This window comes from Pygocentrus nattereri, chromosome 8 (assembly GCF_015220715.1).
Source record: "Pygocentrus nattereri isolate fPygNat1 chromosome 8, fPygNat1.pri, whole genome shotgun sequence".
NCBI classification, from domain to species: Eukaryota; Metazoa; Chordata; class Actinopteri; order Characiformes; family Serrasalmidae; genus Pygocentrus; species Pygocentrus nattereri.
The window spans coordinates 23,543,767-24,697,199 of record NC_051218.1 but is presented as its reverse complement, the minus strand read 5'-3'; the positions used below and the strand labels follow the sequence as shown (position 1 = coordinate 24,697,199).

Here is a 1,153,433-nt window from a genome sequence, read left to right as displayed (position 1 = left end):
CAGTCTAGGGTTGCCCATGGCCAGAGACAAGGCATTCCTTTAGGGTGATCCCTCTCTCCATCCATTGGACTGTCTGACTGCGTAGGCTGTTTCAATGTTTAAGCCATTCATTGACCCTGACATTGGCTGTGGTGTCCAAGAAGCTGCTCCTGGAGCTAAGTCATTTATGGGCGACAGAGTGCACATGGACACACGCATAGATGAACCTGCTGCATCTTTCCAGTCGTTGGTGTACACATTGAACAGGAGAGGTGCCAAGACACTGCCTTGTGGCAGCCCATTAGCATGGTGAAATGATCTGCTTTTCTTGTTGGTGAGTGTGACGTAGACCATCCGGTTGCTCAGGAAGCATCTGATTACACTGCATAGTTTAGCAATGCCTGTCATGTTGTATAGTTTTTTGATCAGCAGCCTGTGTTAGGCTGCTGTCAAGCAGACAAAGCAACAGCGGATAGCAGCTTCTTTTGATATCTGTCTTTGATGTATTGTGTTAGGTTCCGCAATTGTCCTGTACATGATGTTACGGGTCTAAAGCCATCCTGGTCGTCGATTAGCTGGGCATCTATCTGTGAGTATAGATGTGTAAGGAGCAATCTCTCGAACAGCTTGTAGGTGATGTATAGTAGGGAGATGGGCTGGTATCTTTGGGAGGTTGCAGTCTTTCCCTGCTTTTAGCAGGGCGATACTGATGGCTTTCCTCCAGTTGAGCTGGTATATACTGGGTCTGAAGGCATATGTTAAACATATTCAAGAGCTATAGTTTGGTGACTGGGCCTAGGTGAGTTATCATCTCAGTCATTATGTTGTCAGGACCTGCTTCTTTGCCCAGCTTCATGGTGCCAATTTCTGCTTTAAACTCTTCCAGAGTGAAAGGCTTGGTTAGTATAGACATTCTTTTCTGTTCGTTTCCTTGGATGATTGGATAGTGACAGTATCCTTTAGCCCTTTGCCTGCCTTTTTTCCCCATTGGCTATGAGTTGGCTCCCGACCTGGTTTGGTGTGAGGTCCGGTATGGTTGGTGGTGTGATCTTCACTTAGTTTGTGGATGGTGGCCCAGGCCTTTGTTCTGTTCTGAGACATATTGGTGTTTTCTATGAGGTCTTGACAGGTTCTTTGCCTCTCCTTTCCCAGTGGTTCTATGAGTGCATCTCCTACTTCGTGAGTGGTATCTGAAAACAGGTCCTTTTCAAATTTCGTATTAAATTGTTCCAGCAGCTGTGATGATTCCTCTTTGATGCCAGCTATGTGTTTTTTCCGGCATCCGTGAAGGATGTGAGCACATGCTGTCTTCTTCACAGCCTGGACAAACTTGATCATAATTGTCAGTTGAGGGTTCAACATCCAGAAGATGATTTTCCTTTTCCTCCCTATAGTAGTCCCATTTGGCCATCTTGAGGTTGAAACAGCGACTAAAGGGGACTTTGTTATATTTATAGTGACTGAGATCAGGCGTGTTGTGACTTTGGAAGGGGTTGTAGCACTGCTTTCTCGCTTAGATGTGGTAGTCTCTGGCTGGTGAAACACAGTTCTGGCTTGTAACCTCTTTTCCAGCGGCTGCTATTAAAGGACTTTGGGAGTTTAGCGTAGCAAAATGAGTGAATATTTGCAAAAAACAATAAAGTTTATCTGTTTGAACATTAAGTATCTTGTCTTTTTTGTGCATTCAATTGAATATAGGTTGAAAAGGATTTGCAAATCATCGTATTCTGTTTTTATTTATGTTTTACACAATGTCCCAACTTCATTGGAATTGGGGTTGTATTTGGAAACTGTGACTGAAATCAGTATACTGTAAGTAACAGTACATTTTGTCCTCAGCGGTGAATAGGGCACGGGCTCAGAAGCGTAAACGAGAGAAATTTCCAGCAAACCCCCCTGAAGAAAGGTCTGACCACTGCACCATGGAAACTCCAGCCACGGACAATAACCCAGTCAAGATTCCAGACATGACTGCAGAAACCCCTCCTTGTTCAACTAAGAACCCACCAGCTAAAGCACAAGCTCCAGACTGTAGCTCTGTCTTGCTTGATGGCAGTAAATGTGTTCGCATCTGTGAGGACACCCAAATATCTTTGCCTGAGCCTCCAAAGTGAGTATCTTCCTGTGTGTATAAAAAAATCTTGCTTTTGCTGTGCTTTTTTTTTTAAACTCTCTTCTTTCTTTTTCTCGTTTTTTATAAACATCTCTCCTTGGCTGTTTATCTTTTTTAACTCCTTAGCAGTGATTCATGATGGGATGAGCATAGTAATCAGCTAATGGAGACCCTGTTTACACCTGCTCACTTCATGTGACTAGTACCTGGATTGTATCCTGATTAGGTTTTAGCCACGTGCATTTACACTTGGGGATTACAGATTGCTGTGTGGGCTGGAAACGTAAATTTGCTCATTATGCAGTTAGCAGTTGTTTATCTGTTCAGCCTTTTCGTCTGCAGTTTGGTTTGCCCAGTAGCTTCTGTCTGTATTGCTATTAAGCATTTCGTTTTTTGGTCCTGTCCCAATCCCAGTGTGTCCTCCGTGATTATCTTTCCCATAGACACAGACCACATGGCCGGTAACCTGCTGCGTGGAAAGGAGTTTCAGATGTACTGTGAGGAGTTTTGATTGTTGTGTTTCGGAGAGATAGATGCTTATGCTGCTATATAGGGGTGCAATGAATATTTTACCCGGTGGATTAAAATCAATGACCAAATTAGTTGGCAACTAATTTAATAGGAGATTAGTTGATGATGTCATCATGCGTATTTCACACACCAACTAGGAATTTTTTTAACATTATCGCTAACCGGAGAGTTAACAGAAGCACGATGGCAGCCTCAAGAACAAAGTCCTCAAAAGTGTGGGAGCATTTCACACTAAACTCACACATATATGGAGTACATGCTCCATGTTGGAATATCTGAATAGTCATTTTTAGTAGACAGACAGTATTGACTTGATTAAGGGAAAAGTGATTGTTTTGTTATATTGTATTGCTGATACTTCTTAAAGCTTTGGTTTTAAATTTTAACAAGAAAAAGTAACAGGCATTTAATTTATCTTTTGTATTAACAGGAAAGTTCATTAAAACAGTGAATTGTTTTAAGGTTATTCATCTTTGTCTTTATTGTTAGTTAGCAAATGCAGAAAACAACCTTAAACTAAATTTAAAAGCTAAGAGTTATTTGGCAAGTGGGCTGTTTATAATCTCAATAATCAATAATTCATTTTAATAATCGATAGATTATTTGAATATCAAACTATTAGTTTGTTGCAGTCATACAGATTTGTATCTTTTTTAAATGTGTCTTGGATGTGTTTGCACTTGCATTTTTATGTAGCTTAGTCTTATACAGATATGATCCTGACACTCATGAAGTGCCGCATGAAGTGACCAGATGTAAACAAGGTCAGAGTATTTGTTATGTAAGCACCTATTTGCTTAAAATACTGGTCAAGAAAATTCTCAGTATGTATCTCATCTAAAGTTGTAAATGAATCCTTGGGGAAGCGGTGTCACTATGCTAACGTTTCTATTAAAATAATTTATTGTCGTGTTTTCACACTAAGAGTCAGGTACAGGTATATAACCATAACATATTCCATTTTTACAGCCGTGTCTAATATAGAAATTTATTTTTAAATTTTAATTATAATAACCGGGATTTCAATAATGTTCCTTGTATTTTCACGATGGTAGCTAGCATCAAGGTAGCAGGGTTAGCTCAGCACTATTTTGGATTTTTCTGTCAGCTCTAGTTTAAATACTCGCATTTTAGCTTATAACAGGCATGTAAGTAAAATGCTTTACTTTGTATGTCTCTGTTTCTAATTAATAAACTATTTTATTATTGTAGTGTTAGCCTGTTAGCTTCTGTTACCTGTCCAGCCTAGTAGTGAAGGTGGAATATAGCCAGTTATGAACACAATATAGTGTTTTTTTTTTTTTTGTTTTGTTTTTTTTTTTTTTAAAAAGGTAATCTGAGTCTGTTAGGTGCAAACAGTGATTTTCAATTGGCAGTTAATGATCTGATTGAATTTAATAGACACAGATTTCAACACCAACAGCTAGGCTTCATTATGAAGCCACTGCCTCGTGTGCTGAATCTTTATGCTTGAAGCATTGCTGTTTTTGCCATAATTTCATCTTCACTTGGTTGTACTGACAGCCACAAGCAGTATTTTATCTCAGAATGACTGCTAGACATTTTACTAGACAGTAACAAAAAATAAACAGTTTCTTTCTCTCAGCTAAAAATGGTAACGAATGACACCTCTGTTCCCTGGTTATTTCAGCCATAATGATGAAACACAGTGATCATGTGAGAAATAAAGTAGTTATGGAAATACCAGATGAGTAGGGGAGAATGGGCTGTGAATGTTTTAGCCTGAGTTATTTACAACCCCATTTCTGAAAAAGGCATGCTGTGCAAATTGTGAATAAAAACAAAATTCAATGATGTGCAAATCATTAAACCCTATATTTCATTTAAAATAGTACTAAGACAACAAATCAGATTTTGAAACTGAGAAATGTTATTGTATTTTGAAAAATATTTGCCCATTTTGAATTCGATGCCAACAACACGTTCCAAAAGAGTTGTTATGGGCTCATGTTTACCACTGCATTTCATCACCTCTTCTTTTAACAACACACTACTCTTTTAACAACAATTGGGAATGGAGGGGACCAATTGCTGTAGCTTTGAAAGTGAAATGGTTTCCCATTTTTGCTTAACATAGGATTTTAGCTGCTTAGCAGTTCAGGGTCTCCTTTGTAATATTTTTTATTTTATAATGTGACAAATATTTTAAGTGGTGACAGGTCTGGACTGCAGGCAGGCCAGTTTAGGCCAGTTTTACTCTTTTAATACAGAGCCATGTTGTTGTAATACTTGCAAAATGTGGTTTGACATGGTCTTCTTTTGACATCTCCTTCCATCCTTACCTGATAAAGATATTGTCTGTCTGGATGGCAGCATATGTTGCCAAAACATGTATATATCATTCAGCATTAATGGTGCCTTCACAGATCTTCATGTCACCCATACCATGTGCACTAAGGCACCCCTACATCATGAATATATCATGAATACTAGCTTTTGAAGTGTTCACCGATAACCAGGTCAGTGGTGTTTAGGCTGGAGAACACAGTGTCCATGATTTCCAAACAGAAATTCAAATGTTGATTCATCGGACCACAGAACATTTTTCCGCTTCCCCTCTGTCTATTTTAAATGGTCCAGAGAATGTGGCAGGATTCCTGGATTTTGTCTATATATGCTTTCTTCTTTGAAATTTAGAGTTTTAATTAGTATTTGTGGATGCAGCGCTAAACTGTTTTCATAGACTTTGTTTTGCAGATTTTTTTCTGAACACATGCAGTGATTTCCACTACAGACTCATATCTGTTTTTAATGCAGTGCCACCTCAGGGGTCATGTGACCAGCAAATACTGTTTTTCAGCCTTGTCCATTGCATATAGAGATTTCTCCAGGTTCTCTGAATCTTGTAATGTTATTATGTACCGTAGATGATGAAAAGCAAAAGTTCTTTGCTATTTTACATTGAGAAACGTTATTCTTGAATTGTTGCACTATTTGATGTGCAGTCTTTCAGTGGTGAACCCCTCCCCATCTTTACTTTTGCAAGACTCAGCCTCTCTAGGATGCTCATTTTATACCCAGTAATGTTAAAGACCTGTTGCTAATTACCCACCAGGTGTTTTTTTTTAAGCATTACACAACTTTACCAGCCTTTTGTTGCCCCCGTCCCAACTTTTTTTGGAACGTGTTGCTGCAAAAAACAATACAATTTCTCAGCTAGTCAGGAGGACATTGTTATGAATTTAGTATCCATGCCGTTTAACTTCTAATAAGAATCAAGGGGCAGAGTCACGGTTCGCTACTGGATAACACACTCCAATAGCACTGCTGTGTTTAATCCACTGTCGCTGTATCTGAATGCCACATTTTGGAATTTGATCAGGGAAAGGACATCAGCGTTCAGAGTTTTGGTTTGGTTGTGTTATGATAGGTTCCCAAGTGATTACTACATTATCTACACAGTTGCTTATGCAACCACTTGCAAATAATGGATATTCCTTAAGTCTGGTGTAGCAGCATCCTTAAACATGCTCCAATCAGTGCTACTGGAAGTCCTGCAGAGCTGAAACTGCTCCCAGTCATATGTTGAGTGTTTTTTGTTTCTTGAGGAATAGCAGCAACGAGGCATGATCAGATAAGTCTTTGTACAAAAGGAGGTTAGCCAGTCTAATTCAACTGCTGAATTGTGAATGTTGCTGTGAAACCATATTTTTGTCAAAATTAAATTGCAGCATTCCTTAATCTCTCACTGTTCAGACAGTCAGTCTATGCTAGAACGAGACTGATCTAAGAAGTTTAGCTTTTAGCCAAGGATGGAATGCAAGCCAAATTTTTGCATTTTTGTTTTCCTGCTTGCATTACCTATGGCACATCCTCCCCTGGGTGTGTCACTGTGAGGCTCCAGTCTCACAGCCTGGTGTCAAGAGAAGACCATTGCTCTTTCTCTCCAACAGCTGCTTGCAGCAGTTGTTGCTATTAAACACCTGATTTTCACATGTTTTCTAGCAGTACTGCATCTCTCTGTGTTTATCTTGGTGTTAGCAAAGTACATATAATGTGTGTTAGCCCAGTGCCTGCTTAAACACAGAAAAATAAAAAAACAAATAAAAGCACCTTTGTTGTGACCCCAGGGAAAAGCTGCCACAGTATCACTGTGCTACCATCTTGGATCATGTTTGCCTAGCAAGTGCTGTAAAATTATGCATAAAAATATAGTGCTAGCCTTGCAAACAGTGTAAACATAGTAACAATAATCCTGTATTTGCAGTGTTACCATGGCAAGTTTTTCATAGAGTGTACAAATGTATTCAATATTTTTGGTTGATTTTGAATTGTGCTCTTCACTTACAGACATAAAAGTGCAAAATGAGGATATATAAGGCTAGGCCATGTATCTTCTATCCACATGTCCTCTTGTAATTTTACCTGTGTGCACCTCTAGTATTTCTTTATATTTTTGTTTTTGTTTTGATTTTCTTGTTAAATGATCCTTAACCCAAGAAAATAAAAAAAAGATTTAATATTGATGGCCATGTTCTGACAGTAACAAAAGCTGAGTATGTCACATGTAGGTGATGTAGTTTGTGAATCTGGATTCTGCATTAGTTATATTTATTAGGAAAACACATACATGAAAAGAAACACTAAAATAATAAAAGTAAACACTGAATATGGAAATGTTGAAAGAAACAATTAAAGCTAGTCCTGTGACAGTAGCTAGTTCTCACTTCTCAACTGGTCTTCAGCTTGTTGTTAAACAGTTTACTATTTGAATCCAGTTGTCTTTACAAAATGAGACTTGTCTCTGCAGCACAAATTACTTTTGATTATGTGAAATTCTGAAAGAGCAGAAAACACATACAAACAACGAAACATGACTTTTTCATATGCATAATGTTTCAAAATGAAGAATGTATAATAAATAATAAACCTGGCACAACAGAGTTAAACTTGGCACTAAACATTTGTAAATGTTCTATGCATGATGAACAAATGATTTGTTCATAGATGTTAATGTTATATTAATAAACATGTAACCTATAAAATATTACCAGTTCACTTGGTAAGGCATCAGCTTATCATGTTTTTCAAAGATGCTTAGCATTGTCTACTACGATATTAAATTACATAAGAATCAGCCACTATTAAGGATAAATAAGGAAATCTCTCTTAACATTTAAATGTCTTTTTTTTTTTTTTTTTTTTTTTGGAAAATTGTAAATTGTGCTGTTTTACACCTAGTCCTAAGTATTTAATGGTATTTAAATTGTTGGAAGAATTATATAGAACTGTTTGGAAAAAAGAGGTAGGCGTACCCAAATAAGTAGATGGTGATTCTTATGAGTCCTGTAGCCTCCAGCTCTGCTGTCACATAACATCTTCAGTCTGGAAAAATCTTTTCTTCATTTCTTTTGTAATTAAAACATTTTATACTGGCATTATAACTTGAACCAAACAGTAAATCTGTTTATTGCATTAAATCACAGTTACAAGTTTTTACCACTGTAAAAGAGAAGAGTATCACCTTTTACTACTCTTAATGTAAATTACATTATATACTGTTGATAATACTATGAAATAGACATATAAAAACCAATACGACACAAAAGCTAGCATTTTGACACATTTACATCTTTAGTGTTGGCGATGTGAACTGAAACATCTATTAAAATGGAAGTGAAGCTGTTCCATCAGAACACAGTGGTTATATTTTAACCTTCAGCAATGAGCATTCCTTTTAAACTTATAGCTCATTTGCAATAAATATTCTTGTTTTTGATGGTGGTTTTGAGAACGAATATGTGGAGTAATATGCAAGAGTAGGCTGAAAAACCAATAAGTGTTCAAAACGTATAAAATGCTCTTTGGACCATTTTTGCACCTAATTTTGAACTTTATCATTACTTGGCTCAATAAAAAATAACCTAGAATGTATAAGCTTGCCCACTTACATTTATAGGTAAAACTATAAAACTTTTTAACACAACCACCCCAAAACTCTTGTCAGATTATTTACAGTAGTAATTTTTGGGTTGCAATCTAGTTAAACAAATTAGTTAATCATAAATTTTCTCCTTGCTTAGTTGCTAAAGCCCTGGCTAAAATGAATCCACGAAAAGCCACTGGAGAAGATGGGCTGGACCCCTTTTTATTGCGTCTCTCAGCCCCGATTATTTTAGAATACATTTTATACATTTTTAATCTTTCAGTTTTATCTTGCAGATATCTTATCTGATCATTCTGGTTTCAGAGAAGGTCACAGCACTATCTCTGCTACGACACTGGTTTTAAACAATCTTTATTCAGACATAGACAAGAAGAAACATTGTGCAGCTGTTTTTATTGACTTAACAAAAAATTTTGATCACACTCTTCTTTTACGGAATTTAGAAAAGATTGGCTTTGATGCAACTGCTCTGGAATGCAAAACTACCTCACTGACAGAAATCAATGCATGGCATTGAATAATTATAAATCAGATTTGGTATCTGTATCTAAAGGTGTACCACAAGGTTCAATTTTGGGTCCAGTTTTATTTAATATCTACATAAATGATATTGCTACCTCTGCTTCAACCTCAGACTGCAAAATTCACCTTTATGCAGATGACACGATTTTATATTGCTCAGCTGACTCTATTCATGCTGCAACAAGAAAATTACAGAGCTCTACAGGTGGCATTATATAAGCACAAACTAGTTTTAAATGCCATGAAAATTAAGATTATGCTGTTTTCCAGATCTTTTAATACTGATTTTAGTACTGTAAATATTACTACCCTGGCAGGATCCACTATTGAGAGAGTCACGGAATATAAATACCTTGGCATATGGCTGGACAATAAACTCAGTTTTAAACCACACATAAATAAGCTAGTCAGTAAATGCAGACAGAAGCTGGGTTATTTTTATAGATACAAGTCCTGTTTCTCCGTACACGCCAGAAAAAGATTAGTTGAAGCAGCTTTACTATCAGTGCTGGACTATGGCGACGTTATCTATAAATATGCTCCCTCCAGCTCTCTCAAGTTACTGGACCCAGTGTAACACTCTGCCCTGAGGTTCATTACTGGAGATCCATACAGAACTCACCACTGTGAGCTGTATGTGAAAGTTGGGTGGCCCTCTTTAACAGTATGAAGGGAAACACATTGGTTAATTTTTATTTATAAGACACTGTCCGGTCATTTACCAGAATGCATCACTTCATTGATGAATACAAATAACAGTAATTATCAGACTCGCTCTAGTAATTGGATCAGCTGCCAGGTACCAAGAGTTTTTACTGAACTGGGAAAATCTGCTTTTAGTTACAGTGCACCAGTGAGCTGGAATTCACTACAGGACACACTAAAACTCAGCTCACTGGTGTCACTTAGTCATTTTAAACTTTTAATATCGAACCACCTTCAGACAGCCTGTACCTGTTTTACTTAATCTTATTTATTCTTAACTTTTATTTTTTGTTTTAGTTCTCCTTAGTTCTTTATTTCTTTTTTACTTACTTATTTATTTATTTTCTCTCATTCTATTTTTAATAGTTTTGTATCATTACTTTTTAATTTGTATTATTGTATTATTACCTTACTAATCTCTTATCTTCTTTTGATCTTAATTTCTTATCATTTAAACCTCAAGTTTTATTTTTATCTATTTTCATCTTTTATTCACTGTTATTTTAAATTTTCTTTTAATTTAAAATGATTAAATGTAGTTATTTCCTTTGTCATGTCAATCCCTGTTTTTGTAAATGCTCGGCTACATTGAAAATGAGGGTTGCCCTCAATGTACTTCAGAGTCAAAATAAAGGTTGGTTGATTGATTGATTGATTGATTGATTGATTGATTGATTGATTGATAAATGTTTTGACTGATTCTTAGAAAATATGATTATGCCTATAATATGATATATATGTGCTAGGTCATGTTTCCTAATGGGAAAGGCTTCCTAATTTTTAAGCTAATGTATTACTAGGGAGAGCTATAACATACTTGTTTGATGTTTATAACAACGTTCCAAAGGATAACAGGATTAATAATGGTTCCTAAAGACTGAGGCTGACAAATTGGAAATCTTCAGAGACACAGACTACTTTTTAAATAGAAATCTTTTAGTGGACTTTTTTTTTCTGCTGTTGCTTTTTGATTGTAAAAAATGCACTTTCTAAAGCTAGTTCAAGGTTTTTGGTCAACCTAACTACTAATTTCTGTCTGTGTAATGTAGCAAATGCCCTTATTTGGCTAGCACATTACTCAGTGAACAACAATGCTATACTTCATACTCTGCTAATCAGTTGTCCTTTTGTGGACCCCTGAAGTGTCCACACGTCCTTGTAATATACAGTGCACCTTCCCAGAGCATTATATATTTTTTACATGCTGAATTGAATTTATCTACGTTTGGTGTTGAAATAAAAATTCCACATTGTGAAATATACCACTAATCTGAACATTTGGCTTGCCTGTAGGTCTTCCGTGGCAGACTGCAGTAGCATGGCTGAGCAGCAGATTCTTAAGTGTGATGAAGAACAGGAAAACTGGAGAGCAGTGGAAAGAAAGTACCACATGCCTGTACACGTTGATCCAGAGAATACCATGGAAAGACAGTGTGCTCAACAGTAATGGAAAATTGACTCTTTTTGCATAAAAACATGATTTACAAGTGTATGTAAATGTTTGTGGTGCATCATTGAATTTTTATCTCTGAGTAATAAACATATATAGTATTTTACCTTGTTATAAGTCATTAATTACCACAGTAAAATTGAGATAAGATAGATTAACGGATTACCTTCTGTGGTGAATGGCCAGTTTATTAAGTTCACACCCATGTATGTACATTCTTTGTCCATTGCATCAACTCCATTAACCATATAGGTGCACCCTGTGCGTTAGTTATGCGTGTACGAGTGGATTTGAGCAGTGCTAATGGAGTTCTTGTTGTTGCAATTGTACTGGAGTTGTTGTTTTGTTAATGACCCATGCCCTCAGAGGTTTTCAGTCATGTTTTTAGTACGGTAATGGAATGAATACAAAAAAAAATCTCTTTGAATGTCAGAATGTTGTGTGGAGTGGAGAGTTCTTTGTTAGTACTGACATCATAATACAGAGATATTCATTTATTCTGTGTTTTCTGCTATACACACACACACACACACACACATTGCCAAAAGTATTCGCTCGTATGCCTTAACACATATGAACTTGAGTGACATCCATAGGGTTTATGTATGTATATGATGTCAGCCCACCCATTGCAGCTATAACAGTTTTAACTTTTGGGAAGGCTTTCCACAAGGTTGTGTGTTTATGGGAATTTCTGACCATTCTTCCAGAAGCGCATTTGTGAGGTCAGACACTGATGTTGGACGAGAAGGCCTGACTCAGTCTCTGCTCTAATTAATCCCAAAGGTGTTCTATCGGGTTGAAGTCTGGACTCTGTGCAGGCCAGTCAAGTTCTTCCACACCAAACTCGCTCATCCATGTCTTTACGGACCTTGCTTTGAGCACTGGTGTGCAGTCATGTTGGAACAGGAAGGGGCCGTCCCCAAGCTGTTTCCACAAAGTTGGGCGCACGAAATTGTCCAAAATCTGTTTGCTGAAGCATTAAGAGTTCCTTTCACTGGAACTAAGGGGCCGAGCCCAACTCCTAAAAAAAACAACCCCACACCATAAACCCCCCTCCACCAAACCTTACACTTGGCACAATGTATTAAGATTATGTGACCCTTATTAGTCCCACAATGGGGAAATTTAATCTCTGCATTTAACCCATCCGTGAAGTGAAACACCACATATACTCTAGTGAGCACACACACACACTAGGGGGCAGTGAGCACACTTGCCCGGAGCGGTGGGCAGCCCAATCCGCAGCACCTGGGGTGCAGGTGTTTTGCTCAAGGACACCTCAGTCATGTGCTGTCGGCTCTGGGGATCGAACCGGAGACCTTCCGGTCATGAGGCTGGTTTCCTAACCTCCATGACTGCCCCAGACAGTACTGTAGTCAGACAAGTACTGTTCTCCTGGCAACCGCCAAACCCAGACAGAGAACACATCTCCGCTGCTCTAGAGTCAAGTGACGGCACTTTTTCGACGCTTTTGTTTTATACCCCTGTGGCCATGGAAGTGATAGGAATACCTGAATTCAATTATTTGGATGGGTGAGGTTATATTATAACCTCTGAACATGTTGAGCTATTTTTTCAGGTCTCTGTGGACCTAAACATCAGTGTGACACTTAAGACCTAATGAATGAATCTGTAATATATATATATATATATATATATATATATATATATATATATATATATATATATATATATATATATATATATATATATATATAATTTTTTTATCATCATATATATACTGCTCAAAAAATAAAGGGAACACTCAAATAACATCCTAGATCTGAATGAATGAAATATTGTCATTGAATACTGTTCTGTACAAAGTTGAATGTGCTGACAACAAAATCACACAAAAATCATCAATGGAAATCAAATTTATTAACCAATGGAGGCCTAGATTTGGAGTCACACACAAAATTAAAGTGGAAAAACACACTACAGGCTGATCCAACTTTGATGTAATGTCCTTAAAACAAGTCAAAATGAGGCTCAGTATTGTGTGTGGCCTCCACGTGCCTGTATGACCTCCCTACAACGCCTGGGCATGCTCCTGATGAGGTGGCGGATGGTCTCCTGAGGGATCTCCTCCCAGACCTGGACTAAAGCATCCGCCATCTCCTGGACAGTCTGTGGTGCAATGTGACGTTGGTGGATGGAGCGAGACATGATGTCCCAGATGTGCTTAATCGGATTCAGGTCTGGGGAACGGGCGGGCCAGTCCATAGCTTCAATGCCTTCATCTTGCAGGAACTACTGACACAATCCAGCCACATGAGGTCTAGCATTGTCCTGCATTAGGAGGAACCCAGGGCCAACCGCACCAGCATATGGTCTCACAAGGGGTCTGAGGATCCTTGGTACCTAATTGCAGTCAGGCTACCTCTGGCGAGCACTGACCGCTGTGCGGCCCTCCAAAGAAATGCCACCCCACACTATTACTGACCCACTGCCAAACCGGTCATGCTGAAGGATGTTGCAGGCAGCAGATCGCTCTCCATGGCGTCTCCAGACTCTGTCACGTCTGTCACATGTGCTCAGTGTGAACCTGCTTTCATCTGTGAAGAGCACAGGGCGCCTTCTTGCCACAGCTCGCATTGATGTGCCATCCTGGATGTTCTGCACTACCTGAGCCACTTGTGTTGGTTGTAGAGTCCGTCTCATGCTACCACGAGTGTGAAAGCACCACCAACATTCAAAAGTGACCAAAACATCAGCCAGAAAGCATAGGTACTGAGAAGTGGTCTGTGTTCCCCACCTGCAGAACCACTCCTTTATTGAGTGTGTCTTGCTAATTGCCAATAATTTCTACCTGTTGTCTATTCCATTTGCACAAAAGCATATGAAATTAATTGTCAATCAGTGTTGCTTCCTAAGTGGACAGTTTGATTTCACAGAATTTACTGATTTACTTGGAGTTATATTGTGTTGTTTTAAGTGTTCCCTTTATATATATATATATATATATATATATATGGAAAATCTTGCATCGTTGTATATTTAGAGACATTTAATTCAACATTTTTAACGCCCACCCCAACCCAGAGATACACACAGGCCCTTATGCAAGGAATCCTTATGAAATTGATTGATTAAAACCTTTGTCAATTTATTCAAATACATCATATACATGACTTCATATATGGTACTTTGTAAAGACATTTATAGCAAGTTACACAAATTACACAAGTTAAATTCATAAGTAATGATCTTGTGTGACATTTCACTTTGGAAGTTTTAATTATAGCTTTACACTTCAAGAGGAAAAAAAGTAGCAAGTAATGGTAAAAGTAGAAAAGGCATTCAAATAATTTAAATGGCCTTAAAGTGGTACAGCCAGCTCTGGGCAACTGATGGGCAGTGTTTTAACTTGTCTCATAGAGATTGTCCAGCACATCTTGAATAATAATCACAAGATCCTGGAAAGTTGGTCGTTCATCTGCTTTCTGTGATTAGAGGGAAAATAGAGCCTTTTGTTACTACCTACATGCTTCATTGTTAGAGGTCAAGAAAATTTAACAAAAGAATATATCCATCATGTCAGGACAGCAGCATAATTTGTACCTCATGCCAACAGGTGGTCATTACAGAGTAGATTCTGTCATTGGCCATCTGAGGACGATACAGTCTATACCCAGCAGCAACCTTATCCACTATCTCTGTGTTATTCATACGTTCATATGGCATTCTGCCGAGTGTGTAGATTTCCCACATCAAAACACCTGTGAAAAGTCTCATTATAAACTTGTTACACACAATTGTTGATATAATTCTGAAATTTTGAAACTTGGAAAAAGTATGCTTTAGGTTTCACAGATACTAACCAAATGCCCAGATATCTGACTTGCTGCTGAACTTGCAGTAAAGCAGTACTTCAGGAGGTGACCAGCGTACAGGAAACTTTGAGCCAGCAGAGCTCATATACTCGTCATCAAGGACATACCTGTAATACGAGAAAATGCACTCTATTTTCTGGGCCATAGATAAAAGTTAATAACCAAGTGCAAGCAATGGTTAAGGTTTAAGGTGGCATTTTTAATGAAAAGCTTAGAAGTAACCCTTCTCACCTCGACAAGCCAAAATCTGTCACTTTAACAGTCCCGTTTGAATCTACTAAGCAATTCCTGGCAGCCTATAAAACAACAAAGTTCCCATCATACAAATTCACAGCTATCTGCCATATCTTAAACTGCTGTCTTATGTGTAGTTGAACGCACAAGGTCTCTGTGGATGTATTGCTGGGATTCCAGGTAGGCCATTCCTTCACTGACATCTTTACACATCTCAAGAAGCTGAACAGCAGAGGGGTGTTGCAGGTCCTCCCGTAGATAGGTCAGTAGACATCCATTGGGTAGAAACTCTGTGACTATGTAAATAGGTCTTTGTTTTGTGCAAACACCATAAAGTTGAACTAGGTTTTCATGTCGAAGTTTCCTAATTAGAGCAAAGGAATTCTTCAGAAACATATCATGGCATTGTGCTATACAATATACTAATACAGTTCTAATTCTGAGTGACAATTCACTACATTAAGACTCACATCATAACTTTAGCCTCTTCAATGAAATCATCTTCTGACATAGAACCCTCTTTGATCATTTTGATGGCTACATCATGCCGACCTTGCCACTTTCCATACTTGACGACCCCAAACTGTCCATTACCCAGCTCTCTGATAAAGGTGAGCTGGCGAGGATCAATCTCCCAGACACCTAAAGTAGGTAAAAGTATAAATTAAATAAAATTTAAATTTGAAATATGTTTAGTTATAATCAATTTGTTGTCTGTTGATGTACTATTTATAGCACTTGATCTGTGAACATTAAATAAAGCCCTTGATGCTTATGTGAGGTGTAAAAATACAAACTCACCATAACCCAAACCAGCAGTGGATGGAGCATTCTGAGTTCGATTAGACACAACATATTTTAGTCTGCTCACCAGTCCTGAGGCCATAAAAAGTAATTGTAATTTTAAAATAATAATTAAAACATTTGCCTTTGTAAATAGCAGAAATGAATGTTTTACCTGCAGCATTGTGCTGATGGTAATTGATGAGTTCTGGAATATTGCTAAAATAGTGCTTCTCTGCCAAATAGAACAGGCCTTGTTGGGTGGTTAATATGTTGTAGTGTCGACAGCTGCCAACATTTTCCCTGAAGAGAGACCAGAAATTTCTTCTCAGGTCATGTTCTTGTATTTAAGCTTGTTTACTTTCCAACATCGTGCAGACTGCAAAAAGATGCAGTAATCTTCTTGTAATACCACTAGCACAGGTCACTGGTGACCCTGCTGTGTTCTTTTCTTTTCTTTTTGTTTCTTCCTCTCTTGTATTAATGTAATGTATTGTGTATATCAAACTCACCCACCACCCTTTGTGAAAACAGATACAGTGTATTTTCCAGTGTATCTTCCAGAGTCTCGCACCAGAAAGCCTCCATCTTTATTCTAAATTTAAAAGAATTTTAAATGGTTTGTATACAACAATTAGATAAGTATGAGTTTTGAAATGTGGAAAGTTTTACAAAGTGTCACTTTTTATGACAGACCTTATACGCACCTCTGTTTTAAGTAGATTTTCTGCTTGACTACGATTCATGTTCTTGCAATACCATCTACATTGAGAGAAAATAAGTATGTATCTGTTCAGTTCAGGTACTGGACAACATTCATCAAATATCTAGAGCACCATTCAGAATCATTAGAATCCTTGGTCAAAGTGAGCAAAAAAAGCCAATGGAAAACTATGGTAAAAAAAACCTGTTGGACACAATATTTAAATTATTCACCCAAGATACATATAAAAATTAGGTAAATAAACCAAATGTCCATTATTTTCAGAAAAGCATATCTAGAGAATGTTAGAGAATACTAACTGACTAACTATATAAAACAAATTAAAAAAAGGCTTTTTGCTCTTATTTTTTGGGGTGCTGGGACTATAGTAGTACTGCCTGTATGCATATCAGCTAATTAATGTTATAGAATGATAGAAAATATCATTAATTGAAGAGACTGGTCTCATTGGGTGCTCAGCACCCCTAAAATCTTCCAAAGGTCCTGTAAACTTCATTAACTGCATAATAGATTCCATTAATTTTCAGATGGCTAATACAGTGTCATAGTTAGATCTTACAGCAGGACAAAATAGCTCACTTATCACAGAATCAAGCTTTTGCAGTGTTCATCCCAATCACTTGGACTAAACCCATTTGAAAATATAGGCGAGCTAAAGAGAAGAGTCCACTAATGAGTGCCAATGCCTCTTAAGGATCTGGAGAGATTTTGTATAGAAGAATAGTAATTATATCAGAGACCGTTATATGTGCACTTGTGTCTTCTAACATTATTAGACAAGAGTTTGTGTTCTAATCTGGGGAAGGTGCAGTACTTGGGATATTTTCATCACACTGAGTGGTTGGACTTCTTAGTGTTAGATTAAGCAGGTAACCAACAAAAAACATTTTTTTATAGAATGTTTGCTCTTTACCAAGCGTGCCACTAATTCTGGAGGGCACTCCACCATCACTAACTTGGTCAATGTGAGTTCACAACACATCGTTTCTGTATATATTAGGGTGGTAATGTTTGCATTTATAGCTTTACTTAAAGTAGTTGTCAGTTGTACTCACTCAAATTTCTCCAATCCATTCAAGGCCTCAACAACATAGTTACTTGGAATGTATCCTTCATTGCTGCAAAACCCAGTATAAAATATCAGCATAAATTATTGTCATACATTTGCATTATCTGAGAGGACACAGTATTTGTGTAAAACCACAGTGCAGCCATTTTTTGCTAACAATCTCACCAAGTCAGTGTTTTTTTTGCAAATATCAGGAATATAAGTTTAACTGATGTATTTTTGTTGTTTTTATATAAATTGATGATCTTCAAATGTTCTGTCTATAGATTTGTAGAAATTGACATCAATCACATGTGGCTACTTTGGATATGGTTATGGTTTTGGGTTGTTAACACATGCTCAGTATATCAGTATAAAAAGTCTGATAGTGTTAATGTTCTGATTTTTAATAATAAAAAATCTTTCTCTATCTTCAACTTACCCATATTGATCTTTAGCTCTAAACCAATTGGCATCACATATTTGCAAGATTGTATACTCTTCATCCTTCCTCAACTCCAGGTCTTGGGGGGCCATTGGACTGTAGTCATACTCAGCAATGACTGTCATGCCCACTGAGAAGCCAGGCTGCTTTGGTGGCTGTGGGGGCAGAGGTCTAATGGGCTTTTCCTAAGGAAACAATTAAAAATTATATCAAGTCAGGAGGTCTGATTGGCTACTAAGTGAAACGGCCCTAAATGGTAACAGGCTGACCTCTTCTGGTGTAGGTGGGAGAGGTTTTCTAGATTTACGTCGAGATCCTTTGGAGAACCCTTTAAGGGAAAGGGAGATTATGTTTATATTGGTAGAAATAAGAAGTAAAAACTGAATTTACATATGTAGCAGTAAAATATATGTTTTTTTTACTTTTTGTACAGTTTTATATAATTTATTTATATTGAGAAATCTCTAGAAACATTTAACTTTTGAACTGTGTTCAGACAGGCCACTTTTTCTATGGCTTTTACAGACCTCCATTTCTTGTCTCCAGCACTCTGCAGCCCACAGCCTGCTTAACTTCCTGCTGACAACATTTCCACATGCCATCCTCCCAAAAGCAAGGATGGTATTTCTGCATTAGGTCCTTGTTGAACCGCACCACTTTAACAGATGCGTGGGAAGACAATGAATCAAATCAGATGTAGATTTTAAGACCTTGTGCCCCACATTTTTGAGTGAAGAAAATACTGACCATGCTTTAGTTTGTGTATCCACTGCTTTCGCACATCGTCTGTTTTGGCAAACATGTAGAGTGGTCCCTCATCATAGACTATCTGTGGTAAAGAAAGAAAAGTCTTCTGTGATTTGATAATTGTGCATGTTTGTTTCATACACATTGCTGCTGATTGTAACACCATTGTAGATAACAGATAAAGGAACAAGATTACACATTATTGGTTTCTATGCACATACTATTCTATTTTCTTCTCATAATTCTTCAGACAAAAAAAAAAGTTTGCCAAAAAAACAACAACTGTATATACTATAAATTAAAACAACAAGAAATATGTGCAAAGAGAATGCACATGTCCTCTGTTTTTAAATAACTGTACTGGCTACCTGTATTTATTTAGAATAGATTTTATAGTTACTTGCTTTTAAAGCTCTAAATGACCTAGCACTTGTGGACCCTGAATGTCTACCTGTTTGATACAACATGTAATCTTATATCTGCCAATATTGGTCTTCTGGATTTACCTTGCATAAATTACAGAATAAAAGTGAAGAGGCATCCTTCAGTTACTAACTGGAATTTCTTAACCCATCAAAATTCCAGGCTTATTATTCAGCAGCTATATGAACTACATAGCAAATGACTGAGTTATTCTTAGGTTATAAAAGTGTGTAGTAAAACTTTGATAGTGAAAAATGAAAACTAGAGATAATTTAAGCAGTTGAGGTCAGTGTATATTTTAAGAAAAACTTTAAGAAACATAAGTAACACTTTAATTTACTGATCTACAAAGGTTTGAAGGAATACATGAGTGATGGTAAACTTTTTGTCTTTGTTGCATTTCCAAAGTATTTTGTTTCTTTATGTTAAAGTCTTGTGATAATCAGGACATAATGAGACCCAATGCACTCATAGGGGCACTTTTTGCAAAAAAGTGAAATTGTGTCAGAATTGGTGCAAAGGTCTCCACATGTTATGAAATTTGATCAGGGACCTCAATCAAAGATGTTAATCGAGTTTTATTCGGATTGACCTTTTAACCTTGGTATAATAAGCTGTAGTCTTTAAATGAAAAATCCAAAATACCAGAGAGGGAGCCCAATTTATGACATAACATGTAATTACAATGTTATTCAGATCAGTAAACTGAATCAAAGTACACCTCTTATGTTTATGTAGCCTTTCCAGTCTTGTAATAACATTTTTAAAGATTTTAAGTGTTTTTGAATGCTAAAGTGCCCCTATGAGCCAATCAGGATTAAATTTTGCAAGCTGCATCAGAGTCTCAATTGATAGACATATTTACAATTTTGAGATGATCGGACCAAAGACTGATGAGCTATAGCAATTTAAGATAGCAATGCCATTTCCGCAATGATTAAGTGGTGGAGGAAGACCACAGTGAGCAAAAAATCTAAAATGTACTGGATAATTATTTATCTAGAGAGGCTACAGAGTATTTCTAAACCAGTTTTGAGAAGTTAGCTTAAAATTCCACTGACTAGTTCGAAAAGTGCTAATTTCAAACAATTAGTGACTGGAAAAAAACTATGCACTTTTTAAATACACTTGGTTGATTGGTTAAATGACAGCATGGTTTGGAACACTACACTGCATGAGGGCATCTAAGTTATTTGACCAAAAATGAAAATCTGTACAAGATATACTTGATTTTCTGTAATAACCAAATGTTTTGAAACTTCACAGGTTGTTAGAAGATGGTGAGATAGAGACAGCTTTCAAGTATCATGAGGATTGGCCAATGGTAAGCCTGTCAAATGGCTGCTGAATGCTTATTGGCTGATGGCCATAAATTTCAATATATCGAATTGTCCTTAAACATCCACTTAACGTCTTACTAGTAGATGGTACTTCTTAAAATTGGCAAAATTTCAACTTGATTTTGGGCAAAAGATTCTTGAGTTGTAGTTTTTTCAATTAAATGAGAATTATTTTGATTTTTCCAGAAGGATTAATTTGCATATGGCAGCCATATTGTTTATAAAATTAAAAATGTGCTGGATAATTATTGAGGATATGCTGAAGTTTTTGATACCAAAAACATGAGGATAAGGTGAAAATTGTAGGACTAGTTCACAAAAGTAGATTTTGCATATTATGCTAAATAGCTAAAATCAGGAAAAAAAATTGTCTTGCCTTGTCAAAAATCTGGGGGAGATGTTAAAGGGTCAAACGCATTGTATTGCGCAATAGCGCCACCTGTAGGCCGACTGGGCTCATGTCGCGTGCCTGAGTAGCGGGAAAGACTACTACCTACTGACCAAGTGTGTCTATAGGACTTACGGTTTGGTCTGGGCGATTCGTTTAATCAGAGAAAAAGAATAAGAATAAGAAACACTCTAACAAAAACAACAGTGTCCTACGCACTTGCGTACTTGGACCCTAATAAGAAGAAAGAATAACAGCTCAAGCAGTTCACAGTGACTGTATAGTGTTTCCTGTTTTTCAGTTTGGGTGTTATGAGGATTTTTTTGACAGCTTAGCTGCCTATACCCCTGAATTGTCTTTAAGGCCTGTGGGACTCTGCAGAGGAGTTTCTCAACACTATTTTCAGTTGATGAAATTGTACTATATGCAGTTATTCTGGCAGTAAAACTACTGCAACCTTGAGCATTATGAATGTGAAGACAAAAGAATATAAACAGAACGTGTTTTGTAAATGGCCTTGGATTTGCAAACAAACACAGCACAATTATGAAATATAGTAGCATAGTGTTTTGCAAAGAAAAAATGCAGTTAATATGTTGTGCATGATTCACACTATGGATATGGCACTATGTGTCTACTTACAAAATCCTTGATTCCTTTGACGCCTCATTAAAGGATGTTACATTGACAAATGAGCACTGTAAAGCTTTGAGGAATGACCTGTTTTTAAACATGGCTGACAAAAAATGACTAATTGTTTACATGTATACCTGTGTAAAGTGCTTTTGGGATTTGGTACCTAAAGTGAAAGTGCTATATCATTAAAGATGTTGTATTAGAATTGCTTCAGAAAGCTTCATTATGTAGTCTGCAGTCTGCCCAGGACATACAATTTTAGTCTTTAGTCTCAACTCTAGTTCCTTCTTAATGCTCTATCCCATTTTATCTTATGCTTTTGAACTGATTAAACAGCCTTAGTTTAAATATTTTACCCCTTAGGAAATGAATGACAGAATGTTCAGAAAATTCATATCTAACTGCCACAACTAATGTGAAATTGAACACCTCTCACAATTACACTAATAGACATTACATAAATATTCACATACTTACTAGTAACCACTTGGGATACCCTTGCAAATAACCATAGCAGCCACCCCAGACACTCACCGCTTAGCATCACCATAGCAGCTATGAGAAAAAATATAGTAATCACCTAACAACAAGAGAAATGACCTCCAGTACCTTAGCTACAAATAGCAACATCCTAGCAACCACCAGATATGCCGTAGCAATTTCCTAGCAACCACATGGAATGCCATAGTACTCATCTAACAATACCCCAGTAGCTGCCTGAAACTACCTTAGCAACTCTCTAGCAAACCCCAAGCAACCACCAGAAATACCTTAGCAACCACCTAACAAAACCCTAACAACCTGGAATAACACATTATCATGTGTTCGTGGAGTGTGTTTAGGGTTTGTTCTCCTGGGGACTCTTCTTGTATTGGGTAGCGCTAGCAATACTGGGAGCCACCATTTTTGGGGGTCTTTGCTTCAACAAGAGAAAGTACTGGGGAGGGAGAGCAATGAGTATATCAGACATGCTGCGGCCTTTTTCCTCCTTCCGGGGACGGCCTAGGCCCTAGCAGTGGTGGAGTTAGCTGTTAGCTTGAAGTCAGGCGTGTTTGTATAGCTGTGATCATTACAATTCCAATAAGGCATAAAACTTGTAAATAGATGTGTTCCCTTTTTCTTAGTAGCAGAAAATGCTGCAATATGAATCACTTAGAAAAATCCTTTGCTATAATAGGAACAACTTAGCAACACTGTAGCTATCACCTGGAAACATCCCAGAAACAACCTTGAATACCTTAGTAATTATCTAGTAACCCCCCAGCAACAAGCTTAGATACTTTGTCAACCGTTAGTAATCACCTAGGAATAGACTGGCAATTATCTAGCAACTGTCAAACAACAATCAAGGAGCACCCTAACAACCAGCTGGAATATCATTTCAACCCTTATCAACAACCATAGTAATTAACCTAAAATAGCAAGTTAGTCTCCTAGCAGCACCCGAGCAACCACCTGGAATTACTATATAAACCCAAGTTACTACTAGGAACTACTTTTCTCTCTCCTTCAACCACTTGCAGAGCAGAAGTGATTAGAGGTGAAAGAGCAAATATACAATAAACAGACTTTTAAAGAGTATTGCTATCAGGATATTAAAAAGAAAATCAGTGGTATCGGCCATCCTTTCTGAACACAAAGAAATGTTGCTGCAGATTAATAAATGTAAGCATCACACGTCATAGTGTTAGCTACTATTTCTTCCTGTTCAGACATTAGAGGGATTGAGTTTGCTGTTTTTGCTATATAATATACTTAGTGGAGATTGACAATGAAACAGCTGACAGATTTCGAACACTTCAACAACATGGATGACACAATATATAGTGATTTAAATCGCAGCTGATTTGAAGAGTTTCTTCAAACAAACTCTTACTCTTGCAGTTAAGTCAATATGGCCTGGAAAAATGAAAACCTCATTCCTAGAATTAAATCTCAAAGGACAAATTCAAAGTCTCTTATCAAGGTAGATGTTAAATGTTGTTCTTCCAAGAACCAGCGTATGAATGCAAGTACCCTGCAATACTTCACAGTTCCTCAATTCAGTAAGGATATTGAACCTTGAACAATGGTTAAAAAATGGGACAATGAACTGTAATATCTAGGTAGAACTTCTTCTTAATGATTAAAATTTGTTTGATTTAGATATAAATCCATAATCTTTGCATGTGATCCCTTTCATAAATGTATCTCTGCATTATTTCACATTCATATTTCACATGTGAAGAAGAACAGTCAACAGAAAATAACATGCATATAATTAGTGCCAGCCATATATTTAAATGCTGACTTCACTATAGTACATAAACTACATACAGTATGCCTTATGTATTAGTTACAGCACCTGTTATCTGCTGTACTTCCTCTAAGTTTGGTCTTTAAAAAGAGACCAAAAAAAGAGTTTCACTTCTGCTTTTTCACTCTCTGTCTGTCTAGTTAACTTCATAGTACTTGCTTGCCTCAGGTCATATATAATGAATTGTTTGACACGTGAGCCCATTAGGTTGATCAAAACGTAAGGAGTTGTACTAAACCTGTCAGCATTAAAAATAGTAAGAACCATTTTGTTAGGGATAGTTTCAGTGCAGTTGTCCATCATGTATGTTTTAAAGGAATAAAGGAGAAACTTTCACCTGATCTAGAGTATTAGATAAGGTATATATATTACAATGTCATTTTCTTGACACCTACTTTGGCAAACCTCACCTGAAGTGGAAACAGTCGTTCTGGAGGGGCATTGTCCTCTGGAATCACAATCTCAACGCATTTAATCTTGTCAATGTCCACAGACCCCTTTAACCCTTTCTTTTTCTGCAATCAGGAAGGTTTATTGAAGTTATCAGTTTTAAAAGTCTGAATAAATAAATGAAATGATCAATTTACATCAAATGCAATGCGATAAAGATTTCATCCATCCATCCATCCATCCATCCATCCATCCATTTTCTAAGCCGCTTCTCCGTCAGGGATATAAAGGGAAATAAAGATTTTATTACAGAGAAATCCACACCTCATTTTAAATTATTAAAGTGGGTGGTGAAATGAATCAGCTTTACTTACTCCTTTTTCAAAGTCATAGTCGTAGTATGCAATTTTATCCTGTGTTAATACAAACAACCTCTCTTTGAAGTTTAAGGGTGAAGTTTTCTTCTTTTGCTGGGAGCGCTTTATAAAAATGTCCTCCAGAATATTCTCTGACATTTTTCATTCAGATATGGTGTTACCTTGAAAACAAAAAAATGTCATTAACATTTATGAGTCAAGCAAAGCAGCTGTAAACATTATGTTTGGTTGTTAAATACAAAGCTGTCTATTCTTTATAAATCTAATTATTTCAAACCCATTTGCCATATTTTAAAATATGACTCCTTATTAACTTAATAACTATGTGACGGCAAATTATGAATGAATATAGTAAAATATGCTATGCTAAGTTATCGCTGAATAATCATCACTGAAAAGCCGTCTTCCCACTAACTTGATGAGTCAGCACACGACAAAATGTTGATGACGTAGGCTACTTCACTGTTTTAAGTTAAACTTCTTTAGCCTGGGCCTCCTGGAATGCTGCTTGTAAACTCAAGGTGCAAAACCAGCAAGAAAAATGCATTTCCATTTGGGAAACAGTGAGTCTTGTGCAATGAGATATCCTTCATAATATGGTGTTATGTTTTGAATATAAATATAATCATAATGTATTATTTGTTCAAAGATTTACTATATTTATTCATTATTTGTCCTTGGTAGATTAATAAGAAAATTATTTTAGATTATATATATTTGTGCGCATAAGTAGTTCTCATAGTTTTATTGAGATCAGTCTACAAATCATTACTGTGCTTTTCCATCCACACTGCTCCTCCATAACCTTTTATTTGCAGCTTTTTTTCAGTTATTGCAAAGGTGATGTATGACTTGACTGATACATAAAAAGGTAGGTATCAATATCTAATTTGGCATTTGCATGTGCTCCAATTGCAATGTCAATGGCAATCTTTGTTGCTAAGGTTTCCTCAATCAGCACATCTGTTTCCTTTCCAAACATTTTCCTGTTCCATTTAAACTTGCTCTATGAGCAAAATGGATGTGTTCTTGAGCACCCAATTATAGACCACTGTGTCAAATGATTTTCTCAAAAGTAGTTTGCCATGTGCTCCTAATCATGCTAATATTATTGGTTAATGACAGGCCTCTTTTTCTGATTGTGAAAGTTATGTAAACTTTTTACCTTTTCTGATTTCAAGTTATTTGTTACCGATGGTCTAATCCCATGCAAAAATAAATTGTGAATGCATCACTCTCTGTGAATGCATCACTCTCATTTCAACATTACAAAAATATAATTGATTCTAAATCTGAAATTAATTAGATTGATTTTTTAATTGAACTATCAAAAAAATCCATTATCATTTATAATAGCTTCCTTAGTTTTTGACAGTAAGCTCCGATATAGCCTCAATGTAAGTTCATTTGAAACTTGCAGTACTTGTCAAATGCATCACTCTCGTCATCTAAATAGGCAATAGGCATCTCTTTCTGCTCTGTGGCACAGAAACTGAACTATCTATTTTAAACCTCATCTCATCTGAGCATTTCCTGGTTTCTTCAGCTGCTGTTACCACCCCTTTTAACACCTATCAACCATTCATTTCCCAGTGTAGTCTTTTCTTTCTTTCTTTCTTTCTTTCTTTCTTTCTTTCTTTCTTTCTTTCTTTCTTTTTGTCTGCACCAAGTGTTTGTCAGGCACAGTATACAGTTTGTTTATTAATTAGATCACATTTAACAAATTCATTGTTATTCTTGGTGCACCTAAATTGCAAGAAAACAAACAGGCAAAATAGACAAAAATGCTTTGTGTGTTCTACTGAAGATTCTAGGCTTGATGCAAGTCTCAAACACTGTGAATAACTGTCTGCAGTTTATACCTGTAACTTTTAGCAGCTTTGTTTAGCATGTTAAGTTGGCCGTGACTCACTAGTCTAAGATGGTGGAACACATGGGGCATGAGGAAGTTGCATCAACACAGCTCAGTAATACAAAGGAAGGGAAAACTCTACTTGTATCAGTATCAGTTACCGGAGTCAGATAATTACTGTTAGCCTTGTCTCTGTTTCACATCTGTTTTCCTTTTTTCTGGCCTTTACATGCATATCTTATTTTGTGTGATTAATTACCTGACAATACTACATTTTCTGAGATATAAAAAGAGAGTGAATCTTCATGCTTTCAAATGTTACGCTGTAAGATGCTTTTTATGGTAGTGAACTTGAATATTATACATTAACTACTTTTTTGTAATAGTAACACAAACATAGGTCATAGGACATCGTTTTTTCATATTATATACATATATATATATAAATTCTTAAAAATGTAATTTCAGTTACTCAGCAATAATAAATCTAACATAACAAATTAATTTAGTGTCTTCGCACATATTTGTGGGTTTTTCTGCCAGTGGGTGTGGGTTATGTGTGAGGACTTGACAGCACATATTTGTTGACTGTCTGATTCATATGTTGTAGCTACAGCAGAGTTGCTCTTATTTCATATATACATGTATATATATATATATATATATATATATATATATATATATATATATATATATGTGTGTGTGTGTGTGTGTGTGTGTGTGTGTGTGTGTGTGTGTGTGTGTAAATATATATATAGTGTGTCTGACATTTTGTTGTGCTATTTCAATTTCCAGCAATAAATCTTTCAGTTGTTTCACAGTCATTCGACAGTCATTTTCTTGTTATGTTATGTCATGTTAGAGCAGGCAGTATGTAGTAGCTATTAAAGTAGTTCAACTTCAGTGAAAGTCAAAAATGTAGGGGAAAACGTTTGAACACTGTGCTATTCCTGCATTTCAGTGTGAATTTTATATTTAATCCCAGACAGCTTTTTTTGTGGTGGGTCTTAGTTTATTTGAAGAAATCAGCCAGTCAGAACAGAGGTCATTTACAAATGACTGTCTTCAAGGCACAATAACAGTCCATTTAATTCTAATGGACAAAGACAGGCTGAAACAAGGTAATGTAAAATGTCTAAACTTGAATTGATCTGCTTCAAGCTCTGAGAAAATATTGTTAAATATAGTATAGCTTAGCTCCTCTTCAGTACTGTCTGTGAGTTTTCAGTGATCCTGTAGTGATTATAATGCTTTACTAAGACTAAGTTAAGTGTAGAAATGGCTGAAATGGTGTTTAACTTGAACATAATGTTAAGCAACAGGAACCCACAAGTATTCTCTGCCAGTACGGTTCCTGACTGATAAGTATATTTGTGTGCTACTGATGTGGAATTAGGCTTAGGTCAGACAGCTACACTGTACCATACATTACATCACTGTGCCCATCACTTTAAGTATTCATTTTGCATTAATACACAACTGAAAGCAAGTATGAAGCTGAATCACTGTTTTGCATGCAAAAGTATTACAGTATTGCATGTTGTGTTGTTGGGTTTCATTTGAGCAACACAAAGGAGGTTTAGTAGAGGAAGTCAGTCTGTAAATGGTTCTTATCATTTTAGCAGGAACCTGGGTGAGTGCATGGTCTAGAGATTCATGGCAGTAGAATATGGTAAAGGGAGTTGTAGTAGACCAGAACATTTGCTTTACATTCATTTAACATATTTTGTTTTGTTAATTGATAGCTATTCCATAAATCCTGCATAAACATAACAAAAACAACGACAACAACATCATCATCAACAACAATAATAATAATAACAATAACTATAATAATGATAACAACTACCATTATTACAATAAAACATCTCATGTGAATGGCTATGTCAAAAGCTAAAAAAGACATATTTAAACACATTACTGTCATATGACACTACTGGTCTATCATAGATACATTTATTTCCATGTCAGTGACAAATTAGTTTGCTCATATTTGATGTACTTTTCTCAAGTTCGTTAATTAAAGAGAATGTGAAATCAGTCTCACCTAAAAATGGCATTTTCTATTGCATTTACATTTATGGCATTTGGCTGATGCTTTTATCCAGAGCGACTTACAATTTGATCATTTTTACACAGGTAGGCGAAGGGTAGTGTTAGCAGTCTTGCCCAAGGACTCTTATTGGTATAGTGTAGGGTGCTTACCCAGGTGGGGATTGAACCCCAATCTACAGTGTAGAAGGGAGAGGTGTTAGATTAATCTAAATTGAATGCAAAATGAGAGTTTGATAATGTACTGCAGAATGCAGTGTTCCACCATAATGTAATTTTGTCTTCGTACTCATTAAATTATTGCCTTTACCTTTATCTACCAAAATGAAATTTCATAATAATGCAGGAACACCTTTGCTGCTTTCACATGAGGGAGGGCAAATGCTGATATAAGTTTCTTCTAGTTAAGTGTTGTTGTGGCTTGTGTGAGGAGTTTCAACATTTGTATCAAGAAAGTCTGTCCAACCACACATTAGAAAAAAAAAATTGACAGTCCTCTTGAATTACAAACTAGGGCAATATAACTGAAATAAAAAAAAACAGTAAGACAAAAAAGAACTGCAATAGCTATTAGCGCAACCTTAAGTATGAGGCATTCATCATTTTCATTTAGTCATGTTTAAAGCATAGAAGGCCATCAGTGTTTTCATTGCATGAGGTCATCATTTGTCAGAAATGAAAGAAAATATAAAATATATATTTTTACAGCTTTAATCTATGTGCAATTAACAGTCACATGCAACTTTTTCAAAAGCATTATTCATTTTTTATTTTAAGTGAATATAAAAAGATTTTCCAAATAATTTTAGAGCATTTTTATTGGTTTATTCATTAACAAAATTTCACACAATATAAATGACATCAGATGTGTTCAAATGATGGTTGAAAAATAAAAAACAGTTTAAAAGTTGAGACATGATTGTTTCTCTTCAGACAGTGATGATATACATAAAGTGCCTTAATTACAGTTAGCTTTTAGTAGACAAAGATGAAAAAACTAAAACTTCATTCTTCTTGACTGCTAAAGTGCTATATTGTTCCAAATATGTGTAATATATAATATAATATGTGAACAGACTTATGTAAATACGTAGAGAGAAACCTGATGATTCACTGGTGCAAACAAGACGCATTTGCTTAATGTGTGATAGCTTCCTTGTTGCAAGCTGGTCTGTTTCCGCTTTTCCAAAACCAGTAAAGCGTAATGATCTTCCCTTTGATAGAGAAAATATTGTTTTTTACTTTTTAATGGTCTTTTGAGGAATATTTTACTTATACACTTAGCATATGCTTCTAATCAGAATGAATTGCAATTGAATCATGCTACAGAGCTAGGAGTCTAGCCCAATGATCTTATTATTGTAGCATAAGACATGTGCTATACCCCATGTACTTTACTAAGTATTAACACAAGCAGAGATCAAACCCCCATCTGTCACATGTTACCCATTTCACTATATCAACAATCACTTTTTTATCAGTAGTTATACTATAGTATAATCAGTAGTTATACTATAGTAGTTATATTATGGTATAGTTATACTATACTAATTAAGCTTTAGCCTAAATAACATCTGTTTTTCATTTTTCTGATTTTTACTATGTTCTTCTACTAGGGTAATTAAGTATTGCATAAAACACAGTAATAAAAACTCACATTTCCTGCATTATTGCAAAGGGAAACTACAGGTCAAGATTTGATGGCATAATTTCTAAGTGCAGAACTGAACTTCTAAACTTCTGAAGTTCACTGAACAGTCTTTCTCTAAAATGAAAAATGTGAATCAGTCCAATTATAGTTATTTCTCTCATCATAAGTACTTGTCTACCGAAACGTTAAAATATTGTCATATGATATGCAACTGCAGCTATCTATAAAAGGAAAAACAAATATTCCAGCTGGCCAGAGGTGACATGTATGTTTACTATCCTCAAAGCTAATTAACTTGTCATTACTGCTAAAACTATTGGTAAAATTACATTACATGTTTACATGCTTACATTTTTAAATGTTTTTATTATTCTCTTTGCATAGCATGATATATCAGACAACAAGCAACCCTGAATAATCCAATAACTTTAGAACAGGTACCTATTGATTGCGCAAATGTATTTTCTTAATTTGAGACACAAATTATTCATAATTATTTGACTAAACTTCGGAGTTCTATGGACATATCTTCCTGTTTCTTTCAACAATTTCCGTATTAAAGCCAGCTTTCTATACTGCAGTGGTGATTTGCATTGTAAAGCCACAATGCCATGAATTTTTATTAAATAGCTAAGAGGCTTATATAATGCATGTGACTGTATACAGAAGAAGACCCTTATGGGAACTAAAAGCTCAATGGGTAAAAAACCAAAAGGCTATCATCATCAAAGAATGTCATGCTCTGTCACAGTATTATGCTTTTTTAACCTTGACTATTATCAGCTGCACAAGTTGTTCAACATTCGTATTCTGCACACACAGTTTTGAATGAATAATAGAATAAGCATATGTAGCAGTGTATATAGTACTATGAATATTTTTTGTTGGGCCATTTTTTCATCTGCCTCGTCCAACAGCTAAGTGCTGCTTATAAGGAAGCCGTAGTCTGAATTTTTCATTTGAAGCTTGTTGTTTTGCCCAAAAAAAGGACCATCATATACATTTATCAGAGTGCTTACCTGATCCCTTTGATCTGCTATGGTCCGTGAACACAATCTTAGGCACGGTCTTTGTGCTGGCACATAAGTTTGACTGCTCTGTTCTTCCTATTCAGCAAGTGTGAATGTGTGCAACAGTTGACTAAACCCCACCCTTTCACAGGATTTCTTTACTAGTTCCCCTTTTGCTTCCTGCTCATTTTCATATCACCCCTCATGTTGTTTTAGCTGTTAGATGTTGCAGAACCTCCCAGCAATATGCAAGTGTACTAGACCTTTAAAAACAGATTTAGTGTTAGGCTGCTTTCTTATTATTATGGTATGATGCTGTTAAATGCTAATATAATATTCATATAAAAGTTAAAAGTTCCTAATACAAGTTCCTACAGAAGATTTACATTAAACCTTATTAAGCCAGTGTTCAGAGCAGATTGTTTACACAAAATTAATTAATAAATAATTATTCAACACCCCTATAGCTTATTTAAAGTTTCATGCCCATGCAGGAAATTATTCTTGATTTTCTTGAACATAACTTGTAATACTATAGTACTCCCCTTGTTAACTTTCTCTGTGTCTCCCCCTATCCATGAAAGCTGTGTAAGACAATCCAGCTACTGGTTCCTGGGTCACGCATACAATGCATACAGAAAGTGAACAGCCCTTTTTCAGATATTCACTGTTTTTGGTTGCCCTTAACTTCCAAAACAATGGCAGCAGGGGCCATATAAACCACATATATTCACATTCAGAGAGCTCTATACATTGTGTTAAGGATCAATCACACTGCTGAAATAGCTCATTCCAGTTAATTCAGTGTGTTTTTCATTTAATTACAGACATGGTGAAATATCAAATTCTGAGGCTTATAATTTTACAACAACCATTTTAATCAATTATGTGAGTGGCAGAGGAGAGGGACACGTAAAAAGGCCTATAATGTGGGGACCCCTGGATACGCCACTGCTCCAAAAGAACACAACTAACACTTGACCTTTTCTAGTGTTTTCCAGCTTTCCCATGAATTCCAGCATCCAATGAATGACAAAGTATTTTGCCAAAATTCTTCTCTATTGACTTAAATAGTTGATATTTTTTATAATGCAGTATATATTTGGAAAATCATAAATGACAATGGCTGTTTATTAAACTAGTCCATTCAAATATGAATAAAAATATACTGCAAATATAGTTTTGTTGTACTCTGTGAATAGTTGACATATTCTGAAACATTGACAAGGATAATTACGGAGACGGAGGTAAAAAAAATAATTAATGTGAGTGAACGTTTTGCAGTTCATACACGTTTTCTTTAATTCATGGTCATGATTTCTTAAATCATTCCTTTGGTTTCTTCTAATCATGCACACCTTTTTTTTACTTTGTGGGTAAATTTTTTTAAATTCATGATCACGATGAACTAATTCGTTCTCTCATTTTCTAATAACCGTAGTCATGTTTTATTTCTAACTGAACACATGTTGTTTGTTTTTTGATAACATCTCACTGAGACTGTCTGACAGGTTTGGATGTGTTAGATTGATGAGATGATGAACAGAGATGCTCATCAGGTTTCATTTTGATTTGGGGGGTTATGAGGACACTGCAGCTCCTCTTCACAGCAAACAGCCCACAGTGTTTCTGCTTCTGCGTCAAGCTGCAGTGTTAGAGACAATGATGCAGGATGCAAGTAACTCATAACTAATGAACTAGGAGTTCATTATGATTGGGAACAGTATTATAAAGTGAAACACATGGTAATTCGCTATTAATGAACTAGGAGTTAATAATGATCAGGAAGAGTACTAATAAAGAGATTTTGGAAAAAGTAAGAGTAAATTAGTTGTTTATTGATTCATTTTTTATTTTAGAGTTCAAATGTGAAAACATCCCTGGGTTAGTTATCTATATCACTAAAAATAACACACCAAAACAAAATGAAATCAAAATCTGTCATTACTACTGAAGGAGAAAGTCTGAAAGCTGAGACTGATAATAGTATATTCTGCTAGTACATTAGTTACACATATTTGTTTCATAGCTGAGGCACAAAGGTTTACCTTCTATGAGTTTAGCTCTACCTAGCATGCACTCATAACAAAACATCAGCAGCAGCTTTAGGTTAAATAAAGCACTTCCATGTGCTTATAATTCTGAAACAACACAGTAAAACATACATTGTACAAGAAGACAGAACCTACTTAGCTCAGATTAGTTAGCAAGTCAGCTAACCGTGTCTTTACATTAGTGCTGCAGTCTGAATAAGGCCTTGAATCTGAATCAAAAGACACATTAGTGGCCCGAGTGTCTACGAAGAGTCTGATGCTCTCATTGCACATCAGGAGATACACAGTGTTGCAAGGATGAACAGCGGTGGAGTGGACAGAGAGATGTAGTGAAGCTTCTTTCCCGTTTTATTTATTTATTTTTTCTCTTTTCTAAAACTTATCAAACAAAGCAAATACAGTGCAACAGGCTTCAAGTTTGCCAGGCTAAGTCAAATGAATGACCCTGAACACGACTACTTAAAACAGCCAAGACACAGTACCTTCTCCCAAAGCATCTACACCAAAAAGAACCCCCTGCTCTGGAGCCTCTACTGGGCTTATATACCCGTAGCCCCTCCCCACAGATGAGCCCAATTGCACAAGCAAATCAATCAACTAAATAACAACATTCTAAATGAAACATAACAACAGAAAAGAATAAACACAAAATACATAAACACCCAAAATAATTTTCACTAAACAAAAATCCCCACTACACATTATCCAATACATTTTCCCCAAACTCAGTAAAACACCCCCACTAAAATAGTCTGCGCCACCCGGAGCGCACTGACTCCCCCACAATAATTGTAGAATGGACCAGTCCCTCGGTTTAGTCCGGGGAAAAGAAAGCGTTGGGCGCGTGTTGAAAATGCGAATGGTGAAATGAAAACAAACAAATGCTACGAAGTGGCGGTAGGCCTCCCTGCCCACTGTAACAAATGCGAATGAGATGCTATGGCGAAGGGTGAAATATGAAATGCTTAAACCGGGTAAACCAAGACAGCAAATGGGACTAAAAATGCAGTGCTATTCTCGCGGTAAGTCAGCTGGAGTTTTAAAAATGCCGGCAGATAACTGCCTCTGCGCCTATGCGCTTGCGTGAACGACTGGGTGTATGAGTGTGGGTGTGTGATTGGCGTAAGCGTCACGGCTGCTCCGTGACACACAGAGTCAAAATTAAATTATGAGCAGAATTATCAAACTAATCCACTGAGAACACATGATTAACTGCTCTCTTTTACCAGCAATCAACAGAAACACCAAAGCTATCAAAATAAAGAGTCCTGTGCAACTCTACAGATAAATGTAAGTTTACTTAATTCAATAGAACTCTAAAATGTTTACTATTTTATATGTCAAAACCTCTAGTTTGTTAGTAAAAAGTATTTATTATACTACTATAATAATAATAATAATAATTGGATTTAATTACCCTTTATTTTATATTTTATTTCAAATAAAGTTTAACTGGTCTTTTCATGATGGCTGTAAAACTTGTAAAACTTTGTGCCTCAGATGAAACGGAGAGTTGTGTAATTATGTACTAGCAGGACATCCTGTCATCAGTCTCAGCTCTCAGACTTTCTCCTTCAGTTGTGATGACAGATTTTGATTTCATTTTGTTTGGATGTGTTATTTTCAGTGATATAGATAACTAACCCAGGGATGTTTTCACATTTGGACTGTTCAAAATTAAAAAAGGACTCAATAAACAACATTTACTCTTACTTATTTACTCTTATCTCTTTATTTATATTTTTTGTACTACAGTACATAATTTCTTTAGGAGTTTTTATTTCTAATGTACTTCAATTTGTAATACTGTTCCAATTCATCATTAACTCCTAGTTAATAAATAATGAGTTACCATGTGTTTCACGTTATGATACTGTTCCTGATCATGATTGACTCCTAGTTCATTAATAGTGAATTACCATGTGCTTCACTTTATAATACTGTTCCTGATCATGATTGACTCCTAGTTAATAAATAGTGAGTTACCATGTGTTTCACTTTATAATACTGTTCCCCATTATCATAACTCCTAGTTCATTAGTAATGAATTGTTTCATTTTATATTGTTCCTGATCATCATTAGCTCCTAATGAAGAACAGCAACACTTTAATCATTATATAACAATATGTAGAACCAAGTGAATGTGAAGACAGACACATACACATTCAGATATTTCCGTGAGCACTCTTTTCAACTGACCCTGGCCTCAAGAGGACGATAAAGGAGAAATACTGTTCAGAAGAAACATTGGTACATGTGCTCCTGCAGAAAAGAATGGTGTTTTCTTTTCTAAACATGAGAGGTAAACAGACTGGTCTACTGAATATTGTGATATTTTAGTAGCTGTCCCATTTGTAGGCTGTTGTGCAAGTCACACTGCCAAATATGAAGATTAGCATTTTAGGGTTTCTGATCAAAACAAACAAATGAGGGGCACCAGTGTGATGTGATGCCCCAGCCTTCTCTGAGCATACCTGTTTCTCTGAATAGAAAAGGAAGGTATAATTAATTATATTGTAGAGACTGCATACTGTATAGTGTATTTTACTACTGTTGGAAGTGTTGGAATGCACTACATCAGTTAATAGTTTAGCAGAAACTGCTCCTGCTTTGGCCAGTCCAGACTGCTTTTAACTTTTTCTGCTTATCGTAGCTGAAAATAACTGTCTTGTCTTAGTCTAAACAAATGCTGGTCAAACCCAGGCTATTGCCTATTTTAGTGCACAGCTTGAACACGCCATGCCACCCTGTTACAGGGGTTTGGCAGTTACTACCTATGCCTATGAAAAGGCAACAGCAATTAATATGGGTCACAAAATGGAATTGTACACAAATGCTGCATTACAAGCATTGTTAACAAGCTAATCTTTTGTTTTAACCAGTGGAAGTCGTACTGGATGTGACATTATTCTTTCAGCACCAGAACTCACAATTCACAAATGTTCTAAGGTCGATCCTGCAGAAAGAATAGTTACACCTGCCTGACTCAATTTGGACAAGTGAGCGAGGGTTTGTCAGGGCTAATGGTATAAACATAGCACAAGGTAACGCTATTGCATACTTGTTAAAAGCTATGTAAGCCAGTAAATTATCTATAGTCAATTGTGCAGAACATAAAAGACGATTCAACTATTATTATTAGGGTGAACAAAGCCACAGATGAGGCTAAAAACACTGCATCCTTTGTTTATCAATGTCCACTTGGTAGATGTAACAAGGACTCTAACCCTCAGATAGCTGACCTACCAGATTTAAAGGAATCACACACATTGACAACTACATACGAAAAAAATGTGAGAAGACAAAGGTGGGCAAAGCATGAGGAAAATGTGCTTGAGTGTGCTTGGTGATCTCCTTATCTTTCTTAAAACTTCTTAAAAATATTGTTGGATATCCCAACACCTAATGGAACATTTAGACACCTAATGATGGATTCTTTAGACATGGTACAAGAAGTTGGAAAATAGCCATGTCCTGGTCATATGCAGATTCAGTCACTGGGTGGAGAACCAACCAACAGCAAAAGAGGATGTATCAGCAGCAGGCCCATCAAAACAGCCTGGAGGAGAGATAAGAGGGGAAAGCGTAAGAATCCAGATGGACATGGAGACAATGAAAGAGGCTGCACAACGATGAAGATGGGGCTGACTTTATTCCTCCTGATGATGCTGATGGTGCTTCTAGTGTGGGTAATGATGGTGATATTGAAGATAAAGAGTGAGTGCTGAAATTCTGTTGTGGACCCAAATACCCCTAGACTGATATAAGTGAAGCTCAAGTCCCAACAGGGTAGAAATGAGAGAAAGCAGAATAACCATGGCAAGAGAAGCATTAATGGCAGGCAGGAATATTCCAGTGTGTTGATCAATGAAACATGGACAACTGCTGAAGGACCTGTCTTTGTTGATGAAAAAGGTGGACAAGGGATGACAGAGGTAGTGTGTAAGTGCTATTGTTCCTCAACAAGTAATAACAGCTGTAAAGGATCACTTTATTGTCTTGACTAAGTCAAGCCTGAATCTTGAACACGTATTTTCAGAAGGGGGAAGAACACAGGGTGACATACAAGAGTGGAGGGAGGTGCACACAGGTGGATTATATCCTTAGCAGGAGATGCCACCTAAAGGAGATTGGAGATTGTAAAGTGGTGCCAGGGGAAAGTGTAGCAACACAGCATAGGCTGGTTGTCTGTAGAATGAGGTTAGAAACAAAGAAGAGGAAGAGAGTGAAGACAGAGCCAAAGATTAGATGGTGGAAGCTGAAGGAGGAGGATGGTCTCAGGCAGTTCAGGGAAAAATTGCAACAGGCCCTTGGGGGCAGTGAGGAGCTACCTGAGGACTGGGAAACTACAGCTAAGGTGGTGAGAGAAACTGGCAAAAATGTGTTGGGTGTTTCGTCTGGTCAGAGGAAAGAAGACAAGGAAAGTTGGTGGTGGAATGAGGAAGTCCAGGAGAGTATTTAGAAGAAGAAGGCAACTAAGAAAAAGTGGGATAACCAGAGAGATGAAGGAAGTAGGCAGGAGTACTGTGAGGCTAGTCGCATAGCGAAAAGAATGGTGGCAAAGGCTCAGGCCTATGATGAGCTGTATGAGAGGCTGGACAGTAAAGAAGGAGTAAAGGACTTGTATCGCTTGGCTAAACAGAGAGATAAAGCTGAAAAGTACTGTAAATGTACAGCAGGTTAGGCTGATAAAGGATAGAGAGGGAAATGTACTAGTGAGTGAACAGAGAGTGTTGAATAGATGGAAGGAGTACTTTGAAGAACTAATGAATGAGGAAAACGGGAGAGAGAGGAGGACAATGGGGGGAGAGATAGTGGATCAGGAAGTGCAGAGAATTAGTAAGGTGGAAGTGAGGGCAGCTTTAAAAAGGATGAAGAATGGAAAGGCAGTTGGTCCAGATGACATACCTGTGGAGGTATGGGGATGTTTAGGAGAGAAGGCAGTGGACTTTTAACCAGGTTGTTTAACAAAATCCTGGCGAGTGAGAGGATGCCTGATGAGTGGAGAACCAGTGTATGGGTCCCCATTTTTAAGAACAAGGGTGATGTGCAGAGCTGCAGTAACTACAGAGGTATAAAGTTGATGAGCCACACCATGAAGGTATGGGAAAGAGTTGTTGAAGCAAGGCTAAGGCGAGAGGTCCAGATCAGTGAGCAGCAGTTTGGTTTCATGCCCAGAAAGAGTACCACAGATGCAATTTTTGCATTGAGAGTGTTGGTAGAGAAGTACAGAGAAGGTCAGAAGGAGCTACATTGTGTCTTTGTGGATCTAGAGAAGGCATATGATAGGGTGCCAAGAGAGGAACTGTGGTACTGTATGAGGAAGTCAGGTGTAGCTGAAAAGTATGTTAGGGTGGTGCAGGACATGTATGAGGATAGTGAGACAGTGGTGAGGTGTGCAGTTGGAGTGACAAATGGTTTCAAGGTGAAGGTAGGGTTACATCAGGGGTCAACTTTGAGCCCCTTCTTGTTTGCAATGGTGATGGACAGGTTGACAGATGAGGTCAGGCAGGAGGCTCCATGGACCATGATGTTTGCAGATGACATTGTAATCTGTGGTGAGAGTAGAGAGCAGGTGGAAGAGAATCTGGAGAGGTGGAGGTTTGCACTGGAGAGAAGAGGAATGAAGGTCAGTAGAGATAAGACGGAATACATGTGTGAATGAGAGGGAGGCAGGTGGAAAGAGTGAAAGGGTAGGTTTACAAGACAGTAGTGCGTCCTGCTATGATGTATGGTTTGGAGACTGTGGCTCTGTCTAAAAGATAGGAGGATGAGCTGGAGGTTTCGGAGATGAAGATGCTGAGCTTTTCGTTGGGAGTGACAAGACTGGACAAGATTAGAAATGAGCAGATCAGAGGGACAGTGAAGGTGGAGCAGTTTGGAGATAAAGCCAGAGAGGCCAGGTTGAGATGGTTTGGACATGTGTTGAGGAGGAATAGTGGATATATTGGGCAAAGAATGTTGGAGATGGAGCTGCCGGGTAGAAGGAGAAGAGGTAGACCTCAGAGAAGGTTTATGGATGTAGTGAAGGTGGACATGGAGATGGTTGGTGTGAAAGTAGAGGAGGCAATGGATAGGGCAAGAGGGAGGCAGATGATCCGCTGTGGCGACCCCTAAAGGGAGCAGCCGATAGAAGAAGAAGAAGTCAAGCCTGAATCTAATGATCATGTACAGTCTGAACCCAATGGCCTAGGAGGACATGGATTAGGGCTTCAGGATTTGAAAAAGGCAAGATGTTATATCAATACTTACAATTTACAGTCCAGGCAAACCAGCAAAAGCTCAAACTCAAAACTCAAATTAAGTGATAGAGCACCATACATCTCTTGCCAGTTTAAGAGTGAGAGTATTTCTTCCCTCATTAGTGGTATTACTGCAATCAAGCAAATGTTTACTGTGGATATTTTAATGGGTAACAGTGACCATCATTTATTGCATGAGGGTTCAGTGGCTATATAGATGCCCTGTGAGAAAAGAGTTGCCATTCAAGATAGAACCAAGCCAACTGAAAAATATGCCATTAAATTTAGATGGCTGCATCAATGACCACATGAGTGCTATTCAAAGAAAGTGGCTGGAAGAAACAGGTACATCCAAGAACCAGAATGAAATCAATTGCAGACTATTCCAAGTGATACCAAAGAAAGGTCTCCCTAAGGAAGTACAGGAGGCACTTGATGAAGTGGTGGGTTTAAATAACAAAGACATATGCACAGGATGAAAAAAGGGCAGATCTGCAAAGCTCAATTGAATTAACTCACAAAAATAATAAAGAAGACAAGAAGAAGGATAAAAAGAAAGAAAAAACAATAACTCAAGCTGCTGTGGTAACTTGACCCAACACCTGCGCCAACATCAACCTTAAGTCCTCAGGTAGCACCACCAACACCAATCACTAATGTATGCCAAGGCCTGTGAGTGCACCACCACAACTTGGAATGCAACAGATGACACAAAACAACCAAAGCCAGCATGCCTAACCACTCCAGATATTGCAATACTGCATGCAGCATGTCTAACAACAGAATCAACAGGATCAAGCATCACAATGGCAATGCTGGGTTTGTAGGCAAACATCTGGACAGGACACTGGTGAAAAGGTGACTTGATCAATGACTGGACAGGGCACTGGACATATGACAAGACAGTTGAATGGGCAGGGGGCTGGTAAGACTGGGAGACTAGACTGGACAGAAGGCTGGACAAACAATTGGACAGGAGACAGAACAGATTACTGGACAGGGAAAAAAGAAGAATCATGGGACTGTTGATGGGTACAGAAACAGATACTGGAACAAGAACTGTGATGGGATAGCAATAGGGACTATGATGGGGAGCTGGCTGGGCAGGGAACTGTGGGTGGCCAGCAGGGCAGGGAACTGATCAGTTGAGTCAGAGACTAGACCATTGGTCGGTTACCGTTGGTTGGCAGGCCAATTGCCACGTCTTTGGCAGCTAGTCTGTGCCAGGGCACTGGAGTCACTGTGTAGCTCAGCAGTGGGTTGTTGGTGCACTTTGATGCACTAGGTGGTGCTGTAGGTCCCAGTGCTGACTTGCTTGTGCTCTCTAGAGCACTGGGTAGAGCTGTGTGGCCAAGCTACAGACTGGGTGAAGACCACAGCTAGATCTCATACACTGCAGGCAGGAACATGAGCGGCTGGCTCATTAGCCATTGGCAAAACCACAGCAAACTGGATGACCAGCTGATCAGGAAACTGGAAACATCCTCTTGTATAGTCAGAACCTCACCAATGTCCTTGTGCTGGTGGGGCCATAACAACATCCATATGTACAGGGAGACCTGCTTGTGATAGACTCCTACAGAAGATCTTCTTTTGAACATCCTGTATGTAAATTATCTGGCCCGATTCCTTTACTTGCCGTGCTAATCTATTGTCCTCCTCCAATACAGACTCGTTTTCTCCCGGATTTATCTGAACTGCTGCTGACTGAAGTATGTCGTCTACTGTTATATGACTTGGTGACTTTAACGTACGTATTAACAAGGCCTTGACTATGATAACTGATTTTATGTCAGAGCTCGACTGCTTTGGATTCCCACAGCATGTAAACTTTCCAACAAATGAGCATGGTCATACACTGGACTTAATCTGTACAACCGGACTTGATAATATTGTTGTTCAGGGCACCCACATTGGTATATCTGTCCATCATTTTATTGAATTAAGCTTTAATCTTCATTTCCATAGGTGCTCTAAGAAAACCATGGTGACTTACAGAAACCTGAAACCTCTTGATCCTTTAACCTTTTCTGCTTCACTTCATACTTCACCGATCTCTCGCAGCCCAGGACCCTTTTCAACATTATTGACTATATAAACTACTGCAGCCCCCTGTAGTAGCTTCTTGTGGTTCAGTTAAATTATGCAATCAATTCGCTCACTTAAAAAAAAGAAAAATTGACTCAATCTGCCATCCCCTTACTTCTTTCCATTAGCCTACCTTGAATTTCTTCTCCCTCCGATATTACTCAGCCATTCTCATGTTTCACTCCTGTTACATCTGTCTCTGTAGTAGAGCTGATTGAAAAAATCCAAACCAACTCATTGTCAATTAGATCCTGCTCCAACCTCCTTTATTAAAGAATGTGTGACAGAGATAGCCATCCCTATCTCACAACTTATTAATAGATGTTTTGCAACCTATTGTGTTCCTACAGATCTAAAAAACACTGTTGTTATCCCTGTCCTGAAAAAAACATGTCTAGACTCTCATGGCTTAAATAATTACCGACCAATTTCTAATCTCCCACTGCTAAGCAGTTGGAAAGAGTAGTTGTTTCACCTGGAAGCAAATAATTTATATGAGCCTTTTCAATCCAGTTTCTGTCCCTTGCGTAGTACAGAGACCGCACTTCTTAGAGTTACTAAGAATCTTCTGTGTATAGATTCCAGAACTCTTAGTATATTGATACTTAGTGCCACCATCGATACCATATCTCATGATCTATTATTTTCTCATATGCGCAGCATTGGTATTACTGAATCTGCCTTTTCCTGGTTTATATCTCAGTGACAGACATCAATATATAGCCATTCAAAATGTGTTACACAGGGCTCAGTTTTAGGTCCATTGCTTTTCACTATTTACATGCTGCTACTTGGGCAAATAATACACCTTCATGGTTTAAGTTTTCATTGTTAAGCAGACGACACTCAGATCTATGTTAGCATTAGCCCTGTTCAGACTACACCACCACCTGCTCTATCTTACTGTATCCATGACATAAAGTCATGGATAAGTTTGAACTTTTTAAAACTCAATGGCAAAACTGGAGTTGCTTTTAATTGGCTCAAAGTCACTGACATCTAGCTCATCTGTCCTTGGCATCAATATCGATGGGATTCTAGTAACACCTTCTATCCCTTGTCTGCAACCTCTGAGTTATTTTTGACCCTACACTCTCTTTTGACATCCACATCAATTCCATTGTTAAGATGGCATTTTTCCATCTTCACAATATTTCTCGCCTCCAACCATTTCTCAGTCAAGCCGATTTAGAAACACCTGTGCATGCATTAGTGACAGCACAACTAGACTACTGGAATGTTCTTTTTTCTGGCCTCTCTGTCAAAACGCTCACTAAGTTATAGTATGTTGAAAATACCGCTGCTAGGATCGTCACCTTTTCAAAAAAGATAGACTACATCACCCTGTCCTTCATAGTCTTCACTGGTTGCCCATTATTCAATACAAAGTTCTCCTTATAACATATAAAACTCTGCACAGTCTGGCTCCTCAATACTTGGCAGAGCTTTTCATCTATATGTCCCATCCCATACTTTGAGATCACAAAATCTAGGCCTTCTTCATATTCCTAGATTTAAATTGGCTTCTGTGGGTGGTTGATCATTTAATGTAGTAGCTCCCAAGTTATGGAATACTCTCTCACAGTCTTTTCTGAATGCAACCTCTCTTTCTTCATTTAAATCTCTGTTAGATACATACTTGTTTTCACTGTGTTATCGTTGTTCCGTTTATACTTGAATTCCTTTTGTTTAATATGTTATTGTTCTTTGATTGTAAAGTGTCCTTGAGCATGGGAAAGGTGCTATATAAATAAAAGTGATGATGATAAACCAGGGGTGTCAAATCTTATCCTCAAACACTTGGTTTGGCTGCAGGTTTTTCCTTCCACATAATCTGTAGTAGTTGAGTAGTTGAGTACACCCAATTCTACTGGTTTATTAGTCAACAGTCCATCCCTTTGTGAATTGGATGCTCCTATATTAAATTGATCACACCTCATTGTTTTCTTGACATTTTTTATATCTGCAGGGGTGATCTTTTTACTGGGCCATTAAAAAAAAAAAAAAAAAAAAAAAAAAAAAAAAAAAAAAAAAAAATATATATATATATATATATATATATATATATATATATATATATATATATATATATATATATATATTACTATTATTATTATTTTTATTATTATTGTTATTATTATCATTATTATTGCAATTATCATTATTTTGCATCATATCAATGCAGTCTCACTCCCCATGGTCAGGGTTATAATTCACTAATGGACTATTTTATGTAGTTGCAAGATGACACTGCTTAAAGACAGACTAGTATGAACAAAACAATTAAGCAATAATCTACATTATAGAGAAGTTCTTCAGTATGATTTCCTCGATGTTGAAATGAAAACTCAAAAGTCATTCAAATGCAGCAGAGAAATGCCAAAAGAGGAAAGCAAAATGTTTGTTGCTACACTACTGTAACGTGGAGCGAGGAGGCAGACGCATACGCTGAGATAAGCGACTTTTATTATGGGCAAATCCAGGGTCATGGTCAAAATGGTCCAAGTTCAAACAGCTGATACGGAGAGCAGGAGGGACAGACGTGACAAAATTAACACAAAACCTCAAACAAGAACCAAACACCACAAGAATACAATACAATACAGCCAACACATCAAACCCAATCAAACATATCAAAAAAAGTCCAGCTCTAGACTAAGGAAAACACAGGGCTTAAATACAGGAGGGCTAACAATGATCAGGTGGGAAACAGGTGGTAACAATCAGGGGTGGAGTCAGACAACAAGGGGGCTGGACTGAACCAAAACAAATGTACATGGATGAAAAAGTAAACAAAATCACATGGACAGGACTGGGAGGGGCCAATCGTGACAACTATAAGAGCTAATCAGAAATTTTCAGTTTAAACAGAGTGCAACACAGTCTTGGGAAATGATGCTAATGTTAATGTCAGTGTAGATAGTTTTAGTGTTGCAGTAATTACTCAAAAATATATTTCTTTACAAGTTACTAATTATTTCTTCCATACATGGGGAGGCCAGCCCTTAGATCCACCCTTACTCAGAATGTAAAGCAGCTGAATTTTCTTGACAAAAAAAAACATTATTAATTCCTATCAGTTCTTTGGCATCCTTGCATGTAATGCATGTTTGACTTCTCCCCAAAGCGGCTTAATGATTGGATTAGAAGGACTTTAATTTTATTCTGATGCAGACACTGAACTAAAGGACAACTTGGTTTTGTGCTTTGTATCATTGCACCTTGTATGCTGTTCCTGGGCTGATGCATGCAAATGTTCCTCCAAGATTTTTGGACAATCTGCTGCATTCATATTGCCATTAAGTCAAATTTCCTGTGAAGATAAATAAATAAATAGATAAATAAATAAATAAATAAATAAAACAGCAACCTTAGAGATCCCTCTCTGAACAAACTTTGAATTGTGCTGATTGGATATTTGTTTTCTAATTTGTTTTCCCCATATTTTAATATCCAGAAGTTTCACTAAAGGCAATACGTTCCATCAAATGCAAAAGGTGTCCTTAAGAGAACAGTTATGTCTGTCAGCTGCTTTATAAGCCTAAAATATTAACATGGAGTTCATGATCAACTGTAAATAGATTTAACAAATTAATTAAATTGTGGTCTATAAAGCTATATAATGGTCTATAAAGCTAATCCTGCATTTGCAGCATTGTATCTCTGATCAGTGAAGATTTGTACTGGTTTTTGTCAGAGTATGCACATAGTGGGAGTGGAGCAGATGTGATTTTGCCTGATGATAGCTCTAATACAGCTCTTACAATGCCCGCTTTACACATACGTACTCGGTATGACGTGACACAGCTGATGAACTACTACAGCTTACATGTGCTGGCCATTCATACGGCTCTGTAGAATTCTCACCACTTTTTCTACAGACATTAGACACAAAATCTTACGCTATTTATACTCTATTTTGCTTCAAGAATGGTAAAGTTTGTGCTTTTTAATACCCAGCTGTTGTGTAATTAATGATTTGCCTGTATAGAGGCAAATTACAGCACAGTTTAATCATTTCCCTGCTCAAACACCCTTGAATCAACAGTTAATTACTAGGTTTATTTGCTCTGTCGCAGCACTCACAAAAATGTGTTGGATTCTGGCCCTCAGCTCCCCACATCTACTAGTTTATATATACCTACTGAATAATCTATGTGCATTACATGTTTAAGTAATTTTTAATTTATTAACGGACAGAGATTCTATCATTCATGAAGTGAGGTGCAATGTGTCTTATCAAGACATAAAAAACATGAAATATATATAACAGTAAGAATAAAGCAAATATAGTAGAAGTGAAGCTGGAAGATAAAGAGCCCAAAGCCGTTTTCTCTGAGAGTGGGGAACAGAAAAAGAAAGACTACAGTTTGCTTTGACTGGGGAGCGTAAATTGCTGTCACTCCATGCTACTTTCATACTCTGCTAGATGACACTTGTTCAACCTAGTGATATACATGGGGTAGTTTTCTCACTAAAAAGTAGTGTAAATGTGAGTGATGCAAAAGAACAATTACAAGAAAAATTCAAATTCAAATTATGCCAAAACTGAAAAATGGAGATACAACAGCAGCAATATGTTACTCCATCACCAAAAATTCTTGCGATTGCTTGCTAAAGAACATTGTTTAAAAACTGAAGGACTTTGAACCTTTTAAAATGTTTCTAGTCTAACATTTTTTGCAACGTGTTGCATGCGGCAATTTCAGAATAAGCATATACTTACAAAAAACAGTGAAGTTGATGAGATAAAACATTACATTAACTATATGGACAAAAGTATTGGGACACCCCTCATATCATTGAGTTCAGGTGTTTCAGCCATACATGTTGCTGGTGGATGAAATGAAGCACATAGCCATGCTGTCTCGATAGACAAACACTGACTGAAGAAGGGCCATACTGATGAGCTCGGTGACTTTAAACATAACACTGGCATAGGATGCCACAAGTCAGTTTGTGAAATTTCTGTCCTGCCAGATCCACCCCTGTCAATTGTAAATGCTATTAATGTGAAATGGATCACCTAGGAGTACGAAGTGGTAGACCATGCAAATTCACAGAATGAGGACACAAAGCGTTGAAGCGTGTAGTGCTTCTCCTCTGTTAAACCACTCAGTAAAGAGTTCTGCATTACCTCTGGAAGCAACATTAGCAAAATAACTGTGCATCAGGAGCTTCACAAAAGGAGGTTCCATGGCTGAGTGCTACAAACAAGCCTAAGATCAAAATGTACAATGCTAACTGTCAGATGGAATGGTGTAAAACATGCTGCCACTGGAGTCTGGAGCAGTGGAGACCTATTCTGTAGAGTGATGAATCAGTTTTCTCTATCTGGCAGTCTGATGGACGATTGTGGGTTTGGAAAATGTCAGGAGAACATTGCCTGCCTGACTGCATTGTTCTAAGTGTAAAGTTTGGTGGAGGAGGGATAATCCAATGGGGTTATTTTTCAGGGGTTCTTAGTTCCAGTGAAGGGAAATCTTAATGCTTCGGCATACTAACATTAAGATTTTGGACAACTGTATCACAACTTTGTGGGAACAATTTGGGGAAGGTGTTCTGTTTTAATTAGCATTTTACCAGATCTTTTTTGAAACTGTGTTTGTATATACACAAAGTATGTTTTACATACTCTTTTTTCAGGTCTCTATTGCTGTGTGTATTCTGCAGTGTTTTCATTTTCATTTGTTGCATCTGGAAAGCTATGTTTAGTGTGGATGTGTAACCTCTGCAGAAGCACAATGACAACATATTGAATTATTTGCAGAGTTCACACAGTTTGAATTCCTAGATATAAGTTTCATTTATTTAAGTTGAGACATAAAGAAATACACACTTGTGCTGTCTGTTGTCACTGAATGACTATATGTAGAAATACTTCTACTGACATTATTAGCAATATACAGTATCGTTCCTCAATACAATACTAAATCCCATTTATTACTCTTCATTGAACAAAAATTTATCCATGTTCTTTTGCAAAAAAAAGCTTTGTAAAGACCATGACGATCTCTTAATAAAATTTTACTTAAGAAATTAAATCCAAGTTAAAAAAGAATAAAAAATCTGCTTGGTACTTTAAATTGAGCTAAGGCAATGAAGCAGATTAACAGCTCTGGCTATTTGCTTGGTGAAATGTACTGAATGATGAAATAGATAACATTCAATTCAAGTTCAATTGATAACTGCAAGGGATTCAAAAGAGCAAATAATTAGAGCACGTGACAGAAGTGTGGATTTAACTATGCCTGGAGTGGCCAATATGGCAAAACTCACATGAAGACTCTTTTCCTACAAGGTTAAAACATTGATTAATTCTATCTAGCTAGCATTGCTAATGATCATTATGTTAGCAGATAATATTAATGCCAGATAGCCAGTCCAACTACTACTTTGTGTGTTTATAACATGATTACGGGGGTACTTTGCTCCATTTCTGAGAAGGCTTCTTGCCCTAAAGTTTTAACTTTATATTTTCAGTTCAAAAGAAAAAAAAATTCTTCATGACACCAAATTAAACAATTTCTCCTCCCCCATTAAAAGAAAATTGTTGTAAAGCTTAACATAAATGCATAGAACACTATTATCCTATGACAACAACTTCTCCAACAGACTTCATTCAAAATGGTACAAATATAGCCAGAGCATGGCCATTTGATAAATGTGTTGAGATGTGATTCAGTCCCATTATTTGGTCATTACCAGTTATACCAGAAGCGAGTCTTCTCCCATTGTTACCCTCACGACAAAGATGGATAAGTTATATGTTACAAGCTGGTGAGATATGGGAGGCAAATCTGGCTAAAAAAAGAAGTTAAAACATCCATCCATCCATCCATCCATCCATCCATCCATCCATCCATCCATTTTCTAAGCCGCTTCCCTGTCAGGGTCGTGGGGGGTGCTGGAGCAAAGGTTAAAACAATAAAATGTAAATGCAATGCCATTTCTTTTCCCAAACATATGCATAAATATCCTGCCAAAAGCATGATCCATTTGAGACAAAAATAATAATACATTTGAAACAGCTATTTGTCATTTCATTTCAGTCATTTATTTCATGGTCACATATAAAAGCTAACAGGGATAAGAAAATCCAAGCTTCACTTTGCCTTTGCCTTTTCTTCATGAAATGCATAATACATGTCAAAACTAAAAAAATACAAAGTAAAAATACAATGTTTATGCTCTTATTTCTATTTAATAGGAATAGGCTGCACTGTTGACAAAATAAAAATGAAAATGCAAAATGGATAAATCAACAGCAAAGTGACAGTTTAGGCAGAGTGAAGCTTGGATTTTCTTTTTTCTATTAACTTTTCCATTTTAGATATAAGCATGAGATACCAGATTAATGACTAAAATCAAATGAAAATAGCTGTCGTAAATGTATTTTTATTTTTGCCACAAATGGCTCATGCCATTTGCAAGATGAAATTGCAAAGTATTTCATTCATAATTCATTTTTAATTTTGGCAGGATATTTGCGCAGATGTTTGGAAAAAGAAATGGCAAAAAGAGGTTTGCATTTACATTTTATTGTTTTAATTTTAATTTCTTTTCTGACTGGATTTCCCTCCCATAGGTGAAAAGATAATGTTACAAATCAGCATGAATGTCTTCATGTCATAGTACTTTGTAAGTAATCCAGTAAAATATATTGAATATAAGGAAACTGAGGGGGAACACTGCTCTGGATATGGTGTCGATATGCTTGGCTCGGTCCACAAAGTGCTTCTGGAGTGCCTCACCGTCATTCAGAACCTCTGCTGGAAGAGGAGAGGCAAACATGGTGTGTCCTTCTACAGTTTTCCTGTCATTTGTCTGTAGACAATGGCCAAACCCATAACCATGAAAATAAAGACCACGGCTCTCCTGGACCATCTCCTTTTCCTAAATGGAAAAGCAAAAGAGAAATATATATTACAGTCTTGCAATAGGTACATCAGCGGAGTGAAGAAATAAAACATTTTTCCAAGTACAAGAACATTTAGCACCAGAACTGTGATTTTTCTATTGGCCATCAGTCCAGTACTGAAGGTTGTTGGATGGTTTTTGGTACCTGCTCAAATGGGTTCCAACAGCACATAATGCTGGTACTCAAAGGTGGGAACAGCAGTATGTTCACTACTTTCTGGTTAAGCATAACACAAGTTTGACACCACGAGAAAATTAATCTGTGGAACAATAAAGAGACATAGGTATAGCAGTTGAGCCCTTGCAGTGAAAACATTTCTTTGTGAAAAAACATATAAGCTTGGTATCTCATTGTTTGATGCCCTGTATTTAAAATACAAGGGCACTAAAATGTAAATAAAGCATAGTTTTTAATAACTAACAATCTAAACAAAAGGTGGAATGGTTAATATGTGTTTTTTCGTTGGAGAGGCTCAATTATTTCTCTATGGTCATTACCTTTCACCATGCGTTTGCATGGCAATAAACTGAATGTGATCTATTTTGTAAGAGGTGTATTAACATGTTTATGGAAAAGCTTGTACTATTTCTGTAGGCAGTTGGACGTTTTCATCTGTCCTCTGTCTTCAGCTGTAGTGCAGAACTCTTTACACTTCTATGTGAGGATAAAGTCAACAAGCACTAATATATGACCAACACAACAATGTAAATTAGAACAGTATGTTAATGTGTTGATTGCTTGTGTTTGCCAAGTGATGTTAGCTATTAAAATAGCTAATATTTAAATTATTAGCATTCATACTAGCACCCGGGACGACTTGAGAAAATACATTTAAGCTTTGATTGACTCTGTGTACACTGCTCAAAAAATAAAGGGAACACAATGGCACATCAATGCGAGCTGTGGAAAGAAGGTGTCTGTGTCTGTCAGCATAGTGTCCAGAGGCTGGAGGCGCTACCAGGAGACAGGCCAGTACACCAGGAGACGTGGGGGAGGCCATAGGAGGGCAACAACCCAGCAGCAGGACTGCTACCTCCACCTTTGTGCTAGGAGGAAAAGGAGGAGCACTGCCAGAGCCCTGAGCACATGTGACAGACGTGACAGAGTCTGGAGACGCCATGGAGAGCATCTGCTGCCTGCAACATCCTTCAGCATGACCGGTTTTGGTAGAGGGTCCGTAATGGTGTGGGGTGGCATTTCTTTGGAGGGCCGCACAGCCCTCCATGTGCTCGCCAGAGGTATAGCCTGACTGCCATTAGGTACCGAGATGAGATCCTCAGACCCCTTGTGAGACCATATGCTGGTGCGGTTGGCCCTGGGTTTCTCCTAATGCAGGACAATGCTAGACCTCATGTGGCTGGAGTGTGTCAGCTGTTCCTGCAAGATGAAGGCATTGAAGCTATGGACTGGCCCGCCCGTTCCCCAGACCTGAATCCGATTGAGCACATCTGGGACATCATGTCTTGCTCCATCCACCAACGTCACAGTGCACCACAGACTGTCCAGGAGTTGGCGGATGCTTTAGTCCAGGTCTGGGAGGAAATCCCTCAGGAGACCATCCGCCACCTCATCAGGAGCATGCCCAGGCATTGTAGGGAGGTCATACAGGCACGTGGAGGCCACACACAATACTGAGCCTCATTTTGACTTGTTTTAAGGACATTACATCAAAGTTGGATCAGCCTGTAGTGTGTTTTTCCACTTTAATTTTGTGTGTGACTCCAAATCCAGGCCTCCATTGGTTAATAAATTTGATTTCCATTGATAATTTTTGTGTGATTTTGTTGTCAGCACATTCAACTTTGTACAGAACAAAGTATTCAATGAGAATATTTCATTCATTCAGATCTACGATGTGTTATTTGAGTGTTCCCTTTATTTTTTTTGAGCAGTGTATTATTCTGTCTAATCACATTTGTAGGTGTTTTTGTGCAAAACATGCAGTCTATTGTTTCATTTCAGTATTATGTAACTAGCAAGAAAACTGATCTACAAAGCCAGCTCACACTCTCAAGATGAAAAATGTGAGCTTTGCTGGCTCTACACAAGTCTGTGTAATTGTGGATAGTTTTGTGAGTGTATGTGTTTTATGTTGCCAGCTAATGAGATTTAGGCTTATACTACAGTGGCATAAAGTTGGCAAAAAATTGTCTCTTGGGATTAATTATATGACTAGTCAGTGTTAACTAAAATTTTCTGATCATGATAAGCCTGTGCATGAGGCAGTCATTTTTAGTGTTTGCAATACAATTGCTTGGTTCTCTCTCTGTTGCTGTTTCACTTGCTTGCCTGTAGTCTTGCCCTGGTAAAGCTGTGGTCCTGCTTCCTCTGTCCTTTCTTTTTCTTCTGCCATCTCAGCTCATGAATCATGGGTAAATGGATCATCATGGATCATAATAGTTTGCTGCACACTATTTTATATTAACACTGAAGAACAAATAACAAAAATTAAAAGATAAGGTAAGAACTAGTCATTCCTTTGTAAAAATAATAAAAAAAAAGATCTGTAGTAATCCTACAGGGATTTCTACATGATTCTGATGAGAACATTGGGACATATTAGGAAATTGTACTACAGTAGTACACAAATAATTGAATCATAAACACATGACAGAGGTAATTGTATTTTAGACTGATACAGAACAGATACAGAACAGCAATTCAGAAATACTGCACTTTCTTATTGTATTGCTACACTTTTTTGTATGTGCTTTTATGGACCTGTAAGATTTCTGTAATGATGTGGTGTATTATTCTTCTGTAATATGCAATAAACTCTATATACTATTCTGGGAGTACTGTGTTTTGTAGTTCAGCAAAATGATCCAGTTAAACTAGGTTGTGATTAAATATTGACATATTAGCTGTGTAAAAAATAAGAACTACTAACAGACACAAATGGTACATCAGACTTCTTGTTCTTCTTGGGGGATGGGCTGGAGGTTAGGGAACCAGCCTTGTAACCAGAAGGTCGCTGGTTCGATCTCCAGAGCCGACAGCACATGACTGAGGTGTCCTTGAGCAAGACACCTAACCCTCACCTGCCCCCCGGGCGCTGTGGATTGGGCTGCCCACCACTCCGGGCAAGTGTGCTCACTGCCCCTAGTGTGTGTGTGCTCACTAGTGAGTAGTGTGATGTTTCACTTCATGGATGGGTTTAATGCGGAGGTGAAATTTCCCCGTTATGGGACTAATAAGGGTCACTTAATCTAATCTTCTTTTTATTATTATTATTATTATCCTTTTGCTAAATTTTTATCTCGTTTTTGAGATGTTAACACCGAATAAATTCTGGCACGCCCGGACGATCAAAGTTATAGACCCCTGGCTGCTTGGCTATTTTTTTGGTGATCAGGGAATTTTTCTATGACATAGCAAGTTACATGAGGGTTGTGCAGCACCACGATGGCAACATACTAAATGTGGTGTTGGGTGTGTCAGTACTAAAAAAGCGTTTTTAAAATTTGTTTTACTTTTTTGGGAAGAATTTTAAATGTTCTTACCAAGCTGTATATTCTTGGGCTTGTGCTAAACAAAAAATAAATTTGGGTTATCTAAGTGGTTCTAGAATTTTGTGTAAAGTTACATTACTTGTCATTTATTTGTAGTTGCAAAAAGAACTGAAACTGTCGAGCAGCCTTAAGCCAAAGCATGCTGCCATGGCAGCCTCTGAAAATGTTTGTAAACATTTAAATATTACCTTTGATGACTGTGAAAGATGACAATGGAAATAGCTACAAATTCAAAACATATTCATAAAAATACTAGTTTGGTGAAAAAAAAAACCTGAAAGCCCTGAAAGTTTGACCAAGTGAAGTGAGGGAAAATGATGTATGCCTTTTGAGAAAGATGTGGAGAGTGTCAGGACTACAAGTTTTGAAGTCATTTTCATCAGAAATCAGTTGAAATCAGTTTGCTGAGTTCCCACTGTGAGTCAAGGCAGCTGTTTAGACTGTCATAATTGCTTGCAGGGGCCCCCTTGTGGCTTGGGCAAATGGGCACATGCCGATAACTAATCCCATAAGCCCATTGGGATAATTCAGGCCAGAACTCCAGAATGTATGATTCAATTGTGAATGGTGGGCTTGTATACAGCTTTTTTATTGCCAATATGTTTTCCGTGAAGCATAGGATAGGAATGATTGGTGGAATTTTGTGGCCAAAGATTTGTACACCCCTCTTATGTCACAGTGATAAAAGTACATTAGCAACTCTTACAATCACCTGGGATACCATAGCAACACCCTGACAACCACCTGGGACACCACAGCAATCACTTATCAACACCCTAACAACTACATGGTTACATACCATAGTAACCACCTAGCAACTTTGTAGGAACCACCTGGAATATTACAGCAACCATTTAATAACGTCCTAACAATCACATCATTGCAATGGCCTAGAAACACCCTAGCAACCACCAGAGATGCCACAGTATCTCTTATGTACATAGAAATGTGCATGTTAACATTACCAACATAGTTGAAGTTGGTTTCTCGCCAGCTTCTTATTCAGTTTTGCGTTTCACTTTAAATGTTAGCTGCTAAGGTGCCAGCAAATAACTAATCAACAAACGTTGATTAGTTAACCTTTAAAGCATAACAGAAGTTAACCTCTTATGCATAATTTATTTTGGAACAGAAACATCTAAATGAGGCTTAGGAATAAGTAGCCAATTTCAGTTTTGTATGTTACCAGAACTAGTAACATGTACACTGTAGGGGGTGGGGTCAAGACATGTGCAGTGAGTGAGAAGAAGTCTTGAATGATTTCACTGAGGAAAAAGGATGTGCACCATAACTTATGAACCAATGCTGAAAAACATTAGGTGCCCTAAGTCCACTTCTTCCACTGGCCATGTCCACTGATATTCCTTAGTATGCAATTGCGCACGAGCTTTAGAGTGGTGCAATTTATTGTGTTCTCATATTTTGGGCTTTAGTCATATATTACTTTTATATGGATTAATTTGACAGGGACATTTTGACAACCACAAGAAAAATAATTGGGGTAACATTCATATTATATTATAATATTCATTATAATATTATAATATTCATATGAACAACATTCATTCATGTTGTTCACAAGTTAAGTATAAATGTCTGCTTCTCACAATTAAAGCACTACACAGCCCTGCACAACATTATCTCTCTGAACCTTCATATCTTACAAACCATCTACTAGTTGTTACCAGTCTGTCAGTGAGGTCTTTCAGTGCTATGGCCCTCAAATTCAGATATACCATCCCTTGACACCTCTGTGACTGCTTTTCCTTTGCTTTTTGTAAGACTCATCTTAAAACATTTCTTTTTCTTAAAAAGTTTCACATTTATTCCTCCTAATTTCTCTTTCCTTACTCACAAGTGCAACTGTAAAGTAACCTTGAGCATATAAATGAAAAAATGTTTAAATAGGCCTTGTTCAGATATGCATATGTGGATACTTGTGTGAATGTGCTAGGCTTACAATTCTCTGTCTCCGCTGCCTCTTACGCAGTCTGATGAACTCCGTGTGCTGCCGTGAAACAAAATTGACTGCTGCATACTCCAGCAGCGCAGCAAACACAAACAGCAAGCAGACGGCCATCCAGATGTCAATGGCTTTTACATAGGAAACCTGAGATAGAAGGTCATTGTAATTCTGTATCTAATCCGACAAAATTCTGCTGTTCTGACTTCCAAAAAATGATTTTAAGATTTGTCTAAGAGTGGAATAAATACTTTATCAAGCTAAATAAATGAGTAATAAGGTTGTATTACCTTGGGTAGAGAGGCCCTTGAGCCTGAGCTTTGGGTGGTCATAGTGAGCACAGTGGTAATTCCAAGCCCCACTCTTGCTGGAGCAGCATCCATGTTAATCCAGAATGAAACCCAGGACAATATGACGATCAGCAGACTAGGAATGTACATTTGGATGAGGTAGTATCCCATCTGTCTCTCTAAGTGAAATCTTACTTCAATGCAGGTGAATTTACCTGTGGGACAGAGATTCATATCCACACATTTGTCTTCTGTTGCACAGCCCTAACCTAGACGTAATGACATGTATAATAAAACCATGTGGGTATCAGTACCTGTATTGTAGTATTTAGTACAGTATCTAAGATCCTTCTCCTCCTTCAGCACAAACTGTGGGAGCATCAAATCATCTGCCACCTGAACAGGACTCTCAGAAAGCCACTTGAAAATCACGTCATTCATGGTGTAGCCAACTGCACAGAAATATTTACAGTCATATGTAACAGTAAGTACACCCCATGAAATGTTTCTTTTTTATGACATATGTGGGCATATCAGCATTTGATCACCAGATAAACAGTATGTATTCTGCATCTACAACGACTCCATGCAGAATTATTTAAGCTGTGCAAAGTTTGAAGGGCTTTCTGCATGTATAGCAAAAAAGAAATCAAACCAATGGAATGATTTGGGCTTTGACTATGCCATTGCACAACACTATATTTTTTCCTTTTGAGATATTCCCTGGAACATTTACTTGTGTGTTTTGGATCTTTGTCCTGTTGGAAGGTTCACCTTATCAGCTTCAATATTTTTTTGAAGATGGCCTTACATTCTCCTAAAGCACTCGTAGTTGATTCTATGATTCTTCTTATCAAATGCAGTCATTGGCTTCACCCAAACATGTCTTCTGGTACTTTGACCAGTACGCCAAATGATGATATCCCAAACTCCAATATCATAGATCAAACCAGATCATATATATGAGGTTAAATAAGACAGGTTCCTATAACATATTCTTTGATGGTGTTCATTAGCACCTGATCGGGTGCATCAGATTTCAATTTTGAAACATTCGAATCGGTGATATATATAGTAGTGTATTAGTTTTTTTATGACAAAATTTTTTGTTGTCACTTGTTAGACGTCACCTTTATCTGTCAATGCTGTTTTTATGATCTGTATGTTTGAATAAGCAGAAAAAGTATAAACTATTCATGGGGTGTTACTTTATTACATCTTCACATGACTATTCATATCCATATATTTCTTATTTAATTTTCAGCCACTTCAAAGATAAGCTGCTAGAGGGTCTTAAATGTTAAAATGTGTGACTGAAGGTTTGCAAGTTTGTTAAAATAATTTTATGTGTTTATGCTAGCAGGTCCCAATACATGTCCGCTTCAGAAAAGATTTCTTTTGACCACTTTATTATTCATTCACATTTCTGTAAGAATAATTTCAGAGCATCTAAATACTAAACATGGCCAAAAAGATGAGTACACGCCTTCTAATTTGTGGGCAGATTCATCAAGCATACAGTCATACAATCTTCATAGACAAACACTGGCAGTAAATGGGTTGTTATTGAAGAGTTCACTGTCTCAATGTGGGACTATGTCACGATTGGCCCCTCCCAGTCTTCCGTGTGCTTTTTGTTTTGGTCTAGTCCATGTGCTTTCTTTGTTTTGATTTCTTCCCTGTTGATCACCAACATGCTAGTGTTTTGTTATTCTGGCCTCCATTGTGTGTTTCAGCCCATGTTAATTTTGTTATGTCTGTCCCTCCATTTCTCCATGTTGGCTCGTTGAACCTGGACTGTTATGACCATGACCCTGGATTTGCCCCAAATAAATCTTTCTTTTCTCTGTTTGGCCACTTGTATAAACAGATGCCATTGAGCAGCCAATATAGCACCCACTCTTTTTAGCGGATACCATTAAGCAGCCACATCGAGGCCCCTTTATAAGTGGACGCCACTGAGCAGCCATATCGCGCCCACTTTTATAAACGGATGCCACTGAGCAGCCGTATCACACCCACTCTTCTTAGCGGATACCACTGACCAGCCACATTACAGCCACTTTTATAAACGGATGCCACTGAGCAGCCATATTGCACTCACTTTTATAAGCCAACGCTATTAATTAAAATTTTGAAAATCGATTTGTTGAGAAATGTAAATCAATTCAATTTCAAAAAATTCAGAATCAATTTTCCCCTACCCCTAATTTCAATACTGTTAGAAGTGTTGGAATACACTATATCAGTTAGCAGTTCACCAGGAACCTTGTGATGGAAATTAATGTTGAATTGATCAGTTGTTCTAAGAAACCATAGTTACTATAGTAAATATATAATTCTCTATAAGACCCAATGGTCATTGTTTAGCTCATGGTGTATTACTCTAATCATTAGTTCAGTATTACCTTCTAAGTAGTTAACTATTAGTCCTTGGTAGTTTCTAGTAGTTACTTAAGAAGTAATACAGCAGGTACTCATTTGTTTCTGCTTAGTTCCTGATTAGTTACTTATTAACTTTGAAACAGTATCGTAAAATGTTACCATTTCTTCCCTGAGGTCTTCAGGGATTGCTGCCCCCCAACATCCATCTGAACCAGGCTATTCCAACCCTTTCCAACATCCACCATAGACTGATTATGAATTCTTTAACTCTTTGAAAACTGCTATAAGACCTTTCTGTACAGTTTACAGTTGACGATGTTTGTCCAGAGGCCCGGAGACATATGCTATAGACACAATGACAATCACAAGCTAATTTAATTATGGCTAAAAACATTTTTGAATATTCAGCCACTGTTTACCTTGCATTAAGCTAATATTAGTTACTATAACAACAGTGGTTCCTGGCTTATAGGCCAGAGCAATATTTAAAAATAACTAGCACAATCATTTTTAGTAAGAAATTGTGATTATTTATAGTTCGGTCACAGTAAATAAAAATAAAAAATAAAAAGAGACGCAGTCTCTGACCTACTTTCTATTCTGTTTTAATCTATATACTTTTTAAATCAGAACTATTTCAATGAAAATCTTAAATAAAATTTCAATTAAAATGATAAAATACTGAGTAGTCCAACATCTTTTGAGAACTTTATCTGGCATAATAGTAAATGTTACTGCAAACACGTGTTCATTAGCTTCTTTTGCCACATATTCACTGGCAAGCCATGCCCACATGCTTTAGACATTAAAAACAAGGCATTTTCTATCATTACAGCAGCGTTTTCATAATTCAGCTAACCAATGGGACACATACTCTGTACAGAAAATATTGCACATGGGCCATAGATGGGGATCAGAAGAACTTTCTCTTCAGGTTAGCATTGCATAAAGCTTGCATTACAGTGCAGAAAAAACAGTTTCTATACAAACTTTCCCCTCTCTCTCTGCAACTGACGGCTGGTGCATAAACCTGCACACTTCTTACGTGAACCCTAATTTTCCAATGTAATTTTAAGCTGTTTAATAGTAAATTAGTCCTCTCTAATTTTCCCCCAGTTCCAAAACAGTGATAATCGCCTTTTGCACAGTGTCACGGTTGGCTCCTCCCAGTCCTGTCCATGTGCTCATGTTTTGGTTTTGTAACTCCGCCCCTGATTGTTATCACCTGTCCCTCATTGTTCCGTGTATTTAAGCCCTGTGTTTGCCCCTTCCGTTTGCCAGTCTTTGTACCTTTGTATCGTGTCTTTGTACCTGGTCTTCGTTTGTGTTGATTCTGGTGATGTCTTACCCTAAGTCTGTACGTGTCGGCTCACTGACCCTGGAATGTTCTGACTACGACCCTGGATTTGCCCCTAATAAATCTCGCTTATCTCAGCGTGTGCGTCCGCCTCCTCGCTCCTCGTTACACACAGCATCATTGGATTACTTATTCATTATCAACAGTATCTGATTACAGCGCTCTATTGTCCAGGCCTATTGGCTAATTAACATACCACCTACCATTCTACACTCCTAGATGTAGAGGTCTAGTGTGAATAGTTGATTACTGTGATATTCTTGTCGCTTTATCACAGTATTGATTTTTTCTTTACCACAGTCAACCACTATTACTTAGCTATAGAAAGTAGCCTATAGAAACTTGCACAGCTCAGTTAAGAAACAGTGGAGCAAGCTAATGCTATGTTTACATGTTGGTGTTAAAAGAAAACATCTTTCCATGCCTTTTTGCACAACTGACAGTGGTATGCACCTGTGTAAACTTTGTCACTGTAATAGCATCTGCCAAAAATCTGTGACGATCAAAGAAAAGTTTTTTTTATGTTTCTTTTGTCTATTTATGGTGTATTAAAGTGAATGCAACAGCGTTTTGGTCTATGATGACCTTACATTTTGTAATATTTTCACTGGCATCAGAAAACCTTTTGGTTTTGTTGATCAGAAATCTTGGGGGAAGGGGTAATGCTTTCAAGTTGGTGGGGCACAAAAATGAGTTGCTAAGGGTTTTCAGCAACAAAAGAGAGATGCAGAATTTGGACAGGAATAACTTGACTGGCCTGCATAGAACCCTGACCTCAACACCATCAAACAACTTTGGGATGAACTCTAATTACCTTACTAAGGCCCTTATGACTGAATGTCAAATCAAGTCAAGACCACAGGTGTTTGCAGCTTTACAGAGATTAAGCAGCTTTCCAAGTAAGAGAATCCAAGTACAAGCCAAAGTAAACAAACCAAGGGCTACATAGGTAAGGAAAAATTCCATAAGAGCAAGAGGAAGAAATCTTGGGAGGAACCAAGATTGAAAAGGGGAACCCATCCCCTATTTTGTTGCCTCCAGATAGCAAAGAACAATGGAAAAGAATGGAGTGAAAGGGGATTGATTAACAAAACTGAAACAAATAAACAACAAATAGTACAATAACATGTTGTGTAAAACGAACAATGTATGGCAACTGTAGTCCTAACACAACCTTCAAAACCATAAAGAATATCCAATATGCCTATCCTTCAACCTTGTCATCGCTCGTTCCTCTATTGGTCGCTTGTTCCTCTATATGAAGCATACTTACCAAACTAGTCCAAAGGATTTATTACAGTGCTTTTTCAGTTAGGTCTACTTTATTAATACAGAATCCAGGGTTCCTCATGACTGTATAAGTACATATACAGCAAACTTCTTGCTATGTAACAGTTTTTTAAAATACACATTCAGTACAAAAAATATAATACCGTCCAAAGACAAATAAGTAGGCAATAATTCACGAGAGACTGTGTGTTAATACAATTTTATCAAGAGGAAGGGTGTTCTTAGGCACAATGTGAAGCAGACAAGGAAAACGTCTGGTCGCCCTACACTGTATATTGCAACTTTTTTCACTTTTGTCATACAATAATGATAACATAGCATGGTTAAATGGAAAAAAACCTTGGCTTTTTGGTCACCAAATTACCACCATAAGTCTTATTTAGCACCAAGCTAATGATACCCTTCTTCCTGTGGGGCTGAATCTCATATGGCTCCCTGCTCCCTACATAGTGCACTATGTAGTAATTTACATACTCCTGCACCCCAACACTGCATAATATAACTAAAAAGATTTTGTATTCAGCTACATCCATACTCCACACTTCCATAATGCACTGGCTGTAGAAGCTACAACTTCAAAACTAACAAAGCAAATGTAGTTACAAAGCATTACACATTTATGGAGTACAGAGCCGTTTGAGATTCAGCTATTAAAGTGACATTCTTTAGTTTTACAAGTGAATCATATACAAGTTTTAATAAAGTCTGTGACATTAATAATGATGTTTACCATGTTTTCTACTTTTATTGTGTTGACCAGCCTAGTTCTATTCAAGAAAATAAGTTGCCAGCTCCCCAGTTTAAAGAAAAAATGGGTTGTTACGTCATCAGTATACCCGTGGTACATGAGACTATTCCATTAACAGCACAAGGATTTTTTTTGTGACATTGGCTGATGTAAGTACATTCCTTTCGTCTGTTTTTTAAGAGAACTGTTACATGTAGACTAGACCTGTCAAGAATATTAACCAGAGAACAATTAACAATTTAGTTTTATACATTTAAAAAGTTTTTAGATCGCAGAGCTTGGCACATGCCACATAATAAAAGGCACACATAATTTCTGAAATAACAGAACTTTGACCCAAGACATGAGTCACTGGTGGTGAATTTGTGTGGGGGTGGATGGTTGTGACAAACCACCTTTTAATACCCTTGATTTCAGAAGAAACATTGAATGAGCAAGCATCTGCAAACATTTAAACACATATGTTCTACATATTCACACAGCAGAGAATGATCCAAATGATCACCCAAATAATATCTGCCCTGTGGTGATCCTGTAGGGGTTCTGACATTTGAAGAACAGGGTAAAAGGAGGCTAACAAAGTATGCAGAGAAACAGATTAAATAGAGTATGTAACTGTAGAACTACAAAGTGCACCTATATGGTAAATGGAGCTGATAAAATGGACAATGAGTGTACAAACAAGGAGGTGTTCCTAATAAAGTGCTCAGTGAGTATACATCAGTACTTTTATCATACTGAAATTTCATGCTTAAACACATCGACTCCTGCCACATGCCATTATAGTGTAAGAACAGAGAAAATACAGATTGGGAGAACAGGAGAAGAAAAGGCGACTCACAGCTCTCCAACTGCATCGTACAGGTCTGAATGTCCATTGGAAAATTCTTCAAGTCCATTGGGCAGGACAATATAAGTGTTAGCCTGAGACAATCCAAAAATAGAAGAGAAGAAATACATGAATTACAAGTTACTGTGCTTTCTGATCACATGGCTTCTCAGTAATAGCAAACTAAATGCCTTACACAATCCTCTGTTAGTTTGTAATAATGACACATTAGACTCAAGCAAACATGGAAAATACCACACCAATCATCCAGTCTAGATGGAGTTTGGAAAAAAGATGCTTTGTAGTAAAAATAAAATAATAACACAGTTATCCCACTGATTAGTTAAGATTTTTTAAATATTCCTTTAGTGAGTGAGTTTCACACCCCTTTTCTATGATGTAAGTTGAGACAATAAATACTTAAGATGTCTGGTTCCCATTACCTCAACAGTGAAGAGTTCTGACTTGGTAAGTTTCTCTGGAACAGAATATTTTACATCAAATCCCTGAATGACTATGTTTTTATTTTAATAATTTAATTATGCAAAAATATATAAAATCACAGATATTCCTTTAAGTCTAATGGCCCATATATAAACACGCATAATGTGTGCATTGTAGTCAACATGTGAGTAAGTACACCTCATCTGTCTCTTTCAACATCACTATCTGCAGCCCGGTGACAGTAGAAATCACATCCAAGGCTAAAGCATCCGAGAAGGTCACTTGTGGAGCTTTATGTCTTGTTATTTGGCTGGCTGAGCTTTAGCTGAAGCTTTAAAGCCATGCACTTTGCGATTTTAGAAATCTTGTTCTTTGGTGAGTCACACTGTAAATCTGAATAGACCATCATGTACGGACAAAGCGTATCCGTTCATGCTACATGAAACACAACCTCTACAGACAGCTCTGTTCATGAACAATTTCAAATAAAGCTGGTTCATTCCAAATAACATTCTACATGCCAAGTACTGAGCAAATAGGCAGAGAAACTGAGCAGTGCTGTGCACTAAACTAAAACCCAGGATGTACATGCTAGAACTGTCTACAGCCTGTTTTACAACAAAAGTAAAAGATAACAAAGAATGTTTGTATTTATACCTCACAACTCTTCTCAGTCAAACAGATTAAAGTTGGCATAGACAAACTTTGGTAGGAATTAGGCATTATCACTGGTTTGCTTCTATACATAAGAATTCCATTTGAAATGTGGATCGATTGCACAATTCCATACATCACATTTCTGTGTGTGTGCAAAGTAGCAGGTACTAGCTTAATCTGTTTTCTGCTGTTTATTGTTCTCCCTGGATACACTCAAGCAGTAAAAAAACTTTTTGTCCATAAAAATTCTTTATCCATCATCATCAAACTTGAAAAGAGAAGTAATACAATATGTCTAAGCAGTTACATTACAAAATGAACCAATCACATAATCCACACATGCAGCAGACTGCACCAGAGTTCACTGGATATATACACTATACAGACAAAAGTATTGGGACACCCCACCTAATTACTATGTTCAGGTGTTTGTCACACCCATTGCTAACAGGTGGGAAAAAAACAAACATTCACAGCCTTGTACTCTTGAGAAACAAACACTGGCAGCAGATTGGGCAATCATAGGATGCCACCTCTGCCACAAGTCAGTTTGTGAAATTTCTGTCCTGCTAGATCTGCCCCCTTTAACTGTAAGTGCTCTTATCGTTAAGTGGGCCTAGGAGCAACAACAGCTTAGCCATGACACGGTAGACCATGCAAACTCAGAGTAGGGCTGGCAAGAGCTGAATTGCACAGTGTCTATCCTCTGTTGAATCACTTCCCAAAATGTTCTAAATTGCCCCTGGAATCAACATCACAAAAATAACCATCAGGAGCTTTACGAGAATGGTTTCCACGGCTAAGCAGTTACATAAAAGAATAAGATCAAAATGCACAATGCCAAGTGTCAGAGGGGAGTGGTGTAAAGCATGCTGCCACTGGGCTCCACAGCAATGGAAACGCATTCTCTGGAGTCACGCTTCCCTAAGTGCCAGTCAGATGGACGAGTCTGGGATTGGTCAATGTCAGGAGAACATTACCTGCCTGACTGCATTGTGCTGAAGGTAAAGTTTGGTGGAGGAGGAATAATGCTATGGGGTTTTTTTTCAAGTGTTGGCCTAGAAATTCATGCTTCAGCATACCAAGATATTTTACAATTCCAACTTCTTTCCAACAATGTTGCATCACCTCTGTAAGTGCTTGGGAACTGAGGAATCCTTTATACTTTAAAGTATTTTTCATGATGAGTTTCAATGTATATGTATGTATATACACTCACTGGCCACTTTATTAGGTACACAAATAGCTAATCAGCCAATCACATGGCAACTCAATGCATTTAGGTATATAGAGGTGGTCAAGACAACTTGCTGAAGTGCAAAGCGAGCATCAGAATGGGGAAGAAAGGTGATTTAAGTGACTTTGAACATGGCATGGTTGTTGAGGCCAGACAGGCTAGTCTGACTATTTCAGAAATTGCTGATCTACTGGGATTTTCACATACAACCATGTCTAGTGTTTACAGAGAATGGTCCGAAAAAGAGAAAACATCCAGTGAGTGGCAGTTGTGTGGACGAAAATGACTTGTAGGGCCTTCAGCAGGGAAGCGAAACCCAAAGGTCACTCTGACAGAGCTTCAGTATTGCTCTGTGGAGAGAAGAGAACCTTGCAGAAGGGCAACCATTTCTGCACCACTCCAGCAATCTGGCCTGTGTGGTAGAGTGTCCAGACGGAAGCCATTCTGCAGTAAAAGGCATAAGACAGCCCTCTTAGAGTTTGACAAAAAGGCACCTGAAGGACTCTCAGACCATGAGAAACAAAATTCTCTGGAAAAGATTGAACTCTCTGGCCTTAATGCCAAGCGTCATGTCTGGAGGAAACCAGGCTCCGCTCATCACCTGGTCAAAACCATCTCTACAGTGAAGCATGGCCGTGGCAGCATCATGCTATGGGGTTGTTTTTCAGCAGCAGGAACTGGGAGACTAGTCAAGGTCGATGGAAAGATGAATGCAGCAATGTACAGAGACATCCTTGAAGAAAACCTGCTCCAGAGTGCTCTAGACCTCAGACTGGGGCAAAGGTTCACTTCCAAAAGGACAACGACCCTAAACACACAGCCAAGATTGGCTTCGGGGTGAATGTTCTTGAGTGGCCCAGCCAGAGCCCAGACTTAAACCCGATTGAACATCTCTGGAGAGATCTGAAAATGACTGTGTACCCACGCTCCCCATCCAACCTGATGAAGCTTGAGAGGTTCTGCAAAGAAGAATGGGAGAAACTGCCCAAAATTAGGTGTGCCAAGCTTGTAGCATCATACTCAAAAAGACTTGAGGCTGTAATTGCTGCCAAAGGTGCTTCAACAAAGTATTGGAGCAAAGGCTATGAATACTTATGTACATGTGATTTTGTTTATTTTTATTTTTAATAAATTTGCAAAACATTCAAACAAACCTTTGCCACTTTTTGTCACTAGAATTTCGAGGGAAAATATTTATTTAATCCATTTTGGAATAAGGCTGAAACAGTATACATATACACATACATCAGATGAATCCAAAAATACTTTATACTTTTAGATTTGCTTTAAGGTTTTTTAAGGTGTGCCAAAAAAAGTACACATACGGTCTGATGTAAACTGTTCTAAAATCACCACAGATCTAAGAAATGCATCTTTTACTGAGAATTTAATTTACAGGGAAGGCAATCTAGTAAATATCTATTGCTGGATAACCAGCGCATGTCTTTGTTCATACCACTTGTTTTCAGTGCAGTATTTAGCACACTAGACCATAACAATGCACTACATTAGAAAAAAGAACTGGGACTTGCACTCTCTTGGTTCAGATTTTGACTGCTACCAGTAAATACATGTGAAAGATTTTCTGAATTCACAAAATGATGGTGTTCCATACAGATCTGCTGTAGGACCACTCCTATTTTTTTGTACACAGTGTCATTATGTCAATCTAAATTATTATTAAGTCAATCTAAATGATGGATATAAATTTTGTAAGATTAAGAACTGTGTACACAAGTTTAGAGACTGTATTTTGAACAGTTTAATGCTCTTACTAGTAATGTCCTGATCCAGTCCAGATCCATCATAGGCACAGAGTACTAGAATCAGCCACTTATCTGCTGGCTGATATGTTTGACCTTTTTGACCTCTATAGAAATCAAAAGCTTGCATGCCACATTTTTTCTAACACCTGTTTATTGGTGTTTTAGTTAACAGTCAAACAATGAGCACATCATGCAGATTTTATAATATATTAAAAATGTGTATAGAAGTACTGCACTCAGACAGACATAACATTGAAACACATACAGTACAAACACAATATACAGCATCAACCAAGAAAAAAGCAGCTTTGGATGTATTGATATCATACATTAGGTACAGCCCACTTTTGTAATGCCTGAATCCTCCTCCTATGGTCTTTCAATTGATTAGACAAAAGGTTATTGATATATAATTGTATCCTCCTAGACAAGGGATCAACAGAAAACAAAGAGTCCCACTGGGTGCTATTCAGTGCTCTAGGAAAGGCTGTTGTATTAGATCTAATCTACACTACTCAAAAAAATAATAAAGGGAACACTTAACACAATATAACTCCAAGTAAATCAAACTTCTGTGAAAACAAACTGTCCACTTAGGAAGCAACACTGATTGACAATTAATTTCACATGCTGTTGTGCAAATGGAATAGACAACAGGAGGAAATTATTGGCAATTAGCAAGACACACTCAATAAATGAGTGGTTCTGCAGGTGGGGACCACAGACCACTTCTCAGTACCTATGCTTTCTGCTGATGTTTTGGTCACTTTTGAATGTTGGTGGTGCTTTCACACTCATGGTAGCATGAGACGGACTCTACAACCCACACAAGTGGCTCAGGTAGTGCAGCTCATCCAGGATGGCACATCAATGCGAGCTGTGGCAAGAAGGTTTGCTGTGTCTGTCAACGTAGTGTCCAGAGGCTGGAGGCGCTACTAGGAGACAGACCAGTACACCAGGAGACGTGGAGGAGGCCGTAGGAGGGTAACAACCCAGCAGCAGGACCGCTACCTCCGCCTTTATGCAAGGAGGAACAGGAGGAGCACTGCCAGATCCCTGCAAAATGACCTTCAGCAGGTCACAAATGTGCATGTGTCTGCACAAAGGGTTAGAAACCGACTCCATGAGGATGGTATGAGGGCCCGACGTCCACAGATGGGGGTTGTGCTCACAGCCCAACACTATGCAGGACACTTGGCATTTGCCAGAGAACACCAGGATTGGCAAATTCGCCACTGGCGCCCTGTGCTCTTCACAAAGCAGGTTCACACTGAGCACATGTGACAGACGTGACAGAGTCTGGAGACGCCGTGGAGAGCGATCTGCTGCCTGCAACATCCTTCAGCATGACCGTTTTGGCAGTGGGTCAGTAATGGTGTGGGGTGGCATTTCCCTCCATGAGCTCGCCAGAGGTAGCCTGACTGACATTAGGTACCGAAATGAGATCCTCAAACCCCTTGTGAGACCATGTGCTGGTGCGGTTGGCCCTGGGTTCCTCCTAAAGCAGGACAATGCTAGACCTCATGTGGCTGGAGTGTGTCAGCTGTTCCTGCAAGATGAAGGCATTGAAGCTATGGACTGGCCCACCCGTTCCCCAGACCTGAATCCGATTGAGCACATCTGGGACATCATGTCTCGCTCCATCCACCAACGTCACGTTGCACCACAGACTGTCCAGGAGATGGCGGATGCTTTAGTCCAGGTCTGGGAGGAGATCCCTCAGGAGACCATCCGCCACCTCATCAGGAGCATGCCCAGGCATTGTAGGGAGGTCATACAGGCACGTGGAGGCCACACACAATACTGAGCCTCATTTTGACTTGTTTTAAGGACATTACATCAAAGTTGGACCAGCCTTTAGTGTGTTTTTCCACTTTAATTTTGTGTGTGACTCCAAATCCAGGCCTCAATTGGTCAATAAATTTGATTTCCATTGATGATTTTTGTGTGATTTTGTTGTCAGCACATTCAACTTTGTACAGAACAAAGTATTCAATGACAATATTTCATTCATTCAGATCTAGGATGTGTTATTTGAGTGTTCCCTTTATTTTTTTGAGCAGTGCAGCTGTGGAAGATAAGAAGACAATAATAGTATGGCAAGAGAAGTAGCATGATATGAGACCAGCTCAGTTTCCAACCAGGGAGGTTGATTGTTTTATTCATAGGCTTGAATAACACAGAAAGTTAGACAATCCCATACCTGTTTTGGTCTTTGTAAAAATTATTTTATAATTCTAGGGGCTCTGCTCCAAATAAAACAGATGATTTCTGAAAAGATATAAGAATTTGGGGAGAATATACATATTTAAAGCCTCTTAACGTGCGGAAATGTGTCATAATTAATGTTTGCCAGTGTTTATGAATAATTATAGGGTCAATATAGACACCCATTATGTCATATGAAAGCTTAGAACCTCTGCTTGCCAGCTATCTAGCCAGTTTAGCTGTATTTCCTTTCAGAAAATAAATATTTTGGGCGAAATATACCTTGTTAGCAAAAGTTTTATTAAAAAATAAGCTTAATATTTTTTTATATTTGCGGTTTTTATAAATCCATATTTGATCCAATGTGGGCATGTTATACATCATTCAAACCGTCTGGCTCTCCGGATTACGATGCGATGATGCGTTTTACTGTAGGGTTTCCGAATTAGAGCCAAAAGAGTGTGGCGTTTCAAACAGGAGATTTTTTTTTGCGAAAACTGAACCTTGATGCGTAACGACCCCTGCCGGTCGGCGGAACGCGTCACACGCCATCAGCTTAGACTTTCTCTTACCTCTCCTTGTTGGCTTCAAAATGACACCACACCCGTGTATTTCCGGTAATGCGTTCGGTAGTAATCCTCTTTTTTGTGCAAAGAGTGCTTGTAAAAAACAGAAGGCAAAAATCTTTTATGTCTAATTTAAACCAAAATTAAAATATGATCTCCTTGCGCTATGGCTTTCAAACACACGTGGTCGTAAAGCTGAGATTCTCCCCTTTCCAACGACACGTCACTCAAACCTGTCGACCAACCAGGTGCCACGTTAGGCGGACGCGCAACAGGGGAGGCGAGATATAACCCGGAAGATTAGCGTCAAGTGCGCTTTATTTGGCTTTTATAATACAGTTGAAATTGTTGTTATAACAAAATTTTGTCAAATAATGTAAAGAAATACACCATAGGATGTTGCCATCAAGAGTAGGTAATACATAAACACTTTTTTTCCTGCAAAAATTGTTAGAAAATTAGTTTTTTTCAATTTGGAGAGGTTGTGGTCCTTTGGAGACTTCCAAAGGGACACTTGGAGAAATGTACACAGAAATGTATGTACACTATCTGCTCTAGAGTGAATAACTTCTGATCAGTGAGGGTAATCAGTTTAAAATTTTACATGGTAAAAATTTGACCCCAAGGGGCAAAATATGGAACTGCAAAAACATTTCATGGACATGACCTCTTCAGTTTATGGTCCCTAAAATCTAAAACAAAAAAAGAAATTTTGAAAAGCGCCTTGTATTTTTTCCTATTTTTACCATATTTATGCCATTATAGTTTAATTTCAATAATTTCAAGTGTTTTCAATTAATTTTGTAAAGGCTTTTGAGTAATAATACTTATATTTATATTATATAATATTTGAGTAAAAAGCATTAATATTTGGGTATGTCATTTCAGGCGAAAATTGGCAAAAATAGGCTTGGAGTTTAAGAGGTTAACTCTCCCTACCAGGCATTAACAGAAATGAGGCCACCGACCAAAATCACTGATCATATGTTCAAATACAGACCAATTTAAACAAGTCAAAGACAGATCAGGTACTGACCAGGTATCTGAAGAACCTGTCAGCCAACTTGAAAGGAAATTTGAGAGTTTCTGACATAGAAAAGTAAGTTGTCTGCATATAAAGACATTTTGCGCTCCCTCTCTCCTCTAAATATCCCCTGAGTGAGTGTAGGGCAATAGCCAAAGGCTCGACAAAGATTACAAACAACTGAAGAGAGAAAGCCCACCCTTGTCTCGTGCTCTGCTGTAGAGGAAAAAAATTTGGCCTGGACAGAAGCCAAGGGTGAGGCATAGAGAAGACTGATGCACCAAAACTCTCCAAAACAGAAAAAAAGGAAATTTCAATCAACCCAGTCAAATGCTTTTTCAGCATCTAGTGACAGGAGTACCTCTGGGCTTTGGAGGTTTGGACTAGAACAGTAAATAATATTGAAATTGTCTATGAAGATTTGAAAACAGGAGTCTGTTCTTAATGAAAACAGCAACTGTGGGAAGGCTTCTGGATACTTGAACTCCCAAGGGTCAGTGATTTAGTACTATGGAAAGATCTAATTTATTGAGCAGATTTTGTAAGTGATAGGCTTCATTAGATAACCTATGTAGGGTCAAGCACACAGGTGCTTGTCAGCACCTGTCATGAGGTGCTTCACACAAGGGGCTGGAGTCAAGTGCAAGTTTAATTCCAGATGCAAAGTAGGCAATAACAAGCAGAGGGTCAGAAATCCAGAAAAGCAGGCCACAGAAAGCTGACAAATCCAAAGAGGGCAAATCCAACAGAGTTGTCAAAGACAAACCAAAAGACAAAGTCAAAATACCAGAAAACCAAATCAGAAACATAAACGCTCAAAACTGTGGAAACACCAAACAAGACTTTGCAATGAACACCTGCAAACGCAGGGTATATATACACAAGATGGCAGACTTAAGAGTTCAAAGGTGGGGAGCAGAATGGCAGGCGGCAGATGTGACCCCACCCATAAATAGCTAATGTGTATTAAAGTCAGCAAAGGATGCAAAAAAGTGAAAAAGGACACATGCAGAGACATGAAGCTAAGATTAGATGGTTGAAAATTGAAATGGAACACTTGACTTACCCAGTCCTTTCACAACCAAGAATGATCTTGGTTTCTCAAGTGTGTTCGTTAGAAATGCAATTTCAGCATTGAGCTTTTTCAAATGAGTCAAAGCCCTTCCCCACTTCACAGTAGGCCCTTTATGTTCCAGCTGACATGCACTAGGCTTTCCCCTTTAACACATCAAGATGTCGTAGCTACCTAGTCCTGTTACTTAGACATTAACTCTATTTTCAAGTGTTATTTTACCAAGCTGCCTTGAAAAAAAAGAACAGAGCAAACACTGCCCCCCCATGCTTCACTGCCTTTCCCAAATTGAAAGGCAAGAAAAACCCAAAATAGCATTAATCCGAACATTAAGTAGTCTCTACAAAAGCTAAACTACTTCTGAACTGCTATTTAGCAGCAGCCATTTAGATCTATAAAAATTAAACATATTTTAAATACATATATCTGCCTAAGCATAACCTAACAGTCATAATATATTGTAACCAGGATAAAAATAGAACTAAAATACAAGAGCTTGGATTCACTTTGTTGTCCTTAGTTATCAATTGTGGGCAATTTTCATTTTTATTGAAGTTGTAAAAAAAAAAGAAGAAAAAGTAAATGTCAACTATTATAGATCATGCAGAAGATCTTGAAGCTAACCAATATTACACAATGGCAGAACTCCACAGCTGATTCCGAAATGTCAAACTTAATGCCATTCAATTTCACAGAGAGGACAGCACGGAAGAATAGACCATATTTTATCTTTGCCTTTCACAGCATAGCTTTCACTGGGTTGAACTAACCTTTTCGGCACAGTAGGGCCGCCATACTAAATAGAATGAGGGCTCTCACCCTTCCTTGGTCTGGGGGCCAGAGTTCTGTGGGGAGGAGAATCAATGATCACAGGAGATGTAAAGTTCTCAGGCCCCAGTACCCCTGCAAAGAACTCTGACATAAAATGAGTAAAGTGGGCTCTCTCCACTCCCTACAGGACTCTGATGATTCTTATTTAATATAAATATAAATTTTGTCACCGACTTTTGGACTTGAGGTCGTAACATTTCTTTGTCATGGTTGCCTGCTCCACAGTTACCTCTTTGTGGCACTGGCGAAGCTTTCTGAGTTAATTCCACAAATCATGGCATAATTTTGAGTGTTGGATAGTGCCTTCATCCAAAGAGCTTCTGAGTGCATATTCAAGTTCTGAGGGTAGCAATTTTGGTTTTAAAATCCTCCAGGTAGACTTGGCGAGATAGCTGTAGCTCATATCTTTTCTCTATTTTGTGCTTGAAAGTTCACTCTCAAGTAGAATATGACTCTAAATTGTGGTGCCTCATACAGTGCTGAACATGGCTTTGGAGTAGGTTGTCAAATCACAAATGTTGAAATGTTATTATGTGTTGACATTAAGAGAAAAAAGTGGGAGCTGTAGGACTTCAGTCTACTCAATTGCAGGCTGCACAGAAGTGCGTGCACCATGTTTTAATAAGTGTCACGCATCCTCCAAGTACCTCAGTGGATTCGGACTCGATCTTCCAGAATTCCCTGGGAGATCACCTGACTGCTACACAAACTACAGATAAAGATACTTACCTGGACTCATGCTTTATGCTCACATGACTGATTTAGCTTAGTATATATGCCCAGGCTTTAGTTGGGATCATTGTAAAGTATTGCCGCCATTCTGTGAGCCTCCTGAGCTTTTATTTTGTTTTGTGTTTCTTGTGTATGACCTTTGCCTTGTTGTTTTGACTTTGTGCCTTTTACCTTGCCCTTTTGGATTGTCTGCTTGGTTGTTGTTTTTTGGATCTTGACCCTCTGCATGTATTTTTTGACTATGTTTTTGCTTGTCCCATTTTGGACTGTAAGCCATTTTGGTATGATTGTGTTTTTTGTACTCTTAAGCTTTCTGGAACTGACCCATGCCTGTTTTTCAATGACGAAAAGCGGTGAGCATCTGACTCTGTTTGACCTGTTACAGATAACATAATACTTAATACATAATAAACTAGCTATATTGTGTAACATACGTTTATACATATTTCTAGCCAACCTTGTAATGCCCTATTAAATTCTAATGTACTATGAATGGTATTCATAGAAACCCAAAGGAAGCATATCTCTTAAAAACAATATGTCTTTGTCTCAGGAGAAGTAAAACAAGTCTCCGTATTTTAATAATAAAGGATGAATGATTTCTGAATTCTGATAGTTGTTTCTCAGAAGCCAGATTTTAGGAACATGAGAAAACTGATTCATTTTAACAATGCAAGTAGGACTTAACAATATCTAGGAGACATAAATAAGATAAAGAGGAGATCTAATTTATTTCTTTCCTCTGGGAATGGTCACCAAAACTTTCTAACGACATCTGACATATTTGATTCAGAGCAAAACTAAATTAGACATTTGTGTTGCCTTGGCAGCATTTTAACACAAATATCCAAAATTGGGTTTCTACAATAACAACATATTTCTTCCTATTTAAATCTTATCACATGTTACCTGATGCTATACAGTACATTTCCATTCTGGAAGATCCGTAGTAGCTTGTTGTCTGTAGTGACTTCGTGGAAGTTTGCACCCTTCTCGTTGGCAAAGAAGAGATCAGGTTTCCATATAGAGTCCAGCATAGAGGGGTCCAGATCCAGAGATGTGTCGGGATACTCGCTGTAAGCCAGTCGAGGGTCATTCCACTGTTGACGCAGAAACACATTAAGCCTGTAGTCCTGAAGAGAAACATATTATAAAATGCAAATCATTATAGAGAAAACTTATTCCAATCTAAAACTTGCCTAAAATAAAACAAATACAAAACTTGATTCATCATATTTTTAGACTATCACTTTTAACATTATTAGTTTTAATATTCTTGAACAGTAGCTCACTGACCACAAAACACACAGGAACTGTAGAACAAACATTTACTGAATGTTAATTACAAAAAAGCTGGAAATATTATTATTATTAACTTATTACTTAAGTTAGTTACATTTCCCAATATAGATACATTAATTAACTCTACAGAATGAATGGTAATGTGTAAGCAATGTGTTTTAATAGTAACATAAATAATATAGTAATATTAATAATCAACATTATTTTAGATATTGTATATATATATTTTAGACATAATGTAGCATAATAATTGCAATAAACCTAAAACCTTTTTAATTGATCAATGTTTGTTACTTATTTTTTACTATCAAATCATCATAACTTTGACTAAAATCTATTTATTAGCAAATAATTGATAAAATTAGCAAATTATTAAGGTTCATTATTATGAATCATTATCATTTAGCTTCAGCTACCATGTAAAAATCAGAGACCATCCTTTATTTATTTATTTTGAGTCAAAACAGCCATTAAGTATGCTATTCAAAAAGAAGAAATATGGTTAACAGAAAATTAAACAGAAGCAGAACTACAAAATATATTATCCAATGTTACAGTATTTATTGTGCCCACTCTTTGCCTTTATTACAGCTTCCAACCTTTTTATGAGACTTGCTTTCAGTTTTTCAAAGAAACCTACAGGGATATTTTTCTACAAATAGAAGTTCAGTCTAGCATTTTGTATTTTTCACAATTGATTGAAAATAAATCATTCAAAGATTCTGAGGTCTGGACTCTGTGGTGGCTGGCCCAATGTTCTGAGAGCAACATCAGCTTTATAGTTTGGTAGGTCACCTTCTTAGCAGTGTGCAAATGGTATTGCCTGTTACTTTCAAAAACCTCAATGTCCAGTTCTATTGCGATGCTTCTTCTTTTTTGTCGATTCCCCTTTCTCAGTAATAGCTTCTAGACAGCTACACATCCTTTCAGTATATGGCAGGTTTTGGGAGTCAATACACGTTGGAATACCCATATTAACACACATATATAATTTTGGGTTAATAAGTTAAGTGATACTTAGTAGTCCCACAACAGAGAAATTTCACCTCCGCATTTAACCCATCGGTGAAGTGAAACATTACATACACACTAGTGAGCACACACACTAGGGGGCAGTGAGCCCTATCCATGGTGCCCAGGGAGCAGTTGGGAGTTAGGTGTCTTGCTCAAGGACACCTCAGTCAAATACTGTCGGCGCTGGGGATCGAACCGGCAACTTTCCGGTCACAGGGCCAGTTCCCTAACCTCCAGCCCATGACTGCCCCATAATAATGGGCAATACCCACATTTACCACACCTAATTTTGTGTTAATGTGGAAATAACCACATTAAAATGTACACATAATTTTGTGTTAACTTTGTTGTACATTTTTTGTAATACCATGTTAATACTCAACCTGTTAACATGATACGCTCACATTTTCTTTTGTGTTGAATTAGAACTTTATTTACACTTCACAACACTAAATAACATTATTCCTTTAGTGAATTCAGCATATACTTTTCAAAAATACTGGTTACTTTTGTAGAATTTTCCATTTTTATTAAGACATCATCAGGTGAGCAAAGACAGTAAAATACTCCATTCTGCCATTGAGGTAGAATTGTTGCATAGTGACTGCTGTGTTTCCTGTTGCAGAGGCTTTCCCTTCAGCCATCCCTGCTTAAAGTACCTATTATCAGAAGGGAGGTTCACTGGTTAAAATATGAATGGGGCAGCTCTTCTCCTCTGTACCTGTGGGTTGCAGCACCCCTTATCAGCTCAGCAAAACAATTTTTTTGTTTCTTATGGTAACCTTGTTTATACTGTGATTTTGTCTGTGATTTATATTAACTATGCTTACTGTACAGTTAACCATCAGAATCAGAATTTTTTTATAAATTGCAGATCCCAGAGGGAAAATAAAGTGGTCTACTATAGTATCCTATGGTAACTATGTTCATATTGTTATACTGCCACAATGTTTACCCCTTTTATAAACCAACCTGAATGTAAGGTAAAGCATGGTAAACTGAAAAAACATGAACAATAAAGCAGAATAGAATGGCATGGTGGAGATACTATGATAATATGATAATATAGTAATATTGGTTAAAATATGGTAGTATAACCATGGTTAATAATAGCATAACAATAGTAGTAGAGATACCATAGTAACCATGCCATTACACCAAAAACAGTGGATGCTGGAGATACTCCAGTAACCAAGGCCCAATCCCATTTCTTATTTTTACCCCTACCCCTTGTTTTTGAGTGTAACCCTCCCCCTTGAAACTAAGTTACAAAAGGTAGTGGTTGAAATCCTCCCCCTATGAAATGGGACAGCCCTTCAAGAACCAGATACATCATCAGTTGCCATCAGCGACTTTTATGTAAACAGATGAGATGAGGTTTTCCGGCTATTTCCAACATGCCACCTCCAGCTTTGGTGATCTCACTTGTGTTACATGACAGGCCAGGTGAATCATATTTAAAATAGCCTGGAAAAATAATCAGGACATGTTTTCCTGCTTTGTCTCCATACTATAGCAATAATGGCATATCACACTGACATTTGCCGTTTAGCTGAAGGAGACTGGAACGCATGGGTGCTCGGGATTCATTCACAACTTCAGTTTTACACATGAATCAAATGAGTCACAGAATAAAAAAAGAACATAAACAAAAAATTTCATCACTTCACTAACAGCTACTAGCACTGCTCTGTAGGTGACCCTGCCAGTCTGCAGTGACAGGAGAGGAGGGGAAAGTTCAGCTCCTCACTGCTTAAATACATTTAGGGCATCATATGCCTTAAAAGAGGGAGATGACAATTATTTATTATCGACACCAAGAATTCTTCGGTGAAATTAAGCTGAACTTTTTACGTTTTAATTGCTAGCTTCATGACTGAATTTTCCCGTTCCACTTTAAATAGTGAGGCAACCTCACGTACCAGAACGTAACTGCTGCACCATTTAAGGTGGAATGGGAAATTTCGCCAGGTAGCAAGCGAGACATCAACATATTACTAGCGATTTTTATGCGTGTTATGAACGAAATGACCATAAAAATGCTATTACAATGGTTCTCTTACAATACAACGGCTTTTTAACAGAGAAATACTACATTTATGTGGTCGCTTGTGCAGCCATATTGCCGAAGATTCGCAGGACATTCTGGGACTTTTCTCATAACACTCTGTTTGTAGTGCGCCTCTGAAAAATCTCAGTTTGAAGGGCCATGTAGGCCTAACACTTCACCCTACCCCTCCATCTCAACGACAATCGGGACAACCCTACCACTAGACATGAGCGCACAAAATGGAGGGGAAGGGCTAAGTGTTAGCGGCAAGGGGTGAAATGGGATTGGACCTAAATGTAGCATGCCATGTGCTACCCTGGGCACATAAAGAATGCTGGAGGCAGGAGAAAGGTCTGCAGCAGCCATTTTAACTTTCATTTTATATGCAAACAAAATCTCACCAAACCAAAGCTGCCCACCTATCAGTTATCAAACTTCAAAGGACTTGAAGTTCTCTTTCTCTCCCCACCAACCTCATGAGGTTTCATCTGCACAGAGGTTTGGACCACACCTTCCTGCCAGCTCCCGCACCAGTAATCGGGGCCTGGGGGACAGGCTCACAGCACACCACACATAGTTTTCTTTTCACCAAATAACTATTAAGATTAAGATTAAGTCATCCTTAGTCCCACAATAGAAAAATCTCACCTCCGCATTTAACCTATCCATGCAGTGAAACACCACATACACACTAGTGAATGCACACACACTGAGCAAGATACCTAACCCCCAACTGCTCCCCGGGCGCTGTGGATAGGGCTGCCCACCGCTCCGGGCAAGTGTGCTCACTGCCCCCTAGTGTGTGTGTTCACTAGTGTGTATGTGGTGTTTCACTTCACGGATGGGTTAAATGCGGAGGTGGAATTTCCCCGGTTGTGGGATCAAAAAGGTATCACTTAACTTACTACCAGGTCAGGGGATTGAACTTTATGGTCAGAGGTCTAGTTCCCTAACCTCCAAACTGTGACTGTAAAATCATAGTAGAGATCCCATAGTACCACACTATAATTTCTTATAAGGGAACAGGAAGTCATTTTCCTTCTCTCCTGCCATGTGTTTGAAAGCTGAAATCTTTTTCTGCAGCATGACGTGTTTAAAATCCTAATAATGGATGCATTATGTGCTTCCTCAAAATTTTCTGGATACCATTTGTCCTGTGATCTGTGAAAGGAGCTCTTCCTCACTTGCAGATGAACTTGATGCTCATTATGCCTGTTTTAAAGCAACTAACACCTCACCTGCTGAGAAACTCCCAGAAGATGAGGAGAGCTGTGCTCTAGCCATTCCACTGTCAGGGCAGTTAACCCACGCAAGGCACCCGGTCCCAAAGGCGTCCACGGCCGGGTACTTAAAGCATGTGCCAACCAGCTGGCTGAGGTTTTACTGACGTCTTTAACCTCTCCTTAAGACGGTCAGTGATTCCCAAGTGCTTTAAGGAAACCACAATTGTTCCAGTCCCCAAGAAATTGTCTGTGACCTACCTGTCACTGCCCTGTTGCACTGACATCTACAGTTCTTTGAGTGTGTGTGTGTGTGTATATATATATTCATTCATTCACTCATTCATTTTCTAAGCCGCTTCCCTCAGGGTTGCAGGGGGGTGCTGGAGCCTATCCCAGCAGTCATTGGGCTGAAGGCAGGATACACCCTGGTCACCAGTCCATCGTATATATATATATACACACACACACACACACATACACCGACCTGAATGAAAAAATATGCAATGTCCTCCTCAGTATATGGAGCTTCGAAAAAGCTGGGATGCCCCTGATGATGAGGTGGACACGCAATGTTTAAATACCTCCGTTTGCAACTTCCGGGTGCACACCCCTGTACCCCTTCATGTGTCTGGCAGAAAATGGAGATCACTTCCAGCATCGCATGTAATGCAATTGATTACACATGTAGTGAATTTTTTGGTTCAGATTGCTTTATTCTAACAGGAGGAGTTACAACAGAATATTTGGGGCATCTTGAGATTCACTCACAGTATAGATGCAAATCTTTATATTATACATGCAAAACATATCAATGCTATATTATGTTATACAATGTTATTTTATTATTTTAAATTATGTATATTACAGGCAGAAAGTGACTAATGTAGACATTTGTTTCTTTGAAGCAACCTAACTTTGTATAAATAGGCCATAATATAGAAATATGTACACATATGCAGTTGTGATTTATACAAACACTTTCATTTCATTTGCATCAGAGTCCTACAGATGCAAATATAGTAAAGGAAAACCCATTTGTGAACCTGTGCCTAAAGCAGGTGTAACAGAGCTAAAACAAAAAGACAATAATTAATAATAATAATTGTAGCCCTTAGTTGTGTGAATTTTTCCAAAATTATTGTCCATAAGAAATCATCTTTTGTTATATATTTCTTGTTACTTTGAGCTAAATTGTTGTTTTATATTTAATATTTCTAAAAATACTTGATATATTAATACTCTTGATTCTTTATATATTAATACTACATATAAGGTTAATGTGTGAGTTTGAACTACAATTCCCTGCCGACACGTGTGCAACTACCAAAGCTTGCGTTTTCTGTTAATTTTGTCCCTTCGCGCTTCCCTTACCCCCAGCAGCGCTTTATTCTATGCTGGAGGTAAGTTGTGTAGAAAAAGCTCTGTGAATAATCTCATATTTTAGTAGATATATGTACTTCTGAGATGAATTTTTCCGAGCATCATCTGTAATAACAGTCATAGTGCTTATGTGCTGCGTTTTGGACAAGTATTAGTGTATATTTAACCAAGTTTAATCCTTTAGTTCCAGACGGAGCTGTCGGCAATGTTCTATGCAGACGGCAATGTCTGGGCGCCAACTGGGGAATGAGCTAAAAAATGTTCTTAAAAAAACCCTAAAAAAACTTCTGTTTTCCTTTCCTTTTCTCATCTTTATAGAGCTATGGGCAGTTGCAGCCAGCATAATCTTAAAACAGATTGTGTGTGTGTGTGTGTGTGTGTGTGTGTGTGTGTGTGTGTGTGCAGGTATGTTGTAGTCATTTTGTCTTGGAATTAATGGAAAAAAAAAGTATTATGTGTTCTGTGAAGCTTCGAGAAAAAAAAAAAACTCCCTCCCTGTGCAAGCTACAGTTTGTCCACTATACGATCACATATAACAAAATGTACTAGCTAAGCTGTATATTGTTTTAACTTTATTTTCATGAGCAAATGTGTACTTGTAGTCACCCCAGCAGCGCTTTATCCTATACTGGAGAGCTAAGAGCAGTTGCAGCAAGCATAATCTTAAAACAGTTTGTGTGTGTGTGTGTGTGTGTGTGTGTGTATGCAGGAACAATAAAGACACAGCCAGAGAGGGAAGCCACTGAGTCAGTAATTTTCTGTGTGCCTGTCACTTTTTAACACGAGATCTCTGGTCTCACCTACTGTTACACAAGTTTATATTAAATTTAAACTTGTAGCCAACTGAAACTTTGCTTGTTCACAAAAGTTATTTAAGAGCCACTCGGTTCTACCTAATGGAAATGGTTTGCCTTCAGTGTTTTGTGCTTATGATCATTTTAATAGACACCAGTGACAGACTAATTAATGACATTCTATTAAAAGATTGGTTTACCAAGAGTGAAACTAAAGTATTTTCACCTAAAATTAGTTAATGAAGTAAGAGTCTTGTTACAAAAATGGTAACAGGACATTAGTGTCATAATCTTTTAGTGCTTTTACTTTCAATACTTAAGTACATTTTGTAGGTAAATACTTTTGTACTTTTACTCAAGTTGAAGTCTAAAGGGAGGACTTCTATTTTAACTGGAGTAATATTTACCTTGTATGTTTAGAGGAAAAATGAGCAACATTTGATGAAAAGAACACCTTTTTAATTGTTAACCATGAGAGTGGGTCTTTTATGCTTTAGGGCTGTATGGCAACCAGTAGCACAGGAAACACAGGTAGATGGAAGAATATATTCTGCTAAATATCAGCAAATTCTGTAAGCAAATCCATCCATCCATCCATCCATTATCTACCGCTTCTCCGGGGTTCGGGTCGCGGGGGCAGCATCCTGAGCAATGAAGCCCAGACCTCCCTTTCCCCAGCCACTTCCACTAGCTCCCTGGGAGGGATTCCGAGGCGCTCCCAGGCCAGCTGGGCGATAAAGTCACGCCAGCGTGTCCTGGGTCTTCCCCGGGGTCTCCTCCCCGGTGGACTTGCCTGTGACACCTCCCAAGGGAGGCGTCCAGGAGGCATCCTAACAACATGCCCGAACCACCACAACTGGCTCCTCTCGACGTGAAGAAGCAGCGGCTCTACTCCGAGTCCCTCCCGGATGACCGAACTTCTCACCCTATCTCTAAGGGAGAGTCCAGCCACCCTGCGGAGGAAACTCATTTCGGCCGCTTGTATTCGCGATCTCGTTCTTTCGGTCATTACCCAAAGCTCATGACCATAGGTGAGGGTGGGAACGTAGATCGACCAGTAAATCGAGAGCCTTGCCTTATGGCTCGGCTCTTTCTTTACCACAACAGACCGGTAAAGAGCCCGCATCACTGCTGACCCAGCACCAATCCGCCTGTCAATCTCCCGCTCCCTTGTACCATCACTCGTGAACAAGACCCCGAGATACTTAAACTCCTCCACTTGAGGCAAGAGCTCATCCCCGACCCAGAGAGGGCTCTCCACCCTTTCCCTCGTGAGAACCATGGCCTCGGATTTGGAGGTACTGATCCTCATCCCGGCCGCTTCACACTCGGCTGCAAACCAATCCAGTGAAAGCTGAAGTTCACGGCCTGATGTCCCCAATAGGACCACATCATCTGCAATCAGCAGCGATGTGACCCTGAGGTCACCAAACCGGACACCCTCCATCCCCTGACTGCGCCTAGAAATTCTATCCATAAAAATTATGAATAGAATCGGTGACATGAACTCCCATGAACCCTCCAGAATCCTGGAGAGGGTAAAGAGTTGGTCCAGTGCTCCACGACCAGGGCGGAACCCGCACTGCTCCTCCTGAATCCGAGGTTCGACTATAAGCCGGACTCTCTTCTCCAGTACCCTTGCATAGACCTTACCAGGGAGGCTGAGGAGTGTGATTCCCCTGTAGTTGGAACACACCCTCCGGTCCCCCTTTTTAAAAAGAGGCACCACCACCCCAGTCTGCCAATCCAGTGGCACCACCCCCGATGTCCACGCAATGTTGAAAAGGCGTGTCAGCCAAGACAGCCCCACAACATCCAGAGCCTTGAGGAACTCGGGACGGATCTCATCCACCCCTGCAGCCCTGCCGCCAAGGAGCTTTTTAACTACCTTAGCGACTTCGGCCTCAGTAATGGACAAGCCTATTCCCGTGTCCCCAGACTCTGCCTCCTCACTGGAGAACGTGTTGGTGGGATTGAGAAGGTCCTCAAAGTATTCCTTCCACTGCCCAATGACGTCTTGACGTTGAAGTCAGCAGCACACCATCTCCACTATATACAGTGCTAGTGGCACACTGCTTTCCCCTTCTGAGTCGCCTGACGGTTTGCCAGAATCTTTTCGGAGCCGACTTAAAGTCACTTTCCAAGGCCTCACCGAACTCTTCCCACACCCGGGTTTTTGCCTTGGCAACGACTGAAGCCGCAGATCGCTTGGCCTGTCGATACCTGCCAGCTGCCTCTGGTGTCCTACAGGCCAACCATGTCCGGTAGGACTCCTTCTTCAGCTTGACGGCATCTCTCACCTGGGGTGTCCACCACCGGGTTCGAGGATTACCGCCCCGACAGGCACCAACTACCTTGCGACCACAGCTACAGTCAGCCGCTTCAACAATGGAGGAGCGGAACATGGCCCATTCTGAGTCAATGTCCCCCACCTCCCCCCGAAATCTGGTCAAAGTTCTGACGGAGGTGTGAGTTGAAGATCAATCTGACAGGTTCTTCTGCCAGACGTTCCCAGCAAACCCTCACTATACGTTTGGGTTTGCCTGGTCTGACTGGCATCTTCCCCCACCACCTGATCCAACTCACCACCAGGTGGTGATCAGTTGACAGCTCAGCTCCTCTCTTTACCCAAGTGTCCAGTACACATGGCCGCAAGTCTGCTGACACGACTACAAAGTCAATCATTGAACTGCGGCCTAGGGTGTCCTGGTGCCATGTGCACTTATGGACATCCTTGTGTTCAAACATGGTGTTCGTTATGGACAAACTGTGGTTTGCACAGAAGTCCAAAAACTGAACACCACTCGGGTTCAGATCAGAGAGGCCATTCCTCCCAATCACACCCCTCCAGGCCTTACTGTCGTTGCCCACGTGAGCATTGAAGTCCCCCAGTAGGACAATCGAGTCTCCAGGAGGAGCACTCTCAAGCACCCCTCCCAAGGACTCTATGAAGGCTGGGTATTCTGAACTGCTGTTCGGTGCATAAGCACAGACAACAGTCAGGACCCGTTCCCCAACCCGAAGGCGTAGGGAAGCTACCCTCTCGTCCACCGGGGAAAACCCCAACATACAGGCGCCGAGTCGAGGGGCTATGAAAAAAACGTACACCTGCCCGCCGCCTCTCACCATGGGCAACTCCAGAGAAGAAAAAAGTCCAGCCCCTCTCAAGGAGATTGGACCCAGAGCCCAAGCTGTGTGTTGAGGTGAGCCCGACTATATCTAGCCGGTATCTCTCAACCTCGCGCACCAACTCAGGCTCCTTCCCCGCCAGTGAGGTAACGTTCCAAGTTCCAAAAGCCAGTTTCAGCAACCGAGGATCAGAACGCCAAGGCCCACGCCTTCGGACACTGCCCGATCCACAATGCACCGCACCCCTACTACTGCCCCTCCCATCGGTGGTGGGTCGAAGGGAGGGGGGACTCATGTAGCTCCTTCGGGCTGGGCCCGGCCAGGCACCATGATTGAATGCCCGGCCACCAGACGCTCGCTGGCGAGCCCCTCCCCCAGGCCTGGCTCCAGGGTGGGGCCCCGGTAACCCTAATCCAGGGTACACAAGTCCTGCTTTGTTGTCCTCATAGGGGTGGTTATAGATCACACTTTGTCTGGCCTGTCACCTAGGACCAGTTTGCCATGGGAGACCCTACCAGGAGCTTTTGCTCCAGACAACATAGCTCCTAGGGTCCTTCAAGCACACAAACCTCTCCACCACGATAAGGTGGTGATCCATGGAGAGGTCTGTAAGCAAATGTAACACAAATAGTCAAGAAACTGAGGCTGAAAAGAGGTTGGCTTCTGCAATGAGACAGATACAAAATATACCTCAAAATTCACCCTGCAGGACTATAAGCATCCTGCAGGAAACAGTGAGTGAACAATAACACTTTAACAAGACTTCCATCTGGCTAGCAATAGCATATGCAAGCTGCAATATATGTTTAAATGGGTTTTAGTAGGAAAGCAAAGGCCTACACAATTACTACTGTATTTAATTATTATTAGCTATTTTTAGGTTCATCAAATAAAAAGTAATTGCATTAATGTAATCTAGTTTGCTGCAGAGGTTTACTTCTAATTACTTTAAAAAAATTAACAAAATATGTAACAATCAAATTTTTTACATTTTCAAGCTAATCAGAACTCGTGTTACACATACCATTGTTGTTTCTGTAATGGATCCAAAACTGTTGATGAAAATGTTACAGGTGACATTTACCGGTGGACCTGTAGAAAGAGTAGAAAACAGGTATTTCGATTAATCATTTAAAATCCCAGATTTATTAGACACTAATGAGTATTATTAACTACAGGGACTTCAATGCACAACATTAGGCCCACTGTCCTGCAGTTTGGTGGTTCCCCCACTCAAACACAACTAATAAACGAGTTGAATCAGGTATGTTTGAGAAGGAAAATCCCTCCAGGACTTCAAGAATGTGCATAAGCAATTCTGTTGAAGCAGGTTCCACAGAGACATGGGAAGTTTCAGCTTCAGAAAACCTAACTTGTTTTACAAATACTGTTAACAACTTTCTCTGTTAGTGCAGATTTAGAAATTCAAGCTGCGATTACACACGAAAATCAAGTTCAAGGTCAAAGTGTTTATTGTCATATGTACAGAGGAAACAGGTTTCCTTATATACAATGAAAAGCTTACTTTGCTCCTCGCTAAGAATGCCAGATATAACATTAAAAATACAAAAGAGTATATATACAACCATATATATTAATCAAGAAACAGTGCAATGTATAAATTACAGTGGTATGGATGGATAGTGCTGTGCCTTGCCGGGAACATGATTATCTGCAGCAGAAATGAGTAGTAAAGTGCAATAGTGCAATTGTAAACATGTGCTACAGTTAAAGTGACAGTAGTTGCAGGTTATTCCTGAGGAAAGTGTTCTTTACCAGTGGGGTACACATCACACGTCTGTACCTAAGTCTGGCAGACCGAAGTGGGAATAGTTATTTCTGGTTCAGAACTCTGATTGCGGTGGGGAAGAAGGAGTTCTTTAGTCTGGAGGTCTTGCACATCATGCTCCTATAACTCCGGCCTGAGGGCAGAGGTTTGAACAGACCGTGCTGGGGGTGGGTGGGGTCTTTGATGATGGAGGCAGCTTTCCTTTGGACTCTATGGTTGTAAATGTTCTGCAGAGAGTGCAGTGGAGAATTGGTGATCTTCTCTGCAGTCTTCACCACTCTCTGTAGGCATTTACGATCCATCACGGTCAAGCTGCCGTACCACACGGTGATGCAGCTGGTCAGGAGGCTCTCAATGACGCAGTTGTAGAAGTTGCTGAGGATCACCGGAGACATCCCAAACCTCCTCAGGAAGTACAGCCGCTGTTGAGCCTTTCTGACTAGCTGCTTGGTGTTCAGTGACCATGTGAGGTCTTCACTGATGTGGACACCCAGGTATTTAAAGCTGCTCACCCTTTCCACCTCGAGCTCCCGGATGAAAAGTGGCCGATGAGGTCTCCTCTCCTTCCTCATGTCCACTATCAGCTCCTTTGTCTTGTCCGTGTTGAGGATGAGGTTGTTGTCATCACACCATGACACCAGTCTGGTCACCTCCCTTCTGTAGGCTGCTTCATCTCCACCAGTGATACGTCCTATCACTGCTGTGTCGTCAGCAAACTTCAGGATGATGTTGTCCTTGTGGGAGGCGACACAGTCATGGGTGAATAGGGTGTAGAGAATAGGGCTGAGGATGCAGCCCTGTGGAGTGCCGATGTAGGTGGTGATGCTGGCTGAAGTCCTGTTGCTGATCCTGACAGACTGGGGCCTGCCAGTCAGAAAGTCCAAAAGCCAGTCACAGAGGGTGGGGTGCAGGCCGAGTGTGGAGAGTTTGTGGGTGAGTTTGTGTGGGATGACTGTATTGAAGGCTGAGCTGTAGTCAACAAAGAGCATCCTGATGTAGGAGTCTTTGTTTTCCAGGTGGGAGAGGGAGTAGTGAAGGGCAGCAGCGACTGCGTCCGAGGTGGATCTGTTGTGGCGGTAGGCGTACTGCAGGGGGTCCAGTGTGTCTGGTATGCTGTCTTGTATGTGGGCCAGCACCTCTCTCTCAAAGCACTTCATAATGATTGGAGTGAGTGCTACTGGTCTGTAGTCATTCAGGCTGGTGGGGGGGCTCTTCTTAGGGATGGGGACAATGACTGTCCTTTTGTAGCAGGTGGGAACAATGCTCTGGCTGAGAGAGAGATTGAAAATGGAGGTCAGTACATTAGCCAGCTCGTTCGCACATGCTCTGAGGGCCCGCCCAGGAATCTTGTCTGGTCCTGGTGCCTTGCGGGGGTTGATCTTTCTCAGAGCTCTGCAAACCTGGCCTGTTGATACTGACAGAGGGGGGGACAGGGGTTGTGTGGGCTGTGTGTGTGTGAGCCTCTCGGTGCTAGTGCTGGAGGTTTCGAAGCGGGTGTAGAAGGTGATGAGGTCGTCCGGTAGGCTGTCTGTGGAGCTGATGTTGCTGGTGATGGTCCTGTATTCTGTGATGTGTTGTAGGCCTTGCCACATCTGCCTGGAGTCAGCAGTGGAGAAGAAGCCATCCAGTTTCTCCCTGTACTGCCTCTTGGCTGCTGTGATGACTTTCCTCAGTCTGTACTTCGCAGCTTTGTACTCTGTCTCATTGCCTGATCTGTATGCAAGAGAGCGAGCACAGAGCATGTGTCGTACCTGACTGTTAATCCAGGGCTTCTGGTTGGGGAACCTCTTCACTTGTGTGGTGGGCATGATGTTATCCACACACATGCTGATGTAACCAGACACGTGTTCAGCATATTCCTGAATGCTGACAGAAGAGTCCTCCACAGTGGCTGCAGCTTTAAACACATCCCAGTCTGTCGTAGCAAAACAGTCCTGCAGTATGCTCTCAGTCTCCGGAGACCATACTTGAACTGTTTTGGTAACCGGATGTGATTGTTTCAGCCTTTGTCTGTAAGCCGGGTACATGAACAAGGAGATGTGGTCAGAGAGTCCAAAGTGGGGGCGGGGTGCAGCCCTGTATGCACCGCGTACATTACTGGACACGTGATCCAGGATGTTTTTGTCACGAGTTGGAACGTCCACGTGTTGAAGTATTTCGGAAATACAGTCCGTAAGTTGCACTGGTTGAAGTCACCGGCAATGATAAACACGGCATCAGGGTGAGCCGTCTCTAACGCGCTGATGACGTCATGGAGTTTGCTGAGCGCTGCCGCAGAATTAGCCCATGGATTTATATATACAGATGTTAAAAATACAGCACAGAATTCCCTTGGTAAATAATAGGGACGACATTTTAACAGCAGGAACTCCAGGTCTGGTGAGCAGTGCTTATAAACGGTCCGTATGTCTCTACACCACGTGTTGTTTACAAACCCACACACACCTCCACCCTTAGCCTTACCGGAGGCTGCCGTGCGATCTCCACGATGCACAGAGTGAGTCTCTAGCTGGATAGCGCTGTCCGGTACTCTGTCTGAGAGCCAGGTTTCAGTAAAAATTAGAGCGCAGCACTCTCTTGTTTCCCGCTGAGATGTTATCCTAGCTCTCAGCTCGTCCAGCTTGTTCTCCAGTGACCGCACGTTAGCTAGCAAGAGGCTAGGCACTGGTGGTCGGCTAGCGCGAGCCTTTAGCCTAGCATGCAGCCCTCCCCTCTTGCCTCGCTTGCGTCGCCGCCTCTGGAGCGCTCTCCTCGGATCAGCGTGCTCACTCGCGGTCGGTAGGTCTGGGTCTTCCTGGTGGTGGTGGTGGTGGCTGCGGGAGCGGACAATGGGTTGTAGCTCCGGTGGAATAAAGCCGCTAAATCCGTGCATGTCTTTTGTGATGTCCATGCAATGCAATGTTTATGACAAACAGCCAAACATTGTGGCTTTTGTTCAAAGAAGAAAATTAATCCATGTAGAAAATCTTTATAACTGTAAAAAGCACCTCAGTTAGTGCTTGTGCGTATTAGAGTAACAATTGCTTTATATTCTCTATGTTGTATTACTTGCTTCCTCTGCTAAATTCTATATGTGATGAACAAATGTCATAAAGAAAAAAAAAGTCAACGGCGGCGTCCACTGATTGATCAGAAGCTTGCCCTGTTTGGTCCAAGAGCTGTTTATGATCTGAAATGCTGAACAAAATCTGCTCTGGGGAATTTTAGGTGTGCAGCATAAGTTGGCATAGTGTATCCCAGTAAAAATGAGAGAAAATTCAGTATTAGACTGCAGTAAGCTTAAAGTTGGCTAAACAGACAAACATATTGTTGTGAAAAGATAAGAAAAGGAAGTTTCATTTAACCATAATGCCACACCACTATTTTAGGACCTAAAAATGAGTCTGGCCAGGATTTCTAAATGGCCTAAAATGACAAGACTTGTGCTTTCAAGTGGACACTTGCTATCTCAAGTCTGCTTTTCTGCAACTGCCACCTTCTTGTCCCTAGTGCACTCTTTTTTGAAAATCAAAATACGGTCATCCTAGTTAAGTAGCATATAGAAAGCATCACAGTGAGAGTGCTGATAAACATCAAACTAAAGCACATTTATATGGTCTTTTAGCATAATTTATGCTGCATTCATCATGTTTGAAATTAGCTAACTAAAACTATAACACTGCTTTCCAGCTAAAGGTTACAAGGTTATGATGTGGGGTAAAAGAAGGTTAGCAATTGTATATTGTTTAAAAAAAACAATTCCTCAGTTTCAACATTTGACATTGTACTATATTAATTTAAAAATAGAGATTAATATGATATGCACATCATGGCATTCTGTTTTTATTCATATTTTGGATAGCATCATAATTATTTAGCATTTAGTTTATTGTATTAAGATGGTATTTTTACTTCACTGATATGTTGTTGACATGTTACTACGTGGTTTTTAGTAGTTAGCAAGCAATATGTGTAATCTGTCAAGCTAACTATTGGTGTGCTAGTTTATTTTAGACTGAATTTGCCTACCTTTTACTTGCAACTCTGTTAACCATTGTTTACCTTCAATTATTTTATGTATACTACACTGCTCAGAAAAATAAAGGGAACACTCAAATAACACATCCTAGATCTGAATGAATGAAATATTCTCATTGAATACTTTGTTCTGTACAACGTTGAATGTGCTGACAACAAAGTCACACAAAAATCATCAATGGAAATCAAATTTATTAACCAATGGAGGCCTAGATTTGGAGTCACACACAAAATTAAAGTGGAAAAACACACTACAGGCTGATCCAACTTTGATGTAATGTCCTTAAAACAAGTCAAAATGAGGCTCAGTATTGTGTGTGGCCTCCACGTGCCTGTATGACCTCCCTACAATGCCTGGGCATGCTCTTGATGAGGTGGCGGATGGTCTCCTGAGGGATCTCCTCCCAGACCTGGACTAAAGCATCCGCCAACTCCTGGACAGTCTGTGGTGCAACGTGGCATTGGTAGATGGAGCGAGACATGATGTCCCAGATGTGCTCAATCGGATTCAGGTCTGGGGAACGGGCGGGCCATTCCATAGCTTCAATGCCTTCATCTTGCAGGAACTGCTGACACAATCCAGCCACATGAGGGTCTAGCATTGTCCTGCATTAGGAGGAACCCAGGGCCAACCGCACCAGCATATGGTCTCACAAGGGGTCTGAGGATCTCATCTCAGTACCTAATGGCAGTCAGGCTACCTCTGGCGAGCACATGGAGGGCTGTGCAGTCCTCCAAAGAAATGCCACCCCACACCATTACTGACCCACTGCCAAACTGGTCGTGCTGAAGGATGTTGCAGGCAGCAGATCACTCTCGACGGCGTCTCCAGACTCTGTCACGTCTGTCACATGTGCTCAGTGTGAACCTGCTTTCATCTGTGAAGAGCACAGGGTGCCAGTGGTGAATTTGCCAATCCTAGTGTTCTCTGGCAAATGCCAAGCGTCCTGCTGTGAGCACAACCCCCATCTGTGGACGTCAGGCCCTCATACCATCCTCATGGAGTCGGTTTCTAACCGTTTGTGCAGACACATGCACATTTGTGGCCTGCTGGAGGTCATTTTGCAGGGCTCTGGCAGTGCTCCTCCTGTTCCTCCTTACATAAAGGCGGAGGTAGCGGTCCTGCTGCTGGGTTGTTGTCCCCCTACGGCCTGCTCCACGTCTCCTGGTGTACTGGCCTGTCTCCTGGTAGCGCCTCCAGGCTCTGGACACTACGCTGACAGACACAGCAAACCTTCTTGACACAGCTCGCATTGATGTGCCATCCTGGATGAGCTGCACTACCTGAGCCACTTGTGTGGGCTGTGGAGTCCGTCTCATGTTACCACGAGTTTGAAAGCACCACCAACATTCAAAAGTGACCAAAACATCAGCCAGAAAGCATAGGTACTGAGAAGTGGTCTGTGGTCCCCCCTGCAGAACCACTCATTTATTGAGTGTGTCTTGCTAATTGCCAATAATTTCCACCTGTTGTCTATTCCATTTACACAACAGCATGTGAAATTGATTGTCAATCAGTGTTGCTTCCTAAGTGGACAGTTTGATTTCACAGACGTTTGAATTACTTCGACTTATATGTGTTGTTTAAGTGTTCCCTTTATTTTTTTGAGCAGTGTATATATTGTCTACTGTATTAATATCGACTATGATTCGTGTTTAACCCTGTTATCTAGTCATTTATCATTAACAGCTCATATAGTTTCTGATTTGACAGCCTGAGATGGGAAAATAGCATTAATATTAAGTACTTATTTTGATTTCTACTTTGTCCAAAAAAAAGAAAGAAAGAAAGAAAAAGGTACAAAGGTGGGTTTTTAAGCTTTTAAGAGTTCCAAGGCGTAAAATTAACTCTATCCATGGTAATTTTCAGGTAATGTTTATTTCAGTGTAAAAGATACATGGATCTATGTACACAGTCCATGTCTGTGTTTTACTGCCCACATTCAGTCTCGTGGCATAATTTCCTGCAAAGATGCTGATCATTTTCCTGCCGTTGTAATTAGGCTGCTTTGTGTGCCATAATGGCACATTCTTAGAACAGAGATCTTGGACCTTTCCTGGCAGCTCAACCTACTGCACTGACAGGGGAATGATTAAATTTGCTTTTATCTTCTACAGCAGGGGTGTCAAACTCATTTTCACAGAGGGCCACATCATACAGTATATATACAGACAGTATAAATGTAACTAAATGTAACCAAATGTAATGTAGAATAAATGTAAGTACTCCTTAATGTTAAATAACTCTGAATTTATTACTTATTCAACTTATAAATACTTGCATAGATGTAAAAATGTTTGCTTGTTGCTCTGTTAACATAACATAAATCCTGTTAATTTGTCAGATTAAGAAACTCATATTACTCCATCAATCAACGATCAAACTATCTAAGTGAATAAAGAAAAATATCATCAAACACAAGTTATGACATTAACTAACTCAAAACTTTGTCACAGTTGAAAGGGGCAGAATAACAATACAACCAACAACTTTGAGCTGCTAAGAACATGTGTAACAGATGTGGCATTTTACAAAAAACAAATGGCTGCACACATCCTTGCAGAGGTCATACATACACTTAATGACAGATGGTTTGATTACAGTAAACATTTGTCTGCAAAAACACAAACCTGTGTAAACACTAAATACACTGCTGCACATATAAAGTAGTATATGTAATAAACAGGGTCTATTTATATACCTGCTCACAGACCTTCAGTATACACTGCTTCAAAAATGCACCCTCTGAAAAAGACTTAGACGCACAAGCAATTTCATCAGCTACAATAAAGCTAGCTTTCACAGCTGCGTTGTTTTGGGCCGTAGCTCTTGTGAACATATTCTGCTGCGATCGTAGTTTGCCTTTTAATTCTTGTACAATTTGTTGTTTTTCTTGAAGGCTAACTTCGGCATACTTAGCTCCGTGTTTGGTATCAAAGTGCCGACGTAAATTGTACTCCTTGACAACTGCCACCGCCTCATAACACAAAAGACATACCGTTTTTTCTCCTTTTTTCTTCATGGGTAACTTAATCAGCATGAATTGTGGGAAATGTAGTTTAAGGTCAATGCACTCTTTAGAATTAGTGGCGGAATAATCAAGTCTAAAAGCATGCATTGACCATAAACTCCATTTCCCACAATTCATGCCGATTATGTTACCTGTGAAGTGACGGCATTAAGCCACTAGATTGCAGTCAATCAGATCTTTTAAGCTCTTGCGGGCCACATCAAATGACACGGCGGGCCACATTTGGCCTGCGGGCCTTGAGTTTGACACGTGTTCTACAGGTATAGGTATGTAGCCACTTTTATTACCCTTGCTCTTGCCCCCTAGTCTAACTGATTCTCTGTGCGTTCTACCTTGAGGAGATACTCTTGTGTATACCAGTGTGACCAGATGTTGGATTTCTTCTACAAACTAACTCTGCTGAACCCTGTGGGTCTTTCTTTAAGTGAAGCTTGCATAGGCACCAGCATGCAGTGTCCGGCCATATTACTGTTTTAGCTGTTACATAAGCAGGGCTGCTTTAGCTGGCTGGTAGATATTGCCCTTTGTGAGTTTGATTCTTATAGGCTAAAACAATATCAACTCTTATTATAGTACATTTTAGATGTCAATGTCTGTAGTATAAAAGTCGATTTTTATATTAGAGTATTATTCATGATGCCTTCAATGCTAGGTAGCCAGTATTGCAGTAGTTGTCACGATTGGCCCCTCCCAGTCCTGTCCATGTGTTCCTGTTGTGTTTTGGTTTGGCCCATGTGTTTTTGTTTTGGTTTTAGTCCAGCCCTCTCGTTTCATGACTCCACCCCTGATTGTCTCCACCTGTTTCCCGCCTGTCCCTCATTTACCCTGTGTTATTTAAGTTATTTATTTTTGCTGGTCATTGTGTTGTTTGTTTGAAGTACTTTGGATTTCTGTGCACTTCGTCATGTCTGACTTTAGATCTGTCCGTGTTGACCATCTGACTTTGGCCCATTATGACCCTGATTTTGGATTTGCCCACAATAAAAGTCACTTATCTCAGCGTATGCGTCTGCCTCCTCACTCCCAACCGTTACAGTAACTATCAAGAACATGAAAATCTGGCTGCAGAACATCTGTGCTTGCACATATGACTTCGAAGTGCTCTTCTCTGTCATATAAAGAAGTATGTTGCATTATTTTTAGCTTGTAAAGAACACTATTTTGTTTCTGATTTCCAAATTTTTTTATTGTTAAAAGTGTCCTTGAGGTCAAAGGCTATATATAACCTGACCAGCGTGTGCTGGGCTTTTAACATTTGGTTGGAATGTAAATTGACACTAAGGCCAACTAAGGTCTCTTTCGTAGCTCTCCGGATTGTATTTTCATAAAGTTTTATTCTTCCATAACCATTGTATGTATGCTGTGTTTAGAACATCATACATATTAAACAGTAAGGCTCCTTGTGTGGGATGAATAAGAAATTGTATATTGTCCATACATTATATTTTTTATGGATTGCAAACATCTGTCTCACCTTTAAAGTTGGGTCTAATGCGTGCGTCATAACCAGAGGTTCTTCCCATCAGCTTGTCAAGAAAGTCAGATGGGGACATAGGCTTTGTGGCTGGTCTATTCTGGAATTTTATCTCCTCTTTACAGGAGCCAGGTCTGCGAGACAGAGAGAGATAGAGAGATAAAGCTGATGGTGAATTTGAGAAGAAAAACATTTGACAATGATAATGAGGACAACATAACATGATAACAGGATTCAAATAGCATCACCAGTATTATGCCTTATTCTTGTTACTTTCTTTTAACTACATGCAACATAACTTTTCATCTTAATGGAAAAGAGAGGTTTTCATAAACAAGGGTGGTGGGGACAGATTTATGACTCAACTGCTGTAAATAACCATGATCATGCAACTCACTGGCTTTCTATCCTTAAATAGTTTTTGACTATATATAATTCAACCAAAATTCTGGCCTTTTCATTATACTAAGACTGCTGTAATTCATTAATGATATTCATTTAAATTCTCTGAAAACATGTCAGTTCTACTACTGCTTAATAGCAGTGCTGCTTTTGTTACCACTGACTATAAAATGTGTACAGATAGACTTGAGAACTGGGTTGGACTCAGAACTTAAACGTCAAAATAGTGCCAATGACATGTGGCATGCTCAATTCATGGGCCGCTCTTGTTTAAATTTTTACAACCTACAAGATTATGGGATATCTTACCACAGCTATGATATTTATACTCTCTCAGATAAAACTGATTTACTTGAACCTCTCCCCAAACAACTATGGTCCTCTTGACTCACTGGATGGGATGCAGCTGAATAAAGATAAATCAGATTTTTTTTCTCCCGAAATACCAATAAGAAGCACAGACTACCTGCCTATGTGGAGCCCTAAAAGTTTTTTAAAAAATGCAACCTTGGAGTGGAGTGTAAACTCAGTTTTAGCAATCATGTGAAGGCATTTACTAAATCAGCATTTATCCTCAGCAGCATTTTAAACATGTCAACAAAATTAGAGATTTTATGACTAATCCAGACCTGGAAAAATCCATCCATGTCATTAGTTCTAGCAGGACTGATTACTGTAACGGCCTCCTTACTGGACTCCCAAAAAAGGCAAACGGCTTCAGTTCTCACTATATGAGTAAAAGAAAGTAACACATCACATCCATTCTTAAATCCTTACAGTGGCTACCAGCATGTTACTGAACAGACATTAAGATACCATTACTAGTCTATAAATTGCTTCATGGTGTAGAACCATTTATCCGATATGCTGCAACAATATGAGCCAAGCAGAACTCTCAGGTCGTTAAGAACTAGTCAGTTAGTCCTGCCTAGGTAAACACTGAATGTGGACAAATAACATTTAGCTATGCTGCTACTAAACAAAACCAGTTGACAGAGCATTTAAAGAGCCTTGACACCTAGATTCTAGGCTGAAAATGTTCCTATTTAAGGCTTTTAACTTACTTTAAAACACTGTTAGCCCTGCGTTCTATATTGTAATAGCACTCTTATGGACTCTTAACATTTATTTCTTCTTGATTCTTATTACATACTGTGGCCCGGCCGGGGGAGGGGCCGACGCACACTATCATGTTTTTCATTTTTATTCTCTTATATCTTTTGCAAAGCACTTTGAATGACGACGGTGTGAAAAAGGTGTTATATATGTAACGGGTAGGCGCTAAAAGGACTAGGAGAGAACAAATTATGGGGCACTAGGACCCAGCAGTCGTAGTTAAAACAACGGCAGTGAAACTCGGCAGCACTACAGCTACTGCGGGACATTAGGACCCAGCGGCATGGTAGCTCTTACAAACTAATACCGTTTCATCCATCCATCCATCCATCCATGTTCTAAGCCGCTTCTCCCTCAGGGTCGCCGGGGTAGCCTATCCCAGCGGTCATCGGGCAGAAGGCAGGATACACCCTGGACAGGTCGCCAGTCCATCGCAGGGCAGACAGACATACACAATCACGCCTAGGGACAATGTAGCATGTCCAGTTGGCCTGACAGCATGTCTTTGGACTGTGGCAGGAAACCGGAGAACCCGGAGGAAACCCACGTCGGTCGCCCGGCCGGGGAATCGAACCCAGGCCCTCCTCGCTGTGAGGCGACAGCGCTAATACCGTTTCACTGCTTCTTTATTAAGCTCACCTGTTGCTCACTTGAGGGCGTGAGTGCTTAGGAGAACATGGTGAGATTGCCATCCTTGTTTTACACTAGCTTGGTTTACTGGAAAGGACAGGTTTATGAATCCTTCTCAAGCTAAAACTGGGTGCTACATTTGTGTTAGTTCCCCTGTCCTGTGAGACTGGTGTGCCTACAGAGAAAAGGAAAATATTCTGTCTCAAAGGTTGCTGGTGCCTTCTGCCGTCAAGGTGGTTGAAGCTTGAGTTCGGTAAGCAAACACTGTGCACTTTTATGATTGTAGCACTGTTACTTGGAGAGCCGGTTGTAGCGGAAATGTTGCTGTGCCGTCCCACTTTGTTCCGTCACAGCAATGCCGGAAGTACGGAACAGCGGCCACTGTGCCAGTACACACAGCGGAACAGCGGTCTCTGTGCCGGTACACACATCGGAACAGCGGCCTCTGTGCCGGTACACACAGTGGAACAGCGGTCTCTGTGCCGGTACACAGTGTTAACCCTGATAATTTGAGAAGAGCTGAGAACTATTCCTTTTGTACAGTTGAACTTTGAGCATAAATTATCTGGCTGAATGAGAATTCCTATTATTCCCCATGATTGGAGCTGGGTAAACAGTGACATTTATTTTGCCTTCTAAAAGGTAAAATGGACTTTTTAGTATTATTGTTGTGTGCTAAGCATTAAAGTATCAAACAACCTTTTGACTATGAGCTATTTATTTAACATTAAATTGTTCACTTGCATGTATTGCACATTTTACAAGCCAACTTTAGAAAAGTCAATAAATAAAAATATTAAAATATAACAAACAAAAGGTGAATACTATTTCACAATACAGCTTAATAAAATAAAATGCCTCAAAGAATAATTACAGTCATATGTGCACACTGTAAAGGGTGAGTCAAAAGTCACAGGACAAGTTTTATTTTATGTTATTTTTTACTTTATTATCAGCTTTTATCTCTGGGGTAATCTCAAACAAATTGTGTATGCTGAGAAAATCTGCAACAAACACCACCTTCAGCACTGCATCGTGGAGGCTTGTTACAGCATAAAAAAAAAATAAAATGGTGTCCTGTGTCTTTTGATTCAACCTGTATATATAAAGCTACCCTTTGGCTTTCTTCTTCAAATAATGACACCTGAAGTAGCAAGAGACATCTCTCCTTGGTATCGGTGAAAGCCTTCATGTTTGCACAGTATTTCTAGAGTCACCTGCAGTGGTAGTAGAAATAAAATTATTAGCAGTTTAACATTATATTTAGCAGTGTAAAATTAGATTGTGTAAATGAGACATACTGTAATTATTGAACTTCCTACCCCTGGCAGCATAACATCTAGAATAAAGACAACACTTCTGAGGTCTTTTTTGTCCAAGCACAAAGCTGTCTGAATTTTTTCATACAGCTCATGAATCTAAAAAGTAACCAAAAATATATGAAAACGTTCAACTAAATATACGAGTGAAAAAGGAAAATGTACTTATGGTGAACTGCAGCAGTCAAGTTATCAAAGACGCACCCGTTCAGTGCTAAATTTGGGCAGTCTAGGCCTAAGTGTGGTCCGGAGCTTCATACACTTGTTGGGATGGCTCCAAAGGAACATTCCTGCTGACTTCTTTGCACCACTGGACAATTGCCTATGTAACTCCTATTGAAAAAAAGTTGCATTATTAGCCAAAGAAATGAAATTAACCTGATATTTATTTACAGGACTACAATATTTGCAAGTCAAGAAAACAGTCAGTGTCAAAAAAAACTTAAAGCCCTTTATTGACAATATAGTTTATGGTATGAAACCTTTATTTACATTCACAGTTGAAAAATGGAAAGACCCTAACAGCACTACTAAGTGTATCAACAGTTACAGCAGTGCAGTGCCAAATGTTAAACTACACTATTTGGTCAAAAGTTTGTAGACACCTGCATATCCAATGTTTTGTCCAAAAGTATGAACAAGTTTGTCCCCCCTCTATTGCAGTGAGTGTTTCTACTGTTCTGGTAAGGTTTTACACTTGACATTAGTGAGAGAATCTGATTGCATTCAGCCATAAGAGCATTAGTGAGGTCAGGTACTGACGTCAGATAATTAATTCCTGGTCACAAATGGCACTCCAACTCATCACAATGGTACTAGATGAATCTCCTTCACATTCCCACTGCTCCACAGCCCACAGGCAGTCATGGGGCTGGAGGTTAGGGAACTGGCCCTGTGACCGGAAGGTTGCCAGTTCGATCCCCAGTGCTGACAGTCCATTACTGAGGTGTCCTTGAGCAAGATACCTAACCCCCAACTGTTTCCCTGGTGCCGTGGATAGGGCTGCCCACCGCTCTGGGCAAGTGTGCTCACTGCCCCCTAGTGTGTGTGTATTCACTAGTGTGTATGTGGTGTTTCACTTCATGGATGGGTTAAATGTGGAGGTGGAATTTCCCCATTTGTGGGGTTAAAAAAGTATCACTTAATGCTGGTGGACTTTATACCCCTCTAGCCAAGGCCTGGCAGTGGCATAATGCTCCCGAGCATCCTATTGAACTGGAAATATTTGTCATGGAAACTTTACAAGCTGTGTGTGTGCAGTCTAACACCTGGGTGCACCTTAATAAAAAGATGCAGCTAAGTTGAGATATAGTGCACCTTCTCTCAAATATGTTTCTCAAAAGTTAATAACATAATTAAAAGAATAGATGAAAAAATAGCACATGGTTTAAAAAGGTTCACAAGTTACAAACATAATATTGAAGTCATCTACTTTAAATGTAAAAACTGAATAATTAAATAAATTATTAACAAATTATGGAGTAAAAAATATAAATATCTACATCGTAAGTCAACTGACTAAATAGAGATTTGAAAAAAGAAAAGATATTCTTCAAGCATAACTGACAGGTTTGAAAACCTTTAAAAGTCTTAAAGGCATGACATCAGAAAATATAAGAATAAGAAGAATAATTGGAAGCATTGTAATTACCTGGATGTCTTCATCACTGATCAAGCCTCCCACACCTTTCTGACAAAGAATTGAGTGATTCATTAAGTGGATGTTCCTACAGTGAGCATGTTTAATACAGTTTGCCATATGTCCATCATAACTTGGAGCAGTTACTTACTTTGTATGTGGGTAAGGGTAAGGTTTGTCGCATCCACATTTAAAGCTTTTGTTCAGGAGGTCTTCTTGCTGTACACCAGCACAATCAATGTACAATGTAACCACTTTTCAGACTTCACACTGTACCCAGGTGAATTTAGAAACATCTGGATATAGGGATCTATACCAGTTCACAACAATTAAATTAGTCAGAACAATGGTTTTACGAACGTTTGAATGAAAATATTGTTGAGGAGTATGTACAATGTACCTCTCTGCTCTATGTCCAGTCAAGCTCTGCTACGTGCATGCATAAATTTTGCTAGCCAAGCAATCTGTATCATGTGTTGCGAGTCTCTATAATAAACAATAATTAAAATATAGTGTTGTCACTCACACAAGTTGACATTTTAATAGAAGATGCTGATTTTATAAATTAATAAATAAATAAATCATCAACTTACTGGCAGAACAGCTTCTGCTGCTAATGCAGCTGCATGATATCTACGCAGGTGAAGTCACTGTTTTTGAAACAGAGTCTCATTTGCAGCTTTGATTCTTCTAACTTCCAGTTCGGCCATCTGTGTTTACATAGAATATAACTTATTCTTATTCATATATATATATATATGTGTATGTGTGTGTGTGTGTGTGTGTGTGTGTATTGATAGATACTTACTGTGCAAACAAATACCCCACAGTTATCTGAATCAGACTGCTTCCATTGGGCTGGACTCTTTATTGTCCAAGTGCCCAAGTCCCAAATGTTCTGAAATGCATTACTGGGAAAAAAAAAATAAAAATAAATAAATATATATATATATATATATATATATATATATATATATATATATATATATATATATATATATATATATATATATTAAAAACAACATTCTAGATTGTGGATGCAGCAGATGAATCTGTCGGAAAAAGTTGTTGCAACCATTTTTAAAGACATTGGCTAAATATGATTAAACTTAAAGCTTAAATTATTCAAGCTTAAACTATTAGTAACATACTCTGTTGACGACTGGGATCTATGCATCTTTAGTTAATATTAACAAAGCTTATGAACAATCAGTCTACACCTGCATTATAATGCATTAGAATTCAGTCTAGTCATATTTCATTTTATAATACAGTATATAAACAGAAGTAGTTAAACGGCTGTACCAAATAATATACAATAAACAAGATCTAGAAAAAATAGAAATATGTAGCTATGTTCTCTTATTAAGGTAGACATAAAAATATGTACCATAACAATTCCATGTCCTGGGCTTCAGTTGTTTTGTTTTTCCCCAAAGAATCATACAGTCTGATTTCAGATGTCAGACCATCAAAGACCTAAAAACATCCATCCATCCATCCATCCATTTTCCAAGCCGCTTCTCCGTCAGGGTCGTGCTGGAGCCTATCCCAGCAGTCTTCGGGCGGAAGGCAGGATACACCCTGGACAGGTCGCCAGTCCATCGACGGGCAGACAGACAGACACAGACAGTCACTCACACACACACCTAGGGGCAATTCAGCACGTCCAATTGGCCTCACTGCATGTCTTTGGACTGTGGGAGGAAACCGGGGAACCCGGAGGAAACCCATGCAGACACGGGGAGAACCTGGTCGTCCGGTTGGGGAATTGAACCCAGGCCCTCCTTGCTGTGAGGCGACAGCGCTACCCACCACGCCACCGTGCCACCCAACCTAACAACAATAAAAGTAAAAATTATTTTTGTTATCAGGGCCAAGACTTCTGTTAAAAACACATAATACCACTTCTCTTTTTCCAAACAACTATACTCACCCACAAAATAAAGTGGTTTCCAGATTCTGGGGTTTTGTGTCCAACAACACGGGGAATGAGCACTTTTGAGTTTTCCTTTACTTCCTACAATTAAAATGAAGTACGGATTTATTGGAAAATGCAGTACAGAACTTCACAGGGTATGCAGTCAATATTGACACTTTTCAGAGAATACCTTTATGCATTTTAAATGCACATCTTGAATGGCTTTGTTCTTTTGCCAGTCTCTCCACCAGAGTATAAAATTAAACGTTGGAATAAGGATGACCTGGAATAAAATCACATTTAGCATAATTTAAATTTTTTTTAAACTTATTATTATTATTATTATTATTATTAATATTAACTAGCAGTAATATTTAAATAAGAACAATTTACAATTTCTGTTCCTTCCACCAACTGAGAAAGTCTTGTGTCTACTACCTGTAAAAAAGAAAGCTTAGAGTTCATTCTTTGATCTTAAAGTTGTTTTCTATTGTCATAAAATGTGCTTGTGAGATTAATGCTCACGCTGTCAGCCAAGACATTCTGACTTTTCCAGTTGACCGTTACTCAGTGCACATTATTTCAGGGGGGCACAAACTTTTCAGATCATGAAGCTTGGCTGTTGAGTTTGCAATCCTTATTGTGGTCAGTTGCTCCTCTTTTTCTTCAGCAAAAAGGACTGCTAATTTTTCCTGAACATTATAAATATTACAACATTTTAACAGACAGTTACATAGTTATACATTCTGTTTTGCTTACTTTTTAAATTTATTTAACAAAAAGTTAATGTACCTCATTTGATTGGTTAATTGGAAAAAGACCAACTGAAAAATGCTGCCAGGTCTTGCTGTTTTCTTCTTCTAGGGGCAATCCTTTAATTTCCATACCTTCCTTTACCCCTTCTTTCTTGATTGCTGCCTATTATAATTTAAACAATACTTCAGTATTTCCTCAATTTTTATTGATTCAAATTATGAAATGCAAATAACAGTTACACAAACCTGTTCCAGAAATACCAAGTCTTCCACTGCTGTCTACTTCTAATGGGTCCAATGCAATTCTCATCATGTCTTCTTTGAATTTCTGATTTACCTTCTGATTATGTAGGTGGAACATAAGTCTCAAGGAAAACATGAAATGCCTGTCCTTCATAATGCAAAGTGTGGTAGGGCTGCCGGTAAGGAGCTTAGGCTACCCTCTGCTGGAATTGAGATAGCTCTTGTTACTCTGAGGCATCACAGGACGCCAGGTGAGCTCAATAAAAGTCCCGGTAATTAATTGTTGCTCCACTTCTGTTTGGGTATACGGGAGCATGTATGTTGGGAGTGCACGCTGCTGCTGGAGGAATTGAGGTTGGTAGGTCTCCGTTTGGTCTCATTTCTGTGTTTAAATGGCATGTTTTGGACCTAAAGGCAATGTATTTTAATAGGGTACAGCCCTAGCACGACAGCATTGGTTTAACGTGTGGTTCCAGCCAGACGAGAGAGAGGGTTTCCAGCCAACTCTAAACCGTGTGGAGCAACAGTGACTGCATTGTTTGAGCTTGGGAAGCAGAAGCAAGTGGATATTACTCAGAGGACCAAGGCCTGGTGAACTGCAGGCCACTGTTTTTCCCACTGTTTTGTTTTAAATGTCTTCTGAAATAATTGATTATCACTGATCCGCTGGATTAAACATTTGGATACTTTTTATATAATTTAATATTGTACTTCACTGCCAAATAGTAGCAAGAGTGTGTGTTTTATATATGTACAAGTGAATGTGGTGGAATTAGTGTCTTTTGTGAATGTGCTGTGGTTCTCTCTATGCCCTGGTGGCATTGTCGATCTATTTATAGTTACACTTAGCCGGAATTGGAGTTTTGTATATTGATTATTATAATAATAATAAGTTGAAATTATATAGCGCCTTTACACAAAACCCAAGGTCGCTTTACAAAATGCATATCACATTACACAAGGCCCAAGGAAGATGCAGGAGAAAAATGAAGGAGAAAAAGATGAGATTTCAATAAAATTTGCAGTGAGAAAGAGAAGAGGTAGAGCGAAGAGAGAGAGGCAGAGAGTTCCAGAGCAAGGGGGCCGCAACACTGAAGGAACGACCACCCATAGAGCTGAGCCTGAACCTAGGGACCACTAGAAGGCCTGCTTCCGAAGACCTGAGGTTACGAGTGGGCTTGTAGGGTATTAGAAGGTCGAGTAAGTATGCAGGAGCCAGGCCATGAAGTGCCTTGAATGTGAGAAGTAGAATTTTATAGTGAATACGTAAAGTAATGGGCAGCCAATGAAGTCTCTGAAGAACAGGAGTAATGTGCTCAGATTTTTTAGTGTATGTGAGAATCCGTGCTGCAGAATTTTGCACTATTATGTTTTGTATTATTATTTTCAATTAGAGATTGTGAATTTGTAGCACTGGAAGTGAGATTATTCCTTGGTAATTACTTTGTGTGGGGTGTTTGGTTTTCTTTGAACACATTTATTTGTTTATTTATTTATTTTTTTATCCAGTGTTTTTGTTTCTTTTTATTTGATGACGGCTATTAAGCGTTAAACTATTGTATAGATTCCACCATTGAAGTTATGGCATTATTCATCTATGTTGACTGAGGCTAACCACCGGCAAAGATATTTTACGGTACCCACACATTTGCTACTCTGAACCAGCGCTAGCAGTTGTGTTTTTAATTTATTTTTTTTTTATTCTTGTTGCTTAATTGTCACACTAAATAAACATTGTTCAATTGTGACACAGTTTGTTTTACTCATTTAGTTGAGTGCCTAAGTGTGGGATCCCCTACCCAGTAAATTTGGGTGGCGTAGTCTAGTCTATTGCATGTAAGGGGGTGTCGGAGACCGGTCACAAAAGAAAGTACTGACTTGAGGCCAGTTCTCGATTAAGTTGCTCTGCCACTGCTGTGTTTACAGTGGAGCGAAGCTCTGGAACAAGATCTAGACTTCTCAGTCTCTCTTCTGGGCGTTTTTGATTTTTCTGGTTAAATCGATCATAGAGGCTGTAGTATTCATTAGTTCCTGTCACTGGATGGGGTCTTGAATGCACAGCAGTACAGTCCATCTCTTTGATGCCTTTAAACTGACTAACAGTAAGCCATGGAAGCGAAATCTGTAATGTTTTCTTTAATGCCTTTTCAATATTCTCTTCTGTAGTTTCACAAAGTTTTCCATTGTATGGCTGAAAAAAACCTTGTTTTCTGTCCTGTTATTGAGGTGTCTTGCTACACGGCCTGCTAGGTCACAAATGTAAACATTTGGGGGGTGCTGAAAGCTCAGGAGGGCATCAGCATGGTCCCCTGCAGACTCTTGCCACCACAAAGGGGAGCAGTAATAAACAATTGAATGTTGACAAGAGACATGTAATACGTCACCTAAAAAAAAAGACACGGATCCATACAATACTTACTAAAACATTTTGTGTATAATGCCATATTTATTGATTTTATATTACACTTACCCCCAGCTTTCTGCAATTTCACAAACATTTCTGGATAAATGTCTTTGTAGAGTAGGAGTTCTTTAGCCGGTTCAGGATGTCCTCTCTTGTTCCCTCTGTTGAAACACCCAGTGCTTCGCAAGCTGAGACAAGTTCTGATTTCTGTACCTATGGAAAGATGAAGCACACATTTCTTAATCATATCATTTTCATTATCATAATCTAGATATTTAAATGAATATTGTTTAAATATGTATACTCAAACCTTTTTTTTTTTCTTTCAATCAAATCTAGAATGTAATCTTCATTAATATCTGTGTTGGCCACCTTGCCTTTTTTTACCCATGTTTTTTTAGGTATAAAAGTAAAAGCTAATCCAGTTAAGATTCAGTTACAGAATGGTGTCAGCGGTGTGTCTGTAACTGCTTGTTTAGTATGTTGAGATGGTGTGTATTAGATCTGTTACATGTTCAGTGAGTTTTCAGGTTAACATCTACAAATATAAACTTTGTCACTTAAAGTGAGAAACAACTGAATTTGACAGATAAAAAAAAACATGTAGTTAATTAAAATGTCAATAATCTACTCAAAGTATTGAGATGATTCACTTGTGCTACATCATTACATTTACATTTATGGCATTTGGCTGACGCTCTTATCCAGAGCGACTTACAATTTGATCATTTTACACAGGCAGGCCAAGGTGGTGTTAGGAGTCTTGCCCAAGGACTCTTATTGGTATAGTGTAGGGTGCTTGCCCTGGTTGGGGATTGAACCCCAGTCTACAGCGTAGAAGGCAAAGGTGTTAACCACTACACTAACCAACCACCATATCATTGATATCGTGTTGATGTTACGGAGAGTCTGTTTAATATTTAATCTGTAAAGCACTGCTCAAAATAAAGTTACCTTACTTGTATTAACACATAAACCAATCAAATTTACAGAAACGTAAACATGAAACATAAAACGGTTTACATGTTTGGAGATCCTCTCTAATGTAACTCTCATAGCAAACAGTATAAAGGTAAATATTACAAAAAACGTGATTCAATGCTTACCTTCATTTTTATCTGCATAATATATGGCAAATCTCAAATGTTTAGACCAAAGATGTCTTTCCGAGCAGATTGTCGTCTTCTTGCAGTAGGGGCATTGTGTTTGACAAGTGTTTGCTTTTTTTTTCAGTTCTGTCACTGATGCAAATTCGGTACTTTTTCCTGTTTCCCCGATAATCAATGTCAGTATAGTCTAATTATACAAACATTACATATACATAAAAATATAGTCTAACAGGCTAAACAGATTAGTTACGTTGGACTACGCCTTACCTGACATGATCACAAAGCTGACATAGCCTGTACAATCATGTGACTCAACTCAGTTTAAACTTTGGTGTAAACCTTTTTGTTTCATTAAACACTTATTATATATATACATTTACATCCAACATACAGTATGCTAGCGCCTGGTTCATGCTTTACAATGAGAAAAATCATGTGGTGTTTGTTGGGGTTGCAGAGCATCATGACTGTGACGTCAAGGATAGTTTATTAACGACAAGTTATAGCTGTAAAGCAAACATTATCTTTACCAGCAAACAGCGTTGAGCAGAATCATACACGGTTTCCCAGAGAGGGATTAAGAGTAGGTTTGGACTGCAATTCCTTTAAATGGAAAACAGGAGTCTAGGGCTAGACTCAATCCCTGTACAGGGAAACTGACCACAACCGTAAGAAAAGCATGCTGTGAGATGAAAAAAGACACATGTAAGGCTTTTTAATAGATTGTGTGGGCAGAACTGTTATATAAATGCATTTAATATACTTTTCATATGTTAAAACTTTTTAAACTAGCTTAAATCTCCATTTATATTTGGGGGAAAACCGAGACAAATACCCACTTCACTTTCTGGAACTGCATTTAAACCCATATTTCACATAGTAAAATGTAAAAATACAACATATACAGTCTAAAATATAATTGGTACAACGTGACATGGCTTGTGAATTGATGTGTTTCAACATAAATCTACTGGGGCAGCCGCTGTTCCGCTGTGTGTACCAGCACAGGGGCCTCTGTTCCGCTGTGTGTACCGGCACAGGGGCCTCTGTTCCGTTGTGTGTACTGGCACAGGGGCCGCTGTCCCGTACTTCCGGCAAGTGGGACGGCACAGCAACCTCTCGGCTACAACTCCTACTGGTTACTTGTCTACCACGAGATGTTTTATGTTATTTTGTTAACTAGAGCAAGTGGGAAGTCAGTGAAGGCCTTGGGTGACCAGTGCTGTTTCCAGTGTAAATACTTGAAAGCTGTTTTCAGATGACTCTAATCAGGGTTTAATAAGTAAGCTTTTTAAAATATATGTATATATTTAGGTGTTTATTTTTAGTTTACTTTATTGAAATGTTTTTTATAAGCTATAACTTGTAGCTTCTGGGTGCCCATAATAGGTTTCATGTGACTAGTGCTGCTGCTGATGTTATTGGAGTATGTTAGGGGTTGCTTTTAGTTTATTTCTATTTGGCTAGTTATTTTATTTACTTCTGTAATGTTTTTTTTTGTTTTTTTTTTTTTTTTAATCTCCTTGGTGGTTCTTTGTGCTCCTGGGATGCTGGGAGGGTATCCAGGTGGTAAATAGCTGCTGCTGATTATAGGGGCTGTTAAACTGCACAGGTATAAGATGTGCTGTAGCGTCAGAGGCGTAGCCTGAATGGAGGTTCTAATAGTTGTCTTTTTCCTTTTCAACAGGAGCATGTAAATGGCTAAGCACTAGCCACTGTTTGTCTTTGACCAGTTGCTTTATGGTTTGGTTTCTTTATTTTTCTGGAAGTCATTGTAATTTCTTTTATTTTGGCCTGCTATTACTGTTGGTATTTAAATAAGAGCTTTGTATGTTTTAACTTTGTCTTTTAAATTAGAATTATAAAACTATAAATTCTTCCATATTGCAACCTACCATTTCCATTGTTGATAAAGTTAAAACCCATTGGTATAACGAGTGAGTCTTGCATTGGGATTGAGGATTTGTGTTTTTGTTGTGGTTTATTGGTTGCTTGTGTTTTCTGTTTGTTTGTCACTTGTGGTGGAGTGATTTTGCTTTAAATGCAGTGGGTAGTCCTTAAATGTTTGGGAATCATTTGAAGGTTGTACTAGCCACGTATGTTTAAGATTTACGGATGGAACATGATTGACGTTAAGCTTTTGAAATTGTTTGATTAAAAAAATAAATAAATAAAGTTTTATTGTACATCTGCCATCTGATGTTCATTTATTTGAACAGACCTCATGGGGGAAAACAGTAAATGGTGTTCGTATATAACAGTCCATTCTTTATGTAATTTTAACTCGTAGGTTGCTCTCATCCCTTAATTGAGAGTGGCGTATTCGGATAGTTTGGGCTCATAAGGGGACTAGCGCTGCCGCTTGCACCCACATATAAATAAACTTGCTTTGCCTCTCCTCGATTGCCACTGCAAGGGAGAAAAAGCTCCTGCTCCAGCAGGGGTCACTCTGTTTCTGACAGCATGATGCAGAAAGAGGATTTAAGATAAATTCAGTTTTCAGCTACCTCTGATGGAGCTTTCGTATTGTATTCTTGATGAATTGGCTTATTTAATAGGTTAAAATGTGAATTATAAACATGGTATCTATGGGTCATTTTAAAGAACACTGAGCAGAGGCATAGCCAAGGAATGGTTATTTTCATTATTATTTACACTATACATGTTACCGTTAGGCACAGTTATAAGTAACCATGGCGTAAACTTTCATTGTTATGCAGACGATACTCAACTGTACATATCAGCCAAGCCTGATGACAAATACAGGTTAAAGAAAATAGAGGACTGTGTAAAAGACGTGAAAGGCTGGATGTCACGTAACTTCCTCCTATTAAACAGAAACAAAATAGAGGTTCTCCTTCTGGGTCCAAAATTAGCAAGAAGTAAATTACCAGATTTAATATTAAATCTCGCCGACTTTCCAGCCACACCTGTATCAGCAGCAAAAAATCTTGGCATTATGATAGATTCAGATTTATCATTCGATCAATAGATAGGCAGCATCACTAGGACAGCTTTTCTACATCTTCATAACATTGCCAAGATAAGAAATGCCCTATCCCTGTGTGATGCAGAAACACTAGTACACGCTTTTATTACTTCTAGGCTAGACTACTGTAACGCGCTACTGTCAGGATGCACGAGCAGGAATTTAAACAAACTCCAACTAGTCCAAAACGCCACAGCCAGGGTCCTCACTAAAACTAGAAAATTTGAGCATATTAGTCCAGTGCTATCATCACTTCATTGGCTGCTTATTAAATTCCGTATTGATTCTAAAATCCTTTTATTGACTTACATGGTCTTGCTCCCGAGTACTTACAAGACCTTGTTTCTCATTATGAGGCATCACGACCACTCAGATCATAGAGTGCTGGCTTATTAATAGTCCCCAGAATTCAGAAGGTTTCAGCTGGGGGAAGAGCTTTTTCTTATAAAGCCCCCAAACTCTGGAATGATCTTCCAGAAACTGTTCGGGACTCAGACACAGTCTCAATCTTTAAGACTAGGCTGAAAACTCACTTGTTCAGTTTAGCTTTTGGTAGCTAATGTTCCCCCTTAGATAAAGGCAGCAGGTCCAGGGGCCAATGGACACAGGGAATTATAGTAAACTGAGACGCTGGTGCTGTCGTCCCGCTGCTCGCACGCGGTCACTCAAGTTTGTGGACGGTGGAGCGGAGGGATGCCAAACTGTTTCAGAGTGCTGCCGTGTCAGTGTGTCCTTCTGGTTCTCTCCTTTTAGTTAAGCTGATCATAGTCAGATCTGCTGGAGTCATTAGCCACACTCTGGAAATGTTTACATTCCCTGTTTATGTACAAACAGATAGAATAAAACTAATTCCATCTTCCTGCTTTCTTTCCGAGTATACAATCACCCATATGTCCGGCTGGACACTGAAGGACGACCGATTGCCGAGCCCTCAATCAATCATCAATTATGCCTCAGGGAATCAGGGAAGTTATTAATCTGTCTGCATTTCAAAGGTACTGCAACTGACATTTTAAAAATCAACATGGCATCAATTATTTTTTTATGTAAAGATATAGTATAATAATGGGGTCCTGAACAGAGAATGAAGTTGCACCCTCTGTGTGTGTTAGTTTTTCTGTATTTTCATAGCCAGTTGACCCTCCCCTCATTTTGCTCTGTCTTCCCCAAGAGACAAAGCACAATGCACATTCAGGTGAAATATTCTCCAAATATTCCACCAAATCTTCCTCGAAGTTGACGAGGCTGCCAAATATTCCTTTACTGGATCTTTCTTAAAGTCGATCAAGCAGAAGCTGGCTCCCTATTCACATTTTCGCATTCCACCTTAAATGATGTGACTTCCATTCTGCCCTTGAATGTAACTGCTGTCTCATTTAAGATGGATGTGAAAATTTGAAGCTGGTGAAAAAGCTGACTTCAGCTTTAAGGAAGAGTTGAACATCATGGAAAGGAATAAGGAGCTTGCTTGTTGCTTGTTTGAAGCAACAGGTGGGCAATATTGACTTATTTTTGTTTCATAGAACCAGTGGGTCAGTATTGTTTTGTCCTGTTTGCTTTAGTTATGTCCTGTATGCATTAGTTATGTTACTTGTGCGTTTGTCCACTCTAACAGTGTCATGGTATTTGTCTGTACAATAAAAAAAATATACAGGACTCATATCAGATGTTTAAATGTCTGTGGTAATGGCTAATGTCATATCCCATTATCATCAGTTAACTTGTGAATGAGTTGCTACCATGCTGTGTAGTGCTACATAGGAAAAATGCCAATGACTGGATTTGGTGTAATGTGGTTCGATGTTCGAGCAGCCATAATCCTGCACAACAGCCATTACCTTTGCTGTAGTATTTGTAGCTTTTGTGCTGATCAACCAGCCAAGTAGCTATAGGTTTTGCTTTTGTGTACATTTCAACTGCGCTGATGTAGTGCTACTGCAGTGGAGCCAGCATTGCCTTAAGGGCGTTTTCTTTTGGAATACAATAAATGAATCAAACATAGATTTGAATTGTCAGTCTAATACTTTATGGTTTTGATATCTTGCATATTAAAGAACAGACCTTACTTTACGCATAGCAACGGTCCGCATGTGAATTTTTATTTTATTTAACTTGCATATGTTCAGAATTTGCAGTAGCAATACAGTGTTTAAAAAAAGTCACTAAAACACAAGTTGTACGCTATTTCTGTGACTGGGCTGGAATGGGGCCAGTGCCCAGGGGCCTATGACTGCCAAGGACATCAGGGGCCTCAGAGGGGCTTGGACCACCCCTTAGACCAAGGACTTAGGTGGGTATTGGATGAACAAAAAGCCCTTACTATTTGCTGGTTGCTATGAAATAACTTGCAGGCCCTTCAGGCCACCCACACCCTCATGCAATATTTGAAATAATTAAAAAGCCCCCTGACTCAAATGTGCAGAAGTATAACTGTGCAGGAAATAGTAGGGTATTGTTTATATTTAAGCTTTTTCCAGCCTTGTTCAAAGTGCACATCAACCCATTTATTAAATAACATCCATCACTTGTCTTTTTTTAATAAACCATTCTAATTGGCTCTTGCTTGTAGGTTGACTATGGGTGTGACACAAGATGTGGAACTTATTTGTATCAGCGGTCTGGTTGACGCTCTGATCATTTGCATAAAATTTGTCTAGCAAAAGAGAGAGGAGACGGTGCTTGTCTGTTGTCTCTTGCGTTCAGGTCATATCCAAATAATTCAACTAAAAAAACAAATACAAAAGAATTTATCATGATGTCACCTTTATGCTACCAAAACCTAAAACACCTTCTCACATCCCTGATATGAAGTGAAATGCTTTGTTTAACTAGGTGTAGGCTGAATAGCTCAGCGGCTTTCAATAAGATTCACTTATGTTTTACCAAACTTCAACACTGTAAAGAATAAACCGCTTGTGCATCTGTGACAAGCTTCAAATGCTTTTATTTATTTATTTATTTATTTTTTATAAAAAGCAGAGTGCATAGTATTAAACCCTTTTCTATTCCCACAAATCTAGCTTTTCTTACCATTTCATGCACAGAATAAAACTCCAATAAATAAGCTATGTAGTTTGATGGGCTACTTTTTGGCAGCTAATGCACCAAACTGTGGTGCACACAGCAGGTACCGCAAAACATCCTATACATTTACTCTTGGACATGTCAGTGTTAGCCTGGCACATGGCTGGGTTATGGAGGTTTCAGAAACATTCTGATTGAGCTTAGCTGCTGTTGCTGAAGTGAAAACCTCAGGTACTACTCTACGGAAAAACCTGTAACATTTACTATATGTGCTGAAATCCTGCTTCAATCACATTCAATCATAGCACATTTGTTTAGTTTTGTAAAAATTTGCTCACCTATTTTTTTTTATCTTGACAGATATAGATGTATGCACAGTGATGATAATTTCTGAAAACCATTGTCTATGGTGCAGTTCATTACATCCACAAATACAAGTTAAAACTCTACCGTGCAAGGAAGAAACCATATATAAACACTCATATATAAAGATCCAGAAATGCTGTTGCCTTCTCTGAGCCCGAGGTCGTTGGAATTACAGGAATAGCGTTGTCCTGGTTCACATCCTACCTCACTGACCGGTTTCAGTTCATACAATTAATGTACCATCTATTTATGCAAAAGTGAAATATGGAGTACCACAAGGTTCTGTTTTAGGTCCTCTGTTATTCACGTTATATATGTAACCATTAGGTTTAGTTATATATATATATATATATATATAGACATGGAATTAGTTTCCAAGTGCACGGTGTTCCAAAATCCCAAAAATAATTAATTCAAAAAGAAAAATGAAAATAAAGGGAAAACAAAACAAAATAAACTGATCAACTTGATACAAACTCCTATCAAAAAATATGCCTTCAACTATGGCCTTACGAACAGAACTGCACACCAAGCTAGCTTCACCCTCACTCTAACCAAACATGCTTGTTAACCAAACATGAGTTCTCCATTTTATAAACCCCTTAACCTATTGGGTGGGTAACAATAAAAGAGTCTTTAAAACTTGGAGGTTGTCTTGTGTTTTTGTTCCTTACAATAGCTTACAGCATGGAACGGACGAGAGCTCCGTTACAATGGGCATATAATGAAATTTGTTTTAACATTTAGATTTTGTCTTTGTACTATTTTCAATTAAATATAGGATTTGAATGATTTGCACATTATTGCATTCTGTTTTTATTTACATTGTTTACAGCATTCCAAACTATTGGAAACATTGTGTGTGTGTGTGTTGAAGTGTAAAGCAAAAACAAAAAGGCAGGATTTCAAGAAAAATCTCATTTGTTCTAATATAGTATGGTTTCCCTTAGAGATGTATTGAGTTCTCCTATACAGCACATAGTCTATTTGTGTTCGATCAAGAGACAGGCTCGATCAACACACAGGCAGTATCACTAGGAAAAGCTTTTTTACATCTTCACAACATTGCCAATATAAGAAATGCCTTATACCTGTGTGACTCAGACACAGTCTCAGTCTTTAAAACTAGGCTGAAAACTCACTTGTTCAGTTTAGCTATTGGTAGGTAAAGGCAGCAAAATCCAGGGGTCCATGGACACAGGGAATTATAGTAAACTGAGACACTGGTGCTGTTGTCCTGCTGCTCGCACGTGGTCACTCAGGTTTGTGGACAGTGGAGCAGACAGATGCTAAACTGTTTGAGTGCTCCTGTATCTGTGTGTCCTTCTGGTTCTCTCCTTTTAGTTAAGCTGTCATAGTCATATCAGCTGGAGTCCTTAGCCACACTCTGGAAATGTTCACATTCTCTGTTTTACATACACCCAAACATAACAAAACTAATTCCATCTCCCTACCTTTTTCCGAGTAAATGTCTGCCCACCTGTCCGGCCGGACACTGAAGGACAACTGACTGTCGAGCTCTCCTGCTACCCACTTCAGACCAGCTGCCCACACCCCAGCTACTGTCACCTGTCTTGGACTAGCTGCCCACCCTACATTGACGTTTTTATGGACTCCTAGGTACTATTACTATTAATATTAGTAGTATAATAACTTTGTAGGTAGTTTGACCAGAGGAGGATGGGTCCCCCCTTGAGAGCCTTGGTTCCTCCCAAGGTTTCTTCCTCAGCTCTGAGGGAGTTTTTCCTTGCCCCTGTCTTGCTCACCTGGGGTTTTTTACATTCATGTTAAAACTTTGTCTTTACTGGAATTCCGTGAAGCTGTTTTGTGACATCAGTTATAAAAAGCGCTATACAAATAAATTTGACGTGTTTTTTGTGTGCGAGGTGGTAATTGTACCTTTATGGCCAGGGCCCCTCAGCAGGCCTAACGTTTTAATACATACTTCTATAACCTAGGGATACTTCAGCTTTTTGAATAGCCCTCATATTCTCCTGATCATCACTGATCATTGAAAATCTATGGGCTGATCTTAAATATTGTAGCAGTCCAATGAAAAATGTATCTCCATTTTTTTTCACAATTTTTATTTTTCTGCATCATTCAGCTCAGCAACTGTCCTTTACAGTGTGTGAAAATTTCAAGTTGATGATTGGACCAATAGATAGATAGAACTTTATTGATCCCAGGGGGAAATTGCAGTGTTTTAGTAGCAAGACATATTTTAACTTGCATTGACTAACTTGCATTGAAAGTAAAGAATGTTTTTGCCCTCTCCTGTGAAGTTACTATTTTGGAGATGCTTAATTTTCTTCGGACAGCGACAATATGCTGTGCATGTGAGACAGCCCCAGAATATCACAGGATGTATTTGTGATCCTAATTACATAATTATTCATTTAATTTGTCCAAAAAATACCAGATTGAACTCAGGTAATGTGGGAGAGGTGTACTGATAGTGAGTTGTATTGACAGTGAGTCTAATTGCTAACTTTTTCAATCGAGATTATTAAGATATGCAGTTAATCGTTTATTTTTTTTGTTTGTTTTCCCCTGTAGCTGTAATTTACATTTACTTTGATTTGGTGTTTCTTTGTCAGCTGTGCATATCATCGGTTACTTGGTGAGAAATATAACATATCAATCTCAAACAATTCTATCTAAAAGACTTCTTTCTAACTTTGTACCATTAAGAATATAACTTTTATGTTGTAGGGTTTTTTTTTTGCAATAGAGTAGACCCTCTAACATGACAATATCAACAAATGTGCCGGTCATTTTCATTTCAGCTTATAGCTAATAAAATTTTGAACAATGAATTCCTTCAATAAAATTTGTTTTGCTTCATGAAAGAACTTACGAACTTAAATCTTGTGTACATATTGCAAATTTCTCTATATCTTTGTTTTAAATTATTAAAGTGTTTATTCTTTTACATAAATAGTTGCAACTGTAACAACTGCTGATTACAGATTCTGATTCTGATTCTGAAAAACAGAGCTAATATCATCCTTTTTGTTCTTTTTTTCCTACCCTTTCTTCTTCCCTGACTGATCTTGATTACTACGTCTCTTCTTTCCCTCATCTGTCTCGCTCTGTTTTACTTGTTTTACTATCTTGCTTGTCTCTGTCTTTTTCCTATCTCTTTTGGTGCCATTATTCATCAGTATGTGTCAGCTTCACACAGGTTAAAAATGTTTATTTATGTTGCAGATTTTATATCTGTCTCTCAGACTAGCTAGTTACAGCCTGGAATATTGGCTGCAAAATAATTTTATCAATTATGCTTAAAAACACCAATTATCTTTTCAGTTAAGAAGCATAACATTTTGTTAAAGCAAATTTAGCATGAATAAACCCTAAAAAGCCTCTCCCACTTCACCTGAACAATACTGCCCCACTTTATTTAACATGTTCAGGTAATGTGGGAGTGTCATAAAATACGATTTCATGGAAACAGAAGACTTAATTGTGATCTTGGGGCCACATTACAGAAACATCATTTGATATATGTTTAGTCACCATTGCAAGTTCAGTTAGGACTAAATTTAGGAGGTCATAGAGAATAATCCTAGACAAAATTTTCTAAATGTTTTCCTAACTTTAGGACAACCCTAGTGGTGTTCTCACCTCTGTTGGGTTGTGCTGTTAGCCATTCTAACTTGGGACAAGCATAACAAGCTCACTAGCGTTAACAAGCAGTGACATTTAAGATGGAATTAAACTAAATTAGTTCACCCAGAATGCTACACCCCCAAACATTACAGAATAAGTTTGATTTCGCCTTTCTGTCATTGCAACACCAGTCATTTGACTTCTGCTCACTCATGTATTCGTTTTTATCATTAAACACAACAGAGCACCAGTTAGTCAGAACAGAATCCAACATGTACTGTGGTTTGTGGCGCTGTTTAGGTCTATAGCCTGCTTGCAAAGCTAAAGTTAAATTAGCTGATGGTTTGTCAGCCCTTTTTAATTAGCCAGAATCTAACGTGTTCTGTTTAGAGCAGAGATGTTATCAAGCTAGCTAAACTAATACTAACCAGCTATTCTCTCCTAGTTTGCAGCAATTTTTAACATTTGTCAATCACAGATTCAAGATATTCAAATTTATTTTCATATTCAAATTTATCTTGACCTTGTCAGACGAATGATGAAGTTTATGTAATATGGCTCCCTGCAGTCCACAACTGCATGTGTATGCAAGGCTGTAGAATGTTCCCTTCCTCATTTTGCTGTTCAAAGATGTGATCGTTAGTGTCCAAAGAGGTGATGATTAGTGCCTTCTAATCACTGTCATTGTGGCCTTCAGCGAGGACAGTAACAATGTGAACTAAGCACCAGCCTATTAATTAAACTTCCATGTGATACAGGACCAGTCAGAGTGAAGGGGTCCTTTTACAGCTGTTTGACCAACATTGTGGAAAAGATATTCAGTTGTGAATAAAAAAAAAGCCAGATGTAAATAAAATGTTTGTTTGTGTCATTGAGCTGCATTATGTTGTTTAATTAGTATCACTACATCCTAAACCCAAATTCATGATGCTTGGAAAAAAAATACTTAAATCTTTCTTTCCCTTTGCCATTTCATTAGTTACAAGAAAGGTGAGATTGTTGACTGCTTCGCTGTGCCCCAATCTTTGGGGTTAAAAGGTGAATTAGCAGTTATACATTAACTCCAGCATTTAGGATGTTTTATTGTTAAAACTGTGTTAGAACTGTGTGGTAAAAATGATCAGCAAATATATATTTTTACTGCTTTTGCTTAAGGAGGCTTAATATATTTTTACTTGTACTTGTACTGTGCTGTGGAGCTGCAAGGGGGCAATAAAAGAGTTGCACTTTGCCAACCTCTGTCAGGCTATGAAGGACCAACACATTGAACTAATTTGCTACAGCGCCAGTCTGAGGTAGACCAGTGCTGCATCTTTAGTTAGGTGAGAATATCAAAGACAGAATTGTGGATGGAGCAGCAAAATGATGACCTTTCCCTGAATTTATATTCAAGCGTCTATTTTCCCTAATAAACAGCTTAACTTTATATATATATACTTATACTTTGCATCCCCCAAAATTTTCATTTTGAGGTAAGAGTCCAAGAGGTTACCTGGGACCCAGGAGCCCCTGTATTTCATAATCTGAATCAGTATCATATATAAAATCAAATCATAAATATTACAGTTTCTAATTTCATACTACAGAAAGTAATATCAAAGTGTTTATTTAATAAATGTGATTTCTTTTATATAGACATTTGCAGCAGCACAATTTGCTCTAAGGTACAAATTAATCAACAACAGTCAGTATATTTACATTTAATATGAGCTAAATACCCATTATGTGTCACATAATGTGAGTGTATATGAAAGGGAGAGCAAGAGAGACAGGTTATGTTTGAAACGGCATACTGTGTACTGTGTACTACATACTGCATCTGTATTTACTATATGTTTCATGCTACTTTTCATTAGTAGTATATTTAAGCAATAGAACACAAGAGGGAGTGTATTACCGCAAAATAACACACAACATCGAGTGTTCTATTGCTTTTATACAACAGTTAAATAAATAAAGTAAGAAATTAATAAATTAGACCCTGAACGCGGCATTTAATGTTTTAATGTTCGCAGTTCCTTCCCCAAATTATAGTTCCAAGCAGCTTTTTGATACATCAGAGTAACAAGCTCTGTCCACTTGCTGCACAGCTGGAGTTTGTTCTCCAGCTTTTTACACAGACCAACTGACAGTTTGGTAATTCAGTGTAGTCTCATTTTCAGAGTCTGACCAAATCAGCTGTTGGTCAAATGTGATCTTAAAAGTGTCCATTTTCTGTGTGTGTGCAAAGTAAGAAGTAAAAACATTCAAATGGCTTGAACATCTTCTATAGCTATCAGCTATAGCTATCGTCTCAGCGGAATAATACAGTTTTGTGAAAAACCCGTAGCTAATGATATGGCGAAATAACAGCACGGTTAGAACGCCTCTAAACCAATCAGCTTGCGTATCCAGAACTAACTGTTGTATAATGTGCTTTACCTGTACTGTTATTTCAAACAATCAAGCTTTTATTTAACCTTGGAGAATACTTCGTCATTTCACAAACACTGTATCAAGCCATTTGAATGTTTTTACTTCTTACTTTGCACACAAACAAAAAACAAAAAGAATACTTTTTTTATAATTTTTTTTGACTTGTAGCCGATTTGGTCAGACTCAAAAAATTCCCAAACTGTCATTAACACTGAGCAGCTTTTCAGTCTGCAGCAGTGACAGAAGAACACCAACAACCTGGAGTCAGCCAGACAGCCAACAGTAATTCTTACTTTTTAGAGTTCCTGCAAATTATTTATGAAATAAGACAGCAGCATTGATTAGCTACACCACATAACATACAGTATTATTCTGTTAAGAAAAGCTGGCATAATAAAGCATGCAAAGTGACTGACCTGCCCAATTTGACAGCTCAGGCCAGCCTATACACAGTCTAGGCATATCTTACCTGATAAAGCCCCCATGGAAGAAGACAAGAAACCACACATATAAAATCCTTATGATCTGTGAGAGCATTCTTTTGCTGAGTTTCTCTCTTCGCCTCGTTGAAGAACTTACAGTAATAGTCTTAGGAATCACCACTTCCGCAGACAAGAAAGTAAGTAGATAAGATTGCATTGCATTGAAGGTCCAGCTTCTCTCTTTCCGTTGGAATGAAAATCCACTGCCGTAGTGAGAATCAGAGAGCAGGTGTGTACTTCTGTGGATATTTTGTGGAGAGAGTGCGCTTTCCCCCTTGTGTCTTGCTCCTTTTTACAGCTCCTCGCTCCAGCGATAGAGACGATTTAAAGGGCTAGCACCATATAGTGTGGTTACCAGACATGCAGTGCCCTGTTAGGTAATCACTGAAAAAGGAAGCTTGTTTAGTTAGTTGATGTTTTTTTGTTTATTTTTGCGTAAGTGAGAGAGATAGAACTTGAAGCATGCACAGCACATGGATAAATAAAATGTTCTATTCCAGCAGGCCTAGTGGAACTAAACTGAAAAAGAACTCCATGTACGTGGGTACGTGAGTTAAATTTCCATTTCGATCTTGAAATCTTATTATACAACCTGTAAAACTGTTCAGCTCGGTTTTTGCCCTTGTAAATTTGTCATTTTAAAGCTACTGGGGTATGTCATTAATGAGTTTGTACAACTGAGATCAAAGACAGCAAATAGACATTACAAGTTCCTTGCTGCTGACCTGACCTCCTAAGCCATTTATCTTTTTACTGGTGTCCTCATCTTTATGAGGGCATTCTGTTCTAGATGCATTAGTTTCCACTGCAACCATGACTCACAGCTCACTGACACGTTTGTCTTTCTATGAAAGAAAACCTTGCCTGTGTCTCCTTTGTAATGTCCATTCATGCATAAGTTATCATACATCTTGTTTGCTTTGTTATTGTGCATACAGTTAAACTAATTAAAGCACCTTTGTCAGACTTCCTGCATTGTTCAGGGCCATGTTTTACAACAGATTTTTTTCCCAGCCTAAGATGCTGTCTGTCTGACAGTGTTAAATAGGAATGCTGAAATCTATTGTAAACATTATAAGCAGGCACAAACAAAATACAGTTAAATATTCATAGAGTGTAACATCTCTGCTCCAGTGATTACAAATCCAGTCAAGAATTCATTTCATTCAGTTTATACCATTGCTGCCTTTTTCATTTTCTCTGATATTCCTGATATGGTTGCCCCAGTGCCTTCAAAATGTAACACCACTGAACATTCAACTCATGTACTGCAGTGAGATGAAACACATACATCAGATATCCTGTTAAGAAAATGGGTGAAATTATTTCTCCCTAGACACAAAAGAAGCAGGAATAAACGATTAGGGAATAGAAGGGTGTTTTGTGTTAAGACTAGCATAATAATGGCTACTGTCTCCAAAACAGTTAAAATGAACTGCAGTCTTAAATGACAACAAATACTTCTCAGACAGAAAAGATGATAATTAAATCCCCACATAGCTGGACACTATTATGCAAGTTCAATCCTTTGCTCACTGCTCTACACTAGGCTGTGTAAAATTACCAAATAGAATACTCATACTCATTGGCAATTTTATCAGATACACCTGACGGTGCCCTTTGAAGGTATACTGTTATTGTTTGTTGTCTATTTATCAGAGAGAGAGCACCAGATATACATACAAACCAAATTCCAAAAAAGTTGGATCAGTAGGTAAATTGCAGATAAAAAAAAAAGGAAAGCAGTGATTTTTAAATCCACCTTGGCCTGTATCCCCAAATACAGTCCAGTCATTCGGAGGATCAAGCCTACAACCAGAACAGTAAAGATCTGGATGGATGGGGCTGACTCCTTCCTTCAGCACCAGTTCCAGCACACTGACTGGAGCGAGTATGCAGCCCGGGCCACCACGGCCTCACAAATCCACCTGGACACCTACACTAACTCTGTCCTGGAACACATCAACAACTGTGTGGACAGAGTGACAACACAAAAGACAATAATAATATTCCCAAATCAGAAGCCCTGGATGAACAGAGAGGTTCGCTCTCTGATCAAAGCCAGAGATGCTGCCTTCAGGTCAGGAGACCGGGAGGCTTACAGCTTGGCCAGAGCCAATCTGAGGAGAGGAATATCCATAGCCAAGCACTGCTACAAACAGCGGATCGAGGAGCACTTTACCTCCTCTGACCCTCGGCGTATGTGGCAGGGCATACGCACCCTGACAGACTACAAGCCACTGAGCACTGCGCCATCCACCAACAGTGCTTCACTCCCTGATGAGCTGAACCACTTTTACGCTCGCTTTGACCGGGGTAATAAGGTGACATGTTTAAAAAACGATCCTCCACCAGACGATAATCCACTTGAACTTTCCAATTCGGATGTCAGTCGCATGCTGAGCAGGGTGAATGCACGGAAAGCAGCGGGCCCTGATGGTGTACCTGGCCGTGTGCTAAGAGCCTGTGCTGAGGAACTCTCGGGTGTCTTCACACACATCTTCAATGTCTCGCTGGCCCAGGCAGCTGTCCCATCCATCTTCAAGTCTGCCACCATTGTGCCAGTGCCAAAGCACTCAACTGCTTCAGCCCTGAATGACTTCCGACCTGTTGCACTCACCCCAATCATCTCCAAGTGCTTTGAAAGACTAGTTCTTTCCCACCTGAAGTTCTGCCTACCTGCTACGCTGGACCCACACCAGTTCGCATATCGGAGCAATAGATCCACTGAGGACGCCATCTCCACAGCACTACACACTGCACTGACCCACCTGGACTGTCAGAACTCATATGTGAGAATGCTCTTCATTGATTTCAGTTCAGCATTTAACACAGTGATCCCATCCATGCTGATATCCAAGCTCAACCATCTGGGCATCAGCACATCACTTTGCAACGGGATTTTGGACTTCCTGACTAACAGACCCCAGTCTGTTAAATTAGGCAATCTCCATTCATCACACATCACCCTGAACACTGGCGTTCCACAAGGCTGTGTTTTGAGTCCGATACTGTACTCCCTCTTCACCCATGACTGTGTACCTGTTTATGGCTCAAACACCATAGTCAAGTTCGCAGATGACACCACGGTGATAGGCTTGATCACAGATAATGATGAGACGGCCTACAGGGACGAAGTACAGCATCTCTCCTCATGGTGCCATGACAACAACCTGGCACTCAACACGCACAAAACAAAGGAGATCATCATGGACTTCAGACGGACTAGGAACCAGGCTCACACCCCCATCTCCATCAGTGGAGTTGCAGTGGACCAGGTGTCCAGCTTCAAGTTCCTTGGTCTCCACATCTCCAAGGATCTCACCTGGTCCTTGAACTCCTCCGTCCTCATCAAAAAGGCGCAGCAGCGCCTTTATTTTCTACGGAGCCTCAAGAAAGCTCACCTGTCTCCCAGGATCCTGGTGAACTTTTACCGCTGTACCATTGAGAGCATACTCACCAACTGCATCTCTGTATGGTACGGCAGTTGCTGCGCTGCTGACCGCAAAGCACTCCAGCGGGTAGTAAAAACGGCGCAGTGCATCACAGGCACCGATTTACCCACCATCGAGGACATATACCACAAACGCTGCATGGGCAGGGCAAGAAACATCATCAAAGATGTTACCCACCCAAATCATAGACTTTTCAGCCTCTTACCATCTGGCAGGCGTTACAGGAGCCTCCGCTCCCGCACCAGCAGGCTTAGGAAAAGCTTTTTTCCTGAGGCGGTTATCCTGACGAACGCTACACAGTCACTTTAAAAAACTGCACTTCCTACACCTTCTGCACTGATGATATACTTCATTCATACAACATTCATTTGTATTGCTGCTCCCTGATCTGTACAGTATCTATTACATCTACATGTCTATATTTGTATACGCATGTGTATATAATAACCTACATTCATATTACTGCATATCTCACTTTATGTATGTGTTATGTATATATGTATATTATATACTATATATTCAATATGTACATTCCTGTATATAAACTTAATACACAGATAGATAGATACATATAACACTGCATATATATCACTGTATATTTTATATTGTATGTCTCATATTTTATATTACATATTTCACATTTCACTTATACACACATGTATATAACAGTTATATTTATGCACTGGTCACTGTTACCACCGCACTTTATGTAAATAATGTTATATATTGCACTTCTGGTTAGATGCTAACTACATTTCATTGGCCCTGTACTTGTACTCTGCACAATGACAATAAAGTTGAATCTAATCTAATCTAATCTAATCTAATTTAAACAAAAACTGTAGAACAGTAAAGACAATTTATGTAATGTTTAGCAATCTTAACAACATTTTTTGTTATTATTTTGTTTTTGTTTTTAAGAAGGTAATACACACGGTGGAACCCAAATGTGAAATGCTTCTGACTTCTCCCTAAGCTCATCTGAAATTGACTGATGCACAGTGGAAATGTGAATTGTGTTCTAGTGAGTCAACGTTTCTGATTATTTGTGAAAAAAATGGATGCTGTGTTCTACGGGTCAAAGAACCATCCTGGTACTTGCAACTAATGTCAAGTTCAAAAGCCAGGATCTGTAATGGTATTGGGTGGTATTGGTGGGTACCATGCACATCTGTGAATGCACCATTTACACTGAACACATATGCTGCCTTCTTGGCTCAGTCCATGCTTAATTTAGCATAATAACATCAAGCCACATTCTGCACGTTACAAGAGCATTGCTGCATATTTAGAGAGTATAGGTGCTGGAGTGGCCTGTCTGCAGTCTAGAAATGTCTCCCTCCAAAAGTGTGTATCTTGGTATGAAAATATGACAACAAAGGCTTTACGCAGTTGCACAACAGTTACACAACAGTTACACTTGTATACAGTACACTGGCATAACAGAAAAATGGCAAAACACTTTTTAAGCTTTGTGTACACTTACTGGCCATTGTTGGTACACTTTGTAGTTGTAATTTTAGAGACTGTAGCTCATATTTTTATATACCCAGTATGTGTGAGTCATCCTTTAGCCCTTCAACAATGGGCAATTTCTGACACAGACCACTATCAACCCAGCAGTGACAAACAATACAGTAAAAACAATACACACCTTGTTGGTGTCACTGCTGTGCTGAGAATGATCCACCACCCAAAAATATCTGGTGAGTGGTGGTCCCTAGAGGTGGCTGATAAATTGTGCTACAGCCTGTACGTGTAATACTATGAAGGGAATCTATAGGGCAGGTGTTTCTAATAAAATGACCAATTGGTGTGAGTATTTCATATGCTTTTTTTCTTATTTTGTACACTTTAAAAATGCACGCAAAAACCAAAACAAACAATACATACAATAATAAGAAGGAGAATAATGTGCTCTCTACTGTTTCATACAATTTCACTGCATAGTCTCATGGGGCCTGACATGATATTGCAACAAGAACATGTGGGGACAATGCTGAGGCACATAGTGTGCGGTCGTCACCAACTTTCTGCAGAGTCAATCACTACAGACCTCCAAGCCTCATGTGGCCTTCAGATTAGCTAAAGAGCAGTGCAACAGAGATTCATGGTTTCCATGGTCGAGCAGCTGCATCCAAGACTTACATCACCAAGTGCAATGCAAAGCGTGGAATGCAGTGATGTAAAGAGCCATCTGTGTTTGCCGGTTGCCAGGAGAACGGTATTTGTCTGACTGAAAAGTGTAAAGTTTAGTTGAGAGGGGGATTATTGTGTGGGGTTGTTTTTCAGGAGTTGGGCTCGGCCTCTTAGTTCCACTGAAAGGAGCTTTTAATGTTTCAGCAGACCAAGAGATTTAGGACATTTTCATGCTTCTAACTTTGGGTTTTGGGGATGGCCCCTTCCTGTTCGAGGGGAGACTGCGAGCCAGGCCTTCTCGTCCAACATCAGTGTCTGACCTCACAAATGCGCTTCTGGAAGAATGGTCAACAATTCCCATAAACACACTCCTAACCCTTGTGGAAAGCCTTCCCATAAGAGTTGAAGCTGTTATAGTTGCAAAGAGTGGGCCGACATCATATTAAACCTTATGGATTACGAATGAGATGTCACTCAAGTTCCTATGCTTGTGAAGGCAGATGAGCGAATACTTTTGGAAATATAATGTATATACAATCAATAGTTCTCCTCATAACTGTTGCACTGTCACTTGAATTCTCATTTAAACATGTGTATTCTTATTATAATGACTCATGAAGGTAATTTTAGCTTTCCACTTGTCTTTTGCTAGTTTGCTTTTTTCAGTTGGCTTTTTGTTGATTTATCTACTGGTCTCCAGTGTAGTTTGTTGAAAGTATTGCTTTAAATGCCATTTAAAAGTTGTTTTTATATAAGAAGGATACAATTGCAGTTTGCATTACAGAAACATATAGCACACTTGTTTCCTGAAAGATCACTGTACAATCGCAATATACAGAGTAAAAATTGTTACCTGAATGTCTCTTAACAGCTTCAAATATCTGTGGTTCAGCTCGAGTTGCCTATGGCTAGCTTGGAGTTAGTATATCATGGAAATTGATAATATTGTAAACGTAGCAATCAGACGCTACTTATTAAAAAAATAGAAAAGTTTCTGTATTCAACATTGCTGTGTAATATCATACATGAGTAGCACATACTCACAGTAATAATAAAAATAATAATATAGTAAATTTTAACAATAAACAGCAATAGGCTGCAATAATTGGAAACACCCCCTTTTCCTAGACTGTATCTAGCTCTCAGTGTAAACAAAGCTAAAAAGTTCATGAAACATCTGGAATAGCCCATGCATTAGACTATGTTTTATAGCCTACATTTTATTTATGCAGCTGTTTTAGTCTACTGACTAAACTGTTTTACAGACTCCAATTTAGGGACACACATTCAGAAATGGTTTCTCTGTTATGGGAGGTATGAGAAATGTAATCTGCTTTCAATCTAACTGAAGTTAACCGAACTAAATCAAGTAGTATTGGTTCTATACGTAAATGGATTGATTCAGTACCAGTAAGTCATGTAGCAGTTTTATGCAGTCTGCCATACTTGTGCTCATTATGGCCCTTGGTGGAGAAATATATTCTCTCCATATCAGTATCACAGTGAAGAACTGTTAATTGTTAATATCCTTCATTATTAATAACCTTTTGACTGCATGTATGTAGCATCTCTATATTCAACCAATGTCTATGTGGAACTTGCCCTGAGATGGCATACAAACTGGTCAGGTAGATGTCAGGTCAAATTTATTCTACCTATTTGTCATGTATGCCAGGCCCATAAGACACATTTAGATGGAAATGCAAGTCAATTTTCTCTGCATAAGTTCCTGTTCAAGCATACTTCTTTGTCCAAGCAGAACTTCATTAGTGGTAAATTTGCATTTTCTCTATGACTCTAATTTATGCAATAAAATAATATATGAAATAAAATAATTTTCTGTATGGGCAAGTGCAAGTATCTAGCCCCCTTAATTTAAGATAATATTCACATGGCTCTCCCTGGGACTGACTCCCCCCAATCAGACTGAACAGCAGATAAAAGATTGCCTGGTGCAAAGTCCTTCAAGCAATGGCAGGAAGGTAGCATTTTATACTTGAATAGGTTCATTTTTCAAGCATTACAGGAGAATAATTGAGACATTATGGCCTGAAATCATCACTAAAGTGAGTATGTGTAAGAGAGGCATAGTCAGTTGTAAAAGAGAGAGATAAATTATGCACTAAGAAAATAAAAAAATGATCTTCTTGGTAATTAATCACACCATAAATGTTTTCTTTCGTTGAAGATGGTGTATACTGTACTTCACCAAATGTGTTTGTGCAAGTTTAGAATTTTTTTTTAATGCATAAGGTTAAATTATTCAACACATAATAAAAAACTTTGGAAAATGCAATAATGGCTGCAGGCCTATTTAATCAAATAACCTTGGGAACAACTATTGTAACAAGCACTTGGACAATTTAACCCTTTAATGAATGTAAAAATATTGAGTTAGCATATAGGATTTCCACTGGGAATGCTCTTACAAACACCTATTGAGATTGAGGTGGCGTAATATACCTCTCTCTATCAAGCTTACCATGCATACAACCTTTCACATATCAACATATCAATAGCAACATTTAGTAAACTATTTACAAGTGTGTTTCCCCCCAAAAACTCTCTCCCCCAACAAGCTGAGATCAGAAATTACAAATTCAGTCCGTAGGTTGGCAAAGAGAGTCAATATTGGGACTCAGTGATCCCGTTTGCCAACTTTCAAGGTCCACAAGTTTACAGTAAGTAGACAGTATGGTGAGGAATAAACACAGCCTAGACTCAGCAATCTTAATTTCAAGAACTTGGTTGCTTATCACCCTGTCAGCTTGTATGGCAGTGCAAGTCTGTTGTTTACTCCTGTTGCAGAGATGTTTGATGATGAGTAGGCAATATGTCAGCTTAGTATAGTGTATTTAAATATGATTAATGTAGACCAGCAAGTATTCCACCAAAAGCTAATACAGTCTCATTTGCCACTAACAGAAATGGATGCTATGGGCACATGAGTGTAATCAGCACTCAGTCAGCACTCAAAAGTCACATGCATTCCTCATTCACAATTGTGTTTGTCAGTCTTTGCCCCCCCTTATCACTATGGCAACAGTCAATTTAGTAACCTCTGTAGTCAGTTTTATTGCTGGATATGAGTATATTTGCTATACAGTAGTTAAGACTCACAGGAAGGAGGGCCTGGGTTCGATTCCCCTGCAGGGTGACCGGGGTCCTCTCTGTGTGGAGTTTGCATGTTCTCCCCGTGTCTGCGTGGGTTTCCTCCGGGTTCTCCGGTTTCCTCCCACAGTCCAAAGACATGCAGTCAGGCCAATTGGATATGCTAAATTGCCCCTAGGTGTGAGTGTGTGAGTGACTGTCTGTGTCTGTCTGTCTGCCCTGCGATGGACTGGCGACCTGTCCAGGGTGTATCCTGCCTTCCGCCCGAAGACCAATTTTGCAAACAAACAAACAAATAGAACTGGCATGGAGAGAGCACAAAAAAGTAACATATGCCCTGTCAATGCCAATAGAAATGCAGTGCTGGCACAGAGCCTGTGTAGGAAGGGTCCCAGCTGTATGAATTTTTTCTGTTTATTGTTAACATATGAATTACATATAAATGAACAAATACAATTCTTTAAAAGTAAGTTTTGTTTCTTTTGGACTTTATTTGTGCTGTGCTATTATTTATTCATTTCTATATTTATATTTCTGAGATTAATGATTACTGTATTTATTTGCTAGTTTTTGTTAGTTTATTTATTTTGGATTTTCTTTTGTATTCATTTATTTTTGTGTATTTTGGACTGCAAAGAAAAGCAACACAAATCAACCCTTCAACCCTTACCTCTTACTGGAAGCCCACCTAACCAAAGCTGTCTTATTTTAGACATTTTATGAGAAGAACATAATTGTCATTAGAAAAGACATGCTTGGAACAGTTGAAGGTTAACAAGAATGAGGATAACCAGAAACAAGATGGATGGACTCAATCAAAGATATCATCAACAACCCATTAAGAAGCCTAAAAATTAAAACAGAGGATAGGACAAACTATCCATTTTGTTAACAGAAATTGGAACCAAATTTACTACACTAAATAAATAATACTATTGTATTTATTAATTATTAGTATAAATTATTATTTAATTATTAATTCCTCTTGATTTAATTTCTGAATTCATTAATAGATTTTGTATTTATTTATTCATTTATTTAACTGCGACTCAGCTAATTGCTGTTAACAGGCTGACTGTGACCAAAATGGACTCCCTAAACAGTATTGTGCTATAAATTATATTTAATCAAGTGAATAATATTAAAATCATATTGATCAATAACTGAATTTGGACACTTCACCACCTGTGTCAGAATTCAAAAGTCACCTAAACAGATCAACATCTTTTGCATATAAGAGCCTGAAGTTGAATTCCTACCCATACTCATAGAGTGAACTTTGTATTGATGTACAAGGTAGTGTAGATGTACAAAGATGAGAACCAGGAAAAAAAGTATAATTACATGAATGGGGGGTGGGTGCTGGAGCCTATACCAACTAAACAATCTTGCTTAATTTATTAAACTGTGATTAAAAGTGTAATGCCACACAGACCTTTAATGCTGTCCCACTTCAGCACCTCAGGGCTAACAGTTTTCTGTCCTTTATAGCATTAAATACAGTTCAACATGAGATACCATAGTCAGGTCTCATTGCGTTGACTGAAAAATCTAAAATCTACAGCACGACATTCTCTCAGTTAGAATGATGTAATTAGCTAGCTAGCTAACTGAACAAAGTTCATCTAAACTTGAAATGAGACTGTTGATGGATACTGAAACTTGATGCATAAAAAGAAACAAAAAAGATCAAGACACATTTTACTTAATTGCAGGGAAAAAAATATTCTTTTTACAATTTAAATCTCAGAGATCAGTGGCAGATGAGATTGGACCCAGCAGGCCTACGCTACTCACTTTTCCATTGGTCAACTCAAAATATCAACTGAAATTTACTTTTACCATTGAGACATTATTATTGTTAAAGAAACATGAAAATTTATATATATATATATATATATATATATATATATATATATATATATATATATATATATATATATATATTCATCCTTCCCCGGACACTCTCAGTACTCTCACTCACCATGGCTAATTTTAAACTGGCTAGTCAGCAAAGACCTGGCCTTTCTTTTCAGTAACCTCTTAGTGACTCCCTGGCTTGCCCTAAGGAACAGTCAAATTCAATTGCATGGCAGACAGAGCTGGAACAGCTTAATGTTCTGTAAAAGTAAGGCCATCTCACTCTGTCCTCACCTTCAGTTCTATCGTGAATTCACACAAATTCACACAAATTTAAATACCATTTCTATTGTGATATTGTCATAACCATTACACAGTATTATCCTGCACTCAGTCTCCATGCTGCAGCAACATGCTGCCTCTCTGCTGATCCTCAGCATGAGTGTGGCAGGCAGTACTGTTTCTTGTACAAAGATGAATCAATATTTTCTTATGAGCAGTTTCAATGTGGGAACTTGACTGCTGAATAGGCAAAATTGAAAAGAAATTAAAGAAATGTGTCATGCTAAATTTGTGTCTAGTACTCACATACACACACACACACACACACACACACACACACACACACACAAACACACACACACAGACACACATTTTCTAAGCCACTTCTCCCTTATTAAAAAGAAAGTCTACAGGATCATATGAAAAAGCAATGTTGTAGACTGACAAGAGGAGAGGATGACTCAAGGTCCTCAAGCGTTGTAAAAAAAACCAAAAAAACATATATGGCCAAACGCCAACACAAAGGGCACGCATTTGAAGTGAATCTTTTGTCCTTCAGCAAGGTGACAGGTGTGACATCCAACCAACCATTTTCCAGTCTTCAGTCATTCCAGCAGGACTGCAGGGGCAAGAGTTAATCAGCTTCTGCTGCAGTACTTAGCTGTACATAAATCTCTTAACTGGGATATTTTTGCTCCACTTAATTTCATTTGAAATATCATCAGATCCTCTCAATTCCCCTAGTGTCCTTTGATGAAGAAATGATATTTCAGCAGAGAGCTTCCAATTATAAATGAATAAAAATGCATGGGCCTTCACTGAGATTGGGAATTTATTTCCCCCATAATGTGCCCACAAATGGAAAAGAGTCTTATTATGTTTTGAGCTATAACTATATATTATATATAGCTATAATTGAATAGCTCTAATTTACTTCCTTAAAGGGAGTAGATCAAATAACTTGTCTGTGACAAGCCCTTTGTTCATGACATACCTTGGGTGATTTCAGACATCTCAGTTGCATATAAATGAATTGTAAGAGCTGTTGAAGAGGGTGATTTGATGCCAGTGATGAAGAGGTACGGAAGGCCTAGACAGTGACGGATGGGGCATGTCTTCAGCTATCAGCTGAGCAGTTACCACTGTAGAATTCCAAACCAGGGGACTCCTGGACAAATTAAATGTATTTGTTGAGTGCTCAGGTCACAGACATAAAGCTAGCCATAAAGAAAGTGGGCTAACACAGTTATATAATCTGATACCAAGATTAGACCCAGCTCATACAGGACAAGTGACAGGTGTGACAAACATGACCATACAGGGGTAACCACAATAAAAGGCAGCCTAAAATACAACTTCAGCACATGTGCACAGATACAGAATGTATATCACAGATATAGCACAATTCAAAACAATAAATGACTTCATCATCCACAGCCACCATTCTGCATACTGTTGCCCTTTCAAGAGTAGCAGAGAGAAGCACCCCATAACTCAGCAGCAGACTGGAACAAGGGCAGACAGTAGAGTGTATCTGGCTGTAAAAGATACTGCCCTTGTCCTTGAGAGATAAAAACAGAAGAGGGAAGGCACAGAAGAAGTGAACAGTTTTTACCATTTGCCATTAGTATTCAGAATTAATTTATACTATTTTATATTCATTTTATTCCAATAATCCTTCAAGATCAAAAGGCTCTTCTTTCACACGTGTAGGACACATTATTACATTAATATGGTTTTGTAAGTTCTTAATTGAAAGGACGCTCATTTATACACACTAGAAAAGATACAATCTGAAATGAGATGTTGTTTGTAATTTCAACACTGCTTTAAGTATTCCTCTAGCAGGGGTTCTGAACTCCATTCCAGTGACAAATTTGTCACTAGGGTAAGGCACAGGCACAATTGGATAACAAACATCTATCAAGGCAGTCAGCCAATGGTCATAAAATAGTAAAAAAAGACACAATTGTAATTACAACACAAAATCAACAGCTATTTTTTACCTATTTTTCTCAAAGTTGGATACTGTGAAAAATGTAAATAAAAACAAAATCCCATGATTTGCAAATCATTTAAAACCTAAATTTCATTGAAAATGCTTCAAAGACAACTTATCAAATGTTGAAACTAAGAAATGTTATGTTTTTTTTTTTAATATTTGCCCATTTTGAATTTCATGCCAGCAACATGATCCAAAAAAGTTGGGACAGGGGCAACAAAAAGCTGGTAAAATTGTGTAATGCTTAAAAAACCACCTGGTGTTTAATTGGCAACAGGTCAGTAACATGATTGAGCATAAAAACCATCCCTCCTCTTTCAAAGGTAAAGATGGGGAGGGGTTCACCACTCTGTGAAGACTGCACGATCAAATTGTGCAACAATTCAAGAACAACGTTTCTTGGCATAAAATAGCAAAGAACTTTTGCTTTTCATCATCTATGGTACATAATAACATTAAAAGATTCAGAGGAATCTCTTTAGGCAAGGGACAAGGCCAAAAAGTAGTATAAACAGGCCCCTTTAGGCCCTCAGGTTTCCCTGCATTAAAAACAGACAATGATTCTGTGGTGGAAATTACTGCATGGACAAACAGTTCGTTACTGCATCGAAAAATGCTAATTAAAACTCTAAAACACAAAAAAAAGAAACCATACATAAACAGGATCCATGAATGTGCCACTTTCTTTGGATACGAGCTCATTTAAAATGGACTGAGGGAAAGCGGACCATACTGAGCACTGGTGCCCCTCAGGGCTGTGTGCTTAGTCCGCTGCTGTTTACTCTGCTGACTCATGACTGTACTGCAAAGTACAGCTCAAATCACATCATCAAGTTTGCTGATGAGACGACTGTGGTGGGTCTGATCAGCGAGAATGATGATTCAGCATACAGAGAGGAGGTGCAGCAGCCAATGGACTGGTGTGCAACCAACAACCTGTCTCTGAATGTAGACAAAATTAAGGAAGAGTGCGAGGTGACCACCTCAAACTGAACATCAGTTCAGTTCAGCTCTGCTGTGGAAATCGTCAGGAGCACCAAGTTTCTTGGTGTCCACAACACAGATAACCCCCCTTGGTCCCTCAACACCAACTCCATAGCCAAGAGAGCCCAGCAGCGCCTCTTGTACCCGCGGAGACTGAAGAAGGCTCATCTCCCCCCTCCCATCCTCGCCATGTTCTACAGGGGGACTGTGGAGAGCATCCTGAGCAGATGCATCATCACTTGGTTTGGGAGTTGCACCGCCTCGGACCGCAAGACCCTACAGCGTATAGTGGGGACAGCTAAGAAGATCACTGGGGTCTCTCTCCCCTCCATCATGGACATCTACACCACACATTGAATCCAGGAAGCCACTAGCATTGTGGACGACCACATCCACCACTCACACTGACTTTTTATACTGCTGTCATCTGGCAGTAGGTACCAGAGCATCCATGCTACCACTGCCAGACTCTGCAACAGCTTTGCTCCTCAAGCAATCAGGTTTTTAAGCTCACAAGGACTGAACTAATCCCCCCTTCCACACACATACTCTGCACACACACCTTTTTTCATGCTCTGGAACATTGCTGCTACACTGTGTTTACACTGCTTACTCAAGTTTTACTGCCTCAGTAACTGCTGTGTTTATGTATATTATCAGACTGCGTGACTCACAGATCATAGCTTATTAAATATTTATGCACCTTATTCTCACATGTCCTTATTCTTCATGTCCAGAAATGTGTGCTGTGTCGGTTCTGCACTGTCTTGTCTGTTTACTGTGTCTAATGTCTGTTTAATTTATTGTATATATTATATTGTTTCTAGCTTAATTTTTTTGTTTGCACACTATGTCTGCACGTTCACACTTTGCACTTTTTATTCCTTGTTGCACCGTGTTATTCCTGGAGGAACATAATTTCACTCCACTGTGTACTTGTACATAGATGGAATGACAATAAAGGCCTCTTGACTTGAAAAGTGTCCTGTTGTCCAACGAATCAATATTTGAAAATCTTTTTGGAAATGATGGACGCTAGGTCCTCTGTGCTAAAGACCACTCAGCTTGTTATCAGCGAATACTTCAAAAGCTAGTATTCATGATGGTACAGGGGTGCATTAGTGCACATGGTATGAGTGACTGGCACATCTGTGAAGGCACCATTAATGCTGAATGATGTACACATGTTTTGGCAACATATGCTACCATCCAGACAATGTCTTTTTCAGTGAAAGCCTTGCTTATTTCAGCAAGACAATGCCAAACTACATTCTGCATGTATTACAACAGCATTGCTCTATATTAAAATAGTCTGGGAGCTAAACTGCCCTGCCTGCAGTCCAGACCTGTCACCACTGAAAACATTTGTCACATTATAAAATGAAGAATACGACAAAGGAGACCCCAAACTGTTGAGCAGCTAAAATGCTATGCTAAGCAAAATTGGGAAAAAACATTTCACTTTCAAAACAGCAGCATTCAGTCTCCTCAGTTCCCAAACACTTACAGAGTGTTGTTAAAAGAAGAGGTGATGAAATAAAGTGGTAAAAAAAAGGTGATGAAATAAAGTGGTTGGAACAAAAAAGTTCCAACTTTTTTGGAACATGTTGCTGGCATCAAATTCAAAATGGGTAAATATTAACCAAAAAAAAAATATAAAACTTAGTTTCAACATTTGATTTGTTTTTCTTTGTACTATTTTCAATATAGAGTTTAAATGATTTGCACATCATTGAATTTTGTTTTTATTTACAACCCCAATTCCAAAATGTTGGGATGCTGTGTAAAAGTGTAATTCAATGTAAATAAAAACAGAATGCAATGATTTGCAAATCTCATAAACCCATATGTTATTCACAATAGAACAGTGAGCACATATCAGATGTTGAAAGTCAGACATTTTACCATTTCATGAAACTCATTTAGAACAGAAGTGCATCTTAAAAAATTTGGGACAGGCACAACAAAAGGCTGAAAAGTAAGTGGTCCTAATAAATAAACAGCTGGAAGAGCAATTTGCAACTAACTTACATGACTGGGAATAAATAAGCATTTTAGAGAGGCAAAGGTCTGTCAGAAGCAAAGATGGGCAGAAGTTCACCAACCTGTGAAAAACTGTGTCTACAAACTGTGGAACAATTCCAGAAAAATGTTCCTCAACATAAAATTGCATAAACTTTGATTATCCCACTAACTATATTACATTATATATCTTCAAAAGACTCCAAGAATCTGGAGAAGTCCTTGTACACCAACGATGAGGCCCATGGTCAATATTGGATGCTCATGATCTTTGGGCCCTCAAGTGGCACTGCATTGAAAACAGGCATGATTCTCTACTGGAAATCACTGCATGAGCTCAGGAACACTTCCAGAAATCACTGTCTGTGAACACAGTTTGCCATGCAATCCACAAATGCAAGTTAAAGCTGTATCATGCAAAGAAGAATTCATATATAACCAGCATCCAGAAACGCTGCCAACTTCTATGGGCCCAAGCTCATGTAAGATAAACCAAGGTGAAATGGAAACGTGTCCTGTGGTCCATCCATCCATCCATCCATCCATCCATCCATTTTCTAAGCCGCTTCTCCGTCAGGGTCGCAGGGGGGGTGCTGGAGCCTATCCCAGCAGTCTTCGGGCGGAAGGCAGGATACACCCTGGACAGGTCGCCAGTCCATCGCAGGGCAGACAGACAGACACAGACAGTCACTCACACCTAGGGGCAATTTTAGCATGTCCAATTGGCCTGACTGCATGTCTTTGGACTGTGGGAGGAAACCCACGCAGACACGGGGAGAACATGCAAACTCCACACAGAGAGGACCCTGGCCGCCCGGTCGGGGAATCGAACCCAGGCCCTCCTCGCTGTGAGGCGATAGCGCTACCCACTAATAATGGACACTGCATCCTCCAGACTAAAGACCTCCCAGCTTGTTATAAGCACACAGTTCTACACACACACACAATGCTAAACCACATACTGCATCCTTCACAACAGCATGGCTTTACAGAAGAAGAGTCTGGGTGCTGAACTGGCCTGCCTGCAGTCCTTTCACCAATAGAAAACATTTGAACATTTGATCATGAAACAAAAAATACATCAAATAAGACCAAGGACTGTTGAGCAGCTAGAATCCTACATCAGACAAGAATGGGACAACCTTCCTCTCATAAAACTCCAGCAAAATGGTCTCCTCAATTCACAGAGGTTTACAGGCTGTTGTTAAAAGAAGAGGTGATGCTACACAATGGTAGACATGGCCCTGTCCCGACTTTTTGAGTTGCTGCCATCAAGTTCCAAATGAGCTAATATTTTTGATGAAAAGGTAAAATGTTTCATTTTCAATATCTGACATGTGTTCTATGTTCCATTGTGAATAACATATGGGTCTATGAGATTTGAAAATCGTTGCATTCTTTTTTAATTTACATTTATTTACATTTTACACAGTGTCCCAATTTGTTTTGGAATTGGCATTGTACATCTAAAACCAGACTGAATTAGCATATTAAAAATGCTACAGTAATAAGAAAAAGTGACCAGAAGTCAAACTACATAAAAAAAACAGTTTTACCCCCAATTAATTTGTGCCTCATACTCAAGTGTTTATCACATTTTTCAGTTTATTTACATGTTTTACATCAAATGCAATAGACCTCATGTTGGTCAGCTTACACTGGCAGTTATAATTCAGCTGTAAATAATTTTAAAGTAGTCTCACTGTTACTTTCAGGCCTGGTCTGCTCCAGACAGATAGCTCTTTGTCTGTATAAAGTCTTCCATATTTCTCATGAGACTTAACTAGCTCCCCTAATTAGCCCTAATTAGATTAATGTTTTAATTTACTTAATTGTTATGTTTTTTATTCAAATATTTTATTTGATATTTCATTTTAGCTGAAAAAAATGAAAATAATATGAAGTGTTTTTGAGTCATTGGCTGTGTCCAGAAACGCATACTACTTGACTATACGTAGTCTACTAGTGAATGCACTGCTACTGGTGGTGTATTTCTTTGATTTAGTATGGTAGTATGTGGTTGTGAATGCAAACCATTGCTTGTGACAAGTACAAGAAACATGTAGTTTCAGTACAGAACAGTATAGTGTGTCCTGTTCTTATAATATTAAGTTGTTTTTACTTGCAGTAAGGGCACCTTCACACTTGCAACATTTGTATGTCACTTTGAGGGATAGGTTCATTATAAATTGGGTGTAAATGAAAGCAACAATCACTGTCTCAATTTAGGACAGACTGCAAGGTCACTTTATGAACAGCTGCTACACTTATTTGCACATACGCACGTGTAACTTTAATTTTATTTCAACTTTGCACATACTGTACACTTTTTGCTTTTAGCTTTTACTATGTTTTTTTAGAGTTATTCTTATATTTTCTTTTTTTTATTCTCTTAAGAGAATAAATATATGGTGAATGGAGGAACAGCAAAGTAAGAATTTCATTGTACAGTGCAACTGCCTGTTCTGCTGTACACATGACAATAAAACTCTTGAATCTTGAAAGGACAGAAGCAGCTCTCCATGAGAGCCTGAACACCTCATCACTGACTTTAGTTGGCTCTGGAGAGTACTTTAGAACATTCCTAGTTAACTATAACATGAAATGGTATTTGATACTGTTAAAATAATAAATAAGAAACTATAACAGAATATAATAGAATGGAATAGAAGCTTCATTATGTTCACATTTACTTACTACCTTACTTGGGTGGTCTTTTCAGAGAATTTTAAAATAAAAGCCAGGGAAAATGAAAAATTGTTAGCTCTGTTGCATACATTTTGCAACCCTGGAACACCTCATTCCACTTTTGCTGCTTTTACAGAATATCTTCTGAATTTTGAAGTTGGGATGTTTTACAACTATGAAAAGGGTCTTACTATTAATTTTTCTAAATTGTGTAGTCTTGTTTAATGTCAAGTACATTTCTAAGAGACTAATTGCTCTACTTTTTGTCATACTTTAAAATATTTCCCCAATCATTTCTCTTATTAAATGCTCCTGCATCTCCAGCTGCTGATAAATTACAAAGTCTCAAAATATCATCTGCAATGTTTGTTGCATTTTTATCACTAGAGTCACCAGTTACTATGATCATCCTCTTCATTTTATTTCAGAAAATAGATCAGATGATTTTATTTCATGTAGGCCAAATTTAATTATGATCATAATTAGAATTAAAATAAGAGCTTGCAAATGTTAATGAATAATGTTTTAGGAAATGCTGTATTAATTGTATTGATTTAAATGCTTTCTTTAAATTATCCTGAGAAGCTGGTTCAAGACTGGACTGTTACAATGCCCTTCTGACTGGAAGTAAATTCTGCATCGATTATACTTTTCTTCTACTGACTTTTAGATGGTGAAAACATAAGCTTTTGGTTAAGTTCCCTAACATAAGCCGGCATGTTTTTTGTTTGTGTTTTGGAATTCTTAAGATACTACAGGTCTATCTGTTGGATTCTAAGTTCCAAACATTCCTTTACTGTTTAGATTGAATCATATAGTTGACTGTTTATTTTTAAGTCAGTGGCAGTTACTGATAATCTTGTCTTTTCCATCTGTTGTCCTGTTTTTGCTCCTTAAATGTGTCATTATCAGTTTTATATATAAATGTTGATGATGAGGACATCTGATTCATTATGTTATGGTTTGCTGCAACACAAAAGACACACAACAGTAAAGACTGATCTTTTGATAACAATTAGTCATTCACCTGGCACTATGAAAGACAGTAAGCTTTCAAGACAAGGAGATGCAGAGATTTTTAATACAGGCTCATATATTACAAAGTCTAATAGAACTACACATTCTTCTGCAAAATATAGCTCCTGTAAAAAAATCCACACACTCTTCAGTTGCATCCAGTGCAAGCTTGGCAGCTGCTAAGGCAAGAGCTGAAGGTGAAGCTGCACAAACAAGAGCAGCTTACCCTAAGAAAGAAATGGAAGTCAAAATTGAACAAGCTCATCTAGAAGCCACATTAGATGTTTTAAAACATGAGAGAAAAGCAAATGCTGCACTCGCCAAAGCTAAAGTCATGGAGGCAGTTGCTGCCGAGGAGATTTAAGAAACATTGAAACTTTACCACAACCAAGTTCACCGCAGAAAGTTAGTGAATATGTATCCCAGCTCTCTACAACACTAGAACGTCCAGTATCACAACACAGCAGTCAGTTAGTATCTGGAGGTCTAAGTAAATTTGATGATCTACCAGAAAATTATCTGATCTTCGTCAGGACTACTGAAGGTCTAAGCCTATCATGCAATGAAGAAATGATCTGCTTATTAAATGGTTGGGTCCACAATCCAGCCAACATGCACGCTGGATAATGTCAGTTGACATTAGACACCCCTCTGAAGGCCTTCAGATGATATGGAAGAGGTTACAAGAATGTTATGGTGCCCCTGAGGCCATAGAGAAAGCACTTTTCTTGAAACTAGACAATTTCACTAACATTGGAAGCAGAGACAATCAAAGGGTATGTTTGGAGTGCATCACCCTCAAAAACCTGATCAGATTCATGCTGTATTTGATTCAAGTTCACAATTTGATGGTACTCTATATCCCTTAACAATGTCCTTCTTTCCAGGCCTGACCTCAACAACAGTCTTCTAGGTGTACTCATCAGGTTTAGGAAAGAGCCACTTGCTATCACTGCTGACATTCAGCAGATGTTTCACTGCTTCATTGTATGCAAGAATGACAGGTATAACCTGAGCTTTCTTTGATACAAGGACAACAACCATGACAACAAAGTGGTTGACTGCCACATGAGAGTGCATGTCTTTGGAAATAGTCCTTCTCCAGCTGGGCCCATGTATGGATTAAGAAAAGCTGTATGCAAAAGAGGAAAAGAATTTGGAAGCAATGTCAGACACTTAATTAGAGAGATTTCTGTTGATGACACTCTAAAATCCTTTCCCACAGAAACTGAAGCCATAAACATCCTCCGAAGACCACAAAATATGTTAGCACAGTCCAACATTGAACTCCTGATTCCTGCTATCAAGTATGAGGAATGGAGAAGACGGCAGGACTCATTGCAAGAAGTCAAGAATCTGAGTGTTCCACGCACCTATACATCATTTTCCCTTTCAAAGGCTCTCAGCACCAAATTTGTGTCTTTTCATATGCCTCAGTCAAAGAAATAAATGCAGTGGTTTATTTGACAGTAAAACAATGACGAATACAGTTTGTATCTGTTGATGCCATCATTTTCTGCTCAGAAGATATTTATTGATATTTCTTTGATTGATCAGTTTTGGTCGGAGCAATAAGTGTATTTTTCTCCAGCCACCAGAGCGAGCCAAATCAGATACTGCAGATGTCATTGTTGAAATATCTAACAAATGGAAAGCTTTACTGTATGTCTATAGGTAAAGAATATTTCTGAATATTATGCTTTCCACTGAGCCTAACTATTTTGTACATACAACTATACAAGAAGCATACAAGAAAAAAGAAGGAAAATACACATTTTACTAATTCTTGTGCTTAAATCACATTTCTTTTTTCTTAAAACAATCTAAATGATTAAAAACGTCATGACTTTGCAGTGTGGCTGCAAGATTTGAATAAATTGGTGGGACTTATTCTGCTTAAAAAGGCTAAAAATACATCAATCATTTGGTTATAATCAAATTTGACAAAAAATATATAAAATGACAAACTGAGGGTATATCATGATTTACTATTCAATTACATTACTCAATAGTCACAATAATTGCAAGGTGGTAACTAGTTCCCAAAACGGTGCTTATTGCCAATATATACCAATAAATTGTGTAAAAAAACAGGTCTGCTGTGGGCCTGTTGTAGCGCTCCATGAAAACATATGTCTTTGAAGGTTATAGCTGTGGGTTTGATTCCCTGTCACAGATGTTGGATGGTACTTTATCAACTGTTGTGGACACATAATTAATTATCTTAAGAAAGGGTCTTTCTTTAAAAAATCCAATGATTTGCTACCTTCTATGACCAGAGACACAAAATTTGTTTATGCTGCTACTTTGTCTGAAAATGGTGCATGGGTCTTGTTGCTTCCTTTCAATGAATTGTTTCAACATTTGCAGCTGTGCAACAGCTGTCTTGTAGCTCACCATAAGAGCATCTGCCTCTGTACTGTAAGGTTGTAGTGTAATATCTACTTCAAGCAACTTTGAGCTACTTTAATTTCACTCACTACTCACCTAAAATCCAATCTAATAGACAAACATCTGACATTACCGTTTCCTTTCATTTTTTCCTTACAATTTCAAATAAATGATTTGCATTTGGGGTAGCAGAATGGGGTCAGTGTGTAGTCTTAAAATAGTCCAGTGATTTATGCATGAGTCCCAGTAAATTGTCAAATTGTGGATTTCTGCAAGAGTGAGAATGAAGTGGCTTGCACTCTCTGGACGGGCTCTCAGTCCAATGGTGAGGAAAGCAAAGCAGCTCTTTAAGACACAGAAAACCGACTCAGCGTAGCAGAGCTTTCTCATGGCTTCTTTTGAATCGTAGTGCCACTGGTGAAGTGGGCCTTTTGGAGAAGCATCAGCAGGTACTTTTGCACAGGGTTGCCTCACTCACCGAGCAGCACTCCACTGTACACCACCTCCTCAAGTCATTCAATTCCATGAGGTAGACTCGTGCTTGTTTTCGCAGCGCAATCAGATTTAATTTAACACAGTGCATGTTAAACCACCAAACTTAGCAGTTTAGGAAAACCCATATTAAACTGAGACTAAACTGCTGCTAAGCTAATGACAGAGTAACAGCACCATCTGACATTTGCTGTTGAGTAATATGCCATTTTATAAGTAGTGGGATTGTAAACATATTCCATGATGGGATGGTAGGTCCATGTGCTCTCAAGTAACGTAAAATTTTGATGGTCTCATTAATTCTGATGTAATTCAGTAAACAGCATCTTTATACAGTCCTCACAGAAAAATGTTTTCTATTCTTAAACTGGTCCCCAGGGACCACCAAATGGTCCAGATTATTGCTCTATGTACTGCAAGTTAGTTTGGAGCAAAAATCTGGATGGTTTAGGGGAAGACTGGAGTTCCTGGAAGACTGAAGAACCACTGCTATAAAGCACATAGTAACTCAAGCAAAAAGGCTCTGTCTCACATGTTAATTGTTGTTTTCTCAACAACTACGCTAAATACAAATTTCCATTTCCTGGCCTGTAATGAGGTAGCTTGAACTGATGAAAAATCTATTGAACGTGTATGTAGCGGTTACATCTTAACTCACTGTCTTTGGGCATTTTCATATTGTGCAATCCTATGAGGATCCTGTGGTAAAGAGCTGTGACAGCTAGTGAGTGGAATTTGTATTTCATATTGACTTTTGACTACCAAAAAAACAACTCCAAAGCAGTCCCTCCTAGAAGTGCCACTGTCTAGTAGAGCTGTAATCTTCAATTACTTTCAGCAGTAGCTAAGAGGAAGAGCGAAGAGAGTATGCAAATAATCTTTGTCTTGATCTGGAAATATCTCCTTTGTCTTTTTGTTTGTGCCTTAAATATTCTGACAGATCCTTGTTTTTATATATTTTATATATTTTGTAATACATGTGTATGTTGTGGATACTGTTGCATGTATGCTTGCAAATGTCAGAGTTATGTCATCACAAGCATTCTGAAAAATGTCAGTAGATCACAAGAATAATCCAGCTTGTAACACTGATGCATTACAGAGCAAACGGGCTGTAGTTTCAAAGAAAGAATGCAAGATGGAACTTGACCATGCACTTACATTAATGAAATGGAAATTTAATGGAAATAAAATGGATGAGGGCTATAGTTACCATTGGCCTCTGCCTGCCTAATCATTAGTAGACTGAAGTTGCAGAGGCAAAGTTGAACTTGCTGCTTAAAATTTGCAAGGTTACTCTCATTAAATCAGCACATTGTGCAAGTGTGAAAAATAAGAACTCAGCAATAACACTAATAAAGGAATGGTTCAGCAAAAATAAAATTTACATATTTTTCATTTATTCCAGATATAGTCAATGGGCTAAGATGTGTGGTGTCCAAGGTTTGGGAAGAAAATAATAATCTGGAGGGATAGAAGAGAGAGACAGCTTAAAGAGAGAAAAAAAAACGCTTCATGTCCTGCTATCTACCTTTTATCTTATTTGATATACCACTCATATAATCAGTGATTAATTAAATACATTCTTTAAGAAAATAAATCAAATGTACACAATTTTCCAATTACTTTAGGTATAGTTGATCAGCCAAAATATGTTTCGTCCAATTTTTGAGATTAATACTGGAGCTTCAAGGCTAAGGTTGCTAACAAACATTAAAAGTGAAAAATCACCTAAATCTTTTCCATAAACATCCATAAACTCCCAATCATCTCACCTCGATGCAGTTGTCAGCTATTTTACACAACAGGTGTTGGGCCAATTCTTTGCAGACATCTTGATGCCACAGGTTATTTTCACAATTTCTGTAGTTTCTTTTTATCAATAATTGTTAATCTCGCAATTTCAAACTGAAGATATATGCAATATATTGCAAATGCAATTCAGTATGACATCTGTTGTCTGAAATGGATGCTGCTGTGTTAATGGCCACACTCTGACGGCATGCATTTATGGAAAAGATTTAGGTAATTATTGATGTCTAATGTTTGTTAGCAACATTAGCCTTGAAGCATTTCATTCAAAATTCACAATTGGGACACCAAAAATGCTCCGGCTGCTCAACTAGAACTGCAGCAGATGGAAAATTGTGTACATCTGACTTTTTTGTTAAACAATTACTTTAAACCATGGTCTCGGATTTAGAGGTATTGATTCTCATCCCGGCCGCTTCACACTCGGCTGCAAACCGATCCAGTGAAAGCTGAAGTTCGCGGCCTGATGTCCCCAATAGGACCACATCATCTGCAAACAGCAGCGATGTGAACCTGAGGTCAGAAAACTGGACACCCTCCATCCCCTGACTGCGCCTAGAAATTCTATCCATAAAAATTATGAATAGAATTGGTGACAAAGTGCAGCCCTGACGGAGTCCAACTCTCACTGGGAATGAGTCTGACTTACTGCTGGCTATGTGAACCGAACTCCAGCTTTGTTTGTACAGGGCCTGAATGGCTCGTAGCAAAGAGCCATGTACCCCATACTCCCGAAGCACCTCCCACAGAATACCCCGGGGAACACAGTCGAATGCCTTCTCCAAATCCACAAAGCACATGTGGACTGGTTGGGCAAACTCCCATGAACCCTCCAGAATCCTGGAGAGGGTAAAGATGGGTCCAGTGTTCCACGACCAGGGCGGAACCCGCACTGCTCCTCCTGAATCCGAGGTTCGACTATAAGCCGGACTCTCTTCTCCAGTACCCCTGCATAGACCTTACCAGGGAGGCTGAGGAGTGTGATTCCCCTGTAGTTGGAACACACCCTCCGGTCCCCCTTTTTAAAAAGAGGCACCACCACCCCAGTCTGCCAATCCAGTGGCACTGCCCCGATGTCCACGCAATGTTGAAAAGGCGTGTCAGCCAAGACAACCCCACAACATCCAGAGCCTTGAAGAACTCAGGGCAGATCTCATCCACCCCTGGAGCCTTGCCACCAAGGAGCTTCTTAACTACCTTAGCGACTTCAGCCTCAGTAATGGACAAGCCTATTCCCATGTCCCCAGACTCTGCCTCCTCACTGGAGAACGTGTTGGTGGGATTGAGAAGGTCCTCAAAGTATTCCTTCCACCGCCCAATGACGTCTTCTGTCGAAGTCAGCAGCACACCATCTCCACTATATACATTGCTAGTGGCACACTGCTTTCCCCTTCTGAGTTGCCTGACGGTTTGCCAGAATCTTTTCGGAGCCGACTTAAAGTCACTTTCCAAGGCCTCACCAAACTCCTCCCATACATGTTTTTTTGCCTTGGCGATGACTGAAGCCGCAGATCGCTTGGCCTGTAGATACCTGCCAGCTGCCTCTGGTGTCCCACAGGCCAACCATGTCAACCAGGGCTCCTTCTTCAGCTTGACGGCATCTCTCACCTGGGGTGTCCACCACCGGGTTCGAGGATTACCGCCCCGACAGGCACCAACTACGACCACAGCTACAGTCAGCCGCTTCAACAATGGAGGAACGGAACATGGCCCATTCAATGTCAATGTCCCCCACCTCCCCTGATATCTGGCCAACTTCTGACAGAGGTGTGAGTTGAAGATCAATCTGACAGTTTCTTCTGCCAGATGTTCCCAGCAAACCCTCACTATACGTTTGGGCTTGCCTGGTCTGATCGGCATCTTCCCCCACCACCTGATCCAACTCACCACCAGGTGGTGATCAGTTGACAGCTCAGCTCCTCTCTTTACCAGAGTGTCCAAAACACATGGCCGCAAGTCCAATGACACGACTACAAAGTCAATCATTGAACTGCGGCCTAGGGTGTCCTGGTCCTGGAGGAGCACTTTCAAGCACCCTTCCCAAGTACTCTAAGAAGGCTGGGTACTCTGAACTGCTGTTGACTTTGACTGCATAAGCACAGACAGCAGTCAGGACCCGTTCCCCAAACCGAAGGCATAATTCTCGTCCACCGGAGAAAACCCCAACATACAGGCACCGAGTCGAGGGGGCTATGAGAAAGCCCACACCTGCCCACCGCCTCTCATCATGGGCAACTCCAGAAAAGAATAAAGTCCAGCCCCTCTCAAGGAGATTGGACCCAGAGCCCAAGCTATGTGTTGATGTGAGCCCGACTATATCTAGCCGGTATCTCTCAACCTCGCGCACCAACTCAGGCTCCTTCCCCGCCAGTGAGGTAACGTTCCAAGTTCCAGACTCTCGCTGGTGAGCCCCACCCCCAGGCCTGGCTCCAGGGTGTGGCCCCTGTAACCCTGTTCCGGGCAGGGTACACAAGTCCTGTTTTTGTCTTTTCATAAGGGTTATTATGGATCACGCTTTGTCTGACCTGTCACCTAGGACCAGTTTGCCATGGGAAACCCTACCAGGAGCTTTTGCTCCAGACAACATAGCTCCTAGGATCATTCAAGCACGTAAACCCCTCCACCATGATAAGGTGGTGATCCATGGAGAGGCTTTCTTAAGATTGTCTCAGAGAAATAAATCAGATCTCAATATGATATTAATGAAGGATAATTGATTTCTGAATTGTTTCTCCTAAATCCGCCTTAGGAGTAAAGATGAGATTAACATCAGCATCTCACTGTGAGAAATTCTGGTGATGAAGAAGAGAAGCAAGATTTCTCCTTCAGAACTGGCAGATGACAATGACATTTTACACTTTTCTTATGGTAATATTATTCAGCTGAGACTGGGGTGAGATGAGTCAGACAAAAAAAGAGTTAAGTGAGTGCATACTTGTAATTTAACACTTGTGTAAGCAATGGGTGCACCTTAAATTATTTGAATTCACTAAAGGACAAGAATCTCCAATCTTATTCAGAGGGCCAGGGTGGCCAAGTTTTTATTCCAACCAAGCCTGGTTTCACCTCAACAGTTGTTTGAAGACTGACATCAATTGATTAAACAACTGGAATCAGGTGTGCTTCTGCCTCCACACTGGCCCTTTGGGAATGAGTCTGGTGGGGAGCCTTTAAACTTTTAGACAAAGTCTAGTCAAAGTCAAGTCAAGGTTTATTTATATGGCACTTTTACAACAGGTGTTGTCACAAAGCAGCTTTACAGAAAAATCTGTGCCCAAACCCCCCATGAGCAAGCCAACGGAGACAGTAGCAATGAAAAACTCCCTAAGAGCAAGAGGAAGAAACCTTGAGAGGAACCTTGAAAAGGGGAGCACACCGGATAGCAAACAATAACAGCAGAGAATGAGATTTGCTTGTGAGTATAACATACGGACAAAGGGGAAAAGTATCTGTCTGTCTGTCTGTCTGTCTGTCTATTTATCCGGCATTGTCTAATGTTATCCCATCAAAAACAACTAAAAAAGAAACAATCACAGAAAACATGAGAAAACTATTAGATTATTTACTAAATTAGAGTATAAGAAGCATTAAGGAAGCGATTGTACTTTCTTGTTGATTTTATGGGGGGATGGGGGAATCTATTATCATTTCAAAAATGTGGAGGTTAAGACACGCATGATATTACCACTGAAGAGTAGGCCACCACTGAGAATTCAGTAGCAGTTTTCCAGGGCTGACTGTCTGGTGCCACAAGATGGAAATAGTGCAAAAGTAAATTAGTTCTTAGTTAAGACCGTTTTTTCAAAGAGGCATTTTTGCACTATGCACTACATGTGAAGTTAGAACTGGCCAACATAGCCTTCTATATTGTACGAAGGCTTCTTGCATAAGTTGAGGTAATACCAACCACAAAAAGAAGAAAAACCATATTCATATACACCTAGAATTCCCAGCAAATCACAGATGCATTTACACTCACTGGACACTTTATTAGGTATTACCTAGGTATTTATTAGGTATGTTCAGTTGCTTGTTAACACAAATAGCCAATCACATGGCCGCAACTCATTGCATTTCGGCATGTAGAGGTTGTCAAGGCAACTTGCTGAAGTGCAAACCGAGCATCAGAATGGGGAAGAAAGGTGATTTAAGTGACTTTGAACATGGCATGGTTGTTGGTGCCAGATGGGCTGGTGTGAGTATTTTGGAAACTGCTGATCTACTAAGATTTTCATGCAAACCATCTCTAGGGCTTACAGAGAATGGTCAGAAAAAGAGAAAATATCCAGTAAGCGGCAGTTGTGTGGACGAAAATGCCTTGTTGATGTGAGAGGTCAGAGAAGAATGGGCAGACTGGTTTGAGATGATAGAAAGGCAACAGTAACTCAAATAACCAATCAAATCATCTGAGGAATGTTTCAACATACCTTGTTGAAAGTATGCCACGAAGAATTAAGGCAATTCTGAATGCAAAAGGGGATCCAACCTTTTACTAGCAAGGTAAAGTGGCCGGTAAGTGTATTTAATCCTACTGAAAAGTAAATATTTATTTTTTGCTCTTCTAACAGTGTGGCATCTGTAAAACAACAAAAAAGCGATGTACTACTGTCATAGTAACACTGATCAAGGCCATTTTGTAAAATTTACTAGCATGAATTTATGGTCTCAGACTATAATAACAGTTCCTTTAAAACAAATATTACACAAAAATTAAAAAGGGAAATAAGCAGCATTCATATGAATGTCCAGTGTGCAAAAGAATTGTATATTTGTGGCAACTCACAGCACTGGGCCACAAGTGTGTGCCAATGCACTTCTCTCTAGATCCTCCCTACAATGCCAATAATAGAGCCTAAATGCCTAAAACAGAGCCTTGTGGAACACCATACTTGACTTTTGTATGAACACATGATTTACGTTTTAAATATACAACTGTATATTTAAGCAAGCAAGCAAGCAAGCAAAGTTTATGTATATAGCACTTTTTTACAACAAGTGTTGTCACAAAGCAGCTTTACAGAACAATCGGTATTACAGAAAGAAAAAGAGCAAGCCAGTGGCAACTGGAAAGGAAAAACTCCCTAAGGGCAAGAGGAAGAAACCTTGAGAGGAACAAAGACTCAGAAGCGGAACCCATCCTCCTCTGGTCAAAGCAAACATTGTTAGTATAAAGTATTATAGTACAAAGCGTGAAAAACAAGTGGGTAGTGGTTAATTTGATTAGTTTATGATTAAGCGATCAGTCAAGTAAAATTTGAACCACAAAAAGCTATTGCTGTTATTCCTACAAGGTCTATCTAGTAGGATAGAGTGGTCTGTCATATCAAATTCTGCAATAAGATCAAGCAGAACCAGCAAAGATACATGTCCTTGGTCAGAAAATAAATAAGAGATTGTTTACAATTTTCACTAGTGCAGTCTTTGTACTATGATGAGGCCTAAATCCAAACTGAAAACTTTTCTGTATGTGATACCTATGCAAGTGGGAATTTAATTGTTGCGGCACAGTTTTTTAAGTAAAGTAAATGATCGCAGCCTCTCTGTAGTAGTTACGCTGTAGTAATGTTCTGGATTGGCATTGTAGCACAGCAGGTCTGTATTGGTTAACCTCTGCAAAACATGCCCACATGGGCATGGATCCAGATCCTTAGTACAGTATAACTACGACAAAGCTGCTCCACACTAGTGAAAATTGATATTGAAATAAGTAAATTCATGAAATATAATAAGAAAATGTAGACTTGCCTTCTCATGCCTTGAGATGCTTTCTCTCTGATGAGCCTTGACCCAAGGAAGCAGTTTAATAGAGTTAAAAAGCTATTTTAAAATGTAATATAAAAGTCCTGATAACACAAGTGACCAAAATCTCTGGGACAAATAAATTTTTAAGTACAACAAAGATTTAAAGGTTGAGACTGTGTCAGAGTCCTGAACATTAACTGGGAGATTATTCCACAATTTTGGGGCTTTGTAAGAAAAAGCTCTTCCCCCATTGAAGTCTTCTGTAACATGAGGGAGCAATGATGAGGCAGACACATATGCTGAGAGAAGCGAGATTTATTAGGGGCAAATCCATATTCAGGGTCTAAACAGTCTAGGGTCAAAGAGCCAACATGGAGAGAATGAGGGACAGACATGACAAAAAGGAACACAGGATAAATATAACAACAGAGAACAGGAAATACCATGGAGGCCAGAAGATACTAGACTATACAATACAAAGACCAGCAAAGAACAAGGGATAACACATTTCTTAACTTTGAAATGTTTTGGAGGTTTAGAAACATTGTCCTTGTAATATTACCTATGTGTTGATTAAATATCAGATCTGAATCAATTGTCACACCAAGATTTTTAGCTACTGACCCAGGTACTACAGAGAAGTCAGCAAGATTTAACATTCCAAGCAGCCTCTGGACTAAGAAGGAGAACTTCTGTTTTATCTGGGTTTAAAAGAAGGAGGTTCTGCCACATCCAGTGTCTTTTATCTTTTACACAATCTTCTATTTTATTTCATTTGGATTTATCATCTGGTTTGGCTGATATGCACAGCTGTGTATCATCAGCATAGCAGTGGAAACTAATTCCATGTCTATTTATAACTAAGCCTAATGGTAACATGTATAACGTGAATAACAGAGGACCTAAAACAGAACCTTGTGGAACTCCATATTTCACTTTTGTAAAATTAGATGATACATTATTTATTTGTATGAACTGAAACTGGTCAGTGAGGTAGGATTTGAACCAGGATAATGCTATTCCTGTGATTCCAACCATGTTTTCTAATCTGTCCAAGAGAATAGAGTGATCTATAGTGTCAAAAGCTGCAGTTCGAGTAGTACCAGCAGAGATACGAAGCCTTGATAAGAGGCAGGAAGATGATCATTTGTTATCTTAACTAGAGCCGTCTCTGTGCTGTGGTGGGGCCTAAATTTTTCAAATATGTTGTTCTTATGTAGATAGGAACAGAGTTGCTGGGCTACAGCTTTTTCTAAAATCTTAGAAACAAATGGTAAGTTGGAAATAGGTCTATAGCTTGACAATTTGCTGTGGTCAAGATTTGATTTCTTTATCAAAGTTTAATCACTTAATCATTTTAATTTTTATAGGTGCAATGTTATCTAAATTTGATCAGAATGTATTTTCTAGGCAATCTGCTAATCTGTCTAGCTCTGTTGGGTCTGACGAAGGAAAAGCTATGGTTGATAAGCCTGGAACAATTTCAATAAAGTGTTGAGCTGTATCTGGCGTTATTGAACGTTTCATGCAGTAACGGTGTATATAATGATGTATATACATTTTCACTAAGACCTAGTTCATATGAAATTAGATAATGATCTGAAACTACTGAAGTTTGTGGAAGAACAGTTAGATTATATATGTCAACACCTAGAGTCAAAACAAAATCTAGAGTGTGATTACAGTAATGTGTTGGCCCTATTACATTTTGAGTAAGGCCTACAGAGTCTAAGATAGATGTGAATGCCTTTTTTAATGGATCTGCTGTGTTCTCAAAGTGAATATTAAAATCTCCTGAAATTATTACTTTCTCAGTGCTCACTGCTAGGTCTGCAACAAAGTCACTGAATTCTTTTAAGAATTCAGAATAAGGTCCTGGTGGCCTATAAATACTAATTAGGGGAATGTTTCTGATTTATGTCTAATGATTTTTTATAAATGACACATATACCACCTCCTTTGCCAGACAGTCTAGGCCTGTGTACATAATTATAACCCACAGGGGTGGGTTCATTTAATGCAAAATATTCATCAGGTTTAATCCATGTTTCTGTGAAATATAAAACATCAATTTAATGATAAGTTATTGTATCGTTTACAATGAGAGCCTTAGAGTTGAGTGATCTTATATTAAACAAACCAAACATTAGTTTAGGGACGCTGCAGTTAGACACTGGATCTGATATTTTTATATTTATTGTTATTTAAACAAACTAATTGAGATTTTCTAAGTTTGCGTTTAATTCGGGCAGTGAGACAGTCTCAATATAGTTGTACCTAGGTGACATCTCAAGGCAGCAAGCAGACAGTTGGTTTAACTGTTTGTCTGCTGCCTAGTCCTGGCTCTGGACAGTCAGCAAGTATATATCATGCTCTGCCAACTAAGTAACAGACTATGGGCTACAAGACCAGACTTCCCCTCAAATTGCACCATTTATCTATAAAGCCCACATGATTTTCTGCACACCACTTGGACATCCAGCAGTGTAGCGCCCAAAGCCTGCTGTAAGCTTCAGCACCCTGTCATCTTGGAATAGGGCCAGAGCATATTACGGCACTTTCTATATTAGCAAGTGGCTAAGTTATTCCACATTAAAAGTTTTACTCTGGCGCATGTGCAGGTGTCAGAATGTAACTGCTGAATTACGTAAAAGGAATGGAAAAAACTCACTACCAGTTGAACAAATTACACCCGAAATCCATTCTCATACATCGATTAAAAAAAAAAAAAGGAAAAAAAATAAATTGTCAAGAGGCCCCTTTGATGGGCTGGCCATAAAAAAACAGATGACATAGTTGAAGGTAGGCTGCACAGTTTTCTGAATTTAATAATAACAACAACAATGTTAATAGTAATACATTTTATGGTACGCTAGAAGTCATTGGCGTCAGTTTAATAAAGAGTTTATAATATTACATAATTAGTGTAATTATTAGTAGAACTTTTATCAGGATTAAGTCAGTATGTTTGTGTATAATTGTATTTTCATATACTTCCCCACACTCAAGTCTGCACACCACCACATCACTCTTTCATATTCTAGTGTGAAAAAAAGTCCTAATTGTTGTAAGTCACATTAATATGAAATAAATTTAAATTGTCAGTTGTGACTATGAAATAAGACAATAATTTGACTTTGTATGTTTGTGTGTGTGTGTGTGTGTCTGCCAATATGTAAAGAAAAAAAATAATAATTTATTGATACATGCAAAGGCATTAATTTAATATTAATTGTTTAATTATGTGTACATTTGCGTTTTACAGTTTTTAAAGTTTTATTTATTTTGTTGTTTATTATTTTATCTATTTTTCATATTAGCAGAAATTGTCTTCCATAGTGTTTTTGCGCTTGTATGTATGGTTGAGATTTGTGCAGTTAGAAGGTCTATCAGGTTGGAAGTTTCTGGACATTGAACATTCTTCTACTGCAGCATGGAGTTATAAACCTCACATGCTGTTGAAACCTTTGTGAGCCATATCTGTGGACACTTCTAGCATTGTATTATGTTTATAGTTTGCAAGTAACTGTAATAAAATTTTTGTTGCCATGTGTAAACTTGAGCAAAATTTAATATTCAATATTTAGAACAGATATTACATCTTAATAAATATATACATATATATATATATATATATATATATATATATATATAGATGGAGTGTTAAAGCAGCCAAACCCATACCTAGCCCATAGGAACATGTGGGCCTCAATGTTGGCAGGCCATCTGTCACGGTTGGCCCCTCCCAGTCCTGTCCATGTGCTCCTTTGTTTTGGTTTCAGTCCTGCCCCCTGTTTGGTTACTCCGTCCCTGATTGTATTCACCTGTCCCTCATTGTTCCGTGTATTTAAGCCCTGTGTTTGCCCCTTGTGTTCGCCAGTCTTTGTATCTTTGTATCTGGTCCTTGTTTGATGTGTTGGTTCTGTTTTTTGTCACGTCTTACCCTCGATCTGTCCGTGTCGGCTCATTGACCCTGGACTGTTTTGACCACGACCCTGGATTTGCCCATAATAAATCTCGCTTATCTCAGCGTGTGCGTCCGCCTCCTCGCTCCCCCTTACACCATCAAACAATAGCCTAAAAATATGGGCTAAAAATTGGGCTTCCAGTTTAGGGCCCCTATGTCGGTGGCTCACCTTAAACCCTGATATGCGGGCTACGTGTGGGCCGCCAGCACATGGAATATGGAAGCTTTTGGTATATGGTATTTGGAATATGGTATGATTTTCCCCTAATATGGTGGTTTAGTATGGTGTCCTGAGGTGGGACCCCAGCCAGTTGTGAAACCAAGGGGATGCTGCTGGCCCCTCTCTAAGCCCTCATCAAAAACTGATTTTATTACATAAACATGTCATCGTTTCACAAAGTCTTAACTTCTATGTCTTTGTAGCTTCATTCTGATTGGTGGAACTGAGGGTGTTAAAACTTACTCCATGTTACAACCCTACCCAGTCTCCCCTGAATTCAAATGTGAATTCTACAAAAGTGTGAATACCACACTAAATTAAGCATCATCAAAGTATTGAGGCTAGTACTATATATGACAGGTCAAATATCAGTTTTAAGCTTGTTTTAATGTCGCCTCACAGCGAGAAGTGCCTGGGTTTGATTCCCCAGCCGGGCGACTAGGGTCCCCATGTCTGCGTGGGTTTCCTCACAAAGACAGGTAGTTAGGGTGATTAGACATGCTACGTTGCCCCTAGGTGTGAGTGAATGTGTCTGTCTGCCCTGCGATGGACTGGCAATCTGTCTGGGGTGTATCCTACCTGCCCGATGACTGCTGGGATAGGTTCCAGCACCCCCCGTGACCCTGAGGGAGTAGTGGCTTAGAAAGTGTGTGTGTGTGTGTGTGTGTGTGTGTGTGTGTGTGTGTGTGTGTGTGTGTGTGTGTGTGTGTGTGTGTGAATTTTCCCTATACTCTTTGTAAGAGATCAAGGATTCTCTCTCTTTCTCAAATGTGCATGAATTCCCTGCAGGTGACCATTGTGTAATTCCTCCTGTATTATGGAAGTAGTTTAATGAGAGCATGTTTTCCACCAGGGGATGGTCAGCAGAAAGAGCTGAGCTGATACTTTCTTTTTTCCCCAGTGTGACTTTGATAAGCTTCTGATTTTGGCTAGGCTGTTTTTGCTAAGGCATGCACATTTTTCATTGACAGGGTAGAGTAGCTACTTTTCTCAATATGACTACTTGGCCTTGGAAAGAAAGTACATCACTGTAAACCTTCGAAGCTTCAAACCTTTTTCGCTGTATACCCATCAAAATATGAACATAAATTAAAAAGGGCAACTGTTCACAAGACCAGTCCACAAATAAACATGCATTAATATTTAAATATGTGTAAATCTTCACATTAAAATAAAAGTACAAGCCGAATTACATTCACTGCACCTAACTCAGATACATAAAAAACTGCTAGATCATGTGACCAACTCCCTGTTCTATATCCGTCTCCTCCATATCCCTCTGACATACATTTATACCAAGTTCTGTACCTAAGCAGCTACAGTTTGTCACCATGTCAGAATTAAATTTTATAGTACTGAGATTTCTGGTCCACTTTCTCATCACATGAAGCATACTCTCCATACACCTTGCTTAGTTCTTGATTCAAACAGTTTCTGAGTTTATCCTGGAGTTCTTTTGGGGGCCTAGCCCTCAAGTGACAGGCAGAAGCAACTAGAACTCCAGCACATTCTCAGAGTTATCTCCCTTCTTTCAGTCTTCCCTCACTACCGCCACATGTCCATGGTCTGAACTCACAAAATGGAGTTAATATGGAATAAAAGAAGTTTAGGAGGAACATGCCCCTCCTCATTCCAATCTAACACTATAAACTTCTGTCTTCTTTGATGAAGTTTTCATAATCCCTGACCTTCTAGTGACAGCCAGAAATCTAGCCTATTTGCTAATTTAAGCACTGAATTTTTTTGGGGTACACATATGAATGCACCTTCTCAGATATCAAGATGAGAACAAAATAATATAAATTATATTAGATAAAATTATAAGCCACTTTTGTCTAAACATCTTATTGTCCTGCGTTCAAGTTGTGCCAGCGATACACCTGCACTAACATGGCTTACACATGTCCAGTCATACCTTTGTGGGCAAAACATGAGAACCAGAGACAGAAAGTCAAATTCTTGACCTTTTCTATGGTGTTGGCATTGACATGAAGAACCCCTGCTATATGCAGATCACATAGCTTTATTTACTTGTTACCACAACCACTAATTAGAATGGTGTCCAGATACATTTGGATATGCCCCAGGGTTTTTTTCAAATGGACTATGTGAAAGCTTGTTCTGAGTAACCCCATTATTCCATTATTTCAGGTGGTAGATGACTTCTTTGTGCTGTTTTTTGTGTAATGTGTTATTACTTTTTTATTATAATTTTTAAAAATTTGTTTGACTTGAATTTTTAAAAACACAATTGGCTTTCACATTTAGGCACACTTACGGACAGTTTGCATTAGCTGGAGGCATGTGGAGTTAACATTATGTCTCTAAGCTACTCTATTGTTTTGACACACATTGCGTTGCCTTTCTGTATCTAACAAAGGCAGAAAGATAGGGTGTGCTGGCCCATTCTAAGGCAAAGGGAAATTATGCAATATTGACCATCCCCCTTTACCCAATTATTTCACTTTCCTCGAAAGATCATGCTGAAAGAGGTGAATACCGCACACTTTCTGCTCTACATGTAAAACAACTCCCTGAGAAATGTACATGAAGCACTCAAAAAGCACTGTGTTAATTTCAGTGTTTTCTTTCAGCAGACAGTTATGCCTAATGTGCACACACTGTAAATAGCTTTCACCATCAAGACATCCTTGAAGTGACGTTTTGGCCAATAATCAGATTTACATGATTTTTTCACTTGCCCCTATATAGTCAAAGACTTCAGTTTGCTTCTTTAGGTCTGTACAGAAGTGAGAAGGCTAATGAAGTAATGGAAGCTTACAGTCATTAGTTTGGAAGTGTGTGAACTGAATGGCTAAGCCATCACATCTCAAATAGCATTATTACATTTTCAAAGAAAAAGAAAATATCAACCATGATCATTTGTATTAAGGTATGCAAATACATAAAATTAGAAACTTAGAAAGAGAAAAATGTAAAGACATTATGGGCTACAAAATCACTATAGCATGACTATTCACAGTATTGCAGGAGGGAGTAAAAATAAGGGAAACATAAATAAAGGAACAAATAATTTTGTTTTTTGAAAACAAAATTTTATGAAAAATAAAGGAACAAATAATTTTGAAATATGCTCCATCACAAATCATACCTATTAATCACACATGTATTTATTACTCATAGTCATCATTCTTGAACAATCTGTTGAAAATATATTTTTTACATTTTCACATGAGGATCAGTGCAAAAAGCAGACAAAGGATTAGACAATTAGATTTAATCCCCTGCCATCTTTAAATTGCTCTTTTTACTTGCTTAAGCATGGTAGTGTTGCAGAAAGGTGAATCAAGGTATGTAAGCCTTGATTCCAAAAGTGAAAGTACATAAACCTTGTCCAGTTCATGAAAGCTAGATATCACATAGAAAATGCCAAGTATGACACATGAAATATTCTGTTTTTATTCATTACAACCAAAAGAGCTGCTAATTAGCCAAAATTTGTTTAGAACAAGTTATGATCTAAGACAAGCTGCTTTAAATATGAATGTTATATGCAGTATAAGCAGTGCGATATCAAGTGTCTCTCAATATCAAGAAATTGACCCTGTTTACACCAAGTCACCTCTGCTCAATCTACTTTCTTATTTTTACCCCTACCCCTTGTTTTCAAGTGTCATCTTACCCCCACAAAAGAAAAGAGAAAGGGGAGGGATGTAACACATTTGTTATCGCCCACCCCTTATTCTTTCATGATATGAAGCTTAAGCCAGCTTCTTGTTCTAATTTCCCTTTCCACCTTGAAATGGGTTCCAACCAGAATGTAACTGCTGGACCATTTAAAGTGGGCCAGGAAATTTAATAAGCTAGCTATAGAGACATCAACATACTACTAGGGATTTTTGATGCTTGTTATGAAGAAAAGGACTATAACACACACACACACACACACACACACACACACACACACACACACACCTTCTAAGCCGTTTCTCCTTCTGGGTCGCGGAGGGTGCTGGAGTCTACCCTAGCAGGCATTGGGTAGAAGGCAAAAAGGACTATAACATTTCAGATAATATAATGGTTATTATTCTGACTCATGCGTAGCTCTGGCTTTAGTGCCCTCTAGTGGTGCACTTCTGTTTTGGCCTCTGAGTCACTGTTTAGAGCAGCACATGCAGAATCATGCAAGCATCAGTTAACATCCAGTCTTTCTTGTCTTTGTTCAGGCATTACCTGTAAGTAACTTGTTTATTGAACCTATTTGCACACCGTTTATGCTTTATCTTTAGTGGATGTTTCATTTTAGAACAGTACTTAGTTGGTGAAGTCATGGTAGTTGGTCAATGCTTGCTTCCCTGTTCCGGTGTTTATATGGGTCTCAACTGGAATGTATAAGTTGTAGCAACCTCATAGCCAATTCAGTTGTAATAATCTTTGTTGTATATCTATATTATGCATTTATTTGTGCATTGATACTGATTACTGGAATCAAAAGCCACATTCCCTTTTTTCTGTTTTCCCAGTTTTACACCGCTTCCAGTAAAATCGCTTAACGGCACCACGTATCTTGGCCTCTTTTTGGAAGAGTCTTTACCTGTCTGCATAGCTGTGTATGCAAACGCATAGTGAAGGCAGAACAGTTATTGTATTTTTTGAACATGAAAAATGAAGGGCTAAGGGCAAAGTAGTAGGGGCAATGGTGAAATAGGATTGGACCTTCATGTGGCTAGTATCTGGACTATATCTTGTTAAGATTTTAGCCACATGCATTTACACTTGGTAGTCAGATGCATCTCCAGTTACTTGGACTGAGATATGCTACGTGGGATGGAAAATGCTAATTTGCTCATTGCACTGCAACCAAAACTGTTTAGATATTTGTTTCACTATTGCACAGTTCCTGTGTGTTGTCTTCACATTGGTTTGCACAGGAATGTCTGCCCATATTGCTATTAAGCATTTTATTTCGTCCGGGCCCCAACTATATGCATCCTCTTTGATTACTTTCTTCACAGAAATTGATCACATGCCCAGTGATGTGCTGCATACGGAGGAGTTTCGGTTGTACTGGGAGTGGTTTTTGGTGTTCATTGTGTCTTGGAGAGACATGCATTTACACAGCTATAACATATGGCTCAAGTGCATCTCAGACCACCTTTTGTAGTGGTTTGAATGATGTGTGTTTACACTTGCATTTTTATGTAGCATGACCTCACAGAACCCTGACCTCAACCCCTTTGAACTTCCCAGAAGAGTGGAAGCTGTTTGATAGTGAATTGATAATATGAATATGATAAGCAATGTATGTTAATTTTACTTGCCACAGTACTCTCTATATATATGCCCAGAAATGTGGACAGCTAAACATCCCACCTATAGTACCTTTTTGGATATCCCATTCTAAAACCATAATAAAAGTAATATGGTGTTAGCCCCCTTTTGTGGCTATAACAGCTTCCACTGTTCTGGGAAGGCTGTTCAGAAGATTTTGGAGTGTGTCAGTTTGAATTTGTGTCTATTCAGTCAAAGCTTGAGGTCAGACTTGATGTTTAAGAAGAAGCCATGGCTCACAATTATCATTCTAATTCATGCCAAAGGTGTTCAGTGTGGTTGAGCTCAGGACTCTGTCAGCACTTGGCAAAATACTTGGCTGAATAAACTGTCCAAAATGTATTCAGTACATGCTACAACATATAAAAAGTAACAGAATACATTCAAAATACATTTAGATTACATCTAGTTTCACTGAGAAGACCAGTGAAAAACTGCTGCAATTTTTACTTAACTCATTATTTCTCGCTGTAACTGGTTGGTAGTTTTTTTCATGCAATTCTTCTATAGTGTTTTATGGAAATTTTGATTAAGTACTTAATCATGAATTGATTCATTTTATTTTAAGGTTTTCTCTCAAAAACATAATATTTAACTGTATTCTAATTACTGCCTTTACAAAATGTAACTTGGAATAAATACAGATAATATCTGTATTCTGAATACATATTCTGAATACTTGTATTTCATTACATCCCAATCCTGGACTCTGTGCAGGTAACCGGAGTTCCTTCACATCAAACTCTTAATGGGCCTCACTTTGTGCAGTGGGGCACTGTGATGATGGAACAACGTTGGAAGTATATAATTGTCTGAAATATCTTTACCTTAACATTGCCCTTCACTAGAACAAAAGGACCTGGCTCAAAACCTGAAAAAAACATCCACAGACCATTATCCCTCCTCAACCAAACTTTACTGTTGGCACTACGCATCCAGTGAGGTAATGTTCTCCTGGTATCCGTCAAATCCAGATGTGTCCATCAGACAGAGGTGTGCAGCTGCAGGGCCATAGAAACCCATTTCATAAAGCTACTGACACACAGTTATTTTGCTGATGTTGCTTCTAGAGGCATTTTGGAACTCCGTAGTGAGTGATCCAATGGAGGAAAGACAATTTTTACAAGCAGCAGGCTTCAGCTCTCAACAGCCTGCAGCCTGCAGCCTACAGTCTCAAGCACTCAGCAGCCTGCTCTATTAGTTTGTGTGATTTACTGCTTTGCAAATGGGCTGCTGTTTGTCCTAGATGCTTTCATTTGATGATAATGGCGCTTACAGTTGACTAGATCAGACTTACCATGGTAGAATTTTACAGACTAACTTGTAGCAAAAGTAGCATCACTGAGCTCTTCAGTATGACTCATTCTCCTGCAAATGTTTGTCATAGAAATTACATGGCTATGTGCTTTATTTATACAGCTTTTATCAGTGAGTTTGGCTGAAATACCTGAACTTAATACACTGCTCAAAAAAATAAAGGGAACGCTCAAATAACACCTCCTAGGTCTGATGAATGAAATATTCTCATTGAATACTTTGTTCTGTACAAAGTTGAATGTGCTGACAACAAAATCACACAAAAATCATCAATGGAAATCAAATTTTTAACCAAAAAACCACTTAACACAAAATTAAAGTGGAAAAACACTACAGGCTGATCCAACTTTGATGTGATGTCCTTAAAACAAGTCAAAATGAGGCTCAGTATTGTGTGTGGCCTCCATGTGCCTGTATGACCTCTCTACAATGCCTGGGCATGCTCCTGATGAGGTGGCGGATGGTCTCCTGAGGGATCTCCTCCCAGACCTGGACTAAAGCATCCGTCAACTCCTGGACAGTCTGTGGTGCAACGTGGCGTTGGTGGATGGAGCAAGACATGATGTCCCAGATGTGCTCAATCGGATTCAGGTCTGGGGAATGGGTGGGCCAGTCCATAGCTTCAATGCCTTCATCTTGCCGGAACTGCTGACACACTCCAGCCACATGAGGTCTAGCAGTGTCCTGCATTAGGAGGAACCCAGGGCCAACTGCACCAGCATATGGTCTCACAAGGGGTCTGAGGATCTTATCTCAGTACCTAATGGCAGTCAGGCTACCTCTGGCGAGCACATGGAGGGCTGTGCGGCCCTCCAAAGAAATGCCACCCCACACCATTACTGACCCACTGACAAACCGATCATGCTGAAGGATGTTGCAGGCAGCAGATCGCTCTCCACGGCGTCTCCAGACTCTGTCACGTCTGTCACATGTGCTCAGTATGAACCTGCTTTCATCTGTGAAGAGCACAGGGCGCCAGTGGAGAATTTGCCAATCCTGGTGTTCTCTGGCAAATGCCAAGCGTCCTGCACGGTGTTGGGCTGTGAGCACAACCCCCATCTGTGGACACTCGTGCCCTCACACCATCCTCATGGAGTCGGTTTCTAACCGTTTGTGCAGACACATGCACATTTGTGGCCTGCTGGAGGTCATTTTGCAGGGCTCTGGCAGTGCTCCTCCTGTTCCTCCTTGCACAAAGGCGGAGGTAACGGTCCTGCTGCTGGGTTGTTGCCCTCCTACGGCCTCCTGCACGTCTTCTGGTGTACTGGCCTGTCTCCTGGTAGTGCCTCCAGCCTCTGGACACTACGCTGACAGACACAGCAAACCTTCTTGCCACAGCTCGCATTGATGTGCCATCCTGGATGAGCTGCACTACCTGAGCCACTTGTGTGGGTTGTAGAGTCCGTCTCATGCTACCACGAGTGTGAAAGCACCACCAACATTCAAAAGTGACCAAAACATCAGCCAGAAAACATAAGTCCTGAGAAGTGGCCTGTGGTCCCCACCTGCAGAACCACTCCTTTATTGAGTGTGTCTTGGTAAATTGGCAATAATTTCCACCTGTTGTCTATTCCATTTGCACAACAGCATGTGAAATTGATTGTCAATCAGTGTTGCTTCCTAAGTGGACAGTTTGATTTCCCAGAAGTTTGATTTACTTGGAGTTATATTGTGTTGTTTAAGTGTTCCCTTTATTTTTTTGAGTAGTGTATTTAGGAGGGATTTTCACATACTAGCCCCATGAAGGGAAACACATTATTTATTACCCTGAAACATGCAAGCTCCACATAAGGCCAAGTGCCCTCTTCAGTGACTGCACTTTCAATAAAGTAAACCAGAGTCCTTTCTGGATGTGGGCCCTCCAAAAGCCATGGAAATAAACTGATTTTTCAAATCTTGTTACTCTCTACTATTATAGCAATAGACAATACAAGACTGCATTTTCCATGATAAGTTCTGCTTATCTACTGTTGTTTTCTTGACTTCTCCTCCCTCCCCCCACCTCAAAAGCAAAAGTGGTTTGATCTTCACACATATGTTAGTGGTTGTCTACCAATTTTGACCTGACTAAAATGAAACCTTTTGCCCTGTGATGGACTGGCGACCTGTCCAGGGTGTATCCTGCCTTCCGCCCAATGATCGGTGGGATAGGCTCCAGCACCCCCCCCACTATTAGTGTAAAATGTCTTTGCAGCATAGTCCTGTATTTTTGATGCATGGATTTCATTTGACAGGTTTTTAGTATTTTTCCACAGTTTAAATCCATTAATACACTTTACAATAACATTATGTGACAGATATTGTGACCTATTTGTTGCCCTTACACAACACTTTGTAAAGTCTTACAAAAATATGATAAACTTATATTATTGCCTGTAAATCCAGTTTCATTTGCTTTTTGTCTACCAGATTTAAACTAAATATTCCTTTACAAATGAAACCCATAGATGACTCCACCAAATATCCTCAATATTTATCATAATTTTAACACCAAAGGAAAAGTTAAACCTTTGGGTTTATCAGACACTTGTATCCAAAGGAGCTTACAGTATACATTTCATCACTTTAAGAACACTGCCTGGAGATGGAACCCATGACATAATTGCTGGTAACACTATCCTCAGGCAGCTGCTCCAAATGTCTTCAGGTATTATTGCAAAAATGTTTAACAGCAATAACATTGGCCTGGTCTTTTGACAATTAGAATAATTATCATCTTAAATTCTTTATTGTAATCCAATTAAACCAAACTCTTTACACCTTTAATCACCACCTGAGACATGATTTCTTTTTTCATCAGCGATGAGTGACATTTAACCAACAGATCAGAGTGGTTTGACTAGAGATTTTAATTTGACTTCTGGCAAATTGTGAACAGCTGAAGCAGACATTCAAGGAACATAACCTTTACGTTGGATGTTGACTTCAAATAGCAATTGAAGTGTCTTCAATTACATTTTCTGTAAAAGAAAATTAATAATTTCAGAAAAGATGATTAAATTGTGGTATTAGAAGATACATTATATGTCAAAGTTTTAGAAAACAGCTCATTCATCTCTTTAACCACAGGAGTCTTTACTCTTCTAGGAAGGCTTTATGCTATATTTTCGAACAATGCGTGTATCTGGCCAGAAATGCATCAGAAAGGTCAAGTATTGATGTTCTATGATTAGTTCTATATAACATTTTTTACAAACACCACTCCAACTCATCTCAAAGGTATTTGATTGTTGCTTTTAGGTAGGGCTCAGGTGTGGCTGCTTCAGAGCATACCGTTCTCTTTGCAAGCTGCACTATGCAAGCTGCATGTACGCAATTGAACGCCATTTTGTTGTTTGTGCACTTCAAAGCATCTGAATTCACTAATTAGAAGTAGTGTCCAGATACTTTTGGATATATACCATAAAATAAAGAAAAGAAGGGACAAGCCGTTTTTAATCTAGTGTCTCTTCCAGATCATTCTTTCGGATTCTCTGTGGTCCTAATGGCCTGTTTGTACATTGTAAATTCTTCAGGGTGGCTGGGCTCTCCTTGAGACCAATGCATCCACAACACTTGCAGTAGTCATAATATCAATGTCGTGTGTGTATATCTGTGCGAGCATGTGTGTTTGTGTGTGCAGCGTTTGTGGGATATATTCTACCATTTTCAATTTTCTAAACATTTTATGAGGAATGCACAAGAAATCTCTGATATTTATATACTCTATTATAGGTTGAGCAACACTAATTACATGCATATTCTGTTACCAAAGCACAATCCTTTGGCTATGAGGTTATTAAAAACAGATGCAACATTTCTTTCCCAGTTCAAGACAGCCGATTTTATCTATTTAAAATACACTGCTCAAAAAAACAAAGGGAACACTTAACACAATATAACTCCAAGTAAATCAAACTTCTATCAAATCAAACTGTCCACGTAGGAAGCAACACTGATTGACAATCAATTTCACATGCTGTTGTGCAAATGGAATAGACAACAAGTGGAAGTCATTGGTAATTAGCAAGATACACTCAATAAAGGAATGGTTCTGCAGGTGGGGACCACAGGCCACTTCTCAGGACTTATGTTTTCTGGCTGATGTTTTGGTCACTTTTGAATGTTGGTGGTGCTTTCACACTCGTGGTAGCATGAGATGGACTCTGCAACCCACACAAGTGGCTCAGGTAGTACAGCTCATCCAGGATGGCACATCAATGCGAGCTGTGGCAAGAAGGTTTGCTGTGTCTGTCAGCATAGTGTCCAGAGGCTGGAGGCGCTACCAGGAGACAGGCCAGTACACCAGGGGACGTGGAGGAGGCCGTAGGAGGGCAACAACCCAGCAGCAGGACTGCTACCTCCGCCTTTGTGCAAGGAGGAACAGGAGGAGCACTGCCAGAGCCCTGCAAAATGACCTCCAGCAGGCCACAAATGTGCATGTGTCTGCACAAACGGTTAGAAACCGACTCCATGAGGATGGTATGAGGGCCCGATGTCCACAGATGGGGGTTGTGCTCACAGCCCAACACCGTGCAGGACGCTTGGCATTTGCCAGAGAACACCAGGATTGGCAAATTCTCCACTGGCGCCCTGTGCTCTTCACAGATGAAAGCAGGTTCATACTGAGCACATGTGACAGACGTGACAGAGTCTGGAGACGCCGTGGAGAGCGATCTGCTGCCTGCAACATCCTTCAGCATGATCGGTTTGTCAGTGGGTCAGTAATGGTGTGGGGTGGCATTTCTTTGGAGGGCTGCACAGCCATCCATGTGCTCGCCAGAGGTAGCCTGACTGCCATTAGGTACTGAGATGAGATCCTCAGACCCCTTGTGAGACCATATGCTGGTGCGGTTGGCCCTGGGTTCCTCCTAATGCAGGACAGTGCTAGACCTCATGTGGCTGGAGTGTGTCAGCAATTCCTGCAAGATGAAGGTATTGAAGCTATGGACTGTGTGTGACTCCTAATCCAGGCCTCCATTGGTTAATAAATTTGATTTCCATTGATGATTTTTGTGTGATTTTGTTGTCAGCACATTCAACTTTGTACAGAACAAAGTATTCAATAAGAATATTTCATTCATTCAGATCTAGGATGTGTTATTTGAGAGTTCCCTGTATTTTTTTGAGCAGTGTATATTCCTCTCCCAGCTAAAATAGCTTGCCTGACCTATAGTATCTGACTACAGTTTAAAATATCAGCCAATAAATTTGTGGGTGTATAATACAGATACTTGAAATATTTAAAAATTTTCAATTTTTGAATGATACCAAGTTAGCCAAACATTTTAAACAGTTTAGCAAAGAATGTACACTTGTTTTTCTCCACTGAATGTACAATCGTTTTTCCTCACAAAGCCTGTGTTACTGCCATATATTCACAATCAGTTAAGAGTTGTGTGGCAATTTCTTGGAATTAGCATTAAAAAGACACATAAAAGATGTGTCCCTTTAATAGAAATAAAATGTTTGCTGTGACTTAGACCTTCTTGTCATGGAGATGAAAAAATAATCTTTCTAAAATCTTTTTCTTTTCTCCTACAAACCTTGTGCATTAACAATTTACATTCAGACATTTACATTTGTGCACTTATAAGTATGCTACAGTACAATGCAGAACATATAACATTGATACATTTATCTTCTGGTGTTCTGCTCATTTTGTATTCTTCTCAGACACTAATAGTGCACTTATAATGCACCATACATCATAATCAATCAGATGTAGTGGTTCTGTACTTTTCTTGTTTACTTTAATACTGTTTTTGTCTGTCACCCAGGGGCAAGTCCAATGTCTATTATTTTCAACTGATGATATGAAATAATTAATGCAGAAATGTATGCTCTAAATATAATTTCAAACAGATTCATTCTGTGGGCCATCAATGCTGAAGTCTTTTTAATGGACTTGAGATGCACTGCATGAATAAACCATTTATATGAAACAACTCCAAAGGTATTTTGTATGTACATCTGATACGAAATGATGAGTTGTGCTTAGTATGATCAGAGACAACTAACAGAGGTGGAAACAAGTCAATAAGTTGCATGTAACAATTAAGTCTCAAGTCTTGACACTCAAGTCCTGAGTCAAGATAGTTTAGACAACATACCATAATGACCAAGCTGAACAAAGTTTACAGAAAAGACTTTATTTTTTTTTTTGCCAGCAGCTTTTCCACCCTACCTTAAATGATGCAGCAGTTAAGTTCTGGTACCAGCTGCACCATTTAAGGTGGAACAATAAATTCCAATACGATGCTGTCAAAGAAGAAGTCAACTTTTATGTAAATGTTCTTTACAGCAGGACATAGCATAGCAATTATTTTAGTGTCATTTTTCTTTTTTCCTTTACTGCATCAACACTGAAGACTTATGACAAGGATTTCAAAGTTGGTGCTACAAAATCCTTATTTTCAGTGTAATGTTCAAAATTATTCCAGGGCACCCAGTCAGTAGAGCTTTGGGTATTGTCATTTGTCATTGTCACTGTTCCATGTAGAGATGAGGGATCTTGGCTATAAATGAAGAGAAAAGAGAATTAATTTATTTTTAAAATGTTTAAATTTTATTTAGTTTCCTAAACAAGGAAACAAAATACAGCTCAGATCCCTAGCTTAAATGCCTGTCAATGCTTATTCCACTTGTACAATTAGCAGTGAGTAAAGTGAGCTTAAATACAAAAAATGAGGACCAAAAAGAAAAAAAATAGATAAAAATACACAGTAATGTACTTAACTGCTAAACTTATATGCTGCTGCTTCTAACCCTAACTGGATCATGAGAGGTGTGATATCCTTTAAATTTCTCTGCCTCAGTCAATTTTCTATCATCTGCGATGCCGTGAAATTCTTGTATAACAAATTTATTAAAGACCTTTCATGTCCACCACATAGGACATCAAAAATGTACACTGTTAGGAGGTTAAACTTTTATGCATATAAATTAAAAAATGCTTTGACTATCAGCTAAAATGTTTTTCTACCTAAAAATATCAACTATAAGCTCATATCATAAATGCATATTTTTCAACTGCATACTTTTCTTGCAATCTTAAAACTGAGATGACTGCCATTGTGGAAAGGCAGAACTCCTGTTGCGCATGACACACCCAAATGACATATCATAGTAAAGACCAGGATGTCTACATGGTGTACCTGGTTTCAGCACCATAGCTTATGTGGTTATTCAAATATACCACAGAGGACAAAAAATCAATTACCAGCTCTCAGCATGGCAGCAAATGAATGCATTCATATGAAAAGTAAGTGGCTATGTAGACTCCAATTTGAACCTTGAGCCTTTCTGCATCATAAGGCTGAAGTCAGAGTCACTGTTGTTAAAGTCCTACTGGGGGCATATCTGTGTCTAAGCAGAAACAACTGAGAGTCAGACATGAGCAAAACAAGCTGTTAGTTAAGAGAAAACTTATGTATGGTATGGCTGTGGCCAAAAACAGCTAGAGAAAAAAAGCAACTCATGTGCAAAAGCAGTCTCTTTCAATAGAGGTGAATGCTACAATTGGTGTTGAGAATTAAGTTAAGTTTTACTGACAGCAGGCATTCTAACAATTCTGCCTTAGGCTTAAACTAGCACCTGAGCACTCTTATTTGTCTAACTTTGTCTTTAGTGGAATTCTGCGAAGCCAACATAAGATGTAAAAAAGGCACTATACAAATGAATTTTATTTGATTTGATATTTGTATAAAAATAGAGGAGGACAACAACAAGTTTGCACCTTTACGCATCCCACAACCACTGGGGGTGAGTCATACCATAGCAGAGCTATATGAGAGCAGTGCGCTCTTGTAACTGGTAAATGTAGGTATAGAAACACAGTTTTAGATCCTTGTCAAATCAAATGTCAGTTTAGGTATATGCTGTATCTTAAACAGTAGTCATAAATCATGCTAATTTGTCACATGCACATGACATTTCAATCCATCAACCTTTATTTAAACTCTGAATACACTGAGGGAGACCTTCATTTACAATGTAGCCAAGCAATACAGAAATCAGCGACTGAGAAGTTGGATATTAAAAATAAATCAAATGTTATAATAAAGCAATAAAAATCATAACGGTGCAATTTAATAATAAGAAGGTACCAATAAACCATCAAATCAATAAACTATTATCAATAAACTTAACCAGTAAGAGATCAGATAAGGATAAAAATAAATAAAAACATAAATTAAAGAAATGAAACAGAAGATGTAAGACAGTAAATTAACAATAATAAAATAAAAGAATACTAATGAAACAAAAGGAATAAAAAGAATGATTAAAAAGTAAAGTAAAAAATAAAAAAGGTTTTAAAAAGGACAATTAAAAAGTAAAACAACAGCTTAAACATACCAAAAATCATATTAAAAGTTAAGTAAAATCAAATAAGGCAGTTGCAGGTTGTGTGGAGGTGGTTAAAGACTTTAAAATGTTCATGTGAAATCTGAGAGCAAATTTTAGAGTTTCCTGTAATTAATTCCAGCTCACTGTAGCTAAAAGCAGATTTTACCAGCTCAGTAAAACGTCTCAGCACCTGAAGGGTAATCCAACCACTTGAACACTGGGGATGTGAGTAAGGTTGAGAACTGTTTAAAAAAAACCTCTCTAGAAGCCACATGGTGGTGCTATAACTCAAGGCTGCAGATTAATCCAACAAAGTATTTTCTCACTATTTTTTTTCCATTATTGTCGTAGTATAATAGTCACAAAATATAAGTATGAGTATGTGCTTGTGTGTATTTCTGGCTGTGTTTACACTCATATGTGTGTTTATGAGTTTAATGCTTTTGTCAACTTAACCTTGGCACCATGTAGTATGAGGGTCTTTCTTATTTATGTGTGCTTGTCTTGACTGAAAGTAAAAACAAGAAGGTCAAAGCCATGAAAAATGTCTTTGAAAGTTCTGCATAAGCAGAAATAAAATGCCTTTGAAAATCTATGTAAGCAGAAAAACCTTAATGCGGCTGAGAGGCATATAAAAAGATCAGGATATGCAGTGGATATGAATTATAGGGTTCTATAAGATCTCTCTGTTAAATCAAATTCATTACTATAAAGTATACACACACATACATACATATATACATACATACACACACACACACACACACACACACACACACACACACACATATATATATATATATATATATATATATATTATGCACACATATATAAAACCAGCCATTAGGGGTGTACTTTGTGTACTTCTGGTGCCGGTCCCAAGCCCGGATAAATGGTGAGGGTTGCATCAGGAAGGGCATCCGGCGTAAAACTTGTGCCAAAACTATCATGCGGATCACAGATATGATTGCCATACCGGATCGGTCGAGGCCCGGGTTAACAACGACCGCCTCCGGTGCTGTTGACCAGCAGGGTACCGGTGGAAATTGGACTACTGTAGGTCGAAGACCATCAAAGAGGAGAGGAGGAAGGCGGGTTAGAAGGCAGCGAGAGAGAAGGAAAAGCAGGAGTGTGGAGGTTAAAGTAGGGACACTGAACTTAGGGACAATGACTGGTAAAGACAGAGAGCTTGCAGACATGATGGCGAGAAGGAGGGTAGATATTCTGTGTGTCCAGGAGACCAGATGGAAAGGAAGCAAGGCCAGGAACATACGAGGTGGATTCAAACTGTTCTATCATGGTGTAGAGAGGAAGAGAAATGGAGTAGGGATAATCCTAAAGGTGCAGCTTGGGAAAAGTGTTCTGGATGTAAAGAGAGTGTCAGACAGGATCATGAGCCTGAAGTTGGAGGTTGATGGTGTAATTTTCAATCTGGTCAGTTCATATGCACCACAGATTGGTTGTCAGAGGAGAAAGAGGAATTTTGGAGTAATAAGATGGATGAAGTTGTAGATGGTGTCCATAGAGAGGAGAGATAAGTGATTGGTGCAGACTTCAATGGACATGTTGGCGAAGGGAACAGAGGGGATGAAGAGGTGCTGGGTATGTATGGTGTGAAAGACAGAAATGCGGAAGGTCAGATGGTTGTAGATTTTGCAAAAAGAATGGAAATGGCTGTGGTGAACACGTATTTTCAGAAGAGGGAAGAACACAGGGTGACATACAAGAGTGGAGAGAGGTGCACACAGGTGGATTATATCCTTAGCAGGAGATGCCACCTAAAGGAGACTGGAGATTGTAAAGTGGTGCCAGGAGAAAGTGTAGCAAGGCAGCATAGGGTGGTTGTCTGTAGAATGAGATTAGAAACAAAGAAGAAGAAGTGAAGACAGAGCCAAAGATTAGATGGTGGAAGCTGAAGGAGGAGGATGGTTGCAGGCAGTTCAGGGAAAACTTGCAACAGGCCCTTGGGGGCAGTGAGGAGCTACCTGAGGACTGGGAAACTACAGCTAAGGTGGTGAGAGAAACTGGCAAAAATATTTTGCGTGTTTCGTCTGGTTAAAGGAAAGAAGACAAGGAAAGTTGGTGGTGGAATGAGGAAGTCCAGGAGAGTATTCAGAAGAAGGCAGCTAAGAAAAAGTGGGATAACCAGAGAGATGAAGGAAGTAGGCAGGAGTACTGTGAGGCTAGTCGCATAGCGAAAAAAATGGTGGCAAAGGCAAAGGCTCAGGCCTATGATGAGCTGTATGAGAGGCTGGACAGTAAAGAAGGAGTAAAGGACTTGTATCGTTTGGCTAAATAGAGAGATAGAGCTGGAAAGGATGTACAGCAGGTTAGGCTGAAAAAGGATAGAGAGGGAAATATACTAGTGAGTGAACAGAGAGTGCTGAGAAGATGGAAGGAGTACTTAAGAACTAATGAATGAGGAAAATGAGAGAGAGAGAGGAGGACAACAGGGGGAGAGATAGTGGACCAGGAAGTTCAGAGAATTGGTAAGATGGAAGTGAGGGCAGCTTTAAAAAGGATGAAGGATGGAAAGGCAGTTGGTCAAGATGACATACCTGTGGAGGTATGGAGATGTTTAGGAGAGAAGGCAGTGGACTTTTTAACCAGGATGTTTAACAAAATCCTGGAGAGTGAGAGGATGCCTGATGAGTGGAGAAGCAGTGTACTGGTCCCCATTTTTAAAAACAAGGGTGATGTGCAGAGCTGCAGTAACTACAGAGGTAAAGTTGATGAGCCACACCATGAAGGTATGGGAAGGAGTTGTTGAAGCAAGGCTAAGGCGAGAGGTCCAGATCAGTGAGCAGCAGTTTGGTTTCATGCCCAGAAAGAGTACCACAGATGCAATTTTTGCGTTGAGAGTGTTGGTAGAGAAGTACAGAGAAGGTCAGAAGGAGCTACATTGTGTCTTTGTGGATCTAGAGAAGGCAAGAGAAGAACTGTGCCAAGAGAGGAACTGTGGTACTGTATGAGGAAGTCTGTAGCTGAAAAGTATGTTAGAGTGGTGCAGGACATGTATGAGGATAGTGAGACAGTGGTGAGGTGTGCAAATGGTTTCAAGGTGAAGGTAGGGTTACATCAGGGATCAGCTTTGAGCCCTTTCTTGTTTGCAATGGTGATGGAAAGGTTGACAGATGAGGTCAGGCAGGAGGCTCTATGGACCATGATGTTTGCAGATGACATTGTAATCTGTGGTGAGAGTAGAGAGCAGGTGGAGGTTTGGAGAGGTGGAGGTTTGCACTGGAGAGGAGAGGAATGAAGGTCAATAGAGATAAGACGGAATACATGTGTGTGAATGAGAGGGAGGCAGGTGGAAAGGTGAAGATGCAAGGAGTAGAGGTCGTAAAGGTGGATGACTTCAAATATCTTGGGTCAACCATCCAGAGCAATGGACAGTGTAGAAAAGAGGTGAAGAAGAGGGTGCAGGCAGGATGGAGTGGGTGGAGACGGGTGTCAGGGCTGATGTGTGACAGAAGGATAGCAGCAAGAGTGAAAGGGAAGGTTTACAAGACAGTAGTGCATCCTGCTATGATGTGTGGTTTGGAGACTGTGGTCTGTCTAAAAAAAGACAGGAGGCTGAGCTAGAGGTGGCGGAGATGAAGATACTGAGATTTTCGTTGCGAGTGACAAGGATGGACAAGATGAGAAATGAGCAGATCAGAGGGACAGTGAAGGTAGAGCAGTTTGGAAATAAAGCCAGCGAGGCCAGGTTGAGATGGTTTGGACATGTGTTGAGGAGGAATAGTGGATATATTGGTCAAAGAATGTTGGAAATGGAGCTGCCGGGTAGAAGGAGAAGAGGTAGACCTCAGAGAAGGTTTATGGATGTAGTGAAGGTGGACATGGATATGGTTGGTGTAAAAGTAGAGGAGGCAGTGCATAGGGCAAGATGGAGGCAGATGATCCGCTGTGGCGACCCCTAAAGGGAGCAGATGAAAGAAGAAGAAGAAGATTATATATCATCAAAGTAAGGAGAAGAAGATGAGAATAGTTTATTTTAGTTTATTTTATAAAAAATAAAATAAAAAGAATAAGGCAGAGAAAGCTCGCCCCGTGGTACAACGATAAAACCCGGACCTTAAAACAAACAGCTCAGAAATTAGAGTGGAAATGGCGTCATACCAAGCTAGAAGTGTTCCACACTGCCTGGAAGGACAGCCTTATGGAGTATAGAAATGCTCTCACAGAAGCTCGCTCAGCATATCTGGCCTCGCTGATCGAGAATAATAAGTATAATCCTAGAATACTGTTTAATGGGATTTCCCAAATCACACAAAATCAGGCAGGTACTGAACCAGAAATTCCAGCAACTCTCACTAGTGAAGTTTTTATGGACTTCTTTAATAATAAAATTGATAATATTAGACAACAAATTCAACCCACAATATCAAATTCAAATCCAGCTTGGCTGTCATCTGACTTGGCTGATACAGAACAAAACTCAGCTGTAGAAAAGAGCCTGGAAACCTTTTACCCCCTCCCACAGCTAGAGCTAGAGAAGATTATCTCTTCTGCAAATTGCACAACCTGCACACTTGATGCAATTCCATCAAAATTACTCAAAGAATTACTGCCAGTCATTATAAACCCTATCTCAACTATTGTAAACTCGTCCCTTAGTCTGGGCCATGTACCCAAAGCTTTTAAACTAGCAGCTATCAAACCTCTGATCAAGAAACCAAATCTTGATGTCACCGTTTTGTCTAATTACAGGCCTGTTTCTAACTTACCGTTTATATCAAAGATCTTAGAAAAAGCTGTGGCCCAACAACTTAGTTCATATCTACATAAGAACCATATATATGAAAAATTCCAATCTGGATTCAGGCCACACCACAGCACTGAGACGGCTCTAGTTAAGATGACTAATGATCTTCTTCTTGCCTCTGATCAAGGCTACATATCTCAGTGCTACTTGACTTTAGCGCGGCTTTTGATACAATAGACCACAATATTCTCTTAGAAAGGTTAGAAAACATGGTTGGAGTCACAGGGACGGCCCTATCATGGTTCAGATCTTACCTATCAGAATGTTATCAGTTTGTTAGGGTAAATAATTTATCTTCCAATTATTCAAAAGTGAGATTTGAATTCCGCAGGGGTCTATATTAGGACCATTACTATTTACACTATACATGTTACCGTTAGGCACAGTTATAAGTAACCATGGCGTAAACTTTCATTCTCATGCAGACCATACTCAACTGTACATATCAGCCAAACCTGATGACCAATACAGGTTAAAGATAATGGAGGACTGTGTAAAAGACGTGAAAGGCTGGATGTCATGCAACTTCCTCCTATTAAACAGTAACAAAACAGAGGTTCTCCTTCTGGGTCCAAAATTAGCAAGAAGTAAATTACCAGATTTAATCTTAAATCTCGCCCACTTTCCAGCCACACCTGGATCAGCAGCAAAAAATCTTGGCGTTATAATAGATTCAGATTTATCATTCGATCAACACATAGGCAGCATCACTAGGACAGCTTTTCTACATCTTCGCAACATTGCCAAGATTAGAAATGCCCTATCCCTGCGTGATGCGGAAACACTAGTACACGCTTTTATTACTTGACTAGTAGGCTAGACTACTATAACGCACTACTGTCAGGATGCACGAGCAGGAGTTTAAACAAACTCCAACTAGTCCAAAAACGCCGCAGACAGGGTCCTCACTAAAACTAGAAAATTTGAGCATATTAGTCCAGTGCTATCATCACTTCAATGGCTGCCTATTAAATTCTGTATTGATTATAAAATCCTTTTATTGACTTATAAAGCCCTACATGGTCTTGCTCCTGAGTACCTGCAAGACCTTATTTCTCATTATGAGCCATCACCAGGCCCGTAGCCAGCATTGTGATGGAGGGGGGGGGTTTTTCCCCCAAAAGTGGACTTCATTTGGCTCTCTACTCCAATGCCCCCTAAATACACGAGCACACTTCAAACCTTTTAATTTAGACATATTTTATTCATTATAAGTTTGTTGTGAGTCTGTTGTTGCTGTCCATTTATTCGTCTGTTGCTCCCCACTGGGGGCGGGAGGGGGGATCGAACGAACTCTTCGCTACGGGCCTGATCACGACCACTCAGATCACAGAGTGCTGGCTTATTAATAGTCCCCAGTATTCAGAAGGTTTCAGCTGGGGGAAGAGCTTTTTCTTATAAAGCCCCCAAACTCTGGAATGATCTTCCAGAAACTGTTCGGGACTCAGACACAGTCTCAATCTTTAAGACTAGGCTGAAAACTCACTTGTTCAGTTTAGCTTTTGGTAGCTAATGTTCCCCCTTAGATAAAGGCAGCAGATCCAGGGGTTCATGGACACAGGGAATTATAGTAAACTGAGACGCTGGTGCTGTCGTACCGCTGCTTGCATGCGGTCACTCAAGTTTGTGGACGGTGGAGCGGAGGGATGCCAAACAGTTTCAGAGTGCTGCCGTGTCTGTGTGTCCTTCTAGTTCTCTCCTTATAGTTAAGCTGTCATAGTCAGATCTGCCGGAGTCATTAGCCACACTCTGTAAATGTTTACATTCCCTGTTTATGTACAAATGGATAGAATAAAACTAATTCCATCTCCCTGCTTTCTTTCTGAGTATACAATCACCCATATGTCTGGTCGGACACTGAAGGATGACTGACAGCTGAGCCCTCCTGTTACCCACTTCAGACCAGCTGCCCATGCCCCAGCTGCCACCAGCTGCCTTGGACGAGCTTCCCACCCTATGCTGATGTTCTCATAGACTGCTAGTTATTCCTAATACCAATATTACTGCTATTCATATTAGTAATATAATCACTTGTAGGTAGTTTGACCAGAGGAGGATGGGTCCCCCCTGGTGAGCCTGGTTCCTCCCAAGGTTTCTTCCTCGGTTCTGAGGGAGTTTTTCCTTGCCACTGTTGCCCCTGGCTTGCCCACCAGGGGGTTTCTGTACATTCTTACAGTCCTGTTGAAACTTTTGTCTTTTCCAAAATTCTGTAAAGCTGCTTTGTGACAACATCTGTTGTTAAAAAGCACTATACAAATAAATTTGATTTGAATAGTAAACACAGTAGCTCCCCTCCCATCGACCCACCACCAATGGGAGGGGCAGTAGTAGGGGTTCGGTGCGTTGTGGATCGGGCAGTGTCCGAAGGCATGGGCCTTGGCGTTCTGATCCTCGGTTGCTGAAACTGGCTTTTGGAACTTGGAACGTTACCTCACTGGCGGGGAAGGAGCCTGAGTTGGTGCGCGAGGTTGAGAGATACCGGCTAGATATAGTCGGGTTCACCTCAACACACAGCTTGGGCTCTGGGTCCAATCTCCTTGAGAGGGGCTGGACTTTATTCTTTTCTGGAGTTGCCCATGGTGAGAGGCGGCGGGCAGGTGTGGGCTTTCTCATAGCCCCTCGACTCGGTGCCTGTATGTTGGGGTTTTCTCCGGTGGACGAGAGGGTAGCTTCCCTACGCCTTCGGGTTGGGGAACGGGTCCTGACTGTTGTCTGTGCTTATGCACCGAACAGCAGTTCAGAGTACCCAGCCTTCTTAGAGTCCTTGGGAAGGGTGCTTGAAAGTGCTCCTCCTGGAGACTCTATTGTCCTACTGGGAGACTTCAACGCTCACATGGGCAATGACAGTGAGACCTGGAGGGGTGTGATTGGGAGGAATGGCCTCTCTGATCTGAACCCGAGTGATGTTCAGTTTTTGGACTTCTGCGCAAACCACAGTTTGTCCATCACGAACACCATGTTTGAACACAAGGATGTCCATAAGTGCACATGGCACCAGGACACCCTAGGCCGCAGTTCAATGATTGACTTTGTAGTCGTGTCATCGGACTTGCGGCCATGTGTTTTGGACACTCGGGTAAAGAGAGGAGCTGAGCTGTCAACTGATCACCACCTGGTGGTGAGTTGGATCACGTGGTGGGGGAAGATGCCGGTCAGACCAGGCAAGCCCAAATGTATAGTGAGGGTTTGCTGGGAACGTCTAGCAGAAGAACCTGTCAGATTGATCTTCAACTTACACCTCCGTCAGAACTTTGACCAGATATCGGGGGAGGTGGGGGACATTGACTCAGAATGGGCCATGTTCCGTTCCTCCATTGCTGAAGCGGCTGACTGTAGCTGTGGCCGTAAGGTAGTTGGTGCCTGTCGGGGCGGTAATCCTCGAACCCGGTGGTGGACACCCCAGGTGAGAGATGCCGTCAAGCTGAAGAAGGAGTCTTACCGGGCATGGTTGGCCTATGGGACACCAGAGGCAGCTGGCAGGTATCAACAGGCCAAGCGATCTGCGGCTTCAGTTGTCGCCAAGGCAAAAACCCATGTATGGGAGGAGTTTGGTGAGGCCTTGGAAAGTGACTTTAAGTCGGCTCTGAAAAGATTCTGGCAAACCGTCAGGCGACTCAGAAGGGGAAAGCAGTGTGCCACTAGCACTGTATATAGTGGAGATGGTGTGCTGCTGACTTCGACTGAAGACGTCATTGGGTGGTGGAAGGAGTACTTTGAGGACCTTCTCAATCCCACCGACACGTTCTCCAGTGAGGAGGCTGAGTCTGGGGACATGGGAATAGGCTTGTCCATTACTGAGGCCAAAGTCGCTAAGGTAGTTAAGAAGCTCCTTGGTGGCAAGGCTCCAGGGGTGGATGAGATCCGCCCTGAGTTCCTCAAGGCTCTGGATGTTGTGGGGCTGTCTTGGCTGACATGCCTTTTCAACATTGCGTGGACATCGGGGGCGGTGCCACTGGATTGGCAGACTGGGGTGGTGGTGCCTCTTTTTAAAAAAGGGGACCGGAGGGTGTGTTCCAACTACAGGGGAATCACACTCCTCAGCCTCCCTGGCAAGGTCTATGCAGGGGTACTGGAGAAGAGAGTCCGGCTTATAGTCGAACCTCGGATCCAGGAGGAACAGTGCGGGTTCCGCCCTGGTCGTGGAACGCTGGACCAACTCTTCACCCTCTCCAGGATTCTGGAGGGTTCATGGGAGTTTGCCCAACCAGTCCACATGTGCTTTGTGGATTTGGAGAAGGCATTCGACTGTGTTCCCCGGGGTATTCTTTGGGAGGTGCTTCGGGAGTACGGGGTACATGGCTCTTTGCTACGAGCCATTCAGGCCCTGTACAAACAAAGCAGGAGTTTGGTTCGCATGGCCGGCAGTAAGTCAGACTCGTTCCCAGTGAGAGTTGGACTCCGTCAGGGCTGCCCTTTGTCAACGATTCTATTCATAATTTTTATGGATAGAATTTCTAGGCGCAGTCAAGGGATGGAGGGTGTCCGGTTTGGTGACCTCAGGGTCACATCGCTGCTGTTTGCAGATGATGTGGTCCTATTGGGGACATCAGGCAGCGAACTTCAGCTTTCACTGGATCGGTTTGCAGCCGAGTGTGAAGCGGCTGGGATGAGAATCAGTACCTCTAAATCCGAGACCATGGTTCTCAGACGGAAAAGGGTGGAGAGCCCTCTCTGGGTCGGGGATAGGCTCTTGCCTCAAGTGGAGGAGTTCAAGTATCTCGGGGTCTTGTTCACGAGTGATGGTACAAGGGAGCGGGAGATTGACAGGCGGATTGGTGCTGGGTCAGCAGTGATGCGGGCTCTTTACCGGTCTGTTGTCGTAAAGAAAGAGCTGAGCCATAAGGCAAGGCTCTCGATTTACCGGTCGATCTACGTTCCCACCCTCACCTATGGTCGAAAAGAATAAGAAGAATAGACCGAAAGAATAAGATCGCGAATACAAGCGGCCGAAATGAGTTTCCTCCGCAGGGTGTCTGGACTCTCCCTTAGAGATAGGGTGAGAAGTTCAGTCATCCGGGAGGGACTCGGAGTAGAGCCGCTGCTTCTTCACGTCGAGAGGAGCCAGCTGAGGTGGTTCGGGCATCTGGTTAGGATGCCTCCTGGACACCTCCCTCGTGAGGTGTCACAGGCGAGTCCACCTGGGAGGAGACCCCGGGGAAGACCCAGGACACGCTGGCGCGACTATATCGCCCAGCTGGCCTGGGAGCGCCTCGGAATCCCCCTTGGAGAGCTGGTGGAACTGGCTGGGGAAAGGGAGGTCTGGGCTTCATTGCTTAGGATGCTGAAGCGGGTCGTGAAGTAAGGAGGCTCAAGTTAGTGGAAAATCCCGTGGAGGGAAAACTTTTATTTCACGAGACAAAAACGAAACTTAACTCGCTTCCAAAACAACAACTGAACTACTACCAACTAGTACCCCCCCCTCGAGTCTCTTAAAGGGCTAGACCCCGTTGAGTGACTTAACGCCTGTCCGTTGCAGATTTGCTCCAGTCGCGAGTAATAGCCCCTACACACGTCCCCCCAGAATCCGTGAAAACGGACATGTCCAACCGGCGAGGGGGCCGAACCAGACGTCCGGAACGGCTCGTCACACCCGGAGCCGGGGAAGGAGAAAAGGCCGGCCGCTCCCTGGGGCGTGCCGGGACAGTGCCTGAGGAACCTCCACGCTTCGCGGGCCGCCCAGTCTCCCCAGTGCTGCAAGGAGCCAGGTGGGCCGGCTTCAGGCGGTCTACCGAAACGCTCACAGGAACGCCGCCAACCTCAACCTTGAAGTACTTATCCCCAGGAGTCAACACTCGGAAAGGACCATCGTAGACTGGACGGAGGGGGCTCCGGTGCGCGTCGTGCCGGATGAACACAAACTCTGCCGCTCGCAAAGAAGGCGGAAAGCGTGACTCCGGCAGGCCATGTTGGGAGGTGGGCACCGGTGCAAAAGCGCTGGAGAACTCACGAAGGGCCTGTCGCTGGTGGCTGGCGGACCACGGGGCAGTAGAACTTGGGAGGAAATCCCCAGGAACCCGTAGCACCTGGCCATAAACAAGTTCAGCCGAAGAGGCTTGGAGGTCGTCCTTGGGGGCTGAACGGAGGCCCAGCATTACCCAGGGAAGCCTACCGGCCCAACCGTCGTCCTGGAGACTGGCCCGGAGTGCGGCCTTCATAGAGCGGTGGAAACGCTCACACAGCCCGTTGGCCTGGGGATGGTAGGCAGTAGTACGGTGAAGATGCACCCCGAGACCCGCAGCCATGCTGGTCCAGAGGGCTGAAGTGAACTGAGGGCCGCGATCCGAGGAAATGTCTGATGGAACGCCAAACCGCGAGACCCACGTGTCAATGAATGCTCTGGCCACCTCCGAGGACGTTGTGGAAGAAAGCGGCACGGCTTCTGGCCACCTCGTGGTCCTGTCGACGATCGTGAGGAGGTGGGTGAAACCCCGGGATGGTGGCAGCGGACCCACCAGATCCACATGTACGTGGTCGAAACGCCGCTCAGGCACAGGGAACAACACCAGCGGGGCCTTAACATGCTGATGCACTTTGGCGCGTTGACAGTCCACACAAGCAGTACTCCAGTTGCGAATGTCCTTTTTAAGGCCGTGCCAGACGAATTTGTCTGCCACCAGCCTTTGCGATGCCCTCCTGCCGGGGTGAGAGAGGCCGTGTATGGTGTCAAAAACCGGTCTGCGTCAGCAGGTGGGAACAATAGACCTGGGGTGGCCCATGGACACGTCACAGAGGAGCCGCCAACCGCAAGCCAGTGACCGCAGACCTGTAGGCTTGGACCTCTGGGTCCGACACCTGGTCCGCCGCCATTCGGGAGTAGTCGATGCCGAGGTGTACAGCGTCAACTGCCGCGCGGGAGAGACAGTCGGCCACAGGGTTGTCTTTTCCTGCAACATGCTGAACGTCCGTGGTGAACTCCGAGATGAAGGCCAGCTGACGTTGCTGACGGGAAGACCACGGTTCGGAGGACTTCGCCATGGCAAATGCCAAGGGTTTGTGATCCACAAATGCAACAAATGGACGGCCCTCCAAGAGAAAGCGAAAGTGGCGCACGGCCAAGTACAGGGCGAGCAGCTCACGGTCAAATGTGCTGTATTTACACTCAGCGGGGCGGAGCAGGCGACTAAAGAACGCCAGGGGTTGCCAAGCACCATCGACCCACTGTTCATGCACCGCGCCAACTGCATAGTCAGATGCGTCCGTGGTGATAGCAATGGGTGCATCAGGCGAGGGGTGCGCCAACATAGTCGCATCCGCCAGCGCACGTTTGGCCGCATTGAAAGCCAGGAGCCGCTCGTTAGTCCAGTCTACTGCATGTTTGGCCGCTCTGCCTTTGAGGGCTTCATACAGAGGGTGCATGAGACTGGCCGCGCGTGGGATGAAACGGTGATAGAAGTTCACCATTCCTAGAAACTCCTGCAGAGCTGTCAGAGGGCGGGCGAAACACTGAATGGCTTCCACTTTAGTAGGGAGTGGAACGGCGCCGGCACTGGTGACGCGGTGACCGAGGAAATCGATGACCTGAAGCCCGAACTGGCACTTCGACGGGTTGATGATCAAACCGTGCTGATTGAGGCGCTCAAATAGGAGCCTGAGGTGGTGCAGGTGTTCCGACCTGGAGGTGCTGGCAACTAGAATGTCATCCAGATAAACAAAGAGGAATGGCAGGTCACGCAGGACACTGTCCATGAGGCGCTGGAATGTCTGGGCGGCATTCTTGAGGCCAAATGGCATGCGGAGGAACTCAAACAGGCCAAAAGGAGTGATCACCGCCGTCTTCGGGATGTCAGCGGGATGCACGGGGACTTGATGGTAGCCACGAACTAGGTCCACCTTGGAAAAGATGACTTTCCCAGCCAGACAGGCAGAAAAATCCTGCACATGAGGAATGGGATAGCGATCCGGAGTGGTGGCATCATTGAGTCGGCAGTAATCACCACATGGGCGCCAGCCTCCGCCCGGCTACCGGACAATGTGCAGTGGAGAAGCCCAGGGGCTGTCGGACCTTCGCACGATGCCTAGGCGTTCCAATGTGTCAAACTCAGCCTTTGCGACCGTGAGCTTGGCGGGATCCAGGCGCCTCGCGCGAGCGTGGACAGGCGGACCCGAAGTGGCGATGTGATGTTCGACTCCATGCTTGCTGCCATCTGAGGAGAACGTGGGGTCCGTCAGGCCCGGAAACTCCGCGAGGAGGCGCGAGAAGTCGTCTGAGACAAAAAACGCACCCGTCAGCTTGAAGGAGCCGAAACGGCTGAGTGAGCATGGTAAGGAGCTGAACGTCTCCGGGTTGACAAGGCGTCTGTTTTTAACATCAACCAGCAGGCTGTTGGCACACAGGAAATCGGCACCCAGAAGGGGGGTGGAAACCTTTGCCAGCACAAAAGGCCATGTAAATCGCTGCCCGCCAAAGCACAGTGGAATTGACCTCAGCCCATACGTGGGGATGGAGGTACCATTGGCGGCCTCGAGGGCGGGGCCAGCACGGCCTGACTTCATGTCCAACCCAGAGGCAGGCAGAACGCTCAACTGAGCGCCTGTGTCGCAAAGGAAACGGCGCCCTGACACTGTGTCTGTGAGGAAGAGCAGGCTGCTGGAATGGCCGACGCCCGTAGCCGCTAACAGGCGTCGGCCCTTGCGTTTCCCGGCTTCCCAAAACTGCAGGGAGGACGACATTTTTTAGCCTTGGCCCCAAAACGTGCATGATAGAAGCAGAAGGCTGGAGGGGGTTGGGGCATGGCTGCACATACCGGGGCGTCAGAGGGGGATGAAGACGCGTATGCCCGCGTGGCCGCAAGACCCTGCTTGGCGGAGAGGATCTTGTCGGCCTCTCTAGCCAAAGCACGAAAGTTTTTAAGAGTTGAGCCTGCTAAAGCCGCATGAACGTCGCCAGGCAGCTGCTGCAAGAAAAGTTCTCTGAATAGAAAACATGGCGGGTGGTCGCCCAGCAGAGACAACATGTGGTCCATGAGTTCGGACGGTTTTGAGTCGCCTAAACCGGGTAACGAGAGAAGCCTGCGTGCGCGCTCTGACTCGGACAACTCAAACGTCTGAAGGAGAAGTGACTTTAACGCTGCATACTTATCGCCTTCGGGGGGAGCCTGGAGGAAACTCAGTACTCTGGAGGCAGTGCTGCTGGTCAGGGAAGCGACGACGTAATAGAACTTCATCTCGTCCTCCGTGATTCTCCGGATGGCGAACTGAGCCTCAGCTTGCGCGAACCAAATGGCGGCGTGCTGCTCCCAAAACTCCGGCAGCTTAAGAGCCACTGCGTGTGTTGTCATGTCGGAAGAGCTTCGGAGACGTCCGAAGAGGCGTCGGGGTCACCACTGAAGCGGGTCGTGAAGTAAGGAGGCTCAAGTTAGTGGAGAATCCCGCGGAGGGAAAACTTTTATTTCACGAGACAAAAACGAAACTTAACTCGCTTCCAAAACAACAACTGAACTACTACCAACTAGTACCCCCCCCTCGAGTCTCTTAAAGGGCTAGACCCCGTTGAGTGACTTAACGCCTGTCCGTTGCGGATTTGCTCCAGTCGCGAGTAGTAGCCCCTACAATGCTGCCCCCGCGACCCGAACCCCGGAGAAGCGGAAGATAATGGATGGATGGATGGATGGACACAGTACCTGTGTAGCTACAATTAGCTAGCTGCTCCATCAAGCTGAAGTTCTGAAAAGCAGAAAAAAAAACAATGGGGTTTTCATTATATATCTAAAAATATATATAAAATAAATTTCCCCCCAACTTCCAACTTCCATAGCCACAGAACTTCAGAAAGGAATAAAGAATATTTAAGTATAGGTTAGACAAAGGGATCATCGGTTCTGGTTCTGAAAGCTATTAGTCCAAGTGATTTCCCAGTACAATTGTTAGGTATTTAGTTATTGATTGATTGTATACTGTTTGTAATCTGTTGCTGCACTGTTTATATCAGCCGCACAATTCCATTCAACTAATGGAATGGGACATCTACAAGCACACTACAGATTATGTACTATTTGGGAGATAAAGCATGCTCAGCACAGCAGTGACAATGATATGGTTGTGGACAGCCTGGAATTCTGAATGAAGAAAGATTTATTGATTCTCTCTCGATGCCCAAGTATATTACCAACAAATTAGGTGCATCTTATACTGTGGCCAGCATGTAAAAACCTCTGCTACCAGAAAACAACCCCAATTCCACTACGATAACAGTGTCATTGCTGTGCTGAGAATGATCTAAAAACCAAATGCATAGTGAGCAATGGCCCAATGGTAATCCCTTTCTGCTCCTTTAAACAAGATAATCTCCCTTTAATAACTGCTGCACCACAGCTTTAGGATGCGAGTAGGCTTGTTTACAACAGATACAGTGATTGATTTTATTTTTCATCTTGGCCAGAGTTTTCATAGAATATCACAGATTTCAGCATTTTGTAAAAGTTACATTCCTATAAAGTTGGTTCCTTCTGGTCCCTTCTGTGCAGTAACACCTCCCCATTTTACCCATCTGTTGTGAAACACCACATACACACTAATGAACACATATGCTAGGGGGCAGTGAGCAGCCCTATCTACAGTGCCCGGGGAGCATTTGGGGGTTAGGTGCCTTGCACAGGGGCACTTCAGTCATGTACTGTCGTCTCAGTGGATTGAACTGGCAACCTTCCAGTCAGATGGCTGGTTCCCTAACCTCCAGCCCATGACTGTACCCATGTTATCTATGCAAGTATGTATATACTTACATATATTATGTTGTGATTTATTTAAAGCTAAGGCACTGACAGAGATAGTGATAAGCTAAATATCTCGCTACTGACAGAAGAAAGCCTTGCATCTCCAAGATTTTATAGCATGCAAGCAACATAACTTATCCAAATAGTCATCTTCATTTATTTTCAAATGAGCTAAAGAAAACAATGTTAATATGAGCTGCCAAACATGGCTCCTGAAACCTCCATCATTTTTTTTCTGCTTTTCAGAACTTCAGCTTGATGGAGCAGCTGCCTAGCTAGCTAATCCTAGCTACACAGGTACTGTGTTTACTATTCTCATCTTCTTCTCCTTACTTTGATGCTTTTGTCTGTTACCCATATGATTAACCCATATAAAACATGGTTTTGTTGCTGTTTGAGGTATACAGTCAGAAAATGTTGTCTAATACAGATACACCATGAACCCTGCACAATAATTCTGTTGTGCTTAGATTTGTTTCCAATGTACTTTTTTTAACATACTTGCCTAAACAGTAATTTGATCAGAGTATGAGTGGTGGATTATGTTCACTTGTTGCATGACCTAGATAAAGCAAAAATGACCTCACATGTAGGCAGCAGGTCCAGTGGTCCATGGACACAGGGAATTATAGTAAACTGAGACACTACTGCTGTCGTCCCGCTACTCGCACGCGGTCACTCAAGTTTGTGGACGGTGGAGCAGAGGGATGCCAAAATGTTTCAGAGTGCTGCTGTGTCGGTGTGTCCTTTCTGGTTCTCTCCTTTTAGCTAAGTCAGAGTCAGATCTGCCAGAGTCATTAGCCACACACTTTAAATGTTTACATCCCCTGTTTATGTACAAATGGATAGAATACAACTAATTCCATCTCCCTGCTTTCTTTCTGAGTATACAATCACCCATATGTCCGGCCGGACACTGAAGGACGACAGACTGCCGAGCCCTCCTGCTACCCACTTCAGACCAGCTGCCCACGCCCCTAGCTGCCACCACCTGCTAGCTGCCCACCCTACACTGATATTCTCATGGACTCCTAGCTATTCCTAATACCAATATTATACTACTAATATTAATAGCAGTAATCACTTGTAGGTAGTTTGACCAGAGGAGGATGGGTCCCCCCTGGTTCCTCCCAAGGTTTCTTCCTCAGTTCTGAGGGAGTTTTTCCTTGCCGCTGTTGCCCCTGGCCTGCCCACCGGGGGGTTTTGTACATTCCTACACTCCTGTTAAAACTTTGTCTTTTCTGAAAAAGGGGGGGGGGGACCAATTAAGAGGGACACACACTCACAGACGGGACGGGAACACCCCCGGGGTGACGGTGAGAGAGAGAGAGAGAGAGAGAGAGAGAGAGAGAGAGAGAGAGGGTGTTAGCAGTTCTGTTGCTAATTGTACTGTCCATATCCGTTCGGTGGGAAATAAAAGAGAAGTTCTACCTCAACCTTGTAACCCGACTATATTTTTCCACCCCTCTGAACAAGAGACTTGGAGTTACTTGGAACTACACGCAACTTTGAGGGTTACAGACTGGTGGCAGCGGTGTTTTTTTTAACCGCTTGGTTTTCTCGAACTTTCAGGCTTTACTACGACGGCAGATTGCCCTCAGCGTCACATCACAGAGTTAAGCTAATTGGTGAGTGAACCGGTGGATTGCAGCTGCATGCATTCACTGAAACGATGTTTACTGGCAAATTTCTGCTCTTTTGTCTAAGTTGGACAGTGCCAAGCTACAGTAGCTAGAGGAGGAATATGTCGGACGCTGATGGAAGGGAGGATTCTCCCGCGGATGTTCAAGCTAATGAGGCTGATGAACATGGTGCGTACTCAGCTGACCAGGCTACTACTACGAGGGTCATTCACTATAAAGTGGAACTTCCTCCCTGTATTCATGGTGATGGTAAAGACAAAGAAAGTTTTTCTCTGTGGAAAGCCAGGCTGGAACTTGCTGTTAAAGCATGCACAAGTGTACAGACTCAGACTTTAGCCACGATTCTCCCCACTAGGCTTAGTGGTGACGCTTTAGCTTACTGGCTATCCTTACCACCATCAGTACAACATAATTATGAGCAAAGCACTGCAAGGCTCAGTGATGTTTTTGGGAAAAAACAGTTTTTGCTCCATTTTCAAACATTTATATATGCAAGACCTCGTATGCCCAAAGAGCCATTGGAAGTCTATGCAGCTGAAATCACATGACTTGTACTAGAAGCTTTTCCTAACTATGGTGAGCCTGCCATTGCCATGGAACGTTTTAGACGCTTTGTAGCTGGTCTGGACCCAGTTCTCCAGTCTAAGTGTCATGAACATGGAGCTACTACTTTAGATGAAGCCCTTTCCATTGCATGCAAGTGGGAACGTGCGGAGGAGGCCCTGAGATTAGCGGCCCCTTCCAGTGTTCAGACAGTGGTTAATTCCAGAACCCCAGTTGAGACCACCACCAAAGCCATAGTGTCTACAAAGCAGAGCACATCTCCAGAATTAGTGCAAGTGGTAAAAGAACTGTCTACCGAGCTGAAGGCCCTCAGGCTTGAAGTTAATCAGCTAAAGCAACAGCATGTTCGTTCTGCCTGTCTCAGCCCTCCACCCACGCATGTGCATAGAAACAGACACTATTCCCCTGATTGGTTTGAGATGGACAGAGGTACAGACAAACTTCGCTATTCTCCACATTCATCTCCAGATCGCTATGGTCACCTTGACCATCGGAAATGCCTTGACCTTGACTCTGCACCACATGGTCCACAACAGATACCCAACTCGTCATGAATTGTCCATCCCAGCTGACTTTGGTGGATTGCAGAAACCTGCTTACAGTCCACGGCACAGTGCATCCCCATGGGACAGACGTCGACCTTCCCGAGAGCATGATCAGCGTGTTAGCTTTGGGGTTGAGGACACTTTCCATCAGGGAAACGGCTGGTAGTGGATACTGAGGGCCAAGTATCTACTTCACTAGGACACAGTGGCCCACAACCTGTTTCATCTAGTACTATGCATGGTAAGCCTATTGCATATGTGTTTGCCATTCTTGAAGACACAGCTGTTAAGGTGTTTGTGGACACGGGCTCTGAGATTTCCATAATAAGTGAAGCCTTAAAATTGGCAGTGCCTTCTCTTAGACAAAAACCTATTCAAAAGTCCTTCATCCTGGCAAAGTCAGTAACAGGTGATTGTTTGGACACTCTAGGCACATTATCAGTCACCATTAGGCTAGGTGAGGAGTGTTTCACTCATGATGTCCAGGTTGTAAGAAATGCTGTACAGCCAGTAATCGTGGGTTGGGATTTTCTACAAAAGCATCATGCAGTCATTGATTTGAGAGAACAGCACCTACAGTTATGGAACGGGACAGTGCCCTTGTTGTGTTGTTCACAAACGGCTCCTCTCAAATGTAGTGCGGTCTCATTAGCGCCGGTGACGGTTCCTGCCATGTCCCAAATGAATGTTTTAGCTAGGATTCAGTTAGCTACTGGTGATCCAGAGCACATGTTCACTTACACTGGTGTCTTAGAACCTGAACCTCATAGCATGCCAGGTCTCTTAGTGGCGCGTACACTGACCCCTGTTAAAAGTGGTGTAATTTGGGTATGTGTGATGAACCCCACGCATGAAGACTGTCATGTCCCCAAAGTCAACAGAATAGGAGAATTTCACTCTTTAGTGCACCAAACTGGGGAGGAGTTCTGCATAGCTGAGGCCACAGTAGCAGAAATCCAAACTGGGACCTTGTCACGACCACTTCCCAAAGTCAACCTTGGCAGTTCAGCACTAGATCCTGAACAGCAGCAACAATTGGAGACCTTGCTTCTCAAGTACTCTGATGTTTTCAGTGCTCATGAGCATGATTATGGCCGTACTGATAGAGTCAGGCATACCATTAGGACAGGCAGTGCTCCGGCCATAAGACAGAGAGCTTACCGCACTTCTCCCCACATGCAAGCTGAACTAGACAGACAAGTCCAACAGCTCCTGGATGGAGACATCATTGAGGAAAGCTGTAGCCCGTGGTCTTCTCCTGTTGTTTTAGTCAAGAAGAAAGATGGGAGCTACAGATTTTGCATTGATTTTCATGAACTCAATGCTGTCACTATTAAAGATTCATATCCCTTGCCACGTCCTGCAGATACTTTGGATAGCTTGTCTGGTTCATGTTGGTTTAGCACCATGGACCTTGCCAGTGCCTATTGGCAGGTTGAGCTAGAGCCACAGGACCGAGAGAAAACAGCTTTTACGACAGGGCATGCTTTATACCATTTTAAAGTGATGCCTATGGGTCTGACAAACGCACCCCCGACTTTCCAACGTCTGATGGAGCTGGTGCTTCGTGGCCTACATTGGAAAGAATATCTCATTTATCTTGATGATGTCTTAGTCTTTAGCCGGACCTTCTCCCAACACCTGGGCAGCCTTGAAGAGGTCCTGGGCCGTTTCCATTCTGCTGGGCTTAAGCTGAAACCTGCCAAATGTTCCTTTGCATGCAGCCAGGTCACTTTTCTTGGTCACGTGGTTTCCAGGCAAGGGCTCCAGCCAGATGCGAAGAACCTGGACAAAGTTCTTAACTGGCCCACCCCTACAACCACGACTGAGGTGAGAGCATTTGTGGGGTTGTGTTCATATTATAGACGTTTTATCAGGAACTTTTCAGTCATTGCTGCGCCCCTTCATGCTCTCACACAGAAGGGTGCTTTGTTCAGCTGGATGCCTGCTTGTGAAGATGCTTTCCAACTCTAAAGCATGCTCTAACTAACCCTCCCATTGTGGCCCATCCTGTCTTTTCTCAACCGTTTTTGCTGTACACTGATGCTTCACAGGACTGCATAGGGTCAGTGCTTGCTCAAGTTCAAGAGCAGACGGAGCGAGTTATATCTTACGCCAGTCATACACTGATCGCCTCACAGCGAAAGTGGTCTACATATGATTGTGAGCTCTGGGCAATTGTTTGGTCTGTAAGACACTTTAAACACTTCCTGGCTGGTACCACCTTCACAATTGTTACAGATCATAAGCCTTTGTTGAGCCTCCAGAAAGCAGCAGTTGAGAGTGATCCGACTGGTAGACGGGGACATTGGATACTGGAACTGGGTGTATATGACTACACAGTCATTCACAAAGAAGGCAAGAAACATGCCAACGCTGATGCCATGTCCAGGCGGCCCTATTTTCTTATGGAAACGAAAGCTGTCCAGTGTGTCTTAACCACCCCAGTTGCCAGGGAAATGGCGACATCGACTTGTGACAAGGAGGATGTCAAGCACATTCCTGACATCTGCCCAACTTTGTCCATCCAGATGATATGCGCAAACACCAGGAGGCTGATGATACACTTTGCATAGTGAGAGCTTGGATGGAGGTAGGCAGACACCGGCCACATTTAGGCTCTTTAAAGGGTCAGTCTCCTACTGTGAGGAAACTCTGGCATGAATTTCCCAAACTGTCTCTTCGTAATGGGATGAATCTGTTATTGGCAGTTCTCCGACTCCACATGAGCGTGCCCCATTGCAGTCTGTCCATGCCAATCGTCCTTTCCAAAGCATTGCTGCTGACATCACCGAGCTGCCCATTACATCAAAGGGTCATCGGTATGTGTTGGTCATCATGGACTATTTCACACGCTACATCAATCTCTTTCCTCTGAAGGACCAGCGTGCCATTACAGTAGCTCAGTGTATCTTTGAGGAATACATCCGCCATCATGGCATTCCTGAAACAATTCACACTGATCAGGGTAGACAATTTGACTCAGATTTAATGAAACAGCTGTGCAGGATGCTAGGGATTGAGAAAACCCGCACATCTCCATATCACGCACAATCTGATGGAATGGTTGAGAGACTGAATAGGACACTGAAGGATCAGTTAGCTAAATATATGTCTCAGAATGGGACAGTTATTTGCCACAGATTGAACTCGCTTATAACTCCAGTGTACATTCAAGCACAGGGTTTTCTCCTCTTTCTGGCTCATGGGAGAGAGCCTCACCTTCCAGTCGACATTTTGCTAAAGTGTGACCCAGCTCTGACATCTCCTACACCTGGTACCCCTGCAGCATATGCAAATGACCTCACTACTCGCTTGTCACGGGCTCTGGGTGCGGCTGCTCAGAACTCAGCTGCAGCCAAACAGCATCAGAAACTCCAGTACGACAAAAAGGCTGTATTTCACCCTCACAAGGCCGGAGATCTGGTATGGCTTGATGATCCAGCTCAACGACAGAACAAGCTGGCTCCTAGATGGAAGGGACCTTTTGTTATTCTCAAACGGATGGACAGAGGTGGCAGCTTGGGTGTCACATATGAGATTACAGATTCCAAGGACAAGCATTCAAGATGGTGGGTAGTACACCACAATCGCCTCAAAGCCTATAAAGGAACTCTGCCGCAAGAGCCAGTACATAGTCAAGAACCTGCAGTTTCAGCTGATGCTGGCATGCAGCCTGAGCCCTGCCATTCTAACATCACTGCATTATCAGGAGCTCTTCCCTTTTGTCCACCTGCCCCCACATATGTACCTCCTCGGCCCAGTGTGCAGACTGAACATGCTCATGTGGGTAGCCCCACTCTGGATTCTCCTCCTGCTCCTGTTCCTCCAACAGACTCTCAGCCTAGTACTTCCCAAATGTCTGTGCCATCTTCCGGCCCTGGGTCTCCCTTCCCAACTGTCCTTGCCCCCCTATCCACGACACGCAGTGGCCGCATAGTTAGGCCCCCGGCAAAGTTCAAGAACTTTGTGTTGTGACTTACATGCTTATACTACTGTAACTTTACGTTGTGTTTAGTTCTTACTACACTGATACTTTGTTTTTGTGTTGACAAATGTTACACTGACCGTTGTTACTGTTGGAATGTTCTTATGCTGTCACAACAATTTGAAATGAGGACATGCTTTTGGGGCATCCTTTCACAATAGTGTGTATTTGATGCCCATGTATAAACCTTCCTTCAGACGCCTTGAGTGTAAGGAGAGAATAGTAAAGATTTGGTCAGAAGACAGTATTTCCTCTCTCCAAGCATGTTTTGACTGTACGGATTGGCAGTGTTTTTATGATGCTTGTGATGATATTAATGAACTAGCTGACACGGTTTCATCTTACATTACATTTTGTGTTGACACTACTATTCCAACTAAAAAGGTTGTTATTTATCCAAATAATAAACCTTGGGTAACGAAAGAGCTCAAAACAATACTCAATAAAAAGAAAAAGATTTTTTTTATTGGAAATGCTCTGGAGAAAAAGCTTATCTCCAGAGAGGTACGAAACGAAATTAGGAGGGCAAAAATGAAATATAGGGAAAAGATTGAAAGGCAGTATAACAGGGGTAATTTAAGAGAAGCCTGGCAAGGTATCAAAAAAATGGCCTCTGTTAATCAAGGAGTAAACGAGATACGACAGTCTATTAGGATTAACGGAGTGGTTGAGTCTGAATTACCAAATGTTTTTAATATATTTTTTTTCGCGTTTTGAAAGGTCTGAGTTTTCAGAGAACGTGTCTAAGCTTAGAGGGTCCTTGGGGTCCCTTGTACCTCTGGATGAGATGGTGATAACTCAGGAATGTGTAGCAGATTTGTTTAGGAGGGTGAATATGAGCAAAGCTGCCGGTCCCGATGCCATTTGTGGGCACACATTGCGTCATTGTGCTGACCAGCTCAGTGAGATTTTCACAAGACTCTTCCAGTTGTGTATTAATTGTGGTCAGATACCTTCAATTTGGAAAACAGCCACGATAATTCCTATTCCAAAACCAAGAAATGCTAGGGAATTAAGTGAGTTTAGACCAGTTGCACTCACATCCCTGGTCATGAAAAATTTTGAAAAGATTTTAAAAAATATAATTGTCTCTTTCATTGGTAACAAATTAGATCCCTTGCAGTTTGCTTATCAAGCTGGTAAAGGTGTAGAAGATGCAAAACTTTTTATTCTTGATAGGGTGTATAAGCACCTTGAGAGACCCCACTCTCATGTGAGACTTTTATTTGCTGATTTTTCCTCGGCTTTTAATAAGATGCAGCCTCACTTTTTGATTGAGCGGTTGGCTCCTTATTTTGTTTTGCCTGATCAGTTGCTGGCGTTGCTTTTAGATTTTTTGACTGATAGAATTCAGCAAGTTTGGGTGAATGGCTGTATGTCTAGTACTATGGTCTCGAACACAGGCGCACCTCAGGGTGTCCTTTCTCCCTTGCTTTTTATCATGTATACAGACAGCTGCAGGAGTTTTAGAGAGGGCAGCTGTCTTGTAAAATTTTCTGATGACACTATTATTGTCTCTTCTTCAGGGCTCAGAGTCAGATCATGGTTGTGCTCTTCCAGCTTTTGTTACGTGGTGTGATGAGCACTTTCTTGACCTTAATGTGTCAAAAACTAAGGAATTAATAATTGATTTTAGGCAAAACAAAAAGGAACCAAAAGCTAGTGTCATACATGGAAAAGAGGTACAAATTGTGGACACATATAAATACCTGGGGACAGTATTCGATTCTCAACTTAAATTTGATGCGAATACAGAGCTGGCTGTTAAGAAGGGTCAACAAAGAGCTCACTTATTGCATAAACTGAATTCCTTTCATGTTTGTCATTCAGTGTTGTGTAGTTTTTACCAGGCTTTTATTGAAAGTGTCTTAACCTTTTCGTTTATTTGTTGGTTTAATGGGCTGTCGGTGAGGGACAAGAATAGCCTGAAAGGCATTGTAAAAATTTGTTCAAAGATAATTGGAGTTCAACAGAGAGACCTGGTCTCCCTGTGGGAGAAACGAGTAGCTCAGAAAGCAAAAGGAATCATCACTCAGGGTGATCATGTTTTGTCCAGTGAATTTACGGTAATGCCGTCAGGTCGGCGTTATATCATGCCCTTCAGTAGAACAAATCGCTATTCCAAATCTTTTATTCCTTCTGCTATCAAGCTGTTAAATGTGGATAATAGTGTTTTTAAATGATAGTTATATAGTGTTTGTGTGTATATGTGTATATGTGTATATATGTATTTGTGTGTGTGTGGACGAGAAGGCTGCAAATGAATTGCCCTCTGGGGACTAATAAAGTACTGTGAACTGTGAACTGTGAACTGTGAACTGATTTCCATTTGAAGGAGAGGACGTATGTAAGAGGGCAAGAAGTTGTTTATCGTTTTCATTCATTATTATTCATTGTTCATTGTATAGTTTAAAAATGCAGATGAGATGATGCATATTCTTGTGAATCTGTTAAAACAGTTCCTTAGTAGTTAATATTACAACTCTGATATTTAGTCCCTATGTACTGACTTACGGGGGGGGGCCAATTAAGAGGGACACACACTCACAGATGGGACGGGAACACCCCCGGGGTGACAGAAAGAGAGACAGAGACAGAGAGAGAGAGAGAGAGAGAGAGAGAGAGAGAGAAAAGGTGTTAGCAGTTCTGTTGCTAATTGTACTGTCCATAGCCGTTCGGTGGGAAATAAAAGAGAAGTTCTACCTCAACCTTGTAACCCGACTATATTTTTCCACCCCTCTGAACAAGAGACTTGGAGTTACTTGGAACTACACGCAACTTTGAGGGTTACACTGCGACTGTCTCTCCTGTCTCCAGCGTTCTTCCTCTTCCTAAGGAGACACATTTTGTGCTACAATGTACTATACAGGCCTCAGTGAATTTATACAGTTTGAAATCTGTGAGTATGATGTTTACTGTCTCTGGAGGGTGATATCTGAGTTAGTGTAAGCTAATGTTCAAGGAGTTAATGGGCAGTAGGGCTGTCACTGCAAATAACACTATTAATTACAGTGCTTGCAAAGCACCCCAGACACTGTATTGTTATCCCTTTGCAAAGTACTGTATTGTTAGCTCTTTGCATCTTCTTCATTATTATAAATAAATATATATATATATATATATATATATATATATATATATATATATATATATATATATATAATTTACTTAGTTTTTTTATAGTGCTTGCAAAGCAACCTTGCAAACATGCCTGTGTAGGCCTGCTGAGAGCTGTTCTGGGCTGAATGGGTTAGGGCTAGCCCAGAGATAACCCTGTACTGGCCCAGTGTGAGTAAGTCCACATTGGGCCCTAAAGGGTTTGAGCAGTACACCACTGGTGTACTGTATACATATTGGTATGATATTGTAATGGCAATATTGGTATGACAACATTAGCTCAGTTTAACTACCACATTGTGTCAACTTGTTCCAAGTGTAATAATCCTTTGGGGTTGGGTGTGCCAAATTAGATGTTAGAATCAGTGTTTCTATTAAGATCTTTGTGATAATACTGTGCAGAACAAAAGGTTCAAATAGTTCTCGAATCTGTGGAGTCTGCCCTTTCAATTTCATCGTATTGTGAGATTGTACATGACTCACATCTGGAGTTATATGTATTAATGTAGATAAGTTGAGACACATGCCAGCCTCTCACTGTGTGTAACACATGGACTTTTATGTTTGTCAAAGTTCACTGTCGCTAAAATTGCTGCAGTGGTTTTAGAAAACAGTGAAAGGACTAGATGAGGGCAAAAAGAGTAACAAAGAGAAAAAAAGAGAAAGAGGGAAAAACACCAGAGAGAGAGAGAGAACAAACTGAAGGCACAGAGAAAGAAGAAAAGAGTATGTGAGCTTATAGAAAGAAAAGGTTTCTTCATCTTTCAGGCATGTTTTTAGGCAACATTATGAAACAAATGAAACCAGTGCAAAATCCACCATCATTAATACATTTCAATTTTGTGATGACTGCACTCACAGTATTCCCAAACTAGAAAGAATCAGTTTTGCCTTGTCTTAGTTTTGTAATGTTTGCGCACACACACACACATTATATAAATAAAAATACATATTTTTGGATATTTGTAGTGAATTACAATTTCTGAATGGGCACATTTTATATTGTTACTTGATATTTCAAATCTTCTCACATTCTTGTTAAAACATGACTGGCCTGTCAAAACACAGTATGTATCTATGTATGTACAAAAGTAGAAGAAATCATGTAATTGGGTAAAAATATTTCTCAGCACTGTAGCTGAGTAAATCATCCTAGACACTTCCCCTTTTAGTTAACAAAAAAAAAATATCCAACCAAAAATAGAAATCATCTTTGTAGCCAACTCCTGGTCTGTGGATTTTTTTGTAACAATTATTTATAATAATAATTTTGTAATTACAGTATCTAAATATTTTACTGCATACTGAACTGGTATGTTGAATTAAGAATGCGCATAATCTCATATTTACTCACACTATGTTTTAAACAATTTCCAAGATACTAACTAGGTTAGTAATTGCCTTTATTACCTGCCCTTCCTACTTAAGTAAAACAGTGGTGTTTTCTGCCAGCTGTCCAGTACTAATAGATTGACAAAAGACACCGAATTTAGCTACACATTCATTTGAAATGGCTAACATCACTGTAGCTAAAGCAAACAGAAAGGATGCCACAAGGCAACCCTCATCTAATACCATACTTCACAGTAAATCTTGGAGATTAATTTGAAAGTGAGACTGAGCCGTTACTATAATCTTGACAACATTTATAAATCAGACACCAAAGCCAAAATAAATATGTAAAGATTAAAATAATGAAACCATGTTTCACTGAGCTTCTGTTCAATCACTATACTCCATTAAGTCACCCAAAATGGAAAACTTCAGTAAAGAACAGACACACAAAAAAACTACTTAATAACACATACATTTACTTAGACACCAGCACTGGATTTTATACACCAGCTAGCCATGAGTGTGGCTGAAACACCCAAATGTAGAGGGGTGTCTACATACATTTGGCCATATTGTTTAGTAATAGAATTCACTAATTTGAAGCGTTGTCCTGATTATTTTGGCTATGTAATGTGGAACATTAAAACACTGTAAACACTGCTGTGCTAACTTGATTTACACTGTATGTCCAAAAGTATCCAGACACCTCTTCTAATTTGTAAATTTGCTTACTTCAGCTTCAGCACTGCTAGCACTGTGCACATACCTGCACAAATTCACATGTACATTCTCCATTGCAAAGCATTCCCAATAGTGGGGTTTGATGGCTATAAAGCTCCCCAGTGTTGGGCTGTGGAGCAGCGGAACTGTATTCTCTGGAGATATGGAGCGCTATAGCTTTAGGATGTGTTGGAGCGTCATGTGTGCCGCAGAACTACGATCCAGCCTAAGCAACTGACCTCACTGATGCTCTTGTGACAGAATGGAATCAAATTCTTACAATATTAGCATTACATCTTTTGTAAATACTTCCTTTGAGTTTACACTGTCACAGCAGCAAAGTGGGGGCAGACTCCCTATAAATATCCTTGATATTGGAAGAAATGCTGGATGAATAAGTTGTACATAAATATCTGTACATATAGTGTACGTAAGCTTAACAAATGATGATTCTTCATAGCTGTGTCAATGTGGAGAAAAAACATGCATAACAGCAAACTTATCTATGTGGGTTTCTTTTTATGAGTAGGTGAATAGTTCAGGACTAGGCTGACAATACCAAGCTGTATTTCCCATATCACTCAATTACCATGAATCTTCAACACCATGTTTTCATTATGTTTTAAAGTTTTCCCCGTGAGGCACTGTGCAGGAAGTTGCTGACCTTGCTGAAGGTTAAGTATGGTAATTTGGTGCAAAATAGTTGTCATGTCATCAGCTATGGCTCATGAAACTGTCTAAAGCATTACTCCTGGCTTGAGAGAGAGTGCTGATTACTGCATTAGTGTAGTGCATGACTAAGTGAATGGGTTCCGGCTGCACCGCAATGGCGGCCCATTAGGCACAGTGGACTATAAAAAACAACTATTTCTGTAATAGTGATATGAATAGGAAATGCCTTTTCACAAAAGAACCTTTCAAATGTCATCCCACAAAGACTGCCCTGCGATGGACTGGCGACCTGTCCAGCCCGATGACCACTGGGATAGGCTCCTGCGACCCTGAAGGAGAAGCGGCTTAGAAAATGGATGGATGGATCCCACAAAGAGCAGATTTTTCAAAGTGGGTGAACTGAGCTACTCTTTGCAGTGATTTGATGGATTGGTCCTGCACATATGCAGGTCTTTTGTATGTCCTCATGGTGGCACTGTAGGATTATTCTTTAGCTCACTGTTAGCATGTTGAGAAAGAAACTGAACTCTAACAGATGGTGCCAATTACTGGTATACACACTGTACTCCTATCACATATCACCAGTATTCATTTACTGAAATAAAACAGCGCAATTCCAATTCAGTAATTGCTCAGTGACATTAGTCCTTACACTAGCTTGTGATGCTTTACAGCTCTCCAGTTTTGCAGTCACGCCATTGTTTCTGTTAGGAATTCGGGACACTACTGCATACTCATGTCCTATAATATGAAATGCATTAGTTATTTTAGCATTCTGCAGTTAACATATTCTTTTAGTGATAATGATTCAAAAATGTTTTTTTGTGTGTGGAAAAAGTAGTTTCCCCTTCCTTTTAGAGCAGAAACTAAATAATGTCCTTTTCCTCTATTGCCAGTATCTTGTACAGTTACACAGACAGTGACAAATGGTCTGCACTTTTGCTTGGACTCAGTGTGGCACATAGTCTCTGTATTGTAAGAAAGAGCACAATATAAAGCTCCTAAATCACATAACTTCACTCCTTCCCAGAGCCTTTGTTCTCTGTGCAACAAAATCCTTGCTATTGCCATCTTCATTAAGACTCTATACAAATCTGTTTAGCCATGCAAAGTGACCTCCAGCTCTTGTAAGGTCTTATATACAATATACTCTGTTTAAAACTGACCAAAGATTTCTGATGACCTTGGAAGAACAGTTGTTGATGCTCATCAAGCTGGAAAATATTATAAAACCATCTCTAAAGAATCCATTCCACAGATAGACAGATTGTGTACAAATAGAAGAAATTCAAGACTATTTTTAGGCTCCCCAGGAGTCAACCAACACGCAAAAGTCGTTCTACCAAACATTTAAAAACATTTTAAAATGTTTAAAAAAAATTAAAAACTAATGTGCAAATAGGTTTTGAAATGGCAAGTCAAAATCCTGACCTTAATCCAAAAGAAATGTTGTGGAAGGACCTAAAGCACACAGCTCATGAAAGTAAAACCACCAACATCAAAGAGTTGAAGTTGTTATGTTTGAAGGATGGACTGAAATTTTATCAAGCTGATGTGCAGGACTTATCAACGTAAACAGTTGCAGTTGCAGTTATTGCTGCACAGGCGTTCACACAGATACTGAAAGCAAAGGTTCACATACTTTTGCCTCTCACAGATATGTAATATTGGATCATTTTCTCTTTATCTACATTTAGGACTTCAAAATTTCAAAAGTTTAGATCAAATTTATACAGAAATGTAGAAAACTCTAAAGGGTTCACAAACTTTTAAGCACCACTGTAAATGTGGCCTATGCAAATAAATAGAAACAATGCACTAGAATTTGCAGTAAAATGTGATTTTAAGTTCCCTGTAGAGGATGTGTTCATGGATTTTCATGTAGAAAGCAACAAAACAAGTAATTTAACCAGGAGTGCTCAAACCTTTGCATGTTTCCTCAGGAAACTTCTCAGTTTCACGGTCTGTGCGTCAGTCTTCAGGGTTAAAGGGTGAATTAGCAATTATACATTAACTCCAGCATTTAAGACTATTTATAGTGAAAACTATGTTAGAACTCTGTTATAATGATTTTACAGCAAATGGGGATTATATAATTTTGCCTAAAAATCTAGTTCTGCTGTGGAACCTCAATAGCAGTGGAGAGATTATTCAGGCTTGATTTTCATCCCAAACTCTACAGACTCTACAGATTTTGCTGACATGTTTAAATTGGACTGTTGACAGTTCTTTGCACAAAATGCTTAGGTTTGTATAGGTTTATTTTTGTTGATTTTTGTTTGATTGACTTTGCCTTTAGTCTGGTTGTGTAAGTCTGACTGTTAGTTACACTTTTTTGGTGATATTTTTGTCTATTTGCAGCTTTTCAATGTTTCTTTCTGGCACAAGATTAAATTTGACTAAAATTATAAATTTCACTAAAATTATTTTTTTAGTAGTGTTAGTCTATAACTACAGGCCTGATAGTTTTCAGGCGCCACGCAGGAATTCCAGCGTACCGACGTGTCTGCGAGAAAAAAAAGGTTCAACTAGTGCAGGGGTCGGCAACCTTTTTGACTCAGAGAGCCATAAAATCGAAATAATTGGAAATGTATTTCAGTGAGAGGGGGGGGAGGGGGGGGCACTGTAACTGTTTCAAAATATTTAAAATAAATGGTGCATAGTTTGCTATTATATTTTTAAAAGAAATGAATGTGTCCTTGTTCATGTAATTTAGTCAATGGTTAGGCTACTAATCAATTCCTAATTTACTTTGGAGTATTGTTATTGCCACCTGCTGACCGTTCTTGGTATGGCTGTAGTATCTGTAGTCTCCTATGCTATAGAAGCAATAAGGTATGTGACTAGTTAAAAACAGGTATGGATTCCTGAACAGGCCTGCTAGTCCCAAGAGTTCTGGTAATCTGCACAAGTTTCTGAAATGTAGGCTTATATTGGGTTTGTTTATCTCATGTCTGAATGTTGTTCATGTATTTCAACAAAATTGAACACAATCTATCATTGAAGGGACTAATTCAAAAGCAAAAATTCTTTGACAGTAATGAAGATCAGGGTTATACATAGACGTATATCTGCGCCCAGGGCCCAAAACCTGCCCACCCTGCTCACCTCCCGAGCAGAGAAAAAAAGTTCAGGCTCAGGAATTTTTCCCACTATCACCCCTGTAACTAATGTTAAGTTAGTCTGAAGAGTGAAAATTAAGGCATCTGTTCAGTGGTGGTACTGCATAATGTTGTGCAACGCTGTTTCTGGCGTCATTTTCAATTTTGCGGAAACAAGCTGTAGTACACGACTTTGCTTGTTGACTTTGCAGCTTAACCTGGTATTACTGGCATGTTACCTTGTCAGATCTGTAGACATCATTTTAGTGTCATAGTGAGTTATGTAAAACACATGACAGTGCACAGCAGTGTTCCTAATGTAGTATTTCAGTGTTGTATGCCTTCAGAAAAGGAATTACAACTGAAGAAAATATTGATAAGAAATTGTTTTTGAAGAATTTGGCACTGTTATCTTAAATTACAAGGAAAATGATTGTTTGTCATTTAGACAATCATTGAAGATATGCAGTCAATATACAATGTCAGTCAATCACATTTACTTTTTAAGCTGAACAAAAAGTTAGTTCCAGAAGCTTCCATAAATCCTGTAATTAATGACCTGAAAGCAGCAGATCTCTTCGGGCATGCAATAGTTTGGCATTGAAAACAGATCAGCAAAGAAAGACACTGTCCAAGAACAGTTTTAACTATGTCAAGCGAATTCCTGTTTGTCTAAGGAACAAAGAGGCTGGGAAATTGTTTTTCTCAGTATGTCTCAATAAAACAAACAATTGGGGCTCTTTTTCAGTGCACATTTGTAAAGGAACAGCATCATAAAATACATGGATGTAACAAATTAAAGGAGATTAACAAAGATGTGTGGGATGATAACATTGCTGAAAAATTCCTTGAAGTAGGTAAGTCATCATTAAGCTTAATCCTTTATCAGGATGCTTTTCAAGTTGTAAACCCCTCTGGAGTCTGGAAAAAAGCACAAAATATTGCCATATATCTGACATTTGCAGAATTATTGCAACAACAGCGCAAGCACTGATCAGACGCAACTTGTATTTCTCTGTTGAGAGCAGGTTTTAAAGTATTTTGGTCAAATATTGGTCTTAATGTGTTTGGTGAATGACCATAAAGACCTTGAGAACAATGGCACAGTTTTTCCAGATTGACAGGTCTGCAAAAGAATCATGCATGCCATTGCTGGTGACAACCTGGGGTCACACAATAATGAAGGTTTTCTTGAAAATTTCAGTCTAAGTATATACTTGTGCAGACACTGTGAAAAAGTGACAAAGTTACACTTTATGTGGATTCGCACTTCAGAGCCACATCTCACACAAAAGCATGTTCAGGACCTTGACGATTGTTCAGTCCATAGTGGAGGCATCAATTTAGACTCTCTGTTCATTGAGCTGCCTTTCTTTAATATGTGTCAGCCAGAGTTGCCTCCATGTCTTGGAGATGATTTGTTTGAAGGTGTTGTTTCCTCTGAACATGCATTGTATATTCAGCATCATCACTATGGACGAACAGTTTACCTACTTTGAATTAAACCAACAGATGCCCCAGTTTAAATATCTAGGTAAAGATGCAAGTGACAGACTTTGTGAGATGAACCAAGGAAGTGTAGAGTAGGTGGACATGCTGTGTTTTCTGAGATTGTTACCAGAGCCAATTGGAGATAAAGTTTTAATCTTCTGATGAGAATCAAGTGAACTAGTCAACTAGTTTTACAACTAAAAGAAATGGTTGCACTTGTTTGTACACCAGAAATTTCCACAGGCCAGATAGAATATTTGATATTTTTATTGATGAATATTTGGGATTTCAATAAAAATGTTTTTCCTGATCATGAACTGAAACTCAAGCACCACTATCTGATCTATTATCCAGAGCTCATTATCCACTTCTGATCAGTTATTGGTTTGTGGACTCTCAGATTCAGATTTGAGAGTAACCAATTTACAAGGAAAGTGCATAATTTTAAAATGCTGTGCTCAACTTCTGCAGAAAGACATCAATATTACAGGCATTTCTTGCTGCTGGCATCTTTTCCCACCTCTTATCGCAATTGACAGGGCTACAGAGTTTTTTTTAATTCTCACAATGATGCCAGTTGGGAATCTGTGTTAGGATGTTCGGCCTACACATACTTTGATTTCTCATAAAGCAATTGTGAGAAAGAACATGCTTGTTGTTATCAGTGAGGGCCACGAAGGGCTTGTGATTGGAAAGACTGTCAAGACAGTACTCCACAGTAATTCAGCACTATATTTATTCACTGAAAAGCATAAAGCATTGTATATTCATAACATTGATATTTACTGTCTGACGCCAATTCAGGGAGGCTATTGTGTTAAACAGGACAACCTACTTAAAATGACAACTGTAATGCTTCATCATTCCTTCCTCTACCCATAGGAACAATGACCACTTTGTTAGAAGAGTTGATGGGAATCATCCTGTGGACTCTGCCAACTATTGATGACAACACTGTTCAGACATTGACAAGCCATCTAAAAAGCTCTGGGTTGAAATCAATAGTTCACCTTCAATAAGTATGGCAAAAAAACATTGCTGACCTGCTTTCTATTATTCAACGGCAGAAGACACTGGATGCATTTAAAATGGGTAATTGCTAAATAATAGGAAAAATATATTTTATGACCATAATATATGATTAGAATATTTGGTAGAAAATTTGGGATTAATGCAGAAAGATTAGTACTGAGAGGAGACAACAAGACTAGTGTAACACCTGAGAAGACCAGGTTGTCATGTCCCCTGATCTGATTACCTGATCCTTTCAGGTAATCAGTAATCTTGTAGCCTTCTCTCAGTACTAATCTTTTTGAATAAATCCCAAGCTTTAATGTTCTACCAAATATTCTAGCAATCATATATTATGGTCATTGTAACACATCATGTGTTACCCCGGGATCCTGGAGGCAGGATTCACAGCCTTTATTCACACACTAAATAAACGAAACCAACTCAACCAAAAACTATGCTAATACCACTTCTGACCAGCTTCACACAAGACTTTTCGCACTCGAGCTTTTCAGCTCTTTATTCCTGAGTCTGGCGGACAATCTGCTCCTGCTCGTCTCTCTCTGTTCCCTCTTTGCTCTTTTAGCAAGGCGCTCACACTGCCAGCTAAGATGAGTATCAGCTGGCTCTCATTAAGAGCACCAGAGCTGAGAGGGAATGAGAGCCTCCCTGTCACCGCCCGCGTTTAGCAGCTTGGCCTGGGTCGAACGTGAGGTATAACTCGCGTCTCACCTTTGTGCCTTTAATGGCCGTCGTCGCCATTCCCTTTCTGGTGGCTGACGTCCTCCTCCCGCCGTCACTCGCGTCCCTTGCGTTGTTCAGGATTAGCGCTACATCTCCCTGCCGTCCTCGCGGGGCTTTGTCCTCGCTTCAGAGTTTGGCCCCGTCTTCCTGCTGGCTCACGCAGTCCTCACCGGGCCCAGGGGCTGCTTCCTTGGGAGGCTGCATTTGAAGGCTGATTGCGTCACAGCGGCGCAGCTGGGCTGTCCCATTTCAAAGGCTCCTTCATAGAAATGTGTCCTTCTTTTCTATAACAGTGAAGGATCCAATGAGTGGCCAACATTTTGCCAGCCAACATATCCTGAAGTTCACTGCGTTCAGCACGCATGGATTTGTGTAACATTAATATTTGAAAGGAATCCTTAAGTTCCTTAAAATACTTTTTTTTTCTTGGTGATCTATTTCTCCTTGCAAAATTTTTTTCAGCACACCTGGCTTGCCTATTCAGTGTTTGAAAAGTCTTAATTAACCAGATCATGTGTGAGTGAACAGTTTTTTTAAGATCATAGATCTCCTGGGCTGACTATAGGCACACTGTTCTAGGTATTAAATGTGTAAGTCTGTTAAAGTTACCAATAACATTTTATTTCCTTTATGAAATTTACAACGCTACACTCTTAAAAAGGATGGTTCTTCAAAGATTCTTTAGTAAAGACAACGGTTATATAGAGAACCTTGAAAACTCAAAGAACCATTTGCATGCTTAAATGATTCTTTGCATGGTGAAATTGTTCTCCAGATTGATGGAGAATGTGTTGTATTTGGCTCTATAAAGAAAGAACCTTTTGAAAAGGGTTCTCTATAGCACCAAAAAGGGTTTATCTCATTGAGCTGAAACATACATGCAACTTAAAAATGAGCACAAGAAATCATTAAGAACTATGATGTAACAACTGAAACAAAGTTTATCCACCCAGTTGAAGCCCACGGCATTTTGTAAAGATCCTGCTGCCATTTTTTGTTTCCCAACAAGTGGACAAGATTGTACTGAACTACACTGTGAGAGATCTGCAGCCTTTGAGCAAGGTCAAAAAGCTATTGTTCATCAAACAGGTCACTGGTTTGCAATAAATAGCAATGATTTTGGGCTGGTGATAGATGTGTAGAAAGATGTTCTTTTGAAAAAGAATATTGACCTATTTATTGAGAAAAAAGAAACAAATTAACATGAATTAGTTCATTTTTGGAACTGTAAACATTTGTGGCATCCAAGGGCACCCTCCATGTGGGCCTGACCAAGATCAAAGCCATGTTGGATTGGTGCCACCATACTTTCCTCTGTCTGGTCCAATGTTTCCAGGGGTTCACCAACTTCTTCTACCACTTTGTGCAGAATTTTGGTTCAGTGGCCCCTCACTGCCCTCACCCAGAACATTCAAGGACCATTTCTTTGGACCATTGAAGCCCAAAAGGCTTTTGAGTAGACCAAAGAGTGATTAACATTGTTCCTGGTCCACCAGTCGCCCAACCTGGAGGAACCGTTTATCATTGAGGTAGATGCCTCAGATGTTGGTGTTGGTACTCTCCCAACAATTCAACCTGTCCAATAAGTTCTACTCTTACTCTTGCACCCTGGCCAAACGCATTTATGATATTGAGGACAGGAGGATTCTGGCCGTTAAGCTTGTTCTAGAGAAATGGAGGCACTGGCTTGAAAGTGCTACACAACCTTTTGTGGTCTGGATCGACCACAAGACCCTGGCCTAAATCCAACAGCCTATGGGGCTGATCCCCTGCCAAGCTCTTTTTCAGCTGCTCCGACTTCCTGCTGTCCTATAATCTGAGGTCTAAGAACACCAAACCAGATGCTTTGTCCCGGCAATGAGTGCCTCCAGGGGCTGACCCCTGCCCTGAACCCATCATTTTCAATCTCTAGATCTTGGCTTTTTTTATTATTATTAGTAATTATTAAGTGACCCTTATTAGTCCCACAATGGGGAGATTTTCTCCACTGGGATCTGAGACCACCATCAGGGAGGCTGGGCAACAAGGGCTGGATTCTGTAGGCGGACCCCCAGTAAGACATACATGGCAGTGAGGCACAGAGTCCTGTTATGGGGCACACCTCCCCAGTTTTGCCAGCATTCAGGAGAGAGTAGGACCCTGGACTTTCTGTACAGGTGATTTTGGTGGCCTAGTATGGAAAGAGAACTCCATGCCATTATCGCATGTTGTGAGACCAGGTCACAGGTCCCAGGTCATAGCCCCAAGGCCTCCTCCACCTGCTGCCTTTCCCTGCACGTCCATGGTCTTGCATCTCCCTGGACTTCGACACTGGCCTCCGTTTTTCCAAGGGTAACACTGTTGTACTAGTCCTTGTTAACCAGTTCTCTAAGGCACGCAGGTTTGTGACACTGCCCAAGCTTCTATCTGCCAAGGAATCCTGTTATGGTGCTGTTACTTTAGCATGTGGTTTGGATCCATGGGATGCCTAGTGATTTGATGTCAGACTGGGGACCCAACTTCACCAGTCATTTCTGGAAAGTCTTCTGCTAGCTAAGGAAGCCTCAGTCAGCTTTTCCTCCAGCTGCTGCCCAGAGTCTAATGGCCAAATAGTGAAGGTCAATCAGGGCCTTGGCTGGACTCAGTGCTTGACCTCTACCAGCCCCTTCTCTTGGGCAAAATACATCCATAACACTCACTGACATCTGTCATTGTGCACGTCACCCTTCGAATGTCAATTTAGGTTCTGTTTGCCAAACAGGAGTATGAGGTTGGGGTCCCAGCTGTAGAACAATTTGTGCAGCATTGCCGGAGGGCATGGCAAAAGGCCTGCGCTTACCTTCTGATCATCAAGACCGAGACCACGAAACTGGTGGCAGACTGCAAGAGGTGTCCCTTACCAACCTTCTGCACAGAACAGCAGGTTTGGCTCTCTGCCAAGGACCTTCCGCTCATGGAGTCCAAGAAGCTGGCGGGCATGTAGGGCCATTTAAGTTCCAACAGTGTATTAAACAGGTCACCTACCGGCCTTCCACCCTTTTGCAGATCCACCTCACAGTCCAGGTAAACCTGCATTCCATGACTCACACCTCAGACTATTCCTTTGAGGGATCCAGCCCCCCATGCCACGTCTCATCACCAGCGTACACAGTCCATCGCCTCTTAGACTCCTGCCGGGTAAGGGTAGAATGGGATTAGCTGGCTAGCCTCATAGTGCACAACAAATACTGTACTGAACATAGTGTGATATTAGTAAGATGTATACACATATAACTTTTATATAAACAATAGTGACCATAATCACTAATTAAATATTTTAACAGTTTATTGCTGCTGAAACTGACCATGTATTTTCAATCAATAATTTTGTAGAGCAATTGTAATACTTTATGTTTAGAAAAATACTGAATCTTAATCTGTATCATATACTTGAGCAGGTTTGGAATAGCTACTGAAAAATTAGTAGTTGGCTACTTTGTAGCTACTTTCTCAATATTTGTAGCTAGCTACAATTGAGCTACTTTTCCAGATAAAGTACTTCTTGAAAAGTAGTGCGCTACTTTTTAGCTACTTTGAAAGTGCAATTTTCAGAGTGTTAATGTGAACCTGAAACACCAAACAAGCCCAACTGATAGTGTGAACAAGATACTGCTGTCCATAGGGGTCCTGACCACTGAAGAACAGGGTAAATAGGGCTAACAAAGTATGCAGAGAAACAGATGGACTACAGTCTGTAATTGTAGAACTACAAAGTGCACCTATATAGTAAGTGGAGCTTATAAAATGCACAATGAGTGTAGAAACAATGATCATAATGTTATGCCTGATCGGTGTATGTACAGACAAGACATTCAGAGTCTTTATTAAACTTCAACACTTTAACCTCAAAATTCTTATTAATGACCCTGGCTCTGTTTGGGGTGAGAATCAACTCTCCACTGCTGCAGAGCTGTTGTGGCTCCACAGTAGAAGTAGATTTTAAGGTAAAATAACATCTTCCTTTACTGTTAAATTATTATAACACACAGTTTTTACAATAAACGCTGGAATAACTACTAATTCACCCATTAACCCTTAAGACTGACTCTCAGACTACTGGACACACAGCAATGCTGTAAACGAAAAGGCCAAGAGAAAAATTTAAGATGAACATCAATAATATGAAGATGAACGGACTTATTTGCATTTATAAGTGCTCAGCTGGTTTTCTGATTTAATCTGCAACAACTCGTGAAGCTGAAGTCAACTTCTCCTTCACCAGCTTCTCATTCAAAGCTGTACAATCTGGCTCCTCAGGCATCATTTAAGGCAGAACAATAAAATTCGAACAAGAAGCTGGAGAATGAGAAGCTACTTCAGCCTTGTGTTGAACATCGAGAGACATTTTACAAGACACTCGCTGAAAAGCTTCCTGAGATGCGTGAAAGGTAGCTACAGCTGAGCTGAAGCTTAAAACAGAGCAAAGTAAGTCTCCATTTTGTTTAATTTTTAGCATTTAAGCTGGTTTTTCCAGCAGGGAACCAAAATAAGCTAACGTTAGCCTGCACATTTTCCTTAGTTACAATCTCATTGCTAGTTACATTATTGAATAAACTGTCAAGTGAAAACAAGGACTATTTAAAATAAAGATTTGCCATTTTTTTATCCACTTTGCCTATAGTTAGTGTCAGGAAAGCTGTTCCTTTCAGCTTGAGTTGTCTGGAGCTGTACTGAGCTCCATTTTCAATTGAGTCTGCAATAAAATGCTTGGTATAAACTCTTGTAGTGTCACATTAATCCCAGAAAAAAACTATCATTTTAATTTGGTCTTGTTATTTGGAATAAAATATAGACAGTGACCTTTCACTCGTTTGCATCCAAAAATGGTACATTTGGAAACGAGTGCCATGTGTTCTAGTAGCTATAATTTGAGAGTGTTGTGGGTCATGTAAAGTATGGCAGGATCAGCTGATTTCACAGTCCATGAATATGTAATATAAGTTAGTTTATGGATTGCTGTAGTCAAAATGCATTATGTAATTAAAATGTAATTCCTAAACAATTGTTAGGGGGCAGTATACTAAAAAATTAAAATGTAGTGGTCATTTTATGCACTCAGCAGTTTCTAATGAATATTGGACTGAAAAGAAGTAAGAAGATAATCACATACTTCCTGCTTTATTTTGAGTAAGTAGAATAAAATATTATGCTCTGTCATGATTGGCCCCTCCCAGTCCTGTCCATGTGTTCGTGTTTTGGTTTAGCCCATGGGTTTTTGTTTTGGTTTTTCTAGTCCGGCCCCTTCGTTTCGTGACTCCGTCCCTGATTGTTTTCACCTGTCCCTCAGTTTCCCTTTGTTACTTAAGCCCTGTGTTTGCACTTTGTCTTTGCTGGTCTTTGTATTGGTCTGTGTTGGATGTATTGGTCTTTGTTTGAATCTGTTTGCTGTGTTAGTTCTTTCCTATGTTGGTATGTCATTTCTGCCCCACAATCTCTCCATATTGGCTCTATGACCCTGGACTGTCTTGACCCTGATTTTGGATTTGCCCTCAATAAAAGTCGCTTACCTTCGCACATGCATCCGCTAACTCGCTCCCCGTTACGTACTGGGCCTTTAATTCTAAATTTTCAAGTGTAATGTGGAAATACCCTATTGGACATTTTAAAATTTTACTCATCAAAAGAAGCTAAATTTTAAAAATAATAACCTAAAGCAGTTTCCTTTTTAGATGTGCTTTGATCATTGGCATTAAATAGATTAAAAGCATATTAAAGAGTCTGGTGAGACATTCTGTTGTAAACAGCTCTTCTTGTGTAGTTTCAGGATGAAATGAAGTTTGCTGAAGTAAAGTGAAATATCAGCACTCTCGGGTTCAATGATCCAACAAAATAATGTACATTTTTTTGAAGGCAAAGATCAAGCAGTTCCCCTGTCCAACTTGTCTGAAGCCAGCTGTAAACTATTTTTTGTCACATTGAGTAGCTATGCACAGAACACATGTTGGTCACTTAATATAAAAGAAAGGATTATAGCTGGATTCTGGATCAGATTTTACTTTTTGATTTTGACTGATAAAATATCAAAACAGTTAAAAAGCAGCTATGTTGATTGTTTCCAGAAGTAAATGAGTGAAGAACTAAACAGGTGTACCCCCTAATCTTTTAGATTTATTCATGTGCAAAATTCTGGTTCCAACTGTTTCCCCTTATTTAAACATGATGACCTTCAAGAAGTGACGTATGCTGGGGAGAATCTGTAAGTTTTAGCAACGGTGTTGAGATCCTGCACACTCTCAGAAAAAAGGTGTTAAACTTTCACTGAGGTTGTGCACCTCTTGTCACTGGGGTTTCATGACAAGATGATACTGTATTATTTTTCATTTGGCAGGCTTGTTTCAGGCTTCCTGATATCTATTTGTTGTAATGTTTTTCTGTAATTCTGATCATTCTGAAGGTATTCTGACTGAAATTAGAGATGTACTGATATTTGTTTTGTGATGGCACAAGCAGAAAAGTCAAAAAGCTAGTTAATGTGAGCTAACCCCAGTGAAATTCAGCTTGTTTCAGTGGAGAGGCATTACTCATCTTCCCAGGTGACCTGCAGTTCATTTCAGAATTGAGATAATGCTTTCAACATCAGGTAGATTCTATGAGTATGGGGTGCCGGGGCTGCTACTCCAGGCTATCCAATCTGTACTCCCGGAGTGAGAGCTGTATCCGTATACTCGTCATTAAGTCAGACTCTTTCAGTGTTAGCGTTGGACTTCGCCAGGGTTGTGCTCTGTCTCCACTCTTGTTTGTGATATTCATGGACAGAGTGTCAGGGCGTAACCGGGGTCAGGAGGGCATTATGTGTGGAGGCCGGAGGGTGGCGTCTCTGCTATTTGCAGATGATGTTGTTCTTTTGGCGGAATCACATGGATGCCTCCAACGCTCGCTAGAGCGGTTTGCAGCTGAGTGTGAAGCGGTTGGTATGCGGATCAGCACCTCCAAGTCTGAGTCCATGGTCTTGGCCCGGAAAAGGATGGCATGCCCACTCCAGGTAAGGGGAAAGGACCTGCCCCAGCTGGAGGAGTTTAAGTACCTTGGGGTCTTGTTCACGAGTGACAGGAAGAGGGATCGTGAGATCGGCCGTAGGCTGGGACAGGCGGCAGCAGTAATGCGGTCACTGTACCGGACTGTAGTGGTGAAGAGGGAGTTGAGCCAAAAGGCGAAGCTCTCTGTTTACCGGTCAATCTACATCCCAACCCTCACCTATGGTCATGAGCTGTGGGTAATGACCGAAAGAACGAGATTGTGAATGCAAACGGCTTGGGGTCCCCAGGAATGAGCTGGAGGAAGTTGCGGGGGACAGGGTCATCTGGGATTCTCTGCTCTCCCAACTGCTACCGAGACCCTGTTTGGACTAGCGGTCAATGATGATGGATGGATGGATGCTTTCTTCTTCAAATATATATCTTTACACCCACCTCCTCAGTGTATGTGGTAAAATATGATAAGATTTTATGTTTCTCCATGTTACAGCTTCTTCATTCTTATAATTGCTGATATGCTGAAATTAAACACTTTGTGATTATGATCATTCAATTATTCTGTTACTGTGTTATTGGAACACAGGAATGTAATTACAAAGACTCATTTACTCAAATTTGAGTTTTAGCTTGAAAGTTAATAAAAAAAACTCTTGCTAATAACAAAGTGAATTTCTTTATCTTCTGTGAAGAAACAAGTATTTGTTAATATTTTTATTTGCACACATGGGTTACCTCTTGAGTTTAAGTGAAAGTGTAAGAGTGCATATCCTTGAAGAATGGCCATTAATTAAAGCTTTCTACCTGTGGGACAAAAGCTTTCTTTGCAACAATTATATTCTCCTTGAATTTCCATTTTAATAATAACTTTGTTGATTGCATTCATGTCACGCACTAAAAGATTTGTAATTATGACATTCACTGGTGCGTTTTTACCCAGGTCTTCAAGTCTTTCCTTGACACTCGAAATTTCATTTTTGCTTTAGGGTGGCATTTTACCTTAACTCCATCTCTTACAGCTGGAATAGGTTTTCTGTTATTTCTGTCATGATTTTACAATTTGGAATCAAGGCCCATAGCTCATTTGCATTTCATAAGATGTTCAAAGGCAGACTGTATTTAAATCTTAGCATCTCAGTATCCTATACATAAAATAGCCCTACAACCTAATATAACAGAATGCAATAGTGTTATGACTTTTCACCTCTGTGTTATTTCCTGTTCTAGGGGCAACAATGTCAGACCCTTTCGGTCTGAACATCCTGTTGAACCACTGGGCCAAAAGAAAAAATAGTGCTCCTCTTATAGCATTACGGTGTTTACCCAAGAAACTTGGTACAATAATACTTTTGTGCTGCACCTTTCCATTTCAACAGAGGAAAAACAGCATCAGCAATAGACTGTACCCTTCTGAATAACTGGGGCAAATAGGGGAAAACATTACGGGTAAAAGACACTCATCCCACATTCTAGCAAGAAAATCCCTTACATAATCGGCTTTGAACAGTTTTTTTTTCTTCAATTTTTGTTTTGTTGAAGGGATAAACAGTGTAGAGAAGAGAGGGGAATCAGTTCAGTGTTATTGTATATCTCAATACAGTTCAAAATCAAGATCAGAAAGATAGCAGTTTTTCTTGGTGTAACCATATCTTCTTCCAGCAAACAGATGTTTTAAAACAGTTAAGTGGAATTCACAATCACTGAGCTCAGTGATTATGCCTGTGATACTTGTGTGGAAATTTGGTTCTTTTGACTCTTATTTTACGTGGCTTTTGTGAATATTAAGCAAGAACAATTTATATTTGAAATATGTTTTATGGATCTCATCATTCTGAGAATTAAAGCATAGATTTGTAAACTTATTCATTTATTTATTTAAAACGGGTACCTTTTCTATCCCTTCCTAATAATTTCAATTGCTCAGACCAACATGACAGAATAAATAGCTAACATTAGCATAGGCAGAATCTCTTAGGCGAGTCACATGTGCTTGGTGCTCCAGCAGAAGTGTCCTTGCATAGAATTCTCAAGTATCTGGATACCATGGCAACCTAGTGGGCCTGGTTCCTACTCTAGATAAAGCACACACATGCATGTAGGCAAGTGATTAAAACCTTATAAGAATTTTCTGAAGCAGAAAAGGCTGATATTGGTCAGACCACTCCCTGACATACAAGTGAAAAAGGCTGCACTCCAGCTTTCCATTTCAAGTGTAAAACCTGCTGAAGGAATAACCGAGTGAATGAAAGCTAATACCTGGAGATGTTTCTGCAATAGAGAGCCACAAAACTGCAAACCTATTTAACTTCAAAAGCTTTAGTCTGAAGGTAGCTTTCTATAATAGATTTTCTCAATCTTTTCTCTTTATCTTTTTGTGCTGCAATCTTGCTTGGCAATAGAATTTATTCTTCATTGTCAAGCCAGACTGCAGCAAAATATATTCTGTAAAACTCATAAATATCTGCAATGACTTTAATGACTTTGAAGAAATGTACTCATTTTTTAAAGTAAATTTGCAAAGTAGTTCTGCCTCTACTTTTCCTGTTCTTAAAACAGACTCACACTGTGTCCCAAATTGAGTACTACTAAATAGCATACAAACCATTTTTACTGCACAAAGTGTGGGGCAATACAGCTAGATGTAATGTAGACATTAAATGTGGTACATTGCACATTGTTTGCACTCTGTTTGCAGTCTACGGCTATAAGCTGGTGTGCATGACAGAAGGTGGGGAGCCAGAAGAGTCTGCAGAAGTTTGAAATTTCAAATGGAAATTAACTTTGACTTTCAATATCTGCATTTTTGTGTGATGTTATTTTCACTAATTTCATTATGGTGACCAGGCATGTTATGTTGTCTAACTTTGTGTCCTGACAGGTACACTTGCATTAGTCACCAGACACTGTAAGATAAAGCAAATCAGCAGTGCTGGGTCTAGCCTTTTGGACACCCTAGGCAGGATTTCATGGAGCCACCACATTTCTTGTTAATGTACTGTAAAAATAGAGGCTAACTAATAATAATTGCTTTTATGAGTTATCTAAATTATGTAGATTTCTAACTGGTTAGCTATTGTCTATTGTGGCTAATTATTGATGAATGGGTGCTCATTTGGGGTTTAATAAGTTAGCATTTAAATTACAGATAACCTTCTCAGCATTCTGGAACCAGGGGTCTGTCTGTCAAGCAGTATTTGCCTACCCAGCTAGCTTTAAGCTTCATTTCAATTTCAGTCTAACCCTGGAGGCAGTGGTGACAGCATTGCTTTTTTACAATTATCAGTGCTTTACTTTCTATGTATTTAAAGTGATCTCTTTTCTCTTGTTTGGCAACTGTTTTGACTCCTCAGGTTTCACATAACTGACTGTTCATCTCAAACATTTTCATGTGCACAAGGATTAGTCATAGCCCAGGATTAAAAGAGAAAGTTAACCGTATCTGTAAGGTTATGTCACACTGAAACTGCCTGCCAAAGCTGAACCTGCTTCATTAGACAGCCCAGATCCACTACACCTTGCTGTCCATGTTCAAGGCAAAATAAATAGTTAAAACCTCAAATAAACAAATAAATGGACAAAAACATACCCTTATCTAAGCTTTTTTCTTCAGTTTTTCTTTTCCATGTTTTGGCTCCAGATGCATACATTATTTTTTGTTTGAGACATGATTAACTATTTGTTAAGAAATAAGGAATGAAAATTCTACCTGGTTAGGCTTATTGCTTGTTTCTTTATGTTTTATTAAATTTTGTAGTAATTCTTTCTATGACAGTCAGACTTCTGTATGCAGCCAGAAAGCTGTTATTGTCCAAATATTATTCCTCAGGAATTCTCTATAGGGCAAGTTACCTAGATTGTTAGCAATCTATGAGTATATATGTGTGTGTCTGTCTGTGAGCCTCCCTGCAAGATTATTTGGCATATGAGACACAAGATACCATGTTTTAAAAATCCTGCTGCTGACTAAAGACTGGGTGGGACACAGTAACATTTCGCTGGTGTCAGAACAAAACGTATCTTAATTTTTGTTGTTTTTCATTTTTTTGGAGAAAGCAGAGTTGCTAATAAACATTGAGATGTGCTTAAATAAGTGAATGTGATATATAATTTAAAATTTATATTTAGGGGAAAAAAGATACCTTTTCCCATTTTAGATCACTGAATAAATACATCTGCTGATGCATGTGGACACATCATCAGTGATGTTCCTAGAATCATTGGGTGTTTTGGGTCTTTCAACATCATACATCCTCATCCAGGTGACCCAGCCGGGGTTGATCAGACCCCAGCTTGCGTCCAGATGGCTAGCTAGCTACCACGATCCGATGGTTGTCCTTTCTTGAGCCACAGCCAACTTGAGGCCCTCTCTGCCGCTTCGGTGGTATTCCGGATGGCTCTCCTCTTTCATTGTCCCTTGATGTCTAAACTGCTTAAGTCTCTGGCCAAAGAATGGGCCACGAAACCTCTGCATCCAACACCCACTGGGAGGCACCTTGGTCTCCATCCAACCTGCTGACAGTCGCTGACCAATCCCTCGTTCTTGGAGAGATTCCTCTCAAATGCTTCTTCCAAGCGGTCTTCCCATGGGACTGTCAGCTCCAGCAGCACGGCTTGCCTTCACTGGTATCATCAGGCTCTTTAGTAACCCAAGCCATCTCTTGAGGTGGTTGCTGACTTTCCTCTCTAAGATCTCAGCTGTAGAGATTGAGACAGCATAGACAAGGAGGGGTCACAGGATCCTGGGAAGGACGCCATGCTGGTAGACCCTGGCTTTGAACTTTCCAGGTAGACCAGACTTGTCCACGGATTTCAGCCAGCCATCCAACTCAGCGCAGGTTGACTGAATAGATGTTGAGTCTCTCAGAGAGCTGTCAAAAACCTTGCCCAAACTCTTGACTGGCTTCTCTGTGATCATTGGAATGGCTGTGCCTGCGATGTTAAACTGGAACCTGTCCTCCACCTTTCCTTTCCTCAGCACCATGGATCTTGATTGGGCAGGTTTGAAATGCATCCAGGCTCACTTCATCAGCTTCTCGAGTCCCTTCAGAATCCACTCGCAGCCTGGAACTGATTCTGTCATGACTGTGACATTGTTCTGGGATCTTCCCCTTTCTCCAGAAGACTAGCAGGATTTTACACAGACGCAGTAGAAGTTTGGGACCGTTCTTGTACACTTTGTATGAAGTGCCACTTGGTTCTGGAGCAGATCTCACCCTTGCTTTGTGGACAACCTCTCTGACATCCTTCAGCTGCAAGTCAAACTGCACTTCCAGTTCAGGGGGATCTATGAGGATGTTGCACTCTCCCAGCTCCTCTCTTCTCAGGCCACTGTACGTCTACATGAGGTGTTGGTCAATATCTTCCTGTGAGGAGGCAAGTTTTCCGCTGCGCTTCTGCCCCAGCAGGTCTTTAGTGAATGCGTTGCCACCTCCGATGTCACTCTGGCGGAGAAACCTGATCTTCTTTCATAGGATGCACATTAATTAGGCTAGGTCAATGTGTTCCTCTGCTCCTGCCAGCTTGTGCTGGGACTTCAGTGCTTTCATCTCCTTCCTGATGTTGTGTATCTTCACAGCTCTCTGGTTCTTTGAGTAAGATGTTCTGGAGCTTTTCTTCTCCTCCTTGCCAAACCATTCAGCTGATGCTTGGGGTATTAGTCATCAGCACATGGAGGTTCCGGGCACTATTGGGTGACTCCAGGCCAGGCTCCTCCTGCATCTCAACAGGTTGAACACCTGTGTGTTGTGTTGCTCTTGCTCCCAATGAATACTTCATCTTCGCTTGGTGGATTCTCAAGCCATGGGTGTTCTTGCAGACTTTACCACATGTACACTGCTTGCTCATAGTCATTTGTCCATTGCCTGGGACTGTTGCCATTGTGTCCATCAGACTGGGATGTTCAGCCCCCCCCCCCCACACCCAGGGGACGTCCTCCTCTCAGTGGACACAGATTGGGTTGCCAGCCTGTTCTTCCCTGGTTGCGCCTCTCCTAGCCATCACTGTCTCTCCAGTAGTCACCATGGTTTTGTCATCATGTCTGAGGTAAACCTCAGAGAAGGTTTATGGATGTAGTGAAGGTGGACATGGAGATGGTTGGTGTGAAATTAGAGGAGGCAATGGATAGGGCAAGATGGAGGCAGATGATCCGCTGTGGCAACCCCTAAAGGGAGCAGCCGAAAGAAGAAGAAGAAGAAGAGAGATGATATGATTGTGAGATTTATAAATTAAGAATCAAATTCCATTGACTGGTGAACATAATAAAATATTCCATTTGATTCAAAGGAAATTTATAATGAAACGTGATTATGTGAAAAAATATATCCAAAGTGCAGTCCATAGTTATAATATATATATATATATATATATATATAAACCTGGCACAAATACACTATATTGCCAAAAGTATTCACTCACCCATTCAAACCATTGAATTCAGGAGTTCAATCACTTCATGGCCACATGTGTATAAAACCAAGCAACTAGGCATATGGACTGCTTCCACAAACATTTCTGAAAGGATGGGTTGCTTTCAGGAGCTCAGTGAATTCCAGCGTAATAGGATGCCGCCTGTGCAGTCGTGAAATTTCCTCACTATTAAATATTCCACAGTTAACTGTCAGTGGTATTATAACAAAGTGGAAGTGACCTGAGAACGACAGCAACTCAGCCATGACGTGGTAGGCCACATAAATGACAGAATGGGGTGGGCGGATGCTGAGGAGCGTAGGGCACAGTGGTCACCAACATTCTGCAGAGCCAATCGCTACAGACCTCCAAACTTCATGAGCCAGGAGTTCTTGTCTGTATGCATTGTGCCAGTGTGAAGTTTAGTGGAGGGGGGATTATGGTATGGGGTTGATTTCAGGAGTTGGGCTCAGCCCCTTAATTCCAGTGAAATTAACTCTTAGTGCTTCAGCAGACCAAGAGATTTTGGACAATTTCATGCTCCTAATTTTGTGGGAATTGTTTGGGGATGGCCTCTTCATTTTTCCAACATGACTGCGCACCAGTGCACAAAGCAAGGTCCATTACGACATGGATGAGTCCTGTTTGAGTTTGAGTTTGGTGTGGAAGAGTCCTGACCTCAACCCGACAGAACACCTTTGGGATAAATTAGAGCAGAGGCTGCAAGCCAGGCCTTCTCGTCCAACATCAGTGTTGGACCTCACAAATGTGCTTCTGGAAGAATTGTCAAAAATTCCCATAAACACACTCCTAAATCTTGTGGAAAGCCTTCCCAGAAGAGTTGCAGCTGTTATAGCTGTAAAGGGTGGGCGTATTAAATATCATATCATATTAAACCCTATGGATTAAGAAAGGGATGTCACTCAAGTTTATATGTGTGTGAAGGCAGACGACCGAATACTTTTGGCAGTATGTGGCTCATTGTTGGGAACAAATTGAGGAGAGCATTGCATTAGAAAATGAATGACTGTGCAGGTAATGAGGAGCTGAACCCGTTGAAGCCTGGAATATGAGAACCAGAGCTTTGTATCTGATTCTTGTTTCTGTAGGAAGCCAGTGGCATGATCTTACCAAAAGAGTTACATAGGGGAACCTTGGAAAGTTATGGACCAAATAAGCTACAGCACAATAAATGCTGTACATGAGAAAAACACATTATAGAAAGCCTGCAAGGAAGGAATGAATACATGTTTAGAAGTAAAAATACAGTATCTGGTTCACGACGCTCTGTAGAAAAGCTCTGTAAAAAAATCAAAGGGTCCTCCCAACATTCAACCTAGCAGGATAAGGAGCCATATCTATTTGCCTGTCAACTGAATAGGAGGAAGTTTATGTACTTTAATCATGTAGCCAGAGTTACAAACCTGAGTGAGTTAAGATAAGAACAATTGTGATTATTGGTTAATTCTTCCAAAAAATCCAAATTCTGCCACTACCTATGTCACCCTACACTGCCGAACACAAGTGGTAGACAGGTAATCATTTTGCAGATTTGCTGCTAGACTCTGGGCTCCAAGAAACTCTGCAGCTACTAAGATGTGTTGTTGCTGGCTTTTGCGACTATTGATTACAACTTAGTGAGCTCAAGCATTTCGGAGACACATCCTATGCAATACACGTCCATGTGTTTTGGCAGCAACGCTTTGGAGGGAACACTAAAGGGAGGGGCTGTATTTGTTTGGCTACTAACATCTGCCAAAATTGTTGCCCCCTCATTTAAGCCGCAGTATTTATGTAACTACATAATTATCCCTAATTTGTCCGTTTTGTACATTTCCAAGCAATGTTTAGTGTGGTTTGCAGACAGTGGAAGATTTAATCTGGCAAGTCTTTAAAAAAGCTGGTACGGCAGTGCTTTTGGACATTTTGAGACCCTGTTATGAACATCTCCTGCAGATGTTCAATCGTGTTTTTGTAGAAAGTTTTGCCTCAGAAACTTTCCTTCTTTCTGTCTGAGGGTAAAAAAAATCATACACAGCTATAACAGAATGCACTGTGTTCAGGGTGGGTGTAATGACTGAGCTGGGACAACAGGGGAGCTGTGGCGCTGAGTGACAAATGTGTGTATATGTTGAGGCTGTGTAACTTATCTGTGACTTGCCTGATCTCCTGTAGTTGGGTTTCGCTGATATTTGTTAGAGTGTATGGGTTAGTGCAGTTTCAACGTGTGATTTGGTCCATGTTTGTGTGAGTGTGTGTGTGTTCACTTAATTTGGTTTTGTTTGTCTCAGACAGGGTGGCCAACCTGTACTGGGACACTGTGCGCTACCAATTACTCTAGCCAGCGGCCTAGTGTAGGCAGTAGTCTGGATTTGGTAATGTGTGTTGGGTTCATGCTTTTAGATACTGTTTGTTAAGGTTAATAAAGGTAATTTTATTTTAATTAGTTGGGTTTTAAGCTTGTACTTTGTGGGCCACTGGCTGGGGTGAGGAGTCTCGCTGTTCACTACAGGCTTATTTCAGGTTTTGTAGTGGTTTTATCTTGATGAGCTTGTAATGCTTTTAATCCTTTTCACACCAAACTATTGTGTGGTTTTGTAGTGGGCTTTGTAGTTGGTTGGTATGATTGCTGTGTTCCCTGTTTGCAGTATTACCCCTGTAGGTGAGCAGCTACCCCGTTTGTCGTGTTATTTGCTTTAATAAACCCTCAATTATGTTGATCTGTCTTATTGCTCTTCTGTGGTGTTGAAAACCTACTGGTGTCTGAACCTTGTTACACAGCTTCATTTCTTAGCTAGATAAGTACAACAGTACTTTGAGTCATATAGACTAGCATTACACGTAACATAACTTTGCAGCCTAGAACGCCACTGAAGCAAACAATTGCAAAGAAAGCTAGTCTTAGCATACAAGGGCACTTCATTTCAACTTAAATCACAGTATGGCTATGCTGTAAGGTTGGACTAATCAGTCCCATTCATTTGACAAAGCTCATCGAATATTATGAATTGTGTAACTGAGGCTAGCCAAGCAAGTAACATTTTCTGCTCATAATTAAGCACCTAGTACCAATTAATGGTCATTGTATTTCTATCCTAAGCACACACACACACACACTTTCTAAGCCGCTTCTTCCTCAGGGTCGCGAGGGGTGGGGGGGGTTTGGGGTTGCTGAAGCCTATCCCAGCGGTCATCGGGCAAATGGCAGGATACACCCTGGACAGGTTGCCAGTCCATCGCAGGGCTCTATCCTAACCGGTGTCATTCTATGTTAGTAATTTTCCTCTGCCAGCTTCTGGTCCACAGGGTGACTAGAGCACACATACAGATTAAAGGATGTTCCAGCACAAAACTAACTTTGAATATGAGAGTTATCATTTAACATTGTTCTGCATCAAAGCATCTGTGAACAAGGATCATACTTATTTCATTTTAATCAGAAAAACAGTAATAAATACTAAGACAAAGAAAATAAAACCATTATCTACTAATGGTAATTATTATTAGTAATGGTAATGTGATTATTTGTAGCAATATTAAGTCACTGTATTGCAGTAATATATAATAGCAATATTATTCTGCAGACTAGCTGTTAGTTTCCTGGGGCCAGGCATGATCATGCAACAAGAATACATGTCTTGTGAGGAAACTGTGAGGGTGTTTGGCTTACTGTGAGAGGGAATGTAGACTTATTAAAGTAGGAAGAAATTAAGTTTGAAAATTGTAAATGAACGTCTTGCTAAGGCACAACATAAAGTAGGGGTGATGGTGTGCTTGTCAAGATTGACAGACAACAAGCCTATCAACAGCATGGCTGAAAAGTCTTCTCAGACAACTCAAATTTAGCATGTGTACACATATGCAGAAAACTTGCAACAGAAAAGCAGTTCTATTAAACTAGACTACGCCTTAGATGATATGACTGAACTAGTGATACAAGTTGACAATAAAAGCACAAGCACACAAAGGAGTTTACTATATTTATACATAAAAAGAGGGAAAATAAGCATTCATAATTTTGTTTTTGAATTTAATACATTTCCAATACATAGATCTACTTCAGATTTACACACGTGATGTATTTTGCCTTTGTACTTATTCATTCATAAATACAATCATTTAATATTATATTGTTTATAAACAAGAATGAAGTTGTAATTACCAACAGCAGCTTTAATAATGTAAGGGATTAGTTTATTATGCAAGTTATTACATCATTAGGTTTAATTACGTTTTTGACCAAGTTGAATTACAGTTTCTTTTCCCCATTGAAGTGCAGTTAAATCAGGACTAGCAAATGGCAAATAAAAACTATTATAGCACCTCTTTGGCAATGGCTAACTGGCTAGCAGCTCCACATGCTACGGAACATGTTTGCTTTCGACCACCAGTCACTTCACTTTGCTCTCTCAAATTTGAGACATTGTCTGCTGAACTGGTTGGAATCAGACTTGTTGTGGGGTCGGGTGGGCTGTTAGCCTGCTTGCTAAGCTAGCACTAGTATTATTCTGCTAGCAGAGCTAACTTAGCTAGCAGGTTACAACATCCACACACCACTGCAGAGGTTTCATTTGGAGAATCAGTTGAATTAAACATGTTTGTCATGTGTAGTATCTGTGGCTTTTTCCAGACCTGATATAGCAGTACAGAAAATAAAAAGAAATAGCCAATCAGTGAAAACCTAAGTTATTTAGTTACCTGAGTAGTTCACAGGGGTGTACCCAGCCTACAAGAAGGGATTTGAGTTTTTTAGAAATATTGCAAAATTAACACTTTGCATTTCACTGACTTCCGAAATAAAATGTCAAGAAAACAGGACTGTCTCAAGTGCAAATCAAGAAACACATTGCATGAATAAAAAGGTGTTATTATAAAAAAATATATTATAAAAAGATGTTAGTTTTAATACTTATTTCCAAAAGTTAAGCTTAGATCTACATGCAGATTGTACTTGGTGGGTGTTAAATTTTGAATCTAGTAGGAATGTTAGAACTGGTTTAATTAAGGGGTTAATTTCAAGAACAACTGCTATGTATTGTGGGAAAATAAAGCGGACTGCTTCACCTTCCTTTTTTTGCTGTTCTCTAAGACCTTTGCCTGCTGACAATGAGTGTTCTGTCTGCTGACATGGTATCTCCCTAGAGAAACTGAATTCAATGATTCATAACTGCATATAAGCTGCTTTAACCAAATTAATTAGTCTATTTTAATAGGTTTTTTTAATGCAGCATCAAAGTGATATGGCACTGACTGTGCGTCTTTGTTAAATGTACAGAGTGATTTATTCTGGTTGGCTTTTTTGCATCTTTTCTTTTTTCCTTTTTTTTTTTGAGGAGAAGTGGTGGTGGGGGGGGGGGGGGGGGGGGGGTTGGTTTGTATGTTTAACAATCACACTGACCTTCCTTGGCTACAACCCTGGTTCTACAGCACTGAGATTAATTAGGTAACCATCCAGAAGAAACAATGCTAAGGACTACCCAGGTGAAATTGCAATAGGATCAGTCATTTTATCCTCTTGATACTCAAATGATCATTCAGTCCTATAGAAAGGATATGCTAGGTTTTCTCTATTTCTCAGTAGAGACAACACCTTGCTTCTGTACTCCAGCTATTATAATTTCCTCAGTATAATAATGAAAGTCTTGAATTGTTTCTATTCAAACAGCTATTAAGTGGGATTTCAAAAGTATTCCTTAATTATAATCTGCTAAATAAGACCTTGTTTGTCACTGTATAAGATCATCAGGACATCCCAATTCAATTTTACATCAGCTTTCCATAACACTGTAGGAGACAGGAGAGTGCCTGAAGCTAAAAAACAATGTGATTCTCACTGAAGGAGAGTCAAATTTTGAGCCAGAAATATGGCGCACATTTCAGGATCATATGCAAATGTACACTTTTTGTCCCCATTCCCACATGTGAAACTGCACACCAAAGCAAACAGTTTACTTCAGGCCTCCTTAAGGATGGGTCCTGGGTGGTCAGTTCCAGTGGTCAGTTCCACTACTGGAACTAGCTGGAACACTCTTGCCATAGGTAATCAAGAAAATGATAGTGAAAAGAGAGTGATTGAGTAAGAGGAGGTAGCACACTAATACATATCAGCTAATGATGAGCAAGAAGCTGACAAAGATGACACTCTGCACCATCCACTTTGGGTTAAAAATAAGGTATACAAATCTGAATTACTTCTGGCAGAGGTATTTTCTGGGCACTCTTCCCAAACATAAAACTGATTACCATGCCCCCCTACTAATACCTTGTAATACCTTTGAATGCATCTGAATGAAAAAGCGAATGTCTTTTGGACGTGACCTTAATACTTTCACTATGTAGGATGTTGTTTGGCATCAAACAATCACACACAGAAAGAACAAAAGAAGCATACACCTTGCAAGAAGATGTGTGTAAAGAAAATTACTGAAGACAGAGACTCAGATGAAAGCAACAGGATTACTGTACTCACTGAAGCCACAGATGACTGGATGTTCCAGTGCTGAAGAGGACTACTTGCATGTTGGTGATTTTGTGATAGTCATCTTTTTCTCTTTGCAGGGAAAAAAGAGAAATGTCCATTACATTGGTCAGTTGGTGAAAATGAATAGAAATGACATTGATGTAAAAGTCCTAAGTAAAGTTTAACAACTTATTAGTGTGTCCAGCAACAAGCTTTGATTAAACTTCTTATAATAACAAGAATGTATCAGCAGTAGTGAGTTCATATTTGAGAACCTAAAGTAGATCAATTTACTGTTATCAAGTTACAGCTGGATATTTAAGAAATTTTATTGCTTTTGAATACCCATTACATTCTTAAGTTCAGGAGAAAGCATCACAGATTTCGTGATTTTAAAGTTAAGTTCACTGTCTGTTGAAACCATGCTAAATTAATGACTCTTTAATCAGTCTTTACAAAAGCCAGTGGCTTTGCTGTATTTCTTTTATTTGCAACCATTCCATTATGAGGTGCACTCTTAAAGGGGAATAACTAAATATTTAGTTAAATATTAATAATTAAATAAATAATTACAAATTTAAAATGTAGCATTTTTTTCTATTTCTGCTTAAGATATAAGATGGTTTGATGTGGAACGCTCCATTCTAGAGAAACTTAATGAGTCTGAATTGTTCAAAGTGGTGGTGATAGAAACCAGACTTCTGGAGAGTTTAATGCCTCTAAAGCTTCCTTATACAAAGTTATTCCATGAAATAGTTATGATTTTGTAAAGTAAATACAATGGCTATACTGGTGTTATAGACATCACAAGCCCTGGTTCCTATCACCACCACTGCAAACAATTCAGAGACATTCACATCAAACCACTCTGAAAGACATTTGTTTATATCTTAACCATTGAATAATAAAGAATTCCCCTTCAAAGTGCTTAGTGAGTGTAGATCACCTGACAGGCAGGAGTACACAACTGTAGGAGACCTGGAGGGCAGGTGTCCGGCACAGTTTGGTAATTTACCTGCTCAAGCACACCTGATCACGATCATCTGTTAATCACCAGGTTTAGTGGGAGTGCTTAAGCAGAGGAATCACCAAACTATGCTGTATATAAACCCTCCATGACTGGAGTTGAGCACTGTAAAACATGATTTTGTGTATAAAAGGATTGAAAGAGAATTTCTAAAGTTTTTGCATGCAAGAGTTCTGAGAAACAAATGGCACTGTGGTGCTGCATTTGTCAACAGAAGGAAGCTAAAAGTGAAAGTACGGTTATACTCCTAATAAAGAGTCCATTTTAAACAAGGATTTAATGCTCACTACAATGCTGTGCAAACTTCTCGACTGTTTAAATCCAGATAACCACATAAGTCATCATATGTGAGCAAAAGAGGGAAAACAATGTAAGTATCCTATAATCCACTGCTTTGGAAACTGGTCAGTCAAGTATTGTCATCTTGCTGTGCACACCCAGCTGTGCAAATTAAGTTTTTTCGGTTTTGAATGAGGTAAGGTGTGACCATTTGATAACACTTCAAAATATTGCTTCCAATCCTTTCATCTCTAATACACTACAATACGAGTGATGTCATTAATGACTGAAAAAGTTCAAGAACCCTAAGCTTAAGGATTAAACAAGGTACTGTTATTGAACTTACACTGTTATTAGTCTCTCAATATCAAAGTCTGAATTCTAAACCAAAATTACAAGCAGGGAAAAGTGAAAATAGTCTCAATGTGTGCAGGAACAACTGGTTAAACATACAGCAATACTAACCTCCATTTCCAAGTTGAGACGCTGTGTAAAATGTAAATAAAAACAAAGTTCAATGAGTGCAATTCATTTAAACCCTATATTTCATTGAAAATTGTTCAAAGACAATGAATCAAATGTTGAAACTGAGAAATTTTATTGTTTTTTGTAAAGCATATGCCCATTTTAAATCTGATACCGACAACACATTGCAAAAAAAGTTGGCGCATGTTTACCACTGTGTTTCATCACCCCTTTTTTTAACAACACTCTGTAAGCGTTTGGGAACTGAGGAGACTGACTGCTGTAGTTTTAGAAGTGAAATGTTTTCCCATTTTTGATTAAAATAGGATTTCAGCTGCTCAACAGTTCTAGTATTCCTTGTATAAATGAAACAAAATTACAAATTACAAATACTATCTCAAAATACAAATTTTGTGTTTTCAGTGGGTGACAGGTCTAGACTGCAGGCAGGTCAGTTTAGCACCAAGACTCTTTTATTACAGAGCTGTTCTTTTGTAATACATGCAGAATGTGGTTTGATATTTTCTTGCTGAAATAATCAAGGCTTTCCCTGAAAATTATGTCGTCTGGATGGTAGCATATTTATCCAAAACACATATACATCATTCAGCATTAATTATGCCTTCACAGATGTGCCAGTCACCATGTGTATTAAGGCACCCCTATACCATACATATGCTTTCTTCTTTGCTTTCATTTTCCACTACAGAATCATGTCTGTTTTTAATGCAGTGCTTCCTGAGGGCCCAAAGATTATGGCAAGCAAATACTGGTTTTTGGCCTTGTCCCTTGTCATACAGAGAGTTGAGGAATGTTGTTTTTGAATTGTTGCACTATTTGATCATGCAGTCTTTCACAGAGTGTTGAACCCCTCCTCATCTTTACTTCTGCAAGCCTCTCTGGGATGTTCATTTACACCCAATCATGTTACTGATTTGGGTGTCTGATGGCTCTTGGACTGGAGATGGGGGGCTGCCGCTCTGCGGTTTCTGTGTGCGGGCCCTGTTGTTGATGGTGGAGGGCCTGGATGTGTGCGCTCACGGTCTTGGGGTGGGGACCTGGGGACCCGTGGGGGTGGGTGCTGGCCCCGTCCAGGGGGCTGGCCTCCTCTGTGTGGGCCGGGGTGCGGGGTCTGGGGTCTTGGCGCCTGGGGTCGCCCGTCCCCCGTTTGGGCTCCTCCCTGCGCTGGAGGGGTCTGTGATCCCCTGGGCGCACCGCCGGGTGGTGGGGGGTCTGGGGCGCGCCGGGGTGTCTGTCTGGCATTCCAGGATTCTGGATGCCTCCCGGGACGAGGGGTGGGGCACTCAAGTAGGGGGACAACCACATAGGGCCGGTTCGTTCTGGACCCAGGACCACTGTGTTTGCGTGTATATGGGTGTGTGTAAAGTTTGTGCAGGTGAGTGTGTTTGTGTTGGTATGTATGTGTGTGTGTTTGTATGTGTTTGTATTGTAATTGTGAGTATGTGTATGTGTGATAATTGTTGTCTCTTGTGTGCGTGTGGGTGTGTGTTGTTTGTGTTTGTATTGTCATTGTGAGTATGTGTATTGTAATTGTGAGTATGTGTATTGTAACCGTGAGTATGTGTATGTGTGATAATTGTTGTCTCTTGTGTGCGTGTGGGTGTGTATGTTTTGTGCTGTGTCAGCTGTGTGGGCGGGCGCCGGCCTGGAGCACGGTGGTGTCCTGGGGTCGTGGCCGCTTCGGGCCCAGGGCCGGCCTTCCCTGCGCCGCGGCTGGGTGTAGGAAACCGGGGTGCCTAGTGAGCTAGCGCCAGCTGGCTCTCTTCCTCCGAGGGGTAGTTCTCTGCCTCTCGGTCTTTCTTATCCTGACCCTTCCCCTCCTCCCACTCAGTCAAACATCACACTACACATGGGGGTTCTGGGGGAGGGGGGCCCATGCTACAGTGAGTAGGGCCACCTACCTGGCTCTGCTCGCTGTGATGCGTGATGTCCCACTCCTCCCCTTTTTTCCCCCCTTACAATGACACATTTCATGACACAGTACAGTACACACAGGGCTTTGGGGGGCAGGTGTTGGTGGGTGGCGCTGCTGATGTGACCTCACTTATCTGCTCACTGCTACCTGCCCCTCAATTTTATTTACACATTACACAATTTACTACATTGCCTCTGTCCCTCCAATTTTAATTGCACTGTAGCTCACACACATTCTTCTCATTTCACACACATATTGAGTGGGGGGGGGGGGGGGGGGGGGGGGGGGTGGGCGGGTCCTCTCACACCCCGGTTTGGTGCACCCTGCCTGGTGGGGGGACCGGCCGGTCATTCGGGGCCGGGGTGGCTGCCTCCCTGGGTTACTGCTGACCCGTGCTGGTGTCCGCCCGCCGATACTGTGAGTCCATGTATGTTCCGTGTGTATGCATGAGTGGGTGACTGGTGTGTGCGAGTGTGGGTGTGGGTGTGTGTGGGTACATGTGAACATGTGTGTGTGGACAGCTGGGCCTGGGTCTATGACTTGCTGAGCCTGGACATCTGTGGTACATGGTGGTGGGCAGGAGTTACCCCTCCCCACCGCTCCCCGCTGCTTGCCGACTCCGCCCCCGCCCCCTGGGGTATGGGTGTCCTGTGGGTCCCTGGGTGCATGGCTGGACATCTTGGCGTGGTCCCTGCCCTGCTCCCTTGGCGGTTGTGTCCTGAGGGTGGTTTGGGCCTCTCTGGCATGGGGGGGGGTCCTGCCGGGGGTCGGCCGGTCTCGGGCGCCTGGGCCCTCGGGGGCCGCATGCTCGGCTCATGCTGGGGATGTTGGCCTGCCGGGGGGGTGGGCTGCTCATTGCCTCTGGCTCTCCGGTCACTTGCCCTTTGTCTGTGGGCGCTCTGTCTGGGGCCTCCATTCTTCGTCCTCTGGGGCGTGCACGCGGTGGCCGTCGGAGCATGTGGCCTCAGGTCTCCTGAGTTCCTAATGGGCTGTGGATGGTCCGGGTCCCCCGGGTCCTTCCCTATCTGTCTCTGGACCACGGGGGCATGGTTGCGGCTTCTTGCCCTCATTGCTGAGCACATTCCATGACACATGACACGTGAACGCATATACACACATATACACATTGCTGCAAACAGTAGTGTGTGGTGGGTGGGTGTATATGTATAGAGACATATGTATAGATATGTAAACATGTGTATGTATGTAGCAGCAAATAGTAGAATTATGTCTGGGTATATATATGTATATGTATATGTATATGTGAATATGTATATGTATGTATATCTGTATAATTGTTTTTTTTCCCCTCCCTTTTTATTTTTTATTTTTTTTTATTTACTTACTTATTTATCTATTTATTTTTATTTAGTTGTCTGTTTATTTACTTATTTTATTTGTTTTTTCTCTTTTTATTTATTTATTTTTTTATTATTATTTTTTTCTATTTATTTATTTACTTACTTAATTATCATTATTATGATTTATTATTATTATTATTTTTTTTCTCTCTCCTCCCTTCTTCTCTTTCTTTCCTGTCCTCTTTTTTATTGCCTGTCAGGCCTGGCCAAACAAATAAAATAAAAACTTTAACAAGAATAGGCTTTAGTAACCTATAGAGCTTTTTCTTGTGAAAACAAATATGTTTGGTACATCAGTACATTCGGATTACCATTCCGATTGCAAAAATGGCCAGACATGACAGGTTAAAAAAAAAAAAAGACAATTCATGAAATCTTCAAAAACAGACTCCCACAGCAATGTGTAAATGCTATGAGCTAGATGCTAACTGGCTGTAATGAAAAATCTGGTTTAGATATAGTAATTAACTATTCAATGGCCAAGACCCAAAAGTTTTAATACACACTTCCAGAACCTACAAATAGCTCAGCAAATTTGTACTGAAGTCTCTGTAGTTATTCAATAATGATAAGTCGTAGTATGTAATGAAGCCTGGGATTAAATAGCTCAACTTTTTAAGGGATTTTAAGGGATTAAATAGCTCTACTGCAGTTTGGTAGTGGTTGGGTAGCTAACAAGGACATTTAAAATTATGTAATAAAATTTTAAAACAACAAAAACACATGTTTTGTTTGACAATAACTATGATTTGCAGTTTATTGCATGATTTAGAGTATGTTAGTATTTTACTGTATAAAAATACTTTACACTATTTAATTATCAGTTATTTTCTGTTCACCAGCTCTTAAATTAGCTTAGCTACACTTGAATCTTGTATCAGGCCTATGAGTAATGTCTGGATAGACTGTAGCCTATTATTCTTTTGTAGGTTCGCTTCAGAACATTTGTCTGACTCTATTCTTGTGACATGTACAGAATGTTAAGTAGCACTGAAACAATGCTTTTTGCGAGTGAATAACATTTGCACAGTGTCTGGAAGAGGAAAATGGACGTTTGTGCCTCACTTGCTCTAATTCTCTACAGTGCTCCATATTGTATACTCCATTAAGCCTGCTGTCTTAATCTTCCATCCATCCATCCATCCATCCATCCATCCATCCATCCATCCATTTTCCAAACCGCTTCTCCGTCAGGGTCGCGGGCTGTCTTAATCTTAATGGACATAAATATAATGTATATTACTATGAGATATCTATCATTAAAAAGGTTAATATTACAGAATATTTCAGCTTGGGCAGTTCCTGCGCTATGTAGCTTCAATATTATAATTTCTAAAGCTATGTTTATTGTTCTTTTCACGTCATGTGATACTATATTATATATATTTATAACGTATATTCATTCACGCTCGCTTCTTTATTCCTGACGATGCACCGTCGTAACGACCTTATCATGGAGATATAAATGGACCATGCCGTGAAAAAATAGTCTCCTCCTCCTACTCGTCCACTCTGAAGAACTGGACGTACAGAGCGACATTTCTACTGACCAATCGCTACTTGGCTCTTCCAGCCTTGCAGCAAACCGCAGGGCAAATCGGGAACGTCGATAGGCGGACTAATAGTGGGCCTGGCATTAAAGCTTGGTTGTGCTGGTAAGCCTTGGATGAGATTTTGTGAGTTTTCTTTAGCCTATTGTGAATATTTTGTTTTTTAAATTGTATTTTAATTGTGCCTGTTTTAGCGGCTAAAACGAGCTATACGTTTAGGAACTGTCTTTCAGTTCGTGGTCCTGTTTTGAGGGACGTGTTGGTGGGTAACAGTTTCCTGTGTTCAAAGTAACCGCTTGCATATCAACGGTGATTTCTCTCCCAAATAAATGCCTTTAAAATATTAATGAATAACGACGTTTGTCGTGCTCAGTTCGTTAAGCTTGGTTATTTTATCAACAGAGTTTTGAAAGCAAATCACGTGCTGTTTTTAGGCTAGGACAGCTAACTACATGACTCACATTTACATTTACCAATTGCATTGTCTACTAACAAGTTTGTTTATGTGTTCACATCAACTGTCAGAGAATGACAGCCGTTTAACATATGCTAACATATCTGACCCATTTATGTTTGCATCATTATGCTGCATATTTTACATTTGCTAGATAAGTTAAGCAGAGTTAGCTAACGTAAGCGCGAAACGTTACCGATTTTTAGATAAAGACCATGTGCTTTAAAAAAAAAAAAAAAACTACCTCTTCTGAGTACTTTGAAGTGAAACCTAAACCAATTGATTCTCCGGCAGACTTCACAACGACCGAAGACTGGGAACTGATTTGGACAAGGCTGCATCTGGACATCTGGAGACACACCACACCTTTCTGAGAACTTTACAGAGGCTGCGGTGTCAAAGTTTGGCTACTTTAATCAAGAGTCTGCACTACGTGGAATAATTCTGCAAACAGTCCTCTCTCCCCGGATGGTATGGCTTTTGAAGAAACTTGATTTTTTTTTCTGAAAACCGCAAAACTGGATATTTTTAAACTGGTACAGGGCATCTGAACTTTCCAAAGGGAGCTTTTATCGGACATGGATCAACAAGCAAGTGGTGGAGAGGACCCCAGTAAGTCCTCCAGAAAGAAATCAAATGAGGATGAGAGTAAAAACAAAAAGCTGGTACGTAAATTTCAGTGGTACACCGTGTGAAACCTAACGGCTAGTTGCACTTTAACTTTTTTGGAGGTTAGGCTAATATTTGAAGGTTTTCCACACACTTCCTATGCTTGAATCAACGTTATCGTTCTGTGCCCCTTTGACAGCTGAATCATGTTAAGACTTGAGGATTGAGTACCATTGTGTAAACTGTGTAGTATATTAAGTTTCCCTTGATTCCTATTGATGTACAGTCTGATAGCAAAGACCATGTTTAGGCTCAGTACGTGCACAGTAAGTTTAACATGATGCTACGCAGGACATGAGTGTTTTGGATTACTTTCACGAACTGTATGCCCGGTTTGTATCCTGTTAAGCGTATGTTAGAGGTTCCCAACCCTGGTCCTGGAGTACCCCTTGCTGTGCAGATTTTAGTGTTTCCCTTGCTTCCTACATACTTGATCCAACTTCTCAGCTCATAAACAAGTCCTTCATGACATTAATTGGCTGTGCTGGGAACAGGGAAGATACTAAAATGTGCAGGACAGAGGATACTCCAGGACCAGGTTTAGGACCTTGTGGAGTATAAGAACTGACAAAAAAAACTCTTGGAAATGCACTTTTATATTGGCCGAAAAGTTGTCAACACATGGCACGTGGTACATGTAGGGATTTGCTTACTGCATGGCTTCGCATACAGGGGTGTCTCGTATTTCAAATGCGACTGTGAATGACCTGTGATCATTCTGTTGAAATGTAGCCCCTAAATATGTAGCCTAATTATAATTATTGGATGTTATGTGGGACGGAGTCTATTTAAAGTTGCCTTTTCACACATGTACTAATTACGAGTCTCAGCTCCTCAGGACAGCTTCAACTCCCAAAGGTTTGTTACTTGGAAATATGAATGATTTTCTCATTATGGGAAGTAGCTAGGATCAGCTGACTGTAGGACTGTGCAATGATAATTTAGCAAAATCTGTGTTTTTTTTCCCCTTCAATTTCAGGTACACTTATCTCCTTTTATTGTTAAGTCTGTTTCTTTTTCATTAAGGAGTTCTGTATTGATGTTTCTTCCTGTGGGGGCATTGACATTAAGACTCTTTCACTTGGGGCTTTCCCTTAGAATGCCTGGTAGCTGTGGAGTCCTTATGAAGAAGCTGTAAGAATCTGCTCTATCCATTAGTTTTGTGGAATGTAATCACATTGTGGTCTGAGGCAGAGATTTACATGGGCTGCTGTAGCTCAGAGTTTAACAGATGTGCAGTTGAAGAGTGCTACAGCAAGAACAGCAATGCAGTCATCCTTCTTTATTAGCCTTGACATGGCCTGTGTGACTGGGCTTTTAGGCTGAGCCATAAGGGTAAATGGCTGAAAGTTGTACCACTCCTTTAGAACCCCACCCCGCACTTAAACTAGCACTAACTAAAGGCTTCTTGGCTACATCCTCTCTTATGCTGCCTGATTGAATGCTGATGTCATTCAGACATTCTTTCTCACTCCCTCAGCGCTGAGCTCACACTACTATGTGTCCTGTCTGAGGGCCAGGCATATTCCCTATTGCCCAACCCTGCTGCACAGATCTCAGACCTTGTGCTCTGACTGTTGCAAAACAACTTTTTGCACAAGCGAAGGAAGTCAGCATTCATCTGAGGAGCCACTTCAGATTGTGAGCTTTCGTTTTGCCCTTTCAGGAAAGCTTGAGACAGAAATCTTGGTGACGGGTTTAGTTAAAACGGACTGGATTATTGAATCAAATAGATTCTCAGTCTCATTACACAAAATAAAAAAACATTAATTAGACACAGCCAACTCTAGCACTAAAACACTTCTAAACAGAGAGAAACTGTCAGCTTGTCATATTTTGTCAGTACTGTGTGCACCAACAAACCATTCTTTCATACTTTTCTTGAACCATCTTTAAAAAATAGTAGTAATCTGCACAGTTACAAGAATTTTCGGTTAACCATTCAAAATGCCAGTATTCAAATACCAAAATTACTATTTGGGTATTTGTTTCATCACAGAAAAATGGACATACAGACCAACAATTAAGTGCAAAGCCAATTTTACATAATTGTGTAACAGAATATCATATTTGCAAGTATGTATGATATACTTTTTTCTGTTTTATATTTTGCTAATCCTTTGCTAAACTACTCTGTTGTAAGGTCCAGAAACATTTATATTTTCGTGACAAACTAATATGTTGGCACATTAAGTGAAGAGGAAAAACATCTGTGGAAGATGACAACATCCATTAGCTATAGTTAGTTTTGGCTCTTTAGTCTGTATTGTTACTCACCCTCCACGAAAACCTACCTTTTATCCCCTTAGCCATTTTAATTTCAATGAAAAAAAAAAAAACCCAATGTGTTCATCTACGTGGTTCCCCCATGCTGCGTTTTTTTTGCAGCCTCACTGCTGTCACCTAAAAAGGTAAGACAGCTCTACATTAATTTCAGCCAAAGGCCATTTTTTCTGTTTTGCTTTTTTTCCCTTCTCTGCCATTAACCGGATATCCGTTCATAAAATTTTATAAATACTCAAATATCGTAATTGGTTGGCTGTCACATTGCTAGTCTTATTATCGAGATAGCATGTTAATATGTAGTAGACATTTCAAAATGTTTAATATTCATCAATTTTTTATGACCGGGTAAGGCAATTTGTTATATTAGTAATAGAGTAACCAAACAGTGAAAATAGGCTTATGGAAACAGTAAGGTACTATACAGCAAAAGATTATTATTATTATTTTTGCTACGACTGAGAATTGTTGTATGTGATTAGAAGAATGCTTTACAGAAAAAAAGCCTAACAATTCACAAAGCCAGTTATGGCCTTTTATTAAAATCTATTTTAAAAGTCCTGTTGAACAGTGCACTTGAAACTAAACCAGTGCGTCATGATGTCTGACAAATTTATCACACCTCTATACTTTGTTTTTCTGCATAGCAGTACTGAATGTCACGTTTTACTTCTCATAGTATAACAGTTTATGGTACTTTGCAAGTGCCCTGCACACAATTAACCATTGAATCTACAAACCACTGACATCATGTTCCCACAGCCTTCATTACGTTGTTTGCACAGGCTATTTTCAGTTCTTGTTTGTGCTGAAGATTTTCTGACTTCAGTAAGTGAAATGCGTGTTTGACTGAATGAATACACATATGGCAATTTTGACTTCTGTTAGTGTTGTCATTTTGTAAATAAAATATATTACTTCTGATGAAAAATAGAAACTTGTAAAAGTTATCATTTCAGACAGACTGCATCTTGTGCAAACTGCACAGTTGAGATTCCAAGAGCAGTCCTAATATTTCATGTGCAAAAAGCTGCTTAAGTAACTTCATTTCTCCTTTTTCCAGATCCTCTTTACTGTTTGCTAAATTCTGTTAGTTTACATAAAAAGGGCTGAGTTCCCTAGGGTATTGCAGTGTGATCATCGAAGGGAAATTCCACCAGTTTTTGCAAGTTCATTTGTACAGCTACAAAGCCATTCAGAGTGGTTTGATTTGAAACAATAGATTATGGAGAATATTGTAGAGAGTAATATGATAACTCTGTCTTTGTAATGACGATGAATGTAGCCAGAAGTTGCAGTGTGTACAACACGAGTACAGTCATGTTACTTACTACCCAAAATGACATGCATCCTACACTTATCATCTCAGTTTTTGTATGCAGTGTTTTTAATTAAAAAAATAATGGTACATCTAGAAATCTATTTTACCTTTCAATGCCTGTTTGTACCTGTTTGATTCTACTTGTTTTAATCTTTTAGGCTGTATCCAAAGTCACATATTAGTTTACAAAACCGTATGTTAAAATACCACCAATAGTACTGCATTTGCCTTAGTCTTCCGCAGCAGATCATGTGTGCTCCTGCATTAGAATAGAAAACTCACTGCCCAACTGGCCCTTTGCAGCTTAGATTGGACACCTCTGCTCTAAAGCAAGCACCATATACAGTGTTGGTATTCTACCACCTTGGAGATGGTAGTTTCAAGACACCTTACTTCTGATACTGAGGTGTGCCCGAAGGCCTTGTTGAATTGTATATGGTTGTGTTAGATCTACTGTGGTTTTGTGTGATCTCGATATGGCTTGATTTTACATTTTAATGGTAAAAAGTTGAGTGATGTGCTGAGAAATTTAACATGGGTAGGAGTAGAAGAGTGCTGCTGTGCGTTGTTGCAGAATGTGGCAGCCGGTGTACAGACCTTCATTAAAAATGCACACCACAGAACAAGTTTGATTTTGGCTTTCACTCAGGCTGTATTCACATTACAGCCTTCTTTACTCAAAATTAATGGAAGAAAAAAGACGTGAAGTTAATCTGATTCATTTGATTTAGGACCACGTATGAAGGTGGCTCTGGTTGGATTTGAAAAGATCAGATTTGTGTGTCCACACAGCTCTGAAAACATCAGATGTGTCACATTAAGGCAAAAAATTGGATTTATTCCAATTCAGCTTTGTAATATGAATGTAGCCTCAGTCACTTGACTGAGTCATTTTAGCCTCGGTTAGTTGCAAACAAGCCTGTGCTCAAAATGCTACAGTCCCAAAAACCACAAACCAGGTTTAAACTGGGCTTTTTTGTCACTTACTTGACTTTTTCTCTCTCAGACATTAGTTTTTTTTCTTTTTATTATCTAAACCTATTTCAACAGAGCACCAGATGGACAGAATCAAACCTGTACTGTAGTGTGTGGCACTGCTCTGTAGCCAGTTTACTTATCTAATGTTAAGGTAGCAATCAGGCTATAGATCCAAACACCAAATTAAACAGCTATGATTTGGTCTATCTGTTCCTTCAATGCCAACATCAGAGTTTTTTCTATCCAGCAGTTTATAGCAAATTTTTATGCTAGGACGAGGTGGAAAAGTTAGAATATTGCTGAAGGCGCTTTTCGATCGTTGCCTTTGGCACTCAGAAATGCCTGATCCAAAGCTCATTTGAAATCACAGATAAAAGGTGCATGTTGTCGCACAGTTTTCCACCCTCATTACCATTGCTCGTCCTGCCTGGCATCTCTGAGCTGCAAAAAAAAAAAAAAACGGTCGTAAAAGGATGGCAAATGGTTGTAAAGCTTAGCCCTACAGCAGGTATAAGTGGCCCAAATACAATCTTTTTATTCATATGTGATACTGTCTCAGTGTGAACAGCAAGAATCACATTGAATCTGACATTTTCAATTCAGTTTTGAGACACTTTCACATGTGGAACTGAAATCTGATCAATATCTGATATGTAGCAGTGTGACTGTGAAGAGCCAGATCAAAATTCTTGTGACTTTTACATCAGTCCAACTCCACATTCATCATAAGGTCACATTGCTGAGACCTCGTAAACATTTGTGGTGATGTTTCTGAGGCTTATCCAAAAACACATTCTGGGTAATGAGCCCAGCTGTTAATCAATGAAGCTTTATGTTCACTCTTGTGATGCTGGTAAAGATGAAACTGAATGCTCTGGAAGTGGTCTGGCATTCGTTGGCAGTCATGATTGTTCACCTCTGGTTGAGTGCGTCAAGTAAAGAAACATGCAACATTTGTTCTTTTCCAGACTAATGCCACATATAGGTCACATTTAAAAGATATTTTGAACACCAAAAAAAAACCAAACAAAAAAACCACGCATTCGGTGAGATGATTGGATTTGGGCCATTTTCATCTCCTGTGTGAACATAGCCTTAAGGCCAAAACTGAGTTAAAGCTCTCCATTTTGCTTGTTTTTATGCAGTCCCCAGTCATTATAGCCTAAGTCATCTAACACATTCTTTGTGTAACTGTAGTGGATAGAAACATAACTTAATTAACTTTTTTTCTACTCTATTTGGTAAATGCAAATATCATTTGTACAGCGTGTGAATGGAAAGCTGGCTGTTTATTAAATGAAACCCTGACCGTCGTGCACTGTGTTTGCCCATTTAGTGGCCATGTAAGCAACCTATTCTTTTAGTTTTTTTTTTCCATTCTGAAATAACACAAGATGGCAAGAAAGCATAAAAATGCTTTAAGATGACTTGGAACCCCACGTCCCTGGCCAGACCCATTGGCAACCCGGCCCCCAGCCCAGCTCATTTAATGCATCTTATCCTTTTATCCTCAGTGTCAGACATTGAAGAAGTTTAAAGGGATTAACACATCTGTTTCAACTCTTCAGCTAATAAACTAAGCCTTTATGTGTTTGAGGTGTGTTGGAACAGGAAAAACCAGTTTTGCAATGTTATGCAAATTACTAATATTTACAAACCCGTGATTTCTTGAAATGGTGGGGGCTTTGTGTACAGTATTTACTATAGTGACAGGAGCATTGTAGAATATGCTTCAGGATTGAATTTGTATATGAATTGGAGCAACACAATTTTTTTGCATTTTTACAGTGTTATCGGCTATTGCTCCAATTCTGTAACTGTTATTACAAATGTTTTACAAAAATGGAACTTCAGAGTCCCTCCCATCGACCCACCACCAATGGGAGGGGCAGTAGTAGGGGTGCGGTGCGTTGTGGATCGGGCAGTGTCCGAAGGCGTGGGCCTTGGCGTTCTGATCCTCGGTTGCTGAAACTGGCTTTTGTAACTTGGAACGTTACCTCACTGGCGGGGAAGGAGCCTGAGTTGGTGCACGAGGTTGAGAGATACCGGCTAGATATAGTCGGGCTCACCTCAACACACAGCTTGGGCTCTGGGTCCAATCTCCTTGAGAGGGGCTGGGGGAGGTGGGGGATATTGACTCAGAATGGGCCATGTTCCGCTCCTCCATTGTTGAAGCGGCTGACTGTAGCTGTGGTCGCAAGGTAGTTGGTGCCTGTCGGGGTGGTAATCCTCAAACCCGGTGGTGGACACCCCAGGTGAGAGATGCCGTCAAGCTGAAGAAGGAGTCCTACCGGACATGGTTGGCCTGTAGGACACCAGAGGCAGCTGGCCGACAGGCCAAGCGATCTGCGGCTTCAGTCGTTGCCAAGGCAAAAACCCGGGTGTGGGAAGAGTTCGGTGAGGCCTTGGAAAGTGACTTTAAGTCGGCTCCGAAAAGATTCTGGCAAACCGTCAGGCGGCTCAGAAGGGGAAAGCAGTGTGCCACTAGCACTGCATATAGTGGAGATGGTGTGCTGCTGACTTCGACTGAAGACGTCATTGGGTGGTGGAAGGAATACTTTGAGGACCTTCTCAATCCCACCAACACGTTCTCCAGTGAGGAGGCAGAGTCTGGGGACACGGGAATAGGCTTGTCCATTACTGAGGCCGAAGTCGCTAAGGTAGTTAAAAAGCTCTTTGGCGGCAGGGCTCCAGGGGTGGATGAGATCCGTCCCGAGTTCCTCAAGGCTCTGGATGTTGTGGGGCTGTCTTGGCTGACACGCCTTTTCAACATTGCGTGGACATCGGGGGTGGTGCCACTGGATTGGCAGACTGGGGTGGTGGTGCCTCTTTTTAAAAAGGGGGACCAGAGGGTGTGTTCCAACTACAGGGGAATCACACTCCTCAGCCTCCCTGGTAAGGTCTATGCAGGGGTACTGGAGAAGAGAGTACGGCTTATAGTCGAACCTCGGATTCAGGAGGAGCAGTGCGGGTTCCGCCCTGGTCGTGGAACACTGGAACAACTCTTTACCCTCTCCAGGATTCTGGAGGGTTCATGGGAGTTTGCCCAACCAGTCCACATGTGCTTTGTGGATTTGGAGAAGGCATTCGACTGTGTTCCCCGGGGTATTCTGTGGGAGGTGCTTCGGGAGTACGGGGTACATGGCTCTTTGCTACGAGCCATTCAGGCCCTGTACAAACAAAGCAGGAGTTTTGTCCGCATGGCCGGCAGTAAGTCAGACTTGTTCCCAGTGAGAGTTGGACTCCGTCAGGGCTGCCCTTTGTCACCGATTCTATTCATAATTTTTATGGATAGAATTTCTAGGCGCAGTCAAGGGATGGAGGGTGTCCGGTTTGGTGACCTCAGGGTCACATCGCTGCTGTTTGCAGATGATGTGGTCCTATTGGGGACATCAGGCCGTGAACTTCAGCTTTCACTGGATCGGTTTGCAGCCGAGTGTGAAGCGGCCGGGATAAGGATCAGTACCTCCAAATCCGAGGCCATGGTTCTCAGGCGGGAAAGGGTGGAGAGCCCTCTCTGGGTCGGGAATGAGCTCTTGCCTCAAGTGGAGGAGTTCAAGTATCTCGGGGTCTTGTTCACGAGTGATGGTACAAGGGAGCGGGAGATTGACAGGCGGATTGGTGCTGGGTGCAGCGGTCTGTTGTGGTAAAGAAAGAGCTGAGCCATAAGGCAAGTCTCTCGATTTACCGGTCGATCTACGTTCCCACCCTCACCTATGGTCATGAGCTTTGGGTAATGACCGAAAGAACGAGATCACAAATACAAGCGGCCGAAATGAGTTTCTCGGAATCCCTCCCAGGGAGCTAGTGGAAGTGGCTGGGGAAAGGGAGGTCTGGGCCTCATTGCTCAGGGTGCTGCCCCCGCAACCCGAACCCTGGAGAAGCGGAAGATGATGGATGGATGGAATTTCAGAGTTAGCTTTGTAAATCTAACCTCTCTTTCCAAGGGTAAACTAAATGATTGCCAATGTATTCTGACAGCTAATCAGATGTGTTTACTGATCATGCTGAGTCAGGCCAGTGTAATTTATGTAGGTAAATATTAGGTATGAATCAGTAAGAATTTTACGAATCTACTACATACAATTAAAACATTAAAATATAACGACTTTCAAATGTCATGCATTAGCTAGCTATGTTAGCTAAATTATTTACCTTGGCTGGAGTATTGCTGTAGTGGAGAAGTGTAGGTTTTGTTCTGTGCCAGGAAAGCACCTATGTACAGTTGTATGTACAGTATGCTTCATAATATTTTCATTGCTCAAACCACTTCACGAGTGAAGGTGGTCTGAGATGCCTTTGAGCCACATGTTATAGCAGTGTAAATATATCAATCTTTCCAAAGCATTCGACAAGCAAAACCCTTCTAGTACAAATGAAACTCCTTCCCATGCAGTATGTCTCTGGGCATGTGATCTGTGTCTGCAGGGAACATAATCATGGAGCATGCACATGGTTGGGGCCTGAATGACACAGAATGCTTAATAACATTATGGACAGACACCACTGTGTGAAACAAACTGTAGACAAGCAAGCTAAACAGAAAAACAAAGGGTTACTGGTTGCCGTGTAACAAACAGATTTTCATATTCTGTCCCACACAGCAATTGGAGATTCAATTGACAACCAAATGCATGAGGCTAAAATCTTTTCAGGATATAGTCCAGATACATATGAAGTGGGCAGGTATAAACAGGCTCAGTGACAGCAGGAATCACACCCAAAGAGTTCATGTGTTGAGTTCTTCTTGGAGTCTTTTTGACTGGTTAAGCTGTAATTGAATGTCATCTAAAGGCAGGCATACACTGTCTGATTTTTAGAAATACACAACAGTTCTTTGGTGATACCTCACACTGTATGTTTGAACAGACCATTGTGTATGGGCAGAGCCTACTATTTATATGCTCACATTGTACAGAAATGCTTAGTCCAGTTGACATGCCATGTGAAATGCAGCCCCTACAGGCAGCTCTGCTCTCTCTGTATGTGTGTGTGTGTGTGTGTGTGTGTGTGTGTTTATACGTCATTCTATTTGTTCAAACAGAGTATAAACCTTGGTAGGCGATTTGTTAGCCTGCGTGATTGTGTGCGTTTAAAAATGGGCTGCAGTCGCACAGTGTATTCCTGGCACAAATCTACATCTTTATGTCTGACTGACACTTGACACTGACACTTTATGTCTGACTGACCGTTGTTTGCTGCCAGCTTGTGACAGTTGTTCATTAGTGCAGATGTTGGCATTGGTGCATTTTTAGGAGTATGAGTGCAAGTAAATGCACAGTATCAGGCCAATACCCTGTATCAGTATTGCTAGTAAAGCCTCCCTAGTAAACATTATCAATTAACTTTACCCTACCAAATAGAGACAATACCAATTCCTGGTCTGTTACAAAACTGTAATGTTAGAGATTGAAATTTTATCATAATGAAGCTACAAACACTTTTGGCACAAACTTCTTTCTGAAATATTTTTTTGGTGGTTAAGTGAGATTTTGTTTGCCCGTAATGAATAAAAGGAAGTTGATTCAGCTTGCATGACCCTTTTGTCTACAAAGACTGTGGGATGAAATCATGTGAGAGAAATTCAGGAAATCAAACTGTTCAGGTTGCCTCTGTATGTAATTCATGGCAAAGAATTTTCATGTTGGACAATTCTGAGTAGACTAAAGATAGATAAAAGGCCCACAGCTAAATGATTGTAACACAAAATGAATGTTGTTCTCAAAATAGAAAATAGGCCTAAGCCTGTCAGTTGTTATGTAATAAGCTGTGCCGACAGCAGATTAGCACAGCACAACTGTATCTCATAATGCCTTCCTATCAATGTCTCTCTAATATAGAATAAACATTTGACCCACTTTCCAGATGTCTTGTATTTCAGCCATACGTGTACTGCAGAAAGAGCTGGTCTGGTTTGACTAGGTGAGAATAGACAGAGGGGTGTATAAAGCATGCTGGGAGCTTGTCTCAGTATTTTTCCCTGCTGGGTGCCCTGCTTAGATGATGCTGGCATGGTCATTTGTGGATTAGTCCTGGGCATAACATCTGTGAAGGAAAATGCTCAATACCTCTGCACTATACAGGGCTTCTTTTCCTGATTTTACAATTCAGCTATTCTTTGGTATTTTTCGAAATAAATGATTAAATAAACCCTTCCGAGCCTCTCTTAGAGAGTTTCAGTACTGCAACAACTTTTAAACAGTAACGCCTTCACCGAAACATGAAAGATGTAAATTTACCATGCTTGGAGCTAGTTCTGGGGCATTGTTTTAGCTATTCCTGACTAACCTCACTTCTCCTGAGGAAAAATCAGTCTGAGGCAGCTGTTCTAATGCTCTCATAGCATCCCATGCTCTCATCAAGTATCCCATATCTCTGCTGGGCAACATTTTATGGTTTAGTGTTATCATTATATATTTATTGATATTATTTTAAATAGTGTACTCATGTTTTGCATTTCTTACTATTTTCTGTGAGTATTTGTTTTTAGTTTTAGCAGTGTTATAGTGAAAACTAATAACAAGCCTCAGTGTTAGGAGGTTTTTGTCAATGGAATGACAAAATTTCACAAAAGCTTGTTTTCCAGTATAAAGTATCTTCTTAAAAATGGTTCTTTGAGGGGTTTTTTTATAAGTAAACAAGATTCTTTAGCTGTGACTATACATATAACTGTGAACATTCAATACTCAAAGAAACATTTGAATACTAATTGATTTTTCACATGGTTAAATTGTTCTTTCCTATGATAGAAAACCTGTTGTAAACCATTCAAATCATTCAAAGGACCTTTTAAAATTGTTCTGTGTAACATAAAAAATGTTCTGTTATTGTTACAGCCTAAGAGCTGTTTGTTGGTACTATATACAACCTCTTTGCTAAGAGTGATACAACCCTATACAATGTTATGGAAGTTTATTAGAACTCCAAAACAATTTTTACCCACAGAATAAGTTACAGATTAAGGTATGTTCATCTGTATTTACAGTATTGAATGTTGAAAGGAAGCTTCATTGCGTTTGTTCATTTTTTTTCATAATTGCAAAATTCAGTTAGTATTTAGGTGTGAATCAAGTTGTTCAGTGTGGTTAGATGTGAAAGATGTGATTCTACAGATTTTTTTATAATTATGGTTATAAGAACCAGGGGTTGCAGTGTCTGCAATGTCATTTTATTTGCTATCCAAAATTAACCTACATGTCTTCGGAGTTCTATATCTGTCTGTTGTTTATGGTAAAATAATGGTAAATAATTGGTAAATAATTACTATTCACTATTACCATTTACAGTGCCCTGAATATACCTCTCTGGATTAAAAAAAATCAAGCCTAAAACCTTATCAGACCAATATTTGTCATCATTTCATCTAACTGATGTCTGTAAAAAGGAGGTTTTAAACACATGACGTGTCTGGTTCCTATTACCTGTAATGTAGACAATTCTGATTGAACAAGTATTTTTGAAGATAAAGTATTTCGCATCAATTTGCACAATTTTGCTTAAGTCTGAATGATTGAAATATGCAGAAAATTTTAAACATTAGTTGTGTTCCCATTTATGGTGGTGTCTGTATCATGTATGTATATATTGTGTATGTACTTGAAAAGTTGAGTCTTATATAAGCACTTTTGATGCTTATTTGAGTTTGTAGAATTCTGGCTTTATAGCATTGCACTGTAACTTTACCCCTTCACTGCTTATGATAACATGCTTTTGTCAGAAATCAACCAGTCAAAGTAATCCTGAATTGGACGTTTTATACTAGCAATGGGTTCATAACAGACTCAGACCATTTCAGTTGCTCATACATTTAATTTTTTATACTTAATTCAAATATTATTCATTTTAGATTATTTTACTTTCATTCTTTTGCAATCTCATTGCTTTTGTTTTTTTTATTTTGGTTATTTTTTTATTCTACATTTTGTTTTTGTTAGTAATAATAATCTTGCTACTTGGACACTGTCTAGATTTACATTCAAAAAGCTGTTTTTCACATTATTTACTTTGTAGATTGCTCTAACATGAAGTTTGCTTAAATCAGATCGACTCATGGATTTCAAATGAGTTTTCATAGGAGAAATCCAGGCGAAATGTCTGAATAGCATAGTCTCAATAGAAATGTATACACCTTTTTCTTTTTTTTTCCTTTTCAAAACAGTTCTCCAGTATTGTTGTTCCTATTATATCATTGCTTGTGTGCTTTTGTGTATTGGCCAGCTGTAGCACCACATGTGCTACTCCAGGCTCAAGGAGGATCGTGGAGGCATGGTTCAGGTTTGCAGCAGCCATGTTTCTTTACTCCATGCAAAATAAACACACAAACAACGCTGTGGCGCTCACGCTGCCAGCCAGATCAGCATCAGTTGGCTCTCATTAAGGGCACCTGAGCCGAGAGGGGACGAGAGCTCGCCGCTCCACCTCCTCGTTACCGCCCCCAGCTGGCAGCTTACCCGCCTGGGTCAAGCGTGAGGTGTAGTGAAGCAGCCTCGCTGCGTAACCGGGGGTGGGGCCCAGGTGGGAGAGCTCGGGACTCGCTCTTGCCGGCAACGTCGTCGTCCTCCTCCTCCCGCCGTCATTCCAGTGTCTCGTGTCCTTTGGGGGAGCTGGGTCTTTGCGCTCCGCCTCCTCTACGCTTGCTGCAGTCCTCACTGAGGTTCGTCGCCGCTGGGTATTGGGGCCCTGCCTTCCTGCCGGCTCTCGCGGCTGTCATTGTTGGGGCCTGGGGGGCAGGTGCATGCCACACCGGCTTAATTTATTTGTCTGGAAAGAATCGTGGAGTATTAAATATATTGAGAACAACTCAGATGAAGTGTTAGAATGCCTTTTTCGAGGCAAGATGTGTTTTTAAGAAGCTTATACTATCCTGTGTAAACAAGACATATTCAAATACTCATGATTTAGTTGTTTTGAAAGGCTGAGAAGTTGGGGAAATTAATAATATGACTGGTTACTCGTGGTCAGAGTTCGAGTGTGGTCAAAGCTGTAGTACTTATATAAATAAATGAACTAGGTGTATTCTGGTTCATTTATTGAATTCTGGCAACTGATAAAGCCGCTGAAGGTCCCTATGCTATACTACTTCTCTCAAATGAAAGAAAACTCTGGTCTCTAGAGACTTGTTAGAAATGCCAGGAAATGAAGCATATATAAGTGCTTAAGGGTACACAGGAAGTGGAGAAGGGAAGTGGTGCTGGGTGCTTTGGCTGCTGAGGGAAGACACAGGCTGTTCATTCTGACATCACCCTTTCAAATGGATATTTTTCGTTTTCAGCCAGAAGCTCAGCATAATGCCCACTTTGTAATGGTGGTTGGGAGGGTGTGGGGTGGGGGTTGGGAGGGTGTGGGGTGGGGTATCAGCAGAGTTTTGAAGTCAGAACCTGGCACATTTTATCTGGCTTTTTTCTGTTAGTGTTTATTAAGAATGTTTGCAGTTTTTCTTCAGGAATTCTTTTTTTATTTTTACTCTTATTCCTGACCTGTTTCCTATAAACCCTGCAAAGCAAAGCCTTCTGAGAGTCATACCCATGGTTTTCATAACCAGTTTCCTGGTTGATGCCTAGAAAAATAACTTGTGTAGGGGGTATTCCTCTGAAAGCTTGTGACATAGTGTGAACAACTTTCTTTCACCATCATTGTGACATACCACTATAAATTTAGTTTTGGGGAAACACACATGTTTTTTCTGAAAAAAAGTTACTGTCTCAGGTTTCCTGAAATAAGTTCTTTCCCTTTTAAAGTCAACAAGTCTTGTTTTGGGCTGTTCCAACAGAGCCCCTCTTTAGGATTGCATTTTAGTCATATGCTATTTTTGTCTGACTTATAATTAGATGAGGGTAAATTGGATAGAAAACCTGCCTTTTTTATTAGAGCAAAGCACTAAAATTCTGTTTGGATTGAAGACAGCAAGCATTGTTATGATTGATACCCAGGCCAGATGGCTGTTCAGTCCAAACACAGGAAACTGTAACATACTTCTAGCCTTCAAACTAGTTGTAATCTCCACCAGACAGATGTTTTCAGTGACAACAACTTAAACTCTGGTTACAAAGATAAAGACTAGACTATGTTTATCCAATTTTTGTGAAGCTGTGGAATTCCAAAAAATGCATTCCCAGGAGGGAACATTACTTCCTGGTGAAATGAAGGAAAGAGAAGTGCTTTATGTGAGTCTGTTTGGAGATGTATTGAGCCATGTATCATGTGACGTTTTAAAACAGCAGTGGTCCTGATTTGGATATTTTCTGTCAAAATATGTGAAAGATGTGACTTAATTCTGTGTGGTGGTGATAGAAGCCAGGGATTATGATGTCTACAACACAAACAAAGCCATTTTAATTACTGTCCAAAATAACCAGCTGACCAACTTACACAAGTCTGTTTATGTGCAATGTTGATTATGGTTGAATAGTGGCAAAACAGTAATAATAATAAAATCTGTGTGTACTATTTCGCCTTTCAACACACTCTGCTGTTACTGTTCGTTTTTTTTTTTTTGTTGTTGTTGTTTTTTTGTTTTTTTTTAAATTGGACCCAAACCTTATTTCAGAACCATCAGAAAGCCATGGATCAGACAAGAGACAAATTGATGACAGATTGGTAGCTGTTTAATAGCTTACACAGGTATGGCTATTAGAAGTACTAACCTCTTTAGAGGTCTGGTTCCAATCACCATCACTGTGTACAATTCTGAAAAAAAACTGTAGAATTCCCATTTAAATCTGTTCATCTTTTACAAACCCACATTGTAATCTGATGTATTTTATTCACATTCTAAAATTACAATTAGAACATTTTTACTTGGTCATTTTACTGCAAAGAAATATGAAGGAAAGCAATCAGTCAGGTTAGGACTATGTGTTGTTCAAGAACGGTGAAAGTAAGGGTGGTGTCAGGGTGTTGGCCTTTTCTGCAGAGCAAACCTATTTAGATAAGCAACCGCAGCTCTGAAATGCAAAATCTTAAAATAATTGTTCAGCTAAATGAGCTAACATGCTAGCAGTGAATAGGAAGGGATGGAAGCAGGTAGACAGATATGAGGCATGCAGCTAAAGAAGCTTTTGACTATGGGGCACTCCAGTTTTGCATGGCACCACTTCCAGTTTTGTATGAAATTTTTAATCCGTCTTAGCATGACCTTACTTGTGTTGTAGTAATGGCATGTGGTAAAGAGGTTTTGACTTTTAAGTGTGTTTGATTCTTGTGAAAAATGGTGAAGTTATATTTGGACAGTTCTTAAATGTTTACTGTCTTACAGTGAGCATTATGCTAATAAAATGATAGAAACCTGCCAGGAATTGTTAACGGCATATAGTAGCACAGCCTGTTCGGCAAATTTAGCAACACTTGATTCTTCATTTGATCGTAATTTAGCACTAATTGAAACAATCTGATTTCCCTTCAAACTTTTTTGTAGCACTGGCCTTTTCTCCTGCTGACGCTTTTCCATAGAAGGAATGATTTTCTGAGCAAATGTTCTTTTCTTGGTAAACTGCAGTATTCCTATTTTCAGTATAGGAATTTTTCTCTGGAAAGTATTCTGTGGAAATTGTGTGCCACCTAGTGGCACAGTGTAAATTTCAGGAAGTAGAACAGAAGTAATTGCATCTATTCCATTCATGCATAGAAAATAGTAGTGGTATTTTTTTTTTCTTTTTTAGTGAGCTGAAACTCAGTAACATCACTAACTGAAGTGTTTCTCGTCTCACTACTGTTAAGTGTTACATTATACACATTAATTTTATTTTGCCTTCTAAAACTTTCTCTAAAAGTATGTTGCCATTTCCATAAAAATCAGAGTAAAATTATAGTCAGCTATTTCATATAAATTTAATAAGGCCTTTGAAAAATGTAAAAATAAATTTTGTATGATACCTTGATATATCTCACATCATCTCTGCCTCTGTAATTCCAAACCAAGCTGCAAAAAAAAATCAACTTGACCTATATGACAGTAATTTCATGGTGTTGTCCTTACTAATATTCTGAGGGCTAGTTTAATAAATCATTTGTGGAATTTAGAGCATTCCTCATAATGAAAAAGTTGATTTTTATAAAGATTTTAATGATGCATCCCTGAAGGCATTCTGTTGTAAGTTATTATGTGACAAATTGCTCTGTTGTCTGTTTGGTATTGCACTACTCTATGAGCAGTATAAATGACTAGCCTTTAAAACAACATGTAATTATGCAAACATTAATTCCTTTATCAAATGCACGGGCGATTTTGTTTGTACTGCATTCAGTTGTATGGTCTATGAAGATTAGGACCAGGGCATGTATCTTTTGCTATTTTACATTACATTCCCAATTCTAAAATGCTGCAATAAGTCCTGTTAGACAATTTATCATCCTAATGTACCCACTCCCCCAATGTCAAATATTCTTGTAGATGCAACAGCATCTTAAAGACTGTAGAGCTTGCTGAGGCAGGGTGCACACATCATAAGGAGGTGTGTTGTCTACTGCCTGGGGCAGTGCAGAAATGGTTGAATAGAAGAAGAGGTGGGAAGGTGAGCAATAGCTAGATTGGCTGTGTGTGAGAGTGAGAGAACCTGCAGGAGGGCCTGCTTTACGGCAGTTCCTCAGCACAGTTGTGCTCGTTAGCACTGTCTTAGCACCATGTGGCATATGGAGCCCCATCTTCTCCTCCTGTGTGCTCTGGCTTACAAATGGGCATCCTTTCTGTAGCCATGGGCCTCTGCTACCTTGGCACTACAGAGATAGAATGCACATCTGGTAGTGTGAGGGGGTGATTAATGATTTTTTTACATTATATGTGAGGCCAGTAAGCTGGGTCTACTGTTTGTGGAAGCATTTTCTGATTCTCTTCGTGAGCAGTCAGCCTGTCCCTCAGAATCACTCAGAATTACTTGTATGACACTGGATATTCAGGAAAAAAAATCTGTGGAGTTGCTTTGAGGTTTGTCAAGTGTTGAATGAAAGATACAGTGCCTTGCAAAAGTATTCGGCCCCCTTGAACTTTTCAACATTTTGCCACATTTCAGGCTTCAAACATAAAGATATGAAATTGTATTGTAAAGTAAATTTTTGTGAAGAATCAACAAGTGGGACACAATCGTGAAGTGGAACGAAATTTATTGGATAGTTCTGTTTAAAGCGCAGAGAGCATCATGAAGACCAAGGAAGCACAACAGGCAGGTCCGAGATACTGTTGTGGAGAAGTTTAAAGCCGGATTTGGATAGCAAAAGATTTCCCAAGCTTTAAACATCTCAAGGAGCACTGTGCAAGCGATCATATTGAAATGGAAGGAGTATCAGATCACTGCAAATCTACCAAGACCCGGCCATCCCTCTAAACTTTCAGCTCAAACAAGGAGAAGACTGATCAGAGATGCAGCCAAGAGGCCCATGGTCACTCTGGATGAACTGCAGAGATCTACAGCTGAGGTGGGAGACTTTGTCCATAGGACAACAATCAGTCGTACACTGCACAAATCTGGCTTTTATGGAAGAGTGGCAAGAAGAGAGCCATTTCTCAAAGATATCCATAAAAAGTCTTGTTTAAAGTTTGCCACAAGCCACCTGGGAGACACACCAAACATGTGGAAGAAGGTGCTCTGGTCAGATGAAACCAAAATCAAACCTTTGGCCACAGTGCAAAACGTTATGTTTGGTGTAAAAGCAATACAGCTCATCACCCTGAACACACCATCCCCACTGTCAAACATGGTGGTGGCAACATCATGGTTTGGGCCTGCTTTTCTTCAGCAGTGACAGGGAAGATGGTTAAAATTGATGGGAAGATGGATGGAGCCAAATACAGGACCATTCTGGAAGAAAACCTGTTGGAGTCTGCAAAAGACCTGAGACTGGGACGGAGATTTATCTTCCAACAAGACAATCATCCAAACCATAAAGCGAAATCTACAATGGAGTGGTTCACAAATAAACGTATCCAGGTGTTAGAATGGCAAAGTCAAAGTCAAGACCTGAATCCATTTGAGAATCTGTGGAAAGAGCTGAAAACTGCTGTTCACAAACGGTCTCCATCCAACTTCACTGTGCTCGAGCTGTTTTGCAAGGAAGAATGGGCAAAAATTTCAGTCTCTCGACGTGCAAAACTGATAGAGACATCACAGCAAAAGGTGGCAATACAAAGTATTAACGCAAGGGGGCCGAATAATATTGCACGCCCCACTTTTCAGTTTTTCATTTCTAAAAAAAGTTTAAAACATCCAATAAATTTCGTTCCACTTCACGTTTATGTCCCACTTGTTGTTGATTCTTCACAAAAAATTACAATTTCATATTTTTATTTTTGAAGCCTGAAATGTGGCAAAAGGTTGAAAAGTTCAAGGGGGCCGAATACTTTTGCAAGGCACTGTAGAAGTTTGATAAGATAAGATAAGATGATCCTTTATTAGTCCCACAGTGGGGAAATTCACAATGGGAGTTAATGAGAGTTAACACAGTGGAAGAGTCTGTTAGCTTGCTTTGAAACCTTCTCTTTCAGATGGGTTGAGAATTACATTGTAATGGGTTTTGGTGAACATATAGCAAAGACACCCTGCTGGAATTAGTTCCTCCACGTCATCTGCTCTGACACCCCCTGTTGTGTACTATTCACCAACAGATACAGTATATGCTGACCTGACACCCATTGCCTGGTTTGGCCTGGGAGTGATGGGGCACTCAGGCACTCCTTAGGGGATACCTTTTTTAATAGACTGTTCACTCATGTAGTATTTCATCTTATGCATGCTTTTCTGTGAATGTGTATTTGTGTGTATGTCTCAGTAAAAAAGTGGCTACACCCTTATGCGCACATACACACAGTAGTGATGACATTGGCCCTCATTTTTGTGTTATCCCTTCCTTTCCCTTCCCTTCAACAGAACATACACATTAAAACATTGGCTGATGACATGGTAAGGCATTTGTTCTATTATTATGTGAGCATTTTATTTCTTGCACTTTTTTCATCTCTTTATAACTGTGCAGACTTTGTGAAACTGAAGCAATCAGTGGAGAGATCAAAGCCAAACATGTTTAAAATCATTTTTATGACCTTTTTGTCAACCCTGTTACTGTCAATCAGTCCAAAGTTCTTCTGGGGTCAACATGCTGTTGTTTATTCAGAATAATGCAGTCAGCACTTTCGGATTTACTTGACTGCTCTTGTCATTTTCATTTGTTTGGCTTTGCTCTCTTTACAAGCAGTTTAATTTTCACAACAACATATGCTGTGATTCATTTATTTCTTCTGTTTTCATTTTATCCATACATGCATGCCCACCTTCCCCATGTTACCACTGACAAACTAACAGTGACTGGTGCATGGTCTGTTGTTCCTCTGACCTAGTAACTGAGACAAATGCTGACAGACACATCATAACTCCTACAGTTGTGCCTACAGTAGTCATGCCTTGCTGTCTTATTTAGGGATGATACTGTCGTTGATATTGTCTGTGTTTGTTTTTGTTGTCATGCCAAGTAAGTTGTAATAACATCACATCTGTGCATATGATTAAACTTATTATATTTGAAATGTTTTGACCTGCAAGATTTAACAAAAGTAGGTAAGTAAAGGAGTTAGAGTGCAGGTGAGTGCTGTCATTTGAACAACAGATATTTTTTTTCCTGTACTAACATATATATATATATATATATATATATATATATATTTTTTTTTTTTTACTGTATTCATATCATGTTTCATCTGTGTTATGAAGGCCTCCAAAACATAGGTTTTAGAATTTCTCACATTAGATTATGTTAAATTTTAATACAGCTCTCTGCCCCTGCAGCGTGACCGGATAACAAGTTTCCGAAAACCAGGCATGAAGAAGGAGAAGCCTGTTATCCAGCACCCCACAGATCCTGTCTCCACCCAGACGGAACTGCCCATACCACAGCCGCTTTTTGATGAACGTTCCATGAATCTCTCTGAAAAGGAGATTGTGGACCTGTTTGAGAAGATGATGGTAAGCTAATTTTTTAGTGTCTTTAATGCCAAGACAGGGTAGTCTGTCACATGGTCTGGGCCTAACAACTAGGCTTTCATTTTCACAAAGAATTTTAGTTTAGAGCATGCAAAAAATCCTAATGGAATAGCTATGCTGTTCTTTTGTAAAACTGTAGTCTAATCACTTGTATCACAGAACCACAACATATAGTATAGAGTGCAGCCATATTTACAATGCATAAACAATGTGAACAACACTCTGACAGCAAAGGTAAAAGAAAGCTGAAGTCATAAGTGTGAAATGGGAGCTGAAAGGTCTGAGCTGTCTCTTGACAGACTACAGTACGTAAGCAGTGCCTTGGCTAGACATGTGTTCCTTTGTGCCCCAACATATGTCTCCTTGCTAATTCTGCTATTAAATATGATGTGCTGACATTAGAACAGTTAGTGTAAACCAAGGTACTGTGGGAGAGGAAAGCCTGGATTTTGTAGCTGGAAGTTGATATTGTAAGTGAAAGTAAGTAGATGTCCTTTACAGAGAATGCACATTTATCCATTTAAATGTTCAGATGTTTATTTACTTAATTTATCACACTTCCAAAAATGGAAGACGTTCTTATTTTTAAGACGTTTTTATTTTTATTTCTATATGTTTGTACATTAATATGTTTAGTATTTACATTTATTATATTTGTTTCTATTTACTTTGTTTATAATGATTCTTTTTCTTTTACATAAAATAAACAGAAATAGAAATATGAATAATAAGTAAAACAAAAATTTGCAGAGAAGTACCATATTTATGTTTGCTACCTGAGATGGCTTTTGCAACAAGACTGAAGAAGATACAAATATGCATTTACAAACAATTTTTTTTCCATACACATACTTCAGGAAAAAAATAAACAGGTTTTCCAATTGCTTTGCTCCATATGATGGATTTTGGCTTAGATTTAGGCTTCCATATGCTAGTAGTGTTGTTATTTTGTGTTATGTGTTGTTTTAATAATAATAATAAATTTTTATTTAAAAGCGCCTTTCAAGAAACCCAAGGACACTGTACAATAAATAATAAAAGAAAAAAAGAAGGTAGATAAAAAAAGTAAGAACATGAACATACATAGACACATACAAAACCATAAACACAAACACATAGAATCAACCACATGCTAGTTTAAAAAGATGAGTTTTGAGTCGGGATTTAAAAACATCAACAGATGAACAAGCTTGCAGTTCATCAGGAAGACCATTCCACAGCTTTGGACCCATGACACAAAATGCTCTATTACCAATGGTGCTTAGCTTAAAATGTGGGACCTCAAGCAAGTGGAGGCTAGAGGACCAAAGAGTACGCACTGGAGTATAGGGTTGAAGCAGACTTCTTAGGTAAGATGGGGCAAGGTCATGCAGGGATTTAAACACCAACACAAGTAATTTGTACTGTATACGGTACTTCACTGGGAGCCAGTGGAGACGACTAAGGACTGGAGTAATATGCTCCCAAGATTGTGTATGGGTCAGCAGCCTAGCAGCAGAGTTCTGCACATATTGTAGCCTGCTCAAAGCCCGAGCAGGGAGGCCAGACAGCAGAGCATTGCAGTAGTCAAGCCTAAAAGTTATAAATGCATGGACTATGGTCTCAGCAGCAGTGAAAGTCTTTTGAGGTATTTCTTACAGGTTACAGTGAGCAGGGTCCCAGAGGCAGATGCCTTGGTCTGAAACCTTACCCCAGGGCAACAGCCTGGACACAAAAGCAGAACATTTAGATTCATAGTGCCTCCATATATTATCTTCTGAATAATGGCTTCATATACAGTAATGTGTCTTAGGCACCCAAGACACATTTTCCAAATCAATTTACTTATGTAGTATGTGTTTATTTGCTGAGAAAAGTGTTAATATTTGAATAAATAAAATTCATAGAACATTTAGTAATTATATATATATATCTCGTACATAAAAAATCGTGTACCCTGCCCAGGAAAGGGTCACTGGGACCTACCCCTGGAGCCAGGCCTGGGGGTAGTGTTCCAACGGCGAGCGTCTGGTGGCCGGGCAGCCCACGTGATCTGGCCGGGCTCAGCCCGAAGAGACAACATGGGGAGGCCATGTGGGCCCACCAACCGCAAGGTCCAGCATGGGGAAGCGGTGCAGTGCCATATTGGCAGTGGGAGATTGCGGGGAGGCCCTAGGTGACTTAGGCCCCTGCAGCAGAAACTAGCTCTTGGTACATGGAATGTAACCTCACTGGGGGGGAAAGGAGCCGGAACTTGTGCAGGAGGTTGAGAGGTACCAACTAGATAAAGTTGGGCTCACCTCCACCCAGAGTGTCGGCTCTGGAACCAAACTCCTGGATAGGGGTTGGTCTCTCTCCTACTCAGGGGTTGCACAGGGTGAGAGGCGCCGGGTGGGTGTGGAGATACTCACAAGTCCCCGGCTGGTGACTGATGGTCAGATCCGGTAGGCCCAAGCGAATAGTGAGGGTGTGCTGGGAACGACTTTCAGAGGCCCCTGTTCGGAATGATTTCAACTCCCACCTCCGGGAGAGCTTTTCTCACGTCCCGGAGGAGGTAGGGGACATGGAGTCTGAATGGACCCTGTTCAAAACCTCCATTGTGGAAGCTTCCAGGCGTAGCTGTGGCCAAAAGCTTGTGGGTGCCTGTCGGGGCGGTAACTCAAGAACCTCCTGGTGGACACCAGTGGTGAGGGAGGCCGTCAAGCTGAAGAAAGAGGCCTTTAGGGACTGGTTGGCCCGAAGGACTCCCAATTCAGCAGATAGGTACCGACAGGCAAAAAAGGTGGCAGAAGCAAAATCCAGGGCATGGGAGGAGTTTGGTGAGGCCTTGGAAAAAGACTTTCGTTCTGCCTCAAAGAGGTTCTGGACAACTGTCCAGCGATTCAGGAGGGGTCAGGGTGGCTGCGCCCAAGCTGTATTCGGCAAGGGTGGAGAAACTCTGACTTCGAATGAGGATATTGTCGGTCGGTGGAAGGAGCACTTTGAGGAACTCCTTAATCCGGGAGACGTGCCTCCCTCACGGGAGTCAGGGCCAGAGGCTGCTGGGGTGTCAAGTTCCATTTCCCTGGTGGAGGTCACTGAGGTAGTTGGTAAGCTCCTCAGTGGTAAGGCACCGGGGGTGGATGAGATTCGTCCAGAAATGCTTAAGGCTCTGGATATTGTGGGGTTGTCATGGCTAACACGCCTCTGCAATATTGCATGGACCTCGGGAACAGTACCCTTGGACTGGCAGACTGGGGTGGTGGTCCCTATTTTTAAAAAGGGGGACCGGAGCGTGTGTGCCAATTATCGGGGTATCACACTGCTCAGCCTCCCTGGGAAAGTCTATGCAAAGGTGCTGGAAAGGAGACTCCGACCGATAGTTGAACCTCAGATTGAGGAGGAACAATGTGGATTCCGTCCCGGCCGTGGAACAATGGATCAGCTTTTCACAGATTCACAATTTCACAGATTGTTGAGGGGGCATGGGGAAGTTGGCATTGGGAGCCAACCCAGTCTACATGTGTTTTGTGGACTTGGAGAAGGCTTATGACCGTGTTCCTCGAGATATCTTGTGGGAGGTCCTCCGGGAGTATGGGGTGCCGGGGCTACTACTCCAGGCTATCCAATCTCTGTACTCCCGGAGTGAGAGCTGTATCCGTATACTCGGCATTAAGTCAGACTCTTTCAGTGTTAGCGTTGGACTTCGCCAGGGTTGTGCTCTGTCTCCACTCTTGTTCGTGATATTCATGGACAGAGTGTCAGGGCGTAGCCGGGGTCAGGAGGGCATTATGTGTGGAGGCCGGAGGGTGGCGTCTCTGCTATTTGCAGATGATGTTGTTCTTTTGGCGGAATCACATGGATGCCTCCAACGCTCGCTAGAGCGGTTTGCAGCTGAGTGTGAAGCGGTTGGTATGCGGATCAGCACTTCCAAGTCGGAGTCCATGGTCTTGGCCCGGAAAAGGATGGCATGCCCACTCCAGGTAAGGGGAAAGGACCTGCCCCAGCTGGAGGAGTTTAAGTACCTTGGGGTCTTGTTCATGAGTGATGGGAAGAGGGATCGTGAGATCGGCCGTAGGCTGGGACAGGCAGCAGCAGTAATGCGGTCACTGTACCGGACTGTAGTGGTGAAGAGGGAGTTGAGCCAAAAGGCGAAGCTCTCTGTTTACCGGTCAATCTACATCCCAACCCTCACCTATGGTCATGAGCTGTGGGTAATGACCGAAAGAACGAGATTGTGAATACAATCGGTGGAAATGAGCTTTCTTCGTCGGGTGGCGGGCTACACGCTCTGCGATAGAGTGAGGAGCTTGGTCATCCGGAAGGAGCTCAGAGTAGAGCCAGTACTCCTCCGCATTGAGAGGTGGTTCGGGCATCTGATCCGGATGCCCCCTGGACGCCTCCCGGTGGGGGTGTTCCAGGCACAGCCTACCGGGACAAGACCCCAGGGTCGCCCTAGGACCCGCTGGAGGGATTATGTCTCCAAGTTGGCCTGGGAGCGGCTTGGGGTCCCCGGGAATGAGCTGGAGGAAGTTGCGGGGGACAGGGTCATCTGGGATTCTCTACTCTCCCAACTGCTACCGCGACCCTGTTTGGACTAGCGGTCAGCGATGATGGATGGGTGTGTGTGTGTGTGTGTGTGTGTGTGTGTGTGTATATATATATATATATATATATATATATATATATATATATATATATGTATATATATGTATATATATATATATATGTATATGGATATATATATATATATATATATATATATATATATATATATATATATATATATATATATATGTATGTATATATAGTGTGTATGTATAATAATAATAAATAGTGATTTTATGGATGGGTGCATTTGTTTAACCATTTTCAAAGGAAGCTCAGTATTATATGTAGTTAAAAAGCAACTCCTGGTTTGACCAATCAGTGCTTCATTAAATTGTGCTCATGATGCAGTTGATAATATTAACAAGTTTCTATGGTGGCTGTGAAGGTGTCAAGGAACAATATGGACCCAAGAAATTCTTGTTACCTTTTATTGTTTTTATGTTTAGGCCATGCAAGTGTAGGAGACTAAAAGAGAGCACTTGGTCCTTCGTATTGTATATTAATTTCACTGGCAATGCAAGCTGTCATAAAATTTGATTTGTTCATTTTCCCTCAGATGTTCTGCTATAAGTGAACGACTAGTGGCTCTCTTTTCCTCCCTATTTTAGTCACTGCTTGTCACCCACATCACCTCTGAATTGCTATGTTTGTGCTCAAGACAGCGTGACATTAAACCTGCACTTCAATTTGCTGCTCGACAAATGACAAGGGATTCAAGTTTGCAGTCCTGAAATGTGTTGCACTGAAAGAGCTTTTCTTATTGAAAATGTAATAACAGTAATGAAATAAAAGCTTAAGAGGCAGCACACTTCACTTGTCTGTGTCATTGAGATTACAGGGCTTCATCATGTATGCAGAAGCAATAAGCAAATAAAAGTAATTGATTTACAGATGGGATTCCCCTAATTAAAGGAGTCAGATATGTTTCATAGTTGAGTTTCTTCCCCTGCCTGTTTCTCTCTGTCAGCTTCGATATTTAATAACAATTTTTAAATAGTCCTATAGCATTTAGTATAATATCAAATATGATGCAACTTCTTTTCTGACGGACACCAATACTGATTTTGTTTAAAATTTGCTTTTAATTGAAGAACTTTGCTTTAGATGAGAATCTACAGTCATATGCTAACATTTGACCATACCTGATGAAACTACATGTTTTTATGTATTGTTGAGTTTCTAAGTGAAAATAAGTTAACACATCCTCTGCAGGGAACAAACTTAACACACTGCTCATAATTTTTAATCGTGTAGTGTAGCATAATATAACACAACTATTTCAGGCTAGATTTTTTGGAGGATTGGATCTAGTTAATAATTTTTTTTCCCCTGTTGTCACGGTTGGCTCCTCCCAGTTCTGTCCATGTGCTCATGTTTTGGTCTTGTAACTCCGCCCCTGATTGTTATCACCTGTCCCTCATTGTTCCGTGTATTTAAGCCCTGTGTTTGCCCCTTCCGTTTGCCAGTCTTTGTACCTTTGTATCGTGTCTTTGTACCTGGTCTTCGTTTGTGTTGATTCTTGAGATGTCTTACCCTAAGTCTGTACGTGTCGGCTCACTGACCCTGGAATGTTCTGACTACGACCCTGGATTTGCCCCTAATAAATCTCGCTTATCTCAGCGTGTGCGTCCGCCTCCTCGCTCCTCGTTACACCTGTGATACCTGATCCAGCAATTTTATTTGAAATCGTCCCCATACCGATATCTAGAATTGGATCAGGGCCATCTCTAATATTGCTCAACTAAAGGCAGGCAAAATAAAGAATGAATTTATCTGATAAAGGATAGAACCACAATTATGCCACTGGTCACTGAAAGGCAGGATAGTGGCACTGAACATTTATTATAAAGAAGACATAAACAGGTACATGGCATATCAGATATCCTTTCTACTATAGGAGTGTTTGTGCACAGCAAGCTTCCATGGCCTGATAAATATGCATATTGGCAAGTCTTCCGACAAGCAGAGGTGACAATATTTCGAGTGGCAGAGAAGGTCATGGGTGTGGACTCATAGTGCTTAACATATACAGGAGACATGAGTGCATGCTGCATGTGACATATTGTGACCATTTGAAATATAATTTAGCCAGCCATTCATTCAGCTCCATTAATATTCAGACAGACAGAGGGACCTGGACAGGCAGGAGGTCAGACGGTGACCCAGGTACGTCGTGCCCAAATATGCTCTTGTGCCCCTGACCTCTACATTCTTTTTTTAAAGACTCTAAACAATGCTTTAAGCCGTTGTCTCATCCACAGTGGGGAAAGTCTGCCTGCGTTGTGTAGCAGCTTAACCAAAAACTGACTGCTTCTTTTCCTTCAATATGACACATGCAGTCTTGTTGTTATTGTTGGACTCATTTGGATGAACGTTCTCACACAGAAGTGCTGTGCAGTTGTGCTAATTCAGCCACCTGTGTGCAGGATGGCAAGAGAAATAACCTTGTGTCCAACTTTTTATTTTGGGTTTCACTTAAGACTGTTTTACCTTATTTTAGTGTGCAGCACTCTGCGTAATAGGTGTTCTTTTAGAGTTCTTTGGTGAGTACTTAAACATCTAAACCTCAACAGAGTGCTTCCATTTTATTCCATCTCTTGAGTCTAGCTGTGAAAAAGGCAAAATAACCCAATTGACCAAGATCAAAGATGAAGTATTATGCTTTTTACCTCTAGGAACCTGGCACCTCTCCAGCACAATTTTGTGTGTGAGAGAGATAGAGCAATTGAGAGAGAGAGAAAGAGCTTGCTTATGATCGCTTTTATCTGTCTGCAGCATCTCTGAATTTTAGTGGGCTTAGATTCACACCCAGTGTTATGAGACACACTCCATCTTTTTTATTATTATTATTATTTCTTTTTTTTCCCTGTTAATAGAGTGTGTTTTATAAAGTTCCTGTGTCTGGTGAGATTGGAGTGTAAACCAACTGGACTCAATGTTTTATTGAAAGAGAGAAGGATTTAAAAAATGGAAAACGTGGAAAAACAATAATAATAATAAAGAAACTGACAAATATAGTCAGTCTCCATAAATGTTTCAGTTGTCACAACAACTCAGTCCTATGAGGACGTAATCAGTGAATCAAAGAAAATCAGCCTTGGCGAGACCTGCTGTTCATTTCTGACAATGCACATCATTTTTCTTTGCTATGTTTTGCTTTGCACATTCATTACAAATTAAGGAGGCAAAGTAGTAGAGTTCAGAGATTAAACAAATTATTGGTCCAAAAGAAAAGGAAGAGGGGAAAAGGCTTTTGAAGAGGCCTCATGTGCTGTAATGAGATGTTCATGTCCTTCATTTTTATTTATTTATTTATTTATTTTTTTTTATAAATGCTTGCCTGCTAAGCAACAGTCTTCTTCTGACAAAAGAACATGCAATTTGCTTAATGGGCACTAGAGGGCAGCAAAGCTCTATAGCACTATTGAATGTTCTCAGAGTTGGGGTAATAGCATTCTTTGTTGTCTCACACAAATGTGTTTGTCTTGGCAGAGCACTTGTAATACCCCGTATTACTATTTATTACCCTCGTAATAAATCTTAAGATTTATCATAGATTATGGCAGTTCTATAGGACCTGCACACAGCAGAGAACTTAAAATGAAATGTACATAAATGAAACACTATGGTTGTGTTCAGTAATGGGCATTATCTGTGTGATGCTGATGGTGCCATCACTGAGCGTACTGTTTGTTGATAGCCCTCCTGCTATAGTGCTGTGCAAGAATTTTATGCAGTCTTTCCACATTCTCAAGTTCTTTTTTGATCTCTGATGATTATTAGCATCATTAGTTGCAGTTCTGTTGCTTGTGTTATTGCTTGTTCACTACTCATTAAGCAAATTCCCTCCGAACTCACTGTGTGTGTGTGTGTGTGTGTGTGTGTGTGTGTGTGTGTCTGCCCATCTGTCTGTAGGAGGATATGAACCTGAATGAGGACCGCAAGGCCCCCCTGCGAGGAAAGGACCTGAGCACTAAACGAGAGATGGTGGTCCAGTACATCTCTGCCACAGCCAAATCTGTAAGTGTGCCACATCTCTTGGGTGGCTTGTCTTAGAGTAAGTCTGTGTGGAGAGAATGGGGATGAAACATATGAGATTCTTTGAGACACTACGGAATAATGAGCTTAACCTGATCTGCTTTCTGCCTCTTCTGCTAAAGCCCCACAACTTTGATTGCTGCCTCCTTTATCTCTCTTATTCATTTTTTTTCTCCCCTTTACCTTTTCTTGGGTGCTTATCAAACCACCTTTGTTGTATTGCACTATCCAAAACCTTTATATTGCAGGGGATCAAGTTTTCATTAGAATTTGGTGCGCATCACAGTGCCTGCTTGGTAATCTGGAACATGACTCTTTCATCACCATAAACCTATAAAAGCTGAAAAGCCACAGCCTCACAGGGTAATCCTTGGCTTTTGAGTGGGATTCTCTCTATTCTCTTTATGAAGTAGGTCCCCGTGAGGTTAGTCTCTGCCAAAATGGCGGAGAAATAGACATTCCTCTATATATCACTCTTCAAGAGAGGTTCAGCTGTGCCAGGCCTTTGGCCCCCATTTTTTATGTCTGCCATTGTTGTGATAATTACCCAGAATTATTAATAGTGATATTAATTACGCATGCTTGAACTTTTCAGTTGCCCCATTACGCATGCAATGCAAAGCATTGAAGGCTATTATTATTGAAAGCCGTGTGATGTTTTTTGACGAGCATAAGAGAAGAGAAGAGCATAGGTGTCTCTATTTCTCTACTTCTGCACCCCATCTCCTTCCCAGCAGCACCAGAGTTGCTCAGTAGCTACATGTCACTGTGGAAGCTGCGCTGTGACAAGGCAAGAGTGGGCTGTAAACTAGTTTTAACGTGTGCTCTGCATTCCAGGGAAAAGATGTGCTTTTATGTGATAAGAGCTGTTTACCATGGATGCAACACACTTGTGCTTGTAATGTAAGCAATGGAAGCTCTCTCCCTCCACCCCCACCCCCCCTCCCGTCCCCCCACCCCCGCTCCCTCTCTCTCCCTCTCTCCGCTCTTAAGATTTCAACTTAAGCAACTACCCAAGTGCAGAGTACAGAAATTCATACACAATTCTTGCAGGATACAGCAAAAGCAGTAGTCTTTTGTGCAATACTCCTTGTTTGTCTTCTTTTCAGAGTAAACATTTCTATATAGGTTTGGGCAATATATTGTTTATACCAAAATACTGTGATTAGATATTTTAACTGCTGATGATTCATCATATATGAAAGGATAATATATAACTTAATTGGCTTTTTTTGTTTGTTGAATAAAACTGTTAAAGTACAAGACTAAAGTGGTCAAATTAGCTTAAAAACTTGTCTCACTTCCTAGCGTTAAATGCTAGTAGCTCTCAGCAGAAACAGACAACAGAAACAGCTCAAGATCAAATAAACCAATTTTTCTCACCTCTACACTCTAAAGGTATTATAGCGTGAAGTCATGGTGAGCTTTGAAAGGCTCATTAAAAGTAAGAGAAATCATAGGTATCATATCAAAATATACAGTGTAGACAATGTCCAGCTGAATGCTTTTAATTTCAGTGAATGTTGTGCATGTAAGTCATCTCTTAAATATATTGACAAAAAAGTAATGGATGTATGTGTAATTTCATGTTTGCGTATCTAGAAGCTAGTACTAAATGCCAAGAGAGCAAAGACTCATTTTACCATTCCATTGTTTATGTACCCTATACACTGTGTAGCTCTAACCCTAAAAGATGTGGTCAAAAAATAATTCAAATATTTATTCATCAACCCAATTCACATTCTGTTTGTTATAGTGTAAAGAGAAGATTGTGAAGGTGACCTACTGTGGAAAATGATTGCAATCAAATTAATTGTGGATAAGCAATTATAATTATAATTGTGACATATCTATGTGAAAATGACCAAATGAATAAATAGTATGTTTTGTTATTGTAAATAAGGTTTCTTGCCATTTTTAATATCTACAATACCATGTAAAATTATTTTTGTGTAATTTTAGGACAAGAAAGTGACAAAAGTGTCAAAAGAAAGTATGTTGAGCATTATTGTTACTCAGGAAGCAAGGGTCGATTGACTTTATTAATGCAAACATTATTAAAGCTGACTCAAATATCATCTGTTAAGGTATGGGCCATATGAAAATATTTATTGTCATGACATTTATATCACATTATGTCTCCACATGCTTTCCTGAGCATATTATGGGTATCATCTGTACTGAAAGAACAGTTCATTAGTTTCAAGTTTCATTACAAGAAAAAAAAATTGAAATGTCATGATATTATATTTTTGTTAATCACCCACCCCTGAATTTGGTAAACAATCATGATATTGTATTTATGAATATAAGCCAGCCTTTTTTCCTTATGGTCATACAGTTGACAAGAATCTGGTAATTGTTGTCTCTATCGCATGACCAACAGATCACCAGAGGTAATGAAAAATTGCTAAATTAGCCAAATTGCGCATCGCATGTTAGACAAAGCGATGATTGAGGTTAATATATACATTTAAGACTTTGCTGTGCTTAGATGGTGTGAAATGTCATTCCTCAAAGCCTTTTTTCCCCATAATTTTAGATGGTTACCCATCTTTTCTTCATATTCTTCTTCTGTAATTTCTTTTTAGTTGGAAATTGGAATAATGCATACAACCACACACCCCTTCAGTCTCTCTTTCACTGTCTATCTCGGGCTGCACTGGGTCAGCTTCCTCTCCATGCTTGGAATGCGAGAGTAATTAAGAGGCGCTCTAGCTGAGAAAGGGGCTGCCAGATCAGCGGTGCTGCTGCAGGTGTAATTTGGTGAGGGTTAGAGAGGACATGATGTGACAGCGCAAAGTTGTTACCATGCCCTGGCACACCTCCGTATTAATAACTCAAAACTGGCTGAATAAAGAAGAGCGGAGTCCATCCACGCCTTTTAATCTGTGGCTAGCTCAGAGAGCATGCGGGTCTACATACAGTAGGTGATGTTTCAGAGATCAGCTTTGTAAGCCAAATATTAGCCTGCATTTCTTCCTGGCTTTTCTGTTTATAACAGACCCCTGCTGCATGTGTCTGACGAGAGAGCAAATATAAAGGGGAATGAGGATCACAGAGTGTTTACAGTAGTGTGGGCAACCAACTTTAATTAGACTTATTTTCTCTGTTAAAGAAACTTTTTTATTTCTTTAATTTTTTATTTAAAAAAAAAATATTTTAAATATTCACAACCCATTCCGTTTCTCTCAAACGCAAATTTATGTTTAGTCAGCAGCATTGGATTAGTTTTTTTCTTCTCATTATGTCATTAAGTGAATTATGTTTATTAGCTATTTGTAAAATAAAATAATTTATTGGAGAATTATTTTTCAAATAAATTTTTTTACATTTTTTTAACGTGCATTGCTTCTCTGCAGAAATCTTTTCCTTCTTGTTTTCTGCCTCTTAACACGCAACCTTGCTCTACTAAGGGGCCTTAGCAGATGATGTGATCCTCACTTAAAATTAATTTTTAAAGGGAAAGTGCTGTTGCATTAGCCCTGTTCATTTGAATATATGCTATGTACAATGAAAAGCAATGCCAATTCACTGCTGTGGATGTCCTTGACCATTAGCATTGCATGCGGTTCTCTTGTTTTTCCTCTCTCACTGTTCTGAACACTTGTCTATTACAAATATACATAAATGTTATTGAATGTGCCAAAGCATGCTTCTCGCTAATGCAGTCATCTTTCTTGCATGGCACGATGATAGACATTAACTTTGCTTACTTTCCAAGCACAGATTGATTTCCTGTTATATCCAAATTGTGAAATTGTTTCATTTGATGGAAAGCACTGTGTTTAAGTAGGAGTCCTTGATGGGGAAGTAAAAGTGTATATCTACTTGATGTTGTTAATAATAATTTTATATTATTGAACAGCATATGAAGCACTATTATAATTATTATTATTATAATCAAGCCTGATACATTATGAGACAAAGATGAATCCCAACTATCATAATTATACAGGAAATGACATAAATAAACTGTTTTACACCGGGCGCATTTTGATGGTCTGGTTATGAGCATGACTTCTCTGAAGTTTGTTTACAGGGCCTTCTGTATAATGGATTGCTTCAAATGCCATTTATCGTATCACATGATTGCATAATTCTAGGTTTCTTCCCTCACACACACATGCTAGACTTGACAGAATTTCTATTACAGTAGAGTACAAACAAGGCTTTTAATTGGTTACTGTGCTTCCCCTCAGGCTCCTCCATGACAGTTCTTTATGTGATTTTGAGATAATGTCTGCTCTTTTGATCAGGCTGTAAAATAATCATATTCGGTTTCACAGAAAAGAAACAGCAGTTAGCATGACTGTATCACTGTTAGTAACATAAATAAATGCTGAAAGAGTAGTTTTTACACACACACACACACACACACACACATATAGCATATTGCCAGCAATGCAAAAATATGTTAAGATCTGGGGGTGGACTATTTTTAACTGCCTCTGCATTTGTTATATTTTTACCCAATGATATGGTTTACTGTAGCCTTCTGACTTAGAGACTTCACTGATCTGTTAAATTATACATTTACATACAGTACTGTGTGAACGTTTTAGGCATATAAGCAAATTTTTAAACAATTTACCTCAGCAAGAATTTCTTGGGTCTGTATTGTTCCTTGACACCTTCAGAGCTACCACAGAGACTTGTTAATATAATCAATTACGTCATGAGCACAATTTACTGAATCACTGATTGGTCAAACCAGGAGTTTGACCTGAGTTTTTAGAGTTACAAGGTTCCAGTTGTGAATGGGGAGCAGGGCTGTTAAATTTGGTGTTTTGGGTACATTTCTCTCATACTGGCCACTGGATTTCCAACATGGCACCTCATAGAAAAGAACTCTCTGAGGATGTGAGAAATAGAACTGTTGCTCTCCACAAAGATGCCCTAGGCTATAAGAAGATTGCTAACACCCTGAAACTGAGCTATAGCACGGTGGCCAAGTTCATAGAGCAGTTTTCCAGGACAGGTTCCACTTGGAACAGGCCTCGCCAGGGTCGACCAAAGAAATCCACGTGTTCAGCGTCATATCCAGAGGTTGGCTTAAAAAAATAGATGCATGAGTGCTGCCAGCATTACTACAGAGGTTGAAGAAGAGGGAGGTTACCCTGTCGGTGCTCAGACCATACACCACACAATGCATCAACTCGGTCTGTATGGTCGTCGTCTCAGGAAGCTTCTTCTGAAGCTGACGCACAAAAAAGGAAACCGTTTGCTGAAGACATCTTGTTTGGCTCAGAAGGAGTCCAGCATGTGTGGTGGGGCCCTGGTGCAGCCTCAGACCATGATGCTACCACCACCATGCTTGACCATAGGCAAGAGACAGTTGTCTTGGTACTCCTCACCAGGGCACCACCACACATGCTAGAGACCATCTGAGGAGCGCAAGGTGTCAACAAGGCAAATGCAGTTATTCATGATTAATCATCATCATCATCATCCCTGGCTAGGGGCACAGTAGCAGTAGAGAAAGCAATGAATCACAGATGGCCCTGCACCCCGCAACTTCATCCAGTTCATTCTGTGGACTTCAAGCTACTCCCAGGCAAACTTGGAGATATAATCCCTCCATCAGGTCCTAGGATGACTTCAGGGTCTTGTCCGAGTAGGCCATCTCAACTGACTTCTCTTAACATGGGAGGAGTAGTGGCTCTACTTTTGAGCTCCTCGCAGACGCTAAAGCTCCTCACCCTACAGTGTAACCCTCCACCCTGCGAAGAAAACTCATTTCTACCTCTTGAATCTGCACTCTCATTCTTTCAGTTATTACTCAACCATAGGTCAATGAGAGGATGTAGAGCAGAGAGTTTTGTCTTATGGCTTAGCTCTCTCTTCACCGCTATAGTCTGGTACAGTGACTGCATTACTACTGCTGCCTGTCTCATCCACCTGAGACGCAGGTCCTTTCCTATTACCTGGAGTGGACATGTTAATTTGATTAATCATGTTATTTGAAATAATTGATCATGATTAATTACATTTGTCTATTTGCACTTTCCAGTTTTGACCATTAAAATACATTTTTGCAAATTATTATTATTATTATTATTATTATTATTATTATTATTATTATTATAACAACAATTATTTGACAGCCTTAAACACAAATTTGCCAACATTAGCTATGGAATACAGCTATAGTACAATTACTTTTTGTTTCTTGCCATCTCACAGCAGACTATTTTAAAAGTTCATGAAGAGAGCTCAGTTTTGCAGCATTACCAGCTTCAAAGTGAGCCATCAAATTTGCAGACATTGTCTTGTATTTCTGTATATGTGAACCCTCCCTCTCTCCATCTTGTGTTTTGTGTGATGTGTTATAGACTGTTAGAGAGGGTCACTGTGTAACTTTTTAGGATTTAGGATGGTGCACTAATACTTCAGCTTGCTAGTACAGAAGATACTCTGGCCTACTAATGATTGTGCTGTTTGTGTCTTTTTGCACATTAACTTCCTTCGCTGGCCACTGCATGCAGATAACAGGGAGCAAAGTTGCGGTAAGTAGCAAATTTGCTTTTTATTGAATTGCTTTATTATTCGTGATCATGCATCTCTTTCTCTTGCATCCCCCACCCCCTATTTAGTTTTCAATACTATGGTCATTTTATGCTGATTTCATTTTTAGTATTGAAATGTCTAATAGGATGTAATTTGTGAATTGAGTTTTCTCTCACAATTCCTGCATGTAAATTACTTTACTTTCAAATGAGGGATTTTCAGATGATGCAGCTTCAGAATGAATTTGTGCATTTAGACAGATTTTCTTTGTAATGAATCATAGACACACATTAACATTTAAATATTGTAACACCAGAGATGAGCAATAGTTTTTAGGCAAATAATCATAATCTGTGATCTAATCTGTTTATTCTAATGTTCTCCATTTGAATGACTTTCATTGTGTTAATTCTTTCCCTCAGACAGAACATTGAGAATGTATCACTTAATTAGTTTCCCCCTGCCCCGCACATGCTCTGTGCTGATTAAACACCAAGAAAGATACTGAGTGCATTTCCCCCCTGTGCTATAAATATGTTCAGTTTGGCAATGGGACATTCGCACGTATTTGAAAACCCATGTCTTTGTTCCAGCCACATTACAAATTGTCACAATTGTTTCTGAGATGTTCACTGGTGCTCACATTGTTATTGTCACATACCCCACCCAGACTGGCACACAAATGACTGTAATAATCTTTATAAATATATACAGTTTCCAAGACAGCAATGTTTCCTCATTTCACAGCTCTGTAATATGGTAATTGCAGATTTGCTTCCCCTATTTCTCACATAGTGAAACCCCATAGCCCTTATGAGGCTGCTTGCTATTTGTTTTATTTTATTTATTTGGCAAGACAGTGTTATTGCTTCTGCAAGTGCTGCTTGTCATTAGAAATAGTGTTTTATTGTCTAGTGGAAAGCTATGAGAGAGAAGTACATGTGGTAGCTTGGAGATAAAGAGGCACAAGTAAGTGTGTTATTTACAATGCAGCAATAAGTAACAGCATCCACACCTGCAGTGAGGCTGGCAGGTTATGTATTCTCTTTTTCTTTCCCTTTTTATTCTGAGCTTTCTTTTCTGTCCTCTGTCAACTGTGAAGAATTTGTGAATTGCACAAGTTTTAGACTTTTGCCCCACTTCTCACCTTCATCAAAAACTATACTTGAAATCATTTCTGTTGAAGTGTCTGGCGCTGTGTCTGTCAAGCCATGCCTCTCATTTAGAAGTCTCCAGCAGTTCAGAGGTTGCTGTACTTCCTGCCCTTTGTCTGGTCTCACCATATGCTTCCTGTGGCTGGGGTTTGTGCAAAGTGTCATGATGAAGAATCATGTCTGTGTGTAGCTGTCAAGCCTCTTCCTGTTACCCTCTCCCTCCCACCATCTCTCTTCCTTTCTAAATGTGCAGTCCTGAGTGCAGTTAGCTGCATGTTTAAGGCCTGTTTGCTGGGCAGATTGGTGTGTCCAGGAAGAGTGGACCAGAGAGGGAGAAAGTGAGACTGAGTGAAGCCTTTCAGAGGCTTGTCTCCCTCAAGAGTGGGCAGAAGGTGTCTGTCATTCTGTTATCCCATCCATGAGATCTCTCTGGCATGCTCTCCTTTAAGAAACGTGTAAGCTTGCGTAGAGGTGAATTGGCTTTAATGGACAGCCAATGCTTATGTTGTTGAGTTCCATCTGTGTCTGCACTTTGGTTCAGAGCCTCATGACTATGATGAAGGTGATAGAGGTGACGATAAAAAAAACAGGTTGAAAGGAAAGTTACTGGCTAGATACCGTGTTGAAGTTTGATTGATCACGGACAGGGTAGTTTGAGTTTGAAGCTGAAGATAATGTCTCTTCTCCTCTTCAGTGGCTCTGTATTGATGGAATCCCACTATGTATGAGTGGAAGCTTGCAAGTTCCTGCACTTTAGAAAATCAGCTTACACACAGGGCCCAGTCAGTGTTCAGTCCTGGAGTCTGTACTGCTGCAACCTGACAAGGTTACATGACTTAACCTGCAACGGCTCTAAGGACCACGGGCAGGAAATCGATAATCACGTGGATGGCATGGCCGCTAGGAGACCGCCTGTTTCCACGGAAACATGCCAGCAAGTTTGGATTTGTCAATAAAAGAGGAGGGAGATGGAGAAACACGTCATACCTGAGGGACTGGGGTCCACAGTGTCTGCAATAGCCTAGACATTCTCAGAGAATCATTGCTGTAGTCTGGGAGAATAATGGACAAGGCATGTACTTAAAAATGATTTAGCTCCTTTTCACCAAGGGACAAAAGGCTGACCTTCCTTCTGGTAAATGGAGGTTTATTTTTAAGGATGACCTTTTATTTTAATTCGTGTGAAATTCAAAGATCACTTTTTTCAGGGTTTTAAAAATGTTGTTGTTGACCTAAAGTTGACCCGAAAAAAAAACTTTATTTTTTACACAGTAAAATATATATTTGGTAGTTTATGTGTAAGATGTAAAATGCTTTGTAGGCCATATTGTTGGTGTCATTTAATGGCTGTGCATAAATTGTAGGAATATAAACAGCATCAGGAAGTATTGGTGTCTGCTGCTACTGGCGACTACATTAAAAATAGTACTTACCTATTTATTTTTAAGTACAGCCTAGAGCCCCGTTTTCATTGTAGTGTAGCTTGTGGATTTTGAATCTGTCTCTGATGCAGGCTAGCCTCCTGGTATCAGCTAATGCACCATTGCTACACGGTCAGGAGGTGTCACGTCAGCCTTGCTATATTTATTTCAAATTATTGCAAAGACGGCTGTTGAAGGAGATAATGAATAAATAAATAAAAAAAATATATATATTTTAATCTTGCGCTAAGAAGAGGGTCCTTCCTTTCTAAGTCTGTGCATATTAAATGTTGCAGTTTCTTATGCTTGTTGCCACATCTAACATCCATTGGGTAGTCTGTATTTGGCCTATATCAGCAACAATTGCTGCATCAGCTGTGTGGTGAAGGGATTAGAGAATGCAGTCAAATCTGGAAACACATCATGCCTGAAATATCACTTACACTGTGTGGAAACATATTATTAAGTGACTGTTTGAAGTGAAGTGCTTCAATTTAAAAGTATTTTTAAAGCTTAGTAATTTTTGAGGAAAAAATATTGAATATATATTCAATATCTGCTGATAATGTTTTAGTAAGATAATCTGTATTGGAAAAGAAAAAGGTCATATGTCACTTGTGTGTGTGATTGGTAAAATGTATCTTTCAAGTAATTATGGCATACCTTAAGCAAGCGAAATTCCATAGACTTGGAATGTCAAGATTTCACACCAAAGTGCTTGCCTAGTACCCTGGTTCTAGAGCAAGGCCCTAGGAAGCAGATAAAACAGGTTACATGGAAAAGCACTGGTGCATTCAAGTGAGTGCTTAGCTACTAGAATACTCATTTATGTGCATCACTAACATACATTACTGAGAAAAAGTCCAGAGACCACCCTTTTTTTTATTTCCAATCAAAACCACCATTAGGTACAATTAATTTATTTTTCAGCACCAGGAAAAAAGCAAAAAAAAAAAAAAAAAAGGATTTAACTAAAAAAAATTACACAGAAGCCTAAACTATTGAATATGATATTATTAGTTTGTATTTAGTATGTTTGCCCTTCTTGATTAAACCTTCCAATCTTTTCTGGAGACTTGCTTTCAGTTTTTCAGATAGATCTGCAGAGATTTTTCTATGTGTCTTGCAAACACATTTCAGTTATTTTAAACTCATTGTGATGAACTAATCACAAATGTTGAGGTCTGTGCTCTGGGGTGGCCGGTCCTTTGTTCAGAGAACCTTTTTTATTTGATGGACTATTTAGACAAAAGTATTAAGATAAACCTCTTAATCATTGAATGAATGTGTTTAATTTAGTCCCATTGCCACAGGTGTATAAAATGAATGACCTTGCAGTCTGTCTTTACAAACATTTGTGAAAGAATGGGTTCTAAAGAGCTCACAGAATTTGAGTGTGGTACTATAATAGGATGTCTCCATTGCAACAAGTCAGTTTGTGAAATTTGTCAAGTCAGTTCACAAAGTGGCAGACCACATTAAATTACAAAGCAGGGTCACCAAGTACATAAATGTTGCCAAAGTTCTGCTGACTCAGTAACTGCTGTTCCAAACCTACTCTGGCATTAACATCAGCACAAAACTGTGCACCAGGAGTTTCCATGACCGAACAGCTGCATGCAAGCCTTACATCACCAAACACAATGCCAAGTGTCAGAAACGTATTCTGTGGAGTGATGAATCCCGCTTCTCTATCTGGCAGTCTGATGGATGAGTCTGGGTTTGGCGAATGCCAGGGGAATGTTACCTGCCTGACTACATTGTGTCAGTGGTAAAGTTTGGTGGAGGAGGGATAATGCTGTAGGGTTGTTTTTCAGGGGTAGGCGTGAGCCTTTTAGTTCCAGTGAAGGGAAATCTTAATGCTTCAGCATGCAAAGACATTTTGGACAATTGTATGCTTTCAACTTTGCAGGAACAGTATGGGGACGATCCTTTTCTGTTCCATCATGACTGTGCCCTGGTGCACAAAGCAAGGTCTATAAAGGCATGGCTGGGTGAGTTTGGTGTGGAAGAACTGAACTGGCCCACACAGAACTCTGACCTCAATCAAACACCTTTAGGGATAAACTAGAACGGAGCTTGCGAGCAGGGCCCTTTCCAACATCAGTGTCTAAACTCAAAGTGCATCTCTGGATGAATGGGAAAAAATTCCCACAGGCAATCTTGTAAAAAAATCTTGTAGAAAGCCTTCCCAGAAGAGTGGAAGCTGTTATAGCTGCAAAGGGGGGGACCATCTCCATATTAATGTCTATGGATTTAGAATGGGATGTCATAAAAGCACATGTTGGTGTAATGTGTAGATGTCCTTTTTGTCTGTATAATCATCTTAGCAATGCGCTTGGGGCTATTATCTTGCTGTCAAATGAATTTCTTTACTGTACAATATATTATATTTTGTTATCAGTATTTGTAATGCCTTCAGTTATAAACAAATCACAAAGTCCAGGCATGGTTTGAATGTTTTTTTTATTGCTTTGGCGTTGAGCGTACTGTTGACTGTTATTTTCAGAGATTTTGCATTGAAACTCATTAGTCCTTAAAACCTTACTCTACATGTCAGATGTTCTTTTTTGTTGAAATGACACAGTGGTATCTGATTAGTCTGAGATTGGAAGGATGGAAGAGTTAAAAGTAAACAGTGAAAATTAAATACTGCATGTTTTGATAATATGTGTAGTGTTAGAGGGTTTTGTGTAATTTTTTATACACAATACACAAACACTGTACTTCAATGGCTGAGTCGATTGGAAAGGAAAGTCGATAAACGAAAGGTTAGTCTCTGACTTTTGCACAGTACTGTAATGAAGGTTTGTCCTTACTTATGCACGTTGTCCTATTTTTCTGTTTTTTCTTTCTTTTTTCTTTTCTATACTTGCAAAATTGTTGATTGTTGTGAAGGATTGTGAATTTATGAAAATCTTAAACGGATGCACTTTTATTTGTTGTGAAAATAAAATTTGACTTGCAGTTATTTGTCAGTTTGATTTGTTTCAATGTAATGTAGAACATCTTTTACTGGCTTTTTTTTTTTTTTTATGGGCAGGAACATGGAACACTTCTCATTGAGGCAGAGATTGATTCTCTTCTTCCCACCCTCTTTTTCTTTGCTCCCTCCCTCACTTTTCTGTTTCTGTATACTCTTTGTTTCTGTGCACTCCATGGAAGCTGAATGAAATGAATAACCTTGGCATTGTGCATGTGCTCTGCTTGTTTCATTGGTAGATTTTGTGCTTGGCATGCTCATGTTCCAAGGCCTATCATTGCTAGACTCTCGGGCTCATTGTGGCTACTTGTTTAAAGACTCATTCCGGTGAGGGTGTACTGCCTCCTTTTTTCACTGCTCAGCCCTTTATTGGCAGAGCCCGCAGTCTGTGGAGAACCTTTTTAAAACAAGCTAAATCTAATTAAAATCAAGGCCAACCTGTCCCTTCTTGGCGAGCTTAGGTTTGAAAAGGCCTGTTTAGTTTCAGCTCAGCCATTAAAGATGACTGTGTATTGAGCAGATTTGATATGGCACATGCCCTTGGTGTTTTAAAAGACTACCTATGAAAAATGATTCAATAGCAAGTGCTTGCTGCACCTCTTCACAGTTCACTATGGATTCTGGTTTTAATTAGTGCGGAACTTCACTTTGAAAAGGGGGTTTTCAGAGTAATGGTTCTTTGACATATGAGAGCTACATTTTGATTTTCATTTTGATGGTGTTACATGTCTGCAGATTTTGTTCCTTGGCTCAATTTCAAATAAAATTTCCTGACAAATTCAGCTGCCTGTGCTCACAGGACTACCTTTTTTGTAAGGGCAAGGACAAGCCGCCCTATTTTGGACATTGCTTTGCCATAATTGTACTGGTGGTCACTTCTTCTAAAATGAAGGAGGCTGTGTTTAATGCATTTTATGTTAAGTTTTCCATATGGTTCAGTGAGTTAGGCCTGTTGCACCTATGCTACTGAATTTGGTTCAAGCTTTTGTCTCTTAAGAAAAATGTTCATTTCCTCATAGTTTTGCACTTGGAATGCCCATCCATCCATCCATCCATTATCTTCCGCTTCTCCGGGGTTCGGGTCACGGGGGCAGCATCCTGAGCAATGAAGCCCAGACCTCCCTTTCCCCAGCCACTTCCACCAGCTCTCCAAGGGGGATTCCGAGGCGCTCCCAGGCCAGCTGGGCGATATAGTCGTGCCAGCGTGTCCTGGGTCTTCCCCGGGGTCTCCTCCCAGGTGGACTCGCCTGTGACACCTCCCGAGGGAGGCGTCCAGGAGGCATCCTAACCAGATGCCCGAACCACCTCAGCTGGCTCCTCTCGACGTGAAGAAGCAGCGGCTCTACTCCGAGTCCCTCCCAGATGACTGAACTTCTCACCCTATCTCTAAGGGAGAGTCCAGACACCCTGCGGAGGAAACTCATTTCGGCCGCTTGTATTCGCGATCTTATTCTTTCGGTCATTACCCAAAGCTCATGACCATAGGTGAGGGTGGGAACGTAGATCGACCGGTAAATCGAGAGCCTTGCCTTGTGGCTCAGCTCTTTCTTTACCACAACAGACCGGTAAAGAGCCGCATCACTGCTGACCCAGCACCAATCCGGCTGTCAATCTCCCGCTCCCTTGTACCATCACTCGTGAACAAGACCCCGAGATACTTGAACTCCTCCACTTGAGGCAAGAGCCTATCCCCGACCCAGAGAGGGCTCTCCACCCTTTTCCGCCTGAGAACCATGGTCTCGGATTTAGAGGTACTGATCCTCATCCCAGCCGCTTCACACTCGGCTGCAAACCGATCCAGCGAAATCTGAAGTTCGCGGCCTGATGTCCCCAATAGGACCACATCATCTGCAAACAGCAGCGATGTGACCCTGAGGTCACCAAACCGGACACCCTCCATCCCTTGACTGCGCCTAGAAATTCTATCCATAAAAATTATGAATAGAATCGGTGACAAAGGGCAGCCCTGACGGAGTCCAACTCTCACTGGGAACGAGTCTGACTTACTGCCGGCTATGCGAACCAAACTCCAGCTTTGTTTGTACAGGGCCTGAATGGCTCGTAGCAAAGAGCCATGTACCCCGTACTCCCGAAGCACCTCCCACAGAATACCCCGGGGAACACAGTCGAAGGCCTTCTCCAGATCCACAAAGCACATGTGGACTGGTTGGGCAAACTCCCATGAACCCTCCAGAATCCTGGAGAGGGTGAAGAGTTGGTTGCACTTGGAATGTTTCATTACAAATGTCGATTATTCCATTCTGGCAGTCCTTCCCTCTACATTCCCTGTCTGCAGCTGACTTAGCCCTCTTTGGTCTGTGATCTGATTTCCCCAAGACTGTTGATCTTGTGTTTTTGTTTGTGTTTGTTGTTCGGAGCTGGGAGATTAGGTGTAATGAAATTTCTCACAGTTGAGTTTTGACAGTGAAATAACATTCTTTGTGATGGATTGTCATTTGTCCTATGGGTTCTTTATGAATGCTTCAGTAGTTACTTGTTTTATATATGTCCTTTTGCACACAGTTTTAATGTGTTTCAGTCAATCACTAATGTAGATATGTCAAGTGAGGTGCAATTGATTCAGTTTGAATGCAATTCCTATATTTATTATGAAGGCTTATTTATAAAGCTCTGTGTCATTTGGTTGAATAAAGTGAAAGAAAACACACTGCAAATAGCTCCTGTTCAAAGCCCTGCTCTATTGCCATTTACAGAATCCATAATTATTGGCACCCTTAGAAAAAGACAAGGAAAATGTATTTTTTGGGTACCATCTTTCTCTTTTTGAAAATGCTTTTGTTAAAAATCTAAAGTTTTGTGTAAAGGTTGGATTTCTCTCATATTTTCAGTGTGAGTTGCTAATTGCCCATATATATATATATATATATATATATATATATATAAACACAAAGGTGACAATTATGGAAGAGGCTGTTCTATCATTATTGTCATAAATTATGTTATAATGTGCTTTTATATTATGGGTCTGTGAATGATAAATTGGGAACAACTGCATGTATCATATGATTAGACAGTATTTATAGAAAGTAAACATCCATCCATCCAATTCATCATAACTGCTTAAACTGCATAGTGACAAGTAGATGATTGTATGTTAGCCTGTTATGCCATTAGCTTGTTATTTATTTATCAGTACAAATGTTTGATTTTTTTTTTTTTTTGTGCCTCTTCCAGTATTATCCTCGAAGTGACACTATACTGTTTCACTTTTTAACCTTGTCTGTTCCAACCTGTTTGCAAAAAATTATTATTTTTTATATAATAATTAATATTGTGATGCACATCATGTAACATGAAAACACCTTGTGTACTAATGATGTTTTTACCATGTTGCCATATTGATTATTATAATAATTCTTGTGAGTATTCTCATGCAAAAAGGCAAAAGGGGGGAGAGTAAACAAGTAACTAAACTTGTGCTCTCAGCCTTTACTACCCATTTCTATGGACTGCGGTATTACAATGCTGATATTCAGAATGAGGAGTAGATTTTATACTTCCAAGCTTGGTCACAGTTCATTGTACATTTGAAGGAGATTCCTGAGTAATGTCCTCCTCAAAAGATGAGAAAAATATTACTGTACATAAAATACTTAAATTGTACTTAAAGTGAAAATATATATTTGATAACTAATCTGAAGGAGAGATGTGTGTATGAAGATGAGTTGAAGGAGGCTGATGCGACTCAATTGGACACACACGGAGTTGATATTAGTTGTGGTGTATAAATCAACAAGTGAGGCCATGACTACCGTACAAAGTGCCTAGTAGGATAATATTTATGGTAAGAGTGTTACTGGAGATATTGTTTTTTTTTTCCCCTCCTAAATCATATGTTTTGAGGACAAAGGAGCCAACAATACATGGGACATAAGGCAAGGCATGTTTAATTATATAACGTGTTTCATATACAAAGGCAAGTCAACATACTTTACAAGAAAGCAAAAAGAGCATAACAAGGGAGACACACTGCTTGAGTGTATTAAATAAGAAAGATAGTAATAAGAAAAAATATGCAACTAGAAAATACACAGTAGCAGAACAAACTTTGTGCAGTAAGAGATTACATTATCCTTCTTTAATTATTCCGGGCTTATGAGAGCCAGTTTTGTTGCATGGCTGCTGCTTTTTCAGTCATCTGACCCTAAACATAGCAAGTGTTATATTTTACATATACTGTTGTTCTTTTCACCTCTGACTTTATGAATATTATCACCCAAATTAGTCTGTTATATTTGCACATAATCTTTTGCTAATTTTCTTTTCAGAAAACATCTGTGATTTAAATTTAGTAGGTGTAATTTTCTTCTGTATTAATAAAAAAAAAACCTACAATAAAATATACAAATGCACTCAATAAAAACCTCTTATTATGTAGGACTGTAGAGTTCTTAAAATAATTATTATTTTAAGAACTATGAAGATGTTGACTCTGATGCATATCAGTGACATAAAACACAGCATTTAATTCATAAATAAAAGTAGAATGCTTTCTTTGCCAAAATATTGTGTATACGGCATTGTGAGCTAGTACACAAGTATCATGTGTCACTACCTCTGTCCACCGATGACCGAAAAAGGTTCATGTGTTTTACAAGTGACTGCTGCATTATGCCGTGTGGTCTTCCTTTCAACGAGAAACAAACAATCAGCTCTCCTGCCATCAAAAGAGAAGAGTAGGATCTCATTATAATGAAGAGAAGATGAAAGGGAGCCCAGAGTGAATATGGCGTCCTCATACTGAAGGAAAAATAGATGTTCTTTTCTTTCTTTTTTTTTTTTTTTTCTTTTTGTGTGTTTGTTCATGATTGTAAGCAGCATATGTATGTATGGGGGGAAAAAAAATCCTGCTTTTGGCTTTTCAATATTGCTCTGCCCATCTCTGTTTGCAGTCAATCAAATCACCTTCTATCTCCTAAATTATATTAGTTCCCTTCATCGTTCTAATTTGTCTGTTATAGAGAATCTCTATCTGAGCCTGGATCATGCAGCCATTATATAGATAGAAGAATAGTAATGTTTTCCCTGTTTCCATTCTGTGAACTTGAGTCTAAGCTCCAAGTGTGTATGCTATGTAAGAAGAGATTATTTATTTGTGGTCTAGGTTTTCTTCAGTAACTTGTGGTTTACCTTTAAGTTAATTTTGTCCCAAGTTCCGATCCTGCAGTGTTTCATAAATGGGTCCAAGCTACACATGTGACTGATTTATGGTAGAAAATATATTTGTCCAGGACAAGATTGAAATGATAAATGTGTAGGAACAGTACCACTGCTAGCATAATTGGTGCTTACTTATACCCTATCTTTCAGGATCTGCTGGTAGTGCCGTTCTCGAATCGCAGCTTTAATAAGACATGGCTCTTGTCTTGGGCAGCACATTTTACTGTCGTCATCCTCTTGACGCTGTGCAGTGAGCTGTCATTATCTGCTCATCAGATGCACTTAGAGCTTTTCCCTCAAATGGCCAAACCTAATGATTTGTGGTTTGATCAAAGCTGGGTCACGGACCGTGCACTGTCTGCCTTGTGCTTTTCTCCTGGGGCCCAGGAGAAATAGACCCTGGAAAATGTCCGCTTTTAAGTTTTATTAGCTTTCGATTGCATTGTCTGAATCTATGATTCTTCACAGTTGTTTCTCCACGTTTAGGAAAAAGAGAGAGAGCTCATGGCCTCAGTATATGGGATCTGCATTATGGCACTGTTTTGGTCCGTTTTGAATGTTTTGCCTGTTGCGTTATAAATTCACAGGGTTTGCTGTTTCCATTTATGAAGAGCCTTTGGTTTATCGGATGGCCACTAGATGGCAGTAAATGTCTTTAAATTAAGTTAGGCAAATCAAATCATTTCAAGACTGTGAGAGGGAGAAAGCCATGTTGTTGCCATGGAAGTGACCTAATGGGTTTCTCTCAGCCCTGCACACTACTGTTATAATGCCATTTGTAACAACTCTGATCTTTAAAGAGGAGAATACATGTGAAACATCTCAGCAGCATTCAGATGGACTTTGACAAGATGAATATTTATTTATTTATTTTACCCTGGTTTACATTAAGGGGAAATTAAAATTATTTCTCAGTCCTTTTTATGTCATGTCTTTAGAGCTGATAAGCAGTGACGTGCAGGGAGAGTGGCAGCTCCCAGCTCACTCTTGCTTTTTTGCTTTCCCTCCCCTCAGTGCCTAAGACAGATGATGGCAAGCCTGTATTGACAGGTTGCTTATCAACTGCAATCTCATCTGAATAATTTATACTGGCACCACTGCACTGATCTGGTCTTAAAACAGGCTGCTGAAAATGCATTGTTATGCTTAGGCAGCACTGACATTCTGCATTTCTATTGCTGATCTTGTGGTGTGTTTGAACTATCATTGTGAAATGGCCAGATTTATTGGCCTCTCATCTCCTCTCCTCTCGTCTCCTGTCCTCTCGTCTCATTCTGGCATTGGACTACTTTGCTGAATTATTCCTCATCTGTTGGTGACAGAGTGGCACAGGCATCCCTCTACCCACATATGCTGTTCTCCCACCTTGCCCTGGTTCAGGTGCTCGCTCTAACACTACACATCAATTTTTAAAATGCAGCCATATGCTATTCCTGTTTTCTTCAGATGGTTCTGCCAAATGGTTACTAAAACCAGGAAGGAAAACAAAATATTCATTTTTCTCTACACGCTGAGTAGTTGCCACACAAGATATGAATTGAAGGAGAGATTTGTTTTAAATGATCAGTCTGTTGGATTTGCAAAAGGTCACTTATAGAATTGCAGCAAATTTTGTTCACCTTTTGTACTTTTCCTTGTGTGATTTAAGCAGTGATAGTCATTTTACACCTGCAAGGTGTCACATTTTCCATGTTTGTGGCAACATTCTCTCTCTAAACTTAGCCCTGCTGGTAGAACAAAAGGAGAGGTAAGAGTGGAAAAGAGAGCAGAAATGATTATTTTATTATGCGTGCAACATCTTTGACTTTCTAATATAAATGAGCTAAGAATTCTAAAATTGTCATTTGAATTATGCCTTTCATCTCCCTATGGCTTTTTTTAAGCAGATCAGTCCAAGCCTCTGGTGAATGTTTTCTCCTCTGTTTGCATTTCAGTACATGCAGCACAACTGTAATGAATTCCATCATTTTAAAACCAATTACTGTCGATTTTTTTTTTATATCTTTTTGCACTCTTTGTCATGCTCTCTGTGGAATAGAGTTGTTGTGGTGTCGACTACATACGAGCTTGATTCTATTTCTTGCTACTCCCTAAACTCAGCATGCTACTGCAATTCTGTGGTATTACCATACCTTCAAATCACAGGGACAACTCTTAAGAAAATCAGATGTCTAGCAATCTGCAGTTTTTATTTATTTTGTTGAAAGGCTATTGTACATGACAAGATTACATAGAGAAAGTTATAAAAGCAGAGATATGTATAACAGTGAGAATTAAGTTATAAAAAAAAAAATCAAGAGGGGCGAGTAATACTACATTTATAAAAGAAACTTAAGACGAGCCTTGAAAGCGCAGTATCACAACTGGGATATGAAGAGACTTGATGAATTAGGGGAGAACAAAATTATTATTTTTTTCTTGTCCTTGTACCTTCTTTCATTAAATGTAATTAATGGTTCATAGAAATAACAATTGGGTCTCTGCCAGTCACCAACGTTACACCTTACTGTTCTTTGTTGTCAGTAATTATGTTTATTAATGATCACCAAAGGCTTACAGAGACACTGAATAACCAAGTTTTTCTGTTCATGTTGTTTCCTATTCATTTTTTCCTCTTTCACGTTTAATTGTACCTATATTGTGCAGTGAAGGTTCAGCAGATGGATTTCACAAAGAACAGCTCCTGACATCTTCAGCTCAATAGAAAGGCACTTTAGTTTCTTAATCAAAGCTCTGCCATGAGAGCTAAGGTGTGCAGAGTAGCAAAATCGTTTGCCTATTGTTTGAATGTTTGAAGGAAAAATTTATATTTTCAGAGAAATTATTTTAAAGGTTTCATGCTGTATGCACAGGATCACACAATGTTCATTTTTTCCCCTTCTACCTATATTTACCCATACTCTTTGTTGTTTTGAGGGCTTGAGTTTGTTTCCAGTGTGCTTTGATACAGATGCATGTATTAAAGTTCCTTTACAGATGAAATTGCTGGAAAGCTTGATAATGTGTTTTAAGGTAAAAATTTATATTGAGCGGAATCTTCTTGCTGTAACATCTGCCTCAGCAACTTTACACTCACTCAGGTGCTTTCAGCCTCCCCCCAGCTCTGTTTAAAGGGAATTAATTTGCATATTACCTAATATGGAGGAAGTTACCACTTCAAAGAAATATGTTCTATCCAACAGACATAATATTGAATATAATTTAAATTGTCTCATTTGGAACTTCATTTTTCACGCTTATTGCTACTAATGATTACACCATGTAACAATTTAAAAAAAAAATCTTGTTCCCAGTTAAGTGTGTTTTCCTGATTGTTTGTACCCTAAATGAATAGAAAAAAGTTATTATTCGCTGTAAACTTTGCTTTTGTGGTCAGCACAATGATATTTTGAAATTGATCTATTTTTAAGGATATTCACCATATTTCAAGATACTTAAGAAGCTTCTGGAATTGTGAGAACTATCAAGAAGTTTCTAGAACTGTCCAGAATTATCTAGAACTTTCTGGGACTGTACAGAATTGTAGGTAGCTGTATAAGTACAGTTATATAGGGCCACTATAGCCCTTCCTGAGAGACGGAGAGACATGATCTAATTGATTGGGATTGCATAGTAAGTGGGCAACAGCCATCACAGACAAAGGGGAATTGACCTAGACAGACAGGTGTGAATTAATTCTCTATTCAGATTCTGATAACGACAGTATTCACACTTCACCCCACACCCATTACAGGAGGAGCTTAGGAAGGACCACTACTGTCACATGTATATATTGTGTGTTACTCTGCTACCGGGTGATCAGTCTTGCTCTGCTGAATCCTCAGTACACTCTTGTACTTTGATACTGCATGAAATAAAGATTAACCATTTTTATCGAGTTTGGAGAGACATCCTTTTTCCTTACAGTACACGGCAACTTAGTCAATTTAGATGGCATCAAGAGGTTGCATACATCCAGCAGACGCATTTTGCTATGTATGTGGCCATTTTATAAAGACGAGCGAAAAAGTACTCTGTGGAAGCATTTGCTAAGATGTGTGAGGCCTACAAAGCATACTTCGGCATGCCTGCTGGTGACCAAGACAAACCATGGGCTCATGGTTTCACCTGTATCACCTGTAACCCAAATGAGTGGCGTCTCTTCATAGACAGATCATGCAAGAGCCTCAAAGCCGTGCTGCTTCACAATGGGAACAAGTACCCATCTCTTCCTGTAGCTCACTCGGTGCACCTGAAAGAGGAATACACCAGTGTCAAGATGTTGCTAGGTGCCTTGAAGTATGATGAGTACGGCTGGGAAGTTATTGGAGATTTCAAAATGGTGTCATTCCTGATGGGCCTCCAAGGTGGTTTTACTAAGTATCCTTGCTTTATTTGCCTTTGGGACAGCCGGGATACTAAAGCGCACTACCACAGGGGACGGGACTGGCCTCAGCGGACAGAGTTCACTGTGGGGAAGAACAATGTAAAGTGGGAGCCACTGGTGGACCCACGCAAGGTGCTGATGCCACCACTACACATCAAGTTGGGGCTCATAAAACAATTTGTCAGGGCTCTAGATAAGGAGTCGAGAGCTTTCAATTACCTCCAACATCTTTTCCCTAAGCTGTCTGAAGCAAAGATCAAAGCTGGTGTCTTCGTCGGACCACAAATCAAGAAGATCATAGAGTGCAGTGAATTTCCCAAGAAGCTGAATAGGAAGGAGAGAGCTTGGAACAGTTGTCGCAGTGATTCGCGGCTTCCTAGGCAATCACAAAGATGGAAACTATGTACAACTGGTCCAGTCTCTGAAAAGAACTATGCTGCAATGGGCTGCAGGATGTCACTCAAAATCCATATCCTTGATGCTCTTCTTGATAAGTTCAAAGAGAACATGGGAGCTTATTCAGAGGAGCAAGGCGAGCGCTTCCACCAGGACATTATGAACTTTGAATGCCGTTACCAAGGACAATATAACGAGAACATGATGGGCGACTATATTTGGGGATTGATTCGTGAATCTGATTTGCAGTATAGTCGTAAATCTCGGAAAACCACACACTTCTGAACAGTTTTTGGTAATCTGTGTAAATTTGCAATGCCTATAGTGTTCTTAGTCTGACTGTATAAATGAGAAGATGCAAAATCGTCTGTTTCTATAATAAAAATTCATAATTTTCGTTGCCGTGGTCACAAAAGGGAAGTTTATGATGAATGTAAGCAATTTTTAATTTGTTTCAGACATAAGCAATTGGAATATAACATTAAAAAGCTGGGAACAAAACTTGTGTTACATAGTGTTATTCACCAATTTATTTTTCTGATTAATGGAAATAAGTTATGAAATATTCTGTGTGGTGTTTTGTAAAAGTGATGGTAGCTGTTAAGTAATGCACATTCCATTATAGTAGCTGTTCTCTGGCTGGGTAATCAAGTGATTGCATGAATTGATGAAACCAAGAGTTATTTTAATCATATCTGTATCTGAATCAAGGAATATGTATATTGCATGATGCTTGTGAATATTACCATTGTTTGGAGATGGATCTGTTGTGTTTTCTCTCTTATGTTGTGGATACTACATCGAATTGCGATTTGTTCACCAGGTCAATCATTGCAGCAGGATGCATTCATTGTCATATTTCCAGAAACATTTAACAGTTTTTGTGTACATTAAAACTTATGATTATTATATTTTTTGAGCGAAAAGTTGTAATGAATAAAATAATTATTATATTTTTTGTGCAAAAAATAATAATGAATAAAATAATTATGATTACAGTAATATTGTCTGCTTAACATTGAACAGCCTTACAACATGAAGCAGCTCTCCAAAGATGCTAATCGAAATGCTAAGCACAATGAAAGCAGGCTACAAACTAATAACTCACTGCTACTACGTATGAAACAATGAATGTCAAACTAACCTAAGTTCAACTAACAAGGAGTATACCTGCTGTAACAACAGAGCAATTTAAAAAGAAAAAGAAATTGTAGGCTTCTCCAGTGCAGCGGTTTATACAAATAATAATAAATAAAGAGCAAAATTTGAACTATCATAGGGCTGGTTTGCACATTCTGAATGGTAGTCATACCGCACTCACATAATGTAGTATCAGATTTACTTGTGCATAACAGTGGTAAAAGTACATTGATAAATGTTAATACAGAACGTCACTATAGTGACACCTGAAGTGCCACATGTTGATCCATGATATATTGACGTATTGATATTGTGTTTTCCCCTTATTATGACACAGGCATGTGTTTTCAAATGGGATTTTCTGCTTTGATCTTTGCTGTGTTTAAAAACAGCACTTTACATAATGACAAGATTTCATGTTGATCAATACATGGTAGGCTCACCAACTTGGCTAATGATTTATGATTAATTAGTTCTCTTTGTTTTGAAGTGTGGCCTGCAAGGTACTACTTGTGGAAGTTGCAATTTCATGCTGATGCAGCATGAAAACAGCCACTAAGCCTTTTTAACATGTGGCCACACAGCAATGTTGATGCCTGTGGTAGGAATCGGGTTTTGCGCTAGTGGAGCAGTGATTTACAATAGATGGAGTTAATTAATTGCACTTTAAGGCAAGATATTTATTGTACAAACTCACTTCATTTCTCTGTATTTGTGGTTAAGTGTATATGTAGATTTGCATGCTCTCAAGCAGTTGAGAATTGTAATATAAGGCTGTTTTTCTGTGTTGTCAGATGAGGTAACGGTTGATTAGAAGTAGTAGTAGATGCGTGGCTCCATATAGGGCTAGGTATAATGAGTTGTGTCCCATGCCCCTGGCTCTTGCTTTTAACCATGGAGGTGGAGAGGGGGCAACCCTGCCTTATTATCTGTTCCTCTCCTCTTGTCTTTCCTCCCCTCTTTCCTCTCTTTCCAGTAGTGCAAAGAGAATTATTTGTGTTATTTTTCACGCCAAGCTACTGTAGAACTTCACTGTGTAGGCACAGTGAAATTGACAAGGCGTCCTCTGTCGGCTTGCACTGATATGGAATAGTAAGACAGAAAGAGAAAATGTGCTGGACTGCCTGATTTCCCTCTGCTACCTACCCTCTCAACTCACTGAATCTAATCCCCTTAGCAGTGATTCCCAGCTCATGGAGTATGCAGCCTTTTTCTGTAATGGTCATTCACCACTATGCTTTCAAATCAGTGACTAAAGCAACTCTTCATTTGAACAGGGGGGAATTGTTTATTGGTGGACATTTGAGTGTGATCTTCATTTAAGACACATTAACTCCACTTGAGATGAGGAGGCTCAGGTACGGCTAATCTCTCATGCATGGAGCATTAGACAAGTGATTCCAGGTTAGCTGATTGTTGTCATTCGCTGGATATGTGGTACAAATTTTATTTTTTACTTTTTTCACTTAATGATTGGTGTTTCAGAAGATTCTAATTGCTATGAATAGATTGATTTTTGTTCCTTGCTTGGGTGTCATTCTGGCACCTTGATGTTTGCCATGCTTAACCACAACTTGAACCCACTGGGTTTGGCATCAGTGTGCTTTCACTATTTAAAGCAATTATAATGAGATATCAAGGGAACATAATGATTTGTGGGCATTGTTATTTGCCTTTGTTCACAAAACAATTCTCTGGGTTATTGCATTTTACGGATGGAGGAGTTGATTACTCAAATTATGGCTGTGTAGATAGGAGTAAATAAATTACACACTGATTAAAGATGATGCCCTCACTATGGCAAGAGAGCCATTTTTTCTGCATGGTCAACATTTGTCTTTTCAGTCAAATTACTGTATTCCTTCAGATAACTTTGTTCTACTCAGAGCTTCTCTGCATGTTGTTATTGATCATATACAGGAAAGACTGATGTGGTGTTTTCTACTTCTTTACCAAATTATAAACTAGTCTGTGCATTTATCATACATGCTTTCCGATGAACTTTCAAGGACTTCATTTGAAAATATATCTTTGCTCTAGGCTGGTGTCTTCTCTCAAGATGTAATTTGATGTAAATGCAATATTCTCAATGCAGTTTCCTGAAAAAGAAAATCATGTCACTATATGTATATCAAGATGACATATTTAGTTATAAGAGAAGATAGATTTATGATTTTCTCTGATTATGTTACTGATTTAGAAGAATGACTAAGTTGGTTTTGACACGACTAAACATTTAGTACGTTGTACATATTTACAACTCTACTGCTTGATGTTGTTTTTTTTTTTTTTTTTTTTTTTTAAATTAACTGTTACTAACTGACATCCGTACATTTCGCCTTGGTTTACAAATCCAATTTCTAAAACATTGGGTCAGTAGGAAAAATCCAAATAAAAACAGAAATCAGTGATTTATAAATCTGCTTTTTACCTGTATTTAAACAAAAACAGTGTAAGGACAAGATATGTAATGATTGGATATAACGGGAGCATCCAGGAAGGGCCGTGTTCTTTATAAACAAAGATGAGTCGAGGCTTGCCAGTTTGTCAAAAATGCATTAGCAAATAGTTCATTCAGTTTAATAATTATGTTTCTCAGCCAGGGATTGGAGTTTAGGCATGTCACCCTCTAAAGTGCATAGAAATCTTGAGCGTTATGGAAAAGGCTGAATACTAATTTAATGCCAGTGACCTTCAACCCCTCATAGGGCACTGCATTTTTATGGAATGAAAAGGTATGTTTCTGTGATGGTTATCACATTGGCATGGGTAAACTTTGAAACCCCTAACCATTGTTAATAAACACTGTCACTACAGCCACCAATGCGTAGCAAGACTATGCCCAGTGGAAGTCATATATGAACAATCTCCAGCAATGTTGCTGGGTTCTCTGAACCCAAGCTCATCTGAAATGCGCTGGTGCAGAGTAGAAACATGTTGTAGTCTGCCCAGTCATCCTTTTTGATTATTTATGGAAATAATGGACGTTGTGTTCTCTGGGCCCAACAAGAATACCAGAATGTCACCAGTGTAAAGTTCAAAAGCTAGGGTCTATTTTGGTATGGGAGTGTGGGTAACTTGCACATCTGTGAAAGCGCCATTAATGCTCATCACATTTTGGAGCCACATATGCGGTCTTTTAGATAGAAAGAAAAAAAAAAGTAAATGTCAGTTCTTTGCACCCTGTGAATTGTGTATATATCACAGTAGATTTATATATAACATAAATAAAATTGTTTTATAGCATAAATATATAGATATGATGTACATGCATATTATGAGTAGTTCACGTCATCATAAAATGTGTGCAGTATATCTTTTTCTGATTTTTATGAGTGACTTTTTAATCTCTGCTATGTTATGTTGATATGGCTACAAAGTAAATTTAGCACATTCTTTGTATTCCGTCAAGTAACAATGTAAGTTTGCAAAAGTTCTGAGGGGGAAAATAAAAACCTTCCCAAGTTTCTCCAAGCATAATGAGAAAAAAGCTGGATAATTACAGCAGGCTGCTTTATCTTATTCATGCATGCAGGACCTCAGAGGACACAAGAATATATGTTTTTGGGGGGAGGGTGGATGAAGCAATCTAAATAACAAACAGATGGTTCAGGTCTGTCTGAGGCTTTGGCGTGGCTGAGGGGCGTGGAGAGAAGCTGAGGGTTTTTCTGCTGACCCTCTCGATTTAAAAACTGCTGATGGTCTCGGCTTGTTTCATGCATCTTCAAAACTCTGCCACACTGATTGATACACTGTGGAATAGCCTGCTTCATTTTCACTTGAAAGCATGCACAAGTTTCCCTGGTGCAGGAGACCATTACAGAGCCGAAAAAGCACAGCCTGGAAAAAGATAATAATTTGTTTTTCTGCCTGTTCTCTGCTATGCATTAATGAAAATGAACTTCCCCCTGCATGGAAAGAAAATGAATGAAATAAGTACTATAATTTTTTTAACTCTGTGCGGGTTTTTTGCGAGTATTTTTTAACTGATAAACAGTTAAATTTTGATGTCAGCCTTTGTGCCAGAACTCCACTGAACTTGTTTAATGCTGTGCCAAATCCTTTTTCTATTATAAGAAATTTAAGGGAATCGCAAGCGGCGATGAGCGGGTTCAAGCACGCGCAAGCAGTACCAGCCCTATCAGGCCTAAAAAGGCCTCAAGCAGTTTGGATCCTATTCAAAGGCAGAGTGAATAGAACTGAAATGTCAATTCATCAAAAGGCCTTCAGTTACCATAAACAACGAGCAATGGTCTTTAACCACATTATAAGTTTCCATTCATATGTCCTGAGCTTCACTTGTTTGTAGAACATCCAAGAGGTTTTCAAGATAGATGTCAGAACTACATGACCATTGGCAGCATTTCTCACACAGTACCACTTGCACAGTGGACTGGTTCAGTATTTAACCCATTGACTTGATGTAGGCCATAGTGAGGTCTAATGCAGTCACAAGGAGCCCTTTGTAGAGCAGTGTAGAGCAGCTCAGTGAAACTGGGTCAGAATTAGTCAAAAGGCCTCAATATGATATCATTATTGATCAAGAACTAAATCCATAGACGTTCACCAGGTTTTGGTCAGAATGACCTTTTAATAAGGAAAATTTAATTTGTATAATAAGCCTTTGTATAGTGAAATCATTGGACAAATAAGGCAAAATACCAGACAAGCAGTACAATTTTTGACATGACATGCAATTAGAAAGTTAGTCAAATGGCACCAATTGTTTATTGATCTACCTTGTAATAACATTGTAATAACATTGTAATAACAATTTAATTGATTTTGAGGTGTTTTTGAGAGCTAAAGTGCCCCTAAAGGCCAATCTGGACCAAAAGTGGCATACCCCCTAAGAGGCTCAGTATGTAAACATCTTTCACGTTTTGAGATGATCTGGCCAATGACTGTTGAGTTATAGCAAATCAAGCTAGAAATACCATGACCGCAGTAATTAATTGATTTATCCACACAACACTGAGTAAAAAACTCAAAATGTTTTTGATAATTATTTACGTACAGAGGCTCCAGAATCATTCCCAGAATCATTGAAGTATTTTAATAAACATATATTGGAAAAATTGTTTGGTATGATGTACTACAGTGGATTCATATGGAATTTCCACCAAGATTATAATAGTATAGTAATAACAGGTTTTTTTATGAATAGCGCCCCCCAGTGGTCAAATCTTTTGAAACTTGACTACTTGTTAGGATTTGGATACATGTAGACACTATTGAAGTTTCATGATGATTGACCAATGTTAAGCCTGTCAAATCCCTGCTTAATTCTGATTGGCGAGCACAAATTTCAATGTATCAAATTTTTTGAGCCAAAATACATGAGGATTGGGCGAAAATTGGAGGACTATTTCGCGAAAGTAGGTTTCGCTTATTTTGCAGTATTGCAAAAAATCTAAGTGGGCAGAGCTAAACGGTCCAAATACGAAAGTGGTTTGTTTGGACCCAAGGAACCTAGAAAAAAATGTGTCATATATCTGGCAAAAATCTTTTTTTTTAAAGTCTGGAATTATAGGCCCAAACGCGTTGACCTTCGCTGTAGCGTCCTTGTGGCTGACTGGGCTGATTTCTTGCACCTGAGTAGCGGGAGGGACTATTAACTGTTGACCAAGTTTCAAGTCTGTAGGACTTACGGTTTGGGCTGTGCGTTCCGTTTTCAGGGCAGAAAAAGAATAGTAAGAAAAATCTTGACAATTCCAATAGGGTTCAATGCACTACGTGTAGTTTCCACTCAGATGGGGCTAACCCGTGTGCCTCAAAAATTTGAGCATTTTCAATAAAGCTTATTGTCCTGATGGCTTGGTTGAGTTGCAGTGCTTCATGATTTCCCCAAAGGCACCTGCAACTAAATTCCAGAGTGCCTCCACTATAATTCTTTGGAGCTCACTTATTTACTCAGCATGTGCAGCAGTGTGAAGTTTCTTCACCTGGGAAGAGCTATGAGCACACAAGTTCGCAAGAACCCACACCAGCAGGAGCTCATGAATGCATGTGCTTATAGTAAATTAAGATGTAGTTTTCCAAAAATTAGTTACTTCTAATGTTCTATTATTTAATTTGTAATCTTAATTAACAATTTTAATTGCATCAGTCAGTGCTAAAAAAAATATAAGCTCAAGATGGATCTAAGCTGTGGCAGTCCTGTAGTATATATAATTTCCTGTTCAACCGATAAGTAATCTGGTCTTGCTTATCTATAATTACTAGGACTGGGGACATCACCACTATATGCCCAGAATCAGAAGATGCTGTGGGTGCTTCCCTGTGTTAAAAGTATTTGTCTTTCATAGCTTATCATAAGGCATGGATGTCCCACTATGTTCTTACTTTAGCTATCTGATCTCTTTCCCACATGCAATGACATTCAAACATCTGCTTTTGACCAAAGCATTGTTAATTGCAGACAGATTAAAGATGATTGAGTACAGACAGTATTGACCTCACATACTGCCTGTTCTATGCTGAAGATGGTGCATGTTTGTTTAAACCAGCATCAGAGATACAGAAACACCTGTAAATCCAGATGTGTGTTAATTTGTGCTGCTGTATCTGCAAATCTTGAGCCTCCTATGGGAGACTGCAACATAATGTTCTAATGATTCTTCTCTGAAAGATTCTTTGCAAAGGATTTAGTTGCACCTACTAAATGTTTTTTGATGTGTTGGAGAATATACAAAATGGCAATTAAATTTCAATTATTCTTTCTGTCATTTTAATCTCACACACTTCAGCACCAGTGTTGTTGGACAGCTCCCTGCAGTGGCAGTGATATTGCTATAGGAGAAATAGACTGCTATAGGAGAAATGACCCTTTCAGTTGTCAGTCTGTAAAAATGCTGTGTTTCGTTTGTTCCTAGACACAGTTAGTATATGCAGCATACCTCTTAATAGAACCATTGTCTTTTTTGTCCTTGTTTCTGTTGAGATTCTGTCCCTGTCGTCTTAGTGATTAGTGATTATATTTATAGTGATTATATTTCTGTTGGTGTGTACTTGAAAGTAAAGCAGCCCTTTTGGGACCAGTGGCATTGCCATGAGACTATCCAATGAAAGGACCACCCCTGGAGCTCTGAATATTTTATTTTCTATAGTTACCTCATAATTGAGAAGGAGCTAATTGTGAATTGGACGCAAGCAACAAAAAAAAAAAAAAATGCTCTTGGGCTTAAAAACAAGATTAGAGAATGTTGCAAATAAAAAAAACAACTACACATAATGTTATACATAACCCTAAATGTGTGTGTGTGTGTGTGTGTGTGTGTGTGTATATATATATATATATATATATATATATATATATATATATATATATACACACACACACACACACACACACACATATATATATATATATATATATATATATATATATATATATATATATATACACACACAGACAGGGTGGGCCATTTATATGGATACACCCAAATAAAATGGGAGTGGTTGGTGATATTAACTTCCTGTTTGTGGCACATTAGTATACGGGAGGGGGAAAACTTTTTAAGATGGGTGGTGACCATGGCGGCCATTTTGAAGTCGGCCATTTTGGATCCAACTTTAGTTTTTTCAATAGGAAGAGGGTGATGTGACACATCAAACTTATTGAGAATTTCACAAGAAAAACAATGGTATGTCTTGTGTTCCTCTGACAAATATAGATAGTAAAGTTAATGGTTATTTAAAAATTTCTTTATTTTCACTCAGAAAATCAAAAAAACATGTGTTAAAGGTTTACATACGTCTTTTCTTAATTTTAGAAAAACATTGATTAAGAGCTGGTTAACTGTTACAAGCCTTTGTGCATGTGCAAATGAAAGTCATAGGCATTTTTTTACAATTTTACTGCAGCTCATAAGGGTACATATTCTGTTCTTTTCAGTTCTTCTGTATTTGTATAATGTTTTTAATTTAGTCACTGTCACAAAGTAGCTTTACAAAGACCTGTGCCCAAACCTCTAATGAGCAAACTAAGTGACAAGGAAACATTCTGAGATGGCATGAGAAAAGTGTTAAGACTGAAAAGGAGAAACTGTCCTTTCATGGGCAGCACGAAGTAGTAAAATTACAGGCAAAGCATATATGGGTGAAATTTACATGAGCGGGATCATAAGCAGTTATTTACACCCATATCTGACTATGTATACAGTAACTTTGCATGTTGGTATGATAATCTGACCTGTACACAGATTAGGTGCCTTTGTGAATGTGGGAGCGAATTAAAGCTCAAATCTGCAGTTAGCCAGTGTATGCCTATAGAATACGATAAAAGTCATTAAACAACACTCAATTTAGTCATGATTTTACTTCTCATAATTAGGGCTGAAGGCTGCTGTCAGTGCCAGCACCATTTACACTGCTTTTGGCACAAGTTGACTGGTGTTAAATTAGACAAGAAGAATTCAATATTAATGCATCTGAAGTGGACCACTGAATGACAAGCTTGACATGTTCTGTCATTTTGAAAGATTTTATGGCTTAATATAAAATTTCAGGCATTTTTTTTCTTGATGTTTTATTTAAAGTATCTCAAATGTACTATAGTGTGGGGGTGGGTTGGGATCAGTTTTACATTTCTACATTTTTTTTTATTTGTTGTTCCATCTCTAGTAAAAGCTGTGGAAATGGGTGATATGAATATAGCAGCTACTTAAAATGTTCATATTACTCATTTGGCAGGACTAGTCTTCTCTGCTGCAGTCAAAGTCTGGCCTCATGTGGTAAAGTCTAGATTTTTTTTCCAAGGAACAGCTTTCTTTTTTTTCTTGATATATGTTGTTGGAAGTGAGCTTTAAACATACAATAAATAGCAATGCTATATTATGATTAGTATTACCTTTATTAAAGAAATAAAAGTGTTTTCCCTTAGATATTAGCTGTTACTCTGTTCAAAAGCTAATTCTATTAAAATAAATGATACAAATGGATATACATTCATTTGTAATGAAACTCAATTTGTTTCACACCTAATCATAAATTTAATCACACATGGAAAATTATGTTGATCATTTCATGACAATACCAATTTCATACTTTGTGTCCCTAATAGATACATTTTTGTTTTTCCACTCAATCATATCAGACCACTCAACTTCCTAGCTATATATAAACATAAATTTTTCCTTCTTCTACTGCTGGAGGACTTTGTAGATCTGCATGCTAATATGTCCCTTCTGTGGGCTAGACTGATTGTGATTCACTGGAATGGTGTTTGGCCATAATGTGAAGACCTGTGCTGAGGATCTGTGTTAGATGTTAGATATTGCTAGGGCTTGTGTCATGTGGTTGGGTGCTAAGAGTTAGAGATGCACATCTGCCTGGGGGCAGTCGTGGGCTGGAGGTTAGGGAATCAGCCTTGTGACCAGAAGGTTGCCAGTTCGATCCCCTTGGCTGACAGTCCATGACTGAAGTGCCCTTGAGCAAGGCACCTAACCCCCAGTTGCTCCCCGGGCACCATGCATAGGGCTGCCCACTGCTCTGGGCAAGTGTGCTCACTGCCCCCTAGTGTGTGTGTTCACTAGTGTGCATGTATGTGGGTGTTTTACTACACAGATGGGTGAAATGTGGAGGGCTAATTTCACAGTGTGCAAACACAGTGACAAATGGTTCTAAATTCAAATTTAAAGGCTATGTCCAATCTTTATGAATAGAGAGCACTTTCACTTTGTGCAATCACTCCTGAGGGTCTTCTTCTTTACTGCATCATCCTCCAACCCAACATGGCTCTCTTCCGTTAGCAAATCTATCTGCATCCTTCCGCATCCTTCCGTTCATGTGTAAGATTAGCTTTTAGACCTAATACACACTGACAGGGATTACCCCCAACCCAACTTCTTTAGTATGCCTTACACACACCTTCTAATTTTACACACAGTTCACATACATACTGTATATGGTGCGTCTATAAATAATTTAATATGACTGTATTGTCTGTTTTGACTGTGGACTTCAGCACTTTAACTTAAAATAATAATCTTAAGGTGCACAGTGTCAGCTTTAGTTTCAGGGTAAATATATTTATACATCTTAAGGCCTAGAAATAAAAGTAATAAAAATCCAGAAATAATTTGACAAATGACCATAATCCTATTTTACATTTTCATGTTTTAGTATTGGTTGCAAATCCTTTGTAGTCCATCTCTGCCTGAAGTTATTGACCCACAGACATAATCACACATTGGGTCTTTCCTAGTAATGCTCTGCCAAGCCAGTAAGCCATACAGCCTATTTTAGTTTCTGCCTGTTTCAGGAGCTTTTTGCCTCTTGTCTGGTGTAACTGAACAGCATGCTCAGTGTGGTTCAGGTTGGGTGATTGAACAATCCACTTTTTAATACAGACAAACTCTATCTGTTTTAGATTTAGAATCAGATTTTTTCAAGATTGAAAGTATTCTTCAGTCGTCTGCTATTATGGCTTTCTGTAGTCTTTCAGGGTTTTTGCTATCAGTAAGCATACTGCCCAGTCTATTTTTTCTTATCAATTGATAATTGATTGACATACCTAAATTTGAATATATTGATATTAATTATTCTATTTTCGATTTATAATATATTATTATATATTATGATAGTAATCAATCAATTATGATAGTAATTATTATTAATTATTATATATTATGATAATAATAAATAGTATAATTGGTATTGAAGCTTTTTTGTTCCTCATGAACAAAAGCAAAGAGCAGCTGCACACTCCAAATGCCAGTGTCACAGCTTGAATCAAATGCTTCTGTTATCCTACATGGTTCATGGTGGACTTTTATACATTTAAATAAAATAATAGTCTGAAATGTATAATCATTGTATCCCAAAGTGGAATACTACTGGAGTAGCTATACTTAGTCCTCTACAGTATTAATTCTTAGTCCTTCTCCTGGTGATACATAGTACTGCACAGTTTCAAGTAATTAACTGACTGATCCAGTTTATGAACTGATTATGGAGCCCATCATTAGCTGTATCAGGTATGTGGGGAAAATAAATATGTAGTGCTGTGGGTTGCCAGGGGTAGGATTAAGAAATACAGTTTTTTCTTGTTTGCCTATTTGTTTTTTTTTTGTTTGTTTGTTTTTTTTATTGTGATGGTCAGATTCATTCAATAGGTTGTGTTAAAATTTTTATTCTGTTTTACTGTTCAGACTTAAATCTGTTAAACAGTCCAAAGCCACTATATGCTTTTAAGGATGTGAATTGGACTCCCACTAATCCCTTCTCAGGTGTGTAGCATGAGGAAAATCAGATGCTTATTCACAGACTCCACCAAAGTCTGGCAAGGAAACTTCAATATTCACCTTGCAGCTGTCATCTAGAGTCAGAGAGTATCAGCTAGTCAAGACTTTCAAGCGGATGTTTTCCTGCTGAGTGACAGGTGCAAGCTAAATGATGGCTTGACATATTTCCTTTGAATCCAACCCCAAAAAGCAATCAAATGAGATGCAGAAGAACAGCCTCAGTAGCTCTGATTTGATCAGCTCCTCTGTCTGCTCACCTTAGATGATGGAAATGCCACCAAAACACATGCTGATGCTTCTAGAAGCAGACAGACATACTTTAGAATGTGACAAAAATATGCAGCTTTAGGGGACTCTAAAATAGAAGTTGTATGTGTCCTACTGTCAAAATATACAAGGGATGATTTCTCAAAGTGATTTAATAGGATATAATCAGTTTTTAGGGAAAAACGGGTCACCCTTTGCTTTCTAGTTTGACTCCTTGGTAACCTTTTTGAAAATGGGAGTTCTCTGTCATGTTCATTGGCCTCTCAATCTTTTAACTGCTGTCTGCATTAATGTGTCTTCATATCAGTGGTGCCACTGACTGTAATGTATTTAAATGCTGTGAAGTGGCTCATTTGTCCAAGAATGTGCTCTGCATACCTATTCCCATAAACAACAAGCCTGAATGCAGATAAAGCACATCTGGGTGAATGCACATGAAAACATGATTTGATTTCTTCATGTAAAGGGATTCATTTTCCTGGAGAGTCATTGAGGGTTGTGAGCTAACTCGATTGCTAGTGAAAATCTAAATAATGTGATTTGCTAAGGATGGCCACAAAAATAATTGCCATCAAGCTGGATGTTTGAGTGAGAGGTAGTGAAAAGTGATGAGTTGTGCTTGTCAGAAAGGAGAGCTATTTACCAGAAATGACAGGATGACAAGATGTTTTCCTACAGGTGAGTTTGGAGACCCTGCTTGTTGGGTGTCCAGTGATTAAGACGATTAAAATGTATTTTCTACACATCCTACATTCCTACATGAAAAAAGATTCAGGTTCTGCTGCCATGAATTTCGTGATTTTTTTTACAGTCTTTTTTTCCCTTTTCCAAAGTTTTTAACTTGAATTTTCCTGCAGACAGTTTGTTTCATTATCTCGAAGCAATAAAAATGTGTGGAAATGCATAGAATTTATTCACATCCTTTTTTTCTGCTTAAACTGCCATACATTTTTATAAAATGTATATTTTCTGTCTCTATTCTTGTAAACAGATGCCTGGTTATTCTTTAAAGATTGGGTCAAACTGTAAAGTTGTTGGCTTTTCTTTCTAGCACCTTCCTTTTCTTCACTTTTCCTTACTGAGCTAATTGCTTGAACAATGATTTGTGATGAACAGCGACTTAAGTGGGGAGGGCAAGGAGAAAGTAATTACTGGAGATTTTTCAAAGCTCAGAAAGACAATGGAGACGACATCAATAAAGGATAAACATTCCCCTACCTTTTCACACAATCTTTAATGGAGACCTTTAGTATTGGTGGAGATGGATGAAGGCTTGTTCGAGCAGCGAGCTAGCCAGAGAGTGGGTAAATGTTTGCCTTCTACAGCTGGATGGATATTGGTGTGGGATACGAAGGTGTCCGATACCATACTGCATTAAAGGCTGCCTGATTAAGGAATAAAGTTGATGGAAAACTGGCTTCTATTGATGTGCCTTTGTGTCCTCATTCTCTCTGGAGCTCAGCACAGACTCCCCCTGAGCTGCACCTTGTGAAAAAAGCCTTTCAGGTGCATTCAGAAAACTGAAGACGATTGATTATTTGCAGCAGTTTTTGTGCTGGCCATGTTCTAACATTGATTTGCTGGACAACTGGCGAATCTTAGACTTACATCATACATTTTACAGCCTCACATGTCTTACATATTACAGTCTTACATCATTATTCAAATCATTATTCTTGGCACTTAACCAAAAATGCAAGGTGATTAAGATGGTGCTACGTGATTAATTTCTCTTGCAGATGGTTTAGAGATTTTTTTTTCCTTCTCTGTTCCACTTCCCTGCCATGTTGTAACTGCCCACTCCCATACACATGGTAATGTTCAGAGTCAGTCCACTATATGTTCTTTAAACAACACTCTTAGGCACAATAACATATATCACCTGACTGCTGTACATGCACAGATGTTATATAGTGTGTGTGTGTGTTACACTCTTCTACAGGACAAGCATGATATTCTAAGTTAAAAGTCCATGTCACAGCTTCAGATATGCTGTCAGGGCTGCTGGTCTGCTCATCAGTGCACAGATCCGCTGACACTTCAGAGGCACACTTTACATGCCTGTCATCTCTTAATGCTTTCTGCTGCCAGAGCAGTGCCTCAGACTTATGTACTTTGTAGAGTTAACGCTTCCCTTGTCTGTCACCTTGAAGCCAGTAAGTGCTACTGAGCGAAGAGTCTTGGGCTGTGCCGTTTGAAAAGACGAAAAGTGGCTGGAGCTCCTCTGGCTGTTAGTGTGCAGAGAGAGAGACTGCAGTGCAGGAGGTTAGAGTTAAAGGGGCAAGACATTTCCATCTGCAAAATCCTCCTCCGCTTCCCTGCCCCTGCTGACCATCCACAGCTGAGTGGAATCCTGAATGAAGCCTCAGCTACAGTTCGACCTACAAGGCTAAATAGAGCCTGAATAACATCTGTAGAGGTAGGGCTGTCATGCGTTTACTTGATTAAACTCGATCACTAAGATTTTTTCTTCTCAAAATAATTACAGTGATTTGTTGGTACTTTATATAATTATAACTCGCATATTAAATTCTCCTATGGCCTCCCTTAAAATACAAAGACTGTGATTTAGGTGTTTTTTTTAAAGGTTTTTTTCCTTTCTCAGTGTTCTCAGTGTTGCGAGATATGATCAGCATGTGTTTTTTTTTTTTAAGTATGTATGAATGTAAAGTAAATAAGTAAATGTGAGTGTGTGTGTGTGTGTGTGTGTGTATATATATATATATATATATATATATATATATATATAGTGTGTATATATACACACACATGCATTTACTATATATATAAAATGTATTTATTTATATATATTTTTATATATATATATATATATATATATATATATATATATATATATATATATAATATTTGACTTCTCAAACCACTTCGCAGAACCATTTTCAACCTTCTTTCTGATGGATAATGCTACAGGGTTGTTTTTCAGGGGTTGGTTTAGGCCTCCTAGTTCCAGTGAAGGGAAATCTTAATGCTGCAGCATAACAAAACATTTTGTACATTTGTATGCTTAAAACCACATGGGAACAGTTTGGGGAAGACCCTTTTTTGTTCCAGCAGGACTGTGCCCCAGTGCACAGAGCAAGGTCAATATAAAGCATGGCTGTGTGAGTTGGGTGTGGAAGAACTGGACTGGCCCACAAAGAGCCCTGACCTTAACCCCATTGAACTTCTTTGTAATGAACTAGAACAGAACTTGTGAGCCAGGCCCTCTAATCCAACATAAGTGTCAGACGTCTTCGGGATGAATGGGCAACAATTCCCACAGATACACTCCAAAATCTTGTAGAAAACTTCCCAGATAAGTGGAAGCTGTTGTAGCTGCAAAGGGAGGACCAACTCCACATTAATGGCTATGGATTTAGAATGAGATTTTATAAAAGCTCCAGTAGGTGTCCCAATACTTCTGTTCATGTAATGTATGTGTAGATAGACAGATAGATGGATAGGGCTTTACTTACTTTTTGCACATAAGGAAATTGCATTTCTATTGATTTAAATTATAGAAAGCATGAGAAAAAAATCATTTTAGGTGTCACTTGTTAAATTATATTACTTGTTAAATTATATTACCTTTGTCTATCAACATTTTTTAAATTAACCTACATTTCCGAAAATGCTTAAAAAAAGGAAAAAAAGTCAAGACTTTTTCATAGCATGAATGTGTATAAAAATTTGTGGAGTATACGCCATTGATTAGCAAAGGTCAGCAGAAATGGACAGATTTACTCCTTCAGCAAACAGTTTTCAGTTTTCTCCCCCCCATCTATGTTGTATACCCTGTCATATCACATAATTTTAGAAAAGAAAATGTCCAAAATGGGGCACAGTGCTTCATAACTTGATTCGTTAAAATATCCTTCGTAGTGTTGCAGCATTGTGCTGTTGATCAAATATTTATGTGAGTGAAAGGCACTGAATTAGTATGTGAACACATTCTGTCATGCAAGACGGTTGCTTTCATTGCATCATGTGCAAAGCGTCCGTGCTGTGACTGAGTGCTGTATGTGGGCTCAGCTGCCTGGGGCTTGTGTGTTAGCCTACTCCCACACACAAATGCATGGTGTGAGGTAGCTTAGTGCTGGTTCAGAGGGATAGCACACATAACGCACAGCCTGTTTGTGCATGAGAGAAGGAAGCAGACAAGAGCTGTATCTTTGTGCCTTATATGCTCTGATGGCAAAGGTTTTCTGTGTGGTCGTCATGGTGCCTTGTTATTCATCACGATTGCCTGTGTAAACAGGTTTGCGTGTATATGTACTAATAAGCGATATATGAATTGGCTGTAGCTTCAGTGAAGGCCCTATCAGAGCATGTTCTGCACTGTTGCTGTTATCTGGGCCTCTCCTCCACATCTGGCTGCCTGTCAGCTTGGCTGATTCAGCTGGGGGATCCTCTGTCTCCTGTGTCTAAACCGTAATAAGGCAGTACGTTATTTACACAGCCCTGTTTGTTTACTCTGGCAGCCAGAGACACAGCTCACTGTGGGGGAGAGAGAGAAGATCTGGCTACAGCTCGGGATTCCTACGACACTGGAGTACAACACTCTCCTTTGCCAGGACACACACACACACACATGACTGTAATCAGTGTGTCTTGCCATGGTGTGTTATAGCAGTTTGCTGTGCCAGCACTGGCACTGATGGCTAGATCACAGGAGGAATTGTGTGTTTTTATACATGACAGTATGCTTCTGTCAGGGACATTTCAGTGTTCATAGCTGAGGTGTGCTTGTGCTTATGCTGTGTTGAACAAATGAGTGTCTATAGCAACAACAGCTTTTTTTTGTCATTTTCAAATATGAAAGAGGAGAGATTTTTCTAACATTGTCTTCCACCATGAATTATAATTATTAGTAAGGATGTCAGTTAAGTGAAAAGTGACATTTAGCTATTTTAGATTTTTGCTTTAAATATTATAATATTTGAATACAAGGCAAGCACAACAGGGTCAGAACATTACTCATTACTGTTTTCTGTTGGAGCACGTTACTTTAGCACAGGAAAAGGAATATTTAGGTGGGGGATTAATGCAGTAGTTCAGTATTCTGTCTAGGGCTGCACAATGTGGATAAAATGCTAGGGCTTTCGTGTATAATTTAAATACTTGATTATTTGTTTTCTACATTAGTATTTAATATGCAAAAGCTTTGGCCCCTTTTAAGCCACAAAATTGGATAGCTTTGTAAATTTTAAACACTGTCTAAATGTCAGATAGAACAGTTGGTGTTAATATGCAGAAAAATGGAAAATAAATCAGTTATAGCTTACTTAGTTATAGTTTACTTCTCAGCAACTCAGTTATGCTGAAATTTAGAAAAATGGGTACAGTTCCTCTTTGGTGCCAGGAGTCCTTGCTTCACTGTGCAATAACTGCCCTGCTTTCCAGGAGGCTGTTGAAGTGGAACGAGCAAAGATGCCCCAGAAATCATGTGTGCGGACACATTTAAATTTATCAGACAGTAGGAAAATGCTCAGCACAAAATTTGTCTTAGCAGTTTAGAATAGAGTGGAGGCTTAATAAGTTTGATGAATATTTAATTATAGTAATAGTATGTATAGTTGCGTAGCTCGTAGCTATGCAGCCTTCATGCCTCATACCATGACTGACTTTGATTTACTGATAAGCTATTTTTACGTTAATGCTGCTTGCTGGATATTTTTTGAACTGTGGCAAGATAGATTATGAAAGTGTAAATATGTCAGTGCTACTGTTTTTAGGGTAGTTTTGAAAATGAATGTTTGGGTTTTAATTTTTTTATTTTTATTTTAAAAACACCAGCGAATAGCTGAAAACAGATTAGTCAACACTTCACATGAAGGATTGACCTACATCATTTTTGTCCAAAATTATTTATGTTGTATCATGTGACACCCAAAGAACATTTCTGACTAGTCAGGAAGCTCACAGCACATTATTAAACATTCAGTGAATGGTTTGAGGCTGATTTGTGTGTCACTTTTGCGATATAGGTGCAGCAAATGCCAATAATAAGTAACCAAATGATACATTGTATAGCCCTATTCACTAACATTCAGGCCAGTTCCAGAGTAGAATTCCACTCGCATTCAGGCCAGTTCCAGAGTAGAATTCCACTCGCATGCTGTTGTGCTTTACACCCAAGAGATGATCTTCTGTGTTTAATCCCATACAGAAAGGGAAAGGCTGGCTGTTAGATTTATTAGTTATTACAGAAAGCCATGAGGGTTACTCTCAGAAAGCAGAGTACACCACGCTGAGATCAGTATGTTCACTGTGTCAAAGTGGGATTCCTGCTGCTTGGAGAAGAAAGGGGGGTTCTAATGTGGGGCTTAACACATTCCATTGGAGGGAGCTTTACTTCATTATCAGAAACTGAATTTAATATGCCCTGCAGTAAGACCAACATTAAATGGGAATCTTTTTTTATACGCAGGTCAAGAACTTAAGTGCAAAGAAGAAAACTGCATAACGTGGTGATGATTCTCTCTCAAACATTTTTCATGTTGTTTGCTTGTTTGTCTGTTTGTTTTGTAAAAAACATTTTAGTAAATTGTTTTAGTAGTTGGGATTAAGCTGAAGTGGGAGAGGTAGGTTTTATTAGAAAACACAAATCTTGCCATTTGGACTGCTGAATACAGATGGTGTATGTTTCACAACCACAGCAACCTTCAGCAACCTTCAGCCAGCTTCATCACTATTGATTCTATAGAGGTTATGGATAGATGTAAAGGATACAGTGATCAACACCAGAAGCTTCTCAGCCAAGACTGTTCTCATAGCCCATAGGCTATGCTGATGAGTGGCAGAAGAATGAATTATGGCATCAATTATGGGCATTTTATTTAAACGTCACCCAATGTCAGGTATAGTGTCACTTCTACAGTCATAAATTTGATTCTGCAGTCATAAATTTGTGTATGTGATTAATCAGTAGACATTGTTTTTTCTTTTTCCTTTGGTATTATATGTAATTCTACTGGATATTATTAAGTAATAATACTTTTGTCCTTTTGGAACTAATTAGTGCAGGTTGCTGATTTTCATTGCATTTTAAAATATCATGATCATTAACCACTTTCTCTCTTTTCTCCATTCCATCTCAGTTTGATGGATTATCATTCATCTTTCTTTCGGTTGTGTAACAGACAAACACCAAGAGCTTGGGTGAAAAACAATTTCCTCACTCCATGTTTCAGTCACTTAAATACCCATCATTTCAGCTTGACAATTTAATGTTTTGTTTCCCTGTTTATGGGACGTCATGTGGGCACAATGTGTAAATGATTGTCACTGCTGTCGGAGCCATTTAAGCTGCCCAAAGATCTGTGTTATTAGTGCTCGCCTAATTCTGTCAGCTCCGAAACTGTCTCCAGCCTTCGATATTGCCAGGCGTTGTTTATTGCAATGGTTTCCCGAATTGGAGCAAATTAAGATCTGCATTATTTTATTTGCCGGATGGGGACTTGTTAATGATCTTTCAACAAATTAAATAACCGTGGGCCATGCTAGGATTAATTAGATAATAAGAATCACATCTCTTTTTATTTTTTTCTCCCTCTAAATGTGTTGTCTTGATAGCACTTCTAAATTGGTTTTCATTTTAACAACCGATACATGGACTAGCTACTTGGAAGCCAGGCCACTAAACTTACTAACGACTTTGAAAAAGCAATAAATAGAGTAGATACAAAATGATGTTGTGTTCTTTCATCACTCTCCTTGAAGAATGTAACTGATTTACAGCTCTTTTTATTAAGGGAAGCATTTGATATCACATTTCGCAACAGTTTGTGATGCATTTAATGTATCAATAGTCATTTTTCATTGTTTACTTAATGCTGCAGTGAAATTTTAACCCCTTCTAGATATTCAGAGTTCTGGACAAGAGATGCTGGAGCAAAGTGCTGTACCAGCCATGAATCACCGGTCAAATGAGAACTGTAACTGTTGCTGTCTAATACATCAAATGAACTGGAGCTTAGAAAAAAAAAATCACACTAGAGAAATGACAGAATGACAGTTAAGTTTGAGTTATTCCTTTTTCAGGTATTATTTCTGAGGAGACCAGATATAAGATAATCCACTTCTGTAAATTAGTGAAATAATGTAATATCTTGTACTTGTTTTGAAAGATGTAGAGAAAATTTGCCCCCCAACAACCGTGCAAGACCTGGTAGCCCACCAAAACATTCACAATCAGATAAACAGCACATTTAATCTTTGACAGAAAGATGAAAATCAAGCTCTGCCCTTCACATCTAAAAAATCCACATGTATTTCTGTCTATCCTTCAACTTTTTAAAGGTCAGGAAGCATGTGTAGCTATCAAGCTGTTACTGAGAAAACAAACTAGGTAAAAACAGAAGAGAATTTTATAATCAAATAAAGAAGCTGCTGGTGTTCTCAAAACAATGGACTGTCTACTCCAGGCTTTGGAATCACTGAATGTGTTTGGGATTGCTTGGATCATGAGAAGCAGAAATACAACAACATCTCCAACAGCACTACCTAATACTTTGGAGGTGTGGAAAAAAAGCCCCACAGATTTCTTTGAAAAACTGAATGTCAGCCTCCCAAAAAGAATAGAATCTGCAAAAAGTCAAAAAGTGTACATGCTAAATACCGAAATACTTCTGTGTACTTTTCTCTGTCATTTGCACAGTACCGTGCATTACATTTTATACAATACTGTAAATGTTGTAGAACTGGGCATGGAGCTACTCAAAATTTTTGTTGTTTTGGTTGCTGCTAATTACCTTTCGTTTTTCTGATTTAAAAAAACACTTGATAGTGTTTTACATTTACATATCTTTTTATTTAAGGTTTTACTCTATTGTTGGGAGATCACAATCAGGATCAGTATCCAAATACAGTACTGTCCAAATATTTATATTTACAAAATACAAGTACAGGTGCACTCAAACAAGTTATTTGATTTATGCCATGCAGTCCATACTAATCACATATTGGTTTCTGGGCACATCTTTGTAGTCATGGCATCTGTATTCCAGGACAAAGTAATTCGTCAAAGCAGTCGTCAAGGCCTTAGTACAAGTATTATTAAAATTTTTTGTATTCTGTTTTTTAAAATTGTGTTGAAAAAATTGCTTAAATTAAATTAGGAGGTTTAGTTTTGTTTTTTAAGTACGACTGTTTTGTCAAATAATTAAGCTATTCAGGATTTTACTTTTTGAGCATTGTGAAATTAGCACAGCAATATGCTTAGATAAACTCTAGATCTAACTTAGGTAACTTAGATCTAACTCTGACAACCTCTTGTTTGATTTAACGTTTGCAATTGCAGTGCTTATAAATGCGAATAAGTCCATTCATCTCCAAATGTTTGTCTTCTAAATCAGTCTTTGCCTTTTCTTTCACTACTAGCTAGGAGAGATTGTTTTGCTAAGTGGCCTGCAGTCTGCGCCAGTTCATTGAGAAACGGGGCTTTCACACTATGTTGTGCACGTCCTGTCTTGCAGATATTTTACTGACACAGTGACCCCTGACTCTACAACATGACCAAATCTGAAGAATCACTAAAGAAAACAGGCAGGATGGCTGTAATGTGCTGCATGTACGTCCATTATCACTGGATCTTATTTCACCGTAACTAAACATTTTATCGCAGATGAGTGGCAGCGGCGTCTAATGTGCTTCAAACATGTGCAGTAAATGAGTCTTCCAGTTCACTTGCCACATCACTTCCATTTTTTTTTATCAAATAAAAGATATTGGAAGTAAATTAATTATAGAGCTTTACAAATGCTTTGCTTTATAAGTACCAAGTCCTCACAGTGAGAAAAAAGAAATCCTGTATAGAAATAAATCGATAATCGCTTTATAATTGCATTGCAGCCCTCTGAATCGTAACCGAATCAAATTATGTGCCAAGAGATTCCCACTCCTACAGTGAACAGTATATATATATATATATATATATATATATATATATATATATATATATATATATATATATATATAAATATATATATATAATTTTTTTTGTTTTGTTTTTTTTGTTTTTGTGTTAAGATTTTTACATTTTTTTTTTTAAGTTAACTTTTAAAATTTTTTTCACTTTTCAAAATTCATTTCATCGTGCAGTCAGATTGGATGGATTATCTGTTTCGAGGTTTCCAAGCTTCTCCCCTGCTAGTGACAGTACTATAGAGCTGTTCATTCAGGTGGGGTGGGGTGGGGGTGAAGGACATTTACATGAGTGGGGCGAAGTGGGGGGGGGGCTTGCCAAAGATAAACAAGAGAATTAGGAGCCTGCTATGTGTGCCAATACAATTAACACAAGCTGCATTCAAATCGTATTAGAGAAATGTCAGAGAATAAATGGCAAAAAGGAATTTGAAAAACTGCCTGACCTGTCTTTATTATGTTTTGTGAGAGGGAACTAAGCAGATTTGGGGAGCGTGTATCAATCACGGAGAGTCTGCAGAGATAAACCTATTACTTGTAAGTTATCAAAGTGCTTCAGAAAATTACAACTGCTCCCCTTTAGTGCAGAGATGTTCTACACATTGTTCGCAGATCCCCTGAACACCGTCTCCGAAAGCTGATTAACAGAGAGTCTAATACCAGAACGTCTGCTTGTATTAGAGAGCCGACTTAGCTATTCTTCTTGTACTGTACCTACAATGTAGTAGTACTTTATTTCTTCGGGTCTCTCCATCTGTCTTCCTGACATTTTAGCCTTTCATCTATCTGATTTTTTTTCCAACTCACTGTTCCACACACACCTTTTCTCACTCTTTCTTTACCTCCACTTTCTCTAAGCTGGGATTGAAGACCCATTGCATCAATAGTGTTTTTTGGAGTTAGATAGCAGAATGAGGCCCGAGGGAGATGCAGAAAGAGTGGTACACAGCAGACCATCTCTAAATCACGCCATGGTGCTTCACTCAGAGTTGCTTGTCACCTCCCTTGTGCAGTTGCTCATTACATGCTGCCACTTACATGTTGATTACTGCATCCCTCTGGGTCTTTACCCTTTACCCTCCATCGCTGGACGTTCACTCAGCCAAGCACTAAAGCCATCTTGTTGTTCCAAGCTTCAGAAGATATTTTTCAAAATGAGTGAATAAAAAGATCACTTTGAAATGGAAGGGAATGTAGTTTTTTTGGTGATTTATTCTTTGTAATCTGTGATTTTTAAAGATCCATAAAATAAAAATAATAATGATATTTTCATGAAAAGAGTTATTCTTAGAGAGTAATTACACAAGAGACATATAGAAGGTTCAACCAAATCCAAGACATCTGGCTAAAAGTCCTTTTGAAGATTCGCTGTATGATTTGTACAGTTTAAAGCTCACTCTGGCTTTCTCTAGTGTATGTATCTTTTGATATCTTAATTGAGGAATAGCTCAGCGAAAGTGTCTTTAAAGAAATAGACTGCTCCCAGCATGTACAGCGCTAAAGCATTTTGCCTATTGAGTTGAACCCTTGAGGCGCACATAGTAATGATACTCTGTGATGCTTGCTGAATCACACATTAGTGCCTCAGTTAGAAAATACTTCACATTTAATTGCAAAAGAGAGAAGAAGAGATGGGGTGGTTCATGTGGAAAAAGGCTGGGTCTGGGGAAGGGAGCACTAAGGAAGTCAACTGGGAGAAAGCAGTTGAGGAAAAAGTTGTTACTGTAGTTACAATGAAGCCTCAAGTTGATAATTAAGAGTTCAGTGAAACAGCGTGTTCCTGCCTGATGCTTTGACAGGTGGAACCAGTCCAGCAACTTGTGTTAATGACCTCTTTGCTGAAAGTGTTATTTATTAATTGCATTAGGTCGGGAACTCTTGCTCATCTTCAAGCTGCTTTATTCGTCTCTCTGGGTGCTCGACTGGTGTTAGTGCAGAGATGAGATTTCTTGCAGCCACATACTGTACTGACAGCATATTTGGTTTCTGCATAGATTACTAGAGTGACAAAGGCATCCATCTTGACCCTTATTCATCCCTGTGCTAAAGTGTTTCTGCTAGTTTTATGTATATGCATTTTTATTCATTTAAATTAAAATAACCTGAGGCTCATAATCAAATTATATTTCAAAACAAGCAGTTTATATCTGTAATTGCTCTGTCCTCTTCTGTGTGTTTATTAAGTGTGTGACTCCACACATCTGCCTTCTTGTGTTAAATGTTTCACCAGGGGAAACTGAAATCATTACAAAAATTGCATCGTTACACATGCTTGCCAGCTCCAATTAGAAGCATTTACATACACAATGAGCTGTTGGGTAGTGCTGCCACAGAGTTAGGTAGGACTGCTGGCTATCGCTTGACATGTAATTCATTTTAGCTGTGAGGAGTCCTGTAGGCGAAAGTTAATTTCCTAAAATTAAACTTACCGTATTAGCTGAAAGATTTATGCTAATCTGACCAGAGAGTCTCTACGGCATCAATTTTTTATAATGCTCATGGCTGTGGAAAGAGTGCAGAAAGAGACAGACAGGCAGAGAGAGAATTTGTTTTTGTTGCATTTGCTCTGTTAGACTGTGTGGACTTTGCATTAGCAGATTTATAGGCTGCTTTTCTTACTGGATGTTAGCCTAATCGACAGTCTTTCAGATCATTGTTGTTTAATGACAACAGCTCTGTTGCAGTCAAGTCCCAGATTTGAAGCAGTTATTTATTACAATTTACAAAATAAATGCATAGCTTAAAAAATCAACTTCATTAGAATAATTTATTAGCATGAAATGAGTAAAAAGTGTGTTATGAACTCTTCATGGCCTGTGAACCATAAAAAATATCTTACCTGTTTTTCTGACAATGCATGGAGAATTTTTCAACAATCCAGTAGTATATCGCTGTTATCAGATCAAAACCTCATATCTCCAAAATGGTAACTTTACAGGAGAAGGAAAAACATACTTTACTTTTCAGTGGAACCAAACTTTTTTCCAAGTCATACTGGGTCATTTCTGTTGGTCCATTCATCATGAAATTTACACACAATGTAAAGGACCATGGATATAAATTGAAAAACGACATAAATTGAGATACAAGGTTTTGTTAGGACTTCAGTGAAATGTACATCAGTAAGTTGTGGATATATAATACGATAACCGTATTACGTAAAAGGTTCTTGCTGGTCTTAAGGAATGTGTATGTGGGCACATGTTTGTGTAGATAAGCTTGAATCTCAGATTTCTAATGAGGCTTCTTATTGTTACACCAGTCTGACTCAACTTCATGACTTTGTATGTCATCCCAAGGTCGTTTTTCCCCTGGTCCTCTACATTCTGAGCTTGTGCGTGCATGCATGTGTGTGTGTGTGTGCGCATACGGTATGTGTGTGCGTGTGAGGAGACACAGCCCATCAGTCGGGTTTCATCAGACTGTGTGGGGAGTGATGATTGACTTCTCCGCTGCATGAGACTTGTAGGACAAGGGGCCTGAGAGGAGCTCACCAAGGGGTTGGGTAGCAGATATAGGCATTTGCTGAGTGAAGCTCCAGGAGCATTAACAAGCCATAGGCACTGGAGCTGAAACCTCAAAACACGGTCTTTCCCTGGTCAACACTGGTCCCACGCAGCAGGGTGGTCAAACAGCAGTGCCTCCTCCATCTCACTCACCATGACATCCTTACTCGAAACAACTGGGTCCTCCCGTTGTGTGTAATTTCTTCTTCTTCTTTTCTTTTTCACTGACAGTGGTGTTATGTTGGCCTTTTGGGATTTTCAAAGGCCCTGAAATAGCATGTTCCCTCCCCTGCCAATTCAGCCCATTGCCTGTCTCCCTTCCTTCAAAATGAAAATGTCTTGTGGACATGACAGAGGAAATGAAGAAGAAAAACAAACCAGTAAAGTGAGTGGTAGCCTAACCACAATGCTGTTAGCTAGAGAGCAAGTTTGTGCATGTTAAGCACATGCTTGTGATTGAGGATCTGGGTCTTCATTGCGCTTGTCCATGCCAGCAGTGTTTGTTTTGTAATAGTCGTCTCTGAGGGTGAGAGGTATCCATTATCGTGTGTGAGCCTCCACTTCCTCCTCTGTATAATCTGCTGTTTGTGTCAGTTTTGTGAGTATGCCGGGGGGAGGTGTGTTGGCAGGAGTGATGGAGCGAATAAACAAATATCAGAAACCACAAGGAAATTATTTCCCTTCTGTACATGTTGCACAACCCCAAAACAAGAAAGTTTGGTCCTGAATGCCTCATGGGGGAAGGTTTATATGCATAACATTTGATAGGAATGAAAACTAGCATATTTTGTCTTGTGTTGTTCTTTATGGATCCTTTCTGCCTTGTAAGTCTGGGTGTAGAGGGTTTGGCTGATGTTTTGATCAGCAGACTGAGAGCACTCAGCTGTCAAAGTGGATTCTGACAGAGCGTGTCATGTCTTTTGTCTCTGTTCTGGTTTCCTGCTTGTGTAAGCTGAGGTAAGAGAAGAGTTTCATTGGCTTAAATACAGTTTGCTCCCACACGCTGTTTTCACAGTCCTCTGAAAATGACTCAAGAAACGATCCCCCACCCTTTCTCTCTCTTTTTTTCTAACGCTCACTTTCTGTCTCTCTTTTCTCACTGAACAGGGTGGCATACAGACACATCATCATATTCTGGGAAGTGAAAGCAAAAACAACACTGCATGTCAGAAAAAATTCAATTTAATGTGCTGGACTGTTGTTGCAGTGTGGCAGAGAGAGGTTGGGAAAGGGTGGGTGGTGGACACTGGTGTAGCTACACTGCAGATTTATTCACATTCAGAGGGCCATTTCAGTTGACCTTGCATTGCTGGGGAAAGCTTGTGTAAACCAACACCTAATAAATCAACTTTAACAAGCCCACTACTAGCCAAGCAACGATGCAACACCAACCTAGCAATGTAGATTAATCCAACTCCTTTCAGCAAGCATACCTGTAGATTCGATTTGCCTGATTGCATTCCATGAGATGTCAGTGTTATTTAATTGCTCTAGAGAATGCATCTTATCTCTGCCAAATTTCTCTGTCAGACTTTCCCCACACCACCACCAACCACCTCCACTATGATTCTCCCTGCTGTCACTACTGCTGCAGGTGAGATGAAAGCTGTTGTGATTGTAGCAATGCATAATTAAAAGACTTAGTAATTTTTAAATGATACCAGAAATTTGATTAGATGCTTGCTGGGTATTTCAAAAGCTCTCATGTTTATGACGGGTTTGGGTTGGCTAGGAGTTTTTATGGCTCAACATATTTTAATTCAACATGTGTGCATATACCATCAATAATTCAAATTTTATGTCAATAACAATAGAAGCATTATAGTAAAAGTGTTTTATGTTGAAGTGATACTAGTATTTACTCAGCTTATTACTACTTGTTTGGCTTCAGTTTTTTTATGTTAAGCTATTTTGAATGATTGATACAAATAGCTACAAATCATAGCATGATTTTTTTTCTCTCATGTGAATGAGAGAGCAAAATTGATAGACAGAAAGAAAAAGAGAGAGGGAGAAAAATACATATGCTTTTTTTTTCTTCCTCTGCAGGACCACAATATGAGTGACTGGCTGGATAATGTGGAATAGTAATTGTGAGTGAGGCAGTTGTGTTTAGAGTGATGTATTCGGACCTGACATTGACAGGCAGTCACTCAAACACTACCTTGCAGTTGACAGGTGGTCTGTAGAGGATTAGATTAGCTCACACTGCACAAACACTCCTTCACCCTTGCTGTCTAGCACCAGAATCCTCTTCAGCTCACTCAATCAGTGACCAGCCTGGTGGAGAGAGCTTTGCGGTGTGTGTTTATATATGTATGTGAGGCCACATATAGGCATTAGATGAAGAAGGAATGCAGAAGGTGAAGTTATCCGGATGTCATATTTCCAGGTTTTGAAGTGTAGCACAGTGGAGCAGGGTGAATATCAATGTGTGGAGAGCTGATGATGGCGAGCGGAGCTGACACACTGTCACAAAGTGATGAAAAGCAATGTAAGATGATTTGGCGGCATCACTCCTGCTAGCCACGCGTTGGGGAGGGGGAGATGGAGGGGCAGCAGTAATTGTGCGTGGTGCGGCGGTGGGACGAGGGGAGGTGCACAGGTGCTGCTGGTGGCCTTCTTTCCCAACATGTCCACTCACTGTTACACCAGCTCACCGTCAGCCAGTGCTGGCACGCCATCTGAATCTCCAGAGAGAGACAGAGTAAGCGCAGGGGAGGGAGTGATGGAGACAGAAAAGAAGTTGAGGAAGTTTGATAAGGCATGATTGTTAATGACAGAGACATTTTTTTTCTTCCTGACATGGTGGGATGGCACACTCTGAACACTCAGTTCAAATTATAGTACCTCTGAGTTTTTGCACATAATTATTATTATAACACATACAGTGGGGAAAAAAGTATTTAGTCAGTCACCAATTGTGCAAGTTCTCCCACTTAAAAAGATGAGACAGGCATGTAATTGACATCATAGGTAGACCTCAACTATGACAGACAAAATGAGGAAAAAAAATGCAGAAAATCACATTGTCTGATTTTTAAAGAATTTATTTGCAAATAATGGTGGAAAATAAGTAATTGGTCACCTACAAACAAGCAAGATTTCTGGCTGTCACAGACCTGTAACAACTTCTTTAAGAGGCTTCTTTGTCCCCCACTCATTACCTGTATTAATGGCACCTGTTTGACCTTGTTATCTGTATAAAAGACACCTGCCCACAACCTCAAACAGTCACACTCCAAACTCCACTATGGTGAAGACCAAAGAGCTGTCGAAGGACACCAGAAACAAGATTGTAGACCTGCACCAGCCTGGGAAGACTCTGTCTGAATCTGCAATAGGCAAACAGCTTGGTGTGAAGAAATCTACTGTGGGAGCAATAATCAGAAAATGGAAGACCTACAAGACCACTGCTAATCTCCCTCATTCAGGTGCTTCATGCAAGATCTCAGCCCGTGGGGTCAAAATGATCACAAGAACGTCTAGCAGAAATCCCAGAACCACACGGGGGGACCTAGTGAATGACCTGCAGAAAGCTGGGACCAACGTTACAAAGGCTACTGTCAGTAACACACTACGCCGCCAGGAACTCAGATCTTGCAGCGCCAGACATGTCCCCCTGCTTAAGCCAGTACATATCCGGGCACATCTGAAGTTTGCTAGAGAGCATTTGGATGATCCGGAAGAGTATTGGGAGAATGTTTTGTGGTCAGATGAAACCAAAGTAGAACTGTTTGGTACAAACACAGCTTGTCGTGTTTGGAGGAGAGTGAATGCTGAGTTGCATCCAAAGAACATCATACCAACTGTGAAGCATGGGGGTGGCAACATCATGCTTTGGGGCTGTTTCTCTGCAAAGGGACCAGGACGACTGGTCCGTGTACATGAAAGAATGAATGGGGCCATGAATTGTGAGATTTTGAGTGCAAACCTCCTTCCATCGGCAAGGGCATTGAAGATGAAACGTGGCTGGGTCTTTCAGCATGACAATGATACCAAGCACACTGCCAGGGCAACAAAGGAGTGGCTTCGTAAGAAGCATTTCAAGGTCCTGGAGTGGCCTAGCCAGTCTCCAGATCTCAACCCCATAGAAAACCTTTGGAGGGAGTTGAAAGTCCGTGTTGCCCGCCGACAGCCCCAAAACATCACTGCTCTGCATGGAGGAATGGGCCAACATACCAGCAGCGGTGTGTGCCAACCTTGTAAAGACTTACAGAAAACGTTTGACCTCTGTCATTGCCAACAAAGAATATATAACAAAGTATTGAGATGAACTTTTGTTATTGACCACTTATTTTCCACCATTATTTGCAAATAAATTCTTTAAAAATCAGACAATGTGATTTTCTGAAATTTTTTTCCTCATTTTGTCTCTCATAGTTGAGGTCTACCTATGATGTCAATTACAGGCCTCTCTCATCTTTTTAAGTGGGAGAACTTGCACAATTGGTGACTGACTAAATACTTTTTTTCCCCCCACTGTATGAACAGTTTGGTATTGAGTTTTGCACAGATGAACTATGCTTTGTGAATCACACACTGAGGGAGGAGTTATAGAGTTTCATGGCCACAGGTAAGAATGACTTCCTGTGGCGCTCTGTGGTGCATTTCGGTACAGTGAGTCTTGCACTGAATGTGCTCCTGTGTCTCATCACCGTGTCATAGAGTGGGTGGGAGCCATTGTCCATAATGGCCTGCAGCTTAGAATTGAGGACGTAAAGTTACATGCTTACACATAGAGTGCAGCAGTTTTCTTATGGTCCAGTGATAGCACCTTTCTAGCAACATGCTCTTATCAGTGACCTTATGAAGTACTCTGCTTTCTTTTTTTCTTCCCATATTGGTGCCCTAAATGTAACACTAACTTGAATTGTATATTTTCATTACACAACAACTAGATAACTCAAAATGAAATAATAATTAATTAAATGCAGTAATTTCATTTACATGAATGCCTGTTGATTCAAATAGGATCAAATTTAGGTGAACCTCTTTTAAATTTTAAATGCTTTGAATCAGTTATTATAAGTATAATAAACTTGAATAATACTTTACAGAAACTTCTCTGCCTTTAATGTTTCTTGACCCGGCAATTGCTTAACCCATGTGTAAGGTTGGTTTGTTCTAGCGCAAAGCTATATTCTAAATCATAGACCTTTTTGCAGTACCTCAACTACTGTTCATAAATAGTTCTTGATTCTGTGAATCCCATGATTGAATATGCATCTCAGTTTTCTATGCATGTCGACATGTTGACTGCAGAAACATGGTTACAGTTATTTTTAGCCAAGTGCTGAGAAAGTTTACAGCACTTACAGAAACATCAATGTTTATAATCCATTGGCAGTGAGGTATTAATGAAGTTTACTAAATTCTTTTTTTCTTTTTCTTTTTTTTTTCAATGTGTTGCAAAATGTAGTGTAATGGTGTGTTTTTTTTTTTGTTTTTTTTTTTAAACTTGATTGGAAACCTATACACTTTCTTTATATATCGCTTCTTTCTTTTTGGCCCTTAGTCCACCACAAAAAATGCACTTTAGCTCCCAAAGACAAAACTATGGGCCACACTGTACTAGACAATTGATTTTTTTCTCACATGATTTAATAAGAACAAATGTAGTTTCAGTGTGCTTGGATATTTGTTGGTCTGAAAGAGCAACATTAATATTAATATAATATCTCAATATTAGCTGTCCTAATTGCTCTGTCTGTGTTGTACATGACCTGTATACTTCAGAATAATTGGAAATAATGGAAAAATACATCTCTGAACTAGTTGCAAAGTGCCCTTAATCTAATACCCATCATAGCATTCTTTCCCTAAGAAATAGTCCCTGAGCTCACAGCTCAATTTGACGATACCAGTTTGTTGCATAAGCACTGTGTTACACAGTGCACCTAATCAAAGACTGCTACCTGTCCTAATTGTACCCCTGACATGCTGTCTGGTTTTCTTTGGTTGTAACATAAAGATTTGCATTTCATCCTGGAAGATGAGTCCTCTCTGATACAATAGTCTTATTGAAGTCCTTTTCTCCAGATGTTTTTCCATAGAAAAAAAATTGTGTTATTCAGATCTCTATAATTCATTTCAGTATGCAGAATTAATGCTTCTGGTCATGGAGAGACTTCTCAAAATGTTGCAGTCCTTTTGAAATTCAAAATGAGCAGACACTACATTGTACTTACTCTCCCAAGTTTAGCGTGCATCTGATAAATTCATATTTTGCATTTCTTATAACTGATCATGGACATGCCGACTTGGGCATTGTTATGGACGTAATTAGGAAGACGATCAAACAACGTCTTTTTAATATAAATCTTCCCCCACTGTATTTTAGTTTTAAAATGCCACCCCTGTATTTCCATTTTGATTTCCATTCCTAGCCCTACTTTGCATCAGTGTGTCTTTCAGACCTTAATGAGGTCCTGCGTCGGGAGAGCGTCTGGTTTTAGATCTCAAATCACCAGCTGCACCATTACTCTCATGTTGTCATGTCCATTGGTAATGAATACATTTTGCTCTTCTAGAAATTATATTAAAAAGCCCAGATTATTATTGAAAAATGAAGTGGAGGAGCCATGGCAGTATGAAATTCCAGACTGCTGGTTATAATAATAGAGCCTTGGTAGCTCGCTTTGAATTATAGATTTTGCTCGAGTGATTGGATAAGGTGAGACCACTGAAAGTGAGACTTAATAATTTACCGATTACATTACTGTGTAGATAATTGCTTAGGCAAGATAGAGTTTATTGTTTGGAAAGAAAGAATTTAGATGAACACTGAAATAGCTTATGCTAAATACCTTTGTGTCATAGTACAACAGTAATAGACATAGTGAACTGTTCTCTTGTGTAGTGGTAAACCTTGACCGCTATATGTTACACATGTAAAGTTACAGTGAACAGGATAGTAGACCTTGGTCTTTCATGTATTTAAGTGCTAGGTAAATATGCAGAGAAATAAGTCGCAAACCACTGCATTTTTAACATATACAAAAAAGGCTATGTTTACTTTACAAATATGTTTTCATGGCTCTTTTTGGGAAGGAAAAGTGTGAAGGGCCAGGAAGCTCTCGTTCATTCTTTGATTGCATTCCATTATCTTGGAGTAAAAATATCAATAATACCTTTTGCACTTTGAGACCTTTCCTCCGCCTTAGCCCGTCAAATGTGAGGTCTCTGAATGATGAGTGACACAGAGGGTCCCCATGGCAACAGTGCTGAAAGTGTTTTGCCATACAGCGATGCCCCCTGTCCTAATTTAGACCTTTAGATCATAGATGTGGGAGAAGGAAAGCTTGAAGGTGAACACTGTTTTGGCCTGCTTAGTTGTGTCTGCTGTTAATTCCAGGCTTTATTACTGAATGTATTATGTGTGTGTATGTATGTTGTAATGCCGGAGACACTTTTGTGAGTGCAATAGGTGGGCGTGGGTGGTCGTCTCATTTCTATGGGGAAAAAAAAAAGTGCCTTGCCCCATGCACAGAGCATTCATGCATGCACACAAGGGACATGATGCACAGGTTGGAGGTAAAAAATTTTATATTGTGGATGTTAATGTTGCAAATTATTCTACAGACCTTACATACTCAGTTTGAGTATGAATCAGTCTGGATTGAATAAATTAAGGTTCTTTTAATAGAACATTTTTAACATGTGCTGTGCTGACTTCCAACAAAATAAACCCCAAAAATCATAACCCATAGAGATTAAAATTGCTTTATAAAAAGCCCAGTCATTTGAGTGTGGGTGTCTGTAGTTTGCTGTAGTTTCATGAAACAATGGGAAATGAGACTGGGAAGAGACCCGAGGGCATTTGGTGATAGTTATAAATTGGATCGTTTCTTATGTATTAAAGTCATTTTCCCCGTAGTTTGTGTTAGATTTGACCAACTTCTTTGGCTGCCCGTCCATGGCTTGTAGAAAAAGCAGACACACAAAGCGAAATATGAAATTATTTCATTATTACATAGCTGATAGTTGGGTCAAGCCCACGTACACACCAAAGCCCACGTATACACAACAAAACCCACATGCATAAGAAGTTTAAAAAAAAAAAAAAGAAGAAGAGAGACGGAGCCAACATGTCCTAGTTGGTGAAGCACCTCACCCATAGACATGCCAGCTTTTACAAAGAGCATCAGGTTAGCAAAGTGAAAGATAACAATCGCATCATGCTCTTGCTTACAAATATAAGTCAAACAAGTGTGATTTATTTTGTGACAAGCAAACTTTCTTCACCATCAGAGTTTGACGAGACAGTTAAGGGCAATGATAACTTTGATTTAAATTGGCAAACATAAGCTTCACCATAACTTGCAAGCTACTAAAAATATGGTAAGTATGCAGATCAACAACACCAGTTCTAAACTATTGGTTATCATTATTGGAAGCGGCAATCATTGCGTGTGCTTAGTAGAGCACAGATGTCTACTATGGATGTGTATTGAGTCTTAAACACTTCATGTGTTAAATGCTTTAAAATCTGGTTGCAAATATAAAGAAAACTTTTAAGTAAATCAGCTTAAGGTTATAAAGGACACCAGATTTTGCTCACCATAAGCATATGTTTTTTTTATTAAAAATTTTTTTCAGTCATTAATGTGCCCACATTGGCTTTGATATATTTGTTAGCAAAGCATACGCTAAATGTTAAAACAGAATATGGATGATAAAACAACATAGGAAAAAATGACAAATAGACTTATGAATATATAAAAAATTCAGGACATTGTGTAGATAACCAGGTACCAAGTCCCCCCCTCCCTTTTTCTGTTAGGTACTAGGTTGACAAGTACAGTGTGCCTTTGATGTTAAGATCATCCAAACACCCAAAGGATTGGCCAGGATGCTCATAGCACAAAATATTTGCATATTCCAGATTTCTGTGATATGAGCATTGTAAAAGCCAGTGATGCAATATATTAAAATCATATATTCTTTAACTCTAGTCTGTGGTGCCTGTGAAGCCTGCATTTGAGGGTTTGCATGTTTACAGGTGAGTGAGCTATGCACTCATTAATCATTACCCTCGCACTTCCAAGTGTGTGAGTGTGAGTGTGTGTGTGTGTGTGTGTGTGAGTGTGAGTGTGTGTGTGAGTGTGTGCATGTGCGCGCATGTATGTAGTGTCTCATGCTGACAGATTTTTTTTTTCTCCCTGACACTAATAAGACATGGCATGCAGGTACATTTCCTGTGCATGCCTAAGGTTAAAAGAAGTGTTTCTCTCCACTTCGTGACTTCTAAATGTAAACTGCTGCGTCACTGAACTTTTTTTTTTTTTTAATCCACTTCCATAGTACGAGAATTAAGCATGAAATTGTAGGAGCCACAGCACTGCCAGCGGAGCAGCCCTGTTTCTGCTGTTGTCAGATTCTGGTCTGAGAAAGTGACACCAAAGCTGGTTTTAGATGAGTGGCCATTACCTTCTCACTGAGCCCAGACTCTGTCATCTTCTGAGGTGAACATTCGGTTTTCAGGGGTGAAGGAACAGTTGGTAATATTGGAGGTGAGCTCTCTCATCACAGAGCAGGATGACCATTGATTTTTTTTTTTTTTTTGAGGAAATAGGAAAGACTAATATTATTCATGATTTTTTTCTCCTATATGCCTTCATTGATTTGCTCGTTCCTGTAAGTGGTCAATGTCTGTTTGGGTGCAAGTGATTTCTCAAAATTTAACCACAGGTTCTTTGGAAAAGTGCTGGCGAGGTGAGTAAGTAAGAAAGTACACATGGTGTCTTGTCTAAAATTTATTTTCCCCACTAAAGCCTTATTATTTTCTGTACCCTGTTCATAATGATTAGAAGCCTTAAAATCTGCTGCCTGGACAACTAGTAGGTGTGGAGCTTATTTGTGTCTGTCCATTTCATTAGTTTTTACAGATGAGGCAGAAAACAAAATAACGAGGTTACGCTTCGCAGATGATAATAAGAGTGGCCAAAAGAGAGAGAGAGAAAGAACAGAAGAGGGAAGAAAAAGATATTATTACTTGAAAAAAAGGAGAATAAGCTTCTAGCCAGGTTCAAAGAAGCTAATGGGAACATCTCATCGAAAACTGAAGAGACTTTGCGTTTCAATGAAGTCTTTTCACAGCCATATTTCAGGGTGCTGCATGTGTTCTTCTAATAACTTGTACATTGAAGCAAAGCCTTTTTACAAGGCTGTAACCCAGAAACACAAAAAAGAGAATTAGTATAGAAGTAGGTCCATTAACATGTCTGGGGTCACAGTTAATGGCTTTTATTATTTAGTTACTCAACATTTTCCAGTGAGCTTAAACTCCATGTTGTGAATCACTGCAATAAACACTCATTTCACCTCCTGTGTGCAAGTCCAAACACTGGGCACTGTAGGGCCACCCAATATATTGTCAGTACCAGTATATCATGATAAGGATGTTTAATTATTGTCATTCAGAAAATCAACAAAGCATGTGATTTGATCAGGGTCACGCAAAGTTGCATACAACTGAGTGTGTGATTATATGTGTGTTTTATGTGTGTGATGATCTGGTCAGTAAGTGTTTATTTGTACTTAAAAACGCTAATATTAGGAAAATGATTGTAGAAGAAGTATTATAAGTTTTACATATATTGATGTATTCATCCATGCAATGGCTAGAGGTGTTCAGGAGACATGTAAAAAAAACTTTTTTTTTCCAGTCTAGCTCACAAGATTTCAACTGTTTTTTTTTGTAAAATATAATAATATAATAATTCTTGTTACTTTCCATTGTGTTTGTTTATTTGCATTTTTGTAATGATTTTACAAGCAAAAACACACTCCCTGCCAATATAAATAGCTTTAAATAATGTACTTAGATGCCTAAAATGTGTCCCTGCTGTCACATTGTTTGTAAAAGTATTTTTATTCTATTTCTGCTCTTTACTCATGATATCCGGCAGTTAAATGCAATGTGTGTCATTTATTTGCGGTTTTAGATTGTTTTGAAGGAACAGATTGAGATTCATATGAATGGAACTCCTGAAGTCCAACATGCTATCGACATTGAAACCTAAACTAAAACAAGATATTTTTGAAGATTGCCTGAAGAAAATAAGGTCAGAGTTTGAGGTTAGCCAATGATAAAGTAGACCTCTGTGTTCTGAGTTTGATGCGTGTTCTTTCTTTTGAAGTTGATTGAAAGTTTGTGTGTTGCAGAACACGTGTGAGTGCTGTTGTGAGGTTTATATCACACATGTGGTTGAGTCAGTGCTATTAATGAGAGCCTGTAACTTCTTTCCCCAGCATGACGGACAGCTCTGTCCAGCTCTGGTCCACTTTTAATTAGGGCACCCCGTCTGAGATTAGAGGCAGGGACACCCAAGGGGTTCCTATTTCCATCCTGTTTGAACTGCTCTCCCAGTAGTGAGTGAACGGCATTGCCAGACCCACATCTTTAGTCTCAGCACGCTCCAAGCGACACGGTGCTCTCCCTTAACACCTTACTTCCTTAAAATAACCCTTACGACTCTCCCAAGCAACACTTATTAATGGAAATCGGGGCTAGACTGGGTGGTAATGGAGTCCAACTCTGGTTCCGAGGCTTTGCCACACTCCCAGTGTAGTGAAATTAAGAGAAGTGTCACTTGTAATTGGGCTGCTCTATGTGCCTCTGTGTGCCACGCTCTTGAGAGGAGAGCAATCTTGAGCTTCTAACTGGGCCAGACTTTTCAAAATAGCCCTCATGAAGCTCTTTGGAGGATCTAGTGCGAGATCAAAACAGATTTGACATGTGGCAATATGTGGAGTTATTTTTTTCATTGCTAGGGCACTTCATGTTTTTTTAAAGTCAGTTTTATTATGATACAAAGAAGTTGTTCAGTTGTGACTGACATGCGAAGCATTATTTTTGACTGACAGCTGTTGTTTGGAGCATGCTCGGAACAGTGCAGACTGATCAGCACTTCACTCACTGGGGAACAAGAGATTGGAGCCTCTAAGCAGTGAAGTGAGGCCAGGCTCATTGAGCTCTCCAAAGTGGTGTGCTCTTTTTTGTTTAGGAAAATGTCCTCTTCCGCCTTCTTTTTCTGAGCTCTTGATCTTTCTTCTCTCCTTTAATCTAAAAAACATAACATACTTATTACTTTATTTATACTCCCCTGGTGTAAAGAGAGAGAGATTTTTTTTTCTTCATCCCTTTCTGAGAGATAAGCTCCTCCTTCCCTAAGACGAGGTGAGGCTTGGCTTTTTGTGTTGTGGGCTGCTTATCCTCTCTGGTGGAAGTTGTGTGGCAGAGAGACAATTTCTGGCCAAGACACACATGGATGCAGGCTTGAGAACTATCATTCACGTTCAGTTTACCAAATGGACATGCTTTGGATAGAAGCTTTTTGTGGGATGAAACAAGCCACTCTCTGTCTTATGTTTCTCTAATGAAATTACAAAGTATTAGGAGAAGCATTGTGGGGACTCTGATGAAATCAGGCATCCTGGTTGAAAATTACTTTCTAGATGGTGCCACATTGCATTCGTGGTGGTGGTGTTGGGTTGATTTTTTTTTTTTTTTTTTTTTTTCCCCCCCACAGCTCATCCCCTTCCTCCTGTCACTGAGGAGCTGATTAAGGAAAGATGGGCTTTTGCATTTAAAAATAAGGGCACACTCAGCTCAATTCTCCACTTCACTAGCATCGTAACATCTGCTCTATAAAAGTAGATTTCTTTCAACCCAGAGAACTCTGCTGGTAGATTGAGTTGTATTATCTAGAGCCACAATAGTTGACCTTGCTCTGTGCTCTGTTGTACAGGTATCTTGTTCTTGTTCTTTCAGGCTTGTTACATAGAATATTCTGTTCTTCCCACATATATTTTAAATATCTCAGTTTGTGTGTGCAGATAATTAAAAGTCCAGTTCAAGCATTCACTTAAACCCTTTTAGTTCCATTAGTAGTTGGTTTGTTATATAAGTTGCCTTGCATGTGGTGTGCTGGAAAACACACCTACAGAAAGCACTAGATACCTGTGGTCATATTACTGCTCTGAGCAGATTCTAGCCTCCTCTAACTTTGTAATTAGTGTGTAGAGTAATTTTTGCAGTGGTTTGCTGTCAAGGCCAGGGAGTTGTGCAGAGCTCGGCTCAATAATAAAGTCCTTGTAAAAGAATACAGTCCTAGTAGTGTTTTTGGAAGGCACTGTTGTCTGTTTGAGAAACACTCTGAAGTTTATTGATATCTCTTGCTCATTGATTTGTCTGGCCTCAGGACAATTACAGGTTTCATTTTCCTCCCCAGTTAAAAAGAACAGTGCTGAAACCTGAGGACTGATCATTGCTGATGCCTTCTTTATTCTGTTTTATTCTGTATCCAATTATACTTGTTGGGAACCATTTGTGTAAGAAATAGAAGCTGCAGCAGTTGCTCTCTACACAAAGCTACATGCCTGTGTGTGTTATTTTTAGTGGTGGATGAAGTACACAAACCATGTACTTGAGTTAAAGTTAAAGGTTATTCGTGTAAAAGTAGAAGTCCTCCCTTTACAGCTCCACTTGAGTAAAAGTACTTAAGTAATACGTATTTGCCTTCAAATGTGCTTAAGTATCAAGAGTAAAAGTACTAAAAGATTAATTATGACATTAATGTCCTATTATTTTTTAACAAAACTCTTGCTTTATCAGCTGGTTTTAGGTGAAAATACTTTAGTGTCACTCTTGGAAAACCAGTCTTTTAATAGAATGTCTTTAATTAGTCTGACACTGATGTCTATTTAAATGATCATAAGCACAAAACACTGAAGCCAAACAATTTCCATTATGTAGAACCAGGTGGCTCTGAAATAACTTTCTGTAAACAAGCAAAGTTTCAGTTTAAGATTTATTTGCATTTAAGCTTAGTTTAAAAAAAAAAATAGTTTAAATCTAAACAGTTAAGTAAAATTTTACAATAATAAAACTGTGCTTCAAACGCAGGTTTACAAATGAATTTTCCTTAACTATTAGATTAGATTCATTAAGAGACCCTTATTAGTCCCACAATGGGGAAATTTCACCTCCGCATTTAACCCACCTTTGAAGTGAAACACCACATACATTCTAGTGAGTACACACACACACTAGGGGCAGTGAGCACGCTTGCCCGGAGCGGTGGGTAGCCCAATCCGCAGCGCTTGGGGAGCAGTTGGGGGTTAGGTGTCTTGCTCAAGGACACCTCAGTCATGTGCTGTCGGCTCTGGGGATTGAACCGGCAACCTTCCAGTCACGAGGCTGGTTCCCTAATCTCCAGCCCACCACTGCCCCTATATTATATTGCCTTTGTAGGTTTCTTTTGATTAACCTAAACTAGCAAAAACAAATTTAATATGAAATAAAATGAAAGTGTTTGTATAAATTGAGAAAAAAAAGACAAATGACAGTCACAACTGAAAATCTGTACATATTTCTATACTGTGATCTATTTACACAAAGTTAGGGTTAGAGTCAGGGGTTTCTTCCATCATTTATGTAGGAATAGGCACACTGTTACACAGTCATTGAAACGTGTGCTTGCACTGGATCAAAACAAGCTTAGCACAAAGTGTGCACCGTGTCCTGATTAGTGGTCTAGTCTTTCATTTTGACATGTTATGTTTTTATATACACATAAGCCAGTACATAAGTACAATAACAGAGCACATTTCATAGTTATTCTCCTCCACTGGTTGTTTTATTTACGTGTGCAAGTGAGGAATTTGCGAGTGCAGATGGAAATCACATAGATTGTATTCATGCTTATTACATGCCTTGATAAGTTGCCATTGTAATATTACAACATATTGTAGTTTAATGATCTTTTTGTTGTATGGCTCACCATGTTGTCTGATTCACAACAGTATATTGTTACAAATATCACAGGTACAGTGACCCAACAGTGAAGCATGAACAAGCTTATTTAAATGAACAGAAGCAAAAATGTTTCCTTTTATCTGAAAACAATAGTGAGCTGTTGCAGCAGAAATCAACTACTTTTTCCCTCCTACATGTGTAATCTTTTTATTCCATAACAAGACAAATTGTGGAGTTTTTAAAGGTATGTTGCTTGTAAACTTTGGAGAGATCTTTTTGCAATTTTCTGAGTGCTTTGATTTTTACTGCCACTTTTCAATTAAGTACAAAAAATACTTATTACAGCATTTCTGAAACCTTTTAACTACACTGTAAAAATGGAACATTGCAGAAGTTGATTTTGAAGTGTTTTTTAGCTTTGAATTAATATACCTACTGCTTTTGTTCATGTGAAATCAAGTTTTGCTTTGCTTTATTTTATTTAAAATACTTAAAATGCTTCAATAAAACCAGTTTATTTGCTTGTTATGTGGCACCTAGCAATTCAGAGAAAATATCTAATTGTGATTTTTGTGACTGATACGGCAAACGTGATTGCTTTCTGTGAACTCCAGGCCCTTTTTTCTCCCAAATGACCTGCACATCCATTTTTTTTATGTTTGACTGCTGAATATAGTGTACGTTACAAATTCTGCGGTATTAGGTTTCCCCAATTAAAGCTTGTTAAGACAATAGTGAATAATGTAGGGTACAATTAAAATTGCAGCTGTTTTTATTTAATGATTGTCCTCTTTCTATTTGTGATTTTGATATAAAAGCAATTCATCTTTCAGCCCTGTTGTTACCACATGAAATAATTTTTTTGGTTGTGTGGACAAACCTTTTTCTTTACTGTGTAATACTGTGGGGATATATTGCAGTACTCATCTTCATGTTTTTGTTGATATGAAGAGCATTTTTTTCCCAAGGACTAATTTGATCATTTTCTTATGTCACGTATGTCATTATTCCCAAAATAGAACTGTCATATTGCCCATCACAAATATTTTTGATACTGTTTCCCTCAAAATAAACCTGCTTATTCTTGAATATGGTATGTTATTGCAAACTGACAAATAAAACATGATAAATAAAGCATGCTTGTTTAAATTCAAACATTCTGAAGTGCCTCCCAAAATGCTGACATGGCATGTGTTCAGTATGTTCATAGTTCTGCTCATATTTTTCCAGGACATAATAAACCAAATATCATAAAAGCAAACAAGTATTTAGTGCTTGTAAATGTTGCACACATATACATTTATTTGTTAATATCTTGATGTAAGCTAAAGTCTCAGTTATTACTTATAAATCTGAACCATTGTGTAAAAATTGTCATCTACTCATAGCATTTCTAACTGTGTGTGCTAATGTTGGTAAAATCATAAATTTATTTTAGCAACATATTGATAATGATTTCATATACTACCTTTTTGTAACATATGTCTTAGAGACATTCAGCACTTCAGATGCCTGGTTCCTATCACCGCTACTGCAAACATTTCTGACACAGAACCTGCATAACGGAGCATTTAACATTAAACCACTCTGAATGATTTTAATGACATCTTATTATTTGAATTAAACTTCAATTATAAAAAAAAAATATAAATAAATAAATAAAAGCCATGGAATTACCCTTTAACATTCTATGGATTTTTCAAAAGTGGTGAAAGGACCCTGGAAAAGCTGATAAAACCACAAAGACGTAAATGAAATTCAGTTTCAAGTTTGAAACAGATTTGTTGTTTGCTGTATGACAAAAGTGCATGAAGCAAAAGTAGATATTCTTTTAATTAAATAAAAAGGAAAGTATGTTGTTGTCTTTATCTTTCTTATTCCCTTATGGAGTTGATTATCTTTTCCACTTTCCCAACATATGACTTAAGGTACCATTTAATCTTGAGCTCGATAGATGAAGCCGTCTTTGTTCTTTATTTTCTCTGAATGGTGCTGAAAGTTTGCGAGAGAGCAAGAGTGAGATATGTGAGGGTCGATGCTTGCTCTTAAGAAGGTGGATGTTCTGGGCTGACATTGCAACAATGCATTAGAAGATTAAAAGTAATGTCTCAGTGCATCCGCTGTTGCTTAATTGATTTCTGGGCTCCCACTAGATGAGGTGCCTCTGTCTATTCACTCTGCCAATTTCTTGATTGCAAATTCTGATGTCAAAGAATCCGGACATAATCATACTCTTGTGATGGTGGGAAAGTTGCTTCTAATCAGACATTGCTCTGTGTGCCAGTAGTCATTGTAGAGAAGCAATCAGGAAGAATGTATTAAAAAGCGTTTTTCAAATGTAATAATACACTTACTGCCTTGTGTTGTGTCCACCTTTACTTTGGTCTACTTTGACTTATATGTAGACCTTTTCTGCTTCTTTTTGTGACTGATTCACTGTTTTTACATGGAATTTTTACAATTTGTTAGAGTCTCAGTGTGCACATATTTTTGCTTGAACTTTGAATCCACTACTGTACATTCTGAGTACATTCTAATGCTACCGCTTTGTATTTTTTATTAACTGTAAAATACCCCATCCATGTGAATCAGGATCCTAGAAGCAAAACCTGTATTGCATGAGATGTGTTATTTAAAATTTTGGTCCTAGATGTAGAGAAGTCTGTGGTATAGTGTAATACTGTATGTTCAGTATGTGAGAAAGTGCTATAATGAGGAGATGGCAGCGGGTGGTTCTCTTTCGCAACAAAGCTTTAATAAGGCAAATGTTCTCTTTAATTGTGGAGTGAGATCATAACAGATGCTTCATTCCCATATTTATGGTGAACTTGGGAGAGTGTGTTAAGATGATGGTGGCTGTAAAGATGCAAAAAAAACATAAAAGCTGGTTATGAGAAAGAGAGTGTGTTGTGGTACTAAGTCCATGGAACTGACCAAAATGGGGCAGAAACTGGTCTTTCATTAGTTCATTTTCCTCACGCCTTTCAGAAAATGAACCTCTTAGTGAGTTTTTACTGACTTGGTGAATCAGGATGCTGCACTAGGCTTTCCCAGACCATATAAGCCTGTCAATCACATCTGTAATGCAATCTAGAAAGTGTTGATGTTCATTGCCTCCTCTTTTTCTCCAGCCTGTCAAGAACAGTAAATAAGGCTGATAGTCTGGGGAAATGTTACATGACATGAGTTATCCCAGCATGCCACTGCACCCCACCACTGTAGGGCTCAGGAAGCTGTTTTGATTATATTTTGCATATTAACTAGCAGTATGGAAAACATCCAAATTGTTTGTCATTTAAGCTTATGAATTTAATTCACTTCCAAAATGAAGTAAACCACATTGGTATGGGAGCAACAAATTTCTTAGATAGACATACTCAATTTTGGTGTCAATGTTTAATGTTCATCATGTTTAGTTATGAGGTCCATATCACAAATGCCTGAAGGCAATGAATACATTTTATTGTTTTTTTTTTTAACTATCCTTTTCTGCTCATTGAAATAGAATATTTTTAAAAAGACTGAGTGTATGAATGTTTATCATGATATACTGGTTCTGCATGCTGTTCAATAATGTTATTCAAATGTCACAATGTTTCGCTCTGTCTTTGATGGGTATGTTATTTTATTAATGCTGTTCTGAACAACTGCTACGGTATTCAAATATCTTTTATGTGACTGCAAAGAACGTGGTTGGGGTGACCTATCCTGGTAATTGTTGGCCTTTGTTGAGTTAGGGGTTGGAGGAGGCCCTGGCTGATTAGCCTTAAGTTGCGTTGATCTTGCGGTAATGTCACATGGCTGGACATACCATGGACTAGCGGTGACTGTGACAGGAAATGCCTTGTGACAATACTGACATTTGCAGCCTCCCTCTCTGACCTTTCTGCAGTGCTGGGAATAATCCAATCCTCATCCCCATTGGGAGTCTATGTGGAAGTGTGTTTAGTGCCAGTCCTCTGAGGCCTTGGGCTTCAGTTTCACATTGGTGCTACAGGTTTGACCGCTGTGCTTACTCTATTCCACTCTTTCCCTCCCTGTACTTCACACATATGTCCTGCAGAGGGCAGTGTGTGACTGTGGTAGGATGCACACACCTCACCACTCTGGCTCTAGCCTAAGATCTGTGTGCTTTAGAGTGCTATATAAACTATGCTATATCTGATGTAGAAATAACAAGCTGTGGCAGCAAATGGACCAATGTCCTTGTTGTGAGTCTGGAGCTGTGTAAGTCTGTGCATTGGTTGGGTGTTGCGTGATAAGGAAATGGTGGATTGTAGCAAAACTTACATTAAATGATTTCTGTCTCATACTAATGGGATTTAATATAAACTGCTTGTCAGCACAGATGCACATTGATCCTGTTTTTCACGCCTCTGGGGAGGTTGCGGGTTGGCAGGGATGTTTTTGCTCAGAAAACACATGCTACTGCTCTGAAGGCCTGGTATCTAATGTGATCTGGAAACGGGCCCTAAATAATGGATGTGAGGAGCAGGTGGAGGGGCATTGATTTATACCCGCAGGTTTTCCTGGGTTTTATAGGATTGGCTAAATGTCATTACTCTGCTGGTGGCAAGGTGATGAACTGTAATAAACTTTGATAGGCATGGGCGTGTGTGTCGGGGTACCATTCACTCGTTAAAGCCCAGTCGTGTGATAGATTTTGGAAGAACAATCCCCCCAAGGCTACACCCCCAAAAACCACTGCATAGCAGTACAGAATTACTCTTTCCAACTGAAACCGGGGCCATCCATAGGTGCACATCTCCTAGGAGCCGGTTGTTTGTGGTCATTGAGTGAAGGACACTGGAGTTACATGATAGAGACAAGTTCTTGGTGTTCTGCTGTAGGTATGTGGATACATTAATGTTTGACAAAACTTGGAATTTAAAAGTGGTATAATGTTCTGTCCTTAATGAGTGTAGATTGCCACTGATGTTAGTTTACTTGATTTCAGCCGTAATTTTCCAACTAGCATTGTCCAGGTTAGTCTACTGAAGAGGTTGAAGGTACTGCTTTAAAAGCCAGTTAAAAAACTATATTTGAAAGGGACTACTAATGCAGATTCTATTATAGCAACATGGAAGCAGCTGGGCTTCAGCCTGGACTGCTTATGGTTGAAAAGGGTGAAACTAGGACAATGCATTAATGGCATTAATAAATGTTAAAAATATATTTTAGTGTGAGAAGGGGAATATTATGTGTTTATCTGTGTACGCGTGTGTTTTAAGTGTGCCTGAGTCTCTTTTTATATTTTGCATCTTATTGTTTCCTATGTTCCTAGTTGCAGATTAATCAGTCAAGCTGTACATTCATTTTTATGGAAAAAAACAAGCAGTTTTCTTATCATAACTGTGTTGCTAAATTATCTTGTGTTTCGTTAATACTTCATAAACATAATGAATAGGAAGTGCCACCCAGTTGTTAGAGAGCCTGTTTCTCTGCTTTTGTGAAGAGCAGTCTGGCTGTTCCTGTAGACTTTCATTTATTATGCTAAACTGAGTGGTTCTGACACTTTAAACTGCTTGACTCTGGGTAAGTAGAAAGAAAGGATTAATTGCCAAAATGTTGAACACTCATTTAAGACACAGTGCCAAGACTCACAGTTTTCCTTCTATAATTTTGAGATTTACTCCTAAAACATACTAAGATTTTCGCTAATCTGCCACTCAACCTTTTATTATGCTGATGATCAGTCCTTTTGTTCAAGTCCCATGTCAACTAATGTGCTTCTGTTCTCATCAAACAGGGCCATGTTTGTGTGGACCTTGAAGGTCAAGTGCCTGCTTCTAATTAATCATCAGGCTTTTTGATAATGTTTTCGGGATATAGCTAAGCCGTCATTTGCTATTCAAGGAGCTTGTTTATTTTCTTCTATTAGTTTTGCTTTTTTATTTTGCGCTCTCTTTTTTTTGATAGCATGTTATTTGCATCTCATATATAAATTGATCTTTTCTAGAAATCTCTGTACTGTAGTTGTCAATTACTCCATTGTTTTGGTGCCACAGTCTTCGTTAGGGAATCAAGGCACATTTGCGGTCTTGGGCAGGAGTTCCATCAATGAGGAACTCGAGCAAAGATAGATTTGTTACAGAAGTGTGTCAGTAGAAAGTTCAAGAGGACTTCTTAATTCTATCCTCTTCATTCTTAACAGATTCTTCTCCCCCCTTAAGATTGATTGGTGAAACCTGTCGTTATTGTAAAGCTTAAGTGCTCTGATACTTTTTGCTCATGTCTTAACTCATATTTCATTGCACTCAATATGCAATTGTGTGCATTTACAATATGATAAACCTCATAATGTCTGCCCACTAGCCAGCTCCACATTATCTGGAACAGTTCATGGGGTTAATATGGCCCAATTGACTGCTCATTGTTGGGTGAGGATGTGATGCTTGTAGTTCAACTGAGCTAAATGTTGCTCCTCCTCTGAATAGGATGGATTCCTCTGCTATTCTTTGTATTCAGGTGATTAAACTCAAGGGAATTTGTGTCCATGGGGGGACATCATTTCCATCACTGGTGCATAGCAAGTAGACTTGCCTTATCGCATATTAATTGTGATGCCTTACTCCAAGTAGAAGAAGACAAAACCACCACAAATACAGAGAGACTGGCACCATTTGAATATCTGCATGGGGAAAGGAGCAGTGAGACAAAATCTGGTGGCAACACTAAGCCTTCAGCTTTATCAGCGTGATCTGATGTCATACTCAGGGTGTCTAACAATTCCAGGTGGAATGTAAATGTGATTTCGCTGCAGACTGAGTGGTCTTTGGATTTGTTGAAACATTTGTTCTTAAAATATATCCAGTGCAAAGCACAGTGTTTTGTAAAGCTTTAGATTTTTACAAGGGCTAATCACAGCCTTGACCTTGATGATGTGATGGTGATATGAAATTGAAAAACTTTTATTTGACGGTAGCTGGAAGACCTCCTGCTGTTATTAACTAATATGTATTGCTAATTTTGGAATGTGTTTTGCGGTTGACCACAGAATGCCCGCTGAGAAGCTCTTTGTTCTAAAAATTTTAATTCCCATGTTAAGGAACCACAATCAAAAGAGGATGCAGAAGGCTTTTAGTCAGAAATATGAGGGCTAGTGGAGAGACATTTCACCTGTGTGACAGTAATGTCTATATTGAGGTATAAAAGCGTGTCACAACCCTTCTGCTAGGTGAAGTCTACCCCTTTTTCCATGGCACACCAAGACTCTCACTCTGTATACACACTGCATCATTGTGGCTCTCTGCTTTGTAAGTGTCAAAGAAAGTCACAGTGGTGAATAAGTGCTGGGTGTTCAGCTCTCTACTGTAGTGTCTTCAGTATGGCTTTGCTCACCTAGTTCAGATGCAGTGAAGGTTACAGGAGTCAGCCATGCCATTCATTAGAGACTATGGCTATAAATGCTGTGCCTCCTTTCTTGTATTCTGCTACTGTTGGCTCAGGGTAGTTTCTCTGTAGGTGGGTGTGTGTTTTGCGAGTGGCTATTTGTGGTGATTAGAGAGTAAGGGACAGGGTTGTGGAGCTGAACAGACTGTCAGCATGGCGGTCGTCCAGACAGAGCGAAAGAGAAGGAGGGGTAGTGCGGCCAGCTTTAATAAATGTTGCCTATTGATTGACACTAATGTAATTTCCTCATCTGTTTTCCTTTTTGCAAATATTGAGGGTAAAAGGCGGGACCTGTCCACTAATTGTTGGCCCAGAACTGTGGAGGATTTTGTGTAGCTGCAGTCAGGTATCTCCTCCATTTCACTTTACCCTTGTCAGTCTTTGGTGGATTTGAAAACAGCCTGTACAGAAGACAGACTAGAACCCAGGCTGGAGACAAAGGTCTAATTTCAAATTAGAAACCTTGACTGGTGATTAAGGTTTGCCTGCTCTCTGCACTTTGCCTGCACTCTGCTGCAGTTTTTTGCTGATTGATGAAACACAAAAACAAATGGAATTGGGTTAAATTGTGTTTAATAACCAGATAAGGTGAATTTTTGATTATTGTGGTTTATTGTGATCCATTGCATGTGGAAAAAAAAAACATTTAATTGCACACACAGCTTGTATTGTATCTCCATAGAAAAGTGCTATGATAGAATGAGCCTAAGGTCACCATCCCCAGTGCCAAGCATAAGCTGTAGCAGTATAAAGCTCAATGGAAGCATGTTCTCTGGAGTGATGGAGCACCCCTAAATACTTTTGTGATAACTTGTGAAGGCATTTGTGATCTAGACCTCTAGAATCAGTACCTGATCTCACTAATGGTTTTGTTTCACAGATTTTCACAGCACAATTCCAACATCCACTGTCACATTTATTACATATTTGTATTAATCACAATTGGAAATGATGCTATTTCTGTAGTCATGTGGGAGCTCATAAGTATCTAAAGCTAGGAAGCAAAATAGCAAGTCTTCTGCACTGTAGGCTTGTACCTTAAGTTTCACACAAAGACAAATGGTTAATTTCAGTGTCATTGTTAATGACAATTAATCATTAGCTAAAATTTAATGACTGTTACAGGTCTATTCCCAGAAATTTGGAAGCTGTTACTGCAAGAGAGACAGGCTTAACCTTTTACTCTTAATTTCAGAGGAATACTGAAAGGGCAGGTGTTTATTTTACTTGTGGACATATAGTTTAAATGTCTAAAATCTTCGAAATATCTCCCATTCATCATTATATATTGATCTCATATCTCAGCTGGAATTAGAAATATTAGCTTAATATAATTTAATAAATACTAAAAATTCCTCTACATACATACATACACATACATACATATATATATATATATATATATATATATATATATATATATATAAATATGTTATGCTCGTGCCTAAGTCACATAGTCACATACAGTCATAAGAGTTCACCTGCTGCTGAAATCCTGAAACATCTGCCCTCACTTTATTATAGCCAAGCTTCAGTCATACATATTTAGTATCTCTTCTTTTTTCAGTCTCTCTCTTTCTCACTCTGTCTCACTCACACTTACTTTGAAAAGAAAAAGTAAAGAATGAAAAAAAATCACATGATTATTAGAAGATCAAAACAACACAACAAAATGTCAACTCTAATTTGCTCATACAGAGGAGCACTTGTGTATTCCTGTAGTCCCTGTGCACTCTCTTCCTCACTGTATCCGAATGCGATATGTGTCTCTAGGGTCTAGAAGCCCAATAGCCCAAGCTGCTGCAGGAGAACACGTCGTAAATGAACTTCCATAAAGCGCAACATCTCTCATTCTGCTGCACAGACCGTTGCTGTTGCACAAAATAAATCTGTGTCCGCCTTTGCTTTGAAGCCCTATTGTCAGAGCTGCCTGTGCGTAACTAAATCCCATTCTCAAAGAGCATTTTACCCCCCACGTCTGACGGGCTTCCAGCCTCAGCTCAGCCTACTCAAACACGCTGACAGGAGGAGAAGACAGAGGCTGGCAATGTGCAGCGCCTCAGAAAATCGCATCTAACCGAGCATCACACTCTGCCTCGTTAACGGCACAATCCATTATCCCACAGATTTTTTTCTTGTTTCTTTGGGGGGTTCGCTTGTCCTTTCCTTTTGACGTTAATGCAGTTTCTTATTGCTGTGCCTTAGTATGATGTCGTTGCAGAGCAGTCTTTTAAAGCCCAAAGACCTTGAAGGTTGTGCAAAGAGATAATAAAAAAAAGAAAAGAGTTGTACTGGAGATTTACTCAGGTACATCTAAGAAGTGAATGAGAAAAAGTCCCAGAGGACACCAGCAGTGATGTTGGTGCTGAGGAATACACTGTGCCCATCTGAGATGCTTCCTCCTTTCCTTCAGCAGATCCCTTATTGTTAGTTACATATAGCTCAAGCCTTACTGATAAAACAGTGTCTGAGAACAGAAAACAAAGCACAGTGGAATCAGATAGAAATAAACTGTTGTCAAAGGTCTGTGAGTTTGTTGCAAGTAATATTCTGGTTGAGTCATTTTGTGTAGGGGGCAATTATAGCAGTCTAGGGTAAACATGTGAAGTTGTATCTGAGTTGTGTTTATATTGTATTTTCCACCCACTTTGTCTCAGTGAGCCGACAATCCCTGTTCCTGGACTCGCCTCATTACCATGTATCCAAGCACTGAACAAATCCCAGCCTAGCAGACCTTTAGGCTTCAGTATTTCTACCAGTCTCCTTTTGAGTCATCCTTGCCATCATCATCTGAATTTGAATGAGAGAGATGGCAGGAGGGAAAGACGTACACTTAGAACCATACTGTTGCAAAACAAAGTTGTGTTGGCATCTCTGGCCACATCACCGTGGCTGATTCTTCTGTGTCCCCACACTAAACCAGTGTAACACCCCACACTATACCAGTAAGAGTCCTTGGGCAAGACTCCTAACACCGCCTTGGCCTACCTATGTAAAATGATCACATTGTAAGTCGATCTGGATAAGAGCGTCAGCCAAAATGCCATAAATGTAAATGTAAAATGGTAGACACATCATTACCCAGACTACCCCTGAGCCTTCGGTACCCAAGGATGAGGTTAACTGGTTTGGTTGCTTGGTGCCAGTTGGCATGGGTACTATCTCATGGGATAGCAGCCTGCCTCCCACTTTCAGTCCCTGTGGGCCTAGACTGCTGTCTGTCAAAAGACCACCAGTGGTGATGCCAACTGTATCATATAAAGAGAAACCCACAGGAACTGCAAAATGACTGCTCAAGACTCACTACAGGCCTTTGTCAAAAAAAAAAGAGTATAACAGAAAAGAAAAAGTACTTTACACTCCAGATACATATATTTGTGATTTACTAAGAGAGTGCTGCGAGCATATCATGTGCATAGGGGATTAATAGTATTAATAGTAGTATTAAGTATAGTAATAGTATTAATAGTAGTCTTTGGAATGGGCAGGGGTGTCTCTCATTTTGATGTATTTCTCTATCTGCAGGCATTAGGTGTTCTATTTTTCATATAGCTCCACTGGACATGCTGTGTAGCTAGGGGCCTTGTCAAGGCTCACTTACTGGTATGCATCCTTGTCTGAGTAGGCACTTGTGGGTAAGGAAGGATGACTAACTTGGGGAGTGCTGGGAGTGTGTCTGGGGGCGAGCGCAAGACAGTGGCTGGCTGCTGAAAGGTCACACCTGTCACTTATGGAGAAGTCGGCTGGAGGAGCGGCCACTGCGATCTGTCAGAAGACCCACAACATCCCTGTCTTCCCAGTGTGTAGACATGCTGGCATGCAAACACATGCAGCCTTTCTTGGGGCATCTTTTAAAAAAAGGACAAAGCAATTTATTATCACCCTCAGCAACAAGACTCTTTCTCTCCCCTATACTTACACACACTCAATTATGCATGCGTATTTTAGAAATATTTTTTCCACTGATGTTTAACAAGCAGTCATTAGCAATAATAAAACATATGACCAAATGACTTTTTTTTTTTTTTGCTCATATTTGTTCATATCGCTTGCGCCACTTCATTAACAAATCGCCTCATGCATCGAGCCTTAACAAAGACTGATTCCCTCAGCTGCTACCAGTTAGCTGGATGGCTCTGTTTGCTGTTAAGGCTCTACAAATGAACACCTTCATCTTATTTTACTATGTTCTACTTGAAGAGCTGAGCTGAGCTGGGCTGAGTGTCGGACCCCCCGCCAGAGCTCCCCCAGCCTTGCGGCGAATCCACGGGAGGTCCCAGAGCCCCGTTGCACCGGCTGCAACTCAGGCAAATTGCCACAGTCGAGACAAGTCTCCATTCAACAGGCTAATTAATCTTGCTTTGTAGGAGTAGTCATGCCAGACCTGCCCAGGGCTAGGCTGCTGATGCAGGCCTTCTGAAGTTCGGAGCTTTCATTTATGGGCAGTTAAAGATCTCCACGTCGGTTATTAGGTAAGAGCGCGAGCAGCAGCAGTGATGAATAGGTATTTCTCGTGCTATTGAGTGGATAGAACAGTAAGATGGAAGTGATTTAATGGTGCGGATATGAAGAGAAACGGCTTTGTTTGCCCAGATCTCTGACTGAATAACTCCAATAAGAGCTGATTAGAAGAATAGGCCTTTCAAGTCAGGGATTTGTTGCTTTTGCCTGCATGTTCCTCATGCAAGCCAAGACTACATGTCTTGTCAAACCTATAAGCTGTGGAGAAGATGAATATCTGCAGTCTAATAGCTCTAGTATTTTGTCTGCCTTGACGCCTCTGAACAGTTTAAAGTGATTCCTCTCTGTGGAAAACAACACAGAGATAAACGTGACCCTGTCCAGTTATGTGAACTAAATAATGTACTTAGAGAAAACAGTTGTTGCCTACTTGACTGCTATGTTAAGCATTCTTTCCCTTCTTTGGTTTCCTAGCAAGGGAAAAATTTCCTGAGTGTATGAATACTTGTGTGTGTACATATTTTTGATGTGCATGCACACGCTGCAAAAATCTTCTTGTCTGTGTGTCCACATTCAGGGCTTTATGAATGTTAGACAGGGCTGTGGCCAGGTAGCCATAGCTGAGTGATGTGGCCCTTTAGCAGAGAAGGAGAAGCCTCATCTGCTCAGCTGTAGCTTCATTAATCATGGCAGCACTCCACACCAGAGCCCAGTGGCACAGCAACCCCACATCCAAACGGCTTCCAGCACTGCATCATAGCCACACCGTTTTCCCAGCAGGGTGTGACATTAGATTCTAGTGGTTAATTCACAGCACTAGCTATGTTAGTTATTGCTGGGCTCTTTCTTTTCCTGCTTTCTTTTCTGCCTGTTTTTTCTGTCTTAGTTGCTGTCTGTCTCTGACATTCTCTCCCTCTCTTTACATCACTCCATCTCTGTCGGTAACACTCCCAGGCACTCTTGACTGTTCAGCTGTCGGTTTTCTGTGCTGGACTGTAGGGTCAGTAGGGCTGTAGAGTCTTCTGCAGCACTGTTGATTTATTTCTCTCAACCTTGCTGTTGTGTCTGAAATCTGAAGCTACGGATCATTTTCTGTAAACAACAGATGATGGAGAAGACATTGTTTACCATACCTGTGGGAGCGCAGTTCAGTTGAATTAGTGGAGCGAAGGCAATGTGCATCGTGTAGTATTTCAGACCAGCAAGTGCAAGTGTTGTGTACATAGGCTACCTGTTTTATTTGGGTTATCCCTCCACAGGAGGGGAAAGAAAGTGTGGGAATGAAAGAGGGAGAGGGAGCAGGAGAGGGGCAGAGCATCAGAGCTTACATCAAAAGTGCTGTTTTTTTTTTGTTTTTTTTTTATTCTCTGCTCTCCTCTAGCCTCTTCCTCTGCTGTCCATGAACAGAAAGAGAGGAGGGTTCATTAGGCTCACATACTACAATCAATGTAACTGACAATCCAGCTAAGGCCAAATGAGGTCCACTAGTTTTTATTATTGGGCGTCTAGTTTACTCAAATATGACATTTTGTTAATATGGTAAAAAGCAAAGTCCATTTAGATTGAGCTCTTAACCTGTTACTGTCTGGTAGTGGTTGGTTGTTGCATTGAGGCACAAGGATTATTTCCCTTGAAATAGAAAGCTTGAAGATTGTCCTTTCTGGACAAAGAGAAGCATCATTGTGATAACTTTAAGTTGTCAGTCTGAGTAATTGTCTCTGAATACAGTGTATCAGTTAGAGGCTGCGTGCAGGGTTGTGTGGGCAGTCAGAGTACATAGTTTCTTTCAAGAACGAAAATGTCAAAATAGAAGGCATTTCTTGGGTGTTGTCAGATTTGCAGCTTTTATTTATGGAACTTGCTTTAAACTCTTGCAAGAATATAGTGTTTTTGCCAGTAATAACTTTATAACAGTAAATAACGTAAGACTAAACACAAATAAACACAAATACAGTAAAATGTAACAAGATTTTTTTTAAAACATTTTTTTAAATTATTAACATCTTGGTTGAATACAGTTATAGATTAAATTTAATCAGCAGTACACTGATTTCTTGAGCTTCCTTGAGGAGAGGTTTGGAAATTATACATTTTCTAGCAGATATGAAATCACAATATATATATTTTTCCCCATATTAAATTTTAAACTATTAAATGATTACTGCCCAGATAGTGCTTACAGGTTAGCCACCTAAGACTTCACAAAAACTACATAAAACTGTAAAACTGTTTTTAAACTAATATCAAAGTTGGGGGGGGGGGGTTAGTGAGTAATAGAACAAACGTAAATAGAACAACTATTTTATAAATTTTTAATTCTGTCCATTGCTGTAAGAAAATGAATGATACTTGAACTAAGTATGTTACTTCTACCTCTCCTTGATTTGCTCAGTGTTTGTGATTCTATGCTGCAAGCAAAGTTTGTTTTTAAACGCTTTCTTCGTCAAGAACCAGTGGAATGCTGGCAGCTAGTGTTTTCTTTATAGAGGTTTCGGCATTCAGATTCCTTTGCACTTGTAAAAAGCTTTAATGGTGGCTCTCCTTTTCTCCCCTCTCTCTCCCCTCACCAGACACAAAATATATCCCTATAGCATATGAACCATCCTCTTACTAGTTGTTAATTGGCACTAAAGAGAAAATGATTTTGAATGAAACGGTCAAGAAATAAAAAAGAGTCTTCTTTAGAATATGCCTTTAATTGAAATGTGTTGTCTTGGTGCTGTGATATTGTGAGTCTGTGTTTGTTGGTTGTTTTTAAGGCCTTCAAATGTATGCTCTCACCCAAGACTGAACTAAAGAAGATATGGAAATCAATAGTGTATGCCTATGGTAGGGTCTAGGGCTTGCCAGAGAGAGTCTTTCAGGGAAGAAAAAAAATGTACTGGATGCCAGAAGCTGAATCATACTCATAAATTGAAACTTTCATTATACTGCCCAGCTTGAGATCTGTCTCTACCATGAGGAGAAACACGCTAGACGTTTTTCTTTCAACATTTTTTACAATATCATCACGCATCATTGTATAATCACAAGGAGCATATAATAGTAAGGAAAGATTCATTCTCAAATTTGAGCACTTTTGCTCCATATAATTCTAGGCTGGGCTGAAAGGTTGATATTTCCTTTGCTTGAAAGCATGCACCATTGTCTGAAATGTGTAGTAAAGGGGCCGATGCAGTGTTAAATTAAATTGCAGACGTCTTCTCCTTTGTCTCGCAATGTGTTACACAAATACATTTTTTGAGAAGAGCAGTCTTTGATGTGCAAATATTTTATTAATGTGTTCATTTGCCATGCTTATTGACGCACTTCTCATCTCCTGAATTTTATTTTATTTATCAGTAAACACCCTCAAGTTGTTTGGAACAGGTTGGTTTTGTCCTCTCATCTTTCAATGAATTTCAGAGTTGCACTGAGAAATGTTTAGATATCTTTGGCGCAAGTAATGTTTTATTGATATTTTCATATAATTTGATCAAAAGCATTGAGTTTTCTTGAAAATCCCATTTTGGAAGGGATATTTTTTCCAAACTCATTCCCTCTTCCGTGCTCTTTATAAAAAAAAAAAAAATTCATCTCCAAATAACCACGTGATGTTGTACAAACAACCAGAATTCACAGTGAATACTGGAGGTGACATCTCCTCCAATAATCTGTAGCTTAAACTGATAACAGTGCTCTCTAGTCCCACTTAACTTTTTTTTTTTTTGTAATGATCAGCAGCATCCTCTGCAGGTCCCTTATTCAATCGAATCTCTCTGGATAAAAGAGGAATTTAAACTCGGAGTCAGCTCCTGTGGTCTTGTGGTCTACTAGACAAACGAGCGTATGCGCTTATACATCTGTCACTGAAATTGTCTCGATAGTTACTTTTTGTGGACATGTAGGGAATGGAGGAGCACAGAGCACATACCACCTAGCCTTGAACTAAACACACGCCTGTTCTTCTGTCCCTCATGATGCATGGTGATGAGAGGGTGTCAGTGTGAGACTGTGCGCTAAACAGTAGTATGACAAGTCTCTGGGGTGCATGATGTTTGTTAGCTGTCCTGTTCCTGGACTGGCCTGACATCACTGGTCTGGTGTGCTGTTAAAGACAGCAGGTTTAATCAGCGATCTGCTGTCAAACTTAGCCCAGAATCTGAGTGTGCACTATCCTCTCTCTCTCTCTCTCTCTGTCACACCACACACACACACACACACACACACCAAGAGATAGAAGACAGGTGGAGACATTTGTCCTTGCTCTTACTTAGAGGCGTCTGTGGCATACCTGCTTAGTTGTCTAGATGTGTGTGTAAGGATGGTTTGTGGACAGTTCCATCCATCTTCTAAGCCACTTCTCCCTCAGGGTCAGGGGGCAGGGTGCTGGAGCCTATCCCAGCGGTCATCGGGCAGAAGGCAGGATACACCCTGGACAGGTCGCCAGTCCATCTCAGGGCATTTGTGGACAGTTATGTAGATGAAATTTGCTCAAATCCTAGAATAATAATTTATTTATAATGCAGTATGATTAGAAATGTACAACACTAAGTACATAATTTAGTAAGTCAGTTTGGGGGAACTGAGCCATTGCTAACTTTTTTGTTTTTCCATTCAACACTAGATTATTTCTACCTAATCATTACTTGGAACAGTTAATAAATTCATTTTATTACAACTCATCAATCAAATTGTTTATAAGGCCAGGTTCACTGATTTGTTTCTTCAGTTCTGTTGAAGTAGAACACAGAGTACTACATGAGGACAGCCTCTAAAAAAATTGTAATCTTTATCTAGTAAGTCTATTTCTGTAAATCTATTTCTTTCTTTTATGGCAAATGTCAAAAAGATTCTTTCAAATAGCACAAAAAAATCCTTTAAATAGCACAAAAGCTTTCCTTTGTTGTTGCTCCTAAATGGATAGATTTGAAATTTCTTGACACTGGGTTAGTGAGATAATAGCTCCTCATTCACCCGTTCAAGTCCTATTATTTACTCATATCTGCTTCAGTGGCACTGGCCTGACTGTAGGAGCATTCTGTTTGTCACCGGTGTCCAAGAGTTAGTGTTATTAGAACTGCCTTTGCAAGGTATTAAGGTCTATGTTTGCATTGGAATAAAGGAGGGAAATCTTTTAAATGCAGTAATCTTCTCAGACTGGGGCTCCTGCTGTTGTAGGGTACCTTTTAGGGAGACCTTTTTAATCAGCATGGAGCCATCACTTATGTTTGGCCTCCTGATGACTTGGCTTTTGGCCAGAGCCCTGTGTTTTCTTCATATTGAAACCTATGATTTTATTTTCATCTGTCTCTTTAGAAGTATCCTCTGTTTTTTTTTTTTTTTTTTAATCTGACCAGCATGTGTGCTGTGTTGCTGTGAGAAGCTGTTTTCTTTTCTTTTTTTTCCTCCCCCCTGTTCAGTAATTGCCAGCGCTCTAATATGAGGGAGGAGTGCTAACACTTTGATGTTGGATAGGTGCCATTTTTGAGTGATGCAATGCATTCACAGTGTGAGATCGCTGGAGTGGTTCTGAGGCGGAGATCAGCCCAGGCGACTGCAGCTGTAATGAAACGGAGCACATTTAACCTCCTCAGCATCTGATCATTACAGACAGAGCTACAAGCCATCCTATCACGCTGGCTGTTGGCACAGTGGGTCTCCTCCTTTAGCGGCAGTGAGACTGCGCTCCCTGTGGGACGGAGCTGCTGTGTGTTGGGAGAGAAAGAGCAGAGATGTGTGTCCTGGTGTGAAATAACGCAGCCTGCAGGAAGCTCCACTCCCTGGACTCATCAAATGGCTTATCAGCCACCAGCAGGGGATGTCCTCGGGGTCTCCCCATGGATGCTATTGTCCAGCCATCTCAACTGATCCGTTTTTTAGCTGACCTTTTTAGTCCCAAGGAGCTACAGCAAAACTTTAGAGAAAGGTATTTGTGTACTGTGTGTATACATGTACACCCCCACCCCTTTTTGGCATTGTTTGTGCTTGCACTGAGAAGGTAAGCTTCCCACTGTAAAGCTGTCAATCACACACTAATGAGAAGTAAATTAAGGAGTAAAATAATTGCCACCACTTGGCTTTGATATGGCTTGATGTGCACTAATTGCCAAGATTGTATCTGTATTATTTCTCAAAAGATCAGTGGGACACTTTTGTAATTTTCATTAATCACATACATACAAAGGAGTGGTAATTAATACCCTGCTTATTCTCCCTTTTTTCTGGGCATTGGTAGCAGGAGGAGAACATTAATATGGTTGAATTCATTAATGCATGCAAATGGAATACTAAACTTTTTTCAAAGGTTTCCTGCATTGTATTTTGTAGTCTTCTGTTTTTTTTCTTCATATTCTTGTGTTTGGTGCAAGCACATTTACCTTTATATTTATTGACGCATGTTGTTGACAATTAGTCATATTAATAATGATTCCTTACTATAGTCATATGAGATGTTCTTTCAGGTCACAATCAATTAGGGTGCTCTGGAACAGCGGCAGCAAGGTTATCTGATTAGTACCATTAAAATGATACACACATTGCAGGACATAATTTAGCAGGACGATTCCAGTATGGCAGTCTTATACTGAGATAAATTACATCCACAATGTGGGCAGCACTGTCATCAGCCTCTATCACCTTGCAATTGCACCTTCTCAGTCCTGGCACCAGCACCTATCTGAGCTGCAGACAGGTAGAGAGAGTCCTGTCCAGTGTTTTAGATCCACAGCCAAATCTACTATGAAGCCTCAGGAGTGCAGCTCTAAATAATGTATTTGTACTTTTCGGTAGAGCAAGCTTGATTTCACTTGAGCCTGTCAGATTAGTGTTGTCTGATTGCAGGTGGAGGTGCTTCCTGGCTGGTCAGACATGTCTGCCTTTACCCTCTCAGGGCTTTGCCAAGGCAACAGTTCGAAAAGGGAGGGGAAGAAAAGAGTCTTGGTTGTGTCCTTGTCCCAAAGTAAAATTGACAGGCTCGCTGAAGTAATTCCGTGCCACACTATTGTCTTTGGCAGGAAATGCTGTTATTGACAAATAAGGATTCAATAATAGTAGGAGATGAAGCCTTTGGATGTGATCAGAGGGCTATACCTATCCTTTTGCTGTTAAACCCAACCTTTTACTGTTCCTCTGTTTTCTCTCTCCCTCTCTATCTCTTCATCGCTCTTTCCCTTTTAGTCTTTATCTTTATCACTTCCTCTTTTTCTTTTGAGTCTCTCTCTCTATCTCTCCCCTCTCTCTCTGTCTGTCTGTCTCTCTGTCTCTCTTTCTCTCTCTCTCTCTCTCTCTTTCTCTCTCTCTCTCTCTCACTCTCTCTTTCCTTCCTCTCTCTCCTTTGCTCCCACTGCCTCTCAAGTGAATTTGGACTTGCACAGCTAAGGGCAGAAACCCAATTACAAGAATCTAGTGGGCCTGGCTGTCCACATGATTAGTGTGGCCTGGCGTAATGTTGATATCATCCTATAGAATGGAATTGACTAGGGTCATTAAGCAGCATATTATGGCCTGTCTTTGGTTTCTAGAATAAAGGTCAGTAAAACCAGAACCACTGCATCTCTGGAGTGGATTGAAGGGCTCAGATGAAAAATTGATGAGGGGTGGGGGGGTGAAAAAGGAGTGAGAAACATCACCTCCACTATTCATGTCATTTAATGTATTCAGTATTCAGCTTGGCTTTTTGGCAGTACTGTTTGCAATACCATATGCATGAAAAAAATGGGATAACAGATTAATGACTACAACAAAACCATTAATAAAACAATAGCAAAAACGGCATTGACATGCCAATTACAACTTAGAAATATCATTTTGTAGCTCAGAATTTTGCATGTTGCACATGTATTGGGCAATTCCAGGTAACTAAAGCAAGCCAGTCCAGAATGAGCCACAAGCTGCAAGAAGAAGGCAGAGTAACAAGCAGAGAGATAACCCCTCCCTCTCATGCACCTGATAACTTCTGGCAGCCAGGGTAGAGCAGACCAATCATGTCAGCATCCCTCAGATTGCCCCAAAAGCTACCCCTGAGTATGAGGGATGGAGAAATGTATGAGGTAAAGATGAATTGTGCAATCTTCAGTTGAAACTAGATCAAGAGGACTTAAAGCAGAGTAGAAGATGCAGAAGAGGAAGGTGACAAATCAACTTCAGACCACATGTCATTTCTCTCAAGTGTGGAAGGAAAAATAGATTTTATAATATCCAATAGAGTGGGGTTAGAGAGGTTGACAGAGAATAATATATGGACTAAGTAAGTCCTCATGAAGGTCCTCTCTTATAAAAGGTTTCTTGTTCTTTAAGGAGGTTGGAATACCAATAAAGGATGCAGAGCAAAGATCAAACGAGGTGCTTTGTGCCAAAAGGTTTCTAAAGAGAGGTGGTGAATTCTTGAATACATTGTTGTTTTTTTTATTCTTTATTCATATGCAAGTGACTGCTTAAACCTCAGTTCAAATGAATAATCAAAAGAATATTTTACTACCCATGCACTCATTTATATCACTGTTGTTGGGTCAAAATATTATATCTCCATTTTTGACATTCTTCAGTTTTTTTTTTGTTTTTTTTACTACATAATTTAAAAATACCTGTTGTCCTTTACATTGTGTGTAAATATCATGATGAATGGGCTAAAAGAACTGACCCCAAATGAGTCAGAAAAACGTCTAGTTCCATTGACTTGAAAGTAAAGTATGTTTTACCATTTTGGAGATACAAGGTTTTCTTCCGATGACAGCGATATGTCACTCTCCATCATCAAGTAAACATCACATTTAAGTTAATGCATAGACAGTTACACTGTTAACCTTTCTGAAAACTCTACCTTATTAAATATTCTTGATTCATTACAACTCATAGCTTATGGTGTACCTCAACCATCACAGACCCCCTGCATGTCTGTGGTGTATTTCCACATGTTGGTATTTAAACTAGCACTGCTTTCTCTGCATTGGACTTTGGTGAACCCATTAATGCAGCAGGCTTGCTATAATAACCAGGTTTTGGGGTGACCGCAAAATAAATTTGTAATACTTTTCTTGATCTTCTTTCTGTTATCTGTAATTCAGCTTCCGTTTTTGTTAGTTTGATGTGATTTTTTTTGAAGACAGAGTCTGGTGTTTAAGTTAAAAAGGTGATTGGACATTACAGTGCTGTTGTTTAAAAAAGAAAACAAAGAAAATAAGCTTTAAAGTTAAAAGTTTAAAGTTGTTGAGCAAATTTGATGGCAGAGTGAAATAGTAGTCTTCATTCAGTCTTCCCTCATCTCTTGACTGCTTGTATGAGATGAGATATTGTTATGCTTTAATTCTGGCATCTTGGCAGATAATCAAAATGAAATTTGTGCAGGCTGAGAAAGACATGACTAAACCCTTGTATGCCTGCTTATCGAATGAGAAGAGATGAGTTGACAGTGTTATTTTCACATTGATGTTTGTAGTCTGTTTCTGAATTACAAAGGCACAACTGAACTATTTATTTATTTATTTTTCCAAGTATATCGGAGGCTCTTTGTCTTGTGGCCTTGTTGCCTGGAGTTGCATACAAGGTGCATACAGAAATCTCCTACCTGTGTAAGCTTGTAGCTGAGAGCATGTATGAGGGTTGGCAGACTGAGAGTCTGTATCTCCTTTGGCAGTTTGGACCTTTGTGTAGATTTGACTGTGCAACATATTGCAAATCCCCTCTCTGGAGCTTCCCCCACACAGATCCATTTAGCATTAACCTGTCTGCTGGAGTTGGGAGGAAGTATTTGCAGGACTTTGGAGACAGATTTGGCAGTACGCCTCATTGAACGGCTCCCTGTGTGAGAAATCAAGCACAGACTTAGTGTGTGCTGTTAAATCATGGCTCCTGATTGCAAATTTGGATGACACCCATAACCAGGGTGTGAAACCAAACACCCACCACCTTGCATGGCATTGTTATTGTTTGTGTTTGTTGATGTGTTTTTATTATTTTTTTATATTTTTTTCACTATGAGAAATTTCTAGAATCAGCATCATACAGCTCTTGCTGTTTGTCTAGCTGGTAGCTATGTAGCTGTCAGGGCTGCAGGTGGGATGTGGGCTGATTGGAAAAGGAATAGAGCCTGTAGAGGGAGAGTGTGGGTAATCATTCTCACCTGCTAGAGACTAGCGTACTGCTGAGAGCTCAGGGGTGCTGCTCTGTCGACAAATCAGCTGTCTTGACTGTATCCCCCATTTATGCTCTTACTTGCTATGAATGAAGATGAGCTTCTTTGAAACATTCAGTTCATTCATTGTCACTTGTATTATAGATGACTACTCTTTATATGTTGTCAAAGTTTATAAAAAGGGTGGGTTTAAATTTATTTAAATATTTTTATAACAAAAAATGGCAGTTTTTAACAGTGTTAAGATTACCTGGTGTGATAAGAACCAAATTGTACACAAATGAATGGAAGAGAGACGCTCTGATGAGTTGTCTTTTAGTCCTTTTACATCTGGTCAGGTTTCTCTTTAGAGAAAGCTAGATGAAGCATTCAGCCCCCATTCTGTTTCCCAACTGTTCATTATGACAATGAGTCCATTCTTGAAGAACAATTGATTTTCTGTTCAGACATGTAATTATTTTTCTAAAAAATTGTTCAAAAGGAGCTTTTTAGTTCTTTAAACTCTTTCGTTCATAAATGACTGAAGCCAAAAGGCAGCCCAACCCAGCTCCTTATCACTGATTATATGTCTACATTATTTAGTCTCTGTATATATGATATCACTGCCAGAGATTTGCAGTTATCTAGTCTGACACAGATGTTGTAATTAATGTATGACAGATTTAACAGGCTGTTAAGTGCAGCACTGCAATGACTGACTCTCTAATGTGTTTTGTTACCGCAGGGTGGGTTGAGGAACAGCAAGCATGAGTGTACGCTGTCATCGCAGGAATATGTCCATGAGCTGCGCTCCGGCATTAGCGAAGAGAAGCTGCTTAACTGCCTGGAGTCTCTGCGTGTTTCTCTGACCAGCAATCCTGTCAGGTGAGTAACTTTTGTCATTCACAAGAAGGATAACTAACTTAGTCTAGCTCAGTCTCTGTGTCTCTAACTACCTTCATTTTTACTCTTCTTTTGTCCCTTTTAACCAAAAAAAAACAAAAAAAGAAACACCCACCACCCCCACACCAGCAACTGGCTCTGAAAAACTTCCAGACTGTGCCTCATTCGCTTCATTCTGTTCCGCCTGAGCATGGCATTGTTGGAGGATCTGTTAGGATGCTAATTGGAAATGTGTCAATGGGTCTTTTAACATGTGGTCCATGTGGATCCCCAAACCTAGTTAAACAAGCATAGCCCATAACATAGCTGCCTAAATTAGCATAGCCTCTAGTCACTTTAAGTCCAGCTCTGTCATCGCTCACAGCTCTATCTATTAGATTCTATCCATTAGGGAAAGTCCAGTTTTTATACTTCAGACAGCTTGCTATTCTGTAAGACTTTAATAAGTACACCTCCCTCCTCACCACCATACCAGCCACCATTTCTTTTATGTCCTTCAACTAAAGTGTTCTCTACAATCACTGGCTCACTTTTTTTATCAGGTTTCATTATAGTTAATTTACTACTTAAAATAATTTCACGTTTCTTTTGGTTCTGTGCCCATTTTGTGTGAGTTGTTATGGGCCCTTCTCATTCAAACATAATTAGGCTCCAGTTTCCTAGTGCTTCTCCCCACAAACTTGTCACATTCCCCTTGTGGATGGGATCTTCAAATTTAATTTGGTCCCAGCAGCACAGAGGAACACTCTGTGACAGCAGACCCTCTCAATTATTTACCAGCACACTGTCTGAGAGATGGCTCTTAACATGAATCAGTGAGCAGTGCATATAAAGTGGTCATCACATGGGTGGCAAGTGGACGTTCCCTTTCAGATGACCCTGTGCTGAGGGAAGCCCCAGCAGGAAAGCTCTTTGATCAGTTGGTACATTATAGACATTATGCGTATGTACCACAGAATCTCAAACTAATCTGTAAACTAACTAAACTTTGGTGTGGTCTCACTGGAGAGATCATCTGCTTCTACCTGCGACTGAGGTGTTCTTCACTGGAAAGCAGCTAATAGATTTTGACGAACACTCCACTCATGTTTACATACGGCAAGGCAGAGTCAATATAGCAAGTCTTAGAAGCATCAACAAACACATTTTGCTTTTGTTTTCTTGCTAGGAAGTGCAAAAGGTATGTTGTAGAACAGAGTGCGTCAAGGTAATCTTTTTGTTATTGGTCTATTTAAGTAAAAGGATGCCATTTCGTTGTGTTGTCTTTATCAGGCCATCAGTTGCAGGGCTCTGTGCACCCATTTATTTGCTCCTCTGTTTGTCCATTAATCATGGGAAATTAATCCACCTTGTGGTTTTTCAAAGTGCACCCTCTGCATCCCTTATGAGAAGAGTATGTTGTAGAGTTTGGCCCTGCTGGCTAAAAAAGAATGGCGTCAGCCATCTTCTCAATGAAAGGGCAGTGTGCGCCGAGGGGCAGTGGAGGCCAGGACCACCCTCTGGGTGTTTGGAAATGGCTAAACTTGGTACCATCCAGGAGGGGCGAGGTGTAGGGGAAGTAAACAGAGTCTCGTCAGCCCACAGAAGGCCAAGACTGGCGGGAGAAAGGCACCCTGGGGTGTGATACGATGCTTGGTCCCTCTCACAATTGAGTGGTAACCCCCCCACCCCCCACCCCCCACTATTAGAGCATTTTCCTAGCTTGCCAGGGTTATTCACAATTATTATAAATAGAACTAATTATCACGGATCACAACACACAGGAAAATGGGAGCCTGTGCCCTCTGCTCTGAATACGCTATGTTAATGTAACCTTTACAGTGCTCTGGCTTTACATATTTGAAATAATAATGCTAAAAGAAAAAAAACGTAGTATAATGCTCTTGCACCTCATGTTAAAGCAGTCTGCTCTCAGCAAAGTTTGATACATCTTGAGAAGAGTTTGGGTGATCCAGCATCAGATGAAATTAGTCTTTTTAGGTCAGGGAAGCAGCAAATAGTGCACACATCAGTACTCCATCCCACACAGATGGCACAGCTGCCAAAAAGTTATGCGTCTGCTTTGAGTTGAGTCCTCAGGGACCAAAGTTTCGTTTCACTATAAACCCTGGTTGTTTTTGAACTGCACTGCCTACAAGTTTGAAATGTTTGGACGTAAAACCACAGTGCATGGTGAATGGAAATTAATTTGTGATGAAAATGACCCCAAGTTCCATCGCCGTTCCTAGGTGCAATTACTCATGAGTCTCGTCAAACCTTATCTCCTCTCTCCCTTCCAACAAATATTTTAGAGTGTGAATTCCTTCTAAATCATAGCTTCTGCAGTGTGCTCTATTCCATATTAATCAAATGCGGTGTTTGTTAGTAGGAAAAAGCTGAGTATGATGGGAAAAGCTGTGCATTTGAGACAGTGGTGTTATCACTAGCTTGGTATGTCATAGAAAGATAAATGAGTGGGATTTACTGTTTGCTCTGGATGACAAATTTGTGTTGGACTTCCTTGGTTTAATCTGTGAAGTGTTTTGCACTTTTGGGTTTATCACTGAAACATTTGCATATAATCTGGGGCAATTTGGTGATTATACTGTGCAGAATGCACTGTTTTGTATAAATGAATACTGTAAAACATGATAATCATCTTTGAAAACTAAGGTCATTGTTTTGAATGAAAAAAGATCACCTTCTATGCATTTTATTCTTCTATATATTCTAAATATATTTATGATGTTTGCTCTATAGGATCATGTTATTTAGTAGAAGTCTTTTCCTTGTTGTTATATATTTGTCTTTATATTAGACAAGTGAAATGGGACTCTGAAATGGCTGGAGCTACTGTTTCTTGGTGCTAATCTCCTCCTGTTGTTTGGCCTGCTTTTGTATAATAGTTTAATTGGCTGGGATGAGCACCTGATGGGCTTCTCAAGTGGCTCATGGGCCTTTGAAGACCTTCATTTCCCAGCAGTCCCTCACAGGTGTGGAGCTCATTGCCTCATGCAACCACACACAGATGGCTCTGCCTGAGGCACACACAGCCTCGTTGTCCGAATACTTTAGTTTTTCCTCCTGTCTCTGTCTCCACTACTTTCACTGTGGAAAAAAAATGCTCAACTCGTAGTTAACTTTATATTTCTCTTAACTTCTGTTGTCTGGCCACACGCTTGGTAATTTAAGTGTAAATGCATTTGCAGCTTTCAGAGTCTTGTTTCTGTAACTTTTAATCCTTTGGCTTGAAGCAGAATTGCTGGTTTGCATGTAATCTTTGGCTTTTATTTACACAGTTATGAAGAGTTAATTTGTGCTGCATCAAATGGCAGGCGTTTTCTATGGCTCATTTCCTGTGCTTTCTCTCTCTCTCCCTGTACTGTGAGAACAATGCCACAGGCTGTACAGTTGAAGTGTAGGGATTCAGAATTACAGTATAGGAAGTAATCCAGAACTTTCTTTACACCCACTCAAGCCTGGTTTTCAATAGCTTTGTCATTTAAATTAAAACACCATTGCTCCTTTTCACCCAGTGCCATGGCAAGAACTCTCAAAAGCTGTATTGGATGCAACCGTCCTTCATCAGTCCCAGGCCAGTATATGTACAAAAGGTTTAAACTGTGTCATATCAGCTCTTCACCTCCAAGGTCTTGACTTTCTACTTTCTGGTTTAAAGTCTTTAGTGTGAAGTTCCCTATTTTAAATCCCTGCTGTGCCTTCTATACCAAATGTGGGAGCTCTCAGAAACCGGGGACAAGAAATGTGCCAAATTATTCAGCTCAATTTTTTTTATTATGTGCAAATCTTAGTGACATGGTTGTCCTGGGTCCCCTGAGAGTTTTTCTGGAGACTTCTGCATGTGCAGTGCCTAGAGGTTTGGGGTCAAAACCATAGCAATAGAGTGAAGAGATTGATGCTTTATTGCAAGCACCACTGCTCTTGCCAAGCTTCTATATGGAGTTCCTGGAGCCACACTAGAGCTAACAGGCTGATTATTGTCTTTGAAGACTTGATTTTCCTTAACAGGAAGCAGTTCAGCAGCACATTCAGTGCCTCTGTAACTGCTCTCAAGACAAATGAAAGGGAAAGAATGAGGTGCTGAGAGATAGTTGCTCACCAGGCATCTGTTTGTTCTTTTAAACAAGAAACCACAAAGAAACATGGAGTATCTGCTTCTGTTGATGAGAGATTTCTCTCAGTTTTGAGAGCTGTCTTTCATTCATGATGTATGACATTTTTGCTGAAGGCCAATTTTGGAAATCTGCTGTCTAAATTTTGAAGCTGAAATGTAAAATCTGTAATATGGTCAAAGGACACGTCTTCTTACTTGTCAAAATCAAGGTTGGAGCAAATTTGACCTTTAATATGAATTTGATAGTTTTGACATAAATTTATGTCCCTTTTATTTATTTTTCATGAATTGGACTGTAAGGAGGGTTGGGATAGCTACTGAAAAATTGGTAGTTAGCTATTTTGTAGCTACTTTCCCAAAATTTGTAGCGAGCTGCAATTGAGCTACTTTACTTGAAAAGTAGTGCACCACTGTTTAGCTATTTCGAAAGTGCAATTGTCAGAATGTTTGTGTATCTCCACCTGACACAACAACTTCAAAGATACGATATCCAACTAACATTTAGACTAAGTAAAGGCAAAGTCAATCATTCCATGTTTTTCCTAACAAAAATAAACAAAAATAACCATATACAAAGAGTATTGTGCAAAGAATTGTCAACTGTTGAAATAAAACTAGTCCAGTTTAAATGTCAGCAAGATATACAGACAAGATATTCAGTCTTTTAAACTTAAAGAGTTTAAAGAGTCTTTTAAACTTCAGCCACACTTTAGTCTCAAAATTCACATCTCACATGGCTCTGTTTGAGAATCAGGCCTGTGCAGCTGAATAATCTCTGCTGCTGCAGAGCTGTTGTGGATGCACAGCACAACTATATTTTTAGGTAAGTAACATAATCCTCCTTTGCTGTAAAATTGTTATAACACACAGTTCTAACAAAGTTTTCACAATAAATGGTCCTTGATGTTGGAGTTACTGTAAAACATATGTCACGAAGCTGAAGTCTTCTCACCAGCTTCTTATTTGAATTTTCCAGTTCCACCTTAAATGTTGCAGCAGTACATTCTGAAGCATTTAAGGTGGAACAGGACAATTCGAAAGAAGAAGCAGACAAATGAGAGGCTGACTTCAGCCTCATAAAAAGTTGAACATTGTGAGACATTTTTACAAGAAACACTTTTGTGAAAAAGTTTCCTGACTGAGATGCAAGTGAGAAAAGTGGCTACAACTGACCTGAAGGTTAAGCAGAGCAAAGTAAGTCTGCGTTTGCGTTTATATCATACTTTTAACCTATTCTAGTCAATTATTACCTACTGAGACATATTTACATGGTAAAACGGAAATAAAATGTTGTGGCTCCCAAAGTGGTTTGATTTTTGTGGAAAGGTCAAACTACCCGCCCAGTTAATGACCGCGTTCTATGGTTCAGATTGCCTGAAGCCTGTAGCAAAGGTGCTACAGCTATTAGCTACATTTCCTAAAACTGTAGTGGCTATAGCTATTAGCTACAAAAAGTGTAGACACTTGTGCCTTGTCTTGTGAGTATAAGCATGTTACATCTCAATAATGCAACAAATAATGTTTGAGTTGGTTAACATAGTAGATAAATCCGTTACCCTGCACATGGCAGATCGAGGTTTGATTCCTCATCCAGGCAGTTTTAGTTCTGTATGCAGTAAATGTTCTGAAAATATCATTGCATTTAATAAGGCTATTTAGTACAAATAATGTTTTATATTCTTATGAAGGGATCCCTTTTTAAGCCATTTTAAACCAGGCATTAGTACAGCTGCAGTGCAGCCTGTGCCTTGAATGTAATGTTCAGTGTACTAAGATTATCATGTAAATTGCTTGTAGCCCCAGTCGCTCCTTAGACGCAGGTTTAAAAAAGACGCTGTGAAAGAAAGAAGCCGCTACAATCTCAAGACAAAATAAAAAGAAAGTTTAGTCAAGAAGTAATAGCGGTCTTGATAAAGTTCTTTCCCACTGAAACATTCTACAGGGCATTTTACTCCAGCTATGAAAACAATTTTTAATTTGAATTGAACAATTTGAATAGTGTAGATTGAAAATAATAATTGTTATTATTATTGTTATTATTATTATTATTATTAATGCTAATGATATTAAGAATAATATTGCTAAGAAAAAGATAAAAAACTGACTGAGCTATTTAGTTGTCACATATGAAAGGTTTCATATTCTTATCTGAAAAGTAAATGTATATTAATAAATGAACCCAGTGTTCATTTACAATACATTACTTGGAGTGAAATATGATTCCTGGTGTTTATACCAACTAAAACTGTTAGCTCAGTGCAGTTAGGTAATAGCAGTTAAACAAGGTATTTAAGAAGCATTTTGTAGGATCTTAAATGGTGAAAAATAAATCAATATTCATATTTACAAAATCATCTTGATTACAGTTATGAAATTTAGCAAAAAAGTCAATGCTTCATATTTTGCATGTAAATCCATGTCACGAGTTGCCATGTCCTCATTGGCATGGGCTAAAGGCATCTCATATTCCCATTCCAGTCCATGGCAGGCATCGCTAATAAACCTCACATAAAATTCACAGGTTCATCAGAAATGTACTATAGATGTCGCATAAATAGAATATATTTCAATTTTATCTTTTTAAGTTGTCAGAATCTGATGCTGTTTACTTACACTTCTCAACTTTATTCTGATTAAATATTTTTATGTACTTTATTACATTGCCAGCAAAATTGTTCAGAAAAAGTAGAATCCAGAAGTAGAGTTTACATTTTCTTTTAGTAAAAGAGATATGTAAGTTGCTTGAAACAATAATAATGTTTCTGGGATTTTTTTTATTATTATTAGTTGTCAAAAAACAAAAAAAAGCTTTTTTCTTTCTGATCCCAATCAAAACAAACAACATATTTTTGACTTGCAGAAGAAAATCTTAACATGTAACTATAACTTAAATGTTAGCATATAACTGAAACAAGCACCTGATCTTAGGAGTTATAATAAATAATGTTTTGGAGGTTGCCTGCTTACCATGAGCCTTTGTGTGTAGCTGTCTTCATAGCCATGCCTCCAGAGTCTCTTGGAGCCAGTGTCAGCCAGTAGCAAGTCGGTACAATGTTCCCAAGAATGACTTTTTTTTTTAAGCTTGTGCGCCCGTTTGGTAAATAAGCCTTGGGCAGAATGCTTCTGAACTGTGTCTGAAACCAGTGCGAAAACCAAGTATGTTTACCATCTAAAAGCAATACGGTTTTTCAACTACCACTTAGCCCTTGCCCAAATTTCAGGAGCTAATAACATCTTACTCGTTAGTCTCATATTAGAGAATCTGTCTGAACCTCGTTTGCCTGACAAGATGTATGTTTTTCTATGGTTTACAAGGCCACCATACTGCCATCTCTTTACAGATAGTGAGGGGAACTTTTACCTGCACTTGATATGATGTTATGTCTGACCTGAGAGAGGTTGCTTATAGGAACTGTATTAATGTAATGAGAAGTCAACACAGTGCTGATGAATGTTTCTCTGCCGCATTCCTCTCACAGTAGAAGACATAGGGGTGCCAGTGTGGGCTGGCAGACATGCTTTATAGTTTAAGTACAGCACTTAAACATCTATCATTTTAATGCAAAGCTAGCTAGACTCCTCTGTCCATCATCCATAATTAATTCACTGTGTGCATTTTGAAAACTGGCAGTGTTTTCTCCACCTAAATCATATTTGACACTAGTTGGGGGGGGGGGGGGGTTTGAATTATGATGTTTTATAATATGTCCTGATATGTGTCCAAAACTTGCAAATAATTCTGTCTTGAAGGACTTAAATGCTATGATGAATAGTGTATAACTGTTGAGAAGTGCATTCTTTGTCTGGGTTTTCTTTTTACTATATGACTCAACATTTACTCTTAGCACCACAGAGGAGTCCATGTCAAGGTCAACACAGAGGACATTAAGACACAGCAATCTTTATAGTTCAAGCACATTTGTCTCAAGTTGTAATGGAACCACAGATAGATGTTTCTCTTTTAGCATGACAATAAAACTTTGAACATCCTCCAGGATGGGCTGAGGCGCTAAGAGGAAGTTATCAGAACTTCACCTGTCCATTTGTGAAATAAATTGTCCATGTTTCCGTGGTGACCGAAGAGTCTGAAAACGCTCTGTCAGGGTCATTTCTTCCTGCGCTGTGCTTCTAGCCAGTGCTCTCTCCAGACACCAAATGTTATTACAAACCCCTTGCTGCCCCAGGCTCCTGCTCCTCTTTGCTCCAACCCGCGTTAAGAAGAAATAAAGGAGGAAAGTCAGAGAAATTATGAATTCATTTATGCAAGGCAATTTTTGGAGGTATTTCTTTTCTAATTTTATTTTTAATTAAGAAAATTAGTAGCTGTAATAACTTTTCCCCCACCCTCTTTCCCTAATCAAGTTCATTATACTGGTATCATTTGGTGTAAATACATCTTGTGCATTAATTGTGTCTCTTCATTATTGCCAGCAGAAAAAAAAAATATTTTGTATATATATCTGTCATTGCTACAGCAATGTTTCAGAATCATTTGGCACATCATTTTTCATATGTGTATACATACCTTATGTTTGCAGGTACCTCTATAATTCAGTATGTGATTCTTTCTTGTAATAGGATTAGGGGCTGCTGCACTCTTGCACTCTCCTCTAAAAACTCTCCTTTGTTGTTAAACAACAAGCACCGCACCATATCCAGACCCTTGTTACTGGATATTATAAGCATACTCTCTGTTTAATTCTATGGAGCTCTCAGCCAAACATGCATAATACAGATTATTATCTGATTTGAATTCCATGTTGATGAAGTGAGAAACTGTATTTTGCAGGTAAATGGTAATTGTGATAAATGAGTATTTCACACAAAATCACAAAATCCACTATTACCCATCTTCTAGCAATTTCTGTGACCCTTTCTAATGGAAACGTAATGCATGTTATTACGTGTCCATGTACATGCATACATAAGTGTGGGGGGGGGGGTTCCCCAAATATGTTACAAACTTCATGAGTCATATTAATGGACACAGACAGTCTTATTTAACAACTGCATACATTCTACAGTGCCATATCTTTGTTGAACAAATATTTTAAACAAGTGGTTCTCGGTACTAGCCCTAAACATTAATGCAACTAATAAACTAATTAACAAGCTCTTACTGAGTTGCAGTGGATGTATTAGTACAGAGAGACAGAAAAAAATTATAACATGCAATTCAGTAGTACTCCAGGCCAGGATTGAGAACCACTGGTTTAATTAATTAATTTAATTGATTGATTAAGGTGATTTTAAGTCTTGTCTGTGCACTAGCCTAACCATTCTTTTACAGGCCAATAGATGGTCACTCAGCAGAGTTATTCAGGTTGACCAGCACACCAACGTCTAAAACACATGTGCTGGTTTTGGTGACCATGAGCAGGGTAGCTGTTTCAGTGCATGTATATTTTTGAAAAATTTTCTTAAATAGTAAGTGGTTAACTAGGTTACCTTCTCTTGAAACAGCAGTTATCCTGGCAGTTAACATGCTTTTTGACCAATTATCTTTAAGCCTTTTGTTTAATAAAAATACTGCACAAAAGTTGGTGGTGCATTTTAAGCAGAAAGAATTCAAAAGGGTTCACACATTTTCTTCTGCCACTCTGCTCAGTCATCAACTTCATTCATTCTTATGGATGGTTATGTAGGTGTTTTAAAGATGATACAGTGACATGACCGTAAATGCTAAAGTATCACCCAACCTATAAAAAGCTAAGCTACCAGTCAAGGACAGGAGCAGATGAAGTCTTTGCTTCTGGCTTCATTCATATATCCCAGAAACTCAGTTACACCATTCACTGTTAAAATTTATTTGACCACTGATATCCTTGTTAAATTATGCCCACATATATGAATGACAGAAGATTGTACTCTTCACATGCTCATTGACAGATGGAATGAAGGCAAGTTTATTAATATTAGTGTATTTTTCAGAAGTATAATAGTGTTTTCATGCTGTCATGCTTTGTTCTTTCCTACAAATTCTGTTCAAAGTCTAAGTAATCACCTGATCCCACTGTTTGTGTTATATTTAAAATTCCTGCATACATACGTAAATAAATACATGTTTGGAAAAATTACTTCTAGATTTTGATAATAGGTTTCTCTTTTTCTTAGTTTGAGACCTTTTCTTTGTTTGGTGCATTGCATTGCAATTTGGTTGTTTAGGTGTTCCTCAGTGCTTGTGTGTGGGGCAGTATTGAGCCATCAGAATGTGAAGTGATTGTCACGTCTTCTTCCCATATCTCCATCTACCTGCTCTTTGACATAAGGTATGAGTGAAGAAACAGCTGATATGGGCACTTCAGGATGAAATATTCATAGTCCCTGGTGTATTAGGTTAAACACCTTCTTGCTACATGGCTCAGGTCAGCTCCCTTGTGGAGGCTACATCATTAAACTGAGATTGATGCTGTGATTCATGGTTATCAGCATGAAAAGGAACAGGAGTGCTGAGAGGGGATCTGTAGATCCCATACCTGCCATAATAGCCTTGCCTTTCTGCATTTACATCTGCGGTATACAGTAGATCTGAAATAGCTTTTTTAAAACAGTGGCACACAGTTTTTTGTTTTTGTTTTTTTTTGTACCATTTATCAGACCAATCAATCATTGTTCTGGCAGGATCCACGCTGCTCCACAACTTCCATTAAATCTTCACTGTGCCAGGCATTGTTGGTGCTGCTTCGGTGAAATTGGCAGAATGTTTGGTGCTCTGTGGGGAGTCTTTTAAGTGTGCCCTAGTGAGCATCATGATTTGACGCACTCAGATGACAAGAGCTGGAGTCCTTTTCCTTCAGTCCTATTGGTTTAATCCTGATATTTTCCTTTTTTTCACACATGCATGCACACACAAACCTGTTTGCTGCATTCAGCTACTTTTTTGTCATCATAACCCCCACCCTCTCAAGCTCCAATTCCAGAAGAAAGCCAAGCTGGCATTGATTTGGTTTGATGTGCAATCATTGTGGTCACCTTCAGAATCCTGCTGGAATCCAAATGCTATTAGATGGAAATGGTGACTCTTTGAATGGAACACACTATAGTCCCATGCTTGTCTTCAGAGGGGCCCAGCAATCACATCGTGGGCTGCTGACACAAGGAATATTGTCCTCGGCGCATGTCACAGGCTTTAGCCCCTGTCCAATGCTCAAATATGCAATATCAGCAATGCTGCCTTGGTTGCTTTTGTAAAAGCAGGGTGAGTGTGGCTCAGTAGTCAATTATACACCCAGGCCATTGTTGTTTACTCTACCATTGAGTTACAATTAGCCACTTTTTACTTTTAAGCTACTGGAACTTCTTTACTGTCCTACATTCAGCACACACATATTACTTTTTTCCCAGTTCTTTATTTGGTGGGACGGATTGCAGAAAAAAAGATCCACAATAAACTTACTTCTCATCATCAAAATAAGAGAAGTGTGAGTGGAAGGGAAGCAGCTGAGAATAACTAAAAGAACAACAACGATGGCACTGGTCACTGAAAAGACTCTTCCTGTCCTTTTGTATCAGTGTGCTATAAATTGAATTTAATGAAATATATGTCACATTGTGACTTATTTTGGTCCCTTCTCTACATAATTTCTAAATAATTATGCCATGATCTTTCATCTGCTTGTCCTTATAGCACCGTGTCTTTAGAGCAGACGAGTATGGGCTGCTCACAGCTGAAAGCCTAGCTCAATAATAGGATAATGTAAATTAGCTCCTTTTCCATCCATCCATCCATCCATCCAAAAATCCTAGAAATACTAGTGGACCAAACTGCTTTCTTTTTCTTCCTCTCAATAACAGTCCGATTGCTTAAAAATCTGTGGCATTGCTACATGCCTTCAGCATCATTCAGAATCATGGACACTGTCATGAGCAGTGAAAGAGCTTCTGCTGCAATGTGTAGTCAGTGAATAAGTGTTCTGGTGCTCAGTTGTGGGTTGTAATGTTGAGAGCAATTTGTCGCTAAGAGCAGAGGGCCTCGAGTGAAATAGAACTACAATGAATAGGCCACAGGCAGCCGAATGGGACAGTCTGTGGCTTAGCCCTAATACAATTTGAAAGGCATTGCTCTCATAGAGTGCGCTCAATGACACAACACTTCAGAGCTTGTCCAAATACAATAACATAGCAGCTAGGCAGCAGTTGGCAACAGAAGAGGTCAAAGTAAAGACCAGCAGATAGTGACCTTCAGTCTATGCATTATGATATAGTACATTACAGCATGGTTTGTTCTCCCTTCTCCTCTCTGATTTTTATGTTCTTTCTAAGTCTGTAGTTTAGTGTTTCGTGGCTGTGAATGATCCCATATGATTCTTTTTGTTTATTACACTGACCACATTTGCCTGCGAAAGCTGATTTGCTTGATAATGAGTTGGCATCGGTTCATTAGTTAAATGATTTGATTTATCTTAATTGAGGCAACATTTTCCTTTCTCATATGGTACAGTACTTTGTTGGAGCAAATGCTGGTGCACTATTGTTTATTCAGTAAAGACCAGGTCTTTGCTGTACAACCATTACACATTAATCTATTTTTATAGTGCTCTACATAAATACACTGTAATTGCATCAAACCAGCAGAATTAGAGTACATAAAAATTCTTCCTAAGACAGACCATGAATATTTCATCTACCCTCTGGAATGTACATGATTCTGAAAAGTAACACAATTTGGTGGCGCTTAACTGCAGGATTATCCCCATCAATATTTCATGAATAAGTCTAAATGAAATCCATGGATGCTTGCCAGGGAGCGTGGCGAGGTAGCTGATGAGCTGATTTGACAGAGCTGTGATGCACGATTTTACTCCACTTCAAAAGGCAGGGAGAGGGGGAAAAAGGACTGAGGTAGCTGGTCTGTAATACTGCACACAGGCAGGCAGATGAGCTGAATGGACACTTGTTAACCTGATGAGTCTGCAGCATGTGCCAGCTTTTGGCTTTTTAATCAAAACAAACTGATCGGTCCCGTTTCTCAGCTGTGGAGCAATAGTCAGACCTTGAGTCTGATAAAAACGTGTGAAAAAACACCAAGGAGGTGTCTGTAGCTTGGTCTGATTCCTGCTGTCAGTTTTACTTTTAAAACCAGGTTTCCCCCCTCTTATCGTTTTCCTGCTTGCCTAAGAATTCAGACACCTGCTTACAGAATGGCAATTATGTCACTTCCAGATGTAACTTTACAGCAATTTAAAGCTAGATTTAGGTCTCCGTCTCTTTTCCTCATGTGAAATGTCTTGTGGATGTACTTAAGTTGAGGTGTATATTGACCGCCAGGCTACAGTGGCACTAAGAGTTCAGGTGAGATCAGCTTATCTAAAACACCACCAGAGTACTTCAGCTGAAATATTAGCCTCATCTCTCAACCAATAACTTTAGATCTGCAGCAGTCACTGAACAGAGCCAGCTTTGGTGGACTTAGTGAATTATGTCTGCTCAGTCAACACTTCTCTCTCTATACCCTCTCTCCCCCTCTTTCCCTCTCTTATTCTATCTTCCTCTCACTCTGCTGTCTAATACTACTCATTTGCTCCTGCCACCTCCACACTCACTCTGCAGTTGTATACACAACAGACTGATTGCACTGCGCAGAAGAGATTGCTTTCCAAGATCCCATTTAGGTTATGAGGGACTAACTGTGTTTGCATGCAGCGCGCCTTCGAAAAGTGATGAGTGCAAAATGCAAAACATTAAACTATAAGCTCTTTGTAAACAGACAGTTATAAATTTTGAACATTATGCTGTTTTGTTTTATTAACAAAGCAGGCCATTATAATGGACTGTACAGCAAATGCTAATAAGTTGCAAATTGGGTTTTGTGAGCTGGTAATGAATTTTGAGTAATGGCGTGGTGAGCCTTCGAGTGTTCATAATTCTGAGCTAATTTCATTGCAAATCAGTGAAAAAGCACACTTTACCCCTCTGCACTGCCCCGGGTTTTCGTACTGGCCCTAATCGAGGGTCTTCTGTGACCAAACTCGTCAATACAAATGACTTTAATATGCATGTGATTATTGTACACAGTCATTGTCGGAAGGAAAGAATCAATCAGTCTTATGGGCCTTTAATGCGACAAATTGTCCGATGCATTTTGCTTTATTGACAGCATGGAACTGAGGAAAGTGATGCTAATGATATCATTTAAGTGCAGTCACAGAGTGCCAGACTTCTCTTCTTTTCCCACTCTCTCTCCCATGCTCATTCCCCTCTCTACAACGGATCGTTTATCATCTCCAGATACATTGCAATTTATAGCTAATTATCTCTTAGGATCCATTATTGATTCCAGTGTTATCTTTCGTGCTTTGCTTTATCTTCTTGCTAGAGTGCATGCCCTACAAGTATTGTCCTAAAGGAGGTTATGTGCCACACACAGATTAAGATTGCCTTTACATTTGCATGCTGCTTGTACTTAATGTGTGATACAGTATCCTTTAGAGGAATATCAAATTCCATGACTATTAACTATAATGAAGTTGATCATATGATGGCCATCAAACATTTGACATCTAACATTTTTCATTTGGGCTTCCATTATTGATAACTGCATGTATTGGAAACTTTTTTCAGGTATTTTTCATTATTTGGTTCACTCCTAGAACCTGGTAAAAAATCTTTCATGAGCCTCCATGAACACTGTAGTAGCAGCCTATATATTCATTAATGCATACAGAATCTACTTTGTTGCTATTAGTCAGAAAAAAATCTATTGTATGGAACAGAGAGTCATTTCATAACCCTTTTTTTCATGAGATTCTTTCAGAGAACTTCATTTGGAACCCTTCAGGGGATTCAAGGATTTGTTTGGCCTTCTGAAAAGACTAATTTCCTGGAGGGTGAAAACATATAATACTGAAACTAACTACACCATGCACTGCTGCCTAGATGATGATAGGTGTGCCTTCTGATTTGTGATTCTTTGCAAAGTTTCTTTCTCTCTTTCTCTCTTCTTTCAGGGATATTTTGTTTTCACTGTTCACATTCCACAAACAAACATGAGTTTTGAGCCTCTTTAATGTTGCTTTTTTGACAATGTCCACTTTAAGTAACGGTTTACAAATTAAATTGAATTGAATTGAATTTCCACAAGCTACATTGTATGCAAAGAATTGTAGGTGTCTGTTCCACCCAACAGAAACAGCAGGCTCATCAGGTTTCTGATAAGTGAAATACTAAATCTTTGATCTGATAGACAGTTTCTGAAACTTCCAATGAGTGATTAAGAGTCTGTCTAGGTAAAGAAGAAACATCATAGGGTTCTTATGCAAATAAAGGTATTGGGATCAGATCGTGAAAAAGGTCACTTTGGAAGGCTACATCAAAACCTGTATTGCTATTTGTCCTTCAGTACAATGTAAAGACTTGTTTGTAAGACTTATTGTAAAATTTCTCAAGTTTACTGAGTGGCTAAACAATAGAAAATGTTTGTCTGATTCATTCTTTGCAAAAATGTACAGTAAGTTTTGCATTGTCATGGTTCTTTGCTTGTTACTTTGTGTTTCAGCTGGGTGAATAACTTTGGTCATGAGGGTCTCGGACTGCTTTTGGATGCATTGGAGAGGCTTCTTGACAAGAAACAGTAAGTTTGTTGAGTCTCACTGTGAGCCTCTTAAGCAATTCCCTTTGTGCAGAAAAATTGGTCATGCATCTATTCTCGTCTCACTCTCTTTCCAGACAAGAAAGCATTGACAAGAAGAATCAGCACAAACTCATCCAGTGCCTCAAAGCCTTCATGAACAATAAGGTGTGTTTAATGATTTGAGGGGTCCAACAAAAGCAATATTTATCAGCCCTTGGCTCACACTTGTCATAAGTGTCAAACTATCTCTGTATAGAACTGTTGCGGGGGAAGAGATTCAGTGGGCTCCAAAACATGCTCAACCACTTGAAAATCATTTCAGCTGCCCTTTACACATCTCTGAGAATAAATGAAATATCTCAGTGAGATGGAAACGCTGTTTCTCCCGATTACTCAAGCAAACACAAAGTCTTAAACGCAGCAGTGAACACAAAACCCTCGAATTTGTTTAGTTCGCAGATATCAGATATATGCAAGCCCTTTGGGTCTTAGTGCCTAATTCATTATTTTACCTAGCACTTTCCTCTGTGCTTGTGCAGATTATAATTTTACAGCCTAGCCACATTCCCCCTGATTAAATATTTGTATCTTTGCTAAATGTATTTTGGTGAATTGCAATACTTTAAAGCTTAAAAGGATAAGGATAAAGATGCAAAGATATGATTATTTGTCCCCACAGCGCTGTCCTCAATTGAATTCATTTATCTTAAACCTTTTCTCCACTGACCTAATTGGCTCTTTCTTAAAAGAACAAAGGCTAAAGTTGTCCTTACATTAGGGGATCCCAATTTTTACTTAAAGCTAAAGTAATTAAGCCTTGAAAAATGTTTCTGTTTTATTGGAGTGATAAAATGAGATCTGTTGACAATTTTCAGTATGGCCTGCAAAGAATTCTTGGGGATGAGCGAAGCCTGCTTCTTCTGGCGAGGGCTATTGATCCCAAGCAACCAAGTATGATGACTGAGATTGTGAAGATTCTGTCAGCCGTCTGCATTATTGGAGAGGAGAACATGTAAGCTCATATTGCTCCATTGAAAGCTAGAATTTAAATGTTCTTATTACTGCAGAAAGTCCAGGACAGTTTGTGATCTTGGTACATTTTCAAGTTTAAAAGCAGATTATGTAGTCATGAGATATTTCTTAATAATATGGAAACTCACATGTACAATGAAGGCAGCTTTACATACTGGTCTTTGAACGGTTAATAGCCTAGACATAATGTCTCATTTCACTGCAGCAAGTTTCTCTCAGCAAAGAAAGCCTTCTGGTTTATAATCAGATTAAAGAAATATATTTGTAGACAACCTGTCCGAGACCTTACACAATGCATTTTGTGCTCTCATATTGCATTTGTGAGAGAGCTTTGAGATGTGTCTGAGTCTGTCGGTTAACATGTTCTTATTTAGCTGTTCAGGTAGTGTAATGTATTTAAGTGCTCAGTGTTGTTGGCCATGAACACACAGCTAGGCTGACAGATTATAAATTGAATCCAAGGGAGCTCTTTTTTTTATGGCATCTGCCACAGTGCTGGTCTAGAATAACAATGGCTGCCAGAGCAACACTTCAAACAAAGCCTGCATTCGGTGATAGAAAATAAACAAACCCACAAAATATAAGAAGGAGAAAAAAGCGCAGAAGGACCATCTAGCGTGTAAACCTGCTAAATACTGTTGATCAAATGTAGTATTATCCCATAAGATTCATGACTTTTAAGAAACAATAATGTCCCAGTATGCACAGGCATGCATGCACAGGGTAAAAGTATAGATTAAGCTGGTACTATGTGTAATATAGATTTGCTTTATTTATATGTGTGATCTCTGATGTGCAGATGTTAGTGGCAGAACAAGAAAGCGCTGATGCCTCAGTTTGTGGTGAACACCCCTCTCAAATGCCATGTAGCGGTACTGGCTCATGTTCAGCTCTGTGACATCAAAGCCGAGTGTTGAAGAGTCAAACAGGTGTAGCTTATTCTGAACTGCTGTTTGAACTAGCATGAAAGAAGTAGCGCAGCCTACTCCTCACTACAACTTAATCACCCGGATCACAAAACGGAGGATCTTACACTTAGCTGTTCGACAAAACTTCTTCTGCACAGTTTTATCAGTGACAGGTCAAAGTGAAGTGAAGCGAGCTAAGGGAGGATGTGTGACATGGAGTCTCCCTTTCCTCTGCATGTACACACACAGAAAATGTTCACATCTGACCATTGCAGCTCTAGCAAAGCTATCAGATACACTGTCAATTATCTGTGTTGGTTGTCACACAATGTAGGTCACGCTCATTTGATCAGGACTTCACAGGCTTCCTGACTGTTATGGTTACAAGTCAAATACATATACCACAGTCAGTAGTGTCAGGTGGCCCAAAAAGTTTTTGATTGAACTCTGTAGACTGTGTCAAACTGACTACCCTTTGTTGTGTCTCTGTTTAATGCTGATAATATCAGGATGAAAAATGAGCCTCTCCTAGTGTGATGTGAGGGAACAGCTTTGATGGCATGATAAACTATGCAGATAAATGTTGTTTGCTGTTCCCTGAATGGGCTGCTTTATTAGGATAGGTACAGGGCTCAGGTAATTGTTTGACTATGATGCAGTCATTTTTTTCTACAGTGTAGTCCACAGCAGAAACTCTGTAATCCTTGTATTTAATGTGACTTTTTATAAAACTATAAGGAATATTAAAAGTCACATAAAGCTAAAGCACATAATTTTATGAAGACCATACAACCTGTCTAAATGGAAACACTGTGGACACAAACAGTCTGCAGTCTGAAGAGCTTAGGCATTGTGAAAATACTGTGTAAGTATTCTGAACACCTAGTACTTAGATGACTCTAGAAACTTGGCTAAAACAGTTAGCTAGTGTCCTGCCCATGTGCTGATAAAAGGCGTGTGTTTTAAGATGTTGTGGTGTCTTCTCCTTTTCTCTTAGTCTGGATAAAATCCTGGCAGCCATGACCATTGCAGCTGAGAGGAATAATAAAGAGAGATTTGCTCCGATAGTCGAGGGCCTGGAGAACCATGACGCCCAGCAACTTCAGGTCAGCTAAGTGTACTGTGCAAAAGAATCACATCACTGCTTGTCATACTCCTCCCACATCACTCACACTCTCTGCCTTTATACCAACACAATGGTGAAAACAGTGTACTTTTAATGTGCTGGCTAGTTTTGTAGCTTAAAATGTCAGAATGCAAATGTTATTTTAGATATTTTGCTTATGTATTAGGTATGCTAAAAGCCCCAGTGAGCTCACCTAAATCAAAATAAACCCAAAATTGTAGTCCTTGATGAAAGTTTGTTGTGGAAATGATTGTGCCATGACAATTAAGGATATTTAATTGTTTTAAAAGGACAGTAACTTGGAGTTTTTTCAGGTTTTTTTTTTTTTAATCTTGATATCCTATCCAAAGAGCATCTTAAACAAATTAAGTTAAAATCCAGGAAGTGTTCCTATAAAAACTATTAAAAAAAACACTTTTCTCACATTTATTCATGTACCAATGAAATGAAAGTTTGCAGATTCAAAATCAAGCAGACAAAGATCAAAATGACTGAAAAATTACCCTTTTGTATTCCAAAAAAGCCCTCTTATTGTTTTTATTTCAGAAAAGTTATTTCTTTTAAAGGGCCCATATCCAACCTTCTGCTTACATGTATGTATTTATTTATTTTGCCATAATGTCCACTTATGATGTTTGCATGGTTTTATTTACCAAAAAGTCATAATTTATTCCAGCCTATCTTTCAACACACTTAAACTTAAATGTGTTTTTTTTTGCACTGTATTGTGTCAAATTTAAAAAGCAGTCTGATTTGAAACATTCTTCATAAATTGAGCATCAGACTTTAGGCTGAGAAGGTGGATATATATTTTTAAATACAACCCCAATTTCAAAAAAGTTGGTATTTAAAATGTAAATAAATGTAAATAAAAACAGAATGCAATGATTCGCAAATCTCATAGACAATTCACAATAGAACATAGAACACATCTCATTTTGAAACTGAGACATTTTACAATTTCATGAAAAACATTAACTCATTTAGAACTTGATGGCAGCAACACATCTCAAAACAGTTATGACAGGGCCATGTCTACCATTGAGTAGCATCACATCTTCTTTTAACAACAGTCTGTAAATATCTGGAAAGTGAAGAGACCAGTTGCTGCAGTTTTGGGGAAGAATGTTCATGTCTGCTGTAGGATTCTAGCTGCTCAACAGTCCTGGGTCTTGCCTGATTTTTCATTTCATGATGCGTCAGTGTTTTCTATTGGTTAAAGGTCTGTCAGACAAGCCAGTTTAGTCCCCGGATTCTTCTGCAAAGCCATGCTGTTGTGATGGATGCAGTGTGTGGTTCAGCATTGTCTTGCTGAAATATGCAAGGCCTTCCCTGAAAGAGATGTTGTCTGGATGGGAGCATATGTTCTAAAACCTCTTTATACTGTTCAGCATTTATAATGCCTTTCCAACTGCCCACACGTTTGAACTGTGTGCTGATAACAATTTTGAATCATCTGACCACAGAGCAGTTTAACAATTTGCCTCAGGCCATTTTAAATGAGCTTTGGCCCAGAGAAAACTGCAGCGTTTCTGGATCATGTTGACATATGGCTTTTTCTTTGCATGATGCAGCTTTAACTTGCATTTGTGGATTGCACGGCAAATTGAGTTCATGGAGATTGATTTCTGGAAGTTTTCCTGAGCCCATTCAGTGATTTCCAATACAGAATCATGCATCTTAGTTTCCATATATGAACGACATGGACTAAGAAGTGAACAAAAAGTTTTGAAATGTTTAACAATGTTTACATCTTGCATGAAATACTTTTATTTAATTTAATGAAATAAATAAAATTAAAAATGTTTTTCCATTAAATGTGCTCTTTAATAATGTACATTCTTATGAACTACAGGGACACCTCTTTAGGTATGACTACTAACAAATATTTAAATTGGAAGCCATTGTTAATACAAATTGTGGATATTTTGTGCATTTATGTTTGGACTGGAGCTTCAACAGTGTTTTAGTCAGTTTGCTATTTGTGTTTTGCCTTATTTGTTTGTTAATGGTGTGAATGGAATTTTGGACCATATGTCTAGTGAGTGTGCAGTTCCTTATATGTCATTTGACTTATCTGCACTCATGCATCACAAATTCACATGCATCAGGCATGCACTAGGGAGCAACATGACATAAATTGTAAACAATTGTGCATCTGGGATTGCACAGTGAAATGAGTTAAGATGGTTCTAAGAAGGTGGAATATAAAACTGTGCAAACATTTTAGGTATATCTATAGTTCAGTTCCTTTGATCCAGACTGAAACAGAAAATTATACATTACAGCATTTTAGTTCTGGTTTTAGTTATGATTTGCTCACACTGACATATTTGACATAAAACCAAAAAAAGTATGGCCACTACTGTATATTGCTACAGTATATTGCATAATTTGACATGCTGTTATATGTGAGAGTGAAATATTTACAGCAGCTTTGGATGTGCTTTAGTGACACTTCAAAACTGAAATTGTTTTATAATTTCCAAGTCAGTTTATAGTAATTTTTCATATTTCTACAGATTTTTTTCCTCCAGTTTCCAAAGTGCTGGTTTGCTACTGCTTAATAGTTATGTCATTCACGGGCCTCCTGTACCTCAGCAGGCAGGTGTATACACACTCTTAGTGTTCTTCCTGTCGTCCCCTGTCCTTCTGTCAACCCCATCACCTAAGCCCTGTGATGGCAGCAGGCTGCCAGCAATCACAGCCCGGTGAGAAGCTTATGCTTACACTTAATCAGTAGCAGCCGGATCTGTGAGGGAACTAAACTTCAGAACTCGGGGTAAGAAAAAGTGGGAGAGGAAAAGAAAACTCCACAAGAGAGATGTTGACTTGATCTTTTTTAACCAGCTATATCATTTTTTTTCCTGTGTGTGCTCTGCCTCTGCACTCTGGTCTCAGAGGAGAAGAAGCTAAAGGGCAACGATGCAGCTCTGCACCTGAATTTATCATTCTCTCCCTCTTCACTCATCTCCCCTCCCCATTTCTTCACTGCTCACGCTGATCTGTGACCAAGCACCAAAATGCACGCCATGTGCACTTGTCGAACGAGCTCCTAATCTGCAAATTTCTGGTGCAGGAGGGAGAGATAAAACGGCGGAAAGCAGAGCATGCCAGCTAGAGTTTGGGGAGGAGAGGAAAGGAGTAAAGGGAACCCTTTGATTGCTTGCCTTGTTTTTCCTCCTCTGAAAAAGAGGTCTGTTAATGAAAAGAACCGCTGCTAATTGTGAAGTAAATTAAAATACCTTGCTGATGCAGGAGGTTCAGAAAAATTAAACACTTTAAAAACCTGCAATGGGCTGCAAAGCCTGGTTTTTCTAATGTGATTAAAATGTGTTTTGCTGCGGTTTAGCTGTGTTCCATCTCAGCAATGAGAGCATGCAAACTTTCAACCGTCCTGGCAGTGCCATTTTTAATTACTCTGCTGGAAGCCTCCTCCGGCGCTGCGTTTTCAGATGATGCACGAGCACCTCATCAGTGCACTCTCAGCCCAAAAAAGAACAAAAATAACCTCTTCCAACCCCACTTCCATCAACCCTTGCACGGAAAACAAACAGTGAGAGGTGTGTGTGTGTGTGTGTGTGCATGCGCGAGTTTGTGTCTGCATGCCACACACGATATGATACGCACACTAGCCTGCAGGAAGGCTTTGAGAAGAATCCACACTCACTCAATGGGCCTCAAATCCTTCAAATGAAATAATGGCTGCAGGTTGACAGGGAAGAGAAGGCAAAAAGTTTAGATAAGTGCAGGGGAAGAAGGCCCCCCCCCCTTCTTTTTTTTGGGGGTGGGGTTAGCCTCAAGAGTGCCCTTCTCTGGTGGGCTCTGTTAAGGCTTCAGTGCTCTTCTCTTGCCCCTGGGCTTGTGGGACTCTGAGAGTTGGGGGAGCAGGCATCTGCTGCTTCTGGCTTGTGGAGGTAACAGGCCGCTCTTGTGCCTGCAAGACCAGTTTCAACACAGTGGTGTCCAACAGCCTAGCTGCATATGTCTGAAAAATAGGGCCCATTAGCACTGACATGTCCCTTAAAAAACAGTCTGGTTTCTCTCTATTCACTTGTGGAAGCCTCTTTAGCCACATTTTCTATGGTTTGAGTGGCTGAGTGATTGAGTGACAGTCAGTCAGTAAACGAGTTAGTAACTGAGTGAGTCAACAAGCAAATGAGTGAATTAGTTAATGAGTCGATGAGTGTGTCAGTCTGTCAGACAGTGAGCCAGCCAATGAGTCAACAAGTGAGCCAGTCAATGACTCAACGAGTGAGCCAGTCAGTGACTCAACGAGTGAGCCAGTCAATGACTCAACAAGTGAGTAGTTGAGTGACTCAACAAGTGATTGACTAATTCAACATGTGAGTGAGTCCATAAGCAGATGAGTGAATTAGTTAGTCAGTGAGTGTGTGATTGAGTGAGTCAATGACTGAATGTGTGAGTTGGTGTGTGGGTAAGTTAATGAGCCAGTGAGTGAGTCAGTCAGTCAGTGATTAACTTAGTGAACGAGTGGTTAAATGAGTCAATGATTAAGGAAGTCGATTACTGTTTTACAGAGTGAGCAAGTGAGTTAATGAGTCAGTGATAGTGAAACAGTGAGTTGATGAATGAGAAAGACGGTCAGAGTGTGACACTCTGTGACAGAGGGTGAATCAGTGGTTGAGTCCTATTGCTTATTTCAGTATGCATTTCAACATGTTCTGGTTAACTTGACCTCAATAATCTTGCAGACTGTTATATTACTTCATTAGCTCAAATGAAATGGGTTTTAATAGCCTGTGGAGTGGTGGGGTATCAAGTGTCAACTTCAGTAGCAGAACCTAATTTCCCCAAAAATGGTGGACAAAGCAGTTGATAACTTTTGATTTGCTATGTCCAAACTGGGATTTATAGAGCAAACTACTCCAGGTGTTACACGTTTGTTGATGTAACTTAATTACTTTACTCTCTTATTTAAACTAAGGCTTTTAGTCATACAAATCAATTATTCACTAAATGTATATGCTTAATGTTCAGACTTCAAAACAAAAATTGCACAACAAAGTTTGCATGACTTGCCATTTAACTCACTGAGGCCAACTTAAGCAAGAGCAAGTGTCTTGTGGCTAAGAAATTTACTACTTGTTGTAATGAGTCAATTCGGAAGAAGAGAAACAGAGACTGAGATAACAAAACTGAAATAGAGTTCAGAGAGAATTCTTTTTCTCCAGATGGCTGTTATTCCCAATTGCAGCGTGAATCCCCGCTAGCAGTGCTTTTCCCAGGGTGTAGATTGGAGCGGCTTCCATTTGTGCCTGCTTTTCACCTCTGCAGGAATAACACAGAACAAGCTGAACGCCAGTGATACAGTATTCCCTGCAGCACGTTAATAAAATATGCGATCCATCACAAATGACCCAGCGAAGACTTATAATGACTGCTTCTCACACACCGATAAGGGCGATCTTTCGGCTTGCCATCGATTTACCCGTGTGAAATGCATTCCTCCTTGCACTGGCTGGCTCCCTGAAGTCGCCTTAAAACCTGTTAAGACCCATCAGCACTTCTCCCTGCCCACTGCCCTGATCCGATAAATCAATTAAAAATGCACATCTGTTCAGCCAGCCCTTACCCCCATCCCATGCTCTACAAGATCTGCAAGAACCACTTCCACTCATCTCTAATTTCTCCTTCATCCTTGCATGTTATAATGTCATCCTGTTTTATGTGAAGCACTGAATGTGTTAAATGCTGAAATGCAAACATTGTGAGTTCTTTTTATTATTGTGTATGTGTATGTTTTCACATGTTTATATGTTTATATTTGTGTTTTTATTTATTTATTTTTTATGTGGAATATGTTATCAACACAGACGGCCTGCATGCAGCTGATCAACGCCCTGGTCACCTCCCCAGATGATCTGGACTTCAGGATACATTTACGGAACGAGTTTCTGCGCTGCGGCCTGAAGAAGATCCTGCCGGTGAGTTATCTTGAAATGTGATATCTTGTTGCAAATTTCCTCCTATCATATTGCAACACATCTCAAAGGATTCTTTCACAAACTGAAGTGCAAATAGCTCCTACCGTCTCTGCCTCAGATGTTTTTACACTGACAAAAAGCAGTGTGTGGCCTGCATTCCTGTCCTTACTCCTCAGCACCCTATTTATGCATTGTGACAAATGACACACCATCGCTCACACCTCTTTGTCATAAAAAGCGGCCCACTCGCATCATTATCAATCAGTGCAGGGATCTGCATACTATTCTTCAACACTGCAGCCAAACCCCCACATCACTCACTATCTCATTTGTGTGGGCATTTCCTCATTGTTAATAAGTCATTTTGACTGCTCCTCTTATTATTGCTGCTATTATTATAATTATCTCAATCTCGACCCCCACATATGATTGAGTTTATTGTAATTTATGAATAATGTATTTGAAAGTTTAATAGGACAATTAAATATGACATTGTTCTCTAATTGTGAATAATGAGTTTCCAGGTTCTAGTGTCCTCAAAATAGCAACAGGGAAGAGAAAAGAAAAACGAGACACATTAAATTCTCACACAGTGTTGGAGAGAGGAGTCTGATGAAATGAAAACACACATTTTTTTCAAGGTGTGTGTGTGCATGGGTGTCTGTGTGTGTGTTAGCCATGTCCCCCCTGCTGTGGCATTGCACACTTTCCTCCTCTCTGATTCGCTGTTTCCTTAAGACAGATGGCATGCCTATAAGTGCAGCCATATGATTGATAGCTGCAAAAATTGGGTTACATTTGGCTTTTTACTGTATGTAAACTCCACTGGCAATGATTCACTCTGCAGGTATAAAGCATAGCATCTCACTCTCTCTCACCCCCCCTGTCTCACTAGGTTTAGAAAAGTCTCTAGTCTATATGTAGAAATATAATTGGAGAATAAGAGGGGGTGTGTTATTGTTAGATTGATAGGTCATCAGGTGTTGCCTGTTTGAAAGAGAAACCTGGCTCTATTGCATTTGTAATGCATTCAGAGTGCAACACTCAGTTCAGGTTCAGATCTAGGTGACAACAACAACAAAAAAAGGAGGCGTGCAAATAAATTTATTAACTCATGTAAATGACTTGTAGTTTTCTACTGTTTCTTTAATTTACTTATTTCTTTTCTTTTCATATCTTTTAAGATGCTCATTTGTCTCCTTCTCTGTAATGACAGGAGCTGAAAGAGACAGAGGAGTTAGACATTCAGCTGAAGGTGTTCAATGAGAATAAGGAAGAGGATTCTATTGAGCTGTCCCACAGGCTGGATGACATCCGTGCTGAGATGGAATATCCTTTTCACAGGCACCTCTCCTACACGCGCAGACGCAGAGAGTGGCCAGAGAGTGCATTGTGCTACTCTCAGCCAGCTTATGGGTCTAAAGCCAGAACCCCCAGTTCATTTGGAGGGGATTTGAAAAGCCATTTTTGCAATTCCAGGCCAGGCTCTTGCAATGCCTCATGGTAAACAAGCCCCCCTCACCTCCACACACTCCTGTGTTTCACATCTTTAATGGCACACTGCAGACCATCTCTTTATTGCCATATTTCTTCTTTTAGAACATTTTCTCTGTATCAGTGAAACATGATATGTGGACACATGTGGACAGTCTTTTTTCAGTATCAGTACATGTGGATAGTTCTCTATTTACTTATACATATATTAAAATTTAGTAATTTCATTTTCGCTTGCATGCTACACTGGCTCTGAATTTAACCAATTAATACCAAGGGTTTTAACAAGCACTTGTCTGCTCCTTAATAACAAATGGAGCACACTGCATTAGGTTTAATGCCACTCTCATATGTTTAGCTGAATAAATGCTGTGTTCTTGCATTATTTTGCCTAAAATAGCTACAGTTTACTTTTGATGGATCACAAAAATATCTTGATATATCAAGACACCCATTTATGAAAACAACTTGATAAAGATGCTTACATCACACAGTAAAAAATAAAAACACTGGTTGTTTAGAGGCCTATTGTTGCTGGCTGTCTGCTGTAATATACAGTGTTGCCAGAGGTGGATAATAAAAGTTACTTAGTCACATTTAAGTAACTTTTTGAATACATTTTACCTCACTCATTTTAATGGTGGATACTTTATACTGTCACTCCATTATATTTACTTGTAAAGAAAAAGTATAGAAAAAGCTATTTGGATACTCATTATAAAATGTGCAGGCTAACAGTTTAGTGAAATGCAACATGTTTGCTCATACATTGCTACTCCAAAACACCATTCCCTAAACACCTACATATCACCAGGCCACATTGTTATAGGCATAGCTGAGAAAGCAGAGATAGCACAGCTATATCACTTACTAGGCTAGCTACTCTAGCTGATGTTAGCTAGATGCCAAAACAGTGAAAATATTTTTCTCCACTGAGGAGAAAATACCTTGTGTAGAAGGGATAGGTGATATGGCAAAAATATCATATCACAATACTTAAGGACATTTTCACCATACATGATAAATTGGAACAGACAAAATAGAACTTGTAGTGCCTCATGAAAAATTCTATAATTTAAAATACTAATGCTAGTAATAATAATAATAATCCTACAGCAGACCTAAACAGACCTAACAATGCTCAGTTCGTAATACAAATTGTGATTAGTCAGTGTTCTTTAAGTACTAACGATATCCTAGATATGCTCAGAAAGGTATATTGTGAAATAAATGATCACAATAATGTTATATTGCTCACCCCTATGAAGAGTCCTTATTATCATACAGCATAGACATGGAAATAACATAGAACTCTTGTCAGCTCTGTGAGGTAATTAGCTCCATCACTCATCCAACATGAAAACCCATGTCCTTTGGCTGTTTTTAAGTAGTAAAACATGTTCCTTTGCATGATACTATGTTTTGTGTAACACCAGTACTGTCATCAGAAAAGGTGAGCCTACAGCTCTACATTTTTTTTGGCCAAAGTTCCCCAGTATAGCTTTCCTTGTGGTTAAATGGATAACTGTTCTTCCCAAGGATGCTGGAATACTCAGGGCATCACAGATACTGTGAAGTATCACAATGAGTCCTGTTATGTGGCTCGCTACTTGAGTAGTCACTCGACGCTTTCTTACTTCTCAAATAATAATGATCTGGATGACTAATTTTACTTCTACATGAGTAATTCTAATTGAGTAAAGAGTCATTTAAATAGTGCTTACTCAAGTAAAATATTTTTGTTGCTCTGTACATCTCTGTGCATGGCAAAGGCTGAAATTGCATAATATTTGGTTACATGTTATCCATCCCTTATCCCAATGAAAAGAAACATTTTTTCCCCCAAAGACAGTTTGATCTTTATGTGCATATGCTCTCTTACAGAATGAAATACTCTCTTCGGAAGCAAGTGGGAATGATTCACCCCAGTCACATACAGTCTGTTATCACGAAGGGAAGTAGTGCTCTAAGGATGCTTGTACTCCCATATTGGGCTGACAGAACAGGCAGAGCACACACACACACACACACACCCACTCTGAATAGCTAATATGTTGTCAGTTCATTGAAAAATGTTCAGGTGCTCTGTGTAGAATTGGTTTTTGTAGGTGTGGATGATGAGCTCTTGCTAGTCTAGAAATGGTGAAGCTCGAAGCTGTCAATCATATCATATCATATATGTCCAGTGGGCAAGCTTTACTCAAATTCAATAAAATAAAAATGAAAACAACCAGTATTGTAATGTTTTTTAAAAGAATTAATAAGCTCTCAAAAATTGTCAGGATACACCATGTGTCACACTGTTACTGTGTAAACCTTCAAGTAAATGAAGTTGCTGCAACATCTATAAAAACAATAAAATACAATCTGCTGATTTGGAATACTGAAACTAAATAAATCCTGAAGTTCCATGGTAGACTCTGAACATGTAACATGAGGCTCATTTTAAATGCTTTAAAATGTTTACAATGCTAACCTCTGGTGTTAGTCTTTTGATTTAAGTACAGCACTTGCTTTATTTTTTCCTGCTTGGCTTGTCAACATCATTCAGACTTTGATGGATATGTGAGATTGAGTGAGTCGTAATCGATGAAATACTTCAGATATGTAGTTTCCTTACTGAATAGTATACAGTGTGCATAGGTGTCTTGCTTCATGAAGTGAGTCACATCCACAAACCCTTAAGCTTTTTTCTGAATGAGGAAACAAATAAGCTCCTTTGACTTTTTTTCATGACCAGACCTGGTAGGGAATGAATTTCGGAACCGCTGGCTTTGAGAGTACTCTAGCTGCCCGCAGCGGCTTGGGCTACACTCTTTCAGAAAACATTGTTTAAATGTGCACAACATATTATGGTAGAAATGAATTTTTTAGCTGCCTCAAAATACCCCTCCCTTATCTGTAAAATGTATGCATAGATTTACTATTTGTGCTTATTCACATCATGGTGTTTTGCAATGTTTTTTTTCTTTCAAATAGGATGACTATCCACAGGAGAGTCTTTAAACAGAAAAGAAAGAAAATCATGCCCAAAGCTATTTATTTAACATTTTTCTCTTCTTTCTTTTTTCAAGTTATTTCCTTAAATGTTTTTCAGAAATCCCATTTGAGTCATCTGTATTAAGTGAGGGAAAAATGGCTCCGTGAGGGCTTTGGGATTAAGCTTGTGGCAGGATCATCATAGTGAACCACTGCTGTTTGTTTTTGTTTTGCCATGTTACCTGGCTTGACAGTGTGTTTTCAGAATAAATTGCAAGAAATCTGTCTCAGTGAAATGGATATAATTGAAAGAGAGGAAAAAAACTCAGCTTTTTTGAGAAAAAGGAAAAAAAAGAAGAACGAAGAGACAATGATTTCTGTCTAATGCTACATCTATTTTAGACATCAAAAATCTTTGGCCCCTGTCCTTGGGGAGAGGAGAAGTTGGACACATAATCAATACTCTTTGCAAGTTTAAGAACACTTTTTTTTCTAGAGAGAGGTAAGATGCAATCTGAGGACTTGAGAAAAAGCTGAGAATAATGTTCCATTTTTATAGCACAAAATAATCAAGCTTGGAGGATTTTTATTTGATTCGTATCCAGACCCTTGGCAGGAGCTGGAAGGTAGACTACAGGGATTTTTCCCTGTCATTCCTCATTTTTTAAAGTGTCTTTTTGACTTATGTTAGAAAATTTAATCCCAAAAGACATGGAAATAACATGACATGGATACATCTTTCTTTACTGTTTGAAGTGCTGTTGATATTCTCTATAGCACTGGGCAACAGACAATTAATTTACTTATCATGGATTTATTTTAATATAAAGGCTTTGATAAATCAATAGCAATGCATACACATTTTTCATATTTAGCAGTTTTCTGTTGGCTGTCTGGTCTTAATATTGTACTTGTGAATATTCCCTTTCACCTTCAGTCCTCTAATTCCTGTCTTTGTTCTCTGAGCTGCTTTGTTAGGAGGCTTTTACTCATCCATGCTGACAGCTATGAGTCTTTGACAAAATGATTAAGCATGTGTGTATCTTCTTATGTCCCAATACCTGCATGGAGCCTGGCTTTTGGGTGCACCCTCCTTCCTGCTCGTAGAGCAAACGTGCTTATTTTCATGCCATACAGATGTATAAGGTTCAGAACTGGCCGTTTGGCTGGTTGAACGTTTTACCTGCCTTTACATTTTCAAGGGGCTTTTGTATGTTATCATGGTGTTGAATGTCAAGTTAAAGCCCAGCAAATCATTCCTTAACCCTGTGTGTACCGATATGGGTGAGGTGTACCATCTTCTGTCCAACATGGTTAAAGATACAACCTCTGAGCCCTACTTCTTGTCCATGCTCCAGCACCTGCTGCTTATCAGGAATGACTACTACATCAGGTAAGCATAATTTCTTTTGCTAGTCTGCTAATTACAGCACAGTTACAAAGGATGAGAATTACAAAAGATGAAAAGGAGCAGTGAAAAAAGTGTACTGAATTTGTAATAAAAATAAAAACATCAATTTTTAAAAGTAGGAAAAGTAAAGTAGTTATGTCCACTACATTCTTAAGAAATTATCGCTAGCAGTCAACTGCTTTTGTCTTTTGTTTTGTGAATATAGTTATATAGCACAATTTCAACATTATTGTAATACTGCAACAAAGTTTATCTCCATGACAACCTTACATGGCCACCTTGACTACAGGCATTTTAACTTTAAAGGCACTCTGTACTGTAGGGATAAGTGTTTGCAGTGGAGACTCAGCAAAATAGCCTGCAAGATCTTGAACCATAATTTTAAGATCCTCTGAATCTCTCTTAAGATCCTCTGAAATATTGTGATTGGGTTGTTGTCCAGTCCCTACTATATACATGACTGAACAAAACACAGTTTTGATATTTTAGTGGAAGCCAGAAATCTGAATGTTTGTTTTTTTTCCATAAAAAAAAATACTCAGTGAAAAATTGTGTACGCAGGAAACATAAATCCATTTAATATTTGAGCGATTAAGACAATTTTTAGACTGCTGTTTCTCTGTGAGATAACTTGGCTGTGTAAACGTGTCAGTCAGGGGCCAGGAGCAGCCCAGCTCCTCTGAAGCCAGTGACAGTGATCAATTCACTGCTGTGTCAGACCTTTTGCTGAGATAAAATATGTTGAAAAAGAGGCAGAGTGGGAGGATTGGAAGGAATGAAAAAGAGGCATTTACCATAGACAAGTTACTGCTCACTTTGAGTTATGAATAATGTATATGCTGGCTTGTTAGAGACATTGAGAAATATAAAAACATATTTAAGCAGGGAGTATAGCGGCACGGAGTCTGTAGCTCTGACGCCAGACCCCTCTATCTGACAGCAAGCCAGGATCACTACAAACGCCCATTAAAAATGAATGTGCTTATTAAAGATATGCTTTTATAAATATATCTCTTCTGCTCCCACTCAGAGATGGATGTATAATCCCAAGCATCGCTCATTGAGGCACGTGCAGCCATGTCACAAGGTTGCTATATACAGCTCTCTTCAATTCATCATCAACATGCCTCCTGCCTTTGAACCTCAGGAATCTTTCAATGTAGTAGATTAAATTGGTTGGTTGAGAAATAGTTTGGCTCTAATTTTAGATTAAAGGAAACCCTTAAGATCATTGCGAGCTTTGATGACTAAGTCTCCATGGGCATGGGGGAGAAGGTACAGGACAGTGCCATCTCTTTCTCCGTTCACATCAGACGATGGCAGCTGTCTTGTCCATAGGTGTTGGGGACTTGCTGATGATCAAAGCTAGCCAGAGGAGATCTGCCGTTCCAAGAAGCTGCACAGAGCCACAAGATCAGATGTTTCAAAGATTTTTCTCTGTCTTTAAATTAGAAAAAAAAGAATCAAGAACTCTTCTACATCTACAAATTCCTTTTAACCATTCGAGGTATCACAAGTTAAATGGTAGTTTGTCCTTCAGACTTTTTTTTGTGTTGCATCCTTTTCTAGAAGGACATTTTAAACAGGAAGATCAGAGCGAGAGAATATGGAACACATCTCCTGCTTTTGGCTGTGACTGATGTGAGGATTAGATGGGTGATGTGGAGCAGGGGTTGGATGGAAGATGAGAGAGAGAGAGTGTGTGTGAGAGAGAGAGAGAGAGAGAGAGCGCGAGAGAGAGGAGGGGTGGGTGCGGGCAGGCGGTCTTTGGTGAGGGGGACATATGCTGTCTCCACTGGTGGGGTCTGACAGTTCTGGGTCAGCCTTCTTCTTCTTCCTAGTTATCTCCAGCATGCGACAGTCATGCTAGCCAGGACGCTGGGGAAATAGAGCTGCTTATTGAGATAATAATATGGTGAACATCAATGACATGCATAAGCTGCAGTCCATACCATTAAGCCAAGCTTGGCAACACTTGCAGGACATTCAGCTACAGTTGCCTTACTCCATGTTTGTCGTATTTAATCCTGTACAATGGTTGATAATTCGAATATAATTACACGTTTTAATAATATGTTAATTTAGAAGGATCAGTCTGCAAGTGATAACAAGCAACACTGCCAAACAATAATTCTGTGAATCAGTTTTTAAACAAGCATGTTCTTACCTGAAATATGTAAGTAAATGACAAAAGAAAGAGAAAAAGAAGGAAAGAAAATAAGTGAATACAGTGCTCAGTTATATTTACAGTTATATTTTTAACACCAGCATTCTCTCACCATCATCAAAAACAACATTAAAAGGGAGAAAACAACACACAATACCTACAGTCTGGCTCATAATAACATAAGCACACAGCAGTTAATTGATTTGGAGCTCACCAGTGGTTGTTCTTATCCCCGTGTCCAATGTCAGAGGAGAAATCCGTGCAGCCTTTGATTGGCTTATCAGTGTGCTAGCCATGCTCTGATCTGAGACCCTGGGTATCACTGAAAAGCACCAGGCTAACAGTCTGTGCTCATGACAAAATTGGAGCACAGCAAATCCAGTGTCAGCACACTTCCCTGCTTCTTAATTTAGCTCCCTGTCTTGATTTCCCTCTGGGTTCATGAAAACATTAGTATACATGGAGATCAATGGGGAGCATTGCAAAGTAAAACACAGGCCATGACCAAAGAAATGTTTGCCTGTGATATGTTGGCTGAAGCCTAAGGATCCTCTTAGGAATAGTATAGTCAGATGTTAGCAAGTATGCCTTTTACAGAACTGATTTGGTTTTGAAATCCAAAACTAGCAAGAGCTTTAGGAGCATTCGTCCCGTTGAAAATGTGCTATAGCCTGCTTAGAAAAATCACTTTATTTAGCATATATTTGAGCCAAAATGAGAAAAGCTATACATTCATACTGTGAGATTTTACCATTAGGAGGTAGTTACCAGGCTTCTTTCTTTCTGAACAATAAAATCCTTCCGAGTTTCCATGTGAACTCCAAGTGCTGTCCAGCAAACAATGATACAGCTTTGGCACTAAGTGTAACAGCAAAACTGTAGTCATGTCAAATCACTTCAATTCCACCCTACTGGCATCCACATTTTTAATACCTGGAGTTAAATAGCATTCACCAGGAGTCACTTTTCTGCAACTCCTCTTAAGAGCAAGGCGGCCCTCACCAGAGTCATCATTAAAATTCAGGGAATGTTTTGCTGCAAGGAGAAAAGAAGAGAGATGACACATCTCTGGTAGGAAAATTGCATATCTGCAGGAGACATTCAAGGTCATGCTTGGAACATAATTATTTTCCACTCTACCTCAGCTTAAGTTGACGTTGTATTTGCTAAATGTCACTTGCAATTAAAATTGATAATATAACTCAGAAAAGGTCACATGCCAAGCGCCAGGGCAGCATCTAGTCCCAGGCCTATTCACTCCTCGACACGCAGACCCACACTGTCACCCTCAACACCACCATCTCCCCCTAAAAATACAAGACCATGTTTTCTCTGCCATTGTGCACCTAATTACACAGATTACACTGATTAGATTTGCGTCTCAGGTTTCATTGGTGCCCTTAATTGCCAAAGATGATTGCAAATTAGAGAGGAAGGCTTGGAAGTCCCAGCTCTGTTGTTGTCACCTTGAATGGACAGAGTCACAGAGCTAGTCTTTGGCTTCATGCTTCGTTTTTAGTGATTTCATTATGTGCTGAAGCAAGTCTTATTTCAGTGGCATGAAATATTATTAAAAGATAAGTCTTACAAAGTGATTTAAGTTTTATGCTGTAGAGGGTCTTATGAGAATTGTATTTCATTGTAATTTGACAGCTTTGTCGCTTTTGTCCTCGCACATCTGTGTGTGTGTGTGTTGGGGTGTGTGTGTCTCACAGGCCTCAATACTACAAGGTGATTGAAGAGTGTGTGTCTCAGATTGTCCTTCACCGGAATGGAATGGACCCTGACTTTGGCTACAGGGAGAGGCTGGATGTAGACTTCACTCACCTCATTGGTACGTTATCAGTAATTCTAGTGGTCCTTTTTATTGCAATCTTGGATTCATTCCTTATCTTAAGATGCATTTTGACTTTTTAAACTGTCCCTTTGTTTTCACATATTTGCTGTTTAGCTAACTGCACATTTAACTACCTCTGAATTCTCTCATTTATTCACGTCCTTTTAAGTCAAAAGTTAAAAAGAGGTAATGGTCTTTAAGAATATGTTCAAAAATACTCTTCAGAGGTGTAAGGCTCACATGGTAAACAGAAAGTGTCAAATATTATACATTGAGAAAAAGAATCCACGACATGATTCTCACTTGGTATGGTCTTGGTAAGACTGTAATTATACCCAGAAGTGTTTGAGTGTTAAATCATGTAGTGCATAGAGAAGCACAGTTATAGCTGTCTTGCTGAAAACAGTGTGATCCCAGCAGTGGATCTCATTAGCATCTCCTTGTCCCACTAGAGAACCCTTTCACAAACACCTGCACTCGCCTGACACCTAAGATAAGGTACACTCATTATGCATAAATAAAACATTATCAATAAAACTATGTCTTGTAAACACAGTTCAGCCATACTGGGTTCAGTGCCATTGCTAGCTTTATTTACATTCACAGATATTTATCATTAGTCTTCATGATAGAATGTTGGAAAAGTCTTTGGGCCAGATTTATGCTTGAGTCATTTTCTTCCACTCTTGGGGAATTGATGAAATTAGAATGATGTATCTTTTTTTATTATAATTTTTTTCGGGATTATTTTACAAACAGCACTATAACTTGCCAAGAAAAGCTCATTAAAAGTTTTCACTCCCATCTGCAAAAGCTCAATTTTTGTGCTAGGTTTTCTGAATTCCTGCTTTGCTTTCAGGAGGTGAGCGCAAATGTGGTGGGGCAGCGTTTTTAAATTCACTTCTTAAACCTGCAGAACAAAATGCAAATCCCCAGTGGGGGGTAGAGGGGGGCACAGAAAGTAAATTTTTCCCTTTTTGCTTGTTTTCTTTCTCCCTCTTTTGCTCTTTCTGTAGTCTTCATCCTGAGCTTGTGTTCTAATCTTAAACAGAATGTTAGCAACACGTTGTGTAATTTGTGGGAATTACAGTGTCTCAATGAGAGAGTGTGTGTGTGTGTGTGTGTGTGTGTGTGTGTGTGTGTGTGTGTGTGTGTGTGTGTGTGTGTGCGCGTGTGTGCGCGTGTGTGTGTGTGCGTGTGACTGGCAGATCAGTGTGTGGATAAAGCCAAGGTGGAAGAGAGTGAACAGAGAGCAGCAGAATTCTCCAAAAAGGTAAGGCCATTTGTCAGCCTGTGCTATGCGCAGAGGCCATTGGTATGCTACTGTGTTCGCAACACCAACATTTTCCCCCAGAGCAGGAAGATAGCTCATTGATTGCTTTGGCCTGATCAATAGCTAGGAGCTCTGCTACATGATCTGTAGCAGTGTGTGCAGAATCAGTGTTGTTGCCACTGTCTGCATGCTTGTTTTTGTCATACTGACAGGATGTTACAAATATGTACAGCAACTTTTTCAAAGCTTTAAGCACACAAGGAGACATTCAGGATTCATGCAGATAAATGGTCCATTCTTTTTAATTCCCTGCTTTTTCCTTTTAGTTTATCCACCTAGTTGATTTCCCAGTGTAATTTTATTCAGAACAAACAGAGGGGACAAAGGAGGTGAAAAAACACAAAACCGGGAGGATTTTTTTCTTTTAAGCCCAGTGAACTCTGGTTTCTTTGATTCCTTATTTGAAGTTGATGTGGTATTGCTTTTTATTCATTCATTATTTTGAAGTTTTTACTTGCACTGTCTCGCTTTAAAAAAAAAAAAAGATGTAATCAAAAATTCCGTCCAGTCCCCAATACCAAATATACAGCCCTATTGTATATATTTTGAAAATGTCTCATGTTATTTTCTATGTTGGATATTGTGGAAACATGATACAAATTACATATTTTGTGGATTTTTAAAGTAAAAAGATGTAAACAAAAACCTCTGAAGCAAACGGTGTAATATAAATAAATAAATATTCACAGTTACTTTATATTCGAGGAAAAACATAAAATAGCAATTATGACATGCAAATGTTTGGGTATCCTTCCAGGTCAGTTTTAGTAACACCACTTTTGGCGAGTATCACAGCTTGCAAATGTTTTTTGTAGCCCTTTAGGAGCCTTTCTGTTATTGTTCTAGGAATTTTCACCCCCTCTTCCTTTCAGAACACTTGTAGTTCTTTGATATTCTTGGGCCACCTTGCATATATGCGTGACAAACAGGTTTTGACTTACCAAACCAGTCCTAACAAGTTAAGTTTTGAGACTTTACAGAATATATGGTGTTCAAACATTTGCACGTCACATGTATTACTTTGTTGTATTCTTTTTAAGATAAATTATTTTTAAATAATTGGCTGCAGAGGCTGTGCTTACTCTTTTCACTTCAATAAAATATGTATTTTTAGTCTATATTTGCCCATGTAATCACATTATTTTACATACCCTGGCCCTATATATGGAGAGGCAGGAAAGGTTAGTGAGGAAGATGAAGAGTTACGAGGGGGTAAACAGATGAGATGTGTTCATCCCAGCAAAGGTGTGGATTGATGTTACCTGTGGTTGCTGGTCCCTGTGGAGGCATTGTGTATATGTTTCTGTGACTTTTTGCAGTTCGACGAAGAGTTCAGCGCACGACAGGAGGCACAGGCCGAGCTGCAGAAACAGGAGGAGAAAATCAAAGAGCTGGAGGTGCAGATCAGCTCCCTGCAGAGCCAGGTAAAACCGCACCTACCACAGCTGGCCACACACCATGTTCCTCTATCATTGTTTGAGGTCTTTTCAAAGATGCTTCTGGCTCTAACTCATCAGCCCTAGGCAACCTCTATCCAAAACCCTTCGAGTCTGATACAGGTATGGTAGCCATGTTATGAGTATACTGCATATGCTGAACCTCTTTCAGCATGTGCACTGCGAAAAACACTTTTCAATATGAATTTTTACCAGTGGTCTTGGGCTCCTTCATCTCTCCCCAGTAGAACTCTGTCTCTGCAGTCTTCTGCTTACACACCCAATGTACAGTATACCCAGCCCCTCTTAACACTGCTGCCTTCCTTGCTGTACAATTACCCACCAAAACCGGCCCATTGGAAAAAATAAATAAATAATGAAAATGAAATTATTTCAAGCCCATGGAGTTTTAAAAAGTAATGACTGCTGGTTTCCTCAGTCTGAACACTATTATAAAGTACCCTGAAAATGAGCCATATAAGCACTTTAAGGCTATGAATAGTTATTTCTCTATGTTGTGAGGTCATATTAGGCAATTTCTCTCTGCTTCAAACGGTAATTGTAACTGCTAATGCAGTTGCTAGGGCAAAGACTTGGCTAATTTGGTCAAATTGAAACCTTTTTATCTTTTATCATGAATGCAAGCCTTCTCCAAATGGATATGTTCAGACTTGAGGGATTGTTTGATTTAATAAAGGGTCAATCTCCTCTTTAAAATGTAGGATTTGATTCTTCTGAGTTGCTCTGTTGCAGCCTGTTCATGCCCATTGTATCATTGCCATGAGGGATTGCATTTCCTCTCTGGCTCTCACATCATCATTGCTTTCCAGACAAAACCCTCAAACCTTCTCAAAGAAAATTACTTCTATTTCCTTCTTAACCCAATTTGAAATACTTTAGGGCTGCTATGGGACAAAAGAGTAGTTTGCCTGACTGCTTATGGAATTTAATAAAAAAAATAAAATAAAAAAAAAAACACCACTGAAAGATGGTATGGCATACATAGCTGAAATTGTTTCCCAGATACCACATCTATTTCTGATGCAAATGCCCACACTTTGTCTTCCTATCTCTGCACCTGCTTGGTTACTCCTTGGTCTTGCCAGGTCCTTTTGATTTCCCCTGCATGAGATGAGTTGCTATCATTAAGAGCCCTGGCAGCCAGGGCCCGCCATTCATTCTCCCTGATTCACCGAATGGGCGCATTAATGGAGGTGTTGCTGGAATAGGTCATTTCTCCTGGTGCAGCCGTGCACTTCTTTGAGCGCAGCACTTCATTTGTGTGCAGTCCTCACCCCTGCACTTCATCTGGGCCGAATGCAGTGTTGCCGGGCGTTACTTACCCACCCTTTCTGCTGCTACTTGCCTCATTCATCTATCGCTCAGCTTCTGCACATATTCATGAGCCTAGGTCTCTCTGCTTCCTCTTACATTACTTGCCAATCAGCCCATCTTTTTTTTTCTCCTCCATGCCATGCTTTGTTATATGATTCTCTCTTCAGTGTTTTAAAAGGGCAGCTTACCTGCTTTCAACCTGTTTCCCTCTTTCTTTTCTTCGTTCTCTAAGTCTTCCCGTCTTTTGGCTGTAATTTTACCCACCGTTTCCCTCTCGCATTCCCCTTAGCGTTCCCTTTTGCTTTGAAGCCCAGTCGTTTTCAGCACATTAATAGGTAGAGTAGCAGTGTGGAACCCTGGAGACTTGTGCTCCCCACACATGCTCTGAAGACATGTTCAAAGCTTTGGCTCTGGAATGTCCTCACATCAACAAATATCTGCCTCTTCTGGGGAACCTATAAGAGACCTGAATATTAGCATCAGTGCTTCCTGCACATCCTGTGAGCAGGCTGACACATCTAAAAGATGTGTTTGTGTATGTTACCATGTGACATGATGTAGATGTGCTCATGATCAACTTGCAGTCATTGCAAGACATGCACTGTCAGACCACTCTTTCTGTGCTGTTTAAAAATATTGTCAATTTATGGGTGCAAATAGAACAAGAATTAGAAAGATTCATGTCCTATTAATGAAGACATGAGAACTGCCTCACATAACAAGCATACACCCACTGTCTCAAAGTCCCATACAGAAAAGCTGTTACTCCATTTTACTTTAATATCAGCCTAGCAATGAGCAGCAACATGTTTTTCAGTGCTTGGCATTTTATGGCACAGGACACATAATTTAACCATAACCCCTTTATCTAGATTGTCTGTCTCAGTACTTGAAGCACTAAGTGATAGGAAGCTATTTGAGTTTACTTCTGACTCTAATTTTTTTCTGGCTTGCCCTTCAGTTGAAATTAAACTGGGCTTGTGAAAATAAAACCAGTCAGGTTGGTGTATTACAGACACTGCACCACATCATGGTGCACGATGTGTCTGCTCATAAAAAACAAAAAAGAACAGTTTGGGAAACCACATCATCTACTGATCAGAGCCATAAATGAGCATGTCATGGTATAATAAATAGACTTCCCATTTTTATGTATCAATTAAATTACTGTCTCAGTCTGATTGGATGTCTTTTCATGTTAAGGTGAACCAAATGCAATTTAGTTACTGCATGGGGAACTTATCTTCTTCTCACCCTTTAACTTAATTTAAAAGAGATAGAGAAAAAGGGATATTTTCAGTGGTGAAAAAATCAACTGCTGATGCACTTAATAATTCAGAACACAAGTTTACTGAGCAGCTGTCTCTTTGCCATCAGCCTAAAAGGTTTTAACAAACTTTGCATTCGCCAGACTGAAATTATTTTCAGAGTAGTCACTGAGTACAGGGGCTTTGGCCTTTGCTGTTGGGCTGTATTAAGCTGACGGAGCTTGTGACAACCGTGCTGAGTGAGAGATGGTTGCCATGCACCCTGTGTTGTTGCCATGGCTTGTGTCATGGGATTTGACCAGAAGAGTCACCTTTTGATGCTACCCTGCTTAAAATGTACACTGTGTGCTTTCCTCCTTGAAAAAGCGCTCATGAGGGACAGAATAATGCTGTAAACTTTCACAGACAACATAGTAGAATGTGTTGCAAACATTGGAATAAGTCTAATTTAAGACCAGTAAATTTAATTTTGTGTGGTTTTGAATGACACAATGGCCTTTACCCCTTCACTTGTTGGAAATTTAGTAAGAACAGCTGCATACTTTCTTGCCTGTATAAGACAAATGACATGGCCTCTAACACTCTTTGCAAAATATGCAGCATAAAAGAAAATATTACACCACCCCTTCCCCAGAACTGCAGTTAGTTGGTGGGTTTTGAACAGTCTTCATTATGGTAGTGCAGAACTAGTCTTCTTTTCCCATTACACGTTTTTAATATTTGATACCATGCCTACTATGTGGAAGTGTAATGCAGGAAAAAAGCCTGAATAAATGTATTTCAAAGGTAGCTGAGTATGTTGCTGTAGAGCAAAAGAATAAGATGTTATTTTCTCTCTTTACTTGCAAAGAGGCTGTTCAGGGGGAAATCAAAGCTAGAACAGAGCATTGCTGAAACGTTCTTAGGCTAAAACCAATGGCTGTGTTACAACTAAACGAACAAAAAGATAAGAATATGAAATGACATGAAAGAACACACAGTTCCAAAAGCTGCGCAGGAAGCATCTTTAAAGCATACAAAGCGGCATCAGCTGCTCTGTGATCACACAGACAAGCAATTCACTTGGTCTTCTCTCAGCTTGTGCTATAACGCTTGGTGTGTCTGTGAGGATCCTTTTTGTTTAAGCATTTTAGGAACAAAATCCAAGGGCACTTTCACAAAATGTGACACTGCCATACTTTTATGTCTTCTGTTCATAAAACAGCCAACACAGTCTGCATAAGCGTAGAGCAAAGATGCGTTTTAATGATCACCAAATCCACTGTAAATTTTTAACCATCCCATTATGAATTTTAAAATGTTGCACATCTCTTGCACATTTCTTTTGTATATTGAGGTTCAGAAGGTTCCATGCTCATTTTGTACTTCAGCTCAATGTCAATTTTCACTTCATTAGCAGGAAAGCATGTGTTTTAACAATTTGTAGCTTGGCTGCCTATTCTATTACATTCTATTACAGTTTTACCAAAGTGTTATTTTCACATTTTTTTTCACCAACATATTTCTTAATTATGAATTTTTCCATTATCTCTTTCTGTTTTGTCCTACCCTGCTTAGAAATAGATTTTACTGCTTTTGTTACTTAAATAACACGATGTCTTCTCTTCTTCTGCCTGCTTCATCTTCTCTTTTCTCTGTTTTAGTTCTGTGACTAAAACCGTTCTGTTCCTTTTCTCTGTCTAGCTAATGTAACTTTATATTTGCCTTTCTGCTGCCATGTCTGTCTGGGTATTTGTGTCTGTCCTCCACCTGTCCAGTTAACTAAAGAGCGAGACAAGCTCACAGAGGCAGAGAAACGCATCAACGAGAATGTCAGCAAGGTGGGTTCTCTCTGTGTACCATAGGTCCCATCTCTTCTGTTGCATGCTGAATCTGGTTACTTGGCCTGCATTTGTAGAAATCTAAATGTCTATCTAAAAATCTAAATTTAGCATCAAATTATCAAGTTTTAGCATCAAAAGTCAACTTGGTGCTTGATTTGTAGGGTCGGTTTGACATGATTTGCAGTCATTAATGCTTACTAAACATATATGCTAAAATCAGTTAATATGCAGTACATGTAAACAGTGCTTTGATTAATACAGCCAAGTGCATTTGCATGCTGTAAGTCTGACAGTGACCATAGGAGGTTTCAAAGCACTTCACAAGGTGAGCACCAAGGAATGCGTATGCATCTCATTCCTAGGGCTGAATGTAAACCCAGAACAGACAGAAGACACAATCAAAATCTGCCTCATGTTTGAACATAGGATCGTAGCCCTCTGAAGTAAACAACTCTAATTGAATTTGGCTGCAGCTCATCAGAGATGAGATTGGAAAGGTTTAATTGTGCATCTGCCCTAGTTAATTACCCAAACTGTAACTGCCTATGCCCACCTAAATGCCCTCTCCCCATTGACCCTTAAAGCCCAACAGCACTACACAGCACACATACATACACAGTCCTCACAGGACATATTGAGTTTTACATATCCCAGTCCCCCCATGATAATGAGAGGTGCAGATGAGGAAGAGGAAAGGAAAGTAGAAGGCTTCCTGCCAAAAAGCCATTAGACATTCGGGTGGGTTTGTAATGTCCCCTGCCTGAACTTTGGGCATTGGTAAGCCTTCTCACAGAGCCCCTGCCAACAGGCTCTTAACAGTGGATAAATATATAGTTTAACAGAGGCAGAAAAGAAATACCAGTTTTCCTGGATGTAAGGAGCAAAGTACACCTCGGTAGAAATGCAAGAAGATGTGTTTGGGAGAAGATGAAGAGTGATTGAGGCAGAGACGAAGCTGTGCAGTAGAGGATGATTAAGATTCCATCCCTGTGGCTGCAGGGCCTGGTGCTCGGCACGCACCGCCACAGAGGGCCAAGTCGACGCGGAAATGGCGGTGCTCTAATTTAGCAGCTAATTTGCTGCTATTTTCCCGTATTAATCTTAAAAGAGAAAATGGGACACAGCGGGCTAGAGATTGACAGACACATAATGATGGGAAGGGGTACGCGTCAAGGGGCTCCAGTTTCCTGCACAATGCTTCTACACCTTTTTAATTTCCCATCTAATAAACAATCCACCTGCTGCATTGTGTAATCAAACACTAGGTAATGCCGATGAAAATGTGACTCGGCACATATTACTCCCCTCATCAGCGGAACAGGGGGTGGGGCACAGGAAGGAAGATTGCTTTGGAAAATTGGGAACTTTTTTTATTTAGCTCTTTTGACAGACACAAAGGAAGTTAGAATGATGAAAAAAAGAGGAGAGAAAGAGATTGGTTTCTAATCATCCAAAGGTCAAATCATATCTGAGCTATGGGAAAGCTAATTGAAGCATTTGCATGCGTTTTGTCTCTAAAGAGTCTGACTGGCACATTATCGATGATTCTAAATACCTGTTTATGCTACTGAGTTCCAAAGTGGGGCAGACGTGTCAAGACATCGCAGTTTCTTATCAGCAAAGCGATTCATTTTACTCCGTTTCCTCCGTAATGGCTTTCCTTTTGTGAAGATCCTTTCCTGAACTTCAGCAATAGGGGAGACAGTTATCTTATCAAGGTGGGAAGCCAGGGACCTTCCAAAGGCTTTGTTGCAAAGGCACACCATCATATTTGGACATAAACAATATAAACCGACACCAAAGTGTGCTGCTCAAAGGTAAAAAGAATAGATAGTTCTCCTGCACAGAGCCACTGGTTGCATCAGTGTTAAAGCCCGATTAGTCTTCTCATTACTGCAGCAGGTTCAGGTGGCTGCATCCTATTCATATGCTTAATCTATTAGCAAATTACAGAGGCAATTTACATGTTAATCAAGTCTAATGGTTTACTCTCATCTGTTACGCTTTATGATTAAATGAGATGAATCAGACTGCACACAGCACTCTCCATATTTCATATCCAAATAAATAACGATGCTATCATTTTGTCAGTCAGCACATCACTCTTAATATCTTTCTGATCCTCCTAATGCATGTGTGTTCTGTGATTTATTTGAAAGCAAAAACATGATAATTTCAAACTCATTCCCATGTTACTCTTGCTCTAGCAGATGCCAGGCTGTCCTCCTCCTGCTGTTGCCTGGCATGAGAGTGGCTAGAGTGACCTGAAATGTGTGTGTATGTATGTGCATTTTGTGTGTCCGTTTATGTGTGAGCTGTCTCTGAGGCCTGAGAAGTTTGATTATAGGCTGTTTTCTCATTAGAGGTGAAGTGTCACTCAGAGTTCAGGCTTTTCTCACCTCCTCCCTCTGCTCATCTCACTCATGCCAGTCTTGCATGGTTCCAACATTTGCTGTCAGACAGATGTGTGGACACAAATGCACTACTGCACGTGTGCTCACAAGCACACAATTTTAATTAATTTTTTTTTGTTCAATTGTCCCCAAAATATGCAGGGGTGCACCAGCTACTTGAAATGACATCATAGGCATAAAAATCTTTACGTACCTCTAAGCACAGTTTCCTTCCATTCATGTGATGTATCTGACCTTTTGTTTAAAAATAGGGCAAGGATGTGTGTATTCAAGAAGCCACAGCACAAAATGTGCTTTGATGCGGCTAAAATACATATATTAAAATTGACACTCAGTTTACAAAGTCTGTAGTTAGGCATTGTAACTGCACATCGGACCACATACTTTAAGAGTAGGCTTTAATTGGCATAATAAAATAGTGGGGCCAATAACAAGTTTGGAACATAAGAGAAAATGCATACTTTTTTTTAGGACTGAGCAATATGGCAGACATCACAATACTTCAAGACATTTTTATAATTAGTAAAGCAATATTTTGTGTTTTGATAAGCTGGAACAGACAAAGTTACATTTTAAAAATAGCATCAAAACAATGGGTACAGTGATTTTTAATTAAATTTTGCATACTGTTTTGCACTAAATCAGATCAAACAGGACTAATTTTGCTCTCTTTGTGATATATCATATAAGTGTTCTTCAAGTACTGATGCTATCCACAAAATGCTTTGAAAGCATATTGTCGCTTAATACGACATAACGATACATATTGTTATGTTGCCCAACCCAATTTCTTTGCCGTCAAAACATTCTCCAGGGATATAGAAAATTCTGCTGGTGGAGAAAATTCTATGAAAGACTATTTTCCTGTAGTTTCCCAGACTTTAGTAAAGTTAATGTGCTTTAGAAAATGTAATGCATTACATGACAACACAGTTTTGCACAGTTCTTACATGTAAAGTGCAGTCTTCTTTCAAATGCGCATATGGGAGAGTGAAATGGATGTGGTGTTTTTCTACACAAAATCTGTTTTTACACTAGTGTTTAGTATATAACACATGCATTTTGGGCAGAATGTGTCTTGTTTGCATCCAAAACCTTAGATTGACATCTGGCTTTGTACATTTGTACTGCTTTCAGAAAGTGTTATGTTCCAGTTTTTCCAGTGAGGGCAGCAGACAGCCTGCTCCGGCTCCTTGGAGTACTGGCCTTTGCCTAGCATGCCTAGCATGGACTCTGTTGTACACACCACCTTGGCAGATACTCACCACTGCTGTGGAATAAGAGCCCAAGGGAAGGCCACGGTGGCCTTAATGCCTCTGTCTGCTTTTATCAGCTCACACAGGGAAAAAGATTCACACGCACACATTTTTAGACTTTGACAGTAGTCTCTTTTTTGCTGTGACACACCGTGCTTTCCCTCTTCCCCCATCCTGTCCAACAACAAAAATCACTGGTGCTCTTCCCCAGCCTTGTCTCACCCATTAGCCCTGATGGAGTAACATACCTAATGGTGATAAAAGCCACAGCTTTTGAGTGTAGAGGCTAAAGGGGGAGACTACAGTGGTTCAGAGCAGCCCACGGTGGATATTTCTGACTCTTTTCTTTCTCTTTCCAGATTGCAGTAGGTCCTGGAGCTCCTGGTGCTGCTTCAAGTACTCTCTTGCCACCTGGGGGAGTCGCCCCTCCACCACCACCCCCTCCCCCTCCCCCACCTCCTCCTGGAGGAGGTCCACTTCCTCCACCCCCTCCGCCTCCTCCCCTTGTGGCAGGCATGGGACCTCCGCCGCCACCACCGCCTCCTGGCTGTGGTCCTCCACCTCCACCACCTCCCCCTGGCAGTGGTCTTCCACCACCTCCTCCTTTCTTTGGGGCTCCAGGTATCCCCCTAGCCCCACCTGTTGACAAGCTGCCTTATGGGCTGGAGCCCAAGAAAATCTACAAGCCTGATACAGTCATGAAGAGGATCAACTGGTCCAAGGTAAGATATGAATGCTCTAACAACCGATGTCGCACCAAAGCTCATAAAACACAACTAAATCAGCACAAAAATACACTGGCCTTGGAGAATTTCTAAATTCTCAAAACGGTTAGAGAAATCCACTCTAAGGTTAGTGTTAAATTGCAGCAGTAATTTAGTCTAAAATAGTCTGTGAGGAGTGAGAGGGAGCAGGGATGAAAAAGAAAAGGATAAAAAAGACAGCATGTTTTGGAGCGAGTTGGCAGTCCAGAGCCCACGAATACATGCAGCCTATTAAAGAGACTGTTGAGCTATGAGGTTTGCGACTCACCATTCAGCTTCACTTTCAAGAGTATCATGCAGTAGAGATCAAGAGATCTTAGCATAATTGAATGAAAAACAGTGCATTGCATAAGTCTCGTTACATTTAAACACCATTTCTATGGGCTAATCTTTGCATTACTCTTTTGTTTTTTTTAAAGTCTAATATTCATCGCTTCAGGGGCCCATTGAGTTTAAATCCGTAATTAAGGGTACTGGAAGGAGGATGTGTTAAACTAGCAGTAAAGCAGTTTTGATTGTACACATTTTTCTTCCTCCTCTACTGCGTAGTTTTTAAATTTTATTTATTTATTTTTTCTTCTTCCCCCATGCTATGTGAAGTGATGTTGGGTTTGTGAAAGGTGCTATATAAATGTAACATTATTATTATTATTATTATTATTATTATTATTATTATTATTATGACAGTCAGTTGTAAATAGATATTATTACATGCATAATGTATGTAAGAAGAAAAGAAATAAATTGAAAAAAAAAATTGTGTTTTTGTCCATCAATGTACTCTCTGCAGTAGCCAGCGTACATTATCCGATACAGTACCTAATTCATTCAAATTAGTTCATGCAATCTTTGGGAATACCCACAGCAGTAAAGAAATCTGGACTGCTAGCAAAGCCTGATCCATAGAATGCTAACATTTGTGGTGTAATTAGCATTAGTGATGCTCCTACTCTTACTTTGGTTATGAAACAGTTTAACTTTTTTTTTCATCAAAGACACAGTTCATTTGAAAAAAAGCCTGTGGAGTCCAGCATGTGGGAAATTTAGCAAATATAAACAAGCAAATGCTAAAGCGCTTGAAAATAGAATTATTGGGATCAAAAAGAAAATGTACTGTTTAATTTTAGAACCTGAATAATGCAAGCCAGGTAAGTGCACACATGTTGTATTTAAACGCTGCTGCTGGTGCTACAACCAAAATGTTGGATGACTTGTGCTAAAGAGCCCGTTACCTCTTCCTTACGATGTAGCTCCTTATTTGATCCCAGGCTGTTTCAATAAGCAACAAATTTTTCATTTAAGAATTAAAATTATGAGTTTGATATTGATATTGTGAGTATTTATATTGCAACTAGTTATATGGCTAGCAAAAAGTAACGTTACTAGTGGGTTCCATGTGTTCGTTTAGCCCAGACAATGTTAGCTATGGGAATTTAAATCAAAAGAGAAATTGACCATTGCCTGTTTAGCTGTAAAGGAATTGGAATTGCTTGTAGTCTTTACAAATTTCTCCCACCTTCAAGATATGTCATGTAAAGGGGGATTCCTAGTTTTTGGATTAAGCCACAATGCTGTTCAGAGACTGTTGCAGTACAGCTGTAGGAGGTGAATAGGCATTTCCTACAGCTGTGGTGGTTAATTTTTGTGTTTTTAGCTTATTAGTATTTAAGGTTTAATCTTTTTAAATTTTTTATTGCTCAGTGTAAGAACTTAATATAGTTTAAGGTGTTTGTTCTAGATTTATGTTTAATACAGTTGTCAGTTCTCTTTGATATTTAATTGCTTGGCCTGGTTAAAAACATAATGGGCAGGTTTCTTCATAATATCAGTTGGAAGGCGGCAGACCTTGAACCTAGTGTTTTGCTTACGATAAATTCTTTGGAAAATCTTACTTAGATACCAGGCAGCAGTGTTAAACCTGAGCTATAACAGCTGTCCTGTGCAAGCAGTACCACATTAATGTGAATGGAGGAGTAAGATTGATTATAGCAGCATCTGCAGAAAGGCAGGCTATGACACAACGCCCAGCTTGCTCCCTATCTACACCTCATATGCATATTTATAAGGTACACTGTAAGCAGTATGCAGGCAATGGCTGTTGCATCCATGAGTTGGGAATTCATTTGTGTTTACAATTAGGTGCACATCAAAGCACATGTTGTGTGCGTCAAATGGTGTGTATGTATGGATGTATATTAAAGCATACATGTGCGTCAATGCATATGTCAGCATGCCTAGCCTAGCCTCCACACGCAAATAAGTGCATTTGTGGGGAATTAGCCATACCTCTCCAGGCAGAAGAGTGAAGAAATGCAAATGGAGTGGTTAGATGGTCCTCCAAGGCATGCAGAAGCACTGGAGGAGGGACAGCGGTGTGTGCCTCAAGCAGAGTGACAATTACGCAGAGTTACAGTTATCCATCATCTCAGTTAGGGCCTGCTGGCCCTCAAGACCTTTTTTTAAAGAAAAAACATGAATTGAAACAGAAATATAAATGGAACAAATAGTCTGAGAGATTTACCCCCTATGTCCTCACACATAGATCTGCTAAGACATGCACTCTCTCGCACTCACAGGCATTTTAGGATGTGATATGCATAGTAAAGCTGTGATCTCACAAATGCTAGAGAGCGAGAGGGAGAGAGAGAGAGAGAGAGAGAGAGAGAGAGAGAGAGCACAGCACAATGAATGTGTTTTCTTTCTTTTTTTTTTCTTCTCTTCTCTATAAGCACCCACTGGAGACTCCTCCATCTCTAACAACAGAGGGGAGAAAACGGTCAGATAGCAAAAGCAGCCAGGAGCAATAAAGTGAGGAAGCAGGATTTTTTTCCCCTTTTTTTAAAGCATGTAACAGATTTTCAAACAGCCACGTTGGAGATTGTAGCCTGGAGGTGCTGTAATGTAATTTCTCCTCTGGTTAGAACACCTACACAGGGGAGCGGCACACGTTTATGGAAAAGTAAATGATTGCTCGGTCTGTGTCTAAGGCCGTGCAGAGTAGCTCCATTTCTGCCCAGGAGTTAGTGTAGCCACCAAAGGCAAGAGGAAGCGAGAGTGTTTTACACCGCCGCTTCAGCTTGAACAAGGTCATGTTGCCTGGTTGCCTGACTGTGTTAATTACTGCATTCTGAGGGGCCATGCTCTTTGAAGAGAACACTTAAGAGGTTGCACTCTAACAAGCCCTTACACATTAGCGATAGCATTAATGTTGCTAATATATCTCTCACTCTCTCTCACTGTGTGACTGAGTTAAATTACAGTGATAACAGAGAGCAAATAGGGTCTAATCTTGTCCAGTGTTTTGACTCAAGAAGGGTTTGTGGGTGAACGAGAGTGGAGTTATCATGTATGCATGCATACACATACAAGTATGGGGCAAAATTATCGGACAAAAGAACATTTTCTGTATTTTTGAGTAAGTAGCATGACACTCTCATTGATTCACTCAGCTGTGGCTCTGATGGTGGTGACGAATTCCTCCTGTCCATGAAGACCCCAATTATGTTCAACAGAGATCTAGAATTGAATAGTTTATTTTTTGGAAACCAGTTTATAGACTGCAAGTGTGCCTCCACTCTCCCCAACCTTGACAGAACTGCAATTATCTTAATTAGCACAACAATGCATCCCTGGTTTAAGAAAAGAAAATGAAAAATTCTTTCCAAAGGCATCTTTTCACATCTTGACTTAACCTCTTATTTTCGTCTCACTTTTTGATGGCTGTTGAAATGAGACATAATGATTGTGAATTTCAATATGAATGTCCCTGGCCAATTCTGCTTTACCATATACTGCAGAAAGCCACCTGTTTGGGCATTGCTTCTTCTTGGATTTATTGGGAAAATCAGTGCCAAGAGAGATGGGCTGCCATACATTCAGCTAATGGTATTACCAGGCCTGTCATGATCATGCAATTTTAGCTAAAGTTGTGTCATATGTCCAGTTTTTATTATTAATACTAAAATAGTTATTATTATTTTACTTATTTATATGCATTTGGGGGTCTCAGCTAGCTTACTACCTTTTACTTCTATCAACCTTACACAATTGCTGTCTGTCTGTGCTACAAAATGTCTACATTTGGAACACTAGTTTGTCAGAAAAGGTCTGCCCCTTGAAGTGGACCATTCAGTTACCTCGTACAAGAAGTTACTGTTGCCTGTTATTACCTTTGTAATGCTTCTTTATAAAGTAGATGCACCACTTTGTTCAAAATGCTGATGTGAAAAAAAATTGATTACAAAAAATTTCCAATAAGATGCAGATAATTGTTTTGCCAGAGTCAATGATGTTGTGTTCGCCCATAATATTTTTTTTAGGTTTGGATATTTAGACTGCCTGTTTAGTCTGAGATACGCAAATTGAGGAATTAAAATCCTATTGTAAGTGTGATTGGCTGCTGATTTACATGTGTTGTGACCAACCGTCCTGAAGTTTATTAAATTTGCTTTAAATGTGTTTATGTAAATTAAACAGAATATAGAAATTAAGTATTAACCTGCCCTGCCTTTATAGATCTATAGTTGTCTCCCTTTCCTCAGATAAATTAATGCCTTTCTTTGGATTTCAGTGACAAAAAAGAAAGACAAAGGCAAAAACTGATATTGCAAATCTATGTGAAAATACATGGAAGTATTCCTGTTAATAAAATGTCTCTTTTTGTTTTAATATGAATTTACAAGCCGTTACATGTATGGCAAAGCAGTAACTCAAAAACTGAAGATATTGCCAACTGCCCCTACTTGTCTTATAAAATTTGCACCCCTTGTTAAATTCAGCTGTACAAGTTTAATGTGCCCAAAAGACTCATGACCCCTTTATGTACATGTATTTGAATCAAACCAGCTCATGAACATGTACAAAATTCGCATTCTGTTTGTCGCAACATAAAAATATGACTGAAAGCTAACACTTGTTGAAAATGACTCTGATCACCTCAAAGAATTGCAATCAGGCAATTATGTAATAATTACAGCAGGCCTGTTGATTAAACCACATCTTCATTAGCATTAATGATTTTTGACTAAAGCAGACTTGACTGAATGAGCATTGAGTTTTGCTGCTACAATGACCTATCATTTTCAATTCATCTTCTTTCATATTGGTTCTGCTCTTCAGAAACATCCCAGTTTCTGCTATTCTGACCTTTGTGTGACTGCTCTTCACCTCAGCACTCTGAAGTTAGCAGTGCATTTGCAATGATATGCAGCTGAAGTGGAAGCCTCTTGGGTCCTCCACTGCCAGTCTGTCTGCCCACTCGCACCTCGGGCTAATGATGTGGGTATGAAAGTGCTCCACAATGGTTCTGATTGTCAGAGCCTTACTGAGTATTGTTGCCATTGCCATCCTCTTCATCTTCATTGTCTTCATTTTCACTCTCAGCTTGAGGCCTCATGGGACACGTCGGGGCCGTGACCCCACATCACCCAATTTGCTGTCCTAACAGTGCATCGAGTGTGTTTTATTATGTTTTAGGCATGCTCGAGAAATTGCTGTTAATCCTTTGTCACTGGTCAGAAGGCAATTTGTTGTGCTGAGAGATTTTTATCCTGTAGCGTCAAGAGCGGTTTCAATTTTTCCAATGAGACCTTCCAAGTCACGGTTTTGACTGGGCCTACCAAAGCCTAATTATTGTGCAAAGTCATATTGGCTGAGATGGCACTGGGCTATGTACTGAAGATTCCCTCTGTCTGGTGCTGTAATGAACTGGAGGGAATGAGGCAGAGGTGATGAGGGGGAGGAGGTCACTGTCTATGAAGCGTGAGTGAAAAAGAGAAGAATTACACACTTTAAACTCGCACTATTCCCTATGGCTTCTGCCTTTGGCTTTGATCCTGTTTCTAATACCACACATGAATGCTGGAGGTGGGGGGGTGTTTCGCACTCTTGCATGAGCACAGGCTGTATGCGTGCACACTTCAGCAGGAAATATACTCAGCATTATTTTATCAACCATCTTTTTGATCTTGTGTGTGTGTGTGTGTGTGTGTGTGTGAGAGAGAGAGAGAGAGAGAGGATGCACACACTTTCATGCGTGTTTTGTAGCATGAGTGTAATATGGCTGCTCTGTGCTTGCAGATAGTGCCTCAGGAGATGGCAGAGAATTGCTTTTGGATCAAAGTCAAAGAGGAGAAGTTTGAAAACCCAGACCTATTTGCCCAGCTCTCACTTGCATTCTCGTCCAAGTCCAGAGGTAAGTAGGGCCGTCTCGTTCTCCCACCCGCTAATTACACGCACATGCCTCATTTAAGCTACCCGCTGCTGGGTGGCAACAGCTTTCATCTCACCAAACTGTAGGAAACCATTTGTCTCTGTGAAATCTTAATTATCTTTATAAAACTGTCTTGTTCTCTTTCCTCCTTCTTTCTTCTGGCTTTCGACAATCAGGCTGAAGAAGCACTTTGGTGAAATCTTTGTGCCAATTAGCAGAGCTTTAGAGCAGGATTGTGTTTGTGTGCCAGTGTGAATTCAATTTACAGAACTTGTTCATTTCTCTCTCTCTCTCTCTCTCTCTCTCTCTCTCTCTCTCTCTCTCTGTCTCTCCCCACCTCTCCCCACCACCACCATTTGTCTGTGCTGTATACTGTATGCTGAAAGGCTGTGGGTTTGGGTAGGGGCAGAGGACTGGAACGCACGGTTAGTCTAGCTGTCTTTCCGCTCCAGTGGCTGCCCCTCTAGAGGAAGAGCGAGAGAGGGGAGAAGGCCAGGGAGTTCCACTCTTGTTCTGGCCAGTTTGTTTTCTCAGATACACATAGGGTTTACCTAAACTTGATTATTCGCAGCACTGAAGTAGGTGGTAGTGGATTTTTCCCTTGGCACTGCAGCTAGTCTGAATGTGTCTAACCATGATGATGGACGTAGTGGCCTAATGCCTACAGTAGGAAAGTGAAAATATATTAAATCTGTTTGCGAGTGTCTGCACTTTAATGCTTCTGGTGAGGGTTATGGAGGTTTTCCCATTTTTTGAAACTTTTAAGCCGTTAAACTGAGGCCATATCTTATCGCCATAAGATCAGTGTGCCTGTACACTGCTTAAGAGCTTTAGCTGATTGGAGAACAGATCATATAGAAGAGTCATTGGATAAATCCACTGTGTTGTTATTGCACATTCTGTACAGAGAATATAATGCAGTACTGTTTACAATAATATATGTAACAAGATCTAATATACTAAGAAACACTGTAGACATGTGGAGCACAAAAACATATTGCAGTGCCTTGCAGAAATTGCACTCTTGCAGCAGCAATAATAAATTGCAGTATTAAACACAATGAAGGGACAGATGGAAACAGTTAAAGAGTAAAAATAACCTTGATAAAGTCAAAAGAAAATAAAATAAATGCGCATGAATAAAAGTTGAAGAAAGTTGTTAAAGATTTATTTAATTTCTTTACTATTTGTCTGTAATCTCTGATGCCCTCACATCCTTAGGGAGGCCTTTCCAGAGACTGGGCCTATAATGGCTACAAGATGCTTCACCATATGCTTCGGTCCTGGTTTTAGGAACAGCTAATATATCTAACAAATCTTTAAAAAAAAAAATTCAGTATTCATCTGAGAGGGAACAAATATACTATATATTCCCTGAAGATACAGTCTTGGCACATGTCTCAGTGATGTATCAGATATGCACAAATCAGCCTTTATCTTATATTCCAACCCAGATGTTTTATATTTGAATGTATTTTTAGGGAGTTGTGTGTGTGTGTGTGTTTGTGTGTTGGGGGAAGCGGGGGGGGGTCTGAGTGGTGGTCTTGATGTTCACTGTTGTACTTGTGTTCTGTCTGTTTCTACCCCCTGGCTTTGCTCACTCAGAATAGTAGAAAAGAGTAGAAGGAGTCACCGCTGCTTGAAAGGCATTCTGACTGATGAACGTGGGCCAGGCTGATTGTTAATGTGTGTTCAGAGTCATTACTGGAGGTGTATGTTTTCTTGTTCCTTTTAAATGCAGCCTGTTCCTGTAAAATAGAGAACATTTATCCAGCTTAATTGCATTGGGTTCTCAGCTTAGGCTGCGTCTCTAGTGTTATTTCTTATGTTTTGCTGTTTGAAGGCTATACCTTCTGTAGGCAGGCTCTGCAGGTAAAGTGTGTGTATGTATGAGAGGTGTTCCTCAGAGACCAACATTTGGCTCAGTTCCTATCAATTACGCCTTGAGCAAACTCACTGATTTTCAGCTGTGCTGGTGAACCCAAACTGCATGTCCTCATGAATGAAGAATGCTTTCAGGCTTTGATAGCAGAAAAACTGTTTTTAAGCTGAAGTTAGAAGTTTGGGAACTGAAAGTTTGAAATGAGCAGGGCATGATTTCAGTAGTGAAGATGTACTCAAGACAAAAGACACAGAGCATCACTTGATATTTCTTTTCATCATAGGAATTAAATGTTTTATAGGGGTATCCAGTTTCAATTTGATCGATTCTCTGCCCACTGCAGTGCTCTCATTGCAGTATCAAGAGTGTGATTTTTTCATACCCATAGACACAGTGCTTTTTTTTTTCTCCCCCCTTTAATAGTGGGGCTTAGGAATTTCCTCAGTGCCTTCAGTGACTTGCAGGCTTTGGAACCTGGGTGCAGCTGGACATGGTCTCTGAGGCTGAATTGGTTTATAAGACCTCACAGACGCTCAGTATTACCACACACTATAAATCCTCACTATGCAGCTGCCAAAACAGTCACTGCTCCAGCCTAGCTTCATTTGTCTACAGAATTGCCCCTTTATTTATAAGTAGTGGTGAAGTTGGCCTACTGACTATGAGTTGGTAAGAGCTTTTTCCTTTCTTTTCTTTCTGTTCTCTACTCCTGGCTGGTATTTGTAAGTAAAGCTTGTGTCTGGAGATGGCTGGACTGTGAAAGATGAGCCAAGCAGGTGTAACTGTGTTCCCCGTAGAGCTCCCCTCTGAATATGGTGCAAAAAGGGCTTTGTTAACGCTGCGCACCTCCCAAGTCCCAGTTGTTACTAGTGTTGTTGAGAAATATCATTGAAGCCCCCTCTCTCTCTCTCTCTCTCTCTCTATGTCTTTGCCAAGACTGCGGCATTCTTCTGTGGATCTCCTTAATACAGCTTCCTTGCTCATTGCAAACTGCTGGGCGTTTTACGCCTCTTAAAAAGAAAGGCAAATACTTGTCAACAGCAACTTCAAGCAGTGGACCTGTGCTCTGAATTAGATTCCTGCTGTATTCCCACTTAGATCACCTTGCTGAAGTAGCAACAGTAATTTTCAGCTGAAGACCAGTAGTATTGACAGCAGGCTTGTGAAAACAAGATATAAAACAGTAGATGTTTTGTTCATTTATGTATCAGACAAGTTGTGTGTGCCAGGGCAGAGCAGCGGGGAGAGTGATCACTGTACTATGAATCGTAATTTTTATAGCAAATATATTTAGCACTTTATATATTGTAAGTGTAGGGAAAAGACACCATGATCTTTGGTATACCTTAAAAGCCAAAGGAGAGACATGTACTGCATTTTAATGACATGGGTCATGTTGGAATGTTGGTGTAACAAATATGTGCATATGTGTAAGTAAAGTAGTACTTTTTATACCTGTAGCTTTCTTTATAATCTCTCCTTTAATCAGCCTCCAGGATCTCCCTTTTCTGTTTGAATGTATTTTCCTGGTTCTCCTGAAGCTCTTTGAAGTTTTCCCACCCAGACCAAGTAAATGGTTGTGTGAGTCGGATACTTGCACTAGGAGACTAAATCTAGGGAGTAGTACCAGCCAGAGACCTTTTTGTTTTTTCTATTGAGAGACGACATCTTTCTAGAAAAATATATCCACATGAGCTAAAATCTTCAGAGCACCATTGAGTTTGGTGAAAAACACTAGGTAATATGGCCAGTCATTTTCTCAGTACCCCATGTAAATTTGTTCTTGTACAAAAAAAGTTATACCTCTTGAGAGTATTTAGAATATTCAAAAATGTGAGAGAGTATTTGAATATTCTAAAATAACCATGTGTGGCAGTTGCAGCCCCACATTTAACAGCCCTGCCCCAGTATGTGAAAGGTAGGCCATCATATACGCCCCAAAAAGAGTCCCCTTTTATAGATGGAGCAGGCCAAAATACTCAGGGAACTTTAAGAGGCCCCCTTGTTTGTTGAGCCCTATTTGAATTTGCTTGACAATCCAGCTTCGGACTTCATTTCTATTGTGATGTTGTTTTTCTTGTAGCCTGTGTTTGGACTTTCCTCGCCTTCTCGCTCTCTATCTCTCTCTCTTTCCCCCTCTCTCTTTCTCATTTCTTTTCCCCCAGACTCCCTAAACTTGGTGGTATCAATCAGTGATTCTGCCTGTATGTCGGCTCAGGGGATCAAATCAGATGCACTCGTGAATTGAGCGTGCGGCATGGCCTGCTTCATTCGAAAAACAACTCAGTGCCTCGGATTTTCAGCACTGTTGAAATAAGATTGATGTTGGCAGAGTTTCCTCTCCTCTTGCCTAACAGGTTTTCTTTACTGTTGACATCTATTCTCAGACAGATAGGACACATATGCTTCACTGAAATGATGACATGTGGTGTTTGTTGTTTTCAAAATATAAAGTAGATTAACAAGGCTGCACTCCTTAATAGTGGCATGCTACAACATTTAACCATGAACACAAGTACAGGATATTACTGTTTGAATGCTTTCGTCCATGTGGGCATGGTGTTTTTGCAGCTTTTTCAAGTGCAAATTGATGTATGATAAATGTATAAAGCCACAATAAGGTTTTGTGGTGCTTTCTTTGCTCGTTGTTGATTTTCAGTAGTTGCATGGAACAGATAGTGTAACTCAGCCACTCTGTGTATAGTGTGGCTCAGCCTAGTACTCTGAGTGGCACTGTAGATGGATGGCTCCAGCCTGTGCATGTGTTGAGTGCAGTGTGGAGAGGGCGGCTCCTGGTTTCTCAACAGATGGAGCTCTGAAGCGAGGTCTAATGAAGATGTATTCTAATAATTGGTCTGTCAGTGCAGGAGTAATTCACGGTGAGGGCGGAGCCCAGGGCAACACTCGACCCTTCAGTGCAGGGTCGCCATCACTTCCTGTTTTCTAATGCTCATCATGCCTCTAATGAGAGAGAAAGAGAATTGAGAAACTGAGAGTGAGTGAGTGAGTAGGGGGTGTTTAGGTTGTGCAGGGCCATGCATCTTTCTGAGGTACAGTAGCTAAGATAAGATTAACTCCTGGCTCTGTGTTGTAATGCACTCAATTTAAAACCCTTGAGGAACACATTTATGGTATCGCTCTGCTCAGTACTGTTGACTGTGTTTTGGTTAGAACTGGATGCTTCTCCAAGCACTTTGCATTTTCTTTTTGTATGGCTTTCTGAAAAAGTATACCACAAAATAACATAGTCACACTGTATGCGTCATGAATGACACATTCTCTTTTGTTTTCACAAGGTTGAGGTTTATGTTAATTAATGTGAAAATAAATGTGATAGCACTCCAGCAGTCTCATTTTTTTGAGCTGTGACTTTCTGCAGTGTTTGGGTGTTTGTGGTGTGAAAGCATGCATGCAAATTTTTTTGTCTTGTGTTTTAGGTGAAAGTGTCATATGCTATCAATGCCCAGTGCTCTCTGGGTCACGTGCCATTTGACCCTAAATATGCAGTTATGCATTATGTAGCTTGAAAAATGTGACATGTGATTCTCATCCGTGTACCTTTGCGCTTGCAGGAGCGCTGCTCAAAATTTGGGTTAATGTTAAGATGTGTGAAGATATTGGCTGATCACATATTCTGGTAACACCGCATTATAATGCCCTTGTAATGCACTTATTAATCCTTAAGTCAGCAGCTGCTTACTTAACTGGCTTTTCATTATTACCTTATTAAGCAACAACCAAATAAGGTGAATTAAGAAATTCCAGAGCACTTTATTTGTCTATTATTCATCATAACCTTTTGCCCAACATTTATTTGTCTGTTATTACGCTTGCATTGAGCATTGTCAAGTCAATAACTCTAAGTAACTGGCTGAGCAGTATTACTTATTATGCAAAATGGGCACAGTTAAGTGTTTTTCAAAGCATTTGATATGATATGATGATATGATATTGATGATATGAACTGTGTTGAGATCCAATCTAACAGATTAGATACTAACTTGAGGCTATATTAATAAGCGCCTTTTATGAAAACCCAATTTTCAGAGAAGGATTGTTGAAACTACTAAATATTACTTGCTTTACTATAAATATAAGCATATGTTTTATGTTTTTAGAAAAGATGGTAAATTTGTCTTTTTTTGGCATAATAATTTACTGGTAAGACATTTAAAAGATTTACACAATTAAAGTGCTCTGATTAATAAATAAGTTAATTAGCATTTATTGGCTTGATAAGTTAGTTACCAGCTAAATTGCTTAATAAAGCTTAAAATAGAAGTAATAATGGACACCAAAAACGTTGTGCAAAAAATTATGATATATAATACACAAATTAAAGTGTATTATATCTCTTGCTCAATGGAGTGTTGAAATATAAAGTGTGACCCATATTGCTTTTGATTTTACCAATTTGCACTTTTGTATGAATTTTCTGTCTAAGCTTATTGACCCTGCATCTCACAAGCACAATGCAGTAGTTAGTTTGCATGGCTAAATACAGTCTTAGTAAACTGAACGTTACTTTCAGATCTATAGGGTCATCCTGGCCACATGTCAGGGTGCATTTTTACAGCATCTGGACTTCTGCTGTATGTGTTTCTGTGCTGGTCCACCTCTCTGCCCATACTGAGAGAGAGCCAACTTTTTCCAGACAAATAGAGCACCTCTGAACCGTCACAAACTCGGCTACATGACCTCTGCGCTGACAGAGGGCTCCACACAGACCTTCCTCCCGTTTATCAACCAGGATCTAATCAAATCCCCTTCAACCTCTGTTTGCCCACTCACTGCTTTCCGCTGCTGCATGCACATCTGCAGCACCCAGACAGCCCCGGTGCTCCCCCACCGCGCCTCAGTACCTGAACTGCTTCAGAGCTCAGAGGCAGTGCGCTAATGACCCCAGTACTGCCGCCTGTAATGATGGAATCAGCGGGGGTTTAGCTGCCTCCCTGGCTCTCTAATAAGTCTATAATAACTCTGTTAACACCAAAGCCTGACTCATTTGTGATCAAAAGCACTCATGCGTTCAAGGCCTCAACTGATCCACAGCCCTTCCTGTGCTTCTTCCCTGGGGAAGGTCTACCAGTGCTTAGTTGGGGTCTCTGCCCAGACCTCTTCTCTCTGATTATCGTACACATTTAAAGGGCTTGTTTGCTGGGATGCTTTCCTCAAATCGCCTTTCACAGTGTTGCCAGTACAGGGGTCATCTGCCTGTGTTTATTTGTTTTCTGTTTGGGTGTTTCACTTTCCTGCAGGGAGACAGGGAGAAAAAAGGACTATGTGGTACTAGTGATATATCATCAAAACTGGTTTTCCAGTGATAGTTTTAGTGGAACTACAGTATATTTAGTTTGCCAGGTGCTTCACATCATTTTGAAAGAATAGTTAAAAATAAATGCTAAATAAATAAATGCCACATTTCCTTTGTGGAAATCTTTCATCTTTGAGATGTCAATTTTGTAAGACATTCATTTCAAAAAGTAACAGAGTAGAATATTGAACTTTAATGATAGCTCACAGCACTTGGGCTATGTTTGGATGTTTTGGTCTGGATGTTTTTAGGGTTTTTTTTTAGACGCAAGCAGTTAGCTTTTGCAAGATCATGTCACCAAAGGCTGTAATATGCAAAAAAACCTTTTAATAAATCACAAAAATGTTACTGCATGCTAGGCATCCTGAACAATATCTGATTATGCAGAAGAAACTTCTCATGGAATTCACATGAAATAACAAATGTAAATAATCTTGTAATATATTGAAAATGTTTTCTTTTTTGAAATATGGAAAAAAACAACTGCATTGCACTATCCTAATAAAATTCTATTAAAAAGGGCTAATTATGTATATAATTGTAGTGATGCATGCAGTTGATTGGTGTCCTGCCAGTGCTTATGACATCTGCAGTATGCTCAGAAAATAACACTGTGAAGTAGTGCATCACAATAATGATAAAATATCATGATATTGTCCATTATGTATTTTGTCTATATTATGTAGCCCTAGAATTTCTGTGGGGTATGGTGGATTGTGGCCTTTGTAATTTATGAGTAACAGCAGAACCTGATTAGTTATTTCAGTACAATACAATCCTTCAAAGCCCTGTGGCATATGAATGGGAGGCTACAGTGGAATTGTTCTCCAGCCTGGCTCATATTAACAGTTTGGTCTTAATGGCAGACTAAAATAATAAAGCAGGCTTTTGATAAGCGGCGTGTTAAAGCGCTGTGAACAGGGGGTTTGATCATTCACCATGTCTCCCCTAAGGACAGAGCTGTTTATTGCTGATGCCGTTTATTGCGATTGGAAGCACCTGCCAGAGCAACACTGTCTGCATACCTCTGTTCTCTCTCTCTCTCTCTCTCTCTCTCTCTCTCTCTCTCTCTCTCTCTCTCTCTCTCTCTCTCTCTCTCTCTCTCTCTCCGTCTCTCAATATCTCTCTCTTTTTTTGCACTCCAGAAAAGCGCTTTTCTTTGGACCTCAGCATGTCCATCTGGATTCAAGTCTGCTAGGCTCAAACACACACAAACACACAAATACATACAAATACATGCACATACACAGAGAGTCTCCTCACCACCGATTACAATTTGGCATACACAGTTTGGTAAAGCCATCCCATTTTCTGCTTGCCTCCAAGTGAAGGAGTAGTGTCCTTGCCAATACTTGTTTTTAACCTCAGACACATACCCATGGCTCTGTACTTTTTGGCCTTTGAGAATCAGATTTTGCATACTGCAGAGGAGTTAACCAAATTCTGTTGTATTTATACAAAAACAGTGACTCTGAGGGCTTTGGGCACCGTCTAATGGCATGTTTGTGAAAAGAAAACGATTTCTCTAATTGCCCTCATATGTAGGGACAATTTGTCTCGACAAAGCGGATATGGCCCATGCTAATTTTTCTCTGTTTGCAGCTGCCTGCCCACTGTGCTCCTTCCAGGCCCAGGCCCAGTGCATCACTCATCTTTGCCGTGGTTTAATAAATCACATATGAGGGAAAATGAGATAGTTAAATATTAATGGCCTGTAATGAGTTTATTGTGCATTAGCAAGACCATGGGGGGTGACCTGGGCATAGTGCATCAGTGCTGGAGGTTGAAATGCTCACACATTGTACCCCACCTCCCTCTGCTCCCATTTGCAGCCTATATTGCTTTGCTGTGATGTCCCACTGACTTTAATCATCTTAACTCTGAGGGGACCTATTTAGGAAACCACTGCACTTAACACCCCATCCAAAAATATAACCCTCTTTTAAGACCTGTCTCATAGAAACCCTAAAAACTTCCAGTTAGCTCTTGCAATCATATATCCTCCTCTATGGGATATACTGAGGTAAAACGAGTAAAGGTGCAAGTTTTCTGTTGTGCAGTGTTTGGACCCAGATGCCTTAGTTCTTGTTTGTTTATGATCATAATGACTGTCTTCAATTGCACACTGAACTTGATTAAATGTTTCATATGTATGTTACCAAGTATTGGCATCACTGTTCAAAAGCTTAAAATCAGTGCTTTCAGTCATATTAAACCATTTGGTTGCAGGTTAATGTAAAAATATTTATAATCTGCTAGTCCTGTGCAACTTCTGAGTTTTCAAATAAGAGCTAGGAAAGAAAGTTTATAAAGATTACTAGATTTGTAGTTAATCCAAAAATGGCAGAGAAACTGTATAACAGAGATTGAACTTATTATAAAATTAATATCCAAAATGATTCTGAACTGAAGTTTTCAGGCAAATCTCAAAATGATTGTAAACAGATTGTGTTGCAGTATATTATTTATCATTTACTAAACATAAATCCTTGAAATATCAAATAAAACATTTAAAGATGCATTTTGCTGTCTAGTTTATAATATTTATATCAGAATTACAGAAGCTATTATTGTATATAAAATAAGAAAAAATGTTTTAATGTGACAAGCAGTTCCAAACCTTTGAACAACACTCTAAATCTTATTTAAATCCTAAATAATAAATAATTTATTTTAAGCGCTATTATTTACAGTACCAGTATGTTTTTCACACTCTTCAAGACATTTTGTCTGTATTACTTGTGTTACAGCCTGTACTACTTAAGTTCTTTTACAAAAAAGAACTTTTGGAAAAACAGTCCAGGTAGTTTCCTCATGCAGCTGCTTGAGAGACTGCAAAGAGTGAGTGTTGATGATGATAAATGAATGAATGAATTATTCCCTTTATGTTATTTCATTCGTCACTATTATATGGCTTTTCCGCAGGAGAAATTGTTTGGTCTGGAGATGTCTCTTTAGTTTTGAGGGTTTTAGTGCATCATTTGAAATAAACCACACTCAGTGGGCTTAGTGTTGCCACTGTGAGCAGTAAAAATAAACCATACTTGATATCTGCTACTTTGTCATTTGTTTATTAGTTGAGTTTAGCTACTCAGGTCACAAAAATCAAACACATCTCTCTGCTGTAATTTTAAGGGCTCTCTGTCGTTTTTATCAGCTGCATCTCGAGCTGCAGGGACGATATGAGAGCAGTGAGTCTGTAAAGATTCAGACATTAAAACAGGCAGATTATGCTGACAGTACAGCACTGACATGCTGCTAGAAAAAGAATAAAGTAGGCTCTGCTGATGAATTCCCTGGATTCTCATAAATTTCCTAGTTTCTCATAAAATCCGTTCCCACTAGCAGTGAACTGAACAGGGTTCAGTTGGAAGTGGGCCGTTGTTTTTGCCGGAGAGGTTGAAGTATTTGATGTAGATCCGAATACGAGTGGAATGTTCACACGCATCAAAACGGAGCAAACTAAAGAAAAAAGTTTGATAACTCCCCACCGAATGGAGAAAGCGTGCCGAGAAACATCTCCGTCTCTGCTAATAACCAGAGAACTTGTAGAAAGGAGAATTACCACTCTGTAGTCTTCTGGGTTTCTCAAACACTAGAGGGAGCTCCCAAGTGAGTCTAAAATAAATGGGTTAAGATGGAGCATTTGAGCAAAATCATAGTTTATAAATGCTTAAATATTTTTTTATGTAAAAGAATGCAATCATTTCCTGAACACAGACCAGCATAAAGCATTTAAACTCAGCTGCTCTATATTTTAAGAGCTTTTAAACTTGAGCTGTAGGAGTTTAAAACAGCACTTCATGTACGTCCATGACATCTGTGAGCACAAACAGCTAATGAGCTGCTCCGCTGTCCAACCAATCAGCACTCACTAGCAGTAATGCTAGCATCCTGCTTCCCAAAACCTATTTGCTATAAATATGTAGCTAAGTTGCCTTTGCTTTTTTTAGTGAAATACATTCTTACTTTCTGAAATTGTAGAAACATTCTGTGGTGATTAGAAAGAATTTTACTTTTTGTTTGTAGCTGTTGTGCTCCATTTACTCTCATTCATTGAAAACTCACTCATGGGCACCCTCTGGCGTTTTGGAGTCATATTTTTGATATAATGGGGGAAATAGGAAGTGGCAGGCTCCTCATAAACTGGCTCTTTTTTCCATTTATTTTTTATGACTTGAAGTGCTGTGTCCGGCCCACTACAAACTACTCTCTCCCTCTGAGTGCAGGCTCGTGGACAACTAGAGGGTGGTTTGCGGCCCAAAGTTTGAGAAATCCTGCTTTAGAGCAAAACTTCTAATTTTATGCCAGCCAGCAAAGCATAAAGGAAAGTGTTTCTACTTTCTTCTCAGAAGAAAACGTTGTTGTCTGGGTAAATTTCGTGGTTGTATTGATGCTCCAAGTTTAGAAGTATGGCTGTATCTCAGTCTGTTAGCAGCTTCAAACCCTTTTCAGTATGTTCTGCTGTATTTAGATGAGACTGAAGTTTCAATATACGGATCATGAATAAACATGTGACCCCTTTCCCACCTTCTCCCCAAACGCAGAGATAGTGCAACACGCTATCCTCATGATTGTGCAGTCCACAGGGAGAGCAAGCAAGAGACAGGATGAAGGGGAGGAAATCAGAGAAAGTATAAACATTGATGTGGCATGTTGTTCCCTTGGTGCACGAAAAGAGACAGAGGAGGGGCCTCGCTGTCTGCACTGGGGTTTGACAGTGAGCGACGAACAGTGGCTGAGGACTGGAGACACGGCCTCTCAGGTGCTATGGAAGCTCTTTATCGGGCCTCTGCTTCCACAGCTCTTGAACTCTCTCACACTCACACACACACACACACACACACACACACACACACACACACACTGCAGAAAACGTCCACCCTGGAGAGAAGGGATGTGTCTCTCAGAGAGGACTTCATTCTTCAGATGACTGCCAGGGGTGCTCGGTGTATCATTTGTTAATCATTATTGTGGTGTGATCAACAAACATATATATATATATGTGTTTGTTGATCACATCACAATAATGATGGCAGTCATCTGAAGAATATGTATGTATATATATATATATATATATATATATATATATATATATATATATATGTATGTATGTATGTATGTATAGTATGTTAATGTGCAGCAATATAATTGCTATATGGAGTTTCTTTGGCAGCTCCATCAGCAGTCAATCACAGTTCCACTTTAAAAGTTAAATAAACTGCTATTAAAAAGTTGGGAATCCCTGTTGAAAAGTTTTCAAACAATAGCAGTACAATTTCAAACAATTTCAGTGAAAGTTTCGGTACATATTAGTTGCAGATCAATGTATAAAGTGCTTTTAATGCACTAGTCTTATTTAGCATCACAGGTTACAAATAATTAATACATAAATTGCCATTAATAAAAATAAATAAGTAATTTACAGCAGTGTCTAGATATGAATATTATTTTCTGTACCATTTAAAGCTACATTAAATAAGCTGATATTGTATCTACAATTATTGTTATTCATATTAAAGTGATTCCCAAATTCAACAGTAGTCTGTATGCTCAGATAAAATCATGAAAAGCAAGCACCGTCTTTTGATGCCTCTGTTTAAAAAAGCAGTCTTTTGTTGCAGTTGATAGACTTGTGCTATACTTCTTGTATGACTTGAAACTTTAGTATCAGCTATGACAGGCAGGATCATTGAAATTAATTTAGGTCTCATCTGTTTTTTTCAAGCAGTTGTGGAAGTTATCAGTGGTAATTGTCAACCCAGCCCCTTATCTAAATGTTACATTTCCCAGACGGAAACATTATTGGTTATTTGAGTGGTTTGACTCCTAATTTCCATACAAATCAAAAAGTGTGCAGAGGCCACGTCTCAGTGCTATTTCTCTCTACTCGCGCTCCGGCCTGTTGCAGTGACATGTTGTCGTGTTTAATTTGTCTGCCAGGCTTTGGGGTGGAATTGGTTCAAGGAACTGGGTGTAGGGGAGGTCTATGAAGAGGGCAATCTGTGTGTGGAGTGGAGGATGGACTGTAGACTTGCAGCTTCTGCTGCTTCTTCCACCAGGCGAGTAAACAATCATTGTGTGCTCAAGACGGGGCCTGACAGAATAACAAAGGCGGCCATTCTGTTCAGCATAGACCCACAGTGCGAAATATCTCCCTCTTTTCTTTCTTTCTCTCCCCTCTCACTCTCTTTCACTTTTTGTCTCTCTTTTCTTTCTCTCTCTCTGTATCTCTGTCTCTGCGGCCTCTGGACTGAATGGAGGGTAGTGTTACAAGACAGTTTAGGAAGAGGGAGATAAAGTGAGTTTGTGAAGGGATTGAAAGTAGTCATGCAGAGCAAAGGGGATAGAAGATGTAGGAACAGAGGCACTGGAAAAGAAAGAAAAGCAACCAATAGAGGAGAAAAAAGATGGTGGAAGTGGGGTAAGATAGACTTGAGGGTTGTGTATGTGTCTGTGTCAGAGAGAGAGAGAGAGAGAGAGAGAGAGAGAGATTTGAACCTGTTCCCTGTCTGTCCGGAAGACTGGGCAGCTTGCCATGGGATGCGCATGTTCTTTTAACAGGTTCCCTTTAGGGCAGCTTCACTGATTGCTGTGATACACTCACTCACTCACTCACTCACTCACTCACTCACTCACTCACTCACTCACTCACTCACTCACTCACTCTCCCTCTCTCCCCCTCTCCCTCCCCCTCTCTCTCTCTCTCTTTCTCACACACACTCTCTCTCACTCACTCACTCACTCACTCTCCCTCTCTCCCTCCCTCTCTCCCTCCCTCTCTCTCCCCCTCTCCCTCTCCCTCTGTCTCTAACACACACAACTCACCCTCTCTATTTTTCTCTGTCTCTCTCTTACTCTCTCATTTCCTCTTTATATCTCTCTATCACTCCTCACACACAGTCACACTGCCCCCTCCTCCCTCGCTTCCCCTCTCTCCCTCTTTCTCTTCCCCTCCCTTTCAATCAGCTAGTCTGAATGCTTGGGAGAGTTTGCTTCACTTCCACCTAATTCATCTCCTCTGAAATCCCTCGCTCTGCAGGGATAGACTCTCTCTCACTCTTTCTCTCCTCCGGCAAAGAGCAGCTTTTAAAGTCTTGCCTTTTCAACTTTTCCTTAAATAGGCCAGATATCCCTACAGGAGTGCCACACTGTCTGACACCCGCCTGCCCTCTCTCCCCTGCTCTTTGTCTCTCTTATTTATTTCTACTCTTCGCCTTGAACTCTGGTCACTTGTCTATGACTGACTTCAAACAATGGGGTGGTTGGGGGTTTGAAAAAAATAGTTTAAAAAAAAAAAAAAGGTCAAACATTTTCAATACAGCTATGCGCCATAGCTGGGAGGGATCATTCTGTATAGAATGCAACATTTGCTGATTGTTTTTTTCTCTCTTTTCTTCCCCCTTTTTCTTCTTCTCATGTTTTATTAAAGAATCCCAGTGTATTACAGTGAATGGGTATATGAGGCTCCTAAACTGAATGCTGCATAGCCTGAATGTTTACTTTCAAAAGCACACCATTATTTTAATATTTGCACCATCTCCCCTTTTCTTTTTAGGTTCTCAAACTAACAGGTTTTGATCAGCCTTAGGCAGTAGACCTGCTTTTTGTGTGATTGTGTATGTGTGCCACTCAGATGCTGATGCAAGTCTCTAGCATGGTGCAAGTCTCTATAGCCTCCCCCCCTTTTGTCACAAAATCCCAGACTGCTATCGGGGCAATTTAGCAAGCATTTCAGCATTTGTGACTGGGGATGGGATTGAGTCCTAACTCTGACCCAAGAGCTAATCATCAGCTTCACAGCAGAGAGAGAGAGAGAGAGGAGATGGGTAGAGAAGTAGGAGGGTGAAGAGAGGTCTGAGAAGAAAATAAAAGTGGAAATAAGTAGAAGAAGAGAAAACGAGTGTGGTCCTCTAATATTCTGCCAGTTGTGAGTCGGATGTGTGTGTGCCGAAGATGAAGAGTGTCCACAGAGGCACCCCTGGGTAGACGAAGTGCAGCGCCCTGCGTCCTGCTCTTTTCAATTTGCATTAAAGCAGTCCGCCTCTCTGTCTCCCTCCTCCTCCACTGACTGCATGTAGGTGAGGCAGCTTATTAACCTTTCTGCAGCCATGGGCTTCTCACGAATGGAAAACACACCTGTGACACGCCATGTTAATACAAATTAACCTTGCACAATTGATACGCTTTTATTTTATTTTAATCACACTTCACGGTATCAATGTCAGGAAATTCATGTACTTCAGCCAGCGCCAGCTAGTTTCCTTCATCAATGCTCTCAGATATTTGATTAGAAATTTTGGTATCCGTATAATAACTCCTGCAAAGTCACCGTGTGCTGCTGTAATTAACTCGTATGCTTTAAGGTATGTAGCACAGCTAAAGCTGGGCAGTATGTTATGTTGATAAATTATGACAAGTATGTAACCAAAGTTACATAGTAGTGAAACTTTTTTAGTAGTAGTAAAAAGATTTGTAATTTTTAAGCTATTTTTAAGTTTCTCAAGTTTTTAAGATACTGTTTTGCAGTTGCAGTTTTTAGCTAAAAATCTAAATCTACTGTGGAGCAACATGAGGGCAGTTAAAGGAGCCTCATGTTGCTGACCCCTACCCTAGAACAATAACCTACTGCATGTATCCAAAAAGACTAGCAACAATACAATCAGACTAGTTAAGAACTTGTAAACATAAATAATGTACGATGCATAGTAACAAGTAGCTGAATGTTGGCCTATTAAGACGCTGTCTTATTTAAAGTTTGTTGTTTACCAGTTTTAATTTTTTTTCCCTCAAAACTATTGTATACTTATATCAATAAGATGTAAACAAAGTCATACAGAGCAGTTTGTTTTGAAATGGTCTGTTTTACAGAAATATACTGAGTCATTATTGTTTATAGAGACAACAGAATGAAAACCAGATGTTTGGAGAGTTTAAAACCATAATTTAAAGAGAGGTTGTGCCACATGCCTTGACAGAATTGTCAAACACTTTGAAAATGAACACTTCTCAATGTAAAGATGAAAACAATTGTAGCTAGCATACATAATCCATCCATCCATCCATCCATTTTCTAAGCCGCTTCTCCGTCAGGGTCGCGGGGGGATGCTGGAGCCTATCCCAGCAGTCTTCGGGCGGAAGGCAGGATACACCCTGGACAGGTCGCCAGTCCATCGCAGGGCAGACAGACAGACACAGACAGTCACTCACACCTAGGGGCAATGTAGCATGTCCAATTGGCCTGACTGCGTGTCTTTGGACTGTGGGAGGAAACCGGAGAACCCGGAGGAAACCCACGCAGACACGGGGAGAACACACAAACTCCATACAGAGAGGACCCTGGCCGCCCGGCCGGGGAATCGAACCCAGGCCCTCCTCGCTGTGAGGCGACAGCACTACCCACCACGCCACCGTGCCGCCTACCATACATAATATTGTAACATTTTTCATTTACATTTACGGCATTTGGCTGACGCTCTTATCCAGAGTGACTTACAATTTGATAATTTTACACAGGTAGGCCAAGGTGGTGTTAGGAGTCTTGCCCAAGGACCCTTATTGGTATAGTGTAGGGTGCTTGCCCTGGTCGGGGATTGAACCCCAATCTACAGCGTAGAAGGCAAAGGTGTTAACCACTACACAAGCCAACCACATTTTCAGGGAATCTGAGGGAAATTTCAGGCCATGTAGGGCAAGGCCTGAAACCACTGTTGAATGTGCATGACATTCAAGGCATTGCATGAGAAATCGACAGGAGTTCAATATAACCACATGTGCTCAGAGTACTTTGGGAAACTTAACTTGTCACTTAACACAGTCTACTGCTGCATCAAGAAATGCAACTTGAAACTCTACTGTTCCAAGAGAAAACCATACATCAGTTCTATGCAGAAATGTCAACAAGTTCTCTGGGCCCAAGCTCATCTTAAATGGTACAAAAGGCTGTGCAAGTCTTGTTTTTGGGAAAAGGGATATCAAGTTCTCCATGCCAAAGACAGAAGGGACCATCCAAACATTTATCAGCAAAAGGTGCAAAAGCTGATATCTGTCATGGTGGTCAACATCGGTCTAGCATGGGCAACTTGCACATGTGTGAAGGTACCTTTGACATAGAGACATGGATTTTAATGACATAAATGCAGCCACCATGATAACGCCTTCCCGGGAAGTCCATAATTATTTTAGCAACACAAGGCCAGACCGTGTTCTGTTGATCAGCTAAAAAGCAAAATATTCCACCTGCAAAACTACAAGAATTAGTGTCCTCACCCTGAAAGCTGGGAAACTCAGGAATATTGCATTTTGACTGTGCTGCTGCATTTGCTGTGTTGATGATGGTGTTAATGGTCTGTGTCCTGTCAGAGTGAATGTTTAGTTCAGTCTCTTCTCGAGTTGAGGCTACTGAGGCATGCTTAACATAATGCCGCAGTCTATTAGTGGGCCGATACATAACCATCAGACACAGCACTCTGCAATGATGGAAGGTCTGTCACCCTACTCGGCCATTCAACTCCGTGCACTGTGTTTCTGCCTGTCTGCTCCACACTCCCACTCCCCTGGCTGGCTGGGTCGGTAATTGACCAGCAGAGAGGGGGCTCCCCAGTGGCACAATTAAAGCTCCCGCGACAGAGGCTGGCCGCAGCTGCTGGGGCTGAGGGTCACCCGCCGTCCCATCACTCTAGCATGAATTACAGCCCAGCCACTATGTCAGAGGGGCAAACTAGCTGGACAGGCTTGAGAATAATGCGATATGTTAATTTGTTGGGTCTCCCAATGTGACATGACCCAAACCTAGGCAATTGAGAGAGAGAGTGTGTGAAAAGTGCAGTAGTAGAAATGAACGCTAAGACAAGGTTCTCTTGCACAGTTTTCATTTCTGTGGACAAAGGTTTGGAAATGACAAGCAGTAATGAACATGATCAAAAAGTTTCCATCAAAATGTAATTTGATGCAGGTGTATTTACCTCAGTTTTTTTTTAAACCACATCCTACAGTTGTTTAGAAGAAGCAGAATGTTTAGGCAACAGTGGCCTCTTTTCTAAAATTTCTGCATTTTATACATTGTGCTGCATTTGTAAACCTCCCATACATTTCTCTGATCAATTTAATCCAAGTAGATCCCAGTTTCTGTATACATAAATGTTGATGTATTAATAACAGCTACATGTAAACATTCAAAATATTCGATATCGACATCAGCTCAAAATTCTCAGATCAGTTATGTGATTTGGAGATGAGCTAATGAATATTTCTAATTGGCCACAACAACAATAGAGTCACATGATTGCTCTGCAGTAGGAGATGATGGGTAATTAGAAGTCCTTTATAGCTTCTGTCTAGTTAGCTATGCTAGCTAATAAATGCTAATCAACAAACAATAGCCAGAGATGTTAAAAAGGAGGAGACAGGTCACTGATTATAATATACAAGGGAAAGCTCGTAACACTTATTGCATTTGTTTTTAATTAAAATCATGCCATTCAATAAATTGACAGTTTACACTTTCAGCTATTGAGTTAAATGATGTAAACTATTTTTGTTTTTGTCAGATTTTATCTGTTATTTCAGATGTTTTTGAAGCATTAATGTAGCATTTAGGTTCATGTTTTGGTTTTATATCTTGTGCTCAAAGAGATAGCAAAGAGATGGTCTTGTATGACAGCAAGTAACTGCCTAGGGAATTGCCAACATGGTTACTGACTGCACAGACTTTCCTGTAAGCACTTGGCTATAGCACAACTTGCTCCATATATACTGTAGCTTACTAGCTTTCTGATTTGACGAACTCAACCATTATCTTTACAGAAAAGGTGATGTATGGAAGCTTTTAATTTTCTGTTCATATGAACAGCAATATGTAGGGGTTTTTAGCATACACAGCACCCTTATACACAATCTTTTTCACAGTGTTTTTGCTTAGGAGCACTGCATTTCTTCGCTTGAATGAGTGTCGTCATGCCACCTTGACCTTTTTGCTTATACTGACTGCAGATTGCATTGGAAGTGGCTTCAGGTACAATAATTAGCTGGTTAGATGTTACTACATGTCAAAAATTACATAGTCAATTACATGTTGTGTTGTATGGCTACAGCTTTGATTATGTATTCAGTTGTGTTAAATTGCACATAGATTTTATCAGTTTGCTTCTTGACTCCTAGTGTTCACATTCACAGATTTACTGAATAACTTGAATGTGATTCCACAGTCACAATGCTTTGAAAATAAATACATAATAGATTGCATTTTCTCTCTCTAGAAGAGATTTCACATCCTTTTTAATAGACCTAATAGCTATGCTTCTGAAGTATGTCTTTATGAATGCAGTTTTTCACTGTTCTGTCACAAACTCAGATACACTTTTGACCTCATTGTGAACATGTCACATGTTTCACTTCTATTATGAACAAACTAAAAATGTGTTTTCTTGCATTGCTAACTAGAGCTCTATCAAGGAATTTTGAGGTAACACTGGATTTGCATATATAACCTATTTTCAGAGTAAATGAAGTGGCAGGTTACTAGTTTGTTGTTCTTTGTCTTGTTGCTTTAAATACCTAATCTGGTCACATTTTCCCAGCTATGGTAATGAGGGCTTATCTCGGGCTGGGAGAGAGAGAGAAAGAGAGGAGAGCACTGCTGGATCTCAGGGGTTAATTGTGTGCAGCCCACTCTGGTCACATTGGCAGAGGATGGTCGTGAGACGCTGGGGTTGATGGAGTGTGTATGTGCCAAACTGAGCTGCTGTGGACTGTAGTGCATGACTGAACACAGGCTGATCCACAGGCAGGGCCAGGAGAGAGGTGCCACGTGTGTGTGTGTGTGTGTGTGTGTGTGTGTGTGTGTGTGTGTGTGTGTGTGTGTGTGTGTGTGTGTGAGTGTGCATGCAAATGCACACAGATGTGTTTGTGTGAATGTGTTTGTTCATTAAGGAGATGAGAAGGTTAGATGAGTTAACCTTGTGTGTATTTAGGTGTGGGGGTGTGTCTGTCTGTGTGGGTGTGTGTGTGTGTGTGTGCATGTTCATTAAAGAAGTTGAGAAGGTTAGATGAGTTAACCTTGTGTGTGTGTCTGTGTGTGTGGCAAAGCACTAATGACTTTTTCTGTGGCTACGCTTCATTAAATAGTTCTATCTTGTAGTCTCTTACTAATCTTTTCTACAATAAAAGCTACCATCAAATGGCACAGGATATTTATTAGTCATTTACCATTGCGGTGGCAATGGTAGGAATACAGATAGTGCCAAAGTGGTTAATCAGGGTAGTCAGGAGGATTCCCAGTGGGCTGGTAATATTTTGGGCTGGTAATTTAGGGTTAAACCTGAGGGCTCCCACCTCAAGTGATACAGCACTTTTTTACTCGTTGTAACTGAGTCTCATGCAGTGGACAGAGAATAGATGAAGCTGAATTTAACATCACATTCTTACAACCCCAATTCCAGTGAAGTTGGGATGTTGTGTAAAACAAATAAAAACAGAATACAATGATTTGCAAATCCTTTTCAACCTACATTCAATTGAATACACTACAAAGACAAGATAGTTCATGTTCAAATGGATACATTTTATTGTTTTTTGCAAATATTCACTAATTTTTAATTTGATGCCTGCAACACGTTCCAAAGAAGTTGGGGAATGCTCAAAAAAAAACACCTGTTTGGAATATTCCACAGGTGAACAGGTTAATTGGAAACAGCTGAGTGTCATGATTGGGTAGAAAGGGAGCATCCCTGAAAGGCTCAGTCGTTCACAAGCAAGGATGGGGCGAGGTTCACCATTTTGTGAACAACTGTGTGAGCAAATAGTCCAACAGTTTAAGAGCATTTCTCAATGTGCAATTGCGAGGAATTTAGGGATTTCATGATCTACAGTCCATAATATCATCAAAAGATTCAGAGAATCTGGAGAAATCTCTGCAAGTAAGCAGCAAGGCAGAAAACCAACATTGAATGGCCGTGACCTTCGATCCCTCAGGCGGCACTGCATTAAAAACCGACATCATTCTGTAACAGATATTACCACATGGGCTCAGGAACATTTCAGAAAATTGTCAGTGAACACAGTTCGTCGCTCCATTTACAAGTGCAAGTTAAAACTCTGGCATGCAAAGCGAAAGCCATATATCAACAACACCCAGAAACGCTGCCGGCTTCTCTGGGCCGAGCTCATCTGAGATGGACTGACGCAAAGTGGAAAAGCGTCCTGTGGTCTGACGAGATGATATTTCAAACTGTTTTTGGAAATCATGGATGTCGTGTTCTCTGGGCCAAAGAGGAAAAGGACTGTCCGGATTGTTTTCAGCGCAAAGTTCAAAAGCCAGCATCTCTGATGGTGTGAGGGTGTGTTAGTGTCCATGGCATGAGTAACTTGCACATCTGTGAAGGAACCATTAATTCTGAGAGGTACATATGGGTTTTGGAGCAACATATGCTGCCATCCAAGCAACGTCTTTTTCAGGGACGTCCTGCTTATTTGAGCAAAACAATGCCAAGCCACATTCTGCACCTGTTACAACAGCGTGGCTTCGTAGTAAAAGAGTGTGGGTACTAGACTGGCCTGCCTGCAGTCCAGACCTGTCTCCCATTGAAAATGTGTGGCGCATTATGAAGCACAAAATACGACAACAGAGAACCCGGACTGTTGAGCAACTGAAGTTGTACATCAAGCAAGAATGGGAAAGAATTCCACCTACAAAGCTTCAACAATTAGTGTCCTCAGCTCCCAAATGCTTATTGAGTGTTGTTAAAAGGAAAGGTGATGTAACACAGTGCCCCTATCCCAACATGCCCCAATCCCAACTTCTTTGGAACGTGTTGCAGGCATCAAATTCAAAATGAGTGCATATTTGCAAAAAACAAAGTTTATCCGTTTGATCATTAAATATGTTGTCTTTGTAGTGTATTCAGTTGAATATAGGTTGAAAAGGATTTGCAAATAATCGTATTCTTTTTTTATTTATGTTTTACACAACGTCCGAACTTCATTGGAATTGGGGTTGTATTTCCCATTCCAACTTAAATGATATAGCAGTAACGTTCAGATGCCTGTTTGAGTGCTAGCCTTTAACTGCTGCACTATTTAAGGTATAACTAATTCAATTAGTCTAATTCCATTCAATGACATGGGACTGGCTGTCACAGCAGGCTGCACTCTATGGAGTTTATTTCTTTTTGGCACCAAGAATATAACAATGAAAAACTATTTAAGGAGGATGCGGGCATATCCGAACAAGTGGGCAGTGAGAGATGTTGACAAGGACTGTATTTTACCCTCCCATCGACCCACCACCAATGGGAGGGGCAGTAGTAGGGGTTCGGTGCGTTGTGGATCGGGCAGTGTCCGAAGGCATGGGCCTTGGCGTTCTGATCCTCGGTTGCTGAAACTGGCTTTTGGAACTTGGAACGTTACCTCACTGGTGGGGAAGGAGCCTGAGTTGGTGTGCGAGGTTGAGAGATACCGGCTAGATATAGTCGGGCTCACCTCAACACACAGCTTGGGCTCTGGGTCCAATCTCCTTGAGAGGGGCTGGACTTTATTCTTTTCTGGAGTTGCCCATGGTGAGAGGCGGCGGGCAGGTGTGGGCTTTCTCATAGCCCCTCGACTCGGTGCCTGTATGTTGGGGTTTTCTCCGGTGGACGAGAGGGTAGCTTCCCTACGCCTTCGGGTTGGGGAACGGGTCCTGACTGTTGTCTGTGCTTATGCACCGAACAGCAGTTCAGAGTACCCAGCCTTCTTAGAGTCCTTGGGAAGGGTGCTTGAAAGTGCTCCTCCTGGAGACTCTATTGTCCTACTGGGGGACTTCAACGCTCACATGGGCAATGACAGTGAGACCTGGAGGGGTGTGATTGGGAGGAATGGCCTCTCTGATCTGAACCTGAGTGGTGTTCAGTTTTTGGACTTCTGCGCAAACCAGTTTGTCCGTCACGAACACCATGTTTGAACACAAGGATGTCCATAAGTGCACATGGCACCAGGACATCCTAGGCCGCAGTTCAATGATTGACTTTGTAGTCGTGTCATCGGACTTGCGGCCATGTGTTTTGGACACTCGGGTAAAGAGAGGAGCTGAGCTGTCAACTGATCACCACCTGGTGGTGAGTTGGATCAGGTGGTGGGGGAAGATGCCGGTCAGACCAGGCAAGCCCAAACGTATAGTGAGGGTTTGCTGGGAACGTCTAGCAGAAGAACCTGTCAGATTGATCTTCAACTCACACCTCCGTCAGAACTTTGACCAGATATCGGGGGAGGTGGGGGACATTGACTCAGAATGGGCCATGTTCCGTTCCTCCATTGCTGAAGCGGCTGACTGTAGCTGTGGCCGTAAGGTAGTTGGTGCCTGTCGGGGCGGTAATCCTCGAACCCGGTGGTGGACACCCCAGGTGAGAGATGCCGTCAAGCTGAAGAAGGAGTCCTATCGGGCATGGTTGGCCTGTGGGACACCAGAGGCAGCTGGCAGGTATCGACAGGCCAAGCGATCTGCGGCTTCAGTTGTCGCCAAGGCAAAAACCCGTGTATGGGAGGAGTTTGGTGAGGCCTTGGAAAGTGACTTTAAGTCGGCTCCGAAAAGATTCTGGCAAACCGTCAGGTGACTCAAAAGGGGAAAGCAGTGTGCCACTAGCACTGTATATAGTGGAGATGGTGTGCTGCTGACTTCGACTGAAGATGTCATTGGGTGGTGGAAGGAACACTTTGAGGACCTTCTCAATCCCACCGACACGTTCTCCAGTGAGGAGACTGAGTCTGGGGACATGGGAAAAGGCTTGTCCATTACTGAGGCCGAAGTCGCTAAGGTAGTTAAGAAGCTCCTTGGTGGCAAGGCTCCAGGGGTGGATGAGATCCCCCCCTGAGTTCCTCAAGGCTCTGGATGTTGTGGGGCTGTCTTGGCTGACACGCCTTTTCAACATTGCATGGACATCGGGGGCGGTGCCACTGGATTGGCAGACTGGGGTGGTGGTGCCTCTTTTTAAAAAAGGGGACCGGAGGGTGTGTTCCAACTACAGGGGAATCACACTCCTCAGCCTCCCTGGCAAGGTTCTATGCAGGGGTACTGGAGAAGAGAGTCCGGCTTATAGTCGAACCTCGGATCCAGGAGGAACAGTGTGGGTTCCGCCCTGGTCGTGGAACACTGGACCAACTCTTCACCCTCTCCAGGATTCTGGAGGGTTCATGGGAGTTTGCCCAACCAGTCCACATGTGCTTTGTGGATCTGGAGAAGGCATTCGACTGTGTTCCCCGGGGTATTCTGTGGGAGGTGCTTCGGGAGTATGGGGTACATGGCTCTTTGCTACGAGCCATTCAGGCCCTGTACAAACAAAGCTGGAGTTTGGTTCGCATAGCCGGCAGTAAGTCAGACTCATTCCCAGTGAGAGTTGGACTCCGTCAGGGCTGCCCTTTGTCACCGATTCTATTCATAATTTTTATGGATAGAATTTCTAGGCGCAGTCAAGGGATGGAGGGTGTCCGGTTTGGTGACCTCAGGGTCACATCGCTGCTGTTTGCAGATGATGTGGTCCTATTGGGGACATCAGGCCGTGAACTTCAGCTTTTGCTGGATCGGTTTGCAGCCGAGTGTGAAGCGGCTGGGATGAGAATCAGTACCTCTAAATTCGAGACCATGGTTCTCAGGCGGAAAAGGGTGGAAAGCCCTCTCTGGGTCGGGGATAGGCTCTTGCCTCAAGTGGAGGAGTTCAAGTATCTCGGGGTCTTGTTCACGAGTGATGGTACAAGGGAGCGGGAGATTGACAGGCGGATTGGTGCTGGGTCAGCAGTGATGCGGGCTCTTTACCGGTCTGTTGTGGTAAAGAAAGAGCTGAGCCACAAGGCAAGGCTCTCGATTTACCGGTCGATCTACGTTCCCACCCTCACCTATGGTCATGAGCTTTGGGTAATGACCGAAAGAATAAGATCGCGAATACAAGCGACCGAAATGAGTTTCCTCCGCAGGGTGTCTGGACTCTCCCTTAGAGATAGGGTGAGAAGTTCAGTCATCCGGGAGGGACTCGGAGTAGAGCCGCTGCTTCTTCACGTCGAGAGGAGCCAGCTGAGGTGGTTCGGGCATCTGGTTAGGATGCCTCCTGGACGCCTCCCTCGGGAGGTGTCACAGGCGAGTCCACCTGGGAGGAGACCCCGGGGAAGACCCAGGACACGCTGGCGCGACTATATCGCCCAGCTGGCCTGGGAGCGCCTCGGAATCCCCCTTGGAGAGCTGGTGGAAGTGGCTGGGGAAAGGGAGGTCTGGGCTTCATTGCTTAGGATGCTGCCCCCGCGACCCGAACCCCGGAGAAGCGGAAGATAATGGATGGATGGATGGATGGACTGTATTTTACTTAGCTAGCTTTCGTTCTTGGCATATATACTTCTGTGATTGTCATATTTAAGACAAAGGCATTCAATAGCTTTGGAAAACAGTGTATCATATAAATAAATAAAATAAGAGATAAGAATAAGTAAGAATATTAAGAAGGTATTTTTCTAAAACCTTTTTTCTGAAAAATAAGCATCAAAATTGTTGTTTTACCTAAATGTAATATTTTAGCATCTGTGATATAACTGATGTGACATGTTGTTTTTAATGCAGTTGTAAAAAGTTATCATAGTTTTTTGTTTAATTGAAAAATAGAACAAAGAATACAAAATGTCTACTTTGTGTGGCTTTTATTTTTAACTAATTTTTATGGCTTAAGAATTGTCAGACTGCAATAGTAGACCAACAGATTTGGCCCATTATGTACCAGTGAAAATGTATCCATGTGACAGCAAGGGCTCATCTTTGTGTGTACTGATTTATATTTGTGTGTGTGCAAGCTTGTGCCTGTGTGTTAATGAGGGCTCCTGGTGGTGTGTAATTAACACAACAGCAAATGTCCCCAAAGGGTGAGATTAACACTAAATTCATTGGACACAATGGCACTCAGGAGAGCACTGTGTAATGGTGCCCAAGCTCCTGCTCCTGCCCCAGCCTTGCTGCTGTCCCCCCAGATCACTCCACACCTCCAACAAGCTGGCAGCCTAGCTGCTCTGGCTGTCTCCCCTCCACTACCCCCAGCCCCCCCCCCCCCCGACACACACACCCTCTCCTCCATCATATCATACTCCAACACATGCTGCTTAAATTATTAGAGCAGCACTATGGGCCCGCAGTTACAGTTGCCTCTGCGATGTGTGGTCTGCTGTTGCTCAGGGTTAGCAAGAGCCCCTGCTGGATCCATGCAGAAAGAGGTGAAACATAACAACATATGGATAACCTAGGGAGGATCCTCCACACTCTTACAGAAAACTTTGGGTAAAACAATGTGATTGGTCAATTCCCTGAATAATAAAACAGGCAAAAAAATTAAATAAATACAGACTGTGAAAACTCATTGAATGTGGATTCTGATAAATACTAGTGTTACGTGCAAGTCTAGCATACTAGTAACATGACATGTGATTAGCTAACCTTGAGTAAGGTTTGCTAATTGCAGTCCTGTAAAATTAGCAGCAGTTCACCAGCAAAGTAGGCTATTAGCAAATTCGAAAAAAAAAAACATCAGACTATGGCTTTTGGTACACTTTTGGTAAAAAAGGTATTCAAGTACTATGACGTTTTGATGCCACATTTTAACAAAAAAAAAAAAGTATTAAGAGTAAATGCACAACGAATTGTTTGAGGTAAACTGCCCACCAACTCTCTCTCTCACCAAGACCATCAAAGCATTTTCAGCTACTACCTGTAGGTTAAGAACTTAGGAGTGTGCTGAATTGCATTTTCTCTGTGAATTGCTGCATTTACTAATTTGATGATTGTGTTAATGGTCTATGTCATGTCAGAATGGACGTTTAGCTATGTCTCTCCTCTTCCTTAGCCAAAGCCATTGAGGCGTGCTTAACTCGTCCATAATGCTGCAGTCTGTTAGTGGGCCGATATATAACAATCACTCATCACTCATCATCAATTCTCTGAGAACTCTGCAGTGATGAAGGCTCTATTACCTCACACAGCTATTCCAAATTGTTTACAAACTTCAGAAAAACATATATTAGAGTACATATTATATTTTTGCTGTATTGCCCACCCTTAACCATGGCTATTGTACACACATTACTAAGCGCAGTTGTTTTAGCCTCACATTAAGCTCACAGTTACAGCAGCCTGTGCAATGTGTGCTTTGCTGCAGGGTGGCAGTGGTCCAACCTGTGAAGAAATATATGAATAAAACTTAGGGAGGATCTTCTCTGCAACTTTATTAAAGAGTTTGGAATATAACAGTGCCATGAGGACATGTCAGCATCAAAGGAGCAACACTGAGTGAGAGACTGCTTCTTGGCTATTAGAGGCCCAGTGCGTCAGCTGCTTTTGACTGAATGAGTCACTATAATTCATCACCTACGTAACATACAGTCATGAGAGGGGAGGGAATGGTCAGACCTATTGTGTGTATGTGTGAGAGAGAGAGACCAAGACCCTTGGACACACTCTTTCCCTTTACCTCTAGGACTGACCTTGAAATGACCCTCTTGACTGAACGGTGCATTCTGATTGGTTCCGCGAACATGGGTGTTCATTCTCCACTCTGCCCGGAGATGCACATGTGCTTCGAGTGAGGACGGGCTGACGAGTCTCACTCCAGCACACTTGTCGTGCATGCGCCTGTCCCCATGGCAACCGGCCTCTGCTAGAGCCTGTGAGCACGATACCTAGCGCCACAAGTGTGTGTGTGTGTGCGCGTGTGTGTGTGTGTGTCACTACTGAGGTGTGTAGGAGGCAATGGAGGGAAATAGAAGCTTGCCTACTAGATGCAGTGCATTTTTTGATGTTTTACTTGGAAAGTGAGCTGTGGGTAGGAGAATATTACTTGAGATGAGAGGAAATGAACATAGGATGCTGCAGTAATGCAAAGCTAACATAATGAAGGCAGGAGGGTCTTTATTGCAATGGCAAATGTAAAGGACCTACTTTTCTCTCAGCTTTTTCAGGATTGATTCAGCAAGTTGGTATCAAGATTTACCACATAAGCCTATAAAGGGTTGTGTGCCTGTCTATTGCATACACCTGATCTTGCCTGTTTCTTAGCAGTGTCCTTTCCTCATGGAATCCAGTCGGCTGCGTTTACAACTTGTCCAGAAGGGGGAGCTCTAGGACAGGGGCAGAGAATTTTGGAATGCAATACTTTCTATTGTATTGCCTGGACCCAGTGTGCTGACAAAATGAGAAGCTTTCTGTTTCAGGATTTTAAAATACAAGCACATAATTTTATTCTGTTGAAATCACGCAGCTTTTGGGGTGTGGCTCAAAATCGACAGATGGACATTATTGCACAGTGCTGTCACTCAGGCATTTTCTACTGGGAGAGATGCCCAATCAAATTCCACCCCACTGGATTCCAGTGATATTGCATTGGTACCAGATGTCATTCTTGAACTCGATTGGAGACAAGATGGTGCTAATCGAGTTTGAGCTCTCATCACACTCTGTGTGCGTGCATTCCTGTGTGCCATGTGCATGTGTGCATGTTTTCTCTGGCCGTTGGCCAGTGTCTGGTGTCATTGTTCTGTCCATTATAATTATGAAAGGCCTGTGGCATAGCTAGCAGGCGGGCGGTAGAGATAGGGTAGTATTGCTATGGCAAGGCTGGAAGAAGCTGGGCTAATAATAAGGAATAGTGCTGGATTTCAAGCTTGTGCAGCATGGGTAGCTCCGCTCCCTTGCAAATTGAGCCAAATTAATTTAACACATTATCAAAAATGTGAGTAGTGTCTTGCCAGTAATTGCACAATTCAGCTGCGGTTGGCGATGGTGCCAGATTAAGAGTGACAGGTTAAGTGAACGAGGATGAGCTCGCAGTGGGGACTTTTCAAACGTGCTACTCTGTCTGCTCAAGTCTTTACCCTACAGGAAGGCTGAAATGGTTGTTGATATTGGCATCCTATAAAACTGCATTGCACGTGAAGATGTTAGAATCCCCTCCCCCACATGCAAGGAATGTGTAGTGGAGGAGGGATGGTTACCTCCTACATTAGCTCATTTTCTTGGCAGTCCCATTTTATCTGCGCAGTACGCTCTGCAGTCCTTAACCCACCATGACACATCCCTGATGTTGTGTAGGTGACAGTGCAAATGGCTCCATTTTAAAGCTCCAGTGACACAATGTGATAGAGTGATTCCTTTTAGCACACATTGCTGCATGGCTTTTAGTTGTGCTTGGTGTTTGTATGTGGTGTGGTGCGTGCGCATGTGTGTGTCTGCGTGTGCACGTGTGTACTGCTAGTCATGTGACATCGTGATACCGCACATATGGCTTTTTAATTGGTTTTTGCTCCCTTGTCTGCACCTATTTCTTGTTATACATGTGTGGATGTGTAGGTTAGGTGTGTGGGGTTTATATCTGTGTATGCTGTACGTGTATGTGTGTGTACACCTTTGTGTACTCTAGTGACAGAGTGTGATGGAATGAGTCAACCCTGCTCTGTGCAGCTGAGCGCTGTCATTCTGTGAATCAGTACTGCACCAGAGAGAGAGGGACTGGGTTAAGGGCACTTATGTGGATCACTGCAATAATCCCGTAATTCAGACATAATATCGGGGGTGGGGGGTAGCTTACTTGGCGAAATGTTTAATAAAAGTACTCATCAGTTTTGATAGTATTTATTTAAATGTGACACTACTGGCTCTTTCTTTGTTTTTGATCAAACATCATAAAGCTTAAATATCATTATGTAGAATATATAGAATCATGAAAATGTCTTAATGTAATGGTATTATATTTTTGCCATTGAGTGTAATATAACTCCTTATGAAAAACGATATATCATGATTTGTGTCGTGTATTATAAACTTTATTTCAAATATTGTGATATATTTTTTGCCATAATGCACACTCTTATGCACTATATTCTTACATTAAACAATCACTATCTAATGCTTCTTCCACCTGATGACCGCTGGGATAGACTCCAACTCCATCACCAAGAACTTTTAAAGAAACATCCTTTTTAAGACTGTGGTTAACTGTTTGACATGGATATTGTATTTTAGTTGGAAGGGTAAAAAAAAAGAATGCAGACTGAGAATGCTGAGGAATGCAGACTGACTTTTTTAGGACTTGAAGATTAGGACTCTTGTTTTGGGACTTGACTTAGGACTCACCTGTACTGACTCGGGACTTGACTCAGGACTTGAGTGTACAGACTGGAGACTTAGTACTTGCAACTGAGTGACTTGTTTCCACCTCTGTACAGAAGTACTCAGCACTTTTCTCTTCCGAACTGCCTTTTCACTTCCCATGGGGAGAATGAAAGCATAACGTGGACCTTCATACAGTAAGTGGACAGTGCCACTCTGCACTGTCAGCCTCACTTTCCCATCTGTTTGTTTTTTTTTCTCCTTATTTGATATTTCACTTTACAAAGAATCACCTGTCGTCGGTGCTTGAAATATTAATGTCAGGGCCAAAGAGTGCAGTTTGTTGTCTCTCATTAGGCTGGCTGTTCTGATCCCTCTCGCTTTTCTCTCTGCACATAGATTCCTATCCAGCAGGGAAGCTGGTGATTTATGATTGATTAATGGGCATCATTCTCATCATAATGAACTGAACATTGCATTACTGCAGTGCTGTCAGCAGTCTATAGAGGAGTAGTACTTTGTGTTCATAGCTCCTCTACGTCTCGTCTGCCGGACTGCTGGAGTTATTTGAGAGAGATAGAGAGAGAGAGCTATTCTCAGACTGTGCATCCTCTGTCTGATCACCTAATGTGATAAGTGTCAGTCAGAGACTGTGATGAGTGTGTGCTGATGGAAACAGCAGCCATCGCGCACAGCCGAGCCAGCCGATTTGGCTCCTCTTTATTGATCCACTTCTGATAGCCATCTTTTGCCGCCGCTTCCACTGTCTTGTGGGTGTGTGTGGGTGTGTGTGTGTGTATATGTGTGTGTGTGTGTGTGTGTGTGGTCTACTATGCAGAAATCATTCTGGAATGTAATAATGTAAACTATGCATACAATAAAGCTATGTACACTATGACAGAAAAACCTTAGAAAAGATATAATTTAGACATCAAGAGTAAAAATAAATAACCCGCAAAGCTTGTACATCTCTGGAACAGAAAAAATTATATATATTTTTAATATCCAGGTGTTGCATGTCTGTACCTTTGGCCAGTAGGGGGCACTCAGGCATCAGCAACAACTCCAGCTTTAAGACTGCTTTGTAACGGTCTGTGCATGAGGAGGAAAATTCTCTTGCATTGTGCCTCGTTTTAGTGTCCCTTAGTCTCTGAGGTTCAATATAATATAATTTCCCCTCCATGTGAATGTAAACGTCATGTCGTAAGTGGTTAATGTCTAATGACAGCCACACATTTTTTAAAATGACACCTGACCTGTTTAGGTTGAGAATCAATAAGGCTTCTTTGAAAAGTATTAATTTTCTCACATCTGACGTCCTCAAGGAGTGTGTTTCAGTGCCAGGGGCAATCTGGTGTATGTCTGGTAATGGTTTCTGTCAGTACTGGTTTAACCTTTTCGTTGGAGACGTGGGTCACCTCTGCTACATGTAACATTAGATGTCACTGCAAAGATTAAATGGGTTTTCCGATAGATTTCTGATAGATTTTTCATACAGGGTCCACTCACAAACAAGCAATAAGCAGAAAGGTCAGCTCGATATTGTTTAATTCCTGTATCTGAATTTTGACTCTGGGTTTGGCAGAAAAGCATAACAGTGATCAAATTTAGAGCAACAAATTCAACTGATGTAGTGAACTGATAGAGTTCCTCTAAAGCCTATTTGGACTATTGGAACTATAGTTAGAGTAGATCCTCTAGATGAGTGTTTTCCTATTCCGGTCCACAGTTTTATTCCAACATAACTCACAAGATGTAGGGATGAAGGGAAAGTGTGGACCGTCTGGAGGGTCTTGAGGACCAGATTGGGAAATACAGTCAATAACATTTATCCAGAGGGATCACATGGGACCACCTGGTCAGACACATCCCATTGAACCTTAGATTTAACTGTGCTCTTTTTGCACACATCAGAGAGGAAAATCAGCCTAATGCCGAGGTGCGTCATGCCTTATTCAGTGACTTTTTTTTTTCTTTTACTTATTTAAATGTTTATTGGAAAAGACATGTGTCCGAAACCCGTAACATCTTCTACCAAATCTATGCTTCTTTACAGAACATTTGAGCCATGTGAAGTTTACTTTTCTTTACATCACCAAAACTGATCTGTTTCCATTCTTAAACATGTGAAAGGATAAACAAAAGAGGTAGCGAAAGAAGAAAGCAAAATGCATAAAAAAAGAAGAAGAAAAAATATTTCTGTGTAAGCACTGGAAAATATGTATTGGGCTATGTCTGTGAGCTTAGATGTGGATTTCAAGTTTATTGTACTCATAGAGGACAACTCTTACTGTAGCCTGTTCAAGACATCTTCATATATATTTGCTTATTAAAAGGCATGTAGATCTCTGCCCATATGGGGATTCGGTTTCATAATCGTTTTTGAGAAAAAAATCAGTTTACCATTTACAGTACATAAATGTGGAAAAAAAAAACATGGTAGTTAGCACTCAAAAAAAGAAGAAAATTTAAGATTATATAATTGATTGTAACAGTTTCTAGCATTTCAAAATCAGTGCTGTTAAATTAAACAAAGACAAGCAGTAAAATCACAGAATAAGGTATGCATGTCTTTATGATGTATTTTGTTCCTCACTCATTGTATTGTGCCAGTGTGTTTGTGCCTATTCACAGGTGTGTGTGTGTGTGTGTGTGTGTGTGTGTGTGTATATATATATATATATATATATATATATATATATATATATATATATATATAATACTGTGCAAAAGTCAGAGACTAACTTTCTGTTATTTCATTTCCAGTCAAATCATCCATTAAATTATTCATTTTTCAATAGATATTTCAAGAAAATTAGATATAATCTATTAGATAAGTTAATCTACTTGCATATAGAAGGTAATGTAAAATGAAAATAACTGAAACAGTGCAGTTTTCAAAACTTTGGAAAAATAAATTTGGGGAAAAAAAGTTATTGAGGAAACCGAGAAGACCACTAAAACTACTTCTATTGGATAATCAGAATTATCGGGCTGGGAGGGGGGGTTATATACCACAAACAATGATGCAGCTGTGCACCCTTCTCAACCCCTCACAATCCAAAAGAAGATGAAGTCTACAGTAAACACAAACCTCTCCCTCCCACCTTAGACCAAAACGTGACAGACACACAAGAGTAACAGGCTGAACAAACAGATAAGTCGTGGACAGAGATTTTTTAAAATAATTTATCTACACTAACAGCATGTTATGGGCATTGTGTGCATTTAAAGGGTAATAGTATAATGAAGAGGTGTAATTTTAAGCTAATTCCATCTTTGCAAGAAGGAAAACATCATTAAAACTTCTAAAACAACACACTTAAGCAAAAGTATTATAACATCAGTGACATAATGATTCAAGAAAAGGTAAAATACCTTTTCAAATAGAGCCTGAGTAGAAGTATGAAAGTGCTAGGTTAAAAGATTTCTGCAGTGAGCAACTTCTGCTTCTGTTATCTGTTATGCATCTGTCAGCACTGTAACTGAGAGTAAAATGCTAAAGTAAAATGCTAAACCTCAGAAGTTAGAAGAATGATGAAGTGCAAGCAGCATAGATTCTGTCACCAACGTAACGGAATAAAATTAAACGCACACAAAAAAAGGCTCATTATCTGAATGTCAATATGTAGAGACCTATATGTAGGTAGGTTCCTTTCCTTAAAAATCTATTTGGGTAGTAAAAGCATTTTTTAAAAAAGAATTATCACAAAAACAATCCTTAAGAATTTCCCTTGCATGCAAGTGAGTAAATGTGACTAGTTACTAGATTAGCATTGGGGTTTTTGACACAGAGCAGTAATGATGATAGCTGCCATCTCTTCATTGGTATAGCCTTTGTGTATGTTATGGAGTTACTGATGGCAGTAGACAAACACCTGCTTGCTACTGAGTAGTGAAGCATCATGCTTTAACAGATGTACACAGGCCTGATGTTGCAGCCTAGTGGCTGTCTAACAAGCTGCCGAAGCACTGTGGGTGGCTAAAGACCTAGTCTACAGTACACTGTCATAACATCGTCCTCCCAGCCTTTGACCTCTTCACCCTTCCTCTACACCTCTTCTCCTTCACACACACATTAATGGGACTCTCTTCTGCTCACTCTGTGTGTGAACTGGACTTCTGATGTGTGCAGAAAGGCAGGAGGCGTACATATTAGGTCCTACCTGCCCTCGCCCACTAACACTGAGAGCGAGAGCAGCTCTGCTCCTGCGAGATGTTTCCATAGAAATGGTAAGCACAGCCTGGATATCTGATGAATTTTCCATGAGGCATTTTCTTTTGCCTTTTTCTTGCCGGGGATAGGGGCTGGAGATGTACTTCTCACATAGAGCCTTTTAATGATTGCCAGGTGGAGGATGTGTGTGTGTGTGTGTTTGTGTGTGTGTGTGTTTGTGTGTGTGTGTGTGTGTGTGTGTGTGTGTGTGTGTGTGTGGACTGGGCTGTGTGGAAGGGAGGAGAAATAAGTCAGTCTTTTTCTCCACAGGTCACCAGTGTTTCCACTCTGGCCTCTGTAGTACCGGTCCTCACAGTGCACATTGACACTCTTTTTGCACGCATTTTTGCACACACTCACAGCAATATCAGTGACCTACTGAAGAAGATTAAGATGTGGACATTTGTAAGTAGAAGCTATGATATTAGTGAGGAATATCTATTTCAGTAGTTCATAATACTCTGTTACAATGTGACTGATAGAAAGGGAGTGTCCAGGGTTATTTAGTGGTACATGGTAAATGTAGGCAATATGGAATTTTAGGAACCTTCATACACCTTACTACATGTCTAGGTCACATACCTTTTATTTTTTAATTAACTATGTGAGGGGGGAGTTTGTCCCCTCTTTGCTGTACTAACATAAATATATATATGCATATGATTCTTGTGATTTTTGGGTCCAGAACTAATAATTGAATTCATTTTTTCCTCAGGAGGATCTTTTTTTGCCAGCTGTTCAATCTGGCACAATTTGTTCTGGTGCTAGATTAGTTCTAGTTGATTAGTTCTGATAATCTAACTGATTTATCAATCTTTCAATTTAGATTTAGCCAATTTAGGAAAAACAAAATATTTTAATGTTATGCATCATTAGACATCATAGTAAGATGCAGTACAGTAATAGTAATAAAGTTAGCTTACCTTGGAGCCAGCATGTTTACCTTTTAGTTTTGACACTGAACTAAAAACATGGTCCTCCTGATAGATTAATCAAATTTCGCTCTTTCAACTTCAAGAATAAAATACAAGCAAAACCACCTTCCAGATGATTAGGCGATTGTGTCAGGTATTAGACATTCCTCAGCAACATCTTTAAACCATTTGCAGTTTTGTTCTTAGGCGTTCTGTTGAGCTGTTCCTTTGCTTGATGGAGTTCCTTTGCTTGATGGATTTTGCAAACATTCATGTGAACACCCAGCAAATATCTGCGTTCACTAATTAGAAGGAGTGTCTAGATTTTTTGAGACATGACATATCTGTGCAGTATCAGAGATTGTAACAAATCCCTTTTGACTTGTAAGTCTCAATGATGTGTTTCTTGATTTTGTGTTATGTTAAGCATATCTAATGGCAAAAGTCTTACTTGTTTACTAGTGTTGTCCTAAAAGCGTCTGGAGGGGTTTCCAATTAAAACCCAATCTGCTTTCTCTTTAGATGATTAGTAAGCACAACAAAGCAATGGAGAGAACTCATGGAATTAACATCAGACCACTTGAAGTAATGATCAGCCCCTAGGAGATGTGCTGCCAATGTGAGCAAGCAGGTCTCTGTATCTCAGGGCTCATGAAAGACAGTGATGCAGGGCTCTCAGCATGACCTGCTTGTCATGCCATGCAGTTGAAGGAGACCTTTTATTGTACTGTACATCTCTTACCTTTAGGATGAAGGTTCAGATCGAGGTCACATGGATTGCACAAGATTAGTGTTCCTCTGATAATGAGGAATATGGTGGGCCCTTTTCTCTAACAGAAGCATCTTTGTTCATACATAGCTCAGCCTCCAAGAACTTCATTACCACACAAGAACAATTACAGTATGTAGAGGGCAGAGAGATGGGTCAGAAACGGGCATCATGAGGGAAAACACAAGGGCTCTTTTACTTCTCTTTATAATAGCTGTCACTGACAACAAGGTTGAAAGACAACTCATGTAACGCCAGGCTGAAGTCACAAGTCATGCTAGGGCAACTGAAATGGTAGAGGATAGCGCTGTATTCTTTGGCCGTTTCTTCTGTAGAAGGTGAAGCTCTCCGTCACTGGAGGTCATGATAAAGCTAATGTGGATATTGTTGTATGTGTCTCTTTGAGCAGGTGTGATTGCACTAGCTGTGAAAGGAGATATGGTTGAGCTCCAAAGCTGCTGGTGGGCGATAGGCATTCATACTGCCAAAAGAAGATAGGGAGGCGGGGCCTGCCTTAGGAGACATGACATCATACAGAATACTGCCTCTCCGAAAAAAGAATAAAGATTGCAGTTTTCTTTTTGTGTATATGTGTGTGTGTTTGTCTGTGGGGGAATGTGTTCCCTGTCTGTTTGCCAAGTATTTAATGTTTTGTGGGGAACAACAAGTCCACAGGATGATGGCAGAAATGAACACTTTGATGTTTAAGTGGTTCCTAATGTAGAGTTTTCCCAGCTTTTATTTAAATAAAGAGAGGAAAACCTATTCCTATTAGTGGCAGCAGTTAGGTGTGGCTTAGGTACAGCATGGTAATTTAACTCCAGTAATACAAAAAACAGTACCCATAAAGATAGGAATGCAAACTCAGGTGAGTTTGTGTGTGTGTGTGACTGAGTTGTGAGGGAAAGAGAGCGAGATAGAGTGTGAGTGACAGAGTCACTTGTGGCAGGTGTGTTGAAGTCTTTTGTTTTCAGCCTGAAAAAGGGTTAGTGTATTTCAGAACAATGTGCTTTCTTTTAATTAGGCCCCCCTCTGTCCCCCTGTGAAAATCATTCCTATAATTTGACACAATTTCCAAATGTCAGTAGCAAATGTTGCGAATTCAAAGGAATGTGATTTATTATTTATTTTGTGTCATTCTAATTCTCTTTGTCTATTCTTTTTTCCTTTTTTTAATCATGACAGTGTAATAGTAATACTATGGTAATTTTTGTGGTAGCTTCCCCAGGCATTTTGTTACTCTGGGGTTCAGACAAAAACTAAGCCCCCCCCTATATTACAAGCCATTTACCAGAACTATTCACCAAATCTGCCAAACCACTTGCATGTTTTTAACTCCAACTACAGCACTGTTTTTGCAGAACACATTAGAGATCCTCACATTTAGTGGGATCCTCATTACTGAATTCTTGTATGTAATAATGAAAAGCTGCATTCTTCAACAAGTCCAAATTCACTGTTCCCATAAGCAGTCACTCGGGGTGTAACTGTTCAGATTGCAATCAGCAATAGTGCAAAAGCTGCTCCAAAAATGTAGTTAATTAAGCTACCTGCTACTCTCTGCTGGAGGTATTCCATGCTGTAGAGGCAAAAGTAGTTAGCTACACTTGTAAAAAGTAGCAAACTACTTTGACTGAGCTCATGTGAAACTAATTATCAGTAATAAGATCCGGCTTAATGGTGATGACAATAGCCTGTCATGGGACTGCTTATCTAATGGATGCTGCATGCATGGAGCACTCACCTAAACTAGAGAGAATGTATTTAATAGCTTTGATCAAGCCAATACACTTCTCCTTTGGAAAATATAACTGAACTAGTTTAAAACCTGATGAAATTGGGTATGCCTCAGGGCAGTGTAACAGATCTAGTAGCTTCACATCCGGAAACTCATGACATAGGTCCGTATGTGAATGCTTCTGTGTTCAGAACGTTGGATCGTTTTGCCCATACCGTGTTTTTTAGCTGTACATTGCAGGTTGTCTAATTTAAAACTGTGTAGTGGTAGGGTCTCTAAGCATTTAAGTGAACAAGAACAGCCTACATTGTCTGAGACTAGTAATGCTCTTCTGGGAATTGACTGACTAAATTTGGAAGGAAAATGACAAATAGTTAAAGAAAATAAGAGATTACATGAGTTTTGTTTGACCTTTTAGAAAAGATAGGTCCATAATAGAAGTGTTTTGTTCAGTTTATTCTTCCTTTGCAGAACTTGGCATGTGCATGTGTTATTTGGATGCAAACTATTTTTAGAGAAATGTGTTTTTGTGATTTTTGATTGGTGTATTTTAGTTTGCGATGAATGCATGGCTATCAGCATTATGGTTTCTGCAGACATTTGGGGACGTGAGATTTAGTTTTAGAAAACCTGAATTGTGAAAAAAGCTGTCTGAAAACAAGTCCTTGAACATTCATATTTTTCCATTTGATGTTCACAAAAGCATATGAAAAAGTCAAGACTAAAAGTGCAGACACAATATCAACCTTGTGTCAGTAGAATGTGGTGTTGGTCACAGAGATCATTCCAGCTGAGGAGCTTTTTATTTGGCCTACTTAGACAAAACAGCCTTGCTTTTGTAGTATGCTGGAGTAGTGCATTTTTATCTTCAGTATCACAAATTTCTGGACTCACAAAGTACTGGAAAAGATCTCATTGACCTTAATATATAATGCATCATTGGACAAGTGCATAAAATGTTCATAATGGGGTGGCATGTCCAAGGCCGTTTGGTGCCTTCAGCTTTCTTTCTTCGTATACTTTGTCTTGGACCTTATATTTGGGCTGCAGAGATTTTTTGAGCATTTGCTCAAAAGAAATATTCACAAGACCCAGTGGAAGTCAAGTAGCCTCCTGTCCTGCTACCTGACTGAATCAGGCTTTTGCGGAGTATGTGTGCTGTACGTGCTATAGCACATCCATCTATGCCCCCCCCCTGATGGTCTACCTAGCCCTTTCCGACACAAAACTACATTTTCATCGAATTGCTATGATAGATTAATACAAGAAGTATCTGTTGGCTGATGATAAATGTTGCCATTGGTACTGGTTGCTGTATGCTGGTTATTTATTTTGTGTGCTCTATTATTGCTTTATTTTAGATGGAAGTGCAGATGATTGTAGTGGAATCTGTAGTGAATCTGCATCAGTCTTGACACTTCTGTCTGGGTGATGAAAATGCATCTATACCCTTTCTTATCCACCCAGCAACCCAACATAGAGAAAAGTAGTTCCTGCTAGACTAAAGTGATCTATTGAACTTTACAACACCCAGTATTTTATCAGTGCCTGTCTCTGCTTGCTGGATGCTGAAGTTATTGTCTGGGGAATAATAAAAATGACCAGGAGTTATGGACAGAAGGACAGAATGGTAATGTTTTGTACCTCAAAAAATGGACTTCAGAAGACTTCATGACTGGAATAATGAATTTGGAGATGGTCAAGTGCTAGATGGCTGAGTCGCTTGTTATTTTGCTCAAAGGAAAGGGCTACATTGTGAGTTGTGTGGTAGTTATGCATGGTTCTCATCCTTGGCCTAAGGCGCTACTGCAACACGACTGTTGTTGACTACTGGGAACAGTGTCGATACAACCCATGGTCTGGTCCAGGTTGGCCGCTGGTGTTGAATCACAGAGGGGAACATACTCTGACCCTCTCCTGCTGTCTTTGATGTCCCACTGTCTGCCAGACTGAGCCAGGTACGGTACGGCCCTGCGGCAAGCCATCCATCTGAATTGTTTCCGCAACACCTCCATCGCAAGTCAGAGGACTTTGTTGAAATTTTAATGCGACTTTGACCTAGATTCAGCATCAGGATGCCACTCGTGCGTGTGTGTATGATGTGTGTCAGTCTTCCCACTGTCAACTGAGGAAACTGGGATGCAATTGATGAGTAGGTGGAGAAGAGATGCAGTCTATGTGAACAAGAGCTCATGTCTTGTCTTTGCACTTTTTTCTTTTTCTTTCTTTTTTGTTTTTTGATTCCTTATTCTTTTACGGGAGAGGAAACATAGTGAAAAAAAAGTCTACATTGATATATGTCAGTGTTTCTCTAGTTTTCTTTTTTCTGCACAGAGGAGTGAATTTTTTGCATAATAATAAGCACCGTATTTTAGAAGACCATCCTTAAAGGAGCTGTTTTGTGCAGAAAGTGGCGGGTGGAAATTTTAAAATAAGGTATGGCTTCTCCTTGATAGTCGTGTCATGGCTCAGCATGCATGCTGACAGGATAAAGACTGAATTATAGCTTTCTTGGTGTCATTCGGCAGTTTTGTGCTCTCCCCATCCCATTCCTTTGTTGCTATTAAAGTGAGGTCCACTTAAGCAGGAAAGGCGAAGTGAATGCTTCTGGAGGACTGAAAGCTGAAAAGCATGTGTAATCATAACAGAGAGGAAAAGCAGGGCGAAAACTTGTAGAGGTCTTATTCCTCAACCGTCTGCAAGCCCCTCCCTCTCCAGACAGGCGTTTTGTTTTCGTGTCTAGCTGTTTCCTGATACATTGTCTTGTTCATCTCAGCTAAAGGCTGTGTGCATGGAATGTTAAGTATTTTGACTGCTTAAAGGAGCAGATTGTTTTACCAAAATAGTGTTATGACACCTGAATATATTATGAGGTGACCGTGATCTTCCCAGAGAGAGTACACCTTGGGGAAAAAATAGGTCACAGCCAAAATTAACATCACTCTCCATAGCGAGCTTTACATTTATGAAGCCCACTTTGTTCAGTGTCTGACCACAGCCCTAGCTCTAGTAACTAGTGCTACAGGAGATTCATCGGCAACACGGCAGCTATGGCTCTAATTACTGTACACCCTTCCCACACTGCACCAACAGGGATCAAAGGCCAGGCCTGCACGTCTGCTACAAACAAACCATTGTGTAATTAATGAAGTTCCATACAGTTGCCTCTCTCTCTCTCCCTCTCTTTCTATCCTCAGAGTGCAGGCATAAAGGTTGTTGGAAGGAGGGCATGGATCGGACCTGGGAAGAATAGGAGAGGGCTAAAAAGAACGAGCAGGGCAGGGATTCTTCATTGGTGATTAAAAATAACCTTTACTGCAACAGGGAAGCTGTTAACGCTGCCCTTTCATTCCTGCAAATGCCATCTCTGACTCTCCTCTAATGATGCTACAGTGCTTTCAAGGCAATTACACCAAACTCTAAATTGATCCCAAAGCATTGGTTGCAGGGAGATGCTGGTGTGATGCAATGAGCAGACTGGTCCCGGCCCCCTCGCTTTTTGGGCTCATTAGTTCCCTGTGCTGTTAGCCGAAGGAACTGTGAGGCGTGATGCTGGGGGAAGGGACAGGGGCCATTGTGAGGTGCAGACTTGTCCCTCTGAAGGGGGCCGTGTCCAACGTGGTAGCTCTGGCTGAAGTAAAGTCACTCCTTACCTTTGCGAAACAAACAAGCTGCTTGTGGCTTTGGCAATGGCTGGCACTGGTCCGCTGCTTTGGCTGCAGTGCTGTGTGTGTGTGACAGTGCTGTGGATAAATCAGGTGCTGCAGCAGCAGGAGGGCCAGCTGCCAGCAGGAGGCCTGTTTTCCCCTGGCTACAGCCCCCTGCTACAGGAAACGCTCCATCAGGGAGTGTCAATCACTCTATTAAGAACACATTCTCCAGCAGTAACAGACGGACAGGGTGATGCTTTTCCTTTCCCTCCGGAGGAGTGGGGGGGAAAAAAGTCCCACCACCCCTCCCCCATACACTGGCAGTCATCTTTCACCAATTAGCTACAAGGAACTGCTAGCCTCATCTAATGTTTTCGCATCCTTGCACCTGCAAGTCACTACACTAGCGGCTGTTTCCATGAAAGCCTTAAGTACTGTTGTGTTTTCATCACACGGAGGTGCGTGGATCATGAGTGCAGGGTAATTTAGCCCTAAAAGAACCTGGAATGGCAGCGGCGGCGGCTGATCTGCAGTGACAGAGCAAGAGCCACTGTTTTTGTCTAGGTATCTGAGGCGCTATATTAAAGAGCATGTTTTTGAAATACCTCCCTCAGATGTTGCTGCCGCTATCTCGGAGGCGATGCTGCTCTGAATATCCTCTTTGGAGAAAAGTGCCATAATTGAATTTAACATGAAGTGAGGTCAAAGTAAAGGGTCTTTTGAAATATAGCGCTCCGCTCAGTTCTAATTTGTTGCCTGCAAAGCGCTTGATTCTTTTTCTTCTTCCTTTTTTTCCCTTCATCTTCTTCTGCAACATTTCCTGAAAAGGTGTCTGAGGGAGGCGCTTCACTCCTCCCTCGCCATTGCTGAAGTCTTGCCGCCCCCAAAACTCCTGAGCTGCTCAGAGTTGTGGGAGTGTGTGTGGAAGCAAAGTCTGTGCATGCACACGCTGCGGTCGTCTGCTTGTGTGAAGTCAGACACTCTGAAGTTTGCTCCAGCAGTCAGGATGGAACGCTTGGAGAGCACAGCCTTCATCTCCCCGTCACTACGCTTCCTAAGCTCTCAAACAGCAACAGCGTGGGCTGCCTCAATCCTGTGCAAACTCAAATCGTTTTAACATATATGTTCAGCTGCAGCAGGACGCTACATAAATGAGATTGTATCCTATCAGCAGAAAAGGACATGTATGGCATGATTCTTGCATGAATGAAAAAATCCATTAGAAATAAATGATTAAGTCAGTAAGTAAATAGTAAATAAGCAAGACATATATTTGTTTTCCATCTGTAAAGGAAGGAGCTGTAGGATTTTAGCAGATGAGCAGTGGGGGCGTTGTCTGCTGGGTAGTGTGATGGAGCATGGTAAAGAGGAACAGAATATATTGCAGCAAGTGTCAGATGAGCTCTGTGTGTGTGAGGCAGAGAGAGATTGAGAGAAGAGAACAAACTAAATTTTTCACTCTCTAGTTTTTGCTTTCCATTCGTTTTCTCTCCTCTCTCACCCTCCCATCGGTGCTGTCATGACAGTCCAGCCTGTTGGGCAGATGGCCTCTGAGATTCTCCTCCCTCCACTCTTTAATCTGTCAAGAATTCATCGCTCATTTATTCATCACCTGATGCATTGCTTCATTTGGAGGGAGGAAGTGGCTGGCTTTCAGCATTCAGAGACGGCTAAGCTGAACCTAGGTGGCATGTAGCTGTGCTCTTACCCCGGGGCAGTTCCAAGGCCCTGTCTGCCCATCTGCCGTGGGGCTGAGGCCAGAGAGAAGCACAGGGATAGCAGGGGATGGCCTGTGCACCCTGGATGTGACAGGACTTGGACATGCTCGCTGGGAGTCGAGAGTGAAGGGAGTCCCTGAAGGGCTGGTGTGCATGATGGAAAGGCCTGGATTCTGAAATGCCATGCTCCGTTTGATCCTTTACTTGTGATGTATGGTCATGTTTATAATCAAGTGGGATAATTATCAATCACAAATTTGAGGCCAACATGGGATCTCTCTTATTCATAGCTTGTAGTAGAGGCATTCATTTTCATTTTTAAGGGTATATCGTACCTGTATGACAGGTGGAAAAGCAAAGGTGCAGTTCTAGAGTCGCCCAGAGTAGATAGAGTAGCTACCTGAGGTAAAAATAATATATCTTCCATGAAATAATAACACAAATAAAATTACCTTTCCTTAGAATAACTTAATTAGTAGTACAAAAATACGAGGTAAAACTTAGAACTGCAGTGGAATTTCTTACATCAGACATATTCTGTTGTTCTTTTGATGCACACTTGACCTTAAATAAAATAATATACTTTATAAATCAGAGATGTGCCCAATCATTAAGCAATAAATATGCTTTCATCTGTGTAGAACAATGAAATTTTACAAATGAAAAGTACTTAGGGATGAAATAATGCCATAAAAAATATAATCCTCACAAATATGAGTATAAATATAATTTCATTGCAGCAGAATATTTTTTTTACTTGAGTAAATGTTACTACTAGGTTGCTGATATGACTAAGATTGTAGTCCATGATGACTTTCACAATACACAATACATTTGGCAATATTTTGTTTTTCTAAGGTTTGACAAACAACAGAAAAAAGCCCCAGTAATGCTGGGCTTAAATGCTATCAAAAATTGGGTTTAATGATTTTTGTGATTTTGTTTTGCTTCAGGTCCTACAATAGTAATAACAGTTATATAGGACTGTTTATATTGTCTTTGTATTGACATATGCAGTCATTCAGTGTCCTTTAAGTACTGACGAGTTCATGATTATGATAAAGTATCATTATTTTGCCTGCCCCTATTCATTATCCACATCAATTTGTCAAAATTCTTATTTAAAAAAATTTTAGACTTTACACATTCTTTCCATGCTCCATTCCTAAGATACATTGCTCAAAAAAATAAAGGGAACACTCAAATAACACATCTTAGATCTGAATGAATGAAATATTCTCATTGAATACTTTGTTCTGTACAAAGTTGAATGTGCTGACAACAAAATCACACAAAAATCATCAATGGAAACCAAATTTATTAACCAATGGAGGCCTGGATTTGGAGTCACACACAAAATTAAAGTGGAAAAACACACTACAGGCTGATCCAACTTTGATATAATGTCCTTAAAACAAGTCAAAATTAGGCTCAGTATTGTGTATTAAGATTAGATTAAGTGATACTTTTTTGATCCCACAACCGGGAAAATTCCACCTCCGCATTTAACCCATCCGTGAAGTGAAACACCATATACACACCAGTGAACACACACATTAGGGGGCAGTGAGCACACTTGCCCGGAGCAGTGGGCAGCCCTATCCACGGCGCCCAGGGAGCAGTTGGGGGTTTGGTGTCTTGCTCAAGGACACCTCAGTCAGTATGGCCTCCATGTACCTGTATGACCTCCCTACAACACATGGGCATGCTCCTGATGAGGTGGCGGATGGTCTCCTGAGGGATCTCCTCCCAGACCTGCACTAAAGCATCTGCCAACTCCTGGACAGTCTGTGGTGCAACGTGGCATTGGTGGATGGAGCGAGACATGATGTCCCAGATGTGCTCAATCGGATTCAGGTCTGGGGTAACGGGCGGGCTGGTCCATAGCTTCAATGCCTTCATCTTGCAGGAACTGCTGACACACTCCAGCCACATGAGGTCTAGCATTGTCCTGCATTAGGAGGAATCCAGGGCCAACCGCACCAGCATATGGTCTCACAAGGGGTCTGAGGATCTCATCTCGGTACCTAATGGCAGTCAGGCTACCTCTGGTGAGCACATGGAGGGCTGTGCGGCCCTCCAAAGAAATGCCACCCCACACCATTACTGACCCACTGCTAAACCAGTCATGCTGAAGGATGTTGCAGGCAGCAAATCGCTCTCCACGGCGTCTCGAGACTCTGTCACGTCTGTCACATGTGCTCAGTGTGAACCTGCGTAAGTGGCGAATTTGCCAATCCTGGTGTTCTCTGGCAAATGCCAAGCGTCCTGCTGTGAGCACAACCCCCATCTGTGGACATCGGGCCCTCATACCATCCTCATGGAGTCAGTTTCTAACCATTTGTGCAGACACATGCACATCTGTGGCCTGCTGGAGGTCATTTTGCAGTCCTCCTGTTCCTCCTTGCACAAAGGCGGTGGTAGCGGTCCTGCTGCTGGGTTGTTGCCCTCCTACGGCCTCCTCCACATCTCCTGGTGTACTGGCCTGTCTCCTGGTAGTGCCTCCAGCCTCTGGACACTACGCTGACAGACACAGCAAACCTTCTTGCCACAGCTTGCATTGATGTGACCTGAGCCACATCAAGTACCTGAGCCACTTGTGTGGGTTGTAGAGTCCGTCTCATGCTACCACGAGTGTGAAAGCACCATCAACATTCAAAAGTGACCAAAACATCAGCCAGAAAGCATCGGTACTGAGAAGTGGTCTGTGGTCCCCACCTGCAGAACCACTCCTTTATTGAGTGTGTCTTGCTAATTGCCAATGATTTCCACCTGTTGTCTATTCCATTTGCACAACAGCATATGAAACTGATTGTCAATCAGTGTTGCTTTCTAAGTGGACAGTTTGATTTCACAGAAGTTTGATTTACTTGGAGTTATATTGTGTTGTTTAAGTGTTCCCTTTATTTTTTTGAGCAGTGTATATTGCTAAAAGAAATGTAAAGAAAACAAAGAGGCAGGCTTTTGACTCGATGACCTTTTGAGCCCCATAAGGAAACACACTAGAGTCAAATTCGATCATTTGCTACATTTTGCTATTTCAATCGTGCAGAAAGAGGTACTATAGAAAACCTACAGAATCTGTTAATGCTTCACTTGCATGCTAGTGGACCTGTACTCAGTCTGTATACATCAAATATTGTCATTTCACAGGCTGAATGCATAAAGCCTTTTTCCGGCACTCCCTCGTACTTTCAGCACTCCCCACATTTATTATTGTAATCGGTGCTCTGATGCTGAGGACTTTAGAGAGGAGAAAAACCGTGTAAGGCTGACTTGAGCCATCTGTGGAGGATTCACCCCCAGGGCCTGGGACTGAACTGCTGCAGAAACAGGTCGCATGCAACTCCATTGATCTCTCACTTCATTGAAGTTGGAGGGCGAATAATATCCTCCAGGTGGGGGCGTTTTACAACCTGCTAAAAGTCCAAGCGCAAATGATCGAAAATAGCGGCACAGTCATCACTTCCAGGTGTGTCTTATTTATTCAACTAAATATCCCTTAAGCTACAAGAGAAAAAAATCTTGTCATCTCTTGGTTGTGAAAAAAAGAAACTTCCTAAAACTGATTTGTAGGCAATTCACACATGGAAAAAAAAACCCAATTTGTAAGACTTCAAGGCTGACTGGAAACTCAATTACTGTTTTCTCCCAGTCTCTGCTTGCTTGATCAATCAAAGATCCTACTCAGTTGCAGATTGTTAGCAAACATATGGATTAAGAAGGTGTGTTAGAGAAAAGAAAAAAATCCATCAGAATAACAAGCAACTTCTTTTGCTATACCGAAAAAAGAAGTAGACATCAAGCTTTTTTCACAAAACTATATATTTACTGTACAGCTAAAATAAGCACGCCCGACAAAAACATCTCAGTAGATAGTGTTTCTTAGCTAGTACTGGATTTCCTTGGGCCTTGGACTAAGTAAGACTGTGACTGTGCTATGCTTCAGGTTGACCCATGTTTAATTGCCACTGCTAATACAGTAGATTTGTCCTGTCAGTTTGGTTTGTGGTGTACAGGAGCTGTGGCAGATAAAGAGGATGGTAGAAGTACTTCTATAATGCTGTAGGGCTTTAGTATGAGGGCTGGGAAGATGGTGTAGTGCCTTTATCCCTTGACTCTAGCTCCGAGGCCTCCCTGGCAGTTCTATTAAGAGAGCAGCAGCACATTACACGCCTGAGACAGCTGCAGTCTTATCCCCGCTGCCCCCACAACCAAGGGCCATGTTACAGCCTCACTCTCTCATCAGCAGTCTCTTAGATTTTTATTCAGAGTCCATCATCAGGATTTTCTCCTCTCCTTCTCCCTCTCTTATCTCCTTTTTCTCTTTTAGCCAACCTCAACCTTTCTCACAGATGCGTTTGCTGCGATGCCTTTTATTTGTGCTATCGCTTTTACACCAATGTTTTTTCCCTGGAAGAAGAAACAAAGGTCCATGACTTGGCCATTGGTTTATGACCACACTAAGGACTGTGCAAAGATAATCATTTTGTTTCCGTGAAAAGAACATTTAAAGTCTTGCTGACTCGGACTGTCTCTATAAACAGCACTCTATGAAGCAATTTCTTGAGTTCTCTCTATGCATGTTGCAGTTTTCCAACTATCATTATATGCTGCTCCGAACCAAATGACCCGTAATACAACCAAGCAAGAGCTAATGCTTTTAGCCTCTCAAGATGCCTTATATAAAGACACTGTGCAAAGGGGAAGCAGCCCTTGTTTCTGCAGGCTATCCTGGTCCATTTGTATGCACACAGTTCCTGTACAGTGAACACAAAAGTGGAGACAAAAAAAGCCTGCCTCTTTTTAGCATGCTATTTTATAGGTGCATCCTGTTGAGTAGTTCTATCTATGTGTGTAAGAAGTACTAAAACCCTTTTGCGAGGCCATTTGTGGAGTGGGAGAGTTGAATTGGGACAGCCATGGAGATTGTAGAAAAATAGGGACATATCATGGCACAAGTGTACATTATCCTATTTAATTGCATGCAATTTATAATATATATATATATATATATATATATATATATATATATATATATATATATATAAAATAGCATGTCATCTATTATTGGAACATTTTTCTAAATCCCCAATAAACTCAGTGCAAATAATACACCCCAATTCCACCACACACCACAAGTGACTTGAAATAAGTGTCAGCAGTCACTGCATATAATAGTATAATACTAATAAGCATATTTTTATGTCGGTAGGCTCTTTTAGTGCATAGAGGTGTCTGTTTTAAATGCAGTTGTGTGGTGTATTTTGTGTTGCCCTCTTACACAACCCCATTTCCAAAAAAGGAACGCTGTGCAGAATGTAAATAAGAACAGAATGCAATTATATGCAAATCATTTAAACCATATTTTTAAAGGAAAATATTACAAAGACAACATATTAATAGTTGAAAGTGAGTTAAGATAGATTATATATATATATATACATATATCAGACCGTTTTGAATTTGATGCCAACAATATGTTGCAAAAAAGTTGGGACTGGGCATGTTTACCACTTTGTTTAATCATCTCTACTTCTAACAACACTCTAAGTGTTTGGGAACTGAGGACAACTAATTGTTGTAGTTTTAAAAGTAAAATGTTTTTACATTCTTCTTTGATATAGGATTTCCGCTGATCAACAGTTTGGGGTGTCCTTTGTCATAGTTTTCATTTCATAATTCGCCAAATGTTATCAGTAGCTGACGGTTTTGGACTGCAAGCGGGTTAGTTTAGCACCCAGACTCTTTTAATACAGAGCCATGCTGTTGTAATACATGCAGAATGTGATTTCACATTGACTTGCTGAAATAAGCAAGGCATTCACTGAAAAAGATGTCATCTGGATGGAAGCATATGTTGTCAAAAAATGTATATATCATTCGGCATCAATGGTGCCTTCACAGATGTGCACATCACCCAAGCCATGTGTACTAATGTACCCTTATACAATCACGAATACTATCTTTAGAACTGTACATTGATAACAAGCTGAGTGGTCTTTAGCCTGGAGGACACAGTGTCCATGATTTCCAAACAGACCACAGGACACTTTTCCGCTTACCCTCAGTCTATTTTAAATGAGCTCGGGCCCAGAGAAGGTGGTAGTGTTTCTGGATCTTGTTTGTATATCCTTTCTTCTTTGCATTTTAGAGTTTTAACTTGCATTTGTGGATGCAGTGAAGGACTGTTTTCACAATGGTTTTCAGAAGTGTTCCTGAGCCCATGAAGTGATTTCCACACAGAATCACGTCTGTTTTTAATGCAGTGCCGGCTGAGGCCCAAAGATCATGGCCAGAAAATACAGTTTTTGGCCTTATCCCTTGCATAAAGAGATTTCTCTAGATTCTGTGAATCTTTAAATTTTATTATTTAACATAGATGAGGAAAAGTAAAATTTCTTCTCTGTTTTACATTGAGAAACATTATTCATGAATAGTTGTGGTATTTGCTCATGTAATCTTTCACAGAGTGGTGAACCCCTCCTCATCTTTACTTCTGAAAAGCAATTAATCACCAGGTGTTTTTTTTTTTTTTTTTTTAAAGCATTACACAACTTTACCAGCCTTTTGTTGTACCTGTCCCAACTTTTTTGGAGCATGTTGTTGACATAAATAAATTTAGAAATGGGCTAATATTTTTCAAAAAAACAATATAATTTCTCTCTTTCAACATTTGATTTGTTGTCTGTTTTTACGGCATTTGGCTGGCACTCTTATCCAGAGATAATATCCTTGTCCAAGCAGGGGCTTGAACTCTAGTCTACAGCATAGAAGGCAGCGGTGTTACCCACTACACTATATGAACCACTATGAAACGTATGTACATCTAATTATACATCATTGCATTTTATTTTTTTATTACATTTTGCAAAGCATCCCAAAATGGGGTTGAAATAGAGAGAGCCATAGCAAAGGGAATTTCTTGATATTTTCAATTGACAAGACATGACAATAACTTGAAATTGAATAACACCACACACAAAAAAGAGGTGTGTAAGGCAATATCAGCATTATAGTGAGAAAGATATGACAACAGTATGTAACTTGCATCCTCTGAAGATAAAATTCATCCACCAAGTTTTGACAGAGTTCTCTTTGAACACGCTTTTAATGTGTTCGTAACCATCAGATTCATCTGGCCAGAGATGGGGTGAAGCATAACTGACATTACAAAATATTCTACCATATGTTGTGTGCAAATACACATTTTCACTGGATCCCCAAAATTCACGCAGTGAAGTTTCAAGAATATTTCTTCTTACTTGATAAATACATTTTAAGTGATGTGATTGATATCACAAAAATGGTAATTCTTTTATCAACCCCCTTTTGCTCTAGCCATGGATACATGAGAAAGTGCCAATATTTTATGAACTTTAAAACCACTGTATTGTGGTGGTTGATTTTACTGTCAGTTGTCTGACCCTCTGATACTCTTAAGCCAGTGGAGTAGAGAATCTTGTGGGGAATAATCTGAGAGTAACAGCACAGGCGAATGATTTTAGGGTTTCAGCAGCACCTTTGACTGCTCTTAATCCTATGAATAGGAATGCCAAGGGTGTGCTTCTTTTAAGAGAGGAAGAGAGAGACAGACAGAGACTCACTGTATGATCTGAGTCTCATTGTACATCTCAAACATGGCCTAAATCGTTTTTGAAAGTGTGATCTGACTTACTTCCCCAAGTGACTTTTCATCGAAATCGCCTTACTTATGCTAACATGCTTAGCATTGCTTGCTCACCAAAATAGCTGCAGAAACAAGGTCTGTGCCAGCTGCTTAACATGTATGAGAGGCATGAAGCAGCATGCTCACTTTCAAAGTCAGGCCCACAGTCAGTCAACAATTTTGTCAAAAGAAAGAACACTAGAGCTATAGGCACATTAATAGATTGAAACCTATACAGATTTTGGTGTATATGACTAAATCGGTGATGTGGTCCCTTATTAGATGAGTCTCTTTGTCTTAGAATATTCATAGTCAGTCAGTTTTGCATAAGCATTGAAAAGCATGAACCAGTTTGAGCTGTTGTAAGAAGGCAGAAAAGCTGCCAATGCTGTTACACAAACACAAAAGAAGCTCTTCAGTACAGAAGGTGATGAACTTTAAGTTGTTTTACATCTACAGATGCAAAAACACAATGAAATATAAAGTATACAAGTAGGTTATACAATTTTCCAGTGTGTGGAGCAGTGGAATTACTGTATGTTTTCTGAAATGATGGAGCACTATCAAAATCCTTTAGAATGAGTTGGAGTGACATTTATCATTCAAAACCACCTTTGTGGCTGAATGCATTCAAAGCCTCAAAGCAATGTTCCAATATCTTGTGTAAAGCATTCTCAGAAGAGCAGTGTAGCAAAGCAGGGGACAAACCTCTCATCAGTACCCTTTATTTCAGAAGAAACGTCAGATGAGCAAGTGTCCACAAACTTTTGAACATATATTTTGTCTCTTTGCATGCTGTACCTAATGGTTGCTGTTTGAGTTTGAAACTAGGCAATGGTATTAACATTCAGCCTCTGGCAAGAGCCCAGTTCAGCAATATTAATTTTTATTATTTAGGCTGTATTTTATTATTGTGTCAGTTGGAAGAAAATCCATCAAATTAGTAATGGCACCTACAGGAGCACAGTGTATAACCCACTGTAGCATTTGCTTTTTCACAGCATCCATCAGCGAAATGTATGAAACCAAATATTCAGTGATTTCCTAAGGGGCTCTCCTTCATTCATTAGAGACTGGTTAATTCTCTGCAGGAGAAGATATGTCTGTTGTCTCTTGACCATCTGAAATGATCGTCATTTTCTTGAAGCCAAAAGTTAGAATATGTGCACCCCTTAAATTCCTACTGTGATGTATAAGGCTTGAGTTGTTTATTAGCTGCATAGCTGTGATGATGTATTTTTTTTTTTCTCAATGATGGGTGTAGGGTTTTTAACTGCCAAGCAGAATCTCTCCCAACTTAAGTTTCTTTAAGATCAGATTAATTTTATTTATTTATTTTTTTCCACTCCTCACACTGCTTTCTCACTCAGATAACTGTTCGGCGCCTGAATCTTTCTAAGCCACAGAGCCGGGGGAGAGATGGCCACTGAATCCCAGCATGCTGTCCTCCTTCGTAGCCCGAGGCAAGAGCAAGCAGTGGCTATACCTGGTAACAGACAGTGCTGCAGAGAGAGATGAGACAAGGGTTAGACTGATTCTGCGTTTGACAGGCAGTGTGGAAAGGAGGTGTGTGTGTCACACATCCCTCTACCTCTGTAAGAGATACTATATAGCCTCAGGACAAGTCTAAAGCTCATTGACCATGCTAGTTATACTGTCTTACCACAGACCACTGAGGTGCTCTCTGGCCCATTGGAGCCAGGCATGGCCACAGATGTCCAGTGTGTTTGTGAACGGTCTGTTGCACGCTGATGCTCTAAGCTGGACAACAAGGAGCAGGAATACTGGCTCCATGTCCATCAGCTTTGCTGTGGAGGTGTTCTGGCCTTTGACTACTAGTATTCCCTTGAGTGGCTTAGAAAGGGTGGAATCCAGGCCTGACCATGTCATCTCTCTTGAGTTTCAGAAGAAGGCTTAGGGTCAGTCAGGCTCAGAACGCCAGGCCATGGTTAGTCTTTTCTGAGAGCACCATCAATCGCTTAGCCAGTCAGGAATAAAGGTTATCCTCAATTGACCTGCTGATGACGGCTCTGTCACAGGCTTTCGGATTCCATCTGGAGTTCCAGACAGTGCCCGTCAGAACTCTCTCATTCTGTATGTGACTTTATTACTTTCTGTACGCTCCAGTTCATCCATCATTGGTTTTGTTAGGCTGTGCTCAGTGGTCATGGTAAGAATGAAAAAAGGCAATATGGTTGCTTGTATATGAGTGAATAATTAAGGGAATGAGAGCAACTGGAGCATTCATATGTGTAGTTTACATTTACTTATTTATTTATAAAGGGCCACCATCATAGGAAATTTTATTTCCCTCACTTTTTTTTAATAAAAGTGCTTGAAGTAACATGTAAACATTGTTAAAGTTTAAAAAATGGCCATTTTAATATACAGAGTACATTATTAGTACTTCTTTAGCAATAAATAATAGTACATATACAGCTTGTTGCTTCCAGGGCTGGAGCACCAAAACACCTGCTTTAGTATATATGGGGGTGTAATTCTATTACTGTTTACAAAATCCAATGAAAAAGAATCTCTTCTGTAGGACAAGAGATTTAAAAGAGCATATGTTGTTTATTGAGGAGATCAGTTTAATCCATTTAGAGTGAGTAGTGTTTATGTGGCCAGGCTGTGGCTTTTTCAGACAGGACTCTGACCCTGTTTGCCCCCCTCCCACCCCAACCTCACTGATGTAATAAGATGCTCTGTGATATATTATTTATGTTCACAGTGGATCGTCATGGAAGTCCAAACCAATTGCAAACTGCATGCCATAGTGGAGCGATATTCATTACTGTCAGGGGAGGCAGTGATGGAACAACAGACTGCTGCCCTGCTGAAGGATCTGCATTGTCAGCGTATTAATTCTCACACACACCCCGGCGCCTTGATAGATTTTCCATCTAAACGGATTAAGATTTCATTTCTTATGTCCAACTGTAGACATGGGTGGGGAGATACAGACGCACACTGAAAGACAGAGAGAGAGAGGGAGAGAGGGAGACACCTATGCATACTCTAGCAATTAGTTCCCCTTTCCCCTCAGCCTCCACTTTTTCTGTCACAAACATGTCAGGCTTTTTCGATTTTTTTAACTTGGAGCTGCAGCTGACACTTTTGCCCAGGCAAACTCTCACCACCCCCATGCCTCTTTTCAACCCGAGCATTCATTTGATCCCTATTCACTCCCTAGATTATGCCGAGATAAAAATAGAGAGAAGACAATATGGCTCTGAACAGATTTTATTCATGGATAGCAACAACAAAAAAGCAAAAAAAGAGACCTCACAGTTTAGAGGAGCACTTGCCAGATCTGTAGTGAGAAGCGTGACAGTGATGAGAATGGCAGGTTGTCAGGATCTGGCATCGATTGTGTTTGCTTGAATTTTCAAGGCATTGGGTGCTGTAAGAATCCATATTAAAAGCTGATGCCTTAGCCTAAGTGAAACTCCATACCCAAGATTTCTGGCTTCAGTCCTTTGGAGGCAGGGTTACTTTAGTGGAAATTGTGAGAGGGATTTGTAGAGCAAGACAGTAGACATGGAACAGAGAGTGGATTATGTTAAAGAAGTGGACGCTCTAGCCTGGGAACTAGCCTGACAAAAGTACACTGGCACTGATGCTTATGTCTTGACAAGCAGCCTCAGTTGCACTGAAAGTTTTAGGCCTCCCACTAGAGTGTGAGAGAGAGGGAGAGAGAAAGAGAGACCTAGGCCACTGGGATGTGCACTTTTGACCCCTGTAATGACACATGTTGCCAAGATGCATCTGGGCAATTGTGCTATCTAAAAGGATTTGGTGAAAAGGGGAAGGATGAGTGTCATTGCTCCAGGATTTATGTGTGTGTCATGGTGCGGCAATGAAAAACAGTTGCCCTCTTTTTACTTTGTGGTTAGCGCGTGTGTCGCTGGAGCCGCTGAGCAAATATTGGTCATCCTCTAGCACCTGCTGCCATAGCGGCCCCCTCCTCCCATCTCCCCACGCATCAATAGCCACTCCATTTTTCACCTCACAAAAGAGGAACGGCTGCACAAAGGAGCCGCATTCCAGTAGTGCTTAGCCCCACATTGCCGGCCCTGCTGTGGGTAAACACAGGAGAGCCTCGACGGCCAGGGTGGGAGCCACTGTGGCTTACACCTCGACCTGGACTGCCTGAGCAGGATGGGATTACTAGACTATACAAGCATTGTCCAGGCCACGACAAGCAGCTAAACCCTCGCCCTCTGGTCACCTCGCCTGCTCATTTCCATATTTATAGTTTGTTAAAGATGACACTGTGCTGGAGAAGGCTGTGAATAGGATTTAGTCAAGCATCCCTTTCATTCTCCGGTGTATGCACGCACGCACGCACGCACACACACACACACACACACACACACACACACACACACTTCCTCTCAGACTCGCCTGTCCCCCTATATTAACTATATATATATAACTATAAATCCAGTTAATTCTCAGTTTTTTCATAAATATCCGTTTTCCCTGCAGCCTTAGCTGTGTTCTGAGGAGAATGTCCAGGTTTGGCCCTCTGCTGTACAAACATGTCATGCATTACCAATCCAATTGGAAAAGTCACATTCTGTAGAAAAAAGCATGTCTGGGTTATTTATTTATAAAGATTTAAATTGTTGTGATGGCACATTAATTCTGCTAGAGATTAGGCTCTACTCATTTTTGTCTTGACTGGAGTAAACTTTCTGTCCTTCAAACAGAAATACAGCAAAGTTCAATAAACAGAGATCCTGAATATGCCCTTGGTGATACTATTATTCATGTACTGTATAGACAGACATATATGAAACAGTCTTCATTTTAAGTACCACAGCTTGTAAAGATGAGAGGCAGTGGAGTTCAAGTATAGTTATACAAATATTTTTGAGTTGCTTGAATATAGAAAATAGCCCTTCATTGCTTTTATTTTTTCTTCCCTTCTTTTCTCTCCATGTACCTAATGTGCTACGAAAGAATGAAGCTTACAAAGCTGCAGACTTTTCTAGAGAAAACTTCTTTTGTCAGACAATATATTCTCCTCCACTTCTTCTTGACTTTTTAAGACCATTTCTCCTCTAACCTGTGCTGATTGAAATTGCTGAGAGCTTGATGAAGAGGAAGAGGACCTCGTTATCAAAGCCTGAAGCTAGGCTTTGTAGTAATTGTCACCAAAAAAAAATGTTGTCTTTGGACATGCAGTGTGAAGAACACTGAATTAATATGGCGAGAGCTACCTGAAATATGCTGATCTTTTTCTGCTGAGTCCGACATGCCTTCCAGACATAAAAATGGTGGCAGAAGGCAAATAGGAGAGGACAAGATCTAAGTAATGAAACAGAGGTTTTTGTGTTTCTCTGCATGGATAACTTTTCCCTCAAATCTGCTAACAGGTCATTGAGATTTAGTATGAAAGCTGTAACCACTGATGGAACAATCCCTGTCCTTAGAGCAATTGGTTTTCTGCCGATGACATTGCTTTGTCTTTTTCCCACTGTCAGAACCCTTTGGCTTTTCCTTGGAGAAGAACCTGTAGTGTTGTGCTCTTCTCATTTTCCGAATTAGCTTCTTTTGGACGGCAGCAGTGTTATTGATTTTTGTGTAATCACTTCAAAAACCTTTGAATTACGTCCTACTCATCCACTGGGTTGCAGTAAGCAAGCAATAAAATCAATTCATGAACAGATTAAGTTGTGATCTAATTTATGATCATGCAATTTATTATTATACATTTGTTTCCTCCAGTGTCTTAAAGTACATTTCTCTTTTCTATGTCTGCATTCTCTGTCCTTTTTTTCAGACTCAGCAGTGTGCAGCAAGCATAAAGCATTGGCACTTTTATGCATTCCAACGTCATCTCTCTGGCTTTCCAGACAAAGCAAAATCGTTCATAATTTTAATGTTGCCAGTGAACGTAATTTACCTTTTGTACATGTGCCTCTGAGTGAAATGAAGGATGAAAGGTGACTGTGAGCTTTGAAATACAGCACCAGAAACCCTTTTCCCCCTCCCTGAATGCTTAAACTTGTATGTATGCATGCATTTATCATCTTGGCACTCTCAGGGAAAACTCATTTCAAAACTGATTTGAGGGTCGCTTTAAGTAGAAATCTATTGATGCCCAGTGACTTAATCCAGGAAGAGGCATCTTCATTCTCTGTGGTTATTACTATGAGTGAAGAATGTTGCATCCAGATCTTTCCATCAACTCAGTATATTTACCTGCATGCTTGCAGTTCACACTATACTCTAAAGGCTCTCATGTTTGTGCTCTCTCTCTTTTTCTTTCTCCCACTCCCTCTTTCTTTCTGGCTCTTTTTGTCTGCCTGTCTGTGTGTGTATGGTGGTGGAGAAGAAGGCACAGGGGGGAGTGACCCTCTGAGCATTGCGAGGCAGTGTTTAGGTGAAGTCTGTCAGGCATAATGAGTAATCAAGGACACAGAGACATGAAGTTAGCACTCGGGGGAGCCTTCTGTGAAGTCCGGGATTCATTAGCCTAAAACAGAGGTGCTTCGTGTCAGGCTTACTTTGGCTCCGCTACCTCTACCTCCCAGACTCAAATGCAGACCTAAATCAGAGATAAGCTGAAATAAGATCAGCCCGTCAGCTAGAACTCTGGCACATACACTCATGGGTGTTGCATGTTTTTGCCGTGTAATGTCTGAATCGTACATTGTAGGGCTATTACAATTAACAAAATAAAACCAATTATTCAGTTAAAATAAAATTGATAATCAGCAGTCTAGAACAAGCAAGCTTGTTGGTTCACAGTTGCTAAGATTGACTGCTTAGCTATTGAAATTAGATATTAAATGACACTGTATTGAAGAACCACAAAAGATATTCAGTTTCGATACCTTTGATTGAATTTCTCTTACTTGTCTCTCTTTCTATAAGAAGTAGAGCCTGAAGGCCACTCTCATTTACAAGGTTCCCACCGTAAATAAAATTGTATTTTTACTATCTGTAAGAGGTCTTAAATTTAGGAATGTCCAGGCATATGGTGACTTGGGGGATTCCTCCAGGAAAAGTCCCCCTTCCAACCCATTTTCCACAATCAGCGACCCTGCAGCTTACCAGTTTCACGAGACCAAAACTTTGAAATGTCTAAGGGGTTCATCGCCTCCACTTTGAGTGCTCCTGGCGTCCCCCGACCTCATCCACTGGGCTGTCTGCTCTTGCTGGTGGGGTGTTGTGGTCCTCCTGGGTGGCATTGAGGGGATTCTGAAGCTGCTGAGGAGCATCATCGACACACTGGCAATGTCGGGGAACCTGGACAGGTTCTCTGTGCAGTTGGGGAGTGTGGTTGGATCCTGGAGGACCTCTTTCTGGTTGGGCTAGAGAACTAGAGTGCCCCTTCTGATCTTCCAGAAATGGAGCCAGGTGGTCCTGATACAACATTATGTTGCGTCAAGTTCTAGTGTGCACCCAATACAATACATCTGGCAGTCTTTCCACCACAAGACAGAGATCTATTCTTTTTCAATTGTGTTGTAAAAGCTGGCGAGGGTACTGCTTGTGGGTGCTGCCCAAAGCCATCCTCAGGGTCTAACACTGTGTTTTCAGCTGTTTCAGAGCTGGTAGCTTCCCCCATGGGTAATTTTAGGCCACAATGCCAGGTAGCACACCTGGATGTAGTAGTGACACTGATGTGCCAGTGTCAGTGAACGTGTCTATACTGCACTCAACCTTAAAATGCATGGATCCCAGCTGACTTCTGTTTCTTCACTGGCTTAGGTATGCAGCATTGACTGGTACAGTGTCCTGTCCTCTGGCACTGCCAGCACACTACTCACTCTGCCATCTGCTTTTTGAGCTCCTTTTCCACATATCATTTTGTTGCCTGCTGCAACATCTCCACACTGAGGAAAAGCTTGCCCCACTCTTCCTCTTTTTCTTTGCACTTATTGTCCACCATTGCTGGACAAACCTGGCTGCAGCCTACATCCAAAAAGCCTCCATCTCTCCTGCTCACTGTAAAGTCTTCCCCAGGTAAGTTGGCTTTGCAAACTGCAACTGTTACTTTACAGCCTTACCAGCCATAGGAACACATCCGATGCTAAGGTACTACAGGCTGCTGCCACAAACTCTCCATAGGTGTGCCTCACCATATTCCTTGTGTCAGAAGCTAGCAGACCCAACTTCTCTCTTTACATGGGAAACATTTGCTCATAAAACTGCTATCCCCAGGCTGTCTGTAAGGTTGTGCCAAGTTACTTTAAAGTGGGCAGGTGGCTCTAACAATACCTGCAGGGCTGGCCTTTCTAGTGAGGCTAACTGCACTACCTTTGTGTGGTCCCTCCTCCCTGCTACTGCTGCAATCTTTTCAAACTGCCACAAGTAAGCTGACTGACTCCCCTTACCAGCATAACTTCTTACTTGCATTGCTGATTACAATTGCAGAAGGAATTGTCACTGTAGGTATCAGCATTGGGTGAGGATGCTGTGGAGAATATAATTTCAATGCCTAATTGTTCCATCAGCTGCTGGTCACCTGTTTTTTCAGCTAGTGTGTGCATGGGGTATAGGTGCTGCACACTCTGTCCAGTGTGCCACGAATCTTTGAGAGATTGAGAGAATCTTTGAGAGCTAGCAAGCTCCTACCCGAATGAAAGATCCCTTCCTTCTGGTTGCCTGTGCTTCGTGATGACATACTGCTTTCTTTCACTGTCTTTGGCAGACTCTTCCCAAAAGCTGCTAGGCCCAGCTCTACGAAACGTCTTCCTATACTCGACTGGCCTCACCTCCCTGTGCCAAAATGCTTCCCTCTCTGCATTTCCTACCTGGGGCTCCACTGGAGCCTTGCACACAACTGGGACAAACCAGCTCTCTTCTTGAGCCGGTTCTGACACCACTGTGATGTGGGGTTTCTCTCAAGAAACTTAGACAAGTGAAGGTTCTGGTCCATAACTCGGCTTTGCTTGGATTAACTCAATTTTGTTTGGAGTGTTTAGTTCACTGTCGTTGAGGAACTGTACACAGACATTATTCTACAACCTGCAGCAGTGAGTTATTCTAAATACACTTACACACACCTCTCTCTCTCTCTCTCTCTATATATATATATATATATATATATATATATATATATAGATAGATATATATATAGATAGATAGATATATATATAGATAGATAGATAGATAGATAGACCGCGAGTGAGCATGCTGATCCGAGGAGAGCGCTCCAGAGGCGGAAGCAAGGCAAGAGGGGAGGGCTGCAAGCTAGGCTAAAGGCTCGCGCTAGCCGACCACCAGTGCCTAGCCTCTTGCTAGCTAACGTGCGGTCACTGGAGAACAAGCTGGACGAGCTGAGAGCTAGGATAACATCTCAGCGGGAAACAAGAGAGTGCTGCGCTCTAATTTTTACTGAAACCTGGCTCTCAGACAGAGTACCGGACAGCGATATCCAGCTAGAGACTCACTCTGTGCATCGTGGAGATCGCACGGCAGCCTCCGGTAAGGCTAAGGGTGGAGGTGTGTGTGGGTTTGTAAACAACACGTGGTGTAGAGACATACGGACCGTTTATAAGCACTGCTCACCAGACCTGGAGTTCCTGCTGTTAAAATGTCGTCCCTATTATTTACCAAGGGAATTCTGTGCTGTATTTTTAACATCTGTATATATAAATCCATGGGCTAACTCTGCGGCAGCGCTCGGCAAACTCCATGACGTCATCAGCGCGTTAGAGATGGCTCACCTTGATGCCGTGTTTATCATTGCCGGTGATTTCAACCAGTGCAACTTACGGACTGTATTTCCGAAATATTTCCAACACATGGACGTTCCAACTCGTGACAAAAACATCCTGGATCACGTGTACAGTAATGTACGCGGTGCATACAGGGCTGCACCCCGCCCCCACTTTGGACTCTCAGACCACATCTCCTTGTTCATGTACCCGGCTTACAGACAAAGGCTGAAACAAACACATCCGGTTACCAAAACAGTTCAAGTATGCTCTCCGGAGACTGAGAGCATACTGCAGGACTGTTTTGCTACGACAGACAGGGATGTGTTTAAAGCTTCAGCCACTATGGAATATGCTGAACATGTGACTAGGAATATGCTGAACATGTGTCTGGCTACATCAGCATGTGTGTGGATAACATCGTGCCCACCACACAAGTGAAGAGGTTTCCCAACCAGAAGCCCTGGATTAGCAGTCAGGTACGACACATGATCCGTGCTCGCTCTCTTGCATACAGATCAGGCAATGAGAGTACAAAGCTGCAAAGTACAGACTGAGGAAAGTCATCACAGCAGCCAAGAGGCAGTACAGGGAGAAACTGGATGGCTTCTACTCCACTGCTGACTCCAGGCAGATGTGGCAAGGCCTACAACACATCACAGAATACAGGACTATCACCAGCAACATCAGCTCCACAGACAGCCTACCGGACTACCTCAACGCCTTCTACACCCGTTTCGAATCCTCCAGCACTAGCACTGGGAGGCTCACACACACACACAGCCCACACAACCCCTGCCCCCCCCTCTGTCAGTATCAACAGGCCAGGTCTGCAGAGCTCTGAGAAATATCAACCCCTGCAAGGCACCAGGACCAGACAAGATTCCTGGGCGGGCCCTCAGAGCATGTGCGAACGAGCTGGCTAATGTACTGACCTCCATTTTCAATCTCTCTCTCTCAGCCAGAGCATTGTTCCCACCTGCTACAAAAGGACAGTCATTGTCCCCATTCCTAAGAAGACCCCCCCCACCAGCCTGAATGACTACAGACCAGTAGCACTCACTCCAATCATTATGAAGTGCTTTGAGAGAGTGGTGCTGGCCCACATCCAAGACAGCATACCAGACACGCTGGACCCCCTGCAGTACGCCTACCGTCACAACAGATCCACCTCGGACGCAGTCGCTGCTGCCCTTCACTACTCCCTCTCCCACCTGGAAAACAAAGACTCCTACATCAGGATGCTCTTTGTTGACTACAGCTCAGCGTTCAATACGGTCATCCCACACAAACTCACCCACAAACTCTCCACACTCGGCCTGCACCCCAACCGCTGTGACTGGCTTTTGGACTTTCTGACTGGCAGGCCCCAGTCTGTCAGGATCAGCAACAGGACTTCAGCCAGCATCACCACCTACATCGGCACTCCACAGGGCTGCGTCCTCAGCCCTATTCTCTACACCCTGTTCATGAAGGAGATGAAGCAGCCTAAAGGAGGGAGGTGACCAGACTGGTGTCATGGTGTGATGATAACAACCTCATCCTCAACACGGACAAGACGAAGGAGCTGATAGTGGACATGAGGAAGGAGAGGAGACCTCATCGGCCACTTTTCATCCGGGAGCTCGAGGTGGAAAGGGTGAGCAGCTTTAAATACCTGGGTGTCCACATCAGCGAGGACCTCACATGGTCACTGAACACCAAGCAGCTAGTCAGAAAGGCTCAACAGCGGCTGTACTTCCTGAGGAGGCTGAGGAAGTTTGGGATGTCTCCGGTGATCCTCAGCAACTTCTACAACTGCATCATTGAGAGCCTCCTGACCAGCTGCATCACCGTGTGGTACGGCAGCTTGACCGTGATGGATCGTAAATGCCTACAGAGTACACCAATTCTCCACTGCACTCTCTGCAGAACATTTACAACCATAGAGTCCAAAGGAAGGCTGCCTCCATAACCAAAGACCCCACCCACCCCCAGCACTGACTGTTCAAACCTCCGCCCTCAGGCCGGAGGTATAGGAGCATGATGTGCAAGACCTCCAGAATAAAGAACTCCTTCTTCCCCACTGCAATCAGAGTTCTGAATCAGAAATAACTATTCACACTTCGGTCTGCCAGACTTAGGTTCAGACGTGTGATGTGTATCCCACTGGTAAAGAACTCTTTCGTCAGGAATAACCTGCACCTACTGTCACTTTACTGTAGCACGTTTACAATTGCACTATTGCACTTTACCACGCATTTCTGCTGCAGATAATCATGTTCCCAGCAAGGCACAGCACTATCCATCCATACCACTGTAATTTATACATTGCGTTATTTCTTGATTAATATATATATGCTTGTATATATACTCTTTTGTATTTTTAATGTTATATTTGGCATTCTTAGCGAGGAGCAAAGTAAGCTTTTCATTGTATATAAGGAAACCTGTTTCCTCTGTGCAAATGACAAACACTTTGAACTTGAACACATATATATATATATATACACGTGTGTGGATATATAGTGTACATATATATATATATATATATATATATATATATATATATATATATACACTGCTCAAAAAAATAAAGGGAACACTTAAGCAGCATGATATAACTCTAAATAAATCAAACTTCTGTGAAATCAAACTGTCCACTTAGAAAGCAACACTGATTGACAATCAGTTTCATATGCTGTTGTGCAAATGGAATAGACAACAGGTGGAAATTATTGGCAATTACCAAGACACACTCAATAAAGGAGTGGTTCTGCAGGTGGGGACCACAGACCACTTCTCAGTACCTATGCTTTCTGGCTGATGTTTTGGTCACTTTTGAATGTTGGTGGTGCTTTCACACTCGTGGTAGCATGAGACGGACTCTACAACCCACACAAGTGGCTCAGGTAGTGCAGCTCATCCAGGATGGCACATCAATGCGAGCTGTGGCAAGGTTTGCTGTGTCTGTCAGTGTAGTGTGCAGAGGCTGGAGGCGCTACCAGGAGACAGGCCAGTACACCAGGAGATGTGGAGGAGGCCGTAGGAGGGCAACAACCCAGCAGCAGGACCGCTACCTCCACCTTTGTGCAAGGAGGAACAGCAGAGCCCTGCAAAATGACCTCCAGCAGGCCACCAATGTGCATGTGTCTGCACAAACTGTTAAAAACTGATTCCATGAGGATGGTATGAGGGCCCGATGTCCACAGACGGGGGTTGTGCTCTCAGCCCAACACCGTGCAGGACGCTTGGCATTTGCCAGAGAACACCAGGATTGGAAAATTCGCCACTGGCGCCCTGTGCTCTTCACAGATGAAAGCAGGTTCACACTGAGCACATGTGACAGACGTGACAGAGTCTGGAGACGCCGTGGAGAGCGATCTGCTGCCTGCAACATCCTTCAGCATGACCGGTTTGGCAGTGGATCAGTAATGGTGTGGGGTGGCATTTCTTTGGAGGGCCGCATACCCCTCCATGTGCTCGCCAGAGGTAGCCTGACTGCCATTAGGTACCGAGATGAGATCCTCAGACCCCTTGTGAGACCATATGATGGTGCAGTTAGCCCTGGGTTCCTCCTAAAGCAGGACAATGCTAGACCTCATGTGGCTGGAGTGTTTCAGCAGTTCCTGCAAGATGAAGGCATCGAAGCTATGGACTGGCCTGCCCGTTCCCCAGACCTGAATCCGATTGAGCACATCTGGGACATCATGTCTCGCTCCATCCACCAACGCCACGTTGCACCACAGACTATCCAGGAGTTGGCGGATGCTTTAGTCCAGGTCTGGGAGGAGATCCCTCAGGAGACCATCCGCCATCTCATCAGGAGCATGCCCAGGCGTTGTAGGGAGGTCATACAGGCACGTGGAGGCCACACACAATACTGAGCCTCATTTTGACTTGTTTTAAGGACATTACATCAAAGTTGGATCAGCCTGTAGTGTGTTTTTCCACTTTAATTTTGTGTGTGATTCCAAATCCAGGCCTCCATTGGTTAATAGATTTGATTTCCATTGATGATTTTTGTGTGATTTTGTTGTCAGCACATTCAACTTTATACAGAACAAAGTATTCATTGAGAATCTTTCATTCATTCAGATCTAAGATGTGTTATTTGAGTGTTCCATTAATTTTTTTGAGCAGTGTATATATATATATATATATATATATATATATATATATATATGTATAAAGAACTAAATCACTACAGCCAGTCACCCAAAACCAGCCGATGACAGCAGCCCTTTGGTCAGAACCTAACTGCCGATGGAGGGGCTAGAGACCTGCAAACCTGATGAAGGTTTATGCAATGTCAATTAATATAATCATGTTTTTGCAACCAGTCAGTTTGAATACAGTGGACATTAATACAAGCCATATCTTAATTTGTGTGTACTGTTGTGCAGTTCAAATGATATTATTTTAGTCATAGTGACTAAATGCAAAATAGTGTGTGTGTGTGTGTGTGTGTGTGTGTGTGTGTGTGTGTGTGTGTGTGTGCGTGTGTGTGTCTGATTGTCAATAGTTGGGAGAGTACTCGATTACTATGTAATCAACAATGACAGCCCTCATGCAGTGTGCAGTTGGATTTGAGAGATGCATTTATCCTGTTTCAGCATTAAGATTTTAATTATCTTGCCTTATTTCTGTAAGGCTGCCTTATTTCTGTCTTGCTGTGTGGAGCTCATAGAGGTTAAAAGCAGATTAACCCCCAGTGTGTATGGACAGGTACTGTGAGTTGTGACATGTGTTGTCATTAGGTGTTTCCTGTCTAGATGCTTGGGATTGCGGTTATGTCTTTGTACTGTAACCAATGGGAGATCCTGTTACCAGAGATATCTGCTTATGAAAAAAAGCTAGTATTATGCCAGTGCTTTCCTGGGTAGCATTTATCTTCAGGTTCTTCAGGTCCTTTTTAGATTAATTCTTTAAAGAATTAGAATTTGTCATATATGCCCCATAGTATGGGTATCTTATGTTTAGCTCTTTCCTACATGCTTCACTAAACACAGGAGTGCTTGTACTATAGCACCATCAATTAATTGGCCACAAATCTCTCCCTAAAATAAGCCATTAAGGAGGCAAATTGCTTTAAGTTTATATAATTAATTAATAAAGTGTGTGATGAAATTGGAGACTTATCAAACAAGCTAAGCTCCCATTAAAAAGGACTCTCACAAGGCAAGCTTATTAAATTCAGTCCCGAAACAGTGTTTATGGCCTCATGAAAAAAGCCACAGAAATGCAGAGGCATCGAGAAAAAGAAATGAGTTTGTATAATTAGTGACTATTAGGAGCTTTTAATCCAGCGGAGAGTGAGTGTTGTGAAAGCATGTTGTGCACTGGGGTGAGCTTTAGAGGAACCAGTGCTCCAAGCTTATTTATTCCTAAAGGGAAATACGTCGACCCCCCAAAGCACACATCTAATAAAGATGGCAGCCTTAAAATAGCTGAGAAAAAAGGCATGAGGAAATTTATCCACGCTCTCAAATTGCTCTCCATCCTCCCCAAGTTATTATCACCCACCGAGTCTTTAGCTTAAACTAACAAGCGTTCTTTGTGTAGAAGCATGGCTGGGTCTATGCCAGTCTCTCTTAACTTGTCCTGGTGTTCATTAAAGGGAAGATGGGGTGCTCAAGCTCAGCTGTTTACTGACAGGAAGGCATAGGCATAACCATGGCGATTCTGCGTAGCCTGAAACGTCATGTCAGGACAGTACATATCTAGTAGTTAATTACACAGCACCTTTGCTGCACGCTGTCCGCATGCCACCTCGACAGGGAGCTGATGGACAGGAACCTGATGAGAGACAGAAATGAAAGACGTTGGGTGTTTCATTTGCCCTGCATATAAAAGGACAAATATATAATAATAATAATAATAATAATAATAGTAAGTAACTAGCAAGAGAAAATGAAAGTCTACTCAAACTCTCCTACCAGAATAAGGTGCACCAGCTACTGTGGTCAACTTGCTAGATCTAGAGTAGAAATGCACAGGCAAGCTTATGCATATGGGCAAGAGGTTATTATCTACCCATTGCTAATCTGGGCATTTCTATGCTGGAGGCAGATGCCATGCTTTGATAGGAAGTGGATTAAGTTGGGTGTCTGATGGCCAATCTTAGTATTGTGTCTCACAGCCACAGCAAACTCCCATCTCTGCCCCCGCCTGCGTCCCCCTCCCCTTTTCTTCCTTCATCTAATTGAAGCTTTCGAGTGAAGAATTTTGCTTTCAGAAATAGTCTCATTGCCGCAGGGCTAAGAAAGCAGTTTAAAGCTTCATCAGTAGAAAAGCTCATAATTAAAAATAAAAGTTAGAGAGAGGGCTGAGAAGTTTGTCCATAATACTGGGAGGAAATGCAGGTACTGTGTGCATGTGTGTGTGTATGTGTTTACTGTGTCTGAAGCAGAATGTGTTTGTTTCTGGGCAGATGCAGTGATATTTTTAGGAAGAGACTGATTTCTGCTGTGTTGGTGACCCCAGGGCCTCTCCAGGGCTCTGATGGACTGAAGTCAGCAACTGAGAGAGACTCAACCTACACTGCTCTGGCCTCTCCTGTGTCTCTCTGGGCTGCAGTACAGAACCTTCAGCCTGCTCCTCTGTTTTGAAAGTTAAAGTGGTGGAGCATGTCTGGTCTCTCTATGCTTCTCTGACTTTTGACGTTATACGCAGTATGCAAAACTTTCTCAGTTTTTTTACAATATTGTTTTGCTGTTCTCTCTCTCTCTCTCTCTCTCTCTCTCCTACCACACCTCTCCCTTTTTTCCATTCTGAAGCTAGTTGGAAGACACCCTGTGGTTTGTAAAATGGTTTTCATGTGTCTCCGACTCTGATGACATTTCAGCTGAGCTGTTGAGCGTGTTCGCCTTCTTAGTGCACACTCGAGCAAGGGCTTGCATAAGGTAGTGATTTGTCGCCACACAAGAAGAGCATGCAGCCACTTCCATTTCTGTGTGGCAGACAGAGAGAAATGTGTGCAGTGCGCCGAAGATGCTCCATAATCATTACGTCTTCTTATTTCCCCACCATCAGAGGGTGGCATTTGCGGGCCTGTCCCAATACATCAGCAGCATCGCTCATGCTGAAATGGAAAACAGTTGGTCTGAGTGAAGGAGAGGAGGAGAGAGAGAACAGAATGGGTGGAAAGAGGTTGAATGTCATGAAAATATACTGTAATCTATACTATGGCACATATGTACTCTCCACAGCAGGCTGCAATATCTTAAACTGGGACAACAGTACAGAAAATGTGTTTGTTATATGGGTGAGTTGTTCTTCAGCGTTTGGGTAGTTACTCGAAAAAGTTAGAAAAGTTAACCAGCACCAGTGACTCACTACTATACTATACTGGGATTAATTGACATATTCCTTCCTGGAAAAAGTGATCTCACTACTTCTTACTTTACTTCTAGATTACTCTCTGAAACACATAAAAATCTGTACCAACTGGAAGGCACTAGTGCCAGATCCAAGTCATTTCAGTACTTTATTTAGAAACATCGTTTAAAAGCTGTGTGACTATCCCCATCTTTACCTTGAACTGGACATTTGGACAAGTTGCACTTGATTAAAATTATGCGACTGATGCTTTTTTACAGCCTAGAAACTAGCCAGTAGAAACAGTTCAAAGACAGCCACCTCAAAGTAAAATCTTTATGAAAGCTTACAGAGCAATTCCTGAATGAAAATTTAGTTTGAGCTGTTTAGGTGAGGTTGGGGCTCTCTCTTCCTCTGTATTAGAATTTTTGTTTATCAGTTTCACATTAGTATGATTAGACTGATCGCTCGTGAAGTTTACAGCTCTTCCTGCACTTGTGCTAATGCTAGTCATGTTCGCAAAGTCACACAGTTAGCTGTCACAGGTAGAAGACCTACATGCATATTATGTAAAAGGAGAAGCGCAAATAATCCATGTAGAGGAAATGTGTGTTTTAATTGCATTGTGTGGAATGAGTATTCTCTTAGGGAGATAAGAAGAAAGCAAGTAACAGTTGTTGTTAAGTCAGTAACTTATGTGTTTACAAGAATTAAAACTGTAATGTCTTACACTACTTTGTTATAGGAATTAGTAATTATGTCACTGTAACATGTTTGTATGGTGTTACAAACAACACTGATGTTCATCGTTGTGTATGTCCAGAGCAAAACGATTCATAAGGCAGTGCTGTGGCTATACATAGGATACTTACGATTTCATGTCTGATTTCTCCAGGCTACTGGAATGATTCTTCGATTTGTCAGCGGATATGTGGTGCAATATTGGCTGCCATTGTGTGGAGTTGGCCACACAAACAAATTCATTCATCAGAGATACCTTAAGCTGCTATGGCGTGGGGCTTATTTAGTCTGACTCACAGGATCTGTGAGTCATACAGCTGTATGTGTGTAAATGTGTGTGTGTGTGCACATGTGGGGCATTGGGCAATACTGAAGCATTCTAACCCTCCCACCTGAGGGAGCAGACAGCAGCTGCATACTGTGCTTTGTGTTTGTAATTACTGTGCTTGAACTGCGTAAGTTAAAGTGGACAGGACGAAAGCGGTGCTTGTATTCATTCCTATTAGCTCACCATTGCACAGCTATTAAATTGTAGCCCTCTCACAACATGCCTCGCAGTCACAAACATATTGCAGTGCCAGACTGGAGACAGAACAGAAGAGTTCAAAATGAACTAGACTGATGCTGACCAATTCCGCGTTACCAACCACACAGCAGAACTGGTTATGGGCAAAACGGCTTTATCATTCGATTAACAAGGATACACAGTGTGATAGATGCAAACTGCACTATTCTATTAGAAGTACTGCACTGCTACACCCTGCTAACCTAGACAGTGAATACATATTACATATTATTTAAATATCCTTACCAAATGCTTATCACTTTAATCTTTTTTTTACTACACCACATTCCAAATTATTATGCAAATTGGATTGAAGTGTCATAAAGATTAATTTTTTTGTTTCTCAATTAAACTCATGGATGGTATTGTGTCTTAGGGCTCTTTGGATCACTGAAATCAATCTCAGACACCTGTGCTAATTAGTTTGCCAGGTGAGCCCAATTAACGGAAAACTACTTAAGAAGGATGTTCCACATTATTAAGCAGGCCACAGGTTTCAAGCAACATGGGAAAGAAAAAGGATCTCTCTGCTGCCGAAAAGCATCAAATAGTGCAATGCCTTGGACAAGGTATGAAAACATTAGATATTTCACGAAAACATAAGCATGATTATCGCACTGTGAAGAGATTTGTGGCTGATTCAGAGCACAGACGGGTTTGTGCAGATAAAGGCAGAATGAGGGCAGCTGCTAAAATGCCATTACAAACCAGCAAACAGGTATTTGAAGCTGCTGGTGCCTCTGGAGTCCCGCAAACCTCTAGGTGTTGGATCCCTCAAAGGCTTGCTGTGGTACATAAACCTACTATTTGGCCACCCCTAACCAGTGCTCACAAGCAGAAATGGTTGCAGTGGGCCCAGACATACATGAAGACTAATTTCCAAACAGTCTTGTTTACTGATGAGTGTCATGCAACCCTGGATGGTCCAGATGGATGGAGTAGTGGATGGTTGGTGGATGGCCACCATGTCCCAACAAGGCTGCAACATCAGCAAGGAGGTGGCGGAGTCATGTTTTGGGCCGGAATCATGGGGAGAGAGCTGGTAGGCCCTTTTAGGGTCCCTGAAGGTGTGAAAATGACCTGACTGAACACTTTCTTCCATGTTACAAAAAGAAGAACCGTGCTTTCTGGAGCAAAATCATCTTCATCCATGACAATGCACCATCTCATGCTGCAAAGAATACCTCTGTGTCATTGGCTGCTATGGGCATTAAAGGAGAGAAACTCGTGGTGTGGCCACCATCTTCCCCTGACCTCAACCCTATAGAGAACCTTTGGAGTATCATCAAGCAAAAGATCTATGAGGGTGGGAGGCAGTTCACATCAAAACAGCAGCTCAGGGAGGCTATTCTGACATCATGCAAAGAAATTCAAGCAGAAACTTTCCAAAAACTCAAGTTCAATGGATGCAAGAATTGTGAAGGTGATATTAAAGAAGGGTTCCTATGTTAACATGTAACTTGGCCTGTTAGCATGTTTTAGATTGAAATAGCTTTTGATTTCAGTGAATGTGACCTCCTAATGGTGCAAATTCAACAAATGACCATTTTCAGTTCTTTACAACCTATAAAATGTTTTGAAACTCTGCTGTGTAATTTGGAACAGTGCATTTTGAGTTTTTTTTTTTTATTTTTAAAGAATATACTGTTATCATTGGGAGGTTTGTTCAATAAAATTCAATTTATACTCTAATGGGTGATGACTTTTATTATACTCACTCATTTGCATCGACCATTTAGGAAAATCAGGGAAAAATATCATTTGCATAATAATTTGGAACGTGGTGTAGTTCAGCAGAGAAGTTTTATTTATGTAAGTTTTTTGTTATCAATATTAATGCTTATGTAGAAAAATTGAACAGCAGTTCTTGTTATGCTATTTTTTATCCCCAAAAAACAGAAAAATTAAATGTGCACTTGTGAATAAGTTCAGCCTAAAAGTTATTAGATACAAAAGAGAGACACTAATTGAGAATAGTGTTGGGCTTTGGGAAGAATAAAGCATCTGTAAAGTCTTTCAAAGCCTAGGGGGGCAGTCGTGGGCTGGAGGTTAGGGAACCAGCCCTGTGACCGGAAGGTTGCCGATTTGATCCCCTTGGCTGACAGTCCATGACTGAAGTGCCCTTAAGCAAGGCACCTAACCCCCAATTGCTCCCCGGGTGCCATGGATAGGGCTGCCCACTGCTCTGGGCAAGTGTGCTCACTGCCCCCTAGTGTGTGTGTTCACTAGCGTGCATGTGGGTATTTCACTACATGGATCGGTTAAATGCAGAGGTCTAATTTCACAGTATGCAAACACAGTGACAAATAATTCTAAATTCAAATTTTTTAAAACTTACAGTATTTTATACTGTACTATAAATACAGTTTTTTTTATACTGTTCTATATTGGCCAGCTCAGATTTTTGGAGGGGTGGCAGTAGGAAACTATGGCTTGTGGATTTTAAGGTTTAATAGCGTACATGGTCATTAGGGAAGTATTACCTGGGAGAATGAATGTTATTGCAGTGATTTGGATGGTGTGATGGTAACAGGATTGGATTCGTTTTAAGCATGATAATGAAATAGATTCACTGAGGGTGATCAGTAAACATTAAAATCTCACCAGATGTCCTTTGTTTGTAGGTGAACAACTACCATCAGTAAATTGTGCAAAGCAAAGCAGTGCTGCAACACTGTTAGACTTACCAGATTTACTGATGTGCATTGTGGATGGGTCATGAGGCTGATTACGATGGAGATTGGCACATAAACAGGCCTATCCCAAGCTGATGCATGTTTAAACTCCTCTCTCAGAGATAGAGACCCCCTGCCTTGAGCAGTGGGCTAAAAATCAGCCACTGCTCATTCCCCATCAGATGGAAATTGGCAGTGAGGAAAAGTGCTCTGTCCTTCAGTGATGGCCTACTTTGAAAGTGAAATACCAACGATTGGAAAATGGAATGCCAATACAGTACTTAATATGCGTGCATATCTAGGGCATGCAGTGCGGTGGGTTGGTGCTGGAGTGGAATGCTAACTGGGCGCCCAGGTGCCGAGGTTTCAAAGAGACGGGTGGAGGGAGGGGCTGTCTGTTTGAAGTCCCCAGAGGAACTCATGATTGTGGGCAGCAGAGAAGGCACAAACCCTTAACGGACACCTTTCCTGGGTGAATCTGAATAAATGTTGTGTGAAATTACTGACCTTGTGAAAATGGAGGCTGACTGCTTTCTCAGACTCTAAGTGTGATATGTAAGTGCCCCCCCCCCCCCCCATAAAGACAGTGTGAAAGAGGGGGTGTTTGGCTTTTTTTTTTTTTTTTTAAAGATGTGCTTATATGTATATTTATTTCAATTATTTATCTTTACATTCAAAAATATTTGTTGTATTACTACTTAGTTTTTTTGCTTAGACAGTTCAGAATTGGCAGTCTGAAGCCATCAAAATTGCTCATGAAGTTGCTCTTTACTTATTGATAGTTCATAGAATTTCCAGTATACAAACATTTTTATTTTCTTTTTTGTTGTTTTTCCTCAGAGTTTGTTGGTTTTCTTAAACTTTTTCTTCTCTAAACTACTAAACTATAGTATATCACCTTGCACCCGCTGGGGATGAAGCAGATAAATAAGCAGGATTTAAAAAAAAAAAATTAATCCTCCTTTTATTTTTTTCTTCCTTCTCTCTCCCTTTTTTTTGAATAAACGGGGGAGTGGAGCAGACTAAAAATTTGCACTGTAGACCATTACTGATTCTGTTTCAACATAAACTCTTTTTCAAGCCTTATGAAGTGCCTGGGTGAGCCGATGTAATGATTTGCCAGAGCAGGGGGAAAGACATTAAAGACTCCCTCTGTTTTACCTCGATTTGATGTTACCAGTGCTGACAATTTTCTAGCTTTATAATAGCTATAATTATAATAATAATTATTAAATAATAATCAGTTAATCAAGTAGTAGTAATAGTACTAGTAGCACAACTGTCTCTGCTTAGTTACCATAATTACTTGACCATTATCTGAGGGTTGAGCTTCCTCTGTGACTGCAGGCTTAGATAAGGCCCAAGAGAACAGGAATGGAGACTTTAGTAGACTTTGCTGTTGTATAGCTGGACCAGACTACTGCTCTCTTCAGTCATTATTAATAGATCACTATCAATAATCAGTATCCCTTTCAACACTAGCTCAATCTGTTTTGCAGTTCAACCTTTCCTTTGGAGCTGTCAGGGGGTACTTTGAACCTGTGCAGCTTTAAATCCTCCATATCCTAAACAGATCAATCCGAATCCCATTATTACTGTATGAGCTGCAGGATCAGCAGAGACAGTCAGTAATAAAGATATTCTGAGGTGTGTGGTCTTGTATGCATAGAATGCTACACTGGCTTATCAAATGACTCCCCACCACTGACTGTGACCACATTAGTGTATCATTTACTGAAATGGACAGGGTGTATTACCTTATAACTGGCTGTGTTCTCATGGGAAATGGTGTAGTTTTGTTTACTGACAGAACAGCTGCTTGGTTCTGTATTAGTAGGATTCATATGACAGGTTTTAGTGAGCTTTAGTACCTTTGCACTGAGGAGCACAAGTTGAAACAGAGAAGAGATCAAAGCTGATAGCAGTGCTTAGAGAGATGACAGCACAAACCATTGAAGTTGTAAAGTGTAGGAAAATGCTGTACTTACATACATGTTAGAGCTCATGAGTGCATCTGTTTCTTCTGCTTTTTAGTGGATTGGAATGGCAGTATTCTGACAGAAGTGTTTTAACACAGGTGCATATTGAAAGCATATATTGGTTATTGTGTTATTTGATTGAGAGTGAGTGAATTGCTGTTAGGCTACTCAACATTTTCAAACATCATTGAATCCTCTCCCAAGTCCCACTGATTGTATGCGATCGCTGGCGTATTCATGTAAAGGTACTTGATAAGACCATAAATTTATATTTCTCTGTACTAAAATGACTATTTTTAAAGAGCCTTTTAAAGAGCTTTTTCTGTCATACATTTTTTTAATGTATCTTTCTATCCCTCCATCTTCTAATCCACCCATATGTTTTCCCCTTTTTTGCATGCATTGCTGGGTAACCATGATGTATGCTGTATATGCCAGTTAGTGGTGCGTTATTCTTTTCTGAAGTAAAATGTATACCACTTCTCCTAGATTTTTCATTGTAGCCCTGGGGAAAATAGGAGGACTCTGGAGAAGGATGAGTGTAGACTTGGGAAGATGCAGAGATGTGAAGGCTACTTATGAAATGTGAGAATAGGTGCAGTCCAGGGGGTCATCAACAGCAAAAGGCCTCTGAACAAATAAAGACTAGGCCAAGATATGCAGCCTTCTTGAAAGCTGCCAGACCTATTTAATAAACCAGAGGCACCCCATCAATTTGTATGTCTCCATGTTTTACACCTTTATGGGGAACAAATGCTCCCATGAAAATAATATGATTTACCTTTTTTTTCCGGCCCTTAATGTCAGTCTTTGTTCATTCCAGCATAGAAGGAAAATGATTCATAACCAAGCAACCAGTCAAGAGGTTATGGTCAGCCTTTACCCCAACATGAAAGTTGTGGGGTTTTTTTGTTTGTTTGTTTTTTTACTGTTATTATAGCTCTTAATCTCAAGACACGTGTTAAAAATTGAATACTCATAGCACTCATGATATCATTTATCCGTTCAAGTGTTTGATCAGAACAGATTCGGGTTTGAGTCTCACTGTGTGCTGTTAAAGCCGAGAGGAGGTAATAGAGATTACTGAATATCCATGTTCAAGATAAACCTTTCAGTGCCAGGACTTTCACCCCACCTACCCAACTTTCATTTGGCTTTTCTTTGATAGAGGGCAGCTCTCCAGGAAGATCACAGAGGCCTGGCTTGCAATGACACTGCCTCTTATCATTGATCCTGGCTGTGTTCAAAGGATCCTGCGCTATTTCATGATCATATTACAGAGCCACTGAGAGCGGTATGACGTTCCTCCCTCTGTACCGGAATATTGGAGGAGATCTGGAATACATAAAGTATCTGTTTGGGTTGACTCATATCCTGTGCTGGATTTTTGTCAATAGCTAAATTTCCTCTGCTGGAGCTGAGTGACCTAAAGGCTTGCTCGTAAAGGTCCAGTTGTAATTCGATGTGGTTTATAGATTTGTTTACCTCAGAAAATGCTCTACACTAAAGGAATTCTTTGTCTTTAGTCCAAATAATTCACAGACCTCAGAATGGTGCAGTTGAAGGAGAGAGCAGAAATTTTCATAAGAAGGCCTGCACCAAAGACTTGCATGATATTCTACTGATGCCATAGATTGTGTGTGTGTGCGTGTGTGTTTGCGTGTGTGTACATCCTGGATCAGAAACGTCGAATTTGGCCAGGCACATCCGCAGGCACTCGGGCTACTCTTTTACTAGGCAAACTGGAGCACTAAGTGACAGGCTTAAAGCCTCATAGCAACATTTACTGCTGGGGTTAATACACAGTCCAATCCCACAGTAATCCAGACAGCGGGTAGCAGCAGGTCCCATAAACGCCTCATAATCCCGCCTGCCGGGGTAACGGCAGAGCACGCGGTTCACACTCGACTAGCATGGATACACTAATTCCAGAGCAGAGTGGGTCAAAGCTTGCTGTTTACAGTCCTGCCAGCCCTGTAATCACAGCCTGAGACCAGGCTGAAATACAGCACAAAAACCCTGCCTCGTTGCCTCTACTGTAATGCATGTTCACCAGGCACAAGTCTGCCATTATAACTCATTAAACTTGACAAACTGTTATGGCTCTGTAAAACTGTAATCATGGTTACAGTTTTAAAAAGGATTTAATACAGGGGCGCTGATTTTTAGGAAGACAGATCAGAGATAATTGGTGAGTAGGAGAAAGCAATGTCACACTGCCATAATGAAGGATGCTTTAGCCTGTGAGGTCTTTTACTTTTTTGCCTTTTTTCACTCTTGCTGCTTTCCCAGGAATACACTGTTTGCTGTCATTCATGCACCATTTCCATACAAATCTCTGCTTCAGAATGGTGGGAAGTGGTTAATGTGGGACCAGAGGGAAAGTTGTGCGAGTGTGTGGGTTTATGATGAGGGGCCCCAGGGGTTGAAATGAGTAGCACCAGTCAAATGGACTAGAGATGAAGAGAGTGAGAGAGAGGGGGAAAGAAATGCAGTCCTGGATCTCTGGACCAGCTGGACCATGCTCATCCCACGCAGAGCAAGTCCCCGCCAAGTAAGGGCTTTCAAAAAACAACAAGCTGTTCTCCAGCATTTGTGGAGCTCCAGTTTCTGGCCCTCCTTTGCATGTTTTACATAGAAATGTTTTGAAAAGTGGAAGGGGGAAGGGAGTCTATTTCCCTCTGCCACCATCTTTCACCCGTCCTGCCTGGATCACCACACAGTTCTCCTAGTGCTTTCACTTGAGGAACACAAACAATCAACCAGAGGTTTATGAGAATATAGTATATGTGTGCAGTTTATAACTACGAATTTTATGACCACCATTGTGTGTTGCTGAATAGTACATCTTTAATCATCACATGTCTCCTGTCATGCCTGTGTCATCTGTTCATGGTGAATGTAAGGTGTTAGAAGGATCATTTGACACAAGGGGCTTGTCAAGGGCCTCTCTCAAAGACATACAAACACATGTAGTACATGCCTGTCACTCAGCACTTTTAAGAAATTGTTTATTTGTTAATAAGAACATCTGTGGGTCTGTGAAGAGTGGCAATGTATGAATTTGAGCAGCAGCTGCCTATGTTCGGATTGGGGAGACTTTCAATTACATTGCAAATATCTGCTGCTGGGTTTGATTTTGGCAGATAAACCTGTCTTTCACTAACAAGCATAACGCCAAGCTCCTTGAGAGGAAAGTCTGCACTCTCTCTTTCTTACCCCCCTGGTTCTTATCCTTCAGCAAACCTTGACATTTTCCTGCACATTCATAAGAAATATTTCTTAAGTCCTTTCACCACATAGTAGACAAATTGGATCAACCTATCAGTTAACCTTCAAGAGAAAGAGGATAACACTTAGCGACATTTTCAACAGGAAAAAAAAAGACATGAAAGGATGCACTGTCCTCCACAGGTTTTTGTTCTATGTTTTGTAAATTTAACTCCTTCCCTGTTGGACTGATACCATAGTTCTTTAGCAGCCTGCAGTCCAGTCTCCCTAGGGTGAGCAACAGTGGATCAGTGTGAGCTATAAAAGGTGTGCAGTGGGTCACTCTTTCAGCTCACTGAGCCTGATCAGAACAAGTAAACAAGAAGGCATCATCCAGCCTCCAGTCAGAGAATGTGTTAGTGAAAGACTTCGCTTTTTAGCAAACATTTACTGGAAAGGTTCTTGCAGCTTTCACAGCAGTCATTGTTTAATACATACATACCAGCCATGCAGCAGGAGGCCCATGGACAGCATTAGATATGGCCATAATCACAGGGTGGTATGGCTGAAAGACTGGCAACTTGAATGTAACAAAACAAGCTAGATGGTAGAGAAATATATACATCTGTAGACAGGATGTAAATAAAGGTGGCCTTCGCTGCATGGGTTTTCTGTTGAAAGCCAGTTCTGTTCCATCACTAACGTCTCCCTGCTGGGCTTAGGTTCCTGTAATTGGTTGCAAGAAATCTTCTTATTTTTACCACAAAATCTCAAACATCCCTTCTATTTTATCTGTTGTCTTTTTTCTCAGTGGCTAATGTGCAGCCAATATAGTCTACACAATTGCTTCTTCACAGCTGTTTTTTTTTTTTGTTTTTTTTGTTTTTGTTTTTTCTTTGTATTGGTCGAAGCAGTGGGGCTTAATGGCTGTATGATATAAATGGCATTGTTGCTAAGCTGAGCTGGTTTCACAACTGGGACAGGTAATAGGTGCTACTGGGAGTCTGAATTCCATGTGAGCCATTTATGGTCTATATGCCTCAGGGATGAGCCTTTAGCAGTAGGTCTTTAGCTAATGGAAGCCAGTTTGAACGGCTGATTCTTCTCGTCCTTAAATCTTTTGGGTCACATCGGTCCTTCTGGCAGTGCTTCCCCTTCTAGTTCATTGGCCGAAGAGCCTAATCCAGAGGCCAGCCTGAGGAGCTCTCTATGTTAACATTTAACAGCCCTGAGATGTGACCCTTGCCACATTCTCAGCTCGAGTTCTCTGCTCAGGAATTAAGGTCTTGTATGTGTTTCACTGACACTAATACTACAGTGTTTGGACTACAACCCACTCATTGTCTCTGTGTTGAGACCATTCAGCTTTGACATGTATTTATCCTTTTCATTGTATCACCTTTCTCTGCCTCACACTAATGCCTCCAGTTGTATTGTAAATGTCTTTGGAGATCATAGTGTTGAGGTGTCTCACAAACAAATTACTTCTAAAGATAAATGTCAGCTTGCTCTGTATTTCATAGTTATAATTTCCATGAAAGTGAATGTGGGGCCTAAATATAAAAGCAAGGCTATTAGCTACATTGTATTCAGCAGAAACAAGTATGAGTATGCTTTTAGTGATTCTCTGGAAGTTTGCTCTATGAAAGTGGCAAACTTGAGCTCTGTGAATGAGATCATGCATGAGCTATTCTCAGTTTGACAGGGCCTTGGCTCCTATGAGAATTCTACAGCCATTTCCAGTGCATGGATATAGCTTGTACTATGATAAAATGCAAGTCATAAGATTGCACTGTCATTTCCGTTGGGCTGATTCTTTCCTCTGTTGTTTGGGAAAAGCTTTGTTTTGTGGTTGTGTTTCCCACAACTCATGTGTCTCTGGCAGTTAATAAAAAGCAGATCTCACTCTGAATGTGGTTTCTGTTGTTAGGAGTGGGAAGAGGGCTTGGCAATCCCCCTTGGCTCATATCTGAGTCCAGCTGTTAGTTTTGCTTGCATTCTCATATTAAAACTATTAGAGATCCAGGAGTTAGCAGGTCAGGCTAAGAACCCCACAACCTCACATGACTGGCTGTGTTACTCAGATGTCTTAGCCCTATTGGGGATGTAAGTATGTCTCTGGTAGTACTTTGGAAATTGAATCAGTTATACCCTGCTGTTATAAAAGGAGCCAAGCTTTACTTGCCATCACATTACTATCATCATTAACATAGACTTCCCTGTTTCTTTGTTATTATTAGCGATGATGATAATTGCATAGATGGGTGCACAGCCTCTTCTCCAGCTGCCACTCCTTTCCTTTCACCTTGAGTTTCTCAGCCTGTCTGCCTGCCCTGACAGTATGAAGGTCAAGATGGAGGAAAGGAGGAAGTCATCACAGGGAGACGCCTCCTAATAAACTGACATCAGAAAGCAATCACAGCAAGACTGATTTGTACCTGTTCACCTGGCTCTTGTTGTTATTTATGGGCCAGGGTTTTTTTCTCAGCATTAATACAAACACAACTATTCCTAGAACTTGGGCAAGAATACTTCAGATTGCCTCACTAATAATAGACATGCACTGATGAATAGCTGCAGATACTAATTTGCGGACCTCATAATCAAAATAAACTCAGCTGACCTACCACAAAAATCTCCGCTCTAAATTTTGATTGTACATTAAGCACTTATCTTGATCTTTGTCTTTGTTATGCTGTACTAAGATTCAATTTCCACACTTTTTTTTCCATTTTATTGACTGCTCTTATCCAATCAATGGAGGTTTGCCTAGCTGAAAGAAAGAGTAACAATTTCAGGTCTGTGACTCAAAGAGAAAAGGATTGCCTTTTTGAGAGTGAGAGCACGCGTGTGAGAGTCTAGATTGAGGGAGGATTGGAGAGCAGGGTTTATATCCAGACGATAAATTGGCTGTGGGGTTGAGAGAGAGACCTCTGTTTAGCCCTAGTCAATGGCAGAAATTGGTCGCAGCTGGAATTCTCCGGTCAAATGGTGTTTTCAAAACTCAAGTGTGCTCTCTATTTTGGTAGGTCTCGCGTGTTATTGTAGGTGGGAGCAGATCTGGCAGGTCCATGTTTTATGCTGTACTTTTCAGAAGAGAGGTTTGAACATGGACTGGGTACCTAGTGACCTTCAATCTTTGGCCAAACAAGCTTCACCTCGAACTCCATTTCCATGTGCCATTTAACACCAGTAAATTTAATAAATTATGAATTAATTTATTCATTCACAGCCTATTCTATTTCAACTGTTTCATCATTGAGAAGATAAAATATTCTTATGGTGGCATATTTAAACTATTATTCACATTTTGTTTTCCTTTTGCCTGAAACAAATGCCTTGCATTGTTTGGTCTTCACGAATCCATCTCATATGGACTGGGATTTCTACAGGCTCAATTACTGTCGTCAGCGAGATGGAGAACGAAGCACATTTTTTTGCAGGCAGATTGCACATTCAGGGGATAAATTGACCCATAGACAGCCAGACTCTATGCTGTCTCCTCCACTCCATGTCGCAAGGGCATTTAATGCATTTTCAGAGGACACGTCATCAATGTTTTCCTTGTCCTGCTGGCCACACCAGTTCATTTCTGTGTGATGGCGCTCTGTGGATTCATCGCTGTCCGGAAGTGAACATGTGGTAGTGTTTAGTTTGCTAATGCTCTGGGCTTTTTTGGCTGCCTTGGGGGAGATATCACATGGAAGGCTCCCAACAAAAGGAATCTAGTCCAGCAAACAACATCTATGCCCAAGTGTGGAGAACTTTGGAAATGAGAAGCTCCCATGGGCTGCCCTTCCTCCAAGAAACACAGGGAGGCCTTGCAAAGAAGCCAAGCAAGCTTGATTTTTTTTCCCCCTTGTAATTTCTTTTATTACTACTAAATTTCATCTCATCCTGTGAACTGTTTGGTCCCTCAAGAGCTTATCCTCTCCCCCACTTATAACAATGTTTGTGGATTCAACACATATGCATGTGGTTATGTTGGCAGAAAGAACTTTGTATTGCTATTGTTTTACTAGGATTGTGAAACCTCCTTTTTGGCCACTATCAGTCAAGTTTGTATTTTCCTTTTCAGCTTATTACATTACAAAAGCATAAATCTAAAATACGGTTATTTTCCAACAAATCTCAGCACTCAGACTTGTGTGGTCAGTTTACTGAAGAACCCTCCTGACCTTTTTCTCACAATTCACTGGTTTCATTTTATTTATATATTTCATATGTTTCATATGTCAGAGTTCTCTTTTTGTCCCCTGTTTGAATATTTACAGGCAGAACTGTTCATATATCATTCTGATTTGTGTCCTACATGTGTGCAGCATGTTTTTATTCGACATTAATTTCTTTTCATAGATGGAGTTCTCCATAAAATCCTAATGAGCCATCTGTATTAGTTGTATTGTGTGCAGACACAGGACCCATGCTGCGAGACCCAGCTTGCTCTCTCACTCTGTTTACTAGAAGCTTGGGATCAAAAACAGTGCATCCCACCCCTCTCATTTCCACCCAATAGATCAACCACCTGCTCTCCAATAAACCACAGAACACCCCAACTGATAATTCTGTTTCCTAAGAAAAGCAATTAAATTGAATGTGAGTCTCTTGTTGATGTTAATTTGGGATGAAGATTGCATTATTGCTTTATGTTTGCTTGGCAGCCAGTCATGGTAATGAAGCTTTTTTAAGAGAAAGAATGCAGATTTCATTGGCCATGACAGCTTAACCAAACATAGCATCTGCCAATTTTCATCGTCTGTCACTACTGTGGTTCTCTAAAGTGATTCTTGAGAGGACACATACACTAATAAAACTTCTGCGGAGGGAGCACTGGAGTTGTATCAACAGCTTTTAGCCACTTGAATGGGTGTGAAACACATCTTGCTTTGTGAGTGAATTTGCCTTTGTCAATAATCTGAGCATATTCTTGTAGTAGATCAAGTGACTAAGCCAACTTGGCAAGAGTAATTTTTGTCCCTTTTTTTTTTTTTTTTTCTTTAGACCAAACCTTGCTCGACACCCTTTTTGACATTCCTTTTGCGAGAGCTTGATTTCTGTGATAGAATGAGCACATAGTTGTAAAATGTTTTGATGTACATTAAAAAGAATCTGGTTATGATATTCTGGTTACTTGTAATTTCCCACGTATCCTATCACAACCACACAGAGAAAGAATGTGGGCCAGTATGTGACAAAGCCCTCCAGGAGCCGTTCTCCATAGACGGCTTGTGGTGTGTGGTGTAATTGAATAAGTAAGCATGCCAGAGAGAGCAGACAACACCCCCCAGATTTTCTTGGCCACTTTTTGTAGTGAGAGTGGGGAGAGCATTGGGACAGCCCTGTGCTGTACAGTGCCTGTTTCACATTAATCAAACCCTGCCTCTTCCCAGCAAGATGGCGGAGGCCTCCTGGACCTGGAGACAGCTGAGGAGCTAAAAGATGTGTTGAAAGCATTGTGCTGAGAGCGTGGGCTTTCCAGGTGAGCTAACCAGCTGGTGGAAGGGTGTGACGATACGCCTGAGGGGGATGCAGGGAGGATCTAGAGACCCTGCTTCCTTCCCACTCTAGAACGGCTGAGCGCTGCTTTCCCACCCCCTTAAAAACAAGGATCTCTTGAGAAAAGTTTTTATTTTATTTATTTATTTTAAACTGCTCAGAATTTCTTTCTATTTGAGGTTGTGTTTGGACATAGCCTTCTACAGTAGAACCATGCCTGCTGCTTGGTAAGGCTCAGAAAGAAGATGAAGATGCATTATGGGCTGATGATGTCATCACAACCTCATCCTGAGAGAGCGATTTCAACCATCTCAGTCAGTACAACTGGTGGCAAAAGCAGAAGATAAGCAAAATTTAATCACTGAGGTGCAATGAAATGAGAAATATTCATAGTGTTGTAAAAATCAAGGGCCTGGTAATGTCATATCCTCAATTACTGAATGACGGTCAGCTTTTTGTGCTGTTACCAGATTTTGTACTGTAAACACCTCCACATACACAAGCAAATGCAATGTGGAATTGTGTGTGTGTGTGTGTGTGTGTATGTGTGCGGGTGCGCGTGTGTGTGTGTGTGTGCGATGTGTACTCTGTGTGTAAGTATGTTAATGCACATGACTGTGTGGGGTGATAGCGTTACACATTGTGTCCTGTTAAAGCAGTGCAAAGTCATTAGTGTTCCAATCCAAGATAAATGTGTATGAGGGCAACAGTGCTGTTGACATGGCAGCTGTAGCCAGCAACAGGTTCGTTAGCCTCTTAGGAGATTCTCCTGCTATGCAAGCTCCTACACATATGCAGATAGTTACTTGGGAGAGAATTGTTTGTTCAAGATTTCCTTAGAGACTCCCACCTAGGGCGTTAAATAAATAGCAGAGCTGTGATGATTAGCACCTAGGTACATTCCTTCTCCCACAAGTAATCTGGAGTCTTCTCTGTATGTTTTCACCTGAGCAGTCTCTCTCTCTCTCTCTCTCTCTCTCTCTCTCTCTCTCTCTCTATCTCTATCTCTATCTCTCTCTCTCTCTCTCTCTCTCTCTCTCTCTCTCTATCTCTATCTCTCTATCTCTATCTCTCTCTCTCTCTCTCTCTCTCTATCTCTCTCTCTCTCTTTCTCTTTTCTCTCTTCTCTCTTTGTCAATCTCTCTCCTTTCTCCCTCTTTCTTTCTCAAAGTCTCTCTCTTCTCTAGCTCACTTATTCTCACTCTCAAGAGTTGGATTTCTAGCTCTACAACCTTTCTCTCTCCATTTAAAGAAATGATGTGGGCTCCCCCAGGGTTGGCTCCAGCACTCAGTCCATGATTGTGCTCTAATATGGTTTGGTACTGGTTGACAGACAGGGAAGTTTCAGCGCTGGATTGGTTAATACATACCACCACTAGGGGAATGGTTCTCTCTGATTCAGATTAATGTAAATGGAGCCTCTCTCTGCAGTGCTAGTCACACACGTATGGCATTTATGCTCATGCAAGGCTGTGCCAGGCAGCCGTGCCTGCTATTTCTCCGGATTATGGCACTAACACAATTATCTCCGTGGCTCTGAGCTGCCGACAGACTGAGCCGGGTGTTTGTCAACAGCAGACTCTTCTCCTTGATCTACTGAGTGGAGCTGCAGTCACGCCCTACCAGTCTCCATAGCATGCTGTCTCTTTCTCTGTTTCTTTCTCTGTTTCTTTCTTTCTTGCTTTGCTTTCTTTATACTGTCTTTTTTCTTTTGTTTCATTCAGCCTCCCTCAACACTGGATGTTTGTCATGCTTACTCTGAGATTTAAAAATGTTCTTTCACCACATATATTATACTGTAATCATTATTTCTAAAGCATTGCTGTTTATGTACAGAAGTATCTCCCTGTTCTGAATTTTGGACTTGCTTTTCATCATTAACAAACATTTTGAAGCAGGCTCTTTACTTCCCCTGTAAACTGTGTAAGAGACTCACACTGGAACAAATGCTTTTGACAGCCACAATAATTCATTCTCTGTCTTTTCTGTTTTTTTGTTTGTTTTTATAGTGAAAAAGGATGTGGAGGAAACAGATGACAGAATGACACAATTTAAGAAAAAAGCAAAAGAGCTGCGAATCCTGGATGCTAAGACGGCCCAGAATCTATGTAAGTTCTTGCTGTTCTGTATCATCTGTGTCTGCAATACAACAGCCAACAGTACTCAAAAATCACTATGTTCCTATTTAAGCTGCTTAAATCTTTTTTTTTTTTTTTTTTTTTTTTAAGCACTGTTCTTTTCAGCAAATCAATTGCACGTACATCTTTACTCTCCCCTCTAAATGAAGAAGCATTGGATGTCTTAACACGTTTTACTTAAAGTAATGGAGGTTTCAGCCTCTTATATTGCATTGTTGTATTTCCACTAATGTAGCTGCAAAATGACTTCACCATTTTTGTCATCTCAAAACCCATTTGCACTTTAAAGCCCCTTTTTCAGTCCTGGGTGCTTTCTTGGCGATAGATAGAGGTCATAGTTGTTACAAATGTATTTCTCACAAAACCTGCAATATCATTTGTAAAATAAACACATAACAGGATAAAAGGACACTGCAGGCATTGTGTGTTTGTAGTGTCCTAACAGCAGGTGTGGGCCATATGGTGCTCCACCACCAGCACTGTTGCAGTCTCTACCTCTGACCCAAAATGCTGAGCCCAGCTCCTCCTTGCTGAATTGTGGTACATGTATACTGATGCTATAGGAGCTGCTGATCACTTACTGCCTCCATTTTTACTATTGATCAGGAGCTTAACAGTCCCTGGAGAACCTGCTGCTGCTCCAGTGTAAACAAAACTTCCATTTTTTATTTTTTTAATCCTCCCTTTCCCTTCCCAATCTCTAGTACCTGAGCTGAGAGTATGGTCAGGAATTCATTAGGTGTTCAGGGCAGAGCCATAGCCCTTTGGCCCATGATTAATGAGAGGAGCATGAGAATGCAATTTTATTCCACTCTCCATGTGTTTGTGTTTTCACCTTTGAATGCAGCGCACCTCAGATATACAATATTGGAGATAGCTGCTCATGAAATATTCAAGTTAAGCCCCAAAATACCCAGTGGCTTAAATACATGCGCTGTTTGTCTGTTTGACTCTTCACCAGAGGAGCACTTGGATTGTGACAGAGATCACTGATGTAGTTTGAAGGCATGGAGAGAGGAAATATGAATCCTGCTCACTGCTGACCAGTGAGAGTTTTCACTTACACTAATGTAAATGTCATCAGATCTTTCTGCCATGTTGTGTAACAATATACGGAGACCTAAACACACATGTGCATATGTGCTCATACATATGTATACACTACAAATTAAAAGTTGGGGCACACCTGGATATGCATTTCTCATAATGATAAAGATATTTAAATCCAAAGGCTTTAATGCAAATTAAAATGTACGTACGCAGTTAATGCCAAAATATACATTCATACATACATAAATTAATGTCAGGACTCGCACATTTATTAGGACTAATTTTGCAAAATTGCCCCCTCCCTCATTTTGCAGGTTAACTATGCAGAAATATGACCTGAAAAAATGTGCTTAATGGCCATTTTTAGTGAGAATGAAATAAATGAAGGGTGACATTTGACAGAACTCTTTGCTTTTTAAAAGTGATCAAATCTCAATGCAGAAAACCTGAAATAATAACTGAAAATTGAAAACTACATTCTATGATTTATTATTTAATTATTAATAATTACTTAATACATTTTTGTTGATCTCAAAATTGTAGAAATATTCAATTATCTAAAAATAAATAAGTAAATAAACATTTATATATGTACATATACATTACGTAAGTTACTTTGAGTAAAAAACAATGTGTATTAATATGCCATGTAACTTTCCAAAGTTAGTGTAAACATCTAAAGTATGCAGATATGGTAAGTGCATCTGATTAAATGACCAATTACTAGGCACAAGGTAGGTGAACCTTAAAAAAAAACAAACAAAAAACCTCAGTGTACACATACAGTAGCTCAGAGCCTCATACTTACATCCACATGCTGACATGTGCCCGCTCTCAGTTCATCCTCTACTGCCTGCTGAAGCTTAACTATAAGGGCCATCTCTTCATCCGCTCTGCTCCCTCTCCTCATGAGGAAGTGACAAAGCCAGTGTGTTAGCAGGGCACAGAGGAGGGTAACAGGGCCAGCTCTGCGTCTTTGCCATGTTTGATTAGTGCCGCAGCAGATGGAGGTGGCCCTGGCAGGAAATAACAGATAGTGGCAGCATCTCTCTTACTCTCTCTATTTTTCTCCCTCTTTCTCTCTTTCACTCTCTCTTTCTCTCTCACCTCCTCTTGTACCAAGCTCTGTCTCTGACACAACACACACCATTGCAGTCCTATGAATGCATATGCCAAAAGAGAGTGCTGTTACACATTTTCCTAGCTACAGATATGCTATCTTTCATGAAAGAAAAAAGGGCAGAAAGAGAGGAAAAACAAGCAAAGCGTAAATAGGAGCTATTTTGAGAGGTTCTGATTTCTGAGAGGGTTACTGCACTTTGTGCTGATGGGACTGGGCTGAAGACAGACAGAAAGAGAGAAAGTGTTGTCTTTTATTGCCTCTGTTGAAGCTGACAAATGCAGTTCACACCCCCAGACATCTATCAGTTACACAGTCGCATGCTGTGACTACTGTCTGTGGGCTGCCTGGACAATGGCCTTAATATGATCTTGCACACTGAAATCAGTTGTGAGGTAAATGCTTACTATATTAATATCATTTGTATTTATTTCAATATTAGTGTTTTTGAAGGAAACAAAATACATACTGTCTAGGCAAATAGCTTTTTCAGTATGATTTTCTCAGGTACCTAAATCTTTTTCCTTTTACAGAGTACAGTAGATTAGGAAATTAAGCCATTAACAATGCCCAGACTGAAAGCAGCATAGGGTCACCGACTTGGTTATATGGTGCACAAGGGGTTAAATGGTTTAAGTTAACAAAGTTAAACTAGTCATATCCAGGAAACTAGTATTAGCAACTCACTGGTTTGCAAACTAATCATGAATTAGGAACCCCCAGTGTGTCCAGCGATTTAAGTTGTCGTATCTCTGGCTTCTAACTTGCTTCTTTTAGCATAAGGCTGTCTGCCATCTAGCTAACTTCCCCCTTAATGAACCCATTACACAAGCAAACACCCAAGCCTCCTAACCCCTCCACCATACCAACAGCTTCTAACATTCCTGCCAGTACTTTTATGACCTTGTAAAGTGGGGCTACATATTTGTTCTGTTGCTCTGGACCCTAGGAGTGGGTGGAGTTGTGTGTGCAGATGAAACAATAGCTGAGATAAGACATGATCCTATGAGGGTAGTAAGACTTCCCCCATGAGTGCAGACATGTAGAAGCAGAAATGACTACGGTTTCAGGAAAGCAGGTCATTCAGATCCAGAGATTGTCATTCTCGTCTAATAAAAGTAAGCAGTGCTGCTCTGTGATGCATTAACACGTAGAAGGATTTGTAGATCAAACATGTTGCACTTTCTCTCATAACAGCCCTGAGTGAGTCCAGAGCAGAACATTTCTCAGGAACCGAACTGACTGCATTTAACCAAGTGATGTTATTGGTGCTATAAATAACTGTCTGTCCACCTCTCTAATGTGTTTGTTTGCCAAAAGATATGTAGATTATCTAAAGCTGTTTATCCTAGACATGTATTAAGTGTGGTCTCAAACAGAACTGCAGTTTCAGTGATGTTTACATACCTAGAATCAGTTTTTGTCTGCATTTACACTATATCTGGTTTTCAATAACTAGCTTATAACTTTTAAAAGCATTTCTAGTGATTTTATTTATATATGACTTTTTTTTGTATTGAATAAGTAAAAATGGTGGTATAAATCAAAAGATTGGGTAGAATGAGATGGAAATGAACCAAGGGATGCATCTGTCGTGGTGAAACTTCATCCAATTAAAATTTTACAGCAAATTTGATGAGTTCTGCGTTTCAAGGTCATTAAACTCACCACATTCTGAAACAAACCATTTATTTATTTATGACGTGAAAACTCCTGACAATTGGCTCATCATCCCATCGATAGTTGCTTGATTAGAATATTCCTGTATCTGAAGTGAAGCTGCTGTCATTTGTGGTAATGATGGCACATTTTAATTACTACCAAGAGTTGGAGTTTGTCAAAGATGCCATAGGTGCTTCACTCTTCCACACCCTGTCCCTTCTGAATGATCCTCACAGTCACATGCACCAGCCGCTTACATTTCCTGCATCTTCTGACTTAACATATGACTCTATGTTTGTGAAGGACTCACCATATTGTTGCACACAGATGGCCTCCTAATGAAGTGTTGGAGAATAGAGCTTAGTTTCGCTGTAATTCGGAGACTGAGGCAGAGGGAATGGTTGTTTATTAAATCACTGTTAATCAGAATTTGGATTGGCCTTACCTGCATGCCAGAGGGCTGCTGGAAGATGGCAGAATGAGTCACAAAACCCTCTCTCCTTGACGCACTCCATTTATTAGGAGGAAGTCAAACCAATTCTGGGTCCAGGTAGCAAGGAATATGCTTTTAAGTACGTATTTGCATTTAAAGTTAACTTTGGTAAAATGTCCTGAAATGTAAGGAAAGTAAGCATACTTTGTTTGAATAATTATTACGTGACACAAAATTACACTAATTAGATTGACTTTTCTGCGCTCATAGAATTTCACCTGACGCATTCACCGTTAAGATGTCTAGCCATTACTGCATAATGGCTGCTGAAAATATAAGCTGTTTTGGATGTTTTCATAGTAGCAAAATGTTTCTTACCCAGTCACCTTGGAATGACTTCAAACAACTCTATTGAAAGCTGATTGCTGAATTTTTTCTTCATGTTTCAACTGATGAGTTATATAGAGCATTAGAGCATAGGGTTTTGAACATCGGCAGGCTAAAAGAAAAAAAAATTAACTCCTGCCTTTGCATCTCAACAGCAATTTTCCTTGGATCTTTCCGGCTGCGTTATGAAGAGATTCGAGACATCGTGCTGGAGGTGGATGAGGAGAGACTGAGCGAAGCGTTAATCCAGGTATGTACGTATGCACATTTATGCGTGCATATATGTGTACGTTGCATGCAAAAAAAATGTACAAGTGAAAATAATTTGACATATTCTCCAGAGAGAACACATTTCAATATGGCAGTTTCTGTTTATTTGCCTAGTGCAACATGTTGGGGAAAAATATATGTAAAATGTGCCATATCTTTTGTGTAGGTGACATTGTATGTTAAATGCAGTCACTGTGCATTAATTATAACTGTATGGAAACTGTGTTCTCTGATGTGTACTTGTTTTCAGATAGAAAATCAACAAAAATACAAATCGACCCAGGATGCCCATATTTTACTTACAACTGTATGTACGTGTGCGCCTGTTTGTGTTTCTACGATTCTGTCTTATTTGCATAAATATTGCGGAAATATTCATTACATGTATATCATCTGGAGAGCTTCATTTGATGCCAATGCTTTGATTTGATGCTTTTTTTCTTGCCAGACTTTGCCTCTTTTGTACTAGTCACTTTGGCTTCATTCACTCAGACCAGCAGAGGCTCCATTCACTCACTAATAATAGATGCTGTGGGACAGGACTTGGCAAAGTCTAGCAGCACCACCCTCCCTTCTACTGCTCTTTGTCTTACAGGCAAGATTGATGAGCCTCCTGGAAGCTCTTAACACTGACTCCCTCTATGTGGTTTTTGTTCATCTTAAATGTGGTAATTGCAAATGGCATGCGTCTCCTGAGGTAAAGATGCCGCTCCTGTCTATGAAAGGGTTGATCTCATTTACATCAGACCACCCTTTCCTTTATGAGTCCGCCCCTTCTAACCCTCAGCCTCTGGTGGCTCTTTCACGGCTGTGAGTAAGGCTTTGAGTGAGAGAAGGCCATTTCTTCTCCCAGTTAACAGGCTAGTGTCCGCATGAAAGACTATCCACTAGGGGGTATGCTGTTTATGCCCAGAGCTGTGTCGGTCATTGCTTATGATTGGACACACCTTTTAAGTATCTTATTAGTCTCTTATTAGTCCCACAACTAGGAAATTTGACCTCTGCATTGAACCCATCCATGCAGTAGACATCACATGCACACCAGGGGGCAGTGAGCACACTTGCCTGGAGTGGTGGGCAGCCCTATCCGCAGCATCCAGGGAGCAGTTGGGGGTTAGGTGCCTTGCTCAAGGACACCTTCTGGTCAGAGGGCCGATTCCCTAACCTCTTGGGCTGGAGGTTGCTAGTGATTCTGGATCCCATCTCTTAAACTGTGCATATGCTTAATCAAGAATTTTGGAGATTTTTTGAGAATTTGGAGAATTTTCCAACCTTAATGCTGGTCTTTTCAAAAGTGACTCGTTTTAATCTTTTGCATTCATCTCTGTGCAGAATAAAATGTAACAGGTCCCCAGAATACGTAAATTGTAAGACATACAGTAATATATGAAGATCCTTTATCAGTATCCTTTACAATATAAAATATATGCAGCATAAAGAATTTTACTGAATTTTTAAACATTTTGAAAAAGGTTCACAGAAAGTCATGAAAATGGCAAATACGTTGTGCAGATCTGCTTTGCATGTATTTGATGCGACAGTCAAATGGTTATCTTGTATGTGAAAGGCAAGTCATATTCTAACATTTTTTTAATGAATGACACCAGTCACATTCAGTAAATTCAATCCCAGAGTTACCTTACTCCTGAGGCTTTGAGTACGTGGCCAAATGATATTGTCACCGGCAACATGCAGTGAGGTACTCTGTTTCCAAAAGTATTTGCTCGTCTGCCTTCGCACACATATGAACTTGAGTGACATCCCATTGTTACTTAATCTGTAGGGTTTAATATTATGCCTTTGCAGCTATAACAGCTTTAACTCTTCTGGGAAGGCTTTCTGCATGGTTTAGGAGTGTGTTTATGGGAATTTTTGACCATTCTTCCAGAAGTGCATGTGTGAGGTCAGACAATGATGTTGGACGAGAAGGCCTAGCTCGCAGTCTCTGCTCTAATTCATCCCGCATGTGTTTTGTTGAGTTGAGGTCAGGACCTGCCTGCACAGGCAGGTCAGTCAAGTTCTTCCACACCAAGCTCGCTCATCCATGTCTTTATGGACCTTGCTTTGTGCACTGGTGCGCAGTCATGTTGGAACAGGAAGAGGCCGTCCCTAAAATGTTCCCACAAAGCATGAAATTGTCCAAAATCTGTTGGGCTGCTGAAGCGTTAAGAGTTCCTTTCACTGGAACTAAGGGGCTGAGCTCAATTCCTGAAAAACAACCCCAAACCATAATCCCCCCTCCACCAAACTTTACACTTGGCACAATGCAGACAGACAAGAACCATTCTCCTGGCACAGAAGCATGATTGGTCACTCCAGAGAATACGTCTACACTGCTCTAGAGTCCAGTGGCAGTGCTTCACACCACTGCATTCGACGCTTTGCATTGCACTTGGTGATGTTCGACCATTGAAACCCATTCCATGAAGCTCTCTACGCTGTTCTTGAGCTAATCTGAAGGCCACATGATGTTTGGATTGACTATGCAGAAAGTTGGTGACCTCTGCGCACTATGCGCCTCAGCATCTGCTGACCTTGTCATTTTACGTGGCGAACCACTTCGTGACTGAGTTGCTGTCGTTCCTAATCACTTCCATTTTGCTATAATACCACAGACAGTTAACTGTGGAATATTTAGCAGAGAGGAAGTTCCATGACTGGACTTACTGCACAGGTGGTTTTCCATCTTGGTACCATGCTGGAATTCACAGAGCTCCTGAGAGCGACCCATTCTTTCACAAATGTTTGTAGAGACAGTCTGCAGGCCTAGGTGCTTGATTTTATACACCTGTGGCCATGGAAGTGATTGAAACACCTGGATTCAATTATTTGGATAATAATTCGATTCAGGTGACTGAATATTTTTGCCAGTAGTATATGTACAGCCTTTGTGCAGATTGGTGGTGTTGTCAAATGATAACAGAAAAATGTAGAAATGGTAAAAACTGAATTTAAAAATTGTTCCAAGAAAAGGCAGTAAAGACTATTTAAATGTCTCACAGGGCCCCATAGAGCTGTTTTTGGCAGTTCAGATAAGCTTTATTTGGCCATAAGTGTGGGCTAGGTGCTGGGAATGCATGTCTGCTAGCTGTGTAGATGAGTGCGCAAGTTAAAATGATGACCTTTTCCTACACCAAACCTTGCTTTACAGGAGAAATTAATCCATCAACACTCTCTCTCTCTCTCTCTCTCTCTCTCTCTCTCTCTCTCTCTCTCTCTCTCTCTCTCTCTCTCTCTCTCTCTCTCTCTCTCTCTCTCTCTCTCACACACACACACACACACACACACACACACACACACACACACACACACACACACACACACACACACACAGTTCAGTTCAGTTCAACAGTGCTTTATTGGCATGAATATAATAACATACACTACTGCCAAAGATTGAACACTAGAAATTAGTAGATTTAGAACACTAGAAAAAAGTTATTTACAGTCATATTAGTAATCAAGGAAAAGGAAAATAAAAGCGTCAAGATTTCAAATTTCTGAATACACAATAACCAGGAATAATCAAAATCATTTTTTGGGTTGTCCTTACTGATTATCACTCAGGTTGTGACAGGCTGTCATGTCATCTCCCTGCATGTGTGATCAGCTCACTCTTCTCTCCTAATATGTTCAGCAGTTTCTCAGAGTTACTGCAGAGCTGAAACTCAGGACAGACACTGTTCCATGTCTTATAAAACTCATTTTTAAAGCAGTCATATTTAGAGCATTCTGTCCGGATGTGCAACTTCGTCTCCATCACTGAGAACTCACAGTGAGAGCACAGTCTGGCCTCTCTAGGTAACCAGCTCTGTCTGCGCTGGCCAATTTCAATGACCAGACTGTGCTCATAGTCAACACTTTCCTCAGTTTTCTTTCTTTAATTCTTGTCAGGTATGTTGCTAATGTGTAATGTCAATTTAGGGTCAAATAGCACTGAAGTTTGTGGTGGTGTTGTGTCGTTTCAGTCCGGTGGGTGATGCAATTGTGTTTTTGGTTGGGTCTGATTTTCTGACTGAGCATGTGGTCAGGCATATTGGTTTTGGTGATATCATTGGGTTTTAGGTTACTGAGGCTCAGGACAAGCTACTTCAGGGAACTCCTGTCGATGTTAAGCACCTGACTGGCCAGTGCTTTATAGTGGAGTGACTGGGGGGGGGTCACTGGATTTTATGTGTTTCCAGAAGTTTAGAACTCTCTTCTGAATATTTAATAGAAGTGGATATTGTCTAATTCAGCCCTGAACACATTATTCTGTGTTTTTCTCTGCACATGTAAGATATTTTTGTAGAATTCTGTGCGCAGGGCTTCAATTGGATGTTTGTCCCAGTTTGTACAATTGTTTTGTGTCAGGGTTCCACATACCTCACTGCCATTTGGTGCAATTGGTTTGATAATTGATTTAAATATTTTAAGCCAAATTGTGATTGGTATTTAAATTTTGATTTATTTGAATGAAAAAGCTCTCCTCACCTTTTCTCTTCATAGCCAAGTCAGAACTTCCTTTGAAACAGATTGCTATGCCCAAATAATGTATAGTGTATGTTCTCTCTCTCTCTCTCTCTGTGTCTCTCTCTCACACTCTCTCACACAATTATGATCTCACAAAGATCATAATTACTTTTGCCTTTATCCTAGGGTTGCACAGCTTTACCTAATGGCGAAGGTATTTACAGTATATTACAGTGTGCCATAATGATGCGGGGACAAACATGTATTAACCACCAGCTGTGAGTAGCTGAGCTGTTGCCTCGCCTCATATAATTTTCGCCATTTCATTAATCATTTGGACTGGCCTGCTTTTCTGGCTTCATCCAATCACCATATATCTATGAACACATACTGTATATTGTGAAATTTGTTGTTCACTGGTTAAAATGACTGGGTGATGTCCTTTTTATGATCACATGAAAATACAAGCTGGATATTTTATAGTGATAGGCAGATGCTAGCAGTATGTGCTTGGAAAACCAGCAGATGAGCATACTCTCTTTGCTTCACAGCATGACTACAGAGCCTCTTGGATATTGTTTCTCTATTCAACAAAGAGGAGTGGGGGATGAGTGTGAATGACCCTGTGGAAGCAGACGAGAGAATGAGAAGGAACTCTAGTTCAAAAGGGCACTTATAGTACTGGTTTACATGAGAAAAAATAGAAAGATGAATGGGAAGATTGAAGAACAGGAGCTGATCATAATGTAGATAAAACCTTATTTAGCAATGCCACCTTGCTGCCTGGATGACATGCCTAATGTGCTGAATTTGTCAGTGAACACTGTTTGTGTCAGACTCAATGTGCTCGTCCAATGAGTCACCCATTTTAAACGTGTATTGGCCTTGATTGGCTCCCCTTACTCTGTATTAAGGTCCATCACTGTGATGTACAGATATATGAATTACAGCAGACCTGCCAGTGCTCTACATTCATACTCCTATCCTGCTACTCTTTGGAGGGATTGAGGTAAAATAAATACAAATCCTATTTCCAGAAAAAGGAATAAAAACAAGAATCTGTAATCTGTGATTTTCAGTGTTTTCCCTGACCAACATAATTATATTTTATAAATATAAACACATTTTGTCTGCACACTCAAAAAGGTTGGCATGTTTACCACTGTGTACGATCACCTTTCCTTTTAATTAAACTTTGCAATCATTTGGGAACTGAGAATACTAACTATTGCAGTTGAAAGTTGAATTGTTGCCCATTCTTGCATGATACAAGACTTCAGCTGCTCAACAGTCAATGGTTATTGTTGTCTGATTCTATGCTTTGTGATGTGCCATACATTTTCAATAGGATACAGATCAGAACTTCTGGCAGGCCAGTAAAGAATCACATGCACTAAAAATCTACAAAGCCACAGTGTTGTAGCACGTGCAGAATGAGGCTTGACCTTGTCTTGCTAAAATAGCAATGGACTTCATTTATGGCAGGATTTGTCTTGCTAAAATGCGTCAATAGTACTTTCACACATATAAAAGTCACCTATGCTGTGGGCACTAAACGTACAGGTACAGGTTGCCATGACGGATGTTGGCATGGCACTTTTCACTGATGAAAATCTGCGTGGTCTTTTTTGTCTTTGGCATGAAGAACTCGGCGTCCATTTTTCCCAAAAACAAGCTGAAACATGGACTCATCTGACCACAGCACACATTTTCACTCTCTTTCGGGCCATCTGGGATGAGCTCAGGCCCAGAGAACTTGGCGGGTAAAGTTTCCAGTTTCATTTCTTGATGTAGCAGTGGACTGTGTTAGAGGACAACATTTTTTAAGTACTCCTGGTACATCTGAGGGCTCAAAGGGCATGGACATTCAACAGTGGTTTCTGCTCTTGCATGAACTGAGATTTCTCTGGATTCGCTGAATCTTTTCACAGTGTTGTGCAAGGTAGATAGTGACCTAAATTATTTGAAACCTTGTATTCAGAAAAGCTCTTTTGAACTGTTTGACAATTCTCTCATGACATTTGAGTCACAATCTGTCTTTCTTTGCATAGACTGAGCCTTTGGTGAATACTCCTTTTATACTCAATCATCATGTCCTTACCTGTTGCCAGTTTTAATTGTGGAATATTTCAAAACAGTCAAACTTAAACATTTTATAAACTTTTCACTCTTATTTTGCCTGTTTCCCAGCATTTTTTGAGTATGTTGCAAATTTGTTTATATTCACAAATTACTATCAACCAAAGCTAGTGATTTATTGTACTTTTTGTCAGTTAAATAAACATCAAAGAGACTGACAAGTCAAGATTTATTGAATTTTATGTAATGTCCAAACTTTTATGGAAATAAATATTCCTCCTTGCTTGGCTGCTGTGACGTATGGAGATTTTTTTCTTTGTTTGTTTCATCACATATGCACAGAACCAACAGCCTCCCAGTGACAAAAGCTCCTAGAAGCAATCAGGAAAGAAAAAAAAAAGAATATGCGTAATAGGCATACATCAGTGGTCTAAACAAGATGGTATATTGAATGGGAATGTGTCAACAAGAGAGGCAAAGGTCTCCTTGAAAAGGGCAGATGGACAGACAATGCCATTGGACTCTGTTGTTGACACAAGATCTGGCCAGAAGGGAGAGAGGTTGCATGTACAATGAAGCCACTGCAGCCTGGTGCCTGTTTTAAACATGCCTGCATCAGGGGGCCTACTGGAAAGATGGCAGCTGAAGGTATATTTTAATGGGTTGGTGTCAGCTATATTAAGTCGGTTCCAATTTCAGTCTTTTGTTAAGGCTGTTTTACCTTGCTGTTTTTCTGATCTAAAGCAGCCTTTGTTTTTTTGCCAGTCAGAGCTTCTGGTACTGTGGCCAAACAATTCTGTCTTTAACTGTCCATAGTACATTGTTCAAGAAGTCCTGATCCTTGCCTAAATATTGAGTAGCAAGCTTTAGTCTTGCCCAGATATTTTTTTTATACAGCTAATGGTTCCTGTGCGTGCACCAGCCATGTAGGTCAAATTTGTGCTGTCTTGTTTTATGGTAGATGCATTCACTTTGACATCCACAGTGACAGATCCTTTAATGAAATTATGGGGTTTTTAAAGACTTGTTTTAGAATTTTATGGTCTGCTCTTGGGTTAAATTTGCTGGAGCGGCCTGACTTAGACACGTTGGCAGTGGTTTCAAATCTTCTGTGCTTAAAATTGCTTGTTTTACTATGGTTAAGCTTGTCACCTTTAAACTAGTTGCACATAAAATGAGTGCAGCTATGACACACGTAGTGGTGAGAGAAGTAGTAGCATTCAAAGCTAAGAAAATGAGTACTTTGCACATTAGAGGTACATATGCATAAATAAAAGCAATCTATGCAAGACACTGAAGTTGTTTTAAACAAGTCAAGTGTCAAATTATGCACATATGAAATATATAAAGTAATTCTGTATTTTACAATTAAAGTAGCATTTGAAAATAATTCTGTGTACTATGCAGCTCAGTTCTCAGATCCACATTGCATATACCATTAACAGAGTTCCTAGGTGGAAAAGAAACAAAAGAAAGTGAAAACAAGATATTTGCTGAAGCCATAGCCTTCGTATATTGCACATATCCCACAGATAACAGGACAGCACGAAACTACTACTCTACTACTACTCAGGAAAGATAAATAAATAATTAAAAACAAGTTCTGTACTACTATGTAGTACTTTACTAGTTATTACCACAGTGACATGAGTATTGTTGTGTGCAAGTTGCAGGTTATTTATTTATTTTACTCTAGAAAATTACATGTTGCATGAGCAACCTCTGCACACTGTTTTTATGGGTGGTTGCTTTCTTTTGTTTCAGAGAGACGATTTTGCATCCTCTCGTTGTATATTACACAGCTCATATACTGCCCCGGAGGAAATCTGTCTTTGGAATTCTAATAAGCTTCGCACCCACATCATATGGAAGCTGGATGCAACCTTTCTGGTCTTGTTTCTAACACAATCAAGAGTGAGGCATACACTGCCCTCTAATAGCCTCTATATGAAAATGACCCACTGCACATCTCATCAAAGCTCTCATTATACGAGGACTAATCCCAGCTCAGATCACGTAATGCGCAGGGCCAGAGACCCACTGCTCAGAGAAAATAGCACTGGAGCTTTGATAGCGAGCACAGCCTTAAATTATCCCTCCTCTTTGCTAAATTCATGAAAGGTATTTGCATGCTGTATTGCAACACTATTTGCCAATTTGTTAAATGCCAAATTCATGACGCTGGCAGATAAAGCAATTTTAATTACTCTTAAAGCCTAAGCGTTAATTAGGATCATGGTAGTCTTTGTAACAGTTTAACTCCTAATTTGTGCACCTGTTTTACAGCAAACATGGAAAATAATGTGTAGATGCATAAATCCTGAAGCTTAATTTGACAATGAGAAATGCACCAGCTGCTTGCTAGGTGAAAATGTCAGTGGCTGTCCCATAAATAGCTTAGTAGATTATCGCACAATTGCTAAATATGGATGGAAAGATGTTGGTCAGATTTAAATGTTGCAGTTATTTGATAACTTGTAATAGAGCTTGAAAAGCTCGCCTTTAGCAGATGGTATGGCAAGATGTTGCTAAACGTTTATAATTTCTCTTCAAGATTTCCTATAAACTAGGATGATTTTATCTTCATGGTGTGATAGACTGCTATTAAGCAGTCAGTTTTTTGCAGTCTACAGCCCAAGTCTACTATCTTCCCTCAGCAGTTCAAGGCTTGCTGTCTCTTCACAGCTGTGCTGTGTGGGGACATCACTGGGACAGCTTTGAAAGCTGACCCTCTTTCTATTTCTCTCACTGTCTTTCTCTCATCCTCTCCCCTGTACATTTTCACTGATGCACATGCACATACACACAAGACACACTGGCTGATTCTGCTCTTGGGGTATGTTTTACTCAGTGTAAGAAGTGAAGTTTTAATGGTTTAATTCTGTCTGTGTATTTAATGTTACTCTGTTCCTCTTCAAAAGGAAAAACTAATGACTACATGACTTTGCAGTTATTTATTTGTCATTAGTATGCTGTGCACATAAAGTTGAAAGGAAATGTCAGAGAAGAAAGGAACAGATCAGTAATCTTTTACATTTAGCCATAAGTTTAAAGAAATGAATACATATACATAATACATGTTTAGCGTAAGTAGAGTAAATATATGGCTTTGTGAAGTGGCTAGGTCATTTCCAACTGAAAAGTAGAAAGTTGTAAAATGCAGCAGTGTTAGAGTTAATTCGGTTTATTCAGTGGATACAAATTCAGGTCAGTGGACTTGTACTGCTCCCTGTGGCCCTGGTCACATTACCTGAACACAGCTCTTCCAGCTCTATCTGCCCTTTGGGGTTTCAATCAGCATAGCCGCTGCATATCAACCAAGGTCTTGTCTGTTTACTCCTTGCACTATCTATAACTTTTCCGTCTACATCTTTTTTCTTCTCTACTCCACTTCACTCTTCTCCTTTCTACTACACTTGTCTTTAACACCTCTCTTTTTCATTCTTCATTTGTAACAGAGACATTGTTCATGCAGTTGATCGCATTTAAGTATATTCTGCCTGTACGAGTAATCATACTTTATAAATATAATACATCATGTAGTTTGATGTAGTAGAGTTTTAGTGTCAGACACTGAGATGGCCTCTCATTATTTCAGCTTTCATTTTTTTTCTCATTATTTCCATTGAAGTATATACAGGCTACATGAAAAACTGCACTTCCTAAATGTGGTTATATTATGTCACATTTTAGTGTGATTTCTCTGTTTTTTGTTTTTTTTGTTTTGATTTGTTTGTTAGACTTTACACAGATTTTTTTCATTTCAATAAAGAATGACTATGTGTATGGTATGACATTTTCAGTGGCAATTAGGAGAGGACACAGGCTAAAATAAATGTCCTTCACAGGGCAGCAGTGCTGGAGGCAACTATTAGTCACAATTACAGAGCACAAGCAGCCTTTTATATTCCCTGACATGTTTGATTCACACAACGTACCATAAATAAACTATAGGAAATCAGCTCTTCACAGATTTATTTATACATATTGGCATAAGGGTGAAATAGAGACAGCCTCTTTCTGAGCTTAAACCCACAGCAGCACTTCCAGCTTCATTCTAAGCCACAGACTTTACGGTGTTTGCAACAGATGTTTCTCCCTAGAGTCTCAGTGCCATCGGCTGCTGTGTCACTTTATTTGCTGGACCACCAAATGTTGGCTCTGGAACATCTAATGGCTGTGTAATTGTGTGTGTTGATGTGTGTCTGGAAGCTGGTTTTTTTTGTGTTGAACTTTCCACAAGAGTGTGGAAAAAAAAAGAGAATATTTTGGAGTAAGTCTCCATGCCACATTATTATTCTCCAGCACTAAGCTCTCGTTGTTATGAATTATGCTATTCATTCTTTAGGATTTATCCCCACTTACTGCACTACTGTGAAATAGGAAATAATAAATTAAAATAATATGGACGCCTGTGCAATTTTGAGTTTTAAGAAGAGCTCAGTACCTCCATTCCCTCTCATTTTACCACTTCATGTATTTTTGATTCTTAAGCTGATAATAATGAAGTATGTATTTCTTGGTCTCTATTGCCTACACAAAAAGAGTGCCTTATGAATCCCTATTCTGAGACTACTGTAAGCATAATTGATTTTCTCTCGCTTCTACTTCGCCAAGGCATGAAAATTTGCCCAATGTGAATGTGTATTCTCTGTAACAGTTTTAGTCTGTGGTTCAGTGGAGTTTGCTGTGACTTTATTGCACCCTTAATTGCTGCGTAATGATGTCTGTGAATGTTGTGAGTTGTACAGTCTCTGTTTTCCATTGAATGTGGTGCAGTCCCAGGCAATAACACATGTAACAAAGACAAACTGCCCTTCACAGATAAACCTCTGTACCATAAACCATAACAAAAAAATATGCTTCCACACTGTTAAATGCAGCATTGTATTATTAAGACTTTGCTAGGCTGATGTAACGTATTGTACTTGGCTGAAAGTGATGTAGTATTCTCTCAGTTACACATCCTGAGACACACTATGCATTGGGCCCGTCAGCCCTCCCTCTTGCTCTTTGCCACAGCAACGGCCTTCTCTCCATGCTCGTGATTGGCTGGGCCGATGAGGGCTTTTGTCTTTGCCCTTGCTTGTTATTATTGTTTATCTTGTTTGTCAATCACTCGGCTTGCCTGCCATATCCGGCACTGGCCTTCATACATATTCATGAAGCCTCATTACCTGGCTTGCTGGATGGCTGTGGGGCCTGGCAGCAGTGCCAGCCTTTGTTCCTGGGACTAACAACAGGTGACTGGAGCAGCCCGGCGTATTGTTGCCCATCATTTGCATGGTGTAAAGTGCACATGTGGGACAGGACGATAAGTATGGAAGTGCACGGGGCCTCCAGATTACTACTTAAGCAGAGGAGGTTGCTTGCCCCCTTGAGCTTAATTGAGGCTTGAGTCTGGCACTGTGCTCATAGCCTCTTCTGCATCAAATGCTAATTCGACAGGCCAACGTGAAACACAGTTGGTGCAGGTGGGTAAAAAGCACAATAGCAGGCACATTAACCATAAACAACACAGAGGTGGGCACCACATTGTTTACATTTTAAATGAGCCTCTAAAAAGAATGTCCCAAGCCCTAGGTACAATACACGTGTACACACCTGTGCGCGCGCACACACACACACACACACACACACACACTCACAAACATCTACACAGTGCACTTGTGAATTGAGAAAGGGCCTGCAGCTTGTTGTCAGTAGTGAGCTGTGAGAGATGCTTACTATGGATTCAGTTCTCACTTGGGCTGCCAGTCAGATTTTAAAGTACATTTTATTGAACACATTCAGAGAACCTCACTCAGCTTTGTGTTTCTTATGCTGAATGAAATTAGAGATTGATGTCTTCTGGTGACATACAATACTGGGCAAAAGCCAGAGACAATTTATTTAATTTACATTCACAATGACAATAATATAGTTATTATTTTTTAATTATTTTTTTATTATTATAAAGTTATTTATTTTTCATAAAATATTTCTGAGGAGATTACAGTGAAGATACACTAATATATGTTAAATGTAAATAAACAAAAAACAAACAAAAAAAAGTGGCTTTCCAAAACTGGAAAAATTAAAAGATATAGAGAAAATGCAACTCCTAAAAACAGTGCAAGACCTAGTAGACCACCCAAACTGTGACATTCAGATTCAATATTTCAACAGTAACAGTATATCTAGCCCCACTCTTGCTTCAGAACTGAAAAATTACAGGAGTTGTTATGTGAATTTTCTCAGGATGGACAAAAGACAAAAAAGAAGAACATTCTCAATTCAAAGAAGCTTCTAAAACTTTCGATGTGGTGGACAGATTTCCAAGACGATTTCATAAAAAAACTGAAAGACGTCTTTGGAAAGAATGGAATCTGTAATCAATCAATCAATCAATCAATCAATCAATCAATCAATCAATCAATCAACCTTTATTTAGTCTCTGAGAACATTGAGTGTGCCCCTCGTTTACAATGTTGCCGAGTAAGTACAGAATAAGGGATTGATAATGTGTAAGAACATATCAAATGATAAAAGTAAATTTAATAAATGAAGTAAGTATAAAAAGGGAAACATTAATAATAATAATACACAAAAATATAATAAAACATATAAAACAGAAATTGAAACATACATAAGATGTAAAGGTTAATAAAATCAGCTCAAAGTAAAACAAGACGATAAAAAAATGCTGATATACAAATGTATTAAAATGAGAAATATTGATAAAACAATAATAATTAAAATAATAAGAATACTGAATTATAATGGATAAAATAAATAAATAATAAAATAATACATAATAAATTAATGGAACTAATATAATGGTAAAAAATAAGGTAAAACAGTGGCAGGCAGAGTGGAGGTGGTTAGAGAGTAGAAGTTTAAAATGACCAGGTGACACCAGCAGTATTAAGTTCCAGCTCGCTGGTGCACTGCAACTAAAAACAGATTTTCCCAGTTCAGTAAAAACCCTTGATACCTGGCATGTGATCAAGCTGCTGGATTGAGTCTGATAAATACCATCATTTACAGATATCATTGCAGTAATATATTCTTGCAAATGGCCAGAGAGAGTTTTATAAATTAAAATAAACCGGTGTGTTTCCCGTCGTGTAGCTAGTGAGGGCCAACCAACTTTCTCATACAGTCTGCAGTGATGAGTGTTATAAGGGTCTCCAGTGAGGAACCTCAGTACAGAGTGATAGTGATAGAGTCCAGTGGTTTGAGGGAACTGGCAGATGTGTGTTTGTAAATTACATCGTCGTAGTCCATGACAGATAGTAAAGCTGCCTCAACAATTCTTTTTCTAATATACACGGGGAAACAGGATTTATTTCTATATAGATAACCAAGCTTCTCTCTACATTTGCTAACCAATTTATTAATGTAGAGTTTAAAAGTGAGTTTATCATCCAGTCATATGCCAAGGAATTTATACTCTGTGACTCAATGTTGGATCCCGTCAGGGTTGTGATATTTACAGAATTAAAATCTGTATTAGTTCATCTGGAAAATAGCATGAACTTAGTTTTCTTAGCATTTAAAACCAGTTTGTATTTACACAAAGCAGCTGTAGAGGTGTAATACTGTAGAGCATTGAATAGTCAGCTGAATAGTATAAAACCGTGTCATCTGCATACAGGTGTACTTTGCAGTCTGAGGCAGAGGCAGCAAGTTCATTAACATATATATTGAATAAAACTGGGCCCAAAATTAAACCTTGTGGTACTCTTTTGGATACACTCAAGAAATCTGACTTGTAATTACTCAGTGCTACGCATTGTTGTCTATCTGAAAGGTAATTTTGGGTCCATTTTAGTGCATTTGTATCAAAGCCAATCTCAAGTCCCTTAGAAGAAGAGTGTGATCAACTGTATCAAACACTATTGATAAATCAATAAAAATGGCAGCACAATGCCTCTTCCTGTCTATGACCATGTATAGATCATTTAAAACCAGTGTGGTAGCAGAAATGGTGCTGTGTCTTTCTCTAAAGCCAGATTGATAGTTAAACAGGACAGAATTTTTGTGTAGAAATGATTTAAGTTGACTATTTATTAAAAGTTCTAATATTTTAGCTAAACAGGACAATTTTGAGCTTGGCCTAATGTTATTTGCTGCCTCATCTCCTTTATGCAGGAGAGTTACATGAGCTATTTTCCAGATCCTGGGAATTCTGCATGATAAACGAGAGAGATTAAAAATATATGTTATGTATATTAAATAACTGGGGCTGCTAAACACAGGCAGTAAGGGTCCAGCCCATCTTCACCTGTAGTTTTACGTGGATTAATAGTAGTAAGAAATTTAGCTACTTTGATTGGAGTGTGAAGAAACCTTGGCTCTGTGTAGCAGTAGAGTTGTTGTCAGTTTTATCTGACTGCAGATTCGAGTCTGTATTTTCAAAAATGTGCCCAGCTGCAGCAAAATACTACAGATTTCCTTCTGATCACATATCAGCGGATCATCAACTATAATGTTGGTGGAAGGATAGAGGAATTGTTTTAAAAAGATTTTACAGTTTTCCAAAAGATCTGAGTGTTTGTAGAGCTGGTAATCAGGCTGAGATAATAATCTGATTTGACTTTCTAAATGCAGAGGTACACCTGTTTCTCAATTGTCTGAACATGAGCCAGTAGACCAAGCTTTATTTCTGGCTTTAAACAATGAGGAAGCTTCACTAGAGAACCAAGGGACGGTCTCTTATTCTTTGCTTTTTGTAGGGGGCATGTGTATTTACCACTGTTAGAAATTATTTGCTAAAGTGGTTTAGTGGCAAGTCAACATCTGGAATTTCTAGTGTAAGGTGGATTTCACTCATTGCTAAGTCAGATAGAAAAGCTTTTTCACTAAAATGTTTAAAATTTCTTCTAACCACCATCCAAGAGCCTGTTTTGTTCTTGTAACTGTTTCTAATGCATCCAGTGGGGCAGTGGTCACTAATACCAAGGTCAAAGACTGCTGAGGCAACAATTCTGTCCATTTTGTTGCACAGAATTAAGTCTAGCAGGGTAGATTTGGTGGGATCCTTCGGATTTGGGCGTATTGATTCCATGACCAATTGTGTGAGGGTAAGATTTCCACATATTTCCTTTAAGTAATCAGATGCATTAGAGAGCCAGTTAAGATTAAAATCCCAGAGGACCAGCATTTCAGCAGCGATATATTGTGATAAAAGAGTGGCTATTTCATCAAGAGCAGAAGATAATAAATCCAAAGGTGGACTGTTAAATAGTAAAAACTGTAATATTATATTTGGTTGTTAAGGCTTCTGTATAATTTCTCTGTCAAATGCTGAAAATGAATAACTTGTGCTTAATAGCCATTTTGACTAAACATTAAGATTGGTGGGCTGGGGGGGCTGCAGATAGGGTAGCAATCACACTGGGGCCCACAGGAACCAGTCACTGATGATCATTATTGAGCCCATGCTTTGTATACCACAATTATCCACCATTGACACATAGAAAGATATAATTTTAGCTTCCATCAACTTGAGTCATATTTGTATGGGTGGAGAGGAGAGTACTTTTTGTGCACTGGGGCCCATACAATTCTATTTAAACCACTGCTGTCTTCCTCACATCTCTTTCTTCAGCAGATGGACATGTAGTACTGACTCAGATCCATGCCATTATGATGAGGGCCATCAAATTAAAAATGCTTAATTTTGTTTTCTTGTGGAGCTGCCCTCACTTTCACCTTTGTTTTGCTCCACATCCTGTCTCACTATGTCTGAAGCATTTCATTTGCTTCCTTCTCTTCTTTGGTTAACATCCTCCAATCCCTCCCTACATAACCAAGAGGAAATTTCACAGATTGCACAGGTGTCTTCACTCTGTACCTCATGAAAAATGTCGTCAGAAAGACAAAATTAATGTCATGGCAGGTCTGTCAGCTTTACTAACTCTATCCTTCACTGAACCAAATATGAACCATTTTTTTTGTTTCTCATTTAATTTAATGCGATTTTAAACGTTACGTCACGTTGCTGTTCTCTAGGTTAGCTTAATTCCAACAGCACAGCCCACTAAGGTGTCACTTGTTGTGGCCGTCAATAAAAATTAGCCTCTTGTGAAAGTCTTCAGACATTCTAGACAAACTACATGCAACTTATGTTGTATGGTAATAGTCTACTCTTGTTTATAGATCTCAGGTAGAGGCAACATATTTAGCCTGAAAATTGTCTCATGTGTACAAGTAGATGGATTTCTACTGTTAATGAAAATCTTAAACTTCACAGATGATCCACATGTGGTAAACTGACCAACTTTAGTTTGTGAAGAGTGGTCTATCACTGTTTTTCAGTCCTGTCTGTAGTATAAATAGTAGATGTAACATGATTAGCCTGATAATTGGAGTGTTGCATCTTTAAATGATGAGATACAGCTGCTACCAAATAGACCAAGTAGACTGAGACTGAATCGTAACCAAATGGGTTCGGGACTATTTGCGTTGGTGTCATGTTATTTAGTCAGCGCTCCGTTTTAGAAAAATACCATTTGAAAAGCATCTGCAGTAGGTTTTTGTAAGATAGACTGACGCATCTCGTCTAGCAGACACCATGCATAGATTTTATTTTGGGTAGAATGTGTTTTTTTTACCACATGATGAGGAAATAAATAACAAAAAAAACAAACAAACAAACAAAAAAAAAACACTTCATGGCATTAAGTTGTGTTATGTATGAATGCATCAAAAACTCCATAAACATTTTATCAGTCTTCCAAGTATAATTTTAGCCATGAGTATCTAATTGAGAGCATATGTCTGGCTTGGATTTATATGCTAGCTTCGGTGCGTTTCCGGGTTTTCTCTGGTATCGATTTAAATGGAGGTTTCTCAGATGGTTTACCGAAAGCTGTGCTGGAGGCCTGCTGAGAAGTCACGGCTGGAAGACAACAGTCTAACGTTTCACATTAGCATTAGACAGAGACAGTGACAGAGCAGCATGCAGTGCAGAGTTCTAAAATGAAGGAGAAAATCAATTAAAAATGGTGAGAAAAATTGGCAATCATGTCTGTCAGACCTGCATGAAACAAACATGGCTACTCCTTCTAGACAAAAAGGCCAGTGTTTAGTATTGGGAAGCGGTGGGGTGGACAGAAGAGGAAAAAGAGTTACAGCCCTCCTGTGTCCACTTGTTCATCTCTCCTGTTGTCTGAATTCTTTGAGTTTAATAAAGAGTTTATTGCTTGGAGAACATTTTTATTGATTGTGCTGTCCCTGTGACTGTAATTCGAGATGTGTTGATCTGTCTTTTCTGACTTTACTGTAGGGAATAAAAGTGTGAGATTTATATTTCACCAAGCAAACTGTTTCCTTTTTTCCCCCCATACCTCTGGTTTACTTAATTAGGATAATCTGATTAACAAATTATATTGTTACAAAGGTATTTATGAATATATTGCATTAATGTATGTATCCCTAAAGTATATGCAATTTTATTTAAAATTCGGAATACAATTTCTATCCAAATGAACGAGGTGGATAATCCTCTAAATAATATGTTAAATAAAAGATTAATATCCTTGTAAACACCTGAATCCGATTACACTCTAATAGGAATGTGTAAGTACGTTCTGCACATCATAGCGAAAGGTTTATAGCGTTCAGCAAGGCGGAGCAGAAACTGGTCTGCAGAGAAGACGAAGTTTATGCTCTGATCTTTAAAAGACGGCGGTGGGACGGACGTCCAGCTTATGTGTCTCAGAGCACAACGTCTTGCTCTCGCCGCTTGCGCACACCAACTGGAAACTGATCTCACACTGACTGGGCCTCACGTGATGTTCGCTGTCATGGTAACGTTTACCCTAAGCACTACTCTACGTATGCGCCTCATTTTGCATCAGATTACTTGCAGTGAGCATGTAAACGAAGATTTTCATCAGATTGTTGAATAGAGTGTGCATATACTGGGGCAGTCGTGGGCTGGATGTTAGGGACCCAGCCTCGTGACCGGAAGGTCGCCGGTTCGATCCCCAGAGCCGACAGCACATGACTGAGGTGTCCTTGAGCAAGACGCCTAACCCCCAACTGCTCCCCGGGCGCTGCGGATTGGGCTGCCCACTGCTCCGGGCAAGTGTGCTCACTGCCCCCTAGTGTCTGTGTGCTCACTAGTGTGTATGTGGTGTTTCACTTCACGGATGGGTTAAATGCAGAGTTGAAATTTCCCCGTTGTGGGACTAATAAGGGTCTCTTAATCTTAATCTTAAACACCTCAGTCTGAATCTGTAATACGATTGTAATTGTAATTGTAATACGATCGGATTGGCAAAAATCTTTGCATGTAAACACAGACACTTACTCCTCTATCGATGAAGATGTCGCGCACGGTCAAGTCTTAACACGAACTACGGATGACTCACAGGGCCAAATAGAATTTGCGTTAACGGCACTATTTTTTTAATCGTGTTAAATTGAGAATGCTAATAAATTTAAAATAAATAAAGTGTTTTCAGTCGACTTTGCTGTCAGCCTGAGACTAACCCAGCCCTTAGTAGAATCTGATGCTTTTTGAGGCTTTAAAGACACAGAATGTATGTTGCAACAGAGCTCAAACATCCCCATTAAAGTGCATTAATTTGGAGCAGGTTGAGTGTGTTTCTGGAACGTGAAATAAATTAAGCGGAAGCGGCTTGATAGCAACAGAGATCAAAGTGTGTTGCTGAAGGCCCTACAGATACTGCCATTCTGTCAAAATGTTTATTGAACCAGAACATCTATCTTATTAGAACTCTCTAAGAGATCTCTCTCTCTCTCTCTCAAAATGTCCTGATCTAATAATTCTGTCTTTCAATACTTCAATAATGAGTAGCAACCAAAGCCAGTACAATCTGATATTTATATATGTATAGATAAAAAAACCTAATAATAATAAAAAGCTGCACAGTTTAGGTAAGACATATAAGCTATTGTAAATTTTTAGTGTATGAATGATGTGACTGTCTAGTCTGGTAAGTTTAACATAACTGTGCTTAGCGAAGGGTTGTGAATACATTTTCATATTTCCCTAATATGTGAGCAGTAGGCTGCTATCTTTGGTGCATACAGTACAGCAGAACTTATCCAGCCTAGCTTTGTTTTCAGCCAGTCGTGAGTGAAAAACATGGCAAGTGTGCGTAATAGCAATGCGCTCACATTTTATGTAAAAGGCAGCCAGTTCAAACACAGTCAAAAAAATTAGCAGATAATATGGTTTTTGAAATTACAAGTTTTAATTTTTTTTTTTTTACCAAGGCTTTGGTAAACTGCTTGCAGAGATGACATTGCCTGGCTTTAATGAAAAATATAATGTAGTTGTGGAGAAAATGAACAACTGCAGATGCTGTGTGAAGGCTTCAGGTGCTGTACTGCCCATATGACAGCTCTGTAAACTCTGTGGATGAAAACATTGTTAGAAAGCTTGTGATTGGTCTTAGAAAAATAGTCATGCTATCACTCAAAGATGGATCATCTAAAGCTAAACTGCAGAAATTGTACAAGCTTGTAAAACTTGTTAATTTCTGAAAATGCCAATATACTTAAATATACTTATGCATTACAGGATGTCTGTCAAGTGAAACCAACAGAGTAACAATCACAGATCAGCCTTCATTATTATACAGCATTTACAGATCGTTCTTCAACGCTCAACTCCCTGCTGTAATTCAGGGTGTGGTTTTCTTCCCACTTTACATTCTTCTAGCATTTTTTTTTTTGGGTTGTTGACTGACAGGCAATCAAGGAGAGAGTAAGAGTAACGAGTGACTGCATGCATGTGCCTTTCCCTGCTGTGAGAACCCAAATGGCTGAGTGATTATCCTGGCAGGGCAGTCGACTCAGGGGCTGCTCCACTCTGTGCTGCGCTCCCCCAGATGCAGATTGTGTCTGGAGGCCTGGAGAGAGCAGTCTGACTCATCTTGGTTTGGGATGCGCCTCGCAAAACCTGCCCATATGCCTCTGCCTTTGTGTCATTTACTCAGTACATGGGGTTCTAGTAATTAAGAAAGCCACAGACAAATGTAATAACAATCAACAGTACCATTTTTCCCTCACTGCTCTATCCTCCTTCATCTCCTCCACCCTCTGCCTGCTTTTCCCCCGTCCGCGTATTCTACAGCGGTTCACTGTGTGCTGCTGAAAAGAGGGCCAGAAGAGGCGCCAACAAACCCTAATTGCTTGTCTCCTCTCTGCAAGTGGCGGCAGAGAAAAACAACTCCAATAATCGGATTCAGGGGAGCATTAGAAATGATGATTTCTGTGGCTGAATGGTTTGCTGCTGTGTTGTTGTGTTTCATTCAAAATCAATGATACATTGTGGAGGGGAGCTTTGTTCCTCAGCCAAACTGCCAAGCTAATGTTACTTAGACTCTGTCGAATGAGAAAAAGACCACTTTGTCACCGTAATCCCTCCCCTCAACATTGCAGATCTTTGCTGCTCGATTGCAGGCCCCTTTTCCTGCAGCTCCCTCAGTACAGTTATTTAATTTAGCATTTGAGACAATAGAGGTAGCCCTCAGTTTCATTCACCCTTCTTCCCACCCAACAGGTTACCAATAAACTGTGTTTTGCTATGTTTAAGGTTCGAATAGCATTTGTTTCCAGTTTTCCTACTAGATGTCTTTTGGGGAAATGTGTTAGCTTGTCAATGCCGCAATTGCTGTAAACAGTCCTGTTTTCTGAGGGACTTTTTTGGATCTTACAAAAAGAACAAAGTGAAGGGTTGTTTAATCAAAAGTAAACTTTTTTTTCCTTGAGACTTTCACTCTACACATCTGTCATAATGGTTACCCTAGAGAGCAGTGCTCAGCTCACTGGAGCAAGAAATTATTAAACAGATACTTTACAGTAATTTAAAAGGTTCTTGTATATTCTAGATTTTTTTTTCTTGTTGGCATGAGATTATAATCTACTTTTTCTTTGCAAAATCCCAGAGATCCGTATTTTCTTCAAGACAGTATTGATCAACACTTTCCTTCTCTTCAGTATACCTAACTGCATGCACCTATATTCCAGGGTTATTCATGTCTATATTTTAGTTCTAGTCAAAAGTCAAAGCGAATTTAGGCTTTATCCTAAATATTCATAGGTATGAAAATAATATGTACAATAATATGACTGACTGATTGATTTAATGTTTTGTTTGTTGTTTGATTTATTTTTATTTATGCATCAATGTATTTATATTAGGCCCCATACAATATGAAAATGATGTGGCTAGTGCCAATTTAAATAGTCCGATAATAGCAATAATAATGAATAATAATAATACATTAAGATATTACATTTCAATTTTGTAATCCAGTGCTTTTAGCTACCATTATAAGCCACAAGAAGTGGCTTTTCTACCGTTTTATCTGCTATTTTCCATTAATAATATGATTTCCCAATGCTGTCACTGCGTTTATTTGAAATGTAGTGAACATGATCCAACAAAACTGAAAATTTTAGGATGTGTGTACAGTTTATTTAACAACGTGCCATTTTGAACAAGCAAATACATCTATATTTATATAAGGAATATAGGAATAAAAGTCACACATCAGTTCCATTTTATCAGTAATTTGATTTGATAAGCACTTGCTGATCCGAATGTGGTCATGTGTTCTCTCTTTGAAAACACAGTGCATCCAGTCATACAGACTGAAAGCTATGGTTCTACCTACTGACATTTATGGCATAACTTAACTGTTGACATATGATTTTTCAGACCCTTTTCCTCAACTCAAATACAGACATGCACAGTGTCAATCAACATAAGTATTGTAACACTAGGGTGGGACTAACCAGAATTTTGGTTTTAGTTAATTACCTCTAAAAGGTCTGTACCTATCACCACATTGTTGGTAGTATTTTCCAATACAACCACTGTTTTTTTTTTTAAACTTCATTATGACAACAAAATGGATGAAGAGGGAGAGGATTTTTAGAGAAAGGGTAGCAGTGTGCTCTGCCATGATAATTGACCTACATCACTCACAGTTGACAGTTTACAGTAAGGCAGCATATTAAATTTCATTCCTGGAGGTCTTTAATGCTACAGTGTCTCCATTAGACAACTCATCTGATGGGAAATAATGTACTTTTCACTTTACCAGATGTTTTACAGTCACACCTTCATACAAGCCATCAACAGAAATGGGGTGTTCTTAGCTTACTAATGACTGCTTAGATGGCAAATGCCATATTAGGTATTCAGTGGCACTTCCAGTGTCTCCTCAGTCAGCAGTGGCCTTACAGAAGCCGGTTACCCAGCCCCGCTCAGCCACATTCCTTCTAGGCTTCTTGCTCATGCCAGCCAAATTAGGGGACTAATGAGAGAGGAAGCTTCCAGAAGTCTAGGAGAAGGGCGCCTCTTCTGTGTTTTAAAAAAAGAAAAAGAAAAAAAGGTCTCCATGCTTCTCTTCATTTACTCTACTGACCTTTATCTGCGCAGTTAACATTTATGGAAAATGAAGGTTCTCTCACTTTTCTTCATCATCCTCAGAGTGCCTTTTAGGAATAATTAGAAAATTAGACAGGCAATATGAAATTATTTTTGGGGGGTAGGGCAACAGTGGACCTCACTTTAATAGTTGGAGCACAAGTGTTTTTCCACTTTGCTATAAACCCTCACTAAAATGAATCGCACACATGGCAGGACACATCACCTATTCATATAATGTAGAGCTTGCTGTACTTGTATTGTCCATCAGTGTAACATCATCAGCTAGCAGCAAAGCTTTATGGTGAAGAGCTTGCCATAGTTCTCTCCACCAACACGGTGAAGTGATGCCTGAAATAACACCCACATTGAGGCAGGCATGAATATTTCCCTTTGAGTTCAGCTGCGAGAGATTTTTAAGACAAATCGGTCTGTAGACTGTTGGAGAAAGACTGTTTTATTCACTGCCTCTTCGTTCTTTGCATAGTGAGATACCGGCAGGAAATAGTAGGTGAAGCTGTGAGCATTAGAGAGCCTGTACATAAATCATGAGTGAACTTTAGAGGATAAGCTTAAGGCACAATAGATGCTGTGACCCCTTCCTCATTTAAAATCAGGTTTGTTGCTTCGTGCCTATGGATGCTTTGTTAAATCTGTTCTTGGGCTACATTATCAGTCTATTTGGATATTACATTGCTATTTGGATAAAGGGACTTTCAGTGGATTACTTAAACTTAATTGTTGAAACTAGATTGAGCTAAGTCATGACTGGTTGTTGGTGCTCTGATATTTGTGTCTCTTAAGTATGAAATTCTATGAAAATGTGATTATATGGTCAATTACCAGTTACTACCATTGGTACAAAATAATATTTAAGCATTTTAAATATGTACACATTGAAATCATTTCACCACAAATATTTCACAGAAAAAAAAAAACTTTTTTACTCCACCTCTTTTTTTTCTCAGTTCATGGTTTTGTAAAGAACCACTTTCTTTAATAAGAAGCCCTTGAAGTACTTTGTTTTTAATAGTGTATATTTTGCTATGGCTCAATTCAGTATGAAGTTCACTTCTACTTTCATATCTCATGTTTGTGTTTGTTTCTGCAGAACCTGATCAAGAACCTGCCAGAGCAGAAGGAGCTGAGTGCTCTGGCTGAGCTAAAGAACGAGTACGAAGAGCTGTGTGAGTCCGAGCAGTTTGGCATTGTGGTGAGTTCTGACTCCAACCCTTCGACCAGCACTCAGGTCCTTCGGGACAGGCAGCGAGAGGATGCATTTCAATTGGCTATTGATTATGTCCTTTTGTTTTCCTAAGGTTTCTTCTCCTTTTGGCCCTTGCTTTTCTTTCTCCCTTTTGATTCAACTCTCCCTCTATTATTGCCTCATTTTTTCCATCTCACTCCAGTGCACATACCTTCACACACATCTCTGTTCCTCGGCATTTTTCTTTCCTTTTCAATCTTGTTTTTTTTTTTACACTTTCTCTCTGTGACACCAACTTCGCCAAACCCCCCCCCTTTCTGTTTCTGATGTAGCTCACACAAGTTGCTCTCCACGTCTGTGTGAAGGATTCGGAGCTGAGATGCGGATGGGGAGAGAACCGGGAAATTAAGAATAGAGCCGTTAAGAGGGAGAAAGGAGGAGAGAGAGAAAGAGAGAGAGAGTGAGTGAATGAAAGACAGGGAGCGCACAGGAGAGAGAAGACTGCCTTCAGGCTCTGTGCAGGATCAGTGCTATTCAATATATAAAGAGATGCAGTAATGTATAATTAAAAGGCCAAGAATATAAAGGGCATTTTTTATGACAAGTCAAATCTGGTAGCCTGGTTGTGACTGACAGAAGTTGTGATTTTGATGAATAATAAAGAGCAAGGCAGTGCTTGATTTTAATACAGAGTATGATTAAGTCTCCATGTTTTCAAAGTGTCAGAGCCCTTTTAGTTGCTACTTGTGTGCCTTATTGTTACTTCTGCACACTGTGTCTATTGTTACTGTGCAAAGCACCTACATATTTTCCTCCAGCATTAGAATTTTATGTTGTCTGGATGCAGATGTGCCATGTGCACTGAACATATCCCATAACTGGGCTCCACAATGGTGCTGTTCAACCTGTTCTGAACCAAAGGCTAAGCAGATTTCTGACCCTCTTTTATTTATTTTTTTGCTTTCTCAGTCCTATCTTCAGATGTACCTTACAGCATTCTCTGCGTGTGTCTTCTGAGGACATAATGAAGCAAGGCAAGCAATATAGGATGAGGAGGCACCTCATCAACACCACCTCACACAGCTCCTTGGGGAAATAAGTGACTTTCAGCTTTCTTCCCAGTAGAGCTGTCACCAACTCGACTCCTTTATTGTGATTTCCTTTTATAATATACAGGGAAAAAATCAAATGAAGACAGACAGGGCAAGGGTGATGTATAGTTATGTGTGTATGTCTGTGTTATGAGGAGGGGGTGGGGAACAGGTGACTTTGGGTTTTGACAGACAACTTGCACATAATAATGAGATGTGAGAAGTATGTGAGAAGTATTGAAACATCTCAGCTGCGTCTCTGAGCTGCCTGCAAGCACTGCATTATGTGTAGATCTGGAGCACAAGTGTCTTGGGTTGATCTCCTCTGCATGCAGCTCTTGCAGTGTTCAACTCATGGTTGTTGTTTTCTGCTTCTTCTTCTTTTTTTCTGCACTTCACTGTACTCCTTCCTCTCACCCCAACCCAACCTTTCTGTTTACTCAAATGTCATTTCATTTCTCTCGCAGACCTAGAATAAAAAGTATTGATTGGTTTTATATTACTTTCACACAAATCTGTCTCATAGCCAATGGTGTATGTTTTCTGATGGTGCTTTATCGTGCAGATAAATGTAATTGCGGGTGAACTGCTCAATTTGGAATTTGTTGGAGTTTTTTTTTTCTTTGCATCTCATATGTCTTGTTGGCAGATGTGTCTTGAGTTCGATGATACAATTCAAATATAATTGCTTTGTTTACTTTCCCCTTTTCAGGTTGTAGACCATGGTAAAGCTGACTTTATCAGTCATTTTAATTACCAAATACTGAAAAACAGTGTGGGCACTGCAAGGATGACTAGCATGTAGAAGTGTTTGACCTGTTTTTTCTATTGTTTGCAGATGAGCTCAGTGAAGCTGCTGCGCCCTCGCCTCAATGGAATCCTGTTCAAGCTGACATTCGAGGAGCAGGTGAATAACATTCGGCCAGACATCATGAACGTTACTTTCGCTTGTGAGGAGGTGAAGAAGAGCGAGGGTTTCTGTAGGCTCCTCGAGTTGGTGCTGCTGGTGGGGAATTACATGAACGCTGGCTCCAGAAATGCCCAAACATTTGGCTTCAACGTCAGCTTCCTCTGCAAGGTACTGTAGCTCAAGCTAGCATCTCCATTCAGCTCTTGTGCTTTCAACACCCACTAGTCCATAGCTGAATTTAAACATTTGCAACATCAAAAAAGGCATTCTGAAGGGGGGTCTCCAAGATAGCTTCAAAAACTGCTTTACAGGTTAAAGCTTTTTATTCATTCTTGGAGTGGCACTGTAATTCTTTGGTTACATACCAAATGTTATCGTGCATGACAATATAGTTACTTTATGTCTAAGGGAGGGACTGACCATTCGTAGGACCAGGACAATGTAAGAACATCATTGTTTGTAGTGTAGTCCTATATAAAATGAAAGGAGTCCACACATCTAGACATATTAGTGGCCCATGTCATTCTCAGTGTGTGGCCATTGCCCAATCACAAAATTGTAGTGGGCTTGTCTAAACAAAAGTCTAAGGGCTAAGCTTAGTTCCCTGTCTAACCCTGTTTGTATCTTGTAAATTATTTTCCTGGTGCATTGCCTCAAGAACATGTTTTTTTTAACTCCAACAAAGCAGGAGGTCACCTGATGAAATATTTGAAGAGTAAGACAAACTGATTAATCAAGTAGAATCAGGTATGCTCCAGCTTGTTGTGTTCCAGCTTGTGTGCTCCAACCTGCAGCCACACCGGCTCTTTGTGGATAAGATTGGACTCCCCTATTCCAGAATATTGTAGCAATGGTGCTGTTACAAGCATTAAACCCGATCAGTCGCTTGCTGTGCAGCAGAGTTATATATGACTTAAAATTTTTTCTTTACTTGATGTAAAAGGAATACCTGGTGACCAGTATTTTTGCATTTTGACATTTGTTCCACATTAGCCTGTCATCTATATGGAATTTTAATTTCATAATGATCAGTAATTTCTGGGATGATAATACTGTGTTGTTGCCAGTACTGATACCAGCATCTGATGCATTTTCACATTTTAACACACATTTGCACTATAATGTGCAATAATAATAGTGCAGTGAACATGTCTGTACAGGTTAAAACTCTAAAGATGGCATTGATTAATTTTAAATTGCCATGATTAGGCTAAATTGTTATAACAGTTATGCTATAACAATTTCAAGTGGTAGGTGTGTGTAAGATTTTGGGACTCAAGACCTTGCTAACCTAGCAGTGGCATTCTTGGATGACAAATCAAATCTTTGATCTTTTGCAGATGTGGCTCTGCTGTGGGGCTCCTACATTAGTGATACTTTACACTGTTACAACCTATTCTACCAGACTGCCACCTATATGGCAGTGGTTATGTTGTCACTTACACAGCTCATGGGCATTTTTCTACATGTGATAGGTCAAACTCACACAGCAATTCATGCATTCAAAGCTGGCCTGCCTCTTACTTACAGTGGTACTTGAAAGTTTGTGAACCCTTTAGAATTTTCTATATTTCTGCATAAATATGACTTAAAACATCATCATACCCTTCCTGGATTGGGGTCTTGTCATGGGGGAAGGGCATGTGTGGTCTAGGGATCTTCAGAGCTAAGTTGTTGGGAGCAATATGCTCCTGGTAGGGTCTCCCAGGGCGAACAGGTCTGGAGTGAAGACCCAGGCTAACGCGATCCAAAAACCCACCATGAAAAATGGGCACAGAAAATTATGTACCCTGCCTGGGAGAGGGTCACCGGGACCTACCCCTTGTGCCAGGCCTGGGAGTAGTGTCCCCTCAGCCCGAAGAGGCAATGTAGGGAGACCATATGGGCCCACCACCCGCAACCTCCAGCATGTGGGAGCAGTGCAGTGCTGCACAGGCAGTGGGAGATTGCAGGGGGGCCCTTGGTGGCCTAGGCCCTTGCGGCAGAAACTGGCTCTTGGCACGTGGAATGTAACCTCACTGGGGGGGAAGGAGCCGGAGCTTGTGTGAGAGGTTGAGAGGTACCAACTAGATATAGTTGGGCTCACCTTCACAGTGTCTGCTCTAGAACCAAACTCCTGGAAGGGGTTGGTCCCTCTCCTACTTATGGGTTGCACAGGGTGAGAGGCACCGGATGGGAGTGGGGATACTCATGAGTTCCTGGCTAGCAGCCGTGCAGTTGGAGTTTGTCCTGGTGGAAGAGAGAGTTGCCTCAATGCAAATTGGAATTGCAGAGAGGAAAACACTGACTGCTGTGTGTGCTTATGCACCAAACAACAGGTCAGCGTATTCAGCCTTCTTGGAGTGAGTGGGTGGGGTTCTGGATGCACACTGGAGCAGGTGTGGCAAAATGTGTTTAAATGTGGAACTAGGCTCTGCAGGAAGGTAGTTCTCTAGGACTGTGGTTGGAGACCATTTTTAATTAAAATTAAAAGCTCTTGTGATCTATATAAAAATAATTCAGCCCTACCTCCTGCTAATGAGTGGATCTAAGCAGATTTTAGAAGTCAAAATGCAAGCACTTTTTGAAATTGGAGAGTTTACTTTATGTAATGAGCTTGAGGGATGTTGCAATGAACATGTTGTCTTCATGAGTGTGTAATCCTGGCCTTGTGTTTTATAGACTAATTTGCATGGTGTAGCCATTTTGGTGCTGCTATAAAAGTCAGCTCCCCCACCCCTGTCTCCGGTCCCAGTCGGAATTGCACTGCCATTCTTGGTTAGATCTTTCTGTTGGCGTTGTCATCCACTTAGAGTGGTCCCACCTGCCACTTGGAGACAGGTGTTTTAGCTGCAGGGGTTTAAACTGGAGCCAGTTGTGTGATAGTCAAATTTCTTTCTTCTTTGCTTCCCCTTTCATTTTTGCACTTTTCATTTATTTATCTGGGTGCGATTAACCTGTTCTCAGTGTTATTTTCTTGCTGAGTTACATTGTAACTTAGAAGGTAATTTAGAAATCTAAAAATATTTTATCTAACTATTTTGCAGCATGATGTTTAATCAATGCTCATTTTAATATGACTAAATAAAACATCCTGGACTGTGAAGTTTTATTCATGCATGCCTGTTGTGAACCTTTTTCTGTTCTGGGGCTGCATACTAATCACACTGGACTGGAATAAATCAATGAAACATTAGATGAAGTTTTATGGGCTTGAAAATTTCACTTTAGCTTTCCACCAGAATATCAGAATATCAGACTGCAGCATAACTTGGGTATGTAGTTCTTCATGCATATGTATTTTGTTTGTTAGGTTGTACAATGGTCCTAAGGCCATTTTTTATACAGTTTGCACTGTGTTGTTCAAATGGTAGACATTGGAGCACAGATATTTTAAGCAGTCTTTTTTTCTGTGCTTTCTTTTTCTTCTTTTTCCTTTTTGGTTCTTTTCCATGTTGTTATGGCTCAGAGGAAGTTTCGCCCCTGCTTCATGACCCTGCCCTGGCAAGCCATCCCAAGTGGAAAAGCGAGCCGAGAGACCACAGTGACCGCTGGTACACGACGTGCCTGTGTGTTTCATCTGACCTCTCAGTCTAAAAGCTGTCCCTCATTCTCACAGCTGCACTCCTGCTCTCCCTCCCTGTGCACTATGCACATAGGTGCCAGCAGGCCAGCCATTTCCATACACCCCATAAGCAGCACTGCAGTGGCTGTGGGTGTTTGGGGCCAGAGAGCAGTGCATTCATGCAAAGCGTAGTTTCAGCCTGAGTTGTAAACAGTTTCTTTTTTGTTGTTTTTTTCCTTTCTTTTCAGAGACATGCATTCCGTATTAGCGTTTCCTGTTGAACCTTTATGAAGGTGCCGAATCACATTGAGATTCGTCCAGGCCAAAATTGGTTAAATTGTAGTGGAGGGCCTGCAGAAGAGCCCAGTCCTCCCCAAGGGGTTGATTGGGTCATTATTGTTAGAGAAAGGAAAATGCCTACATTCTTACCCGGGTCAATCAAGTAAATGGACCCCTAAGTGGTGGGTCTTAACTAGCTAATGAGCTCATCAGGGAGGGCTGGCCATGGGCTGACCCAGAGTCCCCCAGTCACAGCTCAGTGGCCAGACTCAGGCCCTTAGAGAGGCATAGGCTTAATCAAATAGAGATCACTAATGTTCTTTGCTCTTTCAATGAACATGTGTTTTTTTTAAAGAAATACAGGTCAACACTGCTCTCCTTTATGTAACAGTGAATGTTTTCTTGTCAAGGATAGCACTTTACCAGTGTTACTGGGTCACCGGTAGGCCTGACACAATTATCCAATTAAACTTTATTAAAAGTAATCGATTGCCCGTTCAATATGGTTATTTGGCAGTTTTCATGATTGTAAAACATATTTAAAGTTATCTTTAGTTACTCTTATCCCTTACAGTAAGAAACAGAAAAACTCATTTACACTTCCATTTTTAAGCTTTTGTTTTGCCAGATGTGTTTTTAAAAGCCTCTTTGTGTTTTTACAGTAAAAGATTCTGAAATCTCTGAAAGGCTTTGCATGGTTTGTTGTTATTTAGTTAAGTTCTTTTTTTATTGTTTCACTTTTTTTAAAGCTTTGTTTCTTGGGTTTAGAAAAGACATAGAATTGGGTAATTGATACAATAGATGCACTTGAACATAGGAAAGGTAAACTAAAAAAGAATATATATGTAAAAAATAATATTTTTCTGTAGAACATAATAATTTTGTCTTTTCTAAAATTTATTATTTGATTAATCATCAGAATAATCCATTAATTGCTAATGACTTTAATAGTGACAGCCCTAGTCAGGTCTGATATTTAGAGATGGATAGAGAGTGATAGGTTGTCACAGCACAATTGCTTCAGTATCTGCAGGCAATGTACCTGTACATATGGTAGGATTTACGTTCTGTCTGCACAACATTGTTAGCTGCAAGTTACTATTTCATCATGCGTTATCATACATTCTAACAAAAGGATGACTTATTTTGTGCTTATTCCAGCAAAGAAGAACATTTCGTTTTGTCAAATGCAGAGTCTAATTTAACCTTTAACTTTAATAAGTTGCTTTCGTTTCTATATTATATTTGCTATGCTGTGCCATGAAGTGTTTTACAACACTGTGTGTGACTCTCTGACATGCAAGGGCTTAGTGCAGTGTGTTTCAGTATGTGCTTGCCGGTTTTCTTATATCAAAAACAGTCTATATTACTGTGTGAGCCATATGTGCAGCAGTTCATTATACAGAGGCAGAGTTGAGACCCTGAAATCTGCACATAGTGTCCTTGAACTGCAGTCATTATGAAGAATGCTGCTTTTACAGGTCTTTAATGTTGCAGGAGACTGTAGAAGCTGTTGAATTATAATAACCTTGGCCATTTTTGTAACTACTGTGTGTAATTGCATGTATTTATGTTGCATAAGATTGGGCTTGGCAACAGTGCTTCCATCTGTGTACACCTCATGCGAAGATGTTGCATCAAGTAAAGCGGGATTCACCTCTTGATCTGAGCAGCACGCAAGCCCACTTTCACATTGCTCTTGAGTGAAAGACTGTTTTCATCTATGAAGATTTTGCAGTGTTCTTCTCTGGTCATCATCTCCCAGAGACACAAAGGGCATTCAGGTTCTTCTAAGATTCAGTTAACTTTAATCTTAGTGAGGGTGGGAGGGAGAAAGAGTGAAAGAGCCAACAAAAGGGAGAGGAAGACAGAGAGGAAGAGAGAGAGAGGAACTTTAGCCCTCTGCTGTGTATTCGTGCCTCTGTCCTTGTCAAAGTAACTTCTATGGAGGAGATTTGACATCTTTCAGAAAGGTAGACTCGGAGGAATGCACACAAAGATTATGGCAACTTCAAATAAAATGAAAACGGCCATGTGGGGAAAGACTTGCTCCTTAGCTAGGCTCAGTTCAAAGCAAGGAGCATGAAAAGGCTTTAATTTACAGATAATGTTCATTAAATCTGGATTTTACCTCTTTCCTTTGGAGACTTCTCTTATACATGATTCATTCTTCTCAGCATGACCTGAAAAGAGCACAGAGCAGAGCCCTGAGAGAATGTTCTCTCTTCTGCTGTTTTGCTTTATTGTATTAGCTATAGGGATATTCACAGGTACTCAAGAACTTGGATAGCCATAATGATGAAATCACTATTTCTGATAATGTAGAAGACAATGTACAGGGCAATAATTCACTGAAACTGATTTGTTAAAAGAGGACTGTAAAATATAGAGATGCATGGTGATTTTGGAATCATATTGGCATCAGACATTTAAATTTGACCATTATTACACAGTTAATTAAGGAGAGGATTGAGAATTAGCATGAATTTACCACTAACTAGGCTAAATTTTATAGCTGATGTTAGCTAGGTAGGGAGACCCGACATCCACATGTTCCAAGGACAGTCACCATTTTTAAGTGTAAAATAAAATCAGAAATTCTTAGGAAAGACCTGGCAGCAGAGCAGACAGACAGACATCTCACGTTGTGCTTGTTTTGGACAATGAAGGGGGCTGGCTGCTGCAAAGTAGTTCTGTGCCTAGTTTTAGAGAATGCTGCTGTGTAAAACACAACCAGAAGCTAGCAAGTGTTAAGTGGGTCAACAGGTCCACAAATGTCTTTTCAAGACACAAAGTGACCTAGGGATTAAAAGCAGAGGTGCGGTTATGGGACTTAAATCATATTACCAGATAATAACTTGGCTGATTTGTATAAGCATACAATCTACATGAATGTAGACTACCATACAATCTGTGTCTACATTCGGTGTCTTTTCGCTGCCAAAATATTTAATATGAATATGAATAATGGGCTTGTTCAGTAAATCTTTTGTGGTAAAAATATTGCTTTCTTTTCCCTGCCTAATCCGCTAGCCTTAGTGACTTTTAAGACCCTTTTTAAATCAAATCAAATCAAATTTATTTGTATAGCGCTTTTTACAATGGACGTTGTCACAAATCAGCTTGACAGAATTCCAGAAAAGACAAAGTTTTAACAAGAATGTAAAAATGTAAAAAACCCCCGGCAGGCAAGCCAGGGACAACAGTGGCAAGGAAAAACTCCCTCAGAACTGAGGACGAAACCTTGGGAGGAACCAGGCTCACCAGGGGGGACCCATCCTCCTCTGGTCAAACTACCTATAAGTGATTATACTACTAATATTAATAGCAGTAGTGTTAGTAGTAGTAATAGCTAGGAGTCTATGAAAACATCAGTGTAGGGTGGGCAGCTAGTCCAAGGTAGGTGGCGGTAGCTGGGGTGTGGGCAGCTGGTCTGAAGTGGGTAGCAGGAGGGCTTGACAGTCAGTCATCCTTCAGTGTCCGGCCGGACACGTGGGCGATTGTATACTCGGAAAAAATCTCAGTATCTTAAGTTCTGAAAAGCTTTATCACATTCCAGGAACTCATATCAGAATATGGAATAAACAACAGTAAATTTCTTGAATATCAACAATTGAAATCCATCATTCAAGAGAGATTTAATCCCAACCAACTAAATCTGGAAATATCAACATGGGTAACTGAATTTTTAAATTTATGTACCCCTAAATTATTATCAAAACTGTCCAAATATTATTAAAATTTGATGACTCAATCTCCCTCCTGATAGCCAAATGGGAACGTGATCTCTCTATCAATCAAGATCAAAGCTTTTGGATAGAAATATGTTCAAATATCTTCAAAATAAGTAAAAGCCCCAACTTACAACTTATACAATACAAAGTCCTTCATAGAGTACATTATACAGGACAAAGGATGTTCCAAATGGGCCTAGCACAATCAAACATATGCACCCACTGTACAGCCAATGTAACCGATAACTATCTGCATGCTATATGGGATTGTAGGCCTGTTCAGATGTTCTGGCACAGGATATGTACAGACTTGTCCACGTGGCTTAAATGTTGCATCCCAACCTCACCCAGACTGTGCATCTTAGGAGACGTCAGTGAATTGGTTATGGATGCAAATACATCACACATAGTTCTCACTGCCCTATGCATCGCCAAGAAAACCATCCTCATTAACTGGAAGCAAAAAAAAGATCTACATATTACTCTTTACAAAAATTTATTATTTGATCACATTAGTCTGGAAAGAATGTCTGCTTCCTCTAAAAACCAGTTGGAGGAATTTAACTCTCTTTGGCTCCCACTGATCAACTCCACTAGTTAGTCGGGGTGGTTGGCTGTGGTTTCATCTCCCGGGTGGCCTAGTTGGTGGCTGGGAATTGACTCTGGGATGACTGCTTGTGTCGGTAACTTCCTGAGTAAGCTGGGGGGCCTCGGCGGCTGACCTGGGGTGTCTGTGTGCTTGCCCTGGTTGGTGGTGGATGGGTGGGGGCTCGGGGGGCGCCGCCGTTTTGCCTCGGGTGCAGGTCCGGGGATGCGTGGAGGGCGGGTGCAGGCCCTGGGTGGGGTAGCTAGCCTCCCCTCCGGGGCTAGTGGCGGGACCCGGGGCCCGATGCCTTAGAGCCGCCCGACCCCATGCTGGGTCCCTGCCCGTGCGGGGATGGCTTGCGCCGCTGCGGGCGCACCACCGGGTGGGGCGGGTTGACCTTGCATCGGGGGTCGGGTCTATGCCTTGGGGTTCTGGGGTGCCTGAGTGGCGGGGGTGGGGCGGTGTCCAGTGGGGGGGGGTGTGGGGTGGACTGGGGGCAATGGGTTCCTGACTCAGGCCAGCTTGTCTTCTGTCTCGTTGATGTCTGTTGTTGTTTGACTGGAATGGTTCGGTACAGGTGTATATAGATGTGGGGGTCTATGTGTAGGTGTATATATGAGAGCAGGTGGATGTGTGGGTGTATATAGAGGATGAATGTGTCTAGGTGTACATATATGTCTAAGTGAATGTGTGGGTACACATGAGGGTAGATGTATATGTGGGACGGGTGTGTCTATGTGTGGGGGTGTGTGTGTGCGGGGGGAGGGGGGGGGGGCTGTGTGTGGGTCCGGGGGTGTGTGCGGTGGGGGGGGGTGTGTGGATGTGCGGACGCCCGCGTTCGCATGGGCATGTGGTGCTGTGTGGTTGGTGTTGCTGGGCGGGCTGCTCTCTGCGGTGGGGGAGGTGGGGGCTTGGGCGGGGTGGCGGCATAGGGTGTCTCCGTGACCTCCCCGGGCCGACCTCATCCTGCCTCGAGCGGGGGGACAGTGAAACGCGGAGCCTCATGAGCCAGCTAGTCAGCTGGCTCTCCTCTTCCAGAGGATCATTGCCTCTGGACCTACATACCCCTCCTCCATCCACCCCCAGACACACACACATACATACATTATTCCCCCACCCAAGCAAACACACACAAACACACACAGTACTCATACATTTAGGATCCTGGGGGCAGGCATGTTGCCGGGGGTCAATGAGGTCGACCCGCTGTCATAGCCTCACTCGTCTCCTGACGACTGTCTGTCCCTCAGTTTTTACTGCACTTTAGACATTCAGGGCTTTTGAGGGGACGGTGTAGATGGACACTGCAGACCAGTGGCCCGGTGCTTAGCCCATGTTTGCCTACACACCTGTCCCCCCAATTTTAACTACACCATAGTATCACACCCTACCCCACATTCATATACACCAACTCCTGCACTCAACACTTCACTGGAGGTGGAAGGGTGGGAAGGTCATCCCTCACCCGTTTCCTGCTCCCTACCGGGGCGGGGTGTTGAACGCCGGAACAGGGGCTGGGCCGGGGGCATTCCTGGCGTTCTGGGGTTGCTGCCCGGGCCCCCGCCGCCCCCGCCGCGGAGGGTGGCCGGTATGGCGGTGCCAGCCATGTGGCATTGTATGGTTGGGTGGGTGTGGGCGTCTGTGCGCCCGCGCGCATTCTTCCCTGGCGTGCGCCCTCGGACTCGTGTGCAGTCGTGCATGTTCCTCCCGTGTGTGCGCCCCCCCGCACGTGTGCACGTTCGTCCCATGTATGCATCCTTATACAAACTGTTACTGGCTGGCCTTTCCATTCGCCCCCACCTCATCTAGGGGGACGGGGGGTGTATATATGGGTGGGTGTTTGTACATATTGGGGTGATGTGTATGTATATATGTGGGTGTATGTATGTATGTAGGAATGTATATAGGTGTGGAGGTATGTGTGCGTAGGTGTATATATAGGAGTGGAGGAATATAAGGGAGTGAAGGTATGTAGATGTATATATGAGGTTGAGTGTATGTGAGGACAGCTGGTTCTGGGTCGGGGGATTGTTGTCCCCGGTCCTCTCCCGGCTGCTCCCCTGTGGTTGCTACTTCCCCCCCAGATGGGGGGCGCCTTGGGGCTTCAGGGCCTGGCCTGGTACTCCGGCGTGACGGTTGGCCCGCTCCCCTGGGTGGTTGGGCTCCGGGGCGGCTCAAGGCCCCTCGGCGGGGATGGGGCCCTGCTGGGTGGTGGTTGGCTCTCGGGCGTATGAGGCGCTGGGTCTTTGCTGCTGCCTCGTGATGGGGAGGGGCATCCTGGGGGCGGCTCTGGTTCCTCTGGTTCCCCTGGACCTGCGCTCCATGGCTGGGGGGGGTGCTGTCCGGAGTCCCCCTCTCCCTTCCGCTGGGGTGGGCATGCAGGGGTCACTGGGAGATACGGCCCAGGGTCTCCACTGCTCCTGGGGGGGCCGCGGCGGGCGGGATTCCCTGGTCTTTCTCTGCCTTCCTCTGGCCTCTGGGGGGATGTTGTCGCAGCTTTCTGCCCTCGATATTGAGTGCATCTTGTGACAAATTTATACTGTACTGCACTCACAAACACACACACTCACATACACATACATCACAGTCATTTGTGTAGTATCTCCAAGTGCTGTACGTCTCAGGTACACTTTCTTCTCTTTTCTCAGGAGCAGCAGTTGGTGAACCATCGCCGTGGCATTTGCGCTGTGTTTTTCTTTTTTTTCTGCCCTTATGTTATTTCCCTTTTTTACCCCCCCCCCCCCCCCCGCTTATCTCTCCTCTCCCTTCTTTACAGATTCCCCTGGCCTGTCAAGTCTGGCATGATGCTAACACATTTTCATTAAAATATCAAATGTATAAACAAAATGAAATCAAATAATTAAAAAATAAATAAAGAAAAAGAAACACTGACAAGATGAGCCTATAATCTATAGTGCTCATTTTGGAAAAGTAAATCTGTTTGGCACAGTAACGCAGTCTGACCATAATTCTGATTGCAAATCTGCCAGACAAGACAGGCAAAAAAAAAAAAAAAAAAAAAAAAAAAAAAAAAAGTTCTGAAAAGCAACGACTGACAAATCTTGAGAGATGAAAAGCAAAAAATATAAATCGTGCTTACCGTTTTCATAGAGTGTTTCATAGTTTACTGTGCTTTACTCACCATGGCAGGCTACTGTAGGTATTCTGCCATGGTTTACAAACTTACCTAATTTGTTCAGTAACAGTTTATTACAGCACAACAGTTACCATGGTCAAAATACATGAAACTGAAACTGTCCGCCTTTTTATTTTCATAGATAAAAAAATTGGATATTTTAATGACACGTTCCATTTTTATTTCAGAAATCTGGTCACCTTATAGAGAAACAATAAAAAAATCCACTGTGAAAACCTCACGTAACAGATGAGATACAGTTAAGCTACATTATCGTCTTGCTCATTATATATGGTGTGGATGAAGATGGAATTTTTTTTTAAATTTCCAGATACATGTGAAGAAGGCCTTAGTCAAAAAAAAGCATACAACTAATTAGCTATATTTTTGTTATAAAAACAAGACATCTTCCAGTAACTGCAATTTTAATTTAAATGCCTGAATATCAGTGTAGTATTATTAGTTTTAAGGGAAAAAGAGTTATATAGTCTCCTAGCCACAGTAAACTTTCTCACAGATGGTATGCTCATGAACAGATTAACTCCCTTCGCTACCTCTTTCTCCACCCCAATATTGCCCACTGCCAGAGGTGTAGCCTGGGGCTCTATGGTTTTCACTTGTCATTCGCAGTAAGCAAATGATCTCCATGACAGGCCTAGGAGCTCTGAGATTAGTTTGTTGGCTGCTGCTCTAGTGTAGGCTCTACTCTCTTCTGCTACTGTTGACCATGATGCAGTCTTCTCTTTCTCTCACTGCTCTGCTCTCCCCATCAGTGTCTACTTGTTTGAGTGGGAGTTTGTCTGACACGGCCTCCTGGACTATTAATGCAAAAATCGAAATCTAGAAGAATCATGGAATCCATGGTTGCAAGCAGGAGGAAAAAAGAAAGAAAGAGAAAGTTTAATTGAGAAATCAGAGATGACAGTCCTTTAGATGATGTGAGATTTGTTTCCTCCCATAGTCACTCATGTCTCTTATTAGCTAATTATTCTGGAGAATTTATGGCTATATTTCAGACATGTCTGTGGAGACAGTTTATTCTGCATGAAGCATCAGTGCTCTTCCAAAAATACAGAGTGAGATAAAATTACTACATTAAATTATTAAGTGTTTTCTTTCTTTCTTTTCTCCTGTCCATCCTTCTCCACAATCTAATTTGAAAGCTGTTTTATTATTTTTCAAATTGAGCGCAATCCCTGAAGATAAACACATGCTTACATAGTAACACAATGCTGAAAGCTGATTTCACAAATTTGCTTCATCATCCACATGAAGAGGTCCTTATGAAATATTGGACTTGCAAAGAATCTGAATTGCAGTATCATTAAGGAAATCCTTGCATCAGTACTAAAACCTGTTCCAACATTCAACAGGAATGTAAAGGCATTAGTGCAGTGAATGCTGTCTGATTCACTGTTCTGAGATTCTGAGAACAAAATGGGCAGTGGGTGTTGTTGATATGCCTACAGAATGAGAGTTATCCTGCTAAACAGTAGGATCTATCTGATGCAAAGTGCCGGTGCTGCCGGGGAAGAGGTTGCCTACATTCATGGAGATTGCAGTTTGCTTCATTGGTGGTTCTTTTGGTACAGCAGACTCAGTCAGAGCTCATTGGGGAAGGAAGAGCAGCTCGGTGCGAAGCACAGCAACGAGGAGCAAGGAGGGGAACGGAGCCTGGGGGGACGAAATGAAAGTGCCTTGACTGGAAAATTAGTGGAACATCATAACTTAAGGCAAATTAGATCATTCAATTCCTAACAAGATTACTGGTGGAGCTGACATGACTGATGTGGATTGTGCCGGGGAATGTGCTCGTCTAATTTGATAGAAATCTCTGCTTCTCTCTGTTGAGGAGAATGTGTTGGGAACAGAACAGTGACATTTTTTTGCCTTAGTCTTTGTGCTCTATCTTTATAGGGTGTAGATCTTAAACTGTACAAAACAGAGAGGGAGCTAAAGACAAGTTTTTAGGTTAGACTAAACCTTACCTTCTTGTTATTTTGGTCTCAACATCAGTTCCATTTTATGCTGTGAGGGACCTGCAGCATGCCCAGTTATAACATCTGTACTGCTAGGTGTTGATCAGCTTGCAATTCTGTCAGATAAACTTTATGACTTGCTAATCATGCAAAACTGCAGGGTTACACTGCTCACACAGCAAGTACATCAATTGCCCTCAACTGTATTCAATAAATGTCAGTGTTTTCACTCCCTCCCTCTCTGTCCTTATGTCTCTTCCTGGTTTGGCCTACACTTGCAGGGGCCGGACATTTCCTTAGGCTGACAGGATAGAAAGGGGAAAAGAAAAGTCAACAAAGAGTGTATTATATACCTCCTGCTGTCATCAACACATCTAAGGAGAATTCCACACCTAGAACTTTGATAGGATGGAGGGAGTGGTTCAATTTCTTTTGAGTTGCTCAGTTTCTTTTGTCATCTGAATGCTGAATTATGCCACATTTAGGCAGCAATTCCTTGGCATGAAAAAAAGTGTCTGGATTCCATGATTACAGTCAGATTTTTCCCTTCCTTTCCTCATCTGCTGGCATACTGTTGATCTTATGTAGCAGATGAAAACAACTCTGCACAGCAGCGCCTTAGCATGCGATAATGACAGTTTGGGGTATAACAATAAACAAATTAAAATTTGAAATGCATGAAATTAAATTGTGATTACCCAAAGTGAGCAGATGATTGATCCCCATCTAATGAAAGAGTGAGTGAGTGTGCGAGTGCAGTGTGCGTCTAAGGGGCACAGTGTGTGTACAAGAGGCTGCTAGCATACAAGTGCGTATGTGTGTGTGGAGCTTGGCTGTTGGGTTTTATAACAGGAATATTGCCGGGATGGGCACACTGAGGTGGGCTGTGCTAATTAGCTCTCTCAGCATGCAGCTCGAGCAGCAGTGCAATCACAGTGGGGAATGAATATGGAACAAGTTGCCGATGCACTGGAGTGGAGACGCTGGCAGACACAGGCACGCACAGTCCCTCTGGCTGGCATACATACTCCTCCCTCCCTTCCTCCCCTTCGTTTTTTTTTCTTCTCCCTCTTCCTTCTCTTCCTTCATATCACTCTTCACGTGAGACTGCTTTAACTTATTCTTTCCTTTCCTTCATCCATAGAGACCAGGATGTAAGTGGGTCAGTAGGTGGAGTTTTTCCCCCCTCATTGACAGGCTTTAATTTATGCGCATATGCCACTGGGGTGACATGGCCCGACACGCTATATTTCATTTTTCATTTTATCCGTTTGTATTTTCACACTCCACATGGACTGGCTGTGACTGACAAGAAAGTGAATGTATTGAATGAGTTATTGGCACCTTACTTGGGTAATTCTCATCTTCTGAAGATCTCTTAAAAGGGGAATTCCACAGCTTTTTTGAAAGTTTTTCAGAGCGGTTTGGGTTTGGTCTAGAGCATTTTTTTTTCTTCAGTGGCAGAGAGATGCATGCAGGGCATTATAAGGAAAATCGCACCCCATTAGAACTTTTTTCCTCATGGTCTTTGACTTTTCTAATATTACAGATAAAAATTTCCGAAGATGCTAAAAGTGGAAAATATATCATATTATATCAATTTAATGATACATTTTAATATTTTGATAAGCGACATGCCTTTATGAGCATATCATGATTATTACCCATGCTCAAATTCTTTGCAATTGCATCTTTCATTAAATAGAGCACTTAATTGGTCCTGTTAGATTGAATTTAATGCAGCACAGTATATGAAATGTTGAAGAACACCACTGTATTTTTAGTTTTGAGGGGTTTAAATATGCTACTACTAGTCCATTGCATCGCTGTCCAAAAACATGAATCTCCAAAATAGTAACTTTAAAGAAGAAGGCAAAACAATTTATAACTTTTAATGTAACCTTTCAACTTTTTAATGAAATCCGAGCTGATAAATTGCATTTTCTCACACCATGCCACTCGAATGATGTGCATTACAATTCAGGCAATGGCATTAAAAAAAACAGTTATAACTCATATAGGATGCATTGAGTGTTACAAATGCCCGCACGTGATATAAACTTCCTTTCCCTCATTTTCTGCAAACTCTTAACTCACCAGGATACAGTGAGTGTTAGAACTGCCACCAAGTGAAATATTGTTTCCTTTTTTTAGTCACTATAAAATCTTTTCACTGAAAATCCAGGAGGCGTGTGGTATATCTATCAAAAGTTTTATCTTCTTTCCGAAATAGTGTCTCATAACCTTAATATACGTCACTAGCCTCTGGATGTTTTTATCTTCTCACAAAAAAGAAAGACGACATCCACAATGAAAACTGAACTTTAAACATAGATGGTTCTTCCAGAGTTCTTTGCTAAAGGGAATGGTTCTATTTAGAACTGTGAGTATAGAACCATTTCTTGTTAAAATGCATGTTTTCATGGTGAAATCTTTCTTCAGATTGTTGTAGAATGCGCTGTGTATTGTTTTATAAAGAACCTTTTTGAAAATGTTTCTATATCACACCAAAAAGGGTCCTTCCATTGTTATGATGCCAAGCTTGAAACAATAGAAAAACCCCTTTTTGGTGCTGTATAGAACCACTGGTAACACTGGTAATCCTTGGGGCTAGAAGAAGAAGGGGAGGTCATGTGTACTGCTGTAAAACACACATTACCATTACATGTACCGGGCAGAAATGAGAGCCATATTATGTCCCTTGCATGTTCATGTCAGTTATCGCAGGCACAAGTTGTGCCATGATCGTTACATATTCACTGTCATTTGGAATTCACTTCAGTGACCATTAGACCAGAGTGATTAGCTGTGGAAGTCTGGCAGTAATAACTGCTACTTAAATATTTCAGCATCACTGAAGCACTATCCGATTCCACATGGCTTCAAGGTGCAAAACAGCTTTTTTTCTTCTTCATCCTTTATTCCCTGAGTTCTGGCCAGTCAGTGGATGTTCAAACACTTTAATGACCTGAGCTATAAATAACTAATATGATTTCAGAATTAATTTCTTCAGAGAGGTTGCTGATGAGCCTCTACATTGTCTTTTGATTATTCCTCAAGCACCCATGCAACAACAGGCTATCCATAAAGCACAATTGTTGATGCAGCGCAAAGAGATTTAAGACTCTAAAATACCTTTGTCTTTATGTGTTAGAGATGAAATCTGATGTGTTTCAGCAGAAGATCCTTCACTTTCCTAACATAACAATCTCTTTTTTCAAAATGCTTACAACATTACATGGATTTCTATACCCTGGAATTGTTATACAAATAATCTTGCTTTGTTTTCTTTTCCTTCATGGAAACAGGAAAGAAAAAGAGATTGACCAGGCTTAAAGGGATGGTTAGTGCTGAAACCAAGTCCAACCCCATTTTGTGATTGTTCATAACTTGAAAATGTTTTGCACAGGAACAGTGTAATTCCTGTTTTGTTTTTTTTTTTTTGTTTTTTTACTTCCGTAAATTTCGTGAAGCTCTCGCGTCTTTAAACCTATTGGCTACATAAAGCCTATGTTTCCTTTGATAGCTGTGGAAATCGGAGGGGGCAGGCATGCAGTAAAAGTGGTGAGGTCGTCAGTGGCGGCTGGCAAAGCCTTTAAAGTGCATTATCTTCCTGCCTGCTCCACCGCTGCTCCGCCCTGAGCTGGCTGATTGGTAAACATCCTGTGGCTGAGCGGGTGCAGAACTTAATTCTGTTTAAATGAAGAAAACGGCATTAGCTTTTTCGGATGCTTTTTCGGCTGGCCTCGTTTTGATGTCTGCTCTGCGGTACTTGTGTTTGCTTCCAAATTAACCATTGTACATGTTTTTCACTTCACGTAAAGGAGTCAGCATTGGTAGATATCAAACTGTAGATAATTTGCAGAGGTGCTGAGTTGAAATTCTTCCCTGTATTGACTCCCGCAAGTGGTAGTGCAGCTAGCCAGAAAGCATGAATAATGTGCAACACAAAATTTCCCAGAAAAAAGATATGGGCGAAGCATAGAAAGGCTTTATGAGCTGTGTACTGTAGCAGAGGGAGAATTACAAAGCCTTCACAGTTTTTGCTGCATGTCTTCTTGTTTCTTCCTACAATATTTCTGTGTAGCAATATTGATTTTAGCCAGCCAGCTGTCCAGAAGAAAGAGTCACTTGAAGAAAATCATCTAGTGTTTAAGGTTTGATTATTCTTTTGTATGTTTTTTTTTTTCTTTTTAGTTTTTTTATTTATTTTTTTATAGAGGCAGCAGTTGAGACATGATTCTTTGCCTGCTCTACTTTATAGACAATCTCTGGGGGAAAAAATTGGAAGTGATTTATATAATGGATGCTGGAACACAGTGGCATTTTCAAATGAAAACACTCCACAGGAAATCCCGATAATAATTCACAGATTATTTGCCAGACCGTTTTGCTGGGGTTCCTCTGGTGCAGGCGATCAGACTTTTGGGAAAGTGTGCAATCACCCTCACTGATAAATAGATAAATACCGCAGAACAGGCTGTAAAGTAACAGCTGAATTATGCTTCCTTAATGGATTAATCAATCCCAGCTCCTCCAGTCAGAGCTTGTAGCCATTCATCCTACCTGGAACAATTGCTTTATAATCTCAGGGAGGCTTTCTCACTTTGAAAAGGATACAAAGGCCTCTCTGGGCTAAAAGCTTTATTGATCTTCAAGACCCCTTTGAAAAGGTAATTATGTGTCACAATGAACTTGGATTAATATATTGCCTTTGTTTGCATATCAGCATGATGGATGAATCTTTGTGCATGCATATCATTTGAAGTAATCCTGGATCATTAAGATGTGGGGACATGGTAAATGGCATGGAGAAGGGCAGAGATGCCCATCAGCTGTTGAGAAGAAGGCTTATCTCGTCACCACTTTCTGTTGCAGTTTACACAACTCTATTCATATGCACCAGCCAGGGAGGAAGTGGATTCAGTATAGCAGTATAAATACCGGATTCAGTGGCCAGTGTTGGCTATGTTTAGTGCTCCACTATGAACCATTATGTAAAAAGTTGTCTTAAGAAATGGGAAACTTGGTTTGGTAGCTGAGAACAGATATGTAGGTCATACAACTCTGATTGTTATGAGTATTTAATGTTAACTTGTAATGCACACTTAGAGTAATAATATAAAAAAATTGCATGATGGCTTTGCATTTTACCTCATGTTAAAAATGTTTGTTCATCATGACCTAAAACATAAAAGTGACATCAAGGGAATATGAGTTCTTTATTCACAGTACATTTGCTGCTACTAATAAATATGTGGAACTTCTAAAGCAAAGGCCCTTAGACATCAAAGCTGCATTCAAGCGAATCTGATCACATAAAACTTTTACAGTTTTTTTTATACATCTTTTTCATCTTTGGCATGTCTATACAAGCAAACACGTGACTGGTAGGAGTGTGTGTAAATTTGAGCATACTAATAAACTGAACAAAAATTCTTGATTTGCAGTTAACTAACCAAAATTATTGTTAATGTCATCTATAATACTAAAAATAAGAATAAAAATAGAAAATGTAATACTAATAAATTGTGTACATGGCAATAGATTACCAAAATGAATGTACTTATTTTACATGGACATTGCTATAAAATGCTGCAACTCTTCTGTGTTCCTGTGAATACAGAAGACTTATTACTGCATTTAAATATTCGATTTGAGGAAAAATAATCAAACAACACAATCATTTCATTGTACCGTTAACATTTTGTTTATTTCACGTTATTTTTTCCACTTGTCACATTTTTAACACCTTAGTTTGGTCAGCTGGAGCACTGCACTCACTGCCCAACCTCAGTCTCCACCTATGAGCACAGTCATTGGCTCACAAGTCATTTTATTGGTCTCACTATTAAACATTTGCATTAATTAAGACATGCTTCATGTAAATGAAATACTGATAGACTGGCATTTGATTTAACTGCTGATTCATTGTTTTCACTCAGATCTCTGCTTGTTTTTATGTTGTAGGAAAGTTTCATGAATTAGACATAGAGTAGTTTGTACATCAGAGGGGGTCATTCTTATGTTAATGCGTGAATAATGAATAAGTGCCAATGTCAGTTGGAAATCGTAACACATTTCTCTTCTATACCTGGATGTTTCCAACAGGGTATCACAGAGGGACTATGATTTAGCTAAGCTTTTCATTCGAAAATAATGGGGTGTTTGGGAGGTTGAGGTAAAACATGATGTTGTATTGTTTTGTAGCATTTATTTCTGTTTTTGAGGTGGACAAAAGTCATTATGTTTCAACCAAGGATTATAGGAAAATAATCATTTTATCTTTCAAATGGTATGTTATGACAAGTTGTTAAAATGACCAGAGACACAGCATTTTTTGTTACCCCTAAAATGTGAGAACTAAATGAAAGACATTTTGTCCAGTGAGGAAGAAAACCAGGATGTGTAGTGCTTGCCACTGGTTTGTGAAAAGGTTAATATCACATCTGCTGTGCAGTACAGCTGGAGAATTCACTCTGCCTTCACCTGCCCTGCTGAGGGACTCAACTGCCATCTTCTCCTCAAAGCAGCCTTCCTGGAGCTGTGGCCTGACAGCAAACAATCTGTTTGAGCTCGTGAGAGTGAGGAGGTCACCCAGCCCCAGTGCACTTCTTAATGCAGGCCTGCAGCCACAGCCCTCCAAATGGAGGAGATGAAACAGAGGCAGGGAGGGAAGGAGAGAAGGAGGGAGAGGAGAAAGAGAAGTCCTGTGTGAGCCGTGCTGTCCTTGAGGTTTTTGAAAGCAGTTTTTTCTACAGATTTCTGTCAGAAAAAGAAGTCTGCTTCCATATATGAAATCAGTGAAGTACAGCTGTTTTGTTTTTTATGTTATACCTGTACCTCTGAGTCATAGATGAAAATGATTTTCTCAAACCAAATTCCATCCATCCATCCATCCATCATCTTCCGCTTCTCCGGGGTTCGGGTCGCGGGGGCAGCATCCTGAGCAATGAGGCCCAGACCTCCCTTTCCCCAGCCACTTCCACTAGCTCCCTGGGAGGGATTCCGAGGCGCTCCCAGGCCAGCTGGGCGATATAGTCACGCCAGCGTGTCCTGCGTCTTCCCCAGGGTCTCCTCCCCGGTGGACTTGCCTGTGACACCTCCCAAGGGAAGCGTCCAGGAGGCATCCTAACAAGATGCCCGAACCACCTCAACTGGCTCCTCTCGACGTGAAGAAGCAGCGGCTCCACTCCGAGTCCCTCCCGGATGACCGAACTTCTTTCCACCCTGCGGAGGAAACTCATTTCGGCCGCTTGTATTCGCGATCTCGTTCTTTCGGTCATCACCCAAAGCTCATGACCATAGGTGAGGGTGGGAACGTAGATCGACCAGTAAATCGAGAGCCTTGCCTTATGGCTCAGCTCTTTCTTTACCACAACAGACAGGTAAAGAGCCCGCATCACTGCTGACCCAGCACCAATCCGCCTGTCAATCTCCCGCTCCCTTGTACCATCACTCGTGAACAAGACCCCGAGATACTTAAACTCCTCCACTTGAGGCAAGAGCTCATCCCCGACCCAGAGAGGGCTCTCCACCCTTTCCCACCTTAGAACCATGGCCTCGGATTTGGAGGTACTGATCCTCATCCCGGCTGCTTCACACTCAGCTGCAAACCGATCCAGTGAAAGCTGAAGTTCACGGCCTGATGTCCCCAATAGGACCACATCATCTGCAAACAGCAGCGATGTGACCCTGAGGTCAGCAAACCGGACACCCTCCATCCCATGACTGCGCCTAGAAATTCTATCCATAAAAATTATGAATAGAATCGGTGACAAAGGGCAGCCCTGACGGAGTCCAACTCTCACTGGGAAAAAGTCTGACTTACTGCCGGCCATGCGAACCAAACTCCTGCTTTGTTTGTACAGGGCCTGAATGGCTCGTAGCAAAGAGCCATGTACCCCATACTCCCGAAGTACCTACCACAGAATACCCCGGGGGACACAGTCGAATGCTTTCTCCAAATCCACAAAACACATGTGGACTGGTTGGGCAAACTCCCATGAACCCTCCAGAATCCTGGAGAGGGTAAAGAGCTGGTCCAGTGTTCCACGACCAGGGCGGAACCCGCACTGCTCCTCCTGAATCCGAGGTTCGACTATAAGCCGGACTCTCTTCTCCAGTACCCCTGCATAGACCTTACCAGGGAGGCTGAGGAGTGTGATTCCCCTGTAGTTGGAACACACCCTCCGGTCCCCCTTTTTAAAAAGAGGCACCACCACCCCAGTCTGCCAATCCAGTGGCACCACCCCCGATGTCCACGCAATGTTGAAAAGGCGTGTCAGCCAAGACAGCCCCACAACATCCAGGGCCTTGAGGAACTCGGGACGGATCTCATCCACTCCTGGAGCCCTGCCGCCAAGGAGCTTTTTAACTACCTTAGCGACTTCGGCCTCAGTAATGGACAAGCCTATTCCCGTGTCCCCAGACTCTGCCTCCTCACTGGAGAACGTGTTGGTGGGATTGAGAAGGTCCCTAAAGTATTCCTTCCACCGCCCAATGATGTCTTCAGTCAAAGTCAGCAGCACACCATCTCCACTATATACAGTGCTAGTGGCACACTGCTTTCCCCTTCTGAGTCGCCTGACGGTTTGCCAGAATCTTTTCGGAGCCGACTTAAAGTCACTTTCCAAGGCCTCACCAAACTCTTCCCACACCCGGGTTTTTGCCTTGGCAACTACTGAAGCCGCAGATCGCTTGGCCTGTCGATACCTGCCAGCTGCCTCTGGTGTCCTACAGGCCAACCATGCCCAGTAGGACTCCTTCTTCAGCTTGACGGCATCTCTCACCTGGGATTACCGCCCCGGCAGGCACCAACTACCTTGCGACCACAGCTACAGTCAGCCGCTTCAACAATGGAGGAGCCATTGGAGCCATGGCCCATTCTGAGTCAATGTCCCTCACCTCCCCCGATATCTGGTCAAAGTTCTGACGGAGATGTGAGTTGAAGATGGTGGTTGGTCAGTGTAGTGGGTAACACCTCTGCCTTCTACGCTGTAGACTGGGGTTCAATCCCCACCTGGGTAAGCACCCTACACTATACCAATAAGACTCCTTGGGCAAGACTCCTAACACCACCTTGGCCCCCCCCTGTGTAAAATGATCACATTGTAAGTCGCTCTGGATAAGAGCGTCAGCCAAATGCCGTAAATGTAAGATCAATCTGACAGGTTCTTCTGCTAGACGTTCCCAGCAAACCCTCACTATACATTTGGGTTTGCCTGGTCTGACCGGCATCTTCCCCCACCACCTGATCCAGCTCATCACCAGGTGGTGATCAGTTGACAGCTCAGCTCCTCTCTTTACCCGAGTTTCCAATACACATGGCCGCAAGTCCGATGACACGACTATAAAGTCAATCATTGAACTGCGGCCTAGGGTGTCCTGGTGCCATGTGCACTTATGGACATCCTTGTGTTCAAACATGGTGTTCGTTATGGACAAAATGTGGTTTGCACAGAAGTCCAAAAACTGAACACCACTCGGGTTCAGATCAGAGAGGCCATTCCTCCCAATCACACCCCTCCAGGTCTTACTGTCGTTGCCCATGTGAGCGTTGAAATCCCCCAGTAGGACAATCGAGTCTCCAGGAGGAGCACTTTCAAGCACCCCTCCCAAGGACTCTAGGAAGGCTGGGTATTCTGAACTGCTGTTCGGAGCACAGACAACAGTCAGGACCCGTTCCCCAACCCGAAGGCATAGGGAAGCTACCCTCTCGTCCACCGGGGAAAACCCCAACATACAGGCGCCGAGTTGGGGGGCTATGAGAAAGCCCACACCTGCCCGCCACCTCTCACCATGGGCAACTCCAGAAAAGAAAAAAGTCCAGCCCCTCTCAAGGAGATTGGACCCAGAGCCCAAGCTGTGTGTTGAGGTGAGCCCGACTATATCTAGCCGGTATCTCTCAACCTCGCACACCAACTCAGGCTCCTTTCCCACCAGTGAGGTAACGTTCCAAGTTCCAAAAGCCAGTTTCAGCAACCGAGGATCAGAACGCCAAGGCCCACGCCTTCGGACACTGCCCGATCCACAATGCACCGCACCCCTACTACTGCCCCTCCCATCGGTGGTGGGTCGATGGGAGGGTCAAACCAAATTATCCTCAACAAATCTTATTTTCAAAGGCAGTGTGTTTTTTTTCTCCCACTCATTTAGGTCAACTCTTATTGTTAGTATTATTACAATACATTAAGTTCACACTTTCATGGCCTCCCTATCCTGTTTAACCCCAGATTTTGCTATTACTTTCCAAACTGTTGTGAGATGTTGGGAAACTTGGTTTGACAAACTATACTATATTGCCAAAAGTATTCATTTAACAATCCAAGTTATTGAATTCAGCTGTTCCAGTCACTTCCATGGCCATAGGTGCTTAAAAGCAAGCACCTAGGCCTACAGACTGCTTCTACAAACATTTGTGAAAGAATGGGTCGCTAACAGGAGCTCAGTGAATTCCAGCATGGTACCGTAATGGGATGCCACCTATGCAAGTCCAGTCGTGAAATTTCCTCTCTACTAAATATTCCACAGTCAACTGTCAGTGGTATTATAACAAAGTGGAAGCAATTGGGAATGACAGCAACTTGGCCACGAAGTGGTAGGCCATGTAAAATGACAGAGCGGGGTCAGTGGATGCTGATGCGCATAGTGCGCAGAGGTCAACAACTTTCGGCAGAGTCAATCGCTACAGACCTCCAAACTTCATGTGGCCTTCAGATTAGCTCAAGAACAGTTTGTAGAGAGCTTCATGGAGTTGGGTTTCCATGGCTGAGCAGCTGCATCCAAGCCTTACATGACCAAGTGCAATGCAAAGAGTCGAATGCAGTGGTGAAAAGCACCGACACTGGACTCTAGAGCGGTGGAGACGTGTTCTGTGTGACTAAACATGCTTCTCCATCTGGCAATCCTATGGAAGAGTCTGGGTTTGGCAGTTGGCAGGAAAACGGTACTTGTTTGACTACATTGTGCCAAGTGTAAAGTTTAGTGGAGGGGGTTATTAAACCCATTATGATTTGGGAGTTCAGCCCCTTAGTTCCAGTGAAAGGAACTCTTAATGATTCAGCAGACCAAGAGATTTTGGACAATTTCATGCTCTTTGTGGGAACAGTTTGGGGATGGCCCCTTCCTGTTCCAACCTGACCGTGCACCAGTGCACAAAGCATGGTCCATAAAGACATGGATGAGCGAGTTTGGTGTGGAGGAACTTGACTGGCCTGCACAGAGTCCTGACCTCAACTCGATAGAACACCTTTGGGGTGAATTAGAGCGGTTGTGTGCCAGGCCTTCTCGTCTGCATCAGTGTCTGACCTCACAAATGCCCTTCTGAAAGAAAATTCCCATAAACACACTACTAAACCTTGTGGAAAGCCTCCCAGAAGAGATGAAGGTGTTATAGCTTCGAAGGGTTGGCGGGCATCATATTAAACCCTATGGATTAAGAATGGGATGTCACTCAAGTTCATATGTGTCTGACGGCAGATGAGTGAATACTTTTGGCAGTATAGTGCATCAAACAAAAGCATACTGTGAAATGGAGAGCTGTATACTAATCATATTTCATTGCATACCTGGCACCTTGATCTCATACAGTAACATACACATTATATTAGGATGTGAAAATAAACCCCACTTTGCTTTGCTCCAGTCAGTAGACATACCTATTTATCAGTTCCCTGTGCAACCACCATAAAGTGCTGTGCGGTTACTTAAATGTATGATGTGTTACTCAGATCCAACTGAACAGATGTTGCACAGTGGGTATGCTTCACCCACCCTTAGTAAATATTTATATCATGTCAAATCTGTGCAAAACAATCAACTGTAGTCGTGCCCTAAATTTACTCCATTCATAAACAATATGTATGACCATTCAAAAATTTGGAATTACTGTTTTCAGAAATACAATTTGGTCGCAAATGTGTATAAAATGATATACTGCAGTGCATATTCTTCTTCTTTCGGCTGCTCCCTTTAGGGGTCACCACAGCGGGTTAGTATTGAATATAAAGCATAAATTTGGTAAAATGGCAAATGATTCTACATTTTTGAATGACACAGTATGTCTGCTTAGGGGTTTTGGTAGATATGGTCAAAAAAGATGAATATAATGAATTCAGTAAGCCTTTTTTGGTGTCACTCACCTAATAAAACCCTTCCATCAGGCACAAGAGGAATGAGTTCAATAGAAGTCAGTATGATATCGAGCCTTGTCAGTCAGCTGAGAAAATGGAAATGAAGTATAAAATGGAGCAGAGAGCATAGAGAACCAGAAATAAACAGAATAAGAATCCCTCAAATGAGCCAGTAGCTCAAGTTGGAGGATTTGGGTCGCCTCTGATCCTCATCCCGGACCTCTCATTGAAAGGTCACACACAATATGAGAGATGCTTCACTGGTTTCTAATGCACATCAACAGACCTCACATTTGGCAGCTAATGTGAAACATGCCATATTGCAGATTTGGCTCTTTAATTATTCTGGGAAAAGATGTGGTGAATCACTTTGCCTCAAGGTTTTCAAGCACTTGGTAACACACTGTATAAACTGCTCGTTAAAGACCCCCTCTGGTCAATATTCTGACTTTTATTGGTTTTATATGACATTTGCACTTTAGGACACTGAATATGTCAAAAACATGGACTGTGCTATCTATGAAAGATTGGGAATTGAAAACATTTTTCCAGTATCTTTCTAGAGGGTAGAATATTGAATTGAAGAATAAGTGGAGCTAATTCAGAACAGAGTTCCAAATTTGCATTTCCTGCAAAAATCAAAAGTCATTAATCACAGCTGAAAACAAGTATTGTCTGCATAATGAAAGACAAGTATGCATTAGATGCTTTTGTGTTGAACCATTTAATGCATGGCCCTTTCAAAGCCTCTGCTTGCTTTCACACCCACTCACCCAAAAGCAAGTATGCATACATACACACACACAACACACATGCACAGGCACACACAAGCCATTTGACACTATATTGAATGCAGAAGCATAGTTGGAATACTTCATTATCATATTTGTTTAACAGCGCAAAGAATTACAGTATACTTTCAACAGAGTTTCGGCTATTACATACATATATGAATAAAATATTTTTTAAATTTCCACTTATCAACTAATTGATATGGTTAAAACTCATATCTTCTTTAGTGTCCAAACAAAGCCAAACTTTTAAATACATGCTTCTTAAAAATTCAATATTCAACTGAAAATTGTATTATTATTTATATTACAGTACAGCAGTAATCAGTGTTACCTTTGTCAAGTCCATGACTATGACTAGTTTGAGACTGAGTCAGGACTCTGCCAAGACCACATGAGTTTAAGACTGAATCAAGATCAAGACACAAAAAAAAATCTAGTTTTTTCGAGACCCAGCTTTAACTTTTTAACTGCTTCCAGTCCATATTTGTTTGTCTTTTTTTATTATTTGGTGGATTATTTCAAAGGTGAGCTCTTTGGAGAAATCACTGTAATGCAGTGGCTAAAGTGGCTTAATGCTTTTACAAAATGGTGACACTATAAACTGTAACATACACGAATTTTCAGTTAGTCTAGTTAATTCAATTAGAATTACTAATATTTGCAATAAACAGTTCTTCTACTAAGATGTAATAGTTTGTTTAGATTATGCTGTTGTTGATGAGCAATGATGGACTGCTAAAGGAGGACAAGAAATTTAATACATCAATTGTATATTGCAGCCATTTCGTAAACGTCTCATTTCTGGTCATAGAATAATGAAAATATTACATTTTAGTGGTGATTAATGCAAAATGTTTTGACCTTTGAATGTTTGCTCACTAAATGAACACCGGAGCAAGAATGGTAATTTCCACTAGTGTGTCAAGGCAGTTTCCAGTGTTGTGTTAGCATCAAATTACAAAGTGTTACACGTTTTCGTACACCATCTACCAAAAAATACCAGAAATTTGAGCCTTTGGAGCCTTTAAGATGTTTTATACATTTTTCATCTTTTATATTGCAGTTTTTTTTTATACTTTTTATATTGCAACCCTCTTCTCCCACTCTTCACACACTGATAGTAATACCGCAGAAGAAATGCTAGCACAGGCTTCCAGTATCTGTAGTTTCAGGTGCTGCACATCTCGTATCTTCACAGCATAGACAATTGCCTTCAGATGACCCCAAAGATAAAACTCTAAGGGGGTCAGATCGGGAGACCTTGGGGGCCATTCAACTGGCCCACGACAACCAATCCACTTTCCAGGAAACTGTTAATCTAGGAATGCTCGGACCGGATACCCACAATGTGGTGGTGCACCATCTTGCTGGAAAAACTCAGGGAACGTGACGTTGTCGTGGGCCACGTGGTTGTCGTAAAAAAAACTAAAGTTGGATCCAAAATGGCCGACTTCAAAATGGCTGCCATAGTCACCACCCATCTTGAAATGTTTTCCCCTTCCATATACTAATGTGCCACAAACAGGAAGTTATCACCAACCATTCCCATTTTATTTGGGTGTATCCATATAAATGGCCCACCCTGTGTATATATATATAAAACACACACACACACAGTATCTGACAAAAGTGAGTACACCCTTCAGTGTGTGTACAGCTTGTATAGCAGTATAGATTTACTGTCCTCTGAAACTGCGGACTGAGTTTATGCATAGTGTGAGCATCTGAGCACTGACAGGCTGACCTGCCTCTTCTTCAACCTCTGTAGCAATGCTGGCAGCGCTTATGCATCTATTTTCTGAAGCCAACCTCTGGATATGATGCTGAACATGTGGACTCAACTTCTTTGGTTGACCCTGGCGAGGCCTGTTCTGAGTGGAACCTGTCCTGGAAAACTGCTGTATGACTTTGGCGATTGTGCTAGAGCTCAGTTGCAGGGTGTTAGCAGTCTTATAGCCTAGGCCATCTTTGTGGAGAGCAACAATTCTATTTCTCACATCCTCAGAGAGTTATTTGCCATAAGGTGCCATGTTGAATATCCAGTGGCCAGTATGAGCGAATTGTACCCAAAACACCAAATTTAACAGCATCTTTGCATTTTCTTTTATCTTGAGCACAAGACAAGTCCAAAAGTGTCTAGACTAGACTGGACTACTACATCACTGTGTTGTTACAGTTGGTACTGTACTGTGTACTGATATGTTTTGCCACACAAACAATATGAATTTTGGGTTAAGGAAATCAGTATGTAATGAATTAATTCATTATCAGTGGTTTTATGCTACTGAAGTCCAATATGATGTCATTTTATGCATTATATTAAAATGTTAAACTTTAACCTATGAATGACCTTTTTTTTTTGTTTCTCTCTTTTTCATAGCTACGGGACACAAAATCAGTTGACCAGTGTACTCTTCTACATTTTTTGGCTGAGAAGTGTGAGGAAAAGTATCCGGAAATCCTCAAGTTCCCTGATGAGCTTGAACATGTGGAGAATGCCAGCAAGGGTAAGACACTTCTCCCACATTGAAAAAAAGGGCTTTATCATCACTGTGAGTGAAGCATGGTTATGTTCAAAGATGTAAGATAAAGCAGCACAGTAGACCAGTAGACTTGCAGCCTGCTTGTCCGCAACAGAGCTGTGTGGGTACATTAAGTGAGATTAATTACTCTTTTCTGTAGCACTTTTTAAATATGGGTTTCAATGTGCCGTTTTACTAATGGAGAACAAATCAGGGAAAGCTTGACTGTAGCATACAATAAACACTAGTGTTTATAACCTAAGCACCATGATTACTTTTACAAATAAATGCTTCCTTTTTTGATGGAATTATTTAAATCTTCAACACCCACTTATAGATTAATAAAAAAGCATTTCATCATGCAAACGCATCTCAGTATTAAAATATAGCTGTATTTTCTGCAGTGCATCTGGTTGGCGTACTTCTTTCTGGCTGGTGTCTTATCTAATAGAATATAATCCCTTTTAAATTGTATAAGAAGTGTTGAAAACATCATTAGTTGGTTGATTATTGGGCTTGCCTTGTGTTTGCTTTGTGTTGGAACAGTCTAGTCCTGGAGTGCTATGGGAGCAGACAATTTTGTTTACTCCAACACACCTGATTCAGCTCATAAAGGACTTGAAAATCTGCTGATGATTTGAATCAAGTGTGGTAGACCGTGGAAAACGAATCTGTTCTCCAGAACTGAAACTCCGCACTATTGCTCTAATCTAAAAATACACATTTCTGACAAATGCTGATGTTCTGGTTTAAGGAACCTTTTGATATTTTCTTATATTTCATCCATACACATTTAATGGGGCATGATTTTTTGATAGCCATTTAACAGAGCCTTTAATCCTTTATTGTTGTTTTTGTTTTTTTTTAATTAGGACCCATACGGCATTTTAACCCTAAATTTTGATGAACGTATGTTATATAGACTAACTCAAGAGATTAGATCCAACCGTGTGTGGAGACTGTAATTAGAGCTGTTGTATTGATTGAAATAAAACTTATTAATAGCCAGATAGCCCCTTTTAATCCTAAGTTATGTATAAATCTTCTGTGCTGTAACTCTTGTGAATGAGCCTATTCTATAAGAATGGTAAAAAATCGTTTCTTGGGTCGATGAGAGAAACTTAATGAAGCACAGGGGAGCCACATGCATTTCAGTATGGCCGACAGGAAAGGTTAACAGTCCAAATGGGAAGGCAGCTTAGTGTGGATGATGACTACATTTAGTGTTACAGCATGTCTTTCGCATAGCGAAATAGTTTCCCATCATGAAAAGCTTCACTGCTGCATCACAAATTCACTGGGATTTACTAGGTTCAAGGAAAAAGCTGTTTTCCCCCCTTCAATTCCATTTAATTACCTCAGCCATTAAAATGTAGGACAAGAAAAACAGCAGTCTGTTTTGCATTTGTCTTACAAAGTCCATGTCTCTTTGGTTATCTAGTGACAGTAGGCCTGTATCCTGGGTATGCTGTAATTTCTCCTGTCAATAAACTAATGTCTTCCTAATTCCACCCAATGAATTGTTTGGTTGAACCCCTTGAGGGTTATTTAGTTTGTTAGTTACCTAATTGGTCACCTAATCTAATTTAACCAATTATGTGCTCTGCTGAAGGAGCCAATCACTGTTGAAGTGGGCCGATGGATGGGAGTATGCTCAAAGTGTGAATGCTATGAAGAGAGTAATTTCAGGCACAATCAATTCTTTGTACATGGTCATCATTTAATTAAGTGTGACAGATAAGCAGTTGCTTGATTCAGTCCATTATGAAAAACCTACTACAAGGTATAGAAACAGTGCTAATGAGAATATTTATATTTAAAGATAAAACTGAGACTGTCAACATAAGACTATAGACGAATAGTTTAGTATAGGTTAGTCCCAACACATACTGTGATGAATGTCAGTTTTACAAATTAATGCTATTTGTCAAATTTGGAACTCATTTTAAAGAGTCTCAAATAAAAATAAAAGATTTCCAAATAATAAAAAATACCAAAGCTTTTCAAATCAAGTAAAACAAAAACCTCTGTGGAATTGCATCAGAACTACTTACTGCATCTTCCTCTATGAGTATATGAACTGATGTTCAGTAGGCACTTTTCTTCTCTCTCCTTTGGATCTAAATAGTAAAAGCTCAATAAGGCAAAATATGAGCAACAGTAAAAAGCAGTGAAAATGCTGATTAGATGCCAGTAGATTGCACTTAAACCCAAAAAGAGAACAATGTGAATGTCTAAATTACAGTATTTTCTTCGAAAAAAGATCATTTGTCAATAGTACAGATTCATCAACATCATACATAAGTACATGTAACTGCATAAAAATTGCATACTATTACCAGTTTATGTGTCTTACAAGGCTTTCTGTGAGTCCTACAGATTTATATGTGAAGATGCAGGTGAACAGCATCACAGCGGCTCAAATTGAATAATAAGGCTCCGGCCCACAGACCTTTTATTGACATTTATGTTTCTGTCTAGCAAATTACTGAGAGCACTATAGGATGTTTAACATAATGTACAGCTTACCTTAACCCTGAAAAACATGTAGCCATCACATCATTATTTTAGTTTATTTTCCTATATTACTTTATTAATTTCTTCCTCTATCTCTTCCACTATTTGGAGGTAACTATGACTTTCCTTCTTCAAAAATAGCTTTCTTTGTCTTTGTCTTTCTTTCCCCCTACATTGTACTTGCCTGTCTGCAGGAGAAATCAAAGTGCTTTTTTTGTCCCTTAAGAATGGCACTTCCTCCACTTCATCCCTGTCTCCCCATCAAAGCAGTGCTTCAGCCCTGTGGGGTAATGCAGCGGAACACAGGGGCAGCGGTGCACTGGTAACCCCGTCCTGTCCCGTCCTGCTCAGCTCACAGCTCAAAAAGCTCGAGCTCTGGCAGCGGCAGCTCCATTCTGAGCTGCTCTCTGATGTGTAAGTCATTGTGAAAAGCCTGAATACCCTGATCATGCAACCAGATTGTCCTCATATCCCTGTGAATGTAGATACCTCAGCTAAGCTTTGTATTACAAGCCCCTCAAGGACCTTCTGCAGTCAAGGTAGCATGCCTGGCTCACAGCCCACAGCAGCCGCTGCAGCTGGAGGGCTAGATTAGCAGATTTCAGCTTGTTGCATCAAGGACTGGTAGAGGAAACTAGGGTGCAGGGGTAAGGAAAGAGGAAAAGTGGCATGGCATTACATTGTGTTTGAAGTGCATGTTCACTTTGAATAATCACATCTACAAAGGCAGGGGCTGGCACTCTTAATAAAAATGATTGAAAACTTCAATCAGTTCTGCTTGATTTCCCTGTAAAAGTGCTAACTTGATTGGCTGCTACAGAATGGCTATCACTCAGCCTCTGACCTCTGAATCTTCACAGACAGAGATACAGAGAGAAAGAACACGAGACAGATCAAGGAAGGCAAGCTTTGGTTTTGTCTGTTTTATTACAGACTGACCTCTCTTTTAATCACATTACACTGTACCTCACCTACTGTTAGCCTTATTTTAATTGCCCTGCATTACATTCATGCAATGCTAATGTCTTAGAACTGTCATGACAAGTCTAAATTGAAAAGAGAGCTAATTGTTAATCAATAATAACTAAATCATTGTGCTGTGTTAAGAGACACACTTCAGCATTTACTTGAATTTGTTGATGTGATTCAGTAAGATGTCATATTAACCCCTCTCAGTTAAGTTGATTCCATTTCTTTCATGTGTAGTTTTTTTATTGTATGTAATCCATGAAAGGATCTGAGGAATAAATCAACTTTGTTCCTGTCAGATTTGATTTCCGTCTGATATTTCCCCTTAAATGTGTTGGGAATTTCCCTCTTTGTATTTATATGTGTATATATATATATATATATATATATATATATATATATATATATATACACACACCAGTTTACTAAATATTTCATGGAACTCAACAGTGTAATCCACATATATATGTATGCCAGCTCTCATTGCAGGCTGCTATAGAGTTTGGGGGATGTCGTAGAAGTCCCTTGTTGACTTGTTACCTCTTTCGGATACGCATGATTGCTTCTCTTAATACCTCTGTGCCAGAAGGACTGTGGAGGATGCGCGGAGTTGCCCAGGTAGAGGTCAGAGGCGGCCATGGCCCACTTCCCCAGGCTGAGTTTCTCCCAGCTGGGCTTAGAAAACCTCTCCTCTCCCCTCTCAACTATTAACATCCAGCCCCATCAAGGTCAGTGCTAATTAGAATGTGTGTGGATCATCCAGAGAGCCTGGCCAGGAATGTGCTGAGTCTCAAGGAGGAGCTGGGACATGGGGAGTGACCATGAAATCAGAGTGGCGTTGTACTTTCTTCTTTATTAATTCATGTACTCTTCCATCCTTCAGACTGCTCTGTTAAATATCCTTGCCCACTGTGGTGGTGTTCATCGGTTCCTACATGTTATTGATCATCATTCATCTGCAGATGGACATGGTTCCTTTGGACCCAGGAGTTTACTGAAATAACCAGCTACCTTGCCTTGGTCAACACATTTCAGAGGCTATTTTTGAAGATAGGGAGAACCTTGAGTAACCCAAGTTAGGGTTTTTTTGTTTTGTTTTGTTTTGTTTTTCCTGAGCTAAGTAGCCTGCAGAATCCATGGGACTCATCTGCTATCTTTCTACTCTCAGCCAATGCACTTACTTGAGTTTTCTCTACCAGAACCTGTTTATCAGCACTGCATTCTTGTTCATGTTTAATGCTCGTTGTTACTCATAACGAGACCACAACAACAAAATCAATCAAGCTGGGTGCATGCCCTCCATGAAGAGAATGAATCAATTTAATTGTTCAGGTGTGTGGCCCACCATATTGTCTTTGGCTTTTCTGTAATGCAAACAGCCATGGTCTTGTTTATTAAACACATACATAATTAATTTATGAGTACTGGAGCAGGGAGGAGAGTACAGAAGGCCTTTTGGCTTTTGGTAAGTGGATGAATCAGGTGCAGTTCTTCATTGATTGTAGTCCATGCTGTAGAGTCCTGGAACACAGGTCATAAACTGTGTTTCATAATGATTGCTGGAAAGGCCTCTTGTGTAAAGTGCTGGCTTTATATCAAGAAACATGCAAGGCACAAGAAGCTGTCTTTTTAATGCAGTGTATTTAGATATTGGTAGAGGTATTGGAGTCCAAGCAGTCCATACATACTGTATATGCTGGAGTAATGGAGAATATATGCATTGTGTCTGATCATTGTTGCCATCTTCAGCTTCAGATTTAATTTCTTTCTTCTTCTAAAGAGAAGGAATCTAGGAGATGTCACACCAGTGACTGTCACAGTTCACTAAAGCAACTTGCTGACACACAGTTTCAGTGAAGAGCAATAAGAAAATCAGTCATTTCACAGTTTCTGTGGAGACATTCTTCAACAATGATCTCATTCTTTTTGTGGTGATACTTAATCTGAAACACAGTACTCTTCTGTCTAACAGTCATTGTCTTCCATGTACAAATACAAAGGAGATCTAGCAGAGCCACATAATGTCATTTCTGATTTTAACTCAATGTCGGAAATTGGAAAGTGTGGATGTTGGAAAGATTTTGGGATGAATTCGGGCATCTAGCCAACATCTATTTTGTAGTGAACCCAAAATGTTGCTTTGCCATTTGAAGTTGTTCACAAGATACAGGATATAGTATATAATACAGGATATATCGTACAAGATACAGAATATAGTATATAATTAAATATAGGTGGTTGGAAAACTCCTTTGTGGCAGAGCGCCAGGGGTGGATGAGATCCGCCCAGAATTCCTGAGGGCCCTGGATGTTATAGGGCTGTCTTGGCTGACATGCCTCTGCAACATCGCTTGGACATCTGGGGTGGTCCCCTTGGAATAGCAGACTGGAGTGATGGTCCCGCTTTTTAAGAAAGGGGACCGGAGGGTGTGTTCCAACTACTACTCAGCCTATCCGGTAAGGTCTATGCAGGGGTACTGGAGAAGAGAGTCCAACCGATAGTTGAGCTACAAGAGGAACAGTGCGTGTTTCGTCCAGGTCGTGGAATACTGGACCAGCTTTTTATCCTCACCCATCAGCACCTCTAAATCTGAGACCATGGTTCTCAGTTGGAAAAGGGTGGAATGCTCTGTCAAGGTCGGGAGTAATTTCTTGCCCCAAGTGGAGGAGTATAAATATCTTGGGATTTTGTTCACGAGTGAAGGAAGGATGGAGCGAGAGGTTGACAGGCAAATTGGTGTGGCGTCTGCAGTAATGCAGACCCTATACTGGTCCATCACGGTGAAGAGAGAGCTGAGCCAGAAGGCGAAGCTGCCAATTTACCGGTCAATCTATGTTCCATCTCTCACCTATGGTCACAAGCTTTGGGTAGTGACCGAAAGAACGAGATCGTGGATACAAGCGGCTGTAATGAGCTTTCTCCACAGGGTCACCGGGCTCTCCCTTAGAGATAGTGTGAGAAGATCGGCGATTCGGGAGAGGCTCGGAGTAGAGCCACTGCTCCTCCAGTTGAGGTGGTTCAGGCATCTGATAAGGATGGCCTCTGGACACTTCCCTAGGGAGGTGTTCCAGACATGTCCAATGGGGAGGAGACCACGAGGAAGACCCAGGACACGTTGCAGGGATTATATCTCTCGACTGTCTTGGGAACGCCTCGGTATCCCTGCGGAAGAGCTGGAGGAGGTGGGCGGGGGAGAGGGAGGCCTGGGCCTCTTTGCTTAGGGTGCTGCCCCCGTGACCCGGACCCGGATAAACGGTTGACGATGGATAAATGGATGGATGGATTACTATATATAGGATTCTATTCATTTGTTAGTGCCAAGCTAATTGCAATTTGCATGAACATGAACACTTTCTGATGAGGCTGAAGTTAGCTTCTTATTCTAATTTTCCATTCCACCTTAAACCATGCAGCAGTTACATTACATAGTGCTATGAAACTGTGCAGCAGTTACTGGCTCATTTAAGGTGGAGCATAAAATTCAGATAAGAAGCTAACTTTCCAGTTTTCTACTCCGTTTCAAAAATGAAAACCTTTGGATTAAATGCAGAACTTTACAATGAAACAAGAGTAGTGCTATGGTTGTAGAATTTAAATACCAGCATAACTCTATTCAATAGAAATTAAGTAAAAATTACAGTTTTTCTGGCATTTTTTGCAAGACCACCCAGTGGGCTGACTGAGAAGAGACAGTTTCAGCAAAGTCCTTATAGAGAAGTCTGTTCGCTCGGTAGCCATATTTGCAATGCCCCAGGCAGTTATTTCCAGTAATACGAGAACAGGCTGCTATCTTTTTGAATGAGCAGAGGCCTGAATGCTTGTTACCATTTGTTACCTGAATGCAAATTACCGTTTCAAAAACATATTTGAAATTACTGTTCAAATCTGACAAAAACTCATAAATCGAGGCATATGCTTACGGCATAACTAGAAAGCTGATTGGCCCTTTTTAGTGAAGGGCAGGACCGTCTCTGCAAACAGAGGACATGTTGAGCATTCCCATTCATATTTCGCCCTCTGTTCAATTTTTGCAAACTTTCACCAGAGAGAAAAACCTCACTGACCAGTCACAGTCACACCAAGATAATGGAGCATCTGTTTTTCCATAAGCATAAAAGGATCAGAATCTCTGAAAGCAGCTCAAACTGGGTTCAGACTGAGCTAGAAACATCCAAGTGAAATGTGGAAGAACTCAAAATTTCTGCTCCTGAATGATGAAACTATTTATGTTGCATTCACTTTCCAAAATGGATGGTAGCCCAGTGTCACCACTTGTCTGTTCTGATGGGCATAAAGAATCTGATTTTTATTGCTATTTAAAACATTCTGCCCATTGGATTTGTGCTTTGTTTAGTGTAAAGCTGCATCTCCAGAACCAGCTCAACTCAGCCAAGATCAAAGCTGTGAATAAAAATGCCGGTAAAGTTATTGCCCCTAAAATGTGGTGGAGAATCTTCTCATTCTCCTTTCTCTTTTCCAAAGTGGAAAGCATCCTGCATACTGTCACAATTTGTCCATTCATTTTTGATGCATAATGTTTAGTGTGTATCAGGCTGTTGCTTGTCATGTGGCTGTGTGTCTTTGCTTAAAATATTATGCTGTGGGTTTGCCACACCTCAGATTTAGAGGTACTGATTCTCATCCCGGCCGCTTCACACTTGGCTGCAAACCAATCCAGCGAAAGCTGAAGTTCACGGCCTGATGTCCTCAATAGGACCACATCATCTGCAAACAGCAGTGATGTGACCTTGAGGTCACCAAACCAGACACCCTCCGTCCCCTGACTGCGCCTGCCAAAGGGCAGCCCTTTGTCCAACTCTCACTGGGAACGAGACTGACTTACTGCCGGCCATGCGAACCAAGCTCCTGCTTTGTTTGTACAGGGCCTGAATGGCTCGTAGCAAAGACCCATGTACCCCGTACTCCCGAAGCACCTCCCACAGAATACCCTGGGGAACACAGTCGAATGCCTTCTCCAGATCCACAAAGCACATCTGGACTGGTTGGGCAAACTCCCATGAGCCCTCTAGGATCCTGGAGAGGGTGAAGAGTTGGTCCAGTTTTCCACGACCAGGGCGGAATCCGCACTGCTCCTCCTGAAGCCGGACTCTCTTCTCCAGTACCCCTGCATAGACCTTACCAGGGAGGCTGAGGAGTGTGATTCCCCTGTAGTTGGAACACACCCTCCGGTCCCCTTTTTTAAAAAGAGGCACCACCCCCGATGTCCACGCAATGTTGAAAAGGCATGTCAGCCAAGACAGCCCCACAACATCCAGAGCCTTGAGGAACTCGGGACAGATCTCATCCACCCCTGGAGCCTTGCCACCAAGGAGCTTCTTAACTACCTTAGTGACTTCGGCCTCAGTAATGGACAAGCCTATTCCTGTGTCTCCAGTCTCTGCCTCCTCACTGGAGAACGTGTCCGTGGGATTGAGAAGGTCCTCTAAGTATTCCTTCCACCGCCCAATGATGTCTTCAGTCGAAGTCAGCAGCACACCATTTCCACTATATACAGTGCTAGTGGCACACTGCTTTCCCCTTCTGAGTCGCCTGACGGCTTGCCAGAATCTTTTCGGAGCCAACTGATAGTCACTTTCCAAGGCCTCACCAAACTCCTCCCACACCCAGTTTTTTGCCTTGGTGACGACTGAAGCCACAGATTGCTTGACCTGTCGATACCTGCCAGCTGCCTCTGGTGTCCCACAGGCCAACCATGCCCGATAGGACTCCTTCTTCAGCTTGACGGCGTCTCTCACCTGGGGTGTCCACCACCGGGTTCGAGGATTACCGCCCCGACAAGCACCAATTACCTTACGGCCACAGCTACAGTCAGCCGCTTCAACAATGGAGGAGCGGAACATGGCCCATTCTGAGTCAATGTCCCCCACCTCCTCCGATATCTGGTCAAAGTTCTGACAGAGGTGTGAGTTGAAGATCCAAAAGTCCAAAAACTGAACACCACTCGCGTTCAGATCAGAGAGGCCATTCCTCCCAATCACACCCCTCCAGGTCTCACTGTCATTGCCCATGTGAGGCAGTTGCCCCAGTAGGACAATAGAGTCTCCAGGAGGAGCACTTTCAAGCGTCCTTCCCAAGGACTCTAAGAAGGCTGGGTACTCTGAACTGCTGTTCGGTGCATAAGCAGAGACAGCAGTCAGGACCCGTTCCCCAACCCAAAGGCGTAGGGAAGCTACCCTTTCATCCACCGGAGAAAACCCCAACATACAGGGCTATGAGAAAGCCCACACCTGCCCGCCACCTCTCACCATGGGCAACCCCAGAAAGAATAAAGTCCAGCCCCTCTCAAGGAGATTGGACCGAGAGCCCAAGCTGTGTGTTGACGTGAGCCCGACTATATCTCTCAACCTTGCGCACCAACTCAGGCTCCTTCCCCGCCAGTGAGGTAACATTGCAAGTTCCAAAAGCCAGTTTGAGCAACCAAGGATCAGAACGCCAAGGCCCACGCCTTCGGACACTGCCCGATCCACAAAGCACCGAACCCCTACTACTGCCCGTCCTATTGGTGGTGGGTCGATGGGAGGGGGGCTGGGCCTGGCTGGGCATTTAATAAATGTAAATGCCCGGCCACCATACGCTCGCTGGCAACCCCCTCCCCAAGGCCTGGCTCCAGGGTGGGGCCCCGGTAACCCTGTTCCGGGCAGGGTACTCAAGTCCTGTTTTTTAATTATTTTCATAGGGGAAATTTTGGATCACACTTTGTCTGACCTGTCTCCTAGGACCAGTTTGCCATGGGAGACCCTACCAGGAGCTTTTGCTCCAGACAGCATAGCTCCTAGGATCATTCAAGCACGCAAACCTCTCCACCACGATAAGGTGGTGATCCATGGAGAGGTATTCAGCCATTTGTGTATGTTAAATCAGTATTAGTGAACCATGGGAAACATAAGACAAAAAAAACACATAGCCAATGTGAGTTTTATCACTAGGGAAGGGCATTTGTTATTGTAATATTAAAATTTGTTTACACAAATGATTTGACTATCAACAAGAAAATAATTTCTTTGTAACTTTTTTATCTAAAAGGTACACTTAGAGTTAATTAAAAAAAGAAGCAAATGGGAATAGTAGCCCATTCGCTGATATTTAAGTATTTAAGTAGCTGTTTAAACCATCGCTTAAGTAGCATTTTTTCCCACCCTGCGGCCATCTAATGGTGCTTTAACTTTCTGAGACTCAGACACTTTCTATTTAGCTTGTGAGATGGTGAGATGCTTTTTAAATGATGTGAGATTTGCTATTTAAGATTGGTACAGATTGGTTCTGGGGTTAGGAGGTAGAAAGATCGGTGTCAAGTAATGAAAATTATGAGATTACTTTTCCTTAGAAGTGATAAGTAAGCTTTTACAGTTTGAAAGAAATTGTAAAAGAATATTTTTTGAGTAACTAGTCAGAACATAACCATAGTTTTGTGTTCTTGGAGCAGATTTTGTGTCTAGCCTAAAACTTTGTAAGGCAGATTATTGGGCCATATCTGGTTAACCTCCATGTGGGGTATGTTTTACTTTATTGCTGCCCCATGCTCTCAAATCGACTTGACTGTAAAATTGTGCATAGTGCTACAGACTTTATAATAGTATTACTGAACCTAAAAGTATGGGGTTCGAGGGGTGTCATATAGTGACAACTTTGCCCCCCCCACTTTTAAAATGACTGCTTCACCCCTGGCATTATTTACCAAAGTTCGTGGAGAAGAAGGCACGTGGCCTGACAGATCAGCAAAACTTGACAATGTTTGAGGAAGCGTAGATACAAAAGCACTGTTGGTGCTGAGTAGTCTCTTTTTGGAAATGTCCCCGCTTCCGTCCTCCACCCGGCTGCTTAGAGCCGGATAATTAAAGATTGATAATTTCCCCGGAGGAAGACGGGAACAGGGAGGGATCAGGAGTTCACGAATTCTGTCTCAGTGAAGCGAACACACCAAAAATATATATGGTGTTAGTTAAGCATTAAATGGGGTCAGGTTGAACATAGCTTGGGGAGCTGATGTGGGATGAGTGAGTCTCAGTGAGAGCTGCTCTCACCTCTTTGCTCTGCCACTGTGTGATAGCTCTCATTACCTGACTGACACATATAAGAGTGGCCTTGATTTATCCCACCATCTCACAGAACAGTGCTGTTAAATTGCGTTTGTGTCAATAAAACTGGCTCTTGTCTGTGGACGAAAAAAGTAATATTGAGGATGGACAGAGACGGCTGCATCAACACCATCTGCAGTGGAGATACTACTGCACAATTTCCGGCCTAATGTAGTCCTTTCCACTGGTGAACAATTGGCGGTGGTCATTCAGTAGTCATTGATAATGTGTTCCTTATGTTAGTGTTTTTGCACCCCTGACCCTTGCTAATAGAGCCAGGAGAGGGTGTCATTGGCCAGTTTACCTAGTTAGACCACCCCTGACCGAATACGAATACGTGAGTGTCTAAGAATGAGCCTCAGCCTCGTCTGCTGATCCCTCATTGCCAAAGCAGTGCTGACTACCCATTCTGACAATAAAAGAATACAGGAAATATGACAATGTTCTCATAAAGCTGTTAATATAAGGCATAGCCACGGGCAAAGCAGTTTGCAACCTAGGAGAGGGGATAAATGAGTGTAAAGGGAACAAAACAAAGTTGAACTGGTAAGATATTTATATTGTCCTGAATGTATCCACTGTCCACATACGTTTTGCAGGGACAGTGGAATGATAAAGCATTAGAGATTTCTGGCTAAATTACTAAATGCTACTCATGGCTACATTTCATAGAAGAAAAAAAATCTGCACAGGCTTACAACCAAAAAACAGCCATTGGTCTGTTGTTTTGAATTAATATTTAACTCCTCAAGTCTGTAACTTTGATCCAGTGTGTTTGGCACTGTTCTTTGTGTAGCTGTGTCTTCTTGAAACTGTTTATTTTAGGTTTCTCAGCATTTTTACACTACATTACAGTTCTTCACTTTTAAATAGTATAAAACTGGTTGGTTTGATCTGAATAATAATACTAATTTCTAAGTTTTATAGGCATGTTGTAGATTTCTTTATAGACCTCTTCTTGTTTTGTTGTCCTATCAAAGCATTGAAGCATGTTCAGGCTTATTAAATGATTGTGTGAAGTGGCAGGGGTAATTTCACCTGTGTTCTCTCTCTCTCTCTTTCTCTTTCTTTCTCTCTTTCTTTCTCTCGTTCTTTCTCTCTCGCTCTCGCTCGCTCTCTCGCTCTCTCTCCCGCACACTCTTTCTCACTCTCTCTTTTTTCTCGAATTTAAAAGTGTGTTCTACTTCCCCAGAATATTTTTTCTTTCCTCCTCCTGCCATCCCACCTGAAGAATACACTCCCCCTGCAGATCAATCCATGGAGATGTGCCCTACATTCCTTTCCCATCTTTCAGTTCCCTAAAAGAAGGGAAAAAAGCCAGCCTTATCTTCGCCTCACATACATGCATGCCAAACACGTCTGGATTAAGACGCTGAGGGCAGCACTCTCCAATGACTAAACATACCCCGTACAGCCGTACAGACTGATTTAGGACTTAAATCAGAGGCAAGCGGCAACTTTATTTCGTTCTTGGAAAAGAAAATCACATCTGCTCCTTCTAACCTTGTAGGCAGGGATCTACATATAGGTTACTATAGTGTTACTGTGACCAAATGCAGGAGGATGTAGATGTGATTGCCCCTGGTGAGGTTTTGCAGAAGGTGTATTGGAGGTGTGTTGCCACACTCTCAAAGAATTATCCTGTGCTCTTGAAAAACCTCTGAAGATCATAGACTAGCAGAGAGAGTTTAAAAAAACAGACATTTTGGGGACATGCCATAAAATTTTTCCCACTTAAACTTTTTGGCATGATGCACTTTTGGCTTTGTTGAGTTCTCCTTTATTGCTTCTCTAGAAAGTATGTAACTCATAGATAAGAAATGACAGAATGTGGGTTGTTGCACAATCAAATCAAGAGAGTTAATAACAGACAGATACCATTTACTGGTTGGGCTTACTATTTAAGGGTTGTCAGTCATTTATCTTTATGAAATGTTGAGATTTATGAGGGAAACAGCCATGTGGTGGCATCCAAAGAAAAAGTAATTTTTGATGCACCACAAGCAGTTAGGTTCAAAAATGAAAGACAAATGAGTCAAAAAGCCACTTTTTATTTTGGTTATTTCTAGGCATTTGAGTTTTTGAAACAGGAAAAAAAAAACTAACAAGTAGAGTTGGTGACGAGCACCTTTGTTGTTTGACCCAGCAATAAAAGTGACATATCCTTTGAATTCAGCAGTGTTATTGACATCACCAAGCTTCTGCCTTTGGTGTCTGCCTTCGGTGTCTGCCTTTGAAGACAGTACGAATAAACTAACACGAAGCCGTGAGAAATGTCTACAAGATAAAAATCCAACAGTCTGGAAACTGATAAAAAAGATCATGCACAGAATAGCAATACAAATGCATGTGGAAAAATTGTTAATAATTATCTGGTATACTTAGGAGTTGGAAATAATATGAGACAATAATCTGTGGTTGAAATTCTAAAGTGTAACAAAATCTTTTGTCTTCAAGATGCGATATTTTATATTAATTGTTTACAATAGCATCAATCCACTTATTAGTATTATTTATATAGTATAAAAGGAAGCTTCTATTAATTAATTAATCATATTTTGTCATTAGTGTCTGCAATGAACACATCATCAGGGGCTGTGCAGTGCAAATGTGATAGCATTATACTGGCATGAATGTAGTGTTAAGAACCATGTCTCATATTAGAGCAGCAAAGTGCTTGCTGTAGTAAGGCCTTTAACCAAGTCTCTCCCTTGCAGATTGAGTAAATTAACAACTCTGCTGAAGGGCCAGTTGAAAAGCACACACATCTCAACAACTATTACTACCATATAAAAATACTAGCCTATACACTACTACTAGCCTATAAAAATACTCACTTTCAGTGTAGATGTGCACAGTGTGTGATGTAGTAAAGGCTGTTGTAACAACACCATAAGGATCATTTGCCCCTTTTATTTTTTAACTCGAGTAGGGCTGATATAGAATTGTGGAACAGGAAGGAGATGGTGTGGTGGTGGTGGGGGTTGCAAAAACTTTGTCACAGGAAACAGAAGGTAGGGATATGAATTTATAGGGCATTAGCTTGGAAGGAGGAGGGATTTCAAGCATAGTCTTCCTCCTTCCAGCCAGAGTTCTGGAAATTTTCATGACAAGTGAGAAGGTAAATCTGTGATAGTGATATAAGGTTGGAGAAGGCCTAAAATAAAATTTCAAGCAATCCAAAACATGCTATATGTGAAACATTTATGGACCTGAATATGCAGCTTTTGAGACTGAAGATGGCAGCAGAACCATGACATGAGAAGCATATAGAAACGTCTGCTTATTTACAAGTAGGCCTCTATATTCATTAGGTGACAAGTCTGATCATTTAGCCATCTTCTGAATGGAGTCAAATGAAGTATATTAGCAGCTGCTTCACTTTTATAGTATTGTAACTACTGATGCTGCAGTGCATTGCTGGGGTCATTATGCTCCCTATGTATTCTTATTGCTTTAGCAGCACAATCGTGATGTGATGAGTGCTTAATGGCAGGTGAAGGGGGCACTCTTCTCTTATATAAGTGTATCTGTCTGATGCAGGTGAGATTGATTCTCTAGAGCAGGATGTCCTCGCTCTAACACACCGGCAGGCTGAGAGAGTGGACAGTCTGTCAGGGGGCATATCAGAAGCAGGAAGCAGGCCTGTCTGCTCTCACACGTCGCAGAATGAGTGATGGCTTTTATGGAGGGCTCTTTTCTACTCCTCCTCTGTTTGCCTGGTAGATAAGGGAGCTGGATGACATGGCGCCTCCTTTCCCTCTCCGTCTCTGGGGCAGCCGTGCAGGTATGGATAGAGACAGAGACGGACACATGCAGAGAGGCTGGCTGCCCTGGTTAGCACCGTGCTCCACTAGCTGACAGCAGATCTGGATGAGAGTTGACAATTGGGCTAGAAATGAGAATAATGCTGTTTGCCAGGCAAGAAATATGCCCTGTCACTCTCAACCTCTCAGCATGAAGGGCTTGCTGGATGGTTTGTGGCTGGACAGGTCTCCTTCTTCAAAAAAATTGTGACTGCATTCCGTACACAGAGCTCCTCCCAGGTGTCTACAGAAGCTTGCCGTTTGTTCCTGGCTGAGCTTCACAATTAGACAAGAGTGAGATTTGCTTTGAATCTTAAAAGAATAATAGTATCACGAGATGGTAGACAGTCAATGTCTACACTGTTGGATCTTTCTGTACCATATTTTTCAAACCTCGCCTTTTGCCTTTCCACTCAGTAGGTTGAGAGAGGATTTGAGTCATAACAGTCAAAATCTGTCAAAATCAAATGGCTTCGAAGCAGCACAGAATATCCTGCTGCAAATGTGTCTCTTGTGCTCAGAATGCCTCTGAATGGCACAGTGAGCAAACAAGTTGTGTCAGAATTAGAATGTTTACTAGATATGACAAACCTCAAAGAGACACTGTCGTGGGGACATCTGGAGGCGAAACAAAGAGAAATTAAAATGAACCGATGAACAAAAAGGTAACATTGTACATCTTCAGATAGCATGCCTGACTAAACCCACCTCTTGGTGAACTTTTTTTTGTGTGTGTGTGGAAAAGGGTGGGGGGGGTATTTGCCTGCCGAAGCAGACTAGGGTAGACAACTGTGAGCAACACTCAATAAACAGCTCACAGCTGTGGCTTGATGTGAGTACTGGGGGGTGGGGGGTGGGGGGGTGGTGTTGAAGGGGAGTGAGGGCTCTGCGCTGTCTGAACAAGCTTGTCTGATTTTCAGTTCATTAGACTTTATCTGATTGTTTATGGTTCACACCATATAGAGCCAGATTCTGCCTCTCCTGGTAATCATTGCAGTGTCTTCTTTAACTACAGGAATTCCCGAAGCAGTTGACCAAGGTAATGGTGATAGAGATTTTTGTCCATCACTGTCATTAAACATCTAATTCCATGATGCAACACTTGTTCATGCGTGTCAGCGGTAATTTGCAGTAAAAATATTTGCTCTGTTCTGTTGACCTAGACCTGAGTCTTTTTTTTCCTTAAATTTTTGATTAAATTTTTGTTGTGGTGGAGCCTTCCCGCAGGTGCAGTTACATTGGAGGGCAATTTATTGTAAAGAACTTCAGCAACTTCACTTTTTACCTCCTTTTTTGGATTTAATTTGACATGAATGGAGGCTCTGCTTTAGTCCGGAATCATGGCTGACTTTATGCATTCATGCATGCATGCATTTGTTAATTAATTCATTTATTAGCTTGTTTGTTACAAAGCAGAAAAGATAAAGTGATATAATCTACAAGACTCAAGTTTCTTTTAATGAATTTTATAATACAAGAATTGCAGTTTTTTTTTCTTATTCTTACGATGGCACAAATTTGTCATGAGTTTAGGCTTTCCTTTAGTTCTGAATCATGATTGATTTTGTAGTTGTGTAGAGAAAAGTACTTCATGCATGCATGAATTTATTCATTCATTGGGTGGTTTGTTTAACCAAAAGAGTGGTGTAATCTACATGACACATCTACATCTACAATATAGAATGCAATAATGATGATTTTATTTTCTTATTCTGTGTATGGCACATCTTACTGAGCACATATAGCCCTTACTAGCCCTCAAATTACTTTCAAATATGCTAATTGATTGCTCCAAACTCTAGTCATCTTTTCTCTAGTGACCTGTAGGTATTGTTTACATGCTGGTAGATATATTCCTTAGTCATCTGATGTTTGCGCCTAAGCCCTTAAGCAATTAATTTGTTAATTTATTATTTTGAGGACCTTTTAATAGAGAGAGAACCTTTTTACCTTTAAGTACAGTATGAATACAAGCATGTTTTTTTTTTTTTTTAAACATATTTCAGAACATTAGAAGCTATCACACATGCGCCTCAATTTAGAGCTGTTCTAGATGGGTTGACCTGCTTTAATCCAGATGCTAAAAATTGTGATGTGCATTTCCATGAGAGCGGCCGATGTTTGTAATTTGAAAGGATGTTGTTTGCAGCGTGCTGGAGGTGAGAGACAGCTGAGGAAAGCACACCTCATACAGGAGATGACCTGGATTTGAGCCGAACTATGAAAGAAAAACGAATTAAAGCTAGTCTGTGCTTGAGTGCTTTCTCTTGGCAGCTAACAAAAGCCTTTAAAGGCCCAATTCTACCGTATTTCGTTTACCTCTGCCTTTTTTTTGAGAATTTGAAAGTGTGCGTTTTTCCTTTTTTAAAAAAAAAACAAAAAACTACTGAACATTTTTGAGTCGTATGACTTTTTAGCTTCACTTGTATTTTAATGGTTTCATACAGACACCCATGATGTATTTTTTTCCTTCTTTAATGAGCTATATCATTTTGGTGTTGTTATTTGTTGTGTGCTCGTTAAATGTCAGTGATAAACATGGTGTCTAACCACCTGCAGCGTCTTATCTCTGAGCAATATCTGTTTGCGCTTTGGCAGAGTTATTAAAATCTCCTCTGTGTGTGGGAAAGAACATTAGATGCTATCTGTTTGGTACTGTATTGTCCTTGTGGCTCTCCATGATGCAGTGTTTGCTTATAATGAGGACTGAGCAATATTGTTTTGTTTTAAATCTATTAAGATGTGATTAACCCCAATAGAAAGAACTTCTTTAAGGAGAATTAAATAAAAGAAAAAGGGTGAGGATGATGTCCAGCTGTGTGTGTTTTAGATCATGTCTCCATAGCAGCTAAGACTTTAGTCTTGCTTTCTTTGTATTCCCTGGAAAAGTATGTGCCCATAAAGCTTATTTTGGGGTATAAAACAATGAATTGGAGCAGTTTTTCACCTTTTCAAAAGATCTACTTTTTTGATGATGGTAATGATAATCATTCATTTTAACTGAACAAAAATGTCAAAGGCCAGAAACATCCATCAGCAAGGGATACTATGGCAGCAATCAAGCCAAGCCAAGCTCTGTTGTACCGCCAGAGTGCTTACTTCTAGACAATTGTCATGGCAAACCAACATTACGACAAGTCACTTGTAGACTCTTTTGCTTTTATAACACCATCACCTCTTTTTCTAATAAAATAAGTGAAGCAGCACATACTCCAATTCCGTCTTCGTGTTCTGTTTTCATGTTTATTGAAATAATGGTAGAGCTAAATAGACCAAGTTTACCCCTTGATTACTGAGTGTTTTAACCACTACAGTAACGTTGAGTTTGTGCCGCAATGACTGTGTGCTATCAACAGGCTGGCCAGGCATGGTCATTTGCATTCACATACTTGCAGTTGGGGAGTTTCTGACATCGTGCTGGATGGATAGTCAGACTGAAGTACTGGTGTACTGAATGTCTGAAAGTGGGATGTGTAGACATCAAGAAGTTTCAACGTGGCAGCCAGAGAACCTTATAGGTAAGATAATGAGTAGGTTTATTGCACAAACAAACTGTGAATGGGGTTTTCCAAAGCATGATAGCTGTACTCTGGAGATAAGGCCCTATTGTTCCACAAGATCAGTGCAAGCAGCATCTGTGTACTATGAACAAAGGTGCACGTGTTTGTGTTTTCTCAAAAGGTTGGCAGAACATCTCCATGCTTATTGAATGGAATCATAACAATAAGATCTTTTTTGTGCTACTTTTTCCTTTTCTTTTTTTCTTAAATAAAGCACTTTGAATAAAGCTGGCACTTAGCTCTCACTGAGCTTGTGAAAGCTATTAATTTTCTGACATTGAAACATCATTTATAATTGAGTTGCTGCAAAATCATTTTTCACCAAATTGAGGCCAGTTAATCTGCATGACAGCCCTTCAGATAAGACAGACAGCAAGAATGTGGCCTACCTTAGAGTCAGGGACCACAGCAGCGGGGTGACCACAGAGATGTTTGTCAGAAAGGTTCTGACTCAGAATCTGGATACCTGCAATTTCCTCTCGTCATCTCTCATGCTTGGAGACGACAAATGCCGCCCCCTCCTCCTTTCAAATCCTATCAGTCAGCTCCAGCCTCTCTCTCTCTACCCAGACACCCCCAGAGGTCAGGCAGCCCTGCTGAGGGATCAGACCTTCCATAAAGCTTAATTGGCTTGTGATGCAAGTAGCAGGTTGCGCTAGTTAAAACAGATGGTGGATCATTTCAAATCCCATTTTTCATGTTTGCGACGGATATCAATAAAGGAGCAGTCCCCAAACCTGCTTTGACCTTTGTGGCTGGTGATACATGTCATCTGAAAAATTGAGATCAGGCATTGTGACATTTTTCGAATCGCAGGATGGGGAGAATGTGCTTATCAAGGCTGTCAATCATGACTTGGAGTATTCCCAACACCATGTGCGCACAAATCAAATGAACTCCTTGTAGGAATGACACAATGCATGAGGATTGTTGCTGATCCTGTATGTTTGGATCGGTTGCCTGCTTGAGGGAGGCATAGGAAAAAGCAATGGATGCCGGAGGATTGAGTTTTGTCAATCTTTGCTGTGCATGCTGTTTGGTGTGTTTGATTGATGGCAAGGAAACGTGTTTGAGGCTGAGCTGCCATAATGAAGGTCTCTGCCAGCTCCCTTATATCAACAGCATTCTTAGCATTGATTAGGGTCATTGGTCTAAAACAGTTATGCAATCCATATGTAATTCAGAGCCCTGCTCTTAGCAGCAGATTGGTTTGTATAGGGCTCCTGGGGCAGGTTTGGCTAATGCTTGTCAGTGGAGCCAGAGATAAAACCTTGCTGATTAATGTCCCTGAGAGCCTTAACAGACCATGATCTTAGCCATCACCTCATATTTCTGTGAGGCAGAATGTTTAAAACGGCCTGTCCTGAAAGAAGGTGAAAAGATGTGAACTGATCAAAAGCAAGTTCTCTGGAATTGGCTAGTTCTGCAGTTCTAAAATATACCATCAGTGAAATCTGTCTGTGCCCATGACTCCTTTAGAGCATTTACAGTAAGCCTCTAAACAATCCATGCCCATAAGGTGCTATCTTCTGCATATTAAAAGCTGATACAGCTTTATCAATTCATATTTAAATTATTTCTCATTTCCACATGTTTTAAAAACATAGGCCTTAGACATGACCTTTCCTTTACATCTGGGTGATTTGCATTTCTACCCCCCTCCTTGTTTTGTCCTGTGATGTGAACCAGCACAGTGTGATCCATATTCAAATATATTCAAATTAGTTGCAGCACATTTGCATGTGAAATTGAGGAACAGAATTGGGATTTGAAGCCAGGTCTTGTGCATACTGATCAGCCAAAGGAGGGCCAGGCTCAGCAGGGAACTGTGTTCCATATTGCAGATGAGGGGGAAGGGGCATTAAAAAGTGGTCACCAGGGGGAGATTTCATTTTACCACCTGCCAGACAATGCAATTTTTCACTTAATGACTTTGATATGTATCTCTAAGCAACAGGCGCCAGAGAAATATGTTCACATCCATTGTCTGTGTGCTTTGAAAGTAAACTTGATAAAGAGCAAACAGTTGACAGTGTCTGCTCACATGATCAAGGCTAATTACGTTGTAGCTAACATGGCAGAAGTCACATGCTCTGTTACAGCAATGCAGTGTCATAGAGCTTGTCACATAAAGTTGTTAGTTTATGTCATCATTCTTGCCTCCCTTTTTTAATTTGAATTATGTAGTATTGTTGAATGTTGGAGTTTTTGAAAGCTTTGCCTTTTGTGTGAGTGTTAAGAGAGCAGAGGAGACAATTCACTGGTTACCTGACTGACTGAGGAGCTTTGTTGTATTTTTTATTTAGGTGGGGGTAGGGTGGGGGGGTGGCAGACAGCGAGGGACACAATCGATTGTTGCTGGCCAAATTGAGGCAGTGTGGGGCTGCAGGCTCACAGCAGATAGAGCGCTGGCTGCTGTGTTTGTCTTCAGGTGGCCTTTTCTGCGTGTGCCACACTGCCATTTTGATGTGTTAAGTCATAATGGGGAGCCGCCATTCTCAAGAAGAACTGCCAATAAAATCTCAGATGGAGGGGATTAGGTGCTGCTGCTGCCATTACTGGGCACCCCTCTTGCTTCTTCTCCAGCTCACTTTAGTCTTCTTCCTGTTCTCTTTTCGCTACCTTTACCTTGCTCATTCAAAGTGCACATGCAGAGCACTGCATCTGAGCATCCAAGGGTTCTCCATAAGCTTGTAGTTTCTATTTGTGAGATCAGCCCATTTTACAGTCATATGCTAAAGTTTGAACAACACAAGTCAAATTACATGTTTTGTTGATTATATAATTGAAATTAAGTTACAGGCACTGTAGGGTACAGATGTAAACATAACATGTTTGTTCACAATTTCAGTTTCCTGAGTTTGGAGTAAAAAAACGAGAAAAAAAACAAGTGACATAACTTTAGCGCATGCCACATTTTATGCTTTGTTTTTCCCAATATATTAAATTCAGCAGGTAAACATTAATTGTGCATTAAATTTGCAGAAGTGTCTTCAGCAAATTAAGCATCTGTTAAAAATGACTTCACTACTGATGAATAAATTGTATTCTACTTTTTTAATATAAAATGGAACAATAGAAGATAATTTTTCCGTATTGATTGTTTTGCTGTCTTGACTGTTACATACAAATGTAAGCAAAATTTTGGTGCCCTGGTCAAATTACGTTGTGTTAATTTTCTAAGTGAAAATAATTAAACAGTCTCTACACATTTCTGGACATTTTGATGTACAGTTTCTGTGTATTTACTGAACTTAACATATTGAAAAATGAAAAATAAGACAGCCTGTGAAAAAGTTTTGAGTTTTTCAAATTGTAGGTTTTTTTTATTTTAGGTATGAAAATATAGAAATTTGCAGAAAAAGCATCAAAGGTAAGTTTGTTCTCTGTAAAAGATGTGTTAACTTATTTTCACTAAGAAAGATTTGACTAAGGGTATGCAAGTATTTGCATTTCATGTAGAGACAAAATCAAGGGTCTCTGAACTCAGTCTGGGCTGCTGTATCTGTTGCAAAGTATGGCGCACACTTAACTCAGCTTTAGAGTGTTTTGAGATGTGTTAATGCTCGACATACAGCAGGCATATTAATAAGTGTTGCCAGACAGTGCAATCATTGTTTCATGACGTATTAAGTAACAGAGAAGCAGAGGAGCTAATAACGTGATGCTTGGCACTTTCTTATCTTCTCTTAGTTATGCTCAGCACTGGTGCAGCATTTGGCTTACAGGAAGGCGCCTGAAAGAAAGATGCCTCATGGGCAGGAGGCCTGTGGCTGTTAGTTATCCCAATGTGCTCAGAGCCACGGAGGTCCTGAGGTAATTGGCGATAGAATGGGAAGAGGCACGGAAGCTGCCTAGAGACAGGAGGGGTTTACGAAGGCAAACAATTCGCTGTCCTGCAGCAATTCTGCTCCCAGAGCCTGGGGTTACAGAGGCAGCCAGTGACTTTACAGCCCAGAGCTAGTGTCCGCTCTGTGCTAACTGTTTCCTTTCAGCAAATGAGGTTTTATTTTTCTTCACTGTGTCACATTCTATGTATTTTTTTTCTTTAAAATTAGTTAAGATAAATGTGTAGCAGTGGTTATATTTCCTTCCTTGATTTTTAAAAGAGCATTTGATATTGGTCCATGAAGAATTTAAACACAGCATGTAGAGTCATCCCATGTCAGTTCATTAGCCTGGCAGAAATGTAAACAAAAACATCTATTTAATTCTTGACTTCAAGCAAAAGTTCAAAACTGTACTCCTCATTTTTTGTGTTATGAATATTTAAAATGTGAAATTTAATTGCTTACAGAGTGACAGAACTGGTTTGTAATTGGGTTTAAATATCTCATTACAATTAAGATTTGACTGTAAATCAAGTATTTTGAAGTTAAAAAAAATTCAGACAATTTTGATTTCACAGTGCACTTTAATATTTGAAATATATTGTCAATTTTAAAAAGAAGTTTTCAAAAATATAGGGTTTAGCTATCAAACTTATGAATTATTGTTTGCTTAAAGTATTTGAAGCTATACATAAGTACAAAATGGTTTCACAGCCAATAATTTTTCCTTTTTTTCCCCCAGAAGGGACAATTTCATTTCTTTTGAATGTTTCCCTGTCTCGTTGGCCTATCAGAATGATTTTGGTACACTGCAGAAAAGACCTTGAAAGTTATGTGAATATCAGGAGACAACACTTTTAGCATCTCTCAGGTTTTGAAAATGTCAGTGACACCAGCAGTGAATACTTGGGAAGCCTGTTGCCTGACATAATGATGGAACATGGTGGCTAGGATCCATTCCTTAAAAATCAAATGAAGATAGTAACATCATTGTAAATTTTTTGCATCCTTATGGTCCATCAAAATTATTATGATGGCCAAATTATACTTACTAGATGCCTCTGCAGACGTTTTAATGCATAAACGATCCCCCAACAAAAGAAACGGAATGATTAATTTTACCTTTCAAAAGTGATAATGACTGCTTGGAGCAATCTAAACGATAATTTCATTTATTTATTTTTAATATTTTACTGTGTCTTTATATTACGCTTTTTAGTCACATTCTTCATGTTTAAAAAAGGATAAACATAGAAGGAGTCATAGAACAACTATATAAAATAAAACAAAACAAAGACTCAACTGTCCATAATCCATCATGTGACATGCCAGATGCTATATGATTGCAATGTTATAACCCAGTAGTGAAGGGTAGACCATATAGTGTCTGTGGTGAATATAAAGAAGTAATTATAAAAGTAAGTACACTAATGACAGGGATATGATTGAGAAACTTGGGGAAAGCCAGTTCATGGATGAAGGCAGACTTTTTTTCTCAAATTTTAAGGGATGAAAATGTGTCTCCTTTTTCTTCTGAAAATATTGAAGCCACTTGATGTCAATCAAAAAAATAAATCTGCTGAACTGTGTCAAGCATTTTGAATTGTGTATTTGCTTTTCCTCATTACAATCCTGCTCACAGTTTACATAGCTTAACTTAAAACAATACAAACATTTAAAGCATTTTGCATCTATACACCAATTCACACACACACACACACAACACACACAAAAACACCTTTGTGAGTCAAAATTTCTGTTACTGTGAATAGCTAAGCGAGTAAAAGATTAACCTGATTTTCAAAAGGCATAATGAACACTATTATGTTTTGGACAAAATTACTTGTATTTCCATTTTGTACAGTTTCAAAATAACAAAAACATTTTTGCCTGAAGTTGGGCTCCCTTGCATGTTCAGTACTTTGGCAAGTGTCACAGCTTGTAGACGCTTTTTGTAGCCACCTAAGAGTCTTTCAGTTTTTGAAAATCACTTCACAGGATTCCAAATGCATCAGGCTTGTTTAGATACGCCTGCTGATGATTGCTTACAAGCAAGCCCAGATAAAACCCAAGTTATGCAGCAACACAACGGCAGCATACTAACCATAGGTTAGCATAAACACAACAACAAATGCAGCATTTCCCTATAAAGAATTAATCTGTTCTTGACAAGCAAAACATTAATGCCAGTGAAGATAGACTTAAAAACCAATACCATCTAGCTAGCATGCTAAAGCATACTGCTGTAGCAGGTGAGGACATTTACTTCAGAACAATTGGATCTAACTTTTTTTTGTTTGTTTTTTAGTGTGTGTGAGTGTGTGTGTGTGTGTGTGTGTGTGTGTGTATATATATATACATATATATATATATATATATGAAGCTGTTGAAGCTGTTATAGCTGCAAAGGAAGGGCTGACATCATATTAAACCCTATGGATTAAGAATGGCGTGTGTGTGCATGTGTGTATGGCCGTCTAGTGGCCGGGCATTTACACATGGTGCCCGGCCTGGCCCAGCCCGAAGGAGTTACATGAGTCCCCTCTCCTATCGACCCACCACCAATGGGAGGGGCAGTAGTAGGGGTTCGGTGCTTTGTGGATCGGGCAGTGTCTGAAGGCGTGGGCCTTGGCGTTCTGATCCTCGGTTGCTAAAACTGGCTTTTGGAACTTGGAACGTTACCTCACTGGCGGGGAAGGAGCCTGAGTTGGTGCGCGAGGTTGAGAGATACCGGCTAGATCTAGTCGAGCTCACCTCAACACACAGCTTGGGCTCTGGGTCCAATGTCCTTGAGAGGGGCTGGACTTTATTCTTTTCTGGGGTTGCCCATGGTGAGAGGCGGCGGGCAGGTGTGGGCTTTCTCATAGCCCCTCGACTCGGTGCCTGTATGTTGGGGTTTTCTCCGGTGGACGAGAGGGTAGCTTCCCTATGCCTTCGGGTTGGGGAATGAGTCCTGACTGCTGTCTGGAAAGTGCTGGGGGAAGTGGGGGAAGATGCCAGTCAGACCACGCAAGCCCGAATGTATAGTGAGGGTTATAGTGAGAGATGCCGTCAAACTGAAGAAGGAGTCCTACCGGGCATGGTTGGCCTGTGGGACAGGTTTTTTTAACAGGTTTTTTTTACAGGTTTCGACAGGCCAAGCGATCTGCGGCTTCAGTCGTCGCCAAGGCAAAAACCCGTGTGTGGGAGGAGTTTGGTGAGGCCTTGGAAAGTGACTTTAAGTCGGCTCCGAAAAGATTCTGGCAAACCGTCAGGCGACTCAGAAGGGGAAAGCAGTGTGCCACTAGCACTGTATATAGTGGAGATGGTGTGCTGCTGACTTTGACTGAAGACGTCATTGGGCAGTGGAAGGAATACTTTGAGGACCTTCTCAATCTCACCGACACGTTCTCTAGTGAGGAGTCTTAGTCTGGGGACATGGGAATAGGCTTGTCCATTACTGAGGCCGAAGCCACTAAGGTAGTTAAGAAGCTCCTTGGTGGCAAGGCTCCAGGGGTGGATGAGGCTCTGGATGTTGTGCGGCTGTCTTGGCTGACACGCCTTTTCAACATTGCGTGGACATCGGGGGCAGTGCCACAAAAAGGGGACTGGAGGGTGTGTTCCAACTACAGGGGAATCACACTCCTCTGTCTCTCTGGTAAGGTCTATGCAGGGGTACTGGAGAAGAGAGTCCGGCTTATAGTCGAACCTCGGATCCAGGAGGAGCAGTGCGGGTTCCGCCCTGGTCGTGGAACACTGGACCAACTCTACACCCTCTCCAGGATTCTGGAGGGTTCATGGGAGTTTGCCCAACCAGTCCACATGGGCTTTGTGGATCTGGAGAAGGCATTCAACTGTGTTCCCCGGGGTATTCTGTGGGAGGTGCTTCGGGGAGTATGGGGTACATGGTTCTTTGCTATGAGCCATTCAGGCCCTGTACAAACAAAGCTGGAGTTTGGTTTGCATAGCCGGCAGGAAGTCAGACTCGTTCCCAGTGAGAGTTGGACTCATGGCTGCCCTTTGTCACCGATTCTATTCATAATTTTTATGGATAGGATTTCTAGGCGCAGTCAGGGGATGGAGGGTGTCCGGTTTGGTGACCTCAGGGTCACATCGCTGCTGTTTGCAGATGATGTGGTCCTATTGGGGACATCAGGCCGCGAACTTCAGCTTTCGCTTGATCGGTTTGCAGCAGAGTGTGAAGCGGCCGGGATGAGAATCAGTACCTCTAAATCCGAGACCATGGTTCTCAGGCGGAAAAGGGCGGAGAGCCCTCTCTGGGTCGGGGATAGGCTCTTGCCATAAGTTTAGGAGCCCCTGATCGAGGGAGATTAGCAGTGGTCTTGTAGGTCTTCCATTTTCTGATTATTGCTCCCACAGTAGATTTATTCACACCAGGCTGTTTGCCTATTACAGATTCAGTCTTCCCAGCCTGGTGCAGGTCAACAATCTCGTTTCTGGTGTCCTTCAACAGCTCTTTGGTCTTCACCATAGTGGAGTTTGGAGTGTGACTGTTTGAGGTTGTGTGCATGTCTCTTTTATACAGATACCAAGGTCAAACAGGTGCCATTAATACAGGTAATGAGTGGGGGACAAAGAATCCTCTTAAAGAAGAAGTTACAGGTCTGTGACAGACAGAAATCTTGCTTGTTTGTAGGTGACCAAATACTTATTTTCCACCATTATTTGCAAATAAATTCTTTAAAGATCAGACAATTTTGTCTCTCATAGTTGAGGTCTACCTATGATGTCAATTACAGGCCTCTCCATCTTTTTAAGTGGGAGAACTTGCACAATTGGTGACTGACTAAATGCTTTTTTTCCCCATACACACACACACGCCATTCTTAATCCATAGGGTTTAATATGATGTCAGCCCATCCTTTGCAGCTATAACAGCTTCAACTCTTCTGGGAAGGCTTTCCACAAGGGTTAGGAGTGTGTTTATGGGAATTTCTGACCATTCTTCCAGAAGCGCCCTCTAATTCATCCCAAAGGTGTTGGGGTTGAGGACATATTGCATAGGTGGTAGCCTATTACTGTACCACGCTGGAATTCACTGAGCTCCTGAGAGCGACCCATTCTTTCACAAATGTTTGTATAAGCAGTCTGCATGCCTAGGTGCTTGGCTTTATACACCTGTGGCCAAGGAAGTGATTGGAACACCGAATGAAATTATTTGGATGTGTGTGTATGTATATGGGTGTGTGTGTGTGTATATATATATGCATATAAATATATGTATGTATGTATATATATATATATATATATATATATATATATATATATATATATATATATATATATATATATATATATACATATAATATAATACAAATGTACAGCAATATCATCTCCTTTTATTTTATTTCAGGAACAGTGTGGGCTTCATTTCATAATACCTGTACACACTGCTCCTAGCTGTACAGTATTTATGCATTTTGTGTTTTTGTATGTAAGAAATAAAAATCTTTTAACATTAAAAAGAATCAAAAAGCTTTACATTTTAAATATTATAAATATTATTTTCAATGTTTTTCTCATATATATATATATATATATATATATATATGAGATCAACGTGAGCTATTTCATAATACCTCTACACACTGCTCCTGGCCGTACAGTTTTTATGCAGGTGTGCGTTATGAATGCAGCATTCTCACCAGAAAACACTTTAGCCATAAATGAAGGCATCTGATGTCTTCTGATCTCTTCTGATGTCTTCTTTTATCTTCACCTGGTAGTAGTCCTTGTGCAGTAATCATCTGTTCTACACTTCACATTAAAGGAGAAGGTGCGGCTGATATGTATCTGTGCTAATGCATACTTCATCCATTAAGGTGTCCAGTACAGTAGATAGCAAGCGTACTCTCTTGTGACAGATATGCACTTCCTCTAGGATAACAGGACAATGATCTGACATTGTTTTTGGCCATTTTTTAAACTGCCATGAATCTACCTGTCATTACACGTGCAATGCTTTTTGTTACATGTGACTTAATCTTAATTTAAATAAATAAATAAAATAAAATAAAATAAAATAAGTGGGGGCAGTCATGGGCTGGATGTTAGGGAACCAGCCTTGTGAACGGAAGGTCGCCAGTTTGATCCCCAGAGCTGACAGCACATGACTGAGGTGTCTTTGAGCAAGACACCTAACCCCCAACTGCTCCCTGGGCGCTGCGGATTGGGCTGCCCACCGCTCGGGGCAAGTGTGCTCACTGCCCCCTAGTGTGTGTGTGCTCACTAGAGTGTATGTGGTGTTTCACTTCACGGATGGGTTTAATGCGGAGGTGAAATTTCTACAGAGTTACATCAGGTTGATATCTTAACATTTCCTTATTTAGTAACTTTAGCATAAGCAACTCCATAAACCTCCTAACCAGGCAAAATCTCATATTTCTTATTCTTTCATAGGATATGTCTAAATCATATCATATGCACATAAACAATAAACATACTACCTGCAATTATGTAGAGCTACATTGCAAGATTTCAAGTTTCATTGGTGGTCACAGTGGAGACATTGCGTTGTTTTTTAAGCTTCGAAAAAGTGTTTTTTGCTACATATGAGCTTTTTGTTGTGATTGAGATTCCTAGCCTACAGCGCATCCGGAAAGCATTCACAGCGCTTCACTTTTGTTCCCACATTTTGTTAGGTTACAGCCTTATTCCAAAAAGGATTAAACTCATTTTTTCCCCTCAAAATTCTACACACAGTATCCCATAATGACAACGTGAAAAACATTTGTTTGAATGTTTTGCAAATTTATTAAAAATAAAAAACTAAAAAAATCACATGCACATAACTATTCAGTCTTTGCTCAGTTATTGGTTGAAGCTCCTTTGGCAGCAATTACAGCCTCAATTATTTTTGAATATGATGCTACAAGCTTGGCACACCTATTTTTGGGCAGTTTCTCCCATTCTTCTTTGCAGAACCTCTCAAGCTCCATCAGGTTGGATGAGGAGTGTCGGTACACAGCCATGTTCAGATCTCTGCAGTGATGTTCAATCAGGTTCAAGTCTGGGCTCTGGCTGAGCCACTCAAAAACATTCACAGAGTTGTCCCGGAGCCACTCCTTTGTCATCCTGGCTGTGTGCTTAGGGTCATTGTCCTTTTGGAAGATGAACCTTTGCCCTAGTCGGAGGTCCAGAGTGCAAGCAGGTTTTCTTCAAGGATGTCTCTGTACATTGCTGCATTCATCTTTCCCTCGACCCTGACTAGTCTCCCAGTTCCTGCTGCCGAAAAAACAACCCCACAACATGATGCTGCCACCACCATGCTTCGCTGTAGAGATGGTATTGGCCAGGTGATGAGCGGTGCCTGTTCTCCTCTAGACATGATGCTTGGCAACACCAGAGAGTTCATCTTTATTTCATCAGACCAGAGAATTTTGTTTCTCATGGTCTGAGAGTGCTTCAGGTGCCTTTTGGCAAACTCTAAGCAGGCTGTCTTATGCCTTTTACTGTGGAGTGGCTTCCGTCTGGTCACTCTACCATTCAGGCCTGATTGATGGAGTGCTGCAGAAATGGTTGTCCTTGTGGAAGGTTCCCTTCTCGCCACAGAGCAATGCTGAAGCTCTGTCAAGAGTGACCCTTGGCTTCTTGGTCACCTTCCTGATTAAGGTCCTTCTACCCCGATCACTCAGATTGGCTGGGCAGCCAGCTCTAAGAAGAGTCCTGGTGGTTCCAAACTTCTTCCATTTACAGATGATGGATGCCACTGTGCTCATTGGGACCTTTAATGCTGCAGAAATTTTTTTGTACCCTTCCCCAGATCTGTGCCTCGATACAATCCTCTCTCTGAGGTCTACAGACAGTTCCTTGGACTTTATAGCTTGGTTTGTGCTCTGACATGTACTGTCAACTATGGGACCATATAGACAGGTGTGTGCCTTTCCAAATAATTTCCAATCAACTGGATTTACAACAGGTGGACTCCAATCAAGTTGTCAAAACAACTGAAGGATGATCGGTGGAAACAGGATGCACCTGAGCTCAATTTTGAGTGTCTTTTTTTTTTTTTTTGTTTTTAATAAATTTGCAAAACATTCAAACAAACTTTTTTTCACTTTGTCATTATGGGGTATTGTGTGTAGAATTCTGAGGGAAAACATGAATTCAATCCATTTTGGAATAAGGCTGTAAGATACAAAATGTGGAAAAAAGTGAAGCGCTGGGAATACTTTCCAGATGCGCTGTATGGAAAGGTAGAGAAAAGTTAAAATTACAAACTATTGTTTGTAGTAGAGTGATATCAGATCTGGTATGATATAGAGCTTAGTCTGTCACCTCTACTTTGCTACGCTTAGGGAAAGAAAAAAAAAGAATAGGGCAGTTAATTTGTCTCCCTGCTTGAAAGTCTCATTAAAACGTTGATGAGTTTAAGGATTGCCTGAGGTAGTGAGAGCCCTGTTTATAGCATTGCAATCTAACGCTTAAGTCTGTATGTCTCCGCTGGATAGAAAACAAAAGGTAAATGGGCAATCCAATCTCTAATCAATATGGAGCACTTTCCCTTTTAAACACATCGCGATTGCGCACTTACTTAGACATGTTTGCTCTGCCGACGTTACGCCCCCCCCCCCCCACCAGTCCATGTTCTCCTATGCTAAATGAAGACAGATTTTGCAGGTGTGGGAATTGATCTGACCTTTTTTTATTGTGGGGCAAACATAAATCTCTTTGGATGGGCTTTATTACTCAGTTAAGGAGAGACACAGGGTATCCTAATTTAAGTAGTTATGTTGCGCCTCAGTACCAATACAAGCAGAAGGTCACACACTGTGAGAACAATCTGTTTTAATAGACAATGAAGTTGGCAGCCAAGCTGGGCACAGTGTACGTCCTCTTTTCCTCCTGTGCCTGAGATTTAAACACACATAGCTGGCAGCACAGAGTTAAAAGAGCTGTTTTCACATTAGAGAATCAGTAGGAGAGGGGCTCAACTTTCTTTAGTTTTACTGTACAACAAGACAAAAGATTATACTTGTCATAAATAGCGAGCTGTAATCTGAAGATCACTACCTAGATAACACACTTCACAGCAGAGATCATTTGTATTTAACGTGTCTCCGATGCCTCTTGAAGGACAGTCATAATCTTCTAAAATTTCCAACTCACCATAATTCCACAAAGATTCTACTCCATGCTGGGTGTAGCTCTCCTAGGAAGACATTAATCTGCTCCTTGCGATGTTTCCATTAAGCTTTAAGATGATAAGGCTGTAAGTGAATATACTAGCTGTGTGTGGTTTATCATCAGAGTCAGCGGTGGGTGGTGTAAAGCAGTGGCATGTCAGAAATCAGTTGCATTCAGCTGGTCCAATAAATGCTTATGTCAAGGCAATGACACAGAAGAGCATAGAGACATGACTGCGGTCCCATTTTTAATTTCAGGTTCAAGTAAAAATCCAAGCCAAAACAGCCTCAGTAAGCTGTCATAGCTGACTATTTTTTCTGAGGATTGAAAGAATCTTATGAGTTCAGCATGCTTTGGAAATGGAAAGGTATTTACTGTCTCCCTCTGATTTCCAGTAGTGTGATGATGCAAGACTCATCACCCAGTTTGTCGTTTAAAAAACACAAACAAACAAAAAAAAACACAGATGCTATTGACCGTTTCCTTTCAGAGCTTTAAAGGTAGCATTGTCTATTTGGAAAATGATGTACAAGTTCGCATTGTTTTTTATTTCATCATCTCATTGGCAGACAGTTGTGTCAAATAAATAAAAACAAACGTGTTTGGCTGGAATCTAACTTTAAAGTTACTTTCCCTCCCTGGCTGACATTGACCCCCAGAGGAGGCTGCCTCATCTGAGATGCTGTTGATCTTGAAGCTTGAAGCTTCTAAAGCCTCAAATTACACTCTCATTCCACGTCTGTTGCTTTTGTCTGGCAGCCATTTTGTTCACAGCCCTCTCAGCCAGCTATTCCTGCCCTCTAGAGCGCTGCTTCAGAGGACCCTGACCTCCTAATGGTTGACACCTCTCTTGCTAAGCTCTTCAGCTTGTGCTAGCAGCCAATCAAGGGAAAAGGGCTGCCTCACACCTTCAATGAATAGAGCACTTTCACTTCAAAGCCACCATTAATCAAGCTGCAGTCACAGCAATCAGCACGCGGGAGATCAGCATGTTTCTCAATGCACAGAGATGCATGGCGTAGTAAAGAATGCAACAGTAAAATCGTGCCTGCTGTTTCTCTCCCCTGCACCTATAGACCAATGAGCCTTGTAGCTAAAGCAATTAATGGTCAGTAATGGTGGATGGCATTGTTGTATGAAACACAACTTTGAGCCTGGGAAAATCATCCATCTCCAAAGTCTTACAACTTAGTATCCAGCTGTTTGGCTGCAGTTTAATTCATCATTTACAGTACCTGCAGGGGTAAACATTCTGTTGATAATTTTTATTACATCTGCCTAGACACAGACATTTCTCACTGGCCTGAGCCTGCAGTAATGTACAGTGCGATAGACGCACATGGATACTACACCAAATTAAAAATTAAGAACACTTTCTCTTAGTATCTAAGATAACAGTGAAGCATAATACACACTCCTGCTGTCGGCGCAATATTTCTCATACAGGTACCCAGAGCCCTATTAAATTGCTTCTGAAGCCCTTATTGTTTGGCAAAACTGTGTGCTGTCCGTAGGTGGGACTCCCCACATGCAATTCTCAATAGAGAGCAATGAAAGTACTGATAATTTCCCTTGTCGCCACAAGTTTTTTATTTATGTTCAGTTTCTGAAGATGCTGGGACCTCAGATAGAGACTTGCTGATGCGTTCAGACAGTTCTTAGGTCTGAAGTTGACAGCCTTGGGCAGTCAACCAAAATGGTAAGGTGGTGAAATTTCACACTTCTTTTTCCCCCAGATACTACAACTATTTCAGTTTGTAAGGGTTGAGGATCTGTATGGTGTAGATAGTAAACCGATAGGCCAACCATTGTGATGTTTTTCTAAGCTTAGTAGAAGTGTACATATAGAGAATAAACATTTACATAAATATCTTAATGTATCCTAGTTTGGCACCAAACTAATATAGCTAGGCTCATACAAATCAATTCAAATTGATTTGTATAGCGCTTTTTACAACTGATGTCACAAAGCAGCATCACAGAATTCCAGTAAAGACAAAGTTTTAGCATGAGTGTAAAAACCCCCAGGTGAGCAACCCAGGGGTGACAGTGGCAAGGGAAAACTTCCTCAGAGCTGAGGAAGAAATCTTGGGAGGAACCAAGGCTCACTAGGGAGGACCCATCCTCCTCTGGTCAAGCTACAAATGATTATACTAATATTACTGCTAATATTAATAGCAGTAGTATTAGTAGTAGTAATAGCTAGGAGTCCATGAAAACGTCAGTGTTGTTTTCTGGGCAGCTAGTCATGCATAGTGGCCTAGTGGCCTATGGCTAGCCTATAATATTCCCTGATGTTGACAACATGCGGTTTTATCTGTACAGATATTACCAATAATTACCAACAAGATCTTAAAAAACCTTAGATAGCTGTCCCACTGGTAAACTGGATGTGAGTCACCCCCTTTAAGTACATCTCAGCAATACATGTTGAACAAACACATGCAAAATGTATCCAAGTCTATCCTTGAGCATGAAAATATGTTACAGCAAAAGTAAAAAAAAAGTAATTAATAGAAACCAAATTTGAATTCGTATTATTTCAGATTATAAATTAACTGAATTTTTAATCCTTTAAATCAGTATTGTTATCGGCAATAGAATTTTCATAGTGGTCGGGCCCTGTTTTTTTTTTTTTTCTTCTTTTCGTTCAGTTTAGTTGTGTATTATGGCCCATTTACCTTGCTTTTTGTTCTGTTCAGTGTACTCTGAGCTGCTCTACAGTCTGAAAATAACTTTGGTTTGACTCAGACCAGCAACCAGAGCAAAGGTAGTGTGACCGATCATCTAAATGCCTAATGAAAAAAAGTCTTCATTAGAAAGCCTTAATGATTATCTATGGGGGAAATACTATATATATATAATATATATATAAATAGATTTTGCTTCAGAAATTGATTTTGCCTCAGTCTGTCGTTTTAGATGAACCATCTTATGAACCAAGCTTGCTCAGTTGGTCATGTTACCTTAAAACAGCCCTCCTACACACACAGACAGACACGCACATCATAACAACACTGAAGCATGAATACTGGCAGTACAGCCAGGCTGCTATGTAGGAATAGTGTTTTGCACTCTGTCTTGGTTCATATACTTGGAATGGTTTGCAGTAGGATTTGTGTTTAAGCATATATGCATGAAATTAAAGTCAACATGCTCAAGCTTTGCTATGGAAATAAACTTTGTGTCCTCTCTGCAAATCTTCTTCTTACTTTCCCGTAGTGTTTAAAAAAAAAAAATAGTGTGCACACAGCCACAAGCATACTCACTGATCTGGGAGATGGTGAATTAATAAATGATCATATCCACACTAAAAATCGGTCAGATATTAATGTGGAATTGTTATCAAGCATCCATTTTTCATGGTGGCAAAAAGAGTTAAAAACAATTATACTTAGACTTTCCACCAGGGAATGCTTATAAATTGTAACCTCTTCAGTTCAAATTGAAACTAAGACTTTGTTTGAGGTTCTTTTCTCTAAATGTATGTAAAATACTGTGTTTCAGCATTGAGACATGAAGTGTAGACACCAATCACCGTTGTTATACTAACTTGGCATATTTATTTGATACACAATAGGTATGTTAAAGCACATCCTGGCCTAAAAGTTAAAATTGTTTTGTTGCGTTTTGCAGTAGCAAAACAATGTGTAAACCAAAGCAATCTGTATCGCATATTGTATTGCAAGTGCTTCATACAATCACTGGGAATCCTTTCAGTTTTAACTAATCCTGATTCCTACCTTAGCCACTAAGCTATAGACTAATAACAAAGTTGTAAAGAACAGAGATTGTCTTTATTCAGAACAAAATGGTGTTTAATGGTGCAGTTTTTACCCTTTCAGCCAGAGAAACCATACTGAGGTAGCTTCATTGCTTACTTAAGTTTATAGCTTGCTGTCGTACTAGTTGTCTTCCTCATAACATGATCTGTTAGAATCTACCATAATTTAATTCTGATTTACAGATGTAATTTAAGTGCAGCTCTTTCAAACATTTCCATGAGTAATGGAAGCAGAGTGTTGGTGATATCATTTGTTGTTCAACAAATCTATCCTCTCCATAGTTATGATGATTTGAAGGTGGTTATCAAAGTTATACTGCAGTAATATCTTTGCCTTCCTAGTAATGTTATCTGCCTGCATTCACCAGTTAATGATAAAAAAAGAAAAGAAAAAAAGGTCCAGCAGCCTGATCCCAAAGTTTTCTTCTAAGGTAGCTCTGAAAGTTCCTACCACCTTCAAGATTTGTCATTTTAAGAGTGTTTTTGTCTTTAAACTTGTCTAAAACATGTCACTCCAGAGATTACTGTGTCACCGCTGTAGAATAGAATAATTCATATATTGTGATGGTTATATATTTTTTCATTTTGACCAAGTTATATGTTGAGACCTAAATCATCAGGTATTACTATTACTAGGTAATATCAGCAGCCTGTCTGTGATTGTTTAAGCTTGATATAAATCTATATATTTTTCTTACAGTACATGTATAAACATTCACATAGAAAAGTGTCTATATGTGGTTAGTCATGCAGATGTTCAATAAGCACTTGAGATCAGTGATATCTGAATCCCTTTAATCGATTTTCAAATGCATTGCCTTGATTTTTTCCACTACAGAAAGAGAATGTTAGAATGTACCATAATATTCTTATGATTTACAGATGTAAACTAAGTGGAGGTGCATAATACTTTTCCATGACTAATGGAAGTGGAGTGTGTTATCAGGGTTGGTGATGGAAGTGCAAATTTCCCTTACCATTAAGTGTATCTTCCTGAGAATGGCTCTGCTAGTTAGCATCTTTACACTGTGTATTGGGTCATTGAGCTTAAATCTTTGTTGCTTTGTTAGCTTTCTGTGTGCTCACGTGATCAATCTATTGCTATGTTGTTATTTGATTTACAATTCTCTCCCTCTCTTACTTTACCTGATATCAGTGATGTATCTTTTATCTGATTTTCAAATGTATTCACAGCTCTATCTTCCTGAGATTGGCTCTGCTGGTTATCATATTTACACTATGTTTAAATTAGAGAGAAATTGAAGATGACAGTTTGTGCTGTAGATTCATTATGATTAAACTTATGAGTGTTGTCTGCAGAGCACAGTAGTGAGGTCACTGAGTGCATGTTTTATGTGCTCACTGAGTTGTGGAGGTGTTTTGTTGCAGCGTAAAAGGTTACAGTCATTTACCTCCTGAGTGCTTGCTGTTAATATCCCCAAATAAGGGAGGTGCGTCCTTTCTTTAATCTTGTGTGTTCCTGATAGAGGGAGCTGTTGAGCTAAGATTAAGTCCCTAGTACAATTACACATGAGAAGAATGTGCATTAAAGCATCTAAACACACTCACCATTTCGCTACTGACACTGTTTTTAGAAGTCAGACAAAGTGGACCTGACAGTGTACAGAAAAAAGAATGTATGCATGAATGCGGTTCTGTATGATGTATGTATGTATGAATGAATGCGGTTCTTTTACAACAAATGCTAAATAGTAAGTCCCTCCTGTGTTGCAGTTTAGTTGATGTCATTACAAAATTGTTTTTGGAGTTTATTATATGATCAGCCTCTTACCAATACCTATTTGTACTGATATATATATATATATATATTATGATGAAATAACTATTTGTATTTCTTTTGAATTTCATTTGTATTTGTGTCCTCTTCTCAGTGAATGCAACTCAAAGTCCTGTCCTTTTTCTGTGTTACTTCATCATACTAGCATGTCATTTCCTTGCAAGTGACTTGTGATGTGCTTATCGTTGCACTCTCACAAACAGAGGGGAAGGAAGCAAACTTTCCTCACTGACAAAATGTCAGGCGACTGTAGAAGTGTGTCCCTGTGAGGTGAAATAGGCTGCAGCATGTGATAACGTGTGACTTTGAAGTCGTGAATGAGTGTGAAGACATGAGTCAACCTGCCCACCACTCCCATCAGCCATTGCCATTTCAGTTAGCCTCCAGAGCCCACCGCATTTGCTCTAGCTCTTCGCCTCTTAGGAGGACTCGCAAATCTGCTGTTTTCATCCATTTTTTTCTGCAAAAAAAATTTAAGTCACAGCTGTACTTCTGTAGGCTTATTAGCATTTACGTTTATTAGTGGTAATTATTAACAGTTCGTTAACAGCAATCTGTTCTTTATGCAATCCTTCTACACTTCTCCCCTGTCATTTTCAGTCATGATATATAGTTTCCATTAGGCGGCTAATCTCTGAACTCGAGCAGAACAGTAAGTGAGTTACTCCCACCGACCAAGTCTCGCATCACTCCCAGAGGCTCTGTGGTATTTTATAGTGTGAACTTGTTTAAGATTAGAATCAGAGAAGTTATTTCTCTTGAAGGTCAGAGATTCAAACAGGATGGAATTGCATAGGGTGTCAATTCTTAATCCGATGGGTCTGTTGTGTGACAGTGGGTTATAATGTTTTTTTTTCCACAAATTTATTTTTTATTAAGGTTTCTTCTGTGAGGGTCTAATGGTATGGTGTGTGGAGATGTTTTTAGGGCTTACAACTAGGCTAGGCACCTTGGTTCCAGTAGAATGTAGTGTTAATGCTGCAGCAAACAGATACATTTTAGCCAATTATGTGCTTCCATTTTTGTGGCAACAGTCTGGGAAAGGCCCTTTCCTTTGGATTGTAGATTGCAAGCCAGATCTTCTTGTCCAACATCAGTGCCTGACCTCACAAGTGTGGTAGAGTGGAGGCTGTTAAAGCTAAAAGGGGGCAGGGGAGGAAGAGGGCAACATAATGTTTATTTGTTTACATAAGTAATATAATTGACACCTATTTTATTGTTTTGATCACCCTTTTGCTGCCTGTAGCATAGTAACATTTTTAAAAATAAAATATAACCAACTCAGAGTGAGAGGTAGCCAAGCTAAAAAAAACTGCTTAGTTTTAAGACAGTCAACCCAAAGTAAACAAAGCAGTCTCATGAAAATCCAAACAACAATTTTTATTGGAGCTCTGTATTTGCAGATTATGTATTGCAAAAATGCAATACAGATGTCGAGCCTCTTAATGTTTTACCATGGACTCCATCTAGTTTTACTATTTGCACTTGCACAACTTTTTGCTTTATTGCAAAAAGTAGTGCAAATGGTACAAAGGTGCTCGAAACAAAAGTTATCCTTTGATTTGTATCAGAAGTATGCATGCTGTATGCATAAAATATGAATCTTTTAAAAATTATTTAGTGAAGGTTTGAAAATATTAGGTTATCTGCATAATAAAGGGGGATGCTTTAATACAATTGGAAGCAAACTCCTTATATGACTCCAGAATGCAGACATGCAAAGTCAGGTAGAAGACACTCATGTAAGGGCACACAGGTAATGAATCAGTTAAGAATAAAGGTATACCTTTACCTGTAAATATCCTCCAGTGCTTCCATCTGTTTCAGTGGCATTCTTCACACCTTGCCTCTGCCCATCCAGACCCTGTGCTTTTGCAGCTACAGACTGTGCTCCCCTGAAGCCTCCAGCTGGCAGACCCTGATCAGCTTTTTGGCCTTACTCTTGTCTCAGATGGTTCGTCTTCTCTTTCTACTTTTTTTTTTTAAACCTTTTTCATTTATTCATCGTATGAATCAGCTGTAGCTGTTTGTTGAAGGATACTTCCACATTTCTAAGCATCAAAAAAAGACAGTTGCACAACTTCAATGACCTCTTGAGCCACTTGCGTATAGTAGAGTTTCAAGGAATGACATGTTTTGTAACATCAGGAGTCACATTTTATGCAGCTTGAAAGGCTTTTTTGTTCTTTCTTTCTTTTCTAGAAGGCAAGAGCTTACACACCCAGCTCAGCTGCCCTCTTTATGTCTTTCCCTCTCTCGCTCAGCACATTTGATTTCTTCTCAAATGCTGGATTTGTGATCACCTCGGGTCAACGTCTAAAACTCCCTCATATATCAAAATATATCATAATTGACTCCATTTGTGAGGCCTCCTGAGGTGTCTGCTGCCTGCCATTCTTGATGGCTGCCAAAAGCAAAACAATTTCAAAAAGTACATGACTTGAATTGTAGACACATTCCTTTCTTCTGCCACAGATAGCCTTTGCTTTCTTATTCAGCAGCTTGTCCACTTGCTTTTAGGTCACCACAATGGATTTGTCTCTCAGCTACATTTCTCACCAATGGGATTTCTTCTTGCTCCTTTCTACGACGTCCTCAACTCTATTTATCAGCGTTCTATCTGCAGCCTCAAATAAATAATGGTGTCAATTCCATGGCCTTTTAGAGGCTTCAGTAGTGGAAGGGTGTCATTGAAGCAAGAAGCAGCTTACAATAGAGTGGCGTTATCGCTCGGCCAGCACTGTTTACAGGATCCTGTGGGAAGCTGGGGGAGAAGAAGCACTTTTATTTCTAGCCTCGCTGCACTTCTATAGCAAATCCTCACTTCTAGAATGGATGTCTGTAAAGCAGAGAGAGAGAGAGAGAGAGACAGAGAGGTAGACATATATGGAGACAGAGCTCGAGAAAGCAGAGGCTGACAATTACAAATCACACGCTTGATAGCTGGCGGGCGGTATAGACAGGGCTCACTAGTGTTTGTGTTGTGTGAGATGCACTGCTGATGTGGCATGAATGTGAATAGGTAATCCAGAATTCATCTCACTTTGACATGCATTGGTTTTTTTTGGGTTTTTTTTTCTTCCTTTTTTTAAACTGAGTAGAGGGTGGTCTGTCACAGAAATCTGGACAAATCGCTATCTGCCAACTTCATTGCAGCGTAATGCAGATAGTCTACAATTGGAGCAAGCTCATATTCGGCATTGTTGGATTATCTCTCCAATATCCTTTTCATCTACCCCACCCCCCATCTTTTGTCAGTAATTGTTTTTTTTTTTTTGTTTTTTTTATCCTTTTGTGTTTACTCTTTATGATTACAACATTTCCATCATATCCGTGAGGATTTAAGGGTTCTCCCATGGATGACTGCTCATTTTGAAGCATATTTTTACCTTAAGGTTTCCAGCCACTAAATCCTTCAAATGATCGAATCGGTAAATAAATCCTTAATTATGATAAAGCTTTGTGAAGTGAGGGATTTTAGGAAAATAGAAATTAAAATATTAAATGGAGCGACCTTAAAAGGATTTATTCTTTCTTTTTCCATCCGATTAGCACATCATAGATGGGGACCAGTAATTATGCTCAGTCCGTACGTGTTGTGGATTTGCACCCCTTCGTACAGAAATTAATTGAATTGTGCACAAACTATGCACTGTTTGTTTTCTGTGTTTTTCAAAGATAATACCATTTCCACAGTTTCTAATGACTTGTTACAAAAGTCCACCCATTGTTTTTTTGACATTGAATTAAATTTGAAGAATTGTGTTAGAAACTTTTCTAAATGCACACCCCCATATGCACACATTCCGCTGCCTTGCATGACATTGAAATTCACAAAGCTTGAATAAATTGCATGGAATCATTCAAACAGGACTATGTGTCCAACTAATAACACAGAGGGAAGTTCTTTTTTTATTGTACATGCAAATAGGCTCGTTTGTTCACCATCCCCGCCTTTTTTTCAGCAACACCTCTCCAGTTTGAGTGATATAAGATCCCTGCTAATCAGAGCGAACAATTTGCCTGCTTTGTCACTGCAAGCGTATCACTTTCACCCTGTGTGACTCGCTCTCTTTGATTTCTCCTGAAAACAGAACATGCTGAGCTGGAGTGTTGCTTTTGTCTTTTGTTCTCCCAAAGTATACCATTACTTTGTGTTTGCATTTTATTGCCTTTTATTCAGTCTCAGGTGCAAACATGAATGCAAATATGTTTTTAAACAACTAAAGGGATGCCATTTTAAGCCAGTTAAGTGAACCAAGCTGTAATCGGAATAGAAAGGGGGAAAAAAAGTCAGTTGACTGTCAAAGCATGGGCCTGCTTGTTAGTGTTGTGATTTATTGCACTGTGTTTGGATCACTAATCAATGACTGTAATTGGAGCAAGTGGAGTCTTCTGAGTATTGAATTTGAGGAATGTCATTGCAAGATTGTCCTTTTCGGCTTTTTAAATCTACTGAAATTTCATGGAAATGTCTGAAATATGGCCTACAGCTTCTCATGTTGTTAGCTTCTTTGGATTTTAGGTCCCCCTGAGCTTTCAACTCATTGTGCAAATAAATAATCAGATTTGGCTATTCCATATACTCTTCCTCTCTTATCGTGTGGGTGGGATGAATAGAGTGAACTCTAATGATCCCTTACTAATGATATTGGGTATATCTCATTCAGTTTTTTTTTCTTTTTTTTCCCCCTTTTCTCACAGCTGTTTCTCCTTTACTGAACTGAAATCACAATTTGTCAAGTGATTAGCCATTGCTTTAAATCATGCAGGCATCTCTTTATTCATCCTTACATCACTTGCTCCCACCCCACACATACACATGCACACGCAAACAAACACCCCTCAACACTACTGAGTACTATGCACTCACATGTACTATACAGTTCATTCATGCAAGAAAACTCAAATCCCCACAGTGAGTCAGATAAGGAATAAAGAAATGCCTTCTGTTGCTTGGCATTTAATAGATGCTTGTGGGTGACCTTCCTTTTCCTTTTATGTTTAATTTGCCTTTGTTTGCCCAAGTATAGAGATTATTTAAAACTTGTATCACTCAGGGGGGGCTCGTTCAAAAATAAATCTCCATTGCCATTGTAACCTTTGAAAGCACCGCAAGCCTGAGCAATGAAATATTGATACAACATATCCATAAATCGGAATTGAAAATGGCCCCATCCAACAAATGGCTGAATATAATACTGACACCCTCACATTAGGGCAGATGATTTGGTATTTTGTGTGGCGCATCTCCTCTCTCTTTATGACACGTGGTATTCCTTCTAGGCAGTTTATAGAGAGGGGAAATGGGACAGGGCTTAATGGAATAGTTCTCCTCTGTCCTCTGGCCCTGAAAATAAATTCTCCTTGCTGGAATCTGGACCAGAGTGCCAGAACCTACAAGCGCATTGCCATCGCTGTAAATCTGACAGTGGCTGCCTCTATAGCGCTTGTGCTTATTGTGTATCTCAGTCATTAACACAGCAGGGCCTAGGACCTTCTTGTAGAGATTAGTAGTCCTCTCTGATAGATACTGCAGTGAGGTAAAACTTATATACCTTTTCTAAGCATGTTCTTGAGTAATGGTGCAGAAACCTTCGTAATTGTAAGTAATGTATAAATATTTTCAACCTGAGGAAATGATAAATGCCTCAGCGCATGCTATTAGAGAATATATGGAATCATCTTGACAGCAGTCATTAGTATAATTATCCTTGTCCCAGAAATGGTAAGAGGAGGAGGAAACTTTTTTGGTGGATTTTTTTGTTGTTTTTTTCCCCCCTTCCTTCTTGTCCAGAACCTAAGAAATGAGCATTTGAGAGATATTAATATGGCTCTTCTGGTCCCCAGTAAACATTTTTTATTTTGCTATTAATGTTGTAATGATATCCCAAAAGGATGCCTGAGCCTCCAACAGAGCGCTTCTTTAGAAAGAGGAGAGCTGCTGTTGAGACAAACAAATTTATTACTGAAAAAGGAGAAAGTGACCCATAACGAGCCTGTATGTTTAGAAGAACATCAAAAGAGGCATTACCATATTTCTCAGATTAAGGGTTTTGTTTTGTACGCTGTAGCACACGTTAACACTGCCCTGAGTTGCTGTAGCATGTCATTGGTGGTTTTGCTTGAAATTGTAGCTCTTTTCCACCAAGTTATTGAAATTATTATTTTTTAAAAATCATTGTTTTTAGCGAATAGAAATGTGCAGGTTGACTTGCACCTATGACTTGTTGTGGGTTTAAAAGAGTGAGTCCTGAGGGCAAGCACTGAAAAAAAGAAAGGGAAGTCAGTTTAAAAAATGTGTTTGTAATGCTAGTTTTGCTGTTTTGAGTGATATAGGTCTGCCTGCTGATATGTAACTACAATACACAGGCAGCAACTCATCACTGTCAAGAAACTCATCACATTCAGAGAACTCTAACTACTCATCTTTATCTACATGACTAAGCAGATGTCCAACAGATGGTACATCACCTGTCATTTTCCTGCTTGGAGAATCCAAATCATGGATGAAGTGTGACTCTAGAGAATAAGCATTTCAGCCAGATAAACTACTTGGGTACTGTGCTTGACAATGTGGTACAGTTTTTTTTTTGTTTGTTTGTTGTTGTTTTTTTTTGTTAGTTTTTTTGAAAATATGTTAAAATGTCCTGCATGCAAAAGTTTGAACTTGAATACACCATTCTTCTGCAGCTCTTAGTGCACAGTTTTTATTTATTTGCAGAGTTTAACATACTGGAAAGAATAAACATGTAACATGTATTTTGTCTCTCCTTCTTTCTCCCTTCGTCACTCACTCATGAGGTATAGTGATTTTCTAGTCTTTATCGTGATTCTAGACCAGGTCCCCTTGGCTCTGCCAGGGAATGCTGTGTGAGCGGCAAGACTGCCCTGAGAGCATTAACCCCAGCTTTGTGAGGCTTGATTAGGGGACAGTAAATCCCTGGTTGTGGTCTTCCTCCAGCATGTTTCTAATGATACAGCTTTTACTTTCTACATTGTCAGGGTTGATTTGTGTCCTATGTGTGTTTTGTCCTCTCTGTGTGGGCCTGTTGCTGTGGACCAAAAGTAAAACCAGGTGTAAGTCACCGTAAGCCTGTACAATAACCTTGACTGGCACATATCTCCATCATCATAAGGCCACTTGTTTTGTCTTTTGACATTTTTTTTCATTTTTCTTGTTGATCACTAGAGTACCATGTAAGAACAATAGCAGCTGGAGAAGGAACAGGAGCTGATTGGAGTATGATGTGCATGATGTTACTTAAATATCCCAGCTTTGAAGACTAAACTCATAGTAACACTATTAAATTCATTTCATGCTTAACTCAAATTTTTTGACTAACTCAGACTTTATTATGTAATTAATGTATGTGCTGTATCTACAGTAAAAAAGGGAATTAGAACAATGATTTACTGAAGAACTTCTAAAATCCCGAAGTGAGCTGCTATATAAAGTTGTATTGTGAAACTTATGCTGACCTCTGGACAGATTGGGTCCACACACAATGGACCATGCACAAGATGGGGTCCATGCCTGATAAATTGGCCTTTGGTCATTATGAGTGAGCATGGTGACCCTCTGAGAGAGGCTAAAGCCTTCCTTTAGGATGGCAATCGTTTGGAATGTGTGTGTATCAGTAATGCTAAAGCTGTGCAGCAATCACAACATGGTGCCGCGGCTGCGTCCATGTCTCTCCTGAACCCCTACCCCACCCACATCCCCACCGCCCCCAGACACTGTGGACTCTTTGAAGTCAGGACTTAAAAGCGCTAGTATGACTGCAGAGTGAGCTGGAGTGCAGAGAACAGCAGTAAACAGTGATTATTTACAGATTAATGAAGCATACTACATGCTGAGGGCTCCTCCAGTCTCAGGCCTGCCATCACTCCATGTGCTCAACCTCGACACTGATGCTCACCGGACCTGATCACACCTGCACTTCCCTTTGGTTTAAAATGCCTAAAATTGCCACTATCCTTTGAAGGTGAGGAGAATTGATGTTAAAAGGAAGATGGGAGTAAGGGTTGAAATAAGTGTCACTGTGCCATTGTACCTGGCAATACATGTCAGGTTCAGTCAGGTGTGGTCAGGTTCTGACATCATTTCACAAATATTTGTTGGGCTTTGGTTGGGTTGAAATTTCTTGTTTGGGTTTTTCATAGACCATCTCTCACCTTTTACAAGCATTGGTCTGACATTAACCCTGCTTTATTCTTCATCTCTACTTTTGGTACGCATATCTAACTTTTTTAAGTCAAGGTGTAATTGTCACTCATGGTCCAACAATGACCACGAGGCCAACATAAAGACAACGCATTGTCCTATGCAAAGTCTGCTCAGGCTAAAACCTTTAAGAATTTTGTTTGGAGGCATTAATTGATATATAAATTAATTAAATATAGGTTGGTGGTGGTCACGTTCGTGCTTGCGTTTGAAAGGAATTTTATTTGTATGTGGAGCCCTAAATATAAGGCCTAATTAGAGCTGTAAATGGGAAGAGGTCCATTGATCTTGTAATTCTCATTATAAACTGTGGTAAGTATGTAGGAATTTTAGTAATAAAAGAATGTTCATGTTTACCCTTGTATTTTTCCACATTAACTGTGCTCACCACATATAGAGGCTTTCATAACAGGTCTGTGTTTCACCTAAAGCATTCTCAATATGTACTGTCTAAAGAGCACTGTGACAGACATTATATCGAATGCTTTTCATGTCCTGCCTAAATAAAAGCGTCTTTACTCAATGTGAGTCATTTAGATATTTAAAGTCTTCATAGACTGCATGTCCAAGGATTCTAGATAGATTCTAGTAATTCCACTGCACTTATAACCACTTACAAACATTCAATTAATGTTTCACCCATCAGACAATGGCAGAAGATTTTTGCTGGCTGCAATCTAAGAACTTTTATCTCTTTATTTTACAGTGTCTGCCCAGATCCTCAAGGCCAGTTTGGACACAATGGAGCGCCACATCCAGAGGCTGGAGAACGACATCCAGAACTTCCCTAAGACAGACAACAAGCAGGATAAGTTTGTGGAAAAAATGTCCATATCCTTTACATGCTTTCTGTTACTCTTGCCTGAAAAAATATCCTGTATTTGTGAGCTTAAGACTTTTTTCCCCCACTAGAGGGACATGGCGTTAAGATCCCCATGTCCCTGTGGGCTATGGAATGGATAGGGTTGTTTGGTGAGAACATTATCTGATGGGGTCCACCTCACAGAGGGAGTCAGACCTGAGAGCTGTTTATACAGCATTCCTCCACTTTCCCCCCTCAGGACCTTAATGGAGCGCTTCTTAGCCATGTATTCCCTTCACCACATGCTGATTTCATCTCCTGACCAACCACAGGCCACTCTCTGTAGAACTTTCTGAGGGCTATCAGCTCTCAAGGCTCCTTTTTCGTTTCGATAACAGAGTACTTTCGCTCCACTGCAAGCACACTCAACCCCCTAATTCAATTAGTAATGCCCCAGCATTTCCAAGAGTCTATTTTAAAAAGTATGGGGATCTGACAAGACTGATTTGGTTTTTCTTTTCTGACATGCAAATGTTTATGTATTATAATAGAAACCTGGCATGGGACCGCATAGTCTGGAGAGGTTAGCTATTCTTACTTGTTTTCAACTCTGAGTGACAGGCTGACTTCATCTCCCCCCAGTGATTCTGGCTGTGCCTCACTGCTTTTATTAGCTGCAAGTAGGAATCATTAATCAGTGATTTATCAAGTCAAAAAGACTTTCCATATGTTCCCTGAGAGCAGGAGAGACAGCAGTTAACCTTATTTTAGCTCTTTGTTCATGAGTTCAATGTGGAGATTTATGGAAGCTTACACTGCACTTTGGGTGGCATAAGAATAATAGCATCTGCACACATTAACAATCTGCTCCAAGTCAAAGAGGGGGCACCTAGAATTGTGTAATTAAGGAACACAAGGCCTCTAACATCTGCAGGTTGGGGCACATCCAAGGCAGAATTTCTTCCAAGGTCTGAATTTCAGTATTGATTAGCCAGTTCCTAGGAGGATTTGGACTTGAGTGAGGGGAAATGGAGAGGTAGATATACTGCAGCAGTGTCTGGGCTTGCCACATCTCTGGAGGATTGTAAAAGGTGTCTGGGCCTGAGGAGTAAACTCGATGGCGACATCATGCCCTAGTCACACCTGATCTTTCATTAGAGGCACACAGGCTGAGCAGAACTGCAGCCAGCCATGTCGGTTTGGTGATCTGAGTGATTGAATTTAAGGGCGAATGGGAGTGCAAAGGAATGCTGTACAGCCATCATGTGCACTGTTAATTTATTTATTTAATTTTTTCAAACACTGTCGCGCTTGCTTATTTGCAGATGACAGGGTGGACATTGTCACTTTGCTGAAGGAGGCCATGAGCTGTTTCACTGACCATGTGAAACAGGCTAGATGAGACGGAGTGAGCGATTTGAATTTGTTAAAGGGGTACATGTGGTACATAAAGTATCATTAAACATGGGTTGAGGCTCATGTTAAATGATATTACAGATGACTAACATGAAGTGATGTGGGAGAAACATAAATGACAGTTAATAAGTTAAGTCAGGTGAAATAGGGCAATGGTTATTTATTTACTTATTTAATATTTTAAATTGAATTGAATTTAAAAATTTCAGTCAGGTTGTTTGCCTATAGATACTCCACCAAAACACCCTCCTCCAGGTGTGAGCTCAAACTGAACCACTTCTGTGTTACCCAAGTTTTTTTTCTTCTTCTTTCTTTTTTAACAATCTGGAGCGCTGAGAACTGTGTAATTTGATTTAGCCTGAAATCACACTCCTCCCTGTCATTCTTTACCGCTCTTCTGCTTCAGGGAAAGCCAGCACAATGCTGTTGTGGAAAAACAGGTTTTATATGCAGAGCATTTGTTTCTTTTCTGTTTTTATGGCAGCACAAACATCATATTTAGAGTCCTGCCTAGAAGGTAGCATAGAGGAATGAAGTAATATGCAACAGATTTTATGAGATAAAATATCAGAATAGCATAAAATTCAGAAAAAGAAAGAACCAAAAGGTAGAAAAAAAGTCAAGGCAAGGAGCCTGTTTCCCCAGCCTTGTTTGTGTAAGCACTGTCTCCCTAGCTTATTTATTATTTAAATATTATTGTCATAATAACACTCATCTTGTACCACTAGTGGTGACATTTTGTAATATAAAAATATCACCAAATATGTTAAATATCTTGTGTTGTGGTGTTTTACACCACTGCATTTGACGCTTTGCACTGTGCTTGGTCATTTTACGTGGCCTATCACTTCGTGGCTGTTGTTCCCCAATCGCTTCCATTTTGTTATAATACCACTGACAGTTTACTCTGGAATATTTAGTAGTGAGGAAATTTCACGACTGAACTTGTTGCACAGGTGGCATCTTATCACGGAATTGTGTTGGAGATCATTGAGCTCCTGTTCTTTCACAAATGTTTGTAGAAGTCTGCTGGCCTAAGTGCTTGCTTTTATGTACCTGTGGCCATGGAAGTGATTGGAACACCTGAATTCAATTATTTGGAAGGGTGAGTGAATACTTTTGGGAATATAGTGTAACTAACATTTTTCTCTCTGTCTTGTTGAGAACTAACATCGTATTGGAAACATTTTATCCTTTTATACATGTTTTTACAAGTGTGTGGTATACTTAACTCAGTGTGTACGACTATTAAGGGCAAGGAAGATATGTGGGTGGCTTTAAAGGTGTATAATGACAGAACCAATGACAGAGGGAAATGAATGAAAGAATTAATCTAATCCAATCCTGTAACAAATTTAACATGACATAACACTTAGCAATAGTAATGACACTTGAACACTGATGTGATGATGTTAGCTGTGCATTTCCTCTTGTGGGATAGTAGTGTGTTTGAGTAGTTTCAGCATGATAGCCCACTTTTAGATGTTCATCTTAAGTCACACGTTTAAATTTAAATTTAAAGTTTTAAAGCTTAATAGTTTTTAAAGAAAAAAATGTCAGAGCTAATTGTCAAGCTTTCATTATCAGTAATGCTATAATAATGTTGTTAATAGAATAATGGTTCTTCATTATTGTAAATGAGATATGATCATGAAGAATTGATTTAAGGTTTAAAGTCTTTACATAATGTAAAGACTTAATACATAGTAATGTTTTCTTCTTTCTTTCTTACTTTCTTTCTTAAAACTGTATGTCCAAGCCAGTACCCACTTGGTACAACAAACTGTGTTTAACTTTGTAGTGACACGTTAAGTAGAGGGAGATATGAAAGACAGGTTTCATTGCTTGGACAAACAAGCATTAGCAAGTTATTTAGGTTTCTACCTCAAAACATAAAACTGGCCATCCAAGCAAAAAATATTTCATATCTGCAGCATTTATTGATATTACTGCTTTATTTTTCCCTCCATTACTGTAATATATGTAAATGAGTGAGTGGGGTGTTTGTTCAGCAGTTTAGTGATATCTATCTATCAGATGTAATGGGACCCCACAAAGGCTTTTAGATGAACTATAGGCCCCAAGAGGACTGTAACTCAGTGCAGAGGCTGTGCTGGCGGGTTGCTGAAGGGGAGGGAGACATGGGCTCAGGGGTGGCCTGCCTGCCTGCCTGGGGAGCTGTCTTGCTCTGAGCTTAATGGAGAGTGGATGGGTCACGCTGTATATGGCATCCACTCTGAACTTGAAATGGATAAGAATGGATGAAATGGATAAGAGGGCCAGCATAATAGATCTTGCGCCGCTGTGCTCCAAACTGTAATTCACAACACTGATAGTTAGCTTAACCTTTGTGCTCTTCAGGGCTGCGGAACACCAATCAACTAGCTGTATTTTTATTTCAATTAATTGGGTTATTTTTTTGTGGTTAACAGACCTGTTTTAGCTCCTTTTCACTGCCCAGGCAGCATGTAAGCCTATTAATAAATAAATAAATAAATAAATAAATAAATGAATGAATGAACCAGTGAACTGGGAAGAACAATATTACCCTGAAAACGATCCGATTACACTTTGCCCTAATGTTTCTCTTATTCACAGTCTTATAAATAGGCTACAGTAAATGATTGCACAATTCCCATAAAAAGCATTGTTTCCCCTCTCACATAAAAGTACAATTCAGTTGAGAGAGGCTAGTTTCTGGAAGGGGTCCCAGAAGTGGTGTGCTTTATTGTGTTTCTCTTTATAATCACCATTAAAACACTTCTTGTTTGGATCTGCACAATCGAATGCATTGTGAGGTTGAAAATTTGCTTGCAAACACAAAAGTGGGGCTGGTTCAGTTGATAGCACTGAAGGAAATATGTGATTTAGTGGTTTCCCTAACCCTGAGGTCAAAGTAACACCCATTCTGCTGACCTGGGCATACCCACAAACTCGCTAATGGTCAGGCAAAGTAAAATATTGGGGCGAATTTCAAGGAGTGTGCTATTTTTCATGAGTCTCCTGGTCCACAACTGGCTGGAGCTTGTAGACTGGTGCACAGTGGGCCAGTGCACTTTTGATACATTGCAGTATAACGCAATACACATTCTGCCGGCATGTTTTAGTACCTGCTCAGGAAATGCAGTTTCTGTTGCTTTAGGCAGTAGTGCTCGATGACTTGAGACAAGCTGAAAAACACACAATACTGCACGAGCATGCTATCTGTCAGACATTAATCTTAGTGTTTAGAGTGTTTAGAAAGCTTTTACTTCCAGGCATGTGACCACTTCTCTCAAACAGCTTCAGAAATGTTCTGAAAACAGAAATGCATGTGCAGAATTCCTTACATTTCCTACATGTACATCACCAGATGCTTGGTTGAAGAGATTTCAGAGGCTGTTTGGTGATTCTGCCGCTTGCATCGTGTTTGTGCTTTCACTTAGTCGTAAGGCTCTGCTAATTATGGAATTAGGTCACCCGAAAGTGGCGGCATTCTCAGGCTCTTAATGTTTATATCAGTGTAGCTTTCTTTGCAAATATTTCCCTCATTGCTCTGGAAATTTGCTTGAAAATCATATGGAAAATTAATTCAGATTTGTTGCACATGCAAAGCCCCCAAGCCTTTCAATTAAACAGAAATGAAGTAAAGTAAATAAAAGGGAGCTTGGGTGGCTGGTGTGGTCTGTATCTTTAGCTTCCTTGCGCTCTGATGTCTATCCTGGTTGTGTTTTTTGCATAGCATTATGTCTACAGAGGAGCAGCATTGTTCAGGAACAATGGCAACTTTAATTCACCACATCACAGGGGACATTAAGATTTTAATTAACAAATTCTAATAGGTGCTGAGCCGCATGAACAATATCAAGCCCAAATAATCATTGTATTTCCAGTAATGTTTGTCATAAAGAAGGGAGGGCGGGAGGGAAAGAACAGAAAACAGACTTGGCGCTCATGTCTGTGATTATGTTGCTGTCTCACGGAGATTCATGTTTATTGGGAAATGGCATCTGAGCCATGTGTTTTGTGTGATATGATTTTGCATATGCTAATGCACTTGATTGCCTTGATGTGTGGCTTGGTGGAAGAGTGTCAGCAGGAATGAGAACGAGGCTCGACGCCTGCCTCTTCAAATCCCTGCTCTAATGCTCAGACAATTCAACACAGCCCTGTGCTCTTTTGGAGAGGGAGGCAGCATGTGTAAATCCATGATTGAACTTGTATTTAATGCACTATCGATACAATTGATATTGAATGATGTTGATTGTTTAAGTGCTGTTTTGGTTTAGCCGATCCCCATATTATGACTCGTTTCAATAAGTTGATTAAATTGACATTTGAGAATACATTTTGAAAGAACAGGGCAGGCAGATACTGGAGCAATAAAAGGAAGGTTTTTCTGTCCTATATTTTCTTTTCCCTCTGTTAAAGCCTACAATGATGTATTGAATTTTTCATCAGTCTGTCCCAGGTTTACTCAAGTGTCAGTCAGTAGGAGTTCAAATGTGTTTTCTAGTTGAGGATGGCAGTTTAACAGTGAAAACTTAAAAAAAAAAAAAACTGAATTTCTTAATTTTTTCCTATGATTATGTACACTGTGCTTGATATGGTCTCCTGATCTCTATTCCTTATTAGGGATGGGCATTTATAAACCTGTACCACATACTCCAAAGCAGGTGCAGAAGCTGTCTTACACTAGCCAAGGGCCCCCATTAGCCACCAGCCCCTTGAAAATACAAATTAGGTGTCCTGTACATATTGAGGTTAAATAACCTGATTTAAAATAAATATACTTTTAAAATAGTGATTATAATGGTTATTTTCAGTAATTTCAATGTAGCCTCACCTCTGGTCATAATTATAATAAACTTTCTCATGATATTACATCAAGACATCATTGCATAAGGCCAGATTGGTATGAAAAAGGCAATAAAGCAATAATTTACATTATGTGGAGAAGGTTCTTTGGTGTCATTTTCTTGTTGCTGACAGGGAAAATCAAATAAGGCTCTAAGTGCAGCATAGAACAGCAAAAATAGATAGCAAAGCAAAATGTTTGTTGAAACACTCCCAGAGCTAATTGTGTTTGTTCAGTCACAACAGAGTACTGCACATTCTCTAAAGATTGTACATAGTGCTTGCATTAATGTTAGTATAGATAGCTCTAATGTTATGAAAATTATACGTAAAAAGTGATTCATTTAAAATACTAAATGTACATGGATTATTTCACCTATTACTTATAGAAAAATCTGATGAAATCATTACTTCTTTGTTGCTCTGTACCAAATTATCTCATTGTATTGGCAGAGAATTTTGCTTGTTTTAAGAAATATGCTTGAAACAAGCAAAAGTATTTATGATCACCAATCTCTTGAGATAATTTTACATAGTAAAATTATCTAATAATAATTATAATATTATAATAATATAAAATTATAATAATACAACAATAATAAATAATAATAACAATAATATCATTATATACATAATTATAATAATTATAAAATAATAATAATAATAATAATTATATTATTATTTTACATAGGAAAATTATGTAAGGAAAAAATATCTAGAAGTAAGTGCAGTGTGGAATTGTAGGAGTGCATTGCATATTCTCTGCTATATTTTTGAACACCACAACAAAATGAGAGTGTCCAAAATTAGTGCACTATGCAGTGAATAGGTTTGTAGATAGCCATATAGTAATTGTTTGTTATAGTTTTGCTCTAGCTTAGCTATTTCTGTCCTCCCTGTAGTTTCTGAGCTGTTGGTCCAGGATTGTTTAAATGGCGACTCTGTTTATCCATCCACAGTACTAGGTTGACTGGCGTGATTCTACTTCTTCTCTCATATGTCTGTTCATCAGACTTCCTCATGTTACAGTCCCTACAGCTAGGCCAAACAGATCACATCATTCCGCTCCCTGGTCTTGCTCCAGTCACGCTTCAGTGTTTCACTGGGCCAAGTCAGAATCCCCAGAGATACATATCAGTTCTGCTCTTGGCTTGAATGAAAATGACACTTTTCGAAGGCTGCACATATTTCACTAATCATGTTTCATAAATCATATTTTTGTCATTGCCGTGTCTGTATTTTTAATGTATTATTTTCCCCCCATCTTAGTCGCACTATGTCGGTCAGATGTAGAAATATCTCAATGTGAGGTATCATTATGCGTGCGAACTCCCGGGAAATTCCACAATCAATGTCTCGTTAGGAGGAGAAAAAGTGGGTCTGATTTGGCAGGTCCATTAACTTAGAGTGGAGAACTGACATGGGCACTAAGGCTGAGGCTGACAAGCACGCTGCTCATGGGGTGGTGAAGGGCCTTCAACTGACTTCTCTCTCTCTCTCTCTCTCTCTCTCTCTCTCTCTCTCTCTCTCTCTCTCTCTCTCTCTTTCTCTCTTTCTCTCTCTTTCTCTCTCTCTTTCTCTCTCTTTCTCTCTCTCTCTCTCTCTCTCTCTCTCTCATCTTCTCCTTTGTGTGATCAGTCCTTATGCTCCTCCTCTGTCTGTCATATTTGTGAGAATATCATCTCCAGAGAACATAACTATGAGCATGAAGGCTCAATTGAAGTCACTTTGGAGTTTGAGTAGATGCTTCTTTACGTCCTCTTTGCTGTGTGAAGTTTGTCGGTGCCCACTGGCCATTCTGCATATTCTGAAACTCACTCTGCGACGTGCTTGCCCCATGCTCAGGAGACAAACTTTCTGGTAGTTGAAAAGACACAGCCTAGTAGCAGGTTCTCTCTGTCACTTTTTGAATTGCACACTTTCTTGTTGTGTGCTGCTTGTGACTCACATAATCCCAAAACCACAGAAGGATCAAATCAATAACATACCCTGTAATCTTCGCTCAGCAAACCTGTGTTTATGGCATATTTCTCCACATTACTTCTGTGTCTTGAGCATGTGCAGATGTGGGGCTGCCTGACTGCCACTTGGAGGATTTTGCAGTTCATTTTATGAGAAAACTTTTAAAAACAAAATAGCAAAACCAGTAAAATATTATGTATCAAAATGTAAATGCTGATATTGCAAACACAAATAATAAGAATTAAATGAAACTTTTCCCCCCCAAAACATACCCACTTGACTACTCTTTGCAGTCATCTGTTTCTCATTTTTACTTGCTTTTCATTTTCTAAATCATTTCACCACAGGTTTTGCTGATGCACTCTTATGCTTGTGCAATCTCTTCTTCGTTTCTGAGTTTTGATCATAAATATACACATTAGAGCCTCACAACTTGAGCAATCAAATTAGCCTTAGAGCAATGAAATTAGCCTTTTAACTACTTTTTACCTCAGTAATTTCATTCTATTTGCATTACTTGATCATATATTTACATTAATAGACAGCCATTTATGTTACAGCACAGATATAGAGTAGCTAACTGGCCTCTGTTCTCTATGTGTACAATGACACTGTCAGCTACCTAGGTCTCTAATTAATATACAGTCGTATGCAAAATTTTGGGCATCCACTAAATTGCCCTTAGGTGTCAGTGTGTATTTTTGTATGTCTGCCCTGCGACAGACTGGCAATCTGTCCTGGGTCTTTCCTCCCTACTGCCTAATGAACTCTGGGATAGGCTTAAGCATCCTCTGTGATCCTGAAGGACAAGTGGCTTAGAAGATGGGTGGATGGATATTTAAGGAAATAAATAAAAATTTTGTCCTCAAATTTACAGAAAAATAACAAATACAAACAGACGTTTGTACTCTGTTTCCTTATTTTCACTTAGATCAACAAAGCAAAAAAGTTTTTCATTTTAACTCCTTTTAATTGCACATATTTAAATTTTAACATATTGATACTGATTGGCAGTAGCCTTGGGTATAAGGCACTATAAGAATTATTTAGTTAATTATTCAGTGCTTCCAACATATTTCATATACTTTAGTGCTGAAGTAGGGAATGGGAGTAGACGTTGACTGAAGTGTAAGTGAATAAATAAAATTCATAAAGATTTTTAAAAAAAATTCTACAATGACTGCACTTAGCTAGTAAAACATTGCACACCATTTTGCTGCTGTTTCTGGGTTGAACAACATGATTAGTTGAAACAGTGTGATATGGTGTACAACAGGCTTTGAGGTATGTTTTCTCTCATTTCATTGGTGTGTCAGATGTGTTGCTTAATCAGCAGTGACATGTATATAAACCCTGCTGTATTGAAAAGAGAATGTACCCAGTGGTCTTCCTAAAGTACACTACAAATGTGGCCACTGTAGCTTGCAACAGTTGAAGACGTTTGAAGACATGTATGTTGTGAGTATTTTATTATAAAGTTTTTCACAGGATAAGCTAGAAGGCCAAGAGTGGCCTACTCAGCGGCTGTAGTTGCAATGCTTGCATAATACAACAGAGCATTCAGTGCACAGCCATTGCTGTTTAAGTAAATGTTTGCTATGTTTTCTTGGGGCTGAATGCAGCCCACGTTTCCAGGATCTGAAGCCACTCATCCTTGAGAACTTTTCATCTTCAGTGCCAGGTGCTCCACCCTGCACTTCATCAGCCCCCTCACCCTCAGCACCCCCAAACAAAAGAAAAAATCTGGGCTTAAACCTACCTAATAGACGTGGCACTATGGTGTTCATTTGTCATGGGCCTGTGGGTTTGATGCAAAGACTTGAGCACTTGTTGCAGTGTGTTAATCCCACCACCGACACTGGCTCGCTCTCCCGCGCCTTCCTGCAGCTTGCCTGCCGTCATGGCTCATGATTTCACTTTCATTTGATGTTTTAATGGAAAGCCCGGACCCTCTCTGTTGAATTGTGCCATTGTTGGCAAATTACTTTATCAAATGCAAATGGAGGAGTGGGGAAGGGGGCAAGGGGACATGCCATGGTAGTCTCTTCAAAAGAGATGTGCATGTGCTTGTGTTTGTTTTTAAGCGTGAAACTGCACTGGAGAATTGGAGCTGCGCACTGAGTGTTGCTTTATAGGGGGATTGCGAAACTGTAAAGAATATGGACAGATAAGCATGTCTGTACTGCATAAAGCTCCTTTATATATGCTTGCTGTAATGAGTGTTTTCACATTTCAGAGGTAGAAAGGGCTGTAAACAGCTAGCCGCACTGGTGATGCCTCCATGATTTCTTAAATGAAACAAGGGATTGTAGTAATTCCTCAACAGAGAGAAACAATGTAGGACGTTTGACTTGTTCTCCTGCACACTGGGAAATGATCAGCGGTGCTGCAGTTTGTTGCTTTTTATTATGGATTAGGAATACGTGCCAGACCTAAGGCACTCAGTAGTGTGGCCTGATGAAAAGGCCTCCATGTCATTAGTGAAGTTGCAGTCTATCCAGTCTGAAATGGATATCAAAGGCAAACCCAAATGCTGATCTACCCTCTTATGTCCTGATCTATGTATGGTCTACTTATTCAACTCATCTTATTGGCTCCTGTTTTCTCATCACTGCTGATTGCTCTCCACCGACATGCTCAGAGCATCCCCGTCTGCCTCCCTGCCCATCCGTGTATGTGCTCAGGCATGCCATTAACCGGATATATTGACTTCACTTGCCTCTTATGAACTAATTAGCATGTCCATTATGCAAATAAAGCCTACTAATTATTGCTTGCGTGCAAATTAATTGTGATGTATAATGTCAGCATTGGACCACACTAGCTGGGAGTCCAGCCCAGACGTCTGCTCTTAAAGCTTAGTGAACACGAGGCACGGTGCTGCTTTTCCTGGCTTTGTCCTTAGATGAGGATCAGCGAACTTGGCACACGATGGCAGAGTAAGTTGCAAAACATACCCTAATTAAAAAGAATCTTTGGACCGTCAGGAACACTAACAGTTACAAACTGCAATCTGATGTTAATCAGCCAGGGTTTCTTCATTAATTGACAAAATTAGCCTCATCAATCATGACGAGGAGGGAGCTGAGCTGGTTAGATCTGCTGTATCCTGTCACTACGGGCTTCTACAGGATGAGCAGCATGATGCACACACCGTGTATACATGCAGACATGCCCTTCGTAGTAGTTTCAGGAGATCTCGGAAAGCGGACTCATTTTTGCATCGGCGACAACTTCAGAGATGCTGGAGCTGTATTGTTGTTTCACTGCATGTGCTGATAAGTGGGAAACAAAAAGCTTGTTGTTCATTGTGTTTGTTGCATTACAATTGTGAAATGTGTTTATCAGATGTTTACACCCAAGATTATATCAAGTATTTTTTGCCTCATTAAAAAAGAAAGAAACTGAAAATTGCCCTTGGTAAAAATTGGAAGCAAGATAAGAAATACACGCAGACCTCCCTGAGTGTTTGCGTAGAAGACTTGTTTGGATATTTCCCAGACAGCCTCATATTATTTAGCATGCTATTTTTAGTTGAGGCCCTGTAGGTTTAGCGAGACACAAGCAACATCCTCGCTAGTGATTTCTTCTTTAAGTGATTCTCTGTATTCTTAAGGAAATAATGAGTGCATCAGTGCTGTATGCTTGGGCTTTCATGTAGTTATTAAGAGCTGCTCATTTAGACTAGATCAGAAAGAGTAAATAGGTTTTACTAGCCTCAGTGGCTAGGATGGCTGCACTTCGTCGACATGCTGTGCCACAGTGGCCCACTCATTTTGAGCAGGATACATCATGTTTTAAAATAGCAGAATATTTTTTGTGGAAGACTGGTGGTTTTTGTAGACCCTAGATCAGTGTCATGACTAGTTTTGGTGTTCTGCTGATTGCAGTGAGACTCGGTGGTGAATGTGGATATCATAACACAGTTCCTTTGAAATTTCATGGGTTTATATATTCTTGTTTCTAACAAATTATTCAGTAGCTCCATGTGTCCTTTGGTTGGTCATACAGGAATTCACACTAGTACAGTCATATATTTACAAAAATTAAATAGATGCAGAAATTACTTGGTTAAAGCTGGGCATAACTACATATGTGAAGTACTAATAGTCTTCTGGAATTGTAAGCATCTCAGACTTATCAGGCTGTTACAAAATCACTTAAAGTCCCTAATATTGCAATTATCATAAGACATAAAGCTGATACTGGACTGTACCTGGTTGTGCTTCTATGCAAACATAACAAGACCAATAAAAATACAAACAGAGGATGATTGTGGCAGATACCATTCTCTTCTGCAGAATTCCACTACATTCTACTACAAACCTGCAAGCTGATGTGACTAGTACGTTCTAGTTATTAAGACATTAAAGTTGCAGAACTTGTGAACATCATCCAAATTCATAAATGTTGTAAATTAAAACATCTGAATCTGAAATGTTGGAATGCTGCATGTCGGTGCGTTTCCATTTGTGGCTTCTGATTGAGTTCACAATCTAGAAGTTCACTTCCTGTTGTGAAAGTTTTTTGAAAGAGGCATGTCATAATAGTCACCATAACCTTTAGCTACTGGCACTCCACCAGCCTATGCTTGTCACACTTATTGCTTCAGATGATCAGTTATCACTTAGTTATTGCTTTTCATACTCTAACAATGTATGGCTATGGCTCTACAGCTAAATTCTGACATCCGTGTGGTATGTTAGCTTTGGTGCATGCTGCGAACTGCATATCATTTTAGCAGCACTGCATTCGCAGCATCGCATAAGAGCAAATTTGATCTCCTCTGGGTGCTGCAGGGATAAATATACATCAAAGCAAAAGTGTAACCCCTTACTTATTCAGCCTCAGCTTGATAGCAGTATTGTAATTATAGTCATAGGACTTTGTGGGCACTGTTTATACTGTATGGAGACTTCCCCATATGTGTGATTCCATTAGTGACAGTAAAGTGTGTTGGTGTTTTAGTGCTTGCTAGGCTTCACAGCCAGCTGTCCGCTGTTGGCACAGCTGCACAAGCTTAATCCTTGTCATCTACGCAACAGTGGGAAGACAAAGATACTATAGTTTCCGGAACCAAGCTTGACCTTGGACTGACTCTTGCTGATGCAGACTTAGAATTGATCTCCAGGATTTCTGAATCTGTTCCTGGTGAGAGAAAGGAAACAGTTTGGCCATCATGCAGCCTGTATGATTTTAATAGCATCTAAAAAGTGAAAAAAGAAAGTGTGTTACACCTGCGATTTATTACAAATTGCCTCTGTGTTCTCCGGTGTGTGACAGCTCTCTCTCAGTAATCTCTCTCTCTCTCTCTCTCTCTCTCTCTCTCTCTCTCTTTCTCTTTCTCTTTCATATGCACAAGCTCTGTTCCCCCTTTTTCCTTCTTTATTTATTTTTTTTAATAATGCAGTACAAAAGTAGCTCTTTTGTACCATATAAATGATTAATTAAATGAAAGGCAGCGCTCGTGTCTCAGGTGGCTGTGCTGTTAGCCTGTGCTTGCATCATGCTGGAGTGGCTGCTAGCACTCAGCACAGCCCTCTCTCTGCACCACCAACCCCCCTCACCCCACACATACACACACACACACTCTCACACGCACACTTGTTCTACAAAAATGCACAATGGGCTGGCATTCTCAAACTTAGTCTAAAAAAAGGGCAGAAGAGTCAGATTTAGGGGTTCCTCCCAATCACCTGCCATCTATTGTCTGTGCCTCACTTATTTCAGGGTGTATGCGTGTTTGTGTGTGTGTTTGAGAGTGCTTGTCAGATACAGGGGGAGGGAAAAATTGCCAAGAGGCAGTTCAAAAAATGATAGCCATGAACGAGGAATTTTCCAATGTAGTGATTAAAATGATGGAGGACAGAGGAGATTTCATTCATCTCAGAGCAAGGTGATGGGGGACAGTGGTGTATGTGGGTGTAAGTGTGTGTGTGTGTGTGTGTGTGTGTGTGTGTGTGTGTGTGTGTGTGTGTGTGGTGGAGATCTCGAGTGAGCTGTGAAATGAGACTGGCATGTGGAGCGAGTGAGCAAGCAAAAGAGAAAGGGTACTGCCCGCAGGGCACGATGATCTTTTGACTGTGTCGGGAGTGGACAGCAAACTTTTTCCGGCCCTTTTCCCCAAGACTCCATCTGACCTTCCTCACAGGCCATGTCTTTGCCTCTCTCTTCTACCTGCCTGCTAATAATGACCGTGTCTTTTGTGTCCACCAGTCTGGGTGTAAAAAGGCTGAACTTTAATCATTTTAATTGTGTCCCATGCTGAAAGCTTTCTCTATAATTACTTGTGTGCTACAATGCCAGGGTAGTGAGACGGTTGTGCATGTGTCTACGTGTCCATGATGTGGGCATCAGCCCCTCTCCCCATTACACTGCTGTTTCCTTTTTATGGCTTTTGAGTTGCTGCAAGTCACTCAGGAAATCTCTGTTCCACTTTCGTTTGGCAGAACCCAGGTCCAACTTTGATATAATTACAAAGAGTAGGATTTATTATTTGATATAATAACAAGGAGAAGATAACCACCATGCCTCTCCGTTCAGCAGTGTGGGATATGCTCAGCCAAAGACATGGTTTTCGATGAACATGTCTTGTGCACTGGTGGTATTTCAGCCTGGTCTCAAAATCATTTTGGGACAATGTACAACCCCAATTCCAATGAAGTTGGGATGTTGTGTAAAACATAAATAAAAACAGAATACGATTATTTGCAAATCATTTTCAACCTATATTCAATTGAATATAGGTTGAATTCAATTTTAACTTGCACTTGTAGATGGAGTGACGAACTGTGTTCACTGACAATGGTTTTCTGAAGTGTTTCTGAGCCCATGTGGTAATATCCGTTACAGAATGATTAGTTGTTAATGCAAGTGCCGCCTGAGGGATCGAAGGTCACGGGCGTTCAAAGTTGGTTTTCTGCCTTACTGCTTACTTGCAGAGATTTCTCCACATTCTCTGAATCTTTTGATGATATTATGGACTGTAGATGATGAAATCCCTAAATTCCTTGCAATTGCACATTGAGAAACGTTGTTCTTAAACTGTTGGACTATTTGCTCACACAGTTGTTCACAAAGTGGTGAAGCTTGCCCCATCCTTGCTTGTGAACGACTGAGCCTTTCAGGGATGCTCCCTTTATAACCGATCATGACACTCACCTGTTTCCAATTAACCTGTTCACCTGTGGAATGTTCCAAACAGGTGTTTTTTGAGCAAAAAGTTCCTCAACTTTCCCAGTCTTTTGTTTCCCCTGTCCCAACTTCTTTGGAATGTGTTGCAGGCATCAAATTCAAAATGAGTGAATATTTGCTAAAAACATTAAATATCTTGTCTTTGTAGCGTATACTATTGAATATAGGTTGAAAAGTATTTGCAAATCACCGTATTATGTTTTTATTTATGGTTTACACAACATCCTAACATTGGAATTGGGGTTGTCCAAAAAAAAAAAAAACACTCAAACTCCTAAGTGTCTGCCTATATTTTATGTACAATATTCCACACCAGTGATGTAGGCATGATGATTTCACAATCAGAATTTAAAGTTGTAAATAGGGTTGACATCACTATAAACAGGTATTGGTATTGGGCCGATAGCATCAAAAAATGCCGGATTATATATTCAAACACAAAAAGAATGTATCCAATCCGGGCACAAATCTAACCTGAAATACCTTACACTCACATTGTGTGATGTGATCTATTGTTAGCTACATTCACTATATAGACTAAAGTATTGGAACACTCTTTTAATTATTGAGTTCAGGTGTTTCAACAACATCCATGGCTAACATATGGATCAAATTAAGCAGATAGCCTTGCAATCTCGATAGATAGACACAGTAGAAAGGGTCATACTGAGTATGACTGTGCCCCAGTGCACAAAGCAAAGTTCCTAAAGGCATTACTGGATGGATTTGGTGTCAGGGTTCTGTGCAGGCCAGTCCTCAACCCTATCGAACACCTTCAGGATGAACTAGAACAGAGATTGCATGCCAGGCCCTGTGTCTGACCTCACAAATGCTCTTCTGGATGAATGCATTTTTCCATATGGATTTGGAAAGGGGTGTCGTAAAAGCTCCTGTAGGTGTAATGTGTATGTGTCCCAATACTTTTTCCATATAGTGTATTTCTTGTTGTGGGATATTAGAGTGTTTGAGTAGTTTGTTTGATAGCTGACTTTTAGATGCTTGTATTTAGTGAAATGCTACATTTTGAACAGCTCATTTTAAAGTTTTTTGGAAGTTTTTAAGGAGAAGGTCTCAGATAATCTTGGCCATTGCTCAAGGTTTTGAAAGTTCAACTAGAAAACAAAAAAGTATACCATGCTTGTGAACATTCCATACAGTACAAAACTAAAAATAATGCCAAAATAGAAAGCTTTAATTTATTTATGGTCAGTATAAATTTATGTTCAACATAATGTTAATTCCAGATCTGGAACATTCAAGGCTTGGCAGCAAAGTTAGCAGTGTAGCACTACAATAGAAGTAGAGTGCCAGAAAGTCCATTTCTCATGCACAGAGAAATGTGAAGAAGGTTGCTCTAGTCTGTTTAAGGAGAAGTTATGAGAAAGGGGGATTATGAACCTCAACCTACATGCTGAGTGGCTAAAAAAGGCTGAGAAATACTCCTCCACATTCATAGCAAATGTTCAATGACTAACAAGGCCAGTATGCCATATTGCCTCCTTTGGCTGTGTAGAGGCTCATCTGGACAGTAGATTGTTTATAAAAACCTCTCCAGATTGAGGGTTTCGCTCAGTTTCAATTAACAATGACACATTTCTCTTCTCTGCCATGTCTACCCACAGATTCCACTGACTAATCTCTTTAATTCCTGCCATGCGCTTAACCATAGGACACATCATCCCTCTCTCCTCAGGGCCCTCCCATACATCGATTTCTGTCTTGGTCACCCTCATATTCTGGCAATTAACCTCTAGTCATGACCTACAATCTCTGAAGCCCAAACCTTCAGCACCCACTCACTCACATTCATCTCCAGCCTGCTAACCGCCATCACTTAAATGTGAATTATAACTGGGTTTTAAATGAGCTTCTGTGTGCTTAGGTGCTCTTGTGAATGCTTACATCTTCATTGCAAATTAGAAAGGTAGGGTGTAATTACCGTACTCCAGCCATCATCAGATCTTCAGTAACATCTGGATCTAATGAAATTTCACTGCAGAATTGGATTGAGTGGAGTCTTATTGGTTCTAACTGCAATGCCTGAGCATAAAAAGCCTGTTAACATCTGGACTCTGGTGCTGCCTTGATTTCTGTAGAAAGAAAAAGCAAGAAGTCATATATATACTTTTTAATGGAGAATTCCAATGATTTTAAATGGAATAAACAAAGTCATTCAAGTCAAAATTTATTTATATAGAACTTTTTATAACAGATGTTGCCACAAAGCAGCTTTACAGAGAAAATCCAGGTCCAAGCCCCCATGAGAAAGCTAATAGTGACAGTGGCAAGGAAAAACTTAAGAGCAAGAGGAAGAAACATTGAGAGGAACCAAGATTCAAAAGGGGATCCCATCCTCCTCTGGTCAACATCATATAACAAACAGCATTCAAAGTGGTTTGATGTGAAATACATCATTTGTCCATTTGTGTAGATTGTGAATAGTTTGGAGTTTGTGAATCAAGTGTTTGATGCAGCCAGTGCCTCTAAAAGATACATCACAGAAAGCTATTACACAAAATGGTTACATATATAAATTGCATAATACCCAAGACACTGTTTTGTGATGGCTTTGCATTTATTTACAAGATTTTTGTTGTACATACTTGCTGTTCCTTGATATGGGCCTAGTCCATACATAGTGTCTCCATGTCATCTATTGCAAACGTGTAAATATATCACTGTCTAATGCAGTCGTGGATGTTTCCATGTGAAAGCATATTAATTGCATTTATCGTTTCTTGTTTGAAGAAGCAAGAGATTCATTTTAGTGCAAAACCTTTATCTGAATCCCTGGTAATAATACATTGACAAGTTTATGAAAGCATATTGTGTTTTAAATGATTTCTTTGACTGCTTCAAAAGAAATGTGTAATTACAATGACATACAACATGGAAAACATACACCACTTTCATATTCAGTACTGCAAGCCGTCTAATCATGTACATGCAGGGTGTTGTAATTCAAAGAAAACTTATTTACCACTATTTTATCATTATCAACATTTTATAACAACTCAAAAGTATTATTGGCAGCTAAATTAAAAATAAAGTGGTTTTATTGCATTGTACAACCCCAATTCCAATGAAGTTGGGACGTTGTGTGAAACATAAATAAAAACAGAATATGATGATTTGCAAATCCTTGTCAACCTATATTCAACTGAATACACTACAAAGACAAGATATTTAATGTTTAAATGGATAAACTTTATTGTTTTTTGCAAATATTCACTCATTTTGAATTTGATGCCTGCAACACATTCCAAAGAAGTTGGGACAGGGGCATGTTTATCACTGTGTTACATTGCCTTTCCTTTTAACAACACTCAATAAGCGTTTGGGAACTGAGGACACTAATTGTTGAAGCTTTGTAGGTGGAATTCTTTCCCATTCTTGCTTGATATACAAGTTAAGTTGCTCAACAGTCCGGGGTCTCCGTTGTTGTATTATGCGCTTCATAATGTACCACACATTTTCAATGGGAGACAGGACTGGACTGCAGGCAGGCCAGTCTAGTACCTGCACTCTTTTACTACAAAGCCACGCTGTTGTAACACGTGCAGAATGTGGCTTGGCATTGTCTTGCTGAAATGAGCAGGGAAGTCCCTGAAAAAGACGTTGCTTGGATGGCAATATATCAACATATGTTGCTCCAAAACCTGTATGTCCCTCTCAGCATTAATGGTGCCTTCACAGATGTGCAAGTTACCCATGTCATGGACACTAACACACCCCCATACCATCAGAGATGCTGGCTTTTGAACTTTTTGCTGATAACAATCCGGACAGTCCTTTTCCTCTTTCACCCGGAGGACATGACGTCCAAGATTTCCAAAAACAATTTAAAATGTGGATTCGTCAGACCTCAGGACACTTTTCCACTTTGCGTCAGTCCATCTCAGATGAGCTCAGGCCCAGAGAAGCAGGCGGTGTTTCTGGGTGGTGTTGATATATGGCTTTCACTTTGCATGGCAGAGTTTTAACTTGCACTTGTAGATGGAGCGATGAACTGTGTTCACTGACAATGGTTTTCTGAAGTGTTCCTGAGCCCATGTGGTAATATCCGTTACAGAATGATGTCGGGTTTTAATGCAGTGCCGCCTGAGGCATCGAATGTCACGGGCATTCAAAGTTGGTTTTCTGCCTTGCCGCTTACTTGCAGAGATTTCTCCAGATTCTCAGAATCTTTTGATGATATTATGGACTGTAGATGATGAAATCCCTAAATTCCTTGCAATTGCACATTGAGAAACGTTGTTCTTAAACTGTTGGACTATTTGCCCATGCAGTTGTTCACAAAGTGGTGAAATTCATCCACCTTGCTTGTGAACGACTGAGCCTTTCAGGGATGCTCCCTTTACACCAAATCATGACACTCACCTGTTTCCAATTAAGCTGTTCACCTGTGGAATGTTCCAAAGAGGTGTTTTTTGAGCATTCCTCAACTTTCCCAGTCTTTTGTTGCCCCTGTCCCAGCTTCTTTGGAATGTGTTGCAGGCATCAAATTCAAAATGAGTGAATATTTGCAAAAAACAATGAGGTTTATCTGTTTGAACATTAAACATCTTGTCTTTTGTCTATCTCAACACATAAAAATGGAGCTTTCTGTGTGCTATCATTTTTCTATCACTATATAAAAGATACACAAGGCTTTCTTTATTGTTGGATACTCAGTGATTTTGTTTGAGTGAACTAGCTCATTCAGAGTGCAAATAAAATTGGTAAGAGCTTATTATTGTTTACTTTAATCAGAGTAACAATGAAACGCTACTAGTGTGCTACTTATATTGCTGTTAATATTATTGTGTGTTCAAAAAATGCAATTTTTGAGACAAACTAAATCAAAATTATTGTTTAGCTTTGGTAGATCACATTTGCATAGCACATAAATGTAACAGCTGTGAAAAAGTCACATCTTTAACACAGAAGAAACAATTAATGGAATAAATAATGTTAATGCGCCAGCCCTAAAGGGAAAGGACTCAATGCGGTGTGGAAGTGAATGAAAGTATATAATGATCCTTAATTGCTGATATGCTGTCAATTTTGAGAATATTACACTTTGCATGGCATTGCATTGTGCTTGCAAGGTGAATTGTCCATAGGGCATGAAGATGCAGTATTCATGTATTCCACATGGTTTAATCAAAGCTCATACAGAGAAATAAGAAATAAATCCAGAGTGACAGTAATAACATTAGTTAGAGAATGTACAGCATGCAGTGGCATCTTTGCGGAGGGTATGCTCCTGTTAGAAATCTCACAGGCTGCTTCAGTCTCAGCCACCACTGTGTTGTAATTGGCACACATGTTGCTCTGTCAGACTCTATTTCCCTCTGACACACTACTGAGGGCATTTGTTATTGTTCTTTTATGTCCTTTCTCACATTAAAAATTGCATTAGGTTGCTGACAGATCAGGCATCTCTTTCAACCTTATTTATTCTACTGAAATGAAGTGATCCACTGAGGTTGAAACCGAGGAGCTGCAGTATTCTCATCACCAGCTGGACCCACCACGCTGCCTGTTTTTTGAGCCAAGCAGTGTGGTACGCTTGTGTGTTGAGTGTGTGTCCATGACTGTGATAGGCTTTGATATCAGTCTTGCAGATTTTTCATGAGCTGGTTTTACATACTTGCTGATCCTTGATGAGATAACTTAATCCGTACACAATATCTTCTATCAGCAAAGTGTATCTACATTGCTATCTAATATGGTCATGGATTTTTTTTTCTGTCTGTAAGTATATTAATTGCACTTATTGTTTCATGTTTGAGGATATGATTCAAGAGCTTTTTTATTACAAAGCCTTTATCTAAATCCATGTTAATGCATCCATATTGACAAATTTTTTGAAAGCTTTTTTTTTTATTCAAGTGCTTTCTTCATGTAGACAGCTTGAAAAAAAGGGTAATTGAAATTGCTTAAGAAAACATATAATGATATTACCCCACTTACATATTCAGTACCGTATGCCTGCTATTCACCATTCATGACCATTAAGACAGATCACAAGAAGCAGCTTGTCAGTTTCAAATGAAACTTAGATTTGCTTTAAAGGTACGGCTCAGAGATTTGCTCTAATACCCATCCCTGTCTCTCACCTAGCATTTCATCAAGATAGAGGGGATGTGCATAGATGAAGACTTTTCTCCCTCTGATTCTCTGCTCATTCATATTGGCTGAGTCTTAAAATGGGTTATTACCTCTTTCGTAGCCCTTTGAGAGACAGAAAGGAAGAAAGAAAGAGAGGGAGAAGGAAAGGCAGAGAGAGAGGCAAGGAGGGAAGTGTTCCCACAGGAATGCTTTAGTCTGCTGCTGTGCTGCCACAGGTTCAGCTGGCATTCTCCTGGGACTCCAACGGCACTTTCATTCTCCCAAAATCACTACATGAAACACTGCAGCAATTAGTACTGTGGCTCTGCTTTGCTGGCCGGTGATAAAGGGAACAATGGTAAGTGTTAGGATTTGCATAAAAATAAGCAATGCAAAGAACAGAACCACCAAGTTCTTGGCCAACTTTACATGATAACATGTTCCCTCACTGTCAGGCTGATTCTTTGTGATTGTTCCAAAGAATGAAAAAGTGTGAAAAAAAAAAAAAAAAAAAATATATATATATATATATATATATATATATATATATATATATATATATATATATATATACATAATACACTAGTAACTGTGCTCAATTACCTCTTTATTCAGTGCACCTACCTTGTGTCTATATTAATTATACACACATATAGGTATGCTTTGTAGTTCTACAATTACAGATTGTAATCCATTTGTTGCTGTGTGTAACTTGCTAGGCTTTCTTTACCATTGTCAGTAGCAGTTCTGCAGGAGTCTTGATTGATGGGGTAAAGAAGGCTACAAAAAAACAAAAATACAATACAGAAATACAAAGTGCACCTATTTAATAAGTAGACCTGATAAAATGGTTAATGAGTGTGCACCTAATAAAATGGCCAGTGAGTGTGTATATAGTACTGTGCAAAAATTTTAGGGACCTGAGGAAATTAACTTAACTTAAGCAGCTGTTTATGGGCACTGCAAACATAAATGCAAAAAGTATTAATTTTGTGAGTGTTTAACCACTTCTCATGGCAACCCAGAATTCACTGTGGCAATCATCATCCAGCCCCTTGTTTGGCTAGTAAGTGCTTCGTTAAATTAAATCAGGTGTGCTGGTGATGGTATATAACAATTCCATGTGATATCCAAGAGATATGAAACCTTTCTTCTTCTGACTAGATCTACATCAAAAGATATTAACCACATTTTTGAAAACAAGAAATTCCGGTTACTGTATAAGTTCTATTTGGATTGTAATGCTATATGGTTTTTAATAAGCAAAGCTACAGTTTTTTTGTGTCAGTAAATGGTTTTAAACCATTTACTTAGGTCCTTTAATCTTTTGCACGTTACTGTATGTATAACACTTATACATGAATAGTTAGAAATGCAGGACTTTTCAGTAAAAGTGTTTCATATGTCAACACTGATCTGAGAGGAAAACTTAGTGGCAGTGGACTGCTACCTCTACTAGTGAACTGTCAGCCAAAGGTTTATTTAAAATATTAGGTGAAGAAGAAGGGAGAGTAGTTGTCTTTTGTTCAGCATGTTTGTATTTTTGCCTAAAGTCATGATGGGTTCAAAGTTCTGCAGGCCTGTTTGTAGCTTGTCAGTGACAGATGAGAAAACTTCATGCAGCGATGCACTGGGATGTTTTTATTTGACTATTTTATCCTGGTGTTAACCTTAGTTTGTACTTTCCTTACTTCTCTGAGTGTCCCCGTTCCAAGCAGCCTGTTTTGTTAAATTACTCTCAGCAGAAAGAGTGTTAAAATTAGATTATTCTGCATCTCTGTAATGCTGAGACTGATTTATTGATGACTCAGGACACTCTTCCATCCTTATGTTTGCCAACCACAGTCAAGATCTGTGTGCTGTAGACAATTAAACACATAATGAGAATTAGCCAAAGAGCAAGCCCTTTTCCTCAATGCATATCCTCCCTTATTCTCCTGTTATAAATAACATAGACAGGATGAATGAGTTGTCTGGCATTCAAATAGAGCTTGCTGGAGAAAGGAGTTTCCAGCATGTGATTGTGTTGGCTGTATGTGTGTGTGTGGTGCTGGAGTGGGCAGTGGGGCAGAAAGCCTTATCACCACTCTCCCAACGGAAACGCTTCCGCCAGGCTGGCGTGGGATTAACAGCCTGGCCATGTTACCTCCAGAGAAAAACAGAGAGAATTGTCATGTAAACAGCCTGTTATCCTGTTATAGCGTCGAATGAAGAAGGAAAAGCAGAGGAGGAGAGAAATTGAGGTTAGAAAAGAAAAAAGAGCCAGAGTGTCACCAGAAGCATGGCTAACAGTCGTAGATCCACAGAACTTGGAAATGAAGAACTGTTTTGTTTTTTTTCTGTCTTGTTAGGTTTGAGGCGAGCACTTTCAGTAATCTACTCTCAGACCTTTAATATTCAGTACCACATTTGTTTTCAAGAAGGATAGCAGATATTTTACTGTGATTTTCAGGAAAAATTATTGTGCAGAGAATCCTATATAATTTTAACATTTCATGAATCAGAAAAATGAAAAACCTTAAAATTGTATGTGGTGATGATGTCACCACAGCGTAGACAAACCTAATAATACAGAGTGTAAATCAAATGTAATTGTAGTTCATTACATACATAACAATGTAAGGAATTATGTAATTGAATAGAATTTATTTTTTAACCCCTTAAAATCCTACATGGACCACTATTCAAACTGGCTGAGTTATTCTTAGGTTATAGAAGAATGTAGTAAAACTTTGGACCTGCCAATGACTCCTGGCCATTTAAAGGGTTAATGTGAACCAAATGTATAGCAAACCAGTAGACTTCTGTCTGCTAAACAAGGTTTTTCACTAAATTGTGCCTCACCTCCTTCACAGGAGACCATGTTGTATATAATATTCTATATAGCACTGTCCTTTTTGAAAAAGGTTTTATATAGCACCAGAAAGGCTTGTAAGCTTGTAGCAATAGAACTTTTTTTGGTGCTATATAAAACCATTTTCAAAAAGCTTTCATATGGATTGTCTGACATTGTCTTGATAAAAACAAGGCAGCCTGAGTAGCCCCTCACAGGTCTTAATTATGTAAGTTGGTTAATGCACTCAGGCTTCGAATGGTGCCAGTTAATGTTAATGAGAAGACCTGCCAATGCTGGGAGATCCCTCATTGCGCAAATGAGTGTCACCAAGTGCACGAGATGGCTGGCGCCAAATGGAAATGGAGTTTGCATGAAAGCTGTATTTATTTCCCCCAGCCTGCCACCCTTCATCTCAATCTCTCTGCCACCCCTCTTCTCTCTATCTCGCTCTCACTTTATCTCTCTCTCACTCTATGCCACCTGCAGAAAGTGATGGCTTCCATTTAGATGAATGCAGCCTCTGTACTGGTGGCATCTGATTATTTGCGACTGCACTCATCAACCTGTGTTCATGGCACACGTCGATGCTGCAGTCAGTGCATATAATCAATTGCCTTTATTTCTTTCTTTTTCTCTGTAGTGGATCAATGAGCACTCTTAGTCTGTGGACAGAGAGCGTCAGGTTTCATATCTCGCAGCGTCTCTTCTTTTGAAAGTTCGGCATTCATGCCATGATCGCGGAGGCGCCGGGTAGTTATATAAATAAATCGAGTGAAAGTCCTGGTCTTTGTGGACTATCATTTTCGATCCTTTGGAAGTGCTTGAAGTAGCTCTCTGAGACGTGCGCTTGGAGAATAGATGTGAGAGCTCTTTTTCTGCAGGTTGAAGGCAGGACTTTTCAAATGTCTGTTTACTGGGCAGACATCAGGCTTGCAAGTGAGCACTGCACAGCTCCCCCGCTCTCCTCCAGGATGTATGATGATATATTTATGGATTTCTCTCACTTTTCCCCGGCCTTAATCAAAGTGCAGACATTGGACATGTCAAAGTATTGTTGAACCTTTGCACTGCTGAAAAGCCGCCCCATCAGAGGGGGGTTTTAGCTGGTCCACAGCACTCACAGCTCTGACTGAGAGTAATTGGAGAGGATTGGCCAAGATAAGGCATGGAGTGCATGTCTATACGAAGAGATCCTTCTTTCAGTTCTCTCCAAAATCTTTTTATCCTTTTTTTTTAGGCAAGTTTTGGTACTTTTGAAGCATAAGAACATTGTAAGTAAATAGAAATTTGCATCAAAGCATTGGTAAGAAAGAAAATGAGATGCATACTCAAATATGGTTTTGTCTGGTTGATGCCTGTAGACATTAGGACACTGTAACTATGTTTGGTTGAGTTGTGATTTATCTGTTTGTGGTGTTATTCTGTGCTCTGTGGGTGGGTGCTATGGTTGGGAGGAAAGCTACGTTTAGCTGCTGCATTGATTTTCTAAAAGGTTGCGCAGCGGGAGGTAGCTAGCCTGTCAACCCAGTCTCATGCAGCATGCATTGCAAAAGCCAAGCTAATTGTGCATCCCAGACATCCCGTCACTGAAAAGGATGGTGTATGCAAACACAACAGTCAAGTGTGTCCAACAAGTTATGCTTCTATCATTATTATTTTTGCAACAAAAGAAGCACTATTTTTTCTCCCCATCGTCCTCTCCTATTCAAGAGGAGTTATGTGCGTCTGTGTATGTGAACTGTTTGGCATGTGAAAGCCTCATTTTTTTGATATTGAAAACAGCTGTCAGATGTATGATGCACAGTCGCAATCCACATTTCCATTTGTTCCCCCGCTTCTCTCTGTGGATCCCCAGCGCTGAGGAGGTACAGTGTTTTGAAATTGGATATCAGCCGCTGTGGCGACGAGAAATGGGGAGGGGTTTGGGAGAGGGAGCTAGAAAAAAAAAGGGAGTGACAGTGAGATAGAAGGATTGACAGATTGATATACTTAGCCTGACAGATGGTTCTACATGAATATGCTGGTGGAACAATGTTTAAATAGAGGGAAGCGTGAGAGGCAGGAGGGAGAGGACTAAAGAGGAGAGGAGAGGAGAGGATGGGGCAGGCAGGTAAAAGCTGGAGGGAAGCAGAGGGGAACGGTAGCAAGCAAGACACTTTGATTTTCACAAGCTGGAGCACAAACACACATTGCTTGGGGCAATTCATCAACTGTCAGCACTCCTCCCCTCCTCCTCCCCCTCTATAGGAGGCATCTTCTAGGGGGTTGGAGTGGATCTATCTGGGCCAGAAACACTTTACCTTACTCTCTCCTCCCCTCACTTCAACTCTAAACACTTCCAGCAGGCAGGCAAACACTAACTCTCACCAGCTTCTACCAGGCTGCCGTGTTTTTACAGAAGAGAAAAAAAACAGTAGATGCACTGCTGGGTGGAACTGATAAAACTGAATATCATATGATATCCTATGAATCATGGTATTTTTAAAAAAATATGTCACACCATCAAGATATCAGATGATATGTGTGTTTTATGTTTAAGTTAATGAACCCATGGGGACCGCTACTAAAAGAATGTTTATATGATATAGCTTGTTTTCATTGAACACACAAAAATGTATGCCAATGATAGAAAAACTTTTTTAAAAATCCAGAAAGGGAACTCTGGAGCACCTAGAAGATGACACAAATTGGAATTTGTAGCCATGTAGTCTTCAATAAGCCAATTTATTATTTTGGTTTTGCCTGATCTCTTTGTTTTAGGACATTAATAATGTGCACCAGGTATGTGCACTTTATGTTAATGCTGCTGGTACCTCTGTATCAGTATTTCTTAACATGACTACACACAACAATTAAGATAATTAGAGAGTTGCATCTTACTTTTGACTTAGCACTTTATTTGGCACTTAAAATGTCAATTTTTGTGAATAAAGAGCAAATAATGCTTTTATTACCTTTGGCTAACTGTACTCACATTTTTTAGCCCACAGAATATGAAATCAGTCAAAAAAAATCATCAGCCATCAGCCAATTCCTAAAAATCACGACTGATGCATCACTGCTCTTACAAAAGTTTTTTTAACCTGTAAAACTGAAAAGGTTGTATTCTAGTGAAAAACTAATATCAATATACCTGTAAAATATATTGCCAATATATTGTTAGATGGATTCAGAATTTGTTATTGTATCATTGTTTTGCTATCCAGTATTGACTGGAGAAGGATGGGTTGCCCTTTTGAGTCTTAGTTTCTCTTAAGGTTTCTTTCTCTTGCTCCTAGGGAGGTTTTCCTTGCTACTGTTACCCTGGGTCATGCTCATCTGGGGCTTGGCCCCAGATTTTCTGTAAAACGGCTATTGTAAAGAGTGTTGTATAAATAAATCTTAAATTGAAATGAAGATTTGATAGTCAGATTTTATTTGTTCATTATGTTTCTACTTATCATTTTATTGATTGATCAACCTTAGTGACGCTTTGCTCTAAGATTATGTGGTGCTCAACCACTTCTTTTTTCAGAATACTTCAGTATAGATTCCCTCTGGAGAGATGTGGTTTTACTGTAGGATATGAAGGCCAGTGTTATACACAGTCCTCCAAGGGTATTATTTGCATCCTCTTGAGTGTTCATAATTGCAGCTTTAGAGACTTGACGTATTCCTTTGCATTGATTTGAAAAAGTAACACTGAGTTCAGTATTGCTTTTGTCAGTTTCCTAACCTTGATCAAGCTGACACACAGCATATGACTGCATGCTGGTATTTATGTCAGTCTTCTTAGCTGTTCCACTACAGGGGTATTTGCACACTGGGAGACTGTGTGAGTGTAGGAAGCCATAGCATTGGACATTTGTCAACCCTCCCCCCTGCACAGTTTGGAGGGTTTTAACATCTTCCCTATTATGTCACAAACAAACATCCTGTGGGTGCCAGATTCCTGCCACTCATTAGTCATTAATGATTCACAAATCCACTTTGCCTTCAGGATACGCATCTCATTCCTCCTGTCAATTAGCTTTGCTGCAATATTGGCGCTTCAGACTGGAGACCTACATCCCTGATAAAACTCTTCAGCCTCGCTGGAGAAACTCGGGGAGATCATTTTATCTTACACTTGATTGCCAGATAATTATCAGTTAATTATTTAGAGCCTTAAATTAATTTGCTAAAAATAGTCTCTGTTCTTTCTTGTCTCCACTGGAGATGGTTTCATTATTTCAGCATGTTCTCCTCCCCCGGTCTTGACATGGATTCCATGCTAGATATATGACCGTGTACCGTAAATATGATTTTCATTTGTATCGTGTCTGCACTTAATCTAATCAGAGAGAGTTCCACGCATGAAAAATGTTCCATTATAAACAGACAAATGCTTTCAGAGCTTTTTTTTTTCTTTTTTTCTTGGGAATGTCTTTTGGTACCCATGTTTCTTTAGGTGGTTCATGCCTTCAGAGATGTCAGAGCATGTTTACACAGTGGAGGGCTCTATGTATTATATAAACTGTGTTAAGTTTTTTTGCAAACACCTTATGTTCTACATGTAAATTGTTACATAACATTAAAACCACCTTCATGTTTCTACACTCATTGTCCATTTTATCATGTCCCCTTATCATTGCACTTTGTAGTTCCACAATTACACACTGTAGTCCATCTGTTGCTCTGCATACACTTTGTTAACCTACTTTGTTAACCTACTTTGATCCTGTTCTACAGTGGTCAGGACCCCCACAGGTCTACCACAGAGTAGGTATTATTTGGATGGTGGATCATTCTCAGCACTGCAGTGACACTGACGTGGTGGTGACGTGTTAGTGTATGGTGCACTGGTATGAATGGATCAGACACAGCAGTGCTGCTGGAGTTTTTAAAAACCTCACTGTAACTGTTGAACTGTTGAACCACAGTGACCTGTAGGCAGCATCCTGTGACCACTGGGACCACAAGGACTAGAGGATGATGAGCACAGACTGTGCAGCAACAGATAAGCTACTGTCTCTGACTTTATATTTGCAAGGTGGACCAATAAGGTCTAATACAGTGGATGGTGACTGATGCAATTGTACCAGCACACTGCTAACATTTCACTATCATGTCAGTGGAGCTGATAAAATGGACAATGAGTGTAGAAACAAGGAGGTGGTTTAATGTTATGGCTGATTGGTGTAGGATAAGTAATAACATAGATAAGGTACTTTGTTGATACCTTCTCTCTGGACAGTTCATTAAGCCAAACCTCCTCCAAACAAAGAAATCTACACTTAGAGCATTTTAATGGGATTCATTGGTTTAAGGAATCGAAAATGATCCCCCAAGCTTGCAGTACTGGTTTGACCTGCTGCTATGCCAGGCCTAAGATAACGATAATGCTATTGAATGGAGCTGTTGCCTGTCACAGCATTCTGTTGGCCCTACACTAGGATCAATACACCACAGTACTTTGTCACTTTGTCTCACACACCTCCCTTTACACTCTTTCCCTCTCTTTTTGTAACTCTTTCTTTCAGTCTGAAAACTTTAGCACCAACTGCCTGCTTGCGAATGGTGAAAATGTTGGCAAGCTGATCAAGTTTGCTGATCTTTGTCAGGATTGTGTTAGGATTCATTTGTAGAAATAAAGCTGAGAGCAGGTCCTCATTAGAATAATAGCCACCATAAGTGAAGAAAAAAAAATAGAACAATGGTTAATTTTGCTGCGGTACCCTGTATTGATGCAATTTGTTTAGTGCTAAGAGCATTTAAGTGCGTAGCTGGGCTATTTGCTCAGAATTTTTTTATGTTCCAACAAAAGCGAGCATACGTTTTATTGACTTTTAAAACATTTTGTTGTCTGGGGTCGACTTCAAAGTCAGTTCACCAGGGACCCCATTGGAAAAATCCCACTGGTCTTGATTGCTGGTGTATTCAAGAGGGGTGCATTAACCACCTTCCTGAGAAACACTACCTGCTAAAACCTGATGACTTTTAAAGAGGTTAAATCCTTGTGACATCCCATCACAAAACCACCTGGAAAACCAACCTGACAAGCTGCCAGCTCTTTTGCCAAGCCCTTGCTACATTTTTATGCCACAAAGGCTTGTGATATTCTTTTCTTTTTTTCTTTTTTGTGAGCTCCATATAGTTAGCTTTTTTGCCTTACACCTCTCAGAGCTCGTTGCCGTATGCCACCATGGTTTTCAATTAAAATGAAAAAGCTTGCAGTTGTTCTCTTTTCAGCAGCTGTAAGATAGTCACTGGATCCATTTCTGTAATTTGTTTAATCACAGTGCAGTTTGTAGCAGTGATAAACTTAATTGCTATCAGGTGAAGCATGCTGAGTGAGAAGGGAAGAAGGCACAATAAGCACTACCTATAGAGCTGCTTAAAGAAGAGATGCACTCTATATGGTGTAAAATGTAGCAAATATTGGAGAAATATATGTAATTATGGACATTTATTTGTAGGCTCTAGACTTCATTCGTGACACCCCATAAAGAATCTTATACAATGTTTAGCAACAATGCCAATCACAAAACCTCTCCAGCATAACAAAAAATAAAAAGTATATGATTTTTCCCATACAGTCACGAATGGCACTAATGGAAATTGACAACTTATTAACACACATTCTAAGAGAATCAATGCAGTCTCTGTACAGTAAGCAGACAGTGTGGGTGTGAGGTAGTTGTTCTGAATCTGTGCTAAATGTGTGTATTGATGCACCACTGACATCGGGTGAGCTGATGGCACAAACACGAGATGACCTTTAGTGAAGCGTCCTCCGACATACTCAGAAGATGTTCCAATTGTAAACACCCTGCAATTCCTTTGTTGTGCTTTTGCCAGCGAGAAATTGCACCAGGTGCCTAAACAACAGAATTTTTCTGTGATGGTCTTAACTTAAGTCAGATGTTTTTTTTCAGCTGTAGCCAAAGAATACCCAAAACATTGCAGTTTGGACTTGTTCCAGATGCTTATTATCATTTTAGTTCTTAAAGCGGGAAGATGTTTCCATTTCATCTTTTGACTGTCTCAGTGCTTGCCTGCTTGTTTTATATGGCTCACATAGCGTTTCTGCTCTGCAACGTCTGGGCGCCAGGGAGAAAGGCCGCAGGAACCGCAAGGAGCTGCAATCTCCCTTATGCATAAATATTTCATTTGCAGGGTTGCAAAATAAATTGACAGTGAAATTGACTCTGAATCTGGCTTTTAATTTTTCAAATGAAGAGGAGAGGAGCGCATCTGTGCAATGATGTGATAGAGCACATGATGTGACAAGGGGTCACAACCTCATGCCTGGAGGAAGGAGGAGGAATTCACTTATCTGCCATTTTGCCATTACCGTCAACACATTGCGATACGGATGGGGCTGGAGGCTCTGGTTTTAATTACTAGCCTGTGTATGGAGGTGAAATGGCACCTCCAGCAGTGTGGGCTGTAGCAAAGCTGCAGAATCCAGCGGGCTGTGTAAGACCAGGGTTGACACTGCACAGCTGATCTGCATGCAACGCTCACTCGCGGCTGTCAACTTCACTCACTGATAAGAGACCTGCGAGGATCGCAGGCCCGTTGAAGGCCACAGAGCTAAAACACCTCATTTCCATTTAATTGTTGTTGTTGTGTGTGGGCTCTTGTGTCTGTATGTGCATGCATGCACAAGTGCTTATGAATTTGTGGGTTTTTTAGATTATTCTGAGATGCCTTTGCCCAAATGTTTTGTTTAAAAACATTACAGATGTTCTAGTCTAGTTTTTTTGCCATCCAAACTAAATAGATCCAAGCTTAATTTTGATTATCTACCAATACTGATCTCTATTAATGCTACAGAAAAATCACCTTTTGGTATTTGGATAAAGTGACATCCCAAAGTGAATTGTTTTTATGCTCTGCTTCTTTATACTTTTGTTGTGTGCATGTTGGTATACAGTGTGACCTTTTTTTTTTAAACTTCTTACATGAAACACCTGATGTATAGTGTTGTGAACAGTGGTGGACAGTAACTAAGCAAATGTAATTTGTTACTGTACTTAAGTAGTTTTTTTCGTGTATCTGTACTTTACTTAAGTAATTCCATTTTGGGTGACTTTTTACTTTCACTCCACTACATTTCAAAGTCAAATATCTTACTTTTTACTCCACTACATTTTGAGAAATCTGTCGTTCCTTTTGGTTTTTGCATGTATAAAAACATAGCATGTCAAAACAAAAGAAGTGCAAAGCAAGAACACCAATCAGGGCACAGGGGTCACTTTGTTCTGAGCTTGTTTTGACCTGTTGGTCATACCGATCCAGTGCAAGCACATGTTTGCCTTCAGTGTTTTGTGCTTTTGATCATTTTAATAGACGTCAGCATCACTAATTAATGACTTTCTATTAAAAGACTGGTTTACCAAGAGAGACACTGGAGGATTTTCACCTAAAATGAGTTCATGAAGCAAGTCTTGTTATAAAAATAATAACAGGACATTAGAGTCATAATTAATCTTTTAGTACTTTTACTTTTGATGCTTAAGTACATTTGAAGGCAAATACTTGTGTACTTTTACTCAAGTTGAGGTCTAGAGTAAGGTCTTCTACTTTTACTGAAGTAATATTTTACCTTGGGTATCTCTACTTTAACTCAAGTACATGATTTGTGTACTTCGTCCACCTCTTTTTGTGAATACTCTATGATAAATTTTTCATTGATACATGCACAGTAGCCTGCTATGTGGTTTTGAAGGCACTCTTAAACACTAATTTTAACCTAGATGTAGATTATGGTACTAATCTAGTAGAATGTCTCTTGTGTATTTTCTATGTGGCATTGGTAGCATGTTGCTAGCAGTTAACAGAACAAAAGTCCTGAATCTTGACTTTATAATTGCTACAAGCTCACATTTTACATGCTCATGTTTGCATAAAAGCCAACTAGTTCACATACTGTTATGATAGATATGAGTTTTCATTTTCCACTTTAGAATAGTTCTGTACTATTTACACCACTTTGTTAACTTCTAAATGTGACACCTCTGTGTAAATAGAGAACAAAAACAAACAAAGTAGACCAGGCTTATTTTAATTGATGTACTAAAAGATGCCTGGATCATCCCTGACATGACTTACATGAGATATATGACTTATATAATATTCCTGTCCCCTCTCTGTCCATGTCTATTGTAGTAGGCCTCTTCATCCACTGCTGCAACGCTTTGCCATTTTTTCCACACCAGACCACCAACGCCTCTTTTTCAGTCTCAGAGGAACTAATCAATGTGCAGCCTGTTCTTGTCCCAGTCCAATTCAGAATGTGTGAATCAGCACAAATGTGTATCCATTCTTTTCCTTTTCATGTGCTCAAATGCCTCGCCGTGCTACAAAATGAGCAATTGGAATCTTAGCCCTCATCAACTTCATTGCTACACTTGCATGCACCCATTCTTCTGTTTCTTGCATTGATTTCAGCCATCGCTTTTTATAATTAATGTTCAAATCATCACATACTAGGCTTAAATTTCAGTCAATAATAGACCATTAATCAGTAGATTGCTCTCAGAAATTTCCCCACTCTTCTAACAAGGTCTGAGGGAAAGTTTGATTTTTTCAGCCGTTGATTGCTTATGCAGCTGCACAATAAGGCATAATTACACATGGAGGAGTCGTGGGAGATACTATCTGACAATCATGGCTTCTGACAGCTTTCAGTAGCCGACAGGAGCATGACAGCAATGTGCAGGAGGCAGGAGTGGCACAGAGTCCGTCAGTGGCATGCAGTTGATCTCCATCCAAGGTGTTGTGTTAATTACTTTGGATCCCATCCAGGAATCCTCAAAGAATTCTGTGGTGTCTTAGCATTCAAATTGGTATAATTTTAATTATTTTCACCATGTGAAATGAACCAGACTTTATGTTAACTTTTCCCCCTGCCATAGACACAGCAAAACTGTTGTTGGGGTTTGAAGGAGTGCAAGTTCAGACCAACTGCTCTGTTATTCTCATTTGTGTACCTGAAGGTTGGTGTAATTATTTGGGTGAGTGGGTTTTGTATGTAAGAATTCTACTCCAAGTGCTGAGCTTTCATTTTTTCATATGCCAGTTTTTCTTCTAATTGATAAAGTCATGGAACAGTGACATGCACTGCAGTATGGTGTACTGCTAATGCCATAGGCATCCTGCAGTAGGATGACAGTGATGGTTGACATATGTTAACCTCAAAAGGGAAATGAGTTGTAGTGTAAATGTTTGACTTCACAAGAATTTGTTATGTCTTTATAACTTAACTGCATCATGAAAAGAGGAAACCCAGAGTGGGTTCCCAAATGGCACCACCATTTTAGCGTTGGCCATGTCATCAAGAGATCACTACCAGTGATACCACAGACTTCTCTCCAAGAAAGCATTATAAGCAGCACTTTTTCTGGGATGGTAAGATGGATTTGCTTCTGCCCCCATCACTTAGCATGCTACTAGCTCAAAAACCTGGCTGAATTGACAGCATTGAGCTGTTCAATCCCATTTAAAAATTATGGTGGCTCTCTTTAGAACTCTCAGATGAAGCACATGCTCTCTTTTTCCCTCCCAGCTAGGTTACAGTATGTAATCTGTGAATAACAAATGGAATGGTCACAAAAGGGAATAGCCAGACAATTTTATTTTGTCCAAAATTTAGCATATGCTTTGATTGATTGTGTGCATAATAATCAATTACAACTGATTCTAACATTCTGTTTTAGATATCATATCATTGAAATAACTATGGCATAAACATGTCGTGGGGGATATCCTTTGCTGCAGATTTTGTCAGTAATATAACAGGTTACCATTATCATTACCATCATATTACAAATACTGGTAATTCTCTTTATAAATGCCATAATGTTTGATGTTGTGACAGTTTGTCACATGCTATTTTTGCAAAATGTTCTATAGCTTGCTATCATGACATCAAACATTATGACATCTGCCATGTCAATTAACGATATTGGTAACATGACACTGTTGAAAATATTCTGTCATATCAACTCACCTGCTTTGACATGTTTACCATATGGTTATACCAGTGTTATGTAGCAAGGTTCATTTAAAGTTACTGCATTTTGCCCCACAAGAAATTAGTAAGCTTCTTTCTAAGCTCAACAGAATCTTTATCTTCCAGCCAGCCTCATGTCATGGAAAAGCACAGATTATTTCATACTCAAACACTGGCATTCCAGACTCCCCAGGTCTGGTCAGTGGTCATCGAGCTGCATGGAACCAGCAGACCATGTCAGCACTGATTAGCAGAGCTTACTTCATGCTTTTCTCTTTCTCTTTCTCTCTCACTCTCTCTCTCTCACTGTCCCTCTCCCTCCATCCCTCTCCCTCCATCCCTCTCTTTCTCCCTCTCTCCTCCTCCCTTCTATGGTGTAGATTCACACCAGCAGCCGCAATCTGTCCCTCCTCCTCTTGATCTGCAGGCCATTAGTGCGCCACAGATCCACCCCAAAGAAACTGTTGCCTATGCTCCTTGTCAGGGCCCACCACTCCAAAGCCAGTGGAGAGGTCCTGACTACTAGACTGTTTCGGGCACAAGCCAGTGATTGTGTAACCTTCCAGCTCCAGTCTACCGTCCAGTGGCTGGCCCGGCCTTGCAGTGGCTGTGGTGGTGTGGCAAAAGGATAAAGTTGATCCTCACTAAAAGCTGCCATGCCATCCAGCCCCCAGCACAGAGCCAGGAGGTACACAGGAAAGCTTTAGATAAACATTAATGGAAGTGGGTTAGGGAAGATTTATTAAGGAGGCTTTATGGCCTTGCCTAAGGGAGCTGTGCACCATTTTATTAACTCTCGCATGCACAAAGGTAAACAGAGCAGGTAATTTATGGCAGCCCTTACAGGTGACTGTGTTGGAATTCCACAGAAAGAAATTTCTTTGTTATGCTTTTTTTTTTATTTTCTTAACTAAAATTTTTAATTAGTCTTTGCAGTAGTTCTGAAATATGCAATGGAAAAGGTGATTAAACAGTTATTTAACACCACCACAATAGTTGATGTGGCACAGGGTGTCCTGTGTGAGGATAACCCAGACAAATTGCTTATTTTTGTGCTTGTGTGCTTTAAAAGGAGAGCTTTGGTTCTCATAACCCCTTGGGTACAGAAGGGAAATACAAGTGTTTTTTAAGAAATTGGATGGATTTATACAAACACATGTATGCACATAGCTTGTATGCATGTGCATAGAGAAAGAGAAAGAAACAGAAACATAGGGTATGGAAAAATGTTATAGGCGACTGCAGTTGGAGGACAATGCTTGTCAGCATTACTGAGTGTGACAGTCCTTTTTTTGTAGAATGAAGAGCCAGTGAATGGCTGGCACAGCCGCTGTCTGGTGCAGCAATGGGAATGGGAGCAAGGAATTTATATTTATAAAGATTTATAAAGACACATGCATCTGTGCAATAGAATGGGTCATACAGAAGAGCTCACTGACTTTAAATATGGCACTGTCATAGGATGCCGCTGCTAGATATGCCCCAGTCACCTGTAAGTGCTATTATTGTGAAATAGGACCATCTAAGAGCAACAACAGCGCAGCCACCAAGCCGATGAGCGCTAAAGAGTGTAGCACATACAAGTTGCTTGTCCTCTGTTGCATCACTCACTATGCTCAAAGATTGCCTCTGGAAGCCACATCAGCACAAGACCTGTGCATCCAGAGCTTCATGAAATGGGTTTCCATGGCCTAGCAGCCACGCTCTAGGATCACTATGCGCAATTTAAAGCATCAGTTGCAGTGATGTAATGCACACCATCCTTGGACTCCTGAGCTATGGAAACATGTTCTCTGAAGTGATGAATCACCCTCCACTGTCTGGCTGTTTGGCCTTTTTCTGTGAAGTATAATGTGTGTACTACAGCACACAAAAAGATTTAAGCCAATTATATACTTCAACTTTGTGGTAATGGTTTTGGGGACCCTTTCTTTCTTCTATTATGACTGTACCCCTGAACCCTGACTTCAGCTCTCCTGATGTCTTTGGAATGAAATGACAAGTTGGTTATGAAGGCCTTCTCGCCCAACATCAGTGCTTGACCTTACAAATGCTCTTATGACTGAATGGACACAAATTCCAACAGCTACACTCCAAAATCTTGTAGTAAGTCTTCACAGGAGAGTTGGAACTGTAATAGCCTTAAAGGGGAGTCAAACTCCATATTAATGGCCATAGTTTTGGAACAAGCTGTCCAACAAGCTTATATAGGTGTTATAGTCAGATGTCCACATACATATATTGTATAATAGTGTATAAACATTAAATTAACTCAATTATTAATGCCACTCATTTCTTGACAGTAATACATTTACCTACTTTGTCTCTTTAAACCACCTATAGTTGTCCAGGCTGAAGGCATTCAAAATGAAAACAAAAAAATTATTTCACTTAAAAAAAGAAAGTACAAAAAAAAACCAACAATGCACATACAATCTTACAAACCTTTCCTTTTTTACCCTTTTACACCACTGATTTAGTCTGAAGCACCTTCACCTCATCTCTTCTACACTAGAAAGATGGACATACATTCATCACCCCTTCAGAATGCTCAGAGAGCACTAATCACTGCATATGAACAAACGGATTTCAAGATTTGCCAGTGGATAAGGTAGATTAGTGGGGTGAGAGGAATATTTTATATACAGATGAGGGTCCATTTTGATGTTGTTAATTGATGCACAGTATGTATGGCCATGCAAGCAAAGTGACACTTAAGTCACAAAGTGACAAGTGAGACACAACAAGTCAGGTGCCTGAATAAAAGCGTAATGATGTTGCACCCAAAAACATCTGCAGAACACACTCCTGATGCATGTGTTGTTTGCCACTCAGTGATAAGATGGTGTAAAGAAGATGCTCTGGTGGCTGAATCATGATTGTATCGATGTTTTCTGTCTGTCTAAAGAGTGTTTTGTTTGTTCTGAGAATGTGTGCTTGTGTTTGTGTGTGTGAGCAGGTGAGGATGAGGATGCCGTGGCCAGTTTGTGTGTAGCCAGTGAACGGTGAGATAACACAAGTGACAGGAGCTGTCAATAACCATTCAGTGAAAAAAACTGCCTTCATCTGCTCAGTAAATTACAGGCCGCATCATTCTTTGGGGTTCAATGTGTCCTGACCTCAGTCTTGTTGCAAGAAGCGACGAAACAATGACTGCAATCAGCTATTCCCCCTACCATCTGTGTTTGCCCTGAGACTATTAAATGCTTTTCTATCACTCTTCAACCATAGCTATTAGTGCACTGTGCCACTGACTCCACACTGAGATGAAAAGGCTATTGAAAGGCTGTATTTCTTTCTTTTGACCCCTTTCCATGCTCAAAGCACAAGCTTTGTCCTATTTTATGATGTGACTTCACTGTTGAAAGATTGTAAAAGAAACTTGAAGCAAGGGTACTGATGTATTTTTCTTATGCATGTCCATCGTTGCACCAGCCTCAGCCATGTAAATGGCCATTGTAGAGATGTTGTTCTTCTATCACTATCACTATCTTCTGTCACTATGTATTTTCCCTTAATGAACTCACAGCTTCTCCAAGTATTCGAGAGAGCAGTATGAGAAGCTCTCCACCATGCATAAGAACATGCAGAAGCTGTATGAAAGTTTGGGAAGCTACTTTGCATTTGACCCGCACACTGTCAGCATCGAGGACTTTTTTGGAGACCTGGCCAACTTCCGCATGCTTTTCATGGTGAGTGCACCAACTCTGTTAACTGCTCAGTAGGTCTTTTTCTGGTCTTTTTTTCAGATTTTTTTAGATCTTCTTTTTATTAGTTACTTTAATTGAAAAAGTTTAATTATATATATCATTTTCATAGCAAAACCATGGATCTCTATTTTTAAATTTAAATTTTTTTACAGTTTGATAGCTTCCTCTGACTCACTTTATCTTTCTCACTGTTTCTCCCCCTCTAGCTTTCTGTATTCCCTGTTTCTCTATTCCTTTTCCATCTTTGTCTCTCTACATCTCTATGTCTTCCTCTTTTTTACTCTCTGTCCACCTTCCCCTTGCAAAACACCCCCCACCTTTTTTTCTGCAAGTGTAAGAGAGTAGATAAAAGGATGATGCTCACACAGGTTCATTTCTGTTCTTTATTCATGAAAATGGAGTATGTTCTCGTCTCAGGTTTTGTTCTTGATGGCAGTGGAAATGAGAAGAGTAGTATTTGGCTCCTTCCACATCCCTCCACTCAACACATGTTCTAAAAAGCATAGTTGCGAGTGACCTTTCTTTCTTTCATTTTCATTTGCTCTTATTTTAATATCAGTATATAATCCTAAGCAGGAGCTACCAAGCCTATATTAAGAGTAGGTGGTGAATTAACTTATTTTATCACCCTCGATAAAGAAATTTCCATGACAGCCCGGTTAGCACATGGAAGGACGGGCTTATACTGCAGATTAAAGCGTACATAAACTGCACTGAGAATGGAATGTATAATGTATCACTGAGCGTGTAGCTTCTGTGCTGATAAAAGAGTCTCTGAAATCTTCTTATCCTTTAAACATATTAGCTTGCAGCTGTATGTGTCGGCAATCTAGACAACGCCCCCTTGCTCTCTCTTTAAAGCCATAGTCAGGGTTTAGCTAGGGCTGGGTTAGCTCAGAGGGGATCTGCTTTATGCAGTCTGTCTGAGTCTAAGCTAAGATAGAGGTGAACCTGTTTAACTGAGAGTCTTTTGACACCTGTTTCACATTCACATTTGTTAAGTTTGAAAATTCTGGGCTTGTAACGTATTCAGATTATCACAGCAAATGCTATAGACTGACTATTCCAGAACTCACAATGCCTGGCTGCCTGTATGTATGTATGTGTCTGAGTCTAACATGGTAGTCTTGTGTTAGTGCGCTGGTATGAGTGAATCAGACACAGCAGCGCATTGTACAGTGTCATTTGAACAGTGTCATTGATGGATTGAGAATCCATAATCCACAAGCTAAAAATATCTGGCTAACAGTGTCTGGTCGGCACATCTTTACATCTAAAAAGTGGAACAACAAGGACAGTGTGCTTTTAAGCTAAATTGGTGGAGATTTAAAGATGAAGGATGTAAAGCCAGTAACACTTCCACACAAGGTGAAGTCTTCTTCTGGGGAGCAGAATTTCTCAAATGATTCTTTAAACATTAATTAAGCACTTTCCTACTCCATTTCTTCTAGGGGAAGTGTAAATAAATAAATAAATTGTGTTCAGAGTGAAGACATTATATGCCCAAGGTATTACACAAAGTAAGTCTAAAATCCATTACTGTGAAAGGTGAGGTCCCATTGTCTGAGAAGCAGGCGATTTTCCGATTTTCATTCAGTCTAATCAAGATGAGCAATCAAGGCACAGCCTCAAGGAGTCCACACTGCATAGCTAATAAAAGAGCAATCTATATATATATATATATATATATATATATATATATAAATATATATAAAATCAATTTGTAAAGCAAAAAAAGGTGCCCGAGGGGCAGGGGCTGGTTTTGCAGCTGTCCAGGTATAGCAGTTTAATATGAACAAGCTGTGATTATATGCATTGAAAATATGTCAGGCGCACATTTGTCTTACACACACATATACACCTCATCATCAACATCCTCGGTTACTTTGGCCTCGTATGGCAGACTGCTGACCCAGGCACACAAGCAAATGCATATTGTCGCTCTTTGGCAGGGACGTTATTAAAAAAATTCATATTCATGATAGACACCTCGTTAAATTCTCCAATTGATTTTCTTTGACACACTTTTTTGGCCCTAGCATATTTATTGTGCATCATAGTTTTTAGTCATTTAAGCATAAACGTTTATCCTCAGATATGACCGATATTGGTGAATGTTAAATTGGCTGACTGACATATCCATTTGGGAGAAAAACCACTGCCTGCCAGCTCTCATGAATCGTCTCACATGCGCATGTGCGCACACACACACACAGATAAGAAAACACATTAGCCACATTTCTTTTCAATGTCAATAGGAATTAAATTTTGGCACATGAAGTTTGTTTCGGCGTCCCATCAATTTCTTCTTTTGATGTACCGCCATGTTTGAAGTGTTAAATAGAAGGGAGTGGGGTGGAGAGAGGGTGAGAGAGAAAGAGACAGAATGAGAAGGAAAAGAGAGAGAGAGAAAGAGAGAGAGAGACACTGCTCCACTATGTAATCCTTACCAGAGGCTATGGATGAATATCACTATATTAATGACTTATCAAAGAGCAACAGATGGGGGATGAACTAACAGACTCACTTGTTAATTGAGTGTGCTACTGATTAGCCCAATAAAGCCGGGAGAGGTTAGGGTGATGTGATGGAGCATCACAACCATGACTCTGCTGTTCAGCCGAGTGTGAGCGTGTGGTTTTCAAAGCTGTTGGCCGAGATTCACAAACAAACTAATATGCAGGTGGAGAGCAATGATGTTAATGGGGTGAGAATGGAAATTGTGATCTGGCATGATGTCATCTCTGCATTGACTGCATCATTGCTGCTGCCCATCCTGCCTTTTATCCGGTTTTGGAGCAAATGTGTTTGGACTAATCATAGAATTATCAGTCATCATCTTCCACTATCTCTCTTGATCAGTCTAATGTACAAATCATTGCCCAAATGACATCACTAGGCGCTTTTCAATTTTGGCAATATTCATTTTATTGGCCTTTCGTGCTCTGCTCGTTAATGGAAATGGAAATGGTAGAATCCAAAAAAGACGGCTTAAGTATCATTGAAAAAAATGTCCTCCATATGGGCCAGTACATTCTCTCTTCCCTTTTAAAATAATTACATTGAGTAATTATTGCTGAACATTAGTGTTAGTGCTAGCAGCATGAATGCAACAAAAGTAGCAGCAAGACCACAGCTGAGCCTTTTCTACCTGCATGTTGTGCGTTGTCCGCAGCTACTTGAAATGCATTGCAAGAGAGTATGAGCGCGTAAGAAATTTGTGCATGGGCACCAGGTTACAGGGAGCAGCCATTCATGAATTATTGAGACAGTAGCCAAGAGAAGGAGAATCCTGTACCTCTGGGCACAGGCAAGGGGCTGGACTTTTATAATTCTATTCTGCAGCTGGACAAACAGACAAGAGGATCAACAAGGCCATCTCTACAGCACATGACTGCAATAGGAACTCCACTCCATGTCACTGCTGCACAGGTACAAAGGCATCCAGTCCTCCATGGCTCACTGTAAGCATACTGCTCAGGGCTGCTACTGCTACAGCACATTCACAGACTTTGAGTTCATGCTGGAATATTAATTTCTGCCACAGTCTGATTGCTTTAGAAAAGAAGAAATGAACAAACAAGCAACAGTTTCTATCAAAATGCACTTTCTGCTAATCTAACTAGACTTTTCCCAATGATTTTCTGTAATATATTTTTAGTAGCATTTGGCAACCATCTTAAATTGGTTCCAGAATGCATGAACTGTTTGCCATCTAAATACTTTGGAGAACTTTTTATGATATTCAGCAGCCAAATATGCTGTGCCACTTGAATTAAGGCTTGTGGAAAAGGCTAATATGTTTTAAAAAGCATAAAGACACAAATCATACATCAAGGCATGGCTGAGGTCCAATTCTAGAGCTCTAAAATATTCCTTTATTCCTTCTGCACTAAAAACAGACATATAGACAGACACAGGGCTATCTGCATCAGCAAGAGGCTGTTTTTAAATAAGCCTTCCCTAGTACACTAATTAAGTAAAAGCGTTTTAAGGAAGCCCCCCCCCCCCCCCCCCCCCCCATAATCAGCTTTCTTAATGAGTTTGGATTATTTAGTGTGTAAACACAATTATCCAACCTAATTTGCCTTAACGTATCGATTAGTGGCCACCGCTGACAACCTGAGGACTTCCTGTGGAGTTCCCTTTGTCCTCCCAAACTGTCTTTTCCTTATCCGATTTGCATAATAAGAAAATGAGAAATCACTATTCAGAGTTACAGAAGATTGAACATGTGTTGATATCTTTGTTTAGGTATTTTGTATGCATCTTGCTTTTCACTCAAATTAGTTGTTTGTGGCATTTATTCCTTCATTGCATGACAGTTGAGAATTAAATGGTTAAGATGTATGCAGAGTCATTTAGAGTGATTGGATGTAGATTTTTGAAAACAGGTGTTCACAGCAGCAGTGATGGTAACCAGATGTCAGAGTTTAATGAGTTTGATGCCTCTACTGCTTAAAAAAAAAGGGTATTACATGAAATGGCTGGCCACCTGGAACATCTATGATTGACATTGTTTACATCTCATCCACTGGATTGTGCATAAATTGTTAAAAAAAAAAAAAAAGAAAGAAAGAAAGAAAACTTACACTGTAACTTTAAAAGAAAGCATTCAATGTTCTCACTTTATTGTATAATGATGATCCATGTAGATAACACCAGTGCTTGCATTACCATGCACTGAAACACAACACATACAGCCCCACCTCATATACAGCTTAATCACCTCAAATAGTTAATAAATCCATAAATCCAAAAAATTATGCATTTTAGACCAGAAGTGCCTCATGCAGTACTCTCCAAAGTTATCCAGTGGCCCTTTTATATCAGCTGTGTACTGCAAGCAACACAATAGTTTTACATTGGGCTCAAAGTAATTCTGTTTTTTTGCTGCTTGCCATGTGCAGCATTTCACTGGAATGCCCAGAGAAGTCATTCTGTGCCGTGCTGCCACAGATTTATTTTACGATGGTTTCTTTTTTTTGCTGTTTTGTTTTACAAAGCAAGTATACATTTATTTGAGGGAATTATTCATTTTTTGTCAATGTTGCTTTAGTGATGAGAGTGCAAAATAGAATAGAGGATGAGTGTGGAGGCAAAACAACAGACATGAGAGGTTGTAGACAAAGTATTTTTCAGGAAACTGAAAAAGCTACTAGAGTGTGCTAGCACATCATAAGGAAAAGAAAGGCTTTTCAGTATGAAAAGTCAGTGTTTTTTTTTAATAAACTTAAAAGGAATGTTGTATTATTTATTAGCTTTGATGGGCTCAGAAAATTGATACAATAAAACTAATATGGTTAAAATCAATTTACAAGGTTTTTCTGTGATATTCTGATCATCAGAATAGTGGATGCTGAATACCATGTTAAATTTGAGCTCATATTACCCACCCATACCCAGTGCTTTTAATCTGAGTAAGAGTGACCCCCACCATGTTATCCTTCACTGCAAGTTGCATTTCCTCTGGATTTTCAGCTACAGATGGCAAATGGTTATGGTATTCAACCTGAGCCATGGGGCTTATCACTGCTTTGTAGAATACGTTTTGGCCAGAGTGCCATGTGAGGACCAATCAAGCAGCGATTTGATAAGAGGTCATAATTAGCATGATGCGATCATGGTCCTACACAAACAATGCCTCATGCACAAAAAAAAAAAATACATAAGAAATGCACAGGTACTGAAGCAGTTTTTATATGATTAAGCCCTACTTCATGAGCTAGCTTTCTCTCTGTGGTAATGTGATGTGTAATTGTTATATCAGATATTTGGAGATGTTTCTGGCTTGGGTGATGAAGCTGATGTCAAAAAGCTTTGTGAACATGTCTGGGATTTTGTTTATCTCATGTAAAGCTACAAAAACATAGAACTCAATTAAGAAAATTGATAAAATCAGAAATACTGCCCTGGGCGAAACAGCATATTTGAAAGCATATTTGTTGCCATGGCAATTAGAGCTTTTGCATGTTTGATCAGGGTAAGATAATTATGTTGTGTAATAGTGTTTGCAGTCAGAACTGCTTGTTTGTTTTAAAAAAGAAAAAAAAACTTGCCAGCAGGAACAGTTTTTGAAATTATTAATATAAATGATTTTCCAAATACGGTTAGAACACTCAGCAGCAGGTTTGAAACATATCTGTATTGATGGCATTAAGTAGCCAATTGCTCAGAGAAAAAGAAACCATTAAAGATGTGTGTATAAATCTCTCTGTCTCTCAAGCACTACAAGATACAGTGGCCATAAGTGAACCATTTCTGTTGAACTTTGAGATAGCCCTACTACTGACTGCTATGACGCCTGGCGTTTTCCTGTGCTTTCAGCACCTTCTCTTTAATCCCTCTGTGTTGGCACTGAACACGACGTGCGCTCCGGAAAACCCCAGGGGACTTGGATGGGGACTGACTGTCAACACTCATTATATCAAACTGCGAAGGAATGCACTTCCATAAAGGAGCCTGCCATCCTCCCCTTTAAACAGGCCATGTGTATAGTGGGGCCTGGGGTGAGAGGACCTTTCAGAGGCTGCAAAGGTTATGCAGTGCTGAATTCTTCTCTCCTTCCCGTGCGCCTGCATTGTGCATGTGTATGACCATCTCCATCTCTCTCTCTCTCTCTCTCTCTCTCGTTCTCTGCTCTTCTTCTTCATCCAGTCTGACACCTCTGTGACATTTCAGGCAGTGCAGGGCGGGGGAGTGATATCTCCTTGTCCTCCCACAGCTTCTCCAAGTATGAGCTTCTCTCCTCCCCGCAGGTCCCGCACCACCTTTAGCAGTAGATCAGCATGATGTGCTCTGCACAGTCCCTGTCAGGGCCTACAATGGAGACCTACAAGAGAGTAGTGGTCTGCATGCAGGGTTACATCCACACTAGTCAAAAATGAACTCATTGAGTGTTGTAAAGTAAACTAAATCAAAGTGAGGAAAATGGTAAAACAAAAGCATAGAAAAATGTTCCAAATATATATTATTTACATTTTTTAAAGGTAGTTTCTTGAAAAGTTGTTCCAGCAGCATAGAATGAAATAGTTGCTTACCAGCTGACAGTCAGCAGAATCTGAGTATAGTGTGCACTACTATAGTGTTTCAGGTATTACATCACGAGCAGAGCACTGGTAGGTACTAAATGAAAGTACCTACCTAAAAACCATTTTAACCCATCTCTGGGAAAGTTTGGCTTAAGCATTCCTGGGTTATATGAATAACCTTAACAGGCTGATTCATGAGAAGAAAAGTAACCCTAAAATATGGTTTCTTTGACAAAACACTGGGTTCTTTTTTTACTCTTTCATTGGGTTATTGTATATATCATTTTCTTTTTCTTTTTAAAATCAACTATTTACTAGCCAAACAAGATCTGTTGTAAGTATTGTTCAGTAGTGACAAACTGTTGAAATTAAAATCATATCTTTTTTCATATAAAAGCTTCTTCTCAGTTTATAGCAGATATTCTGTCATTTTTGACAACCTATAAGGAGAACATAAACACATGATGAAAAAAGAAAGAATAGTTTCTGCTTAGAACATAACACCTGTCCTAATTGGTTTCACTTAATGGTAAGTACTAACATGTCAATATTTTATGGAACTTTATGTACCGATTTCTGCCAGTTTAACCATTTAAGTGTCTCATTTCTAACCAGCTTCCTCTGAAGCTATTATAGTTTAAAAAAAATGAAGTGGCTGGGTTGTTTCTGTGACACCATTACTAACCTGGTGACAGTGTTACCCAAAACACTACCCAGCACTGAGGAAATAACCCAACAAAATGACCTTACTGGCTTAACCCAGTGTTTGGGTACAAAAAACAAATTTTTATTATTTATGAAAGGTCAAAAAAGGTCACTCTTTCACTTTCTCAGAGAATAAATAATACCTATAAGAACTCTGTATTGGCGCATGCTGCCATTGTGTTGCTATTTATTTTTGTTGACACTCAATCAATATGTAGAGATTTTATTTTCAGGCTACAGAAGTAAAGAAGTCCCTCAGTTTTGTAGCGTGAGGCGTTCTATGGTGGATTGTATTGCAATACTGTTGTATTGGGAGGCCACAGAAGAACAGTACAACTTAAGTGTCTCTCGCTCTCCCTTTCTTTGTCTTTCCTTGGCTCTCATACACGCTCACTCCCTCTGTCTTCCTTTCCCTCTCTAGGATGCTGTGAAGGAGAACCACAAGAAGAGGGAGATGGAGGAGAAGATCAAGAGGGCCAAGCTGGCAAAGGAGAAAGCCGAGCGGGAGAAGCAAGAGCGCCAGCAGAAGAAGAAGCAGCTGATTGACATGAACAAAGGTACAGCGCTTCTGCCCTGCTGGAGCTGGCTGCAGCCCCGAATACTATTTCACACAGTGCTGAGCACTGTAGGAGGGGGACAGGTCTGCACTTCAACAGTGAAAAATTATGCACTTTTCCCCTTGCTCTCACACACTAAATACTAGGCTACAAAAAGTTCATAATAGTGTTAGGAGCCATCACAGTGTGAGACAGCTATGTCAGACATGTGAAGTTAGGCACAATATTGCTAATGATAGTCACAAGACGTTTTTGCAACATCAACCCCACTAATAAAGTGACAGTAAGGCTTTAAATTAAGCTGTACATGTAATGAATGTCAGTATGTGGCAATCTGTGTTGAAACATGTATTTATTGACTTTAAAATGGCAACAAAGCAGATATTACAAACACAGTATGTGAAATGCTAATAAAAACAGAAAAAGGTGATTAGTATATTCCGTTTGACCGGTGTTAAATGAAAACGTTATAAAAGTGATTATTAATTTATTTATTTATTTATTTGTAAAAGTTTGCTTATTTTAATTTTGGATTTCTGCAACACATTTTTAAAAAGTTGGAAAAAACGTTTTACCTACATAGTAATTATGTTACAGAGGTAGATGAACGTAGCGTAGAATCTTGCCCAAAGACTTTTATTGGTATAGCTTGGTGTTTATGCCCGTGCAGAGGTAATAATATAATTTATTGCAATTAGGAAATATTTAGGAGAATATTTAAGTAATATATGGACAGTGAGCTAGCATACGCTGCCAGTGCTGCAGTGAATGTAGATGGCAAGTAAACATCTGCATCCCAGGTCCTTGGCTTTTATAGGTTAGAGACCTAACAGGCCTATAAATCTTGGGATTTTTAGGTTGGACTGTACAACAGCATGGGTCCTGGATTGATTGGGTCAGAATTTGGGGACTTTCATATGACATAAGCTCTGCAACCTCTATTTTTCTTTGATGCTGCAGATATTATGTGCACTCTGTCTCATGCAGCTACAAAATGTGCTATTAGAGATTCAGAGGACTCTCTGCACTGCGCTATTCTGAGCCTTACAATGAGGCAGAAATTTCTGCCTCTGGCCAAAAGCAGCCAGTGAGGTCTTTTTGTTCTTTCTGACATCTACAGCAGCTTTTTTTTCTCAAGCTACCAGCTTGAGATGTGACAGTGAGCACAGCAGTTTTCAGCAGCCTCACATTTTTTAGGAGGGAAGTGACATGTCACTCTCCAGCTCACTGCAAGTAATTGCAGTGAGTAATTGATGCATGCCAGTTTCTTAAGACAGAAATGACCTCTGTGAGAGCTCAGCTTGTAATGATGCATAAAGGCTTGGTAGCTAATGAGACGGGCTAAATAGATGTGATCCTATGCTTGATTTCTCTTTTGTCTCTTTCTCAGAATCTCTAATAAAGCTTGTGTAGAGGTATCATAAATCAGTATAAAAATATACGAAGGGTGGAAAAAACAATATGGAGGGTTTGTTCTAAAATGCATTACAGACCATTGTAACAAATTGATATATAGCATTTTGGAATACAACTCTTCAAATATATTCTAAAAGAGCAGGGAATGTAATGTTTTTATATACATTTTATACATCTCTCATGTTGAGAGTCATACTAAAAATATGGTTTATCTTGCCTTCCAAGTGGTTGCTGAAAATGGCTTTTGGAATTCCAGTCCAGCAGCCCAAACAGGATATTGAAAATCCATAGAAAGATTTCCATTGTGCTAGGCTGGGCCTAAGAATGCAAAAGTGTTTGTGGGCTTAGAGAGGGAGATTTTTGCCTGTCTCAGGATTTTCTTTCCTGGCTCTTTGTTTAGAATAGAGATGTCAATGTGCCCAGTGTGTTTTTCTACTCTGCTAGCATCCGCCTTGTTCTTTTTCGGATGCTTTGAATACAAATCCGGCTTGGCCTTTTTGATCACCTGCAGGGGGACTGCTTGAGCATTGTATTCCTTTCAGATGTAGCCTGTATTTCTACAAAAGAGAAAGAAAAAGGGAAACACTGGGCTTAATTTGAATGTCCTTTTGTCAAAAGATATATTGACAACATCATATATAGTACATGTACTGCTCATACTTGTTATTCATGAATTGATTTTATTTTTATTTTTGGAATTCTGTATTAAAACCTATGTGTAAGAGTAATTTGATTAATCATTTTTGCATTTAACATTTTCAAAGAGCTATTTCTGTAAAGAGATAGATATTAAGTCATTTTGCAAATTGATATCTAATCCTTTTCACATGTGAATGATTAACAATGGAATGCATTTTTAATGAGACCTTAATTCATTTAGGGTTAAGAGGATGTGTTGGGCTGGGAAAGGAAACCGGACAAATGAACATGGGGAGATATATTTTAAAAGTATCCTTAAATAGTCAAAGAGGTGAATTTCAGTAACATTGTCGTTGTAAGATGGAGCATGTTGAGCGCCTCCTAGTTCCAGCTGATTGATGTTTATGACAATTGGGGGCTAAATCTGTTTTTCTTGTGAAGTATTAGAAATACTAATATAGGAAATTGCTTATGAAATCATTATGCAGTACTCCATTTGTTTTAATTTGCTCTAAGTGGATTTCCATATTCTCTTAGACTGACCAGATGTTCAGCATTCACCAAATTGCTTTACCGCTGAAAGTAAATGGGGAATGCTGTAAAATAGGCCCAAATCCACGTAATCCTTCTGTCTCTAATAGGAAAAGATGTTTCATCCCAGCAGGGTAGTCATTATGCCGGCAGATATGAAACAATGTCACACAGAGTGTGCCTTGCCCAGAGAGAGACGGGGAGAGAGAGAGAGAGAGAGATGGCTGAGGAGTGATTTGACTTCCTCCCAGGGCATCCACAAAAAGCATGGGCATGACTGAAGCGCAAATGCGCCCTCCCTTCTTCCCACCCGCCTGCGCGCCTGACCGTGTGGCCACTCAGTTGGCTGGCAGCACCAGGGTCACAGCCGAGGTCCCCACAAGTGTCTGTGCCCACACGTTTGACACCGGCCCCAGTCAAATCCACTCCCATTTGAACAGGCCCGCAAAGCATACAGGCTGCTTTGAGCTAAATGTGACATGGCACAAGGGATGCACTGGCACAAATAAACATAGAGCAAATGTCCTTTGACCATGTTTAGTGCACTGGCCGTGGATGTCCTACAGGTGCAGCCGAATGTGAAAATCATGCAAAACAACAAGTTTCAAAAATCTATTTGTGATGGTGAAATATTATCCTCAGTAACATGAAGAAACTCCACATTACTACTCCAATCTCAATCTGTTACAATCTGCAGTGATGACACTCTGTATCTTAACCATGTGAATGAATACAATGTCATATATAGATTATATTGCCAAAAGTATTCGATCGTCTGCCTTCACACGCACTTGAGTGACATCCCATTCTTAATCAAGAGTTTAATATGATGTCAGACCACCCTTTGCAGCTATAACAGTTTCAACTCTTCTCGCAAGGCTTTCCGCAGGGTTTAGGTGTGTTTATGGGAATATTTGACCATTCTTCCATAAGCGTATTTCTGAGGTCAGAAACTGATGTTGGACAAGAAGGCCTGGCTCTCAGTCTCTGCTCTAATTCATCCCAAAGGTGTTCTCTCGGGTTGAGGTCAATTCATTGTCCAGGCTAGTCAAGTTCTTCTTCTTTACACTAGGCACAATGCAGCCAGACAAGTACCGTTCTCCTGGCAACCTCCAAACCCAGACTCATCCATTGGATTGCCAGATGGAGAAGCGTAATTCGTCACACGTCTCCACTGCTCTAAAGTTCAGTGGCGGTGATTTACACCACAGCATTCAACGCTTTGCATTGTGCTTGAATGCAGCTGTTTGGCCATGGAAACCCATTCCATGGAGCTCTCTACGCTGTTCTTGAGCTACTCTGAAGGCCACATGAAGTTTAGAGCTCTGTAACGATTGACTGCAGAAAGTTCGCAACCTCTGCGCACTCAACGCCTAAGCATCCACTGACCCCGCGCTGTCATTTTACATGGCCTACCACTTTGTGGCTGAGTTGCCGTCATTCCCAGTCGCTTTGTTATAATACCACTGACAGTTGACTGTAAAATATTTAGTAGAGAGGAAATTTCATGACTGTACTTGTTGCACAGGTGGCATCCTATCACGGTAACATTCTTTCTTTCACAAATGTTTGTAGAAGCATGCTTGTTTTTATACATTGGAACACCTGAATTCAGTGATTTGGATGGGTGACTGAATACCTTTGGCAATATAGTGTAAATGTATCTCTTGATGTGACATCACAACCATGATGAATTCAAAAATATTATTGGTTTAGTATCCATATTTGTACAGGAATGTGAATGCTAGATTTTCAAACATTAAACTAACACCCATTCAAAATCACATTTATTCTGAGGATGTTTTGAAAAAATCCACTATACATTTCTGTACTGAATTGGCATCCCTTTGTTAGCATTCTTTTAATGGCAGATAAACGAAAGAAACTGACCTTCACAATTATCCCAAGCACAGACGTTTGACTTTTGGGTATCAAGACATTTTGACATTTTGAGTTAAATCATGTACTTGAGTTAAAGTAGAGATACCCAAAAAGGTAAAATATTATTCCAGTAAAAGTATGTCCTCCATTTAGACCTCCACTTGAATAAAAGTACAAAAGTATTTTCCTTTAAATGTTGTGAAGTATTGAAAGTAAAAGTACTAAAAGATGAATTGTGATTCATTATGTCCTATTTTTGTTTTTGTAACAAGAGTTCATAAAACTCATTTTAAGTGAAAATACTCCAGTGTCACTCTTGGTAAACAAGTCTTTTAATAGAATGTTATTAATTAGTCTTTCCCTGATGTCTATTAAAAGTATTATAAGAACAAAATACTGAAGGCAAACAATTTCCATTAAGTAGAATTAAGTGGCTCTGAAATTACTTTTTGTAGACAAGCAAAATTTCATTTAAAGATTTATTTGTTTAAGTTTGAAAAAACTTGCTTTAAACACAGGTTCACAAATGAGTTTTCCTGTACTGTATTGCATCTGTAGTTCATAAACATAAACTAGCCAAAACCAAACACACATGCCACTCACACCTCCATGTGTACATATTTCTATATTGTGGTTTGTTTACACAAAGTTAGGTTAGTTCTATCATTTATGTTGAATAGACACTCCCAAAATTCTATGCTGCTCTGACATTGAACCGTATGCTTTCACCTGGGTCCAACAAGCTCAAAAAAGTGCACACTGTGCCCTGACTTCTTTCATTTTGACATGTTGCATTTTTATACACACATAAACCAAAAGGAATGACAGATTTTGCATAATTTATTGGAGTAAAAAGTAAGATATTTGACTTTGAAATGTAGTGGCGTGAAAGTAAAAAGTCATCCAAAATGGAAACATTTCAGTAACGTACAGATACACAAAAAAAACTACTTAAGTGCAGTAACAAATTACATTTACTTAGTTACTGTCCACCACTGGATGTCCATCAGGATATAACTGTGATTAAACACATCAAAGTATGCTATATATGCTCCATCAAAAGCATCTTTCTCACTGAGATCAGTGATCAGTTTTTATAGGTACTACAATGTACTTGTGAACACAGGCTAATGTTAAAATTAGTTTTTCATTATGCGGGTCCTTTAAGAATGTTATTGATTGTTGCTAGATCTTAGTGCATTGATGGTCTTCGACCTACAGAAGTCCAATTTCCACCGGCACCCTGTTGGTCAACAGCACCGGAGGCGGTCATTGTTAACCCAGGCCTCAACCGATCCGGTATGGCAATCATATTTGTGATCCGCATGATAGTTTTGGCACAAGTTTTACGCTGGATGCCCTTTCTGACGCAACCCTCACCATTTATCCGGGCTTGGGAACGGCCCCAGAAGTACACCCCTAATGGCTGGTTTGCCTTAGAGACTACAAGCCCAGTAAATGTTCTCTCTTTCTGTTTTTAACCGTGTTGCTGTGTGTGTGTGTGTGTGTGTGTGTACGCGTGTGCTAGAGAGATTATTTACACCCCCACTGTTTACCCAGATGCAGTCTTTTGTTGCTATTTCAAAGTTACAAGTATTGTGTAAGAGAATGTTGTCTTGGCTAAAGACAAACAGTGACATGCCAATCATAGCTCCAGTTCTGTACACACCCAACAGTGGACAGCATGCAAAGTGTTGACTCTCTTCATTCAGTCTGTGTATAGTTTTCCAGGACTACTCCCCCTCCATCTAATGTTATCACAAAAAAAGAGTCTGATCTCTTGTATAAACAAAATGCTTTGAGGCAGACCTTTCTTTTCCATTGTTTTTAGTGCTAGTATATTTAAGGCTGAAGACACTTCAGAAAGAGAAAAAAGCTATTTTTAGAGATTCTGTGCTTTGCTCAAAATGGTTTCAACCATACAGCATATGAAAGCAATGTAGTAATTGGAATATTTGTGGTGGATAAGATTGGCACATATCTGCAAGAATGGAGGATAAAAAGGCCTCTTTTCACATTGATGGAACAAATGAAACAGACTTTTGAAAGTGTGATAAATACATGGGTCCAGTCAACATGCTTCAAGTAGATTCCTGCATTCTTTTCAAAATGGTATATATTCCTATTATGATAGCTGTCAAAGATTTTGACGTACTTTGATTTACTTGACTCATAGTCTATTCAGTAAGTTCTTGCTGTCATGTCTTCTGGGGCATGAACAGTTGGATAGAAGGGAAATTTTGCATGGTGCCCACTAAGTCAGTTGTGTTTATTTTGATTGATATTTTAAAAAAACGGGGGTGAGAATGGCATTTTGGCCATGCAAAGTAATGGATGATTACACAGTTGAGAAGTTAGCACTTGCAACTTCATTTCATAAACTTTGAGTGTAAGACAACATGCATTTAACCATTTGAAAATGAAAATCTCATTTTTTACTAAATTTCGTCAAAGGCAAAAATAAGTAATAGGCTGGAGTTTTTTAGCAGAGCATTAGCAAATACCCAAAAGGTGATCCATGCCAATGACAAGATGGCATTGAGGACCTTAGAAGTGAGCTAAGAAGTGATTTACTTAGAATATATTTATTTTTATTAATAATGTACTTTCAGTCTTCAAAGTGACCTTGTTAGTCAGTGCCACCATATTTTTGAAAAAAAAAAAAAAGAAAACATTGAGAGAAACTATTCTTTTTTTTCCACCAATGATCTTCAGGAAATTCAAATGATGCAATTTCCTGTTAAATATGCGACTTTTCCACATTGTCAGGAAAAACTTACTGCACAGGTGCATTTTTGTTCCTGTAGCCACAAACACTATAAATCTACCCTTGAAGGTATAACATGATCATAAGGTGTGACAATGTGCCTAATAATTTGGAAAGGTATGCATTTGTATATTTTCATAGCCTAAAGTTTTAAAACAGAGAAATACAATAAAAATCCTGGAGTTGATACAAGGTGTATGGAGTCAATGCAATTTACAAAATATAATTGTATTAGAATGTTGTACAACTAAAGAATGAAAAACCCATACACCAAAGGGTGTATGACTCATGAAAAAGGATGTTTCAAGAATGAGATATCAAGGATGTGATATCAGTGGGACACAGATGGCTCCCCAATTGTACAATCACTATTGTTTCTCATGCTAGTAATGCATGGAGACATTAATGACAGAAAAAATCTTTTTACAAATAAATGAATAAATAAAAATAGACATTTTCTCCACTCTTAAATTGAGAGAAGACATTAACGTTCAGTATTCGTTCATTTGCAGCATGTTCAGCAGATACTTCTGTCATTTGTTAGAGCAAACATTTGATGATATAGCAGCTATACCACTTAATGGAATGTGGTTATTTGCAATGAAATGATTTTAAGATTAGTATGCTGTTAATCACCTTAATGCATCGCGAAGCCTTAAGCCAGAAGGTGACTGTATGCTGTGACAGAGAGAGTTCTTCTAAAGGTCAGTATGACAGAATGCTCCACAGCATGGCAGCCACACCACAAAACCCCCCACACTCACTTTTACCATTTTTAATTAAGATCTAAATTAGGTCTGTGATAGACCCAGAGATATGTGCTGCTTTTCCCACTCTTGCTGATCAGGGGTAAGCGATCCAGACAAGTAATTTTGCATATGGTTCAGTCACGCTGATAAGTCTGCGTTTATTTCATTATCCCTAAATTTTCAATTATCTTAATGCTGATGGTATGGTCAAAGCTGTCTCTCATTGTTAATATATTAGAGAGCTTGTTTTCCTTATATGCATATCAGTGTTCTCTGTCACTCCAGTAATGTTATTTACACTGGCTGTCAGCAAGCTACATTTTTTTTTTCCGTTTGTAATAACACTACGTTACATCCCAAAGCCAGACTATGGAAGCCCGGCAATGAGGGCATGCAGCTCTGGAAGTTGCAAGATGTGGATGGCATAGTGAATTTTTGTCATTACCTTGAAAGATGGCAACAAGGGCACTAGGCTTATCTAGTATAGTGCATCAATTCTAATAAATAACCACATATTAAACTGGGGACCTATCAGCCAAAGGATGGTTGTCTGCCTTTAGGCGATGATAGCACACTGAATTTCACCCTCGCTCTGGCTAGATATGAGTTAGCTGCTCCGAAATAACTTGCGTTCAAAGACCTCCCTCATTGATTTATTGGCAAACACATCCATGTCAGCCAAGCTGACATCCGCAGACCTTATTTTCTTTAACTCTGCACTTGGGTGCAATGATTTCCTAAACTTTGAAAGACAAAGAGTTATGACAAGCTTTTTGTTTATTCTGTGATAATTATTATAATTATCACAGAATAAACAATAAATAATTGTTATAATTGATAATTATAACAAATTATTTATCACAAACATGCTCGGGGCATGTTTGTGGCCTTGGGGTTTTGCACATTTGACTGTATATATGAAATTACCTTTTTTAGATTTATTTTTTATTGAAATTGGAGACTTTCATTCTATTTTAGATTACTGTTTTGTGTAGCCAGCCCTAATTAGGATTGCACTAAGAGCTCTAATCACTTTAAGCCTGTTTAACTTAATTTAGCTGCCTCTCCCTCAGGTCAAAGTAGAAATGAGAGTCTCCATCTGAGAGAGCCCCCACCCCCACTCTTCCCCGTATCTTAATGTGCACTGTTGAATGTCATTAACTCCCAGCCATGGGTGGTTCTACATTCTGATAATTCCTCGTCATGCGCTCGGACCTGGAGAGCCACTCGGCAGTCACTCAGGCATAATTAAGCTCACTACAAAGAGTGCGCAAATTCTCACTGTCAAAGCCTCTTTCCTCACAGGAGAGAGTGCAGAAGAAGAGCAACAACAAGAGCAGTGATGCAGTTTGAGTTGCAGACAGGTGTGTCATTCAGTGGGCAGGAGGAGAGCAGAGCAACTCAAAGAGAGGAAGATCTGAGAGCTTTTATGTACTGTACGGGGCCAGCCGAGGGTCAGCTGAGTGTTGTGTTTTTTTTTTTTTTTGGAAACACTGCTGACAGGCAAAACACACTGCATACACTCACTGTGAAATTTCACAAGCTGGGTACTGTCTCACTTTTCTGCAGCATTACCTTACTGACTCTTGAGAGCTGTTTGTTACAGAAGATTTAAAAATGCATTAGTTGATTGATTTCTTTTATTACTAGTAGAAATAACCTTGAAAACATGTACAACATAATAAAATAAAAGAAAAAAGCTTAGAAACATATTAAAACATTAACCAACACTGGAAGCAACTTTGAAAACTTTTAAACTTTTCAAAGGTTGGATTGCTACATGTGAAAGCAACAAAGTTGAATGCAGCTATTAGCGATATTCCTGTTGAATAGAAATGTAAACGTGATTTGTATAAAGAGTTTAATTGTTTGAATGGCTGACATTACATAAACCAAGTAGATAAATCTTTATCACTCAGGAGCCTGTGCAGGTAACAAAATTAATTAGATGAGGCTGAAGTTGGCTTCTTAATTAAACTTTCTGTTCCTACTTAAATGCTGTAGTGGTGAAATTTGGCTTATTGCAGCTCATTACAAAGAAAAAAAGGACACTCTTGACTGGTCTCAACTAGCAAATCAGTATGAACCATATGTCAAGTGTGTATAGGCATGTAACTTTGCAATCCACCAAAACAAAAAAGACATTGTAGTTTGATGCCTGATGTTGCTGCTATACAAAGAAGGAAGTATTTAGAGAGTACTTGGATAGCATGATTACATTAAAAGTGACTCCAAATAAGTGATCTGTAATGACACATTATCATAATTTTACCAAGGAGAACAAATCAAAACTTTGTTGAGGAAGAGCAGTATTGTAGCCCTTTCTTGATGTTTGTCTTTTAGCTAGGTTCCCGAAAGCCAGCAAACCACCCTGAGATAAACTAGTCTACTGCATATACACTGCTCAAAAAAATAAAGGGAACACTAAAATAACACATCCTAGTTCTAAATGAAAAAAATATTCTCATTGAATACTTTGTTCTGTACAAAGTTGAATGTGCTGACAACAAAATCACACAAAAATCATCAATGGAAATCAAATTTATTAGCCAATGGAGGTCTGGATTTGGAGTCACACACAAAAATAAAGTGTAAAAACACACTACAGGCTGTGATGTAATGTCCTTAAAACGAGGCTCAGTATTGTGGACCAACTCCTGGACAGTCTGTAGTGCAATGTGGCGTTGGTGGATGGAGCGAGACATGATGTCCCAGATGTGCTCAATCGAATTCAGGTCTGGGGAACGGGTGGGCCAGTCCATAGCTTCAATGCCTTCATCTTGCAGGAACTGCTGACACACTCCAGCCACATGAGGTCTAGCATTGTCCTGCATTAGGAGGAACCCAGGGCTAACCGCACCAGCACATGGTCTCACAAGGGGTCTGAGGATCTCATCTCGGTACCTAATGGCAGTCAGGCTACCTCTGGTGAGCACATGGAGGGCTGTGCGGCCCTCCAAAGAAATGCCACCCCACACCATTACTGACCCACTGCTAAACCGGTCATGCTGAAGGATGTTGCAGGCAGCAAATCGCTCTCCACAGTGTCTTCAGACTCTGTCACGTCTGTCACATGTGCTCAGTGTGAACTTTCTTTCATCTGTGAAGAGCACAGGGCGCCAATTTGCCAATCCTGGTGTTCTCTAGCAAATGCCAGGCGTCCTGCACGGTGTTGGGCTGTGAGCCCAACCCCCATCTGTGGACGTCGGGCCCTCATACCATCCTCATGGAGTTGGTTTCTAACCGTTTGTGCAGACACATGCACATTTGTGGCCTGCCGGAGGTCATTTTGCAGTGCTCTGGCAGTGCTCCTCCTGTTCCTCCTTGCACAAAGGTGGAGGTAGCGGTCCTGCTGCTGGGTTGTTGCCCTCCTACGGCCTCCTCCATGTCTCCTGGTGTACTGGCCTGTCTCCTGGTAGCGCCTCCAGCCTCTGGACACTACGCTGACAGACACAGCAAACCTTCTTGCCACAGCTCGCATTGATGTGCCATCCTGGATGAGCTGCACTACCTGAGCCACTTGTGTGGGTTGTAGAGTCTGTCTCATGCTACCACGAGTGTGTAAGCACCACCAACATTCAAAAGTGACCAAAACATCAGCCGGAAAGCATAGGTACTGAGAAGTGGTCTGTGGTCCCCACCTGCAGAACCAATCCTTTATTGAGTGTGTCTTGTTAATTGCCAATAATTTCTACCTGTTGTCTATTCCATTTGCACAACAGCAGTGAAATTGATTGTCAATCAGTGTTGCTTCCTAAGTGGACAGTTTGATTTCACAGAAGATTTACTTGGAGTTATATTGTGTTGTTGTGCATGGTGTCATGCACCTTTAAGTATAGTTCCTTAAACATGTTAACATAGTCTATGAAGGACCGAGTATCTCCTGATTATTTAGATGACATTGGCATAATACTAGTTAGTGCCTACATAATTTCATTCACTATTAGCAGCATTAGCTGAACTGATTATTTAATTAAATTCTTTCTTTCTTTAGCTGATTTGTTGGTTGATAAGTTAGTCTTATAAATGGAATTCTTCAGATAATCCATATTCGTTTGCACTGTAGGTTAGTCTGTGTCCCTTCTGAGAGCTCTGTTGCAGCATTGCTGTCTCAACTCGACTGATTCATGTGTTAAGGACTTGATTCTCAGATAATCCTGACTCAAGCTGGGATCTAACAAGGCAGATGGCAAAAGGAGCAAGGGAAGAAGTATGTAGCATCTACAACATGATAAACCACAAAGGAGCATCATTAGCATATGGAAAGATATCATAATATATGCTGCACATGTTCCACGCTGCATTTTTACTAGTATCCCTCCTCAGGACTGCGGGAAACGAAATGTTGGAATTGTTGGAAGCATACTAAAGCCAACAGGCTGTGTTCTTAGGTGCGTTTCCACATATTAAGACAGCCTCAGATCACACATCACCCCTCTGTCTGATACTGGCCTGAGAGAGTATGGGACAGGGGAATGAGAGAGAAATGGGGAAGGGAGGGCAGAGTAAAGAGACAGAGCTGCTACTGGAGCTCAAGCTGCTCTCTTTCCTCTCATCCTCGCATGGGGCCTCGCAGCATCCGTCCAGATGGAAGCTTTATTTTTGTTTTTGTTTGTTTACTTATTCATGCATCCAGCTATTCGGGGCAGCACTGGCATACTTTATTTATTTATTTATTTATTTATTTATGTATGTCTGTGCCATGCCTGCAAATAGCCACACTGGCTAATCCACTTCCATCTTCTCGCAGTTAAATGCATCAGCCTAACGTGCAAGAGAGAGCAACAAATCAGGATAGAGCAGTTAGTCGCTCTGCCCAGCACCAGCTAATCAGCCCATCTTAATGCCCATCTCAGTCCCTTACTTCACCCCTCTAAACCCCATCCCCTCATCCTCTTCTGAGGTCCAGACCCTCTGGCGCCTTTCTCAACTTGGAGAGGGAGTGCCCTGTTGCAGGACAGGGCTGTGCGAGCTTCCTTAATTAAATTACATGCAGACATAAGTGGGTTTTCACATCAAGCTGTCCCAGCAAAAAGGTCCAAAATGTCTGTCTGGTGCCACATCCATCTTCTTCATTATTTCCTGGGCCCCTCTGTGTGTGCTCGCCTGCTCATGACTGGGTTTCTTCCACTTAGAGTGGAGTGGCGCGCTCTCTCTCTCTCTCTCTCTCTCTCTCTCTCTCTCTCTCTCTCTCTCTCTCTCTCTCTCTCCCTGCTGCCAAAGAACTGGCAGGTCAGAGTGTCAGCCTGCATGTCAGCCTTTCCTCAGAGACTGCAAGCTCATAACAGGTGTGAGGCTGACCCCAGTGCAGTTGTGCCCTTTCTGCTGTTAGTGCACCATCAGTGATTGCACTGAGAGGAACTCACAGACGGACAAGCAGGAGATGCCTTCTCTTGAATCATGAAAAAAAAACAAAAAAGACACAACAGACAAACAATAAAGTGAGTAGAGGAGCTCTCAGTACACCTGGCTCCTAAATGCATTGTGTCTCTTGCTTTGTTCACAGCTAATGCATGAGGTTAATTGCACAGGTGACTTTCCACAGGGCAACAGATGGGGTAAAATGTACTCAAAAACAATCCGGAGGCGGGAAAAAAAAACGAGTAGACCTGCAGAGGTTTTGTCTGTTTATTGCCCCCACCATTCTGTGCTGGGGGATCGTGACGTGGAAAGCAGAGAGAGGCTGGGAGTTTCAGCTCATCAGGCAAAGAGCTGCAAGCCACCATTAGATTTCATTACAGTGTAAATGAGTATGGCAGATCCATGGCTACATGAGTGCCATGTAGATCTACTGGTTGGACTGATCTGTATTGTTAGTTTTACTGTAACTTGTTCTGTTCGGTTAGCCTACATACCGAGAACTGTATGAATGTACATGAGAAGAAGCAGCACAAAATGTGCCTTGATGTCAACACAATTTTCAATTACAGTGCGTCTGAAATTAACATTCAATTTATTAAGGCTGTAGCTAGTGATGTAAACTGTTGTACTGTTGTAATTGTGGTTTGCTAGGAACCGGGTTTAAAATTCACAGTGAAATATGGCAGGAGGACAAATGCAGGTTCAGTGATGAATAGATGGAGGTGTTAAAAAGTGAAGTGTTTCCTAGCAGAACATTTTATACTGACGTGTAATTCTACTCTAACTCACCAAAAATTAGAATTTGGGAAACAATAACTCAGATGCCATTGCAGTCAGGTAAACTCCGGAGGAAGGAAAACAGGTAAAATCCGGAGGAGTTCTTTGAGTGAAAATTCTGTTCTATTCTATTCTGTTTTATTCTGTTTTATTCTATTCTGTGGGCAAGTATTCTTTCAGGGCATCTTTGAGACTGCTGTCATTGTTAAAGGAAGTTTCTTAGCATCTTAACATCAAGACACCACCATTAATTTTTATATTTTTTATATTTTTGGGTATGCATGCGGATTTTACGACTTCTAGCATGGAATTGTTATTTTGTCTTTGCATACACTCTGTACACAGTTCATGATCCCATCAAAGACCACAAGCTCACCAATACCACTCATCAAGGAAAACAGCCCCAGAAATCCACTTTGCGTGTGCTTTATACTGCCTTTAGTACAGTTTGGTTGGAATTATTCTCCAGGCTTTCTGCACACAAAGTCAGTTTGATGTGCTAAATGTATTGTGATAAATGTGATAAATGTTTGTATGAGAGAACATATTTTGCATGTTCCATTTTACATGGCACATAAACTGTATATTTAAGTTAATGTTCAATTTTCAAATGTGGAACATTTTACCAAACTAGTTCATACTGTGATTCCAGATAAATAAAAAAAATCAATAATAAAAATGAAATATTCAGACTTCAGACAGATTCAGATCTGTTCAAAATGAATATGTTATGATGTATTTAAACCTAGGACATTAATTCAGATAGTAATAAGATGAATATACACAATCACCAGTTCCAGTGTACATTCTGATGGGAGGTGTCTGTCCTAAATCCTTTTTTTGCTTTTTTCAATGTTTCTTAAAAGACCTTTTTTATTTCTTTTTAAGTGAAGTTAAAATATTTAGATTTGTCTGAGTTTAATTTAAAAAATGTTGAAAAGTTGCCATTTTCACTACCAAAACACAAAGAGTTTTAATCCATAGGCCAAGGCTTATTTAAGCCAAACCCCTGCATTTTAGAGCAGGAAGTGACACTGCATGTCTGTCCCACATGATCACATGGTGAGCAGTTAGATCCCATTGTAAATGTGTCTGCAAATCAAGTGTAATGGATGTGGAATCTTAAGAATTGATAGTACTGTAGTACTTCTGCAAACGCATTTTCTGCAATTATGTAAACATTTTTGTATTTTAATGAAAAATATTAGGATTTTATTTTTAGACAACCGTTTGAGGTAGTTTTTGATAATGTACTGGCTTTCGATCAAAAGTAGCTAAAATTAACACTATTGAAACATTCACTAACATTTGGGAAATGTTTCAAAATGTTTGGGTTGTGATTGTTTTGATACAGTGAATTTTAAATCAAGTAAACATAATTAAGACATAAAATCACTCAAAAGTATTTTAGTCTAAATTATTTATTAGTTAAAAGTTTAAAACATGTTTTCTCCTCCAACTTTAATAATCTGATGGAATAGTCTGCAGAACTGATGCCTTTACAGGCAGAATGTGTCCAGAAACCTAGTGCAGAAGACTGAGCCCCGAGACATTACAAGCTACCCACTCACAGCCAGCTTCACAGTAATGTGTGCTTCAGAAACAACAGATGAGGATGGAAGTTTCAGATGATGAGCGTTTGCTAGTGCCATTCACAGTGCTCACATTCACTCATTTTGTATTATAATGGTATCAATGTCTACAGGGCCCCAATAAGTCAGTTTAATGTTCAGAACCTGGGTAATTTGTGCATTGAAATTCACTTTGTCTCATGTTTGATTGAAGAGGGAACAGACTTTGTGCATTCAGCTAAGAAATGGTTGTCTACTGTGCCTGCTGGTATTTAGTTCTCAATCGATCCTGTGTGTTTCTGCCCAGCATTTTGAGGAGATGACAGATAGCAAATTGAATTTATGAACAGACTATGTTGACCCTCCTGCATAATTACAGCTGTTGCACAAGTGTTTAAAAATGGCGTATGCCTCAGATGCAGATAGAAAAGCCTGCCTTCTATGTGAAGACTTTTGAAAAATTGATCATTTTAGTTTTTTATATATTTTTATATTTTCTTTTTCTTTTTTATATTTTATTTTCAGATTTTTCATTTTTTCATATTTCCTTCATCCTGAATGTTGTGCTTTTTGCTCAGTGTCACTCCATTATGATTCAGTTACTTTTCAGTCCACCTTTAGGGGGGCAGTTTATGAGTACATATTTGATGCCTATTCGAATCATACAATACAAGATGTCGGATTAATTATTGGTGGCTTTACTTTGCATTAACGGGGATCCTCACACAGCACTCTGTGTCTGAGGTTCAGTCTCTGTTTAAGTAGACTGAACCTTGGATGTGCTGTTCTGACACAGTAGAGTGGTGCCATTCTAACTCCAATTAACACCCTTAGACTGAGAGGCACTGTGTCTGGAGGATTTCATTGGCATGCCCTACCTCACCAGGCCTCTCCTCATAATCCTGTTGATTTGGTTTAGTTGCTGAAAAGTAGTGTGCTTGCAGCACTCAATCACACATACAGTAGCAGAGAGGCATTAATACAGGCTTCTGCGCTGACACTGGCTGTGCAAGAGGAGTGGGCCAGACGTGTATGCACATAGGTTGTAGAAATAATTAAATGTCTGCCAGCCTGCTCCGTCAAGTGTCTCGCTGGGAGTTTTATGACCCATGCGCTCTCACTCCAGCACAGCCTCTTCATGACCCTACGCTGTAGATGTGCCGACACCTCAAACACACTCCCGCTCACGGACTGGTGTATGCTCTCCCTTCAATCCTCCATTGCCTGTCCTTTCTACCCCTTCATGACACTTGACTATGTTTTGCCTATCTTCTCACGAACGAAGCAATAAGCATCTAGCCCTCTGCTATGGTACTTGGTGAGGAAGCCAATCTGATGAATGAAATTTATTAATCTAGTGTTGTGTGGTGCTTGTTATCCCCTAATTAATAAAAGTAAGCACATCCATACATATATTAATGAGTTAAGACTGTGCCAGGGCCCCAGGCTCACTCTTGCACTTGATAGGATCTTGAAGAACAAGGTACAACCTGACAAAGAGAGATGGATGAGGAAAAGGTACACCGTTCATTGCAAGTAGCCATCCACCTACCCCTGGTTTTGTAACTATTCAGACCGTAATGAAGGACTGCTACATTCCTTCTTCGCCAATCAGTTCATTAACATTAGAATCAGGTTTTAGCCCATCTTAACCCAATTCAGAGGCAATTTCCTGAAAGCACGGTCTTTTCTGTAAAGACTGAGCTGAAGGAAAAAGGTGAGCGTTTCTGTAATACCCAGGTACGCAATATGTGATGTGCTAATTAGGAAATGCAAGAATGTTTGCCCTGGGTGTTATCAGCTCAAAATAAGGCAGAGAGAGAATACTGAAACTGGGCAAGATGGACTTTAAGAAGCCAATGTCATGTCATCAGAGAAGTTTGCCTTGGGATTACAAACCCAAGAGCTTTCAAGTAATACCATGTTAAACTTTATTAAATTAGTTTCTCAGTTTAATCCTCAAATTCTTCTTCCTTTTCTCTCTGGTTTGGAGACATCAGCATGTCCTGCGTTGATGTGAGTGGAGTAGTCCATTTTCTCTGGCAGTTTCTCTCCATTCCACATGGTGAGAGCAGAGGTCTGGCTAGTTCTTGTGGAAGCGTAGCCCAACAGGACATTGTTAATGGAATGGTTTCAGGACACTTGGGAGCATGTTTCCCATTTTAGTAATTTTGCCTCCATGTGTCTAAGAGCATTCCTCTGAACCCAGTCTGCCAGGGCTCCCAAGTCCTGCTCATTACAGATGATGAATTGAGCTACAGTTAAGCGAGAAGTAGGACGAATTGATCAAAGTGTCAGGTGCCCCCTGTGATGCCCAGGTCTCCAAGAAGAAGTAAATGAAGAAGGAGCTGTCTGAAGTTTTCAGAGCTGTGTTGCCTCAAATAAATGTTTACCTGCCCCCTAAACACCCAATGTGTGCGTCAGAAGTCATGGTTGGTGGGATGTTGTTTTGGGAACACTTTCAAAAAAGCTTTAAAGATGGTCCTAATTTTGACAACCATTCCAGAGGACTTTGATGAGCTTGGCGGACACGCCGAGTGAAACGTGTGCCCTGGTTTAAACCAGCGAGCGAGGCTATCAGTGGAGGTGTTGAGGAGCTATTTGAGATAAGCCCTGCTTGCTCTGCTCTGTTTTGTTCCCGAACAGCTAGTTTAATTAGCTTGAATAAGCTTGATTTAATCTGGGTTGCTTTTTAGTAGCACCCAGCAAGAAGTGGTTCTTTGATTTCACCATAGCCTCTGGGAATGGCCTAAGGAATAAAACGAAAGTGTGGGATGATGTCAAGTGAAAAATTATTGTGAGCACAGATTACTTTCTTTTCTTTTTATATTTTAGTTTTCTCTTATTTGCATTGTCTTTTTTTTCCTCTTTGATATTAAAGGTATTTGCAATGCTTTCATTTGGAGGGTAGATGTGCTGCTTCATGAGAAAAAAGCGTGCACTCTTGCAGTTCCACCACAGTGTACAGAGTGTGTGGCATTTCCTCAAATTAATTATGTAGCCATGTCAACTTTTTTTTCCTCACCCTCTTTATAAATTCAATTTGCTGACTGTCATCTGCTTTGAATGCGTGAGAAAACAAAAGATTGATTAGCACGCCTGAATCTGCTGCCTAAAGCAACCATCTTCGCTGGCTGCAGTCTTCTTCTCTGTGACAAAGCAGGCGCCGAAATCTCGGCCCATGCATTTCATGAAGCTGTTCGCCCACATATACAAAGAATTGATGACATTGTGCTGCACTCTACAATAAGTCACCCTAATGATGCTAGTTTAAAATAATGTCTCTGCTCGACCATTATGATGAAACGGAGACCCTCTAACTCATTAGTTGGCCTATAGGGTAAAGATAGATGACCCAGATAAAGAACCCAAAGCATATTTTTGAACTTCATTGCTGACAGATGTTTTGTGTGCTCAGCACCATATGTTCATTTGAAAAAAATCTCATGACTTTATGCATAAAACACAAAATTACATTGATTTAGCTTCACTAATTGGTTTGTTGTATTAAGCAACATATAACACATTAAACTAGGAAAAAGGCAACATTCAGTTATGTAGCAATGATATAGTATTATCTCACCAAATAAAGTAGTAATTAGCTGTTTTGTCTTGAGCTGTCTACATTGGATAATCCGTCAGTGATCTCCATGTCTTTATGATATCTGACCCTCTTCCCCGGCAGCTGCACAGTTTGCCCAAGAGACATTTAGCAGTTTGGTGGCCTGAATGTTTTCAAGGCACATCCCACTGTCATCGACAGAACAATGATAGAAAGCCTCTGTATTGACCGGCTCCGCACTAAATCTTGGTAAAGGGCACTTAGCTCCCCTGTGCAAGCCACAGAAAGAATATCTGTCAGTGGCCATCAGCGAACACTTTCATTCTCCAGCTCCTCTCCATGCGTTAGCCGATGCCACTAAGCGCTCTGCTCTTTAGCAAGCCGCACTGTTCTCTTTACCTTTACCTTATTCTACTGTGTGTTTTTTTTTGGAGCTGCACTTTCGCCGGACTTCTCTCCATGGTATTTAATCTGACCCTGCAGCGTTTGATATGGCATCAGTTTATTGTGGCTGGTTAAACAGACAGAATTTAGTGATGTTTAGTGGCATTGGAGTAGATTCCTGGGGATGCTTGCTGACATGAAACGACTTTGTGTCTGTACTTTGTTGCCGTCTTTTTTTTTTTCTTTTTTTTTTTTAACAGCAAAACAGGATAATTCTGATATTAGACAGGTTGCCCTTGGCTTTACATGCATTTGCAAGAAAATGAAAATGCAGAAAAAAATGTTTTTGAATTTTACAACCAGAAAATTTACTTTTATTTTACTTTAATTATAAAATTGTTTTACGTATTGTTGCCATTTCCTGCAGAAACTGCTGTCGGTTTTGTTTTATAACACAGGATTTTATTTGACATTGACTTTCATTGTATGTAATATACAGTAAATACGGTATATACAATAAAACTAACTAATCAACTGATCACCATGGCAACAATATATTAAGCTGTCAGAATTATTAAACTTAAATGTTCTGCTCTCCTTACATCAGCTGACATATGTTAAAAACCCTGTCATGTGATACTGAAGTGTGATTATTTTTATTTTCTGTCAAAAACAGTTCCACTATATATATATATATATATATATATATATATATATATATATATACACTATATATATACACTATATATATATATATATATATATATATATATATATATATATATATATATATACAATTTTGTTATTATTATTTTCTTTTTATATATTTTTGCAATGTTTTAAGTGTGCATAAGGATTTTTCTCTGGAGCAGTGAATTGCTCGACATCAGCTTCCAACAGAATAAATAATCCAAACTTTCAGGCCCAAAACAGCTTTGCAATGTTTAGTCTGAACCTGCCTGGAACCACATTGTCAAGTTTTGGTCCAAAACTGACTTAAGCCCGAAAAAAGGAATGTCCAGATCTGAACTCATCTGCCCCTTTTACAACTCCAAGTGCCCATCAGCATGCCAGTTACAAGGCCTGATATTTTTAATGATTGTGCCAGTTAAATTGCCTACATTTTAAAATTTACATTTTAAAAATGTATTTGTTTTTAAATGGCAAGCTGCCATTGTATTAAACATTTCTAATGAACAGAGCAATAAAAATGTTCCTAAATATTTTTAAAATAATTGTTTCTTTAACTTTTACTTAAAGTTAAAAGTTTTTTCTTCTCCTGTGAAGTTATCATTTTGGAGATTTTGTCACAACAATATAAAATCTAAAATAATTTGAAATGATCAGCTGAAATTAAGATTAAATTATGCTTATAAGTATTTACTCAACAGTCAACATTCTAAAGTTCTTTTGTCTAGATTTCCATAACTCTTCTTATACTGTGCAGTGCAGATACAGCAAACTACAGTACAGAATAAATAAGCTGATTTATTGTATCACAAGTGTGGAACTTTGTGTTAAATTTGAAAGGGTAACTCCAGCATGCAAGTTTAATAGTTGTTTTAAGATAATAAAGTTAGGGAGGAAATGGTAAAAGCAGGGAAAGATGCAAGTGAAAATCTGTTAAAAGTTAAAGCTGGTCTGCAAAAACCAAAATGCGAGATTTAAATCTGACCCAAGCCAGACATAGTTAAGAAATGATGTCCGAACCTGAACCCAACATGAGACGATGTGCCAAATATTTGAAGCTCTTATAGGTATAGGGCTGAGGACCAGTTTAAAAACCACTGCATTAAAGTATAACTTAAAAAGTGTTTGTCTACATTTTGAAGTGTTAAAACAGATTTTTTAAATAAAATTTTATTGGGAATTATGTTGTGCTGTAAGAAGCAAAAGAATGACATTTCTGACGAAGTAATGAAACAGTCCTTGGTTAGTGAGGTTACAATTTTAGTATTTGCAAAGATAATATAAATAATGTGTCTGTGTGTGTGTTTGTCAGCCTGCTTGTGTCTGTATTGTATGCCAGGCTAAGCTTTAACACACTCTGTCCTTCTTTCTGTCTTTCTCCTCCCACAGAAGGAGATGAGACAGGTGTGATGGACAGCCTGATGGAGGCTCTGCAGTCTGGCGCAGCTTTCCGTGACCGCAGGAAACGAACCCCACGCACTGGTAAGAGTCCAGCCGCCAGATCCTTCTCAAAGCACAATCACACACACCTCCCTGCATGCCTCCTTGCTCTTAGAAAACACTAAACAGCCATTGCTAAAACTTATTTCTTGCACCATATTCATCATGTTTCATCAAATGCCTTTTCACAGCTTTTAGCAAGTGGCGCCATTCTTTTGCACTCACTCACACATACACAAACTCTTCTATTGTCTTATTTTATAGTCCAGCATTATGGAACCTTTATTATGTTTTACAATATGTCTCTGATGCACCTCATAACAGATTCATTGCTACGCAGCCATTCATAAGCCACTGATTACATTAAAATTGGGTTGTAGGGATTGGATCCGCTGAGGACGGTTTAACATAATCTTAATGTTAACATATTCCGTCCTGCCATGATGAATCGTCTAGACATGAGGGAAGCGAAACAGGCCACCTGGCGGAGGTGCCATGTTGAATTGAAATGCCAAGGACAGGAAGACAAGTGTCTATACCCACTCCAGCTTTTTCTGCTATAGTTGCGGTGGCCCCAAAACGTCATTCTAATTCCAAAGTCCTTGTCCATGCAGATTTACTGCTTGCGAACTCACCTGTGTCATCAGAAATTCCCAGAGGTATGCTGCACGGCATGTTGTATACAGAGCAATAGAACAAAAGCCCATACATATCATTAAGTGCTTCAAGAACAGGGGAAAAATATGCCTAAGTCTTTATTTATTTATCAGCCATACTTAAAGGGAAAGATCCGAGCCGTGCACAATAAAACAAACCACATACTGTGCCTGTATTGAATATGTTGTTGTGCACTGGTATATTCCTGCATTGCGTCGCTCGTCTGCTTCTTCTCTGCTAACCAAAAACTTCTCTCCATGATCCCTCAAGCCAGCATGGAGGTCTAATAAGAGGGCATGAATAAGTAAGGTGTCATGCCGTATCAAACCTGTCTTCCACTCAGCGGGGCTGTGAGGCCCTCAGTGCTGCCCCCTGACAGAGCCTGCCAGGCTGCCGCCACTGGGGAGAAAATGCTGCTCTCGGCTCACCTCCCATCCCCTGCTCCGGGCCCTCTCCACCTGATGTCTGTTTGACTAAGACTGACATCGGCGAGAGAGAGGAGGCAGGGGAAAGAGTTTGGACCACACTGTCTCTGTTCTTTCATATTCCCTTTCTCTCCACCCCTCTCTCTCTCTCTCTCTCTCTCCCCTCTCTTCCTTTCTTTTTTTTCTTGTCCTTTTTTTTTCTTTCTGTCACCCTCTCGCGTGTGGGCTGAAGTTTGACAACACTGAGAGTTTTCAGAGTGGGTAATTGGTTACGAACTCCTGAAATACCTCATGTTTGACGTGTCTCTCTCTCTCTCTCTCTCTCTCTCTCTCTCTCTCTCTCTCTCTCTCTCTCTCTCTCTATCTCTCTCTCTCTCTCTCTCTCTCTCTCTCTCTCTCTCTCTCTCGCTCTCTCTCTGTGTCCACTTTGTCAATGTTACAGGTGATCAAAGCCCTTCCAGTCCAGCCCCTCGGTGGCCGGGTGCTAATCATGGTAACACAATAAAGCTGTATTTGGAGTTAAATTCCCCTAAAGTACATGTACTCATTGGCCATTTGATTATTTGTTTTGTAATAAGAATTGGGCCACTATTCATTTTTTTTTATTTATAAAATTGGAAAACTGGAAACATTTTTTTTAAATTTCTAACATTCACAAAGTACACCATGTCATATACATGCTTGAAAGCAGTCTCTCATGTTTGCATTTATTTACTATGCCCTGGAAGCTAATGACCTAAGTGCACTTAAGTTACATTTTTCTGAAGTATATTCAATTTCAATACTTTTTTCGACTTCCACTCACATACATCTTTAGCTTTATACTTCCACTTTATTTGAGTAACATGTTAAAATGCAGTCCCAACAATTTTTCTAATTTTCTACATGATTCAGTGGTTGAGAACACAGTTTTGATCTGAAATGGTTTGTTGTAGGCAAAATATCAGATTCTACAGATTTCTTTACAGTGGTCATAATAGTAATCAGGGGTCACAATGTCCAAAGCACAAATAAAGCCATTTTATTACCTATCCAAAATGACCAATAAATCTACACGTGTTTTTATATGTTACGTTGATAATGGTGAAGTAATAGTAAATCTGACAACATATGTTTTCTTTGGTTATTTTTTTGCCTTACAACACCCTCCACATACCTCTACAGCATGAACAGATTACAAAAATATGTTTTAGTCCAGAATCTTTAATATTCCATCTCAAAACAATTATTTAAAGCTCTTGGACATCGTGTAAAGTGTTTGTAACCTTTTCATGTACTAGCTTTCTGTGGAGTAGCTTTTAGAGAAATTGAACACGTTGTACCTCTGGCTCCTATATCCACCAGTATGATTGCATCTGATTCAGTAAGTTTATCTAGAACTGAGAATTTCACATCAGACTATCATTAATGACTCAGTTTATATCTTGACAATATAAATAAACAAAAAAAGAATACCATTTAACACTGTACTCATACCTTCTATCATTCATTGTCTCTAAGACAATGTAGTTATATTTATTATGTGTGCATGTATTAGCAGTCAAACTGGATTGTGGGTTATTAATTTAGTTTTAGCTAGGCTACTATTGATGGTACCTAGTTTTTAATCACAAAAGTAGATTGGCATATTACGGAGCCCCTCAGGGGTCGTAGTAAAAAAAAAAAATAATAATAATTATGACATTGCTTTCTCTTCGCAGATGTTTTGTGTTCCCTTGCAAATAAAATGCATTCCTTCGCAAGTGTTTTGCACTGCAATGCAACAGTTTGCATCCGCTTGCAGAATTTCTGCTTTGCTTAAGCTAAGAGATGAAGCAGCTCATTGCATTTACATTGATCTTGGATTGAAATATAAGGACATTGTGTTGATTCTCAAAGTCAAATATGATTAAGCTATTAATGAGCATTGAAACTGTCCTTTTATAGTAAAAGCTACATTTACTGCGACAGCAAAGAACTCAGCAGAATAAATGCAGCACAGCCTGGCAAAACTGGGAAAACAACTTTTAACGTTAGCTATGCTAAAAACAAAGCTCTAATTTAGGCAAGGACGTCAGGCATCTCTGGTCCTACATTTGCTTGCTGTCTGTCAAGCATATATTTTGTGAGGGAACACAAAACATTTGCGAGGGAACGCAATGTCAATTGTTTTTTTTTTTTTTTTTTTAAAAACCACAGCCCCTTAGGGGCTCCATAATATGTAGACGTGACTCTGTTGCATGTGGAATTTTCTGGTCTGCCCACAAAGCTTGGTTTAAGTTCTGGGACATATCTAGACAAACCTCCTTCAAGCAAGTAAATGAATTGTTTCATCTCATGAGTATAAAGACATAAAATCAGGTTGTTTCCTGTTTTCCAATTGTATATATCTAAAGGGATTATTTGCTTTTTTCCCTGTTTCGTACATCTATTCAGAAGTCGGACAATGTGCCATTTTCTATTTTCCATTGTCTTACTGGGAAACAAAAAATGAATGGCAAAAACGTACCCAGACCCATTACCCCTGCTCCCCTGGCTGTAACATTCGCTTATTAACCACAGCTGGTCCACACGTTAAAGAAATCTAGCTGCGCTTCCAAAGCTAGAGTATGAGCCTTGTGCACAAATTATAGCTTTGTGATCGCAGTGCTTTATTATTTAATCTGTTTCAGTCCATTTTAGTACAGTGAATTGATTAAGCGATTAGTAAATCTGTGTAGTACAGTACATATGTTTGTTATGGTAGCAATCCTGTTTCCCTTATTACTAGAAGGAATAGGCTGTAAATATCTCACTACTGATTCATAGTAATTTTGTTGCTACACATTGGTGGTGATTCACCATGCAGGCCTATGAATCAGCCTTCGATCACAGCGATAGTTGTGTCTTTGAGGCCTGAAGGCTCAGGTCTGAGCTCTCCAGAGGCATCAGCTCAGCATGGTTTCTCTTGTGTGTGACCAGCGACCATACAGTAGGTGTCCAACTGGCACTACTCCACAGAGATGGAGCATGGCAGCATGTCCATAGCATGTGGAAAGCTCTAAGAAGTGTTTGCTCTTAAGGGCCACTGTCTTCACCTATCCATAAATTAGTTATTTATTTATTTATTTATTCATATTCCTTGTATTCCTTATTCCTTCCTCCACGCCTTCTCGGCATTATGCTACAGAATGTCAACTGATGCACAGCACCTAGATATACTTGCTTTTAATGGATTCTAGCCTTTGTGTGCCCTGGCCTACTTTGGAACAACTGTGACAGAGCTACTCTGTCTGTGAGGGCCTTTTTTATATTGCATATGCCTGAAATGACGTGTTAGTGTACTAAATCTGCACACTCCCTTATCCTGCAATCCCTCACAGCAATGCTGCATGTCTGCGTCAGTGACACCACTCGAATGCCTGCGAAAAAGAAAGCATTGGAACACCTGAATCGAGCAGTGTGGAGATGTAGCAATGCACGCACATACACAGCCACTCCTTGTGTGTTTGCATTGTTTTTGTTTGCATTTGAAGCATATGAAGTCTCTGTTGGTGCAGTTGGAGAATTTGTGAAAAAATGTCTGTTTCTTTGACTACATCCTGAGCAACATTGAATTAATGTTGCCTCTGCTATCTCTGGATTGTATGCACCTGTAGGGAGTACATAGTGCAGAGGGGCATGGTCAGCAGATCATCCTCTCTAACTTTTTTCTTATTCTAAAATAAGGCAAAAATGCCATTTTAGGGATGTCACCTGACTATGCCTGAATTTACATTCGAATTTTAGAGACTTTATTTAATACAAAGAAAATATGTAGGATATGCGTAACACCTCAGACTGTTATAAACTAGTCATGCTCAGTCAAGATGCTTGTTGAAAAAAGGTATTCTGATGTGTTTCTAAGAATGACTTTTATAAAATTTCACATCCTGAGCTAAAGCAAAGTGTAAGCATGTGGGCAGCCCTGCTCTTAAACAGTGGTAATCATGCAAGGATTATGGACCCCTGGACACGTTTGGTGGACCTCTACCTGGCTGCAAACATAAAACCTCAAAACATCAAGCCAGCTACCTAATGCATACTGCTGTGGCAGGTATGGAAATTTTTGGGTTAAACTTTGGTGGTTGACGTTTTATATTTGGCTTTTGAAAAGTACACTTTCTACTCTGTCAAAGTTTCAGGTCTCTCTTTATTAGACCACTCAAGCACATTGTTTGAATACCTGGAGCTTTATATTCAAGGTTCATTAATAAGGATGCTAATTCCATGCTAAAAACCTGGAAGCTTGAGCGAGATAATGAAGGGTAGTGTAACCTTTACTAAGCAGTGATTAGAGGAGAAAAATAAACTGATGTTAAGGAAAAACATGCAGAGCATCAGGACATCATCAAAACGTAACAACAAACCACCGAACTTTCAAAAGTTGCTTTACTGACAGAGCTGTCCAGCTGTGGTTTGAGGAATGCATGTAACAGATAAATGGTCTATGTTTTATCACCACATTTAACAACAGTAGTCTAAATTACATGGTTAAAATTGTCATATACCGCCATGGCAATAGGCAGCCCATTTATGCTAACTGGTATCTACTTAGCTAATTTAATTAGCTAACACAAAATTAACAGTATTCACCTATATAATTTCCCGCACTCTGGCTGTTTCTCCTCAGTTTTTTTACTAGAAGGGTCGTAGAGATTGCTTTTTTCTTCCCGTCAATGAAGATTTTCTTCTTATCTGTTTTAAGGTGGAACTGCAGAGCAGTGTGATATGTCAAAAACAGAAACAAGATATCCATCAAAACAGTGCATCACACTGTTTCTTGCAGCTGATGTAGACATCCTAACTTATTAGAATGGACCTGTTTTGGTTTTGTTGTTCTTGCATCGCTAGCTGTTATCACGTGTTTATTTATACCAGTGTACTGCTAGTGAAATTCCCACCATAAGTCAAAACAGATGTTTAGATTTTCATATAATTGTTCCCTGGGCACACACCCATAAAACCCATTAGATGATCCGGGCCTGGTCTTAATGAAATAATAGCATTATAGACATCTAGACATCAAAGAAAGGTTCTGTAACTTATGTAGAAAATTGCTTTGCAGAAATAACTAGGCGAGGTGGAAATAGATGATAAAGATTTATATTAAGTTATCAGCAGACATATTTAAAGTCTTTATTTTAGTCATGTTTTACCGTATTTGCAGTGTTTTTGAGATTTTTTATTGCTGTTAATATTCCAGCTGTTTAAGCAGCAGCTTGCAGAGATTGATGTCCTCCTATAGTGAAGATGACTTCCATGCTGTTTTCAGCCTCACTTGTCCTCTTTGAGTGTGTATGTGATTCTTTTGCATTTTAAAATGAAAATGATTATACACAGATTTGGCTGAAGGTTCTTCTTGCGTGCTCATCTGGCAAATACCAAGCATGCTTGTGATCAGCAGGTGTTCAGCAGTCAAAATGGCAGGAGTGCTCTTAGACATGAAGACAAGTAGCTGTGCGTCTGTCCTCGGCTTTAATTTTTTTGATACTGGATAAAAGCTAGTATTTCCTTCATGTGAGTCATCTGTAGACACCTCAAGCCAGATTCAAAAGCAGGACACGACCTTACCGACATACAAGGTCATTAAGATCCCTCAGCTTCCTTGTCCTGGCTTCGTCCATCAAAAGTTTCCCTACGTTCAAAGAGGCCCCGTTTGACATTGAGCAGGAGAGGATCATCGTGCCTCCATTAAAACAGAGATGCAGTGATATAATGCTTGTCAGAGTTATGGGATTTGAGCCCAACTGTCTAATCTGCCTGAGTCTAGCAGTTAATTCATCCAGGCAGAGGGGAAAGTGGGCCCTGTATGTTTAATGAAGATTAAATTACCTATTTTCAGTCATGAAATTTTAAGGGCAGAAAGGGAATGAATCTATGAAGTAGCAAATGAGAGTGAGAGAGAAGAGTAAGATGGCAGAGGGTGGAGTGTTCTGGACAAAGATTAAGTTTTTTTTCCTCTCTCTCTCTCTCTCTCTCCCTCTCCCTCTTTCTATCCATTCCCTAATGCAGATGTCATATCTCTCTATAATTTGTTCCTTACCTTTTGCCTGTCCTCATACTTTTTGATGAGACAAGCTGTTTTCATTTGCACTCTTTTCATAAGCTTCTTTCACAACAAAAAAATCCAGCATTTGTTTCCTCAGTTAATCAGTGTTATCATCTTATGAGATTCTGATCATGTCCCATAGCAATTAGTCCTTTATCATATACACATCTATTTCTCCTTTTCACTATACTATTATTTCACTTACAGGCGCTAATACCACACGCATACTCTTGCTCACGTGGGCATGCGCGCACACACACACACACACACACACATCTGATAGAGGAGTGTTGCTGTGTAGCACTTTTACTTGACAGCTAAACCTCCCAACTCCCAAACCTCAAGCACTCCACTTCAGGGTGTTGATAGATGTTATTCATGCAGCTTGCCCCAGGGGTGCTCCTAAAGGAAGTGGGGCTAACGTGATTTGCTCAGGGCCAAGGGGACCGAGGGGGCCACTGAGCTTGCCATTGGCTTGGATGGCTTAGTAGATCCCAGATATCAATAGGAGGAAGTGTGCACCACTCTGTGGAGATGATTGCTTGAAACCTATCACCTGCTTGTGATAGATAAGGATATTTTTCAACTCCGGGGAGAAGGCAGAGGCAGATAGGGAGAGACTGAGAAGCTGGGCCCATCAGAAGAAGTAGTTTGATATCCAAAAGTGGGGAATCTTCTTTTTGTGGCCCTTTTGTGGAAGTAGAGGGCTGGAGAAAGCGGCGTGGGTCTTCCGTCAATGTGCTTATGGAACCCTGACAGGAATGAAGATTTTATGTAGCGTTTGAACCCCCATAGTGCATATATTTGATGTGTGGGTTTTAGAGGCAGCGAGTGGTTAAACAGGTCGAGTATGATATACATCCATCCTTAAAGGATAAATCACGATAGTAAAACTCAGAGGCCCATGGGTGGCGGCCGGCTCCTCTCCCTGCTTGTCAACGAGTGTGTTGGCCCGTGCTATTTGATTTCTACCCAGAACCTTTTGACCTAAAGTTTGCTGAAAGGAGACAGACAGCGTCTTGTTACTCTCACACCAAGCTGCAAGAGTTAGCCATGACTGCGAGTCGCCCATGCTCTGTGTGTGTCCTGAGATGGCCAGGTTGACTCCTGGTGACAAACCCTTTTCAGGAGAAGTCAATTGCGCAGTGCCATAGAAGACCTCAGACTCTGCTGCTTTTGTCCACAGCTATCTCCCCCAGTGTGATTGATGTGAGTGGAGGCCAGCCTGCTGAGAGGAGGGCCACCTAACTAACTGCTCTCTCTCCCTCTCTCTCTCTCTCTCTTTTTTCTTTCTTTTTTTCTCTCTTTTTTTTCTCTCTCTCTCTCTGTTTCTTGGCAAAATAAAAAAGCCACTTTGGTCATTTTGGGTTTGCTGACAATGTTCTCTTTCGTGGCTTCTAGCACTGAAACAACCACCCCCCTGACCCTTCACAAGTCATTCAGTCACATAATGTAGTTGCACTCTTAGAATGCGTAGGCTCATATGAAAGGTCATCCTAAGTGCTAATTGTCAATACTGGATCAATTTACCCAAGCAAATATTTCTCAGCAGTACATAATTGAGAGTCTGATCTGATTTTTGCCTGGCACATTTTCACGACGGAATTGATTTTGCTCCCGGCATGAAGCATTCTTAATATAGCCATAATTCACTTTGAAAAAGCCAGAGCTATGGCTCTGAATTTAGGACCAAAGATCTTATGGACACCCCACTCCTAAAATATAGACTTCATAATCTTCCAGAGGAATATCCATAGCCACCATGCTCAGCTTAAAGAGATGGAAAGTTCAACAGAGTGTATTAGAGCATATTCTTTGGCTATTATCTGGAGAGCCATCTGATAGTGGTAATCAGAATAAATACAGCTTTGTGGAGAAAGCTCATAGTTCTTTTGAAGGCTGCTAGTGATGGCTTCAAGTTTAATTGGCATTTCCCATTTCTTTTCCCAAATGTGTGGTGTCTATTACCAAAGACAAATTGTGGCTGAACAGCATTTGCATTCCTATATCACCACCCATGTGAGATCTGTTAGATGCTGCAATGGGAATTAATATTTTCGATTTGCCGTTTATGAGGGAGGGTGTGTGTAATAAGGAGGTTTCCTGGGTTATAAGGGTAGAATGTAAACTAGCACTCATTATATCACAAATGGGACTGGAGGTGGTTTGACTGTGGAGCAACAAGTTAAAAGAACAAATTAAACCATGTTTGATTATATTTTAATGTGAATTAATCATATTAAAGTACATTGACTCAGATTTTGTGCTGGCTGAAAAAATGTTTTTTGAATATTCTGCACCATTCTATTACAAAACATTCAAACAATGAGCCAATGTATAATATACCCTGTCAGTAAATATACATACATATATTTACACCTTAGCCACTTTCATTTAAACTCTATAACGTTCATATACTCATATAACATTCATTTTATACAGTTCCCCACAAATAATCCTAGTACACATTCCCTCTCTTACATCAGTTACGATCACTACTATATTTTATGAATGTGAAATGTCAGAATAATGCTAGAGACAGTGTTTTATTTCAACTTTTTTTTTTCATCACAGTCCCAGTGGATTAGAAATTTACATACATGTGGTTAGTATTTTGCACCATTGCTTGACAGAACTGGTGTAACAGAGTCAGGTTTATAGGCCTCCTTGCTCTCACATGCTGTTTAAGTTCTGCACATAAATTTACTACGCGATTGAGGTCAGGGTATTGTGATGGCCTCTCCATTGTAATGGCCTCTCCATTGCTCACACTTAGGGGGCAGTTGTGGGCTGGAGGGGGCAGTTGTGTGCTGGAGATTAGGGAACCAGCTCTGTGACCGAAAAGTTGCCGGTTTGATCCCCTCGGCTGACAGTCCATGACTGAAGTGCCCTTGAGCAAGGCACCTAACCCCCAATTGCTCCCCAGGTGCCGTGGATAGGGCTGCCCACTGCTCCTAGTTCACTAATGTGCATGTATGTGGGTGTTTCACTGCACGGGTGGGTGAAATACAGAGGTCTAATTTCACAGTGTGCAAAACACAGTGACAAATGGTTCGCAATTAAAACTTTGTTGTCCTTAAGCCATTATGACAAAACCTTGGAAGTACCCTTGGGGCCATTGTCTATTTGGAAGACCCATTTGCACCCAAGCTGGCTGATGTCTTGAGATGTTGTTTCAGTGTCTCCACAAAATTTTTCTTCCTTGTGCCTAATAATATTATGGAGTGCATGAGTCCCTCCAGCAGCAAGGCACCCCAACGACATGATGCTGCCGCCTCCATGCTTCATGGCTAGGATGATGTTTCTTGGCTTGCAAGCCTCCCCCTTTTTCCTTCATACATAATAATGGTAATTATAATCAAACAGTACCAGTTTTGTTTCATCAAACCAGATGGCATTTCTCCAAAAAGTAAAATCTTTGTTTCTATGTACAGTTGCAAGCTGTAACGTGATATTTTATGGCAGTTTTTGAGTAGTGGCTTCTTCCTTCCTGAGCTGCCTTTCAGGTCATATGTGAGACAAGGTCGTTTGCTGCTATTCTTGGATTGATTTGTATTTTTGCGCCAAAGTGTGTTCATCACTAGGAGAATGCATCTCCTTCTTGAAAGGTATGATGGCTGCATAGTCCCATTGTGTTTAAACTTGTGTATTATCAATTGATCAGATTAAAGAGGTTCCTTCAGGCATGTGGAAATTGCTCCCAATGATGTACCAGATTATGGATGCCCACAATACTTTTTCTGAGATATTGGCTGGTTTGTTTTGATTTTCCCATGTCAAACAAAGAGGCAATTAGGCTTTGGAGGTAGGCCTTTAAAAATACTGCTGCCACAAGTACATCTCCAATTGACTCAAATGATGTTATATAGCTTGGAAAATAGGCTAACTATCTCTCTCTCTCTCTCTCTGTATGTATATATATATATATATATATATATATATATATATATATATATATATGCTTTATTCAGTATTTCTAGCCAAGAAATAAGATAATTCAGTGCTTCACATTATTCAGTGATAAATATAGTCCTACAGTTCATGTTATTCAGTGATAAATAAATGATTTCGGTCATCTATTTGTAGTTTTCTGCCTCAAGCTCTGATCCCTACTTTTCAAACACTAAAGGTATAGTGGATGTTCATATTGTCATAACTTATTTCTTAACTTTATGCATCTTTCTCAGTTTTTATCTAAATATTTACAGCTCTGATTATCATGTAAAATATTCAACAAAAACTTATTTGAAACCTATGAAATTGTGGGGCTCCATGGTGTCATACAATTATTGAGGGAAAATTGTGAAATACACTACCAATAAAACGTTTGTCGTATTAATAATTGTTATACATTAATAACTTATACAATTTAGATCTGAACTAGACACTGAAACATAAACCAATGGTTTATTCAGAACTTTGAAATATTTTGAGAACAAGAAGTTATTGCATGGTAAATAATTAGCAACTGTTATTAAATAATAAACTGTGATGATTATTTGGAGTAATTTCTTGTCAAAAATTGGCTATAGATTATTATCATCTTATAAAATCATTTTATGCATTCATCAGCAACAAAATATGTTTTATATTAATGAAAATAGCGATTTCAAATGTTTGAACAGTAGTGTAAATTTGATTAGAGTGAGAGAGAGATATTACAGGTATTTCCTTATGAAAGCAAAACACAAACAGTAGAAGACAAATGAGAGAACATCAAAATAAGAATAGATCTGAAGACATGGAGGCATGGTGAGTAGGAGGAGATGGAGAAGTGCATTTTTAGAGAGGAAGAAATACAAGGAGGGATAAATAGAACCTAAATATAAGAGAAAAGGCGCTAACACAGCATTCAGTAGAGTCTCTCTCTCAGAGGAAAATGTGCGCATGTGTGTTTGTGTATGTGTGTGTGTGTGTGTGCATGTGCATCTGTGTGTTTACGTGCGCACAATCAGCAGGAATCATTCCCGCTCAGGCACTCGCCCTCAACTGAAGCATGATCCTGGCTGACATCGCTCCATCATGAATGCCAACGGATGCCCATTTGCGACTCATCCCACATTTATTTATTTAAATGTTTATTTGCATCAAATTTATTTATTGATGGCACTCTAGGATATGATGGCAAATCTCCATTTGCTGGGGAAAACAGTGGACTGGAGAGTTTGCAACATTTACACTTGAATGAACGCCCACTTTGTAGGGGTTCTCCACCTTTTCATTTAGATTTCAGCAGTCTAAATAGCGATTCCTCTCTGGTAATGGTAAAGTGTTATGAGCAATTTAGTTACTTAGTACTAGTCCCACTGGTTTAGAGGCTCCACTCCCCCTGTCTTCCTCCCACCATTCTCTTTTGACTTGATGGTGCTTTGTTAATATGAGCAGCAATGTCCCCCTGGGAAAATAATACAGTATTTTTGTATCACTTCCACAGACTAAGCGTTTTAAATCGTTGGTTGTGCAGACATCCGGTCTGAAACCCCATTTATAAGATCCTTTTCCAAATCTTCAGTTTTTCTTATTTCGCTCTTTTCAAAATCTTTTTTCCAGACCTGTAGGACACCAAAGATCTATTTGTATTGATGTCCTCCATGTTAAGGCCACTCCCTATGATAATGCAATTAGTTCGATATTTGTCACTGTAATTGTTGTTTATTTCTCCAACAGTATATTTACTGTCCTTGGAAGCAGAGCGATCAAACAACGCTTAATTACCCACAAGTGTGCTTGTGGAGGTCATTAGCTTTCATTCAGTACTATCGGACCGCCGAAGGAGCAAGTGAAACACAATGTCCATGTGCTTGTGCTATCTCTAGCTTTACAGAGCTCGCCAGGCCCCAGGACGCCTCTCACCCCAATGCTAAAAGCACCACTCTGGAGGCTCTGTGGAGACTACTTGAGATTGATCTGCCCTGTATGCACCTTTGGACATGAACGTGAAGCAATTTAGTGAGGCTCCTGTCCACTGTTATATGATATTAGATATTAGCAGAGTGGCTTAGAGATAATATGGTAGAGCTTGTCTGGAGTTATTTACCAGGCCAGGGAGTTTTGTTAATAATACTGACCAAAAAAAGAAATCTCTTAGAAAGTGATTACATCTTGGATTTCTTTAAGTAATAGCATAGTTTAAAAGTGATTGGGCAGTGTTTTATTATAAGTTATTTGGTAGGGTACTTCACAGAAATTGGCATAATTGCTCTTGTATCTATATGTTTGAACAACTCTCTGAGCTATAAGTGTGAACAGAGATGTTGTATAATGTCTCCTTTGTTCAGAAATTCAAAGGCAGAGGAATGAGAGATGTAATAGCTGCCACAAACCTCACGGAGAGAGCTCTTGGTATTCATGAGTTTCATAAATTGCTGCACTGAGGCTCTCCCCAGTATGAGATGACTAATACCTAGGTTTAAAAATAGACAGAGGTGTTGAACAAACCCTATCTCTGTAAACAGCAGATTAAGAACAGAGAGACTGGGATGCAAGGGATTCATTTGCAAGCAGCCACTGTGCTGGAATCAATAGGGCCAAAGAGCATGCTTCTGATTGGGGTTCATGGGTAGTGAGTCTGCAGGAATCCGCAGGGCCGCATAACCTATGTGCTCTGGAAGGAAGAATAACTGCTGGATTAGGTGAGACACTGATTTTCCTCAGCTAGAGGGCAGCCCCCCACCTCCCTCAGATGCGCCTCCTCTGGTGGGTCAGGTCAGAATTCTACACAGTGTTACATGATGACTCCAGTCCCCTAAGATATATTATTTTTCTTGCTTTTTCAGTACTGTACACAAGTCCACCATTCATTTATTTAATTTCCAGTGAAATGGCCATTATGTACAAATTATACATTTTCAGGAGATATTTCTAAGGAGATTAGATGTAAGATAATCTTCTTGCAAATGTAATGGGAAAGGCAAATGAAAACAAGTGTAACAACTGTAAGCAAACAATAGACACATTTAGTATGGAAACAAATATATATTATTATTATAAATTATACATATAGTTGGTTTCGTTTATTTAGTTATTATTAAATATATGTTTTCAACTTCCTTCCTGATGCTGAAAAATTAGCTTGAACCGAAAGTCGTTAGTCGGAAATTAAATAAATGAATGGCAATCTCTATTTGTTGCACAGTACTGTATGTATATATGTTTGTAACTGATCATGTGTGTGCATTCTGTATTTCTGTAGTAACTCAGCAAATCGCGTGATCTGTATATCACAATATAATACCGTAGTTTATGCATGACTTGACCCAAAAAGGTTTTTTTGTGCCCCAAGTCCCTAACACTTTGACATATTCACCCACTTGCTGCCCTATATACATATAATATGATTAGAATAAACAGCATGTAAAAAATCTATTGTGCTGTTTGTCATTAAACTAAAGTTTTATAGTTAATGGTATTGATTTTTCCACAGATACTTCCATTAATATGTTTACAGTGGTGCTAACTGGCTGTCTAAGGGATGGATTTTTCTTGTGCCTATTGTAAAATTTTAATGATTGCCGATAAGGCTGATGGAGCAGTTATTCATTTTTTACTGGATCCGTTGGTAACAGAATAGATGGTTCCTGCTTATAAATCCTAAATAATAGAGGAGAGGTATCAGTCATTGCAAGAGAAAGGAGAAGCTTTTATGGCACAGTGCTGGAATGGTATCAGAGCAATAAGCCATGAGAGTTATTAGCTGACATGCCATGTCTTTCAAGCCTGTGCCCCCTCCTGTCCTCTAACCAGCTTTGCCCTCTCTTCTCTCACACTATATCGCCACCTGCCTGTCTTTCATTCTGCATCCGTTCCCATATTCTAGTGGTACATCATCTGGTGGGGTGAACAACTTCCTTTGTTCGTTTGGGGAGAGACCACTTTTGTGTCGTCCCCAGTGTGGCTGTGGCGTACTTTGCCTTGCTTTGCTGATCTCATTCATCTTAGCCCGGTACATTTTGGGGTTATGGCAAGAATGACTCATTAGAGATGAGCTCTCACTCATCTTGTGCATAACATTAATTACATCACATCACAGCCTGACCATTTTTCCCCAGAGTTCACTTAAACAGGTTCTTTGTCCTGACCTACTTGAGTGGCCTGCTCAGTCATAGACTTGCCAGTCAAGAGAGCTACTTACAGCGACTCTTATTGTAATGGAAAATTCTGCTGATGTTTTTTCATTGCACGTTTTGTTTATGTATCACTGTTGGTGCTGCTCCCAATGAGGGAACAGCTTTCAGATCTATTAAATTGGAGCCAAGTGCCCTCCACCATCAACCATCCGGCTGTTGTCAGTCATCTCCCCTCATAATAGGAAAGCAGGCCACTACAATAATTGCTTTGATGGTCCAGCCTGAACAAATCACTTCTGGGCATAGAAAGAAGCCTCAGAGATGGCAGCCAGAGAGAAAAGGTGGGAATGAATTAAAGCACTTTGTGTTCCTTGGGGGCATGTGTCCTAGATTTTTTCAAAGAAAAAATATAGAAAAAAGGGGGAAAATATGCCTCTTTCTTTGCTTACAAATAAATGTAGCAATAAAGGCAGCAATACACAGCCACTGCCCATCATGCCGAAATGGGTTATTGAGGGGGAGACAATAGAGGCTACATAGTTAAATGGCAGGTGGAAAAAGGGTGATTTCAGTGGAAGTAATCTGATTTTAAACGGGTACACTGTATAGGAGTACCTCTAGTTGGTCTTTTGTTAGTGAACAAAAGTTGGCCTCTCTAAAAGGAAGGCTTTGAATGTTTTAAGGACTGCGAATGAGGCCTAGTTGATGTCCCATGGCTCACTCCACCAAAGGGCCCCGCTGGGCAGGCCTTGGCCCAGGATTAGGGTTGGTCCATGGAGCTCCTCTGGTATCATAGGCGGATGGATGGAAGCTGCTGTTCCCTTTATTTTCTCAATGTGTGACTGGTCAGAGCAAATGTAAATGTGTTCTTTTATGCCTTTGTCAAATCAGCAAAACAGCAAATTAGCTACAGAGCAGTCTCAAAAATATCATGGCCTTTAATGCAAATTTTCATGCTGTCTTTTGTATCATTGATTTAATGTCATTTCTTTCCATTAACTACTGTACTCAGGTATGTCAAGAAATCATCTCCTTATTTTGAGAACAGAACTATCTCTACACACTTGTTGAGACTATAAATGGGTTCATTCTGGCTGGTTATGGGCAATGCAGACCTTATAGTAATAGAGGTGAAGGACAAACTGCCCTTAAAGCTTTTTCTTACTTTTATTGTCTTTCTTAAATAGGACTTTACAGCCCTCAAGGTAGGGATTGGGTTCATGTTTGCAAGAAGTGTCTCACTTGTGAGTCAAAAGCTGTCTGACTGCAATGTTTAGAAGCAGTGATAGGTCAGAAGTGGATGTAAGAGTGGCACATTGTTGAAGATGGGTGGTGGTGTGTTCTCACTGTAGAAAGGTACTGGTGCATGGGGCAGACTCTATAAAAGTCCTGCACATGACCTCTTAATTACAGCTGCTGGCTTCACTGTGTGCGCTGTCATCAATCCAAGACACTATACAAAGTAGGCCCTGGGCCCCATGCTTTAATGTCATCTAGAACCACATGCCTTCCCAGGGGCAGGATTGTTTCCCAAGCTCTGGAGGCACGCCTCTCTTTAGTTCCAGTACAGCTCCCATATCACCACCCCCTACTCTTTGAAAACTGGGAACTGGCTCTTTTTTGTTTACAGCTTTTCCCTTTTTTTCTCTTTTTGAGTGAGTTTGACAGTCCATTACAGTTCTTTGGACATGCAGGTGCTAACTGCTTTCAGACGTTTTTTGTTTTTTTTTTTTGTGGGAAATTTAGTCAGCAAGCCATATGAATGTAAAACGTCCATTATCGAAGTCATGCAGATGACAAATTATTACTTTTTTTGTAGGTGATAGAGAATTCTTGGAGGCGAATAACAATGCCTTCCATTGCTTCCTTTGAAATGTTTGCCAGACGTTTTAAAAAATTTGAACTCTAGAATGATTTAACTCAGAAGTGCTCACTGACAGAAAGTTACAGCAAGGCTCATTTACTGTTGTAATTAATCTGTTCAGTGTCTACTTTGCTTGTCGTTTACATGTATGCCCAGAAGGTTGAGTTGTGATCTTTTATTTTATTTTCAGTCAATTCTTTTCATTCCAGTAGCTATCAAGCATGGATGCATCATAGTGCAACGGCAGCAGTAAGGATTCGTTTTCCACTAAAAAAGAGTGAAATCAGATTAAGGCACCTAATTAAGGACACTCTGCACCTTGTGGCGTGCAGTAGAGTTGTGTTGTGTCGCTACCCACAAAGCTAAGCCTGTGTCTCAGGTAGGTGTCTGAGGCTTTGCTTCTCTCCATCCATAATTAACTCCCTCCTTCATAATTTAGCCCTTTCCCCACTATTCTGTGTTACAACATCGCTTCTTGCTAGTTAGCGCAAAAGATGTGTGTGCCCTATCCCCATGACATACGACTGACACACTTCTGTTGCTCTGGCTTTTCTGCCAGAACTGCAAATGGCAAAGTGGGGGGGGGGGGTTGATTTGTGCCTTAACCACATGTGCCTTAATTTCACAGAGTATAGAACGGTGGTCTACGGTGTATTACAACTATGTTAGCAAAGTGAGCTACTATAGTGAATTGCTGACTAGGTTTGGCATGGAAATGAGTTGAGGACTGACAATTACTGTAGGGGAATGTGTGGCGCAGTTTACACAAGCTTTTTTATTTTTGTTTATACAAAAACCTACACATCTAACACAAGCAAATATTTAAACTTGGTCTCAAGCATCTGACGTCCACAGAGAGCAACAGTGGCTGCATGTTTTAAAAAGTGTGTGTGTGTGTGTGTGTGTGTGTGTGTGTGTGTGTGTGTGTGTGTGTGTGTGTGTGTGTGTAAGCACCTAAGCGCATTATTTAAAACCATCTTGGCAATAAGTATAGTTTTAAGTATAGTAAGTCTAAGTATAGACTTTAATAATTTATCACTTTAATGCATTATTAATGCATCACTTTGACAGCCCTAGTTATGCTTATAAGTACTTATAAGTAACATATAAGTAGCCATGAGGGACTACCCTAAACATTCTCTAGGGAAAAAAGCTGGTAAATTGATGCAAATACAATCTCAGGCCATGGTGATGATGCTCAGTAACATGGGCAGCATCGAACATGGGCCACATGCTGTACTTGTTCAGGCTTTGAGCAGGGTATTAATCAACTTAGTATATCCAGCAGCCAACTGAATGGGCTGGAATTAGAATATGTTAAACTTTATGTTAATTTTTAAGGTCTTTAATGTACGCTGTTGACCCTGCTGAAAGAAAAACAGAGAGAGAGAGCAAGCACAAGAGAGCAATAGTGACGTGTCTAGAACGGGATTGCTGTGGATTTTTAAGCCCATATATCATTGTCATCACACCTTCACTCTCCACTGCCAGCTTATTTACTGGCCAGGGTCTGAGAGTGAGGAGCCTTTTTTTTCCTCCCCTCCAAACCACCTTTCTCCCTGCCTGCACTGCTGGTTTGGGGGTTAATTCATGCCACATGCCCTGTGAGCAGTCACCTCACCCAGATTCTGTGTGTCTCCTCCACTGAGAATTTCACACATGCTTGTCTTATGTGTTAGAAGGCTACACACACCATCGCTTAGCCCTGTGGACCATACTTCATCCAGCCTTCTCATACTATTTGTGTTTGGTTTGCTTTTATTCAGTGCTATCCTTCTCTCACTATGTCATTTTGATTTATCATAAATATTATGTATTCACCTCCTTGCTGCTTATGCTGAAGTGTTTTCAGAGAGATCTGACAAGGACCAAAGCCTTTATTCAGCGTTATCTGACTGCTACCTTGTCTAGTGTTTCTCAGGTTGTCACAATAGCTCATGTAAGCAGTAGAGGCTAGGGCTGCACATAATAATATAATATACTAATATTATTTTTTTGCAATATTGAGACTGTGCAGAAGGCTACAAAGCGTATCACAATTGCAGTATATAACCATGTGGTATTTTGTACATATCATGCAGTCATCTGAACAAAATGCAACTGTTATACTAAGATAACAGTTTAAGAATTTTGAACTACTTTATTAATTCCCTGTCTAATTTTACATTTCCACAGTGATAAATGGCTTCATTTATCTGGGTTAATTTGTTGTTGTAATTGCAGTAATTACTGCCAAGAGATGTTCAGAGTGATAGTGATGGCAACCAGATGTCAGAACTGTTTAATGCATCTAAAAGCTAACTAAGAGAAACACGAGTTACATGAAATTATTACAAAATTATTAGAAGATGCTTCGAGTTATCTTGTATTTATTTTTTTAATGCATAAATTCAGGCCATTATAAGGATAACAGAACCCAAAGTAAACTTGGTTGGTTTCAGATTTACCACCATTTTCATTATTATTAATACTACATGCCCTAAAAACCTCAGTGTAGGTTCACTGGTCATTTTAGAAAACATTTTGGACATCTCAAACCCTGGTCCCTATCACTGTCATTGCAAAGAAAATCAGAGTCTCTCTTAAGATTCTGTTCAAAACAGTCTAAATAACGTGGTTTACATTGCAGCAATTGAATTAGGCAGAAATCTAGCAAAATCGATGGACCTCCCCTTTAAGCAGACTGACGAGCTCAATGCATTACATTTACATGAAGCCTTGACCTCTTAATAAAAGTCTATTGTTTCATGGTCAGTTTGTCATTCTTGGCTGTGTCTGTTCCAAAGATAGGAAGACTGCTAAATATTAACTGACCCTCACTCCCATGCGCTGGTGCACTTCCTGCACTTGATGCTTCATGAAACTTTGTGCTCGTAATTCAAGACACTGGTCCTTTTCTGGGTCAGGTCATTTGCATAGGCGGTGTTTAGGGCAGGTTATGAAGCATTTTTGATTCACATGCAAATTTGGCAGTTATCTGCTGTGGGAGCTGATGAATAATGGGATGTACAAAACACACAGTCCACGAGAGGAAATGAAAGAGCGCCTCTTTTCTGCTCTGCTGATTTCATTATAGACACTATTATTGGCTTAGAATGGCAACATCTATTATCTGAAGCCCGATTATGACCATTTTATTGGACAGGGATAGACCTTTATTAATGCAAAAGCTCATCAAAGAAGCACCACTGGCCCAGATAGCACAGCTCTGTCCACAATAGCACCCCAACCCTCCTCTTTTTCTAGGCAGACAGTCTTGACAGCATGAGGTCTCTCCTTCCTGTCATGTTATTTGTCCTTACATGTCACTTCCTCTAACCTTAACCCAGAGTTGTGCACTGGTGATGAAGTGGGGTTGTTTTTCAAGAGTGAACAGGAAGCGCTCTTTCAGTGGAGGAGCAGAGCTTTTGACTCACCACACAATAAGCTTGTTTACTCTCAATGCTGCTTGAATGCTACCACATTAAAAGTGCAATTATAAGCTTTGAGTGAGCAACCTTTTAAGACCCCGAGGTTCTCGACTAATTGTTCATGTTCTGGACATTGCCACATCATTGATTAACTTCAGTTGCATGTCTGCACTATAATTTGAGAAAGATCAAAGGCTACTGCATCATTTTAAGCTTGATAAGCACCACTTTCCAGAAAGCTACATTTGATATGGCTCAGAAGGATGGAAAAAAACAACTTTTTTTAGTGGAATTAGATGCTTTTAATAAGAATTAATGCAGCTTGCCTTGTAGGAATCCCCTTTAGTTTCTTCGCCACATTCATTGACCGCTCTTTGATCTTTGCACCAGCTCACATGCAAGGCTGTTAACCAGTAGCAGTATGAGTCAGAATTTTCTCTTTACCTCCCTGTGACTCACAAAGTTAATCACAGTGAGACATTTCATTGTTGTCTCCTGCTTTCTCTCTGTGTGTAATGCATGAACACACAATGTATTAATGACCTTTGGACCTGTAGTTGTATTTGGCACATCTATTTAAAGCCATAGTCCATCGTTTTTTACCATATTTTTGTGTTCTGTGTCTCTAGACTTCTGTGTGAGAATGAGAACTGCTGGTCCACAATAAAAGTCATTTTAAACCAGATGAGATATATCAGAAAAGATGGTTTAGATTAGGCCTTTTGAAATCATGAAATTTTAAGCATGTTATAGCACCAGTCAGACGTTAGAGCTTCTGTTGTTTTTGTTGGACTAATGATGTGAGTCAATAAATGTGTCTCAACTTTCTTATGTTTGTATGTATTAGCCTCAACCCAACTGATGGAAACACACCCATTAGTATATGATTGTAAAAGCTAACAACTGTAGAAAACAATTACAATCAGTTCAGATAGTTGTAATCATCTTAAATAATTGCAGTCAGGCAGTTATATTATTATTGTGACAGACCTATTTTTAACGAAAATATATTGAATCACTCAGCATGAAAATCACTTTACACATTGGCCCTGTGTCTACTACACAATACTTTTATATAAAACAATCTATTAATTCTTAGTATAGTTATTAGTATTTATCTCAGCAGTATGTATGTTTTGCTCTGTAAAAACATATACATAGACAATAAACAATAATACAGTAGAATGTAATACGTTTTTTTCTTTGTTTTATAAAAAGTTGTTAATGTCTTGTTTAGAAGAATACAGTTAGAATAATAAAAGTTTGGCTACTGACTTCTTGCTATAATCCAGCCATTGCATGGATTGATTAAATTCCATCATCACTATTAACTGATTTAATTTAAAAATGAGAGGTTTGGTAACGCCAGATTCCAATATACTACATGCGAGCAGCTGGGCTTCAGTCTGGACTACTTTGGGTGGTTTGAAGGGTCAAACTACTAAAATGTGTTAACAGCATTAAAAAAGTGACATTAATAATATCAAGATAATCTTGACAGCACTATTTATTTTTTCATGCATGATAAGCTAAAAATACAGAGTGTCTGTAGCAGAGAGCAGGGAAGAATGAAGAGAGGAAATGCTATATTTGAATAAGATGTCTTGTCAATTAGATGCTAATAGAGAACTCTAGGGACATGTTTTTTTTCTTTTTCTTTAATAGTTCCTTGTGGTTGCTGAGTCCTTTCAAAATGTTTTATTTGATTTAATGTTTGTAACGTGCTGTTGACCAGAGGCTCGCTTTCCAATTTAGCTGAGCGTCTGCTTCCACAAATATAGGTAAGCTGAACATGACACAACGTATTTTATGACGCTATAATGTTTAGTGTTCTCTTCCTCAAGCTGGTTGTGGTAATGTTTCTGTGTATTTTCTTTGTGTGTTATTTTTTGGCTGAGAGAATGCAGGCATCCATGAACCTCGCTTGCTCTGTGCCTCCTTTTCCCTGTTTAACAGCCCTTAAATAATGACATGAATAAATATATCTTCCCAATCTGCTGACTAAATATGGCTGTTTTCGCTGCTTAGAGGGAACATCCTCTCTTCTGTTACGGGAAGATCGCATCTGAAAATAAACAAGGATATTATCTCTTTGCTTTAGTCTGAGTCTGGGGTTTAAAAAGGTCACCCACATACACATACACTGTGCAAACCTCCCCAGTCTTGCCTCAGAATGCTATTGATTGCATGTAGGGGTACATTGGCAGAAAAAGAAAATAAGCTATTGCAGGAATGACAGCTTTGCTGCCAGTTGTACTTGATGAAAACAAAAGGTCTCATCTTAATTGCCATATTACCTGATGGTAATTGGATTCTGTCTAACAAAAAAATCCAACAACCAAGCACGAAGTTGCTTGTCTCACAACTTCTTCTGCAGCCAGCAGTTGACTGTCAAGTACTTTTATCAATGTGGGTTGCTAAAGTTAAGCTAATTGGTTCTGCCCTCAACCAAGCACACCAGTCTTTGGAGAGCTCATAAAGGGTTTACAGTGCCTCATGGCAGACAAGTTGACATGTTCTTTTCTCCTGGAAAATATGGCTTTGGTGAGATTATGTCTATTTCCATGCAATGCTCTATTTGCATGGTCTCAATTCGCCAGGCCCTTCACCTCAGCAGCTTAGCCTTAATCTGCATTTAACCAAAGCCCAGAAAAGACAGGCTGATAATCACCATTTTTAGACGCTCAAGCCTTTATTTAATAATTTGTTTTAATGTATTTTTGCCCTTTTAATGTGTTATGTGGAGAAAAAGAGCAACGGGTTAGCTGTCTATAATGGAGGAGAAATAAACAAAATTATGACAGCTCAAGAGTGACAAAAATAACTTTTTTTTTTGTCTTTGAAGACTTTCAGGGGAAAATGTGACTGTTTAGCAGTGTGACGTGTTCTAACATGAGAGTCTGCTGACGTTCGTTGGACAGTTGGCTCAGCACTGATGTGTGATATTGTCATCTCTCCAGAACCGTTATACAGAGTGGAGCGGATTTCCGAGCTGTGAGGGGCGGCTGTGCTCTGAGCAGCACCCCCCCTTCTTTGTCATTTGCAGTGACACTGCATAAACCTCATGAGTCCGCCCTTACTGCAGGCCCATATGTAGGCCTGTGATTGTATGAATAATCTCCAGGTCCCATATGGCTGCACGTCCTGCTGCATTTGATCCTAGCAGTGATGAAGGGGGCCAGGCGTCGCAGTGCGTTTGTTCTGCTACACTTGCCGGGCGTCTCTCTCGTCAGCATTGCCTGCACCAGGCAGTCCGCTCACGATATTAGCTTGTTAAGTGTACACGAGTATGCCACTGCAGGCCATCGGCGTGCCTGCGCGTAAACAGCAGAGAGCATGGAGGCGCAAAATAAAGCATCACTGCAAAAGCCCTTCACTGGCAATCATGGCCAACCCTACTGTCGTTTATAAACTTTTAATATCTGCTCCTGCGGGTAATGGCTAATTTCTCCCGGCACATGGCTGTTCATTAAAAGTTGATTTTCTGTCAGAGAGGATCGCTATCAAATTATCCACAGCCACTTGGACAGCTGCGGGTATTCTTCATTTATTTATTTTAGTTATTTATTCTGCTGCACAATTTCTATTTTTAATTGTGTCACACACCCCTTGTCTTGGCTCTGAGAGCCCTACATGGAGTTTCTCTCCTGCTACACCACTCTCTCCTTTTCCTTTTCCTTCCTGTGATATCTCTCTTCCTCTATCTAGCACTCACTCTCTCCTCCTGGCTTTGTCTCATGTGTGCAACTGCACTAATAGTACTATTCAGAGTTCTGTTGCAGAGAGGAAATTATTGATAAAATGAGAACAAAGTGCAAAAAAAGCACCATGAAAATCATCAATCTGAGCTGGAGAGTGGTTATGAGAGCTGGCTAGAAGCGCTCAACTAGTCACTGGTTTTGTTCTTTGGTGTATAAGAAAAATCAATTTTCAACAGGTTCTTTTTGGACACAGTATGAATGAGAGCAGAACAGAATAATGTATTCTTTATTTTTTCCTTGCTTTCTTTTGTTTCTTTTTTCCCTCCTTCTACAATAACACGAAAGGCTTGCCATGTTTACCTGCTTCTCTCCTTGTATTTCTGTAGACACCTGCTCTTATTCATGCTCCATCACTATAATTTGTCTGAAAAGGAGGATCGATCACTGTTTTTATTTCTTTTTTTTTCTGTGGTTGTTTGTTTTTGTTTTTTTTCCTCAGCCTGCATGTTTCCCTGGCATTCTGTAGCATTCAGGCTGCTTCAACAGTGGTTACGTCAGCAAGCAGGTCATATGCAGATCCTCTCTCATTAATACAGAGCAGTGCTGGCAACAGCAGGGCACTCAGTACCTCTATCATTACTAAGGGAGTAGGATGCTTGAGATGCTTAATGGGACCGTGGCCAGGCTCTCACCCGGCCTGCAGGGGTCAAGACAGGTCGACAGAGAAGACCAGCCTCTGAATGATTCCTCGGGAGAGCCTGCATACTTATATGTGTATATGAGTCTATGCATGTATATAAGTATACAGCTGAGCAGGGCAGGTTGGTTGCACAGGGCACTGACCCCACCAGCCATATAGCCTGTCTCTTTCCTCCTCACTCCAATCTTCCACTCTCTGCTTCTTGCGTGATTTTTCCTGGCAAGAAATCAACACTAATGAACCACTCGGTGCTCAGACAAGACGCCAGCCCTGGCTGGGCTCTGCAGGCCCCTTGCATGGTGGTGTCAGAGTGTGTGTGGATATATGGGTGTGCTTGTGACTATGTGTGTAAGTAGCCATCCTCGACTCTCTTTACTGTAAAATGAGAGATCCATCTCTTGTGCTTTATCACATGTAATGGGCATACAAGGTGTGAATGCACAGCTGAGGCACAGTGATAAATTACCTTCATGTTGACAGGATGAGCTCAGCTCACATTCTCCACTACGATTCATTAAGGTTGTGAAGGAATCCGTTTCTCTTCGTCCCTCTCTCTCTCTCTCTCTCTCTCTCTCTCTCTCTCTCTCTCTCTGGGTCTCTCTCTCTGGGTCTCTCTCTTTCGCTCTCTCTGGAGCAGATGACAAGGAGGATATGGGAATTAGCCAGCGTAAATCCACCAGAGGCTAGAGGAGGCTGAGAAGAAGCACTCTGTGCCAACAATGACATTTTCCTCAGTAATAATACCCTGCGTTATCTGCACTTAGAGCATCTGCCTCAGCTTGGGACACTATTATATCTTAATATGGTTTCATAAATGATAATCTATCATGAAAATAACGTATGCATAGTAATATAGGGATTTGATGTAAAGAATGGCTGACACTATAAGGCACATTGCCTTGACTGTGGTCCCCTCTGTAACTGAATATGTGTGCACACATGCACATGTGAGACGTTAAGGCCACTTCAGGTAGCATGTTAACCAGAGTAGCAGCCGGTCTACCAGATGTTCTGCCCCCCCCAGTGGAGTTGTCACAAGAGGACCTTTAGTCTCCTACCTCCTCTCTTCTCCAGTGTCGTCCTTATAGTCCTCAAACCCACACCCCGTTCATTCACCACCAAGCCCACACAGTATGGTCCACATATGCCACACACTGCATCCAAGTGTCGTCACTCATTGAATTTACAAATGCAGTGTTTATTCTTTTGCACGTATATACTACAGGTTTCATGTTTACTGCCTTCTGGAGCTTTTTTTCAGCACCTCATGTGTTGCAAGCAGCATGTTCTGATGTTGGATTGAGCTTCTGCTAATCATTGATGATAGGGAAATGTTGGCGGCATCGCTGATTGGTTGCATGATTTATGACATGAACTAGTGCATCTAGGCTGTATAAACATGGATTTACAATAAGAGGACCGTGGACCAGCCAGCATCAACCCAGGGATTGTATCCCTATATATAGACTGTTTTTCAGAGTTGGCCATCCATGTTTTGTTCTTGTAAAATTTGTAATGCTATAATGCATCACATTTACTCTACCTACAAAAAAAGCCATCAATCATTTAACATTCTCTACGTATGAACTTGTATCAATGTGCAGTGACTTTGAATACACACTATAGAATTCTGCTTTGCTGAAAAACAGCATATAGGGTAGTAATACTTAGAGATTAACCTGTGGTTAAACTAACTGGTCTGGGGTGTTGTGACTTTTTTTTTGGAGAACCTTACTTTTTAAATATGATAACAGGCAAAATGAAGGATCCTCTATCTTTTTTACTCCAATAAATAGCACCCTTGCACAAAAGAAACCAAAATTGCCAGCAAATTATTTCCCGCTCTTGGGGATAATGGGGTATCTTGTATGGCCTTTGATTTTCTCTCTTTTTTATGCCCCCCCCCCCCCATGTTTATCCAGCCGTCTGCCCATGGCTCTGCTGGAATCCCTATTGATAGCTGTCAGGCTGTGTTGCTGGGCAGCAGGCATGGGGGTAAATGCGGAGGGGGGTATTGTACACAGGGCACATCTGTCAGATCTCATGGCTAGAGCCACAGTGTGATGTGAAGGGTGCCATCAGGAGACAGAGGCAGCTAGCACAGGTATGCCCAATTGAGACCCCATCCTCAGGCTGAAACTGGCTGTGACACCCTGGCAAGACAGTATTAGAAAAAAGGGGTTGATGAGAGGAGGAGAGGTTGGGGAAGAGGCCCAGAGGCACTGAATGAAAGTCTCACACATGGTACAAGCAGAGGATGCTCAATCTGGAAACATCTATCCCCTTCAGACTTCAGGCATCCTGTACAGAAGAACTATACAGATCTTCTGGAGCTTTCCCTTCTTAATTAACATTTGGCAACTTCTTCTGGAGCTGTGTCTTCTTAATACATGTTCAGCTACTTTAAGAGCTCTGGTTTCTGACTTACCATTCCATTGCTTATGTAGAACTCTATTTTCTTAACATGACACTGCTCCTTCTAGATTATTCTTATTAACACTTCTTTTTCTGGAGTTTGACTACTTCACCTGGAGTTCATCAGACATGGCACAGAAGGATAATCCTTAAATCTACAATGCAGGGATGAGGTTGACAGTTTATTTAGTTATGCTGGACTCTGCTCTCTACCTTGATCTTGAATCTGCTTGCACATTCAAGATGGAATCTATGTAATGCTGGGTCAAGTTCCCTTTGTGGTTGGAGTCATGGACTTGTGGTCAGCTCTGGGTGAAACTTTAATGCTAATTGATCCCAGGGAATGCGTGTAGACACAGGTGTGTAGCTGCAGGGCAGGACCGCCATGGCAAGCCTTGGGAGAGGAGCGAATAGCAGGACTTGTAACTCCGTGGCAAAAGTGCCATGGGCGGGGAGAATGACCTAGATTTGTGTCAGCAAAACTATTATAGAAAAGGGGTCTTCTGGATATTTCTACCAGTTTTGTCTACTAATGTGCATGCATGGCAGATGCAGATATTTGCTATTTAGGTAAGCCTAAAAATATCAGTGCGATTTCTGTGAAAAATGGGCAGCAAATTTTATTTCTCTGGAGGTACACATGTTTAGTGGCAGACAAGGCTGTGGGCTTATCTCTGGCAGGTGTAGAGACCACGTTTTATTTTTCACCTACTCTCTGTAGTACACGTCACGTAACAATGTTACTGCCACGAGACCTAATCAAACTCACTAACAATAGCTCACAGTGACAGATGCCCAAGCATCTGGCATGCAAATACACTTTGAATATTCAAAGCTCCCTGTCAACCTTGTCTTGCAGCTTGATCAGGTCACTTGGGGAACTGGGGGGAAAGGCTGATTTGAGGTGGTTTGGTGGCATACATTAAAATTGCAGTACTCTAGATGGAATTGAATCACTATAGCTGAACCTCATAGTGTGCTTAATTTTTCAGTAATAGAGATGATATTGCGGTACAAGCTAGTTCTGCAGTGACGACGTGTTGCCGTGTCCCATGCTTTGTCATTCTTGCCTTCCCATGCTGGTGTGGTCCTTATCCTCCTGTTTGGAGATACTAGGGTCCATGCAGCACTATAAAAGAGTGATGAGGAGTCTAGGAGAGGCCCTATGTACAGCACTTTATTCAGGAATGCTGACTTATTTATAGGTGTTGGAATCGTGTTGTTTGCTTGTTTTATTGAAAACCTTGCGGGTAAAGTGGCGACAGGCTGCCATGTGAGTGCAATCTCTGGGGGGTTCCCCTGCAGAAATCTTCCTCCCAAATAAATAAGTCAGTGCAGATGAATTTTTCATTCGCATGAAATCCATTGTCGCTGGGACGTCTGCGGGGACGTGTCATTGCTCCACGCGCACGGCAAAATAACAACCTACCTCAGGTCGTCCAACTGCGGGTGCTCTCATTGAGAAGCCTGTGCAATTAAGCTGGCACCCACACTTTGAACAAAATTAACACTCTTTAGACTGGATGTGGCAGCAGCATACCTCATATTTTAGATCCAGGTAGATCCAAGTATAACTGGATCTGTTTTAGTGTCACTTCTTGTATTCTTTAACTTGCCTTTTTAAGGGGAAAGATAAGGGAGGCATGAAAAGTTTAAACCCTCCAATCAGACAAAAAAAAAAAAAACTTGCGAGTTCTGAAGCCTGACAGAGCAGAAGAGGGAGAATAAGAGAGAGTGGTAGGTAGTGTTGTGAAGAAGAAGAAGAAAAAGTAAGAAGTGAGCGAGTAAGAGACAGATGAAGAGGGAAAGCCATAAGACTGCCAGGTCAAGGAAGGTAGAGGTGGAGACAGGTGAGCGGAACAGTAGAGCCAGACAGAGAGAGAGAGATGGAGTACAGAAGTGATGCAGTGACTCTGAGCATTTAAGGATGTGATGCAGGAATGGATTTGATAGGGCTGAGAGGTGAGTGGAGATATATGGCCCATCAGTGGATGAGTTTGCTGTACATTAGGGACTTCTTTGACATGAATGATTCAAAACTGAACTCACTCTGTAAAGCCTTCTCTCTCAGGCCGGCGTGCTCAGCAAATGGCCTTAGGGTTTTTGGGATAGCAGGCCCTCCATGATCTCTATGCTCTTTTTTCCAAGAGAAAACATCAAAAGACAGATAGGTAAATAAATAAATAAGAGACAGCATGTTTTATTTAGCTGCACGTCTGCATAAAGCATCCTCAAAGTGAGAGAGGCAGAGCCCTGGATGCAGCGGATAGACTTTCTCATGTTGTGGCTCAGGAATGGTCCTTCCTTTTAATGGACACTGTGTACATATTTGACTTCTCTTTGGGGAGTCTGGGTACCATTGTAAGTTACATGGGTTTTGCTTCTGAAACTTTGAAGTACTTTCAGTTTCCTGTTCATTTCTGCTGGTTCAGAGCAGCATAGAGTAAAAGCAATGTTGGAATAGCCAGTTGAATATTGTGTTCTGAAAATGAGAGTCATAATTCTCTCATAATTAAAAATCATTATTTTTGTTGTTACTCCGCTAGTAAAATATGACCCCACTAGTAGCCTAACATGAACACCGTACTACGTGTTACACGCAGATTTATTGAGTCCGCAACCAAATACTGATTGCATCTGTAGTGATACAATACTGTGTGACATAAGATTTAATGGAGTAGGAGACATGACTGTTCACTTGTGTCTGCTCCGTTCCCTCTGGTGTCTCTCACTCGTTATTTATGAAACGTCTAAAATGCAATCTCATTTTAAAAAGAAATAGAATAAAACAATCTATCGATCTAGACTGTATCAACACTATCCATCTGTGTTTATCTTTCTATCTGGCTTCCCTATCGTGACTTTTTTTTTTTTTCACCCACACGATGCATTTTCTTCCTCTATTTGTTTAGTGATCCATCAGTCTATTTACCTTATCATGCTGCCAAACCATCCATTTACACTTCCATCTGTCTGTCAGGCTATATCGTAGTATCCATTTGTCTAACTATCTCTCTGTCTACTTATCATGCTGTCAATCAAAGCTCCTTCCTTCTTTGGCTGCTGTACAGGCCTCTTAAAGCGGTGGAGTTTGCAGGCTAGTCTCTGCCTCCACCTCACTACTAATTCATGCATTGGCATTACATGTCAGCCCATACAGCATTTTGTGACTCTGCTGTTTGTGTCATTCTGTCATCACATCTGATGCAGCTGATATAGAATCAACAAAACAACGAGCAATTTCTTTCATTCCAGTTCAATCACTGTGCGTAATTGTGCACATTTAATTTCAGACCCTTCTCTCTGATTAAAAAAGATACGTTCAAAGTGCCTGACCACAGCCAATAGGCCCCTGTCACTGATTCTTTGCTTTTATGGGTAAATGCAATCAGCCATGGTTTATGCAAGACAGCTTACAGAGATCTGGGCTGTGCTGAAGCTGGTCCAGTCTCTGTTTCTTTGGCACTAGGGCCCTGGCAAGACAGGCTGGCACCAGGCTGAGCTGAAGCAGGTCACCGCCTTCTAGGTTCCAACCCAGCCCTATCTGGCACCGGAGCAGGACCGACCCTCATGCTAACGCACCCAGCAGTCCGGCTTCCTGCTGAGCCACAATCAGTCTTGGATGGTCAGCAAGGAGCCCTCCAGGCCTAGTGCATGGTAGCCTGATAGATTAACCACTTTCCTCTCCAAAGTTTGGCTGGAGGGCTAGAGATACCTCCAGAACCCCCATCTGCCCCTCACTGACACAGACCTGCCTCCCAGCAAGATCTCTATCCTGCTGACCCAAAGCTGCTAGTGTCCACAGCGGCCAGAGCATATTATGATTTACCCCACTGCCACTCCAGGTGATGGCAAACCATGTTGTACAGCCAAGAAAACTGTGTAGTACAGGGTTCACTTGTCAGGCCAGCAACATTATGAGTGCACTTACCAGCAAACCACTAACATGCTCACCATCTATAGTTAGAGTTATATGAGTTATTATACTTCTGAGTTGGAAAAAAGGCTGCTTTCAAATCAATAAAAATGAAAAAGACAAAAGATTAACAATAACATGGTTTTGAGGAGAGCAAGAACATGTGGTCGCAGAAACATGATTATAGAACTGCAAGTTCTGTTGTATGTACAGTATGTTTTAAAAAGTCTATGTAGGATATAGGTAGAAAAAAATTAACAAAAATGGTAGTTATTTCACTGTCTTCCTGCACAGTGAAGTACTATCCAGTGTGTTTAGAGGCTGTAAAAATGTAAAATACGTAAAATGTTACTAAGGGCATAACAGTACATACTTTCAAACTGTGAAATTTCAGACGACAATGCAGTGTTCTCGGGTTTGATATGATTTTAAGATCCCATTTACATTTCTAAATCTAACTCATATTATGTACTACACAGATCATACAAAATAAACATTTTGATACAAAAATGAGTAGAATGTACCTAGATGATTCGTTGTGACTAAAGACAGCGGCTTTCACAAACGACTGCAAATGAGAGATCCTGTAGAAACCATTGCAGGCAGAGCTGGCATTTGACCCACCACTTTTTAAAGTACTGGAGTAATGCCCTACCACTTTTTTTGTTGGTTTTAGGCCTTTTACTAATCTCCAAAGAGCGAAACCAGTAATAAAGTAAATGTTTTTCTATTACCAAACAATGTGAATGTTACCAAATGCCAGATTCAACATTTCTTATGGCTGTGTAGAATGTGATGTTCTTCAAGGATGTAGCATGAAAAAGTGAAGCACAAAGGTGTTAAAACCAACACTGACATGAAACATCATGAAAGCCTTTACTAGACCCATATATGTCATGTTATCTGTTAACAGTTATCTGAGAAAGTAGTGTTTGGTTTTATCTTAAATGTTTACTTTTTAACATTCCATTTTTTTATCAATGATACTGAAGCTGCTATGATACTGAAGCTGCTACATCACGACAAAAGTTATGGAAATAGTTTGAACATGATTAGCCAAACTTTTATACTACAAAAACAAAGCATTGCAAACAAGATGGTTAGGCCAGAGGGTTTAATCTCCGAACCATGCATCTCTTTGAATATAAGACACAGCTTACAATTAATTTGAAAACTGTTTTTCTGTTTGTTAGAGCAAAATGAAAAGTAACTCTAACTTTTCTTGTCTTAAACATTCCTCTCCTCAAAGTTAAAATGCTAGTTAGCCCCAGCTTGCTTAGTGCAGTTGAGCTGATCACCTCTGAGTAGTGAAGAAAAAAACAGCACAGATATTTCTTACCTTTACTCCCATAGTTGTGCCTTAAGAGACTGTGACTTTAGTGGCATGCATGTGTAGCATTATCCATTGGTAGACCTGATTGACTGTTTTTTGCTGTTGTTTGAAAACAGATTTGGATATCACTAATTTACTGGTCATTTCACAGACTGTGTTTCTATCTGTGATAACACTTTATCACTGACTGGATAGTACTCAACCAAATAGATCAGTGAAACATGTGTCTCTTCAGTCTAGGTGGTATCTGATATAAGCCATTCGTTTCTGGCAATAATCGCATGAATCTGAAAGTCACTCAGTTTACAGCTCCTTGGAGAGGAAAGCAAATCCAGATGTACACCTGTTGTGGAGAAGTGTTGTTCAAAGGAGCAATGTGGTCCCTGTAATAAAGTTAGTCCCGAATCTGCAAGTCTTTGTAAACTGGAATTCTTTGTTTACTGGCCACTTAATCCGAACATCAACTGTTGATGTTACGTCTTGATAAAGTTTTGTGTTTGCTTTTTTAAGAGCAGTTTTCCAGATGTTTCCAGATGTGATACAAAAAGATTGTTCCAAAAAAGTACGCAAGCAGAAAAATACCTGCATCACTGAAGAGAGAACAGACTAAGAATCCCCCATTAGTCCTGCTCTGTCTATGACCACATACTCATATCACAGCTTGAATTTACTTTCTCACAGGACCACAGAGTTGATGATCAGCAGTGTGGATTAGCCCAGGGCTATGATCGATTTTAAAGTGTGTCTCATCTGACTGTTTGGTGCATTCATCTGTACCAGTTTTTTTTTTCTGCTTCGTTATTTTGGATGACATTTGGTCAAGAGTGTCAAGAAGCATCACAAAATCTGCCATTCTTCTAGCTCTTTATGATACCAAGTTGGTCTGCAGCTAAGAAGCCTTTTTGCTTGTCCATGGGAATTCAATGAGGAATCACTGCAGCTGCAAGTCTGTCAAGCTTTTCATTTCTAATCACACAGAGCCCTGCTGCTGGGTCTGTAGGCAGGGAAAAGAGTGGGCCTGTCTGACTTCAGTGGATACCAGACACAGTTTCTCTTCCTTCCCCTGTTTGTCCCTGCTACAGAGCTGTCAGTGCCTTCCCACCACAGAGATAAACTAGTGCCTCTCTCTCTCCTCTAAAAATAAGCATTTGTTTATCGACATGTGTAGTGATTTCCAGCTCTCCTGTGCCGTATTGTGTGCCGAGCTGTCAGGAGACATTACTCTCAGGCCTAGCTCCCCTTTCAGCCCTGACCAGAGAAGAGAGAGAGAGAGCAGCTGAGCAGGACAATACAGAGCAGCGAGGGGGAGGCATCAGGCTAGTAAGCCTCTAGCAAAATCTGTTAAGATGCTGCCTTTTAAATAAGGCTTCAGACTCCACTCCTCAATCAGAGCCTAAACTTTATTGTACTCCTCAAGGTAGAGATTGTGAGAGGAGAAAGCATTGGGCATATCAAATATCTGGGTCATTCATCCAGGAGGTGGGTGAGCACATCTGAAAAGAAGCTGCCTTTGATTGAAAACCATGATAGAAAAGTGAGAAACGCTATTGCTTTTTTATTTTTATTTTTTATTTAAATCCTGTCTGACCGGGTTTTCCATGTTTTGACTGAATGCTGACTGCAACTCCCAACAAGATGTCAGATTATACACTTCCCTCATCTATTAACAAAACCTTCAGGAAAGGGCTCTGTTGAGTCCATGGCCCTGGCCCAGAGCTTATCTGGTCTTTCAGTGGGTTTTTCGATGGAGGTTTGATGCAAAGGTTTTTGTTTGTATTCTCCACTGGTGTGTCTGTCATGGCCAGGTTTGACAAATGACCCACAGCTCCTCTAAACATCCATAATTCCAGCCACACACATTTGCTAAAAGCAAGATTACACCGTCTTGCCTCACCATTTTTCTCCAAGTCTGCTTGCTTCCTTGAGTTACAGTAGAGAGTGCACTTAAGAGCTCATGTCTCAACCTCAAAATAAACAATATCAGCCAGTCAGAAGGTTGCTGTTTTGCTCTGTTTAATGCCTGACAAGGATGTAGGCATGAATATTTTTCTAGTCAGTGCTTGAAATTGTGTAGGTTGTGGAAAATACAATATATGAGGATTTCTTGGTTTAACAAATAGCCTAGGCTCTTCTAAGCTACTTTAAAATATTCATTAAAAAATATGAATATATGAACTTTCATACTCATTGTTTTTGACTATTCAAGCACAATGTATGTTCAAGCACAAGTGTTGCTAGTCAGATAAGAAATGGCATGTGGTTATTATTATTATTATTATTATTATTATTATTATTATTATAATCAATCAAAATCATACATATTTTATGGGTCACTTATGAAACATGCATGAAGTTCATTTCAGAGCTCTTTTTAGACATCCTGTATAAATAAAAATAATCAGTGGCCATGACTTAATAAGACTTAAGTCATGGCCATGATTTAATCATCTCATTCCCATGCCTTACTAAGTTGTGGCCGATCATTAGGATCTCGTTCCCAAGCGTAATAAGGCATGGCCACGCATTATTTTTTATTCATACAGGACGTCATGAGCGGGGCTCTGTATGATGCATCTGCATTGTGTTGATTTCTTCTTGCTGCAGTACCTCTAGACTTGCAGGACCCCAGGCTATGCACTGGCCAAAGTGTGTGTAGGTGTTTGTTTGAGGTTCCTGACAATAAGATACTGGCTCAGTCCTTCTGACCATCCATTTTCTCCTGGTTGGAGCTGAAGCTGAACCTTGACATCTAACTCCACTGTCCCTCTTCAAAGCACTTGAGCTCAGCTGTAGTTTTTAGCCCTCTTAGCTTCATAAATTAAGCTGAAGAAAAAACTTTTCTGCTTACATTCTTTTTATATTTCTGCTATTTACTTTTACCGGTGAAACACAGGCCATCTTTCCACCAATATCAGAGCAGGGATGGAGAGCAGGAATAGCTACTGTCTTGTCTCACTCATTTGCTCTCTTAGGCATGCTTTTAGTAAACACTGCGTTGACTTGCAGGCAATAGAGATTTCATCATCTTTATTGTGTTTTGTGCCCAAAAATATGAGGTTCAGTGCTTTTAAATGTGAGTTTATGACAGTTTTATTATTTATGAGTCTATGTGTGTGTCTGTGAGTGAGAGCAAGAGAATGTATTCTGAGCAAATATTTTATGAACAAAATTGTTTGTTTGAAAGTGTTTTATATAATTTCTTGTTCATAAAGATGTGACAACTATGCTGATTTTCCTTACCAGGAAATAATTCCCCATGTTTACATTGAGTAGAAGGCTTGATTGAACCTTGTTTGTTATTCACACAGCCAACCCTGTACGAGAGGATCTCCTGATGATGTAACTTCATGTAATTACGAGGCGATGACAGTCATGCAAAATCCATAATGGCATTTAATCTCTTTAGATGAAAGTGCAGAGGGACATGATCATCTTATCAGTCAATCACTTGATGAAAGTGTGTCTGCCTGCCCTTTCTAACCAGTGCCCAAGAGTCCCGATATCCCAGCCCTCTTGTGTATATGTTTATCCGTCTGTCTGTCTGTGTGGTGGCTGTTTAGTAATCTGTGGCTCTTTTAGTGTCTGTAACCCCAGGCCAATCCCCGTCTCTCTACGTGCTGTAGATCATTATGACACACCCTTAGTCCTGCTCTTGTGTCACTTTTGACTCATCCCCCTTGACGTAGTGCTAAACACTAGAAAAACAAAGCTGTCGATCACATTAATTAACTTCAGGATTGTAGACATTTCCCTGCTGTAACATGGTGTGTTGTTCAACTTTTCTTGATTTCCCCCTCTCTCTCTCGTCTCTGCTCATCTGTGCTCTCGAAGACACCGCTTCTGGGAGAAGCAGGTAAAGAGGAAAAAATAGCACAAGACAGATGTGATTAGTGCCCAACTTTTCCAAAAGAAGTCGTGTTCATTTTGAGTTCATTTTGGTGGATGTGTTTTCATTCCTGTGGAGAAATGGCTGTAATGTTCGTCCCCCCAATAGCAATAGCTGCTCTTTGTGCAATTGTTCCTGTAGATGGGTGTTTTGGCCAGATGGGCCAGTGCCTAACATCAGAAGATAGGAAAGCTTTTAAGCTCAAGTGAAGAGACAGAAGGAAGGCTGTTTAGAGTGATCTTCCATCTAAGGGTTTTGTCTTTTTTTTATTTTATTTTTTTCTTTTTGTGCCCATTTGTTTTAACGATAGATTTGTTCAATGTGCTGAGCTTGAGGCAATCATCTCAAAGTATTGCTTTTCACATTACTTTCCCTCACTTACCAGATGCACTAAATCTTCTGATATCTATGGTGCAGAACTATCCACAGTGTCTCTTCCTCCATTTTCAATTTAGAGCACAAACATGAGGAACTGTTGTCAGGCTTCCCAAAACACACCAAACAATATAGGCTGTGCACTGGCCTTCAATATACCTACAAAAATAGGCATCTTTGAAGCAATTGAAAAGCAATAGCTCCCGTTTAGACTTAGTTTTTGTGTTTACTGCCTCTCGCCTCTCATCTGCACTCTCGTTCTCTGTGCCGGGTCCCTCTTCTCTTTAATCTTTCCTTCTCTCTCCCTCCTACGTAGATGGAGCCTAGCTGACCCTGTAGTTAGAAGCGAAAGATGGTATTCTCCAAACGGAATCTTTGAATGCTGACTAGGTCTGAGGGTAAGAGGAAGAGGCTGAGGGAGAAATGAGGGTGTGTTCATAGGAATTGCAAATCAAAAAAAATCATGCAAAGTCTGATGAGTGTATTCTCACTCCAGTTCTGAAGTTCTCTTTTGTTTTCCTCACTGCCAACAATGTGTAATTGCCTGTTTGCGTTTGGATTGGAGAGAGAGGCCTAAGGGCGAGACAAGCCTCCTCAGTGGCTTTTTCTGAAACTGAAGTGGATCAAATACTCAAAATCAGATTATTTATTTATTTATTTGTTTTTGCTCCAAATGGAATGCGTGTAGTTCAAGGTTCAACATTCTAAACATTGGCTAATGCAACTGGAAATTGTCCTGTGAAGTGGTATGGGCTGCCTCGCCCTCCATTTCCCTCCTAGTTTCTTTTTGTTCTCACCTCCTTCTCTTTTGTTCTCTCTTGCTTCTGCCTTTTTTCCCTCTCCTCTGGCTCATTCTCTCTCTCTCTCTCCCTTCCATCACATCTCTCTGTTTGACCATCTGTAGTACTGACTCTCCTATTTTGCAGAAGCTGTGTTATTAGTGCCGTCCCTGCTCCTGCGGTCAGCGTCCTGGCTCGGTCACTCACTCCCTCTCAGCTCATTACCTGATATGATGGATGGGGCCTGTTCCCTTAAACAATGCCTAGCCCCGTTTCACCATCATTATCATCTTAGTGTTTTTGGTGGTGTGGAGACCCAGTGCTCAGTAACGGTCACTGTACAGCCAAGGCTGCCAATGGGTTTACTTGCAAAGGTTTGGTGACTCAGGCATGGTGTTGGTGCTTGAATCTGATGGGGGAGAATGGACTGTCTACTCCACCTGCCACATGGAGCCTGCCCAGCCTCGCTGCTTTCGCAGTGTTTGGATTGGAGAGCAGCTTTGTGTGACCTCAGAATGGAACAGCCCTGTTGCCAAGTCCGGTGTTCAAAATGAGCTACCCTAATCTCAGGCCTGCATTCAGCCCAATGTTAAAGCAAAGGTTTGGCCAATCAGTGTACACAATTCTACCTTTCTTTTTATGTAGTCAATCAGCCAAGACGTGTTTGGTGTCCAGAGATTGCTTCTTTTCTGTAGCACCATGCAAGCTGCATGACTAAATCTTACCAATGAGTTGTAATTTAATCTCAAGTGTACTTGTTTATGAGGTTTTGCCAACATTCTCCTTTCTCGATGTAAACTGGGCAGTCCTATTCTTGGGAAGTGTGTACATAACCTGTATCCTTACCAATTACAACGCTGATGTGGATTTTGCTGCCCTGTATTCTGCAAATGTTTCCTACTGTCTGTTCAAGCTGGACTTGCAGCGAGAATGCTAACAACAAAAGCTGACCTAACAAGCATAATTGAGCTGGCAAGAATCTCCATTCATCCATTTGTTTGGTCCAGTGGCAAAGCAAATAGCATTACCTTCTTTAGAACAACATCATATAAACTGGATAATGTTTCAGTGAAGTGTGGTCACACTGATGTAGCAGGATGGTTGGACTGAGGGCTGTCATTTCATATATTAGGACCGTACACAGACAGCTCTCAGATAGGTCTGATTTTTAATCCATGTTTTATTTTCTGTCTTCTATGTCATACAAACGTTTTTATACAAACATTTTTCATAATTTACACAGTGTTCCATGGGACTTCAAAGTTTGAATTTTGTTCATAGTATATTGTTCGGTAATTTACCACAGCTGGGCTAAGACTTAAAAATAAAAACACTTATTTGTAATTTCTGTGATATGCTATTCCTCCAAAAATGAGTAAACCATGATTTGGAAGCAAAAAGCATGGAAATAAAAAATTAACAACTTTTATGAATTGCTGGAATAGAATTGAAGTAATAGATAGAAATAGAGAAAAATCATCTCAATGGGTCAACATATTCACATAAAAACTAATAACTCCACACACAAAGGCTTAAAAAAGGTAAAAAGACCAAAGTAAGACCAAAATAAAATGAGCAATCTGAACATCAAAGAGCCAAATAGAGTCATACATGTATGCAAATTGTAAGAGATAGACAAGCCATGCAAACATAAACTCATGTCACAATAGCTTTCACCTTAATGTCCATGAAGATAGCTATCACCAACAAAACAATCCACAGGCCTCATAGACATATAAAAACTCTTTTTAAGACAATTATGTAGCTCGGCTATATTAAATGCTCGGCTACATTGAATGGTCGGCTACATTGAATGCTCGGCTACATTTAAAAAGAGGGTTGCCCTCAATGTACTTTAATAAGTCAAAATAAAGGTTGATTGATTCTTTATTAGGATCACATAAGAAATATGAAATTCCTTCGTTAGGAATACACATATAAGAAAGAATTTCATGACTGTACTAGGACATTCTTCACTGTCATAGAGGCAGAAGTTAAGCAAATCTTTTTGAGATTACTTAATGTACAGTTTGAGACAATGTGTGATGCTTTAGACAGCAGTACACAGTGCTAAACTTTGTTCCAGTATCAAATTAAAGAAGCAAACTTCAGATGTTAGACATCATGTCATGACTGATCAACTACATAAGAAAAAATTTGAGATTGAACCTTTGCTTTAAAGAGAAATTGTATGCATTTTTCAAAACCTTTGCATTATTAAATCTTTAAGATATAAAGAAAGTGGTCACAGTGATTTAATATGAAATGTTCTGAACTTATCAAGTCAGAGTTTACACCATGGTGAGATCAAAAGTCAAAGGCATTTAATGCCTCTAAAAGATACCTCAGAGAAAGTTCTTAGATTAAATGTCAAAACATATGTTGCCTGGTGTTTGAGACATTATTGTGCAATAGTTTTGAGATAAAGTTTTGACCTTTTCGTCTGTCTCATGTCACATCACTGTAAGCCACCATTTTGATGACCAGGAGAATCAAAATATATTCTGTTTGCTTTACAGATTAATGTGAGAACAGCCATCTGAAAACAGAAATTACAGATTTTACTGTTTTGCATTTAAGCTGTTTGATTAATAACTTCAGTGTTTGAGTAGTAATTTTATTAAGAGTTTACTGTGGAAAATCTACCAAAACTAATGCAGCTGATCAGCACTATCACTTTGTACAACCCTGTGGCTTGTTCACACATTTCACTAGTTCATTTTAATATTGAAAATGAACACCCCCGCATGTAAACACGGTCACTAAAGTAGCTTTTTATCATTTCAGAAATATCACTAAAGTTGGGCCTTTTCTCTCTCAGAGTGACGCAGAGAAACTTGTTCATGCTTTGTTACAAACAGACTTGACTACTGTAATGCTCTTCTTATGCCTGTATCATTCAGGATAGAATTTAAGGTTCTGCTTCTAGTCTTTAAAGCTGAAAATAGCCTAGCACCTGCTTACATCACAGAGTCTGTTTATGTTCCAGGACGTAATCTAGGATCTGCAGATAGTGGCCTTCTACAAATACCCTCTGAAAATTACAGAAAACATGGAGAGGCCTCTTTCAGTTATTATGCATCTAAACTGTGGAACTCAATTCCACCTTTTAGACAGTCAAGCTTAGTGCTCACTTTTAAAAAGCATCTAAAAACATATCTCTTAGCATTTAGCTAAGTTAGCATTTAGCTAAGTTAGCATTTAATTAAAACTCTGTCTCATGGTGTTTATCTAATTTGATCTTTTTCATTTTCTTCTGAATCTAAAGAAATACTAGTGATTTCTTGCATAACTGTTTTATCACCTGTGTGTAAAGCACTTATATATTATTATTATATTATCTAAATAAAAATAGAAATATACTTTATATAAATAACAATAATAATAATTATTATTATTATTATTTTTATCAATTTATTGCAGCAGGTTACCTACTTACATGTAGTTCTAAGGTTCTAAACTTCTTTTTTAAAATTTACCATCATTTTACATTTTTCAGCTTTGTATCAGAAAGAAGATATGTGTAGGTTCACTAGTTCTTTTGGATTTTAAGTTAGATGGTTGTAATTGCAACCTTCCATTAAACTTTTTTTTAACTTTATAATTCGCTATATGACTTGTCCCTATGAAAAATACTAAAGCAGTCAAATCAACATTCTCCAAAAAAAAAAATTATTATCATAACACTCAAAATTCATGAGCTGTTAAATTCAATACATTGTGAAAGTAGAGAAGGACTCTCAGTATCAGGATTTAGAAAGCACAGCAGCTTCCCTTTGAATATACTAGGATTCTGGCTTGCTCTGTGTGTTCAGGTACTCCTCTCCACAGCCCTAAGCCTCCTATGAGTGTCTGAATGAGTGTGTGCAGCTGCTTTGTGTGCATTATTGCTTTCTGCCTTTGCCGCTCAGGGCTGTGTATGCACGCGCATTAAGTGTGTGCTCTCCTGGCTGTGAGGTAGGTGGAGGAGCTCTTGAGCATGGAGTTGGATACCTTCAGTAGAGTTACTATGACACCAGACACACAGAGACCCTATCCAAACCTTCTTCTGCTTCTTCATTGCTCCCTGCTGCTCTTGTCTTAATCACTTTGCTTTTGTTGCTGTTGCTCTTTTCCTTTCCCTCCTCTTTTCTCTGTTTATCCTTCTCCCCTCTTTGCCTTCTTGCTTTTTCGCTTCTTTCTGCTGTTTCTTGGTGCCTTTTTTTGTTGTTGTTGTTGCAGTTTTTTTAATTGAATCTAACTCTTCTTTATCGTGTCCCCTATTTTCTTTCTCTTCATCTTTTCTCCAAGCAGACAACCGTCGTACTGGTTTGGAAAGGTCACGCTCACGACACAACGCAAACCCTATGGTACGATGATTGCTGGCCGGCTGCGGACGTTAGCCAAGTGCCAAAGACCCAGGAGTGGGGACACTGAGGAGGCCTGAACAGGGACGGTGCCGAGCTGTGTGTGTGTGCCATCCGGCATGGCCTGATCCCCACTGCATCCCACCCCCCACCCCCCTTACACACACACGCAGAAATATATACAAAACACAAAAAGAACACAACTCAGAGATGAAGATACAACTTCAGACACTGCTTCATGGAATAGCTACTATTACACTGCCTTACATACAAAATATATATGTATTCCCTTTCACTCGCTCTCTTTATAAAGGGCCTATTTAACATTTGAGTTTGAGATTGCTTTCCTTTTTTTTTTTTTTCCATTGTCTTGATTGTGCGGGTTTTGTTTTCATCTTTCTGCTTCTCACAGTGCTAAAAGCTCTCCTGTTCTGGCTTCCTCCACACTAGGTCCACACCTCCACACTGTCTGTGAATGTTCAAAAATGTTTGATTGGCTGGAGTTTGAGCTTGTGCTATTGGATTTTTGACAAATGCAGGCCGTCTTGCTGTCTTGTTGACAAAAGGCCAGATATACCAGAAAGGGCTGCCTGGCTATGTATGCATATCAGCCAAGGGACTTTATTTGCTGCCATTAATTGAACTAAACCTTAGTTTGATTGAGTTGCACTTGGCTTTTTATTTCCACATGCCTGACAACAATTTTGACTTTCACTGCATAATCTTTTGCAGCCTAGAACTACCTGTCCAAACCCCCCCACCTGTGCTCTTGTGACATATAATATGTGTAGCAGCAAGGAAAGTGTGGTTTTATATTAGCTTTGTTGCCCTTTGTGTGTGCTTTGTGGGAAGACATTAGTCATGTGGATTTCAGCTGCCCCATGGTACCTAAAGTGGTTTAGGAAGATGAAAGTACTTAATCTAATCGAAACACTTCAAGCATATCTTTCACGTGCGCATCAGTGCTGTTAGCACACAAGAATCAAACACACATGTCCATATATCCAGAGAGAAGCAAGCATTGTAGTTGCAGTTGCAAGCATTGCAGTTTGTTATCCTCTAAAACCTATTACAACTTTCCTTGTGATTTCTTTTGCCTTTCTTTTTGTTTATTCTGTTGTGCAACTGAGTCTATTCTCAAGAAAAACTACAATAAGTGCATATCTCTATGATCCACTTTTAAAATCCTTGTCAGATCTTCTACTGACCCTGCCCAAGCTCAGTGTTTTTACCTTAGCCTTTTCTGGTCCTTATACTATTTTGAAAGTCTTATGTCTGGATTGACATAATGAAAAAAAAGAGTGTCCATCAAGTTTAGTTCATCGCAGATCTTTCACCATCTAAAAGCACATTTTTTCTTTCATGTTTCCTCAAAGTATTTATCCATTGTTTAACAGATAAGGATAGGAAGGTAGCCATCCCTTTGTAAGAGTCCATTGAAATAGCTGGCTGCAAGGTGGAAATGGAAAGAGTGGTGAAATAACTGACAATGCTACATGTGCTCACATGATGTCATGGCTTTCCCCATTATTAGTAACCAGCTTCTGCCTTCCTGCTTTTTTTTATCTCTCATCTTGATATTCTTTTTTGTCCATTGTCCATACCAACGTATGGAAAACAACTCTTCATGAAATCACAAGCCTAAGAATGAATCTGCTTTCTTGTGGATGTCCAATCTTCTTTCTTAATATAAAAATGATATGAAGACAAAGATTTCTCTCTCTTGCTATGACTACCCTCAGGCTCCCAAATGCACAGTCTTTGGCAAACCTGCATACATTTTTCTTGACACCTGAGCTCCTAAAGATCAGCAAGGCACTGAAAGCTTGTGTTGAACAGCAGCAGCAACAGCCGCCTTGGCTGTTGCTGCTGCTGTTCAACACAAGCTTTCAGTGTACACAGTTCTCCCTTCACATGCCATGTGATCTTCAGGAGAAACAGCGCTGAGGGAGGTGCTGTGCAGCTCAAGGCATTGATTTGCTTTTCTAATTAAAACTGCCCTTTGACTGTTTTCCAGTGTCACACAAAAGAACCTGTTCTCTGCATTCAAAGCTCAGAGTGACTGCTATTTAAAACTCATGTTAATGTTAATTACAGCATCCGCCCTCTGTAATGCATTTTCATACTTGACTCTGCTCTTATTCCTGCTGCATAGTCTGCTTGGTACATAGGTCACTCCCCTCAAAAACACACAAAAAGACAACATGAAATTCCTAATGCACAGAAATATTATTTTAATTAGATATATTTTGATAAATGTGCCAACTTTGCAATTCTTTTTGAAATTCTTTGTTACAAAAGACAATGAAATTACATTTTATGTATCATGTTTTATTATCTTTGAATAACTTTGTTTTTACTGAAGGGATTAAATTGATTCATCTGATCAGATAAATGTTAAAACCTGTTAAAATCACACTAATATGCCCTGTGTGATGAAAATAGAAGTGATTATTGCTTATTGTAACTCATGTTAATGTAATTTTTAAAAAGAAGGATGTCCATAGCAGCATTTCATTTCAGTTAGACATGTTCCAGAGCTATGAAATTTTGATGTGGTCATTTCTACAAAACTGTCAAATATCTATGACATATTGAAGAGTTCATTTACTAGCAGACACAATTTATAATTGAAAACATTTTTTCTAATAAATGCCTTTTTTTCTCCATGCAGTGATTTACCCTTCCATAGTGATTGTTGTGCTAAGCTAATGTTGTACATGTGTGATTTTCATTGAATTAGAAAAGTGTAGTGGTCATTTTAACAGGCTTAGACCTATATATGATTTACTGAGTGGCAGTCAGTAGTATTGTTAGGCCTCACTGATGCTGTAGATAATTGTAGACTTGATAAGTCTATTTGAAAGTGACATGGGTATAGACTTTTTAACACACGCATAAACATTGAATAACATAAGGGAAAAAAAGGCTTACTTGAGTATTTATGAACAACTTATGTCAGAATTTACAAGATGAACATTTCATCACATAAACAAAATTTATTGACATAAGGATATTAAAGTAATGGACATTTATTCATTTTATAACACTATCATAAAACATCATTCCTTGTGAATTGCAAATAAAAAATATATCTGACAAGTTATCACTTTTGGTTTATGATAACAAAATTATGATCTATTTAAACCCAAGGCATTCATTGAGATGGTAATAAGCCATATATATATATATATATATATATATATATATATATAATGTAATGTGTAATTCATCTGTTAAAGGGTATCCAATTTAAATATTTTTGTTTTGTTTTGACAGGGAAGTTGAAAGGTGTGAGTTTATCGTGAGATTAATTTTTAAATAAAAACGCTGTCTTAGTTTTAGCCCATTTTTGGAGCTTTTTTTTTTGCCAAGCCCTTGCATTTTAGAGCAGAAAGTGAGACTCCCTCATGGCCACATAGTGATCAGTAGGATCCCATTGTTTTAAAGTAAATGTGCCCCAAATCTGAAAACCAGTGTGTGACAGTAAGAGTTGTCACTACTGAACCACACATTTTCTGCAAGTACGTTTTTAAAGTAGTTTGGCAGAATGATCCATATATGGTGTAGGCCTTATTAGTTCTATAACAGTTTAAAAATGGAACAAATAAATATCCATCACTTTTTGTCCTTAGTACAGTGTCTTTTACTTCAGAAACATCTTGCAAATACTGACGTAATCTTTTCTTAAACAATCTTTTTAAAAAATATGTTATTCAGTATGCATGAGTGTGTCATGAAGACCCAGTGTAGGTAGCCTTCAGATCAGACATTATATTTACATATATTTTTCTCATTCCCCTGATTTTTACATGGATTTTCATGGGTTTCTCCAAATGATTCATAACTATGACTTTACAATATAAAACCTAGAAGGAGGCAGGGGTTTGCTCCTTTTTTATTTTGGATTAACTGTCTGTTGTCTGAACAATACACTGTAGCTCTCTGTGCAGTAACTAATAAGACAAGTATTTCACAGCTTTTACACCAAATTGCTCCCATTTCTCTCATTCCTTTTCATTACAATTGATGGAAGGAACTAGATGAAAATGAATAGCTAAGAAGAACTTTACCTGGCTCAGGATGTTGTACTATTGTACTAAGCTGCCACAGCCCTGCCTACTTTTTTGTTGTCAACATTAAATGTGTCATTGTCTTGAATACAATTTATATTTGTAACATCTTTACATGTGTTTTTTCCCGTGACTACAAACATTGTAAGTGGTTATGCACACTGTTCATGGGTATGTAACAGAATATCATCCCAAATAACAACTACTTTCATATGGAAACTCACTGCTCCAATGTGTGTGTGTGTGTGTGTGTGTTCTTAATTCCTTAATGAATTTGTATTTGTTTTTTCCTTTAATATATCATGATTTATAAATGCTTCATAAATGATTGGGAAAGTGCTGTGCTCCCATGCTGTTTATTGCTTACTTAGAATAAGCTTTTCTCTCAAAAATGACCAAACTGCAAAGCGTTTCTGCCCTTTTATGCCAACAAGAACAACTGAATAGCCTTGATTTGATAACAAATTGCATTGTACATACCTGTAAAACTGCTTGCTGGTACCTTAACCGCTCATGCTTTTATACACCCTCCATTTTGTGATTACTTGGCTGTAGTTTAGAGTGAATTATGTTAGCTGTGGAGGCACAGACAGGAAATGGTTTTAACCACTCTGTATTTTATGCTACATGAATTGCATCCATTCTGGTCAACTGTTGATTTTGGGAAGCATAGCTACTGTCTGCTGAAGATAATGCCAATGTATTACTACTTGGTGTGCACGTTGTATTATTTCCTTTCTGTGTACTCCACTTGACAGTGAGTGCCTGTTATTTTGTGGATAACAGGCTTGCAGCAGGCATAATCATCATTTATAATGCTAAATATAAAATGTTCTGCAGTAGACTATTTTGTGCTCTTTTGACAATTGACATTTGATTTGAGTGTAATCAAAGGTGGATAAAAAAATGAGATCTGATTTTTGTTTTCTCTGAGTGTGTGTGCATGTGTACATAAAGTACTGTGCAAAAGTGGGAGACCACCCTTCATTTAATTTACAGTCATAATGGCAAATTTATTATAAGAATGTTAGAAACAAGATAATCCAAAAAGTAAGTTGTAAAACAAGTTTCCAAATTCCAGATTCGAGTTTTATTAACAGATATACGAACAATGTGATGTACTAACATCCACGCAAGACCTGGCAGACCACTAAAATGGTCACCATCAGATAAACAGTACTTAAAGGTTTCATTTTTGAGAGACAGGAGAAAATTAATCTCCGCTCTTACTCCAGATCTTAAAAATGCACAGTTGTTTCTGTCCATCCTTCCACTTAGATGGCGACAAAGCTCTGTGACTATGAAGGCATATGTAACTGTCAAGAAGCCCCGACTGAGAAAAGGAACAAACACAACAAACAAACGAGGAAAATTTGCAAAGCGAACAAAGAAGCTGCAGGTGTTTTCAGAGTCCAGACCTCAATATCATTAGATGTGTTTGGGATTACTAGGATCATGCAAAGCAGCACATGAAAACGAAAGGAAGCTGTAATAAAGGTAAAGAGTGGGCACACTAAATACTAAAAGTACTAAAATTAGTTTTTGAGATCTGCGTTCTATGTTTTTTGCTTTTTTTCCTGGTGCTGAAAAAGGAACAATTTAAACTCAGAGCAGCACTATGTACGATTTTTTTTGTTAAAATAGGCTCCAAAAGAAGGCACAGGTTCAAAAAGAAGGCCACACTCAATGTTTATATCTAAAATGAAAAATAAGCATTATACTTGTAAAGATATGATGACAATCATAATTCTCTTACTTCTTCAGAAGACACCACATTTCAAATGAGTTTTCTATTGACTCACTCGCAAACATCAGATTCATCTGCTTGTGGGAGTCCAAAGCACAATTGATCTTACATGTTAAATGTTCTTCCCCACATTGCATGCAATTACACATTTCCAGATGGTGTGAGGCACTTTTAAGTTGCATTTTTACCGTATGAAAGGTGCAATATAAATAAACATTATTATAATAATAATAATTATTATTATTAGTGCATAACACATCTTAGATGGTGGTTGTCTGGAATTAAATGAGTGGTGACTTTTGCACATAACATTTCTGCATGTGTACCCTTGCTGGCCACTTCAGTAGGACAAGTACCTTTTATCTATTACCATTGTTCATTTTGTTAGGTCCACTTACCGTAGAGATACATTTTGTAGTTCTGCAATTACAGTTCGTAAATTGTTAGCTCCCTTTATCCCATTCATAAATGTTTGCAGGATCATCAGTGAGCAGATATTATTTGGGTGCTAGATCTTTCTCAGCATAGCACAAATAATACCTGATTAGTGGTGATCCTGTAAATAAAGGCCTATATATATATATATATATATATATATATATATATATATATATATATATATATGTATATATATACGCACACACACACATAGAGGACTACAATCTGTAATTGTAGAACTATAAATTGCAGCTGTATGGTAAGTGGTCCTGATAAAATGTGGATGTACCTAATAAAATGGCTCCTAAGCATATGAGAGAGCAAGAGAGAGGGAGAGAAGAGCTGAACTGAACTGTGAACAGTTTTATTCCTACTTAGCATTTGTAGTTGCCATTTGGGAGCTGTCCCTAGTCTGGTCCTGAAATGGAATGTGTGATATGTTTCCCTGCCTCTTAATGTCCCTGCTTCTCCGTCCTTGCATTGTGTGTGTAGAGGGGAGAAATCAAGATATAATCCTTCGCCACATGCCCCCTCTTTGAGTGAGTGTGTGTGTGGGTAGCTATCTGTTTATGGATGATCATGGCTGTTTTTCCTCTCTGTCTGCTGCCAGAACAGTCACACAGATGGAGTCTTTAAAAAAAAAAAAAAACAAAGACAAGCTGCTGTGGCCAATGAGAGATCTGCTACTATAATCATTCTTGTCATTTCCATTGTTGGTCCAACTGCATTCACTCTGAGCCATTACAACCAATGTAATTGCAAAAGGCTGAACCACTCTGCTGTGCACTGGTGGACAGTCACTTTTTTAATCTGTACCTTTATGTTTTTCATTTTTTTCGACTTTTACTTAATTTCACTACAATTCATAGTAAGACATTTTATTCTTTTTTGTGCAAAACTCAAATAAAACTATGTGAATATGATGCACAAATAACTCAAACTAGTCATAATGCACCTTTCACTAAATTCATCCCCTAAATACTGAATGTCCAATCATAGCTTACGTAGTGTACCTAATAGGAAGTCACACTTTTATGGTTCTAGTTTTTCTAAAATTTCACTGTAATTCCACATGTTTAAACAATAATTCAAATAAGGAAAATCTCAAAATACTAGGGAGCTGTATAGGGAAAAAATTATTCCACAGACATAAGACTCTTAAATAGTATGTACTTGTCTGTTACAGAGAGATTAAACAAACTATTCGAATGAATTTTGAGTTTTGTGAGAGTATATTTGTATTTACCACCTTCTTACTCCAAATAATTATGCAATTAAAAAAGATATTTTACTATGTGCTTCTTCAACTTCATAAACTAAAGATACAAGGAGAAATGTTGAATCTCTCACAGTGCTTTTACCTACAATACCTTTACTGAGTACATTTAACAGCAATTACTTTTAAAAGATTAGAGGATGTATACTTTTACTTGTGAAATATTTTTCCAAGGGTATCTCTACTTTCACACAAGTACTGGATTTGTGTAATTAGGTTTAGGTTTCATGCAGCAGTAAGGTCTTTTGTATATCTCTAGATCTATTTGGATAGCTCGTTACATATGAGAAGGATGGAGAACCTGCATTCTCGTTTTCTGGCCTGAATATGCAGTAGCTAATTCTTCTGAAATGAAGGTGAAGGATGGAGACCCCACCCAAAGCAGTCGGGTTTGTATATGTGTATGCATGGGTGGTATGACAAATATGGGGGAAGGGGACGGTAATGAGAATGGAGATGTGCAGCAGTGGTGGGATGTTGTTTTATTATTATTTTTTGCACTTAGGTAAGTAGTGCTGTCAGAGTCTGAAAGATGAGCTAGGCCACACACACTCTGCCTCTTCATTTTTTACTAAACCCACAAACTCACACACATTTCCTTTCTTGCAAACACACAAGGGGTAACATCTCCACGCACCCTTCTACCTAATACTCTGACCGATCAGCCGTCAGCAGGAATACAACATAATTCTGATGAATTTTGCAGTCTGCCTACTTGGAAATGCAGCATGGAAACTAGGATAAAACAGAACCACAGAGGTGTGCTCATTCTGTCTGCAACTTTTCCGACTCAGCTGGGCTGAATTGTGTGTGTGTGGTTTCACCCTGATGCACTGAAATCTTACAGTTGGAATGTCATGTGACACAATAAAGATTTTTGCAATTCCTACAATGATGTGTTAAAGCCAATGTGATACTTTAACTGTGTTTTACAGTTAATACATCATCTTGTGTTGAATTCTGGGAAAACCTTTACAGTAAACGCAAATTATAGCTATAATATGTATAATATATATATAACGCCTTATTGCATGGCTACTGTTATTGTGACAATATTGTTATCATACATCAAAACGTGGTATCTACAGTTTTACTGTAAAACTAGGCATCAAAAGCACTTTTATGAAGCAGCAAAGGATCATCATCTTTATTGCAAATGAAATTAGTTTTTCAAGTTTTCCATTCTTTAAATCTTAAAAGAGCTAACTGAGCTGCATAAATATATGTGAATCAGGGTAAATACAAAAAGTGTATACATAACTAGTCGTACAGACCATGCTGCTCTCAGCTGGTCTATTCTGGTTAATGCTGGTCTGGTCGTGGTTTAACTGGTCATAGCATACCAGCATTCAAAACACAGCATATGTTGGTTTGCTGGGGACCTATTTCTCTGTATATACCACTACTACAATAATGCTAGATTCAGCTAGCATTCAGTCTCTATTGGATTTGCACTGTCATGTTAGCACCAAGCTAACACTTGCATATATTTACTTCCCATATACACTATAAAACTTGATTCAATGTTTCAACTTAAAAAAGTAAGTAACCAGGTTACCAGGTTATTTGCTCACACTAAACTTCTAATAGTACTCCCCCCCACACACACAAACACATACGCACGTTTTCTAAGCCGCTATCCTTCTAGGACCTTTAAAATGTATTTAAAACTTTAACTCTATTACAAAACTGCTTTATTTATCCCTTAAATTGCCAAGGCCAATCAGTGGGCCAAAAATTTTAGTGCACACTTTTATATCCTAAGAATAGTTCAACCAGTTTGCAATTTCCTGTAATTGCTCAATAATACACCTTAGTTTAATAAGCCTGGAATTTTAAGGGGTTAATTCATTTCTTAATATCTGTGTGTATATACACACAACAAGCACTTATTTTTAAAGAAATACCTGTACCTTTACACATTCATGCAATTATTTAATCAACTAATTGTGTGGCAGCAGGGCAGTGCATAATATCGTGCAGATATTGGCCAGGAGCTTCAGGTAATGTTCACATCAACCATCAGAATGGGGAAAAATGTGATTTCATTGATTTTGATAGTAGCATAATTGTTGGTGCCAGACAGGCTGGTTTGAGTATTTCTATGAATGCCAGTGAAGTCGTTTAACAAAAAAATCCAGTGAATGGCAGTTCATGGGATGGAAATACCTTGCTGATGAGAGAGGTCAACGGCGAAAAGCCTGAATGATTAAACATGACAGAAAATCAGAAAAACACTCTGTACAATTGTGTTGAGCAGAAAAGAATCCCACAATGCACATGTTGAACCTTGTGGTGGATGATGGGCTACAACAGCAGAATACCATGTTGGATTCCACAGAAAGCTGAGGTTGTTGTGGGCACAGCTGCACCAAGCTGAGGCTGCTGTGGGCACAGGCTCACCAGAACTGGTCAATTGAAGACAGGAAAAATGTAGCCTCATCTAATGAATCTCAATTTCTGCTGAGGCACATAGATGGTAGATCCAGACTTTAGCACCAGCATGAATCCCTATACCCAGCATAGTTTGTGTCAACAGTGGTGGTAATGTGGGAAATATTCTCTTGGCACAGTTTTGGCCCATTAATACGAATCATCCATTGTTTGAATGCCACAATCTATTTGTTGCTGATCGTGTGAATTTACCCATGTTCTAATGGCTACTTTCAGCATGATAATGAACCATGTCACTAAGAAAAAGTTGTTCTTCAGTGGCCTTCGAAGTCATAGAATCTGGATCTAATAGAACATCTTTGGAATGTGGTAGAACAGGAGATTTACAGCATGAAGTTGCGCTCAAAAAAATCTGCAGAAATTGCATGATACAGTCCTGTCAAGAAGGACCAGAATCTCCAAGGAATGTTTCCAACATCTTGTGGAATCCATGCCACAGAAATTTGAGGCTGTTTTGAGAGTAAAGGGAGGCCCTACCTAGTAGTTCCCAGTGAAGTGTTAAAGAAGAGTATCTGTATATTAAAGGATGTTGTTGTATATTAGAGACCATTTGCAAAAATCCAAGAAAGTCCAGACTCTCTTATTGTTATTGTTGCTACATCTATCAAACTTTCAGCTTGGGCTGCCTGGTGGCATCCACAACACTGAACAGACTGAAGAGTTCAGTGGTACAAAAGAAAATTTTGAAAGCAAGCAGAGGAGTGTATATTAAAAATGGTGTGAAGGCCAGTTTAAAAAAAGGATTCTGGAAAACAAGTTTACATTATTTAAACCATGGAAATTGTTTAGTTACACTATATTGCCAAAAGTAATCGCTCGTCTGCCTTCGCATGCAAATGAACTTCATTGACATCCCATTCTTAATCCATAGGGTTTAATATGATGTCAGCCCACCCTTTGAAGCTAAAACAGCTTCAACTCTTCTGGGAAGGCTTTCCACAACGTTTAGGAGTGTGTTTATGGGAATTTTTGACCATTCTTCCAGAAGGGCATATATGAGGTCAGACACTGATGTTGGACGAGAAGGCCTGGCTCGCAGTATCCGCTCTAATTAATCCCAAAGGTGTTCTATTGCATTGAGGTCAAGACTCTGTGCAGTCCAGTCAAGTTCTTCCACACCAAACTCACTCATCCATGTCTTCATGGACTTTGCTTTGTGCACTGGTGCGCAGTCATGTTAGAAGAGGAAGGGGCTGTCCCCAAACTGTTCCCACAAAGTTGGGAACATGAAATTTTCATATCAACACATGAAATTTGGAGGCCTGTAGTGATTGACTCTGTCATTTTACATGGTCTACCACTTCATGTCTGAGTTTCTGTCATTCCCAATTGCTTCCACTTTGTTATAATACCACTGACAGTTGACTGTGGAATATTTAGTAGCAAGGAAGTTTCACGACTGTACAGGTGGCAGTCTGTCACGGTACCACGTTGGAATTCACTGAACTCCTGAGAGTGACCCATTCTTTCACAAATGTTTGTAGAAGTAGTCTGCATGCCTACGTGCACATACACCTGTGGCCACGGAAATGATCGGAACACCTGAATAATTTTTCTGTAATGTATTTATCACCAGACATTATTCTAAAAGGACTGAGCAAATACAGTAACCAAGAAAAAGTCTTTCTTACCTAAGAGCCAGCATACGTCTGCCTTTTAATAGTGCTGACATTGAGTTCTAAGTGTGATCTTCCACATTTCAAAGCTTTTTCAGCTCCATGAATGAAATAAAAACAACAGCATCCTCCAGATGATCAGGGTAGTGTGTTTCAGACATGTACCTCAGTAACATTCTTCCACCATTTCTTGGCCTAATAATTCTGACTACATGACAAACCCATTCTTACTACAGGTTTATTTTGTGGACTTTGCCTCCCGGGTTAAAGGAACATTTAGAGGAGATTGTGATTGGCTGAGAGGTGTGTCAAATCATAATTTTGATTTGAACAGTCAGCTCTGATTTAGTTTTGCATTTCTGTCGGACAGTTATTTTTTAACACTAAAGCAACAAAATTGCAAACACTGCATTATAACACTGCAACCACTAAATTGTTCAGTACATGCATTTACCAAGCTCCTGTTATTCAGTGCAGGGCTGGTGCAGGGTTTCCGTAGTTCATCAGGGTACAATTATAAGATTCTGCATTCAGTGCTGTTACGAGACATTGAGGATCAACAATTTCACTTTCCAAAAAGTAAAATAGCAAAACTCTTCATATAGTACAACTAACTTTAAACTTAATGAATGTCATTGCTTTGAAATCATTTTGATCAATGAGCTTTTAAATTCTTGGATACTTGGAAATAGCCTTTTCTGATATGGACCAAATGCAGATAAAACTCTTTTAATTCTCAGATTTCTCATTTTGTTTAGATTAGTAAGATTCTACCTGTGAGTAAACCTAAACTGGAATAAAAACTCTCCAGACTGAGATACTTACTCTCTTGTTATAAATATGTGAAATACATAAAATGTAGGTAAAATATACGTTTTTTCCAGTATTAGACAATATAGCAAACTGTTCTACATTAATTTTTTTACAAAATGTTTGCACAGGTTTCAGGAGTCATATCAACCTGATCAACCTCATTTGTTTTGCTTGTTTTAAATAATTTGATTGTTGTGTGGGCTACTGTTTTTTATTTATCCTTGAAGAAAATATACAAATAATACATGAACATTACAGTTTAAATCCATTAGAGCAAGTAGATTTTGCAGTCTATTTTTTGTTCTACCACTGTATAACACAAATAAAACCATGACAAAACAACCGAATGCTTATTCACTGTGTCTTTGGTAGGCTAACTGATGCACAAGATGAACAAGCAAGTTTTAATTACATTTTGAAACTAACCGTAATTGAGAAATAATTAATTTATCCCAAGCTTTCTTTATCTCACCCTCTCTTTGTCTACATGTTTAGACAGATGCTGTATGTCAGTCTGACTACTACTGTACTAAATAGTATGTTCAATATAGCAATGGAACCATTAATGATGCACTATGTCACATTATTTAGTACAGTAAATGTGGATTTTTAAATAATTTATTTGTGTGTTACTGCTGCAAATAAGTATTTGAACACCTGTCAATCAGCAAAAATTCTGGCCCTCAAAGACCTGTTAGTCTGCCTCTAAAAAGTCCACCTCCACTCCACTTATTATTCTAAATTAGAAGCACCTGTTTGAGGTCGTTAGCTGCATAAAGGCAGCTGTGCACCCCACACAATCAGTAAGACTCCAACTACTAACATGGCTAAGACCAAAGAGCTGTCCAAAGACACCAGAGACAAAATTGTAGACCTCAACAAGGCTGGAAAGGGCTACGGGGCAATTGCCAAGCAGCTTGGTGAAAAAAGATCAACTGTTGGAGCAATTATTAGAAAATGGAAGAAGCTAAACATGACTGTCAATCTCCCTCGGACTAGGGCTCCATACAAGATCTCACCTCGTGGCGTATCAATGATCCTAAGAAAGGTGAGGAATCAGCCCAGAACTACACGGGAGGAGCTGGGCAATGACCTGAAGAGAGCTGGCACCACTGTAAGAAGCATATCAAGGTTCTGGAGTGGCCTGGCCAGTCTCCAGACCTAAACCCTATAGAAAATCTTTGGAGGGAGCTCAAACTCTGTGTTTCTCAGCAACAGCCCAGAAACCTGGCTGATCTGGAGAAGATCTGTGTGGAGGAATGGGCCAAAATCCCTGCTGCAGTGTGTGCAAACCTGGTGAAAAACTACAGGAAACGTTTGACCTCTGTAATTGCAAACAAAAGCTATTGTACCAAATATTAACATTGATTTTCACAGGTGTTCAAATACTTATTTGCAGCAGTATAAATAAAAGCACACAAATAAATTATTAAAAAAATCATACATTGTGATTTCTGGATTTTTTTTTTTAGATTATGTCTCTCACAGTGGAAATGCACCTAAGATGAAAATTTCAGACCCCTCCATGATTTCTAAGTGGGAGTTCAAATACTTATTTTAATCACAGTACATTTATAGTGAGACTTCACATTTCAACTTACTTTCGAGAGCGTCAACCAGACAATGGACCTCAAAACCAGGCAAATAGCAACCCTACTGTACAGTGTGTCACTGCTGGACTCAGAATATTCCACCAACCAAAAATATCCAGCCAAGTCCTGTGGGCAACATCCTGTGACCACTGAGGAAGGACTAAAGGGTGACTAACACAAACTGTACAGCAAAAGATGAGCTACTGTCTCTCATGTTACATCAACATGGTAGGAGTGTATAATAAAGTGGACAGTGAGGGTTTAAAAACTCCAGCAGCACTGCTGTGTCTGATCTAGTACAACTACCAGTACAATGCACACTAACGTTCCACCACCAGGTCAGTGTCACTGCAGTGCTGAGAATGACCCATCACCCAAATAACACATGCTCTGTGGTGGTCCCGTAGGTTCATGTTCACTGAAGAACAGGATAAAGGAGGCTAACAAATGTTGCACAGAAACAAATGGACTACAGTCTGTAAGTGAAAAACTACAAAGTAAAATGGACAATGAGTGCAAAAAAAGGTGTACTTAATGAAATGGCCAGTCAGTCCAGGGCCTTTCAAGAATATTTAGCATCAGAATTCTGTTTTGATTGTATTCTATTGATTCTATTCTATTCCAGACTATTCTTATGCACTATTGCACTATTCTGACACTTTATGCTGTGTCTTCTGCCGAAATGCTTCAGACTCAAGTCAGAAGACATTCACAACCCCATCCACATCCTAACCTAACCTAACCTCTCCGTGCATCTACTCTACTCATTCCTCAATGGTGTTTTGTCTCTTTCTGTTCAAATCAAACCTCTGCTCCATTCCCTGTGTCTTGTGAGGTTTTGTCAAATACCGGTTGTTTCCCACAGCTTACTGAAGCAGGAGAGCAGTGGTGTGGAGGACAGCCATGCCAAAAAGAGCGAGAGGATGATGATCTGTTTCAAGCTGCCCTGGTAAATCCATAACATGTTGTACTTCTGGCTGGAGGTAAAAACAGAAATTGGTAAGTCAAGGAATGCACCTCTCGAGATGTCAGTACGATAAGGAATATACGCCTCCTAAATCCTGAACATTCTCCTGCACAAAACAAAGAGTTTGAATCTTGAATAAAATTATTATTATTATGTTCATTTTGTTGCAAAGCTCTACTAAGAACAGTTTCCTCTGGCCTTGGTCATAAAGCAGTAAATATTTTAGTCAAAACTCCTGACCCTCCACCATGCTCCTATCACAGATATCTCTCTCTCTCCAGAGTACTGAGTGCGAGGTATTGCTTCCTAGTGAACTTACCGAGCATTTATTCTGTTTACATTTTCACGATTTATGACCGTTGCCTTGTTTCTCTAACTTTGCCTTTTGCCTCACCCTTTTGTACTTTTGCCCAAAATATCTGTTTTGTGTTTTTTGATCCTTTTGCCTGCTTTTTTGACCATGTCTTTTGCCTTGCCCTTTTGTATTGTTCGTCTGGTGTTATGATCACCATTGTGATCCTTTTATGTTTTTTGGTATCAACCCATGCCTGTTCTTTGACCATGTTTTTGCCTTGTGATAATAAACCCAGTCTTCTACATTTTATCTGCAAGCATCTGGATTCTGCTGACTTGTTACAATTCCCAATTCATTCCCAAGCAAAAGCATGCTATTTGGGAATAGGATCTACGATCTTGTGAAGTGGCTCTAGGACGAAAGCTGTATGAGGAGTGGCGTCGGAAAATTTTTAACCATAGAATAATAGTGACAAGAAAAGAGTAGATTGGCTTTTTCCAGGGAAACTTCAGATAGTCACGTAATGAATTATCAGATAGTTACGTAATGAATTACATTTACTTTCAATTTCTTTTCTGTGCCAAAAGGTTGAAATCTACACTTCTCATGAAAAGAAAACAAAAATATGGAAGAAATAAAAAGTTGTTTCCATAAACAAGACCCAAATTCTCAGCAATAACTTAAACCTAATAAAACACAAAAATGGTATAGATTGACACTTTTGGGGCTCCTGAGTGGTGCAATCATCTAAGTATTGGTCCTATTATAACCAGGAGTCTGGGAGAGCATAACTATTCTTGCTCTCTCTCCCTAACTATTATTCGCTCACCCATCACTCAGCATGATGCTACACTCTCAGAAAGAAAATTACAACACTGTCACTGGGGCAATACCCTTTTTGTCACTGTGGTGGTACCCTCAGGGGTACATCTCAGTACCTTTAGTCAGGGAACATAACTGTACCATAATCCAATGAAATTATATTTTCCAAGTTGTGCTGACTCCACACACCCCATCTCATCTCCAGGCTTTTATTTAATTGTTCTGTTTTAAAACATTAGTTAATAAAAAGATGCAAATGTTTACTTTTCCACTTGGAAAAACCTATTTAAGGTACACAATTGGACCTTAAAACTGCTGTTGTACCTTTGAAAGTACACTTACATTGTTTGTACCTTGATGAACGAATCATGTAGTGTAGGAAAGTTAGCTGACATAACAGAATCGACAAGTGCTGTCCAGAGATATTGTGTTGTCAGTAATTAGAAAAGATGTGATGGCTGGCTTCATGCGTGTCGAAAATGGGGGGGGGGGGGGGGGGGGGCGGTATACTGAGGAGAAAAATTGGGTTAAAATCCAAAAATTGAAAAAAGAAAAATAATCCACACTTCTGACAGAATTTTTCCACTTGTTTTAATGAGGAATGAGTGGGAAGTCATTAAATTGCAAAATGCAAGAAGAATCTTGTAAAGCATATATGGCAGAGCAGACTGAAGCCATGAAACTTTGACTCAGACTCAAGTTACAACTTTGATGACAGTCTGAAAGTCTGAAAATCAGTGTGTAATATTAAGATTTGTCACTTCCAAAACAGTTTCTACAATTAATTACTTTTTTGTGTTTTAATAAGTTATTGACACTTATTGTTGACACTTGTATTTAGAACTGTTCATGACCATGTTTGCTAGTCATAGTTATGTGCACAAAATGAACTAAAATTGTCAGTGCTGAAACAGTCACTACCAGAAGACTTAGTAGTTTTGTTAGTGTTATTATTGTTTTTTTTGTTTTTTTTTTTTCCAAAGGTTAGTTCTGGCCACGCAAGCTGATTGGTTGAGAAGCATTCTAACCGTGCTGTTATTTTGCAATGACAGCATGGGTTTTTCACAAACGCTGTATCAAGCGACCACTTGGACAGCTATAGGAGACCCTCAAGCCATTTGAATGTTTTTATCTTTTACTTTGCGCACAATTAGAAAATCACATTTGACCAACAGCCGATTTGGTCAGACTCTGAAGATGAGACTACACCAAATTACCAAACTGTCAGTTGGTCTGTGTAAGGAACTGGAGAACAAACTGCCAGCTGTGCAGCGGGGTGAGCAGAGCTCGTTACTCTGATGTAGCAATAAGCTAGGTTTGATACTTTATTAATCCCACAAACGGGGAAATTCCACCTCCGCATTTAACCCATCCGTGAACTGAAACACTACATACACACTAGTGAATAGACACACACACTAGGGGGCAGTGAGCACACTTGCCCGGAGCAGTGGGCAGTCCTATCCATGGCGCCCCGGGAACAGTTGGGGGTCAGGTGTCTTGCTCAAGGACACCTCAGTCATGGACTGTCGGCACTGGGGATTGAACCGGCAACCTTTCGGTCCAGGGCCAGTTCCCTAACCTCCAGCCCATGACTGCCCCCTGTTAAGCTGCTTGTTAAGGAAGTATAATTTGGTGGAAAGAACTGCACACATTAAATCATATTAAATACTGCGTTCACGACCCAATTTTTTTATTTCTTACTTTATTTATTTAACTGTTGTATAAAAGCGATAGAACACTCAAGGTTGTGTGTTATCGCAAATAACATCACGGCTGTGATGATCTATGGTACTCTCCTTTGGCTTATGTCTGTGACTAAATCATAGCTGTGAGGTTATTCCACAATAACACACTCCCTCTCGTTTTCTATTACTTAAGTAGGCAAAAAATGGAATTTTCAGTTACATGCTTTGATAAAGGAAACAAAATTAAGGTACAGGGTCAACCAAAGTGAAAAGAGTCCAGGTCAGTTAAAAGTCCAAAATTGGTTTTGAGCTCTGACTTTGAACCAGTTTAACAGAATTATCTGTTTATGCTATAAAGGACAGAGGAGACTTCAGTGTACTTCCGGTGTGTTTACTTGTATTTTACTTTTGCATAGAGAGTATTTGTCTGGAGTTCTAGTTTAGTCTGTGGAAGCCAAAATGCCCACATTAAAAAAAATATATGGACATATATATATTTTTATATATTTGAAATATATTTCAGATGCATTGCAGTACAATGCTAAAATACATTCCAAACACTAAAATGTATTTCAGAATATATTGCAGAATATATTAACCAAATATATGTCAAATGCTTTTATTTTAAAATGTATGGGAAAATATTACTGTAACGGGGAGTGAGGTGGCGGAGCTAAGCGAGATTTATTAAGGGTAAATCCAAAATCAGGGTTGAGACAGTCCAGGGTCATGGAGCCAACACGGATCGCACGAGAATTAGACATGATGAGGAACAGACCAAACAAATCCTAATCAACAAACAGTACAAACAGAACATCCAACACAGCAGATAACACCAACACAAGGACAGGACTAGGAGGGGCCAATCGTGACAATTACACCCCACAAATGCACCATACAAAAATAAATGTATGTAATGTATTTATAAAATTCAATCAAAAATGTATGAAAATAGGCAAAATATTTGTCCTAATGCACCTTACTGTTTGAAATACCTTTTTAAACAAATTTATATTCCAGTATCTTAATTTTAATCACTAGCCAATGAACCTTTAACATGGCAACTTAATACGCTGTATTAAAGGCACACTTAATACACTGTATTAAGGGAATAAATGAAAAAATATAAATTTAAAAATATATTCAGCAAAAAATATTTTTAGGCCATTTTCATACATTGCAAAAACATATTTGATGAATACATGGAATGGAATATATATTTTTTCATATGCAGATGCAGTGGAGAATGCAGATTTTTTTATTCTATTAGAGCCTTTATAATGTCGGCTTGTGCGTCTGAACTGTGATGTTGTCTGTATTCTGAAGCCAAATGTTGCTGGTGCTGCAGGCCATTCAACTGCACATGCTGACCTCTATCCTGTGATGCATCCCAACCAAGTGAATGCTCTTAGCCCATGGTGCTAGTGATGTTAGCTGCCCTGATACGGGCAGAGAAGAGGAAGGAGGAAAGCATCATAATTGAGTAAGTGCCCCCCCTGGAAGTGTATTCCAGAATAAAATGAGTTTTTATAAAAGCCTTTCTGTGGATCGTTTCACTCAGAAGTGCATAAAAGCTTTGCGAAAGTTTCTCTCTTTTTTGCCCTCAGCTGAAGTACTCCCTAAGGGACGTGTACGCACTCACAAACACACACACAACACTAGCCCACCATGATAAAAGGGTTGACCACAGGATCAGAGAAACACACACGTTCCCTCTGCAAAGCTTACACATGCATACACATTCATGAAAACATAATGCAGGTGTTCCATTCTAGGTAGCATGCTATCACTCTAAAACCTCTCACCTTAACCCAGGGTCATTAATAATGCTCCAGCCGAAAGGAAACAAAACTTAACTTGTATGTACAGGACGAGCATGCATGCTTGAAAACAAACAGCCTCTGAAAAAACATGCTTTGTCTCATTCAGTTGCAGTACTGACAGGCATCCGGTAAACAAGAGAGAGAGAAGTAGTTTCTTCTTACTATCACTGAAAAGAGATTTTAAGGTCTCTGCCTTAGTTATTGTATGATATCAGAAATACTGTTGATATTTTTTGCCATATTATGGACAGCAAGCAGACAGTCTTGTAAACATCTGTTCTCCAAGTGTGATTCAAATCAGAGAAGATAAAACATGCAATATGAATTTTCTGTGCATTGTGTATCAATGTGCGTTGTAACAGTGCAGTGAGTCATACACCCCTAGCAATACTTGTCCTGTATTTCCAGATGGTGAATGGTTTTCAGAGTGCATGGATGGACGGAAGGATAGACAGTGGACATTGCTAATTTGAAAGGGATTATGAATTCAGGCTCTTTATCGTCAAGTGTGTGTCAAGCTGACTCAGTCATTGAGGCGTAGAGCCCAATGACTCACAGACTGTCTTATTGACTCACCATGATACTGCCGCTGCTTGGCAAATATGCACTCGGCACATCAACATTACTGGTGAAAATGCCAAGCCTGATCCCTCTTCATAGACTCAATGTGTGGTGACAAGGCTCTCCACCACTATCTATACTGGTGTGCTAGGGAACACACAGACATGATGTACAGTACAGCATATTTAATAAATAAAGCCACGTTAGGACCTGGAATAAGCAAGTGTATGTGCCACATACATAAAATGCAAAAAAAAAATAATTTATTTTAAATTACTGACAGCAATTTCTCCAGCCATTCTCCAGTATAGTCATACTGTATTATAAAATGACAATACTAAATATTTATTTCAAATATAGCATTTATAGTTTTTTTCCCTGCCACCCTGTGTTTCTAATGTTCATGTCAACTGTACTGTAAGCCAGCTAGCTAGCTAGCTAGTATTGTTTTTTAAATTACAACATGATTTGGATGTCACATCACAGCAGTAACATGCATTTAAACTAGCCATTAATACAAAAAAAATCTATCAATTATGTGATGAACTTAGTAAACACAGAACACTATCATAGCAGGAATAACAAGATGTAAAATGCATTTAACTTTGATGAACTTTGACAAGAAGCTGGACCTGTTTGTCCCAGAATGGACCATTTTGCATCAATTCCAGTTAGGTCCACTGTGAATTTACAACAGTTCTTTACAGTGTAGGCATGTTCTCCCCTGGAACACCATAGTACTGCTGCCAAAAACCTCTGATAGTGTAGTAGCTCTGGGCTTTTTCTGTGTTAAATATCAAAGAGAAAGCTCCTTTCTAACCGTAAAAAAATCTAGACAGCACTTGCTTGAAGTATTAATTTGTATAAAATCCCTACTAACATGTAAATAATGTGCATTTAACACATGCTGTATGTATACAAGGTATACATTTGTTCTATTTTCGCCACTCAAGGTATTTTTAAGGATACTGGTCTGTGCTGCCAAACCGAACTTTAAAACTACATTTAAACTGTGCTAAAAGTATGTTTGTAATAGTAACTCTGGGCTCTTTATTAATAAAATTAATATGTGAAGTAGTCCCAATATATAATCATTATATACATAAATACAGTCACGTACATTGACTAGGGAATCTCATCTAGTATATATATATATATATATATATATATATATATATACATTTAATTAATATTCTATAGATTTTGTTTACTCAAATATTAACACTTTTCTCAGCAAATAAACACATACTACCCAAATAAATAGATTTTGAAAAATGTCTTGGGTGCCTAAGTAGGCAAAAAGTATGAAGTTAAAATAAACTTGGAGCATGATGTACATAGTTTAACAATAATATGCACTCTAATCTTGCTTTTAGAGAATTTTTCCTGTTGCCCCTGTTTTCCACTGTGGCCATTGGCTTGCTCATTTGAGGTTGGACCCAGATTTTATTTAAGGCTGCTTTGTGACAACATCTGTTGTAAAAAGTGCCATATGAATAAACTTGCCTTAATTTGTCACTGACAGAAATGAAATATATATTGGAAATAAATCAAGAAAAAAGAACCTAAGAAAGTACAGTTTATGTTCCTATGCTCCTTTAACTTTCTCTTGCCATCAATACTGATAATATACCAGGGCCCTGGGCTTTTTCTTTGTTAAATGGCAAGGAGAAGAACCCCTAAAAAAGCTTTTTGTGAGTTAAAACTGTAGACACATACAGCAGTTACTTAAGTGAAAAATCCATGGTGGAACTATCCATGGTGGAACATAGCAGACTGGAGAGATAATGCTATGCTCGCGCTATAGGACCTCCTAGTTATTATATGCAGTATAGCTTGGGCTCTGGTTTGAGAAGCTTTTCTTATACTGACTTTCATTATCAGCAGATAGAAGACAAAGACATATTCCTTGAAGGCCAGCGCACACTGATCAAACATTCTAAAAACAAACACCAACATTCTGATGCCTGCAGTCTTTAGAATGTCTGGAAAAAGAACTGACAAATCAAAACAACCAGAAGGAAAGAGTAAGAACATTCTACATTCTCCCAGCAAGTAAATGCAGGTATGGCACAGCAGCCAGACATTTCTGTGTGTGTGTGTTTCTTAGTTGGCTTATTTATTTGGTTGGTGCACTCTGGCCTTATGGGGGTAAAAGGGCACACGTTATACTGTACAAAAGACAAAGGCCACTCTTCATTTATTTAATTTGGAATCGACAGCCGTTAGGTGCAAGTCTTTTTTCAGGAGATATTTATGAAGAGATGGTAAAACTCAACAGGGGTTCCGATATTTGAGTTAAAAAGTAATAATGAAAGGTGAATAAAAATGGGGCACAACCATACAAGACTTAGCAGATCATTAAAACTGTGTCCACTTTTAACAGTTTTAATACTCTTCAGTCTTCCTTCTGATCTGAAAAAAAAATCCATGTTTTTCTGCCTGTCCACTGTGAGAAGATAACTCACTGCTATGGGTCTGAAAGGATGTGTAGCAGTGAAGAATCTGTTACTGGGAAAGGAAAATAAGAAATGAACTCACAAATCAACCAAAGAAACTGCTGGTGTTTTCAAAACAATAGACTGGCCACCCTATAGCACAGACCTCTACATCAGTGAATGTGTTTGAGGTTTCCCAGATTGTGAGAAGCAAAAAATGCAACCAACTGCTAAGACTGAACTTTAGGGGTATAGAAAAATACTTCTGTCAATTTATTTTTAAAAACTGCAGGTCTCCTGAAAAGAATGAAAGCTAAAATGACGGCAAAGTGTGGACACAGTTAATACTGAAAATTTGAACATATTTACTAGTTTTGTACAGAGTTGAGGGTTTTGTGGAGTTCTGTTAAATATATAAGTTCTGCTTTTTTTCTGACTCAAAAAACATAGTAATAATAATGCATACTTAAAGGTCGTTTTGACTGGCAAATGAATAAATGAGCGTAGGCCCTTTCCATCTTTTTTCATCAACCTTTGCAGTGTAGTACTGCAGATTTGATCTCCATGCAGTGCTGATGCAACTCAGCTTAGATTTATTCATGACAGAAGTTGAACTAGGCAAATGGCAGCTACTCCCCAACTACTCTACATGTCAGTCAACACAACTGTTAAAGGACATCATCCACACTGACACTATGGCTTCTTTGACATAGTAAACATCATGCTTTACTCTAAACAAGACCAACAAGAACAGATATGCTTGCTTTAGTATGTTTCTTCATTAATGTTTATTATGTTGACATATTTTGGCATTAGAACTGACAATGTATGTGCACCTAATTAAAGCTGTGTTTTCATTATAATTACATACTGTGCAATTAAAGAAAAACAATAGCTTGTATTTTCTTAAGATGAATTAGAGCAATTATACTGCTAGCTGTCTACTTTTTTTTTTACAAGTATAATGACATTTACAGCACTGAATGAATAACTACATATCTACGCACTAGCTGTATACTAACTGTTTTTCTTCCTTCATTTGTTTCCAAGAAATCATTTTAATAATGACCTTTTTTACCTTGGTAGTTCTTTCTCTATTCTATCTTTGGCTGAAGTGTCTACTTTTTAAAAAAATATGTTATTATTAAGGTTAATTACTGCAGAACAACTGTGACATTAAACAGAGTGACAAGAATCATGTCCAGAGAAATAATAATAATAATAATAATAATAATAATAATAATAATAAAAGGACATTTTCCTAAAAGGACTCAAGGGTCAGAACTCCCTACTACTACAACAGCTCATGTCTCTCCACACAGAAGGCTGTGCTGCGTGCTGATATAAAACAGACAGCACAATGAACAGCACAACTAGAGCTTTTTTTCATATTAAAACATGATGTACAACTACCACAATAAAAACAGTATTTAAATGTAATAAAAATATCCTTAGAAATGGTGGCGTGCTTATTTACAAAGATGAAAATGTTTTTGTACCTCACACATTTCCATCTAAATACATTCCATCAGTGTTACTGAATAAAAAAAATGCATAGCACAAAAAATTGTGTGCCTCCGAAACAGACATACATTGCATTTTAGTGCTACTGTGAAAAGGGGTTAAAAATGTTCTTCACATTCATGCCTCATTTACAAAATCATGCTTTAAAGAGCCACCACTGAAATGATTGCATCTTTATAGCAACTCCAAAAAATCTTTCCTGACACCCTTTTTTTAAAATAAAAAAAAATGTTGAGGGAAAAATTATTGCCATTAGACTAATGATTATTTGAATTACTGAGGATGGTAAAGGACTGGAGTGTGTAGAGTATTGCCCATCTCTCCCTTCATCTCTCTTTCACCGCTTTCTCTCTCACACCATTGCCTCACAATTTCCTATGCCCTTCTTGCAGAGTTCAGTGCAGCACAAGGTGACTAGCGTTGTGGAGTGCAACTCAGCCCTTGTGGCTCCCTGATCGCTATTTCATATACAGAAGCTCTGCTTTCGTCACATTTCATAAACCCCCTTATTATTCAGCAGCCCACAGTGATCCAGCCATACCGTTTCCAACGTAGAGACAGACAGAACTAAAGCCCTCTGAGCAGACTAGCAAAATACACACACAAATCAAATTGACTGCAAGTTCATATGTTTAGTGTATTTCCAGTACATGATAAATATAAAGTTTACTGAAAAAAGTAGCAAAAAAAAAAAATCAAGTTAATGTTTTGTACTCAACTTTTTAAGTAGAGCTTTTAAGCAGATTTTCAAATAAGATGAACAAAAACAGGTTTTGTTACACCTCAGTTGCACTTCAAGTTCATTCAACTGTCTTTATTTTAAATATTACTGTAGGCTAATGGAAAAAGTTACATTAGGTAAACTCTGAAAAATGAAATTCTAAAAAAAGATGAACTTACTTATTGTAATCAAATTATGTTAATTTGTAAAAAAAATACTTTAAACAAGTCTGTTCACAGACTTGACATTCTGGACAAACTGTCTCGCTGAACACAAAAGCAAAATACAATTTTAAAGTTGTAAAGTACAAATGTATGACAAATACACCACAGCAGACCACACGACACTTAGCTTGGCTCATTTAGCTGGCCCAGAAAGACCCCTTAGCCACAGGGGATCGATCATGGTGGCTGGCACTGAGAAGCCTTGTAGCCCAGTAAGAGTTGTTAGCCACAGTGGATGGTTCCTCTTAAGCTCAGAGGACTCACTGCTGCAGTGTTACGTTAGTCAGGCGGCTGGCCCAGGATGCTTTGTAGCCAAGAAAGAGTCCTTAGCTGCAAGGGACAGTCCCTCTATGTATGGAAGGCCTTATTGCTGTGGTGTAATATTGCTCAGGTGTCTGGCCTGGAAAACTTTGTTGCCCAGAAAGAGTCCTTTGCTGCAGTGGATGGTCCCTCTCCACCTGGAAGTCCTTGTTACCGCAATGTAACAGGCAGCGCCTTGTAGCCCTGAAAGAATCCTTATCCATGGATGATGATCCAATTAGCTTGGGGGGCCTCTATAATGAATTATCAATATAGATATTGAATGGTTCACAGATTCAACATAAACAGAAATTGAAGTGGCTTACATTCTATAATTCTATATGAATTAATTTATAGTTTCAATTTTACACAGAATCATAATGCTTTCTAATGTACCAAAAAAAAAATTTTCTAAAAAAAAAATGTTTTGCTCCAGTTGGTCACTCCACAGCCATACAGCTGATTTATTCTGGCTGGGCAATAACAGTGAATTGAAGTGCAATATGACTGACAGAAGAAACTACAATTGCTGGCAAAATGTTATAAACACATGTTGAAAACAAAGTCATGAACTAGACTCGACACTTTACTCAATGCTGACTGCTGAAATGACCAAAATGCACTTCTTTAAGATGCAGCAATTTCTTTTGACTGAATTTCATTAAAGTTTAAGCCAGCTTAATGAGCAACAAGTGCTCCTCTGAGAAAATGAATTTGTACAGCTTCTTAGCTGTTAGATGCAAAGCACCTTGTAACTCACATACGCACTCACATTTAACAAGAATGTCCACAAGGGCGAGGCTACTGGCACTCTAGGGAGAATTTCTGGTGGGCCGCTGAGAGAGTGAGAAAAATAAAAATAAATGGTTGTTTCTAATGTACTTCTACATTGCATTGCGACTGGCACATACAACATTTGGACGTGTGTCAGTGACCCACAACATTCTCATTGTGTAGCTATTGACCACTTCCACAGATGCTTCAGAATACAATGTTCCAGAGCCATCCTTTATTCAAAGCAGCTTAAAGGCACCTTACAAATAAGCATGCTTCAGCATCAGAAAACTGTACACAAGTGTATCTTCATATTTTAGCTTGAAACAACTGATAAGTTAGTGATACCTAACTAACTTCACACAATTCATTTCTTAGGCTAGCAGTCACTGGTTGCTTAGCTAGCACAGCTGTCTTGCTTGCTACAAAGAGATAAAATGACACAAATCTAATGAACTTTGTGCAAAAGTAGAAATATTTTTCAAAAATTAAAAATGATAACTATCTGAAAGAAGGAATTAGCAAAGTTGTTTTACTCTTTGTTTTTATTTTAATGTTCTCTAACCTGAGAAAGCTCTCGGAAACTCCATGCTATGTGGATCCTTAAAATAGCTGCCCAAAATGAAAAAGAGAGAAAGTGATATACACTATATTGCCAAAAGTATTCAGTCACTCATCCAAATTATTGAATTCAGGTGTTCCAATTTCATGTACTTCCATGGTCACAGGTATATAAAACCAAGCGCCTAGACCTGCAGACTGCTTCTACATTTGTGAAAGAATGGGTCGCTCTTAGGAGCTCAGTAAATTCCAGCATGGAACCGTGATAGGATGCCACCTGTGCAACAAGTGCAGTTGTGAAATTTCCTCGCTACTACATATTCCACAGTCAACTGTCAGTGGCATTATAACAAAGTGGAAGCGATTGGGAACAACAGCAACTCAGCCTCAAAGTGATAGGCCATGAAAAATGACAGTGCGAGGACAGGTGGTTGCTGAGACGCATAGTGCGCAGAGGTCACCAACTTTCTGCAGAGTCAACCACTTCAGACCAAACTTCATGTGTCCTTCAGATTAGCTCAAGAACAGTGTGGGTTTCCATGGCTGAGCAGCTGCATCCAAGCAATGCAAAGCACTGAATGCAGTGGTGTAAAGCACATCACCACTGGACTCTAGAGCAGTGGACTCGAATCACGCTTCTCTGTCTGGCAATCCGATAGACAAGTCTAGGTTTGGTGATTGGCAGGAGAACGGTACTTGTCTGACTGCATTGTGCCAAGTTTGGTGGAGGGGGGGTTATGGTTTGGGTATGGTTGTTTTTCAGGAGTTGGGCTCGGTCCCTTAGTTCCAGTGAAAGAAACTCTACATGCTTCAGCAAACCAAGAGATTTTCATGCCCCTTCCTGTTCCAACATGACTGCACACCAGTGCACAAAGCAAGGTCCATAAAGACATGGATGAGCGAGTTTGGTGTGGAAGAACTCGACTGGGCTGCACAGAGTCCTGACCTCAACCAGATAGAACACCTTTGGGATGAATTAAAGTGGAGACTGCAAGCCAGACCTTCTTGTCCAACATCAGTGTCTGACCTCACAAATGCGCTCCTGGAAGAATGGTCAAAAATTCCTATAAACACACTCCTAAACCTTGTGGAAAGCCTTACATTTACATTTACAGCATTTAGCAGACGCTCTTATCCAGAGCGACTTACAAGAAGTGCTTTGTCAATCTAGAGAAAGTATCTTTGCTAGTTACCAATAGCTTAGAGAAAAAGACCTGAGTCCTGAGCTCAGATACTGCTAGAAACAAAATGTCACTGCAGACACCAAGAGAAAAAGAAAGTTGAATGCAGAGCTCTGTGCCAGGCAGACGAGCGAATACTTTTGGAAATATATTCTAGTTACCAGGCTTGAAAAATAAGATGAATTTAACTGTTGAATTAATTCAACAGTTAAATTCATTCAACATGTTTCTCTGAGTTCAGAAAATAATTACATTTCTGCATTGCATATACTAAGTATACAGCTACAATCTAGCTAAAATATCTCAAGTGTTTAAAGTAGAGGCTGACTTTTGTAAGTAAGGCTTGTCAAAGAATATTTTCTCTCAATGTTTGTTTTCTGTAGAGGATGCGTTAACTCATTTTCACTTAGAAATTCAATGCAACATGTATTATTTACATGGGTAACAAAGTATTTTTTACAGTACATAAGAAACATTTTTACATACTTTTACATTTTACATTACTTAAAAGTCCTAAAATAGGTAAGAACAACAGTTTTAGGGAGTCAAAACATTTATATATTCTTCTTACCTGTAACTGTGAATATTACAATATATCGCCTATATTAATTCCTGGAAGAATCTTGCAATGTCACTAATTGACCATACCATTTTTAACCTAGACGTTATTTTCTCGTCTGCTCAGTCTACGCAGAGCTACTGTTGGGCAAGCTATATCAGTCCTTTATTAATAAATTTGGACAACAAAAAAAATTATATTTGGAGGGACTCCAAAATGTAATGTACACTAAGGCTCAATTCCATTTTTTCTTTTCACCCCTAACTCTTGTTTTTGAGTGTGACCCTAACACCTTGGAACTGAATGACAAGGGGTAGTGGTTGAAATCTTTCCCTATGAAATGGGACAACCTTCAAATAAAAAAAAAAAAAAAAATTCATTAGGTTAACAGGCTACTAGCGCTGCTCTGTAGGAGACCATGCCTGCCTTCAGTGATGGCAGATAAGGGAAAATTTCAGCAACCTCACTGCTGGGCTTCAGATGCTTTCAATGAGGGGGTATAAGATAATTATTTATTATCACCCACCCCAAATCTTTGGTGATACGAAGCTGAAGTCAGCTATTCGCCAGCTTCTTGTTTGAATTTTCCCGCTCCACCTTAAAAGGTGCAGCAGTTACATTCTGGTGCTTCAGGCATAAGAATGTAACTGCTAGCTAGCTACCAAGACATTAGTATGCTATTAGCGATTTTAGTGCGTTATGAAGAAAATAACCAATAATACATTGAAACAACATTAAACCAAGATAATACTATGGCTATTGTAATTTTTTTAATGGAGAAAATACTTATATTTGTGGGTTTCTTTGGCGTCTCGTGTAGCCATCTTGCTGTTTTTTCTTTTTTTCTCATAAAACTATGTTTGGAGTGTGTCTCTGAAAGATCTTCTTTTGGAGGGCCATGTAGCCCTAACACTTCATCCTACCCCTCTATCTCAACAAAAACTACCCTAACCCTAGGCATGAACGCACCTTTTCCTGTGTCCAATATAATCAAAACTCCATGTGCAATATATTTTAAAATATCTGTAGAGTGTAAATACTCTTCAGCTTTCTATTTATAATTGTTTATATTGTTAACTCCTTACCATTCCATGTGTGATATAAAACAGTACCTCATATGCAATACTCCATGCAAAATATCCTTACAATATAAACATCTTAACTTTTTATTTATTTATAATTTTTCATTTTTATTTATTTATTTTTTTGGTGAAGGATAGATTATATTTTTTATCTTTTTTTTGTTTAGTTTTAATATATGTTGTCTACATAGTAACAAGTAACAAACTGTAAAAAACCTTGTTAAGTACTTAAAGTTAATTAAAGTTACTTCGTTGTTAATTCTCTTCTTGTTACTTCTCTTTTTTTTGGTTGCTGTCTCTTTGCTACTGTAAAATTTTTCCATTGTGGGACTAATAAAAAATTCTTATCTTATCTTATCTTAATTGTTTATTGCATCTCAAATTGTTAAGAAAATGAAGAGTTACAGTGCACGACATACAGAAAACTTTTTGTGAGTTTGTCCTTAGAGCGGTTGGTGAGTCATGTTTGCATTGTTGAAAACTGGTGATTAAAAACTCTTACTACTCAAATTCAGACTTACTCCTGCTTTATACTCACCTCTGTCAAAAACAAGAAGAATCGACTCCAAGCATTTTGACTCTTACTGGCCAAGAGGCACCCCTGACTCTCAGACGTGCTAGAGTTCAAGAACAGACTCATCTGGAATCGACTCCCCATCACTAGCAGAAGCAAGTGGAGACAGGGTAAACTAAGGTCCAATCCCATTTCACCCCTCGCCCCTAACACTTCGCCCTTAGCCCTTCATTTTGCGTGTTCCATGTCTAGGGTTAGGGTGTCCCAATTTTTGTTGAGATAGAGGTTGAAGTGTTAGGGCTACATGGCCTTCCAAAAGGAGATTTTTCAGAGGCATACTCCAGAGTTTTATGAAAAAAAAAGAAAAAAAATGTCATTTCAATGTATTAATGGTTGTTTTCTTCATAACAAGCAAAAAAAATGCTAATAGCATGCTAATGTCTTGGTAGCTAGCCAGCTAACTTTCTCATCATCATCATCATCATCATTAACTGCTTAGTCCAGATAGGGTCACTGTAGCCGTTGGGAGAGCAAAGAATCCCAGATGATCCTGTCCTTCCTCCAACTCATTCCCAGGGACCCCAAACCCTTCCTGGATCGGGGACTTTTGTGTACCCATGGAGCCAGGCCTGGGGGTAGCGTCTCTCGGCGAGCGTCTGGTGGCCGGGCAGCCCATGTAACCCAGCTGGGCTCAGCCCGAGGAGGCAACGTGGGGAGACCATGTGGGCCCACCACCTGCAAGGTCCAGCATGGGGGAGTGGTGCAGTGCCATATAGGCAGTGGGAGATTGCAGGGGGGGCTCTTGGTGGCCTAGGCCCCTGCAGCAGAAACCAGCTAACTTTCTCGTTCCACCTTAAATAGTCCAGCAGTACTGATGCCTGAAGCACCAGAATGTAACTGCTGCAAAAGAGTCTGGCTGCAGACATGCACTCTCAGCCAGAGAAATTCTAGAGAGGAGAATTACCACTCTGCAACGTCTTCCAGTTTCATTGAGGGCTCACTCGCGGGCGCATTGGATCGTGTCCTAATAGTCTCTAACGACAACCATCAAGCCTATTCCCCTTAGGAAGCAAAACCACCAGTCCACCAACAGTCCTGCAAACACATTTATGTTGTGACAACGTACTGGTTTCGTGCCCACAACATTGACTGCTTGGTGCTCTCTTCATTGTCACAACGTTCAGGAGGTTGCGACCATGTTGACTGTACATTGTTACAACCTCCTAGAATTCTCAATTAGTTCTACTTTAATCACTACTACAATTTTTGATAGCTGATTCTAACAGATTCATGGGTTTCAGTAGCCTTTTTGTTTTTTCTGTGAATAATCCCGACATTTGTGTCTTATGGTTTTGGTTTTACTGTGAACGTTTCCGTATTTAATTACCGTATTAACACTATGGGAACATTAATTGTGGCGTCGTGCCTATAGCAGCTGGTGCTGGTAATTAGGGGGCGGAGCATTCATGTTCACAGACTGCCCCCGGGTTGCAGTCTAGCCACTGTTACGATGTTTCTTGGCTAAGACTATGGGGTCAGTGTGCTGTTTTGCTGTGGGATACGCTCCCAGCGCTGTTGTTCTGTTTAAAAGAGCGTGTGTGTTGGAGAGTGAGTTCAACAAATTGCCAAAATTAGCACATTTTCTGTATTAGGCTCTCTGCTTCACCACATTGGTGTCAGAATTGGGATGGGGGGTTTTTCCAGCCAAGAAACTACAACAAGCCCTTGACGAAGTGAAGCAAGCCTTGGAAGAAGAGGAAGCTCAGTTGCGAGGAACTCTCATGGTGATGGGTACCGAGCATCGTGCCTGAATGGGAATGCTACGAGGCACAACTCAACACGGCGGCGTGTCATCTTGGTTGGACAGCGGAGGACACGACGCTATAACTAAGTTTGGCGCTGGAAGGAGAGGCGCTCCGAGTTCTTCTAGACATACTGGAATCCGAGCATGGCAAGTTGGAATCTCTCTAAATGGCACTTGGGCGATGCTTCGGCTGAACGCCACCCACAGAGCAACAACGGTGTGCACTGAGAGAGAGAAAGCGATGCAAGGGTGAAAGGGTGAACATTTTGGCGGTGGAATTTAGCACACTGGCACGGCAGGCTTATCCTCAGTTTCAAGAAGAGGTACAGCAAGAGCTGGCATTAGAGGTGTTTATCAACGCATTAACACCAGAGCGGCTTCAACGACATTTACGGTTAGCCGCACCGCTGAGCTTGGCAGATGCTGTTAGGCAGGCTGACCGTGCTGAGCTGATTGTATGCTGCCTTCCCTCCACAACTCCCTTAGCACTATGTCGTGCAACTGAGGTGGAGGAAGAAGCTGTCGTGCAGCAAGTGACCCAAGACCGACAGATCGTGTGCTGGCGGTCATCACGCTCACCACTGCAATGAGGTAGAGCCAGCAGGAAATGACAAAGGGGCCGGTCAGTGAGGGATGGCCTGGCCCCATTGGGAATTACCCTCATGACGGAGCATGTAGCAGGCTGATTCAGAAAACAGCATGGGCTTTGGCTCCAGTGTGAGGTGGGTGGTGTCAAGCTTACAGCATTAATAGCTACTGGTTCAACCATTTCCATTATTAGGCCTGGGGTGCTAAAGCAAGGCTGGGATAAGAGGGAAGTTGTTAAATTGAGATCTGTCACTGGCAAAGTTATGGCGATCAGAGGTAAACTAAGACTGTTGGTAAAGCTTGGGCGTCAAGTGTTACATCACAACTTCTGGCTAGCACCGATTGAGGAGGCCTGTATACTGGGGTTGGATCTACTCATGGCAGTTCAAGCTTGGATCTGTGTGGAGACTAAGATGCTGGAGGCATACGGGGAGCACCTACAGCTGAGGGAAACCGAAGGTGAGCAGCTGAATCGTGTGGTAGAGGCTGACTGTGTAGATGCCGGCTGCTGTCAACATATGGCAACCAGTGGGAAGTCTTCCTCACCCGGAGGAGCTGAACATGCAGCACCGGGTGATGGGGGAGGACCCACTGAACTGGGTGAAACTCCACTCACTCGAAGGAGCTAAACACGCAGCAGCGAGTGAGTTGGAGTGAACCCAGGGAAATGGGGGCAGTGCACCCAAGCTTCATGAAGAGCCTTCCAAAGCCACACAAAGCGCAGTGTGGGAAATATGGCGCAAAAGTTGTGATGGACATGATGAAGAGCAGCAGCTACTGCTATGGGATTTATTACAGAGTTTTATTGATGTGTTTGCTGCGGATGAGTCTGAGTGTACAAAAACCGATATGGTGGAGCACCGGATCGACACTGGGAACGCAGAACCCATCAAACTGCGGCCGCAACGCCTACCATGGGCAAAATGGCAGGTGGCTGAGAAAAAGATACAGGAAATGGCAAAGGCAGGAGTCATCGAACCATCTAGTAGCCCCTGGGATGTGCCAGTCATGCTAGTATGCAAGAAGAATGGCGACTGGCGTTTTTTGCCTGGACTACAGACAACTGAATGCAGTCACGAAGGTGGACTCCTACCCAGTGTCCCACATTGATGACACACTGGATCGGCTCACAGGATCTCAGTGGTTCAGTTCCTTGGATATACAGAGCGGCTACTGGCAGGTGGCACTGGCAGACAATGCGAAGGTCGAAAACAGCATTTACCATGGACGGTGGCCTGTGGCATTTCCGAGTTATGGCTTTCGGCCTATGTAATATGCAGGCCACCTTCGAACGACTAATGGAGAGGGTGTTGGCGGCTGTATCCAAAGAACGGTGTGTGGTGTACCTGGACAATGAGTTGGTGCACACTCCAGAGTTTGATGAAGCATTGATATGCTTGGGGAAGTGTTTGAGGCGATCCGAACCGCAAAGCTGAAGCTTCACCCTAAAAAGTGTAGCCTGCTGCAACGTAAGGTAGCATTCCTGGGACATTTAGTCACAGCAGAAGGGGTGGCCAGCCAAGGTGGAGGCTGTGCAGCAGTGGCCACGAAGCTTCCTGGGACTAGCGTTTGTCCATGACTTCACTAACCAGGCGGCACCCCTGCATCGGTTAACAGAAAAGGGGGCTGAGTTCAGGTGGGGAGAAGGGCAGGAAATAGCGCTTCAGTGGCTTTGTGCTACCCTTGTCTCAGCACCTGTGCTGGCCCTACTGTGAGCTGGTTCCACGTTCATTTTGAACACTGATGTCAGTAATTTTGGAATTGGAGCTGTTTTGTCCCAGGAGCAAGAGGGACAGGAGCAGGTGCTCACTTACCTTAGCCATGGTCTGTCCAAACCAGAGCAGAACTATTGTTTCACTCAGGGAGAGTTGTTGGCTGTTGAAGCAGGGCTGAAAAACTGAGAACCGACCATGCATCCCTGATCTGGCTCATGCTTTTCAAAGAACCAGAGGGACAGATGGCACGCTGGTTGACAGCTATGCAGGAGTACTAGTTTGAAATTGTACACCAAGATGGGAAGAAACACAATGCAGATGCACTCTCCCGTCGTCCATGTGAGCAGGTCTGCAGGTACTGTGAACGGCTGGAAGACAGACACAAACCCGCTGTGCCATCATGTAACGGGTCCCAGCCACACCGTGGGAGCCAGATGAGCTCCGCACAGCCCAGGAGGAGGATGCAGAGCTTCCAGGTGAGACAGTGGCTTAGAGGGAGGTGCAAGCCGGAGTGGTCAATGGTGACACCACTTGGGCCAGCCATGAAAGCCCTGTACTCACAATGGCGAAGCCTGATGGAACGGGAAGGGTTGCTGTATCACCACTGGGAAAGCCCTGTGCCCAGAGTAGTGGTGCTGCAGTTGCTAGTTGCATGAGCTTTGTGTGGGACCGTACTTCAGACGGTGCATGGACAGGATGGAGTAGGACACTTTGGAACAACAAATACTTTGAGGCGGCTGAGACAAGGAATTTATTGGCCAGGCTGCAGCCGCGATGTGGAACTGTTTGTGCGCTGCTGTACAGTTTGTACAGCCAAGAAAGGGCCTGCAGAGCACTCCCACGCCCCACTGCAGACGTTACGCTCCGGTGCACCCATGGAGCGGGTTGGTGTGGATGTGCTAGGTCCATTTCCGGAGACAGAATGAGGAAACAAGTATGTCTTGGTGGCTATGGACTATTTCACAAAATGGCCCAAGGCCTACGCTGTACCTGATCAAAATGCTGTTACAATGGCAAGCTGCCTAGTGGACCACTTTTTCAGTTGGTTTGGAGCCCTGGAGGAGCTCCACAGCGATCAGGGGCGGAACTTTGAATCAGAGATAATGCGAAAGGTTTACGCACGGCTGGGGATCACCAAGACACGGACCACACCACTGCATCCACAGTGATGGACTCGTGGAGCGTTTCAACCGCACTCTGGCCACCCAACTGGCCATGGTGGTAGAGGGCGACCAGAGTGACTGGGACCTGCAGCTGCCACTTGTGTTTTGGGCATGTTGTACCACAGCCCAGGAGTCCAGTGGATTTACACCAGCCCTGCTTATGCTTGGCTTGGCGGTGTGCCACCTAGGGAGCAGCGGGACTGCATTGGTGCACCTGAGTACTACTGCAACGGATGGAGGTGGCCCATCAACTGGCAAGAGAGAACCGTCACCGGTTGGCACCAGTCGTTACACCTGTGCCTGAGACCAGCGGAGTTAGCTCTTTGTGGGGGGGGGGTTTGGTGCTGGTGCTGGTAATTAGGCTGGTGCTGGTAATTAGGGGCGGAGCATTCATGTTCACAGAATGCTCCAGGGTTGCAGTCTAGCCACCGTTATGGTGTTTCGTGGCTAAGACTATGGGGTCGGTGTGCTGTTCTGCTGTGGGACATCCTCTCAGCACTTTTGTTTTGTTTAAAAGAATGTGTGTGTTGCTGAGTGAGTTCAATAAATTGCCGAAATGAGCACCTTCTGTGTTTCAGGCTTCTCTGCATCACCACAATATACATTCAGTGGAACTCATCATGTCAGGCTGAGAGTGCATGTCTGTTGCACCATTTAAGGTGGAACGGGAAAATTTGAACAAGAATTTGATACCAGTTTCGTATCACCAAAGATTTAGGGGTAGGTGATAATAAATAATGATCTTATACCCCATCTTTGAAACCATATGATGCCCTAATTGTATCTAAAGCCCAGCAGCGAGGTTGCTGAACTTCTCCCACAGAGCAGCACTAGTATCCTGTTAACATAATGAATGATTTTTTTTTTAATTTGAGGAATGTCCCATTTCATCGGGCAAATGTCTACAGATGAATGCTAACATGAGTTTCTAACTTTTGCCAAGTTACAGTTACTCAAAGCTAACGTTTGTCTTACCTAACGTTAGCTACCTAACAAATGATAATGTAGCCTGTACTTGGGTTTTTATGCAGGCTTAATACTTGACCAGGTTAGTATGGGTGATAATGAGTTGTGTATTTATACGCTGTTGTATTAAGAAAGAGGGAGGACAGAATGACAGTCAGCAGGGAGGAGGAGGTCTGAAAGATAGGGAGTAAGCAGGACCTACTAGCGCAGAGCTGAGAAAGGAGCCTACACATAAAGATGTGACGTCATACCAGATGTTTATGCTAATAGTACTTTCAGAAATTGACAGGATGCACAACAGTCATAACCTACTGTAATCAATTAATATGCTAGGAGTTTTAATAAGGTGTTGGCTTCTGATAGAAAAGAAAGCTCAAAAGCCTATTTCCTTTGAGAAAGTTCCCGTAGAATTTGGATTTAATTGTCAAGGCAAATTTCAAGACAAAAAGCTGAACCCTGAGTTGTCATTGTACAATTTGCACTCTGCTGGAATGTACCATCTTTTATATTGCTATCACAGAGGTTTACAAATAAACCTTTCATTTTGAGCTCAAAATTGCATATTTAAGTGGCAAATTTAAATGCAAACATACAAATACATTGCCATTCCATTTTAATTTTTACACCGATATGCTTCCATATTTCAGCTGCTCAACAGAGTCTCCTTCATTGTATTTTTGGTTCATAAGGCATCAAATACACCCAGGCTCTTTTACTGTGGAGCCATGATTTTGTAATAGTTGCAGAATATGGTGTGGCATTGTCTTGCTGAAATAAACAAGGCCTTCCCTGAAAATGATGTTGTATGGCAGCATATGTAGCTCCAAAACCTGTGTATATCATTCAGCATTAATGGTGCCCTCACAGCCCATGCCACGTCCACTAATGCACCCCCTACCACCATCCCCTACCCCCATCATGCATGCTTGCTTTTAAACTGTGCATTGATATTATTATTATTTCCAAAAATAATTTAAAATTTGATTTGTCAGACCACAAACCAGCCATTAGGGGTGTACTTTGTGTACTTTTGGTGTCGGTCCCAAGCCCGGATAAATGGTGAGGGTTGCGTCAGGAAGAGCATCCGGCGTAAAACTTGTGCCAAAACTATCATGCAGATCAGAAATATCATTGCCATACCGGATCGGTCGAGGCCCGCGTTAACAACGACTGCCTCCGGTGCTGTTGACCAGCAGGGTGCCGGTGGAAATTGGACTACTGTAAGTCGAAGACCATCAAAGAGGAGAGGAGGATGGCAGGTTAGAAGGCAGTGAGAGAGAAGGAAAGGCAGGAGTGTGGAGGTTAGAGTAGGGATTCTGAACATAGGAACAATAACTGGTAAAGGCAGAGAGCTTGCAGACATGATGGAGAGAAGGAAGGTAGATATTCTGTGTGTCCAGGAGACCAAATGGAAAGGAAGCAAGGCCAGGAACATTGGAGGTAGATTCAAACTGTTCTATCATGGTGTAGAGAGGAAGAGAAATGGAGTAGGGATAATCCTAAAAGAAAAGCTTGGGAAAAGCGTTCTGGATGTAAAGAGAGTGTCAGACAGGATCATGAGCCTGAAGTTGGAGGTTGATGGTGTAATTTTCAATGTGGTCAGTTCATATGCACCACAGGTTGGTTGTCAGTTAGAGGAGAAAGAGGAATTTTGGAGTAAGATGGATGAAGTGGTAGGTGGTGTCCCTAGAGAGGAGAGATTAGTGATTGACGAGAGAGATGAAGGCAGTAGGCAGGAGTACTGTGAGGCTAGTTGCATAGCGAAAAGAATGGTGGCAAAGGCAAAGGCTCAGGCTGGACAGTAAAGAAGGCTATGAGAGGCTGGACAGTAAAGAAGGAGTAAAGGACTTGTATCGCTTGGCTAAACAAAGAGATAGAGCTGGAAAGGATGTACAGCAGGTTAGGCTGATGAAGGATAGAGAGGGAAATGTACTAGTGAGTGAACAGAGAGTGTTGGGTAGATGGAAGGAGTACTTTGAAGAACTAATGAATGAGGAAAACGAGAGAGAGAGGAGGACAACGGGGGGAGAGATAGTGGATCAGGAAGTGCAGAGAATTAGTAAGGTAGAAGTGAGGGCAGCTTTAAAAAGGATGAAGAATGGAAAGGCAGTTGGTCCAGATGACATACCTGTGGAGGTATGGAGATGTTTAGGAGAGAAGGCAGTGGATTTTTTAACCAGGTTGTTTAACAAAATCCTGGAGAGTGAGAGGATGCATGAGTGGAGAAGCAGTGTACTGGTCCTCATTTTTAAGAACAAGGGTGATGTACAGAGCTGCAGTAACTACAGAGGTATAAAGTTGATGAGCCACACCATGAAGGTATGGGAAAGAGTTGTTGAAGCAAGGCTAAGGCGAGAGGTCCAGATCAGTGAGCAGCAGTTTGGTTTCATGCCCAGAAAGTGTACCACAGATGCAATTTTTGCGTTGAGAGTGTTGGTAGAGAAGTACAGAGAAGGTCAGAAGGAGCTACATTGTGTTTTTGTGGATCTAGAGAAGGCCAAGAGTGCCAAGAGAGGAACTGTGGTACTGTATGAGGAAGTCAGGTGTAGCTGAAAAGTATGTTAGGGTGGTGCAGGACATGTATGAGGATAGTGAGACAGTGGTGAGGTGTGCAGTTGGAGTGACAAATGGTTTCAAGGTGAAGGTATGGTTACATCAGGGATCAGCTTTGAGCCCCTTCTTGTTTGCAATGGTGATGGAAAGGTTGACAGATGAGGTCAGGCAGGAGGCTCCATGGACCATGATGTTTGCAGATGACATTGTAATCTGTGGTGAGAGTAGAGAGCAGGTGGAAGAGAATCTGGAGAGGTGGAGGTTTGCACTGGAGAGGAGAGGAATGAAGGTCAGTAGAGACAAGACGGAATACATGTGTGTGAATGAGAGGGAGGCAGGTGGAAAGGAGAAGATGCAAGGAGTAGAGGTCGTAAAGGTGGATGACTTCAAATATCTTGGGTCAACCACCCAGAGCAATGGACAGTGTAGAAAAGAGGTGAAGAAGAGGGTGCAGGCAGGATGGAGTGGGTAGAGATGGGTGTCAGGGCTGATGTGTGACAGAAGGATAGCAGCAAGAGTGAAAGGGAAGGTTTACAAGACAGTAGTGCGTCCTGCTATGATGTATGGTTTGGAGACTGTGGCTCTGTCTAAAAGACAGAAGGCTGAGCTGGAGGTGGCGGAGATGAAGATGCTGAGATTTTCGTTGGGAGTGACAAGGATGCACAATTAGAAATGAGCAGATCAGAGGGACAGTGAAGGTGAAGCAGTTTGGAGATAAAGCCAGAGAGGCCAGGTTGAGATGGTTTGGACATGTGTTGAGGAGGAATAGTGGATATATTGGTTAAAGAATGTTGGAGATGGAGCTGCCGGGCAGAAGGAGAAGAGGAGGACCTCAGAGAAGGTTTATGGATGTAGTGAAGGTGGACTTGGAGATGGTTGGTGTGAAAGTAGAGAAGGCAGTGGATAGGGCAAGATGGAGGCAGATGATCTGTGGCGATTCTAAAGGGAGCAGCCGAAAGAAGAAAAAGATTTGTCAGACCACAGGACACATTCCACTTCACCTCAGTCCATCATAAATGAGTTTGGCCCAGAGAAGACAGCAGCATTTCTGAACCCTGTTTATTTATGGTTTTGTCTTTGTATGCTAGAGTTTTAGCTTGCATTTGGGGATGCAGCAACAAACTTCACAGACACAGATCCACAAGATAATTGTGTCTGGTTTTAATGCAGTGCCACCTGAGGGCTCGAAGATCACGTAAGTTTCCTCCGGGTTCTCCAGTTTCCCCCCACAGTCCAAAGACATGCAGTCAGGCCAATTGGAAATGTTAAATTCCCCTAGGTGTGACTGAATGTGTGTGTCTGTCTGTCCTGCAGTGGACTGGTTACTTGTCCAGGGTGTATCCTGCCTTCTGCCCTGTGACTGCTGGGATAGGCTCCAGCACCCCACGTGACCCAGAAGGAGATGAGGCTTAGGAGATGTGTGTGTGTGTGTGTGCTGTAGAATACTGAAATTCCTGAGTTGTTTGTTATTTTGTGTTGAGAAATGTTGTTCTTGAAAATTTGTACTATATGCCCACACAGGCATCCACAGAGTGGTGAACCCTTCCCCATCTGTACCTCTGAAAGACTCAGCCTCCTGGGACGCTCTTTTTATACCCTGTCATGTTACTGACCAGTTAACCTAATTAGTTGTGAGATGTTCCACTTAGCATTACTTAACTTTACCAGTCTTAGGCTGCCCTATCCCAGCTGTTTTTAAAAATAGGGTTTAAATAATTTGAATGTTATTACATTTTGTTTTTATTTACATTTTGTGCAGTGTCAAAGCTTTGTAAAAAATCGGTTTGTCTTTTAAGTACATTTAGGAACATGTAATTTTATTTTACCTGAGTAAAAAGTGCAAACCATATGTCAGCTTTTACAAGAATTTACATTTACCACCCAGAACCAAGTTTGAAGTGGCTTGAGTGCGCTGAAAAGTCAGGATACGAACCTTTGTTCTACTGACTGTATTCTTCCAACAAGGATTTTCACAACATTTTTAAGAATGAATCTTGAGAAGAAAGTCTCATGTCTTATTACATGTTACTTTATTTATGTTTGCACTGATTCTAATTCTACATAGTGTTTATGCAGACAAAAGCAAACTTACTATGTGACCCTATGTCCTGGTATTAAATATCTATCACATGACCTCACCTGGCACACTGTATAAAAACGTGTGTGTGAATGAGATGGCACTGTGCACAGCAATCAGCTGGGGTGTCCTGGAGGTTAGGCAAACAGAGATGTCAGGAGATGATGCTGGGCCATTATGGAGGGAAGTGAGGGGGAAAAGCACAAGGGCGGCGGGAAATCTATCACTGGCTGAACTGAACACAGGCCCTCTCCCTGGTGCTTTACCACCACAAAAAAACAAGGCTCCGTTTGAGGCAGATGAATGGCCTGTGAGGGAATGTGTTTTCGGGGTGTACGTGTGTGTGTGTGTAATGGGATGCCTGCATGTAGCTTTGTCGACATGCCCCCTGTACATCTTCTTTCATCGTACAGGAGTAAGTATATAAAGGAAGCCAGCCAGTGGCCTTTACAAAGAACAGGTGGCCAAGTCACTAAGGCCAAAAAAAGGGCTGGAAAAAAAGCCTCTCCAGCCTTCCCACCAGCTGTGTTGTAATAAAACACATTTATATCATGATGTCTGTGCTGTCCCTGAAGTGTGATTCAGATGTGCTGTATTCAGGATAACGGCTGCTGGCTGTATGCTAGATTGGGCAGAATCAAGGCTGAAAAGCCGAGGCCTGTGGCTTCCATATTTGGTCACCCGTCGGTGGCTTAATTGTCGCACTCAGGCTGTGCAGTAAAGGACAAACACTTGCCTTTGTGACAAAAGCGTTGACATACAGCTAGAAAAATCTCATTGTGTAATTTTCTTTCCTGCAGAATGTACACTGACTGTATTCCAGAGTTTTTTCTTTGCTCTTTTTCACTGATTTGGAATTACTTGCTTTTTTAGTTATTTCCTTTCCTTTCTTTTGTGCATGACCTTATTTTCTTCCCTTAACTCCAGTTCTCCTACCTGTGTGTGCATGTGTGTTTGTGTTTTGAAGCAGTTGTCCAGCCTATACAGCATTTCCACTGGAGCGGTAAGTGTGCCACAGGCCAGAGTGGTGCATTAATGGGTGCTTGTGAAGGGTGAGCTTGCCCTCCTCTGTAAATCCTGTCCCTCTGTCCCAGCTCTCTCCTCTGCCGTCAGTCCATGGCTCAAGGGAACCGTTAATGGAATGTCAAATCAGGCGTAGACCGAATGGGTGACAGAGTAGTCAATAAGACCAGGGATGTTCCGTCTGGTTAAGGTTGTGACCGTCTTCTCTGTGCCCTTGTTGCATCCAACAACAAACACAGAATTATTCAAGTTTTTTTTCTGGCTTGCGGCCGTGGTCAGATTTTCTGATAAAGCAGCCATGTTGGCAGTGACATTGAGGTCCACCTCTGTTACTCATGTTGAATACAAGTTGAAGGTGGTTACTGGGTTCACATCCGACGGCGCTTGTTTTAAAGGTAAGCCAATTCTGTTGAAGTGCGGCTTTCATTGAGATAAAGATGTCAAACACACAGTTTATGCTTTGAATTAATGGATTTGGCCCCTCTGCCGCTCAGCAGTGCTAGCGTATTAAGCTAGCCATTTTCCCCGACCCTCAAAGGCTTGTGGGAGCAGATGGGGATTTAAGACTCACTGAAAATCAAGTGAATATAAGAAGGCTTTTGTGTAGATTTTTGTGCAACTCCAGTGATGTCTTGATACTCTGATCTCTTCATTTGTCTGACACCATCTTTTGTTTTTCTATGTTAGATCTGTCATTCCATGTGATAATATATTCACACTCAGCTCCATTGTATTGTTATCCTCCATTACAGTGATCCCAGTCTAGTGACTTTTATTGAATTATAGATTATAAATTCTACCCTACTAAAGGAACTCTGTAAATGTTTACAAAATACCAAAGTGATTTATAGGCAGTCCTTGTCTTTTTATTGCTCTCATCGCCTCAGCCTACAAAGGCAGAGCTGAAGGTTAAAAGCGAAATATGAGGATTTGCACGTGTGCCCATGACTATCACTCAAAGTCAAATGCTTTTATTCTTTCTGCCAGAGTGTCTTAGGTCACTTCAGCATGCGCTTTATTTTAGTTCCTGTGTCCATGTTAAAGAAGCTCTCGGCAGAATGTGTTTAAATAATGCATTAGGAAGGGTCAGAGGTTTACGTGTTTTGTCAGCATATGGACACGATCTCTGCCTTCAAGAGTCAGAGTGTAGCTGTTGCAGAATGAAGATAGTGGCTCTGCCTTTGAATTAATTATTAAAGCCAGAATTGTTGTACCAACAAAAATATTTGTTAACACAAGATTTAAAGTAAAAATTAGAGCTATTAATATTTAATTTTCTATGTTTTGAAGAGGATAATTTGTTAGGCAGGCAGTTTCTGGTTTAAAATGAATTATTATACAACATTAACCAATTTTTGTGTTCATGTACGTTCATAGTGTAACTATTCAAATGTCAATAAAGAATCAGTTATGTAATGTACTTGTCTTAGTGGTTTTAATGGTTTTAATAGTGGTGTGATATGTAATGCCAGAGACACATAGTCAGTCTAAATTATTTACAGTAGTGGTGGTACGAACAGGAGGTCTTAAATTTAATACCTCCGAAATTTAAAGCTCCCCTAGAAAAGGTTAGTAACGGAAACTATTGACCGATGCCTCTTTTGAGATTTATACACTGCTGTGGAATATCAAAGAGTTCTGGTTAAGGTCACAGGCTGGTCCAGACATCAGTGTGGACAGATGAGGTGTTGTCGCCTTGCTTTCCTTTCCTACTGTGCTGTCTGTCACTCACCGCTGTCTTTGTCTCAATTCATCTCTGTCAGGACACTGCTGACGCTGCTGTTTGATGGCTTCTGTTGGCTTCTCAGGTGTCATGTCACATGGCCCCCTGGGCCTGGAAGTGGACTCATTATTCCGGAGTTTACTCTAGGGGGCTGCACTGACAATGGAGCTCCTTCTGTGCCATACCCATGCAGCCAATTCACGACTAGCTCTTTGGTCATCTCTTTTTTCGTTCATGGGATGGAGCTGGCCGATAAATTAACAAATACGAAGGTGAATTGGGGGATCGTTTTTTATGTGCAATTTGTTTGGCAGATCTTGCTTTAAAGGCGCTAAGACATTGAAGGACTGAAGGTCGTCCTGCTATTCATAAGTGACTCTCCCTTTAATGAAGGTTTCTATTGGAGGTTTTTCAATAGCCCCTCTTTCTAAACAGTGAACTTTTAAAGTTGAATACTGTTGGGTCACTGAGAGCATTGAGGCCTTGGAGGGAGCACTGTTTAAAGGCAGCTTGTATTTGGCCACTCAAAGCACTGAACAGCGGCTTGTCATCATAGGTCCGCTGTTGCCATGAGGATGTGAGAAAAATGGCGCATCTGTGCTACTGCATTTATTCCAGTGGGTTGGTGGGAGTGGGGATGCTGAGTGGGGGTGGGCTGAGCATAAGAGAGAGGTAGGGAGAGAGGTGCAAGGAGGTAGCCAGTGAAGCAAAGCAACATCTGCCTGCTGAAAATGTGGCCCTTCTGCCTTAACATGCGGCGCCTGCCGAGCAGCACTTTGCGGCCTAGCAGGCTGTGACCTCCCGCAGGCTCCAGGGGAGCACTTCCTCTTAAAAGCCAGCTGTGCCTCCTCTCTCTGCCAGCCAAATACTCCACAGTCCAGCTGTTCACCTGAGCCGCAATAAGAGATGCCCGACCAACTTCTTTTTTTCTTTTCAACCTTCTTTGGTTTTTGTGGTAACTCTGCATGTTCGAAAGATGTGTTCCCAGAGCAAAATGACTGGAGTGTTGTAGCCAGAACTCACTGAGTTGTTGTGGATGATCGAACTACAGTCTGGTCTCAAGATCTCACTAGGCCCCAGTCCAGATATTAGTTCTGCAGTGATGTCAACATCCTAGATGGATGGAGCTTCATCAGTAATCAGCAGTGAGTATTTGAAGCTTCACCCTGTAAGAGGGGATATCTGAAAATATCACAGTGTAACTATGCTCTGTCTGCCAGACCAGCTCCCCTCTATTAGCAGTGGGCTAGGTGTGTTATAGCACAGTGTATGCACAGCTTACATTATGGCCCTAGTAAGGGTCCAGTGTGGCAGGGCACTGTTTGCAGGCTCCCTTAGAATACTTGCTGGCTAGTACCACTTTACTATGATGGTCACTGCTGTGACTGAGCGTGATGTAAGGTACTCGAGCTGAGATAGTAGAAATCTCCATATTTTAACAGTGAAAGTATAGATATAGTACAATAATGTGCTAATAATGTGCTGATAAATATCTTGTGGCATCACCACATCGCATTGTTAGTAGTTCAGTTTTTGAGAGAAGAAATGTCTCATTTAGCTGTTTTAGGTTCATTCGTACAAGGACTTTTATGTTGAATAGGCTGAATATCGGTTGCATTGTTGCAATGTTTTTAGCTGTTAGTGCTGGAGTTGCTGTGTTTCTTCTCACCATGTTTGGCACTGTTTTTAGCTAATTAAAAATGTGTGTTATGGACCATAACTTTGAGTGTCCTGTGTTGTGTGTTTTTTTAAGCTTTTTGCTGTTTTTCTTTATTGATAGTGTACATTTAGCCAAAATAAGTCCCAAAATAAAAGCTGAATTAATGTTTATATTGATAACTGGGATAATTTTTTTTCCTATAAGATTTTCCTATAAAATGTAACCTTACATTGTCTTTGTCTTGTATGCTGATCTGAAAGAAGTCTTTTTTTCACCCTAATTTAGTTGTGGCCAGTCCCACCTGCAAACTAGATGTCCCCTAATGCATATTGCTACCACACTGGAAGAGTGAAGGCATTTTGAGTACATTTTGAACTGTTAACACAACATCATTGATACCTCAGCACTCTTGGAGGATGGCTTTAACTGTAAATTCTGTAAATGCCTGTAATGGCCAGCATCATGCTCAGTGATAGGGAGAGGGGGAAGGCCATCCTGCCCAGCTAGACAGAGTAATTATGAGAAATGTACTTTCTTGGACTCCTGGCTGTGAAAGGCTGTGTATTGCCAGGCATCAAACTTGCAATCTGCTGACAAGGCCAGTGCTCAGATTTGCTTTGCTGTGACACTGTGGACCCTTGCTTTATCTTATTGTATCTTTGTGCAGACTAATATTTAGTATTATGTATGTGTGTGTATGTGTATATACACACAAACACACACACACACACACACACACACACACACACACACACACACACACACACACACACACACAATGTCTAATGTGCTTCACGCCACTGTTCAGTTTATAGCACTTCTGCTTCAAATCTGAATTATCATAATAATCCGCATTGGACTCTTACAAGAAACACCATATCTGAAAGACACTCTCATGCTCTATGCTGTGATGTGCTTCCATTGCATTTTAAGTCACACCTGCACGGTTACACGATTTGTTAAGAGAAAATATGATTTTTATCTGAAACGACTTCTTTCTCATGCAAGTGATTCGGGTTTGCTGGTATAATGAGCTCAGGAAATACCATTACTGCTCTGACCAGGTTGTGCAATAGTTGAGCTGATTACAACTCTGACTGAACTGCCTTTTTGTTGGAGGGGGAAACAGCTTAAATTGATGAGGCAGAGATATTCGTGCCTCAATTTCTAGGAAAATAGTAGTGTCTGGACTGCATGCTGTGCTGAACAGGAATTATTCTTCCCTTTTATCCCTGTTATTTCAGTGACGTTTGTATTGTTCTAACATGATAATGAATCTTCCAGCCAGTTGGATATAATTATGGAGTTCTGTCATTCATTTTCCAACCATGTTTGGTGCCCACCCATTTCCTATGCCACTGCAGTACTCAAGAAAGAGATAGACTTCTTTGCTTTGGTGAATGCTTATTTATCAACTATTAACCTCTAACTGAAGGCTTCACCTGACCTAAAAATTTCTGACATAGTGTCTTAGGGAACACCTTAGGGAAGCTGTGAAAGAAATGTAAGAGTTTCAGAATAGTTAAGAAACTGGCTGAGAATATGCTTTGCAGTTTATCCTCAGCTTATGGTTATCTGTTTAAAACTACTACCGTTTAAATCTATAAATTCGAAACGTTGGCATTTCTCTATAGGGAACTTTCTTAAAGGAGCTGCCCCAAGCAAAACGGATAACCTTCTGGCCACTTTTAACTTGAAAATTCATTCAGGCTTATGCATCTTGAAAAAGCACAATGCAGTTCCATAAGATTTTTAGTCATGTTCAAGGCAGAAGGCGTGGGTGTTGTTCACTTGAAGATGACCTTCAATAAACTTGACTTTAGATAAATATCTTAGACTTGGGACTCATTCACCAACTGTTCTTTAGAAGAGATTTCTTCTTAAAACCTACTTATGCAGTTTTCACAGCGATTCATACATTCACCAGTGCTTTCTTATTTGGAGTTTGTACTTAGGTGAGATAAGAATCTATGCACACCCAAGAGCACAAAGGTGCAAACAGTTCTGTGGTTTAAGAACACATCATGCATCTCAAGTAGACCTTTCCCAAAAACAAACCCAATAAAAAACTTTGAAAGTCAATGAGGCTAATTCATCGTTCATTAAATTATGCATGTCATAGGCTATTGGTTGTTATTAAATTGTGGAAAAAGAAAATCAGATCACTCAGATGACTCTGAAGAGTATTTGGTCTTATGGTCAGAGACTTTTGCACAAACCTACCTGCTCAAGTAAACATTGTTATTAGAGCAAAATAAAGCCACAGCAAATGCTAACATATTAAAATGATGTATTATAGTTTTAAGCTGTCTCTCTCTCCCTCTCCTTACCTCCCTTCCCCTCTCTCCCTGTATCTCTCTTTTCCCTTACAGAAATATAAAATATAAAGGATACAGTGGTGCTCTTGTGAGGGTAAAAGGTCTGATTTTCTGTTTCAGAGCTGTTGTAAGATGTTGAACTGAGTGAACATGTCATTTTTCTCATTACAGCCAGAAAGCAGAGAAGCACCAGAACTCCCACGCATGTAATGTGCCAATCAAATAGAGCTTAAGTTGTGTGGAGTGGACGAAAGGACTGTGCACTCGATCTGATACCTTCTCCCATCCACTTTCTTACTCTCATATAATGGATATCAAGGGCCAGCAACAGTCACAGTTCATTCATTCCCACCATTGCATTCACACTAAAAGCTTAAAAACTCACACTAATATGTTACACACAACTAATATGTTGACATAAACAAATCATTCTGCTCTTAAATGGAACACTCACATGTTTCAGCATGTTAAATACATTTCAAACACATTAACAAGTCTTATTCTGATTAGGTAAACCTGGTAAAAGACTCTTACAGCTTTACAATGTGAAGCATGTTAACATCTGATTCCACATATAACATTGATGTTTTACACATGTGGGAATTTGCAAACTGTCTTGAGAACTGAAGTAAATATGGTATAATTAGATGTGCCATTTGATACTGAAAACACACATGCTGTTTATTTGCTACTGAGCCATGTAGTTGTATGTCACTTTACAGCTCAGTGATTAATAAGTAAAAAATCACTGTTGTCCAGCTGTTTTCATTATAATATTTTTATTCCAGCCGAAACTATTTAAAGTCGGACCGTTAATTTATTAGGGGTCTAAGCCTAGCTTTACATGATTACTGTAAAGCATCTGCAACAGTTATAAGCATTTCAGCTAGAGAGCTGCACTATGAAATTCTGTCTCTGCTTTATCTGTCCCCTCCACATCTCTGCATGCCCATCACTGTTCTCACACCATCCATAAGTGTCAACATGTTATCCCAACATATCTCCCTATTCTCTCTAATAGATATAAATTTCCCAACTTTTAAATTATTGTTTAATTCAGGTTGAATGTTCCTATGTATAGTAGAGTATACATATAACAGTACACCTGAAATTTAAGCATTTGTCCTCACACTTCTGAATATTTCTTATTTGCTATACTTTATTATGTGGAATAAGACCCAATAAGAACTTTTCTGAGTTATTTTTTTCTTTATGTACCAATATTGCTGAAAGATGTAGCCTGTCAACAGGTAATTTCCACTAGTTTAAATCTGAACTGTATGTGTATAATCTCATTAATACCGATTATTGTCATGACAATTGATCTCATATTGCCAAATAATGACAGATTGACAATGATTGAATATTTTGTTCATTCTGCTGTATTCAGTTGATGATGATGATACTACACATATGAATGTAAACCTTCCAAAATGTTTCTAAAGTTGCTTTTGTCATTTGAAATGGGTTTACATTTTATGTGCATGTAGATTACATTTATGGATTTGCTGATTTCTGTGAGACTGTTGTGTTTCTACCTGAGCTCACACTAAAACCATGTTGTTTTTTACTGTCATGTACAGACCAAATACTTCTCTTGCTGTTTTGACAGTTAACCAGCACATTTACAATTATTAAATAGAAATAAAATCAGCCGAGACCAATCCATGCAACCTAGCTAGATAGCTGTGTATAATTTTTTTATTCATTTTTTGCGCTTCATATGTACACAGATGTATGCAGATTGTCAAAAAATTGTGTGTCTATATTGTTTCATTTGGACACTTATTACAGCTGTTTCAACTTTCATATTTAAATTTAGTTGGAAACTAAAGGGGCTTTGCAAAAGTTTCTTTTAAATGCCAACATACAGAAATGTCTCAGTGTTTTAACAAAACAAATTTGGTTGGTAAAGCAATACGGACATTATGGCTGATTTAAGCCTGTGAACTCGTCAAATCTCATTACATGTATATTTGTTTACAAGTGGAGTTTGCTCTAATGGGGCATTGTGATCTATGTAGTTACATCAGTTTTCCCCTCACTGGACAACCCTTAATTTTATACAAAGTGCAGATTCTTTCGAGAACCAATGAGTGAAAATTACTCTTGAAAGGGATAATGATATGCGGTCCTTAGTGAACTTGTAGTGTTAAGAGAGGATGATGCAGCTTTGCATACTCTTGGCACTCTCTCAAGTAACTATTTCTGTCAGTCTTGAAAAAGTTCACACATATTCTGAGCACTTGTTGACTACTAAATATATACATTGGCATCAACTTAACTTATCAGGCATTTAAGCCAGCTCAAACACAGGGAAGTCCATTGTGCTAGACTCCAGGCCTAGGGACCCACAGCCTGCCTACACACAAACACCTCTCATCCCCCTCTGCCCAAATTCTACAGACAGGCCTGAGTGAGCTTGTTTCAAGAAACATACAGGAATTGGCAGCACGATTATTCACAGGAAAAAAAATCTCACAACATCAATAGACACATTGCAGTTTACATATATGCATTTCTTACTTTATATACTTGAATTCTATTTACTTCATATCTTAGTCCTTAGTCAAAAACATGAAAAAATATTTCTCATTCTCATTCCTTTCTTTTTATTTTCTTTTGGTCGTCCAATACGTTTTTTTTATTACTCAAAATAATTTATGCTCACATATTCTTTCCCCGTTCTTTTCTTTTCTTTTTCTTTACAAAAAACTACAAGGTTTTGTCTATTCATTCTTTTAATTTTTTAATTTTACCTTTTTCTTCACCTGCTTTTTCTTCTCCTGTTCTTCCATTTCCTTCTTTCTTTAATCTACATTGTTACATGTATGTATATATGAATATTATTTGAAAACTGTTTGACCATGCTGGCTAGCAAAATAAGCTGACCAATAATAATTTATGCTGGCTAATAAAAAAAGAAGAAAAGAAGGATAAGGATGAAAACTGTTTGACCATGCTGGCTAGCAAAATACAGAAACATAGATTAGCTGGGGGTAGGTTGAATAGTGTGTTACCTGCAAGCCTATGCATGCCAAAAGAGGACTGATAGTGCTCTAATGGTTAGGTAGAAGGAGGGGGCATGTCCTGAGCATGGTGGCATGATGGTGCACATTTTGAACAAATTAAAGTTGATTTAAATTAAAGTTCATCTTTTTTTTTCAATTGGTTTGGTTCAATTGATTTCTTGAAACCGAGGTGACATTCTCAAAACACCATGTGAAACACAGCTCGAGACTTTTTTTGGGCATTTTGAGGGAACTGACAATTTGTATAAAACACACATTTTGTTTTGAAGCATACATAAAGTGTATGGGGGAGACGTGACCTTTCGCTGCTGATCTGTGATGTTGTGCTGCATTATACACGTCATTTTGCCAAATGTACATATAGTTTGCAAAACATACAATCTGTTTCAAGAAATATGCAAAAGTTTTTTAAAAAGATGTGGAAGAAGTGGGTTCAAAATGACAGTTTAGAAAAAGAAAACAAATTGTGTTGATCCACCTCAACCTCTTGCAAAAGGGTGTAAGCAAAAGAATGTAAGTTGCTCCTGAGTGTCTGTCCACCCCCCAGCTGCATTGTTGTGCAGGGGACATGCATAAGGTTGCTAACACCTTAGCAAATTTGCATGCAGCCTTTTGTGCTGTGGGGGATAAATAGGTGACTGCTTCACCTATTTTGTTCACAAGAAACAAAATGCAGAGAAGGTTCACCACTCAACAGGCATTGGAACGGATCCTGAGTAACACCAACCCTTGTGACTCAGATGGAGAAGACATAGTCCTTCAACCGGATTCGGACTCTGAGCTGTCTTCAGGTTAGATTTCTCAAATTACCTATTTCCATTTTCTGACTATCTTTTTTATTTAGAACCAAAACAAAATGTTTACTTTTTAATTATTTATCTTGCAGATGAGGAGACTTCTCCTCTACCAAAAAAGAGAGCTCGGTTGGCGAGTGAGCCGACAGAGACCGCAAAAGATGGTACAGTGTGGCGTGAAGAACAAGTGGGGAAATGTCTCCATTTCACCCCAATAGAACCATACCCTACAGATGGAGAGCCAAGAGCTAGTGTACGGAGTCGCCTTCAGAGCTTCCTCTGTTTTATCACTCTTGACATGCTTCGTAGAATTCAAGAATGGACGACACAACATGCATGTCACACGGAGCAGGTGGATTGGTTCATGGATCTCCCAGAACTAATGACATTTATTTCAGTCATTATCTTGAGGGGGGTGACCAAGGTTCCATCACTACGTGACAGCTGGTCAGCAAACCTTGCAAACCCAAGGATCATTGCAACTACGGCCCAAAACCGCTTCCAAGACATCATGCAACACCTACGCTTTGATGACATGTTCACACGCAGTGAGCGAGCGGAGACCGATAAGTTTGCTGCAATCTCTGATGTGTGGAGATCATCTGTCATCAACTGCATCGCATCCTACAACCCTGGTCGACACATCACTATTGATGAACAGCTTTTCCCGTCAAAGACTCGCTGCTGTTTTCTGCAATACCGTGCGTCAAAACCAGACAAGTTTGGTATTAAGTTTTGGGTGGCTTGCGACTTGAAATCAAAGTGACAGTGTATGCACCCAAACGGAAGAAGGTCGTCTACATTCTCAGCAGCAAGCACAGTGTGGTTGAGACTGAGGATACCACCAAAAGGAAGCCAAACACGGTCACACAATACAACAACACAAAGTGCGGGGTGGATGTAATGGACCAAATGCGGGAGTACAGCATGCGTGCAGGAACACGGAGATGGCCAGTCGCCATGTTCTACAACATGATTGACATGGCAGCACTAAATGCACATGTGCTTTATCAGGCATGCACTGGGGTGCAGGAGAGACGGGTGGACTTCCTGGTTGAGCTTGCAAAAGAGTTGGGTGACTCTCATGTGAGTGAGAAGAAGGCACGCAAGGAGAAACTGCCTCGGCAACAACCTTCAACACCCAGCCCTGGCAAAAGGGCGAAGTGTCAGGTCAACCATCGATGCACGAACAATTGTGCAACTGTGAGATGTGTCGACTGCTACAAATACACGTGTGGCAAATGTACCAGGGGCATACCCTGGCAGTGCCAGGTATGTTCTGACAGTGCAGACAGACTGCTGAGTGAGTGCTGAAATGCTAGGCACACAAAGAAATGCCACTCACACACACACGCAGCCCCCCACTGGAGACTATTGTAAATATGTGTGGAATTGTTTTATTCCTTGTATTTTTTGTATTATTTTTATAACAAAAATAAAAAGCATGGAAACAAATAAGAGTTGTTCTTAAATTTTTCACGTTGAAATTTCAGTCCACTTGACACAAATGTTTCTGGTCATTACTCACAGCTGTACCTTGCTGTAAAATTTCTAATTCTCTATTTAAAATTAAAAAAAAAAAATTAATTGTTTACTTTTTTGCTCAAATAAAACTAAACTAAATACAAAATGTATAATCTTTATATTATCAAATACAATAAACCTAATCGAACTAACTAGAAACTAAATAGCTAAACTAATGGCCTTATTTACAGAACAAAAGACGGTGATTATAGGATGTTAGCTAAAATCCTTCAGGTCACTCGACCCGTCTCTGGGTTCCAGAGGTAGAAATGTTAAATGACCCCTCTCTGGGACTTCTAGTGTTAAAGTTGGGCACCAACTTAAGAACAAAATTTCTAAAAGATGTTATTTTAACTTTGGGACTGTATTCACTTATATTAAGTGGAATGGCAGCTAGTGGTCTAATTTGGGTGTTGCACTATGGCAGGGACAAAATATGCAAAATGCTAAGAGAGTCCAGAATCTGTAGCATCTATAGAAGTTGTGCTAATAGACACAGAAAATACAATAGCACACAGAAAGCTACATCTTATTAAAATTTTATTATTATTCAGAAATTGTCAAGACTAACATCTGAATCAAACTATTGGCACATGGGCTCAAATGTTTAAAGGGCCTCTATCTACACTATATTGCCAAATGTATTCAGTCACCCATCCAAATCATTGAATTCAGGCGTTCCTGTATGAAACCAAACATTTGTGAAAGAACGCTCTCAGGAGTTCAGTGAAAGGATGCCACCTGTGCAACAAGTCCAGTCATGAAATTTCCTCACCACTAAATATTCCACAGTTAACTGTCAATGGTATTATAACAAAGTGGAAGCAATTGGGAACAACAGCAACTCAGCCACAAAGTTGTAGGCAACGTAAAATGAAACCGCGGGGTTCGTGAATGCAGAGGCACAGCGGTCGCCAACTTCCTGCAGAGTCAGTTGCTACAGACCTCCAACCTTCATGTGGCCTTCAGATTAGCTCAAGAACAGCGTAGAGAGCTTCATGAATTGGGTTTCCATGGCTGAACAGCTGCATCCAAGCCTTACATCATCAAGCGCAATGCAAAGCGTTGAATGCAGTGGTGTAAAGCGCCGCCACTGGTCTCTAGAGCAGTGGAGATGTGTTCTCTGGAGTGATGAATCACGCTTCTCCATCTAGCAATCTGATGGACGAGTCTGGGTTTGGCGGTTGGCAGAACAGTACTTGTCTGACTGCATTATGCCAAGTGTAAAGTTTGGTGGAGGGAAGGATTATTGTGTGCAGGGTTGGGATAGCTACTGAAAAATTAGTAGCTAGCTACTTTGTAGCTACTTTATCAAAATGTGTAGGTTGCTATAATGTAGCTACATTTTTCAGAAAGAATAGTGGCTACTTTTTAGCTACGTTCAAAGTGCGAATTTCAGAATGTTTGTTTGTGAATCTCCACCTGACATACCAAACAAGTCCAACTGATATTGTGAACAAGATACTGCATTTAATGATGTGCCAGAAAGAAACATACAATTGAAAAACTGCAAATATACAAAAAGATCACCAAAAAGTATAACCAACAATCAAATTTACACACCCAAAAGTGTGATATACAACAAAAATTAAGACTAAATGCATTGTCAATCATTCCAGGTTTTTCCTAACCAAAATACAATGAAAAAACTGAATACAAGCCAGAGAATTTTGTGCAAACTGTTGAAATAAAACTGTTCCAATTTTAAAATTTCAGCAAGATACACCGATCAGGCATCATGACCACCTCCTTGTTTCTATGCTTATTGTCCATTTTATCAGCTCCACTTGCTATATAGGAGCACTGTGAAGTTCTACAGTTACAGACTGTAGTCCATCTGTTTCTCTGCATACTTTGTTAGCCCTCTTTTACCCTGTTCTTCAGTGTTCAGGACCCCCATGGACCTTCACAGAGCAGGCACTATTTGGGTGGTAGATCTTAGCACTGCAATAACTGACATGGTGGTGGTTTGTTAGTGGGTGTTGCACTGGTCTGAGTGGATCAGACACAGCAGTGCTGCTGGAGTTTTTAAACACCTCAGTGTCACTGCTGGACTGAGAATAGTCCACCAACCAAAAATATCCAGCCGATAGTGACCACTGATGGAGGACTAAAGGATGATTAGCTCATACTGTACAGCAAGAGATGTCACCTCTCTTTTTACATCTACAGGGTGAACCAACAACACAGGTGCATCTAATAGAGTGGACAGTGAGTGGACAGTGTTTAAAAATGAGTGTAGAAACAAGGAGGTGGTCATAATGTTATGTCTGATTGGTATATGCACAGACATGACATTGAGTCTTTATTAAACTTCAGCAACACTTTAGCCTCAAAATTCTCATCAGTGACTGTGGCTCCATTTGGGTGAGAATCAGGCCTGAATGATCTTTGCATTGCTGCAGAACTAGATTTTTGGAGTTAACACATAACTGCTAATTCACCAGCTTTTAACATTGAAGACTGATGTGCAGACTGTTGATCACACAGCAACACAGAGAGCCAAGATGGTAAAATGGACAGAAAATGTTGTGGCTTCCAAGGTGGTTTCATTATTGCTGAAATGACAAAATGGCTCTTATTAACATTTGCAACCCCTGAGTTAAGCGTGCTAGTAAGGGGTGATCAGTGAGTGGGGTGAGCGTGTGCCCGTTTGCTCAAACTGTCCGTGGCTCAGTAAGGATTGCACAGTTGCCACCAGCCCAGTGGTTCTCTATGGTTCAGGTTTTGCTCGGATAGATTGAAGCCTGTAGTGAAATTGTGGCAAAAGATTTCGCTATAGCTACACAAAAATTTGTTACAAAAAGTAGTATGCTACTTCGCTACTTCCCCATTCCTGATTGTCTGGGGTTGGTTTACAGAAGTTTGACTTGGACCCTTAGTTCCAGTGAAAGGAAGTCTTAATGCTTCAGCAGAGATTTTGGACAATTTCATGCTCCCAACTTTGTGGAAACAGTTTGGGGATGGCACACATGGTTCCAACATGACTGCACACCAGTGCACAAAGCAAGGTCCGTAAAGACATGGATGAGCGAGTTTGGTGTGGAAGAACTTGACTGACTTGACTGAGTCCCGACACCCCTAATTTCATTTGAATGTTCCAATCACTTCCATGGCCACAGGTGTATAAAGCTAAGCACCTAGGCATGCAGACTGCTTATACAAACATTTGTGAAAGAATGGGTCACTCTTAGCAGCTCAGTGAATTCCAGTGTGGTACCGTGATAGAATACCACCTGTGCAACAAGTCCTGACCTCGACGCGATAGAATACCTTTGGCATGAATTAGAGGGCAGACTTAGAGCCAGGCTTTTTCGTCCAACACCAGTGTCTGACCTCACAAATGCGCTTCTGGAAGAATGGTCAAAAATTCCCATAAACACACTCCTAAACCTTGTGGAAAGCCTCCCCAGAAGAGCTATAAAAGGTGGGCCAACATCAAATTGAACCCTATGGATTAAGAATGGGTTGACACTCAAGTTCATATACATGTTAAGCCAGACAAGCAAATACTTTTGGAAATATAGTGTAGCTACCTTTTGTTGGTGATGAAATTTTGATATCACAACAGGTTTTATAAAGTCTGTGTAACACTATGATGGCAGCATATTAACCGCAATGTTGGGCATATAAATTCATGTAAAAAAAATGTACAGCCCCATTTAAAAAAAAAGGTTGGGTTGATGTACAAAATCTAAATAAAATCAGAATGCAACATGTGCAAATCATTTCAAACATATTTTTAACAGAAATAGTAAAATATATAAACAGGATCCAGAAACACCACTACATTCTCTGGACCCCTTTATGAAGGACTCCTGTGGTCCAACAAGTCAAGTTTTGAAATTCTTTTTGGAAATCATGGAACCATCTGGCTTGTTATCAGCAAACAGTTCAAAAGCCATTACTTCACATGGCATGGGTGACCTGCACATCAATGAAAGCATCATTAATGGTGAATGATATATACAGGTACTGGAGCAACCATTGCTGCCATCCAGACAACATCTTTTTCAATGAAGACCTTACTTATGTCAGCAAGACACTGGCAAACCACATTCTGCACATATTACAATGTGGTGCTGTAGGAAAAGCATCCATGAGCTAAAGTGGCCTGCCTGTAGTCCAGACATCAAAAAATGTTGTGCATTATGAAAAAAATACAAAAAAGCAGACCCCAGACTGTTGAGTGCTGAAGTCCTATATCAAGTCAGAATGAGGTAACATTTCACTTTCAAAACTACATTAATTGGTCTCCTTTTGGGGGCAGTTGTGGGTTGGAGGTTACGGAACCAGACTTGTGACCTTAAGGTTGCCGGTTCAACTCCCTGGGCTGGCGGTACATGACTTAACCCCCCACTGCTCCCTGGCCACTGCAGATAGGGCTGCCCGCCTCTCTGGTCAAGTGTGCTCACTGCTCCCTAGTTTATGTGTTCACTAGTGTGCATGAGGTGTTTCACTGCACAGATGGGTTAGATTTCAGAGGTGAAATTTCCCTGTTGTGGGTCATTTAACCTCAGCTGTCAAACCCTTACAGAGTATTGTTAAAAGACGAAGTGATAAACATGGCCCTGTTCCAAGTTTTTGAAATGTGTTGCTGGCTGTAAAATCAAAATGGGCATATATTTTTAAACAAAGAATAACATTTCTCAGTTTTACCACTTGATGTGTTGTCTTTATACTATTTTCAATTAAACATAGTGTTTATGCTTTGCACATCATTGCATTGCATTATGTTTTTTTTTTTATATATATTTTGCACAGCATTCCAACTTTTTTCTTAATGGGGTTATAAAAAGTTGTTACCTAAATGGTTGAAACAAATCTCTTGAATTAAATAGTTCTGTTATGATATGAAATATGATGTTATTTTTATCATATCTAGAAGTTTAATCTAAAATAAACAGTGTTGGCCTGCCCTGTTTGCATAAAGATAATAGCAAGTTGAGAAACAATACATTTTCCAAATGCCCCATTTCCTGCTATGGTATGATGTGAGGTTATAATAGTGTAATTTTCATATAGTGTTAAAAAGCTAAATAATCATCATATTAATATGACTGTTAGCAATGATAGGAACCCAGATGAAATTTAGTTTACCTGCTTGCTCTAGCAATATAGAGCTGTGAGTGAGGTCTTCCTCATAGTTTAGTCTAATATCTTCTCAGCATCACAAATGAAAAAACAACACCATGCTCCAGATAATGAAGATAACATCTGTCTGAATTAGACGTTCCTCAGTAACATTTTTCAGATCTTTAAACCTAATAATTCTGACTAAATTACAATGTCATTCTCACTGCCTGTTTGCATGGTTGTTAAGCAGTAACTGGTTGTGAGCTGTGTAAATCATTATTTTACATTCAATTGGTTTAAAACTGTTAAGCAGCACTTAAAAAGAAGAGTCGAAGATGTCAACTGTCTGATCAGATTCTTCAAATACACTACTTGAAGATTTGTCTGTCTGCGTAGCAAAAAAGAAAACTGTAGGAAAGCAAACAAACTACCTCTGTAAACTCTACACCTCTAAAATGTGTTGGGGGTCATCAGTCCAGTGATGTCCTGCACATCTGCTCATATGTCCAATATGGTAAAACCACAGATGTCATTGGACTTTTTTTCCAGCTTCACATTGCGGTCTGTGACAGTTTAAAGGTACTGTGTAGCATTAATTTGAGACAAACTGTCAAACTGGAAGCAAAGAAAGAATCAGTCAGCTCTGCTGAGATGTCTCGTTTTCATCATGACTGAGCCGCGTTGAGCGCAGAGCTTAACACAAGAGCCACGCCGGAGCTCCTTAGGTGCCTTTCAGAGCACGATACTCCTGTTGCTGATTGATGACTAATGTGGGCCTGATTTATGGCCTCACCCCTCATAATGGACAGGCAAGCTCATTTAATGTGTCTGTTGTCTAACTCTGCATTATGTGCATGATTCATGTGGGCTCGATGATGGGATCTGGCTTCAGCGTGTGAGCGGCCCGTGCACGTCCTTTGGCTCCGACAGCCTCAATGTCATCTGCTCCATCTACATAAGCAGACAATTAAGCTAATAAGCCAAAATAGCGCCATGCCAATCTTGGTTTAATGAGCGGCACTTATGAAGGAGCTCTTCCTCACTGTGAGGATGGAGATGGCAAGTGCTGGCTCAAAGGTGTTTAAAGCAAGTAGGAAAGTGGGAGCCACTGCCACAGAAAGGCTAAGCCTGCTACTAGACAAAAATGTAAATTTGCAAATAGAAGTGAAGCATAAATATTTTCATGAAATGTGCTTTAAATAGAACAGTAATTGGATGCAGTGAATGTGCAAAGATCTCTGATCTGTCCTTTTAAATGTATTGTTTTTTTTGCAACAGGCTCTTTTTGCTATGCACACTTGATTTCTATTATACTGCTGTTCTGTCCAGAGTCATTGAATTACCTTAAAGAGGCTGTGTTGGTAAAGCTTAAAGCATAAAGCCTTGCTTCTCCAAAGTGAAGTGAAAGCATTGCATGGTATTTGGTTTGTACAGATTCACGTATGGGTTGTTTCTCATTACTGACCCTGAGTTCCTCTGAGACAGTAAGCCCAGGTTTTAGCGTGCCTGCCTGCATCCTGGCCCCACTATCTTCCATTGTGTGTAAAGGCTCCCTAATAGACCCCAATGGGGCATCATTTCTATTCTGTTCGTGATGAAGACGTCTCCCCCCTCCACTTTTCTCTGCCTCCTTCTCTCAGACTGTGGGGAGATGTGCTGTCCCAGTGGATGCCATTAGAGAACCTTTATGAATACATGCTGAGAGTCCTCTTTTTTGGGCAGAACCATATGTAAACCTGCAAACTCAGTGACCGAGTCCAAAATTTGGGCCCATTATGTGATCCATGCATGAATTGTTCTCAACATAATAGTGTTGCTGGCACAGAGATAAAGGGTGAATGTAGAACCAACTCCTTCTTAATTGCACTATGTCATACCTTGTTCCAGCTGTGTTTAGGGCTGTTATTATGAAGTTAACCTTTCTTTAACTCCTCGCCTTTTGGAGTCTTTTAGCTTTCTAGAGAGGGAAAGGTAAAGCACAGCTGGAGAGCGCAAACAGCTAAAGTGCATTGTGTTTGTAAGTGCCACTTAGTTTAAGTGCACCAGTGAAATGGAAAAGGAATGCAACAGGCTTACAGCTTTTGGGGTATTTTAATGCATTCTGTCCCCATGAAATAAAGATCACACATTTAAAAGCCTGCACGCAAACTGAGCTGTGCTGAAATATTCAGCAGGTTCTGAGAGTTGTGGCAGTCCTTGCGGTTGGAGGTTGGGCATCGCTCCACTTGGTTTGAGCACTGGGGCTTAATCCTGTTTGGTTAGCCTGTGTTGTCTCATTGTATGCCTCTGGCGATTTGTGTCCAGACATGAGTGGCAGGCATTTAGGCATATCATCCCCAACGTCTCTACCTCTCCCTCTTCCCCACTGCAAATGGGCATCTTTTGAGAGGTTTCTGACCTTACTGTGGTTGGGTGTGCACGCTTTCTGAGTTAAAGAAGAAAAACGGCTTTAGAGGGTAGATGGAGGTACAGAGAGCGAGATGGATCGAGAAAGAGTGATAGTCAGTGTCGGAGAGAGAGCGAGAGAGTCGGAGCTCTAGATCTGCACGCTATCCTCAGCTCATTAATCTTGAAGGGTGCAACTGTTTTGAGTTGTACCTGATGGTTTGTGCTGCAAGGCTTTTGGGGTCAGGAGAAAAGCAGCAGTCTCATGAATCATGCTGGTGGCTACCCAGCTGAGTACAAAGAGAGAGAGACAGATAGAGAGAAAAGGAGGTCTGTGAGGGACCTCACTTCTACGCATGGTGGTGTCCACAAGATTTTGTGGGCTCTGTGCCGTCAATCAGGCCTGAAATAGAGTCTTTAGTGTCTTCATCTTGTTAACTCATTTATCCCCCATGTACTCAGCTTCTTCCTTCTTCTCCTTCCCTCCATCTCCTGCCCATTTGCCTAGTCGCTATTTAGGTTATGTTTTGCTTTCCCTCACATCTTCTTCCTCTCTCTGTGTGACTACCACATGCCCCCCTCCTCCTTGCAGCATGCAGTGTGGTTGTGGCAGGGAGAGAGGGGAGAGGGAGGGTTAACTGTGTGTGGATAAAGTAATGATTTCTCCTTCACACCTCCCCTGCTAATTAGTGCAGCCAGCCTGCCGACTTGCAGGGGGTGGTGTCTGGGGAGTCATGCTATTTGTCTTGAAGAATTACCGACAAGGACTGTATGTGCCGGCCTAATCCTGGAGACGCTGGATGGAATTCAGCCGTTGCCTCTCACTGTGGCCGCCTGTCAATTCACTTTAATGATTGCAATGATCATTTTTAGCTCTCTGCTGGAGCCCAGGATGGCCGCCACCCCTCCCTCCGGACTCTTTAATACTGTCTGTTTGTGTGCCCTGCACTGCACAATCGGCCAGACGCAGATGTGTCTGCCACATCACATCACCCTCCCCACACATACACACACACTGAGCACATTGCATTTGGAGGGTTGTCAGCACAGCAGTGACACTGCCATTTAGCCCTTTGTCAAACGCAGGCCAGATAGCCACGGCCTGTAAATATGATATACTTTTCATTTTGTCCAATCCGCTATCTATTAACCTTAGCTTTATCGCTGGCCACCAGTCTGAGCCCAGCTGGACTGGAGTCTACCAGCTGTTTCTCTCTGAAGTCTTTCTTTTTTCTCCTCTTTTCATCCGAACCAGCACTGTAGAAGCCAAAACAGACAGGGAAGCTAGACTACGAGATGATGAAAATGACTGCAGGGCTAATTTTTACTGTCTGTCTAAGCACTTGTGTGTGTGTGTGTGTGTATATGTGTGTGCATGTGCGTATGCATATCTGACAGACTGTGTAGTGTAGCTGTTGGATTCACGTGAATGGTTATTACATCTCTTCATCAGCTGTTTTGATTAAAATCCAGAAATTCAATGTCAGTTTTCTGGTTAGCAGATGTGCAGCTTCTACTTAGCCATTATTTATAGTAGGATTATAACGCATGCACTATCTCAATATCTCTCCTTTTTAACTGGCAGATATATTTAGAGGGTGCACAAAACAACAACATAACACCACATGAAATGCTCATACCCATTTTGTCATATGCTATACTCTGCAAAATCAGAGACCACCTTTTCATTTGCAGTCAGAAAGGCCATTAAGTGTAAGTTATTCATTCCTGGAAACAGTTTCCAAAAGCTGGAGCTCTAAGATATACTTAATAGGTATAGAGGAAATGCATCTCCTCACAATCCAGCAGGACCTAGTAGACTACTAAACTGTTACCATCAGTACCAACAGTACTTAAATCTTTCATTTCTTTGAAAGATAGAAGAAAATAAACCTTCAGTCCACTCAGATCTAAAAAAGTCCACAGGTGTTTCTGTCCATTCTTCAAGTCAACTCAGGGCTATGACTCTGTAAGGATGTGTAGCTGTCAAGAAACTGTTATTGAAAAAAAGACATAGACAAAGAAAACAGTTTGCATATCAAACAAAAAAGCTGTTGGTGTACTCAGAACTCTGGCCACCTCAGAATCTAGAGCTCAACACCACTGAATGTGTTTGGTACTACTTGGATTGTGAGCAGCAGAACAGCATCCGACTTCTAAGACTTTAAAGGTGTTCACAAAAAGCATGAAAAAAATAGCCCCGCAGATTGAAAAACTGAAAGGAAATCTCACAAAAAGAAATGCTGTAATAAAGGCTAAATAAATAAAAAATAAGTATTTTGTTTAGTTGTGAAGGATTCTTTTTATTTTTCTGTTAAATATGCTTTCTGTTATGAAAAACATATTCAATAAATACATATGATGGAAATGAAATATGAACAGTGGTCTCCGACAAATACACTTTGTATGTGCTCATTATTTCAGCTCAACCATGATTTTAAGGTGTTCACATACCCCAGGAGCACAGACCCAACCCATGCTGTTACCATGCCAATGATATATTAATGCAGTGTGGAGGATAGTCCACCGCCCCAAAAATATATGGTCCTGTGGTGGTCCTATGGTCCTTTGGATGTAAAAGAGGGGGGCCCCTATGGTCCTCCTATAAATGCAGGGATGCAGGGATGTGGTGGAACGGACTAAATGCTACCCACTTCAGACCAGCTGCCCACGCCCCAGCTGCCACCACCTGCCTTGCACTAGCTGCCCACCCCTACTCCTAGCTATTCCTAATACCAATATTACTGCTATTAATATTAGTAGTATAATCACTTGTAGGTCTGTTGTAAAAAGCGCTATACAAATAAATTTGATTTGATTTGATTTGACTAAATTACGAAACAACATATGGGCCACAGTCTGGGACACCATGGGGCGGCACGGTGGCGCGGTGGGTAGCGCTGTTGCCTCACAGCGAGGAGGGTTCAATTCCCCGGCCAGGTGACCGGGGTTCTCTCTGTGTGGAGTTTGCATGTTCTCCTCGTGTCTGCGTGGGTTTCCTCCCACAGTCCAAAGACATGCAGTTAGGCCAATCGACATGCTAAATTGCACCTGGGTGTGAGTGTGTGAGTGACTCTCTATGTTTGTCTGTCTGCCCTGCGGTGGACTGGCGACCTGTCTAGGGTGTGTCCTGCCTTCTGCCCGATGACTGCTGGGATAGGCTCCAGCACCCCCCACCCCTCCCCACGACCCTGACGGAGAAGCAGCTTAGAAAATGGATGGAAGAAAAGTGATAAAAGACAGGAGAGGTATAAGAGCCCCAAGTTCAGCCATGTCACCCCAGTGCTGCGCTCCTTTAACTGGCTTCCTGTCTTTTAAAACTCTAAAACAAAGCCAAAAATGGACCCTCCCTACTTGATGGCAATGGAGAAATCTTGAACTGTACCACGAGCCCTTCGAGCTTCGAGTATAGCTTGGCTTGACCCGCTATCCTTCAGGGTGTGCGGAAGACAAGCATCAAGACTGTACGTCACCCTGGCTGTACATCTCTCGCTGTCTTCAAATGCAGACTGAAGACACACCTCTTTATACAGTACTTAAATGAGCACTGAATTAAGTATTGATAATAATGTGTTGTACTGCACTTATGTATTGTATTGGATTGCACTGTTCTGTGTTCAACTCTTTTCCTTTTCTCTGGGTATCAACAGTGATTTATTGTTTCTAGCAGTATCTGAGCTCAGGACTGTCTTTCTCTCTAACCTATTGGTAACTAGCAAAGATACTTTCTCTAGATAGACAAAACACTTTTTGTGAATCACTCTGGATAAGAGTGTCTTCTAAATGCTGTAAATGTAAATGAGTGTTCCATGGAATGTTACCGTTATTGTTTTATCTGTTATCTGTCATTATTACACTCTTTAGTGTAGCTTAGCATGAAACTCTTTTACAGCCCTGCCAGAGCTGATGTGAAGAAACCTGTGCTAAGCTAGTGCTAAGTAATTTGTTTCTAAAAATGCACAATGCAAACCGCAGTGTGTGGGTCTACTGCCTTTTGTTCTAGGAAGCCATGTGGCAATGAGATAATTACCCTTTCTCTTCTCCAAACCAACACTTAGTGGGCTGTAATGACATAACCTGGCCGCGGGCCTGCCTCACCTTGGCATGGCAGGGTTGCGCTGCGTCGGGTTAGCCATGGGCCTCCTCTGTAATGCAGATGCAGTGTGCTGTGTAAATACTCTGGAACCTGCGGTGCTCTGAATGCACACTCTGCTAAGAGGCTTTGCTAAAGCTGCAGCCTACCAGGTGTTAATGTCTGTCCTGTCTGTCTGCCTGCTGGCTGCATGGGGAAATCTAGGCTGAGGCTTCCATTCTCCCTCTATCCCATATGCCTCTTTATTATCTCCCTTTTCTCCTCCTTGCACAGCTCCACCTCAGGGATCTTCTCTTACGTTGCTTTTTGGTTCCCCCATCCAATGACTCGCCCCATACCCAGCCACTCACTCTGGCACAGATGTTCTCCTTTCTTCACACCTATCTTTGCTTGCATCTCTTATTTTTAGCTTTATCTATTTATTTATGTATTGTTTTTCATCCTTATCACCCTGGGTTGGCAGTAGGGAAGACAGAGGATGGTTGTTACACTGAGTGATAAAAATAGGAAAACACGGATGATTATCAGAATCTTCCTCAAAACTGCATAAATGGATTTTAAAAATAAATTTTGGTAACAGTTTCTATGAATGTCACATTGACTTTCCCACAGTGGGTAAAACATAATTGATGGCAACACTAGTTTAAACTCATTTGAAGCCTGTAATGTGCTTCAATGTGTATGTTTTAGTGTTTCAGTAAACCCTTCAGTAAATGTTTCTTGCAACGTATCTCTTGGATAGGTTGCAAGAAGAAGCTTTAGTGCAGTATGCTTCACTTTCTAATACATTATGTTAACAATTCATAATTCGTAATAAGCATGGCTATAACGAACTGTATAGGACTTTTTTATATTTATGGCCATGTTTGCCTTATGAATGCATTATAACATGTTATGAATGTGCTTATAGATGCTTACAAATGTGAAATCCATAGAAAGTGTTAACAAAATTTCTTCTGAATGAGGCACTATATTGACATTATTATGAAATTTGAACTTATTTTGGTCATAAAACCTCTGATTAAATGTTTTTGGAACAGTTACTGATTTGCAGAAAGTAAAATTCCCTAGCTTTGTTGTGTGGACGTCTTTATCAATGCAAACATTTGCCGGGTCTAACAGGTTTACAGACCTACTATGTTATTAGGCATATATACAGACTTTGCAAAAGGAATGAGGTTATTTGTTTTTACACTTTTTTCCAACTGGCTTAAGAACTTTATCATGGGGTTGGAATGCAAAGCATAAGCATTGAAATATCAGTTCTTTTTAAACATTTTTGTTCTGCTTTGTGGGCTTGTTTTCTTATATGGTTACTATATTGTTACTATCTTTTCTACCTCCACTCTGGTAGTGGGGTAGGTTCTATAGGGTGTAACAGCAGAGCTCTTTGTATAAGACACCAAAGCATCAATTTTGTGGTAGAAGATTGGCAGAATACAAATATGGAATCATATTAAAATCTGAATAGAACATTTAAACAACCTGTTTATTTATGTATACATACATACTTTGACCTTATCTCCAACAGGTAACACCCTCCTGCCCTTGGTAATTTTATTTCATGACATTCAGTGTGGAAACAGCAACATCCTGATAATACAATAGCATGCTATTCAGAGAAACTTGTATCCCAAGACTGCCCAATCAGACCTGACTTGTTCTGACCTCAGAACAACTGTGGATTGCCCATAGATTTTTTTGTTTAACTTAGAGCAAGACACTATGCTACTCTAAACTATGCTATGCTAGTTCTTTAGATGTACAGGTATGCGGCACGCACACTATAAGCTAATATGTGATATAGCCAAAGTCTAAATGTGAGCGTTTGTGAGTGCAATTAACAGATTGTGCCTGAAAAATGCAAACCCTGTAATTTGTTTTTATGTAGGCCATTCATAATATTGCAAACTAAATCAGCATACTACAGCCTAATTTCAGTAACTGCACAGTTTGTCATTTTGATACCATTGTATTATACAAGGTAATTAAGAAATAAACAGGTAAATTAGGCTATTATGTCTCCTTAACTGTATAAGTAGCATTTCTTACCCTGCTGTGCTTTCTGCAGTAATCAGTTAGAACCCAGGAGGAAGAGAGAAAAGGAGACAAGTACCTACAAAGAGATAGATAGATAGATAGATAGATAGATAGATAGATAGATAGATAGATAGATAGATAGACAGAGAGAGAGAGAGAGAGAGAGAGAGGGAGGTAATGTTAAATTAAATAAAAATAAAGTAATCAACTTTAAAAATGACTGTCAGCTGGCTGATGAGCTTACCACCTTTTAAGGCAGGTTTGAAAAAACGCTGGAGCTGTGTGTCATACCTTCCTGCTTCAAACGTTCCACCATAGTACCAGTTCCCAAGAAAGCAACCATCACAGGATTGAATGAATATAGACCCATTGCATTGACCTCTGTCATGAAATCCTTTGAGAGACTGGTGCTCTCCCATCTGAAGAACATCATAGATTCTCTGTTAGACCCACTACAGTTTGTATACTGGGCAAACAGGTAGGTGGACAACGCGGTGAACATGGGACTCCAGCTTATGCTTCAACAGCTTGAACACCCAGGAACGTATGCAAGAATTTTGTTCTTGGACTTCAGCTCAGCCTTTAATACGATCATCCCAGGACAGCTACACAACAAACTACTCCAACTCAGCATGCCAAGCCCCACCAGCCAGTGGATCACCAACTTCCTCACTGGCGGAGAGCAGCAGGTGAGGTTGGGAAAGTTCACCTCAAACACCCAGATCATCAGTACAGGTGCTCCACAGGGTTGTGTCCTCTCACCGTTGCTGTTCTCACTATATGCGAGTGACTGTACCTCCACGGACTCCTCAGTCAAAATCTTGAAGTATGCAGATGACTCTACAGTCATTGGTCTCATCCGAGATGGTGACAAGTCTGCTTACAGACGGGTGGTTGATCAGGTGGTCCTTTGGCGCAGCCACAATAACCTGGTGTTGAACACAATGAAAACAGTGGAGAGTTTGGATTAGATTTAATAGATTCTCTCACACTTTAAGTTGTTTAAGCATTTAATAGATGTTTGATTGAATGTTACTAAAAGTTAGACTGAGTATCTACAAATCATCTACAATGGACCATCAAAATTAACAGTTGATATAATACATGTATTTGGCACTTAGTTTACTCACATGAAATAGATTACTTTTCTACAAAGTTGACCTTACTAAAAGTAAGTCAAGTCAAATTTATTTGTATAGCACTTTTTACAACTGATGTTGTCACAAAGTAACTTCACAGAATTCCAGTAAAAACAAAGTTTTAGCATGAATGTAAAAGCCCCCAGGTGAGCAAGCCAGGGGTGACAGTGGCAAGGAAAAACTCCCTCAGAGCTGAGGAGGAAACCTTGGAAGGAACCAAGACTCACAAGTGGGGATCCATCCTCCTCTGGTCAAGCTACCAACAAAGTTATCATACTACTAATATTAATATTATTATTAGGGCTTGGCTGATGTGTACAATTGTGCATCGTCTGCATAACAGTGAAAGTTAATGCCATGTTAACATGTATAAGGTAAATATGCCTAATGGTAACATCTTCTTCTTCTTTCGGCTGCTCCCTTTAGGGGTCGCCACAGCGGATCATCTGCCTCCATCTTGCCCTATCCATTGCCTCCTCTACTTTCACACCAACCATCTCCATGTCCACCTTCACTACATCCATAAACCTTCTCTGAGGTCTACCTCTTCTCCTTCTACCCGGCAGCTCCATCTCCAACATTCTTTGCCCAATATATCCACTATTCCTCCTCAACACATATCCAAACCATCTCAAACTGGACTCTCTGGCTTTATTTCCAAACTGCTCCACCTTCACTGTCCCTCTGATCTGCTCATTTCTAAGCTTGTCCATCCTTGTCACTCCCAACGTAAATCTCAGCATCTTCATCTCTGCCAACTCCAGCTCAGCCTCCTGTCTTTTAGACAGAGCCACAGTCTCCAAACCATACATCATAGCAGGACGCACTACTGTCTTGTAAACCTTCCCTTTCTCTCTTGCTGCTATCCTTCTGTCACACATCAGCCGTGACATCCGTCTCCACCCACTCCATCCTGCGTGCAACCTCTTCTTCACCTCTTTTCTACACTGTCCATTGCTTTGAATGGTTGACCCAAGATATTTGAAGTCATCCACCTTTACGACCTCTACTCCTTGCATCTTCACCTTTCCACCTGCCTCCCTCACATTCACACACATGTATTCCATCTTATCTCTACTGACGTTCATTCCTCTCCTCTCTAGTGCAAACCTCCACCTCTCCAGATTCTCTTCCACCTGCTCACTACTCTCACCACAGATTACAATGTCATCTGCAAACATCATGGTCCATGGAGCCTCCTGCCTGACCTCATCTGTCAACCTGTCCATCATTGCAAACAAGAAGGGGCTCAAAGCTGATCCCTGATGTAACCCTACCTTCACCTTGAAACCATTTGTCACTCCAACTGCACACCTCACCACTGTCTCACTATCCTCATACATGTTCTGCACCCCCCTAACATACTTTTCAGCTACACCTGACTTCCTCATACAGTACCACAGTTCTTCTCTTGGCACCCTGTCATATGCCTTCTCTAGATCCACAAAGACACAATGTAGCTCCTTCTGACCTCTGTACTTCTCTACCAACACTCTCTGGGCATGAAACCAAACTGCTGCTCACTGATCTGGACCTCTCGCCTTAGCCTTGCTTCGTTTCTCCTTCCATCTACTCAACACTCTCTGTTCACTCACTAGTATATTTCCCTCTCTATCCTTTTTCAGCCTAACCTGCTGTACATACTTTCCAGCTCTATCTCTCTGTTTAGCCAAGCGATACAAGTCCTTTACTCCTTCTTTACTGTCCAGCCTCTCATACAGCTCATCATAGGCCTGAGCCTTTGCCTTTGCCGCCATACTTTTTGCTATGCAACTAGCCTCACAGTACTCCTGCCTACTTCCTTCATCTCTCTGGTTATCCCACTTTTTCTTAGCTGCCTTCTTCTGCTGAATACTCTCCTGGACTTCCTCATTCCACCACCAACTTTCCTTGTCTTCTTTCCTCTGACCAGACAAAACACCCCACACATTCTTGCCAGTTTCTCTCACCACCTTAGCTGTAGTTTCCCAGTCCTCAGGTAGCTCCTCACTGCCATCAAGGGCCTGTTGCAATTTTTCCCTAAACTGCCTGCAACCATCCTCCCCCTTCAGCTTCCACCATCTAATCTTTGGCTCTGTCTTCACTCTCTTCCTCTTCTTTGTTTCTAATCTCATTCTACAGACAACCACCCTATGCTGCCTTGCTACACTTTCCCCTGGTACCACTTTACAATCTCCAGTCTCCTTTAGGTGGCATCTCCTGCTAAGGATATAATCCACCTGTGTGCACCTCCCTGCACTCTTGTATGTCACCCTGTGTTCTTCCCTCTTCTGAAAATACGTGTTCACCACAGCCATTTCCATTCTCTTTGCAAAATCTACAACCATCTGACCTTCCGCATTTCTGTCTTTCACATCATACATACCCAGCACCTCTTCATCCCCTCTGTTCCCTTCACCAACATGTCCATTGAAGTCTGCACCAATCACCAATCTCTCCTCTCTAGGGACACCATCTACCACTTCATCCATCTTACACCAAAATTCCTCTTTCTCCTCTAACTGACAACCAACCTGTGGTGCATATGAACTGACCACCTTAAAAAGTACCCTATCAACCTCCAACGTCAGGCTCATGATCCTATCTGACACTCTCTTTACATCCAGAACACTTTTCCCAAGCTGTTCCTTTAGGATTATCCCTAGTCCATTTCTCTTCCTCTCTACACCATGATAGAACAGTTTGAATCCACCTCCAGGCTGTTCCTGGCCTTGCTTCCTTTCTATCTGGTCTCCTGGACACACAGAATATCTATCTTCCTTCTCTCCATCATGTCTGCAAGCTCTCTGCCTTTACCAGTCATTGTCCCTATGTTCAGAGTCCCTACTCTAACCTCCACACTCCTGCCTTTCCTTCTCTCTTGCTGCCTTCTAACCCGCCTTCCTCCTCTCCTCTTTGATGGTCTTTGACCTACAGTAGTCCAATTTCCATGATATTTTATAAAATGATATTTGTGATCCGCATGATAGTTTTGGCACAAGTTTTACGCCGGATGCCCTTCCTGACGCAACCCTCACCATTTATCGGGGCTTGGGACCGGCACCAGAAGTACACAAAGTACACCCCTAATGGCTGTTTTTAATGCTAACATGTATAACGTAAATAATAATGGTCCTAAAATAGAGCCTTGCGGAATTCCAAATCTTACATTTGAATAATTGGAAGACAGATCGTTTACCTTTACAAACTGATAACGTTCAGTTAAGTAAGAATCACAGGGCTGTTCCTGTGATTCCAACCATGTTTTCTAACCTTTCTAGCAGAATATTGTGGTCTGTCATATCGAAAGCTGCACTGAGGTCAAGTAGCACTAACAGGGATACGTAGCCTTGATCAGAGGCAAGAAGATGGTCATTAGTTATCTTAACTAGAGCTGTCTCATTGTTGTGATGTGGACTGAATCCAGATTGGAATTTTTCATATATGGTTCTTATGTAGATATGAACTAAGTTGTTGGGCCACAGCTTTTTCTAAGATCGTAGATATAAATGATAGTTTAGAAACAGGCCTGTAATTAGACAATATGCTAGCATCAAGATTTGGTTTCTTGATCAGAGGTTTAATAACTGCTAGTTTAAAAGCTTTGGGTACATGTCCAAGGCTAAGGGATGAATTTTGAGGGAGTTGCATCAAGTGTGTAGGTTGTACAATTTGCAGAGGAGATAATCTTCTCTAGTTCTAGCGGGGAGTGGGTAAAAGGTTTCCAGCCTTACTTCTACATTACGTTATGTTTTATATCAGCCATGTCAGATCACAGTCAAGTTGGATTTAATACTGTGGGTTGAATTTGTTGTCTAATATTTTCAATTTTATTATTAAAGAAGTCCATAAAAACGTCACTGGTGAGAGTCACCAGAATTTGTGGTTCAGTACCAGCCTGATTTTTTGTGATTCTGGAAATCACACTAAAGAGTACTCTAGAATTATTTTTATTATTCTCAATCAGCGAGGCCAGATATGCTGAGTGAGCTTTAGTGAGAGCATTTCTATACTCTATAAGGCTGTCCTTCCAGGCAGATTGGAATACTTCCAGCTTGGTTTGTCGCCATTTCCAATCTAGTTTCTCAACTTGTTTGTTTTAAGATATGGGTTTTATCGTTGTACCATGGGGCGAGCTTTTTCTGTCTTATTCTTTTTTTTTTAAGTGGCACCACATTTTCTAAAGTAGATCAAAAGTTATTTTCTAAATAATTGGTTAGTAAATCTAGTTCCATTGGCTCTGGTGGAGTGGAAACTGGGGTTGATAGTTCTGGGAGGTTTTCTATAAATTGTAGGGTGGTAAAAGGTTTTATTGAACGCTTTGTAGAATAGCGAGGGGATGTACATATATTATGGCTAAAATGTAGCTCATATAAAATTAGGTAATGGTCGGAGATTGCTGAGGTTTGCGGTAGGATATTAAGTTTGTCTATGTTAAGTTATGTTTAGTGTCAAAACTAAATCTAACGTGTGACTACAGTAGTGTGTAGGCCCTGTTACATTTTGGGTAATACCAACAGAGTCTAGAATTGAAGTAAATGCCTTTTTTTAGTGGATCATCTGCCTTCTCAAAGTGAATATTAAAATCTCCTACAGTTATTACTTTATCATTGCACTCAACTAGGTTTGCTGCAAAGTCACTAAATTTAAGAAATTTAGAGTAGGGCCCTGGTGGTCTGTAAATGTTAAATAATGAAAATGCGTTCTTTTTTGTGACCGGATTTGTAATATAGATGGAAATAACCTCAAAAGAAGTGAAGGTGTCACATTGTTTCTGACTGATATCTAGGGTATTTTAGTAAACACATACTCCATCTCCCTTGCCTGATAATCTTGGGCTGTGTACATAATTATAGCCTACAGGGGTGGCTTCATTTAATGCTGAGTATTCATCCGGTCTAACCCATGTTTCAGTGAGACAGAAAAAAAAAAAAGTATGATTGCTTATCATTTCATTTACGACGACTGCTTTTGAGTTCAGTGATCTTATATTGAGTAATCCAAACTTTAGATCTGAGGTGTAGCTGCTATTATAAACACTATGAAAAGTTTGATCCTATTATGGCCCTGGAGGCTATTAAGGGTCTATAAGTGTGTACACCAGGCAAGAGCAGACCACCTTGTTAAGTTGCAGTTGTGAAGCTGAGATGGAGATGAAGGTGGCAGTGGCTGCTAAAGTTCCCCCTGGCCACCTGAGGAACAGCAGTAGGCCTGCTGCCCCTGCATGGCTAGGCTGAGTGAGCTTTGGGAAGTAAGTGTCTGGGTGGCTCCAGCTAGCTTTGATATCTGCAGCTCAGCCGTTACTTGTCAGGCAGCATCTACACAGCATTTTCAGTATTCTAGTTACTGAACATGGTGTGAATTCCTCATCTATGAACGCCTTTTCCTTTAATCCCTAGCTCTTTTCAGGACCAGAGCTTCTCAGTCAGTCCCCATCCACACCATCTCTGCCTCACACAGCCTCCCGATATTTGATGCTTCTCACTTGCTTCATCATACTCCTTTCACACCCTGCTTTCTCTTCTTCTATGTTCTTCTGGTACAAGGCTTGAGAACTTTCTTTTTACTCAGAGAGACTTGCACGTAAACACTTCTCAAAATTCAGCCTCTGATCAGCCTGCTTCTCTTTGAGTGCAGCATTGGGTGTTATGAGAGTGACAGTACCTCATGAGAAGCACTTGGAGAAAGTACAAGGATATTCTGCCCAAGCTCACCTACTGGATGTATGTGTCTGTGTATTTCTGGGCTCTTCACTTCTTTTGATTCTTTTTTTTGTTTTTTTGTTTAAGATGGGACAGGGGAGTTGCTAGTAGGCTAGTGTGCAGTGTCAGTATCAGTAGTAAGAAAACATGGCAAAAAATCTAATCTCAGCAAGCAAAAAAAATATATTTTAAATAAAGAAAATATGCCCTCGGTTCTGTTGAGATTTCTTAAAAAAACGGTTCTGTTGAGATCTCTTTCTTAAAAAGAGATCACACAAATTCTATTACTGGATGATTGTGGATGTCCTTATAAATATATTTTGTATTTTGTTTTCCCAAAAATTGCATTTAGATATACAAATAAGATGATGAATAAATAAATATATGTACCTTTGAATATAAAAAAAAAACAAAACAAAATCTACGCCTTCATTAAGGTTGCTAACTTTTAGTGAATGCACTTAGTCTGGGCAGTGAGAGAGAAAAATTTAATATTTTTTCTGCAAATTTTTGAGCAAAATTTCTATTTATTTGCTGAATTCAACAAATTCAGCCACTCACCCAATATGTGAAGTTTAGCCATAAGATGACCAGGTACCTAAGCATTTGCATATAACTCTTGCTTAATTGAAACAACTTATTTTTTAGATATTTTTAAGTGAAATAAACATTCTAAAGTCAAGTATACAGATCTTTAATATTATCTAATGTGGAAAAAGATATTTCAACATGTATATTCTTATTCTTTGAAGACATTTAAAACATTTTTTCATGCATCTGATTGATGTAGTTTTTCAGGGCTATTAAAAGTAATACTATTCTAATCATTAGCTTTAGTCTATGTTCCTTATGCTGCTGTAATGTTTGGTGTATTTGCTTCACAGTTCTCTAGTTATGGGAGAGTTGAAAGCTTTAAAATGAAAGCCTTAAAACAAGATTAATGTGCTAGGTATTATTTGGAGATTAGACCAAATTAGTGTTCCTTAAATCTAGCCAATATATCTTTGCTAGATTAGTCCTATTAAGTTAAAAAAAAACTTTTTTCCTCAATTGATTTTGCTTCTGATATTTCAGTACTCATTTGTTTGCAGTGTAACAGTTTCAGTTTCAGTAATACTACTGTAAATGTGAAGAGACTGTTAAGGTGAATATATCTATGAAATGAGGAATACATTATCCTAACAGTGTACTTAAGCATTTAAGCAGCTTCAAAATGAAATGTAATATTTGACTCTTTGCAAGCTACAAGCAATTAATGTGAATGCCTTTAATCACTGTCAAGTTCACTTGTCCCAAATGCAGCAAGTAAAATGTATTTACACCTCTTTTTAACTTCGGCTTTGAAGGTGAATGAAAATGTTACAGTAATGAGGATATATTGCTTTTGTCCAGTGCGTATGGGAAATGGGGGGTTTAAGTGCAGTTTCACTGCTGTGTCTGTACGAGGATGTTGGGCTTGTGCAGAGCTCGGCTCAATAGTGAGTGTAATTAGTTGTAATTTACGGGCGCCTCCTCCCTGGCGACCCCGCTGCTCAGAATTCCCCAGCCACTTAGAGAGATCATGTTTTCCCCTCACAGTGCGCGCCACTCAAATGAACCACAACATCGCCATAATGGCCCGCTCCCCACTGGTTTGCCCACCTTGTGCAAGGTAGCTGAAAGTCACTCTGTGGAAGCTCAGTGGAGCGTGCTCTCCTATTTCCATCTATTAAGATGTGAGGAGAAGGGCACACAGAGTCCAATAAACACCGTAATGGCAGAGCAATCCACAGCTCTGTGAAAAGTTCAACGGGGAATAGACAATGCTGCCAGGTACGCTCTCCAGTTTTCATGACAAACGTAACTTTCTGTAGTTTTTAATTGGGTGTTAGCACCATTGGGGTCGTGCTTGTATGGCAGTATGAATTTCTGAGTGGAAATGGGAGTACCTGCTTAATATTTGCTTGCTTTGTTACATACAGTGCTTTTGAAAAGTATTCAACCTTTTTAAAATGATCAAAATGATCAACATTTTCTTGATTGCAAATGCATATTTGCAAAATCTGTTTTTATTGTAGACTCTATTTATAAGTCTTAGTCTAAAAATATTTTTTTATTTTTATATATTTTTATTGGATATATTGGGCAAAGAATGTTGGAGATGGAGCTGCCAGGTAGAAGGAGAAGCGGTAGACCTCAGAGAAGGTTTATGGATATAGTGAAGGTGGACATGGAGATGGTTGGTGTAAAAGTAGAGGAGGCAGTGGATAGGGCAAGATGATCCACTGTGGCGACCCCTAAAGGGAGCAGCCAAAACAAGAAGAAGAAGTCTAAAAATAGTTTTAAACAAAATGAAAAACTGCAGTATGTGGGTTGCATATGTTCAGGCTTACACAAATGAAAAAAAAACAACTAAGACACAATTGTCTCTTAATAGGACATAATTGGTTTCCATTTGTTAACCAAACTTCAACAGTTTTTTGGATAAATAAATCACTTTGTGGAAGGTTCAGGTCAAGCTATAGAAATGGTAAAAAAGAATGAAGACTAAAGAATAAAAGTTAGAGATAATATGTTAACCCTCCTATTGAGTTCTGCGTCTTTAAAATACCATTATATTTCATAATTTTTCTTTAATTAACTGCCTTAACAGTGATGATATGAAGATGACTAATAAAATGAAGATGACTAATTTGATGTTTTTATAAAGTCTCTACACCATTTAGGGGGTTACAGGAGGGTCATCTGCATTATTTTGCTAACATAAGGGATGGCATGCAAATTAATCATTGCTACTTAGTGCAAAATGTTTGTGCTTGATGTGAGACAGTATTACCCTACAAGAATGCAGACTCCAGAGCAAGTTACAAGTATTATTCACACAGGGCCAGTGTGGAGGCAGGTTTTCATTCTAATCAAGCAGAAGCATTTATGATTTGTCATTTGGTCTCAGTTTCAACCAGTTCATGACTTATTTAAGGTGTGCTCCTACTTTGTTGGGGTGAAAACCTACAGCCTCACTGGTCCTTTTGGGGACAAAGATTAATGACCCCTGCTCTTGAGAAATGTGCATAATATTTTGTATAATAATGCAGGGCATAGAGCCTGAATTGACTGTGGTAGGCTTTTGAGGGGCGTGCAGTGTGCAGTGCAAACATAACACTGCCCATGCTTCAAAGTACAATAGACGCTAGAATGAAGTATGGAGGTGGCAGTATTGTGCTGGACAGATGCTTATTATCAGTAGGGATGGAGAACTGTGTTAAAATTGAAGGAAGAATGGAGTACATTGCAATGAAATACTGAAATAGAACCTGCTAAGAAACTGAGGCTTGAGAGGATGTATACTTTTCAGTAGAACAGTGATCCCAGGCACAAGACCAGAGCAATGTTGGAAGTGCCTCCATGAAGTGGTAAAGTGGTAAAATCTTGAAATCCTTCCCACTGGGCCTGGGTCATTATTTGAAAATTACAACCTACAGGTGTCATCTGACTAACCTAAACATCCTTATGGAAATCTGTCAAGATGGATGGGAAAGTATCACAGTTTGCAAAGCTGGCACATACTTGCTCCAAAAACTAAAAGCTGTTCTTGCAGCAAAGGCTGGCTCTACTAAATATTGGTGTGGGGTTTGAAAGCTTATGCAAGCTTATGTTTCATTTTTAAAATAAATGTAGTTAAATAACTTTCAATTAGCATTCAGCTTTGAAAGAGTTTGAGCATTTGAGTTAACAATGAGGCTATAGTGTATTATACTGGTTGAAACAAGTACACTATATTGCCAAAGGTATTTAGTCAACCATCCAAATCATTGAATTCAGGTGTTCCAATAACTTTCATGGCCACAGGTATATAAACCCAAGCACCTAGGCATGCAGACTGCTTCTACAAACATTTGTGTAAGAATGGGTCACCAGGCTAAGACCATGGACTCAGACTTGGAGGTGCTTACCCGCATACCAACTGCTTCACACTCAGCTGCAAACCGCTCCAGCGAGCGCTGGAGGCATCCGTGTAATTCAGCCAGAAGAACATCATCATCTACAAATAGCAGAGATGCCACCCTCCAGCCCTCTTGACCCTGGCTATGCCCTGACACTCTGTCCATGAATATCATGAACAGGAGACAGGGAGACAGGGCACAACCCTAGTGGACCTTGGCATAGACTTTCCCAGGGAGGCTAAGCAGTATGATACCCCGATACTTGTGATACCCTGGTCCCCCTTTTTAAAAATAGGGACCACCACCCCGGTCTGTCCAAGGGTACTGTTCCCGAGGTCCATGCAATATTGCAGAGGCATGTTATCCATGACAGCCCCACAATATCCAGAGACTTAAGCATCTCTGGACGATTCTCATCCACCCTCAGTGCCTTGCCACTGAGGAGCTTACCAACTACCTCAGTGATCTCCACCAGGGAAATGGAGCTTGACACACCAGAAACCTCTGGCCCTGAGGTCTCCCGGATTAAGGAGTTCCTCAAAGTGCTCCTTCCACCGACTGACAATATCCTCATTTGAAGTCAGAGTTTCTCCACCCTTGCCAAATACAGCTTGGGCGCAGCAATCCCGACCACTCCTTAGCCACCGGACAGTTGTCCAGAACCTCTTTGAGGCCAAACAATAGTACTTTTCCATGAACTCACCAAACTCCTCCCATGCCCTGGATTTTGCTTCTGCCACCTTTTTTGCCTGTCGGTACCTATCTGCTGAATCGGGAGTCCTTCAGGCCAACTAGTCCCTAAAGGCCTCTTTCTTCAGCTTGACGGCCTTCCTCACCCTGGTGTCCACCAGGAGGTTCTTGGGTTACTGCCCCAACAGGCACCCACAAGCTTTTGGCCAAACCTACGCCTGGCAGCTTCCACAATGCAGGTTTTGAACAGGGTCCATTCTGACTCCATGTTCCCTACCTTCTCCAGGACATGAGAAAAGCTCTCCTCAAGGTGGGAGTAGAAATCATTCCAAACAGGGGCCTCCGACAGTCATTCCCAGCACACCCTCACTATTCCCTTGTGCCTAGGGGTCTGACCATTAGTCTTCCCTGCCATCTGATCCAGCTCACCACCAGATGGTGAGCAGTTGACAGCTCAGCACCTCTCTTCACCCGAGTGTCCAGAACCTATGGTCCCAAGTCAGATGAAACGACAACAAAGTCGATCATTGACCTTTGACCCAAAGAGCTCTGGTATGATGTACACTTATGAACATCCTTGTGTTCAAACTCTGTGTTCGTTATGGACAGTCCATTCCTGGCACAGTAGTCCAAAAACAATTCACCATTCGGGTTTAGATCGGACAGGCTGTTCTTCCAATCACGCCTCTCCAAGTCTCCCAGAACATTGAAGTCTCCCAGTAGGACTATGGAGTCTGTAAGCAGAGCGGTGTCAGCGGATGCTGAGGTGCACAGTGTGCAGTGGTCACCAACTTTCTGCAGAGTCAATCGCTACAGACCTCCAAACTTCATGTGGCCTTCATATTAGCTCAAGAACAGCACAAAGAGCTTCATGGAATGGGTTTCCATGGCCGAGCAGCTGCATCCAAGCCTTACATCACCAAGCACGATGCAAAGCATTGAATGAAGTAGTGTAAAGCTCTGCCACTGGTCTCTAAAACAGTGGAGATGTGTTCTCTGGAGTGATCAGAATCAGTATCCTTTATTGATCCCAGAGGGAAATTGCATTTGTTACAGTTGCAACCATTTATGTAAAATAATAAACACTTTAATGATTTAAAACAAAGAGAAATTTGCAATATGTACATGAATGATGAGAATGATGAATATAGTAAAGTCAAATCAAATCAAATCAAATTTATTTGTATAGCGCTTTTTACAACGGATGTTGTCACAAAGCAGCTTTACAGGATTTCAGAAAAGACAAAGTTTCCACAGGACTGAAAGAATGTACAGAATGTACAGAAACCCCCCAGTGGGCAAGCCAGGGGCAACAGTGGCAAGGAAAAACACCCTCAGAACTGAGGAAGAAACCTTGGGAGGAACCAGGCTCACCAGGGGGGACCCATCCTCCTCTGGTCAAACTACCTACAAGTGATTATGCTACTAATATTAACAGCAGTGATATTGATATTAGGAATATCTAGGAGTCTATGAGAGCATCAGGGTAGGGTGGGCAGCTCATCCAAGGTGGTTGGTGGTAGGCGTGGGCAGCTGGTCTGAAGTGGGTAGCAGGGGGGCTCGGCAGTCAGTCGTCCTTCAGTGTCCAGCCGGACATGTGGGCAGTTGTATACTCTGAAAAAAAGCAGGTAAATGGGATTAGTTTTGTTCTATCTGTTTGTATATAAACAGGGAATGTAAACATTTACAGAGTGTGGCTAACGACTCCGGCAGATCTGACTATGACAGCTTAACTAAAAGGAGAGAACCGGAAGGACACACAGACACGGCAGCACTCTGAAACAGTTCGGCATCCCTCCACTCCACCGTTCACAAACTTGAGTGACCGCGTGCGAGCAGCGGGACGACAGCACCAGCGTCTCAGTTTACTATAATTCCCTGTGTCCATGGACCCCTGGATCTGCTGCCTTTATCTAGGGGGGAACATTACCTACCAAAAGCTAAACTGAACAAGTGTGTTTTCAGCCTAGTCTTAAAGATTGAGACTGTGTCTGAGTCCCGAACAGTTTCTGGAAGATCATTCCAGAGTTTGGGGGCTTTATAAGAAAAAGCTCTTCCCCCAGCTGAAACCTTCTGAATTCTAGGAACTATTAATAAGCCAGCGCTCTGGGATCTGAGTGGTCGTGATGGAAGTGGCGGTGACTGTGATAATAAATATTTAATATCTAGTATAAGGCAACTAGATATAGTTGGGCTCACCTCAACACATGGCAGGGGTTTTGGAACAGACTCTCTCGAGAGGGGTTGGACCTTATTCCATTCTGGGGTTGTCCAGGATGAGAGGCATCAGGCAGGAATTGGGCTTACTCATAGCTCAGCACCTGTACATTGGGGTTTTCTCCGGTGGACGGGAGGGTTATTTCCCTGCGCCTTCTGACTGTTGTCTGTGCTTATGCACCGAACGGCAGTTCAGAGTATCCGGCCTTCTTGGAGACCCTGGAGGGGGTACTGGAAAGTACCCCCTGCGGGGACTCCATTGTCTTGCTGGGTGACTTCAACACTCACGTGGGCAATTACAGTGAGACCTGGAAGGGCATGATTGGGAGGAACGGCCTGCTTGATCTGAACCCGAGTGGTGTTTTGTTATTGGAGTTCTGTGCTCACCACAGTCTGTCCATAACAAACACCATGTTCGAACACAAAGGTGTACATAATTGCACATGGCATCAGGACACCTTAGCAGTTCGTTGATCGACTTCGTAGTTTTGTCATCGGATTTGCGACCATGTGTTTTGGACACCCAGGTGAAGAGAGGAGCGGAGCTGTCAACCGATCAGCACCTAGTGGTGAGTTGGATCAGATGGCGGGGAAAAACACCAGACAGACCTGGCAGACCCAAATGAGTTGTGAGGGTTTGTTGGGAGCGTCTGGCAGAGGTACCCACCAGAAAGATCTTCAACTCCCACATCCGACAGAGCTTTGACCACATACAGAGGGAGGCCGGTGACATTGAGTCCGAGTGGGCCCTGTTCCGTGCCTCCATCGTCGATGCAGCCGATCGGAGCTGTGGCCGCAAAGTCGTAGGTGTCTGTTAGAATAGAATAGAATAGAATTCAACTTTATTGTCATTGCATATGTCACAGGTACAAAGCAACGAAATGCAGTTTGCATCCATCCAGAAGTGCTTAGCAGCAATATAAATATATATCTTACAATGTACAGTAATTATAGTATATACAGGCTAAAAAAAAATTGTTTTTTGTTGTCCATTGTTATTTAGATGTCAGGAGGCAGAGTTCAGGAGTGTGACAGCTGTTGGGAAGAAGCTATTCCGGTACCTGGTGGTCTTAGTCCGGAGGCTCCTGTAGCGCCTCCCAGAGGGCAGGGGGGTGAAGAGTCTGTGTGCTGGGTGACTGGGATCTTTGATGATTTTCCCAGCCCTCTTCAGACACCGCTTCCTGTAGATGTCCTCTATGGCAGGAAGTGGTGCACCGATGATGCGCTGGGCAGTTTTCACCACTCTTTGCAGCGCCTTCCGGTCTGAGGCAGAGCAGCACCCGTACCATACTGTGATGCAGTTGGTCAGGATGCTCTCAATGGTGCAGCGATAGAAGTTCACCAGGATGTCTGAGGACAGGTGATTCATCCTCAGCCTCCTCAGAAAGAAGAGGCGCTGGTGAGCCTTCTTTACCAGCTTGGAGCAGCTGGTCGTCCAGGTGAGATCCTTGGAGATGTGGACACCAAGGAACTTGAAGATGTTCACACGCTCCACTGCCGTCCCCTTGATGTGGATGGGTGGATGTGGGTCAGCATTCCTTCTGAAGTCCACAATGAGCTCCTTAGTTTTCTCAGTGTTGAGCAGAAGGTTGTTAGTGTCGCACCACTCAGCCAGACGATCCACCTCCTCCCTATAGGCTGTCTCATCGTTGTTTTTGATGAGGCCAAGCACCGTGATGTCATCCGCAAACTTAATGATGGTATTGGAACCATCGACAGGCTTGCAGTCATGGATGAAGAGGGAGTAGAGGAAGGGACTCATCACACAGCCTTGTGGTACACCGGTGTTTATGGTGATGGTGGATGAGCAGTGGTTGTCCCACCGGACATGTTGGGGTCGGTTGGTCAGGAAGTCCAGTAACCAGTTGCACATGAGGGAACTAATACCCAAGTCTGTGAGTTTTGTGATGAGTTTTGAGGGGATGACTGTGTTGAATGCTGAACTGAAGTCTACGAACAGCATCCTGATGGAGGTATTTTTATTGTCCAGGTGTGAGAGGACAGAGTGCAATGCTATGGAGACTGCATCTTCTGTGCTCCTGTTCTGGCGGTATGCAAATTGGTGGGCGTCCAGGGAGGGGGGGAGACAGGATTTGAGCTGTGCTAAGACCAACCGCTCAAAGCACTTTGTGATGATGGGGGTGAGGGCTACCGGGCGGTAGTCATTCAGTCGTGATGGTTTGGAGTTTTTGGGTATCGGAACGATGGAGGTGGTTTTGAAGCAGCTTGGTACCACAGCACGGGCCAAGGACAGGTTGAATATGTCCGTCAGCACTCCTGCCAGCTCACCAGAACATGTTCTGAGAATACGTCCAGGGATGCCATCAGGACCCGCAGCCTTGTGGGCTTTAATCCTGCCCAGCGCCACTCCTACGTCGGTGGGAGAAAGAGTCAGTGGTTGGTGGTCTGCAGACACATCTGCCTTGGTTGCAGTTGTTGGGTTCCCTTCCTCAAAACGAGCATAGAAATTGTTGAGCTCGTTGAGGAAGGAAACATCAGAGGAGGCGGGGGAGGGGTTGGTGGTCTTGTAATCTGTCATAATCTGGAGTCCTTGCCACATACGCCGGGGATCGGAGTTGGAGAAGTGTTCTTCTACCTTCCCTTTGTAGTGGTGTTTGGCCTTTTTGATGCCCTTCTTCAGCTCAGCCCTGGCTGCACTGTAGGCCTGTGCATCTCCCGACCTGAAGGCGATGTTGCGGGCCTTCAGCAGGAGACGAACATCCTGGTTCATCCAAGGCTTTTGGTTGGGGTACATGGTGATCTGTTTCTGGGTGGTGACACTGTCTATAGTGGTGGAGATGTGGTCCAGTACAGATGAGGCGTACTGATCCAAGTCTGTGTCAGAGAACATATTCCAATCTGTGTTTTTAAACCGGTCCTGGAGCACGGCGTCTGTCCCCTCTGGCCACACTTTTATTGTTCTCACAGTGGGTTTCACGCGTTGGATGAGTGGTGAGTATTGAGGTGTGAGGAAAAGGGAGAGATGGTCAGATTGTCCAATGTGGGGGAGGGGTGTTGCTTTGTATGCCCCAGGCAGGTTGGAATAAACATGGTCCAAAGTCTTGTCCCCTCTGGTATGGCAGGAGACATGTTGGTGGAATCTGGGGAGGACTGTTTTCAGGTTGGAGTGGTTGAAGTCACCAGCAACAATAAAAGCAGCCTCAGGGTGTTTGGTCTGTTGTTTGCTAATGGCTGCATGAAGTTCTTTCATAGCCAGCTTAGCATTAGCGTCCGGGGGTACATACGCTACAGTGATTATGATGCAGTTTATTTCTCTTGGGAGATAATGAGGTCTGCATTTGACCATTATAAATTCCACATTAGGTGAGCATTGACTCTCGGTAGTAGCAGAGTTTGTGCACCAAGCTTTGTTAATATAAATGCACAAACCTCCACCTCTGGTCTTGCCGGAGTCTTCTGCTATCCTATCAGCTCGGTGTATATGCCGTCCTGCTAACTCAATAGCGTTGTCCGGGCAGCCGTTGTTTAGCCATGTTTCGGTGAAAATCATGACGTTTGAGTCCATAATCCGTCTGTCGTTGGTGATGCAGAGCTGTATTTCGTCCATTTTGTTAGCCAGAGAACGAACATTGGCGAGGAAAATGCTGGGTAAGGGCAGCCGGTGTGGTATAAGCTTTAGCTTAGCTCGTAGCTTAGCTCGTAGCCCTCCGTGCCTACCTCGCCTTTGTTTACGTTCTCGGCGCCGTCTGCGTGCACTTCCGCCCGGCCGGGAGGAGTATGCAGCCTCCGGTGTTCTGGAGATCTCTGGAATGAGTCGGAGATCGGCGATAAAACTGTCGGAGGTTTGAGTATTGATGTCCAGAAGCTCCTGTCTGCTGTAGAACAGAAACGCCGAGCAATTCGAGATAAATAGTCCAGTCAGAAGTAGATAGAAAACCGTTAAAAAGCAGATTCTGGAGAGACGCTGAGCCTCGCGTTGTTCACGCGCCGCCATCTTGGTCTACAAGGCCAACTGTTGTGGCGTCAATCCCCGAACCCACTGGTGGACACCTCGGGTAAAGGAAGCCGTCAAGCTGAAGAAAGAGTCCTATCGGGCCTGGTTGGCTTGTGGGACTCTGGAGGCAAAAGATGGGTATCGAAGGGCCAAGCGGCTTCGATGGTGGCTGAGGCAAAAACTCGGGTGTGGGAGGAGTTTGGTGAGGCCATGGAGAAAGATTATTGACAGGCACCGAGAAGGTTCTGGCAAACTGTCAGGCACCTCAGGAGAGGAAAGCAGTTCCCCACCAATACTGTATACAGTGGGGCTGGGGGCTGCTGACTTCGACTGGGGACGTCGTTGGACAGTGAAAGGAATACTTCAAGGATCTTCTCAATCCCACTAACGATCCTTCCCTAGAGGAGGCAGAGCTTGGAGATCTGATTGAGGGTCCGTCCATCACTCAGGCTGAGGTAACCAAGGTGGTTGGAAAACTCCTTGGTGGCAGAGCACCGGGGGTTTACGAGATCCGCCCGGAATTCCTGAGGGCTCTGGATGTTGTAGGGCTGTCCTGGCTGACACGCCTCTGCAACATCGCGTGGACATCTGGGGTGGTCCCCCTGGAATGGCAGACTGTGGTGGTCCCACTTTTTAAGAAAGGGGACCGGAGAGTGTGTTCCAACTATCGTGGTATCACACTTCTCAGCCTACCCGGTAAGGTCTATGCAGGGGTACTGGAGAAGAGAGTCCAACCGATAGTTGAATCTCAGCTACAAGAGGAACAATGTGGGTTTCACCCAGGTCATGGAACACTGGACCAGCTTTTTACACTCAACAGGGTCCTGGTGGGTGCATGGGAGTTTGCCTAACCAGTCTACATATGTTTTGTGGATTTGGAGAAGGGATTCGAGTGCCTCTCATTGCCCACGATGAGGGAGGGGAGATGCGGTTTATATCCCCTCTTCTCCATAAGACTCTGTCGTCTCTCCCTCGCTTTCCCCGTGTGCTGTTTTGTTCCTCCTATGCATCTGTCTCCAAAGCTCTTTGGGGATGTTCGTTGTCCTGGTCACCATGGCGGCCGGCTTCAGCGCGATCAGCTGATCCCGGGTGTAAACAAAGCGGCCATGCTGCTGCGCCGCGGCTGACCATGAGAGTGAAAGAATCACTTTCATGGTGAAAAAACAGACCAAGACTCTCTCTACTAGCATGTTTCGAGAGGGCACAGCTTCCCTAAGTTGCCTAGTCAAACAAATAAACTATTAAAAAGATAAATAAAAGTTAAGAAGAAAAATTAAAAAACACAAACAGGTGCTACTGTAACAGGCAGCATGCATGCACGTGCATGCACATACATCACTCTTCTCTGTCTGGACTCTTAATGCTTCAGCAGAACAAGAGATTTTGGAAAATTTCATGCTCCCAACTTTGTGGGAACAGTTTGGGGACGGGCCCTTCCTGTTCCAACATGACTGCACACCAGTGCACAAAGCATAAAGACATGGATGAGTGAGTTTGGTGTGGAAGAAATTGACTGGCCTGCAATTGAGTCCTGACCTCAACCCAATAGAATACCTTTGGGATGAATTGGAGTGGAAACTACGAGCTAGGCCTTCTTTTGCAACATCAGTGTCTGTCCTCACAAATGTGCTTTTGGAAGAATGGTCAAAAATTCCCATAAACATACACCTAATCCTTGTGGAAAGTCTTTCCAGAAGAGTTGAAGCTTTTATAGCTGCAGAGGGTGGGCCGACATCATATTAAACCCTATGGATTAAGAATGGGATGAATGGGATGTCACTGAAGTTCATATGTGTGTGAAGGCAGATGAGCAAATACTTTTGACATTATAAGCTATGTGTAATCCATAAATTTCATCAGCTGGTCACAGATTTTAGATAAATACCTACTTATACGTACTACCCACTTGAGATGCTTTTTTTTCAAACAAGATGTTCCCACATATTATGAGCTCTAGTTGGCTACTGAAAACTGCTTGTTATGGGACATTTATTAATACATATATTTTAATACATTTATATATATGTAACAACTATTTATATTTCTGTTTGAAGCTTTTAAAAGTAAACTAAAAAGTCTTTAAGATCATTAAAATATACAGTCCTGTGCAAAAGTATTGGGCAGCCAAGAAAATTGTTTAAAACAATATTTTTGGGCAAGAAGTGTTTGCATGTTAAAACACTAAACATTAGAATAAATACAAAAACTAACAAAAATATTGTAAATGTGTCAATGCTTTTTAAAAGAAGACTGAAGACGTCATTGGAAGGAATACTTTGAGGACCTTCTTAATCCCACCGACATGTTCTCCAGTGAGGAGGCAGAGTCTGGGGACATGGGAATAGGCTTGTCTATCACTGAGGCCGAAGTCGCTAAGGTAGTTAAAAAGCTCCTTGGTGGCAAGGCTCCAGGGGTGGATGAGATCCATCTGGAGTTCCTCAAGGCTCTGGATGTTGTGGGGCTGACATGCCTTTTCAACATTGCGTGGACATCGGTGGCGGTGCCACTGTATTGGCAGACTGGGGTGGTGGTGTCTCATTTTAAAAAGGGCAACCAGAGGGTGTGTTCCAACTACAGGGGAATCACACTCCTCAGCCTCCCTGGTAAGGTCTATGCAGGGGTACTGGAGAAGAGAGTCCGGCTTATAGTCGAACCTCAGATTCAGGAGGAACAGTGTGGGTTCTGCCCTGGTCGTGGAACACTGGACCAACTCTTCACCCTCTACAGGATTCTGGAGGGTTCATGGGAGTTTGCCCAACCAGTCCACATGTGCTTTGAGGATTTGGAGAAGGCATTCGACTGTGTTCCCCGGGGAATTCTGTGGGAGGTGCTTTGGGAGTACAGGGTACATGGCTCTTTGCTACGAGCCATTCAAGCTCTGTACAAACAAAGCAGGAGTTTGGCCGGCAGTAAGTCAGACTTGTTCCCACTGAGAGTTGGACTCCATCAGGGCTGCCCTTTGTCACCGATTCTATTCATAATTTTTATGGATAGAATTTTTAGGCACAGTCAGGGGATGGAGGGGGTCCGATTTGCTGACCTCTAGGTCACATCGCTGCTGTTTGCAGATGATGTGGTCCTATTGGGGACATCAGGCCATGAACAGTTTGCAGCTGAGTGTGAAGCGGCCGGGATGAGAATCAAATGATGAATTCAATTTTTTTAAGTTTTTTAAGTTGTGTAGACTCTACCCTTTGTCCTATTAGCAGGCTTTTTACTTTATTATTCTGTTTTAAAACATTAAACAAAAGACAAAATGCACAACACACATTGAACCTTATGGCAGATGGGCTACAACAGCAGAAGAAGTAGGATTTTACTTCTTTCAGTCAAGAACCTGAAACTGAAGCTGAAGTGGGCACAAGCTCTACAAAACTGAACAGTTGAAGACTATACTTATTTGATGAATAAGTATATGTGGGATGTAGTAGAACAGGTCACAGCATGAAAGTGAACCAAAAAATCTGCAGGAATTATGCAATCATGTCAACAAGGACCAGAATCTGAATGGAATGTTTCCAACATCTTTTATAATCCACACAAAGAATTAAAATGTTTTGAGAGCAAAGGGCAGTCAGTATAAGTATAGTATAAATTATTCTAATTCTTCTATTGCTCTAACAAATAAATTCTTGCTAACCAGATAAGTGGCTTCATGTTACATTTTCAGATGGTACTCTACATATAGAAAAAAATAGGATTGTAAAAAATCACAGCTGGGTTTTGACTGCTTCTCTTCTGAAAGTTGGGATTTCAGTCAGACTGACAGCTAATTATCAGCTATGTACTGTATCTCATGGCAGTGTACGGCATGCCTCCCAGCCGCACTTTAAAGATTTTTCAGCACAATGTTAGAAATACTCAATGGGGTGGCAGTTCAGGTGCATGCAGAAAAGAAATACTCTGTGTGGCCAAAATATATGGACAGCCCATCTGATTATTGAGTTCAAATGTTTCAGCCACACCCATTACAAGCAAATAAAATCAAGCACATAGTCATGCAATCTCCGCTGACAAATTTTGGCTGTAGAATGGGTAATATCAAGGAAATCAGTGACTTTAACATGGCATAGTCATAAGAAGCCACCTTTGCCATGTGTCAGTTTGTGAAATTTCTGTCCTGCTAGATTTGTCCCAGTCAACTATAAGTGCCATTGTTCTGAAATACAAGTGGTAGACCATGCAGACTCACAGAGTGGTGCCACAGAATGCTCAAATGGGTAGTGCCTATCCTCTGGTGCATCACTCACTTCATGCTTCATGAAATAGGTTTCCATGGCTAAACAGCTACACACAAACCTAAGATCAAAATGTGCAGTGTCAGGCATTGGCTAGAGTGGTGTAAAACATTAAGTACTCTGTATGCTGGAGCAGTGGAAAGGTGTTCTCTGGAGTGATGAGTCATACTTCACTCTTGTTAATCTGATAGTTTGGTAAAGGGATAGTAGTCTGGGGCTGTTTTTCAGGTTTTGCACTAGGCTCCATTATTCCAGTGAAGAGTAATGTTAATGCAATGACATACAAAGATATTTTAGGCAGTTACATGCTTCCACATTTGTGAAACTGCAACAGTTGGGGAAAGTTCCTGTCCTATTCCAGAATCACTGCACAAAGTGAACGAAGACATGGTTTGATGAGGAATTTCGGTGGCCTGCTCTGAGCCCCAACCTCAACCTCAATGAGTACCTTAAATTGATTGAAACTTCAATTGGAAGCCAGATCTCATCCAACATCAGTGTCTGACCTCACAAATGAATTTTTGACTGAATGGGCATAACTTCCCACAGGCACACTTCAAAATACTGTGGAAAGCCTTCCCAGAAGAGTGGAGGCTGTTAAAGCTGCAAAGAATGAGTAACTCCATATAAATCCCCATGGTTTTAGAATGAGATGTCCAACAAGCACATTACACATGGGGCTATGTATAGAGTATCCACATACTTTTGGCCATGTAGTGTATATGAGCATACATGCTTTTGTATGTGAGATGTCAAATACAATGTTTCATTGCAATATGTTTTTCAAACACTAAAGTGCATTAAAAATATGTTTATATTTTACATGTGTTGGTTTTCTGTATGGGCATTTTTAGCCTTTGCTCTTTCTTCTTCTTACAAAAAACAACAATGTAAAAAAATCTATTTTTATAACAATATTTCTATGTTTGTATTAATATACTGTAACAAGCTATGATCTGTCCTTTTTGTTTAATCAACAAGCAAAAGGGAACTCTAACCTTGAAATAGTGGATAATTTGTAGGTGTAAATGTCTCAGTTGGTGATGCTCTCAGGCTGTCTGCGGTGTCACGAATGTGACAAGTGGGGTGTGTAAAGAGCCTCTAGTGCTCCTGAATGACCAGAGCTATGTTTATCACCTGAAGCCCACTCTGCACAACTCAGAATCCATATCTTTTTTAAACTACTAAAAAAAAGCAAGCAAATTATAATTTGTGGTCATAAAAATTTTATCCAAGTGTGTGGACCACTGTCCTTAGGCTTTAATAACAATGCAGTGTGTCCTTAAGATGCTTGAAGCAATGCCTTTTAAACTGGAAATATTTGCTTATTTCGCTTTTTGAAAAATCAGAACAAAGCTGAAATTGTGAAAGTGGAAGAACCATGGTGTTTGAACATTTGTGTGACTAGGTTTTGGTCTTTACTTGGTCTTAATTTGACCTTTACAAAGGGCAGCTGTTCTTGTTTTTTGTTCTGCAACATTTGTCTGCCCCCCAGCCTCTCTCTCTTTTTCAGGTGAGTTTGATGGAGACACAAAACAAGCAGACATGCAAAGGTGAGCGTTATTTTACAGTGGTGACTGGATCTGCGAGCAATCTTTCTCTCTCCTCTCCTCTGCTCTTCTCTCCTCCCCTGGCCCACCTTTGGCAATGCTCACCTCACTGAAGTTGAATAATTAATGCGAGTAGACGCTGGGGTCATGGGTGACATGTCTGTGAGGGAGTGAATTCCTCCTTGATTAGTACATAAAAAGCAGGGCCCATCTGCCTCTGTGTGGGGATGTGACAATCCATGCCAGCAGCACAGGGGGGCACTACTGAAGGAAGTCCTCTACATGCACAAGGAGGGCCACCACAGGGCCGCTCATTCCATCTATTTCAAACACACATACATACACATACATAGACAAATGTTGCTTTACAGCACATCAGGAAACAAGAAATAATATCAAACTTTACTTGATTCAAATCTGTACGACGATTCCACATGAATAAAATATATTACATCAACACAATTTTCGCCAAAAGGAAGTTAAGTAAAAGACAAAATTGTGTTGATGTAATATATTTTATTTATGTAAAAGTGAAGCACGGGAGAGCAGGGCGCAACCTAACACAGGGTAAAGTGTTACATGGATATTTTATGTAGTTAGACAGTTCAGAAATCTGATATATATTTCTCACCCTGAAGACTAAGTAAGTAATTTAATTGTAAGTTTTTTTGTGATATATTATTTTACTCACCCTTTAATCTCTCAATATAGCATTATTTTGAAGCATATGAACAATTCACACTGACAACTAGAAAGTGCATCGTTCCCATGGTAAGGTTAGTCGTAACACCATATTACAACTAAGCCTGTTAGATTCTGTAATTTTGGGTTACACAGATGTTTTAATATTCTTAAGTTGGGTATATTGGGTATATAGGATTCCTTATAGTTTAATCTGGGTGATAGTTTCTGGTAGATCTATATGTATTACAAACTGTTGAAACCTCTGAACATTATCCAGAATGAAGCACTGTTAAAAATATTACTCAGATCTTTTTCACAAAGGGTTTAACAATGATCCTCCTAGATGCTCATTGCCAAGCTGAGGAGAGTAAGCTTACCTAATAGAGCCTGGTCCCCCCAAGGTTTCTCCAATAATACAGATGAATAAACATGGTATGGAGTTTTCCTGGCTACTGTTGCTATTGGCTTGCTTTTTGGGGTGTTAGGCATGTAATTGAATATCATGGTCAAGTAAATGTAATTTATACTGTGGTAAGCAGAGCATTGCCTCTCTTATTACTAAGACAAAATATGGCACTATTAGATTCTGGATTTTGGTGGAGTGATTTAATATATTTAATTTAGATTGTTATTTTGACTTAGGACATTTGGTCACATGATGTGTGCTATATTATAATTGTAATAGCCCTATCGACCAATCTGGAAATCTGTCATTTATCCTCACCTCACAGCCCTTTGGAACCAGTTCATTGTTAAATAAGTCATTCATACCATCCGGGGCTTGACTTAACACCTAGTCAAATTGCCTCTGTTAGACCTGTATCTATATAAAGCTTGTACTTTTGCTTTGTAGCATCAAAGTTGGAAACTTTTTTTTTTTATCTGGCATATCTGTATTTGAAAATAAACCACATTTTCAATACATGAGCTGTCTGCATTAAGTTCCCAAGAAAAAGCAATCTAACATCCCAAAAATAAATTTAAAACAGTTTTTGGAAAAGTCTGATTCATCAAAACATACATGATAAGATGTTATGTAAGTGTTTCAGTTTTATTGTGCAGATAGTAGCTCATATATATGAACATTTTCTAATCATATTTATTTAGGTGAATATATCAGTATATTTTTAGGCTGGGAAGCTCATCTGGTTCAAACAACATAAAGCTATATTGAAGTAATTAATTGTGTTTTGCAGAATTAAACCCTCAAACCCATTACATGTACACTTGAAGCAGAAATTTGTAGGTTGCTTATATAAAAAATCTAGTAATCTTGCTTAAATACTTAATTAAGTATTAATATCTTAATTAAATGAACATATTAATTAATTAATTAATTAAAAGTATTAATAGATTAATATATAATATGTTGTAATATATAATATAATAATTATTATGCAAAAACAAGGTTAGGTTGTGCCCTGTTCTCCCTATCTGCACTGAAGTTACTTGACATTTCAGTCAGGTAGCTTAAATACTTTACTTTTTACAGTGCACCAACTGTATAGTAATAGAGGGAGGAAACACAACAGCAAATGTACTAGCATATTGAATGTGGAGGATGACGTTGAGCACTTTGTTTGACCTGTTGTTGAATATGATAACAGAGACAGGGTGCCACAGTCTTTTTCTACTGCAGTGCTGGCACTAACTCTAACAGGCTCCACAGGTAGCCACTCAGCCAACGCAGCTCACAGCCTGCATCATTCAAGAACACTCGCTGAAATAAGCCCACTGAGTTGGCTGTTCATTGGCATAGTCCTGGGGCAACAGGGTGCAAATTACCACATATTAGAGATAACCTCATCTGCAGTGTACATTACAATGTAAACTTGTGCTTAAGAGGTGCTAGATAAGCAAACATTTCAAGATGGGAGGGGAAAAAAAGGAAAAGCTTGTCAGGTTCAACACAGCTAAGAGAAAACATGCCCTTTGGCATTGTCTATAATTAATATGCTAAATTGTACTGCAATAATCGACCAGGGGACTAGCCTTGTGCACTGGAGGAGCACTGATTAAAACATTAAGCTGAAAAGAAGGCTTGATTGAAGCTCTTGCGAATAAAGGAGTGGTTAAAAGGACTTTTACAATGCATCCTCCTTTATTTCTCTAATTAGCTCTAGGTCCATAATAAATGCGAATTACTTCACTTGTATGACCACACATTCGCCAGTTGGCCATTCATTAATTTCTAATGGTCCCTCTGTTTGCTCCCTCCCATTGCAAACAATATGTCTTTATTTGTGTGTTGTGTGAAACAGGAAAACATTGTGGATTACCATAAAACACAGTAATACACACATGGATTTGGTTTAATATTACATTTTACAGTCCGTAATGATGTTATTTATAGTTAGCCATTAGATTAAAAGGTAGAGACATGAGTAAATAACTATTCGATATTTGACTTCTTTCAGCTGCAAGGAAAATCAGTCGATTTCAGTGACTAATGGTTTACATTAATGCCCATGGTAGTATAGGAGGCAGAGTTTGCACTGCTGTGTTCCTCATTACAGTACAATAGTGTAGTTCATAATTGTAGCACTTATACTTGCTTCAATCCCCCAGAGTATATATGCGGTAAATTGGATAAGCTGATTGTTTTTTTTTTCTTTTTTTTTGGTTTAACTTTGAATCTGGATGATGTTGTGTTAAACTACGCATGCAGAAGACCATTTTTCTCTCTGTGATCTGAAGATAATTCCCTCTCTATAAAGAGAGTGCTACAACCCTCTGTAGGAATGTTATGTGGTGATTTGAATCTGCTCTGGCATTTCAGCATGCCTTTGCTCCATGCTAACTGCGGTCGCCTTCCACTTTCTGTGGCTGACAGTCCAGCCAAAGGATTTCACCTGCTTTTTTTGAAGTGTGCATTCCCTCGACAAGCTTATGAAAATTTTCCTGGGCAGACAAGGTTCTGCACAAGGTAGGAAGACTATGAGATAAAACACATAATTACATGGATGAGCTGTATTCTGTCACCCTCTGATGAGATTGAAAAGTCTTTGTTAGTAAGGAGGCCACACCTACGTCAACGCTTTTTTCTGATTTTCTAAGGGTGTGTGTGCAAACATTTTGCATACAGGCATACTGGAAAGGCTACACATGTCCTGCCACTTTGCACTTTCCAGAATGCTCTGGCAGATAACATTTGATTGTACTTTAACCTGCGGAGATGACAACTTGACTTGGTCTTGTTATAATAGATCAGCAGTCTGATTTCCATCACACAGTTACATATTAGCGATGGTGCATATTGATTTGTTTGGAAGCAAACAGTGAGGGAGAATACCACACACTCTTCTGGCATTTCTGTGTTGACATGCCAAATGATATTGATGGTGCTGTCAGGTGAAGCCTGATAAAGCAAAGCCTTGTTGTGCTGTTGCCCAACTTTCATCTTACGTTATTTGCATTCAATTTGGATGTTCAATTAATATTTATGAACAGTGTGCTATGAAGAGCGCTTCTAGAATAGCCACATTCTATTTGCCACTTTTCAAGCACTTGTGTGCACACGTTTACTGATATCGCTTTTGTGCAACACAGCTGCTCAGACTGAAGATGTAATTTGCAGAATGGAGCTATTCTTTTGCCTGCTGTTCATTTTGACACCTGAACATCAACCTCCTCATCTCACCACAGTCTGTATTTCCAGACAGAAGCTCATTCATAACCATCACAGGCCCCTAGTAAGGAAGTCCTTCTATGTGCAGTTACTTTTTGATTTAAAAAAACTGTTATTTTAGAGGCTGCATTTCAGCAAATCTGGGAAGTCACCAATCAGGTCGGTGCCCTGGCGCCTCTAATCCTTTTGAAATGACATACTGTTAATTCTTGTCTACCGGCCACATGAGAGGAGCAGGCTGTCATAATTGAGCCATATTGTGGATGGAGGTGCTCCTGGGACTTGGAGAACGAAGCAAAACATGGCTCCAACCCAGGGGAGAGAGCACCACAATCTGCCACAAATCCCTCCTTACTTACTGCCTGCCTGTTTTTACACATCTTCTTAACCCTTTGGTTAAGGGGCTGCTGACGAGCTCCTGCCCTTTACTCAGTTATTCTCTACTTCTCTCTCTCTCTCTCTCTGCCTGCATTGCATGATATGATTCAACACCTATGGACCATATCAGCGTTGGAGATCAACGGCAAGCGACAGCGGAGCTCAGCTCTGAGCCTCATCTGCCACATGCACTCCTTTAAAAATGAATTTGTCACCTTTCTATAACTGCATTGTCCAGAGTCTTGACTGGCCAATCTCGGTTATTTTAACAACAGGAAAAAATGGTGTCACAAAAAGACTTTCAAAAAAATCTTCTAAAAGAGAAAATGGCCAGTGGTATGTCATTGTTACCAGATTCATTATGGTCTGTCAATCTCCAATGCTTTGCGCTGTCCATGTCCCTGATCTGCGCTTCTTCCTCATGGAGCAGAGCTAGTCATTCCAATCACATCCTGACCACAGAGGGGAGGGAGCCACAATCACTTGTATCCCTCCACCGTGTCTCCATGCCAACAGGCGATAAGTAACACCAAATTAATTCCATCAGGAAACAAATCTCAGCTCAATCCCCTTCTACCACTCTCAGGGTCAAACATCATAATACCTGAGGTCAGGAGAGAAATGGGTTACAGAGTATTAAGGCTGTTCCTTTCCCTGCTTGTGAAATGGCTGGTGAATCTAACACTCTTGCCGTAATGGGAATTCCCAAGAAATCTGCCATTTTAGTTCAGATCTATTTGGCCCCTCACAGATTAATAACTCAATGGATTACCTGCTGCACTTTCCAAGGACATTAAAGTAAGTTCCCACTCTGATCAATAGGAGAAGCAGCTCTCTATATCAACACAGCTCAATACTGTACACTTCATTTCCCTCGCAACAACCTCTGTGACTCTAGTTAATTATATAAATATTTATAATTCTGCGGGGTTTCAGGCTTTTCTTCCACCCGCACAGGTTAAATAACTGAACAAGAGAAGGATTAAATTCACCACTCATTAACGAGTATGACGTTCTTGGCTTGGCTGATAACACCAGTAAGAACGCAGCGTAACCAGGGTGACCAAAGAGTCAGATTAGAACAGAATCGATGGGAATGCAGGCAGAAAATGGCAGGTTTCTGTATTTGCAGCAGAATGTGAGGAGAAAAACATTGTACCAATGTTGTTCCCCTTCCCACTCTCCTTTAGTGGAGGTTTTTTACTGCAGTAAATAGAATGGAAACATGCTACTTACTGAGATGTATGAGTCCTGAGTATTCACAGTATCATTGCCATATATCTTTTTGACAGTGGGCCCCCACGTAGCGGCTGTGAAGAGCGTTTGCCATCCTGACAAGGTGCTGTCAGGGGTTGTTGGGGCCCATGTGCTTTGTCAAGGGCAGAAAAGTTCTTTGCCATCAATGACAGTCAACGTGGGGGCCTATTTACCTGTGCGCGCATTTTTTATTTATCGCAAGTTCCAGGCTGTGAATTGTCTTTAATGTCTTTAAGACTGTAAATTTTGAAGGCAGTTAATGCATTTCAGTTATCATCCCCGGGTGTCATAAAACCCATGAAGTCACCTTTTGGAGGAGTGCACTTGTTATTTAAGTGTTAGGCAAACAAAATACCAAAATGTCTGTTAGCAAAAGGGAAGCTGTGAAAGCAAGATGTATAATTACTGTGGGTGGGGGGGGGGTAATTTTTAAAGATATATTTCCAAGGAGATTCATTATAAAATAATTCATTTGCATATGGAAGTTGAGAGTTTTGAGATCAAAGACTCCTAGTAACACTGCAAGACCTTGGAGACCATAGGTACTTAAAGCTTTGATCTTTGAGTGAAAATCAAGCTCTACTCTTGCTTTAGATCTAATAAAATCACAGGTGTTTCTGTCCATCCTTCCACTATGAGAATTCAATGCTATGGGTCTGAAAGGACGTGTAGCTGACAAGAAGCTATTACTGAGAAATGGAAATAGACAAAGGGGTACATTTTCAAATCCAATAAAATAGCTGCTGGTGTTCTCAGAACACGGAACTAGCCACTGGCCAGACTCCAGACCACAGCATGATTGAATGTGTTTGGAATTACTTTGGTTGTGAGAGACAGAAAATGTCTTAAATGCCATAATTTAGGGAGGCTGATTTTGATTCTTTTGGATGGATATCTTTTGTCATTGAACTTATTCACAAACTTATTATGGATCCTAGAAAAGTCATAGAATTTGCACAAACAACCTTAGACAGTTTACAGAAATTTGTGGTAGGGATTGGGTACCTTTTATGATGGCCTTACTTGTAGCAAATCCAGGTTAATTACTTTCACTCATTCAGTGTGAATTCCTTGTGAGACTACGACTAATTGTTACTAAATCATCCCAGAAAAGCCTTGATCTATACAATAGCACCTGGTCCACATAAACAACATAAATCAAAGCAAGAATGACATTGCAGAGGCATTTCAAGGTGATGACACAAAAACCTGACCTTGCTAGCTATGAACAGGTGAATCTAAAGCTACTTCCATTTGAAGTCAGGAAATTTCAAGAGACTAATTATCTTAGCTATAAACTGATTATATTAGCTATTATTTTTTCCCAGTTCAAATCAGTGTTAATTTATGGTAATAAAGGCTAAGTTCTGTACAGAGGTGTTAAAATAGCACAAATAGAGGCATTTTGCAAAGCTTCAACCCATTGTACGTGCTGAGATTCCCCCGCCCTCCTCCTCCTTACTCCTGCTGAGATGAAGAGCTTTGTGAAGCCCACCTATCAGACAGCATGCTGCCCTCCCCGGGCTTCCTCCCAGGAAACAGGTCCGGGGGCGTTCTGTCAGCGAGTGCCTCTGGGAGAAGTCACACTTTTAAAAGACGGAAATTAAGTGGAAAAATGTCTGTTCGTGCACTGATGTAATTATCTGTCCTGGATTAACATCTGTTCGCTAGCACAAGTGCCAAGTCCACTTCAGCATGTGCCAGCTCCTTGCACCTACGCTGGATGTATACCTATGTCTGCTTCTGAAATTGCATACCTTGGCACAGACAAGTGCTGCTTCTTCTCCTCTGACATTACCAACCCCTTCAACATCTGCCCCTTTTAGGAAAACACACCAGAGTTTCTGAACCATTCACCACAGTGGGGTTTCTTGGTCTGACCTTGTGAGAATCTGCCTTCTAATTGCTCTAAAAGATAAGTTACTGTTTAAAAAGTCAATTTGAGAAAGTTAAAAGGCCCATATCATGGAAAACTGAAACATCATTGCTTTTTGTGATACAATTTTGATTGGTTTGTACCAGTTATTTTAAACAACATGGCTTACATTTCTCTCTAATGCTGACAAACCTGAATAAGTACTGTTAAAATCACAGTCAAGAAAAGCACAGATATTGTTACTGTCACACCAATTCAGAAAAACAAGCATAGAGCAGGTTATTAAGGGCATTCATCCACTGGACTAATATTGAATTGGAATTTCATGTACATCAGCTAGTATAGATAATGTGCATTTTCAGAATTTGCAGAATTCTGCAGAAATATGCCAACAGAATCAATATTGCAAACAGTATAATAAAGCACAGGAACCCTGCCCGTTTATGTCTTTTTAGTGATTTAACTTCCTTAATTTTTTAAAAATAATTGAGTGTTTTTCATAGCCGAAAACTGTTATGAGTATCTTCTTTATCATCTAATGTACGTGCTCTCACAATACAAAGACAAGAAATTCTGTAACAATCTGATGTTTACTGGTGCTCTCCATTTTTGAAAATCTATATGTAGTGTACACCCAGCTTTAGCATTTTAGCCGCATCCACTTATGCTGAAGTTTTAAGGAATGTTTTAGCCTGTATTGTCTTGTTGTGTATCAGAACAGAGGCATTTTACATGTATCAGTCTATCAAAGGAGCAGTAACAAAAACAGACTCTTTGTTCACTATAAGGGATAAAGAGAGCTTGGAAAATAGTCATTTAAAGATGAATTGCTAGTGTTCATGGAGCAAAAATGCTGTAAGAGGAAAAAAGTCAGATATAAGAAAATAGTATATGGGCACTTTAAAAAATGAAAATCTAAAAAGTTTTTTGATACTATCCTGTCCACTGTGTTTGGGAATGATTAAGTATTTAGAATGTTTGACACGCTAAAAAAATTGAAGATTTTATGATCCCAGAGCCTTTCTTCTGTTTTCATGCTTACATATCCATGTAGCCATCTCCTTTTCACTGTTGTGGTGTAGTCAAGTCAGTTGTCCTTGAATAATAACTAATTTCCTATGTTGGGCCTCTAGATAACATATTATCATGCTTCATTCATCTACTTTATGCGTGTCAGTAGTTGTGTCGTGGTGGGCGTTTATCATGAAATCTGGCTCCTGCCTCTGTAATCACATGCACATTCATTTGGCAAAAAACAAACAAAAAAAAAACATAAGTGAACATGGTGAATGTCTGATTTACATTCTTACCTTAGTAATGCATTATGCATTCAGCACTGTTATGCACCATGTTATTTCCTCCCTTGTTACGGCAAGTGAGTGGTGTCAAATGTGAGATTTCATCATTTGAATGGTGGATATTGACATGCAATTCTCCAAGGATCATAAATGAATCTGTCAGTAGGAAATGTCACCTTACCTCTTATGATACAGACTACTAATTTCCCTGCTTTAGCAAGAAGAGCAGGATGGGGAGGAGAGGAGCTCAGTGACCTGAAGGACTGCGTTGCCGCACCACGCATGAATGTTATGCCCAGTGGGAGCAAATTAGTCCTGAACTACTCTGTGGAAAAGTGAATCTCCATCTCCTGTGCTTAGCTTGCCTCTAATTATCATTGTTCTTTAGTTACAGGAGCAGCGGGTATAAACCACTGTGTCCTCTCTATTAGACTTAATGTCTCAGGAGTTTTTAGGTATAGGTTAATGAACTGCTGCGTATCTGGGAAAGAGCAATCAAAGCTCAGTGATTATGGCCAAGTATGTAATATTTCTGTTTCAGTGTCAGGCTTGGGCAGTGAGCTCTCTGGGGTGTCCCACCCCTGTTGTTCTAGAAAACCGTAATTAGTTACAGCGCTGAATGTTTTCCTTATTGCATTCCCAATACCCTTAGACCATCTTCCCCTCCTGTAAATGGGCTCAGCTGAGGGATTATTTCAGCACCCCTAATTATCATGTGCAGCATGTTAGCAACTCAGTCTGTGTAAGATTTGCTTAGCCTTTGGCTCATCAAATGATTACATAATTGATTGAATTAATAATGCTAAGTGGTAACTTAGAGCATAGGTTTGTGTGGAAATTAATGTGAGCTAAGTAAAACTGTAATACACCATGATTAGACTGAGCCAGCAAAATGAATGATTTTCATTTTGCTGTGACAGTTGGCTGACGATGCTTCCAAACTGGTAGCATGTGTATGTTTTGTAGTTTTTGTAATGGGCAAAATCATACCTCCAACAAGCATTCTCCTACAAGAGTAGGACATCAGATTGACCTGATCATGTTCTTATGCGTGAGAAAAGGTTAGATTTGCTTGATCACTGTTCTCTAACACATTTTTCCTATTACTGTAAAAAAATTAAAAATTAAATGGGGCTTTGAATGATAGAGTCTATTTCAAGTAACGATTCCGGCAGTCAACAATATTGAAATTAATAAGGTTCATGAAAATTCCTCGGCTTTTTTTGCCAACTAGCATACAGATGCCTCATCTTTTTTGCTGGCATACACTAACCTTGGCCAAACTCATAATTGATTTTCATGCTGAAATGATCAAACGATCAACATTACGATTTTAATCCATAGCAATTTGAATTCCATTAGCAAACATGATTATGATAAATATAGATTAAGGAGAATGTGTATCTGCTTCTAAAAAATAGCTTCATTTCAGCCTAAAAGGTAATTTCTGCATGCTCATACCTCCTCTGTCTTTGCATTCTTGCATCCGTACACCTAACCAGTGATGTTTGTAGCTTCACAAGTTTGAAGACACAATTTAATCAACTACTAATCTGTTCACTGTCTTAAATTTGAGTTCAAGAGCTATAATCGAAAAATGTTTTGCAGTGTTCTGACAAGATAAGGTCTGTTCATTAGCTAAATTACCATTATGGAGAAAAAAAAACAAACACGTCACATTTTGTTCATTACAGTTAGTAAAAGCAATAGCTAACAATAAGTGGAATTATTATTAATTTTTTTTTAATAGCCAGCTAAATACTTCTGAAGATCAGAAACTGACAGGGTTTATAATATTCCAGTTATTAGCTTAGTAAATTGGTTCTTAATCCTTATTCAAATTTTTGGCTCTACCTTAAATGGTAAATCAGTTATGTTCTGGCACCTATAAGAACTTTACAGACATCTTTACAACTGTACAACCTTAGTTTTGTCCATTTAGTTACCAATTCACTCATAGAAATCATTGGTTATCATTGGTTAATCTAAATACTTCTGTTGAATAAGTATTCACTACCGTATTTTCAGTCAAATCTTATTTATTCATAGTAGCTTTGTTGATTTATTGCTTTGCTATCTGGTGTTGATCTGAGGAGGATGGGTTCCCCTTGTGTCTTGGTTACTCTCAAGATTTCTTGATCTTGCTCTTAGGGAGTTGCTTTGGGACTTGGGTCCAGGTTTTCTGTACAGGTGCTTTGTAACAACAAAAAAGCACTAGATAAAACATTGACTTAAAAGTGCTGTATAAAAAAACTTAAAAACCACCATATAAAAATATGTTTATTCAGCTTCATCAGTGATCGAAAGTAACATAGTACCTCTATAGAAAATGGGCATTTGCATTTATTGTATGTGACTACTTTATCTTTCATTTTAAGAAAATGCTTGCAGACTCCTCTTTTAATTTTTGGCCATTTTTTTTCTTTTGCAATCTGCTCACATTGGTACTACAATATGAATGAATTACTCCCCTTCAGGTCAAGGTTGATTAATTTGATTGGCATGCAGAATAGATAGTCAAAGACCATTGTTTTTGTATGATGTGCAAAAGCAGGCAATTTTAAAATGGGCTCCAACAAAAACACACCCATGAAAAATAAAGTGGTATATGTCAAAAAAATGTAAGCATACATTGTTTACTAGCTATGCTGCAAAAAGCTATTCACCCAAAATATAACAATTAGATACAATCTCTTAAAATAAATAAATGAATAAATAGAAATCTGCCAAAGTTGTATGAAGATTTTACTCATTAATATTTCTTGAAATAAGCAATAATTTTAGGTTCTTTAGCTCACCATGGATGTTGTAAACTAGAGAACAAGAAAATCTGTAAAAAGCATTCATGAAATGAAATTCTATATCCGTGAAAACTATTAAGAAACATGGACTTAATAGAAGTCTGTTTCTCTTAACCAAATATCTAAAGTCTATTTTGCTGGTAAAATGTTATGTTTTGCATATAAAGATCTGATTCCATAAACTTCACATTTTTTTAGTTCTATTAACAGGTAAGTAGGTAACTGTTTCCAAAAAGAAGGGTTTGTTTACATAGACATCTCAAGTTCATTCCTCATGTGTAAACTGTTTAAAACTAAAATAGAACGTTCGTTAGTGAAAGTAGTTTAATGTAACATTGCTTTTCATTATTATAGAAACTTATTACCCCAGAGTAGCTCATTTAACTGTCACAAAATGTTTTTACCAATTATTGCCAAATTTGTCCAGTAGTAAAGATTGTATTTATAAATCCTGAAATGATGCAGACCAAATAAGAAAGTAGCTTTATAAGGCTGTAATTAACATGAAGTTTATGTAATATTATATTTTACCATATTTGATGCATGAAAATGGAATTGCTCCCTAGATTTCTCATAGGATTAATAATAGCTCATAAAAGGCACATCAGCTATTGTATAAAATCACAGCAATTTGTCTTAAAGAAGCTGTTTAATTCATGGTGACTTCATTATTGAGGCTTAATGAAACTTTCAAATTTATGATTGTAAAATAAATAAATAGATAGGAAAAGCACTGTTGCCTCAGTTTTAAACTTTATGACCATTATTCATAAGGATAATAAGATTTAAGGTTTAAGTGTTAAAGCACTGCGAGCTGTGTTTTAGCTCTAATAGACTTGTGCAAAAATATGCGCATGTGATTTCCCTTTTATTCTTGTTCCTTGGACTCTTTCCCTCTCACTCTCTCTCTTTCTCTCTCTCTCTCTCTCTCTCTCTCTGTCTCTTTCTCAGTGTCTGCCATTATCTTATTCCTTTTGTCTGTTTCACTCTATGTGTAAAATGAGTGACCTTATCAGTCGGTGGTTTGGAGGCGTAACGTGTATTGTTTATACAGATGTATGATATGGAAGATAGTGTTTAAAGATTGCAGTGTTCAGGAGAGAATAAGAAAAGAGATTAAATAATAGGTATTTGGCTGGCATTTTCAGACTTTGCTAAAACCTGCTCCTGCTGGCTGAGGCAGCCTGTCTCTCTCTGAGTGAGATGATACAGTTCCAGATCTCCACCTGCGCTTGCTCTCTGACCGCACAGCCCTGTGCCTACATTGGGAAGGATCAGTCGCAGCATGGGGCTGGCCTGCACTCCACTTATTCCACTCCAATGGCCAAGGCATCATTCGGGTTTAGTGAGGGCAGCTTGGGGTGCTAGCCATGTGGAGAAAATAAAATTTTGGAGGAAGATTGAAGTGTTTTGTCAGTAGGTATGTACTTTTTTCCAGGACCAAAACAAATATTTATATTCTTATCAATATTTTTACCAGAGGTATAAAATTGGATTATAGAAAAAGAAACAAATAGATAAATAATAGACTTAAAGAAATAGGTAGAGTACATTTTAGATGTATCTATGTTGGCAAGTATGTCCAACATGATGTAACAGTGAAACCTCTGCATATAATTACTATTCTTGAAATGTATTCATCTTGCTGCTAAATGTGTTTTTGCCTTAAACACTATATACCATTAGAAAACATATAATATTTATACAGTTAAACATAAGTACAGTAAAATGTAACAAGAACTTTTGGTTTTGAAAAAGCAATTGATATGTTTGTTGGAAAAATACAGTTAGAAGAACACAGCTATGGTTCCTTATTTCTTGGTGCACACCAGCTGTTGTATGGTTTTGTTCAATTCTAAATTTTGTCAACTGGTAAAAGACATTCTTCTAGTATTTAATTTAATGTAGGATGAATTTACCAAACTAGACATTAGATGGTAACTGTAAAAACTGGACTTTCCCAAGTAGAACAAATTGGAAATGGTTAATCTTACAAACAAGACAAAAAAAAAGTATATATACAGAACTGTTCAAATGTATGTTGGCACATAAGCAAATACCATTACAACAGATAGCATTACAATAAAGGCAAGCAAACATTATCATACTAAAAATTAACAATCATTTCTTGTTTTTGTAATATACGCTACATATATGATATTTTATATGATCATATATATGATTTTATGAGCTGGTTATAATACCAAAGGCTTTATTCTATATTTTTATATTTTGTATAACACATGTAGTTGTTGAAATCCTCCACCAGCACACTTGATTTAACTTAATGAAGCACTAAATAGTGATATCTGCATGATAACTATACTTACTACTAACTAGCTATTGTGGAGATTCCTGTCCTGAACAGCAAAATCCCTTTTTATTTTTTCAATATCACTTGTATATATTCAAGTATCTTCTGTTTTTCTGAGCTAATACATGCTTGCTTTCCAATTAAATAGCTTTTAATAGTATTTTTTTCAGGTGCATAGGACATTTGCACTTTTGTACTTACTATACACTCATTTTAGCACCACTTTATTAGGTACACCTTCCTTGTGTCTACGTTTTTCTCCATTTTAACATATAGATGCACTTTGCAGTTCTACAATTACAGACTGTAGTCCATCTGTTACTCTTCATACACTCTTAGTCTTATTTAATCCCTTCTTTAATGGTCAGGGCCTCCACTGTATCTTTTATGTGCAGGTTGTATTAGGGTGGTGCATCATTGGCAGCCAAGCAGTGACACTAACATAGTAGTAGTATGTTAGAAAGTATCATGGTGGTACAAATGGAACAGACACAGACAGGCAACTGTTCTTTTAATCCATGGCAACTGGTCTCACTAGAGAGGTCTCAGACTCTGTGTCAGCAGTCCATATCCAGTCTGTACATAGAACAATGTTAATGTACATTAGCAGGAGTTTGTGTTAACAGTCATACAGACATGCCTGACATTTGCTCTTCAGAGAAAGAAATCAGTAGCCTATATTACATAGTGATTTGCCTGTAATGTCCTCTGCTTGCAGTTCCTTTTTGTACCTGTGCTTGGCAGTAGAAACACTGCATTGACTCTGGTATCTCTGTAGAGAATCCTTATTCCTATAAGAAAACCATTGGACTGAGGCCTGGCACACATGGCTGCATTTCATTGCACCATTTCTTCCACTTCACCCATTTTTCTATGCCACGGTCCTCTCGGGAAATCCATATGGCAGGGGCTCCAGCAGAATCAGAGATTGCTGATTTGGTGATCAATCAGCCAGAGATAACTTACTTGGTTTGTTGGTTTGCCGAGTCTCAATTCACAAATGGAGGGAAAAAAATAGAGCTCATGATGCGCCCCTCCAAGCCTGAATGTCGCCATGCCAAATTTGTAGTTTTACTCATGACTGGATACCAGGATGTGGCCAAATAGAGATAGGAGGCAATCAAATGTGCAGAAGAGCTTCACTTGCACACTGAAATCTCATTTATGGCCCAGCCAAATAAGGGCACAATAAAAAAAAATATAAAGTGTGTAAGTGCTTTTTTTTTTGCTGAGGATCTATAGAGCATAATTCTGAGTCTTGGTTCACTGTAGATAATTCAACAATTTTGAGTGAAACTTTTCTGTTAATTAAAAATTATGATAAAAAAAATGTAGTATGGACCATCTTGTCTTGCTAACAAATTGTGTATTTGCTCCTAAGCTTTAAGTAGTTTATCAGAAACTGAATAAATAAGTGATGGTTTGTGAAGCAAGTTGCACACGCTCCCAAAAATAAAGGTGCCAGACGTTTGCAGAAGCCAAAAATTGTTCTTTGTAGAAATGCTATAGAAAGTAGAACTTGAATGTTTTCTTCAGGCTCAATTAGAATGTTTTATGTAGTAACAATCAGCCATGCAATGAAAATCACATCAAAGCTGTTTTATTCTGAGCCCCTAAGGGGCTGTGGTTAAAGGAAACAAAAGTTAATGACATTCCCTTGCAATTGTTTTGCATTCCCTTGCAAAAAATATGTATTCTCTCACAAATGTTTTGCATTATGACGGTCTTTTAATTTTATGTTGATTTTGGATTGAAATATAAAGTGTTGCTTCTCAAAATCAAACATGATTTTGCTATTAGTGAGTGCAAACCAAGCTGAAACTGACATTGAGTGTCCTCGTACAGTAAAAGCTACATTTACAGAGACTCCAGAGAACAACTGCTGAATAAAGTCAAAAGGCAACACTGGGGAAGCAGCTTTTAACGTTAGCAATGCTAAAAACAAAGCTCTAATGTAGGCAAGGTCATTGGGCACCTTTGGTCTTATGTTTTCTTGCTGTTTGACGAGCATATATTTTGTGAGAAAATGCAAAACATTTTCGAGGGAACACAATGTGATTAACTTTTTTTTTTTCTTTTTTCTTTTTCACAGTCCCTTAGGGGCTCCGTAGTTTTATGGGTTTTCAGTCAGACTGTTGAAGACTGAAGGCTATTTGGACAACCAATTCATTGTAACACCTGGATGCCAGGACAGAGAAGAGTTTTGATGCTTGCTATGCTTGCTTGCTGTACTTGAGTTACAGATTGAGTTTAAACCATTGCAGTCTGGCAGTGAAGAAAAGGTAAAATTTTGGCTTTGTATCAGGGTTTTAAATCTGGTGCAGGCAGCTAAGGGGAAGCCTGTAAAGGTAATACAGCAATTGAGTGGCACTGGCAAGCTTAAGAGAACTAAACACAAGCTGTTCTGCTGCATTCTGGATATGCATGGGCCTTTCCAACGGTACACATAGGAAGGCCAGCCAGGAATGAGCTGAAATAGTCAAACCTCAAGATGACAAGAGAACACCTGGATGTCCTCCCTGTAGAGAGAGCTTTGAATCTTCCAGATGTTTTAGAGGAGAAACTAGAATGACTGTGTCAGATTTGATAACTAGTCATTCAGAATTACACCAAGGCTTTGTGCATCTGATGGAATGACTAGGTTGGACCTGTAGTTTCAAAGATGTACAGGTGCTCAGTCTTGCTTGCAAAAGGGGATCCAGCTGGAAACCTGAGTGCCAGAAGGTAGTGTACTTTACTGAAGTATTAATTACATTCTATGAAAATATTAGTGGATCAAGAGTGAGAAGTATTTTCACCTAAATTAGTTAATAAAGACAAGAGTCTTGTTTGATACCTAAGTAATTTTGAAGGCAAATACTTTTTTACCTTTACTCAAGTGGCAGTCTAAAGGGAGGGCTTCTGCTTTTACTATATATATATATATATATATTAGTAATATTTTACCTTGGGTATCTCTACTTTATGTAACGTCAGGTAATGGTGAGGTGGATGCATATGCATAGAGAAGCAAGATTTATCAGGGACAAATCCATATTCGGGGTCAAAACAGTCCAGGGTCAAGGTGCCAACACAGGGGTATCGGGAAACAAACATGACAAAAAGCAAAACAGACAAGCAAAACACCACGGTGACCGGAAATAAACAAAACACCACAGGAAAGATGCACCACACAAAAATACACTACAAGAGAATACAAAGCAAAGCATAGACTACACACCACAACGACCAGCAAGAGACAAGGGAAAGCACAAGGCTTAAATGCAGGGAAACAACAAGGGTTAACAATACACAGGTGGACAACACAGGTGAGAACAATCAAGGGCAGGGTTTGAAAACAAGGGGGCAGGACCAGGAAGAAAGCAAAACAAAAGCACATGGAGGATTGGGAGGGGCCAATTGTGACACTTTAACTAAGTACATTGTTTGTGTACTTTGTCCACCACTGTTCCATACAGACCGGCTGCAGAGAGGTTAATAAAAATCTGGACCAAAAAAGAATTGCTGTAAGGACCTTCTATGTCACTGCCATGAGGGCAACTGCAAGAGTGTGCCAGTTTGAAGCCAGATTGGTTGGTATCCTGGAGATGATGCTGAGTGAGAAAGAAAGAGAGATGATTGTAGACAACATGTTCAAGAATTTTTGTGAGGAGAGAACCAGCACATTGGTTCGTGTTGGAAAAGTGTTGGAATAGGGCACACATTCTGTGAATTTATCAGCTATGGCTGGTTTTGTAATAGCTATGTAAAATCCAGTCTATCCAAATTCACAAAAAGCGTCATATTCTCTTTGGACAATGAGTGGAAGAGTGAAATATTATATTCAATCTGAGTAGCACTTGACAGGCCAAAAGGCAAGACAGCCTGATTTTGCCTCATTTATAGCCACAGAGTCAAGTCCAGTGTGACATCTCACATCAATAGGGTCACCTTAAGGGGTCCATTTTGGCAGCTGGCTGAAGGTAAAATGTATACAAGTGCATCCATTCCTTTAAAGAGTTTGATTATTAGAGAAGCTGGTCAGCAATTATAAGTACAAAATTTATTTTGAACATTGACAGATTGTTTGTGGTCTCTGCATGTTGGAGTGTGTACAGGGACAGCTGTGTTGGACTCTTCTGTACGTCTTGTTTACAAGCCCCTTACTTACAGTGTCCAAAAGCAACATTTGTTAGAGCTTTCACTATTAACAGCTGAGCAAAGTGATTGGGTGATTTACAGTAATCTTCCCCATTCTTAACACAGTCAACTTCCCAGAAGCACAATGTAGATCATGGTGTATTTGTGAGATTTGTTGCATTTTCCTGCTCAACCCATATTATCGCCTTGACATATCCATCTTTTATATGTTCAGATGTGATTCTATATGCTCATCTATGATCAGATGATATGACTGAAATTTGAAGAACAGTTCCAAGACAGTAGCAACGACAATAAATGAAGTAAATCTGGAAGAAGTATGCCCTGCAACATACTACTTCTTGCAGAGCCTTGCTAACAAGATTGCAAGTTTAAAACACTCAAAAGAAATAGAATCAAATGTTAATACCTTGTGGGTTGCAATATTGCTATGCTACTACTGTATCATGTTGTTACAAAACACTATCTATGCATTGAAAGATGTTTTCTGACACAATGCTTCCCACTTCTGCTGTAAGTTTTAGAATATAAGCCATACAGAACAAGGCCAAGGCTAAACTGAGCAACCACAAGATTGGAGGGTTTTTTCTGTTTGTAGGTTGAGAAGAACATTAAAGAAGAGTCAGGAGATTGTAAAAATGAAAACAGGGCTATATAGACCTACAGAGACAAAATTTACTTCTGCCATCTTCCTTAAAAGATCCACAAATCTGATCATATTGTTAAAAAATGCATATATCAAAAATGCTTGAGAAACAACTTTAAATAATATTAAGACATTAAAGGGGAATGTAGCATAATTAAATCTTTGTAATGCAAAGTCATTCAGAGAAGAATTGGCCTTTCCAGTCTCAATAGTGATTATAGAATCCAGACATGAAGCATTTAATGCCTCTAAAAGCTACCATACAGAATGTTATTAGACACAATGGTTCTACATATGCTGCCTGATATATGAGACATTGTTGTACAATAGTTTTGAGGTAAGGTATTATCTTAAAATGTATTATTTACATACATTCATGAAGAGTAGATACAACATTAAACATTACAATAAAAGTTTTCCGGGTCATTTTGTGTGGTAAATAAAATGGCTATAGTATTTATGTTGTACACTTTATGACCCCTGGTTCCTATCACAACCACTGTAAAGAAATCCATTGGTAAGTTTCTCTACAGTGCATTTAGATCAAACCACTTTGAATAATTTTGTCATTTTTACATTTACATACAGACTCTAGACTCTGATTCTTGTCATGTTTTGTCTGATCCCTATCATGTTTTGGCTGATCTGTGTCACATTTAGTCACATTTAGACACTGATGATGATGGATGAGTGTGTCTTACCTGTTACTTCATACTAAACACAGGAGGCACCACACAGTCTTATGAAGGAAAAAAATGCTCTTCTTACCCAGATTAAGGATTATATAACAGGATTAGAGATTCAGCTGTTAATCCCTGTGATCATTTTACTACATAAGGATTCTTTAATTAAAGATGGAAGGGAAAGGTCTATGAAATACCAGAGTGGGAATTTGGATTGTAAATCTTTTTTTTTTTTGGATCTGGTTTTGTCTGCATGTTTTGCGTGTTTCTTTTTTCCCTTATGTGGAGGATTACCTATGAAGTGGAGGATTGGTCATTAAATATTCCTCCTGCCTACATACTTGCATTGTGAATTTATTTTAGAAGACAGGACTCTGAAGGCAAGCTGCTGGTGCAGCATGCAGACACTGTTTTCATTTATTCATTGTCATCTGTTGGAGATAAATTTGCACAGTTTAGAAAAACACAGACAGCCTTAATTGCTACATCCACAAGCCTCGCAGTCTCACAACTCTTGCACGGTGAAAGACACCAACACTTTCTAAACTGGCCTTTCAGGTACAGGTTAAAGGTGCATTAGACACTTTTTTTCTTACTAGTACAAATAACCTGTAAAACGTAGAAAAAAAAAGTTTTAGCAGTATATCAAGTATTTAGATCACGGAAGCAATGCTATCATTAGGCATCACTTTCATCATCACCTAAATAACAATTGTTATTCTAATGCTAAAGTTCAGGACTGGGTATATTTTTACATGTTATTTATGTTATAATGTGCCAGTATAACCTATGTTATATGCACAATGCTAGGCTGTAATCTAGGTGGGCTTGATTTCTACACTGCTATGGTACCACAGGCTTTAGGTTGCTCATTTAAGCTGCATTTTAAAAGCTTATACATACTGAAATTAATTTAATTTAGCGTAAATGACAGCTTTCTAAAACATATAATCAGTCTGTAAGAAAGGCTAGCTAGACTTGTTGGCCTTTTGGATTGTCAATACTTGACAAGTTGATTAAAAAGTTTTCAGCTTGCAGAACAGCAGTTAATTATAAAGAAAATTTTTGCCAGTTTACTATCATTAACAAAACAAAAGTTTTTTCTCCATCACATTTTCTTTCAGATGACATGAAGAATGGATTTGGTAGACTGGTTCATTTTGCATTTTGCAATAATACAAATAAGAAGCCTTTTTTAGGACAGTACTACTGTGGATAGTTGCCATGTGGGCCAGTTACGTTTTGATGATTGCATGCTTGAATTTCGACAGTGCTTTAGATGAAAAATCACTAATTATCTGGGTGTTTTCTAAAAACCGGGATTGTCAATATTGGCTAATATTATTGGCCAAGTAGTATATTGGTTGGGCTTTATTGCACATTCTGCACAACTACAACCCAATTCCAAAAACAGTGGGGACAGTATGTGGAATGTTAATAATAACAGAAAACAGTGCATTCTTTTTAGTTAGTACATTCTGTTTGACTTGTTTTAAATGGAAAATTGTAGAAAAAACACATTTTATGTTTTACCTTGTAATCCTTTGCAATCAAATGCTTTTTGAAAGCACATTTTTTTACCATTCGTCTGCTACGCGAGTCTTCAGCTGTACAACTGTACAGGGCCTTTGTTGTCATATCTTAAGCCTAATCATAGTTTAATGTCAATTAGAGACAGGCAGCAATTGGAGACAGGTCTGGACTGCAGATAGGCCAGCCTAGCAACCACATTTTCTGATTATGTAGTCATCATGCTGTTGCAACATGTTCAGGTTTTGGTATGGTGTCACCATTTTAAAATAAACATCGACGTTACTGTGTGTCAAAAATATGTTGCACATTAATGATGCTTTTACAGATGTGCAGATTATTCACTAACACCCCCAGTATCATGGCAGACCCTGACTTTAAGCAATCTGCATAGTTCTTTACTTCTTTGGTCAAGAGAACATGATGTCCATTATTTCATTGTATATATATTGTATATTGTATTGTATATTGTACATAACAATACTTATTTCTAATGTGCTTCATTTTAGATGAGGTCAAGCCTAGAGAAGCTGCATGTATGGACACTGTTGGTATGCCTTCCACTGTGAATAGTACAGTGTTAACTTGTTTGTCTGGATGCAGCAATGAACAATATTTACTGACAATGTTTTTTTTTAATATTTCCCAGCCTGTGTGATGATATTTATCATAAAACATGCCAGTTTTTAATTCTGTGCTGTCGGAGGAGTCAGTCATGGGCATTCAGTTGTGGTTTTCAGCCTTTATACACAGAGATTGCTGAATTACTGGAATTCCTGAATCCATTGATGATATGCACTGTACAGTGTGACATACTTAAAATCCTTGCAATCCCTGGCTGAAGAATTGTTAAAATTTGTTTATTTTAAACTATTAGTTTTTTTTTGCTGATGCATTATTGGCAAAGTGGCATTTTCTGAGTGTCTAAGCATAAATGTGTTTTTTTTAACATTGACATTGTTCCTAGTCGTATGTTTCCCCTGTCCCAAATTTTTGGAGCATGTTGCAGGCATCAATTTCAAAATATATTTATAAAAAAACAATGAAGTTGAGAAGATAAAAAACATTATCTTTGTACTTGTCTTTGTACTTTCTTTTTTTTTTTTCCAAATACAGGTCAAAGTAGCTTAAGTCAATGCTTCTCTTTTTATTTGCATATTTCTTACTTTTTGGAATGGCGTTTGTACATTGTACAATGTACAAGTGCACACACAACCTTAAGCAACTTAATTATGACTGAGTGTATGTTATATATGCCATTATTCTAAGTGATTGAACTGTTTCTATATTTATATATTTCTATATTCCCTCCATTCCAAAGCAGAGAGTGCAAATCAGTTACATGGTAGCAAAAAGCACAGAGATGCAGTAGAAGTCAGAGCAGGTCTGTCTGGGTGCCAGACTGTAGCGGTGGCACGCTTTACGACTCCCCACTGAATCAGATCATGTCGTCTTCATCTCTTCTCCACCCTTCTCTTACCTACATGCCACATTACATTTTGAAGGTGAATCTCATAAATACTGAAATTGCTTAGGAGGTTGAATTACCCTGGAGGCTGCTTTGTGTGAGGCTGCCGGTTATCTTAGTATGAAGTCAGGCTTCATTTGGCTGGTGTTACTGGAAGACCACCAGCAGGAGCGCAGCAGCCCACGTAGTGCTGGTTTTGCCTCTGGAAATGACTTCATTCTTCCTCCAAAAAAATTGACAACAGAGAACAAAAGGGGGAACGAGCAACAGAGAAGTATTCAGTTTCCCTTTTCCCTGAGAAGTTGTTCTGCACATGCTCCTTATATTTCCTTCCATTCAGATTTTAATCTGTGCAAATGGGAAATGTCATTCAAAATGCCAGACACAGACCAAATATTCATACTGCTTCTATATCTGTTAGAAATGCCACTGGTCAAAAGAGAAAGTATTATTCATTATTTACTTAAAATTAGGGCTGTCGAAGTTAACGCGATAATAACGCATTAACGCGATCTCAATTTAACGCGAGTGAAAAAAAATAGTGCCGTTATCGCAAATTCTATTTTTCCCTGCGAGTCATGCATAGTTCATGTTGAGACTTGACCATGCGCGGCATCTCTCATTAAGAGTAGAAGAGTAAGTGTCTGTGTTTACATGCAAAGATTTGCAGACTCAGACTGAGGTGTTTATTCTCACTCTGTTCAACAATCTTCGTTTACATGCTCGCTACAAGTAATCCGATGCAAAATGTCGCGCATGCGTGGAGTAGCGCTTAGAGTAAACGTTACCATGACAGCGAACATCATGTGAGGTTCAGTCATGTTGAATGACATAAACCTTTCGCCATGACGTGACGTGCATGCGAAGAACGTACTTATGCGTTCCGATTAGAGTGTAATCGGTTTCAGGCGTTTACATAACTATTATTCTTATATTTAACGGGTTATTTAGATGTTTACCCACCTCATTCATAGAAACTGTATTCCGAATGGCCTCAATCGGACTAGACTATTCCGATTGAGCTATTAGTCGGATTATTAACGGATTATTGCGCAGCATGTAAACATGGTGTTTACAATGCTGTAGCACTGTGGTATGACACTACATGTCTTTGATGAAGTCCAACTTTGTGTAATTTATTTTTGTTTGCGCAGTACTGTGAAGTCCTATAGGCTGTGGCTGAATACAACTTCAGCACAATTGAAGTTTTATGTAGTTTTTACTTTATTTTGTTACACATCTGAACTGAGACACAGTAGTATGTGACCTCATGAATTATGTTTGAGACTACAGCTCCCTAATCTATTACAAATCCAATTTTGTGTTTTGTAGGGTCAGTATTACTGCCTAGTATGTGAGTGAATAAAACTCCCTTACAGTTTTCTCTTGTCCCAGCAGTTTTTAACATAAGTATATTTAGCATAAAATGTGTTCACCATTTTAATTGTAACATTTCACTTAAAATCCTTATTTTCTATAACATTTACACAAATAAAAAAAAATGTGAGTAATCGCGATTAACTATATGAAATTCTGAGATTGATTGGGATTAAATTTTGTAATCATTTGACAGCCCTACTTAAAATACATGTATTTATATTATTACTGCAATTAAATTACAATAAAAATTACATGGACAAAGTGAATTTTTCAAAATCTCAGTAACATTTCAATGTAGGGCAGTTTCACAAGGCTTCATGACACCTACATACGCTCGTCATTATAATTGACTTAAACCAACATTACCAATTAGAAATGGTTTCTCCAATAGATGTCATCTGTCATAAAGGCTGCTTTGATGTCAAATGACCACAATCTTGTATGCTGTACCATTACCAATACCCGTTACCCATCCTATCCCAGGCCCTAAAAAAGCACCTGACCAATATGCTTCCTCCACCAAACTTTATTTTAGGCACTATGCATTCTGGAAGGTGGTGTTCTTCTGGCACCCACCAAAACAGATTCGTCTATCAGACTGTCAGATAGTGAAATGTGATTCATCACACCAGAGAACATGTTTCCACTGCTCCAGAGCCCAGTGGTGCACTGCTTTACACCACTCCAGCTGACACTTGCCATTGTCCATTGTAATCTTAGGTTTGCATGCAGCTGCTTGTACATGGAAACCCATTTCATGAAGCTCCCAAACCACAGTTATAATGCTGATGTGGCTTCTAAATGCAGTTTGGATCGAAGTGCTTCCGCAGTCAGCAGTCACATTTTGTAAGTTTGCTTGTTCTGCCACTCTATGGCTCAGCTGTTGTTGCTCTTGGGTGCATCCATTTTACAATAATAGCACTTATAGTTGATTACATCATATATTATCAGCATTATTTTATATTTGCCTGTTAGAATAACTGTTTACATATGTTTATATATGTTTATGTCAGTTCTCATGAAGGGCTTATTAATATGAACACTGGCCTGCAGTAAAGCATTAGGGAGAACACTTTATAGCTTAAACCTCATAAGAACAGTAAATGCACTACTATGACAGGAATTGCTTCTCTTGTATCTGATGTATAGTTACAACAGATATCTTAAAAATGTTACAGTAAGTTATTTTTATGTAATTTAACACTAATTTTACGTCTTTATCACATAACAGCATCGCAATCTGCTAAGCACAGGATTTATTCTCATTGATGGCCCAAATATTAGAATTCAATGTAAACTTTCCTGTTTCTGTTTGCAGAGACTCAAGTAAATTGAATATTCTGTGTAAAATGGGCACATTCAGTATATGATTCACATCAAAATTTGTAACTCACAGCATACATGTAAAAACAAACAAAACAAAACCAAAAAATGTTTTAAAATAGCTAAGTTAGTGTATGTGGAGATCTATAAGCAGTACAGTGCATCCGGAAATTATTCACAGCGCTTCACTTTTTTCACATTTTGTTATGTTACAGCCTTTTTTCATTTTTTCACTCAAAATTCGACACACAATACCCCATAATCACAAAGTGAAAAAAGTTTGCTTGAATATTTTGCAAATTTATAAAAAAAAATAAATAAATCACATGCACATGCACAGCCTCAAGTCTTTTTAAGTATGATGCTACAAACTTGGCACACCTATTTTCTTCCATTCTTCTTTGCAGAACCATCAAGCTCCATCAGGTTGGATGGAGAGCGTCGGGGGACAGCCATTTTCAGATCTCTCCAGAGATGTTCAATCGGGTTCAAGTCTGGGCTCTGGAAGGCCACTCAAGAACATTCACAGAGTTGTCCTGTAGCCACTCCTTTGTCATCCTGGCTGTGTGCTTAGGGTCGTTGTCCTGTTAGAATATGAACCTTCGCCCCAGTCTGAGGTCCAGAGCGCTCTGGAGCAGGTTTTCTTCAAGGATGTCTCTGTACATTGCTGCATTCATATTTCCCTCGACCCTGACTAGTCTCCCAGTTCCTGCTGCCAAAAAACAAACCCACAGCATGATGCTGCCACCACCATGCTTTACTGTAGGGATGATATTGACCAGGTGATGAGTGGTGCCCTGTTTCCTCCAGACATGACGCTTGGCATTCAGGCTAAAGAGTTCAATCTTTGTTTCATCAGACCAGAGAATTTTGTTTCTCATGGTCTGAGAGTCCTTCAGATGTAAGCAGGTTGTCTTGTGCCTTTTACAGTGGAGTGGCTTCCGTCTGGCCACTTTACCATACAGGCCTGATTGATGGAGTGCTGCAGAAATGGTTGTCCTTCTGGAAGGTTCTCCTCTCTCCACAGAGCAATGCTCAAGCTCTGTCAGAGTGACCCTTCTTGGTTCTTGGTCACCTCCCTGACTAAGGCCCTTCTACCCCGATCACTCAGATTGGCTGGGACCATATATAGACAGGTGTATGCCTTTCCAAATCATGCCCAATCAACTGGATTTACAACAGGTGGACTCCAATCAAGATGTCAAAACAACTGAAAGATGATCAATATAAACAGGATGCACCTGAGCTCAATTTTGATTGTCATGGCAAAGGCTGTGAATACTTGGTACATGCGAGTACATGTGGTTTTTTTATTTTTAAATAAATTTGCAAAACATTCAAACAAACATTTCTCACTTTGTCATTATGGGGTATTTTGTGTAGAATTTTGAGGGAAAATGAATTTAATCCATTTGGAATAAGGCAGTAACATAACAAAATTTGGAAAAAGTGATGCGCTGTGAATAATTTCCGGATGCACTGCATAAGTAGTTACACTTATTTATCTTTATTTTGTTTTACTTAGATGTGCCTTAGTGTCTTGTTTACTGTGAAATATTGACATGCTATATTTTGGTATATGGTGTAATAATATTGATATTTAATATTTTGAGCCACTTTTTTTCTCAGCAACCGCCAAGTTTGCCAGCATTTCTATAAGTGCCATACTGGATGATAACTACCTGTCTTTGAAATTAAGGATTTTGAGTGCTCCTGGGCATTTTAAGGGTAGAATGTAATATTTGTGAGAGATTTTTAGGGTTGGAATAAACACATTTCAAAGTGTGAAAAGTGTAATTACTGCCCATACTTTAAATTTTATTAAACAAAAAGAAGAAAATAAAATTACAAAGTGCCAGAACTTTGTCTTGTAAGATATTTAGAACTTGAGAGGTTTGCACTCAGGTCTGTCTTTTATTTTCAGATTTCTTCATAAAAGAGTGTTACAATTTTCAAGAATGTTGGAAGGCCAATGGTGGCAAAATGTCATGTCAAGGAACATCAAGAAATGTTCATTTGGTTTTTATAAAGTGTGAGGCAAATGTGCACAACAAAAATTTGAGGAGTTCACAGTAACACAATGGAGCTAATTCAGAAGAGTCCAATGAGATGACTTTAAGCAGAAGGTGAAATGTTCATGGTCGGCCAGTTTTATTAGCTCGCAGAGTATGCTGTGAATATATGTGGTTTTCACTAGCCATGTGGTACTCATAAGATTAAATAATTTGTATGAATAACAGTGAAGGGTGATGTGATGTTTCTGTGAAAACATCCAGGTAAATGCTTAAATGAAACACTTTAACTGCTAAATGTTGTGGCACTGTCGGGTGTTTATCAGTATATGGACGTTGTAAAGTAGGTTATTATGCATTCAAACAAAAGAAAATATGCATACTGTTTCATCAGTTTGATCTCTGCTGAACAGCATTAGCTCCTCAAGGAAAAAGCGATGTCTCCTTTTAGTTAAGAAAAGTAAAATGAAGTGAAAATTTAGGATATTATTTAAAGAGGCATTACCATAGTAACCTCAAGGATGAAATTCTGTAACTTACTTTTGATGGTGGTTTTGTGACTCCCTCAATCTCAGTCTCTTTTTCCATTTCAGTGCTATTGTGTTCACTCATGTTACTCTATACTGCATGTAGATTATGTATTTTTTTTACTAGAATGTGATTTTAAAACAGATTGTTAAAGAGTGGAAATGAGTGAGATGCCTGTTTTTCCCTCTGACCTTGAACAAACAGTTCATTAAGCAACAGAAAGTTTGCATTCATTTCATTATGAGTCCATTTCTTTTGATTGCCTTCCATGCTCCCATGTCAATCAGAGGAGGGCTGGGGTGGGATCAGGAGTGCAGAGTGGTCACTGGGCCAGGAACAGGACACAGCTGTGGATATATGGGACAGGGCCAAGGCCTCCCGTCTCATCCCTGAAATGCCAGGGCTGAGGAGAGGAGTCTGCCCAGTAGAGAGGAGGGAGGGCTGGGCCACAGGGACAGCGGGGGCACAACCTGTCAGAAGCAGCAGTGCCAACCCACTCAGCCATTTGGAGATAGTGATAACTGAAAGTGACTTTCATAAGTTCCACTACGAGGGCCATTACTGCCTTTCCTTCAATGAAAAAAGACGCCCTAGATGTCACTTCCACTGGATCAAGAGACATGGCTGCAAACTTACTTCAAAGAGCCCATATAATGGAAAAACAATATTTCTTTACTATTTTTTTAAGAATTTGATTTGGTATATAAACACCATGAAAGTTTTAAAATATACAATCCCCCTGCTCTCCAGTCCATGCAGTCCATATATGGAAAATACGTTTTAATATATCTCATTTTACATTGTTTTTATGATGTCACATAAACCAATACATTCACATGTGTGTGTACACACAGCCTATATAGCAGTTTTATTTACCCATACCCATATTTGTTAAATTGAGGAGACAATGTTTTTAATGAGAGACAATATAGAACAGCCAATGAAAACATAACTCATTATGTTTATAAGTTTTAAAGGCACAGCAACAAAAAGCAGCAAATTTAATTGCAGGAATAGAGACAGAGAGGTTGTAAAATCCATCCATCCATCCATCCATCCATCCATCCATCCATCCATCCATCCATCCATCCATCCATCCATCCATCCATCCATTTTCTAAGCCGCTTCTCCATCAGGGTCGTGGGGGGGTGCTGGAGCCTATCCCAGCGGCAGGATACACCCTGGACAGGTCGCCAGTCCATCGCAGAGCAGGTTGTAAAATGGTCATGTAAAATGTATTCACAGCAAAGGGTCCCAGGAAACTTTGGACTTGCTTATCAAGTCATGTCTGTTTATGTTGCATTTGAATTCATTTTTATTTATGTTTGTTTTGGTAAAAATTCTGTTTCATTTCATCATCTTTTGGGGAGCCCGCAGTTTTTTTGTGCATCATCAATATTAGAATTTTATTTGCAACCGACAAACTGATTCTTTCTCAGACATGTTGACTAGCACTAAACTTTCTTAACAGAACTCTGGCATATAGCTACAATATCTAGCTTTCAAAGCGTGTTTAGGAACAAAAATGTTCTAGAAGATTTAAAAGTAAACTAATTGCTGTGAAGCAATTTATCATTATGTTACTTAAGGCATTAGATTAGATTGAAGTTGCTGAAGTAACCTGCTGATGGCTCAAATGCAAGAATTGACAGGCTGTCGAACAGTTTTGAAATGAGTGAAAAGGAATGATGACAGGCTACTACAGGGCCTATAGAGACCTATGTGTTCGATGGAGACCAGGGGGAGGGAAATTTACTAGCAGTTTTTATCAGTTCCTCATCATCTCTTTGTTCCACTGTGCTTGAAGTTTTTGAATGAAGCATTTTTATTATCTTAGGAAAAGTGAGTGGAGATGAATATTGTTGTTGATATTGGCTCCTGCGTCTGCAGCTCAGCAGATCAGAAGTTCATCCACTACATCTAATTTTAGAGCAAATTCCTGCTGTTTTGTCACGACTGTGACATCTCTGTCTCAGTCATTCCTAGGAGGCAGGAGGGGGGTCTTTGTCTATCTGATTGCGACTGTAATTGCACGTGACAGAAAACCATCACCAAGTCATCCATCAGCTGGGATCCATGGAAGGTTTAACAGATTTTCATTTTCCCCCTTTTGCGAGACACATAGGTGGGGTAAGTGCCAGTCCAGGCTGGGGAAAATGAGTTTAATGGGAGATATCACTGGCACTGCATGGTGTAGTAGCATCCATCAAGCCCCTGGCCACACTTGTTTCCTCCCTACCTCTTCTGTGATGGTGGAATTGAGCTTTTTTGTCATCAGATTCTGCACTGTACTCATGATATCACTAAGGGAACCTCTCTCTCTCATTATCTATCTATCTATCTATCTATCTATCTATCTATCTATCTATCTATCTATCTATCTATCTATCCATCCATCCATCCATCCATCCATCCATCCATCCATCCATCCATCCATCCATCCATATGTCTGTCTAAATAAATATTCTTAACTTATTCAACTCAGCTACTGTTAGTTAATGTAAACCAATTTTATTCCAAGTAAGGCCATTTCTGTTGGTCCATTCATAATAAAATAGTGTTGTAGTCAAGACCACTAGAGATGAGTCTGAGTCAAGATCAAGACCTGAACACATTGAGTTTAAGTCAAGACCAAGACTAGTATAGTTGAGTCTGAGTCAGGACCAAGACCAGATTAAGATTGTTTCAAAATGTAAAAGCAAAAAGAATAAAGGGGGAAATAGTTTTGTAGCTTACTGTACATTTATTGTCATTTTTTGGGGTGTTATATATATTAATAAATAAGATCCAATTTTAATAGATTTTGTAAAATATAACTTGAAATAAAATATAGACTAATAATATGATTACTAATATATTATAGTCTTAGTCCAACTTTGCACTGTAACTTTTGGAAGCAAATGATGGTGAGGTTATTCTGTCTCTTCTTCTTGAAAACATATTCAAAATCACCACCTAAAGTCAAAACGTGCAGTATTTTTATTATTAAATGAAAACTAATTATAATAGCATTCCTATGTGCCTTCGGGTGATATTTACCTTTTGGAGCCAGAGAGCATCAACAAACAAATAAAAGCCAGTTAAGCCATCATGGAAAAGATGGAAGAACCATTTTATTCTGTTTGAAGCTATAGTTGATATTCAATAATGATGTAATAAATTTTCCAGTCACCTCAGACGGACGCATTGCACTTGGTGGTTTCAAGAACAATTTCTGGGTTTGCCTTACTTTGAGACCAAGATGAGGCTCAATTGAAATGATATTGAGATCCAGGCAAGACAGAGAACATTAATTTACAGTCTCAAGATCAGACTCCACTTATGTACTACAATACTGTTATGAAATGAACCCTGCTAGAGAACATTGACTTAACCATCTCATTTCACATATTATGGCAGATGTTACATGCTGTCATGAGTCAGGACCATGTCAGTGTCATTGTACCATTACCAGTAATTGTTGTGACAGATATCTGTATTTTTTATGTCATGATAGCTACCTGTAGTATACTTAGCAAAAAATAGAATGATATAAGGTGTTATTACATCAAACAATATAGCATCTGTCATGGCAACATCATATCACCGAACAAAATCTGTCATGACAGGTCATGATAGCATCTTCCATAACATGTTTACAGCATGGTTATATCAGGGTTATTTAGCAGGTTTAACCATGGTGTGGCCATGGGAGGTTTCACAATGGGGGACTTCCAGTGTAGCAGAATATATATTTATTTATTTGTATATTTCAATACAAATTTTATGCCTAGATATAGATTATCAGTAAACTTTGATTATCATGTGTATTATTTAAAATGAGCTATGTGAAACAGTCTAACGTCCAACCTCCTGCCCTCAGGCTCCCTCTGAATAAGCCAGTTACTGGACTTGCTAAATCGTGCTGGTCTCTTGAAAGACTCAGTCAGGCCAATGCAAACTGCTGTTGATGCTCTGTAAAACATGATAAATTCTTTTCAGGAGTGCCTTGTTTCAGCAGAGGACCTTGCTGCTTTCACAGAAGCAGCGAGAAGGTAAAGGTGCTTAGGTGGGCAAGAGATCACAGTCTAACCTATAAAGGAAATGAGCTGAGAATCTACCCTGATCTGAGTGCAACTTTGTCAGTGAAATGAACAGCCAAAGACATTAAACAAACATTATTAGAGAAAGGTGTTTTCAGCTTCTGCACCTAGCACATTTGTGAATAAAGTATAACAGTAAGACTGCTCTAAAGAAGCTATAAAATTCTACCATGAGCTAAATTTTCTAGGACAGTGAGAACATTTAATAGTTTAATCACAGGAGGAGGCTGATTCACATGGAAACAAACCTGAGTTTGCTGAAACAAATGTGCAGTGGGGGTACATGTTTAGAGCTGTATGGAACAAAACTCCTGGTTCTCCATGTGCCATGAGGGACAAACATTGCAACATACACTATATTGCCAAAAGTATTCACTCACTCATCCAAATAATTGAATTCAGGTGTCATTGAATTCAAGCACCTAGACATGCAGACTGCTTCTACAATCATTTGTGAAAGAATGGGTCACTCTCAGGAGCTCAGTGAATTCCAGCATGGTGATAGGATGCCACCTGTGCAACAAGTCCAGTTGTGAAATTTCCTCACTACTAAATGTTCCACAGTCAACTGTCAGTGGTATTATAACAAAATGGAAGTGATTGGGAATGACAGCAACTCAGCCATGATGTGGTAGGTCATGTAAAATGACAGAGTGGGGTGAGCAGATGCTGAGGCACATAATGCGCAGAGGTCACCAAATTCCTGCACAGTCAATTGTTACAGACCTCATGTGGCCACTTCATGTGGCCTTCAGATTATCTGAAGAACAGCGTAGAGAGCTTCACGGAATGGTTTTCCATGGCTAAGCAGCTGCATCCAAACCTTACACCACCAAGTTCAATTCAAAGCATCGAATGCAGTGGTGTAAAGCACTGCCACTGGACTCTAGAGCAGTGGAGATGTGTTCTCTGGAGTGATGAATCATGCTTCTCTGTCTGACAATCCGATGGACGAGTCTGGGTTTGGCATTTGCCAGGAGAACAGTGCTTGTCTGACTGCATTGTGCCAAGTGTAAAGTTTGGTGGAGGGGGGATTATGGTGTGGGGTTGTTTTTCAGGAGTTGGGCTCGGCCCCTTAGTTCCAGGGAAAGGAACTATTAATGCTTCAGCAGCGCAAGAGATTTTGGACAGTTTCATGCTCCCAACTTTGTGGGAGCAGTTTGGGGATGGCCCTTTTCTGTTCCAACATGACTGCGCTTCATTGCACAAAGCAAAGTCTATAAAGACATGGATGAGCGAATTTGGTGTGGAAGAACTTGATTTGCCTACACAGAGTCCTGACCTCAACCTGATAGAACATTTTGAGACGGATTAGAGCAGAGACTATGAGCCAGGCCTTCTCGTCCAACATCAGTGTCTGACCTCATATATGCCCTTCTGAAAAAATGGTCAAAAATTCCCATAAACACACTCCTAAACCCAGTGTACAACCATAGTGTATGAAAATAAGTTGCATGTTATATACATCACAATTTGTTATCTTGTCGTAGGCCCCCTTCAGTGGCCGTGAAAAGCAGAGGTTTTTTTTATACGAGAAACACACTTAGGCAGCATTGATCGTATCTGACCTTAAAAACAGATTGGCCAAATTTTTTATCCTAATTTTAATTATTTTGTTCCATAAGAAGGTGTTTTTTCTGTTCAAAACATTGTTTCTGATCCCCAGGGTAGATTTGTTATTGTGGCTGGTTTATACACCCCTGTACTTCTTGTGAACGTTTATGCCCCAAACTGAAATGACATCAACATTGCACATAAAATTATTTATTCAGTATTTGATATACTCACAGATTCCTTTCTTTCTTCATTTAAAACATAGAATGTCAAGCTATAGTACAATCTGATCATGCTCTTTTTTTCTTGATTATTTTGTTTTTGATTTAACATTATATTATATATTATATTATTATATTATTATTACATTATATTATAAAATTATAAAACATGGACCCCATGGATTTTGAATGTCACATTACTATCAGATCAAGATTTTTGTTCATTAATGTCAACTGCTATACATAATCTTATTTCAAAAAATAAATCTGCATTATCCTCTCTTTCAGTTTTATGGTGAGCTAAGCTGGTCAGACAACTTATGCCACAGATTTCACAATCTGAATGGGGACCTCACAAATGATCATATACAAACAGCAACTTCAAACTTTTTTCTACAGAAGCTTTAAGTGATTATTTGGAAATGATCAAAGTTTTTGAAGGATGGGATATTCCTAAGCTTGATTCTTCAAACACAGTTAGACAAACCAATACAAATTGAGGAAATATTTGATTTAATTTCTAAAATGCAAAATAGATATCCCATCAAGTTTTACAAAAAAAGTTTTCTGACAAATTAGCACTTCTTCTTTTGCAGTAGTATAATCTCTGCTTTGGAGTCTGGTTGATTATCATGAAGTTTGACATAAACCACTGTAACACGCATTTTGAAGCCTGGAAAAGATCCAAATAAGTGTAGTTCATACAGACCCGTTTTGTTATTGAATACAGATCTGAAGATTCTGGCCAAGCTACTTGCTGCTAGGTTACAAAAGGTAATTCTTAAAGTAGTCTTGGCAGATCAGACAGGATTCATGCATGGCTGCAATCTGTGTTCAAATATTCACAGGCTTCTTAGCATTATACACTCACCTTCCACTTCTGAATTTCCAGAGGTTGTAATATCGCTTGACAGAGAAAAAGAGTTTGATAGAATTGGATGGGATTATATGTTGGAGACTGAAAATATCTGGGCTGGGCCCTACATTTATAACTTGAATCTGTTTGTTATACAAATCTAAAGTCTCTGTAGTCACAAGTGGGCTAGATTTGGAATATTTTCCCCTTTTTCAAGAAACAAGACAGGCATGCCTACTCAGTCCAAGTTTATTTGCATGAGCAAATGAGCCCTTATCAATCTGGCTTTAAACAGACCCTAACCTTCAAGGTATACAAAGAAGGGGAACATAATATAAAATAGCTTTGTATACAGATAACCTGATTTTTATCTGATCCAGCATGTTCTGTTTGACAGATAATACTAATATAGGAACATTTTGGTACTTTATTAAATAATAAAATAAACTTTTTTTTCTTTCACAATAGATAATATTTTCATTTGTCTGGGGAGGAAGAAAATCTATGATACATAAGAGCATAAGAAAGAAGGTGGCCTGGCACTTCCTAACTTTATGCAATACTACCAGGCAGAAAATGTGTAGAAGGTAGTATTTTGATATCAATCCCTACAGCTAAACTCGTGCAGTTGAGAAGCGTGTTCTTCATTCTTGCTTCCAGCCTTAATAAAAGCTAATTTACCTCTACCCATTTTGAATTGTATAACTTGCTTTATATCTGCTCTGAACATTTAGTCTCAATTCCAGCGGCACTTTGGCCTCACTGAATTTTCTAATCTTGGTCCCGTTTGTAAATATCACTTGTTTATTCCTGCTAATGTAAATTGCTAATGACTGGAATAAAAAGCGCATCAGTAGATTTGCAGATTCATACATTGATGGAGTCTTTGCTTGTATTTCTAATCTTTCAGTCAAGTTTCAATCACCACCCCCCTTGTTTTACAGCGCCTTGTTTTTGTGACTGTTGTCATTCAGCTAAGGCAGACCTTACGCGTGTGTTTTGAACTCGTCCAGCATAGTCAATCCAGTGATTGCACATTTTGAAAAGCTCAAATGCCTCTTCAATAATTAGCATTCTGCCTTCCTCTTCAATGTAAATGTCATTCTTTTGCTAGAATTCTAATATGTAAATGATGACCTGATCTGTATTTGTCTAGTGACTTCCTAACCTAATTAAAACGAGTACAACCTGACCTGAAAAGTGGTGGCGGAACATGCACAGCAGCCTCTCGTATTAATGCTGCTCTGAGTAAACGCTGACTTGTTTGTTTAATTTACTTCTTTTGTATATTAGCTCATAGCTATACTGCTCAGATGGCTCTGTTACTGTTGTTATTTTCTTACTGCTATGCGCCAGTGTTCTAACAATTTGTCCAACCGCTTGAGTGGTCAAACTGAGCATGCGCATTTCATTAGTATATAGTTTACTAACTTAGTTTCAAATGTTTTAATGTGTTTTAATGTTAGTTCAGTACAGACTCAGTTTATTATTACTTACTCACTGATAGGGTGACTTACGCAATCTAGATATGCTAATTATTCTCTTAATGCTTTTAATGTTTTCTGATAAGGAGATTTACGCTATCAAATTATCCTACCTATAGATTTCAGTGCTTGTAGAATTTTCTGATAATGGTAATTTATGCAGTTTAGTATGTGCATGTATTTATATCGCCAGTACATAATAGGACTGTCTAGATACACTAGAACCTGTATTTTTGTAATAGTTTAGCCTAGAGTGGCAGTTAGCTATTTTGTCCTAGTATTTCTTGTCTGAATGTGTTTACCTTTGGGCTTTGTTGAGTCTCCTGGTTTTGACAGTGTCCATAAATAAGCATATTTTGTATATTTGTATATATTTACAATATTGTTTCTTCAATGGTCAGCCTTTTCCATCCACTCATTCCACACGTCACTGACCCCACACTCATATATATATATGTATATATATATATATATATATATATATATACGTGTGTGTGTGTGTGTATAGAGGCTGTATTGATTTAGAAGTTAGAACCCACTGATTTGTTAAAATATGAATATAATCTTAAAGATTTATTGACATAATCAAGAGATTTTACACCTAAAAACAGAGGTGTTTGAAAATTAAAGAGAAATGTGCTACAAAAAAGTTTGCACTTTCTGTTTTTCCATCACAAAACATTCATGCTGTCTTTCATATTCAAATACAAAAAGCATCCTTCTAGAGTTTTTAAGGTACCTTGTTTTGGTGCTGAACAAAGGCATTTGTCTGTACACCTGCATTCCCATCTCTCTTTGTTCTGGTTTCTTTTTTGTATTAGTGTTACACAGGAGACTGAGTGAAAGGAACAGATGTATTAATAGAAAGATAATCTCCGCTTGCTTTGACAGCCCACCCCCCCCTTGACGGAGAAGGCATGGCACAACTAAGCAGTGCATTTCTCATCATAGTCTTAATTAGCTGTCACAGTATGGCCGAGAGGGATCTTGAAAGTGATGGTTTCATTGTCATCATATAGCAGAGACGTGTGTTGTGTGGCAGCAATCTCTCAGTGTCTTTTGCTGCTTACGGGTAGTGAGAAGCAGTGACCTCGCGGGATACACTTTACTATATCAGGAAAAAGAATGGAATGATGGGTAAGAAAGACCCTTTTCGATAAGAAATGCATGAGGGACTTTGGACACGCAGGCCGAGAGAGCACTTCCCTCATTGCTAATCAGTGACTCTTCCATGTATGTGGGCAGTCATATCTGCCTGCTCTGATGATTTTAATCGAAGCTGCTGTTCAGGATGTGAGTGATAACATTTCACATGATGTGCCACGCTCCCGACAATGGAGCAAGAGCCTTGTAGCTGTAATTAAAAAAAAGAGAAAGATATTCAGATTAAAGCTGGATGAAATTTCCCCATGCAGCACTCACCTGTCTGCAACTCCTGGATATTTTTAGTCCACCTTATTACTGATGCTAACTGCCTGCATTTATATCTTGGCTGTAATTGCAGGTAGGAGAAACAAGTATTCAGACACTTTTGGTTTTTTTTATTTAATATAATTCCAGTGCACATATCCACATATGCACAAATTTGTACACAATGTGTCTTTTGACTCTGTACTTGTAAATATGAACAAAATGTGTATTTAAATAAAAATGTGTTTAAAATTAAATTGATTAGAAAAAAGTATTCAGATAGCACAAATGAATAAATTCATTACTTCGTTACAAAAGCATTGTTGGCATACTCCTCTGTGACACTACAGTAACAATTAATTAGCTTTTTGCGGCATCATGACTGTTTTGGACTATTTCTCATGGCTCACTGTCTTCCTCAGCTCTTGAATTTTTTTTTCCAAAGGTTCAAGTCAACAGATTGGCTAGTCCAATCAGCCTCTTTTTTTTAGAAACCAGTTGAGTTATTTTGGCTGTATTTTTGGGTGAAATGTCCAACTTCATGGCCAATGGCAGCTACCTCTGCACTTCTCTGAGGGTATTGTGTTCTTAGGATCATGCAAACAACCCTTCATTCTCCAATTGTGATGAGCTAAATTATTACTAATGAGTTGTTTTTGTTTCATCTGATCAGAGGACACTGGTCCAACAGAGTTGTGATTTTTACTCGTGTGCAAATTTATGTGCATCTTTTTGCTTTTTTTAGAAGGGGAGTATGCGCTGTAAGTAAAGGAGATGATTGTGGTGCAGTTCATTGTTTATAGTTCTCTGGGTAACCACTGGTTCTGCTGCTTTAAGGTTGTCCTGTAACTCTTTTTGAGTGACTGTTGGCTTCTCTTTTGCCTTTTTTATCATTAGTCTGAAAGCATGTTGTGACATCTTGTGAGGCCCCCGCTTGTCTGAAGACAATGAATTGTGGTTCCATGAACTTTCTACTAGTATATTATCAAACCAGTTGTACTGACAGTAATGTTTAAGCTTTTTGCTATGGTTTTGTAGCTTTTTCCATTTGAGTATTGTTTGATAATGGCATCCTTTCATTTTCACTATGATTACATGAATTATAATATTAAATAACATAAGGTATCTGATACAAAGATACAAAGGTATCTGAATGTCTGTTTCTCTTCACTGCTTGTCTCATTATCAGTTCCCTCATTAAATATATGCTCCCTCAAATCTAAAATAGAAATTGCATTGTGAAGTTCAGTCAGTAAACATTACAAAAAGCTTTGTTTCCGAAATAACTATTTTTTATTTCCTTTCTTCTCCTTTTTTTCTTTTGAGTAAAATGGGGGTAAATCAGCTCTGGCCAGTAACTCCAAAGGGCTTTGAGGTCCATGTGCTGTGTGTCTCACTCCATTACAGGGTTCAGCCCAGTTCCTTCTGCCTCATTTGCAGCCTGATTGGTGTTGGGAACATGGATAAAGGCCAAACCATTTCTGCCTGATTCGTTCTGATAATGAACGAGATCCATAATTAGTAAGGGGATAGCCTGTGTGTGTGTGTGTGTGTGTGTGAGAGAGAGAGAGAGAGAGAGTGTATGATGTGTGGGTTTAGGCTGGCCTTTGTGTCATTACTAATTGCCTCTAATGAGTTGTCTGGATGGGCCATGTGTCAATGGAATGACAGTAAAGCTTTCATATATTAATGTTCTTATTGCATGCATCAGTCCCCTCACCTTCACCATTCCTACATCATCAGCATGCTCTTGCTGTAGCAAGAGGAACGCCCAGACTTCGAGAATAGTAGATATGATACTCGGACTCTTAGAGGTTAATTGCTCCCATCCTTCTCTAGCTGATGAAGATTTTTGCCCCAGGCTAGGACATCACACTTCTCGGGGTCCTCTTATCTTGCTCTACAAAGGAGCCAGTCCCCTGTCTCACAGGGAAATAGTGCTCTGCCTTTGCCCTCTGCAGCATGAAGTGGCCGAGTAAGTCTTATGTGAAGTTTATTACTCATTAGCACAGGCTTCAAAGACGAGCTGCCTTCCTCTCATAGTAATTGCTAATTGACCAAGAGGTAAAAAAGCTAACTACCTCTGTGATTGACTAAAACTCCTAGCCTGTGCACGGCAAGCTGGGATTCAGCGCAATTACAAATACTTGATCTCTAACATCCTCCCTGGGATTTTGACTCTAAAATGAACATAGTCAGCAAAAGCAGTAGGCTGTGAGTAATGGAGAGGAGAGATGCAGTGCAATTGTTTTACATGTGCTGAGCTCCTAATCCACAGATGTAAGCATTTTGTAAATTTCCGCTAAACTGCTGTGGTATAAAGGCACAGTGGGAATGCTGTGTTTAGCGCCCACCCTCCATTTCAAAGACAGCCGAACATGTATGTTTCTGTTTTTTCCTCAGATGACAAATTTATATATTAAACCTCTTTGATTTATTTCATACATTGAAGAGCCAATTGTAAAAGGAAATTGTTCTTTGGCAAATGCCCTCAGCCATTTGGCTGAGTGACCCTAACTACTATCTATAAATGTGTTTTTGTTTTTTTTTTCTGTGCTTTAGCAGGCTTGGAGGTCATAAGCAGTGGGTTGCTGAGTAGCAGGCTGATGGAAACACATGCTGTTAAGCTCCATACAGAGAAGCTGAGCAGCTTTGAACTTGGGAGGCAGCAGCCACTTTCAAGGCTGGTTCTGCAGGTGGTAGAGAAAAGAGTTCAGGAAAGACGCAGCAATCTCTTCTCCCTCTCCTCTCGCTGAATACGCAGACCTTCAATGCTGTCATTTAGAAGCATGAAGGAGCAGAAGCTTGACAGATTTCTTATAGATGTGTAAATTAGTAATAGACAAATGCCTGGCATATTTGAATATGGCACTGGCAGGCAATTAAATTTGGAAGAAATTGGTGGAAGTGGTTGAAATAATTTTTTCTATTAGCTTTTCATTAGAATATCTCTTTATTCTGAGTACGCTCATGGCTGCATGCACTCCCCAAAGGTGGCCTCATAAAAGAGGTTCTAAATTGAACGTGGCTTCATGAAACATCCTCTGTTTGTTTTGTTAGTTGCTGTATGAGACATTATGTTATTATAATGTTTAATGATGTTATTCGAATTATGCTTTAGAGACAGCTAAAGAATTAGTAAAGCCTTTATGTTTAAATGCAAGCTTCTGGCACAAATATGACAATTTATGCAGGCATGTGCATGGAAATACCACTAAAGGGGCTTGAGCTGTGGAAACAAAGCTAGTGGCTTAGTTTGGGTTGGGGGAAATTCCGTCCACAGAGTTGGAAATCGATAAAGCATTGATAATGTATTTTTGAGTGTTACATTCTAAAATGTGGGTCCTTTCAACAAACATAATGTCATTAGAAAGGTGTTTTGAAAACCCACTGAGTTATGTTGTTATTGTAAAAATCAATTTGTGCAATGCTCTGTGGACTTCTAAAGGAGAATGCTCCAAGAGACTTCTAGTTCTGTAGTTAGATGGAAATGCCTTATACTAAGGCTACTGCCTTATAACTGGGAAATTACAGGATTGGCTCTCATCAGACTGTACTTTTTTGCATGAGGTTTTTGGGCTTAAAATATTCTTAAATGAAACACTTCTTTCATGAAATAAAGTCGAGTTTTAGATGAACTGCCAGCAGCAACACTTCTTCCATTACCAATCTTCCATTTTGTCACCCATCCAGTGACCCCCCAAGTCAAGGTGTCTAAGAAAAACGAATGTTTTAGTTTAAATTCTTCTGACCATGCTACCAGAAAACAAAAATTATGCTTTCTAAAACAGCAGGAAAAAAAGAATGGCAAAGACAGTCACCCAGTATTCAGAGGAAAGGTGAGTTATGAAGATATACCAGAGCTTTTTATATAAAGCAAACTTTTTATTGCTGTTGGATCAAATTTTGTCCAGCTGTCCTTTTTTTCTTTTTCCTATGCCATAATAACTGGAGCACTGAAATTTAAATTATGCCATTGAGCTGTGTAAATAAAAACCCATTTCCTTCTGCATATATCCAAGTTTAATTCTCATAAATCGATAGTCCAAATACTCACCTCCTGTTCTCTCAACCACTGAAATGTAAAATTGAAGGTGATATAGGAAGTGATTCAGTGTCATATACTAAGAACATTCTCTAGACTCCTCTTCTGTCTTTCAGTCTGGGTGAAGCAAAAAAAATTAAAACAGAATATCTCTATTTGTTGAGCTTTTAGTGGGCATTGAATTATGTATCTGTCCTATATTATTCAAAAAGAGTTCATTATAGTTTTGCTTTGACAAGCAAGATTTTGAGAAGCATTTCAAAATTTCAGACAGTTACATTCAGTGTATAAATATGCAGTCACACTGCTTATATTCATCTCAGTGTACTGCACACTAAGTAAGAGTTATAATTATAGCTATAACAAAAATAACGAGTAGAGTTATGAAAATTTAGGCACATATAAATTTTGTGACAGGCTCTGCTAAGAGAAATGCACTGAGGCAAAGGGCCAAGGCCCAAGTTTTCAAGGGCCTCAAAATTCTTTCTGGCATCACTGCTAAAGAGAACAAGAGGCAATTTAACCTGTTCGTGGGCTGTGAGGTTACATGTTGATGTTGTAGGACCTATGGATATAGTAGAAATCCATGAAATTAGTTACCTCCCAACTAGCATAGACATACTGTGCAGGCTTTAGTAATTTTGTAAACCAAAGATGCATGCTATATTTGGGTGAGATTTAAAAATTAGCTAAATATTTTCTAGTTAAAAATGCAAAAAAATGCATTAAGCTTCATGGAAAATACTGCAAATTTTACTCAGAGTGTAAATCACATGCTTCACAGATATTCAGAAATGTATTCCACTGTAGCCTAAGCTTTTAGCCATTTTAGTCAACCAGCATTTTTAAGTAAAAGTGATGTATGTAGGCATGTTAATTAATATTGTTTGTTACTTTTTTTTTGCTTTGCAAGGGTTATGAAAACTTTCTTTACTTCTAAAACATTCAGGGCCAAAGCTAGCTTTTACTGCAGAGAGGAAGTTGAAGTTCCAGAGCATCAAAACATTTTCAGCCCCATGCTCTCAACTTAGTGTAAAGTAAAATAAGCAGACAGGGAAGAGCTGTGAGTAGGTAAAGCTAACATGACAGTGTATAGAGATAACTTACAGGCAGCATCTTAATAAACTCTCTCTTTCACTAAGTCTCTATCTCATAAACTGACCATTTTGGGTATGCACCTACACAGTTGTTAAAGGAATGTAAACCCTAATTTGCCAAAATATTTAGCAAACTGCTTGTGGTAAATTAGTCCTCTCTAGTGATTAACACCTTTTAAGCATCATCATTGGGTTACTTGTCAGTCATTCACAGTATCTGATTACATCAACCAGGCCCAGTAGACACAGTGCTAACTATTAACAGAAACAGTGTCCAAAATTTCTAAACTCTTGTTCTTAATAACAGTGCACATGCTTGCTAACAATGCTGAGCATTCACTTGTATTGCTAGTCAGTGACTTCCAGCACTGCTCAGGGAGTACTCTCATCATCTTTCTAATTTTGCCTTAAAGTGAATCCTACTCCTACTAAAAGTAGTAAAATAAAAGTCATAGTAAATGACATGTAGCTTGAAATTTGCGACAAGAAGGCAGTCAATACAAAGTGCAAATCATCTGTTTTAAGCTCAGCTATAAGGTTGTGTTTGCTTTCACCCTTCTAGTGCTAGTTGTATGGTGTGACTAGAAGACTCCTAACTAGTTGGTGAAACTGGATAACTAAATTGGGGAAATACCCCCCCCCCCCCCAAAAAAAAAAAAATGTGTTTCTATGTTCCATGTGCTATTACTGCACTTTTTAAACTTTGTAGAACTGTTCCAAAAAACAATAAAGAAAATTGGTAAAAAAAAATCTGTTATTTTGAGGGTCATTCTTTTTGCATTTTGTTTCTCTTATGCATTTTGCTAAGTTGCTGGCTCTAGCTTCCAACTGCAATATTTCTGACACATTAGGGCATCTACAGTAACAAAGATACATACATACACATTATCTTTACGGCTTATCTGCAATTTAACATCTCTGATTCACCTGACTTCATGTCTTTAAAGTGTAAGAGGACATGAGGAGAACATGTAAACTCCACAAAGAACAAGCCTTGCTTGCCAAGCTGGGGAATGGAACCCAGGATCTTCTTGATGTGAGGGGATAGCACTAAGCAGTGCATTGGGTGGGCTGGCTAGAGAGTTTGAATTACTCAGGCATGAAATTTTTTTCCCGTAGATTAAAAAAAACCCTAAAATCTGACTGATTAGAAGTGAAATATTTTTGTGACCGGAGGGTGTCAAAGAGGATGCAGGTAGAACAAAGGATGAGTGATTTATTTTGTCCTACTTTTGAGACAAGAGCAAAAATAAATAAATAAATAAAACACAGACCAATTCAGAGTTTTCAGTTCTTTTACGTCCTTAGCAGGGTTATCTCTCTGTGGTTCTCTTGGTGGTCTCCAACAACCTACTGTGGAAAAAATGCAATTAAATAGACAGTGAGGGAGTGAGGAACGTTCACTCATTCACTCAGTCACTACTAGACCACAACTCTGTGCTCTACAATTATCTTTTGCACTAAAATGACAAAGGAAATGGACAACAGGTCTGTTGAACTTTGCAAGTTCTGTTTGAATGCCAGGCAAATGTGTCTAGAAAACAGGACAAGCAGCCCAGGATGTACATTTCCCCTTTTCCTGTTTCTTCAGAGGCTCTGCAATTACAGTCACTACCTAGCACAGCTCTATGCAATTCATTTGGTTTTAATTGCCTTGCAGTTCGTGTGCATTCACCTCAGAGAAAAAAAAGACCTTTGGTGTATAATAAGTGCATAAAACATATCGACCCTTATGAGAAATATGATTACTAGTATGGGTGGCATGACAGCATTTTTCCACTCATCTACTCAGAGATAGTGGCCTTTGTTAATTAAGTTTTTTTCAACAGTCTTTTTTTTACAGAATTATATTAAATATTGCATACTAATTAGCAGACACTACCAAAATAACCGCTGTGATGTCTATTTTGAGCTGTGGTGAGCTATGATGCATGCAGTCTTAGTTCCAGCCACCTTGGATTCTGTGAGGATGAAAACAGAATACAGCATTGAGAATTTGACTGTGGATCAGTGCAGTGCCTCTAAATAGTGGCAAAATCTGCTTTGTCACATCTCTGCACTCATTTCACACAGTCAAAGAAAAGAAGTGACTTGTGTTCAGTATACCCACACCTGGATGACTAATTCCAGTTCAGTGATACAAAATTTCCAGCCTGGAAATCAAAGTGAAAAGCCTGGGATTCAAAAAAGGTGGCAGATTATTTTCCCCACTTAAATGAGATGGTTATAACAAAACCGAATGAATAGTGTCTTGCCTCAATAAGCATATATTGTCAAACAAACTGAATGTGCTACATGTCTTAAATAAATCAGACAGGTCAGAATTATGTAAATTAGAGACACTGTGGGTCTACCTGACATAGGATCCACAAAAGCAATATACTGTACTATATTGTACTGTACTATCTACAGTATCTCACAAATGGATATAACTTAAAATAGTCAGTCTTCGACTTGTATAGCAGTATAGATTTACTGTCCTCTGAAAATAACTCAACACACAACCATTATGTCTAAATAGCTGGCAACACAAGTGAGTACACCTCATAGTGAACATGTCAAATTTGTGAGCAATTGTGTCGTTGTCCCTCCCTTGGGTCATGTGACTCGTTAGAGTTATAAGGTTCCAGTTGTGAATGTGGAGCAGGGATGTTAAATTTGATGTTTTGGGTACAATTCTCTCATACTGGCCACTGGATATTCAACATGGATTACTGGAACCATGTCCTGTAGTCTAATGAGACCAAGATAAACTTGTTTGGCTCAGATGGTGTCCAGCATGTGTGGTGGCACCCTGGTGAGGAGTACCAAGACAACTGTCTCTTGCCTAGCATGGTGGCGGTAGCATCATGGTCTGGAGCTGCATGAGTGCTGCCAGCACTGGGGAGCTGCAGTTCATTGAGGGAAACATGAATTCTAATATGTACTGTGACATTCTGAAGCAGCGCATGATCCCCTCCCTTTGGAAACTGTGCAGCATGGCAGTTTTCCAACACAATAATGACCCCAAACACACCTCAAAGATGACAACTGCCTTGCTGAAGGTAAAGGTGATGGACTGGCCAAGTATGTCTCCAGATATAAACCACATTGAGAACCTGTGGGGTATTCTCAAACAGAAGGAGGAGGAGCGCAAGGTGTCTAACATCCACCAGCTCCATTATGTCATCATGGAGGAGTGGAAGAGGATTCCAGTAGCAACCTGTGCAGCTCTGGTGAATTCCATGCCCAAGAGAGTTAAGGCAGTGCTAGATAATAATGGTGGTCCCACAAAATATTGACACTTTGAGACTTGAGCACAATTTGGACATGTTCACCGTAAGGTGTACTCTCTTGTGTTGCCAGCTATTTAGACATTAATGCATGTGTGTAGAGTTATTTGAGGACAGTAAATCTGTACTGCTATACAAGCTGTACACTTATTACTTTACGCTATATCCAAGTTTCATTTCTATAGTGTTGTCCCATGAAAAGATATAATAAAATATTTTCAGAAATGTGAGGGATATACTCACTTTTGTGAGGTACTGTGTCACGGTTGGCTCCTCCCACTACTCCATGTGCCTTTTGTTTACATTTCCATCCATGTGCATTTGTTTTGGTTTTCTAGTCCTGCCCCTTGTTTGGTTACTCCGCCCCTGATTGTTGTCTCCTGGTTTCTGCCTGTCCCTCGTTAACTCTCTTGTATTTAAGCCCTGTTTTCTCCCTGGTCTTTGTATTGGTCTTTGCTGTTGTTGATTTTGGATTTGCCCTCAATAAAAGTCGCTTACCTCTGCACATGCGTCCGCTACCTCGCTCCTCGTTACATACTGTATATGGGGACAGCTAACAAATTTTACAGGGAAATGTTCATTTTTGTACAAGTGACCACACAGATACACATATAAGCTACAAATAAAAGCATAAACTTGTTGTGTTTCGAGCTCATACAAACAATTCATCCAAAAGTGCAAATTGTTATAACATTCCTCCCTTCCCCCCATCCCAGGATTATTTATAACAGATGGAGGGCCTTCTCAGTCCCTGAGAAGTCTGGTAAATTGTGTAAATATATAAAAATAGATGCATCAGTATATGCATCATATAATTATTTTGCTCTGTAAAGCCCTTCTGTCTGGATGTTCCAGCAAAACCCTTAAAAAGCTTCAGTTAATCCATAACGTGGCAGCCAGAGTCCTGAAAGTTTGACTATATCAGCCCAGTTTTATCAACCCCACACTGGTTGCCAGTTAAATTATACATTGAGTACAAAATACTTTTATTGGCATATAAAGCTCTAAATGGCCTCACCCCTCAGTACCTGAGTGAACTTCTGACTTACTATGAACCATCATGCCTACTTAGATCATAAGGTGCTGGCCTACTATTAGTACCTAGAATTAGATTACTTGAGGAGGTAGAGGCTTTTCAAACAAAGCCCTCCAGCTTCGGAACAACACCTTCTGGCTCTCCCTTTTAGTTAGGCTGTAATAGCTAGGCCTGCAAAAGTCTTTGCTTCTCTTAACAGAACTGTCTGTTGTTTCTTTGTCAAGCTGAACATCTACCCATCCTTTGCAGTGTGATACTGTTGCTTTATCTGCCTTGATTGGGTGCCCAAAGCTAACCCACCTTCTGGACCAGTTTGACCAGCAAGGTGTTTTATGCTCTATAATGCTGTGCAAACCTTACCTGCATGCCCCTGACCCTCCTGATGATACTGCTGCTGCACAGATTCAAACTATTTTATCATAACCATTGCATCACCTGCTTTGCCCTTTTAAATATTAAATAGTACTTAAATATTTTATACTAATTGTATAACATTATTCTCTGTTCAAATTACTCTTGTGTTATTGTTTTCCTATCCTGTGTTGACCAGAGGAGGGTGGGTTCCCTTTTGAGTGTTGGTTCCTCTCAAGCTTTCTTCCTCTTGTTCTTAGGGAGTTTTTCTTTGCCATTGTCACCATTGGCTTGCTCACAGGGACTTGGACCTGGATTTTTTTGGTACAGCTGCTTTGTGACAACACCTGTTGTAAAGCACTAAATAAATAAACTATCTTTCTAATCTAGGATTTGACGTTCCTCAGAAATATTAGCTAACAAAGAAGATGAAGTGAATTGTGCTGTGTCAAAACACTGACACTGTTTATGAAAATGCTCATTATGACATGTCATTATATTACAGCCAAGACTACATATGCTATATCTAGTGCTGAAAGTTAATTTTAGTTAGTCAGTCTGAGAAAGTGTCTTTCCACAGCCGCCATCCACTGTTTCACTAGCACACTTTTGAGCCATAATTGTTTTTAAGCCCCTTTTTACAGTAGCCATAAAATGTGTTTTCTGCCTGTTTTGGGCATCTCTCAATTTTTGTTCTATTTTTTCACTTTTTGTTCTAAGTGTTCTAATGTTGATGGAATATATTTCAGTCAAAATGTGTATGACTTTCAACAACAGAGTCATTTCTTTTTTTATTAATTTAGGTAAGCAAGCCAGTCAGTTTTTATTAAAATGTTTTTATTGTGCTTAAAAGCTGTTTTTTATTGTAGCAGGATAGAGAGGAAGCTACAGTGCTGTCTGTTTTTTTCTCTTCACGGCTGTCTTTGTGGAGAGGTGGGAATTGTTTTTCCCTGCATGGGGTCATCATCCCTCCCCTTTGACCTTCATTGCTTACTAGCAGCACACAACAGAGACACACCTTTTCACACATAGACAGCCAACAATGTCTTAGTTAATGTGATATCAGTTATGGGGAAAATGTATTTTTTACATTAAATACAAAATACTCTGTTGGAAGGTTAACAACCAAAAAATTTTGCCCCACCTCTTTTGGAGGTGTTGTGCTGTAACACCCTTGTTACATTATACCCTTCATTAGGTTGTGCCTCACTGTCCTTAACAGCCTTTTCTCTTATTGTATGTAGATCCCTGAATATGTTTCTAAAGCTTCAGATTTGCATCAAGAAAACCAGAAAAAATACACTAACTGACAAAAAAAAGGAGCCACTGTATCCGTTTTGGTTTTGGTCCTTTGTTTTGCCCCAACTTAAGGCGAGAGCAACTTGCAAAGAAAAGCCTGGGTGCTAAAATTACATTAGGGCCATTGGGACTAAAATCAGTCTAAAATATTGTAGTTTACAGTCTGTATTGGAGTCGAATGTGTCAACATCATTCCGTTTTAATTTAATTTTGTGCACCAAGTGCATAAGTGAAAAACTGGAAGAAGAAGTATCTTAAAGGAAACATTTTTTCTAGACTTTCCTCACTGCTGGCGAACCCAGTCGCAGATTAGAAACATTGGTGTTAGTCAAATAGGCACCGAAGCTCAGTTTAGTCGAGTCTAAAGAGAGTTCCTCTGCTTTCTTTTCAAAGGTGAAGTGTTTTCATGAATAATTATGGTTTGCTCTGAAAGAAAGAAATGAAGCTCATATTACTTCACAGCAAGAACACCCTCTAAGTAAAAAAAAAAGTTATAATGCCCTCTGCTCTCTGTTTAAAAGTTGACATGTACTTGCAGTAGAAAAAAAGAGAGGAAACCTCAGAGAAATTCGAAATTTGATAAGTGGAAGTTTGGAGGCTGTCTCTATGCACAGTGGAAACTTTAATCAAACGGAAGTGTCTCCTAACCATGCAACCCTAGAAAAAGGGTTAGGCTATGTGTTAATAAAAGAAGAAAAGAAGATCAGAAAATGAATGAGTTTTTCATAATTGTTTCAAACAATATATATTTTTTGTCTACTTCTTTAATTTTGCTGGCATGTTATTAGTGCTTCTGAGCAGCAGTGCAGCATGTCTCTAGCACAGTTGCATACTGACCAATGTCATGGAGAGGGAATTAAAGATAATTGTCTAACCTCTAATTATCTCTGGATGAAAGTAGCCCAGTGTCATCACCCCTCCACCCTGTCTGAGTCTTGTTAGTTCCACATTGAGGTTTTTAGATTTCTAATTTAGAAATGCCAAAATGGCCTAAACTATAATGTAATGCACAGTGCTTTAAAATAAAATTACTGTCCATTGATTAAATGGAAAAATGGACATCACACTGCTGCTACAATTATGGATTCTAAAAAAGGCATTGTAGATTTCAGCAGTTGTTCTGGCATGCACTCCAGTGGTTCTGCCTTTAGATTGCTGAGACATTTACCATTTATTTAACTTCAGTTTTATTAAATTAATCCCTGGGGGCTGCAGGCTTCTTTTGTGTGGAAGAAGTTAGAAAAGGCAGCATGAACACATTTCTGAGAAATGTCCTCATCACATACTGTACTATACAATATTTGATAATAGTGTGAGCAACCCTGCAAAATACCTGTCTTCTACTCACTTTACCATGAGTGTGTGAAAGCTCCAACCATGAGACATCAGACTCAATCACAACTGTGAGTTCCTAAATATAAATAAATGGGGACATACTTAAATCACTGCGCAAAAGTTAGAGATCACTCTGAAATGGATTAATTTCTAGTCAAAACAGCGATTAAGGACAAGGGAAATTAAATCATAGTACTTTTACTCTTACTTGAGTTCATTTTTAATGAAATACTTTTACTTCACTACTTTAATTTGAATAAGGTTACAGAGTGATAATAAATCATGAGCATACTCATAAACCAATTACAACAAGACATGGGTAAATTTAAAAGATTTAGGTCTGAAATCTGAAAAAAAAAAAAAAAACCCCAGCAAAACAGAACAGCAACTCGCAGCCGCAAAAACACTACACAGTCGACGTGTTTAGCGGAGAAAGAAAGAACTTTTCCAGCACGCATGAGGAGTATACTTTATCCAAACAATCTCCATTTGTTTCTAAATGAGCTAAAGAAAACTGTGGTATTATAAGCTGATAATAATGCCAAGATAGCTGCTTTCACACCTCAGTCTCACCCTGAGGGAGTAATCCTAGCTAAACAGGTACTGTGTGTAGTATTTTCTTCTTATATTGCTATTTTAGAGTAAAATTGCAACTATTTATTAAAAAAAATGTTGCACATGTTCTATTGCAAGTATTAATTTGTGTTGCTTTAGTTAACTCTGGTGTCTGTATAAAATATGGTTTTGTGGTTCTGCACAGTATTTCTGTCATTGTCATTTACTGAGTATGAATTTTTGTAGTGCCCAAGCTGTAAACAGACTAAACAGATCACCTCATATTAATAAAGAGACTTCAAATAAATCGGAGCATCATGCAAATAGAGTTGAAAACCTGTTGTGCTGTGATATTCAAATCATTGTTTGGTCTAATTGCAGAAAAACCTGTAACATTTCCACTTCTGAACATTTACCTACTTAAAAATGCATTACAAAAACAGATTTATTCCTTGATCTCACCTTACAAATAAAATGACCTCTTCCTAGTCTTTTGGGTTGGCTCTGCTCTATATCGCACACTCTCTCTCCTAACTGTCAAATGTAGTAAAAATACATTTCTGATTCTGTACAAAGTATTTAGTATGATCAGAGTAATATGCCACAGTAAAGAAAATCAGAACTGGATAAATTGCTGTAAATTGCCAGTACTTCTAATGTACTATGCAGATATCCATGAATTTATACAGTTTGAAGGCTATAAATGTAATGTTTACTATCTGTAGATGTTCACAGGTGTGAGTTAATGTAAGCTAATGTTCAGAGAGCTGTCACATTACTAATAGAGTAACCTACTCATAATATTTACTCATGAGGTAATCTTTTTTTTTAGACTTAACTAAACAATGACAAACTGCAGAGCCTTCCAAGGATTCTGGAACTTTATTATAAATAAAATAGAATCCTCTGATAATCTTCAGCACACAGAAACATGTAAACGTCCACTAGTGGAGCGTACTTTGATCAATCTCAAGACTTTTTTTCTCATATAGTATCATATTTGGTTATTGATTGGCACGGTGGCGTAGTGGGTAGCACTGTCCCTTCACAGCAAGAAGGGCCTGGCTTCACTTCCTGTGTGGTTTAGGGTAAGTGGTTACAGAAAATGTGTATGTGTGTTATTGCAGATTATACAAAAAATACACTTGATTACTCCAGATGTTATCCTATTACTTATTTGCTCTTACTTGAGTAATTTCCTTTATTAATACTTAGGTAAAGTAACAGTGCTTTTATTTAAGTAGGGATTTTCAGTACTCTTTCCGCCCCTGCTGGCCATCCGAGAGCCCAGACTTCAACATCACTGAATTGGATTGTGAGAAGCACAAAATGCAAACAACGTCAAAGACTGAACTTTGGAGGTGTGGGAAAACATCAATGTAGATTTTATCTGTTAATTCCATTTTTTATTCTGCTGGAGTACAAACCCAATTCCAATGAAGTTGGGACGTTGTGTAAAAAATAAATAAAAACAGAATACGATGATTTGCAAATCCTTTTCAACCTATATTCAATTGAATACACTAAAAAGACAAGATATTTAATGTTCAAACGGATAAACTTTATTGTTGTTTGCAAATATTCGCTCATTTTGAATTTAATGCCTGCAACACATTCCAAAGAAGTTGGGACAGGGGCATGTATACCACTGTGTTACATCACCTTTCCTTTTAACAACACTCAATAAGCGTTTGGGAACTGAGGACACTAATTGATTAAACTTTGTAGGTGGAATTCTTACTCATTCTTGCTTAATGTACAACTTCAGTTGCTCTACAGTCCGGGGTCTCCGTATTTTGTGCTCCATAATGCACCACACATTTTCAATGGGAGACAGGTCTGGACTGCAGGCAGGCCAGTCTAGTACCTGCACTCTTTTACTACAAAGCCACGCTGTTGTAACACATGCAGAATGTGACTTGGCATTGGCTTGCTGAAACAAGCAGGGATGTCCCTGAAAAAGACGTTGCTTGGATGGCAGCATATGTTGCTCCAAAACCTGTATGTACCTTTCAGCATTAATGGTGCCTTCACAGATGTGCAAGTTACCCATGCCATGGGCACTTACACCCCCCCATATCATCAGAGATGCTGGCTTTTGAACTTTGCACTGGTAACAATCTGAACAGTCCTTTTCCTCTTTGGCCCAGAGGACACAACGTCCATGATTTCCAAAAACAATTTGAAATGTGGACTTGCCAGACCACAGGACACTTTTCCACTTTGTATCAGTCCATCTCAGATGAGCTATGGCCCAGAGAAGCCGGTAGTGTTTCTGGGTGTTGTTGATATATGGCTTTCGCTTTGCATGGCAGAGTTTTAACTTGCACTTGTAGATGGAGAGACGAACTGTGTTCACTGACAATGGTTTTCTGAAGTCTTCCTGAGCCCATGTGGTAATATCTGTTACAAAATGATGTCAGTTGTTAATGCAGTGCCGCCTGAGGGATCGAAGGTCACGGGCATTTAATGTTGGTTTTCTGCCTTGCTGCTTACTTGCAGAGATTTCTCCAGATTCTCTGAATCTTTTGATGATATTATGGACTGGAGATGATGAAATCCCTAAATTCCTTGCAATTGCACATTGAGAAACGTTGTTCTTAAACTGTTGGACTATTTGTTCACGCAGTTGTTCGCAAAGTGGTGAACCTCGCCCCATCCTAGCTTGTGAACGACTGAGCCTTTCAGGGATGCTCCCTTTAAACCCAATCATGACACTCGCCTGTTTCCAATTAACTTGTTCACCTGTGGAATGTTCCAAACAGGTGTTTTTTGAGCATTCCTCAACTTTCCCAGTCTTTTGTTGCCCCTGTCCCAACTTCTTTGGAACATGTTGTAGGCAACAAATTCAAAATGACTGAATATTTGCAAAAAACAATAAAGTTTATCCGTTTGAACATTAAATATCTTGTCTTTGTAGTGTATTCAATTGAATATAGGTTGAAAAGGATTTGCAAATCAGCATATTCTGATTTTATATTTTACACAATGCCCCAACTTCATTGGAACTTCAACTTCAACTTCAACTTCATTGAATTTATTTGTTTTTTTCTATACTACCAGATTATTGTTTCTTTTCAGAGCATTAAACGAAGACATATTCCTTATCCCTCCTATATTAATCAGTTGGTGTCACGCATTCCTCAGGCTCAAACCACAAGGGAATCATATGATTCTCAGTCCTCCATCTTGCTGCAGTAACCATTCTCTGTCACCTGAGTAACCTAACTCAACCTAACTCAATCTAACTGGTTACACCTGTTCTAAGATAATTAGTTTTATTATAAGTCTAGTTTGATGCAAGGTATTGCTTCTTGTTCTAGAGCTACTGAGCAGTCTTTCTTCCTTTTATTATGATTTTTGACTGTGTTTGCTATTTTGACAGTTTATGCCTTTGCCCTTTGGACTTTGTTTGCCTTGTTATGTTTGTCTTTTTGTGTTTCTTGTCTTTACTGGATTTGACCTTTGCCTGTTTTTTGGATATTGGATTATGACTCAAACATTAAAGCCTCACTCTTTTTTTTAACCGCAAGTGTCAGAGTTATTCTTCCACATTACAGAATACGTTGCCTAACATGCAGACGGCGGATCCGGAGGATTTTCAAAAGCTCTATCTGAGCAGGGCCATATGCATGGCTGTCACCAGCAAGTGTTTACTGGGGTAAAGCATTCACTCGACTGGCTAGCTCAAGAACAGTCTGAGAACAGCTTGTGGCTGATGTTAAAGGTCTCACCGTCCAGCTTCAGACTCTAAGCCCTGTTGAACCGGAAACAAACCCAACCAGCTCTCCAGCCCAAGCCGAGGCATCCACTTCATGGTTTCCATTAAGTAAACCTGAGAAAGACCCAGATGGAGACCCAGATAGGTACCAAGGGTTTTTGTTGCAGTCCTCAATTTTTTCAATAACTCCCCCCTTATTTCAGATCAGGACAGAATATCATTCATCATCCCACATTTGGCTGATAGGGCACTAGAATGGGCAACTCCAAGCTGTCAAAGAATACACTCTGTTTCATATTCTCAGTTTTTGAAGGAATTTCAACTGGTTTTCAATCACCCACATGATGGCAAAGTCAGTGGAGAACTGTTGTGTAAGCTACATCAGAGAAATCGCTCTGTAGCAGGCTATGCGTTAGAGTTTTGCACTCTGGCAGCTGGCAGTGGGTGGGACGAGGATGCTCTTTTGATGATGTATCACCAAGGACTGAACTCTGAGATTCTGACCGAACTAGCGTGTAGGGGCAATAAAGGGGTTGGTTTTTAAATCATTTTTGTTACCTGTCATTGTTGGTTGTCATCAGGTTTCTCTTGTCGTTTCAGCCCTTATAGATTCTGGCGCTGAAGATAACTTCTTACATTCTCATCTGGTTGAACAACTACAAACTCCTGTGAAGACCCTACACATTCTGAATTTGAGATTGTTTTAGGATTGTCATAGTTAAACATGACCCCACAATTTCTAGTCCTGAACATGTCATTTTACAATGGTCTGAGCAATATTTCCAAGACTGTATTACAACCCCTATGGTAGTGGTTAGATCCACTTTGGTAGAAAGCCCCAGTGTTGATATATCTGTCAGTTAAACGGAGCCAAATATTTGACAAATTTTGATCTCCGGAGTGCCAGTAACCTGATCAGAATTAGGGAGGGTGATGAGTGGAAATCTGCCTTTGTGACCATTAGGGGGAACTGTACCTGGTTATGCCTTTCTGCCTCTCTATTGCCCTTTCTGTCTTCCAAGCTTTCATTAACGATATTCTGAGAGACAAAATAGGGAAATACACTACAGAGTACCTAGATGACATACTAATCTACTCCCTTGACTTCAAGACACATGTAAAACATTTTCGTTCTGTACTAAAAACACTATAGAGAACAATCTATTCATAAAAGGTGAGAAGTGCGAACTTCATTTGCAATCAGTGGCCTTTTTGGGATGTCATTAATGTCAATGGGGTGGTAATGGACAACAATAAAGTAGAAGCAGTGGTGAATTGGCCTACTCCTTCATCTGTGAAAGAATTACAAAGATTCTTGGAGTTTGCTCATTTTAATCATCGCTTTATCAGAAATTTTAGCAATATTGCTGCCCCTATGACATCTTTACTAAAGGGTGACCCTAGAAAACATGGACCAATGACATGGACCGTACATGCTGAAGAAGTTTTTGTAAAATTGATAGATACCTTCACTACTGCTCCCATTTTAAGGCACCCCGATCCCTCTGAACTGTTTATAGTGGAGGTAGAAGCTTTTGAGACAGGGATTGGGGCCGTGCTTTCTCAGAGATCTGGCAACCCACCTTAATTCCAACCAGTGGCCTTCTATTCACACAGCTCTCACCCACAGAAAAGAATTATGGCATAGGAGATCGAGAATGGCTGGCGGTCTGGTTGGAGAACTGGTTGGAGGGAGCTAATCATTCTTTTGTGGTTGTTATGGATCATAAGAATCTAGAGTATTTATGCAATGCTAAACATCTAAACTCTTGCCAAGCTAGATGGTATCTCTTCTTTTCTAGATTGTGATTCAGTATCACTTATCGTGCCAGTTCTAGAAGTACTATGGCAGATGCCCTTTCTAGAATATATCAAGAAGATACTGTAGAGACAGACCTGTTTAAAAACGGACCCATTCTTTCTCAACATGTAAACATATCATCTATCTCCCAACATATAGATACTGTGTTTAAAGAAGCATTAAGGGATGGTCAGGTGCCTAGTCAGTGCCCCCCTGAAAAGATGTATGTCCCAAGCCAGTTCCACAGTATTACATTACAAACAAAGATGGGCACATTCCTCTCTCACTTCAGGCCATGCACGCAACAATTATTGGCCAACCGTTATTGGTGGGAAAGCATGAACAAGGACGTTCATTTCTTTGTATCCTCCTATTCTATTTGTTCTCAGTGTAAAACTCCAAAGACCTTACCTGCTGGTAAACTCGTTCCCTTCCCCGTGCTGGTACGACCTTGGTCCCACACGTTTTGTTAGATTCATCCCCTTTCCATCACCCCTTATGGCCTTTCCGACAGCTGAAACTTTGTTTAACCAGGTCTTTTGTTATTTTGGCATAGTGGTCCTCAGTTCACTTCTAAAGTCTGGTCAGCCTTTTTTTGCACATGTAGGGGTCTCTATCAGCTTAATGTCTGGTAATGATAATCCACAGTCCAATGGACAGTGTGAAAGAGTAAATTAAGAATTAGGAAAATTTCTAAGATTATTCTGCTTCAATAACCCATTGGTCCAGATTCCTCTTGTGGGCAGACGTAGCTCAGAACTCACTCATCAGCTCAGCTACAGGACTGACTCCTTTTCAGTGCATCCTGGGATACCAACCTCCTATAGAGCCTTGAACAGATGTAACAACAGATGTTCCAGCTGTCGACACCTGGATGACTAGGAGTGAGAAGGTCTGGGAGGAAACGCATCAGAAAATCGAGGTGGAACTCCAGTTACTGTTACTGTCACGCATCCCTCAGGCTCAGTGATCTCTAGGGACTCCATTTCCCAGAATCCACAGGGGGATCACATGATTCTCAGCCCTCCATCTTGCCCTAATCACTGTTCTCCCTAACCTGTGTACTAACTGGTTACACCTGTTCTAAGATAATTAGTTTAGTATGAAGCCCAGGATTTTAGTCTAGTTCGATGTGAGGTATTGCTTCTAGTTCAAGAGTTACTGAGCAGTCTTTCTTCTGTTTATTGTGATTTTCTGTTTTTTGACTCTGTTTGCTATTTTGACTTCTGCCCTTTTTGCCTTTGCCTTTTTGGACATTGTTTGCCTTGTTATGTTTGTCTTTATGTTTCTTTTCTTAACTGGATTTGACATTTGCCTGTTTTTTGACCACAGCATTGGGTTACAACTCAAACACTAAAGCCTCGCTCTCATTTTTTGTAACCGCAAACATTCTGCCACATTCTAGCTGGAATTGCTTTCTTGATGGAGGCTTCCTTACATTTTCTTCAGAGAGGCCAAAGTCCTGCCCCCAGTGTAATTTTCCAATGAAGACACACTTAGGTAGTGATGGTGATTTGGAGAGGTGTTTTTTGCCAATTATGTACTCTAAATTAACCCAGTTAATCCCACCAGTCATTGCCAAAATTTTGCTTTGAATTTATAGAGCCATTTACAGTCTTATGCAAAAGTTTGAGTACCCCTGATTAAATGATGTTTTGTTGATTTTTCAAGAGGAAAGAAGTTTACATCCTCTGTAGGGAACACAAATCTGCACATTTTAATGTGCAATTGCTTTTTTATTTGCTGAATTTAACATATTGGGACAATTTGCAAAAAAAGAATTGTTCCCTATACAGGTTATATAAACTTATTTTTATTTAGAAAATTAACAAAACTCTTAATTTGGGGCAGTTGTGGGCTGGAGGTTAAGGAACTGGCCCTGTGACTGGAAGGTTGCCGGTTCAATCCCCAGTGCTGACAGTCCATGACTGAGGTGTGCTTGAGCAAGACACCTAACCCCCAACTGCTCCCCGGGTGCCGTGGATAGGGCTGCCCACCGCTCTGGGCAAGTGTGCTCACTGCCCCCTAGTGTGTCTGTATTCACTAGTGTGTATGTGGTGTTTCACTTCATGGATGGGTTAAATGCGGAGGTGGGATTAAAAAAGTATCACTTAACTTGATCAGGGCCACTCAGCCTTTTGTTTACAGTTCTATAATAGGAGCTGAGGGGCAGTTGCTTTAGACCCTCATGAATTAAGAAAGGCAAATGGCAGTTGCTTTAGCACATGTTTATTGGCTTGTTTTATTAGTATTTATTGAGTCAATCTTGCTGTTCTTTTGTAAAGATAGGTGTTAATTAGCAGCAAAATAAACTTTGAAGTTTATTTAAACTAGATAACACCACTAATTCTTCAATGAATTCAGTTCTACCTTTTTCAAAGGTACTGGTTATTAGAACTGATGTTTCCATTTTTCTGTAAATATCAGACAAGCAAAGACTGACATTGCGTTGTGGTAGAGCTGCTGTTTAGTGACTTTGGTTTCCATGGCTGTGGCATCAGCTCATATTTATTTCCAGTAGCTGTCTCTGCAGATGTCAGTACTTAAAATGCCTAATTACTTAGAGCAGCTAAAAGTTTTAAATATTGCACTCCATATTTCTGGGGCTCCTTTGTTTCTGACCTCTTTTTCTTTTTCATAGTGTAATTTGTACTGTTTGGAGAAGGATAGACAGGTTTCTTTTTTATGCAGTAATTTGCAGTGGAGTGTAAGTAGTGTGAGGGTGATGCTGCACACTTCTCTTCTGCCAAACTACAGCCTTAGCTCAGCCTGATTTCACTAGCTGTGCTGTTACTTCTAGACCTACAGAGTCCCAGATCATTCTGCTTTTTTTTCTATTCTAAGTTCTGTTGAAGGGCTTGAAGTGCCTGGGTAGTATTGTCAGCTCTTTGAAAAGACAGATTCTGTGGAAACATTGTCCCATACAAAGGTAAATTTGCCATCTTTCAAAGAAATGGGGATAAAAATGGCTAAATGTTTTTGAGGAGCCTTCTTCATGCATGGGTTTCAAATGTTAAGTGAGGCATTCTGTATGTAACTGGTACATCGTCAGGGCATCGCTTAGGGCTTAGAATAATTTACCTAAGAAAAAACAGCACATTATCAAATTGTTATTGCAGTCCATAAGGATCCAACAATCAGGAATTCTTATTGTAGCCCGGGGAAAAGGTACCACACAGGACACAATAAATTATTTTTTGGGGCTCATTTATTTGCCTGTTACTTTGTTTGGAAAAGTATTGTTCTTGTTTTGCTTGCTTATTTTCTTTCCAAAAATTGTATTTGGTTTTTATAAAGTTTCATATGGATTTCAACCCCATGGGGGCGCACTTTATCTTGAGTGAACACAGTACAAACTAGAGTGCAATATAAATAAGACCAAGTAAATATGGCAGTGCTTTATGACTGTAAAACAAAGAAATACAAAAATAGTGAGAAGAACAAAATCACAAAAGTAGAGCCACTAAAAAAATGACACAGAGAAAACAAACAGAAACTCACATCTCAGGTACGTTAGAGACTCCCTTTTCACAGTTGAACTGCTCTGAACTGCGTACACATAGTTCTATATTCAACACAATAGATTTACAGTTTTAAGGTTACAGAATGTTATTACAAATATCCTCAAGAACATTTAAGATCTCTGCTGGAATGGGAGAGCCAGCTGAATATGATCTCATGCACCTCGAACCATATACAAAAAATAAAACGTTTACATATGTGAAAACATGGTCATCTCTACTTTACAGGAACACTATATAATAGTTTGACACCTATAAACTACTTCTGGGTTTAAGGTTGAAGTAATTACCAGTGGATTTCTCCCTCCGGGACATTACTAACTCCACCACGCAATCTGTACAAAACCATGCGCTCTGACGACAAACTCTTGCTAGAGACGCTCAAACCACGCGATAAGTCGAGTTTCTTAAAGGGCTGGTGTTCATTTACCCACCACGTTTACACTTACAGAAAGGATTAGTCCGCTTGCTCCTTCTGATGGCAGGAGTACCAGTTTCCTCACCTAAAACCTGAGAATGACCGGTTGCTAATTCAGCCTTCCATACACTCATACCCTCAGTGTCAGTCACTACACTCACATTTGGTATGTGATTAGGATTAGGCAGGGTGACCTCTTCAATTACCACAAAGTCTCTGTTGGATAAATCAGGTTCTGTGTTTGAGTTTGGCGCAACAGCCAGAACACTTCCCTTATTAGTCCTAGGTTTGGGAACTGGAGTTTCACATGGATGTATTTCTGACCTATGTAATCGGACCGTCTCCACAGGTTCTACAGTATGTGTAGTACCCTGAATGTCGACTACTCTATACAAAGTAGGACTCCAAGCATCTTGGATCTTATTTCTGCCAGGGGGTCGGTGACGAAGGTACACCACTTGCCCTATATCAACGGGAGGACAAAACACGCTCTTATTTTGAAATGAGATCCTCTTGGCCGCTTTCTGCTCCGAATACTCTTTTGCACGTTCATGCGCCACCCTAAGTCTCTCCTGATGCACCGCAAGCCAATCCTGCCTACTGTCTACACCATCCTCACGAGCCAAGAGTGCTCCTAAAGGCAAATGTGGCTGCATTCCAAAAAGCAAATAATAAGGTGAATACCCTGTGGCAGAATGCGATGTCACATTGTATGCATAAACCAATTCAGGCAAATACTCAGGCCAACGTTTTTTCTTTCCTGGAGGGAGGGTGCGCAGCAAATCATGTAGAGTTCGATTATATCTCTCACACTGTGCGTTTCCTTGAGGCCTATAAGGAGTTGTCCGTGACTTTTTGACTCCTTACAGTTTACACAATTCAGCAACGACTTCACTCTCAAAATTTCGACCTTGGTTGGAGTGAATTCTCTCTGGAATTCCATATTTCATAAACCACTCTTTAAGTAGCACTTTTGCAGTAGTATCTGCTTTCTGGTCCTTAGTGGCAAACGCCTGTGTGAATTTACTGAAAATGTCTGTAAACACCAGAACATTTTCACGGCCATCAGAAGCTGACTCCAACACAGTGAAGTCCACGGCCACTACCTGAAGAGGCCTAGATGCCAAAAATGCCTTTACAGGACCCTTTCACCCATGTCTCAACATCTTCAAACATGCCCACCCAGAAACAACGCTGTCTTAATAGACTGTGTGTTCGCTCAATACCTTGGTGCCCCATTTGATCATGCACACTCTCCAACACCTGGTCTCTCAAACCAACAGGTATTAGCAACTGCCAACATTCACCATGATGAGGGTCTTCTATGACACAGTACAACAACCCATTTCTCTCTCAAATGTATCTCCACTGTTTTAGGATCCTGCTGACAACTCTACTCAACCCTACCTGCTCCCTATGACTAGGCTTCTCACCCCTCTCCCAAAAGCCCCTAACTCTTGTCCACAAGCACGTATCTGTCATATTTTACAACACTCAATACCAGCAGAGATGAGGTCTAGGGAAGTTCCTTGCCTCATAAAATTACAGACAGCCACACCATCATACAAATCTTCATCAGGACCCACATCAAGACCTGTTTCAGGCTCCCCTGCAAATTCCTGTCTGGAGAGAGCATCGGCAGCTGTATCCGGGTCTATATGTCACTTCAAAATCAAAAACAGACAACTGTGCTAGCCACCTCTGTTCTATGGCTCCTAATTTAGCCGTATTGAGATGACAGAGGGGACTGTTGTCTGTGAAAACCACAAACCCTGAGCCCAGCAAGTAACCCCTGAACTTTTCAGTGATGGCCCACTTCAAGGCTAGAAGCTCAAGCTTCATATTGCTGTAGTTACGGTCATTCTTTTCAGCGTTACGTAGCCATCTGCTGGCATATGCGATAACCCGCTTAGTGTTACCTTGCTGCTGATACAGTACAGCACCCAGGCCCTTATTGCTGGCGTCAGTCTCAAGGGCGTGTAAAATCTGCAAACCCCAACACAGGAGCAGTGGTGAGCTTCTCTTTCAATTGCTCAAAAGCATTCTGACATTCGTCATTCCACATGGAACGCAGACAGAGTGTTTGTCTTGGAATGTCTTCCATTTCTTATACAGGAATTTACCAAATCATGCAAGGGACCTGCCACTTTAGAAAATCCTTGAATAAATCGCCTGTAGTAGCTACAGAACCCTAGGAATGACTGTAATTCCTTGACAGTCTGAGGGATCTCCCAATTTTTTACAGCAGCTACTTTACTTGGGTCCGTCCCAATGCCATTTGCTAACACCTGATGACCAAGAAACCGCACCTCAGGTTGAAGGAAACTGCACTTTTGCAATTTCACCTTTAAACCAGTTTCCAGGAGGCGCTTAAACACAACTTCCAGCCTCTCTAGGTGTTCTAGAAAATTCTGAGAGAAAATTAAATGTCATCTAGGTAGACCAGCATTATCTGGAAAATTAAGTCACTCATTGTACATTACATTACATTAAATTTAGCAGACGCTTTTATCCAAAGTGACTTACAAATAATGAGGTACATAGAACAAACATAGTCAGGCCTTAAAGGAGGCCAAAGTAGCTTGCATTAATCGCTGAAAGGTTGCCGGCCCATTACAGATCGCAAACGGCATCCTCAAAAAATGGTATAGTCCAAAGGGTGTAGTGAATGCGGTCTTGTGTCTGTCCCTCTCATGCATAGCAACTTGGTGATACCCACTTGTTAGGTCAATTGTTGAGAAGAATTTCGCTCCCCTGAGAGCATCAAAGCTCTCGTCAATTCTGGGCAAAGGAAAGGCTTCATGTTTGGTCTTGGAGTTAAGTCTCCTATAATCCACACATAGTCTGAGACCACCATCAGGTTTCCGGACAAGTACTATAGGCGAAGCAAAGGCACTAACACTTTCTTGTATTACACCCCTTTTCAGCAGTTTGGAAATGTGCTCACAAACTTCTCCGTACTGGGTATGAGGGTATACATCTGTATGGCTGCCCTACAGGCACATCATCTGTCAAATGTATTTCATGTTGGACCTTTTCAGTGTAACCTAAGTCTTCATCCTCAACAGCGAATATGCTGGAATATTTCCTGAGCAGTACACGAAGTTGTCCCTGCTGCTTAAGAGTACCTCCTACTCTTACTTTATCTAGAACTGACATGGAATCAGGCTGCTATGTTGCAATTACATCCAGTGTGATATGCTCAAGGTCAGTGGAAATTCTCTGGAATTTAACTTCACATGACTCATCTGCTTGGACATGCTCTATAGGAGACAGAATGCCTAGCCTAGTCCTAGACTGTAACCAAATGTCTTCTTGAGACATATTAATAACCTGGACAGGGAACAAATGGCTCCGAGATGACACCAAGGTGGCCACTACAAGTCCCTCTGGTAAAGGGGTATTTACTGGCTCTTGGAGTAACCATCATCCTTCACAGTTCTACGCCCTCTAGCTATGACTGTTGACACAGATGAAGCTGGTACATGAACCACATCTTTGCCTGACACCCAAGCGAAAACAGCCCTGTCCACTACATTTACAGTCTGCATCTGCTGAAAAGCTTGCCCCCAATCAGAATCAAGTTTGCCATCCAAGGTGGTGTCAAATTCTGCTTGCAGAATCTACCTACATCTACAGATGATATTCATCCCAATAAGGCCTGGAACAGATGAGTTGTTCTGAGTTTCTTTCACTACAAGAAACCCACAGTTTCACAAAGTTACACCCATAGTTTCCACATCTAGCTCTAGATAACCAAGATAGGGTATGTTTAAACCATTAGCTGCCATGATTTTTAACCACCCAGATGTAGAAAGCACATCTTTTAAAAAAAAATTCTCAGTAATTGTACTGACCTGGCTACCAGTATCCAATAAACAGGATGCTGGCACACCCCTGATCCTCAACTCTATGACTGGAAATTTTCCCACTGCTCGCTCTAGAAGCCTACTCTGGGATGGACTGACTTTAGATGAGCCTACTGCATCCCCTCACATTGCTTGGCTCATAGCAACCGAGGGCTTCCGTTTCCCTGAGCTGTGACTTGCTCTAAGGGCTTTTTAGCCTTCCCATCATGCTTCAGTGTACATTTCCTTGCAATATGACCCACCCCATTACACCTAAAACATATGGGCTGTCCATCCTCTGTAAACTTTGGTGTATTTCTAGGTCTGCTTTTAGTACTGCAGACACTCTGTGGGACCCCAGGTGTTGCTAGTTTCCTAACAGCTTTGGTAAGTTCAGAGATTGCTTGGTCTTGTTCTGCTATCTGCTTCTCTTGTTGCGTTACTACTTTAAGTATAGCTTCTAAAGTAGTGGCATGCTCATCCTGAGTAGAAATGGTTGAGCAACCTGCCTCATCAGTGATTTCTGAGAGCACTTGCCTGTGCCTAACTGTTCGGGGGCCACAGGACTTGTTGTCTTCCAGTGACCACAACACAGCCTCATTACGAACCTCGAGAAGACTTGACTCTCCTAAGAGTTCTCTCCTAAGAGAAGCATCCCTCAATCCTTCAATGAACTGATCTCTGAGAATAGTCTTTTCATTGGACAGTGTGTCCAGTGACTGTTTTGTAACTGATTTCAAAATCAGTGATAAAGCATGAGAGTACTCTCTGAGGTTTTCTCTGCCTGTCTCCGTCAGAATGTCTGTAAGAGCTGAGAAGCACTGTGCTTCTCCCCAAACGCATTACGTAAGAATCTGAAAATGTCGCTAGGTTGGCTACGATTACTACTCATACACAACCGTACTTCTTCTAAGGCTGACCCTTTTAACAATGAGATTAAGAAATTAACCTGCTCGTTTTGTGACTGCTCTCTGGTTCTGAGAACCCTTTCTACTTCTTCAATAAATTCCTCAACAGACCTTCCATCCTTGCTAAATTCCCCACAAAAACTCTGAATATGACGGTCTCTGGGAAAAGAAAAGACTTGTCAATCTTCTTCAGCCACTCCTCGGTCTGCTTCACTGCCTCTGTAACATTGGCACCATCCGTCAGTGACACGTTAAACCACTTTCACAGGCATTTTACTGGGTTGCCCTCGATGGGTGGGATGACCTCACCCTGGACTTGGAGACTAAACCTGCTGGTGACTCTGCCCTTCTTGATGACCATACTCCTGGACTTCCTGGCCTTGAACAGCATGCCCGCCCATGAGGCAATGCTGCCCAATGTATCCAGCACCCATCTTGCTTGGACATGCATCACAGTGGTTACTGTGATGTCGTCCATAAACGCTCGCAGCACCGGCTGCACGACACCAGTCTCCAATTTAGGGCCCCGGGTTATGCCCTCTGCAGCGGATAACAGTATGTTCATGTCCATAATAAACAAGATGGGGGAGATGGTGCACCCTGTTGGAATCCCCTTTTGGAGGTCCAGCCAGTTGGTGGTAAAGAGTGCCGATGTAAACCTGAGTCAAACCTCGGATTGCCACAGGAATGTAATAATGGTCAAGTCCTTCTTGGATGAGATCGTGTGGAATTGACCCGTAAGCATTGGCTAAGTCTAGCCAGACGACTGTTAGGTCGCTTTTCTTCCGTTTTGCTTCTTGGATCAGTTGGGTAATCATCGAGGTATGTTCCAGACAGCCCGAGAAACCTGCGATGCCACCTTTTTGGATGGATGGATTGATATAATGGTTTTGCATCATTTGGCTTTACGGACGACGTCCAGAACTTCTTGCCATGTGGGTTCCTTTGCATTCAACTCAGTTGTTGGCTTCTCAGGCCTTGAGATATTGCAGTTGGCCCCTAGGCCCTGACTCCTGTTATGGTCGCTGTGAGCTTCCGCAAGGAACTCTTCAACCTCCATCTTTGAGCTGGAGAGTGAGCCAGATTTTTGTTGGCATAGAAGAATCTTTGCGAAGCTGTATGGATCCTTCACAAACTGAACTCTTCTCCTTTCTTTCTTCCGACGCTGCTTCCGGATGTGCTCTGCTCTCCTGACGCTGCATAGCTGTTCCCAGAGCTTACTTGTTAGGTCTTTGATACCTTCCTTCTCGGTCGGTGAGCTGGTCTTGAAACGCTTGTTGAGGGCTTTTATCTCACTTCTTAGGCGACGGATCTCTCTCTCCCTCCTATTTGGCTGCTGCTGTAGTTGACGTTGGCCTTTCTGAACCATAGTGCCAAAACGTTCCTTGGCAAGGTTGTATACTATGGTTATTAGTGCGTCGATCTTCTTATGAGCTGAGCCTAATACAGTTGCTTCCAAGATGCCTTCGAGGTCGTCATCCAGCTGCATCCAAGCATTGTTGTCTACCATTGTAGGCCATTTAATCCTCTCTCTCCTTGCCAGTTGGATTGGGGTGGTTGGAGGGGGTTCACATGAGCTGGTCTCTGGTGCTGGGGCAGTTCAGTTGTGGAGAGATCTTCAGCACTGTGGGGTGCTTCCTGGCTGGAGTTCTCCTTCGTCTGACCAGACTTTGGGTCTGTGCGCTGCTCCTGAACTGCAGATGTTCTGCACTTGGACCTACTCTGATGTTGCTTTAGTCCTCTGGTGCTTTTGCAGATCTTCCCGCAATGGCACCTAACAGTGTATTCCACTCCAGTCAATGTAGATTGCTTGAGCTTTATCGTAGTCATGTTCCGTGTCCTGGCCGATATCGGTGTGTCCGTCTCATTGAGTCTCTCTTCCGCCCCCCCTCTCGGGAGACTCTGAGGGTATTGTTCATTTAGTTCCTTCGTAGCTTGGGGGGTGCCCTTTTACGAGTGCTGCACACAGGATTGCTAGCCCTGTGTGCCCGCACCAGACTTTCCTGGAGGTCAGCTGTCTCTCCAGCGTCACCGACCTTTCTCAGTTGTCATCTAGTCTAATTCCCCAGCGTTGACTTGTTGGATACACACAAGGTGCCTTCCTCAGCTACCTTAGCAGGTAGCTGTAGCCTTAGGCCAGGAGCAGATGTCATCAGGTGGTGTACTCCTGGCTTCCAGCTTTCCTCCTCTCTCTTACTCCAAATCCAGCATGAGGCACGTTCCGCCTCCTCCCCCATCCGGCGAGCTGCTTGCTTTTTATTGTGCTCATCCATTCCTATGGCAGAAAGGAAACTCCATGCAGACCTTGCTGGAAAGCCTCTGCACCCTATCTCCACTGGGAAGACCCATGTCTGCCAGCCTCTATTGCGGCAGTCTTGGGCCAGCTGTAGGTACTTTGCAGCCTTCCTTTCGTGGGCCTCCTCACAGCCCTCCTCCCATGGTACTGTCAATTCAACCAGGATTATCTTCTGGTCCTTGGATGACGACAGTACTATATCAGGGCAGAGGGATGTTTGCACCACTTCCGGAAACTGCAACCTCCTTCCAAGATCCACCCTCATCTCCCAGGAACTTGCAGTGTGGAGAATGCTAGTTCTTTTCTTTTTGGTGGTTTGTGCGGGTCTAACTCCTTCCTTGACAAAGGTGATTGCTCTCTGTGCGGTTGTGTGGGCTGGTCTCTTCTTAACCCTCTCCCGCTCTATGGTGTCTGCCAATGAGAGGAGTACTTTGTCGTGGCGCCATCTATACCGCCCCTGGGTTAAAGATGTTTTGCACCCAGACAATATATGGACCAAGGTCCCCCTCTTGTCGAACAGCTTACAAAGCGGATCCTCTCTTAGACCCCACCCGATATAAATAAGACCAAATAAATACGGCAGTGCTTTACGACTGTAAAACAAAGAAATACAAAAATAGTGAGAAGAACAAAATCACAAAAGTAGAGCCATTAATAAATGACACAGAGAAAACAAACAGAAACTCACATCTCAGACACATTAAATACACTTTTTCTGTATTTCTACAAAATATATTTAGAAGAAATACACTTAAAAGTATGCTTTAGTTTGTTGTTTCCAAACATACTTAAACATGTTTTAATACAAGTATATTTATTTGTCTATATATATTATTGGACAACTGAAGTGCATTATTTAAAAAATATATATTTTAAAGAAATGCATTTTAAAGTATGTCTTAATACAACTTCACAAGTACACTTTGATTAATATATTTTTTTCTCTTTCTTAAGCAATTCCTTTTAAAATATGCTTTAGTTGTCATAATTGGCCTCTCCCAGTCCTGTCCACTTGCATTTGTTTTGTTATTTCTCAGTCCTGCCCCCTTGTTTCCAGACCCTGCCCCTGATTGTTACCACCTGTTATCCACCTGTCCCTCATTATCCCTGTTATATTATTATTATTATATTAATATATATTATAATATATTATTATATTAAGCTCTGTGTTTGTCCTGGTTTGTTGCTGGTCTTTGTTTGAATTGTTTAATAGTGTCAGAAGTGTATTGTCCATTTTGTTTATCCTATGTTGTTTTTCATGTCTGTACCCCCAACCTCACCGTGTTGGCTACCTGACCCTGGACCGTTTAAACCCTGACTCTGGAATTTCCCTTAATAAATCTTGCTTACCTCTGCATATGTGTCCACATCATCATCACTCCCCAAAGGTTACAGAAAGACCAGCCAACCAAGGACACAATGAGAAAGCGAGACTCCGGTATGTGGTTGTTCCATTGGGACGAAACTCCGGCTGTTTCCAAGACATGTCCCAACACCACCAAACCTGAGACAGCAAATCCCCTGGCGCTGAGGGTATAAGAGCGTCTTGTTGTTCCTGTAAGAAGGCTAAGGACAATCCCATCTTGTATTATGATGACAAGAGCTCAGGTAAGCACCTTGGGTCCACCTGTCTTGAGCAACGCTGCAGGGAGGAGTGACCTGTAGTGCAAGACAAGGTGAGACGGACAGAACATGCAGAAAAAACCTTTTTTATGGCACTTGGCTTATTCTCAAGCACCACTGCAAGCTTCCCAGTGAGCTGTGGGAGTGGCCGAGAGGGTTCTGTTTCTGCTTGTTTCTCAGGTTGTTCCTGGTGTTGTGGACACCACCTGAGTTCCTGATCTAATGGCCGTACCCTGCGGCACACCTGTTCTAGTGCCAACTACTTGTGGCACACCTGTTCCTGTGGCTGCACCCTGTGGCATGCCTGTTCCCATGGCCGCACCCCGTGGCATGCCCACACCTCTGGGCCAGTCGCCGCACCTCCGGATCCGCCACCTGTCGCCGTGCCTCCGGACCCACCTTCTGTCTCCGAGGACATCGCTGCAGGCTTGCCTTCATCCGAGGACATTGCTGTAGGTCTGCCTGCCTCCAAGGATGTCACTGTAGGCCCACCTGCCTCCGAGGACGTTGCAACCCCTGTGTTCTGGCTCGTCCCGCTCTTGCCTGTGTCTGTTGCTCCCTGTGGGCCTCCTATTCCGTCTGTGACTGTTGCTTCCCATGGGCCTCCTGTTCTGCCTGTGTCTGCTTCTGTGTCCACTGTTTTTTCTGTTTCTTCGTTTTTGCTCTCCTCTGTTCCTGGTGTGGTTTTGTTCCCTACTGGTGTGTCTGTGCCCATTCCTGTTTTTCCTGTTTCTCCTTCTGTTTCTGTCCCGGTATCTGTTTGTGTGTCGATTTCTGTGCCTGTGTCTGTTTTGGTTCTGGTTCCCTTATCTTTTACTTGGTCTATCTTGCATTGTTGTTGTCCTCATCCTGTTGTGCCGGTCATCCCTCATTCAGTGTTTTCTGTTGTTCCTCCTCATCCTCTATCCCGGCCTTTGTTTCATCCTCAGTCTGTTTGTGTTGCCTCATCCTGTGTCTGGTGCTGTCTCTTCTGTTTCCTCTCTGGTTTCTGTGTCTGTGCCTTTGGCTCCTGTTCCATGTTCTCCTCCTGTCTCTCCTCTGGTGTCTGTTTCTGTTCTGTCTGTTCTGTATTCTACATCTGTTTCTGCTCCTGTTTCTGTGTCTGTGCCTTTGGCTCCTGTTCTGTGTTCTCCTCTTGTGTCTGCTCCAGTTTCTGTTCCTCTGTCCATGGTTCCTGTTCCGAGTTCTCCTCCCGTGTCTGCTCCTTTTTCTTTGCCTGCCCTGTTTCCTGTGCCTGTTCCGTCTTCCCTTACTTGTGTTTTGTGTCCTGTACCTGTCTAGTCTCTGATTTTGGTCCCTTGTGTCTGTTTGGTTTTGTTTTTTTTTTCTTTTGGCATGCTTCAGTGCTGCGTGCCTTGGGGGAGGGTTCTGTCACGATTGGCCCCTCCCAGTCCTGTGCACGTGTATTTGTTTTGCCAAAAATTTGTATCTGATTGTTACCACCTGCTATCCACCTGTCCCTCATTATCCCGCTTATATTTAAGCTCTGTGTTTGTCCTGGTTTGTTGCTGGTCTTTGTTTGAATTGTTTGGAAGTGTCTGAAGTGTATTGTCTGTTGTGTTTACCCTGTGTTGTTTATTATGTCTGTACCCCAATCTCTTTGTGTTGGCTACCTGACCCTGGACCTTTGACTCTGGATTTGCCCTTAATAAATCTTGCTTATCTCTGCATATGAATCCACCTCATCATCGCTCCCCAATGTTACATTAGTACAATTTAGGAAGTACACTTTAATGAATGTATTTATTCACATAAAGCATATGTAACTAAAATATATATTTAATTGTTATGCTATTTAAATGTATTACATAAAATAGAATTTCAAAGATTGAAGGTATGCTTTAGTACACCTTAGGAAGTATGCTTGAGTGAAAGCATATTTAAAAAATATTTAACTGTCAAATCAACTTAAAATTAATTAATTTCTAACCAAAATTAGGCAATAAAGTGTACTTTGTTTCACATAATCTTTAGATTATCTGTACATTGTAAAAATATTAATCATACTTAATCATAAATTTCACATGATTATTATGTTAACTTATCATTGTAGTTTAAAGTATTGCAGTATTGTATTATGTATTGTAGTATTTAACATTGTACTTAAATTGTACATTGTAATTGTCATCTTTTAAACATAAACAAAGCATATTTCTCATTGATTTTTTAGTACATAAATCTAGAACATATTAAAACGAAACAAAACAAAACCAAAAACATTTTCACACAGTATAAAATTCTCAAACTCATAAGCGTTTGATTATAGTCCTTTAGCAGGCTTTTTAATTGCAACAAAAATGATTTTATTTCACAAAATAGCCATACAATATTTCATGCATGAACTTAGATAAAATGTTTAACTGAATGTCTCTACAAGTTTTTTTTTCACCTGAACCTCCTGATTAATAGGCAAGCAACAGAGTTTGAGGTATAAGTGCAAACACCTTGGACCTCTGCTCTCTGTTCTATGGATCCTTAGAAGTTATAATACCCTTTTCTTTTAAATATGACAAAAGTTCCATTTTAGACCTATAAAGCCTTTTCAGTCTATCTCTCTACATTATTAGGGGGAAGAATGGCATATGTTTTATCTTTGTACTTTTTTGCATTTTGCATGTATTGCATAGACATCATTTGACACTTCATGCATGAACTTGGATTAATTGTTCAGCTGAATATCTTTAAAGAGTTACCTTCTTGACTTCACAAACTCCTTCACCACCACGTAACACGTTTTTCATCAACCAATTCATAAGCTACGAAACTCAAGACTTTGCACAATATTCCATCTTGTAAAAGGTATTATTTCTCTTCTGCAACCTGTTGATGGATTACATCACCTACATTTACCTTTTTAGCACTTTTGGGCCCAATCCCATTTCTTATTTTTACCCCTACCCCTTGTTTTTGAGTGTAACCCTCCCCCTTGAAACTGAGTTACAAGGGGTGGTGGTTGAAATCTTCCCCCTATGAAATGGGACAACCCTTCAAGAACCGGATACATCATCAGCTATCATCCGTGACTTATGTAAACAGATGAGACAAGGTTTTCTGGCCATTTCCAATATGCTGCCTCCAGCTGTGGTGATCTCACTTGTGTGTCACATGACAGAACATCCATCCATCTTCTAAGCCGTCAGGGTCGCGGGGGGATGCTGGAGCCTATCCCAGCAGTCTTCGGGCGGAAGGCAGGATACACCCTGGACAGGTCGCCAGTCCATCGCAGGGCAGACAGACAGACACAGACAGTCACTCACACACACACTCACACCTAGGGGCAATTTAGCATGTCCAATTGGCCTGACTGCATGTCTTTGGACTGTGGGAGGAAACCGGAGAACCCGGAGGAAACCCATGCAGACACAGGGAGATGACAGAACAGGTGAGTCATATTTAAAATAGCCTGGAAAAAAAATACCAGGACGTGTTTTCCTGCTTTGTCTCCATGCTATAGCAAAAATGGTATCTCACCCTGACATTTGTCATTCATCCAAAGGGGACTGAAAAGCATGGACACTCGCGATTCATTCACAACTTCAGTTTTATGCATCCATCAATCAAACAAGTCACCGAATAAAAAAGCACAAACAAAAAACTACATCACTTCATTAATAGCTACTAGCGCTGCTCTGTAGGCAACCCTGCCAGTCTGCAGTGACAGCAGAGGAGGGTAAAGTTCACTGCTTAAATATTTATTATCTGCAATTATTTATTATCGCCACCAAGAATTCTAGCTGAACTTAGCTTTTTAATTCGCCAGCTTCATGATCGATTTTCCATCTTTTCCACCTTAAATGGTGCAGCAACCTCAGGTACCAGAATGTAACTGTTGCACCATTTGAAGTATAACGGGAAATTTCGCCAGGTAGCAGCCGAGACATCAACATATTACTGGTGATTTTTATGCGTTATGAAGGTAATGACCATAAAATGTTATTATGATGGTTTTTACAATACAACAGCTTTTTAACAGAGAAATACTTACATCTATGTGTCTCTTTGCCCGCTTGTGCAGCCATCTTGCCGATGATTTGCACGGTACTCTGGGAATACCGTCTTTTTGTAGTGTGCCTCTGAAAAATCTCCATTTGAAGGGCCAAATACCCCTAACACTTGACCCTACCCCTCCATCTCAACAACAATCGAGACAACCCTATCCCTAGACGTGAACGCACAAAATGGAGGGGTAGGGCTAAGTGTTAGGGGCAAGAGGTGAAATGGGATTGGGCCTTGGTTTCAAGGCTTTGCGCTCGATGTTTGAAATCAAATCAGCCAATTAACATGCAACCTTGTTGTGGGCACATTAGCAAAGAATGTTGTGGAGCTGGTTATTGTTGTGAGCACTGAACTCTTTTGACTGAGTCTTTCAAATGCTTATGAAATATATCATGCAAAAATATTAAATGTTGGGTAGCGCTGTCGCCTCACAGCGAGGAGGGCCTGGGTTCGATTCCCTGGCCGGGTGACCGGGGTCCTCTCTGTGTGGAGTTTGCATGTTCTCCCCGTGTCTGCGTGGGTTTCCTCCGGGTTCTCCGGTTTCCTCCCACAGTCCAAAGACATGCAGTCAGGCCAATTGGACGTGCTAAATTGCCCCTAGGTGTGAGTGTGTGAGTGACTGTCTGTGTCTGTCTGCCCTGCGATGGACTGGCGACCCATCCAGGGTGTATCCTGCCTTCCGCCCGAAGACTGCTGGGATAGGCTCCAGCACCCCCCCGCGACCCTGACGGAGAAGTGGCTTAGAAAATGGATGGATGGATGGATATTAAATGTGCCAGTAGTGGGATGTTTTGGTAAAAGAAAGATCCATAAATAATATCCAGTAGTGGTAGTTTTTTTTCACATTATTGCAGAATAACAAATGCATTTTAATGTAATATTTTTGGACAGATGGTTTTGACCATAAAGAACAAAAGCAGAACTCCCTTTAAAAGCAAAGGAAAGGTTGGTCACATTTTATTCAGGGTTTACTAGCTAAAACTATTAGCTAAAAACTATTGATGTGTACCCATGCAAAAGTCTGCTAGCTTAATTCACTAGGGTAGTGCCAGAATATTGAGAATATTGAGGAAATTCAAGAAGTCACAGTTTGCATGTGGATGTGAAGTGGCATGTGCCTTGATACTCATTAGCTAGCTGTATGAATATGTTAGTTGATTGTCATAACTTGTTGTAGTAGATCAGTAACCCATAGTTTTTTTAAATATGCAAATGTTTTGAAAAAATGCAAGACACTGGCTCTTGGAGTTATCTCATCCTGTGTGCTCTGCTTAGACTTCAGCTGGCCAAACCCTGGCCAAGATCGGTTTTTCTGTCCCTTATTTTGTTTTCAGATTCCATATAAACCCAGACACTAAAAAAGCCTACTTTAATTTTTGGTTGCTACTAAATGATTAATAAGAAGTTTTTTTTTGCAAGTTGACGATGACAGGCAGCATTTATTTATAGCTGTATTTTTTCAGGCAACTGCATTGATGGATTCAAAACCTGAAACTCAAGTCCTCACATACAGAAAAGCTTGCAAGAAAGGTATTTGTAGTACACTTGTAGGACTCACCTCTGCCAGATTTTGAATAAATTATACATTAATAATTAATAATGCATATACAATTATACATACCAAAAGAAAGAATCATTCAGATGCACATGCACGTAATTGCCTGCTGATTATATACTCCTACCTCATACTTATGAAGTGCATGTGTTGTTTTCATGTTCCACATAGAACTCAGACATCCCATGCAGAATCAAATATCACAACCGCTGCACTGCATGCTAACACAAAGAAAACTAAAAAGGCATATGAATAGAAATGGCAAGTGACAAATGTTTTTTTAGAATGCCAAGGTGCACTTACTTTAAAAGAACCTGCTTTCATTTTTGCTACAATACTAAAAAAAATTCCTCACAGCTGTCAGAGTTGACTAAAGTCAATTTTAAACCATTACTCTCAACTATAAACAATGACCTCAAATGCTGGATGAACTTTCTACTATCCCTTATTGGCAGAATATCGTTTTATAATATAAAATGATTATATTACCAAAAGTAAACTATTTTTTCTCAATGATTCCAATTCAGCCTCACTCTACCTGGTTCAAAACCTTAGGCTCCATTACCTCCAAATTTTACTGGAAAAAAAAACACCCAGGATCAAATTAGTTACATTACAGAAGCACAGAACTCAGGGAGGCCTTGAAGCCCCCAATTTCCAACAATATTGCCTAGCAAATCAATTACAACACATAATAAAATGGATAAAACCTAATCAAACAGATGAATTATGGAGAGCAGCAGAACAAGCTTCAAGTAATGAAATACAACTCTCAGACTTACCATTCATCAGTACAACACTCAAATGTCACTCCTGTTTCACAAATCTAATGATAGCATCAACACTGACAGCTTGGTGGATACTACACAAGATCACTGACACTATAATTTCACTCTCCAAACACTCACCAATATGGCACAACCCTGACCTTCCTGCCAAAAACACAACAACTTTACACAAATGGAAAGTCAAAGGTATTAAACATTTACATCATATTCTACAGAATAAAAACTTTGTAACCATTTCACATCTAACCCAGGTATACGGCATTGAGAGTATCCAGTTTCTGGAATATCATCAACTTAGATACATATTAAACTCAAAAATTAAAAACAAAAAGATATTATAGAAGTAATATTTGAACTAATTGCAGAATTCCTAAACATCTCCTCCTCAAAAAAAATTGTAGCTAAAATGTATAAATTCCTCTCCGAGTTACAGCAAACAATTTATGCATCAAAGAAAAAGTGGGAAGAAGATCTCTTGGTTACTCCCTCTACCGACCTCTGGACAAACATTCTGGAAAACACGTTTAGCATGACTAGCAATACTAACCTCCACCTCCTACAATATAAGGTAATTCACAGAGTACACTTCACTGAGCAAAGGCTCTATAAAATGGGAATAATAGACTCCAAAATCTGTTTACACTGTTCACTAAACACTCCTGACAGTTACATACATGCTTTGTGGTATTGCACACAAGTCAATAACTTCTGGCAACTTGTTATAAATCAACTAACTCCATTGTTAAAACAGCCCATCCCCATCACTCTGTATGTTAGGTGATACATCATCAGTGCATCTAAACAAGGAAGAAAACAGAACTCTCTTGGTGGCGCTAACCATCGCTAAAAGGACTATTCTGACAAACTGGAAAACAAGAAAAAATATCACCATCAATCAATGGAAAATCTTCTCAAAGAACACATAGCAATAGAAAAAATCTCAGCATCTCTCAAAAACAAATCTCACAAACACAAAAAAACGTGGTCAACACTTAACAACATTCTACAACCACCTTAACTTCCATCGGCTTTTAGACCTACCTATGGTGCCTCTACCAGAATGTCCCAGATCTCACACGCACACACACACACACATGCACGCACGCACGTACGCACGTACGCACACACACACACACACACACACACACACACGTACACACGCACGCACGCGCACACACACACACACACACACACACACACACACAAACTAAATTTATATGGCAGGTATAACAAATAGATAAAACTCAATTCATTCTCTGTGGGTACAAATATATTATATTTTTTTGTTGTTGTTTTACATGTTTTGTATGTTTCTTTTATTTATTATGTTTGCTGTTTTATAAAGACTGAAAGGAAGATTTTTTTTTCATCTTGTCAATCACTTGTATTTATTTACAACTGTATATTTTTTTTCAGGCACTTGGATTCAAAACCTGTACTGAAGTCCTCACAGAAGGACGAGCCTACAAGACAGGTCCATACTTGCATGACAGACATAGGGCTGAATGAATTGTTTTGTATATTGAAATCGCAATGTGAGAGAGTGCAATTTTTAAATTGCAAAAGCTAATTTTTTAAAGAGAAAAGGTAAAGATAAAGATAATTGTGTTATCAAAAATGTTGTCTTAAGTATTAAGAATGGAAATTTAACCTAATAACACAGAGCTTGTGAAGTGTGTCTAGATAAGTCCGACCAGTCACAGGCAACCAAACCTCCATGTGTTGTGACATCACAACAACAACTTAATGGCCATTTGGAACACTATATTTAAGAGTAGGCAGACATGGACTAAATTAAACACTTGCAAATCAAAACCTATTGCTCAGATACACTGAATTGCCAGTTACCAGATACTCTTGCCTTGTACTGATGATGAAGGCCTGGACAATGTCTAATAATAATAAGCATGATTGTCTTGTTGTTGATTAGCTGAATCAGGTGTGAATTAGGCAGTGTGCTTAAATGTGCAGTGATTTGGCCTGTGAGGACTGATGCCTGACTCATCTCAGTGATCAGTTTCTGACTGCAGAGCTGCTCTTGTCCAGATATTTTTGGTAGAGGTCCACTCTTAACCTAGCAGTGACACTGATATAGTAAACTACGCATACTACTATGTCAGTGTCACTGCTATGCTGAGATGAACAACCACCCATTCTAGTTAGCAGTTGGGCAGTGGTTGTCCATAATAGCTTATTTTTGCTTTTGGAACACTAGACAAATATTAAAAGGCAACTATATTGAGTTTATAAACTGCTGTAAAGTAATAATTTGTGTGGGAAAAAAATACACACTGATGGACACTTGTCATGCTATGAAAGACTTCACTTTTTGTCCAAAAGGTTATCAGTTTAAGATTTTTTTTTACATTACTTTGAAATTTGGTAAATCAATTTCAAAATGCTATAAAACACATGGGTAAATACTGTAAAAATGCTGGCACTTGGGGTCCAGAATTCAACACAATGTTTTGGCTAGTACTGTTAGAAATTGTTGCAAAAGGGCTCCCTGAGATGTCAGCACCCCTCCACTCCACCATCAGCAAACTTGAGTGAATGTGTGAGAGCAGCAGGATGACAGCACCCACGCGCCCAGTTTACCATAATACTCTGTGTCCATGAACCCCCAGATAACAGGGAAAACTAATTACCAAAGGCTTGACAAACAAGTAAGTTTTTAGCCTAGACTTAAAGCCTCAAGCTGTGTCTGAGTTACAAACACTGACTGGAAGATTATTCCAAAGCTGGGGGACTTTGCCTTAGAAGGATCTCCCCTTGATGTAAATTTATTAATTCTAAGTACTAATAGTAAGCCAGCACACCTTGTGACCTAAATAGGTGTGATAGTCATAGTATGAGAGAAGTTCACTCAGGTACTGAGGGGCGAGTCCGTTTAGAGCTATATAAATAATAGTAAAATAGTAAAATAATTTTTAATCCATGTGAAAGTTAACTGGCAACTAGTGTAGGTTTAATAAAACTGGGCTGGTATGGTCAAACATTCTGGTTTTTGTGAGGAGTCTGGCTACAGCATTCTGGACTAATTGAAGTTTGTTAAGGCTTTTGCTGGAACATCCAGACAGCAGGGCATTACAGTAATCTAGCCTTGAGGTAATAAATGCATGGACTAGCTTTTCTGCAATCTTGTAGAGACAATACATTTCTTAATTTAGTAATATTGCAGAGATACATGATAAGATAAGATAAGATAAGATAATCCTTTATTAGTCCCACAGCAGGGAAATTCACAGTATTACAGCAGCAGAGTAATAGAAGTAAGGCACTCAGTAATAGAACTGGGAAAACAGTATAAACATTATAAAGGCTATTGTAATAAAATTCAATACATGTACGTTATAGGACAGATTGGGATAATTTGTTTCTAGCAGCTTTTGGACCATAAGTAGAACCTCTGTTTTATCTGAGTTTAGTAGGAGAAAGTTACTTGACATTCAGTCTTTTATGTCTTTTATACAGACCTCAATCTTGCTTAGTTAAATTGTATCATCTGGTTTGATTGATATATATATAACTGTGTGTCATCAGCATAGCAGTGGAAATTGATGTTGTGTTTACTGATAATGGTGCCAGGTGGTAGCATATATATTGTGAATAATATGGGTCCTAAAACAGAGCCTTGTGTAACACCATTCTTTACTTGATGATTCACAATCTGATCACGATCAGTGAGATAAGATCTGAACCATAAAGGAGCTATTCCTGTTACCCATACAAGGTTTTCTATTCTACAATCAACAATCCAGGCTGTTGGAGGTGATGTTATGGTGTGGGAAATGTTTTCTTGGCACACATTGGATCCTTCAAGCAATCATTGCTGGATCTGAATCCAGTAGAACACCTTTGGGATGTGGCAGAATGGGAGATTTACAGCATGAAAGCGCACATGATAAATTTTCAGGAATTGCATGTTGCAATCATGTCAACATGGACCAGAAAATGAAAAATGTTTCCAGCATCTTGTGGAATGCATGCCCTGAAGAAATGAGGCTGGTTTGAGAGCAAAGGGAGGCCATACCCAGTATCAGTATAGTGTCCCTAAAGGGCTCAGTGAATTTATATAATATTGTACTTTTGACTTTTTAACTTTCTCCTATCTTTGCAGGTACTGCACTGTCACTCTTGTTATCCACTATGATCTACTCTTACTTTAATTTTACCATATCAAAATAAAGCTTTCAACAAATAAGTTGCATATCAGAAACTACAGAAAATACACAGCCAATATGTTGTAATACTTCATTTTTGACAAAATTAGATTTTGAAGACATATATACTTTCACTCGAATACGCAGGAAGTGTTTTACAGCTGCCTTGACTTGACTTAGACTTAGCTCTAGCAGTCTTGATTTTCAGATGAGGTTTGGCCTAAAATATGTTGTTTAAAAGCATTCTTTTCAGTTGTAACATTATTTTACTATTATTATCATTACATATAAAAACTCACAAAAGACACATGTAGGTTCACCGATGGTTTTAGATAAGAAATAAAATGGCTATATTTGCAACCCCTGATTTCTGTCACCACTACTGTAAAGAAACATGAGGTGGTAAATTTCTATACAAGGAACCATTTCAAATGAACCATTCTGGATGCCTTTGTTTACATTTCATTGACTGAATTATGCAGATTTTCTGTTTGCCTTTTTTTAAGGTCAGGTTTGATGCTGTCATCATCATTGTCTTTGGCTTTACAGGCAGGCCCCTTCACAACTTCCTGAGTAAGTCTCTTTCTGGTGATGGTCACTACTGTCCTTCTGCACTTCTTTTGTTGCTCAAGTTGCTCAAGGTCTAGTGGCACTAAACTCCTCACTGCCCCACACGGTGGGTGAGGTTTGGAGTGCTCTGGAACTTTTGAAACTAAAATATTTCCCTTAACATGGTCTTATGGTCTGTCACAGCAAATTGTCTGTACCAAGGCAATATTTTTTCCTCTCTGTAAAAATCCTTATTTACAGTCATTCTACCTGAAGAGAGACTCTGTAGGTCTCTCCTCAACCGCATAATAGTTATAAACACACTGGTATGTGCTAGCATGGGCAGTTACTACATAGAATCAAACTGTATTAATGGGAAATTATAATTGCTGTAGAGAAAGACTTTAGAGATTATTAGATCTTCGATTGAATTATTAAATCTTCCATTTAATTATGTCTTACATTTCAAATAATGAACACAGCATGTGAATCCAATATTCAGGGTACCACATCCTCTGAACTTTGGCCAAAACATACTTGCAGTGCTTTTTTTTTAACATTATCTTTCATAAGATAACCATATTCTCCATATCAAAGATGTTTGATGTTGCTCTCTTAAACTCATCGGAATCTGCTGCCAGAGTAGCTGTAATGTGTGTGTGTCCATTTGGCATACACTCAAAAAAGACCATGTGATTTAAAACTGGAAATATATTGACATTAAATAAATGAATTGTGGTATCTTTAAAGCTGCACTATGTAAGATTTGGTCATTTAGAAAACCCAACAAACTGCAAATAAAAAACAAGCTGGAAACACATACAACACTTTGATCAAAAGTACAATGTGTGATATTATACAGTGATACAGTGATAGTAGTTATCTGTTGAAATGAAAGTTGACTTGAATATTTTTCATCTGTGAATTTAAAAGTCTGAGTGACTCCATCCTCTGGAAATATTTCTGTTGTGTCGTGACCAACCCATTTCTCCAATGTTGTTTTCTGTATTAGGAGCATGTTTGTGAAATGTAGTTCAGATGATGATAGAGGTGTTTTCTGAATTTGCGTTGTGTTTATGAGTTTGCAACGCATTTTTAATTGTACTGTGCACAGAATATTGTCATGATATTAATTAGCACTCGGTCAAAACAATATTTTTTGGCAGTGTAGTGAAATTTATTGCTATGGAACTTTCTGTGTGCTGTAAAAATTCACAATGCTGCCTTTATTGTTGGATGTGCTGTAAGAGTCTCTGAGCAAGCGAGTGTGCATATTCAGAATTCAGATTGCTAAGAGATTATCACTGATTCATTTAATTAATAATAAAAGGCTAATGTAATGTCATTCCCATTTGTATGTTTGCTTTATCAAAATGGTAGATTGTGTCACAAAAAAAATAAAATTCATCTTTATTAAATCATGTTCTTTACACATCAAAGTAAACACAGCAACAGCACTGAGAAGTCACATTATTAAAGTAGGAGCCTAAAAGGTAGAAATACCTTAGGTGGCCACTTTTTGCGTCAATATTAAAGGCTCAAGAGCAAGCTATCTTTGCCAGTAACATTATCATGAAAAATGCCTTCTTGACACAAACTCTCTTGTGATATCATACCTACACCCAAGATATACTGTATCTGTGCAATTTTTGGACTGTACACACTCTGCAGAACTTGGCACAGAACATGTAACTGGCCTTTCTGCAGACTGTTTCATTGTGAAAATATAGCTAACTTTTCCACAAATAGTTCAAAGCCATGGTTCTCAAACCAGTCCTCAGGGCCCCCAAGCTGGCACTCTGTTTGCTTTAACCATGCTCCAGACATACCTGTAACCTAGCCATTAAGAACACTGAACACCTGCTACAAGTGTGAACTGGGTTGCAACAGAAACGTAACCTGTTTGAGGACCCCTGAGACTGAAAACCTCTGGTTTAGCCCCTTAAGGCCTAGTTTGGACTATTTTGAAAAGATAAATGGCCAATTATTTTTTAATCTTAATATGCAAATTAAGGGGTATACACAACATGCTTTTCTTCTGTATCATGACAAGACAAATCTCTGAGCTACCTGGGCATTTTGTCGTTTGCAAAATTTTGAGTGTCTGTGGTCAAATTTTGTTTATTTATTTTTTTAATGAAAAGTAACATCTTCTGCAGAGAACACACTTCTGTCAGTTTTCATGCACAGTTAATGTTTCATTTAACAAATTAGAGGGAGAAAAAAATAAAAATGTAACTTTTGGCATATTTAATATTTTTATGCATAATTCTAAATTGTGCAGAAAATTTCCATATTTAAATTTGTACCTTGTAGAGAATGTGTTAACTTATTTTCATTTCAATCTACAAAGCTTAAAATTTGGTGACATTCAAACTTTTGCATACAACTGTATGCGGGGTGGTGAAAATGGTAGGTGATATGTAACTAATATATATAATTATAATGGAAGATTGCAGGAAAACTAGAATTTTGGCCTTTACATGATATGTTGATGATATGAACTAAGTCTGACTTTAAAAGAATTATGCTTTATTATTATTTTTAATATTAGTAGAAGTACTATTTTAGTTCTGTTTAGTGTTCCCTACAAGGCTAAGGAATGGTATACACTCTAGGCTATGTGATGCATTTATTTCTCTAAATGTAAAGCATTTCACAAATGATGCAAATAATGCATTCCCCAGCCTCTTAATAGATTCAAAGGACAAAGGGTTAAGCATACTTTACTTCCTTATTCATATCATCTAAACATCAGAGTGCTATATATCTCAAGACAGGCACTGGATGTAAGCTATTCCCTAGGTGTATTATTTACTGGAGCTTGAGCTGAAGCAGCTGAGCTGTGTTCAAAAAATTACTCAAAATAACCAATTATCCATCTTTGGCTGTGGAGAGAGTCATCCCAACACCCCAGAGAGAGCCTGCAGTCCTGACACTGACAGAAGAAACAGCTCATGTCATTCTATCTAAATATAGTACATGTATTCTCATACTCACTCTCTCTCTCACTTGCACATGCTCAGTTTTCTCCTTCCTCACTTTAAATTCTTAGTTTGTCACCTTAAATTATAATCTAATTGATTATTTATTTTTTGTGTGGGGCAAGCAAAAACACATAATATCAGACACAGTGGTAGATATCAGATTGAACCTTTAACCATTGACCGATGCTTCCATGTGGCTGCAAGAGTGCATGAGGCATTGATTAAAGAGCAAATGAGCGTGAAGCAGCTAGTCCTAGCATTGAGTGTATGTCTATGTGAGAGGTGATGGAGCACTGGTGAGTAACAGCAGGAACCACAACTGTGTGTCTAGATGAGGAGGTGTTGTGTGGAGTGAACCTGACAGGTCGCTGTGGGTCGTGGAGGAAAACCTCTCCATTCACATTCAGCACAATGTGCATTCATCCCAAGCAGCAATCTATTTCCATCTCCTAGATTACAGCACTGACTTTCATGAGTTTTTTACAGTACATCTAATGGAGGTAGACATGTGTAATTAACCTGGCTCTGGACTTTAGTGCTGGTTAGCCTTTTGGGGAAAAAGGCCTTGAAATGGATATTAGAAAGAAGGGTCTGTAGTTTGCAATGAAACTAGGCTTGAGCAAGGCCAATATATTGCGTTGACAGTTAAAATCCTGAGAATCTGGGGATGTGTGATTGGTGTAACAACTGTAAAGTCATGAATATTCTGTTTACATGAATGAAGGGTTCATTACATACCACTACCAAAGATACCTGACACTTAACAGAAAAAGTATTATAAAAGTGTCTTAGGAAAAGTATTTCTGCCTGACATTGAAAGTTTTGCTGTAATGATTTCTTCATAACGTGATATGTGATGGAATGCTGTGGCTGCTGGTGCCATGAATGCTAAAGCAAAAGCTTGAGAGGTAATTAGCTTGTTTAGATTCAGATTCAGATTCAGATTCCATTATTGATCCCAGGGGGAAATTGCAGAGTTTACAGAGTGATCTTAAAAGAGTAGCAGGATGCCCCAATAAGTAATGGGGCGATACCTTACAAACCAACAGACAGTGGTAAAAGTAGTCTGAGACATTGTTTAAAAACCAGGACATGTGTGCATTATTTAATTTTTTGTGATAATAAAGTAGATACAAGTTATTCATTTTTCAACATTAGAGAGAAAAAACAAATATTTGACAGTAACTAAAAATAACATCAATTGTTGTTAGGTGTCTCATTTTCTATCTTTTAATCATTGAGTTTTGCAAACATTCTCCTTTTTTTGGAATTCAGTATAAGAGGAGCTGGAGAATCATCTGTGTTTATCACTGAGGAAAAGTGTAATGTCTCAGCCAATCACATCAGATGTTGTAAGTTGTGAACAAATATATCAGACCTGGAACCTGGTGCTGTTCTCTCTGCAAAGTAACATCAGTCAGAACAGCTGAGGTTATGACAGTATTTTGGCTAAAATCTCACTGAGCATTAGACCTGATTCAAAATACATTATATACAGAGAAAAATGGTAAGTAATGACAGAGTGGAGAGACCTACCTACAATAATTGTACTAAATAATGATTAGTTTAGCTCACTCAAGTTTTTACTGGTTGCTAGCTCACTTTATGGTTTAATTAAGGTAAAAAAGGGAAAGTCTAGCAGTATAAAAATTTTACATAGCTGATGAGCCAGCTATTTTAGTGTAAGCATGAATTTTAGGAAATTTCACAGACATTGAGAGTGTAAATGAGCAAAAGAGATGGAAATAAAATTGTTAGCAGCTTTTCTTTGTTTTCATATTTCTCTTCAGAGTTTTTATTTGAAAAGTATCAGCCAGAGATTACAGTAAGTTAATGCCAATGAAAAGGCCACATAGTGTTGATGTAACAAGTCAACAGAATCCAGATGTGTGCGGATAAAACCAAGAGTATTGGATTTATTAGAATGAAAGGTAAACGTAGTTGAATAACAAGTGTGGGTCAAAACCAGAAGGCGAGGCAGGATCAAGATTTTGATCATATCACGAAGCAAACTAAACAATAGGGCAAGGCTGAAAAAGTAGTCAAAAGGCAGGCAAAAGGTCCAAACACACAGAGCAAAAATCCAAGGCAAAAGTATAAAAGGGATAAGCAAAAAACAGAGTGAGTGTAAACAGGCAACAGACCAAACACATCAAATACCATCAGAAATAACCACTCTGTACATTCACAAAGAAGCAATACCTCACACTGACTGATTCTAAAGCCTGGGCTTATAAGCTGTCTAAAATGTGACAAACAAACACAGGTGCAAGTACTTAGTAGTCTGGGGACTGAGAGCGGTGATAGGTCAGCTCATTATTGTTATCAGTCATGTGATCCCCGTTAGTGTTCTGGGCATTGTAGTATTTGTTAGAATCCGAGTCAGAAGGAATTAGAATAGAATAGAATTAGAATTTACAACCATTTGTCACTGTGTTTGCACACTGTGAAAATAGACCTCTGCATTTAACCCATCCGTGCAGTGAAACACCCACATACATGCACACTAATGAACAAAGACACAGTGAGCACACTTGCCTGGAGCAGTGTGCAGCCCTATCCACGGCCCCTTGGGAGCAATTGGGGGTTAGGTGACTTGCTCAAGGGCACTTCAGTCATGGAGTGTCAGCCAAGGGGATCGAACCGGCAACTTTCCGGTCACAGGGCTGGACCCCTAACTTCCAGCCCACGACTGCCCCCTGAAGGAGGTTGAGGAGTCACGTGACCTCCCAAAGGAGTCTGGGAAATTTAGTCTGTTCTCTTCTGAGAGTTTGTACAAGGCCTGACAGTTGACTGTAACACATTTTTAGATCCATCAGTTCCTCAACCTGTAGGCGGATGTGCAAAATTTCTTTATAAGGCAGCAGCTTGGGAAATTATTGGAGCTGAACGAACAGGTCAGAGCAGGTTCTAATTTGTACACTTTGTATTAAAATAACATTTTTAGGACCTACATCTTATCTAATGATGATGAACAAACATTTTGGAGCCATTAAAAACATATGCCCAAGCACCCCTCAAAAACCCGCTATCTATACATTTCTAGTGATGCTAGAAAAACTATTCAATTAGTTTTTTGTATGTCTACAGTCACAGTCGGCATATTTTGCAGCTGAAAATGGTCATTTTCTTAATATAATTGAAAGTAAGCGGATTGTCTGCTTTTGTCTCAACTGCACACATTATCTGAATACATCATCAGATGCCTGAACAGAAGTGTTTTTGGTGCAGGGCAGTACTTTGTTTTGATTGACCTTAAGAATATATTATTTTACATTTTAACCATGGTTTTTTCTAAGTGGCTTACAAGCTGAAATTCACACATGCTTCCTTATATATTCACTCATATTTTGCTCCTCGTGCACAGTTTTATGAGGATAATGCTGACTGCCCAATTTTGCACGTAACCTAACAGAAGTCACAGGATAGTGATTGTGAGCTCATTGTTTTCCAAGCAAGTTGCACTGAAAAAGTACTCAGGCAAATTCACTGTTTACCAGTTGTGACATACACCCTGCCATGTTGGTTCCTTGATAGACGCCTCGGCGCCTCCAGACCCACCACCAGTCGCTGCACCTCAGACCTGCCGCCAGTCTCTGTGGACGTCTTTGCAGGCCCGCCTGCCCCTGTGGACGTCATTGCAGGGCCACCTCCTCCCGTCAATATTACAGCTCCTTTGTTCCTGCTCTTCCCGCTCTCTCCTGTGTCTGTTTCTCGTGGGCCTCCTGTTCCTGTGTCTGCTGTTCCCCGTGGTCCTCCTGTTTCTCGTGTCTCTGTTCCCTGTGTGCTTCTGTGTCTGCTTGTGTGTCTTCCGTTTCTGTTCCTTAATTTCTGCCCTGTTCTGTTCCTGGTTTTGTCTTGTTCCCGTCTGTTGTTTCTGTACCCGTTCCTGTGTCTCCTTTTGTTTCTGTGCCAATTTCTGTCTGTGTGTCGGTTTCTGTTACTGTTTCTGTCTTGGTTCCTGTTCCCCTGTCCTTTGCGTGGTCTGTGGTCACGTTCATGTTTCCCTCGTCCAGTTTCTCTGGTCATCTCTCGTTTGGCATCTTTTTGTGTTGTGTTTCGTCCTTGTTCTGTTCCTGTTTTGCCTGCTCCTGTGTCTGGTGTTGTGTCGTCTGCTTCTGTGCCTTTGGCTGCCGCTCCCGTTTCTGCTTCTCTGCCCGTTCCTGTATCTGTGCCCTTGTCTTCTGCCCCTTGTTTCCGCGTTCTCGCTCCTGTGCCCGTTTCTGTGCCCATGGTTCCTGTTCCGCGTTCTCCTGCTCCTGTTCCAGTGTCTGTGCCTGTCCCGCTCCTGTCCTTGTCTAGTTTGGTTCTGCCCTTGTTTTTGGTCCCTGTCTATTTGGTTTTGTTGTGTTGTGTTTTTGTTTGGCCCCCCCGTTACTATTATTTATTATTATCATTATTATTATTATTATTATTATTATTATTGGTACGTTAGCTGATTGACTGGAGACACAAAATATGATTTGGTAGCATGACATTTTCCCAGATTTATGAACTGATGATGATAAGAACGCACCATAAGATTTGATGAGAATAAGAATACACCAAAACTTGTGCTGATTGGCACCATTTGTCTCAGAAGAAGCATAAACTTGACTTCACACTCTGGCTTTCTTCCAGGCGTCAGCTCTGTGCAAATGCTAAACTCTACAGAGCTGTGGCCTTGAAGGAACCTTTGACAACTCTAATAAAGAGAATACATAAATACATCTATTTAAACATAAACTGTTGAATTTGAGCCATATTCTTTGTGTTACAGTTCAGTCTAAAAAAGTTTTCTAATTTCACTTGAAACTGTTTATTATTTATTTATTTATTTTATTTTTTAAACAGTAGAATTATTACAATAGATGGCTGCCTTTGAAGGAGCAAAATAAGGATATCAGAGCAGGCCAGAGCCTAAGCATACCATTGTGTCCAAGACTGATTATTTCAGTATAAATCATAAAACTCGTAGACAAACGTTTGACTATGAAATGTTTCTGTGCCATAGTTGAATTAGAAGTCCAAGAGACTTCTAGTAAGAAACTGCAATGCAGTAATTTTAGATTGTGTGGACACATTTGTACTAATCGAGCTGCTATTGTTTTGGCTCACTCCTTCTGGTGGAAATCATTAAATTCCACGTTTTGAAGCCTTGCATTCTTGTACGCGGTGTCTGTTCAATCTGAAAATCCATATCCTCTTCTCCTACCTTCCACTAGCCTAGAAATGCTGGGTCCCCTAAAAAAGACTACATCTATAATCTATAATATAATCTATAATCCCCAGCATGTTCCTGAGATCCTGTCTAACGCTGAGTCCCTGAATCATTCAGGACTTTGCCCTACTTATTATGCCCTTGGTACAGGTAGTCACATGCTGTTGACAGGTTTTGTCCATGATATTGCTTAGGTTCAGAGCTTGAACAGCAGCATGCATTTTGCATTTTTGGCAGAGTTTTAAAGAGCTCAGTGGAATTCAATGAGAAATGAAACGTTTCCCATCATATCTTCTTTACCGCTTGAGGATTCAGTAGGTAGATCCCCCCCAAATGTAACAAGGTAGCTTAACAGCCATCAATCTTAACACTGAAATGCATTCAAGGGCCACATGGAGAGGGTAAATGGGGAATTATAAGAAACACGGGCAGGCAGCACTTAGGAATTAGGGCTAAAAGTCTGAGAAGAAGCTGAAATTGGCACTGGTTTGAAGAATTCCACTGGGCTACCTTTTAATTAGGTCTCTTACCCTGGGGCTGTGCGTTGCCACTGGCCCCCAAGTATGCAAAGTTCCTGGAAGCCCTTAATAGGATGATTGACCGCTGTAGAAAAAAAAAACTGATGATAGCCTTCATAAGCATTTCGCTTGTTTAATTACCCCGGGGTTTACAACACATGATGAATTACCGCCTCATAACCACATGCATAAAGATCGATAATTGGCATACTCTGTTTAGAATATTAATGATAAGGGTTTTTCCCCTCTATGCTTGTTCATGACTCACTCTTGCGTAGAGTAGACTGGCATATTTTTCAGCTGCTTGTTAATTGCAAAAAAGTCATCCTCTGGTATGGATCAATCTGCTGTTTGCAGAGTCTCTTCTCCAGGGCACTTCTGCTCTAGCTCACCTGAACTTTTTATATTATAAATTACTATTGCTCCCAGTCATTGTGTGGAATAACAGCCCTGGCAAAATAGTCTATGAAGGGATCAGCTCAAACTCTCTAAAGCACTTCTTTATAAGCAGTATATATCACACTGTAGGTGTTCACTTTGGCAGTTTGTTCCACGCTGATTTCATTTTGTTTTTGGAAGAAGAGTAGACCGAAGCCATTACTGTGGTCTTTTGTGCTCCACCTAATTGGCCGGCAGGGGAAATCAGCTGTTGAAATGGCATCGCAGAGGACACGTGCAGTAGATATGAGCTACTGTTTAGGAGAATCTGTCAGGGACCAACATTTAATAACATGCATAAGAAACACCTTCATATCCCCCCATAGGCCTCAGCCCTGCACTACAATAAGAGGCATTCACGGGACCAAATGAAGGTAACCCTTTGTTAGCGTGACTGTATTCAAAGTTAATGGCTGTAAACATGAACAATATAAAAAAAGTATAAAATCTCTCTTTAATTAGGTGATTCAGGGGGGGGGGGTTTCCTCTTTTCATTTAATGAATACTAAAGCAATGAAGGGCTGCGCATTCAGTACTTGTGGTCATCCACCATTTAAACAACCTGCACGCATATTTGTGTCATGCTGTGTGCAGCATAAGGCAGTCTGACATCTCTCACAGCCTTCTCACATTTTTTAAATTTTGCTCATTATATCAGATCTGTGTGGATATATTGTGTTTGAAAATCACAATATGTTAGCAATAGTGCCAGAATCTGTCAGTGTTGCACTGAAGTAATTCGTACTGAATGTCAAAATAAGCTGCTTCAATTATCAAATGGTGTGAATTCTCTCCCAATCAGTTCAGATGTGGCCTCTCGTATGACGTGACCTCATTAATTCCTATTAGGTTCACACCTATCACCACTGTTCGCAGCTTGGCTTTCCCCTGTTGGACATAAGATTATAGGTTTATGAGTATGTACAGTACTGTGCAAAATTCAGAGACCATCCTTCATTTATTTAATGTTTTGCTAAAATAGCTATTAAATTAATAAGATTAATTCTTAAACAGATATTTCTGAGAAGATTAGATATAAAATAAGTCAAAGGCAAATAAATGAAAAAATGAGTTTCCAACACTGGAGCTAAAAAAACAACTAATTGTGCAACCAATGCTTAATACTCAGTTTTGGAGGTGTGGAAAAATATCCTTGTAGAGTTCTTTGAAAAACTTAAAGCAAGTCTCACAAACTAATGGAAGCTGTAACAAAACTAAAGGAACTTGATTTTGTTTAGTTGTTGAGGCTTCAGTGTAGTTTTGTGTTAAATGTGTTTCCTGCTTCTTTCCTGACTTTGAAAAAATAATAACTTTTACTGTTTTGTTTGGAAATTAAATAAATGATCTCTGATTTTTGCACAGTACTGTATGCAATCAAAATCTGTTTCAAGCAAGAAATTGTCTGTGATTTATACACTGGAGAGACCAAGACATTTTAAATAGCTGTCCTGGCAGCTGATCAGATTTCTTTAGAGTACAGTGATATCCTGCACTGTGTACACTGACTGCAAAGACATCACTATGGGATCATGGTGCCATTCATTACAAGCCTCGCCTTATAATATTCAGAATATTTAGATATTCAGAGTTTCAACCATGTTTTTTAAATCTGACAGGAACACTTTTTATTCATTCTGTAACAATGTACAGCAGCTTTAAAATAGTAATGACAGTTTATGAGATAATGGAATGAAAAACATTCTAGGGCCTTGCCCACCAAATTTGCAACCTAAAAAGTTGTAACATTTTCAGATAAGGAGGTACACTAACTATTATCTATTGGCACTCGTGTGGGATTTGCAAATGACCAAAGGTTTGGTATTATCTGCAAGTGAAGTGTTATAGAGGAGAACTGTCAACATGATGAATGTAGAAATAAGAGGAAATTTAATTATAATCATTCCTTTTACATACTGCAGCAGGAATTGGCTTCTTATGCAAATGATGGGATCTGAATGCAGATTATGTCCGATAAACTCACCGAGCAGGGAGAATGAATGGAGCACTTCTGATTTAGAGTTCATTGGTTTAGAATATTCTCATCCTGCTGCAAAGTCCTTCATTAATGTGCTGTTTTTCCATAAATGCTAGGAAGAAAAAAGAGATGGGTGGAAAAGCCCGGTTTTATTAAATGCTAGCCTTTATTAGATCTGTGTGATCTGAGGATGACTGCAGTCATTCCTCTCAGTTGTCACCTTTCACCTTTGTGCAGATGGGCTCACTATTTATTGGCAAAGGCCTCAATAAAGCAGCAGAGTCTTGAAAGAGTGCATCTTATTAGGTGGATCTCTGGGTGATCCCAACTGATAGCGTCCAGATGGCATTAGTCACTTAAAAGAAATTATTGACATGTCAGTTCACACATACGGACAATTATCTACATGTTCAAGCACATTCATTGAGGTCTTCTTTAACTCATTAATGTCCATGTCTTTTCTGAGCACAAATCTGAAGAAATTATATCAAATTAATCAAAATCTATCAAAACAAATAGCATAAAGGAGTTTTTATCAGGTAATTTATTGTAATTTCAATTCAAAGATTCAAGTCTTTTGATCACATGGAAGTGCTTATTTTTAACCAAACAAGATTTTCAGCAATGTTTTTGAAAGAGTTTTGGCAGGGTTACAAATGGTTGCGAAAAATGTTCGATCTGCTTGGGTATTTCCTTGACCTCTCAAAAGGGCTTGATCCTGTTAATCACAGCTTTCTTTTTGGGAAGTAACAGTCTTATGGCTTTTGTCATATTACCAATTGTGAGTATACAAATATGCTGTTGGTAATGCATTCTAATAGCTGTGCTTCTTATTTCCTGTCCTTGGTTCCCTATTACATCATTGGCCCTCTATTATGCTGTAATGTTTTGATTAGTGTTGCAAGTGTTTATTCCCATGTATACTAACCCAACACTCAGATTTGTGGCTCTTTGGTTCAAATCTTTTTTTCTCTTTTTGTAGTTTTCTTTTTCCGCTTCTGCTTAAATTAATTGTATTTCTTTTGTTTGTTTGAGGTTAGTCTCTTAGGATCTTAATGCCTGAACATCCTATTCTCTTACTGTTCATAGTTTGTTATTTTCTTTTATTATTGTTTGTTAGGTTTATCTGTAAATAAAAGAAAAAATGCAATAGGCTCCAAATTTACACTTTAACTTGCATATTTTTCTTTCTTCTGTGGTGCGTATATAATGCAAATCCAAAGCAAGCACATGAAGGAAATTTTGGGAAACAACTGCACTTAAATAAATACTTTCTACAAGGGTAAGGCTTTCATGTCCCTTTAGCTATTTGTTAATGGGCTTGAATGTTGAGGTGGAATTTATATTCATGTTAGCTGAAGAAGTTAGACTGTGTTGTTAAATTCATTCCACATAGGCTAGAATAAGAAAAGTTGCTGTAGTAACCAATTTAATCACGTCTGCACTCCGTATCCAGTATTTTGCTCATTAACAAAGGGAAATGACATTTCAAATATAGCACCAGGCCACCTCAATGAGAGAGAATAGTGAACTATTTTATGGAAATTGCAATGATTCTCTCCTCCCCACTACTTTTAATGACTTGACACAGCTTTCAAAGTTAAATCCTTTGGAAAGGTAGGGTTCTCTCTTAGCGTGGCCTCCGTATGTTCTAATGTGGAGGTAAATGGTGTCATTTTCAGTTGCAGTAGGGCATGTTTTGAAGGAGAAGTAGAGCGAGGGTAAAAGCTCCATGGCTGCAACCCCCTGTATCTGTGTGGGTTTAAGACGTGTGGTCCTGATGTTCCTTCGCTTCATTTCTTACAGGGGTCTCTAATCCCCTGGCTCACCTAATGAGGAGGTAATGAAAAGTTAATCCACATAGCTCCACTTTATGTTGCCTTTGGCTAATGCTGCTTTTAACTCATCTCTCATTAACTTTTAAATCACAGGCCATTAACAACAGGTTGGGAGGCTACCCAATGGCTGGCCTCCAAAGCACTCTGTTACCACTTGTACTTTAAGTCAAAGCACAATTAGGGAGAGGAATTCTAGATGCATCCTGACCTCTAATTAGGATACAGTCTGGACTTTCTGGATCTCAGCTGTCAAGCTATTGATTTAAATTTAACAGGTCTCTCCAGGTTGGGTGCTGGTTTAGACCACAGAGGAAGATACTGTAATTCAGAGGAATTAGTGTGGACTTGTTGCTTCCTTCTATGTGTCTGCACGACTTTACAGGAGCCACCATCCAAGTATAGAAAGTATTAATGTCACGCATTCAGCTCGTCGAGTGAACTCCAAGTCCCAGAACACCCTGGGAGATCATGTGACTCCGGACTCAGGCGCGCGCACCTATCTGCGATCACAATCCCCAGACTTTTGAGGAATGTCACCTGTGCCTCATTAGAGCTGAGCATTTAAGCCTGGCTCTGACTCTCAGTCAGTGCGAGGTATTGTTTTCTTGGAAACTTACTGGGCGCATTCCTCTTGAGATTGCTTGTCTTACCGTGATTTTTGACCGTTTAGAATTGTGTTTTCGACTACGTCTTTTGCTTCTCCCTTTTGGTACTTTTGCTGATTGTGTGGATTTGTTATCCGACTTTTGGGCTGTACTTTGACTACTCCTTTGTGTTTTGCCCCTTTTTGTTTCTTTGGCTGCTAGCTAAACGAATAAATAGTGTAACCTTTCATCCGCGAGCGTCTGGGCTTCAGTGACATCGCAACAATTAATCTAGTACATGGTTGGGTTCAAGTGTTGGGGTGGAGTGGTTGTTTTTTAGCTAAGAATACTGATGTATTCCCTGTTTTAAAAGACTAAGTCATGGAGAAAGGATCATTAAAATGAGTTCCACCATTTCAATCAAAGATGCTTCTTTTATTCTGTTGTACAGTCGTGCATGTAGTACTGTTGCTGCCTCACAGAGCGTCTCACTGCGTGAAACAAGAAACTCTCTTCACTTTGTCTCTGCAGACATGATGACATTGAACCATAAAATATGTCTTACCAAGCCAACAATAAATAGTGATTCGATTACAAATAGTTAATGCAGGGGCAAACAAGTGTGTAAATTGTACATTCCTGGGGCTTTCTTGACGGCTCACAGCTGGTTAGTAATTCATCATCTCCCAGCCATGGTGACACATAGTTCTGCAGCTCTTTTGCTCTGGAGAATGAGAATGAGGTTAATGTATGCGAATGAGGCTAATTTTACCATCTTTGCCAGACCACCAGCCACATTTATTTATTTACTTATTTATTTATGTACATATTTATATATTTATTTATTTATACTTTACCTGATGTAGTTAATGTGTTTTTCTCCAAAGGATGTTACAGTTTTTAATTTGTATTTTATCACACCCCAAAAATGATGGAGTGCTTCAGTGTTAAGCATGAATTCAGCAATGTACTGTGTGTTCGCCACTGAAAACACGTTCCCACAATCAAAGCGAAGACAAAATAATATAATTAGCACTTTCATAAGACTACATTTCTGGTAACATGAGACTAGCAGAAAGCGGAGAGCATGCTGCTCTGGCATTTCCACTTATTTGGAGCAGACATGCTGTTGTGTCCATGTTTAAATTTTAATCAAATGCAGATCAGACAGACTGCAAGTAGCTGGGTGTCTGTCAGGGCTTTTATCTGGTCTTCAGGGAGTCCCTTCCATCTCTGTTTGGGTGCCACCTGTGCCACATCTTGCCTTATTGTGCCAGTCAAAATAGCCCGCCCCCCTCTGGGGCCTCAGCAGAACTTATCTGTCTCTCCTTCTAAATCTGTCACTCAGCACCAGGGTGAGATACTCAAGGCTTGTTTTAACTCTCTATCAGCGTCCCTTCTTCGCATCACTGAAGGAAAATTAACAGAGAACAGCCTGGAGGATCTGAGCATCATCACAGAGAAGCATGTCTAAAATTTGCACAATAAATTCTCAATTCACAGCGACTGCATTTTGTTTTCTTTTAATTTGAGACGCAGACAGAAGGCAATAAATCTAACACAACCAATCCAAATGGTATGACAGGTATGCAATTAGTAGAGAGATATATTTCGGATTGTTTTATAGCCTTTGATGTAATGGTCTGTGGAAGGCGTGGGCCAAGATTAGCATTAATATTGTTTATAGTATTGTTTGGATCTGGCTGATGCTGTGTACATGAGCAAATCTGTAAAGGTGTATACATAGCATTGATGAGACTCAGTGGGTTGCTTTGTTTCAGCATTTTCTGCCTTATCTCTTTGGAGGTTTTGCTTTATACTTCATCACAGTGTAGAAAACTCCTATAGTACTTCCTATAGTAATATATAGCTTTATATAGAGAGAAACAATAAATGACACTGTTGAAATTTGGTACACACATAATAGCACACATTTCTGCAGAGGCGTACACCAGTAATTCTTCAGAGCTTCATATGCAATAGGTAGTAATATATTTATGAGAATTATGCTGTCAGTGTAACCTGTGTGCTGATGAGCATTTTAAGCCATATTACAAGCATTATTGTTACTGTGAGATTAATACACATTTTCTTGGTAATTTGAATCAGGTCATTTTAGATTTTATTTGTGACATGACACCTTCTGAATACACCAATGCTGAATGAATGGAATCATGCTAATTTATTGTTGCATTTATTTGCTCCAAAAATGAAAAGTTACATTTCCTTACATTTGAATATGAATGCATGAAACCATCATCTGCATAGAAAGTAGAGGTAATTAGTAGACTAACATTAGCCTGACTCAGCTAATTTAAGACTGAAGGTGTTTAAAAGCAAATTTGCCTATTCAGTAGCAATAAATGCAGTTAACTGTACAAACTCTCTGTGATAATGATTCTCCTGTAATTAACACTTAAGGGATGATAAAAGATAATCTGCCTAGCCTGCTAACACTACACCCTATTTTTGTGGTTGGCTTAAATGATTGTGTTACAAGGACTGCAAATTTTGGGCCTTCTGACAACTTTACTGGCACTTATATCCACAAACATATTTCGCGTTTACATTTAATTGCTTAATACAAAAAATCGAAAGTATGCTGCAAAGTTGATTTATGAGTGAAAAACTCCAAAGCACTGTAAATTTGCTGTAGGATATGAAGTCTTGTTTATGCACTTCTGTTACATCATTGCCATTTAATGACTACTTACTAAAGGATCATTTTCCTTTGTTTTCACCTCAAAAAACCAGGCTAAACCACTGAATGTTTGCAGAGCGGTGTCACTGAAGGAGTGACAGAATGAAAGATGCATTGTTGCATATTATGTAAATAATAAAATAATAAATAAATGATATAATAATCTTTTAACATTATTTAATAAATGAAGCATTTCAATTAAGAATCATTCAGTAAACCTGAAATCCACATGACAATAAAGGTGCTTTGAGTACAGTTCCAAAAGTATATTTTTATTTTTTGAAGCCCTGTTCCAGCTGATAGAAAAGGTTTTAGCCAATTCTTAACATTCCTGATGAATGAACACAAAGCCCTGCTTGCAGCCAAAGGGGAAGATGTTGAATTTTTCTCCACAAGTTTGCATCAACCAAACAAACATGTATCAAGTAAATCAGACACTCACTCACTGTATTTCATTATAATAACACAACTGACACGCATTTGTTAAGTAAGCCAGCAAGAGAAAACTGATTAAAACCAGCTACAGAACAAGTTTTTTTTTTTGAAGTTTTTTTCAAACTTACAACTGTGTCGCTGTGTTTCACTTAGACTGTTAATGTGGCAGTTCCTTATATAAATCTAACTTATTTGTCCCTGTGGATCTAAGTGGAGGCTGTGGTCTGACTGTCAAAGTAGTTTGTGATGAATTTCATTTTTATCACTCCACATTGGCTGTGTCTTAACCGTAGAGCAAAATAATCAACTCAGCAGATTTTATCTTAGATGATGGAAAAATATTCTGGACAGAGACCAAATTCATATTATGGTTGGCAAAAACTGTTTCAATTTGTAAGACAGCATTACGTTTGCCAAAGAAAGTTGCTCTTTAGCTCTTTAGCTCAGGACCCTATGTAGAATTTTTAAAAGAATTTAGTGATTTCGCTGCAGATTTAGCAGTTTGTAGTGATAAAGTAATTATAGTAGGAGACTTCAACATTCATTTTGAAAAAGTTGATGACTCATTAAAAAAGGCTTTTGCATCAATTCTAGACTCAGTTGGTATTGCTCAAAATGTAACAGGACCTACGCATTACTGTAATCATACTCTGGATCTGGTTTTGACCCTGGGTGTTAGCATAGATAACCTAGATATTCTTTCTCAAACCTCAGTAATCTCAGATCATTATCTTATTTCTTTTAAACTTCATCTTAGTCATAATATACGTACATCCCCCAGCTACTCTATGAAACGTTCAATAACGCCCTTTACCGCTCAACAATTTACTGATAACCTTCCTGATTTATCAACCATAGTGTACTCTCCAGGTAACCCAGCAGAACTAGACAAACTAACTGATTGTTTAGAAAATACCTTCCGGTCTACTTTAGATGGTGTAGCACCACTTAAACACAAAAAAGAGAGACAGAAAAAACTTGCGCTGTGGTATAACGACCAAACTCGTACTTTAAAGCAATTAGTACGAAATTTTGAGCGAAAATGGCGATCAACCAAACTGGAAGTATTCCACTCTGCTTGGAAAGACAGTATTGTTGAATATAGAAGAGAAATTAATAAAGCCCGCTCAGAGTATCTGGCCTCTCAGATCGAGATTAATAAAAACAACCCTAGAGTTCTCTTTAGTGTTATTTCTAAACTGACTAAAAATCAGGCAGGTACTGATCCTCAGATTCCAGCAATCCACACTAGCAATGCTTTTATGGACTATTTTGATAATAAAATCGAAAATATTCGGGACAAAGTTCAACAGATAAATAGCACATCTTGTCTGTCATCTGGTGTGGCTGATATAGAACAAAATCCAGCTACCGAAGTCAGGTTGGAAGTTTTTAACCCACTACATCATTTAGAACTGGAGAAAATTATCTCCTCATCAAACTGCACAACCTGTACACTTGATGCAGTTCCCACAAAACTATTAAAACAGGTATTACCAGACATAATTAAACCACTATTAACAATAGTAAACTCATCATTAAACCTGGGGTATGTTCCCAAAGCCTTTAAACTAGCAGTAATTAAACCTTTGATCAAGAAACCAAATCTTGATCCTAGTGTACTATCTAACTATAGACCTATTTCAAATTTACCATTTATTTCTAAGATTTTAGAAAAGGCCGTGGCCCAACAACTTGGCTCTTATCTGCAAAGAAACCAGATCTATGAAAAATTCCAATCTGGATTTAGGCCTCATCATAGCACTGAGACAGCTCTAGTTAAGATAACAAATGATCTGCTTCTTGCCGCTGACCAAGGCTGCGTTTCTTTACTGGTACTTCTTGATCTGAGCGCAGCTTTTGATACAATAGATCATAATATCCTCCTAGAAAGATTAGAGAAAATGGTCGGTATAACTGGAACTGCCTTATCGTGGTTCAAATCATACTTGACCGATCGTTTTCAGTTTGTGAGGGTAAATAATATACCCTCCAATTATACAAAGGTTAGATATGGAGTTCCACAAGGCTCTATCTTAGGACCGTTATTATTTACGTTATACATGCTCCCCCTGGGCAAAGTTATTAGAAAACATAATGTTAATTTTCATTGTTATGCAGACGACACGCAGCTCTTCATATCAGCCAAACCTGATGACAAACAGAGAATAAAGAAAATGGAGGATTGCGTAAAAGATGTGAAATCATGGATGTCACACAACTTTCTTCTATTAAATAGTGATAAAACAGAAGTTCTTCTATTAGGCCCTAAAGCTGCTAGAAATAAATTATCACACCTAATGTTGAATCTGGCCGACTTCTCAGTCACACCTGGTTCAACAGCTAAAAATCTTGGCGTTATCATAGATTCAGATCTAGCATTTGATAAACACATATCTAATGTTACTAAAACAGCTTTTCTACATCTCCGTAACATCGCCAAGCTAAGAAATGCTTTATCCTTACATGACGCAGAAAAATTAGTACATGCCTTCATTACGTCAAGGCTAGACTACTGTAATGCGCTACTGTCAGGATGTTCTAGCAGTAACTTAAATAAACTTCAGCTAGTTCAAAATGCTGCAGCCAGGGTCCTTACTAAAACTAGAAAATTTGACCATATTAGTCCAGTCCTATCAGCTCTTCACTGGCTTCCAGTCAAATTCCGCATAGACTATAAAATTCTCCTGTTAACGTATAAAGCCCTACATGGGCTCGCTCCTGAGTATCTGAGAGACCTTATCTCCTATTATGAACCACCACGATTACTTAGATCACAGGGTGCTGGCTTCCTAGTAGTTCCCAAAATTCAGAGAAGCTCTGCAGGAGGAAGAGCTTTCTCTTATAAAGCGCCCCAACTCTGGAATAATCTCCCCGATAATGTTCGGGACTCAGACACAGTCTCAATCTTTAAGTCTAGACTAAAAACTTACTTGTTTAGTTTAGCTTTTGGTAGTTAATGTTAATTCCCTTTAGATAAGGCTGCAGATCCAGGGGTTCATGGACATAGTGAATTGTGGGTAAACTGAGATGCTGGTGCTGCTGTCACTCACTACATGCAGTCACTCAGGTTTGTGGACGGTGGAGTGGGTGAATGCCAGTGTCTCAGGGAGCCTCCGTGTCTATGTTACCTTCTGGCTCTCTCCCTTTAGTTAGGCTGTCATATTCAGACCTGCCGGAGTCATTAGTCACACTCTGATAATTTTTTACATTTTCTGTTCTTCATAAATACAGTCTAAACTAATTCCTAAATCTTTCCTTCCTCCGAGTTACTGACTGTCCACCGGTCCGGCCCAATACTGATGGATGTCCCACCCTCAAGTCCCCCTGTCCCCCTGATTGACCAGACTGATGGAAGTTTCTGGAACGCAGCTTCTCCACTACAGATCACATCCAAATCTATATGAACTCTAATTGTTTCCACTGTTGATTATACACACCTGAATATATTAGAACTGCGTGGATGTAAAATTGACTTTTCAATGTTTAACTTATAAGTTGTCTGACCAGTGGTAGGATGGTCCCCCCTTTAGATGTGAGTCTTGGTCCTCCCGAGGTTTCTTCCTCCTCCAGCTCTGAGGGAGTTTTTCCTTGCCTCAGCGCTCACGGGGGTTCTGTATATTCTGTATATTATGTTCAGTGTTTTGTCTGATTCTCTGTGCTGTGATTCCCATTTTTGTAAAGCTGCTTTGTGACAACATCAGTTGTAAAAAGCGCTATATAAATAAATTTGATTTGATTTGATTTGATCTGTATGGGTTCAGTAGTAAACCACAGTGCTTTGGGGTGAATGCTGGTAAAAGCAACTTATTGTTTACATTTGGCATCTTGCTCCAGAGAGGAGATGCTCAAACAACTTATTTAAAGTTTACTGGGAACATGAAGCATTGACTGCTTGTGTACTCTGCAGTGTCCAACATGTGCTCGGTCGTTTTTGGCCTTGGCCGAAGCCTTTTGTTGGCAGGGCTTTAGTCCAATGCCCGTGGTAGGCTCACAGGCAGTGAATTACCAAAAGGCTGATGGGGAAGAGCCCGTATTGCACTCCATGATTAATTAATTATAATTTTCTGCTCGATGGGTCTCAGGGGAATATGGCGCTGTACTGCAGATGCTATGTCAGCAGTTGCCGCTCTATTAGAGAGTAATCCACATAGGTCACACTGTACACTTCGAGTTATTTTACAAATTAGGATTGGTAATTTGATAGTGAGAGTGTAATGGGCAAATTCATTACACTCAATGTTAAACCTATATTACAGAAACATATGCTATTAGAGTGATACTGGACATGCTATCTTGAACCCAGTGCTTAATTACTTTTCTAGAACCAATTAAGAATTTCTATTTTTGAAATGAGGTTAAGTTATTCATATTGTTAATGTACTTAATGATGCACTCCAACGGCGTATAGACTGATTATGAGGAGCCATCACATAAATTGAATTGCTCTGTTGTAATATGAGAAAAAATATTTCAGTTGCAGTAGACATAACACATGAAATAGGAAATGTAATAGTATTAATTACAAAACGTTGAGGGAGATAGCAGTGAAACAACAGTCTTGGGCTTTGTTCGCATTTCCTTTCAGCCATTTTTAAAAACACAATTTGTGTATAATCACATTTTGACACATGGAGTTTGTTTGTAAGCACGAGCACACTGCCGAGAATAATCCAGTAATCCTGCTTTCCAATATCTCTGAGTAAATAGTGGCTGTGTTGGTTGAATCTTGGTGCATTTGTTTATAGTTTTATGTCGCGTTAGTGTTGCACATGTCTTCATATGCCACAGCGCCATATGCAGTCTTTTCTGAGCTGCTGGCACGAGTGAGCGGCCAGCGGAAATATTGGAGTGTTTGCAAGGCCTCAGCTTGAAGGCTGCGCCTGTTTTCGTCAATTCGTCCCTGTTGGAGATGCTTTGGTATGGCTAACATTCTTCTCAGTGCCTAATTCAGGTCATTCCATTGAACCAGCCATCAAAACGATCTAACGGGCCCTCAGAGGAAGGGCAAGAACAGTGTGTGCAGACTTGAGGAGAGGAGCTGCACAGGCCTAACTGGACATCTGTGACAAGGCAGACTGTTATGTCTTATATCTTTTACTGTTGATGATGATTATGAGCTCTGATGCTTTGTCTTTTATAATTAATGAAAACACTGGACACAAAGATAATGTTTATGAGGAGCATAACTGATGGGAACACAAGTGCAATGATCTGAAAAAACTGCATTTGATCTGTAGGTTTATTATATTTATATTTTTTATAGTTTTATTATATCTAATATCTAGATATTATATATCATATATTGTACAGTATGTCTATAAGGTGTATGTTCACCAGCATTTTTTAACAATGCTCTTCATGTCATGTAATCTAACAAGATATCTTTATAAAAAAAAACTTTAAACTCGAGACTTTGCTGTTCAAATGCAAAAATCATGAGATGCAAAGTGAATAGAATTGACCAAACTGAGTTTTTTTATACAATGTTGTTGTTGCATGAGTTTGTGTGTTGGCTTTTCTGAAATTGTATCTTTTCATTTTGTTCATTTTGTTTTCATGCTGTTGCAGTGCACCAAATTATGCACATGAGTGTAAATTTATTTGTGTTTGTCAGGGATACAAGAACACTACGTTTTCACAACATTCACTGTGTAATATCCATGGAATATGCATGTAAACAGAGATATACAAAGTCTTTATATACTACAATTGAAGCATGAAAAACCGTACTTAATCTCTGCTCCTTTATGATTGATTGAAAAATCTATTTAATTGTAACAAACCAGGTTGCTGATGTCTGGCCAAAAATATGTTCCATGATCAATTTGCCATAATGAAATGTATTCCTATTATTTTATTTCTCATCTGTCATTATTAGTCCAAAAGTTAAAAGTTAAAATAGGCAGATTTGGCTAACAGGTTCTGCAGGAACTACGAGAACAAAGGAAAGGCATACTCTGAATGCCCTCATTTGGTGCAGACCTTTAAAACTGATCCAGTGAACTGCACCAGGGAAGCAGCTTGAGACCTGCTATTTTTAGCAGAGTAAGCTTGTGGTGTTTGGTGTGGACCTGAGTACAGGTAGAGTGTTGACACCTATTAAAACAGACCAGACTATAGAAAAATGTTTAATGGTACACAGCAAACAAGATAAGACAAACTGGGTAGAGGCTAGTTTTTTAATGAACGCATTAAAGCACCCCTGTCTATATACACTGCTCAAAAAAATAAAGGGAGCACTTAAGCAACACAATATAACTCCAAGTAAATCAAACTTCTGTGAAATCAAACTGTCCGCTTAGGAAGCAACACTGATTGACAATAAATTTCACATGCTGTTGTGCAAATGGAATAGACAACAGGTGGAAATCATTGGCGATTAGCAAGATACACTCAATAAAGGAGTGGTTCTGCAGGTGGGGACTACAGACCACTTCTCAGTACCTATGCTTTCTGGCTGATGTTTTGGTCACTTTTGAATGTTGGTGGTGCTTTCACACTCGTGTTAGCATGAGACGGACTTTACAACCCACTCAATGCGAGCTGTGGCAAGAAGGTTTGCTGTGTCTGTCAGCGTAGTGTCCAGAGCTTGGAGGCGCTACCAGGAGACAGGCCAGTACACCAGGAGACAACAACCCAGCAGCAGGACCGCTTCCTCCGCCTTTGTGCAAGGAGGAACAGGAGGAGCACTGCCAGAGCCCTGCAAAATGACCTCCAGCAGGCCACAAATGTGCATGTGTCTGCACAAACGGTTAGAAACTCCATGAGGATGGTATGAGGGCCCGATGTCCATGCAGGACGCTTGGCATTTGCCAGAGAACACCAGGATCGGCAAATTCACAGATGAAAGCAGGCTCACACTGATCACATGTGACAGACGTGACAGAATCTGGAGACACCGTGGAGACCGATCTGCTGCCTGCAACATCCTTCAGCATGACTGGTTTGGCAGTGGGTCAGTAATGGTGTGGGGTGGCATTTCTTTGGAGGGCCGCACAGCCCTCCATGTGTTCGCCAGAGGTAGCCTGACTGCCATTAGGTACCGAGATGAGATCCTCAGACCCCTTGTGAGACCATATGCTGGTGCGGTTGGCCCTGGGTTCCTCCTAATGCAGGACAGTGCTAGACCTCATGTGGCTGGAGTGTGTCAGCAGTTCCTGCAAGATGAAGGCATTGAAGCTATGGACTGGCCCGCTGGTTACCCAGACCAGAAGAAACCCTAAATCATGCTCCTTATAGCCTTAACATGATCTGTTACATATTGCTATGTCATTTCAACTTTGATTATTATTTTTATTTTTTTTTAGAAACAAAGAATGTTACTTCCCTAGAAATTACGTCATAGAAAAAGATCTATACCCAATTTAGCACTTTTCAGAAGATAATCTCCATAATGATTTTTGATCACTGCATAATATATGCATGAAAAATGGGAGGATCAAGATTAAGTGTCTCACTTTATTCTTTGTCCCACTATAACAATATTGATTCTAAGTTCATCACCATCACCATCATCATCATCATCATCGTCGTCGTTAACCGCTTAATCCAGATAGGGTTGCGGTTATAAAAGGATATCCATCCATCCATCCATCAATCAATCATCTTCGGCTTCTCCAGGGTTCGGGTCGCGCGGGCAGAGAGGCCCAGACCTCCCTTTCCCCAGCCACTTCCACTAGCTCTCCAAGGGGGATTCTGAGGCGCTCCCAGGCCAGCTGGGTGATATAGTCATGCCAGCATGTCCTGGGTCTTCCCCGGGGTCTCCTCCCAGGTGGACTTGCCTGTGACACCTCCCGAGGGAGGCGTCCAGAAGGCATCCTAACCAGATGCCCGAGCCACCTCAGCTGGCTCCTCTCGATGTAAAGAAGCAGTGGCTCTACTCCGAGTCCCTCCCGGATGACCAAAATTCTCACCCTATCTCTAAGGGAGAGTCCAGACACCCTACAGAGGAAACTAATTTCGGCTGCTTGTATTCGCGATCTTATTCTTTCGGTCATTACCCAATGATTCATGACCATAGGTGAGGGTGGGAACGTAGATCGACCGGTAAATCGAGAGCCTTGCCTTATGGCTCAGCTCTTTCTTTACCACAACAGACCAGTAAAGAGCCCGCATCACTGCTGACCCAGCACCAATCCACCTGTCAATCTCCCGCTCCCTTGTACCATTACTCGTGAACAAGACCTCGAGATACTTGAACTCCTCCACTTGAGGACCTCCATCCCCTACCCAGAGAGGGCTCTCCACCCTTTTCCGCCTGAGAACCATGGTCGCGGATTTAGAGGTACTGATGATACTGTACTCATCCCGGCTACTTCACACTCGGCTGCCAACCGATCCAGCGAAAGCTGAAGTTTGCGGCCTGATGTCCCCAGTATGACCACATCATCTGCTTCTCCAGATCCACAAAGCACATGTGGACTGGTTAGGTAAACTCCCATGAACCCTCTAGAATCCTGGAGAGGCTGAAGAGTTGTTCCAGTGTTCCACGACCAGGGTGGAATCCGCACTGCTCCTCCTCTCTTCTCCAGTACCCCTGCATAGGCCTTACCAGGGAGGCTGAAGAGTGTGATTCCTCTGAAGTTGGAACACACCCTCTGGTCCCCTTTTTTAAAAAGAGGCACCACCACCCCTGTCTGCCAATCCAGTGGCACCGCCCCCGATGTCCATGCAATGTTGAAAAGGCTGTCAGCCAAGACAGCCCCACAACATCCAGAGCCTTGAGGAACTCAGGGCGGATCTCATCCACCCCTGGAGCCTTGCCACCAAGGAGCTTCTTAACTACCTTAGCGACTTCGGCCTCAGTAATGGACAAGCCAATTCCCATGTCCCCAGCCTCCTCACTGGAGAACGTGTCAGTGGGATTGGTGGGATTGAGAAGGTCCTCAAAGTATTCCTTCCACCGCCCAATGACATCTTCAATCGAAGTCAGCAGCAAACCATCTCCACTATATGCAGTGCTAGTGGTACACTGCTTTCCCCTTCTGAATCGCCTGACAGTTTGCCAGAATCTTTTCGGAGCCGACTTAAAGTCACTTTCCAAGGCCTCACCAAACTCCTCCCATACACGGGTCTTTGCCTTGGCGATGAAGCCACAGATCGCTTGGCCTGTCGATACCTGCCAGCTGCCTCTGGTGTCCCACAGGCCAACCATGCCCGGTAGGACTCCTTCTTCAGCTTGACGGCATCTCTCATCTGGGGTGTCCACCACCGGGTTCAAGGATTACCGCCCCGACAGGCACCAACTACCTTACACAGTCACAGCTACAGTCAGCTGCTTCAAAAATGGAGGAACGGAACATGGCCCATTCTGAATCAATGTCCCCCACCTCCCCTGATATGTGGTCAAAGTTCTGATGGAGGTGTCAGTTGAAGATCAATCTGACAGGTTTTTCTGTCAGACGTTCCCAGCAAACCGTCACTATATGTTTGGGCTTGCCTGGTCTGACCGGCATCTTCCCCCACCACCTGATCCAACTCAACACCAGGTGGTGATCAGTTGACAGCTCAGCTCGTCTCTTTACCCAGGTGTCTAAAACACATGGCCGCAAGTCTGATGACACGACTACAAAGTTGTATCATTGAACTGTGGCTTAGGGTGTCCTGGTGTCATGTGCACTTATGGACATCCTTGTGTTCAAACATGGTGTCTGTGATGGACAAACTGTGGTTTGCACAGAAGTCCAAAAACTGAACACCACTCAGGTTCAGATCAGAGAGGCCATTCCTCCCAATCACACCCTCCAGGTCTCACTGTCATTGCCCACATGAGCGTTAAAGTCCCCCAGTAGGACAATAGAGTCTCCAGGAGGAGCACTTTCAAGCACCCTTCCCAAGGACTCTAAGAAGGCTGGGTACTCTGTACTGCTGTTCAGTGCATAAGCACAGACAGCAGTCAGGACCCGTTCCCCAACCCAAAGGCATAGGGAAGCTACCCTCTTGTCCACTGGAGAAAACCCCAACATACAGGCACCGAGTCGAGGGGCTATGAGAAAGCCCACACCTTCCCGCCGCCTCTCACTATGGGCAACTCCAGAAAGAATAAAGTCCAGCCCCTCTCAAGGAGATTGGACCCAGAGCCCAAGCTGTGTGTTGAGGTGAGCCCGATTATATCTAGCCAATATCTCTCAACCTCGTGCACCAACTCAGGCTCCTTCCCCGCCAGTGAGGTAACGTTCCAAGTTCCAAAAGCCAGTTTCAGCACCCAAGGATCAGAACGCCAAGGCCCACACCTTCGGACACTGCCTGATCCACAAAGCACTGAACCCCTACTACTGCCCCTCCCATTGGTGGTGGGTCGATGGGAGGGGGGACTCATGTAACTCCTTCGGGCTGGGCCCGGCCAGGCACCATGAGTAAATGCCCAGTCACCAGACGCTCACTGGCGAGCTGCTCCCCCAGGCCTGGCTCCAGGGTGGGGTCCCGGTAACCCTGTTCCGGGCAGGGTGCACAAGTCCTGTTTTTGTCTTTTCATAGGGGTTATTATGGATCACACTTTGTCTGACCTGTCACCTAGGACCAGTTTGCCATGGGAGACCCTACCAGGAGCTTTTCCTCAACATAGGTCCTAGGATCATTCAAGCACGCAAACCCCTCCACCACGATAAGGTGGTGATCCATGGAGAGGTATAAAAGGACATGTTACCTGAAATCCCCCTTTCAGACATGGAGATGTATCATGGAAATTGGAGCAGTAAGATATCAAAAGATAATTGAGCAGACTTGTGGAGTGAATCTGAATGATAAAGAAGTGAGGAGCAGTGGTGGGAGTAGTGCCATGTCCATCCATCAAGGAGGCATGATAGTAGCAGATGAAACTGTAACAATGGCAACATGATTTTGTGCCAACACAGATCCTCTGAGAGACATGAGGTCCAGTGTAATAATTTCTTATACTAATGATAATTACTTGGAAAATTAAACAACTTCAAAAGTCATGCTAAGTATCTGATTACTTCTAAAAATTTCACTATGCAATTGAACTATGCTGGTTGTCTTTGCTGGTACAATGCATAGTAAGCTTCAGTCACCATTTTCATATGCATGTCACCATTATTTAAATCCTCCACAGAATTGGCTCATGTCCTTTCGTAATTTTGATACTTTTCCCCTTTTTTTTCATATAGTTGAACTTCTTACAGCTGGCATGTTCTGCCATGAGCTGAACCGTGACTCACTGTTCAAGGTGAATGTGTCTCTTTTATGCTCCAATTGTAGAATACATTACATTGTGAAATTGGCTAAGCAGGCTGTGAAATACAGTGGATAGAATTCTGTCCCCACCAGACAGATGGAATGCAATGATATCACTAAATGATAATAAGATATCCAGTGTGTTCTCTTGTCCCCTCCTCACAATATCAATATGGAACCCAATGGTGTAAGACTTACCTCTTTATCGACCTGAATCAGTGCAACGGATAGAAGTGCATTAGCTTTACCATTCGCTGCAGAGGCTTATCCCAGATAAGTGATTTTAATCACACCAACCAGTGCCATCGATCAAGAAGGTGTTGTGTTCAATATAAAACTAATTCTGGAGCCAATTACTCATTAATAAAAATGTCTTGGCCTTCGCTGTACTTGTCTGACTTGCCTCAGCAGCTAATGTGCATAAACATGCATTGCTGAGAAACAGTCAATACACTGAACAAAGCTGGAGCACAGATTTGCTGTTCTGTTTGTAGTCATTCACTGGCACTAAAATTGTTTATTTAAATGTCTAGTGTTACTTTAGCATTTTTATTTATAGGAAAAATGGATGTTCAGGATGTTTGATGTACAGATTGATGTAACATTAAAGGAAAAATTAAGTGTCTTGAAAATAAAGATGCCAGAAAGGGTTATTAGTTCCCTAAAGAATCTTTAAGTATGAAGAACTTTTTTACAGTTTAAAGAACCTCCACATAATGTAAAGGTCATATAATAACCCTAAAACTGATAAAGAACCTTAATATTATGTGTGAATGTTCTTTATACCTTTAAAATGTTCTTCACCCTAGCTGATCTCAGTTATACACACTTCTCTTTCGTGAGCTGTTAACTTCAACTTTAGATGTTGGGCCACCACAAGCCACCAGAACAGCTTCAGTGGTTCCTGGTATGGATTCAACAAGTCTCTGGAACATAATGATGGCATGGATCGCTGTTCTTCCAAAACATATTCCCTCAGTTGGTGTTTTGATGATGGCAGTAGAGAGCTCTAAAATATTGCTCCAAAATCTCCTAGGTGTTCAACTAGGGATTCAGTGACTGCAAAGACCAGAGCATATGAGTTGCATTTTTATTTCCTAGGCCTGGTCTCGATGGCCCGGTGCTTTGCACATTTTAGTGCTTTCTATACGTCAACACACAGACTTCAACTCAGTAAGGTGTTGTTAATGAGCTGATTAGTTGGTTTAGGTGTGTTTGGAGTAGAAAAAAACACCAGGCAGTGGGCCACCCGGGACCAGAGTTGGGAAACTCTGAATGATTAAAAGTTGTAATTTGTAAGAGTAAAATTTTCAGCTGCAATTTTAATAATAACACACATATTGTCTTAACAATGTCTTAACATTTTAGCGAGTTTTCAGTGGGGGAAATTCAACCTACAGCAAACTACATTTAGTGCTCAAGCATCAAGTAAAAAAATAATGTGCTGGATTTCTTGGTTAAAAAAAGGACTGGAACTTAATTTAAAGAAACAGTTGTATTTAAATAGCAAACAACATATTGGTCAGAAAAAACACAGTTAGATATTTTCCCCAAAAGGTTGAGTACTGCATCATTTTCATATTCATCAAATCATTTAGTGACCCCATGTGCCATGTGGATAGGGGCATTATCTTGGAAAAGACCAATAACATCAGTATAGAAGGTGATCAGTCAGTATAGCTGTTTTGTTTTCTGGTTACCCTTCCCTTTAAATGGGAACAGTAGACACAAATTATATCAGCCACAGGAGAGCCAGTGATCTCCCTCACTGTGGGGATCAAGTGTTTAGGCCTGTGGCGCTCTCTTGGTGTATGGCACCAATGCACTCATCCACTTGTTGAGATAGTGGTGAAGATTTACTCATGTGACCATATCACTTTTTCCCCACATCTCTATTGGCCAGTGCCTGTGGTTTTGAAGCACTAAGCTCTCAAATGTGCATTCGTCTTTGAGGTGAGGGGTTTGTGCTCATTATAATTTCCCTGTCTCTGTAGCTGTGGAAAGACTTGTTCTTGCACTAATACGTAAACATCATGTTCACTGAATGTGCACCTTCAACCATGATTTCCAACCATATTTACTGATGCTTTTCCCAGAGATCACTGTTCCTCCTAAACTTTAACCGAGTAATTTTTGTGACTGAAGCTTCTGCCATCCATTTGCCAGAAATGTCTAAAATTTAGGTCAGCTGGTCCTGAACAGCATTTTTATGTGATACAGATCATGGTAGGATGCTAACTGATTAGTTGTATTATTCAGTACACCTGTCTGGAAGCTTCTGCACTCATTATGTTACTCATTTTCTTAAATTTCTCTTTTAATTTGCCACCTGTATTTATAAAACCGGAATGGATGCATAGAGTTGAAGTAAAATAACAGAAACTCCGCATGAATCAGGGAGTTCATAATCACAAGGCAACTGATTGAAATTAGATTGAGTGATAATAAGCAATGTGTGTCAGCTATTAAAGAGGCCAAATTAGCACAGATACATGTAAGTTTCCAAAGCAACATTAGGCCTTCAGCACTTCTGAACCTCTGTCTCAAGAAACTTTGCTGTACTTTAGGTTAACATAACTGAGCTTCAAAAAGCTGGCATTTACTGCAGTGCTGCTCTTCAGAAACTACTAGTATCTAAGACCAGTCCACAAAGGAACACAACCTGATAAAAGGAGCACAATACCTGTTCTGGTGAGCAGTAGGGAAAAAAGCAGTATGGCCTAATGAGTCATCATTCACTCCTTTTCTTACATCCAGATGAGTTCACATTTGGAAAAAGCCCAGGCTGCCTACCACCCACCGTGCCTGTTGTCAACTGTTAAACATGCCGGTGGATCCATAATGGTACAGGCTGCTATCTCATGGGGGTCATTAGGCCCAATTGCTCTGCATGGTCATGTAACAACCTAGGAACATGAGACCATTTTATAGAACCAGCTGCACATAAACACTTTCCACATGATGTTCTCACACTGCAAAATAATACCCCAAAACACATTGCTAAATAAACATTATGATAATGTGAAACAGCATAAAGTGGATTTACACTTCTTTTATCCCTGAAAGAAAAAATGTTTTCTTTTTCTTCTACTTGAAGAATGATTTAAGAAAAATGTCACTCCACACAGTTCAGGTCTTGACTGCCATCTGAGACAGTGGATTTTGGAAATAGTTCTTTGGCCAGATCCTGTTTACCCATTACACAATAAACACAACAATAGCAATATGTTTGTTACCAAAGGTAGAAAATATTCATAAAAGTAAATGTAAGAATTCTACTATTTGAGTACATAATAATTAATTCTAATTTGTTACCTACATAAATATTCTTTTAAAAGACTTGTACTATAAATATTATTGACATTTAATGCATTAATAAATCATTTACATTTCTGAAATGAAAACACTTTTCACTCCTTATATTTTCAGCTAAATTATTTGTTATATATCTTAAAGGTCTGGATATGTATTTTATTTATTTTATGTTTTTCAGTTCCCACACATTTTCAAGTTAATGTAAAATGATACTGCCCTATGCCAGACTTCCTAATCTGGGTTATTTAGAATATAATTAGAGCATGTCCAACATTACTTTCATGTGAAAACATAACAAAAATGTGTAAAGTTATTGAAAACTTGTAGATCAAACATAGCAGCTGCTGGGGTTCTCAGAACAATGGGCTGGCCACCACAGAGATCAGACCTCAATATCATTGATTGTGAATGAGTACTTGGGTTGCTGGTAACTGGTGTACACATAATACATGGTGAATACAATAATTTATATTATTTTCTATTTATTTATTTATTTATTTTCTATTAAATATCTTGTTTTTTATCCCTAATTCTAAACAATGACAATGGCTATGTTGACTGCATATTACATAAATGAAGACAGATAGCATTTGACTATTGCACAGTACTCAAGTATGATTTTGTTTCTGTTCTTTTAATTGAGTAAGATTTTTAAATTGGTTATTTTTGTACTTTTTCTACCTGCGTGTTATTTAAAGGTAGAGCAGATTAAAAGTCATTTTTGCTTCCTCCCAAAAGGGTTAACAAAGCATTTATGCTGTATCAGCATCACCTTTGCTTCTGTTAATTTTGCTCCTGGCATTCAGAACAGTGGTAATTGGAATAGATAGTCATTATTCACTTGTTTAGTGGTTTAAGGCATGAATATTCTTCTTGTCTAGGTATAGCCTTCATCCTGAGCTGTGAAAAAGGATTCTTAATGTCTGACAAACAAGCCATCAGTAAAGCACACACAGCCTGCAGTATGCTGGGCCATAGGGAGTAGAATGGTGAACATGCTGAACATTATGGGGACAGGTGGCAGCTGCAGCAATAAAACCTGCACGACAGAGGATGACAGTGAGGGGACACAGTCAATGAACATTGGAAAGGGTCATGAAGCTGCTACAGGGCCTTTGTGAGATGTCAGTGGTCCATTTGAGTTTTATGGCACTGGGCAGAATTATCAGCCTCACACATTCACCGAGTTCACGTTGCCTGGGAACAACAAACAAACCACCATGAATATGCAATCAGAACATCGGTTGCCACTATCTACCAGCCGACCTGTGCTGTTTGTGAAGTTGCATTTATATCACTTGTGTGACCGTTGGCAGCAATGGTCTTGGCATTTGAATTTATTTGTCATGCAGCAAATGTGCGGCGTGTATGCATTAATAATCATGCAGCTAGAATATCATAATGTTGAAACATTCAAATGTGGTCCACGTGTTGCAAATCTGTCTTGGGAAGGTGGTCCAAGTGTCCAGAGAGAGGGAGAGATTGATTAGGGAGTTAAGTAAGGGATGCTGGAGCATGGCAATGAGAAGGGGAGAGAGACAGAGCAGTGACTGCTGGCCAGCTGCTAGTGCTGCAGACCTCATCTATCCTCATTACTGCCTCTTGTTTCCCCACCAAATCTGTGAGTGAAGGACAGACTTCAGGAAAGAAATGCTGTTCTGCATCCATGCATCAATGGCACCAAATTGCATGTTGGATTGCTCTCTTCCTCCTTCTAGGTTCCTCTGAGGATGGTCCAAAGCATATTATGTGAGGCCGGGAGGCGAGAGCAGAGCCAGATTTCTAAGGCTGCCAATGTATAACCAGTTTGTTTTTTGACTTTTTTTAATAGCAAATAAGTTTGATATTGAATATTGAGTCAGGTTGCTGATCTTAGCAAACAACACAGACAGCCTGCTCTTTCAACCTTTCTTTTCTTCACAATGACAGGTTTCTGCAATGAACTGTCTAAAGAAAAAATCCGTTTTCTGATACCGAGCAGGCGGATTGCAGTAGTTTGAGTAACGTCTTGGTAATGGGATTTAGCTGTGCTTTTGTTAATTGATTCCAAAAACTGTGCTTGTTTCAGTGTACTAGGCAAGCTGTATTTGAACATAATGAAATGTATCCTGCCTCTGGATTCTTATTCATGTCAGGTTTGGCTGTAATTGCATTCTCTTGAGTGATTTGGATTTGACACTCCACTTCAACAAAGACAGTATTGTAATTGCTCAGAACAGTCATGGTTGTGCGCTGTGTGATATCGGGAAAAACGGAGGGAGTTGAGTCCCTGCTTGCGTTTATGCATCTGGAATGATAGACACCATTGCGAAAGAGACTGCTGCCACTTTGCATGCACAAATTATCCATTTTACCAGGCATCTGCTTGAGCCAAGTTATTCTATTTATGGAATGAATTAACATTGAATGATGAAATCGAGTAGCATATTAATAGATTTCCATGTTTGTTTTAGTATATCTCCATCTATTTACCTAGATTCAATTGACAGAAAATGACTTTGCTGCTGTAATAGTTTAAAAGTTGTTGACGTTTCATGCTGAAGGGCCAATAGCTAAGACAGATGGAATGAGGTGAGGGGATGAATAGAGATGTAATTAAACGTAGAGAATCCCTCCAGCTGTTTTATGGCTATTCAGAAGGTCAGCCGAGGCATGTTTAGGGGGCCGTTCAACCGTGAAGCGCTACTGACGAGCTGTGAACGTCTGCCCTTCTGATGCTTCCTCTGTGCCCGGGTGGAGCTCTGATTTAAAGCACAATGGCAGTTCCCTGGGGAGGGCATACAGGTTGGTGAATGTTTGCTGGCAAAATGCATTATCAGCCCATGATCTGGGTTGCTGAAGCGCGCCAGCACCCATCCGAAAATGATATATGAAAGTATCCAAGGGATTAGGAAGGAGACAGCAGCCCTGTGTTTGCCCACCCGAGCGGGACATGGCAGACATGAGCCCTCAGCATCAAAGGGCCACGAAGTGCAGAAGTGTCAAAGGCACACTCTGTGACTGGGCAGCCATGACACTGAACCCACAATATGATTTGTGCAGAAGTAGGGCATTAAAGAATTTGATTTAATTCTGTTGTTATTGGTGAGGCTGGTGGCTCCCCATCTGTCCTGCTCTCTCCTTGGCCTGTGGCTGAGCCTGGGCCTCTCTCTAGGTGTGTCACAGCAGCAGCACTGCCACATGGCTACGGAGATCCAGACACAGGGCACAAAGACTTGCATATCTCATCAATCATATCATATGGCTTCAAAGACGTTTTCATATGAAAGGTTTCACCGGGACTTTTGTATTTTCCAATTTTTTCAATGTTCAGAAAGTTCAGTGTTTCTATGAATATTAATAGCAAGATGAATTGTGATAGTAAGATGTCTGGGTGTCTAGGGTCGTAGGCTGTGTATTCTTGTGTGTAGGTAAATATCAGTGATTCAATTTTTGATTTAGGGCCAGTGGACACCAAAAAAATTACACTATATTGAAATTTGTCTTAATCAAAAAGTCTGTTCTGCCATGCATCAGTTCCCTTACCTGTCTCTTGATATAAGAGTTTCATGTTGGGGAGTTTTTCAAACATGTTGTAACTTTGATCAGCCAATGGCAGTGTTGGGGTAGCATGATACAAAGTAATGTGTTACAGTAATGTAATTACTTTTTCCTGGAACAAAGTAGTGTAACACATTACAGTTGAAATTCATCTAGTCACATAACCCCTTACAGCAAAGTGGTACCACAAAGAAAAAGAATGTAAAAAAAAAGTATTTATACTTTAGATATTAGCAAGGGTTATGTTTAAGCCCAGTGCATACATTGAGATGACAACAACCTAAATATTTACAATCTCACCATTTATAGGGTCTTTTGAATTGGTAGGTGGCTGCCCCAAACCCTAAATTTCAACTTGTAGACATACGACTTGAATTGTTTTGTATTTTGTTACAATGTTTTAAAATATCTTTTTTTATTGAAATTGAAAGATTTAGGAGTATCATAAGCTTAATTTTTAAGTTAAAAATAATGCTTAAGAACATAATACTGTCCAATGTTTTCATGTTACTATGAAAACTAACATGGTGAACAACCAAAGCCTAAAGGCTGGTAGTTAGATCTTATACTGTTGAAGCCAATGTGCCCCAAAGGTTGAAAATCAGTGTTAGGAATTGTCACAACCAAAACACATTTTTTATAATTGGGTAAACTTTTTTGTGTTTTAATGAAAAATGACATTGTGTGTACAGCTGTTTAAAACTGTATTTGCTTGTATCGGCTAGTGTTTTTGAGTTATGCTTAAAATGAGACTGTAAGTACTGAAACAGTAAATATTTAAGCATTTGGTAAAGTTTTGGTATTGTTAACCTTTTCCCAGTACTATGTTCAGCTTCTTTAAATAGGACAATGCTGTGGCAAACCATCGCTACCACATCTAGGCCTTCAATTCTGTCCATAAATATCAAAACCTGGTCAAAATATGAGAAGAAAGATGCTGCTACTTTCATACTAGCTTTCTGCTAGTGCCACTGTGAGTATGGTAATGTTGTATTGGTGCTGTTCTAAAGGTGGTAGAGCATATGCACACTTCTTGGTAGTTTTTGACATGAACATTTGAAGCTTGTAAAAGACATTCCATTTAAAAGATACTACAGTTTTAAAGTTATTATGCCTTCAGTAAGGAGCACTTGCATGGCCGACCACTGCTTTGAATTCTAACATGATAGAATGATTAAGCTAATAGTTAAGTCATTGTTCATATCTCCTGTCTTTGTGTCAGGGTCTTCTGTCCAGCTCCTAACCAACGAAAGAGCCAGCTTTGCTTTGTCTACCTAGATACCATGAACAAAAGTCATGTTTGTTCCATTAAGTGTACCAAGATTTTTAGCCCTTTAAGCTTAACTGAAGTATGACTGCTGCTTTTCAGGTTAAATGATACATATATATTACAAATGAACTAAAAATTACAGACAGGACATTTGGGCCAATTTTGAGGCTGATTAGTTCCTTGTGCTTTTGCAAAAGATCAAAATATTCAGAAGATATCAGGATGATCTTTAACGATGATCTTCCCATCATTGTGGTGCAGGCTGTCTTAATTCAACCTTTACTTCTCTGATCTAGCCCCAGTGTAGTTGGGGCAGCCCTGATTATGAATCATAAATATTAAAAATGTTCAATATTTACAGCTCAGTATCCTGTAGTGTGAGGAGAACACCAAGTCTCTGGAGTGGAATGTGGTGTTAACGTCTTGCATAAAAGAACGTAAACCAATGTGAGCCGAGCTGAAAAGAACTTGTCAGGTTGTAAGTTGTAAGCATGGCAGCTAAATCAAGAACTGTGCACCTAATGTATGTATGTGCATGTATGTGTGCATGTATTCACCTCAAGCTTGTGTTGCAGTATGTATAAACCCAGTTGACCCCTTCTCAGCCATGGCTTCATCCACATTTTTTTCTTTTGCTTGACTTCTTTATTGCAGAAAGTCATTGCTGTCATCTGCCATATTTGTTTAGATGTAATGCTACATTAGTTTGCAAGAAACACGACAATGTAGCAGTTCGCAAGAAAATCCTATAAGGTTTTGAGAATCTGAACCTTTGTTCAGGACTCTTGTTTGAGTGCACAATCTGAAAGTGTGTGGTGTTTCATTCAGGGCAGTTCATATAGTGTGGGGACATTGATGGCTAACAATGACAGAAAAAACAGAAAAATTTGTGAAAAATATCATTGTTCATTGGATCTTTTACATTTTCAACCTTAGTTAATATTTTTTAAAATCCTTGAGTGTGGGTCAGGCATAAAATTGAACAGAGCATTGTTACCACTTACATTTTAATTGTGCCATACATCAGAATCAACAGTTTTCTGTCCTTTACAACTAGACCGGAATCGCCTATGTTGGTCTCTAAAAAAATGAATGCAGTGTAGTCCAACAGTTGTTACTGATGTAGCCGTATGTGGTATATTTTGCATGCAGGTGCCACATGTGAAGTTTTCATATGCTGTAAATGAGCTAGGCAGGTAGCAGCAGATGATGTTAGAAATTACCATCAGTCATAATGATGCTAGGTAAGACACTACAAAGACATACTGGGATGGATTTAATACCCAATAAGTTTAGGGCCATAGTTCAAGCTGTTAGTTTCACCCATTAATGCTAATGAAGTCCATGAGAGAGAACAAATATACCCAAGTGTTTTTAGAATTATTCAGAGCAGAAAAGAAGACTAGCGCTCAGTTTTCTTACAGACTTTTCTTGATTTGTAACCCATTTGCTAATTATCATTTAAAATGTGTGCTGACTGGATGGTGAGTGAGGGGATGCCATGTCCCTCCAAATATTATCATTCACTAATACTCCCCTCCAAAAATTAGGTTAGTTGAAAACTTAAAATTATGGTATTCAACAAATATTTATTTAATAAAAATTAAATATTAATAATTGAGAAAAGAGTTAGGGTTTTTATTTATTTATTTATTTTGAGCAATGATTCTCTTTTAGTCTCTTCCTTGTACTTCTATGGCTTTGGTTTCAAGCATGCAGCTTCAGTGGCCAGAGTTCATGCCAACGTAAGAAAGGGCTATCAGCACAGAAATGTGACATTCCATAGTCTACTGTTTAACCCTCACAGCAATTATGCAACTGTATCTTTTGAATAAAGTTAGTTTTAGCTTGCCACCACAAGGGAGTTAAACTTTGTATGGTTGTAAAAGCTTGGCTTGTTTAGACTGAATTCACTTGTTCAGAAACCATCATTTTATTCTTTGGTGAAATGAACATAATGGAGCTTTATTACCCTAGCACTTCATGTTGTTTTTGTCAGAAACATAAGGACATGTAGGTTAAGCCTGTAACTTTAGCTAAATGACTGAAAATATACAGCCAGTTTAGGCTAGACTAGGCCAGGCATCCATTACACACTTTTTTATTGAAGTAATTTGGATCGCTCATACAAAAGTGAGCTGGCTCATCAGTTTTGCTAATGTGGAGTGTGATTTTAATGTTTATGCCTTGTCTTTCATTATCTTCATGATAGATATTAGCCACAACTATTAATAGAAGATTTCAGAGGCTGATAATAAAAAACTTCCTTCAGGTTCAGGACAAACATCAGTTCTACACTTTGTTTATTGCTAAAAACTAAGCTTGTTGCCTTTGGTAATTCACTTTGGAAGTATTGAATTTAATAAAAGTCCTACAAAAGGTCACACATTTGTGACATAGTGGCTATAGTTCCCATAGGTCCCTTTATCCTCCATTTTCCTGATCATTTAGAGGTGTGAGGTTCAAATAATGACTTCTGTAAAGGGCTTGGCTTGCAGCTTAATAACTTAGCCTTGCTCAGTGTGACTGGGCTATGCCTCAGGTAAATTGTCAAAGCTGGATTATGAGGTTTGTGATATGTTCAGCGTACAGTTCAGCAGGGCAATTAAAATGAATCTGATCTTGACTTTCTCAATTTGCACAGCAGTTCACTGTGTTGTTAAAGGCTCACTCAGAAATCAGGGAGCCGAATTTTGAGTGCTGCAACAATATAGACTGGACTCTGAGAAACACAATCGCTAAAACATACTGAGCCCTCATGCTGTGGCTGCCGTGGTGTTGCTTCGGCAACTAATAAGGTATATAAATGAGATAAATGTGGTTGTTGAATCAACAACAGTATTGAGACCTTCCATAGCAACTTCATGTGCAAGTCTAGAATGTAATACACAAATCAATTGTTATTCAGTGCAGTTCATTGTACTACACATGGGCTGCTTGTGTTTACTCTCCAAGTTCCTTGTTTTATGTCTTCCAACATTCTGCTGTCTCTCTAGATTTCCATATAGAAGGCTCATGTTTGTTTAAGTTAGCCAGACAGTCAAGAGGTAATAAACAAAGCATTACTGCTCAATACAGGTGAATGTCAGCACAGGATTGTCTTGAAAGCCAGCTTTAATCTGTGAGGGGCACCATCACAAGGATCGGCAGCTTGTGAAAATATAAACCTTGGCAACTCACTGCATGGTCGATTCATGTGCATGAGGACTTAAGCCTTTTATGAAGAAGAGGAAGGAGGAAATTAATTATGAGATGTCTGTGTGTGGGTGTGTTGGGGTAGTGAGGGAGTGCTTTTGTATGTGGGTGTGTTGGGGGTGGCGAAGTGTGAAAGTGAGAGAGAGGATTGATTTCAAACAAAAAAAAGAATGCGATAAAAGACAGATTCCAGTGAAAATATGAGCCAAATAGTTTGGCTTTCAGTAATATTATTTTTCAAATGGCAGACTAAAATGAAAACAGACAGGTACTGCATGTTGAGTGGGATCTACTGAATAATTTGGCATGTAAACCAAAGTAATGCAGATGTTTATCAAATGGACTAGATTGTGTCAATGTGGGATGGTGTGGGTTTACATGTATATATGACACAACTGTGCAGATGTGCTTGCTTGTTTAGCAGTCCATGCATTTTATTAAACAGGAAGGACATGTTTAGTCAGTACACGTCTTTGAAAAATATGCAGTTTCCTTCACTTTGAATAGTTGAATTTGATGTTTCTCTCTTCTTTTTTTATTAGTCATCATGGCTTGTGATAACCAATTAGTCTTAGTCATGTTCAGGCAGATTCTGGGAAAATTCAATCTTTTCTTTCCACAGCATTTTTCACTTGTTCATGTGCCTGAGTATTGATCAATTAAAGAGATTTCAGCCACACTGTGAAGTTTTTGCCCTGTTTTAGCTAAGGCCAGCAGGCTTAGGTGACTCTTGACTCTGACCAGGTGCAACCACTCATTTCAATGGACCTTGTTTACAGTGCTGAAATAAAACATTGTGAGGTACTTCTGACTCACCATAATAGCTCTTTTTAAACTGGAGATGCATGCTTTGTGTGGGATTGTGGACAAAGCAGTTTGTGTCTGTGGGAGGCGCTATGGTGAATGTCTACAACTCTTAAGCTATGATTCACAGGCTGATGACTATTCTTGATGTGGATTCTGTGGCTTAGAACATTACTTAGAATATTTGGCCCCTTTAACAAAGTATCTTTCGCTTCTCCTTATATAAACTGCAATTGCCTGCACTTGTCTTCCTTATTGTTGTTTTCTTTTGGGGGTTTCTTTCCATACAGCTCTGTAGTAAGCTATCTGACAAGATAAACTATACTTCTTGTTGTACTTCTTTTCATGCTAAAATGGAAAGGGGGGGGGTTATTTCCTGCTTTTCGTGATCCTTTTTTGTGAATTTAGTTTGGTTTTCTATCTGTAACACCCTCTTTCTTCTCATCCCCAAATCCCTGTTGATTTTAAACCTTCTACTGTGAATCTTGTGTATTATAGCCTGACTTAGACATCGATCAGATTAGGCGTAAACTATCTCCCCTAACCCTTATGGGGCCTCAGTATCTAGAAAACATGTAATGAGAAAAGCGAGACTGAATTTAGAACTCAGTGTGACCATGGATTGATGCTCAGTCAAAAACCTTTTAGGTTAGAGTATTTGTGTTGTACATGTGGAGGAGTGGTGGGGGTTGGGGATGAGGTGGATGGGGTTTTGCATTATGGCCTACATTCTGCTAAATGGACCGTGATGTAAAGTGCCTCACTGTGAATGTTACTTGAATATACAGATGACAACTTACAAATTTTCTGTCCAAGATTTTCGCTTCTGCTGATGATGTTGCTGCTCAGACACTGAAAGCCGTTGACTGAAGAATCTTTTTGGATAGTAAACAGGTCCCATATTAATGGGCTGGCTCCCTCTCCCAGTCATGTCAAGAGTCCTTATGTCTCTCAGCCGGCTCTTAGCTAAGTCCAGCCCTGTGCTTGTCATTTAGATAAGGGCCTGAGGAGTCGAGTCACATAGCACTGAAGAAGCTATGAGAGAGAAAGCCTTACCAAATAGGAGAAATAACAGTAATTTGCATGAATAATAGACTTTTCTGAAATCCCCCCCACACACATTCTTTTCTTTTTATTCAATAAATAACCAAGTGGCTTGGTTGCTAGGCAACCGTGACACAAGTGCTCATTGCGTTGTTTTTGCACAATGTCAATGCCGGGCTCAGGGCCCATTCTGTCTTGTGGGTATTGGAGGTTACTGTAGAATCAGTATGCAATGTGCTTCACCAGGTATGTTGCTTGGTAATATTACAAGCATAGGCAGATGTCAGTAACAGCCAAGTTTATATTATTATGAGCTTAAATCAAACACATTGACTGGCACACAGTTATTGGCGCATATTCAATAGCACTGCTGTACATTTCTATAACTAAATTAGTTGAAAGACAGGAAATAAACTCTTGGTTCACATTTATGCGGCCAAAGCATAATCCATGACGAAGTCAGAAAGGAACGTGGAATGTGTCTGCTACAGTTGTGCTATTTTTATCATTAGAGCTGCATATTGATTACAGCCCCATTTTTAATGTTCCGGGAGGGAGCCATTGGCACTTTCTCAAACCGCCCTGTGCCCTTGAAGTTCAAGAATGCCCAATTCACACAGCATCTTCCCTCCCAAAGTGAACCTGACGTCTAATCAACACCTGCAACCTCCACACCCGGCCATGTGTCCAAGTGAGACTTCTAAAGTCGTGCCAAGCTCACACTCCCAGCGAGAGTCACAGAAAAGGGGGAGTTTAATCAAAGCCTTGCAAAAAATGAAGTTATTTTTCCACTCAGTGCCTTTCATGGCCACCGTGATGCTGCCTCGGCCCCACGTCTCTTTGAATTGTGCGATGGCTTTTTCCACAGGCCGGCTTTAGAGTGATTTTGTCCCCATACTGCTGGGTTACAATGTGTGTCTGGAGAGCCTTCTCCTCATATTAGATTTACTCTCACATTGTACAAAGAGGTACGAGTGTGGCTCCGGCCACCTTGGCTTTATCCAATATTTAGACAATAAATGCCCCATGAAATACATACAGATCCACAGTAATGACTGCCATCCATCTGGGTCTACACTTCAATGGCTTGTGCCTTCGTGTCTCGTTATTGTTACACCGATTCAGACAGTGCTGGCTGAATGCTACATGCTCTGTCTGACTGCAGCATGCATTTGTCTTAAAAAGAATACAGAGATGTTCGATCTTCGAGATGTTCGATTTTAAATGAGGTGTCTACGTTAACTATACATACACAATGCAGGGTAATAACTCAATGGTAATTGCACAGGATGGAAATGCATATTGGCAGGAAAATGGATCTAATTGTGCTTAGACCAATGTGAATGTTTTTTTTTTTATTGCTGATGGCAATAAAAGTATTCTCCTGTCTCTTGTTGCATTAGTATTGCCAGCCTCTTCATGTTTTCGTTTTAGTTTGAGTAGTGTAGGTATAGAACACTGTTTGAGCTAGAATAATAGATTAGTTTTATCTGGGGAGGTGCTGTAATTTCAGTGATTACTGACAAGTTTCATGATTGTAAACCAGTATGAATCTGCAATATTCATAGTATTTATGAACCTGTTAATAAATAATTCTAGAGTGAATAATTTTCTATAATTTGCTCTAATTTTTCCCAGAAATAGTAGTCCTGTTTGAACCAACATCACAGTAATATAACAATGAAACTAAGTAAAAGAAAATGACGTCTCCAATTTCTCAACTTTGCTCTTTTTGCAACCTAAAGACGAGGCTAAGAGCTAAATGGAGCTTGATTTTGATGCAAAGCCTTAATCCTCAAGTTCTTGACAAGACTACTGAAGTCCACAACAATTAAGTGTATATTCCCTCGCAGATGTTATGAAATCATTTGGAAGTGCGATTGGTAATGAGCATTACCCCATACTGAAATGAGTCAAACAATGTTGCATTATTTTTATTTATTTTTAAATATGGGCCATATGTAACATTTAGTCACACAATGTGTGCTTATTGTTTGCCTGTCACAAAAAGCCAACATTCGTGCAATGATGTTTTAATCTGGGCTATTTGTGGTAATTTGGAGAATACACCAGTTCTTTTATCCTGTATGAATCAGCCAATCAAATCAAATCATGTTTATTGTCACATCACATGTACACAGGTGGAAAGTAAGTGAAAATCTTAGGTGTGTAGCCCCCTTATAGAATTTAAATACAAAAAAATATAGAAAAATCTAAGAAGAAAAAGGAAAAAAAAAAATATATATATAGTGTGTGTGTGTCTATGTATGTATACACAGACTCTGAATATACATATACACAATATACACTAATATTGCACTATTCCAATGTACAGTAGTTGTGCAGTAATACGTTATGAAATGTGCTGTTGTACACATTCCATATGGGCAGTTAGTTTGAGGTAGATGGTAGATAATACATGAGATGCAGGTACACAGGGATAGAATACTGATATAGAAATTTTCCAGATTGTACAGGATATGGATAGATGTACAAGGTGTTAATCTATATGTATAAGTACAGATTAGCTAGACTGAAGGTGCAGAGGATCAGAGTGAGTCTGATGAGATGTGGATGAGGGGATATTTGTCCATTGAGATGATGATTCAGAGGTGCAGTGACAGGCCTATACACCGATACACCAGCGCTTCTGGCTGTTCAGCAGCCTCATGGCCTGGGGAAAGAAACTGTCTCAGAACTGTATCTCTTTCCTCTTGGCAGCTGTGAGAACAGAGAGTGGCTTGGGTGGAGTCATTTAGAATCCTCCTGGTCTTCCTCAGGCAGCAGCTGGTGTATAAATCCAAAAGGTTTGGGAGTTAGACCCCGGTGATGTGCTGGGCTGTGTGCACCACCCTCTGCAGAGTTTTCTCCTCAATGGCAGTGCAGTTTCCATACCAGGTGGTGATGAAGCCTGTTAGAATGTTCTCCACAGTACATGTATAGAATGTTCTGAAGCTGCGGGGCTTCATGCCAAACCTCTTCAGCTGCCTGAGATGGAAGAGGCGCTGTTGTGCCTTCTTTACCACCTGTGTGGTGTGTTCGCTCCATGTCAGTTCCTCTGGGATGTGAACACAGAGGAACTTGAAGCTGCTGACCCTCTCTGCTGTGGCTCTGTTAATGATGATGGGGGTGTGCACTCTCTCTTGCTTCCTGAAGTCCACTATGAGCTCTTTGGTCTTCTTGACATCGAGAGAGAGGTTGTTCTCTTGGCACCAGAGTGTCAGAAACCTGACCTCTGTAGGCCTCCTCATTGTCATTGGAGATCAGGTCAACAACTGTGGTGTCATCTGGAAATTTGATGATGACTTTGGAGCTGTGTCTGGCTGAGCAGTCATGGGTGTACAGGGAGTACAAGAGAGGGATGAGCGCACAGCCCTGAGGAGCTAACAGTGTTAAGGGTCTGTGAGGAGGAGGTGATGTTGCCCATCTTTACCACCTGGCATCAGCCCGTCAGGAAGTTCACGATCCAGATGCACAGAGAACTATTCAGACCCAGATCCTGAAGCTTAATGTCGAGCCTTTAAGGCACAGTGGCGTTAAATGCCGAGCTGTAGTCCACAAACAGCATTCTCACAAGTGTACTTTTTGTCCAGATGGGAGAGGGCAGTGTGTAGAGTTGGGGCTATTGCATCATCAGAGGATCTGTTTTGTCTATAAGCAAACTAGAGTGGGTCCAGAATGGCAGGTAGTGAGGAGCAGATTAAGTCTCTGACCAGCTTCTCAAAGCACTTGCTTATGATGGAGGTCAGAGCAACCGGGCGCCAGTCATTTAGAGCATTAACCCTGGCTGACTTTTCAGTCAAATTAAGCACAGATTAAAATATTTTTCGTCATATGGTAAAACTAAACCAGCTTGAATAAGGCTTAGGACTTCAGATAAATAAACGCTGAGAAAACAGTGACCTCTCCAGTATCATGTACAGTCAGGTTTCTCAGGTGAGCAAAAAATGACCTTTAGCTTAGTAGAACATATTACTGTTTGAATTTGTGTACATACTATTTCACTTCCATTTCTAGCTGGCAGTTCGGGGCAGCAACAGTAATGCTTGTACAGGGAAAGAGAAAGGAGCTGCTTTTCCTAACACAAGCCTTTTGTAGTGAAAGGCACAGACTCCCCTCAGCCTAATATCAATTCTTTCTAGGGGTAACCCACACAGAGCTGCACCTTAGGCACTAGTGTGCGAAACATGTACCTTGCAATTTGTCCTGTTCTCCTTCAGTGGTTCCCTCAAACAAAATATGTTTAGCATTTTTTTCTGCTTTTATGTTTTTTCACTTTACTGAGCATTGGGCATTTGTGGCCTGCTGGGCTCCAGTTCCCTTACCAGGTTTGCCCACTTCACCAAATGAATTGACTTAGTAATAAATTACAGTAGTAGAACATGCTTTGGAATAGCTCATTGAAGACACAAAAAGCCATTGCAAAATGTAAAGACATTTGCTTGTAAGGTTGAAAGATTAGCTTTGCTTGTTGTTATTGTTGTTACAGTGGGGAGCGAGGAGGCGGACCTATACACTGAGATAAGCGATTTTTATTAAGGGCAAATCCAGGGTCATGGTTATGACAGTCCAGGTTCATATAGCCAGCACAGATAGATTGAGGGACAGACCTGACGAAATACAAACAAATCCAAACTATACAAACGGTATGTCAGAACAGGCTTACAAACAATTCAAACATCAAACATGAATCATATCAAACAAACAAAGACCAACAAGAAACTCAGGAAAACACAGGGCTTAAATACAAACAGGGATAACGAGGGATAACTGGACACAGGTGGAAAACACAGGTGGGAACAATCGGGGCAGAGTCACAAAACAAGGGGGCTGGACTGGGAAGAAATCAAAACAAAAGCGCATGACAGGACTAAAAGGTAAACAAAAGCACATGAGGAGACTCAGAGGGACCAATCGTGGCAGTTAGTATTAGTAGTGTTTGTGATGGTGGTGTTTACGACAGAATACTGCACAGGCTGCTATAGCAGCATGCGACTGAAAATACTGAACCTCTTGCCATTTTATGGTTTCTTGACTGCTGTGCTGTCATGATTTGAGTGCCATAATGTGGCATTCTAAAGCAACACATGGTGGATGTCATGTACACATAAATAAACATGTTGCAACAACAGATAAGCAACATGTTTTTTTCTTCTGAGGCCTGACATTCTTTAACCCATTGTGTTGAATTGTGTGTCAGTCTGAAGGAGATAAGAAAACATGACTACTTAATGAATATTGATGAAAAAAATAATTCAACAGAAATGCCCTTGCAGATATGTGAATATAAATCAAAAGATTACAGATCTCACAATTGATCACTTTCCATTCTTCACTTACTGCATACCTACTTTGTCCTTGTATCTGGTGCAAAGAAAGTGAAAGTTCAACCTGTGGGTAAAATGAATCTGTTGCGAATACTCTCAACTAACTCTCATCTAACTAGCACTAGATAAGTTAGTTAAGTTAGTTAAAAGCAAGATGACTACAGGTGGCAAGTGATCCGGCACAGCATGCAATTCTAGATAAATAATGCAGAAATAACTAAATAAATTGACACTGCTTGGACTTAGTACAATAGTACAATATTTAAATCTGAATTTTTTCATGAAAATTGAGCTATATACAGTACATATATATTTAATAATCTAGTGCTGATTATTGTTGCTGTGGTCAATTTTTCTTTCTAGAAAATTACATACTAAGTTAGTGTTGTAAGATTCTGTATAGCTAATGATTGTGAGAATTCATGTGTTGGCCATGTGCTAAAGCTCTGTAGCAGGCTGTATAGAAAGATTACGGTCTAGACTATGAGAACAGCCCGCAAGCACCAAAGTTTAATATTTTTAGACAATGTGGTAAGAAATGAAAGTTCTGGGAATCATTCCTAAAAAGATCTATTCCTTGATTGCAGGCATTTGGGAAGTGAAAGTTGACCCCAAAGCTTAACCAGAATAACAAGATAAATTAGCTAGGTCACTTCTAACATTACATTATCATTATTATCAAAAGTATCTCAAGGCAATAACTTTGTTAATATACTGAAGTTAAGTGTACTGCATATGAGGTTTGATGTTTTGAAATGTACATTTGTCATTCTTAACATTTCAAAATGGTGGTAAATGTAGATGGAACTTAAATATCAAAATGTTTTATTGTGTGCTGTGACCACAGTTCTGATGTTCTGGCTGAGTTTCTGCAGGTGTTTTGAAGAACAGTAAGCACAGTAAGTGATGAAAGTAAATTTGGTCAAAGTAAAGCAGGCTGATAGTAACAGTCTAACATGATTGGACTGTTTCAATATATTGTGATGTAATATTTACAAATGTCACTTTAACAATAGTAAACATTTTATTAATGACATTTAAAGATGTTTAGAATCACTGCTGTTGCAAAAAATTTCTAGTATCTCCGAAATGATACCTTTACAGGAGAAAGAAGAAATAATAATAATAATAACAATAATAATAATAATAATAACAAAACCTAATTTAAATCAACATTCAATGTAGCTTGTCAGTGGAATCAGACTTTACAAATAATTTTTGACCATTTGTTTTGGTCCATTCATCATGAAATAAAGACACTGTGTAAAGGGCAATAGACCACTTTCAAATTATGTCAAGAACTGAAAAACAACAAACATGGAGATACAAAGTTTAGTTCTGAGAGCAGCGAAAAAAAGTGCCATTACAACAGTGTGTTGCCTAGGAACCAATCACATACCAATTGAAAGAGAAAGTCATAGAGTATCTGGCTGTCAGTATGGCAGTGAACCTCCAACAGCTCAGAACATTCATCGTTGGTACCATCAGTTCCAAGGAAAAGGTCACCAGTATCACCAGAATGTGATGTTTTCTGTGGGGGTACGTTAAGGATTCTGTTTATGCGCCACCAATCCCAACAACACTTGATGATCTCCGAAATTGCATTGAAAGAGCTGTGAGTCCAGCGACACATGACATGCTCAATTGGGTATGTGATGGATTTGCTATTGTGCTGATGCTGTCTGTACAGTTGGAGTTACACCACAAGAATTACACCACAGCTGTGCATGATAGTACAGAATGTAGGCTGAATTGAACCTGAATGTATCTTTTTGAAGCACTGCATTACTCATCATAAGAAAATTACAGGAATTATGATATAGAATGTACTAAAATAATTTAACACATGACCAGATTAATTCAGGATGGCTGCTGGTCAGTGATGTTGCAAGGCAGTGGTAATGTCAGTAGTAATGTCACTGGTAATGTCAGTGGTAATGTCTAAAATTTAGTGACACCTCAGGATTTCAGGGCTGTAAATAATAATGGTAATAATTCATAGCAGTTCAGTTCCACTATGCTTTGTGGAAAAAGGAAAAATAAATAAAGAAAGAAATAACTCAGCACCCACTCCATGTCTCTGAATGCTTCAAGAAAATACTTCAAATGATTGGATTCCAAGGTCAATGTAATCAAAGCAGTGAGGGCTACGAGTGCATCTGTCATACTGTTTCTGTTCCTGTTTTAATGTACATCTTACTGCAACTAGAAACTGGCTGCTTAAAATGGACATTTTATTTTGAGCTTGAAAGTTCCTCTGTTTTTGGCTTCTTGTGTAGTGTAAATAATATAACAAACTATTACATACATTATTATTCAGTCCAGTTATTTGACCTGGTACTTGGTGTGACTGGACACTTTTAAGATGTGACCCTAAGATGTGATTTTAAGAGAAAAACAGTATTTAAGAATAACACATTATTTGTACCATGACTTGTTTTCTATAGTTGTAGAGCTAGCTGTAATTACACTAAATGTCTGGAAATATCATGACACCTCTTTTAATTTTTGAATTCAAGTACTTTTAGGCACACACAATCTATCACTATAAAGGTGCACTTTGTAGTTCTACAATTACAGACTGTAGTGCATCTGTTTCTCTGCATATATTGTTAGCCCATTTTACCCTGTTCTTCTGTGGTCAGGACCCCTATGGACCCCCACAGAGCAGGTACTATTTGGGTGGTGGATTATTCTCAGCACTGCAGTAACACTGCACCACTTGTGACCCAAATATTATCTGCTCTGTAAGGGTCCATAGAGGTCCTGACCACTGAAGAACAGGGTAAAAGGGAGCTAACAGAGTATGCAGAGAAACAGGTGGACTACAGTCTGTAATTGTAGAACTACAAAGTGCACCTATATAGTAAATGGAGCTGATAAAATGGACAATGGGCACAGAAACAAGGAGGTGGTCACCATGCCCAATACTAAGCATTGACTAGAGGGGTATAAGAATCAGCATTTGGCTGTAGAGCAGTAGAACTGCATTCTGTGGAATGATGGAGCATCATCAAATACCTTTGGGTGAGTTGGAGGGCATTTGGCACACAGAAGTAATCATCCAACATCAGCACCTAGGCCCACAAATGTTTTGTGGCTGAATGCAATCAAATTTACATTTATAACACTCTTATCCAGAGTGAAGTGCTCTGATGTCCTCAGAGAATGTATTCATAATGAGATATACAGAAACAAGACACATTTTAAGTAGAAGATTAGTGTTCATCAGATCCTCCCAGCAATGTTCCAAATTCTAGTGTAAAGTCTTCACAGAGATGTAGAAGCTAGTACTGCAGCAAAGATGGGACAGACACCCTGATATCAGAAGAAATGTTAGAGTATGTGTCTACAACTACAACAATAATTAAAATATTTTAATTTTGTGATGTGTGAATGTGTTGCCCACAGTGGGTTTCCTAGATAAATCCTGGATTTCCTAGATAGATAGTTTCCTAAATGTTTTAGGACTTCATTCACAAAAACAAAGTTTATTTTTTTCTTGCAACTGTGTATCTCTGAGGCTGTTTCTTAAGATCATAGCTGTTACAGAGTCTTCAAAGTGATACCTAATCTATCACTTTGTGATGGTTGTTGTGCTGTGGTGCTTTTGAGCAACCTTTTGGGGAAAATGACTAAAAATAGCTTAATCTTAGTCCTGTAGTAATCTGTGAAATTGGTTGCTACATCAATTAAATGGGTTGTTTTTGCAGCATAATCTGAAAATGGGAGCTACAACCGTGAATCTCTTTTTCTCTGTTCCCAGATCACAAACAAATTGTGCTACCTATTTGCTTTTCCCACGATCAAAGAGCATGCTTTCACATGCAAATCGAAACAGAGATACTTAGACCCAGTCTATTTACTGAAACTTGCCCAAGTAAAAACGCCATATTACATTAACGTCAGTGCTGCAAAATATGCACCCCAAAGCTTCAATTATATTTGCTATAATTCAGTACTGTATTCCGGAATGAATAGAATTTCAGCAGCACTTATATCAAATGAAGTATGTGATCTAATGCATTCCATTATTTGACACCCAAGGACTGCCAATCTCAGCTCAATAGAGATCTTTATGTCTACCTCATATAAAAGAGCCTTTTGTTGACTGCTGTATTATCTTCGTTTCCCAGGATCAGTACGGCTCTGTTGCTGTTGCAGTGCTGCTGTGGGGTTCCCCTCCCTTGCAGTCCCCCTTTCCCTGGCCTTTGGCGGCCATTGCGGTCCTGCTGTTCTTCCATTAGGTGCTTAACAGAGCGTTCTGCTGTGACTGTTCATTCTCACAAGCCCTGTGTGCCCTTCAGCTCCTGCAGTTATCCAGCAAGAAAACACACTGCCCAGTCTTCCCATTACAGACCTCCTTACAGCCCAGTAAATCCCAGCACCAGCAGAACCCAGCAAAGATTTGTTTGCGTGTCTGTGTACCCGTGTGCGCAGTCAGGGCTGGTGTTTGTGTGGATGATTATTGGTTTATGTGTGTATTGTGTGGGGGGTTTGCTGAGCTTTCTAAAGGCCTAGCTAAAGCATCAGTTTAAATCCTGTTCCTTTCCATCCTTCCAGCAGCAGCAGACCCAGCTGAGGGCACTGAGAGGGAGCGTCATTAAAGAGGAGAAAAAGAGGGGATCAATAGCCACCCTCAAAGGAAATCATTTTGAGCTTGGATAGAGTCCATCTGTAGATTTTTTCCACAAATTAGCTGAATAAAGGGCTTGTGGCTGCAAGAAGGCTGTGGCCTTAGCCATCCCATGCATGCTAAATCCAATGTGACAGGCCTCTGTCATGGCATCATCAAACAGACTATTATTACTCTGAGACTAGTTTAAATCACCGCATTAGTTGCCTCTCATATGACTATACATAAAGGAATGCAGTCTATTCTGGGGAGTACAGATTCAGAGAAGTACTTAAAATTAAGTGTAAGGTTATATTGGTCAAACTTGATAAGACATTTTAATATAATTATAGGGTCTAAGTCCAAGCTCTCAACTCTGATGTTAATGTCATTGTCAAAAGGGTAGTCAAATCATTTATAGATTTTTAGTTTTTTTTTTCTTGATTTACTTGTACTGATGTTATGGATTTAAATATCAGTTCATTTTAATATTCAGTTCAGTTTAATTTAAAAGGTTAAAGTTTTGTTTGGTAACAGAAGAGAATCAGAGAATTCTCCAGTTAAGACTTTTTTACCTGTAGAATCTAGGGAGATATAGCCATGGAAACTCATGTATAAGCTTTAGAAGCTGGATTGAATGTCTAACATGTTTATTGCTTACCTGCTGTATTCACTGACTTGTGTGTTCATGGTTGCCTGCAGAGCTTGTGGCCAATGAGGATTAAACTGTGTCATAATGAAGCTATCTCTCTATCTCTCGATATCTTTAGCTTGTGTAGCCGGGTGTAAAGGAACTGCAGGGGCCTGGCTCCAAAAACTTCAGCTGGCTAGCTCCCATGAGAGAATAATGGCCTCTGTCTTTGTAATCTGCTGGTGGTGCTGTCATACATTACACTGAGTCAGGTGCTGATTGATCTGTGTGCTCTGTTAAGTTGAACATAACTTTTAACCACCAACATAATTAGGAAATGACAGTAATAAACCAGTAATATTTTAATTTATAAAAGGTGTGGCCAATTTTGTGAGAGAAAGCATCACTCTGTGTCTTCTGTGAGTGAGGAATGCATGGCACAGAAAGGAAGCACAGACAATTTGAATGTTTGTGCCCATAAGTCAGCTTTATGTTGACTTAGCAGCCAGAGTACAAGTAACAAAAATGACTCTTATTAAAAAAAAAAACAAAAAAACACCATCCACTCAAGTCCTGGTAACAGTGTTAAGACCAGCACCTAATCACCGAAACAAAGGAGATAATGGTGCACACTCTTTTGACAAGCGAAAAGTCTTTATTCCTTGATTTCCCTGTCTACATGACAACACTGAAGAGTTTCTGTGCATCTTCACCCTGGAAGGTGTTGCGAACAGTCTAAATTTCAGTTTGTGTGTGGACGAAAGGCCAAAATGAGTGAAAAAAAACATGTGGACAAGGCCTAAATACCAGTGGTAACTAAAGAGTCAAAACAGTTGTGGCCACTCTACCAGGCTACTTTATTGACAGAGTCACTGTCACAGAACTTCAACATACAAAGTAAATATAAGTATATTATAGTATAAAGTATAAATAAATATAACATCAACAAAGGCCTTAAATAAAAAAAAAATGTGGGATGCTTTGTACAAGATTCTAATGTTCATATTTAGTCTAGATCAACCAAAAACTCTGGCAGAAATTATAAAGATTTATCATTATAAACCTTAAAGGTGTTATTTCTCATTTCCTGATGAACAGAACACCTAGTTGTAGTTGTCATTATTCAATACTGATTAAATTAAGTAATAATAACGTGAATAGAATGTCTTTTATATTTGAGTTATCATAGTCAAGTCTTTTGATATGATGTCACTCCAGTATGATTTTCATATTACTTTTTTTTCTATGGTCTCTTGATTTATTCTGTTACATTTTAACTTTATGAATTCTTCCATTTACAATGTCCACCACATGAACTGAAAGCACCTTTTCAGTATTAAAATCAGTTCGATGTCTAGGAAAAGTCTTTCAGTAACAGTGTGGCATAAAGAGAAGCTGTGTCACAGTGTAAGTGTTCTACAGATCAAATCAGTCTGCCTTTGCCCAGAGACATAAGCACCCTCATACTCAGATAAAGAATCGCTTTATCAACTGAATCCAATTAAAAAAGCAAGAAATCACCAGGAATTTGATATATTGGATTCTTATCGTTTAGATGTGCATACAGGCGATTAGAACTGAATGCCAGCCTGAACAGAAGCAGTAGGTATAAGGAAGCTATAGTATTTGCACTTCTGTCAGCATCAGACTTAATTAGAAAAAAAATTATATATAGTAATCTGTATGATTTGAAGTGGAAAGAGGTTTCTCAGAAGTAAGTCATTTTGACCTTTGTGTGTTTGAGCTACAAAGTATGAAAAAAACAAGGATTTTCTCCACAAAAGCTAAGTATTGTCAGCAACAAGCTAGCCAACCAATGTAAGTATTGTCAGTGATAACTTTAATGTTCATGATGTATTTACCTTCTCAAAACAGTGAACTTTATGGTCAGTGTTATGCTGTTGACCGATTAAGCATTTAAAGCATATTGAGACATTTTGATCTGAAGGCTTATGGTCAAATGCAAATAAAGATGCTTCTGAGGCAAACACAAATAGAGAAGTTGATGGTTGTGTAGAAAATTATTTACAAAACAAAAATAATAATAATAATTAATAAGCCCCACAGCATGCGTTTTTTGGCTGCTCAGATCTCAGCATGTTGTTGCTGTCCTAACAAAACCATATTTCTCCAAATCAGTAACTTTGCAGGAGTAAGCAAAAATATTTTTAAATTTGACATTTGTAAAATGTGACAAGATTAAATTTTTTTGACCATTGCTATTAGTCCACTATGAAATATTTACACAATATGAAGAGTAGCTGCTATGCTCAAATGAAGTAGAAAAATAAAAATGAAAAATAAAATGTGATTTGACAACTGCAATATGCACTCTATGGACAAAAGTATTGGGATGTTTACATACTGCACCTACAGGATCTGTTATGGCATGCCATTCTAATTCCAAAGGCATGAATATGGAGTTTGTTCCCCCTTTTGTAGCTATAACAATTTTCACTCTTCTGGAAAGGCTTTCTACAAGATTTTGGAATTTGTCTGTGGGAATTTTTGATGAGCATTTGTGAGGTCAGATGTTGAACGAGAGGGCCTGGATTGCAATCTCCATTGTAGTTCATCCCAAAGGTGCTTGATGGGGTTGAATTCAGGGTTCTGTGTGGGCCAGTCCTTCCACACCAAACCCATTCTGCCATGCCTTTATGGACCTTGCTTTGTCTTCCCTGTTCCCACAAAGTAGGAAGCATACAACTGTCCAAAATGTCTTGGCCTGCTGAAGCATGAAGTTTTTTTCCTTCAGTGGAAGTAAGGGCCAAGGCCAACCCCTGAAAAACAACCCTATAGCATTATACATTACCAAACTTTACAGTGGCACAATGCAGTTAGGCAGGTAATGTTCTCCTCAGTGATGGACAGTAACTAAGTAAATGTAATTTGTTACTGTACTTAAGTAATTTTTTTCACGTATCTGTACTTTACTGATGTATTTCCATTTTGGGCGACTATTTTCTTTCACTCCACTGCATTTCAAAGTCAAATATTTAACTTTTTACTCAACTACACAAAATCTGTCATTCCTTTTGGCTTATGTGTGTATAAAAGCCTAACATGTCAAAGCAAAAGAAGCACAAAGCAAGAACACCAATAGGAGCACAGAGCGCACTTTGTTTTGAGCTTGTACTAATACTCAGTACACCCAGTGCAAGCTTACGGTTCAATGTCAGTAACCAAATTTTGTGTAAATAGACCACGGTATAGAAATATGTACACATATGCAGTTCTGACTGGCATGTCTTATACAAAGACTATTTCATCTTATAGTAATTTTTTTATTAATTTAAAACATTTTTATTGAACATAAACTTGTAACTTAGTTGCAAATAAATCTGAAACTTTACTTCTTTGCAAAACATTATTTCATAATCACTTGAAATTGTTTGCCTTCGGTGTTTTATGCTGATAATTTTAATAGACATCAATATCAGACTAATTCATGACATTGTATTAAACATTGATTTATCAAGAGTGACACTGGAGTATTCTCAACAAAAATTCTGAGTTAATGAAGTAATTGATGAGTTAATGAAGCGAGTCTTGTTACAAAAATGATAACAGGACATTAGAGTCAAGATGAATCTTTTAGTACTTTTACTTTTGATACTTAAGTACATTTGAACCCAATCAATTACTTTTACTCTAGTGAAGGTCTAAAGGGAGGAACTTCTACTTTTACCAGAGTAATATTTTACCTTGGGTATCTCTACTTTAACTCAAGTGCATGATTTGTATACCACTGGTTCTCCTAGCATTTGCCAAACCCAGACTCATCCCTCAGACTACCAGATAGAGAAGCTTGATCTGGACCTGTTGGAAAAATGTCACCTCATGAAGCTGCTATTGTGTGCTGCAGGGAGGCTGGGGTTGGTGTTTAGGGTGCAAATTCTAGAAAAGAAGATATTTGTGATGAACTCTGTTTGTGTATGTATAATTCCAGATGTTATTTCATATTTTTAATGTCCTTACTTTCTGTAAGTATGCTCAGACTTTTGAGTGTTAGTGTAGTTTTACTGATTCACTGTAATAGTTTATTGAATGGCAGAGTTACAATTTCAAAATATTTTCTGAGTTTCTTTCATAAGGTTCCTTAAGAATTTTATAACCTTGATCGCTGACATTCCAATTCAAAGCACATTCACATATTAGTACAGTACAAATAGTGATCATTTTTTTTCTAGCAAACTTTAGTGAAGGCTGTTTATGTACTCTACCAAACCTTTGCCACAAGCACTTTTAACACAGATATTTGCAATAATGAGATGCATGTGAGCTTTGCAAAATATTATGTAGTAATAAATGTATTAAAAATGACAGTGAACTCTTTGCTCTCCTCCCCTCAGAAGATTAAAGAGAGAGAAAAAAAGTCCATAGCCAAGGTCAATGCAGATTGGAGACTGCAACTTGCGAGGCTAAACAACTATCAGTCAAGTAAGTTGAACATAGATATTAGGAGTTTTGCACTCTAAGCAGTGTGCTCTGTCTGTTTGGAAGTTACTGATATTATCACGTTATCTGCACCAAGATGATTGTTGTGCATTGACACATACTGCATGCTAATTTGAAACAAACTAACCTTCTGCTCCTTACATGCCTGCACAGAATAAAAAGGCTGACCATGAGACCATAGTGTGAGCGCACTTTTAACACATGATATATGTGATACTTATATTTATGTGGAAATGTCCTGGTCATTTGCAAACATATGCTTAGAAATAGGTGCATCTCTTAAAGCACCCAGTTATTTAAGTCTTTACATTGACATGTCCATGCTGTTCCCACAAGCACATTCTTTCCTTCTAAGCTGAAAAAACAAAAACTCAGTTTAACATAATGAGAAATTATAACTTTGTGCTATCAAAATCCTACATTTGGAATATTGCTATTAATTTCAACAGACATTTGTTTTGCACAAAGTTTTTTTGAGTAATCTTACGCTGACTTACAACTACAAATCAACCCCCAACTTTATGGAGACGTTATATGTGTTATCAGTTCTCAGTGACCAAAATGCATCCCTGCTCGCTCATTAGGGGCTCTTCATATGGGCGAACTACTTAGTTTACTAAACAGCAGTACAAAGTGAATCATTAAATGAATTCAGAAACTTTCTAATTATCAAACCTGCTTCAGTATTCATCAGTTTTGTAAACAAACAAGTTGTCTTTCTATTCATAGTTATAGACTTTTGAGAAAAACATTTACAAAAGTGTAGAGGATGAAGAAATACAAAATTTAGAGAAAACAAATTTGCAATTGAAATATGTGGATGTGAAAACTTAAGTTAAAAAACCTCAATTCCACATTCCACAATGTGAAGGTACAACTCTTAAATGGACATAGAACCTATAGAGTGTGTCAAGATACTTTAAACCTTTTTTTTTTTCAGAAATGGTCCTTGAGCCTTTTGCCCGAAGACTGCTGGGATAGGCTCCAGCACCCCCCCATGACCCTGACAGAGAAGCGGCATGGAAAATGGATGGATGGATGGATTGATGGACGGATGGATGGATGGATGGATGGATGGATGGATGGATGGATGGATGGTCCTTGAGGAACCGGGAAGTGTTTTTTTTTTTTTTTGACATTGCCCAAAGAGCCCTTTTTAACAACTTGCTTTTATAAAAGTCATTTCATTTTTTTTTAAATCTCAGATCCTGTAATGAGTAATATCTAATAGTATTAGTACATGAGTAATAGTATAATATAAAATAGCATATTTAACAATATATGTAATAGTATATGCAATAGTGCCCTATAATCCAAATAGGGATCCATTTTAGCCATAGCTTGTGTCTTTCACTATCACCTAGCTTAATTTTACTGATGCCGTTTAGGAAAACCTCTTTTTTTGTTTTTGGTATAATGTTGGTATTAGGGGTGCTGGAGCCTATCCCAGTGGTCATCGGGCAGAAGGCAGGATACACCCTGGACAGGTCGCCAGTCTATTGCAGGGCAGACAGACAGACATACATGTTTACACCTAGGGGCAATTTAGCATGTCCAATTGGCCTGACTGCATGTCTTTAGACTGAGGGAGAAAACCAGAGAACCTGGAGGAAACCCACACAGACATGGGGAGAACATGCAAACCCCACACAGAAAGGAACCTGGTCACCCGGCCGGGGAATTGAACCTTAGGTCCTTTTTGCTGCGAGGTGACAGCGTGATGCTCAAGACATCAAAATGTCTTGGTGTTGTAATATTGTTATATCTTATCATTTTTGCTGTTTTGCCCACCTCTAGTTATTATATGACCATAAAATCAACACATTGTGAGCAAATCCTGCAGAGTAACTTAAGCCACATTAATGTAGTGTACATCATGATGCTAATATAGTTAGCAAGGCAGAGAAGTGTTTGATTAGTCTATCAACCTGATGGTCATCCCTAAAAACCTAACATCCTAAGATGCAAAATTAAAACTATTTCAAACTGAATTAGTGATTTAAATATTATTTGTTATTTTTGTGTTCTATTATCCCCTTAAATGGCCAGCACCCACCTGTGGTTCCAAAATTTGACTACATACTCCTACAACCTCACAATAACTCTTTAACACATTTTTTCCATAGTTACTGAATAATAAGCTTTAGTGTATATTAAGCCAGGGATTTTAAGGGGTTAAGATTGTTCAAACTAGAAACTGTAGTTATGTAAGACTGCAGAACTTAAATGCAGAACAGTAAAAAGCCAAGTTTTCCTTCCGCCTACCCAACACCATCACTGCTCACTACATCTTCTATTCCTGCTGCTTTCAGCTTCCGGGTCTTGCTCTGTAGGGAAACTGATGAATGACTAACATAATAAGTGAGCACATAGCTGTGGTGCAGTCTCTGTGTGGTGCAGTGGACGCAGCCCCAGCTGCAGGCTGATGGCAAAGAGAAAGCATTCCACACAGGCACAAGGCTCTGATCGTGTCTGAGGAGGAAGAGAACTCAGCTGGATCCTCCCTATAAATTACAAGCTCCATTTATGGATGGCTATGACCAGCGAGTAAGGGCCTGAGAGGGAAAGAAAGAATGGAAGCGATTAATTGATGACGAGGCACTTGTTTGGGGAAGTGCTAGACGTTGCGCTGAGGAGCCAGCTAGCCTTGCTGTAAAATCAAGACAGTGGAGTTCATTGCCAAAGCTGTGCTAGCATTTCAGGGAGTTACACATGTAGTACATTGACTGCTGATGTCATTCTATTATGACAAGACACTAGGGGCCTAATTCAATTATCCCCTCAATCATAGCTCTTCATATCCAATAAACCCTTAAGAGAAACCAACTTTTCATAAAGGATTAATAACCTACTGGATGGAGTGAGATGATTATAACTCAGCATAACAGTCTTGCCTCTTAACGTTGTAGTGATAGTTGTACATGTGAGTTAAAAGAAGGATAGAACACTGGCATGAGACAGAGGGCACATAGTATATATAATGGAGCCTGAATATTGTATGCTGTTATGGTTGATTGCTGACATAAAGTAAAGCACAGGAGGTAAGAGAAATCAATAACTGTGATGTTTTCAAGAAGCCATTTGCAATTTCATTAGTTTAGATTCATGATCCAAGCCATGATATTGTAGCCGGAGGTTATGGACCTCATGTTGGTGACATTTGCTCATTAAGTGCCAATCAGAAATTACTGTAGGCCATGATTTTGCTGGCTGGTGAAGGAGCACCTGTCAGCACATGGTGATCTCTCACCCTGAGTGTGTATGTATGTGTGTCACATTGTGCCACAGCCTGTCTGGGCTCTCGTTATCACACTGCCCTGTTCTACCCGCACTCAGTAAGTGGGTCAGAGCTGCTTACATTTTCAGTCACCACAGTCCCAATTCCCCTATCTTGGCACATTGATCAGTTTGGCAGCCACATTAGGCCATTACCCAGACAACACTGCGGCAGCAGGTCATGCATTTTCTGAGGTGAAATTCGGAAGCTTGGTCTATTTTATGTTGTGCAGAAGCTCTTTTATCTCTCGTAGTTGTACAAAAGCCCAAACAACGGCAAAACGCTGCTACTGTGTGTGGTAGGTACACAGAGGTGGTAAGTAACGAAGTACAACTACTTGGTTTTGTACTTTACTTGAATATTTCTGCCACTTAATACTCTTTACTTTTGCTCACTGCATTTCAAAACAAAATCTGTACCTTTTATTCATTAAATTTTCAAAATAGACTTGTTACTTTAGTTTTTGAGTCTTTACTCTGTTTGTGTGTTTTTGAGTCTTTACTATGTTTGTGTTTTTTAATCAGGCAATTGTATTTGGGCACCTAATGAAGGGGTGTAGGGAGTGAAGCTGTGAATGCCTACATCCACAGCTTACAGGCTCTAGCAGTGAACATCTGGGAATAGGAAGATAAACAAACAGATGAGACACTGGAATCTGCAGAAAGTGACATTGCCAAGCTAGCTCTTAATACGGACGATACATCTGACAAAATCCTGCATGGCCTTACTCAGTATTAGAGTGGGAAATTGGGAAAGTCTAGAAAATTCCTGGTAGGTTGGCTGGTTACTGTAAGTTAATGAATAAACTCACAGCACAAAGATGCTCAAATGGTAAATGTCACATCCAAATGTACACTGCTCAAAAAAATAAAGGGAACACTTAAACAACACAATACAACTCCAAGTAAATCAAACTTCTGTGAAATCAAACTGTCCAAATGGAATAGGTGGAAATTATTGGTAATTAGCAAGACACACTCAATAAAGGAGTGGTTCTGCTGGTGGGGACCACAGACCACTTCTCAGTACCTATGCTTTCTGGCTGATGTTTTGGTCACTTTTGAATGTTGGTGGTGCTTTCACACTCGTGGTCGCATGAGACACTACACCCACACAAGTGGCTCAGGTAGTGCAGCTCATCCAGGATGGCACATCAATGCGAGCTGTGGCAAGAAGGTTTACTGTGTCTGTCAGCGTAGTGTCCAGAACCTGGAGGCGCTACCAGGAGACAGGCCAGTACACCAGGAGATGTGGAGGAGGCCGTAGGAGGGCAACAACCCAGCAGCAGGACCGCTACCTCCGCCTTTGTGCTAGGAGGAAAAGGAGGAGCACTGCCAGAGCCCTGCAAAATGACCTCCAGCAGGCCACAAATTCAGATTCAGATTCCTTTATTGATCCCAGGGGGAAACTGCAATTGTTACAGTTGCAGCCGCTTATGTAAAAATAAACAGTCAAATAAATTTAAGACAATATAGAGAAATTTACAATATGTACACAAGATTTAAGTACTTATGAGTATAGTAAGGTGGCAGTGATTGTGATAGTAATATGAAACATCAGGTATAAAGCAGTTACAATTATTTAAATTAAGTTAGTGTCCATCTGAATTATTGCACACACAATTGTTATTATTGCCCATATGAACAGTTTCGTATTGAGTTTGTGAATCACACACTGAGGGATGAGTTATAGAGTTTGATGGCCACAGGTAAGAATGACTTACTGTGGCGCAATGTGGTGCATTTTGGTAGAGTGAGTCTTGAGCTGAATGAGCTCTTGTGTCTCATCACTGTGTCGTAGAGTGGGTGGGAGCCATTGTTCATAATGGCCTTCAGCTTAGACAGCGTCCTCCTCTCCGACATGGCCGTCAACGAGTCCAGCTCCACACCCACAGCATCACCGGCCTTGCGGATCAGTTTGCTGAGTCTGTTGGCATCTACCACCCTCAGCCTGCTTCCCCAGCATGCAACAGCATAGAGGATAGCACTCGCTACCACAGACTCATAGAAGATCCTGAGCATAGTCCGGCAGATGTTGAAGGACCTCAGGTGCCTCAGAAAATAGAGACGACTTTGGCCCTTCCTGTAGAGGGCGTCAGTGTTCTTAGCCCAGTCCAGTTTATTGTCAATATACATACCCAGATATTTGTAATCATCCACAGTGTCCACACTGACCCCGCTGATGGACACAGGGGTCACCGATGCCTTGTCCCTCCTCAGGTCCACCACCAGTTCCTTTGTCTTTGTCACATTGAGCTGCAGGTGGTTCCGCTCGCACCATGCGACAAAGTCCTTCACCGTCGCCCTGTACTCATCCTCAACTCCCTTGCTGATACATCCAACTATTGCAGAGTCATCAGAAAACTTCTGAAGGTGGCAAGTCTGTGTGCAGTAGCTGAAGTTCGTGGTGTAGAGAGTGAAGAGGAAGGGAGAGAGGACAGTTCCTTGTGGAACTCCAGTGTTGCTGACCACTCTGTCCGACACACAGTGCTGCAGGCGTAGATACTGTGGTCTGCCAGTCAGGTAGTCAACAATCCAGGACACAAGGGGGGCATCTACATGCATCACTGTGAGCTTATCACCCAGAAGAGCTGGCCAGATGGTGTTAAATGCGCTGGAGAAGTAAAAAAACATGACCCTCACAGAGCTGGCTGGCTTATCCAGGTGAGTGTAAACTCGGTTGAGCAGGTAGATGATGGCGTCTTCAACTCCCAGGCGGTGCTGTTAGGCAAACTGGAGGGGATCTAGAAAAGGCTGGACTATGGGTCGGAGCTGATCCAAGACAAGCCTCTCCATGGTCTTCATGACATGAGACGTCAGTACCACTGGCCTGTAGTCCTTGGCGTCACTGTGTCGTGGCGTCTTTGGAACAGGAACAATGCAGGATGTCTTCCACATCATAGGGACCCTATGGAGACTCAGGCTCATGTTGAAGACATGTTGAAGTACTCCACAAAGTTGGGCGGCACAGGCTTTAAGCACCCTGGGTGGAACCCCATCAGGGCCTGCAGCCTTGTTTGTGTGGAGTCTCTTCAGTTGTCTTCTCACCTGGTCAGCAGTGAGACGCACTGTAGAGGTGGTGGGTGGGGGACAGATGGAGGTGTGAGATGGGCTGTCACAGGAGAGGAGCAGGCTATCAGGAGGGGGAGGGGGGATGAGTGGGTTGGTCTGCTGAGTACTGGCAGCAGAGGAGTCAGGCTGTGGGGGACAGAGCCTGCATTGTCAAATCTGTTAAAGAACAGATTTAGCTTGTTGGCCCCGTCCACACTGACCTCTGCTCCTCCGTTGTTGCTGGACCTGAAGCTGGTGATGGTCCTCATTCCATTCCAGAACTCCCTCATGTTGTTCTGCTGGAGTTTCCACTCCAGCTTCCTCCTATATTTGTCCTTCGCCTCCTTGATAGCTGTCCTCAGTTCCCTCTGGATTGTTCTCCCTCCACCCTGTGTCCCGCTCTGAAGGCCCTCTTCTTCTTGTTGAGGAGAGCCTTAATGTCCTTTGTTACCCATGGCTTGTTGTTTGGGTAACATTTAACAATCCTGGTTGGGACAGTGGAGTCCACACAAAAGTTAATGTAGTCTGTGATACACTCTGTGAGCCCGCTGATGTCCTCTCCATGTGGCTCACAGAGTGCAGACCAATCAATAGCCTCAAAGCAATCCAGCAGTGCCTCGTTCGTCTCCCCAGACCATCTCCTCACTATCCGATTGGTCACAGGATGACTCTTCACCAGCGGCACATAACAGGAGCTGAGGTGTACCAAATTGTGGTCTGACCTACCCAGAGGTGGGAGGGGGAGCAGCTGTATGCATCCTTAACATTAGCATACAGCAGGTCCAGTGTTCTTTCCTCTCTGGTCGGACAGTCCACATACTGCATGAAGTGTGGTAGTGCCTTGGCCATAGTGACATGGTTAAAGTCACCTGATATGGCGATAAAGGCACTCGGATGCTGCGTTTGGAGATGTGCTGTAGTTGAATAAATGACGTCACTTGCCGACGTCGGGTTGGCAGAGGGGGGGAATGTAGATAGTCACGATGATGGCATGCGAATACTCGCGTGGTAAATAATATGGCCTGAGTCTGACAGCCAACAGCTCAATGTCCGGGCAACAGGTACGTTCCTTGATGGTAATGTGACCAGGGTTACACCAGCGGTTATTAACTAGCACAGCGAGCCCTCCTCCTTTGCGCTTACCGCTCTCGGTGCAGCCCCAGTCGGCCCGGTCGGCATGGTCTGGAAGCCATTGATGGAAACATGGTCATCCGGGATGTCCTGGTGTAGCCATGTCTCCGAAAAGCACATTAGACTTCACTTCCGGTACTCCCTCTGACTCCTGGCTAATGCTGTCAGCTTGTCCATCTTATTCGCCAGCGACCTCACGTTGCTCATGATGACGGAGGGGAGACGCGGCTTATATCCCTTCTTCTCCATAAGCCTCCGCCGTCTCTCCCTCGCTTTCCCTGTGCGCTGGTTAATTGCCCCTCTGCATCCCCTGTGCATCCGTCTCCAAAGCTCTTTGAGGATGTTCGTTGTCCTGGTCACCATGCCGACCGGCTGCAGCGCAATCAGCTGGACCCGGGTGTAAACAAAGCGGCCATGCTGCATCACTGCGGCGTACATGGGGAGTGAGTGAAAGTAACGCTTTCACGGCGAAAAAACAGACCAAAACTCTCTCTACTCGCATGTTTTGAGAGGGCACAGCTTCCCTAAATTGCCTCGTCAAAATAAATAAACTATTAAAAGGTAAAGAAAAGTTTACCCTGCGCACTTAATTTAAAATGTGCATGTGTCTGCACAAATGGTTAGAAACTGACTTCATGAGGATGTTATGAGGGCCCGACGTCCACAGGTGGGGGTTGTGCTCACAGCCCAACACCGTGCAGGACACTTGGCATTTGCCAGAGAACACCAGGATTGGAAAATTCGCCACTGGCGCCCTGTGCTCTTCACATATGAAAGCAGGTTCACACTGAGCACATGTGACAGACGTGACATAGTCTGGAGATGCCATGGAGAGCAATCTGATGCCTGCAACATCCTTCAGCATGACCAGTTTGGCAGTGGGTCAGTAATGGTGTGGGGTGGCATTTCTTTGGAGGGCCGCACAGATGTGCTTGCCAGAGGTAGCCTGACTGCCATTAGGTACCGAGATGAAATCCTCAGACCCCTTGTGAGACCATATGTTGGTGCGGTTGGCCCTGGGTTCCTCCTAATGCAGGACAATGCTAGACTTCATGTGGGTGGAGTGTGTCAGCAGTTCCTGCAAGATGAAGGCATTGAAGCTATGGACTGGCCCGCCCATTCCCCAGACCTGAATCTGATTGAGCACATCTGGGACATCATGTCTCGCTCCATCCACCAACGCCACGTTGCACCACAGACTGTCCAGGAGTTCGCGGATGCTTTAGTCCAGGTCTGGAAGGAGATCACTCAGGAGACCATCCACCACCTCATCAGGAGCGTGCCCAGGTGTTGTAGGGAGGTCATAGAGGCACATGGAGGCCACACACAATACTGAGCCTATTTTTGACTAGTTTTAAGGACATTACATCAAAGTTGGATCAGCCTGTAGTGTGTTTTTCCACTTTAATTTTGTGTGTGACTCCAAATCCAGGCCTCTATTGGTTAATAAATTTGATTTCCATTGATGATTTTTATGTGATTTTGTTGGCAGCACATTCAACTTTGTACAGAACAAAGTATTCAATGAGAATATTTCATTCATTCAGATCTAGGATGTGTTATTTGAGTGTTCCTTTTATTTTTTTGAGCAGTGTATATCTGTAGTAATTTAGGGATTAAACCAATGGAACTGACTCAAGTGAAACATGGATTTTGTGTGTGTTTGTGTGTGTGTTAAATACATTTAACATAGGGCCTCAAAGGATTAAGCACATTGTGACATTGTTCGTCACTGTGCACAACAAGCACTGTAGTCTGTAAAGAGTGGCGCCATATTCAACCACATTACAGAGAACCCCAACATACAAAGTAAAACATCTGACTTGAATCTCTGTTACATTTTTTTTTTTCATGAGTAAGTTAGAATATGCTAAACAAAATAAAACATGAATAGATGTTGATGCCAAGATTAACTAGAAATTCTCATTGGGAATGGGCCAGTGGAAATTAGCATTATGCTAGCAGTACAAATTTTATGCTGTTAGAGAGACAAATTATGTGGACAATTGTTATTTATAAAGCAAATTAAAACAGACTCTTAAATAATGTTATATTAAGTGTAGGCGTGAACAGCTGGCACAATCATGATTTTATGCTTATATTTTACAGACATTAATTGTTAACACATAAGTTAATATGCCCTGAAATATCCTAAGACAGTTTAAATATCATCCCCCACACAATATTTATAGTCTGGAGCCTTGCTATGGGTAACATCTTTTGCTATGCCATTGTGTTGGTAAGTCATACAATCAGAATTCAGTTTTGATGTTAACTGTGAACGTGTATCATGGAAAAATAAACATTTTTCACTTTCTTTAAAGTTTGTAATTTAGTATGTAAATATTTCTAGAAGTTTCAAAACTTCTCTCCCTCATTAAAATATGAGCAGTAGTGGATGAAGTACACAAATCATGTACTTGAGTTAAAGTAGATACCCAAGGTAAAATATTACTCCAGTAAAAGTAGAAGTTCCTCCCTTTAGACCTCCACTTGAGTAAAAGTACATAAGTATTTACCTTCAAATGTACTTAAGTATCAAAAGTAAAAGTACTAAAAGATTCATTTTGGCTATGTCCTATTATCATTTCTGTAACAAGACTCTTGCTTCATTAACATGTTTTAGGTGGAAATACTCCAGTGTCACTCTTGGTAAACCTTTTAAATTAAAAACCTCTTAAACTCTTGGTAAGTCTTTTAATAGAATGTTATTGATTAGTCTGATGCTGATGTCTATTAAAATTATCATAATCACAAAACACTGAAGGCAAACAATTTCTATTAGGTAGAACCGAGTGGCCATCAAAGAACCTTTTCCAAACAAGCAAAGTTTCAGTTTAAGATTTAGCAAAAACAAATTTACTATAAAATTAAAAGGTGTTTGTATAAAATTAGAGCATGTGACAGTCACAACTGTATATGTGTACATACCATACTGCATCTGTAGGTATCTGTTCATAAACAAATTTACTATGAAATTAAATATCCATCCATCCATCCATCCATCCATCCATCCATCCATCCATCCATCCATCCATCCATCCATTATCTTCCGCTTCTCCGGGGTTCGGGTCGTGGGGGCAGCATCCTAAGCAATGAAGCCCAGACCTCCCTTTCCCCAGTCACTTCCACCAGCTCTCCAAGGGGGATTCCGAGGCGCTCCCAGGCCAGCTGGGCAATATAGTCACGCCAGCGTGTCCTGGGTCTTCCCCGGGGTCTCCTCCCATGTGAACTTGCCTGTGACACCTCCTGAGGGAGGTGTCCAGGAGGCATCCTAACCAGATGCCCGAACCACCTCAGCTGGCTCTTCTCGACGTGAAGAAGCAGCGGCTCTACTCCGCGTCCCTCCCGGATGACTGAACTTCTCACCCTATCTCTAAGGGTAGAGTCCAGACACCCAGCGGAGGAAACTCATTTCGGCCGCTTGTATTCGTGATCTTATTCTTTCGGTCGTTACCCAAAGCTCATGACCATAGGTGAGGGTGGGAACGTAGATCAACCGGTAAATCGAGAGCCTTCCCTTATGGCTCAGCTCTTTCTTTACCACAACAGACCGGTAAAGAGCCTGCATCACTGCTGACCCAGCACCAATCCGCCTGTCAATCTCCCGCTCCCTTGTACCATCACTCGTGAACAAGACCCCGAGATACTTGAACTCCTCCACTTGAGGCAAAAGCCTATCCCCGACCCAGAGAGGGCTCTCCACCCTTTTCCGCATGAGAACCATGGTCTCGGATTTAGAGGTACTGATTCTCATCCCAGCCCCTTCACACTCGGCTGCAAACCGATCCAGTGAAAGCTGGATCAGGCCGTGGAAGTTCACGGCCTGATGTCCCCAACAGGACCACATCATCTGCAAACAGCAGTGATGTGACCCTGAGGTCACCAAACCGGACACCCTCCCTCCATCCCTTGACTGCACCTAGAAATTCTATCCATAAAAATTATGAATAGAATCGGTGACAAAGGGCAGCCCTGACAGTGTCCAACTCTCACTGGGAACGAGTCTGACTTACTGCGGGCTATGCGCACCAAACTCCAGCTTTGTTTGTACAGGGCCTGAATGGCTCATAGCAAAGAGCCATGTACCCCGTACTCCCGAAGCACCTCCCACAGAATACCCCGGGGAACACAGTCGAATGCCTTCTCCAGATCCACAAAGCACATGTGGACTGGTTGGGCAAACTCCCATGAACCCTCCAGAATCCTGGAGAGGGTGAAGAGTTGGTCCAGTGTTCCACAACCAGGGTGGAACCCGCACTGCTCCTCCTGGATTCGAGGTTCGACTATAAACCGGACTCTCTTCTCCAGTACCCCTGCATAGACCTTACCAGGGAGGCTGAGGAGTGTGATTCCCCTGTAGTTGGAACACACCCTCCGGTCCCCTTTTTAAAAAAGAGGCACCACCACCCCAGTCTGCCAATCCAGTGGCACCGCCCCCGATGTCCACGCAATGTTGAAAAGGTGTGTCAGCCAAGACAGCCCCACAACATCCAGAGCCTTGAGGAACTCAGGGCGGATCTCATCCACACCTGGACCTTTGCCACCAAGGAGCTTCTTAACTACCTTAGCGACTTTGGCCTCAGTAATGGACAAGCCTATTCCCATATCCCCAGACTCAGCCTCCTCACTGGAGAACATGTCGGTGGGATTGAGAAGGTCCTCAAAGTATTCCTTCCAACGCCCAATGACGTCTTCAATCGAAGTCTGCAGCAAACCATCTCCACTATATACAGTGCTAGTGGCACACTGCTTTCCCCTTCTGAGTCGCCTGACGGTTTACCAGAATCTTTTCAGAGCTGACTTAAAGTCACTTTCCAAGGCCTTGGCGATGGCTGAAGCCGCAGATTCCTTGGTCTGTCGATACCTGCCAGCTGCCTCTGGTGTCCCACAGGCCAACCATGCCCGGTAGGACTCCTTCTTCAGCTTGACGGCATCTCTCACCTGGGGTGTCCACCACCGGGTTCGAGGATTACCACCCCGACAGGCACCAACTACCTTACGGCCACAGCTACAGTCAGCTGCTTCAGCAATGGAGGAACGGAACATGGCCCATTCTGAGTCAATGCCCCCCACCTCCCCCGATATCTGGTCAAAGTTCTGATGGAGGTGTGAGTTGAAGATCAATCTGACAGGTTCTTCTGCTAGACGTTCCCAGCAAACCGTCACTATACGTTTGGGCTTGCCTGGTCTGACCGGCATCTTCCCCCACCACCTGATCCAACTCACCACCAGGTGGTGATCAGTTGACAGCTCAGCTCCTCTCTTTACCCGAGTGTCCAAAACACATGGCCGCAAGTCCGATGACATGACTACAAAGTCAATCATTGAACTGCGGCCTAGGGTGTCCTGGTGCCATGTGCACTTATGGACATCCTTGTGTTCAAACATGGTGTTCATGATGGACAAACTGTGGTTTGCACAGAAGTCCAAAAACTGAACACCACTCAGGTTCAGGTCAGAGAGGCCATTCCTCCCAATCACACCCCTCCAGGTGTCACTGTCATTGCCCATGTGAGCGTTGAAGTCCCCCAGTAGGACAATAGAGTCTCCAGGAGGAGCACTTTCAAGCACCCTTCCCAAGGACTCTAAGAAGGCTGGGTACTCTGTACTGCTGTTCGGTGCTTAAGCACAGACAGCAGTCAGGACCCGTTCCCCAACCCGAAGGCGTAGGGAAGCTACCCTCTCGTCCACCGGAGAAAACCCCAACATACAGGCACCGAGTCGAGGGGCTATGAGAAAGCCCACACCTGCCCGCCGCCTCTCACCATGGGCAACTCCAGAAAAGAATAAAGTCCAGCCCCTCTCAAGGAGATTGGACCCAGAGTCCAAGCTGTGTGTTGAGGTGAGCCCGACTATATCTAGCCGCTATCTCTCAACCTCGCGCACCAACTCAGGCTCCTTCCCCGCCAGTGAGGTAACGTTCCAAGTTCCAAAAGCCAGTTTCAGCAACCGAGGATCAGAATGCCAAGGCCCACGCCTTCAGACACTGCCTAATCCACAACGCACCGAACCCTTACTACTGCCCCTCCCATTGGTGGTGGGTCGATGGGAGGGGGGACTCATGTAACTCCTTCGGGCTGGGCCCGGCCGGGCACCATGAGTAAATGCCCAGCCACCAGACACTCGCTGGCGAGCCCCTCCCCCAGGCCTGGCTCCAGGATACGAACCAGTGTTTAATGCTTTATACGCTGTCTTACAGAATGCTGTCATGTTAATGATTGCAAATACTTTGTTGCCGAAGAGAAGTTGTTAGATACGATTTTGGCTTAAAACTTATTTTTAAAATACAGTCATGGTAGAGATGTACATGCAGAGCATTCTAAGGCAAAATAAGGCAGAACTTAGAAGACATGTTTAGGCTCACCACTGTCACATGTCGCTGGTGAGCCCCTCCCCCAGACCTGGCTCCAGGGTGGGGCCCCGGTAACCCTGTTCCGGGCAGGGTACACAAGTCCTGTTTTTGTGTTTTCATAGGGGTTATTATGGATCACACTTTGTCTGACCTGTCACCTAGGACCAGTTTGCCATGGGAGACCCTACCAGGAGCTTTTGCTCCAGACAACATAGCTCCTAGGATCATTCAAGCACGCAAACCCCTCCACCACGATAAGGTGGTGATCCATGGAGAGGATGAAATGAAATAGTGTTTATATAAAGGAAAAAGACACACACTAGTCACAACAATTTATGTTGGCTTAGGCACTCCCAAAATTTTATGCTGCTGCACTGATGTTGAATGTTGATGGTGTGCTTGCACTGGGTTGATATGACCAACAGATCAAAACAAGCTCAAAACAAAGTGCTGGCTGTGTCCTGATCGGTGTTCTTGCTTCATGCTTCTTTCATTTTGACATGTTATGTTTTTATGCACACATAAACTAAAAAGAATGACAGATTTTACATAATGTAGTGGAGTAAATAGTTAAATATTTGACTTTGAAGTGCCCAAATTGTCCAAAATGGAAATGCTTCAGTAAAGTACAGATACACTACTTAAGTACAGTAACAAATTACATTTACTTAGTTACTGTCCACCACTGAATATGAGTTAATTGTTGTTCTGAAGTCAAGAAAATCAACACATTTATGTATTTCCACCAGTGCATCCTTACCCGTTCACACTGAAGTATAAGAAGCCCAGACTGCTTTATGAATGAGACACAATGCAGAGTGGCTGATTCTAGTGCAAATTGGAAAATGGTAATGTAAGATGAATGACTTTGACTGTTTTCCTGGTACACAAAACCACACAAATGTTATAAGTGGACCTCAGGGGGAAAGATAAACTACAAGAAAAATGTAACAAAAGCCTTTTTAATATCAGGTCTAGTTTTCAGTAGGATGATACTGTGGGACAGTCATGCTTTTTCCCTCTGCATTGGTGTGTTATGATTCCTCTGAGGTTTGAATCAGATAAAGTAGGGCATCTTTGATCAGATGGACACATCTGTCATTCATTAATGCTGTTAGAGAGACTCCAAATACAGCCAGCTGAGGCTTTTGGATGATCAGTGTAAAGATTACTCACTTGCTCGCACTCTCACTTTCTCTCACACACTCTGTCTCAGGAGAAAAAAAAGACTGCATCCTCTATTGACACGTTTCCTCTCAAACTGGCAGTGCAATTTTGTATGCAAAAAAAAAACAACCACATCCAAAATGAATCTGGAATGAGATCTGGCAGTTTCATGCCAGTTGTAATAACAGTGAACTTAACTGACAGCTTGTTGCACTTAAAATATTTCAGACAGATACAATTTGGTGTTTTATCATTTGCAAACACCTGAGCACACACACCCCGCAGAACCCTTTGTAACACCAGTAACCTTCTACGGTCCTAGAGTGTGTATGAAAACCTTGCTTTCTTTGAAATGTCAGTGACCTGTAGGAATATAGGGAAGATAGTGGAATGTAGGCTATAAAAGATTATTCGGCTCTCTCCTGGAGCTCTGTAATAGTGATGAAGCATTCATAAGTAGTGCAGGAGTGAAATATTCCCTCTGCAAGAGATAATACTTACACAGCAATGTCTAAATGGATGTCTGAGGACAGATGGTAAATTAAAAAATTCACCTCTCACTGTGTATCCACACTAATTAAAAATATTTTAGTCCATTTTATGCAAGCACTTCAAGAAAATATACCTTGTTCACCCTTTTCCCCACCAATACTGGTGTCTTAATATTGTGCATGATTCAATAAAAGTACATTTGGGAAAGCTACTCCATCATGTAGTTTTGGCTAACATTTTAATGTAAGTGACTGTATTGTACAAAAATAACAGAGCTATGTGGCAGAACTTTAGTTGAATATTAGCTTGATTTACAAGCCCCAGTTTATACATGTGTTGCATGTAACAATGTTTATCTGTATTGTCCCTGCCAAATAAGAAACGTGTTTTCATTGTTATTCCAGTAATGATAATGACATCTAGTGTATAGCGATAAGAGATAATTATCACTTGCTTCTCATGCAAAATAAATGTAAATATTCAATGTGAACACTTAACTGAAACTACATGCCTGTGTAGGATCAACAGTTCTTCCCATTCAATTACTATACAAATAAAGCAAATAGAATGGAATCTATAATGCATAATTAAATATAGTATGATTAAATATAATAATATACAAGGGAAATTCCATCAGTTTTTGTTTAGTTCTATTGGAAAGATGTAAACAAAAACATTTATAGTGATATAGTGGTTTGATGTGCAATACACTATTCTCAAGTAATATTCTGAGTCAGAATTGTTCACAACAGTGGTAATACGAACCAGCGTTTAATGCTTTATACGCTGTCTTACAGAATGCTATCATGTTAATGATTGCAAATACTTTGTTGCCGAAGAGAAGTTGTTAGATACGATTTTGGCTTAAAACTTATTTTTAAAATACAGTCATGGTAGAGATGTACATGCAGAGCATTCTAAGGCAAAATAAGGCAGAACTTAGAAGACATGTTTAGGCTCACTGGTTCATTGTAATTTTATGACAGAGCATTTTTATATTCTCCACACAGTCACCACAACAGAATAAAAATGCTTTAAAGTGTGTCATAAAGTCAAAGTGTCACACTTTTAGTGCAAAGTGACATTCTACAGTGGCAGCTTTAGATTTCCACAACGACTTCTGTATTTTTGCATTTGTTTTGGATGACACATTCAGTTGCTTGTCAGTATAAATGTCTGGGGAAAATTCAGCTTTGTTTTCCCCCAGTTCAGTATAAAAACCAGAGTGTATGTCTAAGCACTATAGAGAGTATGATACAAACAGATTTTTTCATTCGGTGACAAAATATGTGTGAATACCTCGTACACACAGGAGCCATCACAGCGCTGTATACATACATAAGGATGAAATTAAGTCTTTAGTCCCATCATGAGATAGTGGTTTATGTTCTTGTCATGACAATGAGGCAGTTGTTTTGATAGAAAAAAAAAAACATGTTTGTATACACACACACAGACACACACACACACACACACACACACACACACACACACACACACACACACACACACACACACACAAAGAACAACGCATAAATAAATAAAAAATTGGGTGAAAAAGAACAGGCATCTACTTCATAGATGCACTGTAGATCCCACCACAGAGGAATGACACACTTTACATAAATGCAGTTAAACGTACTCTGTGTATGGAATTCATTCTTGTGGACATTCCCACAATGTGCCACACTGTAATTAATGGAAATAGAAACAAACAAAAAACAACAACAGCAACAAAAAAACACTGTGTTCAAGAAAGCAATTTTTTCCTTCTGCTTGAAACCCAGGGAAATGTCTTAACATATTTATTGCATGTCAAACGTTTGAAATATGAGGTCATTTGTCAAAATGTCATAGTTGTCCTTTAATGGTGAAAACAATAGCTTGCCACAGGGCCTGTCATTAAACGAATACTGCACAGGGACTAGTCACCTAAATAGACGAAGGACAAAGTGCAATAAAATACTAGCAGAAATAATAGGCAGGGTGGAATAAGCCACAGTTCTTTGTTAACACGAGATTAAATACTACTACAACTTATAAATTAATGAGTGTTGTAGTAGAATTCCGATACGTTTTCCAAATGTCTGTACAGTCCGATTGATTGTGATCTAACTTTTAAAGGCATTAAATGTGTTGGATGTCTGGTTCCTATCATCACCAAATCTCACTCAGTATGCCTCTCTAGAAAAGCATTTCACATTTAAACACCCTGATTCACTTTATTTGTTTACATTTAATCCAGCCTTCTGCCCAATCCCTGCTGGGATAGGCTCCAGCTCCCCCCCGTGACCCAAAAGGATAAGTGGCTTAGAAAGTGTGTGTGTGTGTGTGTGCGTGTGTGTGTGTGTGTGCATATGTGTGTGTGTATTTAATTTCACAGACATTTTTGAAAATAATTTATATAATGAAGCATCTGTAACTCAGCTATTCTGCTAACTTTGCTGAGATTATTATTACGTTAAAAAAATAAAATAAAAAAAACAACCACAAAAAATGGGCCACTTAAAATGTAGCATAGTCAGAGTGCAGAAAACAAACAGCTTGTTTCTTATTTGTAGTGTTCTCCTCATGCTCTCTGAATTTCAGTGCTCAGGTATAGAAGCAAATAAAAATGAAAAATCATGTCATCCAGTTTTTTGTTGGGTCCTTCTGATGCAAAAAATCCCTGCTACCTGTAATAACTTCAGTCCTAGCCAAATATTTTGGCACCCTCGCAATTTTCCCCACTAGTTTTCATCTGCTGAAATAAACTGAAATAGAAAGAAAATCTGTCAGAAAAGGTGCCTGGACAAAATAATTAGCTTCTAGCTTGCAGATGGACAGTGAGACAAGTTTTCATTTAAAAGGTACAGCTAGCTTAAAAATGAAGCATTTTTTGTTTTATATTTTTAGCACATTGTGAATCAAATCTCTAAATGCAAGGCACAAGATGTGCTGCTCCTTTCAGCTGGTTTAGGAAGATATGGGTGCAATTAAATGTGGCAAGTGTCTAGAGGGAAGCCCCCTTTTTGAAACAATGTAATGCCATATTCCCTCATTTCATCCTCAGCTGGCATGTAAAGATGCAGTTAGGACAGGTTGCAGGTTGTAGTTTAGAAAGCAAAGCATACCAGCAGCAAAACTGATCAGCCAAGACTTGTCACAGAGGCAGAGCTCTCCGGAGGGAACGCATTAAAATGGAAAATCGACTCCATCTGGGTTTGATTTGCATTGTAAATTCACTTTGTTGTAACATAGCATCATGACTCTATGCCCACTATGAGGAACTGCTTTTCTGAACTACGGGCATGATCCTGTTCCCTCCACATCTTTTTTTTTACTGGGTGGGAATTTTTTTCTATGTAAAAAATTCCAGCTGTTTTTTTTCTATCCTGATAAAAGTTAATTGAATTGGATCCTAATCTCTTTTGAAATGTGTCAGGAGGAAAAATAAAAAAAGTAAGAGACTATTAGTGTGGGGTACTAAAATCCCCTATCTCCCCATTCTTTGCCCTCTGGGATCTGGCGCAATCTCAAGGCTGTTTTTGGCGATTAGGTCTTTGGTGTTCTCAGCTGAATGCCTCTTTTATTGTGAGCAGGAGGCTTTTTCTCTGCCTTGGCTTTTGAGAAAAAGAGAGTGAGAGGGCCTGGGACGCAAACGATCAGCCACCCAGCTCAGCTCTGCATCAGTCTCCTCTCCTCCTGGAGGGACTGACATTGAGCCAGACTCAACAGATGACCCGCACAATCACTGCAGCACCTGAAAATGAAATCGTCTCCCCTGGGCTCCCACCATCAATGAGCCTTCCTGTGTCTGTGTGCAGAAAAAAGACCAGAGAAAAGGACAGAGACTGTTAGAGTCATGTGTTTCTGTTAAGCACACATTGTTGTCAGTATATGCAGGTGAATTATGTATGACAGTGGAATACGAATTATGTCCTGAGTGTATGACAGGCTACATGACTGTCAATGGTGTGTTTGAGGTTTTTCCTCTTTTCTCTCTAATTCAGGGTGTTAAAGGCAGTACTGGTTGTTAAGCCTTGGCTTTCTCTTTAATAATTCTATTACATTACAAGGAACAAGTCAACACATGATGAAGTATTTTATAATATTAAAGCAACTACATTCATTCTTGCCAATTAACAGTCCAGAGTAATGTTGGTTGAACATGAATGCAGCAATGAAGCAATAAATTATTGATCAACCAGAGCTTACAAATGCATTGAAGAGAGTGATTGTGGAGCATTTGTATTAATGAATATTGAATAAGATTCCACAGCTCAATTTTTTGAATATGCAATGTGCATGTAAGTATTTTGCAAAAGAACATGTTGGACACTGGACAGTTGATTTTGTTTCCTTCTGGAACCTGTTAAGAATCACAAACTTAAAATATGTTCTTCTATGCAGAGAGAATCAACCACTAGGCCTGTCACAGCTTATGATAGCTTGATCAAGTTATTTGAGATGATTGCAGATATAATTTCCAATTCACAATAATATTAAGCAGCATCAAACAAAATGTGAATTGAGTGTGATGGGTTGAGGTGAATAAATGTACAATTTTGTTTCTTAAAAAATTGGGATGCTGTGCAAAACATAAGTAAAAATAGAATGCTATGCTGTGGCAACTAACCTAAACAAGAAACATGTTGCTGGCATCAAATTGACAATTAGCATATAGATAGATAGATAGATAGCTAGATAGATAGCTAGATAGATAGATAGCTAGATAGATAGCTAGATAGATAGATAGATAAAAATTTGGTACTTTCAACATTTGATATGTTGTCTTCATACCATTTTCATTTAAAGACAGGGTTTAAATTATTTGCAACCATTGCATCAGTTTATTCACATTTTGCAGTGTCCCAACTTTTTTGGAAATGGGGTTGTAAAAAAAAAGGATTTTTTTACTAACATGCTGCATTTTGTGTTGACTGATGTTGTCTTTATCTTATGGTTAATTTTACCCAATGATCTGAAACAATTAATTATGCAAAATAGAGACGAACAGGAGGGGGCGCACACTTTTTCACAGCATGGTATGTTTGAAAGTAAAAAGCAAGACACTTGTAGACAAGTGTGTGACGGAGCTGCCCTCCGCCACAATGTACATATGTTTAAACTTTCTAGGTAATGGGGACATTTCATACTCAGAGACACAAACTGTTTTTAAATAGCATTTATTGATTGAGTGGTTATGCTGGGGAACAAGAGTAAACCTGCAGAGAAAAGAAACAAAACTTAATGGTGAATGTGAATGTTTTATTATTTGTAAATTTAGATTGATTTAGTGATGTAATGAAACATATATTATAAACTAACATTATTGAAACGCTTGGGGAAGGCAACAAGTACTTACCTGTGAATAGACTCCAGAGGAAGGTAGCCATGTTTTCAGTCAGGGAGGAAAACAGGACCCTTTGTTTGCTGCGTTTTTATAGTGAACGTCATAGCACTTCCTGTTTAGCTCTATAAAAGCCCTAGATGGACCAGAATGAGCCAGTCTTGTGGGAGAGGCAATGGAATGTGGTTGAAGCCTGAAACCCTCTCAAGTTGTGATTGAATAACTGACTATTCATATTAAGCTGTATATATTTGTAAATATTTTTCTTTTTGGCGTTGGCTAAATTGCATTTTTTTTGTTTTTTTGTTTGGTTTTTCACTGGGATTTAATAAACACCGATTTTTGCACCCCAAACTGGAATGTACCCACGTGTCTTTTCCGTCGGACCATCACAAAGTGTCTGTTTTTTTGGAAGAGCTGCATAAATGTTTGTGCACACCATTCTGAAAACTGTTACAAATGCCTACAAGCCACCAGATAAGAGATGTTAAATGCCCAAAGGTGAAAAAATAAACAGAATTCTCTTTACTGTTCCGTTTTGTTGAAATGCTTGCTGTGCTTGTAGCTCTCCTGCTTAGAGAGATGCAGGCCCCAGGACATGATTAGGGAGGATAAATTAAAGGGGTGCTGCCTTTCTCTACCTGAAATGATATTAAAATGAAACTTGCTTTGTAATATGGGGTTTCCACAGAGGAAGAGAGAGAACCTATAAAACTCTGCTTTCTAATAAAAATGCACAAGACTTAGCTATGTTTTGCAAAATTGAATTATTAAAAGCAAACATTGTACCAAATGTTTCTAATCCATCTCCATAAAAAAGTGGCATCTCTGTGTCCCTGTCAAATTATCATGCTCTTGCAGTAAATCTTACAAAAGTAGGACACAACTCCAAGTTATGGTGACAGCAAAAACTTGGGTCTCTAAACCTCACTCCTTCATCTCATTCATTCATATTCTTTCTCCTTTGATTACTTCTCTAGGTCGCTCATTTAGTCTGTCGGCTTCTTCAGGACATGAAGTGTAATATATTTGGTTATTAATTTCTAATTGATCAGGACTGATGGCCAGGCACAATTAATGTATAGTTGGAGTATCAGATCCTTTTAGGCTCTAGATTTATGGCCCTTTCTTCTGGGAGATAAATGTCTTCCATATTTTATGCTGTCATTTTTATTCACACTAGGAGCAGTGTATTTGTGCACATTCCGACAGACAGAATACTAAAATAATGCTGGCACTACCTGTCATCCAAAGACCTTGACTGCAATGGGGGAAGGCGGTGATTCAGAGGGCTGTGCTTTACCCACCTGACCAATTAAAAGAGAGACACACACAAGATGGAGGCTTCCTTAAGGAGCAGGTACCGGCCATGACTGCACCACATGGCTGTTGCTAAGCAACAACATCCTATCTGTTGTTGAGCAAACTTGTTGCCAGTGAAGCTGTTTTTTTATATATATGAAATGCTGGTAATGTGTGTGCTCTGATAAGGTGCAGCACTGAGAAGGGAAAAAAAAGTGGTTTGCTTTCAATGCTGGCACCCCCCAAATCCTCAAAGAACATGTGATCATCAAGGAAGGAGCAAAGGAGAAGAACATGGAGCCTCTAATTTATAGCTACATACTTTTCAGAGTGTCAGCCAAGAGCAGCGGACTGTGCACTGCCAGCTCACCTTAATGAATTTGATGAATCTTGGACAGTGGCACAGGCAGGAGTGAACACTCTCTGATTGTTTGTTTAAGGACAATTGATATATGCTTGTTAGCCTGGGCCACAACACAAGCAAAATGGATGAGATAAATGTCAGAGAGGGTGTATATCATGTATGGAGTTTTGGAGCAAGAGCATCTCATAGAGAAACACTGGACAGACAAGGAGGACTGTGGATATCATGCAGTAAACAGTGTTTTTTTACAACAGTTTTTTACAACAGTTTACAACTCTGCATCTTTCTTGCTTATAATGAAGTGATTCATTGATAAATTAAGAGTTTGTGAAATGCTGTGTAGTGATAGATCTGGCATATTGATGGCTGGGTGCACTGGTCTAAATGTAGTGCCACATTTAAAAACACTTTTAAAAATTCTAAAATTATGAACAGTTTTTCTTCAGTATTTCACATACTGCGCAATGCTAAATCCAGGAAAACAAAGCCAATGATGCTGTCTTTGTAAGAAAAGATGCAATTGGTCAGTGTTCCAAAAAATTATCCACAATATTGTTAGAAAGGCATGCTGTGTTGTTTTGTGACATAATTTATCACCGTTACAATAAATATTGTCATATTGACCAGACCTAATCTGGTTTGTGTCTGGCCATATTAAGGACGATTTACTATATCATATTATTTAAAAAACAAAATCCATGTTTCCTGTAATCTTTAATCAAAGTGTGGTGACTTTTAACTTTTTAACAATGGTAACAATAATATCGTATTTAACCTGTCATAGCCTCACCTCATTTCACGTTTTACTCCTAAATACATCACAATATGGAAAAAAAAATGTGTTATAATTTCTGAGATGTTTTGAGTCTAAGTCAGTTACTGATACATTTTATCACTTAACAGCGTTATTCCAAAGGGGATAAAAAAAAGGGGGACAGCATTTGTACTGGGGCATGACGTGTAATGAGTGGAAAATCTTGTAGCTCGCTACTTTTCAGTAAAATTTGTAACTTTTGGTTATGGGGAGGTTGAAAGATTTTTATTTGTAGAAAATATTACAGATTGTACAGTATTTGTATTGTATGTTAATTTCATTAAATTTATGGCACACAAATATGCTTAATTTGTGATCGAGGTCTAAGATCAACCAAAATCTAAACTAGGAGGTTCCAGAAGTGGAACATGCTAATTCATGCATAAGAGAAGCTCTATTAAAAGGAAATGATAGCACATCTTACTAAAAAAATAAAAGATGTATAAGGGAATAGGGAATTGGGGGAACTCAATCAAGTTTTTAAGTAGGGCTAACATTCACTTCATAAAGATTAAACATGAAAGTCAGATGAACAATTTTACTGATCCAGTGTTAAAGTTTCAGTTATGAGGGGAGAAAAGAGTGCAGATCACTGTTTCAGTGCAACAGTAATGCATACTGTGGAGTGTGTTAGGCTTTAGAGTACTGTGAAACTAGTCACAGTCTACTACAGTAGAATGCAGTTGTTTTTCACTTTGGACTGTGTGGTCAGTGTAGCTGGAAAATGTAGATTTGGGTTATTTATCAAAAAAGGACTTCAAACTAAATTGAGTCAGTTGACAATGGGCAGTGGTTTGAAAATGCAAGCAGATTAATTTTGGTGCTTGACTAGATTCATGGCTATTTGATGCAATTGGCCCAGTGATGTTATGATACATTGCTTCTGCTCTACAGTAATCATAAAACTGCATAATCACTGCAATATATATATATATATATATATATATTATGCCAATTCTAAAACATATGGTCTTAAAGCATTTGGTCATATATTTATCTACATCCTCACCTAGAATATATGACTATTCATTATTGTGCTCTTTAAATCCTCCCTAAGGAGATACAAATACATTCAGTCAGAGGCAAATATGCTTAATGTACCAGTCTTTAAGGCAGATGGCAGGAAAAGAGAGAGAGAGAGAGATAAGCAGAGAAGAAATGACTTTTGAGGCCAAGCTCATATATTATCAGCACATTTTCTCCTCCCCTGCATGAAAGGTAGACCATCTAAATGTGGCATTTTTCTGTGTGTGTGGAATTAATACATTAAATATTGTATCAATCCCACAGCCCACAGCTGCTAGGTTCAAAGGAAGTTTCATATCATGGCAGCGTGCCCAGGGCCCTGTGCCGAGCGAGACCCATGCCAGTTTTGCCAGGGGCTGACTGATCACAGGAAGCAACTGCACTTTGTAATTCAGCAGAGGATAGACCAGAGTCCCCAACATTGGACCACTCTCGTGTTCTCTATTTATCTCTCTCTTCCTCTCTCTGTCCCTGCTTCTCTCCCTCTCCACCCTGTTTGTGCCATAGCCATCAAAGCGTCACGTGGAATTTTATTGGCCTTCTCTCACATTAGTGTTTCATTGTCCTGTTTGTTTCTTTGTTGTTCTTGTTTTTCCCTGGATTAGTTTCTGGCCTGATGGCATACTGAGTTTACTGTTACGGCATTGCTGTCAAGTGGACACTGTTGTAATAGGAATGGATATTTCCCTTAAAAAACAAAAAGTAGAAGGAAGAAAGCAAAACAAACTGCCTGTCTCTTTAACACCTAGGGAAGAGATCCACTTCTACTCTGGCATCCTGATTGAGCTTTTTGAGCAGATGACTGCTCTGAGATTTTTAAGCTGCTTGTAAACAGGTGTTTTTTTTTAGTTTTCTAAAATATTGGAATATGGCTGCCAGTAGCCTCAGGGAATATTAGATTGATTCAGAGGTGTTATTAGCTGGAAGTAGCACGGAATATATTAGACAAAAACTTAGATACAAACATAAATGCTAAGCTGGTGCTGTATTCTCTTTTTGTGACAGGAATATACATCAAAATTCCTGCCAATCAGGGCCATTTTAGAACATTTGGGGCCCCAAGCAACATCCTACCTAATGTTGTATCTGCTTATAGCAAGAAATAGCGCTGCTGTCAGAAGTTTAATACTTCACTGTACAAAATTACAAGTTAAGTCAACCTTAAGGGCCCATATTCTGTATTTTTCTTATATTTTATTTTTTATCTTGAAGTTCACTTATAAGGTTTGTGTGATGTTATGTAGCAAAAACAGTCAAAATTCATTTTTATGTGACCGTTTTCTATTCTCTGTTAAATTCTAAGGGATAAAGACACTATTCTTGTTAATGTGATTTCAAGACTCATATATGTATATGAGCTCTGAACGGCTGCCTGTATTGTGCCTCACTCATAAAGCAGTCAGGACTGAAATATTCCTTATAACTTCAATGCGATATTTGTATAGACTATATAAACAATACATTCTTTAATAAAGTTTTATACTGAAGTCTTTGCTTTTAAAAAAGTTACAATTAAATGTTCCATAAGAGGTTCCATAATAGGCCTATTTCTAAAACATTTTCTCAAATTAGTTTTGTCAAATAATTCTCATTAAAAAAACCTTCACATTTCTAACTAGTCTAATCTCTGCAAGAATGAAAAAAAATCAGTCAAGGCAGTCGCCTCCTTACAAGCTATTTAATTTTTTTTCTCGGTTTTTGGTCATTTCCTCCCCCAGTTTTGTTACTGCCAATTCCCACCCACAGACTATGTCTCCCTCTATCACACTGTACCCTCAGGCTGAGGAAATGAGGACTTCCTCCTCTCAGACTTTTGACCTTGGACGGCTGTGGCATTGCAAGGATTGAGAAGTTTTTTGATGATCAGGCAGTTAAACAGGTAACAGCTTAAGTTGCTTAAGTTTCTGTGTCCTATAAAGAATGAAAATCTGAATTAACTCAGAGAAATTTGGCCTGCTTAGGTAATTGTCTGTGCTTAGGTAAAGAACAGTTACCTGTACAAATAAATAAATTAACTAGTTTTTAAGTGTGTACTTCAGAGTCTGTCTAACTGCCAGAACATCAGGAGTCAACAGATCAGGACTTTAAATCCGGGCAGTGCCTCAGCTTCTTGCAGGCTGAAGTCTGAGAGAAGTAAACCATCAACCAGCACTGTGGAGCATCATAACCCAATTCAAATAATTTTATAATTAAATTAAACAATAAAATTAGCATCATTGGTAAAATTAGCAAATCATTTGTAATACACAATATTTCCAAAAGTATTCGCTTGTCTGCCTTCACACGCATATAAATTTGAGTGACATCCCATTCAATATCCATAATCCATAGGGTTTAATATTATGTCAGCCCACCCTTTGTAGCTATAATGGCATCAACTCTTCTGGAAAGGCTTTCTACAAGGTTTAGGAGTGTGTTCTTCCAAAAGTGCATTTGTGAGGCCGGAAGAGAAGGCCTGGCTCACAGTTTCCGCTCTAGTTCATCCCTAAGGTGTTCTATCGGGTTGAGGTCAGGACTCTGTGCAGGCCAGGCAAGTTCTTCCACACCAAACTCACTCATTCATGTCTTCATGGACCTTGCTTTGTGCACTGGTGTGCAGTCATGTTGGAACAGGAAGGGGCCATCCCCAAACTCTTCCCACAAAGTTGGAAACATGAAATCTCTTGGGCTGATGAAGGATTTAGAGTTCCTTTCACTGGAAGTAAGGGGCCGAGCCCAACTCCTGAAAAACAACCCCACACCATAATCTCCCCTCCACTAAACTTTACACTTGGCACAGTGTAATCACACAAGTACCGTTCTCCTGGCAATGGCCAAACCCAGACTCGTCCAAAAGGATCGCCAGACGGAGAAGCATGATTCGTCACTCCAGAGAACACGTCTCCACTGCTCTAGAGTCCAGTGGTGGCGCTTTACACCACTGCATTCGATTATTTGCATTGCGCTTGGTGATGTAAGGCTTGGATGCAGCTGCTTGTCCATGAAAACCCAATTCCATGAAGCTCTCTACGCTGTACTTGAACTAATCTGAAGGCCACATGAAGTTTGGAGGTCTGTAGCGATTCACTCTGCAGGAAGTTGGCGACCTCTGCACGCTATGTGCCTCAGCATCCGTTGACCCCGCTCTGTCATTTTACATGGCTGAGTTGCTGTCATTCCCAATTGCTTCCACTTTGTTATAACACCATTGACAATTGACTGTGGAATATGTAGAAGTGAGGAAACTCACTATTGGACTTTTTGCACAGGTGGCATCCTATCACAGTACCGCGCTGGAATTCACTGAGCTCCTGAGAGCGACCCATTCTTTCACAAATGTTTGTAGAAGCAGTCTGCATGCCTAGGTGCTTGGTTTTATACACCTGTGATCATGGAACTGATTGGAACACCTGAAATCAATGGATTGGATGGGTGAATATTTTTGGTAATATAGTGTATGTCTCAACTTTTAAGACTTAAACACTGCTTTTTAAGCTATTAAATATTGCTTATAAAGAACATGCATACAAGCCATGGTTGCTGGGACAGTAAAGGTGTGTTTAGTCCAGCACTTTTTAAAGTACTGGGTCAATTCCCCTCTACTTTGGGACTGAGTTCAGACCGCTTCTGAAAAAATACTTCCACTTTTTCTAACATATATACCTCTGCTGGAGCACTGACCTGCAGTCTTAACAGAGAGACAGTCATATAGAAAAACCAATAGAAAATCTCTGGTCTTCTTTAGACCTGCAGACACATGCACTTAACATGTAGTGCTGAGGCTGTAATTCCGACATTCATTTATTCTGCAATGGGTTTAATGCAGCCTTTCTACAAACTTCCAGAGAGGTGGCTTTGGGATGTCAAAATTTGTAGGGAAATGTATGTAATGAGCAAAACAGGAAGGGTTTCTATAAACAACCGCATTTCCGAAAAAAAGTTGGGAGGCTGTGCAAAATGTAAATATTTCAGTAAAAATAGTACAAAGTACAAAATATCAAATGTTGAAATTTTGTTTTTTGAAAAATATTTGCCTATTTTTTTTTGTTGCCAAGAACACATTCCAAAAATGTTGGGCTGCCTGCAGTCCAAATCTGTCACCACTAAAAACATTTGGTGCATTATGAAATGAAAGATACGACAAAGTAAACTGTTGAACAGCTGAAATCTGATGTTAAGGAAGAATGGGAAAACATTTAACTTTCAAAACTACAGCAGTGACCCCTCAGTTTCCCAACACTTACTGAGTTTTATTAAAAGAAGAGATGATGAAACACAGTAGTAATTTGAAGCCAATAACACATTCCACAATGCCGCCATCCCACCTTTTTTGGAACATGTTGCTAGTATCAAATTCATTTCTATGTTTTGATTTGTTGACTTTGCTCCATTTTTAATTAAATATATGGTTTCAAATTCATTTGGACATCATTGCATTTTGTTTTTATTTACATTTTGTCATTTTGCACAGTGTGCCAACTTTTTTTGAAATGGGTTGTGGCATTCCTGGTCAGAAAGAATCATGTTAAATGTTAATGGTTCTTTCACATGTACAAAAGTTTGAACACAAGACAGAATATGCATTTTGTATATATATATATGTCACAATTGGCCCCTCCCACTCCATGTGCTTTTTGTTTGTTTTGGTTCAGCCCCCTTCTTTGTTGACTCCGCCCCTGATTGTTTTCACCTGTCCCTTGTTATCCCTGTTTTATAAGCCCTGTGTTTGCCCCTTGTCTGGGCTGGTCTTTGTTTGTCTGAACTGTTATCTGCTGTGTTGGATGTTCCGTCTGTTCCGTCTGTTCCGTTCTGTTCTGCTCTGCTCTGCTCTGCTTGTTCTGGTTTATCTGTCATGTCTGCCCCCAATCTATCCGTGTTGGCCATCTGACTTTGGACCGTCATTACCCTGATTTTGGATTTGCCCTTAATAAATCGCACTTATCTCAGCACGTGAGTCCACCTCCTCGCTCCACGTTACTATATATATATATAAAATGTGTGTGTGTGTATATATGTGTGTATATATATATATATATATTTATATATATATTTATATGTGTGTGTGTGTGTGTGTGTGTGTGTGTGTGTGTGTGTGTGTGTGTGTGTGTGTGTATGTGTGTGTGTGTGTGTGTGTGTGTGTGTGTGTGTGTGTGTGTGTATATATATATAGTATAAATTTAAACCAAAGAGAAAGACAATAATGCACAATTCTTATTATTGCTATCAGAACAAAATATTTCACATAATTTTAAATTGCCTGTTGCCCTTTACATAGTGTCTTCATTTTAGAATGAAAGCACCAAAATAAATGTCCAAAAAAAAAAATTGGAAGTCTGTTTACACTGACTTTTGTTAAAAGTATGTTTTTCCTAATCCTGTAAAGTTATCATTTTGGAGATACAGGGTTTTGTTTTTGTCAGTGATCTGCAAATGTGTGGATTTTAGTCTCAGTATCTACCATAGAAGTGAATTGAGCTGAAGTGCCCTCTCATTAGTGTTTTTATTTGCTTGCAATCTTGCGGCCTTACATATCCAACTTGATCCTGATCACTTCAATGAAGATAAAGAATGCAGAATGTAGGCCTAATATCTATAAGACTTTAGAGAGTTAGGCTGTTTTCTCACCTAATTTTTTCATTTGGTTTGGTTACTTTCACACTGTAACGGCTAAAGATCACCAAATTACACTTGTGAGTGTTTGTTTATGAGTCAGAAATTTAGGGATACAAGTGCTGTTACTTTCAAAGCAATACCATACTTGATCAACCTTGCTTGATCTGTGCTTCCTTGTGATTTGTTTGACAATCTGAATTTAACTAACTGGGTTGATGGCTGGGCTGATGGTTGGCCAAAAATATATTCTGTGATCCATGTGCCAAAATCAAATGTGTGTCTTTGCTATAATTGAATTGCTTGTCTATAGTGATTAGCAGCAGTTCATGCTACAGGATTGATATTGTATCCACGAGGAGTCAGACATTAAAACAGGCAGATTGTGTAAATGGAACAGTGCTGAAGTGCTGGTAGGACAAGAGAAAAGCACAGTCTGGTTGTTGAATTCCCTTATTTGGTGCAGAACACTGTAAAAAAAAAACCTGAACAAAGGTTCACTTGGAATTAAACTGAAACTTTTTTTTTCAGCCAAGGCATGCTGAGTTTTTAAATTAAAGTATTTTGCAATACCAATTTTGGAGTCACCATCTCTAGAAATGTTCTATTAAATCATAAAAAAATTTGATAAAAATACAATAGTCATTAGCAAGTTTTACATGAAACACTGTTTCTGTATCTTTAACACTTTTTTCAAAAGTTACTAATGTAACACGATGTACTCTGCATAAAGAAAAAAAAAGGCAGAACTTGGTACCAAATGTTATCTTTTAACTGTAAAAGAAAGATAAAAACCAAAACAAGTTAAATTAACAGTAAATGTAGCCATAGGCAAAAAAAATCTTAATTTAATCAACAACATAGTACATCTGGGGTTCCTTTTTAAAACTACTTCAATTCCACTCACCCGCCATATTTATTATCTTCATTATCAATTTTTATCTTGGCCATCCTCTGCCTCTTCATCAGTGATCAGTTTCTGACCCCAAAACCACATTTGTTTTTATATTTTGGGATAATTCTCAAGATAATATTGACACAGTCACACCCACTATAATGCCATTGCCATGTCAGTGTCACAGCTAAGAATATTTTGCCACCCATGCTGTGGTCAGAAAACAATCAACCCTCAATGAAGTAGAGTGTGGGCTGATAAATTGCTCATTGACAAAAGTAGATAAATCCTGAAATGAGCTGCAGTCAATAATGCACACATACATATATAGTGGACTTCTAAGGTAGGTGGACCTCATAAAGTCATCAGTGAGTAAAAGTACATCATAGGTGTTTGTAATAAAGTGTATGGTGAGTGTGTGTTTTAGTGTTGACTGTATTAATAGCACTTTATCAGCGGTACTTAATCTGAGCTCAGTTCTGAGAGAGAACAGATTTATGCATGGGCACCACAAAATTATTATTCAAATCTGGCAATTATTCTAAATCTCAGTGTTGTGTCACATTTTCTGTTTTTTCACAGTATTTTCTGCAGAAGTCTGCCAGATACTCACTGTTCTAAAATTTTTAAGGTAAACTAAAGAAAGTGCCCTAGAGGTCAACAGTCCACATATGCTGCTCTATAAGAAAATATCTACTAAATTGTGAAATGTGAGTTAAATAGCACATGCCCAAGAGTTTTCCTGAATGTGTGTCAGAGTACATATTGTGCAGTTATGTGATTTCTAGCACTGGAAGGTACTGGCACTCTATGGTTTCCTGAATAACTACAGATTAACAGCAGAATCTAAAGTCCTTTCAATCTTACATCTGATCTGCTAAACGCTGGTGAACATGTAGTTTAGTATAAACTAAAATACTACAGATTTAGAGTGATTTTTCTATTTTTGCAAGATTTTTAGGACAAATAAATAAATTATTTCATATGTGCTTCTTAACTGGATTCTCATAGTTTTACAAAGCAATCTGAAATGTTTTGTTCATTCACTCATCCCTGTAAATCCCTTATTAGAAGTCTCCTTTCAGCCTTTCAGAGTTGTTATTACTGTTAAAATGCTTGCTGATCTTATCCTGGTGAGTACATATCTTTGTGTAAAAAAGACCACCTTATTTAGTTTCCAGTCAAAATGGCTATTAAGTACAAGATATGGACTTTTCAGCATCAAGAAAAAGCAAGAAATATATTTCACAGAAGCCTCAAATCAAATCAAATCAAATCAAATTAAATTTATTTGCATAGTGCTCTTTACAACGGATGTTGTCAAAAAGCAGCTTCACAGAATTCCAGAAAAGACAAAGTTTTAACAAGAATGTAAAAAAATGTAAAAACTTAAAACCCCCCCCGGTGGGCAAGCCAGGGGCGACAGTGGCAAGGAAAAACTCCCTCAGAACTGAGGAAGAAACCTTGGGAGGAACCAGGCTCACCAGGGGGGACCCATCCTTCTCTGGTCAAACTACCTACAAGTGATTATACTACTAATATTAATAGCAGTAGTATTGGTAGTAGGAATAACTAGGAGTCTATGAGAACATCAGTGTAGAGTGGGCAGCTAGTCCAAGGCAGGTGGTGGCAGCTGGGGCATAGGCAGCTGGTCTGAAGTGGGTAGCAGGAGGGCTCGACAGTCAGTCGTCCATCAGTGTCCGGCCGGACATGCACCAGCGTCTCAGTTTACTATAATTCCCTGTGCCCATGGACCCGTGGATCTGCTGCCTTTGTCTAAGGGGGAACATTCCCTACCAAAAGCTAAACTGAACAAGTGAGTTTTCAGCCTAGTTTTAAAGATTGAGACTGTGTCTGAGTCCTGAACATTTTCTGGAATATCATTCCAGAGTTTGGGGGCTTTATAAGAAAAAGCTCTTCCCCCAGCTGCAGCCTTATGAATTCTGGCAACTATTAATAAGCCAGAGCTCTGGGATCTGAGTAGTCATGATGGCTCATAATGGGAAATAAGTTCTTTTAAGTACTCAGGAGTGAGCCCGTGTAGGGCTTTGTACATCAATAACAGAATTTTGTAATCAATACGGAATTTAACAGGCAGCCAATGAAGTGATGATAGCACTGGACTGATATGATCAAATTTTCTAGTTTTAGTGAGGACCCGGGCTATGGCGTTTTGGACTAGTTGGAGTTTGCTCAAATTCCTGCTCTTGCATCTTGACAGTAGCGCGTTACAGTAGTCTAGCCTGGAAGTAATAAAGGCATGTACTAGTGTTTCTGTGTCATGCAGGGATAAGGCATTTCTTATCTTGGCAATGTTGCGAAGATGTAGAAAAGCTGTTCTAGTGATGCTGCCTATGTGTTGATCGAATGATAAATCTGAATCAATTATGACGCCAAGATTTTTTGCTCCAGGTGTAACTGGAAAGTTGGCAAGATTTAAAATTTAAAAATAAATCTGGTAGTTTATTTCTTGCCAATTTAGGACCCAGAAAGAGAACCTCTGTTTTGTTACTGTTTAGTAGGAGGAAGTTCCGTAACATCCAGCATTTCACATCTTTTACACAGTCCTCCATTTTCTTTAATCTGTATTTGTATTCAGGCTTGGCTGATATGTACAGTTGCGTATCGTCTGCGTAACAATTAAAGTTAATGCCATGGTTATTTATAACTGTGCCTAACGGTAACATGTATGGAGTAAATAATAATGAGCCTAAAATAGAGCCCTGCGGGATGCCAAATTTTACTTTTGAATAACTGGAAGATAAATTGTTTATGCTGACGAACTCATAACGTTCTGTTAGATAAGATTTGAACCATGATAGGGCTGTACCTGTGATTCCAACCATGTTTTCTAACCTTTCTAGGAGAATATTGTGGTCTATTTGTCGAAAGCTGCACTGAGGTCAAGTAACACTAACAGGGATACGTAGCCTTGATCAGAGGCAAGAAGAAGATCATTAGTTATCTTAACTAGAGCTGTCTCAGTGAATGTGATGTGGCCTGAATCCAGATTGGAATTTTTCATATATATGGTTCTTATGTAGATATGAACTAAGTTGTTGGGCCACAGCTTTTTCTAAGATCTTAGATATAAATGGTAAATTAGAAATAGGCCTGTAATTAGACAATACGCTAACATCAAGATTTGGTTTCTTGATCAGGGATTTAATACCTGCTAGTTTAAAAGCTTTGGGAACATAGCCCAGACTAAGTGTCGAGTTTACTATAGTTAAAATAGGGTTTATAATGACTGGTAGTACTTCTTTGAGTAATTTTGAGGGAATTGCATCGAGTGTGCAGGTTGTGCAATTTTGTAGAAGAGATAATCTTCTCTAGCTCCAGCTGTGGGAGTGGGTAAAAAGTTCCCAGCCTTTCTTCTACAACTGTGTTTTGTTCTATATCAGCCAAGTCAGATGACAGCCAGATTGGATTTAATACTGTGAGTTGAATTTTTTGTCTAATATTTTCAATTTTGTTATTAAAAAAGTCCATAAAAACTTCACTGGTGAGAGTTGCTGGGATTTCTGGTTCAGTACCTGCCTGATTTTTTGTGATTTGGGAAATCACACTAAACAGAATTCTAGGATTATAATTATTATTCTCAATCAGCGAGGCCAGATATGCTAAGCGAGCTTTAGTGAGAGCATTTCTATACTCTATAAGGCTGTCTTTCCAGACAGAGTGGAACACTTCCATCTTGGTTTTTCGCCATTTCTTCTCTAGTTTATGAGCTTTTTGTTTTAAGGTACGGGTTTTATCATTGTACCACAGGCTTTTTCTGCCTTATTCTTTTTATTTTAAGTGGCGCCACCTTTTCTAAAGTGGATCGGAAGGTATTTTCAAAATAATCGGTTAGTAAATCTAACTCCATTTGGTCTGATGGAGTGAAAACTGGTGTTGACAGTTCTGGCAAATTTTAGTAGAATTTTCGTTATTTTAGAATAATGAGGGGATGTACATATATTATGGCTAAGACATAGCTCATACGAAATTAAGTAATGGTCGGAGACTGCTGAGGTTTGCGGTAGGATATTAAGCTTGTCTATGTTGAGACCTAGTGTCAAAACTTAACCTAACGTGTGACTACAGTAGTGTGTAGGCCCTGTTACATTTTGGGTAAAACCAACAGTCTAGAATTGAGGTAAATGCCTTTTTTAGTGGGTCATCTACCTTTTCAAAGTGAATATTAAAATCTCCTACAACTATTACTTTATTATTGCACACAGCCAGGTTTGCAGCGAAATCACCAAATTCTTTTAAAAATTCAGAGTAGGGCCCTGGTGGCCTGTAAATGTTAAATAATGAAAATGCGTTCCTTTTTGTGACCGGATTTGTAACGTGAATGGAAAGGACATCAAAGCAAGTAAAAGTATTGCATTGTTTCTGACTAATATCTAGAGTATTTTGGTAGATTACACAGACTCCACCTCCCTTGCCTGCTAATCTTGGCCTATGTGTGTAATTGTAGCCTACAGAGGTGGCTTCATTTAAGGCTAAATATTCATCTGGTCTAACCCATGTTTCAGTAATACAGAAAATGTCGAATTTATGATCACTTATAATTTCATTTACGATGACTGCTTTTGAGTTTAGTGATCTTATATTAAGTAGTCCAAATTTTAGGTCTAAGGTGTTAGTGCTATCATCAGCACACGGATATATATTGATTATGTTACTTAAACAGGCTGATTGAGTTTTTCTATGATTAAATTTCGTTTTGATTCGGGGCAAAGACACAGTCTCAATAAAGCTGATCTTGGGTGACGCCTCCAGGCGGAACGCAGACGGTCGGTTTAGCCTGTCTGTCTGCGGCCTGGTCCCGGCTCTGGACTGTCAGCAGCTGTTTACACTACTCTGCCAACTAACCAAGAGATTATGAGCTATGCTGCACGAAAGTAAGGCAGCACCCTCCTGCGTGGGGTGGACACCATCCCTACCTATAAGACCAGGCTTGCCCTCAAAATGCAACCAATTGTCTATAAAGCCCACTTGATTTTCGGAACACCACTTGGACATCCAGCAGTTTAACGCTAAATGTCTGCTGTAGGCCTCAGCGCCGCACCGCATTGGGATGGGGCCAGAGCAAATTACGGCATCAGACATTGTCTGGGCCTGTTTAATCACCTCTCTAATATTAGCCTTAGTTATCTCAGACTGCCGCAGACGGATATCATTGGCCCCTACATGAATGACTATCCTCAAATATCTCTTATCAGCTAACAGTCTAAGGTTGCCACTAATGTATGGCGCTCTGGCTCCCGATAAACATCGAACAGTTACTGCTGGCGCCCCTAAAGGAGTAGCTAATTTCACGTGTCGGACTATCGAGTCTCCTATAACCAGAGTACTTTTAACAGGCTTCACAGTGGGTGCTTCACTGAGCGGGGCAAACCTGTTTGACACGCGAATCGGAGGAGCGTGGTGTTCCGGTGGGCTAGCTTTGGCCTCAGCATTAGCATTAGCCTTAGCTTTCCGGCTAGACCGCCAAGTCGTCACCCATTCGCCCCGCTGTGAGGGCTCTAACGCCAGAGTCGAGGGGGTGCTAACTCTCCCTAGGGCACCCGGAGCCGCTAATGCTGAATCCTGCTGCCTATCCTTTAATAACCCCCGGATGCGCACCTCTAACTGGTCCACCTTCTCTGCCAGAGAGCTAACTAGCTGGCACTTAGTACAAACACAGCCACTATCTTTATCCATAGAGGCGGAAAAGGGCGTTAAACTAAACATGCCACACTCCGAGCAGACAAAACAACCAGCAGAAGCCATGATATTTCGGGTACTTACCACTTTTGGTCGATTTAGAAGCTAATAGCACAAAACGTTGCCGCAGTGACGTGCTCTCAGTCGCTCGCAGTGACACGCTCTCAGTCGCTCGCCTAATAAACAACTAAATATCTTTTTCTTTTTCAGAATTTAGCATGTCCACCCTTTGTGCGGACACTTAGTGTGTCCACCCAGTTTTCAGAAATCTGCAGGGATTTTTTTTACGCCCCAACGTTCAGACTTAGAAGTTGGTTGTTTCATGTTTTTGCATCTTTCAATCCTATCCCAAACTCAGTTGAGGGTCTGAACTCTAGGGTGGCCACTCCATTGTTCTAAAAAGACCAGGAGCCTTCTTATCTTCTTTTTTGTCTGCTTCATTTTCTCATAAAAAACCTCTTGACAGCTACACATCCCATAGCATTGTTTTCTTGCAGTGGAATGATGGACAGAAATACCTGTGGATTTTTTTTTTCAGATCTGAAGCAATAATGAAACCAGATTTTCTCTTTGGTCTCAAAAATGAAATTTATCTGATGGTACCAGTTTTGGTTTCTGTGTATGTTTTTAATACTTTAAAGACTGTTTTGAACTGTTTTTTCACTTATTTTCATTTGAGTTTTTTCATTTATTCTCTGCAAAAATATCTTCTGAAAAATATTCTAATTTGTAATCTGACTTTTGTACAGTATGTTAAATTGAGCACAACAACAACAATAATAATAACAATAATAAAATTGTATAAAATAATAATACAAAGTAATAAATAAAATGATCTGTGAACATTTTAATTGCAGTTAAGAAACATAATAACAGAAATAAAATGCTATGATATGCAAATCATGTAAACTATATTTTTAAAGGAAACCACTGTGTTTCATCACATCTTCTTTTAACAACACTCTGTAACAACACTGCTTAACATAGGATTTGAACTGCTTAACATTTCGAGGTATGTTTTGTCGTATTTTTTCATTTCACAGTATGCCAAATGTTTTCAATGGGTGACATTTCTGAACTGCAAGCAAGCCAGTTTAGCACCCACACTCTTTTAATAGGAGCAATGCTGTTGTAATACATGCAGAATGTGGTTTAGCATTGTCGCGATGGGCATACATCTTTCAAAAAACAATTAAATTTCTCAGTTTCAACATCTGATATTCTATCTTTGTACTTGTTTCAATTAAACAAAGGTTTTAAGTGATTCACACATCATTGCATTTTATTCTTATTTACATTTTGCACAGCATCCCAAAGTTTTTGAAATGGGGTTGAAATTTTTCTAATGGCAGTGTCACAATTAAAATAAACAAAAAATGAATGCAATAACCTCAGTTTAGAGTTTCTCATACTGCACTGAATTAAATTCAAATAACCAGGCCTAATTGTACACTTGTTTTAATAAAACATGCAGTTGCTCGAGATCTTTAAGTACTGACTATGCCCACAGTACGCCCAGAAAAGCGTAATGTTGCACACAGTTCTAATGTTTGTCATATTGCAAGCTGATATTACACTACAAAAGCATTTAGTCTAAAACATGGTAACATACTTACATTAAGCACATGACTATATTGTGAACTAAGCAATCACGATAAATGTAGTATATACATGTCTAAAAAATTTAAATATCTGCTCTGTAATAGGAATAAACAGCCAGTGAGACCAGTATGCCCAAAACTTAAATCTAATTTAAAAGGTCTCTTACTCTTATTCACAAATCATTCAAAAATGAATAAAAAATATTGGGATACCAGTTCATACCAGTTTCTTCACATTAAAATTGAATATTATACTTAATTTGTTAAGAGATGATAGATGGTCATAGAATTGAATTACTAGGCACTGCACAGGTACATTTTCTTTTACTAAGGTACAAACAATGTGAACGCACCCTCAAAGGAACAATGGTCTCAAGGACTAATTACGTATCTTATATAAGTGTATATTTGTACCTTTCCATAACCCAAAATTTAAAATAGAACACCAAATTAAAAAGTCTGGAGTTAAGACAGAGTATATGTAGTCAATGCAACAGAAATTTTGTTTAAAATGTTTACCATGGACTATGGAATTTTCCAATGATTTTCCTGGCTAAAAGTACTGATGACACTTTTACTTCTGCACTGTAGATGAATCAGTATAAGGCCATAAGTATCTCCAGCATAATTAAATATTTCAGTCAAATGCAGAGTCCAGAGCATGACTTCAGCCTGTAACAGGTTGCAAAAAAACGTAACACAGACAACTTCAATGTCTGCCTGATTCTGAAAGCACATAACACAAACAAATGTTTTTGTTTTACTGTTGTGGTATTGTGATCTTACTAGTCAATTGCAGATCCGGTGGTTATCTAACCTCAATTAATTTGGGCTTAAATGTATAAATAGGTCCAAAAAGAAGCCAGGACTAGCAGGAAAAAGGGGGTGAGAGACATTCAAACAGTGAACCCTTCTCAGCCTTTTGTCATTCAGATTTTAATCTTTATTTGCAGCTTGATATCAGACAATTGTCTTTTGCATGACAGGGGGTCATGGAGACTTTTGTCTATCTGAAAGAGCAGGGTCTCTCATAACCTCCCCCAACCCCCTCTCCCCTCCCTACCCACTCTCTCCTCACCTCCTCACAGGCCTTGGAATTAGCCTTTTTAATTAGCATTTACTAAGCCAGGAGATGTGTTAAGGTAATGGGAGACCCTTTAATCATTAATGGAAACAAATTAACCTTTGAATATCAGCAAGAGAATGGTTGTTTCCTCATCAACTATCTTCTGTCAGCTTGATTGCAGGCATGCAGAAATGCTGTGGAGGAATGAATGCTACGATTTAGGCTGCTCTGCGCTGCTGCTGGTGAGGGAGGCAGGAGAGAGTGTATGTGGGGCATTAGGCTGCTCATTATAGGACTGTGCAATCAAATCAGGTCAGAGCTATGCGTCACAAGCCCAGAGGAAGGATGTGATAGCCAGAGCAGAAATGCCTTATAATAAGTTAATTAGACATTCACTTACTGGACCTGGAGCCACGTTATCTCTTGATGGGTTCTTGATAGGGTTTAGAATAAGAGTATGTAGTGTGAGAGCATCTTATCGGTATGGGAAAGCCTTCATTAGGATTAGGCCGGATGTGATTTCGAGCCTAGCTGTTTTCCATTTTGCACAAGAGTCCCTCGGAATGAATCTAGAATAAACCAATTTGGCTGTTGTTTACTAGCCCAGCTTCTGGTGATCAGTGGCAGCGTAATGAATGTGCTTGCAGTCAGTCTGACTATGGCTTCCCAGTGACTCCTACAATATGTGACCTTTAAATATCACACTCGGAGCCCGCTCTGGCAGAGTGTGTGAAGCTGTGCCGTATGTGAGAAGAGTGGACATGTGGTGGGGAGGCTGGGGAATTTCTCGTACAGCTGTGGTGGAGCTGCCATTAAAAGAAAACTATCTGCTGGAGAAAAATAAACACATCAATTCTTTTTTTCTCCCCGCCCCCAACACATGGATGAACCGGATGCAACTTTTGATAGAGTCTTATACTACATAAAATTTGAGGAAGAAGGTCAAGAGTATGGCTTATGGTCACATATTCAGTGCCAGCTATTTGCTAGCCAGCACATGGCTTTGAAATCTGTCTATGGATTCTGCAGCCCTGCTTGGCTTGTTTTGTTTTGGATTCGAAATAAAAAATCTCTGAGCTTAACCACCCATTATTCAGATCCAAATGCGTCTGACTGTGTGCTAGTGTGAACAAGTTTATTGGAAAGTGTGAAAGAGAGGTGGTGCTGTCTCACAGACGATGGTTTAATGCAAATCAAATAGAGCTCAGCCATAATTGAGTGATTCTTTATTCATGAGCGTGCTCCCTGACTGGGCTTTGCCGGGGCAGCTGTGCTGAGGGGAAAGGAAGGTCAGGTTAAGGTGAAGTATTGACATGCGCGTATCCATGGCTCACCAGAGCGTACCGTGACAGAAAGACAAATAGCTGTAGGTGTCCGTTCAGGGCTGGTGGATATGATTCGCTCTTTAGTGGAGGTGTGTTTCAGTGTGGGAGTTCGGAAGGTGCTGCTCCTTGTGTGTGTGTGTGTGTGTGTGTGTGTGTGTGTGTGTGTGTTAGGGACTCCTGTGGCCCTGCAATGGCTCTGCTTCTGTCTCTGGGGCACAAACTCCAGTAGTGTTGCCTCTCCTAGTCCCTCAGTGGAGAAAATGCAGCAGCATGCACTGTTGGCCTATTCTCAGCAATAATAATTATGTAATTAATAAAATGTGTCAATGCATCAGAGCCAACGGTGCTTACTAAATCATTTATGTGGCATTGACGCATAGTCCACATTTTATCACAGCAAATCGGCAACTCAGCAAAACTTTCCTGTCTCTCTCGCTCACTGATTTTTTTTCCTGCCTTTTTCGCTTGTTTTCCTTTTTTTCTAGTACGATGCGTGTCCTCAATCTGAGGGAGGCTGAAAATGAAATAATACAGAAGAAACTACAGACTGCTGCTAGTTTACGGGTGTGAATGCGCAAATTAGATTTATCCTCCCTTCACACGTAACATTTTTTGACTATTCCCATTTAGAAACTTTATGGGCACAAAACTCTTTACTTATGAGCCTTTCCTAGTTGCTTGGTTGGTTTGTTTGTCTGTTTGTTTATGTTGCATATTTAATTTAATTCACTTCAAAAGATCTATGGATTAGTGAGTTTCTCTCTCTCTCTCTCTCTCTCTCTCTCTCTCTCTCTCTCTCTCTCTTCCTCTCTCACACCTATCTCTCTCTCTGGCAATGCACAAGTGTCAATTGAGGAGCTTGTTAAGAGTGACAGTGTAATTGCGTTCTGGTCTTATAGTTAGAATTATTCTCTGCAATAAATACAGTGCCATCAGCGGCTTTCATTATGTTTCCTTTTGCACATCTAAAGTAATGAGCTCAGGCTATTAAAGAGATGCAATATGACTTATATGGAACATGAATTCCTAAACAGGTATTGGTCATCTTTCCCTCTACAGCAAAACCCAAATTATTACCCAAATTTCTGTACTTGCTGCAATATTTTTTGATATTATAACGTGTAATGATGGCACTTAACTAGCAGGCCTGTTGTTGCTACAGTGCTGAATTTCATTACATGTGGTTGCACTGCATGGTGCAATAGATGAGCATCTCTACCTGTCGGAATCGGATGATCTTGCCAGTTCTCAGCACTGTGCTCATGCGTATTGAGGCACGTAGGCAGTGCACCTTGCTGGCTTTCACTGCACGTTTTTTGGAAAGGCACCCATGGCTGTGAATGATGGTTTCCCATTGGGCAAACTACCATATATCAACCTAATTATGGGCATTTGAACTATTTATGCTGTCCAGTCAATATAATTTAATAAACCTGTCAGCAGTTCTCTTAACGAGCCCGTAATAAACAGCCAAGCACTGTTTTTCATTTATTTAAGCATTTGCCTCCTTTCTTAAGTGGTAGTGAAGGGCTCACTGGTGTTTTGTTGTACAGAGTTCAATAATGGAACACTTACCTGGTTCTAGAGTGTGTGGATAAACATAATCACCAAAACAATGATGGCAAAGGAGGCACACATGATGTTATCAGCTCTGTGCTGAAGAATGAAGAATTGACTGAGTAATGCAGTAGTAATCACTTTGTCTGAGTGCTCGCACATAGCACCTTTTATGAAAATGAGAAGAGGAATGTCATGGTACATAGAATAATAGCACAGAGTTAATGTGAAGACAAGTATAGGGCCTATTGGACATGCTAATGTAAATGGCATTATGGGTACTTTCCAAGCACAGGTTCTGTTTTGTTTCCTTTTTTTAAGCTTTGTTTTTTAAAGAACTACTGTTCTTCAAAAAAAGGACAGTTATAATGGTGCATTCCATGGCTCTAACTATAGTTTTTCCACTTAGAGTTTTTATTGGTTAAAGATATAAAGCCCTGTTACAGACCTTTGCCACACTATACTGGTGACCAGTGGCATTGCTGCCTTTAATTGCATCATATCAAGAACTGTATCAAGGAAGTTTACAAGTGGGAAGGCTAATAGGTGCATTAATCAATGCATGTTTTGAGCTACATGTTGTTGATATCATATAACTTTCCCAGTCAGTTCTTGCCATGTTACGAAGGAAACTTGCTTGACTTGTTCCTCTGACTTTATGCATTTTTGTCTCTTGCTTCTTGTTGATTTAGATTTTAGAGATAAATAAAATAGAAGTAAACAAATTCTGGCCCACTTAAGAGGAGTGAGTCACTGAGCACCAGGAAGAAGAAAAGGTCTTAGAAATGGTCTTATTTAGCATCCTGTTGTTTTCTGTATTTTTTGTGTTATTCACAACATCAGAGACCACCCTTCCTTTATTTAATTTCAAGGCAAAATAGCCATTCACTACAAGTTATTCATTTTCAGGAGAGGTTTCTGAGGATTAGACATAAATCAATCCAAAAGCCATCTCAGAAGATTTGAAGCTGTGCAACTGAGTGAAAAACAGAAGTTTCCAAACATGGGGTTCAAAAAAGCATTAAAAGGCAGTCATGGGCTAGAGGTTAGGGAACCAGCCTTGTGAATAGAAGGTTGCCAGTTCGATCCCCAGAGCCAACAGCGCATGACTGAGGTGCCCTTGAGCAAGACACCTAACCCCCAACTGCTCCCCGGGTGCTGCAGATTGGGCTGCCCACCGCTCCGGGCAAGTGTGCTCACTGCCCCCTAGTGTGTGTGTGAGTGTATGTGGTGTTTCACTTCATGGATGGGTTTAATGGGGAGGTGAAATTTCCCCATTGTGGGATGAATAAGGGTCTCTTAATCTTTAATCTTAAAAGAAAGAGGAAATTGGACTCCTAGGAACCATACAACACAGGGTTGATCACTAATACTGACATCATCAAATCTGATAGGAGAAAATCAAGGTCCAGTCTTTCTTCAGAACTGAAAAATATTCACAGATTTTTCTGTCCATCTTTCAACTGTGAGAATACAGCTCAACTACTACTACTACTAGTGTGCCAAACACATATCACAGTTACTGGCACTCCTGCATTTAACAAATATATTTTTTTTTACTCTACTGAACAATGTAAGTGTTTCTGTTAATTAACAACCACTTTACAACTAATAATAACAACAACAATAATAATGTAATGTTACAAGGTTTACTACAGACTGTAAATGTGTGGTGGTGCCAGGTTGTGTTTCTTTTTTTCAGTACCTTCTTTATGCCAAACACCTGTCTTTGTTTTTAGGTGTGATTATTCACATTTTCAGTTTCTGAAGATGGAGAAATTCTTAGAAGCTGAAGGTGCTTTCTTTAACAGGCATATACATACGAAACAGAGTAAAGGGTGTTCAATTGTTCAGAGTCCATGCATCACAACATTTAGACATTTGAAATGCTAATGTGAGCTCTACTTTCAGTTCCACTGTTGTGAGTTAAGATATTCTTTCATTGTCTGCTGTTCATTTTACCTTCCTGTCACATAAAGGAAGAAAGAAAAAAGACATTGTAGGTAAAATACTTATCCTCGCAATATCACACATAATATCTCTATAAATACATTAGACATAAATCATGAAGGATATCACCATGTCCTGTGTGTGCTTGGTACACCTCCATGTGAATCAAAATATATCAAACAGGCATGTCACTGAGGGCTTACCATATGCATTTGGTTCCTTAAAACAAAAAAAAGTGCTCTGTACATTTTTTTTCAAGAAAATACTGGAAGGGAATCCTATGATCAAAGGTTACAGAGCACAATTTCATTTCCTGCAATCTGTCTCCAAGATTAAGTGCGGGTCCCACAAATGAGTGTGATTCGTTTTGATGTCAGTGAAGGCAGACACTTTGGAACAATGCAATATTGAAGCTGCAGACTGACACTGGGAGGCAGATAGCAATCAGGGAGTGCACTGGAGAGATGAGGATTTAGCTGCAGTCAGAATGAACATGCACTCTCTCCAACACGTTTACTTAATGAGAACCGTCACTAGCGTATGCAGTACCTTGCAGTGGGCTGCACCTTGAATGCAGAGACGGAAGTGAATGTTTGGTGCATGTATCTGTCCTTAACATCTACTGCAAGTGCATGATGACTGTTTCTGTTTTGACAGCTCGACCCATGTGAAAGCTCAGCTCCGACCCCTTTTGTCAAGCATGATGCCATCTGAGAACAAAAAAACCTTTGCTGCTGTATGAGACATAACCTGATTTTTATTCCAATGCACATTTAGATTTAGAAGTAAGGTTAAGAGATGAATGTTGACCTGCTGAAACGAGGAAAATGTTTCTCGCAAATCCCACCCATATTAGTTTAAATAAAAAATGCAGGTAACATAGCCTTGCAGACTATTCGAATTGGCTGCAGAATGATGGAATACAACAGCTACTGGCAGCAAAAAAGTGTCTAAATTAATAACCAGATGGCTGCACTCCTCCACTATTAATCATTAAAGCCTATTGATTCATAAGAGCCATACATCCCGACCGGAGTTAAATGAGAATGTGCTTCAAATGGATCCATCAATCTATCATTTGTTGCACACTAGATCCTCGAGCAGCCTCAGGCGGGATTTTTTAAGCACCGACAAACACTGAAAACAGTGGTATGTGGAGCCTTTCAGGCTGTAAGACATGCCATTGCACAGAATTACATAGAGATCATAGAGGCTTTCAAGTGTTGTCACTGATCAGTGATATACCTCTTTGCAGTGTTATCATATACATATAACTGCTGTAAGAACAAAACCTTTTATCTTTTTTTGCTGTTTTTCATTTTATAGCATAACTTTCCCTTTTACATTTTGTGTACATTTTATAATTAATGGACCAAAAGAAACGGCCCAAAAAATGTTTGGTTCTGCTGACATTTATTAAGGCAAAGTACGTTCTTTCCTTCTCCTGTAAAGTTATCATTTTGGAGATACAAGGTTTCAGCAGCAGCAATATATTAATTTTCATGGCCAGAAAAAAAAATATCTTAGAAAAACAAGTTATCTCTTGCTTCAGACCTGTAAAGGTCTGTAAGTTATCAGCCTGAAATCTAATAACCATGTTTAAAAAAATAAAGGCATTCTGAATGCTAACTGCAGAGAACTGGTTTACAACCTTCTCAGTCTTTAAGTAAGTAATTTAAAATGTGTTCTTTTTGCACAGCTTCCTACTAGTTAGTTGAAGTTGTGAAGTTGCTGAGTAGTAGCATCATAATCATTTTATACATTTATCTGCAACCCTTTTTACCCTGGTGGGCATCTTTCCCTAAGTTCCCCTATATATGTAGCACTGTGCAAGAAAGTAACACTCATATATAAACATTTATCTGTTCAAACAGAACTAATATCATAACAAATACAAATAAACAATCATTGTGATTTTACCATTATTGTCCAATACCTACCTAATCAGTACATCATTAAAATAAATCAGGTGTGCTGCATCATGAAATCATGCCATTTTTGTGAGTTCACCCCCAAGCGTAGCATTTTTAGATTTTCTTTCATCCCTACCAACAAAACAAAAGTGAACAGCTTGAACTAGTGGCGCTGATGTTGGTGCTGGCCCAAGTTGGCAACCAGGAATTAAAACCACTGAAACAGAGTAGGTGAAGCAGACCACCAATAAGCTGACCTCTCTCTGTAGCTCCCCAACCTAAGTCAAACATAAAAACACATAGTATAACACTGAATTTCACATCCTTCACATCATTCTCCCTACCTGCTGACAGCTGACAGGTGAGTTAGGAAAGTAGTATCATTCAGCTTGGGTTCTCTAGTTCATAACAATGTTTAATTGTATTTATGTTTATTCTGCCATAAACACATAGTTTTAATTTTCCTGACTGCCTCAGACTTTTGCACAGTGCTGTATCCAGAGAGTAAGTGTTGTCTACATAAGTATATTCAAAGTGCGAAGATACATATCACCAGTAACATAGTGACAGAGAGACGTGTGTATGTATAGATAGGTCGACTAAGTCATTACAGATAAAAAAACTGCTTCTGCAAGTGATTGCTAATTCATTTGAACTTGATAATTATTGGTATTTGATTAAGCCAAAATATTGTCTACATTTCTTTTACAAGTAAATATCACAAATAACACATGCAGTCATTTTAGATTGTCAGTGTATGTAGACATTTTTTTAACAGCAAACAAAGTTCAGGGTCAACAGAAAATAGCCAAACGTAAAAGAAATGCTCTATCCATTGTGTACTTGTTCTGTATTGCTCATTAATTTGCAAGTTTTCTGCCTCAAATACAACCCCAATTCCAATGAAGGTGGGATGTTGTGTGAAACATAAATAAAAACAGAATACGATGATTTGCAAATCCTTTTCAACCTATATTCAATTGAATACACTACAAAGACAAGATATTTAATGTTCAAATTGATAAACTTTATTTTTTGCAAATATTCACTCATTTTGAATTTGATGCCTGCAACATGTTCCAAAGAAATTGGGACAGGGGCAACAAAAGACTGGGGAAGTTGAGGAATGCTCAAAAAAATTCTGTTTGGAACATTCCACAGGTGAACAGGTTAATTGGAAACAGGTGTCATGATTTGGTATAAAGAGAGCATCCTTGAAAAGCTCAGTTGTTCACAAGCAAGGATGGGGCAAGGTTCACCAACTGCGTGAGCAAATAGTCCAACAGTTTAAGAGCAACATTTCTCAACGTGCAAATGCAAGGAATTTAGGGGTTTCATCATCTACAGTCCATAATATATAAATTCCATATATAAATAATAACAATAGCACTTCAGAAAATCACTGTCAGTGAACACAGTTCGTCGCTCCATCTACAAGTCCAAGTTAAAACTCTGCCATGCAAAGCGAAAGTCACATATCAACAACACCCAGAAATGCCGCCTGCTTCTCTGGGCCCACGCTCATCTAAGATGGACTGACGCAAAGTGGAAAAGTGTCCTGTGGTCTGATGAGTCCACGTTTCAATTTGTTTTTGGAAATCATGGACGTCGTGTCCTCCAGGCCAAAGAGGAAAAGGACTGTCCAGATTGTTATCAGCACAAAGTTCAAAAGCCAGCATCTCTGATGGTATGGGGGTGTGTTAGTGCCCATGGCATGGGTAACTGACACACCTGTGAAGGCACCATTAATGCTGAAAGGTACATACAGATTTTGAAGCAACATATGCTGCCATCCAAGCAATGTCTTTTTCAGGGACGTCCTGCTTATTTCAGCAAGACAATGCCAAGCCACATTCTGCACATGTTACAACAGCGTGGCTTCATAGTAAAAGAGTGCAGGTACTAGACTGGCCTGCCTGCAGTCCAGTCCTGTCTCCCATTGAAAACGTGTGGTGCATTATGAAGTGCAAAATACGATAATGGAGACTGTTGAGCAACTGAAGTTGTACATCAAGCAAGAATGGGAAAGAATTCCACCTACAACGCTTCAACAATTAGTGTCCTCAGTTCCCAAACGCTTATTGAGTGTTGTTAAAAGGAAAGGTGATGTAACACAGTGGTAAACATGCCCCTGTCCCAACTTCTTTGGAACGTGTTGCAGGCATCAAATTCAAAATGAGTGAATATTTGCAAAAAGCAATAAAGTCTTTGTCTTTGTAGTGTATTCAATTGAATATAGATTGAAAAGGATTTGCAAATCATCGTATTCTGTTTTTATTTATGTTTTACACAACATCCCAACTTCATTGGAATTGGGGTTGTAGATCTACATTTGCAGTAAGTTATGTCACTGATGTTTTTTTCAAAGAAGTTAATGTCTCTGATGCTACATAATTTGGTCCATGATCAATTGATCAGAGTGTAGCATGTTAATTTGAAAAAACATATTGGATATTAGCGAAGGCAAATTTCTGTGCATATGCATTACCTGAGTTCATTCTCAGGCTCTGTGGTTAGTTAGCTTACGTGAAACAGAGTGAGAGATTTAGACAGAACTTTATGCATTGATTTGTTGTGGCAGTCATATTTTATCTAAGCCTGCTTTCCTTTAACCTACTGGATGCTAAAGGTGTCTTCAGCACCATATAAGAGTCATCTAATTGTGCTATGCTAAATGACTAAGTTTGGCAGAAGTAAACTTGCATTTTAAAGCAAACTTTTGTCATTTATATTATGCACACACAAAGTGCGAAGTGCACATTCTGTTTTAAACTATTATCTGAATTCTAGCCTTAGATCGCCTCATCATTTCACCATAAAGGCCTGACCAAAAGCGGCCACCTCTGGTAACTGATGGTGATCCAACATTTCTACAGGGTTTATAGCCTGAGGGATAAGAAGGTCATGAAAGCCTTTCTGAGGACAAGGCAAGACTCCCTCTAAAAAGAGTCATAAAAGGGGCTCTGTCTTATCTAAACCTTCAAAAAGAGGGACAGACCAAAAGCTATAAAAGGGAAAAGGTACAATGTAAGAACAGAGAGTGTGACTTCTTTCTCAGTCTTGTTAGGGGTCAAGATCCAGCAGCTTAATGGACACACAATCTTAAATGGATAAAAAATCATGAACGTCCTATTTTCACAAAAATATTTTCCATGAAATCAAACACTGTAAAATATGAGAAGTCTGCAAAATTGAAATCAATATAGTAACTGATTACTTGGCTTTTCTTGAGTTGACTCAACTTGAGGACACCAGAGTTCACATAACTTAAACGTCTTAGTTCTGTCAAAAATTCTCCGAGCTACTGTTTCTAGGTCTGCATCTCAGTAAGATCAAAAAATGAATTTGTACTTTTTTACTCAGTTCCCCCACTAGCTGGCACTCCTTCTATCACAAAGTCCCATCTGGCATATTTTCCTCTTGGGCTTCCAGATATGGACAGCTGTGGTATTGCTAGGATTCAAACTCACAGTCTCCTGATTTTCAAATGAATTACTAGACAGTTGCACCTCATGAAACTATACCATGTTTACCAAGTTAAAACACAAGATTTTTCTACAGTCTATTAAACATTTGTAGATACAAAATCTGAGTTGTTGCATGTGTTCCTGAGTGATGCAGTGGACTAAGCTGTTTGTTTTATTTATCTAACTGAGATGCAGAACTATAAAGCTAAGTTGAAATAAGGTGTATGAACTCTTGGGTACACAAAATTAAAGTGGAAAAACACACTACAGGCTGATCCAACTTTGATGTGATGGACAGACTGGACAGTCTGTGGTGGATGGAGTGAGACATGATGTCCCAGATGTGCTCAAACGGATTCAGGTCTGGGGAACGGGCGGGCCAGTCCATAGCTTCAATGCCTTCATCTTGCAGGAACTGCTGAAACACTCCAGCCACATGAGGTCTAGCATTGTCCTGCATTAGGAGGAACCCAGGACCAACCGCACCAGCATATGGTCTCACAAGGGGTCTGAGGATTTCATCTAGGTACCTAATGGCAGTCAGGCTACCTCTGGCGTGCACATGGAGGGCTGTGCGGCCCTCCAAAGAAATGCCACCCCACACCATTACTGACCCACTGCCAAACCGGTCATGCTGAAGGATGTTGCAGGCAGCAGATTGCTCTCCACGGTGTCTCCAGACTCTGTCACGTCTGTCACATGTGCTCAGTGTGAACCTGCTTTCATCTGTGAAGAGCACAGGGCGCCAGTGGCGAATTTGCCAATCCTGGTGTTCTCTGGCAAATGCCAAGCGTCCTGCACGGTGTTGGGCTGTGAGCACAACACCCATCTGTGGACGTCGGGCCCTCATACCATCCTCATGGAGTCGGTTTCTAACCGTTTGTGCAGACACATGCACATCTGTGGCCTGCTGGAGGTCATTTTGCAGGGCTCTGGCAGTGCTCCTCCTGTTCCTCCTTGCACAAAGGCGGAGGTAGCGGTCCTGCTGCTGGGTTGTTGCCCTCCTACGGCCTCCTCCACGTCTCCTGGTGTACTGGCCTGTCTCCAGGTAGCGCCTCCAGGCTCTAGACACTACACTGACAGAGACAGAAAACCTTCTTGCCACAGCTCGCATTGATGTGCCATCCTGGATGAGCTGCACTACCTGAGCCACTTGTGTGGGTTGTAGAGTCTGTCTCATGCTACCACGAGTGTGAAAGCACCACCAACATTCAAAAGTGACCAAAACATCAGCCAGAAAGCATAGGTACTGAGAAGTGGTCTGTGGTCCCCACCTGCAGAACCACTCCTTTATTGAGTGTGTCTTGCTAATCGCCAATAATTTCCACCTGTTGTCTATTCCATTTGCACAACAGCATGTGAAATTGATTGTCAATCAGTGTTGCTGCCTAAGTGGACAGTTTGATTTCACAGAAGTTTGATTAACTTAATTATATATATATATATATATATATATATATATATATATATATATATATATATATATATATAATTAGAGAGAGAGAGAGAGAGAGAGAGAGAGAGAGAGAGAGAGCTACTCCATATACAGAGCCTTATTTTAGCCATACCCCTGAATTTTAGAGCAGGAAGTGAGACTGCATCCTTGTCCCAACAGAGGCTGTAGTGCTGAGCCAATGCTCCAGCAGTGCATACTCTTCTTAAAATGCCATTGATTATCACACATATTTAAAAATATTTTTAAAATATATATCTCAGAATTAAATTTACTTTTTATTTTCTGCAGAGCAGGCCTCGTAGCTCATAATTTAATTTTTCTTTTAAAAAGTCTGTTTTTTTTTTTTTATTTCTGTCTTTACCATAATGTTAATGTTCTCTAGCCTTTCTGTGTAATGTTAGCAGCAAGCTAATTCATGTGTACTTTCACTTCTCCACACTGAATTCAATACTTCTTATGACAGCTCTACCAAGCACATTTGAACTTGTAAGACATACAATTAATATATTGTTTTCTTTGTTTTACGGTTTTAAGTGAAGTGATTCAGCTGAGAGGTAGTTGAACTAAACCACATTCTTACGTGAGTTTTGTTTAGTATGGTTTCAGATGTTTTACTTCAGATGCGTGCAGTTTGTAATAGCAAACATATTACAAGTTACAAACTAAACATGCCGTTTTCTATGTTATATCTGTATTTGATTGGAGCATGTTGACACTCTGCCCATACACAATCATTTTACACTGCAGAGACGGAGCACCAATATGGTGGGCAAGTGTATTCACTGTGTGCATTGTGACACTTTATTTATTTATAGTATGTTCTTTTTAGTTTTTGTTACTAATTAATTTACAGTAATTATCCATTTATAGTAATTTCTTGGTCACCATGTTTTTAATGGAAGACGGTTTAATTGTGCTATGCTAAATGAAAAAGGTTTGTGGGAGTAAACTTGCATTTTAAAATGAATGTTTGCCATTAATGTCGTCTGTACGTATGCACACACTATGAAAAGTGCACATTTTGTTTTAGACTATTGAATATTCAATAGAATTCTGAGGTTTTTGTTTTCCTCAATAGCTTTAATTGAAGGGTTGTAGCAATATCTGTCTCCTCATGGATGTCATTAAGCTCAGCTATATGCCCTCTTGCTCCACATAGACTCTCAGTCAGAGAGCAAGCGGCAGATGGACACGCACAGGGAGGTGGGTGATGGGTGCATGGGCTCAGATGCAGAGCTGTCCCTTGTAGTCAAGCGTTTCCTTTAGGATAAACACAAACACTCACCTAAATATTGAAAATATGCTTGTGTGACAGTGTATGTTTGTGCATATGTGTGGAAGAGAGGAGCAAATATATTAAATTTGGGGGGAGGGGTCCTGGGGATGGGTAGAAGGTGTTATTTACATATTAAACATACAGCAAAACCCTTCCAAGCTGCCTCTGTATCCACTGACTTCAAGATAAATAGCTTTAATATCTGGCATTGTGATGTCCTAGCAACAGTTGCCTTTACCCCTTAGAGAGGACTGGTGGCAGCCAGCCTATAGAAAGTTCCCTGACCCCTCCTTTGGCCTCCTGGTGCCCCAGTCTTCTTTAGCCCTGACCTCCAGCAAGGCCCAGAACAATGAACTCGGAGCTCTAAAGAAAGCGGGTGCAGCGCAGGCTGGGTTACAAAGCTGTGCTAATGCACTGTTTTCCCTTTTTAATCCTCTATGGAACAGACCTGACCTTCTGCCCTCTACTCCAGCACCACAAACTTGTCAGCAACCTGCCTGCTGACCTCAGTTACTACCCTACCCAGCCCCCTTGCATTGCTGAACAAATCCATCCCCCACCTCTCGCCTGCTCATCAACATTCTTTCATTTTCATCGTGAGCAAAATAAAAAAGCCAGCATGAAGCCAACAAGTAATTTGGTAACACTTTCTGTGAATTACATGTCTATAAGAATCTCTGGACACATTCATAACATATTATAATGAAAGGCCATAAATATTTATAAGAATGTATTAAACTTGTAATAGCCATGTTTATTATGCATTATGAATTGTTACATATTATAAGTAGTGTTTATAATGTTATATTATGCCAAAGAAACCAACAAAACCTACATAGACATTTACACATATACTTGTTATTAGGGGCATAGATTGTGTAGATTAAAATAGATATGATATAACCTGTATAAAAACATCTGAAAGTTATTTTCATCAGCTCTAAGTACAGTAAAGCAAGTCTTACACTAAAGTGGCCTCCCATGTTATGAGTTAGGCTCCAAGTTGAAATAGTTACTGAACAATTCACTTAAAACTGAAACATATAAAAAAAAAAAAAAGCATATTTAACAAGATTAACAAATTCAATAGGATACTAGCAGAATTAGCATGGTAGTGATGGAAGTTGGACAAACAAAGGTTATTTACAAATTGAAAGTTTTTTGTGGGTAATGTTAGAACCAGTAAGGGAGCAAATTACACTGATTGCACTAAGATGCCTCTCACTTAGGCATGTAGGCAGGTTTGTCATAGTGCACCATAGCTGGATCTGACTTCTTTGGCACTGACAGTACAACATGTATGAACACTACTTATGATGCATTATCCGAATGATTAAGCATGGTTATAAGGTGCAATTCACTTTTATAAATGTCTATAAGTATGTTTAGAATGCTGTATTTATGAATGGTCATAGATATGGTGTTCATAGAAAGTGGATTTTTTAAAGATCACATTTGACCGACAGCTGACTTGGTCAGACTGAAAATGAGGCTACACTAAATTCCCAAACTGTCATTACCACTGAGCAGCTTTTCAGTCGGCAGCTGTGACAGAAGAAAACCTAAACAATCTGGAATCAGCCAGACATGAACTGAATACCATTCGCCAAACATGTAGTCTCATCTTCAGAGTCTGACCAAATCGGGCTGAGTCATAAAACTGCCACAATAAAAAAACAAAAAAGCTAAAAATAAAGAAAAAACAAAAAAGCAAAAAAAGCATCAGTGGTGATGACAGATTTGGAATTTAATGTAAGGAGCTGGAGAACAAACTGCTGGCTGAAACTGCTGGTTGTGTGGCGGAGTGAGTGGAGCTCGTTATTCTGATGTTAAAACAAGCTGCTTGAGGAACTATAATTTGGCAGAAGGAACTGCGAACATTAAAACATATTAAATGCCACATTCACAGCCCAATTTATTCATTTCTTACTTTATTTGTTTAACAGTTGTACAGAAAAAACAATAGAGCACTCAAGGTCATGTGTTATCGTGAACAAATCACGGCTGTGATGTTATTTCATGATAACACATTCCCTCTCATGTTCTATTGCTTAAATATCCACATTATTTTTATTATTGATTGTTGTGATTATTGATTAATAACATGCAGACAGCACCCAAGATTTATATAAAAATGATAATTAACGACATTTTACATTCCTATACATTTGTGCACAAATTTGTGCACAAATTTCATAAAACATTTATAAACATTTCATAAAGTGATGATTTTGAATGTGTAGTAATGTAATTACACTTGTGGTAGCATAAGATGGACTCTACAACCCACACAAGTGGCTCAGGTAGTGCAGCTCATCCAGGATGGCACATCAATGCAAGCTGTGGCAAGGTTTGCTGTGTCTGTCAGCGTAGTGTCCAGAGCCTGGAGGCACTACCAGGAGACAGGCCACCAGTACACCAGGAGACGTGAAGGGGGGCCGTAGGAGGGCAAGAACCCAGCAGCAGGACTGCTACTTCCGCCTTTGTGCAAGGAGGAACAGGAGGAGCACTGCCAGAGCCCTGCAAAATGACCTCCAGCAGGCCACAAATGTGCATGTGTCTTCACAAGCGGTTAGAAACTGACTCCATGAGGATGGTATGAGGGCCCAACGTCCACAGATGGGGGTTGTGCTCACAGCCCAACACCATGCAGGACGCTTGGCATTTGCCAGAGAACACCAGGATTGGCAAATTTGCCACTGGCACCCTGTGCTCTTCACAGATGAAAGCAGGTTCACACTGAGCACATGTGACAGACGTGACAGAGTCTGGAGACGCCGTGGAGAGCGATCTGCTGCCTGCAACATCCTTCATCATGACCAGTTTGGCAGTGGGTCAGTAATGGTGTGGGGTGGCATTTCTTTGGAGGGCCGCACAGCCCTCCATGTGCACGCCAGAGGTAGCCTGACTGCCATTAGGTACCTAGATGAAATCCTCAGACCCCTTGTGAGACCATATGCTGGTGCGGTTGGTCCTGGGTTCCTCCTAATGCAGGACAATGCTAGACCTCATGTGGGTGGAGTGTGTCAGCAGTTCCTGCAAGATGAAGGCATTGAAGCTATGGACTGGCCTGCCTGTTCCCCAGACCTGAATCCGATTGAGCACATCTGGGACATCATGTCTCGCTCCATCCACCAACGCCACATTGCACCAAAGACTGTCCAGGAGTTGGCGGATGCTTTAGTCCAGGTCTGGGAGGAGATCCCTCAGGAGACCATCCGCCACCTCATCAGGAGCATGCCCAGGAGTTGTAGAGAGTTCATACAGGAACGTGGAGGCCACACACAATACTGAGCCTCATTTTGACTTGTTTTAAGGACATTACATCAAAGTTGGATCAGCCTGTAGTGTTTTTCCACTTTAATTTTGTGTGTGACTCCAAATCCAAGCCTCCATTGGTTAATAAATTTGATTTCCATTGATGATTTTTGTGTGATTTTGTTGTCAGCACATTCAACTTTGTACAGAACAAAGTACTCAATGAGAATATTTCATTCTTTCAGATCTAGGATGTGTTATTTGAGTGTTCCCTTTATTTTTTTTAGCAATGTTTCAATTATTGTAATTGTAAATAGGTTTTACTGTGCTGATCATGAATATACCATGAATACCTCCAGTACATGTTTTTCATGTAAACAACCAACACTGTCTATATGTATCTGCAAGAAAATTGACTTTATGATTGTGATTCCAAACATTTGAATGCTTGAAAGGCTTCATATACATTTTGTAGCTACTACTGTGTTCTAGCTGTGCACAGTTTCTTTTTATTCAAAGCCCCGTTTATTGTATGGCTTTTTAAAAAAACTGCTTGCTCAATTCATCACCAAAATAAATTGCGTATTACTATAATTGATAGGAACAAAAGCAATTACAACCATGTTCTCTCTAAAGTCAGAATAGTAGGTGGCTCAAATATGAACTAGTGCTTTTATTACAGTAAGTATTATGAAGTATATGTTTCTTCTGTCTTTATTTTTTTAACATCCTGAGTCTCATGCTTTAACATCATAAAGGAACATCAAGATGCCCAAAACTCTTTGTTCTGTCCATATGTATTTTAGATCCCAGCTGAGTCCAGTTCTGTTGGCTTTCATTGTCAAATACTAATAACTTGCTAAAGGGAGTAAAAATAAACATTGCTTTGAAGCTGTATTTCTATCCCAGCTTGATATTTGCTGTATAGTCTGATCCATCAAATGATTAATGGACAGGCCTCTTGGGATGGGCCTGATCAATTAAAAATAGATACCATGGTAGTCAGGAGGAGTGATTGAAACACCGAATGCATCAATTATGGACTGAAGACAGCTCTCCTTTGGCGAGCGATGTTGATGATTAAAGCAAATTTGCTGCAAAGCCATTTCCATTTAGTTTCTAAGTTGAAGTCTTTGCAGCTGACAAAAGAGTCATTGCCTAGCTGAAAAGCTATGCCTGAGAATCTTTCCAGAAGACACAGAAGTGGTAATTTCAAAATGGTAAGGACAATTAGCACAAATAAGCTGAGAGCAGATGGTGCATTGTAATAGCACAAAAAGCATTCATTCAAGATGTCTCGTCCGTTCTTCAGATTAACATTAGTGTAGTTTTGTTTGTGCATTGCAAGTACTGGGTTTGGCAAACAGTTTGAAACTGTTGCATGTAGAGAAGGGACAGGACAATCCACGGACACCATAAATACTTTTCCCCACCCAGTTTCTTGGACAAGATGTGTTTGAGTTGGAGTTTGACTGATGACGGTTAAGTGAGATGAATTATTTGCAGTAACTCTTCTAAATGAATTCAATAAAATATGGAAGGAATGAGCACAAGAGTGCATAGAGTTCAGCTGCGATGCAGCCCAGCATTACTGACCTCTGTTTTTTTTTCCTTCACATACTAGTACCCTTAAATCATCAAGTCACCCTTCAGCACAGAACATGTTCTTTATTGACTCGATGACAGAGAACATATTTTTCACTATGGCAGTTATAGGCTAAAATCTAATGACTTGTGTCAAAGCAGTGCTCTTTTTTTTTGTTTGCAATCATTTGCAGGTTTGAATGTGTTTCACAGATGAAGGAAGTCATGTTACAGACTGCAGGAACACATGAAATCCCAAAATGACTGTGTACTAATCCTGAGGCTGTGGTGACATTTTCACTGCTTTTAGACTGTTTATACAGTGTTTCCTCATGATCTGACTTGAATATGACACTAAACTCTTCTGAATATCAATAAAATGATATGTCATTGCGTAAAGTGTAAATATGCAATTACAACTTTGAGTTTTTGCTATATTTTTTGTCTTAATTATTTTGTCAGGTATAACTTGCCTTTGAGATGTTTGCTAAGCTTTGAGTAACATGACCTTGGAGTTCTTTTTCCCAGAATTCCTCAACGTGGCGATTCCTCAATACCATACTGGCATCTTCTGAAAGCAGATGACATCATGTTTCATCTCAACAGGACAGGTGCTTTGATCTGATCACAGCCATGTGGGACTTGAGGCGCACCTTCAGCTTTGATGAAATCATTCTGGCCTTAGCTTCCCTTTCTTTCTCATGTAGGCTACAGTAGATCATTGTCACCAGATAAATTGGTGGTGTAGAACTGAGGAAAAGTGTACGATAAACAAAAAACATACAAAAGGGGGGGAAAGTGAGCAAAAGAGCCTGCCTTGACTCTCAGCACCCAAGTCACTGAAGTGCTTGAATGATATAACAGTGGGTCAACATTGGCCAGTGCTGATGCAGCCAAGAGTGAAATAATCAATACAGTTATAAATGAAGCATGGCTCTCGGTGCAATTTCAAGCCTGCTCCCAACTGTCTTTTAAAGTCACATACAACGGTGTGAGCATGAGGGCACTGAGGAGAACAGTTTACCAAATACAAAAAGTAAGGAACACATGTTTACTGCAGGGGAATTGTTTGTCAAATGGTGTTTGATTGGATTTTACTGAGACACAAAAATAACATTTCAGGCTCAACTATGAAACTCTCAGTAGATGTCCAGTTGCTGACCAGTGACAACTGAATAACAGTTTGAAATGGTGAGTACCATCTAACTGACTGATTCAGTGTGTGTTCATGTCTGAACTCTTTTTTTCACCCTTGTGTTGTCCTGGGATTTTTTACAAACCTGGAAGTTACTCTGCAGTAATTGCGAAATGTTGGGGATAGAGAGCGGCGTTTGAGGGAGATGGCCAGACTCAGAGGTGACTTGCAGTCTTGGCGGCTGACACGGTCCTTGCTCAAAAGCATCATTGACCTGGCCAGCCTCCCTTTGCCTTGGAGGACGCAGCCAGAGGTTAGAGTGTAGCTTCTTTTGCCTAGACCTTAAGCCTTGAGGCTTGTGGCAAATTTGTAGCTATTGAACAAGGCTCATCCATTGGGAGATGGACAAGAGAATGACCTTCATGCAATGGCGAATAGTCATCGTACCCGAAGGAATAGTTAGAAACGTGAGTCATTAAGAAAAGGAAAGCGCTGGGCCAAGTTTAGAGCAGAAAAAATCTCCACAGTTCACTTTATCTCAGCTAAATTGAAACTCTGCACTATTTTTGTGAGAGATGGTGCAAATTCTCATGCATCATAAATCTTATACTTTTCAGGCACCAGCACTCAACAATAAAATGTTCAAACCATGAGAATGTTCCTGAATCCCCAAAAGTGCGCCTGCCAATCATGGCATGCTCAAAGACCCCTTCCATTCTCCCCATGAAGAACATGCTTACTGAGATACATTTCTCTAATAGAGCCCATTGGGCTCTCTAAATAATTTCATAACTTGAACTTCTCTTGCAGTTTGAGTGGTGTGACTTTTTTCCTTTTTTTCAAAAAAAGCAATTGTTTTGCACCTGATTTTAGGAGCCTGTGCTTAGTATCTGTGGGATTCCAAGTCTGCTGACAGAAACAATGAAGAAATATTAATAGCACTTATCTCCAAAGGTCATGGGCAAATTGAGCAAATTAGCGAAATATCAGAGTTTATAATCATATTACGATACTCGGGATGCCTCTCTGGTCTGCTGCATGGGTTTCACCAGCTTTTTGCTCAGTAGCTTTCACATAATTGTCATTGAGAACAATGACTTCTCATCCTCTTGGCTGGATTATGCAAGGTTTTGGATTTAATCATAGTGACATGCTGTCTTTTTGAACAGATTTTACATGCTTCTGAAACCATTAACATTGTCATACGTTAAGACGTGGTTTGTGATAATAAATGTATTTAATTCTGTCATTTCATAAGAGTACAGTTAGAAGTGTTAGAAAATAGTCTGAAATCAAGACCAACAGTCTGAATCATTCCAAGTAATCACATTTTCATGCCCACAGGACCTTGCATGCTATTTCTTTCTCATCAGATGGACTGTGCCCTGAATGGGAAATAATATGAGGGGAAAGGGGGCTGCTTACTGAGGCTTTCCCAGGTGGCAGTACTTAATATGTAATTATGGAGTGTTGCATGCAGCCCTCATTTTGCAGAGTGCACTGGTTTAATTGCAGTGTAACCCCTGCTGATGGTAGGATCTCTCTGTAGTGGCATCATCAGCTTAAATGGTTCACTGTTTTGATGTTTGTGTTGTTAGAAGCGGTAGCTGACTGCATCGTGTTCGACTTCGATTTGATTCCAACCATTTTAATCAAGCACAACCAGTAAATCTACAATCTTGCAATGCTCACACTTGGCAGATGTGGTTTGAGTAAAGTGAGCCCTGGTGAGTTTCCTCTGTTAGTGCAGCTTGTTGGAGCAAGTGTGAAAGCTTATATGCAAATCCTGTTGCACACCAGATAAATGGACCGAGAACCCTGAGGAGGTTGATTTTGATTTGCTTACAAATTTCCAATTTGTTAGAGAAATGAGAGACCAAAGATGTCTATAAGTACCAAACATAGAATGAACCATCATTTCCTCTCTACACACTTTTTTCAACTTGCAACAAATACATTCCCGATGCTGTTTTGACATGTGGATATTTTGTTATCTGACTGAGACAAATTCAAAATTACAGTACATGTTTATAACATACAAACGTAGTAAATTCTACACACAATTACAGTGCTGTGAAAAAGTATCATTTCCCAACTTCAATTTTTTCATATTTGTCACAATGAAATGTTTCACATTATCAAACTACTGTTATTATTAGACAGAACAACCAATGTAAATTTTAAAATGCTGTTTTTAAACATCCATCCATTTTCCAAACCGCTTCTCTGTCAGGGTCGCGGGGGGGTGCTGGAGCCTATCCCAGCAGTCTTCGGGTGAAAGGCAGGATACACCCTGGACAGGTCACCAGTCCATCGCAGGGCAGACAGACAGACACAGACAGTCACTCACACATTCACACCCAGGGGCAATTTAGCACGTCCAATCGGCCTGACTGCATGTCTTTGGATTGTGGGAGGAAAACGGAGAACCCAGAGGAAACCCATGCAGAGAACATGCAAACTCCACACAGAGAGGACCCCATTCACCCGGCAGGGGAATCGAACCCAGGCCCTCCTCACTGTGAGGCGACAGCGCTACCCGCCACACCACCGTGCCGCCCTGTTTTTAAACAATCACTCCGAATTCTGTTCAGCCTTACTTGGCCCTAGGTGTGAACAAAATTGCCCCCTTAGCTACAAAATCAGCCAGCTAACCAAATTCAATTGACTATTGGGTTCTGTTTCACTAGCAATACCCAGGCATGATGACTGCCAGACCTGTTGACTATAAACATCACTTAAATATGAAGCAGACTAGAAGGTCTCAGAATGGTACACGTTACGCCACATTTTAAAGAGATTCAAATACAGATGCAAAACAAAGTCATTGAAATCTGTCAGTCTGGAAAAAGTCACAAAGCCATTGCTAAAGCTGTGGGACTCCAGTAACTATGGTGAAAGCCGTATCCACAAATGGTGATGAACTTTCCCAGAAGTGTTTGGCCTACTAAAATAATACCAAGAGCACATGGATGACTCATCTGCACCCAGATGAACATCTAAAGAACTACAGGTCTCACCCTCAGATGCTACTGCTGCCACTGCATAATCATAAACTTATCAAATTAACCATTGCCCCACGTGTTTTTCCGGCTTTGTACTACGACCCCAATTCCAGAGAAGTTGGGACGTTATGTAAAACATAAATAAAAACAGAACACAATGATTTGCAAATCCTTTTCAATCTATATTCAATTGAATACACTACAAAGACAAGATGTTTAATGTTCAAACGGATAAACTTTATTGTTTTTTGCAAATATTCACTAATTTTGAATGCCTGCAACACGTTCCAAAGAAGTTGGGACAGGGGTAACAAAAGACTGGGAAAGTGGAGGAATGCTCAAAAAACACCTGTTTGTAACATTCCACAGGTGAGCATGTTAATTGGAAACAGGTGTCATGATTGGGTATAAAGGGAGCATCCCTGAAAGGCTCAATTGTTCACAGTTGTTCAAGCAAGGACGGGGCGAGGTTCACCACTTTGTGAACAACATTGTTGAGATAATTATTGGTATTTGATTAAGCCAACATATTCTCTACATTTCTTTTACATATAAATATCACAAATAACACATGCAGTCATTTTAGATTGTCAGTGTATGTAGACATTTTTTTAACAGCAAACAAAGTTCAGGGTCAACAGAAAATAGCCAAACAAAAGAAATGCTCTATCCATTGTGTATTTGATCTGTATTGCTCATTAATTTGCAAGTTTTCTGCCTCAAATACAACCCCAATTCCAATGAAGGTGGGATGTTGTGTGAAACATAAATAAAAACAGATTACGATGATTCGCAAATCCTTTTAAGTGATACTTTTTTGATCCCACAACCAAGGAATATCCACCTCCGCATTTAACCCATCCGTGAAGTGAAACACCACATACACACTAGTGAACACACACACTAGGGGGCAGTGAGCACACTTGCCCGGAGCGGTGGGCAGCCCTATCCACGGCACCCGGGGAGCAGTTGGGGGTTAGGTGTCTTGCTCAAGGACACCTCAGTCATGGACTGTGACCTGGGGATCGAACTGGCAACCTTCCAGTCACAGGGCCAGCTCTCTAACCTCCAGCACACGACTGCCCCAAAAAAATATGGAGCGCTTCATGGATTTGCGTATCATCCTTTCACAGGGGCCATGCTAATCTTCTCTGTATCGATTCAATTTTAGTATATGTGCTGCCGTAGCGACCTATATTCAATTGAATACACTACAAAGATAAGATATTTAATGTTCAAATGGATAAACTTTATTGTTTTTTGCAAATATTCACTCGTTTTGAATTTGATGCCTGCAACATGTTCCAAAGAAGTTGGGACAGGGGCAACAAAAGACTGGGAAAGTTGAGGAATGCTCAAAAAAAATCTGTTTGGAACATTCCACAGGTGTCATGATTTGGTATAAAGAGAGCATCCCTGAAAGGCTCAGTTGTTCACAAGCAAGGATGGGGCAAGGTTCCCCAACTGCGTGAGCAAATAGTCCAACAGTTTAAGAACAACATTTCTCAACGTGCAATTGCAAGGAATTTAGGGGTTTCATCATCTACAGTCCATAATATATAAATTCCATATATAAATAATAACAATAGCACTTCAGAAAATCACTGTCAGTGAACACAGTTTGTCGCTCCATCTACAAGTGCAAGTTAAAACTCTGCCATGCAAAGCGAAAGCCACATATCAACAACACCCAGAAATGCCGCTAGCTTCTCTGTGCCCGAGCTCATCTGAGATGGACTGACGCAAAGTGGAAAAGTGTCTTGTGGTCTGACGAGTCCACGTTTCAAATTGTTTTGGAAAGGACTGTCCAAATTGTTATCAGCGCAAAGTTCAAAAACCATCATCTCTGATGGTATGGGGGTGTGTTAGTGCCCATGGCATGGGTAACTGACACACCTGTGAAGGCACCATTAATGCTGAAAGGTACATACAGGTTTTGGAGTAACATATGCTGCCTTCCAAGCAACGTCTTTTTCAGGGACGTCCCTGCTTATTTCAGCAAGACAATGCCAAGCCACATTCTGCACATGTTACAACATGGCTTCATAGTAAAAGAGTGCAGGAACTAGACTGGCCTGCCTGCAGTCCAGACCTGTCTCCCATTGAAAATGTGTGGCGCATTATGAAGTGTAAAATACGACAATGGAGACGCCGGACTGTTGAGCAACTGAAGTTGTACATGAAGCAAGAATGGGAAAGAATTCCACTTACAAAGCTTCAACAATTAGTGTCCTCAGTTCCCAAACGCTTATTGAGTGTTGTTAAAAGGAAAGGTGATGTAACACAGTGGTAAACATGCCCATGTCCCAACTTACTTGGAATGCGTTGCAGACATCAAATTCAAAATTAGTGAATATTTGCAAAAAACAATAAAGTTTATCCATTTGAACATTAAATATATTGTCTTTGTAGTGTATTCAATTGAATATAGGTTGAAAAGGATTTGCAAATCATCATATTCTGTTTTTATTTATGTTTTACACAACGTCCCAACTTCACTGGAATTGGGGTTGTATAATACTGTAATAGTTTATACTAACAATGTTTGCTATCTGGTGTCAACCAGAGGAGGATGGGTTTCTGGAATTCTGTGAAGCTGTTTTGTGACATCACTTGTAAAAAGCGCTATGCAAATAAATTTGATTTGATTTGATTTAATTCCCCTTCTGAGTCTTGGTTCCTCTCAAGGTTTCTTCTTTTTGCTCTTAGGGATTTTTTTCTTTGCCACTATCGCTACTGGCTTGCTTATGGGGGTTTGGACCCAGATTTTCTTTTCTTTTTCTTTCTGTAATACTGATTGTTCTGTAAAGCTGATTTGTGACAATACGTGCTGTAAAAAGTGTTGTATAAATGAACACCTTGCTTGCCTCAGTTAAGGTAAATGTATATAATTCCACAATAAAAAGTATTAAATTAAAACAATTCTGCAAAGAGGAGTGGGCCAACTTTTACTACCAAGGGTAGCACAATCAGTTATTAGGTTTAGGGAGGCAATTACTTTTTCCGATGGGTGATACAGGTTTTGAATAAATCTTTATCTTCAGTAGATGGAATAATTACTTAAAAGCTGCATTTTGTGTTTATGTTGTCTTCATAGTATATTGAAATTAGTTGGAACTGTAATTGCACTCACCAATTATATTACATATTAATGTGCCAAGTTTTCAATATCAAATCAAATCAAATTTATTTGTATGCTGATGTTGTCACAAAGCAGCTTCACAGAACTGCAGAAAAGACAGAATTTGAACAAGAATGTAAAAAACCCCAGTTAAGCAAGCCAGGGGCGACAGTGGCAAGGAAAAACTCCCTCAGAGCTGAGGAAGAAACCTTGAGAGGAACCAAGGCTCACTGGGGGGGGACCCATCCAGTGATTATACTACTAATATTAATAGCAGTAGTATTAGTAGTAGTAATAGCTAGGAGTCTATGAAAACATCAGTGTAGGGTGGGCAGCTAGTCCAAGGTAGGTGGCGGCAGCTGGGGCATGGGCAACTGGTCTGAAGTGGGTAGCAGGAGGGGTCGACAGTCAGTCATCCTTCAGTGTCCGGCCGGACATGTAGGCGGTCATATACTCAGAAACATGGCAGGGAGATGGAATTAGTTTTATTCTGTCTGTTTGTACATAAAACAGGGAATGTGAACGTTTCCAGAGTGTGGCTAATGACTGGCAGATCTGACTATGACAGCTTAACTAAAAGGAGAGAACCAGAAGGACACACAGACACGAGAACACTCTGAAACAGTTTGGCATCCCTCCACTCCACCGTCCACAAACTTGAGTGACCGCATGCGAGTGGCAGGACGGCAGCACCAGCGTCTCAGTTTACTGTAATTCCCTGTGTCCATGGACCCGTCTTGGTCCTGAACATTTTCTGGAATATCATTCCAGAGTTTGGGGGCTTTATAAGAAAAAGCTCTTCCCCCAGCTGCAGCCTTATGAATTCTAGGAACTATTAATAAACCAGCACTCTGGGATCTGAGTAGTCGTGATGGCTCGTAATAGGAAATAAGATCTTGCAGGTACTCAGGAGCGAGCCCGTGTAGGGCTTTATATGTCAATAAAAGAATTTTATAGTCAATACAGAATTTAACAGGGAGCCAATGAAGTGATGATAGCACTGGACTGATATGATTAAATTTTCTAGTTTTAGTGAGGACCCTGGCTGCAGCGTTTTGGTCTAGTTGAAGTTTGCTTAGATTCCTGCTCGTACATCCTGACAGTAGTGCATTACAATAGTCTAGCCTAGAAGTAATAAAGGCATGTACTAGTGTCTCTGCGTCAAGCAGGGATAAGGCATTTCTTATATTGGCAATGTTGCGAAGATGTAGAAAAGCTGTCCTAGTGATGCTGCCTATGTGTTGATTGAATGATAAATCCGAATCAATTATGACGCCAAGATTTTTTGCTGCTGAGCCAGGTGTAACAGGAAAGTCAGCTAGATTTAAAATTAAATCTGGTAATTTATATATAATATAAAAGCAGTAAGCCATTTGAGGCTGTCTTACTGTGATTTTATTCTGCTGTATGTTGTGAGAAAATCACAGTAAAACTGCTTCTTGTGGCATATGACTATAGAATATAACAAGACAAAGATAAAACAAGTCATACATAAAATCAAGCTTAGTAAGTTCAGAGTATAGCACAGCTCTGTACAATATCTAAATTATGTCAGATATGTCAGCGTCAACGGTAAAATGGAGATCCAAGTATAAGGTTTTGTCAGTATTACAATGTACTCTAATTGTGAAAATATTATGCCTGATTAATGCAAGTGAAGTGTAAATATATCATCTGTGCATTGTAAATTAAAATATTTCCTAGAACTATACATTTCAATCAAGACCCAACCTTTATTTTTACATTTGCATTTGAAATGGACTCATCAGACAAAGTGTATGTCATTTGCCTTTGGATGGTCCAGCTTTTTCAACCTACTATTTGTGATGCAATCAAGGCTATGCATCAGTGAATTCCTGCAGGCAAGTTATCCTTGCTGCCACCTATATAGACCTCTTGCAATCAGTGTGAGGGGGATGGAGCAGTTTAGTGTTGACTAACACGCTTGTTGAACGGCCCATGCTCAGAATATGAGTACCTGAGAGGAGAGGTCTCTCGCCAGAGATTGCGCTTCTACACTCCAGTAAACACTTTCAACTGAGAGTGGCCCAACTATCACACACACTCTAGAGAATCATCTATCTCTTTAAATGTGTGAAGCTTTTAGTTTCCATGCAGGCACCCGCACATCCAACCCCCACCCACTCTCTCTCTATCTCTCTCTCTCTCACACACACACACACACACACACACACACACACACACACACACACACACGCGCGCATACACACACACACACACACACACACACACATACACACACACACACACACACGCAACACCTTCAGCTTCAACACCCTTAAGCACAGTCATTTTAAGCACAGCCAACTGGCTTTCAATAGCTGCACTCCCAGAAAAAAGAATCAAAAAATACATTCAGTGACTGTAGTTATTTCACCTTCTAGCTCGATTAGCAGCCCTTCTTGGAGATTCCAGTTGCATGTGGAGCACGTTTGATTGCATACCAGGTTGTTACTGTTTTCATAAGGACATTTGAAGAGATTAAATTAATTAGTGTCTCCATGTTCAAAGACTTGATTATTTGCACTGTACTGTTAACATAAGCTCTTTAAATCCAACGATCAAAGCAAGACAGTTACTATCTGAAATCCATTATTCAGCAGACGTATCTATCACACATATGCAATGGTTCTGCATAATGGCATTCTTAATGCTGTGAGGAAAGAAAGTAAAGAATGAAACCAATGTATATATGCTCCTTAAAAGCTTTGTCATTGGTTTTGCCATGGCATCAGAAATGACCTCAGAGAATGTGATTTGTACAAGGCACTTCCTCTGGCATTTCTCCATTTGATTTTCAGAAATAACCTTGGTGATCGTCTCAATCAGTGCCAATTAATTCAAATCACAACCTCGTCTTATTGCTTCATGCGGCATAGTGCGCAGCCCTGATGCTGTCTGAATAGCAGCCAAGCAGGAATGATTCTTAGGTCCCCTGGCTGTTACTGGCGCCTGCCTGACACCACTTCCAAACTGTCCTTTGTCTGCATCCTGGATTTGCTGCCAGATCACGGACCTTTCGACTTGCCTACCTTTTTTTTTTAACATGATACATCTGTCATTTTCAGAGAAAAGCCTTTTTTAGGGAGAATGGAACAAGGCAATCTTAGGCAAGATGATAGTGTTCATATTTGTAAGCCTGAATGCTGAATGCATAGTATATATATATATATATATATATATATATATATATATATATATATATATGCATATATATATATATATATATATATATATATATATATATATATATATATATATGTGTATATATGCAGACAGGCTCGTGCATCTGTGAGTAGCCTGCAGATTACCAAAAAGGTCCATACTGGTGAATCAAGCCAATGGCCTCAGTCTGAGAGGCTCATTTCCTATTCAGGTCACTACAGGATAACAAAGCCAGTCTGCTGGGAATGAGCTGAATACAGCCACTGCGCTCATTCAGACCCCTAATTCTAGGCCCTCCAATAAAGTGGCTGCTTTGATGATGGGCAGGTAGGTCTCTTTTTGCCAATGTCCTCCAAATAGGCAGCTAATGAGCCATCACATGTGGGCAGGCTGTGTGAATAGTGGATGCAAAAGTTATGCATGGATAAGAGCTTAAGACTGTGTAACTGATTCCACACAGCATTAGCTGTGTCAGTGGCATCTTGTGTTCTGCTACACAGCATGAGCTCAGTTTAATCATTTTTCACAAACTCTTTCATTTTACATGGTGTGCTGCCTTATTTGCAGTTTGTAAAGACATTTTTCTTCACAGTCATTTTTTAGAGACTGCTATGACACATCCATGAGACAAGTCTTTGTTAAACTAATGTTTCAACTTTCAACATTGAACTTGAAGTTGGTTCTCATGTTTCAATATTGTACAGTGTTTGACCTCCAAGGTTGCATGCCAAGCTGAGCCCTGTAACCAGGTCTGTCATGAAAACCATAATTTACTTCCAGTTTAAATACCCATTTCTGAGCAAGGTCCTCTGTCATTGAGCTCCTCACTTTGCCCAGGACAGTGGGTGGCCAAGAACTTCATTCACAGCTGTGGCATTGGTGGCGGATTGCATCTGAATATTTCACCTTGGAAAGTGTGATTACCTTCACTTTCACCGTTAATGTTCCAAAACCCATTCACGCTAAAACACCATCATTTATCCTGGAGGAGAGCACATTATAATGGGATACAAATTTTTAAATTAGAGCCGTTTTGAAGCCCTTTGCCTGCCTCCTCACTCGGTTGTGTTATTTAGAAACAATTCACAATTTATGGCTCTGACTAGATTCGTTTTGCAACCTTTAGTCATAATGTGCTGAGCCCCCTCAAGGCTGATTGCTGGTGCATTAGTGCGCTCTCTCTTTGGTTTTATCATGCAGTTTTTAGTGTAGGACACACACACAGCCTCTTTTTAATGCAACTCTGACCCCTGCCTGCTGCACGCTGCCAGACTATTCAGCACTACCCGCTGAAATGAATGGGCAAGCATTGTTGGAAATCAAAAGGAGACATTGAATGAAAGAAAATACTTTGCATTACATTGGTGTTTTGCTGCAAGGAGAAACAGCTTTAGATACAGTGGTTGATGGGAGACAGGGTAACTTTTTTGGGTGTGTGAACTTAAGAGTCTTTTTTGGAGTCACTATTCCATGATGAACGAGCTAGAAATTTTTTGTAAACAAATTGCAAGTTTTCTTGGCCACAGTGGAGTGATGTATGGAGGCACCCGGAGAATAGGGCTTAGAGGAGAAGAGAGGGAAAGGGTGAGGGTTTTAGGGGGAGGGGAAGTCTGCTTGTTGTCGCCAACTGAAGGCATCTGTCTAGGAGTGGCTGTAATTGGCTGAGTGGCGACATCTCATTAATATTGAGCCCAGGGGCAGGAGACAGCCGACTTCCTTTCCCGTGTTTGACTATTGGACTGCATCTGCGCTCATGCAAAAATGCACCCCATGCCTGTTGCCTGCTTTGTTAAAATAAAGACCATGAATATTAATGTTATGTGGGCTGGAAGCTTTGGAAGGGGAAGGGGGGTCATCTATCACTGATTTCCCTTCTGCATATTCTAACCCCACTTTCAGTGTCCAATACGCTGTATGCTGAAGCATCATTTATAGGCGCACAAGCATGAATCACTGTCATGTGAAATGGTTCCATTTTTTTTCTAACGTAATGTACTATTACACATTGAACTCTTGGTGCCACTGTTTGAAGGGCTTAGGTGAACCTTTTTAAATTTATTTCCCCTATTTTTCCCTTAATTTCAATTAGAGATAACATAGGGCACTACATGTCATATGATAAATGTAACATCATTGAAGACTTAACATTCTCAGATAATCCCTCTCCCTTACAGTAATGCATACACTTGACTGACTGCTATGCTAAAGGTAGATGGGGAAGAAGGGACTATTGATTAAATACAAGGTCACAATACTTTCCATATATACACTTTCACAGTATCAGATGATATTTAAGTGTGCATTAATAAAGTTAATGAACTCATGCTTCGTTAGTCCTATGACTCTATGCTAAATGAATATCTTACCAACCTGACACAGCTTATTTACATTGTTTTGCTTCTGTTAATATTACACCAATTAGTGCCTTGTGTAGTACTATAAGATGGTAACCATACACAAAGCATGTGTGAATGGCTTGAAACAGCCTACCCATATGGTACTGCAAAAAAAACTAGAAAAAAGCTAGAGAACCACTGGATATCTTTAATATATCCTCTAAAATGTAGATGATATTTCATTTAATTGATTTACTTTGCAGTAAAAACATTAAATACCAATTATATTTTACATATCTTCAAAGTCGTCTTAGAAGTTGTCTTAGTATTTTCTACTTCTCACGGTCTAAGTAATCCCAAATGTTGATGTTGAGGCCCGGACTCAGTCCATTGTTGTGAGAACACCAGCAGCTTCTTTGATTTGCAAATTTTCTTCTTCTTTGTCTATGTCCTTTTCTTAGTAACAGCTTCTTGACAGCTGTACAGACTCATAGTGCTGAGTTGTCTTCTCATAGTGGAAGGATGGACAAAGTAAGAGTGGAGCTAGAGCTGGGCGATATGGGCAAAACTGTTATCACAATAAACAAATAATATAGTGATAAATGTCAAACATTATTTCTTTCGAGTTTGAAGGCTGATTTTTACTCCTGGGTGGTTAATCGCTGTTTTAAAGTTTTTTTATGATCAGAACATGACAAACCAAACAGTGGAACATTTCACAAATCATGGGAGAGTGGGAGAAAGCTTCTGAGTGGTTGTTTTTCCCAGCTGGAAAAGTACAGTTTTTGTAATAGTTATAATTAAAGAAAGAAAATATTATTTTTAGCTGTCTGCTGACGAGTGCTCCCATTACAAATGCTAAACAAGTGACAAACAACAGTGTTAAACTGTTTAGTTTCTAAACAACGTCAACTAAGTACAAACAGCAAACATTAGCTGGCTCGGTACGTCAGTGATGGATCACACCGCCTTAATGCTGTCACTCCTACTGCATCCATGTCAGAACATATCACAGTATTCAAACACCAGCTAGCAGATGACTGGGTTTCTCTACTGTATCGTAGTAGTCTGAGGGGTGAACCGAAATATATCTGACGCTCGCTGTGTAAAAGCTTTAACTGCAGTGTGAATCTCTAACACTAGACAAACAGAGTCCTCCTTTTAGGTATGTTTAAACTGAAAACCGTGCTTCTGTGTCGTGTTTGATCTACAGCGTCATCAATTCGCCATGTTGTGCGAGAGACAGAGTGCGTAAAACAGCTAACCTGGAAAGATTTTAAATCAGGGTTGTAACTCACACAAACCCACTTCTTTCTTTCAGTTTCATTGCTTGGGAATACACTAATACTAAAATATGACTGAGAGCTGTAACAGCGCTGTAGCCGTGAGGAGCAGATGTAAGTAAACACGTGGGTTCACAGTAGGTCAGTACAGTTACACCACTTATCTCGTCACTCACACTTGGCCACAGGAGAACAGATCTCTGAGCGCTCCACTCAAACAGGGAATATATAACTCCACCTTTCAGATGTTGTTGAAGTATGCTAAAGTAAGACTAGTTACACTGAAGTAAGTTCTCTGCACATTTTAACAATTTTTTGAACTTTGGTTTAGTAAACTCACAAACTCAGACAGTTTTTCCCATTTACTTTCCTTAGACATTTCCTTTTCTTATACATGTTGACTATATCTAATGAATATGTAAATGAATAGCTTGCACTAAATGGCCATTTGACTGGAAATTAATTAAATGAAGGGTGGTCTCTGACTTTTACACAGTACTGTACATAAATTTAACATATTAAAATACACAGTGCTGTCTGGAGGTACTAGACAATTTGACTTTTTGGTTGTTTTTGTTCTGTTCATTGTATTGACTGTGAGTCAGTACTGACTGTGAGTTTTAGGATTAGGTTATGGGTTGAGGTTAAGGTTAGGTTTAGGATTAGGGCCAGGGTTACAATTAAATTTTGGGCTGAGGTTAGGTTTGGTTGTAATGGAAGTAACATGTTGACAATTCATCTACTTAATGTATGTATCAACAGTTCATCTACAGGATATTCATGTATTATATATATATTATATATTCAGATGCTTCACCACTGCACTTATTTGTCGGTGACGTGTTACTGATAATTGGTTAAGAGTCTATTAATTATCTACAGTGGACCACTTTAAAAAAGTGTTACACAGAATTAATCTTCTGTTATTATCTGCAGTAATGCTGTGAATAAAAGTGAATGATCCAGTTTCACTGTCAGCTATGCAGGTCTTTACCATCATGTTTTAATGGTCAGGCTTACCAATCTTTCAGGTCAGGCTGATGTGGTCTTCTCTTTAAGGTAATCTTTCACACATCTACTGCATACCTGCATCTTAGAGCATATTTTCAGTCATGTTCTTCATGATTAAAAGTATTCTTCCATTTACTGTGGCTTGCTGGCTTGTTTGAGGATATTTGCAGTTGCTCTGAGGTGTGTTTTGCTTAACCCTAGATCACATGGTGTATATGTCTAGAAATGACCCCTCTTACATTTTATTTCCATTTATTTATCACTTGTAACCCTGAAAAAAGCAATGAAAATCTGTCAATAGTGCAGATTTGAAAATTTTAATCTATACCACATTGGTGTTTGTAGGCAGAAGGGAAGTTTTTTATAATGATATACATTTGAGTAAAGTGATTGGTATGCATTGTTTTGCAGAAAGAAAAAACATTCTTTGCATTTTTGACATTTAAGCAAACAGAAAAAGCTACAAGTGCAGGCTTGAACCTGTCAATTAAGAATATAATTAAATGTAAATGTCATTTATTGCTTAACTTCATAATTATATAATTGTAATTACATCTATATAATTAACATCTCCACCTTACATTGTGGCACTTGCACAGATGCCTGAATGTAACTGCTGCCCCATGTAAGATAGAAAACTGAAAATTCAACAGCTTTGTAGAAATTAAGACATGAAACAACAACTGGCAGTGCAGGGTGCTAGAAAGCAATACTGACCTAGATATATCAACATATTATTCTGTTTTGTCTGTGCTATTTTGCATTCACATTCATTTTGTTGTTAAAACACACATATATATATAAACACACAGAAAATTAGAAATTTGAATTCTGAAAATTTTTTGGCCATACTGCCCACTGCTACCTGTATCTTATAGCCTGTTCTGTAAATGAGTGTAAAGCCACTCCTTTTGCTATAACCACAGCCTTGCTATGACAATAGAGATGCTCATCAGTTGGTTCTATATGCACTGAGTCTGTAAATACAACTGCTGCACAGCTGTGTCAGAGTTCTATTGGCAACATATAGATGAATCCCTTGCGCCATCATTTACTTGGTCTAGCAGGAAATCCCTTTTGATGAGTAATCAATTGAGAGAATCCTTTAAATATAAATGAGCTGTTTGTCTTGCTGCAGGGGAACAGCAAAAGATACACAAAATGGTAATCAATGTTTTTAATGGTGAAAACCAGTGTTGAGATTATTAACAATGAAGAATTGATGAGTAGAGTAATCAAAACATACAAATGTGAAATTATGCAAAAGGCAGCTAGAAATTAATAAAAACAACTGTTAGAGTAATGGAAACGCTCGTAAATTATTAACAAAAAAACAAGTGACTAATCTATTCCTTTTTTTACCCGCTGAAAGACGTATTACAGTCCTTACATTAAAAGTTTCATATAGCTCTATTCATTCTTTCCTTCATAATTTTTAAACCATGAAAACTACATATATCAGGATATTATGGTGAGTTTTTTTACCAATATCTATGAATAAGACATAAGTATCTCATTAGGTGAACGGGTTTAGAGATTTCTCTAAAAGATGTTGCCCTTTCCAAAGCTTACCACAGACCAACTATCGGTTTGCCATGAATTATTAATTAAAAAACACTGAGAACCCTCTGAGGAGCAGAATCACAGAAGAAAGGCGAAGGTCAAATTAAATAGGTTTCCATGCAAGCCATTTAATGATAAAAATAACAGAAATTAACTATAATTGCTTTAAAGTGTTGAAATGTAACATACCTTTATAGGCCCTGCAGATGAATTAAGGTTTTCATCCATCATCTATGAAGAAGTGAGTCAGACTTCAATTAACTGTGAAGAGTTCAAGTGCCACCCACTTTTTTCCATCTCCATTTTTAAGTTCAGACAGAAAAACTGCGAAAAGAATGTCAAAAATATATTCTGTGTTAGCACTTACTTCAGTAGTCTGGTGGTTAAAGAATGATTCTGTGTTGTTTTAACAAGTTGAAATCTTTTGGCTTGCAATCCTGTAGACACTGCTACAGTGTGGCTCAATGATGTCACCTTGCCTAATAGGATCTGGTCTCAGATGTTTAAATTATTCAGTTCTTTTTAAAGGAGAAGCCCAACAACCTTCTTAATTGATACAAAGCGTGCTGGTGGAAGGAGTTTGGCTCCCTGGCATTGTAAGAGAGACATGCTGGAATGCCTTTGTTCTATGTACAAATTGGTGGTCTTTAATGAGGGACCACCAGGTCTTTTCCGCGTTGTCTCCAGAACAATAAACCACAGCTGGATCACAGTACCCTTAAAGATGCTTTAGAGCAAATGAGATGTGGTCTAACATGTTTAAATAACTATAGCCACCACCACAACACCCACCCAGTGGCCTTTATTTGCAGAGTCCATTTTACTGCGTCCTTAGTCTAGCCTTTTTCCCTTGCTCGCTCACCCACTGCTCGCTCTTTCTCTTTCTTTTTGTTTTTGCTTCTGTTTGTAATGCCTTTTTTCTCATTTAGGAGACTTTGGCAAGGAGGACTGTGCTTTTACCATACAAAATCTATTCTCTCCACTGTATGAAGGTCAATACGAGCAGGTGATGGGCTGCCTACTGATAATGAAATGTGACTAGATACCATGCCGTAAGGACAACGGACTGATTTCTCTACTCAGGCAGCTGTGGGCCAGTGGGGATGGGTAAGAGAGTGAAGGGGGAAAAAATATGAGGGTAGGAGAGATAGAAGCAGCCACTGGAGTGTTTGAAAATGATCTTTGACAAATGCTCCTCAGGGAGGTCAGAGAAGCTCATTAGTTTGCAAATGGTTAATAGAGCCATTTAAAACCCCCACTCATCAGCTTGTGAAGGCATGTTAAATTAGAGATACATATACAGTGCTGAGCAAAAGTCAGAGACCACCTTTATTTTATTTAATTTCCATTCAGAACAATAATTAAGTACATGCTTTTTTCAGTGTCAGATAAAAAAAATCAAAGCAGGAAACATCCAAACCTGTGCAAAGTCTTAGGCAGTCGAGCTAACTGTTTAAAATCATTTATATCTGCAGTCAGTGTGTTTTTGCTTGTAAAATGCCATATAACACTAGAATAATAAAGCAATCAGAGGCTGTGGGATATTGCGATTTTATCACAGGGAAAGGTTTTCTTTGGCACAACATGAAGCCATCTTTCCACCGTAAGAAGTCAACTCATTGCTATGGGTTATAAAGAATGCATAGCTCTCAAACTGCTACTGAGAAAAAGAAAAGGAATACAAATTACACTAGAACCATGAGACAGGACATCTGAGCTGTAAAGTGAGGTTTTATTAACTGATTAGTCAAAATTTCTTATTGGTATTAAGTGAATCAAGAACTGAACTTTGGTGTTGTTTACAGGGAGTATGAAAAAATATGCCTGTGGAAAATTTTATACTATAGTATAAAACAATTTGCAATAAAACAATTGCGTTCAGCTGCCTTCCAAATTAAATGTTTGTGTTCCTCTTGCCTTTGGTTTGTGTGAATTATATTTATCTTCTGTTTCATTTGAAACAGATAAAAAATAGAAAACAGTGAATTGTGACAGTTTTGAATTGCATGAGATCTTTGATTGAATGTATACTGGAAGCCTTGCTCTCTGAGGTTTTACATGATTAATAGTTATTGATATCAATAGTAATGCAAGGCATCAAAAAAAATCTAGTGTTACTAGTGCTCTTTGGTTCCTCATCAAAAAAAGGAAATAGAGCTGCAAAGTTTGTAAACATTGAACGTTCCGCTGTTTTTTTAAGAAGATGATTCAAAGAGCTGACTCTGGTGCATATAGATGGGCTTGGTGAAGCTTACAAGGAAATTATCCTAAGCCTGTGATCTGCTCTGGCCCTTGGCCTGCACGTCTTTGATGAAAGACTTGCTTTGAATGGCATTATTAATCTCCCTTAGCACATTCAGTAAGTAAAGAATGGACATCACAAACAAAGCTTTAGCCTTGCTTGTAAATTTAAGACATTTATGCAGTAAAGTGTAAGCTCAGGAGTTAAAGTGTGTGTGTGTGTGTGTGTGTGTGTGTGTGTGTGTGTGTGTGTGTGTGTGTGTGTGTGTGTGTGTGGGTGTGGGTGTCTGCTCAACCTTGATCAGGTCAATAAAGGCTTTTCAAAGGATGCTATAAGCTATTTGATAGACACGGTGGTAATGGGAGTACTTTAAAAGCAGGGTTGAGGAAAATTAATCAGAGCTGATAGAAAAGGGAAGGAAATGAAGTAGCCAAATATCATCCAATCAAAAGTAAAAGATGATACCTCATACAAATGAAATGTCATATACAATAGCTCATTCAGACGTCCTCACCTGACAATCCATCAAAGCATCAGTGGGCAAGGGCACAAGTATCTGCTTTTTATATTTCTCTCTCTCTCTCTCTCTCTCTATCTCTCTCTCTCTCTCTCTCTCTCTCTCTCTCTCTCTCTCTTTTTCTCTACTCTCTCCCTGTCTGTCTCTCCATCTCTCTCTCTGCCTCTTTCCCTCAGTCAGAGCACTGAGGTGACCTACAAAACCTCCATCACTCACCCAGTTCAATCAATTGCCAGGTGTCTGCGGAGAGTTAAGGTCACAAAGTAAATTTCCACAGCACTTTTCTCCTCCTCAAGCCTCTCATGACGCACCCTCTCCAAGGCTGGCATCCTGCCGCTCCGCCTCAGTCCCCCCTCACAAAGACGTTCTCCTCTTTCCCCCATTCTCACTATCAAAACAACAGTCATTAGGCAAATTTGCTTTGGTGCAGGATTACGTTAATTATCATGGAATTATCACTTCATTAAAGCGGGCAGAGATAAATTATCTTTGATGAAATGGCTACAGAATGGGAAAATAATGATCTAGCATTTAAATAAATAAGTAAATAACATAAATAAATACGTGCGGACTCCAGCAAACTAAATAAATACATAAATAACTAATCAGCAAGGGTGGGAACAGAGTGGTGGAACTGGAATTTGATGGAATAGGTTTTAGGGGTGCGCCACCCTACTCACAGAGTTTTCTATACTGCAGTTCTCTAAATGCAGGTATACATTAATCATTCCAAGTACTATTTATAATAAAGGACTTTATAAGTACTGTGAAGCAGTCTTTGTTTCCAAAACAAAGAATGCTGCTCTGGGGAGAATAGTGCAGTATAATTTTGCAGATTGATGTTCCCATAATGATCACTACTATTACTATTGGTATTATACTCTTGACAGCCTTTGTTCTTCTTCTTTTTTGGGGTCAAAACTATTAGGTTTGAATGCCACCAGCACTGAAAACATGCAAAAAGAGGCATACAAACATGTTGGCCATAACCTTTTGCAATATAGATACAGTGTGAATTACTGAAAAACACAATAATGCCTCAGATACACATGCAGCATGCACTGACTCTGCTCCGTGGTCAGCAGAAGGACAGGATTGCTATGGCAACATTAGAAGGCCTCCCTGTTGCTGGTGTGTGAGGGTTTAGCCTCGGCTGGTGACGTCTCGCAACCTGTGTCAGACTCTCATCCCTAATCCAATGTTGGAATTGCAGTTTGTATTTCACTTCGCTCTCCACCTTAAGTTCACTCCTGTTCAGAAGTCAAATCATGTTCTCTTCCATTACAAGTCTCTTAGGGTTAGGTTAGGTTGACATGCAGAAAATGTTCAGACCAAAAGCTTGTTTATCACATTCAAGTTGTAAATATGTGTAGAAACAGACTACTGAGTAGTTTTTGATTTGAACTAGACTGCTGCACTGCTGCATTGAAGTGCTCATTTCATATCAGATACTTTTACATTTTGCTTGTACATTTTGCTGCTGTCACTACAGTGGAGCGATGCTGAAAGTGTAGCAAGAGCAGATACTAGCATAAACTTCACAAGAAAGCACAGAGCTTCAGAAGATGGCTTCATATTTACTACTTAAAAAACACAGTTGTTATTGGTGAAATCTGTGACTATGAAACATTACTATGAAAAGGCATTACTTTACAATTTTATGCCTGTTGTTGATAATGCAAACAAAAGGAAAAAGTTGAAAAAAAAAAAACTTTATTCACATAAGCAATTTGTGTAGGCTATACATAGAATCCTCCAACTAAAACATTTCTCTCACAAGGGTTCAGATTTCTGTTGAGAGGTTGATTATAAATATCACCATGTAAGCATTCAAGCATTCCAGCAATTAAAATTATTTATATTTCATATAATATTTTATTTTATATTATGTGTTTCCTCCCATCGACCCACCACCAATGGGAGGGGCAGTAGTAGGGGTTCAGTGCTTTGTGGATTGGGCAGTGTCCGAAGGCGTGGGCCTTAGCATTCTGATCCTCGGTTGCTGAAACTGGCTTTTGGAACTTGGAACGTTACCTCATTGGCGGGGAAGGAGCCTGAGTTGGTGCGCGAGATTGAGAGATACCGGCTAGATATAGTCGGGCTCACCTCAACACACAGCTTGGGCTCTGAGTCCAATCTCCTTGAGAGGGGCTGGACTTTATTCTTTTCTGGGGTTGCCCATGGTGAGAGGCGGCGGGCAGGTGTGGGCTTTCTCATAGCCCCTCCACTCAGTGTCTGTATGTTGGGGTTTTCTCCGGTGGATGAGAGGGTAGCTTCCCTACGTCTTGGGGAACGGGTCCTGACTACTGTCTGTGCTTATGCACTGAACAGCAGTTCAGAGTACCCAGCCTTCTTAGAGTCCTTGGAAAGGGTGCTTGAAAGTGCTCCTCCTGGAGACTCTATTGTCCTACTGGGGGACTTTAATGCTCACGTGGGCAATGACAGTTAGACCTGGAGGGGTGTGATTGGGAGGAATGGCCTCTCTGATCTGAACCCGAGTGGTGTTCTGTTTTTGGAATTCTGTGCAAACCACAGTTTGTCCATCACAAACACCATGTTTGAACACAAGGATGTCCATAAGTGCACATGGCACTAGAACACCCTAGGCCACAGTTCAATGATTGACTTTGTAGTCGTGTCATCAGAATTGCGGCCATGTGTTTTGGACACTCGGGTAAAGAGAGGAGCTGAGCTGTCAACTGATCACCACCTGGTGTTGAGTTGGATCAGGTGGTGGGGGAAGATGCCGGTCAGACCAAGCAAGCCCAAACATATAGTGAGGGTTTGCTGGGAACGTCTGGCAGAAGAACCTGTCAGATTGATCTTCAACTCACACCTCCGTCAGAACTTTGACCAGATATCGGGGGAGGTGGTGAGAGATCCAGGTAAGAGATGCCGTCAAGCTTAAGAAGGAGTCCTACTGGGCATGGTTGGCCTGTGGGACACCAGAGGCAGCTGGCAGGTATCGACAGGCCAAGTGATCTGCGGCTTCAGTCGTCGCCAAGGCAAAAACCTATGATTGGGAGGAGTTTGGTGAGGCCTTGGAAAGTGAGAATCAGTACCTTGAAATCCGAGACCATGGTTCTCAGGCGGAAAAGGGTGGAGAGCCCTCTTTGGGTTGGGGATAGGCTCTTGCCTCAAGTGGAGGAGTTCAAGTATCTCGGGGTCTTGTTCACAGTACAAGGGAGCGGGAGATTGACAGGCGGATTGGTGCTGGGTCAGCAGTGATGTGGGCTCTTTACCGGTCTGTTGTGGTAAAGAAAGAGCTGATCCATAAGGGAAGGCTCTCGATTTACCGGTCGATCTACGTTCCCACCCTTACCTATGGTCATGAGCTTTGGGTAATGACCGAAAGAATAAGATCACGAATACAAGCGGCTGAAATGAGTTTCCTCCGCTGGGTGTCTGGACTCTCCCTTAGAGATAGGGTGAGAAGTTCGGTCATACGGAAGGGACTTGGGGTAGAGACGCTGCTTCTTCACGTCGAGAGGAGTCAGCTGAGGTGGTTCGGGCATCTAGTTAGGATGCCTCCTGGACGCCTCCCTTGGGAGGTGACACAGGCAAGTCCACATGGGAGGAGACCCCGGGGAAGACCCAGGACACGCTGATGTGATTATATCGCCCAGCTGGCCTGGGAGCGCCTTGGAATCCCCCTTGGAGAGCTAGTGGAAGTGGCTGGAGAAAGGGAGGTCTGGGCCTCATTGCTTAGGATGCTGCCCCCGCGACCCGAACCCCAGGGAAGCGGAAGATAATGGATGGATGGATGGATGGAGGGATGGATGGATGGATGGATATATTTTTGTTTATTATCTGTCATATTAAGGAATATTTCAGGAAGCCCTGTTGATAAGCCAGAACGAGAATACATTTCTGGTGTTAAATTTTTGGTGCTGGACTGCAGCAAAAAACACCACAAGCAGGGATAAACCTCCCTTAAACCTATCCTTAAAATTCTCCTGTTTATGTTCTTGTAGTGTGCAAAGTATGGTCAATAACACAACCAAAATAAAGTTGCTTATGAAGTGCTATCGGTAGCTAACAGAACCCTGTTTACCTTGCAAGAAGTAATGTTTATTTTTTTGCATGCATTGTGTTCTCCATGTATGTGAAAGACATCTGCATTCTTAATAGAATTTGTATGGAAAGTTTTTCACATATGATACCTTACATTTCATGTATTGGCTAACAACAGGCTTATCAGGTCCGTGCACAGACAATTTGAGGGCCAGCGGCTTTAAAAATGGCAACTTGGATTAATTTATTTCACAGCATGTTTTGCAAACAGGGATGTGAATGCCAATCTCCAACATACAAAGCTATAACCCCCAATACTACAATCTTGCTCTTAACCTAGTAGGTCTAGCAACTTATAGTGTCCCTTACTCAAGTCCCCTTGGGTTATATTTGTGCACATACCTTAGATTTGTTGCCCACTGGACAATGATAACAAGTGCACCATTGCAATTGCTTTCATCTCTGCCTGCATGAGGCATTGGATTTGTTTAGAAATTTCACACTCTATATGTTTTCACTCACCCCCACCCCCTCAATATTTAGCCCAAAATTTTTAATGGTTGTTCCCAGTTCTTGATACGAGATTACATCTGGCCCTGTGAAACTATGACAGGGGTCAACAATTCCTGCTTCCTTGAAAAAGATTTTGTGTTCTTTTGGCATTTAAAGCTATCATCGAATCAATTTACATTTCTTTGAGAATGAAACTCTCAATTAGCTTCAGGAATTTTACTTACAACACAGAAAAGGCCACCTAGCTATACACACATCATCTCTTCTGACTGTTTTGTTGCTGAGGTTTAATTTAGGTTTCACATTTGAGAAAGATACTGTTGAACTGTTCAACATTGGGAAAAAAATTAGTTCTACCTCTGTGTTGTGATTGTGTTTGCAAGATATATCCTCTGGCACAACTATTTTCTTCTCAGTCCAATGTTTTTTTTTTGCTTGTTTTTTTTTCTTCTTCTTCTTCTTCTTCTTCTTCTTCTTCTTTTTCTTCTTCCTCTTCTTTGTCTTCTTCAACATGACTGCATCTAGATTTTCAGGAGGAGGCTGAAATAGACCATTGCCTTTGGCTGTGGAATACAATGCTTTTACATTAAGGACTCTGTGACTTCATGCCCTTTTACTTTTCCTTTACCAGCAGCTCATCTTTTCTCTTCAGCCAAGCAGGGAAATAACTCTTCTCCTTAACCGCTTCCTGTAGTAGCTTGGTGAAATGTACTTTCCTTATGCCTCATCTCCCCCCTCCACACTCCCCCCTTCACCATGAGCAAACGAAAATCTCTATGGCCACATTGTTCAAACTAGAGTCTTCTTTAATGGTCCTGTACTATTTGATGGACACCATGGATTGGGCATTTGAAAGGAGATCAAATAGAGGTGAAGGCTCATTAGGAGCTCCTGTTGTGAAAGCTTTTCCCCAAAAGAGTACACCACCAGTGGAAAAGAACGTGGGCAGTTTTGTACCTGCTGATCAGACCTCAGACCTTCAAATGCATTGTGCGATTCGATCACCTTGATGCTAGCAAATATCTTTTGGAGAATAAACATTCAGTCAACATGACACAAATGCATGACAGGCTGCCACTCCATCACAAAAAGGTTGTTTGCAAATGCCTCAGTGGTTAGTTGTTTATAGAGTACAAAGTCCTTGTGAATTCTCTCTAGAAAAGCCAATAGCAAATAAACATCAATCTCAAGGGAGGCTGAATTTTCAGTCTAATATACAGTCCACAATCAAGGCAAACTGCGCTGTCAGTATTATGTGCAATGATAAATGTTTAAGCATAAGCTAATAGAGGGGTGCTCAATCCTGGTCCTGGAGATCTACCACCCTGGTTAGTTCAGATTCAACACAACTGGCTCATATAGCCAGATGAATAATTAAAATTTAAAATTCATTTTAAGCCTAAATTTAATTTCAAAATTATCATCTCACCTTCTGTGAGGTAGTTTTAAGTATTAAATAATTTGAATGTCTGGTTCCTTTAACCACTGCTGTAAGTATGACTCTGGAATTATTTCTTAAATGGAGCGCTGTACAAAATACTTTGCTTTGTTCACCTTTTAAAGACTGAATTATGCACATCTATTATATTAAGATGTAATAAAATCATTGGAAATGAGTGCATTTTTGCTTCAGATAATCTCCAAAATGTGAACATAAGAAAAGTCCAGTTTACTCCAGTTTCCCCTGCACTGGAGGCTCCTGCATCTGTCCTCAAAGCTCTTGGCTCATTCTTAGTTTTTTTTTTTTTTGTTTCCAGCTTATCAACATTGGAGAAAACAAAGTGCCTTTTAGAAAGTGAAAGAGAGTGAAATACTGTGGATATATGGACATAGTATCTGCTCATTGTTAGACTGAACCTTTGCTCATAATAATAATCAGTAATTTCATGACATTGTGCACAATGCATATGCAGTGCAGTTTGTAGGTAATTGGACAATGACATCATTTTTGTTGGCTCTGTGCTCCATCACATTGCTTTTGAAATGAAATGATGGCTATGAGGTTCAAGTATAGGATGCCATCTCTAATTTGAGGGTATTTACAGTCATTTATGGGCTTTCTGCTAGAGGCATTTATTTATAAACAAGGTGAGATGAGATCAGAAACAGAAATAGATGTAAGTGCAGTTATACCCCAGAACAGTGTCATAACCAGATAGACAGTAGGCTCCTTGGAAAATATGGGGAAAATGGTGTAGATAGCACAAACTCCATTTTTAAACATTCCACTTCTATATGTAATTAATTTGCATATGATTTCCACTTTTTGGCACTGAAAAACTACATTGTCAATTTCAGGGGATGCTCAATTTTATGGCCTTTAGTTGGATATGAGATATTCAGATACATACCCTGAATGTCAATGCTGCATGCATCCATGATAGGTCAGAGTTACTGGGGCAAAATCCATATAGGTGGTCACCAGAATGGATGCTTAAAATGAATGAATGCACTCATGGTACCCAAATGAACCCACTAGCTCTGTTCCTGGGGCAAGATTGAGCCTTACCTCATGAAGAATATCTTGAACAATGGTGAAGGCCATATGAAATAGAATTGTTATTTGTTGTTGACCCAAAATGCATGATTGCATATTATGCTAATAGCACTGATCAGCCTAACCCTGTTGATGTTTCTTTCATCTCTTTAACCTCCCAAAGAAACCCAATGATTTTCATAATCCTTGAACTGTCAAGTTACAACCATATCATAGAAACAAAATACACTTTTGATCGAAATCACAAAAGTGCATTTCGTATTGATAGCACTCATCTGTCTAACCTCCCTGTCCTTTTTTTCATCCTTCCATCCTCCAATAGGCACTCATTGATTTTCACACCCTTTGAATTTCCAAGCTAAAGTAATCAAACATGCTTGGAAAGATTCAACTGTTCAACCAAAGCACATAACTGCATTTCTTACTGATAGCACTCATCTATTTCTGCAAGGCTTTTTCTCAGCCTTCCTTAGAAACCATTGATTTCTCCACTCCTTGAAAAGTTTTGGCTACAAGCACCATTTTCTACAGAAAGTGTTGACCTAAAGCACATGTCTACATTTTACACTCATGCAATAAATGTCATACTTATTAATTTTCATCGCAGGCAACTCCCATGTTCTTAGTTCCCAGGTTTTAACAAGTCAACCTAAAGTCTTCTTACAAACTTAACATCAGATTTTTTGGCTTTACTGATAATGACACTTCTCTGGACAATAATAATAGACTTCAGATGTAACTGTCACATTTAGGATATAAGTTAAGACCTTTTCATAGCTCTCTCATAGGTCTCCACATTACTGAAACAAGAAACAATTGTGCAGCCAATTACATATGGTCCCTAACTGGATTTTGTGTACAAATGCTGTAATTCTTGTGTCACTGTAACTAAATCATTCTTTCTGAACTTTTACACTTGTTGCACTCTTGTCATTGTAACAAGGCACATAAAGACATGTACAGACATAACATGTATAATATATAGTTACAAGGTATAGTACAGAAAAAAAGAAAAAAATAGACAGTAGAAGTATGCAGAGTAAATTGAGTGGCCCATTTAAACAGACACTGTTTTATAACAATTTATGTACAAAGTGTAGACAATTTATCCAAGAACCAAGCTGTGTTAATGTGACCCATGCTTAAAGTAGCAGCACTTAAACTGAGTTTGTATTATACCAGGAAAAAACAGCATTTATACAAATGTATTCTATGAAAGATTGAGTGGCTCATTTAAAATTACCAGTGAATGGATAAGCATATAATATTTAGATGCTCATGGCACTGATGTGAATAAAAATTCAAAAATAAGTACTGAACAATGAGATAAACAATATGTTGGTAAATAAGATGGAGTTATATTAGAATTGATTCAGGCAAAGGATACAAGTGAGGTAGAGATGTGATGTTGTGTGCATTGTCCACAGACCTTGTCCGACACAGTTCTCCTTTTGTAGTGGGCAGTAGTGAATAAAGTTTTACTTTAAATTTACTGTAACTACCAACAGCTAAAAAGCAAGAGGGCTACTCTTCCAATTTGGCAACTTTAGGCTTGTACTTTCATGTCATACAAGGAACAAAGAAAGATATTTTATTGATTTTATTAATCAATTATTAATCACAATTATTTATATAGCAATTAATCATCAGCAAAAACCTGCAGTTCAGTCACTTATGGACTGCAGTCCTTCATTCTATATAGTGATGTAGACTAGCAAGATGTTATGAAGGTGGCACATCAACATTATAAAAAGAATCCAGTAACTGGCTCATTTTTCAGTACATCTGTTCTGTTTTCTAAAGAGATTTCTGAATCTGTTTGTGTTGAGTAGTCTACCGAACAGTTTTTCTACCTCATAAAATTATGATAATGCACTAGAGATTATTTCTCAGTAACAACAAACTCTTTATACATACATGCACACATATTAAACACTTACCTTTATCACTTACTGCCAAAAAAACCTCTTGGCAGAGTTTTCTGGATTGGTTTGCTGTTGGCAGATCATCTATGTGAAGGTGCATAAGAATAAAAACCTGATGAGTGCATTCTTCTGCTTGATTCTTTTGATTCATTGCTTGTAAATAGGATCTAAAAGAAAGACCTTAGGCAGAAAAAAAACTCTTAAAGCCCTTAACTTAAAGCCCCTGGAACATGGTTTCAACTGTTTAAATGTTTGCTTTAATAGAAAAGATATGCAGAAGAAAAGTAATCACCACTGTTATATTAAGTACATAATTTAATAGTGGATAAATTCTCCAAAAAATCAAAGCTGCGGACTGCTCTTAACTGTGTGGGCATATCAGAACACAAAATGATTGACAGTAGAGTCTGCCAGGCAATGTAAACAACTCAAAAAACAGACCAATTTGCTCTTCTCAGCCAGTCTCTGAATGGTGAGTAAAAAATGCAAAACGTAGAACAAGCTCCCAGATCCCATTTTGCAGGTAATGTTGGGGAGCATTTTATGATGGGTATATCACAGCCATATTGTGTCCAAGATTTGACCACTCAGCAGCACTAATGGTATGCTTTAGTTGGCCAATTAGCCAGGCTATGACCTGCTGAAGAGAACCAATCTTTTTTTGAATTTACAGCCATTTGTCACTGTGTTTGCACACTGTGAAATTAGACCTCTGCATTAAACTCATCTGTGCAGTGAAACACCCACATACATGCATGCTAGTGAACACACACACTAGGGGGCAGTGAGCACACTTGCCTGGAGCAGTGGACAGCCCTATCCACGGTGCCTGGGGAGCAATTGGGGTTAAGGTGCCTTGTTCAAGGGTACTTCAGTCATGGACTACCAGCCAAGGGGATTGAACCGGCAACCAACCACAAGACTGGTTCCCTAACCTTCAACCCACGACTGCCCATTGTTTAGCTATCGCTGATATGAATTACACACAGTGCTAACTTACTTACTACCTGATTAGCTAATGTTAGCAAACAGAAACATACAGGTGTATATGGGTGTATACATTTATATATGTATATGTGTGTGTATATAGGTGGACCTGTACTGTAAGTAAGAAATTTTTATATTCAAACCGAAGAAAATTGTCAGCTTCTTATTTGTCAGCTTCTTGTTTGAATTTTCCCATTCAACTTTAAATGATACGTTAGTTACATTCTGGCACCTCAGGTTACTGCCCACTTCATTTAAGGTGGAATGGGAAAACAAGAAGCTGCTGAATAGGAAGCTGACTTCAGACTTGTCTAAATCATTGTGTCAGAAAATGCTACCATTTTCCCACTAAAACCCACTAATTTCAGATGAGATGTGCACGCTGCCCAGACTTTCACTGCCTTTGAGACCATAGGGACCCCAATCTGCCCTTTTGATGGCCTAGAGATATAATCTTCTGTGGTGTTTGGCAAAGGCCTGTGGTCCCCTCGGGATATTAAATATTCTCCTACAATCTTGTCTGCGGTTGGTGCAGTTTACTGCACAACAACTCCTTGTCATTGTTGCTTTATGCCATGAAGAGTGATGCTTTCTGTTGCTTTATATGGAGTTAATTTTGTGCCAAAGGTTTCAAATAAAATTATGAAATCCACAAGCAAAATGTAATGTATAAAAATGTCCAAAATATGTTTGCAAATACAAATGATAAGAGTTAAATCAAACATAATTTTTCAAAAAGATTTATGCTCCTTTCAATCGTTCTGATATAAATTTATTAGTTATTTTGACAGTTATTGCTTTCATTTCTTTCTATTTGTTGATTTTGCAAATGTTTTTTTTTTTGTGCTTCTGGCACTTTTTAACAGAGGCACAGGTCTTAGAAGAGGGCATTTGCCTGCATTTTCTATTGGCCAACTGGTTTGAAGTGACAGGTCTTCTGCACACGTAGCCACGCCCACTCCAAGACCTGAGGTGTTTTTCGAACATGGTGGAATGCTTCAGTCTCTTCTTGTTTGTACAAACAGAGTACCTCCGTGTCAGTCACTGAGACAGGCTTTGTATCTCAGCAGTCCTGTTTACAGAATGCTGCTTCTCCAAATCACTGTCTTCACATTTATGCAGTGGATTAATGTCAGATATTTAAGCAGTTTAGTTTCATTACCAGTATGGCTCTCCTAATTAACCCTAGAGAACACTGCTCCAAAGGTGGTACAACTTCATTCATTCATAAATAAATGTTTATGTTCATCAATGCCCAAAATAACAGTAATATCTTTTTAAACAGGTTGACACAGGCATGAACAGGCATTTTATGGACACATGAACATGTGTTTCATTAATGATTTAAAAGAATATGGCAAACATTTCTCATAACATCACATTTGCCAATACAATGCTGCACTCACAGCAGCACTCAGTAGGATGTATTCCACCATGCTGGGGGTAGTTCACATTAAGTGGCTCCATGTCCAAGTAAATGCCCTGTTCCAAAGTCCTACCCCTGTTATATATGAGAGCCAAAAGTCACAAGGAGAAAAAGGATTTCAGAAGCAATAAAAGTGATTCAAGAAGCGAAACATGTATCATAAAAATCAGCAAATATTTAAAAAATTTAGCAAAAACTGGCAAAGGAATATAATGAAAAGCGTTTGAAGCACAGTTAACCATTTTTCAGTTGATTAATCATGAAGTGGTGGTTATGTAATATTTTAAAGTAAAGCTTTAGAGGAACCACTGTGGACTGGACTGGCTTCTGTTATTTGTTTTATTTGAAGGAATTATCATGGAAATGTTTGTAGCAACATGTTTTAGATATTTAAATGGTAGAGTGTTATTATAGTTCTCTCTTTTTAAGTCATTGTTTTTGAACATTAAATTTCATAATCTCATTGAGCAGATGACATACAATAATTAATGTTTTCCATAAGGTGCACAGCCAGGTTTATTATACACATTTTACAGGCTTAAAATACTTGTTTTCCAAATGAGAACTCAAATACTTGTTCTCAAAAACACCTTCAATAATATTAATAAAATCAATTGACAAGACTCTACCATCAGTTAGAAAGGTGTGACAGGAAGGAACTAGGCAAAGAGCAATGCCAGTGAAATTACTGAAAAATGTAGCAAAAACACAATCTGGTAGCTGACAATGTGTTCTTTCACTGGTTTTTGACTGCGTTCTTGCCAGCAAACCTCAGAAAAATGTCTGAAGATAGCAAGGTTTAAGTCCCGTGACATCAGGGAGAACAAGAAGCATGGCTGCTCCATATAACTACTGCTGAAACGGGACGTTGTTGTACCATAGCACAAATACCAACAACAGCCATATTTTAGTTTTAGTTTTCTGATGCGACAAATACAGACAACAGAAGTGAATTGAGGAACTGATTTAACTTTATACAGAGCTAAAATGATATATGAGTAGCCCTGTTACTGCTGCTGCAGCTGCCTCACATGAAGCAGTCTCTGTGGCTTTGTACAGCATGCCAATGATTTCTGTAATATTTATGTTTTAAAGAGAAATTATAAGTAGTATACATAGTTTGGATAGACACACCCGGAGGAAAAAAAATTCTTAAAATTCTTTAAAATTCTTGTCTTAAAATTGTTTCATTTTATAGGTTTAAACAAATGAACTTACAAAGAACCTTGTTTATGCAGTCCATGGGGCAGCTGTGGGCTGGAGGTTAGGGGTCTGGACCTGTGCCTGGAAGGTTGCCAGTTCGATCCCCAGGGCCGACAGTCCATGACCGAGGTGTCCTTGAGCAAGACACCTAACCCCCAACTGCTCCCTGGGCACCGTGGATAGGGCTGCCCACCGCTCCGGGCAAGTGTGCTCACTGCCCCCTACTGTGGTGTTTCACTTCATGGATGGGTTAAATGAGGAGGTGGAATTTCCCCGGTTGTGGGATCAAAAAAGTATCACTTAACATTGCAGTGAGCAATGCAAAGACCGAACACAGGCAGGCAAACTCCTTAGACAGAACTCAGCAGTCTATACACACCTAAAAATAAAGAACCACACTTTTCATCATCATGAGGTACACATCCTAAGCAAACAGGTGGTTTGAAAGAGGTGTCAATGAATCTATGTCAAAGTGGAATGGCCATCACTAAACAGAGGAGGGTGTCTGAGAGACCACCTGTCCTCAGCCTGTAATGTTGAGTTAAAAATTGTACATCACTGTTTTATGGACAAACTAGCTAGCTCCACCTCACAAGGGAGGGGCACCACTATAAGCTATGAGGAACACCATTTTCTCTGGCAATCACACTTTAGTGACTTCTTAATTAGTCAGATGAGTTTAACACCTCATATGTGTTGATCATGTGACTTCTTTGTGTGCATTTTTTGCCAGAGTTAGTTCCTGTCACACCTTTATAACTGACAATGGTGTTTGGATGAACATCCGAAAGGTCTTGTTTTAATTTTCTTTAAAAGTCCTGTGATTTTATTAAAAATGTAGTTTGTGTAAATGGCAAGATCAATGGGGGAAAGTATGGCTGTGTTCAGGTTAAGTTAAGATGACATGATTTTCTAAAGCTGAGAATCGTGTCCATCCTTGGTTTAAAACAATGATAACTGAACCTCCAACTCTGAATTGTCAGGAATCCACTGGAGTGTCTGGTGTGGTCTTAAGCAATAAGGCTGGCTTTACATCATGCAACTAGTTGTTGTGAGTTTATAGCAACTTTACAGTTACACCAAGCAATTGAAACAAGGTTGCATGCAATACATTATATTACTCCATTAGATTTTAGTTCAAATTATATTTTTTGTGAAACTGTTCTCACTATGAAGTCAGAGGTGTAATTTATATATTTGCAGGATTTTTAGCATCTTTGTAGGTTTTTTCTAGCTTATATTTCCATTATTTTTTCCTGTATCTAACTCAGTCTTTCTGTCTAGGATTCCTGCTATGTTTCAGTCTAAGTATCTACTATGTTCATGTCTTGCTTATCCTGTTCTAGAAGTTCATCGTCCACATCAGTCCTCTCTTCTGTAATTATTTTCTTTCTTTGGCTGCCAAAGTAATTTGAGCAATGTGTAAAATTAGGAGACATCAAAAATTGAGAAGGTGGTCCTTTTCAACCACCTAATAAGCCATCTTATTTTTTGTTTTATTGTATTTTGAAAGTATGTCGTTCAACATGATCACATGATACAGTATTGCTGTTTTGATTGGCTCTTTCATTAAATTTGTTTCATGAAGTTGATATGCTGGCAACTAGATTTTAAATGAGAGTTCGTGCAACTAAAATTGCATTAAAGTTTCGGCCTTAATGAAAGACAAAGGTTCTGAATACTAAATTAGGAAACGTATATCATGATAACAAACAAATACTTCCATCCATCCATCATATTCCGCTTCTCCGGGGTTCGGGTTGCGGGGGCAGCATCCTGAGCAATGAGGCCCAGACCTCCCTTTCCCCAGCCACTTCCACTAGCTCCCTGGGAGGGATTCCGAGGCGCTCCCAGGCCAGCTGGGCGATATAGTCATGCCAGCGTGTCCTGGGTCTTCCCGGGGTCTCCTCCCCGGTGGACTTGCCTGTGACACCTCCCAGGAGGCATCCTAACAAGATGCCCGAACCACCTCAACTGGCTCCTCTCGACGTGGAGAAGCAGCGGCTCTACTTTGAGTCCCTCCCGGATGACCGAACTTCTCACCCTATCTCTAAGGGAGTGTCCAGCCACCCTGCGGGGGAAACTCATTTCGGCCGCTTGTATTCGTGATCTCGTTCTTTCGGTCATTACCCAAAGCTCATGACCATAGGTGAGGGTGGGAACGTAGATCGACCAGTAAATCGAGAGCCTTGCCTTATGGCTCAGTTCTTTCTTTACCACAACAGACCGGTAAAGAGCCCGCATCACTGCTGACCCAGCACCAATCCGCCTGTCAATCTCCCGCTCCCTTGTACCATCACTCGTGAACAAGACCCCAAGATACTTAAACTCCTCCACTTGAGGCAAGAGCTCATCCCCGACCCAGAGAGGGCTCTCCACCCTTTCCCGTGTGAGAACCATGGCCTCGGATTTGGAGGTACTGATCCTCATCCCGGCCACTTCACACTCGGCTGCAAACCGATCCAGTGAAAGCTGAAGTTCACAGCCTGATGTCCCCCAATAGAACCACATCATCTGCTAACAGCAGAGATGTGACCCTGAGGTCACCAAACCGGACACCCTCCATCCCCTGACTGCGCCTAGAAATTCTATCCATAAAAATTATGAATAGAATCGGTGACAAAGGTCAGCCCTGATGGAGTCCAACTCTCACTGGGAACAAGTCTGACTTACTGCCGGCCATGCGAACCAAACTCCTGCTTTGTTTGTACAGGGCCTGAATGGCTCGTAGCAAAGAGGCATGTACCCTGTACTCCCGAAGCACCTCCCACAGAATACCCCGGGGAACACAGTCGAATGCTTCTCCAAATCCACAAAGCACATGTGGACTGGTTGGGCAAACTCCCATGAACCTGGAGAGGGTAAAGAGTTGGTCCAGTGTTCCACAACCAGGGCGGAACCCGCACTGCTCCTCCTGAATCCGAGGTTCGACTATAAGCCGGACTCTCTTCTCCAGTACCCCTGCATAGACCTTACCAGGGAGGCTGAGGAGTGTGATTCCCCTGTAGTTGGAACACACCCTCCGGTCCCCCTTTTTAAAAAGAGGCACCACCACCCCAGTTTGCCGATCCAGAGGCACCACCCCCGATGTCCACGCAATGTTGAAAAGGCGTGTCAGCCAAGACAGCCTTACAACATCCAGGGCCTTGAGGAACTTGGGACGGATCTCATCCACCCCTGGAGCCCTGCCGCCAAGGAGCTTCTTAACTACCTTAGCGACTTCGGCCTCAGTAATGAACAAGCCTATTCCCGTGAGCCCGAGCTGTGTGTTGAGGTGAGCCTGACTATATCTAGCTGGTATCTCTCAACCTCGCGCACCAACTCAGGCTCCTTCCCCGCCAGTGAGGTAACGTTCCAAGTTCCAAAAGCCAGTTTCAGCAACCGAGGATCAGAATGCCAAGGCCCACGCCTTCGGACACTGCCCGATCCACAATGCACCGAACCCCTAATACTGCCCCTCCCATCAGTGATGGGTCGATGGGAGGGGGGACTCATGTAGCTCCTTCGGGCACCATGAGTGAATGCCCGGCCACCAGACGCTCGCTGGCGAGCCCCTCCCCCAGGCCTGGCTCCAGGGTGGGGCCCCGGTAACCCTGATCCGGGCCGGGTACACAAGTCCTGCTTTCTTGTTCTTGTCCTCATAGGGGTGATTATGGATCACACTTTGTCTGGCCTGTCACCTAGGACCAGTTTGCCATGGGAGACCCTACCAGGAGCTTTTGCTCCAGACAACATAGCTCCTAGGATCCTTCAAACACACAAACCTCTCCACCACGAAAAGGTGGTGATCCATGGAGAGGACAAACAAATACTTGACTATTCAAATTATTTAAGCTTGCCCATACTAATGTTCTACCATTCCATTTGTCCAGTTTCTGTTTGAATGAAGTAGCCTTTTGATTAGCAGCCCTTTGATTTCATAATGTGTTGGTGTGCAGAGTCATGCATCTTCTATGAAGCAAACTAATAATTTTAGTTTTGTGAGAAATTTAAGTCATTCTTCCATCTGTTCCATCATCCGTTCCACATGTCTTTTAATTGACATGCTTTGAATGCTCCCTTTCAGAACAAGCATGCATGGATGTTTGATTGGGAGTTGATTAGTAATGGAATTTTTCATATTCCTGTGAATGGAATTGTGAGTCCAAAGACAGACCAGTATGGCAGCTCGTAATTGAATTGAATGACTTGCAGTTTCAGGGCTTTTTTTGCTCAAATTCGTGCCATGTGAGAGCAAGCCCTCAAAGAAGATGTCACACATTTTTCTTCTTTTCGGGTTTGCCTTTAAAATCTATCAAAGGTAATGAGGTTTGCGTAATTATATAAAGAGATAAACAAAGCACGTAAGTGTAAAGGTAAGCCAAGATGATGTTTAATTTCCCTCTCATCAGCAGTCATAAATAAAGTATAATTTACTGCCATGTAGATACAGAATGCTAATCAAAGTGTTCTTGGAAATTGGTTTGATTTTTTTGGCAGTTCAGGGCAAAGTAATTTCAGTGCGTGGTTTTGTTTAGCAACATCAGTAATATTCTTTGTTTCATCAGAGACCAACACACAACAACTTTAGTTGATCATCAAAGCAACCAGTTTCACACCAATGCCAGCCTTTTTGTTTGGACCAGAAGCAAAGCCAGGCTGCAGTTAAAGCCATAGTAGCCACAACTAAAGATGGAACCACAAAATTAATTAGGAAACGAACTGGACATAACATGAGATGTTTGAATGCCCTAGCCAATGTTTCATCCTTCAATAGCTAAAATCTGAGAGTTCTCTTTTTTTCTTTTTTGGCAGCATGGTACCTCTTGTACTAATGGATTTCTCTCTCTGAGCTTCGCTCTATATTGGCTACAGTTCAGGCGTGGGGAAGGAGGGCTAGTTGTATTTCACTGGAAACTTCTCTTCCATTTACTCTGAAGACTGCTGGAAGATATTATGATAGGAGTAAATATGTGTCCTAGCTTGTAAGTGCAACAATGCAATGAAAGTGCCTTTCCTAGCTCTGCAATACATTCTCTCTTAGAACTTTTTTCTTTCTCAGCAGGTGATCCTATGCTCAGTGCTGTATGTTGCAACAGTAAATATTAATTATTCATTGGTTTGTTTTAAAGACATTTGCAATCTGTTTACTTTGAAGAACGAGAGACACTAATGATATAATAGATGTTCTGGTGTCCCAACATTTTCAAACTCAACCCCAAGGCACCTTTCCATTTCCAGTTTTCTCAAAATTAATCAGAGTTCTGTGTGAACATACAGTAATGTACACAGAGAGAAAAGTACTGAGCAGAGCAGGTTCTGTTTCCCTAACATCATTGTAGTGTTGCAATCATGTGTTAGCAAAACAGTTTAAAGGTGAGGACTGTTTCACTTAACCCCAGTGTGGAGTTTTCATGCAGTGGTTTGTTCTCACAATTCTTAAATTTTCTAGGCAATTCTTACATTTTCTAGACTTCAAATTCTTATACATACTTCTTCTCCATTTGACTTCATTATACTTTGTGTTAACACACTGTTAGCTAAATGTTACCAATGTATTATTATTATTATTATTACTATTAGTGTTATGAATTCACAGTCAACTCAGAAGATCAGAATCAGCAGATTTTTGCTTTATACAAGTATTCAGCAGTCAAGCAATTTAGTTTTTGATTTTGGCCACTTTCTTTTTTGCAATTTTATGACGTAAATAGCATGTGCCACAAAAGTGCACTTGTGCTGTATTTAGATGCTGCACTATAATTAATTTAAGAGTATAAATTGTCAGTTTGGTCCATTAAAGAACAAAAAATATATATAGATATATGTTTAAGCACTCAAAACGTGCTAGTATGTGTCATGTGTTTGTTCAGCCCATACAGTGTGAGCTTCAAATGTTTAAGAAATGGCCAATAATAAAGAAATGGAAATAATGTTCAATAGAAATTATTTACTTTGTTGTTGTTGTGCTGAGTTTGAGGTATTTTTGTAAATTGTATATCATTATGACTTTCATTTCTAAATATGTATTTGCATGCATTTTAAAAATACTTTGCAGATATTTTTATATAGGTCTCCAGACTTTCTCTGAACTTTCCGAATAATAATGAATTGCTTACATAAGCTACATGACTGGAATGCATGCTGCAGCAGAACCTAGTCTTTCCTATCCAATGTTAGCTATCCTGCACATAATGTGAGCATCGCTCTGGGTTCGTCCTAACCTTGGACATGAGTGGAGACTCTAGTCCCCTAGTAATGACAGTCATAATTAATGAGGAGTATAGCAGTAAAGTGTGAATTATTTTGGCTTTGTTACATGTACTATGGTACACAGATGTGTAATAAACCTTGTCTGAAACAAGACCTCTCGGTCAAACCCAAAGAGGAGAGCTATTAATACCAGTCCTCACTGCCATAATGACTCATTTGCTCAGAGAAGAGAAAAAAAATGGAAATCAGAGTAAATTTACACCAGAATAGAACCTGACAATTAACTCGCATAATGGGTCAGTGTGCACGTTTCATTATTTAGTTAGGATGAGTGATCTTAACAAGAGCATCACATTTTTGCTTATCCAGCAGAGTTGTGAGTCACTCGAGAGGAGATTAAAAAAAAGAAATAAATAAAAGCTTGAAACAGACCTGTGGTGAAACACAAAAGAAATAATAGGCTATTTCAGAGAGAGGAAAGCAAAACAAAACACAGCGGTACTGCATATTTTATAGGCGCCTGTCTTCTTGTCTCGGAGCATATGGCAGGACTATATGAACTGACACATTAAATGACATGCCTGTGTGATTTTAGCTGGAAATATGTGATCTCTGCAATCCTTCTTGCGAAGAATGACCCCAATTATTTTTCTTTTCCCTCTTATTATCACTTTTTGGATTTCGTATAAAAGGCTGTCAGCCTGGGGAGGAAATGAACATAAAAGCTTTGATTCAGAGAGCGAAGGCTGATAGGGATCTCATAGGATCATTCGATCTCTGCCGATAAAAAAGCCTGAGGTGCTCTCGCTCTCTTGTACGGCGTTCTCTGGCTGCGCACATGCAATAATCGGACACGTCCACCACCTACTCCCTCTGTCTGAGAACTAATTTAGTCTTTGTGCTCATTCTGCCTTTTTCTTTTGCTGCTTATTTGGAAGCACGCAGAAGCAAGAGGCGAGTAAATCATTGACAGGCAGAAAGTTTGGGTCAACTAATCAACCCTCCAATAATGCATGTCCACCAGGCGAATGAGAGAGATTCATTGCCCCGATTGGAGTGGAGGATAATGGAAGCTCTGAAAGGCCACGGTCTTTAATTTCTAGCCCTTGGTATCAGCTCTTTTATTCCCCAAGGAGGAGGTCAACAGCAGTTGTTTTCCAGTGGCTCGGCCCACATCCTGTCTCACCCTGCTCTGAGTGGGGTGGCAGGGGTCAAGTTCTGATTGCTATAGGTTATGAGTGACTCAAGCCTGGTCCCCCTCAAAAATATTCTCTTTAAACAAAGAGGCCTCAGAGACATGCCAGCAGGACAAGACATATCAGGGAAGCCAACCTAGTTATGATATCATCTGTCTGCCTTCAGTCCAATTACTGCCCTGGGACTTCCCAAGAGTGTCACTGCCAATCCAGACAACCAGCACTAAACACGCTACAGTGTTTGTAATTTTCATTCACAGGGGCTGATTAGGGTTTATAGTTATGGCTACATAAAGTATGTCTGTGTATGTGTGGGCTTGTATGACAAGTACATAATTCTAAGTGTGAAATAGAAGCACTAATCGACCTTGTGACTGATAGCAACGATCAAGCCCAGCTCCTACTCATATATAAAGAGAATGGAAATTCCTAGTGTGATGATTCATTTAATGATGGATCTGGATAGCTGGAGACCTTTTTTCTGATTTATTTATCTTGTCCTGAGATTTATGTAAAGCAATTCTGCTTATCACTTTTTTTTTCACTGCTCATGTTTTTGTGTAAGGGTGTAATGTTTTGTCTTGTTTTAATGTTGTTCAAGGTTCAATGTGTTTGTATTTGTTGTGTTTGACCTCCTAATAATTTGTATTAGACCTCGTTGTGTCAGTGTTGTGATGTTAGGAAACTTCTTGTGCTCTGCTGTTGTTGAATTGGATCTTGTTGTGTCTTAATCATGTGTTAGACCTTATTGTAAGTTAATGTTGTTCATGTTTTTTGTTGTTGTTGTAGGTTAACAGTTAAAATCCTAATCCCATGCCTTGTGATCGTTTGCAAGGTTAACTTATAAACATGATACATAGGTGTCTGTAAGTTAACTCTTTCCTGACTTATGAAGCTTAGCCATATAAGCTGCATGCAAAGTGTTCTTAGGGATCTATGGTTTAATGTTGTGTTAGAGCTTGTTGTAACTTAATATTGTTGTGTTAGACCTCATTGTGTCTTAAAATTGTTGTATTAGACCTTGTTACTTAGATACGTTGGAACTTATTGTGACTTAATGCTGTTTTAGTATTGCTGTGTGTTATCCTACTTTTTGCCAATAAAATAAAGTGATTCAGTGATTTTATACCAAAACATTTGATATTAACTTCAGATTTAGATGAGATTTGTGATTTTCTTTAACAATGTGAACCACATCATATACTGGTTATGGTAGCTGGTAACTGTATAACTGTATTTTGGCTTTAGTTGTTAAACCCAGCTATGTTTGACAGATTGAATTAGAACTGTCTGCATTACAAGGCTGAATTCACAGGCAAATAATCACCTACTTATTCCTTACCCTGTAGGCTTGCTGTTGTACTACATGTAGAATAGCTGTGATTCATGTCTGCCTTTTCACAGAACAATGGAAGAGAATGCACTACAAAGTACATGCAAAAGAAAATAAGTCACTGAACATTTTATTTTCAGAAATGCATGATGCCTTTGGAGATTTTAGAGATTCCAAGAAATGCAATCCGTGTTCCCACTCAGTGTTTATAGATTTTTGCAACTTCCTGAATATTTTTATTTTCAATCTACTCAGTGTCATTGGGGAATTTTACAAGGCCAAGGCCACTATCTGCCAGTGTGAGTCAGACAGTAGATCACAGAAGGTATCACCTCAGTCCCTCAAGGCCTTTGAGTTGTTTTCTTGTTCTCATCACATGCTGGTTCTTCAGATCTTTGCTAATATCAAAATTCCGAATGTTTTTCACCTTCAAATGAGTCTAACCTTCCAGTACAATGGCTATCCAGCACTGGCCTACTGTGCACTCCAGGCCTTCCCTCGCCCCATGCAGATAGACTGTGTGACTGCATGCAGGCTGGCTCAGCTCTGACTTTAGGTCGATCCGATTACTCTCCCGCAGTGACGATAATGGCCTTGCCTAAAGGTGTGGATCTGTAGGAGAGGCCATTATCTGCCTGACATTCCATTCCTGCTCCTCAGTGTAGAGAAATGCAAGGGCCAAGTAGTTAAAACCATGACAGTATGTGACCATATAAAATCTGCACTCATGAGGAATATATAATGCCCCATTGTGATTTTTTCACCTCTATAATCATAGTGCAGCCTAGTAATTGTGACAATCAGGCAGGATGGCGAAAGCATTCCAGCAAATGACCACATCACTAATGAAGTCCTATACTGAGTCAGCTTGCAAACATTACAAGATATTGTAACAGATCACAGGTTTCATCTCACTAACTGTATTTTACGCCTGCCAAACAACCGACACCTCAAGGCCGCCATGTAATGTATTCTACCAAGTGGAAAGCAGAAGAAAGGAAAGGCAAAGAAGATGTGCTGCCAAAAAGTTCTGAGAAGATGTACAGCACATCAACATTATGTTAGAAGAGGATGAGGCTGCTGAAAGTGATTGAATGCACTGAGAACAAAATGCTGTGCAAAGTGTCCAATGAGGCGACAATATTTAACCCCTTAAAATCACAGGTTTGTTACGTACTAAGCCTTATTATTCAGTAACTACAAAGCAAACTGGGTGGGCTATTCTTATGTTATGGAAGCATTTAATGAAACACTGGCCATTTAAGTGATTTTTTTTTACTTTTTGTCAGCACATTTTAACTAATGGCGAAAAAGAAAAAAAAATCAAGCAATCTGCAGCCTATAATCCACCACAAAGCAAAGTTCCAAAATGTTCCTCTCACCTTCACAATACATCATCAGAATGGTAGTTTTCCAATACAGGCAATTGTGCCATCGCTCTAGGATCATTGCTGCTGATCATTCACTCATCATTCAAACTTTAACAGTAAGTGAGAAATCCATGTGTTCAGTAATGGCATATTATATGACTAAGCAGGGAGTATGGTCTGTGTTGCTGTATCTGCAGGTTTTGTGGTATGATAAAATAAAGCTGAAGTAAAGTGATGGCAGGATACTCCAAAAATCTATAAGATCATACCAGCTGTTCCAATCAGTTTTTCATAGTATGCTGAGATATGCATAGTTTCATTCGAAGCCAGTGCACCAGAGGAGTGGTGTAGACAAGTATGCTTGTGTGAGATCAGCAATTTGCTAGTAATCTGGGTTTCGGAAGGCAAAAAAGTGTGTTTTTCACACACTGTTCCAAGCTAACTGCCATGTTGTCATGGTAAATCCAGCTGGCAGAAATTCCACAGTGCAGACCCCATTGTATGAAATCCCCATGTGAAATTAGGATGCAGTAAGTCATGTCTTGTCATGCCCTGGTGATATAGTCGCTTGTAAATCGATACCAGGTTGATATTAAAACATTCAAGCTGGCTTTTTATCTGGTCATCTTTCTAAGGGGTCAGAGTTGCCAGGAAACAGCCAGCCTGTGGAATGCATTGGCAATTGTCTTTCTCCTCCCGTTCTTCAGCTAGTTGCTATGCTGGACTCCAGTATGCTACTCAGGCTCCAGCTGAGATCAGGCTGTGGAATTAAAGAGAAGCAGTGTGCAACACCCGTCGTGCTATAGCCCAGCCCCTTATTTGCATCTCTATGTCATGATGTGTTTTGCAATTAGCGACAGAACTAAGGGTGTAAAAAAGGACATTAGCCCCAAGATTTACTGCCTGCTTCCAGAAAGGATGTCCAAGAAAACAAATAGCAGGGTGACTGGGTTGTGGCCCAGTGTCGGCAGACCAAGATGGTGCCTGTTGGCCACCATTAAAAGGCTAATGTGTCTGTTTTGCCATGTACAACAGTTGGTTTGGAGACAGTGCACAATGGAACAGCCAAATATAATAGCAATTTTTAAAAATATATATTTTTTTACATCAGTTAACTTAAATTACCCAGTTTGGTGTCTATGTTGATGCCTGATTTTGTGTATTCAAGCTTTTATCTTACATAAAATGTTACTTTTTCCACAGTAATTTCTCTAATCTTGCTATAGTCAATTTCATTCTGTTTTCTGTGAGTCTTTACTTGGTAAGCATGGGATCCCAAACTGGTCCCAGAGGTTGGCCTATATGAATAGCAGGTCACAATGAGCCCTCTCCCTCAGCAGGAGCAGCTGCAGGCCTTTTGATAGAATGAGGTCAATGCAGGAATAGAGATGGCTGGAACTGATTGAGGGGAGGGAGAACTACTCAAAGGCACAAGGTACAAACTGTTTTGTATGGCTGTTCTCTGCGCCCCAACCCCCTTACTCCGCGCTCCCTGCTCCCGCAGCTCTTTTCTTTGCATGTCTGTGTCAAAAATAAATCACTTTAATTGTTCTCTGATTCTCCATCCACCATTTTGCTAAATGATAATTGGAACATTAATAGGACGTTAATAGGACGCGTGTCCCGGTAACCTTTGATATAAATTCTGTATAATGGGAGGAATTCACCCTGACCACTGGGGAATCAGGAGTAATTAAACATTAGGGGACGAGGGCTCATTTGGGCATTCCTTATATTTCAAATGGCTCCAGAAGTAACGTCAGCCACCACCGCTATGACCGGACTTAATAGAAACGAGCAGAGTGAACTTATTTGTAATTACTGCATCCTGTTTGGTGTTCTGTACTAATGAAGCTCCTGAAGTTGAGAGCGCTATATTCGCTATAAGCCCCAGGTACAAACACGATATAGCAACATTAGTCACTCAAGGCACTTCAGCTACTGAGGACTGGCTAGCAGCCTGACTAGCAGTAATCAGATCCTCCTAGGAGATTGAAATTATTAATAATATTGCATTATTAATTAACTTTGAGCGTGCTCATTACGACCAACTCTCATGTTTGCCCAACCATGGGCCAAATACAAAGGGAAATTAATCAGAGAAATAGAACAGTCCCCTCAGCCCATCACACAGTGTGTGACAGCTGCTTATCTTTCCTGCTGAGTGTTCTGTCTTTTTCTTCACAGCATGGCTTCTTCTCCACTCTCACTGCATTTTCCTACTTGTGCAATGGTCTTCCACTTACAGAGAGCTGGAATAGGTTTGAGTTGTCTATTTAATAAACGTGTCAAAGGAGCATTTGATTTTGTAGTCTTTTTGCCAACGTAATGGCCACTTAGTATAGAAACAGAAATAACCATCCATTTACAAAGGCCACTTCACACAGTTGTCTTGATATTGTAAAATACCACTGTACCGTAATGGTGGAGAGCCACTGGCTATTCATAGCCCATTTCACTACAACTTCTTCTCCCGAGGGCCTTGTGACTGGGATCTATTTTGACAGATCTGTAGCATCATGTTTCTCTGGGTGAGGATCCAAGGAATAATGTATTTGACAATAATGACATGTATCATCCACATTTGCTAATTAAAGAGCCCAGCCATTTGAAATAGACACTCCTCGACTGGATCGCTCCCCAATGGCAGTTTTCTTTTGGCAGCTTTTATTGTATTTAATGCCCACTTTCATTTAAATTCCTAAAATAACAGAATCTAGAGATCTAAAAATGATGTCACAGAGCTATGCTAATCAGAGAGGACCCCCTGTGCCTGAGCGGAATCTTAATGGCAACTTTCAGATAGGGCTTCAGCAGAGCTGCTCATTTTTATTTGATCCTGATAGCTGTAATAGTCGTTGCCATGCACATTATCATATCATTTTCACGAAAGTTTTCAGTAGATATTCAGATCACATTATAGCTTTTAATGAATTATGGCAAGACAAAAGATCATTTAAGAAAGGATAATTGCAATATGCCACGCTCTGGTCATGCTCATTACTTTCCAACAATGCACGTTCACTCTCTCCCTTTCCAGTCAAAGCGGATCTATTCCATTATGAGCCATTTGATGGCAAATTAAAAAGAGTGTGACGAAAACATGCGGCACTGATACAATCAGACAAGGAGACAAGATGGAGAACATTTAATAGTTTAATAATAAGCTGCAGTATACATTCAGTGATAATTCCGTTTTCATGTTGCCAGAAGCTGTTGGTGAGACCAGCAAAAAACATTCAGCTACAAGGTCTATATTCGTTGTTTGCATTTAGCCTTTTAAACCATTTGTACTTTCCACGTTACTAAAACATGTATTGTAAAGCAGTCAGTCATCCCATGATGCACCACTGATTTTGCTTCTCAAGACCATTTGTCTTTTGTCCTGCCGATTCCACCAAATCTGTGTAGTCCTGACCATGATATATGAACTTCACTGCATCACTGGCCTAGTCATGACTTTTATAGATGCTGTTCAGATTGGTTTGGTTAATATGAAGCTTTTATCAATGAATCATACTGAGAGCCTCAATCAGCACTTCACAAATGAGTGGAACCACCTTTACTTGCTTCAAAAGCTAGTGCGACCCTTAACCTTACTGAAAGATTAAGCAACAACCTCTTATCTTGAACGCTTAATGTTTGCCTTGATTCTTTTTTCCTTTTATGGTTTCTTTTGCTATCTCACTCTAAGCTCATTGTACTGACACACTACTGTTGGTGCTGAAATTGCTTTTTTTTGTCTTTTTTTCTTTTTTTTGCCCACACAGAAACTTGATGGCACAAGAACTGACCAATAAGAAACTCTTTTACAACAAGGACCGCAATCAACAGTTGCCAGGGGTAACACAGTGAACGAAAAATCCAAGATCAGCTGAAAACAGAAAGCAACCATAGTCGATAAAAAAGCAAAATTAAAAAAAAAAAAAAAAACAGAAAACAAATGCCAGTTAATTTCAAGTATAACTTACTGATAAAATAACTACACAGCATTAAATATTCTCATTGTACATTTTTAAATTATTTATAAAATATATTTTGGCATATGTTTTTTTCCTTTTGTGTTTGTGTAACAAACGCTACTGTAGCTTTAGTTGAACACCAATGTTTATTTTTTTGTTTGTTTTTACTCTTGCAACAAAACATTAAAGGGATTGTCACATAACAACAGGTTATTAAAAATGATAATAGTAAACCCTATACAGAGTTTCACATAGCAAGACGTAAGTGACGACCCCTTCTATCCTAGCCCCATAGTCAAAATCCAAAAAAGTACAAGACCAGAGCACAAAGTTCTAGTAAACTGTGCTCCACTGGCTACAATCAAGAATGGGCACAGGAGATTTCAAAAGCAAAGAGTCTGTTTTTTTTAATATATATTTATATCTTGGTTTGAAGTCTGGCGGATCTGTTTCACCCTATACCAGTTTTTCAGAGGACTTGAGCTGATAGCAAGAGTTCGTTTAGCTCCATCAGTGATAACAAATAAGTACTTTAACGACCTCACAGTTTTTCATGTACATTTTTTTTTGTCAAACACTGGAATGTCTTGAGGGAAAGAGACAAGGGTTGTCTTATCAGATGACTGAGGAGGTGCAGAAATGAAATGAGATCCTGGGAGTGCTCCGGGGCACTCGTGCTGCCAGAATTGGGAGAGCTGGGCAGGGCAATGCAGCACCTAGGAAAGTTCTTCATGGGGGGAAAAAACGGAATCGTTCTCTTTGGGAACGATTGGACCATTGGCAGCCGATGCGGACTGCACACCGACGAAGGCAATATCAGAAAGCAGTCTTATATGAGTCTTAAAGGCAATGACTGTACTCACGTGGCCCCACTGGTGCGGCCAAAAGGTCTTTTCTCCTTTATGGGTTACAAAAAAAAATAAAAAATCGAAAAAGCTAATCAGGGCAGGGTATGTCATGCCACGCAGCAGTAACCAGCCTGATAACCGATAGTAACCAGTCTGTCCACGCATTGACATAGCAGGAACGAAAAAAAAACAGGAAAAACGGACAACATGAACTGATGTTACTACAAAAGCCACGGCGACAGTCCAATCATCGCAAACACATTTCCAGTCTAGTATACTCCTTGGTCTTGCAGCTATGTCCTAATGAAAGTATGCTGTGCTGCAGGTGTGTGTCGCTCTTTCTAGCCCAAGCTGCATGACACTTCCTAACACCCATACACATACATACAGGGAATGGCGTGTGCGCTCTATGTGCATGTGCAAAATAGTTAAAGCACGATGTCCTTCAGGCGCTTGCTACCGGGAGACTCTTTCTCTCGGCCATCCTGCAGGAGTGTATTGATCTCCCGCATGGCTGGCTCACTGTCCTTGCCCTCGGGCTGCCGCAGCAGGCTGTGGTTTGCGATGCGTTCGGCGTCCCGGCACTTTAGCGTGTTGTAGGTGGATGGCGCTTTGGACTGAGGGCTCTTGAGGTGCACAGGAGACGTGATGGGGCTCACAGCCTCACGCCCGTTACCCGCCTCGCGCACGGCACCATTGGCTTTGGGGCTGCAAACAGACACTGCCTCGCCTGTCCTCTTGCCCTTCAGCTCGCTCCCTCGCTCCTCCTCCGGCCCGTCCTTGCCAAAGGTGGCAAAAGTCCTTTTGGTGGTGCCGCAGTCCTCATAGTGAGGCACGTCTACGGTGGTGGCCTCGATGGACAGTGCAATAACATTACGGCCATGCTCGGGAGACTTTGCTCGTGCTGGCATCGGCACGCGGGGCATCCAGCAGCGGTCCGAATGGCCCAGTATACGACACTCATCTTGGCAGTGGAATCCTTCAGAAGGATCTGGGCAAAAACAGGAAAGATAGTGTTAACCCTTTAATGCCCTCAGAAATAAAGGTTCCTAAATGGTTCTCGGCTTGAGGGTATGTTTTTGTTAAAAAGGCTAGCAACTGGTATGGAAACTTCATTCACGCTATTAAAAGTTATTACTTTAAATGTTTGCTGTTTTCTTCTTCCTCACACATACCATAGAAGTACAGAAAATAAGATGGCAAACAATGTGGCAAGCTGAGCAGCTCCACTCCAGTGCCATTGTGGGTAATTTCCTTTCATGTGCTGTGCCTCAGCACTATGTTTTTCACTGCCTCTCTATGACTTTAGCGGCACTAAAGCTGGAAGTCTGATGGTCCTCTGATGTACCAATTAAAGGGTGCATTGTTAAATCAAAAGTCCATTTCCAACTAGTGAGTAATTGTTCCTCTCTGTATCCAGGCTTGATGAAAAGAGAGTTTAAACAGTGCAATCAGATATTTCAGTGTGAGGGACAGTGGAAAAGTAGCACCATTGTTGCGCAGTGAACATTGTGCTCTGTCTCTGTCATCTAACTGGCAGTTATAAATATGTAATGATGTTTTAAAGCTGTTGTGGAAAAAAAGAGATTTGTCTGAGCCAGTATTACTACAGTCATGCTTTGTTGTATTGCAGGGAAGGGCTTTCAAGTTGATTTTTGTATCATTACAACAACAAAAAAGCCTGGCATCCTCGCTCAAGTTGAGAAGCTGTCATACCCCCCACCCCCCACCCCCGTTTTATTTAAAAGAGATGCATCGCTAATATTCAAGGCAGCACTTTTTTCATTAGCAGTCTGCTAAAAAAAAGCTTTTTCTGCAGTCCTTTGACTCCATACATATTTTATTATTGGCCATCTGGACAGATAGCCCAATAAGGGCATTCTATGTTTTAATGTTTATGAATACAGACAAACGGTATTTGCATAACTAAAGCATTTGCTTCAGCACTGCGCTTTCTGCAAGTGTAGTGTGCACATTTATGGTATATAAATGCTAAGTTGCTCCAAATAAACAAAAAAATGATTTAAGGGGAAAAGCTGTCTAATGCTTTCTAACAGCGCTCGGATTAGCACATACTATATACGCATGGAAAACCACTTGATATAAACCCAGGCATTATTTACTGCAGTAAGCTGCACTCTACACCATAGACAACACTGGCACAAAGACGTCAGTTTCCAGATTCCCTATGAGTTATTATTGGCGAATCTGCCAAAAGGTTGGAGCTTTGCTGCAATCAAGCGGCCCAAGGTGACAGACATGGGTCTGTGGGAAGAATTTACATTGACCCTGCTATACGTTTATATCTGGCACTCCCAGCTTGGCAGAACGCCCAATTAAAATCACTAATTACCTGATTTTCCTGCTCTATTTGGAGCATCTATGCTTTGGGCTACAATCAATATTTAAAGACCATAGATCCTGCATCCCAGCATTCATTCTTTTAAGTATGATCTGATGAGAGTGATTGATGGATGACTGACTGATCAGAAAAGGAAATGACTGAACATCCACTCATGACCATAGAGACGAGTGGAAAAAGAGGGCCAAAAGGGTCTAGTAGCAGGCAGAATGTAGAAATTAAAATGGAATGGAAAGTAAGGCTCTAGATCGACCAAGGTTGGCTCAAGTGGCTCAAATTTAGCTCATAATTACCAGGCCCTGTGAGCACACACAAGTCCATGGCATGAAAGGGCTTTTCATCACCAAAAGTCAATGTTATCACCATAGCAACAAGGGTGAGCCTCAGCATTATCTATACATACAGTTGCAGAGACTGGTTAGCACACCTGTCATAGCACAATGTTTCTTGCCAAGATGCTTCAGTCAAATGAATGTGCTCCACGCTCGGCAGAGGCATGGATTTATCTGCATCCGGTACATCAATATGTGGCACTTAAAAAAAAGATTCAAAACGTTTTTAGCTCCTGAATGATCAGAGCGTAATAAAAGTCCAATTTTCAGAGTTCTTTCTTTAACCTTTACATAGAAGGACATGCTCATGCAGCAAAGTTTTTTTTTCTTCCAATGATCCTTTAGGAGGTCTCCTGGGGAGCGATTCGGTTGGAAATTACATCGTTCTGAAAGCCGAACGCCATTAACAGGCCTCTCACATCCTCCCCTGCTTCATCCTCACAACTCACAGATGTTTCTCTCAAAGGTCTGCACTAACCACATAACAAACGGCAATAGAACATGACAGCCTGTCGACCCCTGACGAAACTGAAGCTCTTCCTATCTCTTTTCGCCTGCTGAAAGATAGAAATATAATGACAACAAATGAAGCAATTAAACGTTCAATGTGGCTGATCTTCGAGTCAGGCCAGAAAGAGAGCAACGCAGGCAGAAGACACCCCCTCTCCCCAACCCTGCCCCCCCCCCCCCCACCCCCTGCAGAGCACAGCTATTGAAAGTCATCAGGAAAATAAGCTTGCCAATCTGTTCCGGGAAAAGACTTAAAATACAGTCCAGAGCAGTATGTCAGTGGGAACATTTTCTATCTAGGATTTAATACCTATTAATTACCGACATGGTTCTGGGGTTGGGGGCGGAAGCCGCCAGCATTTCCACTGTTCCAGATTTTGAAACAGACATAAAGTCGACTTGCAAAACAGAAAACAAAAAAAAAAAAAAAAGAGAGAAAAACACAAGCATCCAAGCCCCACAGCCCTGCTGACAAATCAGAAATATTGCAGTTTAATTCTGAGTTGGGAGCACGAAAGAACGCCCTGGCTTTTGGGAACACTTTAAATATGTATACGCAGCTACGCATATCTGCCGAGGCTGAGGAATAATAAATATTGCCACTTCAAATGTAAAAGGTGAACCCTCCCTGATAGAATCCACCATGTTCTCAGCTTGTAGTTACCTTGAATAACATCAATTTACTCCAGCCGGGTAGAGGAGCCCACCTGTTCCCCGTCAGATCAGACCCCTCTCGTGAATTCATGGCAAGCTGAAAATAAACCTTGGGCTATGGATTCAGCCCTTCCAACTCCATCAAAGTGAAGTGTCAGGACCTGGGGTCACAGCAGCTGAAAAGTGAGAAGGGAAGGAAAAGGCAGAGCGGGCGGAGGCCACCCTCCACTTTACCACGGCATGCTCCACCCTTAATAGTGCCTCAGAGAATTTTTTTTACTGTGATGCTGTTATTTGTTGTCATAAATGTGGCTAAATGAAATAAATCAGGAGGAGGCAGAATCTAGGTTCCCCAAACACTAACGGAATGGGTTTTCATTTGGAAAAAAAAATCATCCAGCCCTCTTTGAGACGCTGCCAGACTTTTCATCTTGTTTGGCAGCTAATGTGTTCCTGCTTGGAGAACATGTTTTGTTTTTCCTCCAAAAATATGAGGTGAGAGCTGGAGGTCACAGCGCTGATGTAATCCCGCAAGAGGACCGAGGAGATGCTGAAAATTCTGGACTGGTCTACAAAGGGCAAAGGGACTAAAAACACATGCATGCATGTAACTGTAATTGAGAATGTAATTACAATCAGAGATATGAACCCTATCACTACTCAGCCACTGAATATTTACAAATATGAGCTAATACTGCATCGTACAGCATCACACAATGACTGGCCACTTTAGTAAATATTGCATTTATACATTTTGTTCACTTACCATATAGTTACACTTTATAAGCTGTACAGTTATAGACAGTAGTCCATCTGTTCCAGTGCATAACTTTGTTAGCCATCTTTCACCCTGTTCTTCAATGGTTAGGACCCCCACAAGACCACCACAGAGCAGGTATTATTTGAGTGCTGGATCATTCTCAGCACTGCAGTGACACTGACGTGGTGGTGGCGTGTGTTGCGATGGTATGAGTGAATCAGACACAGCAGTGCTGCTGGAGTTTTTAAACAGATCAGTGTCACTACTGGACTGAGAAAAGTCCACCAACCAAAAATATCCATACAAGTGCATCCTGTGACCAATAATGAAAGACTAGAGGATGACTAAGACAGACTGTGCGATATATAGCTGTGGAGTAGCTGACACTGAGAAAAAGAAACAGAAATAGAATAACATTTGCAAATCAAACAAAGGAGCTGCTGGTGTTCTCAGAACAATGAACTGGCAACCCCAGACTCCAGACCTCAATATCACTGAATGTGTTTGGGATTACTTGGATTGTTAAAGGCTGAAAATTCAACTGACCTCTAAAAGAAAATCCCAGCAAATTTCTTTGAAAGACTGAAAAAAAGTCTCACAAAAACAATGGAAGTAGTGTGGACACCCTAAACACGGAAAACAATTACAAATTGTATTTAATTGTTGAGGCTTTTGTGTAATAATCATTTTATGTGGTCTTTCCCATAGAACTTTTTATAGTACTTTATATAAACTCAAGTTGTGCATTTAGTCCATACCGATATACATTCTCAGATCATTTTATTGATGCAGTTCAATGCCATTTGCAGTCATTTAGAAATTACTTGAAAAATGTTTTCTTTTTTATTTGTTTATCTCTAGCCTACTGTGCATTTAACTGCCTGCAGAACATCATGTGGGGACACAGGTGTCAACATCTGAGCTTAGTCTGTGGCAAATACTTTTGTATCTCTGTTTTCTTCCCCATGTCTCTCTCTGTTACCTGCCTGCACTGTTCTCAGCACCCAGCTGATGAAACAATACATCTGCAGGTGGCTCCTGTACGAAATAATCAGCTCTGGGAGTGAAGGAGCAGACATCAAGAATGGCATTTTGCTTTATTTCTTTCTCTGGGCTGCAGGACTGCTGCCAATAAGGGTGGAATGAGTGCAAAACTGGCAGAGCATTAATCCGTGTGACCTCTTTTAAGAATGACCCGGTCCAGGTCAGACTCGAAAGATGGACGTTTTTCACTGCAGAACAGTCTTTAGACCTCCCTGCCAACTTACTGCTCTGAGGCTGCTGCTCTCAAATGACTTTTTATCTTCATTTGCCTGTCTGAGCAATTCATCCTGAATTATCTAGATTGTATCTGAATAACTCAAGAGCGATCGCTGCTAATGACGCTTTTGTTTTTAATTGTGTTCTGGAAGACCCGACAAGCAGTAGGAATGCAACATTTAGTCACATTTAGTCAACAACACTAATGACGAAAAATGTCAGCATGGATTTTTATTGTCAAGGCATAGTTTACACATGGTCATTTTGACAGATTGCAGGACACTACAGGAAGTGCTGGGGGCAATATGGCTTCTGTTTTTTCATTGGACCATGAAAGAAGAAATTGTTTGCTGCACAGGCAGAACTTTGAATGATGACAGCAGCAAATGGAGAAGAACCAAAAAAGGCTAGAATGTCCAGAGAGTGCAAGTTTTTCACCCAGAAAGTAACAGCATGGCACAGTGCAGCATAGCACTGCTTTTTGAACAAAACCTTTTCTCCATTTTTGTTATTTAATTTTTGCAACCACATCTTTATGTATTAATGCCACAAACACAGCCTCAAAAAAGTCCGGCTACATATTTAGGTGAAGATATGTTGACAACAGTAGATAATTCACTTACATCCCTAGAAGGCACGTCCATCACCAAATTTTCACTGAGTACTCTTGAAAGAAAATTCTTTCAAGTGCCCGCAATTTTTAGATTCATCCGTTCAGAGGGGTCCAAAGCACAACTGATGTCACAAAATGATCTTTTGCATATTTTATGCAATTACACAATTCCACCAGAGAGGTTTCCAAATCAAAAAAATCTTGCACAGTGTAACTTTAACTTGCATTAAAATGTAAGATTTGTATTTTCCTTTTCCTGGAAACATATTGTTTTAGAGATACAAGCAAAGAAATGCATTCATTGCAACACATCAGTGATGGATGTAAATAATAATAATAATAAAAAAAAGTTGTGTCAGCTAACACTAGTTAGCAGATGAGTTCTTTAATTGAAATCAATAGCTTAACCAATTACAGGAATAATCCTTAGCTGCAGCCCTAGTGAGCAGGCAAGTGTCTTTTCGTGCGTGATGGTGACCCAGGGCAGGGCTTGGGGCCTTGTCGCCACTCTAATGTTATCACTGGCTGCCACGCACCGCCTGAGACGGACTAGGCAAGCGCCGGGGCTTCCCACGAGGGAGAGTCCAAGTGCTGCTGTCATCCTAGCCAGGCATTTCAGTCCGCGTGCAATAAATCAGCCGCGAGCCCTCAGCCCTGCGGGACTGCAAGATGGAGTGTGATGGTCTTGTTTTTACAAACAGTGGGGGAGGCAGCATCACCGAGCAACAGAAGTAGCACTCAGAGCGGGGGCTTTACCATCTAGAACAGTTTCCCTAAGCCCCCCTCCACCTGCTCCCTTCCACTCTCCCTCTGCTCCTCAATGCTGTTCCCTTCCTGTCCCCATACATCTGCTGCACTCTCTGCTCATTCTCTCTCTCACTTTCCTCTCAGCTACAGACCTTTCAGCCCAGTGACCTTACAGCCCTGCTTTTCCTTTCATTCTGCAGTCCAATATTAATTATTGAGTATATTACGCTCCCCACATCGCCCTGTTAAAACCACTGTGCAAATCAAGTCTTGCAGTCTGACTCTATGTCTTAGCATTAGTACCAGTCAATTTATCAGGAAGTGAATCACTGTCTGGTCCAGCCAGTGCTGGTGAGTGTGTCTGACAGCCAGTCTTCTCCATGAAGCAACACTGCAGCTCCTCAAAGCTTATCACACACACTAACAGTTTAACTTGTAACTGTGCTGCTTAATTATTTATTTATTTAATTTCTCCTACTCCATCCCGTATTGCTTTCATAAGTTAATTTAAAAGCTACCAGTAAATCATACCAAATTTAGCACATATTTCCCCACCCTCTGCTCGCTGGCCCTTTCAACTGTGTGCGCACACCTTCTCTAGCTGGTCCCCGTTAAAGGATGAATTCTTAAAGTGGTGTTGACAAACAATACAGCAGCTTTTAAATTGGTACAAACAGCATCTGCTTAACAGCTGTGTAACTTCGCAGGATGAAAAAAAAAACGCATTTGCACTGCTGTCTATTAATCATTTTGTTGCCGGATTGAGCTGTTTTGTTAAGGGGGAGGGGGTGCAAGCCAATGGACTGCTTGTCGCTGTCATTATGAATGTAGCCTGTAGTAATTGCACATATGTGGGCAGGTGGGTGGGCACCAGGATACTAATTTTATTTCACAGTGAGGCACCTTTCCATACCACAGCATGAAGACCTCCATGATGTAAACTGCTGTAGCTGCCTCTAGCAATTTGCAGTTTACATTTTATACACATGGCACACTTAAGGCACTTTGAATGCATTTACTCAAAAACACTAAAACAACTAACATATAACATATGTCCAAAAAGTCCTTCTAATTACTGAATTCAGTTATCCATTGCTGACACAGGCATTCCAACTGCATGCACATAGTTAATCTCTATATAATCTGTATATGAAAGCACAGCTAATAGAACAGGAGCAGCAACACATGAGCCCAAGGTCACCATGCCTGATGCCAAAGCATTGGCCAGAGGGGTATAAAGCCTGTAGCAGTGGAACTGCTTTCTCTGGAGTGATGGACCACCATCAAATACCCTTGGGATGAGTTATAATGACCTCCAGAGCTAATAATCCAACTGCAGTACCTAATCTCATTGATGCTCTTGTGGCTGAACACTATCAAATACTCACAGCAATGTTCCAACATCTAGTGTAAAGCCTTCTCAGAAGAATAGAGACAATTACTGTGAAAAAATTGTGAAAGGGAACAAATTCCCTGTGAATAACCTTGATTTCTATTCAAATGGCCAAAGGATACTGTGTTAATGTGAAATTGCAATGTACTGTAAACCACACAGATTCTTTAGGGAACCAAATGTGGTTCTTCTATGGCACTGTTCCAAAGAACCTTTTCTGGCACCATTATTTTGAAAAATGTAGGTGCTATAATAGGATCTGAGGGTTTCTGAGCAGCACTGTAGTGTTACTAGCAGATTTATGTAACTCTAAAAAATGTAACTAATTTCATAAATAAATAATTGTATAAATGAATGAATAAAGCACACCATGGAAACTGCCTCTGTTCTCTAGATTTCAGAGGGAATAGCCAAGGAGCTCCATGCCTCACTGCCACTGTGAGCAGTTGAGGTGAACTACGAGGAGATTTCCCCAGGGTAGGCTACACATGGACATCACTGCAGTGCTGCTGTGCAACCATATAGCCTTCAGAGCTCTCTAGAACATGGACTGAGGAATGGCAAGAATGTTAAACCCCCTACTGTGTTCTGGGTCAAAACTTTTCAGGTTTCACACATATACACACACAGTCCACAGGAAGTAAATATTTCTCATATGAAAGTATAATCCAGGCCTAAACAATAATCCAGTGCCCAAATAACATGGCCTTCATCCCCCTATGAAATTTGGGGTAAAATGGCATCTTGTGGGCTCCAGTGAGTGAAAAATTAATAAAACTCTGTCAATTTGACCCATAGCCTAAAAGTTGTGAATTTATTCATAAAGTGATGTCATCACAATACACAAATAAAACATCTGTGAAGTACATACTTGTTAAAAAGTGATAATACAATATAACATACAGCTCCTTCATCCAAAATAGCAACTGAAACCCCCAAAATATGTCTCTAAAATATGTTTGTAATGAAAATTAAATATCATATTTTAAGGTAAATCAGGTAATTGTGGAGAGTAAAACACAATAAAGTAAGTAATGTACAAGTTGATAGCTAATTAGGCAAGTAGGGTCAAATTAAATTATAGAGTAAAATATGTTCCAGGGCTGTTTTGAGGAGGTCAAAACTGAACTGCCAACATCAATGATACAACCGATTTGCAAACATAATAGGAGGGTTAATGCAGGGTCAGGCCATCCTCTTGGAAGGCAACAGAGGAAAAAAAGGACACTGACACAAAACAGGATTTATGTTGCTGTTCCCTTCATGGGTCCAGGAAATTGCAGCCTCTTCCATTAGGCAGGGACGAGTACAGAAGAAGCCACTGTAGCAGTGCTCGAGCCCCAAGTCCACTTTTCGATGGCGGCCCTCACATTAACCTGACTCACAAAGCCAGCAGGCTCTACATCATGAATGCTGAACCAGGCAACCTGGACGCAGTCATGGGGACAGACTCCTTCTATCTTTCTCTCTCTCTCTCTGTCTCTCTCGCTCTCTCTTTTTTTGTCTGAGGGATTGGTTTTGGAGGACATCTTTAAATACACTGTAACAAATGATGCATTCTGTGTTTAAGCCTGACCGAGCTATCTAGCTAATTTGCTCAGAAACCCTTGAGTGTAAGAGAAACGAGAGGGACAAAAGCAGTCAGTAAATTACATCTGTGAGGGGACGAGCTGAGCTTTGGGGGTTGTAGGGGGGAGGGGTGGTGGGCTGGAGTGGACTGGAGGACGCATTGGCTGGAGAGAATGAAATGATCTGTGAGAAGCGCGCTACTGAAGTCACTGAATCTCTCTGAAATCTCCAGGGTGGCAGCCTCAGTTAAAGCAAGACTTCTCTATTATGGCTTTTATTTGTTATTCATAAAACCAGCATCTAGCTGAAAGAGTGTGAGTATCTTCAGGGCAGAGGATGACAAAAAAAAAACAACAGATCAATTGGTGGAGGCCTGTGTGATTTATGTTATTTTTTACTTTCCCGGGCCTTTTACCCAGATTCCATTCTTTCCTTTGACCTCCCAAGCCTTACAACATAGTACATGCTCACAATATAAGATGAAGAAGCTACTATGGAAAGCTAATAGGATGGCAATTACAGGATACTTATCTAAATGAATTATTCTCGTATCTACATATATTTTTCTATTATTCTATTCTTAGTCCCTCCAACAGTCATTATAACCACTTAAAATGTACCCTACCCTAAGGATTTAACTATCCTTATATCCTTTCACACAGTGCAATGTGACTTCCTCTTCCACTATTGTGCTCATGATTTTTTTAATTTTTTTATAGTAATGTCTTGTTTTATTTGGTAGGAATAAAGCCAATACCCAAGTGTCTGTCAGACGGATTGACATAAACTCACCTGGACATGCTGCAACCTCAACATCTAAAATCAATGCACCTTCCTCTCAGCAGCTGGGCCTCAAATGCTTTAGTGGAATACTAACATCTCTAGACTGCTGCTCCCAGTGAGGCACACGCAAGGGGCCCAGCCTGCATAGACTGTGTTACATAATTAATGCAATGTACCTTCTTATTCGGGCATGTTCAGTCTATGCCATCCTCAGCCACGTCTTTTATATTCTGTTTTATCTCGTTTCTTGAGCCTGCCTATTATGTCTCTCTCTCTCTCCCTTTTTTCTCATTCCCATACCACTTCCCCCATCCTCTTGATTTATTTATTTATTTATGTTCGTGGGGTTTTTTGTTCTCAAACTTCCTCCAGCAAGAATGCAGGGAAACAGGACAATGTCTACTGTATTTTTTTTCTTCTTCTTTGATTGTTCAGTCCATGCACTTAAAACATTTGAAGGCTGCCCTTCCTACGGGTACTGCAAGAGTGGAGTGTGGAGCTGTGCTGCACATCATACTTTGGCTCAAATCTCCCTTGTTTCTATGTACAGCCTGGCCCCTGTGAAGTAGCTTCTGCCTGGGAATGAGAAAGCCTTATAGAGTTAAAAGGAATATGATGAACATGCAGGCATTTGGGGGGAGGGGGGAGGGTGTTAGGCGGGGTTAAGTGCAGCTGAAGTCGCAGCAGTCTTTGCATTGAATCAGGCCTGGTCAAATGCTAAAAAGTCCCTTTTGTCTCCCACCAAAAAAGGCGTGCATATTTTCAGAGGATTCAGGCATTATTCACTGGGGAAAAGCCACTTTGTGGACTCCCAACCCCCATCTGCATCAGAGATGGCAAAGCTGCATCCACACCTCTCTGTGTTGGTGGACAAGGCCAGAAAAGATTTTTTAGCGCATGGACAGGCCTAATTTAATGGAGTGAGAGAAGCTGTAGGAAAAGAGCAGCGGATGGTATCGACCACTGCAGATACGAGTTGAGACTAATGAAGTTATTGTTTGAACGGGTCTGCCCGTCTTTGGCAACGAGAGAAACGTGAGGGTGCCAGAAGGGGTAGGTGGGTTTACATGCCGCACAATATGGGCTGTGCAGCCGCGGTTGAGAAGTAATTGGATTTCCCCAATGTCTGTGCCCACTCCTGGCCGCACGCTGGGCTGTGACATTAAATGCCCTTATCTGTGGCAGGAGAATAAGACAGAGCACAGAGGAGAGTCACTCGTCGTTTGGAGTCATGTTTGCTGTCCACTGCCTTGCCATCACCACCAAAAGTCCTTATGTTTAAGACTGCCTGCTCAACAGCAATCTGGATAACGCCTCCCGGATATCTATGGTCAAACAAGTGCAAGTTCTTATTTACCTGAATGAGGAGAGACCTGTAAACACAGAACTGCAGGCCAGGTTAAGAAAAAAGAGCCCATTGCCTTTTTGGTAGAGGTAGAAGCTGGAAAAAGACATCCACTTTTTTTTAGCAATACACTGCAAAAAATAAAATCTTGGCAAATGAAATCAACTTACATCTAGTAAATATATCTAATAATTCACATTATCAGACTGTTGTGGGGATATTTTAAGATTATCTACTTATTTCTTTTTTTTCTCATTTTTACATGTTTTAAGTTGACAGTTATCTTTGTATCCTTCAAGCAGGCAAGATTATCTGTGAATATGAGATAATTTTACTTGATAAAATTAAATAAAAAACATTTAGAAATGAGTTCTATAAAATTCTAATATAATTATATCAATATCTAAATGAGATGTATTTGATATATCAACTAGATATAAGATCATTTTTGTCAATAATCTTTTTCAGTGAGGTACCAGTGTAGTTCAGTGGTTCAAGTTCAGTTTCTGGCTTTAACCAAGGTGATAACTTGTCTTCATTGAAGGGAAGGATTGCACTCATAGTTCAACCAATGAACTCACTTTCTCTAACTCTTGTAACTCCAAAACTGCCATCTTGACTTAATTGTCGCAAGAGAGTTAGGCTTGACACATTTAACCTGGAATGCTATACCCCTCTCTTCCAGTAAAGAGAGATGTGCTTCAGTGGAGAGAACAGGGGGAGTGTGTGTGTAGTGTGTGTAGCATGAGAAGAGTGCACAAAATACCATAAGAACTAGACATTGTTAAGGACACTCGTGTCACAAGAGCTAATAATCCCATATGGCAGGAAATTAAATTAGACATCCATTGTCAATGTTAAATCGTATCAGTGTCAGCTGAGATTGAGATTGAGACTTATTAGGTTTCCTACTTTAGATCTTTTCTGATGTTAATGTGAGTTGAATAATGAGAGAGCATGAAGTTTTCATTATTGTGATGCCTATTCTTTGACATAAAAAGACCAAATGCTCTAAATCTCCTACTGTGATGTTTTGATGTTCAGTCCTGTATATTGTGTTGATCTCTCAGTCCCCTCCCCCGCCCCCCCCCCCCCCACACATCCTTTCTGCCCATATCGATGCATTCCACTGCAATCTCCTTTTTAATAGACAGTCCATGAAATCTGGGTGCATCATTTGTAAAAATGAGGTCTTCCTCTCAGTAAGCTTAACAGTCTGTCTCCCCCATTACTTTTTATCCTTTTACCTCCCTTTTTAAAGGCTTGGGGGCAAGGGCCTGAGACCATGAACCTGGAGGAACGACTGAGTGCAATCTTTTGTAGCCTTGAAAACAGAAAAAAAGAATCACAGAGAGGAAAATATGATGCATTCCAATGGCCTGCTAAAAATGCACAGCAGATTTTCCTTCATAGGGAAAAGGTTGCATAAACTCAGCTGAGAGAACATTGCTTTGACTGAGGGGGATATTTGCATATGAAGGTTTGCTGAGTGAGATGGAGGTGAAGTCATAAACAGGCTTGGATTTATCAGCTGTAGTCACAGAGGCCTTTGGGCAGTGGAGTGGGATGGGGCTCAAGCGGTCCATAGCAGTGCTGATACTGGCTCCTCTACTTTAATCTTTCATCAGTAGGCGATAATCTGTCCTGACTGAAACCTTTTTTTCACTTTTTTGTGTGTGTGGGGAGGGGTTTAGTGAAAAACTACTGTTAACCTGCTGAGCTTATCCAGGGCATGATGAAAGACAGTACTGAGAGCACAGAGGCAATCAGTAGTTGGAACATGTCTGTACACGTCACCACTTCACTCAAACCTCTAAAGGTAGTGATTCAGCTGGAATGATAAAATCAATTACAATCAAAAATAGTAATAGACAATAGTATTTGCTTATTTTTGGCTAATGTAACATTTTTGGGTTGTTCTGTAATTCTGCAAAAAGGCTTGGTGTATTGTGTATATTCCATGATTTGTACATATATATTTTTCCTTTTAAAAAATAAAACATTCTGTACCAAAATAATAATATCAATTTGGCAAAATTAGCACTTCATGAAGCACTATATCTAGGCCTGTGCTGATAACAGTGTCCTTTAAATCAGGGCAACCATTTGGAAAATAGCCATGGTACATGCTTCAGTTGGGGAGGTATCGTTTTCCCTCATTGATGTTTTACCGTCACTAGGGGCTGTTACCACAGTAACTTGATTAACCATTACCAATCACAGGCTTAATTAATCATTCACTCATTGTGAAGTAAAGGATTTGTACCCCTTAATATCCAATCAATCTCTTGCTTGAAACACACAGCAGCTGTGACATGTCTGTGCTTGGCATTACTTCAATTTTAAAGGAAAACAGGAATTTAAAAGGACAAAAGGAATGCGATTTGACTCATAGACTCACACACGGTTTTACCTGCTGGATCTTGCATCTTCTGACTTGTCTACATATAACATTTCTGCTAGAACATATTTGCATTCCATGGGTTTTAAAGTGACTTAACATTTTAAATCATGGAGGATGAATATGTATGAGCACGACAGGCTACGGAAAGACAGCCCAGGGCTGTAAACTTTAGTTTATGGTTGTAATTATCTCGGACAAGGAGGAGCGAATATTTTACAGCAACAGTTTTAGAGGGGTTGGAGTGGGGGGCATTGCATGAAAAAGAAAGGCACCAAAATAAGACATGGGAAAAGGGGGAGCAGGAGTGGATGGGAGCTGATAAAAGATTTTTTTTCTGAGTGAAGAGCTCCAATATATTATGCAGGAGGCTCCATTTTTACAGAAGGGTTAAAAGAGAAGCACACGCACTGCTGCAGTGATAGAGTCCCTCAGTCTCTGTCTCTCTCTCTCTCTTTCTCTTTTTATTCCCAGCTGCAATGATAAATGTGTCTTTGTATTCCAGACAGAAAACTGCCATCTACAATGTACTTGTCAGTAGACAGGTGATTTTTACCCCCCCCCCCCCACCCCCCTTTAAACAGTGCGGCGTGTATGTAAAATCATCTGCCTTGAAAGAGAAAGCTTGAACAGTGAAGAGAAAAAAAATAAAACAATGCTATAAACAGACATCTATTGCCAAAGAACATAATGTGCGCAACAGCTTAGTGTGTCTTCGCTAGGGCGTAGGTGTATTTGTTTGAAGGTTTTCTCGTGCGTTTGCATTTTTTTCTTTTTAGCGAGTGCACTTTGCCGTGGCCATGCGTGTCCCTCACTTATTGGCCCGTAAGCCAGGATGAGGAGCGTGTGCTTTAGCAAACGGAGCTGAGCCGCTCTGATGGGAGTTAATGGACTAGAGTAAGGCTTGCTGTGGGTGCTGTGGGCTGCCTGCCAGCAGGGATCTCATCCCGGCGTCTATTACACTGCTTGCCCACTGATAGAGGCTCAGTCCAATCCAATCCCTGTCAAATGGCAAGAATGGGGGAGTGAGGGTCCCGTCAAGCTCTGTCCCACTGCTGATCAGGCTCTGCTGAATCACAGTCAGCCCCACCTTCAACTCTCTCCTTAACTCTTCCAGTTTCTCTCTCTGTCTCTCTGTACTCAATGTGCACAGATCTCAAGGTGATTATTCAATAGCAATGATTTTGAAATGTTAGAATCGATTACAGTTGATTAGGATTATATTCAAGTAAGCCCTGCATTTTTTTATTTACATAATCAAAAATTCAGGCACTTAAAAATAAAAGTCTGTATTCTGCTACTGTGTAGATGCTGTGTTCCTCCAGTTACAATGTGTATTCAGTGTACATTCTGAATAAATGAATAGGAAAAGCCTTTAATTAGAGTAGAAAACAGAAAGCCTTTTTTCAACAGAGTATTTTAAGAAATAATCCAGAAATGTACGAAAATAATCAAATTATATTGTGGTGAAATTCCTATATAACCCTAACTAAATAAAAAAATATGAGCTGTGAGGTCAGAACTTTACTGCTAGTATTTAATTCTCTTGTTTGAAAAAAAACCTACAGGCTGATTAAGAGTGCTTAGGATGAGACCTTGTCTAAAGTGTAGGGAGGGTCTGGTTACAAAGAGCTCATTACACGTGTGGAGAGTGTCCAAGAATTCTCCACTGGGACTGCCTTTGGTTCACCTCTCTATTAGTTATGTTCTGGTTAAAGCCCAGCTGAGGCCAGAGCATAGCTGGCCTCATTCTACCCCTAAAACCCCCTCGAGACGGAACTGCCCCTGGGCCTTATTACCTGCGGGTTTGTGTGTGCGCACGTGTGTAATTCTGCTTAGTGGATGGGAAAGACAATCTGCAGAGCAAAAAAGACACAAAGACACTAAAACCTTAATCAGTTCAGACCTAGCTACCTTCTTCCGCCTTCTCACATTATTCCCTCGTCTCTCAGTCTTTTATCTCCCTATGGATTACTCTCTATCCATCTCTGTATCCATATTTCTCTCTATTGCTCACTTTCATTAAGCATTAAACACACACACTCTCATTCTCTCTCTTGCTAGCTCACAAATTTACTTTAAATTGAGGAGCCGACGTACTTTCTCTTTCTCCTGGTGACTCACAACCAGCACAACATTACCTCGCCTTAATCTCCGCCTGAATGCGCAAAATGAGCCTGATGCTATGGTGGTCTAAACATGATAAATTGAACCCCCTTACATATGTGTTCAACAAAGAGTTGTGATTTAGCCAGGTTTCTGCAAAGTTTATTAACACGCCTTCCACCAGCCCGTGTCATGAATAAGCAATAGGATCCCGAGCCGTTACCCTTTTTTTCTACTTTTTGTCTCTTTCTTTATTTCTCTCTCTCGCTCGCTCTCTTATTCTTTCTCTCTCTCACTCTCGCTCTATATATCTCATTTCTGTCTCTTTCTCTCTGTGTAGCTGAAAGCAAGGATTGTCTGGAAAATGAGCTGTCAGCTGAGGGTTTGCAATGAGATACATCAGCCTCATTGCCGACCCTGAAAAATAATGAACTGCTCATATTTTTTCCCCCCTCCCTCAGATATGTTCAATACGCTATCCATAACAAGTGCAGAGAAGATAAGCAGCCCACTCCTGAGCTGATTAGACCTGTTCAGTCTGTTCAGAAGGGAGGGCGAGGATGTGTGGGGGTTGGAGAGACGGGGGTCCAGGGTCTGCCATTATAACAATACAATTCGGACATTTGTGTGATTATCTAAGATGCTCTGAGAGAAAGAAAGAGAGAGAGGGAGAAATACCTCAAGGCCAAGCATGAGAGAAATTCCATACAGAAATTCCAGCAAAATGTTTCCTCTTTTTTTTTTTTTTTACATTGTTAAAGTAACCAGTGGATAACTAAGTCTCAGCTCTTTTTATTATATCTTACTGAGGTTATATGGGGCAGCATTTAAATAGAAGCATACCATACCCTCAGATAACAAGATAAACAATAAATAACAAGATAAAAAAATCACACCAACAGAAAAACTCCAATAGGTTCATTTAGTATTTTTCTTGAATGACCTCACACATGTATTGAGATGGCCCAAACACTCTATGTGCTATTTTCAACTGAATTCAATTGAAATGATGCAATCAGACAGGAATGCAGGGAGTGCCTAATGTCTGATTGAATCAAATGTTAATGTTAGTTTGAAGGAGAATCTTCTGTACTCTTGGGGATATGGTTCAAAGAGAAAAAAAAAGATTTCAACCTGTCAGGGATGCTTTCTCTCCTTTTCTCTTTCTCTTCCTTCCCTGCCTACTCCTCAGACTTGTCTCTCTGTCTGCTCCCAGGTTGTCAGCACAGCCCTCTCTGCCATTGCTGTCTTGATTTTGACACCTGCCAGCATTTTCATTAGGTGATCAGAGGGCTGCAAATTAGAAATCTTCCCTTATGTTGAATTTGGGGCAAATCTTCAGCATAGGCATGAAATGTGAGTTCTTGAGAACAGTAGGAGAGAGGAGTCGAAGAGAGAGAGACGGAGACTCTTGAAATCAATTAGGAGGCATGGAGCCCTGCTGGGTGTTGAGTACTGGGGGGTGGTGTGGAGTCCTGGGGCAGAGGAGGAGATACATGCCCACAGGGACAGCAAGATTGATGAATAAAGGACTCCTGGGGCAAGGGACGACCCTGAGTGGAACATGCTAGAACCCAGCAACTGCAAATTGAACTGCTAAAGCTCCTAAGCATAGAGAGAGAGAGAGAGAGAGAGAGAGAGTTTGATGATGGTCTCTGCTGGGGTGCTACAAATAGCCTTAAACCAACCTCCATGCATTTTAAAGTTAGCACTTAACATATGTGCAAAATTCAAAGGCCCTGTTAGACACTGTCCAAAGATTTAGCAAGCTAACATGATCTTAGGGCTGTAGAAAGAGTCAGCTGTGCCTTGTCCTCTGTTACAGCAGTGGTCCTCAGGGGAATCTCTTACAGCCTCCATGATGTATAATTCAACAAAAGCCAGCTTTAAACACAGGACAGGCTAGACCAAATCCTCTCCCTTATCCACACTGTCACCCATTCATCACATTTTATCTCCCTGCTTTCCAAATGGGCAGCACTGAAAGCCATTAGCACTGTTTCATTACCTCTGTAGCCCTGACACAGCCTCAGAGTAGCATTCAGCCACATTCCAGCAGAAAGGACAACAGCGTCTCCGCTGAGCAAGATGGATGCAAATATCTGCAGTGTTTCTGACGTGCCATACCAGCCTCTGTAAACTGCCGAGGGTACCTCGCCGGGAAAAAAGGGGCTCAAACGGAAAGAAACAGACAGAGATGCCGGTAATAGAATCAAAGTGAATAAAGGAAGCGTTTCAGAGGAAGTGTGTGTTTTGTGTATAGAGATTACAGCCTGGTGAGTGCTTTTTCCCTCATTGCAAGCCATTCCCACACTCTTCTCTGACAATGGGTAGAGCGGAGGAGGGGGAGGGGAGAGCGTCTTAAATCAGAGGTAACGCTGCGTCCCAAGTGCCAACGGTACCTTGTGAGAGTTGTGAGAATAGTAAACATTTACATGGCAAAGAAAACCCCAGGAAGCGAAGGGAGTTTACAACCCTCTCTTTCCTGCCTCTGTTTCCTGAAAGAATTGGAAAAAAAAAAAACAAAAAAAAAAAAACAAAGAGGAGGCTTTGTGTCTCGACTCTCTGTTTGTGTCCTTTGGCAATTGCTGTTTAAACTCGTTTCACTGTATCAGAAGACGCAAACTGTAGATCAGAGCGAGTCCCATCAGAGGCAGCTAAATGGCTGAGGATTTCTGATTTCTGCGAAAGGCCGTGTTTGTATTCCCACTTCTGCCCTGACTGGGAATACTGCCTGCTGTTTGTTTCCTTTGAATCCATTAGACTTGATTGTCTAAATGTATTATACCAATAGTGTCAAATACTTGGCTTGTGAACTCTGACTTTACACACTTCTTTTTAACACAGCCAAATGTGGTAAAATGGCCAATAAGTACAGGAGTAACAGTGCTCTTTAGCAAATTGTTCTGCAGAGACTTGGGAAACTGCCTTATTCTAGGTTTTCAGAGATTTAATTGTGCTTTGTACCAGCAACGTCCATATGCTAGAAAGCCCAGTGCACACCTTGGCTATATAATAACTGAGATTGTAATGGAATAATTCCATTTCTGCTGTCATTACAGTTCTGCATATGTAAAAGACCTTCTGGTCAATTCATTTAATAATTTTTAACCAGTCTCATTACTGCTCAGTCAGTGCGCTGCCACTGAGACTCTTTTAAAGACAATGCAAGTTCTGGCTCAAGTGAAGGCATTTTACAGATATTCATTAGGACAAATGGCCTGCTCTTTGGCCATTGAAGAAGAGTATGATAGAACATATGGGTCCATTAGGACCTGTTATTTATCACCCTCTAACGCCACTGGCCAAATTGGAGGCGAGTACTGTTGAAACTGTTGCTCACTGCTCATAGTATCTGCTTTTTATTTTCACTTCCCGCACATCCATCTGATTCAAATCAAGGCAGTGAAAAAAAGCTGCCTTGGAAAAATTCATCCACACACTAGAATCTCCACTGATAAATCAACTCTTACAGGGAACACACAGACTTACTGAATCACTTTTAGAATTGGTCATTTTGACTGGGCACATGTAATAGTCCATGATACACTAATACATCATGATTTTTAATTACTTGAGAAACAGCCTAGAGGGTGTGTCAGAGTGTGGTTTAAAGGAGCCAATGCTGTTTTTTGTGTGCCTGAGAAATAATTAAGGCCAGCAACCAATAGCTGTTGGACTCACTAATTATGCTTCATTGTTGTGTAATGGCTAGAAACAATCCACCATGGCAACCTGGATCCTTGATTGTACATCAGCAGCCACCTCAGCAAGTCTAATGACATTCAAACAAATCTGCTGATACATCCGCCACATGCACATACAGCATGGTTGCCAGGTAGCCACCAATCCTAAGATTTATCAGGAAGAAAAAGACTGGTTAATTATCCAGCTGGAATGAGCCATAGGGCATCTGATCTGGTGCAAACAGAATCTAATTAGTCCTTCTGCCAGTTTCATACAAACCCAGGATCTGTCTGGATGGAGAAAAAAAAAATACAATTTGTAAATAGTTTTGTAGCTGAGCCACTCTGTTTTTGTAGCACTATCCTCTCTATTCTTCATCTCTCTCTCATTAGCCTATTCTTCCGCAGGCAAGTCAGTAAGATGAGAGCAATGAAAGCAGAAGGCAGTTATACTATCAGGCAGGAGTCAGGACATGGCCAGGCTTGAGTGTGGCTATTCGGATTTTAATGATCTCAACTCACTCTAAACGTTTTTCAGCTCTGTTTGGCTCCTCTTAACCGAATGTCAAGTTACTCTTGTCATTCATGGAAAGTAAACTCATTTCTGTCGTGCATAAATGCAGTTTTCCCTGTTGCCTCTTAAAAGCCATTGCATGGATTCTGTTGATCTGAATCATGGAGGAAGATCAACGGCATATTTAGCATGACACCACAAAGAAAGTCAAGTAATACAACAGCTCTGAATCCCTGTCTTTTTTGGTCTTAAACCCTTTCTTTTATTCTCTGCAGAGCCACTCCTCATCGCTCTCTAACCTGGGATCAGTGAGTGGCAGAAGCTGAGAGCGAACATGACCTCCTACTGACTCCTGTCAGTAAACTGGATGTCTTCGTAAATGGGAGTCAAAAAAGACACATCAACATTAATTTCCCACTGAATGAAGGTCTGAATAATGCATGAGGGTGTGTGATATGTAGATTCTCCACCTTCAACCTTTATCAGCCTAATTGCTGTCACTCAGGCAGGTCCGAAGCCTGTTGCCACCGACCACCGACATGCTTCCTGTCCATCAGTGATGTTAGCTGGGCCTGTATCAAAGCCTGACTGGGGGAGCAACAGCTCCTACTACATTAACAGAGGAACTTCAAAGCACAGGGCTAAGGTGTGATTCAGTCTGCAGACATCTGAGGCCTGATCTACCTTCAGTATAATGGACTGGTAATGGGCTGTACTCAGCCTCCTGACTCTATCACTCTCTCTCTTTGCTCACTCTCTTACCTTGGTCTGGTAGCTGGCAGCTATTTGGAGGCACGGTCATATTCAGCACATCATTGACAGCTGTATCAGCATAGTGGCCCCTCTGCACGTCGTGTTCACTGTCCGTCTGGTCGCTTTCCTCGTGCCCACTGTCCTTCAGGCTGTTCCCCTCCATGTCCTTAAACGTTGACGTGCTACAAGGTGGAGGAAGCGAAAGAGAAGATGTAGATTTACTGTCTTGTCGCGTTCCGTCTGATCCTTTTCTTTGCCCTGTGCTAGTTTTATGCCTTGTTTTGGGTCTGTTTTTTTAAAAGGCAGCCAAAGCCTTTCACTGCTGATGGAACTGCTCTGTCTCGGATTCAGCTCTGGGGAAAGGTCGGAGTTCGAGGTCCTACGCTTTGCCGTTAGCAGATGCTGCTGAAAGTATTGAGGGTTATTAGACTGATGGGTCTGTTTCTGAAAGAGCCTTTGAAGCGTCTATTGAACTCACACTGGGTTTTTTAAACTGCCTCTGATTGCTTTTACGGAAGCCTGTAGTAGTCCCAAAAATTCCTAGAAATCTGAGAGGCTGTGGGCAAATGATGTACTTCTGAGAACAAGAAAGCAAGATGGAGGGGAGGTGGGGGGATGTGAGGCTGGCCATCGACAGCTGCAGTGCACAAGCCTGATTTCCCTTAATTTGATAGCCGGCCCACTGGAACATATTCTGATTCAGATGCAACAGAGGAATGGAAATGAATGTGTACAAACATGCACACAAACAACACACTCACACACACACACACATGCTGTGGCATGCTCTGAGAAAAGAGAGAAGGAGGGAGGGATAGAGAGAGAGAGAGAGAGAGAGAGAGAGAGAGAGAGAGAAAGGAAGGAGGTAGGCAGCCTGCTCCTTTCCCAGGTTGGCCATGAACGCACTGCAGTGGCACTACTGCAGACTCTGATTTTATCAGTCTAATTGCACCTGTCCCAGTCCACAGGGCCCTGAGGGGATTTTTCTTTGTAGTGTGCTGCAGAGCCTGCACTTGAATAGTCTTTATTTATGTAAACACTGGAGGAATTTTTTTAGAAGACAAAATTGCTATAATGGGTTTTAAAAATGTGGCACTGCCTCTTTTTGTGTTGACTAGAATGTTCTCTTGCTCCAGGTAACAGAGGAACTATGGAGTCCAGCCACCAGTACCACAGCCACGAAGCCTATGGGCAATGAACAGCTTTCATTAGACATGTCTGCATGCCAAGCTACTCTGTCAGCCCCTACTCTACTTCAGGTGGACTCAAGGAATGCTGGCCAAGTCCTTTCAGGACAACTAGTTCGTTGTTCTCTGTTGTTCTCTTCTCTAAGAGGAAATAACATTACCTTTCTTCTTATCTCAGTGGCCTTACAATGCCCTGCCTGTGTGCACCAAGACAGCAACCACTGACTTTCCAGCCACACACACACACACACTTGAAATTCCCCTAGATTCCCCTGACTGATTAACTCAGACATCAGAGTGCTTTAATGATCCAAACTGCAGCTTAAGCTAAGGCTTTAAAATTCTCTAACATGCAAACTACATACATGTTCATAGGGGATTTGTTGGAATTATTTATGGTATTAAAAATGAAATATTTGATGCAACTTTGGTTAAGTATAAATATAAAAACTTAAATATGTTGTGCAATTAAATGCTCATGTATGGTAAACATACATGCATGGAATAATGTCAACAAGCCTAAGGAAACACATACAAATATGGGTGTTTTAAGCAATATGTAATATATACGACCAAGCTCAAACTTAACTGAGTACAAATTAGTTTGTGTATTTGTAACAATACATACCTTTTGATAAGGTGTGCTCTGCTGTTTACATAACTGGAGTCAATGGAATAATTCTCCGTCTAGAGAAAGAGCGAGAGAGAGAGAGAGAGAGAGAGAGAGAGAGAGAGAGAGAGAGAGTGCATTCAATTATACAGCAACCAAAATAATGTTACCACTAATTGCCTTTCAATAGAAATGTTATTTTACACAAAGACCCTGAGCTGCCTTGGCTTTCAAAGGCAAACTCCCATTCTCTTTCAGAGCACATGTAGCTGCAGCGAGCCTGCCTCCCCCCACCCCTCACTTCCACCTCCCTCTCTTCTCCTCTGCTCTCCTCTCCTCTCCATATTCAGTTTGACCACTCTCTTCAAAATGGAGTCATTAGAGAGGACAGGGCATCTCAGAGAGCAAGACAGAAGAAAGAAGGAGGGTAAGAATGAGGGTGGAAAGTAAGATTTCCTTCTTTGTGTGTTCTTTTCTTAATATATACTTTTTTCCTTCCATGCCATTTCAGAAGAGATGTTAATGTATGAATATTAAATAAATAAATCTGAGGGGGAAGAAATTAAGAGAGTGCTGGGGGATTTTTAACTTTGCAATTGCAGATGAAAAGGCCATGATGATCTGCATACGATGGATCTCTGACCCATATTGAGCAACCAAAGGCAACTGGCAGTAAACAGTTTTTTTTTTTTTTTTCGTGCATTTATAGAATTCGTAGGGAGCACAGAAAGGGTAGGGTGATGTGGGTTGGCAGCAGCACACAGTAAAAGAAATAATGACAAGAAGAAGAGAGAAGAGCCGCAGTAAACAAGTGGAATATTCACTTGATGTTCATCTATAGTCACCCTTTAATGTCATGGTTGAAGCAGAAAAGGAAGGAGAAGTTCCTCTGCATGTGAAGGAGGTGGTGAATGATACTCTCTCACTCAATATGCTGATAAGATGCAGGTGTTTTCCATTGGAAACAAGGCCACATCCTTCTTCTTCTCCCATTTTATACTAAGATAAAAAGGGAGTAGATGGCTTCTTCCATGTGGAAGTGAAGGCATCAACACCTCTCTGACAAAACACTTGCCCAAGATATAAGTCTGCAGATGCCTCAGAGCACTTTGCCAAGCCCAGCCTCTAAGAAAAACATATGCTATCATAGTAGAGCATAATTCTGATTCAGTGTTCATGGTTAATCCCTTCATACATATTTGTTTTTTGTCAATTTTAGTGGAAGGTGTTTTTGAATTATTCACCACTGAGAAACCCCATACATGTTTATGCCCATTGAAAAGGGTATGCCAATGATGGGTTGGTTGAATCAGTGTGAAATTCTATGCTCTTGAAGCCACAGCAATGAGTTTAGTCTCTTACAAATAACCCACATTGACCCTGTGTGGTTTTTGCTAAATGTAACAGCTTGTTAAAGTTAAATAAAAAAGGCATGATTTATTTTGCGCTCATGGCCTGGCACTGGCACTGCTGACTTGGCATTAAAATGCACCCCGTATCTGGATGTTGTCCAAAAATGTGTGTAAACATGTTTGTGATCAGAATGTGTTCGATTCTAGTTCTTCTGATACCGAGGGAGCTGAGCATGGATCATGATGGGATCTGTTTGTATGTGTGGACGCAATGTGGCCAGCATTGCTACATTCATGGTCTAAAACCACATGTGCACCATCCACAACTTTCAATATTGTTAAAAAGGTTGTATTCAATGTGTATTAAAATGTCGGGCTTGAAGTAGTAAATCTGAAAAATTTGTGTTTGAAAAACCCGTGGAGGACAGTACACAATTTTCTCACCATTTCTGGCTGAATTTTAACCCATAATATTTTTAATGGGCTTTAGTTGTGGCTACTGAGTAAAGTGTACATAACATGCTGTTATTTTTTTGTCTCTAAATTTCTCAAAGTGTTTTATAAAACCTAAAACATAGCACAGCCTACTTGAAGTATTGTGCTGGGAATTGAGATCCATATCTCAAGAAAAGGGCCAGTGTAAAAGTTCTGTTTGTTGACAAAATGACGATCCAAATATCATAATCTATTTACTGTAATCAGATGTTTATTCCAAGTCTAAACAGGGCCACTCAAGGCTATGAGGCAACACAAGACAGTTTTTCGAAGGTTGTGCACAGTCCATCCATTTCTCTAACAAAACACATACACAATATTCCTGTCTACCTCTGAAAAGCTGGCGTACCAAAATATCTTCAATCAGCAGTATATAAGGTACTGTGTACTGTCTCACCCCCACGCTCTCTAATTACCTTCACGGACAGACAAATTTTTAATTATCGGTGATGGTTAGCCAGGCCTCTGATTGAGATTTGTCAGCCACTGATGCAGTGTGGACTCTCCAAAGGTTAGCCCTGGTCTATCTTTCTTTTTTCTCCTCGTTTTCTTTTTGGTGCTCTTCTAATTAAATCTTAACTCATTGTTATCAAGGAGATAATTTGTAAAAAGCTATTCTAATTAACATTATATTAGCAAGCCTCACAGAGCATGCACTGTTTGTTCTCGCTGTGGTTCGCGAGACAGTGATTCACTCTTTTGTTCCTGTCCGGCTCTGCTCCATTAATACCAAAGTAATTGGCATAGGCAATTATTTCAGTCCTCTTGCAGGACATGTCAGCATATAAATATATATGGAGAATTTATTTTAGGTTGAACATGCCACCTGTGCTCCACTTTGGTCCCTGTGAGAACTCATTATAGAGCCTCTCCATCTCTACGGCCATCTACAGAGAGACTAATGAACGGCTATGGAACAAGTAACAAGGGGGAAACTTCATTAAAGAGACAGTATACAAATTTCCCAATAACTCCCTCCATGAGGCTGACCCATAATTGGTTTGGATGGGGCGAGCTGCATTAATATTACCTCCGCGGGGAAGCGCCAAATTCTAGTGCAGCTCCATCCACACCACATCATCGTACTGTGTTCCCACATGAGGCATGGTTCTCCTGGTGTGCCACTCTTAAAACCGACGAGTGGCTGAAATGCAGTTAAGGTGTGCAAATTCCTGACCCTGTTGTACGAAGAACAGCCTCAAAGCTTCCAACACATCTCGATCTCCTTGCTTACGTCAAAATGAACTATTCGGGTGCTATTACTTGAAAGTAATGGTGTTACTATGCAAATGCTGCTCTATTTCAAGCAAACCTGCTCCAGTAAAGTAATTAAAGGCAAAAAATGTTCCAACCATACTGAAATAGACATTATCACTGTAATTTGGTTATTGCACCACAATTTGATAGATGTGCCTCGTTGCTTGAGACTGATGCACTTCTATTGATGGGGCCATAGTTTATAGTTCATCCTTTAGAAAACCTACTAAAAATGGCAAGCATGTTCTCCACCTAACAGTGTCTGTGCATTCTCATTCTTGCTGTGGAGGAGCAGTAATTAATTCTATGGCTAACTCTACAGGGTATAACCCTCTGCCTTTAGGACATGCCCTGAGCAGGCCACATGCTAGAGAACAGGAGCTCTATGCATTAGAGGCTGCTTCCTGCAACTAAATGTATTTCATGCCTCCACCGCTGACCACTGTCAAATTGCTTGGAGAGTCAGGGCATGTCAATATTTCTTTCCCGGAGGTCGAGTTTCAGGCCATAGGAAAAGGGCCACTTAAAATACGGCAAGCTGGCCATAAATGGCTACTTAATCAGGTTCTACAATGTGTTGTTATGATCCGAGCAGCCCTAGTTCAGTAGCTAGTGTCATTCTATCCCTGTAATTATCGCTGTGCTTTATTCAGCATGGAGCCAGTGCACATGGAGAGGCTAAACAGCCCGCTCAAGAGTGGAGTGACAGTCTGAGGCTGGGGTGTAGAGAGGTGGACAGCAGGTGGGGTGTGCGAGACCCTTTGCACCAACCCTTTCTTTTCCTTTCAAACTATACTGCCCCCCCCCCCTCTCTTCCAGCCTCCCTTGCCCTCAGCCAGCCGAGAGGAACAGCAATCTTCTCGCTCAGTTGCTGGCATGAGATTTGATTTGCCTTCCTCTCAGTGTGACAATTGGTTCCGTAGTCCTGATATGAGTGCGTTCCTTGCACAGGGCCATGGATGCAGACTGAGCAGGAGGGGCACAACAGTTAAGCCCTGAGTTCCTCAGGTGGCAAAGGCGAGAAAAGAAAAAAAAACATATATACTTGTCACACTTTGTGTTCTGAGTTAAACATTATTCTTCTGAGACTGATTCATCAACCGGGACAATTTCACTTGCATTACTCATGGAAAGATGAATAAAATTAGGAACTAATTGAAGCTGCGTGCTATACTGGCAAATTATTAATTATCAGGCTGTTCCCTTGTTTCCAGCACAATAGATAAAATAGCTATTAAATCTCCCTTTAATTTATTTCAGGAAGCAAAACACTTAACTTCACTTTTAAGTCTTGGTTAAAATCGTTAATAAGGTGAAATAGTTGGAGGCATACAAAAATGTGCAATGAACAATAAGCGAGCCGGTGCTGCTTTTTCTACCCACTTTCGCCAAGGTCCACCAACAAGCCTCTCCAATGAGATGTGTCAGAGTCTGAGGCCGAAAGCCTCTCCGGCGGAATACAAATGCAGCGGCGCACATATTAAATAAAGCGGGAGGCAAAATAGAGGAGAAAACTCGAAGGTCCTCAATTAAAGCAAACCCATTCCATTTCCTAATTTTAATAGCTGATTGGTGTTCACTGCTTCATTTGGAGCCTCATTCTTAACTCATCTTAGGGCTTATTCACACAGTTCCCCAGAGTGCGGGGAGGGAAATGGTACACATAATGAGGCCTGTTGTTTAGATACTCATTCACAGGAAGAGCATAGCAAGTAGGGCTCAGCATGAAGGAAAGGCAAGGCAGCACAGGACTCTAAATTATAAATAACAAAAGCTATAGACGGCAGCCAGGTTCTGCTGTATGAGGGTGGCTGCGAGAGTGCTGGCACAAACGCTGTGCGGATTCTACATGCAGGCTTGGGAGATATGCCGATCCCTCCTGATGCAATGCCGCAGTAGAGATGCAGCGAAGAGTGTGTGTATTTGTTGTTTGACTATGTGAATGGGGCTGGGGAGCCTCACAGCCGCTGGCATCTAACACCCCTCACACGGTGAAGCGGCATTTCAACACTGAGTCACTCCTCCCAGACATCGCTATTCACTCACACTCTCTCGCTCCCTCTCCTTCTCTTCTCCATTTTTTTCTTTTTTTCACTCCTGTGCCCACTCTCAAAAACTCGACAAGCGTTCTCTTGTCACTCCTGTACAGCCGCGCTCATCCTGCAGTACCTCTAAGCTGCCCTCTTACTGCTGGCTTGGAGGCACCCGACTCCGCACCCAGAACACCAATCACAGACCACCACATGCTCGTTTTGCTGCCTTTTCCTCAAGTGGCACACCTGCAAGGAGCAGGTTTATCATGCTCTCTACCCCATAGCACCCAGCATCATCGTCAGAAGAAAACTCTCCTCAGCCTGGTGTTATGTTGCCAGCCCCTCGATTATAGAATTTCCCATAGATTCACTGCCATCTGTTAGATTATAGATTTCCCCTTCCTTTCCAGAACGTGCAGGCCCTCAGGGAGGCTCAGCAGTAAAAGGGGTGAAGGAGTGCCTGAGGCTTACCCTGGCTACTAGATGAGATTACACTCTTCTATTTTCTTCCCAGGCTGTGGGAGCTGTGATGAATATGAGGACTTGTTTGCATTTAATAGCCACTGGCTGCCTGCAAACACAAATCAGCAATAAGCCATGGTGACAAATAAACTGTCATATCACTACAATCCTTACAACACTTTGTCACCTGTACATTTGCAATGAATGTTACACTCCATTCAAAATTCAGCTTTTTTTACAAAGGTGATCAATTTATATCTTATGCTTTAAAAGGAATTATACACTCAGTACTTATTACCTGAGAAAATTATTTTTAAAAAGCTATGTAACTGGTCATAAAGTTTTCATTTGCACAGAATAGACATATTAGAATAACTACAAGTAACATAAATAAGATTCTATCACTTTGAAGGTTGTTGTTTTTTGTAGTTGTCATGCAATATTGCAATGCAGATTTATGACTATCATGTACTGGTGATGGAATGTAACAAATGAGATATTAACTACTTTTTGACCAGAAATTCTTGTTACTTTTTACTACATTAATGTTACAAGGTTTTTACAAGCAAACACACTTACTTCCCAGAAATATAGAACTGTGAATAATGTGTTTTATATATATATATATATATATATATATATATATATATACCCACACACCCACATATATATATATATATATATATATATATATATAAATTATTACTTTTTTAGTTTTCAGCAGCCTAGTGGAAAAGCTTGCCTAATAACTCCTCATAAAGCTGCTTGAGAAATGCCAAAAGTAATAAAATCCTTTACCGACTTGGTGTGTCAAACGTTTTACTGGTTGTATTAAAATATAGAAGTTGAAAGAAAACAGGTCATAGTTTTGACTTCTCCCATATTATGCTTCCTTAAGAATTAAATGGTTAAGCTGTTGTTTTTGTAATTGTTTATTTGTTTATTTCTGTAAACAAATTATATATATATACATATATATATATATATATAAAACATCAATCTATACCACTGGCCTTTTCATAATGAAATTTTCACACGATTTAGAGGCACCTGGAGTTACAAGGTTTTCTGCCTGTGACTGTACATATATAGCGACACCTGTTTATTCCATTGACAATGTTCTAATAAATGTAGCAGGGATCTTTGGGACAAAGGACTGTCACAGATCCATAAAAACAATACCTCTTCCTGCTTTATTCTATTAATCTTTCTTTCCCAGCGGACTGAAGAAAATACCGTTTTTGACAAGACAATCATACAATCCACACACAAAAACGAAGGAAGTATGTATGCGTATTTCCCTAGCCAGCAGCTGCATCATAAACACATGAAGAGAAAGAGAGAGAGCATGAGAGAGAGACAGGGAGAGAGAGAGAGAGAGAGAGAGAGAGAGAGAGAGAGAGAATGCCCTTGTGTTTGATCCTGTAATAGACTCCATCTACATAAGGCTAAGGGTTATAGTCTCCATTTGCCTGCAGTCAGTTAAGATGTGATTAATTATACATACATTAATAGCAACAGTACTAATAATTCATAAGGCCATCCTAAGTCAAAGCCCTCTCCATTTTAGCACTGTGAAAGCAATTTGAATCATGAAGCTTATCAGACACATCTGCATATCAACAGGAAGTTTGATGTTTGATGAACTGCTGAATTATTGTAGTGGTGCCTCTCCCTGCCTGCGTGGTTGGATATAGTAATTGGATAGCACCTCTGCTGTTTTCTGTGGATCTCTGGGTTGTCAGGTAAACAGAGTGGCCACTAATAGGACTTGTTTTGAGAAGGTTAGCTACAATAATTACATCCCACCTATACAATTCACTACATATAATGGGTAATATGTAATTATTTCTTGTGAAAGTATGTGGTATTTATGTTTTAAAAGCACACAATTTGTTTGGCTATTCTGGAGTATAACTGGGTTTACATGCTTAAAGGGGGAGGGGAAAAAAACTTGGCTATCGCTTCGCTTTTTCAAAGGCTAAATCGGCTTACTTTTCTTTAAACCCATGGAACCTAATCAAACCCAAATGGTGGTGAATTCCTGGAGGCAGGCCTCGGGGATTTCTCACTAATTTGGACGTGGGGACAAGGAATTTTTCACGCCCCTCATCCCAGGAATCTCTGTATGTCTCATGGGTGTCACCTGCGACAGGTAGAGTGAGCAGAAGCCCCGCCTCCTCCCCCTCTGCACTATGGGAAGTGCCACCAGCGCTAATCCAGGCAGATTTAGAAGCCCTCCAACTCTCCCAGCAACAGGCATAATGCGCCAGGGCTGTTAACGAGTGTGTGCGCTTTCCAGTCGAATTAGTGGCAGGCGGCTTTTTTTTTCTTTTCTTTTTTTCGGTTATAGCTGCTGTCAGTCAACCAATTTAACTGCAGGAAAGTCTCCAGTGTAATTTAATGTCCAAATCATTCCACTGACTTTAGTGAATATTTTCCCTGTAATCCAAAGCCTTAAAAGGCCCAACTTGTTACATCTCTGACATTTTTATTTTAGGCCCACTTAATCCAGCCCACTTGTCCATGCCAAATGACCAGAGCAGTGATGCTGAGCTATGTGGTGAGGGAGAAGTGGAGACTGAGTGGCATTCCTACACTACAGTTACAGTCACTCTCTCTCTCTCCGGCTCTCAGTCACACACTCACTCACTTTTTCACTCTGTAACCAGCGCGGTAAGATCGGGGGAAGGGAGATGAGCGATGTGAACACCTTTACATCAATGTAATATCCCTGCACTGAGGCTCCTGCGGGAAGCGAGGGTTCATCCATTTTGGATGCTGCTTTTGTTATGAGTGTAAATCAAATACTTGGCTGATACTCTGATCCAAAATAATGATACGACACCTCAGGGTCGCTTCTCTCAAATATCTGTCAACGCCACTGGGATATCTAATAGATCCCCCCCCCCCCCCCCCCCCCCCACCCCCACACCAACTCCACTCAAGCCCCACCCTACTCAAAAGCTCTGGAGCTTCCCATCTCAATGACAAGGCATCTTTCAGGCTATTTTTTATGCTAGATGGAGAATAGCAGAAGCTCATTACAGACTCTGAGGCACCTCACAAATGCAGCACTCTCTCCCTTTCTCTCTCTCTGTTTTTTGTCTCTGCTATCTCTCTTTCTGCTCTCTCTCTCTCTCTCTCACCAAGATGAATTGAGTCAGTCCCACTATTGACATCCCTTAATCTGACGCTCACTAACGGATGAGTCAGAGCTCGTGCCGACGCGGCAGCGCCGCTCCAGCAAACAGGAAGCCGTATTCAGGGATACAGGTGGAACTTCATAATCTTTCATTAATCGTTCCACCCCTGGCCCATTTGCTCAAACAAATGATGTTTATCTCATGCTTGGTGCTGGCAGGCATGGCCCTTGGCTGGGAATTCCAGGCAAATACACACAGACGACGCTGCCCTTCACCCTCCTCCCCCTAAACCCTGAGCATGATGGCTAATGCCGTCGCTATCCTGCCAATGCTTCAAACATGAGCCGTGCGCAGCGGCGCCGCTGGCCAGGAGCAGGCTGGGTGCTGGGAAAGCGCTGCCGCACTCTAATAGACAGATGGGGGCCTAAAAAGCTTGCTCTAACCACAACCAGGTTGACCCAATCAGTACAACTCATGATCCAGTAATGGAAGTCTAGTTAGCGGTCCGATTTAGCCACGCTGAGCGCATCTGCTGCCTAATATTCGGGATGGTCTTTTTAGGCAGCTGTCAGCGGCAGGATTGAGAGGAGCGCATTACCTCGCCGCACGTCACTGGCACATCTGTAGATTGAAGAGCAGATTGCAATCAGCGCGCCGACAGCCTGCTATCAGCATCGCAACAGTAATGTCCTCTCATGCCATTACACTAGGCGTCGAACAGAACCCGGGAATAAAGCTACTGAGCTAATTCCAACACGTATCCCACGTGTTCCACTATTTCCAGCGTGAACATAGATTTGAATGCCATTTTCTTACCATGTTTGCCCCTTACAGCAGCGTATAATTTGCTGTGTACTTTGCACACCACACGGCACACTACACACTCTTTTACGCTTAACAAATAGATGCAAATGAGGACTCGCACAGTTTTCATAATGCATCGTAACACACACCAACATGCACACACAGACAAGTTTATACTACAATCGTTGTGGGCTACACAGTCGTTGTTATTACGGAATTGTGCATGGTGCCTCTGTAATATGAATACGGGAATGACAAAAGCATTATTATTTTTATTGCCTTCTCTATTAGGCTAAAATGCTGCTGTGCTACACCTAACCCAGCCCTACCAAAAAGGAAATCATTAGGCTTGATGACTTTTTAGAGTAAAATCTACATTTGACAAATATGCATACAAATAAAGACATTCATAAAATGTAAGCAACAACAAAAATGCCTAAAGCAAAAGCTTTTTCCAAATAATAAAAAAAAAAAAAAACATCCAAATGTGCCTATAATGTGTTCACTTTTGGCTCCCACAAACAGCTACATATATGGTCCATACACACAGCACCACACTTTAAACATCTCTCTCATTCACCCCTATACAACAAGCATACCATACACTCACCAGTTATGCAGCCAGAATTTCATTTTAGGGGATCCTGCTTACAGATTGGGGTGCCAGCTCGTAAGCATTAAAGCCCAGAGGCATCTTAATAGTGAGGATAACAAAAAACTAGCCAGCTTCATTACAGCTAAAAACATTGTGAATGAATATTAAACACAACACCCAATTAACATTTAACTGGCTAACTTTAGTTACTATAACAACTGCTAGAATACCACAGCACGTAAAGGCTAATTAACCGTAGTCCTAACTTTTACAGCATTGGGAGTAAATGTCTTGTAGGCAAATTAATGAAAATTGCAGTTTTCCCTTTGTTTTCTCACAGTATTGAACTTTTTTTTTTTTTTTTTTTTTTTTTTTTTTTTTTTTTACTGTGGTCCATTCTACTGGTTAGCTAGGTAAGTATCCTACAGTATGTAGCACAGCTCAGCTAAATTCTGTGGAGCAATCTAATTCTACATTCACAATTTTCGCACTAGCACTGGAAAACAGAATCTGGAGGGGTGGGGTCCTGGCTTTCAAGTGGGAGGACCTTGCCTCTCTCAGCCTCCCCCTGTAGCTACAGTCATATGCAACAGTGTCGGTACCTCTGGTCAAATTATGTGTTGTGTTGATTTTCAAAAAGTGAAAATAAGCACACATCCTCTATATAGTATACACTGTGTATTTGCTGAATTTATTCTATTGGAAAAAAAAGTTAAATGTGGCTAAAATGAAATTAACAGAAATTATCCACTAACATATGTAGAAACATGTCATATTTCATTCTGTTACCCGTAGAGGGTGTCTTTACTTATTTTCACTAAATCAACAAAACATGTAATTTGAGCGAGGGTGATCAAATTTTTGCATATGACTATACGCATCTGTCATCCAGCAGTGTCGGAGAGGAGGATGCTATCTAAGTTGTAGGCCATTATGGACAATGGCTCCCATCCACTCTAGGACACAGTGATGAGACACAAGAGCACATTCAGTGCAAGACTCATTCTATCGAAATGCACCACAGAGCGTCACAGGAATCATTCTTACCTGTGGCCATCAAACTCTATAACTCAATGTGTGACACTACGGTTCATTTGTATCATCAATACCAAACTGTACTGTTCATATGTGTAATAATAATAATTATGTGTGCAATAACTCAGAGGTGCAATAATTTGAACTGCTTTATACAGTAAATTTCATATTTATTATCAGTCACTGCCACTTTACTGTATTCATAAGAATTTAAATCTCGTGTGCATATTGCAAATTTCTCTTTTTCTTTTAAATTATTGAAGTGTTTATTCTTTTACATAAACAACTGCAACTGTATTAACTGCAATTTCCCTCTGGGATCAATAAAGTATTATGATTCTGATTCTGATCTAACACACAAATACAGGACCCTATGACTTCTACGATATGGAGAAGATGGACAGAATCATGGAATCCAGACATAAAACTAGTAAAAAAAATTATCTAAAAGAAAAATCTAACAAAAGAGAAAACTTAATAAAATAAAACACATTTCACAAGGTTCTGAACACACAAAATTCCCTTCACTGACTCCTTCAAACTCTTTATATACCCCTCCCTGTAGACACCTCAAACACACCCTCACACTCACACATATGAGTGCACACACACTCTTCAGTAGGCCAGTCAGTGTATTGACTCCCAGAGAGAGCAGAGCAGCTTGCATGCTAGAGGTGGCGAGAGGGGGCCAGATGCTGTGGGCTTGACCCCACGCTGCTACAGCAGCCCAAACACACTGGGATTATCTGCACTGACTTGCTTTAATTTAATTTGTATTAGATCTTCTTTGGGGACAAACAGGTTTAAGGGGGAGAAAAGCTCGGGAGAAGGGGGGTGATCATGGAAAACAACGGCAGACGGCTGAGAGGTCACCGCGACCCCAGCAACAGTGGCTTGTGCACATCTGCATAGGCATAGATAAAGGCCTTGTTTACGCTCGGCGGAGGGTGCATCTGGTTCGCCTACAACTAATGAAGTTCCCTCTTTCATTTGAAACTAATAACACACCTTGTGTGCTTCTCTCGCCACCATGACTTCCCTGAAATGAGGACCAGAAATCCTTTTGTTCTGCTGCCGTAAACAACTTGGCATAATTGTCTCTTATCAAAGTGTTTGTGTGCGTATGTGTGTGTGTGCTTTGCATATGCATAACACTTTATCAGCTGCAAACACATCTCTGGGCTCGATTTTTATCTGTGTAGATGCAGATCAGCAGAGTTGTGCTCTTTGTCTCTGCGCAGTGGAGGATAATGTTATTCATCTCCTCTTATACAGGACCTCCTGAGCTACAGCCAATTCCAGGCTTATGTGTTGCCATATCCTATTCAGCTCAGCTTCTTCTGTGCCTTTACATCAAACAGCTGGTGTATTTCTCTGCTTTTCCTTTCAGAACATCTTACAGATGATGACCTTAGGTCTCCATCTGCGGTCTTTGCTCATCATCTGTAAGATGTTCTGAATGAAAAAGTGGAAAAATCTCCCCAGTTATCTGATGTCATCTTTCTAGTGCAATGCTGATAAAAGGACTTAAAAATACAAGCAGAGGAGAAAAGCAGTAGGGTCCCCAGATGAGGAATGGAACATTGCAGGGTGACAGGGACGTCTCCCTCCTCCTGTGGTGTAATTTGCTGCGATTCTCAGAGGAAATATGGCGGGATGCAGTCAGAGTAGCCAGTGTAGTGGAGAGTATCCTCAGCATTTACTTTAGGTGGCAGGCTCAATGAGGAAGCCAATGTACCATGCAATAAAAGAGTACAGCTGTATTGCAAAAAAGCTCAAACAGCACAGATAACTTCATGAACACCATTTGAAAATAGCAGAAGCCTTTCACATGGTATTCCAACTACTTGGGAAAAAATGAACTTAAATTAAATTGAAAACATGCTTTCCTTTTCCTATAAAATTACCATTTCAATAATAGTAGTCTCAATTACTTTAGCAAAGATATATGGCACTTGACAAAAGTGCCACAGAAGAGATCAATCTTCATTTATTTATTGTCACTCAAAATGGCCAATAAGACATTTTTCATCAGAAATATTCAGAAGATATTTTTGAGGAGATCAGATATAAGATAAGAAAGGAGAAAGTCAAAAATACAGAGAAAATGGGACTCCTAACAACTGCACCTCACCTGGTAGACCACCCAAACTGACACCATCAGATAAAGAGTTTTTAAAGCTTTCATCTGTAAGAAATAAGAGAAAATCAAGCTCCACTGTTACGTCTGAAAAAATCCACTGGTGTTTCAGTCTGTCCTTCTACTGCTCGGTGCTATAGATGTGTATGATGAGAAGCAAGCAAAAAAGCTGCTGGTGTTCGAAGAATAAGGTACTGACCACCACAAATCCCATACTTTAACAAAATTACATTTGTTTAAGATTACTTGGATTATAAGAAGCAGAAAATACAATTAACTTCCAAGACTGACCAACCAAGACTGATATCCCTGGAAAAATATCCCTGCAGACATCTTTGAAAATCTGAAAACAAGCCTCCTGAAAAGATTGAAACTGTGATAAAGGACAAAGGTGGTGTCACTGAATACTGAAATTGCTGATATTACATTGAATTGTTAATGCTTCTGTGTAATTTTCTGTCAAACAGATATTTTCTGCTTCTGTTTACTGATGCTGACTGAATATTTTTTTTCTGTTTTGACTGCAAATGAAATAAATGAAGGGAGGTCTCTGACTTTTGCACAGTACTGAATATACATCTTTTCAGTACAAAATGTGTGCAGAATGCAGTCAGTTTTACATCAAAAGAAACTTCTATAAGAACAAAGCAGAAAAGAGGAAAACATAATCTCCCTCCTCCTTGTTTTGATGGCAAGTGGAATAATTGGGCCTCACTTAAACTCATTACAGGAAACCCACAGAAGCCAAGAGAGCATTCCAAATGTCCCCATTCAGCTCCGTTTGAGCTTTGAGACCGATCAGTTCCTTTGGTGTTTTTCTCTCAAGCAGCACAGATCTGACACCTGGGGTCCTGAGCACCAGCTTTACAAGCCATTTAAGGTATCTTTGAACATCATTGTCTGAGATGAGGTTGTCACACATCTACGGAACGGAGTTTGATGAAAATTAATATCATCTGCACTTAGGTAATTACAGGGATGAAACACATCTTTCTTGCTTTGATTAGTATTTTCTTTATTAGAGTACTCTTCCTCGTATCTGACTACAGAGATCCACTAATTTCCCCTCCATATTATAATCATACATACTGGGAATTTCATTATTCTATTACAATTTTTAATGGTGTTTTTTTAATTAATGGGAAGATTGTTATCATTATTATTTCCATTATCATTAGCAAAATCAACTGTCTAAATTTAGAGTATGCATATTGACTGTAGCTTCAACTGGACTGCCAAGACTGGTGAATCCATCCCTTCACATAAATGTGATATAATTACTGCCCTGGTTAACAGGCTCTCACTGATGGAGATAATTAGAGGGACTGCAGCAAAGGTCAACCCAAACAATACAAGGAGGACATGGGCTACGAGATGTAAAAGGAAACAGACCACTGCGTTCCAGGAGCAAAGAACAGTAATGAAGACATAGCAAATCCAGTCTGATAGAATTTCTGTGAATTTCCAAATAACCTCTTTGCCAGTTTCATAACAGAGCTGATTTCTAAAATCGACTTTGTAATTAACACAGCAGCAATACTGTAGCTAATCTTATCTTGCTGACAGACTCTTCTATCATGGCTTGAACTGAAAGAGCGATTTTGTTTCACAATAGTAACATAAGATTTTCTTGTTTAATCTCTTTGTTTGCATTTGCTTTTCAAGATCTGTTTCTATCAACTGTGTTCGCTGTTTTAAGTTTGTCCCGTGTGAGGGTGAAAACTGGCAGAAAGCGACTCTTCTCTCTGTGGAAAACTTGGTCTCACAGGGGCACATAGGGTTAATGAGAGGAGTTAATAAAAGATCTCACCTTGTAAACAAGTCTGTGTGTACTGACACTGCTATTTCTGGTTTGTTCTCGCTCTCTCTCGTTCTCTCTCTCTCTCTCTCCCCTGAAATCCCCTCTTGCGCTCTCTCCACCCCTTTGGGATAAATGACAGCCTCTCGCTTTCATGCGATTTCAAACAACTTGTATGGTGACAAGTGCTAGATTGGTGTCTATTCCCCACTAGCTCTGACAGCCAGTCAGCCAAAAAACAAAGGAGACAAAAAGTAACACTTCATTAACGATGTCTCAGACAAACAGGGCTAAATTGGAGGGAGTATCATCCCTCTCCTTTCTCTCTGCATCTGTACAACAAAACAAAAAAAACAAAAAAGTATTTGTCAAGAAGTTTCACCCAGATCTAAGAGTTAGCCACTTCACAAATGTTTATTTCAAGCTGGTGGCAAAAGAGTAAATACATCTTCAGCTGCCTTACCATCACTCCAAATAGGGAATATATTTTAAGTGTAAACTGAAAGGCATTTCATATCCATTCATGTCAATCTACGTCCTGGCAAGGGAAGAGGATGCTTCAAATGCTAAGCAAACAACTAACAGGCTGAGCTTGTTTGAAAGCCTGTGCTATTCAGAACAGAGATAAATTCATGCGACGTGCTAATTTCAAAACATGGCTTTGATGATCGCGTTTCCTTTGGTGTGCATTTGGATATTCATATTCTACGTTTAATTCTTAGGCCAGCAACATCTTATTAGACAGTAGCAGAGATGTTACACAACAGCTGGACATTTCTTTTAATACATAGGTAAAGTGCTTAATTATGCTCTACTGAATGTTTGCATTTAGCACTTTGCAAACCTGTGAATTCTGCTCCTTTTTCATGATGTGTTTTGATCTGGATTGTTAGATGTGTGCATAATCTCAATGACATAGGCCATAAACCCAAATATCCAGCAGTGTTATTTGAATGTAACCAGTGCTCTTTGGTATAAATATATATTTTTGAAGTTGCTAAGAAGTGTTGAGGGAAGCACTGATAAGCAGCTCTTATCCTTTTAAAGACAGCCCCATAATCCGACAGAGGGGAAGCTGCAGCTTTAAGAGACTTAGTCTGGATTACTGCTAGTCCTCCAAATTAAACCAAAAGTCAGCTTTCCGCAGTTGCTCATGCAAGCTGGAGCCTGGCGTAGCCCACCATAACACAGTGGCTGGAGGGTTATAATTAGAATCTCCCTCTCTCTCATTCTACCTCTTTCGTTCTCCCTCTCCTCCTCACTCTCTCTCCATCTTCAACCCAGTAAGTAGAGCCCTGGGTGGTTCAGGTAGCACAGCAGCCAAAAAGCCCCGCTCCTCTCCACACTCTCCCCCAGCTGGCCTTGCGGGGCTGCCTGCCCATTGTCTCGCATTCTCCCCACCTGGCTTTCAGTGCCATCATCCAGCAGCTAAGCCTCAGACATGCCTCAGAGCCAGAGTGAGCCCAGACAGACCCGTCCCCGTTGTCTTAGGCAAAACAAGGCCAAATCTGGGCTTAGTCCCAGCGAGTAATTATTACTAAGGCGCGTACAGATGAAAAGTCAGAGCGGAAGCCACTCCCATGCCTCTTGGTCTGGCAAAGATTGTCTCTCGTAAGCTGTGTAGATCGCCTCCTAGAGCTGAGTGGTATTCCAGTATGCTGGTAATGGGGTAGTTGCAATATAATAAAATAATGAAAGAGCTTCAAACTATGACACATGGAATTATGCATGCAATAACAAAATCATGTATTTTAGATTCTTAGAAGTTTGTTGTTGCTCTGACATCAACTTTACTCCTGCAGCTTCATAAGCAGCCACCTGGAATGAATAAGTTCTTCATGCCTCGTTAGCTGCTAAAAACTACTTTTTGGGGAGTTTCCAAAAAGAAAATAATAATTCCAAAATTTATTTTTGGAAATAAATGTGTATATGAACATGATCTACACTATTCATATTTTTTTTAGGTACCATTTATGCCTGTAGATCAAAATATCTGTGAGCTCATGAAAAACATTTTGATTAGCAGTAAAAACACAATAATTTCCAAATATACGCCACAAAGTATTTCATTGGAAAACATTGGAATATTGAACTTTGGCAACTCTGCCCAGGTAAAAACTCACGCAGTCGATAGGAGCATGCAGGGCTGTTGCTGACTGAGAAGGCTCGTCACACTGTTTAAACTACACCAGAGAGTGAACCAGTACTATGTCTAATGACAAGCGGTGTTCTGGAGTAGCTAAATCAGCAGGGGCCATAAAATATGAAAATACCATAAAGCAAACATTGTCAGAGTGTGCCTGAGGCAGTGTTGTCAGCCTACCTACACCTATGCATTTCAGGGGGCGCCACATAAAAATAGAGCACAATAACAATTAATCATACTCTCTGGGGAGAGGCTAAGAACCCCAGAGTCTCCCTCTATTTCATACATGACACACCCAAGACATAATAAACAAGATACCAACAGGGAACAGTACTCCTCCCCCCACGTTCTCCCAGCTTTATTTGTAGCCAATCGCTGTGCACTGTTCTGGGTGTGTCCATGCAACGGACTGCATGTTTTTTACCATAACGGCCCCTGTCAGATGGCTTTAGGCTAATGAAGCCTCAAAAGTTAAGGATGAAGAAAGCGCAGCTCCACAGTGACCTGCTCCAGTAGACCCTTAGGAGATATTAAGACCCACGTCATTAGAGCTGAGAAACAAGACTCGTCAACCTCATGTAGCCAATCTCTCTCTCTCTCTCTTTCAGAGAACAGCTGCCTCATCAGTGAGTAGTTAGCGAGGCTACAGCCCCTGCTGAAAGCACAGCGTACAGGAACAGAGCAGCGAATCAGAGCACACCGATCTCATTCATTAACTCCGGTTCTCTGGCTGTGGGACATCAAACTCTGGACGTGACAGGAGTGTCAAGGCGCCTTTCCATTGTGTGTAACAGACCGCTCTCAGAAAATGCTTTCTGACCACTTTAAAACTCTCTTTTACCTTCCACTACATGGTAGACCTGCACTTTTCTTTGCTGCCACATCCTGATCTCTGATAAAAACGTTTTTGAAGTAGTTATTTTTTTTAATTTGTGTAGGTGTCCTTGGATGCCCTGGGTGAAGCAACATATCCTGCAGTTCAGGGCTAGAAAAAGCCAATAGGGCCTTTACCCTGAAAGTCATGGGGAAGCAAATCAGTGAAGTAGGCCTACTTGAATTACTTTCAAGGGACTACAGTAATCAAAATGCAAAACAGGATTGCTGAGAAAAAATAAATAAATAAAGCAAACCGAAAAGGCATCTCAATATCTCTCGACTAACATCAGCACTTTTTTTTCCTCTCCCTGAAATTCAGAATTGTTTATCTGCCTGCTTTTCAAGTTCTGTTATTCAGAATGAAAAGCTAAAACAACATGTTCAGGAACCAAGCAAGCTAGAAAGAAGGGAGTGGCTGTGGGGCGCAGGATGGATCGAGTCACGGAGACGACAGGAGCGGCTAAGGCCCTCGGAAGGACTGGTGCTGGTCATACTCCATTAGGCCAGACGTGAGCGAGTGCTACAGCTCATTACATGCTCTGCCTCCTGTTCTGTGGATGAACAATGCACAATTACGTTGGCCTGCTGTTTTTCCAGCCACGCATCTACAGAGCTACTGCCAGCCCTGCCAACAATCTCTCTGTTCATTAAGCCGCCTCTCCACAAAAATCAGCGCAGGCTGCCTACCTAGACAAACAGCACAGGATCCAATGCAATCATGGACGATGAGACAGGGGGGGTAGCTGCTCACTGTTATTGAAGTAAACATGGAGAAAACAGAAATCATTCTTAGAGGAAACACAGTCCAGTTGCTGTTTGATTAGGATTTTAGAATCTGTATTTATATATTCATTAATATCAAAACATAGAGGCCAGGAATAACAAGCTGCTCTTAATGTGTAATTGACTCGATATATCATAGGTTTTTATCAACCACGTATGGAAGCCGGGAATCAGAGGCAATCAATACACAAACAATTACGTACACTGATATTAATCTGAGAAAAGGAGCAGCGGCACAAAACGCTGGGCCTTTTTGGATTTCGAAACATGTCAGGAAACATGTTTTTTGTTTGTGTGAGCAGCACAAGCTTCATGCATATTCCTCTCGTTTATGATAACACATGCAGGAGCTGGCATTTGGTGCAGCTGCAGAGGAGATAAAACGCCAGCATCTCCTCACTTCCTTTTAGTTTTAGGCAGAGGGAAGAGGGCAATTTAAAAGGTCACTTTTCTCTGCACATGCCTTTTTGTTTTTTATTTTTTATTTTTATTTCGCAATAACTAAACTCTCCTCTCTGAGTTGCCATGCTGCACAATGGCCTTGCCACTTCTCTGAATGAGTTAGCACATTGGCACATCATCCTCTATAGCGGGGGTCAGAGAACATCCTGTTATCTGAGTGACGTAACCAGAGATGAATGGGAGAGCTGCAAATGAATTCATAATCAGTTTTTGTAAGCGCAGCTAGCTGTAAATGTTAATGAGTACCTTTCCACCCCTGCATTGGAGAAAAATCACAATGTGACACTTGATCACTGAGTGCTCTTATCAGGGGGAAAAAAGACATAATGACTACTGTTAGGATCTGTTGTGGTCTTTGCATTTGATCTCAATGTAAAATAAATAAATATGTGAATAAATCTTTTTTTTTTATTTATTTTTTTTACCAAGTCCTCTGACTCTTATTGCTTACAGCTGAGATAGCTATCTGGGAAGCAGTTTCTGTCATCAATGGCACTTATTACCACTTTCAATCGGCTGTAGCCTATAGGGATTATCCACTCCGCATCACACAGCTTTATTGTCTTTTATTCTGCCACTTCTTCCACGCATAACATCAGTGAGCGCGTAGCTTGCGCACTTTGCTGAAATAATTGAGCAATGTCAGAGCAGCCACCCCAACTGTAAAGGAGGGGAATGTATTTGCACATATTAAGTGTTATGGTGATGAAATGTATATGGTTAAAAAAATTGCCTTTCCACACTCCCTGTGGCAATAACAACTGGTATGGTTCGTGCTAAGGAATGTAGGCCGACCTTTCCCATCCTATTAATTTAACTGCGGGCATTTTCAGCGCTGGCAGCTAAATCTGTGTTAATGAGAGATGAGGCTGAGAGGGAGAAAAGAGAGAGAGAGAGAGAGACAGAAAGAATAATTTAATGAAGTTATTTTTCTCTCCTGTGTGCCTCCACTGTATCTTTCTCTGGCCAGCGAGATTTCCATCAGGACTGCTTTCACAGGTTCCATCTTCCCACTGAAAATCTCAGCAGTATCACACATTAAGTGTTGCTTTGGGAAAGTGTGAAAAATATTCTGTTGTGCTTGATCTCTTCCAAATGCACATTTTCTTTTTTGCCTTTTTTTAATGAAAAGAATTTCAAAGGAAGCCAAAAAGTGAGCCAAATGGATTTTCATTTAACATGAGGAGCAGCAGGAGGTTTCTAAACCCCGGATATACAATGCTTTTCAGTTATAACAAATTAAGATGCGTTTCTGTTTTAAAGAGCAATCACAGATCTTCTTACCTTTAAGAACTAAAGTCAACACAAATGGACGCAGACTAAAGTGTAATCACAGCTATATAACCTGCGAGCATATCCACATCTAGTTTTCAGGCTTTAGAAATCAGATTCAGAATAATATCTGACTCAGTGTGAGAGGCATGTTGCTGAGATAAACTGTTTCCTGGTATGTAAGACATGTCTGCGTTAAACAGATTTGTTTAAATGACTTAGATTAGCTTGATAAGAACTTTAATTAATCAGATTAGCTTGTTAGTCTAAAATGTTGAAAAGCCCACTCACTCTCACTTTTCTTTCTATGTATGCGATATATGCCATTTGAATTATAAAACATTATTTAAGTGTAAAACTGATACCTCAATGGCTCCTGCATTCTTATGCCTTCCATCCTATTCCATTCCTATGTGTTTATTTAATTTGTGTCGTTGAACTCAAGCAAGTAGGTGAAGGCCTACATTTGCATTTTCAGGTGCAGTGCACAATTTCATGGAGATGCTTGCACTGAACTGAAAATTCTGTTTAGGAGGCAAAGAGAGCATGATAAGCTGAGCAGTCACAGTTCTGCTTTATGGAAAAGACCCTTGTAGAAATCAGGGGCTCGCTTCATTTTCCTCTTCAAATAGTCAAGGTTATTGAGAGGTAAAAAAGATGACTGCATGGCTAAAAAAAGAATGGAATATCATGAATGTATTTTCCTTCCTTCCCTCTCTCTGTTGTTTTGTGACTCTGCCATTATTGCTTGTTGGCTGCAGTGTGCCGGCCTGTCGCTCAGCCTCAGCAGCCAGCGTATGTGTTTAGAGCTGTGTGGATGCTCTCATGTCACCCTGTGTCGGTCCGCCCGTGTTTTGATACTGCAGTTGCAGCCTGCATGCGCTCATGCCGACCAGAGGTTAGTGGCCCCAGGAAGCGCCATTGGCTGCCTTTGCTTATTATGACATATTTATGTCCTCTCTCATATAAAGATGTAGCTCAGCAACGGGGGCTGTGCCTGCTGGCGATGCCCACCTGCTATGTGGCTGATTTATGTGTGCGTGCCATACAGTCCTGATCCTCTTTAAATAGAACAACTTCACCTTAAAATCAATGAGTCACAGAGATTATTATGGCTTTTCACATTATGGACTCCATCAAGGCATCATCTGCAAGCTATACATTAGAATGATCAAGAGCAAATAGGATTGCTTGCCGTTTTGTTGCTGCCGTATGTGAGCAACAGTGGCTGAGCAGGTAGTAAGCATTTCTACTATTCTGATGGAATTGCTCTGTTAGTGGGGAGCTCTCAAAGGCAAAGTGCCAGAAAATCAGCAGTTCACAAATATAACCTTCTAAGATAATTTGCATCTTCATCTGCCAGAACCCAATCAGCCTGCATCACAAGGTGCTCGAGATAAGACTCTCTCTCTCTCTATCTCTAATTCCTTCTCTCTTTAGTTTTGCACACTTGCACTTCTCTTTCTCTTCACACTAGGAAAAGGTGACATCAAAGTACAGACAGGCTAAGATTGATAAAAAAAAAAACATTAGCATTTTGAGTTCAAGGTTTAGTTGCCATTCTTCACAGTCTGATGTAATTTTTTTTCTGCTCTTCTTCTTCTGATTAGTTCCCCCTTTCACAGAGATGGAAGGCATCTCTCAATGAAAGTGTCTCAAATTGCTGCACCTCATCAATGCAGCCCAGTGCAAGAAAGCCCTTCAGGGAGGCAGCATGCTGTGACCTTTACCTTATCTTGTATGGGATTTAGGATGATTAATTGGCTTAACGTGATGAAAGCTGGAGAAACACATAACCCCACTTGCTTTCAATGAGTCAATACATCCTTTCTCCAAAAAAAAGAAAAAAAAAACAACCAACCAAACAAACAAAAAGCAAGACGCTCAGTATCATACATTACAAGTTCAACTTCTCCGGGAGGGAAAGAGAAAAAAAGGGAAAAAAAGCTTTGGAAAGCATTCATGCTACAAATGAAAAATCTGTGTAAGGGAAATGGAAACCGAAAACAAACATGATGGTGGAAAGAAGAAGCCAACTGTAATTAGCACATGAACACAATAGAAACTGCAGCTCTATTAATAATCAGAGGGTCTGACAGAAAGGAAGGCTTTGTTTGGTAAAGTTTGACGTTCTTGTGTTCTTTTTTCAAGCAAGGCTGTATAGTATCCTGTAAAAATGCCCAGATGTCTTGTAATTAAGATATTAAGAGAGAGGAGGAAGGGATAGAGATAGTCTGTGTATGCAGGCAAAGGAGAGAGATGGAGAGAGAGAGAGAGAGAGAGAGAGAGAGAGAGAAGCCAGAGGGAGGTGCGGGTGATTGGCAGCAGAAGGAAATGTAGAACATCAGTTGAGCGTGACGCTTGCTTTAAATACTGATAATAACATGTTAGAATGTCTGGTGCAATTGGGCTTCATGTCCATAGGTTGTAAAGCTGTAAACTGGATAAGATATTCTGGCTTTACTCCATAGAAAAGAAGGCCATGTAAATGTAACAACAACCTGCATATTAAGCTAGAGCTGGACGGTATTCATCATATTCAGTATCATTTTATTTTCCAAATATACAGTCATATGCAAAATTTGGGTACTCCTAATTAAATGACATGTTTTTTTATTACAAAATTTAGTTGTCATGCTTATTTTGTTTAACATATTGGGGAAAAAAATAAAACATAACATTTTAAAACTTTGATATCATCCTTAAAACAAAAAAAGGCATTTGTATCATAATATCACAGAATCACCAAATCAGATGAAATATCTGTTAGAGTAAATATCTGTAAAGTTAGCATTAATAAAAGTGAATGAACCCACACTTCCTGAGTGCTACGCTTCTCTGTGCTAATAGAATGTCTTACAAATGTGACACTGCTTGTTGTTTTTGAACAGTTTTTTTGGTTTTCTTCTCTTATAATTATGCCAAAGAGAACCTCACACAGTATTGTGACTATTAACCAGCCAAAAAGAAATGACACTTGTTAGTTATTTCACTCTTATAGTTTTTAAAATGTTTTTTTTTTTCAATCCCTTCAGGGGGGCAGTCTGCTGGAAAACCTTCATAAATGTCACAAATTGCAGTTAACTGTCAGGTTATATGCTCAAAATAGTAAAAAAAAATTCTAAACTAAAAAATTGCTTGGCAAATACAACAATGGTACCACAACTGGTTCTTTCAGGGGTGCGTTTTAATATCTTAAAGAACCATTTTTGTATATGTGTGAGTAAACGTGTAAGTGTAAAGAACTTTTCAAATGTCTAAACAACTTTCAGATAATACAAAGGTCTACACTGCATGTACATTATATGGAGGTTCTTTAGATAGACAGATAGACAGATACTTTATTGATCCTGAAGGAAATTTAGCAACTTTACACAGACACATGTAATTTACAAATGCAATTCTTTAAAGTATGATCCGTTTTGGCACCTTTATTTTTAAGAGTGTGTTTCATAGATATAACGCTCAGTATTTATCAACGGTTTTATTGCTAATCTGAAGGGTACCATCATTGTATGTTAATCCAGTATACCAGGTCTGCATTAAGCACATATGCAGTTAATATTGTTTTTTTTTATCATTAAAATTAGTATACAACTTTCACAATTTTACTTCACATTACAGTGTATCTATTAGCACTACTGTCAACATGAAGTTGTGCTGTGAACCACTGTATAGGTGCTCACTGAGCAACTAAACCCATACTGTAAACTGTATCTTAATCCCATATGGGATTTATGTAGTAATTTCTCAGGTAGCAGAATGCTAGCATCTGGTGGAGGAATACTTCAATTAGCATTGAGCAAAACTTGGCAAAGTCATGGACAGATTTCTTCCTTTAGCTTGCTAAAATTAAAAAAAAAGAAGAAGAAGAAGAAGAAGAAGAAAATGGGAGGCCTCCCTTTTTACACTCCATTTAGCGCTGTAATGAGATCCAATGGAATAGATCTGCCATATCTCTTCACATAAAGCTAATTCAATGCAGATCAATATCCACAGAATTTTATCTTATTAACTGTATCACAGGTGGCGTGAAGCACAGCAGTACACGCTACCAATTCAGAAGCACATAGCCAGGGGCGCTCCCCTGTCTTTAAAGAATCCTTTGCAAACAGCTCCAGTGTAATTGGCAAGAGTTTTTTTTTTTGGCCTGCATGCCGCTCTACAGATAAACCACAGGCAGGTTTAAGCACTGCGCTTCCTCAAAACAATAGGCCTGGATCCTCGGGGACAGCCAGTATAAAACCATCTCTAGAGAAAGACAGTATTAGAAGCAGAGAGCTGGCCTTGAGCTCTTGAGATTCATGTCACTGTTATCTTAGACCATAATTCTCATGGCTGGTATGTGTGCACTTGTTCCTTGTTCAATGGCAGTTTGTTCGGCTGGCAGGACATCTGACACGAATACTGCCTCCACCATGTGCATGTATTTAACCTGAGAAGCAGCCAAAGCTACGACTGCTAAAATGCACAAAATGTCTGTGTTCACCAGTGAGTAATCAGTCAGTAGTTGGTTTGTAATTTGTAGTTCCCCCCCTAGACATAACACTAGCATTGATTTCGTCAAAGTACATAAATCTCTGGAAAATAAGCTACAAATGGGAGTTGATAGTAAACACACAAACAACTTCTCCAAATGACATCTGAATCATGAATGGTTACGACACAGCCCAGGGGCCTGGACTGGGTATTTTTGGGGACAGAGAGATGCACTGTTAATCAGAACGGCGCACTAGTCAGTGTGTCCTGGGCAGACCTCTGGGAAACCCAGCCTTGTGGAGTCAAGTGCTTTCAAGCCCAGGCTTGCAAGGCATGACGGAGCTATTATCAGCCATTTCACAGCTACAACATTTGTTTGTGCTCCACATAAATGGGCATGTAATTACGCTGACAATATTTTTCTTAAACAACAATATCTGGAAATTGAGCCACTGTCTTTTATAAATGTCACAATGGAGGAGAAATTATTTGAGCCACTATATTCAGCTATGGAAAATGGGGAGAAAAACTGTCTTACTGAGATGCACAAATACAGGCAGAGAGAGATTAGCCCTAATGCCATCATCTCTCTATCTCTGAGCTCAGAAAGAGGAATATACAGGACTGTGGTTAAAGAGATGTTTGTCAACGTCAGGTGGAGCACAGTGCGTTATGGAGTCTGCATGCATGTGAGCAATGGGTTTTATCAGAACAATCACTGGCCATGAGAAAATTGGAAAATGCCCAGACGTCTGGCATTAACAGTCTGTCTGCTTCTCCTGCTTTTTCTTCTAATGCATAGGCATCAGACGAATGAGCTTTGAATCACACTCAATCTGCAGACTTATTTCTCTCCTCTAGTGTTCTTTTCTTTTTTTATTCATCTGCCAAAATAAATAGAGGTCCCCTAATCCTGCTGCCAAGGTGCTTTTATTAGAGGCTTAAGCCACTGTGCCTGTGCTCCTACATTTGTTTTTACAGCACTCCATAATTCCTCTGTCCGGTCGGTGTGTAGTTCATTATAGTGCAACCTAACCTGGTTCATGGAAAGGTAGTAAGCAAGGCTTCCTCAACAGCACACTTTTGTCTTCCATATCTGTTTTTCAAAGGGCCCATATCATGGAAAACTGTTTTTTTAACAAAATAAAATTCTTTTAAACATTGTGTCATTTACCCTGTAGTCCATGCCGTGCAAATTTGGAAATCATGTTTAAAAATACAGCCCATTTTAAATACACTGTTTTTATGATATCACAAAACCCAACACATTTAATTAGATCCTATATAGCCCTTTTCAGCCTACAGCAGTTTAGTCCTGCACATTCACACTGAAGAGTGTTTTAGTCCATTTTTTGAGACACAATACAGAAGAAAAAATCGGAACTGAGGGTAGCAGTCTTCAAAGCAGTCTAAGTTGAATTCTAAGGGGCTAAAAAGAGTTGGAAATGGTCACTTAACAGTGAATTATAATAGTGAATTTGATGCATAAATCCTCAAAAAGGTTATAAGTGGACTTTACAGCAAAAAATAAAATACAAGAAAAATACAGGACCTTTAAACACCCTCAACTTCTGCCTAGGACAATATATTAATATGAAGACTGCTGGGATGGGCTCCAGCATCCCCCCGCGACCCTGACGGAGAAGTGGCTTAGAAAATGGATGGATGGATGGATGGATGGATGGATGGATGGATGGATGGATGGATGGACTTCTAGTGCACCTCATTGATCCCCATGATCTTTAGGAAAGGAGAGCCATACTGAAAAAGTCAATCAGTGGTTCAATGCTAATCTAAATTTTTTCAGGGAGCAGTAAATCTGTCCAGTTCTTCTTTTCTATGCAGACACACACGGACACGCAAACAGCTTATGTACAAGCTCAAATGGAGTCATTTTTCTCAATTATCCCTTTTGTCAATATTGCGTTCTACCTCACCTCTTTGATACCAACCCACTCCTTCGTGTACTCCTCTGTTCATACAGTGGACCATCACACCAGTTCATAGATTCACAAATCTGATAAATCTATAAAATAAAGATCGGTGCTCACTCCCTGTGAACTGAAGCTTTTTTCAATTTGATTGCACATCCACACCTCCAGCTCAGTGTGCATTTGTGTACCATTGGAATCCTAACAGAGCCTCGTGCAGCCAGCCCACCTGCAGAGAGCAGCAGTGTAGGGGCCTGACTTGCACATCAGGCATTTAAGCAATGATTATTCTTAATACTCACACCTGAAATGACACGCAGCGCCGCCGATTAGCTGGGTCAATGCATTTGGCAGATGTTCAGACTCCCGCTCTTGCAAACAGCTCAGAGCAAAAAAAAAGCAAACAGCAGAAACAGAGGTGGCCAAATAATCCACTTTGGAAATTGTCCAACTTTTTGCGTGCCATGCTTTGACACAACCACAGCATTGTCCATACATAGGCTATCAACTGCTTGCATCATCACTAATGAGCAAAAGGCACTTACGTTACGATTGACACATGCCCTTTATAAGTGGCATAACAAGTCAACACTAGAACTGTTTTCAAAGTTTTTGAACCAGGCCCTTCTTAGTTTGAGACGAAATTGGAATTAACAGAATTGGAATTAGTCCATATGTTTGAATACCCAAACTTTATACTGCTGACCTACATTATCAAGATGACAAAAAGTATCCAAACAGTTGACTAGTTCTGGCCAAGGCTTCGAAAGACTAGTTTGCACTACACAACTCTGATTCCATCTTGTTCTCCAACCCTGTGGCATTCACCCCAGGTGACCAGACACAGCCAGATCTCCCATGCCTCCCTGTCCCTCCCCACATGTTGGCAGCCGCGGCAGGCTGTAAGACTGATTAGAGCGGGTCTCACCTCTGGCAGTGGCATGCCGTTGATGATGAGATCGGGCTGCTGCGGGCCCTGCCCGGTGAAGGTGTGGTGGTAGCCATGGTTGGGTGCAGCATTCCTGGAGTTCTGGTTCTCCACGTTGAGGAAGGTGCTCTCAGAGCGCCTGCATCCCAGCGGCAGAGTCTGCTGGTGGTAGTCGAAGTAGTTGAGCGAGGAGGTGAGAGACGAGCAACTCACCACGTTCATCTTGTCTGTCTCCTCCACGTCACGTGGCACCAGCCGGATGTCATTCTTGCTCAGCTTCTTCTTCTTGCTGGATTTCTTCTGGTTGCCATAGGAGTACTCCGCCACCCTGCGCAGGTAAAAGAAACTGAACAGACTCAATAAAGCAGTGCTCTGCCTTCCCCTCTGCACCCTCAGTCAAGGCCCGAGCAGGGCTCCGGTTCTGACTGAGGTGCCAGGCCTGGGACCCATTGGCGGCACGGGCAAGGAGACACAGTCAAGTGACCTCCAGCCTCCAATGGAGCCGATTCCTGATTTGTTTGCATTTCCATGCTCGGCGGCTTGACTTGTCACAAACAAGCAGCACAATGCAAACATGCTGGACCACAACAATACACACAGCGACAAATGACACTGAACACCATCAGGAGAGTAAGCAATAATATTCAAAGCTCAACCCACACTCATTTCTTTCTTTTGCTTTGGACAGGCCTTCTGGCAGTTGGAGACAAATTTGAATTTTAATTTTTTTTTCATCCTTTATTGCTATTTCTGACTCAAGCTGAGTATTTTGAGTCTAATCACAGCAAATGAGAGATATTGAGATGCCTGCTGGAGGGTTGCTTTGCCTGCACTATTTTCACCCTGGACACAAACCTGTAAGCTCACAAGAAGGTTTGTGTTGTAAGCAGCTTCAGCTTCTGCTTTTCCCGGGTGACCCCTCTTTTTTCCCGAACAGCATGATTATTGGCCTGAAACAGTACTGCAGTTCTTTTCACACTCTTCTGAAAGGCAGACACTCATTTTTAACTTGTGCTTAAATATTATTAATGGCTACTATGTCCCCCAAGTCTACTTTTCATTTGGATGCTGGCTGTGTCTACCCAAGTTCTTCGCTTTTTCTGGTGAAGAAAAATGATAATACTGAAGGACCTTATCTATTGGAGGATATCTAAAAGCAGTTTTCTTCCTCTGATTCAAAGCAGGCGATGAAAGTGGAGAGGGTATGAAATTTTCTTAGCAGAAAAAGAAACTGTATCTGTCTGCTGCTGTTTGAGCTATGGTTCCTGAATGGCAAGCAGACAGGCAAAAAGCAGTCAGAATAGTGAATTACAATAGTGAATTATGTAGAGCTCAGCTTTACAGAAGTTACTTTCTATAAGTACCGTGCAAGAACTTTACTCAGAGTTTACACAACTCTTTTCCAAGAATACTGGAATACTGCTTAACAAAAATGTTGGTAATTATTCTACATTGTGTGCTACATTTTCAGTCTTATGCAAACTGATACTTTTCTTTAGTTCTAAAAATGCCACAAGCTTTACTATTTACAAATGAAAAATTCCAATTGTTTCTACTTAATGCACTATAACATAACACAAACACACACATATATATATATATACATATACATACATATATATATATATATATATATATATATATATATATATATATATATATATATATATATATATATATATATATATATGCTGTAACAGCTGATCTATAGATGTGTATGGTTGTGATATTTTATTCAATAAAAGCAGCTGTAGTATTTGGCTCCTCTCATTGCAGAAATCTTGGATGAGCCAGAAAAAAGAGCCTCTGAGTTGAGCACAAGAAAAGCATATCAAGCACTCTCACTACCCCCCTGCTGGGAGAGCTGAAAGCCTCAATCAGGTTTATATCTGGAGACAAAAAATAAATGTGAACCACAGCAATTTACACACAGGGTCCCTCCAGCAAGTTTACCCTCTCGCTGAATATAGGTGCTCTTGTAAATATATTAGAACTCAAACTTGAAACCACAATCTATCATGCATGACGATGTACGCTCATCTAAAACATCTCTGTTAATATGGCTGGTAACATGGTATGTTGCATCCCATGACAGGAATGTCAACAAAAATGATGCTCGGTGTAGGAATATGGCAATGGCTTCAGGTTAAATTTGCAAAAGCAATTTATATGGAAATGTTGCGTGGTAACATAGCGATAGGAAATCAACTTAGAGGTCTATGTAACAGATTAACAAATATTCCAAGTACACTAGATGAACAAAATAATATTTTGATCTGCACACCACAAGTCAAAGATTATTAACATGCCATACATTTTCATGATTTGCCTTTGAGATGCATAACTTCAGTCATGCCTTCCAGGATGTTATACTCACAATATATATGGACGTCACTTGAATACTGACTTATGATCTGTTGATTTATATTCTCATATTTTGATCAAACAGTTGGTCAGTACACATCACAAGAGCTGTGGAAAACACTGCATTGAAATCACTGAATTCTACTGACACTAAATTGATGTTTATTGGCGGTTAAGGCGCAGCCCAGGCTTGATCTGCAAGGCACAATCTTCTTTGTTCACTCTATCTGTTGATAGGCATCATGCACAGATATGAGTAGTACAAATGGCATTGCTAATCCCTTTTAAGAGTAGAACAGTGTTATAAAGTACAATTGCACATTTTCCCAGAACATAGCTGACATTTTTGAAAGATTGTAGATCATTTTAACATGCTGCCCCTGTCTTTTTTAAGTGACGATTATGTGGGCCTGACAAATAAGAAACCAGATATTGCACTGTCTGAATGTGTTGGAACACTTGTCATCATTTATTTGTCTTTGAAAGAATAACACTGGGTTCTTTCAGGGATGTCAATCACTGTTAAAAATATAGCTGTTCTACACAGCCATGTGCCTCCTGTCCTTTTTTTTTTCACTGGTACATTCTGCCACTGCAGTCATCCTTGGCTGCAGCTCAGTAAGGCCTAGTTGCATGCACACACTAACAGCAGCAAACCCACAAGCCAATGTTAACATGAGCCAGAGTATCAATCATGCATTGCAACTCTCTCCCATGTCTCTACTTTCACACTTGTGATTAATATGATGAAGAACAAAGAACAATATGTATACAGACATTGGTAAAATAAATAAAGCCTCATCATAAATTGTTTGGGTACCTGCAGTTGTATGTTCGGATTTCTTTGTTATCCCTCTTGCACTTGACTGCTACAAAGATCATGGTGACAAACAGGATGGCAGCAATGGAGCCCAAGGCGATGATGAAAATGAGGGACAGGTTCACAGCTCCCATTTGCTCCTGCGCATTTAGGTCAGGGGATAAGTAGATGATGATGTAGGCTGAAGCTGATAGGGACGTCTGGCCATGGTCATGTGCTACCACTGTTATCTGGTAGGAGGGCTTGGCATTCTCGCCAAACGTTTTGGTGGTGCGCACCTCACCGTTGATCTGGTCGATCTCAAAATAGGCCATGTCACCCTCAGAGATGGAATACGTGAGACGGCCATTTTCGCCCTCATCATAGTCATCAGCTTTGATCTGAGTGACCAGGTAGCCGACCCCTGCGTTCTTGGGGATGGACACCTCAGCTGTGCCATTCACAAGTGGTGGCATAGTCATCACAGGCGTGTTGTCATTGACATCAAGCACAACAATACGCACCGTGGCATTGCTGCTGAGCGAAGGGTCGCCACCATCACGTGCTGACACCTTGAACTCAAAGGTGCGAGTGTCCTCATGGTTAAAGGCACGCACGCCATAGATCTCTCCATTGGCATTTACTGTCACATATGACTCCACAGACATACCACGCACTTCAGACTTGACGATCTCGTATGACACGGTGCCATTCATGCCCAGGTCTGGGTCACGTGCCGACACAGCAAGCAAGAAGGCACCTGGTACATTGTTCTCCAGCACCATGGCCTGGTAGTGCGGCTTAGTGAAATACGGTGGGTTGTCATTCTCATCTGTAACCTTTACTGCAAAAGACTTGGAGCTCCGTAATGGCGGGTAGCCACTATCCTCTGCCACGATGGTCAGGTTGTATGTGTCCCTTTGCTCCCGGTCCAAGCGGCCATCCACAAGCAGGGTGGAGAAGCTCTCAAACTCATTGAGGCGGAAGGGCACATTGCCCTGCAACCTGCACTGCACTTTCCCATTGGCACCTGAGTCGCTGTCTGAAACACGCACCAGTGCGATGACATAGCCAAGGGGCGCATTCTCGCTCACCTCCACCATCTCACTGTTCTCAGACAGCAGCTTGATCTCAGGTGCATTGTCGTTCACATCCACCACGTTCACAATTACCTTGCAGTGTGCTGGGATCGAGTTGGGCCCCAGGTCCTTGGCCTGCACATCAATCTCATGTACACGCAGTTCCTCGTGATCCAGCACCCCATTCACTGTAATAACACCCGTCTTCGGGTCGATCTTGAACATCTGCTTGGTCAGGTTGGAAACAAAGTTGATGAACGAGTACACAACCTCACCGTTGGTGCCCTCATCTGGGTCTGTGGCATTCAAGTCGATGACGAGGGTATTCAGGGGGGCATTCTCCATCACATTCACTGTGTAAACTGGCTCATCGAACACAGGGTTGTTGTCATTGGAGTCCAACACCTTGACGTTGAGCTGCACCGTGCCTGTTTTGGGTGGGTCGCCGCCGTCCTCTGCCGTGATCTCAAATGTGTAATGCGACTGGCTCTCCCGGTCCAGCGTCTTCTCCACCACAAGCTCTGCGATTTTGGACCCATCGCCCCTTGTCTTTATCTCCAGGCCAAATATATCGTTGGGCGTGATTGTGTACGTCTGGACGCCGTTGCTGCCCGCATCCGGGTCGCTCGCACCCTCCAGGGGGTAACGTGTGCCGGGTGCTGCGTTCTCTGAGATCTCCAGGTCAATGCGGGGGGCGGGGAAGCGGGGCGCGTTGTCATTCACGTCTATAATCTCAATCTTGATCACGCAGATCTCCATGGAGTTGGACATAACCTCGAGCGAGACGACGCACTTAGGCGTCTGGCGGCACACGGCGTCACGGTCGATCTTCTGCTTAGTGATGAGCAGCCCCGCGGGGCTCAGGTTCACCCAGCGGGGCTCTGAGTTCGAGATGACGCGCAGGTACGGTTGGCGGTTTCCCAGCGCAAAGCCCGCTACCTTAGCGTCAGCCGTCACGTTCGCGATTTTGGTGCCCGCGCGCAGCTCTTCCTCCACCGAGTATTTGAGGTTGAAGACGGCGCTGGCGCCCGTGCAGCACAGGAGAAGGCGCAGGAGAACGTGCGCGATGTCCATGGCGCCGGTAAAAGGGGGGGAAAACCTGTTGATGCTCGTCCCTGCTCTCGGTTACTGCTCTCGGTCACACGCGTCCCAGTAGCTCGCGCTCATTCCGTCCCAAACGGCTGCCCACAAAATATCCTTTTAAACGCAGCGCAAGACGCAAACAGTGAAGCGCACGGCAACGGCTGAAAGCTGCAGGGGGTAAACTTCCACTCACTTCATCGCAATCTTAACACAGAGGCCGCGTCTCGCATGTGCATCATAATCATCAAAAACAAAAATATCTTCACAACACCTAAAAAAAACGCACGCGCATTACGAACGGGAAAAATCATACAACCACGAGGAGCACGGGAGAGGACAGGAGGCTATCACAGCCCCGTACTGCGAGCCGACCATTTTGTTTTAGTGAGAAAAAAAATACATGAGCAAGTCCATAAGTTAAAAAAACACGATTAAAAATGTTCCAGTTCAATATTGATCGGTCTTATCAACATGATCCCCCGCGCGTGACTCGTTTGCCACAAACTGCTTTCTCAGAAGCGCAGCCTGTGCCCAATCCACACGGCACACTCAAGCGAAGATGCCTCTCGTCTTCATCAGTCCGCAATTAGCCTATGGCAAAGCGCAAATCCATTGAAGCGATAAAGAATCCAGGTAGACAGCAACAAAATCTGTGCAGTAGCAAAATAAATCGGCCAGTCTCAGAAAGTGGAACGACGACGACGACGACGACGCTGATGTTGCTGCTGCTGCAGGAACCAGTCTTAAATTGTACACGGTCCGCTGCCCGATGCTCCAGTAATCCCCAAGCGAGCGAGACTCTCCGCTAAAACTCTGCGTTTCTCTCAGGAAAATGTCTTCACCCGAGACCTTTAGTCCAGCCGGAGCGCAATCAAATCCGTACTTGAGGGATAGAGTGAGGCTTCTGCAACGTTTAGAAGCTCAGTTCAAGTCTGCCGACGAAACAGTGAGAGAGAAAACGTGTCTGTTTTCAGTGGAAATATCCCAGTTTCCGTAGTTTTTAGTTTCTCATCGGTATTGGTAACGCAGTGCCTCTCACGCGGCTCCAGCGCGGACTGGCCGAGGTGAAGCTGCGCGGCTAGCGCTCAGTCTCGGGACCCGCAGTCCCGCTCAGCCAATCAGAGGTCACGCCGGAGCCTAAGCGGTTGGTGGGCGGGGCTAGAGCCCGGCTACGAAACTCGGCCAGTGTTGGAGAGGAGACGGCGGAGGCTGCGCGCTTCTCTTCCCTCAGGACCGCTGAAATCCACCTTGTTCTGAATTTGATTCTAGTAACGCGACGGAAGAGGCGTTTCGCTTTCGATTTAAGCCATGTTTGAGTTACTGACAAAAAATCTCACTCATTCGTTTGGCTGTCCTGACGAGTGCTTGGTGCCTGTTGAAAACCGACTGCTGAATGTAAACTGTTTTCCAGGCGCTACAGAGTCAAATGCTCCTGCAGGCTGAGAGGCACTTTTACTCAGAGTTAAACACGGACATCATTTAGTTCTGACCGTTGTTCGCCTTTAACGACTCGTAGTAAACTCATTCATACACGCGCGATGATGTTTAGTTCTTGTCTGCAGACAGGTTGGGCTACATGTTGCTGAGGAGCGGAGCCCGGATAAAAAGGCTACAACAGCCTCCACAAGCGGAGTTGTGGGCAACGTGTATCGTTGACCTACCGATGGTTGTTAACGTACAAACTAGAATGCAGGCACATTTTGTTTTCGCCACCCATAATGTAACCCGCCTGGCCCTTTCCTACTCTTTCGATTTTACAGACCGAAGCATAAACAGATATTACAGACATTCTGTCGGCTGATCCATGTGAATGCATTTCTCTGATGGGACGTTTTTCAGCGTTGTTGAGGTGTCTCGCGCTAAGAGCAGGATCACGTGACTTCAGCTGCGCCTCTTGAATGAATGTTCCGTGACAATAAGGCTGATTCTACAACGTTTTCAAAACCAATTCATTTTCATAGTTGCTTATTTTTGTTCTCAGCAGTGATCCTGGCCGTTGAGTCAAACTTTTTTCTCTACTTTCCTCATTTATTAATTTTGCACAGAAACTGAACAAAAAAAAAAACAGGTCGCGCCTCTGCTGTCCTGTAGAAATCCACTCTCTCTTGCCTTATTGCTGACCGCTTTGCCTCAGTGTGCTGCTAAAGGAGCACCCCGAGGTTGTGTGCATTGAAAAAGCGGTGCACGAAGGGACGATATCAACGTAAGCATTCCACGTGTAAATCAGACTCGTCTAATGTTTGTAAGATGTAAGATCGTTTAAGCAGTTGTTCGTGTTTAATGACTTGAGTTCATCTATCTCGGTGTTTATCTCCCCCTCCCCTCCCCACAGCGTACTTTGAAGCGGAGAGAGTGGTGGAGCGAGACGTGTAATATGGCGCCCATAGCAGAGATCATTTTGAGGGCAGACCGATTTTAAAGTCACAAGGGTGACACCTAGCGTCCCTTTCCTCCTTCTCCTGCATGAACAAAGTAGGTCTCTGAGTTAGATCCTGCCGGGGCTATTTAGCAGTGCATAGGCTTCTAATGAAACATAGGCTCTTTACTTAGGAGGTGAGGGAAGGCTGTTATCAAACTGAGTTAAACCAAATCAAGTGAAACAGGTCATTCTAGCTCAAACAGTGCTCCTGCTTCCATGTTACCAGAACCTGATTAGTTTTTCCTGAGGTTAAACCCCCGCAGTGTAAACACCTGAATAACTTTGTTCAGGCTGGCAAATTGTTCAAGCACTGTTCTTGGGTCTGTTTGCCAAGCTCCTGCGTAACATCTTGCACAAGCTTATGCCATGAACAAACACAGATGTCGTTGTACTTGAACATTTTCTCCCATGTTTGTTCCTGTCTTGAGATGCTTTTGGGGAGGCTGTCGGCCGACCGCCGCCATTGGTTGTCAAAAACTCCCTGGTGGCTATCATCAGCTTTAACAGGCCTTTCTAGGCCTGTGGCTCATGCATAAAACACTGGGAGGATACTGAAGGTGTGTTTTTGCAGCTAGCTTTATCCCATTAATAAATACTTAATGGGGAGGTAAGATTAAACTGCGGGGGAGACATTTTCCTCAAGGCTTTTTATAATTCATGTTTAAAATATAGCATGTGGTAAGACCCATCAATAAACCTCTGAAAGGAATATTTTATGCGCCAAATGGAATTCCTGCTAGACAAGCTGTGCTTGTTATCTTCTTTTCTCTATATCGATGAAGCAGAGACTCACATGCTGTCTATTAAACTTCTCTTTGACATCAAAGTATTAGCAGATAGATCTGTTTTGCAGTCCAGCAGTCTATCTCTCGGTGTCATTCATGCTTACTGCAATTTTCTGTTTACACAAAAACTAAATGTACCATACGTGGATTAATTTGAGCACCGTTGAGGCACAAATGAAGAATGAAGATTTGTCAAGCATTGTAATTTGTAGTTACGTGGTAACAGTTTCATATGTGCTTAATTAATTAGTCTGTTTCTTTGTGCCACACAGCAAATTTTCTCTATGATATCAACAAACAGTAGCTTGCCTCATGAAATGGTAGCATTTGTTCTGCTGTGGCATACCGGCTAGGTTTTGATCTTGCAATAGTGAGTGATGCATATGAATGGGGGTTGTAATCTAGCTGGGCTCCATTCATTGTAATGGAAGAGAAATGACCATCAAAGGCAGAGAGAATTCAGCTCTGTGTTGAGGGACATGGTGAAATGGGCACCACATCAGGCTGCCGAAGAGCCGAGATGGCCCTGTCAAATACCCACAAACACAGGATGACACACACATGCTTTGAAGTTCTTTGAAATGAAGGAACAATTTTTTTAAAAAAGGAATAAAAGAGAAGGTAGGAAAAAAATTCCATTAATCACAAATCAGAAAAGCTGTTAAGAGCTCTGGATCTGAGGCAGTAGAGATTTTGGGAGGCCCTGTCTTTTTTTATATCTCTCACTCTTTTTTGCCTTCTTGTGGTTATTTGTTTCACGCTGTTGCTACGGCTGCAGTAGCCCTCTGCCCCTCATTCTAAATGGCAGTGTGCTTTGTGTGAATTTCTAAATAAAGGTGCGAGCAGGGCCGATCCTGAGCTACTTTGTGTGAGGGGAGCCTCTCAATCATACGCCAGTTTTGAACTTTTTTTAAGACACTTTTTTGCTGGAAGCCTTGAGCCAGCACTGTCTGCAGAACAGAGAGAATGACTGATTTTACGGTGTATCTTTTCTGCCAAGGCATGGTAGACTTCCCAGTTGCTTCGCTTAAAAGGAATATGTGAACCTGTCTGGCATGTTGCTGCATTATTGCCCCGATCTGCTCTGGTCCTATTGGACATGGCGCTCTCAGCGCTCTGTCTCGCTGTATCTGTGTGTGAAATAGTGGGGGCCGACGAGAAGGAAAGAGAGCAGTGCATTGATTCAGACTCTAGCAAGATGGCAGTGCTTGCTTTGGCTGCGTTTGAAGCAGTTTGCCACATTGCAATCTACATCCTCCTTCTTCTGCTGCTCACAGTCTCTGCTTGCATGCTTTGTGTGAATACGATGTGAGGTCACGATGAATGATTTGTTCTACACACTTCAAATGTACATGGTGAGCGTGTATTTAAACATACGTGTAAAGGTTTATGGAGTGTAACGGAGTTCCATTTTGGTACGCTTGACTTGCAACCATCATGTTGCTCACTATTAAACTTTTATTACCGTGTTAAGCACAGTACTGCAAATAGTTCCTACCAAGTCATTTACATGAACAAGATTACCCATTTTCTTGCCTGTCTAATATTGGCACTGGTGTTTCTACAAAGGGCAGAAACACCTTAGCAGTAGCTGCTATGTGCTTATCACAGCACAGGAGAAATTATGATTTCTTCTCAAGGGAATACTTGTCTTTTATTGTCTGCATTGTAAGCCACCTGCTCCTCAGCATGGTTCGTGTTAATACTCAACAACAAACTCTAAGACCAAATTTAGAAGTGTTTTGCCATTTCAGTCGTGTGCACCTTAATTAGAAAGTTTATCTTGTGAAGGGATGAGTGCTGAAAAGCATGGAGTGGTGTTTCTTCTTTGTTTTAGTATATCTGCTTGTTTTTATGTGGTGTTTAGAATTAGTTTTGTATAGGGAGAAGAGGCTCATTTAAAATGCGAAAAGGAATTGTGACGACGTGTTTGAAGTCTGCAAATATTCATCCAGTTAATAATTAGTAAGTCAGTAACCCTTTTGAAGATGAAATGTTTTTTTGAGTGCTCTGTTTGTTCAAAATTAATTTAAATCATTTATTTAATGTCTAGACAAACCAGCCATTCAGTACAAATAATTTTTTTAGGAGATATTTCTGTGGAAGTTGAATATATAAAATAATCCATTTGCTAAAAAATTGAAAAATCAAAGGAATTATGTGAAACTAAAAGTTGTTTCCAAAACTGGAGTTTAAAAAATGATTAAAGATATAGAGTGAATATTGCTAAAGTGGGACCCTTTCAAAAATCTTACTATCTTTTTTATTTTTTTACCATGATCCCCTTGTCATGTAATCTAACAAGACAGATTTATAAAAAAACTCAAAACACAAACAGGATGGTGCTTCTTAGAACCTCTGCTGACCAAACTCTAAAATGTTTCATCTGATATTGTGAAAGAGGGACAGATCATTTCATTGCTTTAGAAAGTGAACAGAGGCAGATATTTGATTAACATATTTCTGATTATTTATTTTGCTTGTCATATATGTAGAAATTATGTTTAAACATGCTTTGTGTTTCATATCTGGGCGTGGAAAAAAATCTTTTTAAAATGCAACGTATTTGTTTTGGAAAAATCAAACACAGGCCTCTGAATTTTATTCTGACGGGGTAGACAACCTCTGTTGGTTAGAACAGAGTGGGAAGAGTGGGCAATTGCAATGGGTCTCATGGCAAATTTTTTTATTTTTTTGCTGGGCACTTGCAGGCTTGGACTGCCCACTGGGAGTACCCGGAGACTGTCCAACCAGTAGCAGAAAAAGACTAAACTATGGATGGATGGATGGATGGATGGATGGATGAAAAAGAAAATGGCTCTATACAGAACCATAAACACTCAAAGATCCATTTGCATGATTAAAGAGTTCTTTGCATCATGAATGGGTCCTTCAGATTGTGTTAAATATGGTTCTAAATAGATCCTTTTTGACAAGCAATAGCACCAAAAAGGGTTCTTCTGCTATTACAAGCATGACATCATAACAATAGAATAACCTTTTTCAAAAAGGTTCTATATAGAACCATTATCAACACATTCACAATCAATTTGAAGAACCATTTGATGATGCAAAGAACCCTTTAATCATGCAAAGCATTCTTTGGGTGTTCACGGTTCTATACAGAACCGTTTTCTTTACTAAAGAGCCTGTGAAACACCATAATTTGTAAGTGTTTTATGAACAAACCTCTTCCCCTCCCCAGACCTTTCTGCCCTCAATCACTCATGCGATTGGTCTTTTAAAATCAATAACACATTGTAGGCCAAATGAACCGTATTAGATCAGAGGTGTGTAGTACAACTAGCTGGCTAGCTAGCTTAGATAGTTAACTAGCCTACAGCAAAGTGACTTGTGTTTAGAACTTTGCAAAATTGATAAAAAGAGGACAGAAGACAGGAGCTGAGAGGAAAAGAGAAAGTATTCTTAGAATAATTAATTCAGCAAGAGAGCAACAGGTCAGTCTTTAGCCTCCTCTACTCATCTGATCACGTAGCACGCTGCTACTGCTGTAATGTTCAGGAAATATCAAAGTAGTTGACTACCAACCAAGATCATTTTCATTATTTTTCATAGATTTCATAGATTCATAGATTTTCAGCTAACCGATTTCATTACCGATGGTACGTTTAGCATTTGCTTACAAAAAATAGTACTGGTTCTGCTTCCTATCCATCTTACAACCAGTACACACACAGAAACTAACATAACAGCCTTCAATCACATGGAAATGTTTTATTGCATTTAAAGTTTCTGCTCAGGTCAATTAAAGATTACTAATTTTGAATGAATTGTTTGTAGGGTCATTACAGAATACTTGAATAAACATTTAAAGGATTAAAGACATCACTGAGCTTTAACCTCACACGTTCATGTATTTAAAGTACCATATGGAATGGAGCATTATTTACACTGGGATGTTTAGGTGACTGTCATGTAGTATCTGTATTCAGTCCAAGTTACATTTTGAAAAGGCAGCCATTTTTAGATTATTAGGAAAATAGTTTTAGAATACTCACCCACTAAACAAAAAAAATACAGTCTTCAAACAGAACAACATAAGTGCTTGTTTATTAACTTTAGTTAGAATCAATGTATGGAATAATGTAGCAAACATGCTCATAAGTCAATTAATGGCTTGTTACTAAAGCCTGAGTAGGCTGATAAATCTGGTGTAACATTTGGAAGCAATGAGGAGGTGGACGCATGTGCGAAGACAAGTGAGATTTATTATGGGCAAATCCATACTCAGGGTCAAGACCAGGGTCAGATCCAGGGTCAGGTAGCCAACACGGAGAGATTGGGGTACAAACATGATAAATAACACATAATAAACAAACAGCCCAAGACAAAGACCAAACACTTCAAACAATACTAACACCTCAAACAAAGGACAGCAAAAACCAGGACAAACAAGGAGCTAAAATACAACAGGGATAACAAGGGACAGGTGGATAACAAGTGGTAACAATCAGTGACAGGGTCTGGAAACAAGGGGGTAGGACCGGGAAGAAACAAAACAAATGCAAGTGGACAGGACTGGGAGGGGTCAATTGTGACATCTGGGTGATGACTAGTTATTGGTCACAGTGTTACTGAACTCTACTAAAGCCTGAGTAGGCTGATCAATCTGGGTTATGATCATTTATTAATCTCAGTGTTTTTGAGTTAATTTGAGACCAAACTAATAATCCACTCAGTAGTGTATATCTGTGTGAAGTGATACGTTTTATACTAATGTTATACTAATCATTCATTTTAGGAGCAGCAATGCTCTGAAGCAGGTGATGTAGAAGAAAAAAAGTTGACAATTTTTTAACTATTACTGAAATGATAAGCAAAATTTTAAATTAAATATATTAACAGAAAAATGACATGAACAAATCTACTGGCCAGTAACAATGAGAAGCAGTGTGAATTAAATAAATAATTTTAAAAAAAAGATTTACCTATATGCCTTGCCAAGATGTATTACAAATGTATTGTAAATATGTTAGTTTTATGTTTTGTAATGGAGTATGTTACTGAATATGTATAGGACAGTGAATTTAGTATTCGGCCAACACTTTTTTTTAGAGTATTTTGCCCAACCTAGATAACTTCAGTAACAGTAAGTTATTTATCTAGGCATGTGTTTGTTCCAGAACATTAATATGAATTTTTTTTAAAAATCCACAGTGATTGTCCATTTTCTAAATCTCTCCTTGGTGGAGTGTATTTACAATTACAATGCAATGCCTATTTTATCTAATCAATCTTTCATTAAATTAACCTTATCTAGATCACTGTACCAGTAGCAGCACATCTCTTTTGAAGCGTTCACTTCTGGTTTTCTATATATCATTTTTAGGCATCAAATCATCCTGCAGTATGGTGATGCAGTATACTGTTGGAAAGCTTGAAATCTCAGGTTTTGAATCCCACAAAGCACTTAGAGATCAGTTTAGAGATCTATGAGTCAGGCCTCTGTTACTCTGTGTCATTAATTTAAACAGTTATTCTGACAGTTGGGAAACAAGACTTGACTGTGTTACCTTTCAGATGAGACCAGCTTCATGACTGTAGCCCAATGTATGTAGGAACAATGCTTCTTTTACTTTGGGTATGTTGTTTTAAACAGTTAAAAGGTTAAATCAAGTGCTGCTGATGGAGTTGAATCAGCCCTGTGAATCCATGTGAGGACTGGAGTACATGTAGTTTAGATGTAGTTTTTTCATCTAATCTATTTAATAAATAACGTCAGTGTCAAACAACACATTATTATTTTTATTATTTATGCATTTTTACTATATTTCTGCTTATTTGTTTATTCATATATTATATAGTAACATTGTAGAATACAAATATTACATAGCAAACCAAATTAATTAGGTGCTAGTGGGTTGAAGCAGCATGCCTTGAGATTATCAACTCATTTGAGACAAAAAAATTATATAACAATATAAACCTTTTCAAAAAGATTCCATACAGAACTATCCACAGTCTATCATTCTGAATTGTGTCACGTTGCAAAGAACCCTTTAATCATGCAAAGTGTTCTTTGAGTACTTATAAACCTATATAGAACCACTGTTTTTACTAAAGAATGCTTGAAGAACTGACTTTTTTAAGTGTGTAGATATAGATATATGCCATGTTGTTCATGCTTTCACAATGCTGGTTTTAAAATAGAGAATGCCACTCCCTCAGAAGACTCAAACATAGAACTTTACAACATCTTACAGGATGAATTCAGTGATTATTCTGAAACCCCGAAATATAAACACATGTAGATACATAGGATCAAGCTTAAGTATCCCACCTAACCAATATTCACCCTTTGAATACTCCTAGCAACTGTACAAGCAAAACTGTCACCATCAGATAAACAGTACTTTCGTCTTTGTGAGACAGGAGAAAATCAACCTACATTATATCCACTTGAAATCTGGTGTTTTTGTCTATCCTTCAACAGTAAGAAGACATAGATCTGTGTAGGATGTGTAGCTGTCAAGAAGCTGTTACTGAGAAAACAGACAAAGAAGATGAAAACAAACAAACAAACAGCAAAACCTCTGGTGATCTCAGAACAATGAACTGACCACCCCTCAGCCCACACTTTAACATAATTGAATGTGTTTGGGATTACTTGGATCTGTGAGAACTGGAAATGTAACTTCTAAGACGGAACTTTGAAGGTGTGGAAAAATATCCCCACAGATTTTTTGAAAAACTAAAAGCCTCTCAGAACAACGTAACCTGTTATAAAGGCATAAAATATGTACACACTCAATGCTGAACTTTTTGATATTATATTTAGTTGTTGAGGCTTCTGTATAATTTGCTGTTTTATGCTTTTTCCTGATGTTCAAAAATAAACAATGTACTTAATGTATCCCTTAAGGGTGGTCTCTGACTTTTGCACAGGTTGTTCAATTAGAGTTGATAATGGCCTAGTACTGAACCATGTTTGAGCTGTACACTGATGACTGAAGTGTTGAGCACCTTTTTGCTCTTAGACCATGCAATTTCAGTTGACATAAATTTACTGGAATTAACATTAAAGCTCTGTAGCTCATGTTACTTTTCCACCTCGGCTGCAATGTTTAGAATTCTGCACTCATTTCATGCTATTCCCACAATACATGCAATCATATGTTCAATACAGTACTGTAGAATGCGACTGCAGTCTGATTAGTCCATGCATGAAAATCAGCTGCCTTTGTTTGGTGGCAAAAAGAAAAACACAGCTCACAGTCACAGCCAGTGCGACAAGATGTTATATCATTAGATCAGGGATCACTCAGTCTATGGTCAATTAACTAGATCCTCCAGCGTTTGTTTAGTGTTAACTCTGATTAATAGCAAAACATGTAGGCTGAAGCACCTGTAAATGCAGAGGCCTGGGTGGGGCAGCCCTCTGTCTGATAGCATTTGTAGGATGGAGTGCTTCTCCTTCCCTAACACACAGCCTTGAGTATGTGTTTACAGCTGTTCCCCAGTCAAGACAAATTACAAGAACGTAAGCTATTAGGTTACCCCAGAAGTGTCTGTAAACATGGTGAATGCCCCTGACTATGAGAGCTCCAACGTATGTGTTTGTGAACCTTATCTGTGCCATGTCAGGCAAATGCCAGCTGAAGAAATGAGGGCACACCAGAGTTACTGTGAGGCATTTTTACTGTATGTGCACTGTAAGCGTGTGTGTAGTTATTCACAGGGGCTTAAGAGGGGGAGACATATTGATTGTGTTTATTTTTCTTGATCAAATCCGTCTGCCTAATATCTAAATATATACTGCGTGAGTGGCTGGCGAAGCTTGATCCGTAAGCATTACTACAAATCCCTTCTAGTCTCTCCAGACCATTGTCGCTGGATCTAGGGCAACAGAGGTTACAGCATAAGTAAGAGGAAATCACTGTGAACGCAGCTGTGCATATTGTAAACAGTGATGTAAACAAAGCCAGATGTACAGAATGTAGATGTAACATACTAGATGTCTGAAATATCTGATCCATCTAAAAGCATCTAAATAGTTATGCTGCCTGATGCTTGAGACATTTTTTACTGTTTTAAGATAAGCTGTTGGTCTTAAACTGTTTTTAAATACATACAGGATGGAAAGGTACATGCTGGGCAAGGCAAAATAGTATGCAAAGAAAGAAAAGTTTTTTCAGTTTTAGCAATAGTTTTCCTATTGTCATAACATATCACATAAAACCTCTGACATGTGGACTTATTGTCATTTTAGATAGTAAATACAATTAATATGATGACTCCGGTTCCTATCTCCACTGCTGTAAAGAAATCTGTAAAGAAGTTTTAATACACCATTTACTACATTCACCATCAAACCACTCTGAATGGCTTTATTCACATCTCACTGACTAAATTATACAGAAATGTTGAAGTATTCCCTTTGATGAAATATATTGCCGGATGGTAAAATATATTGCTAAAGATGTAAACATTGTTTGAAAAGCAGTGCACACTGAGAAAATACACTCGCTTAACTACAATTAGGAAATTGTCCCAAAAAGCCCCTATAATAATATGTGTCAACGCGGTTATGTGCATACCAATTACTGGAGTGTTTAAACCTTGGCCATGCGCCCCAATCTTTCCCACCCATATGGCCTGTATTAATCATGGCACATCAGAGCAGAAAATGCATGGTTATTGATTTTGAGAGAATATGTCACAAGTGCGTGCTGAAATGTGGAACTCTCTTCATGATTGGATGTGTTTTAAAATGGCCCTGTGCACCCAGGCAGAATCCTTAAGCGGGGGATGATAAGCAACATGCTTGTTTATATGTTGGCCCATAAACACTCCATCTTTCTTTTCCCGTAAAGAGGCTATCAGTGATCTGAGAGGGGCCAACCTCTGCCAAAGCAGTAATCATCAATAGATTGTTGAATGCAGGTTGAAATATTGTTGAAATTATTTTTGTTGTTGTTGTTTATTTCTCACCTACCCAACCTCCATTTGTATTATAATGTTGTTCTCTGTGCGTGCAGGACTGTTTGTGTGTGCGTGTCTTTGTCTGAGCCGGTGTGCACCCAGGGAGTAATCTCATGTTTTTTGCTCCCACAGAAGCTGCTACATGGCTGTGAGAGAGCTCAGGCTTAGAGCTCAGAGTGTGCAGCCTTGTTTATGCTGTAGTGCGATTGGTGAGGGCTTGCTGACCTGGCCCTGTTACAGTTTCAGCCCAGGCAGGCGCAGTGACAGGGGATTGCAGCATTTCTCTTTGACCAATGATATCAATAAAGGCAGTGGGGCCACTCCTCCGGGGGCCGCCATGTGCACCGTCCCTTCTTCCCCAAAAGGAGAGTTATTAATGGCTGAACCGTGTTTGTATGTGTGTTGTCTGCGGAAGTGCCTCTGCTGACATTTTAGATTCCAAACGTGCATCCCACAATGCCGCCTGTCCTCTTGTGATTGGATGTGCTTTGCATCAGGCTGGAATTAAAGGGAAGGGGGAGAAGAAAGAAATTAGTATGGAAATTAGCCCTGTATAATGCCTCGGGCGATTAGAGGTGCTTTAAGGAGCAACGAGGAGGTGGCAGTTTCCAGCAGCAGATAGCTGCTCTGCAGCAAAGCGAGGGATATAGAGAGAGATTGCATTCCTTGGGAGAGTTATTCTCCTTCTTGCTGTAAGGATTAAGGAAATAGCTTCTGAGAGGCATGGCATGCTGTTTAGTGCACGCTAATTGCACATCCAGTATTGAAACGTCTGCTCTGAGCAGATTGTGCTTTGTATGTTTCTCCCTCTCTCTCTCTCTCTCTCTCTCTCTCTCTCTCTCTCTCTCTCTCTCTCTGCCTATCTCTCTCTCTTTCTATCTCTCACCACTCACCTAGCTGTCTTTGTTTTGGCTATCTGTCTGGAGGTTCATCACTCATTCAGCATGTCTCTGTCTCATAACTTCTTCAGTGTTTCATCTGTGGTGACTATGATCTTAACAAAAAGGGTTCTATACAGTACTAAAAAGGGTTCTGTGACTAACAGTAGCAACAGCAAGGCCGTCCTAGAGGTGTGTCTAAAAGGCTCTTTAAAGAAATACAGTCATAAGTTTGTACACCTTTGGTCAGTTTCCCTATTCTGTTGATTTTCTAAGTTTTTCTAATAAGTTAATCCTCTACAGAGAACACACTTCTGCACATTTTAATGCACAATTGATTTTTATTTGCTGAACAAAAATAACAAATGTTATAGACAGCAAATAAATGGAAACTGTTCACATAAATTTGCAGAAATTTATTTTTAATATTTAAGATTGTTCTCTGTAGGGGACATATTAACTTAGTTTCAGTTAGAAAATCAACAATACATTTTCTTTATGCTCAAACTTTTGCATATTACCGTATCAGGAAATGGGCGCTTCAGGAGAAAGAAATAACCATCAAAACTTTCAATGCAATCTAAAGTAAAAATATTTCATTTGATTTTATTTATTTGAATTCTTTTGGATTTTTTTACACAATGCAAAATTTATGCACAACTTGTCATAAAAATATTTTCCATTAGCAATATTATATACATATATAGATATATATGGACAGCATCTCACGAGCACCCCTCACATTTCTGCAAATATTTTATTATATCTTTTCATGGGACAACACTATAGAAATGAAACTTGGATATAACTTAAAGAAGTCAGTGTACAGCTTGTATAGCAGTACAGATTTACTGTCCTCTGAAAACAACTCGACACACAGCCATTAATGTCTAAATAGCTGGCAACACAAGTGAGTAAGCCTCACAGTGAACATGTCCAAATTGTGCCCAATTGTGTTGTTGTCCCTTCCTGTTGAATTACAAGATTCTAATTGTGAATGGGAAGCAAGACTGTTAAATTTGGAGTTTTGGGTTCAATTCTCTCACACTGGATATTCAACATGGCACCTCATGGCAAAGAACTCTCTGAGGATGTGAGAAATAGAATTGTTGTTCTCTACAAAGATGGCCTAGGCTATAAGAAGATCGCTAACACCCTGAAACTGAGCTACAGCATGGTGGGCAAGGTCATACAGTGGTTTTCCAGGACAGATTCTTCTCAGAACAGGCCTCACCAGAGTCGACCAAAGAAGCTGAGTCCACATGTTCAGCATCATATCCAGAGGTTGGCTTCAAAAAATAGACACATGAGTGCTGCCAGCTTGCTACAGAGTTTGAAGACGAGGGAGGTCAGCCTTTCAGTGCTCAGACCATACGCCACACAATGCATCAACTCAGTCTGCATCGCTGTCATCCCAGAAGGAAGCCTCTTCTGTAGCTGATGCATGAGAAAGCCCGCAAACAGTTTGTTGAAGACAAGCAGTCCAAGAACATGGATTACTAGAACCAAGTCCTGTGGTCTGAAGAGACCAAGATGAACTTGATTGGTTCAGATGGTATCCAGCATGTGTGGTGACCCCAAACATACCTCCAACATGACAACTGCCCTGCTGAAGGTAAAGGTGATGGACTGGCCAAGTCTGTCTCCAGATCTAAACCCAATTAAGCACCTGTGTGGTATCCTCAAGTGGAAGGAAGAGCACAAGGTGTCTAACATCCACCAGCTGTGTGATGTCTTCATGGAGGAATGGAAGAGGATTCCAGTAGCAACCTGTGCAGCTCTGGTGAATCCCATGCCCAAAGAGTTAAGGCAGTGCTAGATAATAATAGTGGTCACATATAATATTGACACTTTGAGCACAATTTCGACATGTTCACTGTGAGGTATATTCACTTGTGTTGCCAGCTATTTAGACATAGATAATAGATGTCATAATAGATGTGTGTTGTGTTACTTGAGGACAGTAAATCTGTACAAGCTGTACACTGACTACTTTAAGTTATATCCAAGTTTCATTTCTATAGTGTTGTCCCATGAAAAGATATAATAAAATATTTTCAGAAATGTGAGGGGTGTACTCACTTTTGTGAGATACATGTATATACATACCCTTGAAGAACCCCTTTTAATTAGTGTATACATGCACGAGGAAATTACTCTTTAACCTGTTTATGCAAGGACACACAGTAAACGGGCACTTCACAGTAGAAAGAAAAAACCTTCAAAACTTTTAATGTAAGTGAAAGTAAAATTTTTTATTCCAATTAATTTTGGATTTCTTTACACAATGCAAAACACATTGCCATTTCAAATAATGTAAGAAATATTTCCCAGTAGCATGAGCAAATTCTGTTTGACCTGTTCATGCAAGGGCACAAATTATGTATAAATTATTTACATTTCAAGAAAAAAAAGAGATCCCACTCTGTCTGTGTCCAGATTGACTCTAGGTCAAAATGTGTCTGATAGTCAGTTGGCTTTGATTGATGTCTTCCCGCATCCCCTGCTTTTTATGGTAGCTGGGTTTGCCCTCCCTAGCTGTGTCCTCTGGGCACAGTACATTCCAAAACACTGCCTCTCCTGGGGTTTTTGTCTCAGGTAATTGCAGTGGAGATAGCTGCTGGCTTCATTATCTGCCTTTGCAGATAGCCTACAACAGTGTGTATAGGTGGGTGGGAGAGAAGGGTAGGGAGGGTAGTAGTGCCTCAGGTTATAGGAATTCCTCCTTTGCTAGTGTCAGCTCATGTTTACTCAGCCCTCGGGGACTGGGGAGGATCACAGGGTTTCACCATCCGCTGGCCCTAGTGTGTGGGCTCTGGAGAAGAAAAAGAATTCCCCCTGTGTCAACATTGGTTTCATTCATAGGTAATTATCCCAAAGCTAGGGTCTACCCACACAGACACACACCCTCACACACAAAGGAAGGACCATCAAGCATTTCTCTACATGAGAGACATGAAGACAAGAAAGTACAAGAAAGTATTTTTTGAGCTGTTAATACAATTTAGCTAAAAAAATAAAAAAAATTAATATCACTGCATTAATGAGGAATTTAGCTGGACTGGAATTTATTACTTTTTACTCCTGAAAATTACAAGTTTTTTTTTTTTTTTAAAGATAAAGTAATGAACTCTTCCATCCTGTTTTAACTTTCCTGTTTCTTAGCAGTGTGTGGACAGACACAGAGTGAACACATATTTGCAAGTAAGTAATTGTATTTTAATACACTTTGCTATTATGAAACACATGAGTCCTTACATGGGCAAGTTGCCTAGATGGCGCTGTGTTAAAGATGTGACAGCAACATCTCGGCCTGGTACATTAGCACTAACTAGACTAGTTACTCTAGGTGATATTAGCTAGACAAAGAAACAGTGGAAACATGTTTGTTGTATGCACTTCATCCACCTGTAAAGGTGATGATTCCTCATCAGTATTTGATGTTATACTTGTCAGATGAAGTTATTCATTAGCTCAGCTAAAGAAGAAGCCTCTGTTGCTCGTCTAAGAGGAAAAAAAAAAAGATCTCGCCTACTTTGTGGAGCAGGAGTAGTTTCACCAAAAAGTTAGGCCTGCAGCCCTAGATTAATTTCAGCCAAAAATTCTGTTTTTGTGTTTTTGTTTTGTTTGTTTTTTTGTTTGTTTTTTGGGGTAACCAGATTATCAACCTAGCCCTTATAAGCTACATTCACATTACAAGCCTTGTTTCTCAAATCAGATTTTTTTGCTCAAATCCCACCCTCTGACAGGATGGTTCACACTTGTTTAGGTCATTAATGTGAACGAACTGCCATCCTGAAATGACCCACATGCGCACATCCTACTCAGTAATGTCACATGAAAAAAATCATGTGCATCATCAGCACAAATTAACGAGCAGAATGAGCATCGCTGCAAAGATAATTAACTGATCAGCTCTCAACTGTTCATTATTAGATGGAGACGAAGGAGAAAAAGGGTGAGATGTCATTTATAGCATTTACAGGCTTTAACTTCTGTTCGGCACTGCTGCCATGGTAACACTGAATGATGACGCACAGTGGAAAAAAACACATTAATTCCAATCTGAACATTCACATTAAGGTCTCAAGGCCACAAATCGGATATGTATCCGATCTAGAACTGCATATGAAAGTGACTTTCATATTTCATATTTCGGATTTGAAAAGATCAGATTTGGATGTCCACACAGGCCTGAAAACATCAGATCTGAATTGGGGCAAAAAAATCAGATTTCTGCCAACCTTCAACCTGGTAATGTGAACATAGCCATAGATACTCAAATATAAAAATTAGCTGAAATACATACCCCTAATACTTAAGTAACCTTGACTACCTTGGGACTATGACTTTTAGAATGCCAAAAAGACGTTTCCTGAGCCTGAATTACCTGCAGAACATTATTTAAGCTCTTTATCTAGATGTGTGTTTCAGCGGGTTAGTTTCTGTTGTTTATCCAGTATTCTGTCTATACATTTGCAAGTGGCAAGCCTTACTGAAAAAAAGACCGTTAAAATCACTAGGATTAAAACCTGATGGTTTTGCTTTCTAATGGGAATTGTGTGGGTGTGTGTGTGTGTGAACGCCTCTTCTGTGAACGCCTCTTCTTCTTCTTAAGTGAAGGAGAATACTTGTTCACAAAGACTTTGCACCAGGAATTACAGTTCATATTAATTAGCATGTGGTTTGCAACCTTTTCAATGCTGAAATTGAATCAAACCATAATATGAATGTTGAGCTGTGTAATTCTACCCGTTGCACTGTATATCGTTGTTTGCCATCTTTCCTAATTTCCTACTGTAAAGATTTTCCATCCATTTAGAAAATGGCTAACCTTGTTCACCATTGTTTACTGAAATTGAGGGTCTTGTGATAACTGTGATTGGGAAAGAGATGTCGTGGCATGCAATGAAATTTAATCTTGCTGTAAGCTGAAGCAAATGGCTATGCCTAAGAATGCATTTTATGCATAAAATAGATTTTCTTAACCTTTGGGGTGGGCCCCCATGGCTACAGAGGGAAGTGTAATTTGGTCTGTTCAGCCTTTCCTATAGAGCACATCAAAGAAGACTGTCTAGCCATGCACACACACAAACACAAGCTCTGGGCAGACGATACTGCCACCTCTCTGCCAGCATGTGGTAAACAATGGAGCAGGGGAGCCTAATCCAGCAATAAATTGCAGGATGATAAATAAATCATCTATTTAGAGATTAACTATTATAACCATAAAAAATGGAATGGAGGGGAAGATAAAAATATTGTTGGTGAGTGTTGTTTTTGGGCTGTTCTTCAACAATATTGGGGGTCTGTTATGGATTTCCCCATGACCTCACCCACCATCCCCCACCCATCTCTCAGTGTTAGATAAGAATGTAATATGATATAGTGAAAGCCAGGCAACTAATCTGATATTTCACCTCGGTGAGCGATAGGAAAGATATAAAAACGTATTAGGAGTGGGCACTAAGAGGATTAGGGTGTGGAAACGGATGTGTGGAAGCGTTTTAATCCACTCATGCTTAACCCTTTCAAGCTGCCCAATCTGCCTCATGCAAATAGCGATTCTTTGTCTACACTTTGATGCCAACTTGCTTCTGCTGATTTAGGCCAATCTCTCCAATAAAACTCCTCCTCTCTGGAAGAAAAGCCGATGACAGGGAGAGAGAGAATGGAGAGAGTGAGAGAGAGATAGGCTTTGATTAAGGGCCTCTGGCTGGTGACAGTGCAGCACTAGGCCTGGGTGAGCAGCATTTTAATCTGGTTTGGAGACTGTCATTAAGAGTTTAGAGAGCTTATGCTTGTATGTGTGTATGTAAACTGTGCAGTTTGTATACTGTGCCAAACAGTTGAAAGGCATGCTTTACTGCAGTGCAGTCTGCTGGATTGTTTTTGTTAGCTATATGAATGGATGAAAAGTGCAATGCAGCACTGATTTATTTTAGGACACCTTACTGAAAGCCTGATGTACAGTTTGTGCCATTAGCGGAGCACTTGCAGCTGCTGCATTACTGAGGGGAGTCACACGCAGGTGTAGTGGGGATCAGTTAACCCCAAGAGAGCAGATGTTTCTTCTGAAGTTGAGCTCCTACCCTCAGAACACTCACCTTGGGTGACCTATAATTGAATTCACATGCAGTCGCGTGACCTCACTGAAGGTCACAGGCATCCATTCCAACCTACAGGTCCTTAACAAACAGTAGCTGTCTGTCTTCATTATCGAGAATATGCTTCCTCTCGAAATTTCATATCCTTTAGCAATTAAGGAAAATGAGTCTGAGGATGCATGTAGTAGGTGACATCCTGATTAATTGCTGCTTAAATGAGCTTCTGAGACTGTGTATGTCACCTTGGGCTGCTCTTCTGTACTGTGCTATGAGCTCAGTAATTACAATAGCTGAAGTTTTAACATGACTATTAGGTCCTGACACATTGAATGAGCACAATTGGACAGTGCTGTATTCTTAAATTGGTGTAAAGTGTATGCATGTCTGCATGAGCAGTTTAATTGTAATTTAGTGCTGGGGAAAATGGTGTTTAAACTATGCGGATTTGCATGCCTGATATGTGTGAAACTTCCTGAGTTGCTGCCCTTGATCATTAGACTTGAGCAAAGACATATAATTCACTGGTACTGTGAAATTAAAAATGGAGTTTCATTATCAAATCAGTTGTGGTGAATTAAAAGAGGCATCATTTATCCATTTCAATCGCTCGAATATTTAGCCCACCGAAATGTACTTCTCTGCCCACTGGTGAAATGCAATCCTGTTCTCGCAGTCAATTACAGCCTGATTATGAACATTTCATTGAAAGAAAAAAAAAAGACTAAGTGAACAGTTGAATAAAAGAAAAGATCAGTCTTTCCTATGGGATATGAATAAATCCAACATGTGCAAGACTTACAATAGGCAGCCTTTGTAAGAGAACCTCATCAGCAAAATACTGAACTATGAATGAATTTTTTCTCAAGATATACTTTGAGCAAAAGCCATTCATGAAAAAATGAGAAAAGAATATGCAGAATCTTATGTGTGCACTATAATTTCTCCTACATCACCATGGCAGCTTATACAACATGTATAACTTGCTCTGGCAGAGGTTATGTTCAGAACTGCAGATCATAAACAGCTCTTCTCAAAAATCAGTCAAGGCCAAACTTCCAGTCACAGGCAGCCTTCTGATGAAGATCGACCCCTCCGGGCCCTTTTATGATCACTTTTTTTCAAAATTATGCACACTGTCATGAGAAACTACTGGTCCCACAATGATACAGTATATATCCACACACTCATGGTTTTAACAAGTGCTTAAACAAGTGCTGAAAAAAAGGGGACATAAAACAGACTAATAGAGACAAGGGGACAAGAAATGTAACTATATATATTAACAGTTTAACTATAGGTAATTCCTCTGACTAGTCAGTTTATAAGTTCCACTGCTTATCCTATAATTACCAAATTGCAATTACCAAAGTCCAGAGGGAATCCCTCAGGGTCTTTTAAGGCTTTAGAGGAAGCTTATTGATTTCTTGGAGCTAAAAAATATGTTTCTGAAAAAGCTGCAATAGCACTTTACTTAGTCACTGTAAACTATTAACTATACATTACAAATTTAAAATAAAAGATATGTGCTAAGAGAAATATAGAAATGAACAAATACAGTGTCTTTTGCAACCTTCAGATGTCCTTGTTTTCATGTGCACTAGTGCTATTAAAATCCCAAAGGGGAGCTAGCAGAAATTAGCATTATTATAATTTGTTTTATTCATTTTGAATTACTTTTTAGACATTTAGACATGAATACTATGTGATTTAAAAATGTTGAATTATTAGAATATCTTACATGAATCAGAACATATAATATGCTAGATTCTGGTGACAGATGACAGAACAGATATGCACATATGATTCTCACCCTGAATTTATACTTATTTTCACTTAGAAAGTCAACAAAATTTAGGTGGGCCAATGGTGGCCAAGCTCTTGTGTATAACCGAATGTTCAGTCTTCAGTAGTCACACACTGTTTAATATTTTCCTTTAAAGCAAAGGGAATTGTTTCTTTTGGCATCTGCTAACCACTTTGGAGGTATATCGCTAAAACACAAGCAGCAGTTATAGGCAGTTATATATATATCTGCACCCTCGTGCAGCTCAGGTGTACACAAAACAAAAACACAAACTTTACCCTGTAAAAAGCACAGATGGCTCTTTACTATGCTCAAAATATTTTAAAACTCATATTTTGTTATTTTTCTGCTAAAGTTTCAAGCAGTTGCAGTGAATCAGTACTGAGCTCTGGGGCTGCTGCAACCCCCTCAGCACCCCTACTTCCTACATCCCTGCCTATCAGGCTTGGGCACAAGTGAAACGGGACACATAAAATCATTGTAGGACACCTTGCTCCCTTCTATCTCCATCATTTTCTGTAAATTGTCCCAAACCACTTCTTTCATGTGTTCAAGCTGTATGGCTGGCTGAGCATGACTAGGCCAGGACTTTCGATGTGGTGTTCTGTGAGATTGACCAGGAGGGGTAAAATCACAACTGAAAACTCACCAACATCTGTCCTTTTTTCAATTTCCCCCTGGGATCAATAAAGGAATCTGAATCTGAATCTATAGGAGAGATGCTTTTCAAGGGGGAGTAGAGTTGGGTTGAGTGTTTATAGAATCTCTGGTTCAGACCAGTTTTCCACAGGTATGGCCATCACCAGAGCCATAGGGACCTCCTCTATACATAATTTCAGGAGATTGGGGTGGTATCTTTGTCATGAATTACCCCTGTCTAGTCACATCACCTCATCTCCCACTTGCTGTGTGACCTCAAAGGTCCTTGCCACTTGGAGAGTAATTTACAGCTGGAGGTGAAGAGTAATGTAAGGAGTGCTGTCTTAGAGGGTACACAAAGACTGTCACATGCAGCGCTACATCATATTGGTATCTTTGTGACCTTGTAGTTTTTTTGGTAATTGCACCTTGTATTGAACAAGGATTGGACTGACTGACAATGTTTGAACAGTTATTTTAAGTGAGTTACAAGCATGAACAAATCAAAAGTTTTTTTCTTTTTTATTATCTATACATAGAACCAAGTACAATACACTCAGCTGCTTTCCTTAATGGCTTCCATGTTGCTCAGGGTACATCTATTTAACCATTATACCAAAAACAAGAGAGAGACTGATAAAGGACAATATAATGATACTATGCCAATATGCATTAAAACCATATAAATGTGATAACCAAAGTAATGATAAAGAAACCTCATTGACTCATCTGTATGCATATGACATTTAGTTATCTAACCAGGAACAACTGTTGGCTTTTTTTCTTTCAAATTACAATCATTTTAAGGATTTGCTGGGTACTGAAACTGAGTAAATCAGAAATACTTTCAGCAAACAATTTTAACTGGGAGTTGTGTACTAGTAAATACCCTGTTAATGGACAACTTGAGCCATTCTGTATCTTAGTACAAATATTCCCAGCAAAACCGATCAACTGGTTGACCTCCTAAAAACAGAAACTGACAATTAAAAGAGACGCAACTAGCATTGTATTGTTATTTCTAATATGACATATTACTGCAGTTCAAATGAATATATTATAAAAAATATATAAAATAAACTATACCTTTTTAATAACCCCCTTATGACCCTTGGTGGATATGGTTTTATATTTAATCAGGCCATATGAAGACTCTCAATATGCAAGATTGTGATAGCTGCTGAAAAATAGGTAGCTAGCTACAATTTAGCTACTTTCCCAGAGAAATTAGTGGCTACTTTTTAGCTACTTTTTAGCAATTTAGCTGCTTTTTAGTTGTTTGTGAATCTCCACCTGACACACCAAACAACCCCAACTGGTATGAACAATACACTGCATTTAATCATGTGCCAGAAAGATACATACCATTGAAAAGCTGCAAATATACTAAAAAAAAGTGAGTTTAAGTGTAACCAACAATCAAACATACTTACATAACCAAATGTTTGCTATCCAACATTTTGACTAAGTAAAGGCAAAGTCATCCTTCCAGGTTTTTCCTAACAAAAATCAACAAAAATAGCTGTATAGAAATCAAACAATGTTGTGCAAAGCATTGTGAACTGTTGAAATAATACTGCTTCAATTGAAACATTTAAGCAAAATATTTACAAACATGAGTCTATTGTTAAATTTTAGCAACACTGCTTCAAAATTCCCATCAATGGCCCTGACTCTGCATAGTACTATTAGTAACAGTCTATTTAAAAAATGAGTGTTTTTCTGCTTTAGCTAAGTCAGGGGTCGACAACATGTGACTATTTTACTGCCCTGTTGTGGCTCCAAAGTAGAACTAGATTTTTAGGTGAAAATAAAAGAATCCCCTTTGCACTAAAATAAAGCTCTGCTGATTGTTCCAGCACATTTTTAACAATAAATGGTCTTAAATGCTGGATAACATTATGTATTATGCTAACATTTAATTCACCAAACCTTAACATTGAAAATTGATGTGCAAACTGCTGGTCACGATAGCAATGCAGATAATAACATTCTCACCTTACTAGAAGCTAACGGAAAGCCAAAGAGAGATTTTTAAGACAGACATTGATAATTTGGAGATGGATGGACTTATTTGCATTTATAATCACTCTAGCTGGTTTCCTGATATGTTTAATCTGCAACAAGAAACTGAAGTCAGATTCATTCACCAGCTTCTTGTTTGAATTTTCTCTTTCCACCTCAAATGTCCACCTTAAACATTTCACACACTATGCTGCATTAAATGTATTTACACAGGACCAATTATGCTCTCTTTATAATCAAACATGCAGTTGTGAAGTGCTGATAATATCCACAATACGCTCAGACCAGCATATTGTGACATATTGTGATGTCATTTATCAATAACAATAAATATTGTCAAGGTGCTGGTACTTTCCAGTTTAAAGATATAATCAAGTGGTTTAGACATCCTAATAAAAATGGCCCGACTGTGAACCAATGTAGAGGACTCTTCATGCATTTAATGTTTAAAATCTGTTAATCTTTTCAGGGTCTGTAAATAATTGTTCATTTAGCAATCTGTTAACAATAAGTACCTTAGAGGCATGATACAAGGTTCATCTAATTGCCCTATTTGGTTAAATCCAGTCTTTCTCACTGAGGGCTGCCTGCTGAAATTCTGTAATTGGAGACTGTATACAAGGTTCTGCATACATGTATTACTTAATTGATAGAGATAAAAAGGTCATTACTTTTAATAATTTTTGGAAAACCATAATTTAAGTGAGCCTACAGGCTTTCAAAAAGAAGGCTTTAAAGAAAATCCAGAAACTTTATTTAGAGCACTTTTTGTGTCATGACTAGGACAACATTTGTCTATATATAATCAGCCATGTAAATTAGTTAAACATGTGTAACAAATTAATAATCATAAAATTTTCTCTGAGTGGCCAGAATTATAGAAATGAGAGAAATTGCATAAACTATACAAACTGTACCATAAACAGTGTGTCTAAAAGGTCTTCATTTAACATTAAGCTTGATTAATGATGGTGCCCATGGAACAGTCACTGAAGCCTGTAAGATTACACCTTATATGACCCCTACTACATAACATTGACATAACCATGCCATAAACATGTCATGGCAGATGTCATATGTTGTTGTAAGTTGACATGATGTCCAGTAATAACAGAATTTTACAGCTGCCAATTGGCCTACCTCTCTGTACATTTCATAACTGGACATAACTTCTTAGTTGCCATAACTGATGGCAAACAGGTCTTGGCTAATTAATCAAGTCCTGCCTTTTACAGCACTATATGTAGATGTATGTGGAGCAAATTGTTGAAGACTGATTTTCTCATCTGTGTTTTTGCAGTTTTTAACTTTTTTTCTTTTTTTGCCATGGCTAATTTTATAATATACCACACTTCACTAGTTTGATGAGTAGTAACATATGCTAAGTATTAGCTTTAGAAGGCAAAAGTTGTGTTTACTTGTTTTCTGCTGTTTCTGCTGAAATTACCCAGTGTCAGTTGTGCACAGCTTTCATGTGTCCATGGTAGTCCAATTTGATAGTCATAGCCAACAAGTCTGGTTGGTTGCAGTTGACCCACTATTGCAATACATTTGTTTGTTAATTTAACTTCTCACTGAACTGTGCTAGTAATTTATATTAGGCCACAAATTAGATCATTAAAAAAGTAATGGTATCATTTAACTGGATATGGCACATGCAGAGCCTGTATGCTGTACACATCTATTCTAAACACATACTTATATCTTTACATCTGCAAGTTCTTGACACCACCAAATGCTTGTTATCAGTGCACAGCATTTCAAAAGCCAGTGTTCATGATGGTATGGGGTGCATTATTGCACATGGCATGGATGATGTGCACATCTGTGAAGGCACCATTAATGTTGAATGATATACGTGGTTTGACAATGTATGCTGCCATCCAGACAACATCTGTTTCAGGGATGGCCTTCATTATTTCAGCCAGTCAAGTCAATGCCAAACCGCATTCTGCATGTATTAAAAAAAAGTATCACTTATTACAACAGCATGGCTTCATATTAAAAGAGTCTGAGTGCTAAACTGGCCTGCCCACAGTTCTGACCTGTCACCCACTGAAAGCATCTGCAGAATGTAGAAGCTTGATAGCTAAAGTTACTACTAAGGAAGCAGCATATCTTATCACTGCACTGCATAACTGTAGCAACTGTTTTCAAATCATCGTTACAGTGGAGAAAATGGATTACTCAAACAACAGAAATGACTCGTCATATAGGGAGGACAACAAGCCAAAAGTTACTAAACTTGGCTATGTAATTATCTTACCCTAGTTTGGCTTCTTTTCTCTGGTACAAAAGGTTAAAAAAAATAGATTTTGTGCTGAAAAAAGATAGAATCTCTGTTATCTTTACAGCTTAGGTGACCACTACAATACAGTAATAGTAGCTTGATTGTGTTTATTAACCTATAGCTCAGTGAGTAGGCCAGCATGATTGATCCACACCACATGCCAGGTACTGCAGTGAGAGAACATTGATAAATGAAAACAAATCCAAAATCATAAGTCTTTCAAATCAATGAGGTTAAGGAATAAAGTGCTGAGCTACAGAATACTGTATCATGACAAATAACACATAAGCTCTAGGTCAGGCTGCCCCTTAAAGCACTATCAATCACCTAATCTTGGTAATGATGTTCACACATACTCATCAGGTCTGGGGCCAGAAAAGGGTCAATCCTGAAGTTCATGTGGACTGGATCTGCTGCTGTTTCATTTCCGTCTAATTCCCATGAATTCCTTAATTCAAGAACTGCACACAGTCCCAATTTCTGAGAGTATAGATTTTATTATTGCTGCTGAACAGTGTTCTCTCAGATTCAAGGTCATTTGTCAGATTCAGGGTATTTGAAAGGCTTCAGGAAAGCAGTCACATTTTTGGTATGTTTATATTGATGAGTGCAGTTTTATTGCACTGATTGTTGGAAGGCAGAACAGTAGTAAAGTGGCTCTCTGTGAACAGAATTCAGAATTTAGTTTAAAAGCTGAAATTCCAACTTGTATTGACAGATTGTGTCAAGAGTTGTATTCATTGATTTTAAGAATCGGATTACTTGAAGTACTTCATGCGTTTCTGTGCATTTGCCATCCCAACCAGCATGGATCTTTTACAGCAGATCAGAGGCAAAGGTTAAGTGTGTGGGCATTACAATTGAATTGAGTTACAATTGAGCAGCTGTGTTGACCCCACTGTCTGTTACAAATATAACCCCCTCACATCACCAGTGATGCATCTCTTCTGAACTTGCACAGTTTTTAGAACTGCAAATTTCAGATGTTCTCTGTTTTGGAAGCACTGTCTTTGGAGAAGTCACAAAACAACATCCTCAAAAATAAGCATGAATTCATCATGTCATGCAGTGATGCACAATGCTAACAAAATATTTTAATGGCTCTCTGTTCAGATGTTACCAGCAAAAAGACATCCATACACTGCTGTGCTGGTTTTGTTTTCTGTAATCTCAGTCTTTTGCAAGATGTGTGCTCTTTCCTCCATATGCCTGGACACAGTTCTTAGGTAATGCAGCTGTATCAAAGTATTGAGCAAGTAACACAAAGCATTTAATGGCTATGAAATCATATGGACAAACATTTTTTGGGATTTCTTCTTGCTCAGTGCTAGCAAGGAGTACATCATGTTATCTTTGAAACAGTTTAGAAAATTATATCTTTTAATACTTCTTTAAAGTGATCTACTGACTGGTTCTGACTTCACTTTGCATGTCAGGCGGCTCTGCATTTCAGTTATACTTTGACAGAGTCTATGGTTCTTGAAATTTACAGTTAAAAAATTATAATTGTATAGTTAATACATGAACAAAACTATTTTATAGTACAAGATTGTTAATATTAAACATAGTGAAATATTTTATTGGGTTTCATTACCCATTATAGAAGATTTTCTATCCCATATTTAACATGCAGTTCCTGACCACCCGTTTCTACCCACATGAAAGTGAAAAGTTCTGCGGCCACAGCTTTTATGTTGTGACCTTTTCAGATCCCAGTTCCAATGCACAGCTCTAGACCACACCCTTTCCTGCTGTAGTGGTATACAAATATAATGGGTCATTACTATTGTACAACATCTGATCCAGTGCCTCAGCAGACTCTGCTGCAAGTCCCTGCTCTAGTTTCTTCTGGGGTTCCTTTTCAGTAGTAGGCCAGGTGATACCTCAGTCTAGAAGTTGAAAGAAATACTGTGAATCTCAGTTTCCCAGAAAGAGAGGGGAATCATTCTTTTTGTTACTTTTTTCCATTTATTGGCCATGTACACATAGTTATGTGTTTCCACTGACCTTTCAGTGTCTGTGTACCCAATTTGCCCATTTATAACCATCAGATATTGACTTATGTTTTGTAAAAGCATCTGACCTAGTTTTATGCAGTGCTCCCAGCAGAGACGCAGCCACAGGTAAGCTTGGATTGCTAATCACCACTGCCTCAAGCTTTCAGTTTGTAATCACAGCGCCAGTGTTTGAATCTGAAGATTCAGTAGCTATCCTTGAAAGAGCAGAGTACGCCAAAAACAAATTTTAAAGTGAGGTTGACATCTATAGTCCTACGGAGCCCTGCTGGTGACATCCTATGTAAATAAAAATAATGCGTGGCCATGACTAAGTAAAGCATGGGAACGAGATCCTAACGCATGGCCACAACTTAATAAGGCATGGCAATGAGATGATTAATTTGTGGCCATGACTTAGTAAGGAGTGGGGACAACATCATGGCTTACTTAGTCATGGCCATGCATTAGGATCTCGTTCCTATGCTTTACTCATGGCCACGACTTAATTATCTCCGTAGTAATCCTCAAATTCCGTGCTTAAAATACACTTCTACAACAAAAGTTGGGTCTTGTCAAAGTCAAACTCCGACTTTATTTCAATGAGTCATTAAAAGTAAAGCATAAAAATCCACAAACATTTGCCATGCCTGCCACAGCAATATGCTTTAACTTAAGTATTAGGATCAGGGTTTTATTATTATTATTATTTGCTTGCTGATTATTATTTGCTTGCTAAGTTCTGTTGTCTTCATTGGCCAAAAGATGTGCCTGTGGATAGCTGAAACATGCTTAACAGTGCAGTGTTGGTTTGCTTCATGTGAATCCAGCATTCTGTTTTTTTTTTTTGTGTACACAGACTTGCTATTGTTTTGTACTGTTCTGTGTTGTATTGTATCATCATAGGGGGGAAGCATTGGAATGGGAAGGGTGATGACTGCACTGCTGTCAGGAGTAGACAGTAGTGTTTGGAAATTATATCTACTACTTCTTGTGACGAGGCAACAGAGTACCAGACGCTTGCAGATAAGAAGATAGGAGGTTTTAATAGGCAACAAGACAGGTATATCCAGAAAGGGCAAATCACAAATCAAAGTCGGAGTCCAGGCAATAATAGTCAAACACAGATCAGATCCAAGAAGAGAGAATACAAAAGGGTCAGGCAGAAATCTAACTCAGAAAATGCACAAAAACAGGTTGATACACGGGAAAGGTAAACAAAACAAAAGTAGAAAGCTCAGTGACGGCATAAGAACAATACTTTGCAACGTTTGAATGTTCAGCCTGTGCTTAAATACACTAGTGCCTAATCACTGTAACTAGGCACAGGTGCGAACAGTCAATAGTCTGGGGATTGCGATCTCTGATAGGACCGCTGTGGCGTCATGTGATCCTGTGTAATATTCTGGGTGTTGGAGTCTGCCAAAATAGAGTCTGAGTTTCTGTGCTTGATCATGTGATCTCCCCGAGCATTCTGGGAGATTGAGTCCCATCTTCCATCAGAGACGGTCGAAGGTATGACCGTAACCCCCCCACCCCCCCACCCCCACAAAAAAAAGTCAGGGCAGACCACCGAACGGGGATGACCAGGACGACCACCCCCACCACCGATACCACGATCAGGGGCCATAGGACCTCAGACGGGCAGGCAACAAACAGCTTGTCAGGGTGTCAGATATGAAAGTCCCGGATGAGACCTGGGTCCAGAATGTCTTTCGCTGGCACCCAAATTTGTTCGTCCGGTCCATATCCCTCCCAATCCACCAAGTACTGTAGCAGCCCACCACGTCTCCTAGAATCCAACAGCCTCCTGACTGCATAAATCGGAGCCCCTTCCATCCATTCTGGTGGCAGAGATGTGGTCGCAAGTGCTTCTTCGTCCAGTAGCCCAGTAACCCAAGGTTTAAGCAAAGACACATGAAATGAGCGAGAGACACGGTATCTAGGGGGCAAGTCTAAACAATATGTCACCTCATTTTCTCTCTTCACGATTTCAAAGGGTCCTATATACTTGGGGCCAATTTTTTACTACTTCCCTCATTCCTCCGGAAGTCCTTTGTAGACAGTCACACTCGATCCCTCAGCTGAAAAGTAGGGTTGGGGCCTCAATGTCTGTCTGCTTGTTCCTTGTTCCGCTGTAGGATCCTCTCGATCCGTTGATGTGTCTGTTCCCACACCTGCTCGCTCCTTTTCATCCAGTCATCTACGGTTGGTACGCCGGGTTTAGTAACTGTCCATGGGGGGTTAAAATCCAAGAATGCATTGAAAAGGGGTTAATCCAGTGGCAGAACAGATCAAAGAGTTTTGTGCTATCTCAGCCCAAGGCAGAAACCGGCACCAATCCGAAGGGTTCTCAAAATAAAAAAGCCTCAAAAATTTACTGAGTTCCTGATTTGTGTGTTTGCACTGGCCATTGGACTGAGGATGGTTGCCTGAAGATAGACTTATTAGACCCCAAGGTGTTCAAAAAACACCGCCCATACCTGTGAGGTAAATTGGGAACCTCTGGCCGAGACTATATCTGCTGGAATGCCATAAAACCGAAATACAAACTGGAATAGAGTTTCTGCTGTCTGGAATGCAGTAGGAAGTGCTCTAAAGGGTATAAACCTGGCTGCTCTCGAAAACCTGTCAATAACAGTCAAAACCGTAGTGAAATTGTGAGATTGGGGTAAATCAGTCACAAAATCTATGGCAATGTGTGACCAGGGTCGGTTTGGAACCGGTAGGGGTAATAGCTTGCCAGCAGTTAGTGTCTTGGGTGTCTTACACTGAGTACATACCGCACAAGAGGAAACAAAAGCATGAACATCTCTGGTCAGGGTCTCCCACCAGCATCTATTGACCAGTAGTTGGTATGTACATGTTTCACCCGGATGTCCAGATGTGAGTTAAGAGTGTGCCCATGTGATCAGGGGTGTTCGAAATTGTGGTGGCACATAAGTCTTTCCAGTAGGGCAGTGATCTGTTGTGGGAATGTGAGTGAGGGCCTCCTCAATCTCATCTATTCTCCAACAAATGGAGAAAACCTTATACCTTAAATATTTTCAGACTGTTGATTGGAGCTAGTATTCTCTGCACTTTGGAATTTCCGTGATAGCACATCTGCTTTAGTATTAAGGGTTCTAGGTCGATAGGTGATACTAAATTGGAAGCGTAAAAATAATAATGACCACCATGGCATTGAGTCTTTTAGCAGTTCTGAGATACTCTAAATTCTTATGGTCCATGAGGAAAGTAAAGGGGTGGTTGACCCCTTCCAGCCAGTGTCTCTATTCCTCAAAAGCTAGTTTTATGGCAAGTAATTCCCAATCCCCAATGCCATAATTTCTTTCAGTAGGCGACAATTTGTAGGAGAAGAAGGCTATGGGGTGGAGCCTCATGATGGCTCTCATCCTTTGGGAGAGGACGACCCCGACTACTGTTTCAGAGGCATCAACTTCCACTATAAATGGTAAGTCTGGGTCAGGATTAACTAATACTGGGGCAGTGGTAAAAGCCTCTTTGAGCCTTCTGAAAGCAGTCTCAGCCTGATTTGTCCACATGATTCTCTTCGGATTTCCCTTCAGCAATGAAGTCAGAGGGGCAGCTATACTACTAAAATTTCTGATAAATCTTCAATAAAAGTTGGAAAATCCTAGAAACTTTTGTAATTCTTTCACTGAGGTAGGCTGTGGCCAATCTAAGACTGCTTCCACTTTTTGATCATCTATGATGATTCCTTGTTGACTGATTATATAACCTAAAAATGACACAAACTGTAGGCGGAATTCACATTTCTCACCCTTTACAAATAGATTGTCTCTTCAATACTTGTCTTACATGACGCACATGCATATCGAAGGATGAGGAATATACTAAAATATCATCTAAATAGGCGATGACAAACTTCCCCAACATATCTCTGAGTACGTCATTAATAAATGCTTGGAACACTGAGGGGGTGATAGAGAGCCTGAAGAGCATCACCAAATACTCATAATGCCCCCAGTGGTCAAAAAGGCGGTTTTCCACTCATCTCCTTCTTTAACTCTAATCAAATTATATGCGCAACGTAAGTCCAATTTTGTAAAGTACTTCGCTCCTTGGAGCTATTCTAGGGCTACTGGCACTAGGGGTAATGGGTAAGGGTAAGCTTTTGAAATTTGATTCAAGGCTCGGTAATCAATACATGGCCTGAGACCCTCGTCTTTCTTTTTTATGAAAAAGAAACTGGATGCGATCGGAGCCATAGAAGGTCTAATGTACCCTTGTTTGAGTACTTCTTCTATGTACACATGTTGAGCGTTTTGTTCTTCTTGCATTAGTGGGGAAATTTGGGCTTTTGGGAGAATGAGGTCTGAAATTAAATCGATAGCACAGTCATAGGCACGATGAGGTGGTAGTTTAGTGGCGTTGTTCTTACTAAAAACTTCTCTGGAATCTAAGTATTCTTGGGGTATGACATTGATTGAATCTGAATCGGGGCTCTCGATGGTGGTGGATCTGAGTGCTATGGATGGAGCTTGGATGCAGTTTTTCATACAGTAGGCTGACCAGTGGGTTATATTATGACTAGGCCAAGAGATGAGGGGGTTGTGTTTTTCCAACCAAGGGAGACCTAAGATAACTTCAAAATCAGATTGTTCAAGAACTAAAAAGGAAATCTTCTGTGTGTAGGGCACTAGCACGCATATGGATGGGGATTGTAGAGTGAGTTATGGGCCTTTGTCCCACAGGATCTCCATCTAGCGTGGTGACTTTTAGGGAGTTCTGGAGGGGCTGGACAGGAGCCTGAAGTCCTTCCACTATTCTGGACTGAATGAAGTTCTCCTCCACTCCGGAATCGCTGGTGTCCTGCTTGACTGCAATACACGCATAAGTGGAGGTTGAATCGGCATTGTTTTTTTTCCTGTGACAACCAAGATGACTCACAGACCATGGGCTCAGGGTTCTCGGTTGACTCTCTGGGGATTCTTACTTGGGTCAGGGCATGTCTGGGCATTCTGAAGGTCTTATTCTGTCTTGGAGTTCAACAGATGGTCCAACTCTATCGCCAGAGAAATTAGCTGGTCAAGAGTCAAATCATCATCTTTACTAGCCAGTTCATTAAGAATATCTATGTTGAGCCCTTGACAGAACATGACTAATAAAGCTGCCTCATTCCAGCCACTACTAGTAGCCAGGTTTCTGAACTCCATAGCGTATTCTACTACTGATCTCCGTCCTTGGCGTAATAGGGACAGTAGTTTTCCACTAATTTTACCCTCATAGGGATAGTCAAATACAAGCTTGATAAAATGGTCATAAGTCCAAGTACTCAAAAGGGCCCAACTGGCTGTACCCCATTCTAGCACCTTGTCTGATAAATGGGAGACTATAAAAGAAATATTAGATTGGTTGGTTCCCAAGGGTGAATTATCAAAAAACACCGAACATTGCAGCAAAAAAACCCTACATTTATCAGGTTCACCAGCGTATTTATCAGGTTTACTAACCGGGGAAGTTGTTGGTGAAGCCAATGCTAAGGTGTTAGCAACCACCGCCATAGCAGGGGGTTCCGTGATGCTCACAGTCCGGAGTTGGTTGGTCATCTATTTACGTTACTGACTAACTGAGCCAGCTGAGCCTGTTGTTCCGCCTGTTGGTTTGCCCGCGACTCTAATGAATGGGTTACTCCGGTGAGAACATGCTGATGTTGACCCAGGAGCTGTCCTTGTTCTGTGAGCGCCTTTTGAAAGGCTTCCTTATCCGCCGTCTGCCTAGGGGTGAAGTATTCTGTGACGAGGCCAGACGCTTGCAGATAAGAAGATAGGAGGTTTTAATAGGCAACAAGACAGATATATCCAGAAAGGGCAAATCACAAATCGAAGTCAGAGTCCAGGCAAAAACAGTTAAACACAGATCAGATCCGAGAAGAGAGAATACAAAAGGGTCAGGCAGAAATCTAAATCGGGAAATGCGCAAAAACTGGTCAATACACGGGAAAGGTAAACAAAACAAAAGTCGAAAGCTCAGTGATTGCATAGGAACAATACTTCGCAATGTTTGAATGTTCAGCCTGTGCTTAAATACACTCTAGAGCCTAATCATTGTAGGCACAGGTGTGAACAGTCAATAGTCTGGGGATTGCAATCTCTGGTAGGACCACCGTGGCACCATGTGACCCTGTGTAGCATTCTGGGTGATTGAGTCCCATCTTTGGTCAGAGACGGTCGAAGGCATGACACTTCCTTACAGGCCTATCCAAAAATGTATTTCTATTTGTGCAACTGGCTCCCAGATCTTCAAATTGTGAAAAGTGCAGAATAACTGAATATTAAATAGTTTCTTATGGTCATAGAAAATGTTCTCCTCATTTTAATTCACTATCTTGCTCTGCTCCTTTCTCGGCACTCTGCTCCTTAGCAAATTGTCGACCAACTTGTTAAGTGAGTTATGAGCCCTATGGGGTCCTGAAAAAAGTGCTCCGTTGGCAATTTCTGCCCTGCATGGATTTGGGGCTGGTAAGCCATTATGTGTGATTACAGCCTGAAGGTAATTTGGATCTGTGTCTGTGTGTAACAATTTCACTTAACACCTGCTTCAGTTGCACAGTTTGCTGCTCAGCTCAGAGCTTCTGAAGAAATACTGTAGGACGCTATGTATGGACGTAGGCATTTGCAACTGTGGAATGTTTAGCACCATCATATGCTAACTGTGTAGTCTATCAACATGAGCCAGTAAATTAAATTACTCCTGTGTTCTCTATAAATGGTGCTGGGCCCTCCAGGGATTTTAGTGCACTGTAAGATTAAGCGTGTGAATACGATTACATTTTGTTCGTTACATGAAAGTATGTGTCTGAAACAGAATATGGCCATACAATGTGAGATATAACTCTTTCTCTGTGGTCTAAGGTTGGGGTGTGGTTAAATATTATAAAATGACCATAGCTCATTATTCTTAATGGTTTTTTGGGCATAATTTACATTGCTTTATTTGGGGCTTCCCTTTTCCCATAAATGAAAACTTTGAACCACTATACTTCTGTCATGTCTGATTTTTTTTGACTAAACTGCAGCTGTGCTTGGTAAAATGGAGACAGCCGCATAGCTAAATTTCAGGTTCATATCTCTGACCAGTTTTCGTCTGGACTTCACAGACCTGCCATAAATAACATTAAACTAGCTGTAGTCAAAACTGAACAAAATAACTGACATAAAAATGATATGTGACAACATTTTGGGGGTGAAAACCATGTTTATTATTTTGTAAGTAATAAGTATTATTTTGGAATATTTGAGTTTTACTTGATTATTGTTGAAACTGACTACTTGCACTCTTTTTAATACATTCCTCAGTGAAAAAAAAAATGTAATCCTTAATTTTTTCTTTAAGAAAATGATTATCTTTTTTCTGAAAATTTCTCTTGCAGTTGCACATTAATTTTTTTTTTTATTTAAGCTTCCACCAAATTCTTATCACTGTAAAGTGAATCTGCATAATATAATACCAGCCATTAGGGGTGTACTTTGTGTACTTCTGGTGCCGGTCCCAAGCCCAGATAAATGGTGAGGGTTGCATCAGGAAGGGCATCCGGCGTAAAACTTGTGCCAAAACTATCATGCAGATCACAGATATGATTGCCATACTGGATCGGTCGAGGCCCGGGTTATGGATGGTGTCCCTAGAGAGGAGAGATGCTGGGTATGTATGGTGTGAAAGACAGAAATGCGGAAGGTCAGATGGTTGTAGATTTTGCAAAGAGAATAGAAATGGCTGTGGTGAACACATATTTTCAGAAAGGGAAGAACACTGGGTGACATGGATTATATCCTTAGCAGGAGATGCCACCTAAAGGAGATTGGAGATTGTAAAGTGGTACCAGGGGAAAGTGTAGCAAGGCAGCATAGGGTGGTTGTCTGTAGAATGAGATTAGAAACAAAGAAGAGGAAGAGAGTGAAGACAGAGCCAAAGATTAGATGGTGGAAGCTGAAGGAGGAGGATGGTTGCAGGCAGTTCAGGGAAAAATTGCAACACGCCCTTGGGGGCAGTGAGGAACTACCTGAGGACTGGGAAATGACAGCTAAGGTGGTGAGAGAAACTGACAAAAATGTGTTGGGTGTTTTGTCTGGTCAGAGGAAAGAAGACAAGGAAAGTTGGTGGTGGAATGAGGAAGTCCAGGAGAGTATTCAGAAGAAGAAGGCAGCTGAGAAAAAGTGGGATAACCAGAGAGATGAAGGAAGTAGGCAGGAGTATCATGAGGCAAGTCACATAGTGAAAAGGCTCAGGCCTATGATGAGCTGTATGAGAGGCTGGATAGTAAAGGAGTAAAGGACTTGTATTGTTTGGCTAAACAGAGAGATAAAGCTGGAAAGGATGTACAGCAGGTTAGGCTGATAAAGGATAGAGAGGGAAATGTACTAGTGAGTGAACAGAGAGTGTTGAGTAGGAAGGGAAGGTTTACAAGACAGTAGCTGTGGCTCTGTCTAAAGGACAGGAGGCTGAGCTGCAGGTGGCGGAGATGAAGATGCTGAGATTTTCGTTGGGAGTGACAAGGATGGACAAGATTAGAAATGAGCAGATGAGAGGGACAGTGAAGGTGGAGCAGTTTGGAGATAAAGCCAGAGAGGCCAGGTTGAAATGGTTTGGACATGTGTTGAGGAGGAATAGTGGATATATTGGGCAAAGAATGTTGGAGATGGAGCTGCCGGGTAGAAGGAGAAGAGGTAGACCTCAGAGAAGGTTTATGGATGTAGTGATGGTGGACATCGAGATGGTTGTTGTGAAAGTAGAGGAAGCAATGGATAGGGCAAGATGGAGGGAGCAGCCGAAAGGGAGCAGCCGAAAGAAGAAGAGTAAAATTTTAATAAAATCCCTGATCATTTTAGATTGTTTAGCTGGTCTAATATGCACACTTGTTAATATTTAAGAGCTCTTGTCATGCTTATGTATAATTGTATTCAAAGAAGAAATAAATCATAGACTTCCTTTAAGTAAAGTATTCAAATGTTTACTACAATTTGTTTTAAAACTGACAGTTGAAACGTTTTAAGTTTTTTAAGTTACTATGAATTTACTACCATCAACATGAACCATGATGGCAGTACCTCACACAGTTTGCTGAGTGGGGGCTGGGAATTCTGTCAGACCTACAGTTTTGCTTAAAGGTAAATCTCAAGCCCAGGGAAAACATGTGCTACTGTGGCCCACACAGTACGCTGCAACAAAGTCGTATGATTGCCCCAGTGTCTTTAGTAAAATCTGTACCGTGAAAAAAATCAAGTACAGTGTTCCTCAGGTGTATATCTTATTAATGAGCATCCTTAATGAGTATTTAATTTCATCACTAGATACTAGGGATGCCCTAAAATTCTGGCTGCCAAAAATGGCAAAAGAAAGGCCACGTTTGTTTTTTGCCAAAAGAGAAATAAGATTGAACAGCACTAAAATGAAGTGCCAAAATGTAGAACGTACAATTTAATTTGAATGACACTTTCTTTCCTTTACTCTCTCCCATGGCAGTCAGTGTAGACATGTTCAAATTGTTTGAGCAGCGGCAGAGCAGTTGAAAAAATGTTAGAACTATAATTTCTACAAGGAACATTAGACAAGAAATTTATAATCACACTTCATCTGAGTGTGAAGAAGAGGTTCCATACCTGAGATCTTCTTCACTTTGATACCACCTGAAAATATGTTTTCCTCCTCAATACGTAGAATACAGCAAAACAAGAGGAGAATGATGGAAAGTCCCTGCAAGCACAACAGTGCCATCTGTAGAGAGTTTTGAAATTACGACAAAATTCACAAGCGATTGCCAATGTGAAATGTATTAATAAAAAACAGTGGAATTCTGGGTAGCCAGACATGGTCAAGTATGATGGTTTCTGTGGCACATATTGTAGCCTATATACTGTTGTAATTTTTGTTTGAAAGCAGATTTTGTCAATAATATTTTTTTCCTTATTATCTTGTAGTTTTGATGTCTATTACATTTATTCAAAAGCATTTAAAAAAGAAAAAGAAAAACAACCAAAAAAAGTTTATTTTGGTTTTTAGTCAAGCGTGTCTTAGATTTTGTTTTTGGTTTCAGACAAAGATTTTTGTTCTATTAGAAAGCATTGACATGTAGACATGAGTTTGCTATTTTTGCTTTTTTCAACATTATACTGTGTCTTAAAGCATCTACCAGCATCTAAGTCCCTGTAATTACATACAGCCACCATAATACCACACAGCCATAAAAACTAATATAAGCATTAGTGCATCATAAAACCTGACATTGATATGATTGGCCAAATCAGTCTTGTCCCCAGCGCAAATCTTGTAAAAAAGCCATGTGTTTGATGGAGGAATGTTCTGTTTGCATGTATGCCAGCACAGTGTGAGATAACCACCAGAATGAGAATGTGTTGCCTCATAAGCGGAACTTGTTCGTAGGCATGAAATGCAATGAAATATTAATGTTCTGGATGAGAGCAGGAACTGTTCAGAGACGGCTGCCTGATGAATGATCAGGGCCTCAGCACGATTGTATTTGCATTGGAGATGAAAACATTGAACAGGATTGTGGCAGGACAGTCAGAATGTAATATACGTATGTGACTGCAAAGTAGATGCTCGGAGATGCATCTATTGCTTGGCTTGTGTTGAAAGCCCACAAGTAAACAGGAAAGAGAGAAAGCAGAGGAGGCTTTTAAGGCCAGGAGCTGTAAGCACTTTGAGAATGGAGGGGATTTTATATGAGCCTATTTTGGAGGAGCAATTTGACTGGTCTGTGTTTTTATTAGGTCATTGTCTGGCTCTGTGGTGATTCTGATTCCTATTCTGCAGCACACCCACAGCTGCTGTGCTAATATCCACATTCGTTTAAAAGTGACAGCTATTAACACAGCAACTAAGCACTAGAGCTGAAATGAGAAATGTTCGTCCTCACAAATCCCATGACAGTGGTGGAATGAAGTTACAGTACACACTGATTAAGTTTTAAATCTTTGAAAGAATTCTATGCAGTGACCAGAGAACGCTATAAATTCGCCATGCATTCCCCTCACTAAATCTTTAAGAGAAACAGTATCCATAAGTATACCACTGAAGGAAATTATACTGCATAATGTAAGGCTGTGGATGTGGAATTAAAATTAAATGAGCAATCAGCATATTTAAACTCATATGGAATTCAGATCTTAACAGCCAGCCTTTTAACTCAAGTGGTAAAGAAAAGCTTGATATTACCAGGAGTAGGAGAATATAGAGAATAGCAAAGGAACAAGAGAGGTTGTGCGCGTGGTTGTGCGTCTGTGGCTGTCCCCTATATGCCCTGCGAGGTTCTGTGTCCTCGGCAATGTCAGGCACTTGTTTATGGGTTTGGACCCCCCACCCCCACCTCCCCCACCCTGTCTGTACAGACATGCTGGGTTTGATCATCTTTTTGAGTTGGCTTAATCTTGTCAGCCTTGACAATGAAGCCTGATCTCCTCTGTTCTTTTCAGCAATGGAATCAGCCTTGTGCGCGGCCTATTCAAACAGCTCCGATTCCTGCAGAATCCATAATCATTTCTATTAAGAATATGAATGTACGAGTGAAGGCACTGATCTGCATTCATCCAAACGTAAGCCGGCCCAAGTGAATACAAAATGTCCCCGCTAAATTCCAGCGGCCCCACTATTTAGCCAGCTGAGATATGCATAAAGGATAGAATAAAGGAGAGGGAGAAGTCATTTCTCGTTTGAAAGAGAGAGCAGAGACAAATGTCTCTGGGAGCATTCAGAGAATATTAGGCTGAAGGGGAGAGAAGGAAGTAGGATCTAGTATTAGCACAAGGCCACTTAGACTCCTCTGCAGAGGGCACTTAATGAAGTCATTTGTAATGGAGTATTCCTTTCTCCTCACTGGCCACATTAGAAAGCACTCCCACCCACATAGAAATGTAAAATTGGATTGAGAGTTAGGACTCAAAAGTGTTTTGGGCTTACAGAGAGCAAGGTACAATTTGGTCAAAACAAATGTTGGAATATAAGGTTTAACTGGCATTGAGATTAATTCAGTCCAAATTATTTTAGCCTGGGAAATGCAATAATGGTGTATATAGCTGTAGTCCATCTGTTTTTCTGCTTAATTTGTTAGGCCCCCCTTTAGCCTGTAGATCAATGGACAGGACCACTGCTGAGAAGGTGTTATCTGGATGGTGGAGTATTCTCAGCACACCAATGACGCTGATATTGTAATGGGTGTGTGTGGTACACAGAGTGGATGCTGCAGATCTTAAGCAACTTAGTATCGCTGTTGGGAATAGTGCACCAACCATAAATATTCAGCCATTAGTGTTCTGTGACCAAAAATGGACCACTAGAGAATGACCAACACAAAGTGACACAAAAATAAGGAGGTAACGTCTTTAACCTTACATCTGCAGTACTGCAGGAAAAAAACAGACCACCATTATTTTAAATTTCCAGTCAAAATGGCCAGTTATAAATTTCTCAGTGTCAGAAAACATGTTTAATGGAAATTTAAACAGATGCTTAAACTAAATTATTAAAAATCTCAGTATCTGGTAGGTCCACACTTTTATTACAGCGTCTGTTCTTTTTGAAAGACTTGCTTTTGGGTTTTTCAAAGAAACCTGCAGGAATATTTTTCTATACCCCCCTGGTGACCTCCCTTGCTAATAGAACAAATCATGGCAAGGTGTGGGAACAACTTAATTATCTTGTTACCATGCCTTACTAAGTTGTGGTCATGACTTTATAATCACCACTTAAATATATTGATCTTATGCTTCATTAAATTATGGGCACTTATTTATAATCCTGTTCCCATGTCTTACTAAGTTATTGCCATGACATAATTATCATGATCCCAGTGGGGTACAACTTCTAGAACAGAATGCTAGTGCATGGCCATGACTTAGTAAGGCTGGGGAACAAGTTAGTCTTGGCTACTACTTAATAAGGCATGGAAATGAGAAAATTAAGTCATTCCAATGCTTTAATAAGTCATGTCCATAACACTAACTATCTTGTTTCCACATTCTATTAAGCCTTAGCATTAGTCTGCAGATGGATTGTTTTAAATCTTGTCTCCTCAGAAAAATCTCTGGATGAGTAACTTGTACTAAATAAATAGTGGTCTCTGACTTTTGCACAGTGCTCTATGGTGGACCGAGCTAGATGTGTTTAAGAGAGTAGACAGTGAGTGAACACAGTATTTAAAAAGACATGCCAACGTCCACTGCCTTGATGATGTCACTGAAGTGCTTAGAATGATCCACCATCCAAAAAATACCTGCTCAAGGGCGGTCCTGTAGAGGTCTTGACCATTGATGAGTGTGGTAAATAGGGGCTAACAAATTATGCACAGAAACAGAAACACCTATATGATAAGCAGATACAATGGACAAAGAATGTGGTACCTAATAATGTATATATACATCTTTCAAACACTTCATGTTTTGCTTGAGACCCATACCCTCAGCGTATTTGTGCTAATGTATATGGACATGGGTATGTGTGCATGCTTGTGTGTTTGTGCGTGATTTGATTCAGTGAGGAGGTTGTTGCATGGCAACTGAATAATTAAGGAGCAACATATGCATGTGTCTTGAATGTCTATACCTGAATGCCTTTCAATAATGCCAGGCCCTTTTCTTATAAAAATCCCCCATAGCACTTCAAAATAACTAACTACCAGGGAATCTTTGACTGCAAAGGAGACACTCAAGCACAGCATCTCTTTGGAGACTGCATGTCTGTCAGTGCAAGAGAGCACACTTGAATGCTGTAATTCTGGATCAGTGCATTCATTTTCTACAGATCTCCTAAATATTGTGTGCAGGTGAAGTCTGTTGCTTCTCTGATTCTTTCAAAGCAAAACTAGACTGCATAGTGTAGTATTCCATGTCCACTTATGCATTTAAATGCAGTCATCAGTCAAATCCACAGGAAGTAGTTCCACTTTCATTCAGTCTACCTAAGAGGTTTTTCATTTTCCGGTCGTTTTTCCACCTACATGATTAAAATGTCCCTTTAAATGGATACAGTTTTCCATCAAACCTGTTTTTTAAATTATTTTCTTTTTATTTATTTATTTTTGGTCTCAACACATGCTTTGTCTTAGTCTAAAGGATTTATTGCAACTCAATTTGTGATTACTAAATTGGCATCTTCGGGTATAATTGCTAGGAAGCTTATTGAAAAGAGTATTGGATTTCCTTGTGAATTATAAGTAGATCTTAGTACATATCTGCACCACACAGCAGGTCAAAGGAAAGGGGAAACCTGGTGCTTGTTGGACTTTTAAAGAAAAGAAGTAGGAATGTAAAGTATTTATAATGTGGATATAATACATCAAATAAATGAAACAGAGTTTAAAAGAGTAAATATTGAATTGCTAGAAAAGAATAATGTAGTCAGTGAATTTATATGCTAGATATTTTTATTTATTATGATATATATATATATATATATATATATATTTTTTTTTTTTTTTTTTTTTTTTTTTTTTTGAAGGCTTACATGCTTGAAATTTATTTCTAAGATAAATTTGCAGTTATGCACAAAATTCAGAGACCACATTTTAATTGCCAGTCAAAACAGCCATTCAGTACAAGGTATTCATTTTTCAGGAGGTATTTATGAGAAGGTTAGATATTTCACTGTAGCAGAACCTCAACACCATTGAATGTATTTGGGATTATTTAGATTGTGATAACCAGAAAATGAGCTCTAAAACTTTGCAGGTTTAGAAAAATATTCCTACATATTAATTTGCAAAATAGAAAGAACACAAAAAGGCTCATCGGTTCAGCCTAAAAATGACTTCATGTGGTAAAAAGTAAACTGGATTATTCAACCTAAATAAATATTTTGAATGAACAATAATTTTTTATCAAAGTAATTTTTCAGTTCAGGTCACAGTTCAGTAAAACGAGGTTAATTGTTAATTGGTAATTAAAGTAATTTTTTAGGTTGATCTGATGAGCCATTTTTTTACAGGTTTTTGTAGGTCTTTTTGTAGGTCTCCTGAAAAGAATGGAAGTCTCCCTTGTCATATTACATGTTTTGTTGATTTGAAATGTATGTACATATCCTCAAGAGATAACGCGCTTCTGCACATTTTAATGCACATTTATTGTTTATTTGTTGATTTTATCCTATGGGTAATACAGACGAAAACATGTAATGCAGCCTGTGCAGAAGGTGGCTGGAGTTTGTTTTCTGAGAAAATGCAGAAAATATCTTAACTTATTTTCACCTAGAAAATAAAACATAGAATTTGCGAGAGGTTATTTGAACTTTTTCTTGTACTTTTTACTGAATGTTTTGTCTGCCTGTTTTTGTAATGCTGAAAAATTAACTTGTACTTACTGATTATTTTTACTAATTTTTTCACAGCATTATTTTACAAACCAAAAAAGTTTATTATTCTTTAAATAACTTCTCCACCAGCATATGTAGCATATTCAACATAAGGACCTTCTTTAAGCCTATTGAGAAGCATCCCAGGTGGTCCCCAATGAAGCTGCTTGAGAGAATGCCAAGAGTGTGTAAAACTGCCTGAAGAAACACAGAAGGAGCTAGTGTGAAGCATCAAAAATATAAGATTTGTTTGTTTGTTTGATTATGTAACACATTTTTGGTAACCCGATGTAAGAAACTTAGTTTTTGTTAGCTAAACAGCTTTGCCACAAAAATGATCTTCACTGAAATTAGCAACATGTCACTCCTATTTCTTCACCTGGTTCTTACATAAGTAATATAGGACCTACTGAATACAACACTCTAACAGTGCAGCTCCTAGACAAGGATATCTTGAAAGCCCTTTTTAAAGAACTCCAAACAGGGGTTCACTGCTGTAATGAAGGCTGTGTCAAAATGATCTAAACTGTTGGTTCAGTAGTGTGACAGCAGTAAACCTTTCATCCTGAGTGCATCCTAACCCTATCAGATATGTCTTAAAACCTTTCGCAAAGTCAGTAAACACCTGTGAGAAATGGAAAATATTGTCGTTGATAGCAGCTCAGTTGCCAGTAGGTTTGATATTTAAAACCTTGTGGAACACAGTGCAGAAAACAAAGATGGTGCATCAACATTGGAGGTGTGAGTGTCTTCATGAAGCTGTGTGGTTTCAACTCCCCAGTCAGCTGTTCAATATGCTGACAAAATGGTTGGAGAGGTGGAGAGAGGAAGATGGGAGAGTAGAGGAGGAACATTGAGGAAGGAACATATAGAAGTATAGTGTATAACTCCATTAGCCTGGAGGAATGACCAACTCTGCTCCAGGCCAAAGAAAGGGAGAAATATCCTTTTTACATGTTTAAAGGAATCTCTCTCTCTCTCTCCCTGCCCCCCACTTCTTTCTTTCTTTCTTTCTTTCTTTCTTTCTTTCTTTCTTTCTTTCTTTCTTTCTTTCTTTCTTTCTTTCTTTCTTTCTTTCTCCCTCCCTGTCTCCCTGCCCCCCACTTCTTTCTTTCTTTCTTTCTTTCTTTCTTTCTTTCTTTCTCTCTCTCTCTCTCTCTCTCTCTCTCTCTCTCTCTCCCTCCCTAATGATGGCTTTATCTCCCTCGTGCTGAGGGAATGAGCTGTATTGGTTTGGAGCCTTGCAGTGGGTAACAGTGTTTCGTGCCGTGCTGTCTTCTCTTCCCTTAACCTGTTTTGTCATCTCACTTCAGAGCTAATACACTATTTATCCTCATATATGCACAAGCAGAATAATTTAAAGCTGTCCTGATTTCACATTGGGTCTTACAAAATTTGTCACATTTTCATGTCTGATTACTAGCCTAACAGTGGACAGCTTTAGGATTTGCTTAGGAGAATGATGAAACAGCTCATTCATGCTCAGAAGAGTATTATACCAGTCTTGAGAGAGATACTATTCAGTATGAAATTATGACTTATAATAGCACAGAATGACGTTTTGCTGATGTTTAGGGAAGTACATCTAAAACCAATATTTCACTCAAAGTGCAAGCTCACAGGCAAATGCTGTTTAGTTGGATTATCTGCAGAGCTGTGTGAATGGACTGAAATTATGCGTGTGCACTTCAAAACTGTATCTCCTCTTTGTTTCTTTAGAGGCATAATCAAGATGTCTCTAGAGCTATATTAGTTGGAAATTGACCACTGTTGTCATTTTCACTGAGTCAATTTACATGTTAGGGTGACTGAAATAAATTTGTGTTTGTAGATGTTGCGTGGCAACCAAATATTTATTCAGCTAACAAGCTTTATTTTCAAGATACTTTGACAGCTTTATTACTTAGAGACCCAGCACAACTTTTTTGAAAAAATTCTCAAAAATAACGATTTCAGCAAACAATTTTATACATTGCAGTCATCTTCAAAAAACCCTTTGCAAAGGCTTTAAAAAATAAGGTTTTATGCTTTCCAGCTTTGACTTTTTTCATTCCCTCATGTGAGTGTGAACCTCAACATATTGCATATTTTTGACAATGCTAAGAGAACACCTATACAGTACACGGACCTAGGAATGGGCTTGGTTACTCTAATATACTATAATAGCCAACCTCATCTTAGTAGAAAAAGGCTTGAAACAATGCTGAAAAAAGCCTACACGAGTACGTTTTTGTTTAACAACCAGTCCAGTACAGTATCTCACAAAAGTGAGTACACCCCTCACATTTCTGAAAATATCTTTTCATGGGACAACACTATAGAAATGAAACTTGGATATAACTCAACACACAGCCATTAGTGTCTAAATAGCTGGCAACACAAGTGAGTACGCCTCACAGTGAACATGTCCAAATTGTGCTCAAAGTGTCAATATTTTGTGTGACCACCATTATTATCTAGCACTGCCTTAACCCTCTTGGGCATGGAATTCACTAGAGCTGTACAGGTTGCTACTGGAATCCTCTTCCACTCCTCCATGATGACATCATGGAGTTGGTGGATGTTAGACACCTTGTGCTCTCCTTCCACTTGAGGATGCCGCACAGGTGCTCAACTGAGTCTAGGTCTGGAGACATACTTAGCTCAGTCCATCACCTTTACCTTCAGCAAGGCAGTTGTCATCTTGGAGGTGTGTTTGGGGTCATTATAGTGTTGAAAAACTGCCATGCCGCACAGTTTCCGAAGGGAGGGGATCATGCTGTGCTTCAGAATGTCACATTACATGTTGGAATTCATGTTTCCCTGAACTGAATGAACTGCAGCTCTCCAGTGCTGGCAGCATTCATGCAGCTCTAGACCATGATGCTACCACCATGCTTGACTGTTGGCAAGAGACAGATGTCTTGGTACTCCTCACCAGGGCACCACCACACATGCTGGACACCAAACAAGTTTATCTTGGTCTCATTAGACCACAGGACTTGGTTCCAGTAATCCATGTTCTTGGACTGCTTGTTTTCAGCAAATTGTTTGCGGGCTTTCTTGTGCGTCAGCTTCAGAAGAGGCTTCCTTCTAGGACAATGGCCATGCAGACTGTGTTAATGCATTGTGTGGCATGTGGTCTGAGCACTGACAAGCTGACCTCCTACTTCTTCAACCTCTGCAGCAATGCTGGCAGCACTCATGCATCTATTTTTTTAAGCCAACCTCTGGATTTGACACTGAACACATTGACTCTTCTTTGGTCGACCCTGGCGAGGCCTGTTGAATGGAACCTGTCCTTGAAAACCACTGTATGACCTTGGCCACCGTGCTGTAACTCAGTTTCAGGGTGTTAGCAATATTATTTTTAGCCTAGGCCATCTTTGTGGAGAGCAACAATTCTATTTCTCACATCCTCAGAGAGTTCTTTGCCATGAAGTGTCATGTTGAATATCCATTGGCCAGTAAGAGCAAATTGTATCCTAAACACCATATTTAACAGCCCTGCTCCCCATTCACACCTGGAACCTTGTAACTCTAATGAGTCACATGACACCAAGGAGGGACAATGACACCATTGGGCACAGAATTTGGATATGTTCACTGTGAGGTGTACTCACTTGTATTGTCAGCTATTTAGACATTAATGGGTGTGTGATATTTTCAGAGGACAGTAAATCTACACTGCTATACAAGCTGTACACTGACTACTTTAAGTTATATCCAAGTTTCATTTTCATAGTGTTGTCCCATAAAAAGATATAATAAAATATTTTCAGAAATGTGAGGGATGTACTCACTTTTGTGAGATACTGTATGTTCTCAACCACTTTAATGGGCCATGCAGCAATGGGCATGATGTGGTTAGTAGCCTGATTGTTGAACTCCACTATTTTATTATTAAAGTAAGTAATATTATCAAATAGTATTTTTAGCAAAGGCTTAATTATTGCATTTAAAATTCTATGAATTACCAGCCCACATCACGTGTCTGCACGTTTTTGTGCATGTGCTTGTCAGTTGCTATTGGTTGCTTTCAGATGGTGGCTAACATGAGTGAAGAAGGCAAAAATTCATAAACTGTTAAGATTAGCAGTTTAAAAAAAACATACTATACTATGTCAAGAAAGAGCATTATTGAGTCAAAAATATGATGACCACAATAGATTATTTGTCACTAGGGATGGTAATGATGGTAGGGATGGTAATTCAGTAAAACCATTATGATTGGTATGTGGAAAGAAGCTAGCTGTCCAAGTACTTGAACCATCTGGAGACAAAACAAGCCTTGACAATTGCAAGATTACAGGTAAAAAGCTGTAAGTCTGGAGAAAAAACAAAATGGTCACTTTAGCTCCACATAAAAATTCAAGCAATTTTAGTTCAGTTCAAATAGGCAGAATTCAGAGTAGAGAATGATCACAACTTTCTCTTGCCCCTGGAGCTGAGCAATTTTAATTCAAGTCAAGGTTACATACCAGTAATAGTAAGGCATTAAATGTGTGTAGCAGTAAAATCGCCTATGCTCTGTTGCATCACTTCAAACAGCCTCTAAAATCAACATCAGCTCAAAATGTTAGCTTCTTGAAATGGGTTTCCATAAATGAACAGCTGCACAAAAGCCTAAGAGTCCTTTGCTCATTGCCAAGTGTTGGTTAAGGGATGCCTCCACTGGGCTCTGGAGCTGTGGAAATGTGATCTCTGAAATGAGGATTCATCCTTCACTATCAGATGGATGAACTGAGATTTGGATGCCAGGAGAATACTACTTACCAGTTTGCATAGTGCCAACAGTGAAGTTAGGTGGAGGAGGGATAATGGTCTAGGGTTGTTTTTCAGGGTTTGGGCCCCTTAATTATAGTGGAGGGTAATAATATTAATGATAGTTTACAAAGACTGGGCAAAACTACATATATGTTTCCTACTTTGTGGCAACAGTTTGAGGAAGTCTTTCTGTACCACTGTGCACAAAACAATGTCATGGTTTGATGAGGGACTCCAGTGGCCTGCACAGATCCCTGACCTCAACCCCACTGAACAGTTTTTGGATGAATTGGAATGATGATTGGGAGCCAGGCTTTCTCATCCAACATTAGTGCTTGACCTCACCGATGCTTATTTGACTAAATGGGCAAAAACTTTCCCAGACCCACTTTAAAGTCTTGTGGAAGGCCTTCCCAGAATAGTAGAGGCTGTCACAAAGGGGTGGCCAACACCACGTTAATGCCAATAGTTTTAGAATGGGATGTCAATAATACAAGATGATGGTTATTGTGTCTACATACATTTGGTCACATAGTACAGGTGATTCACTTGATTCAATAAAAAAAGCTGTAAAATATTACTGTTATTTGTTATATATACTGTTATTTGTTATACTTACTGTTATGATGGTGAATATAAGAGATGGTATGTGTCCACCTACTTTTGGTCACATAGTACAGGTGATTCACTTGATTCAATAAAAAAAGCTGTAAAAATATTACTGTTATTTGTTATGTATACTGTTATATTTACTAAAAATATTACTGTGTAATATTACATGTCAGTGATTAGCGGTGCAGAAGAGCAGAGGAAACGACATTCGTTTTAGCTACATTGTCTTAAAAACTGAAAATAGCTTTTTTTGTGAACTTTGGTAAGTGACCAATGTTGCCATGGTGGCCATGTTTTAAATTCCATATGACCAAGTTTTTTAAGTGTCTGAAAAATTGCTTATACCTGAGTATGGGTTAAAATCAACTGTTTTACTCTTAATGACAGTTTTAATACATTTCTTTATGCTCCAGACAGCCAGCTTGCTACCCAGCAGTCATCGTTCTCAGAAATAAATACAGTTTAAAGTATGCTAGCTAGCAATCCAGGGCAGTAGCAAAAAACATTTTTGCACAATTTTGGGCAATTAAAAATTAAGTTAGTTTTTCATTCTACCTTAAATGGTATGGGTGGCATAATGTAACTGCTGCACCATTAAAGGTGGAACAGAAAATAAAAAACAGCACTGCCGATACATCACCATGGTTTTAACAGGAAAGCACCATTTGACCGAATGAAAAAAGGCAAACCATAAATCACTGTGATGTGCAGGCAGATTATCTTCTCTTTAGATGTACCGCTATTGCATTACTGGTAAGCTGCTGTTTCCCATCAGAGTGAATAAAACCCCTGAAGTGTGTTCTCATAAAAATGGGTATCTGTTCCCCCCTAATACAGAATGAGCAGAATGTTAAAGAAAATAGCCATTATATTGTTCAGTACAGTGAGGTGGGAGGAAGTTGATTTTACACTTCATGAACATGCAATGTAAGGTAGACTGTGATTCGCTATAAGCAATAAGTATTATGTATGATCTCTTAGATAGCACCACATAAAAACAAGTTAGGTGGCAACATAAGTTGTGCTGAAACAGAAGTTTGCAGAACATCACAGACTTGTTAACAGGCTAAGGGAAAATACAGTGCTGGGTGTTTAATTAAACCACTTATTCATTCAACGGTTAAATATTTCAAGACAATGAATGGCAGACAAACAGTAGAACGTGAAGCCAACTGTGATGAGCAAGGGGGAACTGGGTTATAGTCGCTCCACTTAAAATCGGCCTTATTGAAATGCACCATAAATGAGACCAGCTCCGTGGAGCAACACGCCTAGACTATACATCTCTGAAGCAGCACGGGAAGGCCTGTCAGAGACACAGTCACGGCTCAGATGCCACTGAGCCATTAGGGCTCTGCTTATTAATTCTGCTGCGAATCACCACGGCTCCTGTTTTCCTCTGTGTAATCTCGACTTTATAACTGGTACATATGGCAAAAGTACAGTTCATTACAGCGCCGCTCCGTCTCTTCTCGGTCGGCCGGTAATTTCATTCGAGCCGTGCTGCAGGTGAACTGTAACTGTCTGGAGAGCATGCCGGTGCGCCACCACAGCTCCAAAGAGAGGAACACGTGGAAGGCGCTTTCGTGAGTATTCGCTGAAGGATGTCAATATTTATTTATTTGTTTATTTTCTTTTAGCAAAGGTTCTAGAGATGTATAAATAGATTTGTTTATTTATTATATCTTATTTTCTAGGGGCAAATTCATGCAGTGCGCGAGGAGAAAATGATTTTGTTGTTGTTGTTGTTGACACGGACTCGTCATGTTGCCTTGACACCTGTAGAAGTCTCGCAGGAGTAGCATCAGTTGCTGTCACCAGCATCTCCTCCAAAAGCAGTGCCAGCCATAATGACATTAATACCAGCCGAGAGTGCAGAGTTTTCATAGAACCACACTTCGTAATTACCTGCTCCATTCCTAAAAATGCAGAGAACCTTAATTATTTTGAGGGCCCATTATTATGGCATGATATGTTAAATATGAAGCTACTTTTGCCACTCCATTTAACATGCTGATGCACAATATTATGACTCATTAGATTTGGCTTTTAGGACGATTTATCTCTGCGCAAATCACCCCAAGAACAGTTTGCAAGAAATCTCTCTGTGGTAAATAATTTAGTTCACAGCTTGAGGCTTAAGTCAAGACAAACTCACTGGAATCTTGTTAAACATTCATGTTTTCTTTTTTTTCCAGTAGTGCTGCAGCTGCTTTGCAGACATTTGTCCAGAAAAGTAATATCTCAAAAGGTAAAGCCCTTTCACAGACATTAATATCAAACTGATGGCCCTTTTTGAGGCCTGTTGACAGGAGAGCTAGTGTTGGTGACTGCTGAGAGAGAGAGAGAGAGAGAGAGAGAGAGAGAGAGAGAGAGAGAAAGAGAGAGAGAGAATAAGTGAGAGAGGGAGAGAGAGCACAACACAGAAAGACGGACAGGTTAATACATGGCCAAGCAGGCATGGCCGCTGCCACCGTTCCTCCCTCCGTGCGATCCCGACTGTGAGCCTTCTGCCAGGAACTTTATAATTATTTACAAAAGCAGCTGCCAGTTAGCCATGTGTGAAGGAGCATGAATGGGGAATAAGGGGTGGGGGGGTGGGGGGGGTGGGGGTTACTCCGCTGGATTAAAAGCGCTTGCTGTCAACAGCAATTGAGCAGCAGGACAGAGGCAAAATTTCCCTGCTGGGCTTGCTGAAACAAATATGGGCATTTTTTGCCATTCTCTGGCATCGTTCTTTTAAAAGGTAGTTGAAGCAGTGATGTTGCTTCTCCTTGTATCATTTGCCTTTTATGGGTGTTTTCTTTTTTCCTTTGGTTCAACAAGCTTGTCACAATGAGGCTTTGATCATTTCAGCTCTTCACAGAAAGCTATTAATTCCACGAGACACATTCTATTTGTGCTGTAATCACATTATGCCACTTGAGAGACGTGATTAAATCAATGAGTTGAAAGAACAACAGAACGACTTACTTAATGTCAAATGGCTTTTCTTTTCATTGGGCATGTTCAGAAGTCAGCTTCAACAATTAGCATTCGGATTTGTACCCCTCACATTCATAGATACGAAAATCATAGATTGGGAAAAAAAAGCAAGAAATGTTTGAGGAAACAAGTTTTTGAAGCATTCTTCCAGGGTTCTGGAGTCAGCCACCAGTGGGTGCTATAAATACGACTCCACCCCAGGAGTAATCAGCGATAATGAAATCCTCAACAAGTTTCAGTATAAAGTAAGCACCGTAATTAGCAATCAGGGTCTCAGACTCACGCCAACACGAATGTACCTTCTATGTGGAAGGAGAAGGAGGGAGGAGGATTGTGGAGCAGATGAGGGAAACAAATTGCTTTAGAAAAATAAACATGACCCACCAGTGAAATTATTTCTGTGTCATTTCTTTTACCCACACCATGCTGTTGAGCTATTCGTGATAGAGTGCTATTTCCAAGATATTTTTTATATTTTGGCAAAAATATTAACTGTTTAATTCAGAGTTGTTTGGAGCTGAGATCATTAGCCATGTTATGTCATGTAAGCATTCCAGTACAGGGAAACTTTGTGACTTGTGACTAGTAGCGACAGATGTAGTGTAGGTGTGAAACAAGCTACTTCGCATCCACCAAGTTGCTAGCTGCTCTTAGAGCTGCGGCTCTGAGCCTGAGAGGCTTGAGTCAAAGAGCAGGTTTTACAGACTGGGACACAGATCACTGCCCTGCCATCATCTTAAGCTTCGTTGCGGCTGCTCACATAAATTATGGCAAATCCATCCCTGCATTCTCTCTAAGGTATTGGTCACTGATTAGTGTGTGGACACAGACTCTCAGAGATTAGGGATTAGGCCTGTCAGCCTCTGGCTGGGACCTGACCTTCACCTTGCGAAGTCTGGATGCATCTGAGTTGAGAAAAATTTCATCCTTTGGCCAGTTCCATTGGAAGCCACTCAAAGCTCTTAACGAAGCCTTCACCTCTCATAGGAAAAGTGTTTTGCTGATGCTCTTCACACTGAGTTCACGTTTGGTGGTCTTTAACCTGCAAGTTCCATGACTCACCATGGCAGGTAAATCTCCTCTCCTTCTTGAATGATTAGCAGTGAAGCCCTGATGTACAATTTCTGTTGTACATCTGAACTGAAAATGCTAGAACTATTTCTGTACCATAATAATTAGATTTCCTTCAGAACCATGATATCCATCGGATGTAATAATCTCTAATTTTCACACAGCAAACTTTTGCAAGTAGGGAAGAGTTGATGCTCAATCAGTTCGTGCATGAGATTCAGGTGAATTAGTCAGATGAGTGCTCTACATTACTTGAACATAATGTGACCATGAGTGAAGATGTCAAAATGTCTGGCTATAGTTGCTTTTTTAAACTTATTGTTTAGTGGGAGGTTTTTAGTCCTTTGTATTAGTAGTACAAACTTAGTAGATTGTATTATTTCATATATTCGCAAATGAGAGAGCAATATAGGCTGTGAGGTATGCAGTATTTCTACAAAGCAGTTTAAAGCAGTTGTTTAAAGCTATTGGCATTCTCAGTCACTGTACAGTATGGGAATATAATAGGTCACTTGCAAAGGGTGGTGCAAAATAATTGTTATAATAACTAATAATTGGCTATGACCAATTATTTCCAGTGCATAGCTCTTACGCCGGCCCAGAAGAGATCATTTTCCTCCTGGGCATTAGAACTGTGGTGCCCTATCCTTAGTAACATAAAACTTTCCTTATAACACACACTGCATTTCCACTGACCAAAATGTACAAGAATTACACAAATCAATATTTACCTGGTGATTTCTGGCACCAGAGGCTCTCCAGTTAATTTTAGGTTCTTTTCATTTGAAAAAAAGTAGACTTTTCTCCTTTATAATTAGTCACAAGTCATGTAGGAAAAATCCTTAGTGCAAAACAAAGCAAACACACAGGAGACCATGCATTACAATGATTTTATCACAGGTAAAGGTGCTACGCATACACAAGTAATCACAAGTAAAACCCTCTGAGGTCTGATAAAATCACTCTAACCTCAAGAGGCTTATTGATTTTATAAAACAACAGAAGACAGTGTAAAATATAATAAAATACACAATTTTAAACTGTAATAAAATTTTTTATAGGTTTCATCATAATGTCTAGACTTGTAGCGCAAACTCATGGTAGACTATTGGTCTGGAGAAACCAGAACAGCCAGAAAGCAATAAGGGTTCTGTAAGACACAGAGGTGGAACTGTCAGACTCTGGTTTGCTTACATTTATGTCATTGAACTTGTCTTGATTGATGGGATCATGAACATGTATAAGAATCGATTGTGAATGTGTAAGAAGTACTTGCAGAAGTCTCCAGAGAAATTGCTCAAATATTCAAAAGTGGATCTTTTAGCAGGATAATGATCTGAAACACACCTGCAGAAAAAATAAAACCACAAATAAAATTGCAGTCTTTGAATGATCTGTTCCCCTGCGATGGGCTGGCGACCTGTCCAGGGTGTATCCTGCCTTCCGCCCGAAGACTGCTGGGATAGGCTCCTGCAATCCCTGCGATCCTGACAGAGAAGCGGCTTGGAAAATGGATGGATGGATGGATGAATGGTCTGTTTAAAATAAATATTCCTCGATTTGATATTTTGTTTCCAAAATCCAAACTTTATATTGTATATACTTTATATATTTTATAAATATATATAAATATATTTATATATTTTATAAACTTTATACTTTATATATTTTAAGCATTGCACAAGCACCTTTTGGGGCCACTGTATGTACTTTTTATATGCTGGGTTAGCAAAAAGGTTTGTATATAGTGCCACAAAAAGGGTTTTAACAAGGTCCCCTAAACAACCATATACACCAGTATATCAAACAAACATAATCCTTAAGGTCCAATTGTGTATCAGTGGAGTCAAGATAGGGTGTGCATACTCAGTGAAACTTAAAAAAATTGTGATGGAATATGGTACAATTGTGTTCCCTAACTAAAAGTACAGAAGGTGTACTCTTAAAAAGGACCACCCCAGGTTTGTACCCTGAAAGGTACATTTGTTCTGACTCTGTGTAATATTATATATAGTATCTTACAAAAGTGAGTACACCCCTCATATTTCTGCAAATATTTTATTAGATCTTTTCATGGGACAACACTATAGAAATGAAACTTGGCTATAACATAAAGTAGTCAGTGTACAGCTTGTATAGAAGTATAGATTTACTGTCCTCTGAAAATAACCCAACACACAGCCATTAATGTCTAAATAGCTGGCAACACAAATGAGTACACCGCACCTTCACCTTCAGCTTCCTCAGCAAGGTAGTTGTCCCTGTAAAGTCTATCCAAAAGCTACAGTACATTCAGAACACTGCGGCTAGAGTGCCCACCCATACTAAGCGTTCAGCTCATATCACCCCTGTTTGCTCTCAGCTACACTGGCTACCGGTCCTGTCCCGTATAAAGTTTCAAATTTTACTACTCACTTTCAGAGCTTTGAATAATCTTGCTCCCCCCACCTCAGAGAACAGCTGACCTCTTACACTCCCTCTCGCTCTCTCAGGTCTTCTTGCAATAACTAACTTGCTGTTCCACGCTCCAGACTTTTCACTTTGGGACGGAGGCCCTTCAGTGCCATGGCCCGCAAACTCTGGAATTCTCTTCCTCAATCCCTCAGGGACTGCTCTTTCTTCTTTTAAATCTGACTTAAAGACTTTTCTGTTTAATGTACATTTTTCTTCCTCTTCCTCCTCTGCATAGTTCTTTTTTTTTCCAGCCCATGCTATGTGAAGCGACCTTGGGTTTGTGAAAGGCGCTATATAAATGTAATTTATTTTTATTATTATTATTATTATTATTATTATTATTATTATTATTATTATTATTATTATTATTATCTTGGAAGGGTGTTTTGGGTCATTAAAACGGCCATGCAGCACAATTTCCGAAGGAAGGGGATCATGCTCTGCCTCAGAATGCCACAGTACGTGATGGCCATGCAAACCAAGTTGATGCATTGTGTGGCGTATGGTCTGAGCACTGATAGACTGACCTCCCACTTCTTTAACCTCTGCAGCAATGCTGCCAGCAACTCATGCATCTATTTTTTGAAGCCAACCTCTGGACATGATACTGAACACATGGACTCAACTTCTTTGGTTGACCCTGGTGAGGCTTGTTCGGAGTGGAACCTGTCCTGGAAAACTGCTGTATGACCTTGGCCATTGTGCTATAGCTCAGTTGCAGGGTGTTAGCAGTCTTCTTATAGCCTAGTCCATCTTTGTCGAGAGCAACGGTTCTATTTCTCACATCCTCAGAGAGTTCTTTGCCATGAGATACTATGTTGAATATCCATTGGCCAGTATGAGAGAATTGTACCCAACACACCAAATTTAACAGCCCTGCTCCCCATGCACACCTGGAACCTTGTAACTCTAATGAGTCACATGACACCAGGGAGGGACAATGACACGATTGGGCACACAATTTGGATATGTTCACTGTGAGGTGTACTCACTTGTGTTGCCAGCTATTTAGACATTAATGGATGTGTGATATTTTCAGGGGACAGTAAATCTACACTGCTATACACGCTGTACACTAACTACTTTAAGTTATATCCAAGTTTCATTTCTATAGTGTTGTCCCATGAAAAGATATAATAAAATATTTTCAGAAATGAGAGGAGTGTACTCACTTTTGTGAGACAGTGCATGTTGTGTTTTTATTCACTCTCAGGTACTAAACTGTCACTGACGCAGTATCTCTCTTGTCACTGGGGTGGTATCGTCAGGGTGCTTCTTCCATGCCTTTGGTTTAGGGACCAAAATTGTACCGTAATCCATTGCAGTCATATTTTTTTTTATTTTACTCCGCACACCCTTTACTTCTCACACCTTGTCTTGATTCTAGGCTTATAATTGTGTTGTTATGTTTTAAAACATTAATGTCATAAATGTCATAAAGATACAAATATGTAACTTTCCTCTAGGAAAATAAAATGTATAAGCTATATAGTTAGACCTTAAAATCATTGTTCTACCTACAGTACCTTACCTGACAGTGTTGTGTACTGGAATGCAATTGCAAGTATGAGATTGTGGACATGTGTTTATTGTACTATCCTTGTGCTCCTCCCAAGAAATTTCTAGTCAACTTAGTTGATATGGAAATGAAATATTTGACTTTATTTAATGGACAGAATGCAATATGCAATATTGCCATATATTGCACTTTTATTGTTGTAATATTTAAAAAAAAAAAATTTTTTTTGAAAAATGAAGAAATATTGTCACCTAATAGTAATTTCATGTGTGTTTGCGTCACTCTAGTTGTAGGAATGTGTGAGATGAAGGCTCACACATCTTCTGCTTGGTGTTATTGTCAACATTTGTTGTTTGTGGGAAGTGTAAAATTAGTATTTCGCTTTTGCTTTCTCACCTCATAACATTGCAGTGTCTACATAATACTGATGGCTGCATTGCCTTTGGTTTACAATTTGTACCAACCAAAACACATTGTTGTTCTTCCTTTAAACTTCTGACCTGCTCAGGTTGTTCAAAGACTGATTATGCAGCCACTGTGCTTAAGAGGCCATGCTATGAAGTAAATACAATAAAAAAGGTACTTGTCCAACAGAGAAAAAGCCATTATTCCACTATTGAAGTCACTGGAGGCGGCCAAGCTAAATGTATTTTACCAGCTTCTAATGATTAAGGTAATGGCACAGAAAAGACACCAAATGACTGATGATCTTACAAAGTTGCTCTCTATTTTACAGTAATGGAGTTGAATTATATGCACCCCGATCTCTCCTTTGAATAAAAGTCAGGGAGGATTTCTATTTGTGTTTTCTCTGACTCTCTCTTTCTGTCTGGATGCCTAAACCTTTTATTGTCAGATATGAGATCTGTTCGATACAGAGCATTTTGAAGTCCTCAGAGCTTTAACATCTTTTGTTACCTTGGTAAGAGGCGAAACGTGTGATTTGTTTACCAGCAAATTTCCTCCGCAAACTGGTCTGCTGGTTGCAAATGTTATTTCACTGAAGAGCCTGCGCTTCTGAACAGTAAAACTACGTTCAGCATCTGTATGCTGTACACCTTATCTAAGTGAGGTACCCAGCTGTGCAGGAGGCAGCATAATAACATAATGACTGCAAGTAGGCAGTTTTAGACTGCACAAGTTCTGTTGTGTGTGTTTCGGGGCGTGGGTTGGTGAGGCTGATAGATGCCTGGTGGGGGATGGGGTCTTTTGCTGTAATTCAGTTATAATCAGATCTGCTACAAAATATCCAACAAAATGCAGAAAAAGAGAACTAGTTATTCCAGTGAATTTATTGTTATTGGTATTGTGTATGGTTATTGTGGTTATTTAGTAGTAAAAGATTGAATGCGTCTTGAGTTCAACCAATGAAGACCTCAATTAAATTGCAATTAATTATTTTTTTTATGTAGTGCTTTTTACAACAGACATTGTCACAAAACAGCTTTGCAGAAATCCAGATCTGGACCCTAATGAGCTAGCCAAGGATGAGAGTGTCAGGGAAAAAATCCCTAAGAAATACTGAGAGAAACAAAACTCAAAAGGGGAACTCATCTTTTTCCAGGCTGCAGCAGACAGTGGAATTAATTTAACCTTTAGAAGTTCTGCATATTTCTTGTAATAACAAAAGCATTGTTAGTTTGATATTAATTATTTCTCATTTGTAGTTTATTGAAACAAGCACAGAAATTATTTCATAAGTGTCTGTAAACTTTCAATTACTGGCACATTTGCATTTATAAGTAGAATAGAATATCTTATTATGACTTGAATTCAGTGAAAAGTTATTGATGTGTGTGCAGTATTAACAAAGCTTTATTTCTTTTTGTTATTTATTGATATTGAAACAAAGGTAAAAAAAAGTTAGTAGTGCAGAGTGCAGTGCCCGAACCTGTTACTACAGAATGTAAATTATATGTAAATTCAGTACTTTACTTGCTATGTAATGATATATGTAATTACCAGTGTTGTGGATGATGTAATACAAAGCAACAATATTTTTTGTTATTTTATAATTACATTAAAATTACTGTATTAAATAACACAATTTTTTTGTGTATTTGTGTTACTCTTATGAAAGCATACATTTCTTCTGTGTAGTTTATTTCTGCCTGTCCTGTAATTTGTGTGAGCTACCTGCAACAGCTCACTGCGGGACTTCAGTTGTGAATATAAGCAACGTAGTGCAGGAAGTGCTTTAAACTCAGCGAATGGTCTGTAGCAGCATCTAATCATACTAATATTATACTGTAACCAGGCGTACACAGGCCTGAATATATTTTCACTCAAGAGCAGTCCTGTAAATTTGAAAATTTTCAGACAGTTTATTTTGAAGCAGCTGTTTTTAGACTGGAGCTACTGGCTAGTTTCTAGGTTTTCAAACTGCATTAGCACAATTAACTTTGCTGTTCAGACTGTTCAGGTTCAGGAATACTGACATGCTTTTTAAATGATTTTTAAATGTTTACTGTGATTGGCTGAAACGACTATTGGATTTTCGTTTGTACTTTCCAGTTGGTACAGACGTGTAAGTCATGAGTAGTGACATGACTTTTTCTCTAACAACATAAGCTGTGGCTTAAGGCCACCAAGGGGGGTCATTTTTGTACCATTATGTATAAAAGGCTTGACTGAATGAAAAAAAACTACTGAAACATCAAACGCCTAAAAAAAACAGGATACAGAGAAAGAGATGTGCTGCTGTCAGACTGGAAACATTTAGGCATGATTTAGGCAGATTTCCCTTTTTGGATTAATAAAATACATAAGATGAGAACAAAAGACATAAAAGTATGTTGATGCCATTTATTTTGGCTTGGTCAAAAGGAAGTAGCTGATTTCAGGTCTGTAAATAGGATGACTTAGAAAGGCTTTCTGCTTAAGTTTCAGCTTCACAAAACCTAACAAGCACAAATGTAGTTAATTTGTTTAATAACAGCAGTTATCAACTTTAACTGGTTTAGATAGTCAGACTGTGATCAATCCTTGTGTGACCAGGAAGCATGATGTTTATGACATGAAACATGAAGGGTCACCAGTAAAAGACTATGTTACCCTATGTAGAAAATAAACCATTTATAATAGTAGAAAGCAAGCTGCTAGCAGGGTTAGATCAAACTAAGCTAATAATTGACTGGATACGCAGTAATCAAGAGAGAGCCCTAGATACAGAATGCTGAAATAGTCTTTACGTATTTAATTGTTAGAGACTCCAAATTACCTTCCAATCATCAGCAATACACAAATTAGCCAGTTACAAATTTACATTATTTAGACTGCTTGTGACTGTCTTCATTATTAATTAGCCTGTAATTGTACAGTACATCAGCTTGTAATATGGGGGGGGCTCATGAAAATCCTGATTAGGGCCCCAAAAATGTTAGTGCCAGCCCTGCATTACAGCTTGAGGGAAAGAATTAGTCATTTTTAATTGCAACTACCCAAACAGGAGCAATTACATAATTAGTTTTGGATTGTAAAGCAAAACAAAAGTAATGACTCTGGGTATCTGAAGGTTAAGATTCAAAATGTACAAGTGAGATTAACAGAGTTTGCCTGGACAAAGTCTAAGTGAAGAAGTTGGAAAGATTCACATTTAACTGGAATTGGGAATTTGTTGTTTTATTCATTCCTACATTATTTATATAAAAAGTTATTCAGTGAACTTACAAATCACCTGCAGTTTGCTACCACTGTATCCTGTAGTCATGCTGCAATAAGCGAGAAGCTGTAGATAGCTGTAATATATACATGATGAAATGGTGTTGTACACTGTCCCTCACTGTATTCAACCCATTTCTATTCCCTCCTCTCGCATGCTGTGTAAAGCTTAAGACAGAGTCGGGGCGAACGTGTCGTGGAGCTTTGCCGTGAGTCAGTCACTCTGCAGTCATTATAGCTGGACCATAACTGTCACTGTGTATAAGGCTGCCAGGGAGACAGAGAGCAGCAAAGACAGGTGAGCGAGGCAGTAGAGCTTTGGAGACAGGGCCAAGGCGGGCCGTGTGCTTCTTTGTGGCTTTTCTCTCCTCAGTATGTTTGCTCTCATTCCCTGCGACAGCTGTGGGCAGCCCGCGCCTCTCCTTGCCAGGCCAATCAGACTGGGACATTCATCAAACCAAACAGCCCACATATAATTGGTCCACATCCCCACCTGCTGTCACTCACCTTAGCAACATATGGGCGAAAAATACAGATGTAGTGCCACGAATGCACACCTCGCAACAGCAGAAATGGGTGCAGACAGATCCATCTGAATTGCAGATTTTCTCTCTCTCTCTCTCTCTCTCTCTCTCTCTCTCTCTCTCTCTCTCTCTCTCTCTCTCTCTCTCTCTCTCTCTCTCTCTTTCTCTCTCTCTCTCTCTTTCTTTCTCTGTCTCTCTCTGTCTCTCTCTGTCTCTCTCTCTCTCCACTCATGCTTCTCACAAGGTTGTATGTGGGGATGGTAATGATGTGCCCTATCAGTTTATCTGCACTCACCCTCAACATCTCAGAATGCCCTGAGGCTGAAGGCATGAGAACGGCCTCAGCACCGACCCACCACCCCCTATAACACAACACTACCAACACCCCCACACCCTATCCTAGTCACCTCGTTGGGGAGGCTTATTTAGCATCCAGCTCCTCAGCTACTTCAAAAAACTTTTGTGGTGCCAGCTTTATAGCTCTACAAACTCAGGCCCTAGCATAATAGCCCCTGTCTTATTTGAGCCACACACGCCACTTCACATATGAATTGCATATGCCCTTTAGCAAGCTGAGCCAGGAGGCACCTAATGAGCCTTTTAGCTTTCAACTGTGAAACTTCCCATACAGCATCCAGAAATTCCATGGTTTCAACTTTTTGGCTTAATAGATATGAAGCAAAAAGTGACATTTTATTCAGCCCACTTTTAGGAATAAATAAAAGATCAGCCTCTCTCAGCCAAGTGCAGATTAGGTCAGAGATTTAGATGTAGCGGTCTGCAGAGTTGGTTCAGCAGATTTGCATTTCTTCTCTTTGTTCACCCAGCCTGCTCTACATTAGTTAACAGCCTGGCTCTCCTTGTCAAAGTTAGCAAACACGGCTGTCCATATCCATTATTGTGCGCATGGATGGAGGCTGGGACACTTTGCAGTAGCGGAGGAATCAGAAGACAAGGGCTGTCAAATGACCTTGGACCTTGGAGTTTTAACTTTTTAGGTGTAAAACTTCTGTAAAAACACTCTGTTGTGCTCACAATTCAATTCAATTCAATTTATTTATTTGTATAGCGCTTTTTACAACAATGTTGTCACAGAGCAGCTTTACAGAAGTTTGAAAACATACAGTTTTAACATATCCCCCAGTGAGCAAGCCAGAGGCAATGGTGGCAAGGAAAAACTCCCTCGGTCTGGAGAAAGAAACCTTGGGAGGAACCAAATGAGTGTGGCTGGTGACTCTGGCAGGTCTTCACAAAATCCTTATGTGATTTTTTTTTTTTCAAAACATGTTTCTTGTTTCACAGAATAACATTCCAGATAAAGAAAAGTATTAAATATCTGCAAACCTGATTCACAATCTTATGGAAATGAGAAAACAATGCTTATTGAATTAGATTTTTCAAATGTTGCTGGGTGCAGGAAGTTCAAACTGTTTGTATTGACTCGGAGCAATTTGCAAGTAAGGCAAGCTATGAATCATACAATCAGCTGAAGGTCTTGCCTTGACCAATCTGGAATGCAATACGGACCACAGCAAAGCAAGCAGAGCCCCCAGAAAGAGAGGAGCTGATACTGAGGCAGTGCTGGAACAGAGCGCAATGCACCTGACAACTCTTCTGCAGGCGGCTAGAATTAATGATAACATAATGGTTAAACATTAGTCTGAGCAAGTGCGATTCAGTAGCACCAATTTGCATATTCATTTTAAATAATTTTGATGTTTGAATGCTGCCTAGTGCTGTGCTCAGCATGCACTCTTAAGAAACAAGAAACATATTTGATTTCTACAAAAGCAGAAAGGATCTCTGTCACTAGCTGATATCACTGTGGAATGCTTTGCTGATTCCTGCAAAATGCACAACAGCATTGAATTTTAAAGGTGATAACACTGAACATGTCAGGTTCTCTCCTGGAGTTCCAGGCATGCTTTCATCAACGTAAGCTGTGCACAGATGCTAGGTATGTTCTATAGAAAATGTGACTGTGAGTCCTTTTACATAGTGCTGCCATTTGAATATCATGGTTGCCCAGGCCCTGGCAAGATTTGATGGTGGCCACCCTTTTGCGAGACCTGGACTGAAATGAGCATGTCTGCGCATTCTCCAGCCTCATTAAAAGTGCAGTCCAATTAGGAAGTGGTAATTGATCCTCTGTTTGCTAGAGGTGGAATGTAGGTGAGTTTTAAATGTTTGCAAACTGTGTCCTGACCCTGCTAACCTTTCTTATGAATACCCTGAATGGAGGTGCCCCATTTAACCGATTGCATCCCCTTCTTCCATTTGATAAAACCCTCTACTTCAGTGATATCCCACTTAGTATTATGAAATAAGAGAGCCATAAAAGAATACTATTGTGGCCTCAGCAGGAGCTAATCAAAGGTGGAAAGTAACAAATTACATTTACTCTCATTCTTGTACTTGAGTTAATTTTTCCTTCTAATAGTGCTTTTTGGAGTAGAATTAAATCATAAAAAATGTAACTGAGTTTATTTCTAAGAAAAAACAAAAAACTTCTACTTCACTTTCAAAATGTTTTATTACATTACAGAGTAAAAATAGAAGGGATGTACAATGATATCAGAATCATATTAGCATTGGCTGATAACTGCTTCTTAAAAAAACATTTCCATCGATGGTTGATCAGCTCCTTTAAAATAAAACAAATTCCACAAAACAGCCCAAAAGCTACAGTTATTACAGCAAAGATGATGCAATTTATTACTCTGGATGATCAACCATTCTCTGTTGTAGAGGATGTTGGTTTCAACAGCTGCTTGAACCTCTTGAACCACATTACACCAAACCCAGTCAACCCATTATTTTCCCAACAAAGCCCTTCTGAAGCTACACAACATGGTACTGACTCATTCATGACTCATGATATTCAGAAGTTCAATAATGATAATGTGACATACATTAGCCTTACCACAGACATTTGGACATCTGATGTGAATCCTATGAGTGTTCTCAGTTTAATCGTGCAGTGGATAGATATCAGTTTTGATGCACAGCCCTTGTGCAGTGTAGCAATATGTAGCAAAGTGCTGCTATGGAATGCCAGCAGGGTGAGCCTTTTCATTTTTACACTCTAATTGTATAAATTGAATGAAATAAAGCAATCAGCATCGCTTATTATGCTTGGCATCAGTTTACTACCTCTTTACAAACTATCTACTTTCAAGCTGAAATGCTACATTAGTGATATTTGCTGGATAACTCAACATTAGCATTTGTCTCTTTGTATCTAAAAGGCTGGCTACATAAACTTAAAGCCACACATGATCTACTGTGGGTTTCTGTGAGCTTGATATGGGTTTAATTTAATGTAGTAATGGCAAAATGCTGTGTGTGGATATTGAACAGTGCAAAGGAGTCATGGAGCGCCGTCAACATGCCGTGTTGGCGCCAGCGTGCATACCTTCATAAACAAAAGGTTTAAAATTTTTGCATGGTGGGCAAACGGTCATCTTCATTCATGGTGTTGGTGTTATCAGCTGCCTGCTGAAACCCGCTGACATCTCCACAGCTTAGCTGCAACCAGAGGAAGCAGTGAATAACTGACTATCTTAGCTAATCCTAACTAGATAGATACTTTGTTGTTTTAGAATAAAATAGCAGCTATTTATTAACTTTAAAATTGTTTGCTCATGTTTGCTCATCCACCCATTTGGTTTAGCCATTTGAAATTAGATTTTGTTACAATTTTGGATAATCTCTGGATACTAATTCTGTCATGTTCAGATTTGTTTTCCACGTTATGTTTTTTACAATTTACTGGTCTAAACAGTAATCTGATCAGACTATATGTGGTGGGCTGTAAGCAGGGTTACTGATTTAATTCTTTTGTTGCATGTTCACAGACAAAACAGATAATACCTCTTGTGACAAACAAACCTAACAGCATGTAACCATGGTTTGTTCTGATTGTAGAAAAAAACAAAAGGTTTCCACATGTTTCTTAAAATGCATTTGCAAAGATGGCCTCACCGAGATTAATATTGGTCAGTAAAGAAAATCAAAACTAGACAAACTGCTGTAGTTTATCATTTTAATGGTAAAAATGTACTACACCTGGGTGTCAATGAATGTGCAGAATTTGAAGGAGTTGAATGTTTACTGGTTATAATGTTTGCTGATTTACTCTCTCTAAACATTGATGCCACTCAAATAAATGAATTACAGATTCTGTGGTTGCTAGTTACACCAAATAAATTGTGTTTTGGAAGTGCCATATTTTCAGTAGTCTTTGCTCAAAGACTGAGATGTCTGAAGGCATGAGGGTTGAGCTTATAGCTTCCCTCTGCTGTGAGTATCTGTTCTGTATTAATTAGTGCGCTGTTAGTAAAGCAACACATACCCACAATAGAGGAAGTCCATTACTGTTATTAACCTTAAAGTACTCCATAATCGTAATTTGAAACCATAAAAATGGGATCCATGTTGTGAATAATAAAATGTAAAGTATTTTTAGCTTTTATTGTTATGCCCTGGAAACGACTAAAAATGGCATGAGCGTCCCTAAACTATGCTCATTAAGAATGAGAAGAGTTATGAATATGCATGATTATGCAAACTGGAAACACTCTTTTCTTCCCCCTTTCCAAACCCTGGCCCTTCCCCCGCTATACTGCACCCTGTGCTTTTACCTTCCACATACAGCATCTACAGCCTTCTTGAACAGCTTCAGCAGAACCAAAAATAAAATTCTGCTCTAAGATTAATAATCAGAACATAAACATGAGTTCATCACCAAATAAACATTAAACCATAAACTAACCAAATATTAAGTGATAAACTGTGCTATAGAAATTCTGCTAGTGCTAACTTACCACACTTATAACTCAACACCCTACAGAAAAGATTTCATTCTTTCTGTCGCTTTAACACCTCAGTCACTCAGTTTTGAGTCATGGAGATATTGTTGTGCTGTAATACTCACTAAAATATCGCTAGCCTGTGGTCAAAAGGAGGCTACTAGAGCAGAGCAAGAGTAGCTTAGCTAACGGCATCACACACAAAAACAGATTGCTCTCTCACATTTGAGTACTGACTTATGTCAATAAAGTAACAGTGAGCTGGAATTGAACCTGTGCTCTGGTGTTTGAAGCTGTAGCATGTTAAGCTCCTGCTAACTGCTACTAAGGCTAGCTATTTATTTATTTATTAGATTAGGTGTGGAGCATAAATTGGACCCTATTGTAATTTTGATGGTACCATCATTTAGCTCTGGAGCTCTGGTAATGTGTAACTGATAGTATTCTATAGCTATACATTTCCTGTCACCATGATCAGCATATTTTAGTATTGTACTGGACCATGAAAGCTTCAGCCTTATTTGTGACATAAACGCATACATAGTTACATACAGTGCCCTCCATAATTATTGGCACCCCTGGTTAAGATGTGTTCTTTAGCTTCTAATAAATTGAGGGTTTTTTTAAATAATATAGGACCACGATGGAAAAAAGAGCAAAATCCAACCTTTATCTCAAGTGCATTTATTCAGTAGGAAAAAAATCCCACATTAAGAAATAATTGTTTAACATCAAATAATGTGTGCCACAATTATTAGCACCCCTGATGTTAATACTTTGTACAACCCCCCTTTGCCAACAAAACAGCACCTAATCTTCTCCTATAATGTTTCACAAGATGGGAGAACACAGAAAGAGGTATCTTCGACCATTCCTCTTTGCACAATCTCTCTAAATCATCCAGCGACCTGGGTCCTCTCCTCTGCACTCTCCTCTTCAGCTCACCCCACAGGTTTTCAATGGGGTTAAGGTCTGGGGACTGAGATGGCCATGGGAGGAGCTTGATTCTGTGTGTGGTCAACCATTTCTGTGTAGATCTTGCCATATGTTTAGGGTCATTATCTTGCTGAAAGACCCAGTGACGACCCATCTTCAGCTTTCGGGCAGAAGCCACCAGATTTTGTTTTAAAATGTCCTGGTATTTCAAAGCATTCATGATGCCATGCACCCTAACAAGGTTCCCTGGGCCTTTGGAAGAAAAGCAGGCCCACAGCATCACTGATCCTCCCCCGTATTTCACAGTGGGCATGAGGTGCTTTTCTGCATACTCAGCTCTTGTGTTACGCCAGACCCACTTACAGCATTTGTTGCCAAAAAGCTCTATCTTTGTTTCATCTGACCAAAGCACACGGTTCCAGTTGAAGTCCCAGTACTGCTTAGCAAACTCCAAACGTTTACGTTTATGATTGTGAGTGAGAAAAGGTTTTTTCCGTGCATGCCTCCCAAACAGCTTGTTGGCGTGTAGATAGCGTCTGATGGTTGTTTTGGAGACTTCGTGACCCCAAGATGCTACCATTTGTTGCAGTTCCGTAACAGTGAGCTTTGGAGAACTTTTTATTTCTCTTATCATCCTCCTCACTGTGCGTGGTGGCAAAATAAACTTGCGTCCTCGTCCAGACTTGTTTACCACTGTTCCAGTTGTTTTAAACTTCTTAATAATTCCTCTGACAGTAGATACGGACAGGTGTAGGTGAGTGGTTATTTTCTTGTAGCCATTGCCTGACCTGTGAAGGTCAACACACATCTGCCTTACTTGAATGCTATGTTCCTTTGTCTTTCCCATGTTGAAGAGAAATGGCCTCTGTGTCACGTCATAATTATACCCCAGGGAAACAGGAAGTTGTGAATTGCTAATTAAATGTTCCTACATACTTTGATTAACTTCGTAAACTACTGTAGAAGTGACAGAAATTCTTTAATTACATTTATTTCCTAAGAATTGTTAGGGGTGCCAATAATTGTGGAACAGGTGATTTTATGAAGAAAAATTATTTCTTAGTCAGGGATTTTATTTTCCCCCTAAAACTCTACTTGAGTTAAAGGTTACATTTTTCTACAATTTTCAGTGTGACAGTATGTTTCCACAATAAAAACTGAATTTATTTTAAGGCTTTTGACACATCTTAACCAGGGGTGCCAATAATTATGGAGGGCACTGTACATAGCTTCCACAAATTCACATCAATGGAAAAAAATGTGTTCAATGGAAAAAAGTTTGCATGGTAGCATATTTGACACAAATACCAATCTATATAATCATAATAAGCCTTTAAGGAGGGGTTCGGCATTGAATAAAATTTCAGTGCTGACAAATCTTGCACTTTGGCTGTAAGACTCAACATTTGTCATGCATTTTTACAAACTGACTAGTTAAAACACTCTGGTTAAATCACACTAGGACTGGCAGCAGCAGTTTACTTTAATATAAGAAAATGAGATCCCGCTAGTTAGTGAGTCATTGCCTGTTCATATGTGTTGTAGATCAGTGCTGTAAGACCGGTCTCCACAGCAACAATAAACTAAACATAATGAACAACAAGAGCAGAGTTCATGATTATAAATAGTTTATGCTGCAGAAAGAATGTGTATTACTTTGTATTACTTA

At 40.1% G+C, this 1,153,433-nt stretch overlaps 6 protein-coding genes, 2 long non-coding RNA genes and 1 other non-coding gene across 21 annotated transcripts in view; 4 read left to right on the top strand and 5 right to left on the bottom strand.

Annotated features, from left to right (window-relative positions):
- The window catches only part of spdl1 (spindle apparatus coiled-coil protein 1), a 45,631-nt gene extending 33,991 nt beyond the window's left edge, over window positions 1–11,640 (top strand). For both annotated transcript variants that reach the window (XM_017698307.2, XM_017698305.2), the window contains exons 11-12: window positions 1,819–2,089; window positions 11,052–11,640. In XM_017698307.2, coding sequence (XP_017553796.1) covers window positions 1,819–2,089; window positions 11,052–11,205 — 425 coding nt within the window. In that variant the 3' untranslated portion in view covers window positions 11,206–11,640. The remainder of the gene's footprint in view (window positions 1–1,818; window positions 2,090–11,051) is intronic.
- Window positions 11,641–14,299: 2,659 nt separating this feature from the next.
- btk (Bruton agammaglobulinemia tyrosine kinase) lies at window positions 14,300–31,570 on the bottom strand. The gene is made up of 18 exons (XM_017698463.2): window positions 31,453–31,570; window positions 24,876–25,039; window positions 24,522–24,626; window positions 19,029–19,110; window positions 18,809–18,937; window positions 18,551–18,609; window positions 18,279–18,466; window positions 17,844–17,906; window positions 16,772–16,826; window positions 16,577–16,659; window positions 16,240–16,367; window positions 16,083–16,157; window positions 15,752–15,923; window positions 15,429–15,645; window positions 15,279–15,343; window positions 15,036–15,154; window positions 14,776–14,933; window positions 14,300–14,657 (listed from the first exon to the last, which is right to left on the bottom strand). The coding sequence occupies exons 2-18, from the start codon at window positions 25,014–25,016 to the stop codon at window positions 14,577–14,579; spliced, it is 1,920 nt and encodes a 639-aa protein (XP_017553952.1). The 5' UTR covers window positions 25,017–25,039; window positions 31,453–31,570; the 3' UTR covers window positions 14,300–14,576.
- Window positions 31,571–36,975: 5,405 nt separating this feature from the next.
- glra4a (glycine receptor, alpha 4a) lies at window positions 36,976–99,869 on the bottom strand. Its single transcript, XM_017698293.2, has 18 exons — window positions 99,779–99,869; window positions 99,564–99,680; window positions 99,371–99,456; window positions 99,122–99,280; window positions 98,983–99,021; window positions 97,536–97,664; window positions 97,335–97,430; window positions 97,157–97,229; window positions 94,896–94,993; window positions 93,865–93,998; window positions 84,577–84,644; window positions 73,570–73,793; window positions 62,136–62,218; window positions 55,829–55,966; window positions 55,515–55,729; window positions 55,222–55,371; window positions 49,583–49,724; window positions 36,976–37,057 (listed from the first exon to the last, which is right to left on the bottom strand). Exons 9-18 carry the CDS (start codon window positions 94,916–94,918, stop codon window positions 36,993–36,995), a joined length of 1,242 nt encoding a protein of 413 aa, XP_017553782.2. The 5' UTR covers window positions 94,919–94,993; window positions 97,157–97,229; window positions 97,335–97,430; window positions 97,536–97,664; window positions 98,983–99,021; window positions 99,122–99,280; window positions 99,371–99,456; window positions 99,564–99,680; window positions 99,779–99,869; the 3' UTR covers window positions 36,976–36,992.
- A 1,049-nt stretch (window positions 99,870–100,918) lies between these two features.
- On the bottom strand, window positions 100,919–101,329 carry LOC119263810. Its single transcript, XR_005130538.1, has 3 exons — window positions 101,285–101,329; window positions 101,082–101,174; window positions 100,919–100,990 (listed from the first exon to the last, which is right to left on the bottom strand). It is a non-coding gene; the product is annotated as an uncharacterized LOC119263810 (long non-coding RNA).
- An 86,976-nt stretch (window positions 101,330–188,305) lies between these two features.
- LOC119263809 lies at window positions 188,306–190,740 on the top strand. The gene has a single exon (XM_037540302.1). The coding sequence runs from the start codon at window positions 188,485–188,487 to the stop codon at window positions 189,622–189,624; it is 1,140 nt and encodes a 379-aa protein (XP_037396199.1). The 5' UTR covers window positions 188,306–188,484; the 3' UTR covers window positions 189,625–190,740.
- A 20,254-nt stretch (window positions 190,741–210,994) lies between these two features.
- LOC119263866 lies at window positions 210,995–212,901 on the top strand. The gene is made up of 2 exons (XR_005130590.1): window positions 210,995–211,141; window positions 211,510–212,901. It is a non-coding gene; the product is annotated as an uncharacterized LOC119263866 (long non-coding RNA).
- Window positions 212,902–228,285: 15,384 nt separating this feature from the next.
- Window positions 228,286–700,601, top strand: diaph2 (diaphanous-related formin 2). Of its 9 annotated transcripts, none has more exons than XM_017698456.2 (31): window positions 228,286–228,402; window positions 229,046–229,416; window positions 248,858–248,890; window positions 249,770–249,946; window positions 258,449–258,553; window positions 265,060–265,080; window positions 344,118–344,257; window positions 359,884–359,958; window positions 360,054–360,123; window positions 360,834–360,970; window positions 362,896–363,004; window positions 368,862–368,972; window positions 370,189–370,301; window positions 374,722–374,838; window positions 378,739–378,857; window positions 380,069–380,133; window positions 381,513–381,617; window positions 385,990–386,052; window positions 390,085–390,447; window positions 396,568–396,682; window positions 481,323–481,421; window positions 486,259–486,353; window positions 510,418–510,519; window positions 512,443–512,682; window positions 541,081–541,207; window positions 587,642–587,766; window positions 626,586–626,750; window positions 634,926–635,061; window positions 656,779–656,871; window positions 658,354–658,404; window positions 698,696–700,601. In XM_017698456.2, the coding sequence occupies exons 2-31, from the start codon at window positions 229,330–229,332 to the stop codon at window positions 698,761–698,763; spliced, it is 3,426 nt and encodes a 1,141-aa protein (XP_017553945.1). In that variant the 5' UTR covers window positions 228,286–228,402; window positions 229,046–229,329; the 3' UTR covers window positions 698,764–700,601. The 9 variants fall into 9 exon arrangements, with proteins under 9 accessions (XP_017553945.1, XP_017553946.1, XP_017553943.1 ...); XM_017698457.2 differs by having other exon boundaries at window positions 228,371–228,423; window positions 698,699–700,601; XM_017698454.2 differs by having other exon boundaries at window positions 228,371–228,423.
- Window positions 700,602–986,697: 286,096 nt separating this feature from the next.
- Window positions 986,698–986,801, bottom strand: LOC119263939. The gene has a single exon (XR_005130653.1). It is a non-coding gene; the product is annotated as a U6 spliceosomal RNA (small nuclear RNA).
- Window positions 986,802–1,026,662: 39,861 nt separating this feature from the next.
- On the bottom strand, window positions 1,026,663–1,086,318 carry pcdh19 (protocadherin 19). 4 transcript variants are annotated; one of them, XM_037540487.1, is made up of 5 exons: window positions 1,083,098–1,086,318; window positions 1,080,127–1,080,259; window positions 1,051,938–1,051,996; window positions 1,050,132–1,050,304; window positions 1,026,663–1,029,325 (listed from the first exon to the last, which is right to left on the bottom strand). In XM_037540487.1, the coding sequence occupies exons 1-5, from the start codon at window positions 1,085,227–1,085,229 to the stop codon at window positions 1,028,763–1,028,765; spliced, it is 3,060 nt and encodes a 1,019-aa protein (XP_037396384.1). In that variant the 5' UTR covers window positions 1,085,230–1,086,318; the 3' UTR covers window positions 1,026,663–1,028,762. The 4 variants fall into 4 exon arrangements, with proteins under 4 accessions (XP_037396384.1, XP_037396385.1, XP_017553940.1 ...); XM_037540488.1 differs by having other exon boundaries at window positions 1,080,127–1,080,241; XM_017698451.2 differs by having other exon boundaries at window positions 1,079,914–1,080,259; window positions 1,083,098–1,086,317.
- Window positions 1,086,319–1,153,433: the final 67,115 nt, after the last annotated feature.

Coding starts and splice junctions, on each gene's coding strand:
- glra4a (XM_017698293.2), bottom strand. CDS start 94,918: ATGACATGGATGGATTTTTCCAG. Junction 84,645..93,864: donor CATTAGACCCAACTTTAAAG/GTGAGACAGATG, acceptor CTCTTTCTACAG/GTCCACCGGTAAATGTCACC. Junction 49,725..55,221: donor GGCAGCGGAGACAGAGAATT/GTAAGCCTAGCA, acceptor TTTTCCATTTAG/GAAAAGGAGATGGTCCAGGA.
- LOC119263809 (XM_037540302.1), top strand. CDS start 188,485: ATGGACTATTTCACACGCTACATCAATCTCTTTCCTCTGAAGGACCAG.
- btk (XM_017698463.2), bottom strand. CDS start 25,016: ATGTCAGAGAATATTCTGGAGGACATTTTTATAAAGCGCTCCCAGCAA. Junction 15,924..16,082: donor CACTGCTGGTTTGGGTTATG/GTGAGTTTGTAT, acceptor TACCTACTTTAG/GTGTCTGGGAGATTGATCCT. Junction 14,658..14,775: donor TGACCACCTGTTGGCATGAG/GTACAAATTATG, acceptor CTCTAATCACAG/AAAGCAGATGAACGACCAAC.
- pcdh19 (XM_017698451.2), bottom strand. CDS start 1,085,229: ATGGACATCGCGCACGTTCTCCTGCGCCTTCTCCTGTGCTGCACGGGC. Junction 1,051,997..1,079,913: donor ACGGCATGCCACTGCCAGAG/GTGAGACCCGCT, acceptor CTCTTTCTCTAG/ACGGAGAATTATTCCATTGA. Junction 1,029,326..1,050,131: donor CTGCCAGCTACCAGACCAAG/GTAAGAGAGTGA, acceptor GTTTTTGCCCAG/ATCCTTCTGAAGGATTCCAC.
- diaph2 (XM_017698456.2), top strand. CDS start 229,330: ATGGATCAACAAGCAAGTGGTGGAGAGGACCCCAGTAAGTCCTCCAGA. Junction 374,839..378,738: donor AGGAATGACTACTACATCAG/GTAAGCATAATT, acceptor TGTGTCTCACAG/GCCTCAATACTACAAGGTGA. Junction 510,520..512,442: donor CCGAGCAGTTTGGCATTGTG/GTGAGTTCTGAC, acceptor TATTGTTTGCAG/ATGAGCTCAGTGAAGCTGCT.